General features: G+C 36.2%; 1 protein-coding gene and 2 non-coding genes across 6 annotated transcripts; all 3 read right to left on the bottom strand.

Moving 5' to 3' along the window:
• Nucleotides 1-111060: 111060 nt before the first annotated feature.
• Nucleotides 111061-111133, bottom strand: Trnas-uga (transfer RNA serine (anticodon UGA)). Its single transcript has one exon. It is a non-coding gene; the product is annotated as a tRNA-Ser (tRNA).
• Nucleotides 111134-119481: 8348 nt separating this feature from the next.
• Trnat-agu (transfer RNA threonine (anticodon AGU)) lies at nucleotides 119482-119555 on the bottom strand. The gene has a single exon. It is a non-coding gene; the product is annotated as a tRNA-Thr (tRNA).
• Nucleotides 119556-238131: 118576 nt separating this feature from the next.
• Nucleotides 238132-901689, bottom strand: Rbms3 (RNA binding motif single stranded interacting protein 3). Of its 4 annotated transcripts, XM_076843087.1 has the most exons (15): nucleotides 901110-901689; nucleotides 760501-760673; nucleotides 708424-708482; nucleotides 627605-627696; nucleotides 494573-494730; nucleotides 477579-477658; nucleotides 378802-378908; nucleotides 359352-359398; nucleotides 346208-346304; nucleotides 343906-343956; nucleotides 303424-303534; nucleotides 295451-295498; nucleotides 250568-250648; nucleotides 247523-247650; nucleotides 238132-238255 (listed from the first exon to the last, which is right to left on the bottom strand). In XM_076843087.1, the coding sequence occupies exons 1-15, from the start codon at nucleotides 901182-901184 to the stop codon at nucleotides 238249-238251; spliced, it is 1314 nt and encodes a 437-aa protein (XP_076699202.1). In that variant the 5' UTR covers nucleotides 901185-901689; the 3' UTR covers nucleotides 238132-238248. The 4 variants fall into 4 exon arrangements, with proteins under 4 accessions (XP_076699202.1, XP_076699207.1, XP_076699215.1 ...); XM_076843092.1 differs by lacking the exon at nucleotides 295451-295498; XM_076843100.1 differs by lacking the exon at nucleotides 343906-343956.
• Nucleotides 901690-1153433: the final 251744 nt, after the last annotated feature.

Genomic DNA, 1153433 nt, shown 5'->3' with positions numbered 1-1153433 from the left:
TTTTTTTAATTTCTCCTCATCTCTTTGATCTCTTCATGATGAACTGTTCAAACTCAGTCCTTGGACCTTGGACCTCCTCTTTTTTTGTCTTCATTCATTCTCTTGGTGACTGAACTCAATCCCCTTGCTCAAAAGCGATAGCCCTATTGCACCTCTGGTCTGAACCTTTCTGTTCAACCCCAGATATCTTTCTCCACCTAGATGACTAATTTAGCTTTATTCAATGACTACTTTAAGTTATATGAAGCACCTCAAATTTAACTTATTCAAAATTGAACCCTCTTGATCTGCAACACCACTACAGTAATTCCTCCCACAGAAATTTTAATCAGCAAATGTTCAGTCTTTTCCACCCCAGTGATTGTGCCTTATACCTCAGAGTACTCTTGGCCTCATTTCTCATCACATGGTATTTTCATCAAATTCCTTCTCTACCTATGCAATATATTCAAAAGACACCAACTTCTTGTCAGTATCACTATGTCTAATCAGGTCCATCATCTTTCACCTGGAATATTGTTGTAATAGTGTTATGATTGATGTCTTGCTATGGCCTTGCCCTATACCTGTCCATAATACACCGTGTGAACTATAGCATAAGTACCCAATAAAACCACAGAAATGTTAAATGCCTGACTTTTAACATTTAGTGTGGCCATATTATTCCTTTGCTCAAAACACACCACTGGCTTTTCATCTCTGAGTAAAAGCTACAGTGCCTACAATGGCCTGCATCTCGGACTCATTTTCCTACCACTCCATCCTTGATCATCCTCCTGGCCAACCAACCTCCAATGCTCTTCATACCAACTGCATTCTTGCATTAGGGCTTGGACTTGCTCTCTCTTCCACCTGGAAACTATTCTCAGGTCCTTTTTTTTTTTAATCAAAAATCACTTTATCAGAGAGGACTTGATGATCCTAATATATCCTGCCCCCGCCATGAAATCTCAATCCTATACGCTGTTTTATGTTCTTCACAGTACCTGCTGCATATTTGTATTTTATTAATCTGTTTGTTTTCCCTATCTGCCCACTAGAACAAACTTTTCAAAGGAAGGGGATTTATCTAATTTGTTCACTTCTCTATTTCTAGTACCTATAACAGTGCTAGCATATGAATGAATGGATGGAGAGACGGAGGGATGGATGGGTGAGTAAACTGAAGGTTTGTGGCAGAAACTGGCTAGAGACTCATGTAACTGACTTCTTATTTCTAGGACTGTGGTCAGTTTAACATTCATCAACAACTTGAGTCTAAGTGGTAACCGTAACTGGTTCTCACCAATGAGAGAGGCACATTTTACTATTTCATTTTATTGAGAGTGCATTTTGAAAATGACAAAACCACAAGACCAAGGAGTCTATGTCCTTGAGCCACCATATGGAAGACAGCCTACTGGACCCCACTGAGTGCGATATGAATAAGAAATCTATGTCTTGTATTAAGTAACCAAGATTCAGACACTACTTATTGTATCAGTCTTTTGTTAACCTTGAAAAATCCTACTGAAGCTAGGGAATATTAAGATTAGAACTCATCTCACAAAATAATACTGAGGCTCAGAAAGCTCATGTATGTGACCTCTCTAAGGAAGGATTCACAGATAAAAGACAAGATGCTCAGTTACATCTTAATTTCAGATAAACAAGAATTAGTTTCTAGTATAGCATTATATGGGCTACATATGCAATTTTTTAAAGTGTTCATTCTTTGCTGAAATAAAAGTGTAACCGGGCAGTCTGCATTTCCATTGTTAAATCTGTCATTGTTGGTATAAGAGGACTTTGTAAGAGAGCCAGGACTTAAACCTAATTTTAATTACCAATCCAAATTTCTTTCCATTAGTCTACACAAAAGTCACTGGTGCATATCTATCAGAGGGCAAAAACTATTAAATTTACATTTTCTATCTTCCATTTACAAAGATACCAAGCAACACTCAGAAACCTGGAGAAGCCATTGTTCCAGCACTCTCTCCCTAGAGACATCTGTGGTTTTAATACTGGATATGTCTTATGCCTATGTCTAATTCTGTGTTCCACACAGCTCAGCTTTGGAATTAGTATCCAGCACTTCTCATCACCAGCAGAAGTAATTATAACTAAATAATCCCACTGGTGATATGATAGGGTCAGTTTAAAGGTTAGCTTTGAATTTAAAAGTGCTATAAAAAATTCATTTGTTTTTGATGCTCATTTCCTCTCAGAAATCACAAACCTAAATAGAGCTTGGCTAATCATCCCCATGGCAACCAGTAACCACCTTCATCATGGAATGAAGACTGTGAAACTCCAAGAAAAAAAGATCCAATATTTACGTTGGCTTTGCTTTCAAACCAATTTAAAAAAAATCAAAACAAATATTCACAAAATGGATAGCATAGATAAAAATACGAACCTGAGACTGAATGGCTTTCAAAATGTTTGCTATTTTTCTGAAACTCCATCAAGACAAGAACTGATGGATTGCTTAATGTAGCTCAAGGATCCTAAAGTTTTCTCCTTTTGCAATCCGTGGCCAACAAGGACACTTCTCATTCATTAAGAGATTGCGAAACTATGATACATAAATTAACGTAAGATCAGAGGAGTGGAGATTTTCAATGGGCAAATAGTTACTAGGAAATGTACTGTTCATTACAGAATTTTTCACATATACTTGGAAAATGTGAATTTAGGGTTGCAGTTTCGGCTTGGTAGTAGAGCATGTGCTCCAGGCCCAGGGTTCAATTACTAATACCAGCAAAAGAAAAAGGAAAAAAAAAAAGAAGAAGCAAAGAAAAAGAGTGAATGTTTTGTTTGCATATTTATTATTTATTTATTTATTTTGAGATATCAAAAGGATTTAAAATGATTTGCCATGCTTTAGATCAGGGAGTGTCAAACTACAATCCATGGGTCAGATCTTGTCCACCCTCTGTATTTAAAAATAAAGTGTTTTGAAACATAACCATGCTCATGATTTATGCATTCTCTCTGGCTATTTTAGCTCCACTGTGGCAGAGCAATAGTTTCAACAAGGACTATAGGGACTGCAAAACCTAAAATATTTACTATCTGGCCCTTTATAGAAAAAGTTTACCAAACTCTGCTTTAGATCTCAAAACTGTGTTGCAGGTCATTCTCCATAGAGTAACCTCTTGCATGCTTTTTTGTTTGTTTGTTTTGATGCATTATAGTTATACTTAACAGTGGGCTTTGCTATTAAATATTCCCATAGCATTTTTAAGTACATATTAAGATATATGTCAAAACACCAAAAAAAAAAAAAAAAAAGAAAGAAAAAGAAAGTTGTTTTGAATCTACTCAAGTTACAGAAACTAGATAACACAATCCAGTCCCATTGTGAATGCTGAGGTAAAATGGGAAGGGACTTTTCTTGGTAGGATTCTAAAAATACAATTGACATTAAAAATGTGGGGCTTACCAAGCAAAGCGACAAGGGAAATGAATTAGGAAAGAGAACCCAGAGTGCTGCAGAGGACCTGGCTCCCCTTGGGAGGGTCACTCAGTGCTTTAAGGTCCAAATGGTAGCAGCAGAGAGCCCTCTGATGAGCAGGTGCTCCTCCAGCCAATGCCCTGGAAACTGGATAAATGGTCATTCTTGGTCCTACAATGAGCTCACATTGCTTAGCTGATTCCTTGGTTGTGGTTGTCACATTTCTCTACCTCACCCACATATGGGTAATGCTGGATCAATCTCCAGGAGACAGCCTTAACTAGGTACCATTCACTGAGGGCTCACTGCTTGTTTAGTTTTCTTACACTGAGTATTCAATTAGTGACTCAAACTCCTTTGGAGTCCACATACTTACAAAATCTGAAATAAGCTTTTTACTCAGGAAAATCATAATTGTAAAGGAAATGCAAGATTGGCTGGATCCACCTGTATATAACACAGGTTGAGTATTGTTCTCAGAAATGCTTGAGACTAAAAAATGATTCAGAAATCAGATTTTTTCAAATTTTTGAATATTTGCATATAAACAATGAGGTTATCTTGAGGAAGGACCCAAGTCTAAACAAAAATTTCATTTTGTGTTTCAGATATATCTTCTACATAGAGCGTGAAGATAATTTTACATACAATTTTAGGGTATTACTTTAAAATTATTATTATTTTTTCAGATACTATCTTGCTGCATTGCCCAGGTTGGTCTTGAACTCCTAAGCTCAAGTGTACTCCTGCTGCAGATTCCTGAACTGGTGAAACTCTCAGGTGCATGCCACTATGTCTGGCTTTTATTAGCATTTTGACTGCAAACCTGTTACATGAGGACACATGTGAAATTTCCTCTTGAAGTGCCAGTGCTGAAAAGTGTCAAATTTTGGAGCAGTTCAGATTTTTAGATTAAGGATGCTTAACCTATATGAATTTGTGCAGTCCAAAATCTTTAACTTAGATGTGCAACAGGCATCATGTCAAAGAAAAAACATAAATACAATCCACAGATCTCATTAGTGGCCATGATCAGTCCTCCTAAGTTCAGGTCAAAGTCCTCCCTGGATCTCCAGCCTAGGCCTGCCTCCTCAGTTCTAGATTGATAGATCTTCCTTGTGTTAGTTAAGCCTTGTGGGAAGTAGACACCAAGATGAATTAGAAGCGCAAGAGATTTACTAGGAGAAATGCCATGAAATCTATAGCCGAGAAGAAATAAGAGCAGGCAGGGAGAAACTTCAGTTGGTAGATCTAAGACCTGTGAAAAGAGGGGAATGTAGAAGGATTGTTTGGGAAGAGCTTCAGACTGCAGTGATCACTGAGAAAGCCTCTGCCCACACCGTGGAATGCTGCAGAACAGAATTGCCCCTACAGGATCCCTAGGGTGGACAGAGATTACAGAGGCCTGGTACTCTTGCAATCATTGGCTGGAGTTCCCTGCAGAATAGCCTACCATTGGCTTAAGACCTGCAGTGGATCCAAAATACTTAGCAACTGTAGACTGTCCGATAGCAGCACTTCTGTATTTTTTTTTTTTTTTTATGAGAATAACAATTCATAGGCCAGTGTCACCAATATGAAATTATTTCTACTTCTTCTTTACCAGAAGTACAAAAAGCCCCAGTTATGTACTGCTTTATGACTTCAAAACACTCACTAGCAGTGAACAGAATCTTTTAGAAGGACAGACACATTCCATTCTTTCCTCCTCCCTTCATGAACACTGGGGGAAAAAGAATGAGCAAGAATCTGGGCTTCCTGGGGAAAATGCATGACCACCATGGGATATTTGCCTTATGTTCTACTTGATCCAGACCCTCTGCATTTGCATTACAGGGAAAGAGAAAAGAGATTGCTCTGAAAGACCAGTTCTTCCAGCTCTGTCCCCTTGATGGATATGACTGTTCTGCATCTAAATGAGTCTTTATTATAGCTGAGATCTCTGGTCATTTCTCCAAGGTCATAGCAATGAGACTAAAATCATTCATTTTTCAGTGTTTTTTTTTTTTTTTTTGCACTTGTGTGTGTGTACGTGTACATCATATTAGTGTTTTAATAAGTAGGGAAAATTCACTAGAAACCTAAACCTGCATTTTTAAGTACTGTCTCATAATAAGATTTGCATATTAAGTACCTATTTTAATTAAATAAATTCATCAGAACTTCAAAAGCTCTCACCAACCTTAAATACATAGTTCTATCAATGTCATAGGAAAATATTCATATGTGATTTAAGTTAAAGTATAGTTATAGCTGGTAACTACATGACTGACAGAGGTGTTCCATGTATTTATCTTCTTATATCATGTCTGCACAGGATGCAATCATCAAGATAAATATATAGAAATAATATACACATATATATTATGGCCAAATGCCTATTGTTTATGGATACAATGCAAAATTTTCTTGTTGTTTAAAAACAGTGTTGATAGATTTAGGGGAAAATCAGCATGAGATGACACAGATTGGTGCAGAACAGAGAATAGCAGAACAAAATATAAAAAAGATGAAGACCACGGTGAGAAAAAAGAATCAAAACAAACACACACATAAATATTATATTTGACATTTCCTCTTCACATGCCTTCTCAGACTCTTTAGGTTTTTCATATACAAAATGTGGATAATAACACCAGATTATGGATTGAATTATGGATTAAATGAAATAATATAAGCAAAATGTCTGATTAAATGTTTGTCAATCAGCAACCATATATGTATAGTAAATTAATGTTGTTGTTATTACTGATCAGTGAGCAGAAAGAATTTTAATCCTCATGGTGTCAATAAAGGAAGGACAAGCTGATGAATAATCATTTGCAATTCTTTCAACTTCCTATTAGACATGTCCCTTAGGTTCTTCTCTCTATCCTTATAATTTAACTTAAAAAAATATAAACAGAGATCTGGGAAGCTTTTAAATATATGGAATATAACTTATAGAAACTGGCCTTATCCTGTACTTCACCTGATACTTTTTTATAGCTCTTCATAATCTTATCCTGAATAATTTTTTTTAAAAATATGTATGTGTGCATCAGTCAGTCATCACTGTGTAACAAACCAACTCATAATTTTGGTATGAAATGTTAGTCATTTTTCATAATTTATGTATATTAGGGACAGCTATTGATTTGTTAATCCCATCTTGGTTGGGTCCAAGATGCAGGTTAAGCCCAGGTCCTTGGACCAGCAAGCTACCAGAGATGGGCTCGTTACATGGTGAGGGTAAAAGAAGATGAGAATGAGGTAAGCATGTGAGATACTTCAACTATTGCTTGTATAGAATCTTCTAACATCAGTCAAATTAAATTTCATGGTTGGGGATAAGGTCAAACAGTAGGGAAGTGGTGGGAGGAACTGTGAAGTCACCTTGCCAAATGGAAGAGAGAAAACAATGGAGACATTCAATCAATCTACCAGTCTACTACAGCCTGTTTACCAGTGATTTCTATAGATATATTTCCTGTTCAGCTTTCTCTTCCAAAACCTCTTACAACTGGACATGTCCACACTTGCATGCCTACCTCTCCCTCCCTCTAACAGAGGATCTAGTTTGTAAGGAGCACTCCCTCTATTCAATGGAAAATGAATATCTCCATTTAAGTCTCCTAAGTGGATGGAGTGAGCAACTTTTGGATTAAAAGGCAAGAATTTATCAACTCAGTCACAACAAACTTGCAAGAGGAAAATAGAAGATTGAGATCTTTATGATTTCCAAGTCAGGTCTTATAAGGTTTTTAATTCATTCTCCTTTTGACAAGACTTTGAGAATGCAGAGGGTACGTACCATGCCTCTCTCATACATGCATTCTTTTGTCAGTCAGCTTGTAGAATTGATGCACTAGTGATGATTCCTGGAGGAGACACCTCACATTTAGAAATGGAGTCTCTTCCCAAATCTGTTCTAGATGTTTGTAAAAGCATCATGCTGAATTTAGAGGGGGAGTAACAAAAGGAAAGGAGAAAAGGGAAAGGGAGAGCATTTTCATTTGGCTTGAGTGAAAAACGCTCTTTTTTGCATGCCTTCCTAGCAGTTGCTGTCTTACAATCATGATTCATTGTGAAGCTCCTGCTGGCCTGGCCAAGTGCCAAATGACTACGAAATCATGCAGTTATCTTATCAATTTATCTCTACCTTTTGCAGTCCCTTTCCATCAGTAGCCATGCTATGCTGATTCTCATTTGGAATCAAACCAAAGGCAATCATCCGTCTGTTGCCTCCATCCAAGTTTTTGTCCTTTCTTGAGCTGAGAGGTCCATGGTGTAAACTGAAAACACTCTGTCTGCCCAGCAGGGAGGCAGAGCAGGGCCCACCAGCCTGCACATTCAGCAAAGAGCAGGAAGCTGCTTGAGTGACCCTACCATAGTCAAACTGCACCCTGCACCGCCAAGCTAGCTGATTTGTCTGCCCCACTATCAAGGCAAATGAGCTTTTTGTTGTTGTTTTAAATTATCTCCCTATAGCTCCAGTTCAGTAAGCCTTTCACTGTCTCCATATCACCATAATAGTCCATGATTTTGTAGGTCTTACAGCTGAATTTTAAATCAATTTGATTCTCCCAGATTCTTTTTTGGGGTTGTTGGGATGGGGGTGAGTACTGGGGATTGAACTCAGGGGCACTCAGCCACTGAGCCACATCCCCAGCCCTATTTTGTATTTTATTTAGAGAAAGGGTCTCACTCAGTTGCTTAGTGCCTCGCTTTTTCTGAGGTTGACTTTGAACTGAAGATCCTCCTGCCTCAGCCTCTTGAGCCACTGGGATTACAGGCGTAGGCTATTGTGCCTGGCTGATTCCCCCTGTTTTTGAACCACCCTTTGGCAAAAATCTTGGTGTTAAATGAGCCATGTTGGCAAAAAGCAGAAGAGAATGAGGTAAGCATGTAAGATACATGTAAGAATGAATTAAAAACCTTAAAAGAGCTGACTTGATAAATCATAAAGATCTAAATCTTCTACTTTCCTTTTGCTAGTTTGTTGTGACTTAGTTGGTGAATTCTTGCCTTATATCTGAAAGTTGCTCACTCCATCCACTTAGGAGAGTTAAGTGAAAATATTCATTTTCCATTGAATAGGGGGAGTGCTCCTCACAAACTGGATCCTCTGTTGGAGGGATGGCCATGTTGGGTACTAACATGAGATTCCCTTGAGGTTGAAACAGAATTACCTATCTGTTTTTTTTTCCCAAAACTTTTCTACTATTGAAGCTGATTGACTATATATTAGGGGGAAATGAGGTTACATTCACTTAGTTCTTCTCTGATTCATTCAAAATCCCTCTCTGGAGTGTGGCGCTGGGGAGGATGAATCATGAGGTTCTCACCCTTGTCTCTGTGGAGCTTCCGTTCTCCCCGGAGAGGCTGAGAGTGCAAATACAGAAAGAGAACCAATATTAGAAAAGGTGTCTGCAGTGAGAACCAGGGAATGCTCTGGGAAATAACTTTTTAAAGACTTGGATGATGTCAGTGTTTTTTACTTACTTTCAATTCTGTAAAAATGTTTTACAAACATTTAGGACAGAGAAGTTGCTGTCTCTGAAATATTTTCTACCTTTGCTCTCAGAGTTTAAATTATTGGGGGGCTGCCCGTTCTAGCTCCAGGACCACTTTTCTAAGTGATACGAGTTAGCCAGTCCCCAGCATCATCACTACATTACGAGCTTTGAGAAAGCAAATGCCTTTATTTATCCCATACTCCCAGGTTAGTGGAAAAGCAAATGTGAAGTAAGTGTGTTCCACTATCCTTCTCCTTCACCAGGGACAGCTTGATTTCGCTGAAAATCTTTCATCCCTGGGCTCAAGGAAGCCATCACCAATCTATTGTGTTGGCAAAAGAGAATAAATTGACTTGCCTTTCCCGTTCTATCTTCTAACAGTGTGCCAGCAAAAGCTAGACACCTAGAAAATGTTACATAAATTTGTTATTAAAGAATAGGTTTTATTTTCATAGAATGACAGAGTAAACTATGGCCATAGGTTCACAAGACACCCAACTGGTGAGCAGTGAGTACAAAACATTTCAGTGTCTTGACACTTTCCCCTGCCCTGAAACCCTCCCTATCTTTCTAGTAGTTCCTAGAGTCCTGGTTCTGGACCACGTGAAAACCTGCTCAGATGAATGCTTCCAGCAACTATTGCGAGCCTGGCTCACAGAGACGCAATATGTGCACATACATTTTATTTTTCCATTATTAAATCTAAAACCACCTCAAAATAAGAAAGCAATGGATTTGCACCTGCTCTGGGATAGCATACAATACGTGCCCACTCATGCTGTTTTTCAGTTTGTAAGAGGCAGCTAAGAACTCAGACACAAGCAACAGCTACTTTTTTAAAATATTTTTTTTCCAGTAGATGGACACAATGCCTTTATTTATTAATTTATTTTATGTGGTGCTGAGGATCCAACCAAGGGCCTCCCGTGTGCCAGGTAAGCACTCTACCAACTGAGCCACAACCCCAACCCGTGACATCTACATTTAAGTGCTGGGCACTTTGCAAGTTTTCATGGGATTAATGAAAACGAAAAGAATACATTCTCCTAAGTTGCATAATATTTGTGTCTTCACTTCAAAGAACCTATAATCAAATTATGGCATTTGCAGAAAAATGGATAGAACTAGAGAACATCATGTTAAGTGAAATAAGTCAAACTCAAAATGTTAAGGGTCCTATGTTTCCTCACCTATGCAGAGGCTAGAGAGGAAAAAGGAACACAAAGGTAGTAGTGGATCTCCTAAAAATCAAAGGGAGATCAGTAAAGGAAAAAGGGATCAAGGAGTGGGGTTGGGAAGGGAAGAGGGAAGAACTGAGGAGTGATATTGGCCAAATTATATTGTTATACTGTGCTCACGTACAAATATGTAACAACAAATCCCATCACTGTGTACAACTATAATGCAACAATAAAAATGTGAGAAAAAAGAACTTATAATCAGATATGAAATAAATGATTAATAACTAATGAAATTTTCTACCTCTTTTTCTCTTCATTCATGCTATTTTTTTGGTTTTGGTTGCTCTATCTCACCTATTTTACCCATCTGGCATGATTCCCCTCATTTTTTTTTTTTTGCACATTTAAAAATGTTGAATTTTATGGTTTCTGAATTACATTCTCAATTATAAAAATTTTAGGTGAGTTCTTATGGAGGAAATTCAACATTTTCACTTAAACGTTTTCCCATACAGGTATATTCCATTCCCAGACACATGATTGAATGGCATCTGCTATAAAATCAGAGTTAAGTGACAACATCCTGCCCCATAGCTCAGACCTCACTAGTTTTTTTTTTTTTTCTTGTATTCTATCTTTCAGGAAGGTCACTAGCAAAAGTTCTCCCCTAGTAAATGTGTTTACTTTTCTAAACATGTTTTTGTTTGCTGTGATGTTACATTCTTGTTTTAAGACTTGAGATAATTTTTTCTCGTTTTATAATACTTAATTGACCATTCCGTGTTATGAACAATGAGGTAAGAAAACATAACTAAGAAAACATTTAAGGAGGAAAAAAACCTTTTCAAAGTTAGACTAAATGCCAGTATATTGCTATTTGAAAGTTATTCCAGATGCACATGTGGAGAGGCATATGCTTCTATTACTATGTAGTCAAACACACTCCACACCCAGCAAGAGAATCCTATCATTTTTTGGAAGACTAATTCAGTGCTGTATTTGTTTGGAATCTTTCAACCCTATGTCCACCAGCACAATTTAATGTCATTTCATACATATTCCCTTAGTACTTCAGTTCACAGCTCAATTATGACAGAACACACTTAATTATAGTTAATAACTTATGTTTCTTTTCTTCAATGAGATCCTTTAGGGCAGGAATGATATTTTATTCTTTTTTGTTCTTAGCACAATAGTAGGTAGGAACTATGTTAATGTCTGAATTTCCCAGATAGCAAACTTTATGGCAAGGTCTCACATGCATATTTATTAATCAGTAATATTTGGGGGAGCAGGAAGAAAAGGAATAGTGGGACAAAAAAAAGGAAAAAAAATGTTATGGAGCTGCCTACTGCTAGCAATCAAATATGAACGTTTGCTTGATCTCACACCACAGTCTTTTTGAAGGTCATCTAAATATTTATTTTTTATACTAGAGTGCATATTTCAGCAAAAAGATGGCAGAATTTATTTGCTAGTTTCTATCCTCCATTGGTGAGTTTTGCCCTGTATGGCCTGAAGTGACTCATATCTCTGGTCTATGCAATGTATGGGAACCAAAGAGATTGCTACAGTATTTAATGCCTTGGCATCCACAGGGAGGAGCCAGTACAGGAGGAGAGAAGGACTGGACATGGGCATGGTGAAGGGCTAGCAGGTAGCTCTGCTGGACAGTGCTTTAGCCCACAGAGAGCTGATCTACTCAGCAGGGCTGGAACTAAAGGACAAATGAAGCTAAGGGATCTAAAATGCCTCATGAGATGCCTGATTCATAGAACGTAGGTGACAATATTTACAACTGATTTGAATACCGATATTCTAAAGTGATAGGCCCAATGAAGACACTCATAACATGTCCTAGAAGCAATGAGCACTACCAGGGAGCACAAGGAAGAGGCTAGAAGAAGGCATGTAGTTTCTATAGATAGGAGGGAGCCCAGGGATACTGCAGATGGGAGAAATTCTATAAGAAAAAGAATGTGAAACGTATATGAAGAGTTGAGGGATGGGAAGAAAAATAAACTCAGAGCATGACCTGATTATGAAAAAGGGAATGAGGTTTAAAAGTTCAATATTTTACTTAATTCATTCAACCATTTTTTTTTTTTTTCTGAATACCTACGATGTCCCAGGTCCTTTTCTAGTCACGGACAAAACACCCCTGGGCAAATCCCAGATTATAAAAGGTTTGGACTTCATTCAGCAGGGAGTATAGGGCCAGGGGAGGATTTCCTTTCAAGCTAGGTAATTAAAACCTGCACACTATAAAGCACAGGCAAAAATATGACAAAGCTTCTTCCTGTGTTGAGCTGAAGAAGGAATAATCATGTTACACAGGAAATGCTGTGCAGGGGAAAATTTATTTTCAGGTCTGATGCTAATCAGGAAGTAACTTTTTGTGCCAGGCAGAATATATAATGCTTCCCACTTTCCTGGCTTGACAGAAAGTGCACTTTACTACAGATCATGGAAACGCAAGACAGGTACCTCCGCTCAGCAAATGAATTGCACAAACACTAAGCAGCCAGCATTTGAAATAAGAACGAACATTTAAAGAGCATCAGTTACGTTTGGCAAAAGGAATTGGAGAGGCATCCTGACACATAAGGATACTGATAGAAAACTTTGAGCTGGTGTAAATGCAAACACTAAAATAGCTCCATACAGTCAATAATGGTGCCTCAACCAAGATCCAGTGAATTTTAGGCCAGACAGTTAAGATGAAAATGCAGAATATATAGGGGTGGGGGAAGCAACAAATAAAGCAAGAAGAAACTTCAATGGACTAGAACAGAGATTCCACCTTGATTTTCACTGACTTAGAAGCAAGCAGACTCTAACATCAGAGTCAACACTACTAGACTATAGTTTGATGCCTATAGAGGGATTCAGATTAAAGCATAATAGAATATGCTACTTCAAACAATATAAAATTGTCTTTTATAAGTCATACATGGTCAAACAACAGAAAAGTACATGAAAACCACTACAAAAATCCATAATTTTTAATTTTTACTTTCCAGAATTATGGAGGAAGGGCCTCTGAAAATGAGCTTCTCTGTACAGGAAATGAAAATACTGGCGGCAAGGTTGTCCCAAATCAACTTTTTTGGAACTCTAAAAATTAAGTAAAGCTTGTAATATTCTGAAGGGTATTTATTTGCGAAAATAACTGAATTCTGTTAAGAACTGGGAGCTATTTTGAACTTGCTCTAATCTCATCTCTCTCTTCCCAGTTCTACAACAGCCTTGAAAACAAACATCTTCAGAACTCCAGCAATTTGAAAACCAAGCACACATCCATCATTGAGAAGGGGAGGAATGAGTTTGAAGTATCCCCAAAAGTTTCATCACCCAAATGTTATCGTTATTTTACCTGGATAGCAGCTCACTGAATTGAAAAATCTCAATTCAGATTCAGATCTTACTGTATGTGAACAACAGTCTCATAGAACAATTATCAAAAGCAATCAATGATGATTAGTATCAAAGCTACCTCAGAAGGCATTAACAGAGGTAACAAGTGGCTAAGAAAAATTTAATAATAAGACAAAGAAGCATAAAAAAAGGTGGGGAATGAGCTGTCCATAATGCCTTGGTGAACTTCTGACACATTCCTGGGAATCTGATAGTCCATGACCATGAGTAAGTGTACGCAGATGGAAGATGCAAGAAATCCTGAATCTCTCAATTTGGTTAAAGTTGAGGCTCGGCACATGCACAAAGCAAAGGCTCAAAGCAAAATCCTAAGCTGCCTTCCAAGGTGTTGAAGCATGCCCAAGACATACACAAATGTACGGCACTTGACTAATGTTGGTAGACTTGCTGGTTCAAAGCATTTAATGAAACCTGTGTCCAACCATACATCAGTTGATTAGGAACCTAACTGAGCTGATACTGTAGTGGCCACACACTACAAAAAGTGCAGACCTTGCAGAGTCATTCTAGGAAAGGAACACTAAGCAATAGCAACCACTACAACAATAGACAGCACTCTAGGAAAGGGAAAAAACACATTGTCCAAGTTTTCCCATTACATTATTTAAAATGACCAGTTTTTAACCAAAAATTATAAGACTCACAAAGAAACAGGAAAGTAAGGCCCTTACACAGGGAAAAAAGTCATGAGTAGAAATCATCCTTAAGAAAGTCCAGACATTGTTATAGATAAACAACTTTAAATAAATTTTTAAAAATATGGCTCAAGAACTATAGGAAACCACGTCTAAAAAATATAGGGAAATATGTAATAATGCATCATCATAAAGATATAGAAATTATTTTTAAAAATGAAATAAAAAGTCAAGAGCTGAAGTGTATAATAATTGAAATTTCAAAAATCCCTAGGTGGACTCAGTGGCAGATTTGAAGTGGTAAAAGAATCAGTCTAGGAAAAAGAAATTTAAAAAGATTAGAAAAATAAATTCTCACAACTATGGGAAACCATTAAACAGCATGTGTATAGTGGACGTTCTGGAAGGAAAAGAGGGAAAAAAATAGACAAAATAATATCTGTATGAGGCTGAAAACTCTGCAAACATGATAAAAACACTATCGTACATTAAGAAAGTTCAAAGGATACCAAATGAGATAAACTCAAAGTTTCATCTGCACATATCATAGTCAAATTGTTAAATAAAAATCAGAGACAGTCTTGGAAGAAGCAAGAGACAAGCAACTCACTACGTACGATGATTTAGCCTATTTCTCAGAAAATATTTTGGAGAGAAGACAGTGTTGGGTATATGGACCACAGTTGCTTCATTCATACATTTTCTTTATTCTTCCATTCAGTCTTGTCTATTCACAATAGGCACTTGAGTTATTTCCATTTCTTGTCTGTTGTGAATAGTGCATCATACATTTCTTCCTAAGTAATTGCCACTTCTAGTGGTGCTGCCCCTGCCTCTACCAGGCACTTCTGCTGTCCTGAAGACACTGGAATTCTCAACATGCCAAAGTGGTACATGCTGGAGTCCTCGGAAACTAAAGTCATGACTCTTGTGCAGAAATGGGGACCACGTTTCTCCCTGCTTTATGTCATCTGAGTCTTAAGGTAGTTTATTGAGGGCCCAACAAGTTATAAGAATATCAATAAAATAAATTTTAAGACCCTTATTTCTGTTATTCTTCTGCCAAATATATGTCTGCTAACCCTGTGCATATTATCACACCTCTCCAGACTGAATTCCATGGTGGTATGGACTTCACATGCATTAGGAAAAGTGACCATCATCCTTGTCTGACATCTTCTCTTCACATCTACTGAATGCAGTGTGACCAGTTGGCCAAATTCATCTGGTTCTTTCTTTTTCTCTCTCCTGTCATTTTGTCATACCTTCCTGATACTTAATAATATCAGATATTTTGAATTTTGCCAATATCAAATATTTTGAATTTTGCTAGTGTAATGAGTTAAATGTATCCCATTTAAAAAAAAATAGGGACTAGGTTATGTTTCAGTGGTAGAGCACTTGCCTAGCATGTGTAAGGCACTGGGTTTGATTCTCAGCACTGCATATAAATAAATAAAATAAAGGTCCATCAACAACTAAAACAAAATTTTAAAAAACTATATATTCCTAATTTCTAGTGTAGTTGAACATTTTTTTTTCATGTTTACTATCAAAAAATCTTGGATTATCTATCTATTCAAAACACTTTTTCTATTTTTTTCCCTATTTTTCATTTTTTAATGACTTGTAGATGTTTTCTTATGTGTTCTACATATCAACATTTATATATCACAAATATTTTAGTTAAATAGTTGCTTGTCATTAAATTTTTTATATTATTCAGTGAGAATAAAACCCTATGTTATCCATCTATTGGTTTTCATAAATTTTTAATGAATTTATTATTAACTTCTAAGACTTCTATTAGCTTCTTTCATTTTTCAGATATCCTATTTACTTTTATTATTCAATCATCATCTTATTTTTTTCACATAACTTCTTTACATTTTATATATATTTATTTTATATATTTTTCTGATAATTTAAATATTTCCATAGCTTATATTTTAAATATTTATGCTATATGTATAAGTATACAATACATATATGACATGAATATAGTTTAAGTATTTGATGAAATCTATGAATGTATGTAGTTTGAATCAACTATGTAAGTAAAGTTTAAATCTCAGACTTGTGGTATCCCCCCATTCTTACTCATGGTGATTCCTTTAACATATATTTTGTAAATACATATTTCAGCTAATTTCTAGGAAGGTGTTTTTCTTTGGGTGTTCTATCTCCATTGTTTGTGGATATGTCATATAGAATCGTTTCATCTTTGCATTTGTTGTAGACGTAGGGCTTTTGCAAATCCTATATTCACTGTTCTGTCAGTATCACAATTTGGAGCTTCTGCATCATGCTACTGTGCAAATCTGGACCTCAATCCCATGCCTGGCATAGACTTGGGGATGTCATTCTGGCAACTCTCCATTCAGGACACCAAGTGGCTGGTAAGCTTTCTTGCTTTCCCCTCTAGTTAAAAGATGACATTTTCTATTTTACTTTCATGGAGTGGGAAGTTTAGTGTAAAAGGTACCCAATTTTTAATGGAGAGCTTGGTTGTCATCTTCCACTTCAGGGGAATGTCTGAGTTGGAGTACCTTCAGAAGCCCACTCTAAGTCAAGAAATATCATTAGTTTATTTGCAGGGAGACCATAGGAAATACCAGTATGAGAGCAGGAAAGTGAGATAGGAAAGTGAAGTAGTCAGTAAAGGGTTATTAACAAGCAAGTTTCCATGGTGGGCAACTGGAATTAAATCTCCCTGGTGAAATCTCAGAGCCATCATGGAACAGATGCCTCAGAGTTATCTCACTTGAGGGGCAAGGGAATTGGGCATTTATATAGCAAATCAAATCAGCAGATTGAGAGATGCTGACAAAAGGCATTAGGCCTAGCTCTTCTGGCCTTCCATGCACCCGATAGTGTGGGTTTCAGCAGCCAGAGAAATGCCCCAGCCAAAGATGGAGGAGCTGGCAGTTGGGAATGTACAGGTACTGAAATGGTATTTCAAGATGGGGGATGAGCAGAGAAACAACAGTAGGGACTACAATGAATTTCTGTTCTCTTATACGCCTGAAAACCCTTCTTCTATGTTTTTTTTTTTATCTCCTAGATAGATAAATCATATAGCTTATTGTTCCAAACAGGTAAGCTTTTGAGAGAGGGAGGAGAGTATAATCAATTATCACACCTGCAGAAGAACCTAAGGCCATATCTAGTATTACCCATTGCTCTCCAGTTTTTCCTTCCCCATTGGACTTGAGATTCTCTAGGCTCCCTTGTACCACCTGTCCAGACTGTGCACTGTGCAAACCCAAAGTGGATATTCACCTGGGAGATAGCATAAATTTATGTACTTATTATTGAAATTTCCTGATAGATGGCAGTAATGTGCTTTCTAAAAATAAAATCAGTGTATTTTAACAATGTTTTCAACAGAGTGGAGTGAGTTATCTGGACAAAGTAGTGCTTATTTTTAACTTCCATAGCTGCTATATGAACTAATAGGTGTTCTGTTAGTTCTCTCACCTGGTTGTGACACCTGGAAACATTCTCTTCTTTTTTTGTATCTGAATAGATACTTAATTCAGTAACTCTGGTCAGAGGTTAGGGGAGAGACTCTTCTGTGCCTGCCCCGTATGTAACTTCACCAAGAGTCTACTATAATATTTTAATGTAAGTCCTTAATGTTATAAGATAATCTTAAATTGCTAAGAGAAAGATATAGTGTATTCAGTTTCTCAAATGTAATAATCACAGAACTCGTGTTTCCCAAGGGGCTTATTGAAAGAGTAGTACCTGGAGTCAGATTATTTTGAGAAATACTAGTTTGGAGAAAAAAATTCTGCTAAAATTTGTGGAAGACAATTAATGGGATGAACTAGAGCAAAATTCATCGACTCTGCCCACAACCAAGATCTCCATCTCAGAAATTGCATGCAGCGGGTCTTGCTGTGCATTTAAACACAGGGACCCAGGAAAGAAACTTTTCAATGAAACTCCTTGGCATGAGAGGACCTCATTCATTTCAGCAAAGAATTCCAGGAGCTCTGGCTGCAGGCTTCCCATCAAACAGGATGAGAACTATAAAAATCACTGCAAAGTAACCTACTTTGAGTATTTACAATGAAATAAAAATAACATAGCCTTGAACTTCTTAAAATTCATTTGAAGACACAATACAAAGACAAGATAGCAGCAGCTTGAGCTTCTATCAGCTTTTGGTTCGTTTCCAACATCTAGCCAGTATAAAGCTGTTTCTACTGGTGATTGATGATAATTTTGTTCAGGGATATTCAAACATTGCTATTAAGACATGTTTATTTTAAATTGTGAAATAAATGGACACATTTCCCAGAACTTCTAAAATATTAACAATGGGAATGTTTTGGTGGTTTTGAATGATCTTATAGCTGTCAGTGCCAAAACCACCCTCTGAATATAACCTCAGATCATCTCTGACTCCTAGGTCTATCCATTTATAATAAAATAATAAAATCTTACTGCCTAAAGAAACTTGAAGCAGTGTTCAATTTAGCTCATTTATTCTTTTATATATATATATATAGTCTTTTATATATATAATTATAATAATTCCTATCTTTTATATATATAATTATAATAATTCCTACGTTATATATAACAGAAATTATTTTTTCCTTTTGTTAAAATTAATTCATTTATTTATTTGTTCTAATTTGTTATGCATGACAGTGGAATGCATTTCAATTCATAGTACACATACGGAGCGCAATTATTCGTTTCTCTGGTTGTACACAAAGTAGAGTCACACCATTTGGTCTTCATACATGTACTGAGGGTAATGATGTTCATCTCATTGCACCATCTTTTCTACCCTCATGCCCACTCCCTTCTCCTCCCTCCCCTTTGCCCCATCCAGAGTTCTTCCATTCTGCCAGTGCTCCCCGCCACACCCTCATTATGGATCAGCATCTGCTTATCAGAGAAAACATTTGGCCTTTGTTTTATGGGGATTGGCTTTATTCACTTAGCATGATATTCTCCAATTCCATCCATATCTGCAAATGCCATGATGTTATTCTCTTTTAATGCTGAGTAATATTCCAGTGTGTGTGTGTGTGTGTGTGTGTGTGTATCACAGTTCCTTTATCCATTCTTCTATTGAAGGACATCTAGGTTGGTTCCACATTTTAGCTGTTGTGAATCCTGCTGCTATAAACATTGATGTGTCAGCTCATTTATTCTAATGAATTCCTTCTGATAAGAGGAATATTGCAAGTCAATTAGGTATAGCTATTACAGAAAGTCATTTTGAATATTTTTCTAATACCTTGATTACTCATTAAATATTTGTCTTATGCTTACTACATGCCAGGTTCAGTTTTTGTTTATTTTTTCTTTTTCATCTAAAATTAATCAACTGAGGGGGTGAAATGTTTGCCCCATCATGAAGTCGCTTTATCTTTTTCATTATTGTGCTGTTTGTACTTAGTGGTTTATAATATACAAATAACCATTTGAGTATGTACATTTGTTGTTGAGGTCATACCATCAAATGAATTAGACTACAAAACAAAAACCAAAATGAGATTTCCAAAGCCCTAAGTAAATAAAGGTGAAATAGAAAACGATAAACAAAACCATCTGTAAATATCCCTGTGACATGATGAAAAGTTGAGAGAACTGATTTGATGAAGTAAACAAAAGTTTTACGACTTTCCCATTTGATTCAGCCCAACCCTTTCAATGGTTCTGAACACTGAGCCCCTAAGCGGGCAGGGTTTGGACACAAGTAGGTGTAGAAGGACAGCAAGCCTCTTACCCTTCCTTCACCATGCACTTGAGGACATGAAGCCAGCTCTGGGTGTCTTCATCCACTTCTGGCCAAGGTCAAGTTGAAGCACATTTCATGGTACACTAGATTAACCATTTAGCACAAGCACCCTCAACTTGGAGCCCTTGAATAGAATTCAGTGGTGTTTGTTAACCAGGAAGAAAATTAGGTTTAAGTTTTATTAATCTCAAACTGATATTCAGTACTTTAATAATGACTGTAGGTAACAAACCTCACTGGTATTATCAGGACCTATGAGTTTGTCACAGATATATTTATATCACATTGTAGTTGACACACCACTTCAAAATTATGGAACTATTAGCCCTGACTCTAGATCTTGTGTTCAATGCCTAAAGATGGAAGCACATGAGCAACTATATCTCACGTACCCTTCTGTTTTCATTTTGAAAACTATGTCTACATAAGTGATTTCCTGGTCTTTTATAATTTCTTTAGTTATTTAGAAACTATTCTATTGGAGGGTTTTTTAGGCTTATTATACTACTAAAGAGGTTTATCTATGCTGATAATTATAATGATAACAGCATTTATTTTAGAATGGGGCAAAACCCCAAAACATGATAAAAGGTGAAAGGAAAGTGAGCACAACACTTGGAGCAACCGAAAGATCTTTATTGCAGCAGAGCGAGAGCGAGAGCGAGAGCGAGAGCGAGAGCGAGAGAGAGAGAGAGAGAGAGAGTGAGAGAGTGAGAGAGAGTGGGGCCTGGCAGGAGGGAGTTTTTATAGCTCAAATCTAACAGGGCCTCTGGGTCTGCAAGCTGCCTTGTTGGCCCAAGGGGGGGTTAAGTGTTCAGCCTTGAGCAGGGTTGAATGTTCAGACTTGAGGCAAACAGGTGATAAAGGACCAGATAGAGGGGGGTTTGAGTGTGTGGGCTATCTTGCAGCCAACATCTGTTCAGCCTGCCATGCAGACAACACAGTTTGGCCTGCTCTGCACCCAACAAAAGGAGCATATGCCTTAAAAAAGAAAAAAAAAAATAATTACAAGTTTCTGATCTCTTTGTCCCAAAAGGAAGCCATCCATGTGACGCTCAAATTTTAACATAAAACTTTAACATAAAATGCTGATTTTGACTGGCAGTTCTGGGATATTACCCATGAATTTGCCTTTCTGTGCTCTCAGGTGATACTGTACTCTTCTGGCCCATGGATCATACTGAGGTTATAAGTCTTAGCTTTCAAAATATTTGCCTTTCACCCACTTTGTACTAAGCTACAAAGGGTATTTTCAAAAAGATCATACAATTTTATGTCACCAATTTTAGATATGGTGTTTTCTGGTTGGCTCGCAAGAATAGAAGAATTGTATTCTCATCAGAAGAGCAAATACCTCTCTCTGGGAAGCTCTAAAGCAAAAGGCAATGTCCACTAGCCAAAGTACTTAGCATAAGAATTGTTAGCACCCTCTTCTTATCAGCAGTGTCTTACAGGTTTCCCTGGTATGAGATTTCAACCAGGGAATATGAGGCTGGTGTTTTGAAACTGAGAGGTTTTAGAATTGAGCCTTCCCCACCCTGCTAGGAAGGCTGAGAATCACAATAGGCTGTAAAAAAAAATCACTGTACATTGTTCCCAGCTTAGCTAAGTGTTGGGTTGATTAGGCCCATGGCCTTTATGTTTCCACATTTCCTATCATTGGAAACATCTGTGGAGCTGAAAGATGGTTATCAAGGCAATCAACCATTGTCACAGGTTAGTGGTCCCTGGTGACTTTCTAAACCATTCCCTAGGGCTTGAGTTTCCCAAAGCAAATTGGTAAACATTTGTCTACCCAACCCAAACTCATCCTGCATTCACCCCCTAATTGCGCCCTCCACCCCCACCACCCCACTGCCCTTTAGCCTCAGCTGATGACTATTTCACACAGCAGTCCTTTAAAGAGATGGCCCTGGAGTCCTCTTCTCACCAGTCTCTGGATATCTCATTTCTCTGGTGACTTATATTCGTTCTCAACACAACAAGTCTCCTAAGTGTAGGAAACTTGTTTTAAGCATAAAGTATCATATAGGTTCAGAATTGAAAACAAAAGGGGTTAAATCAGAAATGTAAGGATTACCTGGGCAAGGGTGACTTTCCTCAAGAGTTTAAATGAGTTAGAGCACTTCTGTTTCTCATCCAGTTTCCAGATCCTTAGTAATGCAAATCTCTATCATCACAGCCTCAGTCCAGGGTCATACCCTGCCACCATCCACAGGGGCCCAGAGTCCTCTGTGTTAGAAGTTCTGATTCTCCTAATCCCCAGTCCTCCCTGGGCTGCAGTTAAGGCCCTCTTACAGTGCACCTGGTTCCCTTTGTTCTCTGACCTTTCTCACCATTTCTTGTCCTCTCTAACTCTAGTCAACTCAAACTGCTGATAGTCTCCTAAATGCCCCACAGTCTTATTTATCCACATGCCCAGATGATTCTTTGTACGGAAGATCCCTTACCTCTTTGTATGCCAAAAAAAAAAAAAAAAAAAGTTTAAGTCTCTGAATAAAGCAGTTTTGGGTGAACAGTCTTTGTTCACCTTGCAAAGACAACTTTCCTTGTTCACATTGCAAAGGAAAATTAGTTTTTTTTCCCTTCTCTGTCTGGTTCAAAATATCGCTGTGACTCTTACCACAGTGCCGCAAGGTCTGCTCTCTCTCTCTGATATATTTTTGGCCACTACAACATCTGGATTTGGTTGGATTCCTCTGGTTCCCCAGATTCCAGCAGAGTGGCTGGCATATAGGAGGCACCTCATCAATGTCATTTAAGTGGTTGATTATTTAGTAGATTTATTTTCTGTCTTCTTTTATAACTAACTGAGAAAGAGAGCTCAGAGAATAAAATATCACAGCGTTGGCCCCCCAGATATGTGAAATAATGATTTCAGTCACTGTTAGCATAATTAAAAGTAGGGATGTTGCCGGTAAAAGAACATCTGAGCAGTGATTTTTTATTCTCGGCCTGACATTGCTACATAGAAAATTTTCATTTGACCTTCAAATGTTATTTATTCTCTCCAAAAATGGCTGGGCTCCATGTGTAGTGAGGCACATGGAATTTGAGAGAAGAGAATATGATTAGATTACTATTACTCAATTACTTGGATGATCTTGCTGATTGTTTTTCTCTATAGTCACAGATAAGAGTTCTATGGATGAGAGATGAGCAGGTTTGAGGCAAAGAAACCTTTTTGCTTTATGTTTCTCTTATATAATAAAGGGAGCATCTGGCTTTATTTAGTCTCTGTGATCATTTTATATTCCCATTATATCATCAAACTAAGGGTATTTGTTAGTTGCTAAGAAATATTTTTAGAAACGTCAAATTTTCTCTTGATCAGACCTTTTCAAATCTGACAGGTCTGTGGATTAGGAGTTCTCATGAAGTTGGTGGAGAAGTATTTGAGTGGATGCAGCTTCGCTGCTCTGAACAAAAGGACAGTATCAGTAAATAAGCTTTATGATAACAAGACTTTTACTGAAAAAGCAAACTTTCACCAGATGGTAAAACCTAGACTTCAGTTGGGTTGGTTCATGTCACGTTTTCAACCCAGTGGCTGGTCCATCTGGATTGACTTCAGTTCCCTTTGCTGACTTCAGCTGTAGAGCTGCGGTCCAATGTAGCCTCTCTGTGGTTTGGTCCCAGAGCTAAACCCCACAACACCAGGCCTTTCTCTTGCTCACAGAAAGCAACTAACTGCAAGGGGCAAAATAATCTGACTTTATACATTTTATAAGTTTCATGAATTGTTGAAAATTCAAAAATATATTAGCTGTTGGACCTATGATCCAAAAATGTAAGGGTGGGATGCCATTTGATGAAGATGTTTCTTTTTAAATACAAAAAAAAATATTTAGTACCAACTTTATCATGCATCCCTATAAATATTTAATACTATTCTTCATTATTTATCCTGATAAATATATTAAATACTATATTATCTATCTCTCTAAGTAGTTTTGAATGGTTATAATTTGAATGGTTGATCTTGCTAATGATAGTCTAGTTCATCCGCTGAAACCAAAGTCACCAATTCTGAATTTACAGAGTCCTGTATTTGTTGCAATTTTGCCACTTGGCTGTATGTAAAGAAGTTTTCCCGGGAGAGAGAGCTCATGAAATTTCCATATTTGAGACCCTATTCTTAGAGGTCATTGCTTGTTTTGTTTCTAGTTTCTTTCCTTTAACTCATTAAATTAAATTTCATAGAAAAAAGAAAATTGAGTAGGGCGTGTTGTCCTTACAATTTTGTTGTCAGCTCAGCAGGTTACTTCAGAAATTTTAGAAGATAGTGTTTTAAGATGAAAACATTATCCTCTTGATTAGCCTTGAGACATCTGGACTTCATTCACATGGTTGCTTGACTCACACCCAAACCAGCTGGGCACATAGAACATTTTTGGCTCTTGCAGTGCTACTATTTCTTTTCTTCTCTTCTCCTATTCATTTATTTCTACAAACCAATTCTATAGAGCATGGCACTTAACCATCATAGTCAAATCCTGTGTGGCAATAATAAAAAGCCACCCACACAGTAAGAAAAATATGCTATAAATATATTATAAAATCAGCAATTCTAAAGAGAGTTTCCTCTGGTGATGATTTTGCAAATGTCCTAAATTTTTTTTTCCCCTTAGGTTTGGAACTATATGAGTCCCACTAGTTTTATTCAATGCATTTTTTACAGAATGGTTTATGTGCATATCCCCACCATGTTGTCTCCAAAGGGTTGAAATGTTGTCTAGTTGGAAGACAGGAATAGCACAGTCATCTCGTGAGGGCAATGTTTGCTTTTTATTAGTGTTGGCAGACTCTCCATGAGAAAGACTAGTATCAAATTTTAGTCATCAGTTATATTCAGAACAGAAATCCTACAGAAAGCACAGAAATGGGGCAACAATAATTATCAAGTTGGCTGGGGCCATAGCTCAACAGCAGAGTGCTTGCCTCACATGTGTGAGGCACTGGGTTCAATCCTTAGCACCACATAAAAATAAAGAAATAAAATAAAGGCATGCTGTCCATCTCCAACTACAAAAATTTTTTTTAAAAAATAATTATCAAGTATAAGAAAGTAAGACTAATAAAGGAAAATCACAAAACTGGAATCCTTTTACCTGCTCAGAAGGCATCAGAGAACATGAAGACCTTTCAAAGAAGTAGTTAAAAAGAGGTTTTGGGGGGAAATAGGAATGGTGAGAGGGAAAAATAGTTAAGATCTCTAGAATTTCTATCTATCAGAGATCTGATGGATAATCTTTCATTTTTCTTAGAGAGTGACATTAGTTTAGAGAGGAATGGTAGAGTAGCTGGCCTGTCTTCACAATGAATCAAATGAGAATAATTTCATTTCATGCTACAGTTCGAGGGATTTAGCCTGACTCCTGGGATCATTTCAGTACACTGAAGTTTTTAATCATTAGATTAAACCTGTCTTTAAAGTGTGCTATCATTTGCAAAGAAACTATTTAGGAAAACCTATGAAAAAGTTTGTAGAAAAATAAGGTTCTCTTCAGTCTGAATTGAGAGAATGTATCTTATTCAATGACAAGAGGTGGGGGAAAAATATATGACAAGTTTCTTTCTGTTTGACAATTCTAGAGAGTTAGTGAAAGCAGGCGGTAGGAAAGGGGGTCCCCAAAGTAAGCTAAACCCAACCTCTGTGCCTGGTTGGGTTTCCCCTGATTCTGGAAATAGCTTGTTTGGTTGAAAAGGATGTCCCAATTATAATAGTTTGGGGGAAAATTTGGAGGGGGAGGGAGAAGGAGAGGGAAAAGAGAGGGAGAGGGAGGGAGATAGAGAGGAAGAGAGAAGAGAGAAGGGAGAAGGGAGAAGGGAGAAGCAGAAATTTGGCCAAGTGGTCAAACATCAGTCAATAGATAAGAAGAGAAGATGCCATACAAGAATGAAAGTCACCTCTCCTAACTGTTCTTAAGCACAGACGCTAAAGGAATGAAGTCTAGATAAGTATGATAATATGTATATGATTAGCATACATATTTTGGCAGAAAAACAGTAAAATTAAGTGTTATGATTTTTAAGATATGGGGTATCCCCCAAAAAGCTCATGTGTGAGACAATACAAGAACATTCAGAGGTGAAATGAATGTTCACCTCTGAGCATTGGGTTATGAGACCCTTAACCTAATAAGTGCATTAATCTGCTGATAGGGATTAACTGGGTGGAGACTGCAGGCAGGTAGGGTATGCTGGAGGAAGTGGATCTCTGGGCTGATGCCTTTGGAGTGTATATTTTGTCCCTGGAGAACGGAATGCTCTCTCTGGTTTCTGGTGGCAATGTTCTGAGTTGCTTTCCTCCTTCACACTCTTCTGCTAAGATGCTTTGCCTCACCTTAAGCCCAGAGCAACAGAGTCGGCCATCTATGGAATGAGACCTCTAAAACTGTGAGACCCCAAATAAAATTTTCCTCTGAAATTATTCTTGTCAGGTCTTTTGGTCCCAGCAGCAAAGAAGCTGACTTAAACAATAAGGTTCGAAATTTTATTTTTATTAACATTCCTATAACATGTTGGACCCTTATAAAGTTACCTTAAGACTCATATCCAAATGGGACAATAAACAGGGAGAAACATATGGTCCCCATTTCTGCACAAAATAGTCGTGGCTTTACTCTGAGGAGTCCAACATATTCCACTTTGGCATGTTGAGGATTCCAGTGCATTTTTCACACTAGAAGTATCAAGTAGAGGCAGGGCTACCAGTGGAGGTGGCAATGCAAAGAGGAAGGTGACCCTAGTGAGTAGCCATGGCAATCATTTTCTGGGCCAATTATCGGGTCAGGAAGGTCAGGACTGTTGGGGGAGCACAGGTGAGGTACTCTGGAAGAGCTCTCAAAACCACTGGAAAATCAGCAGTTTTCTCAGCAGGTGGCTGGGACTAAAACTACGAGGGTTTAGGTTATTCCACCTGTGTACTGAGCTATTGTGGCTGAACATATATTGGTTCAGATAAAGAAAAAAAATTCTAGTATAATTCAACATTGCATTAGTAATATCAACTCCATGAAATCTTAATATAGACATGATCCCGACTAGTTTCAACAAGCTGAGAAAAAATAAAGTTAAAAAAAAATCAGAGCCTGTCGTTTTGTGAGAGGGCAATGATCAGACTTGAAAAATGCTTTATTATGAATATAATTAATTGTGATTCTATAGGTACATCTACATATGTCAAGTGTTACATTTAAATGCACTGTATTTTAGATGCATCCTCTGCTTTAACCCTCACAATAACCTTATAGATACTTATTATTTTATCTGTTGTGATCCAATTAGCTGTGATTACAGAAGATCTAGCTAAAATTAATGTAACATTAAGGACCACTGTTGTCTCTTTTAATGAAAAGACGATTGTAACAGAGAGATGTCAAGATTACTAGACTAATTTATAAATATTTTCAAAAATCCTGGATTTTTACGTGTCTTCTCTATGTCATCTTTTGCAGATTTGCTTCTTTCTTAGCCTTGTCTGTCACAGTTGTAAGGGACCTACAATCCTACCATCACCATGTGGGTATTTTCAGGCAAGCAGAAGCAGAATCTCCTCCCTTGTATCTCAGAGATCTCTAATCCTGAGATCTCACTGGATTCCATTGAATGGATTCACATCCTTCAGTGCTTGGTGTAAAGAAATCTGGAAAAGTGAGTAAGGATGTGTTAATTCTGCATTGTGGGAGCAAGGCTCTGCCAACTGACATGGGAGATAGGAATGTCACTGAAGAGACAAAAACCTTTCATAATATGGGAGAAGAGAGAATACAAATTTACATGTGATCATAGGGTTAGTAAATGGTTGAGCTGGGTCTAAAATGCATGTTCTTTATAATCATACTATAAGGGATTCACTGCAGAGAATCAGCCTGGAATATAAACATCTCTTGGGATATCTTGGGTATATAAGATGACCAAGATATGGTGTGGGGCCCACATATACCTACTGTTGTTTGTACTCCTGAAACGTATCACTTTCTGCCCCTATAGCTCAATACTAGTCAGACTTGTGGAAAAGGCAAAGGAAGAGTGGAGTTTGCTGCCTGCCTGAGCTGTCTTCTCAGCTTCCGTTTGACATTGAAATATCTCATTGCCTCTAAGTAACTGCAAATTCCATCATTGCCATTCTAAAACACATTCTATATGATAAATCTCTACCAAACATCAAGGAAACCTCTATTTTAATACTTCTTTAAGTCTCTCAAAGGTTAAAAGAAGGACATTTTGCTAAAGAAGCAAAAAAGCTCCTAAAACTGTCAGAAGAATTTTCTTTGTGGTTGCCATTTCGGATTCCTTAAATCCCCATTGTTACACTTGAAACTTCCCTTTGGTTTTCAAATGCTCCTTTTGAGAACTGATAATTTGCCAAGATGTGTCTAAGAACTCAAAGAAAAGGAGACAAAAAGCATGGCATTCGTAATATGGTGTGTATAGCAGTGCACTGAAGCACATTTCAAGATCCAGCCTGTAGCTAATTAGCAGCATTACACTTAGGCCTCAACTTTCCCAGCTCTATTGTCATCACAGTGCTGAACATATGAACACAGCCCAACAACAAGGAAGACAAGTGTTCCAATTTAGTTATGATGCCTTTAATATTTTGGCCATGAAATAAAATATTGACAATCAGTCAAAGTATCAAATACTTCTATTAACTCTCTGGCTGCATTTGGCCTTTTAAGCCAGTCCAAAAAAAAAAAAAAAAAAAAAAAAGGCTGTCTGATATAGCAAACATGTGAGGACTTAGAGTTCAAAATCAATCCATTTCATTCATCATATATGTGACCTTGGACCTGTCGCTTACATCCCTAGGGATCCATTTCATCAGCTGGTAAATGAAAATGTTTATGCACACTCATGGTAAGTAGAATAGTACATAAAGAGTACAAAGGGATATAGGCACAACTTGTTAAGAGAATATCAGGATAATGGTATTAAACTTTAAATGAAACAGTGGAAATGGTCCACAATGGTCCTATTTATGAGAGCTACTTTGGCTTCCTGACATCTAGAAGAAAATCCTTCTAGAAAAGAAAGCAGTCATGTTCTACCACCTCTGTGAAAAACTTATGGCTCTAGGATTTGGATGCCAACACACACACACACACACACACACACACACACACAAACAAACAACTTAGCTACAAATCAGGTTTTAAGATTAATAATTCAAGTGAAATATGTTTTGAAACATTTTTAATTTGAAAGTTCATTAACTGGAAAGCAATTTTAAAACATTTTAATAAAGGCATCTCAACCATCCAATCGATCTTGTTTGCATTTTAATTCATTTTCTTTCATCTGTCAGATACCTTATTTGTCATATATAGGGATTTTTTAACACAAAAAGGATAGACTTTGCTTGATTTGATTTGTAATAGAAATCTGAATGAAAGACACAAATCCATCCTCCTCCTTGGTGCCACTGAGAGTGGTTGTCTACTCTGGCTTAAATGTCAGTGATAACAATTCTGGATCTTGAAGCTGCCTGGCATATACAGGATCATGGCAGAAAATGCACAAATTCACCACTTAGTAGTTCCTATTTACCACCTGGGAGAATACTTGTGATGCAGAGGTCTCCTGCATTTCCATGCTTGCCAAACCATTGCCTTCCCAAATTCTGCCTATCTCCTTGTGTCCACTTTTGTCTACTCCATGTATAAAAATAGGTACTAATTGGAAAAAAGGGTATAATCACCATTCCCATTACATGAAAATTCTTGTTAAGGGGTATCATCACAGGCCTTTGCTACGTGTATGTATTTTACATTTCATTTTACTTTTAAAGTTAAGATGGCCTTTTTGTTGCTTTTCTCTGTGAAGACTGTGAAGTTTCTGAAATCCAGAACTCTACCTTGCATTCATTACATACCATATTCTCCAATGCCTAGCATTAAATATGGTGTTACATAGCTATAATCTCAGCGAATCGGAAGGCTGAAGCAGGAGGATCAAGACAGTGTCCAGCAACTTAGTGCAATCCTGGCTCAAAACAAACAAACAAATAAATAAATAAATAAATAAATAAATAAAAAGGGATGGGGATGTAGCTCAGTGGTTAATTAACCCTGGGTTCAATTTCTGGTACAAAAATAAGAAAAAAAATTGATAATTGATAATGGAATTAGTATTTCTCCATTTTAATCCTAGCTCCATCCATAATTTTCTTCATGACCTATAAGAAGTCACTAAAGGCTCAGATTCTTCATGTAATAAGTACAGATAAAAAGGGGATCATGACACTGATCCTGTTATGGGCAAGGCTATATGGGCAATGACCAAACATACTCCATTTACCCTGAGACTCCATATCACATAAGGAATGCTTCTCCCATGGGAAAGCCCCACCTCTGTATCCATTAATAGTTACGTAGTCTAACATATTTAGCAACATAAAATAAGTAATTCTTATACAATGTAAAATTGTTCTCTTTGCTTTAAACTTTTCTTGGGCAATGTACCTTGTCAGAGATTGATTGTCTATATGTTAGTAACCATTCTCTAACTTCTACTCAACTAGGGTCATTTTGATCCACTTCCCTTCTGCTTGCTTGCTGTTATGCCAACCTGGAAAGTCCTGTGGAAAATACCAATGTACCCATTGCATTGTCTCCCTAACTGCCCAGTCCAGCTTCTGTACCTGCTTGCTTACAGCTATGTCAACCCAAATGTAGTTTTTGCCTTTAAATATCCTAAAATGCACAGACTTGGGACCGTTCCTTGCAGAGACAGTTATGGGTCCTGCGGGGGCAGTCGCTGGCTGGCCAGCTAAATAAAGACTCTTCAATTTGGACAAAATTGGGACTTGGTGTGTTTTCTGAGTGACCTGCCCCACAACAATACCATACTATATAAATTTCGTGTGGACAAATAGTCTTAATAATTAATTAACAAAAGTAAATCCTTGTCACACTTGTGACAAAGAATATCCTCATTCACTGGGATTATCTTGTAGCCATGACATTTCCACCATAACTTCCCCAGTAATATCTTTAGGAGATAACTCACCCACACAGTCCAGGTCCACATAGAATTAGCTCTGCATTATTTGTTTATTTCTATTTTTAAAGTTGAAAGCTAAAAAAATATTTTTGCAGGAAATTATTCATAATGATACAAAATACCACCTGTGGCCTTAAGCATAAATAGGTTAGAGAGGGGAAAAAAGACTCACTGACAGTCAAGGTGTCTCTGAAAGCAGACCTCAAGCTACCTGACAAACCTTCTACAGCTGCCTGCTCACCTGCCACAGAGCCTGGTTCCCCTGTAGTCTCTGAGGACCCACGCCCACTAGCCAAGGGGCTTTCTCCCCTTCTCCCTCCCATGCCTTTTCATTCTCAATCTTTCCTTCATTTTTCTCTTTCCTAGTCTTGGGGCTTAGGGTTAGAGGAAGAGTTATTAGAGTCAGTATCTTAGCTCTGATTTTTCACTTTTGGGTTTCAGTAAAATTTCTATTCTGGGCACACCAGTTTGCATGTGTTGCTGTAACAAATTACCACAAACTGAGTAGCTGAACACAAAAGAAATTAACTCAAGTTCTGGAAGCTAGATGTACAAAATCAAGGTATTGACAGGGACATGATCCTTCTGAAGTCTCTGTGGGAAGCTCCTTCACTTCCTGCTACTGGTGGCTCTGGTAGTTCCTTGGTCTGTAGCAGCATAACTCCAAATTTTCCTATCTTCACAATTTTCCTTTCTTGTTCACTTATAGCTCTTATTAGGACACTTATCATTGAATTTATGGGGCAGTTGGTAATTAGGATGTTCTTATCTCAAAATCCATAACTTAATGACATCTTCAAAGATATTTGTCCAAGAAGGTCACATTCATAGCTTTCAGAGGTGAAGATGTGAACATATCTTTTCTTTGGTGCCATCATTCGACATCTGTACTAGGCAAAGAATTTAAGTGGATTAGAATTTCTCAAACCAAAGATAAGTCTGCTAACACTTCTACTGCATGCAATAGATAAAGTTATCTGAACATAAATATTGCATAAAGCTCCCAACTTTATCTTAGGGAATATAAAAACTTCTTCAACCACTCCTTTGATGATATCGTCTGGTAAATATTTTCAAGAGCCAGACTATATTTCAAATACTTCCTGGGACAATTGGAAGGGTAGAAGCTCCTTGTCTCCATGAACTTCACTGACATTAAAAAGCTATTTAATGGACACAAAGGGCCCTTTCACTACAATGAATGCCATTATGGGGTTAGAAACAGGACTGCTTTTCTCTTTTCCATGAAGATTCCATGAAGTGTGCAGCATATTTTAGGAAGTGGGAAGGCTGGAAATTTTCACTCAGTTCATTTTCTTACTCTTCTACTTACTCAGTGTGAGCTTATAAGGCAAGTTGTTTAAACTCCTTGAATTTTAGCTTCTTAGACTATAAAAAACAATAGATAATGTTTATAGAGTGTTCACTCTGTGCCAGACACTTTTATGATTTCACACATGTTCCTTCTAACTTCTGATAATAGCATCATAAACCAGTGTGGAAATCATCTCGGTGTACCCCCAAATATCTCTGTTCTCTTTTCCCTAGTGATAAAGGTTTAAATGCCCTTATGGTCACCCAGAAAGGGGTTACCTTTGGAAGCATAGGTGGTCATGTATGCTTTCTCCAAGCAAATTAAGTGATAACATGGGAACTGGGCACCAATTCCTTCTAAGTTAATTGCTTGCTTTGCAACAGAGCAGTGACTTGGCTTCTACTGAGACTCAGTGGGATGGCACAACTTCAGGCTGGGAGGAATTTGTGTCTGGGAAAGATTAGTCAGGGCTGCCCACTTCAAGGGAAGCCAACGGAGGGATATCTTCTTAATTTAAGTCATATTTTATAATATTTCTATAGAAATTTAGCCTTTGCCCTAAATAACACAGGTATTATAACCTCCATTTTACAAATGAGGAAACTGGGGTCCCAAGCAGTGAGGTGCCTTGCTCAATATGGTACAAGTGACAAGTGGCTTCCATCCTAGCTGCACATCAAGCACAGGCTGCCTCATGCTCCCACCTTACCTGCAGTTCTGCTCTAATGATACCTTCAATGTTAGTTGTAAGAATTAAACAAAATAATACAAATGAACCACCTCGCTTACAGTTACTTACCTATACTTTATAAATGTATTCATTTGTCCATCCCTTCATCTATTTGTAAGATGTTTATGATCCAATGAACTAAAACTGAAAACAGTCTCTATCCTTAAGGAAGTTTATTTTAGGGATATTAGATATGTAGCAGGCAAATCACACATTATGCTCAACATGCATCACATGCTGTTAAAGCATAGAGTAAGAGAGCAGTAGGTTATAGCACAGAACATGAAGACAGGTTCTTGAAGGAAGCATTTCAAGTAGATGAGTGAGAAAACGTGGTTTTAAGTATATAATGGTAAATGACTTTTGCAAAATATGGAAACATGATAGATGGGGAGATGCTGAAGATACAGAAGTAACAATAGAGTGAAATGCATTGACAGAGAGAGAGAGAGAGAGAGAGAGAGAGAGAGAGAGAGAGAATGTGTGTGTGTGTGTAGTAATGGAAAGATAGAAAGTTGGAGATTTGAGGTGTTTTTGTACCGGAAATTGGAAGGATTCACAAATTAATTGTATTTCAGAGACACAGATGAGAATGGAGTATGACTTCCAGAATCCTGACTTGGATGACAGGGTGAATCAGGTGCTGCTGGTAAAGATAAAGAAAATAGGAGCAGGAGATGGTTTGGGGTAATGATGTCACAGGAGAGCTCTGGGTCTGAAGAAAACTTTCAAGAGTTAGGAGATAATAGGTGATAGCTAAAGCCACAAGTGGAGGGTGAGGGTGTGTGATTTAAAAAGAGAAGCACTAAAGAAAAACAACTAGATGTTGTTTTAAGAACAAATAAAGATAGAGGGAAGAGAAGAAGACATAAAAAGAGTGTTTAGATTACTGAAATAAATCCAGAAAGAATATGTGCCACAAAACCAGCCTCAAAGTAGTTCGAGGAGATTATCAATAGCTTTAAAGGATTAAAGGACATAGGGAGGTCAAATAGGATGTTAAACTATGAACAATCATTAACTCAACTACTTAGTAAGTGTTCAATCCAAATTGGATTTGGCAAGTAAGAAAGTTTTGATGAGCCTTGTTCAAATGGGTTTTAGTGGAATGAGAAAAGCCAGATTGCTGTATATGCCAAGATCCAGCTACTGGAAAAACATGAAGTTTGCATACAGTATTTGTATTCTCATGAAACAGGAAATAAATCTTGGCATTTGAGTACAACTTCATCAACCCTGAAAAGTGGATTGTCCTACTATATTTTTCTTTTTCATTTATCAGGTTAGGAGAACTAACCTATCCATGGGACTATGCTATCTGATCTTAAAGAAATTAGACATTCAACATTGAAAATTAATGCCAAATTTACTCAGTTTTTTTTTTCATATTCTTAAGATACTACCCAACTGTTCATGAGTTAATGACATCTATTTTTGAAGAGATAATAAAGGATCTAAATAGGTGAATTTCATTTTATACATCATATTTATCATTTTATCTCTCCTTCAATCAGGTAGATGAATATGTAACAGTGTTTGCTAAATAAAGGAGGAGATGGTAGGTATCATTTTGTATAAAGCAATATTACAAATCTTTGCCCAAATCAAGAGGGTCTTGGGCCCTTGTTAATGATACAAGTATCTATTTGAGTGTGTACACAAACCTGCTCTACAAACTTTTATTTGCTTTAACATCTGAGCATGGGGTGTTCCATTGCTTAAGTGCCCATGTATACATAATGCTGTAATAGAGAAACTAAGTCAGTAGCTTATGGTCCAATTGGAAAGTGGCTATTCTCACCCAAGCAAATGGAATAAATAGTCTCTTACTTCTCAGTGAGCAGTGGGGGAAAGAGTTGATCAAGACAAAATAAATACACAGAGATCTAATTATACCTATAAAAAAACCTATTCCCCTGAAAAATAATAATGATGGCCATTTGGCAGCCTACAAATAAAAATCATTGAAGACATCCATTTACAACTATAGTATTGAAGCAAAACTTTCAGCAACATGGTACATGCCAATTCAAATAAGTTAGATATAATTATTTCAGTTAATAAATATTTAATGTGAACCTAGTATGAGCAAGATGTCATGTTATTGAAAAATATAAAGATCTTTATTCTCATGAAACTTTAATTAGCTAATTACCAATTAGCAAAGATATTTAACAGCCACACTGGTGAGTTTGAATGAAAATGAGAATTTTCATAAAAGGCTGGTGGTCAAAGTGACAGAAAATATCTGGAAGAAAACTTGGCAGGAATCATTAGATTTATATATGGTAGAATATTTGCATTTGACTTTACTATTGCACCTCAAAATGTTATCTTAAGGAAATGGTCAGAGTTGAGATAAAGAATTACACGTGTGGAGACTTATTCTATTATTTTATAAGAGAAAAACAGAGAGAGCAAGGTCAAAATGTCCAAATTTGAGTGATTGTTTAAATAAATTATGGTATAATAGATTGAATCACATCTTTGAGATTCATTTTTATATTCTCCCTCATTTTTTATTGTGCACACAATATGTTTTGATATACATATACAAAGTGAAGTCATTACTACAGTCAGGTAAAATAATATATCCATCATCTCACATAGTTAGTCCCCCACCCCAACCTTTTTTTGGTGTGCTAAAGGTACTACTCTCAGCAAATTTCCGGTATATGGTATAATATTTTTAACTTAGTCCACATGGAATACTTGAGAGCTCTAGATTTATTCTTCAGAGTGAACTGCATCTTTCTACTCTTAAGTTTACCTTCTTACACATTATGATTGATTGTATGGGAAAGTATCATCATTACATGATGATGTAGAAGAAAAAAGCAGGTTATCATATGCAGTATGTAATACTTTTTGTTTTAAAATTTTTTGTTGTGAAATCAAATACACATACTAAAAAGTAAATAGCATATAAATGAGTTTAATAAAAATTTCTGGAATAAATGCCCACACGGTCACCCAAGAGAACATTGCCTGCAGCAAGGTATTCACAAACTCAATCCTTTTTGTTTTTTCCTAGAAGTGAACATTTTCTGTCACTTTTCATAATTTACTACCCAAATCATATCCCCAAACTATAGTTTGTCTGTTCTTTGAATTTTATATGAATCCAGCCATATTGTATTCTTTTGTGCTTTTATTTATTTATTTATTTTTGCTTAATGTTGTTTGTGAGATTTATCCATCTTGTTATAGTCTGAACTGAAATACAATGCTTTATAATCCATTGTGTAAAAAGACCACCATTTTAGGCACACCTGTAATCCTAGAGGCTCAGGAGGCTGAGGCAGGAGGATCAAAGCCAGCCTCAGCAAAAGCGAAGCACTAAGTAACTCAGTGAGATCTTGTATCTAAATAAAATACAAAATAGGGCTGGGGATGTGGCTCAGTGGTCAAGTGCCCCTGAGTTCAATCCCCAAGCCCTCTCCCCGAAAGACTACCATTTTCATATCTATCTTGCATTTTGTTGTAAATATGCATGATCATCAAATTTATGAAATTCTAAATCTCATCTTTCCAAGTTTGACCATCTTTCACTCCTACTAGAAATACAGAAAACACCTATTATATAATATGTAGTATGACTACATAGACACATATCACCTAGGGATTTTGATTGAAATTCATCAAATTTATAGACTATATTGTGGGTATTACTGTGTAGAACTTTGTTTTGTTATTGTTTTATATTTTCAAAAGACAAATGTCCAGAAAAATATGTATTGTCTATTTTTACATATATGACACATAACATATATATTTGTGGTTACATAATATATACAAGACACATAACTTACCCAAATACAGTAGGAGTATTTTCTTTCTATAGTAGAAATGGGTTTTAGGAAACAAAGGAAAATAAGAAAAAGGATTTAACCATGACAGGCAGAAGGCAGTGAGTGTCTGATGAAGGAAATGGGGAGGTTGAGACCAATGAGACACAGGAGTGTTATTGAGGTAGGAGAGAAGAAAGAAAAATGATAAAAGAACCCACAGCAAAATACAAAGATGAAAGTTCAAAGGGAATGGAGAGGGAGGCCCAACACTGCTCTCAGGGAGAACTCGAAAGAATGAAAATGGAATGAGGTGGATACAGAGGTCATAAAGTACAGGTCTAGTGTTTGAAATCTTGAATGGAAGAGACATGAGCGTTTCCCAGGTAGGTAGCCAAATGCAAGCAATGCAATGCACATGGAGGGAGCCACACATGGTGAGAGCATGTAGGAGCGTCAGAACAGGAAATACAAGCTTGCTACTGATTCCACCACATACTGGCCACTGCACCAGTGTGCTAACCGTTCTACCCTACGCTGCAGTTATTTATAATCTGGAAAGGTGAGAAATTCAGTAATGCAGAATTCAATCCTTTTGTGTTTGCCATTCCCATAACAGAAAATCTTGGGGTTGCTCAAAGTGGTTGGTTTTATGTGTTCATACCATAAATTCCAATGAATAGCCAAAGCCTTATTTTTGGCATGAAGCAGAAACTGTACTATTCATTTTGTTTAAGTGACAATTACATGCTTCATGATTCTTTCAAAATATGAACATTTTGAATCCCCATTCAAAAAAAATGATTAGAGATTTGTGAAGATATTCTTGACACAATCAATTGCACATATTTGAAGCAGGCAACTTGACATGTGTTGAATATTCAAGTTGCTGAGGTTGCCCTTGAACTTGATCTCTTCCCCAATGAAGAGATCAATGCAATCAAGAAAAGTACAGGTTTCCTCTACTCTTATGGCCCTCCATGCTACTTCCCTATGCTCTCTGTTATAGCAGATTATGTGGCATTACTAGAATCTTATATGAATGGGATCCAACAGTATGTTCTATATTTTTTATTTGCTTAATTTCACTTAGTATAACTAGAGATTTATAACTGTTTTTGAGCATCATAGTTCATGCCTTTTTATTGATGAGTTCTAGTCTACTGTATAGATGTATCACAATTTCCTTATCCATTCATTGTTTCCAGTTTAAAGCTGATAAATAAAATTCCAACAAACATTCATGAACAAGTGTGAAAGCAGGCTACTATGTCTTGTGTGGAAAACCTGGAAGTGGAATGACTGAGTCATATAGTTGATATGTTTATCTTTTAAAGAAATTTCTAAACTATTTTCAAAATAGATTGCATATTTTTATACTCACCCGCAGCAGTGAGATTTCTAGTTGTTGTACATCCTGACCCATGGTATCACTATTTATAATTTCAGACTTTCTAATAGATGTGCCATGGTATCTCATAGTTTTTCTATGACCATAGACATTGAGCAAATTTTTATATAATTATATACATTTAAACCTCAATGAAGTGTCTGTTCAGATTGTCCATTTCCTCTTAAACTTCTTGCTTTATCATTTGTAGTTTGTCAGAATGATTTATACATTCTGGACACAAGTCCAGTGTTAGATATTATTTGTTAACATATGTTCTCAGTATGCAGTTTCTCACTCATTGATGTAATAGTGACTTTCAAGTAGCAGGAAATCTTGTTTTTGATGAGGTTCAATTTATTTTTTTAGACAACTCATGCTTTTGGTTATGAGAAAATATTTGCCTAAACAAAGATGACAAAACCTTTCTCCTACACTTCCTTCTGACATCTTATAGTTTAAAACTTTAAATCTGTGGTTTTAAATAATTTTGTTTGGTACTGGGGATTGAACCCAGGATTTACCCCTGAGCTACATCCCCAGCCCTTTTTATTTTTTATACTGAAACAAGGTCTCACTAACTTGCTTCAGGCCTCAATGAGTTGCTGAGGTTGCCCTTGAACTTGATATGTCCTGTCTCAGCCTCCCAAGTTGCTGGGATTATAAATATGATCCACCATGTCCAACTGATTTTATTCAGTTTTGAGTTAATTTCTTTACATGGTTTAACATATCATTCAAAAGTATTTATTTTTATTATTTTTTTTGGTATATAGACATCTAATTGTTCCAAACATTGTCTTTTCTCTACTGAATTGCCTTTGCAATTTTAATGCAAATCAATTGACAATTTATAAGTAGCTCTATTTTTGTACTCTATTTTCTGTTCTTTTATTTGTCTGTTATTAACAGCAACACAATATTGTCCTTATTATTATAACTCTACATGTAATAGGTATTAAAATCAGATAGTAAAATTCTTCAAATATTCCTTTTTTATTTTTCAAGGTAATTTATTATTATTTTGCTACTCTAGGTTATTTACATTTTCATATGATTTCTAGAATCAGCCAATTTTTGCAGAAAACATGTTTTGTTATGATTTTGACTAGGAATGTGGTCGTTCTATAGACGAATACGGAAAGTTAATATCTTAAAAATACTGAGTCTTCTAATAGAGGAACATAGCATGTCTATTTATTTCAGCCTTCCTTAATTTCTCTTAGCAATTTTTTTGCAGTTTTTACTCTAAATCTCTAAATGTTTCATTTTTGATGTTATTTTAAATGGCAATTTTTATTTTAATATCCAATAGTTTGTTGTCTCTATATAGAAATGCAGTTGAGTCTTTCCACATTTATATTATATCCTGCTATTTTGTTGAACTCATTTCCAGGTTCTCACAGTGGTTATATAGATTTTATTAAATTTTCTGCATAGATGATTATGATAGGTGGCAAAATGAAGACGATTTTTTCTTTCCAATCTGGGCTTCTTTTATTTTTCCTACTCCTCTTTCTCCTTTCCTTTTCATACTCTTTTCCCCATTATTCCACTGGATAGAGCTTTCAGTAATACTGAACAAAAAATGGGAAAGTAGGTATCTTTTCCTTGTTTCTAATTTTAAAGGGAAAACCTTATTTTTACTGCTAAGAATGATGTTATCTATGATTTTTTTCATAGAAGTCTTTTATCAAGTAGAGGAATGACTATCTGTGTTTCTAGTTTGCTGTAGGAGTTTTTCAATAAAGAATTCTGGACTTTGTCAAATATGTTTTGTTCATCTACTAAAGTGAACATGTGTTTTTTCTTTTACAGCCTGATATGCGGTGAGTTATATTTAAATTAAATCAACCTTGCATTCCTGGGCTTAATCACATTTAGTTATTCCGAAGTTAGCAAACAGTCCACAAGACCAGACCACCTTCACTTCTGATATCAACTGCAAGCTTGTGGGTCCCCAAGAGCACCTTCAATTTCCATAATGTGCCAAAAGGATTCTTTGAACTCACTGAAAGTAGTTATCTCATGGTTATGGTTTATTACAAGGAAAAGAGGCTGAAAAAAAAAATCAAGAAAGAGATTCTTGGAGGTTGTGGTGAAGATTTCAGTTTCTCAGTTGTCCTCTCAAAGCAGAGCCACAGAAAACACTCCTCTCCTAGAAACAATATGGGGCAATTTGCCCAGAATATTGTCACCTAAGAAGTTCCATTCACGTGTTGGTGGTTAGAGTCAGTACTGAGGCTCTATCACATAGACATGGTCAACTGCTCACACAGCTAACCTTAGTCTCCAGTCTCTCCAGAGATTGAACCAGCATTACTCAACCTTCACCCTGAATCACATTAGCAAATAATTTGGTGTAGACACCCAGGTAAACAAAGATAATTTTTATCAGCTAGGACATCTCAAGGGTTTAAAGATTACTCCCCGGGAGCCAAGGGCAAAAGCCAGACTTCTCCCTGGGCAAGGGTAAATTCTTTCTATGAAGTCATGATACATTGTATTTTTTCATTGTTAAACTTGATCTTCTCAATGATTTAACAATCATACAATTTTGGTTTATCTATGATAACAAGGATAATGGGTCTCTGTTTTCTTTCCTTGTCATATCTTTGCCTACCTTGGGTATCAGCGTATTATTGATCCAGGTAAAATAAGCTAGAAAGAATTCTAACTCTCAAGTTTCTGGAGAAATTAGTGCACGGTTGAATTTATTTGCGTTTTAAATGTTTGAAAGAATTTTCTAGTAAAAACATCTGATTTGGGATTTTCTTTGTGGGAAGATTTTAAACATAAATTCAATTTATAAAATAGATACAGGAGCCATTAACCAGATTATCTGTGTTTCTTAAATGAGTTTTGGTAGATTTTTTTTTCTTTTGAGGAATTAATCCATTTCATCTAACTGTTGAATAAAGTATTTATTAAAGTATTTGGGCATAAAGGTATTTGTAACATTCCTTTGTTAATATTTATTTATTTAAAATTTCTTTTTAGTATCTATACTATCTATACTCTAAGTTATCTCTTTTATTCCCGAGATTGGTAAATGATGCATTTTGTGTTTTTCCTCATCAGTCTGGCTAGCATGTTACAAATTTTGTTGCTATCCTCAGAGAAACTGCTTTTAGTTTAATTGATTTATTCTGTTCCTATTCTTTTTTCTGACTTTATTACTTCCTTCTTCTGCTTATCTTGCATCTAATTCATTTTTATTATTCAGTTTCTTAAGGTAAAAGATGAGCTTATTGATTTGAGAGTTTCTTCTTTTCAGATATAGGCATGTGGTCTACACAATCTGAAATGTCCTGTTCTCATTTTGCTCAGTTCAAAATATTTTCTAATTTCCTTTTTGATGTTTTTGCTTGACCTATGGGTTATTTAGAAATTTGTTGTTCAGTTTTAAAATATTTGAGGATTTTCAAGAAATACTCCTATTATTTAATATCTAATTTCACTATAGTCGTAGAGCATATTTTGTGACTATTGAATTTACTGAGACTCTTTTCATGGCCTAGAATATGGTCTATTTTGGTAAATATTTGATGCACTTAGAAAGAACCCACATTCTGTGGTTTTGAGGTCGACCAGTTTGTAAATATCAAATGGATCATGATGGTTGATAACTTTGTTAACATCTACTTTATCACTCCTGATTGTCTTGTACTGTTATATCACTTATTGAGAAAGTGTTTTGAAATATCCAACTATAATTTCATTAGTTTTAGTTTCCAGTATTTTGGGAGACATTGGGGAATGAAACCAGAGATACTTTGCCACTGAGCTACATCCCCATCCACCTTTTTCTTTTCTTTCTTTTTGAGATGGGGGTCTCACTAAGTGTTTATGTTGCCCTTGAACTTGAGATCCTCCTGCCTCAATCTCTGAAGTTGTTGAGACTACAGGCTGCCGCAGTCTGGCTGGGCACAAAATCACGAGCCACTCACAGCTTCGTAGATTCAAACAGCAATTCTTTATTCCCGAACTCACACGGGCGTCTACAAACACGTTCTGGGGAAATCCACGTTCTCTGCCCAAATCCACCTCCTCTGCCTCCCAAAATATTCTCTGAATCCTGGGAGAGACTCAAGGGGAACTCAGGCAGCAGGATATGCCCTATTCCCAGCAGGAATAATCTTAAACCTGGAACTGCCCTAAACCTGAATCCACCCTGGTCCTTGAGCAAGGTCACCTTACATGCAATGTCACTGCAAAATGTCTCATGCAAGTCCTATTTCCACGAGTCCTTCCACTAAGCAACATGGGGTATGCTGGCAAGGAAATTGTCATACCTACTTGGCTAATGGCCCTCAGCATCAGGCGTGTGCCACCAATACTCTGTCCTCTAGTATTTTTGAAGCTCTTTTATTAGTCATATAAATGTGTAAGATTTTCATAAAATAAATTGATTCTTTTTATTCTTCATAATATCCTTTCCTCTGCAGTTTTTCTTAATATTAAAGTAGCCCCTACGGGTTTCTTTTGATTAGTGTCAGCAACCTCTCCTTTTTCTTTTTGTTTACTTTAGAATCTTTGTCTTTTTGTTTAAAACTTCCTTTTCAGTTTGGTTCAGCTTGACAATAGAGAAGCACAATGTTATGTACAAGGAAATCAAATATAATGGGTATTTAAAGGATTTAAAGATATTATCACTGCCTTTAGTCAGCTTATTATCCAGAGATCAGACATCCTGATTTATATTATCAAACCTGAGCTTTGAAATTTGTCACTCTAAGAAAACATATAGAATACAGTTATCATGGCATTTTTCTTACCTATCCCTACCCAAAAATTTAAGGGTATTGATCTTAGGTATGACTGCCTACAGACACTGTCAGAATCCAGAGTTTGAGAACTTTCTAGAGGTAGAGGAGCTAGAATTAGAAAATAAGTAAATAATGAGGAAAAATTATTTCAAGGTTAAGAACAATGAATTTTAATTTTTTTCTAATAATTTCACTCTCCTAGAGGTGAATTAGCTACCTTATGAAGCAATGAGGCTTAGTCACTAACAGTATTTAAGCCAGAGTTGAGTATATATGTATATACATACATATGTATGTGCATTTGTTTACAGTAACTGTCATGGACTTAAAGGTTCAATAGGATAAGTAACCTTTTTCTTTTGGTTCCAACCAAGAATCTGTATCACTGAGAATTCACTTTTGGTATTTTGGATAAGAAGAAATTAACTACAAGAAAATGGAATTATTGAAAAGGTGAATGAATAAAGGTCAGTCCAAGAACATTCAAGACATCCACAAGGTGAAGGATCTCAGTAAAGTCATTTCCAAATATGTCAGTTACCTGTGGCACCAACAGGGATCGGTCCTTATAAAATGTCTGATGGCTGCAAGAGAAGCCCCATGTTGTCTGTCTGCCTGTGTCCACTTGTCTAACCACAGCTGCCACCTGAAGATAGCAGCTTCTCCTCCTTTTCTGCTTTTAAGCCTCACATAATTACATCTCTGGCAAGTTTAGCTGAGAATTGTAGTTTTCAGTCTTTATGCCTATGCAGATGGGAGAGCTTGGAAAGGTGATAATCGTTTCAAATATTAATAAACAGTATCCAACCCAAAGTTCAAACTTAAATGTCAAGTGCAATAGATATTCATGGAAAAGGATCAGAAATTCAAATTCATCTGTCTGCCCATCATTTCAATAGCATATCCATTCACCCACTCATATATTTGTCCATTCCAAGAATATTGAATTAGAATTCAGTGCTTGCCAAGTACACAGGCAAAGCATAGGACAGTGCTTTCAACTTTGAAAAAATTGATGCACATTACAATCAAGATCATGCAGATGATGCCATCTGTTGTATCTAAAGATCTATACAGATGTTATATCATTAAGTAAGAGCTAAAATTGCACATATTGCACACAATATGTTTCACGACTGATTTTGGTGAATCACAACTAAGAATCACCATGCTGCAATGGAGTTCAGCCAGTTTAGAACATATTCTTTTCTCTCTCCAAACTATTTACATTCTTAGGATACAGAAAAGATAGTTTCTCTCATGTGCAGAAGTTAGAGGGAGATGAAAAAGGAATAAAACATAGGAGATCTCAGGAAAACAGAAAGGAGAATAATAGAGGAAGGGGATTGAGACAGAGGGAGAAGGAAAGGGTATGAGGAAGCACTGGGAATGAAATCTGCCAAATTACGATATGTCCATGTACAAATACACTATAATGGATCCTCCTTATATATAATTATAATCATAATGAACTAACAACATTATTATCATTATTATTAAAATAATAGAAGGGAAATCATTAGTGCGGAGTAAGTGGGTCAGCGGGAGGGAGGAGAGGAAGGAGTGGAAAGATACTGCAGAATGAGATGGATCAAATTACATGCACATAATATGTCATAATGAATTCCACTATGATATATAATTATAATGCGCCAATAAAAAACAAAGAATAAAAGGTAGCCCTTGAGTGATAGAACTGTGGAAATCATTCATGATTTTTCTTTGCAGCTTTAGTATTTAGCACAAATATAGATCCGTGCTCAATCTTCAAAGATCATTGTGATCACGGTTTTTGGGTAATAATGTCAACTGTTAAAAAGACTGATCAGAATACTTACATCAGCAAACTCATAGTCTGTGTAAGGAAGACTAATGTGCTAGTGGAGTTACACAATAATCTTCGTGCAATAATAAAGACAAGTAGTAGGAAAGCCAACGCAAGCAGGCATAGCAGAGACACTCCCTGCTTGAGAACTTTGGAGAAGGCTCTTTAGAGGCAGAGATAATGGAAATGGATCTTAAAGGATGAATAAGAATTTGCCTAGTGATGGAAGTGAAGGACACAACAGGCCAGAAGAATGGACTGTTAATATAGGCAGAGAGGCCAGTCAGACAGGCATGCAGCAAAGGGGAGACAGAACAGTAAGTAGGACAGGAGCTGTGGAGCCCAGGGAATGAGTCTAGACAAAAAGATTCTGGCCAAGTTGGAAAGTTTTATATGCCATGCTAAGAAGCTTGGATTTTGTCCCCTGTCAATGATTTTAAGCAGGAAAATGACATGATCCACTTTGTATCTCTAAATGACTGGTGACCATGTACAAAAATGACTTCCAGGGAAGAAGACTGGTTATGAGGCAGTTGTGGTACCATTTGGGCTAAGGAATGGCAACGGGAGTGGAAAGGGAAGGGGAAGGGTAGATTAAAAGATACCTGAAAATGGTGCAATTGATAGTATCTAAGGCGGATGAGGATCATGAACAACCTTCAGATTTCTGAATGGGCCAAGGACTGAATGAGCAATTAGGTTGGGAGTTCACATATATTTCCCATATCAAACCTCTAAGAATACTACTTTGCAGGCACCAAGGCAGCAGATAATGCATCCAATTGGATGCAACCAGCTTTCCTTTCCCTCTGAAGTCTCCACTGCTCACCACCATCCACTCTCACACTGACTAGGAAGGAGAACCTGACTCCTACATTCTCAGTCTCCCTACTGTTCTTGGGAGCTGAGTTTGTTACTTCTTTTAAGGTACTTGCTAGGAAACACTCGTTTTAAAAAAAATCAAAATAAAAAAAAATATTGTTAGATGTCTTTAAAAAATACCAAGTTCTAAATATTGTTCCTGGTAGATGTTTCCCGACTTGTTTCCAAATGAGCCCTGCTGGACTTTGGTGGTCCCTTTTATTTTTTCAGTGAGGTGGCAGTGGCCTGTTCCAAACCTTACCCCAATTTAAGTCTCCAACTCCCTCAGATGGGTTCAAAGATGTAATCAGAATAGGGGAGCAGGTTGAGAGTTGCTTTTTTTCATTAGTTTTTGGGTGTCTCCAGTGAGCAATTAGCATTTTCAGGAGACCATGACATAGGAACCCTGTGTCTCAATGGAGACAGAGTTCTCATTGACATTTCTTCACTTGGCACACAATCTCAATGGGAGAAAATGAATGAATTTCTGGAATAATTGAGGAAGGAGAAGGGGAGAAGTTTTTCTTTGGATGTTTAGATTCTGAAAACATCCTAACAGTGGTTAATTTTATTTTTAACAAGCAAATAGAAATAGCAATTATTTACTAAATTGCTGTTTTTTGAATGGTGTGAATTTATGTAAGGAACATCATGAAAACTGCCTCTGATTCTTAGTAGCCCTCTCCTAAAAATAGAGACTATGAAGATCTCTGAAATATATCTTAGAGAAAGTTACCTAGGGTAAAACCCTTGAATTAAACATCAGAACAAGTGAGCTCTAGACCTGACACCCTCAATGCCAAGCACTGCACCATGGGATACCTCACAACCTGGAATCTTGGCTTTTAAAAATCTCTTTAATGAGAAGTTCTGCTATTACTTAAAAGCGTCCCTGAAATTCTACCACTCTACCTTTCCATTTTCCTCTAGTGCTTTATTAGAAAAAGTGAGTGAAAACCTGCCATCCACTTCATAGCCATCTAGAATTAAGTAGCCTCACTAATTTTTAGTGGAATGTTTTTGCTTTTCCATTATAAGTAAATTTAACTAAAATTTGCCTTCTACATATTCTGCTATTTTGTTTTTCTATTGGGGAAATGAGCTTTTCTGAACGCTTGGTACTCTGTGGTGAATATTAACACATTAGCCAACAGGTGGCGCTGTAGGCCCGTGTCAACCTAACTACAGGCACTTTAGTGTCTCTGCTTTTGTACAGTAATAGAATATCTACATCTCTGCGTTTCTTCAACGCAGAATAACCGAGTCCTGTGAAATAGCCTAATGGGATTCCAATAAATATAAACCACAAGGATCAATAATATGTGTTAGCTGCTTGTGAATGATTCTGTGATAGAGAAAGTACTACTAGAAAAATTTAATGTTTATAGTTCTTGGGTATATTGAAGAGGGCAATCTGTGTACACTAAGTTAGTAGCCTAGGCTAGGCATATATACTATGATCTCATTCATGTCATCCTTGGGACTAGGAAAAGTGTTACAACAATTTAGTTATCACCACTCATCAGGCAAATTGGTAATGCTGACGTTTTAAATCAAAGAAGTAGAATAGCATTGATTTGGTAGTATCATTGGTGATCAAGTAACACAAGTAAGCTCCTGTTACAGATGAGTTCACAGAGACCCAGAAATGCTGTGAAACCACAGCTATTTAATAGCAAACCCTAACTTATAATTGAGGTCTGGCTCAAGCCACTGTCACTGGAGAACATTAGCTCACTGAGGGTAAGTCTCAGACTCAGGCAAATCCAAGCCTAATTTTCCCATTCAGTTAAACAAACAAACAAACAAATAAACAAACAAACAAATCTCTGTGATTTGCTTAACTTGCCTTTCTTATTCACTAGAAAAAGCCTCAAGTGTTGGAAGCTGTTGCTTGGTGGTTGTCATAAGAAAATCAGCTTGGTTTATAATTCAAGTGAAATAATCTGGCAGACACCCTTTTATGACATGCAATAAGCCTTCTGGACAAACTGTACCAAATAAAGAACTTGTCTAGAATTCCTTTATTCAAAATCAATAAACTAGCAAAGAGTGTAGCTGTTTAAGCTTTTAAGTGACAGAGGAGCAGAGGGGCTGGCAGTGTAGCTTCTGTTCTCTGTGTCATGGAGAACAGGGCCACAGGGCTTCTTCGGGGAACTCCTGGTCTCTTGCTTGCTACAAAGGATCTATAACCCTGATTTCCAAAGGGGACTGTTTCTGACCTCCACTTCACCTCTGAATTTCAGTCTTGCCAACCCATGGGATGCTGGACAGAGAGTAACACTTTACTCAGATTAATCTGTTTTCTAAATTGCTATGGGTCAAAATGACTTAAGCAGATACACAGAAATGTCAAGCATAGACTGTAGACTTGGAGTACTGGATCAGCACATCATCACCCTTCTCCAGCCTCATCCCAGAAAGAGTGACACTTTGGGACATTCTTGGAAAATATAATGCAGAAAGAGAGAATATTTGTCTGCCAACTGTTAAATATTAAGGATAATTGCTAATGCCATTTATCAGATTTGTTTTTCAACTTCTCACCAAAACCTTGATGGCAGAGTTTTAGTAATTACTTTTCCAGCTGAAAAAGCTGAGATTGATATAGGTTAAATTACTTGTCCAAAGACCCAGTCTTAATAAGCAACCAGTATACTTGCTGCAAGTGACTCATACTACTATAAATGGAGGAACCAGAATTCAATTTCAAATTTGTCTGACTCCATTGCTAGCACTTTTTTTTTCTAGTAAGCTGACTCAAATATATAACTATTGCCTGGAAGTATAATAATCTAGAAGAATATGATACTCTGAATTGTAAGTCCAGCTGGCTTAGGCTAAACCATAACTCCTTAAGATATCTTATCCTATTAATATATTTCTCTTTTGGTAAATCTGCTGTGTTCTTAATGAAGAAATACATAGCAATTTAAATACGTAAAAGAAATATAGTGCATAGTTCTATTGTTGCAATATAAAGCATCTTTTCAGACATCTGGACCTGTGAAATCTGAGCCAAGAATCCAGCTTCAAAGATCAGGGCACTGGGAAAGTTTGACACTTGAAATTTGAATCCCAGCTTTTCTCTTCTCTATGGAGAATCATTTTTCTATATTTGTTCCTGAACTTATGAGTAAAAAACCAGAACAGCCTCACTTTCTATTTTCCCCGTCTCATGCACCTGGGGAAAGTATCACACAGATGCAGATTGTAAATGTTTATATTGCAAAAAAGAAAAACGGTGATTATTTTTCAACTCAGATGTGAATTTCCATTTGGGTGATTTAGTTTCATGAATTTTTTTTTCCTGTTTCCTTTCCAGATAAATTCTATAAGAGTCAAGAATGTGAATAGAAAACTAGTATTAGATTGAGCTTGCAGGGGTTTATTGTTCTCACGTGGCAACAAGGTGAGACGGAGGGGACTGCTGGTATTGGTTCTGGGGCTGGAATGTGTCAGCACTGAAGATTTGTGACCTTTTCAGCCTCCCCTTCAGACTTGGGCATGAAGTGGCAGTCCAACTAATAGACAAGCATCTGCATTGGAAGCAAGAAGAAGAGAGATTGGTAATAATCCCTGTCTGTCATTTTTATTAGTAGAGCAAAAGCTTTCCTGGAAGATAGCAACAGATTTGTACTTAACACTTACAGCTTCCTGGCTACCCTTTGCAGTCTGGTAGGCTGGGAAGGTGAGACTTTAGCTATCTTGTGTCATGGGAGAAAGTCTGCTACAATTCCTACCATGTGATAGAATGACCCAGGTGGTAGATAGGTGTCTACAAATGAGAACATCTACATGTACTTCCCATTATCAGAGCCCTCGACGGATGGGCAATAGGGAAGGGTAGGCTAACAGGGGTACATATAATGGAATAAATACAATGAAGCATTATGGTATACACTGAAAACTGTAGAATGTCTGCTCATATGGAGGTTAGCTAGTTAGGCCTAGCTCCACTCAGGCCTAAGCTAGGTGGCCACCTAGTATAAGGACATCAGCAGCCAGCTGCAGAGAGTATAGGTAAGAATGATATTTGCACAGTGGTGCTAGAAGCATTCTTCTGAATGCCCTTCTATCTTGTAGATCTCCTTCTTCCTTCCTAAAGGAAAGGCCTAAAAAGAAATTTGAACCCCTTCTCTGGCTGTACTGTTCATTTAAAAAAAGAAAAACTTGCTAGTAGAATTGTCCAGAGTTTGGCATGTTAACGGGTCATAATTTCTAATGGGAAAGGAAAATGTATATTAATAAATTCTGAAAGCAAAGTGTGATTCCTCTTTTTTGCCCCAAACTGGTGCTTAGGGAATTTTAAGCCAGCTATTTCATATAGACATGGCCCTATTTCTTTCCCACTATATTTAATTTTCTTCCTTAGTAAGACCATCTAAGTAGTTCAAAATCCAAACATGTATGTGTATTTAGAAAAAAATGCAGCTAAGTGTTATCTGTCATCTCAGGGTTTGTTGTTATTTTGTAGTGCTGGGGATCAAACCCAAGGCCTCATACATGCTAGGCAAGTACTCTACACTGAGCTATATGGCCAGTCTGCCAACCCAGCTTTTAATGTAAAGTTTTCCACCATGGATATTAGCACCCCTGTTAATATAGCAAGATTGTTTTACTTGCTTGCATTATTCACTGTGGATATAGCTCCTTTGGGAATCCATGGATAGAAATTTGATTTACAGGGCAGGATCCAGAATTTCTAGGTCTCTTGGAAAAGGTCAAAATAGCTGCAAATCCATGTATTCAATAGAATTGAATTTATACAGAGGGCAAAAACAGAAGAATATAGGAGCTTAGAAACCTAGCAGTACCCTGTCCCCTCTGCATCCCTCTGCCTACTCATCTTTTAACCCTACCACAAAATTAGTCTGGCTTTGGTTGCACTTCAGGTGTTGATTAGATGAGTTTTGCCAGTGAGAACCGAGTGCGAGAACAAAACAAAACAACAAAGCACACATATGAAATAAACCAAGGAGCACATTCCATGAAAATATTTCCTGATTTTTTTTATAGACAATCCTGCCACCCCAGTCTCACAAATTCTAATGCTCTTTTCTGATACTATATACGTATGTGAGAAAATAAACTCAATTTTTTCTCACTGTTTATACTTTTTTTTTCTTTTCAGAGAGAGCCCTAAGCCTCATGTTCTAAAAGTACTTTTAAACCTAGAGCCCTGTATTGGACCATAGAGTGCATTTGCATCTATGAAGAATACTGCAATTCTCATTTTGCTGTTTTTCTTTATGACTGGGGATTCAACCATCCCTGAATGCCTGATTATAATGCCAATAAAACCTCTTCTTAATGCTTAATGTGATCTGGTAGTGATGATATCACTAGCATTTTTTGAATGTCTTCTATGTGCAGTCATTCAATGATTACAAATATGTAATTAAAGCTGTAGGAACTCTTCAGTCATGCATGTGGACACATCATGTTCTGGCTTTACTGTGCTCACACAGACAGACAAATTATTTCAAACAGACTTTTCCTTCTCAATGTTCTTCACAAATGTCACCACCCATGTGTGCATTTACACATACTTACTAAAGGCTGTCCTGCTCCTTTCTGTTTCTTTAGATCTGATTCCTTTCTTAAGACTTGCTTCAAAATGTCTTCTCCTCTGAAAGTTATTCTCTGATTCCCCATAGGTGGAGCTATTTTCTAGAAATTCTGAGGTGATAAGGGGTTATACCTTGAAAATAACATTAAAAAATTTATGTGAATCCAAGTTTAGGTCTAAATAAGTAAGTTTGGAGATCTTTTACATCAGTATGGTTTGCATAAGACATTTTGACATCTGTCAAAATGACTTAGTGGTATCTTCCAGGGAAACTTTGCCCAGAAAGATAAGACCATGAACCAATAAATAACTTGACCGTTTGCTTTAGGAAATTCCTACACATCAACTTACTAGAGATAATAGTTTTCTCACTGGGCAAACAGTTTGCTTAACCAATATGTTCTTCAAGACCCTTGCCTCAGGGATGACCAATTCTAAACTCTACCAGCAAGGATTTTTCCATTTGTACTCAGTTTCTCATTTTGGGATTGCTTCAGCCTATACCCCAAAGTGCTGTAAATATCCCATGTCTGGCTTCCCCTTCCAAGTTACTTCTAAAACCATGTTGTGTTATCTTCTCTCCAACTACATAAATTCCAAGAAACTTCATTTTGCTTTGTTAACACAATGTTTGGTGATATCTTGAGGAATACAACACTGGGATTAAATACACTGAAGTGTGTCCAACCCACCAGGAAGGGCAATATACCTGAAATGCATGTGAGTGGGGAACCAAGGAGCATTTGAAAAAAAAAAAAAGTATTTAAAATAAGAAAAAAAATGAGCTTTGCATGACAAGAGTAACACAATAATTAAGGCTTCATTAGCAGAAGAGAAAAATAATTCTAAGTGTCTGTGAAGAATCCTTGAATGCCTGAAAAATCATTTTTTAGAGTTTATCCCAGGAGGAAAAAAAAAATGCTTTCAGATAATACTGCGACTTGAGAGCAGAGGAGACTATCAAGCAGCACTGTCCCAGAGATCTGCTCAAATATCCACCTGGTATGAAAGTGGGAGAATAGAGATATCTTCTTGACATATCTGATGGGTCTGAGAAAGATCAACCAAGCCCTACCTACTTAGCCAGCATCAGAAAAAAAATGTTTTTCAATAACACACATCATGATAGTCATAAGATACAGACCTGAAGGGTTGTAGTGGAGAATGCAAAAATGGACACAGAATTAGCTGCATGAGCAGACAGCTACAGCCCAGGTGAGAATCTCATCTCAGTAATTGCTAGACATTACCTTCTACCTGGGTTACACCTTGTAGAAGTTAGAGGCAGACCTAAGTTTAAAAGGGCTGAGGGATGGAGTGGAACAAAACATAGAACTATGAAGTTTCTGCCTCTAGGTGAAATGTGTGCTCAATTATAAATTAAATTTCAGCTGTAGAATACGAATGCCACATAAAATAAATTTCTTTCTTGATAATCTAAATTTATGGTCTCAATTTTAATGCCTACAATATAAAGACATAGAAAAAAACTAAAGAAGCTGATTATTAAAGCTTTGTAAGCAGCGTAGCTTAGGATCTCTTAAGCAGAGTATACTACTTTCATAATTCAAATGGAATGCCCTCCAGTATGGGTGTCTTCAGATTCCCCGTGGTTCCCCTGTGCTGGGCAGCCCCATGTAATGCAACAGTAATTGTCCACAGTAATCTGGGTAATTACTGTTCATATGACCTTCATGTAGTATGAAAATATACAGACTGGGAAATCTGGATTAATACTATTTTCTTTCTGGAGTACTTACTCAGAAATAGAAAAAGAACAAGTTCCTGGTACATAAAAGAATACAAGTGAATGTCAGAATCATCAAGCTCAGTGATAAAAGCAAGATTCTCTCCCCTAAAGAATAAATACTGTGTGTTTCCATTTGCATGGAATCCTTAAATGCAAGTTAATCTATATAAATTTTAAAAAAAAGGAAAGAAAGAAAAGAAATAAGCAGATCTACAGCTGCAGGGTGAGAATTGAAGGGAGAAGTGGTTTACAAGGAGGCCTGAGGAAATTTTTAGGGGTTGCAAAAGTGCTTTCTTTGATTGCAAAACTGTTTCCATGGATGTCTACCTACATCAAATGCATCAAAATTTTGCACAATATACACAATTCATTGCACATCAATTTTCACCAGTAATGTTGTTTAAAATATTTTTTTGTATTTGAATTATCTCTTCAGGACCTTCTTGTTAATTTTGACCATCTTCTGGAGTCTTATGAAATGGTATCCCTGAAGACAGATTTGGTATAATTTTTGATCCCTGAATGTATTTAGAGCAGGATTATGGATTTGACCTCAAAAGGTCTTTGTTGATTGAAACCAAAATTACACTTTGAGATTCTCAGTTTTGATGCCATCTAATGAAGGAAAAGAAATTAAAAAATAATAAATAATTAAGCAACAAGATGAAGCCTGACCATGAGAAACCAATGGGTCCTGCTGCCCACAGAGGTGAAAGGGTGTCATGGACGAACATGGTGGCCTGGGAGGGGAAGGTTCTGATGGAGCTGATGTCCTCTGGGGAATGTTCAGGTCAAGGTTGTGCTGAAAAGGCACAAGCCAAGGGAACACCTTTAAAAATAAACATCCCAAGCTGTGGGCATTGTTTTCCTCTTAAAATAACCTTTGCTTATCTATTTATAGGTTGGGTAACAGGAACCATGATCCCCTTGTGTTAGCACAGAGCAGTTAATTCTAAATGGCTCTCGGAAATGAAAGTTAATCAACCTAGCCCAGTTTCCTAGTTGACAAAAAGATATCAGAAAGTTCGGATGTGAAACTTGCCATCAGATAGCATGATATTTACTTTTCTGTGTTTTTTTTTTGTATTTTGAAATATATCATTTAGATAACGGTACATATGTCGTATTTGTTTGATTTAAAGAACACTGTGAACCAATCCCCCAATTTAACAGAATATGTCCTGAAAGCTCCGTGGGTGTCCATACCAGCTGTTTCCTCTAGCTCCTTTTAGAGATTATTAATATCAGAAATGTCATTAATCATTCTTACGTTTTCCTGCATAGTTTTCTATTTACTTAAGTACTTATAAGCAATATCTCCCTTTATTTTACTTATTTTTCTACTTATATGTTTTATAGTACATTTTTTAAAAACATATTTTTTAGTTGTAGATGGACACAATACCTTTATTTATTTATCTTTATGTGGTGCTGAGGACCGAACACAGTGCCTCACCCATGCTAGGAGAGTGCTCTACCACTAAGCCACAACCCCAACCCTTATCATACATTTTGAAAGTGTTAAGTCACAGTCACTGTGACTTCTGTGACTGTTTTCACACAGCCTGTGTGTGTGTGTGTGTGTGTGTGTGCGTGTGTGTGCGTGCGTATATCTGGAGCCACTTTATTTCCACTGCTCTGTAATATTCCACTACAGCAATAATAATATTCCTGTATTACAGGAATAAACTATATTACAGGAATAAACTACATTACAGGAATAAACTACAGAGTATTTATACTGAAGTTCATAGAGATTTATATTGGCTCTATGTTTTGTCACAAACCATGCATATATACACAAATTTGCAGGTTTCTTTGCAAAAATGCCAACATCTTTAGAGGTGAGATTGCTGGTATTGTAGGATCTGGATATGTTCAAATTTTTGTATTTTGCTAAATTATTTCCCAAAGTGGTTTCCTCATTTACATTTCCATAATTAGGGTGATATTTCCCATTAACTCTCCACATTGTCAATACTTGTTATAATCAGACTTTATTCTCACCAATCTAATTGTTTAATTCAGTGTAAAATTTTCATTTTCTTTTTGCATTTTCTCATTACTAATTTTTTTTTTCAATGCTTGAGATTGAACCCAGGTCCTTGCTCATGCTAAGCATGTACTCCACCACTGAGCTTTACCTTCAGCCCCTCTGATAACCAATAAAGTCTTTATTAGTCTTTTGCGTTACATTTTATTTGAAATGTTTGTTCCTAACTTTTGCCATTTTCTAAAATTGATTTTTGGAGTTATTTATATATATTTGTGGTAACAAAACTTTGTCAACTGTATTTGTTACAAATGTGTTCTTTTAGTGGTTGGTGTTTTAAGGTGTCTTAATTTTAATGCAGCTGAATTTATGACTCTTTTCATTTTTGCCTTGATGTTATCTTCATCCTTTTAAAGAAAGCTTTCTCTTTCTTGAGGTCATAAACTTTTTTTAATCCACATTTTTGCCCCTAAAGTTTTCCTTTCACATTTAAGTAGTTAAACCATTTGGAAATGATTTTTGAATATGAGTTAATTAACAGTATGATATGTGAGCCCAAATTCTTTTCTTTGTTTTGGAAAACCAAATGTTTCAACATATTTAATTAGCATTTTATCATTTCCCCTTGATACACAGTGCCAGATTTTTTTTCCTATAACAGGCTTATTTAACCAGGTAAGTCAATTGGAGGGCTCTTTGTTTCTATTTTTCTGTTCTTGCATCAATACCAAGCTGTCTTAGATTGAGTTTCTGGCTCTTGTTGGACAAGTCAACTTACATTTTTTTTTCTCCTATCTTTCTATTCTTTGGCCTGCTTCTACTTCAAAATAATCTTGCTTTTAGAAACTTTATTTCTCAAAAGAACTGACCCCAATTTATGTCCCTGGCTTCAGAGAAAGGGGATTATTTTTCAACTCCGAGAGACCATAGCCTTAGAAAAATTATCTTACATTATTGTGAGTTATTTCACTAACAGAAATAAATCTTAAACACTGCTTTGATCTGTAAGATAGCATTTTGCTCCCAAGGGTAATTAACTCATTGTATACCACATCTAAGACTTCATAAATCGAAAACACTTGGCTGGGGCCTCCTTGGTGAGTTTACATGGCACATGTCCTGCTGAAATGGCGGGCAGCCAACATAAAGATTGGCGTTTCTTCTACCAAAACTCGCATCTGATTAGGAAGAGATTTGGCTGATGCAAAGATAAACTAGGGTCTGGAAAACAGTGTCTGTAACTTTCCATCCAAAGATGTTCTTTAGAGTATGTCAGAATTACTTACTTCTTCATTCCCTCATTCATGCTTGGTGATTCATCACATATGAAATACTCAGACACGAAGAAAAGGAAACAGCTGAAGTTGAGATTTAAGATGTTCCATAAAATTCATGTATTGGAAGAGAGACTATTTGTTTGTACCAAGTACTGAAATCAAAGAGTCCTTTATGCTGATGAGCTTATCACACTTTAGTTACTGGCCCTTTTAGGCCTAGAAGTCCAATATGTTCAGCAATAGACAGAGGATTCATCTTTGAGGAGAAGAGTCCATTTACCATGCTCACTAAAGTCTGATGAATGACACAGAATGCCATTTTACTAATTGATGTTCAAGTTTTTAATATTTGCTAAGCCAGATCTGGAACTTCATTGTGAGCATGTAATGGATTCAATCAATTATTGAATAGACTATTAGTAAAACTCAGCTGTGAGCCAAGCATGATCACAAGAAGTCAGGTGAATGGTGTGATTCAAAAACTCGGAGCAAGGTGCCTTAGTCATCTACTACTTAGTAACAAAGAACCCCAAACTTATTGTTTTAAAAAAAATCAGGTGACAAATAACTTGTTCACAAATTTGCAATTTTGGAAGGAATGAGCAGAGATTGTGCATCTGTGTCCCACACGGCATTAGCTAGAAGAGCCTGAATACTGGAGATAATCTTTGCTTGGGGGCTGGAATCATCTGAAGGTTCCCCCAGTCCATGTCTGGCAACTGAAACTGGCTGCCTAGTAAGAGAGTAGCTGGGACATCCATAGGTGGCCCTTCTACATGGCTATTTGGGTTTTTCATTTCATAGTGGTTAGGTTCCAAGAGGGAACCCTCAAGAGTAAAAAGGCAGAATTTCATGGAAATTTTATAAAATTATCTGGGAAATCACACATATCACACACTTTACTCTGTTGGGCAAGAAAGCTGAGAAGGTTAACCAAGGGTTAGAATAGCCTTTACACTGAAAGTCATGTCACAGAAACACTCTAAAAAGAAGATGTAAGATGGGGTATTTGTGGCGGACAACTTTAGAAAGTTGCCTCAAGTTTTCAGAACCAAATGTGTTCATTTTTCCACAATTGATGTGTAACTTCTACTTGGATAAACAGATAATATGCTTACCCTCATTTGGGGAAAAACCCAAAGGACTCATTCATTCATTATTATTATTATTATTATTATTATTATTATTATTATTATTATTATATTTTTGTACCAGGGATTCAACCCAGGGGTGTTTAACCACTTAGCCACATTCCCACCTTTATAATTTTATTATTATTATTATTGAGATAGTCTTACTAAGTTACTAAGGGCCTCACTAAGTTTCTGAGGCTGGCTTTGAACTTGGGATCCTCCTTCTTCAGTCTCCCAAACCATTGAGATTACAGGTGTGTGCCACTGCACCTGGCAAGAATTGGTAATTTTTAAGAGCTAAATTTGACATTACTGGATTGTATCTTTAGCTGTATTAATCACATTTGAAAAGTCAGGGAGTGGTGGAAAAGACAATGGATAATCAAGGGACATGAGTACAAGGCCTAACTCTACCATTATCTGGAAAATTGAGCAATATCAATTGCTCTTAACAACAGCTTCATAATGACTTTCTTTGACTCTAAAATCACATGACTTACACACACTTGGTAGTGACTGAGCACCTTGTTCATTTGGTATTGTCCCCTTTCTACTTTCTGCTAAAGGAACATGATTTATTTGGAAGAAGGCTGTCTAGAGAATGTGTTAAGTGTGTTAAATCTATTGGAAGATGTAAATTTTAAAGTATGGAATCCACTGCAAGTCTGAAACCCCTCAGATAGTTTTGGCTGGTGTTTGGAGAAGTAACTAATTTCCTTGTCTGTCATCTAAAAACCAGACTTGAAATCTGAGTCATCCCCCCCTGTGCTAAGAACAGCTTCTCTTAGGGTGAAAGAGAGTATGAAGATGATTTAAAGAAATCAGCACTGTCCCTTATTAATCCCCCTCAAAAAAATGTATAGAGACTTTTATTTTTACCACTGGGAACTCTGAATTTCAGTTTAATAGATTTTATAGAGAATCCAGACAAAGAGACACAGTCACCTTCCTTTAGGGAAGGTTTCTCTACTTTGAGACTATTGGCAATTAAGGCTAGATAATCCTACGCATTGCAGGACGTTTAGCGTCTGTGCTCCCCAAGCAATCCATGTCAGTAGCGCCCTCTTCCCCTGGATTGGCAACCAAAAATGTCTTGAGACTTTCACAAGTGTCTGGGACAAAATCATTATAGGTAGAGACCCACTGTTTTAGTGAGTCACGGTGGGGTTTTGCAGATTTTCTCTGCCTATTCTTTTCAGCAGATGACACAGCATTTGGAAATGCATTGAGTCCTTTGCATTCTATTTAAAATGTTAGAATAGTGGTTTTCAGTCGTGGACTCAATCTCCAAGATTCTAACTGAACTGATATGTGTTGAGCCCAGGGACACTTAAACACTGAACCTTATAAATCCCCAATCCTTTTTATTTATTTATTTATTTTTTAAATTTTGAGACAGGGTCTCACTAAGTTGTTACTTTGGCTTTGAACTCATCACCCTCCTGCCTCAGCCTCCTAAGCCCCTGGGATTACAGGTATGCGCCACCATGACCAGCCCCTGGCTTGTTTTTAGATCCCAAGGTGATTATAATATTCCACCAGGGATAGGGAATTTTGCTTTGGAGAAAAGCGAGCATCTTACCCTGAATTTACCTTGGTTTGTGGGTACATGACTGTTATCCTGTCACCAAAGCACTCAGGGAGGGAAAGCTTTGATGGAGTTCCAGTCTTCTCATTCCATCCGGAATCCCTCCTAGCTAGACGCAGGAGTCATCTGGACGATGTCTCCAGCAAGGAAAGGGACAATTAAGGAGGCAGAATTATCTGTGGATTCAGACATCAATCCTAGATCTGGAGCAAAAATGGGAAGGGATCTTTATAATTAATCTGACAGAAAGCACTAATGGAAGAATTGAAATGCATAACAAATAAGTGACAGAGATAAATGCTTGTGGTGGTTGTTCTTTGTGTGAGAAGGCACTGTTACTGACAATGATATTGATATCTATTGTTACGGGCAAGGTTAGGAAGGCAGATGCGTGCTTAGTAGCAGGGATTACTTTCAGTGGTGCTATTAATATCATGTGCATTTGTATGCTTATTATAATCAAGTGAGACTAAGATGGATTTGATAAGAAGCGGCCTGGGAAAACCTCATAGCTTTTAATATTGCAATAGGGAAAGTTGTCTTAGTATTTTAAACTTTTAAAGCTACGTTTTATCTTTCATAGATACTGGGAAGAATTTTTCAAATGCCCATCAACAGAAGGATATCTTTCTTAACATGGGATTAGGCGACTTACGCCAATTCTCTCATCAGATGGAAATTTCTGAAAACTGGTTGGGTTCTGGCTCCCAGAGGCAACTAAAGAGGGACCAAAATTTGACTTTGGAAACTCCAGAAATCCCCTGAGATGTTGAATGTTTCACAAAGGTTATGGAGGTCAATTGATCACAATGGCAGGAACGGTGGCATTCCAAAGGAAGAATGGAACAGGATCTTTCTTGGAAACAAGTCCTTTCATATTTATGCCATGGCTTCCTGAAGTTCAAGGGAATATCTATTCTAAACAGACAATTCCACATTCTCCTTAATGGTCCCTCCACCCTGAGGGATACCTCCCTGTTTTCACCCTGCATCTGTTCCTGCACAAGTAACAACACCAAATATATTTTTTCAGGAATGCGTGAAATTCATAAATTACCTGAAAAATAGCATCAAAAATTTGTGTGTAATAAAGCAAACAGAAGTACCTTATCCTTTTATACACTAAAAGCAAAATATGATTTACATGCCATTACATCACTCTTTTTTTTTTTTTAAAGAGAGAGGGAGAGGGAGGGAGAGAGAGAGAGAGAGAGAATTTTCAATATTCATTTTTTAGTTTTCGGCGGACACAACACCTTCATTTGTATGTGGTGCTGAGGATTGAACCCGGGCCGCATGCATACCAGGCGAGGGCGCTACTGTTTGAGCCACATCCCCAGCCCCATCACATCACTCTTAACAAGAGCTAAAAATACCTCTGTGTGTACCTCAGTGGAGAAGACCAAGCAAGTCAAAGACATTGATTCTAAAAATGGAGATTCTAAAAATCACTGCAAGTGTTTTAAATATTATTTCTATATTTATTATAAGTAGTCAGCAAAGGTGACTAGAAAGAGAGTCTGGAAAGAGAAGTTATACTGTGTTTGAGATTCTCCTCCCAAAATTTCAGGGGCACAATTTTTTGGAATCATTCTCAAGAGAAGTTCTATCTGCTGATTGTGAAGGAAAAACCACAGCTCAGAGGAGGAGACCCTTCTCTGCATCAACTAGATTTTTCTGTATTTTCCTTTTTGTTGCCAGGAGAGGGAGAAGGGATGTGATTCCACAACACTGTCCTCTGAAAAGCACACGAGCTTAATATTCATCCTGCCCTGACTCTGGCCATCTGTGTGTCATTTTCTAATTATATCCCTCTTGTACCCTTCAATTACCCAGTATCCTAGAATAGAAACAGCTAAAAGCCCAAATCTCCTTTCCTTTGTCTATTTACTTCTTCACAATGTATCACCCTTTGTTAAAATGGTATATAAGCCCCCGAGTCTAATCGCTTTCTTGTGATTCTAACTTCTTTTCTGTGAAAGCTCCACACATGCAAAGCATACTTTTATTATTTTTTTCTTTTTTTACTGTTCTTCTGTTGGTCTGTCTTTTGTCAGTGTAATTCTCAGGTCTCCATATATAGAACTATTTTTTTTTTCCTTTCCTACAAAATTCGTCACAACTGTCACTATGTCTGTGGTCATATTGCTGTTTTCTCAGATTCTTAAAAGTATCTTTGTGATAGTTCTACTCAGAAAATACAATGCAGATTCTTTAATCACACCAGCAAGGTGCATTGGGATTACATGGCTACATTTGTGGTTCCAGGGATGAGGAGGTGGGCATGGTAGGGAGTTCTATTCAGCCTAATCTAGTCTCCCATTTATTATTTATGTGGTTCCAATTGGGAGTGACCCCATCCAGTAGACCAAGAGTGGGCCGTCAATTCAGGACTAGTTAATCAAAACAATCCTTTTTTTTTTTTTAATGACCACAGTGATTAGATCAAGTTATAATGTGTGGATCAAATGGGCCTAACCAGACTTGTTATCAGAATTATTGTGAGAGACCATATCTTTCTACTTCAGTTGTATGCTGGATTGACTGGAAGCCTGGAGCACCTGGTTGGTGGCTATATCTGTTGCCAGTTAAGGAATGCCTATCTAAAAGTATCGCAGTGGGAAAATTAAGGCCAAGGAATAGAAAGATTGTTATTAGCTTACCCATAAGCACCATAACAGAAAATCCAGTCTGCTGCTCCTTAGTTAGATAAGGCTAAAAGTTATTCTTCTGCTAACTGCAAATTAAATTGCATATCTGTGCTTTGCAACTCAAAGTTTCATACCAAAGACATTATTGTTTTCCATCCAAAATATAAAAAAAGAAACTAGAGATCAGAAAGGTGAAGTCATTTAAATAATACTACAGAGGCAAGATTTTAATCTACTGACTCTTGTGTTCTTTTTCATGTACCCAGTTGAGCTGATAATATCTGATAATGCATGCTAAACATACAACTTATCTGCTGGGGAAGTTCATCCATTAATCAACCTCCAAGTATTCTCTGAGGTTTCTTCCACAATGATGTTAAGCATTTTGATGAATTCAAGTTGGGCTGTGTGTCCTCAAGTCACACAATCCAGTTAGAGAATGAAACTTTTGCAAAAGGAGAAACTGAGTGGCATATACTTACTAAGTACTAACGGATGATGTATAAAAATTCAAGAGGTCTATGGGAAGGGACCAGAGGATGCCAGAACTCTTGTTTGTAAAGAACAAACACTCAACCCAGCATGAGGAGAAGTTTTCTTTAGTCAAAGGTAAGAAGGATATGAGTAAAGCTGTCTTCAGAATTGCTCCCACATTCTGTCTATCTTATCTCTTGTCCTCATTCTATTTCCCTCTGGTTCCTCTGTTCTGGGACTTTCCAGAACAAATATTGACTTTCTGTAGCCCATCTCTGGGAACTCAAAAATGCTCATTTGGACAGCTGCTGACCTGGAGCAAAAGGGCTCATCACAGAATCTCCAGGTTACAATTCTTAGAGATGAGATGGGTCCACAGCAAATTAATGTGATACCGACTAGGTGGAAGTACTATAGGTTTCCAGTTCAGTCAGGTGTCCGGGACCACACCTGCTGTGGGGATGAGATGAAGTATTACTAGTCCCCTCTAACAACAGAGAGTTAGGGACAGAAAGTGGAAAAAGGAGGAGAGGTCCTATTCCCATAGAATGAGAGGTAAGGTGAGATTACAGACTGATAATCAACTATAATATAGCAGCTAGAAAAGAGAATGGATACCTTCGGGGGGAGTTTGAGACAGACTTTGAAGGATGTGTAGAATTGAGGAATACAGATGAGGGACCCCCAGGAAGCTCCCAAACCATGTGTCCTATGAATTGGAAGAATAAAAAAAAAAATCATGGCCAAAGGAAAAGAAAGGATGACACTTGGTTGAGAAGCCTGAGGTAAAAGAAAGGTCCTTATAGAGAGGTACTGGTTGTGGCTCGTTACTAAGTGTTCTACACAAGAACAATAGCACATACTTGGTGACAAAGTGGATGGGTGATGAAATCAACCATTCATTTCTAAATCCTATAATGAATAATTCATTTCAAGTGACCGCTTTTTGAATGCCACCATAAAGTTAGAGAAAAAAGTGTTTTTATTTGTGAACTTTCATGCCATCAGTTACGTATGTCTAGGAAAAGCCCTTGCTTAACCCCAACAAACCAAGTTGAAACAAGCACAGAAGGAATGCAGCTCTGTAACCCATCTTACAGTTGATTTTTTACAGCTTCTTAAGACTGACTGCATTCTCTGGTGTGCGGCCCCTTCCTCTATTTCAAAAGCCAGCAGTATAGCATCTTATCAACACTTCCTGGCCTCTGCTTCTGTCTCATCCCTTTTCTGACTGACTGTCCTGCTTCTCTGCAGGACATGTGATTAGATTAGTGTCATCTACATGATCCAGCAGGATCCTTAATCACATCCACAAGTCCTTTTTGCCCATTAGCTAACATATATACAGGTTCTGGGGTTTTGGATGTGACTATCTATCCTTGGGCAGCCATCGTCCAGTCTACAAAAACATTCATTTTTAAAGTGTTTACTATGAAGGGAAACTGGCACAAGATCATTTAAATTCTCACTAATTAAAAAAAAATCAATGTGATTTTAAATCTTTATTGTGATACTTGGTACCCTAAGCTGTTGGTTCAGGGTCATGGTCTTGTGGAGACAGTATAATCAAGGGAGTCTACAGGCATGAGTCCTATACTGGGTTTTCTCAGCTCAGAATGAATAAAGAAATACTTTCCATGTTGGAGGGACGTATCCCCCTGCCTTTCTTCATCCTCATATAATAAAGCTGAACGTTTAGAGCTATTTCTTTGGATATTTTCAATGATCTGTTAAAATTCACCAGGGCAGGAATCAGTTGGGTTTCAGCTTTATGACTGAAAGCATGTGTTGAATTTTTTAAGAGACAGAAACTTGGCAGTTTCAAAGGCAGTATAATCCCACAGTAAAAGAAGGCAGATATATTAACCAACAGAAGCAGAGAAAAGGGTTCTGTACAATTCTGTGTACAGGAGAGCTTGAACATCCATGGGAGACTGATCACTGGAGACTTGAAATGAGCAGCTGGGTGGGTGATGGAGCTCTATAACATCTCACTACGTGATTCCTCAACTCCTAGTCTGCACAGGCAGGAAGAGAAGGTAGGTGAGTGTTACTATATTTTGCCTGAGGGAACATCTACAAAACACAGTCCAAGAGGAGTTCAAAAGCTACCTCTATGGACATTTGACCTTGAGCAAGATGTTGCAATTATATATCTGCATCCCATCTGCAAAAGGAACACCGCTGATTGTACCTGGAGCTGTTTGATGCTTCTAGATTAAAAATTGGCAATGTATTTGTCATTATAACCATAAATAGCCCCGAGGGAGTTTCCAAATCCTGCATTCAGTATTATAACAACAAATATCAAAAACAAGTAGTTTCACCTAAACATAGTTCCTCTGGAAGTGTGATGAAGATGATAAAGACATATCTCAGCACTGCAGGAATTAAATCCCAATAAAGGAGGGACTATAAATAATTATGTCAGATCTAGGTCAGATCAGAGACACTTATTCCACACACACACACACAAAAAAAAAAAATCAAGAATTGAGTATAAAACAAAAATATCTTCTTAAAAAACCAAAGGGGGAAAAGTAGTAAAAAATGAGCAATAAAGAAACATAGCCCAGTATCATAAATATCAACAGGTTTTGGCAAGGGAATGGAAACGGTTTCTTAACTCATAATCCTTCTGGCATCAAAACCATGTGTTTTTCTCCCACCGAAACTAATTGTCCAACTGAAGTCTTAAAATTTAATTTCAATTCTGAATGTGTACTAACCACCAGGAGTCAACACAGACTCCATAGATTAAGGGCTCATTACTACAAGATTGGTCCCACTTTGGACACCCTGTCCCAGGTAGAAGGTCCCGGGGTTACTATTTACACTTTCATCTGACTTAGTTACAAATTGGAGTTTTCCATGACCCCTTCCATGTGTTTGAAAATTTGCTGTGTTGGCTCGCAGAACTCAGGGAAATTCTTCACTTATGAGTACTGGCTCAATATAAAACAGATTACAGAGGAAACAAATAATTAGCCAGATGGAGCTGTGGGTCAGACAAGAGGAGACAGAATCTGAGAGCAGAAACTTCTGTGGAGTGGAGGTAGGGTGTGTCATCCTCCTGACATGTGGATGGGCTCACAACGTGGAAGAAATAAATGAATGAAGAAAGTATTCTAGGGGAAGAGAAGCAAACCAAAGAACAGAGGTAAAATTTCATGAATGTTTTATGCTTTAGAATAACAAGAACATGACTTCAACAAGCATCTAGATTATAAAACAATGGAATGAAATTAAAATGGAGATTTCGGAATTGAGGCTATAAACTGAAATGAAAAAAAGTATTCCATTATAGGCACAATAAATTAATTGAACATAACAGAAACCAAAATAAACATGAGAGACAATAGAATTATTGGCACAAGGAAAGTCTTGAGATAATCACCAAAAAAAAAAAAAAATGACAGAACAATGAAACCAATCTGGAAAGAAACTATTTTATAAGAGAGATGGAGAAACCATTTCAACATAAGGAAAACTCTACTCCTGAGTGTTTCTGCTAAGGTAAGAAACATAAATGAAACTGAAAGGCATTCAAAGAAATGTGAGGACTGGATTTACAAATTGGAAAAAAATTATTTTTGAATAAGAAATAGATTTAGAATGATTGACATTTAGGCATATCCTGGCTAAATTTTTAAAATTTATTGAAAAAAAGTTCTTCAGGCATTCAGACAGCAAATGCTAGTCTGGCTTTAAACTTTTCCATATCTGCATTCAAAGCTAGAATACAAGCCCAAAGTCTATGCAATTCTAAAAGAAAAAAAAATGTGATTCATGAATAATGCTCAATCAAGCTGTCATCCCAGAATAAAGGTTATACACATTTCAAAACATGGAAGAACCCACAGAAAGAATTCCGTTAATTGCAGATAACCAGAAACTTTTTAAGTGAACTTGGATATATAATTGAAATAGAAAGACTGTTAGTGAATATTAAATACATAGAAAAATGTATTAACCAACAAGGGAGGTCCAAATGTAATGCAATCTGGAGAAATTATAAAAACGTAATTTCATTATCATTCATAGCAAGTAGTCTAAAATAAAAAAATATTTTTAAAATGCAAAAGACTCCAAAACTTTAATTGTTTTTATGATCTTTTCTTTTCATGAAAAATCTTTTCTTTTCTGAGAAATCTTTTATGAAATAACACATATTGGTGTTCAGAAACATTGATCCTAGTTTTAAATGTGCTTTAATGCATTTAAGTGTTTTCTGCTACATTAAGTATAATAGAATTACATCATTTAACTTGTGGATGACTATGAAACTTATCTTTATAAAGTCCCACTCCATTAGACCAATGCCTAGGGCTATAAGAGTGGTAGTTATTCAACAGGACTTCAACATAAAATGCCAAATAGGCCATTCTTTCTATAATTTTTTTTTTTAAAACGGAGTAGATGTGACTCTGATTAAGAAAGATTTACATTCTAAATCAATGAATATTTACCGAGCATATACTATGAATGGCTAATTAATGGTTCTATTCTAGGTGTTGTCATATGTGTTAAAAGGTTTAATGACCGAAACAATAAACCAACATGTGCAGCCTATTTTAAAAGACAGAAATAACCCTGTTAAAGCAAATAGGAGTACTTTATAATTTCCCATCCTTCCTTAATACTGATTGAATGGTTTCAATGACTAGACATACACTCACACAGATTTTCCTGGTTGTTGTTTTTGTTTCTAATTTCCTGTAGTCTAGCTTACAGGGTCTCGAATGTGATGTTCATGAGAATTATGGAACAGCCTTGAGACAGGGAACAAGTGTACCTCATTGTATGGGTAATTTAGCAATCTTGTGGAAAAACAGTGACTATGCACTTGTTTTAGAATCAATTAAACTGAGATAACATATCACACCACAAAATCTTAAATCATCTAGTACAAAAAGTAAATTATATATGATTCCATTTTCATTTTCACAGATTGGAAATTTTCCATCTCATTCTGAATGAAGCTAGTAATTCATCCCATAGTTAGAGAGATATATGCAATGAGATACCTAAAGTTGTTATTTCTGAATGATAAAAAGATGATTTCTTTTAAAATATACTCTCTTTTTAATATCTTGATGTTTTGTTAGTGTGTTCTGGGATTATCTTAAATTGGTATGGACTGAATTGTTTCTTGATTCCCTGGTGCCCAAATTTAGACACTGAAGCCTGTTATGGTTTAGATATGAGGTGTCCCCCCAAACACATGTGAGACAATACAAGGATGTTCAGAGATGAAATAGTTAGAATATGAGATCTGTAGCCTAATCAGTGAATCAATCCACCAATATAGATCAACTGGGTGGTAAATGTAGGCAGGTAGAGTGTGCCTGAAAGGAGTAGGTAACTGGGAGCTTGCCTTTGGAATTGATATTTTTGATCCTGGTGAGTGGAGTCCTCTCTTTGTTTCCTGGTTGGCATGTCCTCAGCGATTTTCCTTCACCATACCCTCCCTTCCGCCATGTTGTCCTGCCGCATCTCAGTCCCAAAGCTATGGAAGCTGACTTTATACAGAACCTCTGTGAACCAAAATAAACTTTCTCCTCCAAGTTGTTCTTTTCAGAATTTTTGATTATCATGACAAATAGTTGACTAAAACAAAGTCCTAATGCCCAATGATTATATCTGGAGAGTCTTTAAAGAGGTAATGAAGATTGGGTGAATCCCCAGTTCAATACGACTAAAGTCCTTAGAAGGACTGGAAGAGACACCAAGAGTGTGTGCAGCCACAGAGGGAGACAGCTAAAAGACATAAGAGAAGACAAAACTCTCCAAGCCTGGGAGAGAGCCCCTGCAAGAAACCAGACCCGTGGAATCCTTAATCCTGGATGTATAGCCTCCAGAACTGTAAGAAAAATAAATTTCTTCTGTCAAAGCCATCCAGACTGTGGTATTTTGTTATGGCAGCCCAGGGAAACTAATACAGTCATTATTTTTACAAAAGCTCACTCTAACTCACTCTCTCTCTCTCTCTTTATTCTTGTTGATAAAATACCTGAAGGCCTTTTGAGAAAAGATGCTCTTTAAGTGTAAAGATATAATCATGATAAAGCCCTGAAGAGTCTGAAAGAGACTTGACTTTATCCACACTTACCAAGACTGCAAAATTGTCTCAAGGATTCCTAAGAACAGGCTCTCTCCTGAGAGTATTCTGCACCGTCAATTTCCAATCACATCAGAGAGCACCAAAAGAGCTCCTTTTACAATAGGCTGGCACTTTATCTTTTCGTCCCCTCAGGACTCAGAAAGTGAAGTTATCTGTTTCTTTTTTCTTTTTCTTTTTTTAAGCTTAAAAATGTTTCAGGTTGTGTAAGGTTGATGGTTGAACTTGATATTGAACTGGCTTTCCTCCAGTACCTTGAGAGAGCAAATACTAGGCTCAGCTCTCTCTCTCTCTGGTTATCTATTCTATCCTAGGGAAGAGACAAAACCAGCAGAATCTGATTCTTGTGTGAATCCCATATTTCCCAAATGTCTCAACTGGAGGCTCCACAAACACAATGTTGCAAAGTCAAATACATCAAATATTTTCAAATGGATTCCTCAAAATTCTTGGACATAATCTTAGACTTTGGGGAATTTAAAAATGCAACTCAAAAGAATTTTCTGTTCCGGATTTCAGCAATAATTAGATTGCAAACCCAGAGAAGAAACAAGTAAGTAAGAACTTGCACTTTGATTATCTTGTCAATTTTCCCCCATAACATCATTTATCTTTCCAAGACATCTGTTATTCCTGCAGTTCACACATGCCCTCATTTTCTCTTGCAAACTTCTTTTATTTTTACCTTTTCTGAACATTACAAACACTTAAAAAGAGATGTGAAAATTTCAATAGACTTGTAGCTGTCCTCGAAACCTACCCCTTTGTGTTTTAGAAGAGAGAAGGTGAATCGTTAGATGGAATTTTGTCTGGTAATTGTTTCATGATTCTGTTCCTGGCTGTTGCTCAGTATTTTGCACTCTGAGAATCTCCAAAGCTAACATAAGGAAATTACAGGCAGAAGGACCATCGTACCCTTCTAAGATTGGCTTGTTTCCTTTTCAATATCTTTTCCATTTATAATTTCCTTTTAATCATCATCTAGGGGAAATATAAAGAATTTTTTCTGCCAGGCTAAATGGTCTACCATATTCCTTGGAATTCCACAAACTATACATTAAACCAACCAAGGTGTCACCTGCACAGTTGCTTTAAGGTGTTCTAAGATCTCTTTCCCAGAACAGTCACTTGATTTTATAAAAGCCCTCTCTTCTAAAACTAAAAATATGAGCCCCAGCATTTTGTCTATTTATTTCTCTCTGTTGTTTTAGAACAAAGGTTGGTAAACTTTTTCTATAAACAGATGATGAATATTTTTAGAATTGTGGGTCACATGTCTTCAGTCACAATTATCTAACTCTGACATTTTTATGTAAAAGTACATGTGGGTAATGTGTAAATAAATGATCCTATATTCCTATAAAACTTCTTTTTTTTCTATAAAACTTCTTTACAGAAATAGAAGGACAAATTTGGCTAAAGGGCTATAGTTATCAAACCCTCTTTTAGACTTATGAAAGTGATAAAGAGAAGTACTCAGTTATGGCATCTACCAAATTATGCTTTGCTCATGAATAAATATGCCACAATGAGTCCTGCTTTTACATATAATAATAATGCACTCATTAAAATAACAATAGAGGGGCTGGGGTTGTGGCTCAGTGGTAGAGCACTTGCCTTACATATGTGAAGCACTGGGTTCAATTCTCAGCACCATATATACATGAATGAATTAAATAAAGGTCTGTCAACAACTAAAAATTTTTTAAAAATAACAATAGAAGGGAGATCAGTAGAGAAATTATAGCAGATGGAAGGGAGAAGAGAAAGGAAGGGGGACATACTGGGGAGGAAGACTGAACAAATTATGTGCTGGTAAGAATATGACATAATGAATCCCAGTATTATGTATAAATTATACTGTACCAATGAAAACCAAAAACATTTATACCACACACAGTGGCACAAGCTAGTAATCCCAGTGGCTAGGGAGACTGAGGCAGGAGGATCTCAAAGTCAGTCTCAGCAATTTAGTGAGATTCTCTCTCAAAATATAAAGAGGTCTGGGAATGTAGTTCCACAGTTAACTGCTCCTGGGTTCAATCCCTAGTACCAAAACAAACAAACAAATAAAAAAATCCTTAAAGCCCCCCAAAAGTGACAAATAGAATGCTAATAAGCCTAAAAGTAAGCCATTTCTGTAGCTATTACATTGTCAATAACATAAAAAACTGAGTAAATGTTCTTTCATAATGTGAAAACTTCATACTTTCTTTGCATCCACTTCTGAAAAGAAAGTACTGATATTATTAATGAATAAATAAAGGTTCCATCAGTATTGCTTTACTCCCATCTCACTGGTTAACATAAATGAACATATTGATCAGTATCCAGGTCAGAGATATACTTGTGTATTAATTACAACTGTAGGCTGGCTATCAATTCAAGTTTGATGGAAAAAAAAAGAGGAATATGTTCCATGGAAATCAGTTGGCTGTGCAGAATTTACAATAAAGAGTATATTTATTGTACATTTATGAATTGAAAATCATGGGCCTTTTATCAGTAAAATGGATGGTAAACTTATGTGTGTATATAGATCAGATAAAGAAAAATATATATTCCCCTCTCTTGAGTAGACAGGATAACAACATGAGATCAACCTAGATCTCTAGAAATGGTTAACTTCATGTGCCATCACTGAAGCTGGGAATTTGGATCTATGGGCTTGGAGAATCTTGGTAAAAACCATTCCTTACAAAATGCTCTGTGTACAACATAAAGAGGTAATTAAGTTCTTGATTCTAATGAAGAAGAATCTGAGCTCAAATCCCAGATCTGCTTCATAGCTATGTAACCTACTATAATTTATTTTGATCAAGGTGGCTCTTTGGAACAGTCCTACTTGATCTTATCTCCAAGTTGAGCTTCATTCCTTTCTTCTCTAGTTTCTGAATTGTCATTTTTTCTAACTTTGTTCTGGTCTTTATGAGTAACTGTCCCTGTTAGTACAGGACTGAAAGTTTACCCAGAACATGGAATATTCAGTGTTAAAACTGAAAAGAAAAGAAAAAAAAAAAGAAATGGGTAAAATGGGATTAGTTGACTAGACAATTTTTCTTTCTGTATAGTTTCATAAGTTTGGGATCTAGATTTTCTCTCTAATAGTTTTAGGCCAGCTAAAAGTAACAAAGGATTTATTTTCTTTTTCTTTCTTTTCTTCCTTTCTTTCTTTCCTTCTTTGCTTCTTTCTTTCTTTTTCTGTTGTGAGGTACTAGTGATAAACTCAGGGGTGCTCTACCCTAAGCTATATCCCCAGCTCTTTTCATTTTTTGAGAGGGGATCTTGCAAGGTTGCTGAGGCCGGCCTCAAATTTGCAGTCCTGACAGATTCCTGAGAAGAAGGTATTACAGACTTGTGCCACCAAGCCTGGGCCAGGAGCATTTTTCTACAGAATAAACTGGTAAACATTGTAGATAAAGGGTCAGATAGCATTTTTAACTATTTTGGCTATATAATCTCTATTCCAACTATTCAGTTGCATAGTATGAAGGCAGACAGAGAAGATATATAAATGAATGAGCATGAATAGGTCTCAATAAAACTTTACTTATAAAAGCAGGCAATGGGCCAGATTAGAACCCAGCCCATACTTTGTTGACCTCTATTCTAGAACACTGCATGCAGTACTAATCACTGTAGTCCTAAAATTAATTATAGTTTCTGGCATGTAGCTTAAACAAATTAAAACTTATTTTTAATATTAAGCAAAAATTCATCACTTAGAGTTTCTAATTCTGGAACTCAGCTCTTAGACTCCGCAATAATAGAGATATCTGTTGCCTCTTCAATGTTAAGCATTCAGCACTTTAAGATACAATTGCCACAAAATCTTCAGATTTGGAGGTCTTCATATTGTATAGTTTCTAGATTTTTCCATTTCTTAGAATTTCTTTTTATGAAGCATTTTTTTAAAGCAAGTTAAATTCTTGATATTTGACCTTTTGGGTGCTACCTCAAAGTGACATTTTGCATACTCCACTAAATATGAATCTCCCCTAAAAAGTAGTAAACCTGAATTAAACATATTTCAGGATTGGTTTGCTCAATCTTAGAAAAAATATTTATTTTTTAACCTTTTAGAGAATAAAAGAGGAAAAGTAAGAGCTGTCAGTAGTTTTTAATTTTGCTTTTGTTTATTTTTCTAGGCAAGAAAAATATTTATTTTGATTCTGAGAAAAGGAAAAATGATGGGGGAAAAAACACCTGGGGAAAGTGGAAGCAAAACAATAGCATGCTGGATTCTGACACCCTGAGAAGGAATGGACAGGGGCACTGTGCTCCTTGGCAGGAGGACAACCACGATTCCACAGCCCTTGGAGTTTCAAAGAAACAAAGTATGAGTGGTGTTCAGAAAGGCCATTTTCTAAAATGTAGCAGAAAACTACACAGCTTTGGGAACAGGACTTTGGAGAAGATGAGGAAAAGACTTTTTTAATATATATGTAAAATGTACAAAGTCTGATGGGATTCAGAAAGAATTTTTTTTTCTACTAGGTGCATAATTCAAAGAAGGGAGTTGTCATAAATGTTAGGACAAAGAAGGACTCAGTCATCTGAGTCTTGATGGCTTTCTTGTCTATGGCCATGAGTAGATGAATTTGGGGTATCAGGACAAGGCTCACAATTGGCAGAGGCCCCGTCTGCCTTACTTCACCCTTTTTCCTATGTGCAACATTTTTCTTGGCTTTGGAAAAAAAAATGTTCACGTGCTCTGGGGAAATAATAAATTGTTCTACGTGAAAACTATTCGATAGCACCATGTGAAATTTCTTTTTTTATGGTCAAACCTTTTTGGTGAAGATTTGAAAAATTTTTGCCTAGTTTAACTTACTCTGAGTTAGAGAGTTATTTTTTAATACTCAGAATTTACCTATGTTTCTGGGAATGATGATGCACACCTGTAATTCCAGCAGCTCAAGAGGATGAGGCAGGAGGATCACAAGTTGAAAGTCAGTCTCAGCAACAGAGTAAGGCCCTAAGCAACTTAGGAAGACCTTATCTCAAAATTAAAACATAAACAGGGCTGGGGACATGGCTTAGTGGTTACATACCTCTGAGTTAAATCCCCATTACAAAAAAAGAAAAAAGAATTTATATAAGTTTACAACTTGAAATATCTAAGATAGTGAGAGGCAAAAGTTATCAGTTAACAAACACTAGATTTATTTTAATTTGGAGACTGAGTTAGTACCTATAGCAAAAAAAAAAAAAACATTTATTTATTTGAAACATTAAGATCCCAGAAATTGACATTCATTCTTTTTGTCTTTAAATAGCCAGAGAGGAAAAATAACAAGTGGGAAGGAAACAATGGAGAATTCAAGTAAGAATTTTCAAAACTCAAGACTGGGATTGTGACTCAGCGGTAGAGCGCTTGCCTAGCACGTGTGGGTCCCTGGGTTCAATCCTCAGCACCAAATAAAAATAAATGAATGGAATAAAGGTATTGTGTCCAACTATAACTAAAAAATAAATATTTATTAAAAAAGAATTTTCAAAACTCAAACTCAATGTAACAGCAACCTGCATCTTAGAGGATGTAAGGACAATTCTCAAAAGTGATGTGAGATAAGCAAATGATTGTGCAATGAAACCATTAATATAAAAACTGGACATAACACTTCCACATGGACCTACAGCCAAAAATCTTAAACAAAATGAAAACCACAAAGAGGGTGGCAGGACTCTAAAAAGAATGTCAATGACCAGCTTTGGTTTGATATGGAGAGACAGAATCTTGGGATGAGGTTCAGGACACACTACTCCAAAATGTATTACATTGGCATTCAAGAAAACTGGCCTCCTGATCTTCTCCTCTGAAGAAACCTAGAAAACCATAAAACCTGGAAAAAGTTTTCTGAAGTAGGTCATAAGACCCTCATATGACAGGGACTCACCCAATGCACAAGGAAAGAAATGCCCTAATCTCTGAAAATACTGAAACATAGAGAAAAATCTGAGCAGATCTTCTAAATGCCCCCAGTTTATTGCCATTTGAACATAACTTTTTGTCCATATCTTCCTGCTCCACACCTATCTACTTCTTTTAACAACGTAGCCAACCCATAGAGGTCTTCCAGTTCTCTGGGTCTTCAAGAGGTTCCAAAGGTTCATGCATCAGGTAAGACTTTTACTAAATAAATGTGCATGCTTTTCTCTTGTTAATCTGTCTTTTGCTATAGAGGACTCAGCTATGAACCTAAAATGGAAAGAAGTCTTTTCTCCACTCTTGTTACAGCAGATAAGTCCTCAATCAATCTCTGCAATTCTTAAAGAAAAGGGTGATTATTGTATGCACAGAGGGCTGGGGAGGAGTTGTGACACTTGCTGAAAAACAGATAAGAAAAAAGGAAAGTCATAATTTAAACATTAATCTTTATGGGTCAGAGTGGATTTCTTAAAGAGGTAAGATAGTTTCCAGTCCTTTGGAAGAAATTACACCCATCAGAAAAGAAAGATGTATTGTTAGAAAAGAGGTTCTTTTACTCTGGTCCTCAACCAAAGAGGCATAAAATGCACACGGTATCCACTGAGCATTGTTCAAGAGAGAGGATTCCCTAGCACAGCACCCTTAGCCCCAGCACAAGCTGAAGCTATTAACTACTCAGGTCCTTAAATCCTAACCCAATGTCCTTTCCTCTGATTACATGCTAGCCAGACACTCTGATTATAACATGGCAGCTGATGGTGTGAGGTGAACAAGGAGTGTTGGATGTAAATGATCCTACCCCTTTGTAGTTAGAATTCAAATATTAATTAATTGCATCTTTGTTCTACAGCCTACGCTTAGTTTCATAGGTTAATTTTGGCTAACATAAACTGACCCTGAATAAACTAACCTACTATTGGTGTACAGAAAAATAATTCTGCTTCCTAAAATTGCAAAGTTTGAAGCTAAACTCTTAAAATGGGAATGTTAGCATGATTTCCAGAGTTGGCTTTCATAAGAAAGCTATTAATACAGAGCTAAACAAATAAACATGAAAATATGGACAGACATAGGATTGTCCATTTAATTTTTCATGGTAAGAACATTAAGAATAAAATAAACCCAACAAAAAATCAAACATCTTGTAATTGTCTCTCATTATAATCATGCACACTCATGCACACATGCATGCCCAATACATTTTAACATGAAAAATGTAGGACATAATCTTGGGATAAAAGAAAGTGTCTCTAAAGAAAAATGCTATTGATTACCTTACATATTTAAATTTAAAAAAACACATGTAAATAAAAACTTAAAACATACACATTTAATGAATGATATGTACAGGTATTATACAATATACCATTTTATATAAAGTTGATAATTTTGCATATTCATTTTTTAAAATTTTTATTGTTGGTTGTTCAAAACATTACATAGTTCTTGACATATCATATTTCACCCATTTGATTCAAGTGGGTTATGAACTCCCATTTTTACCCCATATACAGATTGCAGAATCACACCGGTTATACATCCACTGTCTGCATATTCATTTTTGACAGTGCAAAATAAAGTGGAGTTTAACAATCTAATTTATTCCAGTACTTTATTTTTACAATTGGTACCCAAAAAAATCTAGTTTCACAAATTATAAATTAAAAACAACACACTTAACATGATTTCACTCAATTTGACAAATTCTGGATGAAGTGAGGGAAATTGAAAACCGGTAACCCCCAGGCTGCTAGTTCTCTGCTGGGGTATTTCATTAGACTTGGATGGAATCATCATGGAAGCAGAGAAACATTTCCCCTAGCAAAATGCCCAATTCAGAGAAAACATGGATGGAATCAGGGCAAGGATGTAGTTTCCAGAAAAAAAAAGTGACTGGTAGGCAAAGAAAATATATATCTCATGACATATATGTGCATATATCTCCATAGTTTGGAAGTAGAAAACTTGGTGTGATCTTTGATGACATACTATGACATCAAGCCTGCTTATGGGTCACCTGCTTCTCAAGAGGAATATAGAGTACTATTGATATTAATTAGGAGGTATACATATGATAGTTTGGTAAAATCGCAATTATTTAAAGATATTAATTTTAGATAGTGGATGCAAATTATTTCTATTTTATAGAAATGCAAAAGAGGTGTTTTTTTTTTCTGGTAGCAATGCAAGCAATTGTTTTCTGTTACAGATGATAGCCACAAAGCCTGTTTTATTGTGCTGCAGGACATTAATTGCTTTTGTATTTAATTTATAAATGTTACTTGAACATTCTGTATTTTTTAAATTTATTGTCTACATATTTATTTTCTCCTCTGAAGTAATTTTGAATATAACTTTATCTCCTTTTATTGAGCTTTACCATCTGTAGACTGATAACTTTGAACTAGCTTTTTTACTATACTGGTCCCCTATTAATAAACTAAACTAAAACTTTGGAACATGCTCACTATTTGTATGATTATATATATATTTTTTAACATTTTGAAAAACTTTTTCAAGTCCACAACAGGTCTCTTGGTGGCTTTTCAACACCACTGTGCAAATTGAGGTACTAATCACTCAATGTAGAAAAAGCACATAATTTTGAGCAGAAAGACATAACTTTATAAAAATGTCATCTTGACATGAGGTGTGGGAACAATTTTTCTAGAAAACAGATGATAAACTTTTACCGAAGTTAGCCATTATTTATTTATTTGTTTGTTTATTGCAGTGCTAGGGACCCAAACCAGGGCTTTGCACATGTCAGACATGTACTCCACCACTGAGTTGCATCTTCAGCTCAAGTATTAATATTTTTAACTTTTATGGACATTCAGACACCCTACTTTATTTCTTTACACTCCCATATAACCTTGGAGTGAACAAGTCACTACACCCTGCCCTCTGAGGTTTAATTATGTTTCTTTTATTTATTTATTTTTTATTCTCCTTACTGTTTGGTTTCTACTTAGACTACTTTCTTCCTGTGTCTTTCTAACATCAAATTATTTAAATAAACAATTACTCCCACTTCCATTTTTTAAAGCATAGCCTTAATTAGGTCACAATTCTACTAAAACAAAGACACACACACACACACACACACACACACCCTTTTGATATTTCACCCACTACCAATATTACCTATAACATAAAGCTTATGGCTTTCAGAAAAATCTCATCTGTATTCCTAGATTATCTCCCATTCTTCATTCTCATGGTCTAATATTTCATCAAATTGAAATTTTTGTTTCTCAAATGTATCATGGCCTTCCATACCTCTGTGTCCTGGGAGGTATACCTGTTCAACAAGATGAACACATACTTTGCAGCAGAGAGGTTTTTATTAAAACACTCTTCCTTGGTGAACAGATCTTGAGAAATAAAGTTGATCTCTCCAGCTGTCAGTTTGCTTATCTAAAAATGGTGATACTATTGCACATGGCTCTGATGAGAACTAAGAGGAGTCATTGATTGATTGATTTACTTACTCAAGTAAATCATTTTTTAAAAATATGAATATGATATTAATTTTTTTCAAAAAGAAAAAGGAATAAGTTGGTTTCAAATTGGAAGAATAAAGAAGGTCATGATCCTGGCTGCTCCTTGGTGTGAAACCAAGAAAACAGACAGCTTCTCAGCAAGGTGGGTGAAAAAAAGGGGGAAGGACTTTATTGGGATTTAATACTATACATTCAGAGCAGATCGGGGACTTAGGAGGTTGGATATAATAAAATAAGGAAGAAATACCTACCACTGCCATGGCCAGAGGCACCATCTGGCAATTCCTCCATGAGCAAAGTGGAGGGATAAAGGAATTAAAAGAACTCACATTTTTAGGAGGGCTGAAGCATGTCTGGGTACAGAGTTTAGAGATCAAAGACACTGCCTGACTAAACTGAATGGCTTTCTACATGATATCTTTGTGCAAAGCTGCATCTCTCCCTGCTGCATGCAGAGGACAGAGCAAGGAACCATTCTGCAACTGCAAGGTGAGAGCTGACAGCTGGCAGAACTCATTCCTCGCTAACCAGAGTTTGACCCAAAATACAGAACTGGCAAAACCATACTGCATGACATGGAGTGTGCCTAAGTGACCAGGAGAAAATCGGACATGGAGAAGGGTTTATCCAGAGGAATACTGATTGGGGAAACCCACCTGGCTCTCTCCATTTTCCTCCAATCTGGCTGTTTACAGGACTGGCTGGGAGAGACATGTCTAGCTGGAAATTTGAAAGGGCTAGGACAGGAAAGATAGAGTTTGGAGACTGAACCCATGACCAGGAAATGTGGATATGTAGATGACACAGTGGACTGAGAATTGGTTCACCACACAAGTGGAACCCAGGGAACATCCCTAGGGTGTGGTCTCCTATTATGGGTCAGCAATTGCTGGGCCCTGGAGGTGTACTGATTTTATTTTATTTTTTTTAATTTTTTTTTGTATAACACTTTTATTAATGTGGCCATTTTGACAATGTTAATTCTGACTATCCAAGAGCATGGTATATTTTTCTATCTTGATTTTCTTCAATTTCTTTTTTTTATTGATTGTTCAAAACATTACAAAGCTCATGACATATCATCTTTCATACATTTGATTCACGTGGGTTATGAACTCCCATTTTTACCCCAAATACAAATTGCAGAATCACATTGGTTACACATCCACGTTTTTACATAATGCCATATTAGTAACTGTTGTATTCTGCTACCTTTCCTATCCCCTACCATCCCCCCTCCCCTGCCCTCCCATCTTCTCTCTCTACCTCATTTGCTGTTATTCGATTCTCTCCCTTGTTTTTTTTCCCCCTTTCCCCTCACAACCTCTTATATGTAATTTTGTGTAACAATGAGGGTCTCCTTCCATTTCCATGCAATTTCCCTTCTCTCTCCCTTTCCCCCCCACCACTTGTCTCTGTTTAATGTTAATCTTTTCCTCATTCTCTTCCTCCCTGCTCTGTTCTTAATTGCTCTCCTTATATCAAAGAAGACATTTGGCATTTGTTTTTTAGGGATTGGCTAGCTTCACTTAGCATAATCTGCTCTAATGCCATCCATTTCCCTGCAAATTCCATGATTTTGTCATTTTTTAGTGCAGAGTAATACTCCATTGTGTATAAATGCCACATTTTTTTAAATCCATTCATCTATTGAGGGGCATCTAAGTTGGTTCCACAGTCTAGCTATTGTGAATTGTCCTGCTATGAACATTGATGTGGCAGTATCCCTGTAGTACGCTCTTTTAAGGTCTTCAGGGAATAGTCTGAGAAGGGCGATAGCTGGGTCAAATGGTGGTTCCATTCCCAGCTTTCCCAGGAATCTCCATACTACTTTCCAAATTGGCCGGTGCACTGATTTTAAATCTCCAGTTCAATTACCATTCAACAAAGAACCTGGAGCCCAGCTAAGCCTAAACCCCACCTCCAGGAGTTCTGCCTACAGGATTCCCTCTCTCATTCCAGCAACACCACCCTGAGGGTAGAACATCACACTCCAATTGACTCCACCTAATATTGCTGAGAAGGGAAGTGAACAATCTTTTGAACTCCATTGAAAACTATTTTTTTAAATTTTTTCATCAAGATCTTTTTATTTTTCTTTTCTCTGTTTAATTGCACCCATAATGGCTCATGGACATTGATACATATTAATATTTGTTTTTTCTTATTTCTAGCATTTTTGAAGCCAGTTATTTTTCATGGGTCAGTATTTTAAAGACTAGGATGCTTGATTACTATATTTCAGGTTTGTTTTGTATTCTTTTATTTTTAAATTTTAAAACTTTTTCATTACTTTGTATATGTTTTTTTTCTCATTTACCTGTTTTCCTTAATTCTCTTTCTCTCTTTTCTTCTGCTAACAATTTCTGTTTTTCTCCCTTTTACTCTTCCTTTAATTTCTCACTTCAGTCTTCTATCCTCCTCCTGCATAATCATCACAGCCCATATCATGTCTGTTCTCTCCCTGTCCACTATTCAAAACTGTAAACCCTTTTGCAAACTTGCTGTTTTTATTGTAGGCAATAACTGATCATATCATTTCTGTTTATTCTGACAGTTAACATTGTAGATGCTATAGCAGCAACTATTTGGTTTAATGCTGTATATTTTGTGAATGTGTTGTTGTTATTTTCTGTCTACCCTTAAACAGTGAGGTACTGGAAAACTTCAGGGACACTATTGGTTCATAGGGTAGAAATTCTACTGACTTAGATCCATACTGTTTGATGGATAGTCACACAAACAACATGAAAAAGCTAAGGAACAATTTGCACCAAACCAAGATACTTCAAAAACAGAATCCATTGACACCACATTGAAGAAATGTCAGAGAAGGAGTTCAGAATATATGTGGTTAAACTGATATGCTAGGCAAAGAACAATGTAAGGAGTGAAATCAGAGAGAAAACAGACAACAACACAATAATTCTGGATGATTTTACCATGCCTCTCCCATTACTGGATAGATTGTCCAACAACAACAACAACAAAAGGTATAGAACTAAGAAATATAATCAGTAATTTAGACTTAACAGACATATACAGAAAATTTCATCCATCAATGATGTGATATACTTTCTCCTCAACAGCACATGGATCCATCTCTAAAATAGACCATTTATTAAGTCACAAAGCAACTCTTAGCAAAAACAAAAAAAAATAGAGATAATACATTGCATCCAATCAAATAATAATGGAAAAAAATTAGAAATCAATGATAAAATAAAAAATAGAAGCTACTTTAACATCTGGAAAGTAAATAATATATTATAAATGACCAATGTATAGCAGAAGAAATCAGGGATGAAATTTAAAAAAAATACATAGAGGTAAATAAGAATAGTGACACAACATATCAAAATCTCTGAGACTCAATGAAAGAAGTTTTAAAGGGAAAATTCATGACACTGAGCTCATTCACTAAAAGAATAGAAAGTCACCAAATAATTAACCTAACATTGTATCTCAAAGTCCTAGAAAAAGAAGAACAAATCAACCACAAAAGCAGCAGAAGACAGGAAATAATTAAAACCAGAGCTGAAATCAATGAAATTGAAGCAGAAAACAATTCAAAAAGTTGACAAAACAAAGTTTGTTCTTGGGAAAAAAAACAATAAAATTGATAAACCCTTAACCAAGCCAATGAAAAGAAAGAGAGAAAAAACTCAATTTACTGAATTCATGAAGAAAAAGGGATTATCAAAACAGATACTACTGAAATACAGACAATAATCAGAAATTATTTTGAAAATGTATACTCTAATAAAATAGAAAATCTTGAAGACATTTGACAATTTCTAGAGACATGTGACCTACCCAAATTGAATCAGGAGGACATAGAAAATTAAAACAGTTCAATTTCAAGCAAAGTAATTGAAGATACCATCAAAAGCCTACCAACAAAGAAAATCCCAAGCATAGACAGAATCTTAGTTGAGTTCTACCAGGCCTTCAAAGAATGACTACCATCAATCCTCTTCAAACTATTCCATGAAATATAAAAGGAGGAAACCCTTACAAACTCATTCTATGAAGCCAGCATCACCCCAATTCCAAAAGTAGATAAAAACACATCAAGGAAGAAAAACTTCAGACCAATAGCCCTGATGAACATAGATGCAAAAGTTCTAAATAAAATACTGGCAAATCATATGCAAAAATACATTAAAAAGGTAGTTCACTATGATCAAGTGGAGTTCATCCCAAGGATGCAAGGTTGGTTCAGCATACAGAAATCAATAAATGTAATTCATCACACCAATGGACTTAAATAGAAGAATCACATAATTATTTCAATAGATTAAGAAAAAGCATTTGACAAAATACAACATCAATTCATGTTTGAAAAACTAGCAGGATAGGAACATACTTCAACAGTATAAAAGCTGAATTTCCTAAATCCAAGGCCAACATCATTCTAAATGGAGAAAAATTGAAAGCATTCCCTCTAACAAAGGGACCAAGACAGGGATTCCCTCTTTCATCACTTCTATTCAACATAGTCCTTGAAACACTAGCCAGAGCAATTACATAGTAAAAAGAAATTAAAGGAATATGAATAGGAAAAGAACTCAAAATATTCCTATTTTCTGACAACATGATTCTAGATTTAGAAGACCAAAAAACTTCACAGAAAACTCCTGGAACTCAAAAATGAATTGAGCAAAGTAGACGGATATAAAATTAACATCCATAAATCAATTGTGTTCCTATACATCAGTAATGAATTAACTAAAAGAGAAATTAGGAAAACTATCCCATTCACAATAATCTCAAAAAAAAATTGGAGAAATCAGTCTAACAAAAGAGGTGAAAGACCCCTACAATGAAAACTACAGAACACTGAAGAAAGAAATTGAAGAAGACTGAAGAAAATGAGAAGACCTCCCATGTTCTTGGATAGGCAGAATTAATATTGTTAATATGGCCTTTCTACCAAAAGTGCTACACAGATTTAATGCCATTCTTATTAAAATTCCAATGACATTCTTCATAGAAATAGAAAAAACAGTCATGAAATTTATTTGGAAAAATAAGAGGCCCGGAATAGCCAAAGCAATCCTCAGCAATAAACGTAAAGCAGAAGGCATCACCGTACCAGACCTTAAATTATACTACAGAGCTACAGCATGGTATTGGTAACAAAACAGACATGAAGACCAATGGTACAGAAAAGAAGACACAGAGACATACCCACATGAACACAGGTATCTCATGCTAGAGAAAGATGCTATGAACATTCTTGGAGAATAGATAGACTCTTGAACAAATGGTGCTGGGAAAACTAGAAACCCATATGTAGCACGATGAAATTAAACCTCTATCTTCCACCTTTCACAAAACTCAGCTTAAAGTGGATCAAGTACCTAGGCATAAAACCAGAGACTCCCTGCCTTCTAGAAGAAAACGTAGGCCCAAATCTCCATCATGTCAGCTTACAAGATTTTACAAGAAGTAAAATCAAGAATCAACAACTGGGACGGTATCAAACTAAAAAGCTTCTTCACGCAAAGGAAACATTCAAGAATGTGGAGAGAGAGCCTACAGAATGGGAGAAACTCTTTGCCACCTGCACCTCAGATACAGCATTATTCTCCAGGATAAATAAAGAACTTAAAAAATTTAACACCCAAAATACAAATAGCCCAATCAATAAATGGAAAAAGGAAGTGAACTGGGACGTCACAGAATATAATCGGTCAACAAATATATGAAAAAAAAATGTTCAACATGACTAGCAATTAGATAAATGCAAATTAAAACTACACTTGAGATTTCATCTCACTCCAGTCAGAATGGCAATTATCAAGAATACAAGTAACAATAAATATTGGTGACAATGTAAGGAGAAAGGTACACTCCTACATTGCTGGTGGCACTGCAAATTGGTGCAACCAGTCTGAAAAGCAGTTGAAGATTCCTCAGAAAACTTGGAATGAAACCACCATTTGACCCAGTTATCCCACTCCTTGGTATTTTACCCAAAACTTAAAATCAGTATACCACAGTGACACAGCCACATCAATTTGGCAGCTCAATTCCCAATAGCTAAGCTGTGGAGCCAACTTCGGTGCCCTTCAATGGATGAATGAATGTGGTATATATAGACACAATGGAATATTACTCAAAAAACATGAAATTATGGCATTTGCTGGTAAATGAGTGGATCCGGAGACTATCATGCTAAATGAAATAAGTCAATCCTGAAACCAAAAGGCTGAATGTTCTCTCTGGTATGTTGATGGTAACAAACAATAAGGCAGGGGAGGGAATAATAGAAGTTCACTAGATTAGACAAAGGGGAATGAAGGGAAAGGGGAAATGGAATAGAAAGGCAGTAGAACGAATCCGACATTCCCTATGTTCATATACAAATACATGACAAATGAAACTCTGCATCATGTAAAACCTCGAGAATGGGAAGTTATATTCAATGTATGTAAAATATGTCAAAATATACTCTGTTTTCATGCATATCTAAATAGAACAACAACAAAAAATATCACCTATCAAAAAAAAAAAGAAAAAAAAAAGGAATAGACACTCAACTGTGTATCACCCTGCAAAGCCCTGAGTTTACCAAATCTAATCAATCAAAGTCCCTTTAATCAAGTCCAAACTATGTATAAATTACTTTGTTATATTTAAGCATAGAAAGAGTGATATTGTCTGATTTTGGGCTGGATTAGCTACAACCCAGATGCAAATCGCATTCTATTCAAAGATGCCTGTTTTGGGTTTTGCTCAGCTATCAGGACAGTGTGTCACTAGTACCCTCTGCTTCAGAAACCCTACTACCTAGTATCTACTACCCTTATCTCAATAAACACCAAACTTTTAAATTATCATGATGGATATCAGAAATTAGGTTTTGCTTATGCAATTAAATCTCAATGACATTATGAATGTTCTAAATAAATTAGCATTGGTGGGATTACCCTGAGGGATGATGCCCAGAGGTAAGCTTGAAACGATCCTGTGCAATTCTAGGATCCTAGCTGCCAAACAAACACCTGCTGAATGACAGCATGCTGCCTCTGCACCTTGGCAGGGCAGCCTCCATTGCATCTTCTTCATGGAAGACAATGGATAGGAGAACTGAAAAGACTTAAAAGATGGGACTTAATTGAGCTTGTGGAACAAATGATGTGGATTAATTTCTGTGATTGCTTATTCACCCATAGCTGGCTATTCAATAAATATCTCCCCATTACAATTTTGGGAGAAAAGATGTGGTAGCAAAATCTCACCCATTCCTGAATTTTAGATGTCTACATTTAAAAAACACATGCACCTATGAAATTGGCTAGATCATTTTGCAGCATCTGGAATTTCATCCTCCAGGGGAGGAGACAGGTAAATAAACTGATAATTACAGGGAAGTGTTAGAGGTGTGTATTTAGGGAGATATGGGAACATTTAGAAGGTGCATTTTAATTGAAGAAGGAAGAGTTCTGTTATAAATGCGACCAAACGTGTCTTCTTGGTCACAATTATTAAATTGCTTTTGGCAAATATTTGTAGCCTCCAATAATCAGAATAAGTGATAGCTTTAAGTTTATTTGCCTCTGATTTGAAAAGGCAGCACATCTGAGGCCCTGTTCTCTCAAACGTGCACATTTATTAGAAAGCCAGTGTGAGAACAATGTCACAAGGGTACTCTGCAGATTCCCAGTTGTCTACCCTTTCAGGCCTTCTGACAATAATACCAAGTGAAAGGATCATTCAACAACATTCCAATAGTGGCATGCAGCTAGTCTCAAAATTTCTTGAAAAGGGTAACATATATGACCATGACTCCAGGCATAGTTAAGTAAAATTGGCTAGATCCACACAAGTTCCCGGGTGCCTGTCTAGTATTTCTAATCAACTCACATATCTAGAACTCTGGGGTTTTTTTCACTGATAAAAGAGGACTCCTAAACAAATTAACAACTCCCATCCTGATACTGAACTGTGATACACAGTTGGTAGCAGCAGCATCCCAAAGGCAGATGTAAATAGACCATTTGAATCCTAACCACCTCAAGTGTGCTTTCCCACAAAAAAATAACCACACCTCGTTAGATTAAGCTAACTAGCACATATTGCATCCATTATGATTAAGTATTTCAAAATAAAATACAGGCGATACAATGAAGGGAATGGCAGAACATGTTGGGGGGAACATTCTAAGTGGAAGCCTCACTTAAACTGAATTTTAAATGCCAAGGCTGGGTACAGTAGCTCATGCCTGTAATCCCAGCAGCTTGGGAGGCTGAGACAGGAGGATTGTGAGTTCAAAGCCAGCCTCAGCAACTGTGAGGAGCTAAGAAACTCAGTGAGGCCCTGTCTTTTTTTTTTTTTTTTTTTTTTTTAAGAGAGAGAGGGGGGGGGATGAATTAATTTTTAAATATTTATTTTTCAGTTCTTGGCGGATACAACATCTTTGTTTGTATGTGGTGCTGAGGATCGAACCTGGGCCGCACGCGTGCCAGGCGATTGTGCTACTGCTTGAGCCACATCCCCAGCCTGAGACCCTGCCTTTAAATAAAATACAAAATAGGTAAGGGAACGTGGCTCAGTGGTTCAATGCCCTTGAGTTCAATCCTGGCACCTCCCCCAACACACACACACAAAAAAAATGCCAAAAGATTTCTATGAAGTACCTGCAACTCTGCAGTCCCTGGAATTTAGGTGCTCAGTAAACACAGCTTTCCTTCCATTTCTTCTTTGCTCACATCTGGTCTTTCAATGCACTTCGTCCTCATCTTGCCATTCCTTCAGTTGAGTCTCATCATCCTTACAGCTACCCAAATGTCCTACTTCATATTCTTCTTTCCCTCTAGTCTCACTTGATCTCTTATCTGCTGTGAGTTCCTGTTCACTGTGTGTTAGAGGTGATTTTTCAAGCACCATTCAATTCAGCAAGGACCTTGTATTTTCCAGGGGCCTCCTGAATTGTGGGCATTTCATAAATATTGCTCGATTGAGTAAAATATGTACAGGGAATTATTGTAGCCCTGACATCATCTTCTCCTTGAGAATCCTTCTCTGAAGGTCTTTCAAACTTTTTAACCAAGTCCTTTTAAGGGCAGTGAAGCACACCTGGAATTAATCTCCCACAAGCAAGCTGTTGGTTCCTGTTTTATCTGAAAAAGTCATGGTATTTTGCATTCAGCTCAGCATTTGTCAATAAAAAATCTTAATGGTACCAAAGTTAAGAAAAATGGCGTGGTGCTCCACGTATGGTCTGTGTGTAGGTACACCAGGGAAAGCAAGAACCCAGGTTTCTGGTACATGTTGTAATGTAGACTGCTTATACAAGATGGTTCTCATCATATCTTTTCATATCAGCAGATGAACCTGTTTAAAGTAAAATTAAACTTTTGAAAATCTAATTCATGGTTTCTGGAGCAGGTCCCACAATTATCCCTTTTAATGTGCAATTGCAGTGATTCTGGTGCAAGCTTATGTTTTGACAGACTCTGCAAAGTGGGAATCCTGGCTGATTAACACTCAAATTACTAACCGTAGAATGATCTTTCCTAAGTGATGGGCTCATTGGGAAACAGCTCCAGTATGTAATTTTGCAATGACCCGAGGCTTCTTGGAAACATGTAGGTTTTAAAGCATTGATAAAATCAAACATGTTCCTGTAATTTACAAATCTCATGGCTCAAATGTCTAACATTTTGAAATAATTGTCTATGTAAGTCATTTTCTATGATGAAAGTGACTAAAAGAAGCTATGACCTTTGCCAATCTTACATTGAGGGTCAAGGGTCCAGTAGAAATAGGTTGGGAGAACTGATACTCATCTGGAAATTCCCTCACTACCTTTTCACCAAAGGACTGTCATATACACCATTTCAATGTCTTTCTGCCCTAGAAGCCGCCCCCCTGTGGCCAGTTGAGTTCCTTTATACTTGCACTTCATTCAACCTTGGCTTTGACATAGCAAATCCCTCAAGATTTTGCTGGAACTGTGGCAAGCTTTCTACTTAAAATCAGCCTGAGACCACCAGCTCATTTCACAACCGTCAGCAACTGAAGAACTGTCATCCTTCTGTACAGGTACAAAAGCACAAGTAAGCTCAAGTTGAGCCTCTCCTGCTTATTACAAATCTCCTGACTCACTCAGCAGGCAAAGCCACTGCAAGAAATCAAGCGTAGGCTTTTGTTCCATTTATAGAACAATATGGGCTTCCTCTAGGGCCAAAGTCACACCTGTCTATTCACTTAATAAAAATGGCTTATAACCAAGGAGTCCATTGTGCCAAAGAAATGTATTGTGACTTCACCTGTTTTCTCCATTATGTTGAAAAGTAAGTTAAGAGAGACATAATTAGCCTTATAAAATGATTAAGAAATCATGGCACAGAGAGATTGAGAGATTTGCAAAGTTCACATAGTATATTCCAAGGAGATGATAACAGTGCAAATGTTCTCCCTGCCCCCTGCCCTGTGCTCTGCATTATTTATGATCTGCCTTCAGAATTCCTGCCTATTTTCAAAATAGATTTGAGAGTCTTGCAATAAAAGCACATAGAGAATGAAGAATTTACATATAAAGATTTTAAAAGAAGTTATGAATCCCGCAGAGTGAGGAGAAATATGTAAGGAACATGAACTATCATGGTTATCTCAACTGATCACTGCAATTGGCTTTGAGCTCACTGATTACCAACAGGAAAAGGAATCAAAATGAATCATAGACTTCCAGTTGCCCAATAAAAGCAACTATACTGCTCTTCAAAAAGTGGAATATAAATTTCCAGTCTGAATTCCAACAAACAAAACTTCAATAGTGTTCATGCAGAAAAAAAAAATTCATCACAGGATCATTTGTTCCCACTGTTCTTAAAAAAAAAAAAACAACAACTTAGAGGCATACTTATAAATTGCAATTCAGTAAGTGCATTCTTCTATGTGACTGAATTATTATTCCAATACTTCACTTCCACATGGGCCATGCAATCCCATTGAAAATAAAATTTTACCTCCCTACCTCTTAAATTTGGGTTAAGTTATTTGACTTTCTTTGGCTAAAGGGAAACCCTCATCGTTATACAGAATACATGTATGACGATGTGAGGAAAAAGAAAAAAAAAAGTGTGTCACATTAGATTGGGTAGAGAGGAGTGATGGGATGGGAGGGGAGAGGAAGGGGGAAAGGAAGGACAGTAGAATAAAATAGACATTATTATTGCTGTATGTATATACGTGACTGCATGACCAATGTGATTCTGGAACCTGTACACTCAGAAAAATGAGAAATTATACCCCATCTGATTCAAATGTATGATATGTCAAGATCATTGTACTGTCATGAGTAACTAATTAAAACAAATTTTAAATTGTAATAAAAAAAGAAGATACACAAATAAATAATTGAAACATTATTCTGTGGTTAAACTTGTTGTGTCTCTGCCACCAGAACATGTCCTAAGTACCCTGCAGTCCAACAAAGGGACACTTGTAGGTAAGACCCATATCTGTGGCTTATGGCAAAAAGCAGAGATGCTAACCCACAGGTCCAAGGAAATAGGGGCTTTCTAAACCACCAAGTTTTGGAGTGGTTTCTTGTATAGCACTTTTTTATTATTCATTTATATTTTTATGCAATATTAAAGATCAAACCCAGTGCGTCACACAAGCTAGGCAAGCACTCTGCACTGAACTACAGCCCCAGCCCATTGTTTGGCACTTTTAAAAATGAGGTTTATTGGGATCTAGTTTCCAGGCAAAACCATTCATTCTTCTTAGTCATGCCACATTACGTACGAATTCTTAAAAATGCATATAGGCATGTGACCGCCCCGAAACATGACATAAAACATTTTCATCATACCCCCAACAGGTCTTCATTCTTATTGACAGTCATTCTTCTCCATCACTTTCAGACCCCGTAGATTACTGATCTGCTCTCAATCTTTATCATTTGGCCTTTACTGGATGGTCATAATAGAAACCAACAAGATATAAGCTTTTATGTCTGCCTTTCTTTAGACTAATTCACTTTAAATCACTTTGTATTGTTGCATGCATTGTTGTTGAACAATATCCCACTGTGTTGCCCCTCTGTAGTTAGTTTTACATTCCACTCTAGAGGCACTGGTCTGTTTCTAGTTTCCTGCGATATGAATAAAGATGCTGTAAATACTGGTAGAAGTGGAAAAGTATGATAGTTTTCTTCACCCCTCATAAACGTTATGACCAACACTTATATCAAAAGACAGACAAAAAAGAGAAAAGCATAACAAATTCATTTAATAAAGTTTTGCATGACTTTGAAGCCTTTGAAACCTAAAAAAAAAAAAAACAGGGTGAACTATCCATTTTTCTACCTAACTATAATGAAATAAGGATGCCATCTAAAAATGCTATTTGATCAAAAGGACATGCTCTAACAGTAATAGATTGAGTAGAAAACCCCAGCAAGTCCTGTCTATATATTCCTTTTGGCCTCTCTAATATTCTTTGGTTCAAAGTACTTTGCATGCCAAAATGCCAAACTTTGGGGTATTTTTTTTCTTGTGGCCCAACACAATCATACATTTTGATATGGACATTTTTTTCCCATAGTGTGGGGTAAATACAGAGGAGTGAAACCACTGGGTCATATGGAAGTATATATTATAAGATACCACCAAACTCTTCACCAAAGTGGGTCTGTTCTATTCTGCATCATCTTCAAGATTGTATGAGAGTTCCAGTTGCTCCATATCCTCACCAGGATTTGACACTGTCAAATTTTTATACATTCAAAATGATGCTTAATGGTCTTTCATTGTAATATGTGCAGCATATTTGTGGCAATACTGAAGTGATATAAAAGAGCTTAGCTGATGTGACCCGGGTACAATATTTCCTGGTGTTCTGAACTTCAGAGTTGGCGCTGATTCTTAAATAAAATTTAGCAAAAGTAAATCTACATTTTAATTATTCCAAATGCGCACTTTGAGAGAGATTTGAAAATCTATTAAGACTTCCACAAAGTCTGGTGGTACTTCCTATAGCCTCTAATATTATAGTGAAAATATATTAGTTCTTCAATATGAAATAACTGCTGTGGTAATCGTTGTTTTTATTCCTTCCCCTCATTTTATAATAGCTATAACGGAGGCCTATTTGTTCCACAGACGGCAATTTTTAAAAGACCAGCCAGAGTGATTTTATTACTTTTGTTTTCTAAAGAGCAATGAAGTCCCAGCTAGAATCAATCCTCTAAGACTGACTGGAGGCATGAAACCTGAGAAGAGAACGTTCCTGTGTTCTAGTGATTAATTTCTCCTTCTCAGTCAGAGAAATGAGATTTCAAAAATGTGTCCTTCTCATTTAAACTGTTTCAAAGGTAAAGCGGGTAATGTTCCAATAGATTCCCTGCCAAATGAAATCTTTTAAATGAAAACTCTATTTCCCAACTACAGGATGCCATTTAGCATAATATCTGTCTTAATTATTGTCAATCCTAAAGGAAATCAACCTAGGAAAAAAACAAAATTGGATTTATATATTACCAATTAGCTCCTGGTTCAGTGGTTGCAAAGTCAGGGTCACCAGCACAGGAGCAGTAATTGTGCTATGACCTATTCTTATTGCTGAAAGACTATCCCATGTCTAGGATCTTTTATTTTTATTTATTTTTTTTTCAGATGATAGGCTCTACATTTTCATATAGTAATGGCCAGACTTGAAGCAAACATTTCTTCTACCAACCTCGTTTAAATATGCTAAAGTTTATATTTCTTATTAACATTAGATCTTTTGAGAGAGATGTTTATCTCAAAGAAGTAGCCTTATGCAGAAATAAAAATTATGTTCAACTCTTGTGCTTCCCTGCATGTGAATGAGAAAAGAATCTCACAGCTTTCCCAGAGAGCTGCTGGACCAGGGTTGAAGAGGAGATTCAACACTGTCAGGTTGCTCCAGTGACAAGAACGACCATCTTCACCATTAGAACTATTGACCACCCCAGAAGAAATGGCTTCCCTGCCCTTACTAATGCCCTAGCAATGAAGCCTGAAATCATATCATCTAAATGAAAGCTGTGAGGTAATTCTCCGCTCTGGGTCTCTGTTCTTTTGTGATTCTCCTTCTTTGGCTCTAAAAATAACCCTAGGATTATTTCTCTGCTCCATGCTTTTCTAAAAATGGCCATCAACCCTCCCCATAGTCCACTATCATTCTGTCTCTCTCTCACACACACACCCCACTTTTCAAGAGACAGGGGAAGCAGCAGGGGGAGGCATTACAGCTTTACTTTCTAATAGATTCTGGTCTTGGGGGCCATTCTCCAGTACATTTTGTTCTTATGCTGTGAGTGCCAGATCCCTAACCTGAGCTGATTATGTCCTTCCTCCAGTCTCAAAAGAGGGAATGTCTTCATTCTTGCAGGAAAACTGCAGGAAGGGAGTGGGCACAGCTGCTTTAGAAACCAACACACCAGGATCGGGAACACGGCTTAAGGCTGGCTTCCTTCCTCCTCTTGTCCGACTTCCCTCTGTACTGGATTCAGCTGTTTTATTGCTACTCATTTTTTTTTTCCAGGTCATATAGTGCAGGGCACAAGTTTCTGGGAGCAATTAGACTTTTTAATCCACAGCCTTACCCATAAGAGAGGGGCAGATCATCTCCCTTTTGAACGGATCCAAAAGATTCTAGGGGGCAGGGTGTATACACCTAGCCCTGGGGACTCGGGAGGCTGAGGTTAAGAGGATCACAAGTTCGAGACTAGCCTCAACAACTTAGAGAGTGTCCCTGAGCAAATTAGCAAGACCCTGTCTCAGAATAAAAAAAATAAAAAGCGGGGCCGGGAATGTAGCTCAATGGTCGAAGACTCCTGGGTTCAATCTCTGGTACCAAAAAAAGAAAAAAAAAAAAGATTCTAAGGAAAAAGCTGGTTTGAATAATATAGCTATTCCAGTGACCCGAGGGGCACGAGAGCTCCTGTGACTGGCAGCTCCATTGAGCCACGTGGGAAGAGAAAGCAATTACCATCATTACTGGCTGGAGTTTCCCCTTTGTAACACATCTACAGCACTTACTGTAAGGTAGGCACTCTTGTAAGTGCTTTGCAGATATTAATTTATTTAATCCTTAGACTAATCTTATGACATCCCTATTAGTGTTGTTTTAATTTTGGACAAGGAAATTGAAGCACAGAGCATGTAAGGAATTTGACAGGGCAAAACCAGCCTGCGCTGCAGTCTGTGCACATAGCAAATACTGCTCAGCACCCACAAAGTCTGAGAACATCACGCTCAGTACTATTTTCTGGATCCTTTCCCCATCTTCCCACATTCTTCTGCATGGATTTTTTTTTTTCTTCTGTTGTGTACTTTTTCATATAATGCCGATCATAGCAATCTTTTTAACTGTCTCCCTGTCCTTCTCTCCCAATTGACAGAGGAATAATCTCTACCTGGCTGAGATGTCAAGCACCGAGAAGTATTGGCATTCCTTAAAGAAGCAATTTGTTTTTCTTTTCTCAAATGTGTCACGTGTGGTTAAGTGGCACTGACTTTTGCCCCCACTGACCAAATTTCAGAGAGATGGCCTGTCAGAGGCTGGGGGAATCTTTTGAGGAATGGGTATCTTCTCTATGGAAATATCCCAATTACCATTTCTTGCAAGAAACACAGCATCACCCCCAGAGATCTGTGGCCATCAGGAAAAGTACCCAAGCTGAAGGGACATCCATCTCCATTCCCAGTGGGGATGCCGCCATCTTCTTTAACTTGTTCATCTTGAGCAATAGAAAAACTCTAACTAAATAAACGAAAAAGGATGGCAGAAAATAACCCACAGTGACTTATGCATCTTTCTCCATCCATAAATAACTTTATATTTCACTTCTGGCAGCAGAGCCGAGCCAGAAGGTAATGAGCCATTGTGGAAAACCCATCTGTTGCTCATAAGGGGAAAGGCCAGATTTATTGAGGAAGAATCTGGAGTGTAAGTCCTGTTATTGTTAATGGGAGTTGCACATCTAATTGGTCATGCTGAAAATATGCTCTATTATATTCTTTCTCTGGCCAGATGGATGTGCTGGGCTGCAGTGCTGTGAAGAAAAATGTACCTAAAGAATTTGAGAGTAGGAGTGGGCATCACAGCCAGCAGGGAACTGACAGTTCTAATGAGGACAGATAGTGCTTGTCCATGGACCTGATTTAAAGATGTTTTCAAAAGAACCCAAAGGGCCCCATACAATGCAGGTATGTCTAAATGGAGTCACATAGCCCAGTCCTCCGAACTGGATTGTTGGTGGTATATCATTTCAAGTAGGCTCCACCAGCCCTATAATTAGAAACATATCTTCCTCCCATTTATCTATAACTGGCCCATTGATACTCAATAATTGCTTTGAGACTTCCCTAAAATGGAGCTGGATAGTAGCAGTTGAAAGCCATTCCTCCCAGACTCCTCTTTACCACTGTCAGGGGAAGAAAGGAAGAAAAGTCAAAGGCAAGCTATGCCTTCTACACTGAATTTCCTCCCACTACATTTGATTTAGATTTGGGATTGCAAGTATCCTGAAAGAAGGTAAGGACTAATATGTGATGAGTGAAGGAGATTAAAAAAAAAAAAAAAAGTAGCAATGATGGGTAGAATCTCAGGCCATTGCGAATGAAGGTGATCCTAGAGGTTTACTCAGTCAGGGGATGCTGTTATAACAAACAACCCCTAATTCTCAGTAACTCAACAGAGGTTCAGTGCTCTCATGGCAGAGTCAGTCCCACATGATAGAGGGGAAGACGAAGCATGTGGGAATGGGACCAGGAGGCTGTATTGCTCTACGCAGTCTTTGTCCAGCAAATAATGCTATCAACTTCCTATGTAGTCTCCAAGGTCATCACGCAAGGGACAAGGGTGTGTTATGACCAAATCTCAGAGTGAGATGTCTTACTTCCTCTCACTGTCCAAAAACTGAGTCATCTGTTCCCAAATAATGGAGTGAAGGCTGGAAAATGTAGTTTTCCACAAGCCGAAAAGGAAAAGAGCTTTGACGAACACATGGACCTGTCACTGTCACTGAGGCTCTAAACAGATCCTTCATTTCACGGATGGTCAAACAGAAGCCCAAGACCGGAGGACTTTCAGCAGTTCACGTGACTGATGACAGAGGCAGGACAAGAACTGATTTCCTACATCTTGACAAATTTGTGGGATGTTTGAGAGAGAGAGAGAATGAGAGAGTAAGAGATGAAGGGAGAAAAAAGAAGGAGAGAAGAGTGGAGAGGAAAAGGGAGGGGAGGGAGACTATCCAAGTTCATGAGTCACTGACTTTCCCAGTCACTCATTTTCCCACAGTCCTCATTCTCTCATTCTATAAAGTGAAAAGTTCAATAGATGATTACTGAGACTCTTTCAAGTTCTAACATTGTTTTTTTTCTTTTTATTAAAAGACATTAGGAAGGAGAAATAAAAATAGAAAGAAAGGCTGTCAGAGTCAGAAAAGTCAGTGTGAGATGGCAACCGAGCAGAAGAAATCAGGTGTCTGTAGCCTTCTGGGCATCGCGGCTTGTAAAGGTCGCACTCAAGCCACCAAAATGAATTACAGTAGATGGGGTAGAGAGAAAAGATGGGAGGGGAGTGGGGATAGTAGAGGATAGGATAGGTAGCAGAATACAACAGTTACTAGTATGGCATTATGTAAAAATGTGGATGTGTAACCCATGTGATTTTGCAATCTGTATTTGGGGTAAAAATGGGAGTTCATAACTCACTTGAAGCTAATGTATGCTAATGTATGAAATATGATATGTCAAGAGCTTTGTAAGGTTTTGAACAACCAATAATAAAAAAAAAAAAAGTAACAAAAAAAATTGAATTAAAAAAAAAAAAGCCCCCAACCCCTCGCCCTGCAGTGACTCAGAAGTCTGGGCTTCTTCCTGGAGTCCATTTTGCCCTTCCCTGGCCTCTCCCTGCCTCTCTCCACCCAATCCAGGACAGCAGGCTTCTCATCAGAGACTCACTGCCTGACTGTCCCAGGTTGGGAAGCAGGTAACCAAATGCAGGGCTGAGGGCCGAAAAGGTACAGCTGTGCCACAGTCCCTCTGCCTCCCTTCTGGGAGCCCATTGTTCTCAAGTGCAAGCCACAGCAGGAAGGGGCTTAAGGTGACCCTATAGGAGCCTTCATTACCTGCTGGAAGCCAGTCAAGCCCCAGATACTGTCCCCATGCAGGGGTGATAAACAGGTCCCCCTGCCCTCCCCCGAACAAAGCAGCCTCAAATCCCCCTTTCAATTCTGTCCACTTTGGCCTGCTCAAAGGCAGAAGGGATCAATTTCTGAAATAACCCTTCCCTTAAACACAACCAAGTGGCAGCCAAAGTATAAACAGAGGTAATCCTTCCAGGAGCGGCACTTCAGGCTCACCAAGCACTTTCATCCCAGGATTCTAAAGTCCTTTTCAATCATTAATCGCTTTCTCTAAGCCTCCTGTTCTCAGAACCAGGCAGAAGCAAAGTGGAGGCTGAGCAAGGAAGGCTGGGAAAGCGGAGCTCTCAAAGGCACCAGGGGAGCACAGTTAAATTTCCATCATCCACCGGCTTTCCATAAATATCATGAGTAGAAATAAAAGATTGCTTGAAATAATGGATACATTTTGAGACAGCATTTCTCAAACATGGAGAGGGAGCAATTATGAGTTAGGAAATCTAGAATTAGGCTTTTCACTCACCTGGATGCTGCTGATGGTGGTGTTATGTCTGGATCAATAACTTCACATCTCTCGGGCTCTGTTTGGCTTCACCTTTGACTGGGTTAGCGTGGCAGCATCTCTAATCACCACAAGGGACCCAGAGGATTATGACCTTACACTGAGAAGTCTCAAATGGGTTTATATTTGTGGGGAGTCTAAATCTTCAGCTACAAAAATCCAGGTGGTTGAAATAATCACAATTGCTTATTTTTTAACAATCAACCTATCTCAGACTTCAGCCTTTATCTCAGCAGGCTGATGGAAGATTTGGACTGAACCTTACAGAGGGTCCACCCACCTCCCCATTTAAGTACAGGAAGTCTCAGGGACCTGCCAGTTCCTGTCCTGAGCAACTGGTTTACACCAATGCAAGATGGGAAGTCTATTGCAGAGCAGCCTCACCCTCCAGGATTACTGGATACAGTTATCGACCAGGGGAATATAGACTGATGTGGAAGCCACGGTCTCTCAGGTTCCCTAATTTAAGTCCACTAGCAGCTTAAGTCTGAGGGTTCACTGTCTCCCTAGGGCTACTCTAGGGGGTGGTGCATCCTCTCTTATCACAGAATAGAAGACTTCTGACTCTTCTAGGATTACAATTAATTTTCCTTCTTCCCTTTATTACTAAAAAAAAGTCTCTTTTGACCAAACTTGAGTCAGTCTCCTCTGCGCTTCCTCTTTGGTTAAGCCTAAACTTGAACTCTGTTCTTTGTCCATTTAGTCCAATTGGAGCAAGATTTCTGCTGGGTCAATTTAGCAAAAATCCTCCATTTTTTTTTTTTTTTTAATTTCAGATCAAAATTCCCATCTCCCACCCTCAGCTGTGTATCACCCTAGTCTACCCCCAGTAACAATCCCAAGTTCATTTGCCAGAATCCCCTTTATCCCTCATGCTTCCTGTTAATAACTGAACCCCTCCCTGTTCCTTGCATATAAATCTCTATCTGTACTCGTTGTATTGAGAGTTGAACCCAAATCTCCCTCTCTTGCTATGAAATACCATTGTAGCAGACTCCTGAAAGAAATCTTCCTCATCACCTTCAATAAGTGCCATGAAAAATTTTTCAACACCACCTCAGCAACATTCTACTATTTCCCTTCCCGCTTCATGCCACCTTTTGCTCAGCAAGAGTCTAATAGGAAATGAAATGCAAAGGTTCCTGGTTTGAGAAGGAGGAAGTTAGAGAATTAATAGAATGGTTTAAACAATACTTTAATAACTCCACAGCCATAGATGCTGTCACTGAGAAACCAACACAGACCAGCACCACCTCCAATGACAGGAAGCCCAACTCAGTAAGAAAGATAGCCTGGAGCAGACTAGTATATAGGACCTATGTGCCTGTCACTTCCGGTCGCTGATACTTACTATAGACAAGGTCAATGTATTCTGTGATTATTTAAAATTATTGTGGTGTGAGTGATTCGGTTGAATATTCTGCAAGCCTGCATGAATATTTCCTTGGTCCCATGTGCATTAAAGGATAAGGGGTCAAATAGTTCACCCAACCCATCCCTAGTCTAAATACTTAATCACCGTCCACAAAGAGCCAGCCCTTTCTTTTTGAGGAAGCCCATTACAAATAAATGGTTTTAGGACCAAATCTAAACTTCCTGTGGTTGATCACAATTCCATCCTCTAATCCAGAGTCACATAGTTTGTTGTGAAGAAAATTAACCACCGCAAGGTTTCCATTATGTTCCAGACCTTATTAAAGCACTTTCTATATAAGCCTCCCATAAATTCTGTTTTAGTTTAATTTAGTTTTTGCAATGCTAGGCATAGAACCTAGGGCCTTGAGCATGCTGCCAATCACTCCACCACTACACTACAACTGCAGCCCTGCTTCATAGGAATTCTGAAAAGCATTAAGTATCATCTCTACCATCAAGATACAAAAGGAAGGTGAACTGATTTTCCAGAAGTCATTTACAAGAAGCAGCAGCAGTCCCTAGTTCTGAAACAGTGCCTTTTCAACTGTACCATGCCAGCTGCCGTCTTACACATAACCACCTGTAGGGACATTACTACTAAGACCACTGCCAGGTCCCCAGGGATTTCTTCAGGTGAATCATTTGCTCATCATTATTCTGTCAATAATAACAATAGCCAATATTGATTGAGGGCTTCATTACAGTCAAGACATCTGGTCAGCCTTTTACAGGGATCATTTAAGAATCTCACAATCTTAGGTACAATTACTCCTCCACTCTAAGGCAAGGAGTTCCTCAGCTACAAGGCATATGGTATGTGGCATTCATAAGCACTGACTCTGGAGTCAGATTGCTTAAAATTCAAAGTTGACTCTGCCAGCCGTGGGGCCTTTGGTGGGTTTTTCTCTCTCGTCTCAGTGTCACGTGCATGAAACCATAGGCATAAGAATAGCAACCACCTTGTTCTTTCTTGGGAAACTTAAATGTGATCATCACTGGAGAGGGGCTGAATGGCATAGGGCTAACATATGTCAATAACCATCAAGGGGCACCTCAAGCCTCTATTATAGTTGGACATTCACAAACCTTTCAATTTTCTTAATAATTATCTTAAAATTGAGTGCTAAATATTAAATATAGTACATGGAAGGTACTTTGGACACTATAAAGTAGCACCCCAACTCCATTCTTGTCTCCTAACTCTTGTCTCCTAAAGTATCTCAAGAGCACCAAGACTCTAACAGCTCTACATCAGATCATATTTCAGACACAGCAGAGGATATAGTTAGTTGGGGTTTCCTTGCCAAAAAAAAAAAAAAAAAAAGAAAAGAAATAGGAAAACATGGCCAGAGCTTCTAGGCCTGGCCATGTACCCAGATTGTTAATAAACTAAGTTCTTGCTTATATTCTTTGGCCAATGGTTGTTCATGTATACCTGGGGCAGCCCACTTCTGGGGGGGATTGGTTTTTACAATTGTCTATGCATTTTAAAATAGCTTCTTTCCCCTGCTGAGGCCAATTCTCTCATCATGGTACTCTTTGCTCTTTCTGAGCAAACTAAAGACTCTACAATTTTACTACAATGTGGTGGAACTTAGTAATAAAATCATTAAATTCAGGTTATCTTCTTGCCCTGATTTTTTGGAGGACATGATGTGATTCATATTAGGAAGGGGCTTTCCTTTCACACTTCCCACCAAATCCCTAGCCCTCACAGAGATAAAGACTCAAGCTATGATGATGTAAGCAAATAAACATTGCTGGTGGTATGCAATTTTAACTCTAGCTTTTATATTTCTAGTAGGGCATCCTACACAGAAACCAGATAATATCATTTTACAGTGGGGATTATTCAACTACACAAAACAAGGGCATCTGAGGACAAAGTCTTCTGAATGAATAATATACTCCCCTTTCGACACCCTTGACAAAGTGCTATATCTCTGTCATGCTCCAGAGGAAACACTACCTATCATGCAGTGCATTTTAGAAAAGTTTTTTTTTTTTTTTTTAAATGGTCTCTGTCTCTCTCCCCCTCTTTCTTCCTAGTAAAATGTCTTCAGTTGGAGGTACAATATCAAAATACAATGTCAGGTGATAACCATGGACCTCCTGATTTTTCCAATTTAACACATGGAAGTTAAAATCAAATAATTGAAATAAAAATAAACAACTCTAAAAAGGTAGACGAACTTCAAGTAATGGATGAAGAGAGTTGAATGAAAAGAGTGAGACCCAAATAGGCCTGCCTGGTATGATTCCTCAGCATAGCCCTCAAGCAGGGAATGTCCACCCACGGACTGAAGTCAGGGTGGGTACCTGCAGGGAGATGGAGCAGGAGGAGTTTCTGCAGAGCTGGTCATGTTCTGTTTCTTCCTTTAGGTACTGGTTACAAGAGTGTAGGATTGCTGGAAAGTCATTGAGTAGTACTGTTTTCTGCTTTCACTTTAATTTTGATGAGAATATCTTTTTAATTAAGCAGGAATTTATACAACATATGTATGAAAGAGCATATTATTTTCACTTGGTCACCAAAAAATTAAAAATATATATATGCAGCTTAAGGAGAGCGGGTCATTAAATCAATTTCATGCAGCCCGAGGCACAGCTCCCTCAGGAAAAGAAGACAAGGGTCATCATGTGCTTAACCATAACATACCAAGGTTTTGTTGGCAGAATAACATGACGCTATCCTAAACACAGATATTTTTATAAAAACATTTTTTTTCCTCCAAAGAAAATTGTCGTACTGGAGAAGCCGTTAATTTGTTAATCACATCCTGATATAATGGGGACTGAAGAACCCACTTGGTTTTCTAGGACACCTTCCTTGTATGTTGAAATCTGGAATAGGAAGCTTCCTTTAAGCTACCAGAGAACCTATCATTGGATTTAGTATGTTCCAGCTTGCCAAAGATAAGGTTTACAATTTGATTCAAGGTGAGATAGATGTAGAGTTGCTCAGCTCCTGTGTCCTGAGCCTACCCACCTCCAATCATCAGCAGGTAGAAGGGACAGGGACTTTGCACCCTGACAGCTTCTCCCTTCAAGTGCTATATCTCTGTCAAACTCCACATGCAAGAACTTGCTCAGCCATGCAGGGCAGTCTGAATGTCCTGGGGACTTAATGCTTCATAATCAATGAGGACTGGATATTAGAAGATATATACCCTAGTATCTGCTTTTCTACTGCTGTGTAACCACCATCGCTACTCAGGATATGAAATCTCTTGCTCCATCACCATGAACATCCTTCTTATAATTACTTGGGCTGTGGCACCATACACTGATCCCCCATCCTAAGAATACTCTCCATATCCCATCTGAACTCTAACTCTTTATGCTTTGGCCCGAATACCTCTCCACCTTCCTGCCCATGTGGATAGGCTCTTGACTCTGCTTGGGATCTGACACCTCTCTGTGCATATATTCTCTTACCCAAGAATCTTCTCTGGGTATTTCTGCTGTTTATGTGACTCCCACATGTACACCTTGCTTGTTTGCCAACCTAGCTTGTTTGCTCCTAATAACATTTTATAAGAATTTAATTTAGGAAGGAAAAATAAAGAAAATAGAAGGGGACTAGAACCAATAAAAGGGGGAAAATTGTTTTTAATTAGTATTAGAAGAAATCAGTCTTCATGAAATTGATTCCTAGGAAACAGGAGATAGAAAACTAAACTAGAACTACAAAGTATTGATTAACTTCTTATAAGAATTATATAGGTAATGATACAGGGTCCAGTTACATTCACTCTGACATGATTGACCCATAGTCTACCACCAGCCTTTGTGGGAAATCAAATCATAATCAAGTACCTTGTTAGTGAATTATTACAGGAAATTTGAGCCACAGGTGAAGAAAGATTTAAAATTATTTTGTTCATCTTTCTGTATTGATATTGACACGTCTTAAGCAGGAATCAAAAAGGATGATTGGTGGACATCAAATTCAAACACAAGAGGTTATATTGGTTCATCTCAACACTGGCCGCCCTGGGATTATTTTATAAAATACCAATGTGTAGTCTCACCCTAGAACAATGAGCTCAAGAAATCTAGTTAGTGAATGTAGAAAAAATTTCATTTTTAGAAAGAAACTTTCCAGGTGATTGTAATAAGCAGCCACTGCTGAGAATATTGAGTTAGATAGCTCAAATATTGCAAGGCTAATGGTCATCAGTTTATAAACTCTAACACACCCCATTCATTTTGGAGACCAGAATAACTGAATTCGGTTAAAACCTCCTTTGCTTTCCAGAAGTGTAAGGCAATTTGCTGCGTTTTTGTTAGTTTTGTTTTTCTTTACTGACATATACATTCATCTATGCTTCCATTTTCAATAAACACCTTTCTTTTTCTTAAGTATTCCTGATCCATTCAATCAGAGTCTAGGGGTCCAGGCCTATTTAGAAGGACTCTATATATCTGGCTCAGAAATAGTGTGTTGATTCTAATCACAGAATCAACAGTTAACTTGGGTGGTAGTGTAGGGATTCAAACCAGGCCATCCCAAAATATGTCACTTTGGCCTAATGATTACTTTGAATAAAAGGACTTGGGAAAATAGCAGATTAAAGGCTCCAAACTTCTTTTCTTTTGCTAAAAGCAGGAGATAAAATTCCCATGTGAAAAGGGGCTTTCCCTGTTTCAAAAGGAAGGAAGACCTTCTTATCACCAGGGATAGGGAAGTCTAAGCTGAGAGAAGTCTATATAAACACAGAGAGTTCAACTAACCCTTATGTACCTAGTGCTTTTCCACAATTAACTGACCTAGTTACTTTGTCTTGTCTTCTCAAAATTTACTACTCTTTGTCCAACTTTGTACAAAAACTTTCATCCCCAAGTGCTTCTGTGGGTCTTCCGATCTGTCTTGCGAAGGCTCCAATGCCTGTTAAAATTACAAAATGAAATGTGTGTGGTTTTTGCCTGTTAATTTTTCTCACATTAGCTTAATGCTTAAAGCCAGTTAGAGACCCTAAGCAGGAGGAGGAGAAATTTTACCTGTCCTTTACATTCTTAACACTCTAAGAACAATCATTTATGTTTATTTCATTTAAGAACCACTAGAAAGTAAGCATATCCCCATTTAAGCCGAAAGAGATTAAGTCACTTTTTCAAAATTATTAGACAACTAAGCTTGACTCCAAACCCTGTGTTCTTCTTGTGTGTCACTCTGCCTCTCACATTTTAACCTTCAAAGACCACCTTTCCTCCTCATTTTCTGATTTTCTTGGAGAAATTTCCCATAATTGCAGCATTCAAGGGCTCACAATCACTGTAACATAATCCACTAAACCCTGGATTTTAATATGAGTTGGAGCAACCCTGGGTGCCTGCCAAAGGAATTTGCCAACAGTGATTGAAAAGCCAAAGGAAAGCACTCAGAAACAAGATGCATGCGTGGACCCAGATGGAGCCCTGTTGGAGTGAAGTTCAGTATGGTAAACTGGAAGAGAAACAGAGGCAGGCTCCTATACGTGGTCTCTTTGTGCTATAAATGGATATTCTTGAGCAGCTTGAGCACAAAGCTGAAGAAGAAATCCGTTTGGCCAAGGACTTGTCCTTTGAATTTTCCCCAAGGCTACATTCAGATATAGGAAAGTAATAAATTTAATATTACTTTAAAATGTCTGCTTATGGAATCCTCAGGTAGTCTTCAAGTTACATGTTATTATTAAAAGGTTTCTAAGAGCCGGTGACTGATTTTTCATTATTTCTTTTATTAATGTGAATCACCTATAACCCAGACTGTGTAGCAAAGAGGGCAAAGAAGGGAGGAAGAAAGAGAGTATAGAAATGGCAAAACATGGGGCTGGGGTTGTGGCTCAGCTGTAGAGCGCTCACCTAGGGCGTGTGAGGCCCTGGGTTCGATCCTCAGCACCATATAAAAATAAATAAATAAAGGTGCAACAAAAAAATAAATATATTTTTAAAAATTAGCAAAACAAGAAAGAAAGTGAGAAGCTGGCCTTGGGCCCAGGTGGTTGACACAGAGCAGCACTAATTCCATGGGAGGGATGCATCTCAGAAATGTGTCTGCCATGGCTGTATTTCCCTGTTTCAAGAAGATTGAACCTCTTTCAGGTTATTAATGACTGGTGATATTTTCATTTCATTGTTTACCCAGAAAAGCCTTAGTGAATGCACAAGGAATTTTAAGCAGATAAGATGATGGCTATGACTCCATTTACAATGTAAGAAACGATTAGGCAAAATTCTGAATTTGCTTTTTCACTTGATACTCCTCTAAGCACTGGTTTTTGTAAATTTGAGTTGCTTGTGTGTTCTAGGACCAGGTATCAGAGGAGAGCAATAAGTCACTTGAAGACAACTTAGATTAAGTTTCCTGGAAGGTGCCACAAGGGTTCTGATTAATTAATAGATAACAGTCTAATCTTTTTTTTTTTTTTTAAGACAGAGAGAGAGAGAGAGAGAGAGAGAGAGAGAGAGAGAGAGAGAATTTTAATATTTATTTTTTATTCTCGGCAGACACAACATCTTCGTTGGTATGTGGTGCTGAGGATCGAACCCGGGCCGCACGCATGCCAGGCGAGCCCGCTACCACTTGAGCTACATCCCCAGCCCTATAACAGTCTAATCTTGAAGGTAAGAATATTCTAGAAGGCTAGGATATTCTAACCTTTGTTCTTTTCTCTTTTATTCTTCTCTCCAAAGACTTGCATGTCTGATTTGTGATCCTTTAAGCAGTGGTCTCCAAAAAGTTTTGATAATGTATTTCTGTCAAAAAACTAGTTGTGAGTATATCCCCAATAAAAACAGATGTGATATGCACTACAATAATAAAATGAATATGTCATAAAATGTGTTTATATACTGTACTACCTCCTTATGTGCAATTTTACTTCCCAGAGTTTCTATTAACTCAGATTAACTGAGGTTCAAAGTATTGAAAGGAAAATTTCAGAAATAAGCAATTTTTAATTCTGGATTATCATCAGAAGGTCAGTGGTGACCTAATGTTGCATTCCAAGGCCTGTGACATTTGTGTCACTTCATCTCATCATGTAGGGGCTGGATCATCTCACATCATCACAAGAAGGCTGAGTCTAGAATGTGATATTGTGAGAGAGAAAGAGACCACATTCACATAACTTTCATTACAGTGTATTTTTCAATATTAATATTGGCTTTTGTATAACTTCAAAAGTATTTTTTACTGTGCCAAATTTATAAATTAAACTTCGAATTAAAGGTATTCATGCATAGGAAAAACATGGTTTATATAGAGTTTAGTACAATGAGTGATTTCAGGCATCTCCTAGGGGTCTTGGAACATATCCCGTATGGGCTAGGGGCAGGGGCTGTTGTATAATATATAAGTGGCAAGAGTATGAGATTAAAAATGCTAAATAAAAATTCTATTATTTTAATTTATAGCCCACTTTGGAGAGCATTTCTCAAATTTCAAGGTGCAAAAAAAAAAAAAATTGCCTGGGGATAGTTTCTTAAAAATGCAGATTTGCCAGGTATGGTGGTATGCCCTTGTAATTTTGGCAGCTTGGGAGGCTGTGCAGGAGGATTGCAAGTTCAAGGCCAGCCTCAGCAATTTAGCAAGAACCTAAGCAACTTAGCAAGACCCTGTCTCAAAATAAAAATATTAAAAAAGGGCTAGCGATGGAGTGTAAGCCCTAGTACCAAAAAACAAAGGGGTGGGATTTAGTCTGAGAATTTGCTTTTTTAATAAGAAAGTAAGTGATGCGGATGTTGCCATTTAAAAAAAAAATTCTTAAACTCAGAGCTGACGTTACTGGTCCATTGTCTACATTTTTAGCCGCAAAAATCCAAATTAAATATCACATTTCATAAATTACTTCTTTATGATAAAAACACTTCAAAAAAAATTTAAGAGCACATTCTTGACCCAGGAACCCTACCCAACTGGTTAAGCTGGATTTGCTCATCCCAAAATAGGTCTGTGTTTCTTCTACCCTTCTCAAAAATACCTGCCCTACCCTCTCCAATTCTGGGTTTCCATATGATGACCTGGTAGACAGATGGCTGTCAATCTTATTGCTTAGTGTCTCCCTCCTGAATATAGTGCCTTGACCTTATAGAAACAAGCTCCTTTTAGCTTTTGTACCAACAGTACTGGCCCTGGAGTGAAACATCACCCACGAACAATGACAGTTAAGGAGATGCCAGAGAACACAGTCATCAAGATAGATATTATTATAACTCAATATTTTTTAAATTTGGCTGATCACCTACCACTAAAAGTTTCATTGCTCCCAAGAGTCTTTTTGATTTCCCTGTTGGAAACTGTTCAACCGCACAAGGGGCTAGGTCATACATCTCCTAGATGCTTTCTTCCAAATAATTGGCAAATACAGTCTTCAGTAAACTAACACTTTCTGAAAGTCTTTAAATCATAGCACAAAATATTTGGGGGAAAAATAAAATATTTATAATATCAATATTCTAAATTATTAAAAGTCAAGAAAGAATACTTAAGCGTTTGATGTCTTTTAATGGAATTGGCTTGAAAGATGCAACAAGTCACTCTAGTGCTGAAAGGTTAGCTTAGTTTAAATCTCAAATGTTGCTAAAATCTACCATTCTCCAGTTTCTGTGCATGAATAGATTGCAAGAGGCACCAGATTTGGTAGCGTTTCCACGTAGAGGTTAGTAAAATTTCCTTAAAAGCCTTTTGAAGGAAGAATACAGTCAATCTCAATCATCCAAGCTGGGGACTTCAGTGCTGTCTTTTCTTTTCCTGTTTCTTCATTTGGCCACTATCAATTGGTTGCTAAATTCTGTCAGTTTTATTGTAGTCTTTTGGATCCACTTTTTATCCTTTCTAATCCTTCTGCCACTAAGCCCAGACATGCTACAGCCTCCATTCCTCTTCAAGAATCTAGATTCTTACAACTTAATTCATTTTCCACAACACGCAGTACTCCTTCTGAAATAAAGATCTGCTCATTTCGTTTTATAGCTTTAAAACTTCATAAATCTCTCCATTATGGGCCGGATGCATGGCATTTAATCTGGTGACACTCACCAGTCTTGCCTTATTTTTTTCTGTTTCCCCTACACGTAACTACAGCTGCTTGGCATGGAGGTGGTTGAAGTCACTGAGAAATAGATAACACTCTGCCTCCAGGGAATCGTGGATCTCCAAGATTATATTGACCTGATCCCAGATAGGACTTCCTTTGCTTTTTAGATGTAATCTGAGAATTAAACCAAATGAGAAAAAGTACAATCACGTAGACTGATAAAGATGGAGGTGAACATAGAGGTAAAAAGAGGAGGAAAAGGAATAGAAACATCAATATGATTATTTAAGCCTTGGATGCAGCCATGCCTGAAACAGCCCTTCTCTAGATATAACCATTTAGATCTTTATGTGAATTCATTCTTCATAATAAATTCCTTCGTTTTACATAGACCAGTTTGAGTTCCTAAATTACCAACGAAAGGAGTCCTGACCAATATAATAAGCCTGATAAAAATTGAATTTTGTTGTTCTTCATTATTATAAAATGGGTCCATGTGATTTTCAGGTTTCTAGTTAAGAATGGCCAAAATAGAGAACAATAGCAGCAACGAAAGAAAGAAAGAAAGAACCCTGAAGAACAGAAAATGAAGGGAAGGAAATAAAGATGGCTAAATAGAATTTATTTCTATGAAGGTCTTTCATTTTCTGATTGGTCCAAATTTTAGAATTCTCCAAGACTAACTAGGCTTCTGTGTGAGAGACCAAGGCACGTGGTCTAAGTTAACTCCTGGCACGTGACTGAGTTAACTCCCCTGCTGGGCCATGTAGCCTCAGGCACCCGTGTTGCTAGACTGCACCACCCTTCTAGGGTTCCAGTGACTGTCTTCTTGCCCTGGCGTGGCTTCCTACATCCCCATGGGTGAAGCTATGCTCACCTGTTCCTTTGTAATATTACCCCTTGCCCTGTTAAAAATAGAATATTCCATGGAAGTGCCTTGTGTATGTCCCCTTCTCTTACTGTGCCCTTGGGTGTGGCCTACCCAGGTGTCAGTCAACCTGCCGACAGTGGACATCATGAAGCTAGACTCAGCCCCCTGAAACCTGACCCTTTGCCTCATTTGAATAGCTTCTCCTCAATAAAAGGGGTCAGTGCCTGCTCTCTCTCTCTCTTCCTGTTGACCCTTAAGATCAGAGGAGCCATCACAGCGACACCCCCAAAAAAGGTATTTGTGTCTCTTGTGTGGTTATTTTGTGCAACCCAGTTAGCCCAGTTTACCTGGAGTGACCCCTGAGCCTTTTAGTCATGAATGAAACCTGGCACTCCTATACTTAGGAATGGGTTCAATATACATGTTTTATATATCCAAAGCAATTAATAGTAATACAAAAGAATATGCATTTTTCAAAGCTGGTGACTTGTTCTACTGGTCCTAATACTATTCAGGGGGAGGGAAGGACAAAAAAAAATTATCCTCATTATAGTTTTCCTACTCACATCTTTGCTGGGTGGCACAGTGACCTTCCCACTGCAGATGCTCATAATCTGCTAACTTCTCAACATCTGTTACTATTGCTACTTGGAAAATTTGGAGCCCAACATACAGCTGGACTTTGCCTTATTATGGTCACAGAGGAATCTACCAAGTGAATAGGATTGATTATTTCAAATGGTGCAGCCCATACATGTTCCCTTTGGAATATCTGCTCCAACCTGAACTACAGGAGTCTGGGATAACCTTTGACTTTTGATCCCCTTCAACTTGCTATCCACAGCAAAAGCACTTGTGGCAATCAGCAAAAAAAAATTTAAATCACATATTTGTCTTTATCTTAGTAACTTTACTCTTTTTGCATCACAATTAATCGCTTTAGAACCACATTTTCTTGTCTGAATAAGTCGATTCCTTTTCAAAAATACACTATAAATTGATCACACCTCATTTACTAACAAATTCAAAGGTCTATGATATACTCTTCGAATCTCCAAAAGCTAAGTCTAGAGATGTTTGGCCAAATGCTCTTTCTTGAATATGACTTTCATTATATTTGTAGATTTTCCACAACTGTTAGCATTTCTTTTTGAACAACCACAACTCAAATGAGCAATGCCTAAAACAGCAATTCAAGAACAGAACATTATTTTCTCATCAGCAAATTGGTTGCAGGTAGTATGTTGGCTGTCTGGATACTACTGGAGCATGGACTTAGGCGGCAGCTGTCAGCAAGTCAGTTTGTGGACATGCTGAGGGTCACCCTCTACATGTCTTCTTCTCTTAATTTCACTCCCATATCTCTCATTAAGATGAGAAGTCTTACCTCCCCTACATGTGGTTTTCTCAGCAGCTTGCTGGCCTGTTCACTAGTTGGGTTGATTTATGATTTAATTTTATGGATGATATCACACAATTATCTCCAGATGGAATAATCAGGATGAAGAGCTGCCAACCAACATTAGGAATGAAGCAGGTTCATCCAGCACCAGCCATTTCTGCACTGTAATTATTTTTTGTTTTGACTTCATAAATTTGTCCAGAGACACTGGGTGTTCCTTTTCAGCAGGGTCTCATTTGTCTAATTCAAATGAGATTATCTCACTCTGGTCCCCCTACTTCCCTATATTTCTCTTATCACTCTGCATCCAACAGAGAGACTCATAAATTATGATTTGTGAAGCTAAAAATACACAAAATCTAATCTGCCCAATTTATGATGTACTCATGGAGTCATCTTGATGAATTATGAATCTTAAAGTTTTGATTTAGGCCAGCACTTTGATGGGGAGAGGCAGCGGAATAGAGGCAGAGTTGGTGAACTGCAGGTTCCCTCATCACTGAAGTCACGTAAATAAACCTTGCCAAGTCCAAGCCAGAAACACAAGGTCAGTTATAATCACTGTGTCTATTGCTGTCAGTGGCTCTGTGATCCCATGGTCCCACAGGGCATTTGCTCTTTGGTCTTTTTAATCCTGCACTGCAGAATTCTAAAAGATCAGTCTTGCTAGGTGTTCTCTATTTTCCATTAGTGAAGATTCCCAAATCTCATATTGCTTAATTTCTTTCTAAGAATAATTTCTAAATGCTGTATTATTGTGATATCACAAGCAAGGCTGCCCAGAAGCAGATAAAAGGCAGAATTTAGGTATTTATTAGGAATGCATACCTGTGAAGAAAAAAGGGGATAGAAGCAGAATTGGAAAGGGCATCCTCTTTCCAATTATAGTGCAATTCTAAGTTGAGCTATAATAAAAATCCAGTGAAATCTTGGCTAACTAAGCAAGGAACTCAGAAATAAATATTGCCCAGCAAAGTTCTCCTGTAGTCAAAATGGCTAGATTTTTATATCCTTACCTCACTCAGTCACTAAACCTGGGTCTATTCTAAAAACTGAGTGACCTTGAGCAGACAATTTTCTGATAGAAAATAGACTCTGCACTAGATGTCAGTTGCAGATGTCTGCTAAACTTGCTCCCCACAGCTGACAGCAACTCTTTCCTTGAAGTGGGACATAAGCAATGCATCTCCATGCCCCTAACTATGTGGGTTCAAACACTGGCTTCACTATTTGCTACTATGTAACTAATAATAATAGCCAATTCTTATCAAGCCTTACTAGGCTTCCCTTGTCAGTATTTTATATCACTTAGACTCAATAACCCAATGATAATTTCTCCATTTTATGAAAGAAATAAGTGAAGCATTGAGAAAATAAGTAACTTGACACATGATCATATAGTTGGTAAATGGCATAAGTAGGTTTCAAATGTGTCTAATTTGGCCTTACACCTTGCAGTCTTACTGTAAATCTCTAAATATAGTTGCCTAATCTCTAAAAAAGAATTTATATTGAGGGTTAAATTAGATCATCTGTCACTATGGTATGAATGTTTGTTTCCTTTCCAAATTCATGTCGAAACTTAAGGTGTTAGCCAGATTTTCATATCTGTAACCAAAAGACCCAACAAGAACAAATTAGAGGAAGAAAAGTTTATTTTGGCTCATGGTTTTAGAGCCGAAATAAACTTTCAGGTTCAGTTCATGGATGGTGATACTCCATAGCTCTTGGCCCAAGATGAGGAAGAATATCATGGCAAGAGGGCATGCTGGAGGAATGCTACTTAGTTCCTGACAGCCAGTAAGTATAGAAAATTTGAATGCAAGAAGTGAGGAAAAATATAATCCCCAACAGCATGTCCCCAATGATATGCTTCCTCTAGCCATGTCTTACCTGCCTGCAGCTACATCCTACTAATTCATGCAAATTGTTAATCTATCAAATGGGTTAATCCACAAATCAGGGTACAACTGTCAAGATTTAATCTTTTTTTTTTTTTGGTGGTGCTGGGGATTGAACCCAGGGCCTTGTGCATTCAAGGCAAGCACTCTACCAACTGGGCTACATCCCCAGCCCCCCAAAATCCAATCTTTTCACCTATGATTCCTGTATTGTCTCACACATGAGTTTTTGGAGAACACTTTATATGGAAAACTCAACACCTAATCTCCAATGCAACAAAATCAAGAGGTGAATGAGGCCTTCAGAAGGTGATTAGGTCATGGGCCTCCTCCTTCATGAATAGGATTAAGGCCCTTATAAATAAGGCTTCACACTGCATTCAGTCACTTTTTGCCATTCTGCCTTTCTCCAGTTCAAGACAGAAGTCAAGGCACCAACTTAGAATATGAGATGGGCCTTTACTAGACATTGAACTTTCCTGAATCTTGGAGTTCCCAGCCTCCAACACAGTGAGAAATAAATGTCTTGTATTAATAAATGACTTAGTGTGTAGTAGTTTGTTAATACAGCTTAGATGGAATAAAATGTCTATGCAAAGTATCTACCACACTGTCTCAATTATGTATACCTGTTATTATTAAAATGGAAGTTGTGAGTTAAAATCATCAAGTCATACATTCTCATAGGATTCTATTGATCTCAAACCTAGTGATTTGGGGAGGTGGAACTTTCAGGAAGTGATTAGGCCATATAGACTCTTTCTCATGAATAGGTGAATGTCATTCTGCAAAAAATGTGATTCTTATAACAGGAGTGGCCTTCTTACCAAAAGACAAGCATGGTCCATTTCTCTATCACACCTTTTCTTCTACCTTCTTACAGAAGATGATGGCCTCTCAATCACGGACTTCTCAGTGTCAGTACTGTGAACCAGTAAGTTTATGCTCATTGTAAGTGATCTAGTCTATGTTCTGATATAATAGTGGAAAACAGACTAATACAATTAGTTATTTCCAGAATTTCATTCTTATTTTCAGTGATTTGATTTTTTTCCAGCACAGCTGAAGGTTTATATATTTTGTTCTTCTTTTCAAAGAAAATTTTTAAAAAATATATATTTATTTTCCCATTGATTTCTTATTTCATTAATTTCTACTCTATTCATCATTATTTTCTTCTTGATTGACTTGGTATCTTCTCTCTTTTTAGGTTTTTATGGTGAAAATTTAGATTACTATTTTGAGATCTTTCTTCTTTTATTATGTAGGAAAGTGTATCTGATTTTCTATGTAAGCACTAATTATTTTATTTATATTGCATATATGTCGTCATATTGTACTTCAGTTTTTATCCATCTCAAAGTATTTTTCATGTGTCTTGTAACTTTCTGATTTGAGCTATTAATTATTTACAAGTTCTGCTTAATCTTTTCATGTCTCTTTTTACATTTTTCCTTTATTAGTCAGGTATGCTGTTTTATTTCTGTGTACTGGGAAATTCTTAAAAATTTCTTTCTCTGATCAGTTTCCAATTTTATTTCTTCAATGTATGAAATTGGAAATAACTTGTACAATTTCAAATATTTTAAAATTATTGAGGCTTCTCTTATGATATATGGCCTTTTTATTGCTTAATATTTTGTTTGTACAGAAGAATGATCCATTTATTTTAAATTTTATTTTAGCTCATGTCTTTGAATTTAAAATATAGCTCTTTCAGATAATATATAGTCAGATGATATTTTGCTTTGTTTTTATTTTCCTGACAATCTGTTCTTTTTATTGAAGTATTGAATATGTTTACATTAATGTGTTTACTGGTAATGTAGTATTTATAGCTTCCATTGTTATTTTTATTTTCTTTTTACTTTCTATATGTTTCATATCTTTCTATTCTTCTATTTGTCCACTTCTACCTTCTTTTCTGCTAAATGGATATATTCTGATGTACTCTTTTAATTCCATTTTATTACTTAGTAATTTTATTTTACTTTTTTTTACTATATATGTTTTTCAGTTTTTTCATTTAGTTGCCTTGAAGAGTACGATGAATATCTTATAATAATTTAGTTTGAATTAATTACAACTTAATTTCAATAATACATAAATTTTTCTTGAGAATATTTTAATTTTTCCTTTTTTAAAAAATATTTATCCTATATAGAATACTTGGCTGAGAATCTTTTCTTTCAACACTTTGAATATGCATCCCACTGCATTGCTGCATCCATAATTTCTGATGAGAAGTCTACTGATCATCTTTTGAGGAATTTCTTCATGTGATGGTTTATTCCTCTCTGGCTGCCTTCAAGAGTCTTTGTCCTTAGCTTAAGAGCTTTGTAAAGTCATCCTACTGCATATTCATTGGGTTAAAAAAAAACTTTTGTTTTGTTTCCACTTCTAAACACAATTGTCCTCCCACCCAAGCACTGTTGTTGATTTTTGAAGTGCTACCAAGAAGAACTCTACTGAATCCTTGTAGGTTACAGAACTTCCTTTCCAAATTGTGGTAGTAGGCATCTTCTAGTGTAGTGTAGTACTAAAATTAAAAGATTACAGAAAAAACTGGTAACAAGGGTCAAATATGTATTTCAAATTTGCCACAAAGGGATAGCATTATTTTTACAGGGGATAAAAAAGATAGTAAAGAAATGCCTAGCTAAAAAATGCTCATGCTTCCAACAGTTTGTTGTGTTGATGAGTAATTAACTCCCCAGAAGATATCTTAATGTTATTTAGGGTCTATCAGAGATGCTTAAATATTTTCTCAGAATGCTAATTATTTCCCAGAAGAAGATAATAAATCGCATTAGTTGACATACTTCTACCTATTCCAGATGTAGCGTATCTCTTTTTTTTTAAATTGTAATATTAAATCCTTACTTCCTCAAAACAATAACATAGCTCTAGGAAGAAAAATGTAGCCTGGGGCAAGCAGCTATGATTACCCTCATTTCCACTGTTGAATCAAATCAGTGGTCATTTCCAACAATAGTTCCAGGATTTATAATATATTCTGCTGAATTTTAGAGTGGAGATGACAGAATGACTGCTATGTCCCCAGTTAAGATCCAATTCTGTAAATTGGAAGCAGATGAGACATGGCAGTTTCACTGCTGGCTAGCTCTAGGCTGTCCTGTAGCTTCAATCAGAGACAAAGTTGTTTCCATCTGTTGTTTCCTTGCCATTCCTGGGTGCAGAGGTCCAACTTCATCCACAGGGCATAGAACATACTTGCATAAATTCAGCATCTCAGCTTTGCATGCCATTACCCTTATTATTCTTCTTGGTTGACAAGATATAGATAATGGAGAAGGAGAAAAGAGAATGGAATTTAACATGAGATATTACAGATGAGAGATATTGAACCTTAAGTAGTAACTGCACATTTTTTTTTTGTCCCCAAATCCTGGCCTAACTTACTTTCAAAATTCTTTGTTACTAAATAAAGAATTTTAAAAGTCACTTCAGTGCTTAATTGGTATAATAAATTCATGTCCAGTACATTGTGGACAAAAAGAATAGGTCTATTTTTCCTTCATCTCGAAAAGGAGATACATCCAACATATGGAATTAGTTTCTGCTTTCTGTGTTCTGTGGTGATGAGAAGTAGCGGAAATATTTCCATTCTGTTCATTATAAAGGGGAAATGCCCCAGCATAGTGTGTTCATCACAGGTAGGGCCAACTGGCCTGATGAAGATCATTAATGAAGGCATGCACTAGCTAACAGTTCAAAGTATCTGAAACAGGATAATTAACTGTTGCAGAAATGACTTTGCAGGAAACAACAACAAGAAGAAGTTAAAATGCCTCCCTTGCAAATCAGAAACCTATGCAACAAATTCGTGTCATTAGAGTATCGCTTCTCAACCTCAGCATTACCGACACTTGGGGCTGGACAATTCTTTGTTATTGGGAAGGAACAAGTACCGAACAAGGAGAGTCTTACCTGTACGTTGTGTAACAGTTAGCAGTATCACTGATCTTTATGCACTATAAACCAAGAGAACCTCCCTCCTCCAAAACGCAACAATCAAAATATCTCCAAACATTGCCCAATAACTCTTAGGGGAAACAAAGCAGCCACTGTATGAGAATCACTTATTTATACCAAAATACGCATCAAGCTTCCTTGTTTAAATTATAATATTTTTTTTCTTTTTCTATCCCTGCAGTAGTGTTCTAGGGCTGCCATGACAAAACAGCACAGACTGGGTAGCTTAAACAAAATAAATGTATATTCTCAGAGTATTAGAGGCTAGAAATCCAAAATGTTTGCGGATTTGAATTCTTCCTAGGCTTTTTTTTTTTTTTTTTTTCATGGTTGTGGAGGACCTCTTCTATAAAATGAAGGTCTTTGTCCCTCCAAAATTTATATATTGAACCCTAAATCCTCAAAGCAACTATATTTGGTGGTATGGCCTTTGAGAGGTAATTAGGTGAATAGGGCATAGCCCTCATGAAAGAGATTAGTGCACTTTTAAGAATAACATGAGATGTTCAGTATCTCTCAATCATATGAAGATGCAATGAAACAACTGTCATCTGCAAACCAAGAAAAGGCATCTCACAGATCCTAGATCTGCAAGTGCCTTGATCTTGGACTCTCCAGCCTCTAAATTTCTAAGAAATAATTTTCTATTGTTTGAGCCACTCAGTCCAAGGTATTATGTTTTACCATCTTGGAGACATATACCTTTTTACTGTGTCCTCATATGGCTTTTTCTCTGTGTACACATGTCCCTAGTGATTCTCATTCTGTATCCTACTGTACTCTTCTTATAAGGACACCAGTCAGAATAGATTAGGTCCCAATCAAAAGCCCTCATTTTAATTTAATTATCTTTCTAAATCCCTATCTCCAGATATAGAACATTCTGAGGTATTGGGGCTTTAGGGATTCGACCTATATTAAATTTTGGAGGTCACAATTCAGTCCTGGACAATTACGTATTATTTAGGAATGGTAAAGGAAAGTAATTTCTGAAAAAGAACACAAAGATAATTTGAGAAACCTAGTATCACAGGCTTTTCTTTCTCAGTCCATCTCCCCTGACCCTACCTTCTAGCCCTGTAGCACAGCTAACTAAAGAATATTTCATTGTTTTTCTCATTGTAATTTGATTTTATTTAATTATATGTAAGAATTTTTGCATTGATTGTGCCAGAGCAACTGTGAGACTTGATTATCCAGAGATAATCAAATTTCTTACAGTTCATATAGATGAAAGGGGGACACTATTTTCAAGGATATTTGCAGCAAGTTGGGGATGTCAGTCAAAAGATTAGGAGATGGAATTTAGTTATAATGAACTTTCTAAGTTCTACTTTTTACAGATTTATTTGTTAAGTCCTAAATCATCTGAACTTTAGGCAACATTTTCTTAAGTTAACTTAAGTTTTGTACAACCAATGCAAACATTCTTACATATAATTAAATAAAATCAAATTAAAATGAGAAGAAACAATGAAATATTCTTTAGTTAGCTGACTTAATTCTGGAGACTCAGTTGAATTGAAAACTGGAATTTTTTTCTAAATGACATTTGGAAACATAATGTAGATTGAATAAGAAGCACCACCAGAATAGAAATCTCTAATAGAAATATCAAGATGACAAAAATATATGAAAATACAAATACACTTAAAATCCTTTAAAGAATCTTATCTTCTCCTCCAAGTATACTTCAGTATACTAAGAGCCTAAGTAGTCAAATTATATTTCTCTTATTCCCGTGTATCTAAAGCAGAGATGTTTTTGATTCAACCAATAGGACTAACTTTCACGTGATTTAAAACACAAAACTGGCAGAGACAGAATGATGTTATGCTTTTGTTGTTGTCATTGTTGTTTTGGTAGCAGCATCAATATTCACTGTCTTTGTGGATGTCAAGAGAAAAGGCATAGGGTATACATTTTTTCCCTCCTAGTAGAGGTCTAGAATAGTGGCATGGCTCTACATAGTAGAGGTTTCCTTACCCATGGAACCTGTTCAAATTAGTTTTCTTTTGGAGTTCACACTTCCATTGGTGACAGCCCCCACCCCACTGGGCTAATCTCAAAATATTGTTTGGGGAGATATTCAAGGCATACCCCCAAGGCCTAAGCCCTTTTGCAAACTTTTTATTCAACATAATTCTGCATATTACTTTCTGCTTAATATAGCTAGAGAAACATATGCTTTGTGATCATCAGTTGTTTTGGACAACTGATGCCCAATGTACCAAAAGCTATAGGCTACTATTTCAAATAACCAATTTTTGATTCTTTGATAGGTTGTTATTTCATAAGTAAGTAATATTAAAGAGAGAAAGAAATATAAGTCTCTATTTTTCACTTCACAGAGCTAATAATCAGGTTATCTTGTAAGTAGCCAACATGCAAAAAACAATATATGTTTGCAGTTAGAATAAATCACAGTTATCAAGAAGGCTAAACTGGTATAAGGTGTGTACAAGAGCAACACATAAGGGTTTCATAACCAGAAGTCAAGATAGGGAGTACAAAGTTAGAACAAAAATAACTAATACAATTTGGCTACCTGAATGGGTGGGTGTAAGGGGTGGAGGAAAAGGAACAGTTAAAGATGAATTGGGTTTTATACTTTAGAGACCATGAGAAGACTGATGTCACAGGAGAATGAGAAAAGCAGGCATGCAGTAAGGTTTGAGATGAAGATAAAAAGCCCAGATGTAAACATGTTAATTGAAATTCAATATCTGTTAAAGGAGATAGATGTTTCTATGAAGGTGGTGGAAAGAATTGAGCCCACTGGGAATATTATCCCAAAGACTGATCATAGAATTATCTACCTAATGAAAAGAGATGAGACCAATAACCAAGATTCTACAGGGGGTAGAGGAGAGGAGGAAAGTGCACAGCAGCACGTCAAACAGAAGCCCCCTGCAAATGCACAGAGGCAATCAGAGTCCAAGTAATGGAAGAAGGGTTATTGAAAACCAAAGCATGGGAAGGCCAGGTTACAATCAGGACATGGATTCCACATGTGTGCTGGTATTTTTATCCAGTCTAAGGGCCTTAAATAGCTGGCCAGGAATGGACAGGGTGCCAGTAGTTTTATCTAGGAAGAACTACCAGCAAAATATTGGCAATGTGATATTCAAAATGTAGGGTTGGCCTTTAGAAAGCGGTGAAGTTTACAGATTTAGACTTTGGGCCATTCCTATAAAGTAATGGTTGACACTACTGATGGTGGGTCACAGAGAGAAGCAAGTGCACCTTCACATTAGTAGGGTGATATATGAGCATAAAAATCAGCAAAAAAAAAAAAAAAAAATGGAAGGTCTGGGAGACAAAAGGACAGACGCAGCCATACTACTGCATGAAGAGAGGTTAACCTTAACTGCAAGCAGTTAAAGGTGGTTGACAGCACCAGATGTTGTTTAAGAGCAAAAGCTGAGATTATTGGGTGACCATTGGACATAACAAAGCAAAATATCATTTGTTACTGATAACCTTCAAAGAGAATTTGAATTCCGTGGTGGCTTGAGTCAAAGAAAGAAACCAAGTGATTAAGGAGATTCCAGATGGCATTATCAGATACTATTTTAGTCTTCCAGATTAATCTGTGAGCAGAAATGAAAAGTCCAAGCTATTCAAATTCTCATTCCTTGGCAACTAATGTCCTGGATTCCTACATTTTGCAGTCGTACTTCTTTGTCTTAGAACAATTGACTTCACTTTCTCCGGGTAGAATGGTAAAGTCAAACCATTTTAAAAACAACATCTAATCTATTGAAGCTGGAGAGCCGAAAGAAGACACAAGGAATGACATTCCTTTCCATATGATGAAATAACTTGGAAGATGCCAAAATCTCAAAAGGAGAACATGGGTATCTTCCAAGAGTAATAGAGTAAAAATCAAATTTAGATTATCAGACTGATATTTTTTTTTCTCTCTCTCTCAAAGTTTCTTCATTTCTCTCGCCAAAAATATAAATTTTCATTTTAGTTCGTAGTGAGGGACAATGGAGTTAGCAAGATATAATCAATTTTGGGAGTTAGTGTGGATTTTATCTTCCCTGTATATTTGGAGACTGGCCAGAGACATACATTCGCCCACTCCCAGAGGCTCCCTCTAGGCAACATTAAATAAGACAAATTCCAAGATGATATAAACCAGACTAGTTTCTGTCTTAAGTTACCATGGAAACACAGTACTAGAACAATGTGGACAGAAAAAGAACTCTGACCTGGTAATATTGGGAACTCAAGGTCAAAATGAAATATTATAGCTCAATATATGCATATGTATGTGTATATGTATGTGTCTCTGTGTATGTATATGGACATGTTCTGTTGGCACACTCTTCCTCCTAATTGCCACAAGATAAACTCCTTTTCCTCACTTAGACATCAGTCCAAACGTCACCCTCTCAAGCAGGGTTGTTCTTGGAAGTCCCACCTAAACTCACTCCCCTGCCTGTCAGTCCTCATGACATGACTTTATCAAGGGATTTGTCACTTTGTGGAATTATCCCTTTTTTTGCGTGTGTGTGTGGTGCTGGGGATTGAACCCAGGGCCTTGTGCATACTAGGCACATACTCTACCAACTGAGCTACATCCCCAGCCCACCTTATCTATTTATTCTTTATTTATATTCTGTTTCTCTCTGAATTCTCAGAGTCTACAAAGGATCTGGAACATAGTATAATAATCTTCAAATGAATAAATGAACAGTAACAGAAATTGCCTTTTGGTTCAGGATTATGGGATAATACTGGACAGAGCTAAGGAAGTAGCCTTTGCAAAATAGTTAAGAATGGATATATTATAGGTGAAACAGAAGACAGTGAAAACAAAAAGAAAAAAAAAAGAAGGATCCTGATATAATACCAGAGCCCTGAGTCAACCTTAGAGGAAGGAAACAATGTTCTTCAGGCAGAAGAAGTGGCAGAGAGAGAGGGTGAAATCAGTAAAGATTAGATAAAATTGAGGGGGAGAAGAATGCATTACTACCCAAGTGTTAAGAAAAAGGGAAGATGTATATTTCAAAAATTTTTTTGTTCAGTAACTTTCCTCTATTGATTTTTATGTTCTTCTTAGAAGAGAAGCTCTGCAATAATTGGCAAGGAATTTCATAAATAATACTAACGATTATGTTATCCTCTCTCTCCTTTTCTCTTTCCTCTGTCTCTCAATAGCCCAAGTATCCTGTTATTCATGTTGGCCCAAGACCTGTAGAGGGCTTCCCTCAGTCACCCTCCCAGGATGGAATTAGAAAATGTCTCTTTGGTTGGTTTGCTCCAGAGCTCATCACTAACCATGGAAAGCCTTCTTAAGCACCATCAATAGCACCAGGACGGGATTTTTAAACAGCATCTAATAAAATAACCCTTGCTCTGATTAATAGCTTAGACTTGTACACACTCTGCCATCTCCCTGCCTTTCCCTGGGTACAACAGCCCCTATTCTTTTGCATTTGTTCCTTACATTATTCTGTAGATATATCGTTACATACATGCATTCTCTTCCTCTAAATTTCAAGTTCCTTAGAAAAACATATGCGATTTTTCTGAATTTCACCAATGTTCTGCACTGGCTACACCCATTGGTCCAGATATTGCTTTATATACATTTTATTCAAGAGAAATATATTCATTTAATGATTTGTAAGTATATCAAAGCCTCTTGTTTAACCTGCTCTCTGCTAGATAGTGTGCCAAACTATATAACAGACTATTTCCGTATCATATCAAAGGTGAGGATCTCCCTTCAATCTATCATCATCTTTAAAGATGCTTAAATCCCTATTTTTATTTGTTAAAGGAATATACAAGTTTAAGAGACACCTGGCATTTTCAGAGGGCTAGTAACAGTGAAGAGCTATTATCAAAGGGACAAGGGAAATGAGGGGGTTTCAGATCACAGAAGAGGATGGGCTGCAGCTCCTCTATTGCCACAAACGCTCAGCAGGGAGGGACAGGTACCCTGACCCTCTCCAGTCTTCTGCTGGTTTCAACACCCAACAGGAGACAGCAGCCAAGAGAGCCTGGGAAGCATGCACGATTGAGGTCAGCCTCCTTGCTTAAGTGACAAAAGAGTGAAGAATGGATGTGGAGGGAAAACTGGAAATATGTAGCACACACTTCCTCCTTTTTAGGGCGTTTATGTGTATGTAGGACTAGAAAGAAGAATGTCCTCATAGAACAGAAAACAGAGATTTTCAGGATCATTCCAAATTGGATGACTGACATCTAGGGCCTGCCTCTCAGGAGGGCAATGACGATGACACAGAGGCGGCTCAGCTCAGCTTCCAGGATGTCATGTCAAGGCTTTCTCTGGAACTCTGGATTTCTAGCTCATGTTTACTTCCTCCATCCTTCTGAATCCAAGTCAATTTTTCACTTATCTTTGAGGAAAAAAGTATTCTAAGCAATCCTGCATTTAAACTTTTAAGTCTTTCACTTTGGGCAGTGATTCTTGGTTCCATGGTTAAAGTCTTCTTAGCTTTATTTAAATCTCACACTGGGCAATTGGAGGTTTACAAGAGGGCCTCAGGACCCATGGAAAGGAATTGTGGGGTGGTGTTAGTGGTGAAGATATACAAGCTAAGATTTCCACATGCTACCATCTACATAAATGTTTATAGTAATAATAACAAAAAGGTACATATCTGTGCTACTGAATATAAAGGAGAGCAAAAAACATTCAAGATGACTGAATGTTTTATGACCTGGCCAAAGCTCTTGAAATTGATATCAAAAAGTGGTTCTTTCCCCTCATGTTCATTAGCAGTTTTAAAGAAAGTAAGAAGGACATAAAAATATTTTGTTTTACCTTTGGAATTCCCAGTATAATAACCTATGCTTAAAATTAATGCTAGAATGAAAAGACAAAATAAAAACTTTAAATCTTTAAATAAGTAAAGCAAGTAGTCTCGTGCTTACTTGAATGTATGTGTGCTCCATTCTGTCAATCCAGGGTCCAGGAATAGGCTAAAAAGTCATCATCTGAAATCAGATTCTATATGTCTTCAAGATTCTGTATGTATCTTATTTTCACAATGACAATACTGTGTTTGTGATCAACCAAAGGCGAACAATTTCTACATCTTCGTATAGAAATAGCTTATATGTTGTTTGATGTTGCTTCCCTTGACAGCAAAGGAACCAAACACACAGTCTAGGATGGTATAATATTCAGTTGTGTACCAGCAGCATCTTTATCACCTGGGACATGATTAGAGAAGCAAATTCACAGTGATTACAAGAAAGACTTGAGAATGATTTACAGTGATCAGTTTTATACATCGCTTGACTTCAGAGGCCATTACAACTAGGATACTTCCTTTTTATTTTTCCTACGATTTAAGATTTACTCTCAAAATTTACTGTCCAGCATGAAGTTCAGTAAAGAAAGTAGTTTCAATGTGACTTGCCTTGGCCCTGGATAATATTAATCTGTTGTTGCTCTTTTCCAAGTCATTCAAAGCTATAACTGAAAAAGAAAATTCACTTAGGTCCATAGAATGTTAAGAGAAGTTATAGACCTTTCCATCTGAATATTCTGAAACTCGATCATGCAAAAGGATCTTATTATAATTACTTAGTGTGAATGCAAAGAATCATCATAATCCAGGTAGTCTTCAGAACAACCATACTCTATGCATACTATTATTCTGGGTCTGGACAGATTAAGCAAATGTTAAATGGCAAATCTCATTAATGCCACTCTGTATGGTAATTTTGTAGTGTGGATGAATCAGAGTAGGTAGGCAGTTTGCTAAGGAAAGACTGTTGGGAATAAGGTATGACATTTTCACAGAAATATACTCAACTGAATGGAGAGGTGGATGGCAGAAAGAATTCAAAGGTGATGTTATCATGAGTGGCTTTGTGAAAGAACTGAACATGTACAGTGCTGCATGATGTTGAAATGCTGAAGTTGGACACCAAATTGTGCGGCGGGGGACGGCGGGGGGGGGGGGCGATGGCAATCTCCTGGATTATTATTTGACTTTGGCACTACATGTTTTCAAGATGGTAAATTTTGCAGTGGTCATTGGTGTCCACAGAGATTCTGGTAGGAACAGGCCATTTGGAGGTGATGTGATGAGACATCCTCAGAAGAGCCACACAGCAGGGGGCCCCATAGCAAAAAAGACTTGATGGACTCATTTGGGATAGTTCATTGGTACTACTGAAGATACTGAGATATTGTTTTCAAGATATTGAAGATCTTTGTGTCATCCAGGGTTCAGTCAAGAAATCAGAATCACTCTATGTATTCCAGGTAAAACAGAATTAGTCTAGAATTTGTGGCTTATGTGACAGAAGAGTGCCACCAAAAATCATGCTGAAAATCTCAAAATCTCAGCCTGAGTAATAAGTTTTGTGATTCTCCAGCCTGTGCCTGGAGGTTAGCACAACCATCTTGAGTCACTGAAAAGCTCTTACCATCTGCTTTACTTACAAACTGAGTGCTATTCTAGAGTTCACCAAAAAGCTACTGCAACTCATACCACCCTACAAAACTGTCTGCTCCCGCCTTAACAACAACAGCAGGCTTCTGCTTTGCTTCTCCTTTCAAATCAGGCAGGAGCTCCTTTTAGCTCCTTTTGTTGGCAAACACCAACCTGAAACCACACTTGGAGGGGAATTCTTGGAAATGCAGTTTCTAGCCTTAGAAAGTAGTGGTGGTGCCAAATTGACAGCAGAGAATTTAGTTCAGCCTAGTGATTACAGGAGCAAGACCCAACAAAATACTTAATCATTGTTGACATGATGCCAATTTTTAAATGTCTGGAACAAAGCAATCCATGTGTCAAAGAAACAAACAAAGGACAAAATAGTCTTGTTCTTACCTAATAGTAGGGGTGAGAAGAATAAAAGATGCACAAGTAGGGCTCAATGCACATATCATTTTGAAACTGAATAGCATTTGAGAAAAAGAAAAACTCTGCAAATGCCAAAAACACCAAAAGGATCAGGAGCAGGCATTTGGTGGCATATGCAAAATACAAATAAGAATTCGGTTTTAATTTACAAACAGTGCATGAAATTAAGGAATACATTTGGTATACACAGGTACCAAAAAAAAAAAAAAAGTATAAAGTAAATCCCTAAGTGCATTGACTGAAGAGTCATTTCAAAGTGACCATGTGATTAGAATGTATTATTTTTTTTCATAGTTTTTTGACATATATTGAAAAAAAGAGTTTAAATCAGGAAGCAAATCCCTTTGTCTAAAAACAGAATTTCTCAGAACCAGAAAAGAAATGTTTAATTTGGGGACCTGGTCCTTTGAATTGTAAGCTTTAGAAATCAATTTCAGTATGAGCCGGGAAAAACATCTGTATTTGAAAGCACCTTCACTGTTGATATCGTTCTCATTGTTGTACACGTATTTACATTCTTTTACTCGCTTTATGTCTCCAATCTGATGACTGTTTCAAACCAGTTCTACTCTTTGTTCCAAGCTTAGATCACAGATGGGTATATATTATCTTTTCCCAATAGTACCATATATTATTTCATGGGCAAAATGGAATTGAAAACATTTGGTACTCTTGGGGAGGGGGTGGAAAATACAGAATGCATCCAACTATTTTAAATAGCCTGTTTGGCAGATTCATTATTGGAGTATGTTATGGTTTGGGTGTGAGATATCCCTCAAAAATTCACATGTGAGACAACGCAAGAAGGTTCAGAAAAGAAATGATTGGGTTATGCCAGCCTTAAGCCAATTGATACATTAGTCACATGATCAGATTAATTGAGTGTGACTGATTATGGCAGGTGGGGTGTGGCTGGAGGGGGTGGGGCATTAGGGGCATGGCTTTGGGGTATATATATTTTATATCTAGCAAGTGGAGTGTCTTTCTCTGCTTTCTGATCATCACATGAGCTGCTTTCCTCCACTGCACTCTTGTCCATGCCTCACCTCAAGCCCTGAGGGATGGAGCCTGCTATCTGTGGACTGAGACCTTTGAAACCGTAAGCCCTTAAATAAACTTTCCTTCCCCTAAAATTTTTCTGGTCAGATCTTTAGTCACAGCAGAGAAAAAGCTGACCACAACAGAGTAAAAGCAAGCTATTGATTTGTGTATATTGATCTTGCAGTCTGCTAATTTGCTGAATTTGTTTATCAATTCTACAAATCTTCTGGTGGAATTTTTCGAGTCTTCTAGATACAGGATCATGTCATCAGAAAACAGAGAAAATTTGACTACTTCTTTTCCTACTTGCATCCCTTTAATTTCTTTCTTTTGCCTGACTGCCCTGGCTAGAGTTAGGTATATTGAATAGGAGTGTTAACAGTGGACATCTTTGTCTTCTTCCCAATTTTAGAGGAAAGGCTTTTACTTTTTCTCTATTCAATATGATGTTGACTTTGGGTTTGTTACATATAGCTTTTACAATGTTGAGGTAAGTTCCTTTTATCCCTAACTTCTTTAGCATTTTTAATATGAATGAGTGTTGGAATTCAAAGGTTTTTTCCTGCATCTATTGAGATGATCATGCGATTTTTGTCCTGAATCTACTCATGTGATGAATTACATTTATTGGTTTATGTATATTAAACCAACCTCGAAGTGAATCCAGCTTGATCACTGGTGTACTATCTACTTATTGTGATTTTTGAACGTGGTTTGCTAGAATTCTATTAAGGGTTTTTTTTTTCATCGATGTTAATCAGGGATGTTGGTCTGTAGTTTTCTTTCCTTGATGGGTCTTTTATCTGGCATTGGGATCAGGGTGATACTGGTTTCATAGGATGAGTTTGAGAATGTTCCCTCCCTTTCTATTTCATGGAGTCATTTGAAGAGGGTTGATGAGAGTTCTTCTTTAAACTCAACTGAGAACCATCTGATCCTGTGCTTTTCTTTGTCGAAAGGCTTTTTACTGCTGCTTCAAAATCATTGTTTGATATTATCTGTTTGGGTTTTCTATATCTTCCTAGTTCAATTTCTATATACCAAATATTTGGTATATAAAAATTTGTCGATATCTTCTAGATTTTTCAATTTATTGGAATTTAAGTTTTCAAAATACTAACAATCCTTTCAGTTTTAGAAATATCTGTGGGGTTGTCTTCTTTTTCATCTCTAATTTCATTGATTTGGGTCTGCTCTCATTTATTCTCTTGGTTAGTTTGGCTAGGGGCATCTACTTGAGTATGCAAGTGATCAAAATGCAGGGTTCTTATTACTTTGGATCATCAGGCCTTCAGCAGATAGCAGATTGTTTAGGAAACATCCTCCTCATAAATAACATGAGAAAATACTCAAAATTAAATACCAGAAAGCAACTAACACTTGTAGATTTCTTACCACATGTCTGGTACTGTTCTACAGGCTTTGATGTTGACCAAGAATTCTCACTTCCCATTGAGATAAGGATTGTTGCTATTATTCCCATTTCACAAATTAGGAAACTTCAGATGGAGATTTACGGAACATGGTCAAAGTCAAAAAGCTGGTTAATCAAAGAGTTAACCATGCATGGATGCAGGTCCGAGTATTTGATACATCCACAGCATTTGAACTCCACAGATTGCACTCTAAGCCATGACTCTGTTCTGCTGTTCTCTTCTTTAAAAGAAATAAAATGAGATTAAAATGTCAGGAAGAGACAGGGAACGCCATAGTTCAAAATATAGTAATCCTTTTTAATTTTTCAGCTATATCTTATAGTTTTAGATTTTGTCATTAAATTGTATGTACACAAATATGGGCTCTTTATTCTGTCCTGTTGATCTGTGGGTCTATCCCTCCCAAAATGCCACATTGTATTAATTATCATCACTATAAATATGTCTTAATATCAGGTAGGGTGAGTCTTGCTGCTTTAGTATCATTATCAAGATTGCTTCAGCTGTTCTAGATCTTTGTCTTTCTATATAAATTTTAGAATAATCTCAATGTCTAGAAAAAAATCTTCAAGTCTTCCTGGGATTTTGAAAAAAACTGACTTAAATTCGTGTTAAATTTGAGGAGAATTGACAATTTTACTACGTTGTCTTCTAATCCATGAATATGGTATTTTCTGTTTGTTGATTTTTTAACAGATCTTTATAATTTTCAGCATGAGGACATGGACTTTTTCAAAAGTGTGTTTAGTATTCTTTATCGTATGATATTTTTCATTTTGTTTCCTGCATATTCATTATTAGTATATAGAAATGTGATTTTTTTTTTCCTATTGATCTTTTATTTGGCAACCTTGCTGACTGAACTCATTAGTTCTAGGGCTTGGGGGATTGAACATTTCTTGGGATTTTCTATATAGACATATCATCTGCAGCTAGGGACAAAATTGTTTATTTCTAATCTATATGCTCTTTAAGTTTTTTTTCTTTCCTTATTACAGGAGTTAGGATTTCTAGAATCTTAGGGGGAAACAGTCTTTCACTACTAGATGTGAAGCTAGCCGTCAGGGTTTTGTGCAAATTCTCTGTTAAGATAAGTTAGCTCTATTCCTCACTTGCTGAGAGTTTCATCATAAATGGAACTTGTATTTTGCCAAATGCTTTTACTGCATCAGTTGATATAATTACATGATTTTTCTGCTTAGCCTGTGGACATGATTGATTACATTAATTTTCAAATGTTGAGATGATCTTGCACACCTGGAATAAATTCTATTTAGAAATTATGTAGAATTCATTTTATTCATTATTGCATTCAGTTTGCTAATATTGTTGGAGATTTTCAAATATAATTTCTGGAGGGATATTGGTCTTTATTACTTTCTTTTTATACCCTTTGTCTAGTTTTGGTTTTAAGATAATAATGGCTTTTCAAAATGCTTTGGGAAGTATTACTTCTCCTTTAGCCTGATGAAAATCATATAAAATTTTTATTCTTTTAAAAATGCTTTGTATAGTTCTCCAGTGAAGCTATATGGGCCTTGAGATTTCTTTTGTGGAAGTTCCATATGGATTTTTAATACAGGGATTTGATATAAACTTAGAAATGTAAACTGATACCTGAGTGGCAATATTGCCTCACAGGGTGGCCTAGCAGGCCCGTCATTGCTTCACCCCTTCCTTTGGACCTTCTTCCTACTCCCCCCAACCACAGCAGTTTGCATCACTATAGGAAGACTGCCTTTGGCCTGCTAAAATCCAATGAAGTTCACATGCAAGACAGATAGTTAGAGATGAGAATTCAAATCCCAACCCTCCCCTCCATAGTCCTTAACTAACAATTGGCAGGTATAGGAATATAAAGGCAGTGGTCCCCCATATATGCACAGAAAATGTGTTCTGATGCCCACAGTGGACATCTTAACCACAGATAGCACCAAAATACTGCTTTTTCTAATACATACATACCTATGATAAAGTTTAATTTATGAACTAGGCATAGTGAGAGATTAATAACAACTATAAAAATAGAATTATAAAAATATACTATAATAAAGGGTTTTTTCCTCAAAACTTAGGAATGGTTTATTTGTGGAATTTTCCATTTCATATTTTCAAATCATGGTTGACTTCAGGCAACTGAAACTGCAGGAAGCAAACCTGCCAATAAGGGAGGAATATTGCAACCCAGTTTCCTTGCTCTTTACCAAACAACAGTAATGATTATACTTTGCCTCATTTCCAGAGCTTTTCCACAGGTTTACATCTCTATTGTCCATTGTGGGTATCAGTTTTAATATACCTACTGTTTGTCTCTCCTCCCCCATGTCTTTTCCCCTTACCTACTGGTATTTTTCGTACTTCCAAATAAACTGCCCAAAGAGTTTGCCTCAGAGTTTACTTTAGGGGAAGCCCAACACAAAATGCTTAATATCATATATGAGTGCTTTATGTAGATGGAACATGGTGATTGAAAGTTGACACTATAAATTGAAAATTGACAGTGTTATAAGAGGAAAAACAGCATTTACATTTAGATCTTATATTTGAGTCCTAGATGCTTCTGTGTGTATGTGAATTATGCATAAATGATCATTCTATGGGATGCATTAAAAGTAAATTTAGTGGAAATAAGTGTGCTATTTCAAGCCACATTTAAATGGAATTGCATTCCAGGACTCCAGCCTGCTCTTGGCTGCCTATGGGAACTTTTGTTCAGGTCCTAGAGTGGAAATTTACTGAACATAAACTGAAATTTCTCCCTTGCCTTTTCCCTCCTTAAATAACATAGGAAAACCAAAAACAACAACAAAAGTGCCTGTGAATAGCACTGGTGGTGAGGCAAATAGAACTACTATTTAAAAGTAGATGAAGATTTTTTTGCAATAAAAGCGCATCAACTTCAGATTGAAAATTTGGTATATAACTTGGGTATTTTCCAGTATAAAAAGCAGAAATTTTTTTGCATATAAGTGAAAATATTGGTAAAATTTTTCAATGGTTCATTTCTGAGCACCATTATGTTTAAGGAGATTATGGGATACTTTCCTGGACTAGTATCAACTTTTGAAATTGGATCAGGAATGAAGGTGGTACCTGCAAGATTTGGAGCCAGTGAGGTAATTTGTAGGGAGAGGCTATTCAAAAGCCTGGGTTAATGTTCCAAATAGTTGTCCAACTGAAGGATCAATGCTGGGAAGATAAGTATAGGCACGAAAGAAGGTTTCAGAAACCAGATGAGATGTAAGGATGAGGAGCACCAGGAAGGAAATATGGAGCCGGGGACAGGAGCAACAGTGACCTCACCTAGAAGGTTAGGAAGCTCAGGACCAGGTGGGGATGCAGTAGTGATGTGGATAAGCTCGAGGAACATTTTGTTTGAAATGCATGCAAATCTTTAAAATAAAAACTCCTTTTCATCTTACCACCTAGTTCTAGAACTATTTACCAATGAAGTGTTAAGTCATTTTCTGTCATATCACTTCAGCTCCATGCAAAATAGAGAACATTGGAAAAAATAAGTGAAATAAGGTTAACAAATTTAACCTACTTGGGGGCTGCTCCCATGTAAGATTTCAGGACACCCTTGGTTGCAAATGCCTTGTTAATTCTACCATAGTGACAACTTTCCTTGGCCTAAAGGAAATTTTCCTTGAATAGTTTTGTGGACTTGATATAAGTAGTATTATCTGTACAGGATTCAGACACTTAAAGATTAGTAATGAATTATTTGTCGAAAGAGCTTTTCTTGAAAACACAAATGTCCTTGGGAATCAGTAGTCATATACTACCTCAGAAGGAAGAGACCATCAGACAATTGCTTCCTTGAAATGCAGGGGAGAAGAGAGTGGGATATGGAAGAGAAAAAAAGGTGCTGGAAAGCAGACTTTTTGAACTTTATAATGTGCTTAAGACCATCCCTGACTGAAATCTAGGGCCTCAAGGCATGACCACTCTTGAAACTCAAATACTTCATTGTGCACTGCTGAAGAATTCCCCAAACATCGATCCTGGCTGCCTGATCATGCCGCCTAAAGTTCTGAGGAAGGCAAAGTTTTCTTTCCTCTCCCTTAAATATCTGTAGTATTCAGGTCAGGATGATTTGGCCTTGTTTAATTCAATTACTGTAGAAGGCTTGCTTTCTCCACCTAGTGGTCAGGAAAAGAAGATTTTCACTTGTAGGGAATGAAAAGTGGCAGAAAAGGGCAACACAACACAGAGCAAGCAACTAAGATATGAAGAGGATGTGTGCAGATGCTTGTGCTGGTTCACATATCCAGTGCCTACATCATAGCGGACAGGATTATCAACCCCACTTTACTGAAGCAAAGAGAATTTAAGCCACTTGCTCACGTTCATATGGTTCAAATGTGCAAAAGTCAGAAATTTAATGAAAGTGTGTATCTCCAAATTTAGTGCTGTTTCATTAACAGATTTGCCTCTGGAAAGACCATGTGTATGTCCCGTAATCTTTATGAAATAAATTCATGTGGCACATATCAATCACCAAACTTCGAGAAAGACCAAAAGGAGTAAAAAAGAAGACCTGGGATTGAGCACTGAGGAACCCTACCTCATATACATCTGTATATCCAAGGAGGTGGATTGACTTCCTTATTTCAGAAGTGTATTTCATCAATTTCATTATCCAGCTGTCATATCATTGTCTGTTCTCTTAGTTGCCTCTTAAACAGAACAGCTCAAAGTTGAATGTATTAAGCCTCATAATGCAGACCTGACAGATTCCACAGAGACCTCACCAAATAAGTGGGCTAGGTGTGCAACAATAATTATTTAAAAATATAGCCCACAGACTGCAAAGAATGAGGAGAGAGGGATGGAACAGAAAGAGACTTACTCAGCCAAATGGGGTATCCAGTATTTTCCACCTTCAATGAAAAGTTCCAAAAAATATATGTAATTTTTAAAACTATACTCAGACTGTTCAAGATATCCCCAATACTTGCTCTAGGACAAAACAAAGTGAGATGGTACATTTGTAGGAGGCTGTTTCAGACCAGGAAAGTGTGATGAGATAAATTCCATTTGTTCAATCACTTGCTAAAACAACAACAACAAAAAACTCTTAATGAAATGCGGGCCTTATGATCCATTTTGTATGATATAGAGAGCTAGATAAAAGAAAAACAAAGCTTTTCTCTCTATCCAGGTCACATTTTACTAATTTACTTGGTATTTTCTGGAACTAATTACCTATTAAATAAAAGATAAAATAAGAGCATAACTTAAGGTCTTTTAAAGCTGAAAACCTGAAATGTGCCCCACCTCTGCTGATGGAATTACCTGTCCCACTTGGACAGTGTTTGATGTAAAACAATGAAGGACCTCACAGCGAAACCTTTCCCTAAGGTAGGCCAGGCTTTCCACAAACAGACGGATCCAACCTTCCCATCTGAAGAACCATCATCTTCAAAGCGTGGTCCAAGATCATCAGTATCCTTAGGAAATAATAGGCAGATACATTTTCAGGCCTTGTCCCAGGCCTACCTACTGAGACAGAAACTAGAAGAGATGCCCAACAATCTGTGTTTTAACAAATCCTCCAGGCAATCCTTATATCTGCTAAAGTTTTATAAACACCATATTAGATGCATTATCATCTCCCATAAGTGAGGGACAAGGTCTATGACAGACTATCTAAAAGAATATCACTTTCCCAACCATAAGTAATACAGGAATCAGGTGCAATCCTGAATGGGGGAATCTACAAATTCACTGTGATTAACTTCTCACCAAAAGATGCAAGGTGAGGTGGATTTTCAAAAATTAAATTGAGTTTAAAAAAATCACTTCTAGTTTTGTGCATTAAGAAAGTACTTTCCCCCACTATATTGTCATGCTTATTTACTGGTTATTGAAACTACCAAGCCATGTAATTTATTGAGTGAAATCACTGTAAACCTCTTTTTGCCACTGCAAAAAAAATTATGAATATTAAGTTAAATGTAAAAGACAATAAACCATTCTGATGGCAAGTTATATGTTCATTAGAAATGTAAAATTTGGCAACAAATTCTGGCATTTCATGAAAAACACAACCCCAAATCTTTACTGGGATCCCAATGTTAGGGTAACAACATTTCCTTTATCATTCCACCTCCGGATATCATTGACATTTTCCTAAGTATGGAGTTGATACAATCTTTATATATTCATGTAATTATTAAAAATTTGAAATATAATAAAACATAAAGATATTAATTTGATGACATCAACAGAACTCTCTCTCCCTTCCTCAGAACCTGAACTAATGGACAGAGAGAGCATTGGCTACATTTTTGAAAACTACTCAGTGAACTTGCTCGGGGGTAGAGCTTCTCATCACACAGTTTCAGCAATTTACAACTTTTTGTAGATTTTTATAGAGCCTGTAGTTTCCCCATTTTTTTTTTCTCATTTAATCCACATGAAAGATCTGTTCATGGAGGACCATCTTTATTTTTCAAACGAAAAATCTGTGATTTGAAGAATTTTTTAGTGTCTTCTTTAAGGTTGCAAAGTTGGTGGGGGCGGGCAGAGCCAAGCACTTGTTAGAGAATGGGTTTCCGTTGGGATGTTCCACCGACTGAGTGTGGGGTTCAGCATTCCAAGGGTACTGGAGCTCTCTCTAAACTCAGTGTTAAGAACCAGCAGTAGTTACTTGTGGGTGTTCTCTCTTGTGGCTCTGGAGATTGATTGGACTCAGGAAGGAAGATGCCACTTACGTATCTGACAACTGAGCTGGAAAGACCTAGGGAGATGAAGATCAGATAGCTGATTCTCTGCTTCCTCGCCCTGCTCGCTGTCTCTCATCTCTTCTCTTGAACACGGCAGGTTCCGTGTCGCCAGATTTCTGCAGTATTGCCATGTATTCCAAGTGTGTATTTCTCAGAGAGAAAGAGACTTAGAGCTATAGACACCTTTCATAACCTAGGCTCTGAAATCACGGAGTGTCACTTTTTCTATCTTATATCTGTTAGAAGCCTGTCAGTGATGTCAGTTCGCATTCAAGGGGAGAGAATTAGACTTCACTTCTCAATAGGAGGAGTATCAGAATTTACAGATATATGTGAAGGCAAGCTGGTGAATTTTAGATTCAGAAATCTAAAATGGGCCAAATCATCGATTAATATTTTATATAAATCAATCAGACCCTTAGGTCCTTTCTTGATTTCAGTCAGTTGAGCTATTACCCTCCCTCTCCTTCAAAGGTAATCCCACATTTATTCTCTGAAGCAGGTAGACTAGAAATGCTCTGAACTTGGGAGTCATAGAAGAATGAAAGATGGATATACATCATAAAACTGAAAATAGGAGAGGTAAGATTCCTGAGCCCGTGTTACTAGCTGCCAAGCATCCATCAGCTTCTATCCCTTTCCAGGCAAGAACTGTGAATTTTTTTTTTTTTCTGGTAAGACAGAAAGGGATCTGAGCAAAACCTTAAAACACTGACTTTGGATATCTCTCATCCAAGAACTGGTCTACAGGTAACTACCTTGTGGTGAAAGCTGTTCCCGTACACAGTACTTTCTTAGTTGTTAGGTATAAGTGACAACCATTTGAAGAAAGTCTCTAAAGGGAGAAAGAATCCAAAGTACATAGCAATAGAGAACAACAACAACAACAACAACAACAAAATCCAGAGCTCAGATCTGCCACATGCTGGGCAGTTTTCAAGGTGCATCAAAAACTGTGTATCTCCTGTTCTTATAATAAACTTTCAAGTAGCCACTGAAGCATTTAGTAAGGAGAATGGCGAACGGGGTTGTAAATCACTTGCCTACTCAATCAGGAAATTTCAGTCATTCCTAGTACTTAGTGCCCCCTCTGCCTGGAAGCTTAGTAAATTCTAGCTTTACTACTGTGTCCCATGTCCACCTTTCCTTCTCTAATTTTCTCTTACTGATGATACTCATGAAATAACCAACACATAAGATAGTATCCCATTCCTATTCAGCACTTTTATCCTGTCTCTATGAAATGTGGAGTTTCAGTAGTGTGTTTTCAGTTTAATTTGCTATTCTATTTCCAAAATCTATCACTTCACCTCTTTAATGGAATCAGGTTGTAAATGATACCATTTTTTATCTGCCTTCCAGGAAATTCTGACCTGAGGTTTTACTTAATTGAGCTTGGCTATCAAATGCAGATGACACTTCCCCAATTTTTATAAGAGACTAACAAGAAGAGGTCCTCTTAGGCCTCAGTGAAGATAGGAAAGTGGTAGAACAGTTGCCTTCCTCCCCCCACTCCACCTCCCAGAAGAAAACAGACTTTATTCTTACAAGTTGGAGGGGAAAAGTACAAGGAAAGAAAAAACGATCTTTGTAGCTAGAAGGGTTTCAGTTCAGCAGTGAGCAGATGTCTCTCTTCTGAATAATTTCAGGGACCAGAGAAAGAAGATTCCCCTACAGGAAGTAATTAAAACCTGGCAGGAAGGACTTTAGCAGTCTTTTAAAACTCCAAATGAGAATTACAGGAATTTTGAGATAGAGTTGAAGATTCACTATAAATTATAGACAGTTGACACTGAATTTCATTCTCCCTGGGAATGAGAAAAGATATTCGTACCTTTGAGAAATGCTGATTGCTTTATTTCACTGTTGTGATTGTTTTAAATCATACATATGTAAGCTCTATCCTATTAGTTCTATTAATTGTCAGGAAGAACAAGATTCTTCTAATTCTTCCAGATTAGAAGAGTGTGTCTGTAGTACATGACTGTCTCACCAAGACTAAAACAAAATTTAAGGAATCCAACTCAGAAAACAATAATTTCTCGTGTTTTTATAACACTGTATAATTTACTAGATGCTTTTGCCACTATTAACTTGATACATCTGCAAAATAATCTCGTGAGTTTTATCTTGAATTGCCTCAAATTAGATTGGATCAATTAAAAAAAAAAAAAACCTGAATCACTTATAGAGTTGCCACGTTTAGCAAGTAGAAATAGAGGATGTTCAGTTAAATTTGAATTTCTAAAAAACAAGGAAGAATTTTTAGTATAAATACGTCCCATGAAATATTTAAAATCCATTAAGAGTAAAATGTATTGCCACTCATTACTTATCTGAAATTCAGTTTCTTGGGTGAGTGGGATACTAGGGATTGAACTCAGGGGCACTCAACCACTGAGCCCATCCTCAGCCCTATTTTGTATTTTATCTAGGGACAGGGCCTTTCTGAGTTGCTTAGCGCCTCACTTTTGCTGAGACTGGCTTTGAACTCGCAATTCTCCTGCTCAGCCTCCCAAGCCGCTGTGAAATTCAATTTTAATTAGGCACTCAGCATTTATCTGGCAAACCTAAACTGGTACCAATAGGCAGATGCGATGAACATATGAAAAAAGAAAATATTTATCCAGTATTTCCTTGGCGAAGGGCTCCTTGTTCATTCTTAACCCATGGGATTAAATTTCAAAGCTAGAGGTCACCAAGACCTAGACTATCAAAAGACCTCACTATTCTGGCCAGAGTGACAGCTCAATGAGACTGCAGAGTGACTACTCATAAGAAAGAGACTCAGGATAGATTCCAGGGTCTTAGGTGAAGTTTTGGAGAAAGGCATTATCTTTTCTCACTACATTTCTAAAAGTAAGGACAATGTAAGTTTAGAATTATTTGGAGAGATTTTAAGAATAAAGCCAGCTGGGCACCATGGCCCTTGCTTGTAATCCCAGCTTGAGAGGCTGAGGCAGGAGGATCAAGAGTTCAAAGCCAGCCTCAGCAAAAGCAAGGGGCTAAGCAACTCAGTGAGACCCTGTCCCTAATTAAAATATTAAAGAGGGCTGGGGGTGTGGCTCAGTGGTTGAGTACTCACCTAGCATTCGTGAGGCACTGGGTTCAATCCTCAGCACCACATTAAAATAAAGATATTGTATCCACTTACAAATAAAATATAAATACTTTAAAAAAGGAGGCACTGAGGATGTGTCTCAGTGGTTGAGTGTCCCTGAGTTCAATCCCTAGAACCAAGAAAAAAAAAAAAAGAAAAGAAAAAAAGAAAGCTAGCTAAGAGAAAAATCAGATAAAGGAATAAAGGAGAGAAACAGCAATTGTTAAATTACCTGAACCTCTGGTTTCAGCTGCACTTAAGGTTGGGTACACTCTTCTTGTTATTTAAAAGGGATTTTTGCACTTGTAACAAATTTCTGATTAACATTCTGAGACATGTTATTCCTTTCTAACTTGACCATGAAATCAGAACTGCCACTCAGGCTTGTGTGTCCATCCAGCCTTCCCTGCCTTCTCCTGACCTCTCCCTTCGTCCCTCAGGTCTAGCGACAAGAGGTCACTCAGGGATGGAACTTCTCAGAACTGTGCATTTCCATGAGGCACAGATTTTAGGTGTGATGAAAATAGCTCTTCTAAGGCCAGTCTAATTGACAGGCCTCTTGAGAAGTCCTCAAATGATTAACTGAAGACAGGCTCAGCAAATGTTGACCTGAACCAGACAGTAAACATGTTCCGTTTTGCAGTCCATACAGTCTGTAACAACCACCCCACATTGTTAATTTAATATGAAAGTAGTCATAGACAGTAACTAAATGAATGGGTGTGGCTGAGTTCCAACACAGCAGGATTCACGAACAGGCTGTGGACTAGATTTGTCCTGAAAACCATAATTTGCTTACTCCTGACTAAAAGATTCACCAAAGGTAGAGGCAAATATCAGATGGATATTTTGAAATGATCAAAGATTTATCATTGTAATAACTTAGGCTACCTCTGAGACCAGTGAGTTTTACATTTTTAACTTCGTCTCTTGGGCCACGTGTGGCTATAGGTACAGTCCAGATAATCCAATATATGTCTTCATAATTTTTGCATTTGGGATATATAAACTTTTCAAGTTTATAAGAAAAAAAAGTATTTTTCCATGGTCATTTAAACAACAACAACAAAAATTTAAAAATATGTTTGCCCAGCATGGCCCTTGGAAGATATTATCTGGACAGTAATCTTTCTCAAACTTTTAGTACTCCTGAATTTTTTTATTGTTTTCCCATACTGACCAGATATTTTTAAAGATTATTATATTCATAACAATTTTGATTGGATATTGCTGCACAAATCACCTTAAAACTTATGACTTAGTAAAAATCATTTATTTTTCTCATAGATTTTGCTCACCAATCTGTAGTGTGGTTTGGGTGCAGAAGGTGCATTTCCATTGCATATGAGGTGAGCTAGGCCCCTTGACTAGAACATGTGGAATTCATTTCTAATGTAGTTGACAAATGATGCTGGTGAGAGCTGGAAGCTCCCCAGAGCTGAGGGATGGAGTTTCAGTTCTCCTATAAAATGGTCGGCCGATGCTGCCTGAGCTTCCTCAGAGTACAGTGGATGTATTCTAAGCCCCATCCCAAAAGAATGACCCAGATGGAAGCTATATCACATTTTATAACCTAGCCTCAGAGTTACACATTAATACCTCTGTCTCATTCTACTTTTTGATGTAGTCAAGAAAGACCCATCTGATTTCAAGTGAAAGGAATATAGACCTCTTCTTGGTGGAGTTGAAAACGTTTAGCAATAAGCTAGGATCAGAAATATTGCAGAAATATTTTTAAAGGGAAAATATTAATTTTATTATAATGTGAATAAATGTTGCACAAAGTCAACATTTAGCAAAATACTATGGAGGCTAAAAGAAAATAAATATAAGAGCAAGAATAAAATAAACATTATAAAGGGGAAAATAGTAAGTACTTAATTCAGAATAGAAACAAGAGGTCTATATTTATAAACCATGGACTTTAAAATGTACAATTATAAAATGAAAATGGAATATTTGTGTTGTCCTAATTGTGGATACATTCTTCAGCAAAACTTTGGAAGAGTTATATTTTATAGTATTTGATATCTTATTTCTCTCTTCTCCATATAAATAGCAACGGTTTGTGCCACTCAGTTTTATACTTGAAAAAGTATAACACTGTGAAATGTGTTATCTAAATTTGCAGAAAATAAAATCTGTCACAAAGGATAACAATAACAACGATGATAATAATAAAACCCATGGATACAAGACACAATTAGTACTGAGGATGTGAACATCTTTCAATATATTACCCTGTGGAAAGAGAGATTATTTTATGGATGAAAAAATAATCCATTCAACGACCATTATTGTGTGACTGCTTTGTAATAAGTACCAGGAACACAAACATAAAAGACACAATGAGCCTTCCAGGAGTGCAGTTCATGAGTAAAATAGAAAATTAGAAAACAACTACAGTACAATATGGGAAAAAAATGCTGAGATCAAGAGTGATCTGCAAAATGCTTAATCACATCTCGAGGAATCGAGAAAGCAATTTCTCCAGGGAGTGAAGACCACACTGAGTCCTGGGATGATAGAAGGGGCCAGTGACTGATGGAAGAATAAAACTGAGTATAGCAAGTGTGAAGGATGCTACTAAGGATTATGTGTAATGATCATCCAGCTCATGACACTGTGACTGAGCCACGAGTGTGTGCAATGACATGGGACCCACTCCAGGGTGTGGCAGCTGGCACGGCTGACCGTGTCTACCTGGGCCCAGACACAGGCTCTGATTTGAAGTGCTCCAGAGGATGGCTGGCATCCTCAAATCCCTCTTTAAGGCATGCTCTTATGGTGATATAACCAGATCTAAATTTTAATAAGTCCCCAGTGGCAGCACTGGACACTGAGGATCATTGACCAGAAATTAAAGTTTGGACTGAGGCAGTGAAATGTTGGAAGGACAATCTCAGTGGACGGTCAGAGGTGGAGAATAAACAGAGGATATCTAGTATTTCTCTTCGTGACTTTCTAGTTCTTCCCACAAAAGAAGTAAAGTGCATTTCCCCCTTCTGGGTTTCAAACATGAACAAGTAGCAGAGTAACTATGGTAATGTGAAAGTACCCTTTGCCGGTTTTAAACCTAGGTCTCAAGAATTCTTGTATGGTTCTGCTTGTTCTGTTTTCTCTGCTATCACTTTGTGAAGAACATGCCAAGTCTTCCTATTGTTCCTGGAAAGATAGTTAAAAGTCCTGGTATAAGCTAAGCCAGGTCCAGCCAAGCCCAGGCCAGTCTGCCTACCCTCAGCTGATCCCTAGACGACCCACAGATCCATGAGAACAGGCTATTGTTTGTTAACAATCACTACATAATACAACACCAACAACTATAATATTCTATAACATCTGCTTATACAGTATATTTCTTCTATGAATAGCTTCAATTCATACATGAAAAAGAGCTAAGAGACTAGATAGAACTCAGTAATAATATAATAATAGTGTTTTAGCCAGCTTTTTGCTACTGTGACCAAAAAAACGGACAAGAACAATTTTAGCGGTACAAAGTTTATTTGTGGGCTCACAGTCTCAGATGTCTTAGTCAATAAATGGCACACTCTATTCTTTGTGGCCTGAGGTAAGTCAGAACATCATGGCGGAAGAGTGTGGCAAAGGAAAGAATCTTGGAGCATAAAATCAGGAAGGGGGGGCGGAAATCGATCTACTAAACTAGGACAAAATATAAACCCCAAAGGCATGCCCCCAGGGACCTACCTCCTCTAGCCACACCCTACCTGTCTACAGTCACCACCCTATTAATCCCTATCTAGGGATCAATGCACTGATCAGGTTAAGGCTCTCTTAACCCAATCATTTTACTCTGAACTTTCTTACATTGTCTCATACAGGAGCTTTTGGGGATGCCTAATATCTAAAGCATTACAAAGAATTAACATTGAGAGTTTATCATGTGCTAGGCACTTGGTTAAGTATTTTACTTGAATCATCATAGCAATCTTACCAATTTGGTAGACCCTTGAATCCCTGTTCCCTACGTGCCTTCATAAGCTTTACAAGGAGCAGGTTCATCATGTACAGCAGTGCTGTGTTCATCATATACAGCACTCTACAGGCTCCTCATTTCAAGCAGGGTCACCTTCCTGGTTTCACATTGTCCTAAATGTTCCCTACTCCCTTCCTAGGCTGATATGGAGAGCACTGTGGGGTCATCAGAGCCACCTTGGTATGTCCAAAAGAATGCCCCCCCTGCTCTGGTAGATGTCCCTTGGTATAGTGAGGATTGAAAGATATGTACTCTCATACTACAGTGCTATAATAAATGGCATGTAACTAATTGTGTGTGTGTCTGAATATTTTGCTCAATATCGTAAATGCATCTCATTTTATTCATGAGAAAAGAGGCTCAGAAAGTTATGGAGGGCAAAAAGGGTAAAATGGTCTCCATTAAAATAATTAAAAATTTATAAAATTTTAAATTCATCTCTCTCCACACACACACACAAGATATATATACACACACATATATGTGTATATATATTTATGTACACACACACACACACACACACACACATATATCTTACTTAAGGAACTTTCTTCCTCCACTTATCTAGAAACTTGATGGTTGGTAAATCTATTTGATCTTTGAGGAAAAAAAGAGGTAAAAACAAAGAAAGATAAGGAAAAGAAAAAGAACATATAAAAAAAGAGAAAAAAAATAAGTGCACAAAGATAGAATTTATATTTAGCACGATGTTATATACAGGCAGAACCACATACATTATTAAATAAATGGAGATATTTCATCCCAAGGCAAGCAACTGATGAAATGCTAGTGTAAGAATTATAAAAATGCAATGGCTCACACCTTTACTTGGGGCAAATAAAATAAACACAGAGGAAAGGTTTGTAAATCAGACTCCAATATTTTCTTGCAGCCATGCCGATATCTTCTTTCCCACACAGTTTTCACAATGAGACCTTTGTTTTCTTCTCATCTTGTGTGGAGTCTGTGTCCCCTTCGCCATAAGCTTCCATGAATGTGATGCCCTTGACCATAAGTTATGTGACTTCTAAGGTTAACTTAAAAACATATGCACTTCCTCCCGGCTCAGGGGGAAGGTTTTCTGTTGGAACCCCTGCCCTTGTGCTACAAGGAAGCTCAAGAAGCCCATGCAGGGCTCACATCAAGAGGAACCATACTTTTCGGTCCACAGCCAAGAGGAACCATAGTTCTCAGTCCATGGCACTGTTGAGTGAGCCAGTTTGAGGGGGAGTTGTCCAGCCCCCACTCAAGCCATCCCCACAAATGCAAAAAAGAATAGACATAATATGTCATCCCCAGAAAGCCCCATTGGCATTAAGGATTCACCATCAGAATAAATTTTTGATATTTAAAAATATAGTCTGGAGTGATTTTTTAAAAATACAGCAATAACAAATGGATTATTTTATTTTAACTGGCTATTTTAGCATGATCAAAACAAAAAAAATTCTCATTAGGATATGAGCTGATCCAGTGGGGGAGCTGCACTTTATTTAAGGGAATGATACTTCAACAAGATATAACAATCATAAATATTTATGTTCCCCAAAATGGAATACCTATGTATATCAAACAAATATTTCTCAATTTCAATAACCAGATAAACCACAACACAATAATACTGGGTGACTTTAACATGTCTCTCTCGTTACTGGATAGACTGTCCAAACAAAAACTTTAAAAAGCTATAGAACTAAGAAATACAATTAATAATTTGGACTTAATATATATAGAGAGACTATTTCAGTCATGAATGACTGAATACACCTTCTCCTCAACAGCACAGGAATGATGTTCTAAAATAGACCACATTTAGCTCACAAAGTAACACTTAGCAAAAACAAACAAATGTTTAAAAAAATAGATGTAATACCTTGCATTCTATCAGATCATAATGGAAAAAAATTAGAAATCAATAATATAATAAAAATAGAGGCTACTCCAATACTTGAAGACTAAATAATGTGCTTCTGAATGATCAATGCATAACAGAAGAAATCAGGGTTGAAATTTGAAAAATAAAAACTTAGAGATAAATGAGAATAGTGATTTAAAAAAATCTCTGGGACACTATGACGTGGTTCTAAGAGGAAAGTTCATGGCACGGAGCTCATTGATTAAAAAAATAGAAAGTCACCAAATAAATAATCTAGTATTACATCTCAAGGTCCTGGAAAAAGAAAACTAATTCAATACTAAAAGTAGTAAAGGACAAGAAATAATTAAAATCAGAGCCTAAATCAATAAAATTTAAACAAAAATATTTCCAAAAAAAAAATCAACAAAAAGTTAGTTCCTTGAAAAAAGTCAATAAAATTGTTAAACCATTACTCATGCTGCGAGAAAAAAGGAAAAACTCAAATTTTCAAAATTTGTGATGAAAAATGAAGTATCACTATGGACACTACTGAAATTCAGAGAATATTTGAAAACTTATACTCTAATAAAACAGAAAATCTTGAAGATACTGACAAACATCTAGAGAAATATTACCTACCAAAATTGAATCAGGAGGACATAGAAAACTTAGATCAATTTCAAGCAAACTAAAGATGCCATCAAAGGCCTATCAACCAAGAAAAGCCCAGGACTGAACAGATTCTCAGCCAAGTTCCACACCAGACCTTCAAAGAAGAATGAGCATCAATCCTCCTCAAACTATTCCATGAAATAGAAAAGGAGGGAACCCTTCCAAACTCATTCTATGAAGCTAGTTTCACCCTGATGCCAAAATCAAAGATACATCAAGGAAAGAAAACTTCAGGTCAATAACCCTGATGCAAAAATTCTTAGTAAAATCCTGGCAAATTGTGAACAAAAACACATTAAAAAGGTAGTATACCATGATCAAGTACATTTCATCCCAGGGATTCAAGGTTGTTTTAACATACAGAAATTAATAATGTAATTAATCACATCAATAGACTTAAATAGAAGAATCACATGATTAGCTCAATAGATGCAGAAAAAGCACTTGACAAAATACAGCATTGATTCATGTTCAAAACACCATAAAAACTAGGGAGAGCAAGAACATACCCCAACATTTTAAAAGCTGTGTACATTAAAATCAAGGCTAATATCATTCTAAATGGAGAAAAACTGAAATCATTCCCTCGAACAACCGGAACAAGATAGGGATGCCCTCTTTCATTATTTTTATTCAACATACTCCTTGAAACTCTAGCCATAGCAATTAGGCAAAAAGAAAGAAATTGAAGGGATCTAAATAGGAAAAGAAGAGCTCAGACTATTCCTATTTGCTGATGACATGATTCCATATTTAGAAGACCCAAAAAACTCCACCAGAAAACTATTAAAACACATAAACAAATTCAGAAAAGTAGAAGGATATAAAATTAATATCCATAAATCAATTAAGTATCCCAATGATGAATCAGCCAAAAGAAATATTAAGAAAACTATCCCATTGACAACAGCCTCAAAAATGTACTTGGGAATAAACCTAACAAAAGAGACCTCTTCAATTAAAACTACAGAACACTATAGAAAGAAATTGAAGAAGACCTTAGAAGATGGAAAGATCTCCCATGTTCCTGGATAGGCAGAATTAATATTGTCGAAATGGCCATACTAAAAAAAGCACTATGCAGACTTAATGCAATTAAAATGCCAGTGATGTTCTTCATAGATACAGAAAAAGTAATCATGACATTCATTTGGAAAAATAAGAGGCCCAGAATAGCCAAAGCAATTCTTAGCAAGAAAAATGACACAGGAGGCATCACAATAACCTTAAGTTATACTCCAGAGCAATAGTAATGGAAATGGCATGTTTTTAGCACCAACACAAACCTGAAGACTAATGGTACAGAAGAGAAGACCCAGAGACAAACCCACACAAATACAGTTATTTTATACTAGACAAACATACATTGGAGAAAAGATAGTCTCTTCAAAAATAATGGTGCTAAGAAAACTGGCAATTATTAGCAAAATGAAAATAAACCCCTCTCACCCTGGACAAAAATAAACTCAAAATGAGTCAAGACCTAGGTGTTAAATCAGAGACCTTGCACCCACTAGAACAGGTAGGCCTAAATCTCCATCTTGTTGGCTTAGGAACTGAATTCCTGAACTCCTACAGCACAAGAAGTAAAATAAAAAATCAATAAAAAAATTGTTATCAAACTCACAAGCTTCTTTACTGCAAAGGAAACAATCAAGAACATAAAAAGAGAGACTACAGAATGGGAGAAAATCTTTACCACCTGTACCTCAAATATAGCATTAATCTCTCGTGTATACGTAGAACTCAAAAAAAATTTACTAACCAATAAATGGGTAAAGGAACTGAACAGACACTCCACAGAATAAATACAATTGGTCAACAAATACATGAAAAAAAAATGTTCAACATCACTAGCAATTAGAGAAATGCAAATTGAAACTAACTGAGATTTTTATCTCACTCCCATCATAATAGCAATTATCCAACTAACAACAAATGTTGGTCAGGATGTGGGGAAAAGGGTACACTCATACATTGGTGGTGGGACTGCAAACTGGTGCAACCACTCTGGAAAGTGGTATGGATATTCCTTGGAAAATTTGGAATGGGGGCTGGAGATATAGCTTGGTTGGTAGACTGCTTGCTTCACACACATGCACAAGGCCCTAGGTTCAATCCCCACATCACACACACACACACACACACACACACACACACACACACACAGAAAGATAAAAGAAAACTTGGAATGGAACTACCATTTGACCCAGCTATCTCACTCAGTTTATACACAATGGGCTTAAAGCAGTAGAATCACATTGACACAGCCACATCAATCTTTATAGCAGCTCAATTCTCAATAGCTAAGCTATGGAACCAACCCCTATGCATGCCCTTCAACAGATAAAAGAATAAAGAAGAAGTGGCATATGTACATGATAGAATATTACTCAGCCTTAAGAAGGAATGACTTTTTGATATTTGCCACAATATGGATCGATCTGGAGAGTATAAATAAGCCAATCGAAATAAACCAATTCCAAAAACCCAAAGATTGAATGTTCTGACATGTGGATGATACCACAAAACCAGGGGACAAAGGGAAAAAATAGAAGTTAGCAGATTAGACAAAGTAGAATGAAGGGACAAGAAAGGGGAAAGGAATAGCAAGTCAGTGGAATATTCTGACATAACACCGCAGTGAATCTTTACGGCACGTACAACAACAAGACTGGGATCCTAATTAGAATAAGATGTACTTCATGGTTATATAAGTAAGTCAAATTATACTCAACTGTCATGGATAACTAAAAAAACTAAAAATTTTAAAAAATAAGAAGAAAACTTTTTCATTAAATCCAGAAACAACATGCCAATAAAAGCATAGATTTTGCACATTGGAAAAACTTGAATTTTGCTTTCTGCAGTTGTCTTTTATTTGCTTATTTGTTTGGTTGCTTGATAGGCGAATTTTTTTATTTAAATGTTATTTGGTGGAAAATTTAAAAATAAAAGTCAGTTTCCTGTACTTTTGCATTAGCTTGGCTATATTTTTCTGAGTTTTCAAGATCCACTCATTAAAATAAAAATTGTTTTTCTTGAGACTTTTAAAAATAAACATATCATCACTGGTTGAAATGTTAGGAGCATCGTCTTTGTTCTTAGTAAACATTAGAAGTCTTAATTACCTTATTCAATTGGCAGATTTCAGCCCTAAACCAGGTGAGGAAGCTAAGTAAGTTTTTCATCATTGAGACACTATGCCCAAGTGATAGATTGGAGCAGCTGTTATTTTGGATGCCTTTAAGCTATTGAAAATATTTTTTTTTACTCCAAATAGTCTCAAGTTTCTATTACATATCATTTTCTCTTAACATTTTCTTCCATGTAACACCTATATTTAAAGAAAATGACACAGCATACATTCTTCATAAAGGTTAAATTTTGCTATATTATTTAAAACAGAAGGTTTGTGTCAAAAAGATTTTTTGATAATAACATGTAGAAATAAACATTTATTAAATAACCACAGAGCAGGAAATTCGTATGCATCATTTTTTAAAAATCTCTCCCACTCCCCAAACCCTCTAAGAATGTGAAAACACATTGCTCATGTCCAAAGGAGGAAGAAGCAGCTCACAGATTTCATCTGCTCCAACCTCACCAAACTTAATGAGTAAAGAAGAAAAGATTCTTGGACAGGTTGTCCTGGTCTGGGCATTAGACCTAGACACCTTTTCTTGGGTGTCTAGGTCTTCTGTTTTGCACTCAGTCCTAAATCTTGAGAGAGAGAGGTAAGGAGTTGGAGTGGGGGAAAGAAAGAAAAGAACAAAAGAAGAAATGAATGAAGGAAGAAGCTTTTTCTTCTTTCATTTATTATCCCCTCATTAGGGCTTCAAAATGTTTAGAAACTAAATTTTCCTACCATAATTCATACATTATTCTGATATAGAAACTCAAAGTTGGAAGGAATCCTGAAGACCATCTCTTCAATTATTAAAGAATCTGCTTTGCTCCCTTACACATGGCCAGGTATGTTTGGTTTTGAACATTCCAAAAGATATTTTTCAAGGTATTTATTGCATTTGGAGGGCTGATTAGGAAATGTTTCTATTTAAAAAAAACTGCCTTCCCTATATCCTCCCATGACTCTTATTCCCTGGAACTGGTATAGCTCGTGATCTGCATGGTTTCTTCTGTAGTGTGGCATGGATAACTCAAGACTCAAATAAAAACAGATTTCACTCATTTTGATTACAGTTATTTCTTTCCTGAACCATTGTCTTGTTTTTTTTTCTACTTTCCATGATTGAATCAAAGTTTGCCTCCTGGGCTTCTCTCTTAATCTTCTTTCTGTTAACACTAGAGGCTGTCCTCCATTTCCCAAGCATGAATCACCTCCTTCTACCTTGCTCTAACCTCTGCTAGGCATGCCCTTCCTGTTATTCCAAGTCCTCCTCCTCAGAATTTTACCCTTAGATAAATGCCTTTTGAAACTCCTACCTATCCATTAAAATCATCTGCCACCCCATCAATCTCATGTGATTTTTTTTTTCCTCTTGTTCGAACTTCCATAGAGGGTGAATTCATTCTAAGGAACCTAAAATAGTCGATTAGAAAAACTACACGTTCTTTTCCTGTGTCCACTGACAGCAGGCTCTCTAACAAGAGAAGCGGTGCCTGGTGATTCTTGGTATCAAGCCCTGCATCTCACCAAATATGTAACTGATGGATTTTGTTGACATAAAATTGAATTCTAAAAACAAATGAAAATACTTTTATACCTGAGAAGAAAGAATCATGCCAGGGTATCCTGCTACTGTTTGTTTTTTGTTTGTTTGTTTGTTTTGTTTTTTGAGTTAGCTACGTGTGCTGGTGATATGCAAGTTGTCCCTCTTGCCCAAGTTAGGTCCATTTTCTATTCTCCCTTGCCTTGCTTTGTCCACCAGGATGATACAACAAGTAGACCCTGTTGGTGGTGGGCCGAGGCAGGGCAGGAGATAGATGGCAGGAGGAGTAGAGTTTGGGTCCTTCTGCTGTGTTCCCTCCCGGCTAAGATGACGTGTCCCTGGCCCAGCTGATGCCTTCATGGCTGTGGCCCTCGAGGTCCTTCCTCCATGGACCCGGCTCTTACTCTGGTGGACTCTCTGCCCTCACTCCTTCAGCCCTACCTGTGATCATAGCTTTCCACTGCTAGGCCTGGCATTGCTTTATTCCATTGTATTGTTTTTTTAACCCTCTTCCCAGACTTTCATAAGTAGTTCTTTCATTCATGTTTCTCATTTGAAATACATGGGGTGAATTCTGTTTCATGCCTGAACAATGATTGTTATGTTAATCAGGAAATTCATTTGGAGGAAAAGAGATTTTTATTCTCTCTCATTGAGAAGGCTTTCACACACACCCACACACCAAAAAAAAAAAAAAAAAAAAAAAAAAAAAAAAAAAATCACCCATCCAAAAGCATGGTAATATTTCTCTTGCCATGGGATACCTAAGCCTCTTAGAAGTTCTAAAGGCTCCTTGAAGATAAATATCAAATGAAATGGTTCAGAAATTTTTCCAGGAAAGTATTTGTGTTTTTTTTATTTTTTTGGCCTAAGGGTCAGAAAAGGGAAAGTTGCATGAAGATACATTTCTTACTGAGAATTCCTCCTTTGGAAGGCATTTGAATGACCAAGAGGTAAAACAACAGTGCTCAATATCACCGAACATCAGGAACAGTAAGTCAAAACCACTGTATCATCTCACGCCTGTTCAGGATAAAAACAATGTCACAGGAAAAAAAGTAAAAAATAAATAAATAAATAACAGGTTTTGAAAAAAAATGTGACCAAATTAGAACCTTTGTGTGCTATCCACCGGGAAGTAAAATGATGCTATGGAAAATAGGACAGAGGTCACCCCCAAATTAAAAGCAGAACTATCCAATGATCAAGCAATCCCACTTCAGTTATTTATCCAAAAGAATTTAAATCATGATCTCTAAAGAGAGTCACCATCATATCATTCACAAGAACCAAGAATGGAAAAACTTTAAATATACAATCAACAGATGAACAGATGAAGAAAATGTAATATAAAAGTAAGACAGTGGTGGAATATTGTCCAACTATTCAAAAGAAGGAAATTCTGCCATAGGTCACAATGTGGATGAAACTTGAGGACATTGGACTAAGTGAAATCAGCCAGGAACTGAGGACAGTAACGTATGAGTCTAAGTAAGTAAGTTTCCAAAGGTAGAAAAGCTGGAGCAAGGAGGGAAAGGGGACTTGCTGTTTGTTTTAGTCAGCTTTTTGGCTGCTGTAACTAAAATGCCTGACCAGAACAACTGTAGAGGAGGAAAGGTTTATTTGAGGACTTACAGTTTCAGAGGTCTTAGACATAGAAGGCTGGCTCCATTTCTCCAGGCTCAAGGTGAGGCAGAACATCATGGTGTGGCAGAGGGAAGCAGCTCCCATTGTGACTAGGAAGCAGAGAGAGATTCCACTCTCCAGATACAAAATATACACCCCATAGCCACGCCCCCAGTAAGCCACTTCCTCCGGCCACACCCCACCTGCCTCCAGTTACCACTCAGTTAACCCCAGCGGGGATTGATTGACTAATCAGGTTAAGGCAATAACCCAATTACTTCTCCTTCAAACCTTTTTCCATTGTCTCAAATAAGACCTTTTGGGGGACACCACATCTAAACCATAACACTGTTCAAAGAAGAAAAACTCCTAAGGATATGTTGTTATTATATTTAATATTTTATTGCTTCCTTAACCATTAAGATTTTTTTTCATGTATTTTTAGCATATTTTTTAGCAAGAAAAAAGGATGCACCTTCACATTGACTATGAGTTGAAATTCTGTATCTCAAAAGACATTGTCTCAATGAGGTCTGTAATACGTCAAATAGAGAACCCTCACTCAGTGGAATAAACTAGATTGTTTAAGGAAAGTTTGAGCATCCGTAGAATTTAAAGCACACACACAAAAAGGAGTGTCTGGCGGAGTGCAGTGGCACATGCCTGCAATCCTAGCTATTTCAGAGACTGAGGCAGAAGGATCATAAGTTTCAGGCCAGTCTCAGCAATTTAGTTAGACCCTGTCTCAAGGTAATATAAATAAATAAATAAACAGGGCTGCAGAAGTAGCGTAGTAGTAGAGCACTCCTGGGTTCAATCCAGGGAGAGAGACAGAGCCCATGGGGGTGGGGGGGGGGAGAAAGAAAAAAGAAGGAACGAATGAAAGAAAAAGAGAAGAAGGAAAGAAAGCAAAAATGAATTTGAACTCTGAATGGAGAAGAAGGTGATAAGAGGGAAGGGAACTACAGCTTTGTTATAGAATAGTGCAGTTGAATTCTGAGTCCATGTTTGACATTGCTTTGGTTTTCCCAGTGGTATGCAAAGTGCCAAGGCATATCCTATTACTGTCCCAAGCAGTTCCTACCACCCAGAAATGGGGAGAAATTTAAATGGAGAGTGGCACTAACATTAGGGAGGACCAAAAGACCAGATACTTGCCTTGAGTTTGTGAATAACTTACATCAGCTGCTGATATTTAGCGTCCTTGAACCTTTGGAGTCTCCTGAGCTGTTGAATATCCTGGGAAGAGCATATCTCACTTTGCTGATTCTCTTTTTCAACTTCACACTGGATCAGATAACCCTGGGTAGGCGCTGTTTCAGTCTTGTCATGGTTTATGTACCTGTCTTTTTTTTTTTTTTTTTACTTTTTAAAAATTTATATATGAACAGCAGAATGCATTACAATTCTTATTATACATCTAGAGCACAGTTTTTCATATCTCTGGTTGTATAAAAAGTATATTTACACCAATTCTTGTCTTCATACTTGTGCTTTGGATAATAATGATCATCACATTCCACCATCATTAATAACCCCATACCCCCTCCCTTCCCTCCAACCCCTCTGCCCTATCTAGTGTTCCTCTATTCCTCCCATGCTCCCTCTCCCTATCCCACTATGAACCAGCCTCCTTGTATCAAAGAAAACATTCAGCATTTGATTATTTGGAATTGGCTAACTTCGCTTCGCATTATCTTCTCTAACTCCATCCATTTACCTGCAAATGCCATGAGTAATATTCCACTGTGTATATGTGCCATGTTTTTTAAATCCATTCATCTATTGAAGGGCATAAAATACTTGGGAATAAACTTAATGAAAGAGGTGAAAGATCTATATAATGAAAATTACAGAACACTAAAGAAAGATATCAAAGAAGACCTTAGAAGATGGAAAGATCTACCTTGCTCTTGGATAGGCAGAATTAATATTATCAAAATAACCATACTACCAAAAGCACTATACAGATTTAATGCAATTCCAATCAAAATCCCAATGGCATTCCTCAAAAAAAAAAAAATAGAAAAAGAAGTCATGAAATTCATCTGGAAAAATAAGAGACCCAGAATAGCTAAAACAATCCTTAGCAGGAATATCAGGAAGAGTGAAGCAGGTGGCATCACTATACCAGACCTTAAACTATACTACAGAGCAATAGTAACAAAAACAGCATGGTATTGGCACCAAAACAGACTGGTAGACCAATGGAACAGAATAGAGGACATGCAGACTAATCCACAAAATTACAATTATCTTATATTAGACAGAGTTGCCAAAAATATGCTTTGGAGAAAAGATAGCCTCTTCAACAAATGGTACTAGGAAAACTGGAAATCCATACGCAACAAATGAAATTAAAACCCTATATCTCACCATGCATAAAACTCAACTCAGAATGGATCAAGGACTTAGGAATAAAATTAGAGACCTTGTGTTGAACAGAAGAAAAAGTAAGCCCTAATCTTCATCATGTGGGATTAGGCCCCAACTTCTTTAATAAGATTCTTATGGTGCAAATATTAAAATCAAGAATCAATAAATAGAATGGACTCAAACTAAAAGGTTTCTTCTCAGCAAAAGAAACAATCTGTGAGGTGAATACAGAGCCTACATCTTGGGGAGCAAATCTTTACCCTTCACACATCAGATAGAGCACTAATCTCTATGGTATATAAAGAACTCAAGAAGCTAAGCACACATACACAAAAAAATAACCCAATCAATAAATGGTCCAAGGGCCTGAACAGACACTTCTCAGAAAAGGATATACAATCAATCAACAAGTATATGAAAAATATTCATCATCACTAGCAATTACAGAAATGCAAATCAAACCCACTCTAAGATTTCATCTCACTCCAGTCAGAATGGCAGCTATTATGAAGACAAACAACAATAAGTGTTAGTGAGGATGTAGAGGAAAAGGTACACTCATACACTGATAGTGGGACTCCAAATTGGTGGAGCCAATAAGGAAAGCAGTATAAAGATTTCTTGGAAAATTGGGAATTGTAAGGTCGAGGGCTATCCCTCTCCTCAGTCTATATCCAAAGAACTTAGGAACAGCATACTAAAGGGACACAGCCACATCAATGTTTATAGCAGCACAATTCACAATAGCTAAGCTGTACCTGTCTTTAAGGAAGTAGTAAAGCACATTTGGGTTCATCATGCCAAGGATAGAGAGCACCTACATTTATTACTGAAGAAAAATGGAAGCTAGAAATTGTTTATAAAATATCATTAAAAGCAACTAAATCTATATCTTCCTACATCTATAGACAATATTTTCAAAACATCTACCACACTAGGACTAATTCTGGAGTTTCTTGATAGAGCATAGCTTTGAGGTTCTCCTTTGGGGGTAAGCAGGTCTCCAGAATTATGTTCATTTGAACTGATTTTCTTTAGTCTCAAAATCAGCACCTTATTGATCTGTATTTTCTTCCTAATAAAGTTTTAGATATGAGAAAAAAGTGTACTTGCTTTAAAATTATAAAATCATACTGACTTTCACCATTTCTTGTAACTAAGACTTAGATTTTTTACTTTTATAAATATGTTAGGTTATTGTTTTATGGAATTTCTCCTAATGATTTATGTGAATCAAATTCCAATCTAGATTTAACTTTTTTCTTCTGTCAATTTCTTCATTCTAGAATGAGGAAGAAAAAAAAATCACATAGGGATTGAGATTTGGGAGACTTCCAGGTGATGTCTACTTCTCATGGGAACACACAGATTTAGACATTTCTTCCTTATTTTCAACATGAGCTATGCCATGTTATTGGGCCATTTCTGGAAAATTTTGGCAGCCTGAAGGAGGTTGTATATCATCGGCAAATATTCTGCTTATCATCTATTTGCATAGGACTCCTATCTGCTTGAGCTTTCTTTTAAATTAGGGAAGAATATTTCAAACATAGAAGAGGCAGTTTTAATACTACTTCCCTGTGGGCCCTACGATTTCTGCTAGAAACAGGCCCTCTGTTTTCCGGAATTAATGACTCTTGGATGTCCATTGCCTGTTCTGGGCATAGTCCCATGATATCTGTTCCTAATCACTGAGACGGAAGTGCCAGCAGCCCTAGACTTTAGGACCCCATAGAGAATTGGGAAACCACCCCCAAAGCCAAGTGCTGGAGGCAAAGAAAATAATATCTGGATATTGCTTCTCATTGTATTTAATGGGAAATAAAAGCCAGGGCAAAGCCTTGGACTTCACTCCACTCCTGGTTTTCCCAGAGTTTCCATCTTATTGTAATTAAAGGAAATAAAACACAGTTTTAAAGCATCCTATTTGGCAACTGCTAAATGCTAGAACTCTTGTGAGAACAGAGATCATATTCCGTATAGGAAAGGCCATATAGGTGTCTTCGGTTTATAACTCCCCTTAGGATGTCAGTATTGAAAGTCCCTCAATATTGAAGCTTACTTCTAAGTTGTGGACAGCTAAAGAAGCAACAAAACACCTTAAGGAATTATCTGCATAGGAATCATCTGCATCCTATTACAGGCACTGAAGGTGTTGACCATTTAGTCAAACCCACTGGGTTGTTTTCCAATTCTCTTTCTTCCTCTAACTTGAGTACTAACATTTTTAGCTTTTCTTCCCCTTGTACTGAACTTTCTGTGCTCTGAAAAGAACTTAAGCAGACTGAGAACTATTCATAGGAAGTGGGTTGAGAAAATAGACTCAGGCAGGAAAGTGCAGGCATAGCAAGCCAAAACATTTGCACTTCTAAAAGAAGGGCATGTTCTTAAGGACTCTGAACACATCCAGAGCTGCTCTACCCTGATAGGACTTATTTTAAGATTTTTAGCTAGCACTTACTCATGGAACACAAATAAACATAACTCTACGTAAATCAACCTAGTTCCACACACATCAACTCCATTAAAAGTTCTCTTTTGCAGTCCAGCTTATAGATTTACTCAATGCCATGTCTTGCTTTCCGATAAAATTTAGAATAGAGAGACTGCATATTAAAGTGCAGAAAAGTATTCTTTTTAATAAAACAGACTATATTCCAGTTAATTTCAGACACGACAAGACCAGCTCTGTCTAGTTCTTTCCAGGACCCTGTTGGTTTCTATTAATACTTGACATGGTATTACTTGGACCACGATTTTCGAGAAAAATTATAAGGTTGAGAGTATAAAATGATTTTTTCCTAACGGTTCCTAATTACTCAATATTCTTTGAGATAAATACTTCAGGAGCCCAGGGTCGATTTTGTAAGTGCAAAGAGGAGACAACAACTTATATGATGTGATATTTATAGGAAACCAAAGCCCTTGCTCTTCCCAAGACCTAAACTATTTCCTGCAATATATTGCCATATGGCTCGCTTTGACATATTTTGTGGATTAAGCATTACATTCAGGGAGTTCTTTTATGAGAAAATTGTCAGCTGGCAATAATGATGAACTGTGAAAGAATTTTTTTAAAAAGAAAAAACATTGAAAAGAGAAATAGAAGTCTAAAATTTGGGGAAGCAGCCTGAAGTCAAAGCGTGATTTGGTCAAGAGTTGGGTAAAAGTAGAACCCCCCAAAATGGGTTGGAGGTGCAGAAAATGTAATTTAGACCCATTTTGCTTTAGTTTCATTCTTAGTTGGGATCTTAATTAGAACCAGCAAGAGAAGAATGCTGCCGTTTCTCCTAGGTCATATTAACATCATTATAGTCTGGGTCTCTGTTTAGAGGCACACAGTACTCAGAGATTCCCTGTGGACTTGTTTACCCAGTTCTTTCTAGAAGGACAGAGCTGGAATACAGAGGACTGCACTCCATAATAGGGTTACTGTGACTCATTTGGTGGAGTTTAATTCAGTGTCCACCCTGAACTGAGTATCTCAGCAAACAAAAACTAGCATAAAAGGTAGAAGCTATGTTTTGAGATAATAGCATACTCTGCCACCCCCTTAACTCTAATCAAGCTTTGTTGTCCCTTAAAAATAAAACAAAACAAAACAACAACACCATCTCCTTGGGATCTGCCATTTGGAGGGCACTCATCAATGTAGTGGTTTTATAGTGTGTTATGTTATTTTAATAGTCTGCCTAAATTGACTATTAAAACACAGTAGCACATTAAGATTATTGCTGTGCTGCTACAGGAAAAACAAAGAGGAAGAACAAGGCAAAAGAAAAACATTTTCAGGCAATTGACAGAAAGTGTGTCAACCCAGTAACAGAAGCTGTGACTGAGCAGAAGTCAAATATCTCTGCTTACTCTAAAGAGTAACATGGATAGAGAGTGGGCTTTGAGAAAACCCATTGAGAAACAGATAGATGCTTCTGGTTCCTCCAGAAATATTTCGACTAAATATTCATATTTTGAACTGAAATATACCCACAGCTATATAGGAAAAAGGAGCGAATGAGAGAAAGAAAAATAAGAAAAATAAACAAACTGATAGTAGAAGGCTCTTCTGCTTTTTCTTTTTTTTTTTTTTTTTTTTGTTAGATCTGATTTTAGGAAAACACTCAAGAATAGGCCATGGTTATTGGGAGTCCTTGATTCTGATTTGAATACTCTGAAAACTGATCCCTCTTATCTGCACAGAAAAGTCAGTCCCCTGATGAAGCTTCTAATTTCTAATTTATAGTACTAGATGATCACAGGACCTTCTGTCCCCTTTCACAACCTTCCAGGATTAGCCTGATGACCCCAGACAGGGGCTTCCAGCTTTTTTCTCATTTCATTCATATATCTCCAAGAAGACTTGGGTTTGCCTTAAGAGGGGAATTTATCAATCTCAGGGAAATTCTAGCCTTGATTTTTATCCCAGGCAACCTTCTAATTTTATCCGGAAGAATCTACTTTTCAAGTCTGAAATAGTACTGTGGGAAAAATCTGAGTATCTGATTCCTGACCCAAGATCTGTTAATAACTAGCTATTCAACATTGTAAAAATCCCATTTACTCTGACATATCCATTCCACTTCTTGGAACTGATTCCTCAAATATTCTTCACACGTGTACAAAATGCCATGTGGACCCTGTAGATGCTACATGTTTCAAACAGTAGGAGTCAGGGAACACAAATTTTCAGCAATAGGGGGCTAGCGAAATCCATTTTGGTACATCCATGTATTTAAACATTATATGGCCAGTAAAATGAAAAGTCATTCTATCTGCAAGAAATGGTGTTACATGGAAAAATTAAACTTCAAATCAGTGGGCTTATCATCCCTGGCTTTTATGTTTATATGTTTATATCGGGCAGGGGAAAAACACAAGAAACTGGTAATGGTTGTTGGTCTCAGGAAAGAAAGTTTTACATTTTAAGCTTAAAACTTAATACATTTTGAATAGTTTGTACTATATATTATCTATTCAAAAATACAATAAAACTATGAATAGAGTAAAACATTACTTTTGAAAATACTTACTATAGACAAAGAGAGTCTGAATGACAGACAATTTAAGTCCATCAAGTTCAAAATGGGAAAATTATAGAGATATTTTATCTATGAATACATGTCTAAGATCAAAATACATGGAGTTGATGATATTTGAATTAGAAAAATAGCATGTTCAGCTTCAGTTTATGATTCTACCTGATACAAAAATTCCTAAAAAAACATCAGCAAAGAGAATCCATAAGTATATAAAATATGTAAAATATACTCTGACAAAGTAGATTTTTTTAACAAGAATGCAAGAACGTCAATATCAAGAAATCCACAAATTAAAGGAGAAAATCATATGATAAAATAAATATGTTAAATTACATTTAATAAAATCACTAGCCAATCTTAAAAAAAGGAAAAATAAAAGTAAACTAGGAAGAAACTTATATTGTATTAACAATTTTAGATAAAAATAAAATACAATATACTAAAATTATTTAAATTAAGATCAGAAACTAGACAGCTATATGCTTATGCCCATTAATGTTCAGTATGGGCTTGAAAGGTCTAAGATGAGAATATTAAGTAGCTAAGCATACATTGCAAAAAAAAAAAAAAAAGTTTTATCTCTTCTCTGAAAATGATAAAATAGATCTAAAAAATAATGAATTATAATTAATAAGAGATTTTGTTTAGTTGACCTGAAATAAATATGCAAAAACCAATTAGCAAAAAATATATAGAAACGATATTTTAGGAAAATACATAACCATGATAGGAGCCAAATCAAAACACCTAGAATAAATCTTAATAATAAGGCACAGGATAAGTGATTAAAAAACATAAAATATTATCAAGGAACAAGGTGATTCTGAAAAATCAAAAATATATTTTAGATTTCTGACTGACAAAATATATCATAAAAATCTCCCATAATTAATAAATAAATATAATATGACTATAATTATCTCAATTGGTTATTACTAATTATAAAAATTATTTGTAAAATGTATACAGAAAAACAAAAGCCCAGGAATAGATAAAGAAAAATTCAAAATCATGGTGATAAGAAACTTACGTCAATTATCAGAATATACTACTATAATCAAATTAACTTATTATTGACATAAAATTGAATAAATACAAAACTGTAAAAGAATAGAAAACTACCCTAGTCATTTAACATACAATAGAGGTGGTATTCCAATTCAGGGGAAGACAATATTTAATAATCGCTATTGATAAAACTGGTATGATACACCTGGAAAAATACTAGTTGGTCTTCTTTTGTCTACAAAAATAAATCCCCAAAGAATTCATAGTCAAGTATATAAACAGATCAGTAATCAATTTTTAGAAAAAAATCAAGGTAGTAACAAGCTCCTGGTGGAGATAATTTTAAATAAGGCAAGAACCCAAGAACCTGTGTACAGTATGTAATATATTTAGACATAAAATTCTTAGAATTTTTATACATTAGGAAGTATTATTTTTAAAAATCATAAAGCAAGATATTTGGAGAAATATGCTATAGAGAGGGTTACCTAAATGGCTCTGTTTAAGTGGGCAAGAGTCTGATGGTTAAAATGGGCAAAGATATGGTAACACCTCTTCAACCATGAGACATATGCCTGAAGCAGTTGGAATCTCCTTCAACACAGTCTGAATGAGCAGGTGCCACCTAACCCTGTTGGTATCATGCTGTAGGGACTATAAAAAGTGCCAAGGCTCTGATTACTCTTGTTATCTACTAAAGCCATTGGAGACTGACCGAAGAGTCTTGTTTATCTTCTACCAGCTCCATGAAATTGTGTTAATTGACTTATCATCTTCTAAGAAGAGTAAAACCTCAGACCCTTCAGAGTTCCTGAGAGTGAGCCCAGGAGGCACCAGTGGGGGAGTATGAAAGTAAGACAGGGAAGGAAAGCAATACAGCATGGATGCACCTAGCAAGAAGACTGCTACTATGGGAAACTGGAGACTGAAACATTGAGAGAAATTTAGATCATGCGTCAGCTATCCCAAAACCAGGTGTGAGAAACCTAGGGCTTTACTCAGCAATTGCCATCAATCATTGTTGAGTTGCTCCAGATAAATATTAGCTCCCTGTCTCATCTGGCTTGTTGTGTGTGTGTGTGTGTGTGTGTGTGTGTGTGTGTGTGTGTTTTCGTGGGGGGGGTGTGTGTGCGAACATACTTACATGCATGTGATTTTATATGTACATGTACCAAATGGATCCAGAGGCCTGAGGAGGCCCTTAGAGAGATTGACAAGTGGAAACTGTTGGTTTTGTGGGAAACGAAAGATGTGCAGGTGATACAAGAAGAAAACAAACATCATGGGCTGCCCTTTGGTTCAAGCAGTTTGCATCAATTTCTAGGCTCAAATTCCTTCCCTCAAAGATTTCTAACAGAGATTCAATGACATGCTTCTTTCTGTGTATCCTACAATTCAGTCAAGTTATGATGTGTACAGGGTAAACCAGAAGTTCCATAGTTAGGCTTTTAAATGTACTCCAATTGAGATCCATCCATCCATCTATCTCTTTCTCTCTCTCTCTCTTTCTCTCTCTCTCCCTCCCTCCCTCCCTCCCTCCCTCCCTCCCTCTCTCTCTCTCTTTCTTTCTTTCTTTCTTTCTCTCTTCCTTCTTTTCTTTTTTCAGTAATAGGAATTGAATCCAGGGGTGCTTTACTACTGAGATATCCCCAGTCCTTTTTATTTTTTATTTTGATACAGGGTCTTGCTAGTTGCTAAGGGTCTTGTTGAATTACTGAGGCTCACCTTAAACTTGCAATTTTCCTCCTTCAACCTCCTAAATTGGTGGGATTGCAGGCATATGCCACTGCACCCAGTTCTCTACTTGAGATTTCTTGGATAAAAGAGCTTTGCTGATAGTTGAATGTTTTGGCTTTGAGCCAGAAAGAGTGATGAGGTAAACACTTCATGTCACCCCAGCATAGAAGCAACAAATTATTGCTCCTTTAAAAGGGGTTGCATCCTAGAGAAAAATAAATTTTGATAGGCTTCTGTTGACACTAAGAATCATTCAAATACAAGATGCTGTTACTGGGCTGAATTCTTGCCACATTGTGGCTAGATAGCACGACTGATCAGATTCACAATTGCTCCATTGATTGGTGCACTGCTTCCTTATCTAGCTTCTAGTTTCTGGATCCAAGGACTCATGCACCACAAGCAGATGTTTAAAAGAGGCAGCATACTATAGGGCTACAGCCACATCAATTGTTTATAGCAGCGCAATTCACAATAGCCAAGTTATGGAACCAGTCCAGATGCCCATCAATAGATGAATGAATAAAGAAAATGTGGTATACATACACAATTGAGTTTTACTCAGCCATAAAGAATAATGAAATTATGTCATTTGCTGGTAAATGGAAAGAACTAGAGAACATCACAGTAAGTGAAATAAGCCAGACCAGAAAGTCAAGGGTTCAATGTTTCTTCTCACATCTGGAATATAAACCAAAATAAGGAAAAAATATTAAAAATCAGTGTGGGGAACAGATGGAGTTCCATGAAAACAGAAGAGCGATCGAGAGATTGAAGTGGGAGGGAGGAGTGACAGAAAAAGGGAGGAACAGTGGAATGACACTGACCAAACTATTCCATGTATGTATATGACGATAGCACAGGGAATTTCACCTTTAAGAATATCTATAATTCACTAATTTAAAAAAAAGCATAAATAAAGAAATCCCAATAGAGTAGAGGAATGGGAATAGGGGGAGGGGAGAAAAGAGAGAAAAGAGGAAGTATTGAGGACCGAATTGAGCAAATTAGATTCCATTCTTGTATAATTATGTCAAAGTAACCCCACTGTTATGTGTCACTATAATGCACTAATAAAAAATAGGCAATAATCAATATCAATTTCTCAGTTCCTCTGAAGTTATCAGTTGGCATAAGATGCAGAATTCATTCATTTGGATAGTCTGATTTTATTCACACAGCAAATACATATTGAGCATCTACCATAAGCTTTACCCTGGGCCTTAAAGACTAGCATAGAAGATAAAACATGACAAAAGTAAACTACATAATCTCTGAACTCCTCAAGATATTATCATTTCTTTTACTGTAAGGTGCAGTGAAGGAGACACACTAGTCAAAATGAAAAAAATATATATATATATATAAAACTCTAATATGTAAAGGAGAGATTGTAAAGGAGATGTAAAGGAGAGATTTACAATGAATAGTAGAGGAAGAGATGAAGGGGAATTTGATGTGGAGAGGGAGAACAGGGAAAATATATGTAATAAGGTATGTAATGTGTATATTCTTCCAGATAAGTTTCTGTTTGCTAAAGAAATAAACATGATGTGTGTTCTGTTTTATGAATTTGAAGCTCAAATAGTAAAACAGTCTTTCCATTTTTTACAAATAAGACTGTTTGGTGTTGCACACAATTGTAACATCAGAAAATTTAGGCAGTAACCTATGGCAGTTTCCTATTGCATTATAACAAATCATCATGATCTTGGTTAAAAACAATACAAATGTATAATCTCACAGTTCTGGAAGCTAGGAGTCCAAAATGGGTCAGCAGAACTGCATTCCCTCCTGATGACTCTAAAGGAGCCTGGGTGTCCTTGTTTTTTTCCAGATTCTAAAGGCTGCCTGCATTCCTTGGCTCACAGCCACATCATCCAACTTTCACTTCCATCATCATAGCTCCTCTGAATCTGATTCTCATAAACTTCAAGCTCTATTCTTTTTTTTGTTGGCTGTTGTTTATTATTTTTCTCCTTCCCATTCTGTGCCACTCTTGATACTTTAATGGTGACAAGGTGGATGAAGAAGAGACAAGGAGCATTGATCTGCCTCTTACTCATGCAATACATTTATGATCTAGGGTCTTCCGAAGTCAGCCTCCAAAAGCAAACCAGACTCTCCTGTAAGACACTTTTGTGGGCCTCCTGGGAGATGTCATAGTTCTTAGGATCCTACATTTACCACGACCTGCTTTAGATGGCTGCATAATATTGAAGCCCACCCTAGCCACTGATTTCAGGTTCTGACGGGCAGAATCACTTTATGACAGCCCAAGTCTTGATCTCTTTGGGGAGGTCTACATCCGACCCTCAGGAAGAAAATAAAAACAGAAAAGAAAGAAAGAAAGAGAGAGAGAGAGGGAGAGAGAGAGAAAATTTTTAAAAAATCCATTCTTAACTATCAAACTCTGGAACTAGAGGCCCTTCCCAAAACATCTTTGCCTCCTTATTCTAAAACTCGGCAGGATGCTGTAGTCATCCACCCTCTCAGTCACATATTTTAGCCATAAGGTAACCAGCCCTTTTGTCTCACAATTTCTAGGGAACATGTCAGGTTACATAAGTAGTTTCCTCTGGGTCCTGTGATATCATGACTTACAAGACAAAACACCTTCCCTCACTGTACAACTATGGACTTTCTTCGAAGAAGCCTTCCAAATATCTAGATCTGTAAGGAATTCTTCAACCTTTGCTTATAAAACAGGGAGAACAAAGATTGACATAAATATCTTCTGTCAGATTTAGCTCTCCTAGTATATATTTTATGTAACAACAAAAGGTACCTATTTGAAGGGTGTGGTAATCAACCTGTATCCACCTCTGCCATCAAGGTACAGCATATTTCCACACTTCAGGAAGTTTTCTCATGTCACTTGGCAATTAGTCTCTAACCTACCTACCTCAATTCCCCAGGTCCCAGGCAATCTCTAATCTGCTTTCTGTCATTGTTGATTAGTTTCACTTACTGCAGAATCTCACATACATGGACTCCCAGGGTACATATTCTTTTGTTATCCCTTAACACAAGGTTTCTGGGAATCATTGGTTTTGCTTTGTTGCATTTTTCTGTAGTGTGATCATTTATTATTGTTGAGTAGTGTTACGATTTATGGACACAGTGCAATTTGTTTAGCCATTCACAGGTTGATACACTCTGGAATTGTTTTCAGTTTGGATAATTTATGATGAAATGTCCATGATGTCTGTGTACTAGTCTTTATGCAGGCTCATGTTTTCATATCTTCTGGATAAATATCCAGGAAAGGTATTACAAGGTCATTGGGGTAAGTACATTTTAATTTTCAAAGGAATGCCCATTTTCCAGTCATGGGCTTCACTGGCTTCTGACTTCCAAGTCAGACTTTACAAGTTCATCAGAAATGGTCATAGTACCTTTCTTTAGAAGTTTGGAGCTGGGTGTGACCATGCACACCTGTAATCCCAGAAACTCGGGGGGCTCAAACAGGAGGATTGCAAGTTCAAGGACAGCCTCAGCAAACTAGGCCCTAAGCAACTTAATGAGATGCTGTCTCAAAATTAAAAAAAAAAAAAAAAAAAGAAGAAGGACTGGAGGTGTAGCTCACAATAGAGCACCTCTGGGTTCAATCCCCGTTACAAAAAAAATGAATGTAGGAGAAGGAAGATGGCAGCGAATAGAGTCCATCACCCCCGTGTACCGCATCACTGCGCAGGTGAATAATGAGTTAGAACGGCCAAAAGCTATCTTGTTAGGAATTTCCAGCAAAATTGGGGTGCACCGAAACTTAGAGGAAGGATTTCCATCACCTGAGGATCGGTTACTGGGGCTCAACCGCAAGTGAACCACGTGCCTGGAGATTCAGGCTATTTGATCCCCTGCCTGCCCCACTGTTAGAGACTGAGGCGCGCCAGGAAATGGAGTGCCAGCAACGCAGAGGAATGGTGCTGCAGATTCTGTGGGGTCCCGCCGGCTGTGCCCTCACTGTGCTCCGGGCTGAATTCTAGGTTTGAGACGGGGGAAGGAAGTCGTCCAGTTCTGTCCTCCACACCAGACAGCCCACCGAGGAAGCCAGCGGCCACCATCTTGGAGAGCTGACGTCACCATCACCAGTTTTCGACAGATTGCAACACACTCAGCGATAGAACAGGTGTGTGTCATTTAGACCATCTCCCATACAGCAGGGAAATCGCATAAAATCTCTCCCCGGCTTTCCAGGGGCATGATTAACAGAGTGAGCGTGAATAGAGGCGTGGGGAAAGGTAAAGGCACCTGACCTCCAACTCCCCCCTCCCACCAGCAGCGAAAACAAAACCTGTCTCGCCAGCTCTCAGAGGAGGGGTTAGCAGAGGGAATCAAAACAATAGGGGCCAGTTCCCAATAGCCATGCTCCATGTCCAGGAAACTGCAGGCCCAGAGTGTAGCTTGACTGCCCAGAGGTATCACACTGGGAAAGGCCTGGCTGGCAGGACAAGCGAGGTGACTAGAGACCAGGAATAAACCTAAGCTAATAGGTTTTGAGAGACACCAGGTGGGGGAGGAGAGAGCTGCCTCACATGGATTGTTTCCTACAGCTGGAGGGCAGAATCTTGGCCCAGAAGGCACAGCACCACCTACTGGAAGTGAAGAAAATAGAAGCCAAATAATGCCCTTTTTTTTCTTTCTTATTTTAATTTTTATTTTTTAATTATAATTTTTATTTTACTGCATTTTATAATTTTTTTATCATTTCCTTTTCTTTTCTATTCTTTTCTCTTTCTTTCCTCTCTCCCTCTCTCTTTCTTGGTTTGCTTCCCTACCTTTTCCCCATCTTTCCTCTTAAGCATGACCACCCAGATTACATACAACTTCCTAAATGCAAATAGAGGAATACTGTGAATCGGTCTATAGTCCGCCTAAGCCCTAAACTACCCCCAAGTACTCCTGTCTATTCTCGTGTTAATATCCACTTGCATTTGAGCAACCCCCCAAAGAAGCTAACATATACTAACCTCCATACCATCAAATTGCCCGACCTCAACATAAAATCCTAAGTTCAAACCTCAATTCTCTATATGCCATCAAAATCTGTAGGCTTTTAATGAAACTAATGAATTTATCTTAAATCACAATTAAATCCAACATCTCTAAACATTGTCTCCCAACACAAAGGAGAGATATTGGAACTATAAAAAACAAAACAAATTTAAAGGAGAAAACAGAAACACAGCAGTCAAACAGAGTTGGAAAGTAATGTGAGCACCATGAAAAAACAAGGGAAGAAAGGATTGCAAACAACAGGACAACTTAAATTCACAGGAGAACCTAGAGGCATCAGAAAAATGGACAGAGAAAGAACTCAAGGCATACCTAACTCAAATGGAACGGAATCTTAGAGAAGACTTTAGACAGCAAGTCCAAACAATGAAAGTATACTTTGAAAATGAATTACATAAGCAAATTCAAATGGCAAAGAAAGAGCTCTACCAGGAGATAGAGATTTTTTAAAAAATCAAACAGTAATCCTAGAAATGCAGGAAACCATAAACCAAATTAAAAACTCAAATGAGAATATTACAAATAGACTAGATCAAATAGAAGTCAGAACATCAGATAATGAAGACAAAGTTTATCACCTTGAAAAGAATATAGTCAACACAGAAAGGATCCTAAGAAATCATGAGCAATCCATCCAAGAGATATGGGATGTCATTAAAAAAAAAAAAACTTGAGAGTCATTGGGATGGAAGAAGATGTAGAGGTTCAAACCAAAGAAATGAACAATCGATTGAATGAAATAATCTTAGAAAACTTCCCAGATATGAAAGATGGAATGGATTGCCAAATCCTGGAAGCCTACAGGACCCCAAACATACAAAACCGTAATAGACCAACTCCAAGACACACAATTATGAAGATATCCAACATACAGAACAAGGAGAGAATATTAAAAGCTACGAGAGAAAGGAGGCAGATTACATTCAGGGGTAAACCAATTAGGTTAATGGCTGATTTTTCATCAGAGACGTTGAAAGCGAGAGGATCCTGGAACAACGTATTTAAAATGTTGAAAAATAATAGATTACAACCAAGAATACTGTATCCAGCAAAATTAAGCTTCAGATTTGACAATGAAATTAAAATATTTCACGATAAACAAAAGTTAAAAGAATTCGCAGCCAGAAAACCAGTACTGCAAGGCATTTTGAGCAAAACACTACAAGAAGAGGAATGAAAAACAGCACCCAAAACTAACAGTAGGAGGTAACTCAGTAAAGAGAAGAAAAAAATAACCAAAAAGGAAGAATAGCCATATTAAAATAAATAAATAAATTAGCATGACTGGAAGTACAATCCATATATCAATAGTAACCTTAAACGTTAATGGCTTAAATTCACCAATCAAGAGACATATGCTAGTAACCTGGATTAAAAAAACAAATCCAACAATATGCTGCCTTTAGGAGACTCATATAATAGGAAAAGACATACACAGGCTGAAGGTGAAAGGTTGGGAAAAATCATTCCACTCACATGGTCCTGGGAAGCAAGCAGGAGTGGCCATACTCATATCAAATAAAATCAACTTCAAACCTAAGTTAATCAAAAGGGATAAAGAAGGACACTATATACTGTTAAAAGGAACCATCCACCAACAAGACAGAACAATTATAAATATGTATGCACCAAACAATGGTGCTGCAATGTCCATAAAACAAACTCTCCTCAAGTTCAAGAGTCAAATAGATCACAACACAATAATTATGGGTGACTTCAACACACCGCTCTCTCCATTGGAAAGATCCTCCAGACAAAAGCTGAATAAAGAAACTATAGAACTCAATAACACAATCAATAACCTAGAATTAACCGACATATATAGAATATATCAACCATCATCAAGTGGATACACGTTCTTCTCAGCAGTACATGGATCCTTCTCAAAGATAGACCATATATTTGCCATAGGGCAACTCTTAGTAAGTATAAAGGTGTGGAGATAATAACATGCATCTTATCTGATCATAACAGAATGAAAATGGAAATCAATGATAAAAGAAGGAAGGAAAAATACTGCATCACCTGGAAAATGAACAATATGTTACTAAATGATCAATGGGTTACAGAAGACATAAAGGAGGAAATCAAAAAATTCTTAGAAATAAATGAAAATACAGACACAATATATCGGAATCTATGGGACACAATGAAAGTAGTTTTAAGAGGGAAATTCATTGCCTGGAGTTCATTCCTCAAAAAAAGAAAAAAACAACAAATAAGTGAACTCACACTTCATCTCAAAACCTTAGAAAAGGAAGAGCAAAACAACAGCAAAGGTAGTAGAAGGCAATAAATAATTAAAATCAGAGCGGAAATCAACGAAATCGAAACCAAAAATACCATTGAAAAAATTGATAAAACTAAAAGTTGGTTCTTCGAAAAAATAAATAAGATTGACAGACCCTTAGCCATGCTAAAGAAGAGAAGAAGAGATTACTAACATATGGGATGAAAAAGGCAATGTCACAACGGACACTACAGAAATACAGAAGATAATTAGGAATTATTTTGAAACCCTATATTCCAATAAAATAGAAGATAGTGAGGATATCGATAAATTTCGTAAGTCATATGATTTGCCCAGATTGAGTCAGGAAGATACACACAATTTAAACAGACCAATAAAAAAGGAGGAAATAGAAGAAGCCATTAAAAGACTACCAAACAAGAAAAGCCCTGGACCGGATGGATATACTGCAGAGTTTTACAAAACCTTCAAAGAAAAATTAATACCAATATTTTTCAAGTTATTTCAAGAAATAGAAAAAAGGAGCTCTTCCAAATTCATTCCATGAGGCCAACATCACCCTGATCCTGAAACCAGACAAAGACAATTCAAAGAAAGAAAACTACAGACCAATATCTCTAATGAATCTAGATGCAAAAATCCTCAATAAAATTCTGGCGAATCGATACGAAAACATATCAAAAAAATTGTGCACCATGATCAAGTAGGATTCATCCCTGGGATGCAAGGCTGGTTCAATATATGGAAATCAATAAATGTTATTCACCACATCAATAGACTTAAAGATAAGAACCACATGATCATCTCGATAGATGCAGAAAAAGCATTCGACAAAGTACAGCATCCCTTTATGTTCAAAACACTAGAAAAACTAGGGATAACAGGAACTTACCTCAACATTGTAAAAGCTATCTATGCTAAGCCTCAGGCTAGCATCATCCTGAATGGAGAAAAACTGAAGGCATTCCCTCTAAAAACTGGAACAAGACAGGGATGCCCTCTCTCACCACTTCTATTCAATTTAGTTCTCGAAATACTAGCCAGAGCAATTAGAGAGACAAAAGAAATTAAAGGCATAAAAATAGGAAAAGAAGAACTTAAATTATCACTATTTGCGAATGATATGATACTATATCTAACAGACCCAAAAGGGTCTACAAAGAAACTACTAGAGCTAATAAATGAATTCAGCAAAGTGTCAGGATATAAAATCAACACGCATAAATCAAAGGCATTCCTATATATCAGTGACAAATCTTCTGAAATGGAAATGAGGACAACCACCCCATTCACAATATCCTCAAAAAAAATAAAATACTTGGGAATCAACCTAACAAAAGAGGTGAAAGATTTATATAATGAAAACTACAGAACCCTAAAGAGAGAAATAGAAGAAGACCTTAGAAGATGGAAAAATATACCCTATTCATGGATAGGAAGAACTAACATCATCAAAATGGCGATATTACCCAGTTCTCTATAGGTTTAATGCAATGCCAATCAAAATCCCAAGGGCATTTCTTGTAGAAATAGATAAAGCAATCATGAAATTCATATGGAAAAACAAAAGACCCAGAATAGCAAAAACAATTCTAAGCAGGAAGTGTGAATCAGGCGGTATAGCAATACCAGATTTCAAACTATATTACAGAGCAATAGTAACAAAAACAGCATGGTACTGGTACCAAAACAGGTGGGTGGACCAATGGTACAGAATAGAGGACACAGAGACCAATCCACAAAACTACAAATTTCTTATATTTGATAAAGGGGCTAAAAGCATGCAATGGAGGAAGTATAGCATCTTCAACAAATGGTGCTGGGAAAACTGGAAATCCATATGCAACAAAATGAAACTGAATCCCTTTCTCTCACCATGCACAACAGTTAACTCAAAATCGATCAAAGAGCTTGATATCAAATCAGAGACTCTGCGCCTGATAGAAGAAAAAGTTGGCTCCGATCTACATATTGTGGGGTAGGGCTCCAAATTCCCTAATAGGACGCCCATACCACAAGAGTTAATAACTAGAATCAACAAATGGGACTTACTCAAACTAAAAAGCTTTTTCTCAGCAAGAGAAACAATAAGAGAGGTAAACAGGGAGCCTACATCCTGGGAACAAATTTTACTCCTCACACTTCAGATAGAGCCCTAACATCCAGAGTATACAAAGAACTCAAAAAATTAAACAATAAGATAACAAATAACCCAATCAACAAATGGGACAAAGACCTGAACAGACACTTCTCAGAGGAGGACATACAATCAATCAACAAGTACATGAAAAAATGCTCACCATATCTAGCAGTCAGAGAAATGCAAATCAAAACCACCCTAAGATACCATCTCACTCCAGTAAGATTGCAGCCATTAAGAAGTCAAACAACAACAAGTGCTGGCGAGGATGTGGGAAAAGGGGTACTCTTGTACATTGCTGGTGGGACTGCAAATTGGTGTGGCCAATTTGGAAAGCAGTATGGAGATTCCTGGGAAAGCTGGGAATGGAACCACCATTTGACCCAGCTATTGCCCTTCTTGGGCTATTCCCTGAAGACCTTAAAAGAGCGTACTACAGGGATACTGCCACATTGATGTTCATAGCAGCACAATTCACAATAGCTAGACTGTGGAACCAACCCAGATGCCCTTCAATAGATGAATGTATAAAAAAAATGTGGCATTTATACACAATGGAGTATTACACAGCACTAAAAAATGACAAAATCATGGAATTTGCAGGGAAATGGATGGAATTAGAGCAGATTATGCTAAGTGAAGCTAGCCAATCCCTAAAAAAACAAATGCCAAATGTCTTCTTTGATATAATGAGAGCAACTAAGAACAGAGCAGGGATGAAGAGCAAGAGGAAAAGATTAACATTAAACAGAGACATGAGGTGGGAGGGAAAGGGAGAGAAAAGTGAAATTGCATGGAAACGGAAGGAGACCCTCATTGTTATACAAAATTACATATAAGAGGTTGGGAGGGGAAAGGGGGAAAAAATACAAGGGAGAGAATTAAATTATAGCAGATGGGGTAGAGAGAGAAGATGGGAGGGGAGGGGAGGGGGGATAGTAGAGGATAGGAAAGGTAGCAGAATACAACAGTTACTAATATGGCATTATGTAAAAATTTGGATGTGTAACCAATGTAATTCTGCAATCTGTATACGGGGTAAAAATGGGAGTTCAAAACCCACTTGAATCTAAAGTATGAAATATGATATGTCAAGAGCTTTGTGATGTTTTGAACAACCAATAAAATATAAATGAATGTAGGAATTTGAGTAGGTTATTTACTACTTTTCTTAGTCTGGGGCCCTTAGATGAACAAAGAAAAGTAAGTATATATAACTAATATGTAGGATACTCAATTTAACTGTTTCCCCATAAACTCACATACTGAAGTTTTGAGAGGGCTAGAGCCATTAGGATCTTATGTCTTCTAAGTATAGCACATGGTAGCATAGTAGAGCTGAAAGGAAAGAAAGAGAGAGAGAGAAGAGAGAGAGGGAGGGAGGGAGGGAGAGAGGGAGGAAAGAAAAAAAGAAAAAATCTACCAATTGATTTGAAGTTCAATACCTTTTGCAAGCATTGCATGAACACTAAAAATTTAATTATTTATTTACCTGTCTATAATTTAATCATTTATACTTGAATTGAGCAAAATCCATCAACTCAATGTGAAAAATGGCAATGCCACACATATATTCACCATTTCCTCTCTGCCTGGTTGTAAGAAATCATTTTCAGCTCCCAAGCAGAATAAAATAACAAGGCAAAAGGGAAAGGGAAGAGTGGTTCTCAAAGAAACACAGACTTTTTCTTTGGGATCTGTCTTCTGCACCTCCTAGGCTGCACCTTGAGCTTGAACATGTATTAAAATTGGCACAAAGCCATTTTCCTCCAGGGCTGTGATTTCTGAAAGCCTCATCTGGAAGATATGACCTTTTAGCATCTTCAGAAACAGCTCCTCCCGACACCCTGGGATGCCAGGGATGCCTGGGACTGCGGCATAGCTCTCAATTAAAAGATGACTTCTAAATGGTGTCCCCTGGTGTCAACTCAGGCTTGTGACAGTGACCTCTGTGGCCAGAGGGAGAATTGTGGCTACACAGGAATCAAAAGTTAGAGTCAAGAAGCTAGAAATGAACAGATAGATGAAAGGGAAAATACCACCACTTGTCATTGGAAAATGCTTTCTGAATTCGGAGTATATGCAGCTCTGAACTCACCTAGAGGAGTTTGGCTTCTGGCCAGGAGCAGCTGGCTGGTTCTGGGCTCCATTTCCCAAGCCTTGTCTTGCAGTTCTCTGTTCCAAGGGGCATTTGAGCCTCTTGAAGATCAAAAGCATCCTTGGAAATCTGGCTTTATTTTTTTCCTCCGCCTCTTCCCTTGTTTATTCTTCTCTGATTATTTTCAATCTATTCTTTTATTGCATCCCTTGGGTTTTGAAATGAAGTCTAAAAGGCACTTCCTGGGGAGACAGGAAGTCTTGTTATAATTTGATCTGTCCAGATAAGCGATCCTTTATCTTGTTTTGACAGTTCTAGTCAAATGCAGCCATTTGGTGTTCAATCAGATGTATGAATTCACTGGCCCTTTTATTAAAAAAAAATAGAAAAGAAAGAAAGAAATGCTTTCTGTCTTACAAATGTAGAATGAAGAAGAGCCCTGTCCTGTGTAATAAATGCCAAAAGTCCCTTAAGAGAAACACAGGAAGATTATATTCCTTTCCTTTGATTTCTGATTTCCAGATCTATGGCCAGTTGAACATAAGCCCATAGGAGGCCTGGTATATAAACATTTAATCCACTGCTCTGTACAAGGCAAATGGGTTAGCATGTTAATTTAAACAAGCAAGCAGAAAGCTTGACATTAACCCCACACTCTACTCTGCATTCTAGAAGGTGAAAGGATTAGGGTTCGAAAATCTAGACTATTTTTTTTAAGAATCTTACCTCAGAGTGGGGAGGAGGATAAAAATTTTAAAGTAATAGGAATAAGTATAAAGAAGAATATGGGTTCAATAAGACTACTAGCAACTGTAAAACTTTTTGGAAAACTATAAGGAATAGTAGAAAGTTATGAGGAAAGAATGTGATAATGGGGATGTCCCAAAATGGCAGGGTATTTCATTTAATTCTAAAAAATGGTTTGCATATAATTTAATTCTGTTATTTTAAAATTACATGTATATGTACATTCATGGGCACATGCATGCTAGCAGTGGTACATATATTATCTGCATCCTAGGTTATTGATATTAACATAATCAGGGCAACTGCAACCTTATCGAGTTTGTATATTCTAAAAAATAAATAAAATTACTCTGATTGATTTAACAAAGCCCTATTTTTGGCCAATTTGTTTTAAGATTTTTATTATTATAAAGAAGACTCAGGACATTGGTCTTTACACCTACCCTGAGTGTTTCCATTGATACATTTCTAGAAGGGGAATTTCTTGGTATAAACTTGTGCACCTTATAAAAATTCTTCGGTGTATTCCCTAAGATAATCATTATCCATACTGAATGAGATTAGATTCCCACCAGAGAGCTGTACAGTGATCTAATGTGACTGAGCAGGTTCGTCATGGGTTTCACCTTGCTTTAAACAGCTTATCAAATTATTCCTTCTAACCAGCCAAAGTCCTTCTCCCAAGGGAAGCACTGATAAATACAACTTTCTTCTGTTTTCAGGATGGTTTTGCCCCACCTGGCTCCCTAACAAGCTGGTTGACCCTCCAGTCCACTTCTGTTCAGTGACTCAGATTTGAATGGAGAAACAATCTATGCCCTACCTCCTGTTGAAAATCGACAGTAGATGGAAGAATATTCAGCTGAAGAATGTCACTACTTTCCCTAACTTGGGGAAAGCCTGCCTAGAAGTGAGGCAGAATGCAAGGGGAGAGAGTGTAGCACAATCCAATCTCACCTGGGCCAGGGGGCACATTGCAGGTACCTGAAGGCAGAGGAGGCCAGGACCCTGGATGGAGTATATTCTGTTTGCATTTGGTGCAAGGAGGTACCAAGGCTGCCTCTGAGGATGGGCAGCAGGTGCAGGAAGCAGGTTGGAGCTGCCTGTCTGCCTCAGGCTGCCAACAAACAGTTGAAAAGTTACTCTCTGGAGAGGTGAAATTCCCTACTGCCCAACCAAGTCAAGCAAAACACAAAACCTCTGGGATCCCTTCCTGTCCTTCTGCCTGCTGAACCAAAGGAAGGTCTAGTAAAAATAAGCATTTCCTTCCTCTCCCATATTTACTGAATGATTAAACAAATGGCTGCTATTGCTCATGAAACCTATCTCTAATCCCAATCATGGAAGAAAGAAAACATCCATCTTTCTCTATAGGAGTTAACAAGTAGCCTAAAACAGGTCAGATATTTAAAATCTGTATTTAAATTGACAAATAACTCATTAATCAAATGAACCAAAGCATTCATTTCTCCAGAAATCTTTCCTGTTCTTTATAAATAAATGCATATCAAATGTCAAGAAAGAACACCAAATCATCAGGCCAACCAGGGCTATCATATTTTGCTCTGGCCCTGATCTGTGTTATGAGCTGCAAAAATTCCTTGACATTTCTGACCTATGGCTGGGACCATTTCTATAGTTGCCAGGTTGTATCTATCTAATTAAATAGATCCAACAATCCTACCCCTCTTCCACTTTTTAGTCCCTTGAACTTTCAGTGGATATCTGAAGATCTAAACTTGGTTTCTCAAGTTGCCAGTTTGGATCTATCTAATTAAAAGTTTTGTTTTGTTTTTTTAATGTTGACTTTCATGAGAAATCTTGACATTCAAATAAAACACTTGATATATGTTTCTGAATCAAAATGAATTAGTCTCCCAAGTTCACTAAGTACCTATTTAAGGTTAGGATGATATAGCTAAAAAGTTTCATGTAGATGTTTGGGATCTTGGACAGAATTTGTAGGCATGGCTTGACTTTGATGTTCTCAGGTTTTTAATGCTCTACCCCAAAGGTTTGAAATTCCCCAAACAGGTGTGATTTCAGAGTTTGTTTTCATACCAAGTACTCAGAAGTCACCCAGAGAGGTATGAACAATACAATAACAATGAAAATGGAATGAGTCTGTGATTATTACAAATGTTCTGAGTGTCCACCCGGAGAGGAGATCCCTTATAACATTTAATCAACTTTCAAATCAAATCATATTTAAATTATCCCAGATATTTGCCGATATCCAAGAATAGCTCCACTCAAATTTTTATTTCAGAGTTCCTAATGTCAAAATGTCAATCAAAGTTGTTTATGCCATAGTTATATCCTCTCACCCCTTGTTATATGTTTGTCCCTCTTTTGTCACATTGACAACTAGGAATGACTGTGCCCCGTCTGAAATTTGGGCTGAAATTTAAGTTATCCATGTGACAGCATTAAAAGTTGGATACGACATAGGGGTTAAGACATGAATGGAGGAATAACATTTTAAAAGGGCTGAAGAGAACTAACTAGGCCTCCTTTTGCCCTTTTCTTTCTCTTCCATTTCACGAGGACATGCGCTCAAGGTGCCACCTTAGAAATAGAAGTTGGGCCCTCTTAAGACACTGAACCTTCCAGAGCCTTGATCTTTGACTTTTCAGTCTCTAGAGATGTGAGAAATAAGTAGTTGTTCTTTATAAATTAACAAGTTTCAGGTATTTTGTTGTAGCAGCAGTAAGACATTGATTCTTCCATTACTTTCCTCAGGTACCTCTTGCTGCAAGAGTCCCATTCTCTGCCTGGGCTGCCACGAGGCCTGGCTGGCTGAGCCTCACTGCCACCTTCCCAAGCAGATTGTCCACAGTGGTGCTGTAAGTGCCCTTCATTGGACTCTTCTGCTGGAAAAAAGTCAGTGCCTCTTTCACATCGGAGGAAGAACAGAGACCTGCCTGGAGGAGAGATCAGTGAGATACAACACAGGAGAGCCTTCTGGCTTCATTTCACCTTCTCTCAAAACTCAGGGGCAAATTTCTTTCTACTGGAAAGAAATGCAATTAAAGTGACACTTTTAGATATGGTGAGTTTGTCTTTTGAATAATTACACATCAGAAAGCCATTGTTGAAGGCTTCTTAAAATAGATTGGTACCCTTAGGGGAGGGGGGGGATAAAGAAATTCATATTGCAATAAAAGTTAAAGACAAATATGAATACTAGGGTCTTTAAGAAGTTATTCAACTGCTCTTACCAATTTCTAGCATTAAAGATCTGAAATTATCAGATTATTTGCACTTCATGTGAATGAGCTATGCCTCAGGAAATCCAATTAATAAACAAGACCTCTGGATATATTTAGACCTTATTCAAAACTGACATACATAGACTAGGTACCAAGTACAAAATAAAGCAAGCTCTCAGATCTGATATGTCACGCAAATGGACACTGCTATTGAAGAAAGGGAAATAAAACCCACATAACACATTCATTCAGGAGCAGGAATCCAGTCTTGCATTTGACATCACATCTTTGATTAATATGCTAAATTTTTATCACCTCCTCTGAACTCACTCATTCCCTTGCATTATTCCTTACATGGGAGTAAACCTATCCAAGAACATAACACCTTTGACCTAATCATACAACCCAAAAATTTAGGAATTACCCCATTTTCTTAGTGTTCTTTTCTTTTCCATCTGGTTAGTCACCCAAGCCCGCTAACCAGCTTCTAATCCACTCATTCTATCCTTCCCTTCTGCCTGCCTTATTAACTTCATTTCCATTCTTGCTAAAATAAGCAGCAGAACCCCACCTGACCTTGTTGCCTTCAGTTTTGCCACAAACTCGGTGTCATTTAACTGTGACAATAGTAAACAGCATATAAACAAGTCTTTACCGTGCCTTAAGTAGTTCTAAACCCATGATGTCCCATTTATTGAACATCTAAAAAACTTAAATTGAGTAACAAATATATCATTTCTGATAGTTTTAAAATAGGTATCTGTTTTTAGTGTTCTGTGCTTCTGAAAAAAAGTAATGGGTGAATAGTGATCATGTTCATTAATGTCATTAATGATACCATTAATGTTATTAATGATAACATATTATATAATACTCCTAGATCATGATTTCTGAATGATTTTAACGCACCTGTGATACTGCTGGTGATCCACAAGTCCTGCTTCCCCACATGTTGAAGTTTGAACATTAGAGAAGCACGCGGGGGCAAGTATATGAAGCAGGGTTTATTTAAAAAGGGGTAACAGACTTCTCCCCAGAGGGAGTAGGGGGCCATAGCTGGTATCCTGGTATCCCAAGAGGCAAGGTGTTCTGCCCTTTTTATATGTCCTAGGATTCCTTTGTTCTCCTGCCTTTCCCCACTCATCTTTCTCTTTCCTGCATATTGACTGGGCCCAGGAATGCTTGGTGGGATGGCCAAAAGGTGGGAAACAGGTGGGCTGAAGGGGGAAGGGCCGGATGGAGTAGACAAGGACACAGTAACAACCTTATAGCTCCCTGTAGGGAGGGGGAATTCCTGGGACAGCTTACCTTGGCAACAGGTTGCAGCAGGGGCAGGTTCTTGATAAGATTCCTCAGGGGACAGTCTCCAACTTCCCAGACTCACTCAAAATTGGCCTCCTTAACCTGACCTGCCTTGATTTACCTAGCTCCACTGACTGACTACCTAATTCTGCCTTCACCTGGGTCACTTTCACAGAAGCATTTGCAACTAGGGAAATTGGCAAAATTCACTTGTCTTAGTAATTGATAGAAAAGACAACAATTTAGGCTTAATTTCAATAGTGAATAAACTAGGAAAAGAGGGTATTTATTAACCTGATTGAAAACTTAGACCTTGTTGGGTTAAATAGTTCATTCTCTTGGTAAATGGAGTTAAACTGCCTAGGATAGGGCGACCCGGCTTGGCAGCTCCTAGCTTTCTCATCACAACTCTCATTCCCACCTTCCTGTGTGACCTGCTTGCATTATATTCAACTGTTTCAAATTAACTATGTATACCTGATTCTTACACAGAACTTGTGCCTTCACCTGGGTAAACCCCACTCACCCTACCCATTTGAAGCATGTCTCCAGCAGGAATTCTCTGATGTCGCCTCCAGACTGGGTAAAACACTTTCTTATAGCCTCTCTTGCAGTTTCCTTACTATGGCAGGATGATCAATAGACATCCATTGCTAGACTCAAAGGCAGACTTGACATTCTATCCCTCTTTAAACCCCTGGATGCCAAGCGCAGCCTGGTATGTTAAAGTCACTCATTAGCTTAGGGATTTGCACCTGCTGTATCCTCTGCTTTCATGGCTCAGGGCACTTCTTCAAGTTCTTTCTCAAATGCTACCTTCTCAAGGAGACTACCCCTGACAAAGAGAAAGAAGCAGAGGCTGCAAATCTACCAGTAATCTAACCCTAAAACTTACTAATATAATGCAGAAAACTATGTAATCTCATTTATGAATGTAAGTATATATATCTCAAAAATAAATAGCAAATGTGATTCAATAGCATACCAAAAGAATGATTCATTTTTTTTGGCTAGGAGTGGAAGGTAACAGGGATTGAACTCAGGAACACTCAACCACTGAGCCACATCCCCAGCCCTATTTTGTATTTTTATTTAGAGACAGGGTCTCACTGAGTTGCTTAGTGCCTCGCCATTGCTGAGGCTGGCTTTCAACTCATGATTCTCCTGTCTCAGCCTCTGGAGACTCTGGGATTACAGGCATGTACCACTGCACCTGGCAAGAATGATTTATTTTGAACTGCAGAATGAAAAAATATAATTATTATTTTTAGGAAAAATAACAAAGTGATATCAACAACTAGGGAAATTGGCAAAATTCACTTGTCTTAGTAATTGATAGAAAAGACAACAATTTAGGCTTAATTTCAATAGTGAATAAACTAGGAAAAGAGGGTATTTATTAACCTGATGACTATACCAGCAAATAGGGATTAATGGAGTGGTAATTGAAATGGTAGGGTGTGGCTGGAGGAGGTGGGTTCCCCAGTCTGGCTGGGTGCAAATCACGAGCCACTCAAGCAGGAACAAACTTTATTTCCGAACTCACATGAACGCCACCCACGCAGCCCTCTAGGAACACACCACACACTAACTAGAACTCCCACCACTGGCTGCGCGCGCATTCACTCTTGGAACCCCACGAGAACTCAACGGGGACTCCAAAGTAGCAGGTGCCTGAGCAGCAAGAGCCGCCCTATTAGTGGTGTAAAGGTCTAATATACAATTGAATCAATCCAGCATCATCTTAATGGCTCACCTCTCAACCATTACTTCTGGCAAAATGCCAGGAGCCATTCTGACTCGGCTGTGGCTCTCAACATCTCCCCCCTTCTGTTTAATTAAACAACAAGCAATGTGGCTTAGGGACCATGCCTGTCTTAGGTTGTCCAATACTACACATGGTCCTTACCCATCATCGGATGAGCTGACCTCAAGACGTCAGCCTCCTGTCTTAGGTTGGTACCATTGCAATTGGATCTTACCCGTCATTGACTACCGGTCCAGCATACAGCCATACTAGTGGATAGGCCTTTGCACCAGTGTGTGGGGGGGTGAGGTTCTTTGCCTCACCTTTGTTGGCCCCCAAATTTGGCCTTTGCACCAGTGGGGGAATAAGGTTCTTTGCCTCACCTCTGTTGGTCCCCAAATTTGGCCTTGGTGCCAGTGTGTGGGGGGGTGAGGTTCTTTGCCTCACCTCTGTTGGCCCCCAAATTTTAGACCATCACAAGCAGAAGGGAGGAGGATGCAAAATGCCACAACACCAAGCCAAATGATGGTTCCTTTTGGAAAAATTGTAGCACCGATGACACCATCAGCAAAGATACCCCAGCACTACCACAATTTGCTGCACCAACAGATAGCTCACAATGCATACAAGTGATACATAGTCCAGGCAAGTTCTGCAAGCTGTTCAAAGCAGAGGAATCCATTAATATGTTCATTTCCTCCCAAAGTAAATCGACTCCTTGACTGAGCATTACTTGTTGAGTTATTATTCATTGATGCATCAGGTTATACAGTTTACTGTGATAGCCATCGAAGAAGCTGTAGTTTGGTTTTATCTTTGTCTTCACCAGCACTGGGATGAAGATAGGAATTCTGGCAATGATGGCTAAAAAAAAAAAAAAAATTATTTAACATTCCAGCAGGCACTAAGAAAACAATTTTCTGAACAATTTACATTATCCTGAACAGAATTATTAAATATAATGAAAAGGAAAGGTGAAAGTAAACAAACAGATCTGTTAACTTCCTTTTTTGTTCACATATTAAAACAATCCTCAACAGATGTTTACCCAATTTAAATTAAACCATTTAAATCATATGAATAAAAAAAATATTTGGATCCATTTTTTCATGAGAGCTCCTCATATATATGGACATATGCACATACAGACACAACCCAAAACAGAAGTGTGCACACATAACATACAACACATAAGACAATAGTAAAGGCCTTATAGCTTTATACAGGTAAAATCTCCATTGCAATGTTTAAAAACTCCAGTCAAAAAAAAATAGAACTGATCAGAAAAACATTAACCTAGGTCTCTATGAGCTCAAAAAAAAAAAAAAAAACCCACAAAATAGAACTTCATGATGTGGGAAAAGGCAATAATATATATATATATATAAAATAGATATTGAAAAAGGCATCCTGGTTACCACCTGGGTTTGACTCTTCTTTGCATATCCCATCTTTTTTCCTGTAACTTGCATAATGGGTCTGAAGTTATTCCCACAAGCAAGCCCCAAGGTTTTTACATTTGAAATAGGCTTTAATGGTGTTCATTATTCATTAACCTCCAGGTGTGGGAGAACCACTGTTGCAGATGTAAGGATATCAGCTGTTATGGATTTGAGCCAAGTCATCTTCTTTTTGGTCTGTAGAAATCGCTTTAGTTAGTCTCTCTGGAATCCAAATCCACTGCTGTTCTCCCTGTGGAAACACACAAACAGACCCCCGAATCCAGACAATCACTGGGTCAGGACCTTTCCATTGTCCTGTTAGAATATCCTTCCAAAGTACCTTAGGCTTATGTACATTTTTTTGGACACATATGCCTTTCCACAGCACTAAGCCCTGATGAATCCAAATTTTAAAAGTTTAGAGTAAAAAGGATTATTTTAAGTTTATCTTTGGGGGATATATACCCCTTCCCAATTCCCTCTTTTTGCTTTAATAAGTACATTTTAATAGTTTGATGAGCTCTTTCAACTATGCCTTGTCCCTGTGGATTGTATGGGATTCCTGTTATGTGAGTAATGACAAATGATGAGCAAAATTGTTTAAAAGAGGTAGAAGTATAGCCAGGACCATTATCTGTTTTTAACTGTTTTGGAATGTCCACAGTGGCAAAATTTTGTAAGCAACGAGCTATAATATCTTTAGTTTTTTCTCCAGCATGAAGGGAGCCCATCAAAAATTCAGAAGAAGTATCAACTGTAACATGCAAATATTTTACTTTTCCAAATTCTGGCAAGTGTGTGGTGTCCATCTGCCAAATATGGTTAGGTATCAGTCCTCTAGGATTGACTCCAAGATTAACTTGTAAAAAGGTCACACAATTTTGACATTGTTTTATTATTTGTTTAGCTTGTTCCTTAGTTATTTTAAAACACTTTTGTAAAGTATTAGCATTGACATGGAACCTTTTATGAAAATTTGTAGCTTCTTCTAGTGTAGAAAAAAATATGTATGTCATGTGTAGTTTTATCTGCTAAATCATTGCCCAAACTAAGGGCTCCAGGCAATCCTGTATGTGCCCTGATATGTCCTATAAAGAATGGATCTTTTCTGTCCCAGATTAGACTTTGTATAGTGGAAAACAAAGGGAAAACAGTAGAGGAAGGGGAAATCCTACCAGCATCTTCAAGGGATACTATAGCATTAACTATATACTGACTATCAGAAAATAAATTAAATACAGAATCTTTAAACATCACAAAAGCTTGTAATACTGCATAAAGCTCTACCTTTTGAGCTGATTGTTTGGGTACTAAAACTGTAAAAGTTTGATCAGGGGTAACTATTGCTGCTGTACCATTATTTGACTCATCAGTGAATATATTTGGAGTATTCATGATAGGGGTTTTTCTTGTCATTTTTGGAAAAACTACAGGATGAAAAGACCAAAAAGACAACAAAGAACTAGATGGTAAGTGGTTATCAAATGAAACATTAGATTTGCACGTGATTATTGCCCAAGTATTTAACTCATTAGCTAACTCATCAATTTGATCCATAGTATATGAAGTAATAATTTTATTGGGAGAAATTCCAAACACTCCCTTTGCTGCTTTTATTCCTTTGAGTATCAATTGTCCTACAGCCTCAGGATACCTAGTAAGAATAGTGTTAGGAGAATAAGATAAATGTATCCACAATAATGGACCTTCTTGCCAAAATACTCCTGTAGGACTATTTTTTGTTGGTAATACAATAAATAATAAAGGCAAACTTATATCAATTCTATCCAAATGCATATTTTCCATATATGTTTCAATGATTTTTAATGCCTTTCTTGCTTCAGGCGTTAACATGCGGGGTGAATTTGGATCTGATGGACCTTTTAGGATATCAAATAAAGGTCCCAACTCTCCTGTTGGTATGCCTAGATAAGGCCTTATCCAATTTACGTCTCCTAATAACTTTTGAAAGTCGTTAAGTGATTTGAGTTGATCTACTCGTATTTGAATTTTTGGTGGACGGACCATGGTTGAGAATAATAGAACCTAAATAATTAATTGGAAAATTTAATTGTACTTTATCTATTCCTCTCTATATTATAATTTTTTAATAAATTTGTAAGTGTGGCATAACATTCTAGCAATGTGTTTTTATCTTTATGTGCTAATAATACATCATCCATATAGTGAAATATTTGTAGTTCAGGATTTTGATTTCTAAGTGGATGGATTGCTTTGTTAACATAAATTTGACACATAGTTGGGCTGTTAGCCATCCCTTGAGGGAGTACTTTCTATTCATATCTGTGATCAGGACCTTCATGATTCAGTACAGAGATAGTAAATGCAAAACGTGAACTATCCTCAGGATGAATTAGAATTGAAAAAATAATAATCTTTAATATCTATAGCTAAAACATATCAGGTTTTTGGCATCCCTGATTGAGCAGGTCCCACAATAACCATCTCATTTTTAATGGCTCTTAAATCTTGCAATAATCTCCATTTACCAGATTACTTTTTAATAACAAAAATGGGAGTATTATGGGGAGATACGGAAGGTTGTATATGTCCCTCCACTAATTGTTGTTTGACCAGGTCATGGGCTGCTTGTATCTTTTCTTTAGTCAGGGGCCACTGAGGAATCCATACTGTTCTATCTGATTTCCAAGTAATTTTTATTGTCTTAGTGACACCTCCTGAAAACCCAATCCATGTCTATCTATTTCTTGATCTATTTGTATTGGCGCCACTATACTTTGTCCTTTTTCTCCTAATTTTTTTCCTTTCCTAAAACCTTGTCTAGCCATAATAGTGGGCACATTTGGATTGATGTTATTTGTTAATGTCGAACCTAATTGATTTAGGACATCTCGTCCCCATAAATTTATAGGAAGATGATCCAATACATATGGCTGTATAGTTCCTTCATATCCTTCAGGATCCTTCCAATCTAATACCATTGCACTTCTATGGGGATTAGTTGCCACTCCTAGGCCTCGAAATGTTTGAGTGGCTTGTTGTAACGACCAATGTTTTGGCCATTCTTGACGAGAGATAATGCTAAGGTCTGCACCTGTATCCAGTAGCCCATTAAATTCATGTCCTTGAATATTTAGTTTTATCATTGGGCGAGAATCTAAATTTAAAGACAGCATAGCCCAATCTACACCTGTGGAGCCTAATCCCCTGGAACCTCTTTCTATAGTACTACTGGAAAATTTATCATGCAGGCTGGGTATTATTAATAACTGTGCTATTTTATGTCCTGGTGAAATTACTGATATATGTCTTGGAGAACTAGCTATAATTTTTATTTCACCTTCATAATCGGGATCAATTACCCCAGGACTTATCATAAGTCCTTTTAGAGTAGAAGAGCTGTGTCCTAACAATAAGCCTACTGTTCCTTGGGGAAGAGGTTCTTTTATTCCTGTGGGAATGATTTGAACTCCCATCTCAGGAGTTAGTACTGCTCTGGCGGAGGTGCAGATGTCCAATCCTGCACTCCCTCTGGTTTGTCTGATAAGAGATCTGATGGACAATGTGTCCTGGGCACTACCCTGATGGTGTTGCTGGGTTCCTCTCTTGCCCTGTATATTTGTGGTCATGGTCCCCGGAGCATTGGGTCCCCCACTGTCCATTTTTTGGCAATGGAGCTCAATGCCTTTCTCCACAATATCATGGGTAAACACCTGGTCCTTGTCCATTTTTTGATAACGGAGTACCCTCCATGGTGGTTTGAGAATGACATTCATTAGCCCAATGTCTCCCTCTATGGCATCGTGGGCAAATACCTGGTATTCTACTCCTTTGATTCCTAGTTTTGTTAAACCCTCCTCCTATGGGGCAATTCCTTTTAAAATGTCCTGTTTGTTCACAATTGTAGTATGTTTTTGGCCTGTCATCTAAAGCCTGTTTTACTGCAGCTGCCAAGACTTGCCCTTGTTCATTAATGTCTCTACATAATTTAATATATGTGTTTAAATCTTCATGTTTCCATGGTCTAATGACCTCTCTGCACCAACGATTTGCTTGCTCATAAGCCAGTTGTTTTATTAATAGCATTGCTTGTTCTGTATACCCAAAAACTCTGGTAGCTGTTTGAATAAACCTATCTACAAATTCAGCGTAAGGTTCATTAGCTCCCTGTATTACCTTAGATAATTGACCTTATAAATCTCCATGTCCTTGTAAAGTCTTCCATGCCCTAACTGCATCTGCAGCAATTTGTGAGTATATAGCAGGATCATATCTAATTTGTTGCTGCTGATCCTCATAAGGTCCTTTTCCTAACAACATATCTAGATTTCTCTGAGGATAACCGGTTGCTGCATATCGCCTAGGCATCTCCGTGCAAAATTCCTCATTGGCAACATTCCATAACAAATGTTGCCCTCCATTTAGCACAGCTTTACACATATTAGCCCAATCTGCTGGCGTCATGTCCAAGTTGGTAATGGATTCGACAATGCTTACAGTGAAGGGTGCTTGGGGACCATAGGTTGTTACAGCCTCCTTTAACTGCTTCACTGTTTTGAAATCTAAAGCACGGTGAATTCACTGTCCTCCTTCCTGCTCAAGTACAGGGCATGCTAATCTTTGAGGTCCTGTCTCAGGTTTCCATCTATCAACTAAAGGGGTTGGGGGGCCCCCAGCATATGTTGTCTCTATAGGTGGAGCTGTTGTTTGGACTCTTACGCCCTCTAGTGATAGAAAGATGTTAATAGCAGCCTCCTGTTGTAACTTTTCCCCTGATAGTTTTTCCTCCTTTAAATTTTCTTCCTCTGTCTGACTAGCTCAAGAGACCTTCTCTTTTACTTGATCTTTTACTATAGTCTGAACTGAAGGCTTTGGACTAGGCAAACAAAATTGTACCAACGTCCATAACAGTAATGTGCCAACTGGCAGAGTTCCTGGGTTTTTCTTTTCCTTTTCCCTAAATCTTCACCATGATGGTCCCATTGTGATATATTCAACAACCCCTCCTTAAAAAGCCATGGGCTACATATGGCCTGACTGTTCTTGGTTTTACTGGGGTGCCTCCTTCATCTAACAATTTACTTAACATTCTTTCGGTTTGTTTTTGCTAATTTCTGACCCCATATTTCTGCTACAAGGATAACGCAATTCAACAAGATAACACACAACAAAACCGAAGCAAAACGAAACAAAAACGGAACAAAAAATCGTTGTTATCAATTTTCCTATTTTCTTGAAATGTATTTTCGTAGTCTATCTCTATCTCTTCCTCAGGGCCGAACAACTTCAAACCCTGAGCCAACCATTTTTCCCAGTTTGCCTGAGAATATTCTAGGGATAGGCAGCTTGAAACAAAAACAAAACAAATCAAAACAAGAACACATTGTTTTTTGAAATGGTCACACATTCTCTCGCCTTCCCTCAGGGGTGAGCAATTTTACTTACCCCCAAGCTTCAGGTGTCCCCTGCATAGACCACCAAATGCTGTAGTCTGGCTGAGCACAAATCACAAGCCACTCAAGCAGGAACAAACTTTATTTCCAGAATGAACACCACCCACGCGGCCCTCCAGGAACACACCACACACTAACGGGAACTCCCTCCACTGGGCTACACACGCATTCACTCTCGGAACCCCATGAAAACTCAACGGGGACTCCAAAGTAGCAGGTGCCCGAGGCAGCAAGAGCAGCCCTATTACTGGTGTAAAGGTCTAATATACAATTGAATCAATCCAGCATCATCTTAATGGCTCGCCTCTCAACCATTACTTCTGGCAAAATGCTAGGGGCCATTCTCGCTGTGGCTCTCAACAGTGGGAAAGGGGGCATGGCTTTGGGGTATATATTTGTATCTGGCAAGTGAAAACTCTCTCTCTGCTTACTGATTATTATATGAGATGCTTCCCTCCATCACACTCTTCCTCCAAAAGATGTTCTGCCTCACCCCAGCCCTGAGAAATGGAGCCCCCAAGTAAAACTTTTCTCCTCTATAATTGTGCTGGTAGAGTCTTTTAGTCAAAGCAGCAAGAAAACTGACTAAAACAATAAATCTTAGTAATGAAAAGAGATGAGAGCCGAGAGGCAAGTTTATGAAAGTAATTTCACCTTGACACAGACTCTAAAGTACATACCAACATAACACATTAAGCGTACACAAAGCATCGAAGAGAAGGTGGAAGAAATAGCCTTTGGAATCCTGATTTGATAAAAGTAAAAACAAAACAATAGAAATTGACAAAAACAATTTCCCCTCAATTTATATCAAAATAGATTATAGAGGTAACAAAAAGCAAAATGTTTAAATTCAACCATAAAAATATCATGTATATGTGACTGTTTAAATTGGTCTCCATAAAAAAGAGGGTTATAGTAAAGCCAAAAACAATAGAAAAAAATTTAAAAATGAAAATATCTTGATTTGAACATTAAAAAGTAATAAGCTTTATGTATCAAAGAGAACATTAAATTTAAAAACAATACATATTTATAGTAAATAATTCACTTTATTGTTAATTTTATTAATGTCAAAAGAATCCATACCAAGCACAAATAAATGGCATATAAAATTGACAGCAACCTGCAAATAGTGCCATATAAATGCTGATAAAACAGAAACTGCTTAATCTCAGTGGTAACTAATCAAATCCCAATTAAAAGACATTTTTTGCTTATTAAATTAGCAAAAACTAAAACATTCTAAAAATGCAGCTGAAATAGACCATCATTGAAACATGTAGCCTTGTACACAAATATGAGTTTCAAAAAAAAAAAAAACAATCTTTTTGAAAAGCAATTAAAAATTCCCTGTCCTATGACTTAGTTATTTCCCTGTTAGGAAAATCTACCCTAAGGAAAGAATGTGACATTAGACCTGCATTGTTTTTCATTGTTTATGCCAGTGAAAATTTAACAATAACCTAATTTGTTAACTTGAGGCAATAACTAAGAAAATTATGATACATCCATATAAATGGAGTATTCTATACAGAGGACACAAATTCAAAATGAATATAGAGGCCAGTCAGTTAATATAAATGAAAAAATCAGACAGATGAAAGAAAATTCTATTGACAAGCTAATACCCAGGCTAAATTAGATGCTGCCACTCATCTCAGTGTATCAACTAATTTCTTTTGGAGGGAATAGTCGCCTTTTCTAGAATTTACTTTTTTTCTAAAGAAGCTAAAAATTTGAATTATTTCATTTTAAGTCACTCAACTTTTAAATTACTGGCAACAACTTAAAATGTGTGTCTATAAACAAAGTTTTCATGGTCATAAAAATGGGTAGGAAGTTGTTTTAAATCTTATGATACACAATCATTGAAATTAATTTTCATAGAAATCTTATTTTTAAAATGAGGAATTTCCTGTAATAAACAAGAAATTAAAAAAATACTGAGGCTTGAAAACTGCCTATTGGCAAAAATGAATAGCATTTATTTTTGTCATCTTTGCCGCCTGACCAGTACCTAGCACCGAAAAATAATTACTAAGCAATTGCTCAACAAACATTGAAATAACTGTCATCAGATGAAAACATGAACTGTAAATAAAAATGTATAAATTGAATAATTGGAAATATGTCAAAATGACAACATTGATTGTCTCTTATGTTCCTTGTCTGTTTTTAAACCAGTACTTGAAAGAAAGTTTATAGATTCATTTTACTCATTAATATTTCATTCACTCATTTCATAAATATTTATTGAAGGGCCAGTATTTAATAGGGATTGTCCTAGATAATGAAAATATAGAAGTGAAGAAAACTGACCAATCTTGCTTTATGGAACTTGCATTCTGGTTGGATAATTACTTATTTATAATATTTACTGATAGTAAACTGTATGATATGTCATTTGGTAAGTGTTAAGAAATATGGAATAAATTGTCTAAAACATGTATCTTGGATTTATTTAACTCAGTTATAGTAAGGTAAGTGTACATGAAAATGATTACCATGAAGGAGCAAATCCACACTCACAGATACCTAGAGGCAGGACATTTGACCCACCATGTGGGGCCACAGTCTTTTTTTTTTTTTTGGTACAGGGATGAAATCTGTGGCACTCGACCACTGAGTCACATCCCCAGCCCTATTTTGTATTTTATTTAGAGATAGGGTTTCACTAAGTTGCTTAGCACATTGCTTTTATGAGGCTGGCTTTGAACTCATGATTCTCCTGACTCAGCCTTCCAAACCACTGGGATTATAGACTTGCACCACTGTGACAAGCTAGAGCCACTGTCTTTACTGGGGTTTCTTAGGGAAAGGTATTAGCAGGGCCACAGAAGCAGCTTTGGATCAGCTATTTTAGGAAAAAGGGCATATTCTTAGTTGACAGGTACCTGACCTTGGTTGATTGAGGTCAAGGAAAATATTGCTGTGTAGTGAACTTGATAAAGGAAATGGCTATGGATGTGAGCTCTGGGTTGATGATAGTTTGTGGGTGAAAGAGGTGTTCACTGGAGAGCTTTTGGCTGTTTCTAAGAAATAACTAATCCTGGGAAGGACAGTCATTTCCTGAACATGCCAGAGCCTCAAAAAATACAGAGAATAAGAAAACACAGTTAATTCAGTAAAACGCAGCAGAGAAAGTGGATAAAGAATTGTGGGAGTGGAACCAGGCACAGTGGCACCTACCTGTAATCCCAGCAGATCAGGAGCCTAAATCAGGAGGATTCTGAGTTCAAAGCCAGCCTCAGCAACTTAGTAAATCCCTAAGTAACTCAGTGAAACCTATCTCTAAATAAAATATAGAAAAAGACTGGGGGTGTGGCTCAGTGGTTAAGTGCTCCCCGGTTCAATTCCCCAACAACACACACACACACACACACACACACACACACACACAAATAGTGGGAGTGGGTGGGTTATCACTTTACATAGAAATACCAGGGCAGGCCTCATTGAGAAGATAGAAATTTGTATAAATCTGAAGATGGTGAAGGAGTCAGCATTTGCATATCTGAAGAAAGTGTGTATAGGCAGAAAGGACTACAGATGCAAAGTCACTTATATGGGAAAGTGCTCAGCCAGCTGGGGAAACAGAGAGGACAGGGTGACTGGAACCAAGAGAACACATGAAGCAAGTTGGAGGAAAAAAAATTGAGAGATGCAATGCGGAAGGCACAGAGGAGAGGGCAGCAGGTAAATGGAGACTTGTGAGACATTTTATGAAAGTTGACATTGAGCCAACAGATTCCAAAATGTACTCATATAAAATAAATACTGGCAAACTTGCCTTATAGTAGGAACATGAAGAAGATTGAAATAAGAAAATAAATTACCTAGTTTTACTACATTAGTAGACTAAAAGGGAAAAAAATAAAGTTATTATCTCATTGGATTCAGGAAAAGAAAAGCACTGAAGGGATTTCAGTACTTATTTAAAATTAAAAAAAAGAAAAAAATTTAGCAAACTAAGATTAGAAGGAAACCTCATTTGCATCATAAAGATCATAAGCCAAAGATATATAGCATGTCTTACTCTTAACAGAAGGCCTTAAATTCACCCACTTCATAAATTCACTTGCTTCAAGACTGAGAATGAGATTAGTGTGTCCACTCTCCTTGTTAATGTGAAACATGGTCCTAAAGTCCTGGAAAAAGTAGGTAATGAAAGAAACAAGTGGTAAGATTTGAAACAGAAGAAATAAAATTGTTATTATTTACAGAAGTAGTAACTGCCTTGAAACATAAAAAATTAGAATTATTAAATGGTTCATCTAATAATAAAGCTCAGCAAAGTGGCCACAATAAAACTAAGAACACAGTATTTATATGGAGAATATAAATAAAATATCTAATAAAGTACATGGAATACAATTGGAGTCACTGTGTCCTTAACTTTTGGATAAGAAAGCTTAATATAAGAAAATGTCCACTAAACTTAAATTAATCTATAAATTCAAAGTAATACCAGTCAATTGCTTATTTCTATTTCTTGAGGAAATTAAGAAATTTAAAATTTATATGACTGAATAAATATCCATCAATCATTAAGTTAATCTGAAAGACCAGATAAGGAGAGTGATCTTTCTCTACTGGGTATTAAGCTATGCCACAACCATGGTTTTAAAAATAGTGTGGTCTTAGTGTAAAAAAAGAGGAGACATTGTCCAATGAAAATATGCAGAAACATGAAGATATGCATAATTAATGGACAGTAATGATGGCACCACCAAATCAATGAGGAAAGTATATTTTACTTGGTAGGACTCTGAGAATCAAGAGAGAATGAAACTTTTTCCCACATATCCCTACATATAAAATTAGGTCCCAGGTACAGTAAGGACCTAAACAAGAAAAATACATGTATAAGATTCATAGAAGAAATTTTTTAAAGAATATGTTTTTGAACAACAGGGAAGTTATTCTCAAAAAATAACTTTAAATATATGAATCATAGGCAAAAAAGGACAATTTTAAATTATATCAAATTTAATGATAAAATGATAGATTTTTGTAAAAAATGCTATCATGAAGAGTTATTTTATTTGTTGTAATTAGTTATGTATGACAATAAAATGCATTTTGACACATCAAATGGATGAGTGGAGTTAATACATCAATGGCAGAAGGATCAATCTAACTTGCAGTGCCTAAAACTGCTAAGAGATTAATATCTGGAATATAAAAGGAACTACAAATTTATATAACAGAAAAACCAAAAGAAAATTAGGTAAAGGACGAGAATAGATATTTAACAAAAGGGAAATCTATAATTAAGCATAAAAAGTCATATTCCAAATGTTAATCCGATAAATGAAAGTTGAACCAGAGATATTGATTTGCATTCATTCCATGACAGATTTTTAAAACTGAATAATGCTGAGCTTTGGTGAGGATATCAATCTCTCTCACACGTCTAGTAGAAATTTAGACTGGTACAGCCATTGTAGAGTGCAGTCAGGTCTTACTAAAGCAAATGAAGGGAAAAACATCCCTTTCATGGAGAAATCCCACTCCTGGTCATACATTGTAGAAATTAGAGCTATTCATCAAATATTTCTGGCTGCCATTCTTCCAGGCACATGAAAGCTTGCATTATGCCTCTTTTCCACGTTTGAAGATAGGTGTGATCATGTGATATGCTTTGACCCACGTGAGTAGACATGACTGTTTAACATTTAGCTTCTCCTGTTGGTTCTGTTTCTACTGCTTCAGTGATAATAGAATTCATATGTTGAGATGAGGTCTCTATTAACCTGGATCCTTGAGTGGCTACAAGGAGCATATTTCCCACCTTGAGGACCATGTGGGATCTCTAGCATTGTAACCAGTCAAGGATTCATGTTGGGCTGATATAGCACATGAGGAGATATGCATAACAATTTTTAAGGGTTATTAGTAGTCATGGGAAGCTGGAAACAACATAAGTTCTTATTTGAACTGATACCACCAAATTCATATATTGAAGACCTACCTACCTTAAAATGTTTCTGTATCTGGAGAAAGGGTCTTTAAAGAGCAAGTAAGGTTAAATGAGCTCAGAAAGTTGGAACCTTAATAGATGGTATGTATTAGTGTCCTCAGAAGAAGGGACACAAAAGTGTTTCTCTTGTTCTTTGTGCAAGCACCAAAGAAAGGCCATCAGTAGCCCATGGGGGAGCCCTGACCAGCCTTGCTGATACTTTGCTCCTGGATTTCCAGCCTCCAGCATAGTGAGGAAATACATTTCTGTTATTCAATTCATCCTGCCTGTGACATTTTGTTATGGAAGCCTGAACAAACAAATAGAGCCTTTGTCCTTGGGAGAAGGGGCAGGTAAAATATGGTGGCTACAAATTCCCAAGTGCTAAACAGTAGCGAGAAGCCACACATAAGAGGTATACCTGGCAAGATAAGTGGATATAATCAGTGAAGTGTCAAGTGCAAAATGCAGAAACAAAATGAGATATATAACACAGTATCCTCTACATAATTTTAAAAAAGCACAACAGCACAAAATGATTAATATAGAATTTGGAAGGACACAAGGATTTTTATTAAATTTAGTATTAAATTTTATTGCAATTGTTAACACATTAATATACAAATTAATGGGTTTTGGGGTGTGTCATATACATATATGCATATATAATGTTTTGATCACCTATATCTTCTTCTGCCTTCCAATCCCTGCCCCCCTGCTCTTCCGGATCCCTGTCCCCTTCCCTGAGAGTCCCTCTTCTACTTTCAGGTCTTCTGTAGTATTTTGGTTTCCATAGATGATACTCATCTTCCTGTGTCTGGCTTATTTCATTTAACATGATGTCCTCCAGTTCTATCCATATTCCTGCAAACAATATGGCTTCATTGTTTTTTATGGCTGAATAATACTCCAGTTTTTTTGTGTGTGTGTATGTGTGTACACAAACACAGGTGTCTCTTATCTATGCTAACTTTGATTCTTTGGGGTATACTCCCAGGAGCAGTATTGCTGGATCATACGATACTTCTATTTTAAATTTTTTGAGGAACCCTCATATTGTCATCCATATGTGACTGTATCAATTTACATTCCCTCCAACAGTGGATAGGGGCTCCTTAGTCTCCACATCATCAACAGTATTTGTTGCTTTTTGTGTTTTGATAATAGACATTCTGTTTGGGGTTTGATAGAATCTCAAAATGGTTTTGATGACTAAAGATGTTGAGGATTTTTAAATATATTTACTGACCATTTTTACTTCTTTTGAAAATTTTTGCTCAGATCGTTGGCCCACGTGTTGATCGGATTGCTTGTTCTTTTCTTGTTAATTTTTTTGAGATCTTTATATATTCTGAATATTCATTCTGTGTGATATGAATATCAGCTAAAGATTTTCTCCCATTCTGTAGGTTGTGTCTTCATTCTGCTGATTACTTCCTCTGCTGTGCAGGAGCTTTTTAATTTGATGCAGTCCATTTTTCAATTCCTGCTTCTATTCCCTGTGCTATTGGACTCTTATTCAGGAAATTATTTCCTGTGCCAAAGTCTTTCTCTTATATTCCTCTAGTAGTTCCAAAGTTTCAGGTCTTACATTAAAGTCTTGCACTCTAGATTGAGTTCTTAAACTACATGATCGTGGGAGAGGCACAAACTTGGAGCGTCCAAAAATCAACTCTTAAAATAAACCAGTTCCTGATCTATTTCATAGTGTCAGAATATTTCACAAGGAAAACTTTCATGACCACACCTGCCAATCATTTGGACACACGCATTCACTCATACAAACATAATGTTTTATTTTATTATTCTGTGGACTCTCATAGCATCAGATAGTTTTCCTTTTAGAATGTTTACTATTTTGTGATTAATTCATTAAACCACTCTTTTTTCCTCCTCCCTTCTCTAACTAAAAAGCCTAACACTGTACATGGTTATAGGTGAAGCTCAATGAATAGATGTTAACTGACAGACTGACTTTGTCCCTCTTGATTGTTATCTTTTTGTGACTTAACTACAAGTGTGCAATTTTAATTTCTTATTCCCATAATGGATGCTGTATTGTGTTTGTTAACCTGAGTTGGTCCCTGTATTTGTTCATAAAACAAAGAATTGCTTGGGTTCAAAACAACTCGTTGGGGTTGACTAATGGGAGGGTAGTCAAGGAAGCCTGGGGCAACAGCAGAATGTATAAGCATCCAAGCATGAATGTGGCCTTCCAGTCAAGCAGCCAAAATCAAAAACCAAGCTCTAGCCTCGGCCTTTAATCCGGTGTGGTGGTCCTGTTTTGATAGGAAGTCCATATCCAAGTCACCGTTCTCTCAATTAGGAGCTGCATGACTTTGAGAAAATCACTCCCCTGCTTAAAGTCTGTTCTCTCACCTGTAAATTGCAAATAGTATAGGACTAAGGGAGATTTTACCATGAACACCTCTTGTCTTCCCTGAATGTCATTTCTTCTAAGAAGGGTAACCAACTAACCTGCAAGCTGCTCTTGTCTGGTTTTAGCCATCTGATTCTTCTAGGAGTGTCAGGTTTTCTTACTTTTCATACCAAAATCTCAACCCAGACTTAGGAAAACCTTTCCCTGGACTATTTTTTAATAAGGAGTTAAAGAGGACATGTCAGTACAACCCTAGCAGTGATCTAAAAGCAAAGAGAATGATACTGGAACTCAAAGAAAAGCAAAAATGAGAGACAGAGAGAAAGGCCTACTGCATTCAGGTTTCTAGTTTCTAGTTCCAGATATTTCTGAGCTGGGTTACATTATATCCTCACCTGCATCTTCATTTTTTTAGCCCCATATACCTCTCATTAAATATAAGCCATGTAAAATTGACTTTTATTCATTTGAGATCCAAACAATACAGATCTCAAGTAAAACTTCTTCAAATTTTCTAGATTCTTCACAATTAAAATCTCAAGAACCTTAGACTTGGAGAGACCTAGATGGTTCTAAGCATATAAAATTTGCTTTGAAAGGAACCAGTATTTGTGTGAATGGAAACATGGGTTGAAAAATGGGTCATTTGTCTCTTACTTTGGATCATCAGAGTATGAAAATGCTTTAGAAACTAAAGCATTTTGCAATTTCATTTATAAAGATATTCTTTTTGTTTTATCTAGCAGATACAGTAAGTCAGTGAAATGCAATCTATCAAATAGCCCCTTCAATTGTTAAGGTAGGCAGGCAGGTAGACAGTGGTGTAACCATTGTTGTAACAACAACAACAACAACAAAAACCTTTCTCAGGCTGGATTGTGGCTCAATGGTAGAGTGCTTGCCTAGCACTCTGAGACCCTGGGCTCATCCTCAGTACCATAAATAAATAAATAAATAAATAAATAAATAAATAAATGGTATTGTGTCCAACTACAACTAAAAAATAAGTATTTTTTAAAAAAGCTTTCTCTAAAACAAAGTCCAAGTTTTCTGAAAGGAGACAGTAGGTGCTGACATGGTCAACCTGAGAACTGAGATATAACATCACTAAAGTTGTCTATACAGGAAGCAACCAGAGTCATAGCAGCAGCACCTGGACCTGTCTTCAGACCTTAGGTGACAGTTCAAGCAACCTTGGAGTGACATTTTGAGAGTATAGTTGTAGTGTTTCATATTCTTCTAAGTCTTTAACCGTTTTCACCATTCACTTCTCTATCAAAGGGCAGGTGACTTCCTGAGCCACTAAGCTACTTCCAGGGTATTCTGTGGTTCTAGAAAGTGACTATTCCAAATACAAATTATGTATTTATTCTCCTTATTCTCAGCTCAACATCTTGAGGGCCCATTTTGAGTGCCCAATATGAAAGTTAAGCTGTAGCCATTGGCTTCTTACATGCTAGGTGGGAACTTGACCTCTGAGCTACATCCCCAGCCCTCAATATTTCTTTATGCTGTTTATACCTTTCAATTTAGACAGTACTTTTACCTAGTCCTACAGTAAAATAGCTAAAACCTGCTTCAGTAATGGTTTGAAGCCTTTTTTTATGTTATTCATCATGTGTGCTCTTTGCTACCAACAATAATTATGCCTCTCAATTTTTTCCCCAGAATTTCAAAACTCAGTGAAAACATTTGTCATCTAGCACTTAATAAGTAGATAGCACCTAATTAGTCTTAGTATCTTGAATGCTTTGGAAGAAAAGCTGCTTATTAGTAGGAATTTCTAAACATTTATTAAGCCTCACTATACCCCTGTGAGTGCTGTAAACCTTTTAACGTTCTAGTACATAAAGCTGAGCAATTCAAAGTTACTTGCAACACCACTAGACAATGAGTTCATAAAGCTGGAAGGGAATTCAAGAACTCTAATTATCAATCCGTTGCTTTCACTGCAGAACTCCCTAGAATTTCTTTTAATGGTGGACAAAGTAGCACAAAGCAGTCCTGGGATTGTTATGTGATCTGGTGCTTGATAGGATGCCTTTTATCTTGGTGTGCCTGTTTGCAGTTCTTTTATCATTGCAATGGAAAATATTGACAGCCCAATGTAGAGATGTGTTCAATCTAAAATAAAACATATGCAGAAGCATCAGGGCTAAATTAAAAAGTATGTTAATAAGCATCACCGGCAGAGTGCATTAGCTTAATTAGCAAGTCAGACTCCAACGACATCAAGGTGTGCGTACTATGGAAAAGTCTTCTGCATTTTCACACATGTCTGCTAGATTTAGGATTAAAAAAGGCTAAAATTTAATGCACTTTCAGATATTAAGTCCCCTTGAGTCTAAATGAAATTGCTCAATAGGCACAGACCAATCCAAGGAAACTTCTTCCCAAAATACCATTCAAGCATAGCACTTCCTCTCTCCAAGGGAAGTTTAGAGAGAGGGAGGAAAAATCAAGTGGAAGCCCTTCTCTTTTTCTTCTGTCAAATAACATTGCTTTTATGATCAGCTTTCTAGAGAAATGTTTAGTAGGGATCTTAAAAACCAATGCAATCAGACAATTTCTGCATTTTCAAAATCACACCAAATATGCTTTCCTATAACATTTTGATTCTTGTTGTTTTTTTCTTATATCATGAAACATTTAAGACAAAGATTTATGAAGAAGAGTAATATAACAGAGTAATGCTGCTTCATAGAGGTATTTTCAATACATTTAATTCCCTCTACATATTTCTACCCCATCACCTCCCCAACACTTCTCTCCTAGGAACAATCACTATTCAGAAATTAGCATTTTGTTATTTTTCTCGCATTTGTTATTTGAGATTCATCCATACTAGTATTCTCTCTATTAATTTCACTGTAGTCCTGCATTCCATTGCATGAACGTACCCTGATTTATTTGTCCGTTTTTCTTTTGCTGGACATTAGAATTATTCCCAATTGGAGGTACTGAAAACAATGGTGTAAAATGTGTAAGTATACACATATGCTCATATACCTGAATAATAGTTAATACCTGAATAATAGTTAACTTAAGGTATATAACTTCTAGGTTATACTCACCTATCACTTCATTAGATAACTTTGCATTCCCTCAAAAGATTGTACCTGTTTAACTTTTTAATAGACTTCCCATTATTAAGTATTTTTAATTTTTCCAATACTCATTAAATGGAGTAATTTTTCAAATATTTATTGGCCATTGTCTTCTTTCATAAATAGCCTTTCACATCTTTCTACATTTTTTTCTTTGTTTTATTGTTTTGTAAGTATATTTATAGTGCAGTTAAAAGCTATTAGCACCTGAACTAGATAGACATTAATAAATGAACCAAAAAGTCCATGAAAGAGTTTTTTAAGATGTCTTGGGGAGAAACTAGATGCAGGGATAAAATTGGAGCACAAATTTTGAGAGTCTTTTACATTTTCAGGTTTGGGCAACTTGGAGGATCCCATTCATTGAGTTGGGGAAATATCTTTGGAGAACAAAATTATTTTTGTTTCAGAGGTATTGAGTCCCTTATTACATTTCAATAATCAGAGTAGTCTCCCTGATGGAACTACAACCCCCAATTCTCAGTTGCCTACCACAAATATTTTCTTCACTTCAACAAATTCAGGTTGCAAGTTCCTGACTGGTAAACCTTGTGACGACACCTTCCTCCAATGCTTTCAGGAAAGAGAGTTTGGAGGATTGTGTAGGACATCATAGACCAAAATAAGAATGTGTTGATTCTGCCCACATTCCATGGGCCATACACCTATCATCATGTGACCTCACATACCTGCAGGGAAGGCTAGCAAGTGCATGCCTGGTAAAACACAAGAGAGCAAACAAGAGCTAGGGTGGTCATGCAACATTTTTCTCCACTCCAAACATCTAGGTGAGAAAATTCAGAAGACAAAAATGGGAGGTTGAATCTCAGAAGTCTCAACCAGAAAAATATTCAAAATTATCATATAAATGTTAATTGATGTCAGGAAGAGGTGATTTGGGGGGTGGTGGGGGGGGTAAGAATGAGAAAGAAGAAGTAAGAATGAAACACAGAACATGTTCTCATAGAGGAAGAAAGAAGAAGCAGAGAAATGTCCAGAGAGAGGGAGTTACACCAGAAGAGAGGATAGGAGGAGTGAAGGAAGAAATTTCATAAGGGCAAATCAAAGAAGTCAGGAAGGCTTATACTGACCTTGGAAAGGAGAAGGTCATTGGTCACATCAACATAAGTAATATCAGTAAAGTTTGAAAGCAGAAAATACTCTTTGGAGTTACAGAAGAAATGAATAACAAGAAGTATAAATAACAAACCTCTTTTCCAATTCCTTGAGTACTTTGAAGGGAAAGAGAGAGCATAGGAAATATTGGGGATATGTGAAGGAGATCTCAATACATTTATCAGCAAACATTTTATTGCCTATTTTTATTAGTCAACCATACTTCATTACCAGCTTCTGATCAATGCAAACACCTTGGGTTTCTATAGTTTCAATACAAAATAATATATTGCTTTAACCCAGACCAAATCTCTAGATAGAGTTTTGAATTATTGATTACAACTTGTCAATCCTTGTTATGATTTATGTTGGCCTGGGGCCTCCAGTTTGAGAACCCGTATTCCCATTAAATTGCTCAAACATATAGCAGTCATCAATTCTCATAATTAAATTTTGAAGAGGGCAGATTTAGACCTTGTAGAGTGTATGGAATAATCTATTATTGGGTGGGATTAGAATAAGGAAAACAATGTGGGAGAGAACCAAGGAGTCATAAAAAAAAGTTATGTTTGCTAACAAAATCATTAATTCTAGGTGAAATGTCTATTTAGTTATATAGTTAAATGGTAATTACTTTTTTATTAAGGGGTAGAAGTATGTAGAGGGAATTAAATGTATTCACATTTACTTATGAAATGGCCTGGTTACCCTGTTATATTACTCTTCTTCACACATCTTTGTCTTAAATATTTCCTGATACATGGAAAAAAATGACAGGAGTTGTTTTATTATTATTATTATTATTATTATTATTATTATTATTATTATAGCTTTTGTCTTATTTTTTGTTAAGAACATGTAATATGAGATCTACCTTCTTAATAAATTGTGGTAATTTCATAATTGCTATATGGAAATAGAAACAGTATCTGGAGTCTCAGGAAAGGTGATAGGATCAATTCAGGCCTCAGATGCCCAATCAGCATCAAAGTCATATTAGTTCAGGGAGATGCTTGTTACATACACTCAGGTTGTTATCCAAAGTGACTGTCTACACTACATTAAGCTGGGGGAGTGACTTAGGTTCCTTTAGTTAATTTTCTTCCCCCACCACGTTTTGAAACTCATCAGTTCATAAGCCTGAAAACCATCTCTCTGCACGCCTAAAAGGTTGGAGCCTGGAAACCTGATGCTTTTGTTCCTCTGAATTGCATCTCTCCAGCTGCACCATTGAAGAAGTTCCTGGCCATAGGCTGGGAACTCATTTAATACTCCTCAGCAGTGCAGCAAGAAGAAATAGGGAAAGGAAATCACATTTTCACATAAGAAATTAGGATCAGCTGTGATCCTCTGCCAGCCCATGAATTTCAAATGGTACTCCATTTCCAAATGCACTATTTCAGTCCTAATCAGCCAGTAGAAAGCAGCCATGGGGGTTATTCTTCACAAGCCTGTCGGCTTACAGAACACTCACAGGGGACTGCAAGCAGACTTTCAGCTCATAAAATCTGCCCCTTGGAATACAAAGGTATTACAAGTAAATGTGTCTTTGTAAAGGCCCAGCATTTGAAGCAAACTATAGGGTCTCTTGAAATATCTGATTGTCAGGGACTCAGGGCAAAGCCTAGATTTTCAATAGATAGCGAAGGCATGAGTTTCTCAGTGCACTACTGGGCTGCAAATGGATGGACACACTTCAGTTCGAGTGCTACAGAAATATCTGTAGCAGGAGGGACAGCCCTTGCTTCCTGTAGCTTCCTTGGAAATTAGAACCTACGATAATTCCACAGAACCCACAAATTCCAAATATTTGTCCCAGATGTCTCCCAACAGGCAAAATTGTACCTGGACTTCGTCATTGGGGTTACTACAGCTAGAACAACTTCCCATGACCCAACTCTAAATAAATAACTTTGTAGAAAGACAGATATAAATATAAGATAAAGTTACTGTTTTCATTTTTCTTTTCTACCCGGAGGGTAAATATGTCAGAAGGCTATGAAGAGTCAAATTGATGTCTTTAAAACAAATCCTACCTTACTGAAAAAAAATCAATAATGCTCATTTGTTGATCTTAGAAGTCTCTCCTTGTTACAAAAAAATATAAAACCAACAAGTTACTATATTTGATTATCATGTTTATGTACCCAGACCTACAAGCATGATTCCTGGATTGTAGTCTATGGTGCCCTCTGGTGGAGAGGAGTGGATATCATGTCTCCCAATTCTTAACAGCAGGGCATGGATTTCCAAAGAAATCTAGATTCAATTCAGTCTTGTCCCTAGGATTTGAAAAACTGTCCTGAAGTGTAAGACAGTAGTTTCATATCTCTCTCTCTCTCTCTCTCTCTCTCTCTCTCTCTTTTGTTTAATAACTATTAAGCAGTGTTTTAGTCAGTTTTGGTTTTTTTTCCTCTGCAACCGAAGGACTTGACAAGAACAATTAGAGGAGAAAAGTTCATTGGGCTTCACAGTTTGAGAGTTCTTAGTTCTATAGTTGGGCAACTCCATTGCTCTGAGCCCAAAGTGATGCTGAACATCATGACAGAAGGGTGAGGAGGAGAAAAGTAGCTCAGGGATGGCACCAGGAAGCAAACAGAGAGCTCTACTCACCAGGGAAAAAATATAAATCCCAAAGGCATGTTCCCAATGACCCACCTCCTCTAGTGACATCCTACCTGCCTACAATCAACACCCAGTTAATCCCAATCAGTGGATTAATGCACTGACTAGGTTATAGCTCTCATAACCCAACCATTTCACCTCTAAACTTTTTTGCATTATCTCACGCACGAGCTTTTGGAGAACACCTGGCATCTAAACCATAACATTTTTGAATAATCTTTCCTTTTTCTATGTTGAATATTCAGAATTTAAGAGTTCTGTAGACAGATTCCTCTTAAAAAAATTCTCTGAAGAGAAATCACATAACCCCAAACTCCATAGTTTTAGAGGTAATATTTGATAACTTAGTCTTAGGATTTGTTTAATGTTTTAACCAAAACATCTACATTTTTTAAACAATGAATGCCTATTGAAATGTAACTATTGGAGATGATGTTGTCCAACCAAACAAAACAACAATCAAAGTGTAAAATAGCCCATTTTGAATGCCTGCAACCTTGATATTCAGCACATTTGCCCACTTTCAAAAAAATGTCGAAAAGTCAGGCATTTGTTTCTATGCCAAAAGTCAGTCATTTTCCTCTACTACAAAGGGATGCCTCTGAAACACAGTTGAAGATAATATACTCCTTTATGCTTTCCAACTTAAGAGAAAATTATCTACTTCCTAAACTCTTTGAACTTGATCAGAAGAGATTCAACAGACTATGACATCCTAAATTACCTCAGATATGCAAAGATGGCTTTGAGGGTGTGACAATAATGAGGAGACTCAGACAAGCACAATGGGAAAGATTTGAAGTCAACAGTCCAAAAATAAAAACTATTGACTCTGAAAGAGGAAAGTTTTAGTTCACAAAGATTTACAGGCTGAAAGAGAAAATAAAAGTTGTCTTCAAGGTCTAGATGAATAACTTGAGACTCAGAAAGAAAGAATTTCATAGCCAAATTCCCTCCATGAAGAGTCTACTGTGGACTACAATACACGGATTTGATATTAAAGTTCTAGAACTTCTACTCTGCCAGGGCTTCTCTCTATAAGATAAAAGACTACGTCATATCTGGAAGGGCCAGTGTGCGTGAGCCCTTACTTGCCAATGTGAACATTCATGTTTGCAGAAATGCTACTCCATCCCCATAGCTCACAGTGAATGTGTATGAAAAGATAGCCGTCCACCATGTTTAAGCCAACAGCACTTGGGGCTGAGACAGCTGCAGTCGTCTTGAGTTTTTATTGTCTGAGCACGTTATTGGTTTCACCTTCCTCATAAGATCACCCATACACCAACCATAATACCAAAAGCATAGCTCTGGTCACCTGAGGAAGTCTTGTGCCACATAACTTTCGAATTTTATAAATTATTCTATATTTATATATATTCTAATCTCACCCAGGAACATTTTGATTATAACATGGGCCCCTATTTTCTCCAGAAATGAAAGAGTTCGATTTTATGGTCACAAGAATCCAGTATGCATAAGGGATGATCATTGTAACTTTATTCAATAAATTATCCTTTTCATTTTGTATCAATTTATTCATTCTTTCACAGATTCAAAACTAATTTATTTCCCTTAGGAGAATTCTGTGTGAATACAAATTTTTCTACCTTACTTCTCAAATCCATACAGATCATTCAGAAGTGAAAGGGGGAAAAATATCATAGATGTCTATAGTAGCACAAGGAAGAAAAATACTACAACCTTCAATTTATATATAAGTATCTCCGGAGCTCATGTCAGGTAAAGCCAGAGAGGAAAAGAAGCCCCTGCCATCTGTTACATGGATGAACCTGACCTCAAACTGCAACCTGTGAAAGACCCTGAGCCAGAACCATTCAGTCAAACCAATCTCCGATTCCTGACCCATGTCCTGAAGTATAATGAATGCTGTTGTTTTAAGTCACTCAGTTTGGGGTTATCTGTTGTGCTGCAAGAGATAACTAATGTATGACTTTTCAAATGAAAAGGATCTGAAAGTGCCTAAAAGCAAAGTGTTAGCCATGGCAAAGCACTGCTTTGGAGGAAGAGAGGCAGCTATCCTAGAAGCCCTTCCTTGGAGGCTTAATGATAAAGGGAAAGAAGGAAGCAAGAAAAATTATAAATTAAGAGTTTTTACAGAGGTGAAAAACTAGAACACATAGCCCTCCTCCATCTCATAAACACGTTACTGAATAACCTGCATTTCACTGTGTAACCAATTGCAATCTTTTTTGGAGAGGGTGGGGGTGGGTATAAGGGATTGAATCCAGGAGCAATCACCCACTGAGCCACATCCCCAGCCCTATTTTGTATTTTATTTAGAAATAGGGTCTCACTGAGTTGCTTAGTCCCTTGCCATTGCTGAGGCAGGCTTTGAATTCTTAATCCTCCTGCTTTGGCCTCCTGAGCTTCTGGGATTATAGGCATGTGCCATGGTGCCAGGCCACAAGTGCATTCTTAAAGAAACCAAATATACCACATAAATCCCAGTCTCCTCACCATAGAAACTCATGCTATTCACCCAGGAAAATTTAGCCACTTACAAATAAACAGAAAATGGAAGGTCATGGCCAAATAAACTTATTATAAGAAAAAAAACAATAGGGCTGGGATGTACAACAGTGGAAGAATGCCTGCCTAGCACACATGAGGCCCTGAGTTTGAAATCTACTACCACAGGGGGAAAAGGGACATGAGAATCAAAATTTCTCAGCTAGTGAAACTGAGAATCACAAAACTGAGAAAACTGGTAAGACATGGAATGAGTTCAAACAGGAAAATGTGATGTGGATAGGAAGTAAATTTAAGGAAAAGACCAAATTATCTGAGCAATGAAGATTAATTTCAGGGCTGGGGATGTGGCTCAAGTGGTAGTGCGCTTGACTAGCATGCGTGAGACACCGGGTTCGATTCAAAAATAAAGATATTGTGTCCACCTAAAACTAAAAAATAAAGATTAAAAGTAAAGATTGATTTCGAGTAATCTAGGGAGTGTAGTATCAACTAAAACTAAAAGGATACTAAGGAGAGGAATGAAAATAGCCAAGAGAAAGAAAAGGAAAAGGTAAGAATCAAAAACGAACTCAAATAGAGGAGAGAAAGAAGATGATGATGATGATGATGATAATAATAATAATAATAATAATAATAAGAAGAAGAAGAAGAAGAAGAAGAAGAAGAAGAAGGAAACAAAAAAAAAAAAAAGAAACAAACTAATATTTAAAACTAGAATCAAAGAACACTTTCCAGGTATAAAAATCTCAATATACGTTTTAGAAGGGGCCACTATTACCAGAAGGGTCTACTTTAGTATATATCCTAGGAAATTTATTAGTCTTTAACACTATAGAAATTAAAAGCCATTTCTACTGGGGAAAAATAAGACGATGCTTTATATGAAACAAAAAATTAGGATGTTGGTCATTCTGAGCAATATCAAATAATAATGGTGCAACAATTTCAAGAAATCCAAGGAAATGATTAATGGATTCCCCATGATTTTATATCCAGCCAAACTGGCTTTCAAGAGCTGACTCTATCTAAGAGATTAAAATATTAAGAACTTGGAAAACATTATACTCAGGATCCTTTCCTTAGGAGTCTATTTGAGGACGAGTCTTATTCCATTGAGAAAAGATAAGGGAAACATGGACAGGACCAACTGACTTCATTTTTTTCTTTTTAGATGTAACAATAAAATAAGGGCAAGGACAAGGCGAATCAGTGTTATGCTATCTGATGAAGTAGAAATTAACCCAAGAGAAAAGAAAGAGAAAAACTGAATAAATGTGCTGATTTTTGAAAGGGTAATATGTAATAGCCAAAAGATGTTTAATTTTATAAACCAAATAGTAGTTCATAAAATAAAAATGTAATAACAAAGTGTTTATCTCCATCACATAGTCATTGTTGTCAATAAACCGTTTATTGCTTTGTTGTTGTTAATTTATTTGGCCAGACAGTATTTTGAAATGCTCTTAAGTAGGTCATAGGCTATCTAAAGTCCACTGGGTCTGCACACTTATATATGTATATATATATGTATATGTATATTCATTTACATCACCTTCTGGTCCCTGAAGACATTTTAGTTGGGCCCCAGTACTACTCTATACAGTGCTGAACAAGCACCCAAAGACTCTGCTCTCCCGAAGCTCACACATCTACCTATATCAGGAAGCACTCTGATCCTGATAAAACTTGAGACACTGAGAAAGTTAATTTCCTTCTGAAACCCTGTGGCATAGAAGAAGGACCTGAAGAATTCACCAAGGTGAGCCCTCTTTCATTGGCAGCACCATATGTCATCATGTGGATTTCCATACTTCCATTAGGATTTCTAAACATCTTGGATCATGGTGGATTGGAGATATAATGTAATCTTCATTTATAAAAAAGCAAGAAGTTATTATATGGCTTATCATGAGGCCTGGGAATAAGAAATCGCTTTGTAGTGTGTGGCCAAAATAAAGAAGCAAAATATTGAAAAATAATTTTCAAATGAGCAATTATAGAGCAAATATATACCATATAAAGTAGCAGACTGTATTCAATTCTATACACACACTCAGGTGAGGATACAACCTGTGATTGTGGAAGACTCTGGAGGAATAAGTGAGGTGTTTTTAAAGGAGTGCAGTCATCCTTAGTGTGTGCCAAAAATACATAGAAATGAGGTGAAATAATACATTATAAGAAACCTTGAAGGTCAACTTATCAAATTTCTGTTGTTCCTCTCCCAACCTCCATCCTCTCAGCTTCATCTCAGATTCCTGTGGCTTCAGCACAGTTATACATGAAACTTAACTCACCTTTTTCAGTTAGCAGCTCACCCCAAGAGTGTACAGCACATCTTCTGCTTTCTGCCATAGGGTTTCTCTGCTTGACATGCCTAGAAGGGTAGAGGAGTTAATATAACCGAGGACAGACTTCAGTGGGTGATAGAGCTATAAATGTTTCTCCCTGGAGATCCTCTGGTGGGAAATTCTGAGAGCTGTTTAAAATGCTTCTCAGGAGATCTGGCTGGATGGAATCTCCCGTGGTGTAACCAAATCCATGGCACATTCCTTTTCCCGCTTGCTTTTACACACCTCTGGTCCCTAGGGCTGCATCTAAGAATCAATTCCAAATAAACTTCCTGTACTCAAGAATTTGTTACTGGGGTTTAGGTGGCCCAGACTGAGTCAGTCTTCTAGGGAGAAGTCCCACCGGCTTCCCTGAAAGTGGGAGAGAAGAACCACCTTCAGTTTTTTTTCTGGTGTTAGCACTTCCTAAAGCCCTTAGTCTATTTTTGTTTTGTTTTGTTTGTTTTGCTGCATTCATAATTACTTGCCTGTGAAAGGCAACCTTGTGTCTCTAAGACTGGATACAAAATGTTCCCTTTTTCAAGTGCAGTGATTCTTAAAGAAGCATGCCTTGTAGTTTGTGGAGCATTATAAAAATTCATCTGAAAGTATGATGTTGAGCTCTCCTGAGGTTGTTCTGATGCTCAACCATAATTGATAACCCCCATTGGAATAGAGATCCCAATCTACTCGCCTGCTCTTGCCCATCTCCATCATTTGTCTATAGAGGATCTCCAGGGATCTAGAAAGTGGGGATAAGTCAATGAATAGAACTAGATCTGTTTGAAGGTCCTAAACTTGCCTTCAGTGTCGCTGCCTTGTTGAATCCCTTCCCAGCCACTTCGACTGCCAACGGTTTTAATATTGCAGTCCCTCTGCTTATAGTTAGAGGACAGTCATCTCTGATTCTGCCCCAATAACTGGGATTCACCTTGTTATAGAACTTCTTGCATTGCCCTGAAGTGAGTCACGCTTGTTTTTTCTACTCCACTGTGAGCTCATTAAGTGTAAGAATTTTGTCATTGTGATTGTTCTCAATGATCTTGGAAGGAAGGGAGGGATGGTGAGAGGAAAAAAAAAGAGAGAGAGAAAGGAGTTATGAGGAAAGCAGATAAATCATCATGAATGTCCCTTCCTACATCTTTCAACGTGGCCCTCTGCAACCTGCAGAGGAAAGGAAAGAAAAAACAAGCATTGCGTACTTGTGAATGGGCACTCTCATATTTAACTCCCCCAACAGTCTTGACTTATAGATATTATTGTTTTTGTTTTAAAGATAAGAAAGTAGATATTTAAAGAGATAAATATCTTTCCCAATGTCACACTTTTCAGTAAGTGCAGGATCTGGGATTTGACCCCAAATCTCCCAGTGAGGACAAGACCCAGAATTTTTACCAGACTAGCTTACATGGAATGATGAAGTGGGAGTGGGAGTGGGTGAATGTGTGTGTGTGTGTGTGTGTGTTTGTACATATATATATTTTTGTATATATATTTATACACACACACACATGTATTATATATAGTATACGTATTTTGGTATATATATTTATGTATATATATAGCATGTAAATATATAATGTTTTTATGTTTATTATAGTAAATACATATGTAAACAGGTTTATTTATATAATATATTTATTTAATATATAAATACATTATATAAATATATATAAATACTTTTCACTCCACTGAAACCTCTCAGAGTCAGAAATAATATTTGTTTCATCATTTCTAATAAAAGAATCAGTGTTTAACAAAGTTACCACCAGGAGAAAAAGATATTCTTCAAGGGACTGTTTGTCTGTTTCTTTTGATTTGGGGCATTAAAGGTCTCTGTAGTCTCGCTAGAAATTTTCCATCAAGGTTATTCTCCAAGTTCATGTGGATGACTTTGAAATTTAAATTTTTCCCATCATCTTTTAGAATGAAGGCTAAGGTTGAAAAGGCGTATTTCATTCTTCTCCTTTTCCCCGTAGCTTTCAGCATCTCCTTTTTCTCACCATTATCCTTTCCCTTATCTATGATCTATCTGAGCATTGTTTTCCTTGTATCTTCAGTGGGCTCTCTTCCTCCCGTTTCTCTGTTCTTTAAGGCTCTCTGCATATTCCCTGTGGAACTGATGCCAAATATAATTGCCCTACACTGTTTGGGAAAGGCTTAGATTTGTTTCACAGGTTGTTTCTTTAGCTTTAATAAGTACAGACACTTACTAGCTGGCCACAATTTCATTCTCCCCTTAGTGGGTTGCATTTCATTGCTTGTTAATGTGTAAATCATACATTCCTCTAATTATGTACCGCCGCCTTTTCCTTTCAGCTCAGAGCTTAAAAATTAGTGATGGGCTGGGACTCTGATAGAAATGTCTAGAATGGTTTCTTCACACTCATTTGGGGATGCCACTGGGACAGAGTACATTTAGCTTCAGTGTGTCTTGGCATGTGTGGTCAGCTGCTCTGAACGTTCAGTTTGTTTTTGATTCAGAGATGGGAAACAACAGCTAGAGTCTGAAGAAAACACACATCTCACGAATGTCAGCCATGCAAACTCAGAACTACAAATTCATATGTGCTAATCTAAAAATGAGTCAACACCCTAGTAATTTTGCTATTTCTCATTAACTTCATTCATTTTGTATTTCCTAGTAATCTACCTCTGATATTGTGAGGGTTTTTTTTTTTTTTTTTTTTTGTGCTTCTGATAAAAAGCCAAAATGAGGGCTGGGGTTGTGGCTCAGCGATAGAGCACTCGCCTAGCATGTGTGAGGCCCTGGGTTCAATTCTCAGCACCACATAAAAATAAATAAATAAAATAAAGGTATTGTGTCCAACTACAACTAAAAAAAAAAAATGTCAAAATGATTTTTACTTAACCATGAATTTTTTTACTTGAATCAACTGACAGTAATGTGTGTATATGTGAATACACACACACACACACACACACACACACATATATATACATACACACACACACACACACATATATATACACACATATATAGATTTCCATATTTTATATGGAATTATTTCCAGTTTGTACAGGTGAAAACATCACATAAAACGTATTGCAATTAGGATTATTTTTTTAATTATAGCAATAAATGAAAATTCAAAATACATTACATCCTCCTATCCTTGTAATTCAAAGTGTAGTCTTGAGTCCAGCAGCATTGGCAGGAAATCTCAGCCCCACCCGCCATTCTCTAGACCTGCAGATTCTTATTCCAAGATCTTCTGATGATTTGTGTGTACATTTATGATTAAGAAGTACTGTTTATTTTCACAGATCCTCTCAAATTCTTTGCTTTGAAATAGATGTATAATTAAATCAAACTACTAAAAAATGTAGGTAAATACTATGTGCATTAAACCCAATTACAGAAAGAATTCAAGTTTTGAAGAGAATCTCCTTTGTGTAAGGAGATTGGGGATACTTACCCCATCTTAACATTCGGTCTTGTTCCTGTTATACTGTGTCTTTGTTGGCTGGGATTTATTTGAAGGAGGGTTGAGGAAGTGAATACCACCCCTCAGAAGTGGGTAGTCATTAGAACCAGTTTAGGTATCTCAAGGAGTAAAAATAAAGACATGTAGAGGTGGGACATTTGACATCCAAATACTTGGCTTACGTGTTACTTAAGTCTTACTCAGTGGTAATGCTTTCTTTTTCTTTTTTTTTCTTTATCTTTAGTTTTTGCCTTTAATATTCCTGTTATACCCTCTTGTCAGTATACCACAGGACTACCATATGTATTCCAGTGTTGGATTTATTCATTACATATAATTGCCTAATAAATTTAATATAATTTGCCTAAAAATTGAATATAAATTTAAAAGTTCTTTCTCCACATGCAGCTTGACTCTGATGTTGTCTGTCTCTTCAATGCTGACATTTCAGGCTGGACAATTCTTAGTTGTGGGAAGTTGTCCCACTTCTTGGTTGGATGTTTAACAGTGCTGCTGAGCCCTTACCTTCTGGGTGCCAGTAGCACTCTTTGGTTGTGACAACCAAATATCTCTACACATTGCCAAATGTCCTCTGGTTGAGAACCATTGATCTAACATAAGCTATCAAACTCCCTATAGTAATTCTGTGGTTCCTAAATAAAAGCACCTTGTATAACATGTGGAACATGCAGAAAAGGTACTTACTAATAGTCAATGATATTCAGTGCTGAGTACTTTACATTCATTATTTTGCTGAATTCTCACATCAAAACCATGAAAAAAGTAATATGTAATAATTCTCCTCTTGACCTTCCCACCTTTTTAAACCTGAACCCTAGAGAGGGTAAGCAAGTAGCTAGAAACTGATGAAGCTAAGTTTTGGATTCAGGCAGGTGGATTGCCAAACAATGGTCCTTTTTTTTTTTCTAATAAGTTATACATGACAGTAGAATGAATTTCAATTCAGAGGAAGCACAACTTTTCATTTCTCTGGTTGTACATGATGTAGAGTCACACCATTTATACAATCCAGTCAGAATGGCAGTTAAAAAGAACACAAACAACAGTGAATGTTGGTGAGAATGTGGGAGAAAAGGTACACTGATACTTTCCTGGTGGGACTGCAAATTGGTACAATCACTCTGGAAAGCAGTCTGGAGATTCCTTATAAAATTTCAGATGGAACCATCGTTCAACCCAGCTATCCCACTCCTCAGTCTATACCCAAAGGACTTAAAAACAGCATACTATAATGACACAGCCACATCAAAGTTTATAGCAGTTCAATTCTAGGTTGGTTGTGGAACCAACCTAGATGCTCTTCAATAGATGAATGGATAAAGAATCTGTGGTATATATACACAATGGAATATTTCTCAGTATTAAGAAAGAATAAAATTATGGCATTTGCAAGTAAATGGATAGAGTTGGAGAATATCATGCTAAGTAAAGTAAGCCAATCTCCAAAACCTAGAGGCCAAATGTTTTCTCTGATAAGTGGATGCTAATATAATGGGGGATGAAGGGCATGGGATGAATGGAGGAACTCTGGATGGGGCATAGGGGAGTATGGGAAGGGGAGGGGTGGCAGGTAGGAAAGATGGCGGAATGAGATGGTCATCATTACCCTAGGCACATGTATGACTGCATGAATGATGTGACTCTTTTTTTCTTTTTAAGGAAAGATGGGATGCAATCTTTTGCTCTTCATAAAGTGTTGCCCTGAGTTGCTATTCTTCCATTATTATTTTTTTTTATTTGTTTTGTTTTTGGTTTTGAGTTGTGATGTTTTGAGCATGTGGACTCATTTAGAAATGACTTCAGAGTGGCTAAAATGGGAATGAATAACTTGAAGATGAATGATAATACATCATACTGGGTCTTCCTATTTTCCTTGTCTCTGAATGGCATTGGAAAAAAAAAAAAGAACTACAACAGAAATTCAGAAAATAGCAGTCTTGCCAATGACTGGAAAATATGTATCAGCACATTAAAAGAAAACTCTAGCTTTCTGCTCATTATCCTGAGTAATAGCACAAAAGTGAGATTGTTATGGTTTGCATGGTTTCCAGGGGTTCTTCAAGGTTTCATGTGTTGAAAAATTGAATCCTTATTGTGAGGTATTAGGAAGTTAGAAACTTCGTCTCACTGTGGTATTGAGAGGCAGGGTCTTGGTAGGTGATTGAGGTTAGATAAGTACATTAAGGTGGAGCCAGTGATTGATTCCTGGTAGCTCTCTGTGAGAGAGTGAGACCACAAAGATACACATGCTTCCTTCTCTGTTTCTTGCCAGGTAATTCCCTGTGCTACCTCAGGACTCTGCCAGCAAGAAGTCCATCAGAAGATAAGGCTCAAACTTGTACCTCCAGATTCATGGGCCAAAATAAACCTCCTTTCTTTATAACTCATTCAGTCTGTGGTGATGTTACTGGCAACAGAAAATGGAACTAATACAGAGATTATTGAAAAGGACATTCATTAAAATGCACTAAGTGATTGGCTAGCATGTGATAGGGGGGAAAAATACTCTCATTGGAAACACCCTAATAATCTTTCTTTCTTTCTTTCTTTTCTTTTTCTTTTCCCATTCGTCAACAATTATTTCTGGTAGAAGGAAACTGGGAATGGAGAAATGGATGAACAGTTAAGCAAATGCAGGGCCTTTTAATTGATACTTCTATTGTATCCCTGTCAAATGACTTTATTCCAAGTAGTTATTCTCAACTATTGATCTAAGGATGGGCACTCACTGGTAAACATACTTGCATGGAAACTATGTGTGAGAAAGTTTCATAACCAAGTTTATCAAATTTATAATACAGTATCAGAAGCATGGCTTTATGCCACGTGGCTTACTCTCATCCTTTAACACTGTATTTAAAATTAAAAAAAAAAAAAAGAAATTCTGGGAAGGGACGAGGGTTTTGGCTGACAAGAAAAGATCAGTGGACAAGAGAATAGCTTAGTTTTATGTGACATGGGAGACTTCCCTCAGAAACGAAGACCCTAAGATTCCGGGAAAACTACGTTACTATGCTGAGTCTGATGAGAGGTGGGGATAGTTGTGGAAAATAACTGGACAAGTGTATGCGCTGTAATGGTAATAGACCGTGTGAGGGAACTCTGCCAAGCCTGTCTGTTCAGATTCTTCTTGGCCTCCCTGTGCAGCATTTCCTCCTCCTGGGTATGGGGCAGGTCTCCTCTGGAATGAGAGTCCTATGACTGACTTTCAAGCAAGATAGGTCAGCAAATTCTTTGTGGCCAGATCTCACATAAAAAAAATGGGGAAGGGCGGAGCAACCTTCCCTTTTCTGAGGCCCTTCCAATCTCCTTCAGTTCAAAGTACTTTGGGGTAACATTTTCGGAGCCTCAAAAGCACATTCTTTGCTATTCCTGCCATCCGATGGTGAGGTAGGTGTTCTCTTCTTTCACCTTGGTCTGCACTTGAAATCTTGTAACCAATAGAACACATCAGAAGCAAGGCCACATGACTCTTGAACTTGTTCCAGAAGAGCAAGTCTTGCTCTTGGAGCCCTGAACAGCTCTGTGAGAACCCCACCTCAAGGCTGCCATATTGTGAGTGCCATATCTTGTGGCTACTCTGTCACCAGACTCCTCTTAGCATCTCTGAGCTGGGGCCCCAGATAATGTAAATCAGAGACAAGTCATTTCTGTTGTGCTGTCTCAGAATTCCTGATGCAGGAGATCAAAGAGCATTACAAGATGGTCGCTTTGCAATACTAATTTAAGGTGGTTTGTTCCACAGAAATAGTAACTAAAACAATTTCTTTTTTCCATGCTTTCCCCCATGTCCTCAGGGCCCAGAGTTCTATGACTTGTAAAATATTCTAAAATAGCTGAAAATAGAATTTTGACTATGAATAGGACTTTAAATTGTACAAATCCACAGTTCTCCTAATTGAGTAATTTCCACAGAGCCATATTTCCATTCTACCTATACTGTTATTAATAATATTCAACACTCTTTACTCATTAGCTATATTTTAAGTGATACTAGCCATGACATCAGAAATTTGTTGCTATGTTCTATCCTTCTACCATGATGAACACTCATAGATGTTAAATATAAAATAATTATACAAATTGTATGCTGTATATCACCAGTGTAAGAGGTATCCCAGTTTTGAATATAATGAACTGATACACACCTTTCATGGAACAGGCAACTCCCTCTTTCTGGTCTCGGAGTAATTGTGTGCCAAGTAATCTTTTCATCTCTATAATTGAAGAATCAGAACCATTCTGCAGCTGGACATGGTGTTGCACAGCCATAATCCCAGCTACTCTGGAGGCTGAGGCAGGAGAATCATTAGTTTGAAGCCATCCTGGCGGGCAACTTAGCAAAACCTGGTTTCAAATAAAATAAGATAAAGGGGTGGGAGGCAACTCAGTGGTAGAGCATTTGCCTAGCATGTGCTAGGCCCTGGTTCAATTCTCAGCACCACAAAAAGAAAAAGAAAAGAAGCCAGCCAGTCAGCTATTTTGCTATTCAGTCAACTTCTCAGTTTGGATATGTCTCCAGAAGGGCTTCTTATATTCTTTACTCATTTATTTTTACTAACTTAAACCCACACTTTATATTTCTCAAATAATAAAAAAAAAATTCCACTTTTGATTATTGTTCCCTCAATTGTTGACTCTGATCTTACAAAACTTGTCCCTGACTAAACCCAATAAGGAAGTAGGCTGAAGACTTAACTAATATACCCATTTCTCTACAGTATATCTTCTCTATAGTATATGCACAATATAGTAATATATATCACATCAAAAATGACATTGCTGCATAGGGCTACTCAAAGTGCATCATGGAGATATCTACCATGGATGAACTATTTATTACTGGCCTATGATAAGCAGAAAAATTGAGAAAAAGCATTTAAAAGTTTTTATAACAATTTGACACAGTAATTTAATGTCAGTTGAATCTAATAATAATTAGTAATTGGGAATTTTGTTAGGTATCTTTTTTTCCTAAAAATAAGATTTTTTGTGTGTTTTATAAAAATAATGGTTTGCAATGGACTAGAATTTTTTTAATGACACTTTATCACAGATAGTTTGAGAAGCATTTGTATAGAAAAATTAACTAGAATATAAAATCTTATTTTATTTTATGGTGATTGTGATTGAACCCAAGACCCTATATATCCTAGGTAAGTGTTATATCACTGAACTATATACCAATACCACAAAATTTTATTTATTAAAAAAAACAGAAAATGTTAAGAGTTTTATCTTACTTTTAAAAAGTGACACAACTTAGGAATATCTAATTTTTAAAAGTGGGAAAAAAAGAATATACATTAACATACACCAAAGTTCTGACATTGTCCCAAAGTGGTGGTTTATGACCAAATATTATATATCACAATGCAAAAATTCTTAGGGAAGAAAATGGAAGTGTCGGTTTTCCTACTATTCACTCTTTTACTTTGTTCTCTAACCCAAATTCTCTGCCAGAATTTTGTCACTTATAAACATGACTGCCCGGTCTCACAACAATGCTTCTTACTGAATTTGTTTTAAAAGCTAGTTTTCAGTGAAATTCAACACTAGTAGAACATAAGTTTTCTAAACATCTATACAAAGCATAATAAGACTTTAAAACAGAGCTAGAAATATGGTCTGTCCTGCCTTGATCCTAGATTACCTAAATTTCTTCATAAAAGATGCAGTGAAACATAGTTAACTTCCATGATGCCCTTGTCTGCATTCAACGATAACCAAAGTGGTTTTCACAGATCAAATGGGCTCATTAAATATTGAGGTATGGAAGCACACTCATGGTCAGTGTTCTACTTTGTGGCCATTAGCTCTATGATGTAATGGAGTCAAAGGAATACTTTGAAACCAAATTTGAAGTGTGAGCTGGAATACCAATTCAATGGATGCTTCCACATCCACAGTTGCTTTAAAAACTGGGTACTAAGTAGGTAACAGTCTAAAGAAAGACCTTATTTCACATATAGGGTTTTTAGTTAGTCCAAAGATTTCATTTAAAAATGATAAATGTACTTTAGCAGAGGAAACTAATCTTCTAGATAGTTTATTCCATGGTGTAAAAGCCTGTGGTTGAGATATATAGATATCTATAAATTTTTGATGAAATTAAGATTTTCGTGTCAAAATCACTACTCGGCCCAATTGCAGTCTGTTTTCTTCACCCAACCCACCAACTATATTCAATAATATTGTTCTAGCTTCATGAAACCCACTTTTATTTCCTGTAATACTGTTCTCCATCTAGTTATAGGCAATTTCTTCTCAGCTTCCTTTATTGGCTACTACTATGAACTTTGAACACAGGGACATTTAAGCCACATCCTCAGCCCTTTTTATATTTTATTAGAGACAAGAGTCTCGCTGAGTTGCTTAGAGACTCACTAAGTTGCTGAGGCTGGCTTTGAACTTGCAATCCTCCTGCCTCAGCCTCTCAAGTGCTGGGATTATAGGAGTGTGCCACAGCACCCATCTCTACTCTGGACTTTGACCACTGTTGTTTCTTCTGCCCAATGCTATTACTCATTCTCTCCAAGAACCATCTGATTAACTCCCTTGTTATTAGCTACCAACTCTCATCTAATGACTTACCCTTTTCTGTCTTCAAGTCTGGTATTTTCTCTAGCTTTGAGTTATGTATGTAGCTGTCTGCTGAGTTTTTCTTCATCTAAAGGCTCCACCTGGTGTGTTATACCAACCACATTAACTACTGCACAAAAGATGTTTCTCTTCCATGAATCCTGATCTCAGTTTCTGGAACCATTAGATTGCCAGATACTCTAATCAGAACCTGGAGAATATGATTGCACAGCAAAAACAATGAAGATCTCAGTGGCCACCAACAGTAAGCATTTGTTCTCAGTTGTATGGGTTTTCTGAGTGACTGACAGCGGTTCTATTCTCTAGGATGGACTTAGCAGGAATGATGTGCTGTAGACGACAAGGCAGCCAGGATTGGCTTCGGACTGAGGATGATATTTAGGTATAATACACAAAGCTTTTATCCTTCTAGAAATAGAGGCTACCTCAAATATGCTTCACTACGATGAAAGAAATTCAAGATGATGAACTGCATGATCACATTTTGACCCTCTGTTTATAACAAGCCCATCAATATCCCATTAGTCAAAGAAAATTACACCGCTAACCCCAAAGTCAAGGGATGGGAAATACAATTAACATAGCAAATGTTGTGGGTATGTAATTTCAAAACCCAGAGACATGTGATCTAACCTAAACAATCTTATCCTTTGCTTCTATTCTAATAGGAAAAGTCCTTATTTCAGACTTAATCATATTAATTATCTCTGTGCAAACTTTGAAGTAGCCTTCTCTCTGGTCTCCACCAACTCAAACCCATTTTCTACAATACAATTAGGTTCTTAAAACACACACACACACTCACACACACACACTCACACACACACAAATTAGATCATGTCACTTCCTTAGAATTCCTTGTTGCTCCCCACTGCTTACCAATGCAATGCCAGGCTATGCACGCAGTGTTCTTCACATACACTCCCGGCCTCCATTACAATCTCATCACCCCACACCCCTTTGTGAGCTTTAGGGATAAAGAAATGCACATGACTCTCCATGGATTGCATTTCCTTGAGTTTCTGCACCCTTCTACTGTTCCTCACATTATTTCACCTCCTGAAAATTCCTATCATTATTCAACAGCCAAATTCTTGCCTGTCCTTTAAGACATAGCTCAGGTCTCACTTCTGTAACCCTTCAGAAGGGCTTAGTCTCTAACACAGCCTTTTCTATGTTTTCAATGGGTTTATCCAAAGTCATTTTTTTTTTTACCCACTGCAGGTGTTCTCAACATGACTTCCAAGAAAATCAAGGGATATTTTTTCACATCTCTGAACATGAGTAAGGAAAAAAAAATATGGTCTTATTTTTACTAATATTCAACAGTAATTTAACATTTCCTTTAAGCATGATTTTAAACAACAAACCACAGTATTATTTAGAGTGCTTCATCACCAATAGGAATTACAAATAATTTCATATTGCACTATAATTGTTGCATACAATTCAAAAATCCAAGCATCATTAAATCTTATTTAGGGCATGTGTTAGTCATCTTTGCTGTAACCAAAATACCTGACAAGAACAACTTAGAGAAAGAAGTTTTGTTTGTTTGTTTGGCTTATGGTTCCAAAGGACTAATCTGCCTTCAGCCAAGTCCCTTGGTCTGGGCCCAAGGTAAGACAGCACATCATGGCAGAAGAGAGTGGTAGAGAGAAGATGCTCCCTTCATGGAAGTTGGGAAGTAGAGAGACAGGAGAGGGATGGGGCCAAAGGGAAGATGAACTCTTCTAGTCATGGCCCTATTGACACACCTCCTCCAGCCACACCCCACCTGCCTACAGTTATACCCACTCAGTCCAGTCAAACCAGATGAACCGACTAAGTTACAGATCTCCTAATTTAATTGTTCCACTTCTCAATATTCCTGCATTAACACAGGAGCTTTAGGGAGACACCTCACATTCAAACCAGAACAGGTCATTAATAAAGTGCATATATTATTATATGAAAAGCTAGAAATAATTTGTTATTTTATCACTATAATTATTTTTATTTTGTTTCTATGTATTTTATTTGTCCCTATAAATATTTTCTGAAAAGGTATTACCCAAATGCTACACTCTAAAATGAAGAAGCCTGTTGTCAAGGTTCTTGGCAGCTGACATTTTCATGGCAAGGAGTACTGGAGGGTTCAAAGTCAAGATGAATGTCTAAGTCAAAAATGCTCACCTCATTCTTTTTAAAAACTTTTCATTTTATTTTGTTTTTGTTTGTTGGAATCCTGGGTTTTTGAAGAGTTCAGGTATTCACAGAATAAAAATGCAAGTGATGTGAAAAGCATATAGTGAAAACTCTCCCTACAAATCTAGCTTTGCCTCATGGAATAAACTAGTGTAATGAGCTTCTTATGGCTATTTCCAGAGGCATCTATCCCTATAAGCAGATTGTGGGTGTGGGTGTGTGTCAATGGAAAAGGAAAATTTGTAAACACACATGCACACACACTTGCTCTTTTGCAACTCTCCTGGTGGCCTGTCACACATTGTTGTACACCTTCTCTTACTTTGCTAACACTAACCATCTCTTATTAGTTCAAAATTACTGTTGGGATTCAAAATAGGAACTCCTTGATATTTAAGACTTCAGTTGCTTATCCCCCATTTAAAGAAAACAAAATTATAACCAAAATAAAAATTGAAAAATGAAGGATACTTCACTATACACTATCCCAGGTGTTTTTTTATTTCTTTTTAAGCCTAAAATCCTCAACACAAATCTGAGTGCACTAGCCAATCAATGTAAGCAGCTTAAAGTAAATAACATGAGGCAGTCTTCCAGGCATTGCTAATAGAAGCTGACTTTTTTACTTAAGTAGTTTAAAGTTCAGCATTTCGAAAATAAATTGCCTATCATTGCTCAATACTACAGTTGATGGTATTTTTCCTTTTTAATTAATTAAATCCAGTGATAGATTTTAGTCTGTCTACTCATGGGAATGCAATGTTTTTAAAACAGTACAACTGAAAATAATAACAAATTCAATACCTCTTAATAATAAAAGTCCTGAAGAAATGAGGTATAGAGGAACTTACCTCAACACAACACAGTTATACACGATAAAGACAAAGCCAACATCATACTGAATGGGGAAAAACTGAAGGCATTTCCTCTAAAATCAGAAACAGGACAAGAACATTCATTCTCATGACTCTTATGGAATATACTTGAAGTTGTATCCAGAGCAATTAGGCAACAGAAAGAAATAAAAGATATACAAAGAGGAAAGTCAGAATCAAATTATTCCTATGAGCAGAGAATATGATTCCATACTTATAGAACCTTAATGACTTTATTAGAAGACTTTTAGATCTGATAAATAAATTCTAAGTGGCAGTATACAAAATCAACATACAAAACTCAATAGTATTTCTATACTCCAATAATGAACCCACAAGAAAGAAATCAGGGAAACAATTTTATTCACAGTAGCCCTGAAAATATTAATCACCTTAGTATAGCCGTAACCAAGAAGGTGGAAAACATGTACAATGACAATTACTGAAAACCTGAAGAATGAAATTGAAGTAGGCACTACAAAGAACTTCCATGTTCATGGATCAGCAGAACTAATATTGTTAAAAGGGCCATATTGCCAAAGGCCATTTACATGTTTGGTGCAATGCCCATGAAAATACCAATGATGCTCAACAAAACTATGAAAAACAATCCTAAAATTCATGTGGAAGCCCAAAAGACCCCAAGGAGCCAAACCAATCCTTAGTAAAAAAAAAAAAAAAAATCAATGTTGGAGGCATCACTATCTGATTTCAAAATATACTACCTACAGAGCCATGGTGACGAAAACAGTATGGTATTTTGCATAGAAGCAGATGCATAGATGGATGGAATAGAATAGAGGAGCAAGAAATGAACCCACACATCTACAGCCTTGGATCCTCCAAATAGGTGCCAACAATGTATGTTGGAGAAAAGACAACCTCTTTAACAAAAGGTGCTGGAAAAATTAGATATACACACAGAGGAGATCAGAAGCAGAATCCTTCTCTCACCCTGAACAAAACTCAATTCAAAATGTATACAAGACCTAAATATAAGACCTGAAGCTTTGAAATTGCAAGGGGGCAAAAAAATAAAATAAAATAAACATCAGGGAAAAAAGAGAGGCAACAACTTCTGACCAGGACTCTTTCTTTCTTTCTTTTTTGACAAGTTTTTTTTAAATTATTTTATTGATTCTTCTTCATTACACATGATAGTAGAATCCACTTTGATATAATTATACATGCACAGGATATAGCTTGTTCTAATTATGACTCCATTCTTGTGGGTGGGCACAATGGTGGGGTTCACTTAGGTAATTTCATATGTGTACATAGGAAAATAATGTTAGATTTATTCTACTATCTTTCCTATTCCTATTCCCCCTTATTTTCTTTCATTCCCCTTTGTCTATTCTACTGAACTTTCCGCCCCCACCCCATTGTGGCTTAGCTTCCACATATCAGCAAAAACATTCAACCTTTGGTGTTTTGGGAATTGGCTTATTTCACTTGGAATGTTGATATTCTCCAGAGCTATCCATTTATTGGCAAATGTCATAAAGTCACTCTTATTTATGGCTGAGTTATATTCCATTGTGTCTATAAACCAGAACTTCTTTATCCATTCATCTTTTGATGGTTATCTAGTTTGGTTCCAAAGCTTAGCTATTGTGAATTGACGTAGCTCAGGAAATAATAGCAGACATTGACAAGTGGGAAGGCATTGAATTAGAAAGCTTCCACATGTCAAAGGAAACAATAGAATAAAGAGTTAGTCTAAGCAATAGGAGAAAGTATTTATCAGCTACTTTTCCAACAGAGAATTAATACCTAGAATATAGAGAGAACACAAAAAAACTTCACATCAAAAATACAAATCACCCAATCAAAATATGGGAAAATGAACTGAACAGACACTTCTCAGACAAAGAGGTACAAATGTTCAACAATTAAAAAGTGTTCAGATCTTTGGCCATCAAGGAAATGTGAATCAAAAGTACATGGAGATTCCATCTCACCCCAGTCAAAATGATAATCAACAAGAGTACAGATATCAATGAATACAGGCAAAAATGTGGACAAGAAAAACCTTTATATGCTCTTGGTGGGAATATAAATTAGTAGAGCCACAATGAAAATCAGGATGGAGATTTCTGTAAAACTATAATAGGGCTACAATATAGTGCAGCTATAAGAATCCTAGGTATATATATCAAAGGATTAAAGTTAGCAGACAAAAGAGATACCTGATTACCTATGTTTATCATGACACAATTCACAATAGTTAAGCTATGGAATCAGACTAGTTGCCTGTCAACAGATAAACTAATAAAGAAAATCACACACAGACACACATACACACAAAATGGAGTATTATTCATACATAAAAAGAATGTAATTAAGTCACTTACAGGAAATTGGATGGAACTGAAGAGCTTCACATTTTCTCTCATATGTGTAAACCAAAGAAAGATAGAGTTTTCTCTCATATGTGTAATCCAAAAAAGGAAAAATACATAGACAGACAGACTGACTGACATGAATGTGTAATGGAGTCTATTAATGATGAGGTAGTGAAGAGGAAGAGGGTCAGGGGAATGGGAGGTAAAGGAGGGTGGGAATGATCAAAATATGTTACATGCATGTACACACATGCCAAAATGAAACTGACTATTATGAAAAGTGCTCTAATAAAATAATAAAGGAAAAGAATACAGCAAGATTCCTCAACAGAGTAAAAAGTAACAGTTACATAGTGTAATTCTAAACTTGCATTTTTAAAAATTATACATTAAAAATAAGAGTGAAAGCAATAGCTCTTCTGTGAAATTATAAAATATATTTTTTCAATTAATCTGTTTACATTTTTCAATTTTTTACAATGCTCATAAAAACCCAGAATTATAAATAAATAAATAAATAAATAAACAAATCAATAAAAACCCAAATTGGAAATTTCAATAGAGACAGAACAGCAATGAATCAGAGAAAAAACAAAACAAAACAAAAAAACAAATAGGAGTTTTATAAATAGCTGAATATAGACAAAAGAAAAAGGAAGATAACAGGAAACTCATTTAAAAAGCTGAGTTTTCTAACTGATAGGATTGGATTCAGCTTCCTACATAAGACATAGAAGAGAATTAAGAGAAAATACCTTTGGGTATAAACTGAGGAGTGAAATAACTGAGTCAAGTAGTGGTTCGATTTCAAGTTTTCTAAGGAATCTCCATACTGCTTTCCAGAGTGGTTATACCAATTTGCAATTCTATCAGTAATGTACGAGTGAACCTTTTTCTGCATATCCTTGCCAACATTTATTTTTACTTTTATTCTTGATAATTCCCATTCTGAATAGGGTGAGATGGAATGTCAGTGCAGTTTTAATTTACATTTCTCTAATTGCTAGAGATGTTGAACCACTTTCTCATATATTTTTTGACCATTCATATTTCTTCTTTGGCGAAGTGTCTGTTCAGTTCCTTTGCCAATTTATTGATTGGGTTATTTGTTTTTGTGTGTGGGGGGTTAAGTTTTTTGAATTATTCATTTATCCTGGAGATTAACGCTCTATCAGATGTGCCAGTGATGAAGAGTGTCTCGCATTCTGTAGGTTCTTTGTTCATGTTCTTGACTTTCTTTTGTGGTAAAGAAGCTTTTTAGTTTTATACCATCTCCCTTATTGATTGATTCTACTTCTTATGTTTTAGGATCTTATTGAGGAAGTCATTTCCTAAGCCAACATGGTGGAGAGTTGGCCCTACTCTTCTTCTACTAGGTTCAGAGTCTTTGGTCCATACCTAGATCCTCAATCCACTTTGAATTGAGTTTCTTACAGGATGAAATATAGAGGTTCAATTTTATTCTACTACATATGGATCTCCAGTTTTCTCAGTACCATATATCAATTTATACCGAAAGGACTTAAAATCAGCATACTACAGTGATGCAGCCACTTCAATGTTTATAACATCTCAATTCACAATAGCCAAGCTATGGAAACCATAGCGCCCTACAGCAGATGAATGGATGAAGAAATGTGGTAAATATACTCAATGGAATATTACTCAGACATAAACAATAATGAAATCATGCCATTTGCTGGTAAATGAATGGAACTGGAAATTTTCGTGCTAAGTGAAACAAGTCAGTCTCAAAAAAAAAAAAAAGAAGAAGGAAAAAGGCAGAATGTTCTCTCTGATGTTTGGATACTATCCCACAATAAGGGAGGAGAAGATGAGAAGTTCATTGGATTAGACAAAGGGGAAGGAAGGTAAGGGAGGTTGGATGGGTCTGGAGTGTGCCGGCAGCAGCTGCACACAGGTTTTCAAATGAGGAATGTGCATGTCCATCCAGAGGCAGAATGCAAAGTCTGGGAGAGCAACATCCTAGCATCCTCCCCAGGAGGGGAAAGAGGCTAATTGGACTAAAGGAGAGGAGCTGGTGCTCAGAATTTGGGAAAAAGAGAAAAGGAGGAGGAAGCCTCAATATGTTCTAAATATGTCATATATTGTTTGAGATAAACAATGGGTAAAGTAGTAACAGTACAATATAGGACAGATGTTCAGACATCCTATAACAATGGGAACAATCCTATACTGTCTCAGAAATACAATAATTCTTCAGAAGAAAAAGGAAAAGAAAAAGAATCCTTCAGAAGAAATGCATAAAATAACATTTTTACCCATTGACTTTTATTCAAATAGTGACTTCTCTGTTCTCCACTGTGGATCAATTCTTGGAAGGATGTAACAATTCTTGCCAAGGCAAGTCATATAACCTCTTTGATCCTCAATGTTCCCATCTGTGTAAGTACCATATGTACTGGAGAATATAAATGTTACAACATCTCTGATAGTTTGGGGAACGGTTTGGTGCTATAAAAAGTTTGTTATTTCCTATTATCATTATATATCTGTAGCAAAAATGTTGAGAGGTGCATCTTTGTTTTGCACTGTGTTCAGCTGATTCAAAGACAACCTTAAGCCCAAGAACTTAGCCATCTATATATTTGTCAAGCTTCAGATAAGAACCACGTTCTCTTTCTTTGAAAGTGGGTTTTCGCTTCTTTACCTGGTACTGAAACTACTCTCTTCTTTTCTTAGTGTTCTTCCTCCATAAAAAACTACAATGAGGGAATTAGTTCTTAGCCTAATCAGAACTACTAGAGTGACCAGATTTAGAAGATTCAAAGTGGGGTGGGGAGGGAGAGCATGGGAGGAAAATTACCTCTAGGTAGGAAATAGGGGTGGGAGGGAAAAGGAGGGAGAAGAGGAATAGCTAGGATGATGGAGGGAGAGGGTCATCATCTTACAAAATACATGTATGAAAATGTGAATTCGGTGTCAACATACCTTATATATAAACAGAGATATGATAAATGGTGGTATAAAGGTATATTAAGAATTGTATGCAAAAAAATAAGAGAGCTCATGTATAATGGCATAATTTGGGGTGAATATACTTTATATACAGAGTTACAAAAAATTGTGCTGTGAATGGATAATCATGAATTCAATGCACTCCACTATTGTCATGTATGAAAAATGTGGATGTGTAACCAATGTGATTCTGCAAACTGTATTTGGGGTAAAAATGGGAGTTCATAACCCACTTGAATCTAATGTATGAAATATGATATGTCAAGAGCTTTGTAATGTTTTGAACAACCAATAAAAAAATTAAAAAAAATAAATAAATTTTAAAAAAAAAGAAAAATGAAAGAGCTTCGATGCCATCTCACAACGAGGTTCAACTAGGAAAAATAACTATATTTCACATAAGGGAGTTTACGCTACAACATTTAGCTTCTGCTTTTGTGAGATAAACTTTTAAAACTGCTTAGCTTTTGAGCTAGCCTAAGGGTGAGACTTCCCTTAGAAATAAACATCACTCCACCCCTACCTCATGAGTAGACAAGTAGTTTAGCTTAAAAGAAAGAAAGAAAAAGAAAAAGAAAGAAGAAATCCCCGAAGACGGCTTATGGAAGTGTTATGCTTAATGTAAGCAAGGGACAAAATATAAAAGAAAATATAAAAGGAGAAATGGAGGACAAAGACCAGCAGCCCCAGCTAAACAAAGAAAGCTCATTTGTTACAGTTCAATAAAAGCCTATTTTTACAGTCTTTTTTTTTTTTTTGTATTTTACTATTACACTAGAAACTGATGACTAATAAATACCTACATAAAAATTTAAAAAAGAAAGAAAGAAAGAAAAAGTAGCCTGAGATAAAATCCTACCAGCCTGGAGTTATGCTGGTCTCTCCCTGTTCTCCCATTGAGAGATAGAAGACAGTTTACTGGCCCCTGAGATGGGGACATGCTGATTTCCCTCTTCTCTCCTTGAGAAGATAAAGGGACATGACAGTTTCCCTGTTCCCCCCACTGAGAGATAGGAAAACTTCCTGTCTCTGTTCCCAAGAAACAAACTTGCCTTCCACAAGATCAGGGGATGCTCACTATGTCAGGCAAGACTAAACCCACCCCTGGCGCACAGTCATGATTCTAGCCTGTACCAGGTAACATTCTCTTTTAAATGTCTTACATGTGTTAATTGATTTAGCTTTCATGAAGTCCATATGTGAAAGTTATATTATTTTACTTATTTTACAGGTAAAGGAAACAAAGTTCACAAACTCTATAATGGAGACCTGAAATTCAAAGAGGTTGCCTGAGATGAATGTCTATATTTTCAAATGTTGGTTTCTACCTGGGTTGCTAAGATAGAGAGGGACTTGCAGGGAGTGGGAGAAGAGGGTATTCGTTACCCATTAGAAAACTCTTTCTCTTTTTCTTTCTTTATATCTTAGGTATATTTCCTGTGTAGAAGTGTAGCTTACATATTGTTCATGAATGTGGATGGCTTTGTATAAAGATCTTCAAGTTGGAGTTTATTTTAATTTGCTAGACTATGTAAGATAAATTTACTTTTGTGAATGCCCTAACTGAATACCAGAAAGGGGCAGTAGCTAAAAATATGAAAAGTATTGGGAGAAAAAAAATATCCCTGTAGAATGGGATACAAGTCACTGGTAATAATAGAGTCTAGAGTAGAGAGGTGGGAAGAAATTGCCCCCATGCAGTTGGAAGACCTGTCAGCCAAGGTTCATCATTTGTACTTGACTTTTCCTGCCATGATGACTCCCAGGGTTGCCACTAAGTGTAGTAAGAAAACCATCTCAAGATGAGCCAGCTCCCATCAGAATTGTTCATGCAGGTCTTGACAGATTGGTCTACTCACAGGGCTCCCTGGGTCTCATCAATGCTCAAGCAAAACCAAGGAGAGCAAGACAATATGGTGTTCTTTGTCCCCTTTAGTCCCATTTCTCCTTTTGTTTGGGAGCCTTGAAAATGGGGAAGATAGTGGAAAAGCAGAGAAACTGCTGCTTGGAGAAGCTGAGAGTCTCAACTTTCTGCTTGTCCCAAATTAGCCTTGCAGTGAAAAGTTCATTTAAAGAGCTTCATTTAGGTTCTGAAATTTAAACCCACTGTAAGAAGAATTCTAGTTTCACCTCAAACATGGAGAAATCTAGAAAACTCCTTACTTATAATGTTTAAAATATTTGCATTGAATAGGGTGTAGATTACTTTTTTTTGGCAATTGTGAGAAATTGGAGGTTGCAGGGCAGACTTGTAGGGGAAAATCTAGGAGAATAAGTACCTACTGGAAAAGATGGGATCTAAGCATTTGTTTGCTTGGGAATGACTCTCCGCATGTCTTATGTATCTGTTTCTTAGAGCTGCCATCACTAAATACCAGGTTCTAAAGATAAGTGGCTTAAAACAACATAAAGGTATTTTCTTACAGTTCTGGAGTGTGAAATAAAGGTGTCGGCAGCATTGTGTTCTCTCTGAGGTTCTAGGGAAAAATCTGTTCCATGTCTCTCTTCCAGCTTCTGGTGGTTTCTGGCTTTCCTTGGCAGCCCTGGACTTGTAGCTTCATCTCTCCACTGATCCTCACGTGGCTGTGTTCCCTCTGTATTTGTCTGGGTGCCAAAATCTTCCTGTTTTGATTAAGACGCCAGTCATATTGGATTTAGTACCTACCTTAATCTAATATGGCCGCCTCTTAATTTAATGACATCTCCGAAGACTCTATTTCCAAATAAGGTCACATTTACAGGTTCTGGGGGTTGGGAGTTGAACATCACAATTCAACCCAGGACATGTAAGCCCAGTAATATGATTGATCTAAACTTGTAGGCTGGTGGAGATTGTTGACCCTCAGTGGAGAGAGCTGCAGATATAACAGAATTTGCTCCCTATGGAAGTTTTCCTCAGGAACCCCATCAGAGAAGATGAGGAAGAAGACATCCCTCATGATGCTAGCTGGGGGAAAGAAACAAAAATTTCTGCTAAAAATGCCAACACGGACTTCATCTCTCCTATGGGAGAAAATGACAACAGCAATACCACAAAATTAAAAATTAAAACAAAAAAAGTTAAACCCTGAGAAAAGCAAAGAAGAGCAAAGACAAAAACCCTGATCTCAATCAGTAAGAAAGAAAGAGCAAAAGAAAAACTGTAACTTTGGGGTAATATTGAGAGCCCTTTGTAGTCAGGGGAAGGAAACAGGACAAAAATAGAAAGTAGAAATCTCTACCCTTAGGAGAGAAATAGGAGTGGCTAGGTACAGCTCAATAGTAGGAAGAAGGGATAGGAACATTGGCAAAATCCATGTCTCTGAGACTGAGACTTGGGCTTAGTGAGAACATCAGAGGACTCTTGCAAAATATTTAGAGCACAATGCTTACTTTAATAGAAAATCAGTGGAGGGTTCACCAAAGTAATAGATTTTAAGCTAGTTTCCAAAGACTTTGAGTTCTGCTTCTAGGACCACGGTGATAAAAGAATGATTCCTTCACTCAAAAAAAGCCATGAAGCACATACCTGGGAAATGTCCTAAGGAGACCCGATTGATCTCTACCACTGGTCTAAAGGATGAAGTCAAGAAGGAGGAAAGAAAGTAAGAGCAAAATCTCCAATGCAACAAAACTCTAAACATTTTAAAAGGATAATGTTTAAAACGTTGCTAATACAGTTGGTGGGCATGGGTGTAATATATTCCATATGCTGTGCTTTTGTAGAAATATTGGTGTATTGATGACTTCTGGTTGTGGATGGTCACCCAATGAAATCTCGCATCAGCTACCCCCAAGTCACTCATTGTATGAATAAGCAGACAGTGAGTGACATGCTGGCGAACCTTGGGAGAAGTCAGGCAACAATCCTTGCCTTGGGACTCAGCTACTGCTTTCAGACTGTGGCTAACACTCTCTTAAAGGACATTTAGTTTAGAACTTTTGTTGTTTCTTAGTTGTAAAGAATGCTTAATAGTCAAAGAGACTGCACAAAACACGTATGTAATCTCTGAAATTAAGCATCTCTAAAATTGAATAATGTGTAGTTTTCAGAGGAATAATAGCTATCTTGGTGTTTCAAAAACAAATAAAAGTGTTAGTCTTCTCTTCATGTATAATATCCCTGTGTTCATAAAAGTCAAGAGATCATGCAATTATGTAGAGTAAAATTTCAGACAAGATCATTCTAGATTGTTCAAATTCAGCCCTTTTATAAGAGGAGTTTTGCATGGTGAGTAGGAGAGAGCAGGGGAGAGTGGTATCTTTCTAGGTGATGCTAATTTTGTAATTTTGGCTTACACTTGTGTATGTAGCTTGTAAAAATCATATGGATCATTTAGGGTATACGCAATTTTCTTTCTGATATTATTATATTCAAGTTAAAAGTAAAGTTAAGATCCAAATAAAGAGACAAGTCAATCACAGGGCAGTCAGAGACAGAGAAAGTACCCCAGACAAAGAGGCAAATATGTCTCTCTCTCTCTCTCTCTCTCTCTCTCTCACACACACACACACACACACACACACACACACACACACACACTTACAATCATTTTCTTATGCTCTTTATACTTTTTCAGATCCCGTAAAGGCCAGAATTCATTACATTTTCTAGTTATGATCATTTGTCTTGGAAATACCTCTTTGATGCAACCTGCTTATTGGTATGATCCCAGAAACTTCTTGGGATAAACTTACCTTATGCATGAGGTCTGCTGAAGATCTTGCCCTTAGTTTTCAAGTCCAGTTTGTAGCTGATAAGTAGCTAATCTTGAATTGCTACACCTGCCCCCTACCTTCAGGCATTCCCTTTAAATTAGATGTCCTGTTGAAAGTTCCAAGACGACAGAAGGGATGGTGATGGGATGATGACATAGGATTATCCTCCAAATGGGTGGTGGTGGGGGGTGGTGAATGGAGCTCCAATAGCAGCTGAGCCTCTGTGCTTTCTTGTTCTAGTGCCTTGGGGGCTGTGATTTCAAGCCTGGCATTTTTGTCCTCTGGAATCTGGGCAACATTGCAAAATAGCTACTTGTTACCTTGGCTCATTTAATTCCTTGCCTCCTTTCATCTTAGGAATTTATCCTGACATTAGCTTTCAGGAGTTACCCTTGTTGGAATATTTTATGTTTTAATGGAAAACTTCAGAACATAAAAGTTCAAATTACACCTAGGACTTGATTTTCTTTACAATTTTTGTGCATGATATGTGTACTGCCTCTTTTTTCCTCATAAATAATCTGATAAACTGGACATGGTGGCACATGACTGTAATCCCATTGACTCAGGAGACTGAGGCAGGAGGATTGTAATTTCAAGGCCAGTCTCAGCAATTTAGCAAGGCTCATGTCTCAAAATAAAATCATAAAAAAGGGCTGGGGATGTAGTTCAGTGGTAAAGTGCCCCTGGGTTCAATCCCCAGTAACGAAAAGAATAAATACTCTGATAAATAAAAGTTATACATTTGGATAAATAAAGAAGCTAAAGTTCAGGGAGAAAGAAAACTATTTTTGAGATGGTAGGTCTAGTTAGAATCCAAGATCTTTCCTCTGCTTCCCAAACACGTCTTCCCCTGCTTTGTGGTCTACCTTTAAGAATAAAATTATAAGGATAAAATGTCAGGTAAAAGAAAAGTTATTTTGGGCCATGTATCCCTTCAAATCATATCAGTGTTTCCAGCACTATTATGAGGAAAATCTTTGGCATTTTATAGCTAGCATATCCTAAATTTAGATCCTGTCTGAACTCTGAAAACTTGGCCGGGTCATATAACTTTCCAGAGACCCACTTCCAGAATGTTAAAAATGTGGCCAGCATTGTACCTGGAGTGATTGTGGAAAGATCAGTGGTAATATGTAACAGTTCCTACTAGAGCTATGGCCAGCCAAGAATGACAGATTTCACTCCTTTTTTGTTATCAAAAGAGTTAAATATCCCAGATAATTTAAGAAAAGAATAAGGGTAGCGCTGGTAAGGAGAGGAACTAGGAAATAGCAGTGAGGAGGGTAGCAGACCTTCCAAGTATTTTTTTTTTTTTAATAATTTTTGTTTTAGTTGTAGTTGGATACAATACCTTTATTTTATTTTTATGTGGTGCTGAGGATCAAACCCAGCAGCCCACACGTGCTAGGCAAGCACTCTTCCACTGAGCCACAACCCCAGCACCTCCAGGTATCTTGATGAGCCATGACTACATTCAAACCAGACAGCTCTTCCATCTACTTTGGATCAAACCACAAAAGTGCTAAACATATTGTCCAACAAATTCCCTGATCTTATTCATGCTAAAATGTTGTCCTAAGCCAGTACTTACTTGACTGCGACATTTTTTGCAAACAAGATCCTTATCTACTCTGATGACTAAAATGCATGTGGAACAACCACACACGGTGAATGCTGTTAAGTAAAGGCATTAGTGGAAAAGTCATGCCTGCCTCCTTGATAGGCCCTTTCCTTTCCGAACAAATCAGACAGGGTAAAATCAAGAAAAGATGAAAAAGGCAAGTTATTTCTCAGATAGAACATGTGAATTGTGCTGTGTTTCTGTGACACGGTTATTAGAATGAATGCCCAATGCCCCTAAGCTCCAGGAACGATGGATCCTGCCACAGTGAGGTGAACTGATTTGGAAAAAAAAAAAAGAATATTGACAATTAAAAAAATAAAACTAACCCAAGGTGCCTTCCACATTGGCATTGCCCAGAGTCATTTCAAAAGAAGAAAACTTTGAAGCTACAGAAAATCTGAGAAAATGAATCTGTTTTTAAAAACACACTCTAGCCCTTTATAAGCATGGATCCCTGGGTTCACTCCAAGCCTCCTCTGAAAGGTAGTGGTAGTTCCTACCTTAGAGCATCCTTGTGAAGGTCCTGTGAATTCAAGTCTGTGGGAGCAGCTAGAATAGTGCCTGGCAGAGGGAGGGCACAGTTAATAATGACCTCGCTCCCACAGCCCCTTCTCACCATGCTAATTTACTTTGGAAACACAGAATCTGGGAGGTGGGTTTGGAATCCAAAGAAGACTAACATGGCAACACCACCTGGCAAGCACTTTACTATGATAGTAACCTATGATTTCCACTAAGAGTTGGAGAAAACCCTGGGAGAGAGGCTGCTTTCTCAGTTTCTAAAGATTTAAATAAAAGTACAGTGTTTTAGCTTAATCAGAAACTTTTTTTTATCAATTTCAAAGAAAAAAATTTTTTTTTAAATCTCCTAAGTGCCATGAGATTTCACTTCACTATGTTTAGAAAGCAGTTACATGTTATCTTCATCAGTATTCCTTGGCGGGGGTGGGCGGGGAAGAGCATCATGAAACTTATTGGAACTCTTGAAAATTGACAAAGCAGTCAGTTCTTAGAGAAAATAAATTATAAAACATTAAAAAAATAGAGACATTAGGACAGACAAATATGATTATTTGATATATAAGGGACAGCATACTAAATTGAGTTTATTTCTTCATTCTCTAGTATTCTTCTTTATATCTTGAAACCAAGGATTTTACACGTGTGGATACATTTCAGGAAGTTCTTCCAAAATACCTTGAAATTAGAAATAAAATTTTTATGTAGGTGGTGGGTGTGGGTCATATGATTTCCTTAGAAGTCCTAAACACACAACAGACTACAAATAAAGAGCCATTGTTTTGAACAAACTATAATAGAAAATGTGTGCTAAAGCCTGAGTGTGTGTGCCCCTTCAAATTTTATGTAGAAACCTAACTCCCAAGGTGACTGTATTAGAAGGTAAGGCCTTTGGGAGATAAGATTAAGCCATGAGGGTAGAACCGTCATGGATGGAGTCAGTGCCGCCCAAAAAACAGGCCTCAGGAGACTTATTGAAGACACATAAAAGGCACCACCAAACAACATATACATTGGCAGCTTAATCTTGGATTTCCCAGGATTCAAAACTATGAATAATAAATTTCTATTATTTAAGATTACCCAGTCTATGCCTTTTTGTTACAGCAACAAAAATAGATTTCCTGTGTATATTTAGTCCATTATAAATATACAGTGCTTCCTTGGACTTTCTTTTTATATGTTTGTTCATACTCACATGCTTTCTCAGTTTATTTCTTATCTTCCTTTGCTGTATAATGAATCACGCATTGTATTCATTCCATTTGTTTTCCATAAGAGAATATTCCTGAGCAATACAGCAAAAGAGTATTATAGCATGGAATTCTTCTTGGTCCTTGAATGTGATCTCCAATCTACCTTGGATAATTATTGACCAAAGAAATATTGGTTATAATTATTTGCTTACCATAGTCACCCATAGGTTGTGAAATGAACACTTTTGAACTGGGTTAGCTGGGAGTTTAATCCTTGCAGGTATACAAATCATGGGTGTCAAAATAAATTTCTTTATTGCCATAAATATAACTTAATTCCTTGTGGCCTTCACACAAGATGTACCAAGTAGCTGCTGGATGTTAGGCTTGTCTGGAGATAGGAGTTGGGTGGTTTCTGAACCCCTTGACATAAGTTTTTCTTATGAAGCGCTGAGAGGTAAGGGAAGACCTAAGAGAACTACTGGACTCTCTCTGAAGTCCCCAAACAGTGATTTTTCTCACGCCCCCTTGCATGAATAGAATGCTTTCTCTAGTCTCACTTTTTGTTAACTGGGACAACCCATTCCTGGAGGAATTCCAGCAAAGTACCCAATGACATACAAACACAGCCCCCTCTTACCAGCACACCCCCCACCCTCCAACACCACCACCACAATTGGTTTCTGGAAGAGTGCAGACAAACACAACAGCCCTACTTGATTGATTTTATTGTCATTTTTTATTGAAAGCTTCATCAAAGAAAACAGAAATTTAAACCTAACATCCACTGATCTACAGAAAGCCCAAGGAATAGGGGAAATGGTATTTCATTGGACTGTGGTACAGATGAAAAAAATTAAAAATAAAACCAGAAACACCACAGAATTACAGAACTTTCCTCGACAGTCAGAGACAGCAGTACAAAAAAATTAAAAAATTAAAAAAATGCTCTGAAATAAAGTTTAAAACTGAACGATGTTTCAGAAGTTCCATGATGTTGAATATGGCCTGAAATAAGGGTTTTAAAAAGAAGCTGTGTCCTATTTTTCTTAGAAACTGAATGTCATAACAAGTACTTTTACACATTTTTCTTAAAATTAAGATTCCAATTATATCCTTCCTTTTAAATAAAGGGAAGTATTTATTTCCAGAGTGAAGAAAACTTTTCCAAGTATCTCTTTGAAATAATTGTCACAGTTCCTAAAAGTTATGGAATAACTCTTTTTTTTTTTGCATATGAAGAAATAACACATTTTGGGGAGAAGGACAGAGCATCTTTCTTAATCATCTAAGACTGAGGGGTTAAGGACAAAGTATAACACTGATGTTAAACTTTGAACTTATTTTAAGGTGATCATAAAAATATACACTGGAGTGTCAAAGTCATTCAGCCTTGATATAGTAATGCCAAGTTAAAAAAAACATATGCAATTTCTTTCTTTTTTCCCCCCCTTTCTTTTTGGTCAAAGAATTAAAGTAGGAATAAGAGTGCACATTTAGCCAAGAGTTACTATTATATTATCATAACAGAAATTGTGTTGATCTTTTCTATTGGCTTAAATTTCAGTAGAGTAAATGAAACCCAAACAAGCTTCTTTTGAGGGAAGCCAAATTCTTTACCCACTGTTTTTTTCATTTTTATTCTGCAAGAATACAGCCAACTCTCAATTGTTTGTGGTAAATGGAAAAAGAACATTATGAATTCTCAAAATCCACAGTATGTAATGCACGCACATTAATTTTGCCAATGATTTCTTGCAAACACCTTCCATAAAACAAAATTTAAGAAGAAATAAAGTAGACTGATTTGAATTTTATTTCCAATTGTTTCTTTTCTCCACCCTCAGGGTGAAATAATAATGAAAGGAAACAGAGCCCAAGGCCTAATCCTTGAGAAGAAAAGACAAAACACATCCACAAAGTAGATAATTAGCCCTTCAAAAATTGAGAGTGATTGTATTTCTGCAAAACGCAGAAATTGGGGCAGTATTAAGAAAAGCTCAAGTATGACCCAGTGGCCTTGTTGATTCTTCCTGCAGGCACCAAGCTCCATCCCACCAGAGTTTTGGTGTGAAAGCTTCCTGAATAGAAGAACAATTTCTTGATTCATTAAGGTATTTTCCCTCCCAGAAGCGAATATTTGAGAAGTCATCCATCCCTTTTTTTGTGATAGTGAACATCTCCATGTTGGGATATAAAACTAAAATAAAAGAAATCAGTAATCTGGGGTGAACTCTCCTCTCCCACATCAGAAAAGGTCTTTGGGACCACATGGGGACTTGGTATTTAGTTTTCCTATTTTCCTGAACTCCATGCAACTCGCACAACTAATAGTCCATGCCCAATAACATTTGGATTAAGGGACTGATTTTATATTTTAAAAAGTTTTGGTAGGAAATGTTAACCTTGAGTCAGACCCAACTGTCTTCCAATGCCACCCCACAGTGGATGTCATTTGTAAAGCAAATTGATTGGTTAATGAAATCCCATTATCGCTTTGCCACAGGGAGAGTATAGTGTACACAATCAGTGAGCCTTGTTTAAATTCTGTCAATCCCTCAGATTGAAGTGAGAAGCTGTCAGTTCCACTGGACTCAAAATTTTGAAGTATGCCAGCCACATAACACAAAAAACAAAGTCTCATCCTTTCCTCTCTACTATAGTCAAAATAAAAATATTCTATGATGTGTTAATACTGTATTACAACGTGTGATTCCTCAAATGCACTGAATGTTATTATACATGTATATAAATATTGCCTCTTGCTTGATTTGAAATCATATAAAAAACATTGATCACTAAAACACACTTAAGAAATTTTATCTGCTTATCTGTTCATCTGATAAGTGGTTCATGCACTCAAATTAAGAAGGAGAACCAATTTGTCAAATGCATTTTTAGTCTACTAACATCATAACTGTTTCTGGAGAGCCTGTTGAAACTTTTTTATAATCATGAAGAAATTCTCAAGGTCCTATCCCAGTAAAATTTTCTTTTCCACCAATGGGGATTTTAGGCCAGTGCAAATGTAATTAGATATATAATAGACACCCTGATTATTTTTCAAATAAAATTTCTGGGGTGGAGGAACAAAATGAAGTTCGTTTTTGGTCATACATGAGCTAAAAGTGATTTTAAAGCAGTTTGGCAATGAGGCCCATGATGTATTTATTGGCATAGGGAAATAATGCAAACTGTTTGCTCCATCAGCTTTTTTCAGCTCTCGGTCTTGCATTTCCAATGCACATGCTTTTAAAACCAAGTAGTTTTGCATTACAAGAGGTGGAAGTGAGTCATATGCTTTCAAAGGTGGCAGGTCTGTTAAAAGTCACAAGAATTAATTCAAGCGAAATATGGAGACAATATTCTAAAGCATTGAAATTTTCCAAGAAAACAAACTAATTCTAGCCAAACTGAAATCAGGTGGAGGATTCTTTTCTTCTTTCAAATATTCTGTGACTTGCTAATATTCAAAATACGTCAGCATTTAGGACAAGCTGTCCTCATCACCTGCTCCTGTGACTTTAGTTCTCTTGGGCTACATTAATTGTCCTTAGAAGACAATGGTCATGTACTGTGAATGTCCAGTTACTGCATACATTGCTTATCCTGACAACACCTTTTCATTAGAATAAACCCATTCTCCCACTGACCTAGTAACTGAGTTTAGATGAGACGGTGTTTGTCTTATATGGATTGTGGCTTTAGTTTGTTTCCTAATGGGTAGGCTAAGTCTTGGCAATTGCAATCAAAAAGAACCAATTTTAGATATTTCAATAAATACTTAAAAATCTGGTGAATCAGAATACTTGGAAAATCAACTTCAACTTTAAAAAAGGTTATAGTCTTATATAGTACTAAAATTACCACACTATATATGGTGGAATAGATTAGGATGCTGATGCCCACATATATTGAACACATATTTTGGTTTTCTTTCTTTTTCACTTAGAATAGCACTGCTTACCTGTGGATGCGCCACCCCTAACCCCAAACTGGACACTTGGAAACAGTTCTTAGGTAAGATGACAGAAAAAGGGGGCAAATTTGAACTTTTCTTTTTTCTTCTTTTTGGTTTGAAATTTTATAGAATGGCATGACATAAACAATCTAAACACAAAACACACATGGACACATAAAATGACAGGTAATTTCCTTTTGCCTGAAGTGGCTTAAAAAAATTGAGATTACTGAAATTTCATAGTTGAAAAAAATGTTTCTGAATGTATAAATAAAGCAGCAGTTTTGAATAGAAACAGGAAGTTACCTAGGCACATTCATCAGCCACATGGTAGCTACCTCTTAGCCTCATTGTTGATTGTGTAAATGAGACTTTCTTTGTATCACATTAATATTTGTTTTTTGGTATATTTTTTTCTTTACATAAACAAAGGAAAGCATGTTGGTTTCATATTCAAATGAATTATGCCTAGGATAATCCTTATTTATACAAAGAATTCAGAGAGTGAAAAGGAAGAACAGAAAACACAGTTTCCAAAGATGTTTTCTTATACCCCCTGTAACTTGGGGACCCACTATTCAAAGGCAAAACTTAAGTGCCACTCCTGCAATACCTGGGAAGCTGTAGGATACCAAAGAATGTGTCATTCTAGGACTCTCTCTAGAAACAGAAAACCATCAGGAAGGGTGTGACCAGCTGAATTTCTCTGTAGCACATGTGTCATTTCCTTGGATACACTTTTGCTATTAGTTTGACTGCAGAGATATGGAGCCATTCTGTAGGTTTGAGCTTCCAATATCTGGGGTTGCAAATAAGAGAACAAGGGTCCATTTAAATAGTGAAAAAAAGTGGCAATTTTCTATGAGTCCCCCTCCTTACTCATGTTGCCCTAACAAGAATATGATTTACATTTTGATTTTTTTAGTTTTCAAAAGCCTACCCTGTTTTCTTCTATAGTGCACTTCATGTATTTCTTCCTTCTTTATGGAATAAGTCAGATTCCTGTGACTTCTTTAGTTTGCAAAAAGATTTTCACATATTTGATTAAAATGATTCATTTGCAAAGCCATTTTAGCAATTGGTTCAATTAGCAAAATTCCATTGTCTCTAATTTCAGATAAAACTGTATAAGTTGAACATAGTCTTGATGAATCAAAAATGCAAAGATGTTTTCTAGGTAAGTCAATTTAATTTTAAACAAAATTTTGCATCGTCCTAAGTGCATATATCTCCTTTGGCTTTTTTCATTGATCAAACCTAATTCTTTTGGTTCTTATTGATTAAAAATCATACAATTACTTGATTGTCAACTAGCATTTTTCAGAAATTCCATTAAGAGAACCCTCAATCTTATTAGTCCTGCTTGCCTTGGATAATTAAACTGAAATGAAAGGTCTGTTTTGTCTTTCTTTCCGGCAACACCAAGATAGGAAAAGAGGCAAAAAGAAGATACCCCCCCCCCTTCAATTGCACAATCAAGGTGGCTATTCATGGTGGATGATGACAAAAGACTGAAGTGAGAAGACAAAACCAGGAGGTGTTAAAATTTAGAAGGAAGACTGTTACAAACATGAGACCCTTTCAGAGACCCCTCACCATTGCACACAATATCATTCAGCTTTTCTGACAAGTGACCTTTCAGATCATGTTCAGGAAGCATCTTTAGTTCAAAATTCATACAAAGAAATTCCAACCTGTTAAACAAGTGTCTTGGCTTATTGGTGGCCATCAGCACAGGTTTCACTATTGAAGAGAGTTAGCAAGGAATCAGAAAAGCTCACAGGATTTAAAGCCTCTTGGCTCTATCAATTGGTACCCAGGACTCTCCTTGCTATAACTGTTGAACACAGCAGGTACAAGCTTCTAATATCAACAAATAGACTTAAAAGAAAAAAAAAACAAAACACTTTTTTTTTTCTTTTGCAGTAAGTAAAACACCAGTGGAAGATAGTTTAAACAAAGGACAAAGAACTGGTCCGGCCATGTAGGTCAAATAAAAATTTAAAAACAAAACAGAATTAACAACCTCTACCCTCTGGACTGTAATAGGGTGTCACTTCATCTTTGGTATAAAATAGGCCATCCATAGGCTGAATTTGATCACAACTAGGAAAGACTACAGAAATTGTCAACAATTTCTCTATCTATTGCTTTTTTTGTTTTTTGCACTTTTTGACCATAAGCTCCTATCTACTTAAGTTTTTTTTTTGTTTTGTTTTTTAATGCTCTTAAGCTAGATTTTGCAATGTGACAAGCAAAGCTGACTAAAAACTTTGTAAAGCTCATAAAAAAGACTGCAGATAAAAAGCACTAATGCTTTTGCTAGCAATCACGCTTTGTAAATAAAAAAAATCTGCATTCTGCCCCCCAAACACGCATTATTTCTAATGCAGTTGTTTTAAAACCAACATGAATAACTTTACTGTAAAATGTTTTAGCCTTCTAGAATGATTTGTGTCAACACTTAAGACAAAGTTCATGAAAAGTCCCAGCATTTCCCAATTCTTGCAGTTGCCATGGTTTCTTTTATCAACAAATTTTCTTCAAATGAAGAAAAAACATTTTCTTTTAAACTGTACAGTTTTTTTTTTCACCCTAAAAACTCATAGTCTTAAACTTCTGTACCAGTTAAAGCTGGCACAATATTTTCATTTTTCTTGATTTTTTTTTTTTTTTAACAAGACGTTGACAGCTTGCCTTGAGAGCCTTTGACGTCCTTAAAATTAAGGCAATTAAGATTCAAGATAAACCTTACCTACATATTTCTAAAAAAAAAAAATAAAATAAAAAAACACAAGATTTAAACAAAAAAGGAAAAAGAGAGAAAGTAGCTTAGTTACTGAGCAAGACAATTTGTTCCAATTCTGTTTGCCCACCTCTTGACATCAGGTTTTCTGTTAAAGAAAAAAAAAAAAATAAAAAGAATCTATCTACACTTTCAGGTAAATTCCGAATTTAAATGTTCTAGATAAAACATAAAACTGTGATGTTTAACCCCCTCTTCTTGGGATTTTTTTTTTCTTTAATTATAAAAAAAAGGATGGCAAAAATAAACTGTCAGACCACATAAAGGAACCATTTGCACAGCACATAAAAACTTTTTGTTTTCATCGAGTAAAGTATAAAATTAAAAAAAAAAAAAAAAAAAAAAACTTCCATTGACGCCTGTGCAAACTGGAAGCCAACTAACTTCTTGTTCAATGAAGTTTCTTCATTCAAGGCAAAGTTTCAGATGAACATTCTTCAGTTCTGTTTATGGTCTGTGAAAACAATTGAATAAGAGTGACTGTTACATCAAAGCAGCTTTGAAAACTGTCTTCTGTGCTCTTTTCTAGCGTGGTCAAGAAAGAAATTTGGAGAAGCATAGTTAGCCTATGAAGTTGTCAAATGCTGCCGATTTCACATAAATATATGTTCAAGCTAGAGAGTTTGTTCACATTAAAAATCCAGGTAAATAGACCAAGAATACCTTTGGATTCCAAAGCAATAAATATTATGAATGATCATCAAATAGGGCTCAGGGAGACAGCACTCCTACTATGGCCTGGATATGGTCGGAACATGTTCCCCCCATGGTTCATGCTTTGGACTCTCCATCTTCAGTGTGGAAATGTGGGACTTGAGGTCGGAACCTTGAAGACATGGAGCCTAGTGGCCCGCCATTGTGTGTGTGCCTTTGTTGGGGATTTAAAGTTCTTGTGGGATCCTGAGTTAGTTCTTGAGGGAGCAAGGTGTTACACAAGAGCAAACCTCTTCCTTCCCTATTCTCTGCTTCTTGTCTGATCATGCAATCCCTTTAACACTCCCACCATGATGCCTCTTGTGGCCCCAGAAGGGGACTGTCATAAGAGGCCATAGAGATGGGATTGTTCAATTTTGAACATTCAGCCTCCAAAATTGTGAGCTAAATAAACCTCCTTTCTTTCTACACTATCCACCTTTAGTAAATTTGATTTAGCAACAGAAAACAGGTGAATAATACAACTTTCTATGCATGCAGGTCACATTTAAATGATGGTCTCTTTCCTCTGGGCACAGATTATGGCAATAAGCTCTGCAGGTTATTTTTCATACCCATTTGCTTCATTTAGCAAAAAGGGTTGTTAGGTACAGGTGGGCAGGTTGCTTACTATCCAAGATGCATGGTTGAGGGAGAGGGGCTAAGTTTTAGCCAACTGTCTTCTTCCAAATCAATATAATCTGATACACGACTGCATCTGCCCTAATCAAGTGGATGGGCCTTATTGAAATTCACATAATGTCCTCAATAGTGTTTTAAAATGGATAATATCTTGCCTAAAATGGCCTCAAAAGGTCTTTTTTCCTAATTTGCATAAAGCCATCATGTGAGCCAGCTGTGGCTATTAGGGACCTAATTAATTTGTTCCTAGATCATACAAGAAAATCAACTAATTGATAGAGTGAATATTTCATTTTTTTAACCAATAGTTTAAGTCTCTGAGGATATATCATTTTCCCCCCTGGGTCACATGAAAAAGTAGGATTGCTTCAAGAAAAAATGCAATTAGAATTCTCATATAGCATCAATAAAGGGAATTTTATTAGTGGTAGCTATAAAAACCCTGGTCAATGTTTTAGCTGTCTTTCTCTGTCTTTGCAAACTGTAGGCTGACACTGTGTATTTCTAAAATCTATCTTTCTATGAGAACCAACATTTTTCTTTCCTTGGTTTTGTGTTTTGGTCTCTTCTTTATTTCCATTCCCATTTTCCACTGTACAATAAAGAGAAAAAACCTAAAACACCATGAATCTCTATGATGAGCAGCTCAGTGAATGTTGTCTTACCCAGTGGTGGCACAACAGACCCTCCCTGCTCAAGTCCTCAATATGCACTGATCTCAGAAGCATCAGTTTTTATGAGTTAAGCTGTGCATGGTGGCACATGCCTGTAATTCCAATGACTCCACTTGACTCAGGAGGCTGAGACAGAAGGATTGCAAGTTCAAGGTCAGCCTCAGCAACTTAGTGAGACCCTGTCTTAAAATAAAAACAAAACCAAAAAAGGCAGGAGGCTGGGTGGCAGGGATGTAGCTCAGTGGTAAAGTGTCTCCTAGGTTAAATCCCCAGTACAAAAAAAAAAAAAAATATATATATATATATATATATATATATATATATATATATATGTATATTATATGAATATATAATAAATATATGTGTGTATAAATGTCAAATAATAAATGTTAAAGCTGAAGCTGCTTCTAAGTTTTAAACCTTATACAATAATTTCCAACAGTACCCTTCCATAATTTGCTTTGTTCTTAAAGGGTCCTCATTGCTACACGAAAACAAATGAGGAGAGATAAAGGGCTGTAATTTACATGTTCATGGTTCCTAGCTGAAGTTGAAAGGAAAAAGGTGTTGCTGTTTAACAGAATTAAATTCACTTCTCTCCACCCCTTCTTCCTTAGATGAAGTGTGAATGTGTACATTTACACAGTATTTATGAGTTCCCCTCATATTTATAAAAATAGAAGCATTCTAAATTCTCAAGTTTGTGATCATTAGTATAGAGAACATTTTAAGTTGGACTCTGAGAATAGCAAGAAAACAAGTTGAAACTTAGAATAATTAACACGTGAAAAAGATGAGTTTGAAAACTATTTGCAAACTGTGAAGCACTGAACACAGAAGGTGGTGTGACTCATAAGTATAATTTAATTACATGTCATCACTGTACTGACCACTTTTAGGAATTTGGTGTTCCCACAGTTTCATTAGCCATAGAAGAGTTGAGGCATAAAAATAAAATGCAACAGTATTTTTTTTTTAATGTCAGGATGAAGAGACTCATTTTGAATCTTCTCATCAACTCCCTCTCCAAAGAAGACAAAAAATAAAAAAAAAATAACAAAAACAAAACAACAACAACAAAAAATAGTTTACAAGTTGGGAAATAGCGAACCATATTTTTGAAAGCTAGAATTTAGTATTTAAGAAATCCACTGATTCAGTATTTCCCAGAGAAATTTCTCACAGACTAGCTTCATGCAATGCTATATAAAAAGAAGTATTCTGTGGTCCAGGGTTTGGAGAAAAACTATACACTTAACTCCCAATACTGGATTATCTACAGGTAAACTAAACAAATACTTAAAGCACAAAGAAGAATAGCAGGATAAAAAAATTCAGAACAATGCAATGCTTCCTATTACTATGAAAATAATCAACACATAGACAATTTAAAAATTTTGTTAAACTTTTAAAATAATTTAATATATTTTTAAAAAATATCTTGGAATTCCATAGGAGGAAAGGGGCATGCACCATAATCTTTCAGGAAATAAAGTATTGGAAGTATTTTTCTGGTCTTTGATATTGGGGGTTGAACCTAAGAATGCTCTACCATTGAGCTATATCCCCAATCCTTTTTAATTTTTTTGAGACAGGATCTTGTTAAGTTGCCCAGGCTGGTGTAGAAGTTGAAATACTCCTGCCTCTGTCTCATAAGTATCAGGGATTACAGGCATGGGTCACAAGGTCCCGCTCATTAATACTGTATTTTAATAGCTTTGGAGACAGCTGTGATTAAAGAAAGCATTTGGCTTGGTTTAATAAAGCAGTATATTCTTGGTCTGGGGTTGTAGCTCAGTGGTAGAGCAGTTGCCTAGCACATGTGAGGCATGGAGTATGATTTTCAACACCACATAAAATAATAGATAAATAAAATAAAGCTATTTAAAAAAAAAAAAGGCAGTGCATCCCAACATAATTTGACTAGGAAGTGCTTGGGGGAACTGTTCAACCCTGACTTGGGGCATTATGGTAAATCCCCCCCTCCCCCCTTTAGATACCTAATTTAGGCTCTTTGGAGAATGACCCAATCTTCTCACTTTGAAGAGGAAAATCAAGCTCCAAATAACTGAGTAGTAACTGAGATGTCACAAAGGTGGAGTCAGAACAAAGGGCATATGGTTCTGCATAGTAGAATTTAAGTTTGTTTGAAGACATATTTTTCAGATCCTAGTTAGTTTAAGGTTTCTTTCATAACACAAAATCAAATAAACAAATAGATACCTTGGGTGAAAATTAGAATTTCCATAGAACTTTCAAAAGAAACCACAGTGAACATTTCCTCCTGAGATAAGAGCTGAGTGTCCCTTTTGCATCAATAGCTTCTTTTAAAGAAAACAAGAAACCATAAGTATAAATGTGTGATCCTGTAATTTAGCTTGGAAAGTGGAATCTGGAATGGACAGATCACAAATATAGTCCCATAATTCATAGGCCTATCATTTACATTTCTCAAACTTTTCTCTTGCAATCTTTGGTTGCAATGGATGTAACTTAATTTACAGTATCTTTAGCATAGATGCTTTGGTGTTAAATGTATGTATGATGTATTAAGCTACTTTTCAGGGGCACTCTGCTACCCTAATTAGAATTTCACACCCCACAAGAGGTCAGCTAGCATTTAATCAAAAAGGCCAGAGGTAGTACAAGTACTTTAAGCTATCCATATCTCCATTAGCATAATGATTGTTAGAAATGGGTTGCCTAATGAAAGTAGTGGCATGTTAATTAGCATAATGATGTTGGAAATGAGCTGCCATTTGTGAGATTTGGCATATTTAAAGAAAATGTGGTTGGCTAAATTATTTTAGAGATCCTCTCCATTATACTAAAACAGGAAGGATATAAGAAGAATTTAGGGAAATGTATAGAATACAACTTACTTTAGGATACTGCTGAGGATTGATTTCAAATCAGAATTGTCACAGAGCAGATTCTGAGTGGCTTTCATAAGGATGACATAGGCATATATCTAGAATACGGTTGAATCTAACCTGAGAGAATTTTTTATACCAGGTCTGGTCAGTTAACTTTAAAGAACAGAGCTAGGAGTTTATTAAGTGTTCACAGCAAGCTGTATAAGTTGTTCTGTGCCTGCTTTCTAACAAGTGCTTGCTTAATAAGTGTCTCTGAGGGTGCTCTTGTATCCCTCAAACTCTTCCCAGTGATGGTTGCCAATGAAAAGGAACCCACTTTGCATGACCCAAATGCTCAGCTTAATTCCCAGTGTCTTCCTCAAATGATTCTGAAGAATCTGTCTTACCATGACCCAGGTCAGATTCTCTTGACTGAACCTGATTAAAAAAATAACCTGGATAGAGTCTCATAAATTAATTCCTTTTATAAATTTCCAGGAGTGATTGCCACGCCCAACTGTAGTTTGTCTTAGTATATTTTTTTGTTTCATTCACTATTTTGTTTTTATTGCTGTTTCAAGTCAAAATCTTCTAAGACTGTATCATGTCCAAAAGAGGAAGTTGAGAACATGCACAGAATTTATGAACATTTTTACCAGGTTTAAAAAATGTCTGCAGGGCAATAAAAGTGGTTTTTGCATGTCATATTTTTGAAATGTTCCATGTTCCAGAATGTTTCATCTTTGTATCACTGAGTATGAGCTGTAGAACATCCTGCTACATATATTCCTGCGTGAGTGCAGAATATAATTCCTCCAATCAAGGAAACTCTCCTCATAAGTTTTACCACCGTGAGGACATGGGATGGAGATTTCATTTCGGAATATTTATTATCTTTGGAAAACTCGGCATCGTCAACCATAAAAATCCATGGCTCAAGAGAAATGACCATGGTGTGTAACCAAACTTATAAACATGTTTCAATAGTGAAAGTTGTATGTGCTAAGATTCAGATTTCCTCAAATACTTCAAAGATTAGGGCTTATTAGAATGGACTCATCACAAGGATAATTAAATTCCTGTCTTTCTCCAGCAAGTCACACCCTCATGGGTTTTTATCTCACCTGCTTCTGTCAATGGCACGAACAGCTTCATTGATTCCTTTTAAAATTTGAAGTCTTATTTATGTTTTTTCTTCTTTCAGTCTATCTTCCACTCTACCTTACTCTTCCCACCATTGCACCTACCATGGTGACACTTCATAACTTTGCTACTTCTTTCCTAAGTCATAGCAATAATAGCACTGCTGATTTCCCTTCCTACCAAATTCATTGCCTACTTTGGCTGGAAGAGTAGTCATAGAACAAAGGAAATGCCATCCAAGCAATTCAGTGTGGCATCTGATATAACCATCTAGGTCTAATCAGCTTTTTCACACAATTCTATTACTCTACATCCCTTCTTTTTTTTTAAATTAATTTTTATTGTTGGTTGTTCAAAACATTACATAGTTATTAATATATCATATTTCACACTTTGATTCAAGTGGGATATGAACTCCCATTTTTACCCCATATACAGAGTGCAGAATCACATCAGTTGCACATCCATTGATTTACATATTGCCATACTAGTGTCTGTTGTATTCTGCTGCCTTTCCTATCCTCTACAATCCCCCCTCCCCCCCTGCCCTCCCCTCTTCTCTCTCTACCCCCTCTACTGTAATTCATTTCTCCCCCTTATATTTTTCCCCCTTTCCCCTCACTTCCTCTTGTATGTAATTTTGTATACCCCTGAGGGTCTCCTTCCATTTCCATGCAATTTCCCTTCTCTCTCCCTTTCCCTCCCACCTCTCATCCCTGTTTAATGTTAATCTTCTTCTCATGCTCTTCGTCCCTACTCTGTTCTTAGTTACTCTCCTTATATCAAAGAAGACATTTGGCATTTGTTTTTAAGGGATTGGCTAGCTTCACTTAGCATAATCTGCTCTAATGCCATCCATTTCCCTGCAAATTCTATGATTTTGTCATTTTTTAATGCAGAGTAATACTCCATTGTGTATAAATGCCACATTTTTTTTTTTTTTTATCCATTCGTCTATTGAAGGGCATCTAGGTTGGTTCCATAGTCTTGCTTCTTGAAGAAGCATTCTGAGCTCCCTTCCCATCCTTGGACTTTGATCAAACTGTTACACCCTCTGAAATGTTGCTCCTGTCTCCAAGATTCAGCTCCAGTTGCCATAACCTCCCACCAAGGCTTACCAAGCCAGGAAAAATGAAGTGCATTCTCCTATTACTATAGCACTTTAAAAGAGAGTCTTGTTCATTTTCTTCCATACAGAATGCATATTTTCTGAACGTGGAGAACTAAATCCCAGCCTGGATTGTAAATCCTGAGGATAGACCATGTCTACTGGTATAACTGGTTATGATGCTGTTATCATGCATGAACTTGGCTCTGGCCCTGGAAGGAAGTGAATGTGGAAACTGTCACCAGAATCTGCCAGAGGCAGAGATACTCCCTCTGGGTTAGACGGAATCCCTTTCCCCATCAAATCATCATATGACCATGGAAAGAAGCTTTACACCTGAGATAGTACATTCTTGATAAAGGAATAACAAGTTGGGGCAACTGAAGCTCAGTTAATTGGACAGGGAAAGGAGGAGTCTCTGTAGAGTTGCAAGAAGGGGGGTATTTGCATGCTGAAAGCCATCCTTGAAATATATCCCTCTGTATTCACTGGTATTAGAGTCAACATTTGTGAATCAAATAATATCATTTCTTCTTTTACAGTCCTCCCAAGAGTTCTGAGCTCATTTTGAGTAAAACCAAGTATCATTATAGAGAGTCAAGTATTTAAGGGGCAAAAGCTTGGTACCAGCTGTCCTGTTTGATCTAATCTCCTAGAATGGTTGCCTCTAGTCTGCAACATATCAGCCTCATGTTCCCACCAAGGGCCTACAAATGGCCTATTTCCTCTCCTTAAAATGCCTTGTTTCCAAATTTCCCCAAGATTTGCTTCCAATTGTCTTTCAGAACCCAGGTATGTATGAGAGGTCTTCTCCAATACTAAATCCTGGGAGTTGACATCAACATTTTATATCCCCTGGAATATTTGAATGATCCGCTTTGCAATTCTGTCTTCTTTAAAATTGTTTTTTGATTTATCTATTGATTATAAGTGGAAAATAAACTCCAGGAGAGTAGGGGAGAAATCTGTTTTTTTTTTTTCATTGATTGTTTTTTAGCACTTAGAATACTGTCACATAATAGGTGCTCAAAAAATAATTGCTGACTGGATGAGTGAAAGCATTATTTTCATTGATCCAGAAATTATTTAGCTGCTAGTAGGAAAGTTCTAGGTCATAGAACCCCTTGTTTCCCTTCTTTATATCAGTTTATTTTTTAATGTTTCTATTACATTTTTAATGTTTATGTTTGTTTATGTCAGTTTATTTATTATGTCAGTGTAGCCAGCATATCCTATCCTTGACATAGAATTGTCCTTAATATCTGATCAATTTTCTCATCTGGCATCTTTGATTTATCCATCTTTGATTTTCTTTCAGTAAGAATCTGATTAAATTGGTTTAGTAGTAATTCCCCACTCCTGCTGTCTCCTTTTAATAATTTTTCCATTCACTCACCCCTTCCCTCTGTTGATTGGCTATAAATCTCCACCTGCCTTTGATCTATTTTGAGTTGGGCCCAATCTCTCTTCTCTTTTGTGACAATCTTGACACACTGTGATAATTATGAATAAAGCCTTCCTACTGTGCTAACAAGTGTCAAATAATTTTTTCGTTAACAAGTAAAATGACCAAGAAATACAGCCAAACTATTTAGAGGATCATCTGGGAATTCTCTGTTCACCAGGGGTTTGATTGTAATGTACAAAGTGGAGCACTTTGCATGTCAAGTTACCTGTGTGTAGACTTTACTATTGTTAATTCCTTTGGTTTCAACAAAAAGCTCTCAAATTTTAGTCTGTATATTTACTCAACACAAAGGCAATTTATTTTATGAGTGGCTTAAGAACTTTCAAGAGTAGTTCTGTCTACTTGATGTTTTTTTCTTTGCCCCTTAACTCCTAAGTAGGAACCTATTTTCTATGATTTGAATTGTATTTTATGGTATTCTTTTTTTTTTCACAAACATTTAACTGGGTGTTCAAAGCAACTCCACAAGAGAAGTGTCACTTGTTTTCATTCAACAATAAAATGGAATTTCACTATGAAGTTTCATAGGTGAATACTGGAATTTTTTTCAGTTTTCAACTAGACTGTTTCTAATACACTGAACTGTCAAATGTGCCTCATTATTTTATCATCATCAGAATGTTCCAATTCTTTGGATAAGTATGTGCCTTTAGTGAAAATGAATGCAATGCTTCCCTCTCACAGTGAAGACCTACATTGATTCTGTTCGGCCATGACTTGTTTTGTCCTATGCAACAATAGCCCAGGAGTCACAAACAGAATTAAGAATGCTTGATCTCTTTAGACTTCCTTTGTTGCTGTCTTGGAAATTCTGAGACTTCCCTTCAATTAGCTCTCAGAATGATCAAAAACATGTGGCCTATTCAGTTCTATCACCCAACCAACAACCAGCTGCTACCCTGAAACAGAGCTACATGGCTGTTCAGCCACTGACTCAGACTCTAGGTCCAGCCAAGGTCAGAAGAAACAGCCATCCAAGGTCAGCCCAAACAAGCTCACTTAGCAGCAAGCTAAACAATGTTTGTCACTAAATTTGAAGTGGTGTGTTTACAACCAAAACTAATGGATACACCTTTAAAAGAGTGATTTTGAGATGTTTGATCTTGGAAGGGAAGAGCTTATAATAACCCAAACTTACTTCGACTGTTGGTAAGAATATGCAGGTGCATGTTCGTTGGATGTGTCCACTGCTATCTGTTGCTGCTGACCACTGGTGTCCTGGGATGAAGGTGCCACTGTCTGGGGAGAAGTATCAGCAACGACACCCTAAGGAGGCACATAAGTACACAAAGACCTTATTTTCTTTAGCATAAACGATCTTGTCTTCATGAATCGTAAATACTCCTGTTCTATTTGGCTTGAGAAGAAAGGCTCTCAGCTCCATGAGGCCATGATAAGCAATGCAAAGAATACATATGGATAAGGGTTGGGAAATTCATTCTAATGCAACACCATAAGCTCTGCCATCAGTAGTCCTTGGTATAGTCATATTGTCAGAAAAAAATCATTTTGCCCATTCTTGGAACTTTTAAACCATGGTTACATATAGTCAGACTAAATAACAAATTTTTAATCAAAAATTTCTTTCAGAATTCCTAGAAATACTTGTATATGTAAACAATTGCCTGGGGGAAGTTTACTGTACCTTGTCCATATCATTTGGCGAAATAATGGACTCTGTCCTTCATAAAAATCTCCATCAAAGTTTGAAAATCTTTTCAAAGGATACTGTTGAATAGGTTTTCCCTTCAGTAATTTGTTTTAGTTTGCTTTGTTTTCCAAGATATGAACTGAAATCCATTTACAGTTTCCAGAAAAAGGAAACAAAACAAAACAAAATAGCTTGTTCTTAATTTAGATTTGCTCTTCCTTTTTTTTTTTTTTTTTTTTTTGTTCTTATTGTATCTTTCATTTCTCACAGATGCCGGCAAGAATGAATTTCTGGAGTTGGTCATTATCAGGAATGTATGTTTGTTTCCAAGGGAGGTGTTCATGGATTTATTTGGTTGTTAGTAGAACTGAAGAAAGCATCTCTCCTGATTTTAGTTATAATCTTGGACACCTGCAGTCATGTTGAATTTAAAATGCTCTTGGTCAGTTCTCTTGTCACTTAACTAAAGATCCCTGAAATTCTTCCTCAGAATCTGAAAATTTTTTCTTAGAGTCATTCATTGTTTTCTTTCCAAATGTACTATATGCTGTTTTGTGTTTTTCTCCCACCAGCATTTATTTTTATGGATTCTGGTGAATGTGTAATGAAAGTTTTCACATGGAAAATGAATCAGTGCTTTTCCCTATAAGTACAAATGAAAGGCAGTAGGTCAGAGCATATTTATATTTTTCTCACCGAAGTTCTTCTTTTCAGACTCCAGATTTACCTATACCATTTCTAATAAACTACAATGTGAAATGGGCCGTATTAATTGATCATTATCAAAATGTTTCAATTCTTTCCATTGGCATGTGCCCTCTGTAAGACATAAAGAAATGCAAACATGTGGCAGAGATCTATGCTCACAGCACCTAGAATGCCTGGATTATTGGATTACTCATGACATAGCTCCTTTTTGAGAGCTGAATATAGCAAAGAACATGTAATCCAATCACATATTTTTTGAAATTTAGAGATCAAATTAAAACCTATTTAATATGACAAATTCTTTGGGTCCCCTATGTCTAGAACATATAAGAGGTCTGAAAATTTGATATTGGTTATCTAAACGACACAGTAGTGCCCTCTGTACTTTGTATAACTTGGTACAAGTCAACGTTTGTTACACAGAAAAACAGGTGTTTTAATAGATCTAATTTAGTCTATGAAGGTTTCCATCAATCTCTTTATCAGTGGATTTTCTTGTGATGCAGCACAAATGTACTAGTTACTGGCCAATTTATGGAGCAGCAAAGACATGTCAATTCCAGATGTTTTTCAGCTGAGGAGGGGAAGTGTTCTGTGACCATAATGTACATATGCATTAGGAGAGGGGTAAGGGGGGCAGTGAAATGAAAAGTAACAGCCAGAATCAGAGGGAAGAATAGATTCTAAGTGTTTCACCTCCCCTCCAGGAAGTTCTATGCCTTCTGATTTCTACAAAGCTTGATGGTTTTATGTAGTAAAGGTATAGAGGGGATGGATTCATCCCAAATGAAAGACAAAAGGAGAAGGGCAATGTTTCCTTTAAGGTCAATATGACACTATCGTTTATGATGTCCACACTGTTATCAGTGATCCAATGAGTTCTTGTCTATAGGAACCTTTAAATCTGTCAAGGGTCATTCAATGGAACAGTGTCTTTCTTTCCTTTCCTATCCCTTTCCCTTCCCTGCCTGCTCTTTTTCCCCTCCCTTCCTCCCTCCCTCCCTTCCTTCCTTCCTCTTTCTTCCTTCCTTCCTCCCTTTATCTCCCACCTTTTTCTCTTTCTCCTTCCTTCCTTTCCTTATTGTTAAAAATTAAACACAGGGCCTTCTGCAGGCTAGGCAAGCACTATACCACTGGTATATATTGGAATCAGCTGAGATCTTTTAGACATCCTCATGTATAGGAGGACATTTTCCAGATAGGTGAATCAGAATCTCTGGGAGTAGAATCCAGGAAGCAATCGTTTCTCTAAAACTCTCCAAATAAATTTAATGTGAAGAAATAGTGAGAATTAGCACACGAACCCAGTGTTTCTTACAATTTCAATGCGCATCTGAATTATGGAAGGATCTTCTTAAAATAAAAATTCAAATTTAGTCGATCTGAGTGGTACCTGACAGCCTGCATTTCTAAGCAAGCCCTAGGTGATTCACATGATGGTTGGTCCAGGGCTCACTCTTTGAAAATACAAGGTACTGGAGATCTAGCACATTCTCACACTTGCAAACTGTTTTGCCTCCCTATTTTTATGACAATCTGTGGTTAACATTTGATGGGGTAGTGATTTGTTCTCTGTTCTTTTCTCTAAATGTGAAAATGACCCTCCCCTCAAACCTCTGTATCAGATTAGATCATTTCACATGCAAAGCAAAATAAAGGCATGCTTGAAGAATGTGCATACTTTCATGTATGAAGCTTGCCATTGCCAAGTTTAGATCAGCACAGAAATTACACATGAGGATTTCTTGAATCCTGAGAACCACAGTTTATTTGACTGAGATTGACCTCCCTTAATCTATTTCTGTAAGACAGGGTTAGACTTACTTCAATAGAAACAGCTGTCGGAGGCACAGGCGTGTACTGGGGAATGTAGGTCCCTTGCATAGGAGCAGCAGCAGTCATATACTAGAGGGAATCAAAGGAAAATACACGTGAACTTGAGGCTGCAACCAGAGAGAAAAATCATATACCACATGAGACTACTTTATATGTGTGGACCAGGCCGGTGCATGGGGTCTAATTATATTTAGACCAAAAATAAGGTAGGTCCCTCCATCTGCATTGAATGACCTTTGCTTACTGATTCAGTACTAAGAGCAGCCTCACTAAGTGACTTAACCCCAATTCCCACACCTTCTGTATAATATCTCAAATTTTATACTTAAACAAACTCCTAAAGGGTGAGCATGATGTCTGTTTTTTTTTCCTCCATTTTATTGCTAGCAGCTATCATGCAGTAGACTCTCTATAAGTATTTGTTGAATGAATGAATCATCATATTAATTGTTAATAATGTTTTCTTTTCTAATTAAAAAAATAGAGAAATAATGTAAGAAATACTTATGTAGAAACATTCAAAATTGGCAAATATAGCTTCATCATTTTTGCATCACTTTTGTTAATAAAAAAAAAAAAGAAATGGAGTTTTGCAGATAATGCTGAAGTCTCTGTGTTCCCTTCTCCCACCCCATTCTCAAGCCTACTTTCAGTATTTCCTTTCCAACTCCTCTAATTTCCAAATGTTCACCATTGGGTTGAATAACAAAACAGCCAAACCATTTTTTCTGCAAGTTCTCATAGTCAGTAAACTATGTATTTTGGGGAATGACATGCATTTTTTGCAATGAAGAAAGGGAGCTCCGGGACAATCACATCCTCGCTTACATAGGCATAAAGTATAATCAATATTCCTATTTTTAATACACATTCTCCCTGTAAACTCAAACTTCTACTGTTTGAGAATTAAATTTTCCTATGGCATGAACTATGTGTTTTAGAGCTTCTAAACTTGATCAATATCATGAAACTTCTGAACCTGATTCATCTCATGAGACAAGGTTCTCAATTCATCAAGGTTAGAGGAATGGTTTCTACAGAAAATCAAAAGCCTCTAATTCTGTATTTTTCTGAACTTGCTGAGATTAAATATTAAGGATCCATGTAAATATGGAAAACCTAAATTACTCGTTCTGTGTATCTTAGCCCTCACAGTGCCCAGGAGACTTGATCTAAAGGAAGGGAAATACCTTAATGGAGACTAACCCATCAGTTGTGACTGTTTAATATTCATGGACTATTATATTACTAAATCAACTTTGGAATAAATGTTATCTCCAACCTAAACTAAACACTCTTCTATTATATCTAGTTGTTAAAAATAGAGGCAGTCTTGATGACACAACCCTAAATCAAACTAACCAAACTCTTGTTTGTAATCTATGTGTGGCCATGAATAACTGAGTATAGCTCATCTCCATATAAAAACTACTATGTAATTTGGAACAAGAGCAATTTTTTTTGAAATGCCTAATGATATTTATAATTTAATTTTGTAACTGAATATTATCAGAGACCCTTGTCCTCTGTCCTCTTACAGTGCTTATCACTATGTCCAGACTACTGTCTTCTTAAAAGTTTGGTCCAGGCTTAAGTTGTGAATCTGTCCCTACACAAGGTAATGCCTGGTTGGTATTCAGTAAGGAACTGTTTAATAGCTGAATGAAAGAATGCAGGCAGGAAGCTTTTATTTCAATTAAAAATTGTGCAAGCCTCTTAGTCATTGATAATTCTGAGCTCATAGTAGGTATTCATTTCACCACCATCTCTAATGTCTTTACGTAACATTTAAACAAACATTTTAGCCAACTGTGCTCATCATCATTTTTGTGCTCCTAAGTGAACAATTGGTATTCAGATGTTTGACTGCTATCAATTTTTCAAATAAGTACAGAACATGAGAATCACATTTCAGCAAATATAGTTTCACATCGAGAACACTGTGGCAGGCATGTGGCTTATCAATAAAACTGCTCTAGCAATTTGTTGTAAATAATATTTTCCTGGCCATTTCAGATATATGATTTACAATGTTCTATGCATTCCCTTTAATGTGTTCTTTGGAACCAGCTATATTGAGAGGAAAGCGTTCTATGTTCTAATGCATTTAAACAATGCTGCATAATATATCCTTTTCTTTGAAAATGACACATAATAAAAATCTCTGAGAAGTTATATTTTACAAATCCTTCTTAAGGGTGATTAAAACAACATTTTTTTCTAAAACTTTTATTTTTGGAGCACTTATAAAATTCACTTAGGTCTAATGCTCTAAAGAACACATTCTGGAAAACATTCCTTTACTTGACTCTAAAATCCTAGCAGATAACGTAGCAAGTGGAATGTTATTGCCAAGTAGGAATTTGTCCAAGTGCAAAATTGATACTGTTGTGGCTGATGTTCTACCTTGTGGTCATGAATTTTCTGCAGGGGAAAGCTTTTATTTCAATTAAAAACTGTGCAAGCCTCTTAGTCATTGATAATTCTGAGCTCATAGTAGGTATTCATTTCACCACCATCTCTAATGTCTTTACGTAACATTTAAACAAACGTTTTAGCCAGATATACCCTATGCTAGTAAAAGGCTAATCATCCCTTATCTATTTGGGTATTTTTTATTGTACAGTTAGTAATTGCATGCTTTGCAACTGGACTTAATTGGCACCCATATGAAAGATGTTATTTTGATCCATCCACTCTACTGTTTACATCTCTAAGGAGGCATTTCTGTGCATTAGAGTTCATTAGGGACATAACCTTTGGCCCTTTAGAGCACTGTTCACTAGTTCATATGAGAATCCACTTAATTATTTAGACCTTTCTGTCAAACTAAAGAATTCCCAGGCAGTATGGTTAATGTTAACATTGTATGTGATTTCTTAGCTAGGCTTCTTCAAATGATTTAATTATTCAAAACCTCATTTATGTTTTGCTTCTGTAAAAGTGAATCATTAATCTTTCACTCCTCCAATAACATCTGATGCAGTTTAGAGCCAAAACTCAACTACTTAGGAAGCAATTCATATACTCGTACTCTCTTCAGAACAGGTCCTTGAGTCTAACAGGATGGTTTCCCCATTTCACAAATGGAGAAACTTAGACTCACATGTATTTGGGAACAAGCCCATGTTCTACTGACTCACGATTCAGTTCAACCAACCTTATTATTTTTGAAGTTAAATAAATACTTTTCTAAGAGCATTCTTTCAATCATTATCATGTAATATAGGTATCAACTTATTTTTCTCAATGAGGTTTATTACTTGAAGTTCCAATTTAGAAATATAGAGTAACATAATGTTGATTGACATTTTTGCCATTCTTTTCCACTCGATGTTTTAGTTTTACTTTATACTTAAAATACCTAATTTTCTCATAAGGGGACTAACCCAAATGCTTGGGAACTTAATTTTACGGTGCTCTTCTGAACAGAACCATTACAGATTTTATAGTATAGGTGAGATCACCTCATTTTCGTGTTTTATGTGTGTGTGCATATATATACATACATACATACATATATATATATATATAATATATATATATGTCAATGAAAAAAATCTTTCTGGTTGCTTTTTCTTATGTCATAAAAATAATAATAGAAGATCTTGAAAATTTGTTTGAAAATTAAGATCAGAATTATTTTAAGCACTTTTTATGTCCTTTTAGACTATTTTGGGCAGATAAACTTTGTATTAAAGCTCTTCTGTGGGAGACTTCTATTTTGTAGGGTAAAGCCTAAAGAAGTGACAGTCTTGTAAAATCAGGAGCAAGTACTTCCAGGAAATGGCTACAGCTCTGTGTAAGCTCAACTCTCAGCTTTAGATTATTGGTGACAAATAACTCTGAACTTTCTCTCTGAGCACACAGTTTGATTTCCTTAAGAGCCCAGATAAACTCTGCTCAGACTCAATAATCCTGGCTGCACAAGCATTGCTTAAATGTGGGAGCCTGAGAGACTGCTTTCATTTTATCCAGCTAACAAATGACAAAGGACTAAGAGAATGACGTGTGACAACAATTTTGTCCTTGACTTGATAAATTCTCATGGATTATTTCTTAAGACCATAACAGGTATGGATATATATATATATGTCCTTTAAGCTAATAATATGGGTGTTTCCCCAAAACTTGTCTGCCATATTTTTTTATGAATACAAATTATGTATTTATTTTTATTGATAGCTAATGGGAAGCAGAATATGATGAGGTGATGCAGATAAAATAGATTAATCCACAGAATATTTCCCCATTAAGTAGCAGCTGGAAGTTACAGCATCAGTGGATGATTTTTTTTCTTGTAATCAGCCTGGTGCTATTTGCATATTCTTAAGGCAGAGGACGTTCACATGTAAGTGCGTGGGAGCCCTGAATAGCCATTTTCAAAGCCGCAGAATAAATTCCAGACTCCATCACTTGTTCCAAGAAGTCTAGACACTGCATCACCCAGATAGTTACTTGAAGAGAGGCGGGGAAAAAAAAGTGGGATTGGAAAGAAATTGTGTTGATGCTTATTTAAGTCGAGACAAAATGTTTCTGTTACTGTGTAATCAATGATTTTTTTCTGTGGAAACAAAGAAATCTCCCAATTATTAGTTTTGGATTTACTCTCTCTTCCTCCACCAAAGTTAAACAAACACAACAAAGGGTTTTAGATACTTCCTATGGGGAAGCTGTTCATTTTAAAATTATTGGGGATGGGCAAGAAAGGTCCCATATTTTCACTTTTGGAATTTCTTACGCTATTTGATGACAGTGGCTCATTTGGAGTTATAGATCTACTAATACTATTTATTGGGGCTTTCTAATCCTTGCTAAAAATTGTGCAAAACTGATTAACAAATTCAGAATGGAGAGTTGCTCTAGTCTCATCAAACCAAGAAAATCAATGAGAAGGATGTAGGAAAATTGTAAAAGTGTATATCTCCGAAAGGCATTTGAGCAGAGAGAAAAAAAAAAAAAGACTGATTTGTAGTAGATGATGCTAACAGTATGCAGTGTGAATTACTTTGAAAGAATCATGAGGTCCAAAATTTCTTTTAACAAAAAGATACGGGTGGATACAGGGAACAGCCTGGGTGATGATTTGTTACAGTCCATAGGGGCTCAGTGTTATCTCTAATAGAATGATTCCAGAGTTCTGAGGGCCCTGCTCTTTGGATTTGTGTAATTCTGTCATCTTAGACTGGAGGCACAGTGCCTGGACCTGGGATGGCAATCTGATATCATTTCACAGGCTTGCTCTGATTAGCTGCCATGAGGATAACTCAAAGCAAGCCTTCCAAGTCTCCATATCACTGAATACATGAAACATCCACAGAGAAGAGAAATGGAGACAGTCTCTTTGAAAGAAAAGCATGCCTCATGCGGGTGAAGTGAGGCTAGACCACGATGCCCAGTTCTTTCTATACTCTTTCTACTTCTGTCAGTGCACTCTAGATAATGCAGAAGATCCTCATGTAATACAGGAACAACATTTGCTTTTATAATGTTTAAAATTTAGTAAAACCATATAAAGCAGACTATTTACGTTTAAAAAATACATATATGACAAAGTAGATAGTTTTAAGTGATGAATTAATAGTGCTTCAAAAGTAGATGGAAGGGAATACAGAGCCAGATATACTTCTCCTATGGATAGAAGTATTCTATAAAGAGAAGAGTTAGTGGATTTGATAGCGATGGGAGTCCAGGGTTCTTAGAAGTGTACAGTCCCTATTATTTATCTATTTCCCCAGAATAACACTGAACATAACCCATAGAGAGATGTAGATTAAGCTATTAAATGAGAAATAGATAAACTTGTCATTGTATTCTGAAGCAGGGGTTATTTATTATTAACATATAGCCAAGAGATGAAAAGAATCTTCAACTTCATTCTTAGCTTGGAAGTTTACAAAAGCTTTCCCTCTGCACAGCAGTGAGAAGAAGACATGCCCATGTGGTCCCAGGCTATACAGCTTCAACCTTGCAGAGAAAGCAATATTCATGGATGTTATTAGGAAAAATCACAGCTCATTAGCTTTGAAAATGTGCATGAATCTTTGTTACTGCAATTAAGTAAAAGATAATCCTATGGAAATGTAGCTTACATTATCTCTTTAAAATAGAATGTGAAACAGCCCTATAGAGACACTAATGAATTCTACTCCCATAATTTTTTTTTTGTGTGTGTATGATGTGAAATTCAGAGGATGATGGGATAAAGGAAAACTTCAGTAGACCACAAAGGTCATGAAGGAGCTAAAGACACATAAATCAGATAAAAACTGAGAACTGTACAACAGAGTACAGGATAAAGGCAATTTGAAACTATAAATAAGCATATTTAGGGTGAAGTAATAGGAATGGCCCATTGGTTCAATAGAGTGCGTGTGGTAGGTAAGTAGAAAATATAATGAGGAATGGGGAAATTTGTTGAGAGGCACTTTATCAAAATAGTCACAATAATGAATAGAAATTCTGAATAGTTTCATATCTGCTAAAAGAAACTTAATTCATAATTCAAAACTACCCACATTAAAATTTTCAGATTTAACTGGCTTTCCTGGTGAATTTTCTAAGCATTTAAGTAAGTGATAATATCAGTCTTGTACAAATTACTCCAGAGACAACTACAGAAGGAAAAGTTTCCAACTCATTTTATAAACCTACCATATTCCTTAGGCCTACATTTGGTAGGGACACTAAAAGAAGGAAAAGTTTCTCATGACCGACCATTTTTGTCTGAGTTTCTTAAACAGCATTTTAGCCTACTGATAATACACAATATTTCCAGGTGAGATTAAGTTCAGAATTTCAAGGTAAGTTTGATGTGTCAAGGTAAGTTTCACATCATGTTTGTAATTGCAATCAACATAATTTATCATGATGAAAGAATAAAGAACAAATGGACAGCATCATTTTGAAAGACTCAGAATCATCTTTGATAAAATCTAGTGTTTGTATATGACAAAATACCTAAGGAATAGATGAGAAGCAGGAGTAGAAGTCTATATATAAAAAGCAGACAGATAACCTGGTAGGTGACAGTGAAATACTGAGCAATTTATATTTGAATTTTGGAATGAGATAACATTATCCAATATCACTTCTTCTAATACTGTCTTCAAGGTTAAAAACAGTGAAATAAAATGATAACGTGTAATGGAAGGCATAAATATAGAAAAAATAAAGTTGTCAGTATTCACAGATACCATGGTTGTGTATAGATATTCCAAAAATATACTAAGAAGGAAAAAAAACAATTATTAGAATTAACAAGAAAATATAGCAATATTGCTAGATACAAGTCAATAAATTCTATTTTTATATTCCAGCAATAATAGATCAATAAAATGAAATACATACATGTATATGTGTGTGTGTGTGTGTGTGTATTCAAAAAATAAAATGCCTGGAAATACCTCAGAGAAAAGGTAGAAAAAATTCTATCCTAAAACTTAGAAAGCCTTAATGGGTTAAATAAGGTGAAGAGAGCACATTCCTTGATTAGAAGACATAATACTGCTAAAATCTCAGTTCTTGCTTAAAACAAACAAAGAAACAATCTATACATTCAATGCAATTCAAGTTGAAATTCAAGCAAATTTCTTGGTGGAAATAAATAAGCCCATTCTAAAATACATGAGTGCAAAGGACTTTTAGAATATACAAGAAAATTTTGAAGGTTGAAGGATATATACTACTAGATGTCAAGGTAATCACAATAGTGTGGTATTGCTGCAAGGAGAGAAAAATAGACTAATAGAACGGAAAAGAGACTATAAACAAATATAAAACCATGTGATTTGTAACAAGAGTGTCACTGGAATTCAGCGCAACAAAGAAGAACCTATTCAATAAATGTGCTGACTCGGCTACATATGTATAGAGGAAAATAACCTGACTTTTCCCTCAAATCATTCACAGTTAATTAGAGGTGGGTCATAGATACAAGAATAAAAAGTATAATAATGTAGCTTTCGGAAGAAAATAGGAAAAAGGCTTTATGATCTTAGGAAAAGCAAAAATTTCTTAAACATGATTTAAAAAGTGCTTACCATAAGAGAAAAGAATGATAAAATGAAGTTAATTAAAGAACTCTGATTATCAAAACACTGAAAGAAGATATTTGCAATATATACATCTCACAAGCAAATCTGTACAAAGAATATATACATATACATATACATATGTGTATAGATATATCCACAAGTCATTAAGAAGACCGAGAGCTCTATTTTTTAAAAAAGACCAAACTATTAATATATATATAAAAATATTTAGATTAATCTCCAAGGAATTATGTTGAGCCAAAAAAAGAAAAAAGAAAAATCAAATTCCAAAATACTATATATGATTCTATGTACACAACTTTTTTGTGTGTGTGGTGCTGGAGATTGAACCCAGTGCCTTGTGCATGTGAGGCAAGCACTCTACCAACTGAGCTATATCCCCAGTCCCTTACACAACATTTTTGATATGCCAAAATTTTAGAAATGGATGAAAGATTAACTGTCATGAAAGATTATGGATAGGGGAGTGAGGCATAAAATGAAAGCAAATATGGTTATAAAAAGGAGGGAAATTGTTCAGGATCTTGACTATGGTGGTGGATAAACAAACCCACAGGGTAATTAAATTGTATACAATTTAATATATATTCAAATGAGTAAAACTTGGGAAATCTGTGTAAGTTTCAATTTCCTGGTTTTGATATTGTAATTTTACCAAAGGATACCATTGGCCATATGGGGTAATGTGTATAAGGTATCGCTCTATATGACTTCTTCCAATTGTATGTGAAACAAGAATAATCTAAATAAAAATTTCATTAAAATTTTAATATATAAGTATGTATGGTTAATATAAATGGTCAATTCACACTTGAAAATTTGACAAACCTCATTTTTCAGGGAAGTGGAAGTTAAAAATATTATATTCCACTACATTCTAGCTAGTATGAAAAAATGCAAAAAAAAGATTGATGATAGTAAGTATTGTTGAAGATGTAGACAACAAATACTCTCATATGCTGCTACTGGGAGTTTAAATTGGTATATCCATTCTGTAAAGCCATTTGGTGGGACCAGTGAAGCAGAGCATTTGCAGAACTTATAGTCAAGCAATTTCTTCCTAGGTATAAATGAACACAACAGAAATTCTTAGAAATGTGCATCAAAAGTTATGTAAAAAATATTTAAAGTAGCTTTATTTATAATCTTCCAAACATGAAGTAGCCTAAAATACTAATCAATAGAGGAATGAATAGAAATATGTGCATGTGATATAAAACAAAGAAAAAGTAAACTGGTCTACCGATATGGATAAGCCTCACAGATACTATGTTGAATGAAAGATGGCAGACATAAAATTTGGCTCCATACTGTATCATTCCATTTATTTAAGGATCAAAAAGAATCAAAGAAAATCTATTGTGATACAATTTGAGATTATGGGTACTTTGTAAAGATAAGAAGTCAGAAACATAAAGGACCCTTCTGTGTCTTGATTTGAATGATACATCAGTGTTCACACTGTGTAAAATTCATTGAGATATAAATCTGTAAGTTGTATACTTTCCTGTCCATATGTTATATTTCAACATGTGTGTGTGTGTGTGTGTGTGTGTGTGTATTCTTTTCTATTGGGATATATTCCAACAGAATACAAGAAAGGTTGACCTTAGACAAGATCAGGGATAATTCAAAGGAGATAATGAATGGATTTAGATGTGAGAAGTTTGGGAAATTGGTGAGGTACTTAAGTGTCTTTTTTATTGATTATACTTTTGAGGTACAGTGTGAGGTGAAAGCAGAAGTTGGGTTTGGAGTCTGAGAAGGTATGAAATGGTTGTCGTAGAGAGTAGGAGAGTGTATCAACTGAGCTATGTAGTAAGACTTCTAGGGATAGCACTAAAGGTCTATGAAAGTTGTTGGGCCACAATATGAATGTGAAATCCAATGCACTGTAGCATCTTTTACTCTAGCCATATTCCTCTATTCAAGAGAATGGGGCAGACTCAGGTCAAATTTTACCAGGAGAGTGGGATGGAAGGAGAATCAGGCAAGGAAGGTGAAGGCACAGAAAAGGAAGTGACTTCAGTGTTCTGCTGTGGAATCGAAGCTGGGCATGGATCAGAGGAAACAACACTGGAAGAGTCAGAGGTGACCAACCCCAAGGCAGGCTTAGTGATATTAAAGATTGGTTGGAATAAGGGGGTCCTAAAAACAAACAAACAAACAAACAACAACAACAACAAAAACAAAAACATGCAGAGAGCAGCGGGTTTCAAAGGGAGTGAGTGCTTGACTTTGAGATCTGCAGGGGGCTCAGTCATTGCAAATAACAAAATCTAGAATAAGACTAAGAAAATCACCAGAAGTGAGGAACTCAGGAACTAAGAGGCCAAGGTGCTTCTTTGTTAAATTCCAGTAAGGGATGTACAGTTATTAGCATCATTCTATCAAAAATTTTGAGTCCATCCCATGAACCAAGCAGTGAGGAGAGTAATCAGGTACAACATGATTCCAGCATGGGTTGGGCAATAGGACCTGAGAAAGCACAGAAAAAAACTGGCTTTGTTATCAGCCCATGGAGTGTTCTAGTTAGCTCATTTCTTCTTTCTGATCTTTATATATTCTCCCTCCCCATTGCCTGCTCCTTCTCCCCTCTCTCTATATAATTTGATAATTTAATGCATTATTCACTGTGGCCAATTATACCTTAACTGTAGTACCCAGAAAGAGAGTAGCTAATCTAATCCACTCAAATTGGACCATTTGTATTATTACTACTGCCTTCTGTAAGTCTTCCCATTTCACATTTGAATTTCCTTATCTGCTTATCCCTTCATTAGTGATCCTTAATACTGTTATGTTTGCCATATTTATATCAAAAACTATTATTCTGCCATATTAATGTGTTTTACCAATGGTAAAGAATTCACGGGCTTCTGTAAAGTGGTGACCTCTTTAAATGAGATAGACAGTTGAGGCAAACCCAACATGTACTATCAGTCTCAAGATCTGAAATTAAATAGCTAATGTCCTCAGCCTCGTTAGGCTCATATAATTCCCCCCCACACACACACCCCAGAAGACTAGTCTTGCTTCTTTATTTTAGAAATGAAAGAACTGAGGCACTATGGCAAGAATACAAGGGAACTAGGGAAATCTCCATGTTCCTGGAAGCTTTACAGTTTTCTATTTAACTTCTGTAACTAAAGCAATACATGGGGCCAGGAGGAGAAACCTGAGTCAATGTGAAAACTCATCCAGGAGAGACCCAACATGGCTGCCGGCAAGGAGGCAGCACTTTCAATGCCTCCGCAGGAACGGGAGCAGAGAGGACCATTAATTCACCTGCATGCGGCCTATTGAGGGACTTCTAGCAAAATTCCGCTGAAAGGAGACCTGCTGGGAATTAGTAAGTCTATTAGAGGGGTCACTTTGTCCCAGACGAGTGAATCTCAGCGAGTGAAACTCAGCAGAAACTCACGGCCAACGCCGAACCCCTGCTGCTGCCCACACTTTGCAGCGTACTTACAAACGGCCACAGCCTGCTTGGGCCCCAGCCGGCCTAGCGCAGAGGCGGTTCGGCGCTGCAAACGACCACCCCCTCCGATCACCCCCTCCCCACCCCGCCGGCTCGGCGCTGTGAACAACGACCCCCACCCCCCACCCCTGCCCCGCTGCGCTCGTGTAAACAGCTCCCACTGGGGAGCGGTCCCGCCGGCTCAGCCAAAAAACCGCTGCTCACACATTGCAGCGAGCATACGGAAGGCTGGGTCCTGCCTTCCCAGCTCTGTGAGCCGCCTTTGGCGGTTCGGCACTGGAAACAACCACCCCAACCCCCAACCCCTGCCGGGCGCTGCTAAAGGCCCCGCCCGCCCGGCTCTTGCACGGGGGAATCAGGAGTGGCGCGTGACCCGTGGCGCGGAATTCCGGCTACCGCTATCACCAGTGCTGACAACTGAGGTCTCTTGCACCAGCTTCCAGGGGCGTGGCTACCAGAGGGCAAGCAAATTCGCTGGGGGTTCTCAGCCCCAAGCTCTACAAACTTAGGGTCCAAGGGAATGGCAAACAGGGAGAATGTGCCCAGGCGTTCTTGAAAACAGGGCTCACAGGAACAGCAGACTTGGTGTGTAGCCAATATTGTGGTGAGCTTCACCAGTGCACTCAGGATTAGAGACCCGCCCAGTCCAGGAGGAAGAGCTGATGCACAGCAATTGGCTCCCGCCTACTGAGAGGAGAAGCGTGGCCCGGTGGGCACAGCTCCACCTACTGGAAGAATAGTGAATCGAACTCTAAGACTGCATTTTTTTTTTTTTTCCTTTTCTCTGGACTCCTGTTTTATTCACACTATGGATGATCTCTCTCATACCAGAATTGTAGTTAACAATCTGAATTGATGAGTCTAAAAGACTGCATGTATTAAATTTTTTTTATTGGTTTTGTTTTGTTTTTGTTGTTGTTTTCCCCAAATTTTTATTAATTCATTTTATCTTATTTTTTAATACTAATTTTCATTTTTATTATTGCAATTATGATTTCTTTTTAATTCTTTTTAATTTTCTGATTCCTTTCTCTCTCTCTTCTTTTCTTCTGTCTTTGCATTTATTTTCAATTCTCATATTCCCCCTTCCTTGAATTCTGCCTGCTTACTCTCATTCTCCTTGGTGACTTATTCCCTCCCCCTATAATACCTTTCCTCCCAAGCAGCAAATAAATTTATAGGAGTAATCAACAACTCAGTAGTCAAACAGAACAAGAAGCAATATGAAAAAGCAAGGAAGGAAAGGAGTACAAACAACGCAGGAAGGCCTAAATACCCAGGAGAATATAGATTCATCAGAAAAATGGTCATATAAAGACCTCAAGGAATACCTTAGACAGATGGAATGGAACCTTAAAGAGGATACGAGACAGCAAATTCAAGCAGCAAAAGAACACATTGAGAACGAATTACAAAAACAGATAAAAGAAGAAGTTAAGCATCTTTATCAGGAGATAGAGATTATAAAAAAGAATCAGACAATAATCTTAGAAATGAAGGAACTTATAAACCAAATTAAAAACTCAAATGAGAGTATCACTAACAGAGTGGAGCAAGTAGAAGCCAGAACGTCAGATAATGAAGACAAAATATATCATCTTGAAAAGAGTCTAGCCAACTCTGAAAGGCTGGTTAAAAATCACAAGAGAAGCATCCAAGAGATATGTGATAACATTAAAAAACCAAATTTAAGAGTGATTGGGATAGAGGAAGGCACAGAGATTCAAACCAAGGGAATGTGTAATCTACTACATGAAATAATTACAGAAAACTTTCCAGAAATAAAAAAAGAAACAGATATACAAATTGTAGATGCATACAGAACACCGAGCATACAAAATCAAAGTAGACCAACGCCAAGACCCATTGTTATGAAGATATCCAATATACAGAACAAAGAGAAAATATTAAAAGCTACAAGAGAAAGGAGGCAGATTACATTCAGGGGTAAACCAATAAGGTTAACAGCGGATTTTTCATCTCAGACACTGAAAGCAAGAAGATCCTGGAACAACGTATTTCAAACACTGAAAGACAATGGATGCCAACCAAGAATTCTGTATCCAGCAAAATTAAGCTTCAGGTACGACAACGAAATAAAAATCTTTCATGATAAACAAAAGCTAAAAGAATTTGCAGCCAGAAAACCAGCATTGCAGAATATCTTGGGCAAAACACTACACGAGGAAGAAATGAGAAACAATAACCAAAGCCAACAGTGGGAAGTGCCCCAGTAAAGACTGACGGAGGGGGGAAAGCTAATCATGGAGAAATAAACTAAATTTAAAAAAAAAAAAAAAGAGAGAGACAAATAATCAAACATGGATGGAAGTACAAACCATATAGCAATAGTAACTCTAAACATTAATGGTTTAAACTCTCCAATAAAGTGACATAGACTGGTAACATGGATTAAAAAAACAAATCCAACAATATGCTGCCTCCAGGAGACACATCTGACAGGAAAAGACATACACAGGCTGAAGGTGAAAGGTTGGGAAAAAATATACCATGCACAGGGTCCTCGCAAACAAGCAGGTGTGGCCATCCTCATATCGAACAAAATCGACTTCAAGACTAAGTTAATCCAAAGGGATAAGGAAGGCCATTATATACTGTTAAAAGGAACCATTCACCAACAAGACATAACAATTATCAATATTTATGCACCAAATAATGGTGCTGCGACGTTCATAAAACAAATTCTCCTCAAGTTCAAGAATCAAATAGACCACAATACAATAATTATGGGTGACTTCAACACACCTCTCTCACCATTGGACAGATCCTCCAAACAAAAGTTGAATAAAGAAACTATAGATCTAAATAACACAATCAATAACCTAGACTTAACTGACGTATATAGAATATATCAACCATCATCAAGTGGATATACTTTTTTCTCAGCAGCACATGGATCCTTCTCAAAAATAGACCATATATTATGCCATAGGGCAAACCTCAGTAAATATAAAGGGATGGAGATAATACCATGCATTTTATCTGATCATAATGGAATGAAACTGGAAATCAATGATAAAAGAAGGATGGGAAAATCCTATATCACATGGAAAATGAACAATATGTTACTGAATGATCAATGGGTTACAGAAGACATAAAGGAGGAAATCAAAAAATTCTTAGAGATAAATGAAAATACAGACACAACTTATCGGAATCTATGGGACACAATGAAAGCAGTTTTAAGAGGGAAATTCATCGCCTGGAGGTCATTCCTCAAAAAAAAGAAAAACCAACAAATAAATGAGCTCACACTTCATCTCAAAGCCCTGGAAAAGGAAGAACAAAACAACAGCAAATGCAGTAGAAGGCAAGAAATAATTAAAATCAGAGCGGAAATCAACAAAATTGAAACAAAAGAAACTATTGAAAAAATCAACAAAACTAAAAGTTGGTTCTTCAAAAAAATAAACAAGATTGACAGACCCTTAGCCATGCTAACGAAGAGAAGAAGAGAGAGAACTCAAATTACTAACATACGGGATGAAAAAGGCAATATCACAACAGATGCTACAGAAATACAGAAGACAATTAGAAATTATTTTGAAAACCTATATTCCAATAAAATAGAAGATAGTGAAGACATCGATAAATTTCTTAAGACATATGATTTGCCCAGACTGAGTCAGGAGGATACACACAATTTGAACAGACCAATATCAATGGAGGAAATTGAAGAAGCAATCAAGAGACTACCCACCAAGAAAAGCCCAGGACCGGATGGGTATACAGCGGAGTTTTACAAAACTTTTAAAGAAGAATTAATACCAATACTTTTCAAGTTATTTCAGGAAATAGAAAAAGAGGGAGCTCTTCCAAATTCATTCTATGAGGCCAACATCATGTTGATTCCGAAACCAGACAAAGACACCTCAAAGAAAGAAAATTACAGACCAATATCCCTGATGAACCTAGATGCAAAAATCCTCAATAAAATTCTGGCGAATCGGATACAAAGGCACATCAAAAAATTGTGCACCATGATCAAGTAGGATTCATCCCTGGGATGCAAGGATGGTTCAATATATGGAAATCAATAAATGTTATTCACCACATCAATAGACTTAAAGATAAGAACCATATGATCATCTCGATAGACGCAGAAAAAGCATTCGACAAAATACAGCATCCCTTTATGTTCAAAACATTAGAAAAACTAGGGATAACAGGAAATTACCTTGACATTGTAAAAGCTATCTATGCTAAGCCTCAGGCTAGCATCATTCTGAATGGAGAAAAATTGAAGGCATTCCCTCTAAAATCTGGAACAAGACAGGGATGCCCTCTATCACCACTTCTATTCAATATAGTTCTCGAAACACTGGCCAGAGCAATTAGACAGACAAAAGAAATTAAAGGCATAAAAATTGGAAAAGAAGAACTTAAATTATCATTATTTGCGGATGACATGATTTTATACCTAGAAGACCCAAAAGGGTCTACAAAAAAACTACTAGAACTAATAAATGAATTCAGCAAAGTAGCAGTTATAAAATCAACACACATAAATCAAAGGTATTCCTGTATATCAGCAACAAAACTTCTGAAATGGAAATGAGGAAAACCACTCCATTCACAATATCCTCAAAAAAAATAAAATACTTGGGAATCAACCTAACAAAAGAGGTGAAAGATTTATACAATGAAAACTACAGAACCCTAAAGAGAGAAGTAGAAGAAGATCTTAGAAGATGGAAAAATATACCCTGTTCATGGATAGGCAGAACTAACATCATCAAAATGGCGATATTACCAAAAGTTCTATATAGGTTTAATGCAATGCCAATCAAAATCCCAAAGGCATTGCTTGTAGAAATAGATAAAGCAATCATGAAATTCATATGGAAAAATAAAAGACCCAGAATAGCAAAAGCAATTCTAAGCAGGAAGTGCGAATCAGGCGGTATAGCGATACCAGATTTCAAACTATATTACAGAGCAATAGTAACAAAGACAGCATGGTACTGGTACCAAAACAGGCGGGTGGACCAATGGTACAGAATAGAGGACACAGAGACCAATCCACAAAGTTACAACTATCTTATATTTGATAAAGGGGCTAAAAACATGCAATGGAGGAAGGATAGCATCTTCAACAAATGGTGTTGGGAAAACTGGAAATCCATATGCAACAAAATGAAACTGAACCCCCTCCTCTCACCATGCACAAAAGTTAACTCAAAATGGATCAAAGACCTTGATATCAAATCAGAGACTCTGCGTCTGATAGAAGAAAGAGTTGGCTACGATCTACATATAGTGGGGTCGGGCTCCAAATTCCTTAATAGGACACCCATAGCACAAGAGTTAATAGCAAGAATCAACAAATGGGACTTACTTAAACTAAAAAGTTTTTTCACAGCAAGAGAAACAATAAGAGAAGTAAATAGGGAGCCTACATCATGGGAACAAATATTTACTCCTCACACATCAGATAGAGCCCTAATATCCAGAATATACAAAGAACTCAAAAAATTAGACAATAAGATAACAAATAACCCAGTCAACAAATGGGCCAAGGACCTGAACAGAAACTTCTCAGAGGAGGACATACAATCAATCAACAAGTACATGAAAAAGTGCTCATCATCGCTAGCAGTCAGAGAAATGCAAATCAAAACCACCCTAAGATACCATCTCACTCCAGTAAGATTGGCAGCCATTATGAAATCAAACAACAACAAGTGCTGGCGAGGATGTGGGGAAAAGGGTTCTCTTGTACATTGCTGGTGGGGCTGCAAATTGGTGCGGCCAATTTGGAAAGCAGTATGGAGATTCCTGGGAAAGCTGGGAATGGAACCACCATTTGACCCAGCTATTGCCCTTCTCGGACTATTCCCTGAAGACCTTAAAAGAGCGTATTACAGGGATACTGCCACATCGATGTTCATAGCAGCACAATTTACAATAGCTAGATTGTGGAACCAACCCAGATGCCCTTCAATGGATGAATGGATTAAAAAAATGTGGCATCTATACACCATGGAGTATTACGCAGCACTAAAAAATGACAAAATCTTGGAATTTGCAGGGAAATGGATGGCACTAGAGCAGATTATGCTTAGTGAAGCTAGCCAATCCCTAAAAAACAAATACCAAATGTCATCTTTGATATAATGAGAGCAACTAAGAATAAAACAGGGAGGAAGAGCAGGAAGAAAAGATTAACATTAAACAGAGACATGAGGTGGGAGGGAAAGGGAGAGAAAAGGGGAATTGCATGGAAACGGAGGGAGACCCTCATTGTTATACTAAATTACATATAAGAGGTTGTAAGTGGAATAGGAAAATAAACAAGGTGAGAAATGAATTACAGTATAGGGGGTAGAGAGAGAAGATGGGAGGGGAGGGGAGGGGGGATAGTAGAGGAAAGGTAGCAGAATACAACAGTTACTATTATGGTATTATGTAAAAATGTGGATGTGTAACCCATGTGATTCTGCAATCTGTACTTGGGGTAAAAAAGGGAGTTCATAACTCACTTGAAGCTAATGTATGCTAATGTATGAAATATGATATGTCAAGAGCTTTGTAGGGTTTTGAACAACCAATAAAAAAAAAAAAAAAAAAAAGAAAACTCATCCAGACTGCCAGACACACAGAAGTCCCATTTCCACAGAAAACCCTTCCTATGGATGCTTCAAGCCCACAAGCCATGAATGACCACTATTCCTGTGACCAAGGAAGATGACCCAGCTCAACAGGAGGACATATAGAAGGTGCCCCTAAATGTCTTTTGAAAACAGAATCCAGTCTCTATAAAAACCAACCAACACATTCCTTTTTCATGGGTTTGTTTTTCAGGCATGAGATTTTTCAGAGACAGAACTCGACCTACTCAACTATTTAGAATATTCATACTAGAGATTGATCCAAAATGGGTGGGAAGCAAATGAAGGCAAGGAGAAAAGGAGCCCAGGGAAGAAAGAAATTCGGCAATGTTCTGAATACAGAGGAAATAAAACAGCATTTTGGAAACTGCAAAAGAAAGGGCGCAAAGCTGCTAGACTAAAATACTCCAGAAACGTTGCATATTTAGGAGAAAAACAGATTTAAATGACAATCTTTATTCATAGGACCATCTACAATTTTGGTAACACAAAGGCATAATAGAGGAGTTTCTGCTGAGCTACAGATGTTATCATGCTTTCCTCCAAGGATTGAGGAGTTCATGATAAAGAGCCACCACTGGAAGAAAGATGGAGAGAAACACTGGAAGGGAATCAGCCCTGTGGTGCCAGAGTCCAGATTCCATTGATTACTGCAAGAACCGAAGAGGAATTTGCATGGTGACCGCTTTCCAATGATGGAGAAACAAAGCACATTACAAGCACATGATCCTGGGGGAAATTTTAACCCATTTGCACCAACTTATTTATAAGCATGTGATATACAGCAGCCGATTTATGTTGGGCTCTACCCAAGCCACATACTGAGTTAAGAGCACTCTCTTCATAACCTCCTTCCCTGTGTTCAACCCCCTTTAATCCAACTCTGACACAAATCCAAACCCTGTCTCTCAAGCTGAATCCAAATGCCAAATTACTGTTCAAACCCTTGCTTCAAGCCCACGTTTGAACATGACTATTCTCTTCCATGGCATTTAACGGCTCCTGATCTGCCTCTCCCACAGCTCTGAGAAGTCAAATCCCATAAGCTCCTAGCAAGACCATGATTCATCAAGGTTGGGGACTTACAAGGCATTTGTTGAATGAATAAGTGAATGAATGGGTAGGTGATTAAAAGTTCTGAACAAAAATATTCAAGGTTTTCAAGGGGAGCATATAAAACTCAGGGAGAATAAGATCAGTTAGGAAAGCAGGCTTGTTTTTTAAAAATGTATATAAGAGCTAGAATCAAGGAGAGAATTTTAAATGAAAAGAAAAGAAACTCAGATCCAATTTTATATATCTTACAAAGAACTTAGCATTTTAAAAATTCACCTGTATCATCACAAAAGGAGGTAGGAGAACCACATGTAGAATATTTTCCATCATAGGAAGACCTTTTCTACACAGAGGTGGCAGACCCATTGGTAGAGGCTCTGGACTACTCTGTTCAAAGTCTTTCTGAAGGTGAGGCTGAAGCTGGAGTCAAAGATAATGAAATACTTCAGAGGTAGAAGTAGATGAGTGTGGAGCCAAGTAGAGAAGGGAGAACAAGAAAGGAAGTTTTCCCTTTTCCTTTGATTAAATAAAAGAAGGTGGTGTTAATTAGCAGAACTCATTTACTTGTAAGTTTGGGATCAGGAAACTGAAGGAACAAATACCTGACATCTTTCATTGTCTCCAGGAAAATCATGGCTAGTTCATTTCCTAAGAATACCGGTGCAGTACTGGGAACAGGAGGGTGAATGCTTAAAATCTTATCATTTGAAAAAACATAAAAGTGAACATTTAGAATTGATTCCATGGAGAATTAAGAAGAGATGTGACTCAGAATAAATCAAAGTGACTTTAAGTGCCATTACTGTTATTAATGGTGGAAGTGAGGGTGTTCGTAAGACAGTAGTTGAAGTAATACACAGTGTTTTCTAGGGTGGAGAGGGAAAGAAATGGAAAGGGGGCAGGTAATAGACATGGTTTAAAAGGAGAGATGCAAAAATGAAATAATCTTGACCTCATATCAATAGTGAAAAGATGGTCCACTGGGCAAGCAGTACAGTGTCTGGGAAATAAAGACTTTATGAAGGTAGAAACCAAGCAGGATTGAATTACAATGGTGGCTCAAAAGATGAAGATGAGACCTGTGGACATCTGGTCATTCCAAGTTTGAGTCAGCCCAGGTGAGCCCCTTTCATGTCACAAGATTGATATGTAAATGCCTGTAAGTAATGCTAAAACCATTACTTCCTTGGTCTGTAAATACTCTTTCTTCCTTTTTTTTCCCCCTACCCTCTCATTACTAGAGGTTGTTTCCCCTTGAGAATTGGATTGTTTAAATTCAACTTCAATCTAAAGCTAAACAGATGTTCCCTCTGCTTAACTTTGCCAAAAGAATAAATCTTAGAAAATGCTGGTTAGAAAGCGCCTTCGGTATTATTATTCTTTACTCACTAGCACTATCATGATTTTTGAAATGACAAGGAGAGGGGATACCTAACAGTAACTCTCCTAATTGTGGGTCTTGATCAGAAAAACTTCCCTGGAAGACATGCAAACCTTCTACCTACAGAGTAATCTAGCAGCACAACTGAATTTTATTTTTCTGGTTTTGTTTCTTATTCTTTGTTTTTGTTGTTTTGCTTGAATATGTTAATTATTATGCTTTGGGGGCATATTAACATGCTAAAAGAGTGATATTGTCACTCTCTAATTTAATATATAGATAATACCCTTATATTATAAATACATTCAGTTTTTCATTTCCAAATATCTTGAAGTCTGACAAAGTAATTTGGGGTTGATTTGCAGTATACTACATTAGTTTGAAGATCATTTTTAAAAACTATGCTTCAAATGAAAGCAAATTAATGATGAAGATGATGTTACTGATAAATATTTAAGTATTCCAGAACAAATAAGAGCTGAAACATGGAAATGTCATTTTGGGGGAGACAGTTGTTTATGTATGTTGCAAAAGGATTTCTCAATTTGAGAAATGGTACAAGATTATAAGGGTATTAATGCATCTTCTTTTTCAAAAATAATTATTACCCGTTCAACAAGATGGGTTTCAAAATCGTTTTCTGTTTGATATTTTCAAGGCAAGGCAAAATAAATTCTTTTTGGAATAATAATGTTAACTAATGAAAATCTAAGGAAATGGGTGTATGTTGAGTTATTTAGCATGATGGAAAAGAGAGACCTGGGTTTATATTTCTAAATCTCTCGATGTTGAAGGTGACAAAGGGCAACTGGAGGACAATGGTGCATCTTTATTTCTAATTTTGAAATGTTTGAATGGATGCCATGTGCCATTACTGAACATATCCCACGTCTTTGTTATATAACACTGAATGGGATTTGTTGGTGAGAAAATTGGAAAGGGGATAAATTTTAAACAAAATCAATATACTGTGGGGAGAGAGCAGATAGGTGTTCTAATGTGCCCTTAAAAACACACTCACATAAAGGATGATCAACCTGAAGAAAGTTTCAGACTTCCAAAGGGCACAGACTTGGGGATTTGAGCCAATCATCTTGTTTAAAATAATAGAAGACCTAATGATATCGTGGATACATTTTTTTTTTGAGGTACTGGGCATCAAACCCAGGGCCTCACTCATGCAAGGCAAATACTCTACCACTGAGCTATCCCCAAACTCCCTGCATGACTTTTCTTAAAGAAATCAAAATAAATGCAATCAAACAAAATTTTTTCAATTTATTCCAAATTTTAATATTTCCCATTCATGGGAAAAAATTAGATGCAATGAGTTTATCATTGAGAGAAGCATGCAAGATGTTCCAGAAAGAAACAAAATTAATGGAAGAAGCAAACAGAAGTGCTTTTCCTTGATGGGGGCAAAAAGAAGTAAAGCAGCTGAGGTCAAACCAAGAGATAAAGCAATATGGATACCATTCTCACACTTAATGTTATTTCCTGATTTTCCTGACCTGTTCCTACCTAATTTATTGGTCCTTAAGTGCTTCATTCTAAAAGCCTTAGTTTCTGCTTGGGGCCAGGGGATACTACCTCATTAACTCACAGTGAAGTAATAGTTTTCCAAGAATGTTAACTACAGACTTTCTTTTTCTGAAATTTTGACCCTATTTTTTCATTCTCTCTTTTGCCTAATGAAGTTGTATATCCTAAATACCACTCAAAGAACTTATTGAGAGTCAATTGTGTTTAAAGTGCTATGGGTTTTCAGCAGTGAATATAAACCAATCTCCTCTTTCATAAATTTTAAACACACTTATAGAAAATGTGGGTTCGAAATGATTTTAAAACCCTCAAGTCTTAACTATGGAATATTTTAGGATGTTTATGAAAACAATAGGGGAAGTATTTGTTTGTTTTTTGGATATTTTTAAAAGATCAACAACTAAACTGACATAAGATCAAAAGTTAAAATCAAGCCAAGCATGATGACTCATGCCTGCAGTCCCAAAGACTGAGGATGCTGAAGCAGGAGGATCATAAGTCAAGACCAGCTTCAGAAACTTAGGGAGGCCCTATATAATGTAGTGAGACCCAGCTTCAAAATAAAAAGGGCTGAGAATGTGGCTCAGTGGTTAAATGCTCCTGGATTCAATCCCCAGAAAACCACCCCCTGATCAATAAAGTAAAAATCAATCAAAAGTTAAATTAAGGGTGGATTCTAGAGAGGAATGTATGAGCAATGATAAGAATTATGTTTCTTATATTATTTTCTTGCCACTTAGTTTTTCTTTCCCCTTCTCAATGATAACCCACATTACCCTTGGGTATTCTTATGTCTATTTCCCAACCATGCAGTCGGAATGTAATTGGCTCCACAGTTGGTGTATCATGACTCTTTGCCCAGAAATGGATGTAAATAGTGTTATTTGAGCCAATGAAACATGAGAAGCTATTTTACTTGAACTTCTGGGAAAGGAAATGACCTTTCCTCTACCCTTTGTATAGTGTCGGATAATCAAGTAAGGTCACCTGTGACAACCCCTCTGCCACCATGACAGAGAGGACCTAGGTTTGTTAGATATGAGACTATAAAATGTGAAGATGAAATGCAGACAAGTATAATAAAATAGACATTTATTAATGGCATTTGAGTCAGATTATCCTATCTCTTTTCAAGTGTATGAATCGATTTCATTGTAAATTAAACTATTTTGGACTTGGTGTTTGTTCTTTTTGGTTGGGAAGGTCATATACATTTGAAAAGGGAAATTAGGAAAGAAAGAATGAGTTAAAAAGAAGTACACATCATCCATGCTGATAGAATTGACCAAAAATGTAGCAGTCCAGGGGTAATGCAGACCTCTGAGACTCACCCAATAGACATTTAATTTTCTCTTAACCTGTCAACAAAACTTAATTGCTAATGGAACCTTCCCTGACCCTGATACTTGATTATCTATTTGAAGGTCTATTCAAATTCAGTTCACCTAAATACTTAAAATATTTCCACCACTATTTATAGTAACTCAACAACTTTTCATAATAAAGAGATTCTAAGCAAAATTGTTAGAGGTCTCTTCCAAACCCTCATGCAGAATAACCACCATCACTTTGTATCTACCTTACAACTAAAAATCTATCACAGTTGTGGCTGTGGCTGTGGCTCAGTGGTAGAGTGTTCACCTAGCAAAAGTGAGGCACTGGGTTTGATTCTCAGCACCATATAAAAATAAATAAATAAAATATAGGTATTGTGTCTATCTACAACTAAAATAAATAAATAAATAAAATCCATCATAGCACCTGAAATGGGATTTCAAGAGATAAATATTAAACATTAAGAATCTTCTATTGCATTATATAATTGGCCTCCAAGAAGAAATTGGGAGAATTCAAAGGTAAACAAAGGTAAGTTTTCATACAAGAAATGAAAAACTATAAGAGCAGAATTGGTTGGATAGGCTCCAGAAGTATAAATTTCAGAGACAAAATTTTTAGAAGAGTATAAGGGGAAGAAATATAAAACAGAGAGTGAGTGCAATAGGAAGAATATATCAGATTGTCCAAAACTAACCAAAATTGTTACCCTGACCCTGTACATACCACTGAATACCAGGTTCATCATACCCTGGTGCTATTTTTCTTCTATCAATCATATCACTGCATTTTTGCCTGACTGGATTTCCCACACCTTTCCATTATCACTGAATGTTGAATTTCTCCACATACCATTCATCTTATTCTTTTGTTCTGTTAATAGTTGGAGACTGATTTTCTCACACTAAATTTCAAGTGGTGTTTGTGATCCAACAGATTATTTCCAGTAAATAGTTCATAATTTCTGAACCCATATGCTGAATTCCTCAAGTTATTTCAAATATTAAATGATGCAAGAGAATGTAGTAAAATTTGGGTAAATTAGGTCTTCAAAAAGCAGTTCAAAACAAGACTTCGCTATGGGTCCTTTTAAAATCAGTATCTTCCAAATTATACCCCATGAAAAGAGTGTTTCATACATTTTAAATAGTTGTTCCACAAAGTTTATACTTTTGAGTAAATGAATTTGAAAGATTATGAAATAAACCAAACTAAACATTTGTTTTCCTTCTTTGAATCCACAGGCTCTCTTCCCTGCAGTACTACTTAGAATCTTTAACGTGCAAATGTTTACTGTGATTCTCTCAGTGTTTCTAAGACAACTATACTTTGTTAGGACAAATTGCAAATAAAATGAACTTTAGAACTGTTTAAAACACACACACGTACACACACAAATATATCATAAGAGTAAAGAGAATCCTCTAGAATGCTAGGTTTCAAGTTTGGCTTGACATTGGAATCACTTGGAAAGATTTAACAAAATACTGTGGGGTTCCACTCAGAGATAACCTGATTTAATTGACCTTGATTATGACCTGGAAATTGAAATAATTAATGCTGTACTGATGGGTCGAATATGCTACAAATTTTAGACCTGTTACCCTAGGAGATGTTTTGGGAAATGATGCCTCAGTGTGTCCCCTAAAGAAAACTGTATGGCCAAAAGATGAACCAAATTGGAGTAAGGAATGTGTGTTGAGTACGTGTTATGGTTTAAATATGAGGTGTCCTGAAAAGCTCGTGTGTAAGAAAATACAAAAACATTCAGAGGCAAAATAATTGGGTTGTGAGAGTATAATATAATCAGTATAGATTAATGCATTGATATGGATTAACTTTTAGGGCAGTAATTGTTGGCAGACAGGATGTGGCTGGTGGATGTAGGTCACTGAGGGCATGGCTTTGGGGTATGCATTTTGTCCCAGATGAGTGCAGCTCTGTGCTACTTGGTCCCACGTCTGAGCCACTTTCTTCCTCCCCACTCTCATGACATTCTACCTCATCTCAGGCCCAGAGCAATGGAGCCAGTCACCTATGGACTGAGATCTCTAAAACCATGAACCCTAAATAAACTTTTCCTCCTCAAATTGTTCTTGTCAGGCCTTTTGGTCACAGTGATGAAAAAGCTGGCTAAAACAGTACTCTGAATTTTCATCATTATTCTATGGGATTTCACCTTGCATTAAGAATGGGAAATAGGGGGTTGGGGTTTTAGCTCAGTGGTAGAGTACATACCTAGAGCAGGTAAGGCACTGGGTTTAATCCTCAGGACCACATAAAGATAAATAAAAATAAAGCATTGTGTCCACCAACAACTAAAAATATATTTTAAAAAAAGAATGGGAAATAGAACAAAGTGTCCCCCTCCCACAAACACACAAATTGAAAACAATTATGAAGGGCACAGGAGATAAGTAAATCTATACAATCAAATTTCTTCCCAATTCTACATAGGATTCATTCTGCAGGCACTGCGAGAAAAACTGGAAAATTTTTTTAAAATGTACAACTGTCCTCATTAGCAATGCATCGCTAATCTGTAGACAAAGAAGGTCAACTTGGGTGTAAAATTGGGGACTCAGTTGAAAGCTTTGTTTCTAGTTTTATATATTTTATAAATACAAACAGTGAATAATCAGGATTAGATGCTGCCAGTTATGAAAAACCCTTAATATCCAAATATAGTGTAATCCTCTTAGCAGTTATTGACACCAGTAGAAAATAAAAAGGGGCAATTTAGTTACCACCCTAATTGCTAGAGGATCAGAAAAAAAGTGCTAGGGAAGCAGAAGCTTATAGAATGACATGACTTTTCATTTATATATAATCAATTCCTTGGTCTGTTTTAGAAATACAACTCTAACTCAAGGCACTAGTAAACTCTCTAATGGACCCACATAAAAAGACTGGAAGAATTCCCAATCTCAAACAACTCTTCTGATATCATTTTTTTTTCTAGGAGTTCCTAAATAGATCACTTTGTACTACTAGTTTTGAGGATAGTTCATAAATTTAAATACTGATTTATTGATTTACCTCCAAGGGACCCAGTGTTGTACTCATTTCCAACCTTAGTCAAATTCTGTTAGTCTTTAAAAAACACCATGCAAAAGGAAAGAAATCATAAAGTAAAAGAGTAAAATGTAATAAAGGAAGGAAGGAAAGAGCTTTAGTAATATAGCATAATGAACAGTCTAGTACTTTTATTCCACCATGGTTTAATCATCTCCCATTGTCTTATTTTATCCTCTCCTCATCTGCACACAAGCCTGTGATTGGCTGATCAACTTAGAGTAGTAATTCTCAATCCTCAGTGTGCATTAGGATTACCTGGACGGCTTTCTAAAGAACTAGTTTGGGGTTCACTAGATGTAGGGTGGGACCTGAAAATCTGTACTTCTAACAAGCTCTATACTAGGACCACATTTTAAGAATCAATGGCTTAGAGAATAAAAATTATTAAGTCAAAAACGTGGACTCTTGGTAAGGCTATTTTAATATCTTACTTAACTCTCCCAGTGTCTCTATAGGGTATTATCATTTTCTTTGTTTATAGATGAGCAGGCAGCTCCAGAGAGGCCTTACAGAGAACACCTGGAAGACAGGAATTTAAATGCTGATGTTTCAAAGTTTATGTTCATTCTTGAACTGCATGCTGCCTGTCCAGATGAGGAACTTCAGTTGAGCTGTAAAATGCTCATGTCTTCTCATTCTGTCTGGTCACTCAAGAGTGGATTATAATGAGGAAGAGGTGATAAACAGAACCCATGGCAGAAGAGATAGAACTGCCTTTCCAGGTTTTATTTAACAATAACACATTGGTTGCATTACTTGCTTTAATGCCCATTTGCACATAAATAAATTGATAATTCTAGATAAAGTTCTCTGTAGCTGATGTGATTTCCTTCAGTGGAGTACATTAATTGCATTCCAGTGAGATTCCTAAGGAAGGATATTTTAGGAACTGGGCCATAGACATACACACTTGGACATCACAAAGACTTCATTCTTCAAATGAGCATGAAGTCTAAATGGCTTGAGTGATAAACATGAATGCCAGTAGTGTGAATTTTAATCCTATAGAAACTTTATAAAGTACAAGCTAAGAACAAAATAATTCAATTGAGTTTAGGGGATTTAAAAAAAATTTAACACTTAAATATTAAATATAAGACAATAATTAAATATACTTTCCTAAAATAAGGAAAACAACAGGGATTTTTATTTATATGAGTGCTGAAAGAATTTTAAAAATTCAGAATGGCTTCTTATATCTAGTTTTATAATAAAAAAATTAGGAGGAAAAATATCTCTTTGAGAGTAAAGAATCCCAAACTAAAATCCACAAAAAGAAACAATCATAAATAAAGGGATTCAAAAGACTTATTGATATTTGATGTCCATGAATACTGTTAATCTGCATGAATTTTCAATGTAATCTAGAAAATGCTTAAATTCCTTATGGATTGTCTGGTTATATCAGGAAAAAAAACATGTGAAGAAAGAAGGAGAGAGAAAAGAGAAAAAGCAAATTTTCCTGGGAGATGGAAGTCTACCTTGTTTGATCATGGCTGAAAAATACTATTTAGGGAAAAACCAGCAATAGGGTCACCAGTTGGCTGCCTTTCTTCAATAAGCTCTCAATATAATCGTGCATTACTAGCTGAGTGGGCATGGTGTGTTTTGATTTTGTTAATGAAAAAGAGCTAAAGGCCGTTACTTGCCCAGGCTATCATTCACAGCAGTACTGGGGCACCTGGATGCGTAAAAGGCATGTCATAGGGCATGAAGAGACTGGATAATAATAATATCAAAATACAAAGAAAAATTGGGCAAAGATGTTATTCCATTGGGGTCAGAGTGTGTTTGCAATAATGTTCATGTGAGGGACTTGGGCAATAAAAAGGGTTAAAGCTACTTTCAGAAGGTAACACTGGAGAAGAAAGGGAACTAATGTTAATAAGATAAATGAGGACTCTGGCATCCAGAGAAAACAATGAACAGCATGAAACCTTTCAGAGAAATGGCAATACTGAAATGCCTTGTGTAAGTTCCACCAATATTTTAAATTACATCATGCAAGGTTCATTTCCCAATAATTTTATTTTCTCCATGTCCGTTCTAAATTTGCTACCATTTTCTTGTTCATAAGGTTTTTGTGCTTTCTGTTTTGCTTGTTTGTTTCTATCCCATTCCATAAGCTCTCTGCACTTGGTTGTTCCCTCAAATTTCTAAACTTCTTGGGCATTCTTGAGTCTCTTATCCTCTTACTACTTTAATCTCTTGAGGTGAAGGTCAGGATTATACTGAGGGCATGTCTAGCAATCAGTATTCTTATATGTATCATCTATGTATTCAATGAATATTGACCAAACACCTACAATACACCAGAAGCTACTGGGTAATGGAGAAATAAGTTTAACATGATTAGTTTATGGTCTTATCTCGATTAGTTTATAAACCTGCCTTGAAAGATAGATAAGTAAACTGTAAATGGTGATTCAGGTTTGCTAAATGTTATGATAAAGATATTCCCAAGGACTTGAAGGAATAGAGAAGGTGACAGCTTCATGACAAGAGAGAAGCATAAAGGAGAATTCTAAGGAGAAGAAAGTACCTGAAACACTACTATGAAACCAATCTGTATTAGCAAGTTGAAGAGTAAAGGACATGGCTGGGGTTGTGGCTCAGCGGTAGAATGCTCACCTAGCATGTGTAAGGCCCTGGGTTCAATCCTCAGCACCACGTGAAAATAAATAAAATAAAGACATTAGGTCCAACTAATGTTGGACTGAAAACTTTTTTTTTTTAAAAAAAAGAGTAAAAGGCAAAATATTCTGGATACAAGTATTGGTCATATTTATCAAATTATTCACATATGCAAAAACCCAAAAGGCTCATGCTGGAAACGGAAGACAGTCATTATGGCTAGATACAGAACTAGTACTAAATGAGTCTGAAGAAGCAGCCATCAGCACCATGAGGGCCCCTATAGCACAGGATCAAGATGGAGGATTCTATTTTGAAGACTGCAGAAGAATGTGAAGTAGGTCATGTTTGTTTTAGGAAGATGGCTCTGGGGCTGTCAAGAGGATGAATTGAGGTGGAATATGTGTTGAATCAGCAAGACCAGTTAGATGGATGGCATGCTACTTCTGCCAACAGATGTCAGTTATATAGAATAACTTTCTGGGGGGAAAAAGAAAATCCTATATTTTAGTTCTTTTGGAGAAAATTCAGGCATCTGACTCTGCTAGTATTGCCTCCACGTTTTTTTCCTCCACATTCACTTTGAATAAAAGTCAACACTGAACTCTAAATGAGGGTGCATCCCTATTCATAAATATCAAAAACTTTAACTTTTACTTCAAGGGATACAAGCAATAGTACAATTTTTTTTTCCTTCTCTCTTTTTCTCTCTAAACCTCTGGAAATCTACAATAGAAAGATGGTGTGGGGGAAGTTAGTGGGGTACCTATGAGTATCTACAAGATTGGGTGGATCACAGAGGACTGTGAGTTTTCATAGTGAAGACCATCACACCTGACTGTGGAAACAGAAGGAGACATGTGGAAATGATAGACAGTTGGAGATAGGTAAGACATAACCAGCAAAAACTGCAAATGAGGCAGGGAACAATTTCCAGGTAGAGTTAGGATGAGCAAAGGCAGAAAAGAAAGTGCTCACAGCAAACACATCCTACAAATAACTGTGACCAGGGTGACAGGAAGAAAAGCAGTTGGAAAAGTAGATTGAAGACAGTACTGTGCAGGCTAAGGAATCCTTCATTCTTGTAGCATTTAAGTTATGGTTCCTGACTGGGAAAATAACGTATCTAGGAGTTTCTATTTCCAGCATTTATTTAATTATTGCTCCCCTTGATCCCCAGAAGGATTTAAGGCATCTTCCAAAGGTATATAAAATACGGTAGTGTCAAGTGAAAAACATGAGACAAAAAAAAAAGGCAGTAAGATAAAGTCAGCAAGTAGACTAATAAAATAAATGTCATTAAAACTTTATCAGAGAGCTGGGGATACAGCTCAGTTGGTAGCCTGTTTGCCTCCCATGCACAAGGTCTGAGTTCAATCCCAAGCACCACACACACACACACACACACACACACACAATTATCAGAGGTAGTTAGCAAAAAATCACACAAGAATTACACAAGTCATCTCATCCACTAGATAAGAAGATAAATCAGGTGCAGAGAAGAATAATTCTCAGTATAGAGGCAAAGCAGATGTTTCTCCTGCAAGTCTGAAGGAGCTGACACTGTGTAGGGTAATGAGCAATAGCCTGAAAGAAAGCAAACCAAGTTTCTAAGGACTATTTATTACAGTGTCCTTCAAACATAACCAAATGGCATTATGACAAGCATATTTCACAAAAAGCTAGTCTTTGGTGGGCGGGGGCAGGGCCGGGGGCAAGGTAAAACAGTTTTGTCAGCTAAATATAGGGATATAAGTTGAAATATCCAAGGAGAGTAGACATACTGCATATCATCCAAATATTACTTCAAAAGTATTATTTCTCTTAGGCAAGGTTCTGAAAGGTATGAGTGGCGGAGACTTTGGAATTGTTCTTCGTAACAAGTACCTGGACTGCAGCTTTCTTTGCTTCTAGTTATATAGGCCTGTATGTTTTCACCATCAGCTGGAATTGGCATTGTACAGCAAGTCTCAAATGGAAGCAGGTAAGAAGAATTTAAGAGAACCCACTGACAACTGTCCAAAACACATATCTTTAGAGAGTAGCTGCAGAAGGACAATATTTTTCCCAGAAAAAAATTTAGGTCTGCTTTCACCTGGAAACTAAAGGCAATCACACTAGGAACTGTAGCTCTATAGTATCACCTAGTCTTAATACTCAACTCACCATAGAACCTTCTCCATAAGCTAAACATATATAGTTAAAATTACATACTGGTTGCAACTTTGAGCCTTGCTATTAGAAAAGATGACTTTTAATTCAGAAATCCAATCTGTATTCTACTTTCTGGCAGGAATAGAAACTGGATGGTAGAAATAGTTGCAACTAACCTAAATTCTAATGGCATATCAAGACCATATTCTTGCACATAGAGTTTTAAAAATGTTAATTTTAAAAACTTATTGAGGCATTTGAGTGAAGGATGAGAAAGAAGGGGAAGGGGCAGGTGTCAACATCAGAAAAAGTTGTAATAATAAAATGAAAACGTACAAAGACCCAGCTAGCACTAGTGTAACAGACGGAATGGATATAACAGATCCAAAATGTATTGTGAAAGGAAAATCTCCATGGAAATGAAATATTTCATGTGTGATAGAGTACTCCAGAATGCTTCTAAGGTTTTAAGCAGTCTTGACTGGAAGAATTATTCACCACTGTGTGAGAGATTTTTCCATCCTACTCCAAGCCTAGCTGAATATTAAATCACATGGTTCTTACCACAAACAAGAGCTATACTCCAATGCCCTGCCAAACACCATAACAATCCTAAACTCACGCTGCACTGAGCTTTAAAAATCTTGGCTTAGAGAAGTAATACTTAAAGAGGGTGAGCCTTAGGGATGTCTGCAGGAGAAGCTGGATTAGAAAAAATATTATGAGATTGATGTTAAGAATATGAAGTTTGAACTACTAATGGGTCAGCTAAGGGGGATAGTAGTAGATGGGGGACCTCTAGGAAGTAATTGGAAACACTGGCATGGAGATCAACACAGAGGGATGCTAGCATTAATGACTTGGAGGTCATCTGTGTGATGGTTACAGGAGAGGAAGCAGATGACATCATTGAGGAAGAGAAAGAAGGAATGCAGAGTAGGCTAAGAGCACCCTGAGAAGTATCTGCCCATTTTATTAAGCACAGGAAAAGTCCCAGTGGATAAGTATACATTGAAGAGAGTACATGCGGCATAGAGGCTAATGAATGCTATATGACCATCAAAACAGGTTAAGACAGACAAAAGCAAGATCATAGAAGGAAGGTTTCATATTGACCAAAAGAGAGCCAGGGCCTCACAGAACTGGAGGATAGGAAGAGAAGACTGAAGAAATAGCCATTTGAAGTGAAAGGGATACATATAAAGATCAGATCAAATGTATTTCTCTTCTTATAAAGGAGCAGGCAGTCATTTGCTGGGTAAGAATGACAAAACTCATATTTGGAACTTGAGAGGGTCAAAATGTCTCAAATAACTGAAGGAACATAAATAATGGGTGAAGGTCCAGCTGACATTATAAAGAACCAATTTGTAGAGGGCACAGAAACTGCCTTATAACATGATTGTGTCAATCAAATGTTACCAATTAATCCACAAAAGGCACTAGGTGCAGCAACCAGAACACAGCATGTTCCTTGGAATCCCCTGCTCCTCCCTTTTCCTTCCATACATGCTCAATGCACGTGAGAATAAAAAGCTATTTTAGTTTATTTCATGCTTATGTTTACATTTTTATCAGTGCCATCCAATGTTTTGTTATATTTTTTTGACAGTATTATAAATATCTTCAAGATAAGGAAAGAATTCATGGAAAATTTTCAAATAACCTTTAATTAGCTGGTAGCTATTTATAAGGTCATAATATTCCCAGTTAAACAATTTTCAAAGATTAACTATAATTAGCAGACAAGACCACTGGGTGAGTGTAGTGAATTAAAAAAAGCCATTTTCTGCAAAGATGAAGACAAATAAATGAATATCTCCCTTTACTGTGTAACATCAGTGACCACAGTCTCTTTCCAATGACAACTCTAGCCCTGCTTTATTGCTCCCATCTACAAGTTAACACTTGTTAAGACAAATTGGTCATTCATCCACTGTTCACTTCCTGAAAGCACCCAATTGCTAATATATTGTCATTTCCTTAAGTTCTTCCCAAAGCCACACACCACAAGCTCAAGTCCAACAATAAGCACTTCAAACTTTCATCTTCTGAGATCCCACCAGGGTCACCTGATATATTTTCTAAACATCACTCTAGGCTCTAGGTAGTCTCTGGGATTGTCTGGCTTCTAACTTTAACCCTCTAGAACAAGTATCTCAAATATCTCAATGATTTGTTACCAACTCTGCATATTTAATTTGCTCAAGTAACTCTCATTTAGGAATAAAATTCATGTTTCCTGAATCTGAAGTCCAGTGCTTTCCCAGATCTGAGTCTCTGGGGCATACCGCTGGACTCAGAGCAGGCACCTAAAGTAAATTTATGCGTGCCCCAGAGGGGCCTGCATTCCATCACTCTGAAACTACATGGTTTTGTTGCCAACTGTAATATGTTTATTTCATGTAAATCAAAGGACAGCCTGGGTTTAAAACCTTTTCAATGTTCCTATTTCCATTTGTAAGGAAACTTGATGTGAAGTGATCATAGTTTTGGTACACAGTATCAAGGTCAGTTAGCCAATGACTTTTCCATTGATATTTAATTGAAGGAAAATTATAGTGCATGGTAGAGACAAGTGAAACAGAACTGGCTTGTTAAAAAAGGTATGACGTATTCCACTTTGTCTAAATAAATGAAAGTTCATCATAGAAAGAAAAAGAATAGCAATGTTTTGGGTGACCAATGGACTTCAAAATGTTCTCTGCTTGATTTTGCTAGGTATAACTATTTTGTGATACAGAGCTTGTGAAAACAAGTTTCTTCCAACTAAAGCTAGAAAAACTGTAAATAATAATAGGATATATATGTACAACTTGTAGAAGTTAGACAATATCAATATGTATTTTAAAATATAGTATATATAATTTCAGTTTCAAACTTGTTACATCAATTCCATAAACACAGGACTGGAAGTCTCATGCTGCATAAACTAGGAAGACTTTAGGTGTTTCCAAGTGCTATATGCAAGGAACAGAAGACATCATTTGAAATTTGATTTTGATATCAAAATTACTAAAAGCAGCCATCAAGTGGTAGAGATGCTGACCCCCTTTAGGTGGGTAGAGAATTCACATAAAACTTTAGCAATGACTTTAGATTACAATTCCTTCGAAAACTCTAAGCCACACCTATAAAGAGATATAATCTTTTAAAAATTCTGCTTCAAATGCCACAGAGTTGAGATGGGATGAGTGGAAGTGGGGGAATTTTAGAGGTCACGGTTACTGTCTCTGTCACCAATATAACCATCACAATCATCATTAATACCTTTATTTTAATCTTCATATTAATACAATCATGCATTCTTTGATATATAATGCCTTCCAGAATTATGATATTCAAAGACTGCTATAAAAATTTTATTAAATTTTATAAACTGCAAAGTAACTTACAAAAAGTTTAGAAAGCAAATTAAAAGCACCGATAACAACTGTTTTTGGTGCTGCCTTCTAGATTCTTTCTATGGATGTGTTTTAGGACTCAAAATCAAATTATTTTTCATTTATGTTGTCTTTTTCACTGTGCAGTATGAATAGTATTTTTCATGTTGTTATAAAATATTTATAGTTTATTACATTAATTTAGCTAATAATATAAAATTCAGTCAATAAGGAGGATATGCAATGATCATTTTTTTTAACTATTTCTCCTAATTTTAGATATTGGGTTTACAAACGATTTTATACTACTTAACCTTTGACCTATCAAAGCAAATGTGAAGTTGTCAACACTTCAAAAAAGTCCTATCACTCTTCCCTGAATGGGGATAAAGGAAATCTCTCTTGTTTAATACTTATTACAAGTCACGTTACTGCCTAGGTGCTTGGGATGCCATTTCAAATGATCCTCATGTTATTGTCTTATATAAATAAGGAAGAGCTAATGCATTAGCATCTATATCATAGGAAAGGAAAAAAGCACACTTCAGGAAACTTAAGGAACCTTCCTTGTTAAATAATTATTAAATAGTGGGAACAGGAGTCCTATGTACCTTCTTGACTCTTAATAGCTATTTCTAATTTTTATACCATACAGTTTCCTATTCAGAGCTGCATGTGTGTGAATGAATAAAAACAGTGCCTGCTGGCAAATTTTTAGATAAGATCAACACATAATCAAAATCATCTTTCATTTTGTCTTTCCACTGAACTTTTATAGCACACAAACTTCCCTTAACCCACTGGCATATTTTCATTTATTTTTTATTGGAAATTAAAGCCTTTGTAGTTCCAAGCTGATTCTGTGAAGGGCTTACAAAATTAAGCACTATATTACAAAGCACAACTAAAAACACAGCAAATCAACGAACGGTTGAGAACAATATTCTGAGAAAACACGCAATGTACCCCATCTACATCCAATTGTCCTGATAAATAAGGCCAAAAAGGAAGATTATAAAGTTCTTTTTTTCACATTGTCAGTTCCAAAGAAGCATACCTTTTCACCTGGAGAGAGATTTTTGTGAAGCCATTAGACTTTAGCAGCAATTCATCATTTACTTATTGACTTAAGGAACATTGATTGGGCTACATATGGGACAATCATATCCACTGGTCATCTCAAGACAACTAGCAACATTTCTTAAATGTTTGTGTCATGTATCACTCCTCTGAGAAAGAAGAGGTTAAAGCATTAAATTTTGACTCAGAGAAAGCATTTCAACAGGGACGTACAATCATATGGTTCTGGCATTTTGCTTTCTGATAGACTAATTTAACATAGAGTCTAGAGAAATGTTAACACGTCTGTTAGGCAGCATCTCTCCAGCCTCAGATGTCTCAAGCATGCCTCCGGCAAGTGCCGACTCACAGTCAATTCATGCTTGGATTCTCTAATAGGAGCCTCAAGTGCCCACTTTGTGCTGTTGATTAAAAAGGGGGTCATGTGCTTTCAATACCAGATGTGCCGACTCGTGCGCATGCAATTAGCTTACTTCAAAATCTATTGTTGCCTGAAAATGCTCTCTTCCTCTGTTGCTGTCATGTAGGCTTTGCCCTTCTGCAGATGATGAAGGTACTAAGTGACACTATGTGCTGCTGCTATGGTGTGCCCTATGGCTGCTGCTACCACTCACTGGAGAATTCTACTACAAGGACAGCATTTGGGGATGCTGCTCTCCATGGGATGTGTGTGCTGCATCCACAAATGGCACCTTGACACAGAGGGTAGTCATATCTCCAGCACCCCTATGCTTCCTCTATATAGTGTTTGGTTTACAGAGAAGACTAGGAAAGCTTTCCTCCACCTTCAGAGTGCAAAGCACAAAATGGAGCTCAGAGAAGCAGCTACCCAGGGGAAATGGAATAGCCTAAAGTGGTACAGTGGGGCTGGGGATATAGCTCAGTTGGTAGAGTGCTTACCTTGCATGCACAAGGCTATGAATTCAATCCCCAGCCTCCCCCCCCCCCCACACACACGTGGTACATCAAGAGCAACTTTGGTGGACACCAACCAACATCAATAGCAACAACAAAACCACCCCAGGTGGTGCAACCAAGACATAAAATATTCATGGACAACAAATTCTTTGGGATGATGTATTTCTCACCTCTTCTCTAAATTTCTAACCCTACAAAATTCTAAATCCCTCTAAAAGGACATTAAACAGAATATATTTTTAATTATCCTAGTTAGTATACTCTTGCTGGTACATACAAATAAGTCCTAGAAGAGCCAATACCTGATGAGAATTTGAAAACCAGAAATGGACTTAGAAGTTTTTAACATATTAGTAGTCTAGTTAATTTTACAATATAAACTAGAATGTTAAGAAATGTCTCTCTCCACCTCCCTCTCAATCTTCGCAACCTCTAACTTCTGACATTTCCTTGGCCTTTATAAAATGAAAAGGCACAAAAATGCTAATTTTAATGAAAGGCACTTCAAGTTAGTGATAGTACTTAAATTTTGGGATACTTATGAACATACAGTGATCAGGAGAGGGGTATGCAAACTATAGCCCAAAGACCAAATGCAGTTTTCTTCCTTTTTTTTTTTTTTTTTTGTTACAAATAAAACTTGTATGGAACATATCCATGCTCATTCATTGCATTGTTTTTTATGCTACAATGACAAAGTCAAAAAGTTGTGACATAGACCATATGACTTGCAAAATCCCAAATATTTATTACCTAGACCCTTATAGAAAAAGCTTGCTGGATTATGAAATGAAGATTAAATTTTTCTCTCCCCTATTCTTCCCCCTGGGAGCAGGAGACGAGTGCAGGGACTGGCCTAAATAAAAATGATGTTTATATATCTGAAGAGTCCATTTGCCTAAGCTTCCTTTGGGATAAGTTACTTGAATAGATCAATAAAAATTATTGTTCCACAGGAAAAGTCTTTTTTTAAAAGTCTCCATTTTTATAATTTAGTGAACCTTATAAATGCACCAGCGGGGACATAATAACTCAGCATGCACATTCCTGTGTGTCAGATACTTGTACAAATCCCACGTACAAAGTCCAGCTCTGCAGAGGACTGTTTTGATATCTGTCACATGCTGTGTTATGTGACAGTTCTTTATAACCCTGTTCTGTTAAGAGACTTTATTCTTTGAGGGCACGGAATGCATTCTATACCTCCTTTGCCTTGGCTCCTTGTGGCTCTGTAGAAGGTCTGTAAATATTAGTTGAATGAATGAAGAAATAGAGCAAGTTTTCTTTATTAGAACTTATTAAAAACAAAAAATTCAATTAATTAAGATATTTAAAGATATGCAACTTTGTAATCAAAATAAGTGTACAGCATTTGAGGAAAGAACTGAAACTGATTTTCACGGGTGGCTTGTGGGATCACTTATAACTCTGCATCAGGTCTTTTACAGTAAATACAATTTAATGGCTAATTGTTGCTAATGAGAGGTACTAATGGACCTAATTTTTAATTAAGAGATGGAAATCATTTGTAATTAGCTCATACTATCCATAAAAACAAATGTTACTTAGAGCTTGAAACATATAGTTTTTCCTCTTTAAAATAGCCTAAATACTGCCCCATATTCCTTGATGATATGGGATAGTTTAAAAAGGTAATCCTTACCCAAAGAGGCAGCATAAAGACAGGCTTCAAATAATGCTTTATCTGAGCATCAACCTTCCAGGTTGATGGGGCTTTCCAACACAAATTTATATTACTAACAAGCAAAAACAATAGAAACAAACTGCATAGTATTTTAACAGTGAATTCCATCTTCACTGGGGTAGGCACACTTATGAACTGCTCCATGAGACTAAGGACTTCTTATTCGACTGCTATATTCTGGTTTACTAAACTTTTTTTCTGTGAAACCTCATTGTCGAATTGTACTGATATATACTGATAACATTTATTACTTCAACCTATTTTAGCTGGTGTGCAAAAGGATACAGCAGAAAATAAATATATGTTCCAGAAGTTCTATAGATCTTTTCCATGCATCTTTTAGTCCTATTTTTCATTTTTCTTTTTTTTTTGTTTTATTTTTTTTTAGATGAACACAATACCTTTATTTATTTATTTTTATGTGATTCTGAGCATAGAACCCAGTGCCTCAGACATACTAAGTAAGCACTCTACCAATGAGCTATGATCTTTAGCTTGATTCCATACTGATGCCCTTCAAAAAAAAAATTAAGCTCAAGGCAACTAAGATAAAAATTTGATGACAAATTATCTGTGGTATTCATATGTGCCTCATAAAATCCAACCATGTAAAAAAAATGATGTTTTATCCTTCATTTACATATTATCTACTAAAATTTGCTTAAAATAAGGGACCTTTTAAGGAGTTCTAGCTGTTGGGGAATTTTTTTTTTTTTTTTTTAAAGAAGAGTTTCCTGATTTTGCTTGAAAACGTAGGAGACAGTCCCAGCTTTGTTTCCCAAACTTTCTTTTGAACATCATTACTCTTGTCTTAGCTCTTTCCTCCCATATTATCATTATTTTTTAAGTGTATTCATTGTGGAAGCTTAAATATTTACCTTATACTCTTCCTAAGCAAAATACTCCTGAAGTCATGCATAACTTATTAGTGACAATAAAAGATCAAACACAACAAAACCCTGATATGTAAAATTATCCCACATATCTAGCAGTTTTTTGTATTTACTTGACTTCCTTAACTTCTGTCATGTCACCCTAAGTCCACTTAGCTACCTGTTCCCATGACCCAAACTTTGCCAAGAAACAGTGCATTATTCAAATTCTTAAATCCAAGTACCCCAGTACACTGTACTTCACACTGAGAACTCTAGTCTCCATATTTTCTATTTTCTTCCTCTCATTCTTTATGGACTGCTTCTTCTTTCTTCCTCAAAACCACTGTTAACCTCTTTCTTTCTTTCTTGCCAATATCATCAATGCACATTGTCCTTTTCTCACTCCACTCAGTATATTTTCAACCATGGGTTAACTAGGCTCTCTTCTTGGCTAATGATCACTACAACAAGACAATCAAACATCTTCACAGATTAGTTTTGTCTTGGTCAGCTTTTCATTGCTGTGACCAAAATACCTGACAAGAATGACTTAGAGGAGAAAAGAGTTATTTTGTTTGTGAAACTATGCGGTTTCATGATCAACTCCAAGGCAGAAACATTGTGGCAGAAAGGCATTGCAGAAGAATACTGTTCAATTCATGACATCTAGGAGGCAGAAAGAGAGTAAAGAAGGAAACAGGGATAGATATAGTCCTTAAGGTCATACCTCTAACAATCTACTTCCTTTACCTATACATCACCTGCCTATAGTTACCATTGAGTAGTCTATTCAAATTAGTAATCCATCAAGTGGATTAATCCACTAATGAGATCAGAGCTCACAAAATCTAATCTTTCCATCTCTGAATATTGCTGCACTTCATAACACATGAGTATTTTTTTTTGTGAGGGGGACATTCCAGTTTAAGCCATAATAAGTATGAAAATAATCTATAGTTTATAGCTTCAAATAAACCCAGGTCCCTTCAACTTTCTATTTCTTGTTGACCCTCTCACTCCCCAGTTTTCCAAATCTTTGTTCACCTTAAATTCTTACCATGCCATCTCCCAGTCACTCTCAGAAGATGATGGCACTTAATACTTCGTATAAAAACAAATAAAATGTATCATTTGGGAAATCCTTTAACTCTTATTTCTACATTTACGGATGTACATGCACATACATTATCTCTTCCTTCTGTCTTCACCCTTAAGAATCACATTCTTTAAGCTTTAGAGCTATCTAGAACTATCTTCCCATTATTTTTCATCAAAATCAATAAATCAATTAGTTTTTTCTCTATTTTTTTAATCATTTCTCTACTTCTCCTCAAAACCAATTTGTTGTTTCCAGTAATAGTTACAACCATTCCTTACATGACATTGAATATTGTTGCTTTTTTACCCTTAACTGTACCATCAAATTCACTATTGATCTCCATATAAAAAAATTCAATGACAAAATTGAATTTTGCCAATATAACAAAAATTTTTTGTGTCTACATAACAAAACTTCAGGACTTATGTCACTGGATAGTACTCTTTTGAATTACTATCATGATTTTGATTTTTGAAACTTCATATTCTTGTTTCCCTTCTATATGTATAGTTGTCTTATCCAACCTCTCCTTTGGGCTCCATTTTCTGTCCATTCTTTATTTTTAAGTTCTGGTTACTTCGCTTCAAGCACATTCTGTGGGCAAACATGGCTTAATTCCATGATGGTAATTCCCAAATCTACCCCTGTGCAAGAGATGGCCTCTGAGTTCAAGCACATACATTCATCATCTATTGAGCCTCTCTATCTGGCTGCATCACAGGCATCTCAAACTCAGCATGTTCAGCACTGAAGTTATCTCTTTTCCTCACAAACCTGATCCTCCTTTCTGTGGTTTAAATCCTGGGAAAAGATACTTCAGGGCACTGAGGAAATTATAAGCCAAATTTAAATCATCTTTCTCTTTCTCCTGATATTCATTTGGTTACCAAGCCCTATTATTCTACCTACTTAACCTGTCACACATTTACCAATCTTTCTATTGTCCTTTACACAACTTGAGGATATGCCAACATGATCCTTCCCTAGATTCTTCAGTTCAGTTCCCTCCCTTCTATTTTTGCTCTTCTCCAATATATGCTTGACCTTATAGTCAGAAAGATCACATCCAACTCACAACTTTTTAATATCTTCCTGTTGCCATTGGGAAACAATCCAAGCTACCTATCTTGTGATACTGTTTCTGCTTATTTACTTCTCAGGCTCATTACTCTACTCCCCATATCTCTGAACCTATCCCTGCCCTTTTTGACCATGTGTAGTTCTCTGAACTCAATACACCCTATCCTCATGACACTTTGAAACATGCCGCCTCCTTTGATCTGAAACTCTCCCCAGATACACTCTTTATTTAGCTAATTCCTAAGTGTTCTTATGTTTGTATTTAGAGAATTCATCCATTGGGACCCTTTCTCTGACATCTCCTCATATGTTATTTGTTCTTTCTTTGTATCACCATAATATCTCATGCCAATAATGGTAGTATAGGTGTAGCACTTTCATACAGGATGCATTTTAAGCAGGTTATATATTTTACTCCATGTTTAAAATAACTCTACGAAGTTTTTGTTACTTCCCCAGATAAGTAATCTAAGCGGCAGAGAGGTTAAGTTTTCTCAAGTTTCCACAACTAGTAAATGACACAAGTAGGTCTGGACTGAGGCATCTTATTTGTGTGTTCACAAACATCATAAGTTTTATTAATATTGAAGCATTTATGCCACTTGTAATAACCTGCTTCTATCTAACTTTCTAAGCTTTTAGAAGGAAGTTGCATTCCTAGTGCCTAGCATGATGATTGCCACACAATATTCTTCCAATAAATGCCATATAAATAAGTAAAGGAATAAGATGATACATGACTCAAAGAAGAAAGGGTCCTTACACCAAATCATATTTATATTGATGTAATTTTGGTATATGTCAGAGTGATATTTTGCAGCAACAATATCAAATGAATTATCATATACCTCTAAATCTTTCCTATTTATAAGAATTTCCATATCCTGTTTGCCTATTACACCTTCCCACTCTTATCCAGGTGATGAATTCCTATTCATTCTTCCAAATCCAGCCCAGAACTCTCTTTTTCCCTGAGAGTTTCAAACCTTCTTTCTAGGTTTTTGTTCCTCCTCCCTCTATACATTTAACACCACAAATAATAGTAACATGAAGTTAGATCCTGATATGTTTTACAAGAATCTTTTTTCTATTCTTATAGTATTGTAAGATTTAATTGCTGGTTATAGTATATTAGTATCACCAATACTTGAATGCAGTATCTAGCTCCTATAAACTGTTCATTAAGTGGTTGAAATATTGAGTAAGTGAAATTAGGTTGGCTTATGTCTTTGTAGATTATCCAATCAGATATCTTGACTCTAATAAATTAGAATAATTTGATTGGCTCCCACACTGGCAAAGAATTAACAATTTGAGTTGTTCAATATTGGCAAGTTGAGATAATTGGGAAGGAGATATTATAATGCCATGGCCCATGTCAATTTTCTAATATGGTCAGTGGTTGGGTAAAGAATATACCATTTTTCAAGAGTTACTGAAGTTCTCCCATTAGAATGGCAGATCTATTTCTACTTTAAGATTGACTAAAAAGGTCTGTATGTTTTCATCAAACCAGCAATCAAATCTCACAAGGGAGAAATAACTATAAAATCTTCCAAAATGCTATTTTTCATATGGAAAATCTATTGGTCCCTTCTTGTATACTGCACTTCTTGGAATTTAGAAACATTTTTTTATTGTAAATATATCTAGTTTTCTAGCTCTTCTGTACAATCCTATTTATTCTTCTTTGAGAAGACACAAAACTGCTAGATCAAGTTTCTTAAACTATTACTTTTATCCAATCATTTATCTGCTCAAGAACTTTCAGTGACTTTTGTTTTTGGAACCAGATGGAAACTTCAGAGCATAGATTTTCAGCCAGGGTTTCTGCTTCAATTGATTTGGGTAGAGCCTGACCCTTCATGGGTATTTAGTAAGTACTTCTGATATTTTGATTGCTTTTCCTATTGTGTTCTGGAAAGTGAAATCAGGACACCTATGTGAAGGAGAGCTCCAGATTGTGTCTTTTGTCTTTTATTATTATTTGCATTGATAAATTATCAAGAGCAGATAGATGCCTGTTGTTAAACAAAGACACTATATGTTCAAGTAGAAAAGCTGGACACATGAAACAGTCTATTCATGATTCATGATATCACATAAATGAAAAAAAAGGCACATTAAAGATATGGCAGGTAATACATTTTGGGGAAAGATGTGATATTTTAAATAATAGCAATTTTTATAGACCTTGAAGAGAACCCGAATGACTTCACAGTTGAATGCTAATACATGGTTCTTCAATGGGGACATTGTTACTTAAACTTCCAAGATGACTATTCAGCCACAAGTGTAACTAAACAATACATAGACATGAGAAAAAGATTACCTTTCAGATGCTGGGTCAAGCAAGAGGGGTGGCCAGAAACATGATGTTCCCTGTTTCAAAGCCACCATCCAGTGCCAGACTCAACTACTCTGTGGGCTCTTTAAGTCTGTTTCTGGACATTGTTTCTTGATCTTTCCAATGTCCTTCTTAGTTTCAATTTTATGTGCTTGCCATCTAACATGTCAAGGGATCATAGAGTTCAAAGCTCTTCAAACTGCCAGTATTTCATCAAATTAAAAAAAAAATAACAAAAATGAACCATTGTATCCACTTTCCACTTTGCAAGAAACCAAAACTCAAACTTAATACAAAAGCACAGGATCTGTGCAGTTCAAAATAAGAACTAACTTCTTCATTCATATATACCCTGGCTTCATCACTAAATTTTATGAAACAACTTAAATATTGCTAATTAAAATCCTCAAGACCCTGATGTCTTATTCTTCAAGGAACCTCTGCCATTTTATTGTATAAATGGAATATTGGTGATTTCGCTTATGATACCCAAAATATAATTTTTGGAATAAATTTAAATTTTTGATTCATTCAACAAATAGTTATATTGAGTACCCTGTGCTGGATGCTGAGCAAGCAAAATGGGATGATTTTCTGATTTCAGAAAAATTCTGTTCTCTAAAGCAGTGCTTCTCAATCTATGTTAATTAATCTGTGCCCTTTTTAATATTTTTTTGGATTAATATAAAATCCTTCTCCCCCTTTTCAAAAATTCTGGCGACCTTGTCCAATGCTGAGACTGACTGATACATAGAACACAGACTCTATCTTCTGTGTATCCTTGGAGACAATGTGTCTTTGAGCACTTCCTTTCTATTTAAAAGGCGATATATTCATTTTTCAGGCATAAAGCTGGATTATCATATTAAATATATTTTTCCGAACTACATATACCCCCTGCCAAACTGACATTCGAATTTCCTGTGGCCACCCCTATTGAGAATCACTGCTTTCAAGAGTTGTGGAGAAAAGCAGGCAACCTCCATCTCTCCCCTCCAATCAAGTCTTTAAAGGAATGAGAATTTTCCTACCTGACACAACAGCTGGTGGAGTATCATAATCCTGTCTTGGGATTGAATCTTTGAATGAAAAGAGCATGAGAAAGAATGCAATGAAGTACAAAAGAAAATAAAATAGAATTTTAGCTTTAAAACTTGGAACGGCCCATTGTGTGTCACAAGGTCACCTCACCCCTTGCCTTCAGGCATTCTGACCCTAGTTCACAGGTGACACCATGGTTCCCATTACCCTCACACTGCACATGTTCTTGGAACCAGCATGACCCGCTGGAATGACAGGGACATTGTCATCTCTCTCAGCCTGTTGGATCCCTCCCTTAAAAAATCAATATGAAATCTGTACCCGCCCTGGATGACACAAAAAAGTTTACATTTGGAGGGCGCCCAAACATGATATGAAGCAAAGTCCTGGAGAACCATAGGAACAACTAAAATTTAAAGAGAAAAATGAAACATTTGCACATTCTCAGATTCTGTGGAGGCTTATGCATTTTGAAGCCCAAGTTTTGTGAGTAGTTATTCAGCTGCAGTTCTGATCAGAGGCAGAGCAGACAGTGCTTTCTGACCTGGGTGGAGCAGCTTTTTGTGTTATAATTGTGGGGACAGAGGTACAAAGACCAGAACCTATTAAACAGGTAGCTTTCTTTTTTTCCAAAGTGTCCTAACATTGGAGGGGGGAAATTTGAGAGAAAGCTTCATTAAATTATATGGCAGTCATCACAAAATGTAGGGTCATGGGGAACCAAATATATCTGCTTTTTGAAGATGAAAAAGAGGCTTTGGTTCAATACAATTCTTTTAGCCAGGGATCTTAAAAAGGAAAGTGGGACATAGTCTGTGGCCTTAGCCCCCCTTCTATAAAAGGAAAATTTTAATCCTTCCCCAACTCTCCTTGGGGGGATACATTATAAAAGGGACCTGGTATTATATGCATTCGAATAAATTGCCAAAACATGATTAATAGATGCTCTTGTATGAACTCTTATTCATATGATCTGTATTCCATTTTTAAAAGTTAAAGGTCCAAACTTCATTCTTTTGGAAATTTGATAACTTTGGGACTATCACAAAATTCTCACTTTCATCTCCTTTCACAAAAGGATAATATTAATCACTCTCTGGAGTCAATGGCATGTGTGAAGACAGATTACAACTTGAACATAGCAAAGCACTTTGACCAACTGCAGCGAACACTGACCAAAAGATTCAAATGCAAATAAACCTGTTAGGAGTTATTTTGTTTTTCAAAATAGGTAAGAGAATTAGTGAATTAATTATAATCTCCAAATCTAGAAGAAGTAGAATAATTTTTAAAGTGTTCTCCAAATGCTTTGTTAACAGTGGTAGTAATCACCAGTTACCTTTAAGAAAAAAATCACAATCACAAAATCATTACCACTCCAAAACAAAAACAAACAAAAAGTTAATTTTTGGATTACGCCATTGATATTTTCCAAAAATATATTTATAACATTTAAAAGTAAATAGAAACAAATAATGTTCATTGTTGAGTACTAGAGAATACAGGAAAGTATAATGATTAAAATAGATATTAACCCAAATCCCATCTCTTAAAATAGCCACACTTGCTTTGTATTTCTCTATAGCATTACTTTATAAATATTTTCACAGTTGATCTTGTATTTCACAAGTACAAATTTATATTCAACAATTTGCTTTAATTGTATACATAACTTTTTTTCTAATTATTTTAAACTTTTATGATGTAGGCATTACCTTTTGAGTTTATGGATGGTTTATAATTTAATGGTTATTTACTAGATATTATTTTAAAAAGCTACATCAAACATTTGTGAGGCATAAAACCTACTCTGTTACTTTAGAATATTTCTATAGACTGGCTTCTCAAAACTATAACCATTTGTTCAGCCAGGATAAATGTTCTGAGGTGTTTTGACTGTGCACCTCGCTATCTACTGATTCTTGTGCAAATTTAGGTTACTACATGATACAAACTATATATGAAAATGTTTCCTATACATTCAGTATAATGTGCATGATTTTGATGATCTTCTTTGATGAGATATCTATGTGTGTCTGTTAGGCCAACATGCATGTGTATTCACATGGCTTTATCTTTTGTTTCTTTGATTATAATTTTTTTCCACATCTTTTAGCATTCTGTTTCCTTCTTTCAACTATCTGTTCACGCTCTGGCATTTTACGTGTTACGACTTTCCTATTGCATTGTTAATTTATTTTTATAAATAGCAAAAAGTTTATTAGTAGCAAATAAATATTTCTTGATACTAGACTTTCACTTAATGTCTACTTGTTCATAGGTTGTACAACTACCCTTCAAAGTTCATTTATTTTACAATAAGACTAAATAAATTTTAAAAGCTATTTCTTTCTATCTCTATTTTCTTTCTTGTGTGTGTTTGTAATTAGTTGATTTTTTCCCTGAAAATGCATTTAAGGAATTGTACTCATTATCATTTTATGATACTATTTACTGATTTTGGAGTCAATATGATACCTTATATGTCGCTTCTTATAATTCTCCACTGTTATACCTATATTCATACCTAATAATGGATAAAAGACACTCTTAAAGTGCAACGAATAATTTTCACCTGGTACCACAGGAGTTTTGGAGCAGTGAAGGAGTGATATGAGTGAAAGACACTAGAGAACCATGGGAAATGAGTGGAGGACCAATTACAAAATAATTTTTGAGTAGCTATGGTCACACCATGGAAATCCAATGATGTCACAAATCATCAGAGGCTCGGAGAAACAGAAACTAAACGGCAGATAAGGAATGTTCAGAACAAAATCTTTTTATTTCTTTAAACAGATTCTGGTGACATTGTAAGTCACTGGTGACCAGCAACTGAACAAATAAAAAAGAGATAAGAAACTTGTAAAACAAGATTGTCATGCAATTCAGAGATTCTCACAATACAGTCAAGTCTCCAGTGGCTTCTGCTAAAGCTTACAATAAAGTGATAAGAAAATATGGATAATGGGGCTTTGGTTCCATCAAAGAAATCCTGTGACCAAAAAAAAAAAAAAGAAAAGCTAGAAAAATTCTTCAAGGTCAGCAGAGCCATGGACTGACTAAAAGAGTAACACTGTTTGCATGTGATTCATTTCTCCTAAAGCCTATAGATTGTGTCCAGCTTAAAAATGGGTAGAGAATTGAACAATAAATATTTGAAGTGGCAAATTAGAGAGAAAGGCATATTTAGCTACATGGCACCCATTTCAAAATTCGGGGTTATATGGGATGAAATATATCTCCTTTATGAAGATGAAAAAGAGGTTTTAGCACAATGCAATTATTTTAGCCAGGAATTTTAAAAAGAAAAGTGGGACAAAAACCTGTGGTCATCAACATCCTTCAAAAAAAAAGAAAGAAAGAAAGAAAAAAAAAGAAAAGAAACAAATTCTAATCTACCTCCACCTCCCCCCATGACTCCTGAGCACTGCCCTATTCTGAATGATTCACTGGATCTCACTGCTCTGTGCCCTTGGGATCCATCTGTTCCTGGAGCTGAGGTCTCTATCTCAATCTCATTCCTCACTTCTCACACCTTGTTTTTTTTTCTTTTTTAGAATTGTTGTGAGCTCAGATCTCTGAAAGACTCTGAGGAGACCCAGGATAGAGACACTGTTGTATAGTTTTAGATTAACTGGCTGCAGCAAAATGGTGGAAAATGGATTCGAGAACATTGAGACTGAAAGCAGAAAGTGCAGTTAGGACACAGATTATCACACAAAACCAAATGAGGCTCAGAGCAGAGCCTCTGGAAATGTGTCAATGAGACACAATCAGTGGGTCTTAAAAAATAATTGTATACGGTGGTAAGGGAGAAGGGCAGGGTCCAGATCCAATCCTAGGTGCGTGGTTTGGCTGCTGGCATTAGTTTGGTCATAGCATAAACTTGAAAGAAAATTGGGGCAGGAACAAACAAGATGAAGAGGGTTCAGTGGGAAAGAAGCTCAGGGAAAGCTCTTGAGATTAGTTTGGGCCATGCTGACTCTGAGAAGTTGGAGGGAAAGTTACATGGAGATAGGAAGTGGTTGGATAAATGATTTCAACATTCTAAAATGGGGTTAGCATTGAAGACTCAGGCTTAACAGTCTTCAACACAGAAGGCCGGGTTCAAAAACATGAAAGGGAATGAGATTGCTTAAGAAAATCATGTGGCCTGAGCAGTAAGTTAATAACGAAATCCTGATTTAGCAACCTATGAAAGAAAAGAGAAGGAATGTTCTGAGAATTTGGAGGAAAACTAGGACCATCTTGGGCAATGGTTACAAACTGGGAGCTCTGGGGATAAACTGGATCTAGTATTAGAATATAAGTAAGATTCACATCAAAATCCAAACATTCAGTTTATCTTAAGAAATTGGAAGGTGAGACTACTCTAGATCTTTATATTCATTTGGGAATAGGTGCCTGCAGTTCAGCAGTGGCTGTGGTTCCTTGAAACGGTGTCCATATTTCAGGTTGCCAAATGGACCATCTCTCCTTATCATTTTCCCAACAGTTAGGAAGAGATATTATTCTTATTCCACTGAAAATATCTAAAATAAAATCTCAATATCATGTATATCTGTATGATGTGACTATGTTTATAATACTGGAAAATATAAAGAAAGTTATATAATATATTTCCAAGGTATATGCTTGAACTCAGTCAACTTCATTCATTAACATGACTTGGCCAGGCTTCAGAGAAATTTGAGTTTGCAACCCTGGAAGACTATGTGAACAGCTAAAGGGGTGGAGACTTTAAAGAAGTCAGTTATATCACTTGAAATGAAACAGATGAGGGAGTGATACTGTGGATTAAATTTTGTGCTCCAACCCTTCTGGAGACCTAAATTGGATTCCACTACTTAAAATCTACTGGAGGAGGAGGGGAAAAGGACAGCTTATTTTATAAGCACATACCAACACTGGACTAGGTACACTATGATTTAATACTCACAACATCACTGGGATATACATATTATTATTCCTACTTTGTAAAAGATGAAGCAAAGGTTCAAAGAGAATAAATAAGTAACCTGCTTAAACATGCACAGCTTAATGAAGGGGTAGAGCCAGGCTTTGAACTCAAGTTTGATTCCAAAGCCCGTTGGACTTTCCATGATTCCAGGCTGCTTTCCCATCAGTGGAAATGTTGGAAAGAAGCAATTAGGTGGGAAACTAACCTCTGCTACATAATAGCCATAAAATGAATATATGATGGCATATCAAAGGATTATAGTCACAGGTTAAGAAAAAATTATAACAGCATTCTAAACACTAAACAATGACGTTTTGTTGAATGAATCAACAAAGTTATAGTCTTTTTCTGCCTCCCTTAAAACCTCATTAAAATTTAAACTTTTGTATACTATCATGTTATACAAAGGGTTATAATGTTTCTAAGCATTAGTTGCAAATGTAAAGGAAGAAATGAATAGGAAAAGAAAAAAAAAGCTAGAGGAAATCTGGTGCTAAAGCTAAGTACATGCTCAAAACTACTATTCTCTAAGTAAGGGAGCAGTGTCTATCATTATTGAATTACTATTATTATTGGCTGTTACCAGCTGTTTAAAACTTGTGGATACAAATAAATGCATGCTTATTTGAAAATGTTCAAATACACAAACATATGTTTCTTGTTGAATCAATGATTATTATAATTCTGAGTCTGTTCTGTATCTTTTAGCTTATTTTTTAATTTACTAAAGGATTTTAGTCATATATTCACTTAACCAAGCTCTTATATTTTCACTAGTACAAACACTTAAATCTTAGCAAGTACTGGTTTTGGTTTTGATTCCAATGGGTAAAATTTATAAGGGGTTTCTATGATTTACACTGTAATTTCTTTTTTTAATTTACCAGATTTCAACTTTTCATGCTATACAGTAAATTTGCATTTCTATGCTCATAAAGAATTTATAATCATTGAAGGAAAAGGAAGATGATAATGGAGGCAGTCTATAATGGAAATATGATAAACTTTTGGCCTCCCAACACTTCATTTAGGCTGGGGATGTAACTCAGTGGTAGAGCACTTGCCTAGCATGCACATGGCCTGGGTTCAATCCCCAGCACCAGGAAAAAAAAAAAAAAAGTAAGTAAATAAATGAAAATACTGTACTTGGGACCTGCTTTATTAGTAATATACAAATTGATTGCAAATAATCTTTAGCCAGGCATAGCGGCACATTCTTGTAATCCCAGGGGCTCAGGAAGCTGGGGCATGAGGATTGAGAGTTCAAAGCCAGCTTCAGCAAAAGTGAAGTGCTTAGCAACTCAGTGAGACCCTTTCTCTAAATAAAATACAAAATAGGGCTGGGGACGTAGCTCAGTGGTTGAGTGCCCCTGAGTTCAATCCCCGGTACCACCCCCAAAAATAATAATAATCTTCACACATTACTGAAAGCAATAAAAATACTATCTTCAAACTCTATCTCCTTGATGAAAATGATCTGTACCATAGTTTATAGTTAAAAATATAATAATTGTAGTCTGAGGCATGACTTCCAAAAATATAGATCTGTAACCTAAGAAAATTTGATCCTGACCAAGCATCTAGATAGGTAAGTTATCATCAATTGCTTTTTATATGTTCAACAACTGAGGCCTTAGAGAGAGGCACTTTGTTCATGTTAATAAAACTAAATGTCCTTATTGAAACAATGTGACTCTTTCCATTAAGGTGTTATGGATTTTCTTATTTAGGGCATATTAGTGAGGCCTCAGTGGTCATGTCAGAAACTTCTTATATTCTATAAAGCCTATGAGTCAACAACCTCTAAAAGACAGCAAGCCACCACTATAAGGTAATATTCCCAACGCACAGCTAGTGTGCATAAGTACATAGATCTCTGCAAATGATCCCAGCACCTCTGTGGGGAACCACAGAAGTGATGACTAAGATGCATATAGACTTAAGGATATAAAATTATGGAGTTCAAAGGGCCCCATATATCAAGTGAAAAGCTTCAACTATGTGGAGAAGGAAATTATGACCAGATGATTCTATTTTCCTGAGGACAGAAAGAAAAGAAGGTCTCAATAAAGATTTAGATCTAGGATTCTTGATTCTTGGTCCATTATTCTTTCTAAAATATTTAAGCTGCCTCAGTCAAAATAAAATCTATTTTCTTTCTACATCTTAAAACTGATAAGATTATCTACACTAACATTAATGAAAAAAAAATTTTAACTGCTAATATCACATGCTGTTTTCACCCTTCTTAATGATGGCAATTAACAAAATTTCAGTATTTTAGTATGTATCTGCCTTCTTGAACGTATGGGGAATTATCTTTAAAAAAAAATACATGAAGTTTTGCCCATGATTCCAAATGCTTTGTTGATATAAAATCAAAACTGCAATAGATATTTTCTCAGGACAATTCTGTTCCTCAAGGAAAAACAAATAGGACTAGTCAAAAATATCCAACTTATAAGAAAATAGCAAGCACATTAGATTCCCTTCTTTCTTTTCAATGTCATCTTTGTCATCCTTTCCAAAAGAATTCAATTATGTCAAATTCTTAATAGATTTTCATTAATTTAAGCACTGATGATAAAATAAAATTTTTTTTTTTCATGAGCATAGTCAGTTGGCTCCTTAGCTTGTGTAGAACCTGTTAATGATATATTGGGTGAACTGGTAAGCAGCTGGGAATGGTAAACCAAGCTTGAGTACATAATCACAGGTTCTAGATTTGCAGATGCACTTAAGAGGTTTCCTTTCCCAAAACAGACATTATACCTCACACATTGCGTTCTAACTGAAGTTTAAATGCAACACAGTTGAACCCTTAGCTTTGTCAATGTGACTAATTGTGCCCTGGAATTGAACATGCATGAACGCAGCTTATTCACACTGGAACGTGATAGGTGTGTTAGATGAATGTACAGAACAGTTTCACTAACAATCCAATGAAAACAATATCACATCTTAGTGAAATCCAAGAAAACAAAACAAACATCAACTCACCGTTCCTGTTGTTCCCAATGAAAGGTGGTTCATCTGCTGTGTCAGGGGACCCATCATGTTGGTTGGCTGCATGGACATAGGATGGTCCATGGTTGGTGTAATCACAGCACCCTACAAGCACATAAATGTTCATCTGAAAACATATTCTGCAGGGAAACTTTTTAAAAAAATTAATTATAGTAAACTATGTTTTTCTGTTAACATAAAATCCATTTACTTTTTACTGAAAAGACTGAGTTTAGCCTCATATGGTTTTTATATTCATGCATGTCATTTTGTGCTTGCTAAATAGATGGCATTAACAACTTCCATTTCTCTGATGTGATTTATATGTGATATATCTAAACATATGTCATTTATATTTCTAACATTTGATGTAGAATGTATTCAAATAAATCATATTTAAATACACTTTCACTGTTCTATATGTAAATTTCTCTGACTAAAAATCTGAACATTAATGAAAATTCACTATTTTTTTGATATTCAATAAAATTTTAGGTTTATTCCACTTGTCCATGATTTATATAAGTAATTTTTACCCCCACCCTCTGGTACTGGGTATTGAACCTGGGGATGCTCTATCATTGACATATATCCACGACCCATTTTAGTTTTTATTTTGAGACAAAGTCTCTGAAGTTGTCCAGGCTGACCTCAAACTTGCAACTCCCCTGTCTGAGCTTCTCCTGTAGCTGGCATTGTAGGCATGCACTACTGTACCTAGCTAGGTATGTATTTTTGATAGCCCCCATACAATCTAACACTGGGGGAAAAATCTAACACTGAAAGAATAAGGCAAGCTCAGATGGGTTTTTGACTAGATGTCTTTGAAGGACATATTAAAATCTAACATTAATGACCTGAAAATTAAAGGTGCTGTTTTCCACGTATTTTCCTCCTGATCTTTTGACCTATGTTCTATTTGTACTTCTGACATAATTCAGAAGAACACTGACCTCTATTAAAACTTATTGAATTTTTATGTGCATCCATAAATTATAATTTTTCAAAAGAGGAAAAATGTCAAGGTTTTTATAAGATGTTATGAAAGGTGTGTTACTAGAATTCATATTTTGATTCCTTGTAACTGTTGGAAATACAAAAAGTGTACATTTAAAAGATTTCCATGCATGCATCAGGTATTATAAAGCTAGTGAAGAATGGAGTCAGGACCTGGTACTCTTCTACTCCTCTTTCCGTATCCTACTAGGGACAATATTTTTTTTTTTTTTAAGCTAAATTTAAAAATTAGGGTTGGATGGAAGCTTTCAGATTATATCATTATAATACCCCATTTCAAAGATTATAGGTCAGAAGTTCATAACAATCCATTTAAATACTCAGTTGTAATAAAATAATTTATACCTGAAAAAATTATTTTCCCCTAAATATTATTTTCTTCATTGTTACTATTTTCCCCTGTGTGTATGCAAATATTTTGAAGAAATAAAACTAGGACAGATGCATGTAAATAACAAGATCTCAGCACCCAAACTAATTACCCATGAGCAAATGTTTCCTAAAATATTTTTGCTCAGGATGATCAATTACATATGGTATTATTCAAATCCAACTTTCTCACTGTATCTATTAAAAGACAGGCTACCACTCAGCCTTCCCTATGGGCTCCTCCCCATTCTTTTTCAGGGAGAATACAAATTGAATCAAATATTTAGAAATACTTGGTATCTAGAACCAGTTTTCTTCACCAAGGCATTTGGACTTTCATGCTGAAATCAATCAGGAAACATATGCTATTTCATAGGCCTGTGGTTGTAATTAAACCCAGTTGTGTGTTTGTGTTTTTTGAATTTCTTGATGCTTTATTGAATTATCTTTCGTCAGGATATTTCTTAAATGAGAAATATAATAATTAAGATAAACTTTAATATTAATTCAGACAGATCATTTTTTTCTTCCTGCTTTCTGAAACTCTTTACCAATTTTACCAATTTTTTTTTCCTTTTTTTTTTTTTTTTTTTTAAATACTTACTGGCCTTCATTTCAGGTATTTGTTGTGCCAGACCAGAAGTAAACACTTTAAGAAGAACTAGGGTTCTTCTTAAATCACCTAGGGATAAATTATAGAATAACCTCAGAGTTAAGATGGAAGTCCTGGAGCATTTCTTAATCAAAATGTGGCACTTTTACAACATACCAATCCTGAGTAGCCACCAGACTTCAATTCTCTTTTTGAACTTGAGACTTATGCTTTCTTCTTAGAATACCTGCCCTTAGACATTCCAACAGAGCTTAGCTACCACAATTCCAGATGCCCCTCAATCAAGGATCATTTATGTAAATCAGAGATAAAGACCGAATTGTGTTAGTGAGGACACTTTCTTCTCTGGGCCCTGAAGGTTGCCCTTTCCCCCACAGCATTCCCCAAGGGCATGTGAGGTAGACTCTCTTCTTTGTTTGGGAGGCTGTATGCAAAAGAGGTAGGGCAGTGCATGCAGCCTGTGAGGGATGAATCAAAATTTATGCCTGATAAGAATAGAAGGATTGAATGCCTGCACTTGGAATTAATTTAGGAAGGACTGTCTGGTCTCTTAGAAAGCAGTGAATAGGGACTCATTTGATTACAGACGCCAGTGTGCTGCTTCTGTGTATAAACCAGGAACCTGACAATCAAAAGGAAGAGTGGGAAGGGATTTGTCATAATTTGAAATTGTAAATAGCAGCATGAGGCACAGAATGGAAAAATAATGTAAGGGAAAAATTCCTTTCTTAAATAGATCAGTTATTGTAAATGAACAATAATAAAAGAATGTGTAGGTGAGCATATGTAAGAATATACATTCTTGTTCACATTCGATGCAAATATTCAGTGGATAAAGAATTCCTATATAAAGAATATTAATTCTTTAATCTCAAGAGAATGGGAGAAATTTACAATTAGTGAATTAGCTGGATATAATTTTAAAAAAAAACAACAATCCTTTTTTGGGATGATACTTTGTCAGAGATCATCTAAAGAGTTTTAAGTGTTGACTATCTACAACAAAAGAAAGGTCCTTATCAGTACTTTGCTTATCAAAGACAGCAGAATCTCTTTGGTATAGCATAGACTCAAAACAAATAAAAAGAAAAAACAGAGAATAGGAAGGCATAAAAGAAAGAGGAAAAATCTTATGGTGGTTAAGGTAAAAACTAGTGCCCTCAACCATAATTGCAGCTTATTAAATACACTGTCAACTCTATTCCCACTCAATGCATTTAAGCCATAGACGGAAGAGTGTTTTGTGACAGATGTTGCCAACACATTAAGGGTAATTTCGTTTACTTGAAACGTATAGAATGTGCTGTCTGACAGAGTTCACTTGGCAAACGGGAAAACAAGAGGAAACAGATTTTTCATTTTAGCATCTCTGGATGTCTGGGTTTGCTCAATGTTTAAGCTGCAAAGAAAAATATTGTAGCATGCTGTAATATCACTAAAAAAGCGCAGTAACCAGGCAGATAATGGGAACATTGGGTCCATTTGAGTCACTGCTTCTGAAAATACAAAGCTGCTCCCACTCCATAGACAAAGGGTAGATCTAGTCACCCTAGTTCTGAAATTAACAACCCAACAGTAATTTGGGTAAAGTTTCCAAAGATCTTCCTGTGTGAATTAATATACCTGTGTGAATTAATATACCTGAAAAGCATGTGTGCTGCTAATCTTTTGCCAATATTTGAAAGCAACTTAAAGTCTTTGAAAGTTCATTAATTTCCCAACTGAAATATAAGACCATGCAAATCAAAGAAAACATTGGGCAGCTTCTCTCCCTTCAGGAGCACACACCTGATGGCTTTTTACTCAGGAGTGATGCCAAGATGTGGACCAATTAATATTCTGGTGACAATGGGTATGCGTGCCAGACCAGAGATACTCCAACTATGGCGAGTGGGTCCGTAGCAGCAACAGACCAAGTATTAGACTTTCTGTGTTTTAGGCCCTGAATGTGTTTTAACAAACTCTGCAAGTGATCCTGGTAAATACTAAAGTTTGGGAACTATACTTTGCTTATGAACTGCAACTGTCTAACCACTGTTCTAGAGGCAAATGCTTCCCTCTAATTTATTTATGCTGTTTATCCATTATTGGTTTTAATCCAGTCTTATTAAGGGGCACAAGTCTGAATCTAATAATCACATTATATCTCATTTTATTCAAACAAACCAAGCGTGCCCTTGAGCTGAATAATTCAGGTCTAAGCTGATTCCACATGCTTCCATTTAACCAGTTTGACTGTATTGCAATGCATTTGAGAATCCTTCCTCTTTGGAGTCTTAGAAAGTCTTGTATTTAAATCATAGCAATGTCAAAGTGAAAGGTAAGAAGGCTATTTGGACAATATAAGGTGAGAAAGTTATTTGGAGATTATTAGTGGGGAAAAAAAAAAGAAAAAAGAAATATCATCCCCACTTCTCCTCTTACCAAATAATTAATGTCAAAATATTTATGGCCCATGTTATACCATTTCTTATAGCAATTTATGTAAAACTGTAACAGTGGTCCCTTCACCTTCTGAATATAGCCCTCGTTGCTCTATGTTTTATCTATCTATTTATTTATTTATTATTTTCCTCTCTTCTCCCCTCTCCCCTTCCCCAACAAGATTAGGAAGACAGTGTTATCTTCTCTTCCCCTAGTTAATTGCCCTTGAACACACCCACTATTGGAAGGAGATGCCTGCTGAGGATCTTCGAAGTGAATATCTCCCAAATTAACAAGTGAATCCTGACAGCCATATGGGCACCCTGGGATCCCCTACCAGAGCACACCTGACATCCTTTAAAACCCCCTTGTCCCTCCTGATCTGGAGAGTCACAGCCTTTGGGACAGAAGTCCCCTGTGTTTCTCCTTTGCTAGCACAGCAATAAAACTTCTTTTTCCTTTTTCTCAACACTGTGTCCTCATAATTAAATTGGCAATGATTGCACTGGGGACAGGGACCAAGCTTTCAGTTACAAAACTTTAATGGATTCTTCAATAGTAATTCAACCTAACTTTTACAAATAGGGTTTAAGCATCTTATTCTTCTTTCCCATGTGTCAGATTTTTGTCCCTTTGTTAATTTCTAAAATAAATATCTAATTTAGTGTGTCTACATCAATCTATTTTTGACATATATAAAATGAAATGCAGAGAATAATATAAGGTTATAAGCAAACTAGTTAGTGTAACTTATTTTCTAATAGCAACCATGTTTACATAATATGTGTGGCATAAAGGTATTTCATTTAACTTGGAGAATAGCTATACAAAACGTAGTATCCCACAAAATTACTGAGAAACCTCCTTTTTCTTGAGGTATATGCAGAGAGGTTTAATCTCTTTCATTTGTTGATGACAGCTTGGATGTTTTCAGGGTATAGGCAGAGGATAGGGTTTCAGAAGGGCTAGATTGGGAGAGAAAATAAAGGAAATAAATCATTTCCTCCATTCTTACAAATGATCACTAAACTTCAGCTACTGGAGAGACAATCTGACTTTTAAAAATTATGCTTGAAATCCAGGAAGCAGTGGCCAAAATGGTAGCCTCATCTTTGGAAGCATTTTGTAATGACCTCCAACATGGTAAGCTGGCAGCCACACTGGGCCTCATAATTGAACCCTTTCCTCTCTCATTATTTTATAATTGCTTTGTTCAGTAGTATGCCTTCAAAGACCAGAAGAAAAAAAAAATATTTTTTTACACATTTTTGTAATCTCTACAAATAGAAATGGCATGTAATAAATATTTAAAACAGTCTTTGTAAATTAGTTTTATATATTGATAGCACACATTGTTTTATTAAATTAAAAAACATTTAGTATTTACCAGCACTCCTGATTTCAATAGTCCAATTAAAAATGGTTAGCATTATGTCTGTTTATTTCCTACTCTATTTAATGTCTATAGTGCTCTTTATAGTATAAGGTACAAGATTTATGCTTCTTAAATATTTATTGGAAGGATAATGAAAGAACAAAACTCCAAATTATAAAGTACATAGTGTTTTGAAAAAAATTCCATAGTGTTCCCCATAATAGCTCTATTAGTTTATATTACTACACAGAGTCGATCAGAGATCCCTTTTCTCCACATCCTCATCAGTATGTGCTGTTATTATTACCATTCTGGCTGATATGAGATGATATCTCATGGAGGCTCCTCAAAAAAATAAAAATAGATCTACCAAATGATTCAGCCATCCCATATTATTTATATATCCAAAGAAAATAAAATCAGCCTACCAAAGAGATGCCTATACATCCATGTTTATTGCAGGACAAGTCATATTAGCTAAGGTATTGAATTAATTTAGGGATGAATGAATAAATGAGATACCTACACATACACACACATGAATATCATTCAGCCATAAAAAAGAGTGAAATCCTGTTATTTGCAGCATCATGAATGTAACTATAAGATATTATATTACAAGAAATAAGCCTGGATCAGAAATAAAACTGCTACATGTTCTTTTTCAGATGTGAAGGCTAAAAATACTTGATCAGAATAAAGAATATTTTAAAACTTCAGGGAAAAAAAATTTGATTGCACAAGGGGCAGTTCAGTTTTAAAACCATGTTTCAGTTCATATATTTCTGATTTTGTCTTATCTTTGACCCTTTATCACACCCTTAAAAATAAGATCTGAAATCCACATAATGTAAAAAGTTCCACCAATGCTATTTCTATGCATGTTATTATAATAAAAATGGTTTTTTTTGTATGTGCATTTTAAAATGTTTCTCAATTAGAGGAGATATTTTTGCTGCTCATAATTGGGATGAAGTATTAATTACACCTAGTGGGTAGGTGCCATTGATATACATCCTACAGCAAACAGGACAAGTCCCCACAATAAAATGCTGGTGAGGATCTGGGGGAAAAAGTGCACTCATACACTGTTGGTGGGACTGCAAGTTAGTATGGCTACTTGGGATAGTTTATATTACCATAGTGAATATTCCTTAAAATACTAGGAATGAAACTATCATATGACCCAGCTATATCACTCCTGATATTTTTTCAAAAGAACTAAAATCAGCATACAATAGTAATGCAGGCACATCAATATTTATAGCAGTGCAATTCACAATATTCAAGTTATGGAACCAGTCCAGGTGTCCATAAAGAAAATGTGATACACACACACACACACACACACACACAGTTTTACTTACTCACAAAAAAGAATGAAATTATGGCATCTGCTAGTAAATGGATGGAAATGGAGGACATCATGCTAAGTGAAATAAGCCAAACTCAGAAAGTCAAGAGTCAAATGTTTTCTCTCATACGTGGAAAGTACAGCAAAATAAGAAAGAAAGAAAAAAAAAGTGGTAGGGGAGAGGAGATCCTATGAAAATAGAAGGGAGATCATTTGTGTAGAAGAAATGGATTGACAAAGGGAGCCAGGAAAAGGGAGCAATTGCAGAATATTGACCATGTAATATACTATGTACATATATAAATATATCACAGTGAATTCTGGCTTTCTGTATATCTATAAAGCGCCAGTTAAAAAAAAAAAAAAAACAATAAATAATGGAAGGAAGACCAGGAGTATTAGAAGATGAGAACAGGAGAAAGAAGGAAAGAAAGGAAAGAGGAAGTAGTGAGGATGGAAATGGAACAAATTATATTTCATGCACATATGTTTATGTCAAAATGAACCCTACTAATAAAAAAATTTTATAAAAAAGAATTATCCAGCCAAAAAATATCATTAGTTCTAAGGTTTAGAAATCCTGTATATATAAACACATACATTTATAAACTCTATTTATATAAAATTAGAAATAATTTGACACTGTAGTAAATAGAAAATGGAGCAAAGTATTTATCCACTGTTTCTTCCTTATAAGTAACAGCAAACAATAGCTACTGTGCTGAGATTAAGATACAAACCAGTCTCTTACAGGTCTGATATTTAAATCAAATGCCCAAATTCTATATTTGAACATGGAAAGGAAGTAATACTATTATAGTTTTCAATGGCTCTATGGTCATTTTGAGTTCAAAGATATTTTGTTACTTATTTTGGAAATGTGACTCATTTGACTGAGTTTTTCTTTCCTAAACTAGGACAGGATTAGATTTAACTGGTATAATATCTGGACTACTACATAAAGTGTAGCTATGAACCAGGGGAATGATGTTTAAAAGAAAGACATTGTTCATTGTTAAATGGTAAACGTCAAAGAATTATGTATGTAGGTTGCCTAATGAAAGAATATCTAAGCCACATGCAGTGGCACATGTCTGTAATTCCATTGGTTTGAAAGGGTGAGACAGGAGGATCATGAGTTCAAAGACAGCCTCAGCAAAAGTGAGGTACTAAGAAACTCAAAAGACTCTGTCTCTAAATAAAATACAAAATAGGACTGAGGATGTGGCTCAGTAGTTGAGTGCTCCCAAGTTCAATCCCTAGTAACCCCTCCCCAAAGAATATCTATTAGTCATAAAAGCAGAGATTTTTTTCTTTCACTCTTAATCAAATATTATTTAGGTTGCTTTTATATTCAGTTATCATTAATTGTTTTTAATGAAATATTAAAATACACTAAAGCCAAATTAGTTTTATTCATGGCAACCACCTTAAAAGAATCCTAATTATATACTATGCCTATTCAATTATTATATTATAATTATTAATTATAATTAATAATACTTAATTATTGATTAAGTACCTACCTACTAATACAATGGTGTCATTTTGAATGAGAATATGAAGTAAATATGTCACACTGATAGTTCTTACCAAAACAGGTGCATAGATAAGTAGGACTATCAACAATGATTTTTTTTCCTAATCCTTTAGACTTTTGCACCTAATATGAAAGAAACATGTTTAGTGGTAGTTATTAGTGTTTAAAAAAAACTTCTTTAGAAACCTAGTTAAGCAAAGTAGATTTTAAGTATATTCTATTATTGATTAAAGGGCTAAAAATCTGAGAATTTGGGGCTAAATATTTTGTTGATCAAAAGTGCAAAGAACACTTAGTTCTGGCATCATTAAGCTCTTATATCTGGTTAAAAGAATGGATCCTATTAATATTCTGTTATGCAGATGGGTTACTATATTTCTTTCCTTTTATATTTCTACTTAAGGAGATCATGATTACTGGGTCAGTGGAAGTATTAATTATTCATAGACAGATCCCACGATCTCTCTAGCAAGCTTCTTGTCAAAGAAGCTCTGACAAAGGGCAAACTTGTGTGTGTTAGTGTGTGGTTCCAATCACATAACCAGTGATCAGCTCTCAGCTGGAGGTATCCACAACCCACCACATATGAGTCATGAAAATCTACGTGGTGTTGCTATGGTTTGGATATGTGGTGTCTTCAAGAACTTCCATGTTAATGCAGGAACTGAAATGATTAGATTATTAGAGATTATTATTAGACCCTATCAGTGGATTAATCCATTTGATGACTTAATACTTTGAATGGGTTACTAGGTGGTTACTAGGTAGGCAGGTAGGACATGGCTAGAGGAAATGGGTCACAGGGGTTGCCTTGCCTTTGGGTTCATATATTTTGTCCCAAGCTCCTCCCGCTTGTTCCCTCATCTGTCCTGAACTGAGTGGATCTCCTCTGCTCCACCCTTCTGCCACGACATTTTGCCTCACTTCCTACAAGAGCAATAGAGTCAGCCAACCATGCACTTGGACTTCTGAAACTGTGAACCCCAAATAAATTTTTCCTCCTCTAAATTGTTACTGTCAAGTATTTTAGTCACAATGACAAAAAGCAGACTAACACAGGTGTGGTGTAGATGATGTGAAAAAAAAAAAATCCGGCTATTTGTGTGGGGAAACTAATGATCTAACTGAAGTCCTTTGCTTTGCAGGGGCCCCCTGGTTTATGTCTTCCCCATAGAGATATATTACATCCTTCCAAAATCGGTTTGAAGGTATCCAAATGATCAAAACAACAAAAATTAGAGATAATTATGACATGACACCACCAAACAAATGGATCCAAATATATTTTATCACCTTCCACACTTTTCAAAATATAGTAGAAACCTTTGATTTCTAGGTACCATGTTTCACTTCACATTGCCCTGTAGGGATAAATGGATATGGAGCTGGAATTTAAACACAGTTTGTGCTAGCTGCTTGAAACTTCAAACACTGTGATGAATAAACTATATAATGCAAGATTATATTAGAGACCAGGAGAATAGCTCCATTTCCCTGTCTAAACAATAAACAAAAAATTTGAACAATACTTTAAAGATGAGCAGAATCAAATTTTCATAGTTTTTATTCCAAGTGGAGATATAAGGGAAAACTTGTTAAGCTACCTCTCTAATAAAGTGCAACCTAGATCTCATTTTTACAATTGAGTGAGCTTAAGTGTGTAGGAGGAATTTAACAGTAGAGAAGGCAATTCAGTGATGGGATTGAAACATTTTCTATTCATGCTTTCTTTATTCATGTAAAGTAAATGAGCAGTGGGGACACCAATAAGCTTTTGCTTTACAACTGTGTTATGGCGTTATCTACATCCAAAAGAAGCCTACTGTAGGTGGGTCTAGGATGGTCTTGCTAGCTTAGTATACATGATCTACTAAGATCACATGGCTTCCCATTTACCCTTCCAGCCTGATTCCCCAAGTCCATTTATATGAAACCTCTCTTTCCACCACACTGTACTACTCATTATTCTTTGACCCTCCTTAATCTCTCGCCTTTGGTATCTTTGCCTATAGATATAGATATAGGTTAGCCTATATCCTTTAAGACTCATAAATACTACATTCTAGGCAACATTTCCTATGACTAATACAAACTGTTGGTCATTTGCTTCTTTCATAACATTTTGCACAAGAGATGATTTTAATCATACTTTACTTCTCCCCTGGATTCTAAGTTCACTTACAGTGAACTTACCAACATTTGTAACACCTTGTACATTTGTTTTTTAATGGTCCTAAAGCCTAGCACAGTGACTTTCATGAAACAGTTGCTTAGTTAACAGTGTTACATTACTAAACAAGTGAAAGGCACTTGGTCATGGGCCAGGGCTCTTATGGCTTCAACACAATGCAAAAATAAAAAAAAAATAAAATAGCAGCAGCTCCATGCTCAAACTGGGCAAGGGTATTCAACTAAATAATAGAAGCATTCTCTTGATTTGTCAAAGGATGAACTTTTAAAATCTATCAAGAAAGAGAAAACATGCTAAGTGAAATAAGACAGACTCAGATAAATCAAGGGTCTAATGTTTTCTGTCACATTCAGAAGGTAGAGCAAAATAAGGGGGAAAACAGTGAGGGGTTGGATATAATAAAGATACAGGAAAAGTTGCTGGATTCCAAGAAGGAAATCAAGAGGCAGGGAGGAGAGACCGGAAAGGGGTGGAAATGCAAAATGAACTTAACGAATTCCAACTTTATATATATGTAGAAAGCGCCAATCAAAAATAAATAAATAAATAAGTTAATAAAATGAAGGTTAGTAGAGAGGAAGAAGAAGAGTAGGGAAAGGGAAGATGGGGACTGAAATGGAATGCAACCAATTCTTGATTTTGTCAAAATGTACTCAACTACTATGTATAACAATAATGCTCTAATAAAAAAAATTTTTTAAAGATACATCCATCCATTTTCTCTGTTTCCCTTTAAAAATGCCCCTGTTATTGCCAACTTGACCTTCTTGTCATTTAACATGAGAATTCCAGGGCTTCTGAGGGTCACTCCATACTCAGGGAAGTTTAACACTGGTGTTCCCCACATGATTGTTGTTTTGTGGAATAATTAAATACACCCAATTAAATGCTGCAAAACTTCCTTTATATATTATAGCCAATGCACAGAGCCACAAAAGCAGTTTAAGTTTCCCTCCACCACCCCAAGGGCTTTCCCATGTAACAAACTGGCTTAATAGCCATGCATCTGTGTAAGAGTCTTGTCAAACCTTGCTGTGAAATAAGAGAAGAAATGCTTTATTCACTTGTACAGCAATCACTTTGTATACCTCCAAGTGGATTTTCAATGTACAGGAAGTTTCAAATGCATGTCAGATGCAATATTCCAGGCCTTTTTTCTTCTAAATGATAAGGCAAATTGGGTTCCCGGTAGATGTCTGAATATTTATGGACCCCATTTTTTGTCTAGTAAAATGTTTACCTGACTTTAACTAGCACTCAAGACTTTGAGCTGTCATAAACCTTCTCATTAAAAACTTCTCCTTACTGACAAATAGACCCAAAGTCCTGGCTGTGTATCATTTTCAAGGTCTTGCCATATCCTGTTGGTGAATGGGCCTGGGAAATCATTTCTCAAACCACAGGGGTGATCAAGAGGAAAAGCTGCCTGTTCTCTTACTTAGGGCCATTGTTTATAGTGTATATTGCCTGAATATGTCACAAGGCACCTCAATTCTGACTGTTACTAGGAAAGTAGCTATTCTTTGTCTTGCAATTTGCTACAAAATGCACTTCATTTTGTGGTCTCTCAGAGGACATTTCTGGGCTATATCTTTTCTCCTTTAAGACATTTTTAAGAATTTGCCTCGTTGGAGCTAACAACTCAGCAAGATCCAAAAACAGAGGTGTAAAGTCATGATTCAATTAAAGAACAAATTTAATCCCTTAAAGGTACTCTTTCTTGAAGTATTATTGTTATTAACATGTCTCAAACTCAGCATAAGCCCTATTGATGAAGTGTTTTCTAATCTAATGCAGAGATCAAATATGTCCTCGTGGAAAAGGCATATTCTAAGGTAAATTCTGTATTAGTTTTAGGCAGCTCTTTCACTGCTGTTACCAAAAGACTTGAAGAGAACAATTAGTGGAAGAAAAGTTTATTTTGAGGCTCACAGTTCCAGAGGTCTCAATCCATAGATGGCTGGCTCTATTGCTCTGCGTCTGAGGTAAGCCAAAACATGATGGTGGAAGGGTGTGGCAAAGGAAAACAGCTCCAAACATGGTAATCAGGAAACAGAGAGAGAGCTCCCCTCACCACAGACAAAATATAAACCCCAAAGACATGCCCCTGACTGACCTTCTCCTCTAGCCACACCCTCTCTGCCTATAGTTACCAGTTAATCCCTATCAATGAATTAATGAATTGATTAGATTGAGGCTCTCATATCCAATTGTTTCACCTCCAAAGTTTCTTACGCTGTCTCATACATGAGCTTCTGGGGAACACCCCATGTCTAAAGCTAACAGCCTCCAATCACGATATATTCTGAGCAGCTTTCAAGATGTTAATTAATATACATCAAGTTGTCCAGTAGGTGAGATGAAAGGCAGCTTTTTGTTGCTATTCTTTAGAATCATATTTGTTATAGGATTTGTGCCAGAAACTTAGTTTTATGTTTTTTATCCTTTGGATCTTATTGTCATTTCTCCTAATGTAATATGTGTAATTTTACCTTTGTCTTAGTTTAATAGCATGGTCTCAACTCCTTCTAATTCCTTGTTTCTCAAAGTGTAATCTGAGACCAGATAACACATGAGAGCTCAGTGCAGAATCTCGGGAGGTCTGCTCCAGACCTAATGAATCAGAGTCTGTATTTCAATACATTTCTCAGGTGCATCACATTTATGGCCAAGCTTGAGAAGCATTGTTCTATGTGCTGTTGATCATGACTGAATTTTCTATTGCCTGGCTTCCAAAGAGATTCTTGGTTTGGTTCATAATCATTTTATTAATTCTCTAATTCTTACTCAAGGGCCAAACAGCTTGAAATAATCTTAGTATCATTAATATGCCTCTTCATCATCACCACAGACTGGTGGTAAAGTTTAGTTTAGTTTCTCAGTCATCTTCAAGGGGTTTCTGCCTTTCTCTATAAAATCTCCATTACAAAAAGAAAAAGACCCTTTCTTCTCCTATGACATATTTTTGTGGCAATTCTCCCATTGGAAACATCATTCTTTCCAAATAACATCTTCTGTTTCACCAATGTGCTAGATATAGCGATTGGAGCCAAGTGTTGGAAGAGATGCTGTATGCCTTGTAAAACAGTAAGGTTGAAGTTTTTGGTTAATCCAATATACATACCAATAATGTAATATAAGCTTTAGTAAGGTGTTTAAAGTAGAATTCAAAAATATTGCCATTTGTTAGAAGTTGAGGAAGTTAATCAAAACTGCTGAAATTAGATTGAAACTTAAAAGTTTTTATAGGTTCACTTTGACAAGGTGTTTATCCTAAACTCCTGACTCAAATTTCCTACTACTCACTAAATGTAGAATCTCAGGCACCACAAAACAACTGTATTCCATCCTGAATGTCTTTTTGCTCTTTCATCCTCAGAGCATATTCTTTCTCTCCTCTTAGATTCTTGGAATAATATAGAAACTTCTGGGTGGTTCTTGCCTTCTCCTTCATCCCCTGTTAACAGTCCTGTAGTCTGGTCCCTACAATACCACAAGTGTTTCCAAATCTGTTTTCTTTTTAAGATCTCTCATTAAGATCAATTCAGTTGCTTTCTGTGGTGTACCTCTGTCATTCATGGCTGTAGATATTTAGTTTTTAATAATCTCTCCACATGTTATTCATTCTCCACAAAAAACAATTCTGCCTTTTTCAATGTAAAACTGAAAAAAACAACAACAACAAAACCCTAACCAAACAACTCCAAAAGACAAAGACAAACCAAAATAGCAGCAGCAACAAAACCCTCCTTTAACATGTTCTGAACCCTCTTGCTGTTGGATACAGAGATCTGTTGACTTCTACTAATCAGAAGCACCTTCAAGGGAATTCTGTGGCAACCAGTTTAGAATAAGAAATGAGCTGGGAATAGGGCATCCACTTTATTGTTCAGGTGGCAAAGAGGACAACACAATTCCATGGGTGGCAGCCATGGTGGTCACTTCATCACCAGAGCTGAGAAGGGTGATTGGGATCAGCGGTGACCAGGGCACAACTATGCATGTAACAGGACCTTTAGAAATACATTGTCGTCTGATGTTCAGCATTTATTTTCTCTCAAAACTAATCTCTGGCAAAGATTCCTCCTTGTTTCGAAACTGTAGGACATAAAAGATACATGCAGATTTCACTGTTTTTAATTTGTTTTCAAAGCTAGATGCAGTGAGACACTACACTAACACCATTCTGTCAAAAAATAGTTTAGAAGATAGTTTTATTCAATCAAAAGATTCCTTGAAGAGAAACAAATACTAGAATGGGGTATTCGGATTTTAGTGTTTATCATAATGTGCCCTCAATGATATACAATTTTTATATTATCTTTCAGATTTTCTGTCAAAAGGAACACAAAGCTAAAATCGATTAAAGTAAACTTACTGCAAAATGCTTTTTCTGACCTCTCAGTCACCAGCTGGAATTACAGTTATTTAAGTTATATATTAAAGTTACCCAGTTTTTTTTTTTTTCTTATCTTTTTCTTTCACTTTTTTCTCTTAACACTCCCTTTCCTTTCTCATAGATTATTTGTGGGATCGGCAAGGAAATGAATGCTCAGCAAAATCAGGCAATTTGACTAACGTCAGAGGTTTTCAACATATACTTTTTCTTTCTTTCACGCAAGAGCAAGCCTGGAGCCGTCTGCCTGCCAACAACTACATCTTTCATTCTCATCATGGAGGCAGAACTCCCCCCTCCCACTTCATCATTAAAAGGCAATCTTCAAAGGCAGTTGTTTTTGCTTATTCCCATTGTGACAGATGTTTTATATCATCTACCTCCACATGCTAGCTCATCTGTAAAGGACTGCCGGCTCTCAGCAGCCAGCTGTGGAAATAGCTCCATTGTCATCTATAGCTATTCCCTTGACCTCACTAAAGACCACATGCAAAAGCAGGAAAATAAACAGCCCTGATAACTTCCTTGAAAACATTTTCAGGGTAGGAGACAGCCCCTTCTTGAGGCAAGAGCTCTTTACAAGCCAAAGTTGCATGTAACAAAAGAGAAGCAAGCTCATTTGGAGTCCTCAAATGTCACCACATTAGCCAATTGTAATCCCTAGCTTAAGGAATAATGACGCAATGGCATCTGCGGGCTTGATTCAGCTGAACACATCTGGTGACTTAGTACAACTTCAATTTGTTGAAATACACATCAGTCGATCATTGTTTTTTTTTTTTTTTTTAATTTTTTTTCTTTTGATAGTATAAAGTTCTCACAAAGAAATGTTTATATCACCAATCGTCCAACTGTAATAGACTCCTTAAATGGATAGGCAATTCAAAATACATTAGGATATATTTTTAGAACAAAAAATAATCTGCATTTGAAGAAGTTGATCTTGGATTTTTTTTTTTTTTGTAATTGACAAAGCTAGACTTTTCATAATAAGAATGTTATCCCCTTCAAGTCCTAAGAGAACTATTCAAATGAGAGTATACATGCCAAACTATCTGCAATGGCAGAGCCCTAATAACCTTTTGAAAGATGTTTTGGTGATTTGTGGATTTTAAAATCAAGGACATTAAACAACTAATACACTGATTGATACTTACTGAGTGCCCACTATGTCTGTCTTTGAAAGAACTTAGAGTTCAGTAACCTTCACAAGCAGTAACTAAGCAAGTTTCAAAAATGTAATGCAGACAAAGTAATTAAGGTTAAATTTTCTCACAGATCTAAGCTTTGGCAATACTGTCGGAAAAAAACTGTCTTCATTTAGTGTAAAATTTGGGCTGGCTGATGCTCACATTCAACTCCCGGGTTCACAGATGAGCCCAAAATTTCTACTTCCTCCTCTAACTTAGGCCATAGGCTGACTAAGCTGGACACCTCTACAGCAGAAGACTGTGGTCTCCATAAAGCAGCCTGAGATCATTGAGTGCCAGGCTGAAGAACAGAATGTAAGAAGGAAATTGCTCTTAAAACCAAAGGATAATTGTAGGCACACCAGATTGTGCCTAAAAATATCTTAATAGGTAGCTTAATTACCAGGATCAAAATTTCTTTATAGGACTAGATTGCTGATATCCTGTGGGATGGATGGCTAATCTCTGAAGGAGAGTTGAGATAATTACATATGTGTTAATTTCCGTTGTCAATCACAGCTCATTTATGAAGAAGGCCGCTTTCACCTTAGCTCTAATAAATGACAGTTGTCAAACTACTTGTTAATGCACTGGTAATATTTTACCATGCCAGGCCTCCTGACCATTTTGCCTACAACCCCCGAATGTTTTTATTCAATTGACAGTTTTTATTATTTGCATGACTGTAGAATAGCAAGCAGGTCTTCCACAAGTCTACACAGCTACCTATTCTGACTGGTATTTTGTAAGATTAAAAGAGCCAAAATGTTGAGTTACAATTTCATGATTTCTTCCACAAAATAGACCTAATGAATAGTAATATCTAATAAAAGATGTTTCTACATAGTGTTCCCAAATATATAAAACTTGCACTTTATTAAAAATAATAAGCTACATTGGTTTATGATAGTTTCTGTGATTTTTAAAATAAGTATTTCTCTTATACACATTCATTGGAAACCATAATGAAACAAGAACTCAATTCTTAAAGTTAAAAACACAAATGACGTGCCAAGAATATGTCCACATAAGGAATGATGATTTTATGATTTTATCCCATCCTAGTTAGTACATCTATAGTGTGGATTCAAATGAGTAAAAGTTGAGGGTTTTTGGTTTTTATTTTTTGGTACCGACAATCGAACCCAGGGTGCTTAACCACTGAGACACATCCCAGAGCTTTTTATTTTATATTTTGAGATAGGGTCTTGCTAAGTTGCTTAGGGCCTTGCTAAGTTGCTGAGGAACTCTATTTCATAGGAACATGGAGCCTGCTGCTATCTAGAATTCCTGGTTCCCAAAGGTAATTCTGGGAGTCAGAGGCATGCTCAGTATTTAAATGAAATTGTGCAAAATAGAGAAATCATCAAAGACCTTCTTATTTTGATTATAACTACTAAGAGACAAAATTACAATGAGAATGCAGCAGGAGAGAAGACAAAAATTGTAAGTGGAATTAGCAGTTGTGGCAATTATTGACTTCACAAAATGTGTGCTAAGCAAGGGTTAGCATGAAAACTGTCAGTCTATGCATTAAAATGCAGTTCAGATAGCTGCATTTCTTTCCCTGGAAGCTTCACTTTCCCTTCCTTCCATGAGAAATTCTCTTTTTCTGGTCTTTTATTTTATCTGTTCATCTCAGGTGTCTTGGAAGAGACACCATAGGCCTTGATGCCACAGATTGGTAAACTAAAATTGATTTTATTTCCCTGGGGGAATGGCCTGAGTCTCATGATTGTCCTTTGTTTGGACCCAACTAGTTATTAGAAGCCACTTGATGAAATCAACTGGATTTATTTCCAGTATTAAAACTCCTGTATTTAGACAATTATTCTCAAAGCCAATATATTAATGGAGGATTATAAACAAAACCCCATAAGTATTTTAAAATAACTGATTAGAAATAAACCTTACAGACAAGTAGGATATATTCTGTCTTCATTAATAATTTATTTCTCATTTTTAAAACGATGTGAGCCTACATGAAAATAGATGAAAAAAGGCTATATTTTGTTTTATTTATAATTTACAAAATAAGTAACACCTAATAAAAGGAAAATGATGGAATAATATTACTCTAGGAGAACTATTTGAGTTAGGTGTAATTCAGAACTACTGGGTCTTTTTTATTTAGTAAAGGGAGTGTTGAAAGAATAAAAGGGTCTCCTCTTCAAAAACAAACAAAAATTATTACACAATGTTTAAAATGAATTACATGTTATAATGATAAACCATCCTGTGTGTGGTAAATTGAAAGGGATTTTTGCTATGATTTCAGAAAGGGCTCTAGTTAACATAGATTTAACAAATACAGTGACACTTTTTTAGATTGTGTTTTTACAAAACTTTCTCACAATTATTCATTATGTGTTCCATTTGTCTTTTATGTTTTGTTTTTCTGCAGTATTGGGTAATAAACCCAGGAACACTAACACTGAGCCATACTCCCAGCCCTTTAGAAATTTTGTGTTGAGACAGGGTCTTGCTTAGTTGCTGAGGCTGCCTCTAATTTGCAATCCTTTTGCCTTGGTCTCCCAGGTTACTGGGATTACAGGAGTGCATCACCACACTAGCTAACCTACCAGTTTTAAAATGCAAAAACTGTTATTAACTTGATAAACTGAAACATCTCTACAATACTCATGTTATTGTGGGCCATATGAATGGTTATGAAGATTAAAAATAAGGTCTATTAACTTTAGATATCATCCAGCATTATATAATTTTGAGCCACAAAGAATTAAAATATGATACTATTTAAATAAATATGCCACCAAAGTCAAAGCTCTTAACTAAATCATAAAACTCTTTTCCACTTAAAATATAATGATGGGATTGATAAAACATTAAAAGTATCTTACTTAAGCTAATTTTATCAAAATTAATGGACATAAAATAACATTAATATTTTGTATTCTACATACAGACAGAACCAATCATATTTTTTTATTAATTTTTCAAATTGATTTGCTGTGGGTTAAATTAATAACCTCAAATATAAAAATTTAATGAAGAATCAAACCAGATATAATGAAATAGAATTGGTGTCAACCGGATTGAAACATACCTGTCCCAGTTCTGCCACACACTTGTGTGATACTAGAAAAATCAATTAACCTCTCTGAGTCTCATTTCCTTCATCCATAAAAACATTATTCTACAATAGTCAGGTTTATCTTTTGTTGTAGCACATGAAATATTATCAAGAGCCTCATAAGAAGATGGAGTGAAGAACTTCTCTGTGACCTAAAAAGGCAGAGTATTGCTCCAGAGAGGAGAAGATTCCAAATTCAAAAGCCAGTGCACCTGCTTGCTTATGCCTGGAATTTTCTAGAAGGCTATTTTTTTATTGCAGAGTAATAAAAAAAATTGCACATAAGCCAGTCCATTAACCTATTTCCAACCAAGATACTAATTACCAGAAGGCCTTTTGAAAGAAGCACTCGCTCTATAATTTGAGGTGGAATGGAAGGCTATTTTTTATTTCCTCTGGTTCCTCTCTGGGCTCCCCCAAATCCAGGTGTGCATATAGACAGGCAGGCATGCATGCACATGCACACACACACACACACCCCTACACTCATTCTATGTCAGAGCCTGCTAATTATCTCAGAGTCCCATGTATCTTTCTTAAATAGAATTTATGACTAGTTTAATTTCATGTTAATTGATAGACTAATTTGACTTCTCTCTTTCTTTCCCAATATACTGGAAATTTCATAAGGATAGAAATTATACCTGACTTACTGTCTACTACGTCCCTGCTTATGGAAAGTTAAAAATGTCAGGCACATAGCAGGTTCTGTATAAATATTGTTTAAATAAAAAAGCAAAAGATATGTGGAACATCCAAGTGTCTTCAAAGAAGGACATCCCCTACCAGAGGAAAAAATGTTGACTATATGGCTGAAGTTCCTAAAAACAAATTATACCTGGTTGACATTGTACCAAAATCTGACTTCAAATATTTGATGTTATTGGTTAGTATATCTTTATTTTTTTATTAACCATTTTTTCCTTGCTTATACATAAGTTCCATTAGAAAGAAACTTTTATTTTTATTCGGTTTTATTTTGAGGGGATATACTAGAGATTGAACCCTGCAATGCTTTACCACTAAACTACATCTCCAGTCTTCTTAAATTTTATCTATCTATCTATCTATCTATCTATTTATTTATTTATTTATTTTTGAGGCAGGGACATACTAAGTTACTGAAGTTCTTGGTAAGTTGCATAGGCTGGATTTGAACTTGGGATCCTCCTGAGTTGCTGGGATTACAGACATGAGCCAGTATACCCAGACTTTGTTTAATTCTGTTTTCTATTCCAAGTTCTTAGAACATTGCTGGACCCATAGCACACACATAGGAAGTGTCAAATAAATGAAGAAATGTATGATTGAATGACTCTGGCTTTATTTTTCTAACAAGTTTACTGACTTAAAAGCAATCTAAAACCTTTAGTATTAAAGAAAGAAAAATTAGAAAAAATGCACTTTTTTATTCTTTTAAGATTTCATGCAATATAAATTTTGCTGATTCTACTGAAAATATTCCAGGAGTCATTTAATCACACAACAGTTATAATTTTCAGCTCTTAAGCCATCCCTTGGAGGATTCTTAAATACCTTGAGATTAATAAAATTTAAAACACATTTTCTTTCCTCTAAGGAATCTTTCAAATGAACATATATTTTTCATTTGAAACCCCCATGTTTCTAATCCACTTACACTTGCAGTGTCCTCTCAAGTTGTAAATGAACACAATACCTTTATTTTATCTATTTATATGTGGTGCTGAGGATCAAACCCAGTACCTCACATGTGTCAGGCAGGTGCTCTACCACTGAGCCACAACCCCTGCTACTCCTCTCATAATTTTGATGAGACTTATATGATCATTAACAGGCTACTTTAGGACAAAGATATGCTTTTCCTAAGCGATCAATGAATACGTTTTCTAAAAAGCATATAAGGAATAACAAACTGCTTTCAAATAGGTTCAAATTCCAGAATTCTGAGGGAGTTTAGCAATTCAAAATGGAAAAAAAGAAGTAGTACATGTTATCTGGTAGATATTCATTTGAGATTGCTCATTTAACAAATTCAGGAAGAGAAGATATACCTTAAACAGAAGTATGGTATTTAATCTGTATATGACTAATATCTCACTAAAAGTAAATGCAGAGAGGGGGAAGGAAAGAACAGCCTATCAGAGAGTGCAGGGATAGAGGTAAAAATAAATCGACTTTCTTTCTTGCATAATCTTGACTGCACTAGGAAATCAACGCTATAACAATTAATTTCACTTTGCTAGGACAGTTGTAAAAAAGAAGCTCTATCAACCAGAGTTTCTCTCATCATATGCCTGGCCATGCATGATAGAAAGGGACAAGATCAAATGATTGGTCCATTCTGATTTACACAGAACTATCCATATAACTTCATACAAAAGGGTGATGATAACTAACAGGAGTGCCTTGTTGAATGACTGGAAAGAAACACTGGGAACTCATTCTAGTCCATTTAAAAAAGCAAGCCTGAACCTATATGGTTATACCTTGGAAATTTGTTCAAAGTGCATAATTAAGAGTCTCACTTTTTTTTTTTCTTTTTTAAATTATAAAAGTAAATAAAATAAAAAGAAAAAAAATAATACTGGTTCAGGTGTCAGTAATGAGATGGTACAGATGAAAGGTCTGTATTTGAAATGTTTAATCCATTTGTGTTACAGGTAATATTTCACTAAAAGGCCCCTTTGTTCCTGTCAGTGAATCCACACTCTTGACAATTTCAGACTGAACCTCGCTGTTAGGAAAAGGTCATGAAGGAAAGTTAAATCTTGAACCATAATCCAATTTGTAAACACTTGCCTAGAGATGTAGACATACTGTTAGGGTTCTTAAGAAACTTACTTGAAACTTCTGCTTTTTAAAAATGTCAATGGGATGAGGGAAAAGAATTCCATCTATAAAATACTCAGGGCACGGAAAAAAAAAAAACACAGGAAAACATGATGTTCTTCAATAATTTAGCTCTCACATTCCTTGTATATAATTTTTTGAAGTTGGCTCTTTGAAACACTGGAATTAGTGAGTCATAGGAGCTCATTACTCCTATGCTCAGGAAAAGTAGATCTTATTACTCGCATCAACCATAACATTAGAGGAAAATACAGTTTAACGTTCTAAGACCCAAAGATGGGATTATCCAGAAAGGCCAGAAATAGTCTATGCTTGTCTGTACAGAAAGGAGAAAAACTGTTTAGGATCATGAAAAAGAGGCGATCTGTTCTGCAAACAGTAGAATGTGGACTTGATAAAGGAGCTAATTGCTTCTTTGGTTTGCACCAGGCAGGGGGTTGCTGCAGGGCCTTTCCAATGTTGTTGCTTTCCCTCTCTAGGTTGGTAGCTATAGAGGAAAACCAATTTAGTAAAAACCAAAAAGTCTGCCTGAACCGTCCTGCAGGATTGGAATGAAAGTTTTTCTCGAACCTATATGACAACTCCCAAAGCCTTTATAGCAAATCCTATACTTCAGTAGAGGCTGAATAATGATCTTTAAGACTTCTGCTAATTTGAAATGTCTCTATTTTCTAATTTCTCACTTGGATCAAAACTGTAAGGTGCATATACATTTGGTTCATTTAAAAAGGCATGTGTAATATAACACACAGTCAGCATTAAAATTATAGTTATGAAAAAAACAAAATCAAGCTGCTAAAGAATCTTTCTTGAAGGGACATATGAACACTCTTGATTTAGTACACGTAAGACAAGTACACTTCATATAATGTCATCATACAAATTCGTATTTCTAAGTCTAAAATATGTCGTATAGCTAATGCATGGCAATTATTAATGAAAGAAAATGGATTGCTAGAAATACCATCTGTTCTCTCTAATAGGAATGAATGACTCCCAAGTCTGTTATTGCCACTTTCAAGTGCCAAACCTCAATTTAAAGTTATATATTGAAAGTCTTTATCTGGTTTTACAAATTCAGCATGCCCGAAAGGAATTCCATGTCCCTCATCTTGAATTTATTCCTTCTCTTACACACACTGATTCATTTTAAGAACATTAACCTACTAGGCTAAAATCTGCTAGAGTCAGTTTTAACTACCCCATGCATACATACTCCACATCCCCTTCTTTAGTTCTTTAGTTTCACCTCCATATCTTTTATTCTTTTTATTCCCATTCTAATTTATACCACAAACTTCTTCACTGTTTCATGGTTTGTTTTCTTTTTCTTTTTTTGTATCATATAAATGCAATTTTGGATATCCTCATATAAACACATTTACATTATAAATATAAATCAGTGTTTTATTAAACAATATTTATTATGAAATCAGCATATGTGGACAGTAACATATCTGTACATAGTTTACACACACCCATGCATGCATGTATCAACCCAGCTGTTCATACCATATATATTAAAAAGTACCTTTTAAAATAAAGTGCATATATGCATCTCGAAAAGTCAGATCATTTTTTAGTATGATACTAGAATCTAAGAATTTTATCATGTAACATGTAATACAAATGGGCATCATAATGATCTTTTGGTATTGATTGAAAATACTTAGATATACAATACTGAGGAGACAAAAGGCTTTATTGGAAAGTAAGAAATGATTTTTAATATGCAGCATTGTTATGCAGAAATGGTTCTAATGTGTATTGATTAAAAAACCTTTAAGTTTATCTCTCTGATAAAGGGTCTCTCTTGTGAATGGAAGTTTAAATATTATTATTCAGAGCCCAAGCTGATAATGAGGGTGATTTCCTTTGTGCTAAATGAGAATTGAAAAGCTGAGAGCACAAGGTTCTTTTTAAGGTAGATAAGGAGAGACCTTTCTGATCATTTGCTTCTGTTTTTTTTCAGCTTATTTTTAGCATTTCTCTTCTACTTTGTGCAGTAGATTCATACCTATGTTGAGATTTTGGAAAGAACAAGCAGTACCTTCATTTTTTTTTTTTCCTTAGTACTGGGATTGAACTCAGGGACACTGAGCCATATCCCGAGCCCTGTTTTGTATTTTATTTAGAGACAGGGTCTTACTGAGTTGCTTAGCGCCTCACTGTTGCTGAGGCTAGCTTTGAACTCTTCATCCTCCTGTCTCAGCCTCCAGAGCCTCTGGAATTACAGGCGTGAGCCACCATGCCCAGCTTTAATTAAAAAAAAAAAAAATTACACATAAACAGCATGCTGCCAACTGATTATTTCTCTGTCTTCTTACAAGGTTTGCAGGAAGTTTGGTTTTCTTGTCTCTGTTGCTGATAGGGTCAGTTCTCAAGTGCAGCCTCAGAGTTAGCTGAACCTTGAGTATTTACGGTTAGATGAAATCTCTTGATGGTATCAACTACAGCCAAGACCAAGCCATCAATTTATGCAGAGACTCAAATTTTCTTATGTTCCATACTAAATAAATCTATCATTTTGGTTCAGTTTGCTACTAAGGAGTGCATTTTATACCCAAGTCGCCTCGGCAAGAATGTCAGCATCTAGGGCTACTGAGAGCTATAAGCACTTCTTGAGCCAATAAGTGATGGTGGCTGATTGGTTTCCTGCTGGCCATCAATGTTTTAGGCAAAATTTTCCTTTTGAGCACTTGAAGGCACAGTGCTGTAAGATCTCAAGTGAAGAATGTGTTCAAATCCTTATGGAGACTGTGAAGATGCTGCTTGAGGATAAGTCTTGCATCCTTTTATAACAGGGGTCCCTTCATCTTCTAAATATAGCCCTCATTGCTGTAAGCTTATTATTATTTTAATTTTTTTTCTGTCTTATTTATTTATTTTTTACATACATGACAATAGTGGAATGTATTACACTCATTATTACCCATTTATAGCACAAGTTTTCTTAACTCTGTATATAAAGTATGTTCACACCAAATTATGTCATTATAATGTACTCTTTTTTTTGCATTACAACTATTAATACACATATATTCCACCATTTTTCATATCTCTGTTTGTATATAAGGTATGTGGACACCAACAATACTAAAAAAGAACAAAATCATGGCAAATGAATCAAGGAGCTTGATATCAAATCAGAGACACGGTGTCTGATAGAAGAAAAAGTTGGCTACGAGCTATATACTGTGGGGTTGGGCTCCAAATTCCTTAATAGGACACCCATAGCACAAGAGTTAATAACTAGAATCAACAAATGGGACTTACTCAAACTAAAAAGTTTTTTCTCAGCAAGAGAAACAATAAGAGAGGTAAATAGGGAGCCTACATCCTGGGAACAAATTTTTACTCCTCACACTCCAGATAGAGCCCTAATATCCAGAGTATACAAAGAACTCAAAAAATTAAACAATAAGAAAACAAATAACCCAATCAATAAATGGGCCAAGGACCTGAACAGACACTTCTCAGAAGAGGACATACAAATCAACAAGTACATGAAAAAATGCTCACCATCTCTAGCAGTCAGAGAAATGCAAATTAAAACCACTCTAAGATACCATCTCACTCCAGTATGATTGGCAGCCATTATGAAGTCAAACAACAACAAGTGCTGGCGAGGATGTGGGGAAAAGGATACACTTGTACATTGCTGGTGGGACTGCAAATTGGTGTGGCCAATTTGGAAAGCAGTATGGAGATTTCTGGGAAAGCTGGGAATGGAACCACTATTCCCCTTCTCAAACTATTAGACTATTCCCTAAAGACCTTAAAAGAGCGTACTATAGGGATACTGCCACATGGATGTTCATAGCAGCACAATTCACAATAGCTAGTCTGTGGAACCAACCTAGATGCCCTTCAATAGATGAATGGATAAAAAAAAATGTGGCATTTATACACAATGGAGTATTAATCAGCACTTAAAAATGACAAAATCATGGAATTTGCAGGGAAATGGATGGCACTAGAGCAGATTATGCTAAGTGAAGCTAGCCAGTCCCTAAAAAACAAATGCCAAATGTCTTCTTTGATATAATGAGAGCAACTAAGAAAAGAGCCAGGAGGAAGAGCAGGAGGAAAAGACTAAGATTAAACAGAGACATGAGGTGGGAGGGAAAGGGAGAGAGAAGGGAAATTGCATGGAAATGGAAGGAGACCCTCATCGGTATACAAAATTACATATAAGAGGAAGTGAGGGGAAAGGGAAAAAAAACAAGGGAGAGAAATGAATTACAGTAGATGGGGTAGAGAGAGAAGATGGGAGGGGAGGGGAGGGGAGGGGGAATAGTAGAGGATAGGAAAGGCAGCAGAACACAACAAACACTAGTATGGCAGTGTGTAAAAATGTGGATGTGTAACCGATGTGATTCTGCAATTTGTATATGGGGAAAAAATGGGAGTTCATAACCCACTTGAATCAAATGTATGAAATATGATATGTCAAGAGCTATGTAATGTTTTGAACAACTAATAATAAAAAAATAAAATAAACTGTTTTGGCCTTAATCTTAGAAAATTCAAGATGAAATGTAGATGTCGCATTGTAGTAACTACGCACGATCTAAGTTCTAAGAAATATATTTCCTCTGCTATGATTTTTGTTCCATTTTTCTTGGTTTAACCTTTTAAACAGGTCTTTTCTTGTAAGTAGCCTCAGTGCATTTTTTAAGAGTAGATGAGACAGATGTAAGCCCTTGTTACTCTTGGGTCTGAATAGAGTGGATATCTCTTTTTTATTCAATTCCATATTGGTACCCAAAAGTGGCAGGAGGGTGTCCTTGGAAAATCAGATCCTAAAGTAGTAGATCTAAAGTTGTTCTGATACTACATGTACAAATTTATTTTTTAAATTGATCCTTTTATTCACCCCAAATAGAGTGTTTACCTACATGGCAAGGAAAAAGAGTTACAGCTAGTCCTAACAAACAGATATATTAATTTTTCAGATTTTTAGGAAGGAAAAAAGACAATATGAAACAGAATGAAGAAAAATAATTTTCATTTGCTACAGTCTTATGGCCAGTAAGGGCATAAGCAATGCACATACTAAATTCTGGAATGTTAAAATGAGCATACAAGGTCTTCTACACCCTTTGCCAGACTTCTCAGAAAAGTGGTTAGAGGAGAAATGGGGAAATAAATACACAGTGTCTCTGGTATAATCAAATCTGCAACCAAAAAGCAGCTAGAATCTATACCATGAATATGAGAACTTTTCCTAAGTTGTTTTTTAGCAAACTTTTAAAATAGTTTTTTCTTATCTCTCTCTTCTCCACCTCCCTTTCCTATACCTCCTAATTGGTTGACCTATAAAACCCAAGCTATTCAAGACCATTAACCATGATCCTGAATTGCAGATGCAGTCCTGAAGTAGAAGTAACTAAGCCCTTCAAGATCAATTGTCAAAGAAAAACAAAGTTTCCCAATGACATTCCGAGAGGCAAGAAATGGAGAATAATGCATTTTAATATTTAGGGATATTGTTAATATTTGAACCCATTTTGACTGCATGTTTAATGAATTCTCAAATACTTCACCTAACTGCTGAAGACTTAGATATGTGAAGACATTTTCTTCCAAAGTGCTAGGAAAGAGCAAATGGTTCTATACAGACTCTCTGTCCCCTCCTCCTCAGTCCTTCAGTGATTTCATTAGTAGTTTTTGTTGCCCTGGCAACATTTGTAAAATAAATGATTTACCCTTTCTCTATATGATTTTGTTGCCCTGGTAACTTGCTGTTTTCTAGAGAGTCTGACCTGGACATTCTTTTGGCTGTATGTTTGCTTTCTTTAGGAAACAGAGCTTTAATAGATTGAATACTTAGCATTATGTTTCTATTTAATTATATTTAATATGCTAAGTGGCTATTAAGGAAGTAATGCCAATGTCTTCAGGAAGGAACTGGCAAGGTAGTGATATTCTGGTTTACTGATGAAGTGATGAAGACATTGTAAGTACTGTCCAAGGACTCATTGGAGGTCATGTATGACTGGAATTCCATCTCTTAGCAGCTGTCAGTCTCCTGTTCAGAATGATGTGTCTGATGTTTTAAAAAGTAATACATTACAGTTTGAGCTATTCTTTCCTTTTTATGATGCATGGTAAAATAACATGAAAGCACATGGAGAAAAGGCATATACACACATGCAAACATACACATGCATGCACAAATGTGCACATGTACACACAAACACAAGTATATATAACATTTCTATAGTATTGAAGTTGAAAGTTTTCAATCAGTGTTAATTGCTTGTGTGAAAAAATTACAGAGACAGTGGCTTATAGATGTATCACTGTGTACTCTGGACCTGTGTTGGTAATTGGTACTTGTCAGATGGCAACCTCTATATCTGAGAAAATTTTTAGGAGTATAAAAAGTTATTTTTCAATTTCAAAAGATTCTGGGATCACTACAACTTCTAGATAGATACTCCTGGGTAGGAAGCAGGATCCTTAGCAGAAAACGTGCACACTCAGAAGCTTTTGGAAGATCTAGTTGGATAATGAATGTTATCAACAAAACTATTTTTAAGGGCATAAAATTACTTTATGTTTAGAGTCTTTACATAAGGCATTTTTATAAAGCATTTTCCCATTATGATTGAGTTATCTATTTCTCCATTGGAAATTATGACTTTTACATACGTAAGTAACATAATTTACTTTTTCTGTTTTTTTTATTGGTTGTTCAAAACATTACAAAGCTCTTGACATATCATATTTCATACATTAGATTCAAGTGGGTTATGAACTCCCATTTTTACCCCAGTTACAGATTGCAGAATCACATTGGTTGCACATCCACATTTTTACATGATGCCATATTCATGACTGTTGTATTCTGCTACCTTTCCTATCCTTTATTATCCCCCCTCCCCTCCCCTCCCATCTTCTCTAACCCATCTACTACAATTCATTTCTTTCCTTGTTTTTTTCCCCATTCCCCTCACAACCTCTTATATGTAATTTTGTGTAACAATGAGGGTCTCCTTCCATTTCCATGCAATTTCCCTTTTCTCTCCCTTTCCCTCCCACCTCATGTCTCTGTTTAATCTTAGTCTTTTCCTCCTGCTCTTCCTCCCAGCTCTGTTGTTAGTTGCTCTCATTATATCAAAGAAGACATTTGGCATTTGATTTTTAGGGACTGGCTAGCTTCACTTAGCATAATCTGCTCTAATGCCATCCATTTCCCTGCAAATTCCATGATTTCGTCATTTTTTAGTGCTGATTAATACTCCAATGTGTATAAATGCCACATTTTTTTTTTTTATCCATTCATCTACTGAAGGGCATCTGGGTTGGTTCCACAGTCTAGCTTTTGTGAATTGTGCTGCTATGAACATCGATGTGGCAGTATCCCTGTAGTACGCTCTTTTAAGGTCTTCAGGGAATAGTCCGAGAAGGGCAATAGCTGGGTCAAATGGTGGTTCCATTCCCAGCTTTCCCAGGAATCTCCATACTGCTTTCCAAATTGGCCGCACCAATTTGCAGTTCCACCAGCAATGTATAAGAGTACCCTTTTCCCCACATCCTCGCCAGCACTTGTTGTTGTTTACTTCAAAATGGCTGCCAATCTTACTGGAGTGAGATGGTATCTCTATAGGTTTAATGCAATGCCAATCAAAATCCCAAGGGCATTTCTTGTAGAAATAGATAAAGCAATTATGAAATTCATACGGAAAAACAAAAGACCCAGAATAGCAAAAGCAATTCTAAGCACGAAGTGTGAGTCAGGCGGTATAGTGATACCAGATTTCGAACTATACTACAGAGCAAAAGTAACAAAAACAGCATGGTACTGGTACCAAAACAGGCGGGTGGACCAATGGTACAGAATAGAGGACACAGAGACACATCCACAAAATTAGAACTTTCTTTTATTTGATAAAGGGGCTAAAAGCATGCAATGGAGGAAGGATAGTATCTTCAACAAATGGTGTTGGGAAAACTGGAAATCCGTATGCAACAAAATGAAACTGAATCCCTTTCTCTCGCCATGCACAAAAGTTAACTCAAAATGGATCAAGGAGCTTGATATCAAATCAGAGATTCTGCGTCTGATAGAAGAAAAAGTTGGCTCCGATCTACATATTGTTGGGGCAGGCTCCAAATTCCTTAATAGGACACCCATAGCACAAGAGTTAATAACTAGAATCAACAAATGGGACTTACTCAAACTAAAAAGTTTTTTCTCAGTAAGAGAAACAATAAGAGAGGTAAATAGGGAGCCTACATCCTGGGAACAAATTTTTACTCCTCACACTTCAGATAGAGCTCTAATATCCAGAGTATACAAAGAACTCAAAAAATTAAACAATAAGAAAACAAATAACCCAATCAACAAATGGGCCAAAGACCTGAACAGACACTTCTCAGAGGAGGACATACAATCAATCAACAAGTACATGAAAAAATGCTCACCATCTATAGCAGTCAAAGAAATGCAAATCAAAACCACCCTAAGATACTTTTTTCTGTTTTATATTTACAATATAAACCTAAATTCTAGACAACAGCATTGGGATTTTCCAAGCTATTAAAAATATGTAGGAAAGTTGGTCAGAGTTGACTAAATGAAAGTTGTCCTTCAATAAATCAAAAGTTATCTTCCCAACCAAATCTTTCCTTATTCCATAACAGAAATTTCACTTAATAAAGATTATTTGCCTCTCTGCCCTGAAATAATTTGAGATCACTCCCCATACTTTATGTATTGGGACAAATATTTTTTTTCAACTAAAATGCCCTCTTAAAGGTCTTGTGTATATCTTTGTTTTTCCTTGTCCTTAACTGTTCAAAGTTGCTCCTTCATTTTCAATGTTATATAATTGCTAAACCCGTGACACATTTTCATCTGTCCATTTTTAATCAAATCATTTTAAGCATATAAAATATTTCTCTACAATTAAATTGAACATCTGAAGAAAGATTATTTTTTATTTCTCTTCTCCCATTTCCAATACAAAAAGCATAGTATGTGCATATTTGAAGGTCAAGAATTAAAAAAAAAAGTTTTAAATTGAATCCCAGTACCCTAATTTCATAAGATGAAGAGTCAATGACTAGTATAGCTAATGGCTCAAGAAAAGGAAGTGTGAATAAAGTGAAAATATAAGGAAAACATTCCTCTCATTTTAACACAATAAAGATCATTAGGAAACAAAATGAAAATTCCATATATTCTTAAAAATGACAAACCACTGACCTAAAACTAGCAATTTCTTTTAAAACAGTTGCCCACAAATTATTTTTACTTTGTGCTATACTTAAAATCCATACGATCCAAAAGATCAACAACTAATTACAAAGGATCTAATAATACAAATTTGGTTAAGATCATGGCATTTTGCAATTCAGTTGCTTTGAGCATTTAGCAACTAAATCATCAACTATGCAACAATCTGGTAGAGTCTGTAAAGTTCCTACGTGATTCTCACAAATCCACAAAGAGATTATGCATTTTAGTCTTTGAACGTGTCTTACAGAAACCATAAGTTAATTAAAACTGAGTTTGGTGGAGTAAGTACATCTATTCTCAAAAGCAAAAATGGATTTGTATGTGAATTTCTTGAAAACTTCAATATTAGATACTTTCAATACTATTTAAAATTGTTTCAGAATTTAGGGGAAAAAGAGTCCAAATGATTTTTGTGAAGTTTTTGTAATTCTCATATTCAAAACTGACTAAAATAGTACACCTAAAAGAGACTATCACTTGATAATTTCACTAATAAACACTGATGCCAAAATAATAAATAAAATATTAATGAGTATAATTAGAAATATGTCTTTAAGAAGTACACAACAAAATATGTCTTTAAGAAGTACACAACATGGACAAATGGTGTTCATGTTAGAGAGGCTCCATCTTAAAAAATAATAATTATAATCCAATTAATACTGATATATTAATAAAATTAATTTGGCCAAAGGAAAAGAGACTTATAATAGTTTATTTGAAAGACTTTTGATTAAATTCAATATCTACCTCGAATTAAAGAAGATAAATATCTCCTAGCATCATTTCCATTATGATAAGGATTAAATCAAATTATATACTCCAATGATACTGAACCAGCAAAATAAATTATGAAGTATAAATATTAAAAATGAGGTGGAAAATATATTATTTAGGATAGCTATGAAACTCTATCAATCACTGATGTACATTATGGAAAAAATACGAGAATTTAGAAAGATGGCTATTATAAAAATTATTTCATATTATGGGATGGAAGAACAGGCTAAATAGCATCATGAATGATCAACCAAACATTTCCCAAAGGTGGATATTCTCTAGGACAGCTAATCAGGTACACTGGGTTAAGGAGAGACTGCACTAAATTAAGAGAGTCTTTTTTTTTTTTTTTTTTTTTAAAAAGAGAGAGTGAGAGAGAGGGAGAGAGGGAGATAGAGAACTTTTTTAATATTTATTTTTTAGTATTTAGCGGGACACAACATCTTTGTTTGCATGTGGTGCTGAGGACCGAACCCGGGCAGCACACATGCCAGGCGAGCGTGCCACCGCTTGAGCCACATCCCCAGCCCCTTAAGAGAGTCTTAAAGTACAGTAACTAAATATAATATGCAGTCATTGATTGTTTTTTGGTTTGTGTAAATCAACTCTAAAGGTAATTTTGGATGAGTTGAGAAAATTTGATAAGAGGACATAAAAAATTTCTTCATGTGGGAAAATGGAGATTATTAGCTAATTTTTTAAAAAATGTTTGTACTGTGTGATCTCATTTTGATAAAAGATATACATATGTGTGATATTTACTGGTGTTTGTGTGTGTGTTTAGATGTAGGTAGATAAGTAGATGTAGATATAAATACAGATGAGTATCTGGACATATGTAATATTAGATCCTAATTGGAATAATCTCTCTTAAGAGGGAATTGGTGTTTATATATTCCTGTATTCACTTAGGTATATATTCTAAATTTTAACAATGCTTTGAATAATTAAAGGATATTTTACAAAGAAAATTGGCATGTAAGAGTAAATTATTTTTCTATATACCATAGTGACCAATGAGAAAATAGAATACAAATTTCAGAACTATTACAGTAACAAAAATTTTAATATGTCAAGGAAAACACACATTTAAGAAATACATTGGACATATAAGGAAGAAACTTAGATGCTCTTTGAATGGCTCAGAAGTCACAATAGAATTCTTCAGTAAATGCAAAGACATTTGGAAATTTTTTTTCTAAAATATTGGATTTTTTTTCTCTTCTCTTACAAGTCAATATATAATATTCAACATGATACCAGTCTGAATTTCAGTAAATTTTTCTAGCTTGGTAACATGCTACTAAAACTCCTACAAAAATGTCAATTTTCTAGAGAAGTTCCTGAGAGCAGGGGGGAAAACAAAACAAAACAAAACATTGTTAAGGACAAGTTCAGTGTATGAGATGCTATAAGTTTACAGTAATTAAAATAGAGCAATTGTAGAAACAAAAAAGCCAGTAACAAACAGAATAGAGTTCAGAAATAGTCTCAAACATGAACAGAGATTTACTCTGTGATAAATATTGGCATAAATTTTTATATCAGCAGAGAAAATATAGATGGGCTTATTTTGTAGAATTTTTTTATGACAACTGGTTATACATTTAAGGAAAAAAAACCTGGATCATTATCTCATCAAATACTACAAAATAAAATTCCAAAGTACTATAAACACATTATGGAACATACAATAATTTAAATTTTACAGTCATTAGAGACTTTCAAACAGAACACATATGCTCTATAGCAGTGGTTGACCAAAGAGCATGAAAGCCAAATGTGGCTCTCATCTGTTTCTATAAATAAAGTTTTATTAGAACAGTTACACCATTCATTTATGTGTTGTTCACACTACAACCACAAAACTGAGTAGGTGTGACAGAGTCCATATGGCACACTAAACTAAAAATATTTACTATTTGGCTGTTTATAGAAAATGTTTGCTGACTCTTACTCCAAAGAGAATGACTAGGCCAAGGGAACATAAATAAATTAAAGGTAAATCTGAATACATAAATGCCAACCTTTTACATATAAAAACCTATACAATTAAAATTCAAATAAATTGAGAAAATCTCTATGTTAAAGCAAGTGTTGATACACTGATTATAAAATTTTATAAATAAGATCAAGGTCCTAATGAGTAAAGTGAATGAAATTGGAGGTCAGAGAAAAAGAAAATAAAATAGATCCATAAACACATGAAAAGCAACTCAACTCCTCCAGGACTCAAAGAAATAAAAGTAAAACATCAGTAAGACACATCCACTACTTATCACTCTAACAAATATTTAAAACTTGAAATCAACCTATGTTAATGGAGGCCCTGAGGAAAGAAAACCAGTTATTAAAGTATAATTTGACAATGATGTATGACAAATTTTAAAACATGTGCACTCTTCCTTCAGATATTTTCTCACTAGTACTCAATATTAGAATCTTGAGTTTCTAAGCAAGTAGTAAAAGAAGCAACTTAGGGAACCACGCATGGGAAATCAGTTAAATAGCTTTTAGTGCATTTGTGATATATTATGAATTTTTTTAAAAGGCTGATATGGAACCGTATGTGTCTCATATGTAATGATATCCCAAACATTCTTGCTATGTTTTGATGTGGTTTATCCCCCGACCCCGCCAAAGTTTCATGTTTTGGAAGCTTGATCCATACTGTAAGACTACTGAAAGGTAGTGGGACCTTTAAGAGGTGGGGCCTAATAGTGGGAGAGAATTGGGTTATGATCTACCTCACAAATGGATTAATGCTAGTTGCATGCAGTGGGTAGAGTTTTGCAGGAGCCATTTATTTCCCAGGATAGTGGATCATTATAAAAGAGTGAGGCTGGAGACTCCTTGATCTTTTCCGTTCTCTTTCATGATGTGATTCCTCTCTTGCATGCTTTCTTAAGCAGACAGAAGACCCTCACCTGGGGCCAGAGAGATATGACTGCCTCATCTTGGAGTTTCAGCTTCAAAAACTGTAAGCCAAAGTAAATTTCTTTTCTTTATAAAATATCCACCTGCAGGTATTTTGTTATAGCTACACAAAACAAATTAAAACAATCCTATTGGAGAAAAATAAAGCAGGTTGTAATACAATATTGCCGATCTCAAATATATCTTTATAATACATACACATTTATATGAATATGTATATGTACTGTTATATGCATAAATTGACTGGATGGTAACATGAATTTGTTAACAATGTTCATTTCTGCAGAATAGAATTGATGAGTAAAGGATTTCTAGTTTTCCGTCTTTTAAACTTCTGTGCACTTAAATAGTGAGCCTTGAATGCCACTGTTTACAGATTTTTTTTTAATAAAGTCAACTAATATTTTTGAAAAACTACTATAGAACATTGGATTTACATTTAACAAAGCAAAGTCAGCTCTGTAAAGTAGTTAAGGTGTCTCAGAGACTTGCTACAAAATTGTTTTGTTCATATTTACTTCACCCCAGAAGTACATTTAAAAGGAGGCAACAATGGAAAGAAGATATGGCTCCTAAGTTTGGGTCTCACTCACTTGAATTCTTTCCTGACAGAAATAATATTTATGAGTTAGGGAAGCTGTTTCTTGATTTTGTTAAGTTGAAAAATATTTTATATTAATATATGTATTTGTTTAGCTAAGTTAACTATTTTGCTCTGGTACTTTGGTAATGAAAACATGAGGGTTATCATTTTTGCTTGGCTCAGGTATTACAGTAAAAGAGAAATATCTGAAAACCTTGTTTTTTGAACAGTTATAATATTCTGTAGTATTTGGTATATTGTCAAATTTGGTGATATGCTTTTTCAGAAAACATACTTGGAAATTTAGAGGACAAACTACAGCTTAGGCTTCACCTATGTGGAGGTAAAGAATAATCAAATCAAGTATTCTGGCTCTCTTATAAAGCCTTGTTGTAGAAAGAAAGTTTATATTTGTTCTTTAGCTGTAAACCTAGGTTTTATTAATCAGAAAAACGACAATTGAACTATGCATGGTGACAAATCTTCTAATGATTCAATGAAGGCATCTTAAGTTCCTTACATTACTGTAATTAGATAACCAATTTGTAATTAAGTAAAAATGAAAGATGAACTTTCTCTCTGAGATGAAATAGGGCTAACCATATGAAAAATAGCATATTTATGATTCAAATGAGCCTAAATAGAATTTAAGAGAATGGGACTCGACTTTTCTCTTGGGAAGTATTATTTTTTTCTCCATGACAGTAGCAGAAATTTAACAAAATATCCAATGTAGTGGGAGTTTCAACCACTTATGGACATGCCATCCTACTATAACGTACTGTTCTATCAACTAGATACTTGGTGTAATCCAATTAATTATTAATATTCTGTTGGTGTGATGGTACAGTTTGGAGTAGAGTATAATCATACAGATACAAGTAACCAAATTGCATTGACAGAGTCAGTATATTTACTTGCTCACAGCAAAAAGTGAATTCATAATTTAGGAGGCAGCCCTCTGTCCTTAGAGTCTGTTCAAATGATCAACAATAAAGTGCAAACAGAAATGGGCTTGCTTCATTCAATAAGATCCCAGAGTCCAAAAACTGTGATCTGTTTTCTTGCACAAATACCAGAATGGCTATAACGCATGAGAGGAGATTCCCTTTTCCAAGAGCCTTTTTCTAAATCTGCAAAAAAAAAAAAAAAAAACAACAAAAAAAAAACCCACTCTGCACACTACTTTGAAAATTAAATCTCCAGAGAAGCCAGCTGGAATGGAAAAATTGAGCAAACTATATGCTTATGTTTTTTGTTCCTCATCTTCTTCTTGTTCTATTCCCTTCTTGACATCAATTTACTTCTCTCTCAATAACACAGTACTCCTCCAGCTTAACCATTCATCTACCATAGAAAAAGACCAAGGGCACTGTGCTCTACTGTAATACTTTGCTGAAAGACTGATTCTTTTCAGATACAACCCCAATTGAGACCATAGGGCCCCTTTAGTCGACTCTGAAAAGGAATCTGAAGGGCTTCTGGTCCAGGTGATCAATGCATCTGGCTTCCTCTCAAGAGTCTGTGAGCAAGCTGGAAAGAAGATGCCTCCACAGTGAGAGGTCACACAGGAGCTTTTCTTCAAATGGGGAAGAGCGATGTGATAGGAGAGAAAAGTTGCAACTGCAGTGAACTTATGGGCAACATATTTAAGACATGGATATTGACATTTTGAATTTATTTTTCAAGTAGATTCCAGTTACCGATAAAGAAGGTAGCCAATGGGCCTTTCCTTTAAGTACAAGGTGTTGAATGGTTTGCTAAGTAAATGAAATAAGTACCAATCTAAACAATTGGATTTATTTATAGCCAGAAAGTGTATCCTCACCAAACTCATTAGCAAAGTGAGCTTAAAAAAAAAAAAAAAAAAAAAAAAAACATCGTGAAGCTGGGCTTGTGGCTAAGTGGTAGAATGCTTGCCTAGCAGGTGTGAGGCACTGGGTTCAATCCTCAGCACCACATTAAATAAATAAATATTATTAAAAACCCCACTGTGAATGTGGTAGAAATAGGTGATATTTGCAAAGTTTCCACTTCTTTTTTTCTATACCAGTACTCCTTTTCTACAATTGGATAATGTAAAACATAATGTGAAATCTACATATATAACTTAATACCTTATTTCATTTATTGAACAAAACATATAATTATTTAGATGTTATTATGTCTATCTTACAAATGAGAAAAGTGCAGCTTAGAAAGTTTAAGGAAATCCCCATATGTGGAAAGGTTTCCTAGGCTGATGTGTGTAACCAAGAATCTATGTTATTAATCATCAATTCATTCATTCACTCTTCTAAGTTACAGGTTATCTTGTTTCTTCACTTCAAAAAGTTTAGGTATTTTTATTTTTTAGCATGATATTGTGATCGAGTTAACTTAATTTCATTGTGAGAATGAAATTAAGGCCAGTTGGGTAATACACACAACCATCAAGACTGTTAACAGGGCAAAGACTGGTAGTATAAACTCTGTGTTCCCATGACACTGTTTAGTTATTTTTTCCATGGTAAAAACAACAATGTGGTGGGTGGTCCAACTTCTCCTTTTTCCAGGAATCTGCTTCAGTTAGACATTACGTTTTATGTTTAGTGGCCTAAGCTCCATCATGATGTGCAGTGTAGTCATGGGACGTGACAAATGATATCAATGAGCAGAAGCCACAGCAAGCAAAATCCAAGGAGACAAAGTAAAACACACACACACACACACACACACACACACACACACACACATACACCCCTATTGCCAGAGGAAGATACATGAGAAATATACATGCAACCATGAGGTTGAAGCTGTTCTGGGCTGGAGAAGGAGGTAGCTGAAAAACTTAGCTGAGGTCCTCAGTAACAGTTCAAGTGAAGACCTGAACAATCCTCCTGGATCCTCCTCCCTAATGGTTCAAGAAATACTAAGGAGTTTCTATATTTTGACTATCTAAATATTTTGCCAGATCTGCATTCTTTTTAGCCACAAAGAGATGATGTGTAACCTTGGTGTGAAGGCTGAGTAAGCATTACTGCTCTGCCGATAAGCACATTATTTCTTTAGACAGTGGTTGTTTCCTTTTGGAGTCTCTTCTTTAGAATTTGGCAGGTCTCTGCTTTTCCTATGCTAGCCCAGACCATGCTATGCTATATGTTGGTTTGGCAACACATGTTGGATTTTACCTCATGATTTGGATAGAAGAGTAAGCCTGGATTTGCTGCATATTAGTATGATTTATAGAACACAGAGCAGATGAACTCAGGAAACCCCCAAGGTGTGTAAATAATAGTAAATAGAGGGATTTACAAAATATGTCCCAAAGTTCTGCTGTAGTAACCTACCTATTGGTATTCTTTAAATAAAAAACAAACTGTTGAAATGTTAGCAGCAACATAAGTTCCTTATTTTTTAAAAAAAGAAATGGACAAAGTTCAAATATGAAAAACAGATTCTCTGGTCCTCTGAGTGCAGGAAATGAACGCCTGTGCATTCAGCTCCATGCTCTTTAAACTTAGCTTTTAGAAAGGGTGAAAATGCAGCGTTACTCCTTTGTACAACTAACATATTCCATGATAAAGATAATGGTAATAATAATAATGCACAGCATTTCATATTTTTTTCATAGACATTCTCATTTGATCCTCTCTAAAGCACTGTTAAGTCTAGTGACAGAAAAGGACACAAAGCCACAGATGTGAGCTACCTAGGAGTACACCAGAGAGCAGTCAGTCTCTCTCGTCTGTCTCACACTCTTATGAGTGTGTTGTTATTGAAACACATCCTCTCTCTCTCTCTCTCTCTCTCTCTCTCTCTCTCTCTCAGAGCTAGAAAATCTTGAAGATGAGACAAAAGGAATATTTGCCTCCATTCTAGATTCTAATGTCATACATCATGTTTTTCCTTTAGAACAGATGGAATGTTGCAGAAAAATGGGAAATTTAGCCTGCAGAGAATAATTTGAATATTTTTTGGATGACATTTCCCACTAAAGAAAAGAAGACCTATAGCTAGCTAACCTTATAAAACAACATCAACAACAAACTATCCACCTTGCTATCTATAGATCATCATCTATCAGTACAGAACTACCTTCACATTTCAGATATATTGCTTAAGGTCAACACTTGGCTTTGATACTCAAAATTGCCCTCAAACCCCATCAGACAACATCTGAAGAAGGAAAATGAAGACTTTTCTGGTATAAGGATTTAACAGAGTTCTGAGTTCTTGTATAAAGCAAAAGTTTCTCATTCATAACAATAGTAGACATCAGCTGGGAAGTTGACTGCTTTTCTGCTATTTCCTACAATAAGGTTTCTATCTGTCTCTTCTTTCCCTCTTTATCTACCTGTGTCTCTCTAGCTATCAGTTGTACATGCTTTTGTAGATATTTTCAGGAACAGCTTTTTATCTGGAGAATATGGCTGCCTGAAAGAGTTATAGAATATAACAAAAGCTTTACCCCGAAGCTTCGATGCATTACAAAAGCTTGCACTTGGATAAGAGAAATATTGAGCCTCAGGTGACTGAGAACACTTACTGTTGGTTGCATAACGTATGGCGGATGAGGCATCCATGAAGTACTCTGGACCTATATCAAACAGCATTTATTAGCACAAAGCAATCACAGAGAGAACTGGTTCTTGTGTTCAGTGGAGTCACACTAGGTCATAAGGAAGTGGATTCCATCTGACTTTACAGCTAATTAATGCTCAAAACTAAGGATCAAAAGGGAATTCTTAGACCTGAGTAATTTGGTCCCTGAGACAATGAAATAAAGCAACTTCCCATTTCACTGGCTGGCTTCGCTTTTAGTGTCCACATGGACGAGACTGGATCTTGAAGCATATTTGAGGTTGGTATTGAAGATTCAAGACTTAGAAGGCCTCAGAGACTATTTTCAGGTCAATTCCCAGGGATACCCTGGCAAATAATGAAGGAAGCAAGAGTTAACTGCTAGACTTCCTCTTTTTCTGTCTTTGGTTGTGACTTTAAATACTCAGGTGATCCCAATCTTAGAAAAATGTCCAAGCAGCAAAAGTGGTATTTAAAAAAATGAAGAAATAAACCAGAAAATTGTGAGGAGTGCTTTGGGCTAAACCCAAGTTAAACAAGTTTGGAAATTCTTTTTTTTTTTTCCTCTCTCTCTCATGGCAATTGGTATGGAGAATAGAAATGTGCATTTGAGCCAGCCAGCTCTTCTTAAAGGTATCATGTATCAGTCAAATGAGAAAGTCAGACTGTACAAGCTGACTGTCACATAGGAAACCATGAAGATTTTGTTTTCCAATACACTCAAACCAACAAAATTGCCAATTCACTTTACATTATGAAAACATAAAAGTGGTGAAAAGCCAAGAGTCAACAACATGGGAAATTGCTGTAATCTCTCTTTTTTTTTTGAAAGAAAAGAACTAGAGTTAAATTTCACGTATGAGCCCTCCCAAGTGAAGTGTCTTTTCTGTGCATTTTTTATTCATATCTCCAAAGTGCTCTACACTGTGGCTTAGTGGGTGGTCTTGGCTGAAGCAGAGACCAAGATTAGAAAAAAGAAAGCGCGCGCACACGCGCATGCACACACACACTCACGCACTCACGCACACACAAACACACACGCTGGCCTGCAGGAAGAATAAAAACTGGATAGCACCTGCATATGGCCTCATGGGTCCCAAGGAAAGACAATTAAGAAATCATCCTCTCTAGTACCCCCTAATGCAATTCAAACAAAAGTCCATTCCATTCGCCCATGGGTATATTTCAAGAGTATAGAAAAAGAGTGAAAATGATCTGCTTCAGGGGGAATCAGTGAAAGAAAAATGCACATAGTCTTAAGTTTGATGCTTTGATAGCTGGGACATCCTGAAATGAAGTATGCAGTGGCTCAATAAGGTGAAACTTCACTGAATTAGTAGCAGTCAGCACCATGATAGTTTTACCCACTGTAAAACGTCCAACCCCACCATTTGCAAAACACAGAGAAGCACGTGCTGGTTCTCTCTTTCACGACTTTTTTTTTTTTTTTAAAGAAATACTTTCTAGATGTAACATTTATAGGCATTTTCTAATCAGAATTAGAAGAGTTGTTTGAAGAATAACTAGGTAAAGAGGAGAAGGGAGTAATATCACATCTCTCAAGGAATAAGGAATATATATTTTTTTTTCCAGGGAAAAGTGTGACTATTTCAGTCCACCTGTGCACTTGGAATGACTGGTCGCAACATTTGGTTTGAGACACATTGGGTCTCAGATTTTCTTGTGTTCCAACATGTGGGATCACAGAGGTCCCTTTTGATCCCTCTGAAACTGAGAATGAAATATAAGCAGGGAGCAGGAATCACTTTTACCACTTTGATAATTTTGCTTATTTGGGGGGAAGTATGATTTAACCTCTATCTGTGTAGCTTTACCAGGACAGCTGTGACAAAATGAGATGACAATGGTGAAATATTCTAGAATATAGTGAAGGAATTGCTAGAAACGTGCTTTCGGAAAGACACAATAGGGAACATGAACAACCAAAATAAGAGACAACAAATAAAATAATTCCCCAGTGGTAAAAGAGCTGTACTAACAGTGGCTGGCAAGTTGCATAATCATAAAAACTCAGTAGGAAGAATGAAAAGCATGTTGGGTTTTATTATTCAGTGAATTGATGCAAACAGGCCCTAGAAAGTATAGACTAATTCATAACTTGAGCATTATCACACTAAGAGGAGACTAACGTATATGAGGACATTTTTTTTTTTCTATTAATTCTAACTGTGCCCTTTTTGCCTCTACATAGTGAATTACTACTGGTAAGGAAGATCTCTCCTGAGGTGCAGGTGAATCAGACATACCTGGTATGTGGAGACAGGGGAAGCAGCAATGAATGGCGTGATAGATGTCTGTGGAATCATGCGGTTGGTTGCAATACTGTACGGTGAAGAATAAAATCTGCAAACAGAAAAAAAAAAAAGAAAGAAGAAGAAGAAGATTTCATGAAGCTGCTGAACGCCTGGCTACTGAGCATGTTTTAGAAAGACAAGGGTTCCACCCTCATGATTTTCCACCAACTCTTAATAGGAGCATCCAGGGGATTAACAGTATTGGATTCCACTAAGAGAAGTCAATCATTGAACAAAATGACTACTTCAAGTCATTATATAAAATTAGCTGCAAAAAAAATCTCTCTAATGCCAGGTGAATATAACAGTAATTTAATCAACAAGATCAGAAAAGCCATGGTCATCATTCTTTTCAAAAAAGGTCAAGCCATTCTAAAGCTCTGTGGGTGAAAGGCAAACGAAAACACCAAGTTTTGTGAAGATGGCTAACATACCAACAGGAACTGCATGTATCTCTTTATTCAAGAAATAAGGATCAGTTCCTAGGAAGTTCTGGATATTTTTGTGCTAGACATTGTGCCCGCATGCAGAGAATTCTTTCTCCATGAAAAGAGAAGAAAGAGGAAAATTAGTGTACAAAAATAGGAATATTTTCTGGATTCAATGAAGATGGAGAAACTGGATCTATATGACAGACTCTTGGAGACTCTGGGGTCCTTCATAGAACAATTATAAAGTGATACTGAGCAAAATCAGGATTCCACATGCCACAAGTGGGATGATTCTTCTGCAGATCTAGTAATGAGTGGATCCTAGAAATAGAAATAAGTTGTATGCCCTTCTTTCTTCAGGATGTACCTTCGAATTCATGAGTTGCTTGATGCTCAAATTCATCAGCAGAAATTTAAGTCATATTTTCTCCTTTCTATCTCACTATAAGTGAAAGGGTAGAGTGGCAAGCCACAGAACAAATAAAACCAGGTTTCCTGGGATGGAATATTTCGCGGATGTAAGGATTGATAGAGAAAAATGAATATCAGGGATAAAGGAATCATTACTTGAGTTTTACCATATGCCTATCAAAAAACAATTACTATGTTCATTTTTTAAAATTATTGAGACAAAGTCCTAATAAGACTTAGTAGTCACTGATATTTTTTTCATAGAGAATTTCCTGGGTTATTTGAAAAGGAAGCATTTCCTGAGATTGCTATTGAATGTAGACAAATGAAAAGTAAAGGTTGCCAGGATTCAAGGAGTAAATTCTTCAAGTAAGGATTAGGGGATGATAGTCTTAACTTTATTTTATCTAGTTTTTAACAAGAATTTTATGAGGCCACACACTTTTAATATCTAAAACAAAAGTATACCTGAAAAATAATTAGTCCATTCTACATTATATCATTTCTATCCAATGGACCCCTAAATTTACAGTTGTACATTTTTAAATATATATATATATATATGGGCTACATGTCTATTAGGATGGCAAAACAAAGCAAAACAAAGCTGGGTGCTGACAAGGATTCAAAAAAAGTAGAATTCTCATTCATTGCTCCTGGAAACACACAATAGTGCAGCCATTTTAGAAAACAGTTTGGCTGTTTCTTATAAAGTTAACAGTACACACATCATAAGACTCAGGAATGTCACTCTTCTCAATAAAAAAATTCATGAAAATTTTTTTCTTTAAACAAAGAGATTAATGTGAATGTTTATAGAAGCTATGTTTATATTTGCCTGGAATTAGAAAGACCTTAAATGTCATTGAACTGAATTGATAAACTATGGTGTATTCATGCACTGAAATACTACTAGGGGATTAAAAAACAATACGGTCACCCCTTAGTCTCATGTGTGATTGGTTCCAGGACTCACCACAAATACCAAAATGCAAGGATGCTGAAGTCCCATGTATAAAATGGGGTAATGTTTTCGCTGAACCTGAGTACATTTCCTATATTCTTTGTTTCCCCTCTTAATTACTTATTATACCCAGTACAATGTAAATACTATATAATTAGTTGCTATTCCTTTATTATTTAGGAATATAATGTCAAGAAAAAAGTTTGTGTATTTTTAATACAGACATATTTTTTTCCCCAAATATTTTCTCTCTTAGTTGAATTAGTGGGTGTGGAATCCACAGAAAGTGAGGGTCGAATGTAACGACTGGTACAGTCAAAATGATGACTCTAAAGCGAATTATGCTAACTAAAAGAAGTCAGACTCAAAGATTATATACCATATAATTCCATTTATATTACAACATGAAAAGTCCAAACTATAGAGACAGAAATAGATGAATGAGGGTGGGAAAAGGGGTCTATTTGTTGTTGTTGTTGTTTTGTTTTTGGTACTGGGGGTTGAACTCAGGGGCACTCAACCACTTAGCCACAACCCCAGCCTTATTTTGTATTTTATTTACAGACAGGGTCTCACTGAGTTGCTTAGTGCCTCGCCATTGCTAAGGCTGGCTTTGAATTTGCCATCCTCATGGCTTAGCCTCCTGAGCTGCTGGTATTACAGGCATGTGCCACAGCACCCGGCTAGAAGGGTCTAATTCTAAAGCAACAGGAGATGATTTAAGAATGGGCTACAGCTGTACAATACCTTGATGGTTGTTGAGGTTACACAGTTGTGTAGGTTTGTCAAAATCATAGAATGATATACTGAAAAGAGTGAACATACTGAGTAAGTTATATGCAGTTGTCTCTTTTAAAAAGACAATTATTATTTAAGAAAGCATCCATCTCTCTAATTTAAAACTATATTAAGCATTTTCTAAGTGTATTAAAGATGGATAAGACTCTGAAACATCCCTAAGAGTTTCTCTAAGAGTCACTCAAACTACACCTTGTTTCCACTCCCATCAGCCTAACAACTCTCCAAAGGATTTTCATTGCAAAAATAAATAAATAAATAAATAAAATTTAAACTCCTTGTCCTGGCCAGTTCAATCGGGGTACCTATTGCTTATCTCTCAGATATTTTCCTACCTCATTCCTACTTGGTCAACTAGGATTCAACCCCACTGACTTCTTCTCTCCCCTGATCTCCCCCAAGGCTACTCAACTTATTATTCTTCCGCTCTAGAATGCTCACTTCCCCAAACTCCCTAACACTGCCTCTTTTTCATCTTTGGGCTCACTCCACTGTTTCTTCTTTAGAGAGGCCTGTAGGTGATGAAGCAATGGCTGCTTGTTCTCCAGCTCCTTTTATTATGTATTTAATGTCTTCTTTGCTCTTATCTATGTGAGGTCATAATTTTTAAAAATTTATTTACATATGTTATGGACTCAATGTTTGAGCCTCATCCTCACTCAAATTCTTAATGTGGAAGTCCTAACTGCTAGTGTAGTTGTATTTGAGGAAGGTCTGGAAACAGCTATTTAGAATTAAATGAGGTCATAAGATTGGGACCTAGATTGGATAATATTAATGTTCTTAATAAAAAGAGACAGTAAAGAGCTTACTAATGTTTACATGCCTTGGGAAAAAGCCATTTGAGGATACAGTCCACAAGTTGGGAAGAGAGCTCTCACCAAAACCTAACCACCAGGGAGCTTGATCTTGAACTTGTAGCATTCAGAATTAGTGAGAAGGCAAATTTCTGTTGTTTCTGTTGTTTAAAACACCCACTCAATACTCTTTCTCAATGCATCCCAGACTGGGAGATGCAATGTCTTTATCAATGATTTCTCTCTTTAGAATGTCAGCTCAAATAGCAGATGCTTTTTAACTATTGAATATTGAATGAATGAATACATGCAGAGCAGCTTGGGGGATTACGGTACAGGATGGCCAATGCCCAGAGGACAGGAACAGAAAAAATGGATCCCTGAAATCAGGTAGGAAGCTAAGAGATAAGAGCCCAGAGAACACAGTCCAGCATTGCATACTCTGTTTCCTATGCATACAAAGACAATAGTAACTAGATGAAAGTCCTTTTCTATGAAAAACACGGTTTGCATTTAATAACTCCCTTTAGGTCTTACTTTTGACAGGTCTTATCTATGAGGCAGTAAACAGAAGACTGGTCCAGGGATCATGAAGACATGACAGGCTCCCAAGACCACTCAAACAACAGTCCTTCTCTTACACCATGTAGTAGTTTAACTTCCGGTAGATATTCAAGTTTAACCTCTTATACCGACAGAGAAAATCATGCATCACATTTTAGCATGGCTGGTCTATTTTATAAAATGTACCAATTGGAGTATTAAAAATGAAAGCAATAAAAATTGGATTGACAGGAAGAGTTTACAGGGAATTCCATGGGGGAAAACTGAGAGCAGAAACATAAAGAAACCAGCCAAGTAAACTGATACTAACAAAAGGAACCCTTGGGGGAAAATTTAATGCATTTTTGTTCTATCTGCGCTAATCCTATCCATCAAATGAGAATGATATTTCATACTTCCTAGCAAGTTTCAATACTGCCACTCAAGTCAGAGTCATTTAGAAGGGAAAATGTACTGGGAAGAATGGACTGAGCACAGCATACTATCTTGATCCTCTAATTCTGGTATCTGAAAATAAGCTCTTCTCAAGCCCAAACACAAACCAGATGAATTTACAGAAAGCCCTTGCTTAAGCCAGGACAGGAGGGACTACTAGCGTGTCTGAGGCTTAAAGGTGCTATATCTAAAGAAAATACCCAGACTCAAAGGGAGAACTGTAGAATGTGCTTTCCAATCTCTTAGCTCTTTCCTATTCCCTGTCATGTGTCCATATCACAGTCTGAAAATACTTTCTATAAGAGGCATCACCTTAAAAAAATTAGAACATCCCAATAAACCTTCAGGCAGAAGTGACATGGTATTGGGGAACAGGAAAGAGAAAATTGACAAAACGTTTTAGCCATAATAATAGATTGAAGGTAGTTCCAAACATGTGCCCTTGTGCTTTTATATTTGTTAACCCATGCATTATACCTTGCAAAATCCTGTTACAGAAAACGGAGAATGCACTGCTCAACACATTTTCCTGAAATCAGTTTACTCTCTTAAGAGAGATTTCTTTGACCAGATTCACATAATACTATGAATGTAACAAGGACCCCTTTTATATTTAGCCTTGAACTTCTAAGCCAGAGGGGATTTTTCCCTCCAAGGGACATTTGACAGTGTTTGGAGACACTTGCCACAATCTGGAGAGTGGATGCGAGTGGCATGTGCTGAGGAGAGGTCCGGGATGTTGCTACTCCTTGCAACGTGTAGGAAAGCTCTCACAGCAAGATGATCTGGTCCAAAATGTTAATAGTGTTGAGATGGAGGAAACTGGACTTTGGCATAAGGGCTAGTTTCCTCTGGAGAGGTTTCACACAAACAAAATACCAAACGCCAAAGTGACTAAGAGAAGTTAACTAAGCATGAACTCTAAGATGGCCCTTGAAAACTTAGTATTTCTTTTCTTTTTTAAAAATATCTTTTTTTTAGATGTTATGGACCTTTATTTTATTCATTTATTTGTCTGTGGTGCTAAGAATCAAACCCAGGGCCTCACACGTGCTAGGCAAGTGCTCTTACCACTGAGCCACAACCCCAGCCCCTGAAAACTTAATATTTCTAATGAATGTGAAAAGTTCCATGGTAATCTGGCAGTAAAGGCAAAGAGCCTCTGTAAGTCCAGAAAATGCAAGTGTAGGTCACTAATAGGATATTATTTTGCCTGCAGAAAAGTCATCTTCAGGGGGTTTGGCAGTCAGTAGTAATATGGTGAAATCTTATTTCACTGATAATAAAAACAACATGAATGTATCAATAACCCCAGGGTAGGATATTTTTTTTTTCTTGTAGAAAAAAAAACTATAAAATCCTATTTACACACTGAAGTAAACAGCACAGGCTGTGTTTCATGTCTGAAGGCTATATTGTTAGAGTCAGAACCATGAATGCTACCCTCAGGGTAACACAAGAGCACAAGATTAATAAGTTATTGGTCATTTTTATTGTAATGCCAACGTATCCTTCACATTAGATTTCTTTCCTGGTATAATAAGATAAGGCTTCTGTATCACTTAATATCAAGTGTTCATATAAAACAGCTGGCAAACCAATGTTATAGAAAATATTCTTTTTATATCTCCCCCAAGAATACATTTTATTCAAATAAAACAATCCAAGAGGGTCTCACACAGCATCTCTCAGTGAAAAGGGCACAGGAATGATGAGATTTTGAATATGGGAGGGATTGTTCCCCGCCTCCTATGCTCATATTTGAAAGTGATGGAATTTCATATTGAACTGCTAAAAAAGCAATAGGGCAAGAGTAATAACAAATTATAGAGTTATGCTAGAGAGCTTTGAAAGAAGGACAGGAATTTTTATTCTTGCAAGTTACCCTATTGGAAAAAGTATGCAGCTTTTTTTTCCCCTTTTCTATAGTGACTCAGATACTTCTTCACTCTAACCTCCAAAGCCTTAGACAGAAGTGACATTGAACTAATTCTTTTAAACATGGTAATTGGATAGATTCAGGCAGATGACAGAACCAACATTTTCCGCTGACTAAATGCAAACAGCACAGATTTACCATGGTCCAGTGACAAAATGTTTGTTCTTCATTAGGTAACAATCAAGCTAAATGTGAGAGTCTTTATTTCAGTTTCTTTGCTCTATTAATGTGGACGTGTTGGGACTCAGAACATTTAAATCTTTACACAGTGTGAGGTTCCAGCTGCAACCCAGCCACATATTGGCTTATGATTCTCAGAAAGGCCTGTGGCAGCATGTAGTTATAGGACACTACAGGATTATAAAATATGTCCTTCAACCAGGACTTCTGTAAGTGGGACTTCTGTAAGAGGACAAACTCATGTTAGTATTCATCCTGAAGCCACTCAATGAATGCCTCATTGGAACACAAATCCCTATCCTCTGTGTCCAATGGAACTAATTTGCCTCAATTTAAAATATATAAAAAGGTTAACAGTGAAAAATATTTCCCTTCTGCCTCTATTTCCCAGTTGTCCACTGGCTCTTAGCACAGAATGATTACTACCCTTTCTTGTATCCTCTTGCAAAATATTTCATATATATATAATACATACATATATAAACATTAATATGTACATAAATCTCTTAGTACTTCGTGTTTTGCTTTCTATATCACATTAGAACTGTGTACATGTCCTTTGTAATTAGTGTGAAAATTTCTTTTCTCAAATTGTATCACAAAAATAACTTTCAATGGTACAACAGATAGCAATTTTTAAAAAGTTTTGAAATGAAATGAATCAACATTAAATAATCCTTAATAGTACTAACCAGATTGGAGTGAGTTGCAACTGGTACCATCCTCTGGTCTGCCCATGGTATAGAACTAGCTTCTTCCCCACAGTATTACATATTAAGTCTTTTTTTTTTTTTTTTCTGTCTCTCTGTTATTTTTGAGTTGGGTTTGACTGATAGATGGAATACAGCTGGGTGAATAGGGAATAGCACACTTTATTCTAGACGTTTATTTTAGACATTCCTTGGTGTGCTGAGTAGTTATCTAAATCAGCTGCTATACCTCTATGAAGTGCCGGTGTTAACCTAAGGGACAGTATGTTGAGAAAATATTTGCAGCTATTTTGACATCTTAGGTGTGTAGAAATGGTTGTTCTGCCAGTGCAAATGTTACCATGTGAGCCAATAAAAACCAGAGATGAGCACAATATTTTAAAAAAATTATCTCTATTAAAAAGAATCAAATGAATCATATTTCTTAGCTATCATCTTCCTATTTGTTTCAGTTTCACTGTAGTATATAAAATTTCTATCATCTAATCATCAATAATATAACGGATAGTCTAATGCTTTCAAAATTCCATTCTCAACCCAGGACATCAGAAACTCGGGGACACTTTGCTTGGGTGACACTAGATGTTTTATTTACAGAGAATTAGGTTAAGATGTCACATGGGAGCAGCTTGGGTGGATGGTTGGGGTGAGGTGGGGATTTCCCTGATGTCAACTCTCTAGAAGCAGGTATCACCAGACAGAGTTCCCACTTTTTTTTTTTTTTTTTTTTTTTTTTTTTTTACTAGGGATTGAACTCAGGGGCACTCAACCAGTAAGTCACATCCCCAGCCCTTTTTTACCTTTTATTTAGAGACAGGGTTTCACCGAGTTGCATAGGGTCTCGCTACTTTCTGAGACTGGCTGTGAATTCGTGATCCTCCTGCCTCAGCCTCCCAAGCTGCTGGGAGTACAGGCGTGTACCACCACACCTGGCCAGAGTTTCCACTTCTGATTTGGCATTCCCAATGCTGGGTTAAACAGTTTATTCAACTTTATTTTTGAAAAATTATTATTGTGCCTGGCATTGAACCCAGGGGTACTTAAATACAGAACAACATCCTCAGCCTTTTATTTAATTTTTATTTTGAGACAGGGTCTCACTAAATTGCTGAAGTCCTCCCTAAATTGCAGAGGCTGGCTTTGAACTTGGAATTCTCTTGCCTTAGCCTCCCAAATTACTGGGATTATAGGCATGCAACACCGTGCCCAGTTTAAAAACTGTCTACTCAAAAGAACAAGACATAGTGAACTTCACCAATGAGTTAATAGTCCAGCAGGGATGCAAACACGTGTGTCAATAGCTATGTGATGAAAAGGCTAATTGTGACATATATTGTGGGATTGCCACAGAATGCAACAATATCATCAGTATATACAATGCTGATTATGTTACACCACACCAATTTCCTTTAATCCTCACACAGTCTTATGAAAGGATGTTAGCACTGTCATCTCCACCTCACAGAGAAGGAAACTGAAGTACAGTTTGTGGTCTCGTATTTGGTAAATGACAGAACTTGGATGTACTTCAGGGTAGCTGGTTCTGAATTCTGTTCTCTGAACCATTGCTTATACTGTTTCTCTGATGACCAATGGTATAATAGCTGTGCCAAGTATCATTTGATGATGTCCCTGAAATGAATACTTTTTTAAAAACGTGTGTGTGGGAGGGGGTGATTAGTGGGTGTCACCATGTCCGAATTCAGGTAGAGAAAATTCCTTAAGAAATAAGACTCAGAGTGCACTGTGATGTTCTGAGACCCACAGTTCAGCTGCAGTAACCCATGTCTGGAAGTCCTTTGGGGCTACCTGGGGGATTCTGAATTTCGTTCTCTGGTTAGTAAATGTTACTCAGAACTTCAAATCAGGTAGGTATGTGATTCCTGTGATTACGCTGACTTTTAAAAATTATTCAATATGTGGTGTATATACACAATGGAGTTTTACTCAGTCAAAAAGAAGAAAGAAATTGTCATTTGCAGGAAAATGGGTGGAACTGAAGAGAAACATGTTAAATGAAATATGCCAGATTCAGAAAGTCAAAGATCATGTGTTTTCTCTTGGATGTGGAAGCTAAAGGGGAAAAAAAGGGAAATAAGGCGGGGATTTCGTGAAAATAGAAGGGAGACCAGTAGAATAAAGAAAGAGGACTAGGAAGAAAAAGGGGAAGTACTGGGGAATGAAATTGATCAAATTATGTTATGTGCATATATGCATTTATTACAATAGATCCCATTTTTGTAAAATTGTAACACATCAATCAATAATCTTTGAAAAACAAAAAAATTTAAAAGAAACAGGAAAATCATTTGGAGAAGCTATATTAGAAGCCAGTAAATGACAATGTAGTACAGGTATGTAATGGTGATTTGATTAATTCCCCCCGTGGCAGGAGGGAAGGCTGAGCCGATGATACAGTTTAGATATAGAAAGAACAAAATCTAATGAAAAATTTGATCATGGCGAATGTAGAAGAACCCAAAAGAAAGAATCCACACTATAATCTGGACTTGATAGCCTAAGTGACTTTTAGAGTGAATTTTTTAAACAGGAAAGATAATTTGATAAGTGTTCTCCACTTAAATTTGTGTGGTTTGTATCATGAAGTGTTGACGAAGATCATGATCTCAGTTGGGACATGCAAAGACACGTGTAAACGGTGATAGAGCTCTGAAGCTTTATGAACTAAACTGTGAGGTCTTTAGCTCCTAAAAATAAATTTAAAAAAAAATCAGGTAGAAGGGGAAGAATCAGAAGAGGAGATAGAAGGCAGTAAAATGAGGAGCATGAAGAAATAGCAAAGAGTGGATCCAAGAGAAGAGTTTCAAAACAGTATAAACCGTGAATTAAAAAAAAAATCAAATGTATATGATGTTAGATATTTAAGTGGACTAAAAACTGTAGTTACAACTGTCAAATTTAGAGATCCCCAGGGACACCAACAAGAGAAGTTCCTGTGAGTTTTGGTTTAAAATTCACATTTCAACAGGCTGAATCAGAAAAGACTAAGGACGACAGTTGTGTAGAATACTGAAGATGTTTATCAGGAAAGAGAAGGTCTGGTTGCTATTCAGAGGGTCCTGCCAGTAGAAAGGATTATTTTGTTTCCAACATCTATGTAGGTGGGGGAAATTGAAGTGTATAATGTACAGATTAAAAGTAATATTTTATGGGCAACAATGTGTTGAAAAGGGAGACTGATTTATGGAATAAAGTTCTTTATTTTATGAGATTAGATAAAAATCAATAATTTGGGCTGATGTGGTGGCACATACCTATAATCCCAGCTACTCAGGAGGCTGAGGCAGGAGCATCACAAATTGGAGGCCAACTTGGCAACTTAGTGAGATCATGTCTCAAAAGAAAAGACTAAAATAAAAGGGCTGGAGGTGTAGCTCAGTGGTAGAGCACTTGCCTATCATGTGTAAAGCCCTGGTTTAATACCCGGTTACACAATAAATGAATGAATGAATGAATGAATGGATGAATGAATGAATGTGGGTACTTTTAGCATCAAAGGTTTGTTCTTGAGTAAACTATTCATTATTGAGACTATTCAAGTGGTAGTAGGAGAGGGCATTTGACAGTCTATATCAAATACCATTGCTTCTGTATAGCTTTCCATTTATCCTAGTTGTCAAGGGCATCAGACTCTCCTTAGAGTAAGAGACTTGCATTTGACTCCCAGCTCTTCCTCAGACTGAATGGCCTCATTTACTTATCTGTAAAATGGGAATGTTAGTACTCACCAAAGGAGTTATCATTAATTCACGAAATAAATCATTCAAAGTATGTTCGTGTATGTTTTTTAATTTTGCTTCAGAATCAGCCAGCAATACAGTGCATTTTAGAGATAACTGAAAATTATATGGAAAACAGATGACATTTGTGAGTTAGTATTAATTACAGTGTATGTGACAATGATATTGTCACTGTGGCATAATGTCTGTAATTTTGAAGATGTGTATTGAATAATTTAGGGGTGAAGTTGGTTATGATGTCTAAATTTTGCTTTGATATGGTCCAGCAAAAAATATCTACTGATCTAAATAGTGATTAACACAATTGTAATTCAATAATTAAGTGTATAATTAAGTATAAAAATAAGTTATCCTATTTCTATCTTTAACAACATAAACTCTATGATACAAGGACTAGGTACATCTAGGTCACTGTGCATCTTCAATCCCTGACATATAGTCTTAAGAAACAGGTAGACTCACATTTCATAAGATATATACACACATACACATATGTAGGTATGAATACACACACACACGTGTATATATGAGAAACACTATAAAATATTAGCACTTGTGGAATCTAATGAGTGGGCATACAGGTGTTTATTTAACTATCACTTCTGTTTCTCTGTATGTGTACCCGTTTTCAAAATAAATCACTTACTCTAACAATATGTATTCATTTAACTCTCAAATCAGATATATCCATTTGAATCAATGCCCCACTGAATTAAAAATATCAAGTAATTTGTAAATAGTGTATGTTCAGTAAATGTCACTCCTTCTGTTATAGCATCTATATTGTGTCACTGTCACTTAGCACACTATGTCTCATTTCATAGCTTTTGAATTAACTATTATGTCTCAGCTATGCAACTTAATTCTAGAGGACTTTCTTGGCTGAGTCTTTACTTTTCTCAACTCACTAAGTCTAAAGTGCTTTTGTCGGTGGGGGGGGGGTAAGTAAATATGCTTGTTGGCTAAATAAATGGATATCTTTAAGCTTCACTCCTGGAGGGAAATCTTCATCAACAAGGGGACAAAGGCCCAAACTTACACCCTTGTTTATTACCAGTGGTTAACTCTTCATGGAAGGTAGACTGCAAAGTTCTTGCAGGAGGATGTCTTCTCAAATACTGTGATCTTTAACACCTATAGGACGTAGCACTGTGCCTGGTAGACTCCCTGGATGTTTGTTGAATGGATGAATAAATGACTGGTGGAATGAATGATGGTAAGAATAAGAGATAATTATTTAAACACTCAACATCTTAATGATTTCATTAGAGGTCACTGACCAAATAGAAAAATGGAATTTAACTCATTCTATCTTTTTTGATCTTCAATGAGGCCTTCATCACAATTGATTCTTTAAAAAGACTGAAAGAAATGGTGGAAATCCAACATAAAAGGCTGTGAAAATACAATAAGCAATCAACCAAAGAATGATTATTGTTGATTATAAGATAGTCAAAGCAGAGAGAAAGCAAGATGAGGTGAGACAAGAGTTCCAAATAAGATACTCTGAATCCAAGGAATTGTAGAGAGGCCAGACCATGTAGATTAACAGTCTTATTTTTCAGAGGAGGAATTTAAAGCTAACTAAGAGGCTAATTAAACTGAAGAATGAGGACACAATCACCTGAGTTACTACCCTGACTTCTGTCTATGACCATTACCTAGACTACCAGAAGGAAAGAGAAAAAGCATTATTGATGTAGGAACTAACCCCAGGCACACACTTGAAATTATTGAAAGCTAATTTCTATGGTAATTATCAGAAGCATCACTCTTCTCCTAAAGAAACACAGATAATTCTCACTGTATCTATACTTCCCTCTTCACATCCAGTTCACTGTGTCTCATTACTGGGGGCAGTGGTGGGAGGAGAAGAGAAGTTTTTAAAAAAAGAAAGAGAAGGGCTTCCTGTAGACAGAGGAATTGTGCGAATAGAGATCAGAATCACGTGTGGGAATAAAAATTATTCCAATGTTAAAAAAAAAAAACAGTCTGGTTTAAATAACTTACACAAAAACAAAACATGTTTGACCCTTTTTTTCTTTGGTACTCATTCAGAGTTCCAGCTAGCAATTAAGTCAGAGAAAATATATATGGTCTACTTACCCGTTCTGTATGGCGGCTGTGGGGTCATAGGTCAGAGCCATGCCAGCCTGCACATGGGGGGAGAGGGGAGGAAACAAGTCTCAGTATTTTTATTAGAACACCCAAAACATTCAGTTCAAAGATTTCTATCTTTACTTTTCATGATTTGTGTTCATTTTCTCCTATATATTACTTCACACTTACTGCCCAAACTAGCACAAACCAGACTCCCACTAGTGAGTTGGGAGTTTAGATAATATATCCAGACAAACCAAGGTGCATTGGAACTTGGATGATTTCCATTTCTACTTCATAAACCATCCGCTGTCTAATTTGGTATCCTTATAATTTCTCACTAGTGTCAAGAGCAGTTCTTGTGGGTTTCATGGCTGGCATGAAAAAAGTAAGAATGAATCCTGTAGTCTGGATAAAAATAAAAGAGACTTCAAATGCATTCAACCTGGTAGAAGAAACTTAGGAAATATTTATTTTAAAATAGATCCCATGCAGGGAATGAATGACAAAGCGCTTGTCATATGGATTTCTAGTATCTGTTCTATCAAGTATGGTAGGAAAGGGAGATTATTTACATATGACGGAAATTTTAGGCCACGTGGCTAATAACGAGGTAGTTTTGTTCTGTTTCTAAGAATAAGGCCACCTCTGAAAAGCTACGCTTCTGTAACCTGCAATGTTTTCAGAAAAGAATACAAAGCTTGAGGATTGCTGGTTCATAGCCTGCCATGTCCCTGCCTATACAGCACCATATTTGATCCTCAGAACAACCCCATGAAGTAGGCAGGAACATGATTTTCTCCATTTTATTGATGAAGACATTGAAGCTGGGAAAGATCAAGCCTCTTGCTCAGGGTCACAAATTTGAAGGCAAAATCAGATTTTAACCCAAATCTTCCCACCGCTTTTTGCTCTTCTGCTACAACACTGGCCTAGGGTTGGAAAGTGGCCAGAGGATCCATCAGGGAGAACCTTTTCTGTGGCTATCGGAACACATCACCTTTGGTTTACCAGGGTGGACAATATGGTTATCACCTGTGTGTCGGAATAAAATGTAAAATGCAACTTAAGACTGCCCAGGTTGTCTTTAGGGAGGATTTCTTTTTCTGTTTTGAAAATTGAAAAGTGAATTATATCAACATCAATTTCCAGGCTTTGATATTGTACTGTAATTACACAGGATGTAACCACTGGGAGAAATGAGGTAAAGTATATACAGGGCTACCCTATAATTTTTTTTGTTTGTTTTTTACAACTTTCTGTGAATCTGTAATTACTTCAAAATAAAAACGCTAGAAAAAAGTGAATGAGCTTGGAGGACTTTTGTAGTTTAAGAAAAACTATAAAAATTTTAACAAAAAATAAATAAAGAGCATTTATATTTGTTGTTGCTGTTGTTGTTTTGTTTTGTTTGTTTGTTTGTTTGTTTGTTTTCCCAGCATGGCATAGCTGGAGATGGTTTTCCTGTTGGGCTCCTTGAATTCCTCAGATGTAGCTGAAATGAAAATTCTTAATGCTGCCTAACATGGGACCTGAGGTATGGTCTGGTCTGCTGCATTCAAGTTTATATTCCTTATGTTGTTTTACCCAAGTAGTAATTTTCATATTGTCATTACCTTTGGTATGAGGAACAAAAGCACAGAACCATATATGAATGAAATTGGCATAAAAGGAGAATAAAAAATTGAAATGGAATTTGCATACCAAACTGAGATGACTGTCAAGCAACAACAGGGGTGCACTGAGGGTACGTGTTTAATGATAACTGCATGACCTCTTTAAACTTGAGGATCTCAGTCATGTTAAAGAAACATGCAACCCATAATATGACAAGCTGGGGAACTGGGAAATGAGAAGAGAATAAAACAGCAAAACGGAAGGTTTTTGCTTTGTGCCTTGATAGAGGTAAAAATGGTAATGGTGTCAAAACACAAAAAAGATCTAAAATCTCCATTCTTCCCTGGGATGGGGCCTCTACCACATGACATGGTGGGAGGCTGGCCAGACTGAACTCTTTCCAGAAGTAAGCTTGTCCAAGGCTGAGCCAAAACTCTCAATTCCTGGGAGCTAGAGAAGGCAATGGTAAAAGTCGTGCATTTGGAATGAGATTTTCCTCTTCAGGATGCTAAACTTTTCTCCCATAACTCATTTAAGATGTCACACGAGGTACAGAATGAAAATATACTTTTAACATTCCAAGAGAGAGATTGTTTGTTCAGGAAACATTTAGGATGCTAAGCATATCTTTAGCCTTCTAACTGCTTTAATTTGTTTAAATTCTTATAGAAAGCCTTCCCCTAGTCAACTTCACATCCATTTCTTTTCCCTGTACTTGTTTCCAACAGTGCTCAGTGAGAGAGACCAATGCTACGAAGTACTTCTTAAATTATAAATGATCTAGAACATTCTATTCTTATACTATTTATTTGTTCTAGCAACTTTAAATAAGGATTTCTGTTTTCTCACATTTTACTTAAATTCCTTGTGGATACGAGTTAGTCAATCGATCCTAGCTAGAAATATAGTAATAATCAATCAACTCGATGTCTTGGTTCAATATGTATTTCAGTCAGAAAAATCCATATTGGTCTCTTCCTCCATTGTTCATCTTCTTTTTATCTTTCAGCCAAGAAAAGAGAACTGAGTAGATAGCAATATAGTATAGTGGGAAGCAAGTAGCTTTTGGAACCAGACAAGTGTGGGTCACCTCCTTACTCTGTTTCTAGTAGTGTGCCCTTGGGCAAATTATTTAACCTATTTGAGCCTCAGTTTCCTCAACTATTAAATGGTATGATACCTACCTCATCAGATTGTTGTGAAATTTAAATGAGATTACGTTTTGTAAAGCGCCCAGCACAGTGCCTGGAGACAAGACACATACATAAATATTATAATACAAAGCAATATGTGGTAAGTGCCATATGAGTGGTATGGATGAGGTGGGGAGGAGAGGGGCTGGTGATGATGATCAGGTAAGGCACAGAGAGGAGGGACAGTTGAGGCGAGCTCTGAAAGATGAGTAGGATTGTTATGAATGGAGGTGAGAGGTGAAGGCCAGCTCAGGCAAAAGGAATAGAATGAAAAAAAGTATAAATAAAAATGACATGGTGGGTGACCCACTTTTGGTAGAATACATGATGGGTGGGGAGAATAAGATCCAAAAGGTCAGGAGGGAGGATCTTGGTTACCCAGCTCCTCTTGGGGGAACTACTGAATATTTTTGAGCAGGGAACCTTTATAATCACGAAGAGGGATTGGACGACAATACACAGCATAAACCCCCCCTGGAAAACAGAGGGTAAGTCCAGAGCAATGAGCAACTGGAGTAGGTTTCTAGGATCAGGGAGGTGGAGAAAATCTAAGGTGAGATTATCATTGCAAAAGGATAGGGAATGAATGCAAGTTTCACCTACTTCATGTTTTTGCCTAGGGATAGTCCTGTCTCTGAGTACCTTTGGCAAGAGGAGACAACAAGAGATAGTGTCAGGACACATGCATTTGGAACATCTTGGGTTACAAATCAAGGCAAGGGTTAAACATCATTTTTCTTCTTCTTTCTTAACGTCACTGTTGACTGAATATCCTAGCATAACAACTACACTTGACTACGCCTGGTTGTCACCTCATGTGTAACAGATTGCTAAGTTATAATTCTAATATGGTCTTAATGCAGATTTTGCATTCAATTTCCTTTTGTCTCTTCCAACAAAGATGAAAAATAAATTGATTTTGCTGCTCTGTCTAGCCACCTTTATATGAAGCTGGAACCATGCAATCATCCTTATGTAATCGCCAAATGTTATGGCATGTTTACAAACTCCAGAGTCACACAAAATGCAAAATATCTTGGAACAAAATAAAAATGTTGCACCACATATGTAGAAAAGTGATGTTTAATCCTGTCACTTACTTTCAAAAAGTGTTTATTACATTTATAAATATTTCCCATTTTTGAATTCACATTATTTGTATTTCAGAGGTATGTAAAATTTATTTACAACAAAATGGGGTATTTTGTCATTTTTCCAATAATAGCTAACTTTTGGCTTCATATTTCAACCATAATTGGATATTTCTAGGTCTCCTAGACAGAATCATTGTTTAGACAGGTAAATATTTTAGAAAAAAATTTAAATTTAAAATTTCATTGCAGTAATCAGAGTGTTTTTATTTTCAGTAAATATGGAGGGTTTGTTGAGATGGATTAGTTTGATGTGGTCTTACCTTTTCAGTCATGTGTTAAGACAGACCTTCGTCTTCTGAAGAACAGGGAATAATTAATTGACTCTAACAAAGTCAAGGAGAATATGGCTGGAAGGATTGTCCTACCACATCTGAAACTATTTTTACACTGAATAAGAACAGAGATCAAAAACTTAGAGGCAACAAAATTTATACAACCAGAAACAGACTGAAATTTCTGAAAAACTGAAACATAATGGTTTAGACTACCATTTCTCCTTTCCCTAAGGTCTGTCTTGACACATCATGTATTATAACTACATAAAATACAAAGGAATAATTCCAAGGATTCCCCATCTTCTATGATTGGACTTAACACTTTAGTAAACTTTTAGTAAATATATTTTAGCAATTATTCTGTTCTGGATCAGTTCAAGTGGAGTTCAAAAAGCTAAGGAAAAAGATGATATAGTTTTCTGGATGTCATCTTGAAAGAGTTTGTTTCTTGCAACCAGTTTTATAGTATTTAATAACTGTTAGCTGGCCATGAATAAATATTCAATAAATAAAATAAGATGACTTAAAAGATAATATGCTTAAAATGGGTTTATAAAGTATGTACCATAAACATTTAGGTACTGCTATCAAAGTAAAATCTCACTTAAATTTGCTTATATTTGTTCACAAATATCTCTTTGAAAATAGCCCATAGTGAACAAATGATAATACACAATTATGTGTACAATGTATTTTAAAAAAAATTAAAATTAAAAATAAGGTTTAAATCTCTGACTAGAAGTAAAATCAAAATTAATCTCAACAAATGATAAATCTGGGATGGTCTAATTCTAAATGACTTTTTATGCTTCAACAAATGTGAAAAATACTCTTTCAAGATGCATACAATTAGGAATTACATTTTCAATGCATGGTGATTATCTTATGAATTACCATTTCTTATTTGTGTATTTACTTCTATCTTTTGGTGTGTGTGCCTCCTGCCTTCACTCAAAACCTTCTTCCAACCCATCAACCATTCCACTGGGCTATGAGGACTGCTCTTAAGAAAAGCAAGTCTGATCCCATCATGGTCCTTCCTGTATTCAACTGTATTCAACTTTTAATTAAAAAAAAAAATCACATTGTGTCATTTATGACTTGTTTTAAAATTCTAAATTCAGAGGTGAAAAAAGTTCTCATTTGTTAAAGGAATATAGACCAAAGATCTTATTTAGAAATAAGTTTGAAAACATTAGGAGGAATTAGCTTTCTGGAGTCAATAGAATCCAGAAAAGGTAGGCTGGAATGGGGTGGCCACCACAATAAGGGTCAAAGTGAGAATACATGAGGGGTCAGGAAAAAAGACTGAAAATGGAGGGTCAGTGATACAACACTTCTAATGATGGAAGTCAATGAGAATTCAAAAAATGGCGGTATTGGCTGAGCATATGTGATACCAAAAGAGTGGCTACCCAAAATATTCAGAGAACCCAACAAAAATAAGCTATCATCATAAAACCCTTGGAAGACTGAAACCATGTCAATAATTTGAACAAAGAAAGAACTTTTAACCTACTTCCTGTTATGGGAGAGACTAATAGTAGGAAGAGAAACATGCTCAGAGCAAAATTGAAGACAGGTTATCGGTTCTTTTTGATAAAAGGAGATGTGAGAGAACTGACTTCTGATCTCCACAAGAGACACGTGGCAGAATTTTACTGGAGAACACTCTACACAGTCAGAAGACTTTTCTATTGTTTGTTTTTTCCAAAGAGGCAGTCAACCAGGTAGCGCAGGTGTCTGCTCTTACCTGCTGAAGCTGCTGGGCAATGATTCCATCTCTTGAAGAGAAGTTGAGGCATAAGTAAAATAGTAGACAAGAAAATTCCCAAGGTCTACCTAGTCTTGAGACAAGACAGAAATATCCTAGGTAATTGTCCTATTAAAGGTGCTAACTGCAGAATACAGTGGTGTACACCTATAATCTGAGTGGTTCAGGAGGCTGAGTTAGGAGGATTGCAAATTCAAAGTCAGCTTCAGCAATTTAGCAAGACCTTATCTCAAAATAAAAATAAAAAAGGGCTTGAATTGTGGCTGAGTGCCCAAATGCCCCTGTATTCAATCACTGGTACAAAAAAAAAAAAAAAAGGTACCAATTGATCAGTGTTATGAAGCTATACTTCCTAAGTTTCATCATTTCTGAATTAATGCTTTTATTTCAAATCATGCTTAATTAATTTGCATCATTTGATTCATGATTTTTTTTTTCTTCTTCTTCTTTAAAAACTCTTTCTCCCTGGATTCTGTAATCCTCTTCCCTCATTTTCTGATGACCTCTCAGGGATGAATTTGTTCTTGGGCAATACTCATTCCAACTGCCTTTGAGATAGTAGTGCTCAGGCCAGATTTTTTTTTTTTCTTTCTCCTCTGCATTGTACAATGGTAACATTCCCTTTGTGAGTCCAACTATTATTTATGTCCTGGTGATTCCCCAAGTCTTTGTCTGAAGCTCATGTCTCTATCCTGAATTCTAGACATTTATTGCCAGGTTAAATCAGTAAGTTCAATGCATGGTGATTACCTTATGAATTACCATTTCTTATTTGTGTATTTACTTCTATCTTTTGGTGTGTGTGCCTCCTGCCTTCACTCAAAACCTTCTTCCAACCCATCAACCATTCCACTGGGCTGTGAGGACTGCTCTTAAGAAAAGCAAGTCTGATCCCATCATGGTCCTTCCATCCAGTGGTATCTTGCTGACTTCACAGGACTCTTCACAATGAAGTCCTCCTGTCACTGTTGATCTCCACAATTTTTTTATGCAATGCAAGATCCCATCTTTAACCAAACTCAGACACACACACACCCTGCTCTGGAGGATAACCTCTGCCCTTTGCAACTGTGGTTTGGGGCTAAAAATTCCTTCCATCATGGTCAGTGAGAAATTTTGAAATTCTTTTCTTCCAGCTTTGGACTACCTGTCACAGCCTCTTATACCCATCATTCCCTCTCTGTACCATTTAACCACTCTTTATTAGTTCTGCTCCTATGACTCAGACAGGGTCTATTAGGACCTTGTTTTGCCATGTAGATCCCCCAACTAGATTCGTGGCTATATCCATCTTAGTACCCCTTCTTCCTCTGTCATTGCTTGACAGGGTTTTTTTTTTTTTATTTCTCTCTCTCTCTCTCTCTCTCTCTCTCTCTCTCTCTCTCTCTGTCTCTCTCTCTCTCTTTTTTAATTGTCAAAGCTGACTTTGAACTTGAGATCCTCCTTCCTCATCCTACCAAAGTGCTGAATCCCATGTAGGTATGTACCACCTTTCCTGGTGGAACATAACTGGAGTTCAATAAGTGTTAAATAAGGTAAAGGAAATTTTGAATCTCAACTTAAATTTGTATTTCAAAATGGAATTTGAGGGTATTTTTATGAGTCCCTCTTTCATTAGTAAAATTTCCTTTTGAAAATGTTAGCTGGACTCAACAGAACTTCTAAAGAAGTTTTACCCCTTAACTGGTCATCAAGATGGTAGAAACCCAATGATGACTGAGATTACTAAGAGACATTTCCATTACAGTGGGGAGGCTGGTGGCCCTCAACCAAATTATGGTAGGAAACCTAGGATAATTAGGGATAAACAATGACCTGGAAGCCCTGCTTGTCAAAAATCACTGGTCTAAAATCAGAGTGAGAGAAAAACTATTAAAAGTCATCTTGACCTCTGCCAGGGGGTTTTCTGGGATCAATCAATTGAGATACTAGTGATTTGTCACATTAAAATAGCCAGAGAATACAGAAAATTAACTACTTTATGTTTGAGGGAAAGACATCAAGGGAAGTTGTGATACTACTTATGCACTATGCCCATCTCCATATTTCTCCTTCTGTGTTCTTGCTAACACATTCCTGTCCGAGAATGACCCCCTTATATAGCAAATGGGGAAGGACAAGATAGAGGCCAATAGAACTCAGACTGGAAGGCTGAGAAAGCTAGGCCTGCCAAGAAGCAGCCCCTGATACAATTTCTCAAAGGTTTTAAAGTCTTGGGAAATATGAACTTTAATGGTTTACAACGATGAAGGAGAAAAATATCATATTTTAAGTAGGTACATCTGCTTTTATCTCAATCTAAATAACTGAATTCCATAGATTCAAGACATTTTTTCACATTTTCTTATCTGTGAAATTGGGATTCACTTGATAATTAATTATCATTTCATAGTTTGCCAGGTTTCTTTTATTTTTATGGCATTATTACTAATATTTCATGTTTAATCAGTGGTGTCTCACCATCAGTGATATAGCATTGGTCAATCCCACTGTGACATGGCTAACTAAGTAGGATAGATAATAAAAAATACTGTAGAGACAGAAGGAGGGACATTCCAAGTATCTAGTTAAGTGTTCAATATTCTTCTATGTGCCAGTTTTAGTTTGGTGCTACCAGAGTTTGTAGGATGTGGCTTAACCATTGATTGGGTGATTATAAGTCTTGGGGCAGCCTGGGTTTGCTAAGAAAGTGCCAACAACTCCAATAATACCAAAGTTAGGTAAGTCTGCCTTTGTATATATAGTTTCAGCCAGGAGAAGACAGGGGTTATGGTTATCAACCATTCGCCTTTCCTCTTATATTGGCTTGGTATCATCTTCCCAGCTATATGACCCTCCTAAACTCCCCACTCTCAGCCCTTCCCCAAGAATATGTCATCCCAACTTTTCTCTTGACAACACAGGCTAAGCAGTGGATGGGGTTCATCCCTATTATATTCCATCCAAAATTACAATATTGCATGGATTTTCAAGGTTAACTGTTTATCCTCAATGATCTCAGTTTAGCAAATGTTTAGCCTAGCAGCTTTAAAATACAACACTTATCCAAGCAAGAAAGTTTTAATGCTGAATTACTAGAGTTCAAATTCTTGCACTAAGATTAGAAGGGTCACTCACCTTAAGCCAACTCTCTAAACTGCAGGTGAAGCATATTAAATTAATAAAAATCACATCTGGAGGGCTAGCTAATAAACCTATCTTGCAAGTACAGCATGTATTATAAGGGCCGATATCTCTTTTCAAGATTGCATATGTAAAGAATCTTCTTTAGCTCAAAGTTAATAAATGCTATTTGCAGAACCTGGCAATTTAGTAGATATATCTTAATGTTTAAAAAGAATTGGGTGACTAATTGCTGAATTTTGTGATATACATAAAGAAAATAATGGTGAGCTGCATAGATAATATCCCTACTTTCACAGAAAAGGATCTAAGGCTTCCTGAGTCTATATGCTCTTACTAAGTTTTTCAGTTTCATTTCTCTCTTAAGTATTTTTGTTTCCAGTAGCTCATGGGGACAGCACATCAATTTCAAATATCTGAAATAATTTTTCTAGTGTTAAGTGTTGTAAGATTAAATTGCATACAATATAACTTCAAAACTAATGACAATGGTGTATTCTTAGACTTCCTTGTCATGTTTTTCTCATGCTTAATAAGAAGGATGATGACTGGTGATTCTTCAAATTATTTAAGAGGTGTGTACACCATTCAGAATAACTTCCACTGAAGGCGAGAAGGCTATTTTGTTGAGTTCTGTCTGATCTTTTTTCTACTAAGAACCTATAAGAGTGTGTATTTTATTGTAGTATTGCTAACAGCTTGTGAGAGCCAATTTGGTTTTTTTTTTTGGGGGGGGGTGATTACTGGGGATTGAACCCAGGGACACTCAACCACTAAGCCACATCCCCAGCCCTATTTTGTATTTTATTTATAGACAGGGTCTCACAGAGTTGCTTAGGGCCTTGCTTTTGCTGAGGCTGGCTTTGAACTTTCGATCCTACTGCCTCAGCCTCCCAAACCACTATGATTACAGGAGTGTGCCACCATGCCCAGTGAGCCAAACGTTTTTAAGAAGCTTGACAAAATACTCTATTAATGTTCACTACAAGGGTGAGCCTCTTTATCTCCAGATTTTATGTATCATGTTGGTGGCAAGTCTACCATTATATCCAGAGCTATCTGTTTGCCCCTTAACATCAATTGTTCCATATTAATGTGACCCATTTTAGTTCCTCTAGTAACAGTTGGTCAATAGCCTTTCCCTCATATGCAGCTAGTTCAGTAAATAGAAATATTATAAATGATGGCAGAAACAATTTAGTTTTTTTCTAAAGAAGATTTGTGAATATTTACATTGGATCAGATGTTTAATATTTCTTAAAAATGATTACAAGTCAACTGATCACGCATAGATTCATTACAATGATTAGAATAAAATGAGATATTTCAATTTTTTTTAAAAAGTATTATATTGGGGCTGGGGATGTGGCTCAAGCGGTAGCGCGCTCGCCTGGCATGCGTGCCGCCCAGGTTCGATCCTCAGCACCACATACAAACAAAGATGTTGTGTCCGCCAATAACTAAAAAATAAATATTGAAGTTCTCTCTCTCTCTCTCTATCTCTGTCTCTTTCTCTCTCTCTTAAAAAAAAGTATTATTTGTTGAGGATAGCAAAAAACTATCATTGTCTTCAAGTCTTTAATAATCTATGATTAGCTCTAATACATGTGTTAAATGTTAAAGAAGGAGGCATAAACTTAACCAATAAATAGACTGGATCCCACTCAATAACCAAAGTTATAAAACAAGTTTGAGTCCGTTTTTGTTGTTCTCAATAGCTCTGTTCTATAAAGTCATCATGAGTACTGACTTAGCCAAACACTAAGTCAGTGCTCCTTATGAAGGGAGGTTTAGGGTCCTTGAGTCTGACCACAAGGTTTTCAACAATTGAATTATTACATAGTTTTGTTTCATGTGTGTTTCTGTCTAAAGACACATTATTTAACTCATGCCATGGATTCGTTGACATTGAACTCACAACCAGAAGTACTAGTTCTTGCACCTGAATAAAGCTTTTCTCCATTTTTCATGTATTTTTTCTATAAGGTGCATCCCAGTTTTCTTGCATAGGAATGCTACATGGCACTTCACTACCACATTTGGGTCCATTTTAAACAGTGAAATCCACAATAAAAAGCACAAATTAAATGATTTAAATTAACCATGCCCTAATGACCTAAATTAACCATGAAAAGGATCCTAGTGTATAGTGTAAGAGCTGGAACAAGAAGGCAGAGCATCACCTTGGACAACCTAAGCTAGATGTGTGCATGTTTGGTGACTCAGATTTGTCACCAGTCTGCATATGTCTGTGAAAGACTGTAAACACACCATGAGTATTGGTTCTGGATTGCAAATAGATTTTAGTGAAAAATGTAAATTTGTAAGTATGAACCTGTGAATCAGGAGGGTAAACTGTGTATGTGTGTTGTGTGTGTGTGTGTGTGTGTGTGTGTATGTGTGTGTGTTTTAAACTGATAATTTCATGAGTCTGAGTTTTGCAAACAAAAGAAAATTTTATAAATGGCATTACCATCACTATTTCTAAGAACTCCAAAAGTTACACAGTATCTGGTAATAGCACCCATTTACATATATATGTATGTATGTATTTATTCATTTGACTAAGGAAGTCTAAAGATTATTATATTGAAAACTATAGAGATATGGTGTATGTAAGAAAATTACTGTTTCTCAGTTCCTTGTTTAGTTCAAAGAGCTAGCAATCATGGCATTTGATTTATTCTTCTCTAATAGACAGTTGCTTTGAAGGATGGTGGAACGTACTTAAATATGAGGAGTACTTATAGCTACTGAGATTGTATAAGCACTTTGGGGGTCCAATTTTATGCTATTATTTGACAGAATGAGTTAATAAGTCATCTTCTTTTTTATGAGAGTACTAAACTGCAATTTGTCATTTCTCAATAGTGGCTTAGTCTGTTCCTCGATTTCTAGCAATAGGTCATGATTAGTTTTACTTTTCTTTTTTTCATTTTCTTTCAACTTTTCCATCCAAGTCCTCTCTCTCTGCCTACTCTTATTGGATTTTATGATTACATGACCTTCAAGAGAAAACTGGCTACAAACTTGAAAACTACCTAATGTTTCATTGCTAAATAATGCTTCAAGATTTGGCATTGATTGTACTAAAAACCTTAATGTTATGTGGGTCAAAGATACAAATTAATTTCTTTTTTAGGCTTTATAACTTAAGCGAAAACTCAGCTAACAGATTATATTGGCAGTGAATTTTCTTTCACATAAGTGTATCATTGAAAGTCATTCCTATTTAGAAATTAAACTAACAGTACATAAAATTGGAAATCAAGGAATTAGAACACTCTAGTCATTAGGGCGCAGAGAAAAACTGACTTTCGTGTTAAAATGCCCTGCACTGGTGATCCTGTGGTACTCATATAATAGTGAATAACTGCACAGTCACAGTTGGCCAGGCTCTGTGCTCAGTGTTTTGCCTGGGACATTTCATTCAATCTATCCAATCACTAAATATGCACCTTCAATCCTTCTCATTTTTTTTTTGGATGGGAAACGAAACTCACCAACTCTGAAAACTTGCCCATTGTTGCCACTTAGCTTTAACTTTTTGGAATTTGTGACTTAAACTCCAGAGGTTATCCCCTCAGCCTAAAGTAGAGTGCCTGACCCTTTATGAAGGAAAGCATACAGTATGGAGTCCATCAGGAAAGGTGACACACTCCATCCTTAAAATACACTAAAAAGTGTTATTCTCAAGAGGTGCATTGGAGAGGGACTTAGGAGTCATTAAATATGCACATCCCAAAGCTCAAATTGCTTTTCTTATACACATTCTCCTCCCTCAATGGCACTCAATAGCCTCTGTTGACCAAGTGTCAAAGGGAGACTTTCCAACTTTGGGAAGCTTTTCTGATTTATAACTGAACTTAAATCAAGTTCTAAGCTACCCATCATGAAAAAACAAACACACAATTAATATTTAGTAGCAAGATGAGAGCCGATGTTTCTGTGGCTGCTATTTTTGTTGTTATTATTATTTTGGCTTTGGGTTTCTTTCACTGTTATGTGGCTAGGAAACCAGTTACAGTCAATTATTTGATTTCTACAATGCTAAATTCTACTCAGTTCTATATTTAATCTTCAATACTGCATGTAGACAGAGATCTGTGCCACATTAGGCTCCCAGGGAGCAGGGCCTCTCTCTATACAGCATGTCCTGCCTATCTTGTTGCCTGCTTCTCATATAGTAGACACTCAATCAAAGCTATTGACAGATTGCATGCTTTTTGTTTCAGTTGCATTTTCTTCAATATTTTCTTTTTAAAAAAATCTCTTTCCAACAGAATTCTTCTCTTAAAAAGAATATTTCTGCCAAAAGTTGTCCTACACTGAGAAGCTAAAACAGCAAATAGGAAAGACGAGATTAGAGGAGTTTGCATTCTGAGTGTATATATCTCATGTATTCTGGGCAGAGTCATTTCTTCTACTCAAGGTATCCTCCATAGATGAAGTGCTAGTCAGTAAGGAAACAGAGGCCTTATGATAACAACAGATGATGATGGTGACAAAAGCAGGGTTGAAATTAATAATTAGGATGTAGAGTCTGCATATCCTTTGTTCAAAGAAAAAAAAAAGCAAACCGACACCAAAATGGCTAGAACATTTCTCTCAAAGATTATGTTTATTCATCTAGAATTGGAACGTAGGATGCAGCTATTGCATTACTGATATGACTGCCTACTTGGAAATCTAAAGAGACATCTTTGTCTCTGTCATAAGTAGATTCAGCTGGAATGAGTAATTACTCCTAAAATCTTGAGCCACAACAGGGCGGAGGTGGGGGGTTTGGAATCATGCTTTTCAACTTTGCTTGTACTTGGCTGTAGACTTAAACTAGCATGGGAAATCCCATTCTGCTACGTGAAACTTTGCAGGCTTTCATTCACTTACTGGCAATGAACAGAAGATTTTATTAAAATGAGCTCTGAATAAACAAGAGTTATTAGATTTTATGGCACAAGGGGAGTTTTCAACCGCCACTGAAAACAAGTTGATTTTGTGTCTGAAAACAGACAATATCTTCAATGGGTTAAAAGTTGGTTGCCTTAAAACTGTTAACCCTAGCATTCAGCCCATCAATAGTGAATTCTGTGAGTGCATTACTGGGACCTACTGATTTGAAGTTACGGTACAGTATGTCAATATATCACTTCCCTTAATGGTTTTCAAACTGATGCATCCAGGCAGGACCATAGCAATATCCTTCTGAAAGTTCCCTTGGTATTATGCAATACATATCCTGTTCTTGGTACCTACAGCCAGTATGTTGGGTGAATAAAAATACATTTAAATAAAATCTCTTCAAAAAATACCATCTCATCAGAGGTGTGTTGGGTGTGTTGCTTCACCTAAAACTTATTACTTAATTGGGTATAATTAAAGAAAACCAAACTTTAACATTCCTAGACTACATTCTCCCCCTAAAGAAAATTTTAATTGATTTTTCTCTTCAACATAATCTGTAAACTATTTCTGAGAATCTGAATGTTGATCATTCACAATATTACATTAGTTGCATTAGCACAACTTTATATCCGAAACTTTGTGGATAATGTTGTTAAATGTTCCCATAGCAAGAAAAAACATCTTCAGAGTGTCAAACAGAGAAAATGTTTGTTGTTTCTCATTGCTTTTCAATTGATTCTAAAAGGGAACTATAAATAAGAAAAGAAATGTCATTACAGAGGTTTTGTCTTTTAATAAAATCTTGACCATTTTTTCACTAAACATCTGAGCTTTTGTTGTGCTATTTCTTGTTCAATTGCTATGTCTCTTGTTTGCGTCCATGGCCAAAACATTATTTCATGGAAATAATAGTATGTAATTCCTGAAACAATTGCTATCAATGACATTTACTAATTCAATTACTCTAGGGCTTGGGAAGATCTTATGAAAGCTACATCAGAGTTTTGAGCCAGTGAGAAATGGCTTGTTTATGATTCTTGCACTATTTAAGGACAAAAGTCCAATATCAACATTTGGTGAGAGTACCAAATGCTGTAATTTGAAACTTAGGATATACTTATATTGGAAAATTCTTATGAAAACCTAAAGGGGCAAGTTGCAACAAAAGTGAACACAATATCATTTCAAATCTGAGTGAATAATATCATTGCAGTGGAAACTTATTCATCCTTTGATTTGATCCAATTTGCTTTACGATTACAGTTGAATAGGTTATAAAATATGCATGCCACAAGTTATAGTGTGTTTATGTGCCATGATAGTGGTAGTGGAAGTGGTGAAATGAATGTGTATTTTAGTTTACAATTATCTTTACTGAGAAGGCAAGTTGCTATCAATCAGATCTTGATCTGATCATCTGGGAAATGCTTGTAGCAATTTGCTTTTTGATCAACTTATCTTATTTGGTTTAGATTCCAATTTGGTGGCTTTACGTAGAAACTGAATATGTTTCTTTGGGAGCATAAGAGGAATCAAAAAAGAGTTCCTCCTTATGTTCCTGAAATATTTCCAAAGTGGTTTGAATCATTCCTAGTTCCAGACCAGTTATCTCTGGGGACTAGAGGCAGCCAGGGTTGGGGTGAGCAGCAATCAAGGTCAATTCGAGCATCATTTACGTAAAGTAGGAACTCAAAATATGGGCTCACATATAATAAAACACATGGCTAAAGCCTCAGATCTTCAGGTCCTGAGGGTCATGAGAGTCACAGCAATGACAGAGTGAGACAACTCTTGCACTTGTCGTGACATTAAAAATATTTCACTACTGTGTTAAAGTGCTGGCTAATCAGAACCTATTGCAGCAGGATCCTGGGGTACCCCTGCTGTGCCAGCCAGCACCCCATTCTCTCTGGACCATGGGAGGCATTGGAGAAGGCACAAGTGACAACTGAGGTTTCCCAAGATCCCTCGAGGAGATCCATAAAGGTTCCTCTTTTTCAATAACATGTCTAGATGAAGCTAGATTTTTTACATGGGCTTAAAATAAAATAGCCAGAGATAGCCAGAGGTTGAATGCTGAAGCAGATATGCAAATTTAGTCTTCTTTTACAGAGACAGACATTAAATTTGCAAAATATTTAGTTATTTCTTTTCTAAAAAATACTTCAACTCTGAAAAATATAGTTATTTTTCATAAAACATACTATTCTTGTTTTCATCTGATGGGTTTATTTTATTATTTTTAAAAATTAATGAATAAAAATTTTAAGCATCTAAAGGGATCCAGAGATCAAAGAATTTGAAACTGCTGTTTAAAGAAGCAATGAAATTCACAATTTGAATATGAAACACCAGAGAAGAGGGGCCTAAGAGCCCCAATCTCTTGATCATTCTATCAGGGTTCCACTTATCTTTGAAAGATTAGTTAATTACTTCAAAATATTCCTGTGTTTTTCACTTATGCAAAATCATGGCCACTAGCATATATTTAAATTTCAAAACCTTGGTAATTTAGACCAATTTATGTGTTTAAAGTTTTCAGTGTTATATTTTTCATAAAGAAATGCATTTCACCAGAATATGCTAATAAAACTACCAAAATGCTACCCAAAACACCCCAGATTTAAATAATAAGTTAAAGTTGTAATTAGCATATCAATTTTCATGTTTATGGTACTTCTAAAATGCTTGCAATCCACTGGTTTTTTATTTTAAGTATTTATCAGAATTCCTTTTTAGATTATGTTTTCTACTCTCCTTTCAAGAGGGAGGAAAAAGAAACATTGTCTTCTGTGCTATTACCTCAAATTCTGACTCAGAATAATCAACTGTTTTATCTTATATAAGTCAACAATGATGGAGAGGTGTACCATTGTCTTTTAAACCAAGGAAAAACAAATGAGTAAAAATAAACACCCAGAAGGATCTTATCAAGTTAAAATGCCCACTGTAGTATGCAGTTAAAAAAAAAAATCACCCACTAGAAATGAACTTGAGGCAAGTTCCAGTGAAGCTGAGGTTTGAACCCAAAGTCTTGTGCATGCTAAGCAAACACTCCTCCAACTGGGCTATATTCCCAGCCACTAGAGGTGGGCTTTTATTGTAATCAGTGTTGCCACAAAGCTTAAGCAGACAGTGTAAATAGTTCCCCCAGGTGACTGAAAGGAGCAAAAGCAGACCTTCTTGTAAGTTACTCCCTGCCCCCACAACAAGAGGAGACTCTATTTCGGAAGTGTTGAAATATGGACAAGTAACAACAACAACTAGAATCCCCATGAAATATGTAGTTAGAATTTACAGGAACATAAAAGTTAATTACGTAGTGCTTGTGGGATTATTTGTATTATGTTATATTTTGTTAATATCTTTTAGATTGCTCTAATAAGTGTAATGCATAAAAAGGTAGAAATGAAAATTATAGAATGAAGTGGAAAGTGATCCAGCATCCGTAGTGTGTCTACTTCTAGATTCACAATCTAGGTTTATGAATTAACATGCTCATCCCCCAAACAAGGTATTTGATAAACATTTTTAATGCTTGCCATTTATTTTCCTGATCTCTTCCTTTACAATTTTCTAAAAGTCTGAAGTATATATTTTTGGTCACTGATAAATTTACTATGGCCTCTTGATTTTCATAATTCAACAAGAAAATCTATAGTCCTTAAAAAAAACGAATTTTGAAAACAAGTATTAGGAATATACTTTTAAGGCCAACATTTAAATTGTAAGGCGCTCTGGGTTATAAACTTGTCCCTACAATGCTTTCACACTGTGGTACATGTGGTTCATCATCCCCAGAGCTAAAACCCCTAGTACTGTATATAATAGCAGGAGGATAGCTGTAAGTCTACATTTCTGTTTGTTGATTTGGTTTCCAAGAAACATGGATCCCAGTCAAGTGTTGTTCTACAATCACTATCGACAGGATGAAGGTAATAGTACAGGTACTTCAGGAGGCAGGAACTGAAGTTTCAGTCATTAGAGCTAAAGTACTTCATCAAGTCTTGACTTTGGGGTTATAATCTATGATCCAAAGTTACCTTTAATTGGATATTTTATCCAACCACATTTTGAAGGTTAAGTGAGTCATTCTGACTATGGATGTTTGGTCTGGGAAGGATGTAGTAAGTGCTGTCACAAGTATCTGCTCTCCTTCTGGGAAGAAGGTTACCTGTGAAACACTCAACTCTATGACCAGGACATCTGGAACATTCTCCCACCTCCTTTTACAAACAACATAAACTTCCTTTCTGAAAAGGACAATAAGAAAACTCTCTCCTTTTTCTATTAGCTTCTGAGGCTCAGTGCCAATTCTGTATTTCATGCCTTATTGTAAAGAGTGGTAGGTTCTGTAGGTCCTTGAACTTAACTATACACTTTTAGAAGGGTTTTGAGACCTTCAAGGAAACAGACAGCAAGCCGAGAAACTAAAAATCGGCTAAAAGGCTTGCTAAGAAAAATCCCAGTTTCCTTTCTTTTTTACAACTTCTCTCTCAGTGTTGAAAGTATAAAATGCCACATCAAATGCACTGACTCTTCGGTGATGAATGGATGAAGTAGGTGTTTTGAATTAGAAATACAAAATAAATCTCTCCTGTTGAAGCTATGGCCTTGGCCAAAATGGCATTTATTCAAGTCATTTAAACAACTCCATTCCATCTCACATGAAAACAAAAACAAAAACAAAACAAAACAAAAAAACCCCTCATGTAAGCCTAGACACCTTTTCCTTGTCTTCTTCCAGAAATAAAGTAACCGAAAGGAATCTATCCCCATGTGACACTGGATCCAGAGAGCTTGCCTCTCTGCTGATTTCTATCAGGAGGGTCAATGCATGGTTAACTGGAAAGAGCTTTCTCTTCCTCTCACTTGTGAAGAACAGAACCATGAGTTCATCAAATTTACTTCCTCCTTCTTGACCAACAGAAATGCCATATTTTAAATACATAAATAGAGCAGCAGCAGTGCGTTTACAAACACATACATGTACATGTGCAAGTAGACTACCAATGGCAGGACAGAGTAAATCCTAATTTTTTGCTTGCCTTTCTCAATTCACATTCAACTCTCAATATGGATTTCAGTGAAAATAATTTCTTAAATAATCATACCATTCTTTTATAACTATTTTATAATGACTAACCTATTCTTAAGTCTTCCAATGAGCTCTTTTCAGGTTCAAGTATGGTTAAAGACAGACTGTTAATGTGGTACAGAACCAAAGCTGGTTTTTAAGTCCTGTGTTCTTCCTCACATAATTTTATACTGGATATGTGAAATGTAGGCCTGTTTCCTTGCCCCTTTGAAGTCATTCGGTTTTCCACGGGACCAAATTTCATCATGGCCCCAGATGTCTTCTGAGAGATATTTGTTGCCAAATTTCTGAGCAAAGGTTTTTCAGTCAAGACTCACCTCTCCTTCTCTGGGCCAAGGCCTCCCATTCTGGGTATATTTGCTTTGATTCTGTCGCTTCTTTTGTCCTCCATCTGCGAACTTGCACAGTAAAGGCTCACTGGGGGCTGAGAAGATAAGAAACCAATTCCATGTTAGTAAATCCCCCTTAAAAATAATAAGTGATTATTTGAGTCACAGTAGTGCTTTGTAATGAAGATCTTTTGAAGTAACATCTTGGTTCTGAAGAAATATTTGGCCTCAATATCTTTTAGTCTCAATTTTGTTGGCTGCTGTTCTAAGTGGGCTTCAAAAAAGTACTGGCAGACCATAAAAGGATATCATGGATATTGTTGAAGAAACAGTCCGTTGAAGTACAATGTGAGCTCGCTTTAAAAGAGGCAAGCACCAACTTTCACAGTTAAGTTAGAAACATCCATAATCTGTATTTGTGTGTGGATGAATATTTCTCCCTCAAGGCAACTGTATTTTCACTATAGAAACTGCTGGGTTCAATTTTCAAAATAGATGCTTGGGAGCTGTTTTCTAAAAAAGGGAAAGATTTTGCTAATTGCAATCAAATTAGCTGTGTTTTCTCATCAATCTTTTGCAATTCCACAAAGGCTAAAAGTTGATCCTCCACTCCACTCTTTTCACTGCAATTTCCCAGTAAAATCTAGACAGAATCCCAGAGAGAACAATTATTAGAATATTAAGTGGACACACATGGTAAAACATAGGCAAAGTACATGACTATAACTCATGACTCATAGATTCGCTAGAAGGTCCTGTCGGACTTCAGTAAACTGATTTCCTAAGAGGAAATGATCAGAACTGAAGTATGTCAGACCTTGTCTTACAATAATGACAGTGAGAAAGGATGAATGATGAATCTTTTCTTTCTTTTCAAGTTTTTTATTTGTTCTAATTAGGTATAAATGACAGTAGAATACATTTTGACACATCATACATAAATGGAATATATCTTCTCATTCATCTGGTTGTACCTGTGTAGAATCACATAGGTCATGTAATCATATGTACATACAGTAATCATGTCCAATTCATTCTACTATCATTCCTACCCCCATGCCCCCTCTCCCCTCATTCCCCTCTGCCTAGTCCAAAACACCTCTCTATTCTCCTTCCTCCTTTAGTGTGAATCTGCATCTGCATATCAGAGAAAACACAGGATGAATCTTAAACATTCAATAGGGCAAATTATTCTTTGAGAATTGGTGTCTCCCTCCATATCACTATTAGACTGTAAAAGAAATCTATATTGGATTAATGACTTCATCAACACATTAAGATACCTAGGCAGGTTAATTTGTTCGTTTATTGGCTTAAATAAGCCCAACATTATTTTGTAAGTTTACAGTTTGAAAACCAAAATGAATCACTCCTTTCTTTACCAACTGAGAAACAATTTTAGCTGAAAATTAATTGCAATTAATGCTCTAAAAAAGTCAGAGCTATTAAAGCCCTGACTTCCATGATTTTGTGAAACTACAGATATCATACAAGATAAAGAGGACATCATAGAATGTCTGTGGAAAGCTACTGTCTTTACATTAGAATTGATGTAAATTCTCACTCCAAATGAAATAGCTAACCCAATCACTGGATCTCAGTATTTCATAAGCAAGAATATTTCTAGTGAGATTTCAAAATTATATATACTATGCAAAATCATTCCTTTCTGTAGAATTTTCTATCACAGCATTTCAGAATATATCTTTCCATTCAATGGGAAGTCGTGCTAACATATAAATTCATCATTGGCAAAATTACAAATTTCTCAAAAAACGTGAACCTATAAGCACTTTTCATTTCCTGCCCTAAAGAACTAGGTCCAATTCTTCTGAGGAGCAATATCATGTCCTGTGCCTCTATTAGTTAAGAAATATCTAGCAACTAAATTTACAAATGCACACAAAATCATAGAAACACTGATTTTTGTTTTGTTTTTAACAGCTACATTGATTCAACTGACACAAAACCAACTACACATATCCATAGTATAGAATTTGTAAATTTTAATATGTTCACATACCTGTATCCCCATCATCACTGTCAAGACAACAAACATATTCATTACTCCCAAAAGTCAGAAATATCTATTCACATGTAATCTTATCCAAAGAAAAAATTTTCTTTTAGTGTTTGGTGCTCATAAAAAAAAACCCTTCCATTTTACATAGATGATTGCACTTAATCCTCACACTAACCTTATGAAGTAGTTGAAATTTTCCCCTATTTTTCAAGTGAGGGAATTGAAATTCAGAATGGTTAAGTGGCTTTCCCCAGGTCATAGATTTGGTATTCAAAGCCAGGTAGCAGTTAAACCACTAAGTGCAATTATTGCCCTAGTCCTCAACAGAAGTCATGCTTCATTTCCCAAGTATCATCCTCAAGGAAGAAAAGGTCTTGGCATACCTCTGTGCACTGTGTTCCAATAAATGGAATTGGCCACACGTAGAACTTTCATTTCTGTCCAAATCTGTTTCCACGTTCCCCAGTTCATGTCTAAAGAGTCACGAGGAACCCAATGCATCAAGGGAAAGAATCTGTCTCCTTGAGAGTTCAGTCTTAGGTGAGTGTGACAGTGCCTCTTCCTTCCTTCCTTAGCCCTCATTTTCTTTAATATAATAAGACTCCTATTATTAGGATATTATATTTGAACTTTAAGAGGGACCAATTTCTTATTTTGTTCCTAAATCTTCCCTGATAATTTCCAGAAACGTATGATGTCCTTTGGCAGCAACAATACTTTGACTAGTGGCCACAGAAAGTCTGAGGTTCCTTTTCCAACTTGTAAATGGTAATTCCTTCTTAAATTATTTAAATTATACCTATTATACTTCTTTGGATAATGGCTTTCATGAGTCAGACTTTCTACTCTCTGAAGAAGGATTACCTTTATTGCATCCTTTATACTGATTTATTTGAGGTGAATGGGAAAAAAACCCCTCTAGTTCTACAAGTATAGAATATAAAACTGAATTCTTTTTAAATAGTGCATGTTTCTATAGAATTTACTTTGGGTAAAGGTTAATTTGGGTGCATTTAATTGTTAGTGGTACCAGTTTTTTTTAAAGCCTGATGTCTGTCTCCTCAACTTAAAATCTGTAAGAAACCGGACATGTTATTAAAAAAAAAAAAATTTTCTGTGATTCGTTTTTATCATGTATAGGATGGAGATAATAATGTTAAATGCCTCATAGAGCTGCTGTGAAAACTGCATAAATTAATGCATATAAAGGGCTCAAGAGACTATGGAACATCTGTAAATAAAAATCCCGCATTTGCTGCAACAATCATTAATGCTCAGCATCCATGTTAGCAGTTCCCAGTTAAAGGCTGTGAGAACTTATCACTTGTCATTGTCAGAGTTCAGAGTGTTTAATCAACTCAACTTTATTTTCATCAGGCTTGTTTCATTTTAATTCCACGGAGGCTCATCAACACAATGTGTGACTATACTCCAAGCACAAGAAAAAGATGTGTTCCTAGAGGGGATCTGTGTTTGCAGAATTGCTCATGTTGACTATAGCTTGTCGTTGGACCATCTGGGCACTTCAGCACTGGTGACTCTCCTGGGGTGACTCTCCTGGGTCTTCACCAGAACTAAGACCCTATTATCTCTGGAAGCTGGCCACATTACTGTTCTGTTTTAACCTAAAACTGTGTACAACATATGCTCCTTGTTTCCCCCCCCCCCTTTTTATTTTTGCTTTTGTTTCTCATTACTATTATCATTATCATTATTTTGTTACTTAGTTGCAAGAGTTCTATCAGGAGTTTTAATCCACCAAAGTTCTGATTTTTTATTATGGAAATTAGAAGTCTCTTTATATAGAAAGTGTTTTCCCCATTGCATTAATTTAAATATATGACTTAAATATCTTGACATACATTGTACATTTATTTAGACAAGGGGATTGATCTAGAAATATGTATTTATATATGTACATATGTATACCCAAACACCTGTACTTACATTAGAACATGTGCATATTTAAAAGTCTTTTTTGTGGAAACTCGGTAGCTATAGAATTAACGGGCAACATTTGCAGTAAAAGGACTTGAATGAAGTATTCACCCCAGGAACTCACCTGCCCACTGGTATAATAAAAAATTTTGCAGAAGTATCACTGAAACAAATATTGTCAAAAACCATATTCTAGCTTTCCAAGGGTCAAATATACATAGAATATGAGATTCTCAATTTTTAATGTTACCTTGAAGCTTTATAATTAAAAAAAAACACTTTGGAAGAACTATTTTAGCATTAAGCAAAATTTAAAAAGCCATATAGTAAGAATTTATTAGCTTTCAACTGAGATGTCTTTGAGGATTGTCTTTGTGAATTTCACAATTTCTCAAAGGTCTCTTGATTTCAGCCACCCTGATATTCAAGGGTCTTCAAAAGCTGTTGGGCGAAGAGAGTGAAAATGACCTATTTGTACTTGTTTATATTGCCATGTTCAAAGATCAGATGCAACTATATCAATCCAAAAATGATTATGATGGGAAAATATACCCGGCAATGTCTTTTTAAAAAATATATTTTAAGTTGTACATGGACACAACTTTATTTATTTTTAATGTAGTGCTGGAGGATTGAACCTGGTGCCTCACATGTGCTAGGCAAGGAATCTATGCCTGAGCCACAACCCTAGAACGATGTGTTTTACTAAATGAAAAAAAATTAAAAATAAATATCACAAAATGAATTTCCAACTACTTCATTTTTAAAAGATGGATAAGTATTATAATATTAACCTTGAATTCTAGGAGCCTAATTCTAAATTACTTTCCCAAAGGGGAATATTTCATCGAAAGTGGCAGGGAAAACATTAGCAAATTGAGTGAATTAAGAGTTATGTTAAGATTTATGCAATTTTTAGTTCTCATGTGATTTCCAAATACCTTCAAGATAAAATTCCCTTGATTAGAGGAGATAATTGTGTCCTCTTAAGCTTACCTTTACCCACAACCTCCCACCCCTTGAAGGATTTCTGGTACCATCTCTAAATGTCCTCCCTCCTTCCTGGAATTTTCTTTCCCAACTTCCCCACATCTACACTCTCCACTTGGTAAGCTACAAGGAAGCCTTCTTGACTCTATCCCAGCTCGCCTCAGAGTGAAATTATCCTAGTAGAATTTCACAGGTAAAATGTTATTTCTGCTTGTGTTAAATTAACCCATTGATGGTAGCAATTTATTGTGAGACTTGAGTGTAGAAAGTGCTCACAGTAGGAGGCTGGATAAAGTAGATGTATGTGCACCTGAATGTATATGTGTGAAGTATATATGCATGTGCGTTCATGCTGTTAAAAGCATTTTGCCCTTAGCTACAGATGATACATAAATAGGATGCTATTCTCAGTAAGATATAAGGGCCACCAGCAGTAGTATGACCACCTGGGAGTGCTTTAGAAGTGAAGAATCTTAGTCTCTTACACTCTCCACCTCAGACAAACATCAATCAACAGCTGCACTTAAACCCTATCCCAAGATGATTTGTGAGAACTAGTTTGATTATGACTGGCTCCTTAACTGAGAGAAGAAGACGTCTTAGAAGTTAAACATGAACTCCTCTGAATAATGAGAAGATTTCAGTAGCACAGAAATATTGTATTGCCTACAATTTTCTTATTGCAGGATTATGGTACCAATTAATTTTCCAGAGTCTCCTTTAACAGTAGTTAAAAAGAGACTAAATGACGAAGAGCCCTTTGTGGATGTGAGATGCTGTTATAAGCCACAGATTGCAATGTGCTAGGAGACATTATGGTCTATCATGCAAATGGGGAGTATTTAAAATATAATTATAACAATGCATGGCAATAAAGTTTCGTGGTAATTATGAAGAAGTAATTACTGTTTGCTTGCTTTGTGGAGTATTTCTCATCTTCCAAACTTTAAATTAAATGTGAAACATGCAATATACAAACAAGATATGATGATCTAGTGGTTTATAAGATTTGCTGTTTTAAGCAAAATAAAATAAAATAAAAAACAATAAAGAATTTGCTTAACAAACTTTTGGTAAAAGACATTTTCTCTTGAAAATGTAAAATACCTTCAATTTAACAAGTAAATATTGGAGGCTTCTAATAATTCTGTATATTTTGTTAAGAGTGTTCACTTTATGCTCATTTTTGCCCTTTACATGATATATGACAGACTTCTTAAGTGTGCTTGTGTGTGTGTGTATATATTTCTAGATGCAAAACTAGCAAGTTTCTCCAAATTTAAACCACAATTTACATGGCAAAAATTGTTTGAATGTTACCACACAGAATTATTATGTTTGAGAGATGTAAAATCTTTTGCATATAGCAAAGGAGGCTATTTGGTTACATTTCCTTTTGAGACACAGTATCCTATTTAACATGAAATTGTTTTATATACTCTAATAAGGGAGTTGTAGCAATTTGGGAGCTCCTGGTGTGATAAAATGTTGTTTTAGAAAGCACTTAGTTCCTGTTTGTTATAGGATTCCCAAATTTATCTAATTTAAACTCTTTATTTTTTCAGTAAGGAAAACGAAAGTTTAATGAACTGCCAGGTAATTTATGGTAGTTGTTGGCATATTTATACCTAGAACTAGGTTCTCGTGACTTCTAAACCCACACTTTCCAACATCTTACTTTCCATGTTCTTATCATCAGAGGTAAGAAGAAATGAATTTCAAGCAGTTCTTGTGACTGATTACATAATTTGGAAATGGGACAAAAAGATCAAATATTCACTAAAATATTATCACAGTAGTTGTATGGCCACAGGTTCAAAAAGAACTGTAAAGTAAGCAACCAACGAGATCTCTTCAAAGGAATCATACTGCTCTTCTAATAACAGTTTGCATTAACAGAATAAGCAAATCACATGGGTTATATTTATAAGTGTCAGATACATGCTTACCCCTATCATTTAGGCTAAACTTGGCAGAGGAATATAAACCCCAAAGTGGAAATAAATAAAAAAGCTAATAGCACACTCCAAAGAAAGTATAATTTGCGTACATGTTCCTAATTTTACTCCTCAGTAATGGATTACTCCTTATATTTAGTCTCACAGACAGTCTGTACGTGGGACGTTAGCCTTCCAGGAAAGAGAGTGTCCCATGGTGATGATAGAAGCTGAGAAGAGCTGCCTAGAAACAAGACAGAGCTAATCACTTTCTGATACATCATATTATGGCCTGAATAATGAGCTGGAGATCACCTATCTGTCTTAAGGATTAAAGCACCATCTTTTTTTTTTTTTTTTTTTAATTTGCAACCATTCTCTGATAATTATTTCCTGGTATGACAAGATGGTTTTGAGAGGAAAAACCACAGCCTGTCAGGGGAATTACATAATATTATTGTCTCAAACAGAGAAAGCTGATGTTTCAAGTTGATGAGGCACAAAGAATTTGCTGACAGCTACATTTGGTTCGTTATATGGTAAAGATAAGTGAAGCACTGGTGCTGAATAGGATAATGTAAAGCAGTGGCACTTCTGAGAAGCAGCAAATAATTTACCTAACTACACATTAGAAACCCTGTTACTGGAAGGTGAAACATCATGGAACGGTGTCTAAGACAAAGAGTCTTTAAAAACAGCAGAATATTATTTATTAAACAAAATAGACCATCTTTTGATGCTGCCTCCTCCTGTCCTCCTCCTCATTTCCACCTGTCCCTTGTAGAGCATTCTGCACACTCCCCCTGAAGGTTATGTTTATAGACTGCCATGTACTGTATGCAAGATGGTATTCTTACTAGAGTTATAAAGAGGAAAAATAGTTAATTCTACAATGCATATGTCCCATTGATATTAAATATAAATATAGAAGAATATGTATAAAGTTAGTAAATTCCAATTATTGAAAGGTTAAATATAAAAAGTAAAAAAATCTCCTTTACAACTTCTTTTTTATAATTCCTTCTAGGAAATGCATAAATATATATTTACTAATCCATTGATCTAGTCCTCTTTTAAATTGTAAAGACAGCAGTATTACTAAGTTGGTCAGATTTTTCTTTTTTTTATTTGTTCTTTTTAGATATATATGACAGTAGAGTATATTTTGACATATTTTACATGTGTGAAGTGTAAGTTCTAATTAGGATCTCTTTCTTGTGATTACACATGATGTGGCATTACACTGGTTGTGTATTCATATACGAACATAAGAAAGTTGTATTCAATTCATTATTTTTTGAAAAATTTATTTATTCTAATTTGTTATATAAGACATCAGACTGCATTTCAATTCATAGTACACATATAGAGCACAATTTTTCATGTCTGGTTTTGCACAAAGTAGTGTCACACTATTGGTGTTTTCATACATAGGGTAATGATGTCCATCTCATTCTACCATCTTTCCTACACCGCTGCCTCCACCCTTCCCCTTCATTCCCTTTGTCCTATCTAAAGTTTCCTCCCAGGCTCTCCCTCACTCCATCCCCCTTATGGATCAGAATCCTCATATCAGAGAAAACATTCGGCATTTATTTTGGGGGGATTGGCTTTACTTAACATAATATTCTCCTGTCTTTCCTATTGCCCTCTCTATCCCTCCCTTTTAGTCCCTTTGTCTAATCCACTGAACTTCTATTAGTATGTCAGTTTTGTTTGTCTGTTTGTTCACTGAGATTATATGTGAAGAGCTTTCCATTTTAGCACATATAATCATTTAAAAATATTGCTCAGCATAATTATGATGTACTATAATTTCTAAGTGTTTATCAATAGGGAATGAGTTAGATCTCATTAAATGTCCATAGTGCATTTCCATGTTCTACTACACTAGAATGAGAATAGGATTTGATGGATTTGAGCCCTATTTCCTTCCACCTAGCATCTACTACAGTGGTCTAACAATGGGGCTGAGGGTAATATGCATTGCATTACCTGCTGATCAAGTTATTAAATAAATGCAGTTATGTAGACAAAAATTACCTCTTAAGAACACTTTTATAATGGAATTTAAAGGAATTGAAGAGTGGGATATAACTGTTTTCTCTTAAAAGAGCAGAGAATTACCAAAGTTCTATGTTTAAAAGTAACTATCCAATCTATTTAAAATAATAAAAAAAACCAATAAGCAAAAATTCCCAGTTCTTACCCAAAGGACTTAAAAACATTATACTACAGGGACACAGCCACATCATTGTTCATAGAAGCACAATTCACAATAGCTTAACTGTGGAACCAAACTAGAAGGCCTTCAGTAGATGAATGAATAAAGAAAATGTGGTATATATACACAATGGAATATCATTCAGCATTAAAAGAGGATAAAATCATGGCATTTGCAGGTAAATGGATGGAGCTGGAGATATAATGCTAAGTGAAGTTAGCCAATCCCCCAAAATCAAATGCCAAATGATTTCTCTGGTTTAAGGATGCTGATTCATAATATGCTGTGGGGGGTGGATTAAATGAACTCTAGAGAGGGCAAAGGGGAAAAGGAGAAGGAGGGGAAGGGAGGAGACATAGGAGTAGAAAAGATGGTGGAATGAGATGGTCATCATTACCCTAAGTACATGTATAAAGACACGAAGAATGTGACTCTACTTTGTGTACAACCAGAGATATAAAAAATTGTGCTCTCTATGTGTAATATGAATTGTAATGCATTCTGTTGTCATATATGACAAATTAAAATTTAAAAAAATTCCCAATTCTGATCCCAGGTGTGACTCTAACTTTATGTAGAAGCCATGTTAACTGCCTTAGGAAAATACAAATAGAGAAAAGTAGGAAAGAATCTTGAAATGTGAAGCCTGCTTCTTTGAAGTATCCACTTACAGTCCCCTACCAAGCAAGTGAACACATATTCACCTCCACAATGAGTCCATACTCAGATCCAGAGCACCTCTCAGTTTCCCTAATGCTTTCCTAAGTATATATTTCTGGTACTAGAGGTTGAAAGAACTCTACAATATAGTAACCTGAGATAGTAAAAATGGTGTCTAACACAGTGTCAAACACAGGAGAAGGTGGGGGCATCAGTTAGCAAGGCCAGAGGTAACAGGAAGGCTGAGAACCTCTCCTTCCCCAGGTGAAGAAGTTATGGAACAATAACGTGGGACATTCATGTTTTCTGATTCAAGAGTCAAGGTACTGAAATTGTGCTGACATAATGTGTTATCTGAACCACTTAATAATCAAAGGAATGTAAATTTGACCTAGGAGCTAAAAAACTGGCATTTATGCTAGAAACTATTCATGCCATAAACATCAATGGATAAATCAACCTAAGGAATTATTTTTAAAAATAAATAAATAACTCGATGGCCCTATATGAGGAGGTTTTTAGAGTAAAACAATACATACAAATGGCTCTAAAATTCAATATCCTCGGTTCTTGTTATAGCAACAAAGGGGACAAAATAGTTTTGGGATAGACTACCTCAGGGAAAGATTGAGTAACTGCCCAGAATTTATTTTTCGTATGTATTAATTTTGTCACTAGGAGTGACCCTTAAAACACTCTACATGGATTCAAATTGTCTATAGATTTTTGCAAAGATGCAAATTTTATGTTAATACCCCACAAGTTGAACTCTAGGGTAAAGTTCCAACTTCTTATCACAAAAGGCCTTCCAATATCATGACTTTATAAAACTATGAGCAAGTCGTTGAGACTCCCTCACACCTTCTCAATGTGCTTGCTCTTCTCCTGTCTGAAATGGCTTTCCTCTTTTCACACTTAATCACTTTCACAGAATCTTTTCTGATCTCTTTTCTCAAATGCAAATGCTCACAGAGAGAGTTTGTCATTAGTTAATTTTTAATATATTTCCTCCATTTATTCATCCACCCTTGCCTGAAATTCATTCAAAATTCATTTGAAACATGTCATTATATATCAGGTCTTGTGATATCCATGAAAAACTGAGCAACAAATAAAATAGACACAGTCCTAGTCCTTAAAAAATGTTCTTTCTGATAGAAAAGCAGATATTAAATAAGAAGAAGACCCACAAGTCAATTCCAATTTCATCCTTTATGCATCTATCATCTACACTTGTAATTCAACATCTGGAAAATACCTCAACTCTCTCATTTGTTTATATGTCTTTCTTGCTAATTCAAAAGCCTCTCAAGGGTAGGATTTCTATATTATTCATCTTTGTATTCTGCAAGTATAAAGTAGTTCCTGAAACACAGTATTTATAGTGTTCTGTGTACACACACACACACACACACACACACACACCACAAAATTTTAGCATGTTCATCTATTAATTTTCAGGGCAGAAGATACCCTGAGAATTGTCACATAGCCTGATGACAGCAGAGCACCCACTCAGCTGAATAAACCAAGACTGCACTTAATTCAGTGGACAGTGGCCATAATCTGTCAGGTTTTTAAAATGCCACTGCATAAATAGAGCCTCTAAAATTCTTAATAATGCATTTCATGTTTATTAAATCAAAAACACTTTCTTAGAAAATAGGCATAGGAAAACTTTGTTTTTTAAGAACATTGCAAATTTGGCTTGTCGCCTGTTGAAAGAATTCTGAGCAATTACAGCTTGGCTATATATTCCTTTTGCTTAAAATAATCATCAGTAAAGAAACAATTTTTAAATTGAATATAGCATGTGATTCTTGGGCATATGACACTTAGGAGTCAGTAGAAGCAGTCAGTCAGTCATCCAGAAATTTATAAAGCTTTCTTCAGAGGAAAAAGCCATTTTTGATGTAAGTGCAGTATGATATATAAATCTGATCTTTTTTGATGATAATGGATGTTTTTATATCTCAATTTTATATTTATTCATTTAAAAATTTAGACCAGCTTCATAAAATCTCTGGAACTTATTTATAAATGGAGACGGCCCCATAACTCACAGAATTTTAAGGCTTTACATTGAGCATTTAACTTCAAACTCAGTACATAATAGCATGCAGCAAATGTGTGTGTTGAATGAATGAAAGATTGGCATTAATTTAGACCATTATGTAAGATAGGCAGAGGAATAAATTTGATGAACCATGGAAGCGTATAATACCAAATGCTTGGTATTATTAATATTGTTGGAGTACATATAGAAAGTGTCATTTTTAGAGTCATTTCCCTGTTGCTATGCCTCTCATTTTATTCCCACCATAGGAATAGTACAGTCAATTGCAAAGAGACCTGAAACTCAGCAGGCCTCACAGAGATGCATCCAGAAGTGATGAGAGTTCAAAGGTTCTATTTTAGACTATAAAACTTAAAGAGGTAAGGAGAGCTTTCTTCTTACGTGGATTATGATCTGTTTTACCAGGGCTGACTGTGAGAAAGAACCTAAACAGGCCACATTATGGTAAAATGCTCTGCTTTGTTTCACTCTTGCAGACATAGCCCATGAGAGACCCTGTCAAAATTTCCAGGCAATATAAAGGGCAAAGGATTACAACTACCATTCTTCACATTTTTTTAACTTTCTTTTTTTTCCTGTTTGATGCTCTCAAAGAAATTTAGCTAACATAACAATCTCTCTTCCACTGCATAAAATGAGACTATCATTTCTACTGCTCCTGCATTACCACAGAGCATATTACATTGCAATCTTACTCGGCTGATACTCTGAGGCCTTTGAAAGACTTGAGAGGAGGAGATCATTTGAAAGAGGCTCAAATCTAGAGTCAGTCCCCTGGTTTCTCATATAGGAAGTTGGTTCTGAGAACCTAAATTTAGATTGTCAGGAGGTAGAATCCTCTTGCCTTTTTTTTTTTTTTTTTTTAAATACAACGGAACAGGTGTATGAGAATGTGTTCCTGCTTGGTCTATACACAGATGGGAACGAAGACTATTGCAACTTAAGGTCTCATATGAATTGCAAGTTCTAAGGAATTTTGCAAGGTGATAACATAGTTACTAATTTTGAAATGAAGCTTCTCCTGTGTTTGACACTGTGTTAGATACCATAGTGCATCAACTTTTTTTGTTGTTAAAACAACCTGTTTTGAGTTGAAATCCATTTTTAAATGAAAAATTAAAGATAAGAGAGTTTAGGTGACTTCTAGAAGTATACGTAGTAAGAGACCAGCTTTAGTCATACTTCTTTTTTTTAAACTTTTATTTATTTATTTATTTTTATGTGGTGCTGAGAATCAAATGCAGTGCATCATACATGCTAGACAAGTGCTTGCCCACTGAGCCACAACCCTAGCCCCTAATCATACTTCTTGAATTTTCCAGTATTCTATTTTGTGTTCTGTACCATATTACCCCCTCCTAATTCTTTATCATAATCTTGAATAATTACAGCCTTTTCTGTAAAATAAGAACATCCATCTACTTGGCAATTATTTACGGAGCACTTATTATGTGCCAGGCGTTAGTCTAAACCCTGGAGAATTAGACTAAGGAACACTGCTGTCATAAAGATGATATTGTAGGAGAGAAACAGCAATAGACACGTGAGTATACATAAAATTCTGTAATTGATATAAGTGCTGGAAAAAATAGTCAAAATAATGTATGTATGGAGTGACAAAGAAAGAGACACTATGTTTGATTTAGTGATGTGGAATGAACTTGTTAAAGACCTCAATGAAAGAAAAGGGCAAACTTTGGAGATCAGAGGAAGGAAAGTGTTTCAGACAAAGGAACAGCAGTGCAAAAGTCCTAAGATTAGTATGCACTTAGCTCTTAGGAGGAATGGCAATGAAGAATGGGTCCCGAATGAGGAAAGGGGACGGTAATGTCAGAGGAGTTCAGAGAGTCCAAGGGGTCCTTTCATAATCCATTTTGTGCCCTAGTAAAATGGACCTGAAGAGGCTAGCAGGGTGCTCTAGGAGAAAGGTAAACTCAAGGAAGGAGAATCAAGTTTCAAGGTCTAATCATCCTAAATTAAGTACAGATATTTCTACTAGCAAACCTTAAAATTTGAGTTTTATTTGTTTGTAGATATAAAGAATAATTCATAATTGTTCTCATATTTGAAAGAGTATATTGGATGAGATACTTTCACAGGTCTCTCCTTCTAAGAATCAATGAACGTCTTCCTGATTTCATGTGGCTCCTAACTCCCTAGGAACAGTACAGGGTATGAGAGAAATTTCCTTCAGTTGGGTCTGAAAGAGTACAGAAACATAGCAATAATGAAATTTCAAAGGAACAGAGTTTCAGTGGAAGAGAAGATCAAAGCAGAAAAATAAGGAGATTCCTATACAGGCACGCATTCTTCTATGAATTCTTCAGTGAATATTAACCATGGAAAAGGATTGAACATTTTATTTGTGAATAGTTACATAATCTCAAAGAAAAAGGATTTCTTTCATGGTCCACTCTCAGGATAGATTCAAGGGCAAACAAAAACAATTAAGAAACATTCAAAGGTTATTCAGTCTACCCTGATAACTCAGAGCAAGGAGATCCCCATCAGAAAGCTCTTTCTGTCTCTTACTCTTTACATGGTCCATATCTGCCCAGCTTCATTCACATTCTTTGAGGAATCCTGTCTTTACCCTCATGTCTTGACTTCCAGAATCTACTCTAATCTCTTGCTAGGAGTTTCCTGAAAGAAATTGTTGCTTTTCTATCCCAGCTACTTCCATTTGCAGCTCTGTCTACCTATTATCTATATCAGATAGTAAAAACCAGAGAGTCATAGAACATTCTTCGAAAATCAGAGGAGGAAATAGGCTGAAGATATTCAGGCAGTCATAATTTTTCTCGATAACATAATTAATATATTTACAGATCATCCCTCTAGCATCTGAGCTGCTGTCTCTAAATCCTTAAAAAGAAATGGAATCAAGGAACTTTCTATTACTCTATGACATAGGTGACATTCATTCTAATTCAGCATTATTATTACAATGCCCATCAAAATGGTAATGCCTTAGAGGAATCTAGCTTTCTGCTTTAAAAATCTTTTCCACAAGTTCAAGTTCTTTGTTGGTTTCATTATTTTGATAGGATAGGACCTTTCCCATTTCTTTGAGATTGGTGCAGTTACATATATAAAAATCTAATTTTAAAAAGTAATTTGCAGCATTATTTGATAAACCCAAACAGAATAGTTGATTTAAAAAAAAAAAGAAAAAAACAAAAACTCTTTATCGGGATGGGAATACAGCTGAGTTGGTAGAGTGCTTGCCTCACATGCACAAAGCCGTGGGTTCAATCCCCAGTACCACCATAAATAAATAAATAAATAAATAGACCTTAAAAAAAACCTTTAACTGATCTGCTTTTAAGTGTGAAATATACACATGCACACATGCTTCTTGGTGGATGAGGTGCAAATAATGCTAGGAATTGTATCTGTGCATGAAAATGTGTGAAAGAGAATATCTAAAAAAATAGATTTGAGTATATTTCTCACATTATCTACTTAGATCTGTATTATAAGATAAGAAAATACCATTTCAAGAGGTTGTATTTACAAAGAAAAATTCCTACTGTGACTTTTTTGATTAAATAAAAATGACTCCAATCACATTCCAATCATAAGACTCCACTGTTCACAATGTCAAATTCAACATTACTGGAGAAGAGTAGCCTCTTCCCTGTTCTTTCTCATTGCTTAGGATTTAATTTGCCCCCGTATATTTTTGAGCCTAATTCATTAATGACACAAAGCTTCTTAAAATTCATTTAAAACACAAAGAAAAAAAATGTTCCAGCATCTCTGTATGCTTTTATTTATTTATTTAAAATAATTCTCTTTATGAAAAGTTTCAAACACATGGACAGAACACTTTATTGAAACCCATATTTCTATTACCTAGTTTCAATAAGTATTCACAGTGTGCATATATTGTTAGACTTAACATTCTTCTCCTCTTTTTTGGTTGAAGTATTTTTTTTAAATGATACAGAACATTTTATTTCAATAATATGAACTATGTAATTCTCATGAAATGTTTAAAAATTAAAAACCAACTTGGGGCTGGAATTGTGGCTCAGTGGTAGAGTGATAGCCTACCATGCATGAGGAACCGGGTTTGATCCTCAGCACCTCATAAATGTAAAATAAAGATATTGTGTCCACCTAAAACTAAAAAATAAATATTAAAAAAATCCAACTAATATGAAGGATGAATAAACCTACTATGTATATCCTGTGTGCAAATCTGCATTCCTACATATTTTCTACAGCCACTTTTTAAATTCATGCTTCCAAACCCATTTTTGCAGTTCTATGATAAAAACACAATTTGTTGGGGCTAGGATTGTGGCTCAGTGGTAAAGTGCTTGCCTAGCATGTTCAAGGCCCTAGGTTTGATCCTCAGTACCACATAAAAAAATAAATAAATAAAGTAAAGGTATTGTGTCCAACTACAACTAAAAATAAATATATAAAAAAATTTGTTCAACAAGTAATATTTAAAAAATAGCTACAGAACAAATTATCTCTGGTCATCCTCTGGTTCTAATAAAGTACATGGCAATGCTGCTACTGGAAAATCCTCTTTACCAGTATTTTTTTTTTTTTTGACTGAAGTATTTTAAGGCAATTCATAGAACATTTAAACATTTTAAAAGTTCTAGATTATTTTTAAACTCATGTATTATCTTTTTTTTAACCTAACTTTTTATAAGTTAAACATTTTTTGAATTTGTTCTTTTTAGTTATATATTTTGTCATATTCATACAACCATGGAGTGTGTTTTATTTTAATTAGGATCCTTGCTGGTGGATGGACGTGATGTAAAGATTCACTGTGGTGTATTCATATACGTACATGGGGAAGTTATGTCAGATTCATTCCACTGTCTTTACTATTACTGTCCTCCCTAACTCCTGTATTTTCTTGAACCTATACTCATCCCTTAACCAAGTCCAAGGTGTTAACTGTGGATGAGCTTCAAGGAAAAGAAAAGACCTTTGAATTGCTGTATAATAAGGCAACACTAGAAAAGCAGTAAGTGGCACAGTTCATAGAAGGAAAGTACAGGAAGCAGAGTGAGCTGTGGCATAGTGGAGGAAGGTCCCGTAAAAGCAGTCACTTAGAGCTGTCCATGCGTGCTGGCTTGCAGTTCTAGAACCCTGAACGCAGGCTGCCTTGAAGGGAAGGACTTCTGCAAGTTATCCTTCACTCTCTCCATCAGGGACTGAGAAAGAAGGCAACTGGCTCCTTCGTGCAGAGACTCAGGGGGCATCAAGGGAGAGAGTGAACAAAGCTGTGGCTCTGCTCTTTTGAGTGTGGTGTCCTGGCCCACCCCAAAAATGAAGAGGAAAACTCACATCCCAGTGTGTGGTTTCACAGTGTTTCATTTAAAACACAACTAGAGTGGACCAGATTTATCTCCTTTACTGGTTTTAACAGAATCATTACTCTATTGTTTCATGATTTAAAAAAAAAAATTAAGTTACCAATACCTTACTTTACTACCACTGTGACACTGACCCAAGACTTCACATACAAAATTACAGATCTTGGCTCAGGGTAATTATAATCTCTACCCATAATAATAGACCTTTAGCTGCCAAAGGCAAGGGCTTTGTGTGCTCACCTTGGAACTTTGACCCCAATTTACGAAGTCATAACCAGTAAGCAACAAAGAAATATTCCAGAAGTTGTGAGTTAATATCTTTTTGCAGACTGGCTATGGATCACATTTTTTATTTCCACAATGCGCATCTTGCACAATATTATGTTTTAGAACAGAGATGGTAGGATCTCCTGCTCAATATAAACCTGTTTATTGGACAAGATTGAAAGCACAAAAAGCAGGTAGACTTCAGCATTCTAAGGTACTATATCCATTTATCTCTCCAAAACAGGCTTTCCCAAGGCTATGTCACATAGTCACTTTCCTGAAAGGGTGAATGATTTGCCCTGTTACCTTGTTAGTGTCTGCATTGTGCAATATGTTGACCTATAACTTTGACTTCTTCCTGAGTATTGTATCAGATGGGCACAGATGTGGTAGTCTACAACAAAAACCTAAGCAGCTCAAAATTACACTGTAATATTTGATTTCAATAGGATAACACACACACACACACACACACACACACACACACACACACACCAAGGAAGCAGTCCAAACCTGTCATTACAAAGAACTACTCTTTCTTCTTATGTAATCAATTTGTTTGGGTTGAGGATGAATCAATTGAAAACAAATTTTCTCATTTTGATCCTCAAGTTACATTTATTTCCCTTGGATTTACAAGCTTATCTTTATAAATTATAACATGTGTTTCCTTAGAGGACATTTATGAACTTCTAAATTAAGTTCTATACTTCCTTACCACTGAGTACCTAAAGGAAAACACATCCATTCAAAATCACTACCATCTCTTTCCAGAATTCTTCAATAGCCTTCATTGTCCATTTCCTGTACATTAGTCAGAGTGATCTTTTTAAAGCAAAAAAAAAATCTGGTAACATCCCTCTCCGATGGAAAGATATCAAGTATTGGGGGAAAATCTTTTTTTTTTTTTCATAGAATTTATAGACAAAATAAAATGTTCCCACTTATCTCAATAGCCTCATTCCTAAGAGCTCTCCTGTTGTTCACTTTCTTAGCTACACTTCAAGGTCTTTGTTCTTGGAATCCCCCCTGCCAAGAAGGCATTTCCTCCAAAGATCTTTATGCCACTCAAATGTTGGCTGAAATATTTTTTTCAGAGAAAGCATTCCTGAGAATAAAAAAGGTTAAGCCTTTACTAGTTAGTCTTCACCAAATTTTTCTGTTTTCATATGTTTATTGGGATTATTGTGATCTTAAATTAACAGAACAGTTATTTATATTCTCTTGTCTCTTTGCCTATTTCCCCCTTTACTTATCCAGATTTTTTTTTTTTGGTGGGGGGGGATTCTTGGGATTGAATCTAGGGGTGCTTAACCACTGAGCCATATCCCCAGCCCTTTTTTTATCTTTTAATTTAGAAACAGGGTCTCACTGAGTTGTTTAGGACCTTGCTAAATTGCTGAGGCTGGCTTTGAACACGTGATCTTTCTGCCTCAGCCTCTCAAACCACTATGATTACAGGTGAGCAATGCCATGGCCTGATACTACCCACAAATTTAAGTTCCACAAGAGCAAAGAACTCACTTATGTGTTCAGTGCTTATTCTTAGCTTCTGGAACATAGTAGGCACTTAATAGAGGCCTGCTGAATGATTAATATTTGCATATTTCTGCCACAAATACAAACATCAATATCATATTAGAATATCCACAATAATATAAATCAAGAAATTTCAGCCTCCTACATTAAAAAAATACACATGTCCGCATTTAACCAACTGATAGACAAAACTGTGTGATAATGAAACTCCCATCTGTTTAGAGGCTGCACTATATAGCACCAATTTATTCCATTGAGTCACTATAACAATCTGATGAGGTGAAAAGTATTTTACAATGGGAGAAATGGAGACTCAGAGGGTTTTAAACGCTTTCCAAAGTTGCCAAGTTAGAGATGGAGTCTTAACTATCAACTTGCACGGCCTCTCAAATAACTGAGATGATGATGACAAAGATAGCAACATTCACTGAGCTCTTCCAACCATGGGCCAGGGATCATGATGAGCATTTTAGACAGTGTGAGGACACACATGCTTGCAAAATCTGTCCATGCTCCTATTCCTCCCATACACTTTCACAGTAACAACCTGGCAAGTGTCACTTGTGAGCCAAGCCCCAGGGATGGGTGCCCCTTCTGTCCTGCCATCCTGTCCTTGGAGGCTGTCTGTCCTATGGGTGTTGCAAGTAGCTTTGAGAAACCGTGCAGCAGAGTCCCCAATGCCTAATTTTGCAATGCCACCAAGGAATAATATTTTTAAGTTTTAAACCCCTGAGACTTGAAGATTTGCTTATTACCACCATATGAGACATCTTACTGAGAAAAACTAGGGTCCGTATGTTATTTAATTCACAACATCATTTAGTGATTCATTATTACCTCCTCTTTACTGGTTAAATAAATATGCCTTAGAGATATTAAATAATTTGTTCAATATCAGATAATTAGTAAATGGATGGAAATGCTGGCTCTGAATTCAAAGTCTGAACCATCTACTAAAGATTGTATTCAATCCCATTAATGGGACTCCTTTCTTTGGAGAAAATACTTTTAAATAATTCAATGGTGATATTAATCACATTGGTTTAAATTGCATAGCCTCCTAGAGAAAATTTGGACTAAAAGAAAATGAAAAGTCTTATTATCTTACCAAGAAATATGACCAAATTACACATTAGTTAATGGCAACATTTCTGTATTCTGTGTTCCCTAGCAAACTTTAAATACAACACTTTAATAACTGATTTTGAGACTTTATTGACTAGCCCAGTCATAATTGCTTTATAATTTGTAACTCCCCTATTGCTCTCGATTTTGTCATAAAACATGGATTTTGTAGGTCCCCCATGGAAACCAATTATAGGAAAAAAAAAAAAAGTGCAAGAGCCTTGTCAATCCATATTAGTAAAAGTGGTTCATTATTTTACAATTAAAACAATATTTAAATAAGTAAGAAATTTGTACCACATCTATCTATTCCTCATGACATAGACAAAAGAATGACTAAAAACTAAAATGTAAAAGTACATATTTTTAATATGAATTAAAGGAATAAAACAGCCAAGTGTTTTAGTCAATAGTTTCCCCCACCCCCTCAGATATAAATTATGCTTTCTGTAAGTAGATTCAATAAAATAAAATTTAACATTTGTTTCTTTATATTCTAAGATGCATGAGATGAGCAATAGCAGGTATAATTCCCTTTCCATTAGTGAAGAAGAAAACTATAACGTCCACAGATTTAATAAATTCTTTGTATCTAGCAAAGAATTTAGGTTGTAGATTATAAACAATGAAATATGCCTCAGTGACTATAGCAATAAACAAATTCAAGCAAAATATATACCTGTGAATGTCATTACAATAATTTCAATGTTGTAAGATCACAACTACCCTGGTGACGGAAAAGTCACCCAAGTTCAGTACTGCTTTTATTTATATGGTCCTGTATCTCTAAATTTTAAACTAAATTTCACATTACTTTCCAGTAAAGAGATGGGGTTAAACTCTTCAAGAACTAAGTTCAAAGACAATCTGTTCTCCTGGGCATATTTTCATTTGAATGTATTTACATTCATTTGAGAAAAACAGGAAAGACCTTTGAGCTGATAGAAGTTCACATACAATCACTGTATAAACTGTACAATCCATCTACAATGGCAAAGAGATTGAATTTAAAAAGTATCATCCATCCTAAGTGCTAAGCATTACCACAGATAGTTCCAGAGGCAACAGCAAGGGGCATGACATGCAGAAAGAAAAGGGAGTCGGTGAGTTGCATTAGTTTCCTATGACTGTTGTAACATATTCCTACAAACTCAGTGGCTTAAAATAATACAAATTTAAGCTGCTACCATTCTGGAACTCAGAGCTCTAAAGTCTAGGTATCAACAGGGCTACCTTCCTTCTGGTGGCTTCAGGGAGCATTTATGCCCTTGTCTCCTCAGCCTCTGGAAGTTGTCTCCTTTTCCTTGGCTCATGGCCCTCTGGTGTCACTAAAACCACTACCCTTTGTCACCATATCTCTACTAAATTTTACCTTCCTGTCTCCCTCTTATAAGGACCCCTTATGATTATATTGGCCCCATCTGAAAAAAATTCAGAATAATATTCCCATCTCAAGATCCTGAATTCAATCATATGTACAAAGAAAGGCAAAATAGTCACATATTCTGGGGATTTGGACAGGGACATCTCTGGAGTGCAATAATTCAGACTACTACAAGGAGAAAAGAAATGAAAAAAAGAAAAGCAAAAAAACGAGGTCTTCAAGTATTGAATTAAGGCTTCTACAAATAAGTATTGGTATTCATTAGTTTAGCAAATACCTATTGAACCATTCAGTCATATCCTATAAAGTCCTGTACAGAGTGGACTCTCTAAAACCTTGAGCCTGAATTAGCTATACTGGCCATAGATTCAAATGCTTATGGCACATCTGTGTCCAGATGTCTAACGCTATTATTGAGAAATAAATCATATTTTGAACAAAAACTTCAATGACAATTTTTAAAAGTAGCTTCATTTTTTCTAGTTCCTCCAAATTGAAATACTTTTCTAAAATTAGGTTTTGTCCTAGGATCCAATTAATAATGACAATAATATAGAATCGTGCGTAGAAAAGAACAAACTCAGAATAATGTACTTAAGAAAGTCTTAACTGAGGAACATCCTTTTACTGTGAAAAAATGTGAAGTATTGAAAGGAGTGGGTTGAAATTAACAGTGGAACTGAAAGTCTGAGAACAGCCTATCGACTGGAAGAACACTTTCTCCTTATGGAGATCTTCGTTTTTTTCCACAATCTTTGGCAAAAAAAAAAAATAAAATATATATATGAAAAGAAGACACTAAGTGGCTGGATGAAAAAGATGAGTAATTACTAAGGTCTTCTCTCTTATGCCTGTGGGAAAATTAGACTTGGATTTCAAGTTGTACTTTTTCTTCCTAACGAGAAAATGGAAATGTACAAAAGTAGGACAAATTTTACCTCAGGATGATTTCAAGAATTCTTATAATTTTGGAGTTCACCTATTTCAAGATTACTGCAATTATAGAAGCGATTATTTCTTGATGAACTTTTACAAAATCACTGTGTACAAAGATTTCTATATTTGAAGGTCTTTGATAGGGAATTTTCAGTAAACAGAGGCAGAGACAGTGTTTAATATCTCTACTAATGATTGCTCTTTGTTCATTAAGCAAACATCTATTGAACCATTAAATCATAATCACCCTAAAAAACTGGCAATGGATTTAAGTGCCATGGTCTGTCTCTATCTTGAGCTCCAGACCAACAAATCATAACCTGAATGAAACATCAACAATGAGTTTAAAAAGTAAATTTGTTAATTCATTTCTTCCATTTCTGTTTCATTATTCCCCAAATGATAAAATCCACACAGAGAAGTTGATAGAGTAATGAAATTCCAAATTATCAAATTGAGGAAGATCTATATTAAAAAGAGTGAATGCATTCACTGGGAAAAAAATATTTACAAGGTGTACAACAAATCTAGGTTTAATCTAGTAAATATACAGAGAGCTTTAAAAATTAAAATATAAAATAAGCAACCCAAAGGAAAAATTATCAAAGGACTGAAACCATAGGTCCATGGTAAAAAATTTACAACTGAACAATAAATGCATCCGAAAAATGCGCAAATTCACTAGTATAAAGGAAAAATCACAAAAAAAAATATTTTGCAATTTTTAGAGATTGTAAAAATTGGTAAAACTTATTATTTCCCAGTATTTTAAATAGCTAGAAACCTGTAACCTATTATTTTGTTTGAATTTAAATTTTTTTTAATTACTAGTTTGTCCATACATCTTATATAGCTTTTAATCTATTAATTCACTTTTAAAGTCCATCCTTTGGGACTGGTATGTAACTTAGTGGTAGAGAGTTTGCCTAGCATGTACATCACCCTGAGTTTAATCCTCAGTATTGAAAAACATCCAGACAATACACACACACACACACACACACACACACACACACATCCATCATTGAGATATAAACACACATATGAAAAATATCTTTATACTGGTATTCATTGCAACATTGCTTGTAATGGGAAGACAGCAAACATCAATGTAATACCAACATTTATTTTCAGAGCAGTTTGAATAAATACAGCACATTAATTAACTCAGGAATTTATCAAGGTCAATGCTACTCCATAAAAACATGAAGATGTTATCAATCTTCCTTCAACCTTTATATTAATCCTCATTCTCAATAAGTACAAAGAAGTTCTTTTACAGGTTATATGACATTTGTTCTGGTAAATATAGAGGCACATTACAAAATTCAGCTCTATTCTATTAAGCTAAACATTAAAGAGATTTTTAAAAATGTAAATAAACTGGGAGTGGTAGTACATGCTCATAGTTCTTGGGAGGCTGAGGCAGGATGAATAGAAAGTTTGAGACCAGCCTTGGCAAGTTAGCAAGAATCTGTCTCATAAATTAAGAAAAATAATATATAACAAGGACTAGGGAGGTAGTTCAACAGTGGAGTGTCCATTAGTTCAATCCCTAGTAGCCATCCCCCAAAATTTATATGTGTATGTGCGCACGCGCGCGCACACACACACACACACACACACACACACACACACACACTTTCTCTCAATATTCCATTCTTAAAAATGTTTACAGTGTTAGAAAATGTGTTTTTTTCTATAAAATATTATTTTAATTAATATTGAATGGTTTTATTATCCTTTAAGGTAGTTTATAATATTTTTAAAATGATCAGTTTTAATTATTGAAAACCCAACCTCAGCTAGTGAGTTGTTTTCCAGTAGAGATTATCAATTTAATCTATCCTTTATGTTTCATGTTAAAGTCCAGATACATACGGGAAAGAGAAAAGAGGACAGATATAAGTAAAAATGAAAAAAGGTAGCAAGAATGGAAGCTATAAAGAAGTAAAAAATATTCCTGTATAATTTTTAAAATATATTAAAAATAATAGATAAGTGGTATAAATGCCACAAAATTATTAAAGATTATACATCACAATTTCGAAAGACATTCTAAGTTTCCTTTGTGTTCGATACTGATCCACATAGCCATTATTTTAGCATTTTAAACATTTTTCTCAGATTTACAATTATTTTATAATATTTTCAAAATATTATAAATATTTTGGCATCTCCACTGTTGAGAACAATGTTTATTTTGGTATATATCTTTTGAGTATTTTCTATTTTGATTGAATTATTTGTTAATTAGGCTGAGTTCAGTTTTATGACTTTTAGATAATATTTTATAAACATTTTCAATGTTTTTCCAATTATATCTTCAAAAGTTTTTCCATTAATAATTTTTAGAGGTATACTTCTCTATCACTTTATAAAAGTTTGATGTTACTTTCAGGAATATAACCAGAAAGTATTAAATGGTGTGGTCTTATTTATTTATTTATTGTTTTAATGAGAATTTGGGACACTTCAAGCCAACTATTGGCAGCAGACGTTGATAGCTGTGACTCAAAGAAGCTTTCCTGACTATGAGAGCCACTGCGGGGAGGACTTGAAACCAAGTGAATAAATTATTAGGCCAAATGTCATTGCTGTCAGGAAATTCTTTGGGGAGTGATAGAACTCAATCAGAAATTTAGAAGTGCTCCCTGCACCACACAGGAAGAATCCATCTGTGCATTTCAGCACTGAGGGCCAGTTAAAATCATTATTGGCTGTCACCAAATTAATTCCACGAAGCTCTGGGTCTACCTGGAAAGAAATTAGTAACAAATCCTCTTGGTATGGTTGACATGGTAGATGTGGAATGAAAGATAATTAACTCACTTTAGAAAGGCCTTACCCCATAATGAGGAGGATTCACAAAAGACAATTCCAGTAAAAACTTTCCCCCTGGTAGCCATTAGGAGTGTTCATTAACATAAAGTACAGAATTTCAAACCCTCTTCTCGTCATTGTTTACACCTATCTTCTGAGAGGTACCCAATCTCTCAGAATTTATGAGTCTGTTTTCTAGATTGTTATACTTTGCAATCTACTGTCTAGTTGACAATAAAATATAAACTTGACACTAATTGATATCTGTATTTGTATTTAGCCTTTCTGGTTAATTGACTTAATTGCTATATAGAACCAAGACTAATAAATTGCCAATTTGATCTAAAAACCAACTGACTATATCAGAGTTAGCAAATATCCACCATAACCTTCCAGGGTTAATGCATATCAAAAAAATCTTGGTTAAAAATATGGGTTTATGACATGAAATAAATCAAAACACTTTGTGTAAGTGGGAAATTCACAATATAACGAGTTTACTACTATCAATTAAATTTCTTTCAAAGGTTTCCATTTTAATACTTTTGTTTCAAACATCCTACTCAGGTGGGCCAAAGCAATATAATAAGGAAGACCATATTCTTACTTAAGACTGCAGAACCCTCATCTTAATTAAAGTGTGATGAATAGGCCAGGTGTGATGGCTCATGCCTGTCATCCCAGCAATTTGGGAAGCTGAGGCAGGAAGATCCAAGTTCAAGGCCAACCTGAGCAACTTAGTGAAGACTGCTTCAAAAACACAAAAGAGCTGGGGATATGGCTCAGTGATAGGGTACCACTGGGCTCAATGCCTAGTACTTCAAAAAATTACTATTATTATTAGTTAATAATTATGTTATTAATTAAATAATGGGTGAAATTGTAGCAATTACTTAAAAATTACTTTTAAGCTTAAAACTTTAAAAATTTTTCAGTTTTAAAGAACTTTTCACTTTTAAAAGTGGGCACTTCAATATTCAAGGATTCAGAATGAAGATTTAGACTGAGGCCTTCCAGAAAACTGCCCTGTGACATAAGTTTAGAATATGATGATTTGGAATTTCTTTAACCCATCATAGGGTAACATGTGGGAAGCAGTACCAGAAAACTGTAGTACTTTCCTATGTCTATAATATGAAAGACCTCTGCCAGTCTGAAGGATTTAGGAATACATTATTTAAAAGAAAATGATTACTACATATAACTAGATTGATAGGCTAATTCTTTGTCCAATCTGTACATTAATAATTAAAATTTTCTCTCCTAGTTTTATTGATGTTTAACTAATAAAAGTTATATGTATTTAATGTATACATTGTAATACTTTGATATACGTATGCATGATGAAATGACTACCACAATCAATCAAGGTAATTGACATACCTATCACTTTACATGGCTACATTTTTGTTGGGAGAATATTTAAGATCTACTCTTTCTGCAAATTTCAAGTGTACAAAATATTAACTATTTATGTACTATGTGCACATTAAATCTCTTGAACTTTTCATCTTATAATGCCAAGTTTCCACCCTTTGATCAACATTTCCCTACTTTCCCTTTCCCTCTCTCCCTTTTCAACACCCTTGACACTCTATGAGTTTTAAATGAGGCAGTATTTGTCTTCCTGTGTCTAGCGTTTATCCCCAGAATAAATGCCCCTTGATCATGGTGTTCAACATGGTTTGCGCGTATCTTGTTGAAGATGTTTGCATCTATGTTCTTTAAGGATATTGGCCTGGAATTTTCATTCAGTGTCCTTCTCCAGCCTTCATATCAAGGTGATACTAGCCTTGTAAAAACAAGTTTACATGTGTTTTCTCCTCTTCCATGTTTTGGGAAGAATTTGAGAAGGATCACTGTTAGTTGTTGAAATGTTTGATATAACTCACCAGTGAGACCATCAGGTCCTGGGTTTTTCCTTTGATGAGAGATTCCTGATTAATGATGCCATTTCATTACTTCTTTTTGGTCTATTCAGATTTTCAATTTCATCATGATTCGTGAGCCTCTGTAGACTGTGTCCAGAAATTTATTCATTTCATCTATGCTCTTCAACTTGTTACCACATAATTTTACAGAGGGAGTTTTAATTCATTCCAACATCAATTCAAAAGTACAAAGTCTTGTCAAAGACTCAAGGCAAACTGGTTCCAATTGGGAGTCTATAAAGTCAAAACAAGTTATGAACTCCCAATGCGCAGTGGTGGGACAGCCATGGAGGAGACCTTTCTATTCCAAAAGGGAGCAATAATACAGGTAGAATGAAACAACCAGTTCAGAGCAAGTCTGCAGGGCAGACATTAAATCTTAAAGTCCCATATCTGGCTTCCTGGGCACACTGCAGTGGCGTGTGGGTCCCTAAGGCCTTGAACAGATGCACTCCTGTGGTTTTGCTTGTCACAGGCCACTTACCCGTTCTGTGGCTTGTGCCTGTGAAAGACTGGCATTGCTAATGGCTCTACCTTCCTGAGGTCCCCATTGTAGATCTGCTCCCATGGCTTCACTGGTCATTCTCCCAGTGAAGAAATTCTGCAGAGGCTCTGACCTGAAGCAAATTTCCACCTGGGTCCCAGGCATGACTGCATAACTTTGACAGTGTGTGCATTGCAAATCAGCACCATGCAGATGTCATAGTGTGCCACCTACATGAGATGATCCTGGACTGGCTTAAACTATGGCTGCAGAGATCTTCACTAGAAAGCAGACAGGAAAATACTGAGGTGGCTTAGGGCAGAGAGCCTGTGAAGTGTGCCCTGGATTTTGTTCCTGAAAGCAATTCTTCTAGGCTTTTGGGCTTGTTAGAAGAAAGAGCAGCTCCTAGCTTCTTTGAATATTTGCTAACCTTTTCAACAAGTGGTTGCTGGGTTGTACCCTTCACACTTTTTCTTTGCTCCTTCCCTGGTCAAGTTGAGAATTTTTCATATCTTTCCACTTTACTTGCCTTTTAATTTGCTTCCCCTGAAATCATGCCATTGATCCCAAGTACTACTACGTGAAATTAAAAGGTAGTCAAGCAGCAGTCTGAATACTTTCCTGTTTAGATTACTCTTCTATTCAGGTACTTTAGTTAATTCTTTTTTTTTCCTTTTAATTTGTGACATTGAGAATCAAACCCAAGGCCTCACACATGCTAGGCAAGTGTTCTACCACTGAGTTACATCCCAACCCTTATAGTTCATTATTTTTAAATGCAGCCTTCTATGAAAATCTATAGCATGGATAGAGGTCAGTCAAATTCTTTGCAGTGCTGGGAGAAGGGTGACTTTTACTATAATATACTTTTACTTTTACTATAATCTCCAACAGAAGAATTCTCATTTGTATCAGCATTCTGCTTATGACCATTACAATTCATATCCAATCTCAAACATGTTTCAGTTCTTGGCTTGTCTTGTCATCTTACTCTGAGCCCTTACTGGAATTGAAGGGTATGCTAGGCATTGTCTAGGCTGCTCCTCCATGCTCTTCCATCCTCTCTGCCAATTACTCAATTCCAGAGTCACTTCCTCAGACTTTCATTATTAACAGTAACACCATCATTAGTGCCAATTTTCTGTATCAGTTCGCTTTTTGCTTTCAGCAGCACAATACCACAGATTGAGTAGATAATAAAGAAAAGAGGTTTATTTCAGGTCAAGGTTCTGGTCCAAGTTCAGGAGGCTGCCTCTAGTAGTAGCATTCTTGCTGGCAGGGTCCTGATGCAGTGAATTACACAGTGAGAGAGAGGGAGTGTATGTGTCTTGGTTTCTCTACTTATTCTTACATAGTATTTTTGAGTTATGAAGGTGCTGCTTTGATGATCTCATCTAATACTTTTTAAAGCCTTACTTCTGAACACTACAGCTCAGTTAAGTTTGAATTACCTCAATCTGCACAAGGGGGTTTAAATTTAAACATAGGGGCAAAACATATTCAAAAAATAGTAAAGTCTATTTTGTCTGATATAAGCACAGCTATATCTCTGCACATTATTGGTTTCAATTTGCATGAAATATCTTTTTCTATTGTGGTAATTTTAGTTTATGTGTGCTCTAAAACTGAAGTGAGTTTCTTGTATGCAGTAGACAGTTGAGTCTTTCCTTTTTTTTCAAATCCATTTAGCCACTTTATTATATTTTTTTCTCATTTTTTATTGGTGTATTATGTAGTCGTATATAATGATGAGACCTGTTGTTTCATATTTCTTCATGCACACAATATAGCTATATAATTTTATTATTTTTTAATTGGAAAATTTAATTCTCCTTCAATACATGTTTACTTTCTTCTATGGTAGAAATTGGTGGGTGAAGGAGACTGACTTAGCACTGAGATATGCCACCTTGAGAGGGATGACATTTATAAAGTAAAACTTCTCCTTTTACCCTCTTATTTTTCTTACTGTTGTAATGTGACTTTTTCTTTTTTAAAATTTTTTCTAATCTTATTTTGTGATATATGACAACAGATTTCATTACAATTCATATTACACATATAGAGCACAATTTTTCATATCTCTGGTTGTACACAAAGTAGAGTCACACTATTCGTGTCTTCATAAATGTACTTAGGGTAATGATATCCATCTCATTCCATCATCTTTCCTACCCCCATGGCCCCTCCCTTCCCCACCTTTCCCCTCCCTCCTCCATGTCTGTTTTCAGCTATTTTTTTTTTTTTTTTGGCCTCATCACTGTGATAAATCTTTTCTCTGGAGACTCAGACTTCCACAAGGAATTCTCACCAATTGATTGTTCAAACCAATGTTTTTGCAGGAGGGATTATGATAGAAAGCTCCTATACCACTATCTTTCTCTCATTATTAAAGTTTAACAGATTTATTGCCTGGCCATCAGATTGGCATAAGAAAATAACATTGCATCAGACAAAAATAGACCAAGTTAGTAATGGCATTTATTGAGCATATTTACCTAGCAAAGTATTAAGTGCATTATGTGCTTAATGACATTTAAGCCTCACAAACATGATGTATACTTGACCATTATTTTTATTTTATAGATATTGAGATTTTAAGATGTCAAGGTTACACAAGGTCTTTTGGCTAGCAGGGCTGTAATTATCATCTAGGTCCATCTGCCTTTACAGCCTGAGTTTGATGTCAATTGGCCAGAGTTCTTTGAGGTGAAATATATCAATAGCTATTCTATCTAGGCCAAACAAATGATACTATGGTTGTGGTTGCTAGTTTTAGTTTTAGTATTATTTCAACATAAATAAATACTAATATTTCTCATTATATTCTTCTATTTTCCAATTATTCTTTCCTTCACCTTTCTTTTTTCATACCAGAGATTGAACCAGGGGAGTTTAACCGCTAAGCCCCAACACAGACCTATTTAATTTTAATTTTTTTTTTCATTGTGAGACAGGGTCTCCTAAAGTTATATAGGTCCTCACTAAATTGTTGAGGCTAGCTTTGAAATTGCAATCTTCCTGCCTTAGCCTTCCAAGCTTCTAGGATTATAGGTGTGTGCTACCACACCCAGCTCCTTCACCATTTTGAAGAATTGCACTTTTAATTGGGGTTTTATAAGATTATTAATATGAACTTTAATAAATTAAAATCAAGTGGTAGATGAGTAGTGGGGTGGGAGATGCTTGAGACTACTCAATTCTAACAAGCACTGTTTTTCATTACTCCCATTTTTCATATGGAAAGCTAGGAATGAGAGTATGTAACCTGCCTCAAGTTATTTGTAAATGCAGAAGTCAGGATTCTAAGCATATTTTAAATCTAGTAATCCTTGTTTTGCTCCACCAAACCAAGATTAAATAATGAGCCTTTGAATCCATGAGAAAAAAAATACATATTGTTATTTTAAATTTTTGACATGATACTATGTATAGGTAGAATATAGTCCATCAATAAATCTTTGAGAAATCTTTGTAACATCTTATGGTATTTATTTACACACCTTAATTTCTGGCATAAAAATGGAAAAAAAATATGATGGAATGTTATAGAGAAATAAAAAATGAAAAGGAAATAGCACTACAATTAAATAAGTCATATGAACATTATTAAACATAGGTCACACAAAATTGCTGATTTGGGATAATCTTAGGATGTGTGAACCACTTTACCCCATCACATCAACTTTCCCAGGCTGATTTGTTATTTAAGGTAATGTCTACTTTAAGGAACTTACAATGTATTAAAATATGTTCATGTTCATTGCTGTTGGCAATTTAATCCTTATAAAAACAAGATGAAAATTAATCAAGCAACTTTGGGTACAACAAGATGTTTCATAGAATTTTAAAGGGAAAAAAAATTCCTTTAGCCATTCGCTAAACATTTCGTTTTCTTAGTAAAAACTGGCAAAATGGAATTTTGAAACATTTATTTTACTTTCTGTGTTAGCAAGTTTTGAGTAAATTACAATAATTAAAATAACTTTATGGTAGCTTTTTATTTATTTATTACTTCTTTTCTCCAATGTACAAATTCCCTATAATAAGAATCTCATCATATATGCATCTTGAATTATGATTCATTTCAACTTTCATTTTGAGACATAGTCTAGAATTTTTAGAACATAAAAAAAACCTTACACATCATTTTTTCCTTCACTTTTATTTTATAGCCAAGAACACTGAGGAATAAACTGGTCTCTCACATGTGGGATAATGACCAAGGTAACTATAAGAAGAAAAGTAGGACTGGAAGCCACCACTTAACTTCTGCTCAGTTCTCAAAATGGGAATTTGTCCAGCATATTATAAGAAAATAAGCATATATTGGTTTCTAGGGTTCCCTTTTTCCATTCATCCTAGGCAGCATTCAACCTGTTATAGAAGTTCAAGTAAAGCATATAGTAGCCACGCTTAGTTCCTACATACGTGAAAGTTGTTTAAAATCTATAAATTCTCAGGAAATCAAAAGCTCTCACAGAAGATCTGTGTTATTTTAAGAATGGCATTTTTTCACAGATCCCTGAAGAACTAGGTACTTAAACATTTATTGGTACAAGGTCATTGCTGTAGTGAAACGGCTTAAACTTAACATAAATCAACTTAGCACCTCTGTGTATCCCTTCTTTCGGGAAGGACAGAAAAATCTGAAGTTGAAGGTCACTTTAATTCTTGCTTGTCTACACTTAACCTAGGTAATATTCTAGCTCCCTGTGCTTTTATTTTCTGTCGAGTGTTTTAAGATCAAATGGTACTGCAAGCATTGCTGTAAATGAATGCACACGTGGCAAAAGGTCTGAACAGCAATTTGTGAGCTAAACAACTTGCTTTTGTATTTGGTGTATCCAGGCAGAAATAAAAGTCTAGAAGTCCAAAAGCCAGACGAGGTCAGGCAGGTTCAGGGTGGTATAGCCATAGACCAAAGTCATAATTTTCAGTTATGTACTAAAATTCTGAGCAAAGGAGATCTTCAGGGTCTTTTGGACCCTGTATCTGTATATCACACACACACACATGCTCTATGTATTCTATTTTGTCAAAGCTTTTTGAATAAAAGTATTACTGATCACAATCATAAGGACTTTTGTTTTGAAATTTCTTTCTTTTCTTTTTCCCCGTCTATGATCATCTCCTATAATCTACTGAGACAAATAGATTTTTATTTTTTTTTCATTTTTTTTAGAAAGAGCTGGTAATGGTATTAAAAATATAAAATCTGCTTGATATTGGCTCAGAAGAGTTTTCCTTTGTGTATGCTAAAATGCTCCAATTTTAAATTAAACCTTGACTTTCACTTCATGAGCACTCCCATTTTTAACCAAACTGTTTAAATTTAAAAGTTTTTAATACAGGGCCGGGGCTATGGCTCAGTGGTAGGGCTCCTGCCTAGCATACGAGAGGCACTGGGTTTGACGCTCAGCACCACACAAAAAAATAAAATAAATTGTAGTTTAAAAAAAAATAAAAGTTTTTAATACAGAAATACAAGCCTTTTCAAGTTGTTCCCAGCAAAACTTTCTCAAAAATGCCTTGGGAAAACTGATAGGCAGAGGGGAAAAAATTATCACCTGTGAAAAATACACATACTATATAGATGATAAACACACATAAATATATTCTAAAGAAGCAGTACAAGTTGCTAACAAAATAGTATTCCACTTAATTAAAATAATGAGTCTTTTACAATGGCAATAAAATATGGCAACCACTCTTGACTAAAGTAGTGAATAGAGATAGAGGGACAGGAAGACCCAGGTATTCAAATTCTACACAGATATGCTAGAGATCCAATCATGCATGATAGGGCTGGACTTCAGGGTAAACCCACAATTTTTTGCAGAGGCATTCTCTGCTTAATGATCCTGCCAGACTGTCCTGTGCTATGAGACTTTTGAAAAAGATTCCCAGACCTGCATGTCATCTCAATGTCAATTTCAAAGACATTGAAATGGGGGTGTGGTAGGAATTTTTATGAAGTCTGTTGTAAATGGCTTAAAGCGGACCATTTCCCAAACTACGAATTTTCTTTAGCATCAACACTAAGAAGAATTTTTTTTTTTAAAGTAACACACTCAATGCTTAGACAAAATCGTTTTGTAAAATTCCCCACTATCTCCATCCTTTGTTTACTTTAACGATTTTAGGATGCTCCACAATACATTGAAGATAAAAGGAAGGCTGTTTTGTTGGAAGCTGTAGGGAAGTGAGATGGAAGAGTCAAGTTATATTCAAGAGAGAAAGGAATCCACCCAATCGATGGAAAACATGTCTCCTCTGTGTTAGCAGTATGTTTAGCAAGTTGTGCACCAAGAAATGAGTAATGAAACTCTGAGACAGCACTATAGACTAAGACTCTCTCTGCCTAACAGCAGGCTGGACACTTAAGACACACAGCACCTCCTGACCCTGCTTTCCACTATGTGGGCTATTATGTTGAGGACAGGAAGAAAAACAAATACTTAAGCATGTAAATTGATTGCAGACAATGCAAATATTTTCATTCTGCTTTGCTAAGGCCATTAAAAACCCACACAGGGGAAAAAAAAAAAACCCACTATTTTTTCACAAACTTGTTTTCCTTTTCCAAACTGTGCAGTTTCCAATTCAACATCTGCTACCTTTGTTAGCCTGAGATCTGCCAGAGATAGTCTTTTTTTTTTTAAGGACTTACTAGAGAAATGTGAAATTCATAATTTTAACTCTTTGAATGTTCTATGATGTTTACAGTATAAGATTCTTATATAAGGAACTGAGTCATATTGGAGACAAAGTTAATCATCCACTGGAAGGTAAGACATGGGTTCCGAGTTCTTTTTTCCATTAGGATTTGGGGGAAAACAGAGTCTGTGTGTTTGAAGCACTGTTTTCTATGTTCTATGTTACTTAAGGCTAAAAACACCTTTCAGGAGAGTAAGTGTACACATCAGTTAAGTAGCACATATGACTAGTCTGACTAATTTTCAACTGGCTTGTTTATATTAAAGCAAAATAAACAACAACAATACAATGGCTCAAGTTGAGGGGACAGAGAGAGAGAGAGAGAGAGAGAGAGAGAGAGAGAGAGAGAAGGAAAGAGCCCCTAGAGTCAGAGAGGCATCCATGGTATTGTGGCAAGTCAGGGCTTCTTGGGATATAAGGCCATTAAATTTTTGTGTGGCTGGAAAATATTTGCAGGAGAGTGGCTCATGGACTGGCAGCTGAATAGTTCTGTGCTATGCTGCTTCTCCATCCTATCATGCATGTATGCATCACATACACACACAATCATCCACACATCAAATATCCTTTGGCTGATGCAAAAATAATGAACTGGGCTACTTCTGAGAGGTCAAGGATATGAGCAAGGTGAAAGCAGAGAGAGCCTTCACAGTTTCTTGATGCTGTGAGGTTACCATTAGGCAAAGTGTCCAAAAGATGTATGAAAGACACATATGATTACTCCATTTCTAGATGCCTTACCTATCATCTTTTTGATCTGTTTCTTCCACCTTGCCATCTTGTCCCCTATTAGTTGTGTAGGTTACCCAGAGAATGGGCTGAATTTGAATTCATTCATTTTTCATAGGAAATGTATCTGTTCCAGCTACGTGCAAGGTGCATCATTGGCGAGTTCTGATTTTAAGAAACTTCTTCAGGTTATACTAATAGAGGTAACAGCAAAGAATGAAAGGAGAGTCTACATATATAATTCAGGATTGAGAGCTCTAGCCTTGGCTCAGTTACCAGCAAGAGAACACCATGACCTGCGAAATTCATTAACTTCCTAGATATCAACATGTGTGTTTATACAATGTACAGAAAGATGAAGTGAGCATAAAAACACTGAAAATTCACAACATCCATGATTTTAGGATTATTTATTGAAGCGGTGCACCTGGGAGTAAGAACAAGAGAGTACACTGTGACCACCGTCCTAACACTCATGTGGCCCTGAAAGAAGCACTGAATCCACACATTCCATTAGCTTTTCGTTGTTTTCACTAAAAATTGCTTTGAACTTGGCTGATGGCAGTGAAAACTGAACATGTTTATAAAGGGAAGTGCAGAAGACTTCCAACACATATGACTTCATGGAATTTTTTCTAGCAAGATTAAAAAAGAGCTTGGTTCCAACCCCCATGATCACAGGGCAAAAGTATCATTTTGGTCAAGCATGTAACATTTTATACCTACACATAATTCTCAACAGCTAGAACCTATATGGTATCTGGGAAGTCCATTCTAATTCTAAATTCTGATTGTTGGACCACTTAATTTCCCCTTGCATCTATTTCCCTGCTTGTTAAAACCACAGAACTTGATAAATATGTGTGGGCAAGCTTGGTACAGAACAATGTGTCATTTCAGTAGTTATTATCATTTACCATTCCACCCCATCCACAAACTTCTAATCCTTGTGACTGTCCATATTCCATGGTAGAAGAATATAAATCTCAAAGAGAAGCAGTAGCACATTCAGATAAGTATCAAAGTTAGTATAAATAAGTGACCCACATCAGCAAGATGGAGGTGTTCCAAGTAGAAAAATGTCAACTTTTTTTCTTTATTATAATAACTTCACACCAATTTCAGTATCAGAAAATTCATCCCTGGTGGAGGCTGAAACTAGTACATCCACTAATGTTTCCCATACCAATGTTTCTGTGTGGGGGAGAAAACTTAGAAATTAATTTGCAATTGTAATCCTATATAATAGATTCCAAAGAAATCGAGCTCAGCAACTACTCAGGAAGATATCCTGCTAAACTAGAGAACAGAAAGCTATGTTTGCTTTTATAAATGTACAAACTGATTCTTGATGAACCAAGAAACTAAAAATTTACAACAAAGGATATGGGATTAATTTTGTATAGGATTTTTTTTTATGATCACTCTGGCTTTTCTGAAATTCAATGATGGTAGCGCACCAAATATACTTCAATGTTTTTTCAATTGTTCACTCAGCTTATTCTCTTATTAGTGCATCTCCTTAGCATCGGCTAGTCTTATAAAATGTATTCTGAGAATAATTTATCAGGACAATATCTTTGAACACTGTTCGAATGGCTGTCCATTCCAATCCTTCCTCATGGTTTGTCAGAAATATAATTGGTAGGACATCTTATGGTAGGGATTCAAATTAGAGATAAATATAAAAGTCAAAATGAAATACTTTATTTATGTAATTATTTGCCAAGGAAGTAAGCCATGAAAACCTGGGAGTCTTATTCTAATGATAAGGAGGAAAATGGCAGCAACAATTAGTTGATGCCCCCAGGAAGGCTCATGTAAGATGGCCTGACTGTGTTCCATCAGTTCTTGCTTACCTGAAAACTCATGGGAGCTATACCATCATACATAACAATGCTACACACTTGCCTTTGTCTTTTATTATTTCAATTTATTATTCTGTCATTACCATTTAAAGTAATTCCATGTCTATATCATTCCTATGTACGACAATCAATATTAAATTAGTTTTCTCTTCTTTTTTTTTTTTTTATGTGCTGGGGATTGAACCCAGGGTCTTGTGCATGCAAAGCAAGCACACTACCAACTGAGCTGTATCTCCAGCCCTTCAATGTTAAATTAGACTGAGGTATTTAATATATCTATTTTAACCACATATTTAGTTATCTTGTCAAAAGTAACGAAAGGACGTGTTTAAAAAGAAGTATCACGATGCATTCTTTTAATAGATGCCATTTTCTTTTAAGTTGAAAAACTATATCTACATATTTACTTTCTTTTGAAAAGTCATTTTACCTTAGTCATATTTCAGAGTCAGTTGGTTTTAACTCTTACTCCCCCAGCTCTTGAAATCAGCAATTTAACAGTTATAGGTAAAACCCTGTGCTATCCCAGAGGCAGCATGATAAAGTACTAAGACATCTTAAGAACAAAACAACAGTAGAGTTGGCCTGTGTTCTGAATGCTCCAATGGGAGATGCTGAGAAAACAGTCTATGCTCAACACTCCTTTCAACAGAGGCTTCCACATGACAACATTTCTGGCATAAGGTTTGGACAAAGCACAAACTTCTAAATATTCTAGAATGAATCTTCTCTACTCATGTACTTCAACTTAGTTTAATCTTTGATTCATTTTGTAATATCTAAAAGCAATATGTGTTTAACCACTGTATTCCTAGGTAAGCCAATCATTTACTGTAAATACAGTGTAAAACCTCATCTGCTGATATGTTCATTCATAGTATAGCTACAAGAACATATATAAATAACTAAATATTTTGAAGTTATAGTGCTGTTAAATATAATACCCCTCAACCTCTTAAATATAATCTTTTTTTTTTCCACCAGGGATTGAACTCAGGGGCACTCAACCACTGAGCTACATCCCCAGCCCTATTTTGTATTTTATTTAGAGACAGGGTCTCACTGAGTTGCTTAGTACCTTGCCATTGCTGAGGCTGGCTTTGAACTAGTGATTCTCCTGTCTCAGCCTCCTGAGCCTCTGGGATTAAAGGCACGTGCCACTGTGCCCAGCCTCAAATATATTCTATGAAGTTGGAAAAGGTTGAGTTTTTTGTTTGTTTGTTTGCTTGTTTTTTTTTTCCTCAATAGACTAAATTTTGAAAATCTTGTGACTCCTAAGGAACAGAAATTTCGTTTCTAAAGATATGGGCAATAAACAACTCCAGTAGAAGTTAGTGAAATGAGAATGAGTCCAATTATAATATTTTTCCTAACTAATTCCGAAAGAACTCATATGTTCTGTTGATATAAAAAGAGGATGAGAAAGAAAATAAACAGTGAAGAGAAAAAGAAATTCTTGGGACTGGGGATATAGCTCAGTTGGTAGAATGCTTGCCTTGCATGCACAAGGCCCTGGGTTCAATCCTAGCACCACACACACACACACAAAAAAAAAAAAAAAAAAGAAAAGAAAAGAAATTATAGCTTGCCTTTTTCTTCTGAGTTTTTGGTAGTTTTTTTTTTTTTTTTGTTTGTTTGTTTTTTTTTAGTAATACCTCTCATGACTGCAGTATAGACAGATGTAGAAGACTTATTCCTCAAGGACATTGAAGAAAGCCAATCTACTCACTCACTTGATTCATTCATTCAGCCAGTCAACCCAGTTACTCTTTTATTTGTTTATTCATTCCTTCAAGAATAAATATATTTTCTCTTTCACTCTGGCCAATGCATCTCTTTAAAGAAAAATTACCATGTTGATGCAACAACAAATTTCAAATGTGAACATTTCAGTCTCAGATTGAGGTCACTGCTGAAGAAGCAGGATTTTTGTTACTCCCGTTCCTTATCAAAGAGATCAGATTTTTGTGACTCCCATTCCTTGGAAAGAGCTCAGCAATAATGCCTTTCTGCAAAGAATTACACTAAGTCTGAAGAGCACTGTTTGAGAAGGCAGAGAGGAAGCAAAGGGCAAAGGACTAGACCAGGAATCAGGAGACCAGAGGTTAAGTTCCTCCTCATTAATCTTCAGATATCTGAGAAAAGTCTTGAGATACCTAGAGCTACTATGGCTTCCATAACGGCTGCCACTTGGATATCTTTGATTTTGTCTCTTCCCAAAGAATGTCTTCTTTTGGAGTGCAATGTGTTTAGAAAAGAGTAATATTAAAAAATATAGCAATATATATATATATTGGCACCAGCAGAGGTGCCCTTCAACAGATGAATGGATAATGAAAATGAGGTATATATACCCAATGTTGTATTACTAAGCCATAAAGAGAAATGAAACTATGACATTTGCCAGTAAGTGGATAGAACTGGAGATTATCATGCTTAGTGAAATAAGCCGATCTCAAAAACCCAAAGGCTGAATGTTCTCTCTGATATGCAGATGCTAACTCACAATGAGGAGGAGGGATAGGGAAAAATAGAAGTACTTTGGATTATACAAATGGGAATAAAGAGAAGGGAGGGGGAATGGGAGCAGGAAAGTTAGTAGAATGAATCAGACATTACTTTCCTATGTTCATATATGAATACACAACCAATGTCATTCCACATCCCGTACAACCAGAAGAAAGGGAAGTTGTACTCCACATATGTATAATATATCAAAATACATTCTACTGTTATGTAGAAAAAAACCAAGTAAATAAAAAAAATTTTAAAAAATATAGCAGTTATACCTTCTGTAGAACACGTGAAAGAAATTAGGTCTTTTATATTTTATTTATTTATTTTTAATCTTGGAAGTCATGTAGGAAAATCATAGAAATGTGACATTAATTTAGGTGAGTTTCCTAGGAGGAGAGCAAGTGAGCACTTTCAAGTAAAACCTAGAGGAAAATCACAGAGGTGGTAGAGAGCAGGAAAAGCAACCAAGCAAGCATACCAGTTCAATTAGAGTCCAGTCTTAGCCTGACCCCACAGTGAACTAAGGAGTAGGAATGGCACCATCGAGTTGTGCCTCCATGTTGCAAGAGGGCTGGTCGTTTGCACCATATGTGAATGAGTCATTGGCTGTTGATTTCCTCTAGAGAAAGAGAATAATTTCCAAGGATATTTTTGGCAATTTTTTTTTTTCTGGTACCAAAGGTAATTCTTAAAAGAAGAGCACACACATAGACCTGGCAGGATCCTTAACTAGACAAGGAGAGTTCTTGGAGACTGGACAAGAATAGTTCTGGTCTGGTATCTGGGATCAGGTTAGGGGCCTACAGGCTCTTCTAGGGATGCCATTAGCATCTCTTTCGTTATTATTATTTCATTATTATTACCCCATCATCATAGGGATAATAATAAATCTTAAAAGAGAAAGCTAGATCTTATAGGAAAAATTATTTGTACCTACTCTTGGAAGCTCTAGTTTCCCAGCTTGTTTTGGAAAGAATGACACCTCAAGATTGACAGCAGTGTAAGGATCCTGAAGATAGTGCTGCACCTAATTTGCGTGGTAACTCCAGCATTTAGCACAGTGTGAGGGTAAGTGGGTAACCTGGGAAATAATTTCACTCCTCCAAATACCATTTCTTCATCTATAAAATAAAATTTTTTACTAAGCTTCCTCTAATTTGCTCATTAGAGCAAGCTTTCTTGGGATCTTTAATTGGCCTCTGAGGATGAAAACTTTGGTTCTAGTTGGAAAATATGCAATGGACTTCAAGGATTCAAGATCTACTTTACAATTCATTAAGTCTGAATGGCAGGTCTAGGGAACCCCTTTGGTAACAAAGTGTGGAAGGACTGGAAGTACATTTCCTATGTTTTATCTTTTACTCTGAGATGGATGAGTTGTCCCTTTTTATTACTATGTTTTCTTAAAGTATAATACAAGGAAATATGAACTAAACATACTTTATTAACTTTTTAGTCAATTGGAAGACAGTAAATGAAGATACTCTTCATTGCCCTGGAGTCTTCAAACTGTTTTTAAAATTAAAGCAGCTGTATTCATAATTCATTTCATATTTGTAATACATGGGAGATATTAGCTGGGTAAGAATTTGCCTCCTAAAATATAGCCCTGATTGAAACCCCAGCTCCACCACACATCACCTGCAAAACTGTCCTAAGATGAAGATATATGCTATCATCACGGAATTCACAAATTATAGGGAGAGAGGGAGACCTAGATAAAGAACATGAATGATAACCAACTTAATGATAATAAGCACTGGTCCGAGATGAGAAAGAAACTAGAGAAATTGTTAGAATTTGAAATGGAAGGATCTAGATAGATAGTCATCCGAGTACCACTAAAGAGATGAGACATGGCAGGAGATTGGCACTCATGGGAATGTCAGACAAGGCTAGGAAAGGGGAATGAAGTACAGTTTTCCAGGCAGTAGAAACTACAATAGAAAATTTGAAAAACAAAGGGAAAGGTTCACAGGTTCATGGACCAGTCCATGGAGTCAGAGTATAGTGGGCTTTGGGGAAAGTGGAAGATGTTGATCCTGGAGAGATGACCGGGACCACATCTCCTCTTTTTTTTTTTTTTTTTTTTTTAGAGTTTCTTTTTTTTTTTTTTAATTAATTTTTATTGTAGGTTGTTCAAAACATTACATAGTTCTTGATATATTATATTTCACACTTTGATTCAAGTGGGATATGAACTCCCATTTTTACCCCATATACAGATTGCAGAATCACATCAGTTGCACAACCATTGATTTACATATTGCCATTCTGGTGTCTGTTGTATTCTGCTGCCTTTCCTATCCTCTACTATCCCCCCTCCCCCATCCCCTCCCCTCTTCTCTCTCTACCCCCTCTACTGTAATTCATTTCTCCCCCCTTATATTTTTCCTCCTTTCCCCTCACTTCCTCTTGTATGTAATTTTGTATACCCTTGAGGGTCTCCTTCCATTTACATGTAATTTCCCTTCTCTCTCCCTTTCCCTCCCACCTCTCATCCCTGTTTAATGTTAATCTTCTTCTCATGCTCTTCGTCCCTACTCTGTTCTTAGTTACTCTCCTTATATCAAAGAAGACATTTGGCATTTGTTTTTGAGGGATTGGCTAGCTTCACTTAGCATAATCTGCTCTAATGCCATCCATTTCCCTCCAAATTCTATGATTTTGTCATTTCTTAATGCAGAGTAATACTCCATTGTGTATAAATGCCACATTTTTTTTATCCATTCGTCTATTGAAGGGCATCTAGGTTGGTTCCACAGTCTTGCTATTGTGAATTGTGCTGCTATGAACATCGATGTAGCAGTGTCCCTATAGTGTGCTCTTTTTAGGTCTTTAGGGAATAGACCAAGTAGGGGAATAGCTGGATCAAATGGTGGTTCCATTCCGAGCTTTCCAAGAAATCTCCATACTGCTTTCCAAATTGGCCGCACCAATTTGCAGTCCCACCAGCAATGTACAAGAGTACCCTTTTCCCCACATCCTCGCCAGCACTTGTTGTTGTTTGACTTCCTAATGGCTGCCAATCTTACTGGAGTGAGATTGTATCTTAGGGTGGTTTTGATTTGCATTTCTCTGACTGCTAGAGATGGTGAGCATTTTTTCATATACTTGTTGATTGATTGTATGTCCTCCTCTGAGAAATTTCTGTTCAGGTCCTTGGCCCATTTGTTGATAGGGTTATTTGTTATCTTATTGTCTAATTTTTTTAGTTCTTTGTATATTCTGGATATTAGGGCTCTGTCTGAAGTGTGAGGAGTAAAGATTTGTTCCCAGGACGTAGGCTCCCTATTTACCTCTCTTATTGTTTCTTTTCCTGAGAAAAAACTTTTTAGTTTGAGTAAGTCCCATTTGTTGATTCTAGTTATTAACACTTGTGCTATGGGTGTCCTATTGAGGAATTTGGAGCCCGACCCCACAGTATGTAGATCATAGCCAACTTTTTCTTCTATCAGACGCCATGTCTCTGATTTGATATCAAGTTCCTTGATCCACTTTGAGTTAACTTTTGTGCATGTCGAGAGAAAGGGATTCAGTTTCATTTTGTTGCATATGGATTTCCAGTTTTCCCAACACCATTTGTTGAAGATGCTATCCTTCTTCCATTGCATGCTTTTAGCCCCTTTATCGAATATAAGATAGTTGTAGTTTTGTGGATTGGTTTCTGTGTCCTCTATTCTGTACCATTGGTCCACCCGCCTGTTTTGGTACCAGTACCATGCTGTTTTTGTTACTATTGCTCTGTAGTATAGTTTGAAGTCTGGTATAGCTATACCGCCTGATTCACACTTCCTGCTTAGCATTGTTTTTGCTATTCTGGGTCTTTTATTTTTCCATATGAATTTCATGATTGCTTTCTCTATTTCTACAAGAAATGCCGTTGGGATTTTGATTGGAATTGCATTAAACCTATAGAGAACTTTTGGTTATATCACCATTTTGATGATGTTAGTTCTACCTATCCATGAACAGGGTATATTTTTCCATCTTCTAAGATCTTCTTCTATTTCTCTCTTTAGGGTTCTGTAGTTTTCATTGTATAAGTCTTTCACCTCTTTTGTTAGGTTGATTCCCAAGTATTTTATTTTTTTTGAGGATATTGTGAATGGGGTGGTTGTCCTCATTTCCATTTCAGAGGATTTGTCACTGATATACAGGAATGCCTTTGATTTATGCGTGTTGATTTTATATCCTGCCAATTTGCTGAATTCAATTATTAGCTCTAATAGTTTCTTTGTAGACCCTTTTGGGTCTGCTAGGTATAGAATCATGTCATCTGCAAATAGTGATAATTTGAGTTCTTCTTTTCCTATTTTTATGCCTTTAATTTCTTTCGTCTGTCTAATTGCTCTGGCCAGTGATTCGAGAACTATGTTGAACAGAAGTGGTGAGAGAGGGCATCCCTGTCTTGTTCCAGATTTTAGAGGGAATGCCTTCAGTTTTTCTCCATTCAGAATGATGCTAGCCTGAGGCTTAGCATAGATTGCTTTTACAATATTGAGGTATGTTCCTGTTATCCCTAGTTTTTCTAGAGTTTTGAACATAAAGGGATGCTGTACTTTGTCGAATGCTTTTTCCGCATCTATCGAGATGATCATATGGTTCTTATTTTTAAGCCTATTGATGTGGTGAATAACATTTATTGATTTCCATATATTGAACCAACCTTGCATCCCAGGGATAAATCCTACCTGATCATGGTGCACAATTTTCTTGATATGTTTTTGTATCCGGTTCGCCAGAAGTTTATTGAGGATTTTTGCATCTAGGTTCATTAGAGATATTGGTCTGTAGTTTTCTTTCTTTGAAGTGTCTTTGTCTGGTTTAGGAATCAGGGTGATGTTGGCCTCATAGAATGAATTTGGAAGTTCTCCCTCTTTTTCTATTTCCTGAAATAGCTTGAAAAGTATTGGTATTAGTTCCTCTTTAAAGGTTTTGTAAAACTCTGCTGTATACCCATCCGGTCCTGGGCTTTTCTTAGTTGGTAGTCTTTTGATGGTTTCTTCTATTTCCTCAATTGATATTGGTCTGTTTAGGTTGTCAATATCCTCCTGACTCAATCTGGGCTCATCTCCTCTTGATAAGGACCTAAGTTTTATTGGAAATTCAATGGGGAGTTGGGAACAGATTTAGAAGAAAAAGTTGTGATCTGATTTCTATTTTTAATTTTTTTTTCTTTTGTGAAGAGTAGCGTCTTACTCTGTTTGGGATGCTATAATTAAATACTATAAACTGCGCAATTTATAACCAACAGAAATTCATTTCACACAATTCTGTGACGCTGGGACATCCAAGATCAAGGAAGCAGCAGATTCAATGTCTGATTAAGTGCCCACTTTTTCATAGACGGCAGCTTCTCATAGGGTCCTCATATGAGAAAGGCAAGCAAGTTTCCAGGGGGCTCCTTTCATAAGGGCACATTCATGGGTGCTGTGCCACAATGCTTAGTTACTTCCTGCAACATCCCATCTGCTGATATCTTCACCTTGGAGGCTGGCATTTTAACCACGAATTTGGAAAGACACGAATGTTCAGATAATGGCAACTAACATGGAAAGAACCAAGAACACAAGTACTGAGACTATAAATGCATCTATAAAAGTCAATCCATTAATGTCTAAATTGTTATTTTTAAGTAGAAAATATCAATTATTTTCAAAGGTGTAAAGAAATGAATTCCCATATGTTGCTGGTGGGGATGAAAATGGGTACAATTGAACACCGCTGATAGAAAACTGCTTAGAAAATTCTATAATTTAGTATTTGCATGCCTTATGACCAAACCTCATATTCATAGATATAAATGAAACATTCTTAACTGATGTAAGTACATATACTCACCTAAAGACATGTTCTAGAACCATTCTATCCAATATGGAAGCCACTAGCAAACATGCCCACTTAGAAACAATTAAAATTAGTTAAAATTAAATGTTTATTTCCTGATTCACACTAGCTATAGTTCAAGAGTAAATATCCACATGTGACTAGTTGCTATGATACTTGGCAGCACACATTAGAGCATTTCTATCACTGTAGAAGTTCTCTTGCACTATGCTATTCTAGAACATTCATAGTGGCATTGTTAACAATGGACAAAAGTTGAGAACTACCTAAATGTCTTATCCATAAACATATTCAACATATTGAACAGATTCACTCTATGGATACTATGCAATAATGAGAATGAATAATCTGTGTCTACATAAAACTGAGTGCATCTAACAAACAATATATTTGAATGAAACACATCAGACATGAAAGAGTACTGATGGTTCTCATTTTCAAAAAGTATGAAAGAGGTAAAACTCATCTATTACATTAAAAGTGGTAGGTCGGGGGTTATGACTCAAAAAGAGCTTGAGGAGGTAATTTGGGAGGTGTTGGTTACATGAATATGTTTAGTTTGTAAACATTTATTGAGCTATATATCTATACTATGCATATACTGCATACTTAGGGTGTACTAAAATATATATATATATTTTAAATTAAGCTACAATGCAGCTTTTAATTATAAATTTAAAATATTCATTCTCTTCATTTAATTTCCTAACTGAATAAAATGGATTCCTCTATGTACCACACTTTGCTAAGCTATCCTTTCCAATTTTCTCAAATAAGGCATGCAGTGTACCCACAAAACACTGGCACAGTTTAGAGTATTTTTTACTATCAACCCAACACCCTCCACCAGAGCATATTTCTCCAATGTAATATGGCAGCCATGACACCATCATATGTAGACACGGAGAGTGATATTAATGAAGGTCTGTGAAGGTTGCACAATTTGCCCAATGTCACATAGCAAATCAGTAATGGGAAATCAAATCAAATCCATATCTTTTCCATGCACTCCCTTTAGTATATTGCTTTACCTTTCTACTTTGGATTGTTGGCCCCCAAGCCAATAATTTATGGCATAAATTGTCATTGGATACATTGAAAAATGTAGACACATCAAATAGAGAGTGGAGTGTTGGAGAGAAACTCAATCTAAAGCCAAAATTAATCGAAGTGTCTAAGAATCTGACATTGCTAGAAGAAACATTACTGTGACTCTCAATTTATTCCACCAAGAAAGTGCAGCGTAATATGTTTTAATGCACTTTCTGTAGGTCTGCAGTGCAAGTTTGATTTGTTTTTCCCAGAAGCAATTTACTTTTAAATTTCAAAGCCTCAGACGTCATTGAAGAATGTTTTGGACTACTTAATCATGGCAACAGGGATTAAACTGGGAAACTGGCACAAATAGTCCATTTAAAATTAGGCAGTCACTGGTCTGAAGGAAAGGAGGAATAAAACTCTCAAACACTTGCAGTCACACACTCAGACTCAGGAAGTGGCAAATGGCACATAATGACCTGAAGAATAAAGGGCATATGAGAAGTGTGAAAAAGAAAGGAACACTGTCCAGCCTGACACAGAAATATGTAGGACAGCTTTAAACCTGGTGTCGCAGGGTTATCACCCTGTGCAGTTTGCAAAATGCAAGTTATATAAATGAAAAATGAACACTGCATATTTGAGTTGGAAGTAATGACCCAATGAATGAATGTGTGGCGGGGGAATAATGGTCCCTAGGAGTCGAGTGATTTAGTTGAGTGTTGAGAAAAAGAGTCAAACATATTCTATTTCTGATCACTTGTGCAGCAGGTTTCTTCTAATAACAAGAAGAATGGAGACACATGATATTAGAATCTAGTGTGCCAAAAGCAACCAGAGAGAACCAAGGACAAGAGTTTAATGATAACTACAAACATCGCTTCTTCTGCTGCTCTGACGCCAAAACCTCAGAATGAGGTGAGCCTACTTTTTCACATCTAGGGACTGAGGGACTGATATCCCAATTTGTGTTGAGGTCATGTCATCAACTCTGGTTTCTTTGCAATAGCTCTGTAGGTAGACCATTTCTAGGTGTAAAAGGAAACCCGAAATGCAGCTTGAAAGAATCAGCAGGCCTGGGAGCTCACATAAGACAGAGGTCATGATTATGAATTAAAGAATGCAAAGTGTTAGAACAAATAAAAGTAAAGAAAGTTGTAGAAAATAAATCAGGAAACTCTTCAAAACCTAAGTAAAACATTAGACAAATGAGAGAAAAATAAAATTGGTCCTAGCTGCTTGAACTCTGTGAAAACTTACTCTAAAAATCATAAGTGACTATGTATCCATACTTGGCTATTTGGATAATGGATTCCATTAGAGCAGGAATATTTAAGCTTGTATTTTGCAATTTTACTCCTATAAAAAGTCAGTTTGCTCCAAACGTAAAATGTTACTGTTCTAGGCACTGATATCCCTGGTATCAACAGCAGCCCCTAAGGAAGAAAATTAATACTAAAGAGAATTATTGATTCCCCTCTTGTACTTTTGAAATTTTATAGGACTATATGCCATAATAGTTTAGAAATTGACATATTTCACCATAGAGTTTATCTTCATTATAAGGAAAGTATTTTAAATGACAGACTCTTGTAGACTACAACCTAATATGTGATAGAAAAAATCTTAAGGCAACAAAGGGATAATCGTATTCTGAGTTTATAAATAGCTAAATTTGACTTAAATGAATGTTAGCCTTTGCACTTAGCTAGTTTGAACCCAAGAGGAAAACCAAAATTACACTTTAGAAATACAAAATACAAAAGGAAAAAAAAAACAAAAACAAAATAGCACTTGGTTCAACTACTGGAAAAATTAATAAGGAATTTATCAAATACATTTTGCAGAAAAGCCATGTGTTTTACAACCAGAAAGGATTTAAACTGCCACTGTTAAAAAACAAATTCCTTGTGTTCTCACAAGTTGTCAATTAAATAAATAGAACATGATGTTTAAATTCAATATTTCCTTCTACTGTTTAATGCAAGAATGGTAGAAATTAAGAAACTTTAACCCTTTCAATTGTCGAGATTTACTAAAACAATCGATCTACTCTGCCCATAATTTTCATCTAACTAGAAAAATATCTTTTGAGCTGCTAACTTAGGTAGAGACTCTGATACATACTCTGTAAGTATGTTACCAAACAGAATCTTTTGCAAATGAGCACAGGGTACAAGGTAAAGAATAGCCATTACAGCATTGCTGATAACAGTGAAAAATAGGAAACAAAATCAATGCCCATCATTACAAGATTAAATAAAAAACTTTGCATAACATGTTGAATAAAAGTGCTAAGTGCACAAATGCCAATCATTATAAAAATCAAAACCATGATATTCAGTGTACAAAATTGCTAAAATATACTTTGATGCTATTCAAAAAATTTAAAAACATACTAGCCAATGGCATTTTCAGGTAAATAGATAGCGTTGGAGAAGATAATGCTAAGTAAAGTCAGCTAATCCTCCCCCCGCAAAATACCAAATGTTTTTTCTGATATAAGTATTGAGAGGGAGAGCATGGGAGGAATAGATGAATTCTAGATAGGGAAGAGAGGTGGGAGGGAATGGGAGGGGGCAGGGGATTAGCAAGGATGGTGGAATATGATGCACATCATTTTACAAGACTTGAATTGGGTGTCAACATATTTTATATACAGAGATACAAAATTGTGGTATATATGTGTTTTAAGAATGGTAATGAAAAAAAAAAAGAATATCGTTACCTTAGATTAGGTAGAGGGAAATGGAAGGAGGGGAAGGCAGGGGATGTGGGGATAATAAAGATAGTAGAATGAAACAGACATTATTACTTTATGTATGTATGTGACTGTATGACCAATGTGATTCTACAATATGTATAGTCAGAAAAATGAGAAATTATATCCCATCTATGTATGATATATCAAAGTATATAAGTGCATTCTAGTGTCGTGTTTAACTAATTAAAACAAATAAAAAAAATTTTAAAAAGGAGTTGGCAAACCATTCTCCTGGGCCAAACCTGCCTGATGCCTATTTATGTAAATAAAGTTTTATTGTAACACAGCCACCTCCATCCATTTATATCTTGTTTATTGCTGCCTTTGAACTGTAAGGGATTTGAGTAGCTGCCAGAGAGAACTTATGATCCACAAAGCCTAAAATATTTACTATCTGGCCCTTCAAGTGAACTTTGCTGACTTCTATAATACACGACCAAGAATATGTGGAAATGGAGAACAACCTGCAAGGGCAGGAAACACACTGCTTTGGGAGAGTGTTTGGCTACCCTGGGAGAGAGACAGAGGGCCCTGGAATGTTTCATGTTTGACTTGACAACACCACACTAGGAACACAGTACAAATCATTGGTATATATATATTTTTAATCTTGTGAGGTACCAGTGGAACAAGCTTCTTTCTTTTTATTTTACTAAAATTTCCTGCATTTAGGAATTTACTCTCTCAGAGATGTTTGGAACAATTTTTGATTTGCTGCTACTTTGCATTCCTGTTAAGTCGGGCTTTGATAGTGTAATTCAACAGCCACTACTTTTGAGAAAGGCAAAGGTTACTACTATAGAGATAACACGTTTTTTCCTGAATTGCTTGAATTCAATAAAACTGATTTTTCTTTTAACATTAAGCCAAACGAAAGTTCCTATTATGTATTTTCAGGGAATGTCAAATAAATAGAAGGCAAATTGATTGTTATTTTCCAACACAAATTTAGATGACTGTAGAAATTAACCAATATTGATGGTATGTTTGGTTGATGGCAGCATAATAAATGGTCCTTTGTTTTATCCCAAGTCCATGGAGAAAATGAACATCAGACAGAGCTCTAATTTCTAGGATATACAAAGAACTCAAAAAGTTAAACAGCAAAAAATCAAATAACCCAATCAACAAATGGACCAAGGACCTGAACAGACACTTCAGAAGAGGATATACAAGCAATCAACAAATATACGAAAAAATGCTCACCATTGCTAACAATCAGAGAAATGCAAATTAAAACTACTCTAAGATACCATCTCACTCCAGTAAGAATGGCAGCCATTATGAAGTCAAACAACAAGTGCTGGCGAGGATGCCGGGAAAAAGTTACACTCATACATTGCTGGTGGAGATGCAAATTGGTGCAGCCAATTTGGAAAGTAGTGTGGAGATTCCTTGGAAAACTGGGAATGGAACCACCATTTGACCCAGCTGTTCCTCTTCTCAGACTACACTCAAAAGACCTAAAAATGGCATACTACAGGGACATAGCCACACAATTCACAATAGCTAGACTGTGGAGCCAACCTAGATGCCCTTCAATGAATGAATGGATAAAAAAAATGTGGCATTTATACACAATGGAATATTACTCAGCACCAAAAAGTAACAAGATCATGGCGTTTTCAGGGAAATGGATGGCCTTAGAGCAGATTATGCTGAATGAAGTTAGCCAATCCCCCCCAAAAAACAAATGCCAAATGTCTTCTCTGATATAAGGGAGGTGACTCAAAAAGGGATAGAGCATGAGAAGAAAATTACCTCTAAATAGGGAAGAGAGGTGAGAGGGAAAAGGAGGGAGAATGGGAATTGCATGGAAGAGGGAAGGAGACCCCCTTCATTATACAGAATACAGGTATGACAATGTGAGAAAAAAAAAGAAGTGGGTCACATTAGATTGGGTAGTAGAAGTGATGGAAGGGGAGAGGAAGGGGGAGTGGAAGGACAGCAGAATAAAACAGACATTATTATTGCTGTGGATATATACATGACTGCATGACAAATGTGATTCTGCAACCTGTACACTCAGAAAAATGAGGAAATTATATCCCATCTGATTCAATTGTATATGTCAAGATCATTGTACTGTCATGTGTAACTAATTAAAACAAATAAAAAAAGAAAATGAACATTGCATACTAAGTTGAATATAATCATACTTTCTAAAGCATCTATGTTTATAGATTATCATCAATAAAAATACTTTTTTTATAAAGGCATTATTAATTTCAAATGCAAGCCCAAGTTATTGAAAAACTCTATCAATAGGGTACAAGCATTATCAAAGATTAACTAAGAAAATTTACAAAAATTATTAAAAGGGAACTCAGGAAAAGGTATAAGTGGGCAAAAACATGAAAAAACATACAATATCACAGTTTTGACAAAATTGGACTTGGAATATATTTTACCCATTAAACAAGAAAATATTTTGAACAAGTAATTGAAGAAAGAATAAGAAATAAACTTTAAATTGATTCTGGAAGATAAAATTGATACAACTTCTCTGGGAGGTATTACAACAATTACTGATTAAAGTTGAAACTTTCAAAGAAAAATAGGACTTGAATATTAAACAAGTTAGTTGTTCTTAAACAGCACAAAACTAATTTGATATCAACTAATTCTCTCATTTTAACTATATCCACTTATGTATTTATGTATAGGTAATCATAAATCAGAACGTTGATGAAAATTGAACCTGGTATTCAGGACAATTTTCCATAAACAGATACAACTTAACATAGAGTATGTGAGATAGCAGGTGTGCAATAAATTTTCAATAAATGGTTGAATGGATGAGTGGATATATTGGTGGTTCAATAATACATTGATTCTAGGAGCAATATAAAAGTAAACCTTTGAGTCTATGATGACTCTTTCTACTTCTTTTAAATATTCTATTTCTTTTCAAAAGTTATTTCAAATAGTTCATTCTCTTTCCACATCAGCTCACATAGACATAGATCCCGCTAGGAATATAATGTTCCAAATGAAAGATGACATTGTACTAATAAACCTACTTTTCTATATTAAACATGCTGACCAAAGGCATTTCTTATTTCTGATGTTTGCTTTCCTAAATGTGGGCTGACTTCTACTTTCAGGTTCAATCAGCAGTAATGAAAATTTAAGAGAACACACAATTATTAAATTCAATTTGTTTCTTTCAATATGTACCTTTTAAAGATGTAACTAATGAGAGTTACTTGGTATCTATCTGTGGTTTCTATTTAGGTGTGGATTGATACCAAAAATACCTTAGGCATTCTGTGCCAATTATTATGCTCACAAAAGGTTTTTGGGGTATAAAAAAGGCTATTTTTTTTAAAATGACATTTTGGGCCAAAATTAAAAGAACTGCACTGTTATTCATAATAATATCTTTGTATTAAATTGTTTCCAAGCACTGGAAGAACCTTTGATTTCTGGGCTTGGCTGTATTGCACTTCAACAAAGCAAATAACAATCAAAGGAATGCTTAGAGGTTGTGCCAATTAATAAAAATATGTTGGTTTTATATCCAAATGATAATTGCAGTGGAGGTTTGCTGAAATGTTCACCAACATCTGTATTCTCTTTCTCCTGGGCATATAACCAGATTACAGTTTCCCAGCTCTCCTGAAATTAAGAGATTGGGTCACATGATGGAGTTCTGTTCAGTGAAATGTGTGTGGGAGAGTGTACATGACCATTGGACTCCACCAATAAGGCGACCCTGTATACTTTCTTCCCTTTCCTGCTAACTGGGAACGAAAGGGTCTAGCAGAGGACAGGGAGGCCCTTGGAATAATTAAGAAGAGGTCTAAATTCTCGCACGTGGGCGAAGATTAGAATTCACAATTCCTATACTACCACCAAAATGGACTTTGGCATGACTAAAAAATTTTACTGGATTAATTCATATAGCTAGTAATAGCTACAATAAAAACTAATACATTATCCAATTAATCCTCATAACACTGTTTTTAACTCTATTATAAAAAAGAGCAAACTGAGATTCAGAGAGATTACAATAATTGCCTTTGACTTCAAACAACATACTGCCTATAATTTTTAATATGCTGTTAAACAATATACTGTAACAATATATTATAATGTCTGTGGCAGTATGTATAATATATTATAATGTCTGTGGCAGTATGTATAAACGTGGCTGTATAACCAATGTGATCCTGCAATCTGTACACATGGAAAAATAAGAATTCATACCTCATTTGAATCAAATGCATGATATGTCAAGATCATTGTAATGTTTTGAGCAACTGAAAAAAAAAAACTGTCACATGCAACCAACTTCAAGAAACTTTGGTTCATTCTAGAAGCATCAAGCTAAAGGATTGGGGGTGGGGGAAGAAAGTTCTTCTTATAGAAAGGACCTAAAATTTCCATCTGTAAAATAAGGAACATTCCCAAATGAATGACCTATATGCATGTTTAATGAACTTGCCCTATCACCTTTCAATCACTGTGACCAAGATGTCAAACTATATGATCATATATGTAAAATTGTTCTTTGAAGTATTATTTCCTCTTTCTAGAGTTGATCCATGGTTTAAATCTACACGTAAAGAACTTAAATAGTAAGGGAAAGGTATTTAAAATCATTTAAAAGAATGAGTTGGATCTAATGCTGCCATTTCAAAATGTATGTTACATATTGTCAAACAAAAATTTCCCCCCCAACAAATCTATTTCTATTTATGATTCAAATCTATATAGTCTTATATTTGACATGGACAATTCTTTGGATTTACATATTTCACTATATATACTTATGAATATTTTAATTTCTTACAGTGAGAATTATACAAGAATTTAAAAATATATACTTTAAAAGTTCTTGTATTATTATTTCGAAGGTCCTAAGATCCTTTTGCTTTAATTTTCAAGTGGCAATCAGGCAGACCTCCTTTCCAAAAATCACTAGGATTTTTGAAGAAAACACAGATTCTGAGACTTTACCTTCTATAAGAAGGAGTGGATAACAGAGGTGTGATAAATATCAAACTTTCTAAATTAGCATTATTTTCCTAACTTTTACACTTCATTCAAAAATGCCATATAAAAGATGGAAAACTAGATACCAATTTTGAATATTTGTGTAGTACATCATGGTTTTTGCAGGACCAATATTTTCTAAAAAGACATACTAATTCAGGTCTCTTTGGGGTTATAATGCCAAGAATCTTTCAGAAATATTATTTTTTAACATGAACAAAGATTTCTAGAGTTGGTTGTAAAATATTTACTACATGATGAACTAGTAATGTATCATGACCCATAAAATGTTCAAAATGATGACTTTGAGAAATTTATCCCAAGGAAATAACTGGGGACCTATAAAAAAGAATAGCCACAACTATGCTTATTGCAGCATTATCCATAATATTGAAAACAGGAAATACCACTCATGTCTAATGAGAGGGGATTAGTTAATTTTCATGGCAAATGAAACCATTACAAAGAATACTTTTATGTAAAGGTATTCATGACAATTACAAGACAAGAGCAACTAAAACAATATATAATATGTTATAAAACCATTTATATATATGCATATGTGTATACATACATTCATTTCAAGATACATACATGCACACACACATGATTGGTAGTTACAACAAATTGGTAAATATGGGAAATTATGACAAATTGGTAATTATGGGAAATTATGACTAATGAAAAAGTGTGTCCCATCATTCCTTTATTATTTATTTACTTATTAATGTAGTGTAATACTGGGGATGGAACTCAGGGTTTTATCACTAAGCTATGTCCCCAGTCCTTTTTATTTTTTGAGATAGGGATTCACTAAGATAGTGAGGCTGGCCATGAACTTGCTATCCTCCTGCCTCAGCCTCCCAAGTAACTGGGATTATAGGCATGCAATCCCATGTCCATGCACAATTCCTTTTGACTTATGGTGGGATGATAATAATCTTCTCATATCATCAGAACAAGGCACAAGCAAATACAGGCTTTAGGTTCTCCTAGTAACTCTCAGAAGAAAGAAAATCCCTCTCTCACTTAGGTTAATAGAAACATTTTAATTTCTTTAAACACAGATTCCAGGTAACAGTCAAATTCTTGAACTTAACCTACATTTGCATAGGCCTCTACCCCAAATATTAGATGGGCAGGTTGGATCCAAGTACACTAGCAGTTGTTCATTGTTACTATACTCTTTAAATTTTGGATGACTGGAAAGAGAGTGTTGTCTCAGTTGGGTTTGACTTTCTCAAGTAGAAGTTAAGCACCAATACTCAGGTCTTCCCACAGCAAATGAACATTTTCAAGTTCTTAATGAGGGTCTCTGTAAAACTCCCCTATTTAAGCCTTAGATAAAGAAAAGTGCAGAGTCCTATTTCCTTAAGACTGGGGTGGAAGTTATGAGAGAGTCAAGTGCCACAGCAGGGTGATATACATGTATACATGTATTTGTATGTGTATTTGAAATGCCTTCCAGAAAGAATCTTGTCAGATGAAAAATAGCTCCAAGACAGTTGGCAAAGTTCAAGCATTCACATAAAATGAAATAAATCCCCATGATAAAGTATCTAAGGCTACCTGGAGAACATAAAGGGATCCCAGAATAAGTTTAATTTTAAAGTTAGGAATAAAATAATTATAACTGGAGATGTGGAAAAGGTGAGCACTAAAGGGATCACCTCTCTAATTAAACATTACTCATCTTGTCTTTTCTTACCTACCTAGATCACCTTTCCAACTTGTTATGTGTTTAAGGAAATATTGTGTTAATTATAATCAAGATGAAAATTCTCACTTTGATTAATGAATGTATACCTTATAATCCAGTGATTATGCTCTTTCTTTATATCTCTAACTATAATGGCCTACTTGACTCTGATAAAGAATCTGAGAATGATGCTTCCCTGAGAAAATAAAGACAAAACTGCAAATATACCAAGTAAATATTATAATAAAATGAAATAAAACAGAATTTTAAAATATCTAACCAGTGGAGGAAAAAGCTAAGATCCAAGATGGGGGTAGTGGTGGTGACAGAATTTATATTTTTAACCGGTATTACTGAATGCACTTTATTTTTCTCTCCAAAATTGCTGAGATGAAAGTTATTTTCTTCATTTTTTAGAAAGCCTTGCAGACTAACACTGCTATCTTCATAGGAAATCAGTCCATTGTGTTAATTATCACAATAATCAACTCTTTTTTTTTAAAGAGAGAGAGAATTTTTTAATATTTATTTTTAGTTTTTGGTGGACACAACATCATTCGTGGTGCTGAGGATCGAATCCAGCGACCCGCGCATGCCAAGCGATGTGCTACCACCTGAGCCACATCCCCAGCCCAACAGTAATCAACTCTTAAATGGGATTGTCCAGAAAGTGGGTAGTCTCCCCAATACCCAAAATATCTGCAGGACAATAGGAACAGCCTGGAAAGAACAGTAGATGTAAACTGTGAAATAAGCTACTTGCCTTCTATTAAAACAAACCAAGAAATAAAAAAAAAAAAAAAAACTTTGTTCAATAAAATGTAGGATTAACTTTTAACTTTAATAGTGAAAATTGGCATATGTGGGAAGAGTTGACATAGTCCAGACCCTTATTAGTAATAAGTCAACAACTTATTGCCCCATTCTAGAATAAAAAGTTGCACACACATGAGCTTTTACTAATTTTAAGCTAATATCATATGTACATACATATGTCCATATGGATAAAAGAAATAAATGCAACAGCTTGGAATTTTAATGTTTTTTTCCCTACTGTGCATAATCCTTTTCTTGAAAACAACTAACATTTCAAATCATTTTCATGTAGTTGGAGTTCTTATTGCTGATACAATAAGTATTATCGTATTACTGATACAATAATATTAACTGACGCATAATTCACATTTCACCTTGTTTCCATGTAGTTGGAGTTTATTATGGATAAAATAGGAATAAATTCCCTACTGCCAAAGAATTAAATCCATTATTTGTAAAAAGGATTTAAATATACATAATCTTTAATACTTTCCCCAAAATGCACATTTAATATTGTTTTGCCTACTCATTAAACACTGATCCTCTGTCCATTTCCCTTTTGGGGGAAATAAAAGAAAAATTAGTGTATACAAATGAAAATTTAAATACTTTTGCTCAAAAGGATAAATCGGAAGGCTGTTAGACTGATAAACTATAGTGCCTTGGGCTTCTACATAAGCAAAAGGAGACCCACTTCAATGCAAATAGGAAAAAGAAACTGAAGCTTAAATAATCAGAAAACACTGACTAACCTGTAACTGGGGATTTACGGTTTTAAACAAATATATTTTTTTTCTTATTTCTTTTAACAATTTACAAAAGTTCAGGGGGTTCAGGGTGTGAAAGCCCCTAAATGGCATTCTGGCATTTGAGGAAACAGCAGAGCAAGAATGCCTCTCTGGTCTTACCCCTTTCTCCACTGGAGCAGGACAAAGACCTTCCAAGAGAGGCGCCCTCCCTTTACCCAAAGGAAAGAAACTTCCTTTTCTCCTAAGACAGGGACAGGAGAAGATTCTTAACAAATGGACTTGCTGAATTCCCACAGTTTATTACATCAGCGCACAACCTCCGTCCATAAAAATATGCTCGTTCTGGTTTTGTGCATCTTCATTTCTGAAGGTTTCTGTGTCACATAAATCTTAAATAGATGTATATTTCCATCTGTCCTTGTCAATCTATCCTTTGTGATAGGTGTCTCAGCCATGAACCTAGTACTGGGTACAGAAAGAGATCCTTTCTCCCGTGCAAAGTTCTTCCCTTGCACAGTTTGTGGAGCTTCAGCCTCATGTAGGGCAGCGTTGCCTGATTCAAGAATCGCTGGGTGTTCAAATAAACACCAATATTTCAATGTGCCAAAAGTTTATCTTTAATACTTTTGATACATTGACACCACAATCATCTGTAGACTTAAGGAGGAAAAGAAGTACATTAAAAAGTTGTACCTTATAATCCCCATGATCCAAAAATATTATAACAAATGAATTTCATAAATTGCTAAAAGAAAATTTTAGTTGAATTCCACATTTGTTTCTTTGCTGTCTCAATAATTAATTAAAAAAATATAATTCCATCCAATTTTTGAGGTCTGAGACAGTGATATAGAATTCTTTTTTGACTCTTAAGTTTTATTTTATCTTCTCCACTGACTGTCAGGAAATAAAATTAAACTAGTACTAACACAATCTTTGGATCATTCTTATTATTATAGGTAAGGAGAATCCAGATACTTTTCCATCACTGCAACAAATGACGTTCGGGATCAATGTTTTCTCATGGACCATTTTTTCCCCTAATGTCTTTAAATAAACAGTATTCAGCAGGAGTCCTTAAAATGCTCTCAAAAAAGTCTCAATTTTATTAAAAAATCAGGATTGCTATTCTCATTATCATGCTTTTGAAATCATGTTATCCTGTGTATGGGTCCTAACCAATTGTGAGGGTTTTCTTGTTGTATTATCCTTTTTTTTTTTATAATTTTCAGAATTACTGAGCAGGTCTAAGTGATAACCAAGCAGGCAACAGGATGAGCCACCCTGTGCTGTCTTATTATAAAAGGTGAAGGTCAACCAGATGTTAAATTATTTAACCCATTTTTATAACAATGTTTCATTATGGGTACTTCACTGAGTATCTGAGCAGAAAATCTACATGTATTGTATGGCATTCCTCCCTGCTGAGGGGAAATAACCACGTTATGCCCACACCTCAGGATTATATCCTTATTTTACCACTCTATGTCTCAAATTGCAAAATCCTTTAGCATTTTCCTTTTCATTTGTCACTTGGCTGGAGAAGGCAAAAGATTTCCTGGAGCACTTTCCATTGCCTGGTTGACAATATCAATTCTGCATTCGATATATTAGCAGAAAAAAAGAAAGAGAAGAAACCAAGTTGGGCATAAATAATTAAATTTGCAAAAGGTCAGTGAGCAAATAGCAGGAAAGAGAAAGCTGAGAAAGTTATGAGGCTTTGATGCTCAGCTAGAAATGCATTAAAATATGAATATTATCTGCTGACATGGCTAACAAAGGGAATAAACAGCAGAAATGGCCCCAAGTAATGTGACTTCCTGAAGCATGGTGATAACCAAGTGGTGACCTATTACTTGTGTTTTAAATGAATGATAAGGGTTAAATGCCATAAACCAGTGATTCTGAGGCTTTGCAGTAAAACTGGTATTGGAAAAACCAATCCACCCAGACAATGTGGTAAGTGGATTATTACAAAGCTGACTCAAATACTGGTAATTAGGAAAAATGGCATTTGTTTTTCTATAGGCAGAACCAACCAAAAATTTTACTTAGCAATGGTGGGTGTGGGGAAGCACCCAGAAACGTGGGATTCAGCTGTAGGAGAAAGAAAAAAAATAGAATTTAGTATAGGAAAATTCTAGTTTTCCCTTTTCCACACAAATGAAATAGTTAGATATTATAAACACACAAGCCTACACCTAGAAATAGTGTTTTGCTTTTGCAAAAGGATTGAACTGCTTCTAGTGATCCATACGCTTGTTCCACATTATTATACGCTATAGAACATCTGTCCACGTCATCACATTGTCATCTCATTCTTTTGTTAATGTGTGTGTAATATTTCATAGGACATTACAAAGTTTTAAAGATCATCTTATAATTAACAGACATTTGAGTTATAATGCCAGTTTTTTATTTTACCAAAATGCTGCAGTGAACATATTTGTCCAAACATCTGTATGCATGGATACTAGTATTTCTATGGGACAGAATCCTGCATATAGGATTTTGGGTCAATAGTTATGCATATTTTAAATTTTAATACACAGAGAAAAATCACCCTCTGATATGATTCTGTGTCTTGGTAGGGAGCCTACAAAATATTTTATTTTATTTATTAATGTATTACAGCTCCTGTCTCATTCTGAAAAGGATTTGGGAAAGCTTAGGAGTTATATTTATGCAGAGTAGGAAAAACAAAAGAACAAAAAAACCCAGTGGCTTTGATAATGAGGCAGTGACATTTTGGTCATGTACCAACATGAAAAGCAATCTTGATGCTGACAGTTTCATGTTCTTATTATTTTATTACCAATGCTTGCAACCCTGTCCTGTTGGGGAAGCAAGACATGCCATTTCTATTTTCTGCTTCTAAAGATTTTCTTATTTAATTGTCCATTTATAAATTAAAGTATATATTTTCACAGATACCCAATTTACAGATTTATACTGCCCATAGCCAAAGTGGATAGATTTTGATATTTGGAGGCAAACATAGTACAAATCTTCTGGACTCAGACATTCATAAATGGGCGGGGGAGATTCACTCAAACTGTATTGCAAAATAATTCAAATCCTTTTTTTAAAAAAAGCTACTGCAAATAGTTAAATTGTGAAAAGCAATAGATTTAAGAAGCATATCTTCTTGATCAATATTCAGGACTTCACCTAGAATAATAAAAAGTTGTTTTTCATGATGTACTTGAATAAAGTAAGAGAGAATCCACCATGATCCAGAAATCTGACACTGTCTTATAATAATTATTGATGAGCCATCATATACTGGGATGAAATCTATGAACAGACTTGGTGAAGAGACTAAAGCAATCATTATCTCATTTTTCTTGCTCCATAAAATTTCACATTTTACTTGTGGACTCTGTTAAGTTGTGAGACTTACGGATGCAGGTTAAATTTTTGTTGTTGTTGTATTTCTTCCCTATCCATTAAAACTTTGTATATATATATATATATATATATATATATATATATATATATATATATTAAATAGGAAGTGCAAAATCATTCCAAATTTGCAGCACAAATCTTCTGGAAAACATAGTAATATTCTAATACACACTTCGCTGTGCAACTTTTAGATTACCTGTTAAAACAACTACCTACATCTATACTCTCTCTCACTGGTTTAAATTATCAAGAGGACAGCTCAGTGAATGAAGCATTTTGTCAGTTAACTGGCTTGAAAGACTTTCACAATGACATGGCAATATCAAAATAACAGGAAATAAACAAGTGATTCAAAGGAATTCTGTAGTTTTGCAATATCTGTGTTATTTCTTTGCCTGGGTTCTTTTCTGAGGCTTTGGGTCTGTCTATGAGTTATCATCAGTTCTCTGAGAAACCTTGCATATATATATGTTTTTTTAAAAAAATTTGTTCTATCTTGAAATGAAAAATAACAAGCTATTTAATCCATTCTTACTTTTTATACACTTTTTTAAAAAGTTGTGAAAAAAAGATATTAGAAGGCAGTTAAGTAGAGGGAGAGAATTTGTGGCCAACCCTGGATATCTCTGAGAAAACAATAATCTCTTTACACTTGTCCATTTTGAAAATATGAAATTCAAACACACAGTCATAGGATAGAAAATAGATAAACAGCATTTAACATAACTGTTAATAGTTTCTGAAAAGAGAATTACAATGTTTCAGTCCTCAGAATTCCAGTACAATTCCACCCCGGCCCCACACATATTAGTCTTTGCCTAGGAATTATAATAAACTGTCATAAGTTATATTATGAAGTAGAACATTTAAAGAAAACTGGCATCTTCATTCATATGTAAGAAAAAATATTCCAAACTTAAACTGAATAAACTGGCTTTTTGACAAGAAAGAAATCAAGAAATGGAGACTTCACATGGAAAAATGACTGATCTTTAGTTTTAGAAATAAACAGTAAGATATGGCAACATTTTTTAAAAATCCAAATCTCTGAGTGTTAGAAGTATAGACTATTTATCAAAAATCAGAGTTTACTATTTCTTAAGAGTAATAACAGAGTAGAATCCCAATGATTGGCACCAATTGTACATAATTTTGTAGTGACCAACTTAAAACACATATAGGCTTTTCTTGTGCCATTTACAAAGCTTTAGGTTGCCTTTAAATTACTTGGCATGTAATAAAAATATTAAAGTAAACAGAATGTAAGTCCATATATTCTACAATTATGCATTATTTTGTGATTCTGTTTTTATGCTAATCAGATTTCCATATACTATAACAAAATACTTGAGATAATCGACTTAAAGGAAGAAAGTTCTATTTTATTTCACAGTTTTGGATATTTCAATTCATGGTCAGTTGGTGGCATTGTTTGGGGGCCATGCAGGGAGTAGGCTGCAGAGAAAACTATTTACCTCATGACCTGGATATCAAAGAGAGAGAGAGAGAGAGAGAGAGAGAGAGAGAGACAGACAGACAGACAGACAGACAGACAGGGCTGAACTTCCATTATCTCCTCCAAAGGCACATCCCCAATGATCTAACTTCCTCCCAAGTTCTACTGTCTCTTAACAGCACCAATGGATTGGGGAGCAAGGCTTTGAGTCATGGGCCTTTGGGAGACATTACATATGCAAAGTATCTATGGATACATCTATGTATATATCTTATCTGTCATCAGTTTCTTCTTTACTAGTTTTATCTCAAACACGATTACCCCTAAACCACATAAAGAGTTTTCTTACTTTTATTTGAGAGCAGTGGTGAATATGCCAAGTTTTATCAAATGTACAATAAAATGATTTCAACACAACCTGGTAATCCAGGGCAAAGGTCATAACTTGACATGAATTTTCTCATCTGTAATGATGAACTTAGCTAAACTTTTCCCTAATAATTTCTGTATGCTATTATATGTTAAAAAATCAGATGTAGCTTAAAAGAAAAATACATATGTAAGAATAAAATAGCTTACTATCCACTCTGGATGCACTAAATATTGCCAGATTACATGTGATTTGACTTAATAATTACTCATTTGATAATAATAACAGTAACTCTCTTTTTTTTTTTTTTTTTTTTTTTTGGTTTGGAGGATTAAACCAAGGGGGGCCTACACCATGCCAGGTATAGCTCCACCAATGAGTCACACTTCCAGTCCCTATATATCTAATACATATCTATAACTTACTCTCAAATGGTTTAAACATTAGTTCCTTGTCTATAATCACAACTTATCTATACCTTGAGGTGGTTTAAGTGTGTGTGTGTGTGTATATACATACATACATACACAAGCACACATATAATTATGTCAATGTGTTGATAAAAATACATTTTCTGTTTTTAGTCTATGAAACTCTATAGGTAATCATTTTTGAAAACTACAAATGCTTCATTAAGTTCCTACATGCACTAATGAACTGTAGTTTATCAACAATACCCCTTTACGAACTTCCTCTCAACAGAAATCATTCTTGTGATACTATGGTAGACACAGGTAGAGACCAAGTATTTTATGTTGCCAATAATGATAATGTTTTATATTTATTTAGTACTTTGAAGTTTTCATGGAGCATCTTCATAATCACCATTTAATTTCAAACATAAGACAATAGGAAATAGAGGCATAGCAGCCAGCTATTGCCGTGAATTATACAAATAATAATACTAATTTGCTCATATCCATAAGATAAAAAGTGGTAGAGTCCAACTAAGATATGAATTTTTCTGATTCCACATAACTATTGAAAAGGAAAAGAGATGTGAAGGATCTTGGCTATAACTATTCCACGTAACTAGGATCTTGGTTATGTCACTTAATCTTTCTGAGCCTCGGGTTTTTCATCAACAAGAACATTGATCTTTTTAAATTTTTTTATTTTATTTTTTTGCCTTAAAGAGCCATGAGGCTTAAATGGTGTCACATCATAGAGCTCCAATACCAGGATTTTCAGAGGAATCCCTAGGTAAAATTTCCAGACAATCCACCTCCTTGTCCTATTTCTTGAAACCCCTTCACCTCAATCAAGACCAAAGGTCAAATGTGCTTTCTGATATATGTATGCTAACCCACAACAAGGGAAGGTTGGAAAGGGAAGAATAGAAGTCTATTGGATTAGACAAAGAGGAATAAAGAGAAGGGATGAGGGAAGGGAATAGGAAAGACAGTAGAATGAATCGAACATAATTGCCTATCCTTGTATTTGAACACACGACCAGGGTAACTCTGCACCATGTACAACCATAATAATAGGATTCTAATTAGAATAAGTTATACTCCATGTATGTATAATATACCAAAATACACTTTACTGTAATCTATACTTTAAAAGAACAAATAAAAATAAATTTTTAAAAAAGAGCATATGAATTTTCCACTTCCATCATTCATAATGCTGGCTAGGGTGGAAAAGACATTGTAATAAAGATAAAAGGTACTAGCACACACAGTCCCACTTAGTAAATGGTGAAACCACAGTGAAAGCTAGCACTCATTCTTTCCTTTATATCATCCTGCCCTAACTGCCAGGTAAGCCACCAGTTTACTACCTAGCTCCTCTGTGAGAATGTGACCTTCGGCATACAGACTCCCAAGTAGCAATTGATATGCAATGAATTGTATTAAAAGCAAAATAAGTAGCATGTTACAAATAAAACATGAACAAATAAAAGGCAGATAGAAGATACAATAATTTAATGCCTCACTGCATTGGCATGTGATAATAATATACGTTGGACAATGGCACTGGGTTATACTTAGAAGAAGAGATTATAGTAATCCAAAACTGTTTAAATCCCATTCTCAAAATGATCAAAGAATCAGGCACAATTTTTCTATCATGAGGACTAGGTCATTTATCCATACCCTTGGGTTAAAGTTCATTTCTGCTACTAATGCAATGGCCCAAAGGTAGGTTCATGTGTTGGTAATTAAATGTTTCCTAATGGTTCCCAGTTTAAGCCTCAGTCCTCCCCCCCCGCCCCAGTTTTAATAGTACAGCAAAAGTATGATAGATGGAAAAATACTAGGAAAAAACAATCAAACCATCCAAACCTAAACAGCCCTGATACTAAATATATGAGATCCCTATGGTACTCTATATTTTCCCAAGTGCAGATTATCTCATTTAAAATCAAATGAGTGTTTGGGAGTTTAGAATATACATTATTTAGAATATTCTGTAATTTTTATAATAACCAAGAAGGGAATTATGTGTGAATGAGGATCTTAAGACAGGGAGATGCTAAAGAGAAGTAGAATTTTCACCCAAGCCAGGCATCAAGGGCTAGGATCTTTTCACTCACACTTTACAAAGAAGAGAAAAAGAGCAAAAATTCCCAGACGGTAAAAATGGGAGTTCATAACCCACTTAAATCAAATATATGAAAGATGATATGTCAAGAGCTTTGTAATGTTTTGAACAACCAATAAAAAAAAATTCCTAGAAAGCCATACTTTTCTAGTGCCACCAAAACAAGATGGTGAGAAGAAATTTGCCCTAGAAAATATTTTCTTTTACGGTACAGAAAAACATTTCATGCAAATGAGGGAGAAAGAACAAATAAAATATTTGTACTTGTTTAGCTGGTATCTTTCTTAACAATCCAAGAAGCTGAAATTAGGGACAATGACTCTTCAAGTGTGGTACATATAACATAACTGAGTTACAGTGGAGTCTCCAAATGACCTGGGGCACTGATATCCACTGCAGTATTTATTTTTTAATTGTGCTAGGCAAGCACACTACCTCTGAACTACAGGCCCATCCCTTTCCGATTTTTATTTTGAAGCAGGGTCTTGCTACATTTCAGAGGCTGGCCTTGAGCTTGTGATCTTGAACTTGAACTTTTTCAGCCTCCGAAATAGCTGGGATTGATTACAAGAGTGAGGCACCAAGCCTGGTCTGCATTGCTGTTTTAGAATAAGAAACACTAAATCTTTGGCTTTTGATTCAACTTAAAAAAAAATGTAAAATTTTCTTAAACTATCCCTCATTAACATACTGTTAGCTTCTCTATCTTTCAACAGCAAGACTATTATGACTTATGGATTCCTTTACTCTGGTAACAGGTGTGTGTGTGGGGTTCTGGGGCATACTACTCCCCTGTTCCTGAGAACAAGGCACAGGTGAGGAGGCAAGCAGGGAGACCACAGGTAAGTAATTTCAGATCATTTTTCTCCTGACAATGGGATCCAGTGAACTGGGAAATTCTGGAAAACCCTGAAACAAATCAAGATATTGTTATATTAAAAAAAAATATGTATATTCTCAAAGAACGGTGGGAATGGAAAATTCAAAGCAAAATTCTACAAAGCAAACTATCAACCAATCATCATGAAAACAAAAAAGTTTTCATTTTGTTTTTACATTTTACTTCTACTAAAAATGGGCAGTACTGAGTATACACATGCTGTCTTGGCTCCTTAGAAAATAATACCACAGAATTTTTAAAATACATTGCTGTGGTTAATTATTGATATGAAAATAGTTGTAGGAGTGTAATTCTTGTATATAATCCCTGAGGTCTGATGATCTGCAATTTCCAATATTGTGACAAATTCTTGAGTAGAAAAGCATCTTATAAATTATTTTATTATTTGGATTCCATGTCATTAAAATAGTACTTGCCACACTTTTAGGAAAAGCAATGTTCTTTAAAGAAAATGCTTAAAAACATGTTATAACCACTAAAATCTGTTTCTTTTCTTCTCTTCCATTTCATTGCTCTCCTTTCCCTTTCCAACATTTCTATGCTTAAGATATAACCATGGGGGTGGAGGGAAGGGAGGGTGGGAGGAATGCTATAATGTTGAGAAATATTAAGGCCTTCCCAGAAAACCATTTAGATCACCAGTTAACAGAGTTCAAAAGGGCAGGGAGTGAATAAAAACTGAAGTTTTTTTTCCCCTGCACGGCATCAAGTTGATTGATTTTCAAGAACTGAAAACTGATTAGTATTCTCCGCATTGGCTTCGATTCCTCGATGCCATTCAGTATACCTGGTGCATCTATTAGAAGGGACTAAAACAGACAAGCAGTGACTGCGAATCTCTTGAAGGAGGGACAAAGACTGGGGGAAAAAGTATCACAAAATCCCGGCTAATGTTTACCACGCATTTGATGAAATGATTGGTTGGTCAGTGAGTGTGGAGATGGATCTATACTATCCTTTACAGGCCAACAGAAATGGCTAAATATTAATCATGAGGACTAACAATTTGCCAGGGCCAGCTTTTGTTTTTCTTTCCATGGACGCCAATTTCATATGTAAAATGAGCTCATTTTAATGATGAGGATACTTTAAATGTATTAAAATGAATTATTCAGGGACACAGCAGGGAAGCAACAGATGTACCCATCTGAGGGGGGTCATGCTTAGTTTCACTTGATGAATGTTTGTTTTGTTGCTTTGAAAAATTAATGCAATGAAATATTTAAAATGAATAAGGAAGTTTTCAATTGACTTGGGGAAAAAGTCTTTCCTTCCAAGATTTATTTATTTTTTCTGATGTGCCATTGGCATTAAGTAGGATGGTATTAACATAGCTTGTCTTGATGTGCTTAGCAAGTTGCATGGGAAATTTATTAAGTGTAGATGTATGATTACTTATAGTGCATGGAGGAATTGCATTTAGAGACAAGTTTTGAAATGTAGGAAACTTCAAGCATATCCTGTCACTCAGATAACTCAGAAAGTAAAAGGTTTGACAGCTTGGAAACTGATTGGGTGGAAGAAGATAGAGGATTATGTGATATTTGAATGGCTTTGACCATCTGCGTTGAAAAGTCCTTCGATGGCATTCTTATCTTGGAGCTTAGTTTAGCATTAGGTCAATTCCATTTAAGGATGATTGAGAGGCATGTACCCTTATTTCCTTAATGGGATTTGGCTACTGTCGTTGGCAAATCAATAGCATTTCCTAAGAAAAGACTGAAATAATTGCAAAATACTTAAACAAACTAAGACAACAGGGCCCCCGACTTCATGATGGGATAGTACAGCATTGTATTAAAAACACATCAAAAAACAAAGGGCATATACCACTACAAAAGATACCACAACAAGAAAGGTTTTTTAAGAAGTTATTTCAAACATCCAGATGATGAACAACCCAAACTGACAGTCATAAAAAATTCCATTATTGGAACAATATTTGAGAGTGCTTATTTGATAGACTTTCGTTGTACGTGCGGATGTCTGCCTGCATTTTCATGTCATTTGTCTGCTTAGGGAAGGATGGGGGCTCCATAAAATTAAACAATTTAAAAAGTTTCTCTAAATTCTTTTGTGTAAAGAAGAGCATGTCAACAACAAGAGAGAGTCTTAGCACTTCTCAGATTTTGAGGAAATAGTTTCATGTTCCATCTCAGCATAGGTTATGAAATTTTTGATGTTGGAATAAAACTGACAATTTCTGGATAACTTGACACATTTTTTTCTTCCTCTGTCTTTCTCTTGCTCTTTCTTTTTCTCTGTATATTTCCACATACCTATACCTAAAAATAGAAGCTAAATACTCTTTATATATTCATATCATATAGTTATAATAACATGACATATAAAAATATGAGTTATACACCTTTCTGACCAAATAACCAAGTGACATTGAAAAATTTTTATTTCATCATTGTTACAAATATTCATCTATTTCTGCAAATCTTCTCCCAACTATGTGTTTCCTGTTCTGTATCTCTCTTTTTAGAAGCAAAAATTATGCCTCAGGTCTGGTTAAATATTTGACCAGCATGTACTATTTAACCTGGCACTTAGACTTTCTTTAGATTCTCCTCTATGCAACACACCAACCTGGACAGTGTTGAAACACAGTACAGTAGAATCATTTACTTTGGTGTCCAAAGACTTTCGTTCAGTTGCCTTTTGTACATTTAGGAGCTGCAGGGCCCTCAATCAAGTCACTTAGATTCCATTTTATTGTAGTAAAATGATAGTTTCATATTAGATGATTATACCATGAAATCTAAACACTTTCATTTAACATGCACACTTCATCATATCTGACCCAACTTCTGTCTCTAGTTTCATCTCAAAGCATCCCAACACCAACACTCTATGCTTTAGCCTTGCTCAATCCAACATCAGATGCCCTTTCATAATTTCATTTTCTCTTCTAATGAAACCATCTCCATCCTTTTTTCCTTCTTAGGCTGGGAAGCTCATATTTAACTTACAGATCACTCAAATGTGGACACTTCCTAAGCTTTGTAGAGCATGTTGTTTATCTTTCATTCTTTTATCATACAGAATTTTGTGACAATCTATCTGATCACATACATTTCCCACCTCTCGGAATCTACTAGTCTAGAAACTGTGTTTCGATTGTGATAAATGCAATCTAATTCTTTTCTATAGAATTCTATTCTTTTTTCCTACTGAATTGATCCATGAAGTAATGCATCAGTTCACTGTTTTTTTCCCAGTTAATGATGCACAAAATGCTAGAATTTGAATGAAACTTCATATGTCCATTTATAGATTTTCCTCTTCCTCCCCCCTCCCCACTTTACACAGGAGAAAGATAAGTCCCAGAGATCTTAAGACATGTACCCAAGATCACAGAACTTCTTACTAATTTATCATGGATTCAAATCTAATTCCAACACTATTTGACAATCAATTGATTCTGCAAATATTTGCTGAGCTTAAATGCAGTATATAGTTTTAGATTACAGATGAAATAATGTAGAAAGCTGAGAAGGTTCTTGACCTCACAGAGTTGATACGCTTGTTCTGAGAAGTGGGAATGCATTAGTAGGCCAATCAACCACAGATGCAGTTATTACATGACAATTATAGGATAAGAAGAGAAAAAGAATGCACCATTTTATCCTGCCTGCCATGCATGTAGTTAACCAGAAAGATTTAAAGTTTTGTTTTAAATAAATACTCACAATTGAGATTTCTGGAGATGCCAAATGTCTCTGGTATCTGACAATGAGTGTGAATTCTAAAAGGATTTGGTCCACCACTTTCTGTATGAGAGCACACACTCATCTGGGCTTTTTTGTTCTCTCCGAGAACATCCTGAATTGCTGACAATCATAGCAAAAGTCAGAGAAAAGTACCAACAGTTCTATTTTGTTCACTCCTTCTTCTGTCCTTTTTTTTTCCTAATTCTTATTAAATAATAGCTATAATGATGGAAGAAAGAAGTAGAAACATATTCCCTACAATAATACACTGTAGCCTGGGGAATCTGATGGGGTCCAGTAATAACAAAATTAAAAAATGCCCATGCCAACAAACAACCCGCAGCCTCACATAAATAGTATTCATGAGTTGAGAATGGGAAGTACAGAATTGCCCTACCATAATATGCATGCTTTTTTAAAGGCAGCCCTGTGAGAAACAAAATTAACTTCATAGATCCTTTTCTTCCATTCCTTTTAGCAAATAGTTTTGTAGTGTTCCTTGCTCATTACCAGTTGTGGAGAGCTGTTTCTCAGGCACATGGCCATGTGAACCTTCACTTGATGAAGCTCCTAAACAGGAAGATTCAAGGTTGTCCAAGAATCACTTTGGGGACAAGCAATGCATGCTGGGCCCATCATTTGCTTGGATTGATTCAAAGTCCATTTATGTCCATGATTTATGTTGTTTTATCCTTCTCCTTCATAAAAAGGGTTAACATATAGCCTAAAGGCCTTACTAAGTTGGAGCTGGCCATAGGTAAAATCTAAGCGGTCAATGGAATAAAGTGTCACTACAAAGGATAAAAATGCTGGGGGCTGGCATTGTGGCTCAGCTGTAGAGCGCTTGCCTAGCACGGGCGAGGCCCTGGGTTCAATCCTCAACACCACATAAAATAAATAAATAAAAGAAAGGTATTGTGTCAACTACAACTAAAAAATACTTATATGAAAAAAGAAAAAACAGAAAGCACAAAAATACTCATGCATCTTTGAACTAGCATGCAAGTCACATTAGCAAAACTAAGCTTCATAGAATGCAATGAACTCATGATTCTCCTTTGATTAGCAGCTTAAAGACAGAACTGGCTAAGGAGAGTTGGGGTTGACAGCATTTGTAATGAGTCAAAATTATTTTTATTGTACTCCTCAAAAAATAAAATATTTCCTAAGAAAGATATCCTGATCCATTTTAAAGGGGAGAAGGTAAAGTTAGGAGAAATGAATGCGATATACAATTACTTTCTTAAACGCCGACCATTGTAAATGGGAGGATTAGATGAATTCTAGATAGGGAAGAGGGGAGAGAGGGATAGGGAGAAGGCAGGGGATTAGCAAGGCTGGTGGAATGTGATGGCCATCTTTATCCAAAGTACATGTATAAAATTACGAATTGGGTGTCAACCTACTTTATATACAAACAGAGATATGAAAAATTGTGGTATATATGTGTAATAAGAATTGTAATGCATTCTGCTGTCGTGTATTTTAAAAAATTAAATAAATAAACAGACAGATAAAGAGATAGTTAAATAAATATTATATACAACTTCTATCTTAGAAACAGAAAATGTGATTTTTTTAGTATTTATTCATGAATGTGATGTTTCATTTAATAAATATTAAACATGAGTTACCATCCAAGAATCATTCAGATTTTCAGTGGGGGAAAAGACAAAAAAACAAAAACGTAACAACATTCTTGACCACACCTAAAAGTTAGTATTCTGGGCTGAATTATGTAACTTACTAGGTTTTTCATTTTGCTTTGTCTTCCAGGAAGCTCAGTCACAGTTCATTTCAGGTCTCAACGTACATGTCATCTCCCTATGCTGATGAAAATTTAGTACCCTTTCTCATTGACCATTTGTCTTCATTGTTCTGTTTTTCTTCCACTTTACCCATATGTTCTATTCTATCTGGGACCAAGTAAACTCAAATATATTTTTGTTAGATCTAGAAGTTAGTGAGGGATAAGTGATAATTTAATAAAGAGTAAATGATCAAAGAAAAAAAAAGAGTAAATGATCAAGCAGAAAAATGAAATGTATTCTTGCTCCATCTTTTCCTGTTTGATTTGGCCAGGCGTCATTCTAGTGTCAATTTTCAGCTGGTAGCAAATTCCTGCCCTGACTACTTATCAGGTATTTGAGGAGAACATTTCACATCATGTGAAATTCAGCTTTAAATCAGAAATGACAGAAAATAAGTGGTAGATTTTTTTTTTTTTAATTTAGTACAAGAAGTAATGTTCTGGGAGCCAGCGCCGCCGCCGTGTCTTCCGGGGCCAGCGTGAGCGCCCTGCAGCGCCTGGTGGAGCAGCTCAAGCTGGAGGCCAGCGTGGAGAGGATCAAGGTCTCGGCAGAACTTCAGCAGCACTGCATGCAGAATGCCTGTAAGGATGCTCTGCTGGTCGGAGTTCCAGCCGGAAGCAACCCCTTCGGAGAGCCCAGATCCTGCATTTTACTCTGAAGACTTGGAAGAAGTTTGTTGAGAAATGCCTTCGAGCACAAAGTTATGAATGACTGACTCCAAGTCTCAAGAAAACACTTTTCTTTAGCCAGATGACTGAGATATTTCAGACCTTTCCAGTGTCCTGATCTTACAGCCAAAATTCTACAGAAATTAATGATTTTCTACTCAAATAAGGAAACTGAGTGAAGAAATAGAATTGTTTTAAGTAATAATGGCTTGGTTCTCCTGAAGAAGTGCTTTGTATTAAGATAAAAACCTTACCACCAAATATACCAAAATACATCTCTTTAATAAGTGAGTTACTGGTGTTGCTATACCTAGAATATCATGTGTGTTTTATTAACTGGATGTTTACATTTTAGGAAGGAAAACACTTTTGTTTATTAAAAAAAAATAGAGTATTTGTAATTTGTTGTTCCTAAGATTTTTATACTATAATAAAATTTGTTCTATCATAAATTTACAATTACTAAATGAAGACAAGAAAGTATAAAATTGTGGGGGAAGAATAGACTTTACTAATCAAATGATGCCTTGATTTTTTCTAAATAAAAAGATTGTTTTATTTAACACAAGAGGTGTTGTTTAGAAAGATTCATGTTATGATATATATTAGGTTGTCCCATTTTATGTATGAAGCAGATTTGATCTCTTTTTAAGTTCCTTTACTTTATAGTTGTGGTTGCACTTTTAAAAAGATACTACATTATTTCATGCCTTTAAAAAATGTTTAAAGTAGGACCTACATACAGAACATTGCAAATGATTAAAAACAAAGTAATGTGAAAATATTATGACCTAAAAGAATTCTTCATGTCACAAGTGTTTGACTTTGATGATGTGCCTTTGATTTAATTTGGGATACTTTTAGAAGGATACTTAGTATTTGTAATAATCTTTGAAGATCTTGGAAATAAATTCTCTTTAATTCATCATTTTCTATGACAGCAAAAAAAAAAAAAAAAAAAAAGAAGTAATGTTCTCCAAGCATGTAGAATAGTGTGTGGCATTATTAGTGTGCTATAAATGTCAATTCTATGTATCTCATTTATTCTCTATTGTATCTTTATGAACAATAGCTCCTACCAAAGGAGGACTAGGAACATGGAAAGATATTCACATGTAGCAAGCTAAAGTGAGTTTTCTATCAACAGAGACCCAACACCCACTTGGAGCATAGAGAAGATTAGATGTAAAGGTAAGATCAAATTGAGTCATAATATATTGAGTATCTTAGCATTTAAAGTAGTAAGTCTCCTGTACTTTTTCATAAATGTGAAGTCGGTATCTAATTGGTCTTAAACGCACATTGCTTATATATTATACTGGCAACTTACAGTGAGCTAACAGTGATGTGCTTTACATGTCCATAGCTCACTGGATTCCTTAGGAGACACAGCTGGGTAGACATTATTATTCCCATAATGCAAAGGGTGCTTTTCCCAGGTCACAGAGCTGGGTGTCTGGTAGCACAATGGTCTAAATGCAAGGATTTAATGCTAGTGCCTATTTTCTTAGCCAAAAACTAGTACCACAGCCAATTGAGACAAACGTTTTAAAGCATTTGCTCACTTGTAAAAAAATATGTTGCCTATCTGGGTTTTGGTACAGATTAAAAAAGGAATACCATCACAGCTTTGGTTAGGAGTTTTGGCCATGTTCAAGTTCATGTATGTCCCCCTCATAGCTAGAACCAGCCATCCATTTGGAAGTGAGCCTGAACCTCTTGTGGAGGTCTATCTCCTTATGACCTGAGAATCCTGGCTAAAGAGTCACGACAGTATAATAGATTTACAGAGCCAACAGTAGGTTCCCAGGGTGCTCAGAAACATTTCTGGAAAAATGAATCCTGTTGGAGATGAATGTTTAATACACATCCATTTACTGGACACTCTTAATTCTAGTCTAGCCCCTCAAAGGAGTCCTTGGAGAAGTCTGTCTAGTATTTTTACATGATTATTGGTTTCTAGAGAGTTCTTTCCTCACAGGGCATTTTATCACCATCCCTGGAAAATGATAAATTATTGGGAGTCTTTGTGTTTTCTCCTTGTATCACCTTTTACCCAACCAAAATAAATGAAAATAATTGATTTTTTTTTAATCCTTTTGTATATTCCCTCACCGATTAAAGGTGAAAACACTTTCTCCAGATAATTCTTTTTCAGTTTTTAAAAGTGCATCTTTAAAGGATTTAAGAAACTATTTGCCTTCCACAGAGCTGCAGAACATTTTTTTTTTTTTTCAGAGAAAACTTTACGGGGACTTTCCATTGTAGCTGGAATAAATAAGGAACTCCAAAAAGTAGCTGCTGGATGAATGAAAGATGTAGAGTGGTTTGATGGTGTCTAGGGAGAAGAGTAGAGTTAGTCCTAAAACATCGGCATGTAGAGTGATGTTTCTCACTACTTCTTCCCAAACTATGTTCATGGTAACTCAACAGAGCAATATCCCAACTCTAAACGACAGTCACTCTTATTCTGTGCTCACAACAAATAAGGCAGTTTTTTCTGGGTCAGGGAAGGAATGTGTTCCCATCACAGCACAAAATACAGAATAAAGAAGAGGTACTACCAGGCTCTTCTTTGTGTCCTACAAAGATGTAAGGGACTGGGGGTGTACCTTAGTGGTATTGCAGCATATGCTTGTTTAGCATGTGTGATATCTTGAGTTTGAGCCGAAGCACCAAAACAAAACAAAACAAAACAAAACCAGCTAAACAACAACAACAACAAATGCTGTGAGCCTCAAACTCAATCTTACTTTTCCTGAGCACTCATATGTGCAGGTATTTTATTTGTTCCCAATGTTGATTATTTTACTTAACCATAAATGTTATCTCCAGAAGACATTTTGATCATTCAATCTAAAGTAGGTCATGTGTCCCTCATTGCATCTTGTCATTTTCCTTTATAGAATTAACAACATGACTACATATTCATTTGAGGCTTATTTGATTATCAATTGAGTGTTTAGGGTATTGAGTTTAGAGTATATGACTATTTTGTTTCTCACTGTATAACCAAGAGCCTCACACTGTGCCTGGCTCACAGTAGAGGTTCAAGAAATATTTGCTGAGCAAAGGAATAAGTTCTAGCATGGGAAGACTGTTTTACTCTTTGTTTTTAATTTAAAAAAAAAATGCATTGGATGCTCCAGAAAACAATTAGGGCTGCTTACAAGTGTCACTACATTCCACTCCAAATGCATTAATTGCAGAATTTACAATGCATTAAAGCAAAGTAAAAGTAAATAAGTAACATTGACCCCAATTTGTCATGATGTTGGAGTTGATGATGATGATAAATATTATTATGGCAAATATTTACAAAGAACTTATTAGTAGCTACATTTTAAGGATTTTATATATATAACCTCATTTAATTCAATAATCCTGTGAGGCAGGTATTATTGTTCTCATTGGAAAGATGAGAAAGTTGAGTTAAAGAGGGGTTACATCACTTGTCTAAGGTCATACAGCTCGTACATGCTGAAGTTGGGATTCTGATGTAGGCAGTCTGGTTCCAGAGTTCACGCTGCCTTTTTAAAAATGAAGTCAAAGAAATAAAAATCTGGGCATGTGTCACTAGAAGACAGAGATGGAGAACTTGGTGTCAGCCTGGAGGATCCTCCATTTAGAAATATGAATTTCATGTGGCATATGAAGAACAGTAAGACATAAATTAACTCCTTTGCCAGAAGTGGAAATGAAGTTTAGATTGAGTACCTATTTTTTGATAATGGAAATTACATCTGTGAAAAATAAATGATAATGATGGACTGAAGTAGGAAACAAGGTTGAGATATTGGCCTTTATCCATTTTCTCTCCTCTTAAATCCTCTATTTTAGATTGAAAATATTAGAAGTACAAAAGAGAAACCACAGCATTATATAGGAAATAGCCGTGATGTAATTATAAGGCATTCTGGTCATGCACTTGATTTTAAAAAAAAAAAAATTTAATAAATCTAATAACAAAGTAGTGAGAAAGATTTTTCTGGTCAACTGAAAATGCATTTAATAAACTACAATAGGATTGAAAGCAAATGTAGAGATTAAAATTTTTTATTGTCTTTAAAAAGGCAGGATTGGTTATTTTAGGGGAAAAAATAAACTTTTAATCATGATTAAGTTCAGGAAGAACCATTCTAGGGCACCATCACCTCAAATATTCAGTTGTATGCCCAAGCTACTGTAATACAAATGCAAGACACACTGACCTCTTTGCCACTGATTGGTTGATGGAAATCTCTAGGGAGATACCACAAACTAGCTTTCAGTAGACTCCACCAGGATGCCTTAGGAGAGGACAAGGTTCTTAGGTCTGGTTAATTAGAGTTTGGGTATAGAGAGTTCTAGCCATTTAATGACAGATTCAACTGCTCTACCTCAATAAGAAAATCCTGTACTCTTAATGATAAAAAGTAAGATGCAGGTCTTATGGACTACTTCTCATTATAATTCATCTTCCCCAAATAAATGTCCTAGGAGGAAAGAAACACACACAAGTGCACGCATGTGCACACACACACACACACACACACACACTCCCACACACAGGGACACACATACATGCACGCACACACTGAGAAGCTATTTGAATAATTACATCAGCTAAAGTGCACAACTGTTTGTTCTTTATATTATTTTCTGTTGTTTTTTTAATGACATCCTAAAACTCTGAAGATGATAGATAAGAGGCTTTTAAGCATTATTTCAAAATCTTTGGTCAGTCACTTTCATTTTGTAACATGAAATTTCTGTTAAAACAGCAATACATAAAAAATTGGATGGACTGCAAGGGTTTAAGATGAGATCAATGCAGGAAATGGAAATGCATTTCTACCAGGCAGCATTTACATAAAACCTTTCTTTGAAACAAATCAATGTTATTCACCTATTCACCCCACTTATATATGAGAGGAGTGTTAAAAACAAACAACAACAAAAAAATAGCACTTCTAATGGCAGAATTTCTTATAAGCTTTCATAAACATAGTGGTACAGAGGGAAAAGGTGCACCTTCTATCAGGGATGGGATGTAAGGGTTCACTCTGATATCCTTCCCTGTCTCTCACCAAGTCTAAGACTCAGGACAAGGGAGAAACCAAAGCTAAATAAATAGAATGGGTTTGTGAGCGCAGTGTCAGGGGACATATACCAAAAAGGATTAAAATCTTTGAAAAGTAAATGTAAATCACATTTGTATTTCAAAGACCATGCTAACTGGGAAATTTGGCTTATATCAAAGTGCAAATATTTTACTATTGAAACTGTCTTGAGTTTTTAAACTTCAAAATCCTTATAACTGGCTCAATATGCAAGAAGGTGGGTACAGACACAGACAGCAATCTTTTTGAAAATTAACTGATTCTTCCAAACGCTTAATCTCTTCCTGTAAAACATTTAGAAAACCACAATACCAAAGCAAGGAAAGGTGGTGGGGACATTGCCTGGGTGATATTGGAGAATTGCTGGCATGAGTGTAGACCTGGCCCCTTGGAGTACTTCTGAGAGCTTTGAAATTCACAATGGCAGGATTTCTCATGACTATGGGTTGCTCAAGGAAGTGTCAGGCTCTTTGAAAATACAGTTAAGACACATCAATATTTACCGTCTCTACAAGTGCTCATACTGGTTGACAATACTTTACAAAAGACACTTCATTAAATTAAGTGTTATGATGCAAGTGTGTCCATTCTGTAAATAGGAAATCTAATCTTTGTAAGGAAAATAAAAAAGGGGGACACAGAGACAAGGTGCAGAGGGAGGAAATCTTTGCTGCACAATTATGTTTTTGATACAATGTTTTAAACTTCATATACTGATTTTTTTCCAATAATAGATTCTCCAAGTAGTATTTGAAATACTAATTAAAATCACCTGTAAATATTCAGTAAGTTATGATATGCCACCCTCTGCCTTTTGAGTTGAAAGAGACAGAAAACAGTGTTGCTATGCCACAGAACTGATTCAAGTCACACTGTCACAGGTAGCAAGAAACCATTCTGGAACATCTGGCTATGGTTTTAAGTAGTTTTCCTTTAGTAATAAGTATTCAAAATTGAAAGTTTTCTCTAGAAAGTGATAGGTTCACCTCCCTTAAAATTTTAAATGCATAACTTATAAGATAGTCATATATTTTGAGGATAGGTAAAATATGAATTATGAAGTTAGTATACAAAATGGATTGGCAAAAAAATAGCAGGGGGTAGTGGTCATAATTATCCCAGATATTAAAATATCATGTAAACTACTTATTATTAAAGTCATAAAATAAAAATACATGACTTGACAGGTAGATCAATGAATAAATTAAAAACTTCAGAGAAATAAAAAACATACATGGTAATTTCACACATAAACATGTAATTCCTGAATTCAGTGGAAAAAAAACATATTGCTCAAAAAGTAGTGTTGAAAGCAATGACTAACCATCAGGATATAAAGAAAAACGAACCTTGTTTTTTCTGTCTTCCTACTAATGCTAGATTTTAGATGAATTAAAGATTAAATATTTAAAAATGAAATGATGAAATTTTTAGAGTAACCTTATTGACATTTTAATATTCTCAGTGTGGGACTTACTTACACATATACACATATATAGGAATATATATATACATATATATGGTATATATATATATTTGAAGAACATATACATATATATATAAGCACATGTATTTACGAGTGTATATATACACACACACATACTTTCTAAAAATCTGAATGGCAAAAACTATCTTAAATAAAGTCAAAAGGTAAAGTAATGACAAATATCAAATTTCTTTGATGTAATAGAGTTCTTATGACTTAATTTCTTTAAAAGGCCACCAATGCAGTCGAAAATCTAGACAAAAAATATGAACAGAGTTCCAAAAAAAAGAAATATTAAAGTTCTTAATACATGAAAAGATATTCAACTTTAGTTTATATTTTTCTTATTCTTATTTAAAACCACGTTATCTTAAACCTTTATCATTATATTATCTGGAAAAAAGATTCAACGCCCCTGTACTGACCAGTGTGTTGGGACACAATTTGTCACATTGGCTGGTGTGTGTGTGTGACTTAGGAAAAAGTACAGGAGTGCAGTTTTTCAAAATTTATCAAAGTTAAATATGCTTGTATTATTTTGCCTAGCAAGTCTAGCTCGTTATGTTTTGGATATGAGATATCCTGCAAAAGCTCAGGTGTGAGACAATGCAAGAAGGTTTAAAGGAGAAATGATGTGCTATGAGAGCCTTAACCCAATCAGTCAATTAATCCCCCGATGGCATTAACTGAGTAGTAACTGAAGACAGGAGGGTGTGGATGGAGAAGGTAGGTCCCTGGGAGTGTGCCTTTGGGGTATATATTTTGTATCTGGCAAGTGGAGTCTCTCTCTCTCTCTCTGATCATAATGTGAGCAGTTTCCCTCTGCCACATTCTTCTTCAATGATGTTCAGCCTCACCTTGAGCCCTGAGGAATGGAGTTGGTTATCTATGGATTGAGATCTCTGAACCCATGAGCCCTCAAATAAACTTTCCTTCCTCTACAATTGTTTTGATGATATCTTTTAGTCACAGCAGTGAAAAAGCTGACCAAAACAAACATATATATATAATATAGATATGTTCACATCAATGTGGAAAAAGGTAAAAACATCAATTTTCATTTTGATGCTATTTGTAATAGTAAGGCCTGGAGGAAATAATCTAGATGTTTAAAAATAAGAAACTACTTGAACACTTATAAAATGTAGAGAAAAAACAAAAAGATACAGATTCCTAATATATTTTGCAAAGTGGCTTTTTAGAAAATATACACAATTGAAAGAATTACTTTGTTTCACATAAAATTAAGCGATTATTTTAAAGAAATGGAAATAAACAGTAAATGATGAAAAACATGACAAATGCAATGGAAAAATCTTTAGTATTCTTTATATAGAAAGTACTCAAACTAATAAGATTAAATCAAGGTCATTTAAAAAAATGTATCTGGATAGAACTTAATTCAAGTAGCTTCAAATCAAACCTAACCAGGCCACACCAACTCCATCAGGTCCTTATCAGTTTGATGGACTCAGGGTCCTCTCCACTATGCAAATATGTCCAAAACATTGGCCTAGTTCTAGTTAGTGCACATCTTCTCTCCTTATCTTTAATGTTCAATTAAAATGGTTGCTCCCCTATATTACTTTCTCTCCTTTATGTAGATTTGGTCATTTCTCTTTTTGCTCTTATTCTATTCCCTTTGGTATACCTCTTCCATTCCTTCAGACTGAAAATAAATTTTGATGTCTACCTTGCATTCAAAGTCAAGATATTTAATGAATGAAAAAAAAACGAATTCAAATGTATGCAAGTGTAAAGGATATTGAAATATTATAAGAGAAACTAGGCTCTAAATTATACAATCTTTTGTGCCTTTGAACACAGAACTATATTGGGTCATTAAGATTTTATTATTTATTTATTTTTGGTCTTACTGTAGGATGACTGGTGTTCTTTTTCATCTCAGTAGATATTGCTCTCTGTTATGTTTTTGAGAGTTGCAGCTCCTTTGCAACCACAAAAAGAATTCTAGTCTTTTGAATTAGATACCTATGATAACCAATTTTCTAAATGGCACTGTTCAACATTAAAAGTAGTATTAATAGCAAGACATTTTTTTTTCCAGCATTGCAGGAATTCAAGGAAACCGAATGCATCATCAGGCCCTACTGTTTCCAGACCTTCTTTGGCCCATTCAATGAAAGGATACCATACAGTTGAAGAACAGGTGGAAAGAATGTGGGTCTGTCATTTTTCAATAATGTACCTTTTTCCCTCCAGACCTCCTTATTCAACTTTATGTGCAATCCAGAAAAGCAAAAGAACATCATTATATAGCTTAGTTTTTAAAGAAAAATTGTTTCTTGAAGGGAAATTTCTACGAATTGGTTACTTTCTGATAAAACAAAAGAATCACTTTATTAGAACAACAGTATAAAAACCATGTGCATGGTGTTCTGAAAGTAATGGCCAATTATTCCCACTCTTCTGAAAACTGGAATGAGGGTTGAAGTGGTCAACTTAAGGAGAAGGGCTTTGTACAGACTAAAGGAAGGAACCATTTAACCCCATATGAATATTAATATTCAGAAAATAAGAAAGAAAGTTTGTCATCCGCATTGAGAAGAGAGGGTATTGGATTTTTTGCTGATTGCTTTCCCTGTATAGTAAGTCCTCTCCAACCAAGAAAAGAACTTATAACAGCATTAAGTTAGCAACTAGATAACACTTAGTATTTACCATGAGTCTTCCAAGAGATTTTAGTTTTTAATTTATTTTATCCATAGCCATCATTGCAGTGTTACTGCACAAATGCTAAATAGGTTTTCTCTATTGTACCAGTGAAGAAATTGAGACACGGAGAATGTAAGTAATTGCCTTAAAGTCATACATCTAATAAGTGGCCTAACTAAATCTTAGGATCAATCAGTCCTTTTTACTAGATCTGAATTAGAACAATTTACATATAAACTATAAACCTTAGCCTCCTTATCAGAAAAATGGAACAGTGCCTTCATTTCCAAAGGTGTTTTGAAAAATAATTGGAATAAATCCATTAAAAAAAAGAAAAAATAAAGGAAAGGAAACGAATAAAATTTTCACTATAGAATTGAAGACAAAATGCAAAATATTCCTGCTGTCATTAACAATATATTTTAGGAAATATTAGTGTGAAAAGATAAAAATTAAGTAATCATATAGAAAGAATAACAAGAAAAACATTCTGTAGGCAGATAATAGACAGAAAATAAATATGCAGAAAACAGGAAATAACAAAAACCTGAAATTAAAGAAGGAACTCTAAAGACAGAAATTATTTTTTCTTCAGAAGCCAACAGAGTATAAAATAATTCTACCTAATCCAGGATGAATTAGTTTCTGTGCCAAACCTGAATGAGGCAGCAAGAGATTAACAATGCAAGTGAAAGAGTTTGTTGAAAAATTTCTGAATGAACACGTAGCAAAGGTCAAGGGTAAAGATCTTAGTGCTATTGATAAAGGACTTCATTAAAGCACAAGGGAAAAAAAGGTATAAATATTTATTGAAGCGACAGATCAAACCAACATAAAGGTTAATTAATCTATTCCCCTGATGGTACAGGGTACTACAACCCTATGCACTACAATGACAGACTTGCAGAGAAATTTTGGAAAAGAGGATCCTTCGAGAAGACTAGAGCTGTGTTTGCAAATGATTTAAATTAGGAAAAAAAAAAAGTATGTCTAATTGCTAGTTGTAGAATTGGTTGTCACAACCAACAGGATGTTTGGTGTTCCAGTACATTTATTTTATATTCTTTTTGCTTCTTTTAATTTCCATAGCCCATTACTTTTTTAGAAAAATTTAATCTGGAGAAGGGAGCAATGAAATATAGAAGCCAGAATGAAAAATTATTTAAGCTTTATGGGAATGAAAAGCAGTCTTTCACTTTTGAACACTGCTCTCTACCCAAAATATAGCTTTTGAGTCATAACTTAAAATTTACAAAGAGGAACATGGTATGAGAAATATTTCCACGTGGAATCATAGTGGATGGTCTCTGCATTCACTTGACAAGCATCTACTAATTGAGTGCATTAGTAAGACAGAATTAAGACAGCATTAAGAAATCACACTAATTTTCCTCAACTATTTTTAATTAACTTTAGTGTCTATGTTCTAATGCCAGGTATTGGAGGAGATACAAGGATAAAAAAAGCATAATTCTGCCATCCATTGGGATGAGGTGAGTATACATCACTTGTTAAACAAAGTTGCTTATCACAAATGGACATACAGTATAGGAGAAAACAATTCAATGTGCAAACATAAGAATGATGGGCAGGGGAATTAGAAAAATCTGCCTGAAAGTGTAGCATTTATAATTAAGCACAATTTTTCTGGAAAATGAGGATAGAATAAGATCCTGGGACTTCTGAACTGGAAGCACAAAGGTATTTTGAGAAATTGTTACAAGAAGGTTGAGATGACACAAAAGTTTTGCAGTTGTTTTAATAACACTCTGCATTTAGATGGCCATTTAGTTCTATGAAAAGTATGATCAGTGTTTATGAATCTGTGAGTCACCTCAGCAAAGTCCTAGTAAATATTTATCTCATGCCATACTTTTTCCAATTATCTCAGGAAATGGATGAACATCAACATGGACACCTTAGAATTTATTGAATACCAATCTAGAATGAGATGCGGCAATTATGCATAATGCTCAAAATGGAAGAGTACCCATAAAGGACGTAGAGTTTATATAGTTTGTCCAGATAATTCCCATTGATGGTTGTAGATCATAGAACTCAACCATCAAAGTGAAATCATATTCTCAGACTAGAAAGTGGATATCAATTTTGAAGTGATTCTGATGATGCTTTATAGATACTATTAATAATGCTAGTGACACGTACCATATCCTACCAGCTCTCTTTTTGAAGCTGTACAAAATTTCTCAGTTAATTCTAGGAACACTTTTGCAAAGGAGATACTGTTGTCAATTACTAGAGCCATTCGATCCCAGGAAGAACAAGGCAACAGGCTAAATAATATGTCCAAGTTCAAAACTGAAGAAGAGACAAGATCAAAATTCAAGCCAGAATTCATTTTCCTCCAAAGGCAAAATGGCATTCTCTATGGTTTGTTCTCCAATCAATTAAATTCACAGAGGAAAAAGAGGATCTCAGTCATAAAGTTTTCATAGAAAATATAGCATTAGTTGGATGGATATTGCTCTTTTCTTTAACATTATCATCAAAGATGAACAATGCTTGTTTGGGGGATGAGAGAAATAGAGGCGTTGTCAAAAGGTGTAGACAAACATTAAATCATGTCTTTTCAAAATAAATTATGTGAGAAATCTCATCTTACATTCTTTTATGTATTACATGGATTCAGCCAGATAAAATTATAATTAGTTACTAAGGATGACGAGGTAAGTACTTTCCCTATTGCTATTTCAAATTGGTGGAACATATATTTAGCTTAAAGAAATTCACAATGGTGTGATTCTATAAAAGGAGATTTTACCATTTCTGAAAACAAACCAAAAAAAATATTTTATGTGAATAATAATAATATTATACATTTAATTGTGCATCAGTGTTTAAATTCTTGCTTCTCATTTATCAGTTATCATTTTCTATAACCAGTAAGCCTGGAAGCTCATCTTTAAGATGCTCCATATGAGGAAATGTAGTCAGAGTCCAGCTATAAGATGGGCACTTCTGAAATGAGCAGTGACCAAAAGAAGCAAAACAGAATAGCCTTTAAGACAACAACTCCTGTGTGATGTCTGTGGTTGGCTTTCTGGCTCTTAGACATTAAATCCCCCCCAAATTCTGGCAGATTCACATGCACCCACATATTCACACAGTTCCAATTCCACAATGCCAGCACATACATATTCTGATAAAACATACTACTTCAATAACATGTTCATATATTCTCTCAAACAGTTATCATTTGCTAATCAAAATGATAGTGCAAATGCAAACAATCTACTCATATAAAATTACCTGGAAGCTTGTTTACAAAAAAAAAATAGTCCTATAACTCATTGAATTCTGTTTCTTAATTCTTTGATTTAAATTAGCTTTTTAGGACATGCCTGGTCTTTCAAAATAAGATTTGTTTTTTTTAAAAAATGAGAGGATCTTTTAAACTTTATGTTCATTCTATTTTTTTTAGTCTTTTCTAATATTCAGAAGAAAGACTTGAATTATACTGTATATCAGCAATTTTCAAGGTTTGTTTCATTTTTTTTTCTTTTTGTCTTAGGACCTATCTTTGTTCTCAAAAATTATTCAAGCCTCACAAAACTATGTATATAGATAGTCTTAATATAATATCTATCAAGATTCACCATTTGAAAAATAAATCTGAGACATTTTCAGATGCCCTTACTAAATTTTAAAGTAATAAACCAATTTACATGTTAACATCAATATTTTTATATTTAAATTATTTTCAAAAACAAAATCATTATTAGAATGGCTTCACTCTACGTTTTTGAAAATCTTTATAATTTCTGGCTTAGTAGACAACAGATTCACACATCTGCTTCTATATTCCCCCTTTTTCTATAATGCAAATCATGTAGTCACTGTGATGCTCCACTCTACAGGCGTGAGAGAATCAGAATAAAAAAGGCAAATGATGTATTAAAATTACTATGAAGATGTTTTTGATCTTGAAGACTACTAGAAAAGATTTCAGGGACTTCCAAGAGTCTCTGGAACACCATTCAGCTGACAGTCTCCATGCTATTTTAAAGTGGCTGCATATAAAAATAGGTTAGTTGTATTATTATTATTATTATTATATTTAATTGATTTTAATTTTTAAAATACACAACAGCAGAATGCATTACAATTCTTATTACACATATAGAGCAAAATTTTTCATATCTTTGTATATAAAGTATGTTCACACCAATTCATGAATTTATACATGTGCTTCTTTTTTTTGCATTACAATTCTTATACACATGTATAACACAATTTTTCATCTCTCTGTATACAAAGTAAGTTGACACCCAATTTGTATCTTCATACATGTACTTTAGATAATGATGTTCATCACATTCCACTATCCTTGCTAATCCCCTGCCCCCTCCATTTCCCTCCCACCCTAGGTTAGTTTTAATATTTGACTTCAATGCTTGTGTATTTTAAGATGTTTTTATATTTAAACCCAAGTTTCACATACATACATACATACACACACATATGTATTCACCATTATTTCTTTTTAGTGCATTTTAATTATACAAAATAATGAGTTTCGTTGTGGCATATTTATACATGCACATAACATACTTAGATCATATCCAATTTTGATTATTTTGTATACACTTTTATCAAAGTATAATGTGATTAGCTAACTCATACTATCAAACAGTGCTGTGCTCACTCACAGAATATCTAATTACAATTTTGTCTTCTACTGCAAAAGTCTTACTGAAACTTAATCTGTGTATGTCTTTTACCAAAAAACCCTGTAATAGGGCTGGGGATGTAGCTCAGTGGCAGAGTTCATGCTTAGCATGTGGGAGGCCCTGGGTTTGATCCCCAGCACCAACAAAACAAATGAAGCCAGTCTGTTACATTCCTTAATTAAAAGTGTCTTTAGTATTTCCATTCCCAGTGAACGAGGGAGTTTAAGGACTTTTATATTTATGTTTGAATTCTCTCACAAACTATACTGAGGAATTCGGTTTACTTAAGAGTATATTTTACAGATGAGACTTGAAAGCTCAAAATATTAACGAAAACAAATAGATCACCAATCTATTTTGGTTTCATCAGAAGCAGACCTGGAAACAAGAATGCTTGGAAACTGAATTATTAGGATGTAGTTCCACGAAAAGCCAGTAGGGGAAGAGAAAATTAGGTTCATGGAGTGAAGGTATCAGGCAAGGGGACAGAGGTAAGAAGAGTTCCATAAAGGCTAACTGCTGAGTCCTTCAAGGGAGCTATGGAGATGGTGTAGATGACACACAGGTTGCCTTTACTGGGAATCAAAGAACTCCCTAACAGTCATTGTTTATGGGCTGGCCCAACCAGAGGGACCCAGATTGCTAGGTCTTTGTCAATGTCATTGCTCATCAGCAAAATAGGCTCCTGCAGGCTGAGTGCAGTATATCTAAAGACAGTGATGCAGACGCTGTCTAATGGAAGTTGATCCAGCACCCTGGGTACACAAACGTCTGTTCTAATAACAAACAGCTAGAAATCAACTTAAATTGCTGAGTTGTTTTTCTTTAGGGTGTCTCTGTGACTCAACTATTATAACAATTTGATAGAAATCTCTGGTTCCAAATAGGTCCCATTAGATCAAGAGAAAACTGTTGTGATTTCACATGTGCAGCCTCCCAATCTTGCCACAGGGATAATACACTTGTGTCAAGGAACACATTTTTGAAAATTTACTTACATTTTAGCTTTCTTTCCTTTTTTTTTTTTTTTAGGAAAATATCACTTACTGAATTCATAAATAAATCTTTAACCTTTCTTCAGTCTTAATTTCTAAATATTAATAAATGCAATCCACATAAACAAAGGCTGTTGAAGTCCTCAGTTTTGGGAGTTTTTATGTTTGTTTTTATGAGACTGGCAATTGAATATAGGAGTGCTTTGATACTGAGATTCATCCACAATTCTTTATATTTTTTATCTTTAGTCAGAGTCTTACTAAGTTGCTGAGACTGGCTTTGAACTTACAATCCTCCTGCCTAAGCCTCCCAAGTCACTGGGATTATAGGTGTGCATCACCATACCCAGACATTTTTTTTTATTTAATCACTTGAAATATAACAATCCTTGTTAAAACATAGTAATGAGTATCAATGTTTCCTTCCCCCCAGTATTTTAAATTCATGTCTCAAAACTAAGATCCCATAGGGAACTCAACCATTTGAAGCTTTAAGACACTGCTTATTTCATAGGGCAGTAAATTGAGATGGGAACACGATTAATACTTTAAGTAAAATCATCCAAACTTTCAGTTGATATCAACTTATAACCTTATAGATTTTTCCCAAACCTAACACTTCTTCAATCATCAGAATTATTGAGAGCAATTGTTTATGTTGAGACCTAAAGAGAAACAATTTGCATGGAATTTAGATTTACACTGGTATACTTTTCCTAGCATATTTTATATAATAGATGGTTTAAGTTAATGAGTTATTTATTTGAATTAAAAATACACTCACCAGGGAAACATATATCAAAACTACACTAAGATTTCATCTCACTCCCTCAGAATGGCAATTACAAAAAATATAAATAATAATCAATGTTGGCAAAGAAGTGGGGGAAAAAAGGTACACTCATACATTGTTGGTGGGACTGTGAATTTGTATAATCATTCCAGGAAACAGTATGGAGATTCCTCAAAAAACTAGGAATGAAACTACTATATGACCCAGCTATCCCAGTCCTCGGTATTCATCCAAAAGGACTAAAATCACCATACTATACTGATACAGCCACATCAATATTTATAACAGCATAATTCACAATAGCCAAATTATGGAACCAGCCCTGATGCCTATCAATAGATGAACGGATTAAGAAAATGTGGTCTATATACACAATGAAGTTCTACTCAGCCATAAAGAATAATATTATGCATTTGCCAGTAAATGCCTGGAACTGGAGAACATCATGCTATGTGAACTAGCCAGACTCAGACAGTTAATGTCTAATGTCACATGTTTTCTCTCATATGTGGAAACAAGAGCAGAGGAATGTGAAAAAAGGAGGTGGAGATTAGATATCAAAGATGTAGGGAAGTGTAGTGGAGTAGAAGAAATTAGAGAAGTAGTGACAGGAAAAGAGAGGAAATGTGAAATGAATTTAGCAAAATCACATTATGTGCATGTATAAATATATCACCATGGATTTCACCTTTATGTATATTTATAAGGCATCAATCAAAAATAATAAATAAGTGAGTGAAAGGAAGATCAGTAGAGAAAGGAAAACGGGAATAAGGAGGAAAGTGGGGGCATGAAAATGGGAACTGAAATGAAATAAATCAAATTCCATGAATTTATGATTCTGTCAAAATGAATCCAATTATTATGTGTAACTATAATTCACTAATAAGAGAAATTAAGAATGATGTTCTCTGAGGTCTAAGGACCATTCCCCCCTTTATAAAAGCTTTCTGAGGATGCTTAATATTTTCTACTGTAGCATATCTTTATAAGAAGATATAAAGAAACTAAGTTGAAATTCATTTAACAAGATAGGTTTTTTTTCCTGTTTATCATACAAGTAATGCAAAGCAACTCATGAAATAGATAAAAAGTAAAAGAAACTATGAGAGTTTTCCAGAGGCATTTCGTGTACACAGTATAGACCATTAAAAACTGGGGATTGGGGCTGGGGTGGTGGCTCAGTGGTAGAGTGCTCGCCTCGCATGCACGAGGCACTGGGTTCGATCCTCAGCACCACATAAATGTAAAAGAAAGATACTGCGTCCACCTAAAACTTAAGAATAGACATTAAAAAAAAAAAAGAATAGTGTGGGTGAAAGTCAGATAAAACAAGTTCAGTGCTAATGGGTGAAGTTTTCTGTTGTCCCTATAACGGATCATTAAAAACTTCAAGTCATAAAACACAATGGGTTTTATATCTTGGGAGAATCCAATTCCTTGTCCATCTCAGTTTCTCAGGGCTCCCATACTCCTCCAACCCCAAGAAGGTGGATCAAGTCTTTTTTCACATTGTATCATTCTCATGCCTTCTACCTTTCTCTTCACTTTCAAGGATGTGTGTGACTTACCAGATAATCCAGGATAATTTCCCTGTTTTTCCATCTATTAGCAATATTAATTTCAGTTGAAACCTTAATACCTATTTTCCATATAAACTATTTTACAGTATTAGGGGTTAAGAATAATGGATCTTTGAGAGGCCTACTATTATTCTGCCTACTACAAATATTTACGTACTTATTTTTTACAAATAATTATTAGTAATATTTTGTGCCAAGGATTGGTTTAGATGCCTGAAACAAAGGGCAAGGTGCAGTACTTGTATCTAAATGGACTGAAGAGTCTTGTTGGAAAGAAAAGAAAAACAAAAGGAGAGATAAACATCAAAGATCATTCTTAGAAAAATTCACACTCTACTGGGTCAAATGTGTCTTTGAAATATGAGAAATCTAAAACAAGAACATACATATGCAAATGTCCTATGAAATTTTTCTTTTTGTACTGAAAAAATTATTAAAATAATAGTAAATTAATTGATTCATCATTCATCAACTTAAAGACATGAGAAATCTGAGGAAGCAAATAAGAAGATAAACAAATGATAGCTGGTTCCGAGCTTGCCTAATGGTGTTTTCATTTATATTCCTCTTAAAATATCTCCTTCAGTTTTGTAGACTTTCATTCTAAAGAGCTTACATCATACATGGTTTTGTGTGATATGGCAGGCTTTTTGGCAGTTACTGGGAGAGAATGGCAAGTATTCAATGCAGAATACTATCCATTTCTTTAGAAATTGGCTAGAATTTATTTTTAAATCAAACCTATTATATGAAATCGTAGATTTGGAAATGTACTAAACACTTAATTATTCTGTTTGGTCTCCCTAGCTGGTATCTTAATTGGTCTACAGCCCCTCAACCCTCTTTGCTTCCTAATAAGACTTACTCCCATACACATTAAATGGTTTTATTGCTCATTAGTGATGCTAATGGAAGGCAAAGCCAACATGGTCTTGGTGATAAAATTAAGGCCCTATCATTTATTTGATAAGTTTTTACTGTAAAGTCTTTAATTCAGAAATTTTGGCAGACTTTGAACGGTGTTACTCTTTTAGTAATAATGTTTGAAGATTATTCATGATTTTGAAGATTTATTGGAAACTTCCTCATTTCTTTTCCCCATTGCATCAATTTACAAGTACTTTAAATTATTAGTTCCTGCAACAAAATGACACCCTAGAAGAATTCTGCTGCTACTCATGGTGCTTGATGCATAACAATAGAAAAGATATGCTCAGCAAAGCATTAATAAGGTCCTACTGATAAGAACTACAAATTCTATACAATATTACAATAGGGAGCAGGGCAGTGTGGAATTTCCTCCAGGCAAGAAGCAAACATTATTCCAAAAGGGACAAAAGAATAGACCAGGAAACTCTCTTTTCTATTTATTCTCTTGATAGCCACTTTTTCAAAATGAAAAAGAAGAAAAACAAAGTGAAAGTGTAGCTCAATAACGTACCAGTGGCAAAAAGTTAAGATACAGACAGGATTTCAGTGTAATTAGGCAAGACCGTTGCCAGGAAAACAAAATTTTTCATTGCACTGGACCAGAATGAGTTCTTTAAAGAGATAATGATTAGGCCGGCAGAATAACACCTTGCAAAGCAAGCAGTCTTGGAAACATGCTTCCAAAAAGTAACTGGAATATTGCTCATTTAAGTTTTGTGCTCTTCTGAACATTTCAAGTGCTCTTTTTCTCTCTTCCCATTTCTTGCTATTTAGATAGATATGGGCATGTACAGGGTTTTTTGAAAAAAATTAAGAAAATATGGATTGACATCCCTCAAGGTTTTCCTCCATGTTAGCTGCATGTTTGTTCAGCTGGAGATGTGCACACTCCCCCCCCCCACACACACACCCTCGGGAAGCTCATTGTAAGAAAATACAAGTATGAAGGACATTCACTTCATGGGATTGTACCCTCCAAAGAACATTTATTGAAGGCTTACACCGAGCTACGCACACAGCCCATAAATCTACAAAACACGGAAATGATCATGGTTTGGAAAAGTCAGAATCAGGTAAGATTAAAAAAGTTACTTCACTATCCTTGACACTTTTTAACCTGTTCCTATGAAAATTAGGATTTCAGGAGCATCAGTGTGTGAGATTAAGTCATGCAGTCTCAAGTATTATCAAAAAACCTTCCCATATTATAATCAGAAGCCTCCAATTACTCAGCTAAAGATCACTTGCACTTTACTTCACCCAACCACAGGCATGCACGAGTTCATATTTAACAAAGACCACACTTCAACAGTTACCTTTGTGGTAATGGTAATTCCCTATGTCTGGATATCTTTGCTAGCACTGTGACTGCTTTACATCCCTTGAATTTCCATCAACCATCCACTTCTTTATGTCAACTCTACTAAAGCCAGTCATGCCACTGCTGGTGTTTTTTATTATCTTTTTTCATATCTTTTTTGTTAACTGCAACCTTCATTAACCCAAAGCCATGAACTACAGGATACTCTAGTCCATGAAATTCACTTCACTCCTTTAGCTGGGTCTCCCTTCCTCTAGACCAAAAAGTTCTGAGTCAAAAAGGGATTCTCCATTGTAATTATTAAAACTCAACTTTAATTTTCGTTCTCTAAAAACAGAGTCTAGGACAAGGTAGCTCAATTAGGAGCTGAAACCAGAATATGGATATGATGGGAAAGAGAAGGCAGGGAAGAAAGATAAGGCAAGAAAAGATGGCCCCATCAGCATGTTGCTACGAGGGGTAAGAGCCCAAGGAACTCTGTAGATCATGACTCAGACTTGACCATCAAAAGGAGGATAGGCTGGATGTCATCCACTGACGCCCACTGATGGAAGGTTTCCCCAAAGTCTACAGAAGACCTGTGGTGGTTGAGTAGACATTTCTAGCTTTTTCCTGAGAAGTAAAAGCAAAAATACTAGGGATAAAGCCAAGGTAAGATGCTTTAAGGACACAAAAAGACTGCCTATCTCAGCTAAAGCTAAAATTACAACCGCATGAGGCACAAAATCTATTTCAATTATTTCTCGTCTCCTAAGGATGAATCTTTGTTCCCTTTATATCTAGAGTCCTACATGTTTACCTTCACAAAACCATATGTGGCTCCACAGGAAGGCTGAGATCAAAGGTTGATTGACCAGATACGTTTTCACAGAATTCACACTGATCCAATAATGTCAATGTCACTAGCCATAAAGTTTTCTGGCTGCTCTATGAAGTTCATTAATATTCTAATTGTGCTTTCTCCACCATAAAAAGGAATTATTGGTTTGATACACAGAAATCATCTAGAAGGCATCACTAACATAAATATGAAAGGTTTGACAAAAAGTTGCACTTAAATATTACCAAAGTCCCTTTACAGAGAAGAAATCCAAAATGATATCTGATTGGGGATTGTAGTGTTTACAAAGTATGTTATACAAATGAGATTTTATTTCACAAAGATGAAATACTTAAAGTTGGATACTGTTTCACCTGAGCAAGACAGTAAGGAATTTTTTTTTGTCTAAATAAACCACAGTATTTTTCTATTTGTTACCTGCCTCTCAACATTAGGTACATCTGTGGACTTAATAGACTGGCATAACTGAAGAAACACAAATTATGACTTTCTGCAACATTTCCAACTCCTAAATATTCTGAGTGAATGTGAGGCATGGTAGTCTGTGCCTATAATTATTCCCAGCAATTCAGGAGGCTGAGGCAGGGGGATCACAAGTTCAAAGTCAGCCTCAGAAATTTAGTGAGGCCCGAAGCAACTTAGCAAGACCCTTTCTCTAAGTAAAATATGAAAAAGGTCTGGGAATGTTATTTAGTGATTAAACATCCCTGGGTTCAATACTTGGTGTCCCTCCCAAAAGAAAATTATAATTGAAAAACCAATTACTCAAAGTTCATATTTTTCAATATCCTTTTCAATATAAGTAGCATTTAAATAAGTTGTGAATATTTTATTCTGGGAGGAGTTTTACATTTAAACAAATATTTCTTCTCTCTCTTTTTTAAATTATCGTATTATAAATATATTTCCTTGCATGCTCTCATAAAGTATATGTTAAATGTAATACACACACACATATATATACACACACATATACATCTACAATTACATTTTTATTTGCATCAACACAAAATAGTAAAATTACTATGGTCAAGCATCAGAAGGCATATGAGTTTTATTTTATTTATTATAAAAAAAAACATGTTCTCTAGTACTTCAATATTTGTCTAAATTTCTGTTGGTAACAGATCTGTTAAATTTGAAAAGGTCCCTATAATGGTAAGCTTCCTCTCAAACCTTCCCTACCTCTTGGGGTTCATTGGGATGAGAAACAATTATCTAAAAATGAGAAAGTCCTATCAGAAGTGGATTATTCCATTTTCTTCAGGAAACACTCTTTTACTGATAGGAACGTGTGCTTACAGGCAAACGTCTGAGAGCACACCATGATTTATTTTTCTATAAGCCAGGCTGCATGTTCTGTTCATCAATACATGTCCTGACATGTGGAAGCCTTTTCCGCATGGTGCATTGCTGTGCTCCAGGGGCTCTTTGAAAGTGAGCCTTTCAAGTTCATGCCCTACAGATCCCTGAAGTGTCTGGGAACTTACCCTTTGCTTTTGCCAGATATTTGAAATTGGAACGCTTTGGGGCTGCACAACATTGCTGTGCGATTCATTACAGGACAAAGAAATGTCTGGGGTTAGGCAGGCAAGCAACTAATGATCCTTCATTTTGTCCAGAAAGCATCAAGATCGATATGTAGGACATGCAACATTTATGGAACACTGTGTTTTCTTTTTTTCTCTAGGGGAGGGAGAATATACTGGATGATCTTTTTCTGCAGATGGCAACAACACTCAAATGATTGACACTGTTTAACACCTGCCTCTATAGCCTCTCCTTCTTACCTGCTCATAGCAACACTGATGCCTGATTTTGTTAACTTCCTGTATCAACTACGCTCCTACTCAAAGTTTGATTTCTGGCATTGATATTTAGCTTCACTATTCCAGGTAATGAAAACCTAGGAATAACATTATAATCTAAAGTAAACAAGGTGGGTTTGGGGAGATGCTAAGAGGCATTAATGATTCATGTTATACTCATTAAAATTAGATATTTTATGAATAAATTGGAGGAGTCCAGAGGGAAAGCAAGATCCAAAAGAAGGTATATATAAAATTCCCTCCTAGCTCACATTATCTATCAACAATGAAAACTCCATATCAACATGAATCATGTTTAAAGAGAAAGTTATTTTCATGATGATTCAAATAAAAATGGTGCCAGCAACATAAATGTGGTCAATGTTTTATGTCCTTGCAAATGTCCTTAACTATGAAATGTTAGGATTTGAAATTCAGAGACAATGGCACAGTGGGGCACCCTTGTAATCCTAGTGGCTCAGGAGGCTGAGGCAGGATGATTGCAAGTTCAAAGCCAGCCTTGCCAACATAGCAAGGTCCTAAGCAATTTTGGGAGACCCTGTTTCAAAATAAAATATTAAAAGGGTTGGGGATGAAGCTCAGTGTTTAAGTGCCCCTGGGTTCAATCCTGGGTACCAAGAAAATAAAGAGAAAGAAATAAACAAACAAACAAACAAAGAGACAAAGAAAAGAAGAAGAAGAAATTAATTAAAGGCAAAATGTCAAAGTTTTGGGTTGAAGTAGTTATTTTTCTCTTTATTTTATAAAAATGGCACCATAGGAAATTTGAAAACTATATGTTCATCTCAGGAAAATAATTAGCTTCACATATCTTGGGGAAATAATCATTATTCTCTGGAGCAACAGACATAAAAATGGCATTGTATTTGCTCAATAGCACATGCAGTATTTCCCCAATACCTTCCTAAATGGAGAGGTCAGCAAGGGAATATGGTACCCATTGCTTGGTACTTGCTTAGAGTAAGATTAAAAGCAGAGCTTTTAAAAAGAACCTAACTTATTTTGCATGTAATCTTTTTGACACCAGACTTGGTGCCTGAGAATCTCAGGCCATTACTGGATCACTGTGGGTCCTCATTTACTCAGTCTTAAAGTCCTGCATCAAAATCATCAATGTGCAGTTCTGCAAAATCATCAGCTTCTGAACTCAAGCATGCTAAATTTTGGTAGTGCAGTATACTGAGCCTTTTCAGATTTTTTTTATTTCTATTTTTGTTTTAGGTAGGCCAAATCAATTAATGTTGGTTTTAATTAGTACAATCACAAGCAAGGACAAGCTCACTAAAATACTGTATTGAAATTGGTTAAGAAATGGTCACTTTAAAAAATAAGTCAAAGGACTATCCCCAGCTATCAGGACTAGTGGTATTCCTTTTTCTGTCTTCAAGATGGAATAAAAATTTGGATTAAGATATGAATTTCTGAAAATAATATTTCAATGATATCTAACAAAATAAGCAATGAGGATGAATAAAGACAGATAACATAACCAAATTTGATTATACCAGGCCTTACATAGAAATGATACCAGTAAAGATTTTACTACTGAACCTTTAAAAATACCCATATCTTACCTTATGTCCTCTTTTATTTCACATATATTTACATATCAATGATTAAGTATTTTTAATTACCATCTGAAACTTCTATTAAACTAATTGACTTCCAAAGTGATACATAAACAAGCAAATTTGAGAATAGATGCTGATCAATATTATATATTCAATTCTATTATATTGAGTGCAAAGCTCATAAACTATATCTCTAAGAGTTTTATAATTGAGTATCATTTTTTTCTTATTCCCATGAGATCTAAGTGAAGAGAAACTTATAACCAAATTCCTGCTATTCACAATGTTTCCATTGGGTGTAGCTATGATATTAGATAGGTTAATGTCACAGTCTGTGTATTCAAGAAGGACACCCGGACATTTGAGGATTTGCAGTGACATTCTTTGTCTTAAGCATTAAATTGTATTAGTCAACTGTATGTTCTATGGGGAAAACCAAACAAAACATTTTAAAATCAATTGGGTCAAGAAGGATTTCAATGTCTTTTTTTCCAAAACGATGAAATCTAAAAAGTAAAACACCCATGTTAAAATTTAATCAACAATAATTTCCGCATAGTTTTCTTGCTTTTAAATTTCTTACAAAACAATATAATTCATATCTAGTTTGAATGCCTGCTGCATAAACAGGCATCTGTTGTATCAACTGGGATAAATAAGAGGAAAATCCACTAACAATGCCATTCCTTGATTCAATGACAGGTCTGAGCAGAGTGTCTTAAAATATCTGTTTATGCTAAACGGGAAAAAAAAAAAAGCATTTCTCCTAAAATGCAAGGGCAGCTTACATGCTGAGATGAAAACTGCTAACTCTTCTCTTAACAACACCATATGTCTCCAATTGGATCATAATGCAGTCAGTTCTCGAGGGGATGTTATGCATGGGAGATAACCAGATCAAGGCACAGTCTCTGCTCTATGTTCACTCACTGATTTACCGGTCATCAGCTACTTTGGGTCTTCCACATCACCCAGTGCCAGTGTGATGGGTCGTCTTGCTTTTCTGACCACTCACCCACCCACTAAATCATAAACAAAACAAAAACAAAACAACTCCTGACTCTTCCACCAGAACATTTTTTTTTTTATCCACATTTCCCTTCTGTATGACCTTGAGCTATTGTAAGGAACTGAAATACTCCACCCCTATACTCTTTAAGGAGCTTTAACGCTGCATTGTGGCACAAACACTTGAAATCAAGCTTAGTTTTCCTTCCTGAGAATCATCATACTGTAAAAAGCAAAAAACAAACAAAAACAAAACCTAAAAACAAACAAACAACAGCAAAAAAAAAAAAAAAGAAAGAAAAAAAAACATTCATCACAAAGATAGTTCTTTACTTATTGGAATTTTTCTCAGTTTAATCCTTCATTCAATCTTTTAAGTTTTTATGCATTAGTGAAAGTACATTTTTTAAATTAACTTACCTATTATCAAATACTTTACATGTAACTTGCTGCCAGATTAATATCAAGTTGAGGCATTTATAATACTGATACACATGGTATATTTGACTTTTCTTATGCTGAATAGAACTCCTGAGAGCATGAAGTTATATCTTTTATTATAACATTTGTAGAACCTTAAGAATTTGCCTTAAAATTGCCCCATACAAAATGCCACGGGGTAGTCTAATTTGGAACTTCTCCAATTATCTCTAATGAATGGATGGTATTTTTTTCAAAAGTTTCAGTCTGTCAGTAATTGATATGTTTATAAAATATAAAATTTGGCATTTAGAATTCCTGACAGTGTCAAATTGCCATAAATGTTTCTGATTGCTTACTTTCCTTTCTGTACTTTTCTTGTCATGGACTTCTAGGAAAAGCTTGGAGACGGGCATCAATCTGTGGACTCCACTGTGAATATCACTGTTTAATATTTTATAAACTACAAACTACAAGGTGTCAACATTAATGATAAGAGTTATAACCTTCCCTAATGTTTTAAACAAACTCTTTGTTAATGAACTTTGCTGTGTTTTTCTTCTATTTTACTTTAGCCAAGAAAATGTTCAGACAAAGGCCAAAGAAGATACACTAAGAAACTTTTGAGAAAGATGAGTTAGTGTATAGTACTTCATAGTGGGATAGAGAGAGGGAGCATGGAAGGAATAGATGAACTCTACGTAGAGCAGAGGGGTTAGAGGGGAAGGGAGGGGGTATGGGGTTATAAATGATGGTAGAATGTGATGTTCATTATTATCCAAAGTACATGTATGAAGACACAAATTTGCGTAAATATACCTTGTATACAACCAGAGATATGAAAAATTGTGCAGTTTATGTGTAATAAGAACTGTAATGCATTCTGCTGTCATATATAAATAAAGAAATAATAATATACATTCATGCCACTCCACTGAGCCTCAGGATGCTAAAGCCAGAGGATTGAGAGTTCAATGTCAACTCAGTGAGACCCCGTCTCTAAATAAAATACAAAATAGGGTTGGCGATGTGGATTAGTGGTTAAGTACCCCTGAGTTCAATCCCCAGTACCCTTCCCCCCAAAAAATACAGATTTATAAAAGCAAAGTTTTTCTTTCCAGTGACCAGTGAAGGGCCTTACCACATAATCATTTTTAAAAATAGCACTAGGCCTTTTTAATGACATTTCTTACCTGGGATGCCTGGTGGTGTTTTCAGATATTTTCCATTAAAATGTTGAATTACCACTTCACATTTTTCAGTAGACTCCATTCTGGTAAAAGAAAGTAAACAGGGGATCATATACTTTTGTCAAGTTGTGCACATTAAAAAAAAATATATATATACACACACACACACACACACACACACACACACACACACACATACATACACACGCGAGAGAGACAGGTGGGAAGAGAGAGAGAATAAAGGGAGGAAGGAAAGAAATTAGAAAAGGAAAACAAAAGGCAATGGAAAGGTTTGAGAAATTGACTCCTATTGTCAACTTTTGCCGTGACTGTGATGACCAGACTGATAAAGAACATCACAAAGCCATCATCTTTGTTGAAAGTATCATTCCCTGTAGTGAAAATTTCCCATGTGGATGGCTCTCTGCTGGAACTTCACCCAGAGGAAGCCCAGAGACATTATCTTACTTAATTCACACAAGAAGTTTTGGCAACTGAAAACGTTCCATAAATGCCTACCGAGTGAATGAATTAGCCAATCTGAAAGGTAGGTCATGTCAACAAGGGCACTCAGGCTTGAAGACATGAACTATTTTTCTAATAAGTGGTAGAATCAGTATTTGAACGGATCGCTATCCAACACTAAAGTCTATTCTATAACTGCGAAGCCATACCACAGAGGAATTCACCAACCAAGGTGAGGAGACATTTCTTATTTAAACAACTCTTAGCATACAGCAGGGACTAACACAGGTAGTCACATCAGCACCATGACACTTTTGTTGAAGACACACCATGTGAAACACACCCAGAAAGAGTTATTTGGGACCCTGCATGTGGGAGAAGGATAGAAATACAACAACCTCAGATCTTATACTTTCTTAATTTTGAAATTTGGACGGTCGCCTCCTTTATTTTTTAGTACTAGAATTCCAATATTCCTGAACTGGGGGTTCTCATGCAGAATTTGGGCATCTCACATACCATTAAAGGAATGAATATTTTGAACCATTCCACCACAATTTTAATTTTGGCAGTGTTGACATGTCTTAAGTACTGAAGCATTCGTAACAATTTTTAAATAATGAATTATATCTGCACCTTGTTTTATAAAATTAAATGGAGAAGATAAAAATTAAAAGTTGATTCTGATGAAAGGAAATTAAGTCCCACAATAATAAACTGGAGGCAAAAATAAGCTTAAGAAACAGCACGCATATTCATGAAAAAAGATATGCATGAAATGTGTGAAATTTGTCCAAAAGGCAAAGTATAATTTTAGATTTTCTGCTATGTTATTAATATGAGCATTCTTGCAATGGATACCATCGATACAATTGTCAAACATTCCTACATTTAAATTTTATGTGTGTTTTCAGAAACCTAATACATGACCATATTACATATAGGGGAAACAAGATAAGAAAAAAATATGTTAACAATTGCCAAATAAGTAATACATATTTATTGTTGCTACAAGAATTTAAGTATGAGAGGAACCTCAAAACCCAGGAAAATGCTGAGAAGTAGGCACAAAGGCAGAAAAGGCCTTTGGAGAACTTAGTTAGCGCATGGACTGAGCTGGGCAGGGAGAGGTCTGGGCCCCTCTGTACAATGAAGCAGAGGAAGCCAGCCACACAGCTGAGTGGAAAGTTCAACTGGAGATTTAGAGACAGACTGGGAGATATAAACAGGGTATCTGTAAGATCTGGTGAACAGAGTTAAAAATCATATCAGAAACTTCATTAGAGAGCTGTAATTATTTCCTGCCGAATCTTTAAAGTTTGTTTTCAGGTGTATATTCCTGTGATTCATGAGATGAAATCTTTCTATATTGCTACACATGGCAAATCCCTACCACCAACCAGGTCCAACTTCATGGGCATGATACCTGTATCCTTCCTTACACAGAGCCCTCCCATAGAACAACATGCATTTGATTGAAAGCTCTGCTATCACCATCTTAAAATTCTTGATAATTTTTTTTTGTTTTAATAAGGGGCTCCACGTTATCATTTTTTCATTGGGCCTCATGACTTATGTTGTTGATCTGGCTATTAATGCAAGAAACCAATTTGAGGTCAATAGGTCATTTTTCATTTTATCAAATGACACAAAAGATCCACATAAATGTTATTTGGGGAAAATCTTAAGATTGAGTTGATGTATAAATAAAAAATATGTCAACATCATATTATAAAGTTTTAATAAAGATGAACAAAGATAGCATTTTGCAAATCAAAAGCTATTTCATAATAGAGAAAAGATGAATCTTTCCTTATTCCAAACATTAGGGCCAGCTAAATATAATTTGCCCAATTCTTTTAAGTTGTCTTTCCAGTGGAATGTTTTATTATAAGTCTTCCAATGTGTTTGGATTTTTTTTTCCTTTTTTTTTTCTTTTTGTAAGTAGGAAACTTCCATTTCTAAGAACAAATGAATTCTAACTGTGTTCTGTCTTCCCACAGGATCTACTATCTATTGTCTCAGGGAAAATAACCTTTCCTCCTAGCAGAGACATGAATGGGAGAGGAAATGTAAGCCCTTAATTACTACAGATGTTACTTTATGGAATTTTTATTCTAGGAGAGCTACAGAATGAAAAGCCTATGCCCTAGAGTCCCCTCCCTGCTCAATCTCTCTCTGGGTACTCATCCAGCTAAAAGGCAGTTAAGACTCTAAAACTTGCTTGCAGAAGTCCTCAAATCAAATCCTTTCTCTTTGCCTTAAAATAACATGGAATTCTAAAAGAAGACCCAACCTAGATGGGGTTAGTGTTAAGTTGATTCTACATTATGTATTTTAGGGGGCACAGAGGAAGCTAAGAAAGAAAATCAGGTGGCTAGCCCATTCATTCCACCCACCTACAATATTTCAGTGGTTTGAAAGCTTCCAGTCTTCCCATCTGAATTCTAAATATGATCATCTTTTCTTAAAGCTGTTTTACAGCCATATCAGGCTGGATGGGGGCTGTTTCTATGAACACAAAGACAGCAGCATAGATTGTTCACTTTGGCTTCATTCAGATTTAACTAAGTGAAGTCTGCTGTGAGCCTTTAGAGACTCTCTTCTCTGAAAGAACAAATGCAATAAAATTCTGTTTTCTGTAGCTGCTGGCATTTAGTGTCAAACCACGTTATGCTGCACCACCCAGGAGTGACAATTTCATTTTAATGCATGGGGCACATTTTAACAAGGCCACTCCCAGCAAAGATGGCAATAAAGGAGTGGCCAAGGGGAAAAGGTTCAGTATTCCTCATGCATTTTATGTGGAAACAGAACAAAAGTGGGGCCCAGAGAGGTGGGGCGGGGGTCTCGGTAGCAGCCTGTATTTGAATAACCATCTCAGGAAGAATGTGCCCATTTTCTTCTCAAGTTCCACAATTAAGGGCTCTGAAATGCCAGCTCAGGCTATCTGAAATCTGGCACACGCTTCAGTTGAAACTGACACTAGCATTATCAAGTGAGCCTGAAAGACAGCACACCAGACGCAGCTGCCTATGCATGTCCCTTTCAGACGGGCCACTGAATCACTACAAGTGCATCTATTCTTCCTAAGTGCTACCTGAGCCCCCTCACATCCCTCAGAACAGCTCAGAGTGCCAGGCCAACCATTCACCTGACAATACATTAATTGGGCTCTTACAAGGCTCCAGTCATTGTATAAAAGATTCAGGGTTTTCTGTTAGGTCGGATTTTTAAATATAAATATACATTAAAGGTTCTGTTTGACATACTTTCTTGTCTGAGTGCCTAAGAATGGCTGGTTTCAGTCATTTGAAATGTGCCATAGAATTGTACCACTCCCCTGCCCCCTTTTTAAACAACAGCTAAGAGGAGCTGATTTCACAGCCAATACAATTCCCACAGGCAAATTACATCAGATGAGAGCCTGATCCAATATTAGTAGCATGTTCTGTATCAGAGTTAACACACAGAAGTGGAAAAGTGTTTTGCAAACCATTTTGCAGCCTACCTATCTCACCTCTTGGTTTATGATCTTAAAGCTATTAGTATTATTAAACATGTATTTAAAACAAATCCACTCTGTCATTTATTATGGTTAATTAGAGGCTTCCACTATTGTGAAATGTTTGTGGTTTTGCAATCACGGGCTCTGTACAAATTATTGGCAAACTTAGAACATCCAATGTTGAAAGCCAAGCCTCCTCATATCCGGTAAGATTTACGCAAAGAGTCAACATTAAAAAGATTTTTTTTAAGTACTAAAATGTGCACTCCTAATATTTCATAAACAAATTATGTCATTTTTAGTTCAGCATCCCCAGTGAGTACTAGAGACAAAAGATGAATGGAGGAGTTGAATTTTCTTCTTAGATTTTGCAATTTGTTTTCTTCCTGTCTGATGTCTAATATTCCTAGGATACAAGCATCACAGATGTCACATGGAAAAGTAAAGGGACTGCCTGGCTATTCTCTTTTGTATATACTTGGACATCTTGGAGATGTCTTGCTCAGTATATAATGCATTGCCTCTTAGGAAATTCAACTATGGATAGTATTTGACTAATGAAACCTCTCTCCAGAGTTTTTGGAATCATTTAATTTTAGGAATGGAAATGGCCTCAGATAGACTTCTTCATTGTACAAATGAAGAAATCAACACTGGAACACTGTGATTGGCTTCCCTAAAGACTCATTAGTGTATGGTCCTGGAAGAGGACCTTTGCCTCTTGACTCAATTCAGACAGCTTATTTAAAAGAATTGAAGATCACTGCTTGCCAGTCATCCCTCTGAATTTCCTATACTGACTTGTCCACTTCAAACTGCCAGAAGCTGAATAAGACCTGCTATCTCTTCTCCACTGGCCACTATTCTTTTTTAAAGAGAGAGAGAGAGAGAGAGAGAGAGAGAGAGAGAGAGAGAGAGAGAGAATGAATGAGAATGAGAATTTTAATATTTCATTATTTTTTTAGTTTTCGGCAGACACAACATCTTTGTATGTGGTGCTGAAGATCGAACCCGGGCTGCACGCCTGCCAGGCGAGTGCGCTACCACTTGAGCCACATCCCCAGCCCCACTGGCCACTATTAATTAGAGCAATCATTTTAAAACATGGTGATGAATCATGATATGATTAGAAAGCCACTTCATCCCAATAGCATTCTTTCTAGAAATCCATATGCAATGTAGGTCCTATCATGATCAAAACAGCAAAAAAAAAAAAAAAACAAAAACAAAACAAAAAAAAACAGATCTGGAGGAATTCTCCAGGATGCAGAATCAGTACTATTCAAGGAGAACAAGGAAATCTGAGAAAATCCCAAAGACCAGAGAAGGCTGATGAGACAGGACAACTGAACTAACATGGTATCCTTGATTGGAGTCTGGACCAGAAAGAGAATATTATTAGAAAACTTAGTGACATCCAATAGAGTCTGTTGCTAACAATAATATGCCAATGTCAGTTTCCTAATTTTTTTTTGTGGGGGATGGAGTACCAGAGATTGAACTCAGGGGCACTCAACCACTAAGCCACATCCCCAGCCCTGTATTGTACTCTATTTAGAGACAGGATCTCACTGAGTTGCTTAGCTCCTTGCTTTTGCTGAGGCTGGCTTTGAACTGGTGATTCTTCTGCCTCAGCCTCATGTGCCACAGCACCCAGCCCACTTTTCTAATTTTGGCAAATTAAATGTGCCATGGTAATGTAAGGTATCAACAATAGGGGAAATTGATGTGCAGTATGGGAGAAATCTGTATTATCCTTACAAGTTTTCTGTAAATGTAAACTTATTCCAAAATAAAATTTTTATTTTTTTTTAAGAAAATCACTAACAAAAACCAAATAACCCAATAAGTAAATGGGCCAATGAACTGAACAGACATTTCTCAGAAGATGATATACAATCAATCAACAAATATATGAAAAAAAAATGTTCAACATCTCTAGTAATTAGAGAAATGCAAATCAAAACTACTCTAAGATTTCATCTCATTCCAGTCAGAATGGCAGCTATTAAGAATACAAACAACAATAAGTTTTGGTGAGGATGTGGGAAAAAGGTACACTCATATATTGCTGATGAGACTTCAAATTGGTGCAACCAATATGGAAAACAATATGGAGATTCCTTGGAAAACTGGGAATGGAACCACCATTTGGCCCAGCTATCCCTCTCCTCAGTCTATACTCAACTTAAAAACAGCATTCTACAGGGACACAGCCACATCAATGTTTATAGCAGCACAATTCACACTTACTAAACTGAGGAACCAACCTAGATGCCTGTCACTTGATGAATGGATAATGAAAATGTGGTATATGTACACAGTGGAATACTAATCAGCATTAAAAAGAAAATAAAATCATGGCATTTGCAGGTAAATGGATGGAGTTGGAGAATATAATGCTAAATGAATTTAGCCAATCCCCCAAAACCAAATGTGGAGTGTTTTCTCTGATATAAAGATGCTGATTCATAATGGGGTTGGGGGGATCATGGGTGGATTAGACAAACTCTAGATAGAGCAAAGGAGAGGGAGGAAAAAGAAAGGGATATGGGGGTAAGAAAGATATGGAATGAGATGGACACTATTACCCTAGGTACATGTATGAAGACACGAATGGTGTGACTCTACTTTGTGTACAACCAGAGATGTGAAAAATTGTGCTCTGTATGTGTAATATGAATTGTAATTCATTCTGCTATCATACATAACAAATTGGAATAAAAAAATAAAAAGCACCTAAACATATAAAAATTCATTAAAACAATCAGGAAACCATGTTGAAAATTTCCAGTGTCTTGGGCTGACCCAGGAGGTCCTGACACAATTGCTTAGCTTGAAGTCCAGGAATGAAGTTTTCAAAGCTGACCAGGTGATTGATCCCATGTGCAATCATGGTTAGAAACTATTGTTCTGGAGTTCTGTGTCAGATATCTCAGACTGGAGTCTGTGAGACAAATCCTGTTAATAGGTATGCTTTCTTTGGACTGCAAAGCCCTTTTGGAAAATCTGAAAGGATTGGGAATGCTTAGAAATCAGTGACTTCACATGGAGATTCTGTTTTCTCACCAAAGGTAAGATTGTCTGACTCATGATTTCTGCATGGTAAATGTGGCATAATTAAATATATTCTTGGTCTTTGTCCCAGTTTCTTGCTTGAGTGACAGGAATATTTTTGTTATTCTGAATAGACTCTTTTTGATCCCACCTAGGTTTATGCTAATGTGGTCACTTGGGGGCTAGGTAGCCTCAAAATGGGGGCTAGTCACCTAAAAAGCCAAGATCTGATTCATAGATTGAAACCTTCAGCTCTACTCTCCAACTTCTGAGGATTGGATTGGAGGTGGAGATGGACCATCTTCACCAATGGGCACCTCCATGAGAACCTTCATGAAGTCTACACACAAGGTTTGGGGAACTTTCAGGATGGTGAAAATAATGATGTTCCAGAAATGTGGTGAGTCCAGAGAAGGCATAGAAGCTCAACATCCCTTCTCTTATACCTTGTCCATATGCATCTATTCATTTTTGGCTCTTCCTGAGTCATAAAGTGTTTTTATGAGTCATTTTAGTGAGTTATTGAGCCTGAGGATAGTTTGCGGTAACTTTTAAGTTAGTAGTTGTCCAGTTACAATTGTGAGTATCCCAAACATCCCATCTTCAGCTGGGTTGGGACAGAGTCCTTATACCTGTGAAGCATGAGGCTAACTCCAGGTAGGTAGTGTAAAAATTGACAAGAAGTGTGGGACATTCAATGTCACAGAGTTGAAGAATTGGTAAGCAAAAATAATAGGTATTGATGTCAGAAAAAGCCACATATCTGGTGTCAGAAGAGTGCCAGATTAAAAAACAAGCAACAACAACAAAACACAGCAACCACGGGATAGAGTTGAGAAGCAGTTGCTTTCATTAAACACAGCCAGCTTTCCATCATTCCTACCAATCTGTAACAATTGCTAATCCTAAATCAAAGTATTTCTTGCTGAACTTTCAATGTTTTATTTTTAAATAGTAGAGTCAAGAGGAAAAAAATATATTTAAATTAATTTATCCATGTGCACTGGCATTTTTCTGTTTGCCTTTCCCTTATACATCTTCTGCCCTGTGATATGTCCCCAAAGAAGCAGCCTTTCCTTCTGTGGACTATATCATCCTGTCTCTATTATCGGTCAGCTTTCTATTGGGCGCAGGCATTGTAGGTCTGAAGGGATATCAAAAAGCAAATTTAGAAAGTGGCTGAGTGACTCCTACTCATTCTATTTGTAGCAGGGGTTACCTTTCTCCCTGGCTACAGTTCTTCCAATCAGTTCCTCCTCCAACGCTCTGGTTCCCATGGGGCTTTGGAAGTCCTCCACCCACCCCTTCAGCCCTGTGAGTGGTAAGTGCTCCCTCCAACAGGGAGTTCTCTGTTGATGTCTCTTAACTCTGCCCATACTTCTCCATGTTCCAATCTCTTTAGATGCATCATCTGGAGTGAACTTTTACTTCCTTCCCACACCCTGCTTTGGTCCTCTATCAACAATGAAGGAATAAATGATAACCTTAGAGGCTGTGTATTTCAATAAACATGTAAGAAAACATTTTTCCTTCACTCAATCTGGAAACTATTTCTGGCATTTAGATTAATTCACTCCTCCATGCAGCACCCACACCTAGATGCACAATAATCTAAATTTGGCCATGGGTCAATGTATACAAAAGGGGTTTTGGTTAAATAAATGGAAGAAAATTAAATTTAGAAAGTGAAACTGAGATGAGCTAGAAAGTCCTACCAAACTAGGTACCTACCAGTGAATGCCCTGAGAACAGAGATTATTTTTTAAAGGTTGTTTTAAAACCTTTTAAGATTTAAATCTCTTCAAGGGATGGGCATATTTTGTCTCTAGATGTTATTATCAATAATACCTCTTTCTCTTGTTCCATGGTTTAACAACTTTTTTTCTTTTCTGTTTCCCAAACATGCCAAACTTGACCCCACGTAAGATGACTTACTTTCTTTCCTCTTGGCCAAGATTGTTCTCTTCCGTCCCTGCCCACAAGCAATTGTCATGACTGGTTCCTTCTTATCAGCTAAATATCACTTTAAATATTCCCTATTCAGAGGGCTTTCCTGTGCCTGATCCTCGCCCCATACGCTGTATCACTGTCCTATGATTTTATGAAAACCCTGTTTTATTTTGATTTTGTAATTATTCAATATTATTCAATACTATAATTTCAAAGTATTATTTGATATTTGATTATGTATTATAAATTTATTGACATCTCCCTAATCCGACAGAACATAATTTCATGAAAGCAGATATTTTCTCTTTGTGTACATCTCTATATTACTGTATCTAGAACAGTTACTGGCATTTAGAAGGGACCAAGACATATTTATTGGATGACAAATAAATGAGTGAAGAAATAAGTGCATTTTATCCACCAGGAAAAGGCTCAGGGTATTTAAATATCTGGCCCAAGATCAGATAAGAGGTACTGAACTAAGTCATAAACTAAGATATTTTCAATCTCTGAAAGAACCATGTTCTTAATCACAGAAATGTAGAGAACAAATGGGTTGCACCAACTCACAGAAAGGTGAGCATGTAGGAAACATACTACAGAAGCTGACTGAAACTTATAATCTAAAAGATATTGGGCTATATTTCCAAATCATTCTTCTCTGTGGGCCAGAAGCAGTCTACTTGTTTTAAACCCCCATAGTCTCTGGATTCTCCAAAAGTTCCTTCCATGTTTGTGCTTAGAACAGGTACAGGGCACAGAGACCCTGCAGGTCCTGAGCAGGTTGAATGGTCAAGATTTTCAATCTGGAAATTCAATTTACCAAATTCAGTCTCATCTGGGTAAATGATTTTTCAGAACTTTCTTCTCATTCCACAAAGGGCATTTTTTGGGAACATAAGTATATCCAATTTAAAATAAAAAAGCAATGAATATATGTTGTTCCCCTTCTCCAGAAAAAGACTTGAGTCCAATTATTTCAGAATAACAAATTATTTAATACTATTTAATTCAGGCTGGCTGGTTGGTTTGGGTTTTGAAATCCAGGGCTCTGACTAGTAAAGAGGATGTTTTGCTTTCCCCAGGCATGGTCATGGCTTTCTGATGGTAATAGAAAGACAAACAGGTAATGAGAAGAAATAGGTGAAAGTAAAAACAGGCACACAGAAAACAGAGAAGGAGGAGCTGAAGGGGGTACCTGGAGCATCCTCTCCTGCAGATTGCATCTGCAGGCAACTAAAAGAGGGATTGAAATTCCAAAGGGGAGAAAATAGGGAAGAAAGAAAGAAACATGGCCTTATCCTTTTCAACCTCAGCAAATACAAAGGTAACCTGTTTTGCAAACACAGCTGTAGTTTGGAGATTGCTAATCACCAAATTTACACTTGAGAGATTTTCTTTGGTCACATTTGATTTCCTGGATCTATGTGTTTGAGATAGTAATGGGAAAAGAACTGCCAAACTTCAAGAGAGGAATTTTTAACACAATAATGGACTCAAGGTAGATACAATCCAAACAATAAAAACAGAATTTGATAGATATGATCCCCTTAAAAAATTATATATTTACCTACCATTTGGCATTTGTTTAATAATTTAAAAAATTCCCATATTTTTATTATGCTTATTCTGATTCAGTGTTCTCATTATGTTTCTGGAAGTGGGAGAAGACAGGGCCAAGAAGTATTAGGCAGTAGATGGCATGTCGAAAAATGTTAATGATATTCAAAGATATTAATAGAAAATGCAAAAACTATTTGAACCTGGTTTTTCTACCGATTTTTAATAATTATGCTAGCATCAGTCTGCCTGTAACCACCATTAATTCTTTTATTTAGTAAAAAGAAAGAAGAACTGCAGTGATTTTTTTTTTTTTTTTTTTTTTAGAAAACTTGCTGGGTCAGAGGGAGATGTGGAACACAAGACCACCCATATGTTAAAAGTCGTTTAAACAAAGCTCCATGAGAATCAAATTAAGTGTACTGAAGAGGGGGAAAAAAAATCCCTACAAAACACAAAGGTCTCTGTGTTCAGTGGTCTCTCACGCTCTTTAGCTCACCAGGGGACAGTAAATGCATTTCTTAAAGAGGTTCTATGTTTCCAGATGTTGAAGCTGGATTAAATGTGAATGCTCACTCCCATCCCTTCTCCACCCTGGGTCATTCTTTACTGGCCTCTCATAAGACTCTTTCAGTGTGATTTTTTTGCTGGACAAATGGTCTCATGTTGCTGGGAATGGGAAATGGATAACATGAACATACACTCATGTCTCTGCAGACTCTGGCTGATTTACACCCTGCTCCTCACCCTCACAGGCAAGGTAGTCTGCTGGCACCCACTGGCGCTGCAGGAACGGGGCCCACTGTCAGCATTCCCACCATAAACTTCTGTTTTTAGAGGTTTATGACTTGGCTGTAAATTACTGCCTGGAGAATGGTGTATCTTACCATATTGTTTTAAGTTACAAGAGAGTGAGAGAAAAAAGAAAAAGAAAAAAAAAAACCATAAAAATAAAATGTCATTTCAGACACTATCTAGTGCTTCTGGAACCCTGAAAAGCCTGTAATTGTGCTGTCTCTGTGCCCAACTGGCATTCAAATTGATGCTTTGAAGTTCAGTATTTTAAATATAAAATGAAGATTCTCCTTTTACTTTGAAGAGATGGTAATCAAAGAAGATTAATGTATAGCTTGGAAGTAAAATAATAATGGGGGGTTTTCTTTCCAGTCAAAGTAATTTCAGGATCTCTGGTATGTTGAGAGCCACAGCCGAAGGGGCCCCAGCAAACTTTGAGACTGCCAGCTGATGATTGGCTCACAGCGGCCCCAGCAACATCTAGCTGATTGGCTCCTCTGCGGTGATGCTCATTGGGCTGTTTCCCTGCCCTTTCAGGCCATGGAGCTGCTCATTGGGGGACTTTTTTGGCTCCACCTACGCAACCCAGCCAATCGGCCTCAAGAGCAGGAGGATTGTGGGAGGTGAAGAGGCTTGTGGTTGGGAGAGGCTTGTGGGAAGCTGGTGGGGGCAGCTGGGCTCTGAAGGTTTCCCTGAGGAGCTGTTTTGTTTGGCGTGTGTGGTTCTAAAAATAAAGTTTGTTTCTTTTGACAAGTGGCTCCTGAATTGTGCCCAGCCAGACTGCGGCACTGGTACATGAATTAAGGACCACATCTGGTGGTGAGAAGTGACCAATGGTAACATTCAAAAGGAAGCCTGCTGAAAGAATGATTCAGGTTTTATCAATTGTCATAATCATAAATTCAATAGACACATACAATAATTTACTAGACCCATTTATAGGCTAGCTGTTCTCCCAAATGAATAAACATATTCTTCTAATAATGTGGCACTGTGAATATTTAGAGGAAGAAAGTTATCAACCAGTACAAGTTGAGCTGATGCCACTGTAGTTTTCTCTAACATTCTAGTACTCCCTGGCTTAGAATTGGCTAATCATTGGCATCATATGTTGATGGTATTTGATATTCTGCCTTCTCTATTTATGTCCATGATTTTCTCTCCTCTTATTCTTCATTCTTCTATAGTCAAAACAAACAAAAAGAGAAACTTAAAGAGAATTCATTTAACAATCAATAATTTACTGAAGGCCAGTTATATGTGAGAAAACATTCTAGGTCCTAGGAAAGATATAATGAAGAATAAAGCATGGTCTCTAGCCCCGAGGAATGGGACAGGAGACAGAGTCATGAGTGGAACATTCTGAGAAAGTGACTTGTGGTACGATAGAGCCATCAATAGGAAGCACTTCCATCGGCAGAACTGGTGACCATGGAGCAACAGCTCTCAAAGTCTGGGTCCCATATCAGCAGAGGCAGCATCACCCAGAAACTTGTTAGAAATTCAATAATTGGGTGGCACCCCACACCTACTGCATTGGAAACTCCAAGAGTTGAGGCTCGACAATCTGAGATTTTTCAGACCTCCCATATGATCAAGACAATAGGTTCTAATGAGCTAAGGCAATGTTCCTCAAATTTCCACAAGCACCACCACTACCTGAAGTATTTGTGAATACTGATTCCCCACTGTTGTCCACCCTATCACCAGACTGATGCTTCAGGAGATCAGTGATGAAAAATTTTCTGAAAAGTCCTGAGATAATACTGAAACTGCTGATCTGAGAACAATCCTTGAAGAACTACTGTCCCAAGACATCTGCATGGAAGCCAGTAACTTCTCTCACTTGCTAGGTACCCTCCTGGAGACAATCGAGAAAAATCAAGACTTAAATCGTCTTGTCTGGTTTGTGGTTCAGAGGTGTAGTTCTAGATGAGAAGAACTGAGTAAAAAAGGGAAGGAGACCATATTTTAAAGGGGAGTAGCACTGTGTAAGGGTTAGGTTGTGAAAAATCAACTTAGTTAAGCAACAGCTTTATTACAGAAAATACAGAACAAATGTCGATGAAGCAGGAATTTGGGCAGATCTACCTACATATGGTAGAGCTAAAATTATTTTCTCACTTCATCAAGTTAGGTTAATCATATGAGATCTTGCTCCTCTGAATTTATAAGCGAAGATGCGTGGTGAATGAAATACTCATCTTGTCAATTTCCTGACTTTTTACAAGAGAGAGGAGAAGACTCACATTTTCTTTTTTATTTCTAAGGCCTAAGAAATCATTGGTGTGACTTGAACCTATGTTTTCCTTTTCAATCCACTTGCCACTTTGTGCAATTGGGAAATCTATGATTTAGAGCACAAAGTTTCAGTAGAGGAATGTGATAGATAATTCATCTCCAAAGCTCCTTTCAGCTTCTCTATTCAGGAACTTGATAAAATGGTAATTATGAAATCCACCACCCACCTACCTGTCCATCCATCTATCCAACAATGAAAAAGGAAACCTGACTTAAAGAATCACATAGGCAATCCAGTGGGTGAAGAACTAATGCTGTTTTCAGTCTGGGGTTGGAGGTCAATGAAGGACTCTTTGAATAAAAACATTCAAGTGGATACCTAAGAGTTGAGATGTGAGTGAGGCCAGGGATGATGTGGAAAGGTTGCTTGACATCACCCAGGCTGAACTGAAGCACTGTCATCAGGACCCTGACATAATCAGATTTTAATTTTTAAGGGCTCTCTGTGACTTCTACATGCAAAATACACCGGAGGAGAAAGAGGCTACCTCCAGAGCAGGGATAGAATATCAACTTAATATTTCCACCCTTCTTCTGTTCCTAAAGAAAAATAACTTTGTATGTTTTACTCTTTTCATGACATCATACACCATAATTTCTGCTTTGATCTCATGTCATATATTACTTGGCTCTGGACTTTATAAGACCAAGCTTCACTTAAAGCAAAATCAAACTGTACAGCAAAGATTGGCATAAGAGAAGTAAATGCACATCTTTAGTAATTAGAGAAATGCAAATCAAAACTACTCTAAGATTTCATGTCACTCCAGTCAGAATGGCAGTTATCAAGAATACAAACAACACTAAATGTTGGCGAGGATGTGGGGAAAAAGGTACACTCAGACATTGCTGGTGGGATTGCAAACTGGTGCACCCTCAATGGAAAGCAAGCAGTATGAGGGTTCCTTAGGAAACCTGAAATGGAACAACTATTTGACCCAGCTATCTGATGACTCCTTGGTTTATTTCCAAAGGACTTAAAATCAGCATACTACAATGACATAGCCACATAAATGTTTATAGCAGCACAACTCACAATAGCAAAACTATGGAATCCAACTAGATGCCTTTCAACAGATGAATGGATAAAGAAAATGTGGTATACATACAATATGGAATATTAGCCTTCAAAAAGAATGAAATTATGGCATTTGTCAGTAAATGGATGGAGCTGGAGAATATCATGCTAAGCAAAATAAGACAATACAAAAAATGAAAGACCAAATGTTTTCTCTAATATTTGGATGTTAACCCACGATTATGTGTGAGTGTTGGGGAGGGAGTTTATGGAAGAATAGAGGTACTTTGGATTAGGCAGAGGGGAGTGAAGGGAGAGGAGGGCATATGGGTATATGGGAGTAGGAAGGATGGTAGAATGAATTGGACATTAATACCATACATGCACATATGACTATACAACCAGTATGATCCTACATCACGTACAACTAGATGAAAGAGAAATTATACTCATTTATGTATGACATAATCAAAATGCATTCTACTGTCATATATAACAAATTAGAACAAACTAAAAAAAGAGAGAAATAAATTCTCAATCTTTGTGTTAGAGTTTGAGTTGCACCACCCCCAAGTTCTAACCCTCAGTATCTCAGAATGTGAATGTATCTGGAGACGGGACCTTTAAAGAGGAAATTCAGTTCAAATGAGCCCCCATTCTGTGTGACTGTGCCCTTAGAAGAAGAGGAGGGCAGGACACAGACATGTACAGAAGGAAGAGCATATGCATACGGGGAAAAGACAGCCATTGGCAAATCAGAGTAGGCTTTTCAAGAAAGCAACCCTGAAGATATCTTGACCTCTGACGTCCAGCCTCCAGAATCACGAGAAAATAAAATTGCTCATTTAAGCTACTCAGTCTGCAGTATTTTGTTAGGACAGCCCAAGCAAACTACTATGCACTGTACCCCAAAAAGAGAAAAAAAATCACAACAGATGTTAGAAAATGTATTCTCTTGGTGAATTTGAGATGTATTTATTTCTCAGCTGAAGTAAAGGAGAAACTGATTTATTAGAGAGTTTTGGGAGGGCAGGCGATGGGGGACGAACCAAAGGAATGTGCATGCTGTGTAAAACCAAACGTAGCAGTCACTTGGTGAACTCCCACATTGCACTGGCCTCTGAGAGAAGGTTGTACACTATCCAAAAACGACTACACTAGCAAAACTCAGAGACCCAAGAGTGTCATTTGCTCTGTCTCTACTATGAAGTCAACAGCCATCAGTTTTCTGGAAGCCTAAGTGCTTCTACATATATTCACTTTGGGAGAGCTTCATTCTGCTTATCTTTCTTCTAGCACATATCCCTAGCATACATTCCTAGCATACACATACTGGTCTACTACATGTAGAACATCAACAAAAATAAAAAGAATTCTGAGATATGGCCCATGAGCTCAAGTCAAGTCAGAGATCAATTAACATTTTCATTACATTTGTTATCTTCCAATGTGGCCTTGAGCTCGGTTTGTAATGGTTCTCCCAGTGATGGCGGAGTGCACCCTAGGTGGACACATCTGTCTGCAACATCCCAGATTCCTGATGGCACAGAATACCCATCCCTATGAAGTCAGTTGGAGACACATACAGAAACACACCAAGCCATGGAGATGCCGATTTTAATTTTCCTTTTTGTCATTCAGCATTTTCTTTTTCCTTGTGGTTTCTTTGGCTTTGTTTTTCATGAAAGCACAGCAGGTATGATCATTTTAACTTCGTTTCTGGCTGAGATCCTCTTTTGTAAACATTCCCTTCGACTTAAAATGAAAACTACTCTTTCTTTTCCAACAATGAAAGAAATACAATTTTTTTTTCCTGTTCTGCCAAAAATATCAAAAACACACAGCCGGTGCCTCTTAAATGCAAATACCTCCTTGACCTTACCTTTTATTTCTGGGTTCCTTGGGACTTCCCAACAATTGGTGTTTCTCTAAATATTTCCTCTCTTCTCTCTTCTCCTAACTGAGAAATCCAACACCTCTCTTCTACAGAAATCAGTGTAAAAACACTCAAAGGGTTTGCACACTGTACAAACTGGGTGTTTATGATACCTGACCGGAATTGGCACCATCTGATTTAGTTGATCTAAATACACAGAGAAGACTGGGAACTGGGTATACATATCATTATGATTCCAGTTATATAAGCACATTCTATGTATTTATTTTATCAAGCCCAGTGTATTTTTGTGTAACCAAAGACACAGAGAGACCCACAGATTTGATAAGCTACATTTCAAAATCTGATTTTACATATTCTATTGCTTAAAGCCCTAGGGTTAGAAAGGACTGGAATTAAAAGGAACAATGAGGAAAGACAAGGTACATACAGAGCAAGCGTTTTACCTGGCAAAGCCAACGCCTCTGCTGACTCCATTAGCATCTCTCAGTATTCTTGTGGAGATGACATGTCCGAAGGGTTTCAGCATATTCTCAAGCTCCTGCTCATCCATAGAAATGGGGAGATTTGAGATGTACAGATTTGTTGGATCTTGTTCTTGTTGCTAAGGGAAGGAAAGAAACAAATGCAGTAAGTTATGAATATTAAGAATCATCTCACAAGTGAAGAGATCCCTGCTTAAACTGCAATCTAGATTCTAATCTCCAATCTACTCTTGAAAGTGCTTTCACTAGAAGTACTGTTTCTTTTTACTGAAGTCCCTTTTTTTGTGCAGAAAGTTTTTCATAGAAATAATGTCATCAATGAAAGTCAAGCTCTCTGTGTATCCTCAGAAAAGAGGAATGATTGAACAAAAGTAAATAGGGATGGTGTAGCCCTTCCTTATCCACAGGGGATTTATTCTAAGACCACCAATCCACCAAGGGATGCCTGAAGCCACAGATGTCATTGAACTCTATAATTTAATATTTTTCCTTTTTTTTTTTTTTTTTTGGTGTTGAAGAGGATAAAACTTTGGGCCTCAAACATGCCAGACAAGTGCTTTACCACTGAAGCACATTTCCAGCCTAAACTATGGCCTTAACTTTTGTAGTTTGAGGTACAATAGCAAAATTAGCAATGAATTTCTATTTCTTTCTTCATAAATTCTTGGATTCATGGATAAAATATTTATTCTTATACTATATCTATGCAACATCATTATAGGATTTATTTTTCTTAAGTTATAGGCTTTCATCTTTTCAATTAAACAAAGCATTTTACAGCTTCTTTTTTGATATATCCAAATTACCAGCATCACTACGCATTCTTGTGCACTGAGGCCATTATTTAGTAGAACAAACTACTAAATATTGCCAAAGTTGATCTGATAACTAAGACAGCCACCACTAATGAAAGTGAGCAGCATATACAGCATGGATACACTGGACAGAAAGACAGGACAAAGCAGGATAGCAAAAGATTTCATTGTGATTGTACTTTAAACTTTATTAATTATTATGAACTTAATTCTAGAATTTTCCATTTACTATTTTTTAGACTGTGGTTGACCACAGATAATTAAAACCCAAGAAAGTGTTACAACAGATGGGGCATGGGGCTACTGGATTGTTTTCTAGTCACTATTGTTACTATTTGCAGTCTAATTATCATCACCTCTAGTTATCGAGATTGCCTTTGAGGTATTGTTCTTAGCACTTATGCGCATTATTTCACTCAATAGTCTCAACAAATAAATTACCATTTTATGGATGATAAAAATCTATCCCTAAGTTGTCCACATTGCACAGATTACAAGTTTCAAAGCCAGAGCAGATATCTTGGCCTATCATCTAGCCATGGCTTCTTCACTCTGCTATTGCCTTTTGCTAGACCAGAGGGTTTCACAGTGTGGTCGCAGAACCATAGCATCCCCCTTAGCTTCACCTGGGAGTTTGTTAGAAACACAAATTCTCTGGCCCTACCTAGAATTACTGAACCAGAAATCTAAGTGAGGGTCAAACAAACTAGGTTTTGACAAGCCTTCCAGGTGATTTTGATAGCTGCTCAAGTTTGAGAGTTGCTGTCCTAGACCAAGCATGAATATTTCTATGCAAATAAAATCATGATGTCTATCATTTCTAATTCAGCAGCAATACTGCTTAAATAAGCTTTGCTTAATAGAATGGGGAAATAAATCACAGTTGCTAGTATTCAATGAATGAATATTCTCTAATTTATATGCGAATGATTTCAAATTTAAATGGACATATGTTGAAACTTAGTTGTACTGTCAAAATACAAGACAGCCATGATGACATGATTAATCATTAATATAAAAAAAAATGTATCAGACTTTAATTGGATCATTATATTTTAAACAAACAACAACTAAATTCAAGTATCAACAAGATATTTAATTTGGGAAAAGAAATTCTGAAGTATAAAGGAAATGTCATTATGTAATAATAAAATATCTTTTGTGATGAGATGATATCATACTAACAGAAAGAAAATTTGCTATTTCAAATATAGTGAAAAAGTACAAAAAAACCCAAAATTCCAAATATTTTATTCAGATTCAAAAATAATTTTGGTAGAAAACAAAATACCATTATTTTTAATACATCTAAATATTCAGATAGGTCATAATATTTTAATTAAGCCTTAAGATGAATAAGATCTATTATTGGGTTCATTTTTTTAAACATAATTTACTTTCAAGCTGTTTGTCACCATGTAAAATAGCAAAAGTGAATATATACTCCTTTTTGGTTTTGGGCACCTGGGATTGAACTCAGGACACTTGACCACTGAGCCACATCCCTAGCCGGTTGATGTATTTTATTTAGAGACAGGATCTCACTGAGTTGCTTAGCACCTTGCTTTTGCTGAGGATGATTTTGAACTCATGATCCTCCTGCCTCAGCCTCAGAAGCTCCTGGGATTAACAGGTGTGTGCCACTGCACCAGGGTAAAAGTGAACATATATTCTTTATTTAAAAAACAATTAGAGATTAATATTTTGGAATGGTATGTAGAACTAACTGTACATTCACTCATGATCTCACTTTCTCTCCACCCCGACACTAGCCACTATCACTACCACCAGTAAATTTCATGATCTTAGAAAAAGAGATAATATTATCTTTAAAATTTAAAAGATAATATTATCTTTTCCTAAATAGTTGTGGGGCATTTTTTTTTGAGGGAAGGCACTTGGGTAATAAAAAAAAATTTTTTTAAAAAGTGATGTTTCAGATACATAATAATAAACCTTATGTACATAAAACTTTCAACTTTTATAGTTTTTCACTACCCATCAATTTTAATCTTCACATCATCACTTCAAATGTAGTTTGGCAAATTTCACAATATTTATTGGATAATGAGGAGATGGAGGCATGAAAGATTCATCATCTTGCCCAAGGACAATCTGATAATTAGTGAGAGAGTTAGAATTAGATGTGACCAAGTTTCCTATATTCCAGCTCAGGGTATTTTCTACCAGCCCACTGTTACAAACCAAGCTTCAATCATTTGCATATCACATCTTAGAAATGTTTTGCCTGTCATGTACTATTTATTTAAAAGTTTTCTCTAAATCAACATACCTGTAGGGCTTAAATAAACTCATTTAAAAACATAACTGTATGTTGCTACCATAACTTAAAAGCCAGCATCACTTTCCATAAATAGAAGGTTACTAGAAGAACAGCAAACGAATTAGTGTTATTAAATTATAGCAAGAAACTGTTTGTTTGCAGAAGACTTTGACACTCCTGGTTAACTCTCTTTTTCTCTCCGTTACAAAGGGGATTCTTAATTAAGAGAGGTGTTAGGAGCATATTAGCACCAGACTGAGTTGTATTTCTTTTTCCCCCAACTGGGAAGAATCAGAATTGAGAAAGAACTGAGAAAAGGGAATAACTTTTGTGGGGGTTATGATTTCTGAGTCCTACATATCAAGATCTGCTCAAGTTCCATGAAAAATATTTGCTTGGAAAATCTTGCATTAATCAGAACATACCAAGGAAGGACTACAACACATGGCAGTCCCATGAATGGGTTGGAATTTGTCCCATATTCTGCACCCCTTTGCCTTTGATGAAGCTAAATAATCACAAGCAATCTACCCCAGGGTTCCTGAATGCTAAGCAGATTTTGTCATTGTCCCTAGGCAGTACTACATTACTTTATCCTTATTCAAATCCATTTCCTAATTCCCTATGTGTTGAATTCGTTGCAGTGATTCAAAGATGTACCATAAACATACAGAGCTTAATACATAAGGGATTGCCCAGTAGGCTATTTTTTCATTCCAAATTCAAACATCATACCGATTACTTAATTTGTATTCAGAGCAACAATATAGCATTGGATGGGGTCATTCCTTAATTTGTATTCACAGAAAGAATAAGACTTTGTGCGGTGTTATTAAGTAATTCTGTCCTTTGAAATGCAGTATTAGTCTTGAATTTAGTTGACAGTAGAATTTAAGACTTACCTGGAATAAACTTTTAAATACAATATATCCTTATATTTTTACTTTCCATTTTATTTACGCATATGACTTATTTTAAATGGATAGTCATTTTCCAAAGATTGATTAGCACTCTGAACCAAGGAACACTTTTAACTTTTCAGAATTTCTCATGTGATAACTGTAATCTAAAAGAATGTTTTAATTTAATTTTTTAATTACTTTTTTAAATCTTAATATTTCAAGAATACATAGATCCAGAATTAAGGGGGTGTTTTGCCCATGCCTGTCATTAAGCAAATGGAGAAAACAGAAGTTAGAGGACTGGTGATGACTTCCAAGGCCATTCAACTAGTTGGTAATAGGTTAGAAATAGAGTTATGTCCTTTTATAGCTGGGCAGATATTTTTGTGTCTATTTATGAAACTGACTTTACTCTTAAACCCCATGAATAGTTAACAGCAGGTTGTGATTTCAAGGTATGTTAGTACAGACAAAAATTAATGTCTCTGTATTTCTTGGTGTATTTGTTTTTGATTATTCAGCAATAAGCATGAATTATGGAGAATTAAAGAGCTCCTAACCTTCATTATGATTTGGATACCAGCTATATCCTCTCAATACACTCATGTGACAGATATTTCAGAGGTGAAACGATTAGGTTATGAGAACTTTAGCCTAATTAGTGGACTGATCCATTTGATGGATTAGTAATTTGGATAGAGGACTGAGTTTTCACTATTGGTAGGGGGCATGTGTTTAGAGAAAGCAGGTCATTAGGAATATGGCTTTGTATATCGTATATCTTGTCCTGGTTCCTTTTTCTCTCTGCTTTCTGGCTGCCAGGAGCTGAAAAGCCTTCCTCCACCACCCCTTTCTGCCATATTGGGATGCCTCACTTGGGTCCAGAGGAATGGAGTTGGTCAACCATGAAACCTCTGAAACCATGAGCCCAAAATAAACTTTTTCTCCTCCAAGCTGTTTTTCTTAGTCATCTGGGGAGACTACACTTAAACATCTAGGAAGCACTTACTGGTAATAAGAGAGATTTTAGAGCAATGTTTCTCAAGCTACCACAGTTGGGGGCCATTTTTACTTCCAATCTGACATGGATCAATATTCATAAAAAACATAACAAAAACAAACTGATGGAAAATAAAATTAAACAATTTAAAAAATGCAAGTGGCAACTTTTTATTATTATATTCAACAGACACAATGTTGCCTTTTGGATTAGATGTCATGCTAATGTCAAATTTTCTAAAAGGTTTTCAAGTGCTTGCTCTCAATTTCTGTCCATACTTCACCGTGGGCAGATCGCCGTCAGTAACACAAACCTGAGTAGCACTGGCTTAGAGAACTCTATTCATATTTTTTCCTGTCATATGTCACATGGGTGTTAGTAGGTTATTAGTGCCTTCTTACTTTATGTATTACCAATTCCTGCTTAACCACAAAATTGTGTACAACTGAATTACAGTCTTTTTTTTAAAAAAACTATTTTGTAGACAAATGTCTCAAGATGAATTAGTCTGAAATGGGGTAACAAAACACCTAGAAATATCCTGAGGGGAGCTGAAGCAACTCTGAGTCAAACATGAGACTATGAGCATTTAAAAAAACAGATTGAGCTAGGCATGGGGGTGCATGCCTGTCATCCCAGGCATTCCGGAGGGTAAGGCGGGAATAATTCAGGATAAAAGGATAGCCGAAATAATGTACTGAGACGTCTCAAACAATCAAAAGACAAGGTTGGGACTATAACTCAGTAGTAGAGCACTCAAGAGTCAAGTACCCAGTACCACAAAAAATTAAAATTAAAAAACCACAATGAGATATCTCCTCCCTTCAGTAGTTACCTACACACCATGGAATACCATCCAGCCATCAAAGAGAATGAAATTCTGTCATTTGTGACAACATGGATGGAACTTATAATCCTTGAGATAAGTCAGGCACAGAAAGAAAAGAACCACATGATCTCACTCATGTGTGCCATCTAAAATAGCTGATCTCATCGAAGTTGAGAATAGCCTAACGGATACCAGAGATTCGGAAGAGTAGGTGGGTGGGATGGATGGATGGAGGTGTTGATCTATGCGAATAAGCTTCAGTTTCATAGAAGCAAGTAGTTTTGGTGTGCTAGGGACAGTAGGGTGGCTATAACAAGAAAGGTACTGTGCATTTCAAAAAGCTAGGAGAAAGGATCTCGAATGCTTTCACCATAAAGAGATAATAAATGTTTGGGAAACTGATGTTTAACATGACATAAACACTACAAAAGGCATGTATGTATCAAAACATTACATTTTACCCCATTTAATATGGACAATGTTAATGTTTTTATCTATTGGTTGAAAGTCAATTTAATAAGTGAAAAAAAGAAACATTGAGAATGCTGTTCAAGCAGATGGAAGGTGATCATATTACTTGATAAGAGAAGAGATTTACAATATTCCAAGTATCCCAGAGTCATTTTACACCATGTGACCATTTTTTCTCTCCTACCATGTAGGATACTACCACTAAAGGTGTTTTGGGTATTGTGAGTAGTCACATGGCTGGTAAGTAAATAAGCTATATGGTGAAGTGGTCTTCTGACTCTTGAGCTAGTGCTCTTTGTTCTGCAACTCTGAAGACAGCCTATAAATATCGCTGTCCAATGGATCTCACTTCCAGAACAGAAAATTAATGTGGAGACAGAGAAGCAATTGGATTTTAGTGGAAGAGTCTATTTCAAAGGCTACAGCAACTTAAAAATGAATGATAATAAAGCTAAATGTTTTCTCTCACTCTGAAAACAACATTCCACTGTCAACTCACTGTTCCAAAGGCGTCAGCTATTTTGGAACGTTGTTTAACTGTAACTTTGTACAAAGCTGTCCTCTCCTTTCTGGTGATATTATTTGCATGCTTGGTACTGGTCTCCTGGAGACAAGGCCACCTCTAGATGAGACCTGGAGCAAGCCTGCTGTTTGGGCCATACTTGTTTCAGTAACATACATGTGCGATAGTTCGTGTGCCAACTTAACTTGTCAGAGAGTACCCAGATATTAGGTCCAATGTTGTTCTGGGTGTTTCTGTGAGGGTATTTTTGAATGAGTTTGACATTTAAATGGATAGACTGTGTAGTGCAGATTGACTTTCCAGTGTGGGTGGGCCACATCCAATCAGTTGAAGATCATTGTAAAATAAAAGGCCTAACCCTCTTGGCAGTTAAGAGTGAATCCCTCCTTCCTGAGTGACACTGATCTGGGAACTTTTCTGTTCCTACCTTTAGACCCAGACTGAACCATTGGCTCTTCCTAGGTCTTGGGCCCACCTGTTTTTAGACTGAAGCTATAGACACAGCTTTCCTGGGATTTCCAAAGGAAGGATTCCAAAGGAAGGTTTTTAGGTTTTTAGACTTGACAGCCTCTGTAATTGCTGTAATGAGTTAATTCCATATGAGAAAGAAAGAGAGAGATTTCAATTCTATTGGTTCCATTTCTATGGAGAACCCAGACTAAGGTAATGAATGCATGTGTTATCATACTGTATGACAATTAACAATTAAAATAAAGACAAATATTCACCTCTGACTTCATACTGAGACTTTTGCATTCCCTGGCCACAAAGACACTGCCTTTGACCAGGTGAAGTGAGATGCATAGCTTTATCCTAAGATGAATGCTTCTAAATAAAACATATTAGGAAATACATTAAAGATCAAATGGAAGAGGAAGAATCCCTGCCAAGAAGTGGCACCCTCAAATGGTGACTGGTAAACACACCCTCTGTCTCATTTGCTAAGAGAAGTTTAGTTACCATATGTGTGCACAGCAAGGCAGACGTGATTTCTCTTGCGAGCTCTGCATAGTGATGGAGTTCTAGAGAAATACCGTCAGTTTTTCCTTCCCAAACAACAGTCAGAATAATATTCCTAAGAAATACATTTTTAAGGAGAAGCTTTTAATTATTCCACTTACAATGTGAGCATGACATTGGCAGTGAGAGGTCATGTCTAAGGTCAAGTTCAATCAGAGGGTTTAATTCTGGAGAAGAAACAGCAGAGTTCTCACTGTGAAACAGCGACCTGTGCTCCTGACAGCCTGGGCCACTGCTCGAGGGCATTATGCTTGAAGGCTGGGGCTTGCTTTCATTTCTAGACCCTCTGAACAACCCCAAATGGATGTGAACTGTAAATGATTAAAGGGGTCCCTAGAATCTGCAGGACTGATCTTGAGTCACCTGTGGGGCTGGAACAGGGAGGCACACTGGGCTCCTGGCTTTCCTTGACTCCTCCCTCCACATGTCCCTCAAGACCTCCATCGGATTATCACCAGGTATCAGCCCTGATGGGATGGTTTCTCCCATGAGAAAATGCTAAATTAAAATTTTATATATTGAGATCTCTCTATAGTTTAATGTTCTATATTATAATATTACAAAGGTGTATGCTTTTGTACTCTTGGCTCCCAAACTATAGAGAGCTCCTTGATATTGTAAGCAAATCATACATTTCCTCAGTCTAATTCACTGCTCTAAAGAGGCTCCAGAACCTCTATTTTTATCCACCTTGTGTGAGCTCTGGGATGGATAGTTGTCATCTGATTTGTTGATAATGGCCATGATCTTCCTTTAAACTATGCAACTAAGGAAATGGCATAAATGTAGTCGTAGGTTCACTATAATACATTACTAACTTCATTAAGAATAATCATCATAGTACATATAAATACAGAACACATGCAGAATATTTTTATATTTTCTTTTGAAAATTTTTTTTTACTTATATATTACAGCGGAATGCATTACAATTCTTATTACATATATAGAACGTAATTTTTCATACCTCTGGTTGTATACATAGTATATTCACCCCAATTTGTGTCTTCATACATGTAGAAGATAATGCTAAGTAAAGTCAGCCAATCCCAAAAAACCAAATGCCAAATGTTTTCTTTGATATAAGGAGGCTGATGCATAGTGGGCAAGGGAGAGGGAGCATGAGAGGAATACACGAACTCTAGATCAGGGAGAGAAGTGGGAGGGGAAGGGAGGGAAAATGGGGTAATTATTTTTGTATTTTCTGCCTAGAGTATGACACTTAGATTGACTGACCAAGACTTGGCTTTATATTTAGGAAACACACACAAATGTATCACTGAGATGTTAAAGACGCAAAGGACTTGAAGTTCCACTCAAGGACAACCATTCTCATTGTGGTATGAAAATGACACCCAAGGAACACAGCACCAATGATGGTTCTGGGGATTATATAACAGAGCTCATGTGACAGACATTAGGTCCTACAAAATTAAGGATGCTTCATAGAATGTAAGATATTCCATCAAGTTTGAGTTTCTGATTAACAATGAATAATATTTTGAATATAACTGTATCCCAAATATTTCATGGCAAATATGCTAAACATATTGTCAGATGGGATTAATATTAATGTAATTTTACAAAAGAAAATTAGGATAGTAATATTATTATTTTTCTTTTTGCCTGATATTATCTAGTATTTATTCAGGGTTTAAAAATAAGCCATGCACTATAAAGTCATTTAAATTTATTATATTTTTATTCCTTAAAATAACCCTTGAGATAGATTCTATTAACATGCCCATTTTATATGTGAGAAAGCTGGAGTTATATGAAGCTATGGAATTGCCCAAGGTCATGCAGCTGCTCCAAAGTTCCAACAGAAATCAAATCCTAATTGATCTGAATAGGATGCCATAAACGGTATATTTAGTGGCTGGCTCACAACTTTTTCTGAGAGATCCAAATGAAGGATCCATTGTTGGATGGTTTGGTACAGGTATTCTAAGTACAAACTACTCAGCAGCATAATTCATCTTTCTAAGCATAGAAATCTTAATCATACTGGGGAGATAAGTTAGCAAAAGAGAATCCTTCTTCCTAGGAAGGCCAGAGCAATATCATTTCCCAAATTACCAAAAAAATCCTGCTTAATTTTTCTCTGTATTCTATTACATAAATTTGAAAGCATATGTTCAGTTTATAGAAAGTGAAAAGCAATAGTTTTGTACACAAATATGCTGTTGTTTTGCTTGAATCTACTTTTATTTTAAAATTGTCTAGTGTCATTTCAACAGGAATTGAATCAAAGCCATGTGCATCTCCCATGTTATAGAAGAAGCTGTCAATTCTAGGTTGGGACTTCACTTAAAAAAACAAAAACATAAATTCAGTTGTCTATTAAGATTCTGTCTATCTAAGCGAAGGATAGTGTTTTTTGCTCTTATTTAATTCTAGTGTTTCCAAAGACAATCTGAACAGCCTGCAAAACATTTGGTGTCCTGTGATGCTTAACAGGCCACCAAAGAAAAGAAGAAAATGTGGTGTCAAGTGTGTAGGGTGTGTGCTTCTCACAATGAAAACAGCCAACAAAGTAGGGTGAAATGGAGGAGGAACTTAATTAGGTGCTACCATCTTGTTTCTGCCTCATACTAACTTTATGACCTAGGTAGAGAACAGCAGAGGAGGTGCAGCAGTGAGTTAAGATGTTCAAATAAGACCAACCATTTTGACTTTAACAGGGTATCTGCCATACTCATTACCAGCTTTTGACATCTATGTTATTTGTAAGTTTTTAAAAACTCATCAGTGAGAGAGAGATGCATTTAATTCTTAATGTAACTCAATAACAAATTAAATGATTTCACCAAGAGTGCCTACATATCCAGGAGAAAGAAAATGCACTCATAAGAGTTTTTGCTAGGTTGCAGGCTTCCTATCCTGTGATTCAGCACACCAGTATGCTTAAAGAATTGGAGATTCTCATGGTCACATCACTAATTCAATTCAAAATCATTTTGATTTACTTGTGTGGGGCTCTTTACTAAATGGATCATTCACGTATTTGCTGTTGACTATTCATTCACTCACTGATTTAACATTTTTTTTTCCAACTTGTGCTTACCACTGAGCTACATCTCAAGGACACAGACATCACAGGTCATGGTCGCTGCCCATCATAGAGATCTCTGCCTACTGGAGAGCTTATAACAAAATTTCAATAATAAAGTGCTATTTCTCATTAGCTAACACATTAACGCAACCAAGAATGTAGATCTCTGCCTCTTAAATCTTACGGCCCATAGCTTGAAATTCTATTTTCCTCAAAATGGTGATTAAGCAAACCTAAATTATTTCTAAATGATGCCTCAGCTACATGAAGAGCATAAAAATTAATTCTGAAGAATAACCCCTCCTGGGATATGTTAAGCCCCAAGACAACTCCAAATGCCAGTTTGGGTTGTCTATATTATATAACTGTATATTTCCATTTCAACAAACAGTGATGTTCTCCATATTCTGTTGGGTAAGCATGATGTGTGAACAGATAGTGACCTAATAACCCTAATTTAACCCATTCTATGACATGAGCTAGTAATTGAGAGTTCTCAATATATTTCCTGCACTATAAAATCATAAGAGTAACCTCAGAGGGCTATTGTGGGAATGCAATGATACACTATACTAAAAATGTAGTAAAGTTCCAGGTATATAAGAGAAGCTCAGTGACTAGTTATTTCTATAATGATTATTACATAAAGAAATTTTGAACGTTGCAAAAGGACAGCTACTAACTAAATGTAAGTCATGTTCATAAAAAAAATAATTATCACTATTTAGGATTTATCCTTTTGCGTTTCTTATAACTTCAAACTTATGAGACATTATATTAAATTATGTGAAGGTGGGCATATTAAATTGATGAGATTCTTAAAACGTGGCCACTGTATCAGCAAGAGAATCTAGTAATATATTACAGGGTGGGAAACATAACAGTGTTCCTATCATTTATGAGCTAAAAAGATTAATGATTTATTACTAGGCTCATTAATCAAAACTGTGTGGCTTTTTTTTTTTTTTTTTAGGAACAATTCCACTGTTCAAGTCAATTAGTCCACCAAAGCTATTACACCAAAGAAGCTACAATGTTAGTCAGACTTCCCCGGGAGTATTTAGAGTATAAAATAAATGCTATTATTCAGAAGATACCGAATTGCTAAGCTTCTTAAATTCATACAATTGGGAACCTGCAGTACATTAAAATGCTGAAACTCATTAAGAGTCTTTTTTTCCTCTAGCTTCAGAGTCATTGGCATGCTCAGCACAGTTAAGAACAATAAAATGCTCCTGGATTCCAAGGAGAGAGTGACTTCTGCTCCTTCAGCTCCACTTCAATGAATCACTGGGGCAGAACTGGCACCCAGCCTTGGAGACAACTGCTTCTTGGCTGGATTACCCTCATACTTGAATAAGACTGCAAAGTTAGCTAATATGCTATGCTAAGAAGGAGGAGAAAGTGATTTGTTCATATGGATCATTTACTTGATCTTCTTAGAGCAACATTCATAACGAATGTTAGGAATATATAACCAAATGGTCATCCATATGCAAAATGTTACCAATGATTTTAACCTATAAAATAAGAATGTATGAGTTCCTTCTTGTATAAGTGAATAAGTAAAAGAAAGAAAAAAACTATTTTTTTTTCAACTAGAATGACGACTAATAAACATGGAAGGCATGTTGAAATTAGCAAATTACCATGTAACACCCATAAGGGTAATCACAGATTTAGGTAAGAATTTCCATTGGGTGTCAAAACTAGTGGTGAAAGTTTGATGAGAACTAGGAAATGTGCATCATCGCTCACAACCTTCCCACAAGATATTCACTCATTCCAAGAGGAAACAGAGTACCTTTTCCATGGAGACACCTGCCAGACATCACCTCCAACAGTGATCAAAGTAACTATCAGAATGGGGTGATCTACACTGTGTGCCTCCTAATATGACACACTGAGAAGGGCACCACAGCATCTTAGACTTCCTTCCTGCAATGCATAATCTGGATATAGCTACTGGACAGCATCAGACAGACCTAAGGGAAAGATATTCTGCACAAACACTGGCCTGTGATGTCATGAAAAGATGAAGGAGGACGAAAGGCTGCTGCAGACTAATCCTCCCCAAATTTTTGTTCATTATAAAGAACACCACTGAGATAAACTTTTACCAAATTTTGTAGATTAGATGTTTCTATTGTATTAATATTAACTTATTGCTATTGATTATTTTACTGTGTGGCTATGTGACTAATGAATGTCCATGTTATTAAGACATAAGAAAAAAAATATTTGTGGATCAAGGGAAATAAAATATATAGTCATTCCCAAATATCTTGAAAATACAACAGTAATGTGTATATTGACAGAGAAAATGATAAAGCAGATGTGGGAGATATTAATACATAGGAAATCAGGGGAGAAGCATTATTATGTTATTTTTGCAACTTGTTTGTAAGTTTGAAATTGTTCAAAACCAATAGCTAAAACATCTGCAAAAATACAGTCAATAAGCTATTAGTTTTGATAATAAAAATCCAAAAAAGTAAAAGCATTCATCATAAATACTTCATCTCATAAAAGAAACATGAAGACTATAGACTGTGTCATGTATTCAAACACTATTCTTTAAAGAAGGACACAAGAGCATAGAAGTTCTGCTTTCCCTGATACTGTGTAACTATCATACTCAACACCTTGTACAGTGTCCATTTATTTGATTCATATGTATGCTATTAGCCCATGGTCAACCATTGAAGGTTTTAAGTAATACATTTGCTTAGGTGATTGTACAGAAAAAAAGGAAGATGGAGAATCAAACTGAACTCTAGGTATCTATAACCCGTAGTGTATAAAAAGGAACCAGATAACTTTTCTTTAAATGTAGGCATAATTCTCTTCTACCACCGCAATATTTAGCTGGCCCTGCCAGATATGCTCATCATAATGTAACCTGCAGGCACACTATCAGGATCATTTCCTCATTTAGAGACACAAAGACCATGCTTTTGTGAGTTTGCAATCTCATGCACACATGGGAGAAGGCAGTGGTTGCTCTATTTGATGAATGCATAGACCAATGATTCTGAAACCCCCTCTCCCAGAGAACAGTGGGCAATATTTGGATATATTTTTATTTGTCACAATTTTAGTTAAGAGGCTACTACTGGCATTCTACATGCACAGGAAAGTCTATTACAACAAAGAATTATCTGTGAAATAAAGTTTCTGTCATGCCAAATTTGAGATTCCTTGGTATGAATCCCTTTAAGAGGAAAGAAGAAGAAGAAAAAAAAAATATATATATATATATATATACGTACAATACATACATAATGTTATTACATATATACCATTGTTTATTTATCACTATATATAACATATATATTTATACCTGAGACATCCCATATTGATTTGAGTTTTATTAAAGAGCTCTTAAACATGTGCAAGTCTATAATGAGTTATAAATACTTCTGCTTGTATCTTAAAAGCAACTATTAAACCAAACACACTTTAAAGTAACATAAGAGCAAATTTGTACCACCAACACAATTCAATTAAACATTAATTTAGTATTATGGATAATGTGGATTTGCAAAATCTAAGTGGGCACTTGGATTGTACATGGTATTGACTGCTGCTACACTAAATAGTTCTGAAGTTCAGAGACTATTTTCTTTGTGTCATAAGACATTCTGATTTGTCTACCACTTTTTTTTCCATGAAAACTTCATCTGAGCAAAGCTTGCCTGGGTATCAGCTTGCATTTGGCTTAAAAGCATTTTTCACTTATTAAATCTGCCTCTGTCTGCTTTCTTCCTCATTAGACCCAGACCATGAGAGTAGACCTCCTTGTCATCATATGATAGTAGATGTAAATACAGAGATATAGCTAGCTATTGGATATAGCTACTGGAAGCGACATCAACTGGTTATCCAGATCATCTTAAACATGCTTTCATATTTCTTTTAAAAAATTACCCTAAAATAGAAAGTTTCAAATGCATGCATTCTCATGGGTAATTCATGAATCCTTAAAAATTGTTTCCACATAGCTAGTGAGAAGGATACCAAAACACACTGAAAAACTACTAGGGAATTCTATGATCAATCTGCTTTCAAATCCAGAAACTCTTTTCCCTTATGTACATGTAATTTTATAGAAGGATAGATGGATAGGTACTTATGAAACGTTTAGAAGAGCCCATGAGCTAATAATATACCAACAAACCAAACAGATATTGTTGAGGCATTGAGTATGATAACCACACAGTATCTGGGAAGCAGATGCTGAATGACATGCATTTGTGTTCCTTTTGTTTTGAGAGAGTACAGTTTGAATGCAAGACCCCAAAATGTAGATTCTTCATGTTTCTTTTGTAAGATGAAGTATTTATAATGAACACTTCCTTCTTTTGTATGGAGTTTGGCTATCAAAGCTAAGAGATTGTTTATTTTATTTTTGCAGATGTTTTAGCTGTTATTTTTGAATAATTTCAAACTTAGAAAAGCTTTAGAAAAAATAGTATAATCCATACATGTGCTCCAATTCTGGATGAGTGAATTCGCCTCCTTTAGTCTTTGACTATTCCTCATTAAAAGAATGATACAACAACCTCAGGGTTACTGTAAGTATTAAAAGGAAGCACCTCTGATGTTAGTATTTTTCCTCCTCCTAGTCTTAATTGCCTCTAACCATTTGTGAGTTTCCTGTCTCTACTGTTTTCCTCAAGTAAATGAGAAATAACCTGCAATTTAGGACTTGAGGGAATAAGTAAATGCATCAATTTCAGAATCTCACTCTACAGGCAATACTAAGTCAAAATATGTGTCTTTATAGGAAATTGTGTTTAACTTATTACAAAAATTTCTGAAAATTGTACCTAATTAGACTAGAGAAAGTTAGATGTCACAGAGCACAAATAGGAAGGGCAGCAGGGAAAGAAATCACAGCTCCCTTTATTTTTTCCCTTCAATTTCTATTTCATTATGAACCTTTAAAAATGACAGATTAATAATCATAATAACTAAGTATGATACAATTTACATAGCAAACTGATCATTTTCAGATTAACTGAAAAAAAAATACTACAAAATCCAAAGGATCCTCTGTCTCAGAAGGCAGAAAGGCAATGCTTCTCAGGCAGGAAAGAGCTTTGTGTGTACTGAAGGAAGAAACAAGTCCAGTGTGGCTGATGTGGAGGGAGCAAAGAGGTCAAGTTCATGGCAGGCAGGAATGCTACCACACAGATGGGTGGGGCCATGTCCTAGCATGAAGGGCTGTGTGGGACCTGCATTGCAACTGGAACTGTGTTCTTAAATGCAATGGAATGCTATGGACATCTTCATTGGAGAAAGACATATCAGATTTGTTTTAGAAATAAACTTGTGTATAAGAGAAGAATCACAGAGGGCTAAGAAATAGTGTGAGGCTCCCATTAGCTGGGATGCTGTTGCAATAGATCAGGAGAATAGTGGTAGAGATGGTCGTGATGAAATGTGGAGTAAAAAGTCTGTTTTGCAGGTAAAGAGTATCTTCTTTCTAACAGGATGTGAGGAATTAGAGAAAGAAAAATTCAGGGATTATCTCAAGATTTTGATGTTTTCATCTTTGCCCACACAGTTACTATTTATTTTGATAGAAGACATGGAAGGCCAAATTTGAGGGGGGCAGTAATAAAACTTTCCTTCGGGCACTATCAATTTGATATTAGACATCTACATTTGTGACCTGACTCGTTAAGTTTTAATGTAAAACTGTAGATGTAAGATGTAAATGCAGATGTTCAGGAACCCTGTAAGATCCCAAAATTGGTTTTATAGGCTTAATTTGACCTAACACATTTATAACACTGAGGAGACAAGAAACAGTCTCTCCATAAGCAAATAAATGCACACATTGGTTTATAAAATATGACATGGAATCAAGGCACCTGATTGATAACCATATATACTTAATTTTTTTTCTTAGTTGTAGATGGACATAATAACTTTATTTCATTTGTTTATGTTTTTATGTGGTGCTGAGGATCGAACCCCATCACATGGGCTAGGTGAATGTTTTACCACTGAGCCACAAACCCCGTTCCTACACTTTATTATTATTTTTTTTAAATAACAGAATAGACTCACTCAAGGTCCCAAATTTATAGCTGGAAATTAACCTAGCCAATACATCTAATCTGTGAAAACTTTCCAGACTGTTACAAAGAAAACTTCCAAAATGTACAAGCTCACTTCAGGTTATCTCTCTGTAGACCTTTGACTTCAAAGCTTGTTTTATGGACCAGCAACACTTGGGAAATTCCAAAAAATAGAAAATCTCAGGCCCTACCCTAGACCTGTTAATCCAAATCTGTCTTTTAGAAATATCAGCAGATAATTTACATGTACAGGAGAATTTCAAAAGTGCTGTTTTATCAAAAGTTACACCACTCTTGGTTTCATGGAGATTATTTATCATCCGTTCTGCATATTCAGAAAGCTAACATTACACTCCCTTGACTGACTGGCTAGCGCACTCTAACATTCAGTGAGGAAAGGTGTTACTAAAAACAAAAAGATGTGTGCATGCATGGGCTTGCAAATGTATCCAAGATAAATTTTTTGAGGTCTTAAAAAAGCTAGTAAGAAAACAGCATGCAGAACCCAATTGTAGACCATACCTTCTTTGGTCCACCTGATCATAAAGCAACCGTGCTGGGCAGTCACAGGCCATCACCAGTCCCCAAAATCAAGGATGTGCACATTATCTCTCCTGTTCCCCGCCCCCAAAAGATACAGAAAATTGCTTAACTGTGCACACATGTAACACAAATTGCAGGGGAATTGACACTTTGTGGGAACACCTCTTACTAACATAGTATGGTAGCTGGACAGTCAATGTTTAACCCTTCTCAATTGAGGTTTATGGACGTGTTTTCTCAGAGGTTTCCTAGTAGGAGTGAGCTCCAATTGCTGATAGCCAAAACCTATTTAACAAAGCATCCCTTTTGGACTTTTCTCTTGTCTTGATTCATTTTCTTTCTTTCTTTCTTTTTTTTTTTCATTTTTCACTTCTGTTTTTCAGGATCACCTCCCAAATAAATGAAATTCACTTGAATTTTTATCTCAGAGTGTGCTTTTGTGGGGGAAAAAACTAATAATATTCTTAATGAATATTTAATACAGATATATAATATACACTTTTATATACAATTGAATGCATGTGTACATGGAGAAAAAAAGGAAAATTTATATATAAAAAGAATAATGTTTGCTGCTTGGACAGAATGACAGGAGAGTTTTACTTGAGACATTTCTGCATTATTATTATTGTTGTTTTACATTTTTATTAACTAAAATAGTAGGAAAAAACACTCAGATCTTTTAATCTCCATACAAAATTAGAGAATTAATGTCAATGCATATAAAATTATGTGATTATAGTTGTCATTTGTGACTATCCCAAGATGGCTCCATGTTTTAAAAAACATTTTTTTTAGTTGTTGATGGACCTTTGTCCATTTTTATGTGGTGCTGAGAATAGAACCCAGTGCCTCACACATGCCAGGCAAGTGCTCTACCACTGAGCTACAGCCCCAGCCCCATGGCTCCATTTCTTATGAGAATCTGACTGATCATTTCAATAGGGTCCCTTCATGATCTTCATAAATTTGTTTGTCCTAATAATACAAAACACTCATGGCAATATCCCAAGTTAAGAATCCAGAAAAGCCATAGGGTGTAATGAAGAGGTATAAACAGGTTACTATCAAATTGCCAGACAGCTAAATCCTTTATCTGCTTCTCCTCCTACTATATTCTGATGTCTGCATTAAAATCACTAAGTCCTAATTTTACTGCTCCAGAGGTGAGTAAGAGGATTGTGGTAGTTTAAGCCCCACATTTCTGTGTGATTTTAATGAATGAGAAGCTTCATTATTGTATAAGCTGAGAGACTATGCTTTTACCAAAATAGTTAAAAATAATTAAGAAATCAGTAACTTATTATTTCTGATTTAAAAGATATCAACCCAAAGAAATATGGAAGAAAAACTGTATGTCATGGTTCTGTTATAATTCAGAGTTAAATTCTAGCAATTTATGATTCATATGTTAGCAATACTTGGGGTAAGGAACATAAGAAAAGAAAAGGTGGTTATTACAGAAATGAATGCATAAGCTGAAAACAATTTAGAGTTGACTAGAAGGGAAGAGAAAATATGTCAAGTACAAAACAGGCTAAAAGCTACAATAATACGTTAAGAACAGTGAGAATAATGAACAACAAGCGATAGTAATGATGGTCACCTTTTATTAAGCATTTACTGGGCATTGGGCACAGGGTTTTGCAATACCTCTAACACCTATGTCTAGACTTCATTTTAGATGTATTTGTCATAAATATATTGCAGCTGAGATACTGAAGCTCCAAATAGTAAAGGACTTACCTAAAATCACATAGATTCCCAAGTCAAGAGACAAACCCAGACTTCTAACTCCAGAAGGCAAGCTCTTTAAATACCCAACATTACCACCAATAACATAACATGTGCCATTCCAAAAGTATTCACTTTAAGCTCAAATGCTATGGTAACATAAAAAGAAAAATGTGTATTTTATATATATATATATATATATATATATATATATATATACACACACACACACACACACACACACACACATACACACTATATATATATATATACATACACACACTATATATATATATATATATATATATATATATATATATGTATCACAAATTATAATTTCCTGACATTAAGTGATTGACTAAGAGAAACAAAATAGAATCTACTCATTTAGACTATTGTGTAAGCCTCAGCAAACCAGAGTCTGTAGGCATATTGGGACAGAGAAATTAATTTTAAAAAGGAAAATATATGGCTGGGTGTGGTGGTGTATGCATATAATCTCAGTGGCTCAGGAGGCTGAGGCAGAGAATGGCAAGTTCAAAGCCAGCCTCAGCATTGGCAAGGAGTGAGACCTTGTCTCTAAGTAAAATATAAAATAGGCCTGGGGGTTTGGTTCAGGGGTTGAGTGACCCTGAGTTCAAATGAAAAAGAGAAACACACACACACACACACACACACACACACACACACACACTTTTTGGACTGCTACCATCAGATTACTTGAAGCAAAACTGAAAAAAAAGATATATTCCCCCCAAAGGTAGTATTAAACTTACTATACTTTCTTATAATGGGGAATCTTGTGGTTATTAAAAATCATTTTTAAAGAAAGTTTTAATAAATGGAAAATGGTAATGTCATGAAGGTATATGGTAAAAGAAAGAACAAAGTGTGTATTGTCACAGAAAACAACTAGAAAGAAACATCAAATTTTCAATGATGGTTATCTAAGATTTTTGGCATCAAGAAAATACTTTCTTTTTTTAATTCTTAGTTATTAAAGACAGTAGAATGAATTTTGGCAGAATATATATACAAAAAGTATAACTTATTCTATTAGGTTCCTACTGTTATGGCTGTACATAATGTGGAATTACCCTGGTCGTGGATACAAACACAAGGCTAGGAAAGCTATCACCAATTGATTCTGCTGTCTTTCCTATTCCCCTCTCTGCTCCCTCCCATTCATTTCCCTCTCTCCAGTCCAGTCTATTCCTATTATTCCCCTCCCCAACCTCCCTTGTTTTGGATTATTATCCACAAATCAGAGAGAACATTCAGCCTTTGGTTTTATTTGGGATTGCCTTATTTGCTAAGTGAAGCAAGAATATACTTTTCTTCTTCCTTCATTCTTGCTTATGTAGAGTTTCAAATTTTTTAACCTAGGCAGGGTAAGACTTGCAGAGTTAGCAAAACAATTAGTTAACCTAATACAAATTCAGAGCTTAACTTCCTTTATATTTGTTTATTTTTACAAACGTATAAGAATCTTCTCTTTTCAATAGCATTGTAAAAGCATATACTTTGCCTGATCATTTTTGCCCAGATATCTTAATTCTAGTAGCTGTGTGATTGTATCTAGATATCTTAATTCTAGTAGCTGTGTGATTGTACCTAAAGGATACATTTCAAGCAGAACTAGTTGAAATTTCAAATTCGCCTTGTTTTAGGGGTCTCCCCACATTTCTGTCAATTTACCCCTCCTCTAACAGTATGTAAAAGTTCTGTTTACTTTGTGCACTTGCTATTGTAGTCTGACACATCTTTTTAATCTTTGTTGACTATTTGTTGAATTCAGGAGCTTTCAATTCTTTGAGTCATTGAAAATCAAATATCACACGACCCTTTTTCAAAAACAAACTTCCTAGGCATAATAAAACAGAAAAAAAGATGAGAAAGCATCAAAAGGTAATCAGACGGGTTTGGCATTTGTACAGGCCATGTGAGCATATACATAGAAGAAATGTGCACAGATATGATAAGGCTTTCATGTCCCAAATTGAACAATTCTTCCACCAAACACTTAAAATGCCCTAGAATGTAGCAGACACCAAAAGTACTGATTTGTCACTAAAGGACGCAGCCCAGGGATGTTTCATCTTTGACACTGAGACCAGTTTCTTCCTTCTCAGTTACCAGGTCTATGAAATAAAGTTAATGATAGAAAAAGGCATTTGGCGACAACAAGGATTAAAGTCATTATTTGCATTGAATATCCAAGCAAGTTCTGTAAGGGAAGTTGCTGTCTGCACAATGCATGCTTGCTCACAGAATGGGAAGAGAGGAAGGGCTGATTCCAGAAATTAACAGTAGGTAAACTTTCAACCTTGGAAAGATCTGCTTGGCTTAAATGAGACAGAAATATTGAAGAAGTATAAAAAGAGTTGTAAAAAAGGTGAAGCTTGTCATTCAGAAGAAAGAGCATAGGATTTGAATTACAAAATTCATTTTACTAGTTCAACTGATGGTTTAGTTTCTCTGAATCACGCTTTTCTAAGCCACACTATATCAACATAGGGTTGCTAGGCAAGTTAGGTGAGGACATTCATGAAATGCTAAGACTGTTCTTGGTATATATGGGTACCCCTCAAGCAGCACCTGGGTTTCACCTTGATTCATTAAAGAAATTAAACTTATTGACTGAAGACAATATCTTACAATTCACAAAGAACAGGGAAATCACCTTCTGGAAATTATTGTTAAAATCAAACTTTGGGAGAAAACCACTAACTGGGCAGGGCAGAGGCATATAGAGAAATGGAATTACAAAATTCTTGCTCTTACATTCCAAGAAATTAAAGCAATTATCTACTATCAATGGGTGATTAAACCTTACAAGATCCCCTTGTGCTTTGTAACATAAAGTCCATACAGTTCACTACTCAAATAACCAGACAGACCCAGGAAATAGATTTGCCTCAAGATTTGCTGTCATATTCATTCATCAGGTCCCAAGTTTCATAAAGAGCCCATTCAACGTGGCCTCTATTTCTTCAATGCTAGCACTTGAGCTTGAACTACTGCTTCAAAGCTATGACTATCGAAACTACTTTCTGCCACTTAATGGTGCCTTCTATGTTAAATGATTTAGATGTGAGGTGTCCCTCAAAATCTCAATGCATGAATGTTCAGAGGTGAATTGATTAGCTTTTGGGAGCTGTAACTTAATTAATCGATTAATCCAATTGAGAGGTTAATAATTTGACTGAATTCATGAGTGGTAACTGTAGGCAGGGAAGGTGTGACTGGAGGAAGTAGGTCACCAGGATCATGCTCTTAGAGATTGCATCATCCTTGGGTCCTTGCACTTAAGCTGTATCTGCTTCCTGACTATCATGGACTGAGCAGCTTTTCTATACCAGGTTCAGACCCTGAGCTATGGAGTCAGCTAACACCTTGAGTCAAAATAAACTTTTCTTCTTCTTGTTAGGTCTTTTGATCACAGCGATGAAAAGCTGACTAAAACAAATGGGAAAAAAATTAAAATGACTTGCTACACCTATCCTTTGTACATCTAGGAAGAGGAAAGCTGAATACCTCCTTTGATCTGGCCTTCCCTACCCATGACCCATAGGACCTCATGTTGCCAAGTCTCATGGTTTTTAAATTCCATGTGTAAGTCGTATCGCTACACCTGCCCCTTCTCTTAATGTCTCATTCAAACAAACAACTGGTTATTCAAAATTTCCATCTGGTTTTCTCATAGATACTACTCCCATCTCACTAATTTAGTTGTTTTCAGTCCTCTTCATTTTAGGAATAGTAATTTCAACCCTTCATTTAAAAAAAAAAAAAAAAAAAAAAAACTTGAAATCATCCTTGACTCCTCTCCTTCCTTTATGTTTTGTATTCAGTAACTACATCATGTTAATCCCACCTTCCAAATGTACAGAATATAGCCACTTCACAATTCTACTGCTGCCCACAGGTCCAGTCCAGCATTGTCTCCATTGTGGATCATCACAGAAGCCCCCTACCTGGTCTCTCTGCCTCCCTCCCCGCCCACCTACTCTTCTATCTCAGTTTGGCAGATTGAGTAATCCTTTTGAAACTGAAAATTTGATCACATCACTTTTCTGCTCAAAATCTACAATGACTTCCCATCTCATTCAGAATGAAAGCAAATACCCATAAAACAATCTGTGAGAACCCACTGGACTGTTTCCTCTCTGACTTCATCTCCTTTTTGTTTCTCCAGGCTTGTTCTGCTCCACTCACTCAGTCTCCCCTAATGTTCCTCAAACATGTTCCTGCCTCAGGCGTTCTGCCCTTGATGATGTTCCCTCTGCTTAGAATCATCTTTTCCCAGAGGACCACAGAACTTTCTCCCTCAGATCTTTAGAAAGTGCAAAAATGTCACCTTCTCAGAGAGACCACCCTTACCACTTTATTTAAAATTGCATGTATATACCTTTGCCTCATATATACCACTTCACAGGCCTTGTCTTTCTCCAGAACAATATGGCATAATGTGACATATTATTTTTTTCTTTTTTTGTGTTTTTTTGTTTCTCTCCCCTCTGAATATACGAATTTTGGGGTACCAGAATATTTGCTTTCGTTGTTCATTGATAAGTAACCACCTTCTGGAAAGAATTCTGGCACCTGGTGGCTAATAAATGTTTGTTGGAAAATAGGTTTTGGACAGTTTTAGAGAACTGCATTGTTCCACTACACTTTGGACAATGCACATGCTCAGAGGAAGCAAAGATACCACACGTGAGCATGCACTAAGAGAATATGAAACGGAGAACAAGACTAAGATGTTTCATAAATCAAACTAAAAGATACATGTATAAATACATTCTGACCTTTCTGAGGGCATAGAAATAACTAGATTTGTGTGTGTGAGTATGTGTGTATGCATGTGTGTGTATGTGTATGTGTGTGTGCATGTGTGTGTGTGTTTGTGTATGGCCAGCCAGGTATGGGACATAATCAGAGATCTAGAGAAAAAATTAATTTCTTCCAGCCTTAGGATGTCTATATATTTTCACTGCATATTTTTCTCTTTGATTCTAAGAATGTTATGTTAGATAGCCTAGGAGATTAGGCTCACCTTACCTTTCTTTCTAGTGTGAAACAGTTTATTATAAAATATCTTAAGAAATTTAATTATCCATATATGAGATCTGAATGCAGATTCCCAGAACCAAAGAGAGTGACAAAAATCTGCCAAGTACAGAAGTGAAAGTTAATGAAAGAAGGAGGAGGAGGAGAAATTTCATGCAATTGATAACTTTTATAAAGTCCATGACACAAAGGGGTTTCTTGAATCCAAATATTTATACAAATCTCAAATAGATATGTGTTATATTTAATCACTATAAAAGCCATAAAATATTAATATCACCAAAATCACAAACAGAAAAGGTATTATCAGGGTTGTTCAGAGGAAAAGAATGAATGGGAGATATGTAGATAATAGATGGCTGAATATATATAATATATATACAAATATATATAATATATATTTGTATACATATATACACACACATATAGATAGGTGGCATATACATACATACATATATATTGTATACACATACATAAATCTGAACATCAGATATATATATATATATATATCTGTGTATGTGTGTATGTGTGTGTGTGTGTATGAGAGTGTAAATATATATATATATATGCAGATAGACAGATAAATATGAAGAGAGAGAGACAGAAGAATTTACTATGGGACTTGGATCACAGTTAAGAAGGCTGGGAAGTTTCAGGACATGCTACCTGCAAGCTGGAGATCCAGGAAAGTGGTGGTGTAATTCATTCTTAGTTCAAATACCTGAGAACTAGGGGAACCCTGGTTTAAGTTCCAGAGTTCAAAGTCTGAACATGGAATTCCAGTGTCCAAGAATAGGAGAAGATGGATGTCCCAGCTTTAGAAAAGAAAGAAAATTTGTCCTTCTCTACCTTTTTATTCTGTTCAGACTTAATTGGTTGGATGAGACCTAGTCACACTGGTAAAACCAGATCTTCTTTACTCAGTCCACTGGTTTGAATGTAAATCTCTTTGAGAATCACCCTCACAGATACACAGAAATTATGTATTATCAGTGATCTGGGCATCCCTCAGCCCAGGCAAGTTGATACATACAATTATCTATCACACTTAGAGATGAGTTTTCTTTTGCAAAAACAGAAGGCACTCATTTGTCTTTTAGATAATGAATAAAAAAACAAATTAAGGAGAAAGTTTCTCCTTGCCTAAGCTCCACCTACCCCAGGCTTCATGCTAGGGAACATGCTTTTTTTCATCATGATCAGTCACATGACAAAAAGGGAGCAGCAAAGTGGTCAGCTAGGGGCACAGAGACCCTGTTATTTACAAGCCACTGCAACAGATGCTGCAGTTGTCATCCATCACATTTTAACCATTCTGATAATCAAACCAGCATGCACTTTCATACTGGTAAGTAATGTAGTTGTTTTGCTTTACTCTTTTCTCTTTCTTAAATAGAATAGAGCCAGATGTTTGCTCAATCACAGAAGACAATAGCTAATTTCATGCTGTTTCTAAAGTTTAGAACCATCCATCCTATTTATGAGGTTAAGATAAGGGTTTGCCAAAAATTAGACTGTATATATGGAGCCATGGGAAGAAAGTGACCCTTGGAGGAGGAAACAGGATTCTGACCTAGCTTATGCCACGAGCTCAATCGGAGATTCTGGGTTAGTCATTTGACCCCTCTTGGCTCTGGAGTTTCTGCATCTGTTTGAAATGGTGGTCTCTGAGTTTCCTTCCAGCTCCAAATTCCATGACTGTATCCATCAGGCCATGTTCTTCTAGGCCATGTTCCAAGTGCCGCAGAGGCCAGGAACACAACCCAGTTATTCACACTCAGGCCAAGTCTATAGATCCAAAGCATCAAAACTCTCATCTCAAGCATGTTTAGAAATGCTTAAAGAGCCAACAAATGTGGAGAAAATTGTTTCCATGAACAATGTAAGGTACGCAATCAAGAATGAGCCAAAATTGCATGTCTAATTTGTAGAGGTGGAGTCACAAATGTAATCCAGCTCCAATAAGTAGGAGAGATGACAATAAACTTTGGATAGGCTTAGAATAAGCGATTTGGGTTTTTTTTTCCCCAGAAATAGAAATTGTCTGAGCTTACATGCTAAGAGGGATGACTATATTTGGGAACAGTTAAGGTAAAGCTTAGGACTCAAAGCTTCTTGGTTTTGTGTATCCTAGCTACATCAAGTGAGTTAAACATGTTGAGGTATAACAATTTGGAGTAAAAAAAAAAAAATTGTAACATGAATGAAAATAACCATTTGTGTATTTTAGAGCACTTTAGAAATTTAATTGTAAAACATACTTCAAATAATGACTGCTATTTATAATCATAAAAAGTTTTAGATCATTTTATTAGCAAATACATGCCTCTAACCTTACTTTTTAGATACCATTTTACATCAAGTCATGCATCTTTAAAATAATATTTCATTGTTTTCTTGACAAAAACGAGAAAAATAAATTTCTTCAGAAGCAAATTTCTCTTATTTCAAATTATTTTTTTGGGGGTGGGGGTACTGAGAACTGAACTCAGGGACATTCAACCACTGAGCCACATCCCCAGCCTTTTTTTTTTTTTTTGTATTTTTTATTTAGAGTCAGGGTCTCACTGAGTTGCTTAGCATCTTGCTGTTGCTGAGATTGGCTTTGAAATCACGATACTCCTGCCTCAGTCTCCTGAGCCACGGGGATTACAAGTGTACACAACTGCACCTGGCTTCAGAATATTAATATATCTAGGGTTAATTCAATCAATCAAATAATAATAATAATAATAATAATCAACAACAACTGGCTTCCAGAATTCATAATTGTTTTCCTTTCCCTCCCCCACAAGAAAATAAACAATATAAAAGTGGACACAGTGTGTGTCTTTTTCTCTTCTACTTAATGCCTAGCACATTGTCTAACACATAGTGACATAGTAGGGACTAATGTCCCATGGCATATGTTATAATTTCTTGCTAAGAATGAAAATTTAGAAATTAAAGCATTTCTATAAGGCAGAGCATTCAGTCTGCACAAAGTTATTAAAAAATAAGAAAAGGGCAGCCTGATACTCTGGAAGCCTCTGCTCCTCTGAAGAGAACAATAATGTCTTAAACTCAGTCTTGGAGATTTTGCCAAAAAGTGGTGACATGCCAAAAGTGGTGCATGGCCTGACAGTTAAAATGATGAAGAGGACTCACTGAAATGAGCCGTATTATGGTCTCCACCTTTACACCGGCACACTCCATCTCCACTTGAAGCTGAGTCTATTCCTTTTGAGGACACAGAGCTGTCATCTGCTACTGCTCAGTGTGTTGGAAAGAGCACGAGAGCCCAAGTCAGGCTGCTGCTGCTTGACCCTGACTCCCATGCCTGCTGCTTCCCAGCTGCCTGCCCTTTGGTGACTCCTTTAAACTTGCTGAGCCTAAGCTTCTCATAGATTTACTGTGAGCTCCCTTATAACACTTCTGGAGAAACAAAGAAAGCGTATTCAGAGCGGGCTAGTGTAGGGTCCGGAAACAGAGTATGTGTAGAGGCATTTAGCTCTTATTATCACTGAGATATTATTCTCTACTATTGATGTAGGAAAGAGAGAACATATTTAAATTTAGCCGCCTTAAGGAATATCTGCTTTTGAAGGAAAAAGAAAGCATATGTAAATCTATAAGGCTTGAGTCCTTTCTATTCACAAATTCTGAAAAGGCAAAAGAATACAACTTCTAATGACAAGGAGGTCAACTCTCAAAATTAAAAGGGCTTAGCTGGGCAGGGTGGCGCACACCTGTCATCTCTGAGACTTAGGAGGCTGAGGCTGGAGGATTACAAGTTCAAGACCAGCCTTGGTGACTTAGTGAGACTTTGTCTCGACATAAAAAAAAAAAAAAAAAAAAAAAAAAGCAGGTGGAGATGGAGCTCAGAGCTCAGTAGTAAAGCATCCCTGGGTTAAATTCCCACCAAAAACAAAACAAACAAACAAACAAAAATCAAAGAATTTAACAGGTTTCCTCTCTGAACATTTTCATACATATAACAACCAAGTCTGAATGGGAAATGCCAGTTTTCACATCTAGCCTCTCCTTCCGTTTGATGAATTTCCATTTCATAGAGAAGTTATGAATATGATCTGAAATAATGGCGACTCATTTCACCCTCAATGTCTTTCGGCTCTCCCTTTACTTTCCTGACCCCATGTTCACACCACTGCCTTTTAGAATTGAGACTGATAAAACATGAAAAAAAAGACCCTCAAGAAAGAGAATGTCTTATCTCTATGATTAAAAATGATTATAGCTTTCTTAGAGAATCAAAGGTAAATAGAATCTTATTTCAATTATCCACAGGCAGTTTATTTAAAAGTTATATTTTAAAATGTGCATTATGTATATGGCATTTGGAGTCGTATATAAGAAAAAAGTACTTTGGGGACAAACATAAATGGTTCTGGATAATCCATTGTTTTAGCTTATATTCGGCACTATTGCTCTCCATCGTAGATAATTGAATTGGCAGCATCAGCGAGTACTGATAATGAAGGCAATAATTCTTTGAAATCTTAAATCAAAAGGGTTGAAGTTTCTTTAAAAGGCAAAATTTCATATGACCATGCACATAAGTCAGAAACCATAAAAATTTCTTCATTACACAAAAGCCAATATACTCCTCACAAAACAGAATACAGTCTTTTGATTTTTCTCTAATGCTGTCAGAAACTGACATTTGATCCTAGATGTACATATAAAGGCTTGAGACCTTCCTCGGACTCATTCCCATAACATTTCTATAGTTTTAATGTTGGCTGTGAAATTGCTGGCATTGTCAACAAAGCCTATCAAACATGAAACAGGGTCATGGTCCTACAATGTGACTGTAATTGCAAACAATCAAGTACAAGAATTCTAAATGTGACTGATGACACAGTGGCTGCAGGTTGGTTTCCCTGGGAAGCCAAGCCTGAGACAGAGTTTAGAGTGCAATGTGTGTACTAAAGAGAAAGGTTTTGTCACCTGTGAAAGGGAATGTGAAGAAACAGGAGTGAGTAGAGGTAAAAATTGGGCTGGGGTGTAGGTCTGATCTCAGCTGGCTTTGGAGGATCTAGAAAGGCCCATAGTTGTTTGAAATATCCAGGGGTTAAACACAACTGAGCAGATCAGTGTTGGATGGGGCCCACTCCTGAAGGCGTGACAGTGGTTAACTGGATTTCTGCAGCTGAGATAACCCTTTTAGCGATTGCAGGCTGTCAACAGCCCTCCCAGTGAGCTGGGGCTCCAGGAACCAGGTCTTCACCAAAGGGTGAAGATGTGTGACACTCATATGCCACCACACTCTATAATACTTCCAAGGTTACATAACTCTCTTATTATGATTTTGATAGACCTATAAGAAACAAATGCCACCGTCCCCTCCCCCGCCCCCATAGTCTTTGCTTCCCGTTGGCTTTAAATTTAGCCATTGCTAGAACCATGATGATGCTAGAACCCACAGATGAGCAGTAGCCATTGCTAGAACCATCTCAGCTCCTGGGGACTTCAGCTAGCATGTAGGAGTGAATACCAAATCCAGAAAATGAAAATGAAGAAGAAATTAAAGTTCATAGCTTTCAGTATATTAGCAAGGAAAATAACACATTTCTCAAAAGATTTGATTCCAGCTCTGTAGGGATTACACTATTTATTATTCTATTTTCTCAAACAGAACACCTGCTACCGTCACCAGTTTGGGTTAATTCTTCATATTCTTACTTAAATTAAGAGCCCAAAATAACCATGCCTCTGCAATGCTGACTATTTTATCTCACAAGATGTAGGTTGGTGATTATTTAATAACAAAATCAGCATGCTTTAAAACTTTCCATCCGATATTTAAATGAAAACTAGAGATAATCAGTACTGAAGGTCATCTTCAATCTATTCTCTTGCCTCTTGAATTCTAAAGGAAGGATGTTTGGAAAATTGGTCCTTTTCTTGTCTAAAGCACCATCTGAGAGTGTCAAGTGTTAAAGAATTAAAAACAAAAGTAGCATACCTCACTGTCAATCAGTAGGGGTTTGATCTGCAATTTGTTGCAAAAGACATGATGCTCTCTAAATGGAAGGAGCAATCAGCCCATGTCAAACCTGCCACCAGGAATGTTTGACACTGTCACACTTGAGGGCCATCTCGCAGGCTGGGTTGATCACTTGCTGTTCAATGGAACTTAACAATAAAACACAGCACAATAAAAATGTCCACTGAAAGCACTGCAACGTATAACTATAAGCTGTTCTGTATTTTGTAGGCTTTCTAAAATGAAAAACCTTGACCTGTCTTTTCTCAAATGGGCTTACTGGCACTTGACAGTCTTTCCATTTCTACCCTCCTTTGGCAAGAAAAACAGTAAGAAATTGTCCCGTGGTAGAGAGGAATGGCAGGGGTCCAAAAAATAAAAGTGTCTTTGATTTCTATAAACATGAATTGTGTCTAGCTTGGCCTCACTTGGGATTGAAGGGGAAAGGGAAAAAAAAAAAAACAAACAAAAAAAAAACAAGGCATACCTTTTCCTTATGGGAAGAATAGAAAAACAGTCAGCTGTTTTTTGTTTTGGGTTTTTGTTTTTTTTTTTTGCAGAAGAATTATTTGCTAACTTTTTTGTCATTTTTTCTTTTTCTTTCTTTTCTTTTTTTTTTAAGACTGATAATTAACCCACTACCATATTGCTAAAATTCATTTTATCACTGAACTCTTTTTCTAAAATAAATGGACATGGACTCGAAAAGATGGTTCTTTACTTTAAAAGGGGTATGAAAATGTCATTTAATCCCTGATTATATGTCTAAATATTCTAACTATAGTATTAATGTGCTTATTAAATTCTACCTTAGTACATAAATAGACTCTGGTCTATTTCACCCAAATTACTTCATTTCTTACTGTCATCATCTCTAAAAGAGAAATTAATTAGGCAATGTTGTAGTCCATTTAAAATATACATGCTAAAACTTCAGACATTTTGGTTATCGGGGGACATAAACATTAATATTAGTGACATTTTCCAGATGTGATAAAAGCCATTTTTTCCATGAAAGGCATTAATTTTAAGCAGTTTCTTCCATGTCCTTTAAATTTTTCAACCCATGCAAAGGAAAAGACCATATGTATATACCCCACTTGAATTTGAAAAGCATACTGCAAAACCCTTCCCCATTCATTTGTCATCTTAAAAGGAGGTGACAATGACCTCCCTGAGACCTCAAGATTAGGTCAAGAAATAATAAAACCCAAATCATGTTTGAAAAAAATCTGCATGTCCTTCCCTTCCACTCTAAGAAAACAGATATAAGAAAACACTGGTGAATTTGGCTCAACCACATGAGCCACTATAGTTTTGTGAAGGCATCCTTCTGTCACACACAGAGTGTTTAAATGACGGTGATTGACTTATGAACATCCTTCCCATTTGTGGTTCCATCCCTGAAGATCTGCAGAATGCTTCAAGATGTCACTGGTTGTTCTGCCTGAAGAGTTTCTTGTGGGAGAGTGGAGTCGTGGGGTACGTGTTTTTGTACTATGAGTTCTGCCAAACCCTGAGTCTGAGCTTCACTGAAAGGGATCCTTGGAGATGTCTTTGTAAGACAGCTATCCCCACCTCACTCTCCCACCCCCGGCTCCAGTGCTGTCTGTGAAATAAACAATGAAGCAGAGCAATTGAGCCTGCTCAGATTCTGGAAGTCTTGATTATGTGTCACTCTTGATTGATGTCATGGCAATATCATAGCATCCTTTGCAGAACAGAGTGAATCAGGCTTATAGATACTAAATATTTGCAGAGATGTCATTAGAGGTAGTATCCATGCAAGAAATTATAATGCTAGGATTATGCTATAGAAAGCAAGTAATTATGAATATTAGGACTAGAATGTTTCACAGGGGGGCTTTCATGAGAAATTTAGACATATGGTGATCTCATCACTGTTTATAATTTTCATTCCTGACATCAAGTGGCAGAGTTTTCACAATCAATGGCATATGCTTCCTTTGTACCAGGGAGCAATTATTCTGTCACAACAGACTGGAATCCTTCAGCAGGTGACATCATGTCCTTGGAGCTTCAGTGGCTTGCAATTGCTAGAACCAGCTTGATGTGAATGACAGCCACGGAAGGGAAGGCAGAGCCCTTGCTGGTACACCTGCTGTGTTGTTGAAGACTAAGGGGAAATTCAGCCAGTGTCCTTTACTCTGTTTTCAGGCAGTAAACAAACCTGAAATTACTACAACTCTCTACAATGAATGCTAACATAAACTCCATGGAATTAGTAACCACCCTGGTTCTTAAATCTGAATACCAACACTAACTTCTGACATTTGCATATATGTCATATATATCATTTTGGTCTTTCCTCACCATAATCTTGTGATATGATTATGCTATGAGAATGCTTCTCTGTGAGCTCAGGTTTGCATGGGAATATAAATAAAATGAGGACACTAGAGGAAGTGTGTGGTAGGGAGATATTTGTGGAATGACTAAGAAAAACACTGAGGGTAAAACAAATGAAATATAATCATTCAGATAAAGACAGCCTGGAAAATTTTATATTAAATTTTATTTTTTAACACTATTTCCAATTTCATGATATTTTCACTCTTTATGCTTAGTATAGTGCTTAAGCACTTACTTATGCTCTGCAGAGATTTCTCCTAACTCTGGCTTCAATGAAAAAGAAGAGTTGCTATAAAAAGTAATATATGTGCTGTAGAGGTAACCCTGACCTAAACTCAACCCCCAATATGTAATTCTATGTGTTACCAAAGTGAAAAAGAAGAATGTGAACTTCATTTGCATAATGTGCCACTTCTAATAACAGGTATGTTCCTGAATTTAAATGGTACACATTTGTGGATCACAGGTGTTAGAAAAATCTTTCAACTTCTTGCCCTGTGATGTGGCTACAATGATTGGTCAAATGTCACAGGTCTGCTATTCACTTCAGACATGGCTAAGAAGGCTGGTGTTTTACCTGAGGAGTGAATCGGTCCCTGGATGAAAGGTAGGACCTCATCACAGCACAAGACAAGTGACACCAGAAAGTACCACCCCTTGGTAAATATTGGTGTCACATTTTACTCAATGATCATGGAAAAAGAACCTTGCTAACTTTATAAATTTGACATTAAGACCTTACCTTGACAAGCAATGGCCAAAGCTAATAGAAGTCATTTTGGCCTCTTTTCTAAAATAAAATATTTCTTCTTTATGATTATACCCTCTTAACTCTGTGTAGAGATAGCATTTGTGTAGCAAATGCTTTTTTTTTCCTACCAAAATATCTATCATCTTTACTGGGATTCATTTTTTAGTAATTTTTTTTTCAGTGAAAAAGCTTAAAATCAGCACAGCAATTTGAAAAGTATACTCAGCATGTTTTAATAATGATAATAAAACCATAGTGTTAAGAAAGAAAAAGTAGAGTGGATACCCACTAGGTTCTAGCTACTTTACATGCATTTTCTCATAGTAATCCAATAAAATAGGCATTATTATTATTACCATTTTGCATATGACAAAACTGCCTTTGAGAGGTTAAGTTATTTTATCAAGTTAACAGAATTAGATCACTTCTGTTGCTCTCATAAACTTAATTTTTAAAAAATGACTAGACATGTAAAGGAAAATCAAATTAGGCCCCAAATGTCCCTGTATTTCTATGTTGGGCACTTATATTCAATGATGTGTCCTATGTGCACCCATTTTTTTCCTGGAACATACACATGTATTTTAATTATCAAAAAAGAAGCAAAGATGAAATGAATATCAAAATGTCATGAAGGTCTTTCAAAGAAAGACTAGAAATCTGAACTTCTGACTCTCAGTCTTCTAAATCCATCAAAATAAGTTGAATTTTCACATGCCACAACAGCAGTTGACTTGGTAGAATTGGAATATGCAATGAAAAATAAAAACAACACAACTTGGGCATAACATGGCAGTAGTAGGGTTTTTAGCCATCACTTATACAGATATTCTGGGCATTGTGGAACTGTCAGTACATACGAATCCACCTGTACCTAGAAAGTTCTCTCCCATAATCATCTGATATGTAGATGATTCTCTAAGATAGCATCTCTTAAGAAGTATCTGGCAACTTATCTTCTCAAAATATTTGCTATAGAAAATAATTTTTTAAAAATAATCCATTAGCCTTTGTACAACTCCTGGGCTCTTACCCAGTCTTCTTATCTTCCAGGTATGCTACTAATCATTCTTTAAGTTGCAGTGAGTGGATTTTTTTACTAGTTTGTTTGTAAGGGGGAGTGATGTTCCCTAATTTAAATAGTTCTTCATTATCTTCAGAATTCATTTCTAAAGGTTTAGCTATGTATACTTCAAGATATGGCCCTTGCATACCTCTTCAACTTCTTCATCTTCCTTAGCAACACAAATCCCTGTCTCCACCCACCTACCTATCAACATGCACACTTAGAATCTTCTCTTTGCATGTGCTAACAAAATTAGTTACAGTTCTACAATTTGCCTTATTTCTCCTTTTCTTCTTTAAACTCTAAACCTTCAAGATATTGTCTACTCCTATAACTTTCGCCTATTCCTTTCCTTGGCTAATTACACCTTGTCTTCACTTTTCTGGGAAAAAAAAATCCTAAAATATTGAGTTAGGCTTTCCTCTTTCATGCCTACTTATACATTACTATAGCATTTGCCAAACCTAATGTTCTATAATTGCTGATTTTCTAGTGTGTCTAATCTTCTAAACTCCAAGGTCCTTGAGAGCAGGTATAATTTGCTATTCATAGTTACATTTCAAGAGCTAGCCAACCTACCATTTGTCTAGTGAATAATTTGGAACATGCATCCTGCAAGAAATGCAAGAGAGATGTATTCCAGGGAAATTCTGAAGGCTCTTCAGCTCATGTTCCATAACCTGCCTTATTGGGATGTGCTTCAAACACAATGGTTTGGTGTTGATTCAGTAACACATGGAAAAGAATGAGGACTGTTCCTATCTTCACTAAAAAATTACTCTCTAGCTTATCACAGCAAAGACCCTCCATATTTTGATGTTTGATTGTAACCCATGTAAAGTAGACCTAAGGCCAGGTACTGATATTTCAAAGAAAAGTGTTTCTGGGGAATCAAAGGACTAAGAAGAAAGAAAGGACGTCCAGAGGTCACATTGTGTAGTAATGTGGCTTGATTTAGGATATGGCCAAAATAGCCTAAAGCAAGCATCTACCTTAGGTGATCTCATAAAATATATATATATATATATATATATATATATATATATATATATATATATATATATATATAATTACTATGGCATCTGTGAATCCCGCCTAAATATGCCAAATTCATTCCCTTTGTTCAGTCTTAGAGGAAGTAAAATAAAATAGGGGCCATCATTATCCTTTCTACTATCTTTGCTGTTTGATGTCTGTCCAAGGATCCACTGCATTGGCTTTCTGATGCTGTCTCGGGCCTACTGAAGCATAGTCAGAATGGAGCTTCACGGACAGGTGGCATGGGTACCCAGGCACTGTTGTTTCAAGTGCAAATCAGGGAACTTTTCTTATTTATAATATATGAATATGCACCAGAAGGCTGTAATATGTCTGAACCTGACAGGGAAGTGGTTAATTATGATAAGATAATATTCTGCAGGTATTTAAAATTTATGGAGAATTGGTTTTGACATAGATAATACGTATGTCCCAATGTTAACTGAAAAAGATTAAAAAAAAGGAAGGCTTCTGGGGTCTACATACATCTTAATCTCCTATGCTTTCAGGGTTGTGGATATGAACAAACAGAACAAAAGCTGGAAGGAAAAGGTTATTTCTGGGTGGCAAGATTACAGGTGATTTTCATTTTTATCTTTATGCTTTCTGAATTTCAGCCTTATAAAATAGCTCCACTACTCCCAAAAGCACTTAGGGAAAAATTCTTCATGGATGCCAAAGGTTCTTTACTGGGACAGTATTTGAGAATAAACAACTGGAACATGCCAATTGCTTATCAATTGGGAACAGTTCTATGAAACTTTGATACATTTACAAAATGGGAATTTATGTATGTGCTGAAAGTGCACAAAAATTTTTACATTGGTTATTATAAGGGGAATTCCAGGATATGTTATTATGTAAAGAAAGTTAGATGGAAATCACTGTAAATAGTATTCTACCATTAATCTAAAACATGAGGTAGAATAACACATGCTTATGTCTGTTTATATTGAAAAAAAGATAAACTGCAATTCAAAATAGTTTTATTCTGTGGGAAAAAAGAATAAGATGGAGGGAAAGGAGATAAATATAAGACTCACTTGATTGTTTCATTTTATAAATTTTACTTTATAACCACTTTAATATTTTACTTACTCTTAAAAATGAATTCAATAAGCAATGTAAATTAATTTAAAATAAATTAAAAAAAAAACTAAAGGAAGATGCAGTTGGTGGCATAAGCACACAGACAGCATGCAAAGTGATTCTAATACCTGGCAATTTGGTTATAAATCTTCATTTTATATACACCCTAAGGGGGGAAAAAATCAAAGACTCATTTGAAAGTAATAAGTTCATGGTCACCTAAAATACTAAGAATTCTGGTATAAATAAAAGAAAGATTGATATAAGATAAATAAAGTTAATAAAAGTATGTGGTATGAGGGGCTAGGAGGTATGGTTTAGTAGTAGAGGCTTGCCTAATATGTATAAGACCCCAACACTTAAAAAAAGAAAGTACATGATCCTCTATTTAATTTGGAAATTATACAAAATTATGAGGTGTGTTTATCTTGGGAAATAAAACCTGCTCTCTACTGAAAATACCTAAAAAAATTGTGAAAGCAAAATTATGAGCACTCCCAGTACCCAGATTTTGGGTTTCTCTTTGCTTTTTTTTTGAACCCAGATTGAACCCAGGGACACTTGACTACTAAGTCATATCCCCAGCCCTTTTTATTTTTTAAGGCAGATCTTTCTAATGCTAGCTTTGAACTTGGTATCCTCCTGCCTCAGCCTCCCAAGTTGCTGGGGTTACAGGGATGTGGTGCACTACTGCAGACTTCAGTTTTTAATTACCATCTTGCCCTGAAAGTAACCAAAGCTTCTTGAAAAATTACCTGTCTCAGATGCTTGAATTGGAAAAATGCAAAAGGAGTTTGGACTATCTTGTCTACCACAAAGCAAAGAAACTAAAACTCTTAAGATTGTATCAAAAGGACTGCTATGGATTGCATTGATTTTCCCCAAAATATTATATGTTGTAGCCCTAACTTGAATGTGAGGCTATTTGGAGATTCAGACTTTGGGAGATAGTTAGGTTTAGATGATGTTATGATTTAGATTTAAACATGTCCTCTAAAGAACTTGTTAGGCAATGCATCAGTGTTAAGAGATAAAATTAGATTACTAGAGATGTAACCTCATCAGTGGATTATGAATTTGATGGATTAATAATTTGATTGGACAACTGGGTGGTAACTGTAGGCCGGTGAGGCATAGCCAGTGGAAGTAGGTCACAGGAGTCATATCTTTGGGAACTATATTTTGTCCCTGGTTTCTCTTTCTCCCTCTCCCTCTCCCTTTCTCTCTCCCTCTCCCTCTCTCATTTCTTGCTTCCATGAACTGAATAACTTTCCTTCAGTATGCTGTTCTGCCATGATGATCTCCCTCACCTTGAGCCTAGAGCAATGCAGGTACTGACTGTAGGCTGAATCTTTCCAAGTTTGTATGCCCCAAATAAACTTGTCTCCCTCTAAGTTGTTCTTCTCATGAACCTTGGTCACAATGATACAAAGCTGGGTAACATAGATGGTGTCTTGATGGAGGTAGCCCATAAGTGTTAAAAGAAAAAATAGCAGAAAGTTTCTCTCTCTCTCTCTCTCTCTCTCTCTCTCTCTCTCTCTCTCTCTCTCTCTTTCTGAAATGTGAAGACACAATGAGAAGGCAGCCGTCTACCAACCAGGCTGAAAACTTGCCCATACTGGCACCCTGTTCTCTTTCAGCCTCTAGAACTTTGGAAAGTATATATTCTTTTCTGTTTAAACCATCCAGTCAATAGTATTTTGTACTATCCCAAGAAGATTAAAACAATGACTCAAGAAACCAATCTGAAGAGGTACCTGTTGACTGCCTCAAGTGGGACAATTTAAGTATCAACAAAAACATAACTGTCATGAACTGAAGACAGCAAATGTATTTATTTCCTATAATATTTAAAACAAAGCAAACCCTAACAGAGGAAATCTTTCCTTCTTACATTTAAAGAAATTTTAAGAAGTAAATCATTACATTTCATTACTAAGGAAAAAGAATTAAGAATCTCTCATATTCTTCCAAAGAACTGCATTTCAGGTCACAAAATAGTTTATGAGTGGCAGTTGACTTTTATATAACTCTTCCAGAATAATAAATGAGAAAGAAATGATAGAATATGGACATTTCTGTTTATAATGGAGAAACAATTATTAATTCAATTCTAATGGATTAAGATTCAAAACAATAATTAAGAATAGGTTCTTTATCTCAAGTAAAATTCCCCCTTCTTAATAAACATTAGGGATGGCATAGTCTACACAGAATACTTCCAAATTTTTTAATATTTTGAAAAGAGCAAATGAGAAGACTTGGAAGATTTTAACAGTAAGCGATTGTACTTACTTGCTCTTAATGGGTTGGTAGACATTCAAAAATTCCCTTCATGCTCATTTCAATAAAACAAAAAATCTGTTTCATTTAATCCCACATCTTTAACAATATTCATAAAAATGGGCATATTGGAATGAGAAGACAAAGCATGTTGAGGGAAAAAGACAAGTTTCCTCCCAAAACTATATTCTCCATTTACCAAATTAATGATGATTTCCATTATATCCTGGCTATAGAATATACATGAAAAAAATATTTGCTTTACACTGCTTTCAGACACAAACTGCTCCAGTTTTTATTATTCCAATAAAAGCGAGGAATTGTTGATTCTCTGTTTTCCTCTCTCACTGGGGATTAAATTTTGCCAAGGTTGCATTTGCTGGGTATGTAGAATTCTGTGCATTACTCAGAACTTTCTGGACACTTATAAAAACTGAAGCCCTGTGGCTATAAATAGGATAACAGGAGTCTGAAGAAGGAGCATTAATTTCCCAGAAATATAGGCACAGCCACAAGCTTGTCCCTTCAGGGAGCCCACATAAAAAGAAGGACCAGGTATAAAGATTTCTGTGTTTCTTTTCCTCCTTAGCTGTTAAGACTGAGGTGCTCCTGAAACCTGTCAGAAGAATAACAATTATCAACATTATAACAAAAAAAGACTTGGTCGAATCTGCAGTTGAATGCATTACTGGCAGATCAGGGAGCAGTGTAGTTATCTAAGTTTTGTAGAGCAAGTTTCTTCTTCTGAGAAGCAGATCAGTAGGTTAAAATAATCTCTGTCATGACAGTTCATGGATAACAGATACACAGATATCTCAGATAGGCAGAGAAATGGCCAAGTGTATCTGTGAAACTGATAGCTGGCACTGTGCAGGTGACCTCCTTTAAAACCAAGGGCACAGAGATTGATGAGTTGAAGGGAGTTGTCCAAAATTCCATAGGTTTATTGTAGCTTTTTAAAAAATACTTTTTTATCAAAATTACATTCGTTTTAATATTGAATTTTAATAAACCTATTGTATACTTGAGAATGCATGTTCAGGAAGATTCTCATTAAACCTTCCTAAACTTACACCAGTATTACTATATGAATAATTACATTCATGCTTTTGGTGCCTACTTATATCCCCTTGTCGTAAACTCTGCAGTGCACACAGGCCCCTCACTGATTTATGTAAGGACTTCTCTGGTTGCCTAGTTGTCCTTTGTACTCCTTCAAAGCAAGCCAGAAGTCCTAGAAAACAAACTAACCATGGGGGGAGTCATTTAACTAGTGACAGGGGTTGGTGTGAGATGTGTGCCCAGCACTAAGAGTTGTCTTATTGAAACTGATCTTCAATCACTCAAAGTAGAGGCTGGATTTATAAGGTTCCTCTTGTCCCATTCACAACTCACTAATGGTGTTTCTTTATGGCCCATATAAAATACTTATTCTTAAATCTTTATCTCAACATCTGCTTCTGGGGGAGCCAAGCTAACATAGGGATTATTAGTAATTCTCAGGTATTATAGATGAAGTGATTTTTATAAACACTTAAATTTCCATTCCTTCCTGTTCAGAAAGAAGGAACCCATAGTCACCTACAAGGCAGAGCTGCTGATATAACGAAAAATCACTTCTTCTCATACAGTGTGTGGCATTGCTGATTTTGGGACCTTTTGGCAATAAATGCTGAATTGCTGAGGGATGACATTGCCTTCCATGAAGAAGCTATAAAAGGAATATAAATGATCACCATCGATTAGTTTGCAATAATTAGGGCAGGTACCATCTATCCTGCACTTGTCTATCCCAAACTGTGTGCTAGATGCATTTATCCTACCTGTGAGATGGGAACTATAATCTGTACTATAATTTTCCTCTTAAGGAAGAAAAAACTGAGAGCCCATCTCACATGAAGTCACACAGCCAATGGAGGGAAGAACTGAACTGGATGCCAAGATTGCTTGAATCGAATGCCTGTGAGTGTCTATAATTGTCACCATCCATCACTGTTTGAGGAATCAGGATCCTAAAGGAGTTGTTGAACAGAGGATACAGAGACTTTTTTAAATGTCAGTGCCTAGGGGATCTTTATCCAAGGCAAGTAGAAGGAAAGGAACATTGAATCCCTACAGCCTGGTCTGGGGCTTAAGGGAAAGAGAGCAGCCAGTGACCCCTGGACCTTACTTTTTGCCCCACAGCCACGTCAGTGCTCAATCACTCCAGGCCAATCAACAGAGGAATGTAAAAGAAATAAAAATCAAATTGAAAATTAGTAAAACTTTTACTGTGGGAACTGGTTTACGTTTTTGGCTAAAATCAAGCTTGGGATTGTTTGTAAAAACTAAATGAAGCAAGAGCTGGCAATGTATACAAGCAGAGTTTGTTTTCTAGGGCTGTCTTCATACCACTGCCTAACAATAAAGAGAGAGTTCATTATCTGTTAGTCAAAGTTGGAAAGTTTCAAAACTTTCTGGAGTAACTGCTCTGATACTTCCTTATGGTTAATTTCTTACTTGAAATGGTTTACGTGAGTGCTGCAGGGTTTCACGTGAAATTTTGCACTAGGAAGAAAAGGAGAAGAGGAATAATGGGAATCTAACAGAATGAAAATTCTAAAAGAGAAGATGGAACATACAAGAAGCCAAAATAGTGATTCAGAGTAGGATCTATATGTGGAATAAAATGTCCCCTCCTTAATGAACACAAGGGATATGAAGAGGTTAGAAGTATCTGTGTATCTAGCCAGTTGCCCACAATATCTCATTTTACCATCACCAGAATCCAGTAAAATCAGAAGCACTAACCTGTTTTCTTTTGTTATTGTTGTTGTTGTTTTTCATAGGGAAAAAGACATAACATCTGAAGTCATGTTATTTTGCCTTTGAACCGTGTTTTATTTATTCTAACTTATACTAAACCATTGCAAAATTAGAGTAAGAATTCATTCCTTGAATACAATTTAGGAGATCCTAACATGAACAAACCCTACTTTGGTAGTGGTAATAGTAAAACTCAAAAAAAGAAAAAAAAAAAAAGAAGAAGAAGAAGTTAGAACATATGGTATTATTTGCGCAAAGGTTTTGCTTCAACAGAACTGTTTTCAAAATGAAGGGGTGAGGGACCCAGTTATGGGGACTGACAGGTTCCACCAGCCTGAAAGAGCAGTAGTGAATCACAGGCGTTTACCTCAATGAATAACCAACCACACCAGGCACGTGCATGAGGCTCTCTAGGCCTGGCAGTTGTTACATGAATACAAAGTCATCTGCCTTGTTTTCTTTTTTGGTACGTTTTTTCCACTTTGCTAGATGTTAAAATTCAAGAGGAATAGAGTGGAGAGGAGTAGTTTTGTGTTTTCCAGCTTCTTAATGCTTCCTCCTGTTTATTCACAACATTTAGGATAGTGACTCATATAACACATAAGTTGAAAAATTATTAACCTCTAACCTTAAAAATTCAGAAACTACCTCCACTAACTAGAACTCACAAAACTCAAGCACTTATATACAGATTAATATACAGATTACTATTACTATTATCGTCTGCACTTTCATACAGATTTCCAAACATTTAGTCCCTGGTTGCAATAGATCCCAAATAACCCAAACCACATCAGTTCTTTCTGTTATTCCACAATGATAACATTTTTACAGGAATAAAAATAACAAAGACAGCCCTATGAAATGTTTTAAAGCAGTTTGTTTCCCTTATTGATTAGTAGTGGTAAGAGGGGTTACCTTTCTATAATATGAAGTTGTCTCCCCCAAATTGTAGAGAAGTAGACAGAGGCTTCTATGAATGATAGATGGAATGCAGTTGGAAAACAAAGAGAAATATAGTTCCACATTTGAGAAGAAATGCATGTGACCAAAGATGACATCATTTATCAAAATTTAAAGGAAACTGGATTTTAGAAGTATAGGTGACTGCATTATCTATAACCATCACCCACACCTGCCCTATTCTCCACAGGGAGTTGTGGCTGACATTCCATACATGTTTCAATACCAATGTTCAACAAGCAGATGCTTTGAGTGATGTGGAAGACAATGTTTCTTGGCCTTTTTTGGTGTTTTGAAGAACACACTGTGGAGAAAGTGCATCAAAGATGGCTTTGAAACTCAGACACTGATCGTGTTGATACTGACTACAGTAGTGAATAGGTGGAAAAGAATGGGTCAATTTCTTAGAATTTGTCTTTGAAGCAGAAGACAAGAAGAGTACTTTCAGTTGTGATAGAAGATAAGAGAGAAAAAATAAGACTTCCAAGTTTTGTCTCAGAAAGCTGAAAGTGTAATGGCGGTTATCACAGGCTAGAAAAGTGGGGGTGGGGAATGGGGAGAACCTGATCAAGTGGTGCTAAGTTACTTTTAGATGGAGCAAGAATTTCTGGTGTCCCATGGAATGGTAAGGTAGACCATAAAGAAAATGTACTGTATGTTTCAGAAAGCTAAAAGATGGGCATTTGGGTGTTTTCACTCTAAAGAGATGATAGATGTTTAAGGAAGAAAATATATATATATATATATATATATATATATATATATACACACACACACACACACACACACACACACACACACATACACATACATGTGTATATATATATATATCCTGATTTAAACATTATAGTGTATACATACTAAATATAATATGATACCCCAGAAATATTTACAATTTTATGTTTTTTAAGTTTATCACTTAAAATAAATTTAAATAAGACAATTGGAAATCATTTCCTGAATCATTGTAATCATCATTATGGACAGTTTCAGCCTCAATTTAATTTACTGATTTCACCCTTTTCTGCTTCAAGACAGGATGTTTATAAAACTGAAAAGTGAACATACACATAAAGTGTGTTAGTCTGAATATATAGTAATATTAACCTTTACAATAGTCTTACAAATTACCAAGATCTGTTTTTCAAATTAAAAAAAAAAAACAGACAAGAGAATATTAAGTCATTGTGTCCAAGAGCCTATCAATGAATGGGGGCGATGGATTTTTAACTCAGTACAAGTATAAATTGGTGTGTTTTTCTTGTACCCTGCTTCTCATTTTTGAATTCCTACTTGCTCAAGACTTGGGCTTTCCATTAGATATAAGATGGCAAGTGGTGGTTACTATGCACAACCTCATCATGAATAAAAGCCCAAGAATTCAACAGCAAGTGGTGGTTACTATGCATAACCTGATCATGAATAAAAGCCCAGGAATTCAACAGTGTGTGGTTTGTGAACAAGTTAAATAAAGATACTCTTTTGACCTATACACTCAAGAACATTCTTTTGCCAAAATGTTTCATTAGGACTTTCTTGGTGGACCACTTGTAATAATTTCAATATCTCAAATCAAACATCTAACGTGTGTGTTCATGTCAATTACTACACGTTTAGGTATGTTCACAGTGGAATCTATATGTACTATTTATTTCTATATGTAAACAGAAAATGGCACTATTCCTTAGTCATTAAATCTCCTTACAATATGCAATTTTTTAGAGAAAATTACATTCATATATCTGAGATTTAAATATTAGGCTAAATTTGTACCATGAAAGCAATAGAGATCCCCATCGTGCATTCTTAAATAATATTTTCGTACTTCAAATGTCTTTACTTCATTCCACAATCTGGAAAGAAAAGAAAATCCTCGTGTTTCTATCAGATACTGCACTCCTGATTCATAAAGGAAGCATCTCAGAAAAAGATCACTTTTCAAAGTGATTATGCAGAAGGGTCTTAGCCACTAATCAGAATAAGTTATCATGCATGCTTATAGTAATATATATGGAAGTCATGATGCCTAGCCAATGATATTTAAAATGTTGAATAATGTGATTTTACAAAGCATCTTTCCTGGTCAAAACATAAATGAGCACAATATACTTTTTACAAAGCAAATATAAACACTGAGGGCTGGGATTATAGCTCAGTGGTAAAGCACTTGCCTAGCATGTGTGAGACACTGGGTTTAAGCCTCAGCACCACATAAAAATAAATAAGATAAATAAAATAAAGGTATTATATCCATCTATAACTAAAAAATTTTTTTTTAAAAAATATCAGGCTATTATTATATATAGGTATATACATTTATATATTATTACATTATATATAAAATGTATTTATACATCTATATAATGTTATTATATATTATATATAAAATGTATATATAAATGTGTGTGTGTGTGTGTGTGTGTGTACTTATATATTAAGCACTGAATTTGAACACTAATCACTTACTCTAAACAAAGAAAGAACAAGATTACTCTCAATCGTATGTTGCCTTTATAGAAGACCTAACTTTGTGGCTAGCAATATTGTTTAAGTCAACTTTTTTTGTTGCTGTAACGAAAGATCTGAAAAGAACAATGTTAGGGGAAGAAAAGTTTATGTAAGGGCTCATGGTTTCAGAGGTCTCCATCCATAGACAGTCAGCTCCATTCCTCGGGGCTCATGGTCAAAGAGTGTCGCAGAAGAGAAGCAGCTCACATGATGATTCAGAAGCAGATAGAGAGACTCCACTCACCAGTTCAAAATATAGATACCCAAAAGCCACTCCCCCAATGCCTCACCTCCTCCAGCCACACCCCACCTGCCTTCAGTTCCCATTTAATTAATCCCATCAGGTGATTGATTCACTGATTGGGTTAAGGCTCTTGTAACCCAATCGTTTCTTCTCTGAACCTTCTTGCATTGTCTCACATGTGAGCTTTTGGGGGACACATCACATCCAAACCATAACAAATGTGTTTCTACCATGCAAGAGCAACATAGCCAATGACATTTGCAATGTGCTTCCCAAGAACAGTACTATGTGGTCTGGTAGAGAATCAAAGAAATGATACTGTTATACACTTCTCCTCTCCTTCTGTCAGCATATTGAAGTGAGACCAGAAAAGAAGAGTACTGATCATATTGAGAAATGAAAGAAGAGAGAATGCTAGAAGGGAATCTGACAATTGATAAGAGAAGAATATAAATGGTCAGTTATTTTTACTAGGCTACCAAAATAAATTCTCTCGGTATGGGGTTTCACAGATATATTGGGATGATTATGCTTCCCCACCACCACCACACACACACTATTTCATTTTTAATGTCAGCTAAGGCATATTTGGGTTCAACTAATAATGTTTGCTAATCCTCATCTCTATACTTCATTATACATGAGTACACAGATACCATAAGATTCAAGTTATATCTCCTTTCTTAGTAGGCTTGGCTGAATGTTTACATTGCAAGGTCAAATTGAAATGGAAATACAGGGCACTTTAAAAACTATAATGAAGGACCACACATAAATCAGATTTAAAAAAAAAATTGTTTGATTACTAGCAGTGTTGGATTTGATAGCCATCCACAGAAACTACTAGAAGAAAATCCATACTATTATGTGTTAGAGGGGTAGACAGTATCCAGAGATAAAACATGCTATTTATTTCCAGTAAGTGCCTTTTTTCATTAGATTTAACTCTAGGGCGAAAATATGAGACTGTCAGAAAAGCTGGACCAAAAATAAAAATTTAACCTGGTACTTGTATTCTTACAGAATAGATGAGAAAAGACTCAATAAATCAAAAATGTCAAGAATTAAGCCATTTTATCTGATTTTCTTTTTCCCTCTGAAGTGTTCTGTGGAACTTCCTGACTTTTCTTTCTGTGTGTATGAGGAAACTACTCAACAAATGATTGGCCATTAGAAGGAATGATTTAATTGGTGTAGCGAGAAGTCCACAAACAAGTCATGGAGAGAGAAGTAACAAGAACACGTGCTATTATTTCCTAATAGAAGAGCAGAGAGAAAGGGGCACTTTCCAGCGATTATTTTTGTGTCAGTCTTACAAGAGGAGGCAGTTATTTCTCAGGTCAAGGGCAGGTGTTTGGGGAGGAGGTACAAAAACCCTAACCATTTCAGTCAATTTTCTTCCTGGCAGTTTTGTGGCCTAGAAGACTTAGTGTAAATATGAGAGAAAACTTCTGCTCTACAGAATACTTAACAGGAACTTATACCTCAAGATTAATGCTTTATCCTCTGACATTTTGATGGAAGTGTCAATACAAGGTTGTGATGTCAAAATATGATTGACATATTTATATAATATCTCTTCCTGCTGGCAATTCTGTGGAGTTAAATTTGCCTTTCAAACCACAAGATAATGGAACTCTCTCTCTCTGTTAAATTATATTTTCTAGGTCTACCTGATCCTCTACATATCTACAAACCTTGCTAAATACTGTGCATGGAGAATATAGAACTCTTTTAAGTAGATAGCAATTATGAAATAAAAAAATAGATATCCCTATTCTTTTGGATTGAGACATGAGAGAAGTTTTTCACTTCAATGAATTGTATTAACATAGAAATTACTAAAAGACCTTTTTTGTCTTAGGCAGTGCTGATCCATTAGTATCAGTTCAAATATTCAAATTGTAGCAAAAGACAAAAGTAAGAGTAGGAGTTCAATGACAGAACACAAAATTCAAACTGTCCAGACAAAACAAAAATATAATATGGCTATATAACATGGCTAACTAATGTCAATTACTATCAAAACTATTTTGACAGTTTGAGTGTATAAATTATTTAGCACTTGAATATTGTCAAAACTGAATCATGAAGCTGTATATGACCCATTTCAAATTCCATTGGTTAAAGAGGAAATGGAGGGTGAAGAACAACTTAAATAAGGTATAAAAGCAAAATTTCAAATACATATGTCACTTTACTTTCAATGATTTCTATCAATGCTTACCAATACCATTTGTATTATTCTATAGAAGAATAAAAACTACACTATTAAAATGCACTATAAAACCAGTCTTAAGCAATGTCCAGTTCCTTTGGGGTAGACAGTAGCTAGAACATTAAAAAGTAGTCCTTTTATAGCACCAACCTTACAAAACATCCTTAGAAAATATAAAATGTGGACACCAGGCAAAGATTTGTCTGTAATAAAACATTTTTGTCTCTTTCTTGGTTTAATAGCTCAGAAAATAAAATTATTTACATACTGCATTCTCATAGATGAGCATTCAAGTTAATATCTGTACATGTAAACAAGTTCTATTGAGGGCTCCATTCTGCCAGGTGTGGGGTAAACATTTGTGTATATCCCATTCCATTTCCTTAGTAAAATTTCCCCAATTAAATGTTATAAAACTCACAAGCCATCCACTCTTGCCATACTACCAAAATTAAATCCCTATGATTATCTATTGCTCTTTTATTAGCACAATTTTAAGTATTTGAAAATATGGGTCAAAAATTAAATTTATGTAGGGTGTGGTGGCCCACACCTGTAATTCCAGTGGCTCAGAGGCTGAGAAAAGATCTCAAGTTCAAGGCCAACCTCAGTCATTTAGTGAGGCCCTAATCAACTTAGAGAGACCTGTCTCTAAATAAAAAAATAAAAAGGTTTGGGGATATGGCTCAATGGTTAAGTACCCTGGTTTCAATCCCCAGTAGCAAATATTATTAATATTTTTATTTATTAATAATAAATATTAATAATAATTATTATTAAACTTAAAACCACATTTTCTCATCCATTTGTATATTTAAATGAAGAAACATTTTAAAGTAAAAGAATCCTAAATTTTTCCATTTAAATCCTTTTCTACAACTAGGGAGAGCATTCAATCAATGATGGGAACCAAAGACAGATCCTCTTTTAAAAATCATGCATTTTGCTTTATTTTAAGGCAAGTAGAATATCTGAGGAACAGTTCTAATAAATATTTTTAGAGTCCTAAATCAACTCATCTTTGTACAAAATGTTAATTGGACCAAATAGACAAAATCTAAGGAAGGTAAAAAGCTAATTAAAAAATAAAAATGATTTATTGTAGAAAATTTCGTGCAGGGTTAATAGGTAATGACACTGTAAGACTGATCCATGCAAAGGGGAAATCATGACCCTTTTGCAAATTCCCACCTCTCTGGTTTTTCTTTTAAGAGAATATCTCTTCATCAATCTCCATCATGAAACATCCTATGACTTTCCAGGACTGAGTGAACTATCTCCATTAATCAGAATGAAGAAAACTTGAATACACCAGACTAAAGTTTAAATGCACAATGTGAGAAACCACACCCCCTCCAGAAAGATGTAGATGAGAGTATATGCAACTTTATAACCTTTGCAGTTTGTGGACCAGAAGGCATCCCCCTCTTTGCCCTCTTATATACTGACAAGAGGGCGTCCAACGAGGAGGATGCATTAAACCCTTCAGCTTGTCACAGGAATTTTGGAAAACCACTGAAGAAACAAATGAACCCTCTACCTTCAGGAAAATGGGGAAACAGAATCAAAGCACATGAAAGCATCAGAAGACAATTCATTGTCCGAGGACATGATACTGAAGCATAACAGGAGATGAGATAAGAGAAAGAAAAAACAGATGAAAGTGAACAATTCATCTTACTAAGCAGAAAGATGAAAAATCTGGTCATTGCTCTGGGAAAGCACTGTACAGCTCTGATAGAACTGAGTGAAAACAATGCCAACTTGACTTTATGCTTTAAAAAACTAATATTATTTATTATTACCAGCCATGCAGCTTCCTCAAGTACCATGAAATGATACCGTTATTATTACCTCAGTATCGTTTTCTTTTGTAGCAAGAAATTACCTGTAAATATTCTAATATATGCAGTTGCTTTTCTACATTTTACCTATTTGACTTAGATTCATAAGGCTAATAATCTTTTTGATGCTAGAGTTCACCACAATTATTAAGCAGGATACCATTTTATTATCTTTGGCAACTTATTTCTACCAAATCGCAATTGTGAAAATACTGCTATCTTCCCAGCAGTCTAGGAAATGGGAAAGCAAAGATAGATGGGTCCAAATTTTTTCATCAAATTAATGCTTTTTATGCTATAATATTTTACATTTAAAAAGAAGAAACCTTCCTTAAGTGTGCCAACATAGCATATCCCAAAATCCTTTGTGTCTAATTATGAGTTGTTATTTATCATTTATTGCTAAAAAATAATTAGCTCAGTGCCAAATGAAAGAAAATGGGATTAAATTGAAATACCTCATGTCAAATATGAAATAGATATTATTTTATTCTACAAATGTCCTTATGTTGAAGGAAAAAGAAACTCTTCAGATAATAATGTTTAAATGCCTGAATGACTTTGTCAAAACTAAATAACATAATACATGTTACCTATGAACTGGATGCTTTGAAGATTCTATCCTTTTGATTATTTGCAGATGATCACGTGGCTTATATCAGAGACCTAAGATACATTCTGAAGGGATAGGATTAAACAGGAACCTGACTGTTCTGGGGACATAGAGAAACCCTTTATGTTTAGTGGCTTTTAAAATACTTCTACTATCTGTAGCCATGTCCTCAGTTGACACAATTTACAAGATTTTGTATAAGATGTAAGTGAGACCTGAAAAGGAAGAAGAAAACCCATTTGATACAAAAGGAAGCCACACATAAAGGAAATCCACAAAATAGTCTCTACTTCCAAAATGAATGACCTCATTCTTTCTTGGTGCCAGAACAAATGTAAAATAAACCAATGATATATATTTTATAGCATATAACATTTAATAAGTGCATGCTATGTTATTTAAGACAATGAAAAATAAGAGCTATGTTCACTAAATACAGTAGCCCTCTCCTTCTTAAACAAAAGAATGAATTCATTGTTAACAACTTCCAAATTTTGTTGTGTATACAGAAATTTAAGAAAAAAAATTTAAAATTAAGTTGTTTAAAATTAGACCCTATTATTTTTGAGGTTATATGTACTGAAATGACTATATAAATAAAAGGCATATGTAAAAATATAATCAATCATTGGGGCTGTAGTAGATTGCCTGCCTCACATGTGCAAGACCATGGGTTTAATCCCCAGCACCACATACACACACACACAAAGAATAAAATAAAAATATAATTGGGGTTGGGGATGTGGCTCAAGTGGTAGCGCGCTCACCTGGCATGTGCGGGACGCTGGGTTTGATCCTCGGCACCACATAAAAATAAAATAAAGATGTTGTATCCACCGAAAAATAAAAAATAAATATTAAAAAATTCTCTCTCTCTTTAAATATATACATAATATATATATATATATATATATATATATATATATATATATAATCAATCATTAATTTTGTTTATTTTCTTTCTTTGTAATTATTTTTATTTAAAATATAAGTACTGTTCAGAATATTCTATCCAACAATGAATATGTACCAAGCCCTCCTCAGTCTAATTGATCTCTCAAAGATGGTTAACTATAATTCTTGCCTGGCACAGTGGCATATACCTGTTATCCTAGCAACCAGGGAGGTTGAGGCAGGGTGAATGCAAACTGACAGCCAGCCTCAGCAATTTAGTATGACCTTACACAATTTAGTGAGATCCTTTCTCAAAATTAAAAATAAAAAGGGATGGGGATGTAGCTCAGTAGTCAAGCATCCCTGGGTTAAATCCTCAGAAACACAAACAACTATAAACAAACAAACAAACAAAACAACAATAAATAGTTCCTGTCATGGAGGATGTCATGGAGACTTTATTTTCACTGGGGAAGCATGCAAGTAATTAGAATAAAATAAACTTGCTAAGGTAATAGAAGTGTGCCCAAGATAGAGCAAGTGAGAGCTCAAAGGAAAATTATCCATTGTCCAGAGAAAGACTAGGGGTGGGAATGCTGATTGGCATCCACATTTCAGGGTACCTGTCTAGGGTCAATAGTGCTGACCATGGAAAACGGCTTTTCTCCACTTCCAATAATGACACTCCAGTAGGGAAAGTGATATCCTAAAGGTCAAAATTGGGGCCACTCAGGAAGGACTGTTGGTAAATGCTATAAAAACAATCATGGAAGGCTCCCTGGTTCACCCAGCTAAGGAGTGGGGTGGCAGTGGCAATGGTGCAGATGGTAAGTAAGGCTGGACCAACTGTGACAGAGCATGCATGGAACCCTGACAGGAAAAGTCATTGTGATGAGGCAGGGAAGTCCTGGAAAAGCTCTAAAATAATGCATACTTCTCTTATTAAAGAAAGTTTATTGAACAACCATAAAATTTTCCTGGCCATTATGCCTATTTGATCAAGGTTAAGTCCCAAGGTTTATGTTAATTATTTATGCAAATTATTTATTTCTAAATATGTATAATATCTTTTTACCTATGCATGTACTCTTCTGCTGAAGAATGGTTGCAACTAATGTTCTTCTGCTTTTGAGAGGATGCAGTAGACTCTCATAGGAAAGAAATGATGGATTTGGAATAGAGCTTAAGCAGTGATCTGAGTGTCACATCGAATTGTAAAAGAAAATAAAACAGAGAAACTTATACAGAAAGTATTAGAACTACCTTTATAAAAATGCTTAATAGAAATTGTTTTACCACTGAAAGATTTCAAAAATTATGTGTACATGCATGCAATAAAAAGGAAATTTAAACCTAAGAAAATGTGCAACAAAACCCAAGAATAGTTCTGTTTGAGTATATCAAAAAAAAAAAAAAAACAAGCAGCAAACAAAAGATCTTTTTATTTCTAAAGTATACACAGAGACTAGCCTCTGCCTCAGAGCATGTGTATATAACAGCTTTACATTTTAGGTGTCTGAAGATTGGCCATGACATTCCAATTTTTGATAATATGTAGTTACATAATTGGTTTCCTATTATAAAATAAAAGTAAGAGAGAAGTCAGATGCCAAAAAAATAAATAACAGCCTAAAATTTATGAAGAAAACCTTTATCTAACAGAAAACAGATTAACCAACACTTCCTGTGAGAAATGGTCCTTCCGTAACTCTCTTAAGTACAATTCTGTATATAGTTGGATAAATAAATTAGAAGTGATTTTTTTTTTTTTTACCAGCCACACTTGGTTTTATTTGATTCTGTAAATGGTAGAACCATGTTGTAAAACTTCTAATCATATAGCTACCCATGATTACCTATAATAAGTAATTCACTTTAGAGAACTATATGCTTCTGAAAATCTCACTGTATTAAAAGATTAAAATGCATTATAAACTAAGCGTGTGGTGGCGCACATCTGTAATCCCAGTGGCTCAGGAGCCTGAGGCAAGAGGATTGAGAGTTCAAAGTCACCCTCAGCAAAAGCGAGGTGCTAAGCAAGTCAGTGAGACTCTGTCTCTATATAAAATACAAGAGGGCTGGGGATGTGGTTCAGTTGTTGAGTGCCCCTGAGTTCAATCCCTGGTATCAAAAAAAGAAAAGAAAAAAAAAAAAAAAGCATTGCAGAATGAATCTTAGTGTTCTCTAGAATATCAAAATTGTAGAGAAAGGCATCAAAGTAAAAATTTAAGTTTTGGGACTCTTGTCTTCCTAAGAGTAGGGATTACATTTACTTAATTTCATCTTTAAGCTTTATTTGGTAGAACTTTCAGCATAGCACCATAACTACTAGGATTTCTTTCAGGAGTATTACTAATTATACCTTCTGCATGTATTGAGAAAATTCTATATAATGCTATAATATTCCAAACAGAAAATGAACCCTACTTGGAAGATATCAGTGTGAAAAATTAATTGATTTCTCATAAGAATAAACTTTGTGGCTCTTATTGGTTATTGTGCTATTCAAGCCTTGCCTGAAACAGTTTTATTTTTGCAGAGGTGCGTAAATCTAGAGAGGAACTAAGATTCTAAATGTATGATTGACACCAAAACCAACAAGCCAGCAGCTCTGGGAATAGTCATTTTACAAAATTGCTTCGTCATTTATGTCCAGATCTGTGATGCCTAAGTATCAGCTGCCAAGAAGCCATATCATGAAAAGTTAATTTGGCTCTTAAAGATAACATGCTTTTAAAAAGTGATAAGAAGGAAAAGTTGAGCTGGGTTCAGACAGACTGTCTCTGTTCCCAAGTTCCGAAAGAAAATGCACTCCCAGAAATATTTTCTGTTACCTTATCAGCAGCAACATTCTTCAGCAGTTCTGATGAAATAAAATTGTTCTCCCTTCCAGAAGGTGGGGCGTGTCCCTGGGCTGTGCAGGTCTCTGTGCGCCTGTGTGTCTCCTTGCTGACTATTTCTGTTCAGGAGTGAACCTGAAACTTGGTAAGGAAACTGATTCTGCAGACATGTCTCCTTAAACTTCACACTTTGCTAAATTTGTTCCTTTCTCATTGTTCTCATAGTGCTCCCCACTCCACCCTTTCATTCCCTCTATTCTGTGGTTCAATTTGGCAGTGCATTTATGGATGCAATCTCTATGAGACCTGCCATGTGAAATAAACTCACTTTCTATCCTCAACATCCTCCCTTTGCTCATCTATGCCCGGGGGGCAAAAAAAAAAAAAAAAATGTGATAACCTTTGTTTTCGAAAATACTACTGATGTGTATGTGTATTTGCTTTGAAAATTGAGTCTTTGAAAATGATCCTGAGCCAAGCAACTTGCACTTGGGGAACACTGCCGTGAAGAGAGAGATCATACAGATGCTATGAGGAGCCAAACAAATCGTCTTGACATATGCCAAAGTGTTATAAAGGAAACTGGGTAGTAAGAGATGAAAGGAAAGCTTGATTCTTCACCCCGCTGTCCACCCCCCACATGCTAAGAATAATCCTGACAGGCTTAGTATCTATTTGCCTCTTAGAGAGAAGCAGTAAAGTTGAACTGGGCATTCTTATCCCATGGTAGCAATGATCCAAGTATTTAACCAATTAGAATTTTATACTTTGCATGGGAGGGGGGATCCTGGAGTACAACAGCATTAAGGCAAATGGTGGCACATTTTTTTTTTCCCTTAGCATGAGAGAATGTGCCAGTTCCTGCCTTTCCTACCTTTCTCATCCACCTTGTATATGCAAACTCCATTTTGACATCCCTTTGGTGAGTAGTACCAGCCAAAAAAAACTTTGGTTATTTCCATAGGATACAAATGTGAACTAGAACAGGAAATATTTTAGCATGGTACCCAATCCCCTTAGTCCTTTTCAGTTTCCTGGTTCTGCAGTTAGTTCTCCCAGATCTACAATGGAAAAGGAAAAGTATCTGTTTTTGCTCTAGGCTCTATTTGTGGCAGGCATCACTAAACACTTCCATCAAGTACAGACATCGCCTTAGGATCCTTCTTAACATTGAACTCTGGGCAACTAACACTCATTATCAATGAACCAGAGCTGGTTTGAAAAAGAGCATTCAATTGGCCTCCTTCACCTAAGTCATCCATTCTGAAGATCCATGCGCATAGGGAGAGCTGTAGATCCATCAGCATGAGGCTATTTCCTTTGGTTGGAGGTGCTGGTGATGGCAGGAAGCTGATTAGTTTGCTCTTTATGCCTCTTCACATTCTTCTACTCATTTTAATGAAACATTAAATGAATAAAATTTTAAAAAATCATCAGCTACGTGTAGGATGCATAGACCGACATTAAGGCTGAGCAGAATGTCATTTTCAGGAAAAGCATAGAGGAAAGAGCAGAAAGATGATGAATATGTTAGCCTCCCACAGTTACCATGTAGGCCCAGGGGAGCCTCCTTATTAAATTAAAAGAAAGTACCAGAGGTCTAGCAGCATGCATACATTAATTCAGAGATGTAAACATTAATTAATTTCTAGGGTAATGGCAATGTTCTCCCTATGGCTGGGTCCTCAGGTTACAGAGGTGAGGTATATCAATACTTGATCCGTGTGTCTCCTTGAACAAAATAAGGTGGATTGATGAGTAGACAGAGTAATTGGTTAACAGCAAAGCCAGTAAAGGGCCAAGGTTAATTTTGGAATCCAGGTAGTGAGTCCATGGTCAACTTCTATCTGCTTTTCTCTGTGTGTTAAAATGCTGGAGGAAAAGGAAAAACAAAAACAAACAAACAAAAAACAACCATACTTAATCTTATCATGAAATTCTTGTAATCTTCTAGCCGTCATTTCTCCTGATTCCTTAGGACTCAAAACAAGAAAAGTTTCAGTCCCCATTTTTTACCAGGTGACATTAAATTCTGTGATGCCACTAGATGTTCTGGAGTAGTTTCTTCCTAAATAAGTGTTGGAATGGGCCTATCATGCTACAGCCAAGGGAGAAAAAGAACCACTGTTTCACTTAGAACTCATGATCCTTTTCAACCCCAAAGCATTAGAAGTGGTCCCACTCTCAAGTGCCTTCAACCAGCACTTGTGTTAGACAAAACGTCACTGAAATGCAAATACTAAATTATGTCTGCCCGAGCTTGATTAAAACATCACTGACCTGATATGTTCTTGTTTTTCTCAGAACATACAGACCTTAATGCTGAGCTCCACAAATCGCAGTTGATAAACTACTGTTCTGTCAAATCTACACTGGGAATTTCACCGACTAAATGATGGACACCTCGGGACACAAAGTATTCAAAGCTCAGGCTTTTGTAAAACAAGTGCCAAGAGCTCAGTGAAAAACCTATTATCACTGGCAGGCTGGAGGAGGCGATGCTGTGGTATTTCACTAGCAGCGGCCATTATCAAATTCACATGAATATGTCCCAACTCTAAATCACACTTCTCCTTCATTTAGCAGTTTGAAGGCAACTGGACACAGCATGCTTGAACAAGGACATTTTTAACAAGCAGAATGAAAAACAGGATTTTTAACCCATCCTATTAATGCTCATACCAACCAATAGGTTAACATGATCTAGCAATAATTTATACCATTTGACTAAATACCGATATATATTGCTATATTTTTTTTTTACCCAATGGCTCTAGGCTGGATTTCAGAACAAAAATTCCCAAGGAACAGTATGATATCATATGGCTCAGAAGCAAGTGCACATTGCAATATGCTTCAAGGGTTCACTGCTCTGCCTGTGACTCCATACTTTTTAATTTCTTTGTACAAACAGTGTGCTGGGAAACTGAAAAACCCATTTGGCTGGCCCGAGCTACAAATTAAATCCTTGATTAAATTTTGGCAATTACATCTCCAGGTCATTTCCATTTAAACATTTTAACTTCATTTGAATAAGCTTCTTGACCATGATCTTGGCAATCTATTGTATGGCAAAAAGGACTCTAATAAACATTATTAAGAGGCTGGTTAAAAAATAGAAAAATTGAAGGATCTTGCACAGAAATATTTTACTTGCCTTTCAGTTGTTTGCACATGGGACTAAGTTGCCAAGAGTCAAAAAATAAACACGAGGATCTTATATATGATCTTAACCGGTAGAGAGTAACTAATAGTAGTGGTTTCTAAACTCTATCATGCATAGACATCTCCTGGAAGGCTTGCTAAAAACAGACTCCTGGGATCCCATAACCATAGATGAATTTAGCAGAACTGGGTGTTGCTCCTGGATTTGCATGACCAACAAGTTTTCGGGGGATACTGTGACTATGATGCTAGGACCATTTGGAGCAGGGCTTGTCCAGATATTTTTGATGCATGCAACCTCACTAAATGGTTGTCAGAAGCTTAGCAAACACTCTTAAGATAATCATAAATCATTTTGCCAGTTTTTAAAGATGTACAGAAAACTGATCACTCAATAGCCACTCAGTGTTTTAAGATTTCTATCAAGGGTTGAGTCTCAGTAAAATAGAGAAGACGGACCCCCACGTCTGAAATGCTGCCTGCTTTTCCCTCTAAGGTGATGAAAACCTTTCTATACTTAGAGAATCCAGTGTCCTGTTGCTTTCTTGCCAGTGTCAAACTTGCCTTAGGAAACAATTAGTTAACTCCTTCTCTTCTCTGTGGAGTGACTGCCTTCTCGGGAGTGACAAATAAAAAAGTGTGTTGTCTATTCAAAGTAACACATTTTGGTGTTTTTTTTTTTTTTTTTGATTGTTTGTTTTGTTATTGAGACAGGGTTTCACATAATGCCCAGTCTGGCCTTGAGCTTGACCTCACGATCCTCCTGTCTCAGACTTCCAAGTTGCTAGAATCACAGTACTAGCTGGAGCAAATTAAAATATTAATAAATATTAATTAATATTGATACAATTAAAATATTAATAGAAATTATGGGATCCATCCTCGAGCTATGGGAAATCTTTATAAAGTAGGGAAACAAATGGCTGCTCTCTGTCCCCTGATATGGTAAGTGGGTAGACCCTCTCTGTGGAGAAGCCCAATCCTGTTCTCATGGTCTGGAGATTATTACTGATGCAATGAAAGTCAGTTTTCATTTCTTCTATAATCACTGAAGATGAAGAATTTAGGCTGGTTACTAATCTAATCTGCATCACGGATAACAGAATTATGACATCTCCATGCAAAATTCTATCATTTTTGTAATATTTGATGGAAGGCCTGCTTCCTGACCCCTGAAGTTATTTTAAATCTCCTCTGAATTATCCCTAAATTGAGTTTACATGAGCACTTTAAACAAAGTTCCCATTTCCTACATTTTTAAATCCCTTCTTATGTTTTGTTTTACTCCCTCCATCTCCAATCCAGTAAAATATTTTCATCAACTGAAGTTTCAATAAACCATTTGTTGAAAAATGGAGAGAGAAAACTTTAACCCAGGCATAAACAGAGAGCATAATGGAAGAATTAATTCCTGCCTTCTTTAGGAATTACCCTGATTTCTTTGAGCTCTAGAGTTTCATTTCAATAAATACGACAATAATAGCTAATATTTTTGTGGTTTCCTTGTAATTTGCTCAGAGTTTTAGCTAGATGATATATTTAATTTTCACAACAATCTTATAAAAAATGGAGGCTCAGAGACTTTTAGTGATCTCACTAAGGCCACAGAGCTGATATGTGACACATAGAACTATAGTTCAAATGTAGCTTGTCCAACTCACATGCTCAGGGTTTTCCTATTATACACTACCCCAAAAGCATAATAAAACTTATTAAATTATTATTATTTTTTGAGGGAGAGAATTTTTTTAATATTTATTTTTTAGTTTTCGGTGGACACAACATTTATTTTTATGTGGTGCTGAGGATCAAACCCAGCGCCCCACACATGCCAGGTGAGCACGATACTGCTTGAGCCACATCCTCAGCCCAAAAATTATTTTTCATAATATATATACATTTTTTGAGAAAACTGTTCTAGACTGCCTTTGTGGGAGGGGTGGGGAGAGTACAAGCTTTCCAGAAAACCCAATAAAAATAAAGAAAAGAACAAAATATTTGGAAACCAGAGGCCATCTGCAATAAGATTGGGAAAACGCCACAACTCCAGAGAGAAGATGTTGACATGTGTATGCCAAATTCTGAGAAATTTGAAATTAGAAGTAGAATACAGACTTGTGAACAGGAAAAAAAATAAAAAGTCATGGACATGGTATAGAGGGGTTAGGAGGATTACAGAAACGAAAACACACAGAGCTCCAAATATTTCCGAAAAGAAATATGAAGACTTGTATAAACCTACAGATGAAAATTGACTACAACACTTTAGGAAAAAAGCAAGCAATAATAATTAAATTTCAAAGATAGTGAAAAACAATCCTTGAGGCATCCATCCTGAAAAAAAAAATGAATTTAGCTGTTTAAACTAACGCAAGCAAAACAAAACAAAAAAAACCTGATACAATGAGTTTTGAATGGAGAAAAATAACTCCTGACTTTTATACCTAGTAATGCTGTCATTTATGTATAAATAAGTAAAAAAAAAATACATTCTAATGTATGCACACATACTGGAATAGAAATTCTAATGTCTTTTCTCAAAAATTACTACTTGATGAAATGTAGAAAGTTATGAGAATTCTAGAATTGCACAGACATTATATAAAATGATTGACAGTATTGATTTCATTTAAATGCAAAACTAAAGTTGAATTATTTTTGTTTTGATGTTTATAAAATACCATGCTAATATTATGAAAATTGAGGTAAAAGCAAAAAAGTTAATAATTGTATTTACAAATTAAGGTAGTAAAGTAATGGGAGGAACAGTAAATTAGAAATTAGCTAATTATTTAAATTATTTCCAAAGGATGATCACATTAAGAGGAGAAGGAACATACTAGCATTTCAACATATGAATTTGGGGAGGACACAATTCACCCCACAAGAAGGTTCCTTTCACCCATTAATGTAACTAGAAAGACTGCAACTAGAAGTATATTAAATATGAATATGTCTGAAAGAGTTTGGCCATCACCAGAGACTGGCAGTCATTACAAGGAAGAATTTTATGGTCCCACTTTGTTAAGAGAGATTAGAAGCTGGCAAACAAACAAAGAAAATTGACAAACCTCAGGTAAAAGATCTTATAGAAAACTTTGTAAACTGAAATTTTGAATCTTTGCAAAGGACAGTAATGTAAGATGTATGCAGAAAAACAACAAGGCATGGCTCTAGGAAAGAAGTTAGACAGCGCTGGATGGATACCGATATGCTCAGTCTGCACCCCTAAGAAGCTGGTTTTTCCTTTGGCACAGGTGGTTTAAAAAACAGAAACAAAACAGCATGAGGCATGGGAAGGAAACCAAAGGGAGGAATGAACTGGCTCAAAGGAGGGAGGCTATGATCATTTAAAGGCTTAACAACACCATGCACCTGAAACCCTCCCACCTCCAGATGGTTCTGGCAGTTAATAATCTAATACCTTAGCGAGCAAAATCTATTCTTAAATTGTTAATTTTTATCTACAGTTCACTCTGGACTCCCATGTTAGTTCGTCCTAAGGGAAATTATAAAGGTAGTAAAAGTGGTACTGAATTTATTTTATTGTACTCAGAGTAGTGACAGCCTTGTACAATGACTCTGGGTTTGGAAGAATAATTTTATTCCCCCAAAGCAACATGATCAAGACACTGAAATAGATGCATTTCTGTGACTCAACTTTGTCAGCTATGTAATGGGGAAACTCCCATGAGTTGAAGAGTGAGAAGAAAGAGTGTGGATAGTATGTTAAGATGGAACTCCTAGAAGCAGGGCCTGTGGAAAGGATCCAGGTGAATGTGGTTTGTTGAGGGATGATGGAAAGGAGGGAGAAGAACCAAGCAAAGATGGATCTCGGGGAAAGTCTATTCTTCATGGAAGGCTCTGGAGCATTGCCCGTGCTTGTCCTGCCTTGTCACAATGAGGCGGGCTTTGCATGTGAGTATCAATCAGTCATAGCAGCAGGGTCTAGGTGACCCTAGTGTGTGTGAGACACCTTTCTTCACCCCAGGAATTTCCCAGAGAACAGGGTAGCTGTGATCCAGTCAAGACCAACACTCTCAGCAACTGGTCTACCCGGCGCTAACCTGGCAAAGAGGAAAGAGATGGGGCATAGTAGTATCACCCAGCTCTACCCGCTTCAGGGAGCAATCCAATCTTCCAACATTAGTTTCTGCCATAGTGTTGCTTTTACCTATTGTATAGCAGACTTATTCCTCAGATGTCCTTTAAAAATCTCAATTTCATGGTTGAAAAACATTTGAAAAAAATATCACAGGTAGACAAATGCTAAAGATCAGTTAAGCTCTGAAATCCTATAATACAATAAATTCCAACTGATTAAAGATATATCCTCACATCTGTGCAGACCTTTTGCCTCCTTTCTTTTAGAGTCAATCTACTCTTTCATGGATTATTCTATATCCCAGGAGCTGGGGACCCTATAAACTATATGCCCCATAGTTTCCAGCTAACTCCAAGTTAACTCTACCATTGGGAGGTACTAATGGGATACTGGCAGGTAGAAAACAGGAAAGTGCAGTTATTTTCTTGGCTTATGGAGCTGCCACTGCAACCAACTGCAACCAGGTACAGGTGCTATCAACCCTGACAGCCCCAGCTCAGGGGCCAGATTTCTCTAGGACAATGGACTGAAATGGCGGGGCCAGACCCGGCCAGCAGTAGTGTTTGGCAATTCTGGAAATGAGATTGGTGGCAGTTCCGACAGAAGCAGTGTCCTAGAGCAGTGTTAGACATGAGTGTGCCCAAAGGATCTGCTCACAACCCCTCTTCAGTTAAATTTGGCCAGCCTTAGGTATCGAAGAAATTTCTTTTTCCTAATCTCCGAATCATTTTATTCCCATCACTTTCCTTGTTCTAATGTCTTTGTAAACAATTTGTGTATTAAACGACCTTACTCTGATGTACTGAGAATGGTTTCTGGTTTTTTTTTTTTTTCTGCCTGGATAACTGATAAAATATCAAACATACCTAATTCACAAAAAAGTTATACGACTGCAGTGACAATGCCATAGGAGTGACTTGAATCACTCACTTCGAGTGACATAGCTCAAAACAGCATAGGTAGTGTCTTTGGGGGACACTGGCTATGGTATTCCAATAGGCTACTTCTTGCCTTACATCCAAGGTCAATATTTGTGGAGTACAATAAACAGGAACACTCATTTTGTTTAGGTTACAATTGAACCTGGATATAGTTTGCCATCCTTAGAGAATTACTGAAATTCTTCTATATAATTAACATTCTTTTACCACTTTTCTTAAAAATTAAAACTTACAAATATGGATCTAGAGATTTCTGTCCATAAAAATAAAATTAAAACCCAGAGGAAAACAGGGTTCATGCTACGTAGCACCAACAGATAATATTAATGTGTGCTAGTAGGGTGTCACTTCAGAAGACTGTCCTTCAGAATATTACCAGTTAGTAATTGTCAGTGTAATTTCTATGTTTTGTTCCTTTATGTTCTGTATAGGTCTTAGTATCTTACGCATAATAATAGAAGCTCCATACTTATGGAATGAATGGAAACAATCATAATTTATCAAATTAGCTATAACAGAGTCATCTTCAATACTTGTTAAAAAATAGATTATTAGGCCCAACTCTCAGATTCTGATTAAGAGGTCTAGGATGGGGACCAAAAACTTACATTTCATTAATTCCTGGTGGATACTTATGTTTTTGGTCTAGAGACATAGCTTAGTATCATTGGGATAGATTATAGAACCTTCTGAGAGATAGATATAGCCATGAGATAAATTTTTACCCAAGAAAAATGATGTTTTCCAACTTATGTCAATGTCAACCTGATAGCAAGTAGGGAATTTTATTTTTCAAAATTATATTCCATCATATTCAGATTGCCAAATCTCATCCAGTTATCGCCAATGTTTTCTACTTGCCATATTTTTAATTTCTTTGGAGGTAGGAGGGTAGGTATGTTATCAGGGTTTCTTGAGGGATAGGGAGTATTTGATTAAATATTAAATATCAATTTATACTTTTGGAAAATTTCAACAATTGTCTTATTGAGTACAAGACAAGATAGTAAAACTAATTTTGTGTTTATTTGCCCTGTTGAATACAGTAGAATATTCCTTGACCATAGTATATCAATAAATTGGACAGGTCAGTAGGGCTTGGGGTAAATAAACTTCAAAGGTAATGAATTGAGAACTCATGATTGATAATTATGATGAATGCATTCCTATTTGTATAAGCATGTCAAACATTCAAATTATATCTATACAAAACTCATCAAATTTGAAAGAAACTAAACATATTCTCTTGACAGGTTTAGATAGCCATTCATGAAAAGCTATGAAATTAATGCCCATAATTAAATCGACACTATTTTTCCAATTATATCAATATTCAACTAGTAGAGAATGATTTAAAGGCACAACTGGTTTAACATAATCACATATTTGATTATGTGCTATTCCCTCCACTTGATTATAAAACAGTTATCTTTTCCTCTGTTCCATCAATTCCCCATGTAGAATTCTGGAATCCCCAAACATACGTTTTCACATAGTGAAAACATTTATAAGCCCTGTGAAAATATAAAACGAATAACTATGCATTTATTCATTCATTAAACAAATATCTAAGCATATACTGAGGACCCTCTAGGAATCAAGCACTGTTTTGTGCCCTTGGGAAGATAGTAGTGACAAGAACAGACAAAGAGATTCCTACTCTTCTCAAGCTTCCGAGTCAGTGAAAATAAACAATAATAAAAAAAAATCAATTATTTAAATAGCATAAGTGCTGTGAAGAAAAGTAATGTGGAGCTGAGGATAGGAAGAATTGGCCTAGCAGTGACACCCTCCATGGGTGGCCAAGGAGGTCAGTTTGTTGAGAGGATGTAGACAAACACTTGGAAGTGAAATAGGAGGCAAATAGATTACCTGACTCAGGAAGATAGCATGCTGCATGCCCAGGCTGTGTACTAGAGCTTGCCTATGGTGGACCCCAGATGGAGATCCCAATGAATGTAATAGTGAGCAAGGTAAAGACAGACTAGGGGAGATGGGGAGAGAGCTAACTGCAGACTAGTAATGTTCTAGGCCTTGCATATTATGCTAAGGACTGGCGTTTCATTCTGAGTGAGATGAGGAGCCATTAAAATGAATTTTATTAAACATTAGATATGAACTGGTACTTTCAGATAATGGTACTGGTATTTAATTAAGATTAGAAACATTATCTGAACTGCACAGTTGGAAAGTTTCACAGACTCCTTACCATAATGCCAGATATGAATGATAATTAATTTTTTTTCTTCTTTGTGCATATGAAACATTGGAAATGAAAAAGATCAAACTGTTTTTAACTTGTTACCACCACGTTGTTCTCCAAATGAAATGGGTTGTGACTAAGTTATAAAACCCAGAAAAGAAATGTTGCCAACTTAAATGCTTACTTATTTAGAGCGACTGTTTATATTGCTATTAGTTCTGTTTGCAACAAAGCGGGCCATTATGGGAATGTTTATGTTCATGAAATCATTCAAGACCTGGCAAATTAACTAGTTTAGGCTGAAAGGGGAAGAGAAGGATAAGATGTGGAAAAGCAAGGAGGAAAAAAAATAACTGAATTACTGAAATATTTCTTTGGTGAAAAATAATACAATCATTAAATCCAATTAAGGCTAGATTACATAAACTTTTATTTTCAAGCTATATTGATGTGTTACTGAGGGAAAATAATGACAGAATTCAATTAGTCAGTCACTGACATATAATTGGTTGTATTTTCCTTGGGGGCAAAGTAGAATTTGTTTATTCTTCAGTGGACTCATGTTTACAAAATACCGGTAAAAATAGTGAGGGAGGGGTTTGAGCCACATAGCCTATCATACACAGATTAACTAGCTAAATATCTGTCTTCCAGAAATCTAGTAAGAACCAGTTTCTAAAAGACAGGAAAAGCCTAACACGGTTAGTAATATTTTTATTATTTATTCTATAAATTTCTTCGGCTGGTTTCACCTAGAGAGTTGGACTCTTATTTTCACAAAACATTCTTCACAAATTCTTCTACTCTTTTTACTCACACTTGGGTTTTATTTTATTTTATTTTTTCATTTTGTTTGCTTGTTTTTATTATTATTTTTTAATTGATTTTATTTTTAAATACATGGCAGCAGAATGCATTACAATTCTTATTATATATAGAGAGCACAATTTTTCATATCTCTGTTTGCAATATAAAGTATGTTCATGACCAATTCATGTCTTCATATATGTACTTTGGATAATGATGTCCATCACTTGGGTTTTAAATATCTTTCTCTTGTTATTTGTAGCAATTTATTTATTTTTCTTCTCAACAGGCTGTTGCATTGTGTAGAGATCCAGAATGATTTTAAATGTGTCATCTATAAACTCTTTCCTAGGTGGCACTCAGAAATTAGCCCCATTAACCTAGAAGTATTATGAATCTAACTTCACTCGATATGTAGAATTTGGCCTCCATTATTTGGCAGGAGTATTATCTAAAATGTTTAAGTATTTTTGTTGTTGTAGTTTTCTTTTTATTTTGAGACTGTGTCTCACTAAGTTGCTCAGGCTGGCTTCAAACACTGAATCCTCCTTGCTTCAGCCTCCTGATTAGCTGGGATTATAGGTATGTGCTCCAGGATACAGTTTAAGTATCTTTTAAGGATTCTTTTTGCTTTCATGTTTATTGCACTGAAGAATCATAAAATATTTTCTTCTCATCTAAAACTATTACCAAGTTAGTGTTGGGTAAGTAAAAATTTCCTGCCTCAATTTTATTTCCCTGGATAGTGCTATATCATGCCAATTTCATTGATCTGGTATATCATGCTTACAAAAGAATCATTGCCTCAATATTGGAAATAAGGACAAGTCATGGTGAGTATATGGAATAAGAATAACACTGACAACAAGTGTAGCTGGCATCAATCCCTTTATATTCAGCATCTCAAATTTCTGGATCCAAATTAAAGACATTGTCTCCTTTGTATCTTAAATGTAGTAAAATTCAGGATTAGAAGTGAGTTCTAGATAGTGTTGCCATTTTCATGGGGTTCATACTTCCATATCAATTTGACTGCAGTATTTAGTAGAGAACTATTTCAACATTTTGTGTTTTTAAAATTTTATCAGATTAGGTCCTGGGTCTTGAAGTTACTGAGATTTTGCAATTGAATAATTAATCCATTTCATTCATCCAAAGTACTCCTTGAGGCCCTACTCTTCCAGGCATTGGGAACATAGCTATGTACTAAGAAAGTCCTTAGGACTCCCATGGAACATATGAACTCACCAAAATTATCATATTTTCTTTATCTGAAATATAACTCTAAAAAATATTGATATTACTGATATATCGTAAGGAGCTTCTCACTGATGCTACGGTGTGGTCAGAATAGTCATAAAAGTTGTTAGATACCATATGACATCCAAGACCTCTATAGTTCATGTATCTCCCCAAATTACCTTTGGTGCCTACCTGATTTTTTGCCCATCAATTGACTCCTTGATGCTATTGTATTATTCCAGACTCCAAGAAAAACTCTTTTCCCCTTTTGGAATAATGTCATCAAATTAATAGGAGAATGAAAAAAAAAACATGCCTTAAAGACCACAAAGCTATTGTCATAACTACCTGATTAACCAAAACTATAAAAAATAGCTTTTTTTTTTCTATTTTCTTTCTTTTTTGTGGGGAAGGGGCAGAACTGGGGTTGAATCCAGGGGTACTTTACCACTGAACCTCATCCCCAGCCCTTTTTATATTTTATTTAGAGACAGGGTCTTTCTAAGTTGCTTAGGGCCTCACTAAGTTGCTAAGGCTGGGTTTGAAATTGTGATCCTTCTGTCTCAGCCTCTTGAGCTGCTGGTATTACAGGTATGTGCCACCTTGCCTGGAGTAATTTGCTCTTTCTTGCTAGACTCCCTAAAATGACAGTAGGAATAATCTAGAGTTGAAATCTTTATAAGGAAATAAATTAAGTACAATTATGGAATATGTTAAGTTAGGCTATTAAGGAACTTTAAAAGTTACTGGCCATTTGTGTACTGCATAAGAGAGGTTGGCATTAAATCTCTCTTTCTCACAAAATGTTCATTGGGACAATTTAAAATTTAACCTAATTTTAATTTATTTCATTATATAACATAAGGGGAAAGTGTGCAGAGACAACATTAATTCAACTTACTTATTGTGCATATCTGCTCTGTGAGAGGCATTATATGACTAAGGATGTTAAAGAAAATATCAACCTCTTTGTTGCCAAAGAAATTTCCATCAGAAAGGATCATCTACTTCCAAGGATTCTATCATCTTCCATCATGGTAGATAACAAACTTTTACAAATACCTTGGAAATTTATCAAAACTGTATCAGTTTTATAGTTACAGTTAAAGATATTCTTGGATCATTACTGCTAATAATGAAAACATGATGCTCTAGAAGCTGGAGCTTTCTATGATAAATCCATTTAGTAGACCACCACCTCCTCTTCTTAAAATAGCTCTTATGTCTATGACCCTCTTTTCTGAGTTCTCATGGAAAAGAAACATGTAGGGGGCAGTTTAAGAGGAAAGAAAGTCACAGTGATACAATTGTAAGATAATTATTTGGAGACAATCAGATCCATCAAATTATTGTAGACAGAGTACTACAGGATATGAGCAGTCACTTTCAGTGCAAATTTGCTCATAGTACTGGAGTTCTATGTACTTGTAATTTATGTTGACAGCTTGACTCAATCACTAACTTTGGATCACTTTACTTTTGCATCAAATAATACCTATATTTTATTGTCAATACTATATCATATTTTATTTTGGGGATACTGAGGATTTAACTCCAGGGCACTCAACCACTGAGCCACATCCACAGTCCTATTTTGTATTTTATATAGAGACAGGGTCTCACTGAGCAGCTCAGCACCTCACCATTGCTGAGTTTGGCTTTGAACTTGCGATCTACCTGTCTCAGCCTCCTGAGCTGCTGGAATTATAAGCAGGTGCCACCGCATTGCCTTATTGACAATTTTTATGTCATAGGAACCTGGGTTTCTTCTACTGCATTTAGTTGAAATGGCCTAAGTTAATATGTGTAAGTTACATCTTTCCTCGAAGCACCTTCTCCTGTGGTGGTATCGTTTCAGAAAAAATAACCAAACATTTATATTTTATCATTTAATCTTAATGCTCCCTCATCTTTTCCAGTACTTAGAAAGAGATAATATAAATTGGCACTTCTGTTGAAAACACTATGAGATTTCAAAGTGTATAATTAATCTTCCTTTTAATACTTTTTTTTATATCCAGAAGTATCATGATTCCACAAATTTTCATAAACACATTTATATATATGAGGAACTATAAACAGTTTTCACATGCTTTTTTTTCTCCATCTGTTGTATTTTTAAAAAGGCAATCCCATGTAATAAATTCCTGAAATTGTAGGGAATTTTTTTTCCCCTACAATAAGAAATGCAAATGCTGTTAAAAACGAGAGCAGACTACTGGATTGACAATCATAATAACATAAGAAAGAAGACTTTGCTTTGTAAAAATTGCAGTGTATGCACTGAGGATGTACACTGGCCACCGTGCATTGTGATCAGAAACGAAGCTGAGATTTTAATCAGGTGGTTATATGGGAGTGTCACCACCCACATTCTCTAAGTTATAGACACTGTGCCTTTTACTGTGAAAACACATCAACCAGGTAGATTCAAGGACAAGGAAGGGCAAAGTAGAAACCCAAAGCTTTCCACAGTCTTGGAAACCCACTAGCAGGTCATTGCAAACATTAGCCAAGCTCAACTTTACAATTCTATGAAAGTAAACACAGGTTTTCTTTGAAAAGAAAGGAAAAAGTGACTATATAAACATACGAGCAACAGACATGGAAAGATTAAATTCTGAATATTAAAGCACCCTCAACCATGACACACTTTAAGCATCACTATACGTTGCTAAGTAGACAATTAAGGGGAATGAATAGATGATATTCATGGAAATGGATTGATATAAATGAAGTTATCTAGCAGGAATCCCAAAGATACTCCTCTGAAAAAGAGGTGCAATGAGCTTTCTTAGAAACAGGAGCCAAACAGACTACACAACTGTACAGGGCAGTTATTATCTACCATCTAACTTTCTGTCTTTTCTTCAGTATACTGAGGAAATAATGATTCCCTCCCCACCAATGGCATCCAATATCTCAGAAAGCTCAGGTACCAGACCAACAGATAGAGGAAGATGGTGGAACAGAAGCACCAGAAGTCTGGCCCCACACCTAGACAACAATCTCATTGGCAGAATGTCTGATGTAACCATGTTGGAACTCAGGAATCTGTTAAAGGCTTGTCACATCCAGGAGAAGGACTGGATGGTAAACTGTGTTTAATTTCATCTTGTATCACAATAGTAATGACCTATTCCCAGCTCCTGTCCTCACAGCGGGCACTCATATCCTCATGGTTACATACTTGCTCCTCAAGCAGCGTACACACAACTGATACAAGTCAGGGTGGACAGTGAGGGCCCTTTCCTCTGCACACTGAGGATCTGATTGCTACTTCTGATCACACAGGTGCCTACACAGAAACTGGCAGCCATGGTAACTCATCTTTCCCCATTGTTGCTGGTCCAAATAATTTCCTCTTTATTGGGGCCCAGCTCTGCTACATTTCCCAGTCTCCCTTGAATGGCAGTGTGACTGAGTGGTGTGAATGACACCAAGAGGATGCAAGCCAAAAGTAACATGTGCCACTTCCAGGTTTTGCAGATAATGACCTTCCACAAATAAAGACACCTTCTTATCACATTTTATAGCCATTGAGGGAGCCAAGGGGACCCACAGGACAGAAGAGCCTTGGTTTCCTGAATCATGTGAAACACCCCCACCTACTAGGAATATCAGAGAGAAAAATCCACTATAATTGGGTAATCTAAGGACAATTTGGGGTATATTTCACTAGCTTGTACCAGGAAGATGGAGAATCTAGAGATTAAAAGATTGTTTAGAGCATGAGAAGGAGTACGAGCGGAGCCTCAGGAAGGGAGGTCACACATCATTCCCATCCACACCTGCTCTCTCCCTACCCCAACAGGTACCAGCTCACTAACTCACATGGGAGGGTGGCTCTCTTCAGATTGCACTGCATATGGAGTCTACAGGGTCAGCCTGACAGCCCTCAGAATTTTCAATGCCACTTCATGGTTCACCACAGGAGATGGTTGTGAAGAAATATTTCCATCTTCCTCCTCCCCAGTTGCCTCTTTTATAACCCCCTGCAGAGGGAGAGCTAAATGGTCCAGCTCTCTTACAATGAAAGCAGACATGAGTCAAGTGCTACTTGGTATTCACACACCATCCTTCTTCCACCCGGCGAGGAGCACTTAACCAAATGACCTCATTAATCTTCGCATGCGCCGTGATCCTTGATCTTTTGGAGGAAGAAAAAAGCAAAACAAAACCCCCTGTGAAGCAACTGCTCTTATCCCTATTTCACAGGTGAAGACACTGAGGAAGAAAGTGTGAAGGCTGCAGAAGGAAGCAAGAGGGCATCTGTTGAAATGTTTTATTTCATTAAGGGAAAATCCCTCATCTTCTGATGCCACAAGCTCCAAGAGCTCACGTTTTGTTGGACTTGTACTTCCTTAGAAAAAGTTTGTTAATTGCAGAATGAGACTGACCAAATGATATACCAAATCAATATATCACAAATTGTATACAAATTAATATACCATAGCGAATTTCATCTCCATATGTGTGTGCATATATATATAATTTATATATGTGTGTATATGTATATATATGTACATGTGTGAATATATATATGTATATATGTATGTATGTGTGTGTGTGTGTGTGTGTGTGTGTGTGTGTGTATATATATATATATATCTCACCAATTTAAAAAAAGAAAGAAAGAAAAGATCAGTAACAGTAGAGGAAAGGGGAAGGGAGGGGAAGAGGAAGTACTTGGAACCAAAATAAAGCAAATTATATGTCATGCATGTATGTTTATGCCAGAATTAAACCCGATATTATTTATAAATGCAGTGTATTAACAAAAATATTTTAAAATAGTCATTAATGTCTAAAAAAATACAGGCACAAACAAACACACACACACACACACACACACACACACTAATAATTCAGTATTTGGCTTCTCTTAGAAAAACAAGATTAAGTCACACACAGCCCATATTCTTGCATTTCAGGGTAGCTTACAGTTGTAGATGAGGAGCTATGTTTCCTCTATTCCCAGGTTACAGTCTCTAATTTGTTAGTGTTCACCCGCCAATCTTGTGGCCAGTTATTGATGACATATGCGTTTCTGGCCCTATGTTAACTACATATCATTAAGGAGCTAAAATATAGATTCATAAATCACCAAATCCTTCCCTTACTACAATCTAGACTTTACCATTTGTAGAAAGTGTTTAAAATGATCAGAATAGGGATTACAGGCAGAATCTTGTCTTTTAGTGTTCCTGCCTTCTCCTTTCAACATTGTGTCTGCAGTGACGAGGGAGTGGGACAGGGATACCGCCAAGTGGTACCCTGCAAACTGACTCACTGACAATCTTCCTTCTTGCAGAAAGGAAAAGAGAATAAAGTCTGCTGAGAAGGTTCAAAATTCACCCTTTACATTGCTGAGCAGAGAAGAGTAGGTGCAAGCTGAACGAAGACCTGCATAAGAAGGTTTACAAAGCCACAAGTGAGGAGTGTGTGGAAGAAGACCTTGGAGGTGAGGGCTGGCAACTTCTGTCCTGTGGAAAGCATTGGACCTTTTGAAGCATGGTGTTGTGGGCAAAAAATAAACTTTTTTCATGGCCAAATCAGGAGAGGAAGAATTATGACAGGACAATTACCAGAGATAGATTATGATGTTTGCTATTAATCTTTGAGGAGCAACAGGGTTTATTTGGTTAAACAAAAACAAAAACAAAAACCCCAATTGATATTGATCAATACCACAGTGAATATGCTATTAGAATGGAAGGGTGATTATGTTAATTAGACTCCAGGACTATTATTACCTAGAAGCAATTAATATACGTCTTCACCCTGGTTCATGACTAAGTCCTTCAGCTGAAAGAAATCTATATTAATCCTGAAATTACTGCATAGCTGGCTTTAGCAGTTTACATAGTTCAGAGATGTTTATCCTCATCTCTGTATCATGCTTTAGACTTTAAACAGCATTATGCATCTTAAGTGATGGTAACAATTATGAAGAATAGTAACAGTAGATGTAATGAACTCTTCTCCAGGTTCTAGGTTAAAAGTATCTATTAAATATGTAATTCCCCAAAACATCCAGGGAATGTATTCTTATCTCAATTTTACAGGTGAGGAAATGCCATTCCAAGAGTTTTAAGTAGCTTGTAGCTAATAAGCGACAGATCTGGAATTAAATGCTAGATCTGTATTGATTTAAGTCTTTGCTTTGGTGCTACTATCACAAAGATTAACAAGGAAATCTTAAGAACTAAATTAATTCCTTATGAAGGTTTAACATTTCATTTTTCTAGGAATGAATCTTTTTGACCAATATTCCCAAATATTTATCTTCTTTTTATTCTATCCTTTTATGTGAAATTTGACTACAGTTAATGTCTTTCTCATTGATATAAAACATGATGCTATTCATTTCCTTCCTTTCTACAAATTCTCTCTTCTAACCTTCTTCTATGGGCCAAACAGATTAAAACAGGTTTTGAGATTTAGCAGTCACCTTACAACTACAGGAGCAGAAAATTAATACCTCTGATGTTTGCATTTCCACAGAGTTCAGAAATTCACAGGAGAGCATGTGGCTTGGCAAAGAGATTCATTTGGGACTTCCCAACAGAGAGGGCTCCAGTCATATAAAAAACTTCAGACATTTGAAAAACAAATTTCCAAATGTTTTTCTTGCTCAAACACCCTTACCTTTTTTTTTTTTTTTTTTTTTTTTCCTTTCATAGTACAACTTGACTTAGACACTTATGAAAAGAACTTCCTTTGGGAAATTTTAGTTCTGTATGTATGTGAGCAATAAAAGTCTGATGCAGCCTCTTAGTCAACAGAGATCCGTGCCAGGCATATAATTATAAGATCACCAGCAGGAGAGTCTACAATAATTGATCATGACAAATAGTAAATGGCTGAAGGCAGGCACAGATATTATAAATAAAATTGTTTTTTAATTTAATCTTCAGTGTTCATCTGGATTCTATGCATTTTGTACAGCATCTCAGAGACTCTTAAATAACAGCCATTGACAGGAGTTTTGGGCTTTCTTTTAACTTCATCTCCCATTTTCCTAACAAGTACAAATGTGTTTTGAGAACATTTAGAGATTTAAATTGAACTTTTTTATAAAACTGAGCAGATATAAAAATCCAACAGGATAAAATTACAGTTGAGGGAATTATGACCTCAGTCATCTGCATACAGTTCTCACATTCAAGAAGACTTTGAGAATTTTCCACCACCTTGAAACTTTCAGAATAATTGGGAATTTTTCTGAATAATTGGGAATCAAAGACATCCTCTGATACCAACATTATTTTTTTTAAAAGGAGATTTTCTATTCTTTTCTCCAGAATTTTATGTTCATTAATCATCCAAGCAATGAGGAGAACCCAGTTATGTATGTATGTATGTGTGAGCAGTGATGTACTAAAGTATTTAAATTAACTAACAAATGTGGATTAAACAACTGCCTTTTTCTTTTTTTCTGAAAAGGCTAAAAGTATACTCCAAGATGAAGTATATTACTAATTTCCAGAATGTATTTAAAAATCATAATATGAGACAAAACAAAATAGTAAAGTTGAATGAGACATCAACTATCTAGAGACATTAAGTAATCACAATGGCATCTGTATCACTGATGTACTAGGTGTAGAACATGCCAAACAGATCTCATTAAAATTGGGAAAGAGTAGTATTTTGTGACTCATAGTGCTTTAAAAACTCATCAACTTTCAATCAAAAACCGTATTGTATGTGTATTCTGTGTGAGTGTTCTTAATTTCAAAAGCTAATACAAATTAAATTTTTACTTAGTTTCTGAATACTTAGTACAAACTACAGGTGACCCTTCAACTTTTAAGTTCATCATGACATGAGATTCAGGAAATTTTGCACAGAAATCTACCACTTCACTTTGTTTGAAAAATAATAACCAATATTAACTTTATAACTTAATATCCTAATTTCTGGCCCACAGTAAAGAAAATTGATTTCTTTTAAAAAATGAATTCTGAGTATACTCAAAGTTTCTGATGATTTTTCAGTTGCAAAATACAGCTATTATTTCTAAGTAAGAAAGATAGAATATTCAACATGTTTTACACATATTAGTCATCTCAGACCAACTTGGGTCCTAAGTAAGATTCTTAGCCTGATTTCCAGGGCCTGAAATCAGCAGCTTCTACGCTGGGGAAGGCATTGTTGTTAATCCAAGGAGGCTATAATTAAGTGGATCTCATAAGCTTTCATGAGACAGCTTCATAGACTACTGGTCTGATAAGTTATTAAATATGGTTTTGATTTTTTAAAGGGCAATAACAAAAAAAATCAACAAATAAAGTAGTTGGGGTTTATCCTGGGGCATAGAACCATATCAAGACCCTGGGTTCTATAAAAACAAATTGCATTAATACCCTAGAGAATAAACCAGCATTCCTAAACACAACATGATATTTAATAAATTCCTGAGGGGCTGGGGATGTGGCTCAAATGGTAGCATGCTCGCCTAGCATGTGTGAGGCACTGGATTAGATCCTCAGCACCACACAAAAATAAAATAAAGATATTGTGCCCACCTAAAAAACTATATATATATATATATATATATATATATATATATATATATATATATATATATATATAAAAAATAATATAAATAAATAAATTCCTGAAATGTGGTTAAAACTACTAGATATTCCAAATAAATAAATGGTTGAAGCATAAAAATGTTTTATGAGAGCATAAGTTTAATAAAATAGGCACTTTTAGCTAACATATCTGAAAGAAAAGTTTAGTGCCACCTTTTCATAATGTAAGTGGTTTCTTGCCCAGTAATTAAATTGCCTTCTCTAATTCTATTCATTTGTCTACTGAGCAAGTACCTTGTCAAATACTATATATAATGGACACTTTTTCTGCCATGATGGGATTCTCTTTAATTGGTTTTAAACTATTGGCATGGCTTTTCATAGAAATAATTCAAATATACTATTTAACTTCCCTGGGTGTGGACTTTCTTATTTGCAAAATGGGAAAATACATTTTTTGATATCTCAGACTATACTTTTAAAATGACTTCAAATAGCATCCATATGAGGATGTGAAATGAAATACAATGAGTTCATTCTCCTCTGAATTGTCTCTGAAATGCTTATGTGTCTACCTTGCCCACGATAACACCATTCTTAGGGTAGTGGCTAATGGAGAATCAGTCTTTCAGAATGAAAGCCATGTGACCCCACTTCCTTGATTGTAATCATCTATACCAGAGTTGGAATGGGAACTCATGGCACCTTGGTTATGGAAAGCATCTATGTCATCATGTGTTATTGACAGAGACCACCCAGAGGATCTCCACATAGGGTAGTGACACACTCAAAAACATTGTCTTGGGCCAGGTGCAGTGGCCTGTAATCCAAGCAGCTTAGGAGGCTAAGGCAGGAGGATCATGAGTTCAATACCAGCCTCAGCAAAAGTGAGGTGCTAAGCAACTCAGGGAGACCCTGTGTCTAAATAAAATATAAAACAGGGCTGGGGTTGTGGCTCAGTAGCTGAGTGCCCCTGTGTTCAATCCCTGGTACCAAAACTAAAGAAAAAAAAAGTCTTGGAGGAGGATATGAATGCACATAAAGGAAGTCTAAAAATGATTCTTGATGGAAGATAAAAGGTAGATCTGCCTTTGAAGTAATAATTAAAACACATTATTTCCAACTCTCCAGTTGTTCACTGAACATTTCACACTGGGGCCGCTCTGGGATCCAGAGTCTCTAGAATTGCAGTGGCTATCTAGAGATTGCACTATATTTCTTTAGTTCCCATGTGTGCTTATAATAAACCCTTGTCACCCATGACAGCATCTTCCCCCATAACTTGTAACAGTTCAAGTAATACCCGCCTTCGCAGGCCACAAATTATATATTTACTTCATTTACTTAGCTAAAGGAAAGCAAGAATGTGCTTGCTTATGTTTAAAAAAAATGCCACATGCTTTACTTTGATGACATAGTCAAAAAGGTAATGATAAATTTTGTTGGCCCTTGCACAACTTCCTCAAATGTAAATTGTGGCCTCAGAGCAGTACAGCAAAACATCATGGATTCAGGAGGGAAGATTGTCTCAACGATGGGCTGGGGTGCAGAGACTCTGGTTAAAATTTATCGCCATGTAAACATACCATCTATCCAAAAAATAAATGAATACAAATGAAAAACCAACTAAAGGTAAAGAGAAATGAGCATTGAAATAGTGTTTATAAAAATGGAGGGAGAAAAGGAGTGAGCAATGAACATTGAGAGCCTAGACCAAAAGCATTATACTGTCTATAATATTATTTCTGAAGTAAGGAATGAGGAGAAAGTCACATGTCAATTAGGCCAAAAGGCCTAAGGGCACCTTCTATACATCATATCAGGTGGTGAAGTTGCATTGCTTCCTAGGGGATTTTACTGAATCTGGGAACCTTGAGACAGTTTGGTTTATATCCAGAGTGTTTTAGGGAACATGCCTTAGCTTACATGCAATTGAAAACCAAATAAAAAAAGAATAACTTGGAATTATTGTTGGTTCCTCTGAGATTCTTCCAAACTTGTGAATGCTCTAGAAGTGACTAGGGGAAGTTTTCTTTCACATAAATTTTTTTAAAAATTCAGATAATTAAAGATATTTAGTGTGTGTGGGGGGAAGCTATGAATGCTACAGACTTGTCTTCATTCAATGGGAGATGGGTTAGAAGCCTCAAGAATCTTTCTGCTTTCCATGATGCTAATTAGTCTCAAAAAGCTCTAAGTTAGTTCAAGAAGTTGAAAGACATTTACCCTGTGTTAAAACAACAGGTTAATAATATAAAAAAATCAACCAAATGTGATTTTTAAAATTCTAATAAAGATTCTATAGAATTGAAGTGCCTTTCATCATCTATATCTGGATGGAGCAAGGACCAGTCCCAGAACTTAAGGCTACATTGCCAGTGTGTACATACAAATGTTTGGACTACAAAGTTCTATTGGTTTTGTTTGGTCTAACTCACCCCTACTTTTTCCATAAGTTGCATTACTTTTAGTGCATGATTTGCAAAACATTTAGTCTTAGAGGAACTACCCATGATGATATAGTAGCATCATCTCCAAATGGTTTTCCATGCAGTAGGTCCAATAGCTCTCAGTCATTTCTATGCAAAACTTTATCATGGAAATGTATTCATTTGTTCAACCAACTTTTATACATCACTCCCCAAGTAGCCTCCATGGTAAAGATATGACAGTAAATAAGATATAGAAATTAGTAATGTGATTTTGTACTGCAAAAGAGTAGTATAAAGATTCACTGTGGGGACTCACTTCAGTAGTATAAATACTCACTCTTAGGGTGGGTTGGGAGAAGGTGTGGTAAGAATCTTGGCTCCCAGAAGTCTTTTCCTTCACGTTGTCCCATTGTTATATAATTCCCTCCCCATATGTGTGGGCTAAATCTAGTGACTTGCTTCTATCGGACAGAATATAACAAAGTTATTGGATATCAATTCCAAGATTAGGTTATAAAAGACTGTGATTTCCATCTCCTTCATACTCTGCCTGTGACTCTTCTCACTTATTGGCAGTGATATAGTAAGCTGCTGTGTTGTGAGCTTCCATATAGAGAAGCTCATGTGATAAAACAGAAGCCTCAGTCCAATATCCCATAAAGAACTAAATCTTGCCAACTACTACAAAGTGATATTAGAAGCAGATCCTCCAGCATGCACACCTCTGACAACCCCTTGAGTGCTATCCTATGAGAAAACATGAAACAGAGGACACAGTTAAGCCACTCCCAGATTCTTACCACACAGGCATCATGAGTCCATAAGTGTTATAGCAAGCCAGGAAATACTGGGGTGATTTGTTATGCAGCAACAGATAGCTAACACAGAGGGATGGTTCTTCTCCATGAATGGAACAATTGAGTAAAGTTAAATTGAAGAACAAGTTCTCAAAATAATTGATGAGTAGGAGAGCATTCCATTCACAGGGAAAGCAGATACACAGCTTACACTGAGAACAGAAATGAGTTAGATACGACTAAAATATGACTGCTTCTGGGGATGGGGAGCCAATAAGACAGTGAAGGTGAGCAACACAACATTCAAAAGATATGGAGATTTTTTAAAAACACACTTAAGCCAGTTGTGGTGGTACATACTTGTAATCCTAGCAACTAAGGAGGATAAGGCAGGAGGATTGCTAAGTTCAAAGCCAGCCTCAGCAACTTAGAAAGACCTTATCTCAAAATAAAAAATAAAAAGGGCTAAGAATAAAATAAAAATTAAAATGGCTAAGGATAAAATAAAAATAAAAAGAACAGCTCAGTGGTAAAGTACCCTTGGGTTCAATCCCTCATATCTCAAAAATATTTCAAAAGATAAAATATAATAATCTTATAACTTACAAGATAAATCAGTTAACAAAATCATGACAAGTACATGACTATACCAGAGTGCTTAGAAATCACTAAATTTTATGCTAGAAATTTGTCTAAACATGTTTTTGAAATAGGTTAGATTCTGCCCTGAATAAGAGTCTTGGAGAAGCATAATACACTGCTAATCATCTGCTAATCATCCCGAGTTCTTGAAAATCCTAAGATCCTGGGAAGCGACATAACTTCTTTCAGCAGTGCATATTTTTCTGCACTGAATTATATCAGCATATTTGTTACTATTAAATTTCCCTCTGTATCTAGAAATCCAACAATGGAACATTTAGGCTTCTGCCATGTGACTGTCTTATGGGAAAAGTTCAAACCAGAGGCAAGTTCTTTTTGGATTTTGATGAGTCCCAGCTTTCACAGAGAACAAGCAGCACTAGTCACAGAGAATGAGAGCACTTCCAGACAAGGGTCACCAATGTCCCCAGGGCATCCAGGTTTCAGCACTTGATTAAAAAAAGGAAGAGGAGAAGAATGCTTTAGAAGCTTGGTATGAGCATTCCCATAATCTTACACACGTGCACACACCTTCAGAAAGAAGAAGAAAAATGTGTGTGATAACTGACCTTCCCCAAAGACTCTTCCGCTTAAGTCATAAGGGTGATTCAAACAACAGAATGTCTGCTTAAAAAGGCACATTGAACTCTCCTGCCTAGTCTTCCTCTGACACCTAAACATTGTCTAGATGGAATTGTAGGAACAGGAAAAGAGAGAAAAAGAAAAGGAAAATAAGGGAAGGGAAACCAACCATATTTAGGATGACAAAGGAGGAAGAAAAATGAGCCCTTACTGGTGTGGCAGAGAAATGGTTTGATAAACAAAAGAAAGAAAAAAAAAAATGTTAAGAAACTGAAACCTGCAATGAAAGGTAGACAGATTTGTAAGAATCATTAAGTGATGTTAACTACAGTGAAATAAAAAGAACTGTCAAGTGGCCATTGGCCCTGCTCCTTTTAAAGAATTAATAAAACCAATATGTGAATGATTTCATGTAATTGCAGCAGGAACTCACGATGAGGTGTAATTACAAGTGCGTACCTTGTGAGAGTCTCAGCCACTTTTATTGACTTTGCTATCTTTGGTATTGAGCCTGAGATTGTGTGGTCACAATTGCTCTCTGCCTCAAGTTAATATAGACATTCTTATCTATAAGTTTATTAAGCATTTAAGGAAGAACTGTCCACCAGAACATTCTGCATTGTTGGAAATATTCTATATCTATACTGTATCATTTGGAAGAAGCTACCTGCATGTAAGTAGCTACTAAGCACCGGAACTATGAATACTGCAATTAAGGAACTGAATTTTTAGTTTTATTTAATTGGAATTAACTTAAACAGGCACATGGCCAAATTTTATTCTGTTGGAAAGCATGGATTCATAGGAACTTTAGGGAAAGCAGCAGGATTTTATGTTTCCCATGTAAATTACCAGTGCATGATCAGCACAGTTAGAGGTAATGTAAGGCTTTGCAGAAATTCCTAAATGAGGGCCATGACAGTCACATAAACCAATAAGTTTAAAAGATTATATATGGGGGGTGGGGTAGTGGGATAACAGCCAGTGATAATTTACCCAAAGAATAATACTTCTTTTAATACTCAAGAAAACATTGAACAATGCCAATACAGGAGGTATATAATCCATGTTGCAAAACACTAATACCCCCTTGGAAATTTCCAATTGTCTAAGAAAGAACTGTCAAAAGGCTTAAGTAGACTGTCTCTAAACTAAAACATGTTATACAAATTGGCTTTGCAAAAGAAAAAACATTCAAATTAAAGGAGGTGGAAAACTATTATTAAAAATGATGCAGTCAAGGGGCTGGGGTTGTGGCTCAGCCATAGAGCACTCACCTAGCACGTGCGAGGGCCTGGGTTCAATCCTCAGCACCACATAAAAATAATAAATAAAATAAAGGTATTGTGTCCAACTACAACTAAAAAAAATATATATTTTTTTAAAATAACGTAGTCTAATAGATGATTACCATATGCATTGGATCAAAACTTGAAGTCACTGTCTCATCATGATTTTAACTAAAGTTCAAAGTCGATAGCACTCTTTATACAGAAACAAACTAGATCAAGAGCAAGCTGGTAATTTATATATGGCAAAGATGGAATTTATTACTGTTCTTTATACAAAGATACTTCTGTTCTAGGACATTCCTTGGACAGCACCAGACACCCTGGCAAAGAATGAATAAGACACAAATAAGACTTCTACAAAGCTTTACTCACTCAGCACATATTAATTTGACCTGAGAAAATCAACAATGTATACTGATTTTCAGATCACAATCACTTGAGTAATTTAAGATGTAGGGCTTTAAGTAGAGAAAGGAGTGCCACACTTATAAATACCTAGAAATTCCATTGCTCAGAGAAGCTTTTAATAGGCAGCCTCTGTGTGCATTTAACTTGTATTGAGACATTGTCTCCAGAAAGGTAAGAACTAATGTTCTTTTTATTTGTGCCAATTACATGCTACGAGATGCAAGTCATTCACATAGCAGAATTTTTTTCTCATTTGACTCTGAATCTCATTTGATTTATTGAACCATGGCTAAGCAACACTTCATAGTGATTAGCTACCATGCCATTAATTTCCATGAGTGTCTTCACATTCTCAGATTAAATATATAAGGATAATACAGTATTGGCATGCATAAATATAATTTCATTGTGATAAGTAATCTTTATAAAAAGATTAAAAAATTTAAAGGATTGGAATACACAACCAGGCTCATAGAAATATTAAAACATCCAACATGAACCCTTCTTTCATCTATACATGGAAGTCAAATAATTATGATGCCTATAATAAGCAACTAAATTTTGCATAATATATTGTATACTAGTTGAAAACTGGGTTTATAATATAGTTTTATTGAATTCTTTAGATAAAGGCCTATCAATAGCATATGTAGACACTGAACCTAGAAAAAATGAGGAGACAACATAATTAGAAGCAGACCAATGAGCACAGAAACCAGTCTATGTGTTCAGTCCAAGACACATCAGCCTCTGTGTTTTGATGCTGCTAACTCCAAGCTCAAATATATTCATGATTCAGTAATAGTCCCTGTGTGTATATATATATATAGGTACACCCAAGCAATGCAGTCTGTAGAGGCAGACACCTCCCACAATTATAGAAATAAGAACATGTTTAAGCCCTCAAAATTTTCATCTGAGAGAGCACAAATTATGATTGAAACTTGGTCAAAATTAAAATGCAACAATTTAACATAGCATTTCACATTTTCTCTTTCTTGCAGTGTTCCACCTAATGTGTTAGGTTCTAATTGCTCCGGGCTATTTGGGAAGCACATTTATCAAAGATAACTTGGGGGCAACTTTTTGCATTATAAACCTATTAGTGACTGGGAATTTCCCTCTATTAAATTCAAACACTTAGATTCAGACTGACCAAGCAGTGATTATGAAAAGTTGGAGAACTGTTCCAAACATGGGAGCTAAAGAGGCCAGCTGTTAGTGTAATGACTTCTCAGAGACACCTCAATTTCACAGTGTCAGAAAAACCAATGCACTTGAAAAACATTCTGCTTTACAGGAATAATATGAAATTATCCTAAATGGAAGATTTCAGAATAAGGAAATGGCAGGGTATTAATTAACGATCCCACTCTGGTTGTGTGTATGTGTGTGTGTGTGTGCACTTGCACTTTCCTTTTTTGTCAATGATTACATTTCATATTAAAATTGCAATTACAGAAACAAGATATGGCCAATATTGCCCAGAGCTTGACATTCAAAGACACTAACAGGCTAAGTATCTGTTAACTGTTTCCTTTCTCTTGCCTCATCTGTAGAAAACCTCTCTCTCAAATCATGCACACAGAAATAGAAATGACATGCAAAATAGTTTGCAAACAATGCTTTCCTTAAAGAAAATCACTTTCCCATTTTTCTCTCATCTTCTTCCCCACGATTTTGCATTGAACTCCTTAATGTATCCCTGCATGAGAAAAAATAAGCAGATTCCAGAATCCTCCCCTCCTTTTCAGCATTCTCAAAGCAAGACCTGAAGCTTGTCAAATGTAGAATGTGATGCTGAACCTATGGCAAGTTCAAGCAATGAAGGGCAAAGGTAGGAACCAAACAAAACAATCCCAAAGAACCCATGTTGAGCAAAGCCAGCAAAGAAATTATGCCAGGATGAAGTTCATGAAGCTCACGCAGGCCAAAAACCTTGCTCCTAAGAGCTCCCCATGTGTAGTTGCTAATGCACCGGAAATGTGATTAGCTGCCTGAGAAAGGCCTAGAATTACTCTCATTCTGACTAGATTACTGGATAATTAGATTGGTAGCACTCTTCCCAGTCTGTGGCTGTCAGATTAAATCCGGCTGGTTCTCTTCAGATAACTGTCATGCTTCACAATAACAAACAGAAAGTGACATGGTGAAGAGTTTTATTTTTAAAGTGTTCCAAGAATCAAAATGCCTATTTTTTTCTTAATAATAAAACATGAAAAATGTTCAATGGACTTGAATTTATTCAGATTGTCATTATATTTGATTAAGAAAATGCTACCAGACAAAGTCTGTCCAGACAGGCTTAATCTGTGTTGGTAAATGGAAATCAGCAGGCTTGGCGGGTCTGGGATCTGTGGGTGGAAAGGCAGCCTGGAACTACCCAGAGAGGGAAGGGTGGTTCTTTTTTAATGTGGTGAGTCTCCAGCCTTTTACAGCTCAAGTCAAGTTCAATAAGGTATACAGAGCACCTCTCCAAGCCCCAGAGAGATCTATGCAGCTCTTCTTTCTCCCCCTACAGGACAAGGACACATACCCTTTGTACTTTAAGAACATTTATTCCTCATTACCATTAAAAGATAATAAACAAAGAAACTGATAGAAGAAAAGCACAAATCCAGGTTCTTATAAAGTTCCCTTAGTCTTATTCTTCTATTCCTACTGACTGTATTTTATTTATTTATTTATTTATTTATTTATTTATTTATTTATTTATTTATTTATTTATTTATTTATTTATTTATTTATTTATTTTTTGCTTAGGCAAGTTCTGACACAGCGTCCCTGAAATATGTACCCAGGCCCCTGGCAGAAGACGGGAAGAGGTGGTGGAGAGAGGAGATGCTCTCTTAGGTAGTACACACAGACTCATGAATTTTTATTTCTTTGTGTAAATAGGACTGATTTTCTATCTATAACATAAACATAAAGTTTTGTTTCAAATTGAACTTTCAAAACTAAACATGAGACTAAGGAAAAGTTTGACTTTCGGATATGGCAAAAATTACAGATGTAAGAGACTGAAAGGAGCAACTGGGTGTAACTGAGTGTGAGGGAGAGCTGGGAGCCAGACCTGCTGGCGAATCCCAGCAATGCCACCATAACTGCACACTCTCAGGCAAGCTCATTTATGTCATCCAGCTTCAGGATCCACTTCATGGGCAGACCCACAATTTATCCCCATTCTGATCACAGACACTCAGAAGATATCAACAGTGAGCCCTGTCACAGTACTTGTGCTTAATAAATGGAAGCCGTTATCGTTTTTAACACGGGAAGCCAGAGCTTTTTTAAATCTCTTCATAAAATGTTCAAGAAATGTCAGCTCCCTGTGACTGAGACTTGTCTAATTCTCCCTTTCCCCATTTTTTGGCTCCTTCTCAATTGGGGAGACAGCTCTCAGAGGGATTCCTTGGTTTCTAATGTTGAATGTTCATTTCCAAGTCCATAAAAGGAACCATGTAGGTTTTACTGGGCCTTTGCTCCTCATAGATTCCACTAACTCCAGCATAACTGCCCTTCTCTTTCCATCCCTAACCCTATGCAAAGCGCCTGCCTTGCTTGACGAGGTGCTCAACAGAGTCTACTCAAGTGAATGTGTTCATTTAAGAAGCAATAAAATATTCTTCAAAAGATTGAACGGTTCATATAATTCAGAGGAGATAAAATGAGCGGTCAGTTTCTAAAAACTCAATGGAATGAGCTTAGAATTAAATATCTGCTGTATTTATTTATTTTGTATTCTTTTGAAAAAGAAAGTGAATGTATTTATTGTTTAAAGAGTGTTTCAGGGGCTGGGGTTATGGCTCAGTGATAGAGCACTCATCTAGAACGAGAGAGGCCCTGGGTTCCATCCTCAGCATCACATATAAATAAAATAAAATAAAGGTATTGTGTCCACCTGCAACTAAAAAGACATTTAAAAAAGAGTATTTCTTATGCCGTTAAAACAAATAATTGGCACAAACTAACTGAAATGAATGTTAGCAATACCTAAAAATACGCATTAAAAATATATTAGAATATTACCATTTGATTCAGTAATTCCAACTCTATAAATTGATTTTAAAGTAATTGGTCCTGGGTTAGCACTATATTTAGTTATAAGAAGGACCAATGTAACCTTCTTAAAATGTCAATGATCTGTAAATATCTACTATTTTCAAAAATAACCTATGTAATAATTTATGATGCTTCTTTACAAAGAGAAAAGCATGTGGTCACTGAAAATGATGTTTTGGAACAATATTTAGTAGCAGATTTATTTACGTTATATAAAGTTTAACAATGAGATTAAAAATACAATGTGTAAGAGTAGATTTATTTTTGTATTTTGTATTTAAGCAAAAACATAAGAATAAAAGACTCCCAAATGATATTCCCAAATGATAGTTATACTTGCTGGGGTTGGAACATAGATAATTTTTATTCTCTTCTTAGAATTTCTTTCCCTGAAGTTTCTATTATGAATAAATACCAATAATGGCTAATTTATTTTTATACAGTTGGCCAAGGACTATGCCCTGCTTGCTATGTGCATTAACTCATGTAATCCTCAGAAAAGCCCCATAAAGTTGAAAGGTTCATTATTTCCATTTACAGATGGGTAAACACAGTTGTAGAGGAGGTAAATAACTTACCCAAGGTCACACAGCTGTAAGGAGTTGAGCTGACCTTCAGACTGTTTTATCTGACAGCTAAAACTGAACATTTTAGGGTTACATACAACAGGGATTCATAACATTAAAATAGGGGGAAAGTTACCTTTAAAAGAAGGAAAAGAAGCCAAGAATCACTGTATGATTGATAGCAAAAGGAATTGTACAGATGAATGTAAAATCATTAAAATGCCCCCCCTCTACTTTGAAACAGAGGCATTTATGCATGATCTAAAATTTTGCAGACACACCATATTTGGAGAACCCAAGAATTTTATTTCATGTTCAATAGTTGAATCAATATATATCTTTCTTAAATATGCATAGTGTAGTATACTTCTGGATACTATAGGATTTTAAAAAGAGTATTAAGCTTTGTTGATCTTCTATGGAACTTAGAATTATTTGTTGAAAACACATGAAAATGATTTTTATCTCCCCATAGTTAAATCATTTTTCCCTTTATCATAGAGGAACTATATAACCAAGTTCAACATCACAGCATTTAGAGAGAACCCTTCTACCTTTTGGTGTTTGTTCTTTATGTCTTTCTGGTGTATGTGTATGTGTGTGTGTGTATGTAACCAAAATGTAAATAGCATAGGCCAACCCAGATCTTCCAGGTTTCTGGAGTCACCCACAACACACCTGGATCTGCTTCTGTATCATTTTGATTTTATTATCTTCTCACTGGCATATAGCAGTGGCACAGGAGGGGATTACGTCACACTCAGTGAAGAGTTTACATGTTCACAGTGGATACCTTCAATCCTGTGTATCTTCCTCATCCTCACCAGCTGAACACCTCATCGAACATTTGCTCATTTTTCTCCTCCTCCTTTAATCTTTCATTCAGTCTCCCTCTCTTTTCCTTAACGTATCTTTCCTTGCTTAAGAGACATCCAGGAAACTAAAGGTGGACTTCTGAGGCCAATTTTTGCAATGACACTTTCTTTTATTTTGTTTTATATTCTGATCATTTCTGATCATACTCTGTGCATGTGTGTGTGGGAGGGTAGTAGTCTTAAATTCTGTCATGAACTTTTTTTGTCATTGAATATTTTATCATGGACATTTCCTTATCTTAGTGTAAATCCTTTGGAAACAGAACATTAGGACAAATAAAATTTAAACTTAAAGATAATAGTATGATTTTCCAGAGTTTGTAGAACAGGAAGTTTCATCAGTGATGTTTATACAAATATAATCCTCTTGGATACTTCCATTTGGTAGGTCTTGGAAAGGATTAAGGAATCCTTATTTTATAATGAGTGCTTCCAAATTAACTCTCCCTGAATATGACCATGACCCTCTCCTTGGACAAAAAAAAGTCATATTCAACTTTTTGCAAAACTAGAGAAATACTTTTGAATTCTGATGATTTTCATGCACAGATTCAGTTAAAGCACTTAAAAATTCAGCCCAGGTTAACTATCTAAATATGCCTAAAGTCCAGTCCTGGTCTCTTTCTCCAAATGGGACTATTTCTTACAATAGGACTTTTCTACCTTTATGAGTAAACTAGAATAACTTGAAAATAAATCTACAAGACTTTAAAACAATGAAAGCACTTTTAACCCTTGGGGAAAGAGAGTTATTCTGATTGACAGTTTTAGGCAGTTGAGGAATCTGAATATGTTTTTTAATGTCTCAAATTTTACAAATGCAGTTTTGTTTTACTCTTACAGAAAATTTTGAAGTTTGAAGCAATGTCTGATGAGTTACAAGGTTTGCATTAATTTGTAGCATCTAACGTAAATAACTAGTCCATGCCTTAAAATAGACAGCTTGGTAACATTTGAAGAATAGCACATTTTCTCAACCTTTCCTATTGTATTTCAAATCAAGAAATGTCTGTGATGAAATTTTAGAAACTATGGAATGTGTTGGCATGTTTGTTCCTTACAGATCTTCACAGACTTCAAATGCTTCACGAGTCATTCACTTGAAAGGCAACTGAATACTTCAGTATTGAGGTATTATTTTTTTATAGTTCTAAGATGAAGAAGAATTAGGAGCATTCCCTAAATACAGACCACAAGAAAACAATTTTGGGGTTCTGTCAGGTAACAGAAGATAGTGACAATTTATCAAGTAATTTTGCAGCTGTGAGGGAAAAATCTTGTAAGCCACACGATCCAGGGAGATTAAATGAAACTCTCAGGGTGATATTACAGTATCAAAAGTTGTAAGTTACAGCCTTGGTGGATGAATGATTTCTAAATACATATCTATCAGCTAATATAAGATAGGATTATAATCTACTGTTGACTTGGATTAAATTTTAATGCATGCTTTTACTCAAGAAGAATCATATGCCTCATTATCCTGTCCTCACATGCTTTCTAACATGCAAAAAATTACAAGAATAAAACTCATCAGCACATTGTTCTCAGTCATATTGAAATTGCATTTTAGGCTCTGATGTTTTTTGTTTGGAGGGGTTGGAGAGGACTATCTATCTATCTATCTATTTATTTCCAAGAATACCTTCCCAACTTAGTTACTGGGCTTTCGAAGACCTTGACCTATGTGGGTCCTACTAACATCTGGGTATTTAAGAAAAGACATACTTTCGGAGATTCCTTGGAAAGCTGGGAATGGAACCATCATTTGACCCAGCTATTCCCCTTCTTGGACTATACCCAAAAGACCTAAAAAGAGCATACTACAGGGACACAGCCACATCAATGTTTATAGCAGCACAATTCACAATAGCTAGAGTGTGGAACCAACCTAGATGCCCTTCAATAGATGAATGGATTAAAAAATGTGACATTTATACACAATGGAATATTACTCAGCACTAAAAGATAACAAGATCATGGCATTTGCAGGCAAATGGATGGCGTTGGAGCAGATTATGCTGAGTGAAGTTAGCCAATCCCTAAAAAACAAATGCCGAAAGTCTTCTCTGATATAAGGGGGGTGATTCAAAATGGGATAGGGAAGAAGAGCATGAGAAGAAGACTACCACTAAATAGGGAAGAGAGGTGGGAGGGAAAAAGAGGGAGAAGGGGAGTTGCACGGAAGATGGAAGGAGAACCTCATTATTGTACAGAATACATATATAATGTTATAATGAGAAAAAGAAAAAAAGTGTGTCACATTAGATTGGATAGAGAGAAAGGATGGGATAGGAGGGGAGGAGTAAGGAGGATAGGAAGAGCAGCAGAATAGAATTGACAATATGATTGATGTATGTACATCCCATGTATGTATTATATGTCAAAATTCATTCTGCTGTCATGTATGACTAAAAAAAAATAAAGAAAGAAAGAATGAATTAAAAAAAAAAAGTAAAGGCATACGTTTACAACTCAGGATTGCCTCCAAACAGAATTAATATCCAAGAAAAGATGAAGAGCTTTTTCCAATGGCAGTTTTAAAAAAAAAGATGGTATCTAATTATCATCAGTGGCTTCTCAGGGGCCTTTATAAATACTTCCAGAGTTTTGAGCATTATTAGTAAGTTTGTTTATTGCTCTTTAAGTGATTTCTTCCATTTTATGAAGAAAGAAATGGTCTACTCTAGTGCCCATGTTGTTATGGGTACTAAATGCTTCATAACGTATCCTGGTAATAAATACTCTATAATGAGGAGACAAGGGACTTACAAAGATAATACCCAACACAGTGCTCTTAGTCAAGATCCATCATGCTGCCTGTTCCTTACAGAAAACTGCTTCTTAAACTTGCCTGTGAGGAACAACCTGAGAAGCGTGTAAAAATACAGAAACATGGGGGCTGGAGTATAGTGGTTGCTTAACCTGTGTGAGGTCCCATGTTGGATCCACAGCACCACAAAAAATGAACAAAACCAACAACAACAAAGTATAGAAACCAGGACATCACCCAGACCTTGAGCTCCAAGAGAAGAATTGTACATTCTTAATTTAAAAACAAAACAAAACAAAAAAAACAGACACAGAGCTCTTGCTAAATTCCTTCATTTGCACAGGCACAAACAGGAAACAGCTGTCCCCAGGGATGTCAATCTGGACTGTCTTAGGATCAGAAAATTAAGTAGAAATAAACCCACCAGTAAGCAACATGAAAAAAAAAATCAAAAGTGATGCTTCCTTCTAAAACAAACTTTTGAGTATCATCATTGTAAATGAAAAGCTCATATGCGCTCATATTATCTCCAGCCTCATTAGGAGCTTCTACACTGCTAATACCAGGGACCGATATTAGAAACTGTTATATTGCACATACACATGACATGTTGCCCAATCCTTCCTTGAAATGACCTGCCTGCTACTTTACATAACGTAGACAAATAGTTGCCTGCTCTTTCTGTACTAATAAATCTTTTGTTCTTGGTTCAACCCATTACTTTGCTCATTAAAGAAAATAAAACCCAATTAAAATGGGGCTACACATACCTATTTGGAAAATCACCTCCCATGGCAGAAAGACTGAAGCAAGTAACTGTGCATTCATTTAGCATGTGAAATCCTGCTGTGCAAATGCATTTACTCTGGAGATGATGCTGGCAATGCACTTCCAACCCAAATGTTCTCACAAAATACCTTTGCTTCTAATACTCTACCCACAACCAGAAACCTATTAAATGCTTTAAATTTCATTTCCAAGGAGAAAATGTGTTGGACATTTTATAATCCAAAAGCCATATCAAGAGGACACAAAATAACAATGAAATTCTGGACATGGTCCCACCCTTACCTCACACATACACCAGTAGTTCTAGTGAAAGAGCACTCATTGACTAGCCATTGTGTGTTTGATTTTCTTTAGGATAATTTTTATTTGCACTTTACAACTCTTACTAACTTCAAAGAATACTGATGATTTTCAAGTTATGAAGTTAAAAGGCAGCCAACTATCAGCTGGAGTCACTGCAAATTAATTCTCTCTTACAAGGCCACACTGGGTCATTTCCCGTATTGATGGCAATAAATAGCAGTTATTCTAATATAAAAAAACAAGTGAGGGTAGTAATGCTTTTCTGATTAAGATGCTCAGAAGTGGGCAGGACCTAGACTTGGTATAAAACAAGGATGATTTTATACTGTTTGTGGTTGGAACTGCTATTTATCTACACAATTCACATTCCTTTCTTTCTGGGGAAAACAACAACAACAACAGTATAAGCAACAACAAACCCTGATGTTCTTGAAGGCAGCCATTGACTCTTGTAAACACTTGCCTTACCTAGCATCCCTTGCAGCTAGGTGGCCCTATGATATTGTTGGACCATTGAGAAGTAAAATAAGCTGTAATGGAATTTGGCTTTCTAGCTGATGGAACAGTCTCTTCCTTGCTTGCTGTTTTTTTCTTTTTCTTGCATGGAGCACAGATGGAGACACAGAATTCAGAAGGGGGTTAGGAGGATCAAAAATGCATATGGATTAGATACTTTAAAACTAGTATATCTAAATGTTGTTAGAACATAAGTCTTAAGATATAAGAAACATTTTTATCTTATTCAATATGTATCTTCAGTGCCTAGACACAGCTGACACAGAATGAATCATTTGGGATCTTCTCAGTGATGAATACATTAATCAACTGACTGGAAACAGTGAGTAAGGGGGCAGTTAGTATAAGAAAAGAGTCAGAATGAGATTAGAAACACTTCAAGTCAGTCCTCATAGGTCATGGTAAGGATATGCCTTTTACCCTGAGTGAGATATGGCTGTTTTCAGGAGAAGGCTACGAGCTATGAACCAATGGTTTAAAAGAAGCTCTCTATATGGAAAATAAATGCAGCCTGCTGAGTTGGAAGTAAGAACAGCCAGGAGACATAGCAATCCAGGAAAAAGTTGATTCTGGCTTGTGCCAAAATTTTACCTGTGTAGAGAGTAAGAACTGGTCAGATTTTGAACATATTTTTAAGTTAGAGACATGAGGAATTCCTAACAGATTACAGGTAGGTTGAGAGGATAAAAGATAAATCAAGGATACTTCCAAAGTTTTTGACCTAAGCAATGGTAAGTGTGGAGCTGTCAATAACTGAGATGGAGAAGCCTGCAGAATTAGCACAACTGTTGGAAGACATCAGGACTTTAGCTTTATATTTGACATGAAATGTCTAATAGATGTCTATATGCAGATGTCAAGAAGGCAGTAGTATCTAAAAGATGAGATTTGAGAGGAAAACTTGATATGGAGATATAAGTATTGAGAATCAGCAGCCACACACAGATAATAATTTAGTGTGATATCATTAAGGTTATAAAAGTAAGGAACTCTGATGAGTCTTGAATGCTTGAACTATGGAACAATAGATGAGTAGTAAAGTTGGTCTGATAATGATTGACAAGATTGCCTGAGTGGTCTACAGCTGGAAGTAGAAATGCTGGGTAGAATACTGTGGTAGTAATTCAGGCCAGAACTAGTATAATACAGAAAAATGAAACTCACTGAGCACATGTGGGTGGAGGGTTGATTATGGAACACAGGGAATGAAATGATGGTCTCTTGGAAAAAAACGTGTTTTTTTTTCCAACATAAAGGAATAGGAAGCATTAGAATATTTCCTGAGATGAGGGTTTAAGTACAGGAAATTGATATAAAAAGTAATTTCAGAAAATACAGACAAGGAAGGATATCAATGCTATGTTATCAAGTACGTTACCACTGTCAGGAACAGGGTACCCCTGAGACACACCATAAAACATATGCCCTCAGAATTGAGCCAAGGAAGGGATATTCACCTACTCTCCATTTGTTAGTGAATGGGGTTATTATTTCCAGGGTGTGTGGGGGGAAGCCTTCAGGTAAATAGTACCAGGTGTTTTCAGTAATATGATTACCATGTATAGAAATAAACTGGACTACCCATAGCATCTGTTAATTCACTAAATTGTAGAGGAATAAAGTAAATTTGGCTTATGAATATAGTCTATAATCTCTCCTCTAAATGGAAATGTGTCTATATTAACACAGACATTTGCACATATTATCTATCTGCATATTAAAGCAATTTCGGTGGTAGAACAAAGTGCTTTACTACACAATGCTGTGTACTAAAAACACACCTTCAGGAATAGCAAAGTGAATTCGTCTTTCTGTCTCCTTTGGAGCCCAGGTTGCCTAGTTCTATGCTAAAACACTGTTGGTAATCTATAAATACCTTTTAGCTCATTTAATTTTGGGGTTTTTTGGGGGGTGATATATACATCGTTTATCAGAGGCAACAATTAGTAGTCTAGATATTAAAACATTCCTATGAAATTTTATTATGGGATGTTAATAGGTTTGTTGTTTTCATTTTGACAAAAGCTTTTCTTTTTTTAAAATGAGATTATTAAGTGGAATTATTTAAATCAAGTTTTCACATAGCAGATAAAATGTCAATCAGATACAATGGTGTTTAATCTTGATTCATTCAGGACATCAACCAATATTACAAGCTGGATCTTTTGTCTGATTACAGCAACATGGTCAGAGTGCCAGGTTCTCATCTTAGAACTCTTCATTTTCAAGCTGATCCTAGGAACTTGAGCAGGTAAAGAATCCTCCTAGTACTTGCAGTCTGAACTAGGATCTATGGCTCAGCCAAGTTTTCAGGGCAGAACCAGATTCCTGCCATTGGCCAAGAAAAGTAGTTGCCCAAGAAAAAACCATTTAGGAGCTAAGAAAAGCCCTATGGTGGTTTATATCATTGAGTACAATAGCTAGATGGGATCCAGATGCCCAAGATAGCAGTAAACTTGACTCTGGGTTACAAAATACAAGACAGCAAAACAGTAATTTTATATTATATAAAAATAATTTGGTATGCCACAGCCCTTCTTGATCTCATGTTGCTCTTGCTTCGAAGGGTTCTTAATTTTAAAATGCATAGCAAATTATACAGTTTATGTTGGATGAACTACAAACCAAGACCATTCATACCCTACTATTATTATCTAAAAGGCTTAAGAAGATGTAAGTCCTGAACTCCATATTATTTTCCCATCCAGCTGAGTTTTTTCCCCTAATACAAATTACTCTCTTGAGAAGGTTATCTGAAGGTTAAGTGGGAATTGGAATGAAGACATATTTCTAAATTTGACCACAAGTTTCAAGCAGAAAGCTGGCTGTTTTATTTCTTCCATCTTGAACGTTAAATTTTCAGAGAGCCAAACAAAAATGTCGTTGTCTTCTGAGTACAACTATATGGGGGTGCAAGAAAGTACAGGAGAGTGGGTTTTACATATTTGAGAGGAAAAAAAAAAAAAAGCAAAAGCAGAGACCATGCTTCAGTGGGATGAGTGTAGAAAAAACCTAGACCTTATTTCCCTGGAACATACTCAACTGTGATTTATAGAAATATAGTACAAGATTTGTTTGGAAATCTTTATAAAATTGCTTTTAGCACATAGTAAACCTCATTAGAATATAAATGAAGACATTTAGTTGTGCCAGGTATTCAAAAGAAAATAAAGAGTTCCATTAGAAATGGTATAAAGTGTTGGGAAATAAGAGGCGAGAAGATATACAGGGCCATGTCCCTGTACTGTCCAGAGAAAATCTCTTAAATTCAATATTAGGGAGAATGCACACAAAGATCCATTCTTTGCGTATTGAGTTTTATATATTCATAAACCTCATTTCAGAGAAGTTACCTTTCAGTGTTTTTTTAAATGGTACCAAGTTCCATTTAGTCATTTCCCCTGGCTTTTGGATAGCAAAACATTGTTTACAACACTGAGCATTTTCAAAGCCACCACAAAATCCTCTTTATAATTATTAAAAGCACTCTGCACAAAACAAGAGAAGTCCCAAGTCCCAAGATACTCAAATGCCCAAATGGTTAACAGCTCTCAGTTTTGAAATGAAAAATAGAATTTAAAAATTTCTAGTATGTAAATTTAAATAACCTATTGTTAACCAATAAATCGTAAACAAACATTCAGTTGCAAGTACTTAGTTCCATTTCTCTTTCTCCCCCTAAGACAGTAAAGGAAGTTAGCAAATCAGAGACTTAATGCAGAACAAAGAACAAATCACATTTTTTATTTCTCATGCTGGGCTTTTAAACAATGGAGGATTTGGGGAAAGTTGCTAAATCTTTAAACTCTCTGGGTCTACATCTGTATAAAACTTGGTTGGAATTTTACTGTTTTCCAATGGAATCATGTTGGGAAAATCTCTTGTCAGAGCGTATGCTCAGCCTGGTGATCCTATAGAGAAGTACAACACTGGTCTACTTGGGATAAAGAAATCAACTACTCTCATTGCTATTCCTTTGCAAGTAGGTCTTGTTAATAGGCTTTCCCTCCCAGTGGTTTGCATTTCTGGGTGGCATGTGCATGCATGTGTATGTGGTCCTTGTTCTTTGTGTCCTGAAAGTTTTCCTGGGGGTCAAGAGAGGCAAAGGCTAAATGCTTCTTGCCTACCATTGATTCAGAGCAAAGACATTTTGAAAAGCTAACCTCACCTCTCCTCCCCTTTTCTGTTTAATTTGCACAGATCATTAGCAAGTGAAAGGTGCTCTGCAAACAGAACAAAATAGGTTTTCAGACAGACAAACAGTGATTCACAAAGACTAGGAAAAACATGCTTAAAACTGGACTATTCACTGCAGAAAATCTCATTATAAACGAATCAGTAAGCACCATTGATACAGGACATGTGTGATTATGTTGGTAGGTCGACTTTTTGTTCTTTTGGGATTCTGATGTTTGACCTTTGTTGTATCAACATGCCTTACTATAGAAAAATAAAAATATTCTAAAACTCATGGAAAAAAAAAAAGCTCTCCTTATATAAATGCTAATAAAAATTTCACATGGAAATTTGAACCTCTTATTTCCTCTGGGATTAAGCTATCACATGACTCAATAATGTTTATTATTTATAATGCATTATCTGACTCAGATCCTAATGATAACATGGAGAAGCAGTTAAAGATTAAATGATGGTACCAAAATTATACATGCCTGGAGACAGAAAATATGAACAACTAGAGCTTGGCAATGTTGTTATGCATCTTTATCACACTGCAATAGAAGGTCATGAAAAAGTAGAGTCTAATAAATGTTTTTGGGTTTATGTGATCTTATATATTTATGCTATTTAAAATATAGTTTCCTATTGTTTATTATCTTTATAGTAATAGGTATAATGGAATTAGAAGGAATAGGAAAAGTTTCTGATTTTCTAAGTTGCTTCTTCTCTTAATCACTACCAACTTAGCACCTTTTGAAAAGAATTATAGCTTTCTGAGCACTGGAGAATATTAAGTCCAGAAATCAGAATAAAGTAATGTTTTTCGGGTACTTAATTAGAGGTGATACAATCTCTAGGACAGTCGAATGATGGTTTGAGACCCAAACAAAAAAATAGGGCAACTTCCTCTCCAATCATATTGCTGCCCAGCATCACATTCTAATGTTTCTGTCACTAAGTTGGTATGAAATGTGTCATTGTTTATTGCAGAAACACAGACACATAGACTATTGTTTACTTTTTAAAATGTTTTACAAATTCACCTGAGCATGAGAATCACCAAAAGTGATAGCTCTATAAAGAAGTTTCCAAGCCTGTCTTCCTCTGAAGGAATTGGATTTGAGGGCCTGATTGAAGCTTAAGAATTATATTTCTAAATACAAATGAGATTGATGATACATATGATTAAGCTAGTTGCTTTACTCTACTGGTATGATTCAGATAGAATTTAAGATTCTTTTCTAAATAGCTAATTTCCTTTTTCTTCTTTTCCATTCACTTTCTTAATAATGTTCAATGCAGTCAACAAACATTTAATGATTTCCTTGCATATGGCAGATGCTGCATAGGCATAGGGCAAGCTCACAGTGGTTACTCCTCAGCTCTGGCTCTTGGGTTGCTCATTGTCTATTATCAGAATGACAAAAATCGATGACACAATAAAAAATATAAAATATTTTTATTAATAACTATTTCTCTAAAATTCTCCTAACTTGAGTAGATGTTAGTGAAATGTGACAATATCATTTCTCAGTTTTTCTATCATGAAAGACAAGAAAAAAAGAAGAGATAGCATTCAATGGAAGTCCTATACATTTTGAAAGGGACTAGAACCTGCTTCTTATGCTATGAGAAATAAAGATTTTTTTTTCTAGATTCTTTAGGAGTTAATAAGATAGAAGAAGCAATGAAAATCTAAAAGGAAAATAAAGAAGCCCAAAGTAGCCATGGCTACCAAGTTTCAAGCACCTCATGGGAAAAGCCATAATACTTTTTAGTTTCTATTTTCTTTGGCTTCATAAGATGAGACATTGATTTCCCATGACCTATTATGAATTTAATATAGAATTAACACCAGGAATTATATTGCTAATCCTTTGATTTTAATTTTTAAGACTTGTACTGCAGGTTATTAGTGCTTTTACTGAGTGCTAAAATAGATAATAGCCTTATAGGGTCAACTGTGGTTTAAGCCATGATTTAGTCAGTGAGTTTATGATGTTTGCTTAAAATTTGGACTATAAAGGAGTATAGAAGAAAAAATAAAATTAATTCTTGATTGGCTGATGATCTACCATTTTTCTTCAGTCAAAATTCAAATTCTTGATTGGAGGGGAAAAAAAGGCTTTTGCTACATAGCTATAAGATGAGTTCCTTGTTAGGTGAAATATATTAAAAACAGAGCTATCTGAATGGACCCATCATCAGCAAAATAACCAATTTATTAAGATATAAGAAGTTTACTGAGCTGGGGTTGTGGCTTAGTGGTAGAGCGCTCACCTCGTACATGCGAGACCCTGGGTTTGATCTTCAGCACCACATAAAAATAAATAAGTGAAATAAATATATTATGTCCAACCACAACTAAAAAATAAATATTAAAAAGTAAGTTTACCAATTTAACACTCTCTATTTGGAACACTATACATAAAATTTTCAAGTACAAAGAAAATACCAGTAGAGTTCTTATTTCAAACAACAACAAAAAATACATATTTTATACAACTACGCAGGGCATTGTTACTTATGATATCCAAATTATTTAAAATCCTCTGAAGTAGATTTCACAGATGAAGAAACTGAGATACAGAGGAGTTAAATACTTTGTCATCATTCCATAGCTGGGAGATAGCAGGAGGATGTGAACTTGGTTCCGTCAGTCTCTGTACTTTCCATTCTGAATTCTTTCAAGACTTTAAAGAAGAAAGCATATCGCTCCCATCTTTAAGGTGTGAATTACTTATTTCATCAATTCTAAGTTGCACTTTTTTTTCCCCCACATTTATTGGTCTCTGAAATTAGGATGCTTCTTAAAGTAGCTGTCAGCCAGGTATAGTCACAGTGTAATTATCATTGCCTCCTCTTACATTTAAAACATTAGGACTGGGAGACTTGGAAGACAGCCTCCCTACCAAAGCATAGTGCATTGTCTTTTAAGAAATGCTACATTACCCAAACACTTGAGGGTGTGGGAAAGAAAATAAGGACAATGACAATTCTCAGCAACCCTTTAGAATGATTTATGATTTATTGTTTTCCCTTATATGCATGTATAAGGATTTAAAAAACAACTATGCCTAAATAAGCTCTTTTAGAGAAAGAGGGGGCTCTTCTAAGTAATAAAATGGTGCACTATTAACTCAGAAGGCAATACTTTTAATACTGTAGTACATGAAATAATGATGTATATTAAATGCAATGAAATACAGTGGTCAGATCCTTTAAACTCTGAGAACAAAGGTTTCAGGGAAAACATAAGGGTAGCCTGTGAGAAAGGGCCCTAGAGAGACTACCCTGCCCCTTTGAAGTTCACTCCCCCTCCAGCCGGTTCTGAGAGGCCAAAGAAGTCATCTGAGGACAGAATCAGTGCTGCAGCCAGTTCTGTGGGAGGGAAGTCTCTATCCTCTCTATCCCTCCCTTTCTAGGGGCAGGACGGGGGGGGGGAGTCCCAATCACATTAATATTTGACGTGATCCTCTGTGCATTTTTTAAGTTGCTGTTTGGACAAAATCGTGGAAACTTGGAACAGCTGAGGCAGCCTCCCTGCTGCATTGTGATAGTTAGCATTAGTTTGGTAACTACAGTCGAGCCTTCTGTAGCAAGGGCTAGCTCCAACTTCTGTTCTGTTTCTGATTGAAGACTCTTCATTGCTACTCAGGGACATAAGTTGTCTGCCAAACATGTAGCTGGTTCCCATCTAACGGACCACGTTTCTTGCAGAAGTAAGGAGTAAGTGGTAGCTTCTGAACACTAACTCCTGAGGAAACTAGTTACCCATTAATTTTTGCTGGGGCCCCGAAAAATACACAGTGGGACACTAAACAATATCAAGACCTCTTTCTATTTTTAGTTGAGGCCCATATAGACTAATGAATTATTAAGGGTTACTAGTCATTAAGACAGCCAGATTAACTTCCTGATTCCCTCCCTCCCTGATATTCTTCCCTCCCTTACACAAATATTCACAGTGCTTACTATAGGAAAACCAGTGGGGCATGAGATACCATGCTTGATCAAAGTAAATTTACAGTCCACGAGGAAAATGGATAAGTGAATAAGTATAGTAATTATGAGGCCAGGTGGATATTTATCTAGGTATACATACAGGAGTGCATAAGAGAGACAGTAAAATCCATCTAGGATGCTCCTTGACTTTTTTCCTGGAGGAAGTATTATCTAAGAGATGCTTTCGAGCAGTATTTTTCAACTGGGGGTAATTTTGTCCCCCAGGACTGGGTGTGTAAGGGGGCTGTGATTTAGTGAGAAGAAGCTAAGTATCCTTCAGTGCATAGGGAAGTCCCCACTCTAAGTATTATCCATTCCCAAATGTCAACAGCACTGAGGTTAAGACACTGCTCCACAGTTAGTGAGGCAGAGGGGTGTGTGTGTTTGTGTGTGTGTGTGTGTGTGTGTGTGTGTGTGTAAAATAGGTGAGACATGTATATATCGGGAAGGGGGATGATTCTCCAGTTAGCAGTTTAATGCTGGTTATTGCAATAAATTTTGAAAAACTCAAAATATGTGGATAATTCCTGAAAGCCACAATGTAATCACAGACACATTATCCTATTAAATCTTTCAGTAATGGGAGAGATAGATGTTTCCTATTAACATTTTTCAGATAAGAAAGCTGAAATTCACCCAGCAGCTTGGGTCATACACAAGTTCCTGAGTTCAAAGCCAGCCCCAGCAAAAGCAAGGCGATAAGCAATTCAGTGAGACCCTGTCTTTAAGTAAAATACAAAAATAGGACTCAGTAATTGAGTGCTCTTGAGTTCAATCCCTAGTTACCCCTCCACCCCTCAAAAAAAAAAAAGAAAGAAAGTTGAAATTGAAAGAAAAGAAGTGAGAAAACTAGGATAGCAACTCAGGCTGTATTATTGTATATAACAACAGCATGATGCCAACAGTTTTTGTGTTATAAACTGTTCTAGGCATTTTATATCATCAAATCTATTATTGTTTCCCTTTGGACTTATAAGAGACTGAGGCACAGAAAGATTAAGTAACATCATCACTGATTCAGTTAGTGATGAATTTGAACTGTCAAGTATCCTGTATCCAGGGTTCAAACCCTTATTCTCAACACTGTGTACCTTTATTCCATTTACTACATTACACTTTGTGATATTTATTAAAGATTGGCATTTATATCCAAATCCACTGATTTGCAAGCACTTTGTGTTTCTTACTCCTCATACAGATGTTCCTATTGCAACATTTATACAGTTCCAACCTAATGCTCAGATTACCAAACAAGAATGGTCAAAATACCATTAATTTACTAAGAGTAAACTTGCAGCCACCAAAACAATATTTCCTAGAATGTTGTGAAAAGGTCACTTAATACCCACTTACCTACAAGCATTTCAATACTCATCCTCAAATCACATCCCCCACAGGCCAGAATGACTAATGTTAATATCTAGGATTAAAAGGGCTGATCACCTTTTATCCAAATTGATAAGCTTTCATTTTCAGGCAGACATCCCTGATTTTTATGGAGTCTTCTGCGATTTCTTTTTTTTTTTTTTTTTCACATTTTTTTTCTACTTTGAATCACACACTAACTTTTGAGAGGCAAGCAGGCCAAATATTCATTTTCCCATGTTAACAATGATATCTTAAGGGACTTTTCCAAGACCAAATCACAGCCCAGGAAGACCTGTGAGCCACGTTTACCATCATACCACACCAGGATGTTCCATGTCACTTTCCTCATCAGGGAAAGAGCCCCCTGAGCTACTCTTGCTCTTTACAATCAAATGTTCATGTGACTGAGCATAGGCCTATATAGGTAGCCAACACACACACACACACACACACACACACACACACATTGCATGAGGGATTGGAAGGGCTTTTTATTGTTGTCAGTAAGATCAGCAATTAAATGGTATTTGGGAGCTGTTCTTCTCCCAGTGTCTTCAAAGGATGTACATATCCCCCAGAATGAGACTTATGGTGTCTCAGCAAATGAACTGGTATGATGATCTTCTTAACACCTGGGAAACACATTGGCTGTTTCGGAAGAGTTTACACTTTGTAGATTAAGCTGGGATTATTGGCCACAGATGACAGAAAGCTGTCAAAGTTGATGGATGGTGGGTCAAAGGAGGCTTCACTAAGAAAAGACGTCTTGCCTCAAATCCGGTTCTCCAAGGAGCAAAGGTTTTGCTTACTCTTGTTTCAAGTTATTTCCATGGGGTCTGCTACACAAAAGTTCCAGAAATATATATAAATTGTATTTAGAAATGCCAGTTTTCCTAAATGCTAAGAATTCTAAATAATTTGTAATCAATATCCCAAACTAAGGGAAAAACTAATGGGACTGAAAGATATATTTCTTTGCATCCAAAGACATTATTATATGCTAAATATTTGGGGGGAATCAAAAGATATGTTAATATTTACTTATGCTCACATACATGCTAAACCAGTAACTTCAGATTACTGAAATAAGAAATTCCAACTAGTCAGAGATGATTTGAGAAATAACAAATATCTTTAGAAAAAGTTAAATATTATTCTTTTTTTTCTCTAAATGAGAGTAATTTAAATAATACTAAAGTTAACTTATGAAATAAATGAAAAATAAATTTTAATTAAATGTACTGTTTTACCTGTAGATATGGAAAACAGAATTAATCTAGAAATTATAATAAAATCTCAATAAAATCTTTAATAAAATCAATTTTCACTTTCTAAAGTTCAACATTCATAACTATATAAAGAAATACAGATGCAAGTTTTTGATAGTCTTTGCTATGATTTCAGAACAAATCAGTAACAGTATATTATAAATTGATTTTTAGCAACAGCATTTATACAATAAGTGGTCCCCTCACTTAAAAAAAAATGGCCTGTGTCACATGAACTTTATCATAATTACATATTCTGAGATTCTTTCTACTATGATTTAAAGTTACTGGTGATTTTAATGGAAGGTGAGATATAAATTGCAAACTTGAACATAATCAAGAGAAATCACCAGTAGCAAAAGACTAAAAAATCGTACAAAGAAATCACGGAAAAATGATAAAAAAAAAAAAAAACCTACACATAATACTCAACCTGGAATGTATGAAAAATTTTGCTTTACCACCCTAGAATTCTTCATAAAGGGCACATACACAGATGTCAATAAAGATAATAATAATGACATGCAAAACCCAACCATTCAAGGGTTTTGTTTCCAATTCAGGAAATAAAATTTCAAGGTGGTCCACAAAATTTTTAAATTGCTGTTTGCCATTGCTATTCACAAAATTTTTCAAGTGTTCTGTGGAATTTCTAAGTCTCTCCTCTCCATCATTCATCCTTATTTTAATTTACTGGAAATCTACACAGGGTTCAAAGCATGTATGAGTTTATTCTCTTATACCCAAGTTTTCATTTTCTCAGATGAAGGGTTCACAATCTTTAGTCAATTGAACTAAACAAACTTCAGTTCCTTGGTACCATGAAACATTCAAAGGAAATATTAGTAAAGCAAGAATGTATAACATTGATTCATTATATTATTTGAATATACTATACTCAACAACGTAATGTAGATTAACTTACATCCTTTGTAAAGGGGTTTGTTACAGGTGGCACCAGAAGTTAAAACTTTGTTCCATCAATAGTAAAATGGGAGCGCATATCCCACTTGAATCAAAGTGTGAAATATGATATATCAAGAACTATGTAATGTTTTGAACAACCTACAATAAAAATTAATTAAAAAAAAATAAATAAATAAAAGTTACCTTTGGGGGCTGGGGTTGTGGCTCAGCAGTAGAGCGCTTGCCTCGCACATGTGAGGCACTGGGTTAGATCCTCAGCACCACATAAAAATAAGTAAACAAAATAAAAGTGTTGTGTCCATCTACAACTAAAAAAACAAATAATAAAAATAAAAGTTACCTTTGTATAAAAAAAAAAAATAGTATAGTCTAGCAGAAAAAAAAAAAATCCCTATTCTTAAATCATGCAGCAAGGGAATTTTGAAGTGCTCAACAAAATCAAGTGAGACATAGTTTATAAATGGCAGAGGTCAATTAGAGCAATTTCCCCACTGTGTGCATGAAGACAGTGAGACCCAGTGAGATGAGGAATGAGTCCAAAGTCAGCAGAGAGTAGGTGACTTTGCAATCTATTGCTTTCTCTATTGCCACATTGCCCATCTGATCTCTTATAAAGATGGTGACACTGTACATTCCTAAGAGAAATTCAAAAGCAATTTTTATGGTCTTTACCATAAGAAAGCTTACTTTGTCATGTCTATCATTGTGATTTTAAGCAATTTCCCAATATCCATATTTTATTTGTTATCACAAATTTTGGAGTTTATTTTTTTTTTAATTTCAGGGGAGACTTTTTACTTTGTTTTTAGCTGAAACTGTGTTTTCAGACTCTCACTTCCCAGTCATTTTCTAAGTATAATGAAAATACTTTTTATTTACATGTGCATTTTCCTTCTCACATACTGTCCCATACGCTTTACAAAAAGATCTTGAAAAATGTTTTCTCTGCATAATTCTTTCTCTACCTAATTTTGTTTGGGCTTGGAAATAATCACCACTCCTCCCAACAGCTGCATCTTCAAGTTAATTTTTGTTGTTGTTGTCATTGTTTTTGCTGGGATAGGGGAAAAAAATGAAGCAAATTAAAGCAGCATGCAGATGGGCTGCAATGGTAGGTATTCACTAAAATCATCTTGGCAATTAAAAATAGTTGTTGGGTCATCTGATATTCCCAGCAGGAATCCCTGGAAACCAAGTATTTGGGGTAATATTATAGATTGCAGGGAAATAAGCCTTAATTTTCTGTCAAAGTTGACTTCTTTGGTCTTGGCAGCTTCATCATCACAACATTTCTTAATCCCTTATCAGAAAGGATCAGACCCATTGGGAAATAGCAAGAAAGAGGGACCTGGGCTTGGTTCTGTGCTATTTTTAAAATTTTATTTAATTTCCTAAAGAGTAAATAGGTTTATGTACTTCAAAAAAGCAGGACATGGGAGGTATTCTGTGAAAAGCCTCCCTCTCCTGTCTTTCATCTCCCTACTCCAAACAAGCAACCAGTGTATTTAAATACATATATGTATTTAAATACACTGTACACTATAAATGTACACTATATATGTACATCTATATATACATATATACATATATATATATATATATATATATATATATATATATATATATATATATATATATCTCCCAGAGGCAATATTATGAGAATATATTAACTTATATTCTCCACTTGCTTTTACATAAAAAAATGGCTTGTATTAAGTAGTGGACATGCACACAAATATCACACATGTGTACATGTACACACTCACTCTCCCAAAGCATCATCCCACAGATGAAGCAGAGGACCATCCCCAATCCTGAGGCCTTCCTCAGACTCCTCCCCCCTCACTGTCCTCCACCCAAAGGTTGCACTTACTCTATCTGCCTATAGCTTCGTTAGAACAGTTTTGTGCTTTATGTAAATAGAATAATAGCAGGTGTCCTTTTTGTTGTCAGGCTTCTTATACTAACTTCTGGACATTTAATCTTCAAATTAATTCTGCAACACTGATACCATTGCTTCCATTTTACAAGTCACAATGATGAATGCAGCATGTGGGACAGATTGCCCAGACAGGAACATTAGTGTGGGGCTGTTAGTAAAGCGTGGGTGTCTCCAATATTAACCCTATGTTCTTACTCACCATGCAATATAGTCTTACAGGAACCGTCTTTCTTGTCCAGCCCTCTGGTTTCAGAATTATTATCAGAAAGTGGCCCTGATGTGATCTTCTTTCCCTTTCTCGCATTTTCTTCTCATTCATCTTTCCATCTATCCCTTTATCTATCCATTTAGTGATTTTTCCCCTCATGTCTTGCAGTATGAACATGAATGACTTCTACTCCTGGCAGATTCGCAAGGATCTAAGAATTGTATTTTCAAAACTTCATCTTTCTGGAACTTCTCCATGTGCATATTTTCCCTCTAATGTCAACTTGGACTCGTGAATCTCAGCTCTTGACTTTACTATTGCAAATTTTAAATGTTTCTTCTATATAATTGATTCTAATTATTAAACAAAGTTGGTCAATTAACTACAAACCCCCCTTTTATTTATTTTCCCAGGAATACAGACAAATACACTGATTTTAAAAATTTCTTTCATCGCTCATTTGGTGTACTGCAAGGAGATATTCTTTGGCTGCTAAGTCCAAGTTCTAATCTGCAGCTGCAGCACCTCAGGGAGGGATGAACTGGCTGCCAAGGAGCACAGGAACTATTGGGGGCAAGATAAATGTCCTGTACCTTGGTTGTGCTGGTTGTTATGTACATGTATTAAAACACATTGAGTTTTATATTTCCAATAGATGTTAGTTGTACACAAACTATACTTCAGTTGTTGACCTTGAAAAGGAAGAAATGGAGGAGAAGAGGACTGGCTTTATTTCTATACTTCCTCCTGCATCCACCTCTCATTTCTTTTTTAACTTAGGCTTTGAAAAAATTTTTTTTGATTTGTTATATATGACAACAGGATGCCGTACAATTCATATTACACATACAGAGCACAATCTTTTCATATCTCTGGTTCTACACAAATTAGAGACACATCCTTCGGGTCTTCTTACATGTACTTAAGGTTATGATGCCATCGCATTCCACAGTCTTTCCTACTGTTAGGCCCCTCCCTTTCCCTCCCTCCCCTTTAATCCTCTTTGCCCTATCTAGAGTTCATGTAATCCTCCCATTCCCCACTGACACAGCATATCATGGATCACTGTTTTCCTGTCGTATGAACACTCCATGAACCAGAGGCTGCTATAATCAATGGAGTGTTTCTCTTCCTCAATCCCAGAAGCTTTAGTTCCCTAAACCCCAAAGTTAAAAATCCACAAAGCAATTACTTTTCTTCCTCATTTTGAAAATTATTATTTCCTTCCTTCACTTCATGGTTTTTAAGACAGACTTTTACATGAGAAATTAATAAGAGAAAATAAAAATTGAATTCGGTGCTCACGAGGTTTGCCATTTCCTGTCAAACGTCTCTGGGTCACTTAGGAAATGGGATTTATAACCACAGAAGTCTATCTTCATTCCTAAGACAAGGAGCCTCAGGTAGTCCATATAGCTAATTCACCACAGTGACTCAGTTTTTAAATAAGAATCACCATTAATATGATGTGTGAGCCAACATTAAACATGGAACAATCACTCTGGGACTTCATTTTCAGACCTGTAAATGAAGACACTGTAGTGAATTATCTATAATGCCTGTTGCCATAATGAAAAAGTATTCTAAGGAATGTGGTAGGATCCCTGTGAGCCCAGATTCATGTTCAACAATTAAATAAGGTCGTATGAGCTGACCAACATTCCATTCACCTGGCATAATATTTAGTTTAAGGAACTTGACATATTTATATAAGGATATATATTGTGAAAGGCAAAAAAAATCTTTAAAAAGTTGCAACTATACATTTTTATATTACAAGAGTATTTTTAATCCAAATGTACAAGTACTATACAGACTTTAAGATGAGCATCAGCACTTATTAATTTGTTAGTATTTTTATTTCCACTTACCTAAACATAGTTTATAAAATTTGACTTAAAATATTTTGTCCTAGTATATTGTATCTACAAAATGTATGAAAAAAAAAACATTTATCTGAAACATTACTTTGTTTTGGTCCATTTGTGTTAAATAGTCATTTTTTCAGGGATAACTGTGGTCTAATTCCCTCATAAGAATACTCTCATTATATTACGAAAATTAAGCTCAGAGAGGCTGTTAAAAATCAGGAGTACAGGCATCATATCTAAAGACAAGTAGTCTAATTTCAGGATTTGAGTCACCCTCCTCCTCTACACGTTGTTTGTAAGGTCTTTAATTGCCTTTGATTTCTATCTCAAGAAGAACAACCCAGTTATGAAATATTATGGTGACAATTGGCTCCAATTAGGACCAATTATAAAAATGTGCTAGAAAATCAGGACAGGAAGAGGAGAAGTTGCAAATCTGACTAAGCTCAATTTCAAAATTCATTATTAATGTGCATGTCACTGGGCACAAATCATTAAACCTTTCCAAGCTTCAGTTATATCTTTCAAGTTGTGAGTATTAGTCAATTAATTCTTCAAAGCATACATCATTGGTATAAAAATGAGCAACTTTCCTTTTGGCCTGATATTTCAGAGGGGAGAATAATTTGTCCAGGATAGTGGTATTCTACCATGACTCTATAGAATAAATATTTTAGCAAGATGAAGGCATTCTTATTGTCCAGGATATAGAATCCCTTGGCAATAGATTTATATCAGAATCTCATTCACAGTTATTTTCTCATAGTTCTGTATCATTTAACTGAAAGCACCCAAAAATATTTTACTGCAATATCATATTTTCATTATAAACAACCAATTATAATTTATACTGATATATGATACGAAGTGACACTAGAAACTGTTTTCTCCATATTGTCAATCAATCATTCCTAAGGTACTTCTTAAATAGTCCATTCTACCCGTATTGACTTATGATATCAACTCAATAAAGTTTTATTTTACTTTTGTTTTGAAATATATATACATTGTGGAATTACTAAATAAAGCTAATTCACATATTTTATAGCCATGTTTAAAATCTATTCGTTTTAGAATTTTTCAAGTATATAATACATTGTTCCTAACTTTAATCATGTATAATTTCTCTTCCAACTGAAATTGTGTATCTGTTGCCTGTTTCCTAACCCCTCATGCCTCCAATCCCTGGTAACCATCCTCTTCTCTGTTTCTATAAATTCAACTTTTAAGATTTCACTCATAAAGATTATGTGGCACGTGTGTTTGTGTGCTTAATTTATTTCACTTAGCATAATGTTTTCCACATTCATCAATGTTCTTGCAAATAACAGGATGTGTTTTTATTTATTTTTTTTTCAAAATGGAACAGTATCCCACTATGCACATATACTACATGTTCTTTATCCATTTTTCTATTGATGGATACTTAGGTTGTTTCCATATCTTGGCTACTCTGAAGAACACTGTAATGAACATGAGAGTGCAGATATTTCTTTAACATACTGATTTAATTTCCTTTGGATACTGTGAGAAATAGAAAGTCCATGGTCCATTTTCAGAATATAGTATTTACCCTTACTTGGGATGTAAGATCATCTAATGGTAGCCATTTTAACTATAGCCCTTCCTTTGCCCACCGCAGTTTTAAAATTAGCCAACTGCCAATTTTCCTGAGCTCATCCTATAACAGTAAGGGACAGTGCTATATTAGGGATAAAAACAGGGAGGATCACTAGCCTAAAGATGCTTGCTTGCTACATTTGGTAGCATACCTTTCAGCAGAAGTAAACTTTGCCTCACTGAGCTACTTCTGAGAATGTGTTTGATTTTTTGCAGCACCCCAGATCTCAAACAATATATGCCATAATTGGGATTACTGGATTTTAGGGTGATTTCCTATTTTAATGGAAATTTCCATACTTTTTCCATAATGTCTATAGTGACGGATCTTCCTACCAATAGTGTACAAAGGGGTGCCTTTTATATACATCCTTATCAGTATTTGTGATTTTCAGTCTTTTTATTTATTACAAATATTCTAATAAATATGGAAAGATAACTTATTATAGTTTTCATTTTCATTTTTCTGATATTAGTAGTTGAGCATTTTTTAAAAAAATATTTGGTAGTTATTTGCATGCCTTCTATGCTCATTTTTAAATTGGGTTATTTGCTTCCCTGGTATTGAGTTTTCTGTGTTTCTTACATATTTTGAATGGGTGGATACACTTTTGCTGATATTTTATATAGATATGTAAAGTATACCATTTTCTCAGCAATAAGACATAAACACAACTATTAAGACATTTCCCAGTAGACAGACAAACAAATATACTGATTGTGTTTCAAGTGACACAGGCCAATAAGTTGGAAATTTAGTTATTGCTTATCAGAACTAGAAATAAGAAAGTTGTGGGGTCCAGTAAAAATCAACAGGGGGATCTCATTGTTAAAAATTAGCAAGAATTTCAGGATGGAAACAATGGAGCACTGTTCATGGGACTATTGAGCAGGGAATTCTGTAGTACACTATTGAGCAGGGAATTCTGTACTACACCATGAAGTGGGCTCTTGTGTTAATAAAGCAAGTAAGTGCAGGAGAACATGAAAATGGTTTGAGTGAAATTCCTTACTTCATGCCCCTCAAATTTGATAACTATAATTACATTATGTCACTATTTTTTTCATTTAACCATATGATTTAAAAATAATATATTAAGGTTATGAAAGTTATTTGCAGCATTTCTTCCAGATTCATTTAAGTTGTACTTTTGAAATGTAATACTTTATATCAGCTTTGACTTAGAATGCATGATTATTGGTCAAAAAAGCAAATATAATCACTTGCTACCAACTAAAACAATTTTGTGAAATCTGTTGTGGCCTCTCCTATCATTTTAAAACATTTAAACTATTATTTACTTTTGTTGGCATTTTGTTAGCATGTTTCTCACACATGCTAGTTGAGTACTCTACTACTGGCATCTTCTATCTCGGTGTCCCATTCATAACCTTTCATTATGAAGATTATTCCATAACTAAACAGTTTCAAAGCATTTCATTCACATAGCAACTTTCTCATCTAGCTTATAGAAGAAAAACTTAGCAAAAACTTTGTAGGATATTTGGCATTAACTATTAATGATTAAAATACATATACCTTTAGACCCAACTCTATGCATTTTTCCTATAGACCCAATTTTAAGGGAGCCAACTCATATACAAGAAAGATGTTGACAACATTTTTTGCTACAGAACAAGAGTAGAGAATCTGAAGAGCCATAATAAATTAAATTATAATATTTCTATGAAATGGAATTTTATATGGTGGATTATAAATAAATCTTTATATATACAAATGTAACAATGCATATTCAAGATACAGATCAAAAAATAGGTTGCATGCTAAATGCTGTATACAAGTATACATTTGTGTAAATACGAAAAAACATTGATATGCTGTTACCACTTCCATATATATATCTTCATTCTTTTGATTTAAATAGGCACTATGGTGTTATTTATAATAGTCGCAAAACTAATGAAGAGCTAACTTCAGTTGAATGCTTCTTCAGTGATACAGAGTGTTCTTCCAAGCTTTGTTATAAAGGAAGAAATGAGGAAACTAAGGAGTTGGGGCTCAGCAACATGCCTGAGGCCACACAGCAGGTAGGTGAAACCCAGGAATTAGACCCAGGCCTTGCACTCATAGCCACTGTACTGCACCACCTCTTGTGTGCACACTGATGTCTGGATGGAAAGTGATTATCTCTGGGGACAGATGAGGAAGGAGGCATTACTTTGTATTTCAGATACTGAAGAACTTTTAATTTTTGCACTTTGAAAATGCACTCCTTAGCTGGGCACAGTAGCATACACCTATAATCCCAACAACTCTGGAAACTGAGGCAGGAGGATGGTGAGTTCAAAGCCAACCTCGGTAAAACTGAGGTGCTAAGGAACTCAGTGAGACCCTATCTCTAAAATACAAAATAGGACTGGGGGTGTGGCTCAGTGATCGTGTGTCCCTGAGTTCAATCCCTGGTTACCGCCCACCCCCCCCAAAAAAAATTCACTCCTTAAAAGTAGGTTTTAATGCAAAAAATGGGCATCTCTCCTGATATTCTACTCTAAAAATTAAATTGTGGAATTTTCAAAAAGTTGCCTATGAGTGTGTGCTCACTGCTCTCTGGTTTTATCCATTGAAAGATTAACTTGAATTACAAATTAGACGTTTTTTTGATTTGCTCAATAATTATATGCTTCCGGTGAATAAGATTGACTTTTTATTGCTTTGTGAAGTTTGCAATTACATAAAATACACATCAAACTCATCCAGTCATGTGGCTGTTTGGGATACATATGCATTCTGTCATAGATTGTGAGCAACCTACAGCTGAATCTGATCAGGCTGCTGTTTATAAGTTAAGACAGAGATCTCTAAATGACTCCTTTTGGGTATGTTTCTGGAAGGATCAGGCACCAACATGTTTCACCAAATAAAATTCAGGTTTGAAGAATATGCCTTCTAAACTGATTTTTACTACCTGGGCCATCATAAGATTTACAGGGCTTCTTTGTTAAATTGCCCTGACAATTTTCATTTCCAGTTGCTTCAATCATATTCACAGAAGGTAAAAGTTCACGAATAGTAAAATATGTCATTGCACTGCGTTTGGCTTTTGGGGAATAGATCACACACCTGACAAACACACAAGACATAATGTTTGGAATTCCAATTCATGTTTGGCTTGGCACATCTCATTTGGGGCAGGACATGATGCCCTACCACAAACGGAAGTATCTCATTACCCTAGAAATTAAACATGTCTACACCAAAGATTTGACAAATCCCATTAAATATATAAGATAAAAAGATGATTTCTTTTATTAGGGCAAGGCAATAAGTTCAAGCATGTGGGGCAGAAAATACATGGATAGATATCTTAGTTCTTGTATAGTTTTTAAAAATACATATGTAGAATTCCACCAGAATGCATGAATCTTTTATAGAATCATTTCTCCTTCCAGAATAGGATGCTGTGCTCTATTCACAGCTGTGCTTACCAAGAAGGGGGGCAGAGAATATCTTTTAGAAAATTAAAATAAGGCTCTATAGTTTGGGAAGATTTGTTAATAGGTTCAGAATCTATTATTTATCTTATTAAATTAGTACACATATTTTAGACTCCATATATCAGACATGGGGCTAACACTACAGGAAAGACTAGAAATAAAGAGACCATGTCACAATGATAGGATAATGACAGGAGGCTCAAAAGTTTCAAGGAAGGGACACCTAACTGATTATGGATGTAGGTGCTATCCCTTGAAGTGGCTCTGAAAGAAGTGTCATCTATGAAGACATCTGAAGAATGACTTTGTGTTTCTTCATTAAGGAGAGTAAAGGTGGGTGGTGGGAGCAACTCTTACGCACAGGCCTGAACTTGACAAATTGTAGTGACTGCTGTATACAATTTATTTCTTTGGGCATTTAGCCGTACAGTAGTTCGCTACTGTTTTCTAGCTGATGCTTATGCATGAATCTGTCATAATCACTCTAGACTGTGCATCCATTAATGATAGGGTCCTCATTTATCTTGTATCCTCTTTCATCAGATCATATTCTATATCCACCCCAGTGCTTGTTCTCAGATAAAGAAAATAAATCATCTAAAAATATTTAGAATAAAATTTTAAAAAGAATACAGAATAGGCCTAGATGAAAAGTAGAATTGATTTTTAAAATTAACATTTCTTTTTATGTGAAGAAAGCTAAATTTTTGTAGCTGCAAACACGCCAATGGTAACAGGTTTGAATATTTGTCAAACACGGGACAATAATAAGTCTTTGACATGGACATGGGGTCAAGAATAATTTGTTTCTCTCTGTTGAGTCCAGGGTCTTTTATATCTATTTGATTGTAAAGAAAGCTCTGCACGTCCTGACATTGACATATACACACAGTTTCAGTATCTGAATCACCATATTTTGATATAAATATTAAAAGAGAAGTATTCTATCTGCAAACCTCATTTCTGCAGGCACCTGCTAACTCAACAAAATCTACTTAGCATCAAGTATTCTATAAAATAGAATACTATTTTATAGAATAAAAGCAACAGTGAACTCCCTGTCCCCAGGGTCTGTAGGTGTGGGGAGGTGGAACAGTATGAATTTTCAGATGGCAGACACTAGTAGTAGGCTTTATATATAGGTATACCAGTTATTGCCATATTAAATACTTCCACACCAACAAATAGGTTTTGATGGAACCCTCCTCTAAAGTGTCTCCTGGACTCCCTGGTGCACTAATTCATCCTCCAGGAATGGTGCTAGGATCATATTGCAATCTGGTTAAAACCTGGCACTAATCAGAGAGTATTCAGGTCTGCACTTGCTGGCTAGTGCCAATGTCATAGTGGCAATTCATTCAATATTTTGATTGTCACCCTTGCACACAGATCAACAACCTGAACCAGCAATTACATTAAGGGTTGTCTGTAGACTAGGGCCACATCACAAACTGGCCTGTCTGAGAGGACACAGAAACAGACATGCGGAGGCAAAATTTAGAAATCTTCTCAGAAATTTGATAGACTAGTTTCTTTTTTTTTCTGTTAAAATTAATAATTTAAAAAAATGAGCTGAGTGTTGTGGCACACCCTGTAATCCCAGCGACTTAGGAGGCTGAGGCAGGAGGATTACAAGTTTGAGGCCAGCCTCAGGAACTTAGCAAGACCCTGTCTCAAAATAAAAAAGTAAAAAAAGACCCTGTCTCAAAATAAAAAAGTAAAAAAAAGAAAAAAAAAGGGCTGGGGATGTGGATTAGTGGTTTAGTACCCCTGGGTTCAATCCCAGGTACCATTTTAATAATAATAATAATAATACTTGTATGTTTTATGAATTTGATTTCTTTTATTCCATTTATTTGCTAATTCATTTTTATGGTACTGATCCATAAGATATTGGAAATAAAAACAAGCAGTCCTGTAACAGAATTTGAGAAGCAAGTGCTCCATCAGCAGCAACACTACAGTGAATGCTGCATGTAAAGGAAATTAATGAAACATAGAAAAAACACATAAACCAAGCACTCAGTTAGTATAGACTCCTCATTGTCCTCAAATATTCTCCCTAACCCAAAAAGGAGCTCTAAAGAGAAATACACACATAAACAAAATATGCCACTCAGCACCCTGAATGTATCTTTCTGCCCCTTTTGCCTTGACCATATCTTATCCCAATTCTAGCCGCTTCATGCAGTTTAAATGCACAAAAACTATGCAGCAAACTTAAATGGCACATGCCTATAAGCGAAAGAGAGCCACTTCCTCTGGTTATACAAACAATAGCCTAATAGCCAAAATCAAACCCAAAGTGATTAACCTGGAAAGTTTTCTGCAAAATCAGATAGTCTTAATTTAAGCAGCATATGTCTCAGAAAAAAATAAAACTGAGAATGCTAAGAAGAAATATGGTATGTCTCCTCCTTTAATATCCTATTGCATTACTCTTAGGTTTAAGTCATTTTTTTCCAGATAATTTTAAATTATATGACTGGAAAGAATTAGGTTTGATTTTAACAGCATATCCTATCAAATCTCTTAAACTATTGCCACAAAATTTAAACTATCTTAAAAAAATTTCCTCAATCTGCATAGTGGTGATATGAATATGTAGAAGTCTTTAGCCAGAAAAGTTAAATGGTGAAATACTTAGAGATAAAATGATATGCTGTCTAGGATGTATTCTAGTAGAATAAGCAAACTGAGAAAAGGCTCAAGTAAAGCAAAATAAACAGTAAGTAGAATAAATGTTAAAACAAAGTAATAAATATGGTGGTTTCTTGTACTGTATTATTATACTATTTTTCTCTGCTTTTGTGTATGTTTTAATACTTCTGTAATAAAGATAGAAAAATAACTCAAATACATACATGTATGTTTTTTCTCACAAAGCCAATCTTTTATCAAAACCAGTAGTAAGAAATTAATATTATCAATGAATAGAAGCCCCAAATTTATGAGCACATATTCAAAATTATTAATGATTTTTTTTTTTACAAATTTCAGGTTTAATGTGTTCTGATTGGTAAATTTAGGCAAATACCATTGTGAAAAATGTAGCAGATTATTACACAAATTTTCTGAAAGTAATGTAAAAATATAAGAAACTTAAATTTTCTTTCTGGCAAAGGTGTTAAGAAAAAAAAAATTAAAGCTCCAGAAAACTAAAAATAAAGAAAGGAAGGAAGGAAGGAAGAAAAGAAAAAAGACAAACAAAAATTCTTTAGACAGTCCTTTTTGCAAATTATACAGCTGCTATAGTCTGAATATTTATGTCCAGCCAACATTCATATTTAGATATCCTGATGCCCAGACTAATATTATGAGGTAAAGCATTTTGAGAAGTATTAGGTCAAGAGGGCAGAGCCCTTACCAATGGAATTAGTGCCCTTGGCCCCAGAAAGCTCATTAGCTCCTTCTGTCATATGAGAACAGAGGTAGAAGACTCTGTCTATAAACCAGAAAACAGGCCCTTGCCAGACTCCTAATCACTGGCAGCCTTGATCTTGGACTGCCAGCCTTCCAGAACTGTAAGAAATAAATGTCTGCTGTTCATAATCTACTTAGTGTAATCTATTTTATGATAGCAGCCCCAATGGACTAAGACAACATCAAATGGAAGAGGGCTTTAAATTTAAATTGCAATTATTTATTACTGAATGATTGGCCATGGTAGCTTTCTAGTCAAAAATATCTGCAATCTATACTGAGTTGACATGATAATTTAACATTTGGAAGTGAACACAGCACAGCAGTTCTGGAAACACAAAGAGAATATCTGCCATTTTCCAACATTCTCAGCACATTGACTTTCACAGAATATTCATGTTGAGTCAAGCTGTGGTGCAAACTGCATTGTTTTCTCTATGTCAGATTACTTTGTTTACTAATTTATCGTGTATGGTTTGCCGGTTGCTTGGACTGCATATTACTGAACAGTTATATTTCATGTGAGAAGACCCTTTCCTTTAACTAATGTGGTGGGATTTTCCCCCCTTTTAAAGAAATTTGATGAATAGATTTTTTTTCCTCTATTTTCTCCCCTGTATTTTCTTAAACATTGGCATTGGCAACATTTGTCTGTGAGTGAGCTACAGAAGATGAAAGAAGGAATAAGTTTGCAGTAAAGGAGTAAATACAGAAAAACTCAGAAACAAATGCAACTGTTTAATCTGGCTGCTGGTTTTTCTCATGTCAGCTTATACCTGATTGTGATTTTATATTGTATACATAAAACAAAGTCTACTTATAAAATCAACCCTACTTACTATAAAATTATATGTGACAGCTTCTTTTGGATACCTTAGAGAGTCTGAAGAAAGAATCATAGAATGCGAGCAAACCAACTCCAGCTCTGATCCAAATATCTATGTGTTACAGAGATTCTCTGTGGTCTCAGTCTTATGTTGATTTTCAAAAGAAGTCAAGTACATTTAAAAATCTACAAGAACAAAATCCTTTGGTGTGCAAGTGACCTTTGGTGTGCAAAAATGTCTGTCATTCTGCAAGCCAAAGCATGAGTCATGCACATTTATACACACCTTCATGTGATCAGGTTCCAGACAATATAACCTTTATAATCATCAATTAGTGAACATATAATCATCAATTAGTGACCAAAGGGTGGGCTATAACACCACTGAGTAGGCAGCAAAGAAAAACTAGAAATGAGAAAATACAGTCATCGGTGATCAAATTTAACATTAAGCAACACAAAAACATCAGAGACAGACAAGGGATAACTTCATACTAGTGGTGCATCACTGAACAAAACCATGGTTTACTAAGAAAAGGAAAACCCTGTAAACAATCAAGTTCATTAGGAGAGACAGAATCCAAAAAGTGACTCCTAAAATGCCTACATGTTGGCAAGCAGCAAAAAAGGAAACTTAGCTGGTTTTATATTTTAGCAAAGGCAGAAATGGAAAAAAGTAAGAAGGCCATATAACACCCACTGTCACATTTGACCAGCTCCTAACTAGTTATGATAGCATCTTTGGAAGTGCAGGGGACATGTTAGCAGCATTAGTGGAAAAGAACATAAATCATTGAACCTGGCTCTCTGGACACAGCATACTATGTCTGCCCTATAAAATTGAATTAGTGAGATTGAAAAAGGGTCAGAATGCTGCATAGCTTTCCCCCCTTATTGAATCGGAACTGCCAAGACCAATTATAATTAGACATCCATGTTTTATTCTCATGAATGAGTTGGTGAAACAATGATATATCATCTCCTATTTCTACTTTTTCTATGTTCCTCATGTATTACCCTTGTTCCTGCATATACTCTTAATAGTGCTTCCTCTTCTACAAGGTTCTCTCAAAAATGCATGAAGAATACCGGTGGTTCCCTATTCTTCCCTATAATCAATGATTGTTAATATTTAGAAAAACAAAGAAAGTTTATAAATTCACTTAGATTCTGTAAAACTCAAAGGAATTCCCATAGAATTATACAATGTATATTTAAATATTCAATACTCTACAAATGGGAAATTGCCAATGTTAAAACTATGCATTCTTAAGATGGTGCACTTTTTACTTTCAGGTCAAGGCCAACATCAACTAAATATTAGCAATATTTTTCATTTTATTCTTCAGGTTAGAAATTTATACTCCATGCAAGTACACCATGTAATCCATAACTTGTTTTCAAATTGCATTTTAAAGAGGAATATTAAATGAGTACAAACAACCCATGAAAACATAAGCAGAATATAAATGTTACACTTAAAATATTTAGAGAAGGGATAGAACCATTATCTTTAATGCAACTTAAAAAAAACAGCTATGAAAAAAAATGTAGTGTATGCATAAAGGAAAAAAAGTCATTTGAAGGTTTATTTTTGCATTTTTCTTTTTTTGGAAGAAATATCAACATATCCAATATGCCAAAATATATCTTAAAGCACCTAAGGCTTAATTTATCATCATTTTCTATCCTTTCAAAAAAAGACATGCTGGTAGATAAATGCCAATCAACTTTCCACCCCTCTAGTGGTCTACCCCTGAAGGAAAGCTAATGATCTGAAAGATCATTGCTAAGATCCACAGAGTAATAGTTATTAAAAAGTAAAAGAACAGAGCTATTTCCGGGAAAAAAAAAATTATAACAGCCATAGCAAATTATCCAGAAGCTTAATCATATGTGATTTCAGAACTCTAATTGAGGGAATTTCTAGTGATCAAAAATTTAGTATGGAGGCTCATTTGCAAGGTACTGCAGTAAATGACTATTTTCATCAATTGATTTCTACTTTTCAACAGACATTTAGTTGCTCAGCCTCTGAAATAAATAATTTGTTTCAAATCATGAATAAAAATCTGAGCCCTCACTATGTGCAGAACCCTATAGAAGTGTACCGGTACATCAGGAAGCGATTCTATCAGAACACTGAATACAGTCAAAAGACTAAATCTGAAAGACAGAAGTGCCACAAAGGCTTAAGATTAGAATATAAAAGAAATTCAAAAGGAAAAAGCTACAGTGAATTATTAAGTGTTATGTTATGAAAGGTAATAAAAATGGTAAATTGTTTTGAATAAGTAATCACATAGTTTCTTGACACAAAATGAAATCATACACACACATAAACACACACATATTCTTTTACTGTCATCACAATATACAAAAATAATAACTGTGGGCCACAAAATTAAATTGGATTTTTAAAATGAAGTGGCAGCATTATTATTCTAAAATAGGGTGTTTTAACCTCAACATCATTGGCATTTTGTACCAAATAATTACTTGTTGTGGGGAGAGAGGATACTATTCCATGCATTATGGTATATCTAGCAACATCCCTGGCTTCCAATCATGAAACAGTTCCCAGAGACAACCTCTGCTTCATTTGTGACCACTAAAAATGTTTCCAGACAGTGAGGTTGAGGACTCTTGCTTCAAAGCATCCTTCAGATAGCTTAGATGAAACTTCCTCCAGAGAAGTGTTCCTGAGCATCTCAGATCTTCCATTAATTTTTATTTCTTGCTGCATTGCCACAATACTTGGTTCAGAAGGTATATAAATGGTGATGGAGTGGTGCTTACAAGCCTGCAACAGCTCACAAAGTCTAAAATAGTGTGCAACCTTTTACAGAAATAGTTAACCTGCCTAACCATCTACTCATCTAGATCATCACCAATTCTTGAAAATTTATTAAAGAAGAAACCCTTAGTGATCTCTCTTCTAGCTAAACACTTCTTGAAATTCTAATAATGATTTTTGTTTTCCATTAGTGCTTGGCTCTACAAACTTTTGTCGAAATATAGATATTGTTTGCCACAGTAAAAAATTGTTGTAAAGCAAAGGGGGGGATAATTAATGGTGGCAGGGCAGCTTTGGCCTTTGCACTTACAGGTCTCATATACTAAGAGAACAATAGTAAGCCAGGAGTCTCTCATATAAATTTAAATAAGAGATTGGAAAACTAAGTTTCATGCAGGTAAGCAATATTCTAAGAGAACATATAAAGTGGAAAGCATGATTTAGATGGGCATCAAGATTTCCCCAAGGAACTTACACTTGAACAGGAGTCTTCCATGAATACATAGAAGATAACTACCAAGGAGAAGGGGTAGGGAGAAGAAATTAAGCAATATCTGAAAGTACATAGCACAGGGTGGTCCTGATGTTCTGTAGGTAATTGATACACAGTGGGTTATAAATAACCAACAGTATCACAGACAAATTAACAAATAGTAGGACATTGGGAAAAGTAACATTAGATTTAATAACAAATTAAATTGTGTTAATATTTTATAGAATTCTAAATTAATTAAGATAATGTTATAAGAAAACTATGACAATAATAGTGTTAAAAGAAAAGTATCTTTTTGGAATATACATTGTGCCTTAAGATTTTATTTTCTGTATAAATGCCACATTTTTTTATCCATTCATCTATTGAAAAGCATCTAGGTTGGTTCCACAGTCTAGCTATTGTGAATTGTGCTGCTATGAACATTGATGTAGCTGTGTCCCTGTAGTATGCTCTTTTTAGTTTTTTTGGTTATAGTAGATGGGGTAGAGAGAGGTGATGGGAGGGGAGGGGAGGGGCTATGGGGGATAGGAAAGGTAGCAGAATACAACAGACACTAGTATGGCTGTATGTATAAACGTGGCTGTATAACCAATGTGATCCTGCAATCTGTACACATGAAAAAATAAGAATTCATACCCCATTTGAATCAAATGTATGATATGTCAAGATCATTGTAATGTTTTGAGCAACTAATAAAAAATTTAAAAAAAGAACTTGTCAATATTATAAATGAAAAAAAGATTTTATTTTCTGGATATACATTTACATTGTGTATTTTGGTTTAATTTTTCAACTAGAGAATCACAAGAATTATAACACAGTCCAATTAACAAAGCTCAGCTATTCCACTGTGTTAACAGTCCCTTTGAGAGCTCTGGCCATCAGTTAAACAAATCATTTGGCTAGAATCAGAATGCTAACCATATGTATGAATTACTAATTTCCTGGAAATTATCAGCCATTAGTTGGTTTCCTGTGTCCCTGCAAATGCTGAAGCAAGAACCTTGATGGTCATCATTGAGCATTTCAGACAGTAATCCATGGACCATTTCCTCCATCGAAGAAAGAACAACTCTATCTTTAGTGCTTTTGTCAAATATATATGGGGAAAAGGCCATAAGGTTTGAGTGAAAGAAAATGTGTAAAAAGGAAGCTAATGAGATACTAGAATACTATACCATTAAGCTGCAAAAATTTTTTTATGAAAATTTGGGAACTCAGCTGTTCATAGTAAAAAGAGTATGAAACAGAACACATACCAGGAGACCTTCACCAAGCACAAGAGATGTACTCAGAACTCACACTGTTTCTGAATGGATGGCATTTGTCATGACTGTCTTTTGATAGAGTTGCTCTTTAGCTAACCAGGATTCCCAATGTTGGAATACTCCATATTTCAACGCTCATGTTCACCCATATAGAGGATGATATCATGATCTCTTTTCCTTGATTTTGGAGACCTCAAGACATAAGTAAGAAAGTACTTTATCAGAGCTAAAGACGGAACAAAACAGTTAAGTGTTTTATTACCTTTCACTTTTGCTCTTCTAACTATGATTTATTTAATATGATAGACAGTGCTACAATTTTGTTTACAATTAGAAATTATTTAGGCAGTGAATCATTGAAACAGTAAAATAGGAAGATAACTGTTTCTTTAATATGGTGAGGTTTGCTGGCAATATTTTTACTAAAGTAAACACATGCCATCTCATTTTTAGCAAACATCAAAAAAAAATTTGTCACTTGACCTTGGCATATCATTTCATTACTCTAGAATATTTTTGTTTGTTTGCTTGTTTGCTCCTTTTTTGACAAAGCGTCTCACTGAACTGTTCAAGCTGGCCTTGAACTTGTGCTCTTCCTGCCTCTGCCTCAAAGAAGAAGAGCAGGGATTACAGGTGCCTGGTGTCAGGTGGGGCTGGAGTACTTCTTTTTGCTCTCCCTTTCAGCTCATATATCTACATATGGACACTGACACGTTTTGAATCTTTATAAATACAACTATTCATTTATTCCTAGACATACCTTTAGAATATGTTTACTGAATGTACTACTGTAGAATGGCCTCAACTTCATAATTTTAAAGATATCACATAATTTTAAAGATATTATAACACAGAATCAGCATATAAAATATTATATTTTTACTGTGGAACCAACCTAATGACCTTCGATACATGAATGGCTAAAAAAAATCTGGCCTATATACACAATGGAATATGACTCAGAAATAAAAGAGAATAAACTTATGGCATTTGCAGGTAAACGGAGGGAGTTAGAGAAGATAATGCAAAGTGAAGTTAGCCAATCCCAAACAACCAGATGCCGAATGTTTTCTTTGATATAAGGAGGCTGATTCATAGTGGGATAGGGAGAGGGAGCATGGGAGGAACAGACGAACTCTAGATAGGGCAGAGGGGATGGAAGGGAAGGGAGGGGGCAAGGGGTTATTAATGATGTTGGAATGTGATGGTCATTATTATCCAAAGTACAGGTATGAAGATAAGAAGGTGTGAATATATTATGTATTCAACCAGAGATATGAAAAATTGTGCTCTATATGTGTAATAAGAATTGTAATGCATTCCACTGTCATATATAAATTAAAAAAACAAGAAAAAAATTGTAGTTTTATATTTATTATATTTTATACTTAAATGTTGTGATGGTTATCATCAAATAAAATTAACATTTCTTAAGTGATATATGGTAAAAAGCATTGTGCAAAAATATTCTTTATGCATTCATAGATTTCTACATCTTCATTATATATATCATATATCAAATGTATGCTTTATGTTATTTTATAGGGCAAGCTCAATCATCACTGTCAGTCCATAATTAGAGAGATTGAATTGATGTAGCATTTGATCAAGATGTCCTTATCACCATTCATATTCTTAAAATCCACTAATAGCACATGTCATATAATAGGCTGATCTTTGAGTAATTAGGTAGGTAATTTTTTATGAATAATATTTATCTTTTTATGATAATGTCATTTTATTACAAAGTAGTCAGTTTTATACTAAAGAGTTAGAAAACATAGATATATCCATTAAAAAACGTTAAATCATTACCACACTTCCGTATCTACTAATACCTGTGGTTAAGATTTTGGTATATTTCCTTGTTTGTTTTTCTATAGAAATCTGTTTAAAAAGGAAAACTAGTGCTAATGTTAATTATCATTTTGTATTCTCCTAGTTAATATTTTATTATTTTATCATTTATCACTTTCTTCTTAAAATATGCTTCAAAAACTACCATTTTAGTGATAGTAATCTTACATGTTTTATTGTTTACATTTTTATTATTATAGATTGATTATTCCTAATCTGAAAATATAAAATGAAAAATGTTACAATATCTGAAACTTTTTGATCACTGAGATAATATAACAAGTGAAAAATTTCACAGCATAAAACCTCTTTCCGGTTCAGACCTGGGTCTCATTGTCAAGATATCTTATTAAGTTTATGCAAATATTCCAAAGTCTAAAATTTCCAAAATCTGAAACACTTCTGATCCCATGAATTTTGAATAGGAATATTCAATCTGTACTAGTAATATTTATGATGCTTTATAATGTTATTAGCTATGTGTATCTTAACCTGTGACTTCTATACTCATACCTTTATAAATTATATTTAGACTTCAGTATATTTACTGATTTAGGTATGCACTTTGTGTATTAAAAGATCACATTTTGCTTTACACTTCAGCCAGTCTTTCTCTGGCTTTAGTAGCAATTAGTATTCCCTTGTCTTCTGAATTTTAACCTTGTAGTGAACACATAAAAACAGCTGATCTTTGCTCCATTTTAGTTAGTCACATTTCCCCCTAGGATAGATAGATGCTTGTGCATTTAAAAAAAAAAAACTATTTTTAAATGCCTACATACTGGTAGATAGATATATTTTCATGTTGCCTGGAACGTGGTTAATTCTTTCAGTTTCCATGGAAGGATATATCAGCTCTTAAAAGATGTTTTCAATTTATATTTTTGATAATTGCTTTTTTCCAGCTCTCCTGATTACTTTTTCTGGATGGTATGCCAGTTGGTTGGTTGCATCTCCACTCCTTGCCTATCATGCATATCGTATGATCTCTCACTTGATACATAATTTAATCTTTATTTTCCTGACTACAAGGAGAGCTTCTTTAATTAGTTTTTGAAGAAAGTGATTTGACTTTATGTGGTGCCTATTCTGCCCAGCTAATGACAATTGGAAGTTAGTTCTTTTAGAGTGTTGTTTCCTTGTAATTAATGCTTCATCATGCCACTTAGTTCCCTTTGCTCCTGAGCTTAATGTCTCTGCATTTTGTCCTATGGATTTTGCATTCAGACTTGTTCTCTCCTTCTAGAGATTTGTTCTCTTTTACAGTACATCTTGCATCCTTTAAGTTGATCACAAACACAGTTGAGCATTAATGTCACTGGAGAAACATTTTTAAAATATGCATGCCTACAGTGTATGTTTAGAGATTCTGATTGGTTTCTTTTCAAGGGTGAGAGAGAGGATGGAAAAGAGGGTAAGAGAAGTTATTATTGAAAACTAAAAAGGATGAAGGAAAGAAAACACCTCCTTAGATAAATCTGGTCCTCTGTGGGAATGGCTGCAATATATGACACTGATATTTGGCTACATGATACAGCTGAAATGTATTTGTGTGTTCTGTGTAACTTTTTCTTTAAGAAGAAAAGCAGGGGAGGTAATATAAGAAAAATTGGACTTTGTTGTATGAAATAATTAATAACATATTAATACTATGTAGATTCTCAATTCTTCCCTAATGTTTTAGCAGGACTAGCAAATCCTTGAAGGTTTTCTGGAAAACTGCTATATATTAATCTTGTTTTTTTTTTTTGAAGTAATTTACTCTTCATTTTTTCCTGAATCTTTGCATATTTCATGGGGAAACTGGGAGTGGCATCTTTATGGACACAGGAAGCCAGAGACCAGGTGGATACTTTCAATTATTTTTGTATTATTAAATCAATACTTTACTGATTTTTACGTCAGTCTGTCAATATTTTATCAATATAAATTTTATATTAGTATATCAATATTTGGGGGAGTATTGTGTGCTGTATTCAACACCAAATTGTCTCCAATAGAAGAAACTTATCCTGTGTATGATATTATATCCTTATAAAGAGTGTCATTTATTCCACAAATGTTGAACTGGGTCTGCTTCTGAAGCCAAATTTCTAAGGACAAATATGTAAGTGTTGGTATCCACCCCTAGCAACACATTATTCTTCTCATTGCATGTGAATTACATTTTGAGTAATAATAATTTCCGTGTGTCTATTCCCTCACCAGCAATTTACTTTGAATTAGAAAAAAATAAAATTTAATTTCTTTTGCACTGGACTTATAAAGTACCTCTGTTCAAGTACCTTAAATGAGAATACCAGGGGAAATAGTTTATGTTTTATATATCAAGATGATTTCCAAATGGATCCATGGACTCAGTCATTCATTAGTATGAGCAAATGAATCCTTAGTATTTTATATTTAAAACTTTATTTCCTTTACAGAAAATCACAAAATTTCTCACTTCCATAATGTAGTTAAAAAAATAATTTCGGGGGGGGGGGATGGGAATAGGAAAGATGGTAGAATGAATCAGAAATGAATCAGATATAGCTTTCCTATGTTCATATATGAATACACAACCAGTGCAACTCCACATTATATACAACCACAAGAATAGGAAATTATATTCCATGTATCATGTATGGATAATATGCCAAAATACATTCTACTGTCATGTATAACTAAAAATAACAAAAAGTTCAAAAAACAATTTCAACAGGGAAATAAAGTCTGTGTTTTGAATTTCACTGTTTTTATTGAAGCTGCAAATTTTCTGTAAGTTCAGACTACTTTTTACATACAGAGAAGGGGGAATAGGCTTGTAGAGACTGGAACATCAACTCCCACTGATCTGGCCAGCAGACAGAATTGGAGTTTCATGATGTAGCTGGGTAATTCAAGTCACAGTTACAAAGTGAATCCTGGAGGTGGTGGGAAATAATAATCAAATGAATATGGTCCCTGACACATTCACAGCATTCACGTCTTTTCTGGTTTTTAATTTTCCAGTGTAATGCATTTGTGAATAGCTTCTCTCAGGTGTCTAATGACACAGCTCATTGTTATAAATTTATGATGCACAGAAGACCAGCAATCACAGAGGCCTATCATTCAATTTTGTTTATTATTTAACTTTAGGTTCTACTTCCAAGCAAAAGGTAGACATGCTGTGGAACGGTGAAACATTTTTGTGTTTATTTTTTTATCACTACCTGGAAAAATCATGGCAATTCACAATAATTAGACATTTTAGCATGCATGGGTGTATGGATGTATGTGTATGCATATGTGTATGCATATGCATGTAAAGGTAAGTATACACCCAATTTCTTTAAAGCTTCTCAAATACAAGAATTAATGATCTTTGTCTTCACATGGTAAAGATTCTTTAAAAATAAAGGTTCCATCAATCTTATTTCCCCAGTAAGTGGTTGGAATGATTACATTGAATCCTCATATCACAGGCTCGAGAAATACGTCCTCCTGGACAAATGGTTGTGAATGCTTTAGGTACCATATTCAGTTTATTTTTCCCACCTTCTCCAGGACACATTTTGTGACTCTGACTTGAATTATTCAACCACATCATTAGTGGGATAGGGAGTTCAAGGAACTTCCTGTGCAAAAGTTAATTTAAGATCACAACAATAAATCAGTCGGAAAAAAGGACAATATAACCAACATTGGTTATTTCTTCGTTCATTTATTTATTCAACAGAAGATTAACTAACTTCCTACTGTGAAAATCATGACTTAGATTCCTGAATCTACTATGTTAACACGTTTGTCCAGTCTTTTCTCATACTTTAGAAATCCAGTAGCCAAGCACCACTGAAGAGATTGGAGAACATCACTAGCAGCTTACTGCTTAGATCAATTTTTAAAATCCGATGGGTTTGGGTTCACGTCTTTAGTGAACTTGGGACATCCCTTTTTATACATTTGTAAATTTGAAATAATTATACCTATCTTACAGGATGCTAGCAAGAATTAAATAGGGATAATACCTATGATGGCAGTTAACCTATTTGTTGGCATAGATCAGGTACTTGAGAAATATAATTTCCTTTGTCTCCTAAATCCTCTTATCTATCTCTTTGCCTTTTGTAGAATAGACAAAGTTAAAGGTTTGAAAAGTGTCACAGAGTGCATTAATAACAAGCAGTGAAACACAAGGTGGACCATGTACTTTAGTAATCAGCAGGTTTCTCAGAGTTGAGATATCAGATTATATGGCTATATGATAGAGAGTTCTAAGATTTCAATTCATCCTTTTTTTTTAAGGGTAAGTATAAAAATAAGATGCAAAAAGCCATTGGTTGGTTAAGAGTTGGGGCGAGGAAAGTTTTTCTCCCTTGTTATCATATTTTTATGTGGAATCATATTAGGGTATAATCTTAGTCCTTCTTTCATTTTTCCATTTAGTTCATAGTTCCAAGTAAAAGAAGAAATAACACCCAACTCATGAGTCTGAGAGCAAGAACTCTGCAAGGGTGGCCCATTGCTCCTTGCCCTGCCCTTGAAATCTAACTGCCAGCAGAGAGCACATTTTTCATTTCCTTCTAGGTCTCAGGATAAGACAGGATCTCATCCTTTGGTAGGAAAGCCTGTGGTTCTCCACCGTTTCCTGTGTCCAGATTGCTACACCAAATTGTGGCATTCAGTATTAATGGACTCATTTTCTACCCAAATTGAAGCCCCATTTTCCTAACACAACTGTGATTGAAGTGCTAGTTTTCTTATTTTGGTGTATTTCTTTGTCCTTTTCAATAGGATCAGAATCTACATGGGACAAGTAATGCATTTAAATTAGAACCCCTCCAACTACAATAATAGCTACTAAAGAAAGAATCTATTCTTTTAATCTTTAAGAACAAATTATTAAAGCCAAGAATGAAGACTGTTCATTATTAGGCTTCTCAACAATGTATCAAGAAATGAGTTATTGATTGAGACCAGCCAATGGATACATTCCCTTCCAAGAGGTAGGATGAACGTGTTCATGTTTCTTGCAGATTGAAGAGAACTTCCACCATATATATATATATATATATATATATATATATATATATATATATATATATATATATACACACACATACATACATACATACATACACTGAAGTGGGAAAGTAATTGGTCAACTCAGAGAGACTATAATTTAAAGTACAAAGGCATTTTTTTTCCACTGTTTGTTAGGAAAGCAGGAAATTCTACACGCTTACATACCCACCAATTCACTTAAGAGGATAGAGCAGAGTCCTTGCAAAAGCTTAGGGTTGACCCCACAGGCAGATTATGCAAATTGTTGGGTAAAAACTAATACAAATATTTAACTTCAGAGGATTCTGCTTCAAAAACTTCAAGTAATTAATGAGTAGGATTAAAATCAACCCAATTTCAATATTGGGCTTTGAATCTCTGCATTCAGCATTAGGATCAGGTAATAAAGTTGAGCTGAGTTGACATATCCAACAAAGCAGACATTCACAAATATTTTATAGACATGTAAATGACCCATGGCTAAGTATTTCTTTTACAGAAATTTTCAAAAAATGGTGACGATGAGATGTTTTTCTGTTGGTGATATATCCCGTAAGAGCATATGGCGTGGACATTCAAGTGGTAGTTTAGGAAATGAGATACAGCAGTTTTCATTACATGTCCTCATTTATCCAAGAGTAATGAACTATGTTAAAAGCAACACTGGACTGCTAAGCTTTGGAGTCACAGTTTTTCAAAGTGTGTACAGCAGTGGTACAGGGCATCTTGTTTCTTTATGGGCACTGGTAAAACAACATGATTTGAAGACATGAAATATTGGGAGAAAATAATTATGGACTCAATTAGACTTTGATGTTTATGAAAGAAAAAAATCATCCAAAAAATGTACTACATCTAGTGAACTCCTATTAAAGAATGCAGAGGAAGTGAGGGTAATGTTAACAGTTCATCTATTACCAAAAAGAAGATGAAGGATATGGACAATGAACCCAAATGCACTAACTCACAAAAGCCTCCTCTACTTACATTACTGTAGAAATTATTCATAACTGTCTCTTAAAATAACTATAGGTAGAGTTTGCTGTTCTCTTTTATTTTAGATTTCTGTTCAAATGTCATTAAAATCAGAGAGGCTTTTTCTGGCCATTCAACCTAAAACATAACTCTACTCAAACATAACCCTATCCCACCATTCCCATCTCCAACATTTTGTACCTTCAACATTTTGTACCTCCAACCAGTTTCAATAGTCTTCAAACCAATTCTGACTACATAATATTTCCCTTATTTTCTGTCTTTCTGCAAAACAGAATGATCTCCACGACATTTGGTTTCAGTACTGCATCTTCAGCATGTAGAAGAATCCTGGTGCAGAGCAGGTGTTCAACATACATGGTGGTTTTCCTTTAATCACGTACATCCTGTTGCTTCTCTATCATTCTATCTTGCATGCTTCCTTTAAAGAAATGAGTGAGCCGTGAGGACAGCCCAGGGCCAGTTAGAGATGATGTCACAACCCACTGTGACAAAAGGATAAGATTTCAAGTTGGCTCCTATAGGAAAGGAATTAATGCATGCCACCTTAAAAATAAGTATGGGATAATGGTGTTGTGGATGCTGGATAACCAAGGGGATGGCTTATTCTTATTTCTTTGCATCTGTAACCACATGTGGTTACAGATGCAAAGAAACCACAATACTTATCATGTCAGATTCTTTTGCAGCTAATGGGGGAAACAGTGTAATTGTGTTAGTCTTTGAGATGTGAGCACAAGTTGCTGAGTTGTTATTCTAGAAAATCTTGTAAAAGAGCAGAATTAGCCATAATGTTCCCTTGTCCATTCACCCTTTTCTTCATTTTCTTGAATTCACTGTGGATACAAGAGCTGGATCTCTAGAAGATATCACATAAATGTACAGCTTGAAAATAAGAGACAAAGGATGTCAGGAAATACCTATTCTTTGATGGTGCTCAGGCATTTACTCTTCACTGTCTACCTGGATCCCTCTTAGTACACTAGTGAAATAGACACCTGCTAATTAGGCCATTGTTAGCTAAATCTTCTTCACTTTTTCTTTTCATGCTCATAGAAATACACATTCCCTGGCTAATAACATTCATCTATAAACCCTGAGGTTTAGAAAGAATAATAGCAGACCAAATCCTTAGTTTAGAGCTGTAGCAATATGGAGATGGAATAAATTTTAAGAATTTGGAATGAGAAAGATGTTTTACTCAATCTTACCTCTTTAATATGTAGTATACTGCCTGCTATATGCTAGACAATAAAAATGTTTGCTGACTGATGCTTTTTTTCCATATTTTTAGTAGACTATTTTGTAATAACACAACACTTAAAAGATATATTAGGATGTATAGAAGAAGGTCTAGTAGCAAATCTTAATTTAATGGATAACAGTATTTATTAAGTAATTAATATTTACTGAATTCATATTATCATCTAGGCACTATGGTCAAATTATTTGTGCATTTAAAAAAATTCTCACAGCAATTCTATAACCTACGTGTTATATTATCACTACTATTGCTGCTGCTGCTACAGAATTTCAACAATATTTAAATAACAAGCAAAAATAACATAGTTATGTGATATAAGAACCAGTATTCAAGGTCAATGTTATCTCTAATCAAACCTATGTTCTTAAATAGTATGTACTAATAAAATATTCTAAAGCTGTTTTCTCCAAAAAACAATTCTTTAATTCTGAAAAGCTGTTTTTGGCAAAAGAGCAAATAGACATAAAAAGTTCATTTGTGTTAACGATTATTTATTATTAATCAATTGTCACTTCCTAAATAAGTTGTTATGAAATTCATTGTTGCTGATACATCAGTTGGAGTTTTTATATGCACACATGAGAATGGGGAGGTAAATACAGCCATTCAGATGGAGAGTTTCATGTCAGCTCTGGGTTGCTATTGGGACTCTAGATTATTTGTAGCATTTTTATTTTAAAATCCTGGAGTCTTTAAAATGTGACACCACAACCTGCATAGCGGGATATTGATAAGAACAAGAATGAAGGAGGTGATTCAGTAGATACTTAAATGGCAAAAAAATATAGTGCAAGTTTCACACGCCCTGGAGACGGAGGGTTTATATGATAATAAATAATAGTTACCACCAGGACAAAGGAAAAGGTGCTATGAAATCCAATAGCTCAGGGAGAAATCTGCTAATGCAGGTGGTCGAGCCTGTTCCATTTCATTGTCAAAGGGAGGCTATTTATTTTCTTCTAGGTGGTTAAATTACAGAGGCATTTATTGCTGAAAGTTTTCCAATAGGCAGATGTGAATCTAAAGCTTTAGGCTGTAGGTTCAAAGTTTGTGAGGAAAATAGAATAAGAATTTACTTCATGGATTTCACAACTGATAATGTAAAATATGAGAGAACCTCTGGAAATATCCCTATTGAAGCCTCCTTACTATGTACCTTGGGTATAGGTCAAGGGCCAAAATTCTGGATAGAGTAAATAATAATTTGAAAGCTCTTTCAAATATTTCCCTTTTGATAGTCTCTCAACTGAACAAGATGTCAATGAGTGTGTGTGTGTGTGTGTGTGTGTGTGTAAGAAAGAGAGAGAGTTTCCTTGTGCACCAGAATGCCAAGAAATAGAAAAAAAATACTCTTAGTGGCTCCCTAGTAGCTATAAATTAATGTCAACTTTCTGTTCCTGTTTATATCAAACAACTTAAGTAACTTACTGTGTATGTTATGCATATAATTATATATGGTGTTTATATATATATATTCTGAGCATATTTTATAATACATGCTGCATTCATTATTTAAAAGCTGCTATAATCCAGCAATTTCCAAAACTCAGGAGTCTAACAATAGAATAAATCAAAGATATCCCACTAACAAGTTTTCTCTACGTACTTTTTAAAACCATTTTCTCACCAACAGGTGTTGCTTTCCCTTCATATTCAAGTATATTTTGCATAAAACTAACATTTGTTTTTATTATTTGTTTTATGGGTACAGAAAATTGCTACTTAGGTTGCCACTGACTCTTCACCAACTAACCTTTAAACCAAGACATGTATGTAATTTCCTTATTAATCAAATATATTAACTTCATCCATCTTAGTTCATGACCAAAATCCAAAGCTTCCAGGCATAATCCTGATGAAGAATATATTACACAGTTGAAAGAATTCAAATTCTAATTTATATTGCCTTGAATAGCAATTAAAGGGTCATAAAGGACAAAGAGTCCACCAAAGTAATCTGTAAGGGAAGTGACTTGTAACCAAAGGTGAACAGATGTGGGCTGCATCCGCTTGCCCAGAGGCAACTGCAGATCATGTGGACTAGTATCCCACCTCTAGCAAGCGCAAGTTGAAATTGGAAAATGTTGCCGGAAATTGTTAGCAATTACACCAAAATCTGAATGACTGAAAATTTGATTACTCCATCCTTATAACACTGAGCTCTAATAGGGACCAATAAAGGCTACAGTATACATGCATCTGGCATTACTACCTCAAATTAGGGTTTCAAGATCTGCTGGGTATTTACTCCCAATTTTGACAATCTAGAGATACAAACGGTCAGTACTATTAATCATACAATGTATTTAAAAACTGACATGGCATGTAAACAAATCCAAAATGACTACTACTTTAACATAAATATCTACCAAGCATCCAAGTGTTATAAAGGGATTTTTTAGCTTTTTATTTATAAATAATTACAGATTTGTAGAAAATTGCAGAGATAGCAGAGAGAGATCCCTGGTACCCTTCACCCAGTTTCCACAAGGGTTCCATCTTTATAAATAGAGTACCACATGAAAACCAGGAAACCAATGGTACATTGTTTGCATAGTTCTATATTATTTTATTACATGTGCAGATTCTTATGAATCTATTGCAATCAGGATACAAAATTATTATAGGCAATTTCATTCGTTTTTCTTAGAAATAAAATTATATTATAATTTCAGATAGAAGGTTTACAACAACTTATTCTATAATACAATATTAAAATCATCAATATCTATGAGATTATTATTTAGGAAAACTCAATGTTTCTGGGCCAAAGTGAAATTCTAGTAATACAAATGACCTTCAGAAAAACTTACTGCCCTGCACAGATCAGACAATTCCATAATCCAACAATCAGCTCTCCTCAGATGAATGAAAGTGCATTTTTTAGCACACAGTTAATCAAAGTCATCTTGCCAAAAACCTTACCAGTACACCAAAACTCTGTTTCCCAGTGAAAATCCTAGACACAAGTACACATACATCTCCTTTCTTTGGAAAAAACAGAGCACTTCACAAGTATCCTTAATTAATTAACGAGTTTACCATAACAAAGAGCACATTAATAAGTATACACAAAGAAACAATGTAATAAATCAGCCAGATTATTCTAAACAAAGTCTTATTGTAGTTTATTTTCTCTAGCAAGTAAATATAAACCAAATTATTGCAAATTCCACTTCAGAATCAACTCATAATGGAGAAATATTTGAGATCTCTCTCTTTCTCATTCATACACACACACACACACACACACACACGCACACACACACACACACATCTGAAGTCTTACCTTGGCCATTTGTGCCTGCACGCCATTTGCCTTGAGGGATGCTACAGCTTTCTGTGCAGCTGCAGGACTGTCAAAATCTACAAAACCATAACCTGTGAAAACACAAAAGTACCTGTTAGTACACACAGGTAGCTGCACCTTTATCATAGTGATGGATATGGGATTATGGTAAGACTTATATCCGTTTCTTCTAAATATAAACAGATTGAATATGAAGGCTCTCAAATCAGTGGTCCTTAGTACTTGGGAGAAATACCACGATAAAGGAGTAACTCATTTTTAGAGAGCAATAAATCAGCAGCAATCTGACTTAGATCTATTTGGTGATAAGGTATTATATTGTTTGTGTTCTAAGTTCTTTCTTCAGTGGATTTAATGCAGGAGTGAGAACAAGATGCTGCAGAATATAAAAATGTCTATCTCTGAAGTTAATTTTCTTACATAAAGCCCTGATAAGAACTTGCATGTGGTTATCATGAGCCATCGCAATAGTACCTGCCACACATTAGATTTTCAACAAACAGATGTTGGCTGCATGAATAAATGAAGGCTGTGGGTGAGTTAGGACTTCATCCTAGATCTTTTTGGTTTACAAAGCTAGAACTTCATCACAGAACCTTGCCTCTTCCAATGTTAACATCTTAAAATAAAATATTTCAACTGTTCAGTGATCTATGAAGGAGTGATTCAGTAGATTATATTCAAGTTTTAAAAATAAGAAGCAAATACCCACTTGCTGGTTACCTGAACACAACCTAAAAAAGACATGAGTTGTTCATGACTGTGCTCCTGTGAGTGTGTATATACCGAGTAGTAAAAGAATCAATGAAATGAGAGTTTTATATGCCCTTATGCTAACCAATACTAGTCCAGGGCTTAGCCTAATGGCAACGTCAGCTGCCAAGAATATTTAAAAATATAAATGTTCAAGAAGGAGTATGAGGGCAGATTTGGTGGGTGCTTCTAAAAAGCCAATCATGTATTTCTACAGCTCCTCTTATCTGTTAGGCAGGGATTTGCTCTATATTTTCATACATACCCCACTTAGAAGTTTTGAGGTAAGCCACAGACGCAAACCTACTAACCATGTGCTCTGACCCCTCCTCCCCCACCTCAGTAACCAAAGATGAGAGCTAGGGAATTCAATTACCAAGTTGTTTCTTTTAATTAACTTTTTAATTTTCTCCCCTCGAATCCCATCTTCGTTTTCTCCCTCCCAGCATGGAAGCCTAAAATGAACTTGTTACACAGCAGTGTACCATAAAATGCTCTTGAAAAGCTGGGCAGAGAAGCTGTGAAGTTTGTATTTCTAATCCAAAAGGAAGTCTGCTCTGTTAAGTACTGCTAATTCTTCTCTTCCTGAAAAATTCAAACTATGTGGGTAATATGACTATTGCCACCCATTAGGATGAGTAAAATAGAAAAAAAAATAGCAGAAAGAAATAGTATAAAAAGTCAAGATGTGGAATTAGGGCAAAAATTAAAAAAAAAAAACTAGAATAGAGACATTATCTTCTTATGCTGTAGGCTATCCTGGGTGTTTGTCATGTTGACATGTAGTGATGTCATAAGAGTTTCATGCAACGTTGGTCTCATACTCTTATATACACATAGAAACTGAGGCACAGATGAGAGGATCAATGGGCCAAACATCACAAGTCATTTAATTGGCAGATCCAAGAAGTGAAACCAAGGCTGTATAGATCCTTTCAAATACATCATATGGTGAACTGTTTTACAATCCTACTTTGCAAGCTCTGAAGTTCACCGGAGAGAGGATTTAATTCTTAAAAGTGACTTGGGTTTTGAAGTTAGGACATGAACTGAAATAATTCAGAAAAGTATTCAATCCAGCTCATTTAGTCAGTGCATTAGTTAATGGACTACCCAGTCTACAGCCAAACTCTCCAAAGGAGGACTGGGCATTCCCCATCTTCTACCTCATGCTTTAAGTCAGTCTTCTTCATTTACTCTTAGCTTCATTCCTTCATTCAATACTGAAACGTTCTAACAGGCAATGTGGCAAGCATGGCGTATGAAGTCTTGAGAAAAAAATAGCCCCAGTTCCCACTTTGATACAACCCACAGTTGAGTTGGGATACGGACATGAGGCAAATAACCAGACAAATGAATCCATGATTATACATCAGCATGTCTCCCTTGAAAGAAAAAGAGAGACTCTAATACAGAATCTAACAATTGATTATTCATTAGTGAAAGTTTTAAGGAAACAGTAGCATGAAATGAAATACATATCACCTTAGTTGAACATTAAATCATCGCAGAAAAAGTGATGTGCATGAGTAGATTAGGGGGGTGACTTAGGAGCTATTGCAGCAATCCATAGAAATGGCAGCTAACAGTGAAATGGACTGGATAAAGTGGATGATTTGAGCTATATTTTGGAGGCAGAATTAAGAGAACTTGGTGATAGATTTAGTGGGTTGGGAGTAAGGGGGGCAGATGACCAGGATTGCTACTGGGTTTTTCCATAAGCCCTGGGTGAGTGGAGATGTGACCTAATGAGATGGGGAGAGTGGAAGAGGTTCCAATAGGAGGGAAAGTAAAGATACTGGTTTGAGACATATTGAGTCAGAAAAGCCCATGAGACCTCTCAGTAAAAATGTCAAGGAACAGTTGTACATATTAGGCTGATGCTCAGAAAAGCAGATGGAATTGAAAATTCAAATCAGGAAAGCAAGAACATAAAGATGTTATTTAAAGAGATGGGAATAGACAACAATGTCTATAGTAAGTATTTTTTTTTTAAAGGATCTAGGTTTGGAAACTAAACGGCATCAGCATTTAGGTGTAGGACCAGGAAATGAATTTGCAAAGAAGGCTAAAGGAGAATCCAAGAGGAAGAAGGAAATAAAAAGGAAAGATGATGTCTCAAAGCCAAGGTAAGAACATTTTCCAAGAAGGAAAGAGAGGGTGAGCCAGCAAGAGGCTTGAAAATGCCCAGTGAGCTCAGCAACATGGTGCTGCTAGCATCCTTTGCTTCAGAAAAGTGATGGGAATGAAAGGCTACCTGAGAAGCTGGAGAGTAAGGCAGAAGAGGAGGTAAAGAGCATTTACAGGCCCTCTCTAGTTAGTTATCTTAACTGAGAGGGAGAATTAAGAGGCAAAGTTGCTAGCAGGGATATTAGGTCAACTGAGCTTTCTGTTGTAGTTGCTCTTGGCTTTAAGATAGGAAATTTGGTGGGTAGATATGTGCTTATGTGGATGGGAATATTCTCACCTTGTTCCAATGTGAACAACAAATATTTATTGACCACTTATTATAAGAAAGATTCTGTTCTTTGCACTTTTGAATATGTATTGGAAGGATCAAGCCAATAATAAAAGATTAAAGCTTTAAGAAAGCAATGAGATAATACACAAAATTACATTCCTGAGAAGGTAGAGGGGTAGGGAGGGTGTCTGAGACACAGATGAAATATGAAAGCACTGTGCCTTCCCTCCCAAGAACTAGAAAGAAGAACAAAGTGCACTCTTGGTTACCAGGTGTTATTCTTTGCTATTCTCTCTGTTACTGGGACTGTACCTAATGCACAGCCAGTACTTAATAAGCATTTGTTAAAATAAACTCAAAGCATGTCTAAAAGATGTTAGATTACTTTTCAGACTACCATGGTGACTAACTGATACAAATGTCTATTAATTATTCTTGATTATAAAAAAATAATATTAATGCAATGTCATGGCCGTGGTGCAGCCATGCTTGCCCAGCAAGGCAGCCCCATACTATGTGACTCTTGTTCTTTACTCTCATGTGACTTCGTTCTAACTTCCTCACTTTCCTTCCAACCCACACATTATACAGGATATTACACAATCAAGATGATGATCTCCAGAGCTGAACTCCTATCCAAACAGCAGAAATTTCTGCAAGGACATGAGACACCCTGAGCTTCTCTGAAATAGGGAACTTATGGCTGAACTTTGAATAAAGTGTGCATCTCAAGAGTCATAAAGCCAGCCAGGAAAAAGAGAGGGCCCTTCATCCAAAACATCTGTACTGATGGCTCCAAGCCAACAGAGGAGCAAAGACTCCACGAACAAAATTATAAATAAAGGCTAAGTCGCCAAGTCTGAAGTAGTCCACCGAGTTAAGTGACTTTTATAAATACTTTCACTAGTTAAAATGCAAGTTCAGAGGTAAAAATATCTAAAGCAACCCTGAAAAAAATACTCCCATTCTGGAAATAAACCTTGCATTCCCAAGTTTTATGTGACAGCAGATACTATATCACAATCAGAAGAAAACAAAATGAAATACGAGGCTGCCTCGAGAGAATAATGATGCATTTACTGAGGAATAAAGCAACTTCAATTTGGTTTCAATTTGCTTTCCTTAATGACAAATAATCAAGTCTGGGAACAGGAACCTCTGTACCTACATCTGGTGAGGGGAAGGGTAGGGAGATTAGTTCAGCCTTGGCTAATAATGCTTTATGGTCACTGCTAAAATCCCCAACAGAACATGAGCAAATGCTAACCATTGGAAACCCTGGGCCCACGTGGTTGCAAGCCCACCCGTATCACTTTCCCAATTATGTAATTAAGCTTGGCAGCAAGTTCAAATGAATTAAAACGAAATGTCACTGTTTTCTCCACACACCCCTGTCCTTGTTTTTCTTCCTTGTCAGGGGGAGAAGGCCAGCAGTTCTGCAATTAGCAGGAAGTGGAGCAGTGGGAAAGAACCGACTCTGTGATAATTAGGTCATTCACCAAACGCACTCATTCCATTGACAGATTGAATCAATGCTTTCCTGAAATGTTTTAAACCTTGTATGTTAATTGAACGTTTGGCTATTTTTGTCACACTACTAGCCAAGTGACTTCAGAAAAAAAAGATAACATAAATATATAAATATGCATAAATATATATGTGCATGTATACATGTGTATGAATATATACATGTAGGTATATGCATGTATGCATATGTAGATATAAATATATAATTGCAAGAGGGTTCTTGTTTCGTTTCCTTTATGCAATCGCCATTAACATATTCCCTGTGACCTTTGCCACCCAATTGAACCATTAGGTGACAATCCACTTAGAATTTCATTGGAAGGCTCTTTACTATCTTTTATAGTTTATTCTGTAATAAGCTGTGTTGCTGCTTATTCTTTAAATTCTCTGTTTAAACTGATTATTTATTTACCAACACTGGGATTGCTGCATGTGTGTAAGGAGAGGAATGATAAAACCAGAACCCCTGTTTTAGATTTCCAGTGGCATCTAGAGCCAGCCAAGGGAGCCTTGCTCTCAAAGTGTAACTGCACACTGAATTTCACATTTGTATTGTTCTTCCTCTTCAGAATGACTGCCATAAAAGCCCACTTGAAACGCAGATGGTTTGGTCTAACACCCAACTTCTTTCAAAGACAATCCAGCTGTGAGTCAAATGTGATTTCTGAACAGAATAAGTGAGCACATTGGCTAAGAATTATAATTCCAACTGAAATTCTACTCAAATTTAACAGTTGAAGATGTTTAAGAATTGGCTTTCCATCAATTCCCCCCTTCCATCTTTTAGACTTCACAGTATGCTCTAGCTGCTGTCTGGGCTCAAAATGGGAACACTGAGTATCAGAGGTGAGGAGCAGTCTGCAGGAGGAGGAGAATGGGGTATGCACAGTGCCTGGAAGTCTGGTCGCATCTGACTGCCTCCCTGCCTCTGTATTTTTGCTGGATTTCTCTTGTATCCCTTAATTATTGAGTGATCACTGAATCTGTCATTAATTATTGGACTTTCCATTTTCCAAAGATGGTGGTCAAAAGACAACCCTGATAGCATCATTGCTACTTTTTACTTATAAAACGATTAGAAAACCTAATCATTTCTTTGGTATTTTTTGCATCATTTCTTGTAAGTGACCATTAAGGGGAAGCTTGGGTGTGACAAAGGAACCGATAAAAAGAGTCATGAGTCCACCTTGGAGCTATGAAAAACTAAGGCAAAAGACAAACTGTGGTAGAATGCAAAAGCCAGAGCCAACACAGATTATTTTGGAGAAGAAAAAAGAAGTGATGTTGCTTGTTTTAATAATGGCACCAACAAAACAACACTAAATCATTACAATTTGAAATTATATATGCTTTGAAATGTCCTTAGAACACAGGATACAATGATTTTATAGCAATGAAAGAGCATACATACTGCCTGTAAAAAGGGCTACAGTGTGCCTCAGACACCTAACAAATGTAGGCAAATGAGATGGATGCAATGTTCACTATATTGCTTCACTATATTCCCCAGATATTCTAGCTTAATTGCATTAAACATTCTGATCTTCTAATGCCAGAAACACTAAAACAAGATATCAGCTTTTGGAATAGAATTTCCCTGCTATTATGGACACTTTTGAAATATCATATAACTCTCCTGTTATTATCATTATTAAATTTAATAAGTATCTATTACGTGGAAGAAAAATGGTGCCCTAGATGCTGTAAGGAAAACAAAGAAAAATATAACCAAAGTCCTTTCATAAATTAAAAGAATTTATGGTCTAGTACAATAGATAAAGAAATTTAAATACACACAGGACTTAAGATATAGAGGTACAGGCTGGGGTTGTGGCTCAGTTGTGGGGCATTTGCTTAGCATGTGTGAGGGACTGGGTTCGATCCTCAGCACCACATAAAAATAAATAAATAAAATAAATGTCCATTAACAACTACAACCAAAAAATATTTTTAAAAAAGATATAGAGGTATATGCAAAATAGAACACAATCAAAACTGTCTTCATGTTATTGAACTATTTTCAAACAGTATATTATGCATAATTTTGCATGAGTAGTTTTATTCAACAAAGCTGAATATCTGGGCTAGATTCCCTTCCATATGTGGCATGATGGTAAAATTATCCACATTCCAAATTAAGTATATGTGTATGCATTATTCTTTCTCAGTTTGTATGCACAGATGAAATGAATTAACTTAAATACAAGGTACAGAGAGGATCAACACTACATAAGAGTAGAAAGAAAGTGCTAGTATTCTAAAATGGCAATGGATTCTTTTCAGGTGAAGTAAAACTCAGTATATTTAGTGCACAAATAGCAAAAGTGAGGAATGAGAAAAAGAAAGCGATCTCAAATGGAATTTCCTGGCAGGAAAAAATAATTACAAAGACAGATAAATTTGGAGAGCAAAGTACTTAGTAGTATGCCACTTGAAAACGGGACAGTTTCTCATTCCATTTATGTTGCACAAAATGTCTTATTAAGCTAAACACAAATTCAAATCCCAAATCTCACTTCCCTCCTCACCCTGTTCAATTGATTTTTAAATGAGACAAATTGCTTCTTTATACTGAATAAAGTCAAAATTAGGATCAGGATCATTATTTATGGGCTTAGTGCAATCACTATGCTTTATTGAGATTAAAGAAACACTGATTTGCCAAAGGCTTCATCTGGACTAACCACTACTTTATTACAATATTGTGTTTTCAAGTAGCAGCATACTTGGTTGTAAATGGCAGATTAACCTCTAGGAAGCATCTAGCAAAGATTCCTAAGCTATCAGGCAATGTTCAAAGATTTTAATAAAATATATGTCTGTGGGAACTATGGGTCCTATGTGTCTCTTCCATCAAAACAGCCCAAGAAGCAAGTATGTAATGATGACTACAGGAGCAAGCCCAGGATATTGATAAAACAATTCCACTGAGCTTGTAAGTATGATGGAAGCAAGCTATAACTAAATACTTTAATTATAGCTCTACAATCCCCAGCCCACAGTAGGGTAGGGAAACCTAACTAAGATTTAATTCCAGCTGCCCCATCTTCCCCTCCCTCTCTTTGCTCCAGCTTTGCTGATGGGTAGGACTATTCTTTCATGAAAAAAAAAAAACCATAAATAATGATCTGGGTGTGTGAGCAACAATTGGAGGACCACCTACTTTCTTCCCAGGTACTTTAATCCACATACATAATCATGGCCCCAGTAAATTGCTTGGGAAGCATGTCTGTACTCCTGCCTAATTCAAAAACACACCATTCCTCACTACCCATAATGTTCAGAGGATGGATCTAGGCAGTTAAACCAGTCATTCACCCAAAGGGATGCACTAGGTAGCTCAGTGAGAAAGGCAGAAAAAGCAAATCCCACATATAAGATAATCCTTTGAGAAAGCATGCATCACAAGCATGCCTGATTATCACCCTCTATATTCTAAAGAGTCCAACTACCAATATGTCACTTCTCTGTATGTTCATACAAGGCCCACGTGTTTTTTAATATCATTATTTTCCTGGGAAAGGGCTCCTTCCATAATTTCCTTCTTCTAACCCTTTGACAATATTCAATTCTAAGTGTTATGAAAGGTTCTGTTAAACTCAGTTGTGCATTTCCCAATTTATGAGCATATTTTATTGAATGTGCTCCTCAGTTCCAAGTTTATAGACCTTATTCTATTTTTTTTTAAATATCCACCAATACTGTCCCTGTCACTATGAGACACAGTGGCTTTTTGGACTCCTATTATTTTTCTTCATTCTATCTGACATGCAAAACACAGTTCTAAGTTTTTATTAGAATTTTTAGAACGTTAACTGTATACATAGGCAATTTATACTAATGTGCACATGGTATTATAGTTTAAATATTAGATATCCTGTAAAAGCTTACGTGTAAGAGAATGCAACAAAGTTTAGAGGTAAAATTATTGGATTATGAGAGTGAACCTAATCAGCACATAAATCCCCTGATAAGAATTAACTGGATGGTAACTATAGTAGCCAGGTAAGGTAGAGTAGGGGAGGAAAGGAATCACTGGGGATATGTCTTTGGGGTATATATTTTGTACAAGGTGTGTGGAGACTTCTTCTGCTTCTTGGTGATCAGGTCATGATCCAATTTCCTCTACCAGACTCTTCTGCCATGTTATTCTGCTTTACCTCAGACCCCAAGGAATGGAGTCAGACACCTATGGAGTCAGACATCTACTAAGACCTCTGAAACTGTGAGACTCCAAATAAACTTTTCTTTCTCTAGTTGTTCTTGTTAGGTCTTTTGGTCATAGCAGTGGAAAAGCTGACCAAAACATGTGGCTTAAAAAAATCAAGCCAAATAAAAGAGCATTCAGAGAAAGGTAAGTTTACTTCCAATAAAACTTTTGGTGCTTTAGTTTAACTTCCTAGGAACTGTCCGATAATTCCTTCTCATGGCCCCATTGAAAAAGCAACTAGAATCAATTCTTAAGCTCTCATTGTTCTATTAATTAGAAACAGGGATTTATAGAATAGTAAAATAGAATTCCTGATATAAAAAAATAGTGTTTTTTTTGTGAATGGCTTTCCAATGATCCATCTTTTCCCTAAAAATAAATAGTAATTGTTTTCTTCTAATTTCAAAAGTTAAACAGTTCATTATAAAAATTTTAGCCAATACAGAGATAAATGAGGTACGATGTCATAGCCCAAAGACAAATAAATTGGTTATTAAATTTTATTCATCTTTAACCACAATGCAGTTTTATCATCTGATTTTTCTCTTAGTTGTACATATGGCTGCTTTTCTTGGTCAATACAAATGGATCTCTATGATCTTGTCAATGTAATAGTTTCAGCACTCTAATTGTCTATTTCTCAAAGATTTCTGAGCTCTTCAGTATGCTTTAGCCAAATGGTTCCTAACTTGCAAAACCAATTTTGTTCTAAGATTTGGAAACTTTTAAAAAAATTGATAATGTAGAAATAGATAATGACCACAAAGTCTAAATTTTAGAAAGTGATTTTTCCCAAGCTTTTTGTTTCACTTAAATTTGTTTCCAAAATGGACTCTGATGTATTACAAATCAAAGATATCAGAAGTTAGTTTAATTAAATTCAAACACCCACCTCCTGAAATACAGGGGACTGGAAACCGATTTTCCTTCTCAGTATAAATAAGTTGGAACTATGTCAAATAAATTTCAGACAAACATCAAGACATTATAAGACAAAATTAGAGATCTCTGATTCAAAAGGGATACTAAAAATTTAAATAGTAATATCATTATACCATTTATTTATAAGTTGAAAATGGAAGGGTTTTTTTGTTTTGTTTTTTTTTTCCAACCATCAAAACTATGTTTTCTCCCATGGAAACTTCACTGTAATTTGTAAATGGGTATGCTTGATGACGGTACCAATTCTTTCGTGTCACTTTAAATAGCTAGTAATTCATGTCTTACAGTTGAGATTCCCCTGCCCCTGACCAGGCAGCATCTTCACTGTATAAAGGGAATATTATTTCAGAACATGCAATTTAAGGAACTGTATTGTTTAGGATGTTTATGTACATTGCCCAGGTGTCATCCAGATTCCAAGAGTGGCTTGTTGCTCTCCAGGGCATCTTCATTTTAGAGTACGTATGGGTCACCTGAGGATCTTACTAAACCGCAGAATATAATATAATATAACCGTAGAATATAATAGAAAAATTCAATAGATGTGGGTGGGGCTGGAACTCTGTATTTCTAACAAGCTCCCACATGATGCCAGCTGGATGATACCTGTCATTCTCATCTAACAACAGGGAGAAATGGGCATCTTAAAAGTCATCGTTCTCAACTTGTATCTGATCTTAAAACCTCCCAACAGTCTCTTTGCCAAACACCTCTTCAGACTCCACCTAAGCCAGTTCTAATGTTAGAAAGTACACAGTCTCCTACGGCAGCCCACAACTAGACAAGGGTTTTGACAGAAAGCTGATGTGGTAGAAAAGCAAAGACATCACCATCTGAATGTCTGGGTTCAACTCCTCACTCTGCTATTTGATAACAAATTTTTAGGCACAAAACAATCAAAGTAAGGGTAATAATAAGAATATCCAAATTATATGTTGGCTCTGGGCAGTGAATGAATTTGAAAGCATTTAAAACACCTGGCCTAGTGCCTAAGGCTTCCCCTCTCTCTACCTCTTCCCTTCTCAGCATGTGCTAAAATATAGGTCCCTAATTAATCCACTTCTCCTGAATATATGCCAAGACAAATCAGGCAAGTGTATTCCCTTCTCCATATAACACATCTTTATATTTCTGAAGACAGGACCCCTCCTTCTGCTTGTATTTGAAAAATGAATATTTGGAAATACAGGATCAGGCTATTTTTACATAATAGCCTATTTCAGAATGAGAATATGTCTCCCCTTCCCTTTCTCTTTTATGTTTGTCCATCAGAGATATACCTAATTCTGTTTAGTTACAAAGTTCAAATTGGCCCTACATTAATACATCCCTTTTAAAGAAGAAATGTTCATTTGATGAAGCAGGTAACCAATGTGAAGAGTGATTATACAATAAATGTATTATGCAAATTCCAGTGAACATTTTATGCACACTGGATAAAGAATCAAATTAAAGTCTCATAACCCTTGGAAAATTAAAGTTAGCAAGCACAGAGGTTGATTTGCCCTTGAACACAAAAACTGCTAAGGGCAGACATTCCACCATCATTTCCACAAAACTGAACCATTTCTGAAGGTTTCAGATTAAAATAAGAAATCTCTTAGGAGTCATAAAGATCAGCTATTTTTACAGGAATAATTTGGAGTCGCAATTTTCAAGTGTTATGAGTTGGAAGGAATTGGTGAACTTGTGTCATATTTTAAAAAGCTAATATGCCAGGTAATCGGTCAGTTGAGAGCACCAAAAATTGCCTAGGAAGAGGGTATGCAGAAAGGGGGAGAATGGCTTTTTAAAGAGGAGCACAGGAGGGCTGATTCACAGAGCTTGCCCTGCAACAACCTGAGTGGCAGTAAATGCAATAGACCAGTATGCTCATTCCATTTTCCTTCCCTTGATGTAATAATGGGACCTAATAGTCGTCTTCTATTACAGTGTCATGTCCACCTCTTTGCAGCTTGCCAACACTGATTCAACCATGGGACTGTCTACAGAGAAATAATAGACCATTAAGAAAGATAATGCTGAGAGTCTGCACAGCATTTGCCTATCAGAGCACAGAGAATTCGTCATCAGCATTTCGTTAAATCAATAAGCAAGTACAGGTATGAAGGTGGTAGGTTGAAAACCCCATTCTGCCCCCCAGTTTTCACACCTGGAGACAGGATGTGCACTCCCTGTGCCAAGACCAGTGCACTCATTTATCAGTTCCTGAAAATCAATTCCTTTTCCTGTTCAGTCTTTTTGGAAACCAGGCAGGATATAAATATAAAAATATTGGTATTGATTTAACAAATGCTCAGTGAGATCCTTTTTGGGATTCTGAGCTAGGTGCTAGGAAGGAGAAAAAGACAAATGTGACACATATTATCTCCTAAGAGGATACACGAGCCCAATAGAGAAATGGCCACTTCGACACATGACACGGGTAAAGGCTTGATGCAGTGTGCTTGTCACAAAAACCTACAGCGTGTGGTAGAAAGAAAGCTTACTTTTGATTAAGGTAGAGACAATGGAGGAGATGAATATGAGCTTTTAAAAGTTTTCTTTTCCTTTTCTTTTTTTCTCTTATTCTATAACTTTTCCATCAACTTCATTAGAGTGGATTTGAAACAGTTATGCATCCTGTGAAATAGTGCAGGACAGATACCACCACCTGGCCATGGATGGCTTAAACGTTACACCCCAAACTCAAGCTGCTCTCCTACTCCCTCCCTACCATGCTGCCTTGAGGCTGATGCATCTGCTGTTCCCTGCAGTGGCTGCTTACCTCCTACTGTGGAGGCTTAGCTCCCTTCCTCCCTTGGCCTCCACCACCACCTGGTGTTAGCATCCTTCACTGTAATGGCACAATCTGCATTATTTGATTTTCTCCTAAGATTATTGCATTTTATGCTGCCCGACTATAAATGGTGCCAAGGTAAGAGAGGACTAGATCATTTATGTCCATTACGATGTTACTAGCACTTACTACATTTTTATCAGATCACCAAGATAACTTTAAACTCACACAATTCTTGACAAACAATCCCTTACTTCTGTTTTTCTAAAATATCCTTCTATTATAATGCAATTTAAGGAGAAATATAGCATTTTTAAAATTTGCAACACTTAATCTAAAAACCATAATGCTGGCCTGATCTGTATTTATATATCTTGGGGTACAACAGGGAAAATATTTCACTTTGAGACATGATGAATTTAAGTGAAAAGTATGTGGAGGTTCATTATAATAATCTTTAATCCTTTAGGAGCTTTGAAATTTTCACAGTAGAGACGTCATAATTACTTATTTCAAAATAAATAGACTGTATTTATTTCAAAATAAAAGAAGTGAGAATGGGGAGGCAAGGAGAGAGAGAGATGAATGGAGGCAGGGAGGAATGAGAAATGTTGGATGCAAAAGTCACCATAATTAACAATATAGTCATATGCCACATACTGACATTTATATACATACATATATATATATATATATATATATATATATATATATATGATGGTGATTCCCTAAGAGTATTAATAAAGTCTAGGTGTATAAGAGGGTACTAGGCTTGTGTAAGTATACTCTAAAATATTCAGGACAACAATGAAATCACCAAAGGATGCATTTTGCCAAATATACCCAATGCATAACTGAAATTCTTATTCTAGGAAGGCAAAATTTTGTCAAATGTGCCCTGAAAACATTATGATGTTGGCTTTGGTTTTCTTTCTTTTCTTTTTTTTTTTTTTTATTAGTGGTTCAAGTTTTGTGCTACAGGATTTAAGGCGAGGTTAGCACAGTGTGGTTTTCAGATCAATAAAGGACTTTGTGTCTGGGGTCTTCTCGTTGCTTACCTAGTTTATTGTGACTTAACAAAAGGGTCAGGGACAATATTGCTCAGCAGAAGGAAAAAAAAATAGGTGAGGTGATGGCTCATCCTGAAAGGACAAAATAAAAAGAAAAAAAAAAACAGAAAATAAATAAATAAATAACTCCAAGATCACAAAAAATGACTGTTTAGCGAATGACAGGATTCCGTAGTGAAAGGGGAATAAATGCAGAGGTAGTGAAATCATTGTTCTCAAGTCCTGCCCTGAGAAACATGACCTTGGACATGTTTTTAAACACACAAAAATGCACATAGTAGCACAAGCCAGACATTTTTTTTTCTTTCTGACATATTTATATCACATTAATAACTGGATCCCTGGATGGTCCTGAAAGCTCTCCTCTCTACTATGCACAAAGATCCTTAAACCATTTAACAGGTACAATATAAAAGATATATGCGATTTTGGAATACAATTCAAGTTTGCTTCTCAAAACTGCTGGTGATGGGAGAATAAACTTCCCTCTTGTTCATTTTGTATCAGTTTCTTCTGTGGATGAACAGGAAGCCAGGAATTCCCCATGGGCATAAATTACACATGGAAACAACAACAAAAAAGATAGCTCCAAGAAAGCCTGCTTTCTGTCCTTATGAGGAAGAAAAGTATGAAAACACAGGGCTAAAGGAAACTCCTGCTGCCTAAAGTATCCTCCTCTAGAAGCAAAACAGCAAGAGTTTCAATAACATCAGACATTCTGGGATGGATTTTTAAAGATGCTCGTCTTTTCTCGGAAATGATGGAATTGACTTGTGTCTAGCCCCAAAGCATGGCATTATATTTCCAGAACTGACTTGCCGGAGCTACCGGTTCATTAGGAGACATTGCACCGTGAAGCTTTGAGGGGTCTGGGCAGTGACCATCCAATTCTTCCGCTAGCCAGGTTCTGCAGGGACCTGAAGCTTCCCGGTTTTAAGTAGACAAAACCATCTAGCACCCAAAGTACACATCCCACACTTACAAAACTAAACTAAAAGGTATGTATTCTATGCTGGACCCTGTAGTAATACTTTTTATAAATTATCTCATTTAAATCTTATAGCACTTTTATAAAGTATTATTGATCCCACTTTTATAAGTATTATTATATGGTTACCTAGTCTCAGAGAGTTAATTTTTTATTACAATACAGATGAGTTGCGTAAGCAATGTGACGTTATGCAGCTGGGCTTCTGTGTATAATGCAGATTTATACATATATGTCTAAATACGTGTGTATTTAAAAATGACAGACAAATTAAGGAACGATGTTTTAGAAATGTGCTTCAGTTTTAAAAATTATGATATGAATAAAAATTTTAAAATATTACCTATATTTAAAAACAACTAGTACAATTTAAACCCTCAATAAATAGCAAAGAAATGAAAAAGCACAAATATGATATTAAAATGTAGCTATTATATAGTTGGTATTAGAGGCTCCTCCCTGAGGGAGTAAAGATTAAATATATAAGAATTTCTGTACTGATAATATTCTGGCTGAAGGTTCAGTTAAGTGCAAAATCACTACAATGTCCTAACCAGCTGCAGAAGTGTCTGGAATATGGCACATGGTCATCATTGAATAAATGAATTAACCAACCCAGGTTGGTTATCAGTCATTGAAAAATGGGACAAAGCATGAATTGAGAGTGCTAGGATAGTGTTTTGTCAATTCATATGTATCCTTCCTTCTCTACATCTTTGAAAGTAATAGAAATAGTCCTGGCTCAGATGTATCAAACTACAGCATTCTTGCTGGTAGTTCTGTTGATTCCTTTCCCAGAAGACTGATGTTCAGAGTGGGATAGAAGAGAGCTGATGATCGGTAGACAAGGCAATCCTCTACAATGCTCTGCTTTTCAAACATGCATCTGAATACTATTTCATAGGAAGACCTGATCTTGCATTCTCTCTCAGCTCAAAGTGTGAAATCAATGGCCTTATAAAACCCTTGACTTTGACTTTCTTCTTTTTCTTTTTCTAAGAATTTCCTTCAGAAATGCCCTCTGCCCCCAACCATCTTTCAATTCTTTAAGTGACACTTTTAAGAAGAAAAACACAAATTAAACTATTTTGGTGTATAGTTTATGTCTCAAGAGTGCCTTCCCCTAAAGGAATTATATTTTTAACATGCAATGGTTTTGATTAAAGATTGATCTGGGATTGTGCTCCAAGGCTTTTTATGCTCATGATGGATAAGAATGGGTTGAAGGAGCATGCAGTTGAGCTGGGAGGTGTGCATATGGAAAAATCTTTGGGTATTTCCTTATGCAATAACAGACCCTCCATGAAGGCAATTCGTAACTCAGGATAAATCCTTAAATGTTCTAACAATGTTACACACAAGTAACCTGATACCAAGTATAATAAAGGGTGGGTTGAAGGGAAAATCAGCCGCTCCTGGGTTTTGTGGAGCAAGAGAGGGCAAGTGGTTGAGGTGAACTTCTGGAACATTCCCAGGGGTGATGTCCTCTAATACAGGTGACTGTGGCATCCACAATACAGCTTCTTCCTTGCAGATCAAGGTGACTTCCAGAGAAGAGCTGTCCTGCAGATGTGATCTTTTTGGCCTACCCTGTTTGAAGTTTTTGTATTTGTTTAATTCTTTTCAATGTATTTTCAAATATGAGACATTCGTGATAGGAATTATGTTTTCAGCTACTCCTTAACAATCAAAAGATTGGGCAGAAGTGAAAATCATTGGCTGTGAGTATTTGCATGAAAGAAAATAGCAGAAGGGGTCACAGTGATGCTTAGTTTGCTTAGGAATGCCAGGGTGCCCATCAGGCAATGCATATTTCATTTCTTTCCTGGAACACTCCTGACCAATAAAAGCAAACAAAAGTCATTCAACAAGTTGTATTTCTAATATTCTAAAGCTAGCAGCTCTGAAAATTGAGAATGGCAATGCTACAGTTCAGTAACTGAATCATGTTCAGCAAGAAAAGCAATTTTACACAGTCTCCTTTTTGTTATCAGTTAACACTATTCTATCTCATGAAATGCATCAGTACATTTTCTAAGAATATGCATATGTAGATGTCGGCTTCTTGCCTCAATATATGTCATTGTTTGACAAGCAACCAGCAAAGAACTCTGAGTAAGCACTTGAAATAAAGATAAAAGGTTTGATGTTAGATATTGATTATTAACCCCTCCTGTACCTCTGTTTCCTCTTTGGCACATGGGAGATAATTATAGTACCAACTAAACAATCCATCTGACTGTTTTTTGAAGGTTAAATGAGATAGTAAAAGTTCTATGGTTTGGATAAGTAACTGCCAAAGGCCCACATGTTAAATACTTGGGAACCAATCCATAGTACTGTTAGGAGATGGTAAAAACTTGAAGAGGTGGGGCCTAAGGAGAGGTATTAGGTCACTGAAAGCACACCCTCAAAAATAGTAGAAGTCTCACCTCTTCCTGTCTTTCTTTTATATTTCTTTCATTAGGTGAACAGTTTTTCCATGCACTCTCACCACAATGTCTGCCTCACCACAGACTCAAAATTATGGGGCAAATCAATCACGGACTGAAACCATGAGCCAAAATAAACCTTTCATTTTCTAAGCAGATTATCTCAGGTATTTGGTTATAGTAATGGAAAGCTAAGGCAATATGTAAATCACTTAGAATGGTGCAAGGCACATTGTTAATCATCATACCTACAAAATAAGCAATGTTTTGTTTTGTTATTTTTTCTGTTACAAAAGACCTCAAATGCTTTTCATTCAAATATACATTATTTTATTAATTACAAAAAGATGTGGACCACAGGTGAGATATATGGTTGCCTGTGTTGCCTTCAAGCTACAAAGACCAGTACTGAAGCATAGTAAGTAGATAGATTCCATTCTATCCTCTTATAATTCACCCAGCAATCTGATCTTCACTGTAAATGAAACATGATTATATTTTACTTTCTATGTTTATTAAAGAGAGTTAATAATATTTTTAAAGGGATCTGATTTTTTAAATAGCATTCCATATTAAAACATTTGACTCATCACAAGGGGAAATGTTTGTGTTCATTAGGGGGAAGTAATTGTACTCATAAGACAGTTTAAAACATAGTTTATATAATAAAATGACCATCTTTAATTCTAGCAATTTCTAAAGTCTTCTCCTTCAAAAATCACATAATTAATTGCCATGTTTCTGAAAAAAAATTTTTTTTGCATACTAGCTATATGTTCAGTGTTGGGAGAAAAGCAATCTGTAATATTCATATGAAAAGAATAGGATTTAAGTTATTTTAGTAAATTTTCTCTTATTTCAGAGACTTCTGTTTCTATGGTCATCCTTAGTGATATGTTTGTGTGTGTGTGTGTGTGTGTGTGTACACAATATGTGCTGGGAAGCACACTGTTTATATATGGGAGCATTCCATACTATTTGTGTTGCTAAGCTACCAAATATTTCAAAACATTTTTTCATATTTTTAGATAACTCACATAGTTGCAAAACATAGGGAGCCACAAGAAATCCCATGATCTGAGGTAGTAATGAAATAGAATGTAGCCACTTTACAGTGGGAAAAAGATTCTTTGGCAGAGAAAATAATTAATTATAAAATTCCAGATGGGCTCTTATTTTTGGCATGCAATATTTGTTTGGAAATACAGTGTCATCAACTTTAAAAAAAAGCAGGAAAACTCCATCTGGTATTTGTACATTTCTGTGAGAGGATGCTTGGATTCTCCCACTGTCACTTTTTACCCATATTGAATGAAATGATCACTCTTGGTTATATTTAAGCAATATATCTGTAGATACACAATCATATATGAAAAGTAATTTTAAAAATGTTGAAGGCTGGGATAAGTGAAGAAGTAATGAACTCAAACTAGGCTGAAACTGGATTACGTAAAATAAAAGACCTTTGTATCTCCCAGAGTGCCTTGAACCCAGAAGGCATCTTAGAAAGTTGGTTTCGTTGAAGAATTGAGAGAATGGGTACTATAAGCCCATCAAAATAAAAATGCTAATGGAATTTGAAAGGAAGCTCTTGGTTTAAGCTTATTGGTAGGGAAAATATTAATGAATAAAAAGGTTCAATATATTTAGCCAATGCTTCATTGATTCATTGAATTCATTTATTTATTTATCCACTCAATAAATGCCAAAGGATGGATAATTTCACTACATGAACAAATTATTTCACAGAACATTAATAAATAATCTACTTGGTTCTTTGGACAAGTAAGTTTGGATAATGCTAGAAGAAGTAACATTATTTTTTTTCTTTAACATTCATGTATTTCAGAGTCTTTAAAATACTAGCATGCATAATCAACTTTTAATGAATGATAGAAAAGGCTGAGTATTTTCATGGTATGATGATGGAATTCACAGCTGGCCTCTGCTTAAGGACATGGACTGGTAGGAGTCTTGCCAAGGAGACAACATTTGAGCTGGATCTTTTGAAATTTTTACCATCTTTCTGCATTACAAAAATAATGCATGACCATTTTAAAAAATCACAGAAAGTTATAAAGATAAAAATAAAATTTAAGTATATGGCCTAGTGATGATCACTATTAACAAATTTTTAAAATTAATGGACAATCTTTGTTTATTTGACATCTCTTCCATTTTTACTGTTTTTCTTTGTAGAGTTAAAGAATGTGATGTGTGAAATTTTACATGCTGATTTATCTGTGTAATATTGTGATATTTTAAACTACTCGAAATATTAATAATCTTTAAATATACTATTTCAGACCCTACAGTCAAGAAATTATACACCTACAGAATTGTTCTTTTCTTTTTTCCTCCCAAACTTGAAAAAATGTAAACCAATGTAAACCACAGGTTTGCTATATCACCATCCCCTGAGAACTTCCTAGAAATGCAAATTTTGGGGATGACATCTAGACCTTCTGAATCTGAACGTCCTGAGCTAGACTCTAACAGAGCCTCATGTGTAAATAAATGTATAAATGAAAGCAAAAAGATACAAATACAAATTTATATCTTTTCATAAATGGTCCTATGTAATTATGATGATGAATTACCTTCAATTTTATACACACATAATTTTAGGTTCTAACAATTTATACTAATTTATTTTCTGTACCTAACATGGTGCTAGGAGCTTAATATTTGTTGAATGAATGAAAGCATCTATATATTAGCTTCATCTTCCTTTGACATCGAATGTCACAAATTATCCTGTGGGGTCAAATTCATCTCAGTTGCTTTATAGATGAAATGTATGTTTATCTCTCTAGATGCTTATCAGTCTTTTCCCTTAAAATTTTAAAATAGCACCAGGATATATGCCTACTTGTCTTTTAAATAATTTTCCTCAGATCACAATCTGTCTCTATAATCAGCATTTATACTCCCCCACCCATTCCTTTTCAATCCTCCAGATAAGTTTCTTCAATTAGATCTTTATTTACTATTTCTATTTCAGTGAATCTAGTTTCCTTCAAGAAATTTGTAATTCTTGATTACTATCACCTTCATTTGTGCTGTATATCTCCTAACACTTTCTTCTTTTTTCCCACATGTTATATGGAGTGTGTGTGTGTGTGCGTGTGTGTGTGTGTGTGTGTGTGTGTGTGGAAGGGTTACTGAAAAAAAATCACTTTTAAAATTTTTTGTTGTTGTACACAGGACCTTTATTTTATTTATTTATCTTTTTTATGTGGTGCTGAGGATGGAACCCAGCGCCTTGCACGTGCTAGGTGAATGCTCTAGCTCTAAGCCACAACCCCAGCCCCTCAAGAATCATTTTAATTTCAAAATTGTCCTGGTCTCCTTGTGCACCTCCGTTATCTGGCCGAGAACTCCCATTTCATCACAACTTGCTGCCTAAGACTCACATCCTGTCTTCTTTTCATCTCATCCTGTTGTCCCTTCATCTCAGCTTGTTCTACTTGTGGCTTTCTTTTCCTGTTTGCCAAAAGCAATGTCTTCTTAAATCAGATTAAGTATGATAAACAGCCTTCTAAATTTTCTCTGGTTCCTGTTATAAATCATATTCATAGGTCTTCTCTGCCTCTTGTCTGCCTCTGGACTACGGGGTGTTGTTCCATTTTATTTAAGGCCATTGGATGGATTTTACAAGTTATGTTTATTAACATTTATCGAAAATTAGGAGAAAATGACCATGCTTGGTGTTTATAAATAGTTAGTGGATTTTCTCTGACTCTCTGATATTCTCTAAATATCATATCTATAACAGAAATGGCAGCTAGATCAGTTCCAGGATCCAATGGTCACACTATATAGATATCTCAGACAGAGATGGATTCTTCTACCCCTCTGTTGTACATATTTCTAAACCAAACACATTAAAATCTTCAGTTTCCAGTACATTCTTCTCCCAGGTCTCTTTTTATATCTTCCTAATTTAGTATCTTAATTGTAGGAACTGGGGCTCTAGCCAGAGCTTGGTCTTAGCAGCCTTGAAACTTCATCTTGAAATTGCACTCATTGTCTGGGTGCAGAAAGAATGAAATAAGTAGAGATGGGCACTGCACCTTGGCTCCTATAAAAAATCAACAAAAATAAGCAGCCTCATTTCCTTTTCCTATAAGCCTTAGTTACTGGATCTGCATGTCATTTTAGTTTTGGAGGAAGGTTCTACTTTGTTATGCGTATCCCTGTGAGGGTATAAATACAGAACTTAGAAAACGCACTAACTCAGAATATATCTCCAAAAGGTGGAGCACAGGAAAGATGTTTTAAACAGCAGCACTGCCTCAAGCTCATTCCCTAGGAAATACTACAGGACAAGGGCTAAAAGGAAAGCTGTTTATTAAGGAAATGCACTCAAGAGAATGAGTTTTGGAAGGACCGAATCAGACAGAGGAGAAGCAGCCAAGCAAGGGTGTGATTTCAGACTAAATGTCAAGAAGGGTGGCTTCAGCCTAACCTCACAGGGCAGCTATAGTGCATATGTCATTTCTCAGAGTTTGTCACAGCCCAAGAAAGGGAAGTAGGCTGTCATATTCAGGCGGTAGAAAGTCACTGGGTATAAGTCACTGCTTTAGAAGGAGGATGCTCCTATAAGCTTTCATGCAGTTTTGCCACTGTCCTTCGAGGGGTAAAGCAATTCCAGTTAGCCTGAGGATCCCCAGGTAGAAGTCATGGGTGTCAGAGGTTGGACACAAAAACCCACCCAGGTCTACGGAGGAGCTCACAGAACAGATAGAAGGGATTCAAGAGAAACTGGACACAGCGCTATAATTGTGCCCTCTAAACATCTTATGTATTTCAGTTTACTCCCTATCTATACCCACCCAGCTCCTCTGGGCGCACAAGAAGGTAAATATTATCAACAGAGAGGCTAACTCTCGCCTCCACCCTTCAAGTAATGTTACTTTAATTAAAATGTAATGCTGAGATGTAATGTTGTCCCCTTAAAGCAAAAGATATTTTACCTAGTCATAATTTCACTCTGCATTTATTGTAGCTGGCTTACGGTTATGGCAGAATAATAAAATACATATTTTGGAACCTTTAATGTAGCCAATCACTCTCAACGTTCTTTAAATGAAAACATTTTCACAAATTGTGTATTTCAAATGTAATCTGGTTTTAGCTTTCTTATATTTTATCAAGTACTTGATTTTGCTCTAGTAGATAAAAAGAGTAAATCACTATTACTACATTAGTTATGAAAAACAAGGTTTTAAAATATGCCTTCTAAAATTGTGCTCTATATGTGTAATATGAAATGAATTGCATTCTGCCATCATGTGTAACAAATTAGAAAAAATAAACAATTTTTAAAAATGTCTTCAATTAAACAAACCATTTTTCTTGAAGCAGTGGTTGATCCACACACATGAAATCTCAGTAATGGAGTAAAGAGAACATGGTGCCCTGGTATGTGCTTCATTGACGGCAGTCCAGAGTCACGGGCTTAGGAAAGATAAATACCACCTTAGAAGTAACAGTGCTAAAATGCAAAATGGCATCCCCATGCTCTTGAGACTTCACAGAAGTGGGAATGCAAGTCCAGCAAGCCACATATAGGATTTCAGGGTATTCTAATTCCTCCCAATCCCCAAGTAGCCAAGCTTCTTGGCCTTCATATTGATCCATCTGTGTTTGGATTTCTGGACTTGGAGTTGGCTTCTCCGTTTTGAGAGAAAGGGGAAGACATAAGGGAACAGAGCTGATCTGTTGGAGAGGGGAGGTGGAATAAAGGTCATTTAGACAGCCCATGTACTCTCTTCTGTAGATTGTCACTTGGTGTGAACTTCAGTGTTTGATTCATGCCTCTAAGGAACTGGCCTGTAATCACCAAATCTATGTCCTATTCACTTCTAGTCTGATGGCTCAAGGTCAAGGACTGAGGTGAATTCAGCTCTGATTCCCCCATTGTAGCACAAGAAAGTTCTCAATTCATATTTGTTGAACAAATGAAGAATTTTAAGTGGATCTTGATCTTTATCATAGGTAGCCCCAGGGCCTAATACCTGGTTGAAGTGATTATGTACTAATGAATTATGAGTGAATAAAGAACAAAAAATGAGAGAATAAGTTAATAATCTTTCCTCGAATGAGTGCAATATCTTTCTAACTGGGATTTGATTCTCTTATCTATTTCCTCAACCCATACATACTTTATATTAATGCCACAGACCTTCCTCTGAAGAATTAGTCTAATTATGGCACTCTTCAGCTCAAAACTATCTTTTTACTCACAGAGAAATCCAAACTCTTTAATAAGGAGGTCAAGTTCCTGGAATATATGATTCTAAATGACCTTGTCCATCATCTCTTCACCTCCAACAAGCAGTGTTACTAAATGACTCATAGTTCCCCATATCTGTGACTTGCTTTTACATCCCATTTTTTTTTTCTTTCTTTCTTTTTTAATTCTTGGTACCAAGTATTGAACCCAGGGGCAGTTTACCATTGAGCCATATCCCCAGCCCATTTTTAAAATAATAATAATAATAATATTATTATTATTATTATTATTATTATTATTATTATTATTATTATTTTGAGACAGGTTTCACTAAGTTGCTGATTCTGGCTTTGAAATTGCAACCCTCCTGCCTCAGCCTACCCAACCACTGAGATTACAGGTGTGCACCACTGCACCTGGCTACATCTCATTTTCTTTGCTGTTACTTTCTTTTGCCTAAAAAGGCCCTGATTATTTGTGTCCCTTGATCAGATTTTATTAATTCTGCAAAGTCTAGCTTGGGATCCTCCTTCTGTGTGAAGAGTTTTCCCATATGCAGTTACCAATATGGCTCCCATCCCACCACCTTCACACTGCTCATATTTTATTGGCTACTTAAAGGACTACATCTCACTTTTACTCACAATAATTTTGAGGCACAGACAGTCTTATCACTGTTATGTCTACCCTTTGATACAAGTTGGCATTGACTGCTACTGATTTGCTAAATTCAGGATCGTAAAATATTTTGTATGATGTGATTAATTTAAAAAAATGGAAGAAAATTGAATATCAATGGTTATCTCCAATACACTCCATCTCAAATCCCTGCCTCATACACTCTTCCCGGAAAACTTCAACTCTGCCTAAAATCTAAAATGTTGGAAATAGTAAGATACAGGACATTTTTTTTTTTTTTTTGGTGAGGTATACGTTAGTTAACTTGAGAATAAACGAAATATACTTTCACATTTTCTCAGAACTTCTATGCAAGGCATTTTACAGATATTAATATATTTAATGTTCATAACAACTCTAGGAGGCTAAAGCTGTTCCCCATCAACCATAACTGTAGATGAAAAACTGAACCTTAGAATAGTAAGCTAACCTACCCAAGATTTCACAGTGATTGAACACACTATGGAACTCAGGGACTTATAACTGCATTGAGTTTCTACCATTTACTATCCTCCTGGAAGACAGGGCCCTAAGTAACTGATCCTACAAAGAGAAGACATATATTTTGCATTTCCATTTGATGTCATGACCTCTTGGGAATTAACAAAACCCTCCAGTTCTTGGGTATTGAGCATTGGGATTGTATTTCTTTCCTTTAGTTGATAGGCAATAAAAGTTGTAAGGAAAGAAAAGTTTAAAGAAAAACCATCAGAAAAACACTACAGCTATTCACTTTTTTTTTTTTTTTTTTTTGCTGGGAGATGACAACTGATGCATTTTATTACCAATTAACTTTATTCTCAATGTGCTTTAAAGAGAAATAAAACACTTCCTCTGCGTACTTCGGGGATTGCAAAAATCAAATGAAATGGAAGACCAGGCCATGTTCAGAGTCATGCTGCAGGAAAGATTCTAGAGTAAAAGACTGTTTTCATTAAATATATGCATTTTTTTAAAGTCCATACCCTGACTGTAGATGAACAGTTCAGAAAAAGAGAGTGTGGCAATTTAGCAGACCTTAGAGCAAAGCTCATGGGACATTGAAATCAAGCTGCTTCCAAGAATAAGAATGAGGAACACTGAGCTAACATGGCCCGAGTACTGAAGTGGACTTCGGAGGAGACTTGCTCACCAACTGTCCAGCAAAAGAAAACATTTCGTTCACCCCCAAAGTGTCAAGAGACTTTCAATCTCTATATTCAGAATTTCATCAATTAGCCCCTGAAATGGGCTCCCGGTGAAAATTTGGCATTTAAAGCTAGGAGTAAATTTATCAGGTAGAATTTCATTTTTCTAACCACCTATAGCCTTGAATAATTTTTATTTGTGGATAGTGCAGTTATACCTCATAGTGATATGGCAATATCAATGTTTACAGTAGTTCAATTCACAGTAGCTAAGCTATGAAACCCACTTAAGTGCTTTTCAACAGATGAATGAATAAAGAAGATGTGATTATATATATATATATAAAATAACAGAATATTACTCAGCCACAAAGAATGAAATTTTTGAATGAATGAATTTTCCTGTAAATGGATGGAACTGGATACTGTCATGCTAAGTGAAATAAACCAATCTCATAGAAAACAAAGGTCAAATGTTCTCTCTGATACTTGGATGCTAACACACAATAAGTGGGTAGGAGAGAATAGAAGTTCATTAGATTAGACAAAAGGGAATGAAGGGAATGGAGGGAAGATGGGAATATGAAAGACAGTAGAATGAACTGGACATAACTCCCCTATGTTCACATATGAATACACGACCAGTGTAACTCCACATCATGTTCAACCACAAGAATGGGAAGTTATACTCCAAGTATGTATAATATATCAAAATACACTATACTGCCCTGTATATCTAGAAAGAACAAATTATAAAAAAAAAAAAATGGGGTCAGCAGATGTGGAAGGTGTGGAATCTGTAGTGATATGTGGAAAGCAAGATTTCCAAGTGTCTTTTCCAGGAACAGAGACCCTAGGTCCATATGATAAAGTGATATCTATGATGAGAACTTCTTTCATTTTCTATTGATCTACTAAATGTTTTTTAAAAAAGTAGTAGATTTGGATACTTCTTGATATTTGTCAAATTACATTTAAAATTTTTGACTAAGTAAAAGGTGTTTTTCTTTTCCCCATATCTCCCATACCAATCATCTTGTTTCGGTGAGAATCAGACATCATTCCTGCCACAAAACTCCAGTTAAGAATTGCTGAATTTACAACAAACGTGAAAAACCTGAAATAGGATAGAACCTGATTATTTTCATTATCTCTATAGAATCTTCCTAATTTTTAAAGCATCTATACAAAACTTTCATGAATCTCAGATTTTCTAATCCAACAAGATCTTCCTTTACTCTTATGGCTGGAAGCATAAACTAATTTGGGAAATTATCATCTAATTTTGTGATGTGTTATTCTCTTGACGCATTTATCTGCCATCCACAATCTTCTTTCTCCAACTTTCCTGATCATCTTTGTAGAATATCATATGTTAAACTAAAGTTAAAGTTAAAACCTCTTTTCAATAGCCCAGATGTTTGTTTATATATATATATATTTTTTTGAAAATTTAGTTCAGGAATTTGAATGACCATTTTTTTTCCCTGAACTGTAATAAAATTTCAAGTTTATTTTAGTGTAAGCAAATCAGAGTTTTTGTTTTAGATATGCATGAGAAGTTGTACAGCATGAACTTTCTTATTGTTTACTACCTCTTTTCCATTTTTCATATGCGCCAATCTCACTAGTTAGTGTCCAGAGAGTCACTGAGGCTACACAGCAAGTGCAGTGAGGCAGTAGTTTGAAATGATTATCTCTCAACCTGTCAGAGTTTGAACCCTACCTCTGCCATAAACTAGCTATGTGTCCTTTGGCAATATACTAGCCTCCCTGTGCCTCATCCTCCACTGCAAAATAAGGATGATGAATAAGAATACTATCTTCTAGGACTGTCATGAAGATTAAATAAACGCACACACACATGCAGTCAATAACTATTTTGATCAGCAGATCACATACACAATAGTGATTCTATAAGATTATATCACCTAATGATATTGTAGCTATCTTTGTTTGTGTAACTACACTTGTAATATTCACACAATGAGGAAATTGCTTAAGTACACATCTCAGAATGCATCTTCATTGTTAAATGACACATGACTGTATGTATGTATATGTCTATATGTATGTGTTTATATACCTATAGATACACACACACACATTACTAGATAAAACGTTTTAAAAACTGCTATTGCTTTGTGTCAGTGTGTTAGCTTATTTTGGTAGAATTTGTAGCTAACCACTCAATACTGGACAAAGTTTTCCTTAAGAAAACTAACATTTTAGTGTAGACTTGATGAGAGTGACCAAAGGAGGGTTCATATTGAGAGTTTCAGTGTATAGTGTAAATAGAAGACGAGACAGGGCTACAGATCTGGGGATTCAGACAGCCTGGCATGTTCTTGCTACATTCTGGAAGAACTCTATTCTTAACTTGTTGTGCCATGTTGGATAAACAAACTTGTAATACAGTTCCTCCTCTGGAAAGACCAAAGGATGTCTTGATTGGCAGTGGCCACAATAGCAAAAAAGAGACAAGAAGAGTTCTTTCCTTTTTTTTTTTTCTTCTGTTCAGACAAACGGAGAGAAGCCAAAATTGTAATGTTAAATATAGTACCGCTATTCCTTTATAGGAGAGTTTGCACAGCAATGCTCTCTTCAGACCAAAGCTAAAATGCCTGTATCTCTGAGATATCCCACTGGTAGAAAATAAATTAACAGGGCAACTGTAGGTCTATGAGATATTTTTAGATTTTATAAAATGTATGTGCTCTATCATAATTGAATAATCTTTTTACTGTTACACATTTTTTCCCAAAATGACATATCTTTGCTGTTTCTTATTCTTGTTATAACAGCAATACACTATATGCAAAAACATCATAAAGTACTAACAAATTAAAATTACAATATTATAATCTAGAGATAATCACCAAATCACACTCATGTCATACTTAATATTTTAAGGATTATTTCTTTTCCAGTTAACTATGCATTATGGATATTATACTATATCAGTAAATAAAGATACATGACATAATTTAGTGGGCATGGAGAATCTCATTGTATGAATAAACCATAATACACACAATTTATTTCATATTAAAAGACTTTTAGTTTTTTTCCCTTTTGTTGTTATCATAAATCATGCTATAACAAATGTCCTTGTAGATAATAGCTTTATGCATTTGTCCAACTATCCCCTTAGGATAAATTACTAGAAATGAGATTTCAGTGTTAACTGCTAGAAACTTCCATTAAATCTTTTGAGGTGGCCTCAATATTGCCCAACAAAAGTGTGGTACAAGTTTCACCAGGATGTACAATCAGAGGTAGGCACCCTATAGCTATCAGCCAAATCCCATCCACTGCCTATATTTGTAAATAATTTTATTAGAATACAGCCATATCTATTTTTATACATATTGTTTATGGCTTTGTCATGCTTCAATATAGAGTTATACATTTTCAACAGAGACTATATGGCCTGCAAAACTGAGATATTTCCTGCTGACACTTCACAGAAAATGTTTTTAGAATACAAATACAGATCACTCTTTTATCATAATAGGTTATTATTAAATATAACACACACACCACACACACACACCCCTGAATTTTCTCCCATTCTTTTGTCTAATCAAAGAATTCTGTCTTTGGTGGCATTCAGAGTAAATGCAGCACCCTGGAAATCCTACACAAAATCATAAAAACTTTGCCTGACCCCTGTGTGTCACAGACAGATAATAGAAATACAAAGAACATAGTTGAAGCTTGTAATTACTGCCTCATCTCAAGTTAGGTATGTGCACCCTCAGCTTAGTGACCTTTCTCCTGCATCTAAATGTTTCCACAGAGAGATTTTCTGATATGATAAACAGCAAGGTGAGGTTTTAGTTGACATCTTATTTGCTTAAATAAAAATTGTGGAGATTGAAAACTTTTAGTTTCATCATCTATAAAAGAAAATTCTAAAATTGAAAATGAATTAATGATTGCTAAGATTTTGTTCCCCAATTTTTTTCTATTTTCATTATTTCCATTACTTTATTCATTACTTATGTGATATTAAACACTGGCCCAAACAAAATGAATTAGCACATATTCATTAACTTCTTGTCTTTTACAATCTGGTTAGAATATTAAGGTCACAACATAAGATAGAATTCGATCAATCTTCTTTCTATGTATACTGTGCTAGGGTATCAAGGGCAACTTTGTTGAAATTTTTATTATAAAAATTATATTACTTTAAAAACTATTCACTCCATCTGATCATCAAAATAAATTATTAAATGTCAATGATGAGCAAATAGTTATTTGACACCAACATCCTTCCCAAATCATTATTTCTCCAATAATTTTAACCTAAGTGCCCCAGAAATTATATCCATTTTCTATTATAAGAGGATATTACAATTATTCTGGAAAGTAGTCTAAAAAAAGCTGACAAGTATCTTATAGTTCTTTCAAAATCAGATTGCAGAATACATTTTGAGCATGATCGCAATACTTGTTTTTTTGGTGACAATGTAGAAAAGTAACTAAATAATCACTGGTTCTTTTATTTATAGGTAAATATGAGTTTCCATATCGTATGCGATTTTTTTTCGAAAATATTTTTCCAAAAGTCAATCTAAACTGTTCAAGGATTATAGAAAATTTTAGTTTTTCTTGGCCCTTTTCTTTCTCCATATTTATTTTTTCTGGTTTTGGTTCAGAGGGAGTTCAGAAAATGTAAACCTTTACCTGGTGTGTGTAACAGGACTTTGGTTTATCTTCTCATGTTGATACTCGGCACTGATCCTGAACTTGACAGATGTGCCTCTTAGAGGTCCAGGAGCAATGGGACTTCCCTGCTGTATCTTCCCTTCCCCACACATGGTGGCCTCTTATTTCTGCTCACTTTCTGGAAAGTCTCCCTCATTCAAATACGTGGCACTGTGCAGTGAATTCCTTCCAACTGTGAACATACTGATTACCATCTCTCTTAAGCTTCCATCATCTAAAAATATTTTTATTGCTTTTAAATGTTCAGCTCTTATGGACTATTAAATATTATTTTTACGGAGGATGAGGAACAGTATTTTACAGATTACTTAAGAGATCCTCTGATCTTTTTACAAAAATCACGAGAAGAAGCTAGTCTTTGACATAAATGCCTGTGGGTAATGGTAAAGGAATAAAAAAAGGAGAGTTATTCAAATTTTACAACTGTCAGCTAACCGAGAGATGGTTCAACACTTATTAGAAGGAAAAAGAATTTTTTAACAGGGAGAAAACTGTCACTTGCCCTGCTATTTAAAAACTGGGGATGCTAATTTTTGATTTGGGGCAAAGAAATACTACCTGCTTATTAAAATAAAAGATAGGAAAGGGGCAAAGGAGTATTAAAATGAAAAGACATCACTTTACATGATCTTTAGGAAAAAGGAAGAAAATTTTGTTTACTCGTTTTTTTTTTTTTTCTGACATATTTTTAAGCCTCATCTAATGATCATTCATTATTCACTCAAAACTTTCTTTTGGGAGCTCACCATATCTCAGAACGTCCCACATCCTGGGATGGAATACACAGGATTGGAACCAGACAGAAGTCTTTACATTTGTGAAACTTGCATGTTAGAGACAAGCCAAACAGTTGGTGGAGGAGATAAACAAAACAATGCTTCTTGTCGTTTTCTTTCTTTCTTTTTTTTTTTTTGGATTTGTAATCTCTTTTTTTAAATTTTTTTTATTGGTTGTTCAAAACATTACAAAGCTCTTGACATATCATATTGCATACATTAGATTCAAGTGGGTTAGAGATGGAAGAGGATTGGCAAATTGTACATGACATAGCTAAAGTAATTGTCTGAGCTTGCTCCTTTATTCTTTCAGGTGGAGAACCTGGAAGAAAGAGGAATGAAGGAGTACACCTAGGGCTAGAGAATCACAGGAGAGGGAGAAGGAGGACCAGGGGCTGAGGCAGGGAACAGATGAGCAGGTGAGGAGGGGAGGCAGCCACTGGCTTCCCTGTGGTGGTGGTGGGAAGAACAGGGATGACATAAAGACAGAAGCTGAGGTCAACCTGCAACTTTGGGCCTGATCAACAAGAAGGGTCTTTCACTCACACAGGAAAGCCTCCAAGAGGAGCAGGTCTGGGAAGGAGCATCAGAAGTTTGATGGTACTTCAAAGTTCAACGAGACTTCAGTTCACATTTCATGTTCATTTAGTGTTTAACAGTGAATGATTTGGGCCCACCCACCTAGAGTAGTTGTAGGTGACACCACGGGTAAATTTAGTGAGGCCACGTCCATGTCCCTCTGAGTCTGACTCTGGTGATGTAGTCTTCTGTTTCTCAGCTCATTTCCCTGAAATTGCCTGCAATTACAAGCCCCTGAGTGAAGATTAGTTGCTAGTATTTGCATGAGAGTAATAATGCAATTTAGGAGGGTAGAGAAACACTTCTGAGAAACCTCACAGGCTGTGAAGAAATCAATGCCTGCGTTCAATGAGGATCAGCCCAAGGCTGCACTGCTACTCCTTCTGAAATAAATATTAGGGGTGTAGGGAGCAGTTCTCTGCTCCCAGACATTAACCTAGAACCATGGTTTTGAACCGGTGGCACCACTCAGAGTGAAGAACATGTCCATAGTGCCTGAGAGCAACCCCAGCTCAACCCTCCTCTGGCTAGTGAGGCAAATTATGTCACCTGTCAAGCCTCGGTTACTTCATCTGTACAATGGAATTATAGCTTTATCCATGTCCAGCTGTTATGATGAAGATAATCTGAGGTCACATTTGCAGAGACTGATCCCAGAGTTCAGTACAGATGAGGAACAGTATGAATGTCAGCTCGTAGAGAGCTGGCAGAATCCTTCTTGATGTGTTTGATATGTGACAAACACATCAAAAATATTAGGTGGAACTATTGCTTGTTAGTGAACACATGCTGTGTAGAAAAGTCTATAGTAGAATAGAAGGAAATGAGGTAAGCTAATGGCCTAATGGAACCAAAATGTGGTACATATACTCAATGGAATATTACTCAGCTTTAAAGAAGAATGACATTATGGCATTTGCCAGTAAATGGTTAGAGTTGGAGAACATCATGCTAAGCAAAATAAACCAATCTCAAATAGCCAAAGGCTGAATGTTTTCTCTAATATGTGGATGCTAATTCGCAATAAGGTGGGGGGCACTAGAGAAATATAGTGTTACCTTAGATTAGGTAGAGGAAAATGATGTGAGGGGAGAAGAGGGCATGTGGGAATAGGAAAGGTAGTAATATGAAACAGACATTATTACTGTATATCTATATGTGACTACATGACCAATATGATTCTGCAACATGTACACTGAGAAAAATGAGAAATTGTATCCCATCTATGTATGATACATCAAAAGTACATAAATGCATTCTACTGTCATGTATAACCAATGAAAACAAATTTAAAAAAATTAAATCCCTAAAAAAAATAGTGACACAAAAAAAATTTATAAAAGAAAATTTGGTTGTCATATATAGTAAATAAGTATAAGAGCTACTTTCTAAGTTGCTACATCCCTGCAATTTGTCATATGGAAAACCCTTATTGCTATTTGTGTTTGAGGAACAGATGGTGTATAAAATTTCCCCTTTACACTATACTAGAAAGGATGGCCTATGGGTAAAGAAAGATTTAAATGTAATTAGTGGAAATGAAAAATAAACTTGGAGATTATTTAATAGTTAATTTAAAACAATATAGGGGTTGTTTCTAAATGTCTTTCCTTTTCCCTGTGAATAAAACCCAGAGAGAAGAGAACACGACCAAGAGGTACATATGTCAGATCGAAGGAAGAGGGTTTGAATGGAGAATGTGGGGAAACCCTGGACAAAACCTGTGGAGAAGAAGCAAACACTTCCTTCTCTAGAGCTCTTCAAAGAATAAACAATTACTTCCTGTGAACAGTCCACTGTAAAGTTAGTTTTATGATTCTTTGTTAATGAATACAATGGAATATCCTCATGGTCAAAAATTTTTAATTATGTTGAGCTGTGTTTGCGGGCACTCCTGACATCTTGTCAGACAGAAATACAGAATAACAGAAAACAGAATAGAACTTCACCTTCTCAGAGCACAGTTAAAACTAACCCTTAAGTCAAAAGGAGCTCCGAGGAACCCAAAGAAGTCACAGAGTTCATGTATAATGTTTAATCCTTTTTTTTTTTTTTTTTTTTTGCTGTGAACAAAAGACCTAAGAACAACAAATACAAGAGGAAAAGTTTATTGTGGTTCATAGCTGTCAATAGGCAGCCGGTTCCATTGCTATGGGCCCCAGGTGAGGCAGAATGTCATGGCAGAAGGGTGTGGAGGAGGGAAGCATCTCAGGACATGTCAATCACGAAGCAGAGAGAGTTCTGCTCAACAGTGAAAAGAATGCAAACCCCAAAGGCACATTCTCAGTGATATACCTCCTCCCGTCACACCCTGTCTGCCTACAGTTACACAGTGGATTAGTTCACTGATTATGTTAAGGCTCTCTTAAGCCAATCATTTCACTTCTAAACTTTCTTGCTTTGTCTCACACATGAGCTTTTGGGGGAATATCTCATATCTAAACCATAACACATAATAATCCAGGCACTTGATACCTACAGGCCAGACTCTATTTGTTCTTATTTTGTTCACATTTAGAACTAGGTTGGTTATCTGATTTCAAGTCCAGTGTAGAAAGGAAGTAATGGGGCCACAGACCTGGTGAATGGAAATGAGTGACCCATAAACACCAAATGCGCAGGAGGCTGGGGCTACTTGTGTAGAACACACACTCCTGAAAACACAAATGCTCTGTAGCTGGCACTGTATTAAAGCAGAATAAAGTGTGATAACCCCAAAAATGCTACAAAGAAGTTTCTTTTTATTTGTTATGCAGAAACTCTTCGACATATGATGAGGTTATGTTCTCATAGATCGAATCTCAGTTAAAAATATGGCAAATTGAAAATACATTTCAAACCTTTAGCCTACCAAAATACCATAGCCTATCAGTCCAGGGCCCCTGACACTGCTGGTCATGTACCCTGGAAATCACACAGCTGACAGGTAGCTGTGGCTCAGTGCCAATGCCCAGAACCTCATAGATGATTGTACCACACAGATCAATAGCCTTGGAAAAGACCAAAATTAAAAATGTGAAGTATAGTTTCTACTAAATGTGTATCAGTTTTGCACCACTGAAAACCATAAGTCTAATCATCATAAACTAGGGACCATCCATATTCACCTTTGAAAACAAGGAAGGGTGGGATCCACTTTGAGAAATATTTGCATTAGAAATAGTCATCTTTATTATTTGAAACAATAATGTGCTTTGTTTCCAGAGAAACCTGTTAGCTTTGGAAACCTGTATATCTACAATAACTCATTCCCTACAAGTCGCAAACAGTACTGAGACCAAAAAGGAACCGCATTAGAAGCTTAGTCTCTAGTTCTAATTTCTGTGATTATACACATTCATTTACATATCTTATTCCTCTATTGAAGAAGTTGAAATTAGTGACCAGTAGCAAGAGTGATCATAAAACACGTGGAAAACAAATTCTTCACCTTTAGAGATCAAAGTTTTACACGTATTCTACCATGGAATCTCAAAAACCCTGTAATCTGACATGCTTATTCTACACATTAAGAACTCTGATGATCACACTTGACCAAGAGCACACAGCTGGGCACAAATCCAGATTGCCTGCTACACACCATCAGTGTCTTCACTGACCCTAGAACTATGTCTACCCAAAGCGAGCCACTTGAGGATGCTGCTGATCCTCTCTCCATAATATGATGGCATTTAAAAAAGTAATACTGAAACAATCCAGAGCTTGGAATTTGAGACATAAATGTACCCAGGGTACTATTTTCATGCACCAGACAAATTCCAACTTGCAGGCTTCTAAGCAAGTCTTGCTTAAATAAATTCAGAACATTTTTGTAGAAATGTCTGCCAGGAAAAACTCTGACCTCTACTGAAGAACTTCCTCAGTTACAATAAGGATAACCATGTTCCTTATTTGTCTCCCTTTTTGTTTGGATTACCAGGAAGTGTAGCACTCAACAACAGTATATATCTCCTTCCTCTTCCTGTCAGCGTTCTTGGTTTTCTATTTCTAGTTCAAGTTTATTATATTCATTGTAAAGCACATACTTTTGTAAGATACTTCAAATCTTCTGTGGGAAAATCTAGGGTGCATCAATTGCACAGAGGCCAAAACAATTTGTAAATGTGTTTATGTACTTGATGGTTCCAGAAACGCTCAAACATTTCTTTATCTTTGTGTTCACATTTATCTTATTTATATTTTGAGTCAAATCCAGTGTAAATCTAGGGTGCTTTTGGGTATGTGATAAATTGCCTATGATTGTGATGCATTACATTTAAGACCAAACATATACAGTGGGTTAATATGATGGTACAGCCTATTTTTTCTAAATATCATCCAATTATCTGCCCCCTGCTTCCCAAATGTTGCAAAATTTAGACATATACATAGAAACCAAATATAAGGCATAAAACATTTCCCAGGGCAATATTTTAGTAGCATACACAATATGAAGATGAGATAGAAACTGATTCAAACTCATAATATTGGAGGAAGAATTTGTTCTTTAGTTCTTTTGAAAATGGCATAAGAACTTTTGGAACAATTTTCACCCAAGCAGTTCAGTTTTAGGTATTTTGATAACTTCTTAGGGGTTCATGGAATGCACTAGTTAAGTACTGACTTCAAATTCCTACAGTTAAGAGATCAGATTTGAAAACAAGAACTTTCTTCCATTAAAAATATTTATTCTTTACCAAATAGTGTTCCACTTACTTGTCTTTAGGGCCAAAGTTAGGATTCTGACAAATTCTGGCATCTTCCACATAAACTAATGAATATGTGCCAGTGGACCATTCAGCTGATACAAAATGTGTGTGTGTGTGTGTGTATGTGTTTGTGTGTGTGTACATGAATGCATACCATCTAATTACATGCCCAACTTAAACTTTCAAATTGGGAAAAAAGATAAATTATTTAATTATCTGCAAAGGTTATAGAACTAGCAACTCAATGATGAATTTCCTAGCTGCTTCATTTATTTACTAGAGAAAAGTAGCTTTAAAGACTAGCCCCGCCCCCGTACCTCTCATACCATGAATCTGAATCTTTTTTCTTTTTCACATTGTGAATGGTAAGTATTTTGTTTTTCTTATCTCTTTTCCCATATCCCCTTAGCAAAAGATCTAGAAACACTTTCTTCATTAATACATTAACTATACCAAATCTATTTGGAAAAAAAAATAAATTTGGGATTTTGGTGAAGTCGTCATTCCCAATTTCCAAGAAAGAAAGCATGAATTAAGAATTATTTTCCTTCTCCTTACCTTATAAAATATCCTTCCTAGGAACTCCAGACACTAAAGTATCAGTACAATACCTTTAAAGTCATTTCAAACTGCATCCTGGAGACATGCAGACCAACACTTTTAGATCTAGCCCAATTCTCATATTTCAAGTTATCACCTGCAGTCAGGGAAGAACTACTTTTGTCATCCTAAGTAGTAAGAGAGACAGGCACAGAATGTGACAATTCATTTTCTCTTTCTATTTACAATTTAGGGTGGCATTACAGTGAAATAATTAATTGACCTGCCCAGAGAACAAATAAATCACAAACTCAATATGCTGCTTGGAATTTGCAGCTCATTTCTGCAGCATTGCTGTGCAATACAGCTAACATATGAGGTAGGTAAGTTCTTCTGACACGTCTCCAGGTCTTCCTAACCCCTTGCAAGGTTATGGTAGTGAAATATGACAGGGATCACAGTGCAGTTACAATAGCATATGTCCAAATCACTAACTATCAGAATAGAACATGTAACTGTAACAAAACTGATGCAGCATGTGGCAAAATGTTAGGGAAGATAAAAGAAGCCATCTTAATAATTATTCAGCAATTCTGTAAGTTATTCTTTTTTTGTCAATCTGAAAACAATTTAAATATGCTGATCATTCCAAATATGAATTCTGGTGTCACTCGGTTATTGAAACAAACACATATACACACACACACACACACACACACACACACACACACACTCAAATTCTTTCCCTTGAATGTCAAGCTTCCAGTTAATGACATTACCATAAATAACTATTTGGCTTCTAGGATATAGCTGCGGAACACGCATGCCTACCATGAGATTATTGGCATTGTCTTTTCCAAATATTCTGTATTTTGTAAAGTAATACAAATTCGAAAGGAATTTGAGATTGCTCACCATGCTAACACCTCCTTGTTAAGTAATTCAGTGGTCACTAATATATGTATCAACCAAATTCCAGAAATACTCAAAACTTCAGAAGAGATGAAAAGAGGAGTGAGATTAATACATGTTGGAAACTATCAGAACATCTATTCATGGTTAATTCTCAAACTATCATGGTTTATAATCAAGAGTGGCTAAAAGGTCAAACTGATAAACTAAACATAAATCAGAAATAGAACACTTCATTACTAAATGAGAAGTAAATCGAAATGAATCAATGTTTGATCTATAAGCTGATCCATAAAGCAAACTATGAAGTCCAAACACACCATCCTGAATACCAATTGATTGGCTGTGAATAACTACTATTTACTAGCAATAAAGAGAGAAATGACATCAATCCTTGAACTCATACTTAAATGCCTTATTAAATAGACATCTGTTTTATAGGTCTCACAAATTCTTTATGACTAGAGTATCCAGGGAAAGTTGTAGAAGGGACTCTGATGTAGAATAGATGTTGCCACTTGCAGTTCTGAGAAATTTTTATTATTCTGCAACTTCCAAGATCTTGAGAGGGTATAAGAAGCAGAGTAAACTTATTGGTAGCAGCAATTAATTTCTCTTTAGTTATCATTGAAAAAAAATTAACAGTGGGCATGTAATAAAAAACTTTAAATGGAAGTGATTTTACAATCCAGCAAGTGAGATTAAAGAATGAGGTATTTATAATCACACAAATGGTCCGTTTATAAACCAACACAAAGTGACATTTGCAAGAGCATCATCTTGACATATTCCTTAGCATCACTAACACAAATATCTTTGCTATCTAAAAAAGATGTGATTTACAGCTTCAATTCAAAATTGCTCTGAAAAACTCAAAGGAGAGTTAACAAAAATATGAGCCCCTTTCTCTGACAATGGGATTTCCTTAATAGAGAACCTCTAGTTAAATGATCTTATAAGTTGTGAGCTAAATTATTCCATTATCTGCAGCAATTTTCATTCATAGGGATAAAATACACCTTTGGTATTTCGTTTCACAGTTTCCATAAAACCAGTTGCCAATGGATATCATATTGTTGAGTTGAATTTTCTCAGATTTATGCTGTGCTAGCTTTTCTTTAAATCCTTCTATTTAATCAATAAACTCTCTCATCAAAAAAGAACCTTGAACAAATGAATGTGTTGCAGTTATAATTCTTCACCACACTTGCATGATGACATATAAGTAGATAATACATCAGTTGTGTTACCAAAGACTGTAGAACTGAATTTGAAGAGTGACAGATAATCCGGGCTTGTTTAAAGTAAAATTAATTTGTCAAAATTCAGAAAATTTGATGAAAGTTCTTCTAAATCCTCACAGCTACATATCTCCATGATCCAAGAGATGAAAACAATTTCAGTTAAATGAACTAGTCTGAAATTGACCATCTTAAAATTAGTTAAAAATGCTAACTCAAGATGCAGAGGATCTTACGAAACAAAACTCTTGAGTCACAGGTTGGAACCTGCGACAACATTGTCAGTTTTTTAAGGACAGTGTAATTTCCCCCCTGCTATCCTTCTTCCCTTATTGCAGAGTATAAATTTGGATCTACTTACAAAGTAAGATAGTTTCAAACCTTGTTTCACTCAACTAACACAAAGGTAAGGGAAAAAACATTTCTTGGTGGCCCACTTTAGGAGGCACGTGGTATCTAGTCTTTCCTATCCTTCTGCATAAACACAGATTTTTTTTTTTTTTTTTTTTTTGTTAAAGGATAGATGCTTCAGTTTCAAAACAGAATACACTTGGTGACAAAACCTTGCAAAGGATGTTACTGTAGCGTGACCTTTGTCTCCACACTGCTGAGAAGAAAGAAAACCCTATCCTTCAGAAACATTTGCTGCATCCACCGGTGGCAGGTACTACCATTTATGTAAAGAAGGAGCATAACATAGTGGAATAAATAGAAACCAAACTCCTGGGGTTCCCAGAACATTAGCCTGCTCTACTTTCTTAATCTGAGCCCCAGCATTCACCTTCACACTTACATTCCCATGAACACAATGGAGTGAAAATTCAATATATTTAGGAGTAATATAAGGAATAACCTGTTGATTAAAAGAAAAAAACTTGGTACATGCTTGTTAGGCTTTCTAGTCACAGGGCATTCAATGCTAAGCAGTATGAACAGATTTGAAAGAGATTTTCTTAATCTCTATAGCAGTAACTGAGCTGAAGCATAAACTCCAAAGAGGGCATTTTTATGGATAACAGTGGTTAAAAATAACTAGTTTCATGAAACTAGTAAGAGAATATCTAAACCAACCAGATGGGCTAAATGGTCTTGGCATGTGATGACTTCATGATTGGCAGGCAGAAAACAACCATGGAACAGCTTAAAATGAGAAAAAGGCAGCTAAGAGAAAGGTAATCATCACAAAACTTTCAGGTAGTCTTTATTAAAACAAGCCTATGAGGAAATTCCCAAATCCAGACTTACTCAAGTACCTGGTGGCTTCATTCATTCAAAATATCTTTTTGGAGCCCTGTATCTATGATTTTTGTCACTGCACAAAGTGAAGCCGAGATGTCCACACATGTAAATGGGTTTCACTGGTTCCCATTGGGGTCATTTTGATGTACTTTACATTATCAATTATTTTTATTTCTGAGAGTAACAGATCTTAATTTATTTAATTTTTGGGAGGGGGGTACTTGGGATTGAACTCAGGGGCACTCAATTACTGAGTCATATCCCCAGTTCTATTTTGTATTTTATTTAGAGACAAGGCCTCACTGAGTTGCTTAGCACCTCATATTTGCTGAAGCTGGCTTTGAACTCGCGATCCTCCTGCCTCAGCCTCCCGAGCTGACTGCAGGCATAAACCACCAGGCCCAGCACTCTACTATTTATTTTCAAGAGCTTGAAAACTTTTATGAAGCTTTATGAAGAACATAGGATACACCCTGGGCACAGTGCTCGCACATGGGGCACATGGAACCCTGTTCACTCAGCATTCCCTGACTCTTCTGCCAGTCCAAAGGGCTCTTGTCTCAGCAAACACCAATCTGAAGACCCACTGTGTGTAATACAAATACCTGTTCCATAAAATTTGTGTATGCGTATGTCATGTATGTTATGTATGTATGTAAACATGTCTTTCCTTCTGATTCTCATTTTGCACGGGAGGAAACTGAAAGCTAAAAGAGTTAATTAGTACTTCCAAGTGCTATATTTAATCATTAGTAGTCAAAGAGGGAAAGAACTAGCATTTGTAGAATGCCTGGAATATGAGCAGACCTCCTAAGACTCAGAGAGGCACTCTTCTGTTACTATAAGAAACAGTAAATGAACTAAAAGAACAAAATAGTGGACCAGGCCAGAACCTTTGAGTCATGGAGCAAGAAGCAAAATTACTAGGGAATTGCTACTTGATAAAAGCCAGTTTGTATGCGTCCCCCAATGTGCTAGCCAAGTAGGCTTTTGTGGTCCACATTCTATTTTCATCCTGACGTTTGTGTCCAAATTTGATAAATGCCGAGAAGGATGAAGTCTTAGTATCGTATTCATTACCGAGACAACATCCTGCACAAGCTCAGAATTACATTTTCCTTGCTGCTTCAGCAAGAACACTTGAGATGCTCAAACACCAAGGGAAGGGCGCTTGTTAACCAAAGCATCAGAGGACACATGGAACACAGGCGTCTCTTATTCTATAAATACTCCTGTTACACGATTCAACTCTGAGACAGCTCACGAGCTTTTCTCTTCAAATCACAATGTTTATGTCTCCTCATAAATGAAGTGGAAAATTGAACAAACAAGGAACAATAGACATCTCCCTTTATACAGGCAAACAGGAGGGTGGCACCACCATGCAGTCTGTCGCTTAAATAAATTGGAATGAAAACAATCCAGGTAAATCTCATGGTTGGAGCCTGACTTATACAGCATTAGAAAAGAGCAGTGCTTCTCAAATTTTACTGTTCATAACAATCATCCAGGGACCTTGTTAAAATGCAGATTCTGATTCAGTAGATTTATTCTCAAACTAAGATTTGCCTCTCTGGAAAGCCCCAGGGTGATGCTGATGCTTTTTTGTGGACCACATTTTGAGTACAAGAAAATCCATCACTATTCCCTGGGCCACAAAACACTTGGCCTCCTCTCTCAGTGGGATGGCACTATATTTTCACTATTAACTTTTGTTGTCGCTAAATTTTTAAATTCAACAAATCTGAGCTCTGCAAAAATAAAAGCATACCTAGGAAGAAAAAATCCAGTAAGCTCTAGAGAGGGAAGGGCCTTCTGATTTCACCATTTAGACTTTGTTTTTTGACCAAGAAGACTATTTTGTTTCATGTTTATAGATACAAAAATCATTTAAAGGAGATTATATAAGCATTAAAGAATCTTCATAAAATGGTTTCCAAAATCAACTACATTTAGCCAAGTTAATTCCCTTATCAATTTTCTGTGCATAGCATGAAAGCATTTAAATTTTCTTTTTTTCTTTTTTAATAAGCTATGGTTAGGAGTAAGACGTTCCGTTGTGCTATTGCACAGTCGATGACTATAGATAACAAGATCCTGTACATTTCAAAAAGATAGAATAAAGGATTTTGAATGATTTCACCATAAACAAATGGTGAATGTTTGAACAGATAGATGTTTTCCCTGATTTAAAGATCAATGTATACATGCATTAAAATATCATATGGCACCTCTGAGTTAGCACAATTTTAATGTGTAAGTCAAAATGTAAATTTAAATTTTAAAATAGGGACACAAAATATTGTTTTCATTATAAGCTGATGGAGCCTATAACCTATGTAATTATAATTGAAAAAACTATCATGCTGCATTTGGGGAAACTGTCCCTTGTTTCACTGTGGTAGGATTATCACATAATGGTCCTTACTAAGATGTGTGACCTTTCACATTAATGTCATCCATAGCTTCATTTTGCTTCTTGAAAAACCTCTTTCTACATTGTGTAGATCTGTAGCATGCTTCTCTCTGTACTTGTCTTCTGACTATTTTCTGTCAACAATGTCATATTGTGCTTCTGTAGCAATTCCAGAAAATGGAACAAGAAGTACAATTATCAAGCCAGTGAAGCTGTTAGTAGAGACCAAGAATTGAACACAGGTAAGAGTATGAAAGTCCTACAGAACAAAAGGAGAAACTAATTCACCAATAGGTTCAATAAACCCGAAGAACTGACTATAAGATATGAGTAATATATAAAAGTTGCTGGGAAATACTGAGTACCAGTTCCTTAACTGAGACAAGAAGAGAAAGCACAAATGGGAGAAAAGGGCTTATTTCCACGTTTGTCCTATGAAGCTCATATTCAGTAGATACATATGACTGGGTTGAATCGAGTTTTCCATGTATATTTCTTAAACAATATTTTTCCCTGTATCTTCTCTATAGCTTTCAATGGGCCCTAAGAATCATAAAGGAAGATGATTATCCAAGGAACAACTTAAAATAAAGGAACCTAGCCATTGGCCTATTACAGTAGTAAAAAATATTTTACCAGGTTAATAACATTAAGGCTAACTGAGTGTCTGTATCAGGGATTATACCCAAGGATATTTTTGATTGCCACAAGGTAATTACTCCTGGTTCTAATGAATAGAAGCCAGAAAAGCTATTAAATATCCCATGATGCCCAACAATGACCTATATAGACCAAGATATTTATGGCATCACAGTTGATCTATACTGATTTAGAAAAGACAAGGTAGAAAAACAGAAGATAAATCAGAAAAAGGAGGAGGAAAACAATAAGAAGAAAGAGAAGGAAGGGGAGGAGAAAGCAGAGGAGGAAGAAAAGGAATAGGAAGAAAAATGAGGATGAAGAAGCAGTGGGAACAGTGCTCTATAAAGGAGTAAATGAAAGGTATTTTCAGATTGATTTCCAAGTTGCTTTCACAGCATCTTTGTATTTGGAAATACTCCAATCAGATCACTTTACACCACTGAGTCATATATTTTTTATTTGAAACTATAGTAATGGCACTCATGTGCCTATTATATAATTTATGTATATTAAATAATTGAAATAAACGTGTATATTAAGTGCATGTATACATGTAGACATTTATAAATAAGAGTACTAATAATTCATTTTGATACATATATTTAGCAATGAAAACATCCTCATATGAAGATATTGATGAAGGTACAGATAAAACTGTAAGTCCATCAAGTTGTGCATATCCATTTATCCAGTTTACATTTGTTTTACTATCCCTCTTTTAAAGATGAAGCATACTGATAGATATTCCATGGACATAATGTGTAGCTCAAATAATTTCTAGATGTTTATGACCAGGTCTTTGAATATGCCCAATTTTAGTGAGAAAAAAAAATGGATTTTAGTTCAATTACTTAAGCCTTATGTATTGGAGTATCTTCCTCAGATTAATTATAAAGGCCCTTGCAATAGTGTGTTTGTTTTAAAACTGAAATTATATACTTTGCCTAAACCACATAATATAGTAGCAACAATGTGACCCATTTATCTTTTCCAATGTTAGGTCAATATCTTCTATTAGTGATCCCCCCATTTCTGTACCCCCATAGATATAGAATATTGACCAATGAGATAAATATATGCATGTAATTTTACTTTTATTGAAATTCTTTTGCTAATCAATTTGTATGCAATTTTGAACCTTGCGTTTGTTTTAGCCAATATCAAATTTTAATACTGAATTTTCTTTGGGAATTACTAGACTATAATTTTAACACATCTGACTTTCTGGATTGGGAATGTTATAATTCTAAATCTGGTCTATATCATTTGATTTTTTTGGGAAAGTTTATAATTTGCTTTTTCACCTGTTGCCAGAATTCTATTGATGTTTATTAATTTCTGCACAAATATGACAAATGTTTATAAAAGAAAGCTTGTATTTCTTTCTATAAGTGAATGGCCTAGGCTGGGAAAAGTACTGGTTCTGAGTCAGATTGGATGGGTTCCTTCATCTCCAAAGGAAGCACTGGAGATGAAGAAATCAGTTCCCAGAGTGTGTAAGGCAGGGAGGGCCGGCAGAAAGGATGAAAATGTCAGAGGAAAATAAAATAAGGTAGAGTGAAGACAGTATTTACTCGCTATCTGTCATATTATGACAGACAATTGGTTTCCAACCATGATTCCTGGTCATATCTCTCCTCTTAAGACAGGCCATAGAAACTAGAATTTCTCCTCCCCAAGGCAGATCATGGAGATGTGTCCCCTCACTGCAGGCCACCTGAACTTGAAGCTGGCCATAAAGAGATTTTCTGACCTACCTTCATCTGATAGTAGGTCATAAGACTCCTCATTCCAGAGTGCCCCACCTATATCCTGGAGAGAGAGGTATGTCACAAAGAAAGACCAAGAATCTGGACAGACAGCCTTAATGGGTTCTTACCCCAGTCTATAAAGGATCAGGCCTATGCAGTGATGTCTCCACAAAAAGCCACAAAGACAGGGTTCATAGAGCTTCTGCATAGCTCCAGACGTGGAAATTCCTAGAGGGTAGCACCTCAGAGAGACCATGAGACCGCCATGCCTCTTCTCCTATCCCTTGCTGTAAGCATCTCTCCACCTGTAGTTTTATAATAGACTGTGAACATAACAGTTTCCCTGAATTCCATGAACTGCTTGAGGAAATTAAAGGAGCTCAAGCAGAAGGTTGTAGCAACCCCAATTTACAGCCAGTCATCCAGAAGCACGGGTAAAGCATCCTGGGGCTTGCAGCTGGCATCAGAAGGGGGGACATCCTTGGAAACAGGGTCTCAACCTATGGCATCTGATACTACCTTCAGGTGAATAGTGTTAGAACTATATTGAACTACAGGACACCCAGCTGTTATTCCTGCTGCTGAGTTGCTTGTTCGCTGATGGGGAAAAAAAAAATCCCCACACCTTTTGAGGTCACAGAGGTGATCTGTATTATGAGTGTACTGTAGGAGAAAATGAGTTTGAGTGTTTATTTCCTTCTATATACATCAGACTATTCAATAAAACATAATGTCCATGCTACCTAGAATGTTGTAAGTGAAATCAATTAATTCTCCATCCATCCTGTAATGTACTGGTTCTTTGCAGATATTTTCTTTCCTTTTCCAATAATTGCCCTTATGATTTATGAAGTGCTAATGGAATTTTGTAAACAGTGCCACAGATTCCATTTACTCAAAAAAATCCCATAATTTCACAATGATATTATTTGTGAGTTATGCTGCTAGCCCATAAGATAGAAAATAAAAGCTTTCCATTCTTTTTTTTAAAGTACAATTAGGGAATTAATCCTCAGACCTCACTAAAGCATGCACATCTGTAGAGATCATTTCAGTTCACTACTGTTCTCTTGTGGAACAACCACATGAACAATCTGAAAATGGATCAGAATAGACTATATTTTAAATTAAAAAAAAAATCAAAACATCCAGGGGATGTTTACACATTATACATTCCTGATTCCTGTTTATAGTCTCTTCACAAAAAGAAAGACCTTTGGCTTTAGATTAAATAAGGCAGTCAAAAATGATTAAATGCTTTCTTGTGACATCTTACATTTTCCAAAAATGAAATTTTGTGAATAAAAAGTAGAGTTATACAAAGTAGTCAACAACAGCCTACACCTCAAATCTTCCACATCTCTCTTCCTTTGCACCTTTACAGCCATAAGTTACATTTGTGTTATTTCCAACAGTTGTGGTCATTATTGGAAGATTAGATTCTGCAAAAGAGAAAAGTCCTCACATGCTATATGTCCTTTGTCACAAACATACATACGCTGGTCTAAAGAATCATCTTAGATCCATCAGTGTGTTCCCAAAATCTCAGTATTTTTTTTCATTCTCATTTTCAATCCTAACATATGAATAGCATATCAATGTCATATCCTATTTTTTTTTGTCTTCTTCAAGACAACATAGGAGCAAATGATGATTTGGCCACCAAAACCCTTTTGAGAAAATAGTTTCCTAAAGTTTACCAATATTTTCTTCATGTACTCTGTCACAAGGCAGGTTTCGTATTTCTTATCAAAATGACATGAGTTGTAAAAACAAATTCGATAGTAAGCAAGAAACGTTACAAAAGCATAAAGCGTAAAATGATAGTGAAATTCTAATTGATAACGTTCCTGAGGTTAAGGGTATTCTAAATGATCAACTTTCTACATATTACAGACACTCAAATAGCATATGCTTCTGTGGTTGCTACAAATGTTGAAAGAGCATTTGTTTAACTCATTTGCATTTTTAATGTTGAAGATGTGCTTGGCATTTCTTAATTACCTGTCCTGATGTCTGTGTGTTCATCATAATCATGATTATGAGGACAATAATCAGTGCTAGAGTCTTTTTTTTTTTTTCAGAAGAAAAGAAGGACAATAAAAATTTAATAGGAAGGTCATATCTAGCATTTCTATGTAGAAATTCTGGCTAGCAATTAGGCAATGTCTCTACATTAAATCAAATCAGAATGATTAATTGATATTTCTTATTTGACATTTTGCCGAATATGAATGCACAGTTAAAAAGATGCTACAATCCTAAAACTTCTGGATAGCTCATTTATGCAGTGAACATAAAGAACTTAGAAGAGACTTTTAGTAGAAATTAAGATATTCTTCACACATATTCCCAAGTTACAGGTTGGTGGGTAAAGGTTCAGACCTAGACAACACAAATGTCTGAGTTCAGACCAACTGCTTCTGATTCTGAAATTTAATTTACGTCAGTGCAATGCCCTAGATTTAAAAAGAATATTCATAAGTCCTACTTTAGGACTAGGTTTACCTATTTAAATAACATTAGGTAGTGATTGTGGCTAATGGAAGTTCAAATTATAATTGTGCATTTTAGTATGAATGCTTTATTATTACATAATAAAAAATACTCATCTAAGTAGCTATGTTCCATCTTTTTTTTTTAATTCAGTGAATGACATCTGAAGTAACAATGTCACACATTGGATCCTCTATGGTGATCTGGTAGCCTCCAGTAAGATGACTTAAGTATTTCAGAGTCAACAGCAATAACTCTCTTCCTCCTGAGTTTTAAAGAGTCCCCTGTACTTCTCTACAATAAGTATACATATAATAGAGTGCACTTATGGATACACCTAATGCACTATTCTTGCCATTTTAGACAACACATATTAAGAGGGAGCTGACAACTTCACAGTTAAGGTAAAATAATAAACATCACGTTGAAAAGTTTGGAAGCCAGGCAAGGTAAGGTCTGGCTTACCTGGAGAGAGATGAGAGGGAGGAGTAAAAAAGAATGGGTAGAAAGAAATCCATAGTGAAAGAAGGACTCGGATTTCCAGACAGGGAGGCAGACAGAGTTGGGATGGGATGGGGAGTATGCTATTCTAGCCATTTCTGATATTGGACCAGTCATATCAGGCTTCTTCCATTTGCTCTGAAAAGATGTATGAATGAAGGTCTCAGTGTGAAAATTATAAGGAGGCAGAGTTGAGGTACTCAATAAGTTATGTGACATCTCTATTATTGCAGTATCCCCAAAGAGGTTAAGAAGTCCCTCTAAGAACTTCTGAGAAGACACATGCATCATTGTGGATCTAGACCACAGTGCTGTTTCTCAAACCTTAATTTGCACGTGGAACACTGAGACATGGTGGGACTCAGCAGTTACGGGGAGGGGTCTGAGACGGCACATTTCTAACAGGATCCCAGATGACAACCATATTGCTCCTTATGGGCCATACTAAGTAGCCACAGTGCTGCCTCTTGCTATAAACATTGTTTCCTCCATTAGGTAGTAGAATAAAAGAAATAAGAAGAAATCACAAGAGTCAGCCACACTACATGCTTGAATTTCATTGATAAAATAGCTAAACCACCGTGTCTTTTTAGAGGCGGGAAATAGCTGGAAAACAACACTTGAGAGATAATAGCATAAGCACCAGGATAATGATACTAAAATGCCCTCAAAGAAAATTGGCAGCAGTTCCAGATTCATACTCAGCGTAGACAACTGTGAGGAGTTAGAAACTGAATATAACCACTGATATTGAAATTGAACCCTGCTAGCTAATAGCGTGCTCACACAAACCTGTGTTTAGGGAACAAAGATTGAAGATTGAAGAACTCCTGGGTGAGACAGGACCTGAATATGTTGCACCATTGAGCCACAGTGGAGTGGAATTACAAACCAATACACTGAGCAGCTGTCTTCCTTTTGACCTTTGAACTCCAGCAAACCCAAAAAGGAAAGGGAGTTGGCATCTTGGTTGCATCTCATGCTACTTTTAATCAGCTGCAAGATTTTTGCTGCCCTTGAGAACACTGCTCCCTATTCTGTGCGAACAGCTTGACCGAGGGCCAGCTGAGGGATGTCACTCGGTCAACAGGAAGTGACTGTGGACAAAAGGTCCAAGTTTAGGAATGCCTCTCTGGATTTTATTTTGATACAGAGCCTAGTCAAACTCAGTCTTTGTGACCCAAGCCAGGATAAAAAATATGTGCATACAGGATAATTCTGTGCTTTTTTTCATTTTTAAAGGCACAGCTCCCAAGAATGCACTGATGGGTAGAAACAAACCTGGAAGAAATGCAGGAATGTAAGGGAGGGATAGGAATTTCTTAATCAAATATTCTTTCTCAGTTACACTTAAAATATATGTTAATGTTTTTCTTAAAAAAAAAAAAAATCATTCTTCAGATTCTTTCTTGGTACTTGGGATTTAACCCAAAGGTGCTTAACCACTGAGCTATATCTCTAGCCCATTTTATTTTTGGAGACAGGGTCTCACTAAGTTCTTTAGAGCCTCCCTAAATTGCTGAGGGTGGCTTTGACCTTGCAATATTCCTGCCTTAGCTTCTGGAATTGAGTCCCTGGGATTACAAGCGTGTACCACCATGCCCTGTTCACAGAGAAATGTAAAGGGAGCCATTCAGATCCTCCAGGCTAAAATGCCTTGTGAAATCAGAAAGAAGCACTGTCACTCCTTGACATCATAAGGAGTACCTGCATCTCCTTCATCTCTGCTTTCATGTTGCAAATTATTGTGTTTTTGAATGTTTTGTAGATTTTGAAGCTAGATGCATCTGAGTTCAAATGCCTTTCTGCTACTTAGTGGTCGTACACAGGCCTAAGTTTCCTCATATTGAAATTAGACATGATAACTTGAAAAAGAAAAAGGTGAGCTGGGGTTGTAGCTCAGTAGAAGAGCACCTGCCTAGCATGTGTGAGGCATTGGAATCGGTTCTCAGCACCACATGCAAATAAACAAAGGTTCATCAACAACTAATATATATGTGTATATGTGTGTGTGTGTGTGTGTGTGTGTGTGTGTGTATGAAAAGGTAACAAAAAAGGATACAAAGTACAGGTATTAGAAAATTTTACCAAACAGTTCATAGAAATGTCCTGTTAATAATTAATCAATTAATTTTTATTCTTTTTATTTATATATAACAGTAGAATATATTTTAATATATTACACATTCATGGAGTATAATTATATATGTAAAACTTCTAGAGTCTAGGAAGCCATCAACAGTAGACTGATAACAGAAGGTAGCTGTTTGCCTCATTCAAATTAACTTTTCAGGAATCAAATTGGTTCTTTTCCTGAGAATGAGGAATTATTGTCCCTACAATATCACTTTCCAAGGCAGCACTGGAAGCATATGAAGAAAATGTCCCTGAATTTCTGTGGATATTGTCTTCCAAGATAAACATTCAGCTATGAAAGTGATAAAGCTAAAATAAAGAGACTACAGAAAATGAGATTACCAAAACAGAGAGAAAAAAAAGAAAGAAAGAAAGAAAAAGTGAATTTAGGGAAAAAAAATCAAAAATCCAAGTTACTATTACGTATTATTAATATCAGGAAATCCAGTGTTTTGCCCAATAATTTAACAAGCACCTACTACACAGCATGCCTGGGGAGTTAAAAAGAGTGAATGAGGCAAGACTCTTGCGAGGTAGGGAAGTGTGTGGTGGTTAGAACAGACGGTCAGGATTTGAATCCAGATTCTGCCACTTACTGGGTAATGTTGGAGGAATTGTTCTTGTGCCTAGTTTCCTCACCTCTGAAATGGGAATCATAGTTCTGTTTTCTTTACAGGGCTTTTATGAGGATTAAAGAAATTATTGTATGAATAGCACTTAGGATCATTAGCATATAAATGAGTGCCTGGGCTGTGGCGGTGTGCCAGGCTCTAGGGAACTCTTACAATGCTGCAAAAGAGAAGAGGCACTAAGCAAGCGTGGGCCCTGGGAATTTAAAGTCAGAATGGGAGCACCTCAAGTGTGCTGGTCAATTACCTCTTAGCCTGAGAAGGAGTCTTCTGTTCTCTATCCTTGCAAGCTGCATCTCTGAAGCCCCTCTGCCAACTATAGGCCAATGGGCCCCAGGAAAAGAATTAAGGATTGAAGCAGAAGAGAAGTCAAAAGAACTCTTTCTCCTACAGTGCCTCCTTCTGGTCCCAGTTTCCACCAAACAGCCCCGCCGTGGTGCTTTCACTGGACAGCCCCGACTTTTGGGTTATGGTAACGCTACCTTCATCCACTGTACTCTAGATCTAGGGGTGGCATATCTTCCAGCACCGCCTCCTTCCACTGTGCCTCAAGACCTACATGTGCGGGCAGTTCCCTGCTATCCTAACCTCTGGGTAGCCCCTCTACACTATGTTTAGCTTCTCAGTTCTTCCATCTCTGTGCAAACAACTTTCTTTACAGATGGCCTAAAGGTGTTTCTGTTTCCTTGACTGGACCCTGAATTTACAGCATGCTGAGTCTTGTAAAATGGGCAAGACTGGGTTATGTTAAGATGGAGATAAAATTCCAAACTGACGGCATGTCCAAGCCAGATTAAATAACTCATGATCTGAAGCTTTCAATGAAGCGGTCAACAGTAGTTATCATTTGGTAAATACACAATGTTAGTAGCATAAGCCCTCTATGTCTAGGGTTATTAATATTTACAGAACCAACCTATCCAGATTCAAATCCTGGCTTTGTTACTTACTAGTTGTGTGACTAGTAAAATTCCTTGTCTTGCCTCAATTTCCTTTATTTAAAAAAATGGAGATAACAATAGTGTTATTGTTACAGTGAGGATAAATGAGTTCATCTACATAAAGAGATAAGAACAGGGCCTGATGCAAGGCATATGCTCCATATTTTATTAATTCCATTTAAAAAAGCAAAGAACTTTATCAGCACAGGTCTGTATCATGAACTCAATTTTTTGGCAAGTCAGTTCAGAAAGGAAGTTTAAAGCCAATAAGGGTGAGGTTGTTCTGGGAATGCAAGCTTATTGAGTGACGGAGCCCTGGCTACACAGATCATGTCTTTCATTCCTGGCACGTACCTGGACCTGACTTGGAGTAGGAGTCCAACAATGCAAAGCAAATGAGCAGAGGTTCAGAAGCTTTGTTTTACTGACTTCCCACATGGGAAAGATTCATTAAACAGTACTTGAGATTGCAACCAAATAATACATGACAAGAAGTGATAGAGAGACAAATATACTAGGAAATATCAGAAAGCTCAGAGAATCACCACACCTACTTATGAGCCAGGCATAGTTCAAGGTTCTAAGTCCTCCATAGTGAGCAATTTTGGCATCATGAAAACAGATAAAATTAATTTTAATATTTTTAACCTAACCTATTCAAATTGCATCATTTTAATAAGAAATCAATACTGAAACTTTTAAATGATGTATCTATATATGTAGATATATTATTTAATTTAAACTTTTAATAATTTAAACCTTTAATCATATGTGTGTGTGTGTGTGTGTGTGTATGGATTTTCAAAACCTGCTATGTATTGACACTCGGAGTACATCTCAATTTGGACTAAGTACATTTCAAATGCTCAGTAGCCATACCCATCTACTTTCCCATATCTAAAACATTAGAATTACTGTACCTTCTTCATATTGAAACAAGATTGCCAGATTTAGCAAATAAAAATACAGAGCATCTAGAATCTGAATTTCAGATAAGCAATGAATAATACTTATATTAAAAATGCTTTATGCTAAACAAATACTAAAAATGTCTTTATATATTATTTAAAATTTCAATTTGACTGGAGCAACTCTACGTGAACAGAAGAGTCAGAATTTTGGACATGATCTCAGAGAATCCTAGAGAGTTATCTTGTGATATAAAAGAAATACCACACTTAAGAATGCCATTGTAAAAATTCCATCTTGATAACAATAGGCAGTTTGATGTTATTGGGGGGGGGGGGTTGGTGGTGAGGTGCAAGTTTTGAGATTTCCACAAAAACCTACTCCATTAAAACATCCTAACTGGTCCAGTGTGTGAAAGTAAAGCAGAGGATTTGCAGATAGATACCAAACAGTGAATGAACTGCCAGTTGGACAGTTGCGCCAGATTTGAGTTCTGTGAGTTGACTTCTGAGTCGCACAGCTGCATCAGAGGAAAATGGCTGAGTGGTAATCAAAATGTGGACCTCAGGGCTGGGGATGTGGCTCAAGCGGTAGCGCGCTCACCTGGCATGCGTGCTGCCCGGGTTCGATCCTCAGCACCACATACAAAAACAAAGATGTTGTGTCCGCCAAAAACTAAAAAATAAATATTAAAAATTCTCTCTGTCTCTCTCTCTCTCACACCTCTCTCTTAAAAAAAAAAAAAATTCTAAAAAAATGTGGACCTCACCTCACTTTGGACCTAAGGGGCAAGAAGTCTGAGATTCTTCACCAAATATTCAAACAAGGGTGATCAATTTTTGTTCCATGTATGTTGTGTTCTTTTACATTTTTATTTTGTTAGATGGCAGGGTTTTACAACTTACTACCTTCTAAGATCATTCCTAAACTTCATAGTTCCATGGTAACATACAGAAGATTAAACATGTGTGAATATCTTCCATTAGTTTTTGTAACACAAAAAGTAAAAAGAGCATTAAGAACAAATAAAAAATTTTCAACATCCTACTATTCATGCAAACCATACTATTTTCATTTTTGTTGTCTTCATCCAGGCCTTTTCTTCCTATGTAAGTTATCATCAGAGCAGAAGTACATTTTATTCATATTTTTAAAGTAATATTGTATCATGAGTATTTTCCCATGATGTAACATAATCCTCATAATCATCAATGTGTACTAGTATCACATTCAATAAATATATTTGTATTTATTTCAGGGAGGTTCTTCTGGGGAAAAAAAAAAACAAAAAAACCACTATGACTCCTAAATTTTCATCTCCCACCTATCATCTTCTAATTCCAGACCTATAACTGTCCCTGCAACACCTCCACTCGTCATCCAGAGGAAATATCTTTGAGGTCTTAAATAACATTGAGGTGTGATTGTTCCAAAGGCACTTTCCAGTATGTTGATCTCATATTGACTTTTATCCTTGAACTTTGTGTTAGTTAATGTGCCAAGATTGTTGTTGGAGCCATAAATTTTGGAGGTTCCCTCTTCTACCTCCCATCTTCCCCCAATCCCTTCATCACTGGCACCAACCAGGCCTTCTAACACCTCCTGGATTCCTTTAATCTTCTCTACTCACACAGTCCTGCCTTATTCGGACCTCAGAGTTACTCTTCCTTATTAATGTTCTATAGATTATTATTATTTTTTAACTGTTTCTCTTGGATCAGTTTCTGTCCTGAGATTAGTTTCCAGTTGAATAATACTGACAGACTACATCCATGGGCCTTGGAACAGGTGCACAAATCATTTTCTAGAAAGGGTATACCAACTTACATTGCAAATATCAATAGAAGATGTGTCAATTTCAGGGAAACATTGCCAGTTCAGAATTTCATTACTTTTGCAACATAAAGACATATAAAAAGGCAGGAAAGTGGCTCAATTTGTATTCTGCTCTCTTTCATAGATGGTTCATGCTAATTTTCCTCATATAAAATGTCCACTTTCAATTGTTTCCTTGGCATCCCTCTTCCTACTTCCACACCCCATCAGACTTCCCCACATAGGAAGCCCTGGAGTGCTCAATTGTTAGCTTATTATTTTTTTTTTGCAAACATCATAATTCCTTATGATAATTCCATAATTCAGTTATTCCTTAACTGAATACTCTGTTAGTTAAGACATGAGATTAGAATGTTGTTGCCACACTTTATATGAGCTGAGTGTAAGCAGACCTCTGCCTTGGCTAATTACAAACTGTGAATAAGCTAGGATATCCTACAATTTTTGAATGATGAACAAAGAAAGTGGTATGAAATGTGTTGACAAGATGAAAATGGGCACTTAAACTTTAGACCTGTCCTACCAAGGGGAAAAGAGAGTTGCAAATTGACCCTGAAGACTATAAATGCTTTCATATCCGTTTCTGTTAAAGGATGCATCTTTAATGATGGCCTTCCTTTACTATGGAAGGAGTCAAGAGGAGATACCCATGCATATTTATTAACAATGCAATCTTTCTATATATTTCCTGAGGTGTTTTTATTATTTATATGGCTGCATCCATGGAGCTGGCTTCTTTATAACCTAAAATAAGAAATGGAAGGAACAATTTTGTATCCAGTGTCAAGCTATGATAACTCAGAAAATAATAGCTGTTCTATCCTTAAAGTTCAAAAAGAAATTCATTTCTATGTGGTTATGGATTCACACAGGGAAATTGGAATTTTTTTTTTAGTATTTCTCCAAAATTTTCCAAAAATAATTTGACTGAGTGGATGGCAGTAGAATGCCGATGCCAGCTACACCCAGCATCTTCTGTCTAGTCCAGTGTCAGACACCACATATCAGTTCATTCAGTGCATACTTGTAGGTGCAGGGATGAATTCCCTGCTCTCTGCAAGAGATGATAGGCACGTAAGGCTTATCTAAAAACATAAGAATCGCATGGTTTTTCTTACATACAATAGGCTTTCTACATGCCCATTTAGCTACCCCCAAATGTTCTGCAAGACAGTTTTGTAAAAGGTGTAAGAATGAGTATTTAGGGGGGAAAACTGGTACATGTGGAAGAATTTATGAAGAATTGGAAATAAAGTATGAAATCCAATGCCTGCACTTAGAACTTTACTTGTGGTATCTTCCAAGATTTCCTTGATGTTTCTTTCCCACAAGTAAATTTGTGTCTTTCAATAGATTTTAGTTGTGCCTTGACTTCTAAGTGATTTCTGCTGCAAGATGAAATCAACCTACACACACAGGTAAGAGCTCCCTGTGTCACAGGATCCTTTGTTTCAACATCTACTCAGCATACCTGATGACCTTGCTGCCATCCCACAGTCTTCTTGCTAAGTCATCCCAGATATTGACAATGCTGACCATTTCTGTTTAAAAATATTTCTCGTGGCTTTTATGCCATTGCTCCCTCTCCTCTAATTTTTTTTTTCTGCTTGTCCTAAAAATGTTCCTCTCCTTAGCCTCCTTCTTTCTGCCAAACTGAATATTCTCCTCAGACAATTTTTTCGATTGGTATGGTTTAAATTATCATGAGGCTCAGACCACCATCTCTGGATCATTAGGCTAATTTATACCAATTTACCAAATTTCTAACCTTTAATCTCTCCATCTTAGTTAAAACCACTTATCCAAACAGGGTTGCCAAGAAACCACAGCATCTGCCTTGATTTCTCCCCTTTCCTAACCTGCCTCATCTTATCCATTCCATCGAACCAATTCTCATCTCTAACATTTGTCTCCACTTAACCATTTACACCCTCCAATCCCCTAGTTCCCGTCTTCTTCAGCTCTCACAAAGATAATCGCAATAGCCACACTTTGACAGAGTTCCCTGCCTTCCAGCACCCTATTTTGTTAATGACTGGCAACACACCCAGCTAAAAGAACTACAATTTCCAGCATCATTTGGGTATCATGAACCCATGACCATATTACAATTTAGGGCCAATGACACATACGTGGAAATCTCTTGAACAAAGGCACACTTAGCTGGCACTTGCCTTTAAACCTTCAGCCTTCAGGTTCTTCCTACCTGGAATGAAAATGGGATGCTATGGTGCAGCAGTTCTTTGCAACCACAAGACGATGTGCATGAAGATAAAAGTCCACATCAAGAATAAATTCAGGGTAAGTCCCTAATGAGTCACCACTTTGGCTTTGGATTGCTTACCTTCACTTTCCTTCTTGTGCTATAAGGAAAAATAGGCAAAGTCACCGTTCAGTTATTTTTTGGGTTACTAGCTGGTGAATGCAAGGGAAAGGACACATCATTATATCCTATCTCCCTTCATCTTCTTCTTTTCTTCCTCTAGCATTCTAATCTTTTTGCCAGAATGTGATTTCAACATAAAGCTTTAGATATATTATTTTCTCTGTCTCTAAATATGTCTGGTTCCCACTGCCTTTGTAACAATCTCTTTACTCTGGCTTTGATGCAACATGCTTCACAATAAAACTCAACCTGGCATTTCAGTTGCTATCATGTACTGTGCCCGTACATGTAGGCACTGTACTTTGAAGCCATCAGAAAATGTCATGCATCTCTGCAACTTTCTGACATTGCCAGGATCTTTCCTCTTCCAGAATGTTTTTCCTGCCATCAATGCTAGATAAACTTTCATTTATCTCTCAGAATCAAACTCAGTTCTCACCTCCTCCCTGTAGCGTCTCTGTGCCTTTTCCAAATTCAGGGGCTACTTAATCACTTTCTCCTTTAGGTCTAAGATCATTATATTTGTGGTACAATTACACAACAGATAAGAGCATATATTTTGGCTTTTTTGAGGTTGCATGTGGAGTGATGTTGAGCATAGTTACCCAGTATCATTTGTGAAATCCTCAAAGATTAAATTGGTTAAGTCATATGGAGTTATTAGAAAAAGACCTCACATGTGTAAGGGCTCACTGACATCTGACATTATCATTAACTACTATGATATTTCCTTTTAGTTTTTTAGTAAGTGCCCATCTCTTCCTTCCTTGAGCACTTGGGGATGGCCAGTTTACTCTATTTCTTTCTCAGCCTCATGCACAGTTTCTGACACTGTAGAAAATCAAACTAAATTGAGCTACTAGGATTTACAAATCCTATTCAATGCTGGTTGTTAAGCTACTAAAGTTAATTTTAATATGTGATTTAGAGAGTAAGTGGCATGTACTATCAATTCTCATCAAATTCAGAGAATTTTGGGAAAGAAAAACATTGGGATAAAGAAAAACTTACTTCCACGGAAATCTGAGTACCATTAGATTGGTATGGAACAAAGTAGAACACTTAAAGAGAGTATTCTGCTACCTAACTCCCCATGGATTAGAAAATACATTATGAATAACTAAAATACGCAGAATGGTGAATAATGTCCTCTCAACAGTTTTTAATACTAAAAACAATCCTTGACTTTAAAAAAAAATGTGCAATAAATGTATTTCTTTAGCTACTCTCTGTATTCCAAGCCTACCATATGCTGCACATTCTAGCCTACTTCACCCTGTAAGTACATACCAAACCTTCCCATGGTAAACACCAAGAATACACAGATTCCTAAGATCCGCTGGGCTAGGGAGAAAAGCCCAGGGCATAGTAGAATGCTTTCCAGTGATGAATGCCGTTCTATTTCTGCAGGGCATGATTGTGTCAAAAGAAGTTATAGAAGTTGAATTTTGGAACTACTTTATCCAGCATTTTATTCTTCCCAGATATGGAAAAGTTAGGTAAGAAGGAAAGTATAGCATGAAATGAGGAGAGGAAAAAAGTATGTTTTTATAAGCTTGACTCTAGGCCAGCAATTTTATTCAAATAGAAGGCAGCAAAAATGAGCAAAATATGTGATGTCTCACAGAGAAATTTTACAGGCACCTGTGCACTTCTCTCACAATTTCTTTCTCCTTCTTCAAAATAAGGTGAAAAAGCTACACACACACACACACACACACACACACACACACACACAAATTATTAGTACCATAACATAAGCATTTTAATTGCATGCAAATTTAAACCAAACGTGTGTGTGTCTGTGTGTGTGTGTGTGTGTGTGTGTGTGTGTGTGTGTATCACAGAAGTTACTGAAAGAATGAAAGAAATCCTGGCAGGGTAATTAATGAATTATAGGTCAGTCACCCTTGTGGAAAAATTATATGTGGCGAGACATCCTGGCTTTGTCAAGAACTTTGAGGTTTTAAAACTGGAAGCAATTTGGACAATGATTATTTTGACCATACAACTTCCTAATCTCAGTTCCCATAAAGTCTGGGTGGGGGCCAAATGGAAGAGTTCATCTCAGCTGCACAGATAGTGTTCACAGAGGAAATAAAAAGAGTTTAAACAGTGGAGTCATTTCCTTTGGTTCTCAGCTCTTTGAGGGGGAAAAAAAAATCTCCTTTTGGTCAGTGATATCTGCAGCTCAATTCCTGCAGCTCAGCTTAGAAAAATAACAAAATCTGTTCCCTGAAACATTTTCCAATCAGACAAGGACAGGTTTCAATTCAAAACATTTAAGTCCAATAAAAGACTTTCCTTTGCCAGAGGGTTCTAGGAAGACTAACACCTTTTAAGGTTCAGACTGCTTTCTAACGAGTTACATAAAAATCCGAGACCAGTGTAAATGTCACATGCGAAAGGATGTGTTCAGGAGAGAGACCCATATAATCAAATCTCCAGCCGCCCCTTTGGAACTGCTGCTAAGAGGTCTCGCTGAAAATAATAGGTCCCATTTATGACACATGGCACAAACGGTGATAGCAATTTACCTCTCAAGTGGAACCTCAGCGGCCCTGGAATGGTTACCTAAATGTGGTAAGAGTGGAAAAGGAGCACTTTCCAAATATACCCTCCAGCTAAGGACTTCTGGAACTGCTGCAAGGTTGTAAAGAAAAGATGGATTGTTAGAATACTGTTATGCTCATATGTATGCATTCTAAATGCCAAAGTTGGAAGCCCAGTGCACACAGTATTGTTCACATGCCACAGAACTTGAAATATTAGGCAGCCTTTGTCCTAGATTGATCTACAAGGAACAGCGAGTACTAGTGCTCCATCTCCACTGAGTTTTTTTGATCTGTCTAGTTTATTTTGCTTTTGTTTTCCCTAAAAAGTCCTTGGTGTTAATTCTCAAGTCTTTAGGTCAGTTTCTGGGTTGGAAAGAAAAAAAAAATCACAAGAAGATTGGATCAAATACCAAATGGAAAATGTGAATAGGTGTGATTACATTTAGATCTTGATAACCAATCTTACAGTTCTAAGACTAGGAAGTTACTTATACCTGTGAACAGTCATATAGTGTAATTATTAAAGATAAGAAGGAGTCTCACAATATTTACAGCCTCTAGATAATAAGTTAATTCGCTATAATGTCAGGTGAATCAAAACTGACTCAACACTCACCATGGGCTGCAGCTATAGAATAAATTATGTTTTCTTTTTTTCTTCTTTCCAAATTCTCAGATCTACACCTTAGAAACCTGTCATGTACATATTTACTAACCAGCAAGCTCTTAGAAAGACTGAACAATCCTCCACTTGCTAAAATATTCTTTCTGATGAGAAATCAGTCCAACTTTTCATAATGTAGATGTTCCCATTTTTTCTTTCTCTCAACTTTTATTTTTCAGTAAATCTGAACAACTAGAAATGATAAGAAAAGGGAGGCTTTTGCTAAGTATATCAGAAACATCTAATGTTTCTGAAACCAGAAGAGAAAATTATTAGTACCATAACATAAGCATTTTAATTGCATGCAAATTTAAACCAAATGTTACAGGAAGAGTTTCTTTTACTTTCCAACTTCTGCTCTCCAAGGAATTCCAAATGGAGGAGCACAGTGTCAGCAGAGTGACTCTGAACATGAACAGAAACAAAATTTCTGTTTTCAGTTAGTGTTTGACACATGTGTTTTCATTCTTTCCCAACACACAATTGGACACCTCAACTTTAAAGTCAAAACATAAAGTTCCCATTTTGTTAATATTCTTATAAATGGTGAAGCAATTGAGTAGTCTTATCTAAATAAAGGCAAGGAGCATTATTCTTTAGATAGGATGGTTCTATACATAGAGCCCACAATTTTACTTTTTTGAGTGTGATAACTGATCCAACAGGCAAAAAATGTCGGATATTTTGACTGTTCCCCTTATAACTAACCTCAGGCACTGGCAAAGTCTTGTGCTAAATAACAGGTTGCAGAATCACAAAGTCAGTAATGCTCAGGAGAGAGCAAAAATTTTTCTCCATGTACGTTTTAGACTAACTATCAAAGTTGTACAAAATACCCCTACGTAGGAACTCATTAGTAAGAACTAGTTTTCATTTGTCCACATACATTACTGGGATTATTACATTTGAGAGGCAAACTCATTTTTAGAAAATTGGTCCAGAAATCCACTTTTGACTAATCAATTCTTTCTAATTCTATTAAGAGAGTTTCTCCCTTGTTATTAGCCAAAAGCAAACTCAAATCTTTTCGTAGTAAAATATTTGTAAAACATTCAAATAGATCCTAACACATAGTGCGCACTCAATACCTTGTGATTTTTAAATAAGCATAGAAATTTATAATATCTATTAATAATTTTTTTAAGGAAAAACCACATCCAACACAGCTAAAGCAATGCTGGCAGTAGTGAGCAATATTATTAAGTGGTACATTATTTAACACAGGAAATAATTGTTTGTACAAAAGGGACTTTACCAAGAGCTAACACAGACAGGGAAGCGTCTATAAAGTAGAATTTGAAGTTGACCACTAATGTAAGTCAGATTTGGATAAAAGAAGGTGGCAGAGGAATAATGTGTAGGGGAAGTGAACTGAATTAACTAACCAGGGTGGTATAAGCATGGTGTGTTTGGAGAATAAAGGGACTGGTACATATTGGAACAGAGGGAGAAAGAACACGTGGTGATCTATGTCATAAGTACCTTCAAAACTATACTGAGGAATTCAGACTTGATAAGGAGAGAAATAACAAGTCACAAACAGACTTTCAGCAGAGAAAAGATGTGATTAAAACACGTGTAAAGAAGGCAGTGTACCTGTAAAAGTACCCGAGTCCACATGTTCTTAACAAAAACTGTACTTACCATACCTCTGTGATAAATGGCTGCAATTTTATCCCAGTTTCTAATTGCAACCAAATTCACATGCATGACCATTTCCTGGTGCTAAACAAGAATGAAGAATCCAAGAGGTAGTTAAACCATCCACTATTTTATTCTTTCAGAATTGAATAACGACTGCATGTGTCAGCCAAGCACATGATAATCACAGTGAACAAGAAATGAATAAGATACCATCTGTCTTTATTTTTTATAAAGAAATATATAATTCTTGCTCTTGACAAGTCATGATCTAAGAAGTACATGAAAAAGAAAAATCGCTGATTATATATCAAGTTTACTAAATATTGATCATACTTTTACGAGAACAAAGAGTTGTAACAAAAGATACAGAGAGGGATACTTAAGTCAGCTTTGACAGGCATAGAGGGAAAGGGAAGCTATGAAAACTGGGTGGTCATCAGCCAAGTCTCATAAGTCAGGGAAGAGAATAGAAGAAGCATAGGAGAGGAATGATATTTGTAAGAGATTAAGCAGCCAGGTTTTTGAATAAGGCATGCTAAAATTATATCTCAGATCTACCATTTCATGTTGTAGCTACTTGGGAAAGTTCTTTATCTCTCCTATAAAATATCAATGATATTTGTATTCTTTGGAAAAACACTACAATAGTGTATTTAAAACTTATTATATGTATTTTGTATAGGATGTGTTCAATAACTATCTGATAATATTGAATGTTGGAAGATTGTAATTTTTCAGGCAAAGGGACCAGGCATTGACATAGCCTTGTGTATGGTATGTAAATAGTTGGATATGGGTAGATATGCAGAAGGAGATGAGAACTAAGCAAGTTCATCACTATGGCCTATACTTTGCTCAGGCTACAAGTCTATTGGCTCTACTCACATAAACCACAGTGTAAATACTTACCACCCTCAGAGATGTGCAGGGCTCACATTATTCAGAAGTACAGTAGCTTTGGCATTAGAGAAGAGTAGAGAAGAGGATGACTCATAAAAGACTTTGTAGTCTATAAATAGTTTGAAGTTTATCATTTTGACATCTTATTTCAAATGACACAGATCCAAAAATTTACACACATAATTGAATTTTAATGATGATATGCATCTTTAAACTTTCTCATTATTGAATGAATGTTTTCTTCTTACTGCTCATCAAAACTGTTAAATTATGCTAACACTATACTAGTCATTGTGATTATTTTTCTACATCACACAATTAATTTAAAAAATATATAACAGACATTCAGAAATCATTATTTCACTACATAAAGAATCCTAGAAATCATTGCTTCAGAATCCCTTTCAAGTGCTTAGTTTTCTGAATGAATTATTTTTAGAGAATCTTGGTCAGATTGTAGATATTTTGTAATTCGATTTTTTTGCTATCTTTTATGTGTTAATTGAGAAATACTTGTCAATCCTTATAATGTGCTAAGTCTTGGTTTTCAGATCAGTAAAATATGACCCCCCCCCCCCACCAAGGATGCACAGTCCCAAGAAGGAGACAGTTCCCAAATGCACATGTATCCAGAAAACCATCTTCAGAGCCATCATTTATAATGTTTTGAGGTAGGTATTAGTAGAGTTTACACATATTTTTCTACTCTTCTTTCTCCCACTTAGCATCATGCTGTAGCTAGGTTTCTGTGCTACTGCAGTATCTCAATAGTTAGCTTTTTAAATAATTGTGAAGTTCCCCATTGCTTTCATCAGAGTTCAGCCAATCCTCATTTTTGCAGATTTACTTCCAGTTTTCAGTAACACAAGGCAAAGATTGCATTCATGCATACAGTTTTTCCATGCCTAAAGTATTCTTTCCTTTGAAAAAATTAAGTAACTCTGTTTATTTGCTTAAAGGGTATGGAAATTTTAGTGATTCTAAAGATATTGTCCTAAAAAAAAAAAGAAAAAAAAAACTCTTCTTAATAAAGCTGATAGAAAAGTGGCATCCTAATATTAAACCTCCAGGAAGTAGACAAAGAAGAACTAAGCCCAAAGACAGCAGAAGGAAGAAAATCATGAAGATAAGAGTAGAAATAAATGAAACGAAAGCCAGAAAAATAAAGAGAAAGATCAATGAGAATAAGAGTTGTTTTTTTTTAAAAAAGTATAAACCAAATAGACAATTCTTTAGTACACTAGGAATAAATGATAGAAAATTCAAGTAAATAAAATCAGAAATGAAAGACATTCTGACATGATATAAATATGGAAGATTACAAGAGACTACTATAAATAATTATAGAACAATAAATTGGACAACCTAAAAGAAATAGATAACTTCCTAGACACATACAACCTATCAAGACTGAATCATGAAGAAAGAAAAAGTCTGAACAGACCAATAACAAGAGATTGAAGAAGTAATGAAATGTCTCCTATCAAAGAAAAGCCAGGATCTGATGCTTAACTGCTGTATTCTACCAAATATTTAAAGAAATTATAACAATCCTTCTCAAATGTTTTCAAAAAGAAAACAAAGAAGAGAGAATGCTTTCAACTGCATTTTACAAGATCATCAGTACGCTGCTACTGAAACCAGACAAGGACACTAGAACGAGAAAATTACGGCTCAATATCCCTGAGAACATAGATGCAGAAATTCATAACAAAATACTAGCACACCAAATTCAATAGCCTATTAAAAGGATTATTCACCATGAGGCAAGTGGGGTTTATTCTAGTGATGCACAGATGGTTCAATATACACCAATAAATAAATGGGATGCACCACATTAACAGAATGAAGAACAGAAGCTGTTGGATCATCTCAATAGATGTAGAAAACGTCAACATTCTTTCAAGGTAGAAACTCAACAGATTAGGTGTGGAAAGAGATATCTCAACTTTATAAGACAGATATGACAGACATTTAACTAGCTGCTTCCTTAACAGTAAAATGTGGACAGTGTTTTTTCTTTGATCAGAAACAAGAACAAGATGCTCATTCTCATTAACTCATACCAAAGTCCTAGCAAGGGCATTTAGGCAAGAGAAAAAAATACAACACATCCAAATTGGAGAAGAAGATAAGGTGTTCCTGTTTGCAGAAGATATAGTTTATATATAAAAAACCCTAAATTTTGCCTTCCCCAAAATTGTTAGAATTAATAAGTGAATCCAGTACACTTACAGACACAAAAAAATCAACATACAAAAATCTATTGTTTTAATATACTAAAAATGAATTATCCCCCAAATTTTATAAAATAATCTCATTTACAATAGCTACAAACAAAACAAATCAACCATCAAACAAAAACCTTCAGAATAACTCTAACTAAAGAGATGAAAGACCTGGATGCTAAAATGTATAAAACATAAATGCAAGAAACTGAAAAAGACTAAATGGAGAGAAATTCTACGTACGTTGATTGGAAAAGTTAATATGGATAAAATGCTCACAAAACCCAAAGTAATCCACAAATGCAATCCCCATCAAAATTCCAATAATATTTTTCAGAGAAATAGAAAAAAAAACCTAAAATGCTGAAGGACCCCCAAAAAGATCCTAAATTGCAAAAGTAATTTTTAGGGGGAAAAAAATGCCAAAGGCACTGCACTACCTAACCTCAAATACACTCAAAGCTACAGTAACCAGGACAGCATGGGAATGGCATTCAAACAGACACAGACCGATGGGAGAGAACAGATTGCTCAGAAGTAAATTCCTGTGTTTGCAATCAACTAATTTTTGACAGTGGTGCCAAGAAAACACGTGGGAAAGGACAGTCTCTTTGATAAATGGTATTTGAACAACTGGATATCTATATACAGATGAATGAAATCAGACTCTTTATCTCACATCATATTCAAAAATCAGCTAAAAATGGATTCAAATCTTAACAAAAGACCTGAGCTGAAAAAAAAAATACCAGAAGGAAACGTAAGGAAACAGCTCTATGACTTTGGCCTGGCTAATAGTTCTTTTGGATAGGAACTCAAAAACACAGGAAATGAAAGAGAAAATAGACAAATGGGATTACATAAAACTTGAGAACATCTGCACAGACAAGGAAACAATCAAAAGAATGAAGAGACAAACTTATGGAATGAGAGCAAATATGTACAAACCATATAACTGATAAGGGATTAGGACATAGGAGATACAAGGAACTCAAACAAAGTACTGGCAAGAAAACAAATAACTTAAAAACTGGGCAAGTAAAGACGGGAGGTTGAGCTTCATTGTAGAGCACTTGCCTGGCACATATAAAGGCATGGGACCAATCCCTAGCACCTAACCTGCCCCACTCCCTAAAATGGGCAAAGATATGGATAGATATTTTTAAAAAGAAGACATACAATTAGCCAGGAGGTATAAGAAAAAAAATTATTCAAAATTACAATATAAAAATGAAGTTTAAAACCACAAGGAGCTATCACCTCACACCTGTTAGAATGGCTCTTATTAAAAAGATTACACATGTCAGCAAGGACTCAAAGAAAGGGACCCTTGAACACTGTTGGTGGAGATGTAAAATAGTACAGCCATTATATAAAATAATATGGAGATTCCTCAAAAAATTAAAAACAGAATAATGGGATACTGCAATCCCATTACTAGGTATATGTCCAAACACAATGAAATCAACATATCCCAAAGACACATGCACTCTCATGATTACTGCAAAATTATTTACAATAGCCAAGATATGAAGTCAACCCAAGTATTTATAAATGGATAAATAGGAAATGAAACTGTGGCATATATTCATGATAAAACAGTATTCAGTTTTACAGAAAGGAATCTTAGCAATGCAGTACACCCAAAAGGTCATTATATTGCATGAAATAAGTCAGGCGCAAAAGACAAATATTGAATAATTTCACTTATGTGTAGCATCTAAAAAAGGCAAACTCATAAAATCAGGGAGGAATTATTGTGACCAGGAGTTGGGGGTTGGGGGTCAGTAAAAGCCAAATGGTGATTGGGATGTGTTAGGGTAGAAAATTTCAGTTAGGAAGAGTAATTCCAGAGATCAGTTGTACAATATGGTGACTATAGTTAATTGTATTATATTCTTAAAAATTGCAGAGACAGTAGAATTTAAGTATTCTCACCACAAAAATTACAAGTATGTAAGGACTTTTAAATGTTAATTAGCTTGATTAAACCATTCCACATTGTATACATATTTGAAAATCTAGAGACCTGGGTTTGCCCCCAGCACTGCAAAATAAAAACAAAGTCACCAAGTTAAATGATAAATAAATGCAATTTTTATTTATCAATTAAAAATAACACATAAATATATCAGAGACCACAAAAATATCCCAGTGTTTCTTATGTCAAGTTGTTTTCCAGAAAACCAGTTATCTTAGGCCAGTTATCAATAATTTTCACTTTGTCTGGGTCCAGTTTTGTGGTTCCCAAACTCTCCATAAGGAAGGGCCTGTGCACTTTAAGTGACCTGGACCAAGGACAGAGACGAATCTTCATGACGCACATATTACCCAGGAGGTCACTTTTTCCACTATTGCCTGGAACAGCTCAGTCCTACGTGTGACCTGGGCAAAACATCAATCCAAGTTCCTGGCAAGCAGAGGGAAGCATTTCCTCTCTAAACTTAGAGATGAAGTTTGTATTTCTGGAGTGGATCTGAAGGTCAGAGCCTCTCTGTGTTTGCACATGTGTGCAGTTAGCGAAGGAGGGCTGGGAATTCTGAACACAACCATCTACAAATTGTTTAGAGAACAAAGCCCAAGTGAAACCATTTGCAGCTCAGAGCTTCAGGTAAAAACTTCAACTCCAAAGTGAAATCCAACTTAGCAAGCCTTGGCATTTGTTCTGCATTTTTGTCCAAAAAAGTAAAAGAGAAAAAAAAAAATCTCTGGCAGGGAGGATGCTTGCCAGTTACCAAGTTGGGACAGAGATGCTCTGTTATTGTTTACAATGCACATCTTCTGCATAGTTACATGCTGGAGACAGTCTTTAGCGTAAAAAGAAACAAGAATGACTTGCTTTTGGTTACAAATATGGAACGGTTGCCTAGCTGTTATTAGACTAACAGCAGATGGTGGTGTGGAAGAAGTAAAATAATTCTCTCAATAGTCCCATTATCAAGATCCAGTTATAAGAGCAGAGCTGGGCAATGGAATGTCAGGACAGGATCCCTCTCAGGAACTAGGTGGGAAAGGAAGGGAGTTAGAATCTAAACCCCACAAAAATTCACACTCAAATGCAGGCAGAGTATTCCAAGGCACCATCTCCAGAGGAAATACACATGAGTTTGAATATAGCTCTTGGGAAAACATAAACAAAAACAAAAAAACTGACCACAGTTTGTGAAGGTTTCTTTAATCACAAATGGGAATGAGGGACCAGGTGGATTTGGGGATAGAGACTAGAAGGAAACTGCAGGCAATAGGAAACCATGTGGATGGGTGGGGGAAGAAACTTTTGAGAAAAACCAGAGTGGAAATGGAAAAATTGGCCTTAGCAGGCAGTTGGATGTTTTCCTGCAAGATCTGCTTCCTGGATAGGTTCAAATCATGAAAAGCCTTTGGCCTGTACTTTGTCATACCTTCAGAATCCAAATAAAAAACAGTTGTCTATTCCCCAAGTTCATCCATCTAGAAGATAATGACCTCAAAGCACTCGACACAACTAAAGGGTAAGCTGTTTAAAGAAGTCAAAAAGGGAAGCTGGGTAAGTCATTGGGATGGAGTGGCCTCTTCAGAGGCCAACCTTAAACCCACTGAGCAAACACAGAGGCAAGCCAAGGACTTAAACTCAGTGGAAAAGCACATTTGCTATGAAACTGCATCACACAGGCCCTTTCTGAGGAAGCAAAGCTCCTCCTGAGTCTGGGAGAAAGAGAAAATATTATCCACATTTTGTCTTCCTACCACCACCCATAATTTTACGGGTGTTTTCTCACTGAGAATCTATTAAACTACCTCTCACTTTGACATTAACACAGGTAGAATGCTAGACATTTGTTAATGTAAGTGCAAAATTGAAGTTAGCAGAAAAGCAGTCTTAAAATATAAAATAGGATCCTGTGCTTTCCAATCACTGTCTCTATGTTTTTATGTCTGTATTAAGTGACAAACAGAAACCTGAATCAATACTATTCACGCTGAAATGGAAGGAGGTGGATAGGGACTAATGAGTATTTCTTTCCAATTGTCTGCCTTCGTATAAACTCAAAACATTTTGCCTGTGTCTGCTTGTCATTAATGATATCCAGGATCATTTACGTTAGTCTTACTCATGGGGATTATTCTGTGGGGGAAAAGAGTCAAAGAGGGGAGTAGGCTTTGTGGTTAGATACCATGTGCTCGGATGCTGACTGCATGATATTTGACACATGATTCAGCATCTCCAGATTTGCTTCCTCCTGGTAGAATGGGGAGGATAATAACTGCCATAGTTTCTCGATACCCACCCAACAATAGCATAGGTTATTAAAAGTAGAAGATGCTCTGGCCTTCAGTAACCAAGCAGGTATGCATGTGACTGAAATGGATTGGTTTTAAAGAATTACTGGATGTTTTCACCTCCACTGAAAGGCATCCCTATCTAAATACTTTTAAACAGTGTTGTAGCCAAACAACATTCCTCCCGTTGGTGAATTTGTCCTTCTGATGAATTACAGGAATGTTTTAAGAGACTCCTAGTATGCCGAACAACTACTGATGTCTGAGTTGCACAGCATATCAGTATAAATATAATGGCGGGTACACACAGATCATAAACTCATTCTCTTTTCACATTGTGAAGTGGGGCTTGTCTCCTGGGCAAAAAGACCAAACACATCTCAGCCCTGGGGATTCACTTTCTCTTTTTTTTTTTTTTTTTTTTTTTTAATGTCTGGTCCTTTGAATCTATGCTATTTGGTTCACTGCTTGATTGGTTCATTGGTATGCTGATGACAGGTAAGGTAAAAATTTTACCTTCTATGTGGGGGGAATTCAGATAGGAAGTACAGGTAAAAAATGCTAGTAAATGCTAACATTGTGATACTAGAAAAGACAAGATATTGGGTTAACAGAGATACCACAAGTCTTCCTCTCCAAACAGACCGACCATCCCCTGGTTTGCCAGTGCCTATCACTTTCACCAGTTCATGTACCATATTTGCATTGTATTGTCTACAGATGACTACTCACAAACTGGAATCATCTTATCTGGAAAAACATACTTTATATCATATTTTAAATTTTCTTTGAAAGGAAACAGAGCCAAGGTCTTGGCCCTGGACTAGAAACTTTTGAAGGACATAGAGGAAAGATAGGCAAAACTGGACACCATTTTATGATGGTTTTAGTTGTATTAATAATGTGTATTAATAGAATATAATGAGTGGCAAATACACTGCTACAAAATAGAGCTGTAGACATTTTCACACAGGTTTCAAATATACAAACTTTTTCAATGCTTGCACAAGCTTTTATTTGGTAATTGTGAAGGCCATGTTAACTCATTATTGCTTGTCTTAGATTATTTCTTCCAACAGAAGAAAACCACAAAAAACCAGGAATCTACTGAAAGATAACAACTTCCCCAGCACTTCTTTGGTTGATGTAGCACTACACCTGATCAATTACAAAGAATTTAAGAAGTAAATCTCTGGATAAATGATTCAAAATTATCTTAGAATAAAAGCATCTCAAATATCTTGAACATGTGATACACAGAGACATGCTGACAAACATATATGATTATTTAACTTTAATAAATATATTCTTATCACATCTAAGAGATTTTTATGTGGATTTATGTTTCACCTGGAGTTGCTCTCATTTGGTTTAAAATACAATTGAGAAATTGAGATGAGTTAGAGAAAAATATGGAAATCTTTGACTTGTTAAGTTTTCCTCTTATTAAATCACTCTCAATTTCATCATCTACTTCCCTATGGAAAGATACCACCCATAAGTTCTTTATATCCTACATGTAAAATTAGAAATATTTTCATCTTGAACCCCTTGTCATTAAAAAATCTTATGAGAATCTTTAAAAACTGTTAAATTATAATAGTTTAATAATAATTTTTATGAGACTCCAAATTCTACCTCATATAGTTTTCCTTTACAAGAAAAAAATCCTTTTTTTTTCATTCATTCTTTATATTAAAATCTAGTTTAATTTTTCTATTATAGCAAACCTTCCCCCAAAGACATAAATTCCAAGGGGACTTATATTTCTCAAGGAATTTTGCAACTTGATTTCATTCATACATCTCCTGTGCAGTTTTTCCTATCAAAGAACTGCATCCCAAAGTGCAGTGTGTTCTTTAGCAATTGCTTCCCAGAAACCTTTAGTTTTAGCTTTTACTCTTCCCATAGTGCACAAGCTCTGAAATTGTGAGCATCCGTGATCTGCAATTTGAGGTAATTTTTGTTTATTGAGAAACTATTTCTTTAAAGATGCCACAGAGAGGGTAGGCTAAAGACAGTCTGTAAATATGGGTTCCTTCCACTTTAGGATCAACATCAGCTGAGTGGCCAGTAAGTCTCTCATGATGCCTGACAATTAAAATGAAGAGCTTTTTTTCTCATCACAAGCAGAAATTAAATGCAAACCTTGCATTTTTCTCTTATTCCCCAACACAGGAAGAAAAGCATGCCAGCTTTAAAAATAATCATATGATACCCAGTCCTTAGATCACCAATATTTTATGGATAAAGAGATATTTGAGCCACTTGTAACCCCTTGAAGAACAATAGCAATGATATATTCATCTTTCAAATTAAATTTAGGGTTTTATACTGAACTTTTTATATTTTTAATTTTTTTGCTGGATTTTTCTCTTTCAACTCTAGACCTCTCATTCCTTCTTAAAGCAAAGAAATAGATATTTTTAATAGTAATAGGATTAGATTAAATAATAATAAATTAATAAGAATAATAACAAGCATCAGTCAAAATACTGCCAACCATGTCTTCAATTTTATATGCTTTTCCATGGTTTCACAAACCAAGAAAGTGAACATTTTTAGACTCTTTTTTCTTCTTTTTACCTTTGAACTTGTAAAACAACACTGCAGAGTGAACAGCATACCAAAGGGTGAACCCAGAAGCATTTTTTTTTTTTTCAGAACCTATCCAACTCAATCAGAATGAATTCCACCACCTGCCACTGTGGTGGAATGTGCTCTTTCTCAAAGACATCGGGTTTATAGGCCTGAAAAATCCTGAGGGCTATCATATAGCCAACACCAAACACAGGAAAGAATCATCCTTGAAGTACTTTTAGTTTCTGTTATTAGCAAAGCCTGACTCAATAAACACATGTCAACTCATGAAACACACATTCCTTCAACACTTAAAATGTACTCAGAACCACATTAAAGCATGTGAGATGTGTAGAAGCCCTTGACAACCTGGTTCCTGTGAGAAGAAATGTCTCAGACCATACAAACGTTTACCTGATCTCTGTGCCAGACACACAACAAACATGGTTCCATGAAACTTGGAAAACAATTTCCCTATTGTAGATATAAATAATATCGTCTGACTGTTTGAGGAAACAGATGTTTGGAGATATTATATAACATATTCAAGAAACTAAATCAATTTTTTTCTTTCTTTTTTTTGTATAGATTACTAAAAAATCCATGGAGTGTCTTTTTTATTTATTTTTTAAAAATATCTGCAATTCTATTTATTTATGTGGTATTGAAAGTTTACTTAAATTTTAATAGACTGAACACACACAAACATACTAGTGCCTCACACACATTATTATATTTTACGTATCATTTTAAATATATATTACCATCTAAAACTTCTCATGTCTTTATAAGATCACTGATGAGTGACAATAGATAACTTTAAGGCAACAAAAGGGATAATTCCACATTAATAAAATAAACATCCTGAGTTAGAAATCATTGCTTTGTTGTTTGTGTAGTTTTTATTATTGTATGTCTTTGGTGCCGTTAGTATTTTTACCAGCCTGGAGAGAAAGACAAAGCCCTGGAATCTAAGTAATGTCTTCTGTCCTGAAGTCATTGGCCATGGAAAGTAAGTCCCACCCAAAGCCTGGGGAGATTATAATCTACAAAAAGGACCCTAATTGTAGAAGCAGGAGAGATGGTAAAGCAAAAGATTTTTGATCTTGGAAGGTGTTTGACGAAACTGGTGTTGCAAAGTGTCTAGACAAGATGGGAAGAGTCCACCAAAAAACAATTGATGTAGACTAGGAGAAGCAAGAAGAAAGAGCATCTTATGTGTATTGACACAAGTCAGACTCTAAACATAGGGAACTGAATGAAGCGGAGTAGATGCCTTATCTGGGCAAAGGGATTGCTGTTCAGTTACAAAACATGGCTTAGAAACATTTTCATCGTTGAGACATAACTCTTTTATTTTTTTTTTATTTTTATGACATTTAACATTCCATTGCAATATTTAAAAATTATTCTCAATAAAATCTCATCATTTGTGCATGTGTAAAAACATAAGATAGGTACAGTATTAAATGCTATCAAATACAAACTTAGGTTTAAAATAGCAATATTGTCTGTTATATTTAGTGCTTGTAGGCTTTCTTTTCTCTCTCTCTCTCTTCAGATTAAACCCAGAGATGCTTTACTAATGAGCTACATCCCAGTGCTTTCTAATTTTTTAATTTTTATTTTTTTTATTTGATTAACTGTGGAGGCTGGTCTCCAAATTGGCAATTCTCCTGCCTTACTTTTCTGAGTTGCTGATATTACAGGTGTGCACTGCCATACTGGTTTGTGGACATTTTTATTACTTTTGCCTAACATACATGAAACAGCAACTCTAGGCTGAGTAAACAGGTAGCTATAAAACTCTATTGAAGAAAACTGTGCAAGTGTATGTCTTCCAAAATATGAATATCTATTTTGTTTACACTGATTCCAAAGACTTCTTGAAGTTAACACAGAATAATAATGATATGATGATGATCATCATCACCATATGATTCTTTAAAATGTCTAGTACTCAGATATTGCAAATAATAAATTAGGAAGAATTATTTTTGGCAGGAGAAATAAGTTTGGCTGTAGTTGTCTGGTTGAGCCAAAGAGAACAAATGGAAACCATTGACCACCCATGTGAATATTATTTTTCCCCCAACTTTGGCTATAAAATCATTTAAAAAGACTGTCATTTTCCTCAAAATAGGTCAAGAATAAAAATTCCATGTAAACAGTACCTACAGAACAATTCTGAATCAGCCCAATGCACTGGCTGAAGGTACTAAAGTTCCTACATAAACTAACCTCTTCTGAAATAAAAATAAAGGCCAATATCAACACCAAACAAACATGTCAGTTTTTATATTGATTACCTGTGACTAGTGGCAAAATGAATGCCAGAATACAGTAAAATTCATGAAAGAAACGTACAGAAATATCACACATCTGCGATATCAAAGGAGCATACAACTTACAACTGTTTTTGTCCTTTTTTTTTTCTTTAAGTAATCTAATTCCATTATTTGAAAATTGAATAAATGTGTTTTTCAGATCATTTTGTTTCATGAGCTTCTTGCTCAATAGACTGTGAGCCCACCTGGTGAAGGTACCTATTCCTCTCCAAATGTAATTCCTCAGACTCATAAATTTCACAGAACATTTATTTTAGTTTGCACTGCTTTCAGGAAATAAAAGGTACTAGTAAAGAGCCTCTCTGTAGCATGGCACTGGATTTTCCCCTTTGCTTGCTTTGATTCTATGTAGAGCAGCTCAGATAAGTTTGCTCTCTGCCAGAATTAAATAGTCCTACTCACTGACACATGTACATTACAACCCGGTGCATGTCAATATCCCTTGGTAGGACTGATCCATAAGTAGGGGCAATGTCCCACTCTATCATGACTGTACCTAAAAACATGAGCAAATATACTATTTGCCCTTCCTGCTGGTCCATGGGTTTTATATAGCAATCTGCTCTTCACCTACTGGCTATATAAATATTTCCTGTCAGTGCATAAAGAAGAAAACAAAAATAAAATGAATTCCAAGTACATCCAACTGCTTGGCCTCATATTTAATCACCGAGAAATACTTAAAACAAAGTAGACAAATGGCCATGGATCTAGAACTACTAAATAAATACAGTCCAACAATATAGTCACACACCCCTCTCTGTCACTATCCATCTCCATACATTTTAGCAGGCGGAATTTTTCCCTTGACTGAAGAAAAGACAAGATTACAGGTGTACGCCTATAATCCCAGCAGCTCGGGTGGCTGAAGATTGAGGATCGCAAGTTTCAAGCCAGCCTCAGCAAAAACGAGGTGCTATGAAACTCAGTGGGACCCTGTCCCTAAATAAAATGCAAAGTAAGTCTGGAGATGTGGCTCAGTGGCCAAGTGCCCCTGAGTCTAATCCCTGGTACACTCCCCCCTCAAAAAAATGAATGAATGATATCACTCATGGATTATTCCAGAACTTTTAGATGCTTGTCATCATTTTTGATTTTAAGTGACATGTCAAAGGCAACATTAGTTTCAATAAATATAATTCAAGCAGTTTGTGACTCGGGAGGCAGGAGGGCATATTTCAGATTCTTCATGGTGCGACTGTATGTGTCGCCAGCACTCTCTGGCTATTAGGCATGGAAACTTTCTATGGAATATCCATTACTCATTCCCTCTGCTCCAAACACATAGCACATCAGAAAAATAGGGGTGTGGGGGTGTGGGGGTGTGGGAGGGTGGAGAAAGGACAGCCGACCTTACAAAGCAGAAAAAAAGCAGAGACAACCAAATTCATTTAAAATGGACACCTTATTGTCAATAGCTTCTTTCATTTAATTTTTCCCAACCGTTTAAACTAACTCATACATTGGGACTCAGGAGGAAAACCCAGTGGGACAAACAAAACCAAAACAAACAAAAAACAAAGCAGCACACATCTCAGAAACTCGTGCGATAGCTCTTCATTTAGTCCTTGTGTTTGAGTATCTGAACAAGTTTGTGGTCTGTTTTTCATTACTTCCCATCTGGAGAGATTGCTGGCTTTGTTCAGCAACTTCTGGTCATTTTGGCCTGACGGTGATGGTTTTGTTTTATGTTGTTATATTACACAGAACCAAAGCAATCACAGCCACCACCCAAGAAAGAGCAATCTTGAAAACAGAGGTTATGTTGAAAAATTTCCGGAAAATGCTTCCCAACAGAGCAAGGAGTGTGTGTCCCCACCCAACTAGCATCCACACCTGATGGGCTTATAGGTAGTGTGAAGGAGACAACTAAACCTGTCTTTCAGATGCTAAAATAGTCAAAGAGTCTATGGGGTTATGGAGGTTGATTTTGATACCCTTACTCTTTATCTCTAATGCATGTACTTTCTCAGACCTCAACTAAAAACTAACTTGCATCTGATCTGCTGCTTGTGCAACAGCTCATGAAAAAATGATTCTGTATCACATCTTTAAAAGCAAAATGGAATAAATCCTTGTCTTCATAATGTTTAGTTCTAATCGCACAGCCTTCATCTCAGGCGAAGTTGCTAATGATGGAAAACCAAGTGTCTCAGTAAAGTACAAATCCAATTTGTGTTCTATAATGACAGTCTCAATGATAGTGATTTTGTTTTAAGTAGCCACTTTCCACACTTTTCAATTTCTTCCCTTAAGAAAGCAATGGTCCTAAATAACTCAACTTCTGCCCATTATTTAAAGAAGCAAAGCATGGCGTTCTAATTCTTTACTATTCATATGAAATGATTTTATAAAGAAAAAAACCAAAAACATTATCATGAGTTATTCAGGTTTCATAGAAAGAACAATAAAAATATAAATATAATTAAAACCAGCTCAATTGTTCTAAGAGATGTATTTTTGTTTTCCTGCGGAACAGATTCAGATAAACATGAATATAATAGTAATATATCACACATAATTCTACATTTTAACAGAAACTATTTTGTATAAAAATATTTTATACAAAAGAGCATGAGATTTTGTCAAGCATTTTCCAAATATTACTCATTTAATCATCACAACGCTCTGTGAATGAGGCCCTCTTATCATTATCTCTTTACAGATGGGGAATCTAAAGCACAGCAAGGTTGAGTAATTGACTCCAAGTTACACAGCTAGTAAGTGGAGTGGCAGTGCTCCACCGAAGCAGTACAGATCTACCATAGTCATAACATAGCTATGCTTATTTTCAGATATTTATATTTCTCTATGTTTAGGTTATTTTTATATTCTTTAATACTGATCTAGTTTCACATGACAAACACTTCCCAGGATCTGACAGTCTAGTTCTTATGATTACCAATTTAATAGCTATGTAACAGTTGTATATGGCCCATAAGCTAGAATTTGAATGTTGCGTATATATTTTTCTAGAGTGGAGAATAGAAGAGTGTTCAGACTGGTTGCATGTATACACAATTTTAAAAAATATGTTGAATAAAATCTTTGGTACAATGTTCTCAGCGGAATAATCAGTATCAATGACTATGCCCTTTATTGCTCTTTCTGAACCAACTTTGCAAAAAGACTTCCAATGTAGCATGGTAATGGTGAAGATGTCATGCACCAGTTTCACACTGAGAAGCACTGGATGGCCCACGTGTTTGCTTTTTGAGTGGATATAAATGATCACTGTAAATTGCTTTAATTTTCATATTTCCTATGACTGCCTAACTTGCCCTAAGGATACCTCTTCTCTTGTAGCCCTCTCAAGTTTTTGTTATTCTATTGTGTTGTTGTTTCGTCCACACGGTTCTACCCACTTCTTTCTTAGTGAGTGGGTGGGAGTCTTGCATGTTCCTTTCTCGATACTGTCCCAGTCCTATCTAAAATCTCCAATTTAGAATCCCACATCAACCAACTTTAAAACCAACCTTCATTTCACCCTAGTCTACAGACCCTCAATTTATCATTCTAGTTATTTTTCCACAAATACTTTCTGTATTAGTCACTTTTGTCAACTTCTTCCTTGCTTCATTTCTTGAGGATTGCAGAAAACCCCAAGATCATCGTTCTAGTACCTGGTTTCATGAGGTCCTTGAACTCTCTGAACACCTGTATCTTCTTCCACATCTCAGAGACTTATTCCATGATCATCATTAATAACTATCAGCTATTTTCCTGAAATGTAATTTTTGTCTCTTCCTAATTGTCTCTATGTGTAATTACATCAAGGTCCACTTTTCTGGAAGGACATGCCCTAAATAGGACTCAGTACCCCATTAAGATGGTTATTTGTCCCAAAACATGACCATGCCAATAGTACATTTCTGGTCGTGACTGCTTACTTTTTAGTGCCTCTCACATGATATGCTTGGTGAACGTTATCATCAGTCAGAGTCACTACTGCTAACCAGAGGTTCCAAAGGCTGAGGCCAAAACAAGGTGACTGAGGATTTTTGTAAGTGTATAATGGTCACATAATCACCAAGGCTTCTTCACGTGACCTTCTCAGCAAAAATCTCCAGCCCTCCAGTCCCCACAGTCAGCTTCAGCATGACTGAAGGATTGATTTCATGAAATTTTCCCAGTTTGTTCCACAGTCTCCCCTTCCCCATCGCCTCTCCTCCCCTTACTTCTTCTTTTTTGTATTTCATAGTTACGGGTGCCTATTATGTTTTAAGACCAATAATTTCCAAACTACTTTTTAAAACCTGACTGCTAGGAATACAAATATCTTAGAGTGGAAAGCCCAATACTTACATATGAAAGACATAGGTATTTATGATGCTTACATAGCAAAATATTTATAAAAAGTTGGTGTAGAAACCAAAAGAGATGCATGTTCTAGTATTTTTTTCTACTACTTCAAATAAGCATGTGTCTATACCCTGTACACATCTCACTTTGGAAAGAGGTATTCTAGATTACACAGGCCCTGTCTTGGTTATTTTCAAACATCTCGCTAGAGAGACAGAAAACTAAATGAGCACTTACCAAAAATTATGGATAGGAGTTAGGACTTCAGCTGAGGAGCCCCACAGTAGTTTGTACAGATCAGCTTCTCCCGCACACTGGATAACTTACTTATGGAGACTCTGGCCTGCTTTTGGTTAAATCACTTTTCAAACCACACAATTATATAAGGATAGTTTTACATATGGGCAGTCTCCTCTATGTCCTCTCCAATGATATCCAGTGGTCAGAGACATCTGAATGGTTAAGCAGAAATCTGCCTAGGGAAGGGCCCTTTCATATGGACCACTGCAGCTATCAGACACATAATAGAATGTACTAGGGTTCCCTGATGTTGTTTGCCTATGATGATTAATGCCTCTGGTTGGTATTTCATCAATGGGATCAGCTGCCTGTCTTGGGATCTCAATTTTCTCTGTTTGGTCCCATAGATATTTTTACCCAAAATAGTTTGGAAATAGATTGGGAATCATACTCTAATGCTTCTAACATACCAGAGGCTTCCCACAGCAGGAATGACTGTCATGGTCCAGTTTTACTCCGACATGTTCTCCAAGATACTGTTTTCAGTTGCTCTCCGTAATGTACCCCTGCCCATTTCCTTTCCACAGATTATCCTTTGGTGATCTCACTCCCTTGGCCATCTGTAACCCTAAGCTTTCTCGCAGATTCCTCTTTGACATTTCCTACACAAATGCTATGCCAGGTCCTCTAGCTCAGCATGTCCAGCATGGAATTTATCATCTTCCCCCCAAAACTTGTGATTGCTGCTTCTGGACTTCTAACCTCTATGAGCAGCAAATTCTCTTCCCCAATCATGAACACCCAAAATGCAAGTTTCACTTGATGCCGCTTTACCTTTCATCTGCAGAGAGAGTAACTGGTTCTATAGTGACCCCTTTCCACTACCCTAATGACAATTAGAAAACAGAATGACTCTATCCTTATTTTTACCTTTGACCTATGGCTTCAAAACTTCCTTTTTTTTCTTTTTCTGTCTTCACTTTCTCTCCTTGTAATCCAATTTCACCCATTTTTGCTGAAATATCTTTTCTTAAATGCATAAGCAATCACAGTATATCTACTCAAAAACTATTAATATCAAAGGGTTCACGTTATATGCATAAATAAGTTTAAAATCTACAGAAAAACATTTTTAAAGCCTCCAAAAGCTTCATCCCATCCTTCTCTCTACCAAATTCCTTAACAGGTCTGATTTTCCAATCCAGCTACATGGGTCTACTCAACTATATTATATAGTATATAACTATATAACTATATTCTGAAACTCTTTCTCCAGAGCATCAACTTGATCCTGATATCAAGCATTCTGCCTTGCTTTTATAAATTTCATTCCCCCAAAAGGAATCTCCTTTAGCACATTGTTAAAACTGCATTTACCCCCAAACAGGGCTATGCCAATAGTACATATCTGATCATGATACCATTCTATAGATACTTCTGTTACAGGTTCTTCTGTGACACTCTGACATAAACTAGGGCAATGCATGTTTCCTAATAGGAATATTAAGAATAGTTTCTTGATTTCATTTCAACAAGAAATAGAACATTTGGGTGGCAGAAACCATGTCTTATCTTTGCTTTATAGTAACTACTGTATTTTTTAGCTTAAAGGAGACATGGAATGTTATATTTTTTAAACTGCTAAATTGACTCTGGCTCCCATTACCCAAATATATATGCACATATGAGTGGGTTTTTTTCCTTAAAATGTGTGCATATAATATTTGCATAAGAAATGGGGACAGTTTTTAAAATGATCTTGGCTCTTCCACACTTCTTGATCTCAGTATTACAGTGAAGACTGGATTAAGAACAACAAACAACATATGTTATAAGAAGCTTTCCAATTTTCCAGTAAGAACCGCAGTCATGCAAGAGAGACCATATAGATTTCACAAATAAAAATGTAACACAACCTTTAAAAGTATATGGGATTCTCAGACACTGAGAAACATAAGCCACAGATATCGTCAAAAGACTTCAGATATGTGTTCAGGAAAGGAAAAAAAAAAAAAAAAGCCTGACTAAATGAAATACCAACTCTGAAATCCTGTGAATTATTTATAGCCAAAGTTTAGATACAGAGGGCCCATCAATAAATGTATTCCTTGTCAACAAATGTTGCTAAAGCTTTAAAGAACAGAGAAATTAAACATGCTTTGCAAGAGAAAGTTTCCCAGTGCTCCTCATTTTTATATAGGAAATCAATTTGCATCCCTGATAATATCATTCAAATCAGACAACCCAAAGTTGTTAGGAGGTAATTTAGTTTTATGCTGAAGCAATTTGATACTTGTTCTGATTTGTGATTTTCATTTTGTTTGTTAATGAAAAAAATTAATGAGCGATGTTACCAGAAATACAACTCATCAAAGCACTGGCATTATTAAAGAGGGTTGCCATATACTGTACACTGCCATCATTGTGCAGCTGAGGCCTGGACCGCCGTGATTTAGCGACCATCAATCGAACAGCATGGGCGAGAGCTCAGAGTATGGATGCCCTTATACATACCTTTGCATTGATTTGTGTTTTTGTCAAGAATTGCCTTTGTGGATACAATTTTTCCATACCTGAAACAGAGAAAGAAAAAGCCCTGTTATTGTAACCCAAGGAACAGACTTAAAATAGCCTAATGAACTTCAGGGCATAATTGCGCGTGAATATACCACAGAAAACAAGTTCTGAACTCCCATTTCACACCTGGATGATCTCCTTTCTCAAGATCTTCTTTATTACTCTGCCATGCATTTCCCCTACCTGAGCACTGGGTTGTGTCTTCATAGATAACCCTATTGAACTATTGTTGGTGGCTGAAAGGAAATGCATGTGATTGTGATCAAGGTAACTTGTCATCTATGGACTCATGGAGAACAGTATAAGACTCAGGGCCAGGCTGAATGGGGTTCACCTCCCATTCTGACTCATACCTACTGCTGTGACTTCAAAGAGTTTAACCCATCTTCCTTAGACTTTAGGTTTTTTTCTTCTGAAAAAAAAAAAAAAAAAAACAAGAAACTACATATATGAAGTCGGGTTCAATCAACTTCACATCTTCAGAAATCCAGGTGTTAGGTTCCATAGGCAGTTAGTGTAGTAGTTCAAAGAATATATCATGGTGCTAAACGGCCACAGCTGAAATCCAGTTCAGTCTGGATGTATTTGATTGGCCACCACCTCATGTACTCTTTACACATCATTTCATCATCTAGTGATGTAGACACAATTATTCAAATAATGGTGTGGATTATTATTTATTTGCAATGATACAAATTTATTTGTAAATATATAAGATGAGGTAATAGTATCTTCCTTCTAGGGCTGATGTGAAGGCTAAAGGGGACAAACCTGAAGAACTGAGGACAGTGGCTGACAGTAGCTCACATTTAATCTTAGCTCTTCCGCACATTATGATTATTCTCTCATCTACTGTAGAATACCAGTATTTGGCATTCTCTGTGGTAGATGAGACATAAAAGAGGATACAGATTCTATTTCAAACAGCCACTAAATCACTACCATTTAGACTGTCAAAATCTTCTGGTAAGAAATTGGGCACGGATCTTTTATTTGCTAAAAGATGGAGTTTACAATTTACACCATAATATTTAGTGTAAGGGGTTTCATTAGCTATGTTCTCATGCAATTATTCACACAAATACTCACAAGTTTAAAACTTTTTTTGTTTATTTTGTATTACCTCCATGCCTAGTGACTTATATGCTCATTCCCTTCCAAACCCCCTACACCTGTCCTTTCTCACTTCAGAGTAAACACATACATGCCTCTCTAGCAAACTCTGATTTCATCCAAGAGTTTCTCTTTGGGGAAAATAACCAGTAAAATAATATATTTGAACAGTTCCTTCAGTAGACAATGATTCACAGATCATATCAAGGAACTAGATGTAATATTTATTAGTTTTGAACAATCCAGGCAAAGAAACATTTGCAAAATATAGAAAGAGAATAGAAAAGTAAAAAAAAAAGAGAAGAAGATAATGATGATGATGATGATGATGATGATGAAAAGGAAATTTGCTGAAAGTATTTTCCACAAAAGGTTCTGCTAATACAGTATGCGAATGATTTAAAAAAACAACAGAGCAAAAGAATTTAAAATATATATAACTAACGCATAATGTCAGGCAGAGAAAGCCTTAAGACAAAACTCCTTCTTAATTGGTTTCTAAAGCTTCTCCTGAAATTTTTATAGAAGTACCTTCAAAATTAAAATTTAGCTCTAGCTTTTAAAGATAAAATTGAAAATTACTGTTTTTTATACAGAATTACATCTCACAAGGGGACTCTGGACTGAAGGTATGCATATTGTATCACTACCTCAATATCACAAGGATAGTTTCTTCTCCACTAAATGTAGGATATGGAAAATGCTGCTATCATTATTTTACAACAACTTAAAAAAAATCAAGGTGCATTCTTGTAGAAAGAACTTGTATTTTATATTTTGGCAAGCAATTTAATAAAAAAGAAGAAAGAGAACTTACTTTATTTCCCAGAAACTATTACAATATTACCTTAAATGGAAAAATCACACACACACACACACACACACACAAAAAAAAACCTCACCATAGTAGTAAACTGTTTCCTGACTTCCCTATTTCTCATTGCACTCTAGGTGAGACTTTCCAACACTGTGAAGTAATAAAACAATGGAACCCAACTCTGAAAACTTGACACAACCTCTACCCTCACTGGAGTTATAGGAATTTCAACCATTGGCTTTGTTACAACGTTCTGCATTAACCATTATTTTGCAGAGCTAGGATATGCTTTGAACAACAAGAGAAGGTACTTAATGGGCCACTGGTTACAGTTCATGTCTGAACTCTCACAAGGGCAAACAGGTACTTTCTGCTTGAGTGGAGCTGTATTCTTCATGACCTGCAAAGTCAACAACTGATATAGGTAAATAAAGTTTAAGCCACTTTTTAAAAAGACACAAGCACAGAAGCCATCAAGCTAATATACTTGTGAAGAGCTATAGTAAATTTATTTTCCTAGTGTTTTGTCCAAGTGTACAAAGAGACTGGACTAAAATCTACTAGACACACTAAAAGTATATTTTTGCACACTGTGAAGGAAAAAATAAGATCTTTGAGGTTAAAAAAAAAAGAAAAGAAAAGAAAGAGGTAATTTTAAACCTATATTTACCTCCTTCACTCTTCCCCTTTCCAGGTTTTAGACCAAGACTTAAGTCTTCATAAAGTTTGTCTCCAACTGTGCCACCCACGAGTGGAAAGCAAAAGTCTGATATTAGAGGGAAAAAAATGTGACCAAATGACTGAAGGATTCTGGAAATGGACACCTAAGCAGTGGTCCCAGGTGCCTCCTGGATCCAGAAGCTTTCAGACAAATCCAATTCAAATCTCTATCTTTTCGTTTCCTACAGCAAGAAGAGATAAAATACTATCCACGGTCTACCTCCTTGGAGGTTTGAACTTCTTGGGGGAAAGAAATAAATGAAGTGACCACATTTTATACAGTAATTCTTTCCATGTGGGCCTTCTCCAGGCAATGTGAGAAGCCCTGATATAGCACTGCTAACACCTTCAGACATTAAAAAAAAATATGTAACTCCATATTGCATCTACATATTCACCAACTACCCAGAATGCTCCTGTGGTCACCAAATAAAGCCAGATGTCGAAGAGCATTTTCCTTACATTCTAAGAGTATTTCCTTAAACAGTAGCTATTCTACAATAAGTATAAATCTTATGTTTGAGCTTTCATAACTGAATTGTATAAACTCATATGTTGTCCATCATCTCTAAAATATTTTTAGCCTCACTTGTTAATACAGGTTTTACATATGATTTTTTTTTTAAATAGCCATTTCTTTCCTGGCATTTATTCTTAGTGTTAAGTGATATCTGAGTCAAACTATATTTGTTGATACACTTGATTATTCCGCATACAAGCCTAATTTAAACTAATGGCATATTTTATTTCCAAAGTTGAAGAGAAAATAAGAGCTATTATGGGTCTGCTCTTCATGAATTATGAAGGCATCAAATTGTTGGGAGCGTTCTACAAAGAATTTATTTTTAAATCCTTTGCTGAATCACCCACTGTGTATATTAATTCAAAAAATACAGGCAGAGACTGAAAATAGAGTCTCCGCAGTCAATTAACTCTCAGCGAACTCATTTTTCACATGCCTTCTATATTGATACCAGACTAGAAAAAGGTATCACATTTATTTAATGGATGAAACATTATCCTTTTAGCAAATGTGGTTGTTTGCCTACTTTTAGATGGCTCATTCATTCTTTGGCATTTGGAGATGCTAATGGAGCAAATCTGTAGCTCTGGGGCCCCTGTTGGAATGCAGGAGGGTTGTCCTTGATGGACTACATTGGTTTCATCTACAAGTTCACAACCATTAATATTCTGAAGGATTAACCAGTTCAAACTAAAAGTGAGTGGACAAGGTATGTGTATTTGTTATGGGCTGAAATTAATAGGTGGAAATATTCACCCCCAGTTCCTCAGAATGTGACTATACCAGAGGCAACATCTTTAAAGAGGTAATTAAGGTAAAATGAGGTTTTCTGAGGAATCTCCATACTGCTTTTCAGAAAGGTTGCACCAATTTGCAGTCCCACCAGCAATGTATGAGAGTGGCTTTCTTCTCACATCCTCGCCAACATTTATTGTTACTTAAATTCTTGATAATTGCCCTTCTGACTGGAGTGAGATGAAATCTCAGTGCAGTTTTAATTTGCACTTCTCTAATGGCATTTGCAGATAAATGGATGGAACTGGAGACTATCATGTTAAATGAAACAAGCCAATCCCCAAAACCCAAAGGCCAAATGTTCTCTCTGATAATCGAATGCTAACTCACAACAGGCTGGGGGCACAGGTAGTCCACTGGACTAGACAGGGCAGAGTGGGGGTAAGGGAAGGGAGATGGGAATGGGAGACAATAGAATGAATCAATGAATCGGACATAATTTTCCTATGTTTATATATGAAAACATGACCAGTGTAACTTCACATGATATACAACCACAAGAATAAGTTATAGCCCATGTATATGTCAAAATACATTCTACTGGGCTGGGGCTGTAGCTCAGTAGTAGAGCGCCTGCCTCGCACATGTGAGGCACTGGGTTCCATCCTCAGCACCACATAAAAATAAATAAAGATATTGTGTTCATTGTCAACTAAAAAAAAAAAGAAAAATTAAAAAATATATTCTACTGTCATGTATAAGTTAAAAAAAAGAAACTCTAAACCATGTATCTACACCAAATAAATTTCACAAATATATTCTACAAAATGTTTCCAGTTAACATACATGTCTGTGCAAAGCACCCTCCAAAGAACTTAAAAGAAGAGCCTATAGAAGTGAGATTTCTAGAAAAGTTCTTTTGAAAATCATAAGTGCTCTTCATATTTCTTAAAGAAAAGCAATTCTAAAAAAGTTTCTTTTTTCAGATAAGTGTGTTACTATTTAGCAAATTATATTTTCATGCTACAAACAGGTTCAATGGGATCCAAGGGGCTGTACTGCTATATTTCAAGTATGACCTTCTCTAAAAAATAGTGGTGCTCAAGCTTTCATGTGCACAAGAATGGCTAGGATGGTTTGCTAACACATATTGCCGGGCCCTACCCCTGAAATTCTAACTCTATAGCGGGCCTGGGGAATTTTGTGTTTCCCAGGTGAGTATGGCACGACAGGTGGTGCTCTGAGAATCACTGCTCCAAAAGACAAACACAGACTGCAAAGCATGAGATATGTAGGACCCCAGAGACTATGGGAGCTTTCCACAGACATCAACAACCATATCCAAAACTGCATTTTCTTTCATTCAAGTAACAGTCTATGTTTAAAAAATGGACAATGTTTCTCAGAGTTTTGCCTAATGATATTCATCATTTAGCCAATACAATGACAAATTACAACTAAAATCCACCTGTTTGGCATTCTTTTTCAGATACCTATAATGTATCTGAAAATTCAGGCAATATCTATTCTCATTCTTCACCCAAAATAACTGGTTGATAGTATATTTGATTGAATTGGAGTGGTAATCTAGTAAGAAACCTGGTATGCACATTTGATTAGTAACTGGTTAATGTCTTTACTGGTTCTTTAAGTATAAATGGATGTCAACCTGGAACAGATGCAGCAGACCCAAACTGCATATTTTCATTTTCAATCTCTAAATGAAATAGAGAATCACTAGTTTTCTAATCCTTACAGTTAGTACCTCATCCATTGTACATTAAGGTTATATATTTAGGTTATAGGACTGGGGTAGAATAGTCTGCCCTCTTAGCAGAAGGTTGTGATAAAGAGGTTTCCATGCCAACAGGGTTGCAAATCACATACATCTGGGTCCTCTTTCCAACTGATCACAGCATATTTGGGCATGCTTAGCATCCTTTCATATTTTGTCAGCTAATTTAGAAAAAGACAAGGGGCTTCAGAATCAAATAATATAGATGTGACTCTAAGCTCTAATACCCATATGGCCTGGGGCACATTACTATACTCCTCAGCTGCTGTTTCTTGATTTGTAATAATGTGATTACTAAGCCCTATTTTTTTTTACACTGTCTCTAAGCATTAAATAAAATACCATGTTAAAACTCCTAGCACAATATGTAACATACTAATTACTTCTATGCTTCCATTCTTTTACTAAATCCTGCCTTGTTACCTGTGCATTTACTGAATAGCATAATTGATAACTCAGATACGAGTATCTTTTGACCATTTGGTAGAGGCAGCACATTCTAGCTCAGTGCTGATGAAGGCCTCCTCGGGACACATGGGCTTCGGTGTTAGCATGGCTTCTCCTTTATACTCCCAGTGGATTTCCTGTTTGTTCTTGCCTCACTGGAGCTCCTTCTGGCTGCACCTGACTTCTTGCTTAGTCTATTCCAGGCTCAACCAATTCAGTACTGTCTCCCTGACCTTCCTAGATGCTTTCACAGCCTAACATTCCACCAGTATCCACTGCTCTGTATCCTGATCCTAGGCTCACCCTCTTCTCTATTTTCTCCTATCCTGGCTGTCAGCTAAGAAAGTCATTTTACCTGGTTGACCACATCCTGACCCTGGCATTCCTTGGTCTTCAGGGCTGTCAACTGCTCATTTATTCATGCATGGTTGACGGTGAACAGCAACACACCCCCGGGGCCATTTTGTCTTCAAGAGCCAAATCCTGTGGTATCAATTTCCAGAGTCTTCTGTGAGTGGCTTTTAGATTTTGGAGGGGCTTTTACATGCTCAGGATTCCATGTGTCTCCATTTCTGAGCCTCTCTTACATCCATCCCAATTTGTTTTATTTAGTTGGCATCCCTTTTATCACACTTCCTATGGGCCAGCTGTTCAAAGCTCTCTACATACATCAAATCATGTTAGTCATCACAACAACCCCCATGAGGTTGGCTCTGTCTGGAACTGAATTTAAAGATGAGGACAAGGAGCCAGCGACATCTTATAACCTTCCCAAGGTTACATAACTAGCAAGCAGCAAAAGCACTATCCAGTCTCCAAAAGTTGGGCTGCAGATCCCAGGCCCTGCTAGCACTTCAATATGTTGCCTCCAGCTCACGCCTCTAGCCATCCCTCCTGTCTCCAAACAAAAGTCACTGCTTTTGTCTCCCCTTCAATTATGATTCACTCCTGTGATGCCTGTGGCCTGTGTATCTACATATCAACTATATTTTTCAGAAATATAAACGTTTCCCTAATGCCAGGCCTCTTCCTGCTCTGTCTACCCTTACACATATGCAAAGCCTTGTCTGCTATAGCCTGGGCATCATTAGGTTTTCCTCTATTCATCCATGGCCCGACTTCCTGTATGATTGCTTTACTTCTGCTACTTCTATCTGCCCACTGCCCAATTTTTGTGCTGTTCCTGTGGAATCAGACTTTTAAAAATAGCCAGTAACTTCGGAATGAGTGAAATAATCAGTTATCATCAGCCTGGATATCTTGCCACCATTCAACCTCCTTGAATACCTTCCTTCTGAAACCCCTTAGATTCCGTGAGTTATCCTGGCCTGCTTATTCTTTGCATATACTTCTTTTTGTTTTGTTTTGTTTGTTCTCGTTCATCATACGTGACAGTAGGATGCATTTTGACACATCAGACATAAATGGAGTGTAACTTTTCATTCTGGTTATACATGTTGTAGAATCACACCAGTTGTGTAATCGTGTAGTCCATAGGGTAATAATGTCCGAATCATTCTACTATCCTATACCCACTTCCCTTCCTTCACTCCCCTCTGCCCAATCCTTAGCCCCTCCCATTGTGAATTAGTATATACTTTTGTGGGGGATACTGGGGATTGAATTCAGGAGCACTCGACCACTGAGCCACATCCCCAGCCCTATTTTATATTTTATTTAGAGTCAGGGTTTCACTGAGTTGCTTAGTACCTCACTTTTGCTGAAGCTGGCTTTGAACTTGCACTCCTCCTGCCTCAGCCTCTGGAGCCCCTGAGATTACAGGAGTGCGCCACTGTACCTGGCTAGCATATACCTCTTTATCTCCATTATTTTTACTCCTCAAGGTTCCGTAAAATATGTATACATCAAAGTTTATTTCTCAGTCCACTTTTGTTTTTGGTGCTGTAGTATTCATTAAGTTGATAAATCTCAAAATTTATTGTGCATGGAATAAATTTGAAAAAATTCCACTGTGTACACATATTAATATACCACGGTGAATTCCATCTTTTATGGATTCTATAAAGTACCAATTAAATACAATAAATAAATAAAATGAAGACTAAGAGAGAAAGGAGAATAGGGGAAAGGAGGAGGGGAGGGAGAGAGAAAGCACTGGGTACTGAAAAGGGGAAATTAGCCAGGCATAGTGGCGCACACCCGTAATCCCAATGGCTTGGGAGGATGAGGCAGGAGGATCTTGAGTTCCAAGCCAGCCTCAACAAATGTGAGGCACTAAGCAACTCAGTGACACCCTGTCTCTAGATAAAATACAAAATAGATCTGGGGTTATGGCTCAGTGGTCAAGTGCCCCTGAGTTCAATTCCCAGTACCTCCCCACAAAAGGAGGGGCATTATTATTCCTTGCAAGTATGTCAAATGAACCCTACTATTATGTATAACCACAATGAACTAAAAAAAAAAAAATTTTTTTTCAAAGTTAATGTGAATCAGGATCACCTGGATGGTTTCTTATAACTCTGGGTCTCTATCCCCACAGTTTATGATTCAGTTTGCCTGGATTGTACACAAGAGCTGATCTAAGCACAACAACACAAGAATAACTGTACTAAAAATCCCCTTCATTACCAGTTTTGAATTCCCATTGATTTCATGTTCACGTTTCCTACTCTAGATCTGCCTTTACCCTCAAACTTCACCCCTGCATCTCCAACTAGAGGTACCAGATAATTGCCCTTGGATGTTGGATCACCTCCACTGACATGACAATGCTAAACTCAGCATCCCCCCTCCCCCAGCAATTCACTCCTAAAAGCCCTCTTGAAATGATTCCAAGGCTGAAGCCAGTCAAGTAAAGGAACAGGTATAGGTTGTAGACTACAACTTGGGCCCCAACTGGAGGGACACCTGCTTTTCAGCACCAGTCACTATAAACATAAAGGGATAGCATCCCCACATTTATAGATCTCTTGATTTTTTAAAAGAAATCTTGGTTTTTTGGCAGAATATTCAAATTTTTCAAAGTTGATTTGGAAATTTTATTAAGTAATGTAAACTCCAAATGAAGCAGATTTTCTAGGTAAACTGAGCCTAAAAATTGGGAATTTGTGACCTTGATGCTGGTATCTTCCAGCCCCTGCTTTAGAGTTAAACTGTATGTTCTGACTTCCTTGATCACAACTTATTTTCCCCAAATCTCAAGAGCTGTTGTGCTCACAGCCTATACAAAATCATCTAACATTTCATTTAAATGTTTTTATAATTTTATAATATCATCTATTTTCCCCCATGAGCTTGTCTCTTTAATCAGACCTTCATTATTCAGGGTCCCAGATAATTTTATACTACCCATATCATCCCCAACATATTCAGAAGGAGCCTGATGCTCAGTAAATCCCCATGAAAATATGATTTTTTTTTTTAGTCCTTTATATGGACTTGGCAACTTTTAAAGATCAGAACCACCTACTAATAGTTAGACTACATGTATGCATACACACATACAGACACAGACACACACACATGTTTACCATCATCCAAGCACCAGCTATGTGACAGAGTATATTAGACATTTTACTTCAAACATTCATGCCCCCCACCCCAGATAAATTGATTTTAATATTCTTATTGTTTTAAAGTTCAAAAAAATTAAAGTTTGGTAAATTAAGTTACCTGCCCAAATTCATACAATGCTTAAGTAACTGAGTTTTAAATTCAGGTCTGGTTGACTGCAACATTACTACTCTTTCCTTGTTTCATAGTTACCCTACCTATAGTGAATAGATAAAAGTTAGTCTTCTGCCTAGTCAAGATGTTACAAAACCATTTGTAAATTTTGCAAATGTGGGACTTGGTTAGTACCCTAAAAAGCAGATAGAGGGCCAACATTCTTTGGAAATGATATAGCTGAACATTTGCCACTAATTGTTAGAGTTCACTTTGAAAGAAATGCATTCCATAGAGAAGTGTGTGGCTCTGTGACATATAGTAGCTTCTAGTACAACTGTATACCTAACGTGAACTGAATGCACAATGAAAAACAGCTTTGTAGCAGATGGACTATTTGGAGAAGACCTTAAATCTCAGATGCTAAAAATCCTGTCATCACCTACAGTCTTTGTAGTATTTAAGAAAAAAAACAAAAAAAAACTCCACCAAACATGGAGCATATGTGACAATTTTTAGGGCCACATTTCGTGGCAGTGGAATTCTCACATATATAACATACTCTTGTGGCTGTAATGTGAATGTTGTTCTCTCAAAATCCAGATGTTGAAATGCAATCGCCTGTGTGATGGTGATTAGGAGGTGGGGCCTTTGGGATTGGGTTATGAGGGCTTCACCCTTGTGAATGGTGTTAGTGTCCTTATGAAAGAGGCTCTGAGAGCTTCCCTGCCTCCCCCAACATGTGAGAACACAGAGAGCTGGCTCTCACTGGCCACTGAATCTGCTGATACCTTTATCTTCAACTGTCCAGCCTCCAGAACTGTAAGAAATAAATTGCGATCACGTATAAACCAGAGGATTTGTGGCATTTTGCTACAGCACCCTGGGTGAACTAAATGATTGATGTTAGTCTATCTTCCAGAAGAGTTCCAAAGCATACATTAGGTTCTCAAGAAAGTTTTGTGTTGCTTCTGCTGCTAATGAAGTATCAACTCCTGAGCCCTGCAAGGGTCACTCACATTCTAACCTTTTCCAAGACCATTTATGTCCCCATGCATGTCTTCCTCCTTCCAGCTCAAGTGACATCTATCTGTTGTCTCTCCTCTCTTCCCCAAGTAGCTAATTTATCTTCTGTCCAACCAATCTAACAGAACTTTGGGCATATTTCTGCCCTTTTGAATCATGAGTTGTATAAAAGATCAAGAGCATATTTTATCATTATTGTATTATAGTGTGCTATACTGTATCTCTCCTTACCATAATATTGAGGAATTATTCTTTAAGAGTACAGTGTAAGTATTTTTTTTTTTTTAATATTCCTAGCCTTACACACTGGGCTTATTAAACATTTGTTGAATGAAGAATAAATGAGTATATACCATTCATCACACCCCGAAAAATTATACAAAACAATTAGGATTAGGATGGCAAGGAGAGTCGGGTATATCTAGACAAAGACTTATCACTCACTTTGCAAAGTGGTGAGGTACACATCCTACAGATCATGACAACTTGCTTTTTATATCTTACATTCAAGCATGTTCACTTCATTTCACCTGAGAGTGAGCTATAATGCCACTCAAGGGTCAAACTGATAAAACAGTTTTAAAGTCTTCATTGTGAACTGTTTTATGGAATTGTATTATTTTAAGTCCACAAAGACAGTCCAAGGAAAAAACTGAGGTAAAATTTCTAAAGAGAAATCTCATATAGTATAGCAACCGCTGTAAGCTTTTTATTGGATACACACTTTTTCTGATTGATATAAGTGACTAATGCAAAGAACTCAAAGATCTATTCCCCAGGAAGATTTGTCTGTAAGAGAATGAGAGTCTTGAGCTGTCTGTGGAATCTTTCTGAGCTTCATAACATTTAAAAACACACTTCTGTGATTCAGCTATATACAAATACAACTGCCTCATTTAAAAAAATCGAAATTCACAAAGGGTAAAATAGACAAAGCTATGTAATATGGAAAGAAGCAGTTCCATAAAGGCAAAGGGGAAGCTAACACACAGAGAAAGCAGAAAAGATGAAACCAGAACCGATGTTAATTTAAAATCACCCTCTTTTCTTTAATTACAAAAACATACAAAGCAAAGTATCCAAGTAGAAGAAACACAGGCATTTTAGTCAATACATCAATATCTTTGTATTAAATTTTGAGAAGCATATTGAATAAAGCTGCTCTGTGTCACCCAAAAGACCAGTAGTTATGGAACTAAACCAGGAAGCCCACTGTCCAGTATATAGTCAAATAATTCATAATAATATTAATCAACGGTGCTATGATATCATTGTGAAAACTATGTGGCTTTGTACTCTGTATATTGCACACAGAACACTTAAAATTACATGTAAAAATATATATAACTCCCTTACTGGGTAGATGAGACTTAAAGGGTACATACTAAATACTTTTGAAAAGGCCAGACATGATGGTGCATGTGTATAATCCCAGTGACATGGGTGGCTGAGGTCAGAGGATTGTAAGTTCAAGGCCAGCCTCAGCAACTCAGCACAGCACTAAGAAACTTAGGGAGACCCTGTCTCAAAAAATAAAAAATAAAAATAAAAATGAAAAGGTCTGGGGATATGGCATATGGTTCAGCATATGGCTCAATGGCAAAGTGCCTCTGGTTCAATTCCCAGTACCAAAAAAAAAAAAATTCTCACCGTTATGCTTATAGTAGATATTCGAAAACAGTAGTCCCTGCAGGTGAAACATAGTCTTTCAAATGCCTAGTAATCAGAAAATTCAGGATGATTTTACAATTCAATTCCATAAAGTATAATCAAGAGAGAGCAGATTGCAAAATTTGTGTAATGCTGTCTCAAGTATCAGTGAATTCTGGTACTTTTATTTACTTTAATCCTTCCCACTATAACTGCAGGTGTACACACACCCCTGAGGGCATTCCTTGCATTCCATGGGGTATTTTGCATGACAAAGAACATTCCTGTGACATTTATTTAGTTTGTGCCACTGGGGAGGGTCATGCTAGAGCTAAAAGGAAAATGCAAGAAAAATTCAGTGCTCCCCATACACACCAGGAAGAAGAGAATATCTTGTTATGGATTCTTTTACCTGATCAACTTTTATCTAATACACTTGAGTATAACTTGTCTCTGGCTTTCACAAGGCTCCACACAATGGTCTTCTTATGACATGCTAACCGTCCCCACACAACCCAAAGCCCTGTTTCACACTCTCTTGAAATACTTATGACTATGGGTCTTTGTATTTTAACACAGATCATATCCCATAATACTTGAGGGGAGATCCCATGGCTAATACATATTTGTGGTGTAAAGAGTTATCGGTACCCAGGAGAAAGAAATACAGCAAACATCTGATGGCGTGGTAATATTCCTCCAGGAAAGATAAGACCTGCTGTACTTAACTGTGGTGCAATAAGAAAAAGAATTTTTGAAGCTAATCACTTACTGACAATGCTTTGCTCTTGATTAATTATTCCTTGGATTTTTTTTTTTTTTTGTATTTAATAGTACCTTAAGAGTCCATTACAGACTCTATTCCCATCATAATAAACTCTTCATTATCATATCTATTAACTTGCCCAGCTGGGTTGCAGTATGTTTCATTTAAAAAATCTAAGAATTTTTTGGTTTTGTTTTGATAGCCCTTTGGTCCTTCAAATGCTTCAAGTATCTTATGCTGTATTAGACATAGTTTATATAAATAAAGTCATACCATGCTTAACTTTTGTCTATCTGGTCGTTTGGTTTGGTTTGGTTTTCTTCAGCATTGGCAAATAATCTGCATTGTTCATTGAATCTCTAGTTGGGTGGTCTCGTCATGTATGTGTTTGAAGAAACCCAATATCCCATCCATTCTATTTTGATGTGTGTTTGGGCAGTTTCCAGTTTTAGGCTGCTGAGGAGCAGTCTTCTATTTTTTTATTAAATTATTTATTTATTCTAATTTTTTTATATATGACCGCAGAATGCAATTCATTTCATATTACACATATACAGCACAATTTTTCAAGTCACTGGTTGTACACAATGTATTTTCACACCATTGTGTCTTCATACATGTACTTAGGGTAAGGATGTCTAACTCTTCCACTATCTATCCTACCCCCATTCCACCAAGGAACTGAAACAGACACTTCTCAAAGAGCATTCTTCTACTTTAAAGAATGTGCTGAATGTGAATCATCAATACAAAGAGAAGAAATACAATTTACCTAATAATTTTATGTGTTGTAGGTGTAACAAAAATGTTTCAGTTTTAAGTTTGCTTTGAAGCTGATAAGTGATGTGGGTTTTAAATGCTCATCATTGTCTATTTAACTTTTTTTGTGTGTGTTCTCTGTGGTGACAGGGGGAGCTAAGTAAGGAAGGCATGGTTTAGGTTTAACTAACTCTCAGGATTACCATAGAGTGGGCACCATGCTGTGAAGGGCATGGCACTGGTGTCCTGAAACAAAAGCTACTCATTAATTAGCTAAAAGAAAGTGTGAGTAGAATACATCTGGAGAGGACAATGATACTGGTGTTAGGCAACAGAAGTTGGCTAGAGAGGCAGGGAGAAAGTAAGAACAGTTTGGGCTAATGGAATTGCATTATAGCAAGAAATATTCTAAGAGACATCTAATAATTAAACTTGGTTAGATGTAAGGGCTCATCTTAGGGAATAATAGGAACAGAGGTGTTAAGTGAACCTAGTATCTAATAAACTATGTATGAGAAGTCAGAAATGAAGCTACTCTTAAAGGTGACTGGTAAACAGAAAGGGTATGAGGGATGGCTCCTATGCTGTACTGATCATGTTCTGCTCCGTGATTTGGCTCCTGGTTATGTGTGTGTTTTTGTTTTGTCAAAATATACCAGGATGTATATTGAGAATCAGTGCACTTTTCAATTTGCTGTTTTCCAATAAAACACCCAGAAAATAAAAGCATTGATGGCAGAAGCTAAGAATATTTTTCAATGAAGAGGAACCATGTGGTACATGAGGAAGTAAGAAATGCTTCCTACCCATTATTCCCAGAAACTTTTACCAAGTTATGTACAAAGACTCTAAAGTCTTTAATTCAGAACTAGTTGCCCTAGGCTGCCTGTAGAGGAATCTGGAAACAAAAGTATAAATGAAGGATTAGAGAAAATAGTCAACATTTTAGGTTTTAATGTGAACTTTTTAGCTGCGTCAAAAACAGTAATTGGGAAAAAAAGTAATTAAATCTCTCCTCATACAAAATTAATTACAGCAATGAAAATAGTAGTTTTGAAGTGAATAGCATAAGCACTGAGTGTCTATAACTTCTTGTAATAAGACCCATTCCATTGCTAAGTGATTTCCCTTCAGAGCTCTGTGACTTTTCCCAGTTCAATGGTCATGGGATTTATTGTGCTACAGTTATAGACATGAAATACATGAAATACACCGTGGAATTCACCCAGGGAGGCGTTATGTATTCTGCTCAGGCGATAGCCTCTTGTTCACTTATCTAAATGTTAACCGTGGTTGCAGCCCAAGTAAAAGTGGATATGTTTGTGTAGTGGGTACTTTTCATATGCCGTGGGAACATAATTGGTTCCACTTTCCTTAACTCTAAATGTAATGAAAAGCTACATTTCATGCCCATAAAACGGAAATCTGCTTAACTGTCTTCAGTACACTCTTTACCTGAGAATTGATGTGAGAATAGGTTGACTATTTTTTTCTAAAATAGAGAAAATATATTTCATAAAATCAGACAATAAAATATAGAAATTAATAATAATTTCACCAAAGATTTGCTATTGTTCAATTGCCTTTGCTAATATGTTTTTTTTTACTTACGTTTACACAGTTCTAGTTGCAAAACATAGATAATTTTTTTTATCTAGCCCTAATACTTTCAATACTTTCTATCTGACTTGGAAGTATAAACCATACCAAAAGAAAGGTATATAAAATTTCCATAAGTTATGCTAGAAAATTTTAACAGGATAATTCACACATACAAACAAGCATGAATTAAATAATGATCCTCACTGGGTGTTTATAATTCATATATAAGGGAGTTTTCACTATTAATTACTAAATTTATTTATTTATTTGCCTATTGATCAATGGTGAATAGTTACTAAATACTAAAGAATGCCTTCAGAAAATATACAGGTGACAATTCCTTTAGTTAATTTCTATAGCCTTTTTAAATTTTGAGTGGATCATCATGTATTAGTTCACTTCCTGTCTCTTTGAAGACATACCAAAGATAAAGAATCTAAAGGAAAGAACGGTTTATTTGGCTCATAGTTTCAGAGGTTCCAGTCCATGGTCGATTAGCCCCAAGGCTTTTGGGCCTTTAACAAGGCAATCCATAATGGCAGGGAGTATGTGATAAAGGTGGCGGCTCACCTCACAAATGCCAAGAAGCAAAAAGAAGAGAGGAAGAGACTGGGGTCCCATATTGCCTCCAAGGGTATATGTCCAATAACCTAACTTCCTTCCATCAGGATCCACCATATCACAATAGCACCAAGATGATGACTAAATCCTTAACACATGGGCTTTTGAGGGACAGTACAGATTCAAACTATCACACATTATTCTAGGTATGTTATTACACCAATAAATTTCAAAAAGATAAAGGTATCCTCAGATCACACCTACTAATGGATATGCCTACCAGCTATTTTATAATTGCCACAAGTATCTTTTGAGTTAATATTCATTACTTCTTTCTAGAAATTTTATGTTTAAAAAAATCAAGAAAAAGATGTCTCTGTGTGTGTGTGTGTGTGTGTGTGTGTGTGTGTGTAATTATAGAAAGGTCTCTTCATATATTTTCTACAGTGGGGTCACTAAACGATCATACTTAACATTATTTGAGAAATAACTATTATTTCTATTCAAAATTATTAATACACTGAAAGAATTAATTCATCACACACAAGGAGTGGCATACATTCTAAAGACTTGAAGACAACTTTGAAACTATAGAACTTTAATTTCATCTTAGATGGTTACCAGGTATTTTAAAGTACTTACTTTCAATTGCATTTTAAAAAGAGACCAAGAGCTCACAACGTGCTTTGCTTTTCAACAATAATTTCTATATTATGCTCAAAAATTAAAGTTTGAACTTAGTCATGGATTTTTTTTCATTTTAGTTTATTTGTATCCCAACACTTACTTACTTGTATTTTATTATAATTCTTAATTCTAATTAAATACAATCACTATATTTATTTTACTTTTATACTTTTAGTTACCTAATAAATAATACATTAATAGTAATTTACCTATAAATTATGGATCCAAGAATCGTATTCATATATATATATATATGTGTGTGTGTGTGTGTGTGTGTGTGTGTGTATGTGTGTATATATATATATATATATATATATATATATATATATTTATATATATAATCAGTGAAAAATGATTTATCTGTAAAGATATAAGAAACTTTAAAATACACCTCCCAGAGCTTAATACATTATTTTCACAGTTGTGAATTTCTTGCCAGCCTCTATCCTAGCACATCTCTCAAATTTTCTCTCATAGACACTATTTTCCTATATTTTGTCATAAAATATCCTTTGTCTTTCCCATTATTTCAGCATATGTATATGATATATAAATTGCTTAGTTTTGCTCTTTTTAGCACTTTATTCAAATTATTCTTGCTGCAACATGCTTTTTAACATTTTAAGTCATGAGTTCAATCGTGAGTGCATTACTTCATTAACAAATAATTAAACAAACAATTCACAACTTATGGGTCAAACCCACTGTCTGTTTTCACTTAGGCTTATCCACATACTCTTTTATTTTATTTTCCCATTATAAATGTGCTGTTGCTAACATTCAAAGATCTTTTTTGTGGGGAGAAGGGGTATGGGGATTGAACTCAGCAGCACTTGACCACTGAGCCACATTCCCAGACCTATTTTCTATTTTATTTACAGACCAGGTCTTACTGAGTTGCTTAGCACTTTGCTTTTGCTGAGGCTGGCTCTGAATTCACAATCCTCCAGCCTCAGCCTCCCAAGCCACTGGGATTCCAGGCAAACACCACTGCGCCCAACTCAAGGACCTATTTTACAGGCACAAATGTGCCATTATACTAGGTTGCAGAAGCATACTGATGGAAGTTCCCCCAAATGTTGGTCTTATCAGTGGAGCTAATAGCTTCTCTATTATTTTACCAATGTTTGTGTCTCAGATTTCCTTCATATTTTTCAAACTATTTAAAATAGTATTTTAATATTTTTGTAATATTTCTAGGCTTTATGGATTAATAAATAACATATTAATGAAATTTGAGGACAAATTTAAATTAAGCAGTTTCAATGCATACTTCCCTGCTATTTATGAAAGTGCTCAACTGTGACTTTTTTGAGTCATGGACTAGTTCCTGTATAAGATCTGATTTTTAAAAGGGACAAATATTTGTGACATTGTGTCCCATAGTTTCTCTACATTTCACGATGGCTAGGGACAGAATCTTGAGATTGTGTATTGTACGTGTGTGTGTGCATGTGTGTGTGAGTGTGTGTGTGTGTATGTTTGAGTATAATAGATAAAAATAGCAACTAAGAATGACTTTATCCAGAAAGCATCCTTGTTTCCAAACTCATTCCTTAGAAGGTCTGTCTCCATAAGACTTTGGTCAATTTAAGCCGTTTACATTAGGTCTGGAGAAGACTCTTTTAGCTTAGAGATGCATTTCATATTAAATAAACTAGTTGTGCCAGTATTTAAACATTTCAAACCATAAATATTTAACAGTAAATATAAAACTATGTTTTCTGGTGTTACCATAGAGACAGAATTAGGAGATGAAGTAAATATTCATCTTAATTCAAGTTATTTCTCAAATATTACATCTTATAAAACTTTCAATATTAGAAAGTCAAAAACCCAAACCCTACAGAGTTACTGTATTTCATCAAGTGCTCTAAATAAGCCATCTAACTTATTCTAGATTAGGTTAATGGCAGATATTGTTTTTCTAAGAGTAATAGCTGCATTTAAATTCAAGTTTTTCCAGAGGTTACATATAGGTATTGTGTGCAGTTATCTAAACAAGCTTTATGTCATCAGACTATAAGCCTTCCGGGGGATCTGCCACCACAAATGTCAGAGGACATGTAGATCTTCTGGTCCACCTATCCATTTTGAAAGATGTAAAATTTTAAGATCAACATTTTAGCATGTAGACTGCTGGCAGACTCTTAAGTTCAATTCTAAGCCATAAAATCAACAAAAGCACCCCAATCTATGAGATCTTTTATGAACCTTGGGTCACTTCCACTATCATAAATATTTTGAATTATATATGGATGAGATCACATTACTGTAGAGAAATAAAATGGCTGAAAGTGTCAATAGCATACCTGGGAAGTTTCAGCTTCAGCTAAGGGGCTGCGAGGTTGAACATTACATAGTTCACTATCTGAAAAAAGTTCTAACTGCCCCTCAGTTATTCAAATTAATAATATCACACCTTGCATGTTTTTGGAAAGCCTAACATTTCTGCCTACAAATGGTATTGCATGATTACTTCCCATGTTTGATAATCTTGCTGTTCCAAGTGTGCTCTATGGTGCAATGGCATGGACGTGACCTTGACTTTCTTAAACATTCAGACCTACTGAATTGAATCAGACCTGTGTCAACATCATCAAGTATTTCATATGCACACCCCTGTTTGCAATGCTGTTTTATTACACATACACATGTACAAAAACACATCTCATAAAATTTCATGCACTTTTGTGGAACCTAGCAACTAGTAGAAATTTAGCATTGTGTCAAGATAAATTTCGAAGTTAATTAAGCATTACATTTACTCAAGCTGAAGTAGCTAACAGGTACACTTTGACTTTATGTAAAATTCTTTTTTTCTTCCCCTTTTGCAAGATTTTGTACAGCTTTCAGCTGACAAATTCTCATTGTCTATCACGAATACACGTAGATGCTTTGTGGTATGTCAAAATTTGAGCAAAAGATCCTTTGATCTTACCTGGGGAATTCTGTAAAATATGCAAGAAAAAGAAAACCCTAGCTTAGAGAATGTGAGAAAACTTACAAAATTTAATTATATATTTTTCACTTGGCCTGAAATTTCCCCATAGCCTTTGGTCAAATAAATTTTAGAGTCATCTTGTGGAAATAGGATACGTGGTATCAAGACCAAATCAGTGCCAGTCTTATGTAAATAAAGACTTTGGGACACAGAGCCAGATTTCACTGGCACCCTATATTAGTATCAATGAATACAATGGTAATAAACCAATTAAGCAAACATTCAAACTGCACAGAGTTAAAATTACAGGGTAATTATTACCTAAATCGCAGATTAAGAAAAAAAATTGTGCCAACCATGTCCATATATAAACAGTGTTTAATTTGTTATTGTGTTGAGCTCTGTGCGTAGGTGCCTTATGTCTGACATGTGGTTCAGCCTCCTGCTTTTTTAAGTAGGTTTTGCTGTTAAATTATGGCTACATTTAACCAACATGCCAGTACACCGTGATATTAATCTCCCAAGTATTCAATCACTTAACAATAGCATCATTATTCTGGAGAACTCTGCTTGTTCAGTGTTTGTTCATGTTTTCAGATGTTTTATTAAGAGCAATTTTATGTCAATTCAAAAGCTGTGCAAATGCATGATCTAAACATTTTTTTAAAATATTTATTCTTTCTAAAGGAAGCACAACATTTTCACCAGATCTATGAATTCAAAATTATGTGTGTGTGTGTGTGTGTGTGTGTGTGTGTGTGTGTTAATTAAAGACTTTGGAGAATTCATGGAGGGACGTATTAAAGAAGAGGATAAAACACAAGAAGGTGGACTCCACTCTTCACAGAGAAATCACCAGCTTCCAGGCTTGGGCTGTGTCTGTTGCCTAACTCAGCTGCCATCTCAATAGAGTGTGTCCCTCATTTGTTACATATCTATAGTCTTTAAATGGCATCAGTATGCAGAAATGAATATAATCACTATATCAGAAATGACTTCAGATTACTGATTTTTATATTTCATTAAATGAATTTATCAAGAGACATTCATATTGAATTCTGACTTCCAGAATGACCACAAAGAGACATCTACAGGCAGTGAGTGAGGTCCCACCATGAAGTCACGCTGATCCCTGAATCCTATCCAAAAGTCTTGAGCCTACCAAATCCAGGCCCTGCTGCTCACACAGCTGTTTAGATGGCCCAGGGCAGACCAGAAAGAATCTCTTCCTCCTAGTCAATTCCACCATCATATCCAGGCTCGAATTAGGACTGAATTTAATAAAATAAAACAGCAAAGCAGAAATATAAGGTAACCTTCAAGTAATTTTAGAACTTGCATGAATAAGTGAACACTTAGGAAAACTTAACTTTAAAAATTTAATAATATGAACTCATTGCCCCGGAAAAATAAATCCTCTGAAAAGCAGTGATTTCTGTCTTCGAAATTGCAGTTTTCAAAAACTTTACATAATATATTCCAATTAAAGAGATTTTTCACCATATAGATACCTGAACCTATAATTACAAACTATGTTTCTTAAAAGCCTCCGGATCCAGGGGGCTTACGAGATAAACAGAGAAAGAAAAAATAATGTTTCAAAGGAAATACACATTCCCTCTCTATTTTGGTCCCAAATTATAAAGACTTTTAAAAAGATAAATGAACATCACCCAATAAGCTAGAGATAATAGAAACTGGTTTTTTTTTTTTTCTGGAGGAGCATATTAATTATTTATCATTAATTATTTAAGTGCTATAGTGTTCTCTTCCCTAAATATATGCTTGTAGGTTAGAAACAGTCATTAAAATGTATTACCTAACTACTAATGCTCAAGCATTACACCAAGAGGCTGGCACAGTTAATGGCAATAAATCCATTTGCTGACATTTATGCCTCTAGTCACGTGATTTCTTCTCTGGCATTTGAGCATGTAGAAAAAGGGAGCATCTGGATTTGCATTTCCCACACCCTATTTTTGAAACCCTATTTTGAAAAATGTAATCTCCATTATCATTGTGGACTCTGCATAGTTTTTGTAGAGAAATGAGACTGAGCTAGATAAGGTAAATGAATGTGTTTGTCATTGTCATGTTTATTATTTATTATACATTTGTGTATTTTATAACTATATATTTGGTACCTGCTATGTTCAGTCATTGTCCTTGGAATAGAGAGAGGAATTAGTTGTGAGTTCTGCCCCCAAATGTTTACCAGTCAATGCAGGCCCACAGGCATGAAAATAAATCAGTCCAATATGGTGTTAATGGTACCGAGTGGTTATCCTGAATACACAGGATGCTATCATGAAGGAACAAAGGTGAATATGAACACATCTATGCTGAAGCTCGGATAAGGTGGGTAAAGAAAGGTAGACAAGGTTTAAAGGCTTTCTAGAAAAAAAAAATAGACACATAATGTGAATCTGAGAGATGTCCCTTTGTTTTCCTTATGATGAACAGCGTTCGACTTACAATGTTCATCAATAGCCTTATGGCACCTGACAGTCACTTAAAGCTCCATCCACTGGCAAAATATGTCTCTGGTGCCTGTCAAGTGCAACAAGTGTCATAGAAGTGATCTATCTACCTACCTACCAACCAACCATTCTCTTTCTCTCACTGAGTAAGAAGAGAAGGCTCCAGTGTTAAATTCCTTCTAGTTTAGCTGTAAGTATCTATGACTTGGATAGAGCATTTGAAAGCCCCAGTTGGCTAATAAGCATATCCCCTTTCAACTCAAATTTGATCTCTTAAAGGAGGGCAAAAAAAGATAGTGCCCTGTGATTTAACCTCTGTAGTCTTGAGCAAATGGTTATTTTGATGATCTTGAACCAAAGCAAACACCCTGCAGTTGGCCATTCACCCACCTTAGTGTGGGCTTTAGGAACCACCTATCATGTCCCACATACCCTTGGGGCCTCATTCCTACCTCCCAGCCTCATTGATTGTAACCACAGACTTATTCATATATATATATATTTTTTTTCATTTTCCTTTATTTATTTAGATTTTAGAAATCCTTATATCCCCAGGTAGTGGCCAGGTTGACTTTCCACTGAATTATCATCAATTTTCATATAAATGATATTAAGGTTCTAGGTGTCCAAGGAGAGACAAGATCGCTATAGATTTTGAAGGTCTTAATGGCACCTTGTGTAGAAAATGTTCACCTGGTTGGCAGTCAATTTTGAATTGTACTTTGAAGTATGAAATATCAGGTGGTCATCCAAGAATAATAAGGCAATAAGATAGCATTCTATTTTCTTACTATTTAATCTAAGCTCCATGAGTTAGCTTAATATGTGGTGCAGTGTGGGTTTACATTAGGAAGCAAATGAGGGAGAAATAGAGTACTCAGTGCCAACCCCCTAAGATTTCTAAGCTATAAGGATGCCATTACTTATATGTCACCTGTTCTAATATAGTACTCCAGCTACTAGAGTAGTACCATAAAGCCCCCCTCTCTTTGAATGGAAAATATGTCTACATCTGCACTATTTTTAAACTAACTACAAATGTATTATTATCCAGGAATTCTGATATTTTGACATGTGGTCCCATAATAATCTTTTGGTAACTGAAGAACCCCAAGAGCAATCATGCTTATAGGTCTGGGCACTGTTGGAAAGGGAGCAACCCAAAGATCACAGAGGTTAAAAGAAACTGAATTTATCAAGGAAGAATGATTCAAGAACCACACACATAGCTGTGAATTTCAGCATATTTATCACAAGCATCTCTAAAGTGAGAGTCCAACATATTTAAAGAAAATGTATCTGCCAGGAGGGTTGGATTTTGAAGTGGTAAATTCACCACTTTTGATTTGGTAATCTGAAGTTACATTGTTATACATATATGTACTCCGTGTCTGAGCACCAGTAATGTGAGTTACTTAAAATACATTCAATGTTAACATGCATGAGATCGTACAGCACGAAAACTCAAGCACATATCGCCTACATATCACTTGAGGGTCCCTGAGGGTCCATCTCCACCTACTTGACTCAGATCTCTTTCAAAGACACTCTCACAGTATCCTGTACTTCTTTTCCACGGTTTTAGAAATTTAACGTTCACCTTCCTTCATTAGATTTAAAAATTCATAAGAACATCTTCATATCTGTGGTGTCCTTTGATGTCCCAACACCTAACAAACATCAGTCATGAGATGGAGCACTTAAAAGAAACATGCTGAATGACTGAGATCTGTGTCTTAAAAAGCTGCAACTCTCTGGAAGGTTTAGTTTTTTTAATTCCAGTCTTTAGTTTCCTTAATTTGTTGCAATTAAGCAAAAGCAATAATTAAAGAGCTCCAATTGGCAAAATCCATCCTTCTAGGTTATGGAGTTATCATTCTCGACAACTCAGCTGTGGAAACAATCTACCAATACATGTTGAAAGTGGTCTTATTGACATGATTATTATTATTTTTTTTAAAGAGAGGTAGGGATAAAGTAAAGTATACGCCTGCTAAGAGTTGAGTGACAAGAAAGGCAGAGAGCATGGGTGGTATTATTCCAGAACTGACATTTAAGAAGCAACCAAAAAAAAACGGCAAGGGGGCAGCTATGACCCTGGAGCCAGGCAACTGCCAACAATTTGGCCCTGACTGGCCAGAAAGCTTAATAAATAGACATCAGAAGTAAATGAGAATATGATATGCCATCCAATTAGGAGGTGATATATGATAATGTCCAGACCAAAAAGAAAAAGAAAAAAAAAAATAGCCAGCAATTTATCATTAAATATTTGGAGCTGACAACAAGATTAAACAAATTAATGGCACTGATTGAAGATAGCCCCTCCTGAAGGGAAATATGGCACTGGAAGCTGAGAACAAACACCACCGCAGGGGAAGGGTAGGTAGGGAGAGAAACAGGATTTAACCTACCAAATGAAGCCAATAACTCAGAACCAAGGGAGCCGTGGTAATTAGGACCTTCCATGAGAGCAATTTTTTATACTTTGTCACACACTGAAATCACTCAGTCCCAAGATGTATGATCATCCCCATTAAAAGAGACTGAAATAGAGACCCTGAAAAATAAGCAACTTGCCCACAATTTACAAGGCCAACAAGTGGCAGGTTTGAACTCAAAAGATGAGACTCCCTTTTCATGCCCAGGCTTCCTGTCATTATATTCTAAAGCATTTAAGATTGAAAAATGTCTCTCAGGGTAGGGAACCACTGCCTTCTCCTCCACTCCTCAGCCTGAACTATAATGCTTATAATTACCAAGATGTGGCCCTTTCTGATCTGTGTGCATCAAAGCTTCTCTCCGCAATGGCTGCAATCTGTTAACAGTTTGGTATTGTGTGAAACCATGCATGTCATTTATTTTCTGTTTGCACTAAAGAAGAGTCCCGGAGAGAGAGAGACTATGAAATAGGAAGGGTCATGAAGACCTAGGAAGGGTAGGTTGAGTGAGATTCTGGATTTCAGGAAGGAGGATAAGATAATAAAGAGAAATAAAATAAAACAAACAAACAAAAACATGGGCCTGGTGCCAAGGCATAAGTCTCTGAAAGGGAAGATGGCTCGGCCAAGGGGTACAGAACCCCTCAATCTGCAAGGATATCGGACAAGGAAGGGGTTCTCAAAACTAGCCTTCGAATGATTCAAGACAAAACAAGGTGTGTGAGAAAGAAAGCAGAGGAGAAAACTAAATGTCAAGGTAAAAAAAAATACATGAGAAAATCGGGACAGAACTTGGGACTCGAAGTTTCAAGTTGGGAAATACAATCAGTAAACACAATTTCTGGACTAGTTAGCCCTGGAGTTTTCTATGAAAGAAAACCAACTTTAGATTAGAGACACTAGATGGAACCAATGGTGATATTATAAAAGAAAGTAGACCAGAGAGTATAAGTTCTCCTCCAAATTAATTCAAGAGGGACCAGGGTATGCCTCATAGGAATCTAAGCAAGGTCAACTACAAATCAACAACTACAAATGAGTAAACTCAGGAATCAGACCCTGTTCTCTGAGAGTCCTCTTTTCTGTATCTCTTTCTTCTTCAAGCACTATTCTCAAGTCTCCAACCATTTGCAAAGTGGGGTGGGAGGAGAATTATCAAAATTCCTAGTCGTATTTAATTTTATAAAAGATAGAAAAGAAATTAAGTAGTACTGATTTATTTACGAAAAATATTAAGTGCTACAAAATATTTACAATCCAAATCCAAAGTTGTGTCAACACTCAGCTCTCCTGGAAGCTGGTCAGCATGGCTTTGAGCACTAGGACCCAGAGTGGACTCTGGATGCTGGGCAACAGAATCCAACTCCTATTAAACATAAACTTTATAGACACTCCCTCAGACAACCTGAATTAGAATCCAGAGAAAGGGGTTGGGGAACAGGACATAATTTGTTTGCTTTTTTAGCAAACACTCCAGGTAATTTCTCATGCACACTGATTTCAAGAAGCACTTATTTAAGGTATGTGAAGCCTCCTGTGGGAATTTATTTGTGATATTTTACTTTATTTTGCTTATTATAATGCACATTAAGAAATACATTTTATTTTGGAGTCAGTGTTCACAGAAAAAGATGAACTTGCATCTGAAACTAATTTGTCAACAGTGCTTTTACAATGTGTGAAACAGACTGGAATTTTGCTTTTTATCTCACTGGTAGCATTTGGCACATTGAAAAACTCTTGTTCTATGGTCTATATCAAAATAGACTTAGAGATGTTGAGCAAACTCCTATCAAATGGTGAATTGATTTTATCCATCCTGGAGGAAGACTCAAGGTTTCTGAAAAGAATCTCAATATGTTTGCAAGGCTGTTATGATGAAGAAGAGCTAGGCTTGTTTGGCATGGCAAGATGTATTTCGACTCATTACAGGAAAACATAACTTTTTAAACAACGAGAGTTGATCAACACAGCATGAAATAAATCAGGAGGTAGAAAGGACATGGTCTTAGAAGGGCCCTATGCCAAGGTGGTGGACCACTTGCCACTTGGGTTTTAGATGTAAACTCAAGATTTAGCAAACAGTTTGGAGTAGGTGCGTTTCACTGTCCACTCCACCTCTAGAAGTCTAGGGTTCTCTCAATTACATATTCTTGCTTAACATTAGCACATTTCTGGTCTAAACTGTATTTGCCCAAAAGACATGTATTACAAGTATGTATCTAAGGCTACATTGTTATAACTTAGAAATCATGTACTTATCAGTTAGCATACTGCTGTGATTATTTTTGTCCCTTTGTCCCCATCCCCCTTATCTCTGAAGTCCTTGTGAGCTGGGTATTGGCTCTAATCAGTATTTATATGCAGCACCTATCAAAGAGGCTTAAACATAGCTGGCAATTAATAAGAATTTGCTAAATGAGAAGAAGACTGAATGAATAAGTATTTCTCATTATGACAAGCACCTATGCACAGGAAGCAGAAGGCAGTTTATAAGAAGAGTATAATTTGTCTTTATGGCATCCTAAAGAGGTAGATAATAAATACTGCCATTTTAAATTTTTTAGGTGAAGATACCTGCTTATGCATTAGTTCAACTGAGTAGGACAAAAGAGATTACCAATCAGGTTTGCAAATTCCAGCCACTCCTCTGTCTAATACTACTGACAGTGAGTACCCACACCTCTAATAGTATTTCACGATACTGGTAGCTATTGGACTTTTTGTAATACCATGAGAACGGAGATGAAATTTATACCAAGCAAACAAACCTAACTGATTCTCTTCCTAATGATAATTTTTAAAAGTTCATGTGTGTTGGACCTTGAAAGTGTCTTGAATATAATACCTGTCCATAGGTACAAGCAGCTTACAAATTATGGATCAACTAATTCCCACAGCAAATCTGCAGACAGTTAACTGAAGATAGCAGAGTCAGATCAAGATTGCTGTTCCACTGTTCACTTCTAGACCCAGGTTATCTAACATCAAGACAAATACAACAATGTATTGTGGAGAAGAATCTTAACTGAGTTGGATAAAAGAAGACACAGCTCTATATGTATATAAGTTATATAATATGATATGCTTAGCTAAAAGCATGGTGCTAATATTAATCTTACTTTCATCTAAATACTAACAACACAGAGGCAATTTACAATCCTTAAAGTGTATATTTAAAAACATAATTTTAAAATTGGCTTTGGAAAGTAGTTTGGAGATTCCTTAAAAGACTAGGAATGGAAACACTATATGGCCCAGCTATGCCACTCCTTGAGCATTTATCCAAAATGATGAAAATCAGCATACTATGGCTGCATGCATACCAATGTTTATAGCAGCACAATTCATAATAAATAGCCAAGGCATGGAACCAGCCCAAGCGCCTGTCAGTTTGTGAATGGATAAAGAAAACACGGTCTATATATACAATGGAGTTTTACTCATTCAGAAAGAAGAATAAAATTATGCCATTTGCTGGTAAAAGGATGGACCTGGAGAACATCATGATAAGTGAAATAAGCCAGACTCAGAAAGTCAAGAGTCAAATGGTTTTTCTCATATGTAGAAGCTATAAAGAAATAAGGAATAAAACAAGGGGGAATCTCATGAAGATAAAAGGGAGAACAGTGGAGAGGGCAGATCAAGGAAAAGGGAGGAATGATGGGAGAGGAGAGGAACTGCAGAACAAAATTCACCAAATTATGCTATGTGCATTTATGAGTATATCACAATGAGTTCCACTTTTATATAACTATAATGTGCCAATTTTAAAAATATTAAATAAACAGAAGGAAAACCAATAGAGTAGAGGGAGGGGGAGAGGGGAGGAGGGGAAAAGGAAAGGCAATGCACAGTAGACTGGAATGGAGAAAATTATTTATGACTATGTAAAAATGAACTCTACTATTATGTATAACTACAATGCACAAATACAAACATTTTTTTAAAATATGAAAGAAAAATAATTTTAAAAATAATGTGTTTCCTCCTGTTTGGGCTATAGAATTTCAGATATATCCATAAGACACATTCCTTCACTTTGATTTACCCAGTAATTATTTTCTATTCCTGGAGCATTTAGATCATTTACATTTAATGCTATTTATTATTAGCATATTGAACTCATACCCACCAACAATTAAACTGTTTTTCTTCTAAATGTTCTTCCAAAAATTTTAGTACATCCTTATTTTCTAAGTTAAATAATCGACCCTGAATCACCATGAACTGTGTATAGACATGTACTATAATGTAATATAACTAATGTTTATCTCCATTGATCTATTTTTAGTATTATCTTTTCCATCAAAAATATTCAGTAGCTTGTATACAAGTCATTGTGCTATTTCTTTTTATACTGAAAAATACATAGTGGTAACTAACAGACCTCATCTGCATTGAGAAGACAGCAATATGAAGGTGCAATTATAATGAACTCTGAGTTAGCTCTGGTCTAAGTACAGGACATTTTGTGAGAAATTTAAATGGCTATATATTCTAATTTGGGAGGAAGCAGGATAGGTTTCTAGAGGAATTGGCATATACACTGACACCTGAACAGGTAAGTATGTATCACCTAAGTAGAAGGTGGTAGAGAAGGTAGGGTGTTCTGAGTAAAGAGACCAATGGTATAAAAACTTGAAGGTCACAGACAACTGAGCTGGGTGCAGCGGTACATGCCTGTTCCCCCAGTGATCTGAAAGACTGAGGAAGGAAGATTGTGAGTTTGAGATCAGCCTCAGCAATTTAGTGAAATTCTCAGAAACTCAGCAAGATTCTGTCTCCAAGTAAAAAATAATAATAATAACAAAAATAAAAAGGACTGGGGATGTAGCTCAGTGACAAATTACCCTGGATTCAATTCCTATTACCCCCCCCCCACCCCCCAAAAAAGACAACCTAACAATCACAGGGATTTTAGGTGAGTTTCTTATTATTGATATAGAAAGGACAATGTTAAAAATGGTAAGATATGAGGTTGGAGAAGGAAGCAGGGATCCTACCTGATTTTGAGTGGTGTTTATATAACATGTAAGGATCGTGGGATCCTTAAAGTTCTCTGGATTTAAAAGTGACATTACATGTTTGACATAATGGAAACTTCATTCTAGTTGCAATGTGAAAAACACCTGGAAGGGCTTTTGTTATAGGCAAGGAAAATGTCAAGAGACATTTGCAGTAGAAAGAGCAGGGACCTGGATGCAGGGAGCTACAGAGAGGATGCAGAGCAAAGAAAACAAACTCAGGGAAAACCCAGGAGATTGACTTGGCATCCGATGGCTGGGTGGAGGTGAAGAGGAGCCAAAGATGTCTGCCACATGATTGGCTTCAGTGAGCAAACCTAAGTCTGCCAACTCATCCCCTGTACTCCACAGTCTACTTGAGCTCAGGTGGTACTCTGAGCATGCTCAGTGCAGTCTCGCTCCTCACACTATTCAGGCTTTTCCCTGTGCCTCAACAAAGCATGACCTCTACAGCAAGAACTACCTCAAAAGATACTTCCCAGATCTACTCACTCTGGTGAAATCTTCAACACGGTATTCTATGACCATCACCTGTGTGTGAAAGTAATTTATATGCTTATTTAATCTCTGTGCTCTGCCTTCCTTCTCCCCTGTACTGCTAGGACTGAGGTTCCTTTCCTTGTATTTCTCATATCCTCTTCAAACACAAACGCTTGATTCTTTAATTGAACACATTTATTCAAAAGTGAGAGAGTTTCATTTTGTTGAGTTTCCTCAAATACTTATGTATGCACACATATTTGAATGATATCTTCAAAGTATAATACACATTTTTTCCTATTAGAAAAATCTATTACTGTGAAAATGGTCATTACTTTCCTATGAGCCTTAATGAATGCATCTTTCTGGTATTCTTCATAATCCCACATAGGATGAATAAAAAGATGCCTATAATATATCCAGTGGTACATAGTGGATTGGATAAATTGTAGAGGAAAGTTCCCCAGAGTGAATTATCATCAATAATACATGCATATCAATATTCTATTCCGAGTCAAGCTCATTGCTGCTCCTGCAAATCCATTGGGTAGATATTTGTGCTCAGGATGTCTCTTTATGCTTTCAGTTCTTTATTTGTAGCATCATATTGCGTTAACTTCTATAATAGAACAACTTTAGAGGGAATGGAATATCTTTTGGAAAACACATGCTTTTAATTGCCTCCCTTTCCTGAATTAAACAGTAAAGATAAATTAGGAATGCTATGGAAATGACATAATTTTAAAATAAAATCAACTTCAAATGAAAGTGCCTTAATCACTATTTCTATAGCCCTCTACAGAAACTGAGTTTTCTTATTATACATCCACCAAAAGTCTAATTTGGATTAAATGAGATAGTGACTATCATTGTAGATATTAGAGACACATAATACAGTCGGTTCTCAGTATTCATTGATTCTGTATTTGCTTATTTGCCTACTTGCCAGACTTAATTTGCAACTCCAAAATCAGTACTCCCAGCATGCATTGTGGTGAAAAGTTTGATTGGCATGACATGACTATTCCCAGATGAGGTGGGACAGGCAATGATTTGCCTTCTTACTTCAGTTCTCATACTGTAAACAACTGTTTTTTGGGGGGACCTATTTGATGCCACGTTTTTCTCATTTTTGTGCTTTTTGTGTAAGTGTGTATGTGATTTTGCTATTTTAAATAGACTCCAAGTGTTATGCTGATATGCTCTCTAGTGCTCCTAAGGACAAAAAGGCTACAATATGCCTTTCAGAGAAAATAAGTGTGCGAGATAACCCTCTTTCAGACATGAGTTGTAGTGCCCCTGGTCAGGAGTTCAATGTTAATGCTCCACAAAATATATTAAACAGGTGTCTTAAACAGAAACTTACATACAGCAAAGTTATTCATTCATGCATGATGAAACTGTGACCACAGGCTTGTGGGATCCTAACTCTGTGTTTCTCATGGGAGCTCTGGTACCACATTTGCTAATTCAGCGTTCATGGTGACTTTGTAAAAAATCACTTCCATGAATAACAAGAAGCAACTGTACCTCTGTGTTTGAAACTAAAGAACTTCTTACTGGCAAGTGGTGTTAATATCATTTTACTACACAATTCACTTGCACTGAAGTTATAATGTACACAACTATGAATAAGATAGTAATTCTTGCTTTCAAAGTGCTCACCCTGGAGCAGAACAGATGAAGAGGTAAAAAGGAACTAGAACAAAAGTGAAAGTGTGATCATTAAGATACAGATAAAGTGAAATGGGAACATAGATGCATGTTATGCCAAATAATTCTGCCAAAATTGAAGAAAGAATGCGGAGGGCGCTAGGCAACATATTTGAGTTATTTCTTAGGTATGAGTGGGTGCTCAGCAGATGGATAGGGAAGGATACAGGGTACGTGGAGGCTCAAACACAAATTATCCAACTATGACTTCAGGAATGAAAATGCCAACTCCCAATGTGTAAGTTTGACAAGTGAAATGCATCATGGCAAAAGGAAAAGTCTCAGGTCTCATATTGTGAAATTATTTTTTGAGTGAAATATTGATCAGTTGAACTGCTGGCAGATTTTTTACCTGATACTCTGTATGTGAGTTTACCTTGTCTGTGATTCATATAGACCTGAGGGTTGTTGTACATGGCGTGTTACAATAAGGTTTCTTAGATAAATGATCCAATAGGCAAATGAACATCAACATACCTCATCAGAAGAAGCAAGAGGAAAAAAAAAATGTTCAATTGCAGCATAGTGCTGAAACTATATTCCCATTGTATTTACTTCATCTATATTAAGTGATAGGCACACTATTCATATGGCTAGTTCCGGAAAGTGATCGCATATTAGGAATCAAAGACACATTTCATAGAAAGCATCCTGTTGGTGCTTGTCCTGTGTGGTGAGGCGGGAAGCCCAGAAACTGAAGACAATGGGGTTCTTGTTCCTCCGTGCCAATATTTTTAATAGATCCACCATTGTAGTGCACTTCAACTTTCCCCAGGAGAAATTACAGGCATCCTTTGAAAGATGCTAAGAATTACCCGATGGCTATGTTCAAATTGTCAGACTTCATTTTCAGCCCTTCTGAATAGCTCTCTAAGTTCCAGGGAATCAACTTGGAGGGCACAATGTTGAAAACTATTTTATGGTATCTGTGAGAGAACAGTGGGAAAACAATCTTGCCAGAGTCCCTTCTCCTCATCTCCCACCCCTACAAAAGAAGAGGGATGAGTGCTTTCCAAAAACATTGTGCCCAACTCCTGCTAACCCAGTTTAAATTCATCAGCAGCTGCAGCAAACTTGCAGATGGTGCCAGACCCCAGGAGAAGAACCTACAGGGAGCTCAGGCCTCCTAAAAAGCTGTGCTTTCTCCCTTCCAAATGCCTAACATCAAACTATTCTCAAGGTTCAGAAGTTCTGGCAGGAAAAGGGAGTTAAAATGCCCAGGGAGGGAGTTCTTTCCCACTTCTGAAACACAGAGAAAATGTAGTAAGACCCTGCTCGCCCATTGCTAATGTCATTAAAATCATCGATTATGGCTACGTCTCCTGAGCCAGTTTCTCTTCCCTCACCTCCTCTTGCTCATTTCCTCTTGACAAGTTTGCTCACCAGGCCCCTCAGTCTCAGCACTTTTCACAAAGAACAGCGCAAAATAGATGCCAACAGGGCCAAAAGGCAGATGCCAGCAGGCCCCCACTCCTTCGCCCCTGGCAGAGTGGAATGCCAGCAGCTCGCATTGATTCTGCCCTCTTCCAGCCAGCCTCTAGTGCAAGCATGCTCTGGCCAGTGCCCTACAGAGTGCATTGAAGTTGCCAAGTACTCTATCAGCCTTAGGTGGTCTATAAGCACCCTGCTCCTGCCAGACGCCACAGCTCAGGACCTAGGCGGGACAACCTTACTAGAAACCACCCTTGCCAAGGCAAAGCCCACCACAAGGCGGGAAGGGAACTGTGCCAGAAACAGCCTCGAGGGTCCAGTTGCTAACTGGGTTGGAGGATCTGGCATCAGAGACATGGCCTGAAGCACGCTGTTCAGATTCGCTGCAATAACCAGCTGCTTGTCTGGCCTTTGGTTGCCAAATTGCAATCTTGGCTTCGAGCCATGAGGCTGGCACCATGTCTGAAATGCTGCAGTTGAACAGTTTTCACCAGGTTGTGCCAAATCAGAGACAGAGAGCACTTCACTGTCTAGCATTCAGTCCAGCCATATCTACTTCCCGTGGAAGCCTTGAGTCTGAGGCTGTTTGCCCAAGTGGAGTGAAAACATTCCAGAGAAGATAGCTGACGGGCAAGTGCTGCGTATTAAAACATGTCTTCCAAAAATGGGTTTAAAGTAAAACATTTTGAGACTAGCTAAATTTTTTGTGTCTCTTGTCCCCTTGGTGTCCATCTTAGCAAGCAAGGGGAACAGTGGTGATTCAAAGAGATTTCAGTGAAAACTCTATGAATATGTAGCTTTTTCTCTCATTTATAAACAAATTAATATCAAGATTACTTGTATTTGGGTGTTGTACATCCAGAACTCACTCAAATTTATGTCAATTTTTAAAACATTTTCAGGCTATGTAAAATTAACCCCCCAAAAGGTACTAACATATTTTCAAAATTGTGCAGAGCACTTTACCAAATCCTTAGACCCCTAGTCAAGAACCTAGGTTTACCTCAGTTTCTTCTATTTAATTCCTGTGTTTAATTCTTCGCACAAAATACACTAAAAAACGATTCACATCAACTCATTCGCTGTTAGTGGTATTGACTCGTATACATCCAAACTTTCAGAATAAAGCAGTGGTTCATCATTTTGGCATCTGGAGTCCTGAAGTTCTCTTTTTTCAAGAAATCTGGTCTTGGGTGTATAAACATTTTGCAGGCATTTTTTTTTCTTAGATCACAGAGTAAAAAAAAAAAAAAAAAAAAAAACAAGGGGGGAGAAATGAATTACAGTAGATGGGGTAGAGAGAGAAGAAGGGAGGGGAGGAGGGGAGGGGGGATAGTAGAGGATAGGAAAGGCAGCAGAATACAACAGACACTAGTATGGCAATAAGTAAATCAGTAGATGTGTAACCAATGTGATTCTGCAATCTGTATACAGGGTAAAAATGGGAGTTCATAACCCACTTGAATCAAAGTGTGAAATATGATATGTCAAGAACTATGTAATGTTTTGAACAACAAACAATAAAAATTTAAAATTAAATTAAATTAAATTAAAAAAATATGAGAATGTTCATAATCAGATTGACATCAAGGGTTTTCAAAATAGGAGAGAGCTAATGAGCCATTGGCTACTCTCATCTTATTTCCATTGGTACAGATTAAAAAAAAAAAAAATCTATATCTGTTTAAAGTTTGCCCGTACAACCCTGATGGTGGTTGGAGACTATTGGTACAACAGAAAGGCAAAGTAAGTTGAGACCCAATTAGGAGAAACACTTCCTATAAGAGAACTAAATTTGGTATGTATCACAGTCAAAGCCTGAGTTTTTTTACAGAGGAAAATCCCTGTATCTGATGTCAGGCCTAGAACAGGATACCTTGACATCTAGCAAATATAAGGAACACATCTGGAATCAGAAAATATCTGCTCTGAAAGACTCCTAGCCCAGTTTGTCTTTGATTAATATGTCTCTCACAACCCTCACTATGTGATGGCTTTTTTTTGCTTTTTTTTTTTGGGGGGGGGGGCGGATAAACAAAGGAAATTAGTAAAATTATGCTCTTGCACGTGAGTTACACCATTATTTGTCCACACAATTCACATGGGATATACCATAGCAGTGTGAATGTAGTATGCTTACAGAGTTCCAGAGAGAGACTGTCTTCAAAATCAGTTGCTTATTTACTGTCTGTGCAGAGTGGTAAAGTTAACAGCCAAGTGTCTGCATTAGCCCATCTCAGATAAGGCAATGGAAGTAGGAGTGAACAAGCACTCTGCCAGTCAGTTCCCATCCAGGGGGCGAGGGGGGAGGAAAGAAAATGTCAGCACCCTTACTTCCAGGGGTTTTATGCGCACCTGTCATGCCTGCTGCCCTCCCACAGTGCGGGTTCCTGATCTACCTGAATGCCTAGAGAAAACACAAACCAAAAACCCCTCACAAGCAGAAGGTTGAAGCTATTACAGGTAATTCTGAATGCTGTTTAACTTTGCATTGGGGAGAGACTTGAATGGCAATGCAGTGGCCTTTATCTGTTGACTCTTTTCTGATGTGCTGAAATTTCAACACGATTGTCTTTATGAGTGTGTGTGTGTGTGTGTGTGTGTGTGTGTGTGTTACTGAAGATGGAACACAGGACCCCACACAAGTCTTCTATAGCTGCACTGCATCCCAGCCCCTCTTAATTTTAGAAACCCCAGAAAGGGGAGATCACAATGATTGCATTCAGCAATCAGCATATATGCATTCAGCATCCCATAAAAGTTTCATTCTTATTTTACCTTCCTCACTATCCTCTATGCCTTTCAAACTATCTGGCTTAGAATCATCAAGTTATAAAGAGGTGTTCTTATAATTTTAGTACCCAAAAGAATATTGACACGAATTGGTTATTCTGCAAAGTTTGGGTTCTATAGAAGGCTATTTCTTTGCACATTCTCTTATGGGGAAAAAGATAAGGGTTTAACATGAAAGAAACATTTGCAGGACTTATTCCAACCATCAGCTACATTTCTTCATGAATGACTACTGGTCTCCTGACATGGGCAGACTCTGAATGAAATGATGAGGACAAGTCAAGAAGACACTGTCCCTGCCCTCGGGGAAAGTATAGTCCCCATCCATGGAATTGCTCACAAGCAAATATACACTGTGTATGTGTGTGTGAGAGAGAGGGATAGACAGCAAGCCAGGTACAGGTCATAGCACTTGCTTTGGAAAACTAATCACAGCTTTCCAAACTGTCCTATTACTTTTTGGATTAAATAAATGCTCTCCTTATTCCCTTGTAATCTGATTTTTGCTTTGTTTGTTTTCTATTTGAAACTGCAATCTAGGCTCAGAGCATTTTCCTTTCATCAAGTTCCAGAACTACTTCTATGAACAAGGCGCTCAGGAACAAACCATGAGTAATATGCCCACAGTAATGTCATTGTTTTAACAATTAGCAACAATGCTAAGCAGTTCTGTGCCCCAAAGCAATGTAGGACTTTGAATTTAAGTGAAACCCACTATCATTAAAATCCAGGTAAAATTTAATGTCATGCTTGAGAAGATAAATCTGAGTAAGACCCACTAATACTTTAGAGCATACTGAGCACCAGCAGAAAGCAGGGATTTCAGAGAATTAGAAATCTAACAGTTATGTGTTGGGCAACAGAAGAAATGTGGAAGGTCATAAAATCACTGGGACAAGAGAGGCTTAAGCAGGTAAATGGACTTTTTAGGCCCCAGAGCCCTTTGATGGTTGCACAAGTGGCCAATCCGGACCCAATATCTGCCCTTCTAGTTGTTCCCAAGTGCCTTTTGCATGCCAGATGGGAGCTCCAGGTGGGGTAAGCACCTCTGTGCCAAGTGGTGCCTGAACACACCAGGCAGATGTGAGGCCTGTCATGGCTTGTTTCCTTCTTGGCACTGGTTTGGGGGCTGTGGTTCTTCAGATCCTCTCATTTTTTTTCCTGGAAAATGCTCAATTGAGTGAAATAGCATGAAATATGCTGCTCCCGTATCTGTCAACGCATCAGATGGGAAACTGGAATTTTACAATGAGTGTGGTTAAAAAGAAAAAAGAAAAAGCTTTCGGAGAAGTTGGAAAACTGAGTCCCATGTAATCTTGCATCGAACAGAGCATCTGAAACCTACCCACAGATAGCATAAAACCAGTGCCTTGTATTCAAAGGTGTGGCCAAATTTTCTCTGCAACAGAACCTCTACTTTTTTTTTTTCTTTCTTTTTTTTTTGTGGCACTGGAGATTAAATGAGAGGAACATCACCTCTACTTTTGGAATAGGTTGGGATACAGTTTAATTTTCCAGTTCATGACACTTATAGGATGGCTCTTAGGATGGCTATTTGGTGTTAAAATAATCTTTTAAAGAATAGTGTCCTAGTGCAAGTGAATTTATGCTCTTCAGTCTATGGGCTAGTAAATGGTAAATAGTAGATATTTTATTTTAATATCATTGTTTAATAAAGTTAAAAGTGGACAATACCATGTTGACCTCCCTTTTATTATTTTGTTATTTTACAGCTTTTCCAAATTCCAAAGCCTGAGAATTATTATATTGCTCTACTCAGAACATTTGGTGGTTTATTCAGGCATGAGTGATAGAAATAATAAAACTGTATCAAAGGGCATCTAAATCATAATGATAACTAGGGGGTGGTAACTTGCATTTGAAACACAATTTCATATTTGCAGATATTTTATCATAATTTGTTGAAATACCTTTTCAGGCTCTCTTGTAAAAAACAAAGAAAGTACATTAACATAAACAAAACACATTTTGTGAACTATTTTTTTTTTCTCCAAACTAGACATTCAACCCTTAATCTCAAGTAGTTATTATGCAAGGTGTTATATCATGTGCAAGTTACGGGTATGTTGTTTGGCCAGAATATTGCAAGGGATTCATTAATTTTCTATTAGTGGCAAAGAACTGCATTCCATTGTGGCCACTGGCAAGCATTTCTGAGACTAGAGTACGTGTCATAGTTTGTTGTCACCAACGAATGGTATGGAAAGAGTTTTCCTCTTCTCCCTACATCTGCAGGGATTGCATTACCTGAGTTATAGGATGAGTTCTGGTGAGTAGTCCGGTTTAACAATTCAAGTGTTTATCCCAGTAGTTAAGCCCACGTGGAGACCAAGAGATAAGATCAAATGCCTGCATTTGAGTCCTCAGTCAGTCACCTTGAGGAAATGTCTATAGCTTTGACGACTTCAGAAAAATTACTTAACCTCTTGAACCATCTAGGTTCTCTTGGCTTCGAGAGAGAATCATGTCATCTGATTGAAAATGGAGGGACTTTATATATTTTTAAAGAGAGTCCTGGTTTGCCTGGGATGGACAGTTACCCAGGGATTAAAAGTTGTCCAGGACACAGAACTGTCCCACTAAAACTGGGATGGTCTAGGCAAATCAGAAAGAGTGGATCATTCTACCTGTGAAGTGCCCTTAACAATACCTGGTTCAAAGCCTTCATGGAAATGTCAGATCTCATTATGATTGTCCTTTTCACAGAAACCCAAACATGGACTGAATACAAATTCATTAATCTTGCTCAGAATCGGTGTGAAGTTGTAACCTAATAAATCCTACCCTTTTGCTTTAGAGTTAGAAAAAGAGAGTCACGTAGAGAAGCAGAGAACCAAGAACAGACTGGTTATTTAACGGCCCACTGAAAATCACTTTCTGCTCAGACGAAATGGTCCTGACCTGAAAGTGTTCCCTGGAAACGCACCTCCTGTCCTTCTCCAGAGCTGTCACTCTCTATTAGTGCAGGATGACGCCTTTTAAATTTTGAAATCGGGGAATCGTTCAGAATTCTCCAGTAACCTCACTTCCAATTCTTGACTTGAATTGCTCACCGTCTTTTTCTGGTTTGTGGTTGTGAATGTATCCTAAGGACACCTAATATCCAAAGTCCATGTGGGTGATTACAGTGATCTGCCAGTTGACCTTGACTGCACTCTTGTTCTGGGTTGAGGCACTCGGTCACCTATAGATTGTGTCTCTGGCTTGCCCTGTGATGTCAAAACATGCCTGAGAAACAGGTCTGTTCCTTATCTTGAATTTGGTTGCCTTCCCAAGATTCCTGTGCAAGAATCAGCAAGGCTCAATCTTGAAGGAAAAAAAAAAAAACTAACGTGAGGCTCGTGCCTTTGAAATTCACGTATAGAATTTCAAAATACCAAGGTTTGTGCTTTGAGTAATAAAGGTTAATTGTGCTTATACACATAGAGTCTAGAATTAAAGAATCTCACAACACCAGAGGACTTTGAATAGTATGCTGCAATGCCTGATTTTAGTACATAGCAAGAAATCATTTGAACAAAAATAACCAAATAACTCTTTGGGTACTCACTCCCTAACAGACCATACTTAAGTGTTTTCTGTGTATTAATTAATTCCATTTTTTAACTCAAAAAAAAGGAGATGCCATTACTATATAGACTTTATAGAAAGCAATACTTAGGAACAGAGAAGTTGTGCAGCTTGTCCAAGGACACACAGGTGATAAACAATAGCTTTGAGAGCTGAACCCAAGCATTTTGGCATGAGAATGATCCCTCTAATGAACACAGAACAAAGAAAACTGTACAGAGAAAGGAAGTAATAGGCTTTCTATTCCTGGAAAATGCTCAATTAAGTGAAATAGCATGAAATATGCTGCTCCCATATCTGTCAACACATCAGATGGGAAACTGGAGTTCTACAATGAGTGTGGTTAAAAAGAAAAAAAAAAAAAAAGCTGCTGAAGAAATTAGAAAACTGAGTCCCACATAATGTTGTATTGAACAGAGCATCTCAATAGGACAATAACATCTCAGGAAGAAGTCAACCTGAACAAACTTTGACATGCACCTTGATTTACATCCTATGAATAAATATTGTAAAAATTGATATTATTTAGTCATCTATCTCCCTGATTCTAAATTTAGCATATTTCAAGAAATATTGGTGTCTAATAAACATAAAAGAAAAAGAGATAACCTTGTAAAAAGACATGATTCAAACTGATGTTAAACTCAACCTGTTGATTCAGGAATAAAATATAAGAATATCAGAATACCACTGAGACACACACACACACACACACACACACACACGCACACACACACACTAATATTGCCAAATGTTTTAAACCACCTCATTATACTGAAGCACTGGATGCTTGTAGTCTTTTTAATTCAAAAATTTCCACTTTACATTTTAAAGGATATTTACTATGACATATTTGTGCACCATAGCTGTGTTTTTAATTTTTTGCACTATATATCATCATCATCATCATAATTGTTGTTATTATTATTGTCAGGAACTGGAAATTGAACCCACGGGCACATTACCCCTCAACTATACCCCCAGTCCTTTTTGTTTTTTGAGCCAGGGTCTCACTAAGTTGCAAAGGCAGGGATTTACAGGTGTGTACAACTGCACCTGACTTAATTTTCATATTTTAAGTGCAGCCTAAATTGTATATATATATATATTTATCCTGTTGTTGTAAATGTTCATGGTGTAAAACATAGCACTATACGATGGACAGAAGTAATACAAGGATCCACAGTGGCCATATGCATACAACCTCAGTTAGTCAATAAGATAGGATGATATAAAAACCAAACAAGGTGTTTTGTTTGACTACAGAACCCTTAAAATTACGGTGAATTTTACCTTGCTATGTAAAAATATGAATTGGCATAGATTGTCTCCATTGCATAGGACGATAACATTAACTAGCATTTATCAGGCACAGTGAGGCTCACAGTTCTAGATGACTTGGTCAAGGTAATTAGAGCCCACAACTGAACCAGAATTACATGCTACTCTCACGCATCAAGCTGTTTCTTTGTTTTCTTAGTAGGATGATGTTAAACTGTGAACTTCCTGGCATATGCTATATTTTTAAAAACTTATGGATGATGGAAAGGTTTCATATCTGTATTTTTGTGGGGGCTCCATAGGTGTATATATTTGTCAAAGTGTATCAGGTCCTGCTCTTTAAATGAGTGCATTGGATTTTATTCCTTAATAATACTAATTTAAAAACTTAAACAACAAATCTACTTGCTAAAATATTATGGTCCTGTTTATTGTGTAAAATAAAGGTCTCGTTTCTCAAGAGCTACTGGTGTTAGATATATAATGAATATGATAACAGATAAGAAGAATTTTAATTTTCCTTTTTAAGAATAGTTTATACGTAGGAGCTTGTTACCAGTCATATAATTAAACAGAGTACATAGATAACACTACTGCCAATTTCAGATAAAAGGTTATTGCTTTCATATGCCAAATATACAGATATGCTTTGTATGTTTTCTCATAAACATTCTCTTATTTTGTGCTCCCCAAAAGTCATTGGTTGCAAAGAGAATACTGCAAGAATTTTTTTTTTCCCCCAGCAAACATTCAGTGAGACCAAATGACTTTGCATTAGTTATGGAATGAGGAGAGTCAGTGGAACACTGTGATCTGTTTGACAGCTGAAACCCGATGTCTCAGGAAAGAATAAATGGTTATTTCTTGTCTCAGCAGCCACAGTGAGTGAGTAAGAGGTATTGATCTTTACTTGGTTCCCTTTAATATGTGTGACTCAAGTTATCCTGGAGTCTCCCTCCCAAACTCTCCTTGAGATCTGCATAATAGAAGAGAGTCATATTTAAAGCCTTTTGTCTTTCACTCTGGAGGAACTGTGTTGGACCTAATACCCAAGATAAAATACTGTTTCCTATATTTCCAACTAATAACTCAAAAGTCTACACTGGAACAAGTTTTATATGTCCAATAAAATTATTGTTATATAACTGATGAATTTGAGCTTTATTCAGTGATATGTATCAGTTATTATATATGTATCACTTGCCACTTACTTGGTCGTGTGCTAGGAACTGGGGGTACAAAAATGAACACCACCAATCTATTGTCCTCAAAAGTTTCCTGGTAGAGTAGAAGTAAACATTGATAGGAAAAGAGGAAGAATGGAATAAAGGAGAGACAAGAAACCCAGTTACAGAGAAAGAGAGGAAGAGAGAGAGATGGAGAAAGAGTAAATCAGAACATCTGGGGGAAACAGTAGCAAAGGTGACTTTTAGGTTAGAGTGGCACAAAGGGGAGATGAGCATTTCCACTTGAAAGGACTGGCTGGTGTACAGTCAGAAGGACCTTCTACAATGACCTTCTGCTTCTGTCTCTGCAAATACTTTCCTGGTAAAGTCGGTCAATGGCCTTGATGTTTCCAATTCCAAAAGTAACTCTTTTGTTGGCATATTTCTTGATTCCTCAATAGTATTCAACATAAAACTTAAACTCTCCAATTTGACATTGGACTTGCCAATTGCTAGCAGTGCAGCCTTGGGAAAGGCACTTGACTTCTTTGTGTCACTGTTTTCTTAACAATAAAGTGGAAATTGGCATGGGGAATGAAAAATGAATGAACACATATAATGAAAAGTACTTACATGATAAAACACTTAGTGTCTAGTGCACATTAGGTACCATATTATTATCTCATTATATATAATTTATATGACTCCCGTTCTTTATCTTTTACACTAACCTTTCCCTTGAAAACTGGAATCATATATGCCTTATGTGCTTTTTATCAGTATTCTCTTATTTTGTTGGTTGCAAAGGAAAATATTTTAGATGTCTAATGGAGTCTCAAAAGTAACAAGACTGATAAAATCAGCATACAGTGATGCAGTCACCTCAAGGTTTATAGCAGCTCATTTCACACACACACATATATGTGTGTGTGTGTGTGTGTGTGTGTGTATTCAATTAAATATTATTCATATTTAAAGAAGAATGAAATTATGGCATTTTCCAGTAAACGGATGGAGTTGGAGAATATCATGCTAAGAAAAATAATCCAATCCCCAGAAAACCCAAAGACTGAATGTTTTCTCTAATATGTGGATGCTAATTCACAATAAATGGTGGCGCACTAGGGAAGAATAGGTAGAGTCAAGTAAAGGAGGAGATATGGGAATAGGAAGGATAGTAGAAAGAAACCGATATTATTACCTTATGTACATATACGACTGTATGACCAATGTGATTCTACAACATGTACACTCAGAAAAATGAGAAATTATACCCCATCTATGTATATCAAAGTACATCAATGCATTCTACTGGTCATGTATAACTAATTAATAAAAAATAACAAGAGTGAGAAAAATTCTTGATTTCCCTCTCTTCAAAATTGCTCCTTCTTTAATATACTTCATCTTATTAAATGGCTCTCTAGTCTCCCTTGTTTGTTGCTCAGACCAAAATTTGAGGAGTTATCCCTGTATCTCTTTCCCTTACCACTCCTCTCCTGTTGAACTCATCAGTGAATTCTCTCAAAACTGTCTCCAATATATAGAGAGATTATCACACATTTAACCCCTCCCCTAATGTGATCCTACTCCAAGCCATGTCACCTCCTTTCTGGATTTCCACAATGGCCTTCTTGTACATTTCCTTGTTTTTCCTCTGTGCTCCTCTAAAATCAATTTTTCACACAGGAATAGCTATTTTTTTTTAAATTTTCCAGGAATACACCAAGTTCATTTCTGCCTACAGGTTTTCTACAAGATCTTACACGTGTCTTTAATGTTATTCATTTTGAATGTCATCTGCCTGATTCCTCCTTGAAATTGAAATCTCACCTTAAAGACGACACTTGGTCTATGATAGCCTCCTAGTCATTATTGCAACCAGATTTTTATGGCCTTTCTCTATTATGAGGTTTTAATTATTCCTTCCTTCATGCATCATCTCTCTCCATGAGAATGCAAGTTCTATGAAGAGATTTTTCTATTCCTTATAAATAATATTACTTTGTAATAAATGGTGGAACTATGGTGGAAGTGAAACTAAGGAAACATTGGGTATGAGTAACCTATTTTTTGTTTGTTTTTGTTTTTTTTTTGTTTTTTGGATGACAGAATGGATGAGGGTACCATTCATGAAGAAAGAAACCATCACAAAAGGAATGGGTCTAGGAATAAACCTGTTTGGACAACGAGTTTGATAGCTCTGGGGATATTAAGTTGGAATTGTCTAGAGATCAATGAAATATGGACCTAGGGATTAAAAAAAATAACAAAGATTTCATGGGTTGGATTTGTGGATTTAACAATCATCAGAATAGCAGAAGTTATGTACATAGTAGGGAGTCAATAGTTTATAGAGTGAGAATAGGAGAGGCCCAACATCCAGAAAACTCTAAAACATGCAAGAGGCAGATAGAGAAAGGGAAGCTACAAAGAAGAATCTCTAAAAGGTAGAAAAAAAAAAAAACAGGTTGGAGGAGTGTGACAGCCATGAAAGCAGCAAGTTTTGAGAATAGAGGAGGGCTCAACAGGGTGACAGAGAAATAGGATAAGGATTACAAAGAGAGAGGTGTATTTGTCATTCAGAAAATGACTCAACAAACTGAAATCCAGGATACCACTAGGACTGGCCAGATCCTGCCCTTGAACCTCAAGTCCCTCAGGCTTCCAGGTATTCACCATGAACCCTGCCTGGAATCCCACTGCTCCCCAAGCTCCAGACCTTCTGTTGGTACACTCAGGGTCTGTCATATCCTTTACATCCTCCTCTCTCTTGTGCTACCATCTCGGTAAACTATTGTAAGTGGTGCATTTTTATTGTGGCTTCTTTGTTTTTAGGATACACAAGGAATAGCATTTCAGTTATCAGCAATTCCATAAAATATGTTTTCAAAGAGTATATGAGAGACATATGCATTCAACAGAACATTCTCATCAAAGTAATGAAATAATGAATCAGGAATGGTCAATAATCAAACAATAATTTCTAGAATGACCCAAATGTTAGAAGATGTGAATTGTTCTTTAAGATGCACAAGACTTTTGTTCTCCAGACTAGGACCAGTAAGAAAAATGTAAATAGGCATAGAAATTGAACAACATCAAGCAAAATAGAAAGTTTTCCATAAAATCATTAATTAAATACAAACACTCTTAAAACACTACAATGTTGAAGAAAGATTTATGAAAATGATGTGATGAAGGGGAATGAGATTCTCCCAAGCATATCTTTAAATCACTTGGAGATTCCTATTGCTAGACTTGATTTTCCCAAGTCCCTAATGAGAAAATTTAAATTTTTTAGTTTTTGTGATCCGAAAATTGAATGTATCCTCAAATTGTCAATAAAATATATTTTTTAAGTCTTCCCCAGTTAATTGAAAGCAAAGTGGTAAATTCTATAAAATTGCTAGATCTTATGAAAGAGTAAGGAATATAAAATAGAGAATTAAATTATGTTTTCTTATAGGTGTGGGCACCATTAACTTGAGGGGTTCTCAAACTGTGCTGCATATTAGAATTATCTGAGTAGGTTTTATCACCCGCCATGTCCAGGCTGACCCCATACTACTTAAACAAGAATCCCTGGAGGATGAGGTTCAGACCCCCCCACTTATTAAAGTCCCTGAGGGATTCTCATGGGCAGTCTCAGATTTGAGAACCCAAGAATTATGTTCTTATTTTATGAATGTTTTAGTTATGAAGAATAAGAGCTTTCTACTGAAGCCAGATTTTGGATGCTGGGGGCTACATAAATTTGAACAAATTCCTCAACTTCTTTGAGCTTCAGTTTACTCAACTATTATTCACAAATTATTATTCCCACTTCATAGGTCCTTTTGAACATTAAATGATATAAAAACAGAGCACATGTCCTTCGATACATAATTAATGTTGCAATAATATATGTATAGTGATGATTGCATTATTCATGACAGTTATTTTTCATTACTAGTCAAAAACTGTGTCTGTTTTTAATTGATAACTGGCAAATAAGATTGTGTCAAAATCTGAATTAAAATCAAGTGTTAGATCTGTACTGACTCAAAGAACCATTTGAGTGGTTATATCCATTTGGATCTTTAAGACATTCTCATTTTAAAAAATGCCAAGACAGGGTTCCAAGATTCTGAATTCGCTTCCTGCTCACACACGCCGCCATGCAGATTTATGATACCTCAAAAGCAGCTACGTAATTGGAGTCTGACTTATAGAAGAAAGCTACTAATAAATATCCTTGGGTCTGATTAGAGGGAACTTTTAAATCTTCAATGACACAGCAAGAAAGAACTCAAAAACATCCCCAGTCACATTTTTCTTATTTACTTGGTTACCCCGAGTGCATGATGACTTGTTTGCCTTTAGTTGTATCTGAACAGTTTGACAGATGACTGTGACAAGGTTACTTTTAAATTGATAAAAGGTTTGATTGTGTTGGTGCATTTGTCAAAACTGTCTGACACAGCCTATAATGGACTCTGCACTCAGGCCCTGATGGCACTTGAGTCTGCTCTTACTATTCAGGGTTTCGCACACCACGAGAAGGCTCCCAACAGGGGAGGGTGAGAGTCGGGAGATTAGCTGGGGCAACCCTTCAGTTCCTGAGTATACACACTCTTTATTTTGTCCCTGTGGCTTTTCATCATGGGTGTTTGTCCTCTCCTGTTAAATCTCTAGATGACATTTGCAGTTTCCTTCTTAAGGGGTAATGCTAGGGTTTCAGAAATTTGTGCAAAGACAACATTTACAGAAAAAAAAACAGAAGGGTGGCACAGCGGATTTTCCTACCCTTCAGGGAATGAGTGAGAACGTGTACACCAAACTGAGGGCCTCCCTCCACTTCCTTTCCTTCTGCATCCAGAGTCCTTCAAGCAGCCCCTTTGCTTTATCACAAGAACCATTCTCTTTGCTTCTACTATTTTAATGAAGGCCAGATTAATCAGGTGGAAGTGGAGGGACAACTGGCCAGGGCTTTCTGAGGGCATGTATTAATTAAGATGAATCAGCCACAGAGATGCTTAGATAAAAGATATGGTAGATGTGGAAAATGTAAACACATTAATGATTTTTTTTTCCATTTTAGATACTATCCATTATGGTTTCTATTTGGTTTTATTCTTATAAGAGCAATTTAAATGTGTTTCAAGCCATGTTCACAATCATATAATAGAAGTCATCAATTTCTTTGAAGGGGGAAATAATAATTTAATATATGAAAAATCTTTTGTGCCACCACAATTTGATTTGGTCCAAGATGTTGCAGTACTCTCCCTCACTCTATTAAACCAAATCTATCTTCTCATACTTTCATCTGCTCTTCTTGTGATAAGCATTGGGGACATATGGTCAAAGTCTCTATCCTTGGTCTCTAACTGATAATTCATCTTAGGAATATATTTATGTGATCACCCAGAGACTGGAGTTTTGTTCTTTATTATATTTGCCTTGTGTGCTCTTAATATTACAGCCACTGAATATATTCAGCCCATAACATCTGATAGTATATTGCTGGTCCATTCGTGACTGGTAAGGAAAACAAAATTAACTGAAGATCAATTGATTTGGGTTCTACATTGTGCCACTTTGCTGTTTCTTTAGAAGTTCTTCCTATTAATAATCTCTCAAGACTTTTTCTTTTTTCATGCAAAAAAAAAACAAAGCATATAATGAAATGCATTCTTTACCATGCATAATTGTTCTACCATCACCATACGAATTCTCATACACTCATCTCTAAATGCAAATCACTCTTCCTCCAGCTTACTCTTCAGCTACATCTCTTCTATTCCTTGATTTCATGGGATCCCTTCTCTTCATGGTGCAGCTGGAATTATCATTTTGGAACAAAATTCTAACTGTGCCCTTTTCCTCTTTATGACAATTCAACAGCTTCCTCCACTGGCTCCCTCCGTTGCTCTCAGGATAAAACACAGCTCCTAATGAAATCTAGACAGATCATCTTGTCCTTCGCCATGCTCCAATTCATTTTGTTCTGCACTCCACTTCCCACTCTAGACCCTTGCCTTTACCACGCTCCCCCCAGCCACTGATTCTGTACACATGAAGCTTCCTCTACCTGGAATGTTCTTCTCTTCCTTAGATATGCCTATTCATCCTTCTGAGCTCAGGTTGATTGTGGCTTCCTCAGAGAAGCTAGGTCTAATCCCTTGCTTTAAACCGTCTAATCACATGTGTCTCATTTTTTGCATAGTTGCAATTTTATATCAAAGCATATGATTATTTAATTAATGTTTATTTTCCCTAATAAAATACAAACTCTGCTAAGCCAAGTCCTTCATCTAAATATACCCACCACCAAATCTTAACATATGCATGTCAAAGGTGCTCTGTAAAGACTTCTTGACTGAGAACATAATAAAGTTCCTAAAGTTTTCTCAGGATAGATAATACAAAATTTTTAAGTGTGTTGTTTACTACAATATGTACAATGTAACATATTTGTTTAAAACATAGGTATACCTAAACAAATTATCTAGAATAAAATCATTCTTCATATCTGTTATTTTCAAATTTTGTCTTCTTTCCTTTCATTTTACTTTCAATCTGAATGTAGGAGCTTTGATGATTAATGTAAATACAATTCCTTAATAGGATTTTCTCTTGTATTATACACTGATATACAAAGCAGTATCTTTTTTTTCTTTAATATAGTTTTCTTGCTGTTTATTAGCATTAATATGGATATTACATACTAATACCATAAAATTCAACATATCCATGCCTTTTTTGTGTATCTGTTTCCTGTTATTTTATGAGCAGGAATATTAGTAAATATTGCATTTCCTATAATAAAAGTAGCATTAACTCTAAAAGTGCTTATAATTTCATAGTCATTGACATGGAAAATGGATCCTAATGGTAAGTTTATTTAAACCTAAAAATACTATCTGGGATTTTTTTGTTTGTTTGTTTTAGGTGAAATTATTTTGCAATGTTGGATGAGTAACAGGAATGCAAAATGATTTTAAACTTCAGAAGATTAATGTAAAATAATAATGAGCACTGTGAAAATACCAAACACTGCAAAAGAAGGCCTAGAATTTTACAAGTATCTTATGCAGGTCTCTTACTAAAAGCAACTTCATCCATAAAATCAGACTCAAACAGGTGAATGGGTTTAGGTGTGGACTGTCAACACTATAAAGGGGATTGGAGAAGATATAAAACGTGATCCAGAGCAAGTTTCATGCTAAATAATGAAGCCTTCTATCACATATCAGAATTATAGAGTGGGGGAAAAAAAGTAAAAGATTATTAAGTTCAAATCCATTCTATTATATATGGGGGAAGGAAGCTTAAGAAGGCACAAGTCATTTGTCTAATGCCACAGACCCAGTCGATGCCATCCACAATGACCGTAAGCTCAATCTCTCAGTCCACACTTACTCTCACAATATTATGCTGCCTCATCACATCAATTTTTCTAGGAAAAATGATCTAAGTAATAAACTCCAGGTCCAGATCACTTGAGTAACTGGAGAACCCACAAACATTTTTACAATTACAGTAACACGGACCAGATCTTTCTAGTTACCAAATAATATGAAAAGTAATCACTATCCTCTGTTTACCTAGCATTCCTTAAAATTTTCAAGCATACCTAAGAAACATTAAGAAAGCCTATATCCTAAATAACAATGGTTCTGTATTCCCACATCTCTTTCCTGCCAACACAGGCTTTTTAGGTAATACTTTCATATAAAAAAAAAAATCTGCCCGATTCATTGCAGAAATGGGTATTGACAGAGATTTATGGTATGATGCTACACCAGTGGTATGTTCATAAACCAGCTATCCAATAAAATACAAAAATTTAATAGTTCTGATTTGTAGGATTTGCTGATTTCTGTGTTATGGATATTCCCACCATTGCTTATTTCATACTACCAAGTACGTAACAAACAGCTTGCAAAATTCCTAAATATTTAAAAATTGGCCCTAGTACACTTATCAGGCAGCTTCTGCACACCACAGATTAAAAAAGGATAAAATCCTAGAAAAATAAAGCAAACTCAATCTATTCAAAATTTCCTTAAAGAGGAAACTGTGACTTCAAAGCCAAGAAGTGATTTGTTTGCCTCAAGATCACAAAATGACTAAGCAGGTGTTTCAAATACAAGATTCCACCTTAACTGTCTTTATCAATGAAATAAAACTTCATGCATTAGAAAAGAGAACACCAGCATCAACCATACCAGAAGTCCTGATAGAAATATGTACTCTTGGAATACGCTCCAGACCTTAAAGCATAATATCTTAGGCCTGGAAATTTGTTTCAATGAGCTCTATGAGTGCTATAGAAAATGGAGGGAAAAATCTTTTCTCAGTACTGACAATTTTTTTTTTAATGAATGAAATGTAAGTATAAATCAACGATAATAACTATTCCTTTTACATCAGCATTGACTAAAGGGAATACTTCATCTGAAATGTCTCTCATAAAGCCCACCACCTTTCACATTTTCAAAGACCTTACCTTTCAAAACAGTTTTGATTTTTCTAACAATAAGAAAAAGTTTGAGTTATTTACCTGCCAACTCTCAACACCAATATGTTGTAGATCAAAATCTATCATGCATTCATAGGCCTTACACTCAGCATTTTTAACATTTGTTTGTTAAAAACAGCTTCTTTGAAAATCAATATTTATCTTTCAAGGTTCTACCTTACCTTTTTCACAAATCAAGACAGTAAACAGCAACAGGCTGCCTTCACACAAATCCACCTACTGCATTGTTAACTGATTATATGGTTGTATATTTGTGTTTTGGTTTATCTGCCACTTTCTGTTGTTTTGATATGAACTCCCAATCTTCAAAGCCAGAACAAAGGCAAGTAAATGTTCCCTGTTGTTTTACTCTTCCAATATTTTAGAGGTTGGAAAATTTACAACACACGTATCCTCTTGTAAAACATTGCAAAAGACAAAAAGAACCATTGAATAATAGTTTTGGTAGGTTTAAAAATACCTAGAAAAGGCACACTATGACAAATACCTACACTGATAGGATTTTGAAAATAGTTGGGAAATTATCTAAAAATACAGGTGTATGATTTTTAACTCAATTATTCATGGTTAACTTTATTGGGAGGGTAAACTTAATTATGTTTAATGTATTTGTCCAGAAATAAGAGGGCTAATAACGTGTTTGTAGATAACAGGTTAATTAAAAAAAAAAAAAAAATTGAAAGAAGATTTTAGCACTTCCACCCTTCCTAGCATGTAGTTCTTGGCCTTAGTGGGAGACAGCTTCTGGACCAGGCAGTAGATGTTTTCAAAGAAACTAGAGGATTAACCTGATAGTTCTCCAATGACTTGGCCTAGTAGAACCTGTATTTACCAAGCCTTGGCCAGAAAAACTTTGGCTCACAGAAAACAACCATCTTGCAACCCAACAACTATAAGATTTTTTTTTTTTTTTTTTTTTGGTGGTGCTAGGGATTAAACCCAGGGCCTTGTGCATGCAAGACAAGTACTCTATCAACTGAGCTATATCCCCTGCCACACTTGTGAGATTTTAAGGTCGCTTCACTAACTCTTCTCAGAAGAGCTTATCTCAGGAGATTCATCATTAACTCCACTAGCTACTTGGGCTGAGAGCACAACCGCCATTGGTCTCCACCCTTAGGGTCCCCATGTGTGAATCTGCCAGCATTCGACACTCCCATGCCTTCTGCTCAGAAACTTCCACCTGCATGACCAGGATTCAACGAAACCACTTTCTGAGATGAGCTGAACTGTACAGAGGCGCCCTCCTCCCTGACACAACAGCAGATGTGTGGGAGTTGGGAGCCCAGAGAGCAAGGAGGACACTTACGGTTGGCACAGCTTGATGAGGTCCTGGTCCGTGGTGCCTGGCGGAAGGCCTCGGATGTACAGGTTGGTTTTACTCAACTGTTCCCCGCCGCTGTTGCTGCTGCTGTTGTTGCTGCTGCTGTTTGTGCTGGGGCTGGGAGGAGCCATGGGGTGGGGAGCTGGTGCATAGGACTGCTGCAAACAGAAAAAGCTGTTACTGGAACAGCAAAAACCAGCACACCTATTCACAGGCAGCAGCACATCTTGAAAAGCAAGGCAAGCTTCTGAATCTGCAGTCTCCACACACAGGCGTGCACACACACACACACACACACACTTGCAAACATGCACTGCTGTAAGTTGCTTTCTGAGGACATCAGTAGCTTTGAGTGGATCAGCATAAGTTAACCATAAAAGGGGAAAAAGAAGTTACCAGGTGCTCCTGGCAGTAGCCTAAGGCTTTTGAATCTCTCCCTGATCACACTGACTGTGCTTACACCTGTTCAGCAGCATGTTACCTCCCTCTCTGATACAAACAATTCAGGTCTCCCTAACTTACCTTGAAGAGCCAAACACCTTTTGTTTGCTTCTACTCTTCTGTTCTCTCCTTTGCTTCCAAGAAACTTGCTACTATTGTTTTCCACATCACTACTGTCCAGCACAATTCCTGATATATACAAATCATTCCATGAATTGTGATTCTAGGAATGAGTGTTTGAACAAGTGAATCCACCTGAGCTGTTTCCCCCTTCCCAAACTGATTCTTCATGCTTATGTCACTCATCTGCAAGACAGACAGAATGCAGGGATCTCACCCCATTAGAGAACTACTGTCTTAATCCATCAAATCATTTTATGTCAAAAAGAAATTAATAAATGACACCCAGAAACTTGAAATATTCAGTGTGAGTGTATTTCTAATTATGCACACCAGAATTTGTAAATGTATTTTCTTTCTTTTTTTTTTTTTTTTTTTTTTTTAAGGAGAGAGGCCAGTTTTTTATTTCACTCAGTTATTTTTATGTGGTACTGAGGATCGAACCCAGGGCCTCGCATGTGCTAGGCGTGCACTCTACTGCTGAGCCACAACCCCAGCCCTGTAAATGTATTTTCATAATGCTTAATTCTTTTGCATTCAGGCATAGCCTTTAAAGTTCTCAAATTATACTGACAGGCTGGGTTGTGTCCCTGCTGTGTCTCTTAATTAGCCATGTGATCTTTGGATGGTAGCTTAACCCCTCTGAGATGCAGTGATCTCCTTAATATGAAAAATATTCCTCTTCTATAACATAGGGTCTTTATAAAAACTCAGTGAGCTGATGCAAACAACTTGGTTCCTAGAAATCAGCAAGTGCCTAATAAATATTAGCAAAAATAACAATAATGCTAATATTGGGACTGAAATCTGTCTTGCCAGTGATAGTAGTATGCTACATAACTATGCCAGATTTTCTCGATTATAGCCCAGAATGTTAGTCCAAAACACCACGAGCATGTTCATCAAGATGCTAGTGGAAAAACATGGCTGGGTTCTGACCTGAACACTCATCTACCAGGGTTGGGAATCATCAGATAGCAGATTTGGGGCACAATTGCAAAAACTGCAAAAAAAATTCAGATGATGTTAAACTACTCAACCACTTTTGCCATGAAAAGAAGCTAAGGGACAGCATGATAACACTGAAGAACTTGTGCTTTGTGTCTCTGTGATCTCATTCCAACAAGAATCTTGAAGCAACACAATCAATATGTCCATTTGAACAGCTCTACTGGTCCAGGTGAGTGGTGAGACACCTGGGAATGGAGCCAAATGTGGACTCGAACAGAGCAAGCTACACACTTAGGATCTTGCAGTAGCTTTCTATGGAACCCAAGGCTCCATCTGGACTTAACAGCCTGTACTAAAAGCCACATGTGATTCTTGGCTGCCTTTCCACCTTTCCAGTCACTTTCTGTACCAGATTCCACTGTCCTGGGAAACCTCTCACCCCCTTCCACTCTGCCCAGCTCCACTCAGGTGGTTCTTACCCCTTCTTTTGATTCAAATTGTTCCACTCTATAGCACTCTGTTATTACCCTTCTTAGCTTCCAGTGTATTCAGTCTATCCAAGGTAGTTTTGGCTCACCTTATTTAATGTCTGTTTCTAGTGCTAATTTGGATATTCCCTTAGGGCAAGGAAGACGTCAACTCTCAAATGAATAGCACCTAACCTAGTGCATGGAAAACAGTATGACCTTAGTAAAATTTTAGGCTACATATAGTGTCATGAATAAGCAGAGTACTTATAGAGAGAGGAGGCCAAGTTTTAGCAGTGCCCAACTTTGGCTCTTGCTATAATAATCTATTTACGTCTTCTAAGATTTCACATTTGCCCCAGTCCATATTTCCAAGTGGTTATAAGAAAATACCTGTTGGATTTAGTATATCAGAGTGCAACTCTTTGCATGTATTCTCCCATTTCCCAAATCTCCACCCAATGTTCATCACAATTTGTGTGTGTGTGTGTGTGTGTGTGTGATTGTTCCAGCTTCCATACAAGAAAACTTAGTACTGGTTTCATTTGTTCCTTCACCCTAAATCTGAGAACACAATCCAACACACACACACACACACACACACACACACACACACACACACATTCTTTCCCATTCTTTCTCTAGACCACAGCCTATATCATCCGTTTTGTTTCCCAGTTTTAGCCTCTTACTCATTGGAGGAACATGGGGTTGGGGAGGATAACACAGAATTGCTCAATGCAAGCAGAAACTAACCAAGAATTAAGGAATGGGAAAGTAAGAGAGCAAATTCAACAAATGCAAAGCCGAGAGCCATTTCATTTCCTTTCTCTGAAAGGAAAATTTTTCTCAATAATTGCTTTAATCACTTAAGTTAGTATCAACATTTTAATGTAGAATTTTAAAATGAATTACACAGGAGGATCCTTTCTTTTTCTATTTGGATTAAATGACATATATGCATTGCCTTTTGGAACTTAATATCTGCATAAAGCTTAAGTTATTTGCTGGCGTAAAAAATTATGGCTTGCTTTCTGACCTAAAGAATTCTGTTTTTCTCCTTAGGCACCCCTCAACAGTTAGGCACCCCTCAACAGTTTACCTTTTCCTCTTTATAAGTCCTGCACACAGTAGGCCTTCAGTATGTGCTTGCTAAAGTGGCTTCCTATCTCTCTATCTCACAACAGGTTCCATGACATTTATATTTTATTTTTCTTATGTGCTTTGTTCTCTTAAAATTCCCAGGGCCTTATAAAAGTTGTTTGCTACCACTTTCACCTCCCCTCCCTCCAAATTCTTTGAATTCCATCCTGTACTCAGGATTCTTTTAAAATGAGACTTTGTTTAAAGCAGTTTTTCCCACTGCATAGCCTTTAAAACCACCAGGGAGCCAGAAAAATGTCTCCAGCTTTATGTATCACAGATCAGATGGACCAGTTCAGACTGAGCCCTCCACTGATCAAATGAGACAACAGCAGCTACAGCATGATCAATATGTGTTTACTTAATTCTTTTTTCCCCCAGGGTTCTTTGCAAGCATTTCCATAACCAGAACACCATTTAGTAAATTGCATGATGCCTAAAACAATAACTGTGCCCTCAAATGAGCCCAACATAGACACTGAGAAAAAAATAATAATAAAACCAGTCAAAAGCAAAACAAAGTTGAGATGAGGACAGGCAAGTAGGCAGATGTGTGTGTGGATACGAGATAGGCCTTTGGTAAGTGGTGGTGGAAGTGCCAGGTTATAGAGAAAGGGTACATTCAGAAGGTCTTCAAAAAAGATTCCCAATAAAAGGTGATATTCTGTGTCACATTCTGGTTTTTGAGTTCTTGAAATTCTGCTGAAAGAGTTAGCCTTCTCTGTTATTGAGCTAATCAATCCACAATTTAACACCCAGTCCAGGGACTCTTCCTAATCTTTAATATCTCATTTATCTGTGGTTGATGCACTGTGATTCAGGTAGCCAACTTATTCTTTCCTTTTAAGAATCATAAATTTCTTCCTCTCTACCCATTTTTCAAAATACACATCCTTTAATCAACATGAGGGAGGCAGAGGGTTCCAGGAATGCCTGACAAATGCACAGGCCTAAATGCATTAATTTGTGAAGAGTAAAAGTGATTTTGTATGTGTGGGCTGCCAGAGACAGATGAGCTAACTACAGCATCTTAAAAAAAAAAAAAAAGGAGTGTCAATAATCTCTAGGGGCTAATGGGTCACAGCAGCCACTTTCCTGATTAAAGTGGCTCTGCTTCCTTCCTCAATTCTTTTGTCTCTACATGGAGTTGGAATTTTATCATTGATTAGCTTTTAAATCATTTTGAGCTACAGAGGAAGGGATTTAAAAAAAAATATTTTCCTTCAGATAAAATTGACTTTGCTATATGGCTCAAAGTCACACTCTATAAATCCTATTTAGGAGTAGGGAGGACTTACAGTCTGGGGTTACTGAACACTGTAACACTGCTCTGTAATGGGCAAGGGATTGCTATGAATTTGCCGCATCAGCATGGTTAGAAGCTGTAGAAATGACAGATTTTCAGAAGTGGGGCTTTGGATGACACTGTGATTGAAGGAGAGAGAGGACTTCTGGTGAAGCCTCATATGTTTAGCAGGTGTGCAGATATGCAGATTTTTCTTAGATATTTATTCATGTTGGCGCTGCTGGGAGAGGGTCCGTTAGGGATTACAGAAGGATTAAAACTCCTTAACCACACATTGGGGATGCAAATCACAACATCTCTACTAGTGTCTTTTATTAGGAAATTAAATAAAATGACTTGGCGTCCATTTTGGAAAATGCTATTCTTAAAATAATAATTATAGGTGACATTTCCACATGCTTGCTAAGCATTTAATATGTTATCTTCACAAAAGCTCAGCAAGGCAAATGATATCAGTTTCATCGTGCAAATGTGGAAACTGAGTTACAAAAAGGAGAAAGGACCTTGTCAAGGTCACACAACTGGAGCCCAGTCCAACACAGTGAGGCTGATGCCAGATGCCACACAGTCCCTCCCAACATGACAGGCCTTCACCTCTTAATGATATGGCACCCACCAACATAAATGCTCTCCTTCAGTCAATTCTGGAGGATGGGACTGGCAGAAGTTCTGCTGCATCCAAGTCTGAGCAGGAGACAGAGAAGATGGTGATAAACAGCAGACTAATCAAAATGAAGTTGAGCCAGCCCTTTCTTTCCCTCTATGAGAATTTAAATGAAGTCCATTTTAAAATTTAATTTCAAAGGGGAAGTCACCATCAGAACTAAGCATGCTATGAGTTTTTCAAGTAATGTCCAACAAGTGGGTTCATTTGTCAAGATGCATGGTTTGTTATGTAGGAACAGGAAAATGAACTGGCTTGTAGATCATCCCAAACAGCTGATTCATTTCGTGTGCTTTGTTAATATGCCTCATTTTTCAAGTTTTAGAACTGCATGAATCTGGTATTGAAGGTGTGGCTCTGTGTAGGTTTACAGGGAGGTTCATTAGTGATGGCTTTTTTCCTGTATGTATTTCGGAGGTAGATGGGAGAGGGATGTGAGTTATGTTTGTTTAAACAAAAAGCATTTGATAAGTCTAACAAATGTTGCTCACAAGTCAATAGTGTAAAGAAAATTGTCAAAAATCATATTTTATATAATGTCAAACTATATTCCATGAGCACGTGTCTGCAGGCAGGGCTGTAATACATGTACACAAGTCAGATAATTTTTCCAAGTGTTATCAACTTTGGCCTTATTGATTTTTTTAGACAAGATAATTATTTGTTGTAAGAAGTTGTCCTGTGCTTTGTAGGATATTGAATAACCTCCTTGCTTTCTACATATTAGATGTCAGATGTATGGCCCACCCCATAAGTTGTGACAACCAAAAATGTCTTTAGGTATTGCCAAATGTCCTCTGACCAGGAAGGGAGCATCTCCTGTAGTTGAGAATCACTGTTTTAAACATACTCAACCCTTTTTTATTGAAAGCTCAATATAGTATCCTTTCTAGATTAGTGATACCCAGTGAACTAAGTAAAACTTATTTCATTGGAAAACCCCACCACTAAACCAAAGTTCAACTTCTAACCCCCAAGGGCATGTGGCATTGACTCCCTACCCCTCCACCCTCTGAAACCAAGATGTCAGTAGGCCACATTTCATTTGTAGCAGATTAGGTCTGAAATATACTTCTCCCTCTGATTGAAAACATAACTCCTTTACAAAGAAAATGTTAAATATTTTTGCATGCAATTCCCTTTGGCTGGGAATCACAGGGCCCTCATGCCAAACTGCAGTCGGCTCTCTTGCAGGCATCTGGTTGCTGGCAGGATCCGGAGGCAGTTGGTCTGGTGGTTTTGGAGTAGCCTTGGACTCCATCACGCCACAGTCGGTTCTGCTGATGGTCTCCCCAATTTGTTTTTATTCATCTCCAGTGCAATAGAATTTGTACTCTTTTATCCACTCAAGGGTAAAGCCCTGGATAAAGTCCCCCATGGGACTGACATGCCAACTCTTTTACTATCCAAAAATGAATACAAACCACATTCCTGTCTTAAATCATACATTATTTAGCGTGCACATACACATGCAATCCATTGCTCAGTGCATAATGCTGCTGCAGGCTATTGGATTCCTATCCTAGACAGTGTAATTTCCACATAACCTTGCTTCTGCAGACCACTCCTCAAGTGAGAACACGACACGAGAGAGTGGACACAGCAAGAACTGTGGCAGTCACTGGTGTGTCTTTAATAGCCTCAAATGAGGGAGAGGATGAGCACTGTCCATGCAAGCAATAACAAATGCAGCTAAATTAATATTAAAGGCAAGCCATGCAGTTTTAGCCATGGTTTCATGAACCACATACATTATGGCTTTGCAATTTTATGCTAGGCAATTGCCTCTCCATTATCTGGAATATGACTATAGAAAACAATTGTTTCAATTATGCCTTTTATAATAGAGTTTGGTGAAAACCTGCCCTACTTTTCTCTTTCTACCCACAGCTCAGATATGGAAATGAGCAATAAACGATGAAACTCCTCACAAAAGGCAATAATTTGAACATCCTCTGTCAACTGGCCTAGGTAATAGCTGCTGTCAACTGCCGTAACATGGTGCTTAAGAGCTCCAGATTGCCCGCTGTGAATCCAGCTCTGCCACTAGCTAGGCACTTAAACCTCTTGTCCTGAGTAAAAGCGGGATTATGATCATCTCACTTCATAGAACTGTTGTGAAGCTAAAATATATAAATTGCATATGAAATATTTAGCACAGTGCCAGGCCAAAGCCAATACTCCATAAATACATTCTTTTGCATTCTCTCATCAATGCCATCATCATTATCATCTTTTTCATCATTATCATGAAAGTGAATCCTTAAAATGAACATGACTCTCTTCCCTCTGGATGGAGTTGCTTACCTTGAAGAGGGTACTATCAGAGCTAATTCTTTATTATTATTATTATTATTATTATTATTTGCAATGTTTGGGAGCCAGTCTATTTGAAATGAAATTATGTCATTACAGCAGTGGTTTGCCATTTTCATCAAGAACCCAAAAGCACAGCAACGAGGCAGTGATAAAACAATCATTTTGGATGGAATGGCTAATTAGCTTCAAGGTATTTACAAAAACACTACCTAGTTTTTATTAAAATTCTGATAAGAATGAGATTTGCTTTTGTTCTAAATATTAGTTCTAAAAACCTCTGCAGATTGCATAATCACACCCTGCTCTGTGCTATTTACAAATAGGCTTAATTTAAAGTCATTGAATTCCATTCAGAGGTTTAGATATTAAATGACATTTTAAAATGCATGGAATTTGGAAACACAAGCAAACTAGTTATTGTTCAGTTTCAAGCACCTATAAACAAATTTCATTAGTAAAATTACAAGCTAGAGAAGAGTGGTGGCTATAAAGGATGTCAATGGCCTTTTACAAAGATTGCCAATTCTCCAAATGCCAATGACATCTGGTCTTTCCCCGAATCCCTCTTTTAAGGAAAAACATACAAAATTAAGACACACTTCAAAATTTGAGGCACTTACAGCCTTCATTTAAAAAGTCATGTCTTTACTTTGAAAAATACCCAGTGGCTCAAGACTTTCATATTGAGAATGATTGGTTCCTTGTGGGAAAAATGAGATGTGATTGATTCCTAGGTGGAGATTACAGTATCAGCCACACTATGATTAATAATTGTTATGTGCAGGGCATTCCCCAGAACTACTGAAAGTGACCATAATCCCTGAGTGCAACATCTGCTCTGTTTATCCAGGGAATTAACTCAGAAATCAATCCAGGTGCCTGCTTTCATGATGGGCTAGAACTATGGCATAAAGAGTAGACACTCAGAACATGTTACCAGTACCTATTTGCGGGGCTTCTGGGACACCAGGTGGTCAGTCTCTTAATTTTAAGTGCACTCATAGACTCAGGGGGGTGCCTCAAAAAGTTAAGAATTCCTGGTGTGGTGGTGCACGCCTGTAATCCCAGCAGCTCAGGAGGCTGAGGCAGAAGGACCATGAGTTCAAAGCCAACCTCAGCAATGGTGAGGCTAAGCAACTCGGTGAGATCCTGTCTCTAAATAAAATACAAAATAGGGCTGCAAATGTGGCTCAGTGGTTGAGTGCCCCTGAGTCCAATCCCTGATAAAAAAAAAAGTAAAGAATTTCATTAAGGCTTACAGTCTGGTACCTCATATGTCTCCCTAATTTTTTTAGTTTGGTTTTTCCCCATAACCTCTGCTTTTGCCTCTTTTCCCAATTTTGTTTTTAAAGTAATATCCTGTGTTTCACAATCGAATGCTTTCTCTGTTTCACTGAAATTACAACTGGTAATATTGTCTACAATTAATTCCCCTAGCTCTGTTATATAGGCCCTACTCAGTAGAATGAAGATCAATAAATGTAGTTTAAAAAGAACCACCACAAGATATGTTGAGATAATACTTCATTACAACTAAATGAATCCTTTCAGAGTTTTCTCCTTCAGTTGTGAAAGTCATGGCTCTAGATATAATAAGCCATTTTCCCACTCGGTTCACTAATTTTCATATTAAAAAATTGTCTTACTGATTCGGTTACTGATAGCAAAGGGGTGACAGAAATAGCCTCGTTTGTTTCCAACCATGTATTTTTTTTTTTAAATAAACTGTCAATAATAGTCACCCAGCACACAAAATAGCATAAGCCTCTTTAAATACATCAAATGTTTTCTTTTTCTAATTAAATGAGAATTTTACTTTTTCTGAAAGTGAATATATGTTGACTCAGGTGCAATGCAATCATAGTTTAAGAAACATGCCCCATCAAATTTAATTTTGTTATCCAACTCTTCATCCCAAGTCTTTTCCCAGTCCATCTACTTCCCAGTGTTTACAGTTCATACCACACCAAACACATCTGCATCTAGACTTCATTTTATTTTCTTTCCGACCAGAAAATGCCTGGGGTATACTCCTGAGTTTGATTCTAGGGTGTCTCTAAAATTTATCTTATGCACTGGGGCATAATTTAAGGCAAAGGTAGGAGACATGGATAACCAAGCCAGGACACAAAACTAACCTTGAGATTTTCCAAAAGCAAAAATATGACTATATGATCACCCTGAAATTACTTTCTATTTATCAAGACCCTCTCCCTTCCTCTAGGATCATCTGCCATTCTAACCCATTCATGATATTTTCCTTTTTAAATTTAGCTATATTTTATTTCCATCTATTTTTTAGCTTCTGCACCATTAAAATCTATAAACAATAATGAAATAATAAGAATGGCAATGGCTGATGTTTAGTGAGCACACAATACATTGCCAGACATAGTTCTAAGGGCTTTATTTTCACATATTTATTTCCTGATCTCAGAACTCTTGGAGGTGAGTACTATTATTATCACCATGTTATAAAAGAGAGTACTGGGACTCAGAGAAGTCAGCTACTCAGCACATAAACTGGACCTGAAGCTGGCAGTCTTCGCTCCAGCTAATTCCAGCATTTACTCTAGACATGTTCAGTCTAGTAACATGCAACTCTTCCAATTTAAATATAATTAACTGCAATTAGACTAAATTAGAAATTCAATTTCTTAGTTGCATTGAGCACATTTCAAGTACTCAAAAACAGACATGTGTACTGACTACTGTGTCCATATGCAAACACAGAACATCATCATCATAGAAAGTTCTGTTGGGCAGTGCTGATGTAGGTTATTCTGATACTTACAAAGTGTTGTCTTTCACACTATGCTACTCAAAGACAGTACATACATGTGCTATGAAAAGAGTGGTCCCAGTTTCCATGATGTTATTTATGGGTTTGTTCTCTCTCTCTCTCTCTCTCTCTCTCTCTCTCTCTCTCTCTCTCTCTCTCTCTCTTAAGTGCAATTGCTTTCCCTCCAGTGGAGACCATATTTAAATCCACCCTCGCTTATAATCAGGGAGTAGGTCTAGATTTTGGCATATGAAACCTATTTCTACTGATACTTCTCCTGAGCAAAAGTGGACATTTTTTTAAAAAAGACATTTCCAGGTAGTACATTAGAATCTGTTGAAAGAATAGGTGTATTTTGTTTGTTTTTAGCCAATAACCAAGTTTCAAATGTATTGTAAAATTGTTAGAGAGAGAGAGAGAAATCAATATTCACTGTTGGTTCAGGAAAAAACACTTCTGTTTTTGATGGACAATGTTCCTGCCTGGATCACTCCACAGTTTGAATACTACATCATCTACCTCACATGAACATCCCCAAAGAGGGCCCCTCACTCCCACTACTCTCTCAACAGGACCAAGTGAGCTAGCAGGGCAATTCAGCAAATTCATAAACAATAACCTATATTCCATGACATAAAATAGTTTTGTTGTTTTATTAGCCAATTCATTCATATTTTATTGATGTAACAAAATTAAATGTAAACAGAACCTAAGCTTTTAAACTCCTAAATCTAAGAAATTTGGACTATAAAACACAATAATTTCCTCAAGAAGACAAAGTTAGAGCACAGATCCAAAATGTGACATAAAATAGTACATGAAAAGTAATTGCTTCATTATAAAAATTAAAAGCGCTTGCACAGAGAATTTCCTATCACTATATTTTCAACATTTTATATTTTTTGGCCCATGAGATGAAACTCTGAGACCATAAAATAAATATTAAGTATTTTATATTGCTAACAAATTTATTGTAATTTTTATCATCAGAAACATATTAGATATTTACACATTCGGACTTCTATTTCTCATAATTATTAGCATTTAAGAGGACTTCTTGTTCAGTATATTTTAAGTCAATGCACTTGTACCTTACAGAATTTCTCAGAGTAGCATAGACACAACCAAGTTCTGCTGCATCTTTTCCCAGTCATTTGATTTTTTTTTTTTTTTTTGGCCTGGAGAATGAAACATTCCCCATAATAGACAATTTTTTCTTGTACACATTACACATTACTCATCTTTTTTCAAAGAAGTGATTGAGCTTCAGAGGTTGGCACATAAAGGGTGTTTGTCCTGAGTTTGTAAGTCTCCAAAAGCTCATGGAAAATGGAGTGTTACTGTCATTGCACAGTGAAGTGATCAGGGCCTTAGATTTGAAGACAAGCCCTGGGCTCAGATGCCTGTCTGACACCTGAGGGAGAAGGACTTTATCTTTTGCCTTAGTCTCTTTATATGTGAAAATGGGAATAATAACTACCTCAGAAGATAGTTAAATGTGCCAAGTAAGTGTGTATAATAAATAAAACCTGGCTCATGGTAAGCAGCCCCATGGCAATAGCTATTAACTCTTACATAAATCCCAAAGCATTTTTGCAATGTCCATTATCATCATAACCAGTATTGCTATGTTCTTTTGAGTAATGGGTATATTGGTCCAAGGACTGATCTAATTGAACTCTGATTTTCCTGGTTTAAAATCTTATGATACCAAGTAAAAAGTCTAGTAATGCTTTTCAGACTGAAATTCTCTACAGATTATAAATCAAGAAATGTCCTTCCTCAATGGGATGTTAGGTTTGATTAGTTCAATTTTAGCCGCTAATGCTGACGGCCCTCTGATAAACTAATGACAAGATAAATATCAACTTTCACAATGGAAGTCATTTCAGATATACAGATTTTAGGAGAATATCTAAAAATTATTAACATATCATTAAAATAAGACATATCTCACTGGCAGTGGAAAATTATAGGTGTGAAGTATCCATGCACTTAACTAAAAGGAGTTTTTATACAGATAATAAACAATACTATTTCTGTAGCTTCTAATACTAAAAATAATTGGGTTTTAAAAATTATCATTCTGCAAGAATATTTTGTGGGTAAACAATGACACTAACTGTTAATTTCATTTTAAGTATATCCCTAATTTTTAACAAGTTATGTGACATATGACCTAGGGAAGCCAAAGCAAATATTTCATCAAATAAAATGGGGTAGTAATACATTTATACATTCCAAAGTATCACTACACAACTCCAATATTCCCGAGAATGCTTTTGTTTTGCTTTAAAGAATATTTTGTGGAACCTGACATACAGTGGAAACAATCTGTCTAAAGAACAATCACTAAGGGTTTTTGAAGAATGACCATTTCTTTGGTATTCCAAAAAGAAGTCTCAGTGTTTGCCAAAGGCAAATTGTCAGGAATGGAAATTGAAACAGGAAAAGTATTCCAAGTTAGGGGCCTGAGTCTCTGAGGAAAAATAAGAAAAGAACTAACTGATTTATGGATTTGCTACTTGTGCCATGTAAGTACATGGCTGTTTCTAACATATGACTTCAATACCAAGTTGTAAAATGTCTGAACATGTAACAGAACTTTCAAGGGATACTAGCTGCATTTCACCAACTGGACCCCATTACAGATGTGACCATAAGAGAAATGTTTTCCAACAGCCCTCTATCCTAGAAGTGAGAAACAAGGGAAAGGGATCATATGCATGAGTAGCAAAAAGCAACTTTGAGTGTCACAGGAAGACAGAAAAAGAATTTTGAGGCGGTCCTGTGAGAGTGTGTGGGCAAAATATGCAGGCCGATTGAGTGACATGATTTATACCCACCATTGGCCCCCAGTAATCTATACCATTGGTCGTCCATTTAAACTGAACCTGGCTACACTATGCAGTCAGGTACATTTCCTTTTATTTATTTAGAATCTACTAGTCATTAATTTCGATCAGCACTGAGTCTTCTGACAAGGTCTGTTAGTATCATATGTTAGCAATTTGAGAAAGACAGACAGACCCACCCTTGATCTTGGCCACCAGTTTCCACTGTAGACTCAACCCACAATCTTGTGTGATGACACAAATACTAACCAAAAAAAAAGGAGCATATTTTGCACTTGCTTTTCCTTAATTAGAATACCAAGAAGAGTATGACCTCGAGGGTTCCATTTGCTGTGAGCAACTTATCCCTGTGCAGCATGACAAATAAAGGTGAGACTTATTTGTGGACAAAATGAAAATGAAAATTACGTTTGCAGTTGTTATGCTGCTTCTAGTGACCAGACAACATCTCCAGGCCTCATGTTATAGATTATTTTTTTATTAAAAACAGAAGAATTGAGATCAACGAGGGAAAAAAAAATGATTTCTAACATTGAAAATTTGCTCATTTTATGAACTTAAGTTTCTGTGGGTGGTCTCCCTGTGAGCCAGAGGACATCTATGTTTTCCATCATGAAATGAAGTAAAAATAATTACTTAACATTTGTTTTGCTGGCAGTGGAATATTGATAAATGCTAGATGGCTCCTTCCATTGGCAGTGCTTCAAGAAGTTTTGTATACGTTTGAAAAGACTTTAAAAAAATGGAAACTAGTTAAAATTCCCAAAACTCTCTAAATAGAGAAATATTACATGTAGAGATCTTCCTGAATTTGTACATATATCCCATTGCAACTTTGTTTTGAACCACATATCTCTGACTTGAACTAGTTTTCAAGCTCTACTTTAATAGATTTCCTAAATAGATTTGTCAAATATTATAGTATGCAGGAAGGGGATCATTCTTTTTAGCTGGAATTAGGGTATCAAATTTTAGAGGATATTGAAATATCCCGCTAACATAAAAGTCACTAAAATATTCCTTAATTATAATTAGAAAATTAGGACAGTGTAGGAGATGAAATGGTTGAAAGTAGAAAGGGTGAGCTCTATGGATTTCGAAGGCAACAGGTGTTCAACTTCAAAATAGTGCATTTGAATGTGTCAGAGATTAAGATTATTTATTTAATTGTAAAAATTAATGTGCCCCCCTCAACTGAATAACACATCCAGGCTGTGTAGTGCTTAAAGCTTCCACAATTTGGAAGAACTGTTTTAAAAAGAATAAAGTTTATAAAATTCCAAAAATAAACATATTTTAGAATAAAAATGAAGTTCCAACAAATCACCAATTTCAAATGACTAATAAGTAACACAAACACCAAAAGTGTAAAAAAATAACTGTATGTATTCCCTCATAGAGTTAAAAAATAACCCTCTTCCACTTTTATCTATTTATTTTGCTGTATGCTCTTTGATTGCTGCCTCTCAATACTTTCTACAGAGATAATAAAAGATAATTCTCTCTGCCCTGTAGTGTTTAATAAATGCTGACTGATTAATTGATTGATAGTATAGAAAAGATTATATACAATTTCATCATTTGTTAATGACAATGGCTGATTAATTCTTAGGATGATACATTTTAGAAAAACACTCTGGAAGAATACTGCACAGACTTATGTTCTGGCTTCAGATCACAGAACTCATTTTCTTCTGCCCACTTACTGCCAGTGTAAGGTACAAAGACCACATTTCTATCACAATCGGCTCTTGGTTGATGGATAAGTCAGCTTTTCATTGCTTTCACCAAAACACCTGACAAGAACAACTTACAGAAGGAAATGTTCATTTTGGCTCAGGGTTTCAGAGGTCCAGTCCATGGTGGGCCAACTCCATCGCTCTAGGCCCAAGATGAGGCAGAACATCACAGTGGCCAGAAATTGAGGAAAGGGGATACAGGTAAGATACACCCTTCCAGAGCATGGTCCCAGTGAACTACCTCCTCTAGCCATGCCCTACCTACTATAGTTTCCATCAGTCAATTCAATCTAGGATAAGTTGACTACGTTACTGCTCTCATAGTCTAATCATTGTACCTCTGAATATTCCTATATTAAAACGGGAGCTTTGTGGGGAACACCTCATATCCAAACCATAGCAGGTTCCTCTCTATGGCTCAGGACATTCATACCCTGAGGCAGTATGGATGTTCTTAGAAACCATTCTTGGCCCTGAACAGCAAGGAAAAACACAAATAAATTCCACTAAATCCAAACTAAAGCATTTCCCACCTAACTGACCCTTAGCTCAATTCCAAACTACCCATGAACACCTGAGAAGCAGAAAAGTGTACACGAGAGAAGTCAGACTCAGAAAGGACAAGGGTCTTAACCAGCTGTGATGAAAATACCTCTCTTTTCCAAGTTTTCCGAATCCATATGAATGCATTGCTAGCAGATGGAAGAATGTGGATTTATGCAGTCTAAAGTTTATACAGTTTGGATAGCACTGATCATTTTTTTTTTCTTTTTTGGTACCAGAGATTGAACCCCAGGGGCACTTAACCCCTGAGCCACATCCCTAGCTCTTTTTTATATTTTATTTAGAGACAGGATATCATTGAGTTGCTAGGTCCTTGCTAAGTTGCTGAGGCTGGCTTTGAACTTGAGATCCTCTTGCCTCAGCCTCCCGAGCCTCTGGGATTACAGGCATTGCACCCAGTAGCACTGCCCATTTTTAAAGAAAAGAATTTTTAAATGATGATATAAGATCAGATATACAATCGTGAAAAGATCTGGGAAAAAAATGAAAATTCTACCTCTCTTCCATGAGAAGAGATGATCTCCTATTTGCACCTGTAGTTTCCCACTTCCTGTTCTTTCTGAGTACAGTCGTACCCTTTTAGCTCATACCCCTTAGTGTCCTTTTCTGAGCATTCTTCTGATTGCATTTGTTCACTTTCAAGTATTGCCCCAGACTACGAAAGGAATGTTTCTTCTTATATACATTAAGCCTTAAAAGTTCAACTTGAACTTTGCGATCATTTTTCACACAGACCAATATGTATAGGTGCCTAACATCTGGATACATCTGTTTGTTCTTTGTCATGGCTACATCTGATGCAAGCACTGATTTCTTCCTGTGCTTCCCTCTGTTTGCCCCACATATGTCTTTCTCACTAACTCTGCCTCTATTCTTGTCTACTACTTCACTTCACATATAGATTAATGCAACCATCTCCAAATTGTGTTTCCTGTCCCCAAGTACTCTAATATATCCCGCACAGCCTCAAGCTCTAGCTTTAGAACAAAAATTAATTTTCACACTTCATCCCTATGTTAAAAATTAAAATCCTGAAATGCTCTTCACAGTCTGCAGAGCACCTTCCCTACACTGACATTGAAGAGCTCTGAATAATTTTCAGTCTTCTTGACCATGAGCACATACATGATAACTCCTATTTTTGAATGTTCATAAAATTTAGTATCTTGGGTCTGTAAGATATTCCATATATTATTACACATTTATAATAATGTAATGTTTTATGCTGAAAAAGAGAAACCGCTGCCTCTTGATGCACATTTGACTATCTATTCAATAAAGAGTTTAAATTTCCAAACTGCTAGTTTCTACAATTTGCTTGTTTTCCATCTAAAAATCTAACACAACTGGGCATTTATGAGGACCCTGTTGAGTAATTTCATTTCAGAGGGCAGAAGTGTATTTGCATAATTTATATTTACCAAGATGTGAGTTACACAAATCTTCATCCTACAGGGAGAGTGTTCCAGTGTGGCTGCTCACATCTCAATGGGCTGGGAATTGTCCTTCTCGACATTCATCAGCCATATCCTCATTTTATTCTATTAGGAGGGAAGGAAGAGCAACGCCAGACTGATCAATGTGCCAGTGAATCTTATGGCTGTATTTTAAAATGACCTATATTAAAGGAGTTAGGAAAACATAAGAGAAATTTACTACTCAGGGGATAATGGCTCACTGTAGCGTATGGGTGCCTTGAACGTGGCACGCTCTTGCTTTATTTACGCCCCAATGCTTGACTGATAGTCTTTCTGGTTTTTTTCCCCTTACTTTTGAAAGCATGGATTCTCTTGCCTTATTGATCTCTTTATACCCTTATCATTTTTCCCCTGAGTTATTTGGCATGGTGACAGCAGTGTGTTGCCAAGGCTGATTTAACATCATCTCCCAAGTATGCAGCACTGAGCTCAGAGTGGAATATTTTAAGACTGAAACATGTAACACATCTGTCAGGCAATGATACAAATACAGTCCCTTGTCAGAACTAATGAATGAGGTAATCCAGAGTATGGATAAATAGCAGGAAGATGGAAGACGCTAGAAACCATGTTTCGCCAAAAAGCATTTCTCCGTAATTAAATTATTTGGTGAAGAATGACGTTCCTTTATTTTTGTCTCTCACTCATTTTTCTTCACAGAAAGACTTTGGTGGTTAAACTTTTGAGAAGGAAAGTACTGTAAAAAGCAGACAGCTATGGATACATTAGTAGGAAATGTGGATTGTCCTCTAACTGGGATATATCTTAGGGGTAGGGTTATATTTTTCTCTATATATTTTCTAAACTTTGTTAAGCAGGTAGTTCCCCTTTACTTAAGCACAGTCCAATATTTTTTTGTTTGTTTGTTTTGTTTTCCAGAATCCTCATTCCTGGATGTGGCAGGCACAAAGATAAACATAGAATTACACGAATATTCAAAAAATGATTAAAAATACAGTCTCATCCTAAAAACTTAAAAGAATTCTCTCCAGAGGAAAAAGCAATGTTCCAAAGCTGATCTTTTACTGTGTGTGTAGCTGCAAATTCATGAAGGGGGGAAGGGGCGGGAATACAGATGTGCCGGGGTGTGTAGCTAGAGAAGAAAGGGCAGGAGAACAAACTGAAAGTGGACAGATTGAGTGAAAGAAAAGCTGAGAGAAGGACCATGTCCTTGATGCATAAATTTTTATCCCGGGAAGGAAGTTCCCAACCTCACACACCATTCACTCTGTTATTTGTAACTGAGGACACACCATTTTAAGCAGCGAGTAAGTTTACACAATGAACCCTACACAGTCAATTCTCTGCATCTAGAAACAGAAATGGAAACTCAACCTTGAGGATCCTAGGGGAAAGTCACCTGCAGGTCCTGCTAAGTACTCTGTGAATAAAAAGTAGCATTAATCCCATTTAGCCTTAGTTGGACCTGGAATCATTTTACACTAGATTTCATACAACCATTTTTATATTATCTCTAGTGACACTCATGCAACTATTAAATACAACTAGAATTGTCTTTGCAAGTATTTAATTGATCTTTATGAGTGTATACAAACATAGTTCAGTTTTCTTATCAAAACTATTCTGTATGGTTCCCGCTTTCTCAGCTACAACTCTTTCTCTAAAAAGAGGAATGAAATAATAATGCCCAAGTTCAAGTAGGGCCACCTTCCCATTTTAAAGTCATCTTACCTAGTGTTTGAGGTAAGGCATTTGAGCATGTGCTGAGAAGGGCATTTGGTAAAGGAGGATCCTAATGTTTACAGATCCATCCTATTGCCCTAAAAGGATGCCTGCCTCCTGGTTCTCCAGTAGCCAAACCTATGAAAGTTTGACTCAAATTTATCCTCCTCCAAGAAACCTTCATCACAGGTAAATTTCTCTCTCCCTGCTTCAGGCTGGCGGGGGGGGGGGGGGGAGGGGGCGGGGGGGGCGTTTTTGTCATGTATCTGGTGTTGACAGATGTGATCTACAATAGTTTGTCCTTCAGTGGGTATTTCTGTTCCCAGCATGTTGGCAAGTTGAGTCTGGCTATGTGAACGAGCATATTTCTGATCCTGAGAGCATACTTAGAACAAATCTTTCTGTTGGTACTTCATCATTTGCTGAAAGTCAAATTTTATAAAAATCTAGTCAACAATGATTGTTCTTGAGAGATTCAAGGATAGGTCAAAACCTAACCCCACAATTATATTCTTAGTTTTATTAGATGAATATATGTTGCGTTATATGTTAGAGTCTGTAAAAAAGTCAGGATGGCACCTGGCATTTTGCCAGAGAAATGTTAGAGTCTGTAAACAAGTCTGGATGGCACCTGGCAAAAAGCCAGAGGGAGTGGTTTGTGAAGTAACGCCAGCGAGCCATTAAGTGTGGAGATTCCTTATTGGTTGACTGCTGTATCTATTTTATGCTAATTAAGATAAGCTGTGTGGAATGGATAAATACCACTCCTGTCCTACAATAAAGGGCTCCTACTCCTGCTGTATCAATCTACACAAGTTGTTCCTCACCCCCAGGTTATTTTGCTGCAGCCAGACTGCGGCAGTTATATAGACAGGAGCGAAAGAAAATAGATCTACGTTCTTCCTCTTCTGCATCTCTCTGCCATAACCCCTGCTAGCCTATTATTGACATAACTACTACACCTGAGCTACCTGGCTTATGGAAATATATTTGCTCATCATTGTCCAGGAAGAATAATACACATTTATTTTGAGCCAGGACAGTCATATGTCAAATTGTGAAGGAAATGAATTCCATATTTTGATTCTCGCTGTACCCTTCTAAAACAAACCTTCTAAAAATGCAGAGTCAGAGATCTCTTAAGATTTTTCTAAGATATGTAAATAAAGAGCTTTTTACTATATAGTAAATGCACATTAAAAGCTGTCTATCAACATTAAGATTTAAGTTTTTCATCATGATTTAAATAAGTTAAAATAAGTTTGGCAATGTATTCCAACTATTTTAATAAATAACTTCTATCACCTCCTCTAATGGACATCGCATACTAATTTTGAGTTTTTTCCTTTACCATATCAGATTTGTACGTGAGTTTAAAACAATAAAAAGTTCCAATCAACTCAGTTGTTCTTTGTGAGTGATGATGGAAAAAATATATATTAGGAATGGGACTGTAGATCAGTAGTAGAGAACTTGCCTAGCATGTATGAGGCACCGGGTTCAATTCTCAACACAGCATGTAAATAGATAAAATAAAGGTTCATTGAAAACTGGGGAAAAAAAAATATATGTATATATACATATATATATATATATATATATATATATTATTTGTTAGAAGTGGCAACAACAGAATCAGAAAATATATATATATATATAATATATTTACATATATTATATATATATATTATATATTTACATATATTTATATATATATATATTTATATAAATATATTTGTTGCAAATAGCCACCAACTTCACTAGAGAACATTATTTTCACACTGAACAGAAAAACTGCCAAAGTGAAGGACAGCATCTGCAGTGGACAAGGGTGTAATTATCTTGCTCATCCAAACACCGTTAGGCATAGGAGTTTTACTCTCTCTCTGGCAAGTCACTCTGTTCAGACTCTTAACATGATGTTATTAGCAAATAATGACTAGGTAGAAAGTCCTGCCAATAATGACAGTATGTCTTTTGGACCATTTTCTGAACAATGGAAAAAGAAGTTCTAATCTGATATAATTATGAACCATTTGGTGTCAAAATGATCAAAAGCATCAATCCTGCCCTGACTTAAACCTTTCACGTACCTTCATATATTGTTTGTCACAGACTTGAAGAATTTCCAGGAGAGGAAATGCTCTAGCTTTCTAGTTCTAGATAACAATCTATCTGTAGGAACTGTTTTCTCATCCTTAAAACTGTCTTTCTCCAGGTGGTAGAGTTGCCTTTATTTTTTGCCACCTTACCTTCATGTAAAAAGAAACAGGAGTAGATTTTTGTGCCAAGCCAGATGAATGGCATGGAAGAAAACTATTTATGATGAACAGATATCAATTATCAAAGAGAGGGTTGATCTTCTGATTCAGTTGTTGCCACTTCTAACTCTTTTCTGTGGACTTCAGTGTGAGATGGGAGAGACTTAAGTCTACTCCTAAAAACCCAAAAAGAAGAGGAGGCTAGAATTCCTTTTACTACTACTTATAGGAAGTTGTTGTTTCATTTTTCTTAAAAGAGGAAGTAAGAATCATGAGACCATTTCCAATAAATGGCCCTATTAGGCAGGATTGCCAAAATATCACCGAGCCACTGTCTCTCCTAAAGCCTTCCAACAGCTATCAGCAAGAGCTGACAAGCACCAGTTAATTTTAAATTGTGTGTTCTCTTCTGTCATCACCAGACCACACACACACACACACACACACACACACACACACTGCTGAAAACCCCAGTGAACACCAAGATTTTGCAAACAGAGGACTCTTCATATTCCATCCTCTCACACTTAAAAACAACACCTCCTTTTTATTGAAAATATATTTTTTTTAAAAAAAGCTTTACTATCCCGTTTAAGTTTTAGTTTTAAAACTTTTATTCTTTGGGAGCAGGAGGGGAGAGGACATCAAATATTAAAGTCAATAAAAGAAGCAGATGTGAAAACTTCGCCCAAGGTTAGTGTTACCAGACACTGGCACAAAGTCTTCCATCTGGGTATCTCAAGGACATATTCCCACATGAGAATCCAAAGGGAAAGTGTCATAGAACTAACAGATGGGCTTTCCTTGCCTGGACCAGCCTAATGGAGCTTTCAAGTAATTTGCATACTAGCTGTCAGTGACACAGGTGTATGTCAAGGACTTGAGAGAGGCCAAGAGAAGCCTTATATAGGATAAAACTTCGTGACTGAATCCTGCCTGCCTGCACTTGTTTGTGCATGCTGAGAGGTGACAATTGTTAGGAGGCCAGCTATTTAGTGACAGCACATTTTCTTTTTTTCATCTGGATTTGCTGGTTAAAGTAGTTCAGTGTAGGTGAGAGTCGGAATAATTTTCATCCTAATAAAGGAATAATATTGAAGTCTTGCTCTGTTCATTAGTGAATCATACCCAGAATAGTGTTAAGATGCCTTGACTTTTTATTACACACACATTGAAAAGGCTGGCTGTTTTCTACTCTGATGGTCAGAGATTTGAATGTCGAAGTGTCGACAGCTGCCTGACTCTAGCACCATATCACTACCTGAAATAAAGAAACCATGGCTGCCAAAAAACAATGTCAACATTCTCACTGCTCATCAAATTCTAGAATATTTCAATTGTCCCTCAATCCTATAATCTACCAAGGATTGTGCACAATGTACAAAAGCAATGCCAAAAAAAAAAAAGTCGATTAATTTAAGCAACAAAGCATATGCATCACATATGCATATTTTCACAATTTGTTCTTTTGGCTTTGACCACATATATTATCTGCCACTTTGGTAGGGAGGCGACTTGGAAGCACCGAATGAACCACATCTTCTGTAACTCACCTCTACCATGTTAGTTTTTGGCCATAGATTTGCTGTGACTATTAGATATGTATAATAGGACACAAGCAGAGGTTTGATAAGCACTTGCACACAAGAGCTTATTCTCCCGAGATGCTCTCTCTTGGAACCCAGCTACCTCACTGCAAAAGGACTAATCTCAACAGCATAATTTCCTGATGTTGACTTATCCAGATAAGCTTTGAGCACAATAAATGGTACTCAATGTAAAGAAGCCTGGTTAAACACGTTCCATTTCAGGCCCAGAATATCCTGCTAGAGAGATTCCACAGGGAGAGACTCTGGAGAATGAGACAGCTGATGGAGAAAGAGGCAATGCAGAGGAAAACTGAGGTTCCCCAGCCACACTCACTGATGCCTGGAGTGGTAGAGGTGACCCAGTTGGTGGCATTGGGAACAGAGAGACCTGCTAAATCATTACAGAAGATCCCTAGCAAAAATTATCAATACAGTTTTTAGCCACTGTATTATCTATTGCTACTTGTTATGCAGAAACTGATCATTGAAATAGGTACTTTAAAAACACATTCTTTATCTGAGATACTGATGGACAACTAACTGACTGTGTGACATTTAATCTGCTAGAGAGTATTCTCTCTGTGTATGAGCAAGTTGAATTATGTGTTCTCGAAGTTTCCTTCCAGCTCTGAGAGTCTGTTTCATTCTGTTCTAGTATCAAAATGAAGGTTGCAAGTGACCTGAGTGCAGCAGCAAAGTAATTATGCATCATTGCATACTTAAAGGGATTTCAAGTTGGCAGTCCTAGTTAAATGTAAGTCCACCAGATAACAAAGCATTCTTTGTAAAAAAGCCTTCTAGCTCAGGCTCATGATAGCTGAACATTTTTATATAGATCCTTCAACCCTGTAGTGAGTATATTCTGAAGAAAATAATTATTATTTGGTATAGTGATTGCACACTCTAATGGGATGGATGCTTTTCAAAAGAACTGGGATCAGCTGTTCCAAGCTCATTCCATAATTTAGAAAAGAAAGATTTAAAAATAATGTGCAATGATGTCATTAGGGAGTCAAAGATGTGTACCTATTACACATATAAGTCCCCATAGTTAGTTGCATAGTAATTAAATATCATTATTGAATGTTTATTCTGCACCCATTAAATATAAAAAAATCAGGTTAAGATTTTTTCCTTGACCTTGAAATACTTTTCTCCCCCAAACCAGTTTTATAGTCCTTATGACATGCCATGCACTATTCCAAGCATTTGGTAGATGAGGAAATTGAAGCCCATAGATTAAGTACAGAGCTGATATAAAGCAGAGGAGGACTTACAGATCAGGCAATTGGCTCCAGACTTTATATTCTTACCTCTAAATATACTGTTGTGATCCATATTGGAAATAAACTCATTATCTCCTTATTCGAACCAAATTTTGACCAACTGAGCTAATTAATATGACAGTTACACTAAGAGCTAAAGAATCACATCAGAAACTATTTATGAGTCTGAAGGTATTGCCAAGAGAAAAAAATTACAGACCAAATTAAGTCAAAAGAAATTTGTCATTCCGATAAAAAGTGAACAAAAAAGAAATTATTTACTTGGTTTTCAAAGTCACCTATTAAAACTGCTTAGCTCTAGGTTCTACAATGTCTTTTAAAAGATATTAATATGTATTTATTAATTTTATTATATCAATTAATAATATGAATAACCCTATTACTTCCAAGTTAGAATATTTAAGCAGAAAAATTCCAATAGCACATTTTTTTTGATATTGATTTATTCAGATAAATTTGGGAGACCATGACTTGTATTCATTGTAAGGAAGATGGTGACTAACTCTTAACTCTTTCTTAACTGAAAGATAAGTCAGCCATAGAAGCAAGAATAGTGTCTTATTACCCATTAAAGAGCACAGGAGGTTAGAGAGATGTTTAAGTACCTGGATCACTGGATGCACTCTGAAATTATCTTCCTACAGTGAGATCCCTTGACCCTACATTATTTAATCATAGCATAAGTGGCACATTGCACCTGCCTGTACTAAAATTCTTTGACCGTGTGTATTTAATCAAAATTACAATGAAAGTTTTTATAAACAGCATAGCCCCAAAGGTGTGGCCACAGGGCACAGTGATAAAGAATGGGCACTCTGAAACACAGCCCAAGCCTGTGCACACACTTCCTCAGTTACAAGTCACATAACCTTAGAAAAATGCAACTTCTCTGAGCCTTAGTTTCCCTATCTGAAAACTGAGGATAACCATAGACGAAAAGTGGTTGGACTGTTGGCTGACTGAATAATTTGATGAGAAATACAATTATTAATAATTTGAGGAGGATTATTATAATACTGACAGAATAGCTCTTAGAACAGGGCAAGGGCACAGTGATTGTCATTGTTGATGTTTAGATTGTTCTTGTTTTTAAATTTATTATTAAACTGAGTCAGGCTCGACGTTGTTTCTGCAAAATGTATCAGTCAGCATCTCCTCCTCAGAGTTTCAACTTGGAGACACGGAGATCAGCATATGTCTAAGTTTCATAAACAGAAGTTTGAAATGGTGATCAAATTTACCATGTTAAGGTCATTTCTTCCTTTGCAATATAAACCTGAGAGAGTTAAATGACTTTAATACAGACACTGAATTCAACTATTAAATTTTAAATGCTGCCAATTTTTTTTAAACTACTTAAACAAGAGACACTTCAAAGGAATAAAATGACCTTTGGCTATTTCTAACTGCAAGCACGGAGTCAACAAACAGTACGAATTTCATTTAATAAGAGAAAATTATAAACCGTAAAAGTATGTGCATATGTGTGTTTGCACGAGTATCTTTCGGAACAGCTCAAGATCTAGTTAAGGATGACAAATGTGAGTTTCTGATGTCAAACCCAGTTTGGGATCACATGTGCATGATGAATATTTGCTGAAATACCGATTGACAAAGCAAAAAGGTGGAACCTAACAGTCCCATGCAAAGATGTTTTGTTTATTAATCAGGTGGAGCTTTGTGGGGTTTAAAGAGCCAGATCACCTTTCATGAGAACACAGAAAGGGCCTTGGGTTGTCATTTTTGGAGTCATAATGCTTTGAAATGAATGCATTGCTCCATGTCAATTTTAGAAGTTATGATCACAGCTTTTAGTACAGATTTCATTTTTAATAATCTCTTTAAAAATCACTAAAAATATCACCCCACCATGTAATTTGTTTCTTTCACACTGATGGCACTCCTACTGTTTAAAACTAATTGCTTTTTTACATTATCTTAAGGTCAAGCTCCACAGAATGAATTTAGAGATAGCATAGCTGTGAGCCACAACTGTTTAATACATCAACAGCAGATCACCAAGCTGAATGAATGTCTCCTTCAGAATTGCACCAAAGATATCTACTTTAATTTGCCTCTAGGCAAACATCACTATGAGTGACAGTATAACTTGAAGGCTGTTAAACAGTCTAGTGTTTATTTGCATCACTCTGGAAGACAGTGTATAAATTACATTCATTTTTTTTTAATTCAACGATTAGAATATGTTGCTGGAAAAAAAAATAGTCTGGGTTTGGTTGGAAGTTGTGTGGGAATATTCAAGAGCTATTTTAATCTATCTAATCTAACATAACTCTTTTATGATGGCTAATAAGATCAAAAGTTGTGCAACATCTTCACCTTTTCCCAACTAATGGCAAAATCACAAAGCTAGAACAACAAAGTAAAATTTGCAAACAAATTTGTAGGTCACTAGGTTCACCTTGAAAATATTGCAAATATTATGGATATATTTGAATTTTTCTCATTGCTGTAGGCAATAAATGAAACATAATTTTGCAGATTGAGGTAAGCAAGGTGTGTGTGGTGGGGCGGGGGCATATGTGTGTGTGTTTCATACTCTTTTCTTCCCACCTTCCTTAAGATACATTATAACTAAAAGCAATTCCAATACATAAAAAGGCAATGATGTTAACTATGAAAATAATGAACCCTGATTTGTTAACAGAACAATAATGGACAGGATTATTTAAGGACTCAGAGGTACTGATAGATAAAACAAATTTTTTCTTTTTTAAAAGGCACTTAAGAATGATGAATTCTCAAAAATATGACCTGGTAAAGAAATTTTTCATGAATTTGTTTTTTAACATGGACACAAGATCATATACAAAACCTGAAAGTTTGCATCTGAAGGCATTGATATGGTTTAACTATATTAACTGTTCTCAGAGAGGTTTGACAATGTTGGGTTCAAAAGAGAACCTGGAGGCTTCTAAATAACTTATTCATGAACAATACTTTACCTTCCCATTAAGATCTAATTTTATTAAATTGAAGATCTTAGAGGATGGAAAAATTGCCTGTGTTCTTGGATAGACAGAAATAATATTGTTCAAATGGCCATAGTACCAAAAGTGGCCTAAAGATTTAATGCAATCCTCGTAAAAATTCCAATGATTTTTTTCATAGAAGTACAAAAAAAATCCTAAAATTCATATGAAAGAATAAAATACCCAATATAGTCAAAAAAGGAAATACAGTGAAATTAACCTGACACAATTTTACTCTAGACATATATTAATACACTACAATGAATCCCACCAGGGTGTACATCCATAAGAATTAGTATAAGATCCTAATTAGTATAAGATCATTCCATGAGTGCATAATTATATCAAACTAGATTCTACTATTATATATAACTAAAAAGAACCAATAAAAATTTAAAAAATGAAATAAGAGCAATACTGGAGGCAACACAATATCTGATCTCAAATTATACTGCAGAGTTAGAGTAAACAAAACAGCATAGGTACTGACATTAAAAAGACACAAAGACCAATGGAGTAGAATAGAAAACACAGACAAATCCACATAGAGACAAATCCACATAGATATAATCATCTGATGGTAGACAGAGGTTCAAAACCATTAAAAGAACACCTTTTTAACAAATAATGCCAGGAAACCTGGATATCCATATGCAGAAAATAAAAACTAGATCCCTATTTCTCACCTGCACAAAAGTCTATTCAAAGTGGATCAGACATCAAGAATGAGACCAGAAACATTGAAATATCCAGAAGAAAAGAGACTGAACACTTCAACATATTGGTGCAGGTACAAACTTCCATAATAAGACTCCTAAAGCTCGAGGAATAAATCCAAGAATCAATAAGTGGATGACATCAAATTAAAAAGTTTCTGCACAGTGGAGGAAATAAAAATGCAAAGAGAGAGCCCACAGAATGGAATAAAATCTTTGCCAATTACACTTCTCACAAGGGATTAATATCCAGAATATATAAAATACTCTAAAAGCTTATCATCAAAAATCAAGTCAATCAATCAATAAATGGGTAAATAATCTAAACAGACATGTCCAAAAAAAGGAAATACAAATGATTCATAAATAAATGAAAAAATATTCATCACCCTAACAATCAGGGAAATGCAAATCAGAACTACACTGAGATTTCATATCACTCCATTGAGAATGGCAATCATCAAGAATACAAACAACAATAATTGCTAATGAGGATGCGGCGCAAAGGTCCACTTATACATTGTTGGTGGGACTGCAAATTAGTACAACCATTTTGGAATGCAGTATGGAGATTCTTCGAAACGGTATAGTGGATCCACAATATGACCCAGTTACACCACTCCTTGGTATTCATCCAAAAGATTAAAAAAAAATCAGTATATATAGTGATACATGCATATGAATGTGGATGCAGAAAATTCATAATAATCAAATTATAGAACCACCCTAGTTGCCTATTAACAAAAAAATAAAGAAAATGTGATATACATAAACCTATATACATATGTATATACAGATATACCTACAGTGGCATTTTACTCAGCTATAAAAGAAACTAAAATTGCATACTTTGCAAAGTAAATGATGGAACTGGAGAATAGCATGCTAAGAGAAATAAGGCAGAAACAGAATTCAAGGGTCTCATGATTTTTCTCATATACAGAAGCAGTAGGTACAGGGAAAAGGGAAAAAATGGAAGCAATCTCACAAAAATAGGAGACCAACAGAATCAAGCAAAGAGATCTAGAGGAGGGGGGAGCATGGGGAAATGCTGGGGAATGTAACGTACCAAATTGTGCATGTCCATATATACATATACCACAATAAGCCCCACTTATATATAATTATAAAGCACCAATCAAAATAATAATTAACAGACTGGAGATCAGTAGAGTGGTAGATCTGGGGGAGGGAAAGAAAGGTAGAAAAAGGAAGATACTGGGGAAGGAGATTGTGATCAAATACATGTACATACATTTCTTAGTGCTGCGTAGTACTCCATTGTGTATAAATGACAAAATCATGGAATTTGCAGGGAAATGGATGGAATTAGAGCAGATTATGCTAAGTGAAGCTAGCTAATCCCTAAAAAACAAATGCCAAATGTCTTCTTTGATATAATGAGAGCAACCAAGAACAGAGCAGGGAGGAAGAGCAGGAGGAAAAGATTAACATTAAGCAGAGTCATAAAGTGGGAGGGAAAGGGAGAGAAAAGGGAAATTGCATGGAAATGGAAGGAGACCCTCATTGTTATACAAAATTACATATAAGAGTTTGTGAGGGGAATGGGAAAAAAATAAGGAGAGAAATGAATTACAGTAGATGGGGTAGAGAGAGAAGATGGGAGGGGAGGGGAGGGGGGATAGTAGAGGATAGGAAAGGTAGCAGAATACAACAGTTACTATTATGGTATTAGGTAAAAATGTGGATGTGTAACCGATGTGATTCTGCAATCTTTGTAATGTTTTGAATAACCAATAAAAAAAATAAGTAAATAAATAAAGATATTGTAAAAAAAAACATGTACATACAAATATGGCATAATGAATCCCACTCATGTTTTATGATATACAGCAAACGTTTTTAAACAAAAATCTAATTTCCTTTTGAGAACTATTTTTGTTTTTTGAAACCTAGGAAAAATAGTTTTTGGGTCCTAGAATTTAAAACACCTTCTAAAAGCATCAACTCTAGGAATGAAATGACTAAGAGCAATCCTTACCCATGGCTATTGTGGCTTTTAACTCTAGGTAAAGGTTTTCTTCCATTCCTGTTTTATTCTCATTCATTAAAATTCAGAGAAGGTGAAGGAACCATCGAGCATTATAATCTTTACACAGTTAAAAACCTGCCCAAGACTATTTTTTTTAAATTTTATAGTTGCATTTTTGTTGGCATCTTTTGGAGATGTGAGTGTGTGTACGCGTGCACGCTCATGCGTGTGTGCTTTTGCCAGAGGTATTGGGAGAAAAGAGCAAACAAATGTGCTCAGTTTGCAGGTACTTTGCCATCTTTAGAGATGACCTATTTGTAACTCAATACTCACACTTCTGTTTGTAAGGCAAATTGTAGATCGATCACTCAGGTTTGACCTGCCAACTCATTATCATTATGCTACCTAGAGCAGGGAGGCACCGGGTAGGGGTGGCACTAGAGAGTCCAGAGCTAACCACACAGTGGTGTTTTTCATCAAAGAATCAGGTAAGAAATAAATAATAATCTGCTACTCTGAAAATCATGTTGTAATTCAGTGACAACCTTGTAAAAATATCACCTGGAAACTCCCAGCAAGTGCTCCCCCAAGTGGGAACTGACAGAGACCCTCCTAATCCATAAAATCAAGTATTATAAAAAGAATAATAGAATGATACAACTATCAATGCATTTTATACCCCCAATTCATAAAAGAGATCACTGAGCAGTTTGACAACTATATAGTATTGTCTTCTTGGGAAGTGGGGGTGGGGGGGTAGATTCAGACATTTTTTTTTTAATGCTGCATTACTTACTTATTATTTTATCAGGTTGGAAGATGAGATAAGGAATCTGTTTCTTTATGCATAAAGATCTTTCTTTTCATGTCTGTTAACAATGGCAGAAAAGGAAAGTAGGCATGATGTTTTTCTCGGCTTAATTGCAATGTATTGTTCCATCCACTTCACTATTGTCTTTCCAGAATTTCCAATGAGTCTCCTATTGTCCTGGAAACAGAATTTTTAACACTCCCAGAACATTATTATTGAGATCCCATTGTTTCTCCAAGTCTGGTTTTCCTTGTTAGCCCCACAATGGATGGTGTCCCAAGTTGGAGATTCCCTTATTACTGATCTTCAATCAGTTTTCCCAAGCTCATCTTCCCAGAGTGATGGGAAGACGGTAAAATTAGATACTCAGATGGGTTTAGTTCTTTTAGCTAGACCCATATCTCCTATGGATGCTCCACACTATTTCGCCCTTCAGTTATGTATAAAAGTGATACAGGATGCTTCCCAGGCTGTGCTCCAAACAAGCACCTTAAATAAGAGGAGACCAAGAAATAACCCACCTACTTCATACGCTCTTCGTTTCTATTGACCTCCCTTCCTTTTTTTTAAATTTTTTTTTTATTGGTTGTTCAAAACATTACAAAGCTCTTGACATATCATATTTCATACATTAGATTTAAGTGGGTTGACCTCCCTTCCTGATCTCATGTAATCATGGTCAGATACTTTCTTGACAGGATAAGAAACTGACCCAGTACAGCCATGATTCTCAAAGAACTATGGGAAAGGATGTGATATGCTTTCGTTTATTTGCCTTTTATTTCTAAATTTGTGAAAATGTTACCTGGCTTGAGAACAAGTTGTCCTTTCTGTATGCATGAATAACAGCTCAATCCCTCTCCCTTTGACTCTCCTATATTAAAGCATTCAAAAATATGTCTATACTTGGTTTTTTTGTATTGCTACAGGACCTTGTAGAGATTAAATACTCAGAAATAAAACACAAACAGCAGATAGCTACTGTCTAAGATACTGTATCTGGATCTCCCTCTGTTTGCAATGAGTTATTGTGTGCCAATAAACTCCAGTTCATCATCGTAGCCCCCAATTTTAATTCTTCTTTATCAATCTGTTTTAATATTTTCCCGTGCAAAGTTCTGGGAACAGCACACTGTCTCCCTTTGAGAAATGTAAAATTCTCACACCATCTTTAAATCAGCAGAGTTTGGAGTCAGGACAGGATCTACAAAGAAGTCTCTCCAAAACATCAGATTTCTGGTCCATTATATTTCTAATTGAGAGTACTTTGTAATCAATTGGGGAAATATTTCCAAGAGCATCTGGAAAAAACTGGTACAAGTCACTATGAGCACTGTTAGAAAAAAACACTCAAAAGACATCTCACAACTACTAGGTAATTTTACCCACATTTTTGTTTTTCTGGGGCTGTAAACAACTATATCACTGTGTAATCTTTCTATTCAAGGAACGTTTATTGAACAAAGACTCTCAGGGAATACAAAAATAAGACATAATCTCTTGAAATATTTTCACTGTTTCTCTAGAGGGGAGGTTGAATAGTTTTTGCATTTGCCTTAATATATGTTGGCGCTGAAGTTTTTAGGACTACCTGGAATTCTTAGCTCAAGATAATCCAGATAACCTCATTTTTCATTAGGATAATTTTTCCTACACAGTCTTCTGATCTGAAGGCTGCAGTATTTACTATTTTTTTTTTCTCAGTCAGATATCAAAAATCTTAGTCTTAGCTAGGAGCACACCTATAATCCCAGAGGCTCAGGAAGCTGAGACAGGAGGATCACGAGTTAAAAGCCAGCCTCGGCAAAATGAGGCGCTAAGCAACTCAGTGAGACCTTGTCTCTCACTAAAATACAAAGTAGGATTGGGGACGTGGCTCGGTGGTGGTCAAGTGTCCCTGAGTTCAATCCCTGGTACCCACCAAAACAAAGCTTAGTCTTCAATATATGAATAAGAGGTTTTCCCATCTCTCTCAAAGTAAAAAGTCAACACTAAGGCATGACATCAAAAACACTCCAAGTGGCAATCACCCCCGTCTCCACAATGAACACAAACCAGCCTGGTGTCTGAGCTGTTATCTAAATTACAGTATAGGCATCTTCGCTAACATTCTTGACGTTTAAAATGCTTTACTCTGGGGCAGGTTGTTCAAAGCTGTCTTTCTTTAATTTGAGGCAATTTCCCCTTTTTTCAGTTAAAAAAATAAAAAAATAATAATAATAACCATGGTAGCTATAGACCACAAGGCAGTCAAGAACTGGAGCAGCTGCCTAAATGCTGAGGAGGATAAAACCTTAGCAACACAGGTTTTCCGTAAAGAGCACTTCTCTGTTTAACAAAGCTTAAAGAAAATTAAATTCAAGTTCAGTTATAAAGAATGGCACATTCCTATTCCTAATCTTCATTCAGAAGTTGCCACTTATGGCATCCTGCATATCCATGCTCCTTTATGACACAAAAGTGATTATCACTGTTCAAATTAAAAGCTAATTTGGTCTTGCTTTATCTTCTCTTCTTAAAATATGTGCTGGGTTTTAAATAAGCAGCAGGGAGCAGAAACGAGAGTCCCTCCTATAACTCTGCACCAGGGAGGGCATTAAATATCTCCTCCTCGGGGTGAAATGGTGTGTTATTCTGAAACCATCCACCCCCACCCCTGGAAAATGTTAGGCTGCAAAAAAGCAAAGACTAAATACAAAAGGCCCTACTTAAGAGTTCACCTTTCTTTATAGAAGTAGGCACAACACAACAATTTATAACTTCATTGTATCACTGATGTGATGGTATCTCACTAAAATGTATTTTATAACAATATCAAATGATAAAACACCCCATCTTTAATAATTTGAAATTAATGTGAGCATTTTTGATAGTGAGTGATAGACATTTCTGGAAACTACTTATTGATTGATTGATTGACTGATTGATTGATTGACTGATGGACAATATGTGTGCCTGTTGAAGGAAAACTGGGAGTACTCCCAGTCAAATGGATTCCAACGTAGGTAACCATTGATCATGGCTCCAGCTTATCCCATACCACCCCAGCAGGTAAAATCAAAAAATGTAATTGTATCTTGCTCTTAATTCTCTCCTATTATTTCTACTACTTCTCTGAGTTCGGAGCAATATTAATTCTATCAATATCTTACCTGAAACCTCCAGTGGTTTCCAACTGTATAATCAATTGCATAAAACTTTTTACCTTGGTATTTGCTTATTACACATTTTTAACCTACAACTCTTATTTATAATCCATTTGTAATCCATTCTCTATGCATCACAGGAGTTCCTTCATTCCCAATTAGAAATGTCTCAGAGTTCCTGATGTGTCTCCCCATCACTCCTATCATTTCACCTGTAAACTTGGAAACACCAACCCAGATTCCTCTAGATAATGAATTCATTCCTTAGTAGCAAATGTGGTAAGACTGGAGAAGAACACAGTATTGGGCTGAGCGAACAGAGTGCTTACAACCTGCTGATCCTCACTGATACTTCTTTCTTCCTATTGGTCTGTGCTTTGGGTTGCACTCAGTTTCCAAGTAGTAGTTCCCTTTTCCCACTTGCTAGTGGTAAACTTGTGGGTGGCAACTGTTTCCTTTTCTATTTTTATCATAGTAAGATATACATGACATAAAACCTGCCACCTTTACCATTTGTGAGTTTATAATTCATTGGCATTAAGTATATTGACATGGTCACACAATCATTACCAGCATCTCTTTCATCTTCTCAAACACAAACCCTGTATGCATTAAACAGAAGCTCCTCTTCCCTCGTTCTTCCAGTTTACTTTTTGGATCTATGAATTTGGCTACACTATGTATGTCAAGGAAGGAGGGTCATACAATATCTTTCCCTTGTATCTGGTCTACTTCACTTAGCTTAATGTCCTCACGGTCCATCTGTGTTATAGTGTGCACAGAATTCCTGTGGCATTAGCATAGCGCTCTTGAATGCAGTCAAGAGACCATAAATACTCTTTGAATTGAATTCAACTATCTGTCTCCAAATGAAATAAAACAACATTTCATTGCATTAGTGGGTTTATCAAGCTTTTCTCCCCAGAAGGGATGGAAAATAGACATTTAAAACAAATTTAATTACAGCTCTAGATGAATATTCTGTTTAGTGCAACCACTTTTCTGATTCTGAATCTATAATTTTGCCCCATATCTTTGAAACCCAAATTCACCAACCTGGTATATAGATCTCTACTGACTGAGCTCCACCAACTCTTTTCCTGTTTATAACCCAGCCACCTGATCATTCTAAAAAATATAGTTTCATTATTCACTTGGTACCTGTGGCAAACACAATCAGCTAGCTGATTCTACCAGCATTCTTCATTCTGTATCTCTCCCTGACTAATAATGTTCAGGTTAGGAACTGGTGCACACCAGTTCTGGTCAACAAGATATAATGGGGTAGTGGTTGAGTCGGTACTCAGGCAGTGGAGGACAATTTTACATTTCTAATCCAGGTTATATACTCAGCTGACAGACACCTTTGGCTTTTGTTCTTTCCCTTGACTTTAATGAGGTTTTAAATATGGGCAGCAGGCAGTAGATTGATGTAATCTGGACATGATGCTGGGGCTTCTGCAGCTGTTTTGAGACCATGAGCCTAAAATCAAAGTGCTATGGGTATCTGAAACTTTTGAGAAAAGCATCTCTCCTGGAGTGTTTATCTCAGGCTTCTTTTATAAAAGGCAAATAATCCTCAATGTTCCAAGCTTCTGATAGATTTTCTTTTTTTTATTTGTAGTTAAGAGCACATATATTTCATAACCAGTATGCCTAGTTAAATTGTACATAAGTCTACAAATGTAATAAATTGAGTTTTGTTAAAACCGCCTTTATGATCTAATTTTCTTTTACCATACTGTTACTGGTATAAGTCTGTGAAATGAAAACATATAGATGTGTGTGATTTGTGTGTGTGTGTGTGTGTATGTCTGTGTGTGTATCTTTGTGTGTGTGTGTGTGTGTGTGTGTGTGTGTAGGACCATAGCTGTTTGAGACTTGGGCTTTGTCTAGTTATTTGTTCAAAAGAATTATGCTCTGCAGTGTGTGAATGGATGTTAAAATATCTAGGGAAGCCAAGTACAGTGGCACACCCCTGTAATCCCAGTGGCTCAGGAGGCTGAGGCAGGAGGATCACAAGTTCAAAGCCAGCCTCAGCAATAGTAAGGAGCTAAGCAACTCAGGGAGACCCTGTCTCTAAATAAAATACAAAACAAGCCTGGCGATGTGGCTCAGTGGTCAAGCGCCCCTGAGTTCAATCCCTGGTACCCCCCCCCCAAAAAATATAGATAGATAGATAGATAGATAGATAGATAGATAGATATAGATAGATAGATAGATATCTAGGAAAAAGAAAAAGGGGTGAGGCAGGGCTAGAAGGAGAGGAGTTTGATAGAGTCAGAGTGATTTTCGTAAGCTGGCACTCAGCCAGAGACTCTGCCTAGCACAAGCAGCTTGCAAGTGTGGGAAAAGCACTTCTGAGATCTGCAAAGTGATTCCCACTCTCAACAAGAATTTCCCAGATGTACAGCAGAACATTGTCAAAAGACTGCCAAGCCCCTCCTCTTCAAAGCTAAGTTCTGAGAGCCCATCGCCCTCTCCTCTCTGGAGTGTCCTCCTGTGTATGGACACAGCATAGACAATAAGCTGGCTGAGATGCATGGTGCTTGGTTTTATTCCTGCCATGTCAGCATTCCTTGGGTCACTTCAAGCTTGCAACGCATGGCATTCTTGGAAGGCGGAGGTCTTTTAAGCATGAAGAACGCTATCTCCCCGCATGCCCATCTTGACAGTGCTTCCAGATATCTCAGGCACAAACTCTCATGGCAGGCAATGGCCATATGTTCCAGCTGGAAGTCGGCCAATGGGGAGGATCTGAGAAAGATCTTTCCATCTCCAATTCAGAAGAATTTTCAAATCACAATAATAAGACTGGCTTTCACCAACACAAGATCTGGTCATTATCAGAGTATTCTGTGCACTTCAACAGCTGGCGTGTGGATCGCGGAGGCTCAGCTCTCGAGATATTGGCCACTGTGACCCTCTGGGGGACTAGAAAGTTGAAGGGAGAGAACTTAACCCTGCTCATTTCTGAGCTCCTTCACTCAGATTGTATCCAACCTGCTTCGTACCCCCAGAAGATCTGGGGAGACCGCCTGGCAGTTAAAGAGCTGAACTCTCCGGGAAATAGAATTTAAGAAATGACATTGCTGAATAAAATAATAGCAAAACAGCCTGCTAGGAGGTCTCTGACCCTCAAGAGAATCCCCGGATGGGTATTGCCATTATCTCTCTTGGCAGGATGAAAAGTCTCTGTGGTCCAGAAAGTTTGACGGACAATGCTCACACAGCCGATCAGTGCTGCAGAAGGGCGGGAAACTCATGTTCGTCTGGGTCCAGACTTGGCATTGACATTGACAACACTTGAAGATGGATAGCTGCAGGTATGGTTCCCCAGAATCCCTGAGAGAAATTAAAGCAGTCTGTCTCACATCCTTCCTTTCTCACCACAGTCTGAATACTTGGTCATCATGAATACATTTCGTCTGTTTATTCTGTCACTGTCCCAAGGCAGGAGGACCCTATGGTTATGGATCGTCTGCCTGCAGATCACTTGAGGCTAAAGTAGAGAGGAATTTAATAGAGAAGAGCCAATGGGGAGAAGAATGAGTGGAAAATGAGGATAAAAAAGGGGAGGAATGAGAGAACAATTAAAAAAGAATAATGAGCTGAAATGGTAGCCTGAGTATCGGGGAAGCTTTAGAACATGGCTCTCTCTTTTTTTGGGGGTGGGGGCAGTACCAGGGATTGAATTCAAGCACTTGACCACTGAGTCATATCCCCAGCCCTATTTTGTATTTTATTTAGAGACAGGGTCTCACTGAGTTGCTTAACGCCTGCCTCACCATTGCTGAGGCTGACTTTGAACTCAGGATCCTCCTGACTCAGCCTCCTGGGACGCTGGGATTACAGGAATGAGGCACCCCTCCCAGGACACGGCTCCCTTAAGTGTTCTGTTTCTTCTCTCTTTTTTTCTCTTCTTTTTTTTATTAGTTGTTCAAAACATTACAAAGCTCTTGACATATCATATTTCATACATTTGATTCAAGCGGATTATGAACTCCCATTTTTACCCTGTATACATATTGCAGATTCACATCGGTTACACGTCCACTTTTTTACCTACTGACATACTAGTGTATGCTGTATTCTGCTGCCTTTCCTATCCTCTACTATCCCCCCTCCCCTCCCCTTCCCTCTCCTCCCCTCCCTTCCCATCTTGTTTCCCTACCCCATCTACTGTAATTCATTTCTCTCTCTTCTTTTTTTTTCCCCTTTCCCCTCACCTCCTCTTATATGTAATTTTGTATAACAATGAGGGTCTCCTTCCTTTACCATGCAATTTCCCTTCTCTCTCTCTTTCCCTCCCCCCCTTTCATCCCTGTTTAGTGGTGATCTTCTTCTCATGCTCTTCCTCTCTCTTCTGTTCTTAGTTGCTCTCCTTATATCAAAGAAGACATTTGGCATTTCTTTTTTAGGGATTGGCTAGCTTCACTTAGCATAATCTGCTCTAGTGCCATCCATTTCCCTGCAAATTCCATGATTTTGTCATTTTTTAGGGCAGAGTAATACTCCATTGTGTATAAATGCCACATTTTTTTTTTATCCATTCATCTATGGAAGGGCATCTAGGTTGGTTCCACAGTCTAGCTATTGTGAATTGTGCTGCTATGAACATTGTTATAGCAGTGTCCCTATAGCATGCTCTTTTAAGGTCTTTAGGGAATAGTCCAAGAAGGGGAATAGCTGGGTCAAATGGTGGTTCCATTCCCAGCTTTCCAAGGAATCTCCATACTGCTTTCCAAATTGGCCGCACCAATTTACAGTCCCACCAGCAATGTACAAGTGTACCCTTTTCCCCACATCCTCGCCAGCACTTGTTGTTGTTTGACTTCATAATGGCTGCCAATCTCACTGGAGTGAGATGGTATCTTAGAGTGGTTTTGATTTGCATTTCTGACTGCTAGAGATGGTGAGCATTTTTTCATGTACTTATTGACTGATTGTATGTCCTCCTCTGAGAAGTGTCTGTTCAGGTCTTTGGCCCATTTGTTGATTGGGTTATTTGTTATCTATTGTTTAATTTTTTGAGTTCTTTGTACACGCTGGATATTAGGGCTCTATCTGAAGTGTGAGGAATAAAAATTTGTTCCCAGGATGTAGGCTCCCCATTTACCTCTCTTCTGTTTCTTCTCTTGAGGATTAAAAGCAAGTTTTACTCCCTCATTCCAAACTAGCCAAGGACAGGTATTTCCATGGACATGCTGGTAAATGTTGGGGACAATGTTTAAGATCAAAACCAATCAGGGGAATAGCATCCACATCACTTAGAGTTTACATAAAGAAATTAGGGATCTTAAGGAAGAATATCATCACTCATTCAAACGGTGGGCTCCAGGAATCATGTACCACCAGGGCACTCTCCATACAACACAGGATTCATAACCTGTATGTCAGCCTGGCAATTGTGTATCAAACATGCATTTAAAGTGCATCAGTTGGTTAACTTCTCTGTAGTTCTCCCTTTATGAAATGATTTGAAGTGCATATTGAATTTATGTTCCTAACACATATGGAGCGCAGACATTTGAAAATGAACGATGCACAATTTCATTATTAAATTCTCAGCAGGCTTCAAAGACAACTGCATTTCATTAATAATAAATAATAAAAAAATGAAAACGCAGTAAAATATTAACATATCAAACACCTCTCTATTGCTATTTTTATGCACAAAACACCTTACCTTCCCAGGAGACTAAGTCCCTGCCTGATTGTAAGTCAGGTATTTACAAAAGAAAATAAACTCTTTCAGATGAGTCAAATAAACAGAAGTCACAGCTACTGTGCCTCATTATTTTATTTGGAAATAATTTCAAACACAGAAAAGTTGCAAGAATGGTACAAAGAATATCCAAGAATAGGGATCTGCCCTTTCCATAGGTTCACCTATTATATTTTGCTCAATTTTTCTGGTGTGTCTAGAGCTAGTGCAACTTATCTGTCCATCATCTACTAAAAATGTACTTTTTCTAAACCATCTAAGAATAAATTGGAAAAACATAGCCTTTTATCTTAAATCTTCAATGCAAATTTCTCATAATAAGGATATTCTCAAGCTGGATGAGGTGGTGCATGCCTGTAATCCCAGCGGCTTGGGAGGCTGAGGCAGAAGGATCTCAAGTTCAAAGGCAGCCTCAGCAATGGTAAGGAGCTTAGCAACGCAGTGATGAGACCCTGTCTCTAAATAAAATACAAAATAGGGCTGGGGATGTGGCTCAGTGGTTAAGTGCCCCTGAGTTCAATCCCAGTACAAAAAAAAAGGGGGGAGATATTCTCTGATAGAATTATAGTACTATTATCAACATCCTGTAAATCTAACATTGATACAACCAGTGCACCAATTTTGCCATCTAATCCACAATGACCTTATTAGCATTTACCCCTACATTATAGGATCCCTTCACTGTGCATTTAATTGACATGTATCTTTAGTCCTCTTTAACTTTGTACAAATCTTTGGTTTTTCTTTGACTTTTGTGACATGGACAGTTTTTAAAAATTCAGCATTTTTGTTTTGTTTAAGAATGCTCTTCATTTTGGACTCATCTGATGTTTCCTTGAGAATAAATCCAGGTTATGTATTGTTCCTGGGTGATACAACACATGTCATATTGTGTCCTTCTTAGGATATCACATTCATAAACACATGATGTCCACCTGCCTGTCACTGGTAATGCTAATCATCTGGCCAAAGTTCTGTATGACTTTTACTTTATGTATAGACTACTTTTTGACCTACAACTAATAAGCAATCTATGTAGAAGTACGTTAAGACAACACAACTATCTTAAGCCTTATCAAAATGTCTTCCCGAGATGTTGCATCCAGTGATTTTTTTTTTTTTTTTTTTTTTTTACTTATAGTTTACTCTGATGATTTTCCAATTCCAATCCCTTCTAATCTTACACCATCATTATTAGTCTCATCTTTGGGTGAGAAAAAATAAATGGTGGAGCAGAAGACTCCCAGCATCACCAGAAAACGTTTGTTTAGGAGCAATTTGAATATAGGTCACTGACTTCCTCTGAATGTGTTTTACCATTAAAATAGTGGCAATAAGTGAGGATATTGCTTTAGAAAATAAAAAGGAGGTCTACTTGTAAACGATGGTGGTTGGTTTACTGTTTGTGGAAGGAGAACATCCTCTAAAAAGATGTTATTAAACATAAACATGTTCCTATTACAACAACAACGTAAAAATGTCACAGTAATCTCCAATTTTAACAGCATTTTGACATACATTAACTTATTTCTCCTAACAAGATGTACTGTTAGGTAGTACAGGTGTTCCCCCATTTTACAGATGGGAATTTAACTCAAGTATTTCTTATGACTGCTGACTGGCTGTATCTCTTTATATAAATATACATATAGGACACAGAATTCAACTTGTGTATTTGTTGTCAATATATAATCTAATATCTAATTCTAGAGGTTTGGGGTGGGTCAGTTTTAAGGGTGGCATGGTGTCCAGAGAAAATGGGTAAAAAGAGTGACCACAATGGATAAGAGGAGGGTTCCGTAATAAATGCCTCCCAATGCTTTCACATCTAAATTAGGAAATGATAATGAGGATTTTAAAACATTACCGTCATCTTTACACATTGACTTCCAACCCACCAAACAGCTACACAGGGTAATTTGGGGAGATTGTAAAGGTAGTTTTCAGGGCAGGAGGGGCAGTTTGTAAATTAAGTGCAGATATTAGGGCAGACTTGATTGAAAAGGTCACATTTCAGCACCTTGGAGGAGATGTGGTTGAAAAAAAGGGCATTTCGGACAGAAGGAGGGCAAATGAACTGAAGTAAGGCCAGGTGTGAGGATTAGCAAGACCACTGTGCTTTACTGAAAGCCCAGGATGAACCAGGAGAGTGACAGGAGAAGTCAAGAGATGGGAGCTAGAGAGATCCTGAGTGCTTCAGAAGCCAATATGAGCCCTTAAGACGTTAGGGCTGAAGAGCCACGTGACCCAGCTTATAGTTTAATAGGATAAGTATAACTGGTGTTTTAATTCTATGTGATAAGCCTGGTTTTTCTAAATGGGATACCATTAAATGGGTGTCTAGGTAGATCATTCATCTACCAATCATTCTTAACCTCTCCTTTTCCTAATTATTTCTCATTTCATGAGAAAATAAAATTAATTAATTACATGTATATAAAATTTAGGATGTATACCTCTTAATCAGAGTGCCTGAATTTTGAAATTTTTCAACTTTCTTTGCTTGTCCATGATAATTTTTTAAAAATCCCATTCCTTTCCCTTACATTAATAAACTTTATTTATTTACTCATTGGTATTATATCCTGCATGATGTGTTTTTTTTGAGGATAATCAAATGCATCACTTAATTCTCAGAACCCAAAATAGTTTTTGGGTCACAGAATGGGTCTATATAAGGTTAAATGAATGTCTATTTATAGATGGGAATTAATGTAAATATGTTCACATAGTAAATTATATTAGAAATCATATAAAAGATTCTGTTCCTGTAAAGACTATAATAAAATACTCTGATGTTACTTAAAACACACACACACACACACACACCAGAGTGCTTTGAGAATTGGCTCTGAAAAATGCTAAATCAATTTTAAATCAACTCTCAGATTTTCTCTGAAAGAGAAAAAAAAACTCAAAAGCAACATTTTAAAAGATTCAATCCTTCTGTAGCAGCATTAGAATACAAAGTGACAGAAAACTTAATATATTCCCCTGAACATATTCTCATATAAAATATTTTGGAAGTTTACAATTCAAAGTCTTACGATAAAAAAAAAAAAAGGTTCATATCCTTGGGATGCTGAGACAGCCTTTCATCCCCATCTGAGAATCCAGGCTCACAGATGTGTCTCACCTCTGTGGAGTCATTTCACAGGTAGGCCACCAGAAGTTTACTCATTCTTATAGGAATCTGTGGATACAGGGGCTCTTTCATGAAACGGAGGGGTTTTTTTTAAAGGCCAGCAGGGTAAATTTGACCCTGAACTTTGGATAGAGAATGATAATAATAAGAACTCTCTGTGGCTTCTCTGCAGACACTATGCTGTTTGGCAATGCTGCCATGGACAACTTCAGTCAAGTGAGGCTGGGCGTGACCTCTTTTTGCTGGAGTAAATGTCTCTGCAGATGCCCTTCTGTCACCTCTCATCACAGATGTGTAACCATGACTGAGGCAGTTCATATATATGTGCTATTCCCTCCACTGTGGCCTTATGGCTTATTGTATAAAAATTTTGCTATCTGTCATTCTAATAAATTCCTCAGAAGAATAACATCCACTAAAGCAAAAGTTTAAAAGCTTTAAGGAGGATCCATTTTCAAGTTATGAGTAACAAATGTGGTGGATGAAATTATGTCTTACTTATTCATTTATTCCCTAAGCAAACACTGTGTAATATTTATTGAGTGACCCCTATATTCCAGTCACTCACACAAAAAAGTTTGAAAATAATAATAGAAAGATAAAGTCTACTCTCATGGGAGATGCTGTCCAAGTGGAGGAACAGAGAATAACAAAAAAAAAGAAAGCAACAGATAATTTGGGGTATTATAATACACATATATATTTGGTAATGCTTTATAGCCCACTTAGTCTTTATTTTTCCCTATATTTCTCATAGCTGCAAAGCATTTTTTATGTTAAATATGGTTCTCCTAATTACACTTACTCTCCCTCAGTTGTCATTGCTTAATGTCATTGCTTTATTCTATATATAATATGTAGGTAAGTATATGTTATGCAATTTAATAATTATAATAATAAATAATATATACAGTAACATACGTTATTTAATATATAATAAATATATAATTATATGTTGTATAATATATTATAATTTTATATATAAATTCTCCTTTTCTTTTGATTCTTTTATTTCAAACAGATTTTCAACAAAACAAAATTTTATTTGCACCTCGGGATAATGTCATTAGTCTAAAATAAACAGATATGGAAATGTATTTGGGGCATAGTATTTATTCCCTAAGTATTTTGCTGTTCTTCTTTACAATTCCATGACACAGTCTGACATTCTAGATCCCTAGTGGTGAACATTTACATTCCAAGGGTTCTTGGTCATTCAGTTTTGTTCATCCTACTTTATAGATAATAGAGCAGTAACTCCAAAGTTGAAACAAACATTTATTTCCTAGAATCTAGACTATCTCTCTCCCTCCCCAAACCCTTCCCATGTAACTTACACAAATATAATTTGGGTCACACCTGATGTCAGATTTAAATAGCATTCTAGGAAAACTTATATGTTTATTGCTAAGTTTACATCAACAAGAAGAGCCTTTGTGATCATGTCCCCCCCACACCAATCAAAATCCCAATCTCCTTCCTAGTTTTTTTCTATTTGAAAAAATAACATATCAGATTTTCACAAAAAATTTGGTAGCTTGCTCAGAATATTTTGAAAAACTTTTTTCTGAATCCTTAACATTTTCCCTACCTGACTTGTCCCATCTGTTTTATTTCTTTCTCTTTTTTTTTTCATTTTTTCTCTTCTCTTTCCATTTCTTCAGAACTCTGAGTGTATCACATGTCTTTGAAATGCCTTATTAGATAATATTCCACTAGCTATTTTCAAATAAACTTTAATAAATGTTCTGAGGTTGGACATTATGATAGAAATTCAGATGGCTAACCAAAAGGCTTAAAAATGCTGGCTTAAAGAAATTTCAGCCAAGTTCTTTGGTGCAGTACCTGTCAGAACCTATGATATACAAATGTATTTTGTGACTCTCTTCGTGAATTTAAGTATTTTGAAAACTCAAAGACATGTCTTTTTATTTTCCTACAAATTATTTTTAACATGGAAATGCTTGTTATAATCACATTATGGTTAAATTGGCAGCATTTTTTCTTAGCAATGCATTTAAAAAGAGTCCACATTACAATCAACAGCAACTTACACTGAATGAAGTACATTAATGGGAAGATTGTACCAAAGTTGAAGCAGTTTTTAACCACAAAATATCTCCTTGAATATGTACCAGCAGAATGTTTTAGTGGGGAAGACTGTATGGAAAACACATTCCAAATCTATTTATTTTAGAGCAATGAAATTTTATCTTGAATTTGGAAAACCTCAAGCTATAAAGATAGGGAAAATGGAGATAGGGAGATTCTTATAATCTTTGATTTTCAAAAAAAAATTTAAAATATTCCAAAGCTTGTTACTCATTTAGAATAGAATTTGACATAAAACCATGAAGAAATAAATCAAAACTCTTTCAGGAGTGATGGTAAGGGGCTCATAGGAGGGATCTCTTAAAATCTCTCTTATTTCTACTAGCAAAAGCACTATCCAATCCCTGCCAACATCATGACAAACAGATGTACAATCATTGAAAAGAGAGTGTTCAGCCACTTTTAACAGCATGTCCCCACCCTTTCTCTTGTCAATCATCAGCCCTAATCCTTCCTCTCAACCTGCAAGGAAATTCTGGAGCTATAACTAATAAGGAACTCAATTGCCCCGTAGTGAGATACCCAACGAGCAGATTCTAATGAGAGAAGCAAAACTAAAACATTTAGTGAACAAGAATGAAGGATGCAAATACCCCAACAGTGAGGGAGCTTTGCTCTTGTTTTATTTGAGAGCCACTTCCCTAGACCCAGCTGGTGTCTGTCACTATAGAGAATTTCAGAGCTAAGGAAGTCACTTTTGTGGAGCCTATCATCATCCCACTCAATGAACTCATGCATTAGCCAGATTGGAGATGCTGACTCAAGTGCAGGAGAGAGAACTGCCCTGCCTGGTTATCTGACCAGGGACTCAACATGTACTTAATGATGATGCCCAGGACCTTAATAAATAAATGATGCCAGAGGATGTTCAGGGATCTGCACATCCCTGAACAGTTCAGCCTTTGTGATAAAGCACTTGTGGAGGTGCATAACTCCCCAGTGAACGACAGATACACATGTAGCTTTGCAGGTAAAAGCCAGCCTTTTCCTCCATTTTCTTCACATTACATTTGTAAACTTGTCTTTTCAAGATTGGAATAACTGTAACAGCAATCTCAGGGGTAGAATTTTTAACACAGAAAACATAAAAGCCCAGCTAATGACAAAGACAAAAATATATAAAAAACCATGCTTATGGCTAAGACGCATACCTGGGCAATCAGAGCAGAAGAAAAGACAGCGAGGTTGAATCATTTTGTGCATATTTCTTTTTCCTGGGTAGATAGAGTGTCAAACTGATTGTACTGTTATCACTTCACTAGCTCTCCTGAGGCAGGATAATTCTCCAAAAGGGTTTAATTAAATGGTACTTTAAATTAAAAAAAAAATAAGAGAAGATTTAACTGTTTAGCTACGTATTATCCCCCTCTACCCAATTCATCTAAAATGTACAGACCAATACTATGAGAAACCACTTAATGATGTGCCTACTTTGCACACATGAAAGGTGAGCAAGCTCTTTCTGTAGCCTTCTTATCAAAGAAAAAAATTATCCAAGCCACAAATTTGGTGAGGGAGAGACATAAAATGGGTTTATCCAAAGCCAAATTCTCTAATTACAGTGTTCCTTTAACTTGGAATTCCTAGAAAATAAACTTGGGTTAAACACAGCAGTGGTGAAAAAGGACAAAAGTAAAATATTAAGTTCAAAATCTTTTGTTCGGTGTTATTTGTTTGAAAGATATGAAGTGTGCACCTGCTATGTGTAGAATAGGTCCTAGAAATTTGGCAATGAATGACGCACAAAAGTCTGTCCCTCCCTGAAGCTTATGTTTTATTTCTGAAAACCTTATAATAATAAATTTTTCATCTGTCTCAAGTCATTTTCAAGATACAGAGAAAACTAAATCAGATAAAGGTATGCAGAAAAATAGGAATAGAGAGAAGGGTAATTCACATGTATTTATTATAGATGAATGGATGGATGGATAATAGTTAATTTGGTTGGGGAAGTCCTCTCTGATGGAGTGGCATTTTATCAGAGATCTGGAGAAATAAACCAAACAGATAATGGGTAGGGATGGAAGGAGGGAGGGTTAGGGCGCTCTTAGTAAAAGGAATAGTTCATTCTTTTTTTTTTTTTTTTTTTTTTTTACTTTCAATGAGATTAAAAAAAAAAAAAAAAAAAAAAACTGGACATAGCCAGGATTAGAATGGACCACATTCTAGATCAAAGGAGAAAGTGAAGAATGAGAAAGTTTATATAAGGGCATGTAAGTAACAATGGTTTTCTATGAAATCTACATGGAGTATGGAGAACATGAGGAGAAGGAACAGAGAAGAGACAGTTGAAACAAGGGCTCACAGTTTCTAATGACATTTTTAAAACCAGTAAGTGTTGGTAATGAGAAAACTGAGAGTAGTGTACTAGAAAGAGAAAAAAGTGATTCAAGATCAGGCCTCCTGAAATTGGGATGATGGAGGGGTTTTGGTTGTTGATAATGACAGCGTCTAGAATATGGCCATTGGATGGGTGGCTGATGTTAAATAAAAATGAAAGTCACTAGAGGAGAAGAGGTCAAGGAAGAGATAAGCCAGGGTCCTACAGCCACCAAGAATATGTCAGGATTAGAAAAGAATGCAGTGAGTTAAGTGTGGAGAGGTCATTGAAGGACATGGATTGAAGATCCACGAGTTTCATAGATTGGGGTCTTACAGAAGAACGTGCCAGAACAAGGTGAAATGGCAATGAGGAAACTCTCCGGCACCAGCAGGATCCACTCCCCCAAATGGAGGTGGCTATGGGGGATGCAGAATATCTAAATTTGCTTTTTTTTTTTTTTTAATAACAAGATAATGAAACAAAGAATTCAAGAAAATAGGAGGATAAAGGAGATATTGTGTGTGACTCTGAGTTTCAGAGGACCCAGAGTAGGGTTTAGACATGATGTCAGGAAAAGGGGTGATAAAAAAAAAAAAGCTCTGTAAATTAGGCTCTGAGTGTTAACCAGGGAGTCCTGGGGCCCCTTATAGGAATGGGATTAGCAACCAAGGTCAGCTGAGCATTAAAAACAACTGGGATCCTTTTAATGCATATCTAAAAATTTTGTTTTATTTTCCTTCTTAAGGGGTTTGCTATCTGATCAGCATTTTTCTGAATGGCAAACACTCTACAGCATCTACTAACACTGCTCTAACCACTCACTGAAGAGCATCTATTATTTAGACTTGACCTTTTCACCTTCCTGTCACACACAAGAGGCAGGGAGCAAGGGTAGGGAGGGGGAGATTTGTTCAGCAACACACTTCTTTTTTTAATTTCAGCAGTTAAAAAGATCCTCCATCTCTGCGACAAGAACACCGAGTTGGACAGCTGGAATTGTGGTGACAAGGAATGTACGCTAATACTTTTTTCATTTAACCAGAACGAAGTAACCTGAGCCAACTAGAAAGCATTTCTCTTCTCTCTGCTCACATCGCTGAGGAATGTCAAAGGCCTTCGGGGACCAAGGATGCTTTATGCAGAGTGGCCTGGGGAGCCGGAAGCTGCCTATTATTTTCCCAGGTCTAAGCCTCTGAAATGTTTATGCCTTTTCTCAGACTTTCTCCTTTATATTCCAGACATCAAGAGAGAGTCACACCTGCTGCACAATGAATATGGTTAAGGCATCAAATTATCATCACTGGTAGCAAAACGGTTTTATGACATAGGCACTTCAATAAAACTCTCCAGACCAGGAAAGAGTAGCTGTGGGGCCTCGATTTCACTTCCCTGCCCTCCTTCAAATCCTGTTAGACGCTATTTAATATGTCTAGAGTTTTTCTGGCTTATCTTTTTTCTGGTGTATGTGTTATAACTTTTCCAGCTAATTTAGAATTCCCCTTCACATTTGGATTCCTGCCCATTGCAATTTTGTCCTTATCAACTCCCTCAGGATAGCAGCTCAAAGTTTGGTGAGTGCAAAAATATATTGTATGGTTAACACAGACTTAGAGTATGAGCTAAGTACTTAATACACTTTCCACATTATCTTTTTCAATCTTTCTCAAAATTCTGAGTTAAGTAATCATATTGCCTATGTTTTAATACTTGAAGTGACTAAAACACAGAACAGTTATGATCTCAGGATCACATTGTTAGTAAGCAGCAGACACGAAATTTTTACCTGGGTAGTCAGACTTGAGATCACACATATTCATAGTACTGCAATATATTGCCAGGTACTGAATTTGGTGCCCAGGGATGCTGTTGACTAGGATGACTGATGTAATCATGCAGTATGCATGATTCCATAATCCAGTATGGAATTAGGACTTTCTTTATGCTGACAATGTCTCCTTATCCTTTGCCTCCCAAGTGCACCCCCACACACCACGATTTGAGTCTAAAGGGCAACAAATTTAACTCAACATCTGCACTGATTTTCAAAGAAATGTATAGACTGAGAGGAACTCTTCTTGGCAAATCAATTTGCAAGTGTCACAGAAGAACAATTAGCACTACAGAAATAACTTTCTTTAGCCTTTACCCCATCTTTAAGGGGTAAATAGCATCAGGAAACATCCGTGGCCAAAAGATGTGCACTTAGGATCACAGCCAGCGTCTAGAAAAGACAGTGATACCCTAATTTCTTATACAGACAAGGGATGAGAGGAGACTGAGCTAGGTTCAAAAAAGGAAAACATAGCCACTTCAGTTTCAATTCTCAGGATCAAAAAACTCAGCTTTTATTTATCTATCTATGAGGTCAGAAATGGTACGCACTATCTTGGCAAAGATCAGCTTCCCATTAAGAGTGGCATCCTAAAAATAAAAGGCATTGTTTTTGTAATAGAATATATCATCTGTGACACTGCAGCCCTGGAGGCTTGGCTGGAAGACAGGTCAGGTGTGGTTCACCAAGGGATTCTCCTTGATGGTTACACATTATCCCTTCAATAACACAACAGGTTTTCTCATTTAGTTTTGCTTTCTCATCACAGGGATCATGGATTCAATGTACAGACAATATATATGTATAGTTCCTTCATTGATTATCTTCGGTCATCATTAATTTTCTTAAATAAGGTTAGCAAAAGAAAGGAGAAAATAACCACCAAATCAAGAAAACTTCTATCTGGATTCTATGTTAAAATGTAAACAATATTTTTGTTCTAGCTTCAGTGGCTGTACAAAAAGGGGATATAAAATGAGTAAGAAAAAAATTCCCAAACTGTCACATATCTAGAGTCTATGTTAAAATGGAAAAGAATATTTAGTAGCTCACATTATAATTCAGTCATCACCTCTTAAAGCCAGAACAATATGTTACTTTCAGGATGTCAGTGAACACAGTGGTCGGCTAATAAATGTTGTTGGATTTTTACTCCTCCTAAGAGTTCACAAATGTTGCGACACTGCAGAGAAAAGGTGTTCACAGAGAAATAAAATTGCCATTGTCTTTCAATAAGACAACAGGAGAACTGAATGTCCTGTAAAAATTCCATATTTCATCTGTGTGTGCGACTTGTTTGTGGAAGAATCTGGATCTTGGGAGACTTGGGAGCCTGTGGAATGTCTTCATCAGTGTAGTGACGGAGCTCAAAACAGCAAGGAATGCCCATCTAGTGACCAGGTTCACTCAATACCGTGATTATCAGAAGTTTTTCTAATTCTCTAGTTAAGGAAGAAAGGAAGAAAGGAAATAAACAGCATCCATGCATCCATACTAAGTTATGGGATCCACTTTTTTTTTTTTTTTCAGGAAAGTGAGACAAATCTGGTTCCATAACCAACGCAAAATTCAGAACACATGAGGTAATACGGATGACAACAAAAAAGACAAAAGTGAACTCATCACACAGGTGCCACATACTCGATATCTGACCTGGGAAGGGTACAACAGACACCTTTCTAGTTAGAGCAAGGGTTATTGTGCTGGGCCATAGACTATGGGGTAATGTTCTATTCACAGTGATTTTCTGCCTAGTGATAGGAATAACATTACTGCACATGTTGTCTACCCCTCTCTCCCCTGTTGGTAATTGTATCATTCCTCATACATGAAGATGTCACTCACATTCCCCTTAACATCCCTCTGTTCTGACCCCATGGTGATGACATTCTAGGAATCTACTCAGATCTCACAACAGGATCCCTTTTCTCCAGATTTCTGGGTTGTAGCTTAAAGATTAGGTTAGTGCCTTAACAGAGAAAGAAAAAAAAATGTAATGTATATTGTTAGAGCAATTGGCACCATCTCAAATGTCCCAGAGGACTTGACCGTGGAGAACACTGACTCAGAACCCACATAACCTTGCTTCTCCCATTGGCTTACAAGGTCCACAGGTGTTGCAGGATGGCTGCAGGGAGCGACCTAAGTTCCTACTTCACAGCATCAGTGCCAAGTAGGAAGTCCTAGGGCCTCTTTCCTTTCCGGACTTTGCTCTCACGCCTCTTCACAGGCCCAAGAGGCAAGTGAGAAAGAAAATGAGCTTTCATAAGGCAAATTACAAATGAAAAAAACTCCACACATGATATATAACATGGAATATCAGGAAGCACAGAAGAGGAGATTTAACATCTCATTTCATCTGTGGCAGTAGGAGCATATGGCACCAAGTGGTACTTTGTGAACCTCTAAGGTGAAGGCCCATTGTTCTCCCAATCCCCCATGAACTGATATGTGGTTCAGAAGTTCATATGCAGCTCATGTTGCAGATAATTCCACGCTACTTTGACAATTGTCAAACTGGTCTACACTTGGTTCAATGGGGAAAGGTTACTGATAACACACTCTGTTAGGATAGCCTTAGGCCTGAGCCTAAGAAATTCCATTTTTAAAACTCCAGTTTGAAACTTGCAGTTTCACCAGGCACACCCACAGAGCCCTCCAGTATGGTCACAAACAAGTTACTTCCCCTCACCCTGATAAACAGAACGAAGCCCCTGGTAGGCTGCCCTGGCCTGATAAGAGGGAAAGGAGAGAAGATCAGGGTGGAGACCACCAGACCAGATGTTTTTGACCCTAGGGTAAATGATGTCACTGAGAAATCCAGTGGTAGCTGATAAGGATTGAAAGGGGGCCAAAAAGCTCCAAAAGTTAGCATAAATAATAGAGCAAAGGAACAGGGATTCAGCCAGCCAAAATAAGGATGCACTCGAGCTGGAGAGCCTGATGAGGACCTGACATCCCATCACTTGTCATTGTTCCTGAGCCTCTGAGTGATCCCCACTGCTCTCAAACTCTACCACCTCGCCTCCTCTGGACCATGGTGAGAGCTGCAACTCCTCCCTATGACCCCCTCCTCAACCAGTCGTCTGCTCCACGCCAGGAAAATCCTGCCTTGGTTCCGGACCTGATCATTGTGGTCTGAGCGAGTGTGCATCTGCTGGACATAAAGCCTAAGGCTGAAGACTTTTGAACTTAGCCTGCAGGGGAAATGTCTGTCATTAGCCTATCATGATTAAGTGTGTTCGCAGTGCTTAGAATTAATCTAGAATTGTTTGCTGTGAATTGATTATGTCTATTGCAGTGCCGAACATTAAGGATTGTTGTTTTCTTGATTAAGAACCTATAGAGTGAAATTGTACTGAGTAATCTGAGTGAATAAAGCATTGAAAGGGGCAGAAGCACATGGACATTCTTTATTTCTCCCCTCAACTGCATACGTCACAATTTTGCCCCCTCGTGACACACTTTCCTTCTTCTTTTTTTTTTTTTAAAACACACTTACTTTCAAATTCCATAGTTATGGCAGATCCAGTAAAAACATTTCACAGTCTGTGGACTACAACTTGAGCAATGCTGATTTTTTGAGCATGGGATCTGGATCCTCACTGACTCGCCCTCATCTTGGCTTCATTATTTAGTAAGGTTTGTGACATGGGCAATTTAGCTAATCCCTTTGTGCCTCGGTTTCCTTCTGTTTCCTTGCTCTGCACCTTCCAGCCCTTTTCCTTTCTTCTAAGTCCCCATATGTTTCCTCGCTCTTTCCCTTCATTACAAATGCCCTCCTCTGGGTCTCTGTAAAACTATTTCCTTCTCTTTCCTCAGGCCCCAGACGATAGACCATCTCTTCAGAGTGTCCTTCCTGGACCACACTAACTAAATTAAGTCTCCATTATGACCTATTTCCACCCCTTGCTTATTTCTTGTATAGCTCTGATGATGATTCACGCTTAAATCCCGTCTCTAGCTTGGATGCCTGGCATTATGGTACCTATTTAATGAATGCTTATTCATTCTATTTCTATATTAATTTAAAATAAAAATTTCAGGAATCTTCTTTGGACCTCTCCTTTTAGTTATTCTAACTTCTTATCAGCATCAAAGAATTAATTTTCTGATTCCATTATTCATTCAACATTCAACATGGATTGCTTTACATGTAGAGAGAGGGAAGAATGATACTTTGGGCAATTACTTTTAATAACTGAAACATCCATGTATAATGGCACACACGTGCAATCCCAGCAACTCAAGAGGCTTTGCAGGAAGGTAACACCTTCAAGGTCAGCAACTGAGCAAGTATTGTCTCAAAATAAAAAGGACTGGGAATGTAGCTCAGTCGTAAAGCACCTATAGATTGAATTCCCAGTATCAAAAATTAAAAACCAAACAAACAAACAGAAAGGAATAAACAGATAAGCTTTATAAAATGTGACACATTCTGTGAAGACCTGTGTCCAAAAGTCCACCTGGTGTGTAGGTGGGGTGGTGTGTGTGTGTGTGTGTGTGTGTGTGTGTGTGTGTGTGTGTGATTCTCAGAAACTTAAAGAAAAACAGAAGGATCATGAGCTCAAAGCCAGTCTCAGCAATGGTGAGGAGGTTAGCAACTTAGAGAGACCCTGGCTCTAAATAAAATACAAAATAGGACTGGAGATGTGGCTTGGTGGTTGAGTGTCCCTGAGTTCAATCCCCAATACCAAAAAAAGAAAAAGAAAAGAAAGAAAGAAAACAGCCCAAGGAAATTTGTCATGGAAAATTCAAAGAAGGTCACCTATTTGAGGCCTTGAATGAAAAATCTCTTGGCAGACAAGATAGAGATGATGCTCTGGGGGTAGGAGAAAATTAAACTAGGAAACCAGATTCAAAGGTTATAAAATAAATGCGAGATGTTATCCAAATATTAACTGAATTTATTTGGAAAACAAATTATGGGTATTCCTAGATGAATGCTTTCGGTTTTATACATTTTTTTGTTTTGATTTTGATATCACACTTAATGATTAGTAAGGATCACTAGAAAAAAATTATTTAAAAATTTTCACTCAAATTATGTCTTAGCAAAGGGAGCATGTACAATCCAATCAGAATGGCAGCTAGAAGAATACATATCAGAGGAAATTTTATGTTAAAAATAATCATTTTGGTGTCCTTTACTTTGTTAGCCAATAAAGTCTGAATAATCCTTCAGAGCTGTAATCTGATAGATTTTTTTCAAAATTATCCCATCAATATTATCTCATCTAGTCCCCACAAAACCTTTGTGAGATAGGTATTTTCATCTCCATTTCATGCTAAGGCACTTGTCCAAGGGCTCAAGGCTAGTTGGAGACAGATTAGAGAGTAAATCTCAGAACTTCTGTAGTACAGCTTTTGGCAACTAATGCTCAATAAGAAAAATCAGGACTACCATATGTTGTGGGCATAATGTTTGAAATGAGATCAATGTAAAAAGACTGATCAAAAATACATGTCATTTTACTCTAGTGAGATGCTTGCTGAAAGACCAAACTTTAAATATTTGGGTACCATTTTTAGTATAACTTTTTTTTTTTTGCTGAAGCCTACAATAGAGCCCTTAACCCATACGATAATAATGAGTATCTAAATCCAGGGGAGTGGAAATCTGTTTGCCTAGCATCTGTTATGAGGGGTTTGCTGCAGTTTAGGAGAACAACCAGGCAGAAGCACGACTGCCCTGACCACAGGTTTTGGTTGAGTGATGGACATATATTCTCCAAACCAGGACAATGAAGCTACTCCCTCATACCTTTAGTGGAGCTACCAGGTAAGAATATCTGTCTTATTTGGAGATGGGTGGCTCTGAGGGTTATGTCGTCTTAAAGCTTGCAACCAATATGGAGATAAGAGAAGATTCACTAAGAAAGCAAACTCAGGTAAGTCATGTAGGCCGTTTGGTAATAAGAGAAAGAGGACATCCCCACGAGGTGGAAGGCAAAAATTAACCTGGACTAGAAGTTTTCAACATTGGATCCATGATTGTATTAACTGAGAACCCTATAAAAAATTTCAATGTTCAGGCCTTACCAAAACAAATTAAATTAGATCCTCTGGTTCTCATGTTTATGCTCAACATGAAGTAATTTTTTATATTTAAATTTGAATAGTTGCATGTACCTATCACACTATGCTGTATATTAGTAGAGTAGAAGATGAAATTAACTGGAATGGTGTCCTGGGGTCCTCTGGCTTTGGCAGTGGCTCTGTTGCCATGACACATACTGCTCATTCACCTGCTAAGAAATGGAGTCCCTAAGATAGAGGACAATGGAGGGATGATAGACACTGATTTTAGCAAATAGTATTGCATTTAACAAATCTTGGGTTTTTGTTTTTTTTATTTTTTGTTTTTTTAGTTCTCCTGAAGGACTTTAGAATCACCACTCTACTGTTTTACATGTGGGTATGAGAAAGGACAATCCAAATCCTGAAGGTAAAATGGATTTCAAATTGCTATCATCCCAACACAGAGTGCAGATGGGGGTAGGAAATGTATAGTAGGATATTTTTATATAAAATTTTCTCCACTGTATACTCTTTTCACCATCCAGTACATGTAAATAACTTCAAGAGCACAGACATTAGCAAAACATGGCAAACTCATTATAAATGATAAATTTGAGCATTGCCTTTTCTTTGCATTTCACTTAATGAATTAAAAGTCTCTATAATATAATTTTCAATATTGACTCTGCTTAAAAATCCAGCTTGCATAATTCCTGGAAAATTAAAAAGAGGCTGGTCTGAGTCTACAACTTAACAGATATGTCCTTATTATCAACTCACATTTACTGAAGAGCTATTGATGTAGGTGGTGGGTGATCCATCTTCACAGTTTTAATATTTTATTCTTGCTGACCTCTGCCATTTGGTTTGATTGTTATACTCAGATGGAACACCATCCAATGGTTAGAATTCCCATGTTTATAATGTCTCTCTTTTCTGCAGGGTTACTGATGTCCCACCCCAGCTGTCACAGTAACCTCTCTCTCTCTCTCTTAAAAAAATGTGCACAATATTAAGAGTTTCTTTGCCACTGAGCTCCAGTACCATGCTTTAATGCTGACCACCTACCCATCAGCAGAATTTTGAAGATTTCCACATTTACTAGGCAGGATACTAATACACCATTTAATTTGCAACATTATGCCTAAAGCCCCAAACATTCCATAGTCATCTTTAATGCTAAAAGGCTTTGATTACTTCGGGGAACATTGCCCACTCCTATCCTACCCTTTTCAAACAGCAAAGCCTAGGATTTCATTTCCTGCAAACAGGCACTCAGAAACCAGAGAGATGACTATCAAAAGTGCATTCTTTTAAATGACAAGATGCTTTCCAAAGGGATCCCTCAAGGCTCAATTACTTGCCACTTCTTTGCTTGGTTTCATGTGTTAGCATTCCTTCCCAGTTTCTAGCACAAATCACAAGGACCTAAACCACTGATAACAGTCTGCAAACAGGGAAAGTAGTCATTACCATTTCTTTATCCAACACCAAGCTCTTTCCCACAAGGTCTGGAGGGCAAGTCTGACTTTTGCCTCCCTTCTACATCTTTTAATTATTTCAATTTGTTCAATTTCCATTCACTTTCTTTTGCTAAATCACATTTATTCAGCACATACGTACAGCCAGGAGGTTAAGGAAAATACACAGCTGGTATTATTTGGTTAAATTTTCTTTTATGGGGATTATCCTTGGTGTGACCAAACAGTGTTCCTTAACCCTTTTTATTGTCCCAGTTTCAGAAGCTGCTTTCCTCCAGAGTAACAGTGCTGAGGATTCACTGAATGGCAGCCAACTGGTGGGTTCTAGATGCGAAAACCAACAGAAGCAATTCAAAATTAGCACACAAGGGGACCAGGACATTACCACCCAGGTGTGTGACCTCCAAATAAGAACTTCAATATGAGAAACCCCAGGCACTAATCCTGAAAGTATTTCCAAACATCTTGCTTTATGGAATTCAAAAGGCTGAGAAATGTATTTGTGCCAATATATTGGAATTTCCTCTGCTAATTGCTGAATTTTTAAATTTAGGTTTACTAATGCATAACACAAAATAGAAAGATCTAACAAAATTGAGCACTGACTGTTTTCCCAGTGCAGTTCTAATGGCATCAAGTGCATTTTTTTTTCACTGAATTGTCTCAGTAAGGATATTAGGTAGGTTTCATTATCAATTCCACTTTGTAGATGAGTGAGCATAAAGACAATTTTTTTTGTCCATTCATCTTTTTCTTGTCTTTTTTTCTCATTGTTTCTTGACTCCCCTCCACCCCAAATGGTAATTCTGGGCAGAGTAGACATCTCAATTAATGTTTTTTCTTTTCCTATCCCAGAAGAAAGATGATCGTGGTCTCCTAGAGACATTTATTATTAGGGGAACAACAGTAAAATTGAGTGGGAGACACAGAAAACCAGTACATGAAAAACCTTGCAATTAAAAAAAAATCAAGTGAAATTCTTTTGGTGCTTATTGGTTCAAAGAGACCTTGGGAGTTTGTCTCCCAATAAGATCAAGATTTTAATTTTTGATTTTTTATTTTGTCCTCTTTATCAGAAAGGGAAAATGATGACACTTTAGCTGGTCTATCTCGTTATAAAAAAATACAGCCAATAATTCTTCCTTTAAAACTTTTAAAACGAAAGCAATATTTTGGCAAACTTTCATAACTTAACTGCGGAGGCATTTATATTTGCATAATAGTGGTGGTGTTCTGACTCATTGAAAGCTTACATGGGCTTCTAGGTTCTCCTCTCCTTAGCTAGGTGCTTTTTAAAATTTTATGTGTTCGTTTAGTTATACATGTCAGTAGAGTCTATTTTGACATATTTATACAAACATGGAGTATATCTTATGCTAATTACGAACCTAGTCTTGTGGATGTACCTAATGGTGAGATTCACTGTGGTGTATTCAGATATGTACAGAGGAAAGTTACGTTATATTCATTCCACGGTCTTTCCTTTTCCTGTCTGCCCCCCACCCACTTCCCTTTATTCCCTTTTGTTTAATACACTGAACTTCTATTCCTCCCCCGTCCCTGCTTCTTCTGGGCAGGATACTAATACACCATTTATTGTATTAGTATATGTCTGATTCCACATATCAGACAGAACATCTGAACTTTAGTTTTTTGGGGGGTTTGGCTTATTTCACTTAGCATGATAGTCTCCAGATCCTTCCATTTACTGACTAATGTCATAACATCATTCTTCATTGTTAGCCCAGTGCTTTTTTTGCCTCTGATTATTATTCCTTGATCTAGAAGACTTTGAATGTGCTCATCCACTAGAACATTGGCATATGCTAGCTACTCAAAAGATGTTCAAAGTATTTATAAGTGAAGGAAGGAAGGAAGGAATCTTTTAAAGGTGAGGCAGATATGATAGAAGAATTTATTAAGACCTTTTTGTGCATGGAACTGATTAAAGTACTGCCTGGTTCTCTAAGTTCTGGGTTGGGCAGATTTGCTAGTTTGATTTCCTCTTTTCTTTGGGGTGTCATCACTACCTTCACTTGGGACCTTTCCTGAAAAACCTACATCAAATGTAAAGCCTTTCTTGACCTTCAGAAATCACAATTACCTGTGCCAGTCCCTGCCTCCCTTTAGCACAACACCTACACAGTTATACACATACTCTGATATTTACACACACACATGCACACACACACATGCACACACACAACTAATAGCATCACGGTTATATTTTAATATGGTTATATGGGCATCTCAGTTCCCTGAGAGCAGGGATCACATTTGCTCACTCAGTAATGTGTGTGTGTATGTGTGTGTGTCTGTGTGTGTTTCCAACATAATTTTACAGATAGATATTTGAGTGTGATTCTGGTGAACAGACTGGCCTGACCTGTCAAGAACAACTTTAGCTTTCTAAACATGGGGGATTGTTCAGATTGGCAAAACCAATCAAATAGCTCTGCTTGCGTTTCAAAGATGAACTATTTATCACCTTGTACCTTCCTTCTCCCTGCCTACTTTCACTCCCAAGCCTTCTAAGAAAAGCCTATAAATCCACCATCACTGAGCACATGGACCTACCAATCCTAAAAGACTAAGCATGTTGGAATGTTCTTAGCCTGGACAGCAAGAACACAGGCATGAGTGAACATGTATGTCAGAGAAGATGCTTTGATTCCATATGAGAAACCATTGATATTTTCATAACCTGAAAGTCACAACATCTGAGGAATACTGACCCGGCTCGTTGCTGGAGCTCTGTGCAAACAAAGGTAACATAAAAACAAAATCATATAAACAGCATCAGCAATCATGACATTCGGACATTTTTATAGCTGTCTTTTAAAATGTCAGCTCCTTCTGACAGCTGGATCCAGCCACTGGAGGTAAGAAATGTTTCTATTTGTGCATCCCTCTAGCCTTTGCCACATAGGACAACTTCAAACAGCTATCAGTAAACAGCATTCTTTTCACTCCAGCCCAGTCTGAATTCTAATCAAGGTCTTTTAAATGCCATTGAACAAATCTATATACTATGGATTGTTTCTTGTATGCCTCTGGCCAAATGCTATTCATTGGGTCATTTATTATTTTTAGAAAATCAAAACAATCCACACTAATAGTATAAATTATAGCACATCTAGAAGCAGGATCCAGGCATTCTTGTTGATTTAATAATAGAACTGAAAGAAGTGTTTAATTATTGCTCCTCTGGTGATTTATCAGACACTCTAAATGTAGGAGTCATACAATGGGAAGAGCCAGGTTTATATCACCATTACCAAATAGAAACAGTCTGAACTGAATCTCAAAGGCCCAGTACTAAAATCCAACGGATAAACATGGTTGAGCCCAATGAAAATTAAAATACAGAAATTAAAAGTCCAACAGATTATCCAAAGCAATAAATTTACCAAGAAAGGAATCCCACAACAGATCATCTGGCATGTAAATAGATGCCCAATCTTTATAGCACTTTCTGCTGTGTTCAAATAAATGTTAAGCCACAAGATGCAGGATATTATGATTATAACCTCAACCAGGTCCAAAGGCTCAGAAGGGCCAACTGATACCAATAAACAAAGTCATAATCTATTTGCCCTCTCTGGAGAAAAAGTCCATCAGGAAAATGAGGAGACAATAGCAGACAACTTGGCTACTGAGGTTCTTTAAGTCTATAGACAAGTCAATTAAAAAGACTTCCCAGAACTACATGTCATCAGGCCTGTCTGTCTGTCATGTTCTGAATATATGAAAGGGAAACCACAAAGCCATTTCTTGGGGCTATTTGTTAGAGAAACATTATTTTAGGCTTCAGGAAAATGACATCCAAAAGAAAAGCTGATGTCTGCATTGTATCTTCAGATTAATTGAGCCAGATCCTTGGAGAATTGGAACAGAAGTTTCAGACACAGCTGTTTCTTTACTAAGAAAAGTTTAACTGTAAACCAGGGCTGGAATTAGAAAGTATGATAAAAAAGGTGGACTTTAAATGTCCTCCCTATCACCATTTTAGGACCTCCTTACTAGACAGAAAGAAGAATTTCAGCTGCATTCATTTAAGGTCTAATAATCCATTCAACATTTCTCTTTCTTAGTTCTGGACTCCGGACCATTTTCCCACCAGATTATCCTATAATCATTCCTTCTTTCCTTGATGCTAACCCATTACTGAGACAGACTGAAAGGCAAATGCAATGTTCCCTTAACTATTCCTACTTCTTCCTGTGCATTGTTCCCTGCTCCCCCTTACCCAGTGTGTGTTGGGGGAGACAGGGTTAAGGATGGATGATCTGGGAATGGGGACCAGGGCTTAAAATAATTTCACTGAAAACAAAAACTCATAAAATTGGGTGTGTCACAGATTCAGTAAACCTAAAATAATCTCATAATGTTTTGTTCTATTTAAAATTAAAATGAAGGATTTTTTTAACAACTATTTAGGGACTCCCATTTTCCAACAGTGATGTGAAAAATAAATATTTATTGATACAAGGAACACAAATCTGCTCCTAGCCTTCTTGGATGAACACAGACCAACCTGTTGCACTTTTAACTTTCCACAGCTCAGTAAGGGCAATTCCATCTTCCCAGGCAATCAGGCCAAGTCCAGATGGCATTTGCTCATCTACAACTGCTTTAGCTCTGCTACACAGAGCTTGGGGGACTTTTCCACCAAATGATGCAACGCTGGTGTCATTTCTAGCTTCTAATGGCAGATGACTTCAGGCTGCAACTTCTTCTTTCTGCTAGAAAGCTAACTGACCTGATGGCCTCTTAAGAATCCCCATCAATATACAAGGGGGATATTTTGCAATTCTCTAATGCAGGGTTTGAAAGTTTGAAGGCTCAATGAGTTGAATGAACAAAGTTTTCTCTGTGTATAAAAGAAGGAAGCAGCGATAATTCACTTATTTCCATCAAGTTAAAATCTCAGTCATTGTTTTAGGGACATTTGAACATATCCACCTCAATATTTCCTTTCATTTATTGGCTTAGAACAGAGGAAGAAAGCATAATAAAATAAAGTGCACTATTGTCCTTCCTGATTAGTAATAATCTAGTTGTAGAGAAAGTGAATTACTGTCTTTTATTTTTCTAGTTGCATCAAAATATTTGATTAAGCATGAGGGGATATTTGCCTCTTTTTAAAAATGAACCTTACGTTTTATTTTAAGAGTGATATATGCTCTTTACAGGGAGAACAAGGGAACTGCAGAAAGACAGAAAGCAACCAAGAACAATTTTATTCTCATCAAAAAATATATAGTCAGCTTAAAAATGTATACATACTTTGCATTTACTAAGCATTGATTTTTATATACAAAATATCACTTATTGTGTTTCCTTGATACTAAAGGTACTAAATATAAATAGTAGAAAATGAGTAAAAGAAAAATAAACTATCTGTGAAACAGTATTATTATTTTGGAATATTTCCTTTCCATGATAGGTTAAATGTCCTCTGTTTTATTTCTTTTCTCTGTATGTCTGTCTGTCTTCCTTCATGTCTCTGTCTCTCTCTCCTATACATATACACATTCACTCTGCATATTACTTTCTTAAAATATCAAAAGTGTTTTCAGGCCACTAAATACTTTTCTTGAATATAAGTTGATATGAAAATCATAATACTTGAAGTCTATACATTATCTTAATTAGATAAAACCATTTTTCTGTTAATTATGAGTATTGATTTTTAAATTTATATTACCAAGTTTTTTTGACAAAATGGAGAACTATATAAATTGTTAAAGTATGCTCAAGTCTCTCCACATATAATGTAGACAGAAATCCCTCCTTATCTACGGGGATGCACTTCAAGACCCACAGTGGATGCCTGAAACCACACATGGTTCTCAACTGAATGTAAACTATTTTCTCCTATACATGGATATCTATGATAAAATTTAATTTATAAGTTAGGGACAGAAAGATATTAACAATAATTGGTAACAGAATAGAATGATCTTACAATATGCTGTAATAAAAATTATGTGAAAGCAGTCTCTCTTTCTTAAAAGCATCAAGAAAATATTAATATTTTCAGATCACCGTTGACCAACGGTAACTGAAACTATGAACAGCAAACCTATGAATGACAGCACTCTAATAAATAAATAAATTTATTTTTTTCGTACTAAAGCTTGAACCTAGGGGCACTTAACCACTGAGTCACATCCCTAGCCCTTTTTATTGTTTACTTTGAGACGTGGTCTCTCTAAGTTGCTACAGATTCATAAAGTTGTTGAGATTGGACTGGAACTTGTGATCCTCCTGCCTTAGCCTCCTGAGCCACTGGGATTATAGGCATGTGCCACCATGCCCAGTGAGGCTACCATATGTAACTCAGGAATTATTTACACATTTTTTACCTAGACTAGTCACACATGCACATATTTATAGTCTTTTTTCTTTTTTATTATTTCCATGCATCATCAAACATAATTATATTTACTACATATTTACCCCACTGTTAGCTATCTGAGCTGCCAATTAGTACATTTATGATCATTTCTAAATTTTTAGATAAAGAAATGGGCAAAAAAAAGTATTCAACATCTCTAGCAATTACAGAAATGCAAATCAAAACTACTCTAAGATTTCATTTCATTCCCAACAGAATGGCAATCATCAAGAGGATGTTGGCAAGGATGTGGTGAAAAAAGTTATACTCATACATTGTTGATGGGACTGCAAATTGATGCAACCACTATGGAAAGCAGTATAGAGATTCCTCAGAAAACTGGGAATGGAACCAACACTTGACCCAGGAATCCCACTCCTTGGTTTATACCCAAAGGACTTATAATCAGCATACTGTAGTGATGCAGCCACATCAATGTTTATAGCAGCTCAATTCACAATAGTTAAACTATGGAACCAACCTAGGTGTCCCTCAATAGATGAATGGATAAAGAAAATGTGGTATATATACTCAATGGAATATTACTCAACTTTAAAGAAGGGTGAAATTATGGCATTTGCCAGTAAATGGTTGGAGTTGGAGAGTATCTTGCGAAGCGAAATAAACCAATTCCACAAAACCAAAGGCCGAATGTTTTCTCTAATATGTGGATGCTAATTCATAATAAGGTGGGGGGCACTAGGGAGGAATAGTGTTGCTTTAGATTAGGTAGAGGGAAGTGAAGGGAGGGGAAGGGATGTGGGGAGAGGAAAGATAGTAGAATGAAACAGACATTATTACTGTATTTATATATGTGACTACATGACTAACATGTTTCTGCAACATGTACACTCATAAAAATGAGAAATTATATTCCATTATATATGATACATCAAAGTGCATAAATGCATTCTACTTTCATGTATAACTAATTAAAGCAAATACATTTTTTAAAAAGTCATCAAAAAGTGACACAGTCCTGTGATAGAGGAATAAAAGAATGGAGGTTGCTGAATGCAATTTTACTTGGGTTATAGAAGTTGGTTTGCCTGTAGGGCTGGTTAGGAAGCTCTTAGCCAGAGAGATGCCACCATGCTTCTAGTTCTCTGTACAGTTGGATCTGGAGGCTTCTTTCATTAGGAGCCTGAGTTCTTCTTTATTCCTCAAGTCCATCAATACAGATCTATATTACAGGATAAATTACATTTGTGTGACACTAATAATGCATTTATCATATCACCCAAGAAATCCTATTTCTAAATGACTTTTTTTAAAAAAAATGAGTTGTTATATGATCTGTTCTAAATTTACATGCTTATTATGTTGGTGAATATTATTAAAGCTGAAGGTTGGTTTTATTTTCCTTTTATTATCTATTATTTTAAAATTAGAATATGTGACTTTTGTTCCAATTAAAATAACCCCCCAAAAAAAGTGAATGAAGTCATCTAAGTCAAATGAGAGGCTTCCAGATATTACTGAGTAAATTGGTGAGAACCAGCCTCCACTTATAAAGTCTCAGTGAGTACACAGGACTCAAGAACATTAGGAAAGTCTACAGAAATATTGGGTTCAAGAAGCTGTGAAATAAAATATGATAGCATGTGTGAAGCAGAAATTGAGGACATTAGCAGCTAAATTAAGTTGATTTATTTTTCCCATTCAGGAAGAGAGGAATTACAGTAGCACTGCATATTTAAAGACAGAAGTAAAAGGGGAAAGAGTTGAAAGGAAGCCATGGCCAGAGACACAGCACCCTCAGGAGACCCTAGGGAATGGCAAGTGGGCGCTGCATGAGGAAGTCCACCTTTCCTAAGAGAACCAGTGGATGGAGAGAATATGTAACAATTAACATAAGGAAACACGGATGCCTTTTTGTTCCACACTGGCTGCATTTAGATGTAACATTGTTTTCTCCAGCTTTATCCTAGAAGATCCAGAGGTTGATCACCAATTATCAGAAGGTACGATTTTCTTTTTCTCCTATGATAAGGAGAGGGGAAATAATCCATTTCTACATTATTTCAACAATGGAAAAATGCTCTATTATACTACACTCCCTACACTGAATGGCAATGTCTTAAAAAAAATAGTAATGTACTAATATAACCTTTTCTAATTTTTTACATTCTAAATATGAAAAGGCAACATTTACTGTTAAATTTATACATTTTGCTTTCAGAAAATTTTCTTACAAATATTATTGGGCTTTTCCAAAATTTGTGTGTCAGAAATTGTAATTTAATGTGATAATTTTCATACCTATAAGGAGATGCTATTAGAATATCTTGGTATGGTTAGCATTGGAACCCAGTGTCACTCCTTAACATAACATAAAAAAATCATTTTATGTGCTCTTCTATCTCAGCCCTTGTGAAGTCAGTTTTCATTAATTAGATCTCATCTTTGCATTGAGCTCTTAAAAACTGAGACAAAGGAGGACTGTGTGAGCCATTGCAATCCAAGCTCCTCAAATTATTTTAGGCATCAGTGACTTCATGAACTCATTATGCCAGCAGAACTTTGGAAGAAGGAATATGTCTACAATCCCAATATTTCAAGCTATGGGAAAATGGAAAAAGCATAAAAGGAATATGCACCTGAAGCTTTAAAAGCCTGTGCTCAGAGAAGTTTAATTTATTATTCTAATGACTTTCACAGCATGAGACTCTCACCAGGAAACACACTTCTATGCATCTAATAAGGCAGCAGGGACTGGGTTATTCCTGAAGGACTCTCGTGGCTGTTTCCAAAGCATCTTTTTATAGATGGGAAAATATAAAGTATGTTAAAAAAAAGGCTCAAGACTGATGCTATCTACTCTGTTTTGCTGCTAGGTACCTTCACATATATTTCTCAGAAATGAAGACGATTTTAACCAGGATGCTCCAATTAAAATATTTGGGTTGTTTCTTCCAAATACTTATCCATATTTTACTCTGGAGGCATGAAAACCCCTAGATAAAACATTATGTTTAGGATAAACAACCTGTTATGCTGTGCTTAGTTATAAAATATAACTGGGGGGCTGGGGATGTAGCCAAGTAGTACACTGTTTGCCTAGCATATGCAAAGCCCTGGGTTTGATCACCAGCATAGAAACATGCATGCATACACACACACACACACACACATACACATACACATACACACAAAGAAATGTACTGGAGTTGGGCACAAGTAGGCCTCTTAAAGTCATCATGATACCACTTTTCATGCATCCCACAACTTCTGCAGTTTGCTGCCATTCTTTCTCTATAATTATATGTTTATGAACATTCATCTGTAAATTTATTTTTTTAACCTAACATGATTATTCTATGTGCATTGTTTTGCAAGTTTTTTTCAACTAATGGTATATTTGAGATTTTACAATGTCAATGTATGTAGTTGTTCCATATTTAATCACTTTTTCCTACATTGGGTATCTATGGGTTTCTAACATGTCTGCAATGAATATTCATATATATTCATATATATTCAAATACCTATATTTTTGTACATGTGCACATGCTTTCTACAAGTGAAAATGTTGCACGTATGGTATGTGAATTTTAAAATCTATGGATATTTCCCAATGGGAATACAAATTTTTTTCTGATCACACTTGAGTATATGAGCGTAAACTTTTCACATTTGTGACTCTGAGTGATATTGAATTTTAATCAAATTTTATAACAAAAATGACATGATTTTTGCTTTAATTCAAATTAAATTAACTTTGCAGTAATATGTGAATCTTTTCACTACATAGTGAATCCTCAAACATTCTTTTTATGTTTTGAAGCTTCAGAAAGCCCTGGGTCAGAGGGTCTCTGTGGGTATTATATTACACAGCAATCAGGTCTTGCTAATCTCTTTGCAATTATTTGCAGTAAAGATACTTGTCCACAAAGTAGGCAAACCCAAATAAGAAATAATCAATTCCCAATTCTTTATAGGCTTATTTCTGCCCAAATGTATTTATTATAAATTACATGTGGGTGTCCCAGGCTTTCTGAATAACACAGTAAGTATCCTGAGTGAATATAATGAGACACTTTTCAGATTTAGGCCAAAGAATGAGAAGAGGCCAAGTTCAACCCCAAAAGCCCTAGAGGTAAGGATTAAAGTCAAAATTGAACACTGAAGCCATTATCCGATGTTCGGGACAGATTCCCATTCAGCCAAGGAAGCCTTGGGGGCTGAGAAGCAAAGAAAAATTTCTACATGACTCAAAATACCAAAGGCAAGGGAATTGCTTAGTTATATTATGGTATACAGTAGGATCTCAATACATGTGGGAAAAGAGAGAAGGTAGAATGACATCCCAAATGGGACTAAAACCAGAGGAACAAAGAACTGCAACACAGTGTCATTGAGTTTTATCAGGGAGTGGATTCTAAGTTGGTATTAAATTAGGTCAAGCATCATTGAAATTACACTTCAAAATACCTTAACCTACTTGTGCAAGACACTACACGTAATTCGATCTAGAAAGAAGGCTGTAGTAGTTTAAAAGAAGCCTTGTAAATTAAATGGTGATCACACTTTCTTATGTTCCTCTTTCTACACTGGACGTTTTATATATATATATATATATATATATATATATATATATATATATATATATATAAAACCCCATCTGAACTGCATTTTTTATTTAATTTCCAAACCAAATAATACCCATCACTTCTTGAGTGCATTTTCTCATTTGGTCCTTCCAGCAGCTCACAGCAATAAGTACAAGCATTAACACTTAATTCACAGGAGAGAAAAAGAGGGTCTCTGGCCACAGTGAAGGCATCAGGTATCTGAACACATGCACACTCTCACTGACAAACACACACAACTTTCCCCGCAGATATTATTTCCTATGTAAACTTCAGACTAATCACTAGAATATGTACAAATCACCAACTTTTTAAAGAGAAGGAGTCCCTGAGAAATCATGGCTCATTTAACAATTAGATGGGCTGTGCTATTGTGCTATTTTCATATTGGCAGGATGGTGAGGACAATCATATGCACTTATTTAATAGAATGAAAGTCACTAAGATCCCTTTTTGGCTAGTCCTGACAAGTAGAAGGAAGTAAACCAGGCTTTCTCAAACTAAAAGATATTATTATTTCTTCACAGGGTTTGTTGGCCCAATAAACTGCCTTAAGAAAATATTCTCTTCAGGGATTATTATAATCTAATTGCTTGACGACTGGGTACCACGGAATTTACCACTAGGTCAACAAAACATAGAGTAAAAGTATTTTCCCATCACTACTAATTAAGAGGTTGTGAAACCACAGCACACAGTAGTCATTCAAAAAAAAAAAAAAAAAAAGACAATGCCACAAAGGTGAGAGAAACTATTCGCAGGAGACCTGCTTCTCAAAAGGCATCTTAAACACCTTCCATGTCTGCATTCAGCATTATCTGCTAACTCAACTTGCCCTGGCTCTATTCTGTCAGCATGGTGCCCTTGATGCTGTACCTCTTGGAGAGTTGACCAATGATCTTTACAAAGGCAGAGGTGACCACGATCACAGATTTCTTTAGTACTTTCTCATTTGTAAGGTTCAAAATGAAGCTGTACGACAGGCAAAATTTAATAATTGTGACATAAATCAAAAAGAGGCTAACAAAGAGTGGGAGTGGGGACTATTGGCTGGAAGGGGGGGTGTGAGAACTTTCTAGAGAAACAGAATCTTGATTGGAGTTGTCATCACACTCTATCTCTTTCAGAAGTCATTGAACCACATATGGAAGATTTGTGCTTCTGGTTTTAAATAGATTTTCCATTATGATTTCTTTGGTGGGGGCAAGAAGTTGTCTTGCACTCAAAGCTTTCCCTTTAATTTCAGAAGGAGAGGCACACACTGTGGACTCACTGGTATTTTAGAAGACTAAACATTGCCATAGTGCATATAGAATTTGAGAGAATGACAAATATATTGCTGTGCATCCTGACTGAACAAGTATCATCAGAAAATGGCTAGGTCGGTCTTTCTTTCTTTCTTTCTTTCCTTTTTAGTTGCACATATATTCTCATAAGTCATCTTGTTTAGTTAAAAGAGAAATGTGTTAGAAAACTCCAAGATACTAAAAATTGTCAATTACCCCAAGAACTTCTGAAGTTCAATAATGAAAATGGGAATTCAGCAGTAGGTCAGATGAGGTATATGTTCCAGAAATTTGTTTTTGTTTTTTTTCTGGAATTACCTTTCTTTAACCAAACCACATATTTTATAAGTTTATTATGAAAGCTGATTATTAAGGAGGTATAGATAGAGTAAAAGGGGTACATTAGATGCAAATTTTTAATTGAACTCCACTAATAAAGAATACCAGTGACATATCCCCTATTACATGCCAGGCATCATGACAGCATCAGCTAGAAAGACAGGTGGGATCACCTGGCTCCTTATTCAGAGAACACACAGTGCAAAAACCCATGTGATTAAGTGAGTAATTACAACACAGCATGAAGAATCAGACAGTGCTGAGTGCTGGAATAGATAGGAGTAGGGTCTCAGGAACTCTGCTTAGATCCTGCTTGCTATTTACCAGATTTACACTCTTGGACAAATTGCTAAAATGCCTTGCGCCCCAATTTCCCATCAGAAAACGGAATTGTAAGGGCTAAGAAAGGTATTGCATTTCAAGTTCTAAGAGCACAGTTTGAATCAGAGTAAGTGCTAGGTAAGTAAATCAGATGGCCCCCAAAGGCTAGTGTAAATGGTCAACACCAAGTTGTCTGAATAAGCACCATTCGAGCAAGAGAACCCCATCTTGGTTATCATCTACTCTACCAGATGTAGACAAATGCATTGCATTTACAGAGTCCGACATCATTATTGGTAGTATCAACCACCTCCTGTATTAACTCCATGAAGTCTCTGAAAACATGACTCAATATATAATGTATGTGTGTGCATGCACACATGAAAAGAATATAAATATTCAAGTATATATAAGTGTGTGTGAGAGAGACAGACTATGAGATCATAAGCAACAAGAATACAGTCTACTTAAAAGTTATATTTTGGGTTGCAGAGCACCTTACCTGGTAGGTGTGAGGCCCTGGGTTCAATTCCCAGCACTTCCCCCACCAGAAAAAAACAAAAGAGTTATATTTCCTATTCCAAATGAACTAAATTATATTTCAACATGTATATGTGTATAAATACTTGTGAAAATTAACATGTACATATGAAATCATGTTTACTTTTTTGCCCACGTATGTGCAAAGAGAGAGGAGAACAAGCCAATGTTCAAATATGTGGGTATCTGAAAAGATGGTGGAGTTTGGACAAAAACACATGGAAATGTAGAAAATATCAATGATCAATCAATAAACTGTAAAAGAAAATTTAAGGACTGTTTCATTAAAAAAAAAAAAAAAGCTACCATTAAATGAAAATCAGAAAGGAAAACAGAACAACCAACAAAACAAAAAGAAGACAAAATGAAAGCTCCCCTCGCTGTTCCTGGAAGATTGGAAGAACTGCTGGCCAAGCCCCTGGATCTGATCCTAATTGGTGCCAGCTGATGCAATTCCCAGTGTTGTAGAGTCCTGATGAGGAGCACGTCCACTGAGAAACGAGTACCCTGCACTTGTTTATCAATGACATTTTGCTAAAAAGAAACTGCGTGTGTATTAAAATACAAGTGTTGATCTCTTTTTTTCCCTGGTTTATAAATGTATAACTCTTAGAAGACTAGATGCCCTTCGGTAGCAACTTTCAAGCGTTATTTAATTATGTTGTTTTAAAACATTATTGGCTGTTTGTGGTTTTTAAACTCGTGAATATTAGAATCCACATTAGCAAAATCATCAAATGAAAAATACATAACTATTTGATTTGCTATGTAGATATTTCATGATGAATAATTAAAATATTCCCACCAGACTCTTGGTTCCAGATAGCAGAATGAAGCATGATTGCAAAATCCTCCTTCTCACAATCTTCAATTATAAGTAAGTGAAAGAACGGCAAAAATGCCCTGCTTCAGTCACGTAAAGAAAGGTGGCCAGTTAAGAAATTAATGCTTTTAAGACTCTCTATTCCTTAATCGATACACTAAAAGCACAGAGTTCAAGTGCAGTGTCAATGCTAAAGTGATCCTTAATAAGGACATATGCTTCCTTCATATACTTTATACACATATCTACTTAACATACACACACACACACACACACACACACACACACACACACACATACACACTACCATCAATGCAACTGGGAAATACAAACCATTCTCATCATAATCAAGGTCATAATAAGACTGTGATGTAATTTTATACTGCTCTGTAGGTGTCAGATAATGCAATGAGATTTAAAAAAGAAAAAGTTATAAAAACAGAATAGTAAGAGATATACTCATCATTAATCTTAGGTGATATGCCTAAGGACATCCAAGAATTTTAAATCCAAAACAATTAAAATATATTAGGAATCCTAAGATAATTCAACATGAGAGTGATGTAGAAAATTATCATTTACATGTAGAAAAATAATGGATAGACTAATTTTTGATAGTAAGGAAAAATATAAAGGATTAAATATTAGTCTAAAAGAAATTCATATCACTTGTGGAAAGAAAATTTAAAATTCTAGCAAATACCAAGGAAATATTTTAATGAAAAACTAGATACACCAAGAACTATAAAAAGAAGTAAATGAAACAGGAAAAAAAAAAGAATTTAGAAATATACCAAAAACATAAAAGATTTAAATTTGTAGTCCAACTAAATTTCTAACTGGTACAAAAAGAGAAAGTATTTGATAATTAGTGTTGGTACTACAGGTCCAGTTTATACATATAAACATATATGAATGTATATGTGAGTCTTTGTGTATGTGTGTAGATAGATGTATTTGTGTACATATGCATATGTTTGTGTATTTCCTTACACTCACTAGAATATAAAAATAAATGCAAAGTGGTTAGAAGAAATCATGGTTGAACTTATTCATCCTCCGAACAGGAGACTATTTTAAGGCACATTAAAACCTAGAAGAATTAATTGAAAGAAAAAAATAGATTTTATCACTCATATATTTATACATTTATAGGGCAAAAATGTAAATGAAATTAAAATGTAGAAAACAATTGAAGGAAATGTACTTTTTTGAAATTCACTTTTTTGAAAATGTTATTTCAAATACATGTGCAATTATTTTAATCTACAAAAACAAAAAAAAATCAATAAAAGAGCACAAAATAGAAATCTGTAAAAAATACCAAGTTCTGGGGAAAAGAATCTACAAATGATAGATAAATGAACTTTGACCTTCATAACAAAACAATGCAAAACAAAAAGTGAGACTGTATTTTTCAAAGTTAAGCAAAAATGTTTAAGTTCAGTGTTCATAATGCTAGAAAGCTTCTGAAAAAACAGAGTCAATGATACTTGTTAAAGGATAAATATGTGGATTATTTCTTATGAGCAATATAGCAATCTATAATAAAATAACAAGAACCTTAAGGTTCCTTTGATCTACCATTTCAACTCTTAGGAATTTAGGCTGAGAGTAAAACCCTCCAGAGGGTCATCGTTATGCTGGTGCAATGATGTCCATCACGTGTTGTTTGTGTTAGCAGTGAGAGCATCCATCAAGAGAGGGCTGATTAACAGTGTCATCACATCTCCATGTTAAGGAATACAACATTGCTAGTAGAAACAACGAGGTAAAACTGTAGGAAAAAGGCCAGGTGAATAAATAAAAGAAGCAGGGAAGAAATTAAGTAAGCAAGTTGGAAAATGGATAGCTATAATGATAATTTTATATACTAACCTGCAAATACAAATGCGAATAGACATACACATACACACACAATGTCCCCTAGAACAGGCAAGAACACTTAAGAAAAAGAGATTTAGAAATAGGAAACAGGGCACAGGATAGAAGATTGATTTCCTTTCACAGTCTTCCATATTCTTAAATTTTTTTTTATAACACACATATATTTTGCTTTTGTTTTTATTTTGTTTGCTAGTTTTTATAGCGAAAAGCATTATTTCAGTAGCAGATTGTGGATTTTTGTATCTTCTTTACGTCTTTAATATTAAAAAGAAAACATACTATATTTCGTGCTATGATTTGAATTATTTCTCCAAATAATCAATTATCATTCAAAAGAAACCAAGCTACCTCCACTTGCATGATGTTATGACACTTGGGCCAGAACAGACCATAAGCTTTATCTTGGTTCTATCCATCTTTGTGGCCCCCGATACCAGCTGCTAGTTTGTTTGACATGTATAAACTGTTCCATTCAACTTTGCTAAATGAAAACATCTTAAGATTGAATTATCTTTTCTATTACTTTTCATGTGGTAAGCAATTGAAATTCATGATATGTACATGTATTCAGATCTAGAAACATATCTAAATATATTTGTAATCTTTAATATGAACCAATCCTTACCTAATTGGTCATTCAGTTTACAAAAATAAAACAACCAACTGTGTTAACAGGAACAGCCATTCCTTAATTCTTAGTCATAATTTTATCATGACAAAAAATTTTTTTTTCTAAATCTCTTCCTTTAAAATGTTCAAAATGAACCACTAGAATTACATGAATAAATAGGGATTAATTGGATGGATTCACAAGGGAAATTGGAATAATAAGAAGTTCTAAAGGCTATTAAAATTTAAATCATTTGCAACAGTATGTTAATTTGAATTCTTTAACTGAGTGGCCAAGATAAAATGCAGATAGGGAAGTTAGGCACACCCTACAATAGCATTTGCCAAATGTCAGAGCAGGTTGACATTTGGCAAATTAAACCTGGTTTAATGGCCTGGTTTAATATGCATTGAGGGTTAAAAACATGCTGCCGGCCAACTGAACTAGCAAGAGAACTAGTGTGAAAGATCTGTTAGGAAAAAAAAAAAAATTGTCCTGTGCTTACTTCTCCAGCTAATCAACAGGAGCTTCCTAGGGGACCTTCAGGAACCTGTGTGTTTTCTTCTGAATTAATTGGACAAAATGAACCAGGATTGGTTCCTATTCAGGAAATGTTGAGGACAAAATAAACCACTGAGGATCTTTTTGGGGCACAAAGTGAATGTTTTGGGATTGGACTGCGCTCTCAGACTTTACTGGAGTCATCATGAACCAGAACTTCCTGAGCAAGGTGTGAGCTACAGAGGAGAGAGAAGGTATGAGGCTGGAGCCTTTCTGTCTCTTTTTGAGAAGAACCAAAGGGAGGAGATGAGACTCTCACAGAGAATCTGCAGAGTGGATCTCTTCTGAGGGGAGCGAAGGTTAAGAAGGGAACAGAGGGCTGGAGAGTATCATCAGCACCACAGATGTGCTTCCAAACATCCACTGTAGAGGCTGTCAAAGAGCCCAAGAAAGTCCCCAAGAAAAAGAAGGCAAAGCCATCTCAAGATAGACAAGTCAGCCTTCCTTACCTCTCCTCCCTCTTCCCTCTTTCTTTCTCACCCACCAGCACTATGAGAAAGGAGAGTCAGCAGTCTGAGGAGATGAACAGAGAAGATAGTGAAAGAAGCACCATGTGTCCCTCCCTACTTCAAAGAGTTCATCCGGAGGCAGACTTCAGCTGCCAAAGAAACATAAGCTACTTTTTTTTTTTTTTTAAAGATTGATTATTCAATGGAAAGGACACATTCTCATTTCCGAATTGAGCCTCAATGTGCTACTTAAAGTGGATCCTGGATCTCCAAGACCTCACTTAACTTAAAGAGGAAATTAGAGCTCTAATTTTTGGGTTTTTTTTTTGCCAAATGTCACTGGAGGTATTAATGAAAAGTCGGGACTATAGGGCACATTTCCATTATTGTATTATATTTCTTTTTTTAGAAAAATAAGCAGTTATTTGATTCGATTTTTCTTTTTTTTTTTTAAGGAAAGGAATCAAGAGTGAAAAGTTCCCATGGACTTAAGTCTCCCATGAATATGTCGTGCTATAATAAAAGCTGTTGATGAACTGCATAAATTAACTTCCATTTTCTGGAGGCAGACAACAGTGTTTTGTCTGACTAGATGCACCACGAACAATCTAGCATTTTATAGCATTCCTTTTACACATAACCCCACTTGCATATCATTAATATTTTCTGACTTGATTTAAAGTCTTAGAAATGATTTTCCCTGAAATATGTTAGTTCAATGTCCCCTTTGGGGAATTATTTTCAGCTCTAATTAGCTTAATTGACAAGCCAGCCAAGGGATTTGAAACAAGAGGAAAACAAGAATACTAAGAAAAAATAATAATAAGTTTCCAATTTTATTGATAAAGAAACCCTGAGCCTCAGTAAAATGCAGTTTGCCAGAGCCTGGAAAACTCATTCCTTATTTGCTTCATTCCCACCTGATTCAGTATAGTCATGTTCCTTCCTGAAATGTTCTGAATAGGTTATTATGATGAGTACATGCTAAACTTTTTTAAGGCCAGTATCATACTGAATGCTTCACTGCTTCATACAGCTAGATTTTTTTTGTGTGTGTAAAATAACAAGTTTGCATTCTCTGCCTCTTTAAGTGTTTGTTGAAGAAATAGAGTGAACATTTCATTCTGTCCCCGTCCTGTACTCCACCTAAAGTAAAGCACTTGAATTGTAATTCCATTAAAACTCCCCACAGACCAGAGTGCATGGATTTCAAGGGTAAAATCTTTGTCACAGCCTTGGGAACTGCTTGGAATCCACATAATTTACTATTTCCTGCGATTCGTCAAAATGCCATTTTTCCCGAGAGACCATTTTTCCTCTGTATCAGGAACTCATACACCCCAAAGATATTAACTTTAACTAGCAGGAATACACAAAACTGACTCTAATTTAACATGATTGCAAGTGTTTACTTTTATTAAATGAAAATACACAGATCCCTAGACAGGAGGATCTGTTTTAATTTCCTCTGTTTTCCCTATCAATTTTAGTCAGCTTCCTGCATAGAACAAATAGAACCTATTTATTCTGTGTCTTTAAGAATTATAATTCTTACCAATAGTGCATTTACCTACACATGAAAATGTGTCTCTTGAAGAATTCTGATTTACGTCCATCTTCAAACTGCTAGAAAGTTAACGTGAGGCTTTTTAAAATTTCATTTAAACCATTTCAGACCCTACATCGAAAAGAAAATGAAATAAATTGCAGGAATTGGCAATGGTGTTTACAGCTTCCCTATTTTTCCTCTCTCTCATCATCCCCCAGAGTCCTCATATTTCCTTTTGGGGACCAAAGGAATTCCCGACATTCTTGGTGAAACTCCTTTTTCATGTAGCCGAAGGCATTAACTGAAAACCCACCATCAGGCTTTAGGGAACACAAATAGAAGGAAAACCTCAAATCTGGCAAGAACTTGTTTTTCATATCACTTTTAGTTAGAAAGTTCTTGTCAACAGCTATTGAAATGTTATGCTTGCAAGCCAAAGGAATTCTTTTAGGGGATATTTTCTTTGTGCAAGAAGGGCTCAGATCTCACAATGTCACACACATTGACTTTAACAGAAGCTAGGAAATGCCTTAACTAAGTGGTATACGCAGAAGCCTGAAGCATACCCTTAATAGTACTTATTAATAATTTGCAAACTGATGGGCCCATGATAATTCCAGAGTTCTGAACTTGTAAGATTTAATTGCCCTTCCTGGAATTCACAACACAACAGAAATGAACAAAACGAAGGCATAAACTGGAAATAAAACTGTCCATTCCTCTCATTTCCCCATACTCGAAAGCATCCTTTGAGCTGCCTTGGCACAAACATAAAACCCTGAGCCCTCAGTATATGCTAAGTCATCTGCAGAGTTTTATAAACTAGTTTTCTCTCTAGCAACAAGTCAGTAAATAGTCATTTGGATTGAGAATTAATTTATATTAATATGTGCCATCTCTGGGTATGTGAAATATCCTTGCTTCTTGAACATGGCTGTACCCCCTAAACCCAGAGAGCAATGTGGCAAAAAGGGCTGGGATAATGGGCTCAAAGTCTCACAGAGAAACGACCCACATAAAAATAACTTGTGGTTTTTAACTTTGCAGTAACCTTTCCAAAGAAGAATGACACAGTTCTCACAAAGATGTTCACTTCTTCTTTCTCTCCATCAAAAAGTTGGTGTCCCTGGGCCACATGTACAGTCTGGGGGTATGACCAAACCATTTTTCTAATTAGTTTGAAACACTTCTCTTACTCTAAATTAATCATTTTAATTATGCTGTCAACATCAGTGTCAGGACTTCAATCAAACCTGTTTCCTTAATGGCCTCCTCTGGTCATGGTTTATCAGCCTGTTCCTTCAAACATCACATGCTTGCGTAAGCCTGATAGCGCACATTTTTAGGGAGACTCAAGTGAGCTGCATTGGGGCTCAGAGAGCTTTACATTTGGATGAGAAAGCCACATGCAGGGCGAATGAAACAGATGGAAAGAGCTGTCTCCAGTGAACGGCTTCCCATGGAGACAGGCGTTTTATGTCCTTCAGAGGAATCCCCATAAAAGCAATGGGGGAAATCTAGGTTTTGGAGAAAGCACAGCCTAGGGCAAGAAAAAGAAAAAAAAATGAGACCCAAAGACAGAGAAAAATAAACATTCCTTCTTCAAAACCACTAGAATACAGGACTTCTGCTCCCCTCAATGATTCCCCAGTCCAGAAAATTGAAATCTATGCATTTCTGTGACAGGAGTAGACAAAGTCATGAGTTTTCAAGACATGATTTATTCCTTCTTGGATTTTCTGTTCCCTTCCCAAAGAAAATCATAGACAGAACTATCAGGTAGAATTCATTGAACAAGGAATGCAACTTGCTGGCGATAGCTCCTGGGATCATTTAAAATAATAAAGGAAGTCTAAATGAATGAGAAGACCTCAGTCAATAGCTCACTCCCACCATAACTAACAAGTGAGCCTTGAAGGAAAACAGTGTAGCAGTAATTTAAACTTCAGGGTCTTTAACAAGACAAATACTGCTGCCATCACAGTTGGATAGATGGGCTTTAGCAAGATGGCTTGAAATTGGACACTTGGTAATTAAGAATCTGGCATCTTGATGGGCTTTAAGTTCCTACAGAGAAATCAGTAGGTGCTGGGTGAGGAGTGAGAGATGACAATCTTTTAGTATGCTCTCTTGATGGAGAAGACCCTTACGGATAAATTATAAGAGGATCTGTCTTAATTTCTTCTGTGATGAAATGTTAAAAAATGTTAAGTCATCCTTTTTTGTGGGGAAAGGAAATAGGGAAACATGGACATGAAATTTGTTGGCTTAAATTACTCCCAGAGAAACACCAGGAACTGTTTCAATTTCTTGCTTTGTGGTCTAAGTGCCAAATAATGATAAGGATACACAAAAGCCAAGTCACCTTTCTAATGGGCGGTCATGTTGCACATAAGAGCTAATTGATTTTGGACTGCATTTAAGACATTAGCCTCAACAAAGGGAATAACATTTATAGACACAAGAGCCATCTCTCGAAACTAAAAATAGCAGCGATGATTGGGAACTTGCTCTCTACCAGCAATTCCCCCAAGAAGATTCAGTACTGGTGAACTGAAACAGAACCAAGGACGTGATTTCGCTTTGCCCTTGTTTAATTAAGAGAAATATAAGTTTTTAAAAGATAATGTCTGCTCTACTTTCCAGGAACCAAGGGATTGTTAGATAGTTTCAGAGACAACATGATACCATCAGCATTCAAAACTGGTCAGCACTCCGCGGTGCCTATCACAGCACCTGGTCTGCAGGTTCATTTCGAATAGAATAAAAATGACAGAAAAGGGCTCTCCTTTATTCATCTGGGGGTTCATTTCTTCCCTTTGAAAGAAGAAAAGAACTAGAAAGAGAAGCAGAGGGAGGAAGAATATAGGGAAAAGTGATTTCTTCTATCTTGGGTCAGTATAGGTGATAACACAGACTTAAGAAAGAAATCAGGTAAGTCTCTGAACTGCAGAGACCATGCCCTTAACTTTTAAAGTGGAAACACTACCATAATGACTTCAGTACATTACTGTGGTAAGCAAGATAAACAAGAGATCCATTCTGTATATATACCACATTTTCTTTATCCATTCATCTACTGAAGGGCATCTAGTTTGGTTCCACAGTTTAGCTATTGTAAATTGTGTTGCTATAAACATTGATGTGGTGTCCCTGCAGTATGCTGTTTTTAAGTCCTTTGGGTATAGATCAAGGAGTGAGATGGCTAGGTTAAATGGTGGTTCCATTCCCAGTTTTCTAAGGATTCTCCATATTGCTTTCCATATTGGCTGCACCAATTTGCAGTCCCACAGAAATGTAGGAGGTACTTTGGAAGGCAATGAATTAGAATCAAGCTTCCCTGCTGCTTTCAATTCACCAACATTCCTACCAAAACAAGTATTTCAGTCAGGGGAACATCATATTCCAACTTTGAAGTTAAGGATGTTTTTTTTTTCTGGGATTTGTTATTACATTCCAAAGAAAAACTTTTTCATAAGTTAGAGAAAAATATTAGCCATCTACTTAAGAGAAACTATTATATCTTAATGAGATATGTAAATTATTTTTTTCAAGTAGCAAAATTTCTTTGAAAGTTTCTAAAATTATTTATTCAGACTAAAACATGTAGTATATTAAACTATATTGTTCTTCCTTGTCAATCAAGGTGGTTTATTTAGACTTAGCAACATTTTATCAGTGTTGAAATGACTAAAATAGAAAACAGGATTTCCTTGGATGTTTGGCTACATCTTAAGAAAGAAAACAAAGCCTCCATAGAGCATCACTTATGTACATACTAATTATTACGAAACATTCCCAGAAGGCAGTTCATTGAGATCAGAAATCAGAACCTCCACTGGAGTCATGTATGCCTGTTCTTAGATTGTTTTTACATATATTATTTCACTAGATCAAAAACACATGCAAATATATTACTAAATCAAGTTATTTATACAGAAACAAACTTTTGACAATTTCAGAAATTGTTCTATTGAATAACAATTGCATAAGAAACTAGTTGCACTAAAAGTGTTTCCAAATATCCCAACTTTTACAATAGCTAAGCTGGATGCCATGGAACATGTCAGTAGTCCCAGTGACTAGGGAGGCTGAGGCAGGAGGACTGCAAGTTCAAAACTAGCCTGGGCAATTTAGAACCTCCCTTTCTCAAAATAAAAAATAAAAATGTCTAAGTTTGTGGTTCAGTGGTAAAGAGCCTCTGGATTCCATCCCCATTCCTGAAAAGTAGAAAAATTTTAAAAAATAACTTAATCATATAACATTGATCTGATTAGAATTTCAGTTTCAAACACAAGTCAGTAAGCCAATTTCTCCATCAGCAAGTTGTTAGTCCAATAAAAATTACAAATTGGCTTTTGAATATGCTCTTTATCTTACAAACTCAGAATCTGAATGTTACAGTGAGAAAGGATGGGTGGGGGGCATTCTCCAAATCATGTTCAAATGCATCAACCATTTGTACAATCTTCGGAAAACTTGTTTGACTAAAAAACAATATATGGATTTTAACGTACATTTACCTGACTAAATAATTGGTCAAAATAGGTGTAGAATATAATATTCAAGGTAATTAGATTTTTGACAATTCTAAAAATAAATTCCTAACCATGTGGTAACATCTCATGTACACAGCTATGCTATGCTACATTATTAGCTATTTATCGTGATTCTTTTCTTTTTTCTTTTGGGTACCAGGAATTGAACTCAGTGGTACTCAACCACTGAGCCACATCCCCAGCCCTATTTTGTATTTTATTTAGAGACAGGGTCTCATTGAGTTTGCTTAGTGCCTCTCTTTTGCTGAGGCTGGCTCTGAACTCGAAATCCTGGGATTACAGGCATGCACCACTGCACCTGGTTGTATTGTAATTCTTAAAATCATTCTTTAAAAAGTAGTTTTTCCAGTGAATCTAAGCTTTCAATGTCTTATGCAAATAAGCACATATAATAGCAAACAGCAATGAGCAAGGTGTAGTTAAATTAATTTTTAGTGTATTCCATATTCAAAAAGGCTACCAGTTAAAAATACACTCAAGCCAATTAAAAGAGTCACCATATTTTGTCCATTTGAAATTGACTCCAAAGTTGATCTTAGGATTGGTCATCTCTTCAGAATACCTGTAATGGTAGAAAGAACTAGGTCGAAAATCCCTGTAGCTGATACCCTAAGCAATTTTGTAAGGAAACAAAGCATCTATTTTCTGTTCATATCTGAAGACCCCATTCCTTGAAATAACGAGATAAGCACAATTTCTTCTTGATATATTTCATATTATCCCTGTGAAAATATGTCTTCTGGTTAAAAGGGGAATTGTAGCTTACTTTCCCCAGCAATCCCAGTTGTATCCCCAGGGATGCAGTAGTACCTAACACACGATGGTTAATGAAACTTAAGGAAGAGGAGTGAGATTACAGAGGCAAGAGAAAATGTGCATTTTTGGCTTTAATCCAGTTAAGTGAAATCCAATTAACAGTGTTTGGCATGGTCCCTACAACGAAGAGCTCGGTTCTACATTCTCAAAATGAGAATGACCAAAGTCTGTCTCCTTCCTTGTTTGAGAAGAATTATTTTTGTAGATGTTGGGTGAGTCTCACACATGCTCAACTGGCACAGACTCTTACAAGAATTACAAACTAATGAAGAAAAATGTATATTGCTAGTTAATAGTAGTAAGAGGGAGAAAGTCTAAAGAACAGATGGCATGTTCCAGGGCGAGAACCCAGAGCTGGCACATCAGGGCAGCACAGAAACAGGGCAGCTTCTACAAACTGACAAGACAACTCACCTCACTTCCTTGAGTTCTGATACCTGGTTGGTCAATCCGAGCAGTTATTACATGACTATTACATGACCGATGGAATATAAGAGTGCAGATTAAAAGAGACAATAGAATAAGACACTGAGAACATTTAAAAATGTTTTGCTCGGGACAGCAGGATAATGAAAAGAGAATATATTTTAGAATTATTGCAGACCGGTGTTTGAACCCTCCAATGTGTGACAATGGGCATCATAATTGAACTTCCTGGAATCTCTTTTTCTGAAGAAGGATGATAATGTCTCCTTCACAGAGCTGCTGATACTCAAATGAAAAAAACATATGAAATGACTTGATTCATTTACCTATTCTTTTTACGCTTACTAGTTATCAATTTAATTCTGTGCATTAAAAAGTAAAGATTTCAGTGCTGATTTGTTTACTTTATATATGGATTTGTATAACAGCATTTATATATCTATCTCCACATATATGCATATACATATATATACACACATATCTTCATATATATGTATTTGTGTGTATGTATGTGTATAAACATCTGTGTGTGTATATACATGTATATATATGTATAGTTACATATATATAATTCTATATATAGTTGTTGCTATTGGGTAACTCTTCTATTCACTAAAAGAGTGATATGGAGTTTCTGACAATGATAGCACACATTTAAATAAATAGAATAATATTTAAAGCTTTAAATTAAATTAGTATAAATTTAAAAGTATCAAGTAAGGATGCCTTTTATCTATTCAAACAAGAACTAAATTATTCTAAACATTTTTCAACAAAGGATATATGTACATATACATATGTGTGTGTTTATATAATGTGAAGGGGTGATAGACAGTATTAAATGTACTCCATTTGCTACTGTTTCTATTATGATTCCAAAACACTATGATATAATTATCTTGTCAAGCCAAGAAAGAAAACACATGGAGGAAATTGAGATATTTGACATCTCCTAAAAAAGTAGAATTGGTCTTAAAAGACTTTACACTAAGACCAGCTTTGTTTTTGCTATATGTATTCAGGGAAAAGGCATTCTTCTTTTCTAAGGACATATGACTTTAGAACATAAGGAAAGATTTGGCGTTTTGCCAAATCTTAATAATACAAACTTGGAACTAATGCTATAAAGAACATGATATGATTCTGAGACACATTAAACTTTCAGTTTATTTGGCTACTAGGGAAACTATTCCTCAATTCTCAAAATCCTCCATCAAGTCAAAAGAAAACTTTCACATACAATGTCAAAATCAGACTTTATAGTTTACTCTCTGTCATTAGCGCACCAATGGTGATGTGTACTGGATAAAAAAATAAAATAACAAGCATGAGAAAAAAAAAACTTTCATAAAGTAGCAAGAAGACAGAACCACCTTCAAGAGCATGAGACCTGTGCTCAGGGCTCCTCACTTAGAACTCCATTGTAAGTTTAATTCTGTAGTGCCACCATCTTGAAATTTTTAATGTATTATTAAACAAGCACTTTACATTATCATTTGGCATTCAGCTTCATACTTCACAAATTATGTAGCCAGTCCTGGGAGAAAATAGACAAATGCTATTGACACCTCTGCTTAGGTGTGTTTGACATTTCTTTGATCAAGCATTGGCCCCATCATATGAGAAACACTGTTTAACAGAAGAAATCAATCAACAGAGATGGTTCCTCAGCAAAAGTGCAAGGTAGTGTTTGTGTCTGGCCTCAGATCATCATTTTCACACTATTTTGGCCTTGACATCATCTTGTCAGGTGAAGAGGACACTATTGCTCATTTCCCTATGACCTGTAGCCAACGAAATGTGTTGCTCCACATAATCCAACACAGAATTCATAACACCTTGTGAATTTTTTTAAAATTTTTATTATTCGTTGTTCAAAACATTACATAGTTCTTGACATATCATATTTCACACATTTGATTCAAGTGGGTTATGAACTCCCATTTTTACCCCGTATACAGATTGCAGAATCACATCAGTTACACATCCACTGTTTTACATATTGCCATACTAGTGACTGTTGTATTCTGCTGCCTTTCCTATCCTCTACTATCCCCCCTCCCCTCCCCTTCCCCCCTATCCTCTCTCTCTACCCCATCTACTGTAATTCATTTCTCCCCCTTGTTTTTTTCCCTTTCCCCTCACTTCCTCTTATATGTAATTTTGTATAACAATGAGGTTCTCCTTCCATTTCCATGAAATTATCCTTCTCTCTCCCTTTCCCTCCCCCCTCTCGTCCCTGTTTAATGTTAATCTTCTTCTCATGCTCTTCCTCCCTACTCTGTTCTTAGTTGCTCTCCTTATATCAAAGAAGACATTTGGCATTTGTTTTTTAGGGATTGGCTAGCTTCACTTAGCATAATCTGCTCTAATGCCATCCATTTCCCTGCAAATTCCACGATTTTGTCATCCTTTAGTGCAGAGTAATACTCCATTGTGTATAAATGCCACATTTTTTAATCAATTCATCTAATGAAGGGCATCTAGGTTGGTTCCACAGTCCAGCTATTGTGAATTGTGCTGCTATGAACATCGATATAGCAGTGTCCCTGTAGTATGCTCTTTTTAGGTCTTTAGGGCATAGACCGAGAAGGGGGATAGCTGGGTCAAATGGTGGTTCCATTCCCAGCTTTCCAAGAAATCTCCATACTGCTTTCCAAATTGGCCTCACCAATTTGCAGTCCCACCAGCAATGTACAAGTGTACCCCTTTCCCCACATCCTTGTCAGCACTTGTTGTTTGACTTCATAATGGCTGCCAATCTTACTGGAGTGAGATGGTATCTTAGGGTGGTTTTGATTTGCATTTCTTTGACTGCTAGAGATGGTGAGCGTTTTTTCATGTACTTGTTGATTGATTGTATGTCCTCCTCTGAGAAGTGTCTGTTCAGGTCCTTGGTCCATTTGTTGATTGGGTTATTTGTTTTCTTATTGTTTAATTTTTTGAGTTCTTTGTATACTCTTGATATTAGGGCTCTATCTGAAGTATGAGGAGTAAAAATTTGTTCCCAGGATGTAGGCTCCCTATTTACCTCTCTTATTGTTTCTCTTGCTGAGAAAAAACTGTTTAGTTTCAGTAAGTTCCATTTGTTGATTCTTGTTATTAATTCTTTTGCTATGGGTGTCCTATTAAGAAATTTGGAGCCCGACCCCACAATATGTAGATTGGAGCCAACTTTTTCTTCTATCAGACGCAGAGTGTCTGATTTGATATCAAGCTCCTTGATCCATTTTGAGTTAACTTTTGTGCATGGCGAGAGAAAGGGATTCAGTTTCATTTTGTTGCATATGGATTTCCAGTTTTCCCTGCACCATTTGTTAAAGATGCTATCCTTCCTCCATTGCATGCTTTTAGCCCCTTTATCAAATATAAGATAGTTGTAATTTTGTGTATTGGTCTCTGTGTCTTCTATTCTGTACCATTGGTCTACCCGCCTGTTTCAGTACCAGTACCATGCTGGTTTTGTTACTATTGCTCTGTAGTATTGTTTGAAGTCTGGTATCGCTATACCGCCTGATTCACACTTCCTGCTTAGAATTATTTTTGCTATTCTGGGTCTTTTATTTTTCCATATGAATTTCATGATTGCTTTATCTATTTCTACAAGAAATGCCCTTGGGATTTTGATTGGCATTGCCTTAAACCTATAGAGAACTTTTGGTAATATCGCCATTTTGATGATGTTAGTTCTGCCTATCCATGAACAGGGTATATATTTCCATCTCTAAGATCTTCTTCTATTTCTCTCTTTAGGGTTCTGTAGTTTTCATTGTATAAGTCTTTCACCTCTTTTGTTAGGTTGATTCCCAAGTATTTTATTTTATTTTTTGAGAATATTGTGAATGGAGTGGTTGTCCTCATTTCCATTTCAGAAGATTTGTCGCTGATATACAGGAATGCCTTTGATTTATGCATGTTGATTTTATATCCTGCCACTTTGCTGAATTCATTTATTAGCTCTAGTAGTTTCTTTGTAGACCCTTTTGGGTCTGCTAGGTATAGAATCATGTCATCTGCAAATAGTGATAATTTAAGCTCTTCTTTTCCTATTTTTATGCCTTTAATTTCTTTTGTCTGTCTAATTGCATCTTGTGAATTTTAAGGCAATTATTTAACTCTTCTCAAGGCATTTCTACTTCAGATATTCCTCTAATTTATTCAAAAATTTCCTTTCTATTAGAGAAATTTATGACATCTGACATTTGTCAGTAATGTTATTTTTTATCTCAATTCCTACGAGGTCTCTTGGCATTGTACTTCTGAGGCAATTGCTTTTTTAATATCACCCTCCCCTTGCTAGAAATATATAATTTTCCTGACAACATCATTCTGCTCTTTTTTGGGAAAAAATAAATGGACAGATGCATTGAAGTCTATCCAGTGTGCAGTGCTGTTAGGAGTTAAATAAGAGCCATGAAGCTTTACTATTCCCTTGCTTAATAATCATGATTAATGACTCTGCAACAGAGTACTTTCCAGCCATTTTTGGACAACAAAAGATCAGAAATTGAGATCAGAAATTCCCCATCTGCGAGGACCTGCAGCCACTTCCTGGTGCTCATACCAGCACACAAAACACTGGCAGAGAGAACTACTGACTTCTTATTAGGCATACTCCAAAGCTCTTGCCCTCCAGATTTTTTTCATTTGTAAATGTCATTTGTCTTGGGCTTTCTTCAGTCAGACAAGGATAATGAAGTAAATTTAGTGTTGGCGAAAAGGGAATGTAAACCTAGAGCTTGAAGAATTAGGCTTCCCTCCTTATCTCTAGAAGAATTATGGCCTGGGCCATAGAGTAGGCAGGGTTCCCCAGCCAACCCATTTTTTCCATTATCCTGCCCAGGAGGTATCACGGGAGTAGTGAGAAGAAACAAGAGGGAGAGGAGTGTGTGGTCTTCTGGTTTATAATGACTCATGTCTCAGTGGGGTGTGCCAACAGAGATGCCAATTAGTGGAAAATACAGTAAGGACCAACAAGAGAGGTGATCATTTGAAACACCCACTAAGAGTCTTATCAGAGTTGATGATGTTGGTCTACTCATCCACAAAGGGTATCCATTTGGTTTTATAAAAGTCCAGAATATGATATAGTAGTAGCTTAATAACTACATATTTAAAAAGCAGTATGCAAAGATTCAGAAACTAAAGTATTTATGGGAAAAAAAGATATATTTAGGAAGTATTAAATTATTAGGAAAAATAAAATGAGGAAGAAAGGAAGGAAAGGAAGGAGGAAACAAATGAGACCAGTATAGGCCAAATCAGCAGACTAGTAGCTCTTATATGTTAGCTTCACTAGAATCATCTGAAAGTTTTTAAAACACAGATTGCTGGACCCCATCAACAAATTTCTGATTCAGAAATTCTGAGTAGGAATCAGAGAACTTGCATTACTTCCAGCTCCCAGGTGGTGCTTGCTAAAGCTTCTGGTCCAGGGACCACACTTTGAGGACTATTGCTCTAAACCTTTACATGGGAGATTGTATTGTATAGTTTACAAGAGAAAGAATTGTTGGGCTGAAGGCAAGCCAATTATTCTCTTTGTGTGTGTGTGTGTGTGCCTCAGTTGACGTCAATCTGTAAAGTATGAAACATTTTATTTGCTGTTATATAACTCACAGATGATATATAAAATACATTCTAAGCCTCGTTTATGATAACCAAGATGCTAGAATTGATATTTTATAGCTAGCACATAAAAATGAATGCAAATCAAAGACAAAATAGATGTGAAGCTTATTCAAAAGAGCTAAAAGGGAGCCAGTCACAATACAGAAGAAAACTCACAGATCAAGCACATGAAGGTTTTATTTCCAGAGCTTTCTATCATGAACTTGGTGTAGATCTCAATATCAATTTCACTTGATAATGTTGAGCCTCTGTCTTCTCATCTTAAAAATGGGGAGGCTAGACTAGAAGCCTCATGTCTCTTCCATTTGTACTATCATAGGTTATCAGACAGTCAATGGGGTGGTTTTCCAAATCTAAAATACAATTTCCCCGATACCATGTTGCACAACAATGTAATTTGGAAAGATCAACCTTGCCAACTATGTGCTTTACCTATGTGCCTGGGAATTCTAAGTATTAGTAGAGATAAGCAGGTTTGTGAATTGTTTTACATTTGTGCTAAGGTTTACAGGATGGCTCTACCATTTTATCAAGTCTTAGTTCTGTGCCATTTCATATAATATTAGGAATTGCATGTGAATGTGAAATATAACTTTCCCTAGAATATTCCTAAATCTTTTAGCTCACTTGGGCCATATAGGTAGTATTCTATTATAGGAGAAATCATTTTGATTGACAGAGAAATAATAATAATAAGTATTATTATTATTAATATTGGACCATAGGTACTCTACACCAAACTATAACCCCAGCCCTTTTTTATATTTTTATTTTGTGAAGGGTCTTGCTAAATTGTTAAGGCTGGCCCCTTCAACTCATGATCTTCCTGTCTCAGCCTCCTCAGTCTGGGATTACGAGTGTGCCCCACTATGCCTGGTTAAGCAGAAAAATTTTCAACATTGTATATTAAAAACACCTAGGACAATATAATGCTTGGTAAAAATCAATACTGTGATAGCAATATTTTCATTAATAAATATCTTTATAAATATTTACCAATTTTAAATTGTAGTATTTTCCTTAATCACTTCTTCTTTAAAAAATGTGAAACTGAAATTATAATATTATTAAAACACTTTTTCAAGTTTGCTACAACTCTATACTTTAAAACATCCAAGAGTGTTAGAAAACTAGGAAAATGGAGAGGATACACAAGATTTGAGCTTAATTTCTTTCAAATTATTTAGATATGGATTTGACCAAAGGGGTCAATATGTTGTCACTTTTTTAGGAACATGAAGGCAAAGGAGACAGTGTAAGGCCTTGGCTTAAATATTTTTGCTAGTCTTTAATTCACCAGGTTAACTTTGGCAGTTTGCTAAACTTTCTGAGCTTCAGTTTTCTGATCATAGAGTGACTAATCATTTCTTTGTAGAATTAAATGACAAGATACACACACACACACACACACACACACACACACAATGTACATGCATGTATATCCTATGTACTATATGGGTAACCCTTTCATGATGCCTAATACATAGCAGCTGGTTAGTTAACTCATTGTCATGGTTCTTCAATTGGTACTAAAGTCACTGCCACCGGTATCCTTTCTGGTAGAAGCTGTGAACACACCTTCACAAGTTAAGAAAACCCAGTATTTCAGGTGTCAGCAGACTGGGATTGATCATTTAACTTGCAATACTTGTGTCTGAGTCTGGGTGAAGGCTGATGGTGGTAACAGTTGTCCCTTTCTGACAAACACAATTGCTGTATTATATTTTTATATTTGAGATCAGAAAGCATCTCAGAGTAAAATACATTGTAGTTGCACACAAAAGTACATCGCCTCTTAGGCCTGTGAAAATTAACAGGAAGCCTGTTTCAAACTGTGCTTGCCACACAAAACACAAGGAAAATGTCAAAATATTTTTCTCTTACTTGTTGAAGCACTATTTTTAGATGGTTTTTTGAATAGGGAACACATATTTGTTAAAGATGCCGAATTCATTCCAGATGGAGGCTTTGCTGTGAAGTTAGGGGATGAGAAAGATTTAATTTTCCTTTGTTAAGAAAAACCGGAAAATCTGATCAGCTGAAAAATGAAGGTTTGCCCAGTCCGGACCTAAAAGTCTTCATGAATATTTTATAATAATTTTAATACATTTAGAAGAGATTGTCCTTTGAAAATAAAACTATTAGAAAACAAAATGAAAGAGAAGGGAGGGAGGAGGAAGAGAGGGGTCCAGAGGAAAGGAGGAAAAGTGGGAGGGAGGGAAGAGAGAGAACTGGACAGATTTCACAAATGCACTTTTTTGGTCCCTTCCTGTTCAGCCTAAACCCTGTCCCTGCCCTCCCTGTAGGGTTCTCAGTGGGGTGGTTGTAAGGCTTTGGAATGCTCACACTTCAGACGTGACAGACATTGTACAATGGGCAGCCCCAGAGTTACGAGCTTCTCCCACATACCAAATACATGAAGTAGCGGTGGAGTGCTTGGAAGAGCTTTGGCACCAGGCCACCTCTGTAACAGGAACTTGCTTGGCAAAGGGCTGCTTTAAGCACATTTGCTGTGTGCATATTTGAAGTGATTTCTTTCCCTTTTAGCCCCCTGAAACTGACATGGGTGGGCCAGTTCCTTGAGGACGTCCACCACTGAGAAAAATACAAATGCTGACCTTCTAGAATTTGCTGCTTGAGCTATATCTTCCATTTCTGCTAACCCATTTGTCTACCGTGGGTGCCACCATGCGTGATGAGGCCTCATTTCACATGTTCTTCTCTTCTGGGATAACCTGACACTATAAATATTAGATTAAGAAGCATTCTCTTTGGAGATGGGATCAAAACCCGAAAGGAGGTCAATATTGCCTGCTCTATCACAAACCTGATCAAATATGACAAATAAGGCTTTTGTCGAAAGAATGAAAACATCTACAACTCTGATGGTGGAGTCTAATCGTAGCAGTTAACCATTAATTTTTTTTTTTTAAATGTCAAACATAACTGTGAAGTAGGCTTTATTTTCCAGTATGTTAACAGCAAAAAAGGCAGACCTACATGGAGGAGGATAATGTCTGCTATTAAATCCTAACGGATGGATGTTAAGGAAAGAGTATTTGTCATCAAACAATGCTTCCATTGTAAAACAATTCCAACCTATGCATGAAGGATTCCAAACACTAGTACAGCGTTCAATTCGATACTGGAGTTTTATCATATTATTTCATGCGAAGAAGAATTATATACTCAATCTGTCTGACAGCTTTGCATATAAAGAACAGTTTCTGCATGACAAATGTGGTGAGCTTATTAAGTTACCAATACGCTGCCAAGCCATATTGTCTCAGCAACAGCAGACCCAAAATATTTTCAAATGATTCTTTAAAGGGCAATGTAGGAAAGCCTGAACTACCACATGTTCTGACTTTAATAAAAGTCACAATTGCAGGAACATTTACCTTATATCTAATTAGAACAAATCATCCATAAGCCTCATTTAGTCCATATTTAATCTGCCACAGACTTTTATTTTTTGAGCTACTTGAAAATATTAGTTTTTGATTTATCATCTGCTACTTTATAGCTGCAAGAATATATATTAAGCAGAACATTATTTTGTAGACATATGTAGACATGATTGTCTTTAAGGACCTTCTTGTGTGACAGGAAAAAAAAACAAAGTTTATAATAATATAAAAATGACTTAAGTAAATATTTAATTAAAATTAGGAAAAGAAATTCAAGTGGACCAGCCTCCTAATTTTTTATATTCTTAAGGATACCTCAGTCTCGGAATGAACTGAAAACATTAAGCTATATGTGTATTATAAATAGGAATTATGAAAAGCTAGAAAATAATTCTAAGTAATAAAAACAAAAGGTTAATGTAATAGCTCTGACTGTACTATCAATATTATTAACCATTACAAAGGAAGACTTTTTGGGGTTTTGGATATGATACTGAGCACTTTGAACATAATCATCTATATTTTCATTTTCACATCAACTCATATAGTCTCACTATATAATCTCAACTGAGAATAAAACATAATCACACAACTTGTCTATGGTCGTGGGGCTGGATACAAATCCAATCTGTCTAATCACACACGTGCTAATCACTGAATCATTCTGTTTTATTATACTTCCTTGCTCTCCTGAGTTGTGGGGAGTTTTCCTCATAAAAACAAAGCAAATACAGTCAACAGGCTATCATATAAAGAACCATCAGTTAAGTAAAAAAATCGTAGCCTAATCATACAGAAATAACAAGGCAACTTTGAATCCCTGTTCTCATCCAATAACTATGCACTAGAAACAAACCCTAGTCACGAGCAACACTTGGGTGAACATTTCAAGCCGCACCCACACTGTTGTAAGAGGACACTATTAACTGGGAACAGGGGCAATGCTAAAAATTACCTTCACTGCAACTTCACTTCAATTTTGAAGTTAAATTGTCCAGTAGATTTGAACCAGCTTTTAAAAAAATGTTTCCTTCAACATAGTCTTATGATGACAAAGAATGGCTTAATGCAGCACAATACACACACACACACACACACACACACACACACACACACACACGAGTCTGAAGCCCACTGATGTATTAAAGTCACCCTCCCCACAGTGATTGTCCCATGTGCTGGCACTGAACACAAGCACCACTGCTTTCTACTGAGGCCTAAAACCCCAAGAGAATCTTGGATGCAAACAATTACCGTGTCACCTCTGGCAATAAAAGTCAGAGAAACTATGCACCAAGCTGGACCGTGCCATAGAAAGAACTGACAACTGATTTGAGGATGAATGAAGTATTAGTTTTAGAGTGTGCCAGAATCTTTTTTCCTAACTCCTTTCTGTTATGAAATTTACATATGTAAATATTACTGCCTACTAGCACAAATATACAAATTTAGTAAGATAGCAATCAAATAAAAAATGCACGGTTACCAGATAAGTTTTCAGTTCTCCTGTAACTAAAAATTTTCAATTATTTATTTCCTATTAATGAAATTCCTCTGCTTAAGATAGTAGCTGATAATATAATAACCAGTATATTATTTGCTTGTCGACTACAAGAGTATGAAGTCATCTAGAACAATGTCATTATTTAATTATACATTGAATTCTCATTTCAAAGTGGGCCTGCTAATGATTATAGGAACATGCAACGTAAATGCAATTTTCTTTTTTTATTTTATAATATTATCAATTATGTATTTGGGACAGGACTTTTGTCATTTGTTTTTTTGTGTGTGTGCTCACAGGAAATAAAGCGCCAAATAATTTGAAAACAATTTTGGAGTACCAAACTGTGTGCAAGGCACCCTTGGAAAGAGACTGTGTGACTGGAGGTTTCAGGTATTCACTTAAAGAATTTAGAATGGAAGGAGACATCAACATTACAATGAACATGCTGATCTACATTTCACCAATAGCTTCTGGAACATTCACCAACAAGCAAGTTGTCCTTGATGCCCTCAGCTAATGCCCATTCAGGTCAGCTTTCATTCTTGAAAAGGGATTTACTTCTAAGACAAAGCAGCTGTATCCCTAGAGAATTTGAGGAAGGCATACACACAGAGATAGGAAGGACTAAAAAAATATATATATCATTTGTGGATAAAAACCCTGGGAAAGAATAAAAGGTGTGAGAGAATGATTATGGTTGTTTCTTGTTATTTTGTCCCCAAGTACATCACTTCATGCCTTCCCGTTGCTCCTTGATTATTCTGATTCTCAAATATCTACTGCACTGGGGATGTAGAATTTATTGGGCTTCAAAGAGATAAATCAGACAGTGGTTTGGGAGCTGAGCTGAATAAACAAACAAAAATGGCTAATCAAAGTGAATCAGCCCTAAGGACTGTTTTGCTACCAGCATGGAGACACTGAAATCCTTTGATTAAAAGAAGGTTGCACATAACTCGTGGGCAGCTTTGGAGTGGCAGACACCATGCAAGTTGCCTGACAGGGTTTCTGATGGCCAGGTATCCTCTAAAGAATCCACTGTCCAGTTAGAGAGGTAAATTCTGTAACCAGAGGCAGTATTCTAGTAGATGGGCAAACCACTTTCACAAGGATTATAGGAATGATACAGCATGGGAGGAAAACTCCAGGAGCAAAGGGATCTGTTCTTGGTTTAAATACCAAGTAAGTTTTGCAAGCTCAGAAAACTTTGAGTAATATTATAGACAAGCCTCAGACAATCCTAGAACAAAACTTGTGATTTCCATGGGTACTAGCTCATGTATTTACATGACAAAAAAAATAATAATTTATTTTTGTTGTTGTTGTTTTGCAGAAACCAAGCCACTTTAAACACGGGAAGTTGAAAGATCTAATTGTCAGATTTTAGATGGGTCATGGAATAAGGAATGATGTCTTGAGTTGGGTTTCCAAGAAGCAAAGTCTGAGATAAGCCTTCACAGGCAAAATTTATGCAAGTGCTTCTAGAATATACTGGTAAGAAAGGTGAAGGAAAATAAGCAGAAAAAGGAAAGAAACCAAGAGAATGTACTTTTTCAAGCAAGGAACTATGAAGGGGACTTCAGTTAGACCCCTGCCGAGGAATTACAGGCTGTGAGTTAGATGCTAGAGTTTGTCTCAACTTGAGGCAAGGGAGCTGGGATTTCATACATACTGGGGGTGGCGAGCGGGGTGGGGGGACATGAACTCCAGGCACCACAGCTCTGCAGCTGTCGTGGGCAGTCCTCCAAAGAACATCATAAGCACTAGTCAGGACAAGCAAAGCATCCAGAAGCTGGGATAGGCACATACAAATGGTAAAAGAGATTCAGAAACATAGGTTCAGTGCCAGCACCAGGTAGTACAGACTGGAAGAGGATGCTCCTTATCCAATCTCCATTATCAATTCTATCTCTAGGACAATTCGAGGACCACGCCCTCCTAGGAGAGTTGCAATCAGTGTCCTTGTGCCAATACCAGCCTAAGCATGCCAGAATAGCCCCTAAATCATTGAATTAATCTAACAATAGCATTAAAGCATACAAGAAGGGAAGAGTACAACTGCCTGCTAAATTCATACGACTGCAAAGCAATTTCATCCCTGTGGCACAAACAATTCAATCACTACCCCTGGTGCTGCAGATTTAATAGCTTAATTTTCTATGGACTGACAACGTCCATCCTAACAAGCCCCTTGTGGAATGCCTCAGGACGAGGCTGTACAACAAATCAGTTTGTGCCATGTGCTTACATAATTACTCCCCCGCCCCCAAAAGCATTTCACAGGGTGGGCAGGGAGGAATGAGTTAGCAGGGGAAACTTAAGCACTGCTTCAATATTTAGAGAACATAAGGTATTATTATAGGATTAATAAGCAAGGCTAGTTCAGCAAAAGGGAAGGCTGCCAAGGGAGGCTGTGGAATTGCTATCACTGGAGATAATGAAGGCTGAGAATAGATACCCACCCAGCATGTCTTTTATAGACAATAAAAATCTATCCCACTATTCTAGAAAAGGGGATGAGCTATGTGTTTCACTGTAGGGCCCTTCCAGTCCAAATGATTTCATAAATTAGATAAAGCAGTTTAGTTTAAAATATTACTTATTAAGTATTACTTATTCCAAAGTGTATCCACAATCAGGGTATCTGAATGCAGAAGCTGTTGAGTGACAAACATAGATGGAATCGCAAACTCACGGCTAGTACCTGTAAACAAACGCCCATTCTGAAAACAGGATCATGGGGATCAGGAAGAGAGATGTTTGTAGTATGAAGACCAAAATACCAAATAGTGATCTATTCAAACATATATTCGGGGGTCTTTAATGAGCAACCATTGCAGTTTCTAAATTTTTGCTTTATCCAAACATTGTTGGATAACTATGGGGGTCTACACTAGCAATCATGTATCTAGCACTATTATAGGTAGGCTGTGAATTTCATAAAGATTTGAATGAAAATATTGAGGAATAAATAAAATTTTAAAGCACCCTGTGAATACAATATGTACCCCAAATTTTTCTAGATCTATCTATGGCATCTTTAGTTCATTTTAAAAATTTAAATTTTAAATTCCATTGAATGGGAGTAGAAGACCAGTTCACTATAAAATGCTGGGTCTGTGCTCGATTACTATGCCTACCTCAACGCATGACAACCTGAAACACTTCATTTTCTTGAATTGATTCAAGCAACACTAAGATAATTTCCTAGTTAATATCAAAGAGTGGCCTCCACCCAAGGGAGGGACAGAAAGTGTTATTCTAAACCTTATCCAACTTTCTCAGATACACTGTATTATCCAATTTCTAAAAGATTATTTCTCTTGATTTCATTCTAATTTTTTTAAATAAATCTTCTTTCTGTAGCTTCCATTGTGTTTCTATTGGACTCATGCTAACTACAAATCCCCTATAATTTTTAAATTTTAGATTCTGATCTTAAAGCAACACAATAAATTACTAGAACCTCTCAGCCACCTGCCTTCCAAACTTTAATTACACTGTGAGCTTTGGAGAATTCTACATACATCTTAAAGTCCATATGCTTACACTTTTAATTGGTTCATTTTGGTTCACATCCAAATGTAGATGTGGCTATTCCCTGAATCCAAATAAGTTATCTTTAAAAGAAATTAGAAATATTTGAATGAGTTATAAGGGAAAAAGAACACGTCATAGAATTCAAAACCAAATCATTATGATATGTATGTATGTGTATATCATATATGTATGTGTGTGTGTATGTGTGTGTGTGTGTGTGTGTGTGTGTGTGTATATATATATATATATATATATATATATATATATATCACTCAATATTTATTTTTAGAATAAAGAATTGATACTGATCTGAAATTCAGAAAATAGAACAAATCATAAAATCGTAATTAAGGATACATTTAATAGGCACATTTCAAATTATATGCTATAGCCCAAACTGACTATTTTTAAATCTAGACACTCTTTCCATTTAAAAATAATATTTATTCCATGTGTTATGTGCACAATAGTACTAGGAACTGATGTTACAATAAGGAGTTGAAGAATGTCCTCAGCTGTATGGGGCTTTTGGATTAATAAGGAAGACTAATAAAAATAATCATGTAAATGACTGTGAATTTGAAGTGGAACCAAGTATTAGAAAGGTAAGAAGTGCTCTGAGTAACGTTCTGGGGATCTGACCCAGAAAAAGAGAGTCAGACTTACTTGAAGGCTGTTGAGAAAGGACAACATATTCCAAAATTCTTAAGACATCTTATAACTGCATGGGAATTTGTGGAAAGTGACCGGCCAACCCTGATTCTTGGAAGAATTGGATGGTGGGAATGGAAGAATTGAAAAGGCATTGTATAATATTAAATAGCTCCCTTTTCAAGCCCCACAAACTTTAAAATTCATTGTAGTTTATTCACATTGATAGAAAACAGATCCAACACTTCTCACAGATAATCACCATCTTGCCATTCTCAAAGACTTTGCATTTCACCACTTAAGTCATGTCATATATTCCTGGTTTCCATCAAAAAAAAATCTTGCTCACTTTTCAATATACCATAAACTAAAAATGTTATAGTACTAGTCCACCATTTAAATGTGCTACATTGTTCATGTGGAAGGACACTGTCAAGATAGGGGAAGGGCAGGCACCTCTTAATGCCAGTGGCAAGACCTAAGGATATTATAACAGACCAGACCACAGTAGGTTTCACCTGAGGGAGCTGCACACTGCTCACTGCTGCTAATTTCTTCTCTCTTTGGTAATGGGCACTTCCCTTGTTCTTATATCAACAGGTTATTATTGTTTATGGTCTAGAATGATGTTACTTTGTTCTCTAACGCTTCTACTAGCATTCTGCGTGGGCTCATTTTCACGTGATGAATCATGGTTCTTTGACTTATTTCGATGAACTGAAAGGTTGACAAGGAGTTAGATGTAAGTACTAGCTCTTACTTAGGAGCTACAAAACAGGGAGCCTGATCTTTGGATAAGATAAGATCTAATGACTAAAATATCTATGGAGTAAAACTCACTCCGACTAGTGTCACTTCATCTAACTATGCAAAAGATAGGATCCACAGACTATCAAAGAGTTCTCATTTTATGGTGATAACTCAATGTTTTTCAGTATTGGTACAAGTACAAGGCTAAATTAGTAGGCTATTTAGGTGATAACTTAATGTTTTTCAGTATTGGTACAAGTACAAGGCTAAATTAGTAGGCTATTTTGCAAATTAGGGAAAATGTTAATGCTAATAATATTAAATAACAGTAAAAGGAGGAAAGAGAGGAAGGAAATAAGAAGGAAAAGTGCTATGGTTTGGATATGGTTCAAGTGTGCCCGCCCCCAATGGTTCTTGCATTAAAATCTAATCCTTACTGTAAGGTATGAGATAGGATGGAAATATAATCTCACTACGGGGTTGAGAGCAGGGTCCTTTGTGTGGTGATTAGCACTAGACAGTTCATCAGGGTACAACTCCTATGATTGAATACTGGTAATTTGATATGAGAAAAAGAAAGAGAGAGAGAGAGAAAGAGAGAGAGAGAGAGAGAAGAGGAGACAGGCTATTGCTCCCTGTCTCTTACCCTGTGATCGCTGTGCCACCTTGGACTCTACCAGCAAGAAGCTCATTACAATATGCAGGTTCTCAACATGAGACCAAAACTGTGAGCAAGAATACACTTCTTTTCTTTATAACTTACCTAGTTTATGGTATTATGCTGTTAGCAACAGAAAACAGACTAAGACAAGGAATAAATCTTATTTCTCCTCCCCTCAGAATTTTCAGGTTTATTTGACTGAAGGACATTCAATTTATGTATGGTGTAAAGGTAGCCCAAACAATTGCCATTGAATATTAATACAGGAATTCAAACAACAGAAAGGACAAAGGATTTTTTTAGAGGTGGAATTAACAAAAAAAATCTTCATTCATACTGGAGTAATTGCCTTAATCATTATCAAAATGAGCACAAAGATGAAGCAAAGGAGACACTCAAGGTGAACCTTGGAATACATTCAAACCCAATGTCTTCCCTATGACAAAGAAGAAGTCAGAAAGTTTAGTTTAGATGTTCAACTTTCATCTCCTCAGGAAAGGGCATTTCTTTCCCTACTCCAAGACCTTGTTAATAACAGTCCTTCCTTCCACACAGAAAAGGAGGTTACTAGTAATACCATTGCTGAATACGTCCATATTTACCAAGCACAAAACTCCACACAGCAAGCACTGCTCAGCATGAGAGAGTATGAGGGTGACCAAGACCTTACTCTCCACTGCCAAGCGCTCACTGATCAATAGGGAGACAGTCACATATCAAACATCTGAGACACACCATAACAAATTCATAATAGCAATAAAGACATGGAAGAAAAAAAAACCCAAGAACTCAATTAAGTGTGGATGGTTGGAGATCAGAGACATGGAGAAAAGATTTACCTGGGTAGAACCTTTAAGGTAGTAAAACAGCATAGAAGGTGGAGAAGTTTCTTTTGCAAATAGTCATTAGCAAAGCCATGGAGGACTACTGGGGGGCACAATTTGGGGAAAGCGTCAGTCAGAGTGTTTGTGGAAACAATCAGTAGCTGTAGATGCTATTGGGACTGAGTGGCATCCTTTATTGAGTTGGCTCTACATTTACTCTGTAAGTAGTCAAAAGATGAGATACATTTAGAGTCAGGAGCAACAGGATTCAAACTTTATTGCAGAAAGATAAATCTGGGTGTCACTGAGAAAATTAGACACACAAAAGAAGACTGGGATTCAGAATGACTTTTCAGGAGAAGGCCATTATAATCCCAGTGGAGAAGGCCACTATAATCCCAGCAGATATGTGCTAATAAAGCTTGGATGGAAAACTGATTCAATAGTAGAATTGCTACACCTCATATTACCACCCAGGTGGCAAAGGGAAAATGAATTAAGTAAAATTCTATGGTACAGAAGAGGAATGAAGTAAAACTTTTAGGGTGTAATGGCTCAGTCCAACCTTTGGATAAATTTCTGATGCCTTAATTTGGGATAAAGAAAGATTAAGTTAGTTGCCAATATTCAAAAGTTTCTTTCTTCCTATCAAATAATTCCATTTGATTCAAACCAAAGACAGTTTTTACACTAGAAAAGCACTCATGAGTTTGAACAAATACCCCAGTCATGTCAATTGCTTCTATATTTTAGCACACATTAGGTTAGTATTTTTTCAACTGAATCCTACCTTGTTTTTGAGTCTTACATTATTATATTTAATTTTGATGGGTACTATGTGACATTTTTTAACAATTAATAAATACAAAAAGGTAGAACAATGAAATCACTCATTCACTCTTCCTCATCCCACTTTGACCCTGACCACAGAGAGTAGTTCCCAACATGAATTTAACTGTGTTTACTAGTAGCAATAAAATGCAAAAAAAAAAAAAAATAGAACTTTATTATTTCATCAATTTTTTTCACAAAGAAAAAATAAAATATATATCTTCTGTTTTTGCTTTTCTTTTTACTTAAATAAATATCTTGAAGGTATTTCCAAATGAATATATAGCGTGCTTCATGATTCATTTCTACAGTTGCACAGTGTCCTGTTTTCTGGACATGCCATAGTTTATTCAATTTGTCCTCCTGTTGATGGAGTGCTTCCAATCACTTTTGATTATAAGAATGAAGCAATTAATCATTTTGTTCATGTATCCTTCATTTGTGTGCAAGTAGGAAAATTTCTGTAAATTGGGAATCTAGTTTTTACTGCATAAAAAAGGAATAAAATTTAAAAAATAAAAGATGATAAAAGCGAGAACAATGGGTAAATAATAAAAGGAAGGAAGAAAAAAAGGTGGGAAGGCAGGCAAGCAGGTAGGAAAATAGGAAGGAATACTAGGAAAGACAAGGAACTGCCAAGGAGAAAAGGAGAGAAAAGCAGAATGAGAGGAGAATGCTCTGCCCTGTGAGAATGCTCACAGCTACAAGAGAGTGAGGAGACTTCAGTGCAGGTGTGTGTGGTGGTTTAGTGGAAGGGCACATGGGGAACATCTCTCTATGATGCTAAGAGAGCAGAGCAAGACAGTGACTCTTCTGTCCAAACAACCCTGTCTACTACAGCAGCAGAGAAGAAATGAATTCCTATTCCAAAACCGTAGCAAAAGAGGCAGATGTCTCTGAACAAGGCCCAGGACACAGCATTCCAGGTAATCTAGCAAGGGGACCATCCAGATGGAGACCACATGTTCCAAAAAAGAACCAACTGCACAAAAAAGACTTGTCTTGAAGCAAATGTTCATCCCGTTAGCCAGAACTCTGCATACAATCTGTAAGTAGCTGTGAGGTCCTAACACTAAGAAGTTCCTAAGATCATGTAAATGGAAGAGACAAAGAGGAAACCAAAGTAAGAAGGAAGGAAACAGATCAAACCAAAATTCTGTGTCTCTTCTTCAGCAGGAGGAAGACTTGGAACCTGCTGGCAGTTCCAACTGCCTTTCTCCCAAGGAAAACCAAAGGTTGAAGTCAACATTCATGACCTGCTTTACAGAACTGCATTTAAGCTCACTACCCAGTAAAATCTGTTATCCACATTCCAGTGGGTTCTTTTGTCCTCTAAATAGAGTTCAGATAAAAATAAAAACAAAATTAAAAATCACTAGGGATTGTGAAAGACAGTGGTTTGCTTTCGATATACATATTTTTTTTTCCCCAGAGAAGTGGGCAAATCAAAGAAAACAGACTCCATTTCACAGCCCTGTTTGAACAAGGCTGATAACTAACTGGGTGTGTTTTTGTGGGGGCTTTAGTCACATTTTCTGGAAATTTCTATTAAACTATATTGCCTTAAAATGCTAATGTCAAGACTTTAATTGCCTCTATGCTTAACTAGAAATCATGGGGCAATAAAAAGAAAGAGTGTGAATGATATTACAAGATACTAAATAGTTGATTTTAAAAATCTCAATCAATCCATCTAATGTAGATAGACATTTATGTAGTCACAGGCCATGTAATATTTCAGTCAATGATGACTCACAGATTGTATGGCTTAGTGACATTGTAGTTCTCCTAGCTGTGTAAGCATACTTGCTGACATTCATGCAACAACAAAATCACTTAATGAGCCATTTCTCTGAACACATCCTCATTGTTAAGTGATCCATAAACATATACATATTAAATTATGCTTGCACAGTATCAGAAGGGGCACACGTTTCAGGAGATAAGGGAAAGAAGCCAAGAGCACAATAGACATGTTTTATATGGCCTCTGATTCCTGCTCTTTTTGATTATTAATTTTATTATGTAGTTTAAAATTAAACATGTATTTTGGGCCATGAAAAGATTCGAATAATGTGAATCATAGAGCAGATCTCAATCTTGGCATTTTCCAACTTCCAATTACTCCAGTCACAAGTTTAACAACTTATCAATACCATCTATCCAAAAGTTGAAAAGATCATAGGAACAACATGCCTGAGCTTACAGCCTTGCTTCTTTACCGTGGTAGTTGTAGAGTATTCTGCCCTTATTAGATGTTCTACTACACCATGCATGCTTATTATTAAAAAAAAAAATCACCTTTTTGTGAAAGATTTACAATTATATCTTATTTAGAAAAGAAAGTTCATGCATAAGCATAAAAATAATTTGTGTCTGCAACCTTGACAGTCAACAATATATATTTTCAAATTTGATCAGGTAGGCAACTTCAAAAGCAGACCATTGGCAGTCTATCTGAGCCTCAGGCTTTCTTGATTTTTTTGCTTGAGCTTTACTTATGTTCATTTCTGACAGATGAGACTAGAATTTGATGGTCTCCATGGTGATCCAAGTCCAGTTCTTGGCACACTATATGCACTTAAATAACATTTATGAGATGGATGGCTGAGTTCTAGTGAGATATGTCAAAAACATAATCTTCAAACAATGGACTTCTCCACAGTTCTAAGCAGACCCACAGATTCTCCACACCATTCATTCAATGGCAAAGGAGCACTACCTTATTTAACTTAAGTAGCTAAAGAGCTTATGGCAATCATTTATAAACCCTTTCTGTGTCTTGGAGTTTAAGTACCTTCTATAGCCCTTGAAAATTAACTCCAAGGAACTGTCCACAAATTCTTTGCGTATAACACAGTTTCCTTATATGAATCTTTCCTGAAATGGAGCAATGACTAAACCATGGCCTTTTCACACACACACACACAAAAAACTATAAAAAAATAATTAGCAATGCTAGTGATGTAATTTAGACTAGGAAGTTTAAGAGAATTCTAGTCAAGATAGTAGGACTATGAATTTCTATTTGCAGATGCACACCTTGCATTCTCTATGTCTTTTTGAAGGTTAAACTATGAATCTTTCAATCATGTATGGAAGATTGCATTGGTTGGTTTAGGTTCCAGAACATTAATGTATTTTGTAAGGCATTCCAAGTTTTATAGCTTAGTTACAATTCATATATTTATATGTAAATTAAGATGCATCAGGATGAATTAGAAGCAACAGTTTAAAAAAAAAAACAGGACATTTTTACTAGATAACAAACTCATTGGTTTCTCATATCCTTACATCCTTGCTTTTAGTGGGTATACTATAAATATTGGTTGACCTTCTACCTAAAGGGAAAGAAGGAGAGGAAGGAGGCAGGGAGAGAAGGAATGAGAAGATAGGGAAGGAAGAAAAGAAAAAAGAAGAGTTCCTCATAGAGGGAGCATCCTATAGAAAATTCTACCTAACCCTGAGCACAGGACCTGGTAAAATTCTGTTCATATTTTCATCACAGGTTCCTGGATATTTTCATTATTTAAACCACAAGTGGAATCTATTATTATATCTAACTATATTGTTGATGTAGTGCTGGTTAAAATGCAGGGAGCATGTGGAAAACTGGAGATGAGAACCTAATTTGTATTCATTTTGTATAGTATATCAGGATGACCCTGCTCTTTCATGACCCCAGCCAACTGCAAGAAGGAACTCTACATAGGGATCTATTTGGTTCTCCATTCATAATAAAGACTTGTAAAGCCCAGCAGTATGTAACAAATAAAGAATGCACATAACTTGAAATTGACACCCATCTCATCATTTAGGAACAACTTATGAAAATTACAAAAGTTAGCCACACAAAATGTATTGTAATCTAAAATCTTTTGCTGGCCAAATTTATGTATTTTAATGTTTCTTTCTTGTAAGTTTCTTATAAACTTAACTTTGAAGTAATTAAACAAGACATCATCAATTATTAAAAAGGCAGGAGTAAAATTTTGTCTTATTTTATTTTATCCCAGGTAATAACTTCAAAACGACTATTTTTAGCTCCAAAGGACATTGCTAGGATCATATATTTCAATGGAAAGGACTAATACAAAATTTAGGAAACAATAAAACTCTTATTGCAAGGTAGTAAATGAAGGAGAAAGCTCCGTGGAATTCCACCTGCAGATTCTTGTCCCTTGGCATGACAGGGAGGAGTCCAGGAGCCATTTAGTACCTTTGTTGACTAAGCATTTTATATCTCAACACCTTTTATTCTTGAAAATATGTTATTGAAAAATCCACTGCTTTGCAGGAGAGAAGAACAAGTTCAAAGATCTTCCCAGCATCTTAGAAACCAACTGCATTGGAGCCACAGTTTATATTCTGTCCTCTGACTTCAAAGTTTGTAATAGCCTTCCACTTAGAAAAGGAATAGTTATTTATTCAAACTCTTAATTAATAACTAAAAATAATACCTTTTCCCTAATGTGTTTTGCAACTCTGAGTTGCCTGAATAGCAAAGTCATGGTGCTGCTAGTAAACAGTCAACAGAAAACAGAAAATCAACATATTATCAAATGTTTCTTTTAAAAATATTCTGTAAGTGAATAGAAGTGTCTCCAATTATTATTTCTATGGATTACTGATCTTGAAATGAGGTATGACATTTACATTTTTTTTTCTCTGATAGCCTAAATTTCTCCACTTATATACCATAGATCCACGTGACTGTGATGATGATCCAGGTGATTAGACTAGGAATGGCTCCTTGCACCTTTGGAGAAAACATTTTTCATAAAATCCCTTTTGAGGATTTGTGGAGAGTTTGATATTTAAGAGTTAAAATAAAAACAGATGTCTGAACCTTCCAGAGAGCTCTGAATTCATATAGTTTCTCCTATTTTCTAGAATCTTCTGTCTCTTCATATTAACAGTCAGTGGTTGTCTAATCTGAGAGTGAAATTAACACCTCCTTATCTATAAGTGCTCCGGCAATTTGTGCAAAGGTATTCTACATAGTTCTTATTTCTACTGTGTGCCTGCCAGAGCAGAAGGTTCAAGAGGGCAGGGTTTTATGGAAAAGGGGTGCTAATAGGCCATTTCCTTACCAGCTTTGACAGGTGCTGACATGACCAATTTGAATAAGAATAGAAGCTAGTTGTGGTGTTAGATGTAATTAGTATTCTAAGAACTTTGTTTCAGGTGAATATTCTCAAGACCAGCAAGTATTAGAATGTGCAAAAAAAAAAAAAAAATGGTTTTCTGGAAATAGACTGACAAGAGTTAAAAACCTAAATTTCTTATTTACTCTTTAACTTAAAACAAGATATCTATTTTGCATATTTGGAAAATGGAAATGAGAAGAGCATCATTGATAGAGTCAGGATGACATGAGGTACCATGTAAACGGTCTGGCAGAGAGCCTGGCCCCCAGCTGGTACGTGCTGAGTCTTATCATCTCTCAAGCCTTCCCTGATGGCATCTATAACCCTTTTCATATACAGTAGGCCTGTGCAGATAAAGGGGGAATTGTTCACAAGAACTGGGCAGACTGAGCAGGCCTGTAGAGCTCAAGAGCAGAAAGACAACTGGATACAGATAAAGAAGAATGTCTTCTCTAAGCCATTGGTACGCAAATTTCATTTAGGGACCAGAGGCCTGACTTTATTTGGAAGAACACACTCTAGATTCCATGGAGATGCCCCAAATGAGACCAGGGAGAAGCTCTGAGGTTATATGACATCGAGTTGGCATGAAGCTACGATTCTAGAACTACTCCATGATCACCTACCTGAGTTATGACTTTGGGCAAATCACAAACTCTATACAAGCATCCCAAAGTAATGACTCAAAATTATCTGTTGATCTGTGAGAGGGGGAGATGTGTTTCATCCACTGGATCTCTTGGGTTTGATGAGTTCAGTCAGGACCTTGTGCTGTGAGCCTTTATAGAACTGAAATATGAACCAGCTGCCATGAAAGTCCATCCATTTGTCTTATGAAGCAAATCTCACTCTTCTTGCTGTTGCTCACAGTACACAGGTTAGGGCTTCTGCATCTTTGTGAGTGATCATTTTGACCTTCAATTGGCACCCAAATGACCTTAGTCTTGGTATTTTTGATTCATAAGATTCTTGACAGTCTACTATAAACCTAAGAAGAGAGTAAGCAATCAGCCCATGTTAAGATGGGTACTGCAATAAAACACAAGATTTCCTTTGCAATACTGTGAAGACACCAGATTTTTGTGAATGTCACAACGGCCTACTTTTTCCAACTGGATTGAAGTGAACAGAAGAAACAGGAAATTAATACTGAAGACTTGCGGGACAACACATAGCTGTTTAACATGATCCCAAATAGGGTAATTTGATCTTTTTTCCATTATTATCTTGTATGTGCCCACAAATCAGAACACGAAAAGAAATTCTTGAAAAAAATATTTAACTAAGATGAAATAAGATACTGCATTCATCACCGAAATTCAACTATAAAGAGGTTAAAGCCACTCTGTAAGCTCCAGATAAAAGGCTCATAACTCATTTCCACTGGAGGGTGATAAGACAAGCTGTTCTTTCCATGAGTGGATGGAACAAGTGTAGTCTTGTAAGGAGAGTAACGCAAGCTCCTGCTACTGCTGGAAGACAAACTATGCAGTTTAAATGATGCCACCTTACTGTATTCTCTTTTTATGGCCAGTAGGAAGTTTTATTGCTTCTCAAGTCTTTACTATGTGAATACACGGTCTTTTTCATATTTCATAATTTCTTAAATTTCTCAATTGCTTGTGCCTCATTTCCTTTATTTTCATATATTTCTCTGTGTGTGTGTGTGTGTGTGTGAGAGAGAGAGAGAGAGAGAGAGAGAGTGTGTATGTGTGTATGCTCAGTATTTATTGATTTGAATTTTTTCCTATGCAATTATTAACAGCTTAGTTTATGTGTATTTTGCCTCTGTGGCTTCTGAATGGCTGTGAATTCATTACACATTCCTTCTCTTGTAACACTAATTAATGATTGAATAGATGCGATTTCCATCCGCAGATTTTTGAAAGGTTTTAGGCATAGGTATAGCCTAAAACCAAAGAAATATACTGAATAAAACTCAACATCCTACTCTTATTTCTCCTAAAGAACTCCTTATCAGGACAAAGAATGAAATATAAGGGTGGAAAAATAATTGCAGTTACCAACTGCATTTGCTTTCCCAAGGTATCATTGTTCAAATCTGTCATAGCTGAGTTTAGTTAAGCCAAAAACAAATTAGCAACCCACATAGAATTTTCTAGACAAGAATAAATGTCACAGTATTCAATCTAAATAGACATTCTTTTAAATATATCCTGTTTTGATTTCAAGCTTTTTCAAATACTAGACTTTTTTATGAATTTCTTCCATTTCTAAAAACATTTTGAGTGAGTCTAAAAGAATAAACCAAATACAGAACATGAGTAAGGAAGCACTATAAATATGAATTAGAAACCATATTAATTTTAGACAAATTTGATCATTATATGTCAATATACTCAATATTCATTGTTTTTTTTAGAATCTCTAAAACTTCTACAGGTATGTAATAATGGTATTAATACTTTTCCAACATTGCTTGAATGCATAGGAATTAAAGGTTAAGCCACATAGATACTTATACAAACTTCATTTCCAAGCAGTGTATAATTCAGAATAGAAGATTAGGAAAGTTTATGTAGCTATTAAATAGTGTAGTTCAAAATGCAAGGAGCATCATTAAAACCTGGCCCAGAGGATGACCAACTATTTTTGTTTGTATAATTTTATGATTATACTTCCACAGCCATTCATATAGGTATTGCCTATGGATTCTTCCATGTCATATATTCTTATATTATATATTCTATATATTCTTACAGATTATTCTTCCATTACTACAACAGAAATGAAAACAATGGAGAATGTATGCTCAGCAAGTACATGCTTATCTGATCGACGGAAAGTTTGCTGGCCCCTGGTGAAGATGATAGTAACCACCATAACAAGTTCAAACAAAATAAGATGGTTCATAAGAGGATTTCTTCTTGATCAGGGCAATATTATTTAAAAGAAACCTAGAATTACTGATAGGAATTTTATCAACAGTCATCAGGAATAGCAATCCAAGCAAAGAGTCAGAACAAAGGTATATAGCAAGTTATATTAAATATATTTCGAAGATATCAAGTTGTACAACTTAGTCAGGTGATAGGCTATAGAAAGTAAATTCCATTAGGAGTCACATATCTGATAACTAGCTAATTCATACCAGTACTACCATACCAGTGTTAAAGGTTGGAAGAGGTGGTCCCAGAAACTTTTCTAATGTACTGTTAGCATTTTAGATATATATGAAATTATATAAAACCTAAAATTCAAAACCTGTGAGACACAGACAATAGAACATTCAAAGAATAATTTATAGTGTAAAATGAACTTATCATAAAACATAAAAATTGCATAAAATTTTTCTCAAGAATCCAGAAAAAGAATAGCATAAACCTAAAGTACTGCTTACCTTGTGTGTGGGAAATACATTGTAGAGCTTTATCAGAGATGGAGGTGGTGGTAGAAGTGCATTTAGTCTGATCTTTAACAAATTTAAATGTCCTTTTGACTCAGAAATTCTAAGATTTGATTTCCTAGACACATTTCTAAATATGTACCAAAATACAGCAACTAGCAGATTCAATGCAGCATGTTTGTGTGAACAAAACCAGAAATAAATGTAGTGTTCACTAAGTTTAATGCTTAACAATACATTCTGACTCTAGATGACTCTGACGTTAAGAAAAGAATTATGTAGTTCCACATGCTCTCACAAAAAAAGAATATCTATAATTTAGTGGAAAAATTAAGTTATAGAGAATATCTATACCCTTGCAATTTTCTTAACAATTATATTTTTGTGTAATTTTATAGCTGAATGCATGTGTATATGTGCATAATTATATATATATATATGCACGTATATGTACATGAGTGCATGAGTGTGTGTGTGTGAGTGTGTGTGTGTGTGTGTGTGTGTGTGTGACAGAGAGAGAGAGAGAGAGAGAGAAGAGAAGAGAAGAGAAGAGAAGAGAAGAGAAGAGAAGAAATACAATAAGGATCAAGTTTGTAAGCTTATACCAAACTAAGAGTGGTTGAACTTTGGCTTGTGGATTTCGAGTGAGAAGAATTTGCACATTTTACTTATATATTTATCTTTTAAATCAGAACATTATTATTTAACTAAATGAATAAATAACAAGCAAATAAATAAAACTATGATGGACGTCTCTGAACACGTACCTTTTCTATCATTGCGGATGTGGGTCTTTTAGAAGAAAGCTTATGAACTTTTCAAGATCATTGATAAATATTCACAAGTTTCTTTTCAATAATGTCAGCAGTATCTAATTTATATGTGTTATTTTAAAAAAATGTAGTTGTAGATGGACAGAATGTCTTTATTTTATTAATTTTTATGTGGAGTTGAGGATTGAACCCAGTACCTCACACAAGCTAGGCAAGCGCTCTGCCACTGAGCTACAGCCCCAGCCTTACATGTGTTATTTTTAAAGTTAATGTGATTAGATCAGAGATGACCATGCGTCTAGGCCTGAGAGACTCAGACTATAAACACGCAAGCTCTATGTTTCTGGCTGTAGGCATTTAGGTTGTTTCCCAATCCTGGATTCCCAGAGCTACATCCAGATGGAGGATCCAATGCTCTTTTGGCATATTTCTTACTAATTTCATATGCCAGCTACTGGCATCACTTTACCGAGCAAAAGTACATGCCTTTTTGAGGCACTTTAGGAAAGAATAACTCCAATTCAGAAAAGCACAGTTCAACACTCATGTTTGACACATGAGTTGGGCTTAAAATAATTCCTCCAGTTCAGAAAATTCATTTTGAGATAAAACTTGAAATTTTAAATCAATGTCAAGGCCCCTTGATGAGCCAGCTCTTTGGTTTGGTTCCTAGCACGTTTTATGTACATCATATTTGGTTCCCTCCACCCTTGTGCCTGGGAACAAAGCAGAAGGCAATGCTGAAACATGGGGTATTTGTAACTAACCCAGGGTCAGTGCCACATCTGCAGACTTAGGCAATGGCGTATCCTTCCCTTCTACATCTTTTATAAGCTCAGTCTATACCATACTTGAAAAACATGAACTTCAGAGTCACATTGACTCTATAAGCCAATACCTTCTAGCTAAGCAATCTTGGGGAAAAAAATTACTTAAACACTTTGTACCCCAATTGTTTAATCTGTAAAATGAAGATCGTACTAGCATTAGAAACCCCTATAATTCCTTTAAGATGGAATCTAAATATTCAATCCCATAAAACAGGAGGACCCTTTATTAGGAGATGAATGAAAAGAAGGAGGTTAGCTAGCTGGTTGAGATGTCCAATGATTCTGGCACCAACTGTCAATTACATTATATTCAAACTTGCAGCATACAGTTTCATAGGCTTTTTTACTGCAAGGTTGCTCTAAAGACTGAATTAAACACATAGAAAACCTGACATGAAGTAAGAGGTCTATCTAATGTTAGTTATTATCACTGTGACTACTACTCTATACCCAGGCCTCTAACACCATGAAATAGACCAAACCAAATGAAGAGAATTTGCCAATGACCGAGCTCCAAGAGATGGATGAGAAATAGCAGCAAGGAGTTTTCCATGCATTTGTTTAAAGATAATCCCCCTAGCATGTGCTGACTTCTCTCTACCCATCCTGAAATTTCCTTTTGCCAAAAACTTAAAGGGTAAACTCTGGAGGGAAGAGAGCCATAACTTGCAGCTGGCATTCAAAAGAGATGTTCCATTAAAGGGAATGGATTCCTATTAGGCATACTGTCCATCTATAAATACATCACCTTCTGGGTACATGCACTTTGCTCTGAAGGCCAGTGCTTCCCTTCCAGGAAGCATCATGTACTTCTACCAACCTGAAGTCTATGTACCACAAAGTGTAGAATATTATCCCAATGAGGGAGTCTTGGGATTCCTGAGGGGAAAAAATATTGCTTTGTGGCTAGGAAAGCTGAAGGGTGGCAGTGGTTCCTATCATCCTTATTAGTGCCCTGACATTTAACTCAACACTCCTACAAGTCAATCATGTCACCACAGACACCAGTGACCTGTGCCTCAACCTTCTTTGTTCGAGGTGGGAGTTCCAGACTGGAATTTGGAAAAGCAGGCCACACAAACCTTTCATGTCCGTGGACCTGCAAGTGAGTCTTGGCAAATCAAGCTGTTATGGAATTAACTTCCTCTTACTACGGGAGGCAGTCAGCTTTATAACACAATGGAAGAAAGAAGAGAAAGCCATCAGAGCTAAAGGCAGCAGTGACTTTTACTTGTTTCCTTACCTATTTATTGTGTGCACTAAAACAAGACCAGATGTTTCAACGATGAAATGAAACTCAAGTCACACTACATTTGATTTGTGGGACCACACTTACTTGAAATGCCAGCTCATCGTTCCAAGGTTTGAAAAATGATGTGCATAACAAGCAAGATAAGAAAGGTGAACATTCTTTCAAAAAAGCAATTAATTATAAGATCCACAGACAGTCTGCACATGCTTTCCAGGTCAACACTGAAAAATGCAGATTATTTGCTTAGGGCTTAGAACAAGGGCTCTCTCATCCCTCTCCAAGCCCATGTCCTAATATAATGGGGTAGAGAAGGATTGCCGTTTGGGGGCAGGGAGGGTAAATGGAATAAGCAGAATTAAATCCACAAGAGCCAAGAAATGAGAGCAAATCAAAGGCGAGGGGTCTCAGGATTACCCCGAATGTCCACACTTTCCAAGAACTAGCATTTCTGTAAAAAGTCAACACAGCACAGGCACATTTAATTTATGGGATTTCAGCTCTGTGTTTGCTAAGCAGCTGGCTTGGGGGGAAAGAAAAAGGAGTGGAAATAGAAAATACAAAGAGAAGATAGGAGAGAAATAGGAATGAAGGGACAGAGATAGAAACATAAAGGGAAAAATACAAAAAAAAAAAAGATGCATAGACAAAAACAGAGAAATCTAGAGTGAAAAGGGGTGGAAAGAATGAAAATGAATTAGGGATTTAATTTGTGGCTGCTTACAAATAATTTATAACAGACAGCAAGATCAAGTCCTGAGATAGATAGGAGTTTGCCTCTCCTTGGTCACCCTGGGTTTCTGTTACATCTCAATGGAAGCGAACCTCTTGCCAAGTAAGAACAGTTCAGATTTTGAAAACATCGAGTATATATCCTTCAGCATACTTGGCCCCTAAAGACGAGTTCATTACTTTATTGTGTGCTCAACCTTAAAACCAGAATGCCAGAGGGAAAAAAAAATAACCAGATGTTTTGGATTTTAAATTTTCTGATAATTGCCTTATAATTTATTTAACTTGAAACTCCAGTGTTAAAATAGAAAGCCAGTAGGTTTTATTCAGCATATGACCATGCAGTTACAAAGTTTGGGAAATGGTGGTTTCATAAAATCTAAGCATGTTTCCTGCTTTCAGATCTTCTCTGATCATTTAAAATACTAATGGACTTCAGGACTCTACCATGCAGATAGACTGTGCAGTATTTCCCAAGCTGACTTGATAAAAAGAGCCCTTTCCTTTTCAAAGTACACATCACAGCACAAGTGCCCCCATGGAACACATGTGGGAATCTCTGATCCAAGTCAAGCCCTCTCATCTCCAAATGAGGAAATCCAGGCCTGGCTAACAGTTCATATCTGGCTTCCCAAGCTCTACAAAAGGGCGGCACTGATTGGTTTAATGATTACTAGGAGCGTGTCCTTATTTCTTCATACTCTTATTCCTTTACCCCTAAATCCCTAAAATAGCCAATTCCCCTATTCCTGCCCTCTGCAAGTCAAGTGTGCATGCCATAATCACGTATTGTTCCTGTGCACATGACTGTATCGTGGCTTCTAATCACCTTCAATACTAAACCTCACCTGAATTAAATGGCCATCCCAGGAACATATGCCCTACTCACACATCTTCCTTTGGTGTTTGCATATTGTGGTATAAGACACACTTAGAATATCAAGTTCTTACTCCTAAGTCAGTCTGGCAGTCAGTGCCTCTCATGCTCGGTTTAATTTTCTGCCCTACCTCTGTCCTTTCTTCCTGGAGGCCTGGCTATGAAGTATAAAGCAGTCTATAAACACTGTTATTATATTCTTCAAACCCAGGCTGATGGGGGAATCTCAATTTCAATTCAGAGAAGAGCTATATTAGAGAACTGGAGAATGATATTCTCCTGCCAAGGCTCTCTAGAGATAATGGGAGAACTTAACAAACAAACTCACCTCAAATCTGTTTGCACATAAAAGATAATGTCTAGTCTCACTTATTAGCTCTGTTTATCAACCAGTGCCATGCCCGGCAGCCCCATTAACCTACCGAATCAGGGATATGATTTGAAAAGTAATGCCTGTGGCTTGAACCACGGAAGAGGTGCACTCAGGAGTGATAACACAGGCCCTATTGACATAAACATCAGAGATAGGTCTGGAAAAACAGGTAGTTGCATTGTGCAGACAGAACATTTTTATATTGTGTTTTTGTTTGCCTTGCTTTACTTTACATTTATCTAACAAATAGGAAAACTCAGTAGAAACAAAAATACTAGTTAATCTATGAAAGTGATATAGAATAACAGATAACCATGAGAGCCATAAATATGAACAAATGTTAGATGCAGCTTTCCAAAGGGTCACATGATGGTATATGTTGACCACATCAGTTTACAACAAGAACTTCATCTTGAGTGACCCTGTGATCCCCAGCTCTAGCTCAGGAATAATACGAAGGTGGGGCTGGAGGAGATGTCACCACATCTCTCCTTTCTTTTCTGCACCTCAGGAAGAGGAAATCTTCTCATGAAACAGATGAACCTTTAACACACCAATGTGGTTTATAGAACACTGTCATCATTAACCATGGTATTTAGAATTTCACTAAAAATCCAAGGTTTGTTTTGTTTTGTTTTGTTTTTAAATACAGAAGCTTAAAAATCTCCAATTCAAGTGCATTTAAGAATTTCAATGGAGAGGATCCAAATCCAGTGCATAGATTTCCTGTGTGTTTAATAATTGTTTCTTCTGTTTCAAAATTCTTTAATTATTAGACCTATAAATCATGAGGCTCCAACAGGAGGGCAAGTTTGCCTTTGCCTCTCCAGATATGACCTCTCCTGGACCCTCCAGCTCACTCACAGAGGGTGACCTACTTTATTAAGGTTAAAGTTTTCAAATATGATCTATTTCTACTTTGTCCCAACACAAAATTTAGGCTTGTCCTCATCTACTCCCTCTTTTTCTTCCTTAGAGGAAGAAGTGATTATGGATCAGATTTTCTATGTCCAATGGGTCCATCCGTGCCCTTGATCTGTTCAAGGGCAGGACACAACTTTTAATGGCATTCTTTGCCCACATCCTCACATCTCCAATCTTTCACTGCCAACTCCTCTATTGACGGAAACCACAAAGACAATCTCCCTATTTAAAAAATACCTTCCCTTAATTAGGTTATCTCAGATCTGCCCATTTCTCTTCTAATTTCAACCTCAAACTTCTCAGAAAGAGAAGGCTGCACCAGTGCCTCTAGTTCTCACCTCTCTCGGCATTTTCCACCGTGGTTCAACTGCTCTTCGGCTGGAACTATTTCCTCAAGGTCAACAATGACCTCAAATGATTACATGCAAGGACTTTTTTTCTGTTTTCCAAATATTTTAAACTTTTTCCAATATATGAAATCATTAAACACTCCTCCTGTCAGAATTTTCCATATTCTCTTTGCTGTCAAAATACTCATTTCTATTTCTTTCTGTGCTCTCATTTTCCCGCTTTCACTGAGTGGATTCTTAATATTCCATAGGATTCATGCCTTGAAACAGAATTTTTTCTCTTTGTTTTAACCTAAGTGATGATCAATACCAAATATCAGCAAAATGATAATAAACAGAGAACCTACTTCCCAGGTTATTTGAAGGATTTCATGGTTCAGTATAATACAATACAACCCCTCAATAAGTGTTAGTTGGTGTTGCCACTGATATTCTTAATATCACTATATCTAAATCTTTATTTCAGGCTGCAGTAAAAGCTTCTACCAGACTTCTAGCAGCTACAGCTAGTGAACAAGCCAATACTTTCAAATTCATGTCTACAACTTAACTCTCTTCCTTGTCCCCCAAACCTGTTCCTCCATAGGGGCTTCCTCTCTCAAGCGAGAATATCTGACCTTCAGTGTCATTTCAGCAGCCACTTGACTCATTTGTGAAAGCTCTTGATCCCTCAACGCCTTCAGCAGAACTTTTCTCAGCCAGAGCCTCAGGAGTTCTTACCTGTGTTATATCTGTAATTTCTAACCTGACTTCCTGTCTCCAGTTCTCTCCTTTGAACCTCATCCTAACCAATACCAGATCGCCTGTTCAAAACCATTATCTAATATCATATCTCACTGGTGAAAGCTCACAACATGTCATCTTCTAGAGGAGCTTCCAGTATCCTCACTGGGTAGTCAAGCTCTTTGGGTTTCTGACCACACTTTCCAGTTGTATCCGGTGTTCTTCCATTATGCCATATTCTTCTCAGACACATACTTTTCAAACTCCAGTTTGGGGCATACTTTTCCTTCAGGCATTTTCACACAATTATAATGTTCTTTATCATTTCTACCAAATGACATATCCACAGAATTTTCCCCAATGCTTTCAAACTACAGGACCTTGCAAAACTGTTTTTATTCCTGACATGCTTCTGTACCTTGCCTAGGACTTATTCCATGTTGTATACTAATTCTCTTTATTCTTCTCTTAAAACATATACTGATATCTTGTTCGGTAACTTAGCCCCTTCCTTGTGGATTCAGTGTTCACTGAGTTCTTCCTATATACCAGACATTATGTAGACTCTGGAAATGCAATGTAAAAATAATTCCATCTCCTCCATCACAATCAATCTGGCAGAGTACTTGCCCCAGTACATGGCAGGTGCTGAATACATATTCGTAGAATGGAATTGCCCCTTGCCATACAGGTGAAATAAAGCTACCATGAATCCAAACACTTCCTAAAATCTCTGACAAGCTAGTAGTTCTATGAGAAGTTAAGCTCAATATTTATCTTGTTTGAAATATTCATTCCAATTGCCAGAACATGTTATACCATTCCCCAGCTATTTAAAAATCCGACAAATGTTAATTTGAATTAAAGAATTTTTCTTTACAGGTTTAGAAAATGATATTAACAAAACAATAAAAAAATTTAAAAAGCACTTAGGTTTCTTATATGAAAGTGTCCCCCCCAGTACTGGGGATTGAACCCAGCGCCTCACACGTGGTAGGCAAGGAATGGCAGTAAGTTACCCCGCAGCCTGTTTTGTTTTATTTTGAAACAGGGTCTTGCTAAATTGCTGAGGCTGGCCTTAAACTTGCAATTCTTCTGCCCACAGCCCTCCCAAGTATTTGGGATTCCAGGCATCTGCTGTCACACCCAGCTCAAAATGTTTTAAGCAATGAAGAATCTAGAACATTTTCACTAAATTTAACTCAATGGCAAAGTGTGAGTGGTAATTTTCTTGACCTATGCAATTTGCCTATTTATGTATTTAATGCTGTATTAAATACATTGTTTTATTATTATAACTAAATATTACTTATTCAGTTATTAAATTTTATTTGATGAAATGAATTTAATATATATCAAATATCTTATATGAATAGCAAATTGCTCATCAGTCAATAGTTGATTTATACTTAGAAGCCCTTATTAAGTATCTCCCCAAATAGTAGATAAGAAATTAATTTACAAAGGCTTTTTTTTTCCACATTTGCTACAAGGAAACTACCCTTGGATTGCTGTGACATTCTTTTGTCTCACAGATGCCACAGCTCCTTTTTATTTTTTCTTGAAATCCCACCACCAATGACAGCCGCTTTAACACCCCACCTAGTAGTGCTCTAAATGGAAGCTCTCGGCTGTCTTTCTCAGGCTTCCAATTTGCGGTAAGCAACATCATGGACCCAAAGCAGCATAAACTGTGAAAAGTCATTCAAATCCTCCTGGGTTACCCACCCTATTTGGTAAAAACACGAGTGAGAGATAACAGAGAGGGGAAGATGGTTTTTTGTTTGTTTTTTGTTTGCTGTATTAAATACATTGTTTTTATTATTATAACCGGATATTATTTATTCAGTTATTAAATTTTATTTTTGATGAAATGAATTTAATATTGTAATATTAAATATCGTATATGAATAGCAAATTGCTCATCAGTCAATAGTTGATTTATACTTGTTTTAATTAGTTACACATGACAGTACAATGACCTTAACATATCATACATTTGAATCAGATGGGATATAATTTCTCATTTTTCTGAATGTACAGGTTGCAGAATTACATTGGTCATGCAGTCATGTACATACACACACAATAATAATGTCTATTTTATTCTGCTGTCCTTCCTTTCCCCCCTTCTTCTCCCCTCCCCTCCCATCACTTCTCTCTACCCAATCTAAAGTGACACACTTTTTTTTTTTTTTTCACATCGTCATACCTGTATTCCGTATAACAAAGGGGGTCTCCTTCCATCTTCCATGCAACTCCCCTTCTCCCTCCCTTTTTCTCTCCCACCTCTCTTCCCGATTTGCAGGGAAAATGGATGGCATTAGAGCAGATTATGCTAAGTGAAGTTAGCCAATCCCCAAAAAACAAATGCCAAATGTCTTCTCTGATATAAGGGGGGTGACTCAAAATGGGAGGATGTTTTAAGACTGCCTTAGTTTACCAAACGAAATGGAAATAGCAATTACAGAACTAGTGGCCATTTTAAACAAGATCAATAAATTCAGGAATGAGTACACTTTTTTTTTTAAAGAGTGAGTTTCCTTGTAATTGTGTGTGTGTACAATCCCTTTATTTAACAGATTAAATTAAAATATGGCTTTTGGTTTAGCGACAAGATGCAAGGTTTCCTAGCTCCATGCTGTGGCAACTAAAAGATGAATTAGACTGGATGAATGGTGGGGAATGGTTATTTTAATCTCTGAAGCTATAGTTCAAAGAGGAGATAAAATGTGAGCAATACCTAGAAGACACAGATGGGATAGAGAAAGACTCCAAACAAGGCCTTCTGGCAAGAGAGACTGGACTCACTGGAAGCAGAGAGGCCTTCTCTTTCAGGTATGAAGACACATCACACAGCTCTGGTTCTAGCAGAAATGCAGAAGGGAGGCAAAATCTGAGCATCTGCTGTATTTACCAATAACACTAAATATCATTTATCAGTCTGGCTCAATATCAATGAAATACTCTACGAGTCAAGGTTCTATGGTTGCAGGAAAAAGCAAATGATTTTAATTACCCGAAGGGGAAAAAAAATTCTAGCTAACTAAAAGCAAAGGCAAATCATTAGAACTGAGCCTCCAAGATAGGAACCAGAGGACCTGGAGAGCTAAGGTGAAGGTTCTAATAGACAGTCTCTTGTGAATGCTAACAATAATGTGGATAAATTAAGATAAATCATTTTAGAAAAGAATAGCTGCTCTTCAGAGATTTAGGTCAGGAGTCCACTGTGTGCAGAGTTGTCTTGCTCCTTGATAAGCAGATAAACTAAACCTGTACCTAGTAGGAGATTAGCATTCCAATAGGAAAACTAAAATTGTCTGACACACAGACAAAACTGCTATAAACAATGCAAAAAATATACACATGGAAGAAAGATTGACCTTCCCCCAGCCCTTCAACCCTGATGCTGTACACACAAACCCAGATGCTGCAATTTTCAGAAGAGACGTTTCTAAAGGTCTAAGAGGAAAAAAAAAAAAAAAAAAAAAAAAAGATGTCAAACACACATCTTTGTTCTTCATGTGTTTTTGCACCAACTGATACATGTTCCTTTTTCCTTGTGGCCACTCTGTGACTGCTGAGCTATGGTGGAACCCAAACTCTGAATCTCTGTGGTTTATTATTTTGATAACTTCCTTCAGGTGTTTTTAAAATGAAAAACTTTGCCTAAACGATCTCCTCTGGAGAATCATTTAAGGAGGATGTGCATAATTCACGGCAGGTGCCATCAATCCAATTCGAGTAGAATAGAAATCCAGAAACAACTTTAAGGATCAAACATGGACAAGCCATTTTGATTTCAGGGTCATGTTAAGTCGTGGTGCCTCCTGGAGCTGCTGTGGACACAGCCGTCAATTATTAATGTCTTCCTGGTTAAGGTAGGTGGGCGAGTGAAGTTGGCCAATGAAGAAGAGCTGAGTAAGTTAATTTTTGTTATCAGAGACAAAAGAATCTCTATCCTGGAATACAAACAGATGCAGGAACTTAGAAAACAGAGCCAGATACAGATAATGCCCATGTTTATTGAGCACATCTTATGTGCCAGTACTTGGTTTGAGTTTTGGGGATACAGAAGAGCATGTGATGGATGAGATCCCTGCTGTCATGGAGATTACATGTTAATAGGGAAGGCAGATAGTAAACAAGGAAGAAGATAAATAAGAAAAAAAATATATCAAGAAACAATAAGGACTCTATGTATGAAAAGATTAAAATGCGGTGAAGCAATGGAGTTTGGCCAGGGGCTTCTTTTAAACTGAGTGGTCAGTGAAGAACTTTAAGCTGGGATCTGAAAAAACAAGTAGAATACATTCATATGAAGATTGAGCAAAGTGAGGGGGAAGATTAAGGCAGGAGAAAAGCTCTTGTGAAGATCCTGGAACTGGAAAGACCTTGGCAAGTTGCAGCAAGAGGAAGTTCATTATTTTTGTTGGAAATGAGGGAGTGAGGGATAGAGTGGTAGGAGATGAGGTCTGCAGGGGTAGGGACAGGTGTGCAGTGGTTAAGGATAGTTTCTAAAGGGCAAACCAGAATGATCTTCTATGCAGTCACTAAAAGATACACACTAGCATGATAGTAAAAAATCAACGAAAGACAGTCAAATCTTGTAAAGTGCAGAATCTGGGAATTTCAGGAGAGAGGAAAGGGGAACCCAGGTTAGTGGGATAGCTGGGGACTTGATTTTATTTATAAGGCGGGTGTATATGTGCAATGCTGGGAAGTCAGAATCCGTCATGAAGCAACACAGATCCCTGACATACGGAAATATCAAGTAAAATAAGTAGTTACTGCAGGCCATAAAGGGGTCCTTCAGATCTATGAAAATGCCAAGAAAAGCACCGTTCCCTGAGGTGATTTTTTGGAAGTGGAGGAGTTACTGAGGATTGAACTCAGGGGCACTCAACCACTGAGCCACATCCCCAGCCCTATTTTGTATTTTATTTACAGACAGGGTCTCACTGGGTTGCTTGACACCTCACTTTTTCCAAGGCTGGCTTTGAACTCAGGATCCTCCTGCCTCAGCCTCCTGAGCCTCTGGGATTACAGAAAAGCGCCACCTCGCCCAGCCCCTGGGGTAATCATGAGGAGATCTCAGGTACCTACTAGAATCAGTACTCTGATGACCACATCTCATGCCTGGATGGGTGAATTTTTCCTGGGATCTTCCATGTGGTGCAGTTAGAGCTCTAATGGCCCTGATTAAGTTGGTCAGTTAGAAATAAGCTTATGGTATATTCCTTAAATATAACCACCACTCCTCAAGTCCATACCAAATACCATCGTCCAAGCAATTTCCATATACTATCCCTAACTCTCACAACCAAATCTCTTAGAGGAAAAAAAGCAATGAAACCCCGACATGATAGTAAATGATTAGAATAAGGTTTTTATGATCACTTTCTTCCCATTACAATAGACTACCCATAAGGTAAACAAATATTAAGAGTTCATTATGAAAGGAAAAACTGGTTTCTTTACCCACCTTTATCAATTAATTAATGACTACCTGAATTATGCTTTTTGTGTATTTGTGCAGTAAATCCACAATTCATTTAACCTTATTTGGTGCTCACGGGTATATTTTTCTCTCTGATCTGTTCTTAAGCATGCATTCATCTCAACACCGATTTAGTCTTTGCATTTTTTATCAAGTGTCATCCTGTGCTGCAAAGGTTACAAAGAGAAATTCAATGAAAGGGAAGTTCACTTTTAAAGGTAAGCAAAACAGACAGGTCTTATAATGCACACATGTGATTCTTAAATTAAAGTAAGGAAAGGGGCCTAGAGGTTAAGGTTTGATGGATTCTCATTCTAACATTAGCACCTGCACCCAATGCCAAGCACCACGCTTCAGACTAAGGTATCACAAAAGAGAAGCACTCCACAACACTGTGGACTGTGTCTGAACAGTGCACTAGCCTTTTGAATGGTGTCAATTGCCAGGTTCAGGAGATAGTCAGACACCAGTGGAAGGTTGTGGCCTCAACTTCGTAATGAAAGGGCTAGCCCTGATGATTTCAAAGTTCCTTTCAGTTTTATAAAATTCTATAGCTCTGCTTCCTAGCAAATGAACAAATGAACAGCAGGTAAAGTGTTCGGAAGAACAGATAAGTTTCCAGGGGGGCATGGCTGTGGGCTATTCAGAGGACCCACATATTTGACTGCCTTGGCAAGCTGATGGTGGTCCATGGTTGTTCTCCCGGACCTGAAGATTTAGAAACTGGAATTTTCAGTTTACACTGAGATGAAAAGAATCCTGGAGATGTTCACTTAAATCAACTCAAATGAGATTAAAGCATATAGACCAGAAAGCCAATCTATCAATATACAACAGAAAACATCCCTTTATGATCAACCTATTCACATTTTCTAGAAATAAAAACATAAGAAGGTTGCTGATAAAATGCAATTCAAGAACAGGGAAGTGAACAGGCAAGAGGAAATCTTTCCCTAGACCGGGCTGAGGCCTTGTAAAGCATCCCAGTCACACAGCAGAGGACCTCGCCCTATTGGAGAGAATGTTTGAACTTTGAGCTTCAAATTTCCTTTCCCCTGGCCAGGGCAGCACACATCCACCAATGCCTTCAAGCATATTTTCTCTTCAGATATCTCATAGATCACTGATTAAACTAGATATTCATATGTATGCAGATAAATATTGTTTTCTCAGCATGTGCTGATAAAAGCAGTTAATTTTAATCTCAGAAGGTAAACTAATTTTCCCAGTTTCCTGGGGAACACTCAATGTTTACCCCTTCAGATCTCAACTTCAGTCGTGTTGTGAAAGTCTGAAGACACCAGAATCAGGAGAGGTAAGCCAAAAAAAAAAAAAAAATAGTTATTCACATTATAGGCAAATTAAAATTTAGATAAGTGGATATACAGTACATAGTAAGAATCAATAAGTGCCACCATCAATGAATTTCAACATGGTATTCAGTGACATAGATGTATGTGTTTGTGTGTAAAAGGAACAAGTGAAAATAAAGATAGCATATTCGTCCTGTGGTTTGAAGACCAGAGACATAAGCATCACTTAGGAGACCAGGAGAAATAGTCCTTAACAACCATCTCCCATCCCAAACCTACTGAGTCCAACTCTCTAAAAGAAGGAAACATAAATCAGTGTTTTAACGAGTCCTCCAGAAGATTCTAAATCCATGTAAATATTAAGAACCAATGTCCTAAATATAACCCAAGAGAAAAAAAATCCCACATAAAACACTTGATTGGTCATTCAAACAAACAAACAAACAAAAATCATTCAAATCAGCAAAGAAGCAAATGAAACACAGCCAACCGTCTTCCTCCATTTGAAGAAAGCTTTTCAAAATTGGGATGATCCAAACAAAAGGGTCATGGGAATAAAATCAGAAGTGGATATCTGGGACAGTTGCTTGCTAAGAATAAAACAAAAACTTGGGAAAGAAAACTTCAGACTTTAGATGGGTTACGTGTCTGCAAGACAAGGCTTTTAAATTTTCTTAGGACAGTCACTCAAATATTCTTGCTAGTTACTAATTCTTAACATGTAGAGTCTCATCATGTGAGGACAATCTTAAATAAGGAGTCAAAAAATGCATAGTACAGATAGGATGGGATACTAGAGTCTCGAGTTCAAGTGCTCAGACAAGTCTTCCCTCCCTACAATTGTTGCTTTATTGTCCTTTTTGGTAATCTGGTTCATGTTGACCAATTCAAATGTGCCCTGAGTGGTGATGATATTAAATCTATGTTTTTGGCATTAGATTTGGATCCTGCTTCCTTTCTCTCTATTTTCCCCATAACACCTCTTCATCTGGTTTCCCATTCTCACCTCAGAGTTAACAGGTTTAAAATTGGACAATCAACTTTTCTCATCTTCGTGTCGTCTTCCACACTGCCCTTTCTCTGGTACCACACATTTTGTGCTTTCTTATCTGCTTTTTCAGGTTTAGCTTGACTTCCTAAAAATGCTAACCTTCTGCTCCATCACATCTTGCAAAACCCTAATAATCAATTCAAAGCACTCCCCATGTGTGTTACATGTATACATGGTTTTTAAAGAGAGGTTTGGAATCATATTATGAAACTGCCTTGTAACTTTGATTAACCTAACAGTATGGAATTTCCCGCAGTCAATATATCTATATTAATTGATTTCATGCATAATGGTTCTTTGTAAAGATACAATACCATGCCTGAATCAAAAGCATAAGTGCATTTTAACACACAAATAGACTTAAGAAATATTTTTTTTAAAAAAAGAGACAACATAATTTATTTAATCTACCCCTATTGGTGGATATTTAGGTTGCTTAAAACCTTCTGTACTAAAAAAAAAAAAAAAAAAAAGGGGCTGCAATAAGCATCTTTGTGCATACATACTTTTGCAAGCATTTCTATAATTGGCCTTGCTGTACAACAGGACATGTTTGATTTGAAAGCTTTTGATGCATTCTTTCCAATTAAGATCCAAATCTACCTGTCTGGTAATATTTCCTTGAATATGAACAATGTGTGGGAGGGGTATCTCCCTACATCTCCATCTACCCTTCTTGTTAGGAAATGTTTAACTCTTTCAAAAACCTAGTAAGTGAGAATAATATACTCATTTCTACTGATCTCAATGATTATTGGTGACTGACGCATTTGCAAGTTCATTAACTATTTCTATCTCTTTATTTATGAATGTTTGTCCCTTATATTATGGGAACTTCCCCCATTCCATTTTTTTTCCTGTTAAGTTTTAGAAGCATGTTTTATGTATAAAGCATTAAACTTTTAAAATTTGTTCCTTTTAGATACACATGACAGTAGAGTGTATTTTGACATATTATACATACATGGAATATAATTTATTCTAATTGGGATCCCATTCTGTGGTTGTACATGATGTGGAGTTACAATTTTTTTATAAGAATTTTTTTTTGAAGTTTCAAGCATCTAGCACAAATGGTGTTTTATTCGTAGCTCAGAATGTTTTTTTTATAAGAACCTTTTTATAAGAATATTTATTTGTTTTTTACCTTTCTTTATGGTACTCTTTCTGCAATATAAAGATTTATAAATACTGCTTTGGTCAAAATGTAGGATTTTCAAAATAACCATGAAGAATTAAAAAAAAAAAACCTAACCTTCTATTTTTATGGTTATGACTTCAGAAAAAAATAAAATAAAATACCTCTCTGCACCCAAAGATTAAAGATTTTTTCTTTCTTTCTTTTTCTTTCCTGACTTTTCCTTTTATCTTTTTAGCAGTCTCTATTCTCTGGCCATCAGACCTAGTGCTCTGGGCCCGCTAAGTCTGTTTTCTTACCATCCTGTCCCCCTGAAGTTCCAACCTCATTCCTGGATCATGTCTCTCCTCTTGTTCCAGCAGGAAGACCTTCCCTGCCTTCCCTGACTTGAGCAATATACCAAATACTCAAACCTTTTGCCCACCTTGAAGCTCACTCAAGACTGTCTTCTCCCTTCCTGGTCCACTGGCCCTTTCTTCAATGAAAGTCAGTGTGAGGTGACCAAGCATCTACTTCCTCTCCTTTGTTTTATGAGTCGTCTCTATTTTCTCATGTAAATTTTCAGCTTCTGATGGGTAAGAATCCCATTATACCCTCCTTCTGTCTTGCCCAAACCATCCCATACAGTGAGGACCCAAGAGACAGCTCTAGGCTCCTGTACTAATAGATACATTTACTTCCTGTAAACACTTTCTTAATAACTGTAGGATACAAAATGAATGGAGACTGTACTGGGCTGGAACATATTATAATTCCACAAGCCAAAAAACACTGAAAAATCTTTTTCTCCCCCTTTCTTCACCAATATGCCACCAGAACAAACATATGCAAAGAGTGAAGATGCATTTCAGATACCTGTTTTTTATTAAGTCAAGATTGGGTTTAGAGTAAATGTGTGAATATGCAAGGAGAAAGCAAATATTATACAGGAAAACTGGGAAACAGCCAGAGGAGAAGTTCACCTTAACATTTTCTTCTTAGATTTATGTTGAATATCAAGAATTGCAAGTGAGATATTTTGAAATTAAAAAGGACATAGCTAACCAGAAGAGAAGCACAGATAAGTGTAGAGTGGGCTTTATTAAACTTCTCTGAAGATTATGAAATCAATTAAAAGGATGTCTAGGGAATAAGACCATTTGCTCTTTATTCAGACCACGTGGACTATTGCGGACTACATTCAGCTAACCTTGTAGGCTCTGAGGACAATATACAAATGGAGCAGAAGAGGATTCTCCTCTGTGGAGCTTCTAAAGGGGAGAAAAATGGTTAAGTATTTAAAAATTATCCCTCAGTGTTGTTGGGGTTTAGATATGGAATAGCAACTTCCATGTACAAGGACCGATCATGTAGTCAGTTAATGTTTGTTGACTCATGCTTCCCAGGGCAGGCAATAGGGATCATTCAACTTAAAAGCCATTGAGATAGCCCTTGGATTTTGAGCTTGAGAGCCACCATAGTAACTGGGGAAAATTAACAAAGAGAGGAAAATTAAAATTTAGCTATGTTAAATATGAAGAAATTCATGGGATAACAGAAAGCTCAATGCTAGCCTGAAAAACTGAAAAGAAAACTCAATTTCTTCGTTCCACACTGAATAGTCTGGAGAATTGTTTTGCTAAAACCTAATACCACACCCAGAGCCAGTGCTGGCCTCACCTGCAGAGTTTTTAAACATGAGGTTTCACTCTAGGAAAGGAAAGAGCTGACACTCTGGGAGATGGCTACAAGAAAATGACACCTCTTCTCCCCTCTAATTTAGTTACTCTAGGGGACAAAGGCATCCTGGAAACTCAAATGATGAAAGTACAAGTATTGTAAAGTGTAGTCATGAAGAAAAAAAAAAAAGCAGACCATTTTCCAATATATTCATTTTAGTCTGCAGGCTGAGTTTTCTATAGTGCCAGGACAGACTTGCACTGCTTTCCAAAACAGAGCAACAATAAAAAAAAAATCATGTAGGAAATATGAGAAATATTGAAAGTAAATCTCTGTATGATTTGGCTCAGCTGATTGCAGAGACGGATACTGAGAAGCATAATAGAAGTGCAAAGAAATGTTTGAATGAATAGCATTGATCTGATCCATCATGAGGTTCTGTTAGCCATTATGCTCATGTAACAAGTCAATTCCAAGCCTTTTAGCTGGCCTCTTCTTACCATTATCACTAATAACAATCTCTTTGAGTAAATGGTTCTTATTTATATTTTATCACCTTCATAATATGTTAATATATCAGCATTCTTTGCAGAACACTGAGATGCATTACTACTCATCTAAAGTTGATCCTGAAGGAATTTTTATCCAATAACTAAATATTCTTATGATGGGAGGAAATAACAGGAAAGGGAAATATAAAAGAAAAGTAAGGAAATCCTGGGGAAATGGTATTAACACAAGTTGTAGAATCAGAAATTGTTCTCCCAGAATCATAGCACATTCAGGGTTCTTTTATACAACCAAACTGCTATTTAAATTTCTATTATATTCCTTTCTTTGACCTTGTTGAGATGTTTCTACTTGCACTGAATATATATGATATATTATATATTTGTGATTTTTGAAACTTGGGTAAAGAATGGTCGAATCTTCTGGTTCTAAAAAGAGAAAATGCTAATTTGGCTCCAGTGTGTCGAACCAAGCTCCCTGCCCCCAACTCACAGACATCAAAGAATCATCTCCAGAAGACCTTGGTTGGGAAAAACTACCTGAGCTTCCAAAGAAGGGTGTGCAACTGAGTCATCAGAACATGGAAAGATGTGATTAAGTTCAGTATAAACTTAATATAAAATATGAACATATAAAGCCAATTAAATGTTATTAGAAATATGTATTCTTGGTCTAGCTTTACTTATAGGAAAAAAAAAAAAGAAATGTAACTGGACTTATCCTAGGTTTGTAAGATTTACCAGGGCACTTGGTTTAGCTCAGTTGATTCTTCATGGCATTGAACAAGTAGCTCCAAATAAATTTGGAAAGGATTATCATAAAAAACACAATTGGATATATTCTCCCCCCCCAAAAAAAAAAATAGTCTAAAAAGAAAAATCTCAATGTCCGAGGCTTTTGGAATTTTTTTTTCTTCTACGACAAAAATATTTCTGTGGAATTTTAATATACTAGCAAATTTTGGGCTGCTTAAAATTGTCCTTACCTGCTGCTGCACTTTCAACTTAGTACATAGGAGGCAGACACTCCAGCAGAACATAGGAAATGGAGGAGAATGATGAAATGGTAGCATTGCTCACCCAAAGCACCTGCTTCAATCCATGATTCAATCACAAAGAAATTAGACATTCTCTCTTTTGCCAAATATGGGTGTTTCCTTCAATGTGAAAACAACTAGGATTTTCACCCTCTTACCAAAGGGAGCACACAGTTCAACCCTGATCATCCAGACACAAAGAAGACAATCACACAAGACCCCAAATCTTTGGGTTAGGAATCCAAGCAGAGAGGTCAATTCTTGTGTAATAAGAAAGACATCATTCTTCATGTTTTCAAGGAAGCCAACCGAAGTAGAAGATCACTGATTCAATTTTCAGTGTTTAAATGAGTCCTTGGACATATATTGTAGCATCATGCAGAGTGAGAAAACAGTGTCATTAAAATGCATGCCTGTTGATGGGAAACACTTCCACAAAAGGTGGCATAAACACAGTAGGGACAATGACAATGACAATAAGAAACATAAAGAACTAATGACCTGGCAAGAATATGCAAAATATGTTTTAAAAAAAAGTAGTCCACCTGATCTGTTTGATCTCATATATCATAGTTCCAATTGCATATTTGCATGAACATAGAGAATGTTATTGGAAGACATGCCCTAGCTACTAGTATTGGTTATCTCATAGAGTTCTAGATGGCTATGTCATCATGTATCATGAATTGTTTTCCTAGATATACAAAGCATGTATCACTTTGCAATGAACACCTTACCAAATTTTGAGGAATTATGAATCTATGAACTACATTTTCTACAAGTTATAAATAATGACATCAATGCAACAAAATAATATGACAGAGGAAAAAAATAGCAGACAAAACCTAAGAGACTCAGGACAATTTTGGAAATATCATGAGAAGTCAAAATCAAAATCATCCTTTGGCCTCTTAGCCACAGCAGGTTATTGTTTTTATATGTTTCAGAATTCCTTTGGACATGGCTTTGTACCAGTTTAGTTCATTCTATAGGGAAACTATATAGTGGTCTCCAAAACAGAAATTCTGTCATTCAAAGATGATCTTTGAACTATTTTTTGATTTTTGAAAAAAAAAATCAGGTATTTGATTTTTAAAAAAGAACCCGATAACATGCATAGTTAATAGATGACCATGTTATTGCAGATCCTGGATCTTGAATAAGTAAAACTGACAAAAGATGAGCCTCATACTCTGCCCATCTCATAGCAATTTAAGTGAAGTTTATCTTCTGATGTATCCAACTTTCTGCAAACCCATGAAAGGAAGCCACATATAAAGGCTGATATTCTTGGCCATTGCTCAGGAATTGCCTCTCCAGTTCTCTCCAAACCACTACTACTACCATTTATTTCTGGCCTGCTTGCTTATTCCCATCCCAAAGTTCCAAATGCCAGCTACATAGGCTGTCTTTGAAATTCACTTCTACCCCCTCTAGTTTGGCACATGTGATGAGTTTCTTGCCAGCATCTTGGAATGCGGCACTATCATGGTTTCCTTCTTTCCATTCTTTCTTTTTTTTCTATCATAGTTTCTGGCATAGTTCACCTACTTCTATAAAATTGCATCCCATTAGCTAAGAATGTAACCTAACTCCAGCCAAGAGCCCAGAGGTATCTGCCCCAGTGACCCACATATTTCAGGGGATAAAATAGGGTGTGGAGAGATCACATCAATCTAGACAGTCAAAGAGGGATAGTTTAAAAAAGGCTCATTTTTGATACACAGAATGCGTTCTGACATACACATCACGGAAGTGAACATGATATTAAGCAGCTGAAGTTTTAAAAATCATTGCCTTTCACAGTGGAGTAACATATGAAATGCACAGAAAGAGACAGATCAATTCCTTCTGAAAAACTTTTGCTATGGCTTCAGTCTGCATAAGGCAGGGGTGTACTAGATTCTGCAGGGTGTTCCAAGATTGAAAACTCTGTGATCCTACTCAACAAATTGTTCACAGACTAACTCTGATATAATTGTGACTGTATATATGTAGTCATATTTATATATAGTTATACATATTTATATGTATTTATATATACTTTTATGTATTCTATGTGTTTATATTTATATACATCTAAATATAGTCAGAAGTATATTTAGCTACTTCTGTAGAGAAACTCTTCTTCCAAGAGAGGGGGACGGAGAACAGACATGTTCAAAATGCCAAAAATAAATTTACAACCAAGCTCCCACTGCAAAAAAAAAAAAAAGAGAGAAAGAGAAAGTCGAAACCCAATCTCACTATGCCTTAAAAAGAAATGGAAAATATACAAACGATAATGAAAAATGCAAAGACAAGAAGGGACTGAACGCTGAATGTCGAGAGAACAAAATGAAGTGAGCAAAAGTTTAGGACCAGAGGGCAGGGCAGGGTGGGGAGGCAAAACCATAGTAGAAAAAGTGAAAGTAGGAGAAAAGGGGTGTAAGTAGGAAGGGATGAGAGAAGTAGATGCTATAATACATCCTGGCAAGGCAGGAAGATGTATAAGACAAAATGTAAAAGCAAGGTCACATCAGATAGCCATGCTGCATAGAATAAAGAGAAGGAGTACCAAACCACAAAAAGGATAGACCATGAAAAATAATAACAGCTAGCCTTCCCTGGGCCATACTGAAGTCTAGACACTCTCATCAGCCGTCACCCTCTAACATAAAGCCTGTGCTGAGAGCCCAGAGCAAGTAAGCACCATCACACACTCCTTCTCTGTTGACTTGCTCTTTGGGTTCCCAAGCACATTAACAGCCTTCAAATATGGCCAATGCCTGGTTAGCAATTTCCACTGTGTGATTCTCATGCCAATGCATCTTTGCTGGTTTTATAACTAAGGTGTTGGTTTTTCCTCCTCAAAACCGGGTCTTTTCTACACAGAACAATGGCACTGCTGAAAAATATAGTTTGGAGCCTAACAGACTTTACATGAACATCTTGTATACAGAAATTCTAAAAGAGCTGGTAAAACTTGATTCCAAAGCCTCATTCTGAAAAGCACTCTTCTTTCAGGTCAAAAGCCCCTATGAGACTTCTGTTCCTTCCTAAGAACAGGTGATGAGTTAGTCAACATAGTGAAAGCAAATGCTGGGTCTTACTGAGGTCAGCTACACGTGGAAAACCAAAGCACAGCATTCTTTTTCTACAAGACACCGAGGGTCTCAACTATGTGACTCCTGCACACTAAGCTTTGTATTCACATCAAGTTTTCTCTCAAGATGATATCTCTGTTAATGATCTTTTCTTTGCCAAATAGCTCTTATCTTTTGCTCTTGGAAAGAGAAACAAGTCATCTACTTCCAGAAACTTTCAAAAGTGTACTAAGACCTGGTACTTTAAGCCTTTCTAGTTTTAGTTCCTTCTTCTCCTTGTTTTAATCTTCCTGGTTCCTCCTCATAAATCACTGGTTAAATTAAAGTTGTAGAACTGTCATCTTTTCATTATTTTCTAACAGTATTGACAGCCTCACCACTAAATGCTTTGGGGATCATTAGACTCTCCACAGTATAAACAACTATTATGAACTGATTTGGGAAAAATTAGAATCCATCAATCAATAAAATTTCTAAACAATGCTATCAAAAACAACAGCAGAAAAAAAAGCAGATATTTAACTTGCATAATACTCTATCAGTAAATTTCAGATCATGGGAAGATACTACTCTTTTGACAGAAAGTGACAAATATTAGTACTATTTCAGTAAAATTCAACTTTATGAAAAAAATTTTTTTAAAAAGAAAGATTCACCCTTCTGTGCTACCAGCAAGCAGCAATTTAATTAATTAGAAGCAAGAAGAGCAGCTATGTGATTCCTTAAGACCACTTCATCCCTTTGTATTTCTGTATGATCATTTAACTTCAGAGAAAATAAGAGCTATTACAATAACCCTATAGATTTTCAGAAGTGTGTGTGTGTGTGTGTGTGCATGTATGCATTTGCATAAGAGAAACTGAAGAATTGACTCATTGAAACTGCTGATGCAATTCAGCAGGATTTACCTAGAGATGGGAACAAAGTTTGACTGATTAGGTGGAAAATATAACATGGGGTGATTATGAGGGAATTTTCTCTTTGGGATTAGTGTAGAGAGTGAATTTTCAGTTATGTGCCACTTTTAATACCTGTAGAAATCCCACCATCAGACTTTGAGACAGAAAGATTATACTGTAGCAAAAGCATTGCACCATTGATTTGTCTCCTGCCTGTACCCCTAAGCTGGGAGCCTAGGGAAACACCTGTTACGTGCAAATTCAGTTTCTATTAAATAATTCCACCAATTATGCAATAAAATACTCTGTGAACCTGGAACCCAGACCTGGAAATTCTAGTTGCTCTCGCTGCCGAAATTCAATCCATTGTGTCTGCTTTTGAGATATTTTAGCCCAAGAATGTCAATGACATTTTCCAATATATTGTGGGGTCCTATCGTGTGTCTCTCCCCAGAAATTTAGGATTGCTAAAATAAAGAGATGTCTTAAAAGTCAAAAGACCACAACAATGAGATGTATGGTCAGCTTTTAAGATGCTCTGAACATTTTGGGAACCCCCAAAAAACTGACCCAATGAAAACAAAACAAAACAAAAAAAAACTAAAACGAAACTGTAAAACCAAAATTAATAAACACTTATGTGATTATATATAAAACAATACATGGTGAATTTTATTCATTGTTTCACTTAGATTTTTTAATAATATCTTTGTACCTCAAAAAGATTTGTAGGACAGATTTTTTTTCTCACTTTAACAAAACACCCACATATGCAAGAGGATAACCCCAAATTCACAGGAACGCATACATTAAATGAATTACTTGTACCTAGAGAGTTTCAAGAACAAAATTACAAGTTTTTTTCAATATTTTATTGCAGACAAATTAAATTTGATGTGTAATGTTAGTGCAACTTAATGTGTTTCTTGTATGTGGTATCAGAGTCTCCAAAAATGTTCCCTCTAAATAGGTTTTAAAATGATCCTGAACTTCTACCTTTGTTAAAGGAAGTCACAAAACTTGGAAAAAAATACTCCATGTTCATTTATATTCCCTCTGACTTTTTCCTCATGTTTGTAAACAAACTAAAACACAACAAGTCTTAAAGAAAAAATCTTCCATTGCTAACAAGAAGCCAAATTGTTCTCAACAGGTGAATAATAAAGTTTAAGCCTTTGGTAAAAATTTGGGGGATATATGGGGAAAAGAATAGCAGAATTTTATTCTTTGATGGTTCCTTACCTGTCTTCTGGACAGGAGATTAAGGAGCCAAAAGCTGAAACCAATGCTTGGTTGTTAAAGCCCTCCAAGTGAGTAGCACAACAGGTTTTCCTCATCTCTCAAGAGGAAATGAAAGTTTTATCACATCTTTGGTTTATTACTCCGGAAAACAATCTCTGAAATTTTAAAAGTATATGGAGATGAAATGAACTCTCCATAGATGAAGCCACCAAAATCATAAGAGGCTTCATGTTCATTTCTTCATCTATTTTGGTAATTGAAAGGAATGTTTGCTTACAATTAAGATCTCTTAGTTCTACATTATATTGATGGTGCCACGGTCCAGTTTGTGTGAGGGATGAACTTTAAAAGAGACAACATGAGAGTTTATAAACATCGATAACAGCTTCAAATATGACTCCCCTAGTTTAAAAAAAGTTTTTAAAATATCAGCAAGTTAGCATTTGTTTTTCCACCTTTCTTTTCAATAAATTGTCATCAACCATCCAAAATGAGTTAAATGATAGTACACAAGACAAGAAACAATAAGATTTCTCAAAAATCCTCATTAAAATTAAAATCTGTGATCAGTTGGTATATAGCTTAAAAACCACTGAAAGAAATGGGAGAACAAAATCATCATCTGCACACGGCATCCTGAGTGCAATCCCAAATTCTTGGTCTCACAGATCATGGGAAAGGTGATTCTAAAATAAATTTAACATCAGCTCCAAAGGCTATTACCACTAGTATTTAGAATATGGTTAGATTTGCTTTTCTCCCACTACACCTGACTTTTCAGCCAACAAGAATGGACACTCTCATGATTACTTTCTGAGTATGTGCTGTTTAGTGTATGTGTTTATTATTCATAAAACAAACTGGGGTTTTATTTACTTCCTTTCTTTTCCTTGAGACTTTGATATATTTCCTTGAAGCTTTTTTACACACATATCTATACCCATGTACATGTATGGATATACATGCACATATATATTTTGTTTGTTGATTTTATTTTTTAAAGATGTTTTTATGGTGCATTAGAGTAATAGATAATAAGTGAGGTTCATTTTGACATATTCATAAATGTATATAACATACTTTGCTACATTTTAATCCCTGTCCCTCCATTTCCCCTCCCATTCTCCCTCCCCTGATACCCTTCCTCTACTCTATTTGTCTTCCTTCTGTTTATTTTTTAATTGGTGTGCTACTGTTATACATAAAATTGGAATGCACTGTGATATATTCATACATGAGCATAGCATAATTTGGCCAACTTCACTCCTCACTTCTTCTGTTTTCTCTCCCCTCCTGCTGCCACCTGGCTTTGTATTCCTTATGCTTTTATAACTTTGGGAACATAATTACCTTTTTTAACCCTTTGATGTATTATAAACATGTCTTCATCACATGTGGTGAAGGACTAGCCTCCAGCAAGTAAAAGTGTTTTTTTACACATCTGGGGACCTTCTAAACTTTTCTGTTTGAAACTGACAGACAACCCCCCTCAACGCTGGGGCTGTACTAATATAAATAAGAATGTGCACTGGAGCTTCAGCAATGACAGCATTGCTATGGCAGCCCCACTCTAAACACACAGCAACTCTATACTTCCAGAAACAGTGTCACTGTAATATATTGTCAGCTTTATGGGTTCATTGCACCCATTTTACAGAAGAACAAACAAACACACTAATTCATATAAATGAAAACAAAGGATTTCCTCTGAGGATTACTTTCCTGTCTCATGCTTTGAATGTACACAATTAATGAAAAGTGTAATAGTGATTTATGCACTAAATTGGATGAAAACAATATGGAATTTTCAAAGCATCAAAAACGAAGTATTAAAAATTGTATATTATTTGACATTTAATTTTATTAATTCAGTTTATAGGTAATTTGGTGCAGGGCAAAGGGTATTTAATAAGAAAAAGATGAAAAGATTATTTTGTTCATTTTTCCTTGAGATGTTATCATTTTCCTATCATATGTATTTGTATACATATACAGATATATATATATATATATATATATATATATATATATATATATATATAACTATACATAGTTACTATAATACACAAGGTAAATATGGTATTCCGTATTTATTAAAGGCTGAAATTCAGAAATTTGTAGGTGTTGTAAACTCCAGTCAAAATAAAATTTTATATAAATATCATTATTTCTATATTTACATTGACTCCTGTGCTCACTCATGACAGCAGAGTTGTCAGTATGTTAGCATGGCCCTGCTAGTTTCCTTGTACCTCATCTGGTTTAGCCAAAGTTACACATAACCATGAGCTCTTCTTTCACTTATAGAAAGAAGTTAAATGAGAACAAGGGAAGCACCATATTGTCACTATTAAGCCTTTAGAGAAGCCGTGATTTTACCCACTCATAGGAGAAAACTTTCACCACCATAACAAAGCCTGAAATGATAATGATTAAATGATGCCTGTCATTTTGTCCCACCCCTGGGAACTGCTCTCCACCCACTCCCAAGTGATGGATGTGTTTCTCTCAGTGTACTGGATTTAGACACCGCAAAGGATACTGACAGTTAAATTTGTCAAAATCACTAGAGAGTTGGTAAAGCAATATTGAATCTGCTCTGTAAAAAGCATTGAGGGACCAAACAAAAACTCAGAAATGGTACAAATCCAGGCAACCTCCCCATGCCACTAGGGTACCAAAGAAGGCTCACTCCCGATAATCAAGAGTTACAAAAATGACAAATCTAGAAGTTGTCTTAGTGAATGAACACAACCTAGCAAACAGTGCACCGATGCAGAAGTCAGAGAATGTCCCCAAGAAAAGTAAAATCCATGTCTTAACATTGATTATCCACACTCTTAAATTTGATGCTAGAGATTGAAGTTTTGAATCATCAACTTTTATTCACGTAAATGATCCCACATGTTATTTATTTCCTAATCAATAAGGCTACATAGAAAAGTTTTTAAAAAGTTAAATGTACACAAATTTTCTGCCAGTGTCAACTTGAACAAAAATAATATTAAAGACAAAACAGGATTCAATTCACCCCTGACCAGCATTCTTGTTTTTTTCTTTTTTTAGTGTCTGAAATCTGAAAGCCAATAGCCAATTCCATAAACTTTCTCCATAAAACTAGAGATTATAGTTTTCATGAACAAATACTATTTCAAAAATACTGCAAAGCAAACATAAAAAACAAACTTCTTTACTATAATGTCTCTGCTACAGAAATAGAAGCACAAGTCACATGCCCTTGTGTAACTTTGTAATTCCTAACATTGGCAATGACAGGGGACATAATACAAAACCGAATAATGTACTTTCAAATTTCTTTACAAAGAATTACACAGTTGCTTCTTTGGCTGTCTCTAAGTTGCTGAACCTTATAACATACGCCTGTTTTTGTTAGGAATAAATGGCCTCAAGATTGCTTTACAGAAGCTCCACAGATTAAAGTAGCAAATACAAGGAAGAAGCGTATTTATAATTTCAAAACACAAATCAGAAATTCCATTTTGTTTTTTGACTATGTGCTCTATAAGGGTAATTTTGATTTTTGTATTTGCATTGATTTCAGATCCATTTGATCCCTATATGTTTTCTCATTAAATGGTATTATCCACTCCATTTAAAAAAAAAAATTGGCATTGGCATCTGTTTCCATTTTCAGAAAGTATATATTTTAAGCACATCCAAAATAGTTCAACATTTTCCCACTACTGCAAAAAATAGCAACACATATCCTCAATACACGCATTACCACACATGAATACATTTTTGCTCTTGGTCTCCCTTCAGCTCCATCTGCACTCTTGCTGTGCAGCAGCTATAGCATAAAAAAAAAAAAAAAAAAACGTCTATTCTCACATGCTTTTGATATTACACTATTTAATCACATACAGCTGTGGCTTATGAGACTGTTACAAAACAATTTTAATGTAGTACTTGAAGCCAATTGTGAATAAACATCAACCATTTACGCCGAATAAAAAGTTTGACACTAAAAAAAAACTTTCTTTTAAAGAAAAAGACTGGTTTTCCTAGAATTGGGCATGGTCATAATGGTGAGGGAGTCCTCTTCCTGCCAAAAAGACTGATAATGTCCAAAAGGATGGTGTAAAATCACATTTGTGTAAAAATGAAGCTTTCCAGAATTCCTGAAGCCAGAGAAACCTGGAATGAACTTGAGCCCTCCCTCCTACTTTGTATCCCTCCCTACACATTGCCTCTGCTTTTACTGTTCGAAGAGATTTTATTACTTCATGGACATACTTTTGTATTACATAATTCTATTTTTTTCCCCAAATTGAGAGAAATTAAAAGGAAAATGCTGTAGAAAGATGCTGTTGAAAGAAATAAATGTAGTGTTTCCTTTAACTTTGAATTTATTCTACAGGAAAAAAAAAAAAAAAACATGAACTTTTTACATTCCTATTCCATTTATGTAAGGCACCAAATTTTGTGTTGTGAAAATAATAACTGAGTTACAGAAAAATATAGCAAAATGTGCCCCAGAACTGTGTCCAGTCCCACTCATACTAAAGATTAGGGAGAATAAAAAAGAAAAACTGAAAAGGAAGGGTGGTCCCTTGTTTCTATTTTTCTCTTATTTAAAACCGATTAAAATTCTATGCATTGTAAAATGAGAAAAACAGGATTTATCATACTCTCATGCTATCATATTGCCCCCCTGAAGCAAAAGAAAATATCTGGAGTTGTACCTAAATATTCAATTGCTGGAAGACTTTAGAAAACCAGTTTTGTATGTTTCAGACTTTCAAAGGAAAACAGAACTTGGGAGTTTTCAAGGCTGTTTTAAAACAATTGGCATGTTCCCAACTCTGGCTATCAATGCAAATCTGAGGCAGGAAGTACTAAGGAAATTCTAAACCCATTCCCTCCCTCTGCATGATTTTGTACATTTCCATGTGTAAGGAGTATGTTTCGTGGTCGTTTTGTTTTGCTTTTGGAGGCTGGGCACACTCACATCTTGAAGTACGTCCTCTGCCCCCATAGAAGCCCCTCTTTCTTTGCCTGCTCGTCACTCCTTGTATTTTCAAGTATTTGCTCTTTGGAAGGCACAATCCGGTTTGGACTACAGCTAGACTTTTACAGACAGGCGGGAATCCAGGCTGCAGATGGCGAAACTTCCCTCTGAAATCAGTGTGCAGTTGATGGATTGCTCCTTCCACCTGACCCCTTCTTCACACAAGACTCTGAACATAATCTGAATACCACCAGCCAGAAAAAACATGTGAGGGTCCCCAAATCCGAATCTCTTCCTTCAAGACCTTCTGGGGGAACCAGATGGCCAAAGAAGGGAACGCAGCACTAATGTAAGAGCAGAAAGATTAGTAACTCTGCACTGGATTGGTGGAACATGGTGAGCTGGTAAGAATGTGGAAGAGGAAGAAAGGAGGAACTTGTGTTGGGTGACTTATGAAGTTTTGTGAAGCTGACTAAAGTTTTCCAAATATCACATATGAAAGAAATATCTATTTCTTAACAGCAAAATATCAGTTCACCAGATTGTAATGACTGTATTCTTAAAATACTGTGATGTCTCATGTTAAATATCATAATCTATCCCTAAGAACTCTTCATTATTCCTTAATCAAAAGCCATGTTCCTTCTTGAAATTCCTTTTTTTTTGGGGGGGGGGGTGGGGAGGAAAAATACTAGTTAAAAGAAAATCAACAAAATCTTTTCAGATATGAGGTATGGAAAAGTAAGCACATATAGCAATGTAACTACAAATTATAGCTACAAGTCAACTGCCGGGTTTTTGTGTTATTTAATTTACTTGAAGATTTTTCTAATATAAAACATTTTAAGCATTGGAAAATCACCCAAAGGGACAGGACATAAATCATATATCTATTCTTCTAAGCAAATATGTATCTATTCTTCTAAGCAAAGTCAAGAGATCAGTTTTAAGGTAATGGGAAATGAGAGCAGAGAGGACAGGGAAGTGTCACATTTCCTAAAACTTTCATACACACACACACACACACACACACACACATACACAAAGGAATGGAAACATTTTTCCTTTTTTTAAAAAATGCCATTTTCATTCTATTTTGACCATCAGAAAAAAGCAACTGTATCTAAAGTTATACTATTTAAACAGAAAGAGAAAGTTTAGTTATTTGCGTTTTCTGAATAATTATAACAATAGACACTTTTGTTCCTTAAAATAAATATTCCCATCATACTTACCAAACAACAACAACAACAAAAACCAAACCAAAACAAAACAAAACAAAACAAACAAGAAACACCCCCAAGGTCAGCAAATATTTCTCATGGATTGGGAGGAAAAGAAAACCTGAATTTAGACAACACTTTAAGGTGTGGTATCACCAAATATGATCTTTTATCAACTACAGAATTCTACTTCTATCAACCGCGAGTATGCTTTATATGTTAGCATCATTTTAAATAGCCATGATTTTACAATTTGAATTGTAATCACAAACCAAGGTTAGAACAGTGGATTTTATGGATTATATCCAGACTTACCAAATAAATATAAGCAACATGTATTTTCTTTAAAAATATTATATTTAGAGAGATAAATGTTGAAGGAGCAAAAAGTGTTAAGAAAATAACCCAGTTGTTTTCCTCTTACCCTGGGCAAGAGAATGGTTTATTGTATAGGATTAACACTGTCAGAAAGTCCCCATATGTTAAAATACAATTGCACACTGCCACTTCCTTCCAGCCTTTCTGAATCCAAGATTCAAAATAGAGCAAGTTTCACATCTTCAGCTTTCAGGAACGTTAATAATGTCTGTCATTCCAGAGGCACATATTCAACAACTTCACAGCACTGTGGAAATTTTACAACACAATAATCAATATGAACTAGGCTGATAGCCACCAAAGTAGCTGATCTTATAGTCCCTACCATCCCAACCTGAATACCTGAATATCAGCTTATGATGCCTAATGGATCTAACTTCTTTAACAATGTTCCAGAAGTTGATGCCTTTGGTTAGCTTGAAAGTAACAAGATCCAGATGCTGCCTGTCTACATAACACTAAACTACGTAGGACCCCAAAACAATTTTTAAAAACTCCCTCTGTAGTTTCCAGGCTCTCTTCTTTTCCCCCACCATTTTCTTCTCCTCCTTTGGCTACAACACAAATACACACACTCACCAAACACACACACACACACACACACACACACACACACACACACACACTATACCAGTGTAGCTCATCCAAGACCCTGTATCTTTGATAAAATATGTACATCATTCACTATTTTCTACTAATAATAGGTTAAATCTCATGCAGAAAAACAATCATTTCATTCATTTCAATCTAAAGTTTCTCTTCTGGATAAACACAATCACAGAAAAGAAGGACCCAAACAAAGCACGATTTTTGAAACATTTGGAAAAATTTAGCCAAGTGAGTAAAAGGGATGGAATGTTCAATATTTTTCAGGCAACGCTTGAGCTTATTGTTTTTGTTTCTTTGGGGGATGAAAAATGACTGTGAATTTCCCCCTTTTTAACTCGTCCTTGCTTTGCCATCTCCTTGAGGAATGGCAGACGCATTCTCTACTCAATCCCCCAAGGAGTTAAAACTCAAGGCACTGAGCAGGAGGGCTGGTCTATTTAAGCAGCAACAGCACAAACTAAATGCTCACAAAGGCAAAAAGCAATGCCAGTCGACCTTGGAGGGGCAAGTCGAATCACAGAGCAAGAGGGGGGAAAAAAAAAAGAAAAGAAAGAGAAAAAGCAATGATCCTTAATACAATACTGAAAGCCTGCTGCCTGGTCTGCTTTACAAATGGGCATTGTTTGATGAGAAACAAGAAATGAGAGATAACTACAGCATGAATTACCAAAGCCTAACCACAGCAGCGAGTACTGCTGGCTGCCCACACCACGCAGGCACGCCTTCTTCACTGGGCATATTTGTTTATTAAGAAGATGGTAGGGTCTGGCGAATGCAGCTGCAAAATAATATCATCCATGCACTTGAGGTGGTGACTCCAGAAACAAGCCCCGACACCGATTTAATTGACAAATTGGAGCAGAGATTTCACACCTGAGAGTCTGTCATGTCTTAACTGCAGGATAAAGTTCAGGGTTGGCACTGCCCACTGCTTAGTTACGTGGGCCCCTAATGATCATTTAAGCACACGCTCACTCACAAAGCCTAAAGTATTTAACCAATTCAAGTCCAATTATGATCAGTTACATTCCATGCCTTTGCAAGAACCCAGGCCTCCTGACCGAGGCAACTCACACAGAAAAACAGAACGTCCCAAAGTGAAGACCATCATTGGAAAGCTAATTCAGCCTCTGGCATCCTAGTCACCCTCAATACAAATTAAAGTACGCAAGGCAACTAAAACATATAAAGGCACCCAAACAAACTCAAAGAGACTTTGGTAGGTACCCCATGCCTTCCCACATCCTCCTTTCATTCCATACTTAGCGATTAAAAGTTTGAGTCACCCCCAGCCTGGTGTGTCCTCTCCAGTGGGAAAAACCCTTGGAGAGCCACAAACAAAGAACAGCTCACCAAAAAAGTCCCTGAAATTATATTCTTGTGCCTGATAATCACCGTTGTGATCTCCTTTCTGAAATCCCTGTCCATCTGCAAAGGACTTCCACAGATACAGGGAACATTTATGCTTCCAAATAACAAAGGAACTCAAGTCAAACTATTATCACTCCTGAAACAGAAAGCTACAATTCCGGGTTTGCTGCTTTCTTCTTCTATCTTCCTCTGCCTCATTAACTCCATTGGTATGTTACCAATTTCAAAGAAGCAGGAAGAGGTGATAGGGGTGAGGGTTAAATAGTAATTCACATGCCTGTCTGCTTCCCATCCCGAGTGCAGAAGGATACCACGCTGATTACCAGACCGTGGCTTGAGCCATACCTTGGTTTGGAGATAATGAGGATAGTAGTAAGTGTACTGGGGGTACATTTGTGGCTGATCCAGGCGTTTGCCCATGTAGCTGGAATCTTTATCTCCGAGGCAGGGAACTGGATGACAGGGTATAGTGCCCCAGGCCGAGAGCTTCCTCTTAAAACCACTATTCCTGACAGTCCGATGACTGATGAGGCTTCCGAGACTCCACCACTTCACCACTTGCTAGTTCCAACACGGCAAGAATATCAAAACAAAACAAAACAAAACAAAAACACACACCAAAAAAAAAAAAAAAAAGGTTGGGGAGTGAGATCAGCAGGGGGAAAAGAAAAAAAAAAAACACCCCGGATAGCCTCTTCAGATCTCCCCTGGCTTCTCCCAGCTGCCGGGGTCCACTTGGGATGAAGCAGTTTGTTCTCTAAGCAGGCTGTCCGTAGTGATGTCAATTGCCAGCGTTTGTAAAAGGGAAAAAAAAAAAATCAAAGTCCTTTTAGCACAACTCCGAATCCTTGCAGATCAGCTTCCTGTCTCCTGTTTGTCTCATTCCCCACCTTAAAGAAAAAGGAAAAAAAAGAGAGAGAGAGAGAGAAAGAAAGAGAAAGAAAGAAGGGAAAGAAAAAAAAAGAAAAAGAAAGAAAAAGAAAAGGGAAAAAAGAAAAAAAAAAAAAAGAAAACCTTGCACAGCTTAGTTGCTGCTGTCTCCCTCCCAGAGTGACATGGTGTTCAGGGCTTGTCCTGTCCTTTCATTCACTTCCCCTCCTTCCAGCCAGTGGGTGGAACCGAGAGAGCCTCTCCAGGGAGCAGCGTACGCAGTCCAGAAGGCTGCAGTATTTCCTCCAAGAAAAAAAAAAAAAAAAAAAAAAAAAAAAAGGCTGCTTCAACCCCTGCTGCCAGCAAAGTTGCGATTCCCTCTGCTGGCTATCTGGAATAGCAGAGCAGTTTTTGCAGCTAAGCTGCCGCCGCCGCCGCCGCTGGAACTGAACCTGGAGAACTCAAAAGCAGGCGGGTGGATTATTTCTTATCCCTCCCTCCATCTACCCCACGCGAGAGAGAGCTGCCTTCTTTTCTGTTCTTGCCAAGTTCTGAGGTAAGCCACACTGCTGAACAAAATATACAAGAGCACGGGATGGGAGGAGAGGATGAGGGAGGAAGGAGGAGAAAGGCAAAGCAAGACCAGTAATAATAAGAACCAAGACAGAGGTCCTAACCTTGCTAGTTGAATGGAAATAAAGTGTGTTTGGGGTGATTTCGAAACCGGTACACACACACACACACACGCGCGCGCGCACACACACACACACACACACACACACACACACACGAAAGCCAGATAAATCCAGGACCTGGATGAAAAGCTGACCTTTCACTTCCTGAAGACAAGGAGGATGCTACGTATGGAGGAAATTTGAGGGTCTACTCCAGGGCTGTTACTAACAAGCCACACATTGTACAAGTAGATGGACCAACTTATAATATCAGAAATAATCATTCTTATGCTTACATCCATTTAAAAAAACATGAAAGGAAGTGATCTCCTAAGTTTATCAGCTTCTTTATAAATAAAATCCACATTTCTCCCATTGCCTCTTGCTTTATGAATTTTCTTGATTCGTGGATGCTTTAATCACTTTACTGATATCATCACAAGGAAGAAAAAAACCAAAAATCATAATTACTTGGCAGAGTTTTTTTCCCCACCAATAATAATGTTCTGACATGTCTATCAGCTGCTACATTATAATACAAATTGTTTCGGAGAAAAATATATTTCCTTAAAGGGTCCCTTTTCAAGGCGGTGGTGAGGCTAAAATTAGATGTGCCAGCTGTGTTTTGCTGGGAATGCTCACGCATGCCCAAAGCGTGGGCAGACCAATACTCTGCCTCTCCACTTTGTCAAGTTGGCTCTGTTCTCCTGAGTCCAGAATCGCCTTTTCAGATAAAAGGTTCCTGGTACAAATCCAGCTTCCTGGCCCAAAACACAGAATTGGGGCTCCATGCACACATGGTGTCCGTCCATGTACAAGCCCCATCACCCCTGAAGCAGATGGCTTCCACTCAGGGAAACTGGTTTCTGGAAGCTGCATGAGAGCCTGTGTGTTCCTTAAAGAAAGATGAGGATGGTGGGTAATAACTGTGTTTTTTCTTTCTATTTTTTTTTTTTTTTTTGTACCAGGGATATTGAACCCACAGGTATTGAGCCACTGATCCACATCTCCAGCCCATTTTTAATATTTTATCTAGAGACAGGGTCTCTCTAAGTTGCTTAGGGCCTCGCTATATTGCTGAGGCTGGCTTTGAATTCATGATACTCCTGCATCAGCCTCCTGAGCCACTGGGATTATAGGCAGGTGCCACCTCACCCAGCCAATAATTTTGCTTTATTTTGTCAAGAATAATAATCCAAAGGAAGGAAGGAAGGAGAGCGAAAGGCAAGCTTTAGGAACCCTGACAACACTGTCATTGAATCAGCTGTGCAATTTTTTTAATGTGTCATTCTGGACCTCAGTTGTCTCACCTATAAAATGGAAGTACTGTCAACTTCCCCAGCTAACAGCAATAAACTAATATTAAATACCACATTGATTTTAAAAATTCTCCTGTGGCATCATATTGCTCAGACCATGAAGTACTGACTCTTTGGAACTGTTTTCAAGACACCTGATGACCTGGCCCTTGCTTCCTGCTTCATCTCAAACCTTGAACTTGGCCTCACACATTCTGCACTGGAGTTGCCTGTAATCCCAGGGGCTCAGGAGGCTGATGCAGGAGGATCACAAGTTCAAAGCCAGCCTCAGCAATTTAGTGAGACCCTAAGAAACTTAGTGAGACCCTGACTTTAAATAAAATATTAGAAAAGGGCTGGAGATGTGGATTAGTGGTTAAGTGCCTGTAGGTTCAATCCCTGATACTGAAATCCTGAGGTCTTCCCTCTACCTCTCCTCCCCTCAGCCCATCCTCCTGGTCTTAGCACATGCATCCCTTCTTGGAGTAGTTTTCTCTACACCCTCGCTTTCCCCACATGCATTATAGTTGTCTTAATAGAATGCTTATTCTGACTGCTTGCTTCTTCTCTGATGTTATAAACTCTGGGACAGGCAGGTATTACATCATTCTTGTTCATCATCCTATCTCCAAAAAACCAGCATGGAATCTGGCACAAAATGGATGTTCAGTAAATGTTTGAAAGATACAATATTTTATATGTGATATATAATTTTAACGGAACTCATCTCTTCTTCAGTACATTTTGTTCTTTGCTACGGATCAGAAGCTGACACGAGTATAAAGAATATAGAGACACCTGGACCAGAACTAGGTCTTTCCTTCACAAGGTGTTTATTCTAGTGGGTTAACAAAGGAATAAGCAAACAAATATAGAGTATGAGATCAGGGGATAGCCAATACTGCAAGGAAACGCAAAGCAGAGAAAAGAGAAATAGTATCTCATGGATTCTACTTTTTAAAGTATAGTCAGAAAGATAATCTCCAAACAAGAGTCTTGAACTTAAAAGGAGGTTATGAACTGTTCCCTGAGTTTTGGGTGCTGTTGGCATGTTCAGTGCCTGCCTGGGCTCTAGTACTGCCTCTGCTGCATCCATCCACCTCCATTTTTGATCCATCAAATGTCATTGTTCACTCCACCTGGTTAGTATAAGAATCAACCAAGATAATCACAGGGAGCATTTATTTATACTCCTTTAACATGTTGGATCTGCTCAATAAATGCTAGTCAGAGGGAAAAGCCCATACAGAAAGGCTGCAAAGGAAATGTACCCTCGGAATGGAATAAGGATGGCACTGGGGCTAGAATGAAGGGAATGAGGAGTGATGACCATAAAGTGAGGCTGGAGAGATGCCCTTGAGCCAGATCACACTGGTCTTGGTAGAATTTGGTATGGCAAGCAAAACTGCTGGCAATTTGCATTAGAGTAAGGACACCGTCCAAATAGTCTGGATCCGGGCATGTTCAACTCCAGAATACTGTCATCCTAAATGACCTATTGAGGTCTTCCCAATCCCAACATCCAAATCCCAAATCCTAGCACTATGGAAAAAGGATGTCCTTGTTCTTAATTAATAACTGTCCTAGATCTTCCCTGAAAAAGTAAAAGAACACTGTATTATTTACAAATAAAAGGCCAGGTAAATAACTCCTCAGCCAAAGCGTAGCCCACTTATATGTAAAGTTCCCAGCATGTATTGATGCTATCAACAATTTCTACACAAATTGCCACTTTGCAAAACCCTATTCTATTTCATTGGATTATTGTAATGATCTGGCATCAATTGTCATTAGCTTAAGACAGTCATTGTGCATTTAAAGCGCTTCTTAAGTAATGCAAAGTGGGTTTACACTTGTGAGAATTATAAAAGCTGTGTTCTTATTTATTTTTTATTTCTTTTCCCCTTAGAGACACTAGTAGCCATGGCAATCCAGGAGGCCAGATACTGATGTCAGAAATAGTTTTTATATCATTTCTGCTCTGTTGGAGCAGTAGCGCTTTCCATTTAAATGATCAAGTTAAGGTAGGAGGTAACTGGTTTAAGGCACTCTCTAAATCAGAAGCCAGCTGTGTCCCATTTGCCAACTCACCAACAAATTCCCTACAAATGCAGGAGCAGCAAAGGGCATCAAAGGGCCTGGACATTCACACACTCAACGTGATGCACAGATCGGGCCTCTTTGACTGACAGGGTCGAGATGACGCCTCAGACACACCATCAGTTGTTGGGAAGGGATGATAACTGCAATAAAGGTCAGATGGGAAGAGACAGAGACACTCTTCTGGTTTGCCTTTTGACTTACCCACAGAAAGGACAGCTGAGTTTTCTTTGTGGGTATTTATTTATTTACAAAGCAAAATACATGAGCAGCAAATGAGCAGGAAAATACTATAATTCTACTACTGGATCTTGGAAAGCAAGTATACTAGTCTATCACTAAGAATATTCATGACCTTGAATATATTTTCTTTTAATCTTGGCATTTCCCCCCTTCTTTATTCAAACAGGAGAAATCCCTTTTTAACACAGCTGCTGGCGGAGGGATGGTAAACATCAAGGTGGCTTAAAAAACAAACAAACAAACAAACAACAACAAAAAAGACAAGATGGTTGATTGCAAAATCCAACTGAAAGTAGTATTAGAGCTTCCTTTCTCCTACTGAACATTTAACAGTGATTTAGGGAAATACCCTAGACAAATAAGGAGAAATAGACAACTAACGATTTAAGCATACCTGTTCCAAACTGAAGCTATAATTGAACATAAAAATATTGATATAAACACAATAAAATTAGCCTTGGAAGATAACTTTAAGTAACATGACAAAATTATAACTGATTTTAGTTCAAGATGGTTAATCTGGTAGAAAAGCCAGACTTCAAAATAATGAATATCATTCACTTCTCAAGCATCTACTATATGTCTAAATAATAGGAGACATCAATCTGAATATTATCTCCCTATTCTCAAATACGCTTAACAACTCTAAACTTTCCAAACTTCAGCCTGTCATGAATGACTTCAATGTTTCTTTCAGGTCTGAGCATCCATTTGTAACAATAGTTATTAACTAGTTTTCTTTATATCCACTCAATGTTTGTCCGAAATACATACTTATAGTTTTACGTAATAATCTACACGAAAGCTCATGATTATTTTGTCTCTGTTATCTTTGTACAAATTTTAAATCCTCTATCCTCTCACGCTCTAGACATTTTTCATGGCACTTAATACTGGGGGTGGACACGGTAGTTCTCCTTTCATACTAGAAATATCCAGGCTTACGCTTCTCTACTCCACTGAGGGTGGGCACAGTCCTGTGAAATGCTATTGCCAATAAAACATGAAGCAGCAGTGGTACATGTTAGCTGCGGGGCAGGGACACTTTCCTTTCAATACATTTATAAGAATCAGCTGCAGCTGGGCACAGTGGTGATGCCTATAATCCCAGCAGTTTAGGAGGCTGAGGCAGGAGGACTGTGAGTTCAAAACCAGCCTCAGCAAAAGCACAATCCTAAGCAACTCAGCCATACCCTGTTTCTAAATAAAATACAAAATAGGACTGGGGATGTGGCTCAGTGGTCGACTGCCCCTGAATTCAATCCCTGGTTCCACCCCACAACCCCACCCCAGCCCCTCCCCACCCCCACACAAAAGATTCAGCTGCTGAGGGCTGCTGAGGTTGAATTCTTCTCTGGTGGAAGCATGTGCTGTACAATGAGAACGAAGTACCTTGAAAATCTGAGAACAATTACTTTGGGTAGGTGCCGGGACTAGCCACTGACCATTCACAAAAAAACAAACTTTGCTTATGTTCTACAAGTGACATCTGGTGATTGTTAACACAGAGTGTCCTACCCTAGCACAACTAATACAGCATCACTTGCAAATTGTGTACATAATTGTTGGTTTTCATATTTCAGTATCTTTCTTATTAATACCTAAGTTTCACAGGGCAGGGAATTTATCATATTTACATTATATTCCAACATATAGAATAACCCTTGGAATTTAATACATACTAAATAAATCAATGAATGGTTCCATCTATGATTACCTCACTCATCTACTGTTGGTTATTGTACATTACTTTGTGAATTTAAGGAAGAGAAAATCAAGCAAGTACCAAAAGATATTTTTAACATCTTTTCATATAGGACAACCACTACTATACTGATCATTTGAAGGGGGAAAGGCTTACCATATGGATTATTGAAAATGGGTTAATGAGATTGAGAAAATAAGAATGTGGAAGAGTGGTATGGATGGAAGGTTTGTGTCCCCCCAAATTCATGTGTTAAAATCCTCTCTACCGTGAAGGGTTAGGAAGTGGGATCTTTAGGAGATAATGCATGAAGGTGGAGCCTGCAAGAATAGGACCAGTACCCCTATGAGAAGAGACATTAGACATGTGATTTTTCTCTCCACCATGTGAAGATATAATGATAAAACTGCCCTTTGCAAACAAGGAAGCATGCCCTTTCCCAGATACCACAATTGCTAACCCCTTGATCTATACTCCTCAGCCTCTAGAAATGTAAGAGGTATTTGTTTGTTACTTAATCCACCCAGTCTTTGGAATTTGTTATAGCAGCTCAAAGTGACTGAGACAAGGAAGAAATGAATTAACAGAGAGATGGTGTACTGCATATGTGATACTGTACAAGAGACTTACAAATGTTCCCTCTGTTAAAACTCAGAATCATCTGGGAAGTAATTATGATTGTTCATGCTTTACAGTTGGAAAAACTGAGATGGAGAGAATTTACCCAAGCCAAGCTTGCCCATGTACAACATGGTAGAGGAATATTCCTGATTCATGTCTGTATGGGGTTCAAACCCAGCTTTCTCCTCAGCATCATTTGATGGAAATCTTAAAAGCTTTGTTTCAAAGTTGGCTGAGAAAAACTTTGTGTTCAAACTGGGGAACTCACAGAATAACTAAATAACTCAGTTCAGTCTTCATAGAGAGAGAACTGGAAGGAAAGAGAGCTTGGCCTTCCACCAGAGTGTCCATCTTGTTTGGATGACAGATAAGATGGTTCATTGTCACATCCTGGCCAAATTATAGTGCCAAGTTTTTTGATCACACAGAAATCTAGATGTTGCTGTGAGGTCAGTTTCTGGTTTTGAGTAACATTAAAATTGGTACACTCTGAGTGAAGCAAATTACACTTCATAACACAAATAACTCCCATTCAATCAGTATAAGGCGTTAAAACTAAAGACTGAGATACCCTGAAAAGGAAGCAATTCTGCATTTTTACCGCTTCTAAACTCAAGACTCAATGTCATCTCTCCCCTACGTCTCCAGACTGCTAACTTACCTGACTGCTGGGTTCAGACTAAAAGACATCTTGCTAATTACATTAATTCCTCCCCCCCCCCCCAACCGGCCCTTTTCACTTCCTTTCTCCATACACAAGTTCTGTTTCTTTGGAGAACCCAAAGAAATTAAAGGAAATATGGAAGCTAAAAAGACCAGTGAAATGGACACTTCTATATATTCTTAATGTCATTTACAATAACTTTAACAGGTTAATAAAATATATAACTTCAAATTTTTAATTCTTTTTACCCAGTAAGTTGAAGAAACTAAAACAAATCATCCAGATAAGCATTATAAAAGTAATTGGAAAGATCTGAATGTCTAGCACACTGGTTAAATAAAGAACAGTATAGATTGTGATTCAACCCACTAAAATGATACTTAGGAAACAGTTTAACAATGTGAGAAAATGCTTTGGCTGAGTAACTAATGGAAACTATCAGAATACAATATTAAATATGTAGTAGGTTTTCAACCATGAATTATAAACACAAAGATAAGAGAATAGAAGAACTACATCAAAATAATAACAGTGAAGATTTTTCTCTTTGTTTGGGGTAATTGGTCCTTTAACTTTTTTATTTGGGTAAATTTGTTCTAACTTATCTAAAAGTGAGAATATATGAAATTATTTAAAATAAACTTTTTTGAAAGAAAATTTTAGATAAGTATATTCCAAAGTATAGTTTTCATTATTAGCAAAGAGGAAACTTTTAAAAGTCCAGAAGTGACAATATCAAAATAAATTACATGTGTCCCATAAGCAAACATTTTCTATTATTATGTCTCTCTACATATTCCCATACAAAGAATCCCACTTCTTGCAGCTCATCAAGCCAACTTGCTCTGAGGTTACAGATTGGTTTCCGGTGGTAGTTCTCACAAGCACATTTACTGCCCTGACCTGTGCCAAGTAGTGGACCAGCATATTGGAGAACACACAACGAAAACCTTAAAGCAGGGGAAAATGTGTACTGCTTTGCCACAGGGAAACATATTTTTCTAAAAGGAATATCATCACTTTTTATTGACCTTCCAGATTCTAGTTGCCAATAGCTAAGCAAGTTGGGTCGATATGGCTAGATTTAATTTGGTTGGGCTGACTCTTTCTCCTAGTGGGGGGCGGGGGGGGGGGGGACAGATTGCCAGAAGTCCAGGCCAAAAGCCTACTAAATAGAATTCCCAGATAAAATACAGCATATCAACTTAATTTTAATTTCAGAAAATAGCTAAATATTTCTAACATAACTATAGCCCAAATATTAGATGGTAAGTCTCATGATATATTTGGACTATTCTTCTAAAAATTACTCATTGCTTGTGTCAGGTTCAAATTTAGCTGGACGTTCTGTTTTTATTTCCTAAATCTGGCAACATTGCTCCTAACTGATGCACTAAAATGGTTTATAAGCTTTTCAGAGGACTCAGAAGGATTTGGTTAGAGAGTCCAAATTTAATGACAAATGGCAATGGTTAATATTTCAATTATCTTTACACTCAAAGTGGGCAAACCAAACATGTCCCTCAGTTAATTCTCTCTTAAGTCTTAACCCACAGTATGTTCCTGATTTGTATCCACACAGTGTTCTATACCAGGAGTTCTTTTTTTTTTTTTTTTAATTATAGCTTTAAGCTAGTGTCTTTGTTGTTAATCAGAGGAAAACTTACTTATTTTTCTTCAATTGTTAGTCAACATAATAATAATAAGATGCTATCTGCAATGATAGATACCTAGATCTCTATTCCTGATATAAGATGTCAACTTAAGAAAGGTTTCAGTCTTTCTTTAAAGGCTAGAGTCATTAGTCTTATATCAGCCTGCCATTTTTGCCAGCGCCTTGAAAACACTTGGCCCCTTAGCGGCCTGCATGCCCGACCTGTGCCACCAGAGGCTTTCAGTGTTCTGAGCTCATTATGCAATCAGGAGACATAATTATTCTTTTTTCTTTAAGGAAGTTTATGACCAAAGGTAATGGGGGGAACATAAATGTACTGAATGTTTACCGAGACTCGTAAAATGCTAAGAACACAGACAAATAATTGTCACTTAGAGATTTGTTCTTGTAACGTAGAATCTTCGTTTTCAGCAATTTAATGACTAAAGGTTTACCCACCTTGAGGAGAATTATTTAGTAGGAAATAAAACTTAGCACCTATTTCACTCCCTACTCCTACAACTTTCGCCCCTTCCAGAAAACCAGCTTTCACATAAAACGTGCAGAAGATGGCTTGTTATATAGGGCTAGTAAAACTAAGAGGCAGTTAGTACAAGTTAAGCCTCTAAATAACAATGCCAAGTTTTTAACATTTGTAGAGCTCTGGATTAACATTAACTCACATGTGTTCTGTTTTCCCCTGTGGAAGATAAACTTTGGTACTTATAAATGACCAAGAAAGAAACAAAAACGAAGAGGTTAAGAAAGCTGTATAGGCTGATTCATCAAAAAGAGGCAAAGCTAGGACCACAAGTCACCATGTATGTTCACACCTCTCACAAGTGAACTCTACCGAATACGGCCAGGATAGGCCATTGGTTGGATTGAGCTCATCTTGGGAGGTTTTCTGGGATGGTTTGTCACTATGTGGTGGAGAAACTAGTGGAAAACTCATGAGAATTGGAGATTCTTGATCTTCACTGCCATAGACTCAGGTAAATGGTGGTATTATAGGTGAGGGAGGGATTCAGAGGCCTAATGTGTACGTGGCCTCGTGTGGCTTCTTCCCTCCCAAAGTGGACAATTGCATTAAACTTGACAGTTAACCTTGTCTCACCCCATGCAGGGCTCTTCTAGCAGATTCCTCTGCATGCTTCCTCTTTGTAAGCAAAGAAAGTTCCAAGTGAACCACCCTAACAAAGGAAGTTTCTTTTTTTTTTTTTTTCTTTTAATGCTGAGTAAGATTTCTTACCAGCTCATGTCTTTTCCTTCCCCTCTACGCACCGTGGGAAGGAGAAGTGAGAGCCTTCCAGGATTAGCCACGTGGCATCAAATAGCTGCTTATAGGAAGGGTAGAGAAAAGACTCCTTGGTACTGTCCTTTGGGGAGTAGTGAGTGAGAAACCCAGGAAACCACGTTTCCAAAAGGCAGCAATTGGAAAAGGAGACATCTGGCACAAAGATACCTCTTTGTTATTCCTCCCTCAAGCTAGAAATGATGAGTTCCCAGTTCAAAAAATTGACTAAGAAGAATCTGCTGGGGAAAAGGGTCATCAGATATTTATTGAGGGCAAGTGGTCAGTATCTTAGCTTTTGTAAGCAAAGAAAGTTCCAAGTGGTCAGTATCTTAGCCAGTCTGCTCAGGTTGAAGGATTCCCCCTGACCCGTCTGGCCTGAGATGCCTCATTCTCCTTCTCCCTCTCTCTGACTGGAGTATGGGGGGGCGTATGTGAATGTGTGGGCTCACAAGGGTATGAAGACTAAGATAGATTCTTCAATTTCCTCACCAAAAGCCACCCTCCCGGGCGAAGGGTATACGTGTTAGCAGTGGCAAGGGAACAGGCAGGGCTTCCCTGTAATAACCTGGACCTGCAGATTCTATGGAAGTGAGGTACAATTGTCACAAGGTAGTTATTAAAGGCTTGTGTGATCCCAGCTTCTTTATTTACGAAACAAACTCTAAAAATTAGCTGGCTTCTTTGGGTAAAGAAATAATAATTGTGTCAAGGCCCTTAGAGAAACTGCACAGTGTTGTTCCGTAAGCTCATAATGGAAAGATCTATCCACTATGACCAGGGATAAATGTATTTGATTCAATATGTTTGGTTGAGGAAATCTCTTTGTGCCACTTCCAGTATAACCAATTGTCCATTATGCCATGTCTTTTCTAAGAGTAGCTGATGTGGAAATGTTTATCTTCCCTATCCATAAACATTTCTTTCCTCCTAGGCCGGAAAGGACTGAGGCTCTCAAGGCCTTTATGTGGTTTGTTGTTGTTGTTTCTTTGTTTTGTTTTGTTTTCCAGGGAAGGGATATGATTTTTATGCCAGGTCCAGTTTTCCTTTAGTATTTTTTTTTTTAATTAAGTGTCTGCCTTTTAAATGTCTCCTGAAGCTAAGAGACTGACCACTTGCCCTCAGTAAATATCTGATGATCCTTTTCCCCCAGCAGATGGGAAGGGCCTCCAGATATGCCCCTGGCCTAATTTCAATTTGGGTAATTGCATTCTGTCAACTTGAAATTTCCCCACTAGCTTCATCTGCTTGGGATCTGATGCCTCCCTCTCAGAGCTGGATTGCCTGGCATGCCATTGGAGATGGGAACAGCTGGCACATTCCACTCCAGACGTGGATGCATTTCAGTGGCAGGTGCAAAGGTTTTCTTCTGCGGAATACAAATTCAAACCTAGACATAAGCTTTATGGGCAGTCTTCATTTTTTTGCAATGAACATAAGTAACCAGAAAACCAAAAGTATCAAAGTATCCAAAGCATACATATGATTTGGGAGGAAAGTATACTTTTCACTAAAGCCAGTTTATTGTGTGGTCCGTTTTTGTACTCCATGAATCTTAAAATGCCTCTTGATTTGAATTTTGAGAATATGGATAAATAATTCACATGAAGTATGCAATCATCACCCTTCTAAATGAAAGAAACACACACAAAGATATAGATCGATGTGTGTGTGTGCACGCGCATGCACGTGTGTGCGTCTCTGTATCTCAATTCTTACCTCCTCTGAGAGTCTTCCTCAGTTTGGAATAAGAGCAGCTTCCCACGAAACCTTATTACGCATCCTATACACACCTCCATCAGAGCAGGTAATATATTTAATTGAAATAAGCTTATTTCCTATAGCAAACTGGAATCTTATAAAGGATCTTAACCATGTCAATTTTTCCAGCATCTAGAATATAATAGGTTCTCATAAGTACATTAAAATATAGACTACATATTCAATTTGTCCCAAGCTCCAACTCCTAAAACACTATTTCTAAGGGTCGACATCACCAGGAACTTTGATGATCCCTCTCACATCCTCTCAGCCATCTCAGCTCCAGGAAACAGTTCCATGAAAGCAACATGGAACTAACACACAGTGTGCCACCTCAAGCATACGCCACATATTTCATTCTCCCGGAGGTATCTTCCAAGAGTGCTTGTGTGAGTTTGGCCTGAAAGTTCAGGGCAATTGTGTGAAGGTGACACAAAATACTAAAGGTTAAGCGAAGGTAAAAGTGCTCTTGCATCCAGCCCATATGCAAACAGTTCTGAAAGTCCTCTGTACTTTCTCAGACAGTCTCAGTGATGCTGAACACAATTGACCAACCCTAGTGTTTTGTCTTGTTTTGTATTCTGCTATGAACTTTTAAGTAATGACCTTGACATTGCACATGGTATTGGATTTTCCTCCTTCTACCTTCCCCACTTCCTCACTTGTATTTCAGAGAAACATGTACCAAGCAATCTATCTGCATCCAAGTTCTACACCCAAGTTCTTGTCTCTGACTCTGATTATAAAATAGTGCAAACTCTAACAACTTAGGACAAACCACACTGGCCATAACACAGCTGGATCATGACACTTGTTCCTCCAACATTCCATTTTCTTTCCTCTCATACAGCAGACAAACAAGACCCCAAGAGAGCTCCGAGATATACAGACTGTTGGATCATATGGTATGTTTATGCCAGGATATAGGGAAGAGAAATAAAACTATCCCTTGACGTGTGTTCCAAAATGTTAAATATATTAACTCTAAGTATTCCATCATACCAACGATTCTAAAATCATTCCCAGTCTCAAAACTACTTGAAACATCCAGATTCTGCCTTCCTGTTGACTTCTGCAGGTCATCCTAAATTAGCTTAGAGGCCCAGAGTCCCTGCAGGACTCAAGCTGACTTGAATTCTAATTTGTCCTGTGCAGCAATCTTGGTGGAGTCATCTGCAGGCTTAGGTCTCATGCTCCCTTGGTGTTTGCGGTAGAAAAACCAAACATGCAGAACAACCCATCACTGCCATCACCGTTCCATGTCCATCATCACTAGGTAGTGACTGAACTTAAGCAGAGGACCTCATGTGAAAACCAGAGTTCACTATTTTATTCTACACAGTCTGTGGAAGTATGGGCCGGGGCCACAGAAGAGGGCCACCCCGCCTCTGAGTTAACAGTATCATTCTTACTACAAAGGTGGCCCTTTTGGAGACTATAAAGAATTCTCACCATTTTTTTAGAGTAGTGATTTTTAAACATACTTTTTTTTTTTTTTTTAGTTTTGATTTTTGGGGTTTTTTTTTTGGGGGGGGGTAGTAGGGTTTGAATCCAGGGTTGCTTAATCACCGATCCAGATCCCTAACCCTTTTTATTTATTTTATTTTGAGACAGGGTCTTGCTAAATGTCTTAGGGCCTCCCCAAATTGCTGAGGCTGGCTTTGAAATCATGATCCTCCTGCCTCAGACTCCCAAGCCACTGGGATTGCACGTGTGCGCCACTGTGCCTGGCTGGACATACAGATTTGATGAAGTATTCAAATCAAGGCTAACGTCTAATAAAGGTAAGACTTGAGTAAGACAAGGTACACTGAGAGTCCCTGTGGGTCTTGGTTACATGAGAATTGTTTGAGTTTTTCAATGTTGTATTATAGAAGGTCTATGGGGCACCTGGTTCATGTTTCTTTGATTTTTGTTTTTTTCAAAAATTCATAAGTTTCACCTGCCAATAGACGTTCCACTTTTTCACTATAAGGTGTTAAAATGTAAAATTGCATAAAAACAAACACAAAATTCATATATCTAATCCTATATCCAGAAGTAACTGCTATTAATATTTGGTCTACTTCTGACTTTTCCCCTATGAATACATCTCTCTTTTCACATAGGTCATATCTGCATGAAACCTTCATATTTTTGTGCAATACTTTCTCCTGACAATATTTATAAAAATTTTCTTTGAAAACACCAGTTAAAAAATACCTAATATGTAATGGTGATACTTTATGATCTTCTATTGATAGATGCACAAGTTGTTTATGGGTTTTATTACAAATAAAACAATTTATATCATTTTATGTTAAGAATTTAGAAACATACATTTGTATGGGTCTTGGGGGTTTTCCCCTTGAATCTGGATTCTAAAAGTCCTTTCTGAAGCAACAGACCATCAGTAAATGATGCCAGGACCTTCGCCTAACCATGACAAGAAATCTCCTTCTGTTGACACTCACCCCACAATGGTTTTAGCCAAACTCTCCTAATCCATCAATGTTATGGTTTAGATGTAAAGTATCTCTCAAAATCTCATGGGTATGACAACACAAGAAGGTTTAGAGGTGAAATGATTGAGTTATGAGAGCCTTAACCCAATCAGAAAATTAACCCCCTGATAGGAATTAACTGAGAGGTAACTGAAGGCAGGTAGGGTGTGGCTAGAAGAGGCAGGTCACTGGGGGCATGTCTTGGGGGTTACATACTTTGTCCTTGACATGTAGAGTCTCTTTCTGCTTCTCTGTGGTCATGACCTGACTTGCTTTCCTCCACCACATACTTTTGCCATGATGGTCTGTCTCTGTTTGAGTTCCAGGGAATGGAGCTGGCCTTCTATGGACAGAGACTCTGAAACCACGAGCCTCAATATGAACTTTTCCTCCTCTAATTATTTTTGTCAGGTCTTCTGGTCACAACAGTAGAAAAACTGACTGAAACAATCAACATCCAGAAGAATCTGCCTTATCGATTCTGTCTCTGTTAAAAATATAAAACACCTTTACTAAAAACCCCTTCCCTGCTGACTTATCATATTTCATTGGACAGAATTTGTCACCTGCCATTGCCTAAATAATTTACTGATGAGATGAAATTATCATAACTGGCTTAGAGTACACAAGACCTACCACTTTCTGAGCCTGAGAGAAAAATCTTTCTTTCTTTCTTTCTTTTTCTTTTTATTTCTTTCTTTCTTCCTTTCTTTCCCAGAGAAAACTGCTACACATGGCTGTGTACTATACAAAAAAGTTGGAGCCCTACAGAAAAAAAAGGGGGGGGGGAATCAAAGATAATTAATTTGGCTAAAAAAAATAATTGTCTTCAATACAAAATTAATTTATTTTGTTATCATTCCTGCTATTTTATCATACTCTTTTCCCCCGATAGCATTCTATTTCCTTTCTCAATTTACCAGCAACACCACCCCCTTATTTTTTAAATCAGATTTTTGCTGGTCATTGATGAATCTCCAAGAAGTATAGTGAAAATTAGCTTTCCAATGATAACGACTCTAAGGTCTTATTTATCCTGGGGGGGGACATTTCTTTCTAAATAGGAGTTATGGAAGACATAAACATCTTCAAGCTCTTCATGTTATGTTTGGACATTTAATGTTCCAAAAAAGCTCAAGGTTTTGAAGCATGGTCCCCAATAGAGGCAAGGTTCAGAGGTAAGGCTTTTAGGCAATGATTTGATCATGGGAGCAGTCACCTCATCAGTGGATTAATCCATTTGATTGATTAATGATTTGAATGAACTATTGAGTGGTAACTAGAGACAGGTGGGACATGACTGGACGAAGTAGGTCACTGGGGACATGCCCTTGGGTTACATCTTGACCTTGGCTTCTTGTCATCTCTCCCCACCCCACTCCACCTCCCTCCCTCCCTCTCTCTCTCTCTCTCTCTCTCTCTCTCTCCCCCTCCCTCTCTCTCTCTCCCACTCCCTCTGCTTTTTGGTTGCCATTGATGGGGACATGCAGATGTGAGTAGTGGGAACATGAGGTTAAAAGAATAATTCCACAAAATAGGTTCACTATGCCCCCCAACACACGTTTTCTTTCCAGGAAACGATTTACCTGCAGACCTGTCTGGTTTAATAAGACAGGATATGTCATATTCTTCAGCAAATTACCTGTTATCTGAAGAGAAAATACAGGCCCAAAATAACATCAATAAGAAAAATCCAAATTACTTTGAAGGGGGAGACCTTGTGACTCTTTTCACAGACCAGATCTTGGAACTCAGGGAGATAAGGATAATTCCTCCTAACCATAAAACCTCTAAGAATGTATGGTTCAGAATCCAATTAGGACCAGTTAGCATGAGCCAAAATTGTCATAGCAGTGGGGACTTGAAAATCTGATGCCATCCTGCTGTCAAAAGTCAAGAGGCAGACATGGGTGGGGCACTCTAGAAATTTCTCTGAAATTCCCACTAAAACTGATGTGCAAGAGAGACATGCTGTCTGTCCCTCTCCTCTCTGAGCAGACACACTCTCTCCCTGGAGAGTGTCCACTTTCCCTTTTCCTATCATTTCAATAAACGCATGCTTGCCACTCTGAACAACACATCTGAAATCTTTCTGACTTGATTGCAAGGATGGGAATTGGAAGTGGGGGTCAGTGGGGGTGGTGTCTTCATGCTCCTTCAGTTTCTCAGAGGGCCCCAGCCCTACAATGCTATCAGATCCCCTCCTACATCATGGGAGTTCTAACTCTTCTCACTTAAATAAATCTTACTAAGTTCCCTCTTCCCTTTTGTTCTTGTCTGTGGACTTTGTACTTCAAATTTGCAAGACAAGAACCCAGAAGGAAATTGGTGAGGCCTGAACAAATCCCATCTGTCAACAGAACCAGGGAATTTAGTTTCATCTCAAAATTCTGGAACAAAAATGAGCTGAGCAACTTTCTTCCAATATACCCTTCCACCAAGACATTCTGTCTCTCACCTCAGACCTAGAGTGATACAGTCAGGTGACCATGGACTGAGACCTTAGAAACAGACCAAAATAAAATTTTCCTCCTCCAAGTTGTTCTTATCAGGTATTTTGGTCACAACAATGAAAAGCCTGACTAACACATTATACAAATAAGGGGGGAAATGGTGGCATGGAAGGCAATGAGATATCAAAACCAGAAGGATTTGCTACCTCCTCTTCATCTCTATCACTTCCCCTCCCAATTATTCTGCGACAGCTGCATTTGCCCCCTTGCTGGTGTTCCGGGAGGACAGTATTCAGTCACCTTGGAGTCTCTGCCCTTTATTTCCTTCTGTCTGCACCAACTTTTCTTCACATAACCATGACTTAATTCCTCCCATCCTATAGATCTCCACACATATTCAAGAGGTCTCCCTGTTCATGTCATATAACACAGCATGTCCACTTCATTCTTTGTCCTATTACCCTACCATATGCATACTTTATGGCACTTACAAATATGTGGCATGATATATGTTTGTTAGTCAACCCTTTTTCTAAACAGATAATAAACTCCACGAGACTAATGTTCATACTTTTTTCATGGTTCCTCTGAACTTTTAACAGTAGCTGATGTATCATGGGCATCCCATAAATATGTGCAGGATGAATTGATGGATGGATGGATATCTCAACAATGGGAAATGAAGATGGTAATCTTCCTCTTGCTTAACCTGCATCATAACACAAGTCATGTAGGACCTAACCTGTGCGAGCATCTCTCTCTATGGTAGTCACCAATTCCCATGAATAGTAAGTCAATATTTTTCTTTCTTTCAACTGATTTCCACTAGGCAAGATCTTCATTTTCCAGAATGAGCTGTGCCTTTTGACAGGTGAATAGCATCTATGGTTCTAATAAGAAATAACAGGTAAGTGCCAATTTAAAGTAGTGAATGAGACATACCACACAAATGTAATACTAATTAATGAAATGTGCTTCAATTCTGATTAGAATTTATGTTGCATGCCAGAAACAATCCCCAAAACACATCTCAAAGCCACAAGGAAATAAGAAAACAAAATTATCTAACAGTAAGTTAAGAATGCTTAGTATTTTAGTAAGCTTTGGGATTTCCATCCAATATTGTACCCAAGCCACGTGCACGCACACACGTGTCTCAGACACTTCAGTTCAGGCAAATGCTGATTTGAATGCTTGGACCTAATTACCAACGGGAAATTATGAAAAAGTCTCCACATAAGATTGAGCACAGTGACAGGCAGGCAGAAGGGGTACTTATCTGAGGTATAAAAGGAAGAGATTCCAGAAGAAATTAGTAACTCCCACTGTCTGTGTAAGGATGTGGTGCTGGGCTCCTATCTAGATTCTGCCAGTACTTCTGGGGAGACCACAAAAATACAAGAGACCATGAGAATTGCCTGTCCATAAATGTGCTAGGTGAGGAAAGCCTCATCAGCATAAGAAATGATCCTTTGAGAACCAGGGCACAGGTGCCTGGCCAAGGGCAAAGCTTTGGCTACCTTACTCTTGGGCTCCTTACCAAACTCAGAGAATAAGCTCTTTGGCAAATCTCCCCAGTTTAAGAAGCTCTCTGAAACAGCAAGATAAAAAGCACAGCAAACCCAAAGAGAGCTCTTCTCTGAAAGACTGCAGGCTGCCATCCAGTCTCGACAGAACCCACTCTAATGCTTACTTGTGACAACAGGGTAATGCATGTGATTTGTGAAGTGCTGGACTTTTGTTTTAAAGATTATATTCTTAATTAATATTTAAGGATGTAGAATATCCTTATGTCATGGTATATGCTATACTAAGTGCAAATGTATATATTAGCAGGTGGCATAGGATTATAACTACAAAACACTTTATACACCTAAACACACACACACACACACACACACACACACACACACACTCAAATCCATGCAAAATACTACATGGATATACTCCCTTACTGTAACAATACTAAAAACTAAATTTATTTTTATTCTTCTTGTGAATCCATATGTTGTATAAGAAAATATTTAAATGGAATTTTTTTCAGGATATATCCAGAATCCATACAATCCACCATTACTTCCACCTGGTCTGACCCTCCATCAGCATTCCCCTAGAAGCCATATTAACCTACTACAAATATGTGGCATGATATGTGTTGTTAGTCAACCCTTTTTCTAAACAGATAATAAACTCCATGAGACTCATGTTCATATTTTGTTCACTGTTCCTCTGAACCTTTAACAGTAGCATACCATAAATATGTGCAGGATGAACTGATGGATGGATGGATAGCTCAACAATGGGAAATGAAGATGGTAATCTTCCTCCTGCATCACAACAAAAGTCAAGTAGGACCCAACCTGTGCAAGCATCTCTCTCTATGGTAGTCACCAATTCGTATGGTAAGATCAGCTTCCAGACTTGCCCAGCCTCAGCACCATAGTCTATTCTCTGTATAGATGTGAAAATGACCTTTTAAATATTAAATCAAATTCCTCTGTTCAAAATTCCCCAGTGGCTGCACAGCACACTCATTTCATAACCTTCCCTATTACTTGTCACACTTTATCTCCTGTTACTATCCTTGTCCTGACTCTTGTCCAACCACACTGGCCTCTTTAGCTGGACCCGAGACTTGCCAAACATGCTTTCCCCTTTGCACAGACTGATCCTTCTAGCTAGAACAGTCTTCCTTTAAATAGCAACATCTTCAAGTTTTTTGAACTTGAAGCTACTTGAACTGAGATACATCCCCAGCCCTTTTTATTTTTATTCCTTTGAGACAGGGTCTCCTTAAGTTACCCAGGCTGGCCTTGAACTTGCAATCTCCCTGCTTCTGTCTCCCAGATCTCTGGAATTATAGGCATGCACCATGGCCCCTTCAAGTTTTTAATGTGAAATGTCACCTTCAGCAAACACTTCTGAAACAATCCAGCCATACCTCCAACATACCCCTTTCTCCATTCACAGGCTCCAACAGTCTCCAGTTCTTTCCAGAGCCATGGTGCATAATTGTAGGGGTAAGATGGACATAAAATAAAATGTAAAAGTACTCCCTGAATTTGTGAATACCTCAGTTTGTTTTTTCTCAAGAGTTGTTATCACCTAGCATGTCATATTGTTTGTTACTATTATCTATCTCCCCCTATGAGACTGTCAGCTCACCAAGGGTAGAAATGTCTATTGCATTTACTGCTATAGCCCCAGTTCTTAGAACAATACCTAGGACATAGTATATACTAAAAAATGAATGATTCACCAAATAAAAACAAATGATTTTTATTCTCTTCTGTAACTTATCCCTATTTTTCTTTTACTTTTAAAGCCAGAAAGATGTATAAAAAGGAAAAAAAATGTATGAGAGTGCTCATTTCCTTCTTCTTATTCTTAGCCTGGGAAATAAACTAAATTTCTTCTGTATTCAAAGTAAAGAACAACTAAAGATGAACATCTGTTTAAACTATTGTTGAATAAAATGCCAATAAAACATATCTAAGCTCTGCAGTTATTTCCATGGGTTTTCCCCACTCCTACTGACTTTGGTATAGTTTCTGATCAATCAGGATAGTGGGAGATGACCCACTTTCATAACATCTGAAGCTATTCAATTTTTCTATGATACAATTCCATCATGGGCCAAGTAGAATGGTCCAGCAGAGAGATGCTCTCACTTTCTCTTAAAAGGTTATCCTTTTGGCTTTCTTTTGAGATAGTGTTTCCTAGACAGGTGAAAAATTGAAGCTTATCTCTAAGGGCAAAGCTATGTGATGAAAACTTTTTCTCCCTTACCAATTCTCCCACTCTTGAGCAAGGGGGAAACAATTCCAAGGCTTAGACCTTCAGTTCTAAAATCTGTTAGTGATTACACATGAACTTGAACCCTAGCTTTAAATCTGCATTAAAAGTGTTTTTTGATCAGCTTAGGTATAAACCAATTGAAAAATTTAGATAACTTGCAAAAGATGTCAGAGCTGGCTCTCTGATGGTGGCATGGAAAACCAAACCCACAAACAAAAGCAATAAATGAGATTCGTTTTTGTGGCAGCTCTGAGCTTTATTTAACAACGCAGCAATTTCCTCTGTTATAAATAACTCAAAACCGAGCAAAGGCATACCAACCATAAAGGCGAAAATGAATCTGGTCAACGGAGATTTGGGACCTACCTTTAATCCTTTAATAATGGTCTAAAAAATAATTTATCTCTAGCTGTTATTTTGTATCTGGTAATTCAACCAAAGACATCATTTTGTCCTCAGCAGGGGCAGTAATTTTTAAGCTAGCCTCTGTGGATAGCTTTGTGTAATTTATATAGTTTTTAATTTGGGTAATAGCAACTAGCTGGCTAAGGCAACAAGCACTTTTTAACATAGAATAAATAAAGAAATCTCTCATATTTCAATTAACTAACTGAACTAAAGCATAACGAGGGTGGCTATTTCATTTTATTTGGCTGTTGCTCAGAGAGTGTTCATTAAAAATATTGCACTGTTAATATTTATAAGGTTCACACTAATATAATTCATATTATAATGTTCACACTAATATTGGAAAATGAGGAAACACCAATCTGCAATAGAGTAAGCCAATATGCCAACTCAAAGTCTTGGTTTTTATCAAATCAATGGCATTGTCTTTGGGTTTCTACTACTTGAAATGTGCCAGGGAAGTAATGGGTAATCTTTGAAAACTGTGTGGCATACAACAGCATGTGTAATTGGCCCATTTATTGAAAAGTCTCTTAAAACTATCAATAGTCTTTGTTTTTATGTTTTATATCAAGAATTAAAACATATGTGAACAAGAAAACATCGTGTTTAATATCAGATGTATACCATTGTAGAAAATTGTAAGAGTTACTGATAAACTATTGACAGGTATAATTAATATAATCTCTGCTTAGAATAGAGCACATAATGATTCTATACGAAAACACCATATAGATGTACTGGAGCAAATATAAATTTCAGGAAGTATATGCATATTGTTTTAAGAATCTGTGTGTGACATAGAAGAATATATTATTCTTACAAACATTTGTATGCACTATATTATCTTAAAATAATTGTCATTTTATTTTTTAACATTTTTTTAAATTGTAGATGGACACAATACCTTTATTTTATTTATTTATTTTTATGTGATGCTGAGGATCAAACCCAGTGCCTCTCACATGTGAGGCGAGTACTGTACTGCTGAGCCACATCCCCAGCCCAGTAATGATCATTTTAAATAACCCAGTTTAGAACTCATTTCAAAAAGATTAATTCATGATTTAAAATTGTATACTTCTTAATAAAAAAACTTCTTCCAACTTGTTGTTTGGTCATCAATATTCATGAATTTCCAAATAACATGCATGTCTTTCTCCTACATTTTGACATGTCTGCCAAGTGATTTGTCACCATGGGTGATAGGAAAGCACTGTATTATAGTCCCTTAGGAGGTATTTGTTTTTTTTCCTAGTAGAGCATAAAATAATGACATACCTTGTAATCCGTGCTTCTCAAATTCAGTGAAATGCAGGAATAGGCACTCTTTCCCTGGGTCCCTGACTGGATTTGTTCTATGATGCAATCTCTAGGAAGATAGTTGTTTAACATACTCTAGGACAGACCCCTGACAGGTCCAAGCTCATGCATGTAGGGCACTGAACACAGCTCTTGATAGAAAGTGAGATTTCAACAAATGTGAACTATTGTCTTCTTTTATGTGTAAGAATATTTGGGTATGTATTACAGATACTGCATCCACCCCTGACAGCTCTCCTTTGCAAAGCCTGTGTTTCCATCCTCCCATCTTTTCTGGGAGCTAGCCTCTAGCTCACAAGAGCCACCCCACCCAGAGTTGCCTGGGAAGCTACACATACACCACTCCAACACCTTCCTGAGGAGTGGTTCATAAACAAGAACTGTAAAACCTCAGCTCCTTTGCAAAGTGGAAGTCAAAATCCATGCTCTAATGTTCTCCAGTGGAACAGGTGGAAGCCAGATTTCTGAAACCATTCTCTGCCTATTTCCCTGTTAGGGTCAGCTTCCCTCACTGCCCTACAGGTTTCTCTTGAGAGCACTCCCTCAATAAGTCCCTTATACGAGAATAGCCATCTCTGATGCTGCTCATCGGCAATCCCACCTAAGTGTAAGTTTTCTTAATTTTCAGCAAGATGAGGTATTTATGTCTCCACTGGTTTCTACAAGGTGTTCAGCCAACACAATCACATGAAAACCACCGCCAGCTAGACCTTGGGGAGCCATTTCTGTGCAGTTACATGGCTGCCCTCATGACTCAGAGGAGAAACAGACTTGTAAATAGAGAACTGCAATTTATATTAAAATGTACATATATCAAGGGCACTAAAGAAACACAGGAGAAAGTGAATAATAACTAAAGGTGCCTGGGAGTTCATGGAAAGCTTCATTGAGGAAGTGAGATTTGCTTCAATTCCAAAGACATGAAGAAGGTAAGATTAGCTCAGGTAGACACAGGAGAAAAGGCTGAACCATGACATATGAGAACATGACATACGTTCACATTCAGAGGTTGAGAAAGCCTAGTGAGCTCATAAATCTGCAAATGCGGCATGCAGGCAATAAGGTGCAAATTGGCACAAAATGAGGATATATTTACAACTGGTCTTCTCTATCTGCAGGTTCCACATCCATAGAGTTAAATGACAATAGATTGAAAATATTTAAAAAAAGATTTCATCTATAATGATTATGTACAAATGGCTTTTGTTATTCCCTCAATGACACAGTATAACAACTACTTACATTGCATTTATATTTTATTGGTATATAAGTAATCTAGAGGTGATTTAAAGTAAGCTGGTGATTTGCATAGGTTATAATGCAAATACCATGCTATTTCATATAAAGGGCTTGAGCATTCACAGATTTGGGGCACGTGTGGGAAGCTCTGGACCCAATCTTCTGTGGATATTGAGGGAACACACATAAACACACACACACAAACACACACACACACAGTGTTATCTAGAATTTATGATCAATTACATCATGGAGAACTAGTACAGCATAAGCAACAAGATGATATAATTTGATTTGTCAGTTATTTTAAATTTAATTACTTGTTCAACTTTTTGGACAGCAAGCCCAAAGAAAAACTCAAAAGATACAAAAAGGTAAAATAATTGGGTTTAATAAATAGGATTCTAGTGGTAGTGTGAAGAATGTATGAGATCAGAGCAGATCCTGCAGAAAGGGAGACCAGTTAAGGGATGGAGAAATGGAGTGGAAATTCCTAAAATGCAGGGTGCTCAGGGGATTTGGACCCTGAAAAATTGATCTATAACTGACTTTCATCATAAGCCCTGAGAGGTATGTTGGGGTTGTTCCATTTCTTGCACTTAGTAGGTGAGCAGTGTTTCTAAAACACTTAGAAGAGGTCAGAGGTTGTAAAACAACAAGTAAGACTGGAGATATTATCCATGAAAGGAGAAAGTGGGGATTCGGATGGGTGCACAGGGACTGAAAGATTTAGTTGGTCAAAAAGATAACGATTACAGTCATTTGGATGTTAGGTCAAGTAGAAAATATCTATTTATGCCACCTTGAAAGTCCCCCTCCTTAAAAATCCCCCCGCGTTAGTGCACCCAAATTATTTTAAATAGCCTGATATCTGTTAAACCACAAAAGTGTATCGTTTTAGGAAACTCAATTCAAGAGGGTCAGATAAGAGAAAGGAGAATTGGGACATAAACAAAAGCTATCTACCTAAAACCATAAAAGTAAGATATGAATGTTTAGGCTAGATGTGCAAGCTAAGAAAACAAACAAAAAGGTACCATTTTCTCTTACAAGGCTTGCATCCTTAGAGCTCAGATGCACCAGCTCCAGTCATGAATCATGGCTATCTGGCATCGGTGCCTATCCTCTGTCTTCTAGGACAAGACCACTATATCATTACAGTGAGGAAAGCAGGTCTAAATCCAGCCAATGACTAAGCATTGTCTTACATAGCCAAGGACACATGTCCTCCTGCCAGAAACTAGCAGGCTCAGCAGTGAGGTGTAGCTTCCTATTAGAAAGGACATTTCCTGAGGAATAAAAACATTTTGTTACAAGGAGAAAGGAAAAAGTAGGAAGCAAGACCTACACTCTCTTTGACCACCAAGTTAGCAATGATTCGACTCCTGATTGTCAAATGAGAGTGGATATTGTTCATGGCTGGCCCAGATTCCCTTTATTGAGCGGGTAAACCTATCTACCAGCTCCTGCAAGTGTCATCTATTAAAGGCTCAGTGTTGCCCCACCTCTGGATAATAACTCTCAGTCGATATCTCACCTAGTCCCCAATTTCAGGAGTGCAATGTCTTAAGTACAAAGTATGCTCCAGAGTCCCCTGTGGATCAGGACAAGGGTCCTTGTTTTTTCCTAGGAGCATATTCTTGTTTGACTCTTTCTCTTTCCTTCACTTCCTTTGAAGTGTTTCAGTTCATTTGTTTTCTGAAAAGTGTGCTGTGATAAAGCACATCCACCTGAATCCCCATTTCAAGAACTGTTTCTAGGAAACCTGACCTAAGAAAAATGGGTTAAAAACAGTACAGCCAATTTCAAATAAAAACTGACAACTGAGAGTTTTAGTTAGAAAAGAAAATGTGCTAGCCGGTGATAATATTCATAGTCCTTAAAAAAAAGCAGAAAAAGAGATGCTTATATTTTATTAGGTCTCAAGATAACATGATGGACCAACAGAGAGGAGTTATGTAGTAATTATCCATGACAACTGCAACATCACTTCAGCAAGGCAGACTAACAATTACACGTGTTTTTCTTTGGAACCGTATTGACAGCAATACAACTTGCACCACATCATTATATTAGTATGCTATTAATCATGCAACCTTGAAAAAATTGCTGAGTATCTCTGATCCTCAGTTTCCCTATCATTAAGGTGAGTTTAAGAATGTCTTCTTCCTATAATCATCATGAATATTAAATGAGAGCCTCCTGTAAAGCAATTAGCATAGTGCTTGGCTCTCTCCAAATATTAATTTCCTTCCACTTTCCTACCTTGTCACTATCAATTAATATTTCTTTTTAAAGAACTGACTGCATTGTACTTTAATCAACACTAAAATTTAATCTAAGTTTATTCTTTTATCATTGCTCAAGGTGATGTGATTACTATGAGTGATTATTTCCCGCTGCTCTGAAAATAAAATTAAAAAAAAAAAAGGATGATGGGCATACCTGAGTTCCTATAGTGGACATCTGTGTTTTTGCCTGCATAGCATCCCTTTTAATGTTTTGTTAATTAATAGCATACTAATTTTCCCCTAGGAGAAAATCCTTCTGCATTTCTGAATTTTCATGCAAGATGGTCTCCAACTCAAGGGCTGGGCATCTTATTCTGACTTAACTAAGCCAATTGCATTCATTTCTTGAAAACCCATGTCTTACATGAGCTCAAAATGTAAAGGAGTTGATGTTTCTTCATCACCACTCTGAAACCTTGAAGAGAGTCCTCATTTGTTCCTGATTCTTAATCTCTCAAATTCAGCTCTCCTTTGTGATAGATTTTGGTTTTTCAATCCACATATTTCAATCAATTGCTTTTGTGCGTGTGTGTGTGTGCGCGCGCGCACGCTGTTACCTACCACCATAGGACTCTAGACATGACCCCTAAATAATTTTTAAAAACTCCAATGATTTCACAAAACCTTAAAAGACAAATTTTGACCTCATAATCTTGAATAGAAAGGTCTAAAGTAGAGGCATACGAAGGAAGCAGTCTCGATTTTGTTTGAAGAAATAAATATGATGTACATGAACATACGTATTTGATGTATAGGATCACTTGCAAGTTCAGATACCAATGGATTACAAAATTATATTCATAATTTTTTATAATATAAAATAAAAGAATATAAAAATATGTGCTGGAGCTTCTGATTACAGGTGAACTCTTACAAAACTAATAATGCACTGTAATACAGGTTGGTTCTGGCATCTGTTATTAACCTTTTAAATGGGAATTGTGTTGGTGGCAAGTGATACTGAGTAGGATCAAGATGATTCCCACAGTTAGGAGACACATCCCCTCCACACATGGCGTCCACCCATCCCACCCTGTTCACCAACAAGCCATTCTACTTAGGACTACACATAAATGTGCTTTGACTAGATAGGCAAAGAGGAGACACCGCCTCTAGGGGAGTCTAAGTAGGAAGCTCCCCATCCAGGGAAATGATATTTGTCCCCCAAGCCCTGTGACATCATCACTTAAGTTTTAGACCTCTAAGAGCTCCACATTCCACCCAGTCCTTCGTATCTGTCAGAAAAAGTGGCCTCAAGTCAAGTGTGATCCACAGCAAATTCCTTCATTCATGGAACAAACACTTATTGCTTGGATGCTGTGTGCAAGGCTTGCTGCTACCTCAATGAATAAAATGGTGAGAAAAAAATGCCTACCCTTATATTTGAGTGTGGGAGTGGGTGTGAGATGGGCAAGAAGTATATAAACAAAACTGACAATTTCAAATAGTGATGGACACCAGGAAGCCAATAAAATAAGGAGGCAAGAGTGTTCAAATATAGCATTGGTTGTTAGGGAAGGTCTCTTATTGGTTGTGAGGGCTGTGACCTTCCCATTCTAAGAATGTGCTAAAGAACTACAGAAACTGACTTAAATTTTGTGGGATGAGTGGAGTCCACCAAAATACCCACATGAGACAGGTTATGTTGGCATATTGTACCAGTGGTTTATATCCTAATGAAACATACAAACTCTAGATATCTTAGTTCAAAATCAAAGAGAGAGAGAGAGAGAGAGAGAGAGAGAGAGAGAGAGAGAGAGAGAGAGAAGAGATCTCTAAAATCTCCCTGAATGCCACACATTTCATCTGGGTTGTGATGTGCTTTGTAAACATGAAAGATAAAATGACTTGGCTACCTGAATGCTTTGTTCCTTGAATAGAAATCATTCTCTTTTTTCTCCCTTTGGCATATTGATTACTCATTAATCCAGCAAAACAAAGGATTAATTAATCTCCATGGTTCAATGAAGAATAAATTAGCACAGTTTAAAATGGGCCTGATCCAATATTACAAATTGGAGGAAATGTTTCTCTCTCTCTCTTTCTTTCTCTCTCTCTCTCTCTCCATGCTGTTCTTCAAACTCAATCTCTGGAGAATGGCAAAGGAAGGCTGAATTTAGTGGTCAAGATATTTCCTGTTCTGGTTTTTCTTTAGAATTCAGCCCCTTGAAGAAACTCATTGTTTTCCTCTAACCTCAGTTTAGTTCCAAACACAGAATAGCATTTTTTTTTTTTTTAAGTTGTAGACATATCAGTTATCTGGAACAACCTTTCCTTTAGTAGGGAATAGTCTTAATAGACAGTTTTTCATAATAAAAATAATCCAGCAGCCACAAATATTCAAGCATTTGCACAATTGTCTGATTATTTCCCCTGGCACATGAAAAGGGTTCATACAGATCATCATATTCAGTCAAGAGGCCTTCTTATTCTATAGAACATGTGCAAAGTACAGTCGACACATCCTCAGGGGAGGGAAATGGTGTTTTCTAAGATCATTTGTTTTTGTTCTAAATTGAGGGTTTTTTGTCTTGTTTTGTTTTTTGAGCCATAAAAGAAAACCAATGTTAAATTCTCAGAATGCATTAAGGATTAGGAATCTACACTTGTAAAGAAAATTTCTCCTTTTGACCTATCAATTTCTAAGATCTATGGGATGAGTAGAGCCCACCAAAACATTTGGTGGCCCCCTCCATTTTCAGTGCCCCCCTCTTTTTTTTCTGCAATTATGTGATTTTAGAAGATACATGTATCTACACTTAGTGTCACTGTCCTCTGCCAAAATTCCTACAAACACACAGCGATTAAAAAAAAGAGAAAGAAAAACCTCATGACTAGTCTTAGTCCCAGTAAGCTTATCTTTATTGCCAGGTATTTGAAGACAGAGACTTCACTTCTGTTTTCCTCTTTGAAGAGACACCATTTCCACGTGTGAATGTTTAAAACAATAAATGAAAAGGCAGATCGATTCCCTAAAGATTTAAAAAATTAAAACTCATCCTCTATCCCAGGCATTCGGTATTTTTTTCTATATTATAGTATCAACATAGTAAAATATAATATCAAGAGGAAAAAACGTGTATTGCCAAGGAAAAGTGGGTAGTGTGTCCTGGCAATGCAGGATGAGGAGAGTTGGGAACTGGTGATACAGGCTGTTTCTCTTGCAGGCTGCCTCCCTGCTTGGGCGGCTCTGTAATGTCCCCTGATTGCCTGGGGACCATCTTCTTTACCTGGTTGTTCAGACCAGATGAACTTTAAGGTCATTCCTAACTCTAATCCTCTGACAATAATTCAGCTGACTGTTCCTGCTGACACAGAATGATGCTGGCTCTGGATCCTATGCTTAGAGACTTGGTACCTTTGGCAAGATCAATCTTCCCAGAAGCCAAGCTGGCAAAGAAACCTGAAGAAACAGGTGGAAGGGTGGTTGTCACTGGCAAAGAGCCACTCAAGGTTCTCTTCCAACAAGTCCCCAAATCATCCTGGGCTGTGGTCATAGTCACATGACACAGAGGCCAATTTCCACTAAGGAAAGCTCCTTTTATTTATCTATCTGTTTAAAAATTTTACTTATTTTAATTAATTATTCATTTTTTGGAGTACCAGGGATTGAACCCAGGGGTACTCTACCACTGAGCTACATACCCAATCCTCTTTTTTATTTTGAGACAGGGTCTCACAGGCTGGCCTCGATCCTGCAGTCCTCCTTCCTTAGCCTCCAAATAGCTGGTATTACCTGTGTGCAACTATGGTGCACCTACAGAATTCCTGTTAAAGGAGATTAACATTCACTAAAATGCTACCCCATCTGCAACTTTCAGACCTGGCTGGAGGCAGGGGTAGGAGTAGGGGTGGCGGGGGAGAGTTCTGTGAACCTCCATCTCCATATCTGCAACATGGAAATCCAAATCCATACCTGCCTCCATAGGTTTTTGCAAGGAGTTAATAAAATAATGGTTGAAATCAGCATACTATCTCACACTGTTTTTAAATAGTTGTTATTAACCTCTCTGACTTTGAGACAAAGATGACTATGTGATAAGGCTCACCTACACCAAGTATTTTAGAAACACTAAATCATTCCAACAGCAAGTTAAAAGCATTTCTCAATAGGTAACCAGATATTTTCTTAAAGTTAAATCCAGATGATTTGTGTATTAAAACAAACAGAACAGAGATAACAAGGTTGCGATTCTGCTTTTAGCTGAGCATGTGTATGAATGCAATTATAGCCACGCTCCACGCTCTATAAATCCAATAGCCTTTTTTCCAACTCGATTGGTGGTTTTATGCAAGTATATGCACTGTACTGTGCTTTTTGAGATGCAGATGACATCAAAATGCTGCAGCACTCAAACTTAGAGAACGACATGGAGGCCCGCAAAATACCAAAACCAACTTGGATACACAGACTCCACGCCTGGAATACCCACAAACTTCATGCTTGCCATTGGTCATGCTGGGCAGGCAGGGCCTCTCCTTTCTGATCTAATCAACTTCAGAATGATTGCGAAGCCAACAGCTGTGTCAGAGCAATTGGAAAAATAGATTCAGAACAAAGGGGAAGACCCATCTCTCCAGGACATCTCCCTCTGGAATATACACGAAGCTTCAATGGAATGTATAAATATTTCATTCGCTATTTTGTACTACATTCCTCCCATGATTTTCTATGTCCAACCCGTTATTATTAAATGTACTTTAATGTCCCCTTTAAAAAGAATCTTCTCTAATGCCTGCCTCTGTTACTTAATGGCCCTAAGGGGACTGGGAACTCTTAAGCAGAATCCAGGTCTATTCTGCATAACCTCATAGGCTAACAAAATAAAAACTCATTTATTTTCATTTTGTGGCACCTTCCCTTGGGATAGCTGCTGTCTGTGATGTTTACTGCTTTGAGTTTTCTTTCATGTATGATGGTTGGGTGACTTCTAGAAAAAAAATAATAATAACTGGCATGAAAAGCTAAGGAGATACTCTAGAGAGAGGAGTGGAGGAACAAGAGGGCAGAGGAAAGGTGACAAAGAAAAAGCAGGGGTGATATTGCTCTAAGGATCCTGAGCCCACAAGCTGGCTTATGGATCCCTTACCAGCCTCAAAGTTTGTCTAGTGGCTTCAAGGCCATGGTAGGAACAGGGTCAGCATGGCCACCTCAGTTGTAGAATTTTGTATTTGTGAACTATAAGAGTAGACACTGAAGTGCAGAGTTCAAGGGGGTTGTAATAAATGTAAAATGATTAAGCATGGCACCCATTTTGGTGATTTTCATTTTCTAATGGTGACTATAGTTACAAACTAGAATTTGTGGACCAGACACTACACTTCAAGTCAAGAAATACAGGATAAAAAAGGGTTGTCACATTTTGAACAATATGTTGAGTAGGATTTTTCCTGAACCTTTAGATACATCTTCAGTCAAGTATCTCTGAATTTAAAATAATGGGTTTCACTGTTTATTGGGGGGAGAGGTAAAATGCACAATGAAGGATACATTATTTTCCTTCAATTATCAGATATTTTGGACAGTATCAACTATTCCTGATCCCCTAAAATATAAGCAAAAGAGAAAAAATGTTTCAGAATTTCTGGATTAGATTTGTCTCATCCAGTGAAAGTCGCCTATTTGGGGAGGTCCCTGGCCACCATGCCCTCATGTCCAATTTTTTTTCCATCCTCTGCCTCATTACAGGGTTGTCTCAGTATACAGGCTGTGGTTCCTGGGTTTCTGAGGCTGTCAGCTCCTGCTAGCCAAGCACTGGAAACAAGGAGAAGTAAAAAAAAGTAGGTTATTTCTTCCTCCTCTGCTTTTCACAGTTATTCCATCAGAAGGGAACTTCTCTGTAGTTTTAGATTCTACCAGTTGACTTTGTTCCAGGGCTCTGGTAGCAAAAATTTCTCCCTCAGTCCATGGGTAAGGATGACTTCCTGCTGTTGATCCTTCCTCAGTTGCTTCACAGTTCTCTGTTCAGTTTCTCGATGTTTTTAACCATGTGGGTACTCAGTTCCCTGCACCATTTATTTTTTTTTAATTTGATTTTCAATAATTAGCATAGATTTAGTATTCCTGCTGGATCCCTGACTGTCACAGGTCCACTGAACTGATATGTGAAAGATAAGAAGGGACCAGCTGTTTAAAGAGGAGGAGGGGAAACAGTATTCCAGGCAGTATTCCAGGCTTCCTATGCACCTTGCATAGGAAGGAGCAACAAAGAGGTGAGGAAGGAAAAGCTCAGAAGAGAATCCAGAGGTCAGAGATGGAAGTAGAAATGGATGATGGAGCTTGAAGCTTGCATTTTACCTTTCTAAGTGGGACAGAAACCACTGGGGAGTTTTAAACAATTTTTAAAAAGTTTTTTAAACTTTTAAAAAATATATTTTTCCAATTTTTAAATATTTTACACTTATCTATATGTAATCCCAGCAGCTCTGGAGACTGAGGCAGGATGATCACGCGTTCAAAGCAAGCCTCAGCAAAAGTGAGGTGCTAAGCAACTCAGTGAGACCCTGTATCTAAATAAATAGGGCTGGGGGTATGGCTCAGTGGCTGAATATTCCTGAGTTCAATACCCAGTACTAAAAAAAAATTTACACTTATCTGTATAAAATTCTTTCATATAATTTGTAATTCATGAAAGCAACCCTTGATGGCTAGGTGGTACTATTAAATTCATTTATTGGCTAAATAATGTATATTCAAAACCAAAAAACATAGACTTGTCTACTGGTGAATATGGTCTATAGAAAACTGGTCCATGAAATTGGAGAGCAATAGAAAAATTGGTATAAATAATAGATACTTGCTCTTTCCAATTACTACAATTGAACCATAGTCTATTACAGTTCAGGATAACAATAGCTGTTGAATATTCCATGTAAAAATCTGGAGAGGAAACACAACTAAATAAGACAGAGTTCCTATCCTTAATTAAGTTTATAATTTATTTAGCCCTTAATTTTTGATCTGGATATAAAAGTCAGAAATATTTCAACAAAAATTCTTTTAGCACATCATGTCAGTACACTAAATTCCCCCCATTTGTCATGTGACTTCATCTCTTCAATCATTTTCAACTTTCTTAAGGCATTATGCCTTTGAAAAAATATTTCAAGTGGCAAAAGTTAAAGACTTGGATGAATAAATTTTTTCTTATGAAATCAGTTTTTCTTTTAAATTTTGCTGCTTTTTTTAAATCACTTCCTAATATGCTGGGAATATTGCAACCCCACGATGAATGCAAAAATGACAACCAGCTTTAGGTCAAAAATAAAAAATAAATTGACTTTCAAAAAAGTCAATTTTAGGAAGTTGTCTTTTTAGTCCTTTGGTTTCACTTATTTTGGTTATCTTCTTAAAGGCATTATGATTGAACAATAAATAAAATACTTATAAAATATTAAATAATTAAATTAAGAACACAGGAATTTTCCCTCAAGGGTCTTCAGGTCTTTTTAAAAAATAGCTTTCAGGTTATAATATTTTCATCTAATAAACAAAACTTAGATATCAGAATATTTACATATTTCCTGCATGATGTAATTCAATATGAGTAGGGGGAGGTTATGGGGAGGACCAGAGACAAAGATGCAGAGCAAAATGGTGTATCTCTGAATTCTCCTTTTCTGAACTTGAAGCTACTGAAATTGCACTTCTATCCTCTTATAAACATTCATACAAGTGAAAAAAAAAGTGAATAAATACAAGTATGCTCAATGTTTGTCCTTCAGGAAAAGAAAAGGTGTTATAGTTCAGCACTAAAATTATGCAGCTCGATGTATTTGGAAGTTTCTTGGAAACTCTGTACACCTCTGTGGATGAAGGGATTCAACAAAGTCTTTCCCAACTCTAGAATTTCACAAATTCATGATGTGAATAAAGAGTTCTGATGTTTCCAGAACTCTTTCTCATTGTACAAGGTCCTGGATAGAGGGTATCTTTATGACCTAATAAAGAAGATATTACTTCACACAGTTTCATAATTAAAGTCAAAGCTACATTTCTTTTTATGTGTTTATATAACTAGTATGTGTGTACGTGTGTGTGCTTAAACCTTTATTTAGAAAATAATAAAAATCCAACACTTCTTATCCTGCAGTAATGATTAACCTGGATACAATAGTATTGATGGATTGACTCTTGAACCCTAAACCTTTCAGCCAGGAGGCTGAGGTAGTTCAACCCAAGCATCTCAGTAAGCTCACCATATGATGGACAAACATTTTGTACAACGGAATTTTTAGTCCCCACATAGTACTCTATGTTAAGGTTGTACTGATATGTAAGTCTGGGTGTGTGTGTGTGTTTATCTCAGCAAATACAAAACCAAAGGCACTTGCTTTCTTTATTGCTGTGGTTTATGATGACTCTTCTCTGTTAAGTATGACAAAAATTTTTAATTATCAGTAGTGGAAGACCCTTTCAAAGATTCCACTGGACTTTCTGTCTGCCTCCAGATCCTATCTGCTGCAGGACTATGTTCTGATCAAAGGTTTACCCGGCAGGACACTGACCAGACTAGTCCCAAGGGAGTCATCATTGAAAATCCATTAAAGAAAGAAGAAATCCAGATAGAATGTATAATTCTAACATAGAGCTCTTAGAAATCCTCACAAACACAATGCAAATGCCCCTTCTAACATAATTCTCCATCCTACTTTCTTTCTTAGCATTTTTACAGACTTTTCCCCGCCTCTCCCCAGTTGAACAAGAAAGAACAAAAGTAGCTTCCCCAAAGGACGAATCATTTGTACTAAGTTTCCTTATGTAGGTCACCTCTGATGTGTGCTTGGTTGCATTTCAACTGCTAAATTCTCCCGTGTTATGCTTTCAGTTCAGATGGCTTTGCACATAAAGTCTATTGCTTTCAAAAATAATACTGTCTACCTTCCCTGTTCGAATATTGAAGGATACTCTATGTTTGACAGATGTTCTGTGCCTTATTGGTTAGCTTAGTAGCACGATATCAAATGTCAGAACACTCTAAGGCATTTCTGTGTATGAACCTTTTTATATATTAACAGGAAAATGAATTTTCATTAAGCAAACATCTAATTCAAAACGGTAACTATCACCTATACCCAAATAATAGATTATATGTGTCTGAATTTGCTTATCAGATTCCCATATATATACCACACTAGGTTCCGTAACATTTTTCCCCTCTCTAGATTTCAGCTTTATAAATATCTCTTAGGACCATCCCCTCCTTTCTATTTGAGTTGTTGTTTTCTTGGTTCAAGTCTTTCTTCACCTCTAGTCCATCCTAGCATCAAGTGTTTTTAAAAAACTGATTTTGCTAATAATTAATTTCTGTTTAAGAATCTTCACTGGTTCCTCATTACCTATAATACAAGATTCACACACCTAAGCAAGGCATTCGAAATCTCAGATAATTTGTACTCAATTTATTTACTCAGCTGCCCACATTCATGTCTTCATTTAATCATTCAGCAATAAAATGAAAGTAACTCCCTAGAATATTAAGTGTCCTGCTAGAACCTGAGCTCCACACAGATATAGACTGTTTATTTTATTCACTAATGTTTACCAAACATCTAAAATAATATTGGCCTTAAGTAGATGCTTCATACTTTTAGAATTTATGAATCCAACAATTCTTGTTGAGTGCCTATTATATATACCTCACAAGAGCTTGGTATTAGGAATTCAGTGATAAAAGTCATTGTCTGTTTTCTTAAAGATCTGGGCAGATAAATTGACAATTTTAAATTGACAGCTTTATAAAGAATTCAGTTTATATCTGTAACTTTGAGCGTGGTTTCTATTATAAGTACTTAATAAGTATGGTCATAGTTTACTCATCTCTGCATTCTTTATTGGGAACTAAGGGTTCATTAAATTTTTACTAAATAATATGATTCAAGAATGCAGTCAGAACTGAATGTCTCAAGAGTGTGGTAGACAGTCAACGGTCAACAGAAAACATAGGAACTTTAGTCCTCCCACCGCAAGGGACTGAATTCTATCATCAATCCTAATGAGCAGAGAAATGGAACCTCTGGAACGTAACACAGACCATGGAATGGATACACAGAATGTAGTCTGATGAAACAATTTCCAGACTTCCGACCAACAGAATTAAAAGACAATGAATTTCAGTTGTTTTCAGATGCTGCATAATTATTTATGATAATTTATTATGTAAAAAAAAATAGAAAACTAATGCATTACTACTCACCATGTTCTTGGGGGACTAGCCAAAGTGGATCTCTGCCATGGGTTCTCAGGATCAAAAAGGAAATGATTATTCTTGAAATTATGATCATATAGTACCTATACTTTCTTGCAAAAGTTGTGCACAGATAGAAAATTAGACATTTTAGGAAAAAAAAACAAAAGTGATATTTAGAAGTAGAATTTAGGTAAAACCATTTTCCAAAATGATGATTTCTGATTGGATCATCAGAATTAATATCTGAAGACTTTGAGCTATGTTATGGAAAAAAAACTATGCATGTAAAATCTTGGAGAGTATTTTCAAATTGTTAAGCCCTTGAAGACTAGCTTTGCCATTAAGGTGAATTATGAGTTAGAGTTCTCATCTCAGTCCAGTGCACAGTAGGAAAAGATCAAAATGGCCCAAGAGCTCTTGAAAGTTAAGTGTCAAGGAAACAAATTAAACAGAAAATCTCCTTAGTCATGAAAAACCAAATGGTCCAAGGCTGCCATTTATATCCCTCTTAATTGGCCATTGTGTGATGGACAAGTTGTGGGTAAAACCTGGCCACACTCTTCCTGGGGGCATGATCTTTTAGTGAAAGGGGACCCTTGATGGCAATACCTCAAGGTTCAACAGACCATGAGCTATTTTTCACCAAGACTACTGTGAGAATGTAACAAGGACTTGGACTCTTCACTTAGACCTGAAACTGCCAATGGAAAATTAAAAGCAGGATAAAAAAAAAAAAAATCTTGTCATTTCTGCCTTCAAGTGTCTCCTTTGCTGAGTCACCTTGGATTTCAGGAACAACAGGTCTGATGGATAAACATCAGTCAAAACTACCCCCTAGGCAACAGCAACTTTCTTATCTCTGACAAGGCCCACCTGATCCATCTTGAGATAAGGATGAGCAAACCAGTTTGACCAAGACTGCTCCACTATGTGCATTTTTGGTCCTCCTTTCTATAAAATCTGGAAGCAACATGTCAGGACTCCTAACAACAGGGCTAGAAGCACTGGTCTTCTTTGTCTTTCCAATAGAGCTATACCGATTAAAGTTTCTTTCCTGCTTTTAACCATTATATTTTTCATGTGTTTCTTGAGGCAAGTGGCCAGATTTGATTTGTTGGGACCTCCAGAGGGGGCCTCTGGCCTAGGACTCTAATTATCAGAACAGTACCCACTGAAGGTGTACTATACAGTGGTCTTAAACATCTTTTTGGAGTTGGTTTGCCAGAAATCTCCAGGTGAGCCATTTTATTAAGAAGGGTGGCATTTTATAATTCTTAAAATGGTATCATATATGCCAACAGTGATCCAGCTTGGAGCCTCGTACTGGGAATACATCTAAATTCATTTTTTATATTATTCATACACAAGCATCAATTGTCAGGCACAGAAAAATAAAAAGGGAAGCTAAACTCCATATTTGTAAGTGTTATAGGGGTAAATTAAAGTGGTCTCTGTGTCCTTTTCTCATGGAACCATACATAAAGCAGGTTATAAGTCCTGTTCTCAATAAAAGTTAGTGGCTTTCAGAAGTTAAGCCCCCAGTACCAGGATATATTTTAGCATTCTCTCAGGCTAGAAGCCATAAAAATGAAAAATTAATGTAGAGTAATGCCTTTCCTCTAACTAGGTGTCTTGCCAGAGTTTTTATTTTCACAAATAAAATTTTTATTTTATTTTCATTTTATTTTTTATTTTTATTTTTCTCCTCTCTAAAATGTGCTTGCTTTAGTTGTCTGTCCAGCATTTTCAGTTAGAAGTTCATTATATTGTTCAGAGCTTACATTTATTATCTGTAGAAAGGCTGGTCTAACAGAAGCTACTCTGCCCTCCTGAAGGCATTGACTCTTCATTAGCTTTACTTCTGTCAAAAGTATCCAAGTATGCCAGGCATGGTGGCAAAGCCTGTAATCCCAATGACTTGGGAGGCTGAGGCAGGAGGATCACAAGTTTGAGGCCAGCTTCAGCAACTTAGTGAGATCCTGTCTCAAAATAAAAAATAAAAAATGCTGAGGATATTAAGGTGCTCCTGGATTCAGTCCTCAATACCAAAAACAAAACAAAACAAAAAAGTGTCCAGATATTACTGGTTTGTCCCAGAAATGTTATTCATAAATATCATAATTATAATCTTATACTCCAGTTTTCCTCTGGAAAATCCATATTTAAGTCTTTGGGTATAACCCTTCAGTTTATCATTTATGCTGAACTAAAGTATTCTGGTTTCATATATGTACGGTATCCTAGACATAGGACATATTAGTAAGAAAATTGTATCTTTTAGAAAACAAATCAAGAATAAGGACTCCTGAGATAGCAAGACAAATTTGCTTCCTAACCTTTCTTCTTTTTACCCAAGGAAAGAGCATTACACGTTTGAAGACACCCTAGGGACAGTAACCTATTTCTATGTTAATTATGATAATACTCTGCCTAAGCACTCTTTTGTTGAAATTTAATCCCATTTTCTCTCATCTTGTACCTTGTATAAATTGATAGTGTGTTCCTTTCTTCCTTAAAATTACCCTTTATATACTTCAAGAGAATTAGGAAATCACCTCTTAGCCATATCTTCCAGAAGGAGTAACCCCAATTCCTCTTTCTCCAGTCATAAGTACTATTTGGGTTCATTTTAATCATTTGATTTGCCATCCTCCAATCTGAACAGCATTCCAAATCACTTTGAATATACGTGCCTGACCCTGTGACCCAACAATTCCCCTTGTGAGCACATAAGTAAGTGCCTTTGTCCATACAAAGATTGTGACATAAGTGCTCACAGCAACCTTTAATTCAGGCATCCATCCATGAGTCTATGGGGGGTGACAGACTAGTGAGGGGTGCTGTGATGTTTGCTTAGAACTAGAACAGGAATGAGGGAGCGTCAGTGGTAAATGAAACTGTTGGGTAACACAGAGTGGATGGTAATAACGTGGGTTTATAAAGGTCAAAACACATCCAGTTGTATAATTAAATATACACATACTTATATGCATATGTGTGCCTATGATGCATACAGATTCTGATATATGTGTATGGATACAGGCATGTGTGATGTGTGTGTGTGAAAATTAAAGCCAAATATTGCTTTACCAAGAAAACCCTCAATGATAAAAGATACTCAAAACTTAAAACTGCAGCTTTCTAAGCTTCTTGGTGCATGACAGGATAGAGTGACTTGCTAAAACAATGGATAGAGAAAGAGATAGTCTCAAGGACTCTGGTGACAATAAGGACAGTTTTACAGTAAGTAGATGAAAATGGAAACCCTGACAAGGCACCTGCACGTGGGAATATCCATCTGCTGTCAGAATGCTGTTCACAGGTACTTCACACCACACCTGCAAGTCACAGAAAAGCCATCAAAAATCTCAGTAATTAAATGTGCCAACTTGACGGAAAGCAGTATCTCTGGATCTCTGACCCAATGCATAAGGTTATAGGAGTTGCTTGCTATATGCATTAAAAAAAAAAAGCAATGGCTTTGAGGTAGGACAGCCCCGGAAGTGTGTCAATTCCTTACCTAGATATGGGACCCCATGCAATTCTGTTAACTTCTGAAGTGTTTAGTTGCTCCATCAGGAAAAATGGGATAATGTCATATCCTTTTTGAAGAAGTCAAATAATTTATAGGAAATTTTCAATAAAGTATTGGCAGAGAGAAGAAAAATTAATAATACCTTCACATTTCCATCCGTGTAAGTCTTATGAAAGGATTATAGGGTTAATGATCTCTTAATAATGTGCTAAGTGCTTCCATGGAAAATCCTGGATTCCATGAAGAATGGCTATCATCTGAAGCACAGAATGATGCTGCTTAGCACAGTGTTCTGAAAAGAACACTGGGATTTGATGGGGCCTCCTGGGAGTCAGTCAGTTTCAGTGTTGGTTCATAGTCAATGGCCAAATGCTTAGCTCAAGCCAACCCTCTGTTAATTCTAGTATCTGACCACAAGTGAGAACAGATGTGAGACTATGAAAGGGACCACTACAAATCTACCAAAACCAGAGAAATGATTCAAGTTATGGCCTGCTTACTGTAGGTCAGTAATAACCCTAAGCATAAAGAACAGGATTTCTCAGGCTCTGAGAAAACTTGGGAGACTGTAGAAAACGATGAGCAGGAGTGGTTTGACAAGAAGAGTGTGAGCTCAGGACAGCAACAGCATTGTACAATTGAGCTGCTGCTTTGAATTCTCTACTAGTGCCCCCTAAAATTTAAGCATCTGGCTATTGACCAATAAGAGAACTGCTTGTAATTGCCCATAATCCAAACTCATTTGCATAGCCTCCCATCTGTTGGAGAGAGTATAGCGGTGACTCTGTATCCTACATGCATCTGTGAAAGTCAGGAATAATGGGAAAGAATTGGCCTATGTATTGGAATAGCTACATATATCCTGCATTTCTATTAATGTGGGTCCATTTATTTCTCTCCATTGATTTTGCCTCCTGACATACAGATTTCTAATATCCTTAGGATAGACTTAACTGACTATCCTAAGGAACATTTAATATTTTTTACATATCTTCCAAACATTTTTGAGGTGACTTTTTAAAAAATATATTTTAGATTTACTTTATTTTTTTGTTTATATATAGTGCTGAGGATTGAACCTAGTGCCTCACACATGCTATGAAGAGCTCTATCACGGGTCACAACCCCAGCCCCTGAGGTGACATTTTTCTAATTAAAACTTTCCATTGAGCATCTACTCAGGGCCTTTGTTTGTTTGTTTTCTGTGGTGCTGGGGATTGAACTTAGGGCCTTGTGAATAGGAGGCAAGCATTCTACCAATTGAGCTATACTCCTAGCCCCACTCAGGAACTTTGATAACATTCTTTCATAAATATTACAGGAAGATGTACTTTAAGAGAAAAAAACATCTTGGGACCAAGAAAGTTTGAAACATAAAGCATACACTATTTATGATATCTATATCTATAAGTGACAAGGGTGATTCAGTCCTATGGTTATAAACAATATCAATAAACTGATGACTTCTACATTTTTAATCTCCAGCCCAGGCCTCTGTCTCAAATTCCAAACTCAAATGATGATAATAGCTGAAATTATCTAGTGATTAATGTATTTGATTAATATATTTGGTGCAATATATCTGTCTACTGACATGTAGCTAGATATAAACATACTATATTTTGATACAGATCTTTAGATATGAACAAATTATTATATTAATTTAAAACCCTTATGAACTAGGTAGTATTATTATCATAATTTTTAAAATGAAATTGGAATCACAAAGAGGTAAAATAAGTAACATAATCAGTTCAGTAAGTTTTAAAGGCAAGAATGAACTCAGGCAGATTAGTCTACTGTGTCCTTGATAATTCTACTCAGATGTCTAGTAGCTACCTTGAATTTAGCATGTCCATAATTATATCACTTAGATATTTTCCTAAAAATTACTTGTTCCATCCCTAAGTGTTCCCTTTTACTATAAATGGCAACTCCATCTTTCCAGTAGCTCAGGTTAGAGAATTTTGAATTATTTTTGATTTTTTTAAAATTATTTCACATACCACACCCAAGCTATCAAGAAAACTTGTCACTTCTATCATCAAAACATCCAATACATGACCACTTATCACTGCCTTTGCTGCTACCACTTTGGAATGAGCCACCTTCTCTCCACCTGGATTGCCATATTAATCTCAAAGTCTTCTTGCTTCCATTCTTGCTCTCTATCATGTAGGAGAGCTCCAAAGCACAGCCACATTGACTTAGTTTCTAACTTAGTGAGATGATGATATCAGTGTTTTGTTCAAAACTTTCTTGTGATTATTATTTTTTTAAAAACTGATGTCTTGTGATTATTTTAAAATGTCTTTCTCCCCCTATTAGAACATAATCACCACCAAGTCCCAGAATGGGTACTGCCATATCCCATTGTCCCTAGAAGGGCACACAACCTGCTAAACTACTGGCCTACTAAAGATCCTGAGAAGTCTTTTGTAGGATTCTGTGTATTTTTTTTTTTTGTTGTTGTTGTTTGTTTAAAATCTCTCAAACTCATTGATCACAGACTCAGTTTTTTCTATACCATCTATTAAATTCTTGTGATATTTATGCTACATGACAAGGAATTTGGTGATGGCTGTGTGTAGGTCACAGGAAAAGCACACGTACAATTGTAGTCCTCAACATCCCAGGAACAGACCAAGCCACCTAGAATATTATTTAAATTCTTGCACATATAGCCACCAAATAATTGCCTTTCATTTTCTGATTATTTTTGCATACATTTTTACTACCATGTCCAAATGAACCTTCATGGACCATCTAAATGATCCAAAGAGTGTACCATATGTGTACTATGTTGTATATTAAAATTTTATAGTAGCCCCCAATAGAGTCAAGTAAACTAAGGGATAATTGACAAGAAGTAGCAGAAAAGGGAAAGACAAAAGATTGATGATATATGTAGATTACCCCATGCATTAAATTCATTTATAATAGGGAAATTAGGCTGAAGCTTCAAACACACCATATAAACACTGAAGGAATATTTAAGGCAAAGAAATTTGTACCAAGAGACATGAGTTTTGTTATGGTTCTGCTAATTTGGGGGATTTGAACAAATTATTTATCCAGGCTTTATTCTCCTCATCTGTGAAATAGGGGTCTATACTAATTCTCAACTAAAATCCTTTAAAGTTATCTTTAAATTGAAATCCAATGAGAAGTGATAGGCACTCATGTTTTTCTGTAGATTTTAATAACGTGAGGATCACAATGGTTTTTGAAATGCCTTCTCATGTGTTCCTTTGATAATTATTTTTATGACTTAAGCTGTTAAGATCTAAAAATAAAAGAAAGCCTGATCTTGAGTCACAGAAAAGGAGCTTATAACAAGGTATGCCCACCTTTGTCTGTTAAGCCATGAAATTGTGGAATTGTGCAGTATGATCTAGCTAGGCTGTGGTACCCACTGGATGGTTCTCTCCATTCAGATGTAGGAATGTAACAGACTACATAACAGGTCAGTGAGCATGATTCATATTCTGTATATAAAACATATCAGATTGTTTTTAATAAATATATAATTTTAAAGTAATACTTTTTGGAAGAAAACTGAGACTTAATTAGGTATTTGACATGAATTTCACAATGAACATTGAAAGTGTAAGAAATGTAAACTCTGTGGGTTAAAGCCACTGCTAAATGATATGGAGAGGGGAGCATGAAATAGTTAAGTTTCAAAGCTAATTTCTGGAAAGCAAGAAGGTTTACCTCTCATCTTAAGGCATTTTCTTGAAATATTCATATGAAAATAAATTAATTAATACTCTGCTATACATTACATGGCTATTAAAAACATGGAGATATATTTATTTTGCCACTTGAAATAAAGTGGATTTTTTTTCTAAAAGCAATAATTGTAATTCTTTGAAATAAAATTAGTAATAATCCTCAGGTTTTTTTTACTACACCTTTTCTCAGGCCTCAATTTCTATATGTGGAAGAAATGATACAAGATTTATCTAGATCATTTCCTTTATCAGAGTCTATCACTTATGAGTAAATTTTCCAGAGGCTCAATTTTTTTTAACCTATTAAAGACCAGAAAAAAAAAGTGAAAGCAAAAGCAATAGATTCAAAAATCTCACTGAGTGAGGTCTCATGTTATTAACTGCTATATAATTCTAGGAAACCTATTTTATGTCTATAATGCTATTATTCTAAAAATGTAATGTTGAAATAATAAAAGATATGATATAATTAAGTGATGAGTCATAAAACACTGATGAAAAAAGCAAAGACCTAAATAAATGCAAAGCCATACCACACTCATAAATTATAAGACCAGTTATTATAAAGATTATAGTTTATCCAAACTTACCCATAGTTCAATAAATATTCAATTAAGATTTCAGTAGGATTTTAAAATTGATACTGAGAAGATCATCCTAAAACATATATGGAAATACAAAGGGACTAGAAAAAGCAAAAAAAAAAAAAAAAGTGAAAAAAGGAATTTAATCATTCATGCTCCCTACTTGAAACATTTACCATAAAGATGCAACAATCATCCCATTTATTAACTCTTGATTATATTTCTTGCACTTTAGGAGTCTTATTAAGAAAGTAGGGTCCTAATCCAATGAGATGAAGATGTGGGATGACTATTTTTTTCTATTAGGCTCAGAGTCTCTGGTCTAAATTCCTAGGTCCTTAATCCACTTTGAGTTGAATTTTGTGCATGTTTAGAGATAGGGGTTTAATTTCATTTTAGTACATATAGATTTTCAGTTTTTCAGCACCATCTGTTGGAGAGGCTATCTTTTCTCCAGTATATATTTTTGGTACCTTTGTCTAGTATGAGAAACTGTATTTATGTGGGTTTGTACCAAAGGCTAAATGTTTTCTCTGATAAGTGAATGCTAATCCATAATGGGGTTGTGGGGAGCATGGGAGGAATGGAGGAACTTTGGATAGGCCAAGGGGAGGGAGGAGAATGGAGGAGGCAAGGGCGTAGGAAAGATGGTGGAATGAGATGGACATCATTACTCTAGGTACATGTATGAAAACACGAATGTTGTGACTCTACTTTGTATACAACTAGAGAAATGAAAAAATTGTTCTCCATTTGTGTACTATGAACTGAAATGCATTCTGCTGTCATGTAGAATTTGTCATAACAAATTAGAACTAATAAATAAATTTTTAAAAAAAAGATGCAACGATCAAGATGATATGATATTGGAGAAAGGGAAACAAATTAATGGGGTACTGTAGAAATTCCAGAAATAGACCCCCCCACACAGGGTCAATTGTTTTTGACTAAGATATGAAGGCAAATGGATAGAGAAAAGATGGCTTTTTCAACAAATGATGCTGAGATATGCATACAGGTCATTAATGTTGACACTTACTTTGTACTCTACACAAAAATTAACTTCAAATCTACAACATTTCTATAAGAAAATACAGGAGAAAAATCTTTGTGAAAAAAATGTCTTATGCACAAGAAAATCATGGTGCATAAGGAAAAAATGATAACTCTATTTTGAAGATTAAGAACTTTTATCTTTTGAAAAACAGTTAAAAGAATGGAAAGACAAGTCACAGGCTAGGTGCAAATATTTACAAATCACACTGCTGCATAGTTTGTACTCAGAATGTATAAGGAATTCTAAAACTTGGACAATAAGTTAAGAAATTGCAAACAACTTGAACAGACATTTCATCAAGGAAAATGGATGGATGGCCTATAAGCAAGCATGCAAATAGGTGCTCAAGTCATTAGTAATTAGAAAAACACTGATTTCAAGAACAGGAAGAAAGAAAAAAAGGAAGAAAAGAAAACAAAGTCAAGGTTATCAATTTTGGGTGACAACAGTGAGTTCCTGAAACTTTCATACATTTCTGGTAAAAATGCAAAATGTTTCAGCTTCTGTGGAAAACTATTGTGCAATGTCTTATAAAGTTAAGTGTATTGTTAACCACATGATCCAGCAATTGCATTCCTAGGTATTTACAAAGGAAAAATGAAAAATTATAGCTACATAAAAGCCTGAAAAAACATGTTTAGGGTAGCATTATTTGTAATTGTAAAAAAAAAAAAAAAAAGAAAGAAAGAAGAAATAAAAAGTAAACAAATATTCCTTAATTTGAAAATAGCCTAAAAACAAACAAACAAACAAATGAAAAGAGCTGTGGTACATCCATGCAATAGATTTTATTTACAAACAAAAAGAAATTAGCTACTGATACATGAAATAATGTGGATGAACTTCAAAATGTAAATTAAATACTCTGGGTTTACTAAATGTTGTTTGATTTCATTTGCATGGCATTCTGTAAGAGACAAAGATATAGGGTTAAAAAATAATAATCCATTGCTACCAGGGACAAGGCATTAGCTACAAAGGGATATTGAAAATTGAGGGCAATAATTATTCCATGATCAGGTACATTCATCAAAACTCACCGAACAGCACTAGAAATCGTAATTTATTTATTTTTAATGGTATGCAGGTTATGTTTAAACAAAGAATAGAAAAGAAAGTGATTAGTCATTTTTCCAATTTTGACTTTTCCAAGAATTTGTTCAAAACAAGTAATACACCAAATCTGCTACAAAAGTTATTTTCCCAAAAACAGAAGGAGTCTTATTAAAATAATTCCTTGAATAATTCCAAGAATGAAATAAAGAAATAATAGAGAATTTGAAAAGAGGTTTAAAATGATATATAATGTCAAGTTCAGTAAGAGCTAAACCTTGCAAATTACCTAGAATAAGATAATGAAGGCAGGTGCCCCTATAAATCAATTTATTTTTCAAAATCTTGAAAATTTATTTAGATAATTCAATAAAACTGCTTTGCTGTTTAATTCACGGAATATACATGAATAGATAATAAACTAACATCTGTGACTCCTGCTGTTAAAATATATTACCACTGTAAAAGAGCTCCATAGTTATATATTGGTTTTGAAAACTGATGAAGGTATAGTAATAAAAGTACAAGGTAGAAGATGAGGGTCATTGAGAGAAACACTGTGTGTTAGACAAGAATTATGTGGGTATGCTTTTTCCTTATTTGAACCCTTCCTTGCCACTGCATTCTACACCTCATTATATATGGGATCTCTGCAAACAGAAGGTAAGGAGCAAGGATAAAGGACAAATATTCTTAAGTACAGAAAGGAAATTCTATGTTATCAAAAAGCTTCATTTCTGCTTGAAAGGGAACCATTATCCCCATTATGTGCCATTTTTATTGGATTTTTCAAGTCGTTTGTAAGTATGGATTAGTCAGGGTTTTGCAAAAGAATAAAGAACTATGGTGTGGAAGAGGGAGTAAATACTACTCATAGATAAATAAAAAAAATAATAAGACCCAAGAATACACTTGCTTGTCATATCAGGAAGTCAGGACATAATATTTTATACAATAAGAGCTCACTGGGAAAAGGAACTATGAGGGGGGAAAAAATCAAGGAGTTCTTTCTGAGCCAGAGTAGTCTAAGTGTTCTTTAAAAGTCTTTACATTGTGTAGTTGTAATGATAGGAATCACAATTTCCCACTAGTTCCATATTTCAAGAAAAACTCCTGAGTGGTCTCCCAGCTCACATCAACTAATGGAAAATTTGTCTATATATCTGTCGGAGTATTTTTCTTACAGATTCCTTAACCTGAAGACATTTCCAGTGAAGTGTCACATTATACTCAGATCAATTGAAGTACCAGTTTCCCCATGCCATGACACTGTACTAATTGACACTAGCTCACATAGGAGACATTCTACATTACCAACAGAGATTCAAGTCCTCTACTTTACACATCAGAAATCTACCCACTAAATCTCCTCAAATTGCATTTTGTAAAGGCAAGCCAAAAAAAAAAATAGTTTTTCATAGATAGTTCCAATCAAATATTTTCTTGAAAAACTAGAATTTATATATAGGATAAATGCATGATTTAGACACTCTTTCATTATTCAAAATCATTCAACAAATATGTATTGGGCACCTAATAAAATGTTCTAGACACTTTCCTAGGAACTGGAGCAAAACAAACATAGTCCATGCTTTCTAATTGGGGGATACAGACAATAAAGAACTTAAACAAACAAAATAAAAAAAGGATCAATCGGGAAGATAAATATGTCCATTGGAAAACAGAGCTTCTAACAACAGCCCAGTTTAAGTTCTATGCCTCTGTACAGCAAGAGTTTTATTTTTATTAGTTTTATTTTTATTAGTATTTATTTTTACTCTGCCAGTAAACGAGATGCAGAACTCACTGAAGATATTCTGTTTACACCTCTTCTTATGATCGTTGTTGAATTCAAATGAGATTCAAATGTGCTGACCTGTCGCATAGCTTGCAACAAATCACTCTGAATTATTTTAATCTTTCATCCAAGACTGCTAAAAATTCTGCTCTTCTCTATGCTTTCACATTCACATAGATAATAAATTAGATGTTTTCCATTGTGTTACCTATTTTTGTTTGGATTCAGCTTTGTGTATTTGTTCCCCCACTTTCTCTAGTCTTCAGTAAACAAGAGAATGCCTAGCAAAACAGCTTGCAGTTAAACTCAGAGTCTTATTGTATTGGAATAACAGAATTGAATAATCAAAACTGATCAATAGAGACTCTGGTTTTGGCAACATCAAATGACCTAGCTGTGTTTGCCCTCTGTCGTCCTTTCTGTGTCTAATTCCACAACCCAACTTCATCAAAGATGGGGAGGTAAAAGGAAGGGAATGAGACCTCTTTAAATCAGGTATCCAATTTATGGCAGTTTCTGAAGGCTATCACTGAAATGTTCTATTTGACCAGGTCAAATTTCATTTGTCTTGTACTTTCATCATTCTCAGTTGCAATGTGTTTGCGATAGGAATAAGGAAAACAAAAATGAACTTCCCTATCGGCTTGTCAGATTAAGAAAGGAAAAAAAAAAAAAAAGCAGATTGATTTTACACCTTTGAAATAAGCAGTTGGTTTGAAGGATCTCTTTTACTTTCCTGTTTAAAGATTCTTGAACCTTGTAGTTTTGACTCAAAGAGAAGTGTTAGGTTGGATGAATGTAGAACACAATTCTATTCATGGCGATGGCTCTAGCTAACATTTATTGAGCATTATGTGCTAGGGATGGTGATAAATGAAATGTGTTCCCTATCTCAAATGCTGAAAACAACTGTTACGGCATCTTCTCTTTCCTATTTGCTTGTTAAATGGATCTCACCCTACTTTACCCTCTACCTTTGTCCCATCCATTGCTTTCTTCAATTTCATTTTTTTTGTTTGTTTTAGTCAGTTTTTTCATCACTATGATGGAAAGACTGGACAAGAACAATTTAGAAGGGGAGAAGTTTATTTTGGCTCATGGTATCAGAGGTCTCAAGACCATAGAGGGCCAACTCCATAGTTCTGGGCATGACGTGCAGTAGAACATCGTGGCAGAAGGGCATGGAGGAGAAAATCAGCTCAGGACATCAGCAACAGAGAAGCACTGAGTGCTCTGCTCACCAGGGAAAAAAACATAAACCCTAGAGCATGCCTCCAGTGACCCATGTCCTCCAGCCATTCCCCACCTGACTACAGTTACCACCCAGTTAATCCATATCAATGGATTAATCCATTGATTAGATTATGATTCACAATCCAACCATTCCACCTCAGAACAATTCTTGCCTTATTTCACTCATAAGCTTTTGGGGGACACCTCATATCTAAACCATAACATTATTCAATTTAGAGCCTCTGGTTCATTGTTTTAAAAATGTACTTGTAGAGTCATCCTAATCTCCCTTGCCACTTAGTTAGATAATTAAATGAATAAAATAGATTCTACAACCAAATAGCTGAGCTCAATTACAGTCCTAGACAAGGACAGCTGGTTTGACCGAAAAAATGTACAATCACTAAACTCAAATGAGAACAAAACTTTGGCTGAAAATTATGGTGTGTCTTTTTGACCAACTCAATCCCTCACTGTCTGCAACAACAACATAAAACGTTCTAGTCTCCCCTCAAAAATCCAACATCTATTCTGCCTTTCTCCCTTAATCTCAGAAGATCACCCAGCCTCCTATTTGAGGGAAAACACTGAAGTAAATAAATGGAAATTCCCTCTGCTCCTTTGTACTAAAATTACTGGTCCACCCAATGCCACAGCTTCCCTTTTGTTTGACTGACTTTCAGGATTCTTTATTATTGCAGAGACCAGTAAATCCCTTCATTTCTTCCTCACTTTCTCTTCCCTTCCTCCTAACTTTCATGTCTTGACTCTCCTATCTGTTCAACCAGATCTTCTCAATTGAATCATCAAAGTTTAAACATGCTCAAGTCTCTCCCATCTTGAAGTATCTCTTCATTTATCATCCCGAGCTCTTTATATTCTTTCATTGCCTTTTATGGATAAACGTTTTGAAATAAGTGCCTCTACATTCAACACTCACACACCCTCCATCCACTTGTTATTAGGTTAAAATCTTATCTGGGAAACAAGCACTGTGAAGAAGATGAAATTGCTCATTTTATAAGAATAGCAGAGGTAAAACAAAGATATGAACCACTGCCACTTGGATTCTAGTACCAAATATTCCCTTTACTAAGTTAGACAACATTTAAAAAAAATTAACCTACAATTGTCTATCCAAATTATAAAAACATTAACCTTTTAACCTAAAAATTTTATTCTTAAATAGTCTATCTTATAGGTACATTTTCATACCTACAGAACCTACAGAGTGCAATGTGCACAATGTTAATCCTTGTTTATAGCAATCATATGGAAACAAATTTGATGTCCCCATATAAAGGACTGGAGTAACAGGTTATGTTATACAGATGAAATGGAACACTATGCAATTATATAAAAGAATGAAGAAGACAATGGCCCACACCTGTAATTCCAATGGCTTGGGAGGTTAATGAGAGGACTGCAAATTCAAGGCCAGCTTCAGCAACTTAAGGAGGCACTAAGCAACTTAGTGAAACCCCATACTAGGGATGTGGCTCAGTGGTTAAGTGCCCCTGGGTTCAATTCCCAGTACAGAGAAAAATAAACAAATTTTAATTGTTATCCTATGGTTTTAGTATGATTCATTTATAAGTAAAAAAATTATTCCAACATGATATGAAACATTATTTGCACTGTGGTTGATTTATATATTTGCTCTTTCCTATCATTCCCTATGATTTTGTTTTTTAACAGATTCCTCCTAAGACTAAAATACAACCCAACTCTTTATCAAGACCCATATGGCCCCACTTGGATGGAAATTTATCAACATATTCTAAAGAATTTTTCACAGAATGACAACATCATTTTCCCAATGGAAAGGGCTTACTGTGTTCCTAGAAAAATGGATGAAAAACTCCCATAACAAACTATGTCACTGTGGAATTGTAGGTCACACAAACAGCCTTGGGAATTAAATGTCATCTGGTTTCAGAACATCAACATTCAAAGCTAGAAAAAAAAATACATTCAACAATCTTAAGAAAATCATTTCCAACTTAGAATTCTATACCTCAGAAAACCATCATAAAACATGAATGAAGAACACAGCAAAATTAACCTCCCAGAAAGACATATCAATAGGAAGAAGTAAATAAAGAGAAAGGGAGACGCTGGAGCCAGGAGACAAAGGACCCCACCCAGAAAGGAGGAAGGGAATCTCCAAGACAAATGTTTAAGGAGATCCCAGGATACGAGGTCTTCACCAGGCCTCAGGAGGAACTGCCCAGGTTAGAACAGGAAACTAAAGCAAGATGATTAACTTCAGAGTGCATATAATTCACATCCAAGGCAGACTAATTATACCATCAAATGTGGTTCCAACATGTAACAATAACACAAATCCTGAATCATTATCAAAGGAAGTTTTTAGATTAAGCTGTATATGAGAAGTTTGGTGGAGAAGCATACGTATGTGAGAGTTAAAACTTCATGTTCTATAAAGGAAAAAGCATTAGAAAAATCTGAAATCAAAATACCAAGAAAGAGAAGACGAGGGATACTACCAAGAACTGCAGAGAACAGCAATTAGGGGAACACAGGAAGATTCCCAGGGGGCTGCCTCTAGGAACTGAGCAAAGGCAGAAGAAATCCACAATTTTTTACTTGTTTTCCTTTTAGGAATATGGCATTAACTAAGAGCAGGAAAAATACAAAAAAAAAAAAAAATCAAAAAAGAGAAAATCCCCTCAACATCAAAACTTGAAGTACAAAATATTAGTCAATAGTCCAGTCTGTCATTTAGACAGAAAGGATTTTAAAAATATATTTTTATATACTGAGAATGATATAAAACTAATAAAATATTTGCTCAAATGTATGATTAATATTGCTCAGGGAAAAATATCAAAAGTTTATTCATTCTCATAGCTGTTTTCCAATTCATTTTCGGTTCTTAGTGAAGTTTCTAGTGGAAACTCTCACTAAAAGTAATGGCAGTTATTTGAGTATAAGAAGATATATTCTTCTACAAGCCAAGAAGTGCTTTGTGAAAATAGGATGGAGAAAGATTATTACTGAATGTGAAATATTTTAATGGCAAAATAACATTATTAAATATGAAATAATATTGAATAACTTATAGGATTTTTTTTTGCTAATTTGAAGATTAAAATGATGACTTCTATAAACCCCCCATGTTCAGAAGCATTTACATTGTTCCTTAAAAATGAATTTCACTGGTAGTACACAATACCATTATTTTATCTGTTTATATGATAATCGTGATTGGGAAAATTTTGTCACTGTTGGATTTATTTAAATAACCAACCAACTGAAGATTTTAGTTGCAATATTATACTATATAAGCTTCAAAAATAACTTCTAATTTTCTTGAATTTTGTATTCAATCATAAGACAAGAGGATTGTAGTTATTAAAAAGAACAAATATTTTTTCCTCTAAGTTAATGTCATTAAATAACTCCTTTCTCCTTTAGATGTTATAAATTTGTTGTTTTTATTTTTAAGTCATAGTTTACTATAATTAAGTCCTATTTATTTTAAAAAATATTATTTTCTTTTCACTTAGAAAACCGTTTTAAAATGCCTAATTTTGAAAATATAGAGAAATCAAAAGAAGAAAAAAGTCGCTTGTGCTGGCTCCCGTTATTCTGAGTTGTTGCCACCTGTTAAGATAGTTAGATTTCTCTTAGTGTAATTCCTTGAAATACTATTTGGAACAGAGCTCTCTGCCAACGCAGGTAGGTAGGGGAGGAAACACATGAAAACTTAGGTGAAGGTTACCCTAGTTGTGCTGTAAACTGGAACTAGTTCTACTGTTTAAAAAATAAATAGAAATAAAAATATTTTAAACAAATCAAAAACTTCTGAGAGAAAAGTTATCAATAATTATAGTAATTATAATAGCCAACAATGAGTATAAAATTTTGTATCAGAGCTAGTTCTAATCATTTATATGTTTTGTACAACTCTGTGAAGTAGATCCTAATATTATCTTCCATTTTACAGATAACTAAACTTGAGATGCAGGTTGGCACCTGATTTTTGCCACTATCCTGGGGCTAGTAAGTAACAACTGAAATTTAAGTTTTACAAGCCCGTCTTCAGAAGTGTGCTCTCATTCACCAGCGTCTTTCCTTATGAGTAAATGGAGGACCTTAACTCTTCATATCAGAAAATGGTACATTCTTCTGGTCAACTATCAAATAGATATGCATATAGTCAATTATAGATTATTCAGTTCCATTGCTTATATTTGCTTCTAGCTTTAATTTCATTGTATTCCTTACCAGTTTTCCTGCCAGAGACTGAATTGGTTCCTAAAGGCAAAGCAGTATGTGGCAGAAGCTGCCCAATGCAAGAACAAACCCAGAGCCTTTGTCCCTCCCCCACATTGCCCCTTTCCCTTGGGAAGAGACAGGAACATAAGAACTTTGAAGGGTTAAAATCTGAAATTTGAATCCTGAATGTAATTGGGCACCTTGTTTTATAAATGACTGAGGTTCTATGGTATTATTAAGCCTTGGTTTATTGATCTGTAAACAGTAATTATAAAGCCTGTCTCAGAGATTTACTGTGGCATCAAATCAAGATATTATAGAAGGTACTCATGCAATGGGCAGCTCAAAGTGCTGAACAGATGGTCTGTAAGAGACCATCCAGCTGATATTGGGATGGTAAAAAAGAGTGAGTGGTTCCTATAATTGTGGCTTTAAGCAGGGGTTAAAATAAGTCACTGTGAGCTGATCTCCTACTATCTTTCAGCTCCGCTTCTAAAACCTTCTCATTTTCAGACTCAACCCTCATGGGGAAAAGATTTATCCCAAAGTCTCCAAGACCACTGTCCAACTCCATCAGTCTCCGTAAAGAGAAGGCAATGTCTCTTTGTCAGGTGCTCAGGGAAAAATCCCCAAAATGCTACCAGCTGAAATTGACTAGCTGGGCTTTTGTGCTGAGCCCATTTCTGCAGTATGCAGTGCTCTGGTTGGGCAGGCCTGGAGGATGTTTCCATGTTGAGAACAGTAACTGGGATGAATTCTATCTGCAATATGCATACTAAAATAAAGGGAGGGTGGTCATCTGAAGGGGGAAATGAGGAGAAATGGAAAGAACTAATATCCACTGAAAGTAAATATTTCTCTTGCATTGTAACTCATAAATAAGCAAGGGGGATATTATGGAATAAGTCAAGTCCTTCCTGTCGAGATGAACTGATTTTGACTGGTTAGACCTGAGAATACTGCTGAGACAATGCTAAGAGTTATTTTTCAAAAAGACTAAGAAGCACACACAATAATATTATGATGTGTTTTACAGAATGTGATTTAATAATGTGAAAACCATGATGTTGACCCAGTTAAAGAAAACTAAGCATTTTTGAGCTAGTGTTTTTATTTCCACTTTTTTAAAAAAAAAAAACAAAATCCTTGGAAAGAGCATATATGCATACTATAGGACATTGTGTTCCAGCTAAATGCCATGGCTCTCTCAGTTAATTTGTGAGTGGGGTCCCTCCTGCTTTCTCATGAGATTACTATTTTTAAGAATTACTTTCTTCCTAACCATATTTTAATGAGCTAAGCAGCTTAAGAAGGTAGAGGAAAAAAAAAAAAACAGAAGTCTGCATAGTTTGTTTAGGTTGTTAAACACAACACAAAAAACATTCTAGAAAACTAGATTGTGCAAGTCTTTCCTACAGAATATTGGAAAGTTTCAAATTTAAGAACTGCTGATCAATAAAACTATTCTTATTTTCCAAATTTATATGTTAGTAAACTGTAGATAATCAGGCCAAATCTGGATTGCCACCTCACTCATTCTGTTGTTTATTTGTTTTGTTTTGTTTTTGTGGTACTGGAGATTGAACCCAGGGATGCTCTACCACTGAACCATATCTCTAGCCCTTTTTTTATTTTTGTATTTTGAAACAGGGTCTCACTAAGTTGCTGATGCTATTCTCAACGCTGGCCTTGAACTTGCAATCTTCTGGCAACAGCCTCCCAAATTGCTAGGGCTATAAGCATAGGCTACCTCACTTGGTTTGCCATCTATTTATGTTGTCCATAGCTATTTTTGCTGTCCAATAGAAAAGAGTAGTTGTGACAGGGAAAATGTAGCCTGTAAGCCTAAAATATCTGCAACCTGACCTTTTATTAAGAAGTTTGCCTTTTCCTTATGTTGACAATGTCAGCAAACTTTATCAATGGTTCTAATTTTAAAAATGACTGTAAAATAGAGAAAAGCAAAGTGTTCTTTTCCCCTGCGTCCATAATGTTACAGCAGCTGTCCCTACAAGCCATCAACAGCATCTGTGTTTTTAAATTATTTTGTATTTGCTTTGCTAAATCATGAGATGTACATCGTTGTTTTAAAACTGCACAGAGGCTTCTCCAGGTCTTGAGATAATTTGCAATCTAACAGCAAAGACACGTGGTTCTAAAATATTACAGAGATATTTGAGAACAGAATGCCAGGAAACACCAACATGATGTTCTCTTGAATATTTATGAGCACCTCCACTTGGCCTTCAAGTTTTCTATGCTTCAATGCTAATGTATTTGCGCCTGCATGGAGGGTGGTGTGTGTGTTTGTGTGCACATGTTTGCGTGTACACTTATAAAGGCTGACAAGGGGGAGAACCATTCTGTGCCAACATCTCACAGACTAACCAAATATTCTTAGTTCAAACATTTTTCTCCTTTCCCCCTCTTTTGCACTCTGACTGCAAACCATCATGCATTCTTCAAACTATTCTGGGCATCTTTGGAGCCTAAGTAGTTTTGATTGATGCTTATTCTCAGTCTTCATTCACGTGATTTTTCTCTCCATTTTCTTGAACTGCACATATATATTTTTTTCCATGTCTGTTAGATCACTTCCATCAGCACAAAACATGCTATATTAAGTTCTTCCAGTTTACACCAATTTCTTTCATTATCTTTACAGTAACACTCATTGAAAGACCCTTCTATATTTGCTCTCTTCAAATATTTTTTTTCATTCTCTCTTGAACCTACTCCAGTGAGGCTTCTTAGCCCCCTGCTCTCCATTCCATTCAAACTTCTTTCAAGTTGTTAGAGACTCCCACATTGCTAAATTCTACATTTAATTCTCAATTGCTTATTTTCCTCAGCCTTTTGACAACCTTCCTGAATGTCTATCAATACCTTCACCTTATAACATTTTCTTGTCTTCTGGTTTTCATCCTATCCGCCTGGAAATTTCTCAGTCACTCTGGCCTAACCTCATTGCTCTGACTTCTAAACATTAAAGTAACCCTAGTTTTTTTTTTATAAGGTCTCTTCTCTCTTCCAAATTCACTTTCTTGGTGGCTTTATCATCTCATGATGTTAAATGGTATTATTATATCAATTAACCCTTACACACTAGTAAGTAGTTTTCAACTGGCATAAAAGAGAATAGTTCTTCACTGTCTTTGTTAGGGATGTCCTCTCCCTCCCTCTGCAATTATCCAGTCATCTGGAAACTTGCTTGGACATTTTATAGATCACCATCTTGGTGTGAGCACACTGATGTCATCATGTTGATGGAACGGGAAGTGGCATGAAGCTAAGATGTCTTACTAAGACATAGGAATGCAATAGGACAGGCACACACACACACACACACACACACACACACACACACAGCACATAAATTCAGTGGCCCACAACTCTTTGAAGTTTCTGGTCTCCAATGGTTTGGAGCAAGTTGAATTTCTTCCTCCAAAATGAAAGAAACAATTGTGCCAATTTGCATTAACTGGATATTTTTTTAAGAAGCTTAGTAGAGGGAGAAAAAGAGGTAAAGTGCTGGTTTTGCATCTTTGGAATTTTCAGGTAAATATACCATATTTGAGATGCTGCTCTGAACCATTAAAAGAGTAAATTTAAGGCTTCTGATTTTGAGTGAAAGTCAAGCAAGAGAAGATTCTGGTATGGGTTCAGGTTATACCGAAAGCTGCTCTACCACTTGGACATAATAGCCCAGACCATCCAATGGAATTCAGACTGTGTGTGGTAAATACAAATTATTTCATAGAGTTGCTGTAATCTTCAATAAGACACAGTGCTGATGTTTAGGGCTGCAAAGCATTACCCAATACTGCAGATAACTATTGTCTTTTTGAGAAAAGAATCCGAGATTGCCACTGGCCTTTCTTAGATGCTGGAGGATGGAATCTGGGGTATCAGGTGCACACTGCATCATGAATTGTTCCACATTATCTGACCTGTCACACCAGGAGCTTGGGCATGCATATTAGCACCACCAACAACCACCCCTGGGGAAATGGGATAAGAGATGCATGGTGGCAGGGCCTGGAGTAAGCAGCCATGCTGCTTTACCTGCCCTCCCTCAGTCTACCCAGGAGCCTTTCATTATGTCATGCTGTGAACCAAGACTGAGTTTTTATTCTCAGTTGAAGTGTTCCTAAGAACTTCCCACCCTAATTGATATGGGGTGAAACAGAACCTGCATGAGTGAGAAAAGAGATAAAGATGGAAATTACCAGCAAGGATGTAAAAATCTTATCAATGCATTAAAAATAATCTGGGGATGGATGTTCAGGTCATGTCAGAATTTGGACCTGGGCAGTTCAGCCAAGTTTAACTAGGATTTTGTTTGCAGACATCCATCCCATCCTCCAAACTTCACCTCAGAGAAGTGGGCCACCTTCTCCCTGATGTTTCCATCCTACCATCTGTATCCCTTTTTCCTATTCAGTTTTAGATTATACTGAGTGTTGCTATGTTTCCTTTTCCCTTACTAGAATGTGAAATCCCAGTGGTAGAGACTTTGTCTTATTTTCCTCTATATCCTGTCTTTTTGCATTCAGGATGCAAGTGCTTGCTGGATGAATGATAACAAATACTGCATTGATTTCTACTGTTCCACTCCTATTCATGAACAAAGAGAGAACAGTAGATACAGCTATCTATGACACGTGAACATATGCAGAAAGCCGCAGCTATTCCACCATGTGCATAACTATCACAATAGCTTATGTAGTATGTTATATTTTTTCAATCAAAATTGTCAATGGCTGTCATTTTTTTCCCCCAATGGAAAGCTAAGTTTAGTAAGAAGAACACCACAGAATTTATTCAAAACATTTAGTGATTATATAGTTTCAGTAGTGCCTTTTATTGCACTTTTATTGCATCTATCATTCTGCACTGATTAATTTGTTTACATGTGAGTGGCAGGAATGTTCACAAGAAAGCAAACAATGAAAGTAGGAGAATGGATGTATGAGACAAAATTTTTGGACTGTGTGATCTTCTGTAAATGAAGCTGGACTCGTGCCCCATCCTTGCCAACTCCAAATGGGACCAATGAAAATAGTTAATTCAAAAATTATCAAATGCATGGAACATGATTTTTAAAATTATTTCCATTTTAAGCCATCACATTTTATTTTTGAGTTTTAATATGCTTTTATACAGGGAGTTCATTTTTGAGATCTTGAACTTCAAATCTGAAAGAATTTATCTGTGCTAGAGTAAATGCAAATAAGACTTAACCCAAGTTGGAAAAGACAGTATGTGTGGCTCATGGTGGAAAATAAAACCCAGGTGTATTCTGTGAAGAGAAATGTCATTGCTTTCTATTGTTGGATGGTGTTTCTTTGCCAGTCTGTTTTGCTCCTTCATAAAATGAGAGGAGGCACTGCAAATCTAAGTTTAAGGTGCTAGAGAAGAAGACATAGATGTATGCGTAGAATTTCCTTGGAAGATTTAGGTAGACCCAAAGGACAAGGGAGGCTGACAATGCTGCATGAAGAATACAGACATCCAGTCACTGAGCATATATTGATTTAGTTTTAATCCACAGCACAGCTCCTCACTTATACCACCTCACCTGCCACTGGCCCTGAATTACAATACTTCCTAAAGTTGGCTTTAAGATTCTTATTGACTCCATAGACCCTGTGCCAATCACAGACCAGTGCATCTGGATTCTTTAAAAATCTATGCCACACATTAGGGACAGAGTTCAGATTTAAGAAGGCATGAAAAGGAGCTGGAGTGGTGGCAGGTGGGATGTGAAGGACTGGAAAAGTAGGCCTGAATGGAGACAAGGTGTGGGAGCAAGGAGGATGACTAACCCAGGCCCTGGTAAGACGAAGCTGAAAACCCCACTGACCAGGCAGAAATGAGTTTGGCCAACAGCAGATATTTTGTTTGCTTAGCTTACTCTGAAAGATATCCTATTAGCAAATTAGGGCTACTAATTATTTGATTTAGGAAGCACCACCATTTATTTTTAGCAGCTCGGTTCTTATGGCAATACCCAAACCCAAAAGGATTAAATTATTATGTAGGATCTTAATCTGATGAGTTACTTTTGAAGCTTAATTATATTTGTCCAATAGCAATCTTAAAAATTAGAACAGGGCTTTTATATTATCTTTATTAATGATGGGGTTTGTTCTGGTTTTCCTGCTCAACTGAATTCCTCTCATGACACAGTATATTGGTGAAAATCGTAATATCTGGCTGAGGCTATAGTTATCTATCACCTACATGATGCTGGATCCATTTCCAGTCTTTCAAACCTAGGTCTTCTCATCTCTAAAATGGTGATAACGACAGCCTTTTCCTTACGGTTAATATAATTAAATGAAGCAATGGTTAAAGAGTTTTATTCATTGCCAAACATAATTAGCACTCAATAAATGTTAGCTGTAACTATTACTGTTATCACAAGGCTTATCTCAGACACAATGTGTCCAACAAAGATTCCCATTTGGTAAAACACTGTGTAAGCATGAGTAGACCCATTCAAATGCTATGCCTCAGAAGGCAGAATTGTTCCCACACAAAAAAACTATGAACTAATATTTACTTAATTCTCTTTCCCCCAAATCCTAGGTCATCTGAGGTGAGCCACTTAAGCCTCCTGCTTCTGTGCATCTCTCACATTAGAAAACATAACACTGTGTACTTCACGGTACTGTTTTCATAATTATGAAGTAATGACTTTAAATGGTTTAGAAAATATCTAATACTTCTGCCAGACTAAATGATATTGACCTAGAAACAAATTTAGCAAGTATGAATAGCTTAGATAAAAGAGAGAAATTATTTAAATCTTCTTCACCACACTCCTTAAGATCTTCAGATTATAGCCTACTTATTTTGATTAATTTTATTATCTCTATCTGAACGTGATAAACAGATAAAATAATATGCCCTCAGATCTCATGCTGCCACTAACAAAATATGTGAAACAAACAGTACAATAAATGCCAAGCGTTGGTTTTAATATAATAGATTTTCATGTGATTTTTCTTAAAGTTGTCTGGCATTCTTATGACTCTTTGGGAATTGTTCTTATCATGAGAACATAAATTCTAATGTGTGCTAACCACAGATACGACCACAGTGCGTTTGTGTTTGAAATATACACAAATAAAAATCATTTTAAAAGGCAGAGCAATAGTTTTCTTTAAGTGGGATTTTCAAGAAAAGCTAACACCTACTCTCTAACCATCAAAGAAAAAGAACTCCAGGGGAGCCAAAAGGAAATCCATTTTTCAGCCTCAAACAAGGGAGAAACCATCTGTGTTAAATCATAAAACAAATGCACTGAGAGTTTATATCAATATACACATGGGAAGGAGGTTATTTACTCTGTGGAGGAAAAAATCCTTGTTATATTTAATCGTGTGAATTTCATGGGCATATAGACTCGTAGGCCATTTTTATGTCTACAAAAAAATGTTTAAAGTTTTCAGCTCGAAGACATATATTCAATCCCATGTCAATAAATTCCTCTAAAAGAACCAAACCCCAGGAACTTCCTTATCTCTATCTATAATGTCCAGGAATTAAATTTTGGATGGGGTCATTAGACAATGGGCTGGTTCACATCTTTTCAAGTTAATTCAAGTTAATTCTTTCTCTCCAGCCATCATTCATGTTACCTTTGTGGTGTTGTAACTGACTCTTCTTATGAACTCAAAAAGGTCTGACACAGGTTAACTAAGGAAGAAAATGTAAACCCTTTGGCAAGGTACTCTAGATGCTACAGTATGTTCTCCATTTTAAATTAAATCAGGATGTGTGTGTGTGTGTGTGTGTGTGTGTGTGTGTGTGTTTCTAATATGGCTTGGATATCTGAGATAAACTCAATAGCAAAGACATCTCTATATTGTAGTTGAGAATGAAGCTAATCTGTCTTGAACCCATCCAAAGGTGTTCATACTGGAAATGACAAAGGGCTGTCATCAGAACACTATCCTATGGCAGCAGGCCCAGGGACAGCCTCTTACAAAATCACAAACAGTGATTCTGTGAAACACTGATTTTATTTTGCATAGAAGGAAAATTAGAGAAGTCTTCCTAAAAGTCAATTGCAATACAATTCAAAATGATTTGCTCAAGTTTGAAGATGAAGGAGTTAACTTCATAATTAAAAACTACTTAAAGTTCTCACATTCATAGAAATTTTTATAATCAATATTTTAATCTATGGTGTTAAATAGGAATTTTGCCGCCTTGGTGAGGGCAGAAATGGGTCTCTATTTTAAAAGATTATGTGGTTCAGCTGGAAGGAAGCACTTCCTAGAATTGAAACATTTCTCTAAACAATTTAATGAATAAAGAAATTTCTCTCAAAGTTACACCCAACAAAAGGAGTAGCCTGTCTTGTATAAATTGGTTTAAAGGAAAATGGAAAGATGGAGGCACAAAAGAAAATTATAAATTTTTGGAGTTTTTATTAAACACAGGCTAAATGTATTGCAAGAATTACAATGATTGGTGCCATAAGAATCTGCATAAATGAATTCTATACCCATAGTCTGCAGTGTATTCATCAAAATCTGTTACATGCTGAGATAAGTCTATAAAATATATTCATTTTTTTTCATTTAAAACTTCACTCCATCAGAATAACTTTATATTTCTCCACTAGTCTTTATGAATACTTTAACATTCATTTCCATTGTGTAAATGAAAAGCCAGCTTGTTATTTGGTTATATGCAAGATTCATAAAGTTTTATTTCTGAAATAACATCACATCTAAACTTTCCTTCCTTTTGCAATGTTGGCTTCAATTGAGTAGCTGGCATCCTCTCACATCTTGCTTATGATCTACAGATGTGAACTTTCTGCACATACCTCGACAGCCAAAAATCTACACACTATCACAGACAACCTTCCATTTTTACATTCGACACTTATGTAGTGGGAACATATCACATACCTCCCAGGTAGCACTCCTATGCTAGCTGCTAGAGATGTAAGGGCCAACATTCCTGCCCTCCAAGAACATATCCATTAGTGAAGTAGACACATCTCAGATTATTATAATGGACAACTGATTTTCTTTTTTCACACTGGGAATTGAGCCCATGGGTGCTTAATCACTGAGCCACATCCCAGCTCTTTCCATGTTTTATTTTGAGACAGGGTCTCACTAAGTTGTAGAGACTGGCTTTGAGCTTGCAATCCTCCTGCCTCAGCCACTGGGATTATGGACAACAGATTTTTAGGAGAGCATATGAAATCTAATTGGTTTAAGACCATTTAAACTGAGTTTAACTTTCAGCCCCAAAGTAAATAATTAGATTTTTCAGCTATGGACATTGGGTTAATTATTAAGAGAACAAAATATTGAACTGAGGATTTGTGTTTAATGATATAACTCTCCATAAAATAACACTCTGGTTTTTGGATTACATGTTTCTTTCATTCATTTATCCAACTTTCTATTAGGTTTTGGATAACTGACTAAAATGTAACTCCTAAGACTAGAAAAAGTGTCATGAATATATAATGCATATATCTTCACTTCTTCTTCCTCATCAGAATAGGCATTAGTAATCTATCACAACTCTTTATTTTGATGAGCCTACATGTGATATTACAATTCTTCTCAACACAGCACTTCAAGCTACAAGTAGAAGAGAAGAAATAAAACCTCTTTACCATGTCTTGTGGAGGATCAGTAACAAGAACAGACCTAACTCTGTATGAAGCAGGGATTTGTAGCACCATCGAAATCCTAGGGGAATGGAACTTGGAGAGAGACATGAACTCATTTAGTCCAATACTTTCATACTAGGGATGCAGTTGGACCCCAAATAACTTATGATGCATGAAGAAATAGGCCTTTGCCTTCCTTTGTCTGTTATAATGATGTTCCCCTCATATGGCTAAATCTTAACTTTCCAAGAGTTCACCCAAACGTTCTTTATTCTGCAAAGTCATCTTGGTTAGAAGCAAAGGCAGTTAATTATTTGTCTTATGTTTGGTGTTTCTCTGATACTTTGCACAGACTTTAATCTACCCTTTGTCTTGAGAGTGTAATGGTCTGTAAGTGCCTCTTATTCCATTAACTGTGAACTCTTTAGTGCCAATATTTTGTTCACTTCTATACCCCTATACATCTGGATCAATAAATGTTTTTCAAAAGAAGGAATAAAAGAATGAATAAGTATAAAGCCATTCTCAATTCAGAAGTATCCTATGTGTTTTAAAAGGACTTTGAAAAATACTTTGTAATTAAAACCACATTTTCCCCAGAAACAAATTTATGTAACTTTATTCAATAGTACAATGTGTATACACAAGCCTGTACCAGTGTTCCAATATGGAAGAGAAGAGAGTCAGAAAGGACTTGTTGGAGGAATTTATATCTCCACTAAGTTCAAAATTAAGAAAATTTTAAATGATGCTCTTCATTCCTCGAAGGGGAGCACCATTTGACTCAAAAGAATTAGAAAGTATCTCAGGTCCAAGGAAATTAAAATGCATTTGCTTGGGAGAAGGAAACACTGAGGCCCATGGACCAGGAAGAGTAAATAGAGGGATAAAGGAGAAAACAATGAGAATGAATTTATGATGTAGAAATGCAGAAATAGAAAAAAATCTATGAATTTGTCTGCAACTCATAAAAACAATAATTCACTTGAAAAGAATTACAGGGAAAGCTTTTTTTCTTTTCCACATTGTTTTTTATTGGTGCATTATAGTTATACCTAATGGTGGGATTCATTGTTACATGTTCATACATGCACACAAAATAATAATATAATTTAGCCAATATCATTTTTCAGTATTTCCCCTTTCCTTCGCTCCCCCGTCTACTTTTTTCTTTTTACTCTCTATCATCCACATATGAGAGAAAATATATGAGCCGTGACTTTCTGAATTTGTTTTATTTTGTTTAACATGATGTTCTTAAGTTCCATTCATTGTCCTATAAATGGCATAAATTTATCTTCTTTATGGCTGATAAAACTCCATTGTGTATATATACCATATTTTCATTACCCATCCATTCAATGACAGACACCTAGACTGGTTCCACAGTTTGGCTATTGTGAATTCTACTGCTATACACAGGGGTAGGCATGCATTGCCATAGTATGATGACTTTACTTCTTCAGGATAAATACCTAAAACCTAGCTGTACCACAAATTTAGGGTTACTATATTCTCTGTTCATGGGCTGGTGTCACCTGTATAGAAATCCATAGGAAAGGAGGAGCTTAAAGAAGAGACAGGCAGGGATGGGGTTGTGGCTTACTGGCAGAGCTCTAGCCTGGCACCTGTGAGGCACTGGGTTTGATCCTCAGCACTACATAAAAATTTAAAAAAATAAATAAAATAAATGTATTATGTCCATCTACAACTAAATAAATAAATAAAATAAAATAAATAAGAAGAGTCAAGCAGTCTGTCGGTAGAAATCACCTGACTTTTGTTTCCTTCTAAAAGACTTACCAGCTTCTGCCCTCAGTCATTAGGCATGCTTTTATATGTTTAGTTTCTTGTGAAAACAATTTCATACTGACTGAGGTGAGATTCTTAGAGTAGTTTTGATTTGCATTTTTCTAATTGCTGGTGATATTGAACATTTTTTCATTCATTTGTTGATTGATTGTATATCATATTTTGAGAAGTGTCTGTTCAGGTCCTTGGCCCATTTATTGATTGGGTTATTTGATTTTTTCGTGTTTAGCTTTTTGAGTTCTTTATATACCCTAGAGATTAGTGCTCTGTTATGTGTGAGGGGTAAAAAATTGCTCCCAAGATGTAGGCTCTCTATTTACCTCACAGATTGTTTCTTTTGCTGAAAAGAAACTTTTTAGTTTGAACCCATCCAATTTATTGATTCTTGATTTTAATTCTTGCACTATAGGAGTCTTATTAAGGAAGTTGGGGCCTAATCCCACATGATGGAGATTTGAACCTACTTTTTCTTCTATTAGATGCAGGGTGTCTGGTTTTATTCCTAGGTCCTTGATCCATTTTGAGTTGAGTGCATGGAGTAAAATCATGGCATTTCCAGGTAAATGGATGGATTAAAGAAGATAATGCTAAGTGAAGTTAGCCAAATCCCCAAAAACCAAATGCCGAATGTTTTCTCTGATATAAGGAGGCTGATTCATAGTGGGCTAGGGAGGGGGACCATGGGAGGAATAGACAAACTCTAGATAGGGCAGAGGGATGGGAGGAGAAGGGAGGGGGCATGGGGTTAGAAATGATGGTGGAATGTGATAGACATCATTATCTAAAGTACATGTATGAAGACAGGAATTGGTGTGAATATACTTTGTATACAACCAGAGATATGAAAAACTTGTGCTCTATATGTGTAATATGAATTGTAATACATTCTACTGTCATATATAAAATAAATAAGTAAATGAATTAAATTAATAAAAAAAAGTTTTAAACATTTCATAGTTCCTTCTATCTTTAAAGTAAAACAAACAAAAAAAAAGTTTGTGTTTTTAAAAATTTCCTGACTCTCTCATGTGTTTATAGACTAAAAGAGTCTGGAAGGTATTTTCCACACTGCAGCGTTGCTTTTTCTGTGGTGATCCCACATCAGAAAATGAAGCAAAGGACGACATTTCTTTAGACAAAAGTCTCAGTTGAAGCATTCTTGTATCCTAGAGTTCAAAAGTGAGGTTTTTACTTGTCCTCTTTAGGCAGACAAAAGGCATCATGTGCAGAAAATATGATGAAAGGCAATGGAACATATTGCCATGAAGATCAAACCACAGGACTCTGTGCCACCTTTCATCCTTCACTGGATGAGGATTTCCAGTGGTCTGTATTGTGAGAGATGCACATACTGACAGTGATTTTACCTATTATCTGTGCTTTGGAATCAGTTTGAAATTAAATTGATAAATTAGAGAAAACTAGAAAACAGGAAAGTAAACATAAGCATGACATTAGAGGTACTAAAAACAACTATAAACTCTGAAAACAGCAGGCAAGATGGCAGTTAAAAAAAAAAAAAAAAAAAAGAAAGGAATAGGCTACAAAAAGGTACTTTGGATATTCCTTAGTCTAATCTGCAGTGAAGTTGCAATACATTTTCAGGGAAGCAGTGTTTGACAGAAGGACTTCTGTATGAAAAGATTTGGATTAAATTTCACAGGTTCCCTTATATAACAATAGTCCATAGTTGACAATGATAAATGTGACCAGAATTCTTAATATGACTAAAGCCTGTATATCATAAGAAAAAATTTTTAATGAAAATATTTTAAATGCCTTTGTTTGTTGAAGCATTCATTGGTTTCGGAACACTTCCAGTGGTTTTGAGTTGTCAGAAATCTTTAAGACAGAAGAGTGCGCTGCTCTGCATTGTTGCAAGCAAGAAATAGAAAAGCTGTCAGTATCAAACAGGAACTTCGTTAAAGCATGGTTGCATTGTGGTTAGAAAAATGGGCTTTGGAGCAACAATCAAACAGACTTAGGTGTAATCCAACTCTACTTCATCAGCTGTGCAAACTCATAGAAGTTATTTAAACTCTTTGGAACTTCAATTGTTTGTCCCTAAAAGGAAGGACAATCAAACCCATCTCATAGGTTTGCAGAAAAGGTATACTTCCAAAATTCTTAGCAAACATCCCTGAACATAGCATCCGTGAAGTCCTCCAGGAGATGCATTGAACACGTGGTTCTGTTTTTCCCTCTGCTCACCTATCCCTCTTCCAATTTAGTCAATAAGCTTTGGCCAGACTTGGATTCCTTCTGTCCTCTGAACATGTCAAGCCTGTTTAGATTCTGCCCTTTGGCCTCTGTCTGGACAGGTTTTCCTCTAGGTCTTGTATGCCAACTTTCTCTTCATTCAGATCTCAGATGGAATCTCATTTTAACAGAAATTTCTCTCTCATCATGCTACACTGAAGAGCTCCCTTTCCCTCTTCTCTTCATCCTGAGTCCTATTACTCTGCACTGTGGTTTTGTTTTTTGGTACTGGAAATTACTTGTAATTCTTATTGGTTAACATGTTTATCTTGCTATACCAAAAAAGTTACTCCATATAAGTAGAAACTTCATCTGCTTTGTTCAATATTAGAGCTCATCAGGCAGAGACTGGCTTTATGCTTACCAAACTTGCTTTCTGTCTTCCAGGAATGGAGGCTGTACCAAACTTCTCAGCTTTCTTTGCAATCAGCATGACCACATAGCTGAGTCTTAGAAAATGGAATGTGATGGCAATGATGTGCACCACTTCAAGGCCAGTTCACAAAGAACCCTTAATTGCGATTCTCTATTCTTTCCTCTCTTCTTTGCAAGTCAAATGAAGGGATCCTAGGCATGACTCCAAGGTCTTAGGGGACTGCAAAGTCAGGGAGTATACTGAAAAAAGTACCCTAATCAGCATGTGGAAAAAAAAACCTTTCAAACCCCAAGTAGACTTCACATGAGTAAGAAATAAGGTTCTATTTATTAGCCTTAATTTAGAGAATTTTGTTTGTCACAGCAATGAGTTCTATAAGTAACTCCACAAATGCACTACAGGAACTAGAAAGCTGCCTAGCACATAGTAGGTCCCCAACTAATGTGCATATAGTACTGGTTCAATAAGCAAAACAATTAAATTAATGGTATTATGTTTTACGCCGTATCAATTCCCTGTGTCTAAAATATATTCTCTCAAGATGGGTCAAACCAGACAATGTCATTCTGCAGGAAGAAATTCCATTCAGAAGACACTCCTCCACGACAGACACAGTGCTTGAGGTTTAAGAAGCTACATCTCCTGGGTTTAGAAGTTTAGTGAATATTAATATAAAGAAGAAAATCAAAGAGATTTCTGTGTATAGTGTTACTTATTCCCTGCACTGACATTTCCTGTTTGGGATCATAAAGGGAATATGGAGGACTCATAAAAATCTAAATGAATTGTGCCATAAATGTCTTAACTGCCACTGATAGTGGTGTTATCGCTCCACTCGCCCCACTCTGCAACACTGCTAGAGGGTAAATCTCTGCTGTGGTACCTTACAGTGAGCGCAAAGCCAACACCAGGTCCAAATGTATATCCATTTAATACATATCACCCCTTCCACGCCCATCAGTAAAAATCTGCCACAAGAAGTTTTGTTTCTTTAAACAAGGAAGTGCTTTACAAAACTGTGTGATGAACATTCGTGGTGATTAAATCCCAAAATGACAATCTCTAGCCTTTCCCTGGATTAACTTCAAAGTGAGCTAGATGGCCACATGAATTCCATCACAATTATCCTCAGGCCTCAATAATGCAACTTCAGGAAATTTCAGAAACTCATCTTCTTAATTTAGAAAGTAGTAGAAGGTTACAAGCACCAAGGCTATATCATAACCTATGCCAACCATCCGTCAAGAAAACAGTTGGCTAAATTTTTAAATAATGTTTTACGTAAGTGGTTTGGAGTAGATTCTTTCAGTCCTATGCCACCCTACTTTTCTACCTTTTCAGCATATGCCTTGAAGAACTTTCATTACTTGAGGGGCCATATGAACTAAAACAATTTGAGTAATTGCTTTCATTAGTGTTCCCTTTGCCAGATTAGGTACAGGCATCCAAGCTACTCAGTACTGGTGAACTGGCTCCACAAACCCTGCACTAAAGTTGCTGCCAAATGCACTGGCATTTGAATCTCTCAGATGTGATCATTAAGCTTGAGAGTGGTAATCCTTTTTTATGTGCCACGGTAGAAATGGAAAAAGGCAAGCTCTGAGGTTTTAACTTTTAAGAAATATTTCATAAATATGAGAAATTATATAGCATGCACGCAAATCCCTGGGAATATACTACCTAATTTCAGAAAAAGAACATGAATAGGAAAGCAGAGATACACATGCCTTCCAAGTGTCCCCTCTTATTCTGAAATTGGTAATTTCCCTGTTTTTTATAACCTTTATTATATTCAGTCATTAACATTTAAAAATGTTTGCACTGAATGTTGATTATATTGAATAGAGATTAGAATCTTGAGTATATAACATGTATGGAAGAATATTTACAATAATAAATTAATAATCATTTTGCTGTATTTTGTTTAATCTGGCATCTGTTGATTTACAATTTTGTTACAAAAATTTAAATGGATCATATGAGAAAACGTTGGAGGAGCTGCTTTTTCTCCCCCATTATTTTAAACACAGAATAAAAGATTTCAGGTAGCAAACACAAATGAATCCATTTACTTTTGCTTAGGTTTGTGATCATTTTTTTAGGTGAAGTATAAATATCCACAAAATGTATATGTTCATGTGACATTAATTTTATTGCCTTTATGATGAAAATACAATTTCAGTAAAGTGCAAAATATCTCTTTAGTTGCTTTGCTTTGTATTATCACTGTACTTTCATTCAAGGAAGGAGTTGAAGTATTTAAAAAATTATGAATGGTGGATAAACATTTGAAAACAACATTGGCCTATCCAGTGATGAGAGAATGCAAATTAAAACAATAGAACACCATTCTCACCCAAATTAACAAAAGTCTAATTAAATGACAATATCTAAGACAGGCTAGAAAATAGCATAACAGTTGCAGTAAGAATTTTAAATGAAAATAACACTAGTTATAGCAATTCCACCTTTATAAAAACTCTAAAGAAACAATATTAAAATTATATAAGGATCTATGCATATATATGTACACATGTACGCACATAAGTAAGCAATGTACGTACATTCATTATAGTAATTCAGAATGACTTGAGACCACCTAAAGTGTCCCTAATAAGGGAAGATTTAAATACTTTTTCATAAAGCCATGTTGTAATACTTTATGCCAAAATTCAAAGGAAGGAAAAGAAGATTCATACAGGTTGTTAAACAAAATGAATGTGCTAAATAGTAAGTGAAATAGGCTTTCATCTCTGGTAAGTCTGATTTACATCTCACCAAAATTCTTTCAGGATAACACTCTATTTGTTTCAAAGAAATCCCTTGGTAAGCTTGCCTGGGGTAGAATCTGAGGTCCCAAAGGACTTGAGGAAGTGTGGCATTATTGTTATCAGAGAACTTCTCAATGACTCCACAGGCCAGGCAAAGACAGAAGAGGACAGATACAAGGAGACAGAAGGGTAGACATGCAATACAAGGCCTTGAATGTCTGACCCCAGTTGGTCATCCCTCAAATTTCCAACAGAAAAATCACAAAAGAACTACTGAGGGTGAGTTTACTACGATAAGAAGGGATAGTTTTCTTTTTCACTTTGAATATACTAGAAGAGGAACAGGCAGAGGAAAGAAAACTACCATCCGCCTTATGGTTAAAAAAGAAAAAAACACATAGGAAATATCATCTACTTATAAAAGACTGATTAATTTGACTACACTCATACTAACAACAATTACTCATCAAAAGATGTCATAATGAATGAAATATAATTGGCAGCAAGAAGGTATTTGTTATATGCAGAGCTGACAAAAGATTATTATACAGTTATATGAAGCAAAATGACAAATATTTTAATAGGAAAATGAAAAAAAGGTAGTACAATATGGGATTTCACACAGAGGTCTGAGGAGTGGCTCAGATTCAATCGTAAAGCACAGTACAGCCACAATCTGGTATTGCCTAGCCCAACTGAATATGCCACACCCTTGGGGTAGCCAATATGGTACCAGGAAGCAGAAACTCAACAGTACTGCTATCCTAGTATAAACACAGAACAGCCCACGTGTTCACCAACATTAAAATGGATAAATAAATTCTGAGGTATTCAATAAAAAAAAATATATATATATTTGTTAATGGGTATATATATGTATACCCATTAACAAAAGTGAATGGATTATATCCCATCAAAAGGATGGACCTTAAAAATATAACACTGAGCAGACAAAAAAAAAAAGTTACACAACCACACATATAGTACATTTTGACATATAGTACATTTTCTATTGATATTGAGTTCAAACATAGGTAGGAATATGTAAAAATATGTATAAATGGCAAAACCATGAATAAAGACAAAGAAATGTTTAAAGCAAAATCCTAGATTATGGTTAGAAGCTAGAAATAGGATGTGTTCAAGAGGCATATGGAAATGTCAAAAGTGTTGATAATGTTCTGTTTCTAAAGCAGGTTGTTGTGTTTAAAGATGTACATTTTGTTACATTGTTTTGTAATTATTTCTATTTTACAGAAGTTTTCCCTTATCTGTGGTTTCACTTTCTGTGGTTTCAGGAACACAAGTGGCCTACCCTGGTCTGAAAATGTTAAGTTGAATACTTCAGAAATAAATAATTCCTAAATTTTAAATTGCCACCATGCTGAGCACATGATGAAATTTCATGATGGCCCACACCATTCCAGCATGAAATACATCCAGTGTATCCACACTGTATATGCTACCTGCCTATCAGTCACTGAGTAGTCACCTCAGTTATCCAATAAGTTGTTAATAACAGCTGCAGTTTCAGGTGTTCACTAGGAGTCTTAAAATAAATCCACCAGAGATAAGGTGACATGGGTGGGGGTACCTACTGTATTAATAATTAAATACACATCTCAGTTTAAAAAATTATTGAAGAATATATATCCACAACCAAAAATTGTCTGGAAAGATAAATGATTGTCTTCATGGCCAGGGAAGGAGAGACCAGGAATATTTTGTTTAATTTTTATGTATATTTTAAAAGTTTGAATGTTTTTTTAAAATTATTAGTTGTTCAAAACATTACATAGCTCTTGACATATCATATTTCATACATTTGATTCAAGTGGGTTATGAACTCTCATTTTTACCCCATATATAGATTGCAGAATCACATCGGTTACACATCCACGTTTTTACATACTGCCATACTAGTGACTGTTGTATTCTGCTGCGTTTCCTATCCTCTACTCTCCCCCCAAGTTTGAATGTTTGTCCTCAAATAACCTGCATTAGTTTGTAGTTGGGAAAAAGGCCTGACCCAATCTTAATAGATATTCATACATGAATGATTACAAAGATGCTCCAATGAGCTGAGCTGATAAGCTTGTGCCATTTAAGTTCATTGCCTGTGATTGCAGCAGCTTGGCTTTAAGAAACCACATTGAAAGTCCCTTCATAGAAGTAATTGATGATATTTGTCTTTCCTAAAAGGATGAGAGGATGTAATCTGAAACATTTTGTTTTTAAGTTTAAAATTATTATTTTACTTTTCAAAAGGGAATCTTTATAATAAAAGTACATTTTGTCATTGTTGCTTTCAAAGACTCAGCTTAGTAAGATTGTGTCAGGAGGCTTCACTCCCATAGAGAACAGATAACAGATAAAACTGGTCATTTGCATCAGCCCTAGCATTTAGAACAGCATTGATCATAAACCAAAACTCTTCTATCTCATGTGTCTTTTGCAACAATGGTGTCGCTTTTTCTTTTCTTATCATCTTCAAATTCTTCTCATGTATCAGATTTCTTGTCATAAAAAGAATTTAATCTTACCCAACTTGTCATATCCAAATTGCACAAGATTCCATGCTATCCACCAAAGCCTTTGAAAATAGTTTACTTCTATAAGAAAATATTGTATTGACAATTTTAAAATGTACTATTAAATGGGATATATTATAATTAGTCAGTTTGAATGTTAATATTTTAAGTATGATCATGGCAGGTAATTTTTTTTTAAAGAAAGTCAAACATACAAAACTGAAATCATCAGAGTTAGACTCAAGCAACATGAAACACCACAGCCTAGAGGTCCAACACTGTCTTAGAAACTTCAGGCATCTGCCAGAGGAGGTCAGAACCTCCTGATGCATGAGTAAATCCATTATCCAAAACATCTGCTTGGGATACTCAGAATTAAATAGTATTGAGCCAAGCATTAAAGAGATAGTGTAAGGGAATATTAGAAAAGAGGAAAGGTCACACAAGGGAGAATATCATGACTGGAGACTACACAAAGAGAAAGAAGTACACCAGCTCAGACCCTGATTTTTCCTGTGGGGCAAATAAAAGTCAGGAGGTACAAGCAGCATAGGATTCTCACTCCTATCTGGAAAACACTGCCTATGGGAAGAAAAGCACGTGAAACAAATGGAATTTAGTTCTTAGACATCACTAAACTACAGCCACATTTCTAGCACCTTCCTAGTCTTGGCTATAGATGTTCAACAGAAAAAAAAGGGAAAAGGTTGACATTTCCAGGAAGATGTAAATAATTCTACATGTACATGAAACTTTCTCAAAAGCTGAAGTCCAAGTGCCAGAGTCATAAAGAAGATGCCACCCAAACAGTGAAAACTGGGAGTCTATAATAAGCCTTCTCTGATGAATCAAACTAAAATTGAGTTCTTTCCAATTTCAATATAACTTCTATCTATTATGTGATTTAAAGAGATAAGCTTGTATTAAACAGCTTCATGTATATTATCCCACTAAATTCCCACAATGTTCACAAGAAGAAAGCTATAATTTGTTTATTTTATGTAGAAAGAAGTTGACTCTGAGATATTCAATAACTGCCCTAGGTCATGCAGCTACTAATAGAGCCGGGATGCACACCCATGTCAGTCTGATTCCAGAGTGTCCATATTGAGCTATTCCTATAGCTTCTTCAACTTACAGTCTTATAAGGGTATACCCTTAACATTGGTGAACTATTGGTTTGGAATCTTGCTACACAACTGTAAAAGTATAATCAGGAAGCAAGCATATTTTTACGAAAAAAGCCATAGTCCCTGAAGGATTAAGCAAAAGAACAAGGAGAATTTAGGATAAAAATTCCTAATGTTTTCACCTTGATTCATGTACAAATAGCATTGACAACCCAACTACACAGTGCAGTATCACACATGATTTAATCTGGGTTCAAATATTGTGATATAAGTGGGAATTGGATTTTGTGACATAGTTTGAATATATGGTATTCCCCCTAAAACTCTGTGTGATGCAATGCAAGAAGGCTTAGAGGAGAAATAATTGGGTTATGAGAGCCTTAACCCAATCAGTGAATTAATCCCCTGATAGGATTAACTGAGTGATAACTGAAGGCAGGTGGGGTGTGGCTGGAGGAGGTGGGTTCACTGGGGGCATGCCTTTGGAGTATATATTTGTTATCTGGTGAGTGCAGTCTCTCTCTCTCTCTGCTTCTTGATCATCATGTGAGATGCTTCCCTCTGCCATACTCTTCTGACATGATTTTCTGCCGCATCTCAAACCCCAAGGAATAGAGCTTTAAGACCTCTGAAACATTTCCTCCTCTAAAATTGTTCTTGTTTTGTCTTTTAGTCACAGCAGTGGAGAAGCTGTCTTAAATAGTGTAGAATTTTAAAGCTGTTTCACAGAGCCTTAATCTTCTAGGAGATCGCTAAGGGCACGCTGGGGGAAGCAAAATAATACGAATCTGGGTCTGTATTGCAGATATCCATTCCCTTTCTCTGTACTAATGGAACCTTGAATTTATTACATAACAAATAAATAAATGCTTCAGTAGAATGAGGGTCCAAACCTGCTCTAGCAGATCCATGATACAGGTCTATCTTAGTAGCATCTGGACTGCCCTCACAGAACCAGGCTCCAAAACTGCTCCAGTATACCATAGTCTCAAAGCAACCCCTGAGATGCAAGACCCAGACTAGCTCTCACAGATCTAACCTCTATTTTAGCACCTGCTCACCCAGGTTCTGAGTCATCAGCAGCAGACAAAGATTACCAGGGCATCTGATAATTCTAGGCTCCAGACCAGCCCTCATGGGCCCAAGTTCTGTCTCAGTCCCAGGGCAGTATTAGACACCGGGCTTATTCAACTGCCTCTAAGATCCTGAGGACCTCAGGTTCAGGTCTTCTTCAGTGGACCTTAGGTAGATCATGGTGGCAGGCCAGACACTGAGAACTAAGGCTCCAAGACCACCCCTGTGGACCCGAGCTCCAAGTTCATCACTGTTGTTCCAGGTGTGAGTCTTACACCAAAACAGACCAGACATTGAATAATCAGGCTAAAGGTCAATCCATATGGACTCAGTTGCCAGGCCCGTTCTAGCTCCTGACCATCTCCTTCAAATTAAGGCTCAAGGCCCGTCCTAAAGCCAGTCCAGTTCCTATGAACACAGACTCTAATCTCATTCCTGAGGACTAATCAACACTCCACTTAGTAGATCTGGTCACTGTGCATGTCCGTCTGCAGATCCAAGAATATGGTTAACCTGCCTGAGGAGTCTAGCAAGAAACCCATCCTCAGACCATGCTACATAACATTTCTAGAATCTATGGACTGGTGAGGGTTTACACAAAGTAAGTCTGAAAAGACAGGAATTAGTTCCCACTTCTTCACATGCACAGATATCAACACTAGGCAATAAAAAACATGAAAAATAATAGGACATATAAGTACCATCAAAGAATCCAACAATTTACCAATAGCTGACCCAAAAGAAATGGAGATATACACAATGACTACCAAAGAATTCAAAATAATTGTTTTAAGGGAGCTAAAGGAACTTCCAGAAAACAGAGAGAACCAATTCACTAAACTTAGGAGAATAAAAAAATGTGAAATTTAACACACAGAAATATATATATACGTATACATGCATATATGTTCATATACACATATATACATATTTATGTGTGTATATATGTATTTATGGAAATTCTAGAGCTGAAAAATACAATAAGTGAAACGAAAAATGCAGTGTAAATCACCATCAACAGAATTTATTAGGCAAAAAATCTGAGACCAAGAATACAATGTATTTGAAAATATATAGTGCAATACAGTTTAGATGAATGTCCGTCCCTGTGTTAAAGGATTAGTCTTCAGAGTGGCATTATAGGTGGATGTTAGAGCATTTGAGAGGTAAAATCTAGTGCGAGATCTTTATTTGGGGGCATGTCCTTGAAAGGGATTGCATAATCCTGACCTGTCAGTCTCTCTATTTCCTGGCTCATGAGGTAAGCAGTTTGTCCTGTCACACGCTTCCCATTATTGTCAGGCAGTACCCCCAACAGAGGTTCCCCAGAATTGGAGGTCACCTGGTCTTGGGGTGGAAGTTCCAAGATGATGAGCTGAAGGAGACTGTTCCCTTTATAAGTTAATTGTCTCTGCTATTTCATTCTAGTAACACAAAACTGGCCAGCATGAAAAATTGGTACTGATGAGTGTGGTGATCACTACTGAAACTATAACTGAAGATATGAAGGGACTTTGGAATTGATTTATGGGAGAAGTTTGGAGGAACAGGCTAGAGAAAGCCTAAAATGCTATCATGAAATGTCAGACTTGACTATACTTTCAACCAAATGGACCTATTAGATACATGGAGAACATTCTATCTAATAGCAGCAGAATCCACTTTCTTCTCAGGGGTACACACAGAACATACTCCAGGATATAAATCATATGGTAAGCCACAGACAAGTCTTAGTAAATTTAAAATTGAAGTCTAAAGTAGAGAGTAAAATGACAGCTGGAGAGGGGAGGGCTTGGGAGAGTTTAGTCAAAGGATACAATGTATCAGAATAAATTTAAGAGATTATTGTACACTATAGTAACTATAGTTAATAACAATGTATTATATCATTAAAAATTGCTAGGCATGTAGTTTTTCAAGTGTTTATTGCATACACAAACAAAAAATATTATGTGAAGTAATGCCTATGAACATGTTCAAGTTTATAGTTCATGTTCTTAGTGCTGAAAAACAAACTATTCCAGTTTTAGTAGCTTAAAGCTATAAGTATTTTGCTATGTTCATGGTTTCTGAAGATTGAGAACGTATACAGTATGCCGTGGGAATGATTTGTTTCTGCTCTCTCATGTCTGAAGCTTTTCATGGGAAGACACTGGTACTTGAAAGTGGGTCAGAGTTATAGGATGGAGTCATCTGGAGTCTCCTTCAATCATGTGTCTGGTCCCTGAAAGGCTGAGCTCAACTGAATCTATTTCCCAGAGAACCTATAGTTTAGGTTTTCCATGTGGCAAAGGCTTCCTCACAACAGTGACTGGGTTCATAGAGGACACACCTGACAGAGAGAGAGAGAGAGAGCATTCAGGAGGTATGCTTTATAAGAGAATGAGTAAGCACTGCATGGCCTCTTCTGATTTCCATCCAGAAATCACACAACATCACTTCTGGATTAGAAGTGAGTCCCAAGGGCAGCCAGATTGGGGAATGGTTGGATACATTGTAAAGGAGGGTATAGGATGGATGGTATTATTGCAGTCATCCTCCACAAAGATAAACGCATCTCCACATCCAGACATTTTATTCAAACGGTTAAAATGCAACTGTCCCTTTGAAACCATTGTCAGTTGGATATGCTGTTCTGAGGAGCAAAATAACCATGTTAGAGTTTCTTGCCCCACCTGCAAATAAAGGCAATCATGTTGCCATTTGCTTTGTACAATCTGTCTTGGCCATCTTGTGAGGTGGAAATGAAAGCCTTGACAGTATATGTTACAAGGAGATATAGGCATGCTGAGAAGAAGCTTGGCAAGGCTGAGGGCAGCCAGAATCCTGAGTTTGTAGCACTCCTTCCTCTAAGAATGACCTCCATGATGTGATTTTTGCAAAAGAAAAAAAAAGTTTAGGAAGAATAGCTTTGAGTAGTGTCTTTAAATAGCATTAAATAGTGGTTTATTCACATGTTCCTAGAAGAATTTTGAAAAATTACATACCCTCTTTCTCATTTATAAGTTATCCAAAATTCTCATTATAAGTTTAAATAATTGCAAAGGCTGTAAGTTTCAGACCATGATAACACTATTCTTCTCCCTCAGCACTTGACACACACGTGGCTGGGAAAGACTGGAAGCCCCATTGGCTTATGGTGCCTGATTAATCATTACATGAGGCATTTCCTTTGTTGGTGCTCTCCTGGGGAGCTTCTATACCCTGAGGCAATGGGCCACAGTAAGATTTATGTGCATAGAATATGCTTTTTTATTATTTTTTTTTTGGGAACAGGCTATGGTAGGGAGATCATATATCTTCTAAACCTGAACATTTTTGAGAGCAAGAGGAGACACTATTAATAACTATGCTAGGAAATAAGCATAAACCAGGAAAACTGGAATATGGTGACCATAGCATTAGAATACTGCTGAGTTACCAGCAAATCAGCTTACAAAAGAGAAATCAAAGAAGTTGACGATCTGATCATTATTTCCCTTAAAAAACGTCCATTTTCCATACCCCTAGCCAAGTTATCCATTAGCCTCAAAAGTTTATGCAGAACTGTTATTAAACTATTGCCCAGCCATGCTGGTTGTCAAAGTACTGAAACATTTCTGCACATATTAATAAATAGATTAGAATAATTTGGATAACCAATGAAGACAATTAATAATCTAAGTTTCAATATTTGTGTGTCATCTCCAGATATTACAAAAAAGCCAGCTGTGGTTCTCAATGTGGTACTCAATCTTTCTGGCTTAGGAATTAGGACAGAGAGCTGGAGGACCCATTACAGAGGGTACCATATTTAGTCTCAGAGAAAATACATTTTCTTGAAGTATAAAAGTCCTCAAGTAAGAGAAAGGAAGCATGCAGCCTCTTCTGTTATTATAAATTGCTAAATAAATACTTGCTCCTGCTGATGAAGAAAAGTAGGACCTGAACTCAGGAAGCAGCCCACACTAGGGTTATCAGATATGAACAGATGTCATAGATATGATGCTTCATGGTGTGGGGATACCCACTCTAGTGGTCTTAGGGAGATACTTGTTTTATTTACCATCTTAATTTCTCTCCTGGAAGGCAATTGGGAAATTGTCCCTGTGCTCTGTAAACAAGTTTCTAGGGAAGGAACCTCCTGTGAGCCTTTTTCATGATGAAAGAGAGAGTCCTCCAGCAAGGCAGTGCCATGTCTTCACCCTTCCTTTTGAAGGGATTTTTGTTTTTGTTTTTTTTTTTTAAAAAGAGAAATTGAGTACCACTCTGTCAACTCTGCTGTCCATACCTGCCTCTTCTCTTGAAGGACAGACAAGGCCTCCGGGCAGCATCTTTGAGCATACTGTTCCTTTTTATTTTGTTATTTTATTTTTTTTTTTTTTACATTTTCTTTACCTCTTCTTCCCTTTACCCTGTTCTGCTTTGTCTCCCTGGTCACTCCTAAGCTCTCCCTGCTCACTGCCTCATGTTTGTACAAGCTGTCTTACAATTAGCCCCAGTGGAGTGTGGAGTCATAGCTTACATCCTCACTGGAGAAACAAACAAACAAAGAAAATCATCATTCCTGGCCTTGGCAAATAAGACCAGAGCATTCCCATCTACTTTTTTTTTTTTTTTTTTTTTGCACAGGGAATTGAAGCCAGGGCCTCTTACCTACTGAGCCACATCCCCAGCCAACTCCCCCCCACCACCACCACCTTTTTTTAAAACTTTTCATATACAAACAAGGTCTTGCTAAGTTGCCTAGGGCCTCACTAAATTGCTGAGGCTGTCTTTGAACTTGTGATCCTCCTGTCTCAGCCTCTCAAGCCTGTGGGATTACAGGTGTGTACACTCATGCCCAGAACCCCCATCTACTTTTAATCTTCCTACTTTTCTGCTCTCTCCATCCCCCTAAAGACTCCCAAATGATATCTCATTTCAGGTGTGAGGAAATACCTGCCAAAGAGGAGCAGATGCAGGAAGGATGGAGAGCTAGTGTGAGGGTAGCCAAAGAATCCCTTTTTTGTATGGTTAACATGAGCCCTAGTCACCTAGTAGCTATTAATTAATAGGACGTTCTTGGAAATCTGAGGACATTCTTTATATCAAGTCACAAAGCAGATAGTGTTATCATCTATCTAGTGACAAAAGTGTCAAATGGAAGATCACACCAACATACTAGTCAATATATTAATTGGAAACTGTTAGAAATATTTCATGAAGGAAATGTGTTTCAAATAAATATAACTAGGGAAGAAATTTGCATTCTCTATTAGTAGCTTCCTTAAACAATAAAAAGAATATCCTATATTTAGGATGTGGACTGTCCTACTTGAACATTTTGAGTACTATTTTGCTATTTTATATCCCAAGTTGAAGAAGCCATTCCATATGTCTGAACATAATTTCTTCCTTTGACTGAATTCTTCATTTACTAATGCAATAAATTAAACTTTAATATGCTTGTCTTACATTTTCTTTTTAATACATGCTATTAGAGGTGTTGTCAGGTGCATTGTTAGCATTGACTTCATTTTAGAAGTGGAAAGATAAGGCGTTTCAGAAAATATCAAACTTTTGTTTATGGCTCCACTAATTTTGAATTGCCATAAATTCAATTTCTATGCTCCATTATTAAAGAATACCTTTCATGATTTCCTACAGTAAGGTAAGTCTCACTAGTTTTAAGAAATACTGAGTACCTTCCTAATGTCTCAGAAGTTAGCCACTGAGTCACTGGATATTCATATTGTGGTAGTCTGAATTATGGTTTACCCAGATGTTCATGACATACTCCTCAGAACCTGTGTTACTTTACCTGATAAAAGAAATTCGGTAAACGCAACTAAGAATCTTTAGATAGAAGATGATCCTAATCATGGGGTGGGGGGCTTAAATATAATCACAAGTGATTTTTTAAGAAGAAGGTATAGAGAAACCTGACCACAGACAAAGAAGGCAATTGTGAAAATGAAGCAGAAGCAAAAATAGACTTAAGATGCTGTCCTGTCAGCCTTAGAGATCAGAGAAGGGCCCATGAGCCAAAATATGCAAGGAATGTAGCTCCAGAGGTGGAAAAGGAAAAACAAAACAAAACAAAACCAGCTTTTCCTCCTCATCCTCATCAAAGAGTGTGGCCCTGTCAACACCTTGATTTTGGTTTAATAAAAGTCATTTCAGACTTCTAATTTCCAGAACTGTAAGACAATAAATCTCTGTTGTTTTATATCCCCAAATATGAGGTTGTTTGTTACATCAGCTATAGGAAACTAATACAGTGATGTAAAAAAGGACTCTAAAAAAACACTTACTTGATCAGGTAGAGGCCACCCTGGGTTCTCAGATTTTAAATAAGGCTATCAGTGTCAAGTTAACTATTCACACACTTGTGGGGGATATCAGGATTCCTTGGTAATAGGGAAATGGGGGCCAAAGGCAGCCCTTTGAGTCAGCTGCTTCCTCTGCAAACAAAACAAAGAGCTGGAAATCTTTAACCCAACAAGTGAATTGGAGGAAGGACCAGCATCTCACAAGGTGGGTAAAGCATTTATAGCTCTGCTAAAGCCTGCTAAATTTTACGAGTCAAGAAAATCACTGGGAATATGTTCAGACAAGGGTTCCTTTTCTGCAGTTTTTGCCACAAAACCTCTTTGGATACTATGCTGCATGGCAACCGTGGAATCTACTCTCACCAGCTATTTCTCTAGTACTTTGACTTGCAAAATGGATCCTAGTAAATACTATGAAATAGTTCATGTTTGGGGATGTCGTCATCCTACCTCAGCTCACAGTCTCCTGTGTTGAACCACTAGCTTATATTTGGATGATATAATTCTTTTTACTAAGAAGAAGTAGAGCTAAATGAGTACTGATCTTAGAGTCCAGAATTTAATGTCATCTGATCAAAGCTTGGGAAGGAAATTTGGAAGAAAGTTTAAATGTTGGATTAATGGAAGAATATCAAGTAGGCTTTAAAGTTCATCCTTAGAGTATTCCCGAAATCAGAAGTATAACACCCATAACTCTTTTCTAAGGAGTCTCTAATCTTTTTGCTTCTATTTTTCTTATTGGACTCCCTTGATTCTCAGTGGTCTCACAAAAGAAAATTATCAGGTGCTGATTTTTAAAGCATAGAAAGTGACTGTAAACCTACAATGTTCCTAATGATTTCTAAGATAGGATGGCATCTAGTCTTCATCCCTAACCCTAAACCTAAAATTAGGTATTTCAGAAAGACCAATGTTCCTTTATCTGGTAATTGTCATTGGATGTAAATAAATACACAGAGTCATTGAGAAAGCGTAGTGTATTACAATGGACAAGAATAAGGTTGGAAAGTTAAAGAGCTGGAGTTTGAATCTCAGGCCCACTACAAGCTGTAGAGCTTGAAGCAAGGCACTTAATTTTTCTGAACTTATTTCATTACCCCTTAAAATGATGCTAATAATACCTATTTGAAAAGTACACACACACACACACACACACACACACACACATATACACACACAAGTATGCATATATATACATACATGTATATGTATAAATTCTACATATGCATATATCTATCTATATAGATATGAACACAATAGAATACAAACAAAAATACTTAATACAGACCTTGGAAAATATTAAATGCTTAATAAATATCAGCTACTTTTAGGTGACCTTGAGTCATCTTTGACAACAACTTCAGAGTTCTGTGTAGTAGAAATTGGAAAATATTCCTTTATTTTTACATATATTCAAATATATAAGGCCATCAATGATAATGTGAGCATCCAAGATCCACTGATCCTCTATGCCAGTTTGAAGGACTCCTCCATGTGCAAAGCAAACAACTAGATTAATAATTGACAGCCAAGAGGAAACCAGAGGATAAAATCAGAGACCCAAAACCTTTATCTCCTCACCACACCATTTGAAAATTCTTCCTACCTATGTTACATAGAAATAACTTTAAATGAAGTACCAATTTTCAGCAAAGATCATCCAAACATATGCCACTTAAACACTTAAGACATTCTCCATTTCTCATCTCTTGTACCCAAGAGCAACATATTCATTAAAAAAATAGCCCAATTAACAGAGAAACAGCAGCTCTAATTATAAAATGCACTTGCATAAAGCATCCAATGTACTAAATATGAAAGAACAGGTACTTACGGCAGGGTGTCCAGTACAGTAGGTATAGCTGGCATGGGACTGGTAGTGCAAGCTTGCTCTTGGGAAGGAGTATGTATTCCAGGCTGGTTGACTGCTGTTCCACTGGGAGCTGAAGCCAGGGCTCATGGTCACTCGTGACTTACTTGTGTGATAGGCTCTCACTGTGGAGCTGGACTATCAAGGAGAAAGAAATGCAATGTAAAGACAGCTCTCCATGTATAAAACCCAAGCCAGTTACATACAGTCACTTGCATGCTCATGGATGAGCTTGGCAGAAAACTCAGTGACTAGGAAAACAGCCGATGGGCTTAAGAGGAAGCATTAAATACTGTTTTGCTTAAGATAAAAATGTTTTCTCACTATTAAATTTTGACTGGATGACAAAGCACAAAGGCCCATTGAAATCAATCTCATGGAAAACAGTTTTCGTCTAGTTGCAACAAGCAACTCTATCCTTCGGAAATGAGTTATGCTTCTGTGGTAATGGCCAGGGTGATATTTTCAATTACATAAATGTCCTTCGTCACAGGGCTCACATCAGAAAGTCACCATCAGTCTAATCTGAATGCAGTAAATAAGAATCTTAATTTATGAGGTTTAGATTGAGGCACAGATTGGTGGTCAACTCTAAATGGTATTCAAATTCCATGAGTCTACTGCTCTCCTGAGGAGACATCAGAGGAAATCTGGACATACTCCAACTGGTCACCATTTGACTGCCTGAAGACAGCAAAATGGTGAAGCATTTGAAATTGCCATTTACCCCCAACCTGCTCTATTAACGCAACTGAAAATATAGTGGCAGTAAAATATCAATTTGCCAAATGTTAACTATATCTAGTTGTTCATAACTGTAGAATTGACTAAAAACAAAACTCACTTGTATCTTCTGTCCTTCTTTGTCCTCAGATGGCCACAGCATATAAGGCATATAATAGTTTCTTTTCAGAGAGCACATTCTATCATCAAATTGCAATAGCCACTTACCCCAGTAGCACAGTAACTTTCACAATAAATTCTATTTATAAATCTATGGATCTATGCCAACTCAATCACTGGGAAAATGTGCTAATCGCATTGCTATTATATTCAGGAAATCCAGTGGGGAAGAAACTTTTATCCAAGATTGTGTTTCCCATTCAACTAGATTCTGATATCATTAGCTTACAGCAAAAACTTTTCTGAGAACAGACTTGAGCATTTTGGGGTAAATGGACCTCAGCAACTCAAACATGCTAGGCAGGGCCATTTCTTTCCCAAGAGTTCAAAAATATTTGGAAAAAAAAGAAAATAAAAATTAAAACAGTGATTGAATGGTAATTAGCAATTTAAAATGTTTAAACAAAAAACTGGAAAACACAGCCTTTTTGAGGCAACCATTTTATCTGGGTGTCTATCTTTCCCCATTCCCATCTCTCATTAACACAACTAGCAAGCATGCAATCCACATGGCTCAATATTTCACTAAGATAAGGAGCCACTGAAACAAAATGTACACACTACTGCATACCTCTGCAGGGGAAACCTGTTGGAGAAGGAATAGTGGACTTTTATAAAAACAGGACATTTGTGCTTGGTTCTAAGTATAGAAACTGTATATCCCTGTTCTCTGTAGCTCAGTCACAATCATCTCAAAGAAGAAATGAGTCCACATCAAACTTACCTTGAGCTCTGAAAGTATCTTAGTTTCTGCTCTGTATTAATGCTCACTAAATTCACTTTCAAACTCAGTTGCATTTAGAAGTAGCTCCTTCAACACTAGGTCCAGTAGTCACATGTTTAATTTGTTGTTGTTGTAGTTTTTTTTTTTTTTTTAATCTGTTTCTACATGTGCGTTAGATTTGGAGCTTTAAATTTTATGAACAGGTGAGTTTGTAAGTACCTCCACTTCCTAGTTATGTTCCCAGTGCCATCAGTCTCTCAAAGATTTTATTCATGGTGATCTTCTTCCTGCAAGTCTCCTCCCACTCTTTTGTAAAGGTCTTAGACTTCCTTCTTGGTTCTGTTCCTGATTCTACCAGTTTATCCCCCTGGCATTTTAGCTATCAAAGAGCCCATACAGTGTTGCTGAAATACCTTAGCATTTTATTATATTGTTGTTGTTGTTATCATCATCATCATCATCATCATCATCATCATCATCATCATCTATCCATTTAATCTATTTATCTCAGCTTTCAACCAGGCTCAGAAGAAGCTACTAAAACCAATACTGAATTGCCTTTTCTATAGCAAAGGAGTTACTTCCCCTTGATGACTGAAGCCTCTAACAGGCTTCATCCCCTCCCCATGACAATCATTTTCTCCTAGACTCAATGATCCTTCTGACTGTACCTGCTTATCTCAGTACTTGCCGCTTTTCCTTTTTCTCCATGAATTAGGTCATTTTCCCCGGACTTAATCCTTAGTCTTGTGTTCTAAACTCTTTTAACTTTTCTCCTTTGTGATCACATTCATGGTCAAAGCTTGAGGTGTTACTTCTAAGATGACCCCTAGATATAATTTAGCAGTACCATCTCTCTCCTGAAACCGAGCCCTCGATTTTAAAATATCTGCTGGCTGTGGGCTGTGTAATTATCAATCACCTAAAGGGATCCAGAGTTTCAATTAACATTCATAAAATTAAATGAATTGTTTTACTCTAAAATTTTACCTCCTCTATAATTTGATCATTTTCAAGGTGATGAGAACATTTTGAAACCAACTGCCTGGAAGCCTTATCAACTTTCACTCATTTATCTTTCCTCCAATTTCAATTATCAGTGTCATCAAATTCTATTGAATCTTTTCACATGATTCTTGAATTGATTTGTCCTTTCCATTCCTATTACCACTACCCATTTTTAAGATTTTCATCAGTTTACACCAGAACTGCTAAACTGAACTAAAAACTTTCCACCTTAAGCCATGATTGACCCTCTATAATGACATGACATTTTGAATTTCTGAAAACCTGCTTTTATTGTATAAATCCTCCCTGGAAAATGTTCTGTGCTTTCCTACCATTTATGAAAGAAAATCAAAGCTTCTTAGTCTCTCATTTGAGATTCTTCCTGATGCCATTCTATCTGACATTGTAACGTTTATTTTTTGTTCCTTTCCATCTCATCTCAAGTTCTAAATAAATTGTTCCTCTGAATATGACCTATATGTTCATGCCATTGTCATTCATGTTGTTGAAAAGAATATTCTCACCTTCTGTTAATTCACACTTCCATGATGCTGCCACACTTGACACTTTCTGGAAAACCTATTCCATCAGCCTCAACCATCAACCAGCCTTCAAGAAGACATTGCTTCTGCTAGGCTCTGCCTGTCCTAATTTTCTGTCATGTTCATCTTCATCGTTTCATTTGTGTCTGTGTGGGAAATTAAAGTCGTAACTTTATCACCTTAAGCTCACCAAATTGCTCAGATAGCCTTTTACGCAACAACTCTTGAGTCCCAGCACACATCATTTAGGATAGAAGCCTTAGTTGTATTTCTCAGAAGCATATATTACAACCCAAGGACTGGAGTACTAGTAGTTCACTCTGGAATTGATTCCCAATAAAATCAGTAGGATCAGTCAATGGGGATAAAGAGTGAGCTGCTAAGTTTGCGTCATTGAATAAGGTATAGCATTGAGATCTGTCTCCACTGGGGAGCTCTGGAAGACAGTGTAGAATATGCCACAGAGTCAAACCACACATGTGAGGAAACTGGAGAATGTAGCCCACTATTGCTTTTCATACTGTCTGAGAGCTGCTCATGGAAAATTGAAATCTTTAGCACTTCTAGCCTGCCTCAGATTCAGGCCAAAAGAACATTCTCAAGTAGAGAGTCCCAGGACACAGCTGACATGCCCTGTCAGGGTAAGAACCAAGAAGGTATAGGCAGAGTATGCAGTATATTGTATATAGTATATTGTAGTATATTGAGATACTACAATACACATAGCATCTGCTCCTAAATGGTTGACTCCCTGACCTTCTCTACATCTGCCGTAGAACTCCAAGTACTTATGTTTTTCTTCCTTTTGAATGACTAAGAGCAAGGGCTCAAAAATATTGATTAAATTGCACAGATTATCCTCCCTTTAAAAGACAATGCACAAAAGAATATACTGGGATGGCCAAAGAGCATGCAAAAATGTACTCAAAATCATTCGTCATCAGGGAAATATAAAATAAAGTTACAACTACATATCAGTTTATACCCACTAGAATGGCTAAACTAAAGACTGAATATATTAAATGTTGATGTGTTATTGTGGACCTGAAATTCCCATATATTGTTGGTAGCAAGTTTAATTTGGTAAAACTATTTTGGAGAACAACGTTTGACAGTTTTTTTTAGTGAATTTTTTAAATAAAATTAATAATACATCTACTTTATGATCCAACAATTCCATCCTGTTATTTGCCCAAGAGATAACATACATATAGAAATAGACATAAAAATGGGAATAATAGCTTTATTCACAATAGCCATAAACTAAGAATTACATGTATTTAACAGGAGAATAGATTTTTAAAAATTGGCGCATATTCATATAATGAAATACTACAACACTATCGAGAAGAATAAACATGATTCACAACAACATGAATGATTTTAAAATCATGCCAAATAAAAGATGGGAATAAAAGAATGAATATGTGTGAATTTATTTATATGAGGTCCAAGATGAATAAAGAAACATATATAGTAACAGAAATCCGAAAGTGATGGCTGGGAGTTGAAAGCAATTAATTAGAGAGGGCGTTAGAAATGTTTGCTATTTTATTTGGGGTGGTTATTACATGAATGCATACATTTGCCAAAACTCATCAAAACTGAACACTTGAGACCTATGTACTTTATTATGTCTTAATTACATTTCAATCAAAGTTTGAAATTATGTTTCAATTGATGTCAGCCTACTGCAAGAGGCTGACTCCTGAGTTTTCAGTGACAACATCGAGAAATGGCTCAGATGCCATTTCTCATTTCATGTGGAAGCCTCGTGATCAAAAAAAAAAAAAAAATCCTAATTTTCTAGACACCATAATTGGCTAATCTGAGTTCCACTATCTTTTCCCTCCTTGGCATGCCCTTTGAGAGTAATGCCAGGGAGCCTCTAACAGCCAAAAGGCAGGCAGCCAGAGAGAAGAGCAAAGAAGCTGGATAAAGAGCTTCTGAATAACTAGGCGCTGGCAGCCTCGCCCAGTGTCTGCCAACAGATCAGGGGTCAGGGCTGTTGGAGGAGAAGAAAAAAAATAGAGCACTGCACAAAAGAGGGGTCCTCTGACATGCATGGAGAAACTGCCAAGCTCCAGGGAACAGTTGCTGTTCAATCTGTTCAGTCAGAACTAGAAAAAAGGAAGAAAGGGAGAGGCAGAGGGAAGGTGTATTCAGAAAAAAAAATGCAAAGAGGAAGAAGGAAATAGCTAACATTATGATTCCTAGAGGTAATTCAATGATACTACAGGAAAATAATAAGTGGTATACTTACACGCAAACCACTTCCCATCAGATAGTATTTCAAGTGCTTTATATTTGCACAGTAGCAACCTGTATATTCCGCAAAATGATATTAAGAGGTAGTTACTGTTCCTATGTGCATATTAGAGGTGAGAGGAATTGGGTAACTTAAAAATTTAAGGTCATATAATGATCAAACAGTTGAGTTTGGATTCAAATCCAGATATAGACTCCAGAATCCATGCTCTTAAATATTTTGCTGACTTTGGGTTCTTCCTAAAGAAAATTCTATGACAAGGACTAGGTATATGCTTTTTTTTTTTTTTTAAGTATTTGTGTGTGTGTGGGGGGGGAAGAGGGGGTGTTTAGAAATAATCCCCGCACGTAAACCAGGGGGAAGAGATAGACAGACTGGATGAGAAAATTAAAAAGCAAAACAAATGTGATCTACTGAGATCTACAGCTCAAGACCAAAGGCACATGGATTTGGCTTAGACCTATGGGAAATGTTCAAAATGCTCCTAGAATTAGTTTTCCACCGAGAGTTGGTTGACTGGAGCACTTGCCTCAGGTGTGTATTGTTCTGAAGGAGGTTATCACCACTATTATTCCCAAGCTGTGTTTGTGCATTGGAGAATGAATTATTTGGGTACCAAAGAAAGTCCTGGGCAGAAGCTTGAAACACAGAGAGGCAAAATAAAGCTATGATGTTGTCAAGTACAAGATGAATCAGAACTGTCCATTGTAGTTGTAGGAAAAATCAAAGATAAGCCTGGGAGGGGGAGAGGGGAATATGGTTCTATTACTACACACATTTTCCTATGAGTAATAAGAGCAAAAGTGGTATTCATAATAGCAATGCTAATTGAACACTTGCTGCTATGTGTCTTTCATGCATTGTCTGAGTCCTCAGAACAAGCCAATGATGTAGGTGTTATTATTCTCATTTTGCTGACAAAGAAATTGGGATTCACAGAGGTTAAGTGATCTGCCCAAAGACACAGAGCAAGTAAGGATACCAAGTTAAGGATTTAAAGTGCAGAGTATACAGAATTAGGATTGATTATGTGACTAACAACTTGTCATTTCCAAAGCAAAAAGCTCAAGAATAAACAACATATTCCACTAAATGAGAGAGAGCTTGAGAGTGAAATCATGATAGCTATATGTTAATATAAATTTATAGAGAAAATCAATGATCCAAAAGAGCACAAAACTGTTGTGAGGTAAAGGAATGAGAATTACTCACTGCTAAAGAATAATACTTTATTCTGCTGTTGGGGATATGATCATCACATGATAAAGAACTGAAGTTTGCTCAAGTTCAGTTATCAGTAACTAAATTGCAACCTAAATTGCTCACATTTTCCCCTTGTGTTGCTATTACTGAGCTGGGTTGTAGGTTAGTGGTAGAGTGTTTGCCCGGTATGCACAAGGCTCTGGGTTTGATACCAAGCATTAAATAAATAAATAAATAAATAAATAACCTGCTGTTGCTATCCGTGAAGGAAATTGTAAGCTAATTCCAGAAATAGTTAATAAATTTATAGATTTACACAGAAAATACTTTCAGCCTATGCCAATGGTAACTTACAATGTTCCTGAAGTTAATCTTAAGGAGACTTTATTTCTTTTGTAGTAAATAATCTTAAAGCATAAGGAATACAAGTCATGTACTAACAGAGAAGAGGGTCTTTTTATACTAATTAGTGTAACTGACATGTTTCTCCAGCCTTAGCAGCCTCCCTGGTCTTCCCACAGTTTCTGCTGAAGCAGTTCCTTAAGGACATGATTATTCCAGGTGACTTCCTCAAATTGCATCTGAAGGAAGCAGGTAGCCTCCTAAACCAATAAGATATTTTCTTCTGGAAATACAACACTGCCATGCAACAAACTGTAAATCTCTATGAAAAGTGATGAAAAGGGAGAAATGGAATTTGACTGTGTGAATGAACAAACAAAGCCCTTTTGGGAAGGAGCATTGGGAATCAAGGATAGAGAAAGAGGAAGAAAAAGTGCAGATGATAGCAGAGACAAGAGGTGATCCTACTCAGAGGAGAGGGAAGGGATGTTTCTGGTGCTGGGTATCTTAGTTTTAGGCTCCAGTTTCTTGGAACACTTGGCTGTGAGTTCCATAAGTTAGTCCTGAGCCTAGATATTCAGTTTTTTTCTTCTTCAGTGATCTCAAAGAGAAATCACAGATCAATGATCACTGACTAGGAAAAGTGAAAGGGACAGATTTGCAGAAACAAGTAGAATTGAGAGACCACATGGTCCAGAGGAAGAGAAACAAAGTACTTTCTGGTTTCCATAATTTCTGAAACACATTTCATAGAAATCCTGTACATCATGCTAATGAGACTCTCATTTAACTTCCAGTAGGTTGAATGGATGCTTCAAGAAGCTTCTTGCTGCTGTAACCAAGTACCTGACATGAACAATTTAGAGGAGGAAATGTTTATTTTGGTTCATGTTTTCAGAGGTTCAGTCCACAGTCAGCAGACTCCATAGCTCTGGGCCTAAAGGTGAGAAGGTGAGGCAGAAATTGGTGGCAGAGGAAAGCAGCTCAGGACATGGCAACCAGAAAGGAGACAGGGAGAGATGGCGGGTGGTGGGGGTGCTCCATTCACTAAGCACAAAATACTAACCCCAAAGGAATATCCAGTAACCTATTTCCTCAGCCTACCTACCTACCTATAATTACTGCCCAGTTAATCCATATCAGTGAGTGCATCCAATGATTAGGTCCCAGTTCTCATAATCTAATGATTTCACCTCTGGACATTCTTGCATTGTCTCATACATGAGCTTTTGGGGGACACACATTCAATCATAACAAGGGATTTCTCTTCCTAACAACCAGATGGATACTTCCTGAACACCAATATTCTTCCCCCCTTTTTTTTCATGCACCTTCATTTTCTTCTATAAAATATGTTTACTGCCCTTCTCCTTTGACTTTTAAAAAAAATTTTATTTGTTCTTTTTAGATATACATGAAAATAGAGTGTATTTTGACACATTGTACATACATGGAGTATAGCTTATTCTAATTAGAATACCATTTTTGTAGTTGTACATGATGGGGAGCTTTACTTGTCATGTATTCATATATGTACATGAAAAAGTAATATCTGATTCCTTCTCCTATCTTCCCTATTCCCATTGCCCCTCCTTTTCCTTCATTCCCCTTTGTCTAATACAGTGAACTTCTATTCTTTCCCTCTTTGACTGCCCTTATATCCACATATCAGAGAGAACATTCAGCATTTGGTTTTTTGAAACTGGTTTATTTCACTTAGCATGATAATCTCCAGTTGCGTCCATTTACCAGCAAACACCATAATTTCATTCTTCTTTATGCCTGAGTGATAATCCATTGTGTATATGTGCCATATTTTCTTAATCCATTCATCTGTTGAAGGTTGGTTCCATAGCTTAGCTATTGTGAATTGATCTGCTATGAACACTGATTTGGCTGCATCACTATAGTATACTAATTTTAAATCCTTTGGTTATGTATATACTAAGGATTGGGATAACTAGGTCAAATGGTGGTTCCATTCCAAGTTTTCTAAGGAATCTCCATACTGCTTTCCAGAATGGTTGCACCAATTTGCAGTCCCACCAGCAATGTATGAGTGAACTTTTCCCCCACATCCTTGCCAACATTTATTGTCAGTTGTATTCTTGATAATTACCATCCTGACTAGAGTGAGATGGAACCTCAGTGTAAGTTTTAATTTACATTTCTCTAATTGCTAGAGATGTTGAACATTGGTTCATATATTTGTTGACCATTCATATTTCTTGTGAAGTGTCTGTTCAGTTCCTTTGCCCATTTATTGATTGGGTTATTTGTGTTTTTCCTTTGGCTTTTTAAATCAGTATTTTCAGATCACATTAGCCACGTAGTGACCCTCTACTGAAGATTTTAAAGTTGTTTGTATTCTAAAGCAAGAATTGCATCAGTAGAGATTAAATGTGTGAACCAAATACTACATGTGAAAAACCAGGTTGTGGGTCTAGTAATTAGAGAAAAGCACCACCAGGCAAACCAGGAGATTGTTGAATGTATGTGTAAAACTATGTCATGCACTTCTAGTTATTATTATTGAAAATAGTGTTATAAAATGTACATACACCTATATATTTTTTTATAATTTTTCCCAATTGTTAGTGTTGACTTCTTCTCCTTTTTTTTTTTTTTTTTGCAGCACTCATCATGAACCTCATGCTACAAGAGAATCAGCAAATGTTTCTGTATGTGTGTGTGTGTGTGTGTGTACGTGTTGTGCATATGGGGACTCACATACACACATGCACATACCATGAACACAATTCTGTAAGTCGCCACAATGGACTTTTTGGTTAGCAAATGTCAACATGAAGTTCACAGAGAGGCTAAATGACTTCCTGTGTGTGTTTATTTCCCGTACTGCCTGTGCGGAAGTCTAAAAGGAACAGTTTCTACCCAACAGCTCTCAGTTTCAATAGGTTTTTCAAATATGCCTCCCCACCCCATGCCCCAAGCAAAGGATTCCCACTGTGTGGCTTCTAAAGATTTCACTTACAACTGGCTGAGCGAGGAGCCTGAATGGACAGTCAAACCCACACCAAACCTCTCTTTGCACCCTGTGTGGGACAAGCGGTGACTTTGTTCATTTACAAAGGACCGAGAGAGAGAAAGACAAACTGCCTGGATGGTATGGTATAAGAAGCTCCTTTCAAATAAATCCTTTTAAATGGATCTAAATCGCGATCCTCAAAAGGAAGGGGGCTGCTCAAGGAAATGGGTAGAAACTTTTAAGTTCTTCTCATCCCCCACTGCCCCAGAGGAACAGAAAAATGCATCTTCTCTTCTTTGCCATTTTATCTTTTGTAACATCCCTCAAAGATTAGCCCCCCTTGCTTGGTCTCAACAGATTTGCTTCTCTAAGGAAAGGGAAGCTTTTTTTTTTTTTTTTTTTTTTTTTTTTTTTTTAACGGAATTATTGCTCCCTTGACATGTAGACTGTCTTCAGTTTTCCAAGATCTCTTGTTTTATGACAGGTAAGCATAAAGTATCTGAGTGAGCATTCTTATCAGAGGCCCTTTTTATAAAATAATCCTAAAACATGGTGTTTTCTGGCACTTAATTTTATTGCTATTGTCAAGCTTCAGAACTTCAAAGGTAGAATGTGATAGAAACTTCAGCATGTTCTCTTAGATAGGTTTAGGGCCTTGCCAGCCAGGTCATGCCCCACGTGCCCCCCCCCCCCCCCCCCCGTCCCCCACTAGGCTGTCTATAGAACAGCAAGATCAGCTAGCCTCCCACCTGTGTCTCATTGTATTAGGTAGTATCCTGCCCCACCCTGGCTGGAAACTTTTCTCTTATGGAAACTGGCCACTCAGTGACTGGGACACTTCTATTAGGAGAGAGTAAGAAGAATCTCTGTCCATTATTAAGGTCCCATTATTACAATTACAGTGCTCTGGAGACTGCAGAGGGTTTCTGCCATGAATGGCAAATGCACAGGCAATCTCAAATTCTCTTAATTGCTTTCTCACACTTGACTAGGAAACAATCAGGTAGGTGTAATAGGGATACAAAGAATATCGGCCTTAAAATCCGAAAGCCTAGACATGAATTTTGGCCCTACCTATTTCTACTTATGTGATCTTGAGTAAGGCTCTCCTTACCTGTACGCTCTCCCCTCTTCCAAAATCCCTGGCTCCCTGGGATTATAATGGAGGGTAAAATGAAAAGACACAAGTGACAGTATCTGATGCATAAAGAATATTCCATAGAATGTGTTGAGAAAGAAAAAATGGCAGTTCAGCATGCAGACTCTGGGACAGCCTGCTTTGTTCAAAGCAAACTTTAGGTACCTTACCTGCATCGAGCCCCGGCCCCTCAACGTATTTATGACTTGGGAAAAAACCCTCATCATTCTTGTGCCTCGGTTTCCTCACCTGTATAGTTAGACTAACAATAAACCTACCTCCTAGAATTCTTGGTGGTGTTAAATACGTTAAAACATTTAATAGAGTATCTTACCCCCATTAGGTGTTACTCATAATTATTATCACATCAAAATGCTATTCTTTATTTTTAAATTAACAATAAAAGCACATAGCCTTGCTTGGGAAGTGGAATTTGTGAAAGTCCTCTCTCCTTTTTGCCTTCCTATCTTCTTTCCCTCCTGCTTTCTAAATTAAAAAGACAGAGAAGAAGAAGAAATAAAAAAAAATCCATCCAGCACAGGCTAATTTCTTTATATCTGAGTAATTGATTCCAATACTTATTTTTCTTTTCCACACTAAAAGTCCCTTCACAGCTAATTCCTGGCTCAGTGCACATTCAATGAGCCCAAGCACATGAGCACTCCTGCATGAGTGTGCTGGAAGTTAAAGTCACATAGAACATCCCCAGAGGACAGTCCCACAGCCCCAGAATGACTGAGTTTGCCATGGGCTGATTCCCCAAAATGAAATTAGCCTATAAAAATGACAATAAGATAAATGGAAAACGACTCTTACAAGTCCTTTAATAGCTTAACATCAAGAGGTAAGCTAGTTTGTCTATTTTAAGAGGAATTTCTACGCTAGACCATGAATAATGCTAGGGCAGGAGTTAATAATCTTCTTATCTCTACCCCTAGCACCATTTCTAATACATGGTACTACATAAGAATCATCATCTATTCATTCATTAAACAATTAATGAGGGCCTTCAATGGGCCAGGCACTGTGTGAAGGCAGAGCTACAACCATGAGAAAGGGAGACACAGGCCCTGCCTCCAGGGAGAATCCTAATTAGCAAGGAAGGCAGACCTTTGCACAAACACAAAACTGAAGATATTTTTGATATTTCTGCAGTCAGAGTTCAGTAGAAAGCCCTATGCTGGAGATTTGGAAGTCATCAATAACTGAAACCATGCAAAAGGGCAGAACTGAAAAGACAGAAAGCTTAGGGCTTTCACCTAAGTTATTAGTATAAGCTTCAGGTGATGAGCTAATTTAATTAGGCCCAGTATCCAAAAAATTAATTCCCATAGGCCAAAGACAGAAGAAGTGGTTTATTAGTGGAAAATCCAATAAAATTACTGTTTCCATGCTTCAAAGTATGGCAAAGTACTACCCTGAGTAGTTTGCCCTGAGCACTAAGCTCATTCTAATATTAGTACCACTTATTGAATTCCTACTTCAAAGAGCATAGATGATTGAAGGTTTTCCTTCTAAAGCAAACAATGTACTGAGTAGCAGCCATAAAAATCATCAGAGGATAAAAAGCAAAGAATTAAGGTTAGAGTAACAAATGAATCTTGGGAGCACATACTAATCACCACAAAACTGTTCCATCCATGACAAAACTAGAGTTACAATGATCTCCCCTCCCATAACATTCTCCAAGAAACCCTGCCAGAAGTTAAGTCTTTTATAAATCTGTTAAAGTTTATGCTGTAAAATATATTATCATCCATTTGTTATATTCTACTTCATCAGCTAAATAGCCAGTACTTATTATCAATATAATTACCAGGTAGAAGGCTCCCTGTTAGGTCTTGTGGAAGGCAAGGGGCCACCACAAGGGAGTGACAGATTCCTAGCCTGAGTAAACCTTCTTTCTATGTGAATATATCAATAGCCCCTCAGTACATGTTTACTGAAAGAACTGCCTGCACCCACCACCTCTTATGAAAATTACACTAATTTTCTAATATTCTACTGAAATGTGAGCTACTCTGTAAAATATTATCTAATTTCTAACCTTTCAGCAGGCATTAATTGTTCCTTTATTTCTGTTGTCAAAAACTTTCAGTAGTCATGTTTTTTTGTGGTAGGTATAGGTGAATTCAAAAGCATTATAATAAGTGTTTATTATGCATTTTTCATCTTAAATCTCTCTCTGTCTCTCTCTTGCACACACACGTGCGCGCGCACACACACACACACACACACACACACATTCCCTAGTCACTTTGACTAGGTATTGGCCATTTTTTTTGTGTGTGTACAAGATCAGAGAGTGAATATTCCAGGCTTTGTTAACCTTACAATCTCAGTAGCATGTATTCTAGTCTGTCATTGTAGCATAAAAGCCATCACAGGCCATCTGTAAAAGGATGGTGTGACTGGGTACTGATAAAACTTTATTTACAAAAGCAGGAGGGAGGTGGGATTTTGCTTGCTATAGTTTGCCTGAACTATGCTAGGAAGTAATAATGTTACGAAAACAGAAGCCACTGCTGAGAAGACTTTGAACCAATTAATATATACATTTTTATTTCAAAAAATAATTTATGTTGAAATTCACAGAAAAAAGAATATTAAGATGACAGATCTGTCAAAAAGGATAAATAGTGGTATTGATGAGTTTGGAAGGGCAGAAGGAAATTATTTCCTTCCTCCTATATCCAATGGTATTTTCCACCAAATACCCACAGGATATGCAATTGTAAATATCTTACAGAAACAATGATGAATAGACCTAAACACAAAGTTAGAGGAATGTGTTTTCTATCATGCACCACAGAGAAAAGCAAATATAGCTGACATTATTTTAGAACATGATGTTCATGAGGAACCAAGTTAAAAAGAAAAAAATATATTCAGAAAGAACTGGAGTCATTTACAGGGAAAAGTAAATTTTTAAGAATCAAAGGAGAAAGTTGGTTAACACTGAATGGTCAATTCAGCTTCAAAGGCATTTCATTAATTAGTCATAATTACCATTTCACTAGCATTTGGCATGTTTACTAACCATGTTTCATTCTACTAATTTAAATAAAAAACAACTTCCTCAGTTTTTTTAAAAAAATTTTGTGATTATAAAATAGGTATGACTCATTTAGAGTTACAGATAATGACAGTTTTCTTTATCTTTTTCTTTAGATAAATCCAGTGAGTCTGTGCAGGAGATAGCTCCTAGAGAATAAGAGAGATTTGAGTAGGCTCTTAGGAGAGAAGAATAGAAGGAAACCTTGCAATAGATGCAGCCTCTGTTGCATGGTGTGTGTGTGTGTGTGTGTGTGTGTGTGTGTGTGTGAGAGAGAGAGAGAGAGAGAGAGAGAGAGAGAGAGAGAGACTAAGAGAGAGAGTCACTTGTGTTATGTACAGCACAGTTGATTGTACTACTATATATGGCAGTAATACATACCCATGTGCAAGTACATGCACTTAGTGAATAAGGAGAGAGAGAGAAAAAATATATCTAAACAGAGAGTGAAGAGAAAGTTCTTACCATGTTCTACAACTTTACATACATGATGTAATTCATTTTTACAACATCCATGTGTGAGATCAATATTGAGTGACTAGAGCTAAGAAATAGCTAGATTAAGTTTTAATAGTAAATACCTTTAACTAGATGGAGTGCATAGGCTTCAGTCTCTTTCCTGGATTCCCTTCTAGACAATGTAAATCTCAGAATCAGAAGTAGAAAATGTAACCAGAAAGGGGGGGGAACATTTGGTACAAATAAGAGTAAGAGAGGGTAGGAAAGACCCTTAAGAGCTATGCATCCATTTAGGGATCTGTTGTATGAAGGAACCAGCTGCTATCTGGGAAGGGACAGTGATGACACCAGCTGGTTGCAGCAGCATCTTTGACTCCTGACTGGGGAGTCATAGTTCTCCAAATCTTTGACCCCACACCGGTCTTCACTCCTGACCTCTACACACTACTGGCACAATGAGGGGGGTATCTGGAATGAAGGGCACTCACCATTTACACTCACAATCTACAGGCACATGCATAGCCAATGGTAGGCAAGTCAGTGAAAGGCAGCTCCTATACGTCTGCCTTAAGGTTGCCAGCATGCCTGCAGGCTAGCTGTTCCGGAGACTGAGGCAGGAGGATGCCTGAGCTCAGAAGTTCAATGACAGCCAGGACAACATAGTGACTGAAGCTGAAATAAAGAGCTTTAGAGTGGGAATCTGCTTCAGAGATAAACTAGCAATCCGTAGGATGTTGAACTAAAACTGACAGCAGAGTTTCAGTGATGCTTCGGTCACTGCACAGGTAGCAGATGGTATCTCTATCAGCAAAAAGGGGAACTTGGCAGAAAAGAAACTCTAAGAGAAAGAAGAATTGTCAGATCTTGGAGCAGCATTGAGACATCCAGGGATAGAGCCTGAGAACTGCCTAGAAATTCAGCACATTGCATTTCAAGCTGCTGTGTGAGTAGGAAAGATGGATGGACTTATCTGTATCTTCATAGTCAGAAAACTGCCAGTTTTGTAAAATGGTTTGCCGCCTACACATCAGTAACCCTTCCAGCCAGAAGTCTTGGTTTATTAAGTTGATTTTGAAGATTTTTATTTTATCTGACCCTTTGGGTTGCCTAAATAGATACCACAAAGTGGTTTTTGCAATCATAAAAGAAAACATATATGGCCCAATTAGAGAAACTAACCTCATATTTCTGATATGACATTTCTTCTCATTTAAGAAGTCCCAAATTATAGGATCCAAATTTAAAAATAAAAACAAAGAATCCTCATAAATCACGATCAAGATTAGGTAGGGCATGCAAAATTCCTGTTTAAGTTGAAATCTAAAGTCTTTCAAACAAAAAGTGGCGTACATTTCATTTAACTGAAAGCATTGTTAAGAAATGTGAATAGTGTATGCATATGTGATATATGCATGTCCTGATATCACTATTTTTTTCCAGAAGCTTCAACATAGGAAAATATACATTTTGTGTTGATCTAAAACACTGAGCTTATAAATGTCCTCATTCCTCACCCATATTCCATCACTAAGTTCACCAACATCTGAGAACCTCAGCTCTTCCAGGATATGCACTAATAAGTACTATAGATTTGGTGTCCATATATCTTGTCCCAGATTCATCTCAACTCAACTTTATGAACCTTTTTATTTCCAAAGCAATGAATTTAAGTCATGGCATCACATAATGTACAAGGGAACTGAAAAGGGAACCATTTGAAGTAAAAACTAAAGTCCTCATAATAGTCTTCAGGTTCCAACCTGATTGAAACCTCTCACACTGATCTCCCTTTACTCCGCAATTCAGTTCATCTCCTTAGCCATGCAGGTCTCATTCTATTTCTAACTCATGTTCTGGAAGCTCATGCTTCAGAAATGGCACTCGTCCTGCATAAATCTCAGAGCTACATTTAAATAGCATTTATCAGAGATAGGCTCTCCTGTATCATCCTGTATAAAAAAGCACCAGGCCCATCCCACTCCTGCACTACCTACCTCTTATCCTGTCTGGTAGACATCATTCTCAGATGATCTCCAAGATCCTCACTCAATAGTGTACATGCCCCTGAATAGTATCCAGGACTGTGAATATGATGTGTCTTATTGTTCTGTTTAGGTAATAGTAAAAGGCACAGTTGCCTGACCTAATCCTTTATATCTGGATCTACTTGCTGGAGAAAGTCAGAGCTACAAGACAACAGAGAGATTCTGCTGCTGGTGTCGAAGAATCCACTCCATGTTGCACAAAGGACCTGTGGCAGGAAAAGATGGACAACTTCTAGGAGCTGAGAACAGTTCGCTGGTGAATAAGCAACCAGGAAGCAGGAACTTTAGTTTTAGCTTTGCAAGTCTCTGGAACTGAATTCAACCAACAAACTGAATGAGCTTGGAAAAGGACCCTGGACCTCAGCTGAGATTACCTTCTGGATCACACCTTGATTTCAGTCATATGACACATTGAGCAGAGAATCCTGCTGTGCCACACTGGACTCCTGACCAAAGCAAGCTGTAGGCAATAAATTCGTGCTATTTTAAGTTGCTAGGTTAGTAGAAATGTGTTACACAGCAACAGGACACAAATATAATATTTTTTATAAATCACTTCTTTCTATGGGGCATATTATCTATTTAGTTCTCCATTTACTTACTACCTGTCCCCTCTCATTAAATGCAGGCCTCCCTGAAGGCGTGGAAGTTTTAGAATTTGTTAACCATGATTTTCCCACTTCCTAAAACAGTGTCTACATCACAATGAGCTCTCACTTAATTTTAGCTGCATGAATAAAGGAAATTTCATCCTTCAGAAGAGTAGATGCTTGATTCAAAAAAGGGCAAGGCAAGCCAGGCACAGTGGCACACGCCTGTAATCCCAGAGGCTTGGGAGGCTGAAGCAGGAAGATCGTGAGTTCAAAGCCAGCCTAAGCAACTCAGTGAGACCCTATCTAGAAATAAAATACAAAAAGGGGCTAGGAATGTGCCCTAGTGATTAAGTGCCCTTGGTTCAATTCCTGGTACCAAAAAAAATGGGGGAAGGCAGAATTCCTACAGTCTGCTAATACTCAGAAAATGTGGGAATACCTCTTCCCAGGAGATTGGCTTCATCTTACAGGATTCCCTGTCTCTTCTTTTACTATCCTTGGAAATTAAGTTAAAGCACACCATGCCAATCAAAGACACTCACCTACAAGCATTCACTGGAGGACTTGTAGGAAACCTAGAGAAAGGAATGAACCCTCAACCATAATGCAAATCCAAGCATAAGATACTACATAGCACGCATGGAGGAGCTACTATAACAAAGAAAGAGAAAATAGGTATTGGTGAGGATGTGGAGAAATTAGAAACTTGTGCATCATTGGTGGAATGTAAAAACGGTACCACTTTGGGAAATGGTATATCATTCTTTAAAAAATTAAACACAGAGTTACTATATGATCCAGAAATTCTACTTCTGAGTATGTATCTAAAGAATTAAAGGGAGGAAGGATCTCAAAGAGATGTTTATACACTCACATCCATAGCAGCATTATTTACAATAACATTTAAAACGTGGACCATCAGTGAATGAATAGATTAGCAAAATAAATATACACACAAAGAATAAATTATTCACCATCAAAAAGAAAAGAAAAATCTGACATAATACAACAAAAATGAGCCTGGAGGACATATGCTAAAAATCAAGTGCTATATGATTCTACTTATGTGAGGTACTTATTATAGTAAAAAATCATATAGACAGAAAGTAGAATGGTGGTTGCCAGGGTCTGGGGTAGGGCAAATGAGAAGTTATTGCTTAATATTCATAGAGTTTCAGTTTTGCAGAATAAAAAGAACTTTGAGAATAGTGATGATGGTTGCACAGCAATATGCATATACTTAACACCAGTGAACTGCATATGTCAAGATGGTTAAGATGTGCGTGTGGTAGTGCACACCTGTATCTTAGCAATTTAGGAGGCTGAGGCAGGAGAATCACAAGTTCAAAGTCAGCAACTTAGCAAGGCCCTAAGAAACTTAGTGAGACGCTGTCTCAAAACAAACAAACAAAAAATAAATAAAATAAAATAAATAAATAAATAAAAAGTAAAAAGGGCTGTGGATATGGCACAGTGGTAAAGTGCCCTTGGGTCCAATCTCCAGTACAAAAAGAGAAAAGAATTAAAAGAGAAAGAATTAAAACTAATAAAAGATTGTTAAGATGGCAAGTGTTATGATATGTATATTTTACCACAATAAATAATTGAAAGATAAAAGAGCCACTAACCATACATTTATAAATAGTTTTAAGCTAGCTGTAAGAATGACACTCATTGACACTAAAAAAATAATACAATATAATATATACCCAAGGAACCAATACTGATATTCAAGGATAAAATCAATAAAATGAAAAAAAAGTATTTTTAAAAAACAATCTACAAAAAAAGATGGAATCTCAGGGATCCTAAGCACACAATAAAATTACAATAATTTTTTAAAGGAAAAAACATGGTAAGAAAAGTAAATGGAAAGCTATCAAGGGAAATACTAACTTTTCTAAGAAATTCATAGATCAAGTAGTTAAAGAAGAAAAAAACTTTAAAGTCATATAGACATATATCTCTAATACATTAGGCTCCAAAAGAGAATAAAAATTCTTTCAAAAGACATGTAGCATCTTTACTAGTGAAAAAACTCTCAGCAAATCAGGTTTACTAGGTGGCATGTTTTACTTAATAATTTTCACTAGAGTATTAAAAGAATATTCATATATTAGTCATATATTACGGCTGTAATATTAGAAATAATCCTATTTTATTCAGGAACTATATAAGAATTCTAGTACCTGTTCATCCCTGGATGAGATATACTAGCCAATCCAACAAAACAAGAAAAAAATAGAAAGTAAAAATAAAGCTGTTCTTAGGGCAAGAGAATACATTCATTACCATATAAGTTGAAAATTATAAATTTATTAAATATTCCAGAAAGTTGATTAGGTACAGTACTAAATAAAAGTTGGATAAATTCAGTATAAATTAGTAGTTTTATATATTTTAACTATATACAATTCAAACTAATAAATAGAGAAAAGAGTCTTTTCACAATGCCAATATAAAGTAGATCGTTTAAAGGAAAAAAGTTAGAAGGATGTACGTAATGTCTTTATAATACAAAACTAAAATACCTTACTTTTATAGATCTTGACAAACTGATTTTAGAGAAAAAGAATATTCAAACAATGTTGAAAAAAATAATAAGTGAAAGTTCTATCAAATGTAATAATATAAACAGTGGGTAATTTAAAAATTTTCTGATACGTATATAAAAGTAGACAAATATTTTATCAACAGAGGAAGTAAGAAAAGTAAATGGAAGCTATCAAGGTAAATACTAACTTTTCTAAGAAATTCACAGATCATGTATTTAAAGAAGAAAAAAATGTGTTATGGGATATTTGACTGTAAGAAGTTAGAAAAACTCATCTAGACATATATCTCTAATTCTTTATGCTCCAAAAGAGAATACAAATCCTTTGAAAAGATATGTAGCATCTTTACTAGTGAAAAACTCTCAGCATATCAGTTTTATTAGGTGACATGTTCAAAAAGTCTATGTAGGCATGAGAATTAAGATTATGACAAAGATATTTCAGATCCTAATGAAAATAATTTCGTATTAAATAACTAGTACAAAAACAACAATCTGTGAAAAAAATCTAAAAGATTATAATCAGATTATTTAAAAAAAAAAACTCAGATGCCTTAAAGAACTGAATTAAACATATAAGTATCCCACAATGAATCTCCATATCATGTGCTACCACAAGAATGTGATCCTAATTAGAGTGCTATATTCCATGTATGTATGATATATTAAAATGCAAATCTACCATCATATATATCTAAAAAGAACAAATAAAAAATATAATAAATATAAAAATATAAATTTTCAAAAAAATAACTGAATAAGTGTTTGTGCTTATTATAATGGCTATAAATAAATTACTAAATACAAAAATCATTGAGAAAAAAACTATTTAAGTGGAATTTAAATTAGAAACTTCCATATGACAAAGAGTTTGTTCAAAAACAAAGGAATGGATTTTATAAAAATATAAATTCCTCAGAAAACTTGGAATGGAACCACCATTTGACTCAGCTATCCCACTTCTCTGTTTATACCCAAAGGACTTAAAATCAGCATACTACACTAATACAGCCATATTAATATATATAGCTGCTCAATTCACAATAGCTAAACTATGGAACCAACCTAGGTGTCCTTTAATAGATGAATGGATAAAGAAAATGTGGTATATGTACACAATGGAATATTACTCAACTTTAAAGAAGAGAGAAATTATGGCATTTCCCAGTAAATGGATAGAGTTGGAGAATATCATGCTAAGCGAAATAAGCCCATCCCCAAAAGCCAAAGTCTGAATGTTTTCTCTAATATGCAGATGTTCATTCATAATAAGGAGGGGGGTACTAGAGAAGAATAGTGTTACCTTAGATTAGGTGGAGGGAAATGAAGAGAGGGAAAGGAGGGGATGTGGGGATAGGAGAGAGAATAGAAAGAAACAGACATTATTACTTTATGTATATATGTGACTGCATGACTAATATGATTCCATATCATGCATACTCAGAAAAATGAGAAATTATATCCCATCTATGTATATCAAAGTGCATAAATGCATTCTACTGTCATGTATAAATAATGAAAATAAATAAAAATTAATTTAAAATATAATAAATTGAAGTATGCCCAGATCATATTGAGAATATATAACCAATCCAAGAAAGCAGAAACATATAAAAGGAAATACAAAAGTAGGTAGAAGATATGAATGGAACATCTATAGAGATGGAAGGAGAATGCTAATTAAGGATGTTAAAAGATGCTAAAAGTGTCAAAGAAGATTTGCTAAATACAACAATAAGTTGTCCCTGTCTTCCCCATAATAACCAAAATCTCATAGTTAAAATATTGCCAAATGTGGTGAAAGAGGTGTTACCTTACACAGCTTGAAGAATGTGAAATGGTGTAAGCACTTTGACAGCACTTTGGCAGTTTATATTAACGTATTTTATATCCTGTGATCCATCAATTCCTTTTCTTTGTATTTCCATGAGAAATGGACTTACACAAGAACGAGAAATCATGTACCCTGGTTTTCATTATAGCAGTGTTTTTAATGGCAAAGATTAGACATAAATAATTAAAATGTCAGTATGAGAGTTTGCATCTGGAATGTCCCTCAAAGGCTCATGGTGGTAAAGGCTTGGTTTCCAGTTGGTGGCTCTATTGGGAGGTGGTGGAAATTTTAGGAGGTGGGGCCTGGTTGGAGGAAGTAGGTAACTGGGGTTGTGTGAAGGGTATGTATGATCCCCAGCTCCTTGCTCCCTTGCACTCTCTCTCTTTCTGCTTCCTGGCTGCAATTGGTGAGTAACTCTGCTCTGCCGGGTGTCCTCCCGCCATGATGTACTGCCTCACCACAGGCCAGAATCAACAGAACTAAATGACCAGGCACTGAGACTCTGAAACTGTGAGCCAAAACAAATCTTTCCTCCTCTAAGTTGACTTTCTCATGTATTTCACAGCAATGGAAAGCTGATTAACCCAGCCAGTGAATATGGAAAATTAAATAACTATATTCTATGGTATACTATGTTAGCTGACTATGCATTAGCCATTCCTTCTTCTTCCTTATATCCAGAACAGTTTGATTTGCAGCGATACCTGATGTCTCAGTGATATAATATGATATGTCTAATTCAAGGACAACCATTTGTTTCCCCTTTGCTGCATCCTCATGTCGCCATCCTAATTTGGCAGCTGATGTGGACCTGACCTAATTCTGGTGAATAAGATGTAATAGGAAGTATGCTGAAAGTTACTGGGACTCATGATAAAAGGAAAGCTATTTTGTCCTAGACCTCTTGCTCTTGCTTTTAAATGCAATATGAAGAGAAAACTAAAGGTGAGGATGCTTAAAAATGATAAAGAATCTGGAACCTGGAGAGCTTTGCCCAGCCACTGAACCTGCCTCAGAAACACCTACACTGGGTCTCCTGGTAATTGAAATAACAAAGGTCTCTATTCTTTGAGCCACAGTTAGAGGAGCATTGGTTGCTCTTAGCCAGATGTCTCTATGGAATATTATACATAGTGTGGAATATTACTTGACAGTTAAAGGGAATCAGATAAATCTGTGCCTACCAATACATTAATTGTTAAAAGCACATAAAATTATATAAAAAATAAATATACACATATGCATATATTATGAATACACTTGTGAAGTGTCTATAGCTATCCATCTATATTTGTATCTATGTGCATGCTTAGGAAAAGTTCTGTAAACTTTTTCCTGATAACCACACTGTATGGAGAGGGGAAGCAAGTTGAAATCAGAAGTTCAGAGAAGGATACATACATCATAATTAGGTTTTCCTGTAGGATTAAAAGTAGATGAATAAAAAGTGAAGTGAAACAAAATAATTTAATTTTTTTTAAAAAAAGTAGCAAAGTGCTGAACTACACAATTTATTGACTTCCATATCCCTAATAATATGTGTCAGAAGGTCATAAACACATGGAAAGTCATGGATGCCATGTGTTGTTATTCTCTATTCATATTTAAAGGGTGTGAAAGGTGTTACCTATACATGGTGGATTCATACATTTTTCAACTATTCTGTAGGAAATAGGTTTATTTGTGCTAAATAAACAAAGGTACTGGGAAATGCATATCCCATCCATTTAGAGACACATGGAAAACAGATGCTTCCACACATAAAAGGATTTATTTCTCCACAGATGTTGCCATGGAAGATTCTTGTGTTGTCTTGTTGTGGTGTCAAGTACATGGTAAAACAGCACAGCATGGCCTTAACCCAGAGAGACTCTCCCACAAATGGCAGCCCACAACATTTTCCAGAATCTACCACCACAAGGCAGCAGAACATGATGGTACAAATTACAGAAAATTGTTAAGACATTGTATGTTGAATACATTAGGGCATTTTTTTTGTTAAGAACAATAATGGCACTAAACAGACATTAGCAATATACAAAAGAAAAAGATATTTAAGAATGAGATTCAAATGAGACAGAAAGCCAACTAAATGATAAATCAGCAAAACCAGACAATAATTATGTGAAAGCATAATAAACTTAGATTTATCCAGGAAAGAATGTGAGCTCTTTCTTGATCCTCATGCCTCAGTGCTGAGGAACAGATATTTATTCAAAATTTATTATACAGGTGCAATGTACCAAAGATTGTACTGGAAATTTGGAATTCAAAAACCATCAAGTTCCTCCTCCTTTTCTTTTGTTTCTTCTCTCTCTCTCTCTCTCACTCTCTCTCTCTCTCTCTCTCTCTCTCGACAGTCTTGCTGAGTTGCTGAGGCTGGTCTCAAACTTGTAATCTGTCTGCCTCAGCCTCCAAGTCATTGGGATAACAGGTGCGCACCAGCATTCCAGGTTCAAACAGTCTTATGCAATTGTGATCTACTTATTGCAAACAAATAACATCAGAATCTGGTGCAAATTATTTTACTAAACAAGCAAGACTGTGAAAGCAACCAGATTGGGACTGATCAGTGCCATCAAGGATGGACAGCATGATAGCATTAGCAGTCAGCAGTAGTGTTCAGCAAATGTAGAGAAATCAGGCTTTATCAATGCACAAGTGAAAAGGAATCACAATAAGGCCTGTAATTGGGGAAGCCAAACTCTAAAGGCTGTTGACGCTATTCAAAGTGACGCTAAAATGATAAATCAGCAAAGTGCTGTTCCACATGCTCTGATGTCAGGATGCAACTGTAACATGGTAAGACTTCATTTTAATAACTTTAGACTTGCATGCTAGCCTTTAGGGGGACTGTGGGAAAGACAAACTAGGGAACAGGAGACAAGTTCAGAAGCTGTTGGAACAGTCTAAGCACGCAAGCAATGATGGCCGCCTGATTTCCTGTGCACATCAGGTGTGCAAAATATATTTGGTGAATGAATAAAGTAACCCAAATGGCATCTCTAAAGTGAGGACAGGGGAACAAATAATGAGAAAAAGGAGAGAAGACAGAAAAAAATGGAGAAAAGACACTCAAAAAAAGGGAGAAAGAACCTATCCATGCCACACAATGCCAATATTAATAAAAGTCACAAATTTGAGATTGTCATATCTCCAACTTTTCTCATTATACATCATCTTCTTTCCTGGTTTTCATATACCTTTTAAATACTTTTCCCCTTAATAACTCTGCTGGAAATTTTCCCTTTCTTCTTTTTTAGCAACCCAATTTCCATATGAGTGACCTACTTCAAATTCTCCCTTTCCATCAGTTCTTTCCACATTCACAATAACCTGCTTCTTCTGAAAAGTCATTAACCATTCTTCATTATATGATGCATTTTCTTCTTTTCTAATTATTCTTGTACTTTTCTTGCTTTCCTAATTAATGTTTCCTAAAGGTTATGATTTTATAATATTTTGTAGACATTTCAGTACATAGCAAAGTATTGAGCACAGAGAAGCCATCAAATTTAAGAGCTATAAGGGAAATAAAATCACCTTATAAAAAATTCTCATGTTATAAATGAGGAAACTCTTTCTGAGAAATATTAAAGATATTACCCAAGATCATATTGAATTAAGACCTTGGATTTATTCAGTCAATTTTTGTTTTGTTTTGTTTTGTTTTGTTTTGAGAGCCAGGGCATTATTCCAAAGGGAAAAAAATCATCTAGATTTTCAGAGTAGATTGTTCTTCCAATAGGCTTCTTACTTCTCTGGAAAGATGAGCTACCAATTTTGCAGGAGAGACTGCTAGTCTATCAGGTAAACCTGAGTATCAATGTTCTGCTGAGATCCTAACTAAAGATGTGAGAGAAGATAACTAAAAATGGAAGAGAGATTCTACCTAATACTCCATCTCTTTTCTAATGACTGGGAGAAGACACATACTAGATGTATGAACTAAGAAAGGAATGGATCAGAGCATTTTATAAAAGGGGTCATGGCCTAGCTCATGCAAACTTTCCGAAATGAGGAAAACAAAGGATGCACGGTGAATACTATAACACCCAAAGGAAATATTTCTCCCTTTCCCTCTCTCTCCCTCCCTTACCACCCCCACCCCCCCACAACCTAAAAGCAACAGTTAAACTAATTGCAAAGAACTTTGGGTCTTGCACTCAAATTAAATATTCATAGAACTCCATTTATGTGCTGCATTTAGGAAGTTAAGAGACTTTTAAAATCCTTCTGCATTCCCAATAGTCAGCTAATCCATTAGAAATGTGATATCTACTCTAACCCACAGTCACTAGGAGCCAGCCCAGGCGGCCAGCTGAGCTGGGGAGCTTTTTCAAGAGCCGCAGGCAGGGGCTGGAGGATGCAAAGTCATTCTGGAAACAAATCTCTGGTCCTTCTCACTAGTGAGGTTTATCACTGAGCAGTTAAGTAAAGGGAAGGGCTATTGTAAGGGGAGTTATGTGGGGTCGGGGGATGTCTCATGATGACAAAGGCATTAATTTCCTACTTAGTAATGACAAGTGATGCCTGTGGCCTGTGGGGTGGGGGGGGTGGGGGTCAAGTTCTCAAGGAATTTAAACTATCTTTACGTTGACTTGCCTTTAAATGTATTTACACAAATCTGAGGAGTGGCTACAGAGTAGGCCAGTGGCTTCTTTCCCATATTATTTTGTATTTTGTTAGAAGAGCGATCACAAAGCTGCAGACCCGTGGGCCACATTCAGCCTGGCCCTTGTTTTTCTGTAAATAAAGATTTATTGGAACACAGCCACATCTACTCATTTCATATGATTTGGCAAGTTCCAACAGAGACAGCATGGCTTGTGCAACTGAAAATATTCACTACTTGACCCTTTATACAAAATTTCCTTGTCCATGCTTTAGAACTATGCTATATACAAAGTTCAAGTTTGTACTTAAACTAAGCCACATGTAGCTTTATCGCACTTAAATGTATTAATTAGATACCCAGATACACACACATATATATTCTTAGGAAGGTAAAGACTGATGATTCAAAATTAAAGAAATTTAAAATCCAGCTCAGTGAAGATTCTTACAAGGTGCTTGTCTGAGAGGCACAAATGGAAAGTTTTTTGAGCATTACATTGTGACCTTTATAGAAGAAGAATATTTTCAATCCCGTTTCCTTGAATTCCCTAGCATGTGACATCATTTTCTGATAGAAACCATATTTTATTCCCATGATTCTCCCCATCCAAAAGCAGTGGGGAAAACAGATTCCTGGTGACAATGGAAGTAGCTTGAGTTAAGCCTGTTTGTTAAATACCAGATGAGCTGGAAAGCTTGATGGAAACAATCCTTTATAACAATCCTCTGAATGCTTCATTATTTATTCAGAGTAAGTCTTCCATGGCACATAAGAAATACATATATTGCTTCATTCATTATTTACCTGACATGTTGTTAGCAACTAGAGTTGGAGACAGGCTCAGACCAGAATGTCTTAAGAACAAGCAAGGGGTCCCAGAGACTCGGGTGTATATGATCACCAGCCACATACTTCCTACTGGAGTTTTTCAACTCAGGTCCTGTTTTCATCATCTTTTCATTGCTGTGATCAAAGGACCTGACAAGAACAATTTTAAGGAGAAAAAGTTTATTGAGTACTCGCAGTTTCAGACATCTAAGTCCATAAGATGGCTCCACTCCTTGGGACCTGAGGTAAGGCAGAACATCATGGTAGAAGAGTGTGGTGGAATAAATTGGTTCAGGATGTTGCACCAGGAAACAGATAGAGGGACCTCTCCTCTTACTGAAGACAAAATATCTACCCCAAAGGCACATCCCAATGACCCACATCCTCCAAACACACCCTACCTGCTTACAGTTATTACCAAGTTAATCACTATTGGGGGATTAATGCACTGATTAGGTTAAAACCCTCATAATGTAATCATTTCACCTCTAAACTTTCTTGCATACTCTTGGGGGACTCCTAACATCTCAATTATAAGAGATCCCTTTGAGAATAAGAGGAGATAGAAATAAATAAATAAGAATATTAGGGTTCATTACACAGAAGGACCTTTAATTACTTGGCAGAATGAAAGGGAGCAGGACAGAACAGGAAAACTAATGACATTTCTCCAGAAAAAAAAAGTTCTCAAGAGAACAAAATGATATTTTTCCTTTACATGTCTAGAGAGCTCATGTCTCAGATAAACGGTCACTGGCCACCTTGGTCATCAATTGGGTGGTGTGAATGTGACTTTTTATAAATGGTAAGTATATTTAACCTCACCTTACTTTTCTTTAATCACAAACCAATATAATACATTCCACTGATCTTAATATCACATATCAGATTTATAAGCTTTTTTTCTCTATTTGGCATTTAGTAAGCTCCTACTGCATGTTACACACACTGTTCCCAAAATGCATAATACACAGACCCTGTCTTTAATAAGTTAATATTTCAGTAGAGGAGGGAGCTATTACAACATATCAAGTTGATCATGTCAATATATTGCAGGTAATTCTTGACTACTTGAGTTATGTATATTAAAGGGTAATGTTTACAAACTGTAATCCTGGCTTTAACAATTTTGCTCACTAACTAGGAAGCAGTATATTGAACATATGAATAAGCATATGCATGAAAATAATACATGTTGTCATTCTTTGTTCTCATCCTGAATATCAACAAGACTGAAAGCAAATATTCACTGGTGCCTCCTGAACAGAGTTTTTGAGAAAGAGAGAGAGAGAGAGAGAGAGAGAGAGAGAGAGAGAGAGAGAGAGAAGAAGAAGGAGGAGGAGGAGGAGGAGGAGGAGGAGGAGGAGGAGGAGGAGGAGGAGAAGGAGAAGGAGAAGGAGAAGGAGAAGGAGAAGGAGAAGGAGAAGGAGAAGGAGAAGGAGAAGGAGAAGGAGAAGGAGAAGGAGAAGGAGAAGGAGAAGGAGAAGGAGAAGGAGAAGGAGAAGAAGGAGAAGGAGAAAGAAAGAAAAGAAAGACTCTGGATCTTATTTCCAAGAGAGCTTAATGGACTACTGTATCCTATGGGACAGGGACCATTGTTTAGCATCCTGTACTTCGTACTGTACCTTTGCACAACACTGAGTGAACAGGTGATGCTCAATGCCCCACAGTGTGTGGTCACCAAAAAGCCTGGAGCACTTCTCAAGATGGACACCTTGCATTGCATCACCCTCAGGGCCAATCTTGATGATTTAGGGAACTAATTAGAATCCAAATAATGGGCTCCCTGTGCTCACATGTCGGAGAGCTCATGTGTGTAGTGCAGCTTCCCCAGAAAGAGGAAGAAATGATCTCTGCACTGTATCACTAAGCCTCAATAAACCACAGGTTTCTCACCACAGGTCTCTCCACATCTGGTCCCACTAAGTGCCCAAGACTTCCATTCCTTACAACTTCTCCCATTAAAACTCAGTATTGTCTTCCCTTTTTAATTTTGTTTTCATAAAACAAGTACAAAGGATTGTGCCATAAGGCACATTTCCAGTTGTAAACACTTTTAGCTATTCCTTAACTTTTTTCTATTCCTTCCTTTCAGTTTTCTCCCCTTCCCTTCTTTCCTTTATCTCCACTGCTCTTTCTCTGTATCTAATTGTGTGTATAAACAGATATGTTCGTGTAAAAAAGGGAATCGATGCTTGTCCAGTGGATTTGTTTTTCAGCAGATGGTTTCATTCTTTTAGTATTCTCAAAGAGACAACAGAAAAGTGGAGATGACAAAGAAGAGAGTGAAACATAAAACTATGAGCCAAGTGAATTTAGAAATGACATTAAAATGACATGGATTTGATGTATTTAAACAATTATGCTAGCAGAGTGCCTCGCAAGCCACTCAGGTACATACGGTCTCTCCCCATTCATAGATTCATGGCATTAATTGTATTACTTGTTCTTGCTAGCCCAAATTTATTATTATTATTTTAGCCATTTGAATCCCTTTCAGTAGAAAATACAGATGTGGACCTGAGAATCTGGGGTGAAAAGTTCAGTGCTGAAAATATCTTCATTGTCACAGCTCCTAGCATACTAGCAGACCAATTTTCTTAATTCTGACAAAGAATTACCATTATGAAAACAGTAAAGTACAGCTATATTTTTCTCATCCAAATAAATATCACATATGAAAATTGTGTATTTGACACCTCTCAGAAATGTTTTTTTAAAATATTTTCCCATGAGTTTCATATTTCTAAGACTTGAAAACACATTTTTCTATAATTTAATTACTATATTAGAGGTTATGGCACATAAACTGTTTTTGCTTCAATCTTGGCCCCAGGAACAGTAGAAACCAAAGCCTTCTATGCCATTTGGATGTTATAATAATGAAATGGGCCTCTACTCAAAATAAATTTATTTAAAAGAATATAGTAATAATATGAGCAGGAGACTCATACGAAAAAGCCATATTTTTGGATGTCATTTCCAGATAAATGAATCAGATGTTATGAAAGTAGCAAAGCTTAATTCATAAATTTGGAAGGAATGAAGAATTGGCTGGGCAACAGTCTAACAAAAAAGCCCCACCACAGAGCTTTTAGCCTAGTGGTTCTCAACTGAGGACAATTGTGCCCCACAGGGGACATTTGATATTTTCTGGAGACTTTTGTGATTGTTACTACTGGGGAGGGAGGGATGCTACTGGCATCTAGTGGATGGAAGCCAGGGATGCTGCTAAGCCTCCTACTTTGTATAGGACAGCTCTCTGCAACAAAGTTGTCTGTCTTAAAATGTCAATAGCACTGAGGTTGAGAGACCCTGCACTAGCCTGTGATCCATAATCTTTGGGAACTGTCAACACTCTGCCATTTCAAAACACACTTCTAAACATCCTGCATAGCACGTCCTCATCATACAAAGGGAAGTAAACAAAAAATTAATTTCCTTTTTAGCATTTCTATGTCACCCCTTGATATAACCAAAAGCACTCTCAGGTGTTGCATGACTAAGCTGGTGGAATAACGATCCTTAGAGCTGACCTAGTTAAATGGGATACTTTGGCACGTCTCAAAGAATTTGGAGAGTGATATTTTATTTCTCATTCCACTGCCAGTTCCTCAAAAGCCTTTGAAAATAAAACTTCAAGTTTGGGGTACATAAGTTCATAATCGCTAAAAAAATTAAAAAAAAACAGTTGTTCACATCTAAGCAGAGAAAGAGCATTTTATAGAGGAAAAACTTTCATTGACTTTTGATCTTATCTTCTTAGAGGATTTTCCATGTCTAAAAGTCAGGGGCTAAAATAATATTTTAGGTTAACTAGTTACTGCTTAATTGTAGCTTCAGAGGGGACAAGAGAGAACCAGAAAATGTGTTCCTGATGTCAGCTGTCTGTCTTGAGATTACTCAGAGCCCTTAGGATGCTAATGGGCCCTATGCCTCCCCAGTGGCTAACCATATCCCATAGGGTCTCCTAAACTAGTTCCACTACAGAACCCTTTTGGTTGGTTGCATTTCATGGAACTGGATTTCCATAGGGCATATTTGGAGAGCACTGTGATGGTAAACTTGGCCTCTTCCCAATGAAATCTCCCTCCATGTGGAACAAAAGAAGTGGTCTTAGTAGTCTTATCTGATGGATCAATTAGCTAGCTTGTGTCTCTCATTTAACAGGAGCAAGTCAAGCCCAGAGATGCAGTTCATCAGCTTGTTCTAATAGATATGGATTGTGCTCTCTGTAAGAGATTAAATCCTTCCAGAGCCAAGTGGTTACATTCTATAGTACACAAAGCACCCGCAGAACTGGTGGATTTTCTATTTGCTTCCTTATTTAAGGAAACATTTCTAGTGCATTGCTCAATATACAGTTAAAGCTGAGAAGCCAAAGAAAGTAGAAAGATGCACATTATCATAGCTTTCAAAATAGCATTGTTTTTCCAAAGTCAAGATGAGGGAAGTTTATGTAAATAGCTATATGAATAGAAAAGTATAAATATGGGAGCTACAATGATAAAGATCTACAGTATCCAAAATTATTAACAAAGGAATTATTTTATTAATGAGGATCAATTTTGTATTAGACTGACTAAATCATAAACACTTTTCTATATGTCTTGTCCTTACATAACAATACCATTTCTGCCCTGTACGAACAGTACATGCTGTACAGTACATTTTCTGTTGTAGAAAAGATTTATTTTGATTCACTTATATTCTCTTTCCTAGATTTTATAAAGAGTAATTTTTTAATGCATTGCTATTCACAAGTTGAAATGAGATCTGTTGTTGTGGAAGCAGTTGGTCCACAGTAGATTGAACCAGTTCTTTTAATGTAGCACAAGAATCTTATTGAAGGAATGAACCAGTCATAAATAGAAATACTAAGTCATTGTAGTAACTGTTATCTTTTTTATTATAGAATAGGTGTTTCTATCTTAATGTAGTCATAAAGATTCAAATTTGCTCACAAATCTGAGGTAATATGAAAGGACAAAAAAGAGGATCAATGAAATTGTTCTCTTAAGAATTTTCTTTTGGTTAAAATATAAAACTATTGACATGGGACAAATAAATAATCCCTTCTTTCAAAGAGCATACTTACATTTAGTTTTCACTTTATCAGTTATAAAATCATCTCTATTTTATGTAGTGTCTCTCATCCTTCCCACCATCCCTACTTTCATCCAGCCACCCATTAGTGAATGGTAAAACTCAACACTGTGTGACCAGTGATTCATTCTACCAAGAGGAAGAGCAGTGGAGGGACATGAGCTGAGTGCCAGACAGTATGTTAGAAAGCAGTGGAAATGGGTCTGATTGATAAAAGATGGCATCAGTAAATACGGCTGAAAGGAACCAAAACAACTACTTTAGGATAAAGAGATCTGTTGCACCTTCATGAATGTCTTCAGTGTTTCATTAAACTTTCCTTTTCATGTAACTCAAGGGTGAGCAAAGTATTGCCTGAGGGCCAAATCCAGCTATTTTCCTATTTTTGTATTGCCCACAAACTGAGGATGGTCTTTACACCATTAAATGATGGGAAAAAAATTAAAAGAATAATAATATCTTGTGACAAGGACGTTATATGAATTCAAATTTCATATAGAATCTATTAATAAAGTTTTACTGCAATTCAACTATTCCCATTATTTTATATATTATTGATGGCAGAGTCAAGTGGTTGTGACAGAGACCTTATGGCCCACAAAGCCTGAAATATTTACTATCTGGCCCTATAAAGACTGCTACTATAATTGCGCTGAGAAAACATTATATGTTAGACACTATATGCTTTTAAAAACAATCAATAAAAAGGGGCTTCTATTTGTTTACTAACATATTAAGTAGACTGGAAAAAGATAACACACTTAACCTCTATGTAAGTATGTGAAGAATAGATAAATGAATCAGAATAGTCAATGGTTTTTGTAGTGTTGACTCTAGGGTATGAGAATAAAATATATCCAAGAATCATTTGATAATCCATCAGTCGAATTAGCACTGTCTTGATCCTTCTAAAATACCAATTCTGGTTCAGGTGATGAGTTGAGAAAAAATTACAAGAAACATAGAAAGTTGAAACTAAGAAAGATGGAAAAAGATGAAAGAAATCAGGCTGATGAAGTGAGAAGAGAAAACAAAGTCCAAGGGGGTGATCTACTGCTAGACCCCCAGACAAGAAGATGGCCAGGCAGAGACCCTAACCTTAAGATAGGTTGAAGGCTTTGAGTTTCCTCATGAGAACAAACTGTGTGGTTAATCATGGAGCTGTGTTACCTTAAAGAGAGTTGGTTCTTTAAGTCTGGAAGTTGACAGAAACAACAGTGACAGGAGAGAAATTCATTCATGCTTTCCTTCAAAGGAAAATTGATTTAAGCAAATAAGCTTACAAAGTGACCTCCCAGAATGGTCCGCTGAGTGTTCCAAGACTATTTCTCCAAATATAAAAATGTTAACAAATGGCATTGGCACGTACATAAAGAGGATTGTGCCCCCTAACTCTGCTATAAGATGGGGGTGGAGGGTACAATCACTCTAAGCGTCTTTACTGCACAAACTCTGAACACCTCCGATTAAGATTCCTCATGCCAAAAGTGGAGCTTTCCAAGTAGGACTGATATTTTTGGACTTGATTTATAGTGATCAACAAGCATATGTCTGTAGGGATTAAATTAATTAGAAGAGATTTGCTGGATAATGTTCAAAGACAATAAAATTCCTCAAGGTTTATAGGTCGTTCGAGTTGAAGCACAAAATGGTACACCTTGAGGGAGGATTAGGAGGAACTAATTTTGTACCCAACGGACTGTCATTTTCTATCCTCATGCAAAAGGGAGATTCTGCTTCAACACGTTATTCCCAGTGGAGAACTAGGTTAATTCCTGCAGAGTTTCATGCGTTGGGAAGTAAGTCCCAAAAAAGATAAACTCAGAAATAAAAGGATGATGTGGAGAAGCATGGTATATGAAAAGCAAACAGCCTACTTAAAAAAAAAAAAAAAAAAAAAAAAAAAAAAACTTTTTTCAAGTGTCCAAAGGAAAGGCAAAGCATATTAAGCCATCATTTTCTGTTGTTGTTGTTTTTTTTTAATAATAGGATAACAGAATGTTTCTGTCTTAATTAATACACAGAATTAATTTCCTGATGAAGAGGGTTGTTCAATTTGGGAGAGTTATAAAAAAAAATGAGGAATCTTTTAAAGTAAGAATATTTTCAGTTAGGATGGCTGCATTCGAGCACAGTCCTTTCCCACAAGGCAGGAGACAGAGATGCAACTTGATCAAATGCCTGTGGACTTCACATAGCCTGTGCTTTGTGACTGATGGGTCATCCAGAGTCTCCCTTCTCCCACACAGGAAGACACTGCCATCCCTCTACCATTAGAATCAAGCAAGGAAGGACCATCAAATTTGAATTTCTAATCAAGTTTCCAGATGATGCTACTGCTGTTTGTCTTATCAGGGACCGCTGTATGAAATCCTATGGTCCAAAGGCCTCCTTCTTTTCTTTCATGCAACACAGTGGGAAAGCACCAAGGACCCAAATTTCAAACCTAACCTCTAGTGCACCACTCCTGCAAATGGACATTTTAACAGTATGCTCAACTGGTACTTTCTGTAAGATATATCAAAGCCATTTATATGTACAGCCAAGTTTGCTTATGGCTCCTTCTATTCAAAAGAGACATAAAGCAGCCTGTGTGTCCAAGTTCAGAAAATTACTATTACAAGGAGAAATATTCATTTGGATAAGGATTAAAAGGGAAGGTTCTACCAGGCCTTTCTCACCCATCTCCCACCACAAATCCAATGAAATAATAAGCAAAGTGACTTCAGATCCTCACTTTCATCTCAGAGCCTTCCACAGGCAATGCAAAGGAAAGTAGAGAGGTAATGACACAAACAAGTGCATTCTCGGAGGCGATCTTGGGAATGTGAAATGCAAGGAAATCACTTAAGATTCTGGTTATACTAAAATATGAATGCCAGTATGTGATTATTTCAAATGCTATCCTCCCCAGATTTCCAATATACTATGACAAATATCCTTCAGTTTATCCCATATTAATAATGATTTTTAATATTGTTTTTAAACCTATACAAAGTGCAGTCTCTAAAATCAATTCTTTTATCCAGTCAATGTTTTGGGACTCGCTAAGAAGCACACTCTATAGAAAAGACATGTTCCTAAAATATTTTGAATCAACTCCATATGTATAAGTTCAATCAATTCATCTGTAGCATGGGCCTTTCTTAGTCAAACTAAGAATGAACTGATTTGATGAATGATTGTTGAAATGATTTAACTCTCTATTTAAGACTGATACATTTTTAGTTTGATGTAACAAATTTGGCATATGAGCAACAGACACAACATTTGTGTTCTTGGCTGAAAGTAATTTTTACCTTCAGGAAACTTGGCCCCTTATTATTAATATCACTTGAAATAAAAAACAAAAAGGAAAAAAAATAAGGCATGGAAAGAAAGGAAGAGAGGAAGGGAAGGAAGAAAGAAAGAAGGAAAATTGAATTTTTCACATTAAATGGAAGATGATTTTCAGCTCCTGACTCCGCCGAGATTGCTCTGTGAAGATTTACCATGAATAACCTCACAATTGAGGCCTGGAAGTTCATGAAGATCAGACAAAGTTGTGAAAAACACAAAATATCTACAGTGGCCCACATTTACCTCCAATTAGATCCCATTCAGTTGTTTTTAATCAGCCAAATGGGAATGAGACATTTTAAGATTTGAATGAGTTGTTTGATCCTGATATTTTCAATGCATCTGATTTCACGTTCTTCTAGACCTATGCACGTTAATATCTGGAAGCAAAATGCTACAGAGCCCATCTTGTAAATATGGTTTACAATAGTTACACTTTCCAAAGATCTTCATAATTACCAAGAACTGTTAAAATGCATGGCTAGGTCCAGGTTTCTCTAATTTCTATAAGTGTGCTGCATATCCACTTCAAAAGAATGTGCAGTCATAGAAGTTTAATAACTCTGCTGACTAGCGAGTGGAACATCTCACATAAAGTGAAAACAGACAGGCAAATAGTAACACATGTCCCTGTTGTGAAATGCAGTTGAGTTTAGAGCTCCATCTGTTCCCAGACTCGGAAAGTCTGGGGCTTTCTCAAAACCACCACAAAAGATTTGTGTGTTGTACCAACAGAATGTAGATATTTTATAAGCATGGAGCCAAATAGTCATTTAAAAATAAATTCCCATCCTCATAACTAAGAATATTTAAAACATTCAGTGAGAATGCTCCAATCTTTAAAAAACTACCATTGGTCCCTCTTACACTATCATTATTTATCTTTTCAGATGCATCATTCATCTTATAAAAATAGAATAAAAAGGAAATAGCCATTTTTCCCAATCTGCAAGGATATTTTCAAAATGTGGACATTGAAAAGAGTGGATTTCTCTGCAGCTTCCCTTGCCAAACTTGTTTCAATCACTTTCTTGCAATTTTCTGCAAGAAAACACTGCATGGCAAACATCAGGGATCTTACATCAGGCAAGCTTTCCTCCCTGATAATAAATATGTTAGTTTGGAGCAGGCTTACAAAGAATCCAGACAGCTCTGATCTGGCCTTGTTCCAGGAAAGAAGCGTCTAGTGTCGAGAAGAAACCCTCAGCTGTCTTTCAGATGCGTATTTCCATCTACCCCTACTGTCTGCAGCTTGAAACAGAAGTGGTGGCTATCAAAGACCTGTCTTGGGGGCACTGGTGTAAAACATCTTTGCTAAATACCATGCTCCATCAACTGAGAACATCCTGTGTCTATAGGGATTGATCCTTTGAAATTGTGTGGCATGTGTCAAGCTAGGTACTAGAGAGTTAACCAGACTTACAGGCTACTCTTTTTCAGGATTCGTAGTAAATATTATAGCATTAGTGTAGGCAATCCAGAGTTTCTTCTTGGATAAAATTTACATATGTTCCCCAGGAGGTTCTGGGTACCAGCTGGGTGCTGCTTTAACAGCTCTTTTGGGGAAGGTTGCATGTGTTAGGCTCAGTTGAAAGTCCAGTTATGGAGCATGTGACCAATTTCCCCACACACAGAGTAATTCACTTAAGAAGGAAATAATAGTGGTTCTACTACAGCACAGAGGGAGTGTGCACATAACCTTATTGTGAGGCACAACGAAGATGATAAGAATAATTTAGTAGACTCTTGATTGTTTTGCTTGTGTAGTTCCTCAAGACTGACTTAAATGTCACAAAGGGTTGAAAGGGACAGGGTCAGAAAAGAGAAAAACAGTCCTTGGGTGCTCAAAGCATAACATCTGAATGTATTAAAAGTCCCTAAGTCAGCAGGTAGCATGAAGAACCAGTCGCGGTGGGTGTCAGACAACAGAACAAAGCAGTGGGATCCAACAGGCACTGGACCCAAGTAAGGGATGGATGGCCATTGGAAAACCAGGACCCAATGGAGATAGAATAACAAGGATGGTTAGGAATTCATATAAGAATTAAGGGAAAAACAGCGTTAATTGGGACTTAGGATTGATAGTGAAATGAAAGCAAAGCATAAGGCAAGTGGAGGGTAATGTTAGAAAGAAGAAAAGGGGCATGGAGCATGACCACTGGATATTCAGAACTGTCATGGTGACGCCTTGGACTAGAAAGGGGAAACTTGAGTATAGGGACATGTTAGCTAAGAGTAAGACAGTGGGGAACTCTGGGCCCATGACCAACCTTACATGGAAAGTCGCATGTTCCATTTTAAAAAAACATGCCTGATGCTGTATCCTGCCAACAGAATTTTCTATCATTTTGTGTTCCAACACCTCGGTAAGAGAATAAGACAAGGTAGACTAGTCCCCAGCAAGAAGAATGATGGAATGGAGTCATCACCTGCCTTGAAGGCCAAGCCAGGGAAGCTTTATAAATAAATAAGACTATTTGTTTATCAACCGAGAGTATAATGGTTGAAAACAAATCATGTAAAATAAAATACAAATTTTCCTCTATTTGATATGGGTTACAATGTATTCTCCAGCAACGTACTGAGTTCTACTTAAGAGCACTAAATGCAGGAAAAGAACATTCAATATAAACCACACAACATTGTTTAATAAATGCTGTTGAAAGTAAGTGTAGACAGGGGTAAAGTGAGCAAGAAAACAGCTCAGAAAATATCAACATTAAAAGAGGAAGCTGAAGGTTAAAGCAATAGCCATATTTCAGGTAAAAGAGCAATATCCATATCCATGCCAGGAGCCCAGAAGATATAACAGGAAATCATGAACACAGCTGGTACAGCAATCAGGAAGGAGTCATAACATTCATGGCGTTTACTTCTTCTGTGAAAGGTACCTCTCTGTGGTTAGGAACAGGGCTTTGATGACTCGATATTCAGGTTAGAATATCCGTTTTATCACTAGCTATGTGACCTTATCACTGGTTAACCTCGCAGCAACACATTTTCTCTTCTGACATCATGGGAATGATAATCAAATAGGATTATTTGCTAGGACTGTTATGAGAAATGGAAAAGTATTTTCAGAGCCCTCAGACCCTGCCTGGCTTATGGTAAGTCTTATGCAAGGTTAAGCACAAATGTGCTGGATACTTGACAAACATTATTTTATCTAATTGACAAATCTGTAAGATGGTATTACTCCCAAATCACATTTTATAGATGAGGCATTGGGGTTCAGATTCTATCAGTCACTTCCTGAGGGACAGAGAATTGAGAGGTGGTGAGGCTGGACTAGGAGGCTTATTTTCCCTGTGACAACACACCAGCATGGGCTTCAGGGCATGATGCCTAGGGTCTCAGTCCAGAATTCTACCTGAAAACACTCTCCCCATTCAAGTTTCTGTTCCAAGTAGATTTCCCCCCGCCCTGCATACTTTTTACCTTTAGAAATTGACCATACCCTTCATCAGGACTGTGAGAAATTGTTAAATTACACCCAACCACGTTGGAAATTAGAAACCAGGGAGGGAAATCGATTTTTCCATGAATATGCGAATAAGTTTAAGTTATATCTACATATTTAAAATAGGTATTAAGGGGAAATGTGAAAGCCCAGGGCAGTGTTGCATCTCTGTGATCTCAGCTACTCAGGAGGCCAAGGAAGGAGGATCACAAGTTTGAAGCCAGCCTCAAAAATTTAGTGATATCCTGTCTTAAAAAAAAAAAAAAAAGAAGAAGTGATGAGAATGTAACACAGTGGTAGGCTAGATATAAGTTTTGGAAACAAAGCCATCTTAACTATTGTGAAATAAATATACTGTCAACACATTGATATATTTTTTTCTATATGTGAGCAAATCCCAGCCATGCATTAGAATGAAGGTACCCAAAAAAAAGGGGGTGGAGTCGAGGAGAACAAGAGAGTCATGGAATTTTTTCAATAATTATGAGAAGCTATTGTTTAAATTATCTTTTATAGGGAAACTGACTGTCCATAGCCCTAAGATCCTAATGTCACATCTGGAAATTCCAATTTCTGGCACACAAGTATTATGGACTAGGGCCTATGGAAAAATCTCAAGCCAAGGAGAACTGTGGATTCTCAGTCATTCATTCTGAGTTTGGAATGAGTGTTATGTCCCTTTAACGTTTCCAAGGCCTTTCCCTACAAACTTTGCAGGTACCCTGTGCGGCTTTTGCCTAGGACCTCAGAATTCAGAAAGAAATTCAGAAAAGGAATATTTCTAAAATGGGAAGCTAGAAATAAATATACAGTAAGAGAGAAAAGGAGAGAAAAGTGACTGTTTAACGTTGATTGGGAACCAGCCTGGAAAGGCTACTTAAAAACAGGAAGGAGGGAGAATGAGAGAAACAGAGAGAAAGAAGCAAGAGAAGCAGATGGAAATTTTAAACCCAGAGCCAAGAGACAGGAAAGGAAAAATGGAAAATGATGAACTATGGAATTAGATTTCATGCAACGGAGTCCTCAGTGTTCACACACAATGGCACTTTTCAGAAGAAATTCTCCACACTGCTTCCTCCTCTGAGCTGGAAAGCTGTATAAGGCATGGGGGTAATGGGGACAGGGAGGGAGGGAAAGAAGATGATCCATTTCTTAGGACCTTTACGGCCATTGTCACCCATGTCATTTAGGGTTTAGCCTCATCTGTGCAGAACAGTAGAGGAAATAAACAGAAATGCAGGATCCTTGGACCCAAAGCGCAAAGTGATCATCATATATCTCAAAAGCCTATCATGGATATCGGTTTATACCTCCATGAAAAAAGCAAGACACAAATGGAAAGACAAGAAAAGAAGCAAGAAAGCAAACGGCCGGTCCTTCTCCTTTCTTGTCTATTTCAAGTACCATTTGGCTCCCTCTTTTCCCCTCACTCTCAAAGCCACACGGAAGGGCTGTACCGATCATGCCAGTCCCCTGGGGCAGGGCCTCTCTAAGAGGCCTGGATTTTTCAGTTTCTCCAAGAATACAGAAGGGCAAGGTTTCTGCTCACACCTGAGACTAAGAGCAAGAGGAGATAAATAGCCCTGTGCATCAATTGGCCATAATCCCCCCCTATTGGACTTCAAGCAAGAGTGCCCTGACTGAATTACAGGCTGAATTTGTGTTTTCCCAAGAAGTTTCCTGGTTGCTGTATAGTTAAGGAGTGGTGCTGCTCCTGTCCCCTCCCTCTGACTTCAAAGCGTGCCTATTTGTGACATTAGTAACTGCTGAGATGAAAGCTGTGAGGAAATCAGTCTGCAGTGAGTAGACCCGGGCTGGCAGTTATATGTGTCGCTTTTATCCTGAATGAGAAGACTACAGAGAAAAACACAAATGATTTATTGTACACTGAGCCAGACAATCCTGACTTTAAAAAAAAAAAAAAAAAAAAAAAAAGCCCAACAAATCTGTTTCTCTTCTTTTAGAAGATTCTATTTTGATGAAATAAAGAGATTCCTCTAGATTCCTCACATGCTTGCCATATAGATATATTTATTTTAAAAGTAGAAAATTTCTGGGATGGGAGGGCTTTCTGCTGAAGCGTTTGTTGCCTAAAAGTCACAAAATCGTGCCCTCAAATCCATAGAGGTGCTGACTGGTTTTCGAAATCTGAGAAAACAGCATGCAATTTGATTTTGGGTCCTATCAGGGGAATTCGGAAGAATTAAGATCCTAACTCTGACCTCACATTCCATGAGAAATAAACTCCTGACCCAAGTGTATGCCTTGGTCAGCTCTCCTGTAGTTGCAAATGAGAGCAAACCCCAGATCAAACTAACTCAAGATAATAAAGAAAAAATCATTCAAGAACACCCAACTTTAGAAAGAGTTCGATCAAGGCTAGCAGGGGTGACAGGCACTGGTTTATCTCTTTCTGTCTCTCAGCTCTCTGCAGTCCATCTCCATAATGGGCCTTTATATCAAGCAACTTCATTATTACAGACAGATACATATGCATCCAACAAAATGACCCAGGCTTTCACCCTTAGAAACCAAAATCCACAAGAGGGAGGTGGGGAAATGGACTCCATCAAAGTTCCTAAAAGCCTAAATTTCACTCTGACTGTATCGAGTGGTCACACCGCCCCCCGGAACCACACACTGGGGTCAGAGAAGTCCTACGCTCTTAGTAGACAGCCTGAATTTATAAGGTCCCTTCGCTGAAATCCACGTAAACTTCATGAATTGAAAACTGGAATTTTTCAGAGAGAAATTGTGCTCATTTACCCAAAGAAGAGAAAATGGAATCTCAGCAGGCAAGACAAAAGACACACTAATATATAATAAAATATTTCAGAGATTCCTTGCTAATACGTGACTATCGCCGCCTCTGCGAGTGCTCAAAGGCAAATAGATGGTCATAGGCTCCGGAGGGTGTGGAGAAAAATGATGGGACAAAATTTACCAATTGATAGAAGTCTATTTTTCTTTGAACTTATGTTAGAGAAGTCTACTATTTTTTTTTTAAAAAGTCTCCTAGCCTGAACACTTCTATTCAGTTTGTTAAATATCAAGCATAAACGTTGCTGAACTGCTTAATTCCTGCAACGTTTGCCTATCAATATGCTGCATTTTCTCCACTAATTGAGCCAATGTCCAGCAAAACAGGACATTGTTTATTCTCCAGTTATAGAGCCCCTGCTATATAGCAGGTGCCTTGCTATGTACCTTTCCGAACTTTCGATACTCACCCTCCCACCAAGAAGGGACAACACCTGTTCAAAGTCACAGCTAGTAAGTGGTGGGGTCACAATGGGACCCAAAGTTTGTCAGATGTCCTCTAGGCTGTCTGGCCCCCAGTATAATTTGGTTAGGTACATCTTCTTTTATATTTTGAGTTTGAACACGTCCCCAGGGTTATCAGTTTCTGGAGCCTGCTTTAAGATACCTAGAATATGACTCCTGAAACTGTGCTGTGCCAGGCTTCCTTGTTCACCAGCGGCAGTTCATCTTAATACTCAGGCTTCTCTACACTGAGTGGGAATGAATGACCAGATCTCAATACTAATTCTACAAAGGTCACAGTAGCTGGGTTACCCTCGGTGGAATATAACATGTGACTTTTTATTTTCATTCCCATTTCATAGTGCCCAAGAGGAAGGCCCTCCTAATTTGCATCCTTCAATAGTGCATCTTCCTCCATGTACCAAAACTTGACTCATTCAAGTTTTTCTTTAAAGCACTGGTGAATGTACATCAAAGGCCATAATCCTAAGCATAACCTTTGACCCAACAATTCCATTTCTCAGACGTAAGCCTAGGGAAATAAAGATGAATACATGGGCTAAATAATCACATACACACATACATACCTACCTACACACACACACTCTATAACATTAATCTTAATAGTGAAAAAAAAAAATTGGAAGCACCTTAATTATTATACGGTAGGGTATTTGTTGAATAGATTATAGTCAACCATTTGATGGAATAATATACAGCAATGAAAAACAACATCATAGGAGGGCACTGAATAACAGATGTAATAATTATGATGCACAATTCACAAAATTGTATGTACAGATTGATCCAATTTGGAAGATGAACTGATTTGCCCTTCCAAACCTATTCATGACCCTTCTCCATCTAGCTTTTTATGCCACGAAATTGATCTGTGTGAAAACTCCATAGCCCCTCCTGATCTGTGTTCTAGTCAGATTTGGCCAATGAGAAACTTTTAAATGAGATCTGAGATTAAAGAGTTCAGGGTATTTATTGATCTTGTCCCTGCGAGTTTACCAAGGCTGGCTGAGTCCCTTGAATGAAGGTCACTGCTTTTCCCCAGGCATTTTTTTCCTCATTCTCTCTCCTTCTGTGTACTATCTCATTAAACCTTAATCAACAGGCCTAGGGCTGGGAATAGCTCCTTGACTATTACCAGCTCTGGCTTATTCCACAACCCTTTGTGATTCCCCTATGTTTCACCTACTCATATAATTTGACCTTGCCATCTGTTTCCTGTCAGGACCTTGAATGACACAATAAAAATATAAACACATTTATGCACATAAGTGGGCAAAAACTTACAATAATATGCCACACACACACATACACACACACACAAAAAAACCAACAATGGGCATCTCGCTAGGTGGTGGAATTGGGAGCAATTTGAGATTTTTATCTCCTTACCCCTTTCTGTACTTTTCAACTTTGTATAATCAATACACAATACTTTCAGAATTTTAAATAACCACAGGTAGTATGTTCTTACAAACCTAACTTGGGACAAATGTTAGCTCTTCGGTAAGTCTGTCCCTGAAAAACATGACCTCTAAATGTGCCGCTTCCTAAACTAAATTTCTCCACTATTTGGTGTGCACGGCTGTTTGTAGGACACTGACAACTTCCTGGTAGTGAAGGTAGCTGCTTTTGAATATGTATGTGTGTATTTATATCCGTCTTCTTCAGTGGAGGATTTAAGGTAGTAAAATTTGTGTATCGAACTTATCCTTTTTTGAGATTAAAGTCTTTCAGAGGGCAGAGACCATGCTTTATGCTCTCTCTGTCTCCACTGTACCTATTACATGGTAGACAATTGATAAACATGGATGGAATAAATGAAATCTATGGAAGAGATTTAAAATCCCATTTCTGTCATTTCAAACTTCCTTCCTATCAACTCTCCTCTATAAGCAATAAAAATGAATTATTTGAATTCAATTTCTCCAGGGACCCATCTTCTAGTGAAAGTGCAAATCAGGAATGAAAGAGCTTCAGGCAAGAGGTCTGAGGGACAGGAGGGGAAAACAGAGGGTTAGGAAAAAGCACTGTTCAAGTGGAAATGATAAGAAGCTCTCAGAGAATCAAGAGGTGGTAAGTTTTACAACTGGGTTTCCTCCCTAGTAACAAATGTTGAGGCTTTTAGTTTCTGACTCCCAAAATTCATCACTGGAGGAAGGATAAATTTTATATTTGGAAAAATAGGGTCATAATTATTCACTGTTGAAAAAGAAAGCAGCTAGACTAGGGTAAGCCTTGCAAAAGGTCGAATTGTCACCAGGTTCTTCCAGGCTGGCAGCATTCTTAACTTGAAGCTTCTTTTTCCCAAGCCCCTAGTACACATTTTAGACAGTGAATGGAATTAGGATGTGAATACTCACCAAATGTGGTCTCCCTATAGAAACTGCTGAGCGATATGCTACTGACACAGTAAAATGATACTCTCAGAGCCTTGCAGAGGTGGCTGGCTAAGAGTGAAGGAAATAAAACTTCTTATATTCCCACCAACTGCCTGGGGATACTCTTGCTCTAGTACCCACTCTGAATATCCTAACCCTATGGAGTGGATGACTCCTTCCAGAGTGGTTGCAAGTAAATGGGAGACAGATATTGTCTCAAGATGTCACATGGCCAAAAGCACAAACCTAGTATCATAGGTCCCTATGCACAGGTCAACCAAAGGAACTCTGGGCATCCAGTTTCAGGGATTCTGAACAGTAGAAGAGGCGAATCAAAGTAGAAACACAGTTAAGTCCACCAAATAATTTTTATCAATGTGAATGATGAAAAAGGGAAGGACAATTGTCTGTAACACTTCCCTGAGGTTCTGGGCCTCGCTATCTCATGAAAATTTATTTTATTACGATCCAAATTCACACACTTCTGGTCATAGTATTTGTGCATAATGCAGTTGTCTTTCAGTGTTTCTCAAACTACCCATTGTCCAGCTCCCTACTACATGCCTCCACGTGGCTTTTATTATTAAAAGAACATTATCAAGAGGAGGGAGCTCCAGGAACAATGACCAGAATTGAACATGTCCACATGAAACTAGTATATGGATTTTTGTCTTGAGTTCCCATGGGGGCTCCTGGATTACCTCATATATCTTGTCTGTTTCCACATAATATCTGTTCTTCTGAATTCAGTGACTAAAGAAAGAACTCATTTTTTTCCTATTGTGGTTCAGAATAAGAAGGACCCTAAAACCTCATGTGTGAGACAATGCAAGAAAATTCAGAGGTGAAATGATTGGGTTATAAGAGCCTTAACCTAATCAGTGCATTAATCCAGTTGAATGTATTAACTGGGTGGTAACCAAAGGCAGGTAGGAAGTGACTGGAGAGATGAGTCCTTAGAGAGATGAGTCACTGGGGACATGCCTTTAGGGCTTATATTTTGTTCCTGTTCTCTCTCTCTCTCTCTCTCTCTCTCTCTCTCTCTCTCTCTCTCTCTCTCCCCCTTTCTCCCTCCTTCTCTCCCTCCTCTTCTTCCTCAACACATGTCCTGAACTGCTTTCCCTTTCCACCATGATGTTTTGCCTTACCTTGGTCCCAGATCAGTCTGCCAACTACAGACTGAATCTCTGAAACCGTGAGCACCAAATAAACTTTTCCTCCTCTAAAATTGTGTTTTTGTCAGGTCTTTGGGTCACAGCAGTGAAAAAGCTGACCAAGATACTACCATAACACAATGTATACATTTCCCTCTACAAATCATTTTGCCAAACACATTCATCGAAATCAGGTCTTAACTGGAAAATATCCATTCTGACATAATGATTTCCCTTCCTAATCCTTCTTATTTATTTTTTACCATTGTTATTTCATTTCCTCAAGTCCAAGATACCTCAAGATAATAAGATTCTTCCCTGAGCCCCTCTAGACCAAAGGACTCAAATTTCTCACTCTTAACATCTGTAACCCAGAATCCACACAGAAGTGCAAATGGTTTGCTAACAACAGTGCGCCACCTCTTTCCAGATTTTTTCCATTCCAAAATATAAAATGTTTAAAGTTAACATGAACCAATCTTTTATGGTAGAATGTCAGGCAATAGGAGAGCAGATGGTGAGTTTTTGGGGGGTGAGGGCGGTATAAAATTTTTAGGGAATACCTTTGTGGAGTTTTCTCAGCCACAGCAAGAAAAAGTCACAAAGACCACGGTCAACCTTGCTTCTGTATCAGTCTGTCAGTCTGAGTCTGTCCTGAATGATAACAGCAATCATAATATATCCATAATGACCTCTGCCGTTACTCATCCTATTCTTTATTAAGAGACTTTTCAAGGAGTCATGATATGAATTTTAAAAATGCCATTTCAAGTCCACAACGATTCCATGAAATTGCCTTGTTACTCTCACTTGACAGAGAACAAACATAATTTGGTCAAAAGCACCAGCTAACAAATGGCAGAGCTGGGACTCTTAACTCAAAACTGCAGGGTTTGAAAGCCCATGGTCTTAACCATTATGGTCTGCTTTCGGATCATTTCAAATAGATTAAACACATAGGATACTTACTGGAAGCTCATTTTTATCTTCATAGTTTCTTATTTATTTTTCTCAGCATTCTCTGGTCGATATTACAAGTCAGGTGATTAATGATATTTGAACTTCTCAAGTTTTTCAGTTAATTCCATTGCGGAGCTGGCAACTTTTAGACCCCATGAAAGGCAGACTTGGAAAAAACATTTTATTTATTTATTTTTTCCTAGCCTTCCAAAATCCTGGGGAAAAAAATTAAAGGGGGAAATTAAAGCTTATATTTATTTCAATTTATTACTAAATTGAAGAAAATAGATCAAGGAGATATAATTTTATACCTGCCCTCAGTTGAAAGGTTATAGAAAAATGAGTGATTTTTAAATAATCCTGGTGAAGATATAAATTGACAAAAGTTTTCTCAAGATCAATTAGATAATGTAACCCATAAATTCCACTTCTTAGAATTTGATTTCATTAAATAATCAGTGAAATACCCAATGATTCACATATGAGGATATCTGGTTTTTTGTTTTTTTTTTTTAATTAGGACAAATAAAGAGAGAGAGAGAAACTGATGTAAACATGTAATAATACAGAAAACAAATAAAGGATGGTACATTTGTATGCCAGAATGACATGGAGTAATTGAAATGTATTCTAATAATTTTTTTTTAATTTTTAAAAGTTTTTCTAATAATTCTTAATGAAAAATTGTTAGCTATAGAATAGTAAGTTACAAAGACATAAATACATGCTCAAGCGTACCTAACTTTCTGAAATAAAGAGATTATACATTAAAAATGTATTTATAGTAAGGCAATGGAATTATAGTTTGTAGACTATTGTTTTGCTTGACATTAAAAAGAAGAATCCCCAAATTTCCAGCAAATAAATATTCCTAGTATCTGAAAAATAAAATAATTTCTAAAATACTACTCAGAGTTTTTGGTTATATGTAATAGAAATGATCTAGTCTTCTTTGTATTTTTCAACCAATTTTTACTTTTTGTAATTTGGGATGCGATTCCTTTGAACAAGTTGCTTACACGTTAATGTACAGGCCTACTAACTAACCCTAGCCTCCCCTGACTCATTCCAGACCCTCCCCTCACCATTAGCCTTTGACTCTAATGCACAGGAAAATAATACAATATAATAAAACCATTTAAAGCCAGTTCTGTGAGCTAGGGATGTGTAATGCGACTGTTAGGTTCACCTACCCCTGTTTTTGATATGTATTCCCTCTTGTAAAATGCAATGTGCTGATTAAGTTGTGTGGAATGGTGATCAGGGTATGCCTGATATTTTAAAAAATTACTGTGAAAATACTGGAAAGAATAAACAAAGAGAGAATAGAAGTTTTCATTAAATTACAAAGGAATTATTTCCTATCTGTTTTGCTGCATAGGAAGATAATAGTTAAACATCATAGATTTAGTTTTACAGCAAAAAGTGAAGGTACTAAATATCAACAATTCAGGCCTGTATCAGTAAGGAATAGCTAAGTATGGTCTATAATGTCATTATTCCAATCATAGTCTCTTAAAAAAACAAAATAATTATGTTTCTATATTGCAAATGGTTAAAAGGAGCCTTAATGAAATTGTAGTCTCATGAGCATCCCCAGGTATGATGATATGTAGACAACCACTTACTCATTGATCATGTGATTCATTTGTTCTAAGCAGCTACTATAGAGTTCTAAATTTGTTCTAAGGATCTAAATTTGTTCCTATGCTATAATAACCAATGTATGACTTGCACCTCTAGGATATTAATTAAAAATGAAATTCATGAGCTCATATGGCCTACTCAGGGAAGCAGAATTTCTGGGGGGCAGGGCCAAGAGAGCAGAATTGCTCCCCACCTCCCTGGTTGGTTCATATACTATTTCTTTTGAAAACAGTCAGTTAATGAGATGTGTGAGTGAAATATGGCAAATAGCAATGCAAAGATGTAGTTCAGAAAATTTCAAAGGAATAGATCCCTGGTTGAAAACAAAAGCATAGCAGTTAAGGCATTGGCACCAGAACTTCAATGATTTCATTTGTTGGTAAAACTTGATTACATTAGTGTTATGGTTTAGATGTGAGGGGCCCCTCAAAACTTCATGTGTGAGACAATGCAAGCAGTTAAGAGGAGAAATGGTTGGGTTATGAGAGTCTTACACAATCAGTGAATTAATCCTGTTGACCGGTTTAACTAAGTGTCAACTGAAGGTGGTAGGATTTGGCTGGAGGAGATAGGTCATTGGGGACATGGATTTGGGGTATATATTTTGTATCTGGCAAACGGAGTCTCTCTCTCTCTCTCTGCTTCCTGATCATCATGTGAGCCACTTCCCTCTGCCATATTCTTCCACCATGATGTTCAGCCTCACCTCAAGCCCGGAGGAATGGAGCCAGCTGTTTACAGACTGAAACCTCTGAAACCCGGAGCCCTCAAGTAAACTTTTCCTTCTCTACAATTGTTCTGGTCAGATCTCTTAGTCACAGCACTAAAAAATCTGACTAAAGCAATTAGTGTATTTTGGCTTAAATTACCACAAAGTTTACCTATGTTCAGTCAGAAAAGTCATGAATCATTAATCTTTAAACTACCATTAGGTTTGCATGGATGAATGACTAAAATAAGTATTTATTCAAGTTAGTATGAAGGGAATGAGATGTTTTGAGATGTCATTTCTACAGCCAGAATTTTTGAAGCCAGAGAAAAGATCATGTCTTTTCTAAAAAACATAATATGTGATGCTGTATTTAATTCCCGAGGAGATAACCCCTAATCTTTGAAAAGCAAGTAATCAATATTTAGTTTGGAAAAGTAAGAGGAGTGAACAGTTATCAGGAATTTATAAGCAGTATATTCCATATAACAAGCAGCATATTAAGAACTTTATTACTTCAATATTTGCCAACTCTAAGAGGTAGATATCACTGTACTATCCCCATCTGAAAGATGAGTAAACAAAGACACACGAACAATAATGTTGTTTAAGCCCATAAATTAATAATATTCAGTTCCTGCAGATGCTATTGTTTAAAGACTGAAAACCAGAGTCCGTGAGGAAGCAAAAACCAACAACAACAACAAAATCTCACAACTTAGTAAATTAGAGAAGAACATGAAAAGAATAAAAAGTCACACTGATAGACCCAATCATGAAAGCCCTCATTCTCATACTGTTGATCAAGGATCACAGAATTATAGCAAACCAAAAGAAAAAGAAATTCAAAACTCATCTAGACCAATTGCCTCTGATGAGTGAGGACATAAATCCCAACAGCTGAAGTTATAAGTGGCAGAGTTGAGATCTGAATCTAGGTATGCAAATTCACCTATGGATGGAGTTCCCCAACTTCTTCCCATCTCACAGGTACTAGAATTCTCCCTTCCAATTAGTATGTAACTTAGAAGGGACATGAAGTATTGGAAAATACATAAAATTTACAATTTGTCATATATATTTTTCCAACTAGAACAATTGTGTGAAAAGTTCAAAACATGAAGCATATAGAAGAACCAACTGATTTGGCTTCTCATTTTTGGAATGATAGCTGTAGCTGTATTCTGTCCATCTTTTCCTCTCTATTCCAAGTTTTTAATTATGTGCCATCATCTCCTCATGATTATCTTAATGTTTCTTGTTTGAGTGTTCAACCTTTCGATCTATGCATTCTCCAATTCTTTTTAGCATCTTCTGTTTGGAGAAATGTAGTCAAGTTCTCAGCTTATTTATGTTATACTTATATGAGCTACTTTGCATTACAAGCTTAAGTTTCAGCATCTGTAAAAGGTGCTGTCTAGCTCATAGGAATGCTGTGAGAATTGAACCTGGGTAAAAATACCTACATTATTGACTAACATATCAGGTGCTCAAACTATAAACGATTCTTCCCTTTTTTCCTTCTCCTGAATGTTTCACTTTAAAGTCTTGTTTTCCTGCTATAATCCAAATTCCTTTTCTGTGCCTCATAAAACTCTCTTTTGCTCCTGCAGTTTTGACTTTCTAAATTTCACCCTTGAGTTTTTTGTTGTTTTTTTTCTCTACACTTCTCTAGGTCTTTAAAAAGGAAAAGCAGGGAAGAAGGGGGTGAAAACAACAGGGAGTGAGCAATCTCTCCACTAGCTTTTCTCATTCTTTCCTTTTGTTTCAATTCTGTCTCATTCAATCAATTTTTGCTTAAAATAAATCCTGTCTATTGTATTCCCATGATGTATATTACCCTCTAAGAGATCCACTGAGAAATTGGAGGGTTCTTTTTACTGGCAACAATCTACAGAAACATCTGTTAGAATAACTGACTTTAGTCATGCAATTGGCAGGAGTTGGGGTGAGATTACCACCCAGAGATTACCAAAAACATGGCCTTGTGTTTTTTTGGTTTTTTTTTTTAGAAGCCTGAAGTTCTGTTGTTTTTCATAGCTGTGCTCCATGGAAATGGTTAAGTTTTCCAAGTCCCTTCCTTCTTAAAATAATCAGCTCCTTAAACCTTTGGAATATAAATCACTTTAAAATTCACACTGTGGAGCCGTAGGGATAAAAGAAAGATCTTGGAGCTTGAAGAGAGAGAAAAACATGTGCAAAAGGCAGGGGGTTAGGTCACGGAATCTGATATAAAAGAGGCAAAGTTATAGACATACAAGAGAGCAGACTTGAGGGCTGAGGTTTGAAAAATAAATTTTACTCTCTATAAAATAATATCATGTCTTAAGGAAAGAGATTCAAGACCCTCTGTTCAACTCTGTGTCTCTGATACGGCTGGAGACACTACTCATACTCAGGTCTTAAGCTTGTAGTTCTAGGTAAGAATTTTAACAATACTAATCTGTAGCCCGAAAAATATGGTTCTAAATAGCAATTGTCATTCATTCACCTCTGTAGTCAGCCCTATATATATTAACGCTCAAAACAAAAACAAACAACCCCAAACCTTTTCATCTACAGCTCACTTATATTCTGGAAATCTTAATTTCAGGGAGGAAAGATGAACAATGAATGAATTGGGGACTTCTAATGATACATATATAAATATTCACTAAAACTACATGAACTGGAGTAGTGGCAGACCTATTGTCCCCATCCTGCAGCTGGCCAGGAATCTGTGGGAAGCAAGGTCAGGGTAGCACGCCTTCCTTGCTGTCTGCCAGTTCTGTCTGCAGCTGAGCAAGACAGGAGGGCTTTGAAGGGAGGTCTCTGGCTGGAAGTGACTTGGCAGCGCACAAGGGTCAGGTGCACAAGTGTAGCTGGAATTGTTCCTCTTTCATATTGTCTTTTGCTTCAGAAATGCTCACGATTTGGGAGAAAATTTAATCACTTTTTTCCTCCCATTAATTTATTGACTTAAGATATTTACTGGGTAACTTTTTTGTCAAAATAAATGGGGCAAATTAGGTCCTTAAACCTATTTGTTTATATTCCATTCACTATAATTTATTGGACACTTCCCTATAAAGCCACAAGCTAGAAGAAGCTCTAGGTACTGTGGATTTAAAGATGGAACAAAAGATTCATGCCACCAAAAAATCCATGGCTAGGTTCAGTCAACAAACTTGTACTTAAATAATAATGTCTCTGTGGCAAATGCTAGAGGGTGTTTGTACAAAGTTCTTCCTAATGATCTAGGTAATGGAAATGGTTCCATAATCCCTCCCACATTTGTAAGATCTTAAAAAAAATTGCATGTACAGATCTTAGTTAGCTGTTGAATTTATGAGCCAGGGTAAACTAAAATCAATAATTCTAAGCACAGACAGCATATAATGACATTGTATTAGGGCCTATTCTCTCCATTTTCTCTTTTTTATGCAGCAGAATTTTAAAAAAATGCATATGATAAATGACTATAGCAAAGCTGTCTCAAAGAGTGTTATTTCTCATTACAAGTATTTATGCTGATTTAAATGAAGAATAAGGTTTAAAAGAATGAAATGTGAAAGTAATAAGACTTAGGTAGTGGAGAGTCTCTTATTGATACACATTTAATTTTTTCTCAGTGCTTGTGAATTTCTTGTAAATCATTAATGCAGATCAAAAGAATATTAGGTCATATATGGCCTAAGGTGAGTATTATACTTTGAAGCATAAGTATTAGCAAGAGTGAAATAAAATCTAAATGAATCAAAAGTCAAATAAATGAAGTTTTCTGGCTTAGGGTTGTGTTGAGTTTGCTCCTGCAAGTAAATATCAGACCAAAAGCAAAAGCAGAGTAAAATCATCAAAGAACTAGTATTAGAGATGTAAAATGAAGCCCTCCGTGACTTACTTTACATTTAGTCTCATATTTTCTAACCTTTCTACCTTAATAGGCGGTCTGCAAAGCCAGAATTGACCCTTCTAGGGCTGATTCCACCAAATTAACAATTAAAAAACAGTTTTTAATAATATCCACTTTACTTCTCATGAAAAAACTCAGTTACATTTTCCATGGGTTCTCAAAGGTGTTAGTTTTGCATTATAAATCATTTTTATATATTCTATGGATGACTTTAAAATCTACTGATTCAAAATGATACAAGGCCTTATTACTTAGAATCTTTATATTATACTTATTAAAAGAGCTCTGTTAGATTTACTTTGACATAATTTTAACTCTATCATGCTTATGTACTTACAAAAAAAAAGTAAAATAGTTTCTGGTAACACTATCACATTCTGAGTCTGAATTTTCTTTATCACATTTCAACTTAAAGATGTCACTCCCATGCCTTTTGTACAAATAGTATTCTTTGAACTGAAGAGTTAGTAAGAGTTTTTTTTTTTAAGAAAAAAATTCTACTAGTATTTCTGAGATTTTCTTCTAAACTTCTGACACCCGTTCCACCAGTCTTGATGTCAACTTTTTCTAAATTTGAACAAAAGGTGTTACTGAGCAATTTTAATGCAACAAACAGGATCCATATTTCCTCCTCAAAGGGTCTTTAAAGGGTGGATAGAATGTTACATTGAGAGATGCAGTTGTGTAGGCAGTGCACCATAGATCATAATCAGGTCTGCTCATGAGCAGGTAATGAGCATTATGCTGCATTGGTTGCCTGACCAAAAGAGATTTTAAGACATCATAGTTCGTGAGGCATGTTGCAATTTCAGAGATTGTAAGATTGAAAATATGCACCTTAGGAAAAATGAAGCAAAGAGACCCTAGACTGGATTATTTAGGATAGCATATTTCTCAGACATTCTGAGAAATCAATAATCATAATCTATATATTAATATTTATGCATCAAATTCCATATCAATCATAATATAACATCTGACCACATATATCACATAAACTTAGCAAAAACCTTGAGTTCTAGGTTTTGTTACCATGGTCAGAAAAAAAGAATAACAGTGATTGTTGATCTAAGGGATAAAACCAATAATTACTAATAATAGTATTTGACTTGAGTAAAATATAATTATATATTATCAAGGGAAAGTAAAATAAAAGAAGGGAAAGGAAGCCTCTCTTTCTAGCACCATTGATATTTAAAAATGTTAAAAACTTAAATTAGCCAAAATAGAATAAGCAAATAATTTATGATGGAGGAGGGATTATGATGTATTTTGTGAAAATTCCTACAGGAGACTTATTTCCTTACTTTTAAACTATCTCCAAAGAAACACTAGTCCCTGAGCAATATGTAGAGAATTTATAGAAGGAAGAATGTCCATTTGGAACCAAAAGATATTTAAATGATACAACTTGGCATGTTGTCCATAAAGAACTTACATTAAGGACTAGTTACGTGTTTGGATTCCAAGGTCATACTAGAGTATGGACAGAGTATTATAAAAGAGTACTTTTGCTTCTTACCAGTATACTTTTGATGTATGTATGACTAGGCAGATCATTGAATGCAGAGATTCCCACATGTTTAAAAACCTCTAAATATCTCAAGGACAACAGCTCTACCACCTTTAATTCCTGCATCTGATAATACGTGACACATAATTAACACTTAATGATATAGTCCATCATATTAATTTTGTAGGACCATAATAGGGCACGTGCAAGAATAAATGAAGGATGAGGTCAGAAAGATGAATTTAAATTGAGAGCCCTGCTATCAGTTCTCCTTAATAAATGTTAGTGAACATGTCTAATTAATAACCCAAATCCACATTAGAAATTCACTCCAGTAGTTTCTAAACTGGTAGGGATTTTGTAGAACTTTAATTCTGCTCAGTCAAACAAGGCTACAGTATTTCCAAAGATGTTTAAATATCTAGATTTAAGACACCTAATAAGAAAATTAAGTCTAGAAATGCAAATCTCATTTAATGTACTAAAAGATAGTAAACATCCTTATTTAAAATAGATACTATATTACTTATAATTTTATTTATATAATAAGCATTTACTCCTGCCTTTCTATATTTACCCCCTTACCTCCATCTACTTATCTACTCTCTATCAGACAATGTAGTAAATCAGGCAGTGGTATGAGAGCTTCATGTGACATGGTCCCACGAGTTCCTGTCTCTCCAGGCACATTATTCTATTGCTTCTGGACCCTTTTGCTCCAGACATGAAGCAGCCTAGCCTCTAGTCATCAGCCATTTGCTTTACAAACATGTTATTGCTATTTCAGAACTCAATGTCCTTTCTTGTGCTACTCTCTGTACTTAGAATGCCTCCCCACCACATCCAAAAACCTTATTGTATTTGAAATATCATTGATATGAAATCAATGCTTTGTGTGAGGCCACTGGGCTGTAAGAGCTACAATGTGGGTAAAAGTTTTCAATTGGACAGTTGAAAAAAAAAATGAGGTCAATGAATTTGAAAACAAAAGTGATCATGAATTTACAAAATTTTGAATGTGTTTCCTGAAGACTGATGATACAGATTTGTCAATCTGATATATGTATTTTACTTTGGGAAGGGGCCTTCATGACAACAGAATATGCAAAAAATCTCTAAGTAGCTTCTCATTTATTTTCCAATATAATGAAAACTGGAGTTGTCAAAAAATAGTTCAGTTTTCTCAACATTGTTATTGATTCAATTATTGCTTTAAATCAGATTCCTAAAATATTTAATTGAAAATAAAGTAATTATCTGTGAGACTCCTAGGCCAGTTTTCATAAACTATTATAATAGGAGTACATTTTTTTTATGAAGTATATTATGTAACAATTTATTCTTAACAAATCTTATACATGGATCTGCCACAGTCTGGCTGGGCACAAATCATGAGCCACTGAAGCAGGAACAAACTTTATTTCTGAACTCCACCAGCACACTCCACACACGCTCCCGGGAACTCTCCCGAACGCCACGTGGCTCCTCCAGGAACCAACAACCAGAAAGTCCCTCTTCCGGAAATCCCTCCTCCAGCACTTCCCCAACCAATGGGAACTCTCCGGGATTCCCCAGGAGAACTCCAAAGTAGCACGAGAACTCCAAAGTCGCAGGCCGAGGCGGACAGTAAAGGTCTAATATACAACCGAATCAATCCAGCATCATCTTAAAGGCTTGCCTCTCAATCAATACTATTGGCAAAATGCCAGGAGCCATTCTGACTCAGCTGTGGCTCTCAGCATCTCCAAGTAATTTTGATTGTCTCAGTGACCCCTTCTGAAAACCCAATCCATGTCTATTTATTCCTTGATCTATTTGAATTGTTGCTGCTATACCTTGTTCTTGTTCTCCTAATCTTTTTTCTTTCCTAAAACCTTGTCTAGCCCTAATGGTGGGCGCATTTGGATCGATGTTATTTGTTAATGTCAAACCTAATTGATCTAGGACATCTCGTCCCCATAAATTTATAGGAAGATGATCCAATACATGTGGCTGTATAGTTCCTTCACATCCTTCAGGAGCCTTCCAATCTAATACCATTGCACTTCTATGGGGATTAGTCACCACTCCTAGGCCTCGAAGTGTTTGAGTGGCTTGTTGTAATGGCCAATGTTTTGGCCATTCTTGACGAGATATGATGCTAAGGTCAGCACCTGTGTCCAGTAGCCCATTAAACTCACGTGCTTGAATATTTTGTTTTAGCACTGGGCGAGAATCTAAATTTAAAGACAGCATAGCACAATCCACACCTGTGGAGCCTAATCCCCTGGAACCTCTTTCTATAGTACTACTGGAAAATTTATCATGTAGGCTGGGTATTATTTTGTGCCCAGCCAGACTGCGGCATGGATCTACAGAAGAAAGTTCCATTTCTGAATTAAAGCTAGTTTAAACTTTAAGTTTGAAGTTTCTTTGAACAAAGAACATATCTAGAATATAATATTATATGCATTAGTCAGCCTTAATAGAACGCAAGTAGCTGAAATTCAAGATGGAAATTGTGAAATATACTCATGACCCTCATTGTTACACAAAATTACATAAAAGAGTTTGTGAGGGGAAAGGGGAAAAAAAAACAAGGGAGAGAATTAAACAACAGCAGATGGGGTAGAGAGGGAAGATGAGAGGGAAGGGGAGGGGGGATAGTAGGGGATAGGAAAGGTAGCAGTATACAACAGTCATTAATATGGTGTTATGTAAAAATGTGGAGGTGTAACCGATGTGATTCTGCAACTTGTATTTGAGGTAAAAATGGGAGTTCATAACCCACTTGAATCAAATGTATGAAAGATGATATGTCATGAGCTTTGTAATGTTTTGAACAACCAATAAAAAAAAGAAATATACTCATGATTCCAACAATACCAAATCAAGGTGAAGAACAGGCTATACTTTATGTACACAAACACCATAAACACACTCACATGTCTCAAAGGAAAATCATCTTGATTTAGTAAAGTTCCCTTTTTTTTTTAGAGTTTAAGTGACAAAGTTTTTATATAGAAACTTTTTTCTTTGGCAAATATTTTATTAAATTAATAAAGATATCTATAGCTATCACAAAAGAAGTTGTCATATTTACAAGAACAGTTCATATAAAGACTCTATTAATGATCTGGCTATGGGGTATCCAGATTCATTAAAATCTTATTCATAATTTAATACATGAGTGCACATTTAGAATTGTACTCAGCCTGTGGTATTTTTGTTATATATCATACCCCATTTTTATTATATAGCAGCTCAAACTGACTTCAACACCTGGCTTAAAACTCAACACAATTTTTTTAAACTATAAGTCTGAATATTGTTTTTTACAGGCTCAAAGGACTCAAACAATAGAAGACGAAATCCTTTTCTAGGTTTTGCCATCTCTAGTTGAGGAATCTAATAGCATTTACTACATGAAGTTCAGAACCAAAAGAGCATACATTTTCTCATAAAGATAAACTATGCAGAAACTCTCAGCACCCCAGCTAAATAAAAGAAAAAAACACAATTCCTTTTTGGAAAAGTATTTTTATCCTGGAATTTTTAAAAATTCACATTAAAATTTTAAAGAAAAATAGTACCTTGCTCTTAAAATTTGACTACACACTCAAAGCCCCCTAAGAAAGGACAAAGAAAAACAGCAGCAACAGAATCAGGCCCAGAGGTAGTTCAGATATTGCAATTATAACACAAACAACATAGAAGTGTATGGTTATAAAGATTTAAGATAAGCGCCCCATGTTCTAAATGGATAATAGAAGTTATATCAATTCAAATCTCTCAACACATTTTTTAAAAAGTAGATTGACAAAAACAAAAATAACTTTCACTTATGACATAACTAGGAGAAAAGGATTATTTCAGGATTCAAATTATGTGAAGGTAATAAAATGCATATAAATTAGAATATATATGTATGTATGAATGTATATATGTATTTGTCACCACTTATATTAGAAAAGAAAAGCTAAAAAAATCAATGAGACAAGCATCTAGTTCAATAATTCAGGAAATATGTGCTTCTTCAGCAGTGCATATTCTAACCAAAAACAAATAAACAGTATTTAGGAAGTTAACAGAAAAATCACAAATAAAAACAGAAGTAAGGCAATAATTAAAACAACCAAATTAGATGACAAGAAAAAAAATTAATAGCAATGTAAACAATCGACCTGTTGGAAAAAGTTTTACACTGGACACATTTCCAGTGAGAATGATCAAAACAAAAGGCAAGATGGGAAAAAATTAGAATAAAATGGAGATATAATTATAGATGATTAAGATATTTTCCAGATAATTATAAAGGGATATTAGGATATTAAGCCAGGAAATTAAAAAATACATATTAAAAAATTCCTAAGAGAAAAAAGTAACTATCCAAATTATGAAAGACTTATAATTTTATTCATGTGATTTGAGTGTTGATATAGAAAGTCTAAGAGAATCTATAGCTTAATGATTAGTATTGTAAAAAGGGATTAGCCAGTTACTACATATTTATTGTTATTAATTGCATTTGTCTATAACAGGAATAAACAATTTGAAAATAAAATTCTAGCAATTCTACATATATTGACTAGCACTATGGTGGGACTGCAGACTTCCTGCAAAATGGTAGACGCAATGGCTTCTCCATTAGCAATGACAGCTGTAGCTATAATGCCCTTACAGCCTGAATCAGTAACAGCAATCATGGATTCTGAATTACATCATTTTTCTCATCCTTTCCACACATTAGGGTGTTTAGTGGTTGCTATAGTTATTAAGCTAAAAAGTGTCTCCTTCCCTTCTTTGCTTCTTTTGCCCTTTTCCCTCTTTGGTAATCAGATATCTGTACAAAAATTTTCTCATTTAAAAACCTGAGTAGCTTATATGAACACCACCTGATACATATACCGTATTTACTGACTTGGTAAGTTCATTGTTTTTCTAGTGTACTTTAGCAAGTATCTTTCATAGTCACCTTGGATCTGAAATAGTGTGAGAATAAGGTATTTTGGAATATTTTTTTCACATTCAACATCAATCTGTTCTTCCTGAATCAATAGAAACTTGAAGACCAGTTCTAGGGCTTAGATGTTAAATTTCCCCCAAAGGTAATGTGTTGAAGTCTTGGTTGCTAACCTTTGGTGATTTGGGGAGGTGGTGCAACATTTAGAAAAGGGTGTTTGGAGAGCTGGGGGTCTAGCTCAGTTGGTAGAGTGTTTGTCTCTCAAGCACAAGGTCCTGGATTCAATCCAAAGAAAATGGTGTTTGGTGAAAGGAAGATAGGTCTTTTGGGGACATGTACTTGAAATATGTATTGGGACCCTACTTGCTTTGTCTCTCTCTTCTTGCTTCTCTGCTGCTATGATTTGAGTGAGCAGCTTGTGCCACCATGCACTTCCTGCAATGAGGTTCTGCCTTACCACAGGCCCAAAGCAATGAGGCCAAGTGACCTGAACAGAAAACTCTAAAACCACAAGCCAAAATAAATCTTTCATCCTTTTAAGTTATTTATCTCAAGTGTTTTGTCACAGTGATGAAAAGATGACTAACACAGAAAATAGGTACTCAGTAATGGAATCACTGCTAGAAATATCATTGACAATATGTTTCAGAAGCTTTTGGAATTTGTGTACTTTAGCAAATGGGAAAGTTTGTAGATGAAGCATAGAGAAGCATAGTGTAACAAGAGCTTAAAGGACAATCTGGTAAGGACTCAGAATGCTGATGGGAATGTGGAATGTAAAGGCTGTGCTGATGAGGATTTAAGTGGGAATGAAGACTTTATTGAGAACTGTACTAGAGACCGTTTGTATCATATTCTGATAAAAAAAAATCTGTCTACATTTGTCAATGGCTTGGGACACTGTATGAGGCTGACTTCAAAGATGATGAAAGAAAGATGATGGTAAAAGAAATCTCAAAGCAGCACAGTATTCAGGCTGTGGAATGGTAATTGCTGGCTGCTTTTATCCCGGATTATAGTGAGACTAAGGAGTAAAATATTGAAAAGAAAAATGTGAAAAAAATTGCATTTTGGCCAGAAAAGTATGTGTAAAGTTGTGGCCAGGAAAGGGTGTGTTGCTAAAGAGCTAATCATCATTAAAAAGGAGCCAAGTACTTTGCATTGCACTAGGAAAATATGCCTTAATTGCATCTCAGGAATCAGCAAGACCCTACCTATTACAAACCTAAAGAATTCTGCCTGAGAAAAGAGCTCCAAAACAGTATGGAACAGGGCTGCCTAGGAATTGTTTCTCTGGAATTTATTTGCACATGTTCAACCATCCAGGCACTCAGGGGCTTCTGCAGCCTTGGTTTAAGCAAATCCAGATACAATCATGCTGTTGGTGGCAAATGCTGGCATTATCCATGTGATGCTGATAGTGCAGACATGTGCAAGAGTTAAGGGATTATGGAGGCTTCCGTCAAGATTTCAAAGGAAGGCCTAGGAGGCCAGGGAGGATGGTGCAGGTTCAAATTTCCTACCAACAATCCCCGATATGCTGATATGTGAACCTGAATCTAAATGGAGATCAGAAGAAGTTGGAGAATGCAGGGTGTACCTAGGCAAAGCTTCAGGCAGTGAGCAGGGAGAGCCGGCCCAAGAAAGATGGCTATCATTGGTAAGGTCAAAAATTGTTCAAGCCCTTGGAATCCCATATCCCGTGACCCTGTGACACTGAAGGCATACATGCAGTTTTAAGGATTGGTCTGATGGCTCCCTCTATGTCCCTATTCCTCCCTTTTGGAATGGGAGTGTTTACTCTATGCCATTGTACATAGAGAGCATGTAACTTGGTTTTTTGTTTTTACAGGGCCTCACAATTTAGAGTTTGCCTTGAATCTCATAGAAGATTTTGGATTTGGGCTTTTGAACAATCTGAAATTGTTAAGAATTTGGAGACACTTAGAGATGGACTAAATGGACGTTGCATTAGGAAATGGACATGAACATTTGGGTGCCAGGAGCAGAATAGAATGCTGTGAACATTAAATGTCCCCCAAAAGCCATGTGTTGGAAGTTTGGTCACCAGCCTACGGCACTATTGGAAGGTGGTGGTACTTTTAGGGAATGAGGCCTATTAGGAAACAAAGAATTTGCCATTCTTCCCCCAATTTAATGCTACTGGCCTGGCCCTTGTCAAAAATTAACTGACCATAGAAATAAGGTTTTATTTCTGTACTTTCAATTTAGTTCTATTGATATTTCTGTTTATCTCTATGCCAGCATCACACTACATTTTTTATTAAGTTTGCTTTATAGTATGATTTGAAATTTGGAGATACAAAGCTCCAAATTCATTTTTCTTATTCTGTGGTTGTTGTTGTTGTTGTTGTTGTTGTTTTTGGTCTATTCAGAGTCCCTTAAAATTTCTTGTGAATACTAGGATCAATTTTCCTACTTCTGCCCATAGGATTCACATTGAATGTGTAGATGATTTGCATAATATTGCCACTCTAAAAATATTGCCTTTAAATATATGAAACATGACAACTTTTCACACTCATTTGGGTTTTTTTTCTCTTTAATTTCCATCAGAAGTGTTCTGTCATTTTCTGTGAATATGTCTTACTCCTTATTTAAATTCATTCCAAAGTATGTTTATGATTGTTGAAATCATTATTGCTTTAAATTTAATTTTTAGTTTCTCTGTTGCCAGTATATACATATAAAGTAGACGTGTGTGTGTGTTTATGTGTGTGTGTGTGTGTGTGTGTGTGTGTGCGCGCGCGCGCGCGCGTGCGATATTTGCCTTGGGGTTATGTTTGTGCTAATGGTCATGGATTGGTGTCAGGGTTTGGGGTTAAGGTTTAGAGTTAGGTTGAGGATTAAATAAGGGTTAGGGGTTACATTTAACATTTGGGTTAGGAGTTAGTATTAGTGTTTTGATAAGGGGTAGGCGTTAGGGTATGGTCAATGTAGGTAAAGATGTTAGTTCATTGGCTGCATGGCCTCAATGGGTATACCAGGGTTCTTGTCACATCTTGTCTCCTTTATTGTTCCCTGTCTTCCATGCCATCAACTTCTGCCATGGGATCCCTGTCATTAATTTCTGCCTCACTACTAACAAATAAACCCAAATGAACATGGAATAAAATTCTGAAGCTATAATCCAAAGTAATCTTTACTACTTTATTTGTCCTGGGATTTTGTAAAGGGGGCTGAAAACTGACCAGAACAACTAATAACTTACTATCTTGTTTTCCAGAAGTTTACAATATGTTTAGGATGATGGTCAGAATGAGGGTGTTGGTTGAGTCTGGGTTTGAGATTGGTTTTATTGCTTAGGGTTAAGGTTAGGGATTACCATTAGGATTGGTATTATGGTTATGGGTAGTGTTAATACGTGGAAATGTGTTAAATCATCTTGACATTACTCTTGAAGGATATAATGTAACCCTGTCCTCCTTGTTGTCTTTCATTTACCACCCTGCTGCCATTATGTTAGAAGCCTCCTCTACACATGCTTCCTGCAATGTTCTTCTACAATGCATCAGGTGCAAAGCAATGAGGCAAAATGACCATGGGTTCAGGAAATGGCTTCACATCTGAAATCTCTGAAAATTTCCATGGAAAGAAATCTTTGCTTTTTTTAAAGTTATTTATCTCAGTTATTTTTTCATAGCCCTGGAAAACTGACTAATACAACCAGAAACTTATTGTCTCTGAGGAACACATATTTTCCTTAGTCATTCAAGGTTTAATAAATTAATGTCTATTATAATTTGGACCTTGCTGTGTTTGTTTGTTGTTGTTATGTGGTTTGCTTGTGTGTGTGTGTGTGTGTGTGTGTGTGTGTTTTGCTGTGACCAAAACCCCTGGAAAAAACAACTTAGAAAAAAAGCTTATTTGGGGCTCATGATTTCAGAGGTCTTAGTTCATAGATGGACAACTCCACTGCTCTCAGCCCAAGGGGTGGCAGCACATCATGAAAGAAGAGCCCAATGGAGAAAAATTGCTCAGCTCCCATCAGGGTGGGGAAGCAGAGAGAGAGAATGGGGATGGTGCTGCATATAAAAACCCTTCTAGGACATGCCCTCAATGACCCACCTCCTCCAGCCATGCCCCATCTGCCTACTGTTACCATATGCTCAAGTCCATTTAAACTGAGTTAGACTGATTAAATTAAAGCTCCTATAATATAAGCATTTGCCTCTGGATATTTCTGCATTAACTGGAGCTTTAGGGAGACAACCCTATATTCAAACTATAACAGACCTAAATTGAATATGTACATGTTTGAATACATGTATTCATGCGTATATATTTGACTCACTATCTTGGTGCTGCTATAACAAATACCATAGACTGGATAATTCATGAAGAATATAAATTTATTTCTTACCAATCTAGAGGTGATTCCATGCAAGAAGCAGGATTTCTTATGGCCTAATTAAAGGCCCCAACTCTTAATGTTATCAGATTGGCAACTGTTTTAGTCAGTTTTTTTTTTTTTCCACCACTGTGACCGAAAGACCTGACAAGAACAATTTTGGAGGAGAAAAAGTGCATTTGACTCATGGTTCAAGAGGTCATAGTCCATAGATGACTAGCTCCATTGCTCTGGGAAAAAGGTGAGGCAAAAAAATCACAGCAGAAGAGTGTGGCGGAGGAAAGCGGTTCAGGACATGGTCTTTAGAAAGCAGTGATAGAGTTCCTCAGCAGGGACATAATGTAAACCCAAAGTCATATCCCCAGTGACCAACCTCCTATAGCCACAATCTACCTGCCTCTAGTTACCACTAAGTTAATCCCACTCAGTGGATTAGCACACTGATTATTTTAAGTCTCTCTTAACTCAATCATTTCACCTCTGAACATTCCCATGTTTGGGGGATATCTCATATCTAAACCACAACAGCAAATCTTGAATTTTGTAGGGGACATATTGAAACCAACCAATATGTATATATTTTAAATAAATGGATAAATACTTGTATTTACTTCCCAAAGGGTAATAAGTATTATTCATTCAAATGTTATCTGTTACATGTGCTTATATTTAGCATTTTTTAATATACTAATTTTTATTCATACACATTTTCATAACAACTGTCCTTAAAATGATAAATCATTGAGCTTTGAAAGTCTATATCATTTCCCCTTGTATCTTTCCTTCTTAAACATGTTAAAATAACTTTTATTTAAGAAAGTAGAAGTCCCAATTATTTCAACAATCTTATATTGATTGAGCCATTTGAATACAGACATTAAGCCATTTTTACTTCTTATTCAAACGACCATTTCATAATTCTTTATGAGGACAGTTTCAATTCTGAGGCCAAAATAAAGATGTAAAAGCAGTCACTTGCAAAGAAAAAAAAATATTGCCTCATCAACTAACTATAAAAGAACAGCTAATTTAACTAAGACAATGAGGACCGTTTTTGAAACACTACAGTAATGGCCAAATCAGAGAGTAAATGACAAAATAGTTTTAATTGATTGTTATAGAACTTGAAGTAGATGAAAGGAGTGCAAGTATTTCATTTTCTTTGACTGTTATTTTTTTTTCAATTTTCTGATGAAGGTTTTACTTCCCAAAGGGTAATAAGTATTATTCAGTGACTTTCCCAGCTTTTCTTAGTGCAAACACACTTTTAACTAGGTTGATACATTTAGAAATAACCATGAGTTTACAGCACTTAGAAAATAAATTCAGCAGTGTGAAATCAAATTACCAGTATTGAACAAAATATTCCATTTTTAGTGTTCTTGTAACTAAGATAATGGTGTATTTGTACTTCAAAGCCTTTGTGTATGGTTAGCTCACTAAGATTTCAAAAATTTAAGAGCCAAGAATTCTTATTATTTGAAGTTTTAATTGTTATTTTAATGGTTCTTTTATAAATTCAACGAATTCACATTACTTTAATTTTAGGGAAGTCTTAAACTATACTAAATTTTTAAAAAATGAGAGAGGCCACTTTTAATCTAGAAAGAGCACTAGGTTTATATTGAATGTCTTATATGGATTCTGGGCTTCCATGAAATCTATAGTGTAAGCATAATTTCAAGTCAGAAGAACTAATTTTTTGTCATTGTTGTTGTTGTAGTTGTTGTTCATTCTTTGACCAAGGTAGTCCCTACTTCAGTCACATTGGACCTGAATTACCTTAAAAATCAAGGTGGTGGTTTGGTGTCATGTGGAAAGGCTGACTTCAGAGCCAGTGACATTGGCTGACTCTGGAGTGTTGGCACTGGTCCACCAATTTTTAACTATGTGCCTCTGGAAAAATTACTCAATTCTCTGAGTGCTTCATCTTATTATTAGTTAAGTGGAATCATATTCATTCAAAAGGTTGCCAAAAGGATTAAGTAAATAGATAGATAGATAGATAGATAGATAGATAGATAGATAGATTTTTTTCTAAACAATTTCTGCCATAGAGCACTTATTATTTCTGCCATAGAGAATTTATTATTATTAAGGGGTGGGAAATGCAGAAAAGTACCTGCATAAATAATTCAGACAAACTAAGAACACACTTTTGTTTTCCACATTCTACCACTTTGTGTAAATGTCAATATGATCAACATGAAAATTAGATCATTTCAGTGTGTTTAATGATAAGCTACAAAAGCCAAGTAGGGAAACCTGTACATGAATTTAACCAGCCATTTGCTCATTATTACCTCCTTTATTTTTTTTTTCTCCCCTTAGTTGACACAAAGAAATGCCCACATGGAATATTAACTGATTTTGTATTAACCTGTTACTAGAAACAAATAAACAAATTAAATCAAAATCATTTTGTTTTATATGGATGATCTACCCCTCTGAGAAGGAAAGTTAATGAACTCTTTAGGAAAGAGACAGAAAAACAAACAAGAAAAGCATTGACCCTGCTCCCAAGATAAAGCATGTGTCAAACATAGCTTCCTCTGTTTGGTTCTGTAGTGTATCTATTTTCATGCCTGGACATTTCTTTTATGAGGTACAATAGGAGGTTAATGGATCAAATGAGCAGATGGTAATATTCTGGAAAATAATGATAATACTTCCGCCACTGCCAGGGTCTCAACCCTGCTGAGTGATATGGCATCTCAGCAGTGGGGAATTGTTCCTAGGGGTACACAGACAATCTGCAGTATCACTTCCATTAAGTGGCTAAATGATTAGCTGCTACATGCACACCCACACCCAGCTTGCACATGAACATGTTGTGTAAAATTCACTATTAAACAACTGTTCTAAGGAATGTCGAGGGACCATCAATTTTTCAAGTCAATAAATGTCTAAACAGTATTAACTACATGCTGAGCAATATTGCATAGTACTTTTCAAAATATGTTATGCTTAACATTAGATATGCATAAAATAATTGGGGGCATTATGTGGACGGTTTAAAAAATGTGTGTCATTTTCTGTGTATGAGAAAAATATACGAGAAAACAATTCACAAATGTTGATTAAGAAAAATTAAGAGTGGGCATTTTAATTTTTAAAAAGTGACTGGGAGGGTTGGATAAGTTAATTTAGATGCATGTCTTCCTGAAAAATAATGGTAAATAGATATTTAAAAGAAACTCGTCGGAACAAAAGGAATGAAGAAGAGACAATGCAACATAACCAGTAGCTGGATATCAGAAGTATTCGGGGAAGACTGCTTATTTGGTTCTGGAAAAACTAAATCTGTTGTTGTACTGAGAAATGTAAGAAATCACCCACTTTTTACTATATAACTCTCACAGGCTGTTGGTAGTATGAGAACTTACAGAAGGAGGCGGGGCAGTGAGGCAAAACCAAAGAGTACACCATGATTTTATTTAAGAAATTTGATGCTCAGTTTCCTTCTTCTACTTCTGCCACTGAACCCCAACATCCTGTGAAAGAGACTGGAATATTTTTTGTCCAAACAAGTAAATAAATATGTCTTAGCTTGGCTAAGATCATAAGTTTCTTAGCAAAAGAAGAAATAAAATTTTAGGTATGTACGTTAAGATTGCAAGAGACTAGAAGATTCTTCTGTCATGATTCTGACCAACTAACTGAAAGGTCATGATTTGGGGGACTCCCCTGATAAAATATCTCAGCCAACCCACATTTTGAAAACGATCATCTGCATAGAAATATCTTCAACCAGTTCTGGTACCATACTCTTAAGTCTGAGTATAAAGGGAATAATACACAGATATTTGAGGGAAGAAAATTGTGTACAAAACAGAAACCAAAACACACAGAGAAAAGAAAATTTGAGGGAAAGAAGAGATGATGCATTGAGAACCACACTTCAGAAATATTGTTGATATCCTTAAAGACAAAGAAATATTTTATTCCGGAATCAAGAACAAGATGTTATAAAAAGATCATACAAAAAAGAGTTCTTGAAAATTATAAGATATATTAATAAAAATTAAATTCTCGGTAAAAGGTTGAAAGATATAGATGAAAATATCTTCAAGAAAATAGAACAAAAGTGGAAATATATAGGTGAAAGAAAAGAAACTTAGAAAATGAATCTTGAAAATTGAACATCTGAATAATAGCAGTTGCAGATCAAAAAACTTAGTTAAAGCAGAATGGGAAAATTTTTCAATGAAAAATAGATACTTTCAAAAGGAAGAACTCATATTTGAAAGGCCTCCCATTTTCTAGAACATGTGAAAATAGATGCTTATAAAGACCACATATATGATAATGATGTAAAAAAATTTAAGATCCTAAAATTTTCTGTAGAAATAAAAAAACAATCAGCATACATATAGTCCTGAATCTAACTAGCAGTGTTAGAGACACAAGGGAGTTAGGAAAAAGGAAAATAAAGTTTACTCCATCTTGGGTGATGAAAAGTCACTGTATCATGTATGTATAAAAAAAGCCTACTCATAAACCCACCCTAAAATTTAGTCTTCTTTACAGCCAGATATTACCTTTTAAAGCTAAGAACTGGTATAAACAGTTTAAGGGACTTTCCGACATCAAAACACATGCAGAGCCACTTTCATTTGGGGACCCAGATTCACTGCAATTTATTTTATGACTTTTAAACCCCAGTTAGTTTCTAAGCTTCACTCAGATATTAACGTAAACTTTTCAACATGGCATGACCAGTGTAGGTGCACTAAGCCACGATGCATATCACCCCAGTAACCACCTCACATACATAATACATGAGAAGTAAGGTTCCCAGACAAAATATAAAAACCTGTGGCACAGGAAACCCAAAGCTGTTTCCTCTCTTTGTGGCAGTCTGTTCCATGCACCTCTGGGTATTATCTTCATTTTGCTAAATAAAACCTTTATGCTTTTCTAACTGTGTCTCTTGACTGAAATCTTTTTCTGGAAGAACTAAAAAACAGCATCAGATTTCTTAAGAAGTCTGAATCCAAAATACTATGGAGAAATGCCTTTGAAACTCTAAAGATGCTGGGGTTGTATCTCAGTGGTGGAGTGCTTGTTTAGCATGTGCAAGGATTTGGATTCCATGCCCAGCACTGTGCAATAACCACCTAAAGATAAACATCTACAGCCTAGAATTTATAGCCAACTACACTATCAACCAAGTATGATAAAGAAAAAGATATTTTCAGATACACATGGTTGCAAAATAATTTACTTTTCATGTACCCTTTGCCACCAAGATACCGGACATTAAGTTTTACAAAAATGAGGAAATAATTCCCCTAAGTGGAAAGGCCCAGAATCCCAGAAATGGGAGTTCCAACATTAGAGAGATACACTGTGAGACAGATATCCTCAAAATGGCAATGGTGGGAGATATGATAACAGAACTCAGTAAAGAGCAAGTAGTATAGAATGAAGAGGTGGGAACTCCAGAAGAGATGTTCTTAACCAGATAAAATTAATAAGGAGCTCAATGGGTGTAAACCTCTTGAGAAGGGAGTTCCTAATTGACTTTTGGTACCTGACTTAGCAATTCATGAATTATTAAGCATGTGAACCAGATAGGAAAAAAAAACACACAATTATCAATTCCTAGAAAAAATAGTTACTGAATATATAAAATAGAGTATTGTTGCCTCAGCTGTCAAAAACTGTGAACACTAAATATAGATCTAGATCAAATCATCAAATATCCATGCTAGGAAATGAGAACTGAATCTTTGCATGGTAGAGGTAGGATGGAAAAGAGATCTACATCATTTTCCAAAATAGAGTGACTGTGGTTAATACTGACATGGAAAAGAAGTAACAGCAATGCAACAATACAAGCATGTTATTTAGTGAAGTGCAGATTTTAAAAAAAAATAATAATAAACAAAGAACCTTAAAGAGTTGAAAGTGGCTGTCCCTGAGGAATAGGAAATACAAACACATGTGTTCAAGGAAGGTATATTCTTTTTCCTGTTGCTGTTTCTTGTTTTACGTTGCAGGGATTATCTAAGAACTTTTTTGGACATTTTTCTTTTTAATCTTTATGCATATATATCGTTGGTCCAAGTGGTAATAATAACAGAGATGGCACAGGGACAGGCAGAATATACGTTACTGAAGTCAGGCAGCATCTTTAGAGCAGATACATCTCTCAAGACAATGGGGGCCACTAGAGAGGAGCCATTAGCAATAGGGTTGGTGACAGAGTCCTGAGGATGTATATCTAACTGGAGCCTACAATAATGCTCCTGGAGAAATGGGGGGTGAGATGAGATGAGACTAGCCATCAAGAGTATTTACTGTCCTAGCAGGTGGACACTGACTGAGGTCTTTCCTTTCAGGGAAAAAAAAATGGTAATAACAAAAGAGAAAGGAAAACATCAGGATACACTGAAGAGAAACAGAAAACGTCAAAGAAAGTCACAGATTTGGAGAAAAGGGATGGAGAAGAAAAAAAATTAGAGCAGGTATTAGGTCAGTTTTGCTTGGGTTAAAGATGAGATACCTGGGGGACTTGTGCATGGAGATGTTCAGCAAAGTCGTGGTATAGAAATAGAGTTCTGGAGAGAAGTCCGATCTGCTGATACACACTGGGAGTATTCATGTGATATATTATTATACCTTCCTTTCTTCCTTCATTTTCTTTTTCCCACAAATACTTAGGGAACACTTTGGTACTATGAGGCTAAAAGACCCTTGCACTTACAAAGCTTCCTTTCTTTTATTATTTGTTCTAGTTTGTTATTTCATTTCATTGTACACAGACGGAGCACAATTTTTCATTTCTCTGGCTATATACAATGTAGAGTCGCACCATTTGTACAACCATACAGGTACCAAGGGTAATGATGTCCTTCTCATTCCACCATCTTTCTACCTCCATGCCTGCTTCCAACTTTGCCCAATCCAAAGTTCCTCCATTCTTTCTATGCACTCTCCCCACATTATGGACCAGTATCCACTTATCAGAGAACATTCAGCCTTTGGTTTTTGGGGGATTGGCTTCCTTCACTTAGTCTGATATTCTCCAACTCCATTCATTTACCTGCAAAAGTCATAATTTTATTCTCTTTTAATGCTGAGTAACATTCCATTGTGTATATATATCACAGTTTCTTTATCCATTCATCTATTGAAGGATATCTAAGTTGCTTCCACAGTTTAGCTATTGTGAATTGAGACGCTATAAACATTGATGTGGCTGCATTACTGTAGCATGCCCATTTTAAGTCATTTGGGTAAAGTCCGAGGAGTAAATAGCTGGGTCAAATGGCAATTCCATTCCAAATATTCTGAGAAATCTGAATCCTGCTTTCCAGAGGGGATGCACCAATCTGCAGTCCCACAGCAATGTAAGAGTGTGCCTTTTCCCCAAAATCCTTGCCAACACTTATTATTGCTTGTATTCTTGATAATTGACATTCTGACTGGAGTGAGATGAAATCTTAGAGTACTTTTGATTTGCATTTCTCTAATTGTTGACAAAGCCTCCTTTCTTGAAGGACGATGCTAAGTATGCAGGAGATCACTGAAAAAAGAGAATGTTTCAGGGAAGAGAAAGAGGATGCTAACTGTGCTGATGCTGACAACGATGATGCTAACACCCATCTATTGCCAAGTTTGATTTGAGACACTTTTCTTCCTTGATTCTCGCATGTGATCTACAGACCAGCAGAAACCGTATTACCTGGGAGTTAGAAATACAGACTCTGAAGCCCTAATCCCAAACTACCACATCAGAATTTGCATTTCATCAAGATTCCCATTTGTACCATCTGCACCTTATAATATGAGAAGTGCTACTTTACCCATTTTTTTCTGAGCCAATCTTCATAAAGGTAAACACTGTTCATAAGGGAAACACTGTTTTGAGCCCAATCTAAAGATAAAGAAGATGAGGTACAGAAGGGTCAAAGGACTTTCCCAAAGGCATGCATCTAGGAACCAGCCAGACTAAGATTTGAAGTCAGGCTATCTGGCTTAAGCATCTACACTATCATTCTATAATCCTGACCTTCAATGAGTATTGAAGTTGCCAAAACCCTTATTTTAAGACATAAGCAGCAGAGAAGGACTTTAAATAAGAATATGGAAAATTAGAGAAGAAAACAAGAAACACAAGAGGTTTAGGAATTTAAGGTTTAAGTTTTTAAAGGAAAATATTTCTGCTATCCAGCATCAGAAAAGGTAAAGCTGAAATCATTGGAGTTGCCAGTGAGGAAACTCTTAGTAACGTTTGAAAGAGAAGTGTGGGAGGAGGTGGTCTTGCAGTAGAATTGAGGAGTGAAGACTTCTCAGCCAGACAAGCCACATGAAGAGAGCCACTGGCCTCAGCAACCAAAGAAGCAACTGACTGACCCAGCATGGAGAATGAGTTCTCCGGAAAGCATTTTCCCTCCCTTGGAGCCTTAATGCCCTACTTCCTAAGGTTCACTGCCCTTTCCAGGATAAATTCAAAGATACACTTTCTCATTCCACTTTGCATATACAAATGTCAAGCTGAACATCTGAGTTAAAAGGGAATTTTTTATGGGTGCTGAAGTATTGCATGGATAAAATGAAAATCTGCCTCTGCCTCACATGCACCTTAGTGAGTGTGTGGGAAAGCATGTTTTCAGCAACTTTCCAATCCATTTAAACTACAAAACACTTCACACCATAGCTACTCTTCACATTTTTCACCCTTCTCCTCCTTCCAAATTTTAACATATTTCCCATTTAAATAAAAACTCAAATGAAAATGACTCTCAATAGCCTCAGTTGTGCTCTCTTCATATGTTAATTTGCCAGGAAAGTCTGTATAAAACATTTCAACTCTGGTTTTCTGATGTTCATGTGGTAAATTTTACCTTGCGTCTCCTTTGCATATAAACATGTTAATTTCTAAGGAAATTATTTCTAATACAGGGTGTTTTAACACCAGAAAATTCTTCCTAAATGCAGATCTCGTATTATGAAGAGCAAAGTCACAAAGAAGCCTCCTAGAAATTATTTCATTCATTGTCACAAGGAGACAATAAAATAAAGCGTATTGTGGGTAGCACAGTGTGCTCTTCAACTCACCTTTTTTTCTAGTTAAATATTTATGGACAATGAGAAACTGAGACTTTAAGCAAGCCACCTAATATGAATAACTTTTTTTCCACTTTTAAAATTTCTGTATTATAGTTGTTAACCGTGTCTCAACGGAATAATAGTAAAGTTATGCAAAAATAATTCCTCCATAGGAGCACAGAAAAAAAGGAAGCATGTAATCAGTAAACTAGGCATTTTGATTAATTTTTGGAAGATAGTAGTTAGATGGGTCTTCCGGACACATAAATCAGATCAGAGGAGAATAATCAGAAGAGGCTTTAGTGGAGGAAGACAAGCTGCTTCTTGGTGGATCCCTCTAGAGTTCCCAAGTTTGGAATCAGGGAGAAGGGGACTAAGGTAGAAATTAGAGTAATTAAATGATCTACTGTGCACAGTTGGGCCTGGTCAACCTGTTCAATGTCATATTCTGTTCATTTTTCTGCAGCAATGAATCCCAACTCAAGCCTCAAGTGGAGCTAATGAGAAGGATTTATAGATAAAGAGATCATTAGTGTGTATTTTCGGACTAGAGAGAAGTACAAAGTCAAGTCTAAAGTCCCTGGATCAGTGGGGCTAAAAGGAAAAGCAGCTGGACCTGGAGATTGGAATAGATTCAAGTATGCATCCCCAGGTAGGGGACCTCTGACACCTGTGACTGCTCTGAATCTTCTGAGCACTGTCTGCCTTTGATGATTCCTCACACCATGAATACTGCTTCCTAAGGTGTAATTTTTAAAGTGCTGATTTCTTAAGTCTCCATTGCAACCAAGTTGCAGATAGGTGATGTTAGTTTGCTCATTCATTTGTATCTAACCTGATTTGATTTGCGTCTGGCCCTCATAAAGAAGCAGGCGGACCCAGGGATCCCCTCTGGTGTTATGGGAGAGTGGTATTGTGTTAGGGATAAAGAGGCAGTGTGGTGGTACAGTCCAAGTGTCCTTTTGTGAGTTTCCTAATTAGGCCAAGTCTTCAATGAGCTTCGGTTGACCATTTTGTTGTTTCATTTCCATGTAGTAGTTTATCCTAAAGACCAATCGTCCAACTCTCTCAACAATTGGCTATTTAATATCTGTAGGTAAATTCCTTTCTGGTGCACTGAAATGGGTTCTTTCTTTGGTACGTAAGAATCCTAACCACAAAACCTCAAAATAAAATTTTTTTTTATCTTGATAACCCTGGGCCTGCTTATACACTCCTTGTCCACACAGCCTAAGGATTCATGCTGGTGGGGCCAGCACCTTACACAGAATCAGCCTTCCCTTTTAGAGCCCCAGGCTTTTGGGACAATAACTCCACATGTGTAAAATAACTGCAGGCCAGCTATCTGCGGTAATCAATTGTAATTACATTCTGTTAACCACCATTCACTTAGTATTTGTAGAAAATTCACAACCTCAAAGAAAAAAGACCAAAGTAGACAATAGAAACATTGACCTAAAAGTGAAGAAATGTAATTTAATAATAATAATAAGAAGATGCTTTTTAAAAAAGATGCTACATGTTTTCCTCAGGGAAATTTGAGGAAAGAGACAGCTATAATAAGACAAGTGACTATAAAAAAGGACCCATGGGGTGGGGGGAGGAAAACTCTTAGAAAGTAATAAAATAATTACAAAATAACATGTCAACTAGAGGTGCTGAATATCACCATGGACACAGATGTAGGATCTAAATAATATCAAATAACAGAAATTCAAAGAAAACTAGAACATAGCCAAAAAAGATAAACAGAGGAGCAAATATTACAGGAATGGAAAAAGATCTGGAAGATAGATTCAGAATGTCCACAACCCAATCTAAAAATTATTCACAGAGAAGAGAAGATGGCAACTGATAAAATAAAAAAAAAAAGAAAATTTATCTTAACACTTCAGGGCCAATGAAAAAAGTTTCTGCTGTACACATCTTGATGAGATTTCAGCACTCCACAAGAAGAATACACTAAATCTTCCCAAACAGAAAAATATAAAATCTACAAAGGATGAAGAATCAACATGGCATCAAAATTCTTTATCATTATCATTGACCTAATTTCATTTATGAAAAACATGGAGTAAAAGAAAGCATCTATCAAAAATGTCATGGAAGAATTCCACAAATGTACTCTCCATCTCTTCTTTGTAAAATCAAACCAAAAACAAAATGCAAACTTGAAAATCCACCCCGGCAAACAGAGAGGAGCACAAGAGAGAGCAATCAAGGAATCTCAGAATCAATGGAATTGCATCATCAGTAAAATAAAAAAAAAAGGAATAAAGAAGGATATCAGAATAAAGACTCTACTAAGTTCTCAAATATTCCTAGGAAGTCTACAGATGTCATATGAAGGTGATAAAATACAAAACTGGAAAAATTGGGATATTATTTCAAATTATTGCATTAACTCCCCACGAGACTCTAGAAAAATTTAAACACACTTGTCTCTAAGGTGGGGTACCAGGAATGAAAAAGTCAAGGAGGGAAGGCTTTTTGACCTTTAAATTTGTAACTTGCTTTGTTTGGGGAATTTTTATACTATATTTATACTTACTTAAATAAAGCTGCAAAGTAAAATAAAGATAGTGTATGTGACAATAATCAGAACCAGACTTGAACAGTCTACAATTTAAAAATCACCAAAAATAACAAGGGTCTTTCTTTATTCTTCAAATTTTGCCATCATTATGAATATCATATTCCTCAGCAGTGACCTATATGTCTCCCCCCATTCTTGATTTCTCATTTCTAGTGATATCTTCCTCCACATCAATCCCTAATCCTCATTCCTCCAGTAAGATCCTAGACTTTAAAACTCCTAAAAATGCTCAGTCTCCAGTCATTGGTTCATTCATCCCACTCCCTCACCTTACATATAAAGGGGAGTCGGATATGCTCTTGTTCCATTCCCCCTCCTGCTATTGGTTGGAAGGGAGTATTACAGTTACTATGAAATGGAAACCAAATGATGGAGAAAGAAGAGTATCAAACCAGAAGGGATCTGCTCTTGTTCATTGTAGAAACATTGAGAAAACCCTGGATTTAATATGAAGAAACTTAAAAGAGGAACCCTGTTTAAACTACTCTTAGTTCATTTCTAGGTCAACTACAGCTAGTTCTAATTGGTTGATCTCACTATGTATTGATCTCACTATGTGTTGATCAATTTATATGGATACCTGACCTGCATGGCACTCCTAACATCATTTCTCTAAGAAGTACAATTTCTACCTCTCTAGAACCACCCTTCAATGCTCTCAACTATGTGAACTTTCTCATTCCTCAATTCCTACCCTTTCCAACTCAGTTCCTTACTACATATTTACTTCACACTTCCTAAAATAAATAATTGATATTACTATAAATTTATAAACTAACGTAACTAGTGACCCATTTCTCCTTTTTTACCCCCTCTAACCACCTTAAAGTAATTGAGACTCCTTCTAGCAAAGGCCAGTCCCCCTGTGTATGCCCAGCTTATAACATTTCTGCCAGCTCAGTCATTTCCTACTTGCATTATCAGCCTTTCCTTCTCTATTAGTTCTCTCAGATCAGCATTTTAACTTGTTCTAATTGGTCTCATCAAAAAAGAAGAGAAAACTTCCCCAAGTACCACCTGCTTTCCCAGCTATTTTCTCTTCCTCTACACTTGCAAATCGCTCATAAGTATTATCTGTATACACTACCATGACTTTTCCACCCACCATTAATTAGCCCATCCACTTTAAAGACACTTCTCTATCCAAACCTGAAGGACATTACTATTGATATGAAAACAAGCACTTGAATTTTAAAAAAAATTAAAATAATGCCTGTGTTAACGTTGATCCCCAAAAATAAAGGACACAAACATCCTCCAATCAATGAACCTTTTTTGTCTTTATAAATCTTAAAGTTGTTTGACCTGTGAGTGTATTCCTCTTAACTTCTTTCATAACAAATTCTCCTTGCTCCCCTCTTACTTCTTAGGATAGTCATGTTTCAATTCAGCTCTTTGTATTTTCAAAGCTTCAAATAATTTGCCTCCTTGGTATCAACTCTGTATATGTTAGTCTCCTTCCCTGAGTATTCTCTTCTCTCTGCAAAGGTAACTTTTATTCATCTTTCAAGTGTTACTTAAAAATCACTGCCTCCTGTAAGACTTACATAAACCTCCAAATTAAAATTGCATGCTACGTTATCTTTTAAAGTCCCTGTCTTTTGTAATCAGATAATCATATTTGATATTATTTTTACAAGAACCCATAGTCTACCATAAGGTCTATAGGTCAGAATAGCATGTCAAGTTTATATATCACTCTGTTCGTGCAGCCTAGTTTATAGAAAAGGTTTTATTTATTTGTTGAAAGAATTAAAACTAACTTAGGATTAGGAAAAAAGTTTTGTGTTATCTCTATTGTAATGCATCTAAAAGGAAAAGACAGGGGAGATCATTTAGGGACACTACCATTTTATTCATTTTCCATTTTTTGCATCAAAACTGAGATGTTAGCCAGGGGCCTGTAAAAGGGTATACAGGAATTCTCCATACTTTCTGCTCAATTTTCCTCAATTTTATTTCTTCATAAATAAAGTTTATTAATTTTAAAAAGCAGGAATACAAGACAGCTTAGTAGTGAAAACTTGGGCTATAGGGTAGGGAAGCCTAGATTCAAATCCCAGCACTGTCATTGAGGAAATATGTGACTCTGGGCAAGCTCATTAAATTCTTTCTAAGGGTAAGATTTTTTTTTTTTGGCTTGTTTGTTTGTTTGTTTTAAAATTGTGGTCATGGGGCTGGGGTTGTAGCTCAGTGGTAGAGCACTCACCTAGCATGTGTGAGGCCCTGAGTTCAATCCTCAGCACTACATAAAAATAAATAAATAAAATAAAGGCATTATGTCCAGCTACACCTAAAAAATAAATATTAAAAAAATAAAATAAAATTGTGGTCACGATCATATCCACAGGACCTAGAATAATACCCAGCACATAATACAAACTCAATAAATAGTCACTGATTAAACAAATAAATACACTATTTTTTAAAAATCAACAAATAAGCTGCTAACTTTGTGATTCAATTTTGGGGCAAAATTGAGAACTCTCTGTTGATACAATCCACATCATTTCTTCACTTGCCAGATGGAAAGACAGACTCCATGGCATCAGTATCATCATCTTATATCCTAATATTTTCTTCAGTTTTTGTTCTCAGTGTTTTTAATCATTTTTGCCCCTATTGCCAACAATGCAAATTTCCACATACACCTAGAATTTCCATCAGGATAAACACTTTCTATGAATGAAAATTAAACTTTAATGTCTTCATGGACAACTTTAGCACTTCAATCCATTTATGTTTGCTGGGACTGAATGAAATAATAAACTTTTGAAGAACACCAGCTGAGAGTGAACCACTTAGACCCAGTCTCCAACTTTCAGAAGTGCTTGGTATAACCCTAACTTAGAATATCTCAGGAAAACAATCTACTGCTGTTGTCTATTAATTTCACATGGACGACTCTCAGGAGTGCAAAGAAAAATAATTAATGTCTCTCTCTGGAAATTAGAAGGAATGGGGTAGCTCAGATGCAGGAGATTGCCAAGACCAAAACCAAAAGCATGTTCCATAAAACTTGGCAAAGAAATCAAAGTTGGCAAAGGAATCCAAACATTCTTGTTATGCAGGTTGGGATCATGTTGAATTCATGTCAACAAATCACAGTTCTCTAAGGCCCAGCTCAGCAAATTTATGTTGTTTAAGAAAGAAAAGCAGTGTGCTATAGAGGTAGTTATATCAAATGCCAGGAGCTTCATGCAGCACATGGTGAACATTTGTTCTGGTATTTCGAAGTTCAACAAGGTTTTTCAACATTCTACTCCTAAAATATACATAAATCCAATTTCCAGAGGAGGACACAATTCATTCATTTAAAAATCCAACATTTCTTATGGGAGGAAAAGAAAAATCATTCCGTACAACTGTGCTATGAATCTTGTTTCTCATGAACTGTAAGTCTTGCTTCTCCTCATCCTCCCCATCAACAAATATTCCATGAGTATATAGTATGTGCTGGACATTCTGCTAATCTATGAAGAGACAGAATGTAAGTGTTATCTTATATATTCAGAGATGACAAGACAGGGATGAAAGAAAGGGAGTTGGCATTTCTTTGTTCAGGTAGGCATTCATTCATTGTATAGTTCCTCCTATTAACCAAACACTGCTCAATGCTGGGCATATAGGAATAAGCAAAATAAAGATTAGCCCAGGCCTTATGGAGTCAGATATGTTACTAGATACTGCATAACCATTTTCTCACCAAAGTGAACCTCAAAATTATAACTATGAAAAAACTAGTTTCCTCTGTAGAAAAGACAGTTACTGTTCAATAAATATTCATATTTCCATGCGTTACCCTCTTACCCACCACTGCAAGTATGTTGGGCTACATGATAATTCCGAAGACTATATCAAGATAAAAAGTAGCAAGTATCACTTCCAAGCCAAGACCATTAAAGCTTATGTGCCTCCTTCATCTCCGATCACCTATTTATTTGTGAACATAAGACTATATGCTCATCCTTCTTCCCCAAGATGGAAGCAAACCCAAACCCTGAGTCACAGAATGGAAGGGATTCCTTGGGGAAATTGCTGGATTTGCATAGCACTTTGGATAACAAGGGGGGAAAAATGCATCCTGTTAAACCACTCAGACTCTTGATTTTATCTTAGGTAATATAAATTAAGATAGTGGCTAGTTTGCTCATGAAACCCTAGGGATTTATTGGTGATCTGCCACTTCAATTGCCAAAGAAGTTCAATAACATCAATTGGCCAAAGTTGTAGGTATTGGTGATAGGAAGTTTCTTAGAAAAACAGTTATTTATTTGGGGGGTTTTTGAATCTATCACATCCCATAGACTTATCATTTTTCATTCTAAAACATTTATACCCATAATTTACCTTTTTATATCACACTTTAAACTCCTAAGTTTATATACTAAATGAAAAGAAACGATCCTTACTTCTTCCATTTCTACAGTATATTTATAAAGAGTTAGATAGGTTCAAGATCTATAGTTAAATTGGTTTATCAATGACATTTGACTCTATTTGACTAGAAAGGTAAAATTAAATTCAACATGTACTTGTTTGATCATCCAGAAGCATACTGCATCCTCAGAAAATTAGCACAGAGAAAATTTACCTAAATCAGATCTATTTTTATTTATTATGTCTTTATGTAATTATTTAAGTTATAATTTAATATTTAAAACACAGTTTTGAAGTCCACAGTGTTTCATATTTTTACATGTAAGGAAACTGAGCCTTAAGAGTAAGTACTGTGTAACCAAGGAGCATACCCAAATACAGGTTTATAAAATTGCCGTTCTAGGGTTTCACATAACACTAAGAAGATAAAGCAATGTGACAAGAAAGGAAATACGGCATGGCTGTCTGGATGACACAGTGGACATTCCCAAGTCCATTTCCTTACATCCTGAAGCTGGAGCAGTCATTTCATCATGAAGATCAACCGAGATGTTAAAGACAGAAACTCCCTCGATGACATCATAGTCCTGTTCACAGGCCCCAAAGCACTCACCCTTATTCTTCTTATGTGAGATCATTAATAAAAAAAAAAGGCAAAGCCTTTTAAAAAATTCCTGTTTATTTACTATATAAGTAACCTATTTTTAATTTATCAATAATCTCAAATGACTGGTGTTACAGTTTGGATGTGAGGTGTCCCCCAAAAGCTCACGTGTGAGAAAATGCAAGAAGGTCCAGAAGAGAAATGATTGGGTAATAAGAGTCTTATCCCAAGCAGGGATTTAATCCCCTGATAAGGATTAACTGAGTGGTAACTGAAGTAGTAGGGTGTGGCCAGAGGAGGTGGGAATTAGGGCGTGGCTTTGGTGTATATATTTGTATCTGGAAAGTAGAGTCTCTCTCTCTGCTTCTTGTTCACCATGATATGAGCTGCTTCCTTCTGCCCCACTCTTCCACCATGGTGAGGCTTGCCTTGATCCCTGAGGAATGGAGACAGTCTTTTATGGACTCAGACCTCTGAAACCGTGAGCCCTCAAATAAATTTTTCCTCCTTACAGCTGTTATGGTCAGATCCTTTAGTCATAGCAGCAACAACAACAAAAACTGACTAAAACCACTGACTTCAAACAGTAACCATTTATATAACCAAGGACCAGAAGTTTGGGTGGGTTCTGCTGTTGAGTCTTCTAGTGGTTTCACCTCAGTTCACTCATGAGACTTTCCTCAACTGGAGCTCAGCTGGGCTGGAAGGTATAAAATGAACTCATGTATCCCCAACAGCTTAGCCCAGGCTTCTTCACATGTCTCAGTGTTACCAGCCAGCTATTGTCAATGGACTAGACCTGTGAGAGCTTTGGCTTGTGACACATTTGTTAATACACAAGTAGTCAAAGCAAGTCACATGTTCAAGCTTGCAGCCGACCTGGAAATGAACTACACAAGCATATAGACAGGGAGGTGTGACTCATTCAGAACCATTAAACTTATAATCTACTACTTATGTTTGTCATTTGTATCCTCATCATTACCAATTGTATTGCCTATATGATAAATGAGTGAAACCTCTAAAATCACCTGATCTCAAATATGACCTACTTTTCTTATTCGGATTTGTCACTGATATTTCACATTTTATCTTCTTATTTATTTCTTTGACCAGAACTACATCGATCTATCTGTTCAACTATTTGGTAATATTGCTAAGAAATGCAAGAACTAACCCTACTACCTGCCGCAATTACTGATCACCAAGGGCCTCTTAGCTCCGTAAAGAGCTTTGAGCTGACTGCTAACAGTGAATATCTTATTACAGATGCAGAGACACAATAATAATTGGACAATAATCGATATGTTGAGCTATGTAACCTTTCTGTTGCTGTGACAAATATCTGAAAATAATGATTTAAAAGAGGAAAGACTTATTAGGACTCACAGTTTCAGAGATTTCAGGCCATGGTCATGTGTCTCATTGCTTTTAGGCCTGTGGAAAGGCAGAAACATCATGGTAGAAGTGCAGAGCTAAGGAAAGATGCTCACCTCATGGCAGCCAGGAAGTAGACAGAAAGAGAAAGGAAGATGTACCCTTCTAGTGACCTACATCCTCCAATGAAGTCCCACCTCCTAACAGTTTCCATCAGCTCCCAACAGCCCTTTCAAATATGAAACCATCATGGACTTATCCATGGATGAGATCAGAGCCCTCATGATCCAACAGCTTCCCCAAAGCCCCACTTCTGAACAATGCTGTATTGAGGACCAAGCCTTTAACACACGAGCCTGTGGGGGACATGCCAGATCTAACCATAACCACAGAAAAAACTTCCCAAGGACTGGGAGGCCAAATACAAATTGTAGTAAGTGGGTCAAGAAATGTGAGCACTTGTTTAACAGCATGATCTCTGTCTTGTTAATAATTAGCAGAAGTTATTCCTATTTTCTAAAAATTAACATAATATCATAGTGTCTTTACTTAACTATATACTCAAAAAGAGATGGGTAGAACAATACATATACATTTAATGGAAATTTTACATTCTGGTATTAAAAAAATGATAAACACCATTGGCCAGTTCACTCAAACATCCTCTCTAAACCTGAGAGTCTTGAAATCTAGAGGAATTTTTTTTTTTTTAAAGAAAGTTTATTGGTGTGAGTTTGGGGGTTTTTGTTTGTTTGTTTGTTTTTGCTTCTTATGCACTGACTTTAAGATATCTATGCAAAATGTAATCCCAGTGTGAAAGCAGGCAACAAACTGTAGTTATCACCAAAGTGTTCTAAAATTCCACTTGATTTTATATAGAATAAAATCTATTTTTTTCCATAACCATTCAACATAGTACCCGGGATATTCATAGTATCACTGTTACCACTAACTTTATTTTCTAACCCAAACAAATTTTATTTTGAAGGGAAGAGTGAAAAAGAAGGAATAGAGAATAAATGTGGAGAAACTATCTTGCTGCTGACACCTTCCCATAGTTACATTGAAAACACAGGAAAAAAGGAAAACTCACACACATCTTTCATAATATAAAGAAAGAAACAACCAGCATTTGTCTGACAGGAATGCTAACTTTTAGTCCCAGGGACAGAGTCTGTGGTTGGCTCCATGATTCCACAGTCAGAGACGTACGAAGATCCTCACTGGTTCCATTTCTTCCACCCAATGGATCTCCCCACAACCTTCCAACTTCCCCAACAGCCAAGAAGCATGCTTAAGAGCTGGTACTGTTCCCAAAGGTCCTTTCCTTCTTTTTCTCACTCACATTGAAGCCACTGTCAGCCTGCCAGACACTGTGGGACCAGGAGGGATTAAAAATGAATTTCTGAGAGTATTTACATTGTCCGGAAAGGGATTTTTGAACGTGTGCTAATTTTCGTACTGACTTTCTGAAGAACTACCTTTCACTGTCTCACAGAGATATTAATGGTTACATATTGGTCTTAAATTTCCAAGCTAATCATTTCAACATTTAAGAAGACATTTGGAATCACAACTCAAGTCAAAATTGTCTAGGAAACCAACCAATACAATATTTTTCAGAGTGCCTGTAATTTTCATCAATAGACTATGACAATTGGTGAGAAGGAAGAATCGCTTTCTAATGTAAGATATTGACATATGTCATTTTCCAGGACAATCTGTTCTTCCACAGTAGTTTATAAAAAAGTTAGTGAAATGCACACATCTTGCCCTCTGAATCATAGAAAAATCTTTTGTTTAATATCACATATGAACATTCTAAAAGTTTGAATGATAAATGAGAAAGAAAAAGATTTTTTGAGAAATAAATAACAACAACAACAAAAAATCATCTATATCCCAGTAATGACCTATTTTGCCACTCTGAATTCCATTTACTAAAAATTTCCAGAGGGAAATGGAACTGTTGGAACTGCTGCAAACTTTTTAAGAAGTATTAAAATTTTTCAGTAGGGTGTTCCCAAAGCTTGAAAATTATCTCCCCCTGAGAAAAAAATAAATAAAATAATATTAATTTTTTTATCTGATAGAATTTATTTGAATTAACTTAAGCTTTGGACTAAGAATTTAAGTGTTCCTGTCTGAAAACTGAGCCACTAGTAAATAAATCTAAGGGTGATTTAGAAAGTCTATGTCAGAAATAAGATGTTCAACTCACCTAGAACTGTGCACAAATGCATTTTAAAAATTCTTGGCAAATAGCAATGACCTATTCTGCTGTTTGGATGAAACATAGAATCAAAGCTGAGAGAAACACCTAATTCTACTTCTACTCAGCACAGGGGTATAACAAATTCCCTCTTCATCCATGTTTTTATTTCTCATAGAATAATGAAAAGTATGAAGTATTGCCTGGGTTTGGCATGACAGCCAAATCGATGCAAAGCATTCCCCATGTTTAAACTTCATAAAAATGGTTATAGCTCCAGACCATAAAACTGTGCAGGAACTTCCAGGTTAAATTTTTCATGGAGCCAGAAAACATTTCTCTACCTTTACATGAAATACAATTTTACAGTACATTTATCATTATATTAATGATAAATGTGGATTATGGAAAAATATTACAACCTCATTTCATTCTGTAATTTGCTAAGTGAATTTATTATAGGTTACCAAAACTCCATACATAGTTATATTTGTCTTCCTATATGTAACCAACTAATGTCTTTCTCACTTCCTCAAAGACATGTTAATAGATAGATAAACACATGAACTAATATATACACATATAAACTTTTTTCTTCTTACAATTTTGGAAAAATTAAGCTTCATTGCCTAATTTTATTTGACTCCCTTAAATATAAAAATATGACATTTGTTCAAGGAACCAGGAGGCCTCATCTTACCTGCCAAATCTTTTCCATTGTTAGGGGCCATTGGGAGCAAGTAGGTGAGAAGGATTCTAAGGCCAAGTAGAGATTCAGCCAAAAATAATACTATAATTAGCTGGTGATAACTTTCATGGTAAGGGATGGGGAGCTAGATATTTGCTATTAATTTTAGATAATCTGATCTCTTTGTTTAAAGCAGATGACCATAAAGGCCTCAGGAAAAAAATCAACAACTAACCAAGAGAGATAAGTGTTAGACCTGTTGGTGTATTTAATGTATGATTGTAAGAAATGGGGGCCTCGGTTGTAGTTCAGTGGTGCAGTGCTTACCTAGCATGTGTGAGGCATTAGGTTTGATCCTCAGCACCATAAATAAATAAATAAAGTAAAGGGATTATGTCCATCTTCAACTTAATAATAATTAAAAAAAAAAAAAGGAATGAGAGCTGGGGTTATAGCTCAGTGGTAGAGTGCTTGCCTAGCACAGTGAGGCCCTGGGTTCAATCCTCAGCACCACATAAAGATAAATAAATAAAATAGAGGTATATTAAAAAAATAAATAGAAGGATATGGAAAAGTGGGCACATTCCATCAGGACAATCCATCTGTGGCTACATTGCTCAGTTAAATATATATATTAGCTCAATTCATCATAATTAAACCCTTGAGACAGGCCTCACATACTTAGCACCAGCATGTCCATTGTGATCACTGTGTGTAAGCACACACTGCAGGGTTAATATGCAGGAATTGCAACACTTCCCAGTTTTACAGATCACGAATCCAGGAACCAACTCCAAGCAGGACAAGTGTATTAGAATTGAAAAGAAGCAACTCTCATCATGGGGCAGGTGCAGTCATCAGAGAGCTCTGCATTTCCCAAACATCCTACTCTCTCACTAAAGAGCACAACTGAAAATTTGCAGTCACCTTGACAAACTGAATGATTGTCCTCTGGGAGGACAATCTCTCATTCCTCTAATGCTCTGTAGGGTTCTCCTCAGAGAAAACTGGCAACCTTTTATGACTTTCTCTGTAAGTTCCCATATCCCCGTATCTCTTAAAGAAAGTTAACTGTCTAGCATGTTGCCTAAAGGAGAATGAATGCAGAACAGCACTAGGGAGAAAGGTATCCAAAATTTCAAATTTCTTAAATGGGCGACTCCATAATTTTAAACCATCATCTGTTAACAAGTTGTGAGTCTAGTTGTTCACTTTTAGAGATGTTATGAATGCTTAATAATTTTACTTTGAATCTTCAAGCTAATGAATATTGCCTTACCAAAAAAATACTAATTTTGTATCAGCAGGGAGGGATTCTTTATATATGCAATTCTAATATGCATAACAGAAATAATCTGGACATAATCAAAGAGTCAGGCATCCAAACTTTCTTTTTTTTTAGTAGAACTCCTTTACTACACACTTTGTTAAACACAAGAATTTCTGCAGCAGGGCAGGCTTATTGTACTCAGCTTAAATCTGGTAAAATATCACCCACATGGAAAGAATAAGAGTTATAAAACAACAAACTTCAGTATTTGGTTCATAGTAGACATTAAGTAATCAGTAGTCACTATTACTTTATTAACATCTGTGCAAAGGCATGAGTTAAGTCAGGAACATATAGCATTGCCTCAATTAGATCTGCCCAGTGAACAATTTAATTCCTTAGTGAGGGTCTGATATCAGACCAAATTTGTGCCAGAAATTAAGTTCATTTTCTTTGTCATATGTGATTTTTAGTACATTTGTTTGTTTGAAACATTCTTCTTCTTAACTCTGAAACTATAATAATTTCCTCCTCACTTGGTAAACTCCTAATTGCCCAACATTCAGGATCAATCTATACCTCACTTCTTCTAAAATACCACTTCTTCCAAGAAGCTTCTTTATCAACCTTTTTTCCCCTCTCTCAGGGGAAAATCCCTGTTTTCTCCCACCATTTTGGCCACAACACTACCCATCATAGCTGGGCTGTGTGGTCCTCTTCTGAATTACCATTTCTCCGGTATATTCTGTATTACTTAAGAGCAAGAACCTCAAACTTCCATCCACAATGCCTGAGATGTAGCAAGTTTTCAATACATGCATATGGAGTAGATAAGTATCAGTTCCCTTTCAATCAATATAAACATACTAATACTTGAGTTGGAACTTCCCTTAAGATGTGCTTATTATACTTATTGAGATAAATAACAAAAGATTAAATTTATTGATAATTTAATATCTGTAAAGGACTGTGTTAAGAATTTTATTTATAGTTTCTCATTAAAGTCCTTTCAGGAACCCTATAGAGAAGATGCTATGATGATCACTATTTTAAAGAAAGAGAAATTGAGTCTTCGCAAAGCTAACTGTCTGCAAATGCAATATTATTAAGTAGAGGAGTCGTAGTTTATACCTATGTGTTCTGACCCTAAAGTCCTACATGTAGCCACCAAGTTATACTATCTCCTATAAAATTTTCCAGTTAGACACTCAAATCCTATTTAAGGTCAACCACAGTGTGTCTTAAAACACATACCTATGCGAGTGCGCACATGCACATCAAATGTTAAAAAGTAAACACATTATTGATAATATTGTGAATCACAGTGCAAAAACTCTGTGAGGCCACGATGACTTTTGTAGGACTTGGGAATTCAGTGGGCATCTCAAATCTGAAGTAAGGTGACAGATGGTAACTGGGAAAGATTCTGATAAAGCAAACTTGACTTGGTAGGAGGGGGGAAACCCACACACAGACTATATGAAGGAACTCCAGATGGACTCCAGTGCAGTGGGGGGTAGGGGGCATATTGATGGTAGATGAAAATTAGCTCCAAAAAGGGAGAAACAATGTGTGTGGGAAAAGCATCAAATCAACTTCCAGGTGCATCATTCTGGATTTTTTTTAAATCTTAGTATACAGAATCAGTGCCCAGTATTTCATCGTCACAGAATTATAGCGTGAACGCAGACAGCAAATACCACAGAGGGAGAACTTTTTCTGTGTAACTTGCATCTGTCAACATCTGGGCTCTAAAGTGACCAAATGTTCTATGGAGAAAATAGTTTAGAGCATTTTTTGGAGTTACTTTGATGGTGTTCTTCACCGTGAAAAAACCAATTTTCAGAAAGCAAACAAGATGTTTGGCAGAATGTGAAAAGGGAGAGAACCTAACACTCTACTAGAGAATTACATTTGATATCTCTGCTTGTGCCTTAGAAATAGAAGGGAAATGGTCCTAGAGTGACAATAAATAATCTTTTCCTTTATAAAGAGTATTATTTGGACTAGAATCCAAATATTCTTCACAGAGGAATATTCTGGTCTTCACAGAAGGTCAGCATGAGATGTGATCATACATTTAGATTATATAAGATGACAAGAACTGGTCGTTTTTTGCTAATAGAAGATGCTGAGAAATACACTTGTAATTCCACCATGAGACATTAGGCAGAGGGATGCAGATCTGTCTTTATTTATGCTATTTTACAAAGCAAGAACTAGGGTCACAGGGAAGTAAATGGCAAGTAAACAAAATATATAAAAGGAAATTTTTCTTTTACATGTGATATAATTGGCCTGTGGCATTTAATGTCACTGAAGGTCAGAGTGTCAAAAACTGTGACTGGAGTTAAAAGTTGAATAACTTTAAGATCAACAGTGACGATGACAATGAGGAGTGATCAAACCCAATACCAGGATCTGAACAAATAACCTGAGAGGCTGTGAAAGATTCCACTAGCTTTCCATGCACTGTGTGAAACTAGAAATGCTACTGAGATTTGGCCATTAGAATCCAAGCATGGTCCATCCACCATCATTAACAGCTTTGAAGGCAGATTACATCAATTTAAGCATTAGAAAAATGGCAGAGCATGAATCATCTCCATTTCCCACTAGCCCAAAGATGTTCTTTGCTTATTACTTATTGTTGACAGACTTCTATGAAATGGTCTTTCTTTTGAGTAAAATTTTAGTAAATGCTTCCATTGAAGCCACAAGCTGCTCAGAAGTAATTTAAGATTCAAAGGGATTTATTTAAGGGAATTTCTGTGGCTCATTTTACTTTTTACTGTGTTCAGTTTCTGATATGACAAAGTAAAATCCTTCTTTGTTTTGAGTCACAGATTTGATACATATATCCCATTTCTGAAAAATTTGTTTTAGTTATATATGACAGTAGAATGCTTTTATGCACTTTGATATTCTTACATAGATGGGATATAATTTCTCATTTTTCTGAGTGTACATATTATAGAATCACATTGGTGATATATACATATATACATAAAGCAATAATGTCTGTTTCATTCTACTATCCTTCCTATCACCACATCAGTTCCCCTCCCCTCCCTTCACTTCTCTCTAACTAATCTAAGGTAATTCTATTCTTCTCTAATGCCCTGGCCCCCTTATTGTGAATTACCATCCGCTTATTAGAAAAAACATCCAGTCTTCTGCTTTATGGTGATTGGCTTATTTCACTTAGCATGATATTCTCCATCTCCAACTTCATCCATTTACTAGAAAATGCCATAATTTCATTCTTCTTTAAAGCTGAGTAATATTCCATTAAATATATATGCCACATTTTCTTTATTGATTCATCTATTAAAGGACACCTAGGTTGGTTCCACAGTTTAGTTATTGTGAATTGAGCAGCTATATACATTGATGTGGCTGCATTAGTGTAGTATGCTGATTTTAAGTCCTTTGAGTATAAACTGAGGAGTGGGATAGCTGGGCCAAATGGTAGTTCCATTCTAAGTTTTCTGAGGAATCTCTATACTGCTTTCCACAGTGGTTGAACCAATTTGCAGTCCCACCTGCAATGTACGAGTGTACCTTTTTCACCACATCCTTGCCAACATTTATTATTGTCTATATTCTGGATGATTGCCATTCTGGCTGGAGTGAAATGAAAACTTAGTGTGGTTTTGGTTTGCATTTCTCTAATTGCCAGAGATGTTGAACACTTTTCATAAATTTGTTGACCGATCATGTTTCTTCTGTGAAGTGTCTATTCAGTTCCTTAGCCCATTTATTCAATGGGTTATTTGGTTTTTTGGTGTTAAGTTTTTTGAGTTCTTTATGTATCCCAGAGATCAATGCTTTATCAGAGGTGCATGTGGTAAAGATTTTCTCCCAATTGACAGGCTCTCTCCTCACATTATTGGTTGGTATTTTTGCTGAGGAGAATTTTTTTTTAATTCAAATCCAAACCATTTATTGATCCTTGATTTTACTTATTGCACTTTAGGGGTCTTTTTAAGGAAGCCAGATCCTAAGCTGATGTGGTGAAGGTTTGGGCCTACTTTTTCTTCTATTAGGTTCTGGGTCTCTGTTCTAGTGTCTAAGCCTTTGATCCACTTTGAGTTGATTTTTGTGCAGGGTGAGAGATAGAGGTTTAATTTCATTTCGCTACATATGGATTTCCAGTTTTTGCCAGCACCCTTTGTTGAATAAGCTATCTTTTCTCCAGTGAATGTCTCTGGCACCTTTGTCTACTATGAGATAACTGTATTTATGTGGACTTGTCTCTGTGTTTTCTATTCTGTACCATTGGTCTACAAGTCTGTTTTGATGCCAATACCATGCTGCTTTTGTTATTCTAGCTCTGTAGTATAGTTTAAGGTCTGGTGTTGTGACACCTCCTGTTTCACTTTTCTTGCTAAGGATTGCTTTGGCTATTGTGGGTCTCATATTTTTTAAAGTAAGTTTCATGATTGTTTTTTCTATTGTTATAAAGAATGGCATTGGGATTTTAATAGGAATTGCATTAAATCTGTATAACGCTTTTGGTAGTATGACCATTTTGACAATATTAATTCTGCCTATTCAGGAGCATGGGAGATCTTTCCATTTTTTAAGTCTTCCTCAATTTTTTTCTTTAGTGTTTTGTAGTTGTCATTGTAGTGGTCTTGCACCTCTTTTTTTCAATTGATTCCCAGGTATTTCACTTTTTTTGAGGTTATTGTGAATGGGTTAGTTTTTCTAATTTCTCTTTCAGTGGATTCATCACTGATGTATAGGGATGCATTTGATTTATGGTTGTTGATTTTATATCCTATTACTTTGCTGAATTCATTTATTAGTTCTAGATGTTCTCTGTTGGAATATTTTGGATCTTTTAGATATAGAATCATGTCATCAGCAAATTGTGATAGTTTGAGTTCTTCTTTACCTATAGGTATTTCTTTAATTTCTTTCTTATAATTGCTCTGACTTGAGTTTTAAGGATGATGTTGATTAAAAGTGGTGAAAGAGGACATCTTTGCCTTGTTCCAGTTTGTAGAGGAAATAATTTCAATTTTTCTCTATGTAGTTTGATGCTGGCCTTGAGTTTAGCATATATAGTTTTTACAATGTTGAGGTATGTTCCTACTATCCCTAGTTTTTCTAGTGTTTTGAACATGAAGTTGTGCTTTATTCTGTCAAGTGCTTTTTCTTCATCTATTGAGAAGATCATATAATTCTTGTTTTTTAAGTCTATTAATATAATGAATTACACTTATTGATTTCCATATGTTGAACCAGCCCTGCATCCCTGGGATAAACCTTACTAGATTGTGGTACACTATCTTTTAAATATGTTTTTGTATGTGATTTGCCAGATTTTATTGAGAATTTTTACATCTATGTTCATCAGGGATATTGGTGTGAAGTTTTCTTTCCTTGATGTTTCTTTATCTGGTTTTGGATTCAGAGTGATATTAGCATCATAGAATGAGTTTGGAAGGGTTTCCTCCTTTTCTATTTCATGGAATACTTTGAGGAGTATTGGTGTTAATTCTTCCTTGAAAGTCTTGTAGAACTTACCTGAGAATCCATCTGGTCCTGGGCTTTTCTTGGTTGGTAGGCTTTTGATTGTGTTTTCTATTTTATTACTTGAAATTGGTCTGTTTAAATCATGTATAACCTCCTCATCCATTTTGTGTAGGTCATACGTCTCTAGATATTTGTCAATGTCTTCTATATTTTCTATTTTATTGGAGTATGAATTTTCAAAATAGTTTCTAATTATCTTCTGTATTTCAGACATGTCTGTTGTGATATTTCCTTCTTCATCTTGTATTTAAGTTATTTGAGTTTTCTTACTTTTTCCCTTCCTTAGCATGGCCACGGGTTTGTCAATTTTATTTATTTTTTCAAACAACCAACTTTTCGTTTTGTCAATTTTTTTCAATTGTTCATTTTGTTTCAATTTCATTGATTTCAGCTCTGATTTTAATTATTTCCTGTCTTCTACTGTTTTTGGTGTTGACTTGTTCTTCTTTTTCTAGGGCTTTGAAATGTAATGTTAGGTCATTTATTTGTTGACATTTTATTCTTTAAATGAATGTGCTCAATGCAATAAACTTGCCTTTTTTTCCTTTTTTATTGGTTGTTCAAAACATTACAAAGCTCTTGACATATCATATTTCATACATTAGATTCAAGTGGGTTATGAACTCCCATTTTTACCCCAAATACAGATTGCAGAATCACATCAGTTACACATCCACATTTTTACATAATGCCCTATTAGTAACTGTTGTATTCTGTTGCCTTTCCTATCCTCTACTATCCCCCCTCCCCTCCCCTCCCATCTTCTCTCTCTACCCCATCTACTGTAATTCATTTCTCTCCTTGTTTTTTTCCCATTCCCCTCACAACCTCTTGTATGTAATTTTGTATAACAATGAGGGTCTCCTTCCATTTCCATGCAATTTCCCTTTTCTCTCCCTTTAGTACTGCCTTCATAGTGTCCTAGAGATTTTGATGTGTTGTATCCGGGTTCTCATTTACCTCTAAGAATTTTTTTTTTATTTCATTCTTTATTTCTTCTACTGTCCATTCATCGTTCAATATTGTATTATTTAGTCTCCATTTGTTAGAGCAGCTTCTATTTTTTACTTTATAAATTGATTTCTAATTTCATTCCATTATGATCTGATGGAATGCAGGGTATTATCTCTATTTTTTTTGTATTTACTGAGAGTTGCTTTGTAGCATAATATATGGTATATTTAGAGAAGGAGCCATGTGCTGCTAAGAAAGCATATTTGCTGGTTGAAACATTCTATGTATGTCTGTTAAGTATATATTAGTGATTCTATTATTTAGTTCTATAACTTATTTAGTTTTTGTTTGGAAGATCTGTTCAGTAGTGAGAGAGGTGTGTTAAAGTCACCCAGTATTATTGTGTTGTGGTCTATTTGATTCTTGAAATTGAGAAGAGTTTGTTTAATGTATATAGATTTTCTATTGTTTGGGGCATAAATGTTTATAATTGTTATGTCCTGCTGATATATACTTCCTTTAAGAAGTATGAAATGTCTTTGACTCTTTGATCAGCTTTGCTTGAACTCTACTTTATCTGAGATGAGAATGGAAACCACTATTTGTTTATGCAATCCATAGAATGATATGGTTTTTCCCCATCCTTTCACCTTCAGCCTGTGATGTCTTTGCCCATGAGGTGAGTCTCTTGATCACAAAGGGATCTTTGTAGATACAACTAGGAAAGAATCTCAAGGTGAAAATTCATCTTAGATTGTCTAGGTGGGACTTAATCACAGGGGTCCTTATAAGAGAGAAGCAGGAATGCAGAGTGTGAGGGAGAGATGTGAAAGCAGAAGCAGAGGTAAGACCAAGGTGGAGGAGAAAGAAAGAGGAATTTGAAGGTGCTTAACTGTTGGCTTTGAAGACCAGTGAAATAATCAAGTAATGGAGGGAGCCTACAGAAGTTAGGAATAGCAAGGAAATTAATTCTCATATAAAGCCTCAAGAGGGCATGCATTCCTGCTGATATGCTGACCTCCAGAAAGGTCATAAATCATCCATTTATGTTGTTTTAAGCCACTAAGTTTCTGGTAACTTGTTATAGCAAATAGTAAACAAATATAGACTCTGGCAGAAGTGGTCCTGGAATGGCACAATGAACAATTTTGAGATGAATCTTTTAGAAGAATGTTGAAGACAGTGATAGAAAAGTCTATATGGCTTCTAGTAGATAGTAAATGACTCTTTAGTGAGGACTTACATGGAAGAAAGACACTGTAGAGAGACACTGTAGAGAAAATTTATAATTTCATAGAGAATATTCAAATCTTTAAAAACAGACTGTTGGTGAAGTTTCTGAAGGAAATGAATAACATTGGAAACTGGAAGAAAGGGAATCCTCATTATATAGTGGAAGAAAGTTTAGGTGAATTGTGTCTCACAGATATGTGGAAATCAGAATGGGTAATCCTTAATTTAGGGTATTTAATGTAAGGATTTCTGAGCAAAGTGTTGAATGTTTGGTCCTACTTCCTTTTGCTGCATATAGTAAAACATAAGGGATGAGACTATCTCAGGGAATAACTCTTATGCAAAAGGAAACCAGGACCTGGTGAGTTGGGAAATTCTCAGCCTATCCAGATTCAAAGATGTGTGACCTCAGACAAGTATGGTGGTGCACACCTGTAATCCTAGTGGCTCCAGAGGCTGAGGCATGAGGATCAAAAGTTCAAAGCCAGCCTCTCCAACTTAGAGAGGCCCTAAACAAATTAGCCAGACCCTATCTCAAAATAAAAAATAAAATGGATTGCGGGTTTGGCTCAGTGGTTAAGCATCCCTGGGTTCAATCCCCAGTAATGGGGGGAGAAAAAGATGTGATTTTAGAACTCTCAAACTCCAGAACTGTAAGATAACAGAAGTGGAGTCTTATGGTTATTTGTTGTATCAGTAAATGTAAATTAATACGGTGGTCTTTATGAAGAATCTCTAGTAAATAAAACACATGTTCGTTTTGAGAGAAGAGCTCCTAGGATTTAGAATAAATCTCTTTGAGATTTATTAATAAACTTATTAATAAATCTCTCTTTGAGACTAGCAAGTACTATTATCCCTTGTTTCACCTACATATGGGAAAATTAAATGTGTCTATGGCACACAGAAGAGTTTAGCATTAACAGAGTACCCTAAAACCTGATGACTTACACAGCACAATGCATTGTTTCTCCTAAGACTAAGGACTCCTTGGGCAGTTCTGAGGGCCTCACTTATGGGTCTGCAGTCAGATGTGGGTCTGTTAGATTCTGTGTGAGGACAGCTCAGCTGGGAGGACTCGGCTCTCTCCCACATGGTTTCTCACCCCCCAGCAGGCCAGCCTGGCTTGTCCTTGTGGTAGCATCAGGGTTGCAATACAGAAAACACAAGTAGGAAAGGCCTCTTAAAGCCGAGTCTCTGAACTGGCACACCATCCTTAGGATCCACAGAAGCAAGTCTCGAAGCTGGCCTGAGTTCAAGCAGTGGGGGAAAGAGACTCCATATCTTAAAGGCACAAGCTGCAAAGCTACATGCTTATAGGGATGGGTAAATAAAATGCAATTTTTTTTGTATTATTCTGTATCAATGCTCATGGCAGAAACAATGAAAATAGGCATTCAAATGGAAGTTAGGCCCAGAAACCTGCAAAATATGAATTTTTAAAGTCCTTCAACCAATAGCGTGGGCCCAGAGTCCAGAAAAGGTGGAACAAAAGAAACAGGAAGATAAAGAGCTATATTGGTGCAATCAGACGATTCATTGCAGAGCAGGGAAGCAAGAATACAAAGTCTGAGGTATTCCCTGCCCTGGGAAAGGGTCATTCAGGATGGATTTTTCCTTGTCAAGAATGAAAAATTGATCATCAATATAGCACTTGCTATTTGTAATCATCTGATATATTGATAACCATTATTAGATTTTTTAAAGTCAATAATCTCTCTTTAAAAGAATTAACCTACATAACCAACTCTGAAATAGAAAAAAATATATATTTATGTAATTAGCCTGAAAATCAGCAGAAATTGAACAGGGATTTGAAATAAGAACCACTATACCACACTTTTAATTTCTTAGAAACAATGTTATACAGTAATCTAGAACAATAAAAACCCAAGTGGCTTCACAAAAATGCTTTAACAGGGAAATGTGTGAAAGACTAGCAACATCTTTACCCAAAGGGGAAAAAAAGATAATTCATATCCTCTCACCCCCCACAACGATTTAATAAAGAAAATTCAAGATGTATTAACCAGATTGACACTAACAGATAAGATTGTAAAGGTGCTTAAAGTTGTACCATGGTTCAAAACCTGAATTCCATCTAAATTAATTCCATTATTTAGACCTTTCCAAAGCAAAACAAGATTTTTTTCCTTTTTTTTTGTTTTTTGTTTTTGTTTTTGTTTTTGTTTGGTAAACTGAGCTGATAATATTATAGCCTAACAATAAACACTTTCACTTGCCTGCATTTAACAGGTAATATGCAAGGCACTTTAATGAAAGTCACTCAATTTAATCTTCATTACAACCCATGAGGTGAGCATTATTGTCCCATTTCAAAGCAATTAAACAATTTATGCACAGTTATACCACAGCTAAGTAGTAGAATGGGGATTCTATTTGGAATCAGAGGAAACAACTCTCCTGTTTTTCTACTGCTTCCTATGCCTGTGAAAAAGTACAAGTTGCAGGCTAAGGAGTAAAACCAGGAATGTTTAAAGCAAAAGCATATACTTAATAGTAGTAATCCAGAAGTTTTCCAGTGTCATTGTCATTAATAGAGTGCATCATATTTCTGTGCATCCCTGCTTCCTAGAAACCCTTTTCCCTTGTAGTTGCGTAGGGTCAAGTGACTAGATGTGGCCATTTAAGGGAGAGAAGTAACCTGTAAGTTGGTTATTTGTGAAAGAATGAATGAAGTCTTTCTTTCTGGACAGTGATCAGTAATGCTAAACACAGCGGATGCTCCATGATCCTGGGTTCTGGAGTGACAGACATGACAGCAATGATAGCCCCTGGCTTACCTGTGATAGAAGGGTACTATTAGAAATAATCCTTTGCTGATTTAAGTTTCTGATATTTGTGAGTTATTGATTCCAGTGGCATACTATATCATATTCTTACTGATACAGGTGATATCCATTTATCTCCAAGAGAAGACCCTTTGTAGATTGTATCAAATCTGTGTTATTTTACTTTTAAGGGATACCCGACTGTGGGAAAATGCCTGGCATAATTAATATATGAGGAGGAAAGTTTTGTTTTAGCTCATGATTTCCAAAGTTTCAGTCTGTAGTTGATGTGCTCTATTGTTTGGGGCCTGTAGTGAAGTGGTACAACATTGGCAGGGAGTGTGTGGTAAACCCAAGGCTGCTTACCTTATAGTGTCCAGGAAGCAAAGAGAAAGAGAAGGGCTGGATTTCCAACATCCCCTTTAAGGGCATACCCCCAATGACCTAACTAGGCCCACCTCCTCAAGGTTCCATCATCCTCCCAACAGTGCCACAGGCTGGCAACCAAGCCCTTGGCATATGGGTCACTGAGATACATTTAATATTCAAACCAGCCCGGTGCAGTGGCTCAGGAGGCTAAGGCCGGAAGATGGAGAGTTCAAAGCCAGTCTCCACAACTTACTGAGGCACTTAGCAACTCAGAGAGATCCTATCTGTAAATAAAATATCAAAAAGGACTGGGGATATGGCTCAGTGGTTGAGCACCCCCTGGGTTCAATCCTCAGTACCTTAAAAACAACAACAACAAAAAGTAATATCCAAACTATAGCACCAACCTCAACACTGCAACAAAACAGGGTACTAGCTTGATTAGACATTCCCAGAAAGCCAAATTGACTTCTGCATGAATGAAATATTTTCCGGTAATTAAAAATGTTGAATATGATAGTTTGTCTCATATTCTCAGTGGTGGAGTTGCAATTATTACTATTTTTTTTTAATTTCCAATTTGTCACAGACCAATATATGATTTTGTCACGTGAGTACATGAGATCACACTGATGAAGTCTTAGTGAATCCACAACACCTGAAGTATTCGAGAGATGGACTTGGACACTGTGGCATTGTCTAATTGTTATAAAGTTTTCTAAAGGAGCTCTCTCAATTTCCAATGATTATGGAGAGTCACCAGTTCAAGACAGCACTCTTTGAATAGTATTATTGAACATGGAAAAACGTCCATGGTTTTTCTTTAAAATGAACTTTGAATTTGTTCAATCAGAAACCCAGAATTTTCCATAATTATTTTTTATAAACAAATGTAGGAGATTTTGCTGAATAATATGGGGTGGAAAAAACCTAAATACCCTAGAATACAATCTAGATGGTACAGATGATATACACTTCCTTTAGCCAAACTTATAAAGTTATCAGTTACTAATAGGAATTACTAGGTAACATCAAAAACACCTCATATGGAATATAGTTCATTGCATAGAAATCATTGTTAGAGACAAAGTAAACCATCCATAGTTTTTAATTTCTAGAGTATGTCTGGCTTTCTCAGCTAATCTTTCAGATCTTAAAAAGTGTAGCTATAAGAGTGCTAAATACATTGCATAGGTAAATCTGAAGAATAAATCTGAGATTGACAGTTGTCATTAGAATTCTGGCATCCAGGCTGAGCAGACAGTTAATATCTGAATTATAGCACAAACCAACCTAAATACTGCAAGAAAACACAGGGATTGCTTGATCAGACTAGTCCAGATAAAGACCAAATAGACCTCTGCATGAATAAAATATTTTCAGGTAGTTAAAAATAATGGTAAATATGATACTTTTTCCTCATGTTATCAATGGTGGAGGTAGTTTAGGCAGATAGTTTTTTAAACTTTGAACCTAGATAGAAAGGTGTATTTGCAAAGTTTATTCCTGAGGTACTAGATATTATGATCTTAATTTTAAAATTGCTGTGAATGAACACACACATATTACTTATATATATCATACCTATGAAACCATGGTTTCTTGACTTTGACATTTCGAGTCAGTAATCCTTTGATATGGGAGCTGTTCTATAGAATGTAGGATGTTTAAAAGTATCCCCAGACTCTACTCATGAGATGCCAATGTCATGGCCCCAACTGTGGTAGCCAGTATTTGCCTTCAGACATTGCCAAGTGTTCTTTTTGTTTGTTTGTTTTTGCAGTCCTAGGGATCAAACCCAGAGTCTCCCACAAGCAAGGCAAATGTGTATCACGGAGCCACTCCCCTGTCCCCAGTCCCCAGCCTTGCCAAGAGTTCTATGAGAAAATTATTATTCCTAGATGGGAATTACTGACACATATCTTTATTGTGTATATATTTCAACTAAATAATTTTAATAAGTTATTGGGAAAGCTGGCATAACTCCATTATGTTTCATTAAAAAGCAAATACCTTCTTTTCAGGAAAGAAGGGTAAACAAAGTGTTTCAAGTCTCACTTTGTCAGAATTTTATATAGGGATTTTAGAGGCACTTAAATCATGCCCTGATTAATTCTTCAACCTACTATATGAGGCACTTGCCCCTAACTCTAAATGCCACTTAAAATCAATGCTCCATGTAAAATGTTTAAATTTCTTAAAGTGGAAAAGTAACGTGGAGACATGTGGGTTGCTCATCCACATTCTATGTGGCAATACCAGCCGGAAGACATTCTTCAGCTGCCTTCCAGAACTGGGGGTGCTGCACCTTTAAATGGAGCCAGCTGCACCAACCTGCAGAACTCTGCTGGAATGTGAAGGGCTCTGGGAGTCTGTCTGGTCAGGCCTCTGGCAGGGCTGTGGCAGCTTTGTTTGGGAACAGGCAGCCTCCTCACATTTCTGTTACCTTATCCTTAAAGAAGTTGCCATGGAGACTGGCATGTAGATGGCAGCCTGCCAGGTAGAGTTCTAAGTTGAAAGAAGTACTCACACATACTCTAGGTTTTTCTCTCCCATACTCCCAAAATAAACACATCCTTGTATGTACATAATCAACTTTTTAAAAATACACTTAGTGTCACTGCCTATTGAGGCAAATGGTTAAGCCATTGTTTCTCTTCCAACTTCCCCTAAAGAAATATCAGCAGATAAAGAGCAGTTAACGAAGTAGGAAAATAGCACCTATTAAAAGTAATCCATCACAGCTCATGAACACCCAGATTGCAGGCATCTGATTGCAAAATCTGTTTGCTTGCACGAGTTCCAAGAAAGAAAGGTAAAATGATACGGTGATAAACTTTTTTCTTCATTTGGCAAAACCAAACATGACTTAGTCAAATTGAATATTATGAAAAATGGTCTAGCATTTTATTTTATTTGCATGTGCAAAATGTAAAAATGAGATAAAACTTTGCAAATTTTTTTCTATTATTATGTAAGGGCAGTTGAATTGGTTTTTTTTTTTTTTTTTTTTTTGATTCTCAAAAGACTCAGATTTTACCCAATACTTGGTGTTTGGGACACTTTCTACTTCAAATTCAAGGTATTTGGTCAAAAGGGAGGATAAAATTCTGAAATGTGTCTGTGTTGGTGAAAATTAGATTTGGGAGAGCCTTAGATCCTTGAAAATCCCCTGTTCAGCATTAGAAATTTGAACACTATTATTAGCACATAGATGACTCAGTGTTTATTTGGAAAGTCCACTTCATAAAATTAAAACTTTCTATGTGCTTTTATCCCAGCATTGCCAACATGAATCTCTAGAATTCAGATTATTAGAGTAAGTCAAGGCAAACAAGCCATCCAACAGGGAGAGAAAAAGAAAAGAAAAAGTTTCAAGATGGAGCTTTTCTTTCTGTTATGAAAGTAGTGTTGACTATCTAAAGAATAACTTCTTCTATAGAAAACCAACTAACTCAATCTGATAACATTGACCATTATGAACTTTATGGTCTCTTTCCTCTCTATTGTAGGGATGAATTGCCTTGGAGATATTGCTAAGTAGGCCTCTGTGTTACTTTGATAAGTCAACCCAAAGTAGTTCACTTAAGGTTGAGGTCAGAACTTGTTTTCAAGGTTTAGGGAATACTGCAGTCAAATCATCACATGTATGACAAACTCTAGGTTTGTACAGTCCTCCTGATGACCGATTGTACATATTTTATATGGTCCTTCTGTCAGTACTTAAGTACCACCTGCTAAGGTTGCAAGGGAACTGCCCTTTTATGAGAACTGATATACATCATATATCCAAATCAGTTCGTGATCTCTGTGTTACTCTCTTTGGAATCACCCATTTCTATTTGACTCCTCCATAACTGGTGACACACATAATGGAAGGCAGGGGTCTGTCTAGACAGAAGTAATTTATTCAAACTCTCTCTTTCTATAACCTACAGAAAGATATATCAAGTATTTCCCAACATACGTGTTCGTGGAAAATGATAGTAATAACATACAATTTTACCATAGCGTAATTGGCAACCCAGTATGCTAAGAGTAATCAGTCAAAATCAAATTTACTTTTAGTTTAAGGCAAAGTGCATGCTTTGATATAAAAAGGAGTTGGGTTTTTATTATAGAATACAGGATAAAAAGTAAATTTTCATTCTGTGACACAACAACCTAATTGTATTCAGCTATAATATAGTTCCATGTACATGAATCCTGGCCTAATTTTCATGAAACAGTCCTCAAAGACCTGTTGGTAAACCTACCCGAAAGCTCAATTAAAACACTGCCTCCCTCACTTTACCCCACTCACATCTATAACCTTTTGACATTATTTTCAGCAAGAATAAAGGTGAGAATGTTCAACAAGGGCAATGTCTTCTAATGTTTCACAAATAAAATGAGCACTGTGCCTGCAAGTCTCTACAGACACATTAGGCTTTGCTGTGCCTTCAATTAAAAGATTTGCAAGTAAAAAGCTTATGAAGTTAGTTAACTTAAAAGGTATGCTGAGGGAAAACACAAAAAGGCAAAAATAGTAATTTTCTTTCAGAGCTGAAATTGCACGGAGGATAATTTTCCTCCACTGAGATAAGGCAAAAAGAAGATGGATAGGCATCTTATCACAAATGACTTCATTTATATAAATAAAAACAATTTCTTCCAGGAGATCTATTAAGAAAGACAGAAGTCATTATCCACATGTATGTTTTTGTTGATAATGTTGGGGATCCTTGGGATCAGAATTTTGGTTGGTGTTTGTTCCACTCACCCTCCTACCTGCTCCATTTTTAATTTCTTCAGATTCCTGGGACCTCCATTTCTCCCACCACCTCCATCCCCACCCTTGCAACTAGACTGGAGTTTTCTTTCCCTGGGCTACATTCTCCCATCTTTATCTTTCTAATAAGACTGACTTGTACCACATTTCATTCCTCCAGAGCTTGGCATTCCATTATCGAATTTTGTGATAATCTAATTTTGTTTATTTTAGTGATGATCTAATCTGAATATGGCCAATGGCAGAGAATAAATTGACTTACTGTGCAGGACAACATAGCTACCAAACACATTAGTTACAATGCCAAGGTTCCATAACACTTTCAGGGACCTGTGGAAATGTTTTTATCTTTTTTAATTAGAAGAAAATATCATAAACTTTTATATCATAAAATATTTTATCACAAAATATTACTTCTTGTCTTTTTGACAAGAGTTCTAAAATTTTAACAAGAGTCCTAAAATTTTCAAGAATTTTTTTTTTTTTTTCCAGAGAATGGGACCCATGAATACAAAAGTGCCCAGGCCCACAGAAGTCATCATGCAGAACTGTTGGTTTCCAGTGATTCATGCCCTAGACTCATTAGCAATCCTCATTTATCAACTCCTCTATTTTTTGCTCCTCATTTCTAACTCATCTTGGATGACTTATGTGTTGTGAACTTGTTTCAGAAAGGGGAAAACATCATGAAGCAAAGATGTTAAGAGGGGCTTTTTAATAACAATCTACAGTCAAAACTGAAACTCTAAATCCTCTTAGAATCTAAATGATAATGCTCAGGTTAAAAGATACATGCTCCCTAATCAAAGTGACAATGATGATGGTGAAAAGTCATATATGTAATACTAGGTATTTTCATAATATTGAATATTTCATATTCAATGAGAAAATGTATCCTTTCCTAATATCTCCCCATAGAGTGAGTAGTGTAACTTTCTGTCCTCCACTACCCAATTTCTTCTACGTACGCTTATGAACTGAGACAATTATTGTATTTTCTATGATTATTTTTGAATGGTGAATAATGAGACTGCACAAGGGTGACCTCATGTTTAAAGAGTTTTGGAAATTATGTTATATTAAAATACTTTTTTAAAACTTTGAAACTCAGTCATTCAATTTATCTTCTTATATGACAAATGAGATGCAGCTCTGAAATACAAAACAAAATAATAATAGAAAGAAAAAAAGGAAATCAGGGACATAGGCAAATACAAGTATGTATTTTCATCCATAAGCATAACTCCTAGGAATAATAACAAACACCAGAAACCCAACTTGAACTCTGTAACAAAAAAGAGAAATTTATTGGCCCATGGGTTCCAAGGAGGGGCTCAATAACCCTACCCCAGAAGGGAAGACATGAAAATGACTGTAAGAATAACTGGAATCAAGAATATACAAAAGACTTTGAGAACAAATGAAATCAAGGACATACAAATGGCTTTGAACAGCAGTGGAATATGTTTAAGATTAATTATTTTTCTTAATTTTATTTGCAATCTCACTGTGTAATAGGAGCTGAAGTCCACAAAGTACATGATAGAAGTAGGAGTTTAAAATAGTGCTTTTAATCATCCCACTATATGTTTGTCATAATGAAAATGGTAACTGAATTCAAGGACTCATATGATGAATTGAACATTGCTTAAAAGGCACACCCCACAGTTGATCTTAGCCAAAAAAAAAATCATGAAATTCATTTTAAAAAAAAAGAGACTCAGAAGAGCCAAAACAATTGTTAGCAAGAAAAATGAAGCATGAGGCATCACAATTAGAGACCTTAAATTATGCTACAGAGCCATAGTAACAAAAACAGCATGGAATTGACACCAAAATAGACATGTAGATCAATGGTACAGAATAGAAGACACAGAAACACACTGATATAAATACAGTTATCTCATACTAGATAAAAGCACCAAAAACACACATTGGAGAAAAGATAGCCTTTTCACCAAATAGTGCGGGAAAAACTGGAAGTCCCTATGTAGCATAATGAAATTAAACCCCTATGTCTCATCATGCACAAAACTCAACTCAAAGTGGATAAAAGACCTAGACATTAGAACAGAGACCCTGTACCTAACAGAAGAAGAAGTAGGTCTAAATCTTCACCATGTCAGCCTAGGATCTGACTTCCTTAACAAGACTCTTAAAGCACAAGAAGTAAAATCAAGAATCAATAAATAGGATGGATGCAAACTAAAAAGCTTCTTCTCAGCAAAGGAAACAATCAATAATGTGAAGAGAAAGCCTACAGAATGTGGTAAAATCTTTACCACATGCACTTCAGATACAGCAGTAATCTCCAGGATACATAAAGAACTCAAAAAATGTAACACCAAGAAAACAAATAACTCAACAAATGAGCAGACACTTCAATCAAGAACTGAACAGACACTTCACAGAAGAAGAAATACAATTGATTAACAAATATATGAAAAAAATGTTTAATATCTCTAGCAATTAGAGAAATGTAAATCAAAACTACTCTAAGGTTCCATCTCATTCCAATCATATGACAATTATCAAGAATACAAGCAACAGTAAGTGTTGGCTAGTTTGTGGGGGAAAGGGTACACTCATCCAATGCTGGTGGGACTTCAAATTGGTGTAACCATCCTAGAAAGCAGTATGGAGATTACTTAGAAAATATGGAGTGGAACCACCATTCAACCCAGCTCAGTTTATACCCAAAGGACTTAAAAACAGCATACAACAGTGACAGAGTCACATCAATGTTTATAGTACTCAATTCATAGTAATTAACCATGGAACCAACCTAAGTGCCCTTCAACAGATGAATGGATAAAGAAAATGTGGTATTCATACACAATGTAGTATTACTCATCCATAAAGAAAAAATGAAATTATGGCATTTTCAGGGAAATGGATGGAGGTGGAGAATATCGGCCTAAGTAAAATAAACCAATTTCAAAAGACCAAAGGCCAAATGTTTTCTCTGATATGCAGATATTGATCCATAATGGGGTGGGGACTAGAAAAGAATGGAGGAACTATGAATAGGGAAGAGGGGAGTGAGGGGAGGAGAGGTAGGGGTGGGAAGGATGGTGGAATGTGGCGGACATTATCACTCTATGTGCGTGTATGATTGCACGACTGATGTGATTCTGCATCGTGTACAGTCAGAGGAATGATACGTTGTGCTCCATTTGTGCACAATATGTCAAAATGCATCCTGTTGGCACGTATAACTAATTAAAACAAATTAAAAAAGTGCACAGCCCATTGGTTTTTGGAGTGTAAACTAAAATCTTTCATGAAAATAGCCAACAGTACAGAAGGAGTCATGAAATTCAGACAACAGTTTATGCTTCCCTTTTGCAATAAAGCTTCTTAGTGCAATGTCTATGTGGCCAATTCTTAGTATTTTCAAACAATGATCGACTTGTCATCAGAGAATGGGACACTGGAAGTGAGTCCCCTAGAGGTGGAAGCTATTGGGAAACCATGTTTATATGAATATGAATTCATGAATATAAACCCATATTGACATGAATAGGAAATTGAAGTACAAAGATAAAAAGTGTTTCATCCTCAAAATCATGATTTGGACACACTGGCTTTCCAGAAATGGTTCTTTCCTGAGCTTCTGCATCTAGGATTATATTTGATGAGAATACGAAATCATTAGAAATGAATTAGTTAGTCAGTATCCCCACAAATACAGCCATGTGAGGCTCAAATAGCATCTACTATTAACTTATTTTTTTCTATTTATGTAGCAATAAAAATGTGTCAATCAAACAAACAGGTTTCAGTGTAAAGAATTTTTTAAAGTTGCATTTATTTTTAAAGGTAAGTGACCAGTCACTTTAAAAAATTGCCAATTAAGAACTTAAGTGTTTTACAGTATAACTCTTGTATCCTGTTACGATAACCTAATACAAGTTTCTTGTCAGTCTCCATTTATAGCCTTAGGTACCCATATTAAATTGCAATAGGCACTGGAAACAAATAGAAATCCTCAGCTATCATGTGGACATAGCAAAATTATCACACCCCAGATACTGTACATATACTTCTGAGGATCCTCTTTTTAATGTTCATTAGGTTGATTGGTTGGGTTTTCTTTTTACAGTAAAATTAAAACATTTTAATGCAAGATAGCTCAGTGGAAAAATTGTTTCTCACTGGCTAGTTCAAAGACTCAAAGAATTAGATTAATAAAGACCATTTTAGCAAAATACTGAAAACAAAACCTGGTTTTCAATTTAAAACTCTTTTTTTTTTTTAAGAGAGAGTGGGGAGAGAGAGAGAGAGAGAGAGAATTTTTTAATATTTTTTTTTTTTTTTTTTTTTTTTTTTAGTTTTTCGGCAGGCACAACATCTTTGTTTGTATGTGGTGCTGAGGATCGAACCCGGGCCGCACACATGCCAGGCGAGTGCGCTACCTCTTGAGCCACATCCCCAGCCCTAAAACTCTTAATACTACTCTCTAACTGCATTTTTTAATTTTTCAGAGTGAAACACAATGGCTTCCACATATGATTCCTTATCATATTGAAGTATTTTTATGCAGAAGAGTAGAAATTTATTTTTAAATCAGTTTCCCATGATAGCAAAGCTATAATCTGGATTATACAAGTAATGACTTTGCTTGATGTTAAATTACTGAGCATAAACCACTGCTATTTTTTTCCTGAATATATCAGGGCAGAAAAGCTAACTTTTTGCTTTTTTCTTTGACCAAGATAAGCTGAGTTAAAAGTTAACTACTGCAAAGTGGAGATTGTAGTTCCTTTTCTATGGAAAAGACATCATTTTAAAACTTCTGTGGATTCTTTCCAGAGCAAGCTTGCTAAAGACACAACAATCCAGGGAAAATAAAAAAAAAAAAAAATCATAGCCGCAAGAGCCACAAATCAAAGCCTCAGTAAGAGAGAAGGAGAATACAGTTTTGAGGCATTTGCTTGGAGCTGGACCTCACTCCAGAACAGGATTAGCTTGACTTACTTTCAGCTGAAGAAAAAAAAAAATGTTTATTTTTACACATTTATTTACAAAATAGAGAATAAACAGAGCAGAAAAAAATAGGTCCTGCTAGATAATAGATTGCTGGGTATTTGCTGGAGAGTAGAATGGGGACTGGGTTGGGGGTCAGCAATTGACAACATGCCAGAGGACATTTGACTCTGTTGGACTGAGAGACTGAACAGGACCAGACTACAGGCCCAGATGCCAGTAGCTCCTTCACACATTTGAGTGCTCTGGACCATAAAGTGCCAAGTGAAGCTTACATTCTGCAGGAGATTTCGGAGCTCTTGCTACAGAAGTGAGATCAAAAGATCATCTATGTAATGAATGTATGAAAAAGTGCTGAACCTCACAAGTCCTCAGGAAAAAAGCAAATTAAAGCCACAATGATGTACCTGAACATATCAACTATGTTGCTCAACTTGAAAAAAAAAAAAGACCAACAATACCATTGTTGTTAAGGCAGTTGAAAAAAAATGTGATTCAGACTCTCCTGCATAAAATTAGTTGGCATATTTTGATTGAACACTCATCATATCTGAGTATGCATCCACATAATCCAGAAACTCCACTCTTAGATCCAACAGAACCTTTCCCAATGGGCATTAAGAATTTTGTTTAAGAATGGTCAGAACAGCATTATTGGTAATAACCCCAAGCTGAAAAATAGTAATTTATTAATCAAAAATAAAATATATAAATAAATATTATGCAGTATGATATATGGGACTTTGGGTGTTAATGACATTCGTGTTTGTGATCTGGATGTGTCTGCTTTGTGAAAACATACCAAGATGCAAATTTTTATCATTGTACACTTTTCTGTATTTAGGTTAGCCTTCCCTGAGTAAATTTATTTTTAAAATGTTATCAATAAATATAATAGACAATAAAGAATGGGAGACAGGAGCAGGGGAATGCCTATAACCCAAAGGAACCTGAGCAAGCCAGCAGAGGAGCTGTCTGGACCAGTTCCAGATACGCTGGCTATTAGGAGCACACTTCCCCGTAGGAAGAGCACCCTCCCTCATGTTCCTCTTTGCTCTGTCTCTCATCATTTCTGCAATTTGGGGTCAGTAACCCAAACACTCTAATATCTGATTTTTTTTTCAACTGTAAAAATGGTAATATCTTCTAGATGCACTGGAAAGATTAAAGAGGAAAAATGTGAAGTAAATACCTACGACTAAACATCTTGGTACAGAGCTGATAATCAACAAACACATTTCTTTGTAACTTTTTTTTTTTAAAAAATACCTTATCGAGTTACCTCCCATGAGAATCTGTTTGAGAAGATTAAAAACTGAAAAATCTTACTTCCTCTATTTACTAATATCATAAGTAATATGGTTTTCATGTGCCTATGAGAAGGCCTTAGACCCTGCCATGGCAGAGGAGCATGATCCAGGCTTGGAATGAGTTCCTTAAACTGACTTGACTGCAGAGAACAATGGCTGACAATCCAAACACCATGGAATGGAAAAACGAGTGTGTCTCAGGATCAGGTTCAGAATGAGAATAATGGGCTATAGAAATGAGAGACAGGCGATAATCTACATTTTCGTTCCCACCATAATCTTCTTAACCATTGCCAGGTCTTCTCTTTGTACATATGGGAAAAAGATCAATTGTTCATTTTTTTAAAGAGAAAACGTAATTACAAAGAAAACTTTATTGTGTTAAGCTCACTTTGGACAAGCATCTAGTTATAATGAAACAATGGAATTTATGCTTCCAAGATGTATTCTTTTAAAACAGCCTGATCTGGAACATGGTGTAGTATCCCAGTTTCTATTAACAACATTTTTTTTTTCACATATAACAGAAGTCTTTGAAAGAGAGAAAAATGCTACAAAAGAGCATTGAAACTTTTCTAACTAGCCTCTCCCAGGGCTACCTAAAAGTAGAGGGGGAGTTCAGTTCCCTTAAAAGAAAATGAGCTCACTTCCTACTTATCACTGGGAGCAGGAGACTCCATGATTCCTCTGTACAGAAAAACTGTGAAAGAATAAAACAAAACCATGAAACGGCCAACATGCTTGTGTATATCCCCACAGTTCAATACTCTGAGAGACAATAATTCTGTGGAATGAGGAAAGATAAAAGCAAAAAGTTCTTAGTTCCTGAGAAATAGTTTCAAATGTAGTACCCAGCAAACAACCTCGCTAAGACTTGAAGAGCACAAATTTAAGTGACTACAATGATTGTGGCCACAACTCAGCAATCTAGTAGAGGTATGAAGTGCATAGATTTGATGAGAAGAGCCAGACCCTAAGATAATTTAGGATATAGAAGGAAAAAGTAGAGTATGCCTTTGAATGTTCAGTATAATTGGAACAGAACTAGAGATTTAGCAAATGCATTGACAGGATTCAACTGTAGACTAACTTGATTGCCCGACATCAGTCCAAATACACTGGATTGCGATTCATTGCTTTCTGATTCCTTTTCATTGTTCAAGCAACAAATCAATAATTTTCATGGCTGATGTGGTTGTTTTGATTCCTTAACACCCTCTCTCTTGGACTGGACTTTATGTACAGAAATACAAAGCTGTGTTGTCTAACTCATGGGCTAAATATATTATACCTACTTCTTTATCTTCATTCACTAACTCAGTGATCCAATCAGAAAACTGTAACTAAACCTGTCTAGTTTAATTTGGTCTTTATAAACCAAGTTGTTTATTGCCAATGTTCTCTTACTCCGTAGATGTGCACAGATTTTTTTCCTCCTAATTTGGTCCTAATACTTTAATAGAATGTGAAGCTAGATTTAGTGGTTGGTGTCTGCCAAGACCACAGGTATGGCTCCATGTGTATTTGTAGGTATGTATTTAAAGTTTATTTTTCTCTTATTTGTCTGTAGAACAAACAGGGAAAATCTGTAATAAAATTTTATAGATTAATCATTAATATTGAAATCAGCAAAAATTAGCACATTTATATTTCAACTAGTAAAAGAGATTTGAAATATGGATAGCACATAGGAAGTCACAAATACCCAGTTTCTTAATGAGTTGTGTCTTCCTTTGGCCTCCATTCATCCCTCTCTCTCCCTCCCTTCCTTTCTCTTTCCCTCACTCACTTTGTCTTTTCTTTCTCTAATACATTCATCAAGCAAGTCTCATCACTGTGGTATGATATCAGAAGTCAGATACTGAAAAAAATATAAACCATAGAAAAAGTCTCTCCAAGTCTATTTCCATCAATTAGCATTTTCTTTCATAGTGTTTCTTTGGCAAAATGGGGAAAAATACAGAAACTGAATCTAGAGTACCTAAATAGCAACCCCAAGAAAAGTTTGTTGAACTCCCTCAAATTGTGGAACAAGGCGACTGAAAAAGAGAGCCATTGGAATCAGACTGAGTTTCAAATCCCTCCCCACTATATGATATGATCTTAGAAAACTACTGGTGCAATTTCATCTTCAGAAAAAAATAGGGCTATAATAGAATTTTTATGGTTTAGGTATGTGGTATTCCCCACAAGCTTATGTGTGAGACATTGCAAGAAGGTTTAGAGGTGGAATGATTGGGTTATAAGAGCCTTAATCCAATCAGTGAATTAACTCCATGATAGAGATTAAAGAACTGGTAACTGAAAGCAGGTAAGGTATGGCTGGAGAAGGTGGGTCATGGGAGGCATGCTTTTTGGGTATATATTTTGTCCTGGATAAGCAGAGGTCTCACTCTCTCTGGTTCCTGGAGTGATGCTCCCAGATGAATTCCTCTGCTACAAAGTTCCACCATGATGTTCTGCCTCACTTCAGGCCCCAGGGAATGGAGTCAGCCATCTATGGATTAAGATCTCTGAACCTGTGAGTCCCCCAAATAAGCTTTTCCTTCTCTGAATTTGTTCTTGTCAGGTCTTTTGGTCACAGCAGCAAAAAAAAAAAAAAAACCTAAAACAATTACCTACTTTATGGGATTGTGAGAATGAAATGAATCTGATAATTTAAAAGCACTTGCCTCCCATAAAGGGTAAACTCAACCTGAGTCAAACACATGCACACATTAATATCATCAAACATGCTCATTTTGTGCACCTAAAATATCTCACCTCAGATAACATAAAATTGATACACAACAGCCTCCTGTTTGCATGGCTGAAAAGAGATGCTGTCTTGGCAACTGACCTAAAGTATACAAGTAAGCCAGATGTTTTCATTACACATAAATTCCAATGAAAGTGAACATCCAAAAAAAGTAAGAAGCAATAAAAGGCCTTTTGTTATTTGAGTTACTGTGATCATAGCATACATTTTTAATGGGAATAGCTAACATTTATCAAGAATTAAATAGGTGTTAGGCAATACTACAAATATCTTTTATAGGTGCATTAGTTATATTCCAAAAACTAATCTTAAGCAGTATAGCCCAGTCTACCTTATAGGTAAGGAATAGAGGCAACCAAAGACAAAGAAAGCTAAGAAGTGGTAAAGGTTGAATATGCAGTGAGACTCCAAAGCCCAAAGGATATGGCACATGGAGAGTGACAAAGGTGTACAGAAGAATCACCAGCTGAGCCTGAAAATTCTTAAAAATACAGATTTTAGGGTCTCACCTATAAAATGTTGATGCAGTAAGTATAAGATAGAGCCTAAGAATTTGCATTTCTAACAAGTTTCTGGTGATCCTGATGCTGATGCTCTGGTCTGTGAACCACAATTCAAGTAGCATTGCCATAGGATGTTTCATTTTAATTGTTTGTTAAGAGCAAAGAAAATATCACAATATGAAAAAGTGATCTCTTATTTTCAAGATGTTTAAAGCAAACTTCAAATCAAGACAATATTTGAAATCATTAATATGAATATTACAGTTTTAGTTTATTAAGCTTGTTCACTGAGCATGATGATAGAACCAACTGAACCTATGCCAATATTGAGGTCTCAAGCTGTGTTTGTATTTTTCTTGAAACTGTCCTTGTATTTCCTCTCTGTTGCTTTTTCTGCATTGACTACAAACTTATAAGCTTAGCCTACTAATTGAAACTTATCAATATTCTAGCGCACTTCTTAATTTTAATTACAGGAGGCAATCCACTTGGAAACATCTTGAATAGCCTCTTTTTATACCTTGCTGCCTTTTATGAGAATTCAACACGGTAAACAATAAACTCGATACAAATCAGAGCCAGCGTTGGTGTCAGTGGAGAGAGGAGAAAAGAAAAAGTCACAGTGTACCTGGTAGAAGAAAAACAAATCTATTTCTCTGGAAGGAAATTCTAAAAGTGGACTTCTGGAAAGATAGAATAGATATAAGTCTGAAAAATGGAGAGAAGATGGAAAAACCAGCCAGGGACCTCAAGATCTAAGGAATGACACAATGGTATGTTCCCTAGGTTAACGTACTGCTTCATATACCCCAGAAATAGGGCTAAAAAGGACAGCAATGCAGAAATAACCATTGGCACAGAAAGGAAGGAAAAAAATAATATCTGCTTCCCCATCAAGACAAACACATGAAAATAGTTTTGTACCAAACAAACGTAAAAACTGCTCTATATCAAACAAACACCACAAAAAAATCTATCAGCCCAACACCACCCATGCCAGCAAAGGTTGAGCAGGGTATTTTGACTCCCATCCTAGCCTGGCTAAAATGAGGCAGCTGCTACCTTCACTGAGGTCGTGTGTCAGGGAAGACTAAGTTGGAAGCTGAGATTTCCAATCTAGGCAGATGGTAATGAAACCACCTCTCAGGTATCAGTGGAGCCTAAGTAGGAATCTAGCATTTTATCATCAGTGGTAACAAGGCACCCTGCTAGGGAAGCATCAGAAGAGGCCAAGTGGAGTCAGACCTTTCACCTGGGGGTTACAAGGCTACCTGCTTCTCTCAGTGGTATTTGTGGAGTCCACATGCAAAGCAGCAAAAAAGATACTTCCTTACATCACCATTAGGGGTTTACAAGATAAGCCTTGTGAACAGCTATATATCCATCTTCATCCAGCCGTAATAAGAAGTCCCACCTCTCGGGGTGTAAAGACTGATATACAGTGTTCCCAGAAAACTCCTGCTTTTCTGCAGAAATATTCAGAGGTAAAATGATTAGATTATGAGAGCTATGATATAATCAAGACATCCTAGTTTGAATGGGATGACTGGATAGTAAATATAGACAGGTGGGGCAAGGGTGCAGGGGGTGAGTCACTTGGGAAAATGCACTGGCAGGATGCATGGACCCTGTGGCACCTTCCCCTGCCTCTGCTTCTTGATCCAGCCATGAGCTGAGCAGCTTTCTTCCACTGAGCTCTCTTTGGATGTGCTGCCTCACCTTGGGCCCAGAGCAATAGAGTTGGCCATCTATGGACTGAGACCTCTAAATGATGAGCCCCAAATAAATTTTTCCTCCTCTAAGATATTCTTGCCAGGTGTTTTGATTACAGCAATGAAAAAAGCTGACTAAAACAGAAATTGGTATCAAAAGTGGGATTCTTACTGTGACCATAAAATTCAGAGGCCTTTGGAGCTGGTTTTGGGAAGAATTTTGAAAAAAAGTTTAGAGATGTAAGCTGGCAAAGCTTTATAAGTAGAGATTAATGAGGAATCATCATGGAAGCTTAGAAAACAGGAATAGTGGAAGAATATGGTCTGTAGGCATGAGGAAAATGAAGATTTTATTGGGAATTGGACTTTAGGCCACTCATGTTATATTCTGGAAAAGAATTTGGCTAAATTTTGCACATGTCCCGAGATTTTGTGAAGTGCTCAATTTAGAAGTGATGGACTAATTTACGTAGCAGAAGAAATTTCAAGGCAGCACAACATTCAAGCAGTGGCAATAGATAGTTTGAAAGGTTTTAGCCAAGTTTGCAGTGATAAATGTGAGCAGAAAGCAGAGACAAAGGAGTTTTAAAACTTTCATTTTGGTCAAAAAATGTACATGTAAAGCTGGGGCCATGAAATGCATGTAATTTGAAGAGATTAAAGCTTCTATAGAGATGCTAAGTACTTTGCACAGAAACAATAGAAAATGCCTCAAGAACACTTAAGCAATTTGCAAAATTACACCCATTCCAAGCTCAAGAATATACAAGACAAAAATCTCTTTGAAAAAATATCATGGTGGTATCCTGCTCATACAGAGGGGCCTAGGGAGTTGTTTTACCATGATGAGCCTTGCAGGCACTCAGAAGCTGATGCAGACATGATCTCAGGAGACACAGATACTGCACAAGTTGGTAGCAGACCTTAGTATCATCATGTAAGTCTAAAGGAAGTGGCATAATATTTTTCAAGTATCTAAAGAAATGCCAATCTAGAATTCTATATACAGAACAATGTTCTTCATGAATGTGAGGGAAATAAAATATTCTCAGATGATGGCAAACTGATAGAATTTGTCATGAGAAAACCTACTCAAAAAGAATTGTTAATTGAGTTATCAAAAAAATGAAAATGAAAGAATAATAAATGAAGGAATCTTAAACTATCAAGAAGGAAGAAAGAATGTAAATGGTAAACATATGGGTAAATAAAATACATATTTCTTCTACAATGTTTCCTAATTATTTAGCAAAAATTATAACACTATCTGATGGAGTCCTACCTGTGTATCAAAAAAATATTTAAGATTTTATCTGAGAAACTGAGGAAGGAAAAAGATATAGAGAGAGGAAATGCTGATACATTTCAGTAAAACTAGCAAATGTTGACACAAGTAGACAGTTATATCTACATAAGGTGATACATAGTGTGGCCATTTAAAAGATGTACAAATAAATACATTCAAAAACACTTTAGGTAAATAGAATATTCATCCAAAAATTTAAACTAAGAAAGAAAAAGAAACAGAAAACAAAAATGACAAACTTAACCTAATATTTAAAAATTGTATTTAATGTATGTTGTTTGTAATATACCACTTCAGTTACAGAGATTGGAAAAGTGGGCCCCAAAATATAACCCCGCTATTTGCTATCCATAAAAAATTAATTTCAAATGTAATGATACAGAAAACTGGAAGTAAAAGAATGAAAAAATGTATCATACAAAAATTAATCATAGGAAGTAAAAGTTGTTATTTTCACATAAGATTTATTTGACTTCAGAGCATGAAAATTTACAAGAGCATAAAAAAGACATTGTATAATTAGAAAAAGGTCAATCATCAAGGAGATACAACAGTCCTAAATATGTGTTACACGTTACACACACACACACACACACACACAATCCAGCAGCAAAACATGTGAAGAAAAAATGATTGTGTCTAAAATACACAAATCTACAGATATATTTGGAGACTTTACCATTGCTCTTTCAGAAATCAATAATACTAGATAAAAAAAATCAGCAGGGATATAGACAAATTCAATAGCACCATCAATAAACAGGATCTATTCATCATTATATAGGAGGTTTTCAAGTTTATATGAAACATATGCCAAACAGATTATCTCCAGAGACATAAAATAACCTCAACAAATTTTAAGTAATTTAAGTAATACAGATTTAATTCTTTGATCTCTATAGAATCAAACTAGAAATCAGTAACAGAAAATTAACAGGAAATGCTCAAAACCAATGGAAGCTAAACAATCATACTGCTAAGTAATCCATTTCCTCTCTTCTAACATGTACATTCAGTACTACCAATTTACTTTGCATTGCATACTTCAGCTGAGTTGCATATATAGTGTTATGTTGTGTTCTCAACTTGAGATGTGAAGAAAAGAAGGCAAAATAAATTCAAAGCAAAAGGAAAGAAATAATAAACAGAAGAGCAGAAATCAATAAAACTGAAAACAGAAAAATGACAGAGAAAGGTCAATCATACAAAAAGTTTGTCCTTTGAAATTATAACATTAAATTGACAGAGCTCTAGCAAAACTGACAAGAAAAAAGAAAAGACACTAACATCAGGAATGAAAACAGAGGAGAGCACTACAGTCCCTATAGCATTGACAAGGAATTAAGGAAATACTATAAAAGTAAAAGAATAAAAAAATGTACTTTTTTCAGACATCACATGAAATGGACTGTTCTTTAAAAAGCAAAAATAATGCAACTCACAATATATGATATAGATAACTTGAATAACTTTATGCCTATTAAGAAAGATGAATTCATAATTTTAGGTCCAAAAAGTTTCAGTGAAGAATTCTAGCAACCTTTTAAAGAAGAATTAACAATTATACATAATTTCTTCCATAAACTAGACAAAAGAGAACATCTCCCAATTGATTTTATGAGGATGATATTACCCTGATACCCAAACTAGATAGTCAAAATCAAAACACAAAAGAAAACTGAAACAAAAATTTAAAAATGATAGAGAAATATCATTTATCAATAAAGAAGCAAAAATCCATAACAAAATGTTAGCAAACAGAATTAAGCAATATACAAAAATAATTATACAGTAAGACTAAGCAGAGTTTATTCCAGGAATGTAAGTCTTATTATTTGAAGATCAAAGTAATTTATAATATTGACAAGCAAAAGAGGAAAAAAAATCAAATGATCAAACTGTTTAATGCTCTCCATAAAATTCAACATACATTCATGGTTAAAATTATTAGAAAAATAAAAATAGAAGGAGTTCCTAAACTTGATGAAGAACATCCACAAAAATACCAGCACTTAATATTACACACAAAAGTGATATATCTAGGTCCCTATAAGATCAGAAACAAGAAAAGGATATTCATTTTCTCCCCCTTTTCCACATAATATGGAAGTTCTAATCAGGGCAGAGGCAAGAGAAAGAAACAAAAAGGATATAGGTTAGTAATAAAGAAAGAAACTTTCTTTATTTGTATATAGCATGATTATTCACATAGAAAATTTCAAGGAATCTTCTTTAAAAAATTGAGAATTCACAAATATATACAGCAAGTATATACAAGAAAAACTAACAAAAATCAATTGTACTCTGTATGTTAATAATGAACAAAGAATAATAACCTAAAATGAAATGTCATTTATAATCTCTCAGAAAACAAACAGTAGTAAGTCTAACAAAATATTTATAGGTCTTTTATGCTATAAACTACACAATGCTGATAAAAGAAATTTGAAAAAAATCTAAATAAGTAGAGAGACACGCCATGTTCATGGATAGAAAGATTCAGCATGGTAAATATAGAAATTCTTCTCAAATTGATACACAAGTTTAGCACAATACCCACCAACAACTCAGTAAAACTTGCAGATATAGGCGAGATTATTTTGAAAATTTATATGAAAAGGCAAAGAAAATAGAATACCTAACTTTTAAAAAAGATGAAAGTGGAAGTATTAAATCTATTCTATTTCCAAATTATCATATCATCACAATATTCAAGATTGAAGACATTAAATTTTGCCAGTTCTATAGTTAGAGAGACACCCAGAGATCCATGGAACAGAATAGAGAACCTAAAAATAGTGTAACACAAATATACTTGATTTTTGACAAACGTATTAGAAAGACTCAATGGAGAAAAGACTGGCTTTTCAACAAACATAACTAGATCAACTTTTTATCACAGACAAAAGAACAAAAAAAAACAAAAACCACAAAAAAAACACCAACCAAAACCTTATGTCTTAAATAAAAATTAATTCTAAATAGGTCACACACCTAAAGTAAAACATGAAATTATAAAACTACTAACCAAAAACTGAAATAAAAAAAGATAAAAATAGAAAACATTTGGAATCTAGGCCATCTGAGAGGATACCAAATAAATGGGAGAAAATGATATATTGGACTTCATTAAAATTTCAAGTATACTCTGCAAAAGTCCCTGCTAAGAGCATAAAATGACAAGACTGACAGGGAAAAATAACTTGTAAGCCACATATGCTACAAAAGTCTGTAATTTTTAATATTTAAAGAACTCTCAAAACCCCACAGTATAAAAACCAAATAAGGCAAGTATAAAATGGGGAAGAAAAAAAATCCAGCATTTATGAGCAGACATAAAAAGGAAATGCAGAATGAAAAGATATTCAACATCACTAGCCACTAGGGATATGAAATTAAAACCACAGTTAGATATTACTACTCACCTATTAAAATAGCTAAAATAAAATGTGATGATAACATCAAGTGATCCAGAAACTATCGCTCATACCTTGCTGGTGAGAAAGTAAAATAGTACAGCCTCTTGGGAAAACATCTTGTCAGTTTTTTTGTTTGTTTGTTTGTTTTTAATAAGCAAACATGTAGCCACGCACGGTAGCACATGCCTGTGACCCCAGGGGCTCAGGATTCTGAGGCAGGAGGATCCTAAGTTCAAAGCCAGTCTCAGAAAAAGCAAGGTGCTAAGCAACTCAATGAGAACCTATCTCTAAATAAAATCCAAAATAGGGCTGGGGAATTAGTTCAGTGGCCAAATGCTCCTGAGTTCAGTCCCCAGTACCAAACAAATAAAAAATAAATAAACAGGGGCTGGGGATGTGGCTCAAGCGGTAGCGTGCTCACCTGGCATGCATGAGGCCCGGGTTTGATCCTCAGCACCACACACAAAGATGTCGTGTACACCAAAAACTGAAAAATAAATATTGAAATTCTCTCTCTCTCTCTCTCTCTCTCTCGCTCTCGCTCTCGCTCTCTCTCCCCCTCCCCTCTCTCTCTCTAAAAAAAAGATTTATAAAAATAAATAAACATGTAATGGCCATATAACCTGGTAAGTACACTCTGGGACATTTATCTCAGAAAAAAATGAAGACAGGCTTGTTGACTTTCTTCATAACACACAGAAACTGGGGGAAAAAACAGATGTCTGTCCTATAGGGAATGAGTGCTTAAATGAACTTCGATTCATATCACAGAATAATAGTTCATAATAAAAGAAACATATTACTGATGCATATAGCACCTTGATGAATATCCAGAAAATTATTCTGAGTGATGAGAAGCCAATGATTCTATTTCCATAAAGCTCTTGAAATAAAACAATAGAAATAAAACATCAGTTGTTGTAAGAGGTTCAATTACAAGAGGGAAAGAGAGTTACAGGAAGTGTGGAAACCTTGAGGACTCCATGAGGTCACAGAAATATTCTGATTCTTGATTTGATTGATGTTGGTATTCTTATTGTAGTAATGTACTATAGTTATATATTTTATATTGACTTCTAATTGTCCTTTTCATACATAACCATTAAATTCATAAAATAAAAGGTGATATGTAATAAATCAGTCAAATGTTATTCCTTCTTTGGTCAATAAACAACTTTTTTAATTTTTTTTTTTTTTTTTTTGGTACTGGGGATTGAATCCAGGGGCACTCAATCACTGAACCACATCTCAAGCCCAGTTTTACTATATTTTATATAGAGGCAGGGTCTCACTGAGTTGCTTAGTGCCTTGCTTTTGCTGAGGCTGGCTTTGAACTCACCATCCTCCTGCCTCAGCCTCCTGAGCCACTGGGATCATAGGTGTGCTCCACCATGCCCAGCAATGAAGAACTTTTAGTTACTCTGTCTTTAGGCAGAAGGAGGCAAATGAGATCTTTGAAGTGGGGCTGGATTGACTTAGACTAAATAATTTTAGATGAACCTGGCCACTATTGCTAAGTTGTTGCAAAAAGGTGGAGCCCTTAGCAGTATCCCTTGATAATTGCTCCTAATGTTTCTTGTGCTTCCATTGAATGCATATTAACATGAGATCCTTGTTTCCGTTTGCAGTATTCATTCTGCACTGTCTTGAATGCTGATATAGTTGGACAATGATAACAAAAAGACAATACGTGCCAACATGGTCACAGCAAAGAAGTAACAATTACGAACTTGTCTTTTAATAATTCTCTTAAAGAATGCATCTTGGTGTTGGAAATAATTTGTTTCACTACCAGAAAAAGAAAAGATAATAATAAATTAAGATTAGCGCAAATTTCCTCCAATGTCATTTTCCTTCACTTGGTTTCATTAGGTCTCCTTGAGTGGGAGGGAAGGACGGAATTGGAGCTCTTGCAAAACCAACAGCCTATCTCATCTCTGCTGCAGCCCACAGGGAGTGCATTGTTAATAGTTATGAAAATTGCAAATCATTGGAGTGCTTGTGAGTTGTAATTTTATAGTTAGTTTTGCTTTCTTTTTAATTTTCCACATGGGTAATTTTTTAATAAGGAAGAAGGCGAGGACAGATGAAGAAAACTAGAGAAGCGCACCCTCATCTACATTTACATCTGAGACGAAATGATGGTACAGATATTTGTCACTAATGACACCATGACTACCACAATGATGGCAGATGGAGATAGGGATATAAACTTGGCAGGTTCTTGGACTGAGGAGGATCAGTGTTACAGGAAGAGGGGTCACTTTGGGGGAATTAATTCCACTGTCCCCCAGGAGATCTTCAGTCTTGGTTAAAAAGAAGTGAATCCATTCTGAAAGAGAATAATGGCTTCTTATATTCATCAACTCTTGGATCGATGTTACCCAATCCCAATGATTCATCATATCCAATTTGTTAATTAGGTTTAAAAACATCTTCTATAAAAACACTTAGTCTACTTATTTATTATCTACCAATTTTGAAGGTTAAATGTCATCCATTTCTGAAGAAGTGATTATTCATCTACTGTTTATTCAGGAAGTCATTCAACAAGTATCTACCGAGTAACCCCTCTGGGTACCAGATACATGATACAGGATGAGCACAGATGGGTTACATGAAAAAGAAAGGACACAAAGAGCAGAAAAGAGCAAATTTTGAAAAATACACCTCTGGAATTTAAGGTCCAGGCATGGAAAGTAAAATAACAATATTAAGCAGTATATGATTAAATATCAGTACATGGTATATAAAGAATCATAAAATAATTACCTAGGAGCATGGATTTGACCTGAAGGTAAGGAAGGTAAGGAAGCATCTACCTCAGGACCCCTAACTTGTACAAGACCCTCTAAATAAAGATTCCCTCCTATAAGTAATTTTGTAGATATAATCTTTTAATTATTTTTCTCAAACAATGCCCCTCAAATGGTGTAATTTTAAATAGTTACAAAATCTGGATTTAAAAAGTCAGAGAGGGTTCTTCGGGTTATAGCTCAGCAGTAGAGCACTTGCCTCGCACATGTGAGGCACTGGGTTCTATCCTCAGCACTACATTAAAAAAATAAATAAATAAAGATATTGTGTCTATCTTTAAAAAAAAAAAAGTCAGAGAACCAATTTTCTCAATATCTTCCTCTCAAAAAGATGGTTGTATTTCTGTATCTACCATGTTGTCTAGGAATAGTGATTACCCTCATTCTCTACCCAGTTGCCCATTTTGAACTCTAAAGAACTCTTTTATTTAAACACCCTTCCTTAATTGTTGACAGAAGACACCTGGGCTATGCCCTTGTGAATATGAAGTGACACCACTCCCAAGCATTTCTCACCTGGGTGGGAGGAAGGATAGAGAATAAAAATATTTTTCAAAAAGCATAGTTGTTACTCATAAAATCTAGAATCCAACTTGTCCTGGAACCAGCAAATCAATTCAATATGGAACTAACAATGAGTCTCAGCAAAGAAGAATACATTTATGCCTCTACAAATCTTTTAAGTGTCCTCCATGAGTTATGATTTGTCCCAGTGCTAATGCCAGGGTTTAACCCAGAAGATGATATCCCATGACCTCCAATTCAGGTGATAGGATATAGGAATAAGGAACCAAGAGGTCCTTGCAAGTTATTAATGTAAATTTCATATGTAAGCATAAATGTACATGCATTTATTTAAATAACTAGAGTCAATATATTCTTGTGTTTTCTTGATTTTGTGTCTTTCTTATATTTTACCTATACTATTATAATTTTGCCTTTTGAATACTAGACTGTTATTAATTTAAATTTAAAACATTCTAGGTAATCTCCAAATTATGTCAGTCAGTGTTTAAGTAGTTATATAACTTTATTATTTTTCTAAATATCTGTGAACTTTTTCTTTAAAATTTTATTGCACAATTATATAAATTCTTAGTTTTGATAAACAATTGCATCTAATTCTAGAAACTCTATTTCATTCATTATAATATGACACCTATTCATGCATGGGTATAAATTATTTTTAATTCTTTCTAGTTTATTAAAAATATAGTTTTAAAGCATTCTTAGTTATCCATTAGGGTTATTCACTCATAACTTATAATTCACCCACTACTTCTTAAGTTTTTAAAGAATCTTGGTTATTCTTGTATTCTTCTGTTTTATTTTAAATTCAGGTTATTCTTGCTTAGTTTTCACAGAATAAACTTTCAGGATATATTACACATTATTGTGTTTCTTTAATAATTAATTCATTTCAGATCCTTGGTTTCAATATCTATTCCCCATCTCTTGCTTTTCTTTCAGGCTTTGAAAAAAAAAAAAAACAACATGTCTAAATTCCTTTAAAAATCTTTATGACATACTTTACTGTAATGCTGGTTTGGTGAGATAATCCCTGCTAGTACAATCTCACTCCCCTGATAAAAACAGCCTCTATCTTACTTCTTATGGAAAACTTAAAATGAAGGTATCACCCCATCCCTCAAAACCAGTTCCAATGTGGGCCTGTTACTGTCATAGAGGAGGATCTGCTCATTGAAGTCAGCTGTAAGCCTGAGAGTGCCACTACCTCTGCTTAACAATTCACACACATTGTTAAGCTACAAGCAAACACAAAACATCTCTGGCTTCAATCAAATCCTGAAGTGAATCCAAAAGAAGTTTTTTATGCTTTAAAAATAACTGGTGTCACATCTCTTTATATCTTATAAGGGAAATAAGAACAAAACTGTGACCAGTTACATCTATCATTTACTTAGAATAAGTGACTTATGTTCATAAAGTTTTGTGATGTTTTTATCTGGTCTTGAAAAACAAGTATTTTAGGTTATCTATGAATATTAATTGCATTTGTATCAATTATTGTCTCAAGGAAGAATTGATATTTTATTTAAGGTTACCTTAAAAAAGTAAAATTCATAAAATAAAGGAAAATTTTTGCATTGTTATCTACTAAGAAGCACTCTTGTTATTTCTAGTTTAAATTTTTGCAATATATTGAAGATTAAATTTCCTGGCTCTCCTAAGCTGTTGAAGAATCAAAACACAAACATACTTAGCACAGGGTTAACATATTCTATTTGTTTGTTCTTTTCATTGATTTCTTGCTAACTTTCTCATAATAATCAAAAATATTCATTTGGAAACTGTGACATACTAAATAAACTCAATTAAATCACAAATACCCACACATGCACATTCTTGTACAACTCTTAATGGTATCAATAAATAAATTCAAAACTATAAGAAAGTATTTTTGAACAAAATAGTACCCTGACTTGATATTGTATTTTTTCTTAATGTGATTCTAATGTAATTATATGTGAGTATCTAATTAGATCTGAACCTGGTAGCCTATTTTCTTACTGTGATTTCTGTATTACAACTGACCTGGTATTTGATTACAGTGTGTGATTAAATTATATACATGTCTACATGGTGACCAAATGATTAAAACTTTTATACCTCTAGATTTTCTCAGCAGTGGAGTTAATTATATCTGCCTACATATATACCATGTGAACAGATACATGCACAAATGTTTACATGTAAAGAGTTGCAGTTATCCTAATTTAGATTGAAAGATATATTGATGAGTGTGTCTCATAAGAGATGGAGTGGGATGGTGTAGGACTTTAATCATTGCAAAAGCTTGAAGCCAAAATTAAAACTAGGACAGATCTGGTAAGCCAGGCTTCTCATTTCTCATTCATTTTCCTTTCATTGTCTGAAGAATTGATGGCCCTTGATGTGCTTTTTGTATTGTAAAAATTGATTCATTTATTTAAATTTTAGATGAATTTCTGCTTACAACCATGATGTCAAGCTTATTTGTGGTTCTTAAATATCACAAGTAAACTATGGGTTCTTTGCTCTCTGTCACCTGAATTGCAGTATCTCTTCTCAGAGCAGTAGTACAGTGAATTCAGGAGTGAATCGGTGAATTCAGGAGTTCTGAATCTCTGCAAACTGTGGACTTAACCCCCAAGCAGAGCTGAAGAGTAGCAATGAGAAAAGAATCCCTTCCTATTTAAATACAATCAAGTCTCCAAGGAAACAAAGTTAGAAGGCCTCTGAAGACACATCTATTAACAAAGGACATCCTTTGGACATGCATCCCAGATGCATGTTACAAGCAGGCCTCATTAATCTTTAGTCCATCTCTGTGATATAAAGGTAGTGAGCACACAAGCTCTTAATTATCCAGAGTGTAATAGGAGACAAAGTACTGAAATAGACGCTTAATCCTCAAGCCTTATTTAGCCAACACATTCCATGGTTACTCCACCAGAAGTTTTTTCCATAGCAGCTAACAAAGAATAAAGCTGGTTGATTTATGAATTTCACATATATTAAGCCAGTTGGCTAGAAGAAGAAAAAGTCACAAATGTAACTTTATTCCAATAAATAACTTTATTCCATCAGATTATTTAGTAGGATTCAATGCTACTTTTAAAATAATAAGTTATTTGATGAATCTTCAGGTCCTCTAGAAGATATGCAGGTATAAAGTTATAAGTTCTCTGAACTTTTTTCTCTGAATTTTATTAAAAAAGTGACAGATGCTTCAAACGGTCAATAAGTGAAGACAGTAGTTGTAAGCAATTGAGAAATCAATTAATTAATACTTAAGAAAAGTTGTGGCTTAAAAGGAGAGAATTAGAGTTATTAGTAACAGTAGAGAGACAAGGATAACAACTTTGGAGAATAACAGAAATAAGAGGAGGAAAATAAGCTATGATTTAAGGAAAGTCTGTAGAATTAAAAGGTAGAAATATTTTTAAAAGAATACACTCCAAACGGTGAGCTTATTGAATTTTATTTTTTAAAAAACATACATTTATGAAAAGTCATGTATAAAGAAATGTACAAAGTAGCCTTCATCCAACTTTCTCCAGAGTTAACACCTTGCTTGCATGGCTATAGTACAATATCAGAACCAGAAACGGACATGGGTACAATGCATATAAGGGCTATTTAGTTTCACCAGTTGTATGTGGATTCATTTACATGTCTTTCTCTGTCTATGTCACATGTATGACTTCAAGGAACCATCACCGCTCTCAAGGTATTTAACTGTACCATTGCCATGAGACACCTCATCTTACCCCTCGATAGCCTCATATACTTCTTCTTCCTCTTCCTAATCTAAAATGTTCTTTATCTCCATGACATTTTATTTTTATGTTTTGGATTCATTTATGAATTTTTTCTTTTCTTTCAGCATTTTTTTAAAAAATGTAAAGGTATTATAACTATACCTAATAGTGGGATTCATGAACTACATTCACACATGCACATATGTAAACCATCATTTTGTTTCATAAGTGTTTTACATATATATATATATATATATGAAATCAGACAGTAAACAGTATTTTGAGATTTTTTTAATACAGCATACTTCCTTTGAGATTCATCCAAACTGTTTCATATATAATAGTCCATTCTTAAAAACAGTCTATTGTATGTATATACCTCATTTTAACAGTTTGTCCATTGGGAAACATTTGATTAGTTTCCAGGTTAGGACTATTACTAATGAAGCTATAAAAACATTTTTCACAATTGTATTCTTGAGAGTAAGTTTTTAGGACTGGGGTTCTGGCTCAGGGGTAGAGCACTCATATAGTATGCATGAGGCACTGGGTTCGGTACTCAGCACCACATAAAGTAAAATAAAGACATTATGTCCACCTATAACAACAACAACAAAAAGAATGTGATGGAAAAATGTTCATGAAGATAGTTGCAGGGTCATATATGGTCAATTCATTTTTAGTTTTGAAAGGAACAAAAATTTTTCAAGAGAGTTTGTATCATTTCACATGCCCACCAGCAAAATAGTTCCTTCACATTACCAACAAATACTTGAGGTACTCGAAGTTCATCAGTTTGTAGTATATGTCAGAATTAATTTCTTTAAGTTCAAATAATATTATGTTGTGTACATATGCCACAATTTACTTACTGATGCACCCATGGATGAATGCTTAGTTTTTATGTTCTTGCTATAGTGGGTAATGCTACTATGATCATAAATGCACTAACATCTTTTTGATACACTGCTTTCAACACTTGTGTGTGTGTATGTGTATGTGTATACAGAATTGTCACATTATATGGTAATTCTACTTCTACTTTTAATTTTTTGAGGAGCTGCCACACTGTTTTCTGAAGCAGTTGTGGAAAAAATTTTGCGGTATAGGATTTGTTGTAGGATTTTTATATATGGATTTTATTATGTTAAGAAAGCTTCCTCTATTCATAGTTTGTTGTGTTGTTTTTTTCTTTATTATGAAAGTGCTTGTCCTATATCAATTGAGAGGATTGGTCTTTCTTTATTCTGTTAATGTTGCATGTTATATTGATCAACTTTTCATATGTTCAACAACTCAAGGAATAAATCAACTTGGTTATGCTGTATAAGCCTTTTCATATGCTGCTAAATTTTGTTTGCTGATATTCTGTTGAAAAATTTTGCATCAATGTTCATTAAAGACAGTGGCTTCTAATTTTCTTTCCTTATGATGTCTTTGGTATTTACCCTGGTGTCAGGGTAATTCTGGCCTTACATAAGCTAGGTAGTATTCTCCACTCTTCAATTTTTTTTTTTTTAAAAGTATGAAAGGACTTACTTTGTTACCTGTTTGGTAGAATTCCCCAGTGAAGCCATCAGTCAGGCCCAGGACTTTTCTTACTGATTCAGCCTCCCTAGTCTGCCTCCCAAAAAGGCGAGTGTGGGGGCAGTTAATAAAGGGGAGAAGGAAAAGAATGCTTGTCACTTATATACCCTGGAAATCACTGGAGCTGAAGACAGGGGTGCTTTTCAACAACTAAAAGGAGGAACAATGTCAACGATGGCCACCAACCTCTTTTTCTGCACTTTTGTCACCATAGTCAGCAAATCAGGGTATGGATTCTGGTATTTTAAGAACAGGGTGCTTTTTGCCCACCCTGACTCCTGTAAGTTGTATGCAAACTGCTCCAGGAACACAGGCAGAGTTGGAGTCATGAGTGTGGGAGGTGGATAGTTGCTAACTGTGTGAAGAGCTGAAATTGACCAAAATTAACTACAATTCATTTTTAAGAGTTACTCTGAATGTTGCACAGTTCAATTGGCCCTAGAGTTCCAAAATATTTACATAGGATAGATTTTTGCCCATGCACTTATTGTCCACACAGTTTTTCAGGTTTTTTTTTTTTTTCCTATCCTGCCATTTTCCCAGAATCCTCTTAAACTCATTGAATTTAAAACAAAATAAAACAGGTTTCAAATTCAATATGGTAGATTGAAAACCTACATGTACCACTGTTCCTTATGAAATACATTGAGATAAAATAATAAATACACTAAAAAAAACCTCATAAAAATAGAAATAGGGAGCCATCATGGGACAAGAGATATTAAAAAATTTCATAAAGTTATAAAATAAGTGAAACACTAGGCAGGGGTGGCAACATTCTTGTTGCCGTGACCAAAACATCTGACAAGAATAATTAAAAGAGAAAAAGTTTTGGGGGAGTTCACTCTTTTGGAGGTCTTAATTTCATAGATGGGCGACTCCTTGGCTCTGGGCCCAAGGTGAGGCAAAACTCCATGACAGAAATGTATGGTGGTGCAGGAAAGCAACTTGAAACAATGAAGCAGACCTGGTACCTCCACCCAAAAGACCCTGGCCATAATTAAGCTTCCCTTCTTGTGGGAAGGATTTTTACAGAGTGTCAACAGGATTTCATAGGAGTTCAGCAGAAAGCTCAGTATGGTTTGAAGCTTCCTCTTTCTTGCAAATGCAAGGTTTACAAACAAAATGTGTAAAATCTCTGTCTAGCCCAAGAAGGTGAGACAAAGAGTAACTGCTAAATTTCTACCCACTTCCACTGTCATGTAACCACTCTACTGAGTATAAATTTAAAAGAATTTCTGAACCTAGACTGCTACAGATTAAATAAACTTGCTTCCTGAAAATTCTTCAGGTGTGTAGCCTCCTCTGTCCTTCATCAACATGAATTCAGGACTCAGAGTGACAGACATTCCCTTCACCACAGACAAAATACAAAAGGCAAGTTCCCAATGATCCACCTTCTCCAGCCACACTCTACCTACCACTTACCACCCAGTTGATCTGTATCAGGGGATTAACGTACTGATTAGATTAAGACTCTCATAACCTAATCATTTCACATCTAAACTTTATTGCATTGACTCACAGATGAGCTTTTTGGAGATACCACATAGCCTACAATATTTAGACTTTCAGACCAATATGGTCTTGGTCACAAATACTCAATTCTACTGTTATAGGATAATATAGCCATAGAAAATATCTAAAAGAATAGATGTGGTGGTGTTCCAATCTCATTTCACAGAACACCCATGACTGTAGTCTCCAATCTCTACCATTATGGTACTGTTCTCTAATCTTTATATGAGCTGCTCTGATCACGTAAGCTCCATACATCCTAGGCTTCAAGTTAATACATAAAGCAAAGCAAATCTTGGAAATCCAAATAGAATAATTAAACTTAAATATGGAGCAACAGTGCTAATTTTCCATTATTTCCTCCTAAGTCCAAGTAAAAGCATACAATTAAGCTTTAGTCTCTGAGAAGAGAAGTTAAAAAAAAAGAAACCATTTTTCTTTCCCTAAAGAAATCATGGGATTTCTCGAATGGTCGTTGTTATCTTCAATAAAGCACTCTTCTGTAATTTGTACTGTGTTTATTTTGAACTAAAGTCTGAAGTTTTATGCACCCTGTTGACTAATATAGACAGGCTTCCTACCTGTGAGAAATCCCTGTTGAGTAACATTTAAAATTATTCAATAACCAACAAAACTCACAAGACCTACCTGTATTTCATTCTTCTTTTGTTGTTGTTCTTTTTAGATACACAAAACAGTAGAGTATATTGTGAATAGTATTCATATGTGGAGTGTAACTTATTCTAATGAGGATCATATTCTTGTGGTTGCTTGCTCATGATGTGGAGTTTTACTCATAGTGTACTTATATGTGAACTTAGGAAAGTTATGTCCAATTCATTCTACTGTCTCTTCTGTTCCAATCCCTTCTCTCTTCCCTTCATTCCCTTTTGTCTAATCTACTGATCAGATAAACAAGGATCATCAGATGCATGGGAAAATCCAATAGAATAAAGGAGAAAGACCAACTAGATCCATAAATTGATGATATAACACAACAAATTAAAGAACTTTTTAAAAAATAATTCAGTATACTCAGAAATTTGAGAAGATATTATACATTAAAAAAAGAATCAAAAAGAAAACAAAAAATCAGAGCATTTGAAAGTTCTTCAAAATTAAACAATTTTTAAATATTCAATGGAGGGACAAGATGAAAACTTCAAATTGCAATATCAGAATGTAGTTTAAAAAGTGGAAATAATATGAGAGTGCCTGATTATATGTGCCTGACTTGTAAACACGTAAAGGTTTAAATGACTTGATCCATGCAAGATGCTTACAATTGTGGTGGCACATATTTCTAATTTACCAATAAGAAAAGAGTCACCTGTTGATGGAAGGCTTAAGCAGTAGCATATCTCAGATTCAAACAGTGAGTCTCAGGCCAGAAGCCTTTCTCTTAACGAATATGCTCAAAAAGTAAAACAGAGAAAACATATGAGGTAGGTATAAGTAATCAGAAGGTGTGATGCTAGCCACTTGAAATGAGATATCCTACAAAAGATCACGTGTGATACAATGCAAGAATGCACAGAGGGGAAATTATTAGATTATGAGATTTGTAACCTGATCCGTGTCTTAATCCAGCAATATGGATTAACTGGGTAGTAACTGTAGGCAAGTAGAGAGTGACTGGAAGAAGTAGGTCAATGGGGCCTGATGCTGGGATTTACATTTTGTCCCTGACAAGCAGAACTCTCTGCTTCCTATTTGCCCTGTCTTGAGCTGCTTTCTTCCACCACGCCCTTATACCATGTTGTTCTGCCTCATTTCAGGACCAGAATACTGGAGCCAGCCATCTATGAACTGAACCTCTGAAACCATGAGACAAAATATCTCCTCTTTACATTGTTCTTGCTCTTTTGCTCAAGACCACAAAACACTAAAACAAACAGATTTTAAAACATTAAAAGGAGAAAATTATCACAGAAATAAAGAAAATTTCCCCAAAGTGCGGATGGGAATGTGTTTGCAAGTTTAAAGGGCCTTAGAACTGCAAAGAAGATGATCAAAAATGTTCTTGGAAAAATTTCCATAACTTGAAACTTGAAAGATAACAAAGAAATTCTATAAATGTCTATTAAAAAAAACAATATTCCAACTGAAAAAAATATGTTACATATAAAAGAATCGGACAGGTTACATATAAAAGAATTTCTCATTTATCTTTGTTGATGCAAGAAGAAAATGAAGCAATGCTTTCAACATTTCAAAAATAGTATTTTTTATCCCCAAATTCTATAAATTGATAAATTATCACTCAAATGTGATGAGAAGAAAATCTCTTTTCAACATGTAGGAATTCAGAAAATTTACCTCACTCTTTTGGGGAAATCTCTAGCAAAACAAATAATACAAGAGAGAAAGAATAAAGTTTCAGGAAATAAACTTTAACAAAATAGGAACCAGTCATGATGACAGCTCTTCAGCATGATTAAAGAGCATCCAGCCCTGAATGAAGCAGAACATCATTTTTTTTTTTTTTTAGAAGCGATGGCTCTGGGGAAGAAAGGGAAATTCCTGAACATAAAACATGGTTACGATTCCAGATAAGGGCTAGGGTTGTGGCTCAGCAGTAGAGCACTCACCTAGCACATTTGAGGCCCTGGGTTCGATCCTCAGTACCACATAAACATAAATAAATAAAATAAGGGTATTGTGTCCAACTACAACTAAAAAAATAAATATTTTTTAAAAAAGATTCCAGATGAACTTAAGTGTATGCTAAATGCACATCATCTTTTTTTCATAAAGAAAAAGAAAAAAATCCTAAAGCATTTAGAAACTCTGAAATAAAAAGAAGAATAAAAAGGAATGGATTTAATGGTCACAACACAAATATGAAAAATCTTAAATGTCCAAACGTGGGTTCTCTCATAATTTTTTTAGTCTTAATAGACAGCAAAATGCCATTGTCATCATAGAATATACTCTGAATGAGTACATTCATCCAATATTTGATGAGGTTTTTTGTTCCATTTATGGTCAATTTTTACATGTATGTTTAAATAATGTTTATTCTGCCCCTATTATATATAATTCATGTTCATTTAGTCAAAATTGACTTTCATGTTATTTACATTTTCTGTTAATTATCAAAAATAGTTAAAATCCCCCATGATGACTGAAAATTTATTTCTACTTTTTCCAATTATATTTTACATATCTTGAGGCCCATAATAGAGTTTCACCACATGAGCTTCACTCACGTCTGTGACCTCAAGTGAAGTATAAATCTCATTCTTTTCATGTGTGTTTTCTATCATGGCTCTTCTATGTTGCAATCTGTTCAGTTTTTCTCATTCATGTCTTCATTCACAACTTCTCTCTTTAAAATTATTCATTCTGATGTAAAACCTAACTACTGAATTACTTATTGTGATATTTGGATCTCCAATTTTTATTTCCTACCTATTCAGAACTTCTAACTTATTTTCTGTGGTCTCTGTTCCCTATTAATTATAATTTTTGTTTTGCTTCTTTGAACATAATAAGCAGTTTGAGCCTAACAATTCTAATATCTAAGTCTTTGTAAATCTTTTCCTTTCACTCTGATTTCTTCAGTTACTGTTCATACTGTCTTTTTCTCTTGAGTGTATCATTATTTTTGACTATCTCCTGGATATTTATTTTAAAAATCTCTTGGAGGAGTAATTTGAGGACTGAGATTATGATTAAAAAAAAAACAACAACAACAGTACAGAGAACTGGTCATATCAACCTATGTCCCTGGATTAGACATTATCTTTGGCTTCTATTCCATTCCACAGTCCTGTGCTGCATTAGTTTCATGGGGCTTCTTAACAATGGACCAAAACTGGGTGACTTAAACAATAGAAATTTATTGTTCCCCAGCTCTTTGGGTGAAAATATTGAGATCAAGTGGTTGGAAGTTTTGTTTTTTCAGAAGGTGGTGAGGAAGAATCTATTCCATGCCTCTCTTCTAGTTTCTTGTGGTGCGTTGGTCATCTTTGACATTCCTTGACCTATAGATGTTATCAATTTAATCTGATCTCTGATCTCATTCTCCCTGTGTCTCTTCACATAGTCTTCCCCTCTGCACATATCTATTTCCATCCAAATTCCCCTTCTATTATATAATGGCACCCTTCATGTTGTGTTGGGATCCACTCTAATGACTTCACTTTAATCTAATTACCTCTGTAAATACCTTTCTTTCAAATAAGATTACATTCCAAGGAATTTGGGATGAGGAATTCAACATACTTTTTTGGAGGGACTCAAATCAGACCATAAAATGTATCATTCCTATTTTTACCCCAAACTTACTGTCATCTCATCAGAGATGGGTGAGAACATTAATTTGTCACACCCTTTGATACTGAAAAGAAGCTTAAATTATAAGTTGGAAGTTCTTATTTTTTTCAGCCATGCACAACACACCCAAGACAAATGACCATCATGTGTCCATGATACCATTTTCTGCCTCCTGACAAAAGTTTAACAATGTAGAATAGATTTTTGAATCTTCCTGATAAGATTAGCCACATATTCAAGTTAAGTTGAATAGAATCAATTGACTACTCCCCCATCAAAAGTATTTGAAAAGCTGTATACTTTCATCCTTATTCACATTGCTGTTAGTTTAAGTGGAAAAGAAAAAGAAGAAAAAACATCTAAAGCTAACAAGATTGAGTCAATGGTTGAACTGTAGCAGAACTGAGTGGGTTTCTCAAGAAGGTGGGGGAAAAATAGTGGGGAAGGAGAGTTAAGAGGCCTCGGTACAAAGGATATTAATCAAAGGTTTCATTAGAATTAGAAAAGATGCTCATTACTCTTTGGTTAACTTCATTCTGGCAAAACTCCCCTATTTCCCACAGCTGAATGCCCAGAATTTATATTAAGAGAAATTAACTCTTTGAAACGTTGCGTTTTAATTAATCAGTGTTACTTAGGAGCAATGAATTTTGACTAAGGGAGAGAATTCTGATATTTTTACATCTCATAGGCAGTTTAGAGCACCTATCACAAACCTAACACACAGTAATACTTTAAAAAATCATTTAAATAAATGTATGTGTGCATGAATAAACTTTTTATCATTTAAAGTTTTGACTCTTAAGTAGTTCCACATTCTAAATCTTTTGCATTAAATTTCTTAATTAGTTCTATTTTAAGTCTATTTAATCTTTCCTCTTCTCCAATTCAGTTTTCATTGTCTTTTAATGAATTGGAAGACATTATGAAAAAGAAAAATGAATGAAACAGATTTTTAAATTTGAGAAAGGGGACAAAGGTAATGAAGGAGGTCTTAACTTTAATGTGTTATTATTTAAAAACACATGCTCTGCACACAGCAGGAAACATATAGATTATTATCATTTTTTCTTTTATTTGTTCTAATTAGTTACACATGACAGCAGAATGCATTTTGATTCATTGTACACAAATGGAGCACAACTTCTCATTTCTCTGGTTGTACACAATGTAGAGTTACACCCTATGTACAGTCATATGTGTACCCAGGATAATGGTGTCCATCTCATTCCACCATCTTTGCTGCCCCAGTGACCTCTCTCTTCCTTTTTCCTCCTTTGCCCAATCAAAGTTCCTCCATTCTCCCCAACCCTTCCATATGGCTCAGTACCTACTTATGAGACAGAACGTTAGGCCTTTGGTTTTGGGGGATTGGCTTACTTCGCTTAGCATGATATTCTCCAACCCCATCGGCTTACCTGGAAATACCATCATTTTATTGTCTTTTAATGCTGAGTAATATTCCATTGTGTCTATGTACCACAGCTTCTTTATTGATTCATCTATTGAAGGTCATCTAGGTTGGTTTCACAGTTTGACTAATGTGAATTAAGCTGCTAATAAACATTGATGTGGCTGAGTCACTACAGTATGCTGATTTTAAGTCCTTTGAGTATTAGATGATTATTTTTTTAAACAGTACTGGACTGGGTAAAGCAAGTGCAATCTTGAAGAATTATACTTACATAGAGGCATGCTTGTAAGTAGATCAGTTTACTATCCTTTTTCATAATCATTAACTCCACCAACAACTTATACTTCCCAAGTTTCTGAACCTCTGTCTTTATCGTAGCATCCCTGAATAAAAACTCTTTCTAAAATAATGGCAATGAGTCAGTAACCCAGGCTCTAAGATGTTTTAGAAAAACAGGTGTCAGAAACTATGATCCAGGAACCAAATTCCATATTTGTTCATCTGCATAAAGATTTTACTAGAAAGTAGTCACACCTCTCTGTTTATGTATTGTCCCTGACTGCTTTTGTGCTACAACAGCACAATTAGAAGTTATGACAAAGACTACATAACCAGCAAAGCTAAAATATATACTACCAGGCCATTTATTGAAAAGTTTTGTGAAAGATCTTCTACAAACCATAGCAGATGCGCTGAACGGGATCCCCCACCCCAGGGAGACAAGTTCAATCACAAAGTTATTTCATTTAAATGTTCATTTTTGTGTGACTGTATATGGACATGCAAAAATATCAGTTTGAATAAACTGGTGATTGTGAAGGTATCTTTCCATGGGAATGCAGCTCATCTTGGCTTCCTTCTAGAAAAAGGTGTAAGTTTCTACCAAGTCTCCAATTCTGTTCAAAAGAATCCTTCTTAGACATGTTTGCCTTTGACATTCATGTCTATGTGCTCATTGCAAATAGAAGTTCCATTATTCAAGAAAATCAAATTACAATGTATTTATTTTACCCCACCCCAAGTAGAAAATCAGCTTTATAATCTTATGTCTGTCTTTTATTTTGCCTGTACTCTTCTATCTTGGTCTTTATCACTTTCTAGCTGTCAATACCAAATATCCTGATTTTTCTCACAAAGTACTCTCATATATCCACTTCAGAATTAAAATTTAGTATCTCATTCACTTATTAATGATATGCTTTCTGCTACTCTGTCTCTCTTCCTACACAGAAGGGAAAATAATATTTTATTTTTCACTTTTAAAAAACCACAAAGTTGAAATCAATCTACTCAACCGTGCTCAAAGAATCCCTCATTTTAGACTATACATCCAAGTGTGTGATTTGTTGACTTGCAAAACTGATCATTGCAAAAATGGCTGTCTCCTTTAATGGAAGTGTAACCAGTTGTCATAGTACCAGGGAGAATTATAGACAACTTCCATACCTGTATTGTTTCTTCATTCTCTTAAACTGTGGTTTTAGAATTTCATGCTTCCACACTCAGTTCAGAAAAAGACAGATCACCAAGGTCATTTTGTGAGGTCATGCTTACAGAGGAGGCAGACATGGAGGCAGACACCATGGTGGGTGGAGGTAGGAACAGCTCAGCTCCAGGGCAATTTGAGCACAAATCAGGGCAAGTGGGACAAGTATCTGTCCCTTTCCACATAGGACAAGGTGGAAGGTATGGTATTGGACTTTGAGCTACAGACTATGAAAGAGTACAATAGTGAGAGGTGACTCTTGGAATTCCCAAAGCAGCAGGACTCATGTTGCAAAGGAGAGCACCTCTGTGATTAAGCAGGTGTTTGACAATAACTAAAGACCTAGTCCCTTCCTACCTTCTCTTACAGCAAACAGGCCAGAAGACTTGTGAAAACCTGTATGGTCTAAGAGCAAACCCACAAAATAGCTTAGAACAAATTTCCTGCTAGATTGGCAAGGGAGTGCCTTGGAGCAGAATGAATCAGGGAAAGAGTAAAAAGGATTGTACTGAACTAAAACTACTTTACTGCATATATTTTTGAACCCCAAATGAGTTAAACTTCAAGGATAAGTTGTACCAACAATGCAATAACCTAATCTCATTTGGCAACAAATAAAAACTATGCAGTCTCATTGATTTTTAGCTGAGCCTTCTAGAAACTTAGATCCAAATAACAGTACTCAATAAAAGTAATTACTTTTTTCAGATTTATGGTGCTTCTTATAGTTAATCTCTTTGTTTCCCTTTTCACAATTGTTTGCATTTTATCTTAAATTGTACTATTTTGTGGATTGTTTTGTTTAACTGGTAATTTGCCTCAAATCCTGCTTGAAAGCTGAATGTGCACATTAAATGAGGGATTGATTCAAACTCCTTAGTTTCACATTTCTTTAGAATGAATTTTCTACTAACTAATCTAATCCCATTATAATACAGAAAAATATTATACCCCTAAGGTATTTCATGTAGCTCTAGTTAAAATATTTTCCATTGTAATTATTTCATGTAATACAAATGAAATGAAATTTGTTTTCAAACTAAAGTAACTTTTAAACCACCAAAATGGTTCAATTATGTAGACTGGATAAACTCCATTATAACAACACTATAATTTATCAAATTTATCCATTTGTGTCTATTTAAAGCATTTTTAATTTTGAAATATTTCTAACAGGGAAAAACAATATAATATTGAACCTATATTACTACTCATTTTGGCTTTATTTTTTCAAAAAGGAAAAAAATGATTTATATGACCAAGCCTTCATCACAGTCATCTATTTCATTACTTTCCCTCTTTTCTTAAAGGTAGGCACTGTGCCAGACTAGCGTGTGTGCCATTCTCATAAATGTCCCCTTACTGTCCCTCACCATTTTCATCTTTACCCACAATAGATTGTTTTATTTGGATACAACATAAATAGTATCACATTGTGTCTAATTATGTGATTTTTCTAATAAAAAGAAATCTACAAAACTTCCCATATGTAATACAATGTTGCTATATTATAGGATAACTTCAAGAATTCGATTTTTGTGTAAAGCATTTTCTGAAGAATTGGGGTTGCTTACTTTTTAAAATATTCAAATTAATTTTATGATAAATGTAAATTCACCTAAAAGTTGTAGCAAATAATACAGAAAGATCCCTATAATCTTAATATTACTTTCAATGATAACATCTTGCAAATTATAGTAAAATAATCAGAAAATAGAGAAATTGATACAATTCATTATTCTTATTGCCCAGTTTTACTTGTAGTCATTTCTGTGTGTTTGTGTGTAAATATGTGTGAAATTTTATCACACAGTCAAGGTGCCGAATTGTTCTGTCTTATGAAGTTCCTTTGTACTACCATTTCATACCCCCCCACCACTGATACCTCAGTCTCTAAACTCTGGAACTATAAATCTGTTCTCCATTCTATAGTTTTATCATTTCAAGACTAGTATATAAATTGAGTAATTCAGCATCTAACCTTTTAGGATGGGTTCATTCACGTGTCATCCTTCCTTCCTGTGGACTTTGTGAAACATTCTTTATGTCTTATTGATTTATTTATATGGTTTGAATGTACTACTTTGTACCATGCGTTTAGCAGTTTATCTGGGATATATATTCAGACTTCAAATTCAAATTTCATTGCCATATTAAATATTCTTTTAAGTATTATAATTGGATATGATTTAGAAAACTAGTAAGGAAAGAATGATTTATTGTATTTACCCCATATTTTTATTTGTTGTTTCCTCAGACCCAAAATTCCTTTTTATCAATTCCTTTCATTTTAAAAAAAATGTCCTTTAACCACTTTTAAGTGTAACTATAATGATGAAAAATGTTGTGTCTCTCTTACTGCTTTCAAGAATTTTTTCCTTAATTTTTAAAAGTCTAATTATCATGTGTCTTGAATAAATTTCCCTGGGTTTATTCCAATGGGTTTACTCAACTTTTTGAACCTATAAAATTGTACCTTTTGCAAAATTTGGGAAGTTTAAGCCATTATGTATTCATATACTCATTGATTACAAATTTTGCTTTTCTTGTTATGAAATATCAATATGAAAGTTGTTTTTTGTTTTGTTTTATTTTTATGTTTTTGGTGTGGTCCTACAGATCCTGAAGCTCTGTTCATTTTCTGTTTAGTCCATTTCTTTATATTGTTCAGAGCAAATACATTCTATTGATTTGTCTTCAAGTTTACTTCTTCTGTCGACTCCTCTCTACTAGTGAGCATACTACTTCTATTGCTTCAGGAAGAGATAGAAGAGGTCCTGTTGCTATATTATTTATCCATAATTTTTAAAGTTTTTGATCTGATATTCTATTTTTATTTCTGTAACTTCCAATGTATAATTTCTAATATATAATAGTTTTTGTTTTACACCTTATGTTTCTTGATGAGATGTTTCTGTGTTCTTTCTCTCCCCTCTCCAACACACACCTCAATTATTCGAACAATTGTTTCGAGAACATTTATAATTCCTGGTTGAAGCAATTTTGTGAGATATACTTTAAAATTCTTGCTAGAGAATTCCAACATGTGATGTTGGCATCAATTCTTTTTTCAAATGCACATTGAAATTACCATATATCACAACTTTTTTATTATATCCTGAACATTTTTGTCTATTATATAGAGTCTGAGTCCTTCTTAAATCTTTTATTTTAGCAAGAAGTGACCCTAATTAGATTTGGCATATAAATTCTACTAGAAAGCTGAATGATTATGCCAAGTTTCATATTTCTTTAAAACTTTCTTATAACTAATCTAATCTCATTATAGAAAAATGTCATATCCCCAGGTTCTGGCCAATTTTGTAAACTGTGATCCCAATGATGATTTCACTTTCTGAGATTCTACAAATGTTCTCTTGGTCTGCATAAGTCCTTCTGAAGATTTTTATTGTCTTATTCTTTTGGGGCTACTATAATAAAATACCATAGGCTGGGAGCTTATTAACAACAGAAATTTATTTCTCACAGTTCTGGATACCAGGCAGATTCAGTGTCTGTACAGTCTGCTTTTTGTTTCTGAGGTGGCACCTTTTTGCTATGTCCTCACATGGTAGCAGAGATTATCTAGCTCTCTGGTTCGCTTTTATAAGACCACTAATCCCATTCAAGAATGCAGAACCCTTATGACCCAATCATCTTCCAAAGTCTCAACTTCCTATCATGACCTTGAATTTCAACATGTAAGTTTTGGGAGGTGGGGAGATAATCAACATTCAGATCATGGCAAACCAATAATCCTTTAGTGATGCTTCCTGAAGCAATACAAGTAGAGTCCCAAACCAGAAATCATAGTTCCTATAGGTGAGGAATAAGGGGTAGAAATTATTTCCCAGTCTGGATTTATGGCAGGATCCCTGTCAGTGTTAGCTGGCTGGCTGATATCTCTAAGTGGTAGGAAGAATGCTCTGTCCTGGAAAGAAGCAAGTCACCAACCAAGTGCTTATTGTGGCAAGATTCCCCAATGGTGCCTCCTAGTTGTCAGTATCTCTGGACAGAGGAAGACCTTCACTAGCTCAGGGAGAGGAAGAGGGTTTCCTGAGCTGGGTACCCATTGTGAGGAAACCTACCCTGTAGGAACCATCCAGATGCCCCAAGGGAAGACTCTCAGGTCCAGTGGGAAAATACTTTCTCTCAGTACTTGTTGTCAGGAGTACTCCAAGTAGACCCTGAGCTTTCCTTGTGTTGGGTCTCCCTTGTAATCCAGGAGAGGACTAAAGACTACCTAGACCCCCTTTCTATTGCCAGGTTGGGTGAATGATGCTGCTATGTTGTTTATCCAGTTTTAGAGTCCCTAATCCTATTTTCTTTCTTTCCATGTTTGTAGAGTTCTCCTCTGGTTGCTACCTGAATTACATAAAGTTGAACTATAGTCCTCAAAGTGGAACAGAGCCATATGATCTAGAACAGAAGTTAGATTTGCTTTTTATACATAAAAGTGAATCCACAATTCATAATGCATGAGGAGTAGAATTTTGCAAATGCTATTTTTTAAATGGCAACAATTTCATCAAGATATGATAAATTCTGTTTTTTATAAGACCTCTATTTCTAAAACATTATCTCCAAATATGTGTTCACATAATTTTCTAGATGAAATTTATGAAAAATATTTCTATATTTGACCGTTAGAGTCTTTGCTGACCTAGGCTAGAAAGGTTATCTATAGCCTAATGGCTCCATAGCACTCTTCAGTTAAAAATGATTTATATGTGATAACATAAGGAGACAACTTGGCTGAGAACAGACTAATGCATTGGTATTTTTTCACTGAATATATAATCATTTACCCTAACAAATAATTAAAAGAAAAATCCCTATTAAATTTGCATAACATATTCCTAGTATGAAAATTACTTTGCAAAATGATAATGTATTAAATCTCAGGATTATAGAAAATGATGAAACTGCAGCTTTAATTTAGTGGGACAGATTTCAAATCCCAGAAAGTGACTTTAAACAATGTATTCAATCAGCAATTCAAAGATACTTGTCAAGTATCTTTATCTATTGCAGAGTCTGCCCAGTGGCAAGAGCGTCAAGGCAAAGCTGAGGGTGAATGGGTCAAGTTGATGAAAAAGACTGACCTCTTAATAAATATTTACAGTTCAGCATGGTAAGACATGTATGTGGAACATGAAATGGATGCCAAGAGGTAGTACCTGAGTCACAAAACCTGGGAGACAATCAATTTGAAAACTCTTTTACCACAATATTTTTAAAAACACAATACTAAATGTTCCTGAGCATCTCAAATCACCAGGTAATTAGAAAATACAATTGCATCAAGTTTTTTTTTTTTTCTGTTTTTGTTTGTTTCATTTTTTGTTTTACCAACAAGGGAAAAATTATCTTTCTTTAGAAGCTTTTAAAAGTCTGCCTTTGGTTGATTCTAGGGGTAAGGCAGAGAATATACAAGTTGAACAGGGAGTGTCCTGTAGCGCCAGAAATTAAGGAAGGAGCCCAAATCTACAATAATAAAGGCGTATTGAAGGCATACAGGAGCCAACTGAAAAAACCTCCAGTAGCCAAAAGTTGAAGCAATAAAATCAATAATATAACATGAGTCCAAACTGATGTAAAGTATTGAATAAATAAAGGGATTAAAAAGAAACAAACCTCTCGTGTAAAAGAATCCCAAGGAATTTATGGAGTTACTCTGCCCTCAAGAAGGAAAGCCGTACTCCCCAGTTTTAAGTGACTCCCTCCAAAATCACAGAAGGGGAAAAAAGACTACCTTACCGTGGAGAAACCCAGCACTGCATCTGCTAGTGATCAAGTTTAATATCAGTGAAAATTCTTGCTGGTACTGTGCAACCTTGGCAGAGTGTGATGAGAATGGCAGGTGACCTCTGTGGTCCTCCTCACCCAAAGTCACAATTTCTACTCAATATTGAGAAAAACATTAGAGAAACCCCAACTGAGGAAGAACCTACAAAACACCTGAAAATATCTCACCCACATTCTTCAAATCCATCAAAAACATCAAACCCAAGGAAGTCTGAGAAAGTGTCATAGACACTATGATCCTAACATGACATAATGATGGAAACTCTCACAGTATCCTGGATATCTAGATGGAAGCCTGGGACAGAAAATGACATTAGCTGGGGCTGGTGGAATACCTCAGTGACAGAGGACTTGCTAGCACGTGTAAGGCTCTAGGCTCACACCTGGTACAGAAAAAAAAATTACATTAGATAAAGAGACACCAGAAAGAAGACATTAGGTTAAAAATATGAAAATCTGAAATATAGGATGTATCCATATTGGTCAATTTGTTTTCATAGATTTATTATACTGAAATAAGAAGTTAAGAATAAAGAAAGTTAGATGTGGGGCATACAGGAACTCTGCATGATTTTTCACTGCTCTTATAAATCTAAAACTTTCCTAAAATAAAATGCCTACTTAAAAAAATAAAGTAAACCCAGGCGCGTGACACACACCTGTAATCCCAGCGGCTTGGGAGGCTGAGACAGGAGGATCACAAGTTCAAAGCCAGCCTCAGCAATTTAATGATGCACTAAGCAACTCAGTGAGACCCTGTCTGTAAATAAAATACAAAACAGGGCCGGGCTCAGTGGCTGAGTGCCCCTGAGTTCAATACTTGGTACCAAAAAATAAATAATTAAAAGGAAGGAAGGAAGGATGGAAGGAAGGAAGGAAGGAAAATTACTGAGAATGTAACTTAAAATTAAATCAAAAGGACCTGCTTGGTAGCCAGGTAACAAGTCCTAAGTCAAGACAAGCATTGAACACTGTCTACAAGGACTCATTATTTACTCTCATCAAAGGTACAGAATTTATCCTCCACAAGACAAGATCATAATTTGCCACAATCAGCCATCTACACTAATGAACAAATTCTTTTTTGCTCAATCATATGCAGCCCAAGCTACAGGAAGAGACACTTAGTACTTAAGATAGTTGGAAACCACAACTGAGACAGGTTCCCAAGAGCCAATATCCAATTTCTGCTTATCTGTCAATCCCTGTCTATCATTGTGATTTATCTCCCAACCATTAAGATCCCTATCACACATTCTTGAACACCAAGGCCAAGTGTGTTCCTTTTAATTTGTTTACTTCAATAGCCATGTCTTTGTTTTCCCCATTAATGCAGCATGGTGATTCGCAATGCTCAAAGGTATTACAAAAAAGTGGCTGAGTGGAGATTTACCATAAGAATTCTTAGATCCATAGGATTGCGATGCTCTAACTCTGGAACCACCAGTTTTATTCAGAACTTAACCATCCTTATAGGTTTCTCTGGAATGAACTGATTGTCCTTGTGTTTCTAAAAACTACAGCATCATCCTTCTTTCTTGTTTTAAAGCAGACTGAACCTGAGTGTAAGTTACTTGTGCATGCTTAATATACCTCGGCAATGGTGCTTGATTATATGGGGTTGGTCACTCACTAAAGCATAAAGTTGAACTTCTCAGGAAGGGGGCAATGAATGGCAATGTTTAATACAAAATAGGTTTTAAGAATCCAAACTTCACTTGATAGTTTTAAATGTTCATTTTTGGCTCCAAGTAATACAGTGGGTTTTTTGTTTATTTATTTCCATATTCCTTACTTCCTTCTATCCTTCCTCTCTTTCATCACCCTCCCTACCCTCTTCCCTTTCTTTCCTTCCTTTCCTTTCTTCCATCCTTCCTTCTGTGTTTTTTTTTAAAGGAAAATTTTGGTGGCTTCTTTACATATGCATTGGAAAATACATTTTGCTCAGAATCCCTCTGATTACATATATAGGTAATTTATCCTGACAAGAACAATATTCAAAAATAACAACACAGTACATGATTTTAACATACCATGATAGAAAATGGTAAGGGGCAAGCAGGAAGCCTTTAGACACAAATGATTAAACAGCTCACAAAGCTTGACATACAGACTCCTCTTTAAAATAATATAGGGACACTTGATTTGAGAACCCACTAGCACTGCATTTGCTGGGTAAGGTTCTTTGTAACATGACCTTCTTTGTCTGTGCAGAACACTAGAGAGAAAGAGAGAGAGAATGAAAGAGAGAGGAGAGTGTGTGTGTGTGTGTGTGTGTGTGTGTGTGTGTGCACGTGTGTGTAGAAGTCCTTGCTTTCCCAGTGATAGGAAGTAATAAATCTATGAGCATATGAGCACTTTCCAGTGCCTGAAGGTGGTAAAGTCAGTTCCTTTAAATTGCACTTCTCATTACCAGTTCAGAAATCAGTGCTTCATTCCAGTGCTGAAAAACGATGGACCCTTCCTTTGGGTAATACACCCTCTATGTTAAATGTGTGGAAAAGCAGGTTTTTCTCTTCACCTAACCTTGTATCAGCCACACAGTCAATTCTGAGGCACTGTAATAGACACAGTATCCAGTATTGTTAGCACTGGATACTGTATTATACAGAACAAGTTCAACATTTGCCTTTCTATAAGCTTGAGCTTAAAGGGCTCAGGGCAATGTAGAACAGTCAGCTTTTGTAACCTTTGTGCCAGCGTTGGATATGCATTTGGTGTGGGTACAATGTGATTATCTCCTTGAAGATTCAATGCATTTCCTAACAGAGCAAAAAAATGAGACATTTCTTGATAAACATCTTTTACAAATGACTTTCAAAACTAAAGTTCTGGTAGAAAGATACAACCATAGCTCACTTGTTGAACTTTGGATTCCTGTAGTAAAGGAAAATGTAAAAAACATATACCAATCATCTGATCACAAAGTCAGATCAACCTCAGAAAATGAGCAAAGGATTAGCTGCCCAGAGCCTGCTCCCAATTCAATATGACAAACTCTAGAAATGTTCACAATCGCCACAGTTTGTTAATTGCTACACAAGAGTTATCGCATTAATGCAACTTGGATGCCAAGAAGGGTTTAAATGAAGTTAAATGAGTGAAGCACGCAGAATGCTTTTCATTGTTCAGGCTTATGGGTAGTCAGTGAGTTGTATAATTGGGATCGCTAATGTTTCCAGCTCATTTAGTCTTTTACTGTATTGTGTGAACTCAACAAACATCTGCCAAGGGGAAAAAAAATAATAGTGCAATAGCCTACATTCAAAGATCCTCAATGCAAAGATAAAACATATAATTTTGCCTCCTGTGCAGACTTTAGTTTCTTAGAAACTAGATATTTTTTAAAAATGCATTTGTTTGACTTTTTGTTTGCTTATCTCTAAATTGCCACAAGTAGTTAAATCTCTGTTAGTCAAAATATGGTTCAGGAACCCAAAGAAGCAGCATCACTTGGTGTCTTGTTAGAAATGCAGGATCCCAGACCCAGTCCATCCCCACAGAATCAACATCTGCATTTACTAAAAAATATCCCTAGATAATCTATATGCATATTAGCCTTTAAGAAATGCTGAGGTAAGCAAAGACCCACCTGAAATTAGTAAATGAAAAAAAATTAAATTAAATTAAAACCATGGAAATATTTTACTTTTGAGTAGATAGCATGACTTTTTTTCAGTTCTTTTGACAAACATGAACTGTAAAGAGTTTCTAAGCCCTTAACAGGCAGCTCTCTTGCTGTATTGTCTTTTTTGTTCCTAATTAAATGTAAACAAACTGACTACAGACATATTTGCTACCTCTAAATGTGTCCAAAAAAACCTGCAATAATAAAGCTTAAGATAAATATTTCACACATCAAGTTTCTTTTTTTAAGTTTTTTTTCTAATTTATCATCCTTTTAATATTAGTTCTTTTTAGTCATACATGACAGTAGAGTATATTTTGACATATTTATACAAACATGGAGTATTTTATTTTAATTAGGATTCCAGTGTGTGGTTGTACATGATGTGGAGATTCACTGTGATGAACATATGAATAATACATATATGAATACTATACATACATATATGAATAATATGTACATAGGAAAGTTATGTCAGATTCATTCCATTGTCTTTCCAGTTCCTGTCCCTTCTACCTTCCCTTCATTCCCTTTTGTCTAATCCAGTGAGCTTCTATTTCCCCTCCCCATGTTTTGTTTTAGCATCCATATGTCAGAGAGAATAGTTGACCTTTGTTTTTTGGGGACTGCTTTATTTCACTTAGCAGGATAGTCTCCAGATCCATCCATTTACTGGCAAATGTCATACAATCACTCTTTTCTATGGCTGAGTAATATTCTATCTCTATCTCTCTATCTATATCTATCTATCTACATATATATATTACAGATTCTCTTTGTCCATTCTGCTGAAGGGCACCTAGGTTGGTTCCATGGCTTAGCTATTGTAAATTGAGTGGTTATAAACATTAAATGGCTATGTCACTGTAGTATGCTGATTTTAAGTCCTTTGGATATATATCAAGGAGTGGTATAAATGGGTCAAATGGTGGTTCCATTGCTAGTTTTTTGAGGAATCCCATCATGTACCAAGTTTCTCTTAACACTTTTTGTTTCTAAAGGTAATCTTTTATTGATGGGGTACCTGAAGCATCATCTGGTGATGCGCTAGCATATGGGTATTCTGGCATATGTTACATTTAAACTGATATATGTGTCATATATGTTGTACAGGGGAGGAAGTAGATCTGGTTTGAAGTATTTGATGATTTATTGTGTGAACAGCTCACCTACAGTTACTTTCATGCCATTCCTGTAGGTCAGAAACCTGGAATGGGGAAGCAGTGCACATAGGAGGTCTCACTAGGTAGTAAAAGGCAGTTCCCACAGGGCCTTGGCTTCCCCTGACACAGGGCTGGTCCCTTAGTTCCACTAAGATGTCAAGTCTTAAGAACCCAATTGGAAAATCACTTCAATACAAGAGAAGGAAAACCAAGGCAACCACATATAAAATAGCATGATTTCATTCTTGTAGTTCCTTTCCTGAATCCCACACCTTGCCTGCCCTTCCTGGCTTGTCCTTGACCCACTTCTTGACATTGGCATCATTCTAACATCCTCACTTCTACACCAGGGTCTCTAAATTGTGCCAAGAGGGCCTAAAACTGATCAAAATCAGAATCTAAAGTATTATGTTTCCTGATTTGTAAACAAATGATAATATATACAAGTCCACAGATTATGTCCTTTGCATATAAAGTAGCCAATGTTCTATTCAAAATCCATTCTACAAATGTTGGGTGAATCTCCTTAATCTACTAACCACCTGGCACTATACAATTTCTTCAAGAGGATAAAGGAGAATAAGTAACGCCAGGGATGCTAGAGAAAGCCCCGGGTCCCCATCCCAGCCTGCTTGCTCAGGCCCAATAATTTGTAACTAACCCTCACACAGGGAATAATGTACCTAAAGCAGATGCTCAATCTTGAGATTTGTGTTTTATGTTTTTGGAATTCTTCCCTATAATAATGAGAGTCAAAGTCAAACCTGTTCTGGCTTTGTGATGCCCTTGTCTAGGGTGGCAAGTGGCAGGTCATGTACCCTGCAAGGTAAGTGCCTGATATTCATATGAGCTGTCTGAACTCTATCATACATCCAGTCCCCATGTTGCCTACAGGACTGCTTTTGAAAAGGTGGAGATTCTCACATAAAGTACCCATGGAATTCACTGTTACCCCCTGAGACATAAGAATTAAAGGCTACTGGCTACAGGAGAAAGATGAAATTGGATAGAAGACAGGGAAATCTTCAAGGCTGATTGTACCACCCTCAGTTTTAAAGTTCCATGTATTGGTTCAGTTTTTCTTTTGCTGTATACCACTCAATTTCTTTCCTAAATCCATTCTATACAGAATTTCAACCATCATAACATCAACCATAACACATTGTTTTGCTTTACTACATGTTGATACTGTCTCCTGGTTATAGTTTCTGTCAATTTATGAAAAAGAGGGCAATGTTGATGCTAGATTCTTTAAAATTCAAAAAAAAATTATATTGTAAAAGTGAGTAAGAACAGGCAACTAGCAGATCGTATTTCACCTGAATAAAATAGACTTTCAACTCCCATGAGCAGATCATATAATGTTGTGAAGGGAGAAAAAAAAAGTCATCCAAACAAACACTGATCTTCAAAATGTAATTTGTTAGAAGGTATAAATTTCATGACATGCTCAGAGATTCAAAATTTCTGTAGAACTATAATCACACAATTGTGCTTGTGATCTATGCACAGAATATATTCAAATATTTCATCTTAATAATAGTCATGTATGTAGAGGTAGGCTGAATTAAAAGAGTACAAGATGCCCCATTTTTTGGCTGGTGACTATTGAACAATAAGCAAAGCTGAAGATATGGCCTAGTACACTATTCTACATTAGCAATTTTAATTTATCTCTGTGAAAATAGGGGAGGAAATGGGCTTACCAACATTTCCACATTTGAATGTTAGAATCTTAAGAATTTTCTTTTGCTGACAGAATCCATTCCGTTCCTCACACTTATTTACTATTGAATTTTTAATTATGTTGTGATACTATGAAAAGTGCATATGTTTAGGTATTTGGTTGATTTATTTTGCAAAACTCAGGAAAGTCTAGGTAGGCACTTGAAATCTGAATGCTTAAAATTACCCTCATTTTTATTCTAAAATATTGAGTTGTAATATGATAATCTTACTAAAGCCAAGCCACACATCTGTACAAACATATAAAATAACAAATTATATTTAATGTATAGCTAATTTATTTTGAAGGGGCTTTTTAAACCCTTATTCAGTTGTTTTCATTTGAAATGCCCAAAATTATTCTCAGAAAGAATATAGTTTTCTTACAAATATGAAAAATAAACATGGTAATTATTGGGAGTAAAAGGAACTTAAGAGATCCGGGAAGAGAATCAAAAAAAACCATTCATCACAGTCTCAAAGGAATGTGACTTCATTTTGTTTACCTAAATATTTTATATTTTAGATTTGTGCTCCAGGGAGTTTTTTTAATGTTAAAAGTAATTTTATAAGTAGCCAAAGAAGCTGTACCGTATTTATAAAAAGCAATGAGTAGCATTATTTAACAAAGAAGTATCATGATTTGTGTAAGCAGAATTTTGAAACCATTTGCTTCTCCCATGGCTTTGTCCATCTCAGTCCTGTGTGACAAAGATGGCCAGGAGAAATAGTAGGGCCAAAGCATCATCTACTAACCACGTGACTTCTTAGGATACAAACAAGAAATAAAAAATGGAATTACTTACTCTAGAAAGCCTCTTTCCACTCAGGCAAAGCCATTATTAACGTACTAACAAATCAATGAATAATACCAACAGACATGGAGAGACAGAAGCCTCTGTGCTCTGACGGCTATCTCTGTGTGGTTTCTGCCTTCCTTCAACACCTAAGTTTTCCTTGGATGGCAGAATCCCAGCAGCCACCAAGGCTCTCAGAGGAACAGAGTGAGCTTCAATACCAAACCCCAGCCTCATTCAGTCCCTGCAGTGATATTTTGACACTGAAAGCAAGTTAACCAGTGGCCGCTTTCATAAACTTTGAAAAATGCTGCATTTGACCAAGCACAGTGGAAAGAAGCTGTGGGTTAAATATGACCCTGGGATAAAGCAATGAGACAGCAAGTCTAGTGCTATAAAAACCAGAGTTTTGCCACCATCAGAATAAAGGCCAGGTCTCCGGGGCCAAAAACAGCACGTAGAGATGTGTTTGTATAGCCTTCCCTTCCCAGTTTGAAGGAGAAACTATAGCAAACTTTGAAGTTTAAACAGATTCTTTTTCTTACACTTTAAAGTATTTGCTTTCTTTGTCTCATTTCTATACTTTCCCCATAATTTATTATATCATTTTCCTCTCTTTAACTTTTATCCAGATCTTAGGCTTCAGAACTACTTTACATTTTTAAAAATCATTGAAGATCCCAAAGAAATGTACCCATGTGAGAGGTATGTATCAATATTTCCTATACTCCAGCTCTGCCTCCGCCCACCTGCACAGGACCCAGGCCTAGGGCCTGGTCCATCTCCCCACCACCACCTGGGATCCCAGGCCCAACCCACTTCCATGTTGGGATATTACAGACATCGCCATAGTCTTTCCCATGCAGTAGCCTCTACCTTTCGACAACACACAGGGCCTAGAAGCAGCTGCATCTCTGAGCAGGAATCTCAAAGCCAGTGTAAGGGCCACCATTTCAGCCCCATCTCTGAAAGACCTTGCATCCATCCTGGGGCACCTCCACTGCTATCTCAAGTTACCCTCCCTATTGCCACCACCATCTCTAGTTGCAGTAGCATCTATCGTGGGACACCTGTAGGGTCTGGAAGCCAGCATCAAGGTGAGGTACAGATAATCTGCATGGATACTACAAGATTATAGGGTAGAAACTGTAATTTCTCAGATCCACACTGTAAGAAAGGAAGACACATAGACAATATTAAAAAGCAAGGAAAAAAAGTTCTCCCAAACAAACCAGGACACTACAATAACAGATAACATGGGCAGTGAAGTTGATGAAATATCAGAGAAGGAGTTCAGAATGTTCACAATTAAAATGATCTGTGAATTAAAGAATGACCTTAATGAGCAAATACAGGCAAAAAAAAATGATCACTTCAACAAAGAGATAAGAGAACAAATACAGGTAGCAAAAGATTAATTACAGAAAGAGATAGAGACTCTGAAAAAAAAAACAATCAGAAAACCTTGAAATGAAGGAAACGATAAACCAAATAAAAAACTCAATAGAAAGCATCACCAACAGACTAGATCACTTGGAAGACAGAATGTCAGGTAATGAAGGCAAAGTATATAATCTGAAGAATAAAGCTGACCACACAGTGAAGATAGTAAGAAACCATGAACAGAACATCCAAGAATTATGGGATAGCATCAAAAGACCAAATCTAAGAGTTATTGGGATAGAGGAAGGCACAGAGATTCAAACCAAAGGAATGCACAATCTCTTCAATGAGATAATATCAGAAAATTTCCCAAGCATGAAGAATGAATTGGAAAATCAAATACGAGAGGCTTACAGGACACCAAATGTATAAAATTACAACAGATCTACACCAAGGCACATTATAATGAAAATGGCTAGCATACAGAATAAGGATAGAATCTTAAAGGCCACAAGAATGCAATCAGATCACACATAGGGAGAGACCAGTTTGTATTTCAGCAGATTTCTCAACCCAGACCCTTAAATCCAGGAGATTATGGAACAACATATACCAAGCTCTGAAAGAAAGTGGATGCCAACTAAGAATCTTACATCAAGTAAAATTAAGCTTTAGATTTGATGATGAAATAAAAACTTCCATGATACACAAAAGTTAAAAGAATTTACAAATAGAAAGCCTACACTACAGAACATCCTCAGCAAAATATTACATGAAGAGGAAATGAAAAACAATGATGAAAATCAATAGAGGGAGGTATTACACTAAAGGAATACTAATCAAAGGAGAAACCAAATCATGTCAAATACCAAAAGTAAACAAAAATGGCTGGGAATACAAATTATGTCTCCATAATAACCCTGAATATTCATGGCCTAAATTCACCAATCAGAAGATGTAGACTAGAAGACTGAACTTAAAAAAAAGACCCAACAATATTCTGCCTTCAAGAGAGTCATCTCTTAGGAAAAAACATCTACAGATTGAAGGTGAAAGATTGGAAAAAATCATACCATTCACATGGACTGTGAAAGCAAGCAGGGGTTTCCATCCTCATGGCAAATAAAGTAGACTTCAAGCAAAAGTTAATCAAACAGGATAAAGAAAGATATTTCATACTGCTCAAGGGAACCATACACCAACAAGACATAACAATTATAAATATACATGCCCCCAATAATAAAGCATCTACATTCATCAAACAAACTCTTCTCAAGTTTAAGAGTCGAATACATCACAACACAACAATTCTGGGTGACTTTAACACGTCTCTTTCACCACTGGGTAGATCTTCCAAACAAATGCTGAACAAAGAAACTATAGAACTCAATAACACAATCAATAAACTTAGACTAAACTGACACATATAGAATATTTTATCCTTCAACAAGCAAATATATATTCTTCTCAGCAGCACAAGGAACCTTCTCTAAAATAGACCATTGTCTATTATGCCATAAAGCAACTCTAAGCAAATACAAAAAAGTAGAGCTACTACCCTGCATTCTATTAGATCATAATGGCATGAAACTAGAAAACAATGATAAAATAAAAAATAAAATCTACTCCAACACCTGGAGATTAAATAATAGGCCACTGAATGAACAATGGGTTGCAAAAAACATCAAGAAGGACAATGAAAAATTCTTAGAAGTAAATGAGAATACTGATACAACATATTGAAATCTCTGAGACACTATGAAGGCTCTAATAAAAGGAAAGTTCATTGCATGGATCATTCTTTAAAAGAAGAAAAAGAAAACAAATAAATGACCTAATATTACTTCTCAAAGCCCTACAAAAAGAATAAACCAACAACAAAATTAATAGAAGACAGGAAATAATTAAAATCAAAGCTGAAATTAATGAAACTGAAACAAAAGAAACAATTTAAAAATGGACAAAACAAAAATTTGGTTCTTTGAAAAAAGCAAAGAAAATAGAAAAGCCCTTAGGCATGCTAACAAAGAGAAGGAGAAAATTCAAATTACTAACATATGTGAAGAAGAAGGAAATATAACAACAGATACTATAGAAATACAGAAGGTAACTAGAAATTATTTTGAAAACTTATACTCCATAAAATAGAAAATATTTAAGGCATTTCTAGAGTCATATGATTTACCCAAATTGAATCAGGATGATATACATAATTAAACAGATCAATTTCAAGTGATGAAATAGAAGATGTCATCAGAAGCCTACCAACCAAGAAAAGCCCAGGACCATATGTATACACAGCTGAGTTCTACAAGACCTTTAATTAAGAACTAATACCAATAATCCTCATATTATTTCATGAAATAGAAAAAGAGGGAGCATTTCCAAACTCATTCTATGAGGCCAATATCACTCTGATTCCAAAACCACGCAAAGACATATCAAAGAAAGAAAACTTCAGACCAATATTTCTAATGAACATAGATGCAAAAATTCTCAATAAAATTCTGGACAATAGAATATAAAAACATATTAAAAAGATAGTGCAACATGATCAAGGGAGGCAAAGTCGGTTCAACATATGAAAATCAATAAATGTAATACATCATATCAGTAGACTTAAATATAAGAATCATATGATCATCTCAATAGATGTAGAAAAAGCATTTGACAAAATACAGCACCCCTTCATATTCAAAACACTAGAAAAACTAGGGATAACAGGAACATATCTCACCATCATAAAAGCTATCTATGCTAAACCCAGGACAACATCATTCTAAATGAATAAAAATTGAAGGCATTCCCTCTAAAAACTGGAACAAGATAGGGATGTCCTCAAAGAATCATTTAACATAATTCTTTGAACACTGGCCAGAGCAATTAGACAGACAAAAGAAACTAAAGGGATACAGATAGGAAAAGAAGAACTCAAATTAGCGCTATTTGCTGATGATATGATTCAATACCTAGAAGACTCAAAAAGTTCCACCAGAAAACTTCTAGAATAAATGAATTCAGCATAGTAGCAGTATATAAAATCAATACCCATAAATCAAGGCATTCCTGTATATCAGTGACAAATCCTCTGAAAGGGAAACAAGGAAAATTACCCCATTTACAATAGTTTCAAAAAAAAAAAAAAAAAACCAAACTTGGGAATCAACTTAACAAAAGAAGTGAAAGACCTCTACAACATAAACTACAGAACATTAAAGAAAGAAATTAAAGAAGACCTTGGAAAATGGAAAGATCTCCTTTGTTCTTGAATAGGTGGATAGGCAGAATTAATACTATAAAAATGACCATACTACCAAAAGTATTAACAGATTTAATGCAATTCCAATCAAAATCCCAATGACATTCCTCATAGAAATAGAAAAAGAAGCCATGAAATTCATGTGGAAAAATAAGAGACCCAGAATAGCTAAAGCACTCTTAGCAAGAAGAGTGAAGTAGGTGGCATCAGTATACCAGATCTTAAATTATACTAAAGAGCAATAGTAATAAAAACAGCATGGTATTGGCACCAAAATAGACTAGGATACCAATGGTACAGAATAGAGGACACAGAGACAAACTCACATAACTACAGTTATCTTATATTAGACAGAGGCACCAAAAACATACATTGGAGAAAAGAAAGCCCCTTCAACAAATGGTGCTGGGAAAACTGGAAATTCATATGCAACAAAATGAAATTAAAACCCTATCTTTTAACACACACAAAATTCAACTCAAACGGATCAAGGACCTAAGAATTAAACCAGAGACAGTGCATCTAATAGAACAAAATGTAGGCTCAAATCTCCATCATGTTGGATTAGGACCCAACTTCCATAATAAGACTCCTATAGCATAAGAATTAAAATCAAGAATTAATAAATGAGATGAATTCAAACCAAAAAGCTTCTCTTCAGCAAAAGAAACAATCAGTGAGGTGAACAGATCGCCTATATTTTGGGAGCAAATTTTTACCACATGCACATCACAGCACTAATCTCAAGGATATATAAAGAACTAAAAAAAATCTTAACACCAAAAAACAAACAACCCAATCAACAAATGGGCCAAGGCATTGAACAGACACTTCTCAGAAGATGATATGTAATCAATCAACAAATATATGAAAAAATGTTCAAACATCTCTAGCAATTAGAGAAATGTAAATCAAAACTACTCTAAGATTTCATCTCAGTCAGAATGGCAGCTATTAAGGATATAAACAACAGTAATGTTGGCGAGGATGTGGGGAGAAAGGCACACTCATACATTGCTGGTGAAACTGCACAATGGTGCAACCAATATGGAAAGCAGTATGGAGATTCCTTGGAAAACTTGGAATGAAACCACCATTTGACCTAGCTATCCCACTTTGGTCTATCCTCAGAAGACTTAAAAACAATATACTACAGTGATGCAGCCACATCAATTTTATAGCAGCACAATTAACAAAGGCTAAATTGTGGAACCAACCTAGATGCCCTTCACTAAATGAATGGATAAAGAAACTGTGGTATACACACACATTCATTATCCTAAGTACATGTATGAAGACACAAATGGTGTGACTCTACTTTGTGTACAACTAGAGACATGAAAAATTGTTCTCTATGTGTGTACTATGAATTGAAATGAATTCTACTGTCATGTATAACAAATTAGAACAAATACATTTTAAAAACTAAAAAAAGGAATAAATTTTTTAAATCCCACTTTCAAAATTAAAACTGAGAAATTTTTAACTCATAAGCATACATTCTACCAAGTGTCAGAGCGATGATATCACCACACATTATACACTCTCTAGTAAACCTCATCTCACCCTGTGAAAAAGTGAAAGAAAAAGAAACCACCTGGATTTATCAGAGTATTGACTGAGAGTGTGGATCCTGTGGATCCTCGGAAAGGGGACCTCCAGGGATTCTCAGACAGCAGACTGAAAACTGCCACTCTAAATAAAAAGTTAGTAGTTATAAATTTTAATTTTTTTTAGCTTTTTCATAGTAATTTCTACTCTCCTTCTAAATGTTGAAGTTGGATTTACAATATGTGACTTCATGAATTGTTATAAAGCTAGTATTCAAGACCATGTTGTATCATATACGTACTAGGATGGATAAAATTATGAGGGTTGAGCATACTGCTAGTGAGAACATGGAGGAACTGACACATTCAGACATTGCTTGTAGGAATGAGGAATGATATAACCACAGTGGATAGATAGTTATTAACTTCTTAAAAAAATTGAATACAAACATCATATGGTACAACTATTATATTCTGGGTTTTTAAGCAAGAATAATGAAAGCATGCATCCATATAGAAACTTCTATATGAATGCTATAGTACCTATAGTTGTAATCATCAACAATAGAAACAAGCAGGTTGGTGCAGTATTACATGCCTGTAATCCTAGCGGCTTAGAAGGCTGAGGCAAGAGAATCACAAGTTCAAAGCCAGCTTCAGCAAAAGCGAGGGGCTAAGCAACTCAATGAGACCCTGTCTGTAAATAAAATACAAAACAGGGATGGGGATGTAGCTCAGTGGTTGAGTGTCCCTGAGATCAATTCTCAGTACCAAAAAAATAATAAAAAATCTATGTTGCCAAAAGCAGATCAGTGATTATCTAGAGATAAGAAGGAAAGAAGGTGGTGATTAGCAAGAGGTACAAGAAAACCTTTGGGGGTAATGAATATTTTAATTTAAGTATCATTTCATGGGGACATTCATCTGCCAAAATTTATCAGATTTTATTCTTTGAAAATGTATGCCTCATTTCACATGTATTTGCATTTCTGTTTCCTAGTTGTGCTAATGCTGCTGGACCAAATTTAAAGCACCACTTCTCTGGGGATGAGAGAGCAATTGTTCCCACCTTGGCTGAAATTTGGAATTACCTGTAGTATTAGAAAGCAGAGATTCTGATAGAAGAGTTTGTAGTAAAGATCGGCCTCGAGTTGTTTTTTTTTTCCTAAGGTTCATGGGTGATTCTCAGGACAGACTGAAAGTAATTAATATAATGGTGCTTTAAAACAAAATCTAGTTCTTTCTATACCAGTGCTACTTCTCATAGTACTTTCCAAATACAACTGAATTATAGACAGAAGCATGACTTAACCAATAGCCACTTGGAAATGGCTTTACTTTTATATTTATCATATGTAGAATATCCATGTGTATATCACATATGGTATATCTGCTAAAATATGTTTTAAAATTAAAAATATGGGGGAGAGATCTGGAAATTATTCCTTCAACTTGAAAGAGTTACAATTTAATCTTTAAATCTATTAGTAAAGGGGCTGGGATTGTGGTTCAGTGGTAGAGTGCTCCCTTAGCATGCATGAGGCCCTGGGTTTGAACTTCAGCACCACATAAATGTAAAATAAAGATATTGTGTCCATCTAAAACTAAAAAATACATATTTTTAAAAATCTATCCATAAATCATAATCTGTAAATAAATTAATACCATGCCCTCTCCCTTCTTTGTATGAGTTACAAAGATAAAATAATACAATGTGACAGCTGGTTGACTTAAAACTTAATTTAGGGTAATGGAGTGGGTTACATTATGGATCATTTTTATGAACAAATTTTTTTCCCTTTTTATAAAACACCTTTAATATCTAGTTTTATTATGTTTCATGATGCATCTACTAAAATCTTCTAAAATCCATACCCTTGATAGATAAGACCCAGTACTGTGAGGAACAGAGGACTTAGAAGAAGGGACTATGTCCACTCTGCAGCACTGGAGCAAAGCCTATTGGAGGGTTCCAACCTCAGAGCCACTTATTGTGCTTCCATGTTCTGTCCATTGTCACAAACTGAGCACACGAGTAAGGAAGAAAACTGTGACAGCTGCTCTTCTCATCAGGTTCAGGAGCCTCTCTTCCACACAAACATGTTTTCACTTCCTTAAGGATTCCTCTGAAACTTGATATTCTGAAGAGAACCTCAGGTCACAGTTTATGGGACCAGGAGATCTTCATCCATCAGCCTTAACATGGCTGTGAGGACTTACCTAGGTAAATCCTGGATAGGCTAATGACCTTCTACGAGTACATGTAGAGTTATATTGCCATCTGAATCCTAACCATTTGTGGTTTATACTAACCCAGAGCTATCACTCTGCCCAAGTTCTTCAGTTAGCTCAGCACAGACCTTTGGAAGTCAAGACTGAAGACAAAACTAAGTATATAAAACAATGTATATCATTGATTAAACAAATATACCACTTGTCCAACAAACGGAAAGCTCTAGTCAAGAATGTCTTAATGTGATTTTAAAAAGAGATGCAAAAATTACAACTGTATGGAACTCACATTAGCATTTATATTCTGATGTCAAGGAGCTCTATTATTTTGGGTAAACAAATCATTCAAGTCAATTATCAATGACAATGCAAAATTTCTTTCATGACCAGTCAATTGATGTCCTCATTTTGAAAAACATGATAAAATTGAAGGATCTTAATAGCTATTTTTGGCAATCCTAGAACTACATGTTCAAATTGCAATGAAGCCCTCACTCAGCCATTTCACTTCTTAAAGTTATTCCAACTAAATGCCATCCATGGTGAGACAATGAGTGTCTGGAAGAGGGCTTTAGGAAAAGAAGCCAAATTTTACTCAGAAATAGGGGAATATGAGAATATTCCTGATAGAAAAGACTGCCCCACTTTTGAGCCTATCAAAGACCTTTGTTCCCACTTCTTTTCTACCTTGCACAGTTTAGGGTCAATCTGTACAGTACCTGCTACCCTGGCAGGGTGTAAAGTCATAGAGTTCACTGAGCTATGATGCACATTGGGTACACAGAGCAAAAGTAGTGGGAACACGAGAAGGGACACAGTTAAGAAAACCCATACTCTGGTCTCTTCCTTCCCTACAGAACTGACTTCATTCCATCACCAAGTGAAGGAGGTAATACAGGTCTCAGATCCCTCCCTTGGTGCATTATTCTGACCTTTTGAGACATAGATATTTAAAAGCAGTTATGAGTTTCCACTTCTGTTGAGAAGAAAACCGTAACATAAACTGTCTCTAACAAAACAAAGAGGCAAATAAATTTTAAAAAAGCAAACTTTCACCAAAGTCCATGAAAGAACTGAAATTGCCGAAACAAAAACCCATTGAACAAAATCCAAAATATGACAAATCTCTTCCAGAACAGAAAAGAATCATGGCTTTCTTTCTTAGCTAAGTAGTGGAAGAAGAAAGAAAATACCTTAGATACAGGTATAAAGAAACCTGGTGATCACTTAGCACATTTGAAGGCAGGAATAACAGTGTAGCCAGGGAGCCTTCAATGAAAAGGAATTCTTGAATTACCCCTCCCACCCCACTCCCCACACACATCAATTCCAGCCCAGTTTGGCCTCACAATGAGCCTCACAGTTGTCTATCATTGGAGCAGTAGCAAGGGAACTGAGAAAGCCTTTCCCCAGACACAAATTTGCAAGGAAAGCTTAAGTCTCAGGGTGTATGAAGAATGACTAAAAGACCCCCCAATATGGGGCTGAAAATTATGATGAATATTAGACGATGGTCATCCGCTGCTGAAGGAGCAGTTAAAAGAGAATTTCCTGAGGAGAAGGTACATTTGGACCTAATAAATTATAAGAATAGTGGAGCAAATCAAGCAGAACTCTGCAACAATGCCCACCTTCAGTCATATACTGATGGAGGCTGGGGGCCAAAATTGCTGATAAAGAATTCCCCCAAGAGTAGATACATATGACTGGTTATAGTTTGAGGGTAGGAGAACTGAGGCACACTTGTGGTGAACAGAATTCCAACTAAGATTAACTACAGGCTAGATTGACTTACCACACCACCTCAACCCTCCATAAACACACGACACACTATAGCTGGGAAAAAGAAGAGACATGTGTTTTTTTTAGGCTTATCAATACTTTTTTCTTCCATTTTTCTGCTTTATGCACAATGATCAGAATTCAATACAAATTCTCAGACTCATGAAAAGTCAGGAGAATATAAATCATCATCAAGAGAAAAACCAAGTTACTAGAACCAGATCCCAAATAGGCCACATATTGGAACTGTCAAATAGACATTCTGAAACAACTAAGATACATATGTTAAGTTACAAAGGGGAAAAGATAGACCACATGCATGAGCAGATGGGGAAATTAAGAAAAGAAATAAAAGCTATGAAAGTAAGACTAATATAAATGTGTGTAATTGGAATCCCAGAAGATGATAATGGAGAGAATAGTGCAGAAAAATATATAAAAAGATAACAGTCACAACTAATAATAGATCAATCCACAGATCTAAGGTGTATTCCAAGGAAGATAAATCGAAAGTAAATCACATGAAGACAAAATGTACTCAGATGAACACCAAGATTGAGGAAATCTAGGAGGTGGTCAAAGAAAGCGAAAATATATATTTTGTGCATGTCCAAATATGTAACAACAAATCCCATCATTATGTACACTTGTAATGCACAAATAAAAATGTGGAGAAATAAAAGGTCTAACACAAATGAGGAGCAATGATAAAAGTAATGGCTGATATCAGAATCTATGGAGGAAATAATTTAATAAAAAGACATCTTTAAAGCACAGAAAAGGGGAAAAATCAACATAAAATTTTCCATCCAGTGAAACTATCTTTCAAATATGGATAAAAAGAAAGATATTTTCAGACCAACCAAAGCTGAAAGCAAATCTGCACTACAAGATTAAGGCCACTTAAAGTAAATGAGCTTTTTAAAGTAGAATTATTAAAAATGTAGAGATTTTAACATATGAAGAGGTCTGATATGAGACAAAGAGCACAAACTGCAGGAATATATTGACTAGGAATATATCACTGTACAGATCTTATATTATTTGTGGAGTTGTAAAATATCTTCTGAGGTAGTCGATGGTAAGTTAAAGATCATATATTTTAGTTTCTAGAGCAGGGATTGGCAAATTCTTTCTGAAAGGGGCCAAATTGTAAATATTTTAGGTTTTCCAAATCATTCAGTCTCAGTAGCAACTATTCATGTGCACCTTCGTAGTGCAAAAGTGGCTATATAAGGTTGGTAAATTCTTGGGCATGACAGTGTTCCAATAAAACTTACTTATAAAAAGAAGTGCTATATTTGGTCTGTAGGATGTAGTTGGTTAATCCTTTCTCTAGAGTGCCCACTAAAAAAATAAGGGAGAGGAGATAAATAAGATAACAAGAGAGAAGAGGGAATATGAAAAATTACTGGATTCATCCAAGAAAAACAGAAGATTAATAACAAGCAGAAAGGACAAGTATAATACAGATACCAAGGTGACAAATTTAAGCTCAAACATATTAGTTTTTACATTGAATTAAGGCACATTCAACACCCCAATTAAAGAGAAGAGGCAACCAAACCAAATTAAAAAAATCAAGAAGCACTATATATCTTATTTGTAAGATAGGTCATTTAAATATAAAGAGAGTCAAAATTATTATATAAAATGATGGGAGATATATATATATAAGATATATATCTACTGAAATCTCTCTATATTTTTATATTTAAATATTTTATATTCAAATATATTAATGTGTGTATACATATACTTAAATATATAAATGTGTGCATGTATATATTGATCACATGGTGTGAGATACCATGTGGTACACACACCATGTGATCAATATATGCATAGCAGGCTACTCAAATAGAAGACAAAATAGATTTCAAGATGTAGAGTATTATCAGTGTAGGTGTTATCTTAAAAGTTAAATATCTATGCCCCAGGAATTCTATGTCTAGATATTTATTCAAGATAAATCAGAACTTATATGCACACATATAAAAAAACCTTCACTTGACAGTCTTTTCAGAAAATTTATTCAGAATATCCCAGATCTCGAAACACCTAAGTGCCCATTAAAAGAGAACAGGTAATTGATGGAATATTCATGTTGTAGGAAAAAATTAGTAATAAAAAGGAAAGAACTACTGATATATACAACAGCATGAAGGAATCTCAAAATTATTCTGCAACAAAACTCCAGAAACAAAATAGTATAGTCTATATAATTCTTATTATATAAAATTTTAGAATAGGAAAAAAACCCTAGTGTGTTATGATAGAAATAAGATTAGCTTTCTTTATGATGGATGGAAGAACTTGACTGGGAAGGGAATAAAAACTCTGGAGTGATAGATATGTTCTCTATGTTGACAGAGAATGGGTAACATGAGTGTATTCATTTGTCAAATTGATCAATCTGCATACTTACTATCTGTGCACACACTCTATGTAAATTATACCTCAATAAACTTGGCATTTGGGTATAAAGCACATTTATACATGACTATGAAAATCAGCAGGCATTTATGTAAATTGTCTATAGTATTATAAATACTTCTTTGCTATGCATCTGCTCTCAGATACATGCCAAGGAGAATATTTGCTAATTAGATTCTTCTGCTGCTAAGACATCAAACATCCTTGGCCATTCTACTACCAGGATGAAATATAAAGAAAAGCCCAGCATCTCATAGATACTCAACATCACATGTTTCTCCCTTTTTTTTATAGATGGGACATAAAAGAAACAGTTCTCATCCAAAATTTCACAAATGTAATTTCTATACTCCTTCTATATTTGTGATACATGATCTATCCACTATAATACTCTTTGAGTAATCAAGGCAGTCCCCTTCAATGGATCTGAATTGCATATAGTTGAAACTTACTTGCCAGCTGCTTCAGAATATGAAATGGAGCTCTCAACAGCTTATTGTACCCATCCAGACTGATCTGATCAGAATAAGGAAGTTCTGGTCAGAGACAAAACTTTACTCTAGGCCACTTAGTATAGCAATACTGGGAGAATTCTACAGTAAATTAAAATGTATATCTTGGCCAGTCAGTTAGCATGTGAAGAAGATTAAGGGAAGGTAGGGTAACATCAGAACATAAAACTGAACCTACGGCAAGGAATTGAGCCAATTCTGAAACTAGATGGAGTATAGTGAGCCAGACTGAAGGCTAGCTTAGTGGATCCAGCTAGAAGGTGAACTTTGTGTGTGAAACAAGAATCAAGCAAAGGAATGTGACTTAACTCTAGAACACAGCCACAGCCTCTAGTAAAGGCTGCATTGAGATCTGCTTTCATCATCTATTAAACTAGACCCACATTATAGTCATTGGACTAATACACAAGTCAGGAGCAGGAGCTTCCTAACTATATTTTAAAGTATAGACTTTATGGGTTACAATAAGGGAAAGAATGGAATAAGATGACTGTGATTGAAATTAAATTTTAATAAAACTTTCTGTTGCTCTGAATTCTGCTTAAAATGTTAATTTGCACAATTTCCACTTGTGATGAGGTAGAGTGAGAATGAACAAAGCTCCCAGCGAGAACTAGAACAGACATCTAACAACAAAAAAACACCTTTGAGGTAGTTGAACTTGCCACTGAAACCAGAACTACAAAGATCAAGAGAGGGGACTGGGGTTATAGCTCAGTGGTAGAGTACTATCTAGCATGTGTGAGGCACTGGGTTCCATACTCAGCACCACATAAAAATAAATAAAATAAAGGTATTGTGTCCATCTACAATTTAAAAATACTTAAAACAAAGGTCAAGATAATGAAAAAAGAATCCTTGTACTTAGCCCAACTTCCTGCTAACAAGCCTGGCAGATGATGTCACTAAAGGGCAGAAAAGCCATCATAGCTTCTGACAATCTCATGGTGCTTCCAATACAAAAATAGCATTTAGAGCTGCCAAATTAGAGGGAAGTTGTCTAAAGAGAAGAGATTCCAACACTCAGACTACCTCTTCCCTTTGAGGTATTTACTGATCCTTAAGAGGAGCTAGACAAAAGGCTTAGAATTGAAGTAGAAAGACACTGAGAAACACAGAAGAGGCAGGAAGAGCTCATGTTTGAGGCCAGCTTCAGCAACCTTGTGAGACCCTGTCTCAATAAAGAAATAGATAAATAAATAAATAGGGCTGCAGATATGGTTAGTGGTACAGTGCCTCTGGATTCAGTACTGAGTACTAAATAAATAAATAAACAAGCAAACAAACCAAACAACCACAGAAGAATTATTAGTATTCATATGGTTCTAGATAGAAAGGTAAAAAAATAATTGAATTTAACTATAGTCAAAGGATAAAGATCCTAGAAAACATGTCAGACTCTCAAGTAGAAGAGCTACTAGAACACTTTAAAATGAAGGTAGACTGAGTTGCATGAAAACTGCAGCCCAGTCTTGAGTGAGCTCAGACCTGGCTGGATGGAGTGATATACCTCTGCCATATGTCAAACTATCTCTCAGGAGGGAGATATCTGAAGTCACTACCATGTTTTAAATATGTGCTAAATATTAATAAACCATTGCCAGTTATTAAAAGAATAGCTCCTAGGAGAAAAATGAAAAGACAATAGATTCAGATGGAAACACCTGACGACCCATACATAAATGTCAAAATAAACAATTAATATGTCAAGAAAATCAGTGGTAAAGTCAAAATTTTCCCTAGAGGATTTAAACCTGTGATAAAGAAACAAACAAATTTTAAACATTGAAAATGAAATCCATGAATTAGGAAATCAGTGCTTGGGTTTACCTACAGATTAGACATAGTAGAAGAGTGCCTTATTAAACTGGATGACAGGCCAGTAGAAAATAGACATAGAGTACAGGTGGAAATTTAAAAGTAAACGTGGAACATGGAATTGTTTTGCTATAAATGTGATAGAAACCCTAGATGGGAAGAAGAGCAAGAACATTTGAAGAGATGAAAGCTCAGAATTATATGAAACTAATGAATAGATCCACTAAAATATATTAGTGATAAAATACTATACAGTTTCACTCTTTAATAAAAATACCATGTTGACCTGCCGCAGTCTGGCTGGGCACAATTCAGGAGCCACTTGTCAAAACAAACTAACTTTATTTTTAGAACCACACACGCCAAACAAAACAGCTCCTCAGGAAAATCCCTCAGAGCCCAACTGCCACTACTGGCTTCCCACAAGCCACTCCCCCCACCACCAGCCTCTCCACCTCCCACAATCCTCCTGCTCTTGAGGCCGATTGGCTGGGTCACATGGGCGGAGCCAAAAAAGTCCCCCAATGAGCAGCTCCGTGGCCTGAAAGGGCAGGGAAACAGCCCAATGAGCATCACCGCAGAGGAGCCAATCAGCTAGATGCTGCTGGGGCTGCTGTGAGCCAATCATCAGCTGGTAGTCTGAATGGGCGGGGAAACAGCTCAATGAGCATCTCCAATGAGCATCACCGCAGAGGAGCCAATCAGCTAGATGTTGCTGGGGCCGCTGTGAGCCAATCATCAGCTGGCAGTCTGAAAGTTTGCTGGGGCCCCTTCGGCTGTGGCTCTCAACATTGACCACATATGTAATGTTTAACATCCTAGATGCCACATTAGAGTAAAAGGAAGCAGGTGTGTAGTGTATTGGACTGTGACTCTCCAATAAATAGATGTATACATATAAAGCTTCAGAATGTAATGTTATCAGTACATGATTTGAAGATGTGATAAAGGTAAGACTGTCAAAATAAGATCATCTTAGATGAGGATAGGCCCTAAATGCAATAAAAAGTGTTCTTATAAGGGATAGAAAGATACAAAAAAAAAAAAAAGAAAACAGAGACATACAGATGAAGGCTATGTAAAGGACGAGACAAAAATTAGAGTGATGTATCTACAAATTAAGAAATGCCAAGGGTTGCCAACAATCACCAAAAGCTGAAAGACACAAGAACAGATTCTCCCACAAAACCTCAATAAGGAATTAATCCTGTTGTCATTTTCTTTTGGGAGTTATGGTCTCCAGAAATGACGTACAATTGTTTTAAGCCACTAATTTTGTGGTATTTTATTAAACAGCTCAAGGAAGTTAATATATAATGAAACCATTTTAATAATATATTTTAATACATATATACAATTATTATTTTAGCATGTGATCAATATAAAAATTAAGATATTTCACACTGTATAAATTACTAAGGTTTCAAAATCTAATGTATATTTTTTACTTAATTGAACATTAATTGAATTTTTAAAAATTCATCTCAATTGAAAATTTAGATCCTTAGTTGTACTAGTCATATTTCAAATACTCAACAGCACATGTAACTGTGAACTACCATGTAATGTATTGTGCCATACAACTCTACACAAGAAAACAAAAAGTGAGAAAAAGAAAAAAGGAATTAAGTACAGTTACATACTGAAATGTGCATGGTGTTTATAGACATTATTATTATTATCATTATCACTATTAACATTTGCAGTAGTAGAGATTGAATTTAGGGCCTTGTGCATGCTAGCAAGTGATCTACTACAACCAGAGTCCAATGGACATATGCTTGAGCAAAAGAAATCAGACCCAAAAGATATAGAGGATATGGCAATGATTCCTTACACAAATTCAAGAAGAGGCAAAATTAACAGATGATCATAGGAGTCACAACAGTGGCAACCTTGTGTGGGGATCATTTTGATGTGTGTATTGTCCTTGCTATACCAGTGTTATGGTTTGGATATAGGCTGTTTTCCAAAAACTCCTGTGTTAATTCAGGAGGTAAATGATTAAATTGTGAGAACTGTAATGCAATCAGTAGGTTAATCCATTTAATGAATTAACACTTTGCATTACTGGGTGGCAAATGTGGACAGGTGAGATCTATCTGGAGGAAGTAGGTCACTGGGGACATGCCTTGGGGATTATATATTTTGACCTGGGCTTCCAGTACTCTCTCTGCTTCCTGTCATGGGCTGAACAGCTGTCCTCTATCACACCCTTCTGCTATAATGTTCTCCCGCTCATGCTCAGAACAATGGAGCCAGCTGAACATGGACTGAACCTCTGAAACCATGAGCACCAAGTAAACTTCCTCCTCTAAGTTGCTATTGTCAGGTATTTTATTCCCAGCAACAGAGAGCTGACTAACATACACAGCATTTGAAAATACCAACATGACACGACTGAACATGGATTTGGAAGAGATATGCAAAATCAGCTCTTGCAAATCAACTCCAGCACACGTACCTTCACCAAAAAAGAAAATAAGTAAATATGAGAAAATGTTGGAATTTGAACATGAAGAGTCTGAACACAAACCCCACTCTCTCTAGCTTCAACACTGCTGGAGTCTTTGTCAAGAGGAGGAGTAAGAGAATGTCTTCTTCCTGCGGCTTTTGCAGTGTTGAAAGAGAACATCAGCAGAAATGGTATGAAGACAAGGTACAGGCAGATCCCCTCCGCCATCATTCTTAGGACCCCCACACACTCTTCTGTTTAGCAGTTGTTCCTCTGAGTACACCCAAGTGCAGCTGAATGATGACAACCACTAGCATTCAGAATGGGGCTTTCTCTTCTTACATATGGTACAATGCCAAATATGCTGTCAAACTCGGGAAATAATACACTTTAAGATAATGAAGTGTATTAGACAACAATACCAAAGGCAATATTGAAGTGTCAAATAAAAAATGTACAACAGTAAAATAAAGCAGATGCTCCCAGGCGCCTGGCTTGTTCACAGGAGAATATATATTAAAGCAGAAATAAACAGTATGTGCTTCACTGGGTCTCTAAATTTCTACATGTTTGCTGTGCAAGAAACATCATGCTGAGAGTCACTTTGCATTTCCTAACCTTTGTTAGGACTTATGCCCTTGGTGACATAGTACTACAACCATTTGAAATTAATTTCCTGGTTGCATTAGCTCAAAGAGATGCTGTCCTTTAAAGGTTATCAATTAATGAAAATTTTAATTCAATGTAAACATGAGGCCATAAAAGGCCTGGATTCTGTACAGGGTGGCCTATTCCAGAGGGCAGTATGACATTTGCCCTGAGACTGAGTGTGCCATACAAGAAAGTCAAAATAGCGGTAACAAGTCCTTTTACAATAGTCTAATGCTGTACAACAGTTTCACTGAAGAAAAACATATATATCTTGATTCTAATAGCACAGTGGTTAAGTGGCACATCCCAGGCATTAGCAACCTAACATTGAATTCCTATTGTGCCAATAATCACTTGTGTAGCCTTAGATGCGTTATTTAACTTTTTTATGCCTCAGTTTCCTTATATTTATAGTAGGATTATTATTATAGTTTTTCCAGGTTTCTGCCATGTTCTCATAAATAAATATGTGTATGACATGAATATATGTTTTCACGTGTATATAACAGACATGTTCATAGTTCTACCTACATCCCTAGAAGTCCTTTATGTCATTGTGATCTTGTGATTTCCAATTGCCAGAATCTGCATCTCTTTGTCAAGATTTTTTTTTTCCTGCAGAATCTCAGAAGGTCCTTCTGCCTTACACATGCGGCAAACTAAAAGTGTACTGAGGATTAACATCCCTGGGAAAAGCCCTCAATGAATAAATGATGGGGAGGGATGTATAAATTCCCCAACTCCCTCACTCAAGTAGGATAATTTGAGGCACATTTTATATCATTTCTCCAAGTTTCCTTGCTTCAATGCCTATAATAGTGACTTGTTTAGCAACTCACACATTGGCTTTCCTTTCTTTGCATTAATTATTTCTCATTCCTTTATCAGAGTTTTCTACACTTTGCAAGTATACTGCTTGCACCCAAATGCTCCTCAAGGTCAGCTTCGATTGTGCATGCAGGTATGCATATGAGACCCCACTATCAAGATCCTAGGGTCACTGTAATGAAGGTCAGAATATAAGTCAAATGAATACATTTCAACTCACAATATTTATTGTAAATAAAGCGGTAATGTTAATCTTAAAGTACACAATCTATTTGTTTTTATATAATAGTATTTTTTCCTTAGATTGTGTTTGTGTGCATTATAACAAAAGAATAAGAGTTTCCACCATGGTAAACTCTCTAGATAACCAAACCCCTAAGTAGCTGAAATGCACTACTCTTTTCCTACCTGTCATCAATCCCACACTTTCTTCCATCACAGTATTAGAGTCAGTTTTTCTGGGTTTCTGCCATGTTCCTATGTGACTCACAGAAGGAAGGCCCATCCATAGACACAAAATGGATTTTGGGTAGTCTCAGCCAGTGCAGGCAGACATTCTGCTGAAAACATTTTAGTCATACAAACATGTTATAGGGGGCACCAGTCACACCAAGGAACAGTGTTTTATGTCATCCTTGGGAAAGAGGACTTTCATCACCCTTTTTCCTCTAGGGAAAAAATACATCTTAGAAGGCAATTGGAAACCATATTGAAAGAATGAAATAAATCAGTATTAAGATAGAGCAGCAAAATGGGATATTATCTGTCTTTGAAGGTATCATTCATACCAGAATCTTTCATCCCACTGGATTTCCAATACATGAGCTAATAAATATCCTCACCTGAGACAAGTCCTATTATTGCCAATTAAATACAACATAAATAACAACACCTTTTCCTGGGAAAATTTGAATATCTACTTTCAGAAGAATGAACCTAGATCCATCACTAGTTACAAAAATCAACTCACAATAGATTAAAAACATAAATATCAGACTGAAATGATAAAACTCTTTTTAGAGGACAACATAGAAGAAATGTTTCAGGATATTGGAATGCACAAGGATATCGTGGACAAGGCCTCCCAAAACTCAAGAAAACAAATGTGAAAACAGATAAATGGGACTATATCAAACTAAAGAGCTTCTGCACAGTAAAGAAAGTACTCAACAAGTACAGAGACTGTAAGAAAATAATTGCAAAGTATATCATCTGATAAGGGGTCAATGTCTACAAAATATAAGGAACTCCAAATAGTAAAAAACAAAATAACCCTGTTAAAAATGGACAATAGATGGGCTAGGGTTGTGGCTCAGTAGTGGAGTACTCACCTACCATGTGTTAGGCATTAGATTTGATCCTCAGCAGCACATAAAAAATAAATAAATAAAATAAAGGTATTGTGTCCATCTACAGCTAAAAGAAAAAATTCTTTAAAAAAATAAAAATTTAAAAATGGGCAGTAGTCCTAAATATACACTTTCT

Source organism: Callospermophilus lateralis, chromosome 1, assembly GCF_048772815.1.
Source record: "Callospermophilus lateralis isolate mCalLat2 chromosome 1, mCalLat2.hap1, whole genome shotgun sequence".
NCBI classification, from domain to species: Eukaryota; Metazoa; Chordata; class Mammalia; order Rodentia; family Sciuridae; genus Callospermophilus; species Callospermophilus lateralis.
This window is presented reverse-complemented; position numbering and strand designations above follow the sequence as displayed.

Coding starts and splice junctions, on each gene's coding strand:
- Rbms3 (XM_076843087.1), bottom strand. CDS start 901,184: ATGGGCAAACGCCTGGATCAGCCACAAATGTACCCCCAGTACACTTAC. Junction 378,909..477,578: donor AACACCACCAGGCATCCCAG/GTAAGAAATGTC, acceptor TTATCTTCTCAG/CCCCCAGTGAGCCTTTACTG. Junction 343,957..346,207: donor CCCCTGTCTCCACATACCAG/GTATGTCTGATT, acceptor TGTTTGATATAG/GTCCAGAGTACTTCATGGAT.